This window comes from Columba livia, chromosome 2 (assembly GCF_036013475.1).
Source record: "Columba livia isolate bColLiv1 breed racing homer chromosome 2, bColLiv1.pat.W.v2, whole genome shotgun sequence".
Lineage (NCBI taxonomy): Eukaryota > Metazoa > Chordata > Aves > Columbiformes > Columbidae > Columba > Columba livia.
The window spans coordinates 124,205,306-125,164,950 of record NC_088603.1 but is presented as its reverse complement, the minus strand read 5'-3'; the positions used below and the strand labels follow the sequence as shown (position 1 = coordinate 125,164,950).

At 38.6% G+C, this 959,645-nt stretch overlaps 6 protein-coding genes and 2 long non-coding RNA genes across 35 annotated transcripts; 4 read left to right on the top strand and 4 right to left on the bottom strand.

The window, feature by feature from the left end:
• Positions 1–224,911: 224,911 nt before the first annotated feature.
• On the bottom strand, positions 224,912–247,250 carry YTHDF3 (YTH N6-methyladenosine RNA binding protein F3). Its single transcript, XM_065053645.1, has 5 exons — positions 246,872–247,250; positions 244,816–244,840; positions 239,396–239,481; positions 236,431–238,023; positions 224,912–225,884 (listed from the first exon to the last, which is right to left on the bottom strand). Exons 1-5 carry the CDS (start codon positions 246,893–246,895, stop codon positions 225,861–225,863), a joined length of 1,752 nt encoding a protein of 583 aa, XP_064909717.1. The 5' UTR covers positions 246,896–247,250; the 3' UTR covers positions 224,912–225,860.
• Positions 247,251–273,123: 25,873 nt separating this feature from the next.
• On the top strand, positions 273,124–291,999 carry TTPA (alpha tocopherol transfer protein). 2 transcript variants are annotated; one of them, XM_065053651.1, is made up of 5 exons: positions 273,136–273,427; positions 282,640–282,793; positions 284,118–284,311; positions 287,021–287,131; positions 289,127–291,999. In XM_065053651.1, exons 1-5 carry the CDS (start codon positions 273,233–273,235, stop codon positions 289,304–289,306), a joined length of 834 nt encoding a protein of 277 aa, XP_064909723.1. In that variant the 5' UTR covers positions 273,136–273,232; the 3' UTR covers positions 289,307–291,999. The 2 variants fall into 2 exon arrangements, with proteins under 2 accessions (XP_064909724.1, XP_064909723.1); XM_065053652.1 differs by lacking the exon at positions 287,021–287,131 and having other exon boundaries at positions 273,124–273,427.
• Positions 292,000–292,135: 136 nt separating this feature from the next.
• Positions 292,136–307,095, top strand: GGH (gamma-glutamyl hydrolase). 2 transcript variants are annotated; one of them, XM_065053650.1, is made up of 9 exons: positions 292,136–292,458; positions 293,036–293,087; positions 294,305–294,355; positions 297,505–297,589; positions 300,409–300,547; positions 301,416–301,522; positions 301,628–301,718; positions 302,993–303,130; positions 305,156–307,095. In XM_065053650.1, the coding sequence occupies exons 1-9, from the start codon at positions 292,326–292,328 to the stop codon at positions 305,275–305,277; spliced, it is 918 nt and encodes a 305-aa protein (XP_064909722.1). In that variant the 5' UTR covers positions 292,136–292,325; the 3' UTR covers positions 305,278–307,095. The 2 variants fall into 2 exon arrangements, with proteins under 2 accessions (XP_064909722.1, XP_064909721.1); XM_065053649.1 differs by having other exon boundaries at positions 292,973–293,087.
• Positions 307,096–326,617: 19,522 nt separating this feature from the next.
• On the bottom strand, positions 326,618–677,998 carry NKAIN3 (sodium/potassium transporting ATPase interacting 3). 5 transcript variants are annotated; one of them, XM_065053656.1, is made up of 10 exons: positions 677,792–677,927; positions 676,331–676,743; positions 675,817–675,875; positions 675,201–675,294; positions 508,918–509,055; positions 499,143–499,223; positions 412,876–413,073; positions 351,660–351,720; positions 331,461–331,544; positions 326,618–327,632 (listed from the first exon to the last, which is right to left on the bottom strand). In XM_065053656.1, the coding sequence occupies exons 4-10, from the start codon at positions 675,201–675,203 to the stop codon at positions 327,619–327,621; spliced, it is 579 nt and encodes a 192-aa protein (XP_064909728.1). In that variant the 5' UTR covers positions 675,204–675,294; positions 675,817–675,875; positions 676,331–676,743; positions 677,792–677,927; the 3' UTR covers positions 326,618–327,618. The 5 variants fall into 5 exon arrangements, with proteins under 5 accessions (XP_064909728.1, XP_064909727.1, XP_064909729.1 ...); XM_065053655.1 differs by having other exon boundaries at positions 676,622–676,743; XM_065053657.1 differs by lacking the exon at positions 676,331–676,743 and having other exon boundaries at positions 677,792–677,932.
• Positions 677,926–690,852, top strand: LOC110361686 (uncharacterized). 2 transcript variants are annotated; one of them, XR_010470580.1, is made up of 5 exons: positions 677,926–678,087; positions 679,260–679,409; positions 680,141–680,274; positions 682,437–682,478; positions 683,114–690,852. It is a non-coding gene; the product is annotated as an uncharacterized LOC110361686 (long non-coding RNA). The 2 variants fall into 2 exon arrangements; XR_010470581.1 differs by lacking the exon at positions 677,926–678,087 and adding an exon at positions 678,590–678,969.
• Positions 679,145–737,485, bottom strand: LOC110361685 (uncharacterized). 9 transcript variants are annotated; one of them, XR_010470584.1, is made up of 9 exons: positions 729,912–737,485; positions 729,744–729,825; positions 726,207–726,337; positions 724,919–725,093; positions 721,061–723,563; positions 719,562–719,652; positions 709,576–709,818; positions 680,072–680,405; positions 679,145–679,370 (listed from the first exon to the last, which is right to left on the bottom strand). It is a non-coding gene; the product is annotated as an uncharacterized LOC110361685 (long non-coding RNA). The 9 variants fall into 9 exon arrangements; XR_010470589.1 differs by lacking the exon at positions 729,744–729,825 and having other exon boundaries at positions 722,644–722,773; positions 723,385–723,563; positions 737,307–737,481; XR_010470590.1 differs by lacking the exon at positions 729,744–729,825 and having other exon boundaries at positions 736,506–737,485.
• Positions 737,486–737,656: 171 nt separating this feature from the next.
• On the top strand, positions 737,657–849,400 carry ASPH (aspartate beta-hydroxylase). Of its 11 annotated transcripts, XM_065053640.1 has the most exons (29): positions 737,847–737,918; positions 743,600–743,662; positions 754,134–754,283; positions 755,024–755,068; positions 756,346–756,414; positions 771,168–771,212; positions 778,123–778,209; positions 779,768–779,842; positions 780,431–780,592; positions 781,623–781,682; positions 783,186–783,242; positions 783,756–783,800; positions 784,508–784,543; positions 786,142–786,180; positions 786,939–786,983; positions 788,392–788,442; positions 789,419–789,463; positions 799,181–799,222; positions 812,087–812,175; positions 814,249–814,335; positions 817,474–817,624; positions 818,652–818,788; positions 823,857–823,955; positions 824,634–824,723; positions 828,856–828,993; positions 833,826–833,961; positions 834,792–834,883; positions 839,597–839,730; positions 845,195–849,400. In XM_065053640.1, exons 3-29 carry the CDS (start codon positions 754,205–754,207, stop codon positions 845,343–845,345), a joined length of 2,286 nt encoding a protein of 761 aa, XP_064909712.1. In that variant the 5' UTR covers positions 737,847–737,918; positions 743,600–743,662; positions 754,134–754,204; the 3' UTR covers positions 845,346–849,400. The 11 variants fall into 11 exon arrangements, with proteins under 11 accessions (XP_064909715.1, XP_064909706.1, XP_064909713.1 ...); XM_065053634.1 differs by lacking the exon at positions 743,600–743,662 and having other exon boundaries at positions 737,669–737,918; XM_065053637.1 differs by lacking the exons at positions 737,847–737,918; positions 743,600–743,662 and adding an exon at positions 750,217–751,105.
• CLVS1 (clavesin 1) lies at positions 849,390–954,629 on the bottom strand. 3 transcript variants are annotated; one of them, XM_065053647.1, is made up of 7 exons: positions 954,191–954,601; positions 950,025–950,084; positions 943,080–943,704; positions 916,841–917,015; positions 868,691–868,801; positions 867,329–867,564; positions 849,390–850,622 (listed from the first exon to the last, which is right to left on the bottom strand). In XM_065053647.1, the coding sequence occupies exons 3-7, from the start codon at positions 943,466–943,468 to the stop codon at positions 850,535–850,537; spliced, it is 999 nt and encodes a 332-aa protein (XP_064909719.1). In that variant the 5' UTR covers positions 943,469–943,704; positions 950,025–950,084; positions 954,191–954,601; the 3' UTR covers positions 849,390–850,534. The 3 variants fall into 3 exon arrangements, with proteins under 3 accessions (XP_064909719.1, XP_064909718.1, XP_064909720.1); XM_065053646.1 differs by lacking the exon at positions 950,025–950,084; XM_065053648.1 differs by lacking the exons at positions 867,329–867,564; positions 868,691–868,801; positions 950,025–950,084 and having other exon boundaries at positions 954,191–954,629.
• Between the last annotated feature and the right edge of the window lie 5,016 nt (positions 954,630–959,645).

Here is a 959,645-nt window from a genome sequence, read left to right as displayed (position 1 = left end):
TATTTTTTTTTTGCATTATTTGGCATTCCTGCGTGACTATATCTCATAACATTATTCTTTTAATTTTAAAATACTTTTTAAATAGTGAATTATTTTCTATTAGTGCATATGTATGTCTGTCTTGGGAGATCAGCTACCTCAGGATAACAAACATGTTCGTTGAGAGTTTCGCCTTTGAGGTACTCCAAGTACCAAGAAGCAGATGCATATTATGTGAGTAAAATTGTCCAAGTGTATTGAATGCATAGATGTACTTTAATATTTGATTAATTACAAAACAATCAAGGAAAATCCAAGACCTTTAAACTTCTTGAAGACTTTACATTTTAACCACTATGATTTTGAGCTAAATAGGAAATGTTTCTAGCCATTTGCAGATTGCAATTACCATATGGACATAATATGTATTTCCATGATACTGCCACTGACCTCTATAGAAAAAGCACTCACGTTATATTAAAAACTTTGTGTTTTCAACAAAGCGATGCTTTTGTAGAACAACCACTACATTTCCTTTTTCCAAAAGTAACTTCATTTAAAACTTAAATTCCTTAACTTATTCATGTACAGAATGTCACACATTAAGTTTTATAAACTCTGAAGCAATGGGAAATATTTTCATATGTTCTTTGTCAAAGCTATCTCAGGTCTTTGTAGACTAACCAACACACCCAGTGAGACAAGAATTATCCTCTCACATACGTTCTTCTTATTAATTTCTCATTTCTCACTGAAGATCTGAAACTTATCATCCAAACATACACACAAAAAGTAATTTTTAGGCTCCTCTGAACCCTTTTGAATAACAAAAATTGTTAATGGTACACAGAAGACAATCCACAATTCAAACAATGCCTCAAATTACACCTCTTCTGGTATATACTGTGGAATTTAGGTGCACAACGTGCTTCTAATTTTCACTGAGATTACTATTCAAAGACCTTGGTTCTTCTTTCGAAGAACATGATTTTTAAACTATTATAACTCCTTAATCACTGTTTAGAGAAGTTACCTGTGACCACCATAAATTTGTGCCCAAAGAGGCAGAGTTCAGCCTGAAGCTTTGAACTACCGATATTAATGGCAACTCTGAGAAGATACTCAATAATAACAGGATGTCTATCTTTTTAATACACGAAATAGTGTCTGGATATTTGGTTGAAACACCAGAACAGAATGGGACTGATCAGAAATATTGCATACTGTTTTGAATCCACTTTCCCCAATGATTTACCTTTTCTTCTGCTCAGCTTTTGAAAGAGTTTATATGAACTCAAATTCTTAGGCTGAAATTTCTAAGAAAAACACCTAATAATTTTTTAAATTTATAAAACCCCCAATTGTTTGTTTGTTTGTTGGTTTGTTTCCTCTTAGGTAATCAGGACCAACATCTTAAACCATTTGTAATTCCAAAGCATTTCATCACATGACAAATGGGTCAGAATTATTGAAGCTTTCTTTTTTGGCAATGTAATTATTAGCACAGGTTCAAGAAAGTGCTCTAAGCTCCTTGCCACCTGCTTCTTCTTCTCTTATGTCTTTGCCACCACCTCAGACCTCTGGGAAAAAAGAAATCACTGGAGATAAAGCTACCAGCAATTATCATATTTCCATTAAGAACTGCCTGAAACTATGAAGAATAATATTCACAGTAGGTATCTTATTTCATTAGTTTTTTAAGAAGATGCTCAGAAAGAATGTCAAAGTTTAAAAACAAAGAAAAAAAATATTTTTTTTTTCTTAAGAAAGTTTGGTTTCGAGTCACGGTGAGCTATGGTTTAAGGATCGGGAGATCTCAAGTGGTATTACCACTGATTTGCTCCGACATTCAGGAATAACCTTTTTGTCAAAAGCAAAACTTGTCTCACAACAAAACTGTGAGAAAGAGAAACCTAATATATATTAACCTGAAAAATAGGGAGTTGTGAAAACTGCACACTGATTTGGCCATAAGTACTTTACTACTTGAGGTACTCTGGTCACAAATTTTATATATAAGATTATCTTTTTCCTTTTTTTAATTACTGTTAAGGAATAGTATTTACTTCATTTTTACTAATAAATGAATTTTCTAAAGCACAAGCAAAACATTTACAGAAGTTGCCTTTAAATTGTGTACAGAGGTGCACATGAAATTATAAATAATTAACCTTTGTTAAAAAAATCCCTATTTTATTAAAAACAACGAACTTGCATTTTCCTTAAAAGAAGCAATTATAAATATGTATAATTATGCAAAGAAAGATATTCTGCTATGTAGAAAAATAACAAGGAATTTCTGGATGTATCAACAAAACTGATCTTTATTTTAAGAGCAAGAACCTTGGTCATAGGGAATTTTTTAAGTCTCACATGAAAATTTAAGTCCTTCATCAGGAGTTATGAAGCAAGATTGCTTACGTATTTTTTAAGGTACTACTGTTACCAGTATGTGTTATTGTATGTTCCCAACACAACTTTGTAATAAAAATTTTACAACGATTAGTCTGCTTTTTTTTTTTCAATATCTGAATTAGCCCATGGCATCATTTTCATCAAGATATTATCATGATGTGACAGTTTTTCAAGAAATAAAAGAGAAAAGACATTCATATTACAAAGGAAATATCAAGAATTAAAAAAAAACAACAAAAAAACAAGAGGCCAAAAAGTTCTAAGGATGACATCAAAGACATAAATGCTAAAACTGAATTGCCTCAGCCAATATATGACTGATGCCTATGATTTTCTGTAGCATCTGCAGGAGCCACATGAGTGGGCAGATTTAATACAGAATGAAAATACCTATGGTAAACAATCAGATTAATAAAGCGTGTCAGGTCTATTGTGGCAGTAAATATTTCAAGGGTTTGAAATTCTTTCTATTCCTTTCTACACATTTATTCTCATCCCCCTATCACCCCTAGTCGAATGGGGCTACTCGTATTCCTGAAAAGAACCATGTATCCGAGCACTTCTATGAAAAGCCAGAGTTTCTTTTCCTAGAGAAAGTAATCGAGTTGACGTGTCATGTGTCACACTCTCTTTGAACATGGTGATGGTGATGGGTGGAGGTATCTTGTGTTCTACTTGTGGGAGAGGAATAAGAGTAGGAAACAGGAAAAAGAATAGGAAACAGCACTAGATATCTGTAAAATCAGTTCAGTAATTATGGGTTTAACTTGTCAAACACAGTTCATTTGGTGAATTCAGAAGGGTCTGTATTTACAAGCATCATCTTTGAACAGATATAGATAATGAAAATTTCAAGGCCAAGTCTCTCACTGTGGTGCACAGGAGGTGCAAAAAAAATCCCATTAGCTACTAACAGGATTTGAACCCCTGTGTCTCAAGCACCACTTTGAAAATTCACTCTCAGTCGTTTGGAAGCAAGGTAATATGCCAGGCATTCAATATTAGAGCATTAGAATACAGACAAGAATCTTAATCTGCTATTGTATACAAAGTATTAGAAGCATAAAAAATAGTTTATGGCTAAATATTTCATTTCAAGCTTGGATTTTTCCACTGGACCTACCAAAATGTGAGTGTTTCATGCAATAAATTACTGGATCTTTACTAATTTGTACTCACCTCTTACAGCTAGTTGGAAATTGTTTCCAATCTCAAACCCACAAAGTTATCTAAAGATCAAGGAATTCCAAGAAATTTTAGTCATAAAATGTGAACAGTTCTGTTATATAAAAAAACTAACAAGAAATCCCAAAACGGAACACACATCTGCACATAGAAACTATGCAATTACACGTTTTATTCCAGGAGTATGCTGTGTTAATAGTAGTTCAGATAGGTCTCCATGTTTTTAAATCTGTATGATTTCAGTCACATCGTCAGATTTTTGTTGCCATGGAAATTTTTTTAGTTTCTCTGAGAGGGTTTTGGTTAAACAATTCAGCAAAGTACACAATTTGCACAACATTTTTTTCCCAAATCTGAGTGTGCTGCTCACTGTAGCAGTAGTTATTATTTTCTAACAATCATCAGGAAATTATATTGGAACATGCCAAGCAGGTCCAGAGGGTATTGATGAGCAGACACCATTATACTAAATTCAATCCATGAATTCATACCAATGACTGACTCAAGTCAAAACAATTCATGCCAAGTCTTCTACTTATATTAACTTCTACCAGATCTTTTAGTCTTTAAAAATGTAAGTGGATGGCCAGGAGTACTAGCTTAATTAAATGTATCAAAGACACTAAATAATTTTACTATAAAACTGTGAAAAAAAAAAAAAAAGACATCTAGAAGATTCCTTAGAGCGCTTTTCTGTTTTTCAGTGGCAAGCTATTTTCCCCAGTTTTATAAAAAAATGTCACAGAGCTGGTGAGCCACTCAAGAGATAAGTAGCTTCTAATCATGAAAATATGTGTTTGAATTTATAATCATAATCCTTCATATGGTTGAGTATGAAGAGTTTATCAACATATCTTTTCATTAGATGAAATAATGTTATAGTAAATGTTATCATTTCAAATAAGATCACTACATACATTAAATAGTGATGAGTAATACTTGAGGAAACCAAACATTTAAATGAAAAAGATACTGTTTTTGTATCAGGATGTTTGGTGAGGCTGTCCTTGGTGTCATTGTATACACTGACAAAATCTGCTTGTTCGTCACACTAGAAGTCCTTCTGATAGCATTGCTCTGCCTTTCCTCCAAAACAGCACTTGATTCTGTGCTTATCCTTTGGAAGATAAGCTGAAACCATCATGAAAACCTCTAAGGAACCCAGAAAAATTTTATCTGGTGAAATAGTTAAGTCCTGATATATTTGTATTAATGTGTGGTCCCTTCTTACATAAATTTGTGCTCTCAAAAGTCTAGCTCTTAAAACTAATTGCCACCTCTACAGGCCCAATCTAGCCATTCCAGGGTGTTTGGCTAGCCAAGGAATCCTCTTATTTCATGTGGAAGCCAGTAAAAGAAAAAAAAAAAAAAAATCTAATAGCCTTCCAATGGTTTATGTAAGAAAAAGCCAGTTTTCCTGGAGTTAGCCTTTTTAGATGGTAGGCAGATGTTTTTCAGTTTTAAGTAAATCCTCAATATTATGCCCAAATTCTCAGTTTTTCTTAAAGTACCAACTGTGTCATCTTAGTCAAACAGTTTGGGTGTGTAGGACATCACCATGTCTGATGCTTGAAGTTGGTCCTAGTGAATTTAGAGGGTTTGGGATATTGCTCTGTCTTGGGTACATGACATAAAAATGGCTCCATCCAGCTGCTAACTAGGATGGTGTAGTATCTATCTTTCAGATATCTAGCTTTTTATGAGGTAGGCAGAACTCAACGGTTAGGCATTCAAGGTCTCTAGACAATGCATTGGAGGACATAGATTATTAGGACAGAACACAAACAATCTCAGGAAGGTAGGCAAAAAATTCAGAGTAACAGATACATGTGAAGATGATGTAATATGTGATGCTTGAAGTCTGACAGTTCAAAATTCTGAGCAAAAGTTTATGTCTTCAAATTTTGCAGTTATTTGGGTCTGTGGAGAGGTGCCTCTGTCTACCTTCTTGAAGGTAGGGATATATACCTGTTTTCATCCAAAAACTGACTTTTGCAATTGCAGTGCAATATCAGAAGGAGGTAGGGTTGTTTTTAAGTATGCTTTCACAGTCCAGCCTTGTGGTTCATGCCCAAGTGAATGGAAGGACATCAGGCTTGATTCCCTTCTTTGCCTGAAGAAGGGTCAGCCAACAGTGCTTCTCTGTTACCAGGCTAAATAGAGCTACTGCTGGGGTAATGGTGAAGGGAGAAGAGATACTGGAGGGGAATGCACTCTTTACTTTCTATTCAACCTAACCTGCTCCATAGAAAATAAGAGTCATAGGGCCAGAAAGCACAAGGCCTGGGAACAGGAGTCTAGCCCATGCTTCAAAGACAGTTCCTATATATTATGTGCAACAGATGGCAAAATGCATTAGTAATCCTGAAAGCAGTTGTCACACTCAAGTTTTGACCTACTGAGTGCTCTTGCAACTATGATACAGAGTCATGTCCCATCTTTGCAGTACATTTGAATGTTTTTATCATAAGACTAAATGTCGTTATTCTTTCACATAGCAAGGCCTCTTTGCAGACCTCTGGGCAGTGCAGCCTTAGTTAAATGAAAACTGCCCTCAGCTGTTACCCTTTCCAAAAAGTTTTGTAGACCACCTGAGGTGTTTTAAGTGGGAATTATGTAGTGTGGATGTTTCATATTACTAATTATCTCCAACAAATCCTTACCATGTCCTCAGATACCTAGGTCTGCTGTAATTGCTCCACAGCAATTTACAGAAGGTGAGAGAGTGGGTTCACCTTGTTTCAAAATCCTTTTCCATCACATATTACTCTTTCATTATCATAGCAATTTAGGCTATTGATGGATAAGTTTTCTTCCTTAACAGTTTGAAATAACCCAGTCATTACAGGTCAGGAGCTTATGCTGAATATAACTGTGCATATATAATGATACAACTGGTGGACTCAAAAACTAAGAAATAAATGCACTTCATATAGAGTACAATAGTTCCTTACTTCTCAGTTGTGGCACAAAATTTGTTTTCCTTATATGTACTCAATTGTAGATGTTAATGGCAGAGACTCATCCAATTTAAATCCATTTTTCCCTCTGCTCAGAATTCAGAACACAGAATTCACAGTAAATAACCACGTTGCTACTGTGTTGTCAGTGGCTTTAATAATATTGTTTCCTGCTGCTTCTAAGGAGTATGCAGAAGACATGGCACTTGTATTTGCCTTCTAATTTGTGGACTGCTTGACAGTCTCCTTTACCCATGATATATTCATTGCAAGATATATTGGTTATGCAATAACCACTACTTTTTAATTGCTAGCTTTAGAAATATTTAAGTACCCAATTATTTTTATCTAAAAGACTATTACAGAAAATAAGGAAAAGTTAAAAATGGATAGGACCATGGCTAGACAAGGATTATGAGTTGCACAGCAAGAGCACTGAGCCTTTGATGAAGAGTATAAATAATTAGTAACACACTTTAAAACATCTTTCTCTTGGTTCATAGTACCTATGCTCATTTAATTCCAGCTGAAAATATGCCCATTCATTCACAGTGAAGGACAGATAAATTGGTGACCAAGTCAATGAGAAAAGTGATTCATGTTGAAGCACCAAAGGCCAAATATTTTCTGCACATACACAGATCAGACACTCATTTAGAGATTAGGCACCAATATAAATTTATCATGCCCTCCCAAAAGATCACAGAGGACATGAGATAAACTTGGATGTGGCAGTCTAGTGCCCATAAATGTAGGTGTGTAGGTACCTGTTGTAGTTTTCAACATCTAGTTCTGAAAATCTGAATGATGTTTAGCAAAATGGACAGATTAATTTTTAAAAAATCCATAAATAGGCTGTCCTATTTTTGTTTTTTTCTTCTTTAAGAGGAAGCAGGACTCTAAATCATACGTAGAGAGTGGTGGTTTTTTTCTCAGCATGAAGATTCAAAAGGAACTTCTGGCTGTGCAATAGTAGATTAAAGTAGGACCGGCTTGGGGCTCCTCCAGATTGTCACTCTGAGAAACATACACCAAATGCCAACATCTAATTTAAAATCCTATTCCTATTCCTTCTTGACCCAAGAAAATTTTCTGCTCTGAATTGTTCATTTAGGGCTGCTTTTTAACAGTGAGCTTTGAGAGGTACTTTCACTGAACAATAGATTTTGTACTTAACTACAATAAGGATGTATTTTTACACATTCATCTAAAGATAACCCTCAATGTATTCTAGTGCCCTGAACAGATTGTTAAGTTGAACTCATAGCAGATTTGAATTTTAAAAGGGAAAAATGCTATATATCTGATTATTCATGAACCAACAAGGTCAGACACAGCTTTACCATTTGTAGAGTTTAGAAAACCTCAAGTATATAAGGCCATTGGGATTTGATAGATCCCAAGGGTACCAAATAAGAGCACAGCTGCTAAACAAGTATAGCACCTCTTTATTTTTTTTTTTTTCTGAATTATTATTTTTAGGAATTTAGTACTGTATGACAAGCAATGTGAAATTTCCTTGCTGTTATCAACAAGCCATTTATTGATTGTATAACCCCAGAAATAACGAAAGGTTTTGGAAGCTTACTACAGAAGTTTACAGAAGTTTAGATACTTTACATTGTATAATAAATGTTTGAGGGTGGAAAAAAAAGAAAAACTAGCCAGGTAAAAATCATCAAGATGTGTTTTACCACACACACACTAAATCTGTTTTCTACCCCTGGCAAATTTAAGAATACAACTCCTGAAAGGCAAGCTGTGGAAAAATTCCTGTTAAAACTTAGCCTTAAACAATGGTAATTGCATGGATCATACAGAACAAAGGAAGACTTTTTATTTAGTTTAATTTGTTGCATTTTACCTTTATAATAAATAGTCTGCTTGTTTATGTTTCAAGTGAGAACTGCATTAACCTAGCGTAAGAAAAGAGTATATTTTAACTTGGAATTTAATTTTACCTCAGAATTTAATTTTACCTCTTTTAGCTGATTTTTTTTCTTTGGAAACAAAATTTTATTACATGAGACAATATATAAGTTGCATAAAATTTCCCTTTGGTTTATATTTAAAATATTTACAATACTCCATAAATATGTTAACTACTTCATAAGTGTTTAGTGTTGAATGAATTGATTAGCTAGCAAGCTAGCTAGATATATAATTAACATCTCAAGGTCTCTTTTTAAGCTTGAATGTAACAGCCCATGAGAAATGATGAGGCTACTTTGGGATGAGCAAAGCTTTTAAACACTACCCTTCAACCCACACAGCAGTCTCCCTTTCTTCACAAAACTATGTTCTTGTCCATAATTTTAAGGGCCTTTGTAAATGGTGTAAGCAGCAGGACCTTTGGTTCAGCAGCAGTGATTTTTCCAGTTAAATGTGTAATTCACCAAACGGAAGGACAGACACCTTGGAGACATCATTATTCTTCACCTATCGGTCAGAAACTACAGAGGATCTAGCTGGTTCAGTTACAGTCCTTTTATCATCAGTCTGATTTCTACAATTTTTTCAAATAGATCCACAATGCATCCATCACACCATGAGCAAGAATTTCAGCCATAGCATCACCAGTTGCATAAGCTCTGAGTTGAGTAAACTAATTTCTCCTGATTTCAGCCTGGTGAAGTGGTGGGTGGAAAGGTCACTCTCATTAGTGGGGAGATTTGCTACTGCCCTGGCGGTCATCTGGCTTTGCACTCTTTTAGTTATCGATCTGGAAATGAACAGAAGTAGGCAATGGCTGCAGGGCAAAGCTCAGCTCTCTCTTCTTGAGGCTCTCCTAGGAATGTTACCAAAGGTTTCATTCTATGGTCTGGATGTCTGCTATGAGTAATGAAGGTTAGGCAGGTGAAAAAACTAAAAGCAAAATATTTGGATTACTAATTCCTCCTGGAAAATAAGCTTTCAGGAGAACAAATTCGGAGAAAGTTTTCTTGGCGTAGCAGAATCCCATCAGGTCAAAGTGACTCAATATTTAGTTTTCAGAACACAAAATCTTTCTGAAACCAAAGCCAATGAAAATTTATTATATCCATAATTTTATTGTGTACTCCCTGTTCCTGACCTTCGGTGATTGATTCAGAGCTGATGTGGGATTGGGACAGTAATCCCAATGAAACTTTAGAGGCAATCACCACTATTTCTTCTAGAGAGGTCATCCTAGTCCCTGGGATCTTGCCAGTGAAAAAGATAGTGGTAAATTAAAAAATTAAATTGAGGAACATCTTCAGTATCCCAAGAAAAATAAGTTCATTACAAAAGCAAGCTGTAAAACATAATTGATTGTGAAAACAGAGGTGCACACCATTCGTGTAGGGTTTTTTTTGTTAAAGCAACATAAATATCCATTTCAGAAATGGGTCTGGGCTGTTAGGTTCTCTAAAACTTTAATGTCATGGATAATGAGAGAAAGGGAGAAAGGAGGAGGGAAATCAGGTGATATTGCTATTTCAGGGAATATTTAGTTAATTTTTGAGTTGCTTTTTACAGATCACCTGATCAGGTAGCCTGAATACTGTATCCTAGTATGGACACTCAGACTTAACTACTTTCTCTTATTTGGTTGAAGGAAGATGAGTGATGCTCCTCCAAGGAAAGAAAGGGAAAAAAGATGGTTGAGAAACTCTGCCCTTCCTGTATAAGACTGCTCACGGCCTGTGTATTCCTTACTCCTGTTGACTGTCAGAGCTCACAATACAATGCAGAAAGGAGACCCTGGCAGGACAACTAGTGAAGTTTCCCTCCCAGGAAGCGTGTGTGTCCATGTGCAACAAGCAACCACAGGCAGTCACTCTCCTGCCTCAGAGATTTCCATGGCCAGTCTGAGGCAGGCACTCTTGTTTTAAGACAGTCTTGGAAATAAACGTGCTGCTCTCAATCCAGTCTTTCAGGTTAGGCTATGGCATGACAAAACACAGTGTCAAAAGATCTGTGCCCATTATACACTCTGATGGCAAGAGTCATTCAAAATTAAAATAATATGGCAAGTGTCCCAACCTTCAAAATATTCTGTTGGATTCAATTCCACTCTAATTTGGGTAAAAGCACCATCAGCAGGAAACCAAGTACACATACAAGAAGTAGAAGCAACAGCAGTGTGGATATTAACCTATGCCAGGACATACCATGTTATCAGGTCAGATCACTTTATTCCTCTTCCTTTGCAGATGGAGGAATAAGTGCTTGCCGGTTATCTTGGAACACATACAGGACCAAACTGAAGGCCAAACAGAAATAAATCATTGAAAGCAAAGTGTTGAAAACAATTACTTGCAGCTTTTCTTCTATGAATACTTTTACTGCTATTTTTTCAATAACGGTTTATTATTTCTTTATCCTTTTTTTAATGATACTTACTCCTTCCTTTTCTAATATTTTATTTTATATATGTCTTATAATTGTGATAGGCCAGCTTGTGGTGGTATAGTTCAAAATGATTAAGCTATTTGTTTTCTTAAAGTTTTGCTTTTGTTTATTAATGAGTCAGACAGTGACTTGCACAGGAGCATACCAAAATAGGTGGCTTGAGCTGATTAACATCTTATTCTGCTGTCATACAGTGTCAAGGTTGCACGTTGTAAAGCAGAATTTCCACTCATTTATTTCTGGTCTGTATTTGACAAAAAAAAAAGTAATTTTTGCTACAGAGAAAATTTAAGATATATACAAGTTTGTTCCACTGAGAAATGACAATTGCTTTTTAAAGTATTTCTTAAAGGGCCTATTCTTTTTAAAGAGAAACATATGTCAGAGTTCTGTGAATGAAAGAGTGAGCTCTCCAAAATGACTGATGGTGCTGTCTTACTTCTCTTGATTGATTAGTGCTTTGGTTCTGAAACTTTGGCCCACAGCCCATCTGTGTCCTGCAGAGGGTTTGCCACTAGAGTCTTTCAGGAGGAGACATATACCATGATGATGGCTTCTCTGCTTGATTCCTACTGTTAAATCATCTTAAAAGCAGTTAAAAATTAATGAAACATTTTACTAATCAGACTTCTTCTAGGAAAGCAATTCTAAGTGGGAAGATATTTTTTGTTTCTGAAGTTGTTCTCCTTTTTAATGCACGTAAATAATAATTAATAACTTATTTATAAAGCCCCATTGGCATGACTGAGGTGCTTGGGGTACTATACAATATCATCAAAGCAAAATGAACAAAAGTTCACCCTCATTAGAGTTGAGCCAAACACAAGAAAAATTGCAGACAAGATAACAAGATCTGCTTCTCTAATCATGCAGTCTTGACGTGTATATTTTTAAAATGATACTGGGGGTTGAAATACATCAGCATAAGCCTCAAATCATGTACAAATAAGGGTGAAGTCACTTTGTTCTTTCCTAAACTTATTTTAATTTCTTATTTCCTCATATGTTTTTCTAGCTCACCTGTTAAAGATATTGAGCATAAACCACCAAACCTGTAAGGTATTCTGCCCTGCTAAGGCTCTGCACAGTGCCCCATACAGCCTTCCCCAAATACATAGGCATAAACTCAGATGTTTTAGGAGCTGTGCAGTAAATGTTTCAACTGTGACTCACTATGTACTGGGAGAAGTTACAAAGCAAGGAACTGTGCCTTTTCCACCCTTGCAAATGAGGGCTGTGGGGTAAAGTTCCCTACTCGCCAGGTCTTTGGGCAGTGGCAAATCATATTGGTATAAAGCTCACTCTTACAGATAGCTGCAACCATATGAATTTCAATACTACCTGTCCGAAACCTAGATAAAAAGACTTACAAATTAACTGCATAGCCATTTAATCACTGGAATGCACTTAAAGGAGCAAATTTTAAAGTCTCATCTCATTCATACTGCAGGTAAATATCTTTTTTTTTCTTTTCTGCAGTATCACCAGGTACCAGTTCCACAATATAGATATTTAAATATGTAAGATGGCTGTACAAAACAAGTGAATTTGCACTTCCTCCCCATCAGACATCAGTCAAACTGTCACTCTTTACAAGTAGGTTAAATAGGTTATTGGAGATAAATACAGGAGAAAAAAATAATGGAAAATATATAGTGAATGTTAGGCTGTCATTAGCAGCAGCTGTTTCTGATAAGGCTCAGCTCTTAAACTATTGAAACAGGGAAAACAGATTAAAGCTGCTGCTTTGATGCCTTAATACAGTATCTATTTAATTTGAGATTATATAGTTCATGAGGCATAAATCCCCAAATATTTTTGTAAAATCCTTTAGCAGCCTTCAAAAATATCACAGTGTTATTTGTAGAATTCACTCTCATGAGTCTAGTTTTAGAAATATACCAATGCATAGATGATTTGAGAGAGCAAAGAGCTGATCCTGATTTTGGATTTTTATCTCCAGGTGCAACATTTACTCTAAGCAATAGGTTTCAAGGAAGCTCAGCTGGAACTGAGGACAAGTATTAATGGTGGAAGTTCAAAGGCAGGGGTGGGAGCAGAAAGGATGGACAGGCACATGCTCCACTAATGTGGAGAGAGACTGATGAGGGGATGAGTGCTTCTGTCCCTCTTTACATTGAAAACATCTATTGCAATATATCATCTGACTAATTAAACAGTGCTTCACTCAGAGGAGTCCACATCAGATTGGGCTTGAATGTAGAGGCCAGACCCAGTGTCCACTAAAATCCCATGAGAAGGAACTGCAGAAGAATCTTGGCTTTTACACTCTAGCCGTCATTGTTATAATGCAGATATCACATTCTCCCCCAGCTAATAGATGCCACAATACACAGATCCAAGGGAGGAGAGCACCATTCTGATACACCTTCCTGAATTTCATTTTTATTTCAAAGAAAAGTGATGTTGGGCATTTCATAGTGTTTGTCGTTTTTTTTAAAAAAAAAAAAAAAGAAAAAGAAAAAAGAAAAAAGAAAGCCTTGTAAAAACACCTCTTGCACTCTATGGTTGGCATTGCTGAGGTATAGTGTGACTTCTGATGCCTGGGGATGCTGCAGTTCTGGCCTATATCTGAGAACATTCAGGTTTATGGGAGCAAAATAAGAAGAATTATCTTAAATTGCTTATTAGTTTGTATAACTGCTTCCCACAAGCAGTATTAGAAAATGTAATATCAGTAGAATTCAGATGTAAGTAAGTATTATAAAAAAGCACCAGGTAGGAAAAGTTAGTCAACAACAGCCTAAAACTTATAGTCAAATACTTCTTTCTCCTAAAAACTCTTTTTGCCACCCTTTATAACATATAATTTTGTCCAGAAATTAAAAAAAAAAAACAAACAACTGTTTACTTTGTTGGAATTTATTACAATACCAACATGACATGAAACATTACAAGCTCAATTACTAATCACCCTTTCCTAATTTAGAAAATCAAAGTCTATAGTTTACATAGAGTATATTTAAACAAAGATCTAGGATATCTACATACTGTACTGTACAGTCTTCAAGTCTTTCCTGTATGAAATGAGTTTATGCAAGTCTGGCTCATTGCACAAAGCTATTAAGTTTTGTTAGTCCCTTGAATGATTTTCTAAGTCAGCAAAGCAATAAGAACATTTAAAAAACAAACAGACAGAAAGACAACACCAGATCTTAAAAAAACTACATCCTTGTTGTGCAAGTGTTCCTGTTCACACCCTTCTAGTTAAACACCTCCTTTGAAGAACAGAAATGGGATTGCTGAAAGTACACGAAAAAGAGGAAACAAGACTAATGATTGTTTTGCCCAGTGGAAAAATTTCCAAGTTTTTTTATTTCAGCTCCTATAAATATCCAAATAGGATTTTCATGCTGCATTGGAAAATTCCACAGCAGCAATTCATAGTCTATTTTATACGTAATTAGTTCCCCCCTCCCCCTTTCTTTTATGCCTGGTCATTTCCTGTGTATGAACATGATACACAGTTTACCAAAACATTTGGTAATTGTCTAGGAGAATTGAATAGTTGTAAAACCCGCATCATAACAAAGCTCAGGGCAATACTGAATTTTGCCCTGCTCATGCTCATTTTTGATGCTGCCTATATATGCATAAATCACAGACAACCAACAGGAAGTACCAGACAAATGTAAAGCCAATTTTCTTTCCACTGTATTACTGAAATCAGTGAAGCATATGGACAAGAGAAAACAGAGAAAAAGTATAAGTCCTTTCCATTTCCATAACAGCATCAGGCTACAGTTGTATGTTTTTTTTTAAAGCATGCAATAAGTCTGGCTGCCTAGTTTGTTTATAAGTGCATTTGCGTGCTTTTCTATGTTTAATACAATTTAGGAAAACCCAGAGAGATTACTCAGATGCCTTCCACATGAAACGCTCAAAGAATAAACTCCTGGCCCCAACAAGGAATTCCAAAAAAGACAAAACTTGGGAGATGGTCTCCCTGTGGGCTGTGGCACAGTCAGATGCATCTTCACCTTCATTCACAACCCTCCACCACATTCCACCAGGCAGACACCTATTCACCAGTGAATAGACAACAGCAGACATGGGGGTACATCTGAAACTCCTGCCTACTACTCAAAGTTAAACCGCTTCCATCCAGTTGGGACACAGACTTTTCGCTTGTCTTCTGATGCCAGACATCAAACTAGGGAGAACAGATCTTTTTAAAACACAAGTTTTTTGGGGCATCATGATGCCTGTCTTTTGGTGTGTAGGCCAGGGCTAGGACATTTTTTAAGGAAGACGTGATTCAAAGTCTGCAGCTCCCACTGTAGGATGAATCCATCCTATTCAATACCAAGGTATTCAATATCTCAATTACTTTGCTGTTAAAAGTTTGCAAGTTGTTTCTAGCTGACACAGGACAGAAAGCTATTGCTGCTTGTAAAAAGGTGCTAGTCACCAGCCTGGATTCATTTGGCTTCAGATAAAATGCCTTTGTCTCCTAGGGTGGAATCCTACACAAAGGATTTATGAGATGCTGAGGATTAAAACTATTGAGGATTCAAACAGACCAGTGCTAAAATTGAACCCATTTTAAAATGAGTCCTTGCCTGTCCTACTTTCAGCATGCAGCAAATAATAAAATCAAGGTGTGTCATTCAGCATTTCTGCGCCTCTGTTTTCCCACAGAGCATGGCAGCCAAAATCTTCAGCCGCTGTGGTACAGCACAGATTGTGCAGCCTCTCCTTGCCAGACTTCAGGGGAACTTCTCAAGGTGACTGCCCTCAGACGTACAGCCAGGGTTTTCACAATCAGGGTCCTGGAATGAAAGCCAAAATATTACTGTCAGTGCAATATATTAAAATGCTGATGCTGCAGAAAGAAATAAGGGTAGAAGGTTCTGGATTCATGGACTCATTCAAAAGCAATATAAAATAAATAGGGAAAATAACTATGTGGTACCAAAGCACAGTGGTGTTCATACTGAGAAAAGAGAGAGACTGTTTCTTTGTGCTGATTTAGAGGGAGGCAGCCAAGGCTCATTCAGTAAATTACTATTGTTCAGAGTCATCTAACCAGGATCTCTAAAAACTGAGTTTGATATACAGAAGAAACACTCGACCGATTGTTATATAATAATAATTGACTGCAGAGGAAAGAACTTTCTATAGAAGCTGAAACTGTATTTTGAGTTGGGTAAAGCTTTTTATACTGTGCAGCAAAGCCTCAGGCTTTACTCTATTGGAATTTACTTTTCCAGATGGCTTGAAATGTTGCCTGTCCTCACAGCCTCTTCTGGGGGCAGGCAAAGGGCTGTGGTGCTGCAAAGACACAGAACAACTCCAGAGTTTCATAAGAAACACAACTGGGAGGAGGAGAAGCAGAGTCTACTCTAGAGCAGAGTCTGCAGGTAACTAAAAAGGAGTATGAAGAGCAATTTTGTGCCAGTGAAAGGAAGGAGGGAACATGTGCGAAGGAGCTGAAACTTCATGTTAAATTCAAATACACAGTATTACTTTTAGCACTTAGAAAACACAAGAAAAATGCTCCAGGCAGCTGATCTCTCTTCTGTCTTGAGCAAATATTTGGTTTTGTCAGTTCGATGTTGAATTCTCAAATTGTAGAACTTTTTCCTCATTTCCTCTTCCTGTTCCCTGTCCTTGTCCTTTCTCAGCTTCTTGGAGCCTAAAGTTGCCCATGAACCGTTTCCCAATTCAAAGGTTCCTCTTTGAGATGGCCCAAAGTTTGATGCAACTGATTCTCTGAAAGCTGAGTTGGATTTGCCTGCTGGATCCAAGTATTCCTCACAAGAGGAAAAAAGACAGGGAGAGAAGACAGTAGATCATGCATTGAGTTTTTATTTTGTTTGCATTCTTCCTACCACACTGACACCTGCTCAGTGCTAACAGCTATAGCCTTTTGAGGATTCAGTAGTTTATATGCCCCTTAATGTAACAGTGAAAGAAGAGGAAACATGACTGATTTGTATGTTCACATTCATTCTCTGCTCCTTTCGCCTATTCTAAATAATATAAAATGAGTCAGCTGATTTTGGAGCAGGCCATAGATGACAATGGCTGTTGAGGATGGTGTCACATACACAGCTGTCTGGGACACAGTGTAATCCGAGGTACATTCTGGTTTCTTACCACAATCAAACACTGCCATGAGTTGATGCTGAGGAAAACAAAGGAAGCATATTCTTCATTGTAACAGAGGCGAACTTCTTAGAAAAAACCTGCAAGGAATAGAGAGGAGAATGTAGGTGATAAATTCTATGTCCCCCTGGATGTCAGATATGTGGACTGTGTAACCTGATAAACTTTAGAACAGATGACAGTCTAGCATCATGTCCCTAGCTAGATAAGTCATGTACAGTTAGCTTTTTCACCCATTTATTTGCATGATGTGGTGAACTTAAGGACATAGGGTATTTCTGATGTTTCTCACACTAGTGAGTTAGAAGCCTTGTTGCATCTTGGGGTGGCATATCCTGAGGGCATCTAGCACGTGGCTCCAAATAAAGGGGTAAAATTTACAATGTGTCCTCCATTTTTCTGTCTACTGAAGCCAGCCAGCACTATGTTGCTGGAATGACACATTCACAAACAACCACTGACCACAGCGGTAAGTAGCAAATTCATTAAGGTGCACATGCCTTCCTCTTCCGGGATGGTACAATGTGCCAGTAACTCCTATGGGCTGCATCCTTGTGGCACAGTATAATCCTAAATTACTATGATCCAGATTCTGCCGTCCTTGCTTCTTCTGATTAACATCTTACTCTGCAAGCAGGTTTTGTTTTGTTTTGTTTTGTTTTGTTTTGTTTTTTGATTTTAGTGTGGCTGCATCTGCAAACTTCTTTTTAGTATAAGGATGAAGATGAGAGTAACCATTCCTAACTCTAACCATGCTTCAGATAGATCCAGATAAGAATTATAACAAACAGCAGAAGAATGAAAATAAACTCGATCTGGGTTCATACTGGGCTGGCAAAAAAATGAAAAAAAGAGAGAATGAAATCACAGTTCTTGCTTATATAAATAGCACCTGTTTTGACAAATTTTGTATGCCTATATTTTCTGAATTAGCATGCTTCCAAAGTACCACTTTTCTCAGAACATAAATGACAGCATTGACAAAAAAATAATACAGGCTGTTACTATATATGTTTATAATCTTTAAGCTTTGCAAGCACAGAATGGTCGAATTCATCCAGTAATTGTTAAACTAAGCAAACTTGCTTGGTCTTAGCTCCAATAATTAACTCCTTCAGCAGTAGTACAAGACAGAAATATCTGCTTATTGAGGCTCAAATGGACAGTAATGTATTCCAGAGGTTGATACTGAGTCCAGTACTGTAAGATCCTAATTCATGACCTGGTCATCAGCACAGAGTGCACCTTCAGCAAGTTTGTAGACAATACAAAACAGAGAGGAGTGGCTGGTATGCCAGAGAGTCATGCTGTCATCCAGAGGGACCTCGACAATCCAGAGAACTGCGCTGATAGCAACTTCATGAAGTTCAACAAGGGGAAGTGCAAAGTCCTGCCCCTGGGGAGGAACAACCCCAGGTACCAGTACAGGCTGGGTGCCACCCAACTGGAAAGCAGATTGACAGACAAGGCCCTGGAGGTCCTGGTGAACATGATGTTGAACATGAGTCATCAGTATGCCGTTGCTGCAAAGAAGGTGAGTTGTATCCTGGGACACACGGACATACTGGAAAGACTCCAGTAAAGGACCTAAAAATGATTAAAGGGCCTGCAGTATCTGTCATGCAGGGACAGGCTGAAAGAGTTGGGACTGTTTAGCCTGAAGAAGAGAAGGCTCAGGGGGGTCTTATCAACATGCATAAATACCCAGTGGGAGGGAATGAATAACAGTGAGAAAGACTCTTCTCATGAGTGCTCAGTTACAGAACAAGAAGCAATGAACACAAACTGAAATACAGGAAATTTTATGTAAACCTATGAAAAAACCACTTTTTTTTTACTGCGGGGATGGTTGAACACTGGCACAGGTTCCACAGAGAGGCTGTGGAGTCTTCATCCTTGGAGCTATCCAAAACCTAACTGGACACGGTCCTGAGCAACCTGCTATAGCTGACCCTGCTTGTAAAGAGAAGTTGCACTAGACAGTTTCCAGAGGTCCCTCTCAACCTCAGCTCTTCTGTGATGTGTGATATTTTTACACTACCTCAGCAATATTGCATCAGTATTCTTCTATCTGATTTCTATTTGCATTTCTGACACCTGCAAATAGCAGGCACATTTATTGCTTGTAGTATTCAAGTTCATAATTAGCTAGCACTCTCTAGGACATGGGTAACTTTAACCACATTTAGACATTAAAACTCTTTGGTTTTAATGACCCAGAATCAAGATGTCACCTTTTGCGCAGGACAGCACTGAAAGACTCACATTTGGAAATGCCTCTGCAGGGTGGGTTTAAACAAGATCTTTACTCAGTAAGATCATCCCAACAACTCACAAACTAAAGTGATTTGGCTGATGAGTGTCTGTCCAGGATTTTCAAAGGTGTTCACAAGACAGACATTAGCCTTAGTCTGCAATTTTTTTACAAGACCCTAAGTAAACAAGGTTATAAAGCCCAAAGCAAATATCACAGTTGTCTTGATCACACACTCTTGAAAACAAGCAGGGCTGAGAACCCTATCTGGCTAACACTGAAGCATGAGACAAGGGAGTTGGGGAATACAAGCCCATTTCTGGCACCTAGCTAATTTGCTGAACATCTGAAAACATATGAAAATGTGGTGATGACCTATTAAGAAAAGCGAACAAACCGAGAAGAACAAATATAAGGAAAATATTTATAAAATTAGGACATGTATTAGCAAAATTTGCAAAAAATCTTTGTAAATCTCCTGAAAACACATTCAAAGATTTGCTCATCCGTTCAAGTCAAGGCAAGAACATTACAGTTTGCGATCCTATTGAATCAAACCAGATGGGATTCACCCATTACTACAGTTTCAACTACTGAAACAACATTTGGCTCTTCACTCTAATCCCTCTTTCTCTGACATTAATGCAAGAATCATTGTAATAGGTAGGTTTGTTATGGAGAATTCAATAGTAATAATAATAATTAAAAAAGTTGCTGTTCTTGTATTCCTCTTGTTGTTGAAGAAGAAAATTATACTGTAAATTAAATCTGATTTTATGACATTTTGTATGCATATAGAACTTCATATGAACTCAGGGGAACATACTTTATTTGAGCTCTGTAGTCCTTATACTTTTTAATTAATTTTTCTTTGTAATTCAGAATAAGTTTCTAATGGATTCATGGAACAATATGGGGTCACTTGGGGGTGATTTTAATACCTGCAATTCCCATGGTTATTAATCAAAGACTTTTTAGCCTTTTAGATAAATTATCTGCCTTCTGTTTAGAAGACGGAGATTAAGCATGTGAGAGAAATTGTCCCTACTGACACAAGGAAAAAAAGTCAAGGAAAAACAAAATATAGCATTTTGGATATCTCACAAAACTTCAGAATATGCTGTAGATTTTCATTTTTCTTTCATCTAGCTTAATGAAAACAATTTGTTATAAACATAGCAATGATTCTCAAATGGAGTGTTCTTCACTTACTGGCTATAAATCTCAGAAGCTGTCAAAACCAGTATAACTTTTTCTAATTTGTGATTTACAGTTTACCAGTGACAGGATTTTTTTTCCAAAAAAAAAAAAAAAAAAAATCATCAGACTTTTTAAACACCTAAGAAAAAAAAAAAAAAGTGTTTATTTAATGAGTTAGTTGGCAATGTAAATTTGCACACTATCCCCTTAGACTAGAGTGGTTACACTTTCTTCCACTGAATCCTGAATTGTATAAACAGAACCAGTTTCTATGCAATTGATTTAATTCCTCTTGGCTTCATTATGTTCAATAATTCAAAAAAAAAAAAAAAGTAGATTCTCTGTTCAATAAAGAAACAAAAATGTTTGTTTCTCATACATTTTCACTTGTTGTAGAACTGCATAACTGCAAGGTAAGGTGCTCAAGATACACCAAAGACAAAAGAACAGGAAGCTGAAGTGGGAAATTTACTGGATTTCTATGTCTGTAAAAACAGATCAGAATATAAAATCTCGAAATTTTGTTCATCCTTCAACAATGGTTAATCCTATATCTAGAAGTCTCAACAAGACAAAGCATTTATGGTAGCTGTAGATTTGACCCCAACTTTTCAAATGCAACCGGCCTCGACGTGTGTGGAAATTCAATGCTTATCTGTAGCTCACTTCTAGCTCACAGTCAAAGAGAAATTAATCAAATTTTATGAAAGTATTGTAAGAATTTACAACAGCTCTATCATTATAATGTCTAAGTATGTAATAATTTTCCTTCTCCTGAAGAAGGGCTCAATTTAGTAGTCTGCTAGCCCAAGGCACAGCTGCCTGTAGAGGACAGTGTTGTGAACTATTTAGGTTACTCAACGTGTCTGAAGCAGTTTACCTGCATTCATGCATTGGTTTAACAGGGTGGATTAACCTGGTTCTATAACACATCCAGGTGGCCCACCGGGCTTAATCACCTCCTTCTAATACTCCAAATGGCCCCTTCAGACAATGTTGTGCAGTATGGTATTATACTCCATTAACTGAACGCAAAAGGTTCAGCTGGTTGTTTGAAGACATGCGGAAGTCTGCCATGGGACCTGGACGTTGCTTTCCTAAATCCAAGGCTGTTACCCATTCTACATCCTCTCTTTTTAATTAGACACCAACCACATATAAGTTCACAAGTAGCAAGGAGAGGGTAAAACAAAGCCTCAAGTCAGCAAAAATTACCACCAAAAACTATTCCTTTAAAGAAAAAAAAACCCAAGTGTGTAAACTAACCACATGTCCTCCTAATATGGTGCCAAAAGAGACCTCAGAAACATTTTTTCTTTTCATTCCTCAGGACCTCTTTTCTGGAAAGGTAATTAAAAAGACAATACCTTGTTGAAAGGAGCAGAAACAGTCAGGGAATAAAGGCATGAGATGAATGAAACAATCAGTCCTTGAAGACAGCCCTACACAGTGACATACAATGTTGTCCATACAAAATGCGCATTTCCCATGGAGTGCATTGCACACCACTTTGTAAGGCTGCATTTAATAAATTGCAAAACATCTTCAGAAAAATACATTGATAAGCATTGTAGAGTGTACAGTAGGGTATGCATGTTCAGCTTCATCATTGTGCTATCATGAATGCCTCATCACCTTTTATTTTCCTCGAAGATGTCTTCAGAGGTCTCAATATTTGTTCTGCCAACAGAATAAAAAGATTAATTTAAATACAGCTTTGGTCCATCTAATGTAGAATATGTAGCACGCATGCTTTGTGTCTTCATGAAAGGAAACAGTGTCAAAACATATTATATATATACATATATATATATATATATGTATTTATTTATGCTGTAAAAAGAAAGAAGACACGACACATGGACCTCAAGAATGTGCATCTATCAGTAGGTTTTGTTAAGGTGTGACAGCATTACTTGTATTCAATATTCAGGCTTGGCATTTTGCAGAGCTGTCTCATTCTTTAAGTGGAGTTGGTGCGATTCATATTCCTTCCTTTATTTGTCATGATCCTTTTGTGAACCTGTGGGCAACTTTAAACATGACATTAAACATGGCAGGAGCATGTTTGTCTAATAACTGGAATACTAAAAGTGCTATGGGAAACATCATCCAAATCTTTCGCAATTCAGCTGACGGCTTTGTTTGGGAGCACAACTGGCCAAGTGGCTCACTCTCAAATGAGAAAGAACAAGAGGCAGTGTGAGTCAGACCAGATGGCTGTTGACCTTAAGGCAAGATAGAAACGGATGGGGAAAGCTATTCTCAGCTGTGTTTCTTCCAGAGACTGCCCCAGAAACTCACTTAGTCCTGGTAATGGAAGAAATTTTAATATCAGATACTTTGTTTCTGATAACACACATAGTTTTTTATTTGGTTGGTTTTGTTTGTTGTGTGGGTTTTGTTTTGTTTTTGTGGGGTTTTTTTGTTCTTTTGTGGTTTTTTTTGTTTTGATTTTTTTGTGGTTTTGTTTGTTTGTTTGTTTTGTTTGTTTTGTTTTGTTTTGTTTTGTTTTTAAGATACATAAGCAAGATGACAATAAGAAAAGCAATGGAATTTACTTGCTTGGATCACAGTACTGCACAGTCTGAGTGAGGTTTCTATACATTACTCTATAAATTATTCACTTCTGTGAAAATACCACCTTTTCTAAAATCATGCACTGCCAATACTTACTATTGCCCTTCAGAGCTGGTCATTGGAACAATACTCTGAAAAAAAGGACTTATGTTTAAGTGGAAATGTATGCTTTCATTTTGAAATAGTGTTACGTTTTGAAGGTTTTCATTCTGCACTATATGAAATGTGTTACAATATGAAATTTTCAAAAGCTGAAACCGAACTGTGAGACAACCTGGAATTATCATTATTCTTTTCAATTTTCTTTCAGAGAATTAGATATCTACTGAATTCATTCTAGTCAAGGAAATCAGATTTCTACATTCCAAAATTCTGTATAAAATGGACCTGTCACTCTCTGTCAGTACAAATTTGGTGTCTGTTTTGAGATTTAGGTCAAAGACTCTTGAAAACAGTGGAAACTGTTTAACTTGGCATACTCTGGATTCAATCAAAGGCTAAATTTGTGGACTGTGAGATAAATTTACATGAAGGACACACATCTCTGTAGCTGTATATCCTGACCAGCTCTAATGTTTTGCTCTTATAATGGTCTGTCCATGACCTAACAGATAAATCTGAATGAAAGATAACCGGTAAATCACAGCTGAATCATGAAAATAAAAAAGTAACCACTTTCTCAGTTATTTTCACAAAAAGATGGAAAATTAAATTGTTTCTATTTTCTTCCTATGAATCCACTGGAAGAGTTAACTAAATATGTTAGCTCTGTATGTGGTAAGAATGTCTGCAAAGTCATCTTTACAATACTGTAGTTTTCTGTGTTCTACCTTACTATTCAGCAGTACCTCTAGTATTACCAAGATATATTATTATTCCTGAGAGAGCGTATCGTTATGTCATGTTGTGTCCTTTTGAGTGGGTCAAATATCCTTTATATTACATTTTTAAAGTGTCAATGATGCCTAAGCATCCTACAATATATGCTGCTGACTGGGAAATTAAATTTGTATTTAATTATGCAATGCTTTGTGGAATTGGGAAAATATTGCTCAAAGTCACTTTGACTGACTGTTACATACTTTCTGCTGGCATTACTGTATACCATGCTAACATAGTTATCTTTGTTTTATATGGAAATGAAGGAGTCCAACACTAGGGGCATCATGTATTTAGAGGTCCACAACTACATAGTTTTCTTTCCGGGTTATGCAATACATCTCATTCAGACAGACTACGACAGCTTGCAAAAAAGAAAAAATACAGCCTGCAGAATTTCTTAATGAAAGCCAAGTCCATCACCAGAGCTGAAAATGCTGGTATTTTGTATTCCCCAAAATGTGTTCACTTGACTTTGTGGGAGCCACTGCTAAGTGGTGTGAGATGAGAATCTGGCTTTGTATGCCTTGTCGCCTAGAAATGTCATGTGTTTGTTACATGAAACTCATAAATCTCTTTGATGTTATCTGGACCTGTATTATCATAGGAACTCTATAGATGGTAAAAATCTGCTTCTAAATTGTGTAGTATACACTTATTGCTTCTGAGCACTGAGTCTGATATTAAGACTGCACCCCATTCTGGTCTGAAACACACATTATGTACAGCATGAAGTAGGCCATTATCTGTATTTTGATTACTCTTTCATTATATCTTTACACAGCTATACTGACAACTCATCATGTTTCTGTTTAAAACCATAAACAAACCTAGATAGCACTTACCATGTTTTCACCTTTCAATATTTGTAGATTATACTGAATTTAGAAGATGAGTAAATAAAGATAAATACTGCAGTCCAGTATAGGAGAACTGAGAACATTTAAGTACTTGGACTAATAAATGACAAATATGGTTCATTGATGATAAAAGCAAAATGACAAGTTTTACACAAACAATAAAAGAGAGGAAATATCTTCAAAATGCTAAGAAACTGAGTCATCTTGAACACAGAAAAGATTTGGAAATTATTGAAAAATATTATCTTTGTAGCCCTGAGCACAATGTTCAGGCACAATGATGAGTTCAACCAAGATGTGGAGATGTATTCCCAGATAAATGCGTTACAAATCAAAGCTGGAATCATGACAGTGTAAGGCATTGATCCAGATGCTGTAGGTATGGAATTATACTGGCCACAGTCTTTCAGGAAAGAGGGCAAAGAATATGAAGTGTGGGCATTCTGTAATATGCACACTCACTGGAGTGCAAAATTGGGCTACAATAAGATGGAAAATAAATTATCAGAGAGCAGAGAATAAACTAATTGCTCTGAGAAGGAGCAAAAATAAGAATTCTTAATTACACCAATTGGTACCAAGAAGGCTGAAAACAAAAGCCTTGGTAAGAAAATGCACTTCAGAAATTGTTTTTCTTTTAAAAACTCACTGAAGCATGAAGTGTTGCTGAACTTAAGTGGCTATACCATTTTCTAAACAAAAGAGACATAGGAAGCTACATGGTAAGAGAAAATGTCAGAAGCAGGAACAAAAGGGTGGAAAGAAAGGAATAACAGTAACAATATTTGAACACTTAAAGGCAACAGTAGAAACCGGTCAGAGGTTAACCAGACAGTGGGCGTATGCAGAGCAAGTGACAGACTTTTCAGTCAAAGGGTACAATTTAAATCCTGCTGCATATTTCTAAACAGGTGACTTTGTATACAAAGTGCATTGTGATCTTTGCAGACTCAGAAGGTTCTGCTGGATGCTCACTGCTTTGGAAATTTAACTACAAGACCAGATTTAAACACTGCACAGAGGCCGAGATCTGCAGACATATCTGTGTGCCTGACTTTGAGCATCTGGGTAGGAACACCTCATTGATATCTGGGGGTCTGCCTGCATACTGAAAACATAATTTGCAGTGCTGGTGCCTTACAGTGAATTTCAGATCTCAAATTCTGATTACTGGTTTTGAAAATTTTCATTCCTTGCCTTGTTTACAAGAAGGCAGCACAGAGATCCGTCCCATTCTATATACTTGCTAAGAACCGCTGCTGTAAAAATCCTGTCTGACCTATCAAAAGGGACTAATATTGTGTTTAAATCCAGTTTCAGTTTACAGGAAAAGGAACTTAAATTTCAGGAAAGTCCAGATGAGAACCTTTTGCTTAACTTTTTTTGCTCAGTAAGGAAGAAACCAGACCTTGATGTAATTGCGAAAGCCAGATTCTTCTAGTTCTCAAGTTTAGTTCAAAAACACGGTAGCCTAGAACACGTCTTGACTCAGGTCTCATCCAAAACCCATGAAAGACAACAGAAGACCTTCAAAGTACTTTGCAAGCAGGGATGTTACCCTTTGGGTCCAGCAGTCAAGCTTTTTTGAATAATTATTAGTTCTCTGGCCAATACGCAATTGTGCTGAAACATAGTTAATCATCTTACTTATTTCAGATATTTTCTTTTCAAGCTCTGTGTTTTTCAACACAGTCTGAATTAACAAATAAGAGTGCAAATCTATTTATTGTTGTCATACAGAATCTGTTTCTCAATCCTTTAAAATATTTCTCCCATTTTGGTTACACCTTTTTGCTATTAAAAAAAAAAAATGTTCTTAATGGGATTGGGTTTTCGTGTAATCACAGAAGCTATCAGTCAGATAACAGAACTGGTTTACAACTCATGCTGCAAACCATTTTTAACTCTGATCTACAATAATGACAATTATCCTTGTGCTTTGCTTTTGTTGCACTCATTAGCATGTATCTTCTCCTCCACTCAAGCATCTTTTGCTCTCTTAGAATTTCTTCCTTTAGCAAAATCTTCATATATTAAAACTTGGTAAGACTTCACAGTGCTACACAGGTAATGTAACCTAATGTAACATAGGTGGGGGAATAAGATTGATTTCCTTACTTGCACACACGTGTATGCATGTGTATGTGTGTGTATTTTTAACACAGGAAAAACGACCCTGCAATGACACATCTTATGATGTGTATCCCAAAATGTTAATTCAAATACTGCTAAGAGAACTCAAACATGTTTATTTAGTAGGATTTGCTATAGTTATTCCACATTTTCTACTGCGGATTTCATCACTCTTTGTTCAGTTTCATTAAGAAAAACAATAGTGTTTCAGTTTTCACAGAACACAGAGATTTAAATTAGAGGTGAGTTCCTGAAAATATTTCATTTACAGTAACTCTTCATTATTACTACTAAAATAACAATGGTCAAAAATGTTATTTTCTTACACTATTCCACTGTCTTTTCATTATAGTCTCCTTTTATTTTTATTCTATATTAATTTTCTTTACATGAAATCTACATTTACACTTACCTTTAAATTTATACAGTACCTGGTCATGGTTAACTTGCAGTTAGAAATGTTCATTCAATTGCATATGGTGAAGAGACCAGCACACTGGGCACTACATCACTGATCTCTTGACTGTTTTCAGTAAGAGTCTATTGATGCTAAACCAGATGTTAGGCATTGGAGATGACAGGACAGTAACTCTGCTTTTACTCTCATTCAGGCTTGACTCCCTCTTCCGGGACCATTAGCATGTGTCCTCACTGGTGTCAGTTTTAAAGAGCAAAAATTTGTATAATGAAAACATCAGTGTACCATACGTGAGTTACTAAATAGCCATTGCTGGTGGGAAATTTCAGTTATTCCTTATCTGAGTCAAACGAACATAGACTAACATTCAATATTTCCTTCGTAAGTTCTTGAAGCATACAGAATGCCTCCTCCCCCTAAAAATCATGCTTTCTAGAACACTTTTTAGATTGTTTAATAGTGGTCTGAAATGAGGATATATTTAGGAAAAAATATCTCTATTTCTCTGGGAAAAAAAAAAGAAGTCAAAAAGGAAGAGGATATGCACAGCATCTGCAATTGATTTTTGTCATCTGCCTGGTTTATCCTTATCTTCTTATGAAAAGAATTCATGAGCAAAAGCAGCTTCTATTGGATTGTCAGCACCAATGTCAGTTTGTGGGATCTGACTTCAGCAAAATTTCCTTGTGGCATTGCTGTAAATAGTTTGTGTTGATTGGGCTTGTTGTATTTTGAATTTTCTATTGTCTGGGCTAATTATAGGTTGGAAGCATAGGACAATGTAGTGCATGTGAACTACTGATTTTATTGGAGTTTTATTCTTCTTGAGCCATAAAGCTGGAATCTGGTTTTCTTTTCAAATTGAGACATCCTGCTAGGAATACTTACCTCATGGTAAGCTGTAGCTTCAGCTCTGGTGGTGAAGGAGGAGGCATGTCTTGACACTTTTGACACAAAGCTCACCTGGGATCACAAACACTGTGTTGGATTGTGGCCAGAAGGTTTAAGCTGCAGGTTTAAGCTGCTGTGTGAAAAGTGAGCCAGGAAATTGCAGAACATAAAACTTCACAACTGAGAGATTAAATACATCCTAAAAGATAACTATATTTTTAAAATTCATGTTATATTCCAGATTTCCAGTATGAGGTATCGACAATTTGTTAAACACTGATTTGTTGAGATACGAAAGCAAGCTGAGGGATACTTTCATACCATGTAAGCACACAGAAATTTGATGGGTGCAGGTTGAAGATGTGAAAGAATTACTTTAGCTTAGAGAGAAAACTTTTGGCAATTTTGAGAATAAATTTATGATCTCATATCCATGTTTAAAAACTGATCCTAATAATAGTTTATAAAAAGAACCCAAAACCCTTTATGGTATAAACCATAAAACCAAGACTCATAATTAGTGTGAAAAGTTGCTTTAATATTCTTCTTTAAGTAAAAAATAATTTTAAGTATTGTTTTTACTACACAAGATGATGATACATCAGTTTGGAATATGAAACACCTCTATATCAACACATGCAAAGCTTTAGAATTTTTTGGTCTAAGAGAACAGTTGTTTCTTCCAGGAGGGAGGAAGAGGCATTTTTTTGAAGCTGTAGTGAGCTCCATGTTGCTGTACATCGAAAGAACACTGACACAATGTTTTCCACAATGTGGGCAGTTCTAAAGAAAATGTCAGCTCTTGGGACAAGGTTAAGTATTTCAGTAAAGTTCATCCCTTTTATTACATGTTCATTTTCCTTTAGCAGTTAAAGTTTCATTATCCTCTACAAGGTTTCTTGTAGCATGATCTTAACTCCCACCAAAGCTCTACCCATGGAGGAAATCCAAAATGCTGCTGCCAGTTAAGACCCACCATAAACAGAAGGAAAAGAAAAAGAGCTACATACGAGGTATGCTTACCTTTTACTGTCAGACATGCTTTCATCGATAAATGAAGTTACGTTTTTTCTTATCTTACTCTCTCTGTATATTCATTCTTGCCCTTTTTATTTCTGTTGCTTCAGCTACTCAGAAAAAGCTTATTCCAATGTGCCTTTGAGAAAAGTTCTTTGTTTCTGTAAATTCTGCTGATAACACCTACTCCTCTCTTCTGATTGATAGAGAATTCAACTTTGTAGCAGCTCTCTTATCCTCATGCTCCGCGATTGTCATCCCACAGCTTCTGAGAGACAGCTTTCCTAAAACCATGTCTCTGTGTTGCCTCTTCATCTGCTGCCTATAAATTGGGTCTTGGGTCTCAGCTGTCTCCTATGCATCACTCTATTTACTCAAGACAGCATGGTATGCAATTCCACTATTCATGGGTCTTACCATCTCCCTTTCTGTGTTCGTGTTACCATTTAACATAAAACATTCTAAACTCCATGTGTGATATACTTCCCTTCTTTACAAATTACAGAAGCTATCAAGACCTCTTTTTTTACAAGCTTTCTCTTATAATTTTTCTCTACCTCTAACTATTTGAGACAAAGTTATTTTACAAAGCTCAGAATTTTAGGTTCCACCTTCCGCATTATTTACTGCCTTTTTTTTTTTTTTTTTTAGTATGATAAGTAAGAATTACTTGAATTTGGTGGAAATTGACGTTTTTCCCTCATGTAGATCTCAAGCAAACCTTAATGGTCATCTCCAAAAAGTATAGCAAGGATTTATATCAGCTCTGGATTCACTTCCTTTTCTCCGAGTTCTGCTTTAGATCCTGCGTTAATTTCTTCTGACTATTTTTATTCCTAAGGGTGCTCTAATTCTTGACAGAGTTATCATCTCACACCTTGCATCCTTGGTTTTAATCTCTCTGATATAAACTGTTAATGCACATTCAGGATCTTGCAACTTTTTCACAGTCAAAGAGTAAACTACTTATGAAGGTAGATATTTCCTTTTTTAAATCCTTTTTTTGGAGATGGAATATGCACGAAGTCGTGTTTCCCTGGACACAGGAGAATCAGTAAAGAAGATGCCAAATCTTTCCAAATTATTTTCCAGACACTCCTTCTGTCTTTAGTTTATGCAGTTCTGTCTTCCTCTTTGTCGTATACCACCTTTGTGATCTTAATGTTGAAATACTAGCACAAACTCAACATGAACATTCAGTTAGCAGGAGGTGTATTAAAAATTATGCAGCTGTAAAGAAAAAAATTCTCATGTTGGATTTCATCATTTAAGGTACAACCCTAAAAAATATGTTTAAAATTTTATATTACATACCGTATCAAAATCTGATATATGCAGGATATATATAAGCTGAAAGCATTTTGTCGGTATTACAAATTCTTCATGAACCACATGGTGGGGTTTTTGTTTTTTTTCTTTCCCACATGTGGTCATGAATAAAAATGAACATACAAGCCAAACTCCATAGACTTCATAATTGCATTATCTTTATGTAGACTGGTCACATTTTAACTAACTTAATAATTTTCAGTAAATGTGCTTGTGGGTAGAATTTCAGCTTGATCACAGACTTGTATTGTTGCAGAAATAGCTACTCAAAATAAAATCCAACTCACACATTCCAAAATATGTTGTCTCTTCAGAAAAAAAAAAAAAAAAGCAAGCCTATTTGTGCTACTGGAAAAGGTAAAGAATAATTTCAATGATCTTTGCTTTCCTTTTAGCAATAACACAATATTTTCAAAAAGTTAGTGTGAAAAAAAAAGACCTCTGCATTAAATCCAGAGTAAATAAACTACAAAATCAAGAGTAAATAAACTAGATTAATTAAGAATGTTCTGCAGTAAGAGTTATTTCAAGATAATAGTTTTATATGAGCCTCTCAATATTCAGGGATTTAGTCTTTTCTAACAGAATTGGCATAAAAATAAAAATTGCCCATTTCCCAAAAGGGCAATTCAGGTTCTCCTTTCCCAAATAGATATTTTAGGCACCAACTTCATTCTTTGTTAAGCAGAAATATGTAAACTTCAATAAGAGATTAATTCCAAACTTTCGAATAGAGTTAATACTTGAATTTCATAAATCTAGGGTTAAATCTTCTCTGTCAGTTTGGTATGGTTGAGCAGAGAAAGTACAAAGGACAATTAAAAAACTAAAAAAGTATTACCTACTCCTTCATTGTGCTTTGGCTTTTTTTCAGTTCTTCCTCTTCCCTTTCATTTCAATTCCTCTTCTTTCCATTTATGTTTGTTCTGGTTTTCAGACAGATTCCTGGACCTTCCAGCTGTTATTTAGTTGAAGTGGTATGGGAAGGTAGCTTTGAAGAATTTTGTTGTTAAATGTAATGATTTTATCCCTATCTGAATCTATATTCACATGGTTGGCAAAGATGAGTTTTAAGCTATTAACACTAGTTGATGACTCACCCTGGTTGAGGTCTAAGAACGGAGAAATTAATTCAGATAATTCAGATTGTGTTGTCCTGTATGTTGAATGAAATATTAAATGTGAAAGTATATGGTATCTGTGGCCAGATTAGAAAGTCAAAGAAGTATTTCAATATTTTATTTCTCTTTTGAAGGGTGTTAGTACACTCCAGACGAGACCTATGGATGGGTGATAGGTTTCACAGTATCTTTGTATGATCCGTAGTCACAGATGCAAAACCTGTGGTGAAAAAAGCTGAACAATTTAAAAGCTTCATTTTTACCATAGTATTTGTAATTGGTTTAATTTCATCAATTTCTCTGGCACTAATTTCATTTGCTTTAGCTTATCTTCCTTGGCCTGGATCAATTGCTCTTAACATTAATCTTTGCATCCTAAGATATGCTTCCAAGAGCAGTAAGATGAATCATCCTTTGGAGGTAACTGCTTTTTCTCATTTAACTATTGATATAGCCAAGACAACTCACTTAAAACAGTTGAAACTCCATTTGTTGCATTAAAGAACCATTTCCCGCTTTGTAATGTATTCACCTGCTGCTCAGGAAAACAAAAATGGTATGCCGAGATCAGGTCTGTTCCCAAGATGAACATTTGTTTCCAGGAAACTTCTTTCTTTGGTGAATACATGAATCCATGAAAATATCTGTATGCCATGTCCCCTGGATGAAGGGTAATCACTACAGAGGCACACGTTCCCTGCCAATAAAGCAAAGCCTTTTTTTAAGTCTGGTGAGTTCCTCAAAAGGATCAAAGCCCTAGCATTTTTCTGTCTTTTACTTTGAACTTGAAGAAACCACACTGAGCAGGGCTAACACAGATACACACTTGGCCATACCTGTAGTCACATGGAAGGAGTATCAGTTTTGGGTATCACAGAATCACAGAATGGTTGAGGTTAGAAGGAACTTCTGGAGACCTCCTAGTCCAACCCACCTGCTGAAGCAGGTTACACAGGATTGTGTCCAGGCAGGTTTTTAATATCTCCAGAGAAGAAGACTCCACAACTCCTCTGGGTAGCCTGTTCCAGTGCCCTGTCACCCTCAAAGTAAAGAAGTTTTTCCTCATATTCGGATGGAACTTCCTGTGTTTCAGTTTGTGCCAATTGGCGCTTAACCTGTTGTTGGGCACCACTGAAAAGAGTCTGGTCCCATCCTCTTGACAACCACCCTTGAGACATTTACAAGCGTTGATAAGATCCTCTCAGCCTTCTCCAGGCTAAACAGACCCAGGTCTGTCAGCCTTTCCTTGTAAGAATGATGCTCCAGTCCTCTAATCATCTTTTTAGCCATCTGCTGGACTCTCTCCAGTGGTTCCTTGTCTTTCTTGTACCGCAAAGCCCAGAACTGGACACAGAACTCCAGATACAGCTTTACCAGGGCAGACTAGAGGGGGAGGATAACCTTCCTTGACCTGCTGTCCACACTCTTCCTAACACACCCTAGGATTCCATTTGCCTTCTTGGCCACAAGGGCACGTCGCTGACTCATGGTGAACCTCTTGTCCACCAGACTTCCAGCTCCTTCTCCACAGAGCTGCTGCTTTCCAGCAGGTCAACCCCTAACCTGTACTGGTGTATGACATTATTACTCCCCAGGTGCAGGACCCTACACTTGCCCTTGTTGAACTTCGTTATATTCCTCTCCTCTCAATTGTCCAGCCTGTCCTGCCTGAATGGCAGCACAGCCTTCTGGTATATCAACCACCTCTCCCAGTTTCATATCATCTGGAAACTTGCTGAGAGTGCACTCATTCTCTTCATCCAGGTCATTGATGAACAGGTTGAAGAAGACTGGACTTAGTACTAACCCCCAGGGAACACCACTAGCTACAGGCCTCCAGCTAGACTCTGCAGCACTGATCACAACCCCCTGAGCTCTGCCATCCATCCAGCTCTCAATCAATCTCACTGTTCACTCATTTTACCCACATTTCCTGAGATTATCTATGAGAATGTTATGAGAGATGGCCTCAAAAGCCTTACTGAAGTCAAGGTAGGCAATATCCTCTTCTTTCTCCTCATCTACTCAACCAGTTATGCCACCACAGAAGGCTATCAGATTGGTAAAGCATGATTTACCCCTGGTGAATAAATGCTGACTACTTCTGGTAACCTTCCTTTCCTCCACATGATTTGAGATGACATACAGAATGAGTTGTTCCACCACCTTTCAGGGACGGAATTGAGGCCAACTGGCCTGTAGTTTCCTGGGTCCTTCTTCTTGCCCTTTTTGAAGACTGGAGTGGCATTGACTTTCTTCCAGTTCTCAGGCACCTCTCGTGTTCTCCAGTATGTTCACACTGAATGTACAGTTTGGGAACCACTACACTGAACAGAATGTTTTGCAGCTGAAATTTTTTTGGTAGTTGGATTTATGTGCATTCAAATACAGAAATACAAGCATATGGCCATTATTGATGCTGGTAATTATTATCAAGTGCTTGGCAACACTTCATGGTTATAAACCAACCAGAGGTTGCAGGCCTTCAGTCTTTGTCCAATTGCTAATTGTCATGTTAATTAATTGTTGACTGTAAAGAAAGCATCAATGATTACATACCAAAAGGTGGAAATTGCAACAGTGGGCATGATGAGTGATGGAAAGCAGGAGGTGGATATCTTGGTAGCCTTTTGTAACACTGATTTAGATTTCAATTGCCTTTTATTAATGCATAGCTAGGATTGGCATATTCAGTGCATATAAACTCTTAATAGAAAATTCTGGGTTTTACCATGAAATTATTTATTTTAGTACCTGAGTCTTTCTTTAATAATTTATCAAATGACAAATAGCTAATTGTGAGATTGAGAGCTAGGTTTTACCTAGAGGTAAAGATGGTAAAGTAGAGAAAATTCAGAGGAATAATGCCATGCAACAATTTAGAGTAAGAGCAGAGTAACGGTCAACTAACCCATGTTAATTATATATGGAGCTTAGTGTAAAATCCTTAACCCGATTGCTGATCCCCAGGCAGCAACAGATTTTCACACAGAATCACAGAATCGACTGGGTTGGAAAAGACCTCAGAGATCATCGAGTCCAACCCTTGGTCCAACTCTAGTCCGTTTACTAGATCATGGCACTAAGTGCCATGTCCAATCTCAGTTTAAAAACCTCTAGGGACGGCGAGTCCACTACCTCCCTGGGCAGGCCATTCCAATGCCTGACCACTCTCTCTGTAAAGAATTTCTTTCTAATATCCAGCCTAAATTTCCCCTGGTAGAGTTTAAGCCCATGCCCCCTTGTCCTATTGCTAATTGCCTGGGAGAAGAGACCAATCCCCACCTGGCTATAACTTCCCTTCAGGTAGTTATAGAGAGTGATGAGGTCACCTCTAAGCCTCCTCTTCTCTAGACTAAACAACCCCAGCTCCCTCAGCCTCTCCTCATAGGTCTTACGTTCAAGTCCCTTCACCAGTCGTGTTGCTCTTCTCTGGACCCGCTCAAATACAGGACTAGAAACAGGGACCCACACGTGGGATTTCAACAGTGTACGTCCAAGCTGCAGAAGGTTTCCTCCCCTAGATCTGATCCCCTATAAACTCTAATCTGAGCATAAGTATCAAAGACATGATAACCCCTTCTCAGTGTAACTGGGAAAATTCCTGACTGTAGTACCTGGTTAATGGTGGGGCAATATGAGAACAAAGGACCGAACTAGATAAGAATATCAGTGTTATCCATTTGTATCACCATGTTTATGGAACAATGATGTGTGGAAGAAAACATATGGGCTCCTTTTAGTACTACCCTTGGAAGGAGATTATAAGCCAATGGCCCAAGAGGAGGTTGAAGATATCTTGCCTTTGGTCATTAAGTTATTTAGCGAGAGCTACAAATACGTGCAGCATTTTGCAGACATGTTGGAAAATAAATTACCATCCCAAGAAGCTTCTATTTGAACTAAGTGATGTACTGCTTGTGTTTTTAATAACATTTTGAGAATTTAGTATATGTAAGAGAATGGTAAAGTTAACGTAAGTAGCTTTTAAACAAGGAATCACAGAATCACAGATTGTTAAGGATTGGAAGGGACCTCAAAAGATCATCTAGTCCAATCCCCCTGCCAGAGCAGGAACACTTAGATGAGGCTACACAGGAATGTGTCCAGGAGGGTTTTGAATGTCTCCAGAGTAGGAGACTCCACAACCTCCCTGGGCAGCATGTTCCAGTGTTCTGTCACCCTCACTGAGAAGAAGTTTCTTCTCAAATTTAAGTGGAACTTCTTGTGTTCCAATTTGAACCCATTACACCTTGTCCCACCATTGGTTGTCACCGAGAAGAGCCTGGCTCCATCCTTGTGACACTCACCCTTTATATATCTGTAAACATTAATGAGGTCACCCCTCTTCTCCAAACTAAAGAGCCCCATCTCCCTCAGCCTTTCCTCATAAGGGAGATGTTCCACTCCCTTAATAGTCTTTGTTGCCCTGTGCTAGACACTTTCCAGCAGTTCCTTGTCCTTCTTGAGCTGAGGGGCACAGAACTGGACACAATATTCCAAGTGTGGTCTCACCAGGGCAGAGTAGAGGGGAAGGAGAACCTCTCTCGACCTACTAACCAACTCCCTTCTAATACAACCCGGGATGCCCTTGGCCTTCTTGGCTACAAGGACACAGTGCTGGCTCATGGTCATCCTGCTGTCCACCAGGACCCTCAGGTCCCTTTCCCCTACGCTGCTCTCTAATAGCTCATTCCCCAACTTATACTGGAACCTGGGGTTGTTCCTACACAGATGCAAGACTCTACACTTTCCCCTGTTATATTTCATTATTTTTTAACCCCACCCAGCTCTCCAACCTGTCCAGGTCTCGATGGATGGCAGCACAGCCTTCTGGTGTGTCAGACACTCCTCCCAGCTTCGTGTCATCAGCAAACTTGCTGATAGTACTCTCTGTTACCTCATCCAAATAACTGATTAACATACTGAATAATACTGGCTCCAGTACTGACCCCTGAGGCACTCCACTAGATACAGGCCTCCAAATAGACTCTGCTCCGTTGACCACGACTCTCTGGCTTCTTCCCTTCAGCCAGTTCGCAGTCCACCTCGCTACCTGATCGTCCACACCTCACTCCATCAGTTTAGCTGTAAGGATGTTGTGGGAGACTGTGTCAAATGATTTACTGAAGTCAAGGTAGATCACATCCACTGCTCTGCCATCATCTATCCACCTCACTATGTCCTCATAAAAATCTACGAGGTAGGTCAAGCACAACTTCCCCTTGGTGAAGCCATGTTGACTGCCCCTAATGACCCTCTTATCCTTTATATGCCTTGAGATGGCACCAAAGATAAGTTGTTCCATCACTTTCCCAGGGGTGGAGGTGGGGCTGACTGGTCTATAGTCACCCGTGTCCTCCTTCTTGCCCTTTTTGAAGACTGGAGTGACATTTGCTTTCCTCCCCTCCTCAGGCACCTCTCCCATTTCCCAAGACTTGGCAAAGATGATGGAGAGTGGTCTAGCAATGACCTCAGCCAGCTTCCTCAGCACCCATGGTGCATCCCATCCAGACCCATGGATTTATGGATGTCCAGATTGCCTAACTGCTCCCTAACCCAGTCCTCATCAACTGAGGCAAACTCCTCCATTGTCCTGACTTCCTCTGGGGCCTCAGCGATATGGGGCTTCTCAGGACAGCCTCCAGCAGAGTAGACAGGGACAAAGAAAGCATTCAGTAACTCTGCCTTCTCTGTATCTTCTGTCACCAGGGCACCCACCTCATTCATCAGTGGCCCTACATTGTGTCCGGTGTTAGTTTTATCTGCCATGTATTTGAAAAAGCTCTTTCTGTTGTCCTTGACCGCTCTCACCAGGTTTAATTCTAAGAAGTCCTTAGCTTTCTTAGTTGCCTCCCTACCCCCTCTGACAACAGCCTTATATTCTTCCCAGGTGGCCAGCCCCTCCTTCCATGATCTATAAACTCTCCTCTTCCACTTGAGCTTACCCACCGGCTCCCTGTTTAACCACAAGTCTCCTGGCTCCCTTCCTTGACTTCCTACGTGTCGGGATGCTCTGATCTTGAGCCTGGTGGAAGCAGTCCCTGAACACTAACCAACTATCTTGGGCCCCTTTACCTTCAAGGAAAAAAGATTTTTGTTCCTGTATTTGTAGTCAGTTTCAAAAGAAAGTACATCAACAGATCTATTTCTTTTTTATTGGGAATATGATTCATTTTTATTATTTATTCTTGCTTTATATAGCTATACAACACAATAAATGATAAAAACTTATTTTAAATCACACTTTAAGTTTTATTTTTAATGGTTGCTCTCTTTATATTTTCCTCTCAAGAAAGATTACTGTACAATAAAGCTCCAGACCTCAGCATAAAATTTCAACTGAACTATAGTTATTATGTTGAAACCACTGTAATTATTCTATACTTTATTTAAAACTATAGCAAATCAGTCCTGGTAATAGTAAGACTACAGTAATCATACTGAATAATAGCTGCAAGTTATTATCTGTATATTTACTATACTATTATAATAATTAGAGTTCAACTATAGGGTTTTTTTAATACAAATTTGAAATTTACTATGGTAATTTTATTCTAGTCTCTTCCTTTGCATAATTCCTAGAATACAATAAATATAACTTCAGGTTTGAAGTGTAAAAGTTTCATATATTTTTTAAAAAAACTGTCATCAAAAGGATTAATAGTTAGACAAAATATTTTTAAACAAATAAATTTGAGACCTTTTTGAATGAAAAAAAAATTCTTTTTTGCTGTGGTACGTGAAATTTTTGCAACATGGCGAAACTAATTTGTGAGCCTGAAAGGGAAAGTAAATGATATGTTTATAAACATTTGACAGATTCATTTTCCTAAAAATTATCCAAATGTTTATTAAGTGGCAGGCAAGCAAAACAGTACTCTTTTAATATACTCTCTCATGATAGTAATATAGAAGTTGCAATCAGTGAAATTATGCTGCTTTGGTATAATCTTGAAGAAAGAAGACTGGATAGGTTCTGCATGTGTCCTTGTGCCAGTATACATGAGGTTGTACAATAGTACAAGAAAATTGCAGTTCCAGTGCTTTAATGGGGATGTAATGGGGATTTATCTTGAGAGCTGGATGTGTCTCTGTGTTGGCCATTCCATTTTCACACATTCAGATTCTCATGTCTCTCTGTAAGGCCATTCACTGTTCTCATATTTAGTGTACATATTCTTACAGTTTTGCCAAAAGCCCACTGCCACTATTTTTGTATAGCCCACTTCTTCCTACAGTATTTCCTGCAGGTCACCCATTACAGGTACAGAATATGCCGAAGTCATCCATAATGACCTGCTCTCTCATCAGACAAAAATGAGCTCTCAGTCTTTGAATAGCTCTTGAGACTTTCTGGAACAGCTATTCCAACTGGCGATTTGGAAATTAGTTAGTTCTTTGCCATCTCACTAAATATGATTCATGAGAGTGCCCACCCACGACCTATCTCTCCCAGGCCCAGTGGTTAAGCTAGCAGACCTATCTAGGTATTTCCCCATCTGAGTTTTAAAGTTTAAAGTTAACGTGATATAAGCAAGAAAGCATTTAAAATTCCTGGGCTAGTATCACACTACCCATGAGCTCTTTCTTCTGAAGATGGATGAGGAAAACAAGCAAATAAAGAAAGCAGAAGTGGAGTTTCTATATCACACAATTGCCTGAGCATGGACCATTTCATATCCTATGGGTTAAAAGCAAGGCCCTTTTTTGACGTGGGACACAAGTCAGACAGAAACCTATTTTACTTGAATGTTGCAGTTAAATCAGGAAGAATCGGGTATTTGTTAAAGTTTTCTGTCTCTTCCGCATACATAAATTACTATGTCACTCTACATAGGCAGTCTGATAGCCTTTCTTAGTGTAAAGCGGGAAAACAGTTTAAGCTTAGCCACCACAGGAAAACAAGAATTTTAAGATTAACCGATCACCATATTCATTCAGGATTTAGATTTTAAGCTAGACTAGCAATGAGTTTGTGTGCTTGGTCACATGCAATTGTAATCATTTCCAGAGAGCCTAAATCTGATTGAAACTAAAGTACCTGAATTAATCTCATGCAGTTAGGAAGATGATATCTGCGGTTTAGAAAAATGTAGTAAAAATAAGTTTCAGAACATCTTCCACAAGCCTCAAATGTACTTATCTGTGTGAGGATGACTTACCCATGAAAGAGAAAAGTATTTTTCTGTATTTTAATGAGAAAGAAAATGCATAATTTGCTAAACAGGAAACATTTTTACAGCTCTGGATTTTGTGGGTGTCTGAAATTATTTGTAAACATGGGAAAATAATGAATAAAATAATCTGAACTGATAAATACATTTAACAAAAAATTGAAATCTGATGTGTTCATACCCTGATTTATCTGTCACACAAGTTCTCTTAGCTTAAATATTGACTTGGATTTTTTTACTTAGCACAGAAAAAGCACTTTACAGGGGATATTTTGAAGTTTGTATTTATCAAATTATGGGAATTTTACCCAGTATTTATACATCAGTGATAAACAGCTCATATAATACAAAGGTAATCAATTTCAGCATCATGGGAAAGAAGAACAAGAAGTTGAGCTGTAGAGAGTTCTGACTCACAAAGAAGATGAAAATACGGCTACGAACAGTCTGAGTGAGCCTACGAGAAAGAGTTCACTCTGCCATGACAAAAGAAATCAGAGGGGAACATGATGCTTGCCAGCACAAAGAAATCCAGCAACAGGCAGGAGGTGAAAGTCAAGAACTGTTGTGTACAGGGGCTCTAAAACAAATTTAATTCAGAAAGCGACGGGAAACTTCCCCCAGGAGGAGACCCTTGTTTTACGTTATCACAGAACAAGCAGAAACACAACCAAAGGGGATTATTGTTGTGTCTGCCAACTGGAGGCCAGTTGCTGGAGCAGACTGATTCATTAAGCAAGATCCTCCACCCATTGGCAGGCTCTGATGGACCAAATTCTCAAAAACCACTTCTGATTTTGTGTGTTCAACCAACGGTGCAGCTCTGGAGGATCAGCCAGCTGCATGGGATAGTATTAGGATGAAGATGACTTACTTTTAAAGTAGATAGCAGTAACGGCTGTAAACCTCCATGTAGACAAAAGCTCCTTTCTGCACAAGCCTCTAGAAGCACACAAGGACTCAGGGTTGGCCCTGAGGACCACACATCCAAAAAGAGAAAATCCTCTGACCAGGTCACTAATCATCAGGGTTCACTAGTTCACAGCGCAGATACAAAAGTGCAGGCAGAAAACCAGAGATCAGATGCAGCTTTGTAAAACTAGATCTGTTAAAAGATGGCAGAATGAGCAGCTGCCCTCCACTGTGCTAAACAAGCAGGAGTTTGTTGCCTTCTGTGTGTTTTATTTCCCTTCCACACCTGCAGCTGCATGTGGGATCGGAGTTTGACACCTGGTACTCTTGGAGCACAGGAACAGCCTATTATTCCCCTAGGTGAGTCAAAAATACACAGCCTCTGCCCATGCCAGCAGTGTTAACTAGTCTGAGCTGGAAGTTGTTCCATGCTAAAATGGCAATGCATGAGGAAACCCTGAGGGCTGCAATGTATATCCTTGCACACCCAAAAAGCAGGTGGTGGAATGGCTGTACCATGGCACTGGCCTTCCAGCAGAGTAAAAAACACTGTTTATGGTGTTAATACCTACCTGTGCTGTTGTGCAAAGACACTCATTCTGTATACTTCAGTCCTCCTTTCTGAATTTGGGGAAGGTCTTATACACAGGTAGGTTAATGTGCAGTAAGGCAGTGTCTAGTTTATAAAATAGTAGCCACTCTGCACTAGCTCTCTGAAAAGCGTGTTGAACTAAATATGAAGGGCCTTCATTTACCTGTTAGTTTACTGTACATATTAAGAAGAGAACACTCAGTTTTGCATGAAGAATGTCAAGGAAAAAAAGGAAAAATAAAAACCTGGGATAACTGGAAATTCCTCTTGAGTATTTCTGTTAGTGCTACTCCAGCCCCGGGCTCATGTTCCCATTCCTGGGGAGCCTTGAGAGACAGAGGAGAGCCAGTGACCCTCTGCACAGGCAGCAGGACGAAGGAAGAAACCAATTTTCCAGCTTCAGAATGACAGAATATCAGCAATAAATCACATTTCTCTTTCCTAAAAAACGGAAAAAAGAAAAGTTTTACAGTGCAGACTGAGTATCATATTTTCTAGAAAGCTTTTGAAAATGTTTTATCACATCAGTGTTAGCAGCCAAGTCTTTTTACATGAGAATGTAACAACGGCTGTTCTGGGTTAGATGAAGGCTTTATCTGACTCGAGTATCTTGTCTTTAACAGTGGCCAATAGCAAATGCCTAGGGAAGAATATAAGAGCAAGACACATGGTGATGCTCCCTGGGTATATGCTTTCAGTGACCAGAAATCCACAGCTCAGGGACATCCTGACCCAGAGGTGTTATCTCTATGTTTAGTAGCCTTTGATAGATTTTCTTCCATGAATTTGTCTAATAGCTTTCTGAACCCCTGTCAGCTTCTGGCATTTTAGTACCAGCACAGCAGTAAGACTGAAGGGGAAACCAGATGGAAAAAAACATTTTGATAAAAGGCATCTCTTTTTAGCAGAGACAAGAACCTGAAGACTGAGTAACAAAGACAGACAGCAGCATGTACAGAACAAGAGTTTTGAACTTAACACTTTTTGAGCTGCCCATGAATCCCAAGCCACTGCACTGGATCCCTGAGAAGCCAAGATTTCGACTGAATCAACCAACAACACACAACCATTATTGTAACTGAGTTGCAAGTAAGCGCAACAATGGAAAAAACACAAATACACCAGGCTAACCTGATTCATTTTGAAAGCAGAGAGATTTATTAGGAAAATAACTTACATAGGGAATGGAGTGCATTTAAGGTAAATGCACTTTTAAGTGGATACCAAGTTAAATTCTAATGTCTAGCAATCGTATGTCTGGGGTCTTAATATTCAACAACTGTATCACAACCCATTTTTTCCCCTTTGGAAATGAATGTTTTTAAACAAAGCACTCATGGCAAAACTTGACTTCTACAAAGAGACTGCATGGAGCCAAATTCACCCTTCTAGTAAAACTTGGGCTTTCAAAGAAGAGTATTAGGAAACATTTAAACATAGTTAAATGCTTCTGCACAGCTTTTCTGGCATGCACGAGAACAATCAGATGAGTCCCCTGATCCACAATGCATGTTCTAACATCAACCTCAATGCTTTGTCTCAAATATACCTGTAGGTCTCTTTCATCTATAAATGGCTTATTCTTAAAAGTAAAGCTGGGCATCTGATTTTTTCTTAACCATTGCACGGCTACACACAGTTCTAAATGCCCCTGAAATGACTACCACAAATAGTAATTCCCTTTTTACCCATAAATCAAATAACCAACAAAACAACAGCAAAATTCCACATGACACTAAGAATACAAATCCTGTAATACTGAGCAGCTGCACATGAAGTGACCAGAAAATTTGCTTTGCTTTGGAAAAACTGGAGTTAGGATCAGACCAGGAGCACTCATGAGCATATTTCCAAAATGTGAGTCAAGCAAAGAGAGAAATAAGCCTCATGGCAAGCAAAACACAGGAAAACCAAATTTCCCTATATTATATTCAAAAAATAAATAATTCAGCTGAGCCCCACTATGGCATTTTCTCAGTGGATTTTGTGATCTCCCATGCAATAACATGCCACAGTACATTCTGATCCACCTCAAAATTAACAGTCAGCCACTTCATGAAATATTATCTTTGTTAGATTTACCACTAACAAAAATACACTTTCAATTCTTCACATCCACATAGCATGTCTATTAAAGCAATCTGGGAAATTAGTTTGAGATAAACTGTACAGCAATTTTATTCATAGCCTCCCTGTATCTCACACTGTTAATCTGCATCACAGCTCACTAAATAGTGCCTAATGTTTATTGCATTTAACTGAATGTATACGATTCTGAGGGTACGCCAGGGACCGATTATCATAATTATACATGTTTCTATGGAAACCCACAAGTCTATCAGTTTTGATTCATTATATTGTTATACCTTCTAGCACTTTCTAATTATTAGGTGCCCATAAAAAAGTCTCAGTCTTGCTGTTACTATAGAAATGAGCTATAGACAGGCCTCAATTGTTAACCCTTACAGGACAGGAATGAAAAAAAGAAGACACACAGCCCTGGCTAGAGGGTAGCTGTTCAGACACGATAAATCATAAACTATTTTAACCTACGGTCTTAACTTTCTGTAATTGCTTCACTGAACTTACTCATTTGTTTGAAAGAAAAAAAAAAAATCCAGGCAGGAAAACAGAGAAAAAAGCCCAGCTGCTTGACACAGTGTCTTGGACATGGTATGTTCTATTAGAGCCCTGCAAATGCCCTTCAGCAAGATTACATGATTTCCTTGAAAAACACGAGTGTCATTAGCAGACTATGCAAAGCACCATAATGTTAGGTTATTAGAAATCAATACAAAGCCTGTTAAACTCAACAGGAATATTTACACTCTTCTCACTGGCCTTCAGCCCAAACCTGGACTGAAGCACAACTGGGTGATTGAGCGGAGGCTTGTTTTAGGTGCTGGAATTACAACTGAGTTCAATGGGAATTCGCAGAAACTCAACATTTCCTCGGGTCACTTCCATAAAGTAGGAATAAGCCAGGAAAAAATGAGTTACAGTGAAAGTAATGACAACACTTTCTTGTGATATGGTTATTTTAGTATAAGTTAATGCTATTACTTACTTTGTCATATAATATACCCATTTTCCTCCTCTTCCTGTATCTCCTATCAGCTCGGTGAAACCTGATAGGGACTGAGTGGTTTCACTGTTTCCCTAACCCTCCTTCTATTACAGTTTTCAATTAGAAGTGCTTTTTAATTTAGATCAGCAAAGCTCTCCCAAAGTGACAGCTCGTCCTTCACACTGCATATCTATTTATTTTGGAAGTCAACACACCATTCAATAACCCGAGAACAGGCCTGATTGCTATGCTAATAGTATTCAAAAATATGTCGACACCAATTGAAACAAGTAAACTAGGACTAATTCATAAAGTGAATAAGAAAAGAGAGGGCGGACATTCATACTTTTGCTTCTCTAGCTGAAATTCTACCTTGCAAGTTTTTGCCTTCTCGGAGAAACTGCCATTGCAGAGAGACAATAACCCTGCATGTTCATGTCTTTGTGCAACAGCCATGGTATAGCAGTCTTCAGATCAAAGTTACATACCTTTTTTTCTGAGTGAGAGGACAAAGCTGGGAATTTAAAATATATATTTCCTTATTTTAAAACTGCTGCATCATGTATTTAGCTATAATCTATGTAGTCAGTTCTAAATCAGACTTTCACAACTTACAGTCATTTAGAGCTAAATTTTATTGCATACAACAATGAAAGAGAAGTACATTTGCGTTTATATGTAAGAACTATTATCAAAGAAAGTGAACAGAGTGTCATTCTATATAAAGTTCTCAGATTTACACTATATGTTCAAGGACTATTCCGTTCAGTTGTTATTTTATTATTGCAATGGAGAAACCAGATTTGCTGCTGAACAAGATCTTAAGCAGCTAAAGACAAAATTTAATCAGATAATTAAAAAAAACACTAATTCATATATTAATATGTAATTTATAATACAGAATATGCACAGCTTGATTAAAATAAAAATCACGCAGTAGAGAATATGAATATTTACACAAGTTAGCATTTCCAAACAATATGACAATGTACAGAGCCAGATTCTCAGCTAAGTTAAATGGAGCTGTGCCAATTTACACAAGCTGAACGTCTTGCATAGTATCTACCTTTCCAATTCAGTTGCTAATGGTTATGTTGTATAATTTTCATGTACTACAGGTAGCATGACAGCATATCCAACAGTGTGCTGATATGGGGAATTAACGTGGCTGGCAATTTGGGCCAGTCACACACCCCCTAACAGTCCAGTATTTGTTATCGGACTTTAGCATTCCTTTCCCCATTGCTTTAGGTGAATAACAGTCCTTCAAAGGAATGTACAGAAGAATCAGGTTCCACCTTGCAGGTGAAATTGGACCTTCTGTGGTGTTCCCAGTGACATTTACTTTGTGCCACAATATTGCTCTGGACACTGAGTGAATTCTTACCTGTCTTTATTTTCAGAGCATTAACATTCTGTAAATGAATCCTTCAAAATTAATATAAATTAATGAATTAATCAATTAATTAATTATTTAATTAATGATTAGGTATAAGGTAATTCAAGAAAATTTCATTCAGCATTTGTCAAACACAGTGGCCTGTGCTACAGGATTATATTAATAAATTTTCTAGCTGATGTATAACTTTTTAACACAAAGCTAGATTTTATTTCATAACTTGATAAAACGCCTTACCTAGTTATTCCTGTTCCATCTAAATACCAGATTCTTCTTAGAAACATGAAAGCTTTCCTCACCTTTACATGAATGAAGAATACTTAATAACCAATGTATCTGTGGCACCAAAGAGACTGTTGATGTCATTGCTGCTTAAAGTGGTATTTTTGTGCTGTCCTAAATGAAAAGAAAATGCCTAGAATCTACATAAGAACTTCTGTTTTATGAGACTTTCTTAACTGCAAAATATTTCCTACATACTTAATTAAAAAATAAAACCAACATAAAGTCAGGTGTATACACCTACAACAAGTAGGTAAGGGAAAAATTCAAGGGTAGAAAAAAATTAGACAGGTAGGTCATAAATGTTAGATTATCACAGCCACTGAGAATTACACAGAACCACTCAAGAGAATACTTAATTCAAAGGTGTTGAGTTTACAGACACAAAGTTTGAAGTTGTTTATAGAAGTTAGCTGATGCTGCCTAGATGTACTCATCTGAAATTGCTTTAGCAAAGATTTTTTGCTTATGAATATGTATATTGTTTTTTACAAAGTACTTTACCAGCTGCAGGAATATTAGTATGAGCATACTGCCATCAATTCAAGTTCTTAGCTTCAATTGCTGGTTGAATTGGATTTGTACTGTAAACTCCTCAGGGCAGGAGCCTTGTCTGCTGGGATGCCAATAAAGACCATGACATGACTTTCCCTCTCCTCCCTCACCAGTTGCATTGAATAGAGCTCTAAAGATGATACAGTCCTAGGGTTTTTGTCTGGGGTGTTATTCAAAAAATTGATTTAGAGAAGCTAGACTTCAAAGAATGATTTTTTTTTTTTCTGTAGTTCTATAGATTTAGTTCAGCTGTCATTTTACAGTATTCATTATTTGAAAGTATTTCATAATCAAAGGAGGAAAAAGTCCAGTTAAACAGTGAAGTCCTCTCCCACAAAAAGACGTTTGGATTTGAAATTAAAGTTCAAAATTTCACCTTCTCTAAACCTTCTGATATGTCATTGATTAAGGTATTATTTATTTCTGTTTTCTCTGGGCAGCTGTTGTCTTGACCCGAAGTCTGAGAATACAAAAGTTTTCATACTGTTGATCTCTTAGAGTTTGGTTGAACAGCTAACTGCAGCCTCAGTGTCTTTGTCAACAAATTCACGAGTTCTTCCAGTTTTTTGATATCTCTGAGCTCCTCTTCAGATTTATATTATTGCAATACAAAGCAAAAGAAATTAATCCATGAGCTATGTAGACTGTAAACAGGATAAACCCTTAAACACTGAGAATATTCTCAACACATCAATTGTAGAAACATCAGTATTTATATAAGTTTATGTTAACAATTTTCCTGAAATATGTGTAGTTATTTATGTGGAATTTCCCAATGCTTTTTTGCTGATGAAGTGTACGGCACTTGGACCAAAATTGATGGTTGGATAAAAGTGTGAAAATTCATCAGTTGCTGCAGTTTTATAATGAGATTCAAGGAAAAGGGAACAAAATTGAATTCCAAGATTTAATTGTTATTATAGTAACTAAATAAAGACGGATGATTTACGCATGAGTTTTACATCCCACTATAATTGGCAATTAACTCAAGTTGTAATGGCAAGGGTCATAGTTCGTTTTATGGCAGATTTGTTTGTGCATGTGAAGACCTCTGTGCATGGAGATGTTTGCATGAGGCTAATATCATCCTCTCCTTTTGTGCAACATGTTAAAAACAGATGTGCAACTCTGAACCATGTCTCCTGTTGCTGGTACAAGCAAAGAGTAACTGTGTGAGGGAAGCAAAGGGGACATGAGGGTTCGGGATGCTCAAATGTCTCACCTGTCTGTATGTGTATAGGAGGGTGAAGGAGTGTGTGCAAGTGTACATGAGCTCATGTGATGAGTGCAATTTTCAGTTTTAGAGCTGTTGGATAACATTCACCCACTGACAACCACCATGAATCAAAAGAGCAAGACATGTATGTCATATGGCCTTTGCGCTCCAGATTGGATGTCACCTCTGAGCCTGAAAAACTAAAAATGTATTAAAACTGCAAGAGAGTGTGAACAAGAGTTTGTACAGCATTTACTAATGGTGATAAGAGTTATGATCATTCTCATCCTAACTTCATGTCAAACATCCAAATAAGATCCAAATCCAAAACTCCTGTTGTGAATCTAAGGCTAAGGGACAGGTACCTGAGAGGAAGAAAAATGTTGCTCACAAAAAACACTGGCTATTTTCTTAAGGACGAGATAGAAACTCTTATAGAAACTCTTGCCGTTTGTTTGTTTGTTTTTTGTTTTTGTTTTCGTTTTGGTTTGGATTTTTTGTTGTTGTTTTTTTTTCTTCTTTTTTTTCTTTTTAGGCATACCAAAGATGAGGACTGCACCTCACTGGCAGAAGCCTTTGGCAGCTCTAAACTGTGCACATAGATTCATGATTCAATACGCATTGCCCTCTTTTACAGGGGTCACCTGCAGCTGCCCCATTGCCCCTCATCTCTCTCTTGCATGGGTCTTTACCAAATGCACATTTCCCTGTTTAAGTCTCTTTTTCTCTGAGCTCTTGGCACTCTTTGAGGGCCCAAGGCTAACTGCTCCTTTCTAAGCCCTACAGATCTCTTTCTGCCTTTGTTTCTAGCTGTAAGTCTACTTATCTCATTCCTCCAAGTCTCTCTCTCCCTCTCTCTCATGGCTTTCTTTCAGGCTGTTCTTTGCTTTAGGTCTCATTCTTGCACAGTGTGGTCTCTCTGCCTAATCAACTGTGCTGCTCATTACATTCAGGAGCCCTTTGCTCTCTGTTTGGGTTTTTATAAGGTCTCCTGTCACCATGGTGTCTTAGTGTATTCTCACAACTGTGTCCACCTGGTATTTTTTGTATATTCATGCATACGAGCTTACTATAATATTTAGTACAAACAAGCAAGATGGTTTTTCTTGGAATATTTGCTCTTCTAGACCCTCCTCAGTTTTTTGTGGTTGTAGAGATAAACCTCTACCATTTTGCATTAATTGCATTCTGCATTTTGCATCTTCATTAATGTCATTTCTTCTATTTCTGTTCTTCTTGTCATCAACATTCATCTGTCCTCAGCCAGGAGTTAAGAGAGAGAGTGCATTATAAAATGAAGGAATTGTAAAACTGTTAATTATATCAGCAGGCATAATGGCAGCATAATTAATAAAGGGGTTCAAGCAAAATATTTAAAATATTTTTTGTTGAAAAATTTGGTCTTTGTTGTTTTGATAAAACACTACAGGAGTGCCACTTTTCCTCAGGTTATTATTATTGCTTCTCACATGGATTTACTTCTTCTGTACCCATACACTTGCCCTCCCTCCCTTGATTCTTTCTTTTTTCTCTGCAACCATGGCAACTCTTTGCCCCTACTGAAGGCTGGACATTTGACCACTCTGGAGATATCATTAGGGCTGATCCATTGAATCAGCAGCTAAAGTCGAGGAGAGGGGGAAGCTGACATCTGCACATCCTTCCCTTCTATGTACAAGTACCAAATTCTGCTGTCCCAGGAAGAATGAAAGGGAAAAGATCTCTCCCTCTTTCCCTCACTTTCCTTCTTTTCCTCTGTCCCCAGGATCCAGAGTATTTGGATTGTAAAAATTCTTTAGGCTGTTTAAAAATGTAGTTATGCAATGAGCTCTATTCAAAAGAGAATTACTTCTTTGGCTCATGTCATTTCTAAGGCAAGATAAAAGACAATCATTAGCTTAAAAAGGGTTGTGTTTCTGAAAGCATCAATACAACTTTTCACAGAAAGATCTTTAAATAATTTCTATGCAATTAACTAAATCTCACAACACTGCCCCAGAGGTGATGTTATTGTACAGATGGAGAAACTAAAGGAGATTAAGTGACTTATACATTGTTGTGTAAATCTGTGCCAGAGCCAGTCACAGAACCCAACAATTTTCTTTAAAGTCACATGACATTGTATTTACACTGGTAAATTTAGCATTCTTCTACAGGACTTCCATTCATGAAGTTCAATTTAAGATTTTACTGCTCTTCTTTCAGCAATTGTCTTCCTATTCAGTGTAGCACTTGAGCACATACTTGTCTTCAAGCATGAGAGCTGGCCTGGTTAGGAGATTTTTGTTCAGGTTATTCCAGTAAAACATTTTGTTTAGAGAAAATTCTCTATTTTTCAAAAAAAAAGTTTTGTTAAAATTTTCCCATGAAACATTGATGTTTAATATTTAATAAATTAATGTTGTCAAAGGAAAAAGCAAACAAATCTTTCAGAACATATAAACATATATATTGTTCTTTTTCTCAGAACATGATGGTCTACCTAGTTAACTTTATTTTTCTTAATTTGGCCTTTTGAACCAACAAAGAGTGAAGAACTCCATTCTGTGCTAGTAGCCAAGGCACTGAACAAAAGACAGCATTGTATACCCTTACTGCGTATGAGGTAAAAACCAATCCATTTCAATATGCTAAATGCTAAGTCAGTAAGAACTGAGGGAATCAAACATTTTTCAGAAGCATTCAGCACCAAGCAGAATTAGAAATAAACCAGCATACGATGCTGTACTTGTTTGACACATTGTATTATTTGAAGTTATCACTTAAGGTGCTTTGAATTTCATATTTAGCAAATTCTTGGATCTACAGTAATGCAGCATGATACTCCATAAATCTTTCTAAATATTTATTAAAAATGAATGCTCTTATTCAGCTGATTAATTATTGAGTATGTTTTCCACTTAACCATCTTTGTTTTGCCCCTGATATTCCTATGTTGTTCAACTGACTAAAAGAAATTGTTTGAGGTGCTAGGGCAATTCCAACCAGGGCAATGAGTTTCAGATATTTATATCAGAATAGATATATACATATATATATGTGTGTGTGTGTGTGCATATGCATCTCTATATGCATACGTCTGAACATGGCAATGAGAGAAAAGTTAAACAAAAAATTGTTTCCTTTTCTTCTCACTGAATCACAAAAGTCATCAGTGGGAGGAGCAAAGGTAGAGGGGTCAGTATATGACTGAATCACCAACCCGCTGATGACTAAGGGACATGTGTTGCTGTTTGTGTAACTTGCAGCTTCAGGGAGAAGAGTTTACTGCAGATTACTTTGATAATATATTGAAACGCACCTTAAAATCCAGCTGAACCCATTCAATTTGGATATTTTATTTGGGATGTATTTTGACTTCTTTTTTTTTTCTTTTCCTAAACTGCATTAAACACCTTTTCTTAAGATAAATTAACAGAAATTCCCATGTCTATGGTGTTTGAAAATCCTTGTTTGTCATCTGGAAGAAAACAATTATTTTTTCTTTCCTTCAGAGGAACCTCAAAAACTTCTATTTTTTTTTTTTAAATGGCCCAACAGGTGTCCTTTTTGTTAAAGATCTCAGATGATTACAGGTCTATTGCTTCTGTATGACTTATGGGTCATTTTTCATGGGACTGAAAGTAAAAGATAAAGGTAAGGTGTGAGCCTCTCTCAAACAGCTAATGCTGATCTGCAGTTTGACACTGTATCTGGAGTGCTGATCTTCTCAGTACAAGAGAGAGATGGGCATATTGGAGGGATCCCAGCAGAGGGCCACAAAGATGGTGAAGGCCCTGGAACACCTCTTGTACGAGGAGAAGCTGCGGGAGCTGAGACTGTTCAGCTTGGAGAAGAAAAGGCTCATGGGGAACTTTGTCAGTGTGTTTGAATACCTGATGGGAGGCAGCAAAGAATGCAAAGTCAGACAATTCTCAGTGGTTCCCCATGTACAGACAAGAGGCAATAGGCATAAACTGAAATATAAAAGTTCAATTTGAACATAACAAAAAACCTTTTTACAGTGAGGGTGACTGAATACTGGAACAGATTGTCTGTGAAGCTGTGGAATCTCTATCCCCGGAGGCATTCAAAACCTGATTGGACAGAGTCCTGGTTAACCTTGCTATGCTAGTTGACCTTGCATTGAGCAGGAGGCTGGAGTGGTTGATGTCCTGAGGTCACTCCCAGCCTCAAGGATTGTGTGATTCCATCAATTTCCTCTCTGGTCAGCTGTTACAGTTGAAGGTGAGGATATACATCACTTCCCAGAAAGAATTGTGGTGCACTGACAGAGACAGATGCTCTAAGAGTAAACTGCAGGTAGTAGCTGTAAGATGTACACATCTAAGCTCCATTTTTGAATGACAGTTAAGAGCAAGGATGGCCAGAGAACTCAACATAGGCAAGTTCTCAGACATTTTTCATAAGCAGCACAACATAAAAATACCTATAGGCAGTCTATCTTGCTGTTGTGAATGCACATCTACAATCCTGAATGGCTGTCATCTTCATCTACTCCACTCCAGTGCCTACAGAATAGCAGTGCCACCTACTGCTGGAGCAGACTCATTCAACACCTGGTCATTCCTGCCTGTCATAACCTGCTGAGTCCAGGACAGGCTACTTCTGTCTAAAGAGACCTACATCTTGAAATGGCTATTTTAAGCTTTTTATGAATCCTACCTGATTTGCTGCAATAACCTAATTCACAGCAAAGCCCTCTAGCAAACACTGTACATCTCTGTCTTCAGAAAATCAAATGTCTAGAAGTTGATAATGCCCACTTGAAAGACCAAGAGGCAACAGTGAGGCTGGTCTACCACATTTGCATCTCATTGCCTTCTAGTTTGCAAGTTTGAAAATATTAGATCCTTCTTAAAGAGGTTCTACCAAAGACAAAACAATAGCACACTCCATGAATCAGCAAAAGGCTATCTTTTATCAATCTTAATTCACTGCTCAGTGAGAACAGCTTAGATTTTTTTCTCACGCAGATACAAGAAATTTCAGTGGAATCTTGAAAAAGCTTAGTGTCCTTGTCAAAAATTAAATTTCGTCCTATACTCAACAGAAGATTCGTATAAAAGAGTTGGAAGGAATCATAAGAGGTCATCCACTTCACCTGCCCACCACAAAGCAGTATCAACTAGAATTATATGATTTCTTAGTGAAGTTCATCTAACATATCTGTAAAAATTTTGAGCGGTGGAATTACTACAGCAAACCTCTCAAATTGTTTTTATTTTCTATGCCTCTTCCTCCTTCTCCTCTTCTATGTATTAAATAAGTTATTTCAATATTTTTAGTAGGTTTTGTTTTCTAAATTTTTGTTTACTCTCCTGGAAGCATAATAACTCAGGTAAGTTTTAGTAACACTGAATAGATTAGAGGGATATATTATACACATATTCTCTTGCAGTGTTTGCTTTTTGTCACTGTATCATGCCACTGGTGACTCATAATCAGTTTGTGATCCATTTTGTGTCCCGGCCTTTTTCTACGCATTTGAAACCTAGCCCATTTTTTTCTATCTCATATTCATATGGTTCATCATGTCTGAGAACAGACTTCTGTGTTTCTGCTTGTTGAATTGTGTTCAATTTTTTTCCAGATGATTTCTCCAGATAATTTTAAGTTCTAATCCCATCCTCTGGTATGCTTGTAGTCCCTCCCACAGCAGTATTTCCCACAAATTTAATAAGGAAAATGCTGTCTAATACATCTTCCAGATTAATAATGAAAATATAGAGTAGTACCAAACTGGTAAGTACTCAATATACTTTTTTGATCGGTTTTGCACATGCCTGGATTCAAAGAGTTTCATCTTGGTTCTCCATGAGATGGTCATATGAGACTGCAGCTTACCATTTATTTAAGTCAAAGACAGTAACATCTACTGTTTCTCTTTTTATCCAGTACACCGTCTGGTACACTGTCTCACAAGTGAATGGATGCGCCATGATTTGTCTTTGAACCATGCTGGCTCAGTACCTTCTTGTGTTATCTGAGGTGCCTATAAATAATCTCTTTCATTCTCTGAGACCATCACTCACAGAGAAGTGAGGTAAAGCTGGATGGGGTACAGCTTCTTGGCTCTCTTTTGTGCTTCTTTTCATTGTCTTTGCATTTGCCTTTCTCTAGTTTTCTGAAATCTCAACTATGAAGTTACTGAGTCAAGACCAGACAGAATTTCTACACAATTTCAGTAAAATAATATAACCAAATGGTGCTCCAGAGGCTAGCAATTGTTGTGGTATATTTGGCATTATCTTTTACTCAGTGGCTAACATTTTCAGGTGTATAGGTAGAGAACAAAGCAAGGCTTGGATGACTAAAAAGTAATTAATAGTAACAAGCTAACAAAGACCTGTGCCCCAGCCTCCTGAGCACACAGTTTGACACCAGCTGAGATACCCTCAAAGTCATCTCCCTCAAGACATTGAGTGAAGCTGATAATTTCGTGCTCCCACTTTTGTACATTTTTCTTAGGACCTTTTCTTGAGGACTGTGCATAACAACTTCATTTCCCCTCAATGACGGCATCTGCACAGTAACATTCACACTACTTTTTCCTTCACCATTAAAGACCCAAAGTACCACTTACTGAGTGAAACACCATGCTCCTCTGTTGTCTGTGACATACTGAATATAGAATATTTTATTTGCACCTGATATTGGATTCTCAGAGACTTTAACTATATATCTCTTTTAGAAAGAGAAGTTGGAATAACTGAACATTGCAGTCATTCTCAACCTTTTGTACTGGTGCAGTACCATGAACAGTCAGACTTCCCTGCATGTCACCATAGGTTCTAGTGGATACCAATACATTATTAGCATAACTTTTTAAAATTGAAAATACTATTAAGATGTCATGGTCCTGTAAGCCATTCTCTTAGTCTTCACAGCCTCACTAGTAGCCTGCTAGGACCTCAGTTTTGGAACCACAGCTTAGATGGAAAGGAGAGATTTCATGGTAAAAAAGCCATCCAGCTCCTGACTTGAGTTCAGTAATGTCAGATATCCTGGAAAATCTCTTTTGAAACTAGCAAATTTCATAGCTGATTTTCAGTAGTGGGAAGGATTTGCCCTGGGAAGAAGGTCTTGCTGTACCACTATGAACAGTAATAGTACAGAAAGAATGTGGTGTCAGTGTAGGAAAAATTTTAAAAATACTGATTCTTCACTTTGTGGAGAGGCTGGCTACTATTCTCAGTAAAAACAGAATTCATATTCCTCTCCAGAACACTCAGCTCTTTTCCAGGGTCTGATTTCTGCTTTCTGTTAATTCTTCATAATTTCATACCTCCTTGACAAGAAGTAGAATAGATATCAAACTCCTATGTATTATGCATCTCAACATTTTTATATTCAAATCCAGATACTGCGTTCTGATTTTCCACTTTTGCTGTATAATTGGGTCATCAGGTTTTCCACTAAAAATGCTTAACAGAACATTGTAATTAAACTCTAAATCTATTACCTTTTGCTTAAGCATGATTGTAGTGTTCTCCCTTAGTATCTTGGGTGAAAATATTTATTCAAATACAAGATTAATTAAAAGAATAAGATGTGCTTTCTATATTAATTCACTAAAATAATTTTAAATGGCATGAACACCACAAAATGAATTAGATTCATCCTGCTACATCTTGAGAAATATACATTAATCCAAAATGACTATACTTGTACTCTCCTTTGACATTAGTACCCATCTATTATTCTCAGTGTATTTAAGTTTCTTTATCTAGTTTGAATATGGCCAACCATTACAATTAATCAGCAGTTTGTTGTTTTAAATTTAAAAACTGGTTAGAATGTCCTTGTAGGCTTTGCATTATGATGAACAGATACTTTTCTTACATTACAGGGATGATATGTTTGCTGTTGTTGCAAATTTAGGCTATTAAATGCTATTATTCTTATAAAGGGGAAGCGCTTTGTTAAACAGTTTTGAACACTGACACGAGTCTGTCCTTTCCCACAAGATAAATGCATGGACATCTCAGTAGGAGTCTGCTCCAGCCCTGATTGAGTGCCCTGGAGCTGACCACGGGAAGGTGCTGGAAAAGACAGAAGCAGATGGTCCAGGTACACAATTACTTCACCCTGGAATATACTACAACCATCAGCCGGTGTAAGGACATAGTTAAAGTAGATCTGATTTAGAAACCGTGACACTGAGGATGCAAAACATCTTTCCACCAGTGAAGGTTCCCATCTAAAAAGAGAGAGGCTTTACTAGATGACAAAAATTAAACAACAAATAATCTTGGGTTCCACACATATCACCAAAAAAACCCAAAACCCAAAGCAAGATTAGAAAAATCAGAGAAGAAATGGATGAATGTTAGAAAGAAATGTATTGACTTTGGAAAAAAGGGTAAATTTCATTTATGTTATCTTTTATACAACTTAGAACTGTTGTATTCTCACCTATGTAAGTATTGCATAATAATTATACATGTATATACATGTGTGAGTTTACATGCTTATAGTGTGTGTCTGTGTCCAGACATGCTTAGGCACGCATGAGAGAGAAAGACTTTTCACTTTGGGTTTATTCTCAGTAGCATAACCATAGAAATAAATGAGAGGTGCATAGTTGTAGCAAGATATAAAAATTGATTTTCAAATTTGTGGTAAAGAGCTGAGGCAATATCTTACAATCAAATTAAAAGACAGACATTCCATTGGCCCCAGAAGATTCCAAAGGAAGATGGGCACTCATAGACATTGCCTTAAAGCGTGAATACTGTGACAGCCAAATGAAACCAGAAGCACCAGGCAGGATCCTCTTTGTCTGTAGGCTTTTCACATTATATATGCAGCTATTGTTTTGTATTACTTGCTATCTGAAAAGATACAAAAACGTTTTGCTGAAAAATGAACCAGTGGTTTTATGCATAACACCATGATTACAAAACATGATGACATGAATTATCCATTTTATTTGACTTAATGTAATAATTTTTCTCCACATGTTAAGCCCTTGTGAATAGTGTCCTATACAGCTACAGTTTTGAAGAACTTAATACTGGGGGGAAAAACACCTGGTACTAACTGACAGTGAATTAGGCTCATTGTCACTTAGAAAAAAAATACTTCGACAATTTAATCCTTGATGTTTTGTATATCCCACTTTCAAAGAGCATCTATGAAGCACACAAAAAGGATTGACCTTGAAACAGGAAATAAAGATAGGTAAACTTTAGGCTGTGGTATTGAATCCATCTCACTGTTGCAAGCCCAGCTGTAATTGGAAAGCAGTTCTGGCTCTTATAAATGTTGGGTTGGAGAATTCTTATAAGCTTTCATAATTTACTCAGATCAAACCTTTTTGAAAACTGCAAAACACAAGACAATGGTCCTGTGAAAAAGCATGTTACTCAGTGCACTGTTCTTGCCAATTTGCACACTAATTTACTTTCTTGTTAACATGTGAATAGAGGAGATAAAATAAAAATATTTACAAACAACAAAGCTTACTGAAGGAGGCTGAATTCTGATAACTTTATCTCAAAGTTATCAGAACCGGTGTCAGAACTATAGAGAGCAGTTCTATTCAGAATGAGAGCAGTAGTCATCAAGAGTTTTACTGGACCTCACAAAGGAGCTTAGGCTATGCAGTAAAAATAATGCTCATCATATTTAAAATTTGACCCTTTGGCTGTATTTACTACCTGACACCAAATCAGAACATCGGCTTAATTTATGCGGTTAATGGATAGCTTCATTTTCCAGCAGTATAATGACATCAAGTAAACAAATGAACTAGCTTATTTTTAAAAACATCATTAAAGAGGCTGTAGTATAAATAAATGGAATAAAATCTTGAGTCTTTTCAATGCCTAATTGCCATTAACTGATGACATGTCCAAGCACAAACATCAAAATAGCAGCAATAGAAAGCAGAGGTGTGAGGGGGAAGAACAGTGTTTTTGTGAAGCTCTTATGTTATTAATGACAAAATAATATCTTAACTTTGTGGTACTACCCTCCACAATTTGTTACATTATTGTAACTCTCAAAAGAAGAAGGTTAACAACCCATTCCTGCATTCATTGCTTGCAACGGTGCACTGTAGTGTCCACTTCACAAAACTACAATAGTATTTTCAAATCAAACTCTTCCTCAGGCGGTAGCATTAACTGCATATTTTGTTTGTTGCCTTTTATCTGAGATTCCACTTCTGCTTTGCAGCAGTCTGGGGAAGTACCAGTTCAGACATCATCATTATTACTTACTCTTATTTATTAATCACATTCACGATGCATTTGAGCTACATTCCAATCAAAATTGTGAACTGGCCCAGAAGATGCAGCAGCCATGTCATTTTGTATCAGCAGCTTCTCTTTTATTCCAATTCCACTCTGACCTTCAGCAATAGTGTCATGTGTTTCTATAATGGCTCTCATTGCCTCCTTTTGCAAGCACCGCAGCTCCCTAGAGACTATCTGCATGGGAAGATAACTTCAGGAGCCTCTAGGGGTCTGCTTTCTGTTTGCTCCCATACTGGCTAAAAAACAGTAAAAATCTCATTTGTTCAAAACCGGATTTTTTTTTTTTTTTTTTTTTGCATTTTGTTTATTTGTTTGTTTGTTTGTTGTTTGGTTTCTTATTTTTCTTTTAATTCAAGAGCACGAAGCAACACAGCCCCTGCTTTTTAAGTTTTTCAGCAAAGCTACCGCCTAATTACTGCCTGCTGAGTACAGCAGTTAAACACCATCAGTCAGAAAGCCTTAAAGATACAATATCCTTTTTCATGAACTGTCCGCTTGTCAATTCTAAGTCGCCCTCCTGCTTTAAATCAACCAACCACAGAGCTGTTATGAACAGCAACTGATTTTCCATGCAGTGCTGCAAAACAAAATCACACCGTATCCTATTTTTAATGGCCACAGTTTTTCAACTACATAAGGAGAGGTAGCTGGCACTGCTGAGCTGAACCATATCAAAAATGGGTTCAAGTAGAAATAGCACAGAATCCTTGAAGAATACAAGTACAGACCCTATTACACGTCGCATTGTGATGCTCAAAGCCAATTACAGGCAAATAACAGCGAAATTTTTTTCCCCCTTCATAGCTGCATTGTAGACATTGGCTGCTTTTAAGTTTTGTTTCTACAGAATACAATGTGATAACTTTTAAGGCTCAAATCCTAAATATTTTTTTGTTAACCCAGTGTGTATTTAAGCACAAAGGTTTTAAACGGAATTAGCACAGGAACACCCGTCTTTGTCAAGCTTACATCCATGTCAGAAAGGTGCAAGAATTTTATACTTCTGTAGGTACTTTTCAACTTGATTTTCATTCGCAGACGTATTAGGAACAGCATGGACACAGCACCTAGAAGCACCACATAAACAAGTACAAGACTATAAGCCTTTAAAGATGGGACAGAGTGGGCATTTTCTAGCAGGTTTGGGATGTTGGATGCTTTCTGATGGTTGCCAATTCTGATCTGTTTTCATCCACGCAGTTAAGCTATAAAGCTCCAGGTAATTTTCTATTAACTTGGTAAAAATTTCAGATACAGCGAGTGGATAAATTTAAAAGTATATTTAAATTGCCAAACCAAATGCAAAAGGACCATTACATTTTCCACACTTACATCAACACCCTCACTACTGTTATGATTTTCAAGTGTACTGCGTCAGAATTGTTTTTTCTCCATTCTAGTAAATTTGTGAACTAATAACAAACCACAAGCATAAAAATGTGTTTAAAGGCTTCAGTATTTGTCATCTTAATTTAAATGATCTGACTTACAAAGAAGCTTCTTTGTCTATGTGAAACAATGTTTATGTTGCCTTTAACACAGAACTACCACAGGGCAAAGGCATTTTGTACACATAGAATGGACACTGTTTAGAGTATTATTTCCACGTTTGTAGTAGTGACTGGGGCGGACATAGGAGCAAATGAAATGGGGAAATGTGGAACAGACACTCCACCATCAGAGTGAATGGAATAAACCCTGCACCAGAGGCTCCACTAGGAGCTAGTGCAAGTCTTTTCTACTTCCTTACCTTAATTGTTTACTACCTAATTAAATTTGCGGTTTTATTTAAGTATAATCACAAAATGGTTGGTGTTGAAAGGGACCTCCGGAGATCATACCATGGAATGTCAGGAAGATGAGCTTAAGCTGGACGTTAGGAAAAGGTTCTTCACCCAGAGGGTGGTGGAGCACTGGAACAGGCTCCCCAGGGAGGTGTCACGGCCCCAGGCCTGACAGTGTTCAAGAGACTGAACAACACCCTCAGACATATGGTGTGAACTATGGGGTTGTCCTATGCAGGGACAGGAGTTGGGCTCAATGGCTCCTTGCAGGCCATTTCCAACTCAGTATATTCTATAATTCCATGATGTAATCCAACCCATCTACTAAAGCAGGTTCACCTACAACAGATCACACACGAATGCATCCAAGTGAGCTTTGAATATCTCCAGGGAAGGAGACTCCACAGTCTCTCTGGGCAGCCTGTTCCAGTGCTCTGTCAACCTCAAAGTAAAGAAGTTTTTCCTCATATTCAGATGGAACCTCCTGTGCTTCAGTCTGTGCCCATTGCTCCTCATCCTATCATTGGGCACCACTGAAAAGATTCTGATCCCATTCTCTGGACACTCACCCTTGAGATATTTATAAGCAATGATGAGATCCCCTCTCAGCCTTCTCTTCTCCAGGATGAACAGACCCAGCTCTCTCAGTCTTTCCTCAGAAAGATGTTCCAGACCCCTAATCATCTCCATAGCCCACTGCTGGACTCCCTCCAGTAATTTCTTGTCCTTCTTAAACTGCGGAACCCCAGAACCAGATGCAGTTCTCCAGATGTGTCCTCACCAGGGCAGAGTAGATGGGGAGTATAACCTACTTCAACCTGCTGGTCACACTTTTCCTTGTGTACCTCAGGATATTGTTGGCCTTCTTGGCCACAAGTACACATTGTTGACTTATGGTCAACCTATTGTTGACCAGAACTTCCAGGTCCTTCTCCGCAATGCTACTTTCCAGCAGGTCAACCCCCAACCTGTACTGGTGCCTGGGGTTATTCCTCACGAGGTGCAAGACCCTGCACTTGCTTTTGTTGAATTTCCTCAGGTTGTCCTCTGTTCACCCTGTCCAGGTCTCGCTGAATGGCGGCTTCTGGTGTGTCAGCCCTTCCACTCACTTTTGTATCATCAGCAAACTTGCTGAGGGTGCACTCAGTCTCTTCATCCAGGTCACTGACGAACAGATTGAACAGATCGAATCCCCTGACCTCTGGGGAACACCACTAACTACAGGCCTCCAACAGACTCTACATCATTGACCACAAACCTCTGAGTTCTGCTACCCATCCAGTTCTCGATTTGTCTCACCATCTCATCTTGGTCTTGAATTTCTTAAATATGTAATGCCAGATCTAAACATAAACACAGTATATTTATTTCTCTTTAAATTACATATAAATATACTCAGTCTTGCCTCCATGGTGGTATGATCTTTCTACTGGGAACTCCATTTGTTCAAAACTTACTACATTTTTAATATAACTACTGAAAAAACTCATTTGAAAATGTAAAAATATCATATTTCTAGTGATTTGTACTACCAGTAATACAATGATTACAGTTTAACTAACATTGGCAGCAGATCCACTGTTATGAGATGTAAAATTCTGAGAAATCTTGTACTTGAGAAGGGAAGAGTTTCACAAAAAAATCCCCACAATTTTGCAGTTAATGATAATATATACAGTAATTGTTTATTAAAATTCAACTTAAGATTGGAAAATATGTAAGGTATCACTTAGTTACCAGGCAAGTTATTGACTAAAATATTTATGATCTACTACTAAAATTAGAGAAAAAATAAAAATGATAAATATTATTGCCATATAGTCAGTCAGAAGGGCTAGTAACAATGCACAAACACAGAACTAATATTAAAATGTAGATACAGAAGGAAGTCTTGTTTTAGAGGAAAAGGCTTGGAAAACTAATGGGGTTCCTTACATATTCAGTAAAATGCACTTGCTACAGTACGCTACTAAAAACTAACAGTAAAGAAGATTGTGTAAAGGACTTGTAATCATCTCATTTTGTGGTTCTGAAACAAAACAACTTTGACTGAAATTTTCCATAGTTTTAGAAAACATTTCAAAGGACTGAAGAGCAATATCATTATCACTAATTCAATCATTGCCTTAAAAGCACACATCCCTCCAAGGCAGAATAACTTCCATATTTTTTTTAATTTTCCTCCCCAGATTTCTAATTTTACTTTACTAATAGGTTACAAAGGATGAGAGGAAAGAACAGCAAGCAACCACTACAAATATTTTTCCTGAATTTTTTCTAAGGATGGTTTTGGGCCTTCACAGACCTACTGTAAAGCATGCAGGCCAGCCAGAATGCATTTCCCATCTGCCAAGGTATCAGGCAGAATAAAGAAGACAAATTAATTGACTAATCTGGTCCTCAGTATGGAACCAGTCTACATGATTTTAAATGTTGTGTTTCAGAGACCATGACATTTATATGGAAGAAGAGAGGGAGCTTAGTTCCATAGCTTAGACCACCAGCTGTTTTCTGCATAGGACATCATCTTGGAGATCCTCTGCTCCTTTGAATATTTTGGGTACCCATGGGGCTCACACCACCAGCCTGGTAACAGTGCTCTAGTTCCATGTCTCAAGCGCCAGTTTACCTACCAGAGAGAATTAATAGCAGATTTTGTTCTGATTTTAACAGATTTTGTTCTGATATTAACAGATATTCTTCTGATATATTCTGATATTCTTTCAGACTCTTTCAAACCACAGTTGTAGCAACTAATAAAGTCGCTATACTCGGATTCTGAAGAAAAGCTGTCCTGAATTACCCTTCCCCATTTACAGGTTACCTAAGGTTGCTAGTAGGCTATATGAGCATGACAGCTTGATAGAACAATCATTAATTATCTTAATTGCAACCTCTGTTCCTAAATCAGGCCCATGGGAAGAAAAATAAAATAAAATAAAATAAAAGCTATTTTGATTTATACAGAAACTCTGAAGATTTTATTGTCACATGGGACAAAAACAGTGAAAAGCCGACACAAATGACAAATCTGGCAGAATATCCAGCTTTTAATTTTAACTTATAAAATAATTATCAGATTTATTTGTGAAGTTACACTATTCTTTATCTTATCAAGGATGAGGGGTGTAATTCAGGACTATGAAACTGTCATTTTAATTCTTAGTTAAAGCAAAAAATACAAGCATCTGCTTGAACCGTAGAGGCATGGAGAGGGACCATGCAACTGAGAAAGGTTTCGGCAGCACACAACATCAATTATAATATAATATTAGTGAAAGAATATGATAAAAAAATAGGGCCATAACATTTAACAAAGAAACAGGAAATAAAACTGCATTCTTTGAAATGTATGAGAAACCACAATTGTTCCTTAAAAAGCCGCATTTTGCAGAATAGAGAGAAAAAAAAAATATTATCAGGCTATTTTCTTGCCTAAAATTTATTGTTCAGTCATGCAAGACACTGAGCAAATTTTTTCTTATCTGTAAAAGTACTTAAGCTGGAGCTTAACCTGAAGCATGTGAGAAATACTACTGAAATCAATATGAACCCAGTGTTTAAGTGCTTAAAGGTAAGCAACTATTAATGTGAATTGCTGGGTAGAACCAAGGTGCTCAGATCTATGAAGAATAAAGCCTTTATATTACAACCGGAAGAGTATTTCTAAAGCACCATCCTGCAGTTATAAAAATAATGGATTTGGAGATCAAAACCAATGTTTGCAAATCAGTTACCAGAGGTTTCTGCTCTCCCTTGTTTTGTCTGGTGGGCCCATGGACAGAAATTTTGAATCCTGCCATTAGCAAGACCTTGGATGAGTCCTGAGTCCCTGAAATATACTTGTGAAGTCATTAACCTTCAATCTTGCAATTATACGTCTGTAATAAGAACCATGAGTCAGGTTTAGTTTTGAAATTAGTAAGGACAATAAATGTCTAATAGCTGAGTTCAAAGATTCAGAAGCATTATGTCTCCTGATCTTAATTTACAGCAGCTCCTGGAAATGAGATTTGAAAGGTAGCTGCCCATTTCCTCATTCATACTATCATCATCCTGGAGCTTGATGGTTGTTTACAACACTTCTGCTCATCTACATATCATATAGCAAAAATTATATAACGCGGCAGTAATAGTTAGCTTTGACTGCAGGCAAACTCCTGAATTAAGGGCTGTTTTCATAGCATTAAATAAATGAGGGCATCTGTGACCTTTTTTTGTAATTTACTGGGGTCATTTTAGGCTTCAGAAACAGTCACAGCTATTAAGGAAATATTTCTCATCCACTCACTTTTTTCTTCTTACTGTGGGTGTCGGTGTTACTATTTAATTTCATACGGACCAACATATTACTAGGCACATCAAGAAGGACAACCCATATTCATACGAGTACTATTACTGCCATTAGCTTAATGACCTACATAAAAGATACATAGAGTTAAAATCAAAGGAATAATAAGAAAATCAGCAATTACATGTTTGGGCTTTCTTTAATTTTATTTTCATGAATAAATGGGAGTTCTGTTTGGACCCACTTAGAAATTTCTGAACATATCTGCAGATATATACTTATTTTTCTTTAAGCTGATAAAACTGGAACTTCATAAAAAACAGATTGTTCTATTTTCTACAATGGGGCCATTCTTCAGAATTATTCATTAATTGCATTTAGACTTAAAGGCCAAATGTAGTAATATTGTGGACAATTTCTTTAATCGAAAACATTTATTTAGGTAGATAGAAACATGTGAATTACCATCCTGGGTCAGAATAATGTCCACTTGTTATCATATACTATTTGGAAACAGTGCTCCAGAGAGAGATTTTAAAATCCTGCAGCAGGCTAATAAAAGTTGTCTGCCTCTCATCCTAAGTCCCTTCCTAATTAATAACAGAATCAAGACTGCTTTTATCCCAAAGCAAAAAGTTTAACACTCATTACATCACATGCTTATGGCTAATTAGGCTGACACTGAATTGGACTGCTCTACTTATGAAGTCTAATTCCTTTCTTAATGTTGTTGAATTCTTATCTTTGCAACATCTTGTGGCAATGGGTTTCACAGTATAATTCAGACTGTGAAAAACTGTTGTAACTTTCTTCAATTTTAACCTTATTGAATGTTCTTTCATGTATTAGAAGTAATGAAATTGCATAGTACCTCCTGTAACTGATATTTTACACACTTTTCTTGTGTCTTGCAGGTTTACAAACCCACCTATCAAAGTCTCTGGGTGATCGATGCCATGGGAAACTTCAGGTCTGAAATTGCAATATCTTTTCCCATGGCATTAATTTCCATGAACCGAAATGAGAGCATGTATGTCGAGCAGTATAGTCTGTGAACGTATGTACATATGTCTCCTCATTTTGTCTTTAAGAACCCTTTGTAATCCATTTCCATAGAAAAAGTCAAGTTTCTGACCACAGGGAAGCCTCAAACTGCTGCTGTTTTCAGTTCTAGAAACTAGAATATAGAAAAGCTACACAACATGAGCAGGAACAAAAATAAAACTACTGGAGCATTTAACTGTGGACTGAATTTATGCAGATAATCGAAACTGATGTTGAAGTTCCGAGGTTGAAGATAACTCATACCCTGTTTCAGCCACTACTTTGTGGTTCATATAAACAGGCCACTTCCCTGCAGTAACACTGTCAGGTCAGAAACAATTAATAACATTGGCATCCTTTTTCTTGGTCACAGCCTGAAAGATTAGCGTGGATATAAACCACAAATGCTCACAATGTGGCTAAAGGATGTTCACAACCATAATGAATCCTCGGTCCACCATTACTAACTCAAGGCTTGTTTTCAATCTAGTGGACATCAGTTTCCAGGACAATAAACCCAGGCTTTCATGTGTTCGATATTCATTAATGATTTTTTTTTTTTTAATAATGATTTGAAATTGAAAATAAAAATGGAATGTATTGAATTAATACCGTAGTTACAATACACTTTTTTTGAAGGGGAAGAGTATTAGAAAAATATGAAAGATTAATCCTTTGGATCCCTTTAGATAAGAATATATATAATTGAATAAATGCAGTATTTTACATGTGATCTCATGTGAAGAGAATATTGAAAAAATCAAATAATTTCCACTGTAGAAAAATGTGAAAATTTCTCTAAACATTTAAACTCAGAGAATGTAATACAGTTTTTACATATGAGCCAAAAGTGGAAAACTCTTGCCAAATACTTTCTGGTCTCTTTACTGGCACTGCAATTGCAGCTCCAAGACTAGAATTTGCAGTGGCTACATGGCACTGAATTTTTGATGTGCTGATTTCATACTGGCCCTATTTTGAGAAGGATGTCTTTTGTGCAACTTTTGATATGAAACATGTGCAGATAAGCTCTTTTGGAAGATGTATTTGTGGTGGATTGATCAGTGAACATTCATTTTGTGGCTGGTGACAGTGCTAATTTCTGCATTAAACCAAATTTTTGTTTAAATACGGTGTGCCAGGCAACATTCATACACTGACTCACTGAGTGTTAAATGAAAGAGTCATCTGAAAGAAAATGAAAAGTCTTCATAAGTTTATTCTGATTCTTATTCTATATTCACATCCTGCATTTCCTATCAAATTCTTCCCGGGGTTTTATGGCTGTTTGTTTTAAAACATTTCTGTACAGAATTTTGCAATTTTCTGTTCGATGGAAAAGGCCCTTAGGTCTTCATTCTTGGTGATACTGGAAGCTACCGATCTTTCCTTGTATATGAGAATATGAGTTTTCTTTGTAAATGTCAGGGAAAAAGAAAATAATGGAATTTAGGTCTATAGCCCAGAATATTCCCCTGTTTTATAATTCCAGATGCTCAGGTGAAGTAAAATCATCCTTCTTTTACTTCCTGAGGCCAAATATCCCTAAAACAACTGCTTAGACATCTCTCTGAAGGATGATGTGCATGGCTTCATTAATGAATCATCTTTATTATCTCTACTAATGGGGTCGAGGGTGCCTTGGTTTCTTGCATTTTGTTTCAAATCCCTTCTATTCTCTGTTTAGACTCATCAGTGATAAACAGCCAGAGGCAATAATTGGATATTCAGTCCTTTCACATGCCCTTGCTAACCCACACATGCACGCATTGCAAATTGCAGCCCACTGGATGCAGCCAAACCAACAGGCAGGAGAGGTGCGACTTCCCTGGTACCTCCCTAACGAACAGGGACTGTTCCTCCTTTTAACAGAGAGAAGTCTCAAGTAGTGTCTTCTATTTACTGCTCTTTGTTCCATTAAAGGTCATTTCTTTTTACACATGATTTGTTATTGCCATCTGCATCTAGTATATTTCCTTTAGAAATTACCTATTTATAATCATAATGAAGCATTTCACTTACCTGGTATTGTCCAATAATGGTACGCTTTGCAGTTTAACAGCACTGTTTCTTTCAATTCCTATCCAGCTATTGAGGTGTGTCATTATACTAAAGTATAGCATACACTCCTCTTTAATACCACGTTGTTTGACCAGCTTTAGATAAACTGTATACATCACCTGATCGCCTATATGTTTAAGGGTAATGTCTTGAAGCTTATGCTGTCTCAGGGTGGAGTGTAGACCTTATCAGCAATTGTGACTCATGGAAAATTATTGACGTGACTCATGGAAAATTATTGACTTGACTCTTTCCTTATTTCAAGATGTTATGATTTTAAATGTTTAGATTTTCTTCTAAAAAAGAACAATGGAACTTGAAAAGAATTCTTGGAACTTCAGTGTCTGAAAAGATGTCAAGGAAATTGGTCTTCACATTTTTTTCTGAAGAGGTGGGAAGGTGCCATGAATCTAAAAATGGCTCTATATATCTAAAATACAGATTGCTGTATGAGGTATTTGGCTAAAATAATAAATTGTGGTGCTTCCTCCTTTTTCTTTCATAAACCACTTTTTAAGTTCTAACATTTCCAGAAAGGAAGCCGTTGTTCTTGGCAGGGAAAAGAGATAGAAAGAAGCTGTTTAAAGGACACTGAAAGTTGCTATGACTTACATTTTCAGAGCATATAATTTAAACAAAAGAGAGTACAGAAACTGGTCACTTGGAATGAGCTGTCACTCAAATATTCTTAAAAACAAACAAACAAAAACAAACAAAAACTCCAAAACAACAACAACAACAACAACAACAACAACAACAACAAGTAAATAATTTCCTTTTTTCATTCACTTTTGAACAGGTATCAACACATTTCACAATTTTTTTTTGTGTATTATTTAGCTAATTGTATTAAAATTTCCTAATGAAACAGTATGCAAATTAAAAAGATATGCCTTTTTTAATCATCTCATAGGCATATTTTATCACTAGATTTCTTTCCATAATGAAAAAGTTTTACCTACTGCAGACTTTTTTGATGTCTACATGTTTATATACATGCAGAAAAAAAAAGGGGGGGATGACTTTTTTGATAAAAAGGTTTCAGGGATAGCCCACAGGAAGAAAAGACTAATTAAGAGATATTTTACAATATACCATTGGGAACCTAACCAGGATACAGGAGAAAAAATTGATGCAAAATGTATTTAAACAATGAAGAAAGTAGGCTTTACAGACTCATATGCAAGAGACACTTAAATGTTTTCTGTCCATGGTTCACATAATTCAGCGAACGGATGCTGTACAACTCATTGCAGTATCCTCTTATTCTTCTATCCTGTAAGGGTGAAGAGGTTACTAAAGCAAAAAGGAATTTGGTTCATAAAGTGTCAAGTCTTTCCTCTCCTTGCAAGCACAAAATCCATTTGTGAAATCCCATGTTCCTTTTAAATGGGAACTTGTTTTGGGGTTTATTTTATGCTAGGAATACAGCTATCCTGTAAGCATAATTACCCATTAAGACTTATGAATTCAGCTCTGGAGACTGTTCAGTCATCACAAGAAAAAATAAGGCTCCTGTTTCTCCTCCTTTACCACCATTCGGCTCTCTCTCTTGGCTATGAGTACAGCCAAGAAAAAACCCAAGGTGAAAATCTCCTCTGAAACTGCCATTTCCAGAGGCCATTTTTGTGCGTGAAAATCACATTCTGAAGGGGATCCAAAACCAGTTCTTCCAAAGACACCGTCTGAAGCCATCTGAACCATCTGTTCCCATAACCAAATTGAACCTAAGACTGACTAACCTATCAGTGTTGCATGTGTCTTACTCATTTCACCCTCATGAATACAAGCATGACAAAGATGCACGACAGTAGAGCATGTCTTGGGTGACTCTCTGATGAGGCACTTGAAAGGATTAAGTAAACTGAGACACAGTTGCTGCTGCTTTTACCACTCTGGAAGATTGATTGCCTAATGAAGGGGAGGGAGAGGAATGGTATTAAGAGATACTAGACTACTGACACAAAATTTCTCATTATCCCTCTGACGAGTTTTTTTTACTCAACATCTTCGAGGCAAAATTATGAGGTTCTATGATTCTTACATCTTTTAAAGTTTGTTGGCTCATGAGAAAACATTTTTTGCAAATTTCCCAGTTTTAAATATGCTTATAAGCACTGTTCACACTATGATGTTTTTCTTTAGATTAGTGATATCCTCTGCATTTCTAAATACATCATTATGGGGGTTAGTCTTGCTACCTCCTCAATTCCCAACATCTAAACCCCTCACAGTCTCAACCGTGACATTCCTACCTTTCATAAGAAATAAAACAATCAACTCCATTCCCAAGTGTTATGCATGTTACACTTCTGCACATCTCAAAAGTTGGTCTCTTTCAGTAAGATACAGGACCAACATTTTGCAAATTCTGCTTCCTATTTTATTTCCTTTTCAGACTTAGACAAAAATAACCTATGTGGTCTTTTATTTCTCTCACATGGCCCAAAAGAATGAGAACCATCTATATTCTTGCTTCTTGATCTCCTGACAGTGATGTTGGAGAATGACTTGGATCTAGAGACACAGTCCTTCTCTGCTTCCTAGAAAGTTTCTTTACACATTCAGGAATGAAGAAGAAGCTCAGATCTGTCATCTTTATACCCAGTCTATTTTCTTATCTCTGCTTCCTCTGGGGTATGTTGTCAAATCATATGCTTCCCTTTAGGGACTTGGAAAAAGACTTTTCTAGTTTGAGCTGCAGTCACAACTTGCAGCTTTCCAGATTTCCGAGGAACACGTTGCCTTGGCACTTGCCTTTCTCCAAATTGCCTCCTGGCTCTTATTTGGACTACTCAGCATCCTCCTCTCCTTTACGTATATCTGCTGGGAGGTGCAAAATTTGTAGTCATAATTCTTCATTTGCAATGTCTTTGAATTTCTCTCTCTACTCTTACCTACCTTATTCAGAGAATGCCAGCTTTTTACAATCTTAAAATGTATTCACGGGGCCTAATTTGAAGATAAAAGTAAAGTTTAAAAATACTTCTCTCTCTTCAGAATGAGCTAACAAGGTGTCAGAGAGAAGCAGCAGTGGAATACCTGCTGCTTTTCAGAGTGGCACCTTTGGAGTGACAGGATCATCTCTCACTTCTCCAAAAGATGAAGGTGGTAAATTCATTCCCAAAGGGAGTTGCAGGTGGTACTGGGAAGAAAATAAAGTGTTTGAAAACATTTGTTTCATTAGTAGCATGATGTTTGTGAATACAGGTATCTGAACACTAATGATTTCTTAACATAGTTGTGTCCCTGACCCTTACAGTGGGTTAAAAGTAAACCTCTGCAAGCATCTCACTAGAAGTCAGAAGAAGTCCTCTAGTGCATGTTCCAGAGGTAATTACAGTGCATGATAGATTTATAGATCCTTATAGGACATTGTGTTTAAAAGTGCTGAGTAAAAAGTAGATGAAGGAAGAAAGATACATTTTGCCGTCATTGAAACATGATGGTCAGGTATGAGGAAGCAAGACACATTATCTCCCACACATCTCCTAAATACCAAGGATGCCACAGAAACAGTCTGCTTCCCTGCACCGTCGGGATAAATTGTTTTACAGGTTCAAAGTCAATAAACAAAGAAGAAAACTCTTTATAAAATTACTGAATCGCCCCAAGTAAAATTCATTTGTTGTCCATAATTCTCGAGTGACACCAAAAGAAATCAATGAAAAGTACATAGAATGCAAAACAAAACTACAAATGCTACTTCTTCCTACAAATCTTGCTACAATTATTATTCTGCTTTGGCTTAGGAGATATGCACATAGGTTATCTGATTTTCCTTCTGAACACATTGATTCCACTTAAAGTTGTGCTCTAAAAGATGCAAAAACTTTCCAGCCAGCCACTCAAAGGCATTTGCTTCATTGATATTCTCTTCAAAAACTATTATTAAAGACTATTATTTTAATTATTCTATTATTCAATTTTGTCTTGCAGAAAAATAACAAATCCCAAACAAGCTAAATTGCTTACATACTTGAAGAGGAAGAGGGGCTAAAAAGAAGCAAAAATATGCACAAAAGTTAATTGGTCACAAGTCACTGGATGCATTTATGTGCCTAATAAGGATTTTTCCTCCGTAATCTGCCACCACTCCAGAATGAAGGGCATTAAAAAAACAAGAAAATAAAATTTTCCTTGTGACAAAAAAAATTAGAACTTCTTATACTTACTCCCCTTATTTCATTGATCTTCAACTTGTTTCTATTGTGTTCATTCTCTGTTTTTACCTTGTCTGACAAAAATCAGCAACTTCAAAAAATTAATTAATGACAGCTGCACTTCCCAAGAAACTGATATACTAAGACATGCATCCTTTACCTTGTGCTTCTTAGCTGTCAGGAATCATGATAAGCTAATTTGATTCTTTTTTCCTCACTACCTTCAAGTTGTATTGATATTTCCAGCTCATAAAAATAGAAGCAACATTCTATTTGTTACTCTACCTAATAGCTTAATAAAGTTCCCATACTTCCAGTCAGTCCAGAAGGCATTTCTGTTGCTCTCTGAGGCAAGGAGCCCCTAATGATGCCACTGACAGTGTAGGAAGGAATTTCTTATAGAATAATTTGAAAGACCCATTTGTTTTACAAGGAAAACCTTGATATTTCTATCCCTCTTCAAAGGTCTTACACACACTACGCGTAGAATGATACAGTTATTATTGCAGTGTGGCAGATACAGCTCTACAACATAAGTAAGATTTGACAAACAATGATGACTTCATAATCATCACGGGTCTCAGTTCAATTACTTTCAGCTTTAGTGGACTTGAAGTATGCTCAAAGTTGATATGAATACTTCTAAAAGCTCAAGAAAGTGAGGAGGGGTCCAGGAGCATGCTCGTGCTGCCAAAAAAATTGTAAGACTCCACAGGCAAAGTGGAACTCTAAACCTAGTTCTTCTGTGTAGCTTTCAGCACATTCATTATGTAACAGGGCTTTGAAACAAATGTTTATTTCGCAATCTAAACAATTATATAGCTTTGAAATCTTTTCAGCTTCCTTACACAGTCTAGTTCCCTATCCTAGGCCTATTATCTATTTTAAGAACGTAATTCGTTTAGCATACTCCATGTATTAGCAGAATGATGTATATTACATTTGTAATTAATTCTGAGCTGGCATAATAATAAGTCTCTCATAGGAAAGATAATAATTACAAGATCTTAAAGGAGGACATAAAGATTCTTTGCAACTTTTTTTAACTTCTGAACTAAAAATGCAGATACGCTTTTGTCCTATTATTACACTCAAATGACACTGAATGATTTGTATTAATAAAAAGAGATTACACAGACAGACATAATATCCCACAGCTGTAATTTAAGAATTAACCATTTATTAAACAATACATTCCCATTCAGCTCTACATATGTACATAATTAATTTATACCAAGATTTACCTGAATAGTCTATTTTTTAAAAAAGATAAACATTTTTTATTTATGGTACTTTTAAAGGGATACAAGGTTTTAAATTAAATTACCTTAAATATTTTTGTATTTACTCTGCATTAAGCCCTATTTTATTTATCGTCATCTTCCCAGCATGGTCTCACCATGGTTGAAGAGGGCTGCTAATGCTATTTATATTATGCTGCACTGTCCTCTAATTGACCTTGTTTGTGCAATGGAATGGCTGCTTTTCTCAAGCTGCCAGCCCTTTATTGCTGCATTTTGACCATGCACTAGTGGCTCTTTGTGCTGCTGTTGAGTTCAAGAATCAATACTGCATTCCCCACAGCCAATAAAGGAAGCTGACAGCATGAATTAACCGAGTGTAGCCAGTTGCATGGAGGGCCATTGTCTTTAAGGAAAATCCAGACGATTACAAGCCTCCATTGCTTAGTGGAGATTTTAATGCAAAGCACTGTAATTTAATTTTGGCCTGCTGCTCTGACACGCTCCCCTTTGCTACTGCTTCATGGAGTCCAAGCTATTAATGGCTGCAGACCAAAACACATGGGGAGACAAAGGTAAATAGTCACAGTCACACAGCAGCAGCAGTTACTTCTGATTTAGCAGTAATACTTCTTTTGCATTTACTGGAATTCACAGGATTTTTTTTCATTCCCAGACTCTTCCCTCTTGAATTCATACATACAAAATAAGCTAAATGAAAGAAAAATATCCCAACAAGAAAAAAAACAAGATGTCATATCTGAACCGACCTGCACATCGGGCAAATCTGGAAATGTATGCAATAACCAGGGCTGTCTCTCCTCTAGTCATACTGAATCGTCAAATAAGTGATGCTGCTCAGCCACAGCTACTGATAGCAGTGTTGCAAAGAAGTATCCACAGAAAAGGCACATTAAGTAAAGGTAAAGTTAACAGTAGGACTTCTGCTGCTAAGAGCACAAACGAAATAACTTTTTACTTAAAAAAGAGTAATGGCTTTTATTCAAGATTGTTTGATATTGAAAACTGTAGTTCCTTATGACAGGTAATATTGTTGATTCAAATGGATTCAAACTCAGTTATTCAAAAGGACAATGTATTATATACAAACCATTTAACTCAAGCTTTTAACTTGTTTTCTCTGTTGACAGTGGTAGGAGAGATTGTCTGGGGGTAATCTTTTTGAAGTAATGCCTATAAAGTTTTATCCACTTACAACTTCCATAAAAAATCCAGAGTTCTCAATTCCTACTGCCTGCTTACCTGCCTCATAACTGCCTCAAGTATTTACCTGAGATAAAGGGCTAAAAGTAAGCTTGATTTAAAGGATTTGTCTTCTAGATTGGGGTGTCAAACTTATTTTCAGCAGGGGCCACATCTCAGCTCCTATGTTTATACAGTCCTAAAATTAACTTCAGCCTTTTGAAGGCAACTGCAAGGCTGATGTGGCCCCCAGTGAAAATGAGTTTGACACCCCCGTTCTAAACCATAGGTCGTGTAAAATAACATAAGGGATACATGGATCCCTTAAACTGTTTTAACTACGATGAAACAACATTCTACATGTACACTGCTGTTCACAGAAGAGACCTTCCCATCACAGCCATTAAATACTGTATGTTCCCTTTACATACATCCATTGTTTTAGGACTGTCTAAGCCCTTTAACAATTTTAACTTAGCCTTCTAAGACCTTGAAGATAAGTCTTCATGCATTTCTCAGAAAAGAAAAATGAAGTCCAGAGCAAATAAGGCACATGGCCAAGTGATGGGGTCATTCAGATAAGAGCAAAAGTCCTTTTTCTTGAATCGCTAGCTGACCTGGAAGTTGGTAGCTGTACACCAGACTCTTGACCACATGCCTTCTTTGCATAAGACAAGTATAAAATACTTCACGAGAGTGTCATTTATCTCTTCTGTCATTAGTCATCTCAGCCATCTAAGAGTTAGACACCTAGTCTTCTTCTACGGTCAATGAAAGAGGATGAATCACCCTGTCCCAAAATAGCAGTTAGAGACAGCTGATGAACTGTGCTCAGGAGATACCTACTTTTTTCTTCACTGACAATAGATGGAGCCTGGGCAATTAGCTAACTTCTATAGTGGTAAAATGAGGTGAAATAAATCCCAGACTAGCTTTATACAATGTGTTAAAGGGAAGGAGTAAATAATACTCAGCAGCTTGACTAGATATTTCTTTATAGTCACTGTCATTCTGTCTGCTGCAAAGGTGTATGGACAGCACTACACACAAATAGTGTACAGGTACACGTGAAGAGATGCTGAGGGTTACACACAGCATATCCCCTGGGAAAATGCAAGTGCATGCAAACACTCAGTGGACATATTTGATCAGTAAAGCCAGGAGAAGGGAACTTATGACTACCCTGAAAAGAAAGGAGTAATTCTTTTCTTCCTGGAGATGGAAGCCAAGAGCTGGCCTCATGATGTAGTAGATACACATGAATGCTCAGAGTAATTTCCTCTGAATCCTCATATTTAAGGGTCTTTTACTAACTACTAGTCAATTCTTCCATTGGCTTCATATCTTGCACTGACAGAAAAGATGTGCCATAGCTCTTCCTCTCTGAAACCATGCATAAATTTACCTTTCAAGAGCTCTTCTTTCATGGACCGCATTTTGCACAAGTTCACAGAGCAGAGGCACAAGTAATTCTAAATTTTTCCTAGTGTGAAAAGTTGAAAAATTACCAACTTTGAACACGATTTTTCTACAGTAAAAACATCTTATACAACCGTCAGAAAATAGAATAGCAAACTAACAACATCAACAAAAAAGGCAAAAATAACTTGGAGTGACCCACAAGTAATCATATCCATCATAGTGCAAAATCATGAAACTGAAAATCAAAGGATCTATGGATTGAAGGATCAATAGATATAAGGAGTAGTTAAGTACCTCTAAGGGGAAGTACCAAGGTGACAATAAATATAACCTAGGCAGACAAGCTTTCTCCTGGGGAGGAACATGATTCCATAGGTAACAAGGGCTTGACCCTGCTACAGACGACAATAATTAAAATGATCTTACTGACATCAAAAGGAGCAGATCTGGATGAGTTTCTAAATACTGCTGTCACCATGGCATCAGAATATTGCTTAAGTTGCACACTGTGAACATTTAAACAATTTGAACTCTTAGCCAAGTTCAGTACTAAGGTACCCAAATGCATCTCCCCTGACTACAAGGAGAACTACTTGTATATATTATCATAGGGCAGAACGTGGCACCAGCTGTTGAAAAATATCATCAGTCGCAAATGTTCAAAAGTTTACCTTATTCACAGAAGATTGTTTTCCAGCCTAACTCATTAATAAACTTGAAAATGCTTTCCAGACCTTGTAAAAATGTTGACAGGTAGGAAGTTTGGAGTCATTAGCAAGACCCAGTTTTCAGGTAGAAAACAAGGGCAGACTATATCTAGCTTTTCTTCAAAAATAATATATTATTAGGATTAAAACCTGCAAATGATATGGAAGTAAGGTAAACCTTATTTGCATTCTCCAGTTCAAAAGAAATGTTGCTTTGATAACACTGTGGTATATTTACAGTATACCCATGTCCTCCTGGGAATACATGTTTATTAAAATTCTTTTTGTTTTACTGTGTGCTTTTTCCCCCATTCAGGTTTTCAGTAGTGAAGCTATTCCAAGTGCACTTTATATATAAAAGCATTTATTACCGAGTTACTTGCTGTGATCGAAAAGAAAGAGTGAACACAGTATTAGGCAAAAAAAGCAGTTTTATAAATGCCAGTAGTCACCACTAAATTCTGTACATTTGTAACACTATATAAGCACCTCGTTCTCTGCCACTAGTGAGGACTGTATCAATGATTATGTTTGCATGCATAACAGAATATACAGTAATTCAAACTATGTTCATTTGTAAATCACAAGAAAATGAAAACCTATGTTGTGAAGATGTGTTAATTATCTGTTACTTCTTGAACTCCTTGAAGATAATATTAGCTAACGAGGCTAAAAAGATATTGTTCCTGTTATTATATTAACCTCTTTACCTATCTTACAAATATAGACTTTACTTGGATATGCCAGACACAGTATAAACATGCAAAACCAGGTCCCATCTCAGCTGCCATGCAGTTTCAAAGAATACAAATAATACTTAATTGAAAGCTTGAGAAGATTACTGGTACATGATTACTACACACTCACAAAGTTTTTAAATTGCCAAGAGTTCCAAGAGTCCTTATCTACCCCTCAAGACTACAGCATTTATCTTATTTCTCAGACTCAATGCAGCTGAGTTTTGTGAGACCTGAAGAGAGTGTGGTGGGCTTTTGGTGCACTTGATGGAAACCCTTCCCTCAATAAGAGGTTGTCTGGATAAAATATTTTTAAAAATTTTGATGACTCTATTAGATGTTCAGAGCCAACTGAACTTTTATATTTGAGCAGGTTATGATAACTGTAATAATAATAATAAAAATCATAATCATAATCATAATGTTATTATTAGCATCATTATTATTTATTGTTATTATTTGAAATGCTGAGATACTCTCCCAGTCAGAAGTTAGAGCTTTGTGACTATCGGTATACAGATAAAAGGTTTCTTGTTTAATTACTTCTCTTTCTAGGTAGATGGGAAGAACATGTTATGTGTATCAAATGTTCAGGGTTTTTTTAAAATAATTCATAGGCTGTATAAAAAGGTTACTCACTTCATTCACTACTCAAATGGATATGCAATGTACCCATATGGTATGAGTAATACTTTTAGAACAGTTTTTAGGAATGGAAGAGAAGAATATCACTTAAAAGCCATGGAGAGCTTAGGAATGAAGAATATGATGAACTGATTTAGAATTTGGAGAGCACATTAGGGTTAAAACCTTTAATGAAAACTGCCACTTGAGCTTTAATAATCAAATGCTTCAATTTTAGGTCTCATCTGAAAGGCAGATTACACAGAGAATAGTCTGAAGCTCTTTAATTGCCTTGTATAACAATACACATTTTTAAGTAAGTGAATGCATTACAGCTTTGACTTTTGTTCTGATCATTTTGCGTTACAAATAGTAGCACACCCATCGTTCTTCTTATCAGTTAGCAATTTTAATGTTGGTGCATAGGACATTCAGTCTGCATAATTCCTTTTACTCTTAATAGGAAATGTCTGGTTATGCCTTTATACACTGAGAAGAGAACAGAGGCAGTTGTCTTTGAAAAGACTGCCTTTTCTTTTGGTATAAGACTATATCAGTGTGAATTGGCATGTGTGTCCTTAGCAAACCATGAAGCAGAAGGGATTTGAAAGAAATGTAACCCATTGATCAGTGTCTACTTTTAACTTGTTTTATGTTAATAAACTGGCCTGCACACAGCTCTTATTTATACCATGGTGAGTTGTTGCAGTTATATTCATAGCAGGAAAGTTACTCCAGACTTGCATCTGCAAAAGTGAATCTGGCTCCATGTGGTGACATACAGTTGGTACTGTGTAGCCTTTTATCAGATGTTTTGGAGTCTGTTCAGGAAAAAAAAAAAAAAAAAAGAGGTAAGCAAGCAGAGGTCATCCTTTAAGAAAGCAGCAAGTCTACCGACTTTGCACTCACAGAAAAGCTCAAATGCCAGTGCTGTTTGTTGACTCATGCAGTGGAGAGCCATTGACCTTCTGCTGGCTCTTTACCATGTACTAAATGAAGATACTGCCATCTACGTCCCTGAGATGCTGTGAGGTTTAATTAATGGTGTCCTAAAGAATCACATGAATCTTATAGCTAGCTGGAATTTGTCTGTTGTATACATTTGGTATTTTGAACCAACCACAAGTCCCTGGTATCTGTATTACCAATATTCAAGGAAACAAATTATTACAGAGAAGGTACCAAAAAGTAAGTTTTTGGGAGTCTGCCACAGACTCTCATTGATTTGTAGAGGTATCATGTGTCTTTCCATAGATTTGCAATCTCTTCTTCCTTACACTGCATGCATCCATCTAAATAATGGTGAGGAGCATATAGCTTTATTTTTAAACACTGGCACAAATTTCAATCAAGCACCTCTTAGGTTGTAAATCATAGGCTTTAGCCAGTTCTAAAAGACTGATGGCATCAGCAAGCCAAGGACTTCTTTTGGAGGGGTGGAAGGGGACATGGCAACCATGGCACTAGCTGGATCCTACTAGGAGGTGATTTTCCATAAGACAGTGCACAAGAACGTGCCTTAGTGAGAAAGTAATATTCAAAGTACCAGGAAATTTCAAGGGTATTTTGGGGCCCAGAAATTATGTAACACCTTTTTGTCTTGTAAGCCAGAAATGTAAAGGCTGTTGTGACTTCTACCCCAAATACCTCTATTCAGATCAGACTATACCTTTGCAGAGATGAAAAGACAGAGAGAAATTTGGGTCAAAGTTTGGTCTGCCAGACAGAAGAGAGAGACCCACACTGCAAGGCTATAAAGCTTTACTTATGCTAATCAAAGTACATAAACAATAATGAAACAATATATCAGAAAGAATGTTATAAACCTTTCAAACTCATAAAATATAATACAACCTTCACTTCTAAATGCTAATAAAACCTTAATTTGTTTAATAAGTTTCCATTGTAAAAGTGAAACCAAAGTTTCCATTAAAGGATTAGCTTTCCAGGCAACAGACAAAATCTGTAAACCAAAAAGTTGATATTCACAATACATAGTGGCTTTTTACCTCATCCAATCTTTCAGAAACTATTTTTACTTTTCAAAGGAGGCTATTTCCCTTAATGACAGAGACTCTGGTTTGCATTACATCATGCAGTATTGATTTTATTTTTTTTCTTGTGACTGTAAGCTGAATTCAGTAATCTTCCTTTTTTGTTAAACACTTGTGGTCATCCCTCTTGAACTAAAACATCCTGCCGTCATTCAGTTTCAGGAGTTTTGAATAATGCATTTTAAGCACAGAATATGTTGGCTGGGGAATTCTTTTGTGCCACCATTTTGTTCCTGCCTTGTGAAAACAGCAAAAATGCTATCAATATTTTATTGAATACAAGGACCCGTGCATTTTTTTTTTCCAGTGAATATGCAAGGCAGTGAACCAGAGTCTTGTCTCAGACAGACTGGTGTGAATGCTGTTAAAACCAATGCAGCACCTCCAGATACAGGTAGTGAAATAGAGAGCAGAAAGCTAGCTGAGACACTGTTCTTTTCTTGAAAAGTGTGCATTTTTCAGGCTTGCCTTAACCCCATGCTATCTGTCATGAGCACCTGGGAGAAAGATGAAAGGCAATTTCAGAATCAAAGCAGGCCTTTCTAAGACCATTGTGAACTGAGTTACCACTATCTGCCAAAGTTGCAGAGCAACAGTAAAGTCACAATAGTAAAAGCTATTGGATGGAAACAGCCCTAGTGAAAGACATTGACTAAATGTTTTCTGTGCTGCTGCTTAAAGAAAAAAAAGTCAAACTTCTAGTTTGTTTAAGGTAAACATAAATATAATCAGGTGAGGTTAAATATTGAATTAGAAGCTTCACACTGTCATTCAGATCTGAAAATGTGAACCTTCCTTTTTTAACAAGAGTTTAAGTTAGTAAATCAGGCTGTAATTCGGATTCCATGTGTTCAGATTATTGCATTATATTCAACAACAAAGAAGAGATAGGCTGTTTACTGTGCAAATACAATGCATAAAAATTCTGTGCCTTGAAAAGCTGATGATTTACAGCTTCAATCCTTATTCACATGCTTTTTTATGGACTTGAATAGTCCCATTGGAAAGAAAGACATACCTGCCTCCGTCTTTGACAGATAAGGGCCCACTTTTATGGACAATAAAAAGGTGAGTGCTTCAGTGATAAGGGTAAGAGTTAAGAACAGACCAGATCTCTAACAGGAAGATGTTGCAGCCACAGTAGGTGCATATTAAGTGTTTTATAAAATTCTAAAGCCATCAGACACATGGGACCAAGAGTCTTAAAAAATCAACACATGCTTATTGCTGCACAGTCTGTGATTTGACATGTTATACCTGAATACCTGGTTGTGCATCTGGATCAGAAAGAAGCAAGTGCAGCTTACACAGGAAATCATATACCAGGCAGGATTCAAATTATCTTTGACAGAAGAAAAATATGTAACAACAATGCAGAACTGTAATTCATGCAACACGACCTAATTATTTTAAAGGAAATGCTAGGAGCATTTTAAAAGCCTGTGGATACACAATTGTTAAAATTTAATGCTGGTGTTTGTAAGTATTGGAATTTATGGAAATTTTCACTCCGCTTCCATCCAGGTCTCCTCAGAAGCAAGACTGTGACCTCAGTAGGGTTATCAAACTTAATAAAAATTTTAAATAAAATAAATAAGTAATGCCCAGTCGTAGCTCATTTGCAGGACATCAATCACACGTTTGTATCTTGTGGAATAAGATTAGAGAAACACAAGAAAGAGAAAAACAGTTCAAGGCCCAGCAGAATTCAACATTTTATTTAAGTTTGTTCTATTTATTTCTTATATGAACACAATACATTTCCTGTCTGTAACTGAGGAATGACCCTGCACCTATCCACAGCTACAACACAATTCAATAAGATAAACTTTTTAATGTCCTTTTTAATCTAACAATAATAAAGTATAAAATGTCCCGCACATCACTTTTACTCAAGTTGTCCCTCTGAGATGCATTGCTTCCTCAGGAATCTCTCTGCAGAGATGTGCTTGATAGTTTGGCAGGATTCAACTCATCTGGCACCAACAAGAAACTTGTGCAAAGAGCCAGCTCACTGGGCACCTCTGACTTGTCTCTGCATGCTCCACACACACTGGCTGGCCCTTCCTACTCTCTGCAGGGGGAAAATTTCACTGGCTGTGGTGAAAGAGGCAGCACGTTGAGGGCGTCACCAGTGTGCCTTTACCTCTATGCTTCTCTTTGTGACCATAGTCAGAAGGACACTCTTGTCTGCTAAAGTTTTCACTACTCTATGGACAATGGCTGATGAACCAAATCTTGCTCTCATGTAAAAGACCTTTACAGCCACCTTGATAATTCAGAAGCTGCTCAAGCTGGCATAGCAGTGGGATTTGACACTGCCTTTCCCCTTGAGCTTTAATAGCTTTTACAACAGCAAACAGAGCCAAGTAAAGAGGCTTCCAGGAAGGGAAGGAGAGGTCCAGGTCACCACATTATGCAGTGCTCCTATTGCAGGAATGGTGGGATGGGATGAGGGTTGGAGGGGAACTCTTTCTAATGTCAACCATTTCTGTCACACATTATGAGAAGTCTGTGTGGAACTGGTGACTGGATTTTATGCTTTTAGGTAATTTCTTCTGTTACCTTGCAACTATTTGAAAAGACCATATCTAGCACTCCACGGTGTCAAGAACACTGTGTTGTCCATTGCTTCCACTGGTGGCACCTGAACTGTCATGTCCCCCTCTCAGCCTGAGGACAGAATGCCCCAGCAGGATGGAAATCAATGTGACTCTTTGTGCCATGGCACCATCAAAGTCAGTGAGGTACCTTTGGTCTGCAAAAAGATCAGATAATTATATGGCAAACAATATTGTAATTTCCATCTAACCCAAATTAATCCAAACTCTTCAGCTAGAGCAGGTATCTTGCCAGCATTGCAACGTCAATGGCATGAGCTGAATATTGAAACACATACATACCACTTGGCACTGTGCATATCCAATTCTCCTTTGGTGAAGGAAGCAGTGAATACTGTCTAAACAGCAATGTCATGACAGCCAATGCCACAAGGTTGTACCTCCTCAGAGATGGGCAAACACTCTCAGAGTTTTGTAGATGAGATTTGTCCCCTCTCTTTACTGGAAGACCTGAATTTGGCCAATTAATGGTAAACAAAATGGAAGGAACAAAAGGAACACAAGGACCCTTCAGCTTAGACCTTACAATGACATTCTTTGCTGAGCTCACCTCATAGCTGACGTTATTTCTGAAGTGTACTGACCCATCTACTTCCACTCACTATCTATGACAATACCTTTTCTATTATTCACCCTTAGGGCTGTATTTAACTAATGGGAGAGAGTTTTAGTGCTCCTGACAATGAGAGACAGATACCCTTAGCTGTAGTCGGTCTCGACATAGGGATTGTCCATGAATTCTGGCTCCAGCACACAGGACAATTAGCATCAACTTACAGATTTCTGAGCTTTGTTTATGAGGCCAAAAGACTTCAGTGGGAGCTGCAGCTATTCAACAACTCTCAAACTGGGCAATTTTATTTGGAAGGCTAGAAAACAGGAGTCAGTACCTGGGCTTTAGGCATTGGACTTTCTACACGTTGAGAGTCAAACTGGTGACAGTAATTTAGGCAGGCATTTTGCCCCTGGCTCCACAGGCTTCTGATAATTATGGTCAGGTCTGTCCTGTAGCACTCCACAGTTGTCTTAGTCTTTGGACTTACTTAACACAGCCAGATCCAAGCTAATTTCCAGTGTCTCTGTGATGAACGTGTTTTTCAAAGAGAACCAGATTCAATCCATGGTGCACTGAGGCAGTGCCTGCCATTTGCTGAATGTGATGTGCCGTGCTGATGGCAATTAGGGCAAGGAGAGTAATAAGGGTCTGGCACCAGCATGGTGTTGAATCAGTGTCAGTATTGCTTTGCCAGTGAATCAACTAACGTGAGGAAAGATGGTGGCCCACATTTCCCAATGCGTAGCCTGCCTTTGGTGTTTGCAGCTCTGGAAGAATTGCTGAATTTAACACTTGACTGCAAGCTCAGATTGGTCTTTTCATACCTTTGGTTCTCAGGCTCGCCCTCATGATTAATCCTGCAGGCAAATACGTGCAATTTGCTGAGCTTCACTCTGAAAATCCATGGGAGGGGGATGCAGAATACGAACCACAAGCTCTGAACTGTTGCCCATCTTCCTGGCTTAACTCATAATGTTTTCCTGATCTTTATTTTTGTGGTAAAACTGTATTTCAGGTGAGGTTCTGCCTTTTTTATTGTTTCTGTTGCTATGTGAAAACAGCATAGATAAATTATTTTGTAGGTTTTAACTGACCTTAAGATTCATCCATCCTTTTGAAAATGATTATACACACTCATGCACACACACACACACATGCCAACTAGTTTAAAATATTTCTAAATATAATCTGGAGAGAAGGTACTTTCCTCTTTAAATGTTTAGCGATGGGCTTATTTTTCTTCTCAATTATAGCAACTACACAAAGGAGCAATAAGTCTCAGAAGATTTGTCACAAATCCTCCAAGTCCGTGACACCAGTTTCAAAGAAAACCACTGGTTCCCTTCAAAGCAGTAGTCTGCAGCTGCCTGATAAAAGGCCACAACCCAGTACAAGGCAATCATTAGGCAGACATTATTATTATTTTGCTAATTAGTAAAAAAATCATTGGATTTCCTGTGGCTTCTTCCTGCTGAGCAATCATTTGATCTTGCTTATGTTGACAAACATGCAAGTCACCAATTGTGCCTCATTTATCATTTGACAAAGACAATGTTTGCTTCTTCTTGTGTTAAGAAGACCAACAACAAGAAAACAGGCAAGAAGATTCAGAATATAACTGTCTTTCCTTTTCATTTCAACTGATACAGTGACAAGTCCCACCAAAAGAACAGGATCTGCAATGAGCTATAAAGCTGCTGTTAGTTCCTGGGGGCAGTGTGAGTGCAGAATTCCTACAATGAGCCTCACATAACATGGACTGGAAATATTCCTGTTTCAACTGAAACGCAGAGAACTACATGTTCCCAAAAAGGACCCGACAGCATTATCCCTGAGATGCTGTCAAGCTGTCAAAATGTTGCTAAATTTAACTGGGAGTGCTCAGGGGAAAAAAAAAAAATAAAATATTTTGTAAAATGTAAAGAGCAAGAAGAATTTGAACAATTCAAATCCCCAAATTTAGTTTGAAAGGCGTTTCAAAACTCAGGTGCTTACACAAGGAGCATTCTTTCAAAGCAGAGCGTGTATGTATGTGTTTATTTACAATTATTGCTAGTGATGGGTATGAAATTAGTTTGGTCAAGATATTTTTCTTTATGGTCTTTATGCTGCTCAGACATTGTTAAGAAAACCCACTATGTACTCTGTAAAGTAAATGGTTATACCAGTTCCTTAGTATATAACATCAATACTGTATTGTTTCTAAGGAAGTTGCAGTATATTTTTCAAATTCCTTCTTGATTGTTGCATACTGTGGCTCTTTCACTTGGCAGTTTAGCATTATCACAGCATTATTTTTCTTAATTCATTTTATGAATTAGTGTTACCATCCCTCCCCTCCCCCAGGACAGAGATAAATAATGGAATGCTGATACAGAAAAAAAAAAAAAAAAACAGGAAACACGTAGGAATAAGTATTTTAAAATATATTAAATAATTAGTTTTCTGTATTGATCATTTGGAGGAAGACAGACAGACTTACCTCCATATATGACTTCAAGTAGGTGAGACAATTCTGAATTTGTATGACATTGACATTTGTGTCATCAAGAAAGCCTGGATGTCAATCTTTAATATCTTTATATTGAAGGGGATTTTCTTAGCTAAGAAAAATAAGTGAAAAAATGAGCAGGCAGGGGTGTGTGAGGAAAAATGCATTCTACCATTTCTATAGAAAAGCACAAGTCTCTGATAATTAAGGCTTGTACAAAAAAAATGGATTTAAGTACACATTCACTATTTGCTCAAACACATATTTTTCTAGGGAGATAATGGTGATTTCTTCACTCTTTTATTTACATGCAGTTTAAACTGGCTTTCAAAAATACAGTTTATACACTGAATGATCTCAGCTACTTTGTGAAATTACTTGGTGTGTACTTTTTATTGATGCTTAAAAATTCTACAGTAACAATCCTACCATCTCTTGCAGCTTGCTGTACTGCTGCTAAGAATTTAGGAAAAGTCCTATCAGTTTTAGTTTTAAAGAGACTATATTTTTTACTCTGTTTTAATAAATCAATCTTGTATGACAATGTTGCCACTGCTTTAAATGGGTCAGGCCAGAACGTGTCCTTAGTTCACCTCATGCAACCTGATTGCTGATCACCAATAATTTGATTAGCTGTGCCACAAGAAATGATTTGGTTCAATAGATGACCAGCCGCATCCAAAACACAACAAAGTCAAAAGGACTCTGCCTGTCTTCCCACTTCCCCTGGAGCCAGCACAGCGTCTCGGGGACTGTGCCCCCAGCTCAGGACACCCTGTCCCTGCTGCCTTCAGCAAATGATTTATGTCAGATGAAAGCAAGCTGGGGCTGAAATTTTAAAAGAGCTGTGACTACTCTCTGATTTTAAGCACAAATACACAAGTCACTACCAAACCAAATATTTAGGGCTCCAGCTAGACAAACTGGAGTGAAATTACAGCCCACTGAGCTCTTGTCCACCGACCAGCCCACACTGCCAGGATTTCCTTTTTGACTGTTTGAGGTGATAAGTGCTCATTGATTTTGAGGAAACTGGGATTTGCACAGGCATTTCTAACTGTGCTCAGCTGTTCACTTCGGGGATATAAGGACTCTTTTTCCTTCAAATTGCGTTTCATTAAAGAATGCTTTAAAATAAATAAATAAATAAATAGTGAGGAAGGCTTGCTAAGCAGCTCTGGTGTTCTCCCTTCTCAGGCAAGGCCTGGCTTGCAGAAAGGATGACAGTCAATTTCCCAGCTTCTCCTTTGGGCATGCGTGAGAAAGCAAAGCTGAATTAAACATGTAGACATTATACAGGTTATTTATTGGCAGGCTGGCTTGGTTTATTCTGCTCATCCTTCACATCTTCTGCACATTTACTCCTTGTATGGTGGGCTTTATCGGCACTGCTTGATAAAGCACTTAAGGTCTTTGCTGGTACAGCTGCTCACAGAAACTTAATTTCAGCACTGCAGGGGCAAATATATATTTTATGTTCTCTTAATCTTTAAATTTGCTCAGGCAAGTATTTGGGTAGGAATCATTTCCTACTTTCAGCCAGGGCAAAGAAAGAGTATTGTGAGATGGAGCTGAACACCAACAGTTAAGCAATGCACAGCAGGCATCAAGTGTCCACCATGACATCAGAGACCAAAAAGTTCAGTATTACTTCAGTGTAATAAATTTATGCAAAAGATTAGTTTAAGGAAATAGCAGTTTGCTTGTAAAGACTCTGCTAATTCTTGGAATAAATTATTCATTTCTAATTATTAGCTTAGATAAAAGCAGAGATAGAGATTGTTTGTTTGTTTCAAGAAATAAAAAGAAAAAATAAAAAGAAAAGCAAGGAAAAAAGTGTTAAAGAAAAAAGCACATAAAAAAGAAAAAATATAAATAGCTTTTCTGACCCTAAGCAAATGAAAAGCTTATGGGCTGTGCCTTACCATGAGGGTATACTTTTTTTTTTGCCTCCTGGTAATGTCACAATTTCATTGTTACAAAGACACATAAACTAAAGTTATGACAAAATGCTTCCATGTAATGACTCACGTTTGTCTCCCTGTTCTTCTTGGATTTTTCTGTATTTTTGCTTTGCTGTGAAAATTCACATTTCTCACTTCTGTTTGTTTTCTGGAACTTCAGCAACTTCTTAAAGATGTCTATATTTTCATACGCTGAGACTTTGGCAGTGGTAGAGCTCATAATGTGGAGAACCGTGGAACACGAAGTTCCTAAAACAACATAATTATGCATCTTAAATATGACTGAGTCTAAGAACACCAGAAGGCTATGAAAACTCTGTTTCTATCTTGCCTGACAAAGAATAAAATTAATAGCTTGGATTAATGCAGTATAGCCACAAAGGACAATCAGAGTAAATCTATAAAGGGTTAAATTTCAGTGAGAGCAATAAAGGGGTCACAGTGGTTTGAAGGAAGTGAGAAATAAGTTGATTTTTTTTTCTTGGAAAAAAAATCTGTACTGACCTTTTTTCTTAAAAGATATATGTTTACTCTTGTATTACTCTATTTGTTATTCCCGTAACTGTTACACTGTCCTTTCTTACATTACAATGACATACATGTCATTGCAAACAAAAGGAAAATATTTTATCTATTTCTCCTCATCTGCAAAAACAATTTAAATAGAAACACAGGAATTCAGGTACTGGCAGGTGGGAGTACAGAAGAAAATGTTTTTTACAGTAGGTGTATCTTTATTCTCCACATATCATTTATATCACACCCAGTATCAAGGCAGAAGATATTTGGGAGGTCTGAGAGCTTCGAGTATCACATATGATTCCTGAAGCAGGACACAGATGCTGCTGGAGCTCTTGACAGCCAGTCAACCCTCTGCAACAGAGTTCAGCGTCAAAACTTCACCTTTCAACACCCTTTGAGAAATCCCAGCCCCGCACCCTTCAAGGCAGTTTTGTGAAGAGCTTTGCTGAGCCTGATTTCTCACGACTATCCCTGACCAGTATGGCAGGGGTGCAGCCATGGGGACCACCACAGCTTGTGTGTACCTTCCTCATTCCCATGGCCCTGCCCGCACATCCTGGGCACGTCTGATCCCGACTACCCTCAGCGGGCCTGACCCTGACCACCACTCACAGGCCAATATCCCGTCCCCTCCTCAGCCCATCTCCGGGGAGGTGCCCAATGTCCAGGGATCGGGCTGGCCCAGTGCCCCCGGCTGCCCTCCTTCTGGCTGGGGTGAGATGGGACTGGCTACTCCACCACTCCGCAGGGAGTCCACAGTGTCCATAACTGAGGCTGTTACCTCTCATCTTATCACTAGCTACTTGGGAAAAGGAACCGAGACCTTCCATGCTACAACTTCCTTTCAGGTAGTTGTAGAGAGAAATAGGGTCTCCTCTGAGCCTCCTTTTTTCCAGGCTAAACAGCCCCAGTTCCCTCAGCTGCTCCTCATCAGACTTGTGCTCCAGGCCCCTCACCAGCTTTGTTGCCCTTCTCTGAACTCTCTCCAGCACCTCAATGTCTTTCTTGTAATGAGGGGCCCAAAACTGAACACAGTATTTGAGGTGTGGCCTCATGAGTGTTCAGAGTTGGATACAGGACTGCCCCTCTGATCAGACTGAGGTTAACTGTCCTCCCTCTCTGCCTTGGAGGCAGCCAGTGGAGAAGAGCCCTATTGATGGGCTGCCTCCATTTCTCAGGCTCCCACATTGCTGCACCCTGCCTGCCCTCCTCTGCCATCAAACATGTAGGAGAGTCAGGACAGGCCCCAACCAAATGCAGACAGCGAGAGCAGGGGCCACCTCCTTCCTCTCTCCAGCAGGACTTCAGCAGCTCAAGCTGGGACCGAGCCTGCACTGCTGATATGTGATTTAGGCAGCAGATGATCCCGACGTGTTGTGCTTGTGCAGTCATGCATCAGAAGAACACCTGCAGCAAGACAGCGTAGCAAAATCCCAGTGCTCACTGTTAGTTTTTGTCTCTATTTAAGTGAGACACTGTGCTCATACGATGAAATGTATTTATACAGGAAAAAAATGTTGGTCAGACACAAGAATTTACTACCTTGTAGAAGTCCATGAGCTGAATGAAATACAACCTATGTCCATTTCTCTAGTGCTTTCTTATTTGATTTTCAACCAGAAACCCAAGACTAGAGAGCTTAACAGAAACGTGAGACATTACACACCAGTCAAAAAGGACTGAAGGGTCTGGTAATTGGCACGCAAATGTATTCAAGCACAATGTACACAAATGTACATTTATGTATGTCTTGCATAGGAGACAGGTATTGTTAATTAAACAGCAGATAGGTCACTGAAGATTTTATTCATAGCTTGTTTGTTTTTAATGTCTCAAAGGGGAACCTGTCGTACATATGCACTTTTAACTGTGCAGCTGAACTTTATATTGTTCTTAAGACAGTCGTGCTGCAGTGAAACAGTAGTGCCTAAAACCTCCCCAGAGCAAGTGAGCTGCCGTCACTGGTCCAACTGGTCACCAGTCTCTTCATGTTAGATAAAGGATTGGTGCTGAGGCATATAAATGAGATTATTATCATTGATGTGTTGCGTAGTTTTTTTGTTTGTTTGTTTTATTTTGTTTTGCTCTCTGCATATCCTCTTTAATAATTCAAAAACAAAAGTTTGAAAATTATCCTGTGTCTGTGTTAACACTCTCATTCAGCTAGTCAATAGTCTGCATTTATCAAATAACTTCCTAGATTTCAGAAGTAACTGTAGCTGCCTTAATTTGGATATGACGTGTCTGCACCAAAATCTGGATCAGTTATAAACAGCAAGAACATCCCTTACCAGTGTGAAGAGCACAGTGGTTTCCCCATAAACTTTTTTCTGTTTTCTGAGTTTGCATTTGAATTTCTGTTCTTACAAACAAAAGAGTGGTAATGTCTGTGGAAGGAGATCCTATAGGAACAAAGAACAGGAAATGACCTCATGGGTCCTAAGTCCCATTTGCCTTATTAGCACATCAACTATCATGCAAGAGATTTGAAAGGAGTCACAAAGTGTCTGGTGAGAATTCTCACCACAGAACAGCTCCAAGCTGTACAATTAGACAAGAACTATAATATTCTATAGGAAGACAGTAAAAGACACTGAGAATTTTGCCAGTGTCTCAAATCTCTACAACAGTAAAGGATGTTGTTGGATAAAGTTCTCAGATTCTAGGGGTTGAATCTTCACTTTATAGTGTAAAAAATCATGCCACAGTGGTCTCTATAAATGTAACTAAGGAGAAAATTATCCTTCTTAAATCAGTCACCAGATTTGGCTCAACAATTATCAAGATATACCAGTAAGCCTCCTGACAGAATTCAGCATCAATAAAAGCACCACTTCAACCTGTTTTATCCTGAATCCAACTCTGGACAACATCTAATATATCAGAAAAAATGGAGAAATGCTTAATTATGCATTTGCATATAACACTCCCTTCCTGGGTTCCACACAAATCCAACAGAAGTTGGGAACACTACAATTCAGATATGGTGAAAGTGAGCCTGTCACCTTTGATAGTCCAAAGTATTGGAAAGTCAGTGATTCATGCCATAAAAAGTATTTGCTGTTGTCAAGAATTATCCTGCATGGTTATATAATTTCTTTCACAAACTTCCCAAAATATATTAAAACAATTTCCATTTCTTGCTTGGGGTATGCTATTTGGAAGACCACTAGAATCCTTTTTTCACTCCTAATCTAAATTTATTAATGATAAATGAGCGTTCAGTCAGGCTTTTGAATCATGCTTTTCAGCCAGAAATTGCAGAGGTGTTGTTTTTTGGTTTGTTTTTTTTTTTTTTTGAAACACTGAGATAAGACTATAAATTAGACTTCTTAAAAAGCAAATTTACACTGGAAAGCTAGGAGTCTATTGTTAAAAGCAGACAGGTTTTCCAAATCTACCAAGAGAATTACACAACTGTATTCTACCAATAAGCTGTGGGATTTTAGTACTTTCTTTATGCTCTGAAAACTCTGAAAATTTTCTTCATCCCTCTAAGGATGTACCTTCTCTTCACTATCTCTCTGAGGAATCTCATATACATAGAGAAGGGGAGGGGTAAGGAAAAATCCACAGAAGTTTCCACAAGGGGAAATGCTTTGGGAAAGAGGCGAAACTACCTGTCACCATCTTCTGGTCCTGTTTTTGAATTCTGAAAGAACTTGCTACACTCTTAATTCTCTCTGTGTCATGTAAATAGGTCACGAGCCCCTTGTGCCTGACTTTGACATAAGCTGTAGAGGGAGGTCAAGTAGCCTCAGCTTTGAGATTTGGCCCTGACTTATTAACTTGAAGGAGGCCATCTGCATGTTTGTTGGACTACCTCTGTGCTTAAAACTGGTCCAGAGCTCAATTCCTAATGGACCAAGATGTCTCATCCTGATGATTCTGGATGTCTCCAGTTTCTCACTGGATTTATCTTATGTGATCACAAGACTGCACACTAACAGAGCTTCTAAGGACATGCCAGAAGCATAGAAGGAGACAGGTGTACCTGTACAAGGGGATTCACATGGAGGTCATGACCAAACCAGGGCAATTAGAAAGCAGTAGCCACTTACATGATCTCTTACTTCAAGCTGCTTTGAGAGCTGTTGGTGCCATCTTACCTGGTTGTCCTGCTGGAAGTTTCCCATAAGCTGATTCACAAAATGGCTCTTTCTACAGGGTATTCACCTACACCACATGTCAGCTCAGAGGCAGACCCAGCTGAAAGGACCTTTAGTGTGACACAAACCCAAATGTCCTATGACAATTGTTTTAAAATAAGAAACTGGGTCATTCCTGCAGTCATATTCATGTGAGCAATCATTATGCACTGAGGTAGTGTCGTTACAGGAATGGACTATATTCACAAGTAAGTGCTTGAAGCTCTCTCCCCAGGACAGTATGTGCATCACTTCAGCTTCTCTCTTCTTCTCCCAGGGCTTCTGTTTGGAGTAACACACATATATACTGAACTGTAAAGCCCATCTTTCATGTGGTCTATTCAGTTTTCCAATTGACTTTAAAAGAAAGGTCTTATTAAAGACACTGTAAGAGGTTTGAACTCTGTCAGGAATGCCCCCTGTGAGTTCAATTCATATTACTTTGCCTGCTAGGCTCATTACAAAAAGTAAGTTGAAACCTACAGCTTTCTGAATTCACCTGAGAAGCTAAGACTAGAACATAATAAAGAAGGGCAGTGCAGTTCTCTCGATAGGCCCAGGTACAGCTCTGATAATGTCCTCAGGAGCTATTGTATCTATAGATAGAAGGAAGAATTTCCAGACGCAGTGCCTAAAATTCAGGTGTCTGTATGTCTGCGAACTTTAAATACTACATTAAACATAGTTTTATGTGTCATGTGTCTAAATTTAGCCACCCTAGTTTTAAAGATGTACTTATAAAGATGACAATACATATCTAAGAGAAGACAAAAATGCTCACTTAGAGGACTTCTGACTTCTTAAAAATATTTTTCAAAGCATGGAAGTATTCTTCCTACCTGCCTATGAATGGGTATATGATGAGAATAAAATAAGCAGAATTTACGGGGGTGAACTTATTTTCTTCTTAGGCCAATTTAGCAAAAGTAGCTTCTTGATTTATATAATATCACAAACAGCACTTCCTGGGCTGTTCATGTTAGAGAACAGGATAACCACCAAATGGCTTCAATTACAGTCATCAGAAAATAAACAGTGTGCAGGCAGTAGTTTAAGATTCATCACAGCTTTGCATGTTTTGTGTTCACTCTCACCTGTGCAAAGAAGATGGAAACTGCTACCAAATCAGAAAATGGTAATTTACACTTTTTTTTTTTTTTTGTATGGTCAAAAAGATCTCATAAATACTCAGTTAAACAGTGGATAATTAGGCTCTGTTGTTTTAATTCAGCATAACAAGTGTTGCTATAACACCTCAGCATAACTGGTCAACTGATTTTGAATCAATGCAGAGTCACTGCTTAAAAAATGCAAATAAAAAAGCAGTCCCATCATGTGGAGCCAATTCAGATTATTTTGATTATTATAAGCAGAGTAGATAGAAATGTTAAGAAGTGTGAGATTTATCAGGGAACAAAATAAAATCAAACAAATCAAATACAGGTCCATCCCTCCATCTGTGGGTGTGTGTCTGGAGAGGAGGGTTGAAAACTCTATTTTTGATATTTCTGTCTTGTAAAAGGAAAGCATGAGCCAAGTACTGATCTCATCCATATTCTCACATCTTCACTGACTTGATCAAACTCTTCTGCAAAGTTTGCCAACAAAAAGCTGACATGCAAGACAAAACTTTAAGAAAATCAATGCCAAATAATTGCCCAAGCCATAAGAAAGAATAAGCTTTCCCCGTTCATTATGTTCCACCAACATTGTGGAGAGTTGTAAACCTAAAAGCCAGGGGAACTAAACAGTTCTTATTGTGCATAATATACTTCATATACCAGCAGGCAGCACAAATAATTTCTTCACTGCAGTTCAATAGCTAGTAATTCCTTCTATTCTATATTCAATTCTGAGCCAGAAACAGGACTTAAATGCTATGCTGCTGTCAGTTAGTTGGCTATCTTTTCCTGGCCTGCCAAAGGGGATGCTTACAAATGAAGCTATTGTCCCAGTAAGCAAGCATCTCCTGGTGGGACTGTATATTACAAATTTTTAAGGATGTGGCTGCAGTATAAAGCATGCTGTAGTTTACACCAGAGATTGTCACACATGGGCATGTTTCTTTTTCATCGCTTTTAAGATGACAGTACTGTTGGAAGAATAAAAAGTGGACACTACGTCAGAATGATAGGATCCAAGATATGCCTTGCAACGTAACACTGTAGGCTTACGGATAATATCAACCATAAATTGCAAAAGATACAGATAGCCTAATTTCAGTAAAGCAAGTCTAAAGGTATCCTGAATATTGCTGGAGTTTATTTACTTCAGTGTACTCGCCCTAAAAAACTGGATTTCTGTTAATTCTGTTTCAGGGAAGTTTTAAAAATTCCTCATCCACAGCTGAAAGTCTTCCTATAGTTGAGGACAAGCAAAAAGCTATGGTTTGACATGTGTGCAGGGTTTAACTGGTATTTCAAGTATAAAATACCAGTTACATATGAAATATGAAGTACAGTCTTAACAGACATGTTAACTTATTCTCAAAACAAAATGTTGAAATCTCCACAAAAGAGAAAGACTCATTTGGATGTCTGTGTGTCTTTCAAAGAATGTTGGTTCTGAACACGAAAGCAAGACCCACGCACCCTGTCCCCATCTTGTTGGGATCCACAAAATCAGCAAGAGTGGTCTGGGTCTCAAAGTAATAACCCTTACTCATACTCCTAGAAAAAATTTTACTGAAAGGCATTTTGGCAAAGAATGCCTGCCAATAAAAACCTTTATTGTCAAGGTCTTTTTAAACTGAGAAATAAGGGTTGATCACAGAATCACAGAATCACAGAATGTTAGGGATTGGAAGGGACCTCGAAACATCACCTAGTCAAATCCCCCCACTGGAGCAGGACCAATCTATTCACGTAAAACAGATCATTATACACAAACATGAAGGACAATCTACTCCTTATACTCAGCCAATGCTGAAAGAAGTATGTCATATCATAGACTGTGTTGCAATAGTTCCAGAAATAATACAGCTCCTATAAGTCAGTAGATATGTTTTTTCCCACTTTGACTTAGACATAAGCAGTCCCTTACACTGACACTATAAGAATATTCACTACATTTCATTTTATTGTAGAATGTTTTTCTGAATCATGAGGCTCATCTACTGCAACTTTCAAACCACTCCTTTAAGCCCACTGCATTTTCTTCTTAAGCCAGCTATTACTGCAAACATATAGTAGTGATGTTTTGATCCTTGTCTTATTGCTTTACAAAACTAGATTAAAATATTTTTACTAGTAAAATGCTCCCTTTTTTACTTCAGAATCTAACCCAGACCCTGGCAGATACATTGCTCACTTCAGACAGTCTGATGTTTATTTTCTCATCTAGAACAATGACATGATGTGGAGGTTTCACCTTCTAGAAGTGATTAATAACCATTAGTGGGTTATGTTACATAGCAGATAATGCTTACTGGGAAGAGGCTGATGCCTAAAATCGAATACTAGTGGACCAAACTGCTGCTGAAAGACATAGAGGGAGAGGGGGAAACTCTGTTGTGTTGGAAGAGTCATCAGTACTCAACAGATGCCGGGTGAAGCCTCTAGGAGACTTATACCAAACTACAGTCATGGAACAACCTAAAATATACACACATTAATTTCCTGAAGTTCCCCAGGGCTTATATGTAAGAATAGTGCTATATGGAGGAACCAAAAACTTAGAGCTTACAATTTGTTACTAGAAACAGAAGCAGCTTAGGAATACCACCATGTGCAGTGACTCTAACCATAACATCTACAAACTTCTATAGGTACTTCTTCTGGTCCAGTTTGTATTCAACTTTCAGGTTGACTTTGTGGCTCAGTCTTTTCTGACTAATGACTTGTTGTGGTCCTCTCTGCCAACTATATGGAAAGGCTACCTGGGATCTGTTAAGGTACTGATTTATTTCTTGACTATTTTCCTTGTGTTTTGTGGTGCTGAAGGCTATACTGACAAAAATCACTGTCTTCTCTATTTTCACACTGTCTGCCTAGCAAAAATTTTGTGACAATATGTTCAGTTAAGATCATGGAAGCAAATATTTTCTCTGCATCAATAAGTGCAGAAGTTATTTTGCAATTATCTTCTACATATTTGCTACCTTTTGATTAAGTCAGGAGATTTATCTCTGAATTCTTATGAGAATATAAAAAAATTAATAATGCAGCTACATGTGGGTTATACAAGGCAAACTATTATTTCAATAGGTGTTAAAATAAGTTTCATTGTGTCTTCCAGTTACTTCCCAAACTTCTGATCCATGTTCCCCACAAATAATATTCAGCAAGTATCCACAGACACACCACAAGTTTATGGAGACCTGGTTTTATTCATGCTAATGGTCCAGGACAATTGTGATAGAGACATATGCCCATTTGGTTAAGCATGAAATAAGACAAGAAAGGAAGAAATTTTTTCATAGACAACCTGTCTCTAATAATGACTTTTCAGCATCAAATAGCAGCATATAAACACTCCTACTGACATTTTAGTTCAACATCTCAAATATGACAGACCAAAGACATAATTTATTAACAGTTGGCAGTCTGGCACTGACTGGGGTCCAACTTTTACTGCAGTGTGCTCTGATTTTTTTATTTATTCTTTCAGCTTATTTTGACTTCTTAGAAGAGTTTTGTCATTTGCTAGTACACTACTCCAATTCCAGATTTTCTCCTTATTGCATGTTAAATAAACTACATACATAATTTTAAAATATTTTTAAATTATTGCCATAATAAGAAAAATGTAAGTAGAAATAAGTAATCTTAGGCAAAGCTTAACTCTTGTCCTTAGCTTCCTTTGTCTTACAAGGATTAGAGTTTTTGTCAGACTTCTCACTCTGTCCAGTTTTGTATTTGCATCTGAATTTTTTGTGGGTAATGTTTCTCCCCAAATGTTTATAGATGTTTCACCTTGATTTTGTAGCAACGTATAGGTCTTTCAAAAATAACTGATATTGGGATATTACTATTCTTTTTTTTTTTTCCTACTGAAATTAAAGTCTAAACAATATCTCAAACAGAATAGTGGGATTATAAAGTTAAATGAGAATAGAGATTACAATCCTGAATTAGATAAGGATTGAGACTTTTTATTAACTCACTGTCCTAGGCAAGAACAGATCAGACAAACAATCTTTCATGGGAGTTCAGAGCCTGGACAGGCTTCATCTTGCTATCTCAATATGTCTCCATAGGTGTGGAAGACCTAAGTGACTTCAGAGTTTCTAAAGATTCTCCTTCAGACTGAAAAACACATTTTTTCTCCATTTTCATTGGGAATTAATGGTGAAGGAGTAAAGATAAAGCTCAAAACCAAGCAGCAAAAGGAAATACAGTATACAAAAGGGTAATATTGCTTTCTTTCAGATGCCACATTTTTTGAACATTAGAGGCTGTTGGGAGTCAGGTTCCTATATCCTGAATTTGCCTTGTCACAAGTTTACTGGCCAAGGAGTTATCATCACAGATTCTAGCAGTGTCACGAGCTTTTATACTTAAGTAGTAAAGAATAATAAAACCAAGTGAAGATGAGATGAACATGAGCCATAAATTCTGGTCTTGCTACTGTGGCAGCATATTGTTTTTATGACTGAGATCCAGGTTACTTTAGGTGAGGTTACTTCAATTCAGTTTGCAGAAGAAAGACTGTGAAAAAGATTCTTAACCTATTTTTCTATACTGATAGAGAAAATGACTTTGAATCAACAAATTCAGGATGTTTTGATTTTATTTCTTTTCATTTTACAGGGAGGAGGGAGTAAATAACATCACCATTGATACAAAGTGAGGTGAACCAATACAAAAGAGTAGGCCAGGTCCATTAAATGCTTGAGGTTCAAATATTGATGCTCAAAATATCAAGGAGCTCCACAGAAGCTAATGATATAGTGAATGTATCAATTAAAATGCTTTGATTTTATTAAGTAGTGGCAAGACATCAGTAGTCTTTCTATTCTTTCACTATACATGCTTGATTTGTGTTATATTTTTTACTGGATGTACCCTGTATTTGTTTTCTAATGAGAGATCTTAAGAAACACTCTTGAAAACCAAGTAGCATTAAAACATCTTTCCATATTCCAGAGAATGCAGAATCAGTACACTATGAAAGCCTCCTCACAAGTCACAAGTGAACCAAGAAATACTTGTCTGGGGGGAGTAAAATGCTTCACTAAAACTCCCCGACTTTTGTATAATGGCCCAAATTGTGCACACTAGGGCTATGTTATCTGTTGATGTACAGAGAAACTAGGGGACACCTGAACCACTCAGTCTTGCTGAAGCCCATTGGTCTTGGTCATCAACCCTTTCTTTCAATCAAAAGCTCCAGGCAACCAAAAAACTTCTTTAGTGATGTACTACGTAGTGTAGTGTATTTTTCCCTCTGAAGGAATTATTGGTCTCTTTCTGCAGTTCATTTCTCATCTTGGGAAGCTTCAACAGTTACTTGCTTTAATGTGAAAAAGGGCAATGAAGCTGGTGAAGGGCCTGAGCACAAGTCTTACGAGTAGCAGCTGGGACAACTGGGTTTGTTTAGCCTGGAGAAAAGGAGGCAGAGGGGGAGACCTTATAAGGGAGACCTTATAAGGGAGACCTTATAAGGAAGACTTTATAAGGAAGACCTTATGCTACAACTACCTGAAAGGAGGTTGTAGCAAGGTGGGTGTCAGTCTCTTCTCCCAAGTAACAAGTAACAGGATGAGAGGAAATGTCCTCAAGTTGCGCCACGGGAGGTTCAGATTGGATATTAGGAAGAACTTCTTCATGGAAAGGGTTGACAGGCACTGGAACAGGCTGCCCAGGGAAGAGGTTGAGTCTAAACATCCCTGGAGATGTTTAAAAGACACATAAATGAGGTTCCTAGGGACATGGTTTAGAGGAAGACTTGACAGTGCTAGTTTAACAGTTAGACTCCATGATCTTAAAGGTCTTTTCCAACCAATACAGTTCTATGATTCAATGATATTTTCCCCATCCTCCATAAAAAATACGAAGTTCACAAATATGCTTGAATAGTAATTCATTTAATCTTACATCACTATGAATATACCAGATTTAGAAAGTCATTATAGATGGAGTTCCCAGTGTGGTGATACTGTATGGTGTGAGTGACACAAATAAAAAAAGTTTCTGGTTTAGTACTCAACAAAAATCAGACATCAGCTTAATGAACTCACGCTCTGCCTAACTCAGGAAATACCATGGATGTGCATATTGTCCAAGTGTCTGTGCTCAGCTGACCATTCATTTTTCTGTATGTATGCACCTAAAGTTTGAACAAAACGTGAAACTGTGGTTGAAATTTCTTTTTATGCACTAAAAAGCAGATCTCTGTTGCTAGTGGAACAAGCACAGGCTATGCATTAGAAACCTGCACTGCAGACAAAGGATCTGCAGTACAGATGGAAGGAGAAAAGCTGTCCTTGTTAGTTCTATATATACTTTATTTAAAAACATAAACATACTAAATGCTTTCACCTGATATAGGCTTTGGAACTGAGATTTCAGTCTGATGAGTACACAGCTGTGAAGATACATGCTAGTAAATGTGGTTTTCAGGTGAGATTTTTACCATCATTGCCTTTTAATGACTCACTACGTTTAAAAAAATAGATTTATCTAAAGTTTTACATGATTATTGCAAATGAAGCCTTGTTTGAATACAATGGAAACATTTACTCCTAAGACTACAGAGGGATTCAATTATATGCATATGTGTGTATACACAAACATTTTGGAAATTCTCCTCATATGCAAAGATTTTTAAAGTGTTCCTCCCTGACACACTGTCATCTGACAAGCCAGTGTGCACTTCCATATTTTCACAGTACAATTGCACTCCCATAAAGTACAGAGATTGTACACCTATCAGAGATTTTAATAGGTAGAAAAGATCTCAGCCATCCAGTCCATCTGCCAGATGATACAAGATTATTGCCTGTATCACATTTTCTCGTTTCTCTAAGTCTAGCTAAATATCCTTCCACCACATGCTACAAGTTATTACACTCCCTAATGTCTGTCACTCAAGTTTTTCCATTATAGCCAGACATTTTCCTTTCTTTAAGTCATCCTCATCTCTCACTTTATTCCTTTGTGCCACTCAGTCTCCTCCTGTCTTAACTGAGAGAGAGGCTGTGTCCATTTTTTCCTTTTTTTTCCTCATCCCTGAAGTAGGTCCCCTTTCGCTACTTTCTCTGCCACGTGATTGATTACTTTCTTGGATTCACTTTCAAGTCTTTCATACCCTGCCCCCTGGCCACCCTGACATTTCTCATCCAATAAAAATGGATACACCACCTCTTCTAATCAACACATGGTGATGGTCTTCTTCACCAAATTACTAAATTTTTCAAAGGTTTTACTGCTTTCTCTCTTCCCTCTTTTTGACTCATTTGGAAAGTGTTTCCCACAAATACCAGAAAATCCTCATAATTTCTCTCCTTTAAGCATTCTTTTACTACCAGACTGAAAAAAAATGGTACCTGGGAGGTGGGCTATGGGTGACTGATGTCATTGCCTAGTGTGCTATTACTGTCTTTATCATCTTCTGTTCCCATGTCTCTCTTTCCACCTCTGCCTTTTTGGTAACCTGTGGCCCTGTTACCTTTTAGGTAACTAAAGGCCACTAAGCCTTTTGGGGCAAGGTCAAGGTTTTTGTTGTTCCCTTCATTGGTTTCCTTGTCTGAAACCACGACTCTTAGGCACTATGTCAATACAAAAATAGAAATACTAATTATTAATATTCATTGCCCTCATATAAATAGGTACTTATTCATGAGTTCAAGTCACACTTACCATGCACTATATACAAGACAAAACATTTCACCCCATTGATACCACTGGGATAATTCTAATCATCCTAGCTTGTAGCTTCCATACCTATTCTAATGAGGTAAACCCTCATTAGTCAGCTTCTTTTACTTTTGTTACCCCTCTGTCTATTCCTCTAGACAGTTTGAGGCAATTTCCAATCACTTGTGATCCTGTATTAACACAGTCTTCTAACCTGAGTATCCCTTTGCTTAGCTAGAGAAAACCCCAGAGATTAAATATTATAAAGAAATTATCAGCAGTTTGTTGCAGCAGGAAATCTCTCTTCCCAGCCTGAAAGGAAATGTAATGAGAGGCATTAATAGCAGCACCACTGCTTCTCTCAGAGGTGCTGGAAATGACCAGTGTAGTGACAGATGTAAGAGGACATTTTTTATTAGGCCAGGGAAAATTTCATGATAGAAACACTAACTGTCTTAACAGTGTAAGTAGTGCTTGGACTTCCCACAAATGCTACAATTTAGGTCCCATCATATCAGTTTACACCATTCAGCTTTGAAGCTGATGGATCAAATAACCATCTTTCGTACAGGTTAAACGTAATTTAAATTATTCCATGAACTTAGATATCCAAACCAGACCAAGTCACTTCCCAAGCTCACTACATACACAGGGAGTTGCAGTCAAGAAGTACAACGTAACATGGGAGTCAGATTTGAGTAAGAATATATAGGTATGTGAAACAAAGGGAATTCTGGAGAGATGTACAACCATTAAGAAATCTTCCGTAAAACCAGCAAGGCATGTTACCCACAGCACAGCCTTGATTAGAAATGCTTGAAAAAAGCCCTGAGAGAATCACAGAATCAGTGCTTTTGAGCAAAGTACTGGCAAGAGAAAGTCTTGAAACATAGGGAAATTATCTACAATTGTTATTTCTCCCATACTCAAAAAAGCAAAGCTTCATACACAGTACCATGTGGCATAGAGATAACATAAGTAGAATAGCTAAGTTGGCATGAAGCTCTGTCTGGGCAATGTAACTCTCCTGAGATTAGCAGGATAACATTAGAAAAAACAAACCTATTTTCTGGTTTTTTTGTGTTTTTTTTTTTTATTTTTTTATCCTTCCCCCCCCCCTTTTTTTTTTTCTTTTTGCTTTGTTATTTTTATCTGCTTGTTTTTGGTTTTGTTTTAAATTAAAGATCCAGTGCACATCACTCACAGCATTGGCCAACCCCTGAGGATGTTGTGAGTGACAATACTGTGTCGTATTACATGCTTTTACAGTGCCTAGCACAATGTGGCCCTCAACCCTGAAGGAGGCTTCTACCTACTACCTAAGGACAAATAAATTGTAATAAATACATGTGAATAAACAGTCATTTAACGGTAGTTGAAACACATTGTTCTGCTTTCTCCATCTTAAAAACATTTACTAAAAAGTATTTTGAACCATTTTCAGGTTTTTATTTCTTACTTTCTTAATAAACAATATCAAAGGGACATGCCAGGAAATGCTGCATAGGTTATCGTGTCGCATTTCTGTAATAGCAAGAGAATGCCTTCTTTTCCTGCCATTCTGTGGCAAGGTGGCTTGTAGGACTTAGCAGGAAGGGCAAAAAGCTCTTTGGATATTATTTTCCTTTTTTTGTTTACACTGCATATTGCTTCATGCTCACTTGTCTAAGGATGCAATATGCAGAGCCACTATATCATAGTTTCAATATGACGCGTTGCAAACCTTCTGGCTTCTAGTCCAGGAGCCAAATGGCATTGTGTATTCCCTCCACTTGGCTTCATTTTCATGTTCGCCCTTTGCACTCAGGCTGACAAGAGGAGCTTATGAAGCTTTTTCTCACTGTTGCGTCTTGACTTTGACCTTACTGCTTTAGAAAAGGCTACTTGGCTGCACAGGGCAGCTATTGACCACAACCACGTCCTCCTTTCTTTTGACATTAAGAGAGTAAAAGGTCACAAGATAAGGTCCCTTCCCAGCCCCAACATTTCTGTCCTGCTTTCTCCTTTGCAAATATTCTTGTACTGACCTTTTTTCCTTGGGTCAGGCTTACAGCATCTTTTTTTTGTTTGTTTTTTTCTGTCTGTTGTTCCTATCCCGCTTTTTTTCTCCCTACACACACGCACGCGCACACATGCAGACACACACGCGCACTCATGCACACACACAGAGGAAAATCTATATGTGTCAGACATTCAGCAAGGGAAAGACAAAGGCACTGAGTTAATTACCCATCATTTACTGCTGCTGAGAAGAACAGATGGTAGCAGGCGATATGTAAATGGCAAGGGGCAGTGAATTATTCGATTTTTTTAGATTAATCGTCGATGACAAAGGAAGTGATTACAAGCTGTGACATTTATACAAATGTATAAAGTACATAATGCTAGAAAAAAAGAGCTTAATATTATTATGAGGATGTCAGGCATGTGAACACCATTGTCATAATATAAAGCAACACATTTTGTGGGATCCAAGGATCTGCTCTTCTTTCATTTGCAAACTTTAGTAAGTCCTAGCCTCTGGAAATATATACTTCCCAAAATGAATCTATGCCTGACAATAGACTGACTGGAAAAAAAAGAAAAAAAAAAAAGTTTGGGTGCTTTTGCATATTTCCAATGTTGAATAAAACAGTGCCTAGTCTGAACAGCAGAGCTTGCAAGGGATGAAGCTGAAGTTGAATCAGTGTGTAGGACTGTAAAACTGAAAAGGTGCTAATAAAATACATGGACAGGAAATGTTAAAATAAAAGGAAAGATGATGTTTAAGCTGACAGGGTCTCTGTGAGGACAGGAGGGCCAAAAATGAGGTGGAAGTGAAGACAGAGGAGAGTACTGTTTGTTTACTGCTTGTCTGAAAAATAATTGTTTTAGGGACTTTGAAGGTCAGAATGACATAATGTACGGGTCAAGCCTTGCTGTTGTTATACAAACACCCAACCTGCTCATCCTCAAGGTAGTATACTGTATTTTCTGCTGCATAAATAATTAATTGGTACATGAGGAAAACAGATGCTTTCTTCTGCAGATCATAGAAACTGCTCCATCATCAAAATGTCTACAATCACCTAATTATTAAATCTATACAGTGCTAATAATACAGATGGGAGAAGAAGCCAGTGAGCCACAGATTTTGTTCCCTTTGAAGCATTCCAGACTACTCTATTTCTTGTTTCACATCTTGCAGTGAACTAGTCTCTGCAGTATCAGCAATGGAAATAAAGGGGAGAGTTTGGGGGAGAGAATATTTATCCTCCTCAGAAATACTTTCCAATCAAGCAAGGCAAAACATCACCAAAATTACTGCAAAACACTCCACTGTTATGCATGCTTTGTTGATTACAGAGGGGTGAGGGAGGGACAGAATAACATTATATTAGTCAGCAACACTGGGTAGTACATTTGAATCTAGCACTCCATTTTGTATGAACATTGTTTCAGAAATAAAGTGATGGCTGAACCAATCTTCCCTGAAGAAAAAGAAGGATAAAATGCTATAGCACACTAGTATTTCCAGTGTGGTGTTATTAGAAGCCAGACACTTAAGATAAGCACCATCAGCTAAGCTATTGTTTTCTAGGTTGTTTTTCTTTTGTTTTTCTTCTTGATAATGTTAACTACATGAGATGTAATTAATACAATAATATAATTCCCAGTCTGTTCAGAGGTGCGCATGCAAGGTTGCTTAGTATATTTGTCTTTCTCTAGACAAACATAGCATGGGCCCCAGAATAAAAATGCATGTATAGTTATTGAAAGAAACGAGCTGCATCCACTTCTTCTGACTGTGAAGACTAAACTAGAAAGTCTCCCAAATCAATTCACATTGTACATAGCATCATGTTATCTATTTATTTCCCTGGGAGGAGGGAATTATGAGTTAAATTTGTAACCTGGGGGTGGGGAAAGGCAGTTCTTTCTCACATGGCTAGAAACCAAAACAAAATTCGCCCTTCCTGAAAATTAAATAGAAGGAAAACATCCTTCCTACAGGGGAACAATGAATGGAACATGACTTTGTAAAAATATCTAAGTAAGTGTCAATGGCTGTATTTCTTGGTCTTCTCTAGACAAGAAGAAAAGGTTCCAGTGAGAAAACCCTCACTCCCTCCTCCTCCAGCCTTTTTTTTTTTTTAAACAAAGGATGGATGATTTACAACATGGGCATGAGCATATACAGCTTTCTTGTACCTATAGATTCATATATATGAGATTTTTTTAAACGTCATAGGTAGGCCATACATTACTGCAGTCTTTCCATTATTAATGTGTTAATGCATTCCAGAGGACAAAAAGTGACATCAACAGGGAAACATATGTTTATATTTGGAGAAAATGGCTGAATCTGAATCCACACCATATCTAGCCATCTATTCATATACATTCCTGCAACACAGTAAATTCATGAGGGAAGAAAAAACAAAATAACCATGTGTTTCTACAGCTTTCCGCTGCTTTGGAGGTATTTATTTATGAAAATCACAGGTAGCCATTATTTATAGTCCTGATCTTTCTTTATTTTTTTACTAAAACAATGATGAAATTGGAATTGATTTTTGGAGGGACATTTATACTGAAAGCACGATCATTTTATATTTTCCCCAGTTGAAGTCTGAATTCATTACTAGGAAAAAATGTAAGAACAGCAAGCTAAAGTATTTTCATTTGTGGTCCATATTTATTTTATAGGAAGCTTGTCACTGCACCATTGCATAAAAATGGGTGCACAATAAAATCAATTTCCATGCACTGCATTCATGCATGCTGAAATTATACACTGGATATATATTCTTCTTATATATGTATCAATGTAAACACACATTTATGTATGGAAGGTTTTTGCTTGGTTAGCTATAGAGTTTTTGTCTTAAGAAGGCGAGCACATCTAAAAATCACAGTCTTCCATTAAGAAGACATACATATTATATTTATATGCAAATGTGTATGTTAGCCATTATGCATGTACAAGCACGTTTGTTAATACTGTTTTAATTTTTTTCATTTCAGTGCTGTCCACGTTAAAATAACTGAATTTCATTTGCTGTGCATTATAGAACATATACACTGCAGTCTAACCAACCTGTGAAAGCATGAATACGCTATGAGACTCGCATCTTTCCAGTCATTGAGAAAGGCATAAAAAGAATTATAAAGTAGAATAGGAAGGCCTGTTGTAGCAGTGAAGAGCAGAGTTAGGGCATCAAGACAGTGTTTAGTGAGAGAGGTCAGGCGCTGTGTAGCAGTCAAACACCTTAGAAAGGCTCTAGGTTATTTTTCAGTTTATACTATGTACTCCTACAGCTGAACCAATAATATTTTCCATCAGAAGTGGGATATAATAAAAACCCTAACTAGCTAGGAAAGCAAATATTTTCCTTAAGTCATTTTCATGTTTATTAACATGAATTTTCTTTTTCTTTTTCATTAATATGTATATCTATCTTTGTGTGCTATGCTTAACAACATACATCATAAGAGCAAACATGACTGAAAAAAAATTTAGTAAAGCATATATAGACATGTCAATTTATTTTCGGTAGGCTTTAAACATTGCAGTTCATTTAAAATTATCATACTGCTAATATCATCCTATTTCTAAAATATAACATTCTGGGCTGCGCCTTTCCAGAAGCAGATAAGCAAGTCAGCACGCATCAGTATTCCAAAATACCAAGACAAAGCAACAACAAAACAGATAGAGTAACACTTAAATGATGTCCCTTTAAGTATTTCTTTCAACTCACTTCGGCTGACTCCGCTTTTATATAGGTTATAGGATTTACTATAGCAACCTAATCCCCCCCCTCAAAGCCTAGTTCCCCCTTCTCTGGGACTTAACTCAAACCAATAGAGCCCTCTATTGGTAAAGCTTCAGACAGCTACAGATGTTTCTCCTGTGGAATAGGGAGGCAACGCTTGTCGTAGCCTGTGCCTTCCTGCTCCAGCTGAGGTCAATGACAGATATTTTTGAACTTAGACATAATTAGCAAAGGGCTCTGAGAGATATGGTCTGCCTTATTTCCCAGCCATGAAATTTTATTATTATTTTTTTTTCTTAATGCAACAGCCCTGCAAAAGTGGTTATTGTGAAACTTGAGCACATCACCACATAAACCTGTGATACATCTAAAAGCAATTTTTTCCCTTCAGAAGCATTTCAATTTCTGGAAAGAATGCAAAAATATTACACCTGGCCCTGATTCAGTATTTTTGCTTTGATAAGTACACTATTTTTGACTGGACTCAGACAGCCAGCTGTATCCTGCTCTGCATCAGAAGTAGCATGGCCAGCAGGTGGAAGGAGGTGACTCTGCCCCCCTGCTCTGGTGAGATCTCACCTGGACTCCTGTGTCCAGCTCTGAAACCCTCAGTGCAGGAAAGACATGGACCTGTTGGAGAGGGTTCAGAGGAGGCCACAAAAATGATCAGAGGGCTGGAACATCTTTCCTATAAAGACAGGCTGAGAGATTTGGGGTTGTTCAGCCTGGAGAAGAGAAGGCTCCGGGGAGACCTTATTGCAGCTTTTCAATACTTATAGGGGGCTTATAAGAAATATGGGGAAAGACTTTTTAGTAGAGCTTGTTGTGATAGGACAAGCGGTAATGGTTTTAGACAAAAAGAGGCTAGATTTAAACTAGACATAAGGAGGACTTTTTTTACAATGAGGTTGGTGAAACACTGGCACAGGTTACCTAGAGAGGTGGTTGATGCCCCATCCCTGGAAACATTCAAGACCAGGATGGATGGGGCTCTGAGCAACCTGATCTAGTTGAAGATGTCCCTGGTCCTTGCAGGGAGGTTGGGCTAGATGACCTTCGAAGATCTCTTCCAAACCAAACTATTCTATGATTTTATGACTCCATGATTCTCTGACTCTCAGATGCTATTTTGGACATCATCTCCTATTCAGTCCTACAAATTAATTAAGGTCTTGAGTACATTATAATTAAGGGGCCTAAGGCATTACATAATTCATTACTATTTTTCTCTTTTCAGACAACCAAAGCTAAAACCCACATTGATTAGTTCTTATGATTTGGCCCAGAATTTACCTCTCACAACTTGATTCCTGACTAAACAGCTGCTTGTAGCCACCTGGCTCCAGTTACCTAGGGCTCTGTTGACTTCATGGAGCCCTTCGTATAAATTGGGGAATAACCTATTAGAGAGCAGCGTAGAGGAAAGGGACCTGGCGGTCCGGGTGGACAGCAGGATGACCATGAGCCAGCACTGTGCCCTTGTGGCCAGGAAGGCAAATGGCATCCTGGGGTGTATTAGAAGGGGGTGGTTAGTAGGTCGAGAGAGGTTCTCCTGCCCCTCTACTCTGCCCTGGTGAGACCACACATGGAATATTGTGTCTAGTTCTGGGCCCCTCAGTTCCAGAAGGACAGGAAACTGCTGGAGAGAGTCCAGCACAGGACCACAAAGATGATTAAGGGAGTGGAGCATCTCCCTTATGAAGAAAGTCTGAGGGAGCTGGGGCTCTTTAGTTTGGAGAAGAGACTGAGGGGTGACTTTATTAATGTTTACAAATATATAAAGGGTGAGTGTCATGAGGATGGAGCCAGGCTCTTCTCGGTGAAAACCAATGATAGGACAAGGGGTAATGGTTACAAACTGGAACACAAGAGGTTCCACTTAAATTTAAGAAGAAACTTCTTCACAGTGAGGGTGACAGAATACTGGAACAGGCTGCCCAGGGAGGTTGTGGAGTCTCCTTCTCTGGAAACATTCAAAACCCGCCTGGACACATTCCTGTGTAACCTCATCTAAGTGTTCCTGTTCTCGCAGGGGGATTGGACTAGATGATCTTTTGAAATCCCTTCCAATCCCTAACATTCTGTGACTCTGTGATTCTGTGATTCGTGGAGCAGGCAGGTGGCAGGAAGTGACTTCACAGGAAGACTGTAATAAATGTCTTTTTTTTTTGAATGAAGTAACTGCTCATTTTTTGACTTCAACTCTTAATTATTTATGTATTCACATAGATTCATTAAGATTAGCCCTTTGCGATTATTAAGTGGATGTATTTATTGTTTTATTATTACGGAAAGGCATTGGCCTATCTAAGGTAGAAAATTATAATTTCTGTTTCGTATATGAGGAACCAGATTTAGGCTGCCACCAAGGCAATCTGTGAGTCTACAGCATGGCAAGACCTGTCCCCTGGTAATTGCAAATGGGACCTAGTAGGAGGGCATGTTCTTCCCTAGAGCATCTAGTGGAAGGAGGCTGGTGCACATCGGAAACTAACCTAGACCTGGAGATGGGGCATGACCAGATCCAGCAACGAAGCTGAAAAACTCAGAGCCCTCCTGCTTTCCAGAGGTGAGATGTAGCCTAAGGTCAAGGTCACAAGGGAAGTCTGTAGTTAATGCAGTTCCTGAAAACAGACAACGAAACCTGGCGCATCCAACTGTTTGGCTGCCCACATGGCCTCTGTCTCCTTCTGCCAGTCCGACATGCTCTAGTCTTGCTCTCACTGACTTCAGGACCCTTCTAAAAGTCACCGTCAGTTTTTCCAGCTATTCTAGAAGTTGATATGATTCATGGAGATAGATTCTGGCCTGAGCTGGGGATGCATAGGAATTTTTAAACCAGCAGAAAACTCATCCATCTTCATGTCTGCATGGGTCATTCCTTCCTCCTTTCATATCACTCATACATCTGTGAAGAGATTTGGTGTACCTTAAAGGCTAAACCATGGTCTCTCACTTGTTTTCTCCATGCCTCTTGTTTTTACTTTGCTTTCTGTGGGCAATATGGAAAAAAGATAAAAACATTGTATGCTTCTAAATGTAATTATGTACATCCATTTAATAGTTCAAAGGGTGCAGAAACTTCTTTTACTTGTTTGTTTTCATTTGGTTTTTGTTTGTTTTTTATTTAATTTAGGAATTCTATTGAACTGCAAAAATTAAAATAGTAGTGGGTGTTCATTATAATAAAACATGGACAAATAGTGCCTCCATTCAAGTTAAATTAGGGTTGTTGCATTTCCGATTACTTCCCACTACCTTTTTGTGTGACACAAAGATGAAGAAGTTTTGGAAGGTCTGTGAGAGTCCCTGGGGTCTATCAGAAAAGGTGCCACTGTCAAAACGCAAAAAGACCTTCACTGGAGATTTTCTTCCCTTGTTCCCTAACAATTTATGAACATTCTGGTATGTTATGCATACCAGGCATCTCTGTAAAATTGTTTAACTTATTGGGAATAGTATAAATTCTATTGCAGAAAGACATGGCTTTGGCATACTTCTGTCTGAGTACTTGGATATCTCTGTAGGCATTACATGAGAAAGTGCTGAGGGGAAAAGTAGAGAAGGAATAGGTCCTTGTGAACTGTAATTGAACCTGCTACAACAAATCAGTCTACTCATTTGCTTATCGGGTCTTGCAAGCATTGTTACAGTCTAAGCAGGTTTCTGTATGTTTCCTTGGGCATGGGATCTCCACACGCTACTTGGCAGCACAATGGATGGGATGAAAACAGGAAAGAGTGAACAGGAGCCTGACTGATGTGTCTCATTGCATTTTTCCTCTTTCTTTTACATGCTGTTTATTGATTTTCCTTTCCACATTTGCCAGACAATGTAATGGCCCTCAAACCATCTGAAGTCTTAGAAAAGTGAGGCTTTTTATTTCACAAACACCTCTTATTTAACTAGGTAAAGAAGCATCATTTTTTAACTCTCTTGAGCAGAAGTAATGGCTTATTAAAAATGATGTTACTCCATGATTAAACAAAAGAAATTGCCACTGTGTTAAAAACAGCTTGCCTCACACCCTGAAGCTCTTGATGCTATAAATAGTGGAGGCTGGCAGCCTACAGCTCATCTTCTTCCACCGTGCTGGAGTGCCGTAGTGCTAGCGAGGGGTGGGATTGCCACGTTCACCTGAGAAGTGAGTATTCTGACCTCTTGTCAGTGTCTCCTGAGAAAGGGCTTCCCATTGGCTGATTTCTTTCTTAGAAAAATTACAGCTGCCCTTGTTAAATCTCTTCCTTTCTTTTTTGCCCAGAGTGGCACAAGTAACAAATTTGGATGGATGCAGTGTGGGTGTGACTGCTAAAGAAATGCAATAACAATTACATTAGGGGGAATACAGCTTCATATCTCCAGTCTTACAGGTTTTAATAATAATAATAATAATAATAATAATAATAATAATAATAATAATAATAATAATAATAATACAAACACTGCCTATAATCTGAAATTTGTCATGCACAAGAAAAATAATATTTAAAAGTGCTTGTGGGACACAAGTAGGATGAGGAAGATGCTAAAATTGTTCTGAAATGGTTAGACTGTGAATGTAATCGATAAATTTATTTTATCCCGTGGAAAAGAAAGGCAACACACATATTGCAAGATCTTCTCAGCCAGGGATAAAGTGAAAAAAAAAAAAAAAATGTTACCAGGTCCTCCAAAAACTAATGTGTAACAAAGAAAGATTAAATCAAGTCACCTGGATGAGCTGTATGGTTAAATCTCACCTCTTGCTGAGTGAAGGAAGGCTCACGCGCTTCAGCAACCATGACCCTTTTGCTCAGACATTACCAGCAACGTGCCAAGAACTGGGATAGGGACAAGTACTGGCTGGGAAGATGCATCACTAACCCCCATGAGATATGGGCACAAAGGTCCTCAAAGCTGAGCCTGCCCACATCTCCTTCGAAGGAAACCCTGACCTCTGCCATCACTCCACTTGTTCTTAAGGTGTTACAGTGCTGCTCTGGTGCCTTCCTCTTCCATACAGAACCTGGTGGCGTGGGCATGCTGAGACCTTTTCTTCTCCCAGACCAGGAGTATAACCAACCTCAGAAGGATTAGTCATGTCAGTGTCAACAAAATCCAGCAAGTTCAAAGCTTAAGTGAAAGCAGTTTGCTGGGGAGTAAAAGAAAATTCTCTTTACAAAGCACAGTGAGCAAGCACCAGGCAGAGGCAGCGGCTGAGCTGCAGATTTCTTCTTTGTGACACCACAGCAGCAGCAATTCGGCTCAGCCCCTCTGCACCTCCCTACAGCGTTCCCTGTCAGGGTCATGCTGCAAAATATGGCTGCATCCAGGAGAGGAGCAGGGCAGGCAGGAAACCACAGCTGGATTCCCCACGGACCGCAGGCGGTTTATAATTGTCTGTTGGTAGGTAGGTTCTTCAACAGTGTGCATGATGCTTAAAGGTCAATGCACATTCTCCTTAAAATTTCAGGGCACATTTGTGCTCGACTGCATGCTTTTTATTTTCCTCAGAAACTGGCACACAGGAAGCAGAGCTGATTTTAGGCACTAGGAGCAAAGTCTGCCCTGGGAATGGTTTGTTTTGTTTTGTTTTTTTCCTCAGACTGGATAATTTTCTTTTCAAATTTTAGGGAACCTTCCTGTCAGCTAAGGTGAAAAGATACCAAGCTGGCAATTTTTCCCTGCTGCTTTTACTGGTTTAGATTGAAATCAACATTTGCTTTAACATGCTCATGCAGTTAATATACTGCCCTAAGGAGCTGAGGAGGAAAGAGAAGGGCAACAACCAATTCACCTGCCAGCTTAATAGCCTATTTGGATAAGGCTAAAAGCAAACTGTGGTTTTGACTGTAAGCAGTGATGTCCTCAGAGCCAGGGATGTTATTACATACTTGTGATCAACATACGCTACAAAACAATGTCATTGTTTTTTCTACTTTAACCTCTGGAAGGTGTATGTCTCTAAAACACTAAAATAAGTCACAGTATTGATAATTACAGATTACAATTTCTTTACCTGACATGGTTACAATATGAATGTCATGAAGCCTAAAATTCAAATTATCAACAAGCCAAAATATTCAGTAAAAAGGACAAATGAAAGACAATCACAAAGGATAGTCCTGAATTGGAGATGACAACAAATACAAACTGAAGTTACCTTGAAGCCTGGAAAGTATAGTAGCCTGTATTCCCTGTTTAAACAAGACTATTGAACAGGACTTCATTGCTCACAAAGCATTTTGGACTAATTACTCTGGATTCTCTCATCTTCTAATTATCCATAGAAATTGTTTGTGTTTAACCATTAACACACCCAGAGCTGAGAATAAGTGTACTGATCCTGAGAAAATGGACATTTATAGCGGCATTTTTATCTTAAATAATCTTTTGTTCACTGAAGGTGAGACAAAGACAACCTAGCAAAGACACAAATGTTTTCTTTGTAGTATTTTTGATTATTTTATTCTAAGCTACCTTTTTCCTTTTTTTATTTCTATAAACCTGTCCTTTCTTCTTGCTCACAGCTCTCCCTCAGAAGGCACCAAATATTCCAGCATTTTGCAGTTTTCCTGCTTCTTCATGAGGAGCTTACACTATTTATCCCCATTAGTTGTTTGTGCAGTTCTCATCAGCAGGGTTTGGACAGACCGAAAGGCTCCAAATTCCATTGCCAATTCCCTAAATTGTTCAGTGTCAACTTCTTGCTGTCTCTAACTTTGCTTCTCTCTTTGGTGCTAGTTGGTAATTTTATGGACACAGACAGGACCAGACCTGAAAGAAGTAAGAAACAATGTAAAGGTAAATCCAAAGAATACAGAGGATATTTCTAAAGGTATAATGTTTCAATAATTTAGACTAGTTTACAGTAAATAAATTGCATTCTTAAGACAGTGTTGTGATAAATTAAAGCTATTAATATGCCACTACTTACATCACATTCTTACAACATTCAGCTTAGTTGCAAAGTGATATTTATCTTTTCTTGTTATATGCTTTCAAGGGGACTTAAGTAAAGCACTGCTCTAAATTCCAGTTTTTAGTTTGGGAAAATACCAGCAAAAAGACAAATAGAGTTCAGTAAGACTGCAGATAAAGGTGCCTCAAGTGCCCAGGTGAGCTGTGCTGTTCCATCTGCACTCCGGTCACTGTGCCAAGCTGCTTGGCAGGCGAAAGGAACGGGCAGGACCCTGCTGTCCAGGCCTTGCAGAAGACATGAATCTTGTCAGTTTTGGATTGGATTCCCTGCCAGTTATCAAGCAAGCAGCCAGTAAACTGCAGCACACCACACAGCGATGTGCACACCAGCATTTCTCTGCCCCACTGCCCTGTCCTGGATGGATCTTGTTAAGGAATTTTTGGTGGGCTCCCTGTCTCCAGGTACTGCAGAGACCATCCCCAATTAACGAGGTTGATTGTATTTACACCAAATGAAACACAAACCTATGTTTATATACAGCATAGCTTAAAGCAGCTTTAATATATCACTCAAAATGAAATCTCTCTCTGCACAAGCTTACAGGAACTATAAACTGGTTTCACAAGGGTTCAGGTTCTTTGTATAATATTTCTGTTACTTTAGGACGCCAAACTCTAGCATTGTCAGTTGTATTCTCAAGGTTTTTAATCCAAGAGATTTCATCACTGTGTACTTCATATTAGCCAGGACTGCAGTCATATTCAAAGCATACTCAGGTGGTCAACAGGAAAAAATCTTCGAGTAAAGACTTCTCTGTTACTAACTCAATGGGAAAAAAAAAAAAAAAAAAAGGATACTTTTTTCAAGGATTAAATTCATATTCTGCAGTCAGTAAAGGCATGTCATTTGCTTTTATCTTAAAATTCTTCCTTTAAGCATCCAGATTCTCTAAAATGCCTACCTCTCATTTGTCCCCTGATTTTCTTATATTCCTTTTGCTCTATTACCAGTTTTGTTCTATTCTTCATGCTATCCAAAGCAATTTCTTCCAGTCAAGATATGAATCAATAAGTAGAGCCTTTCGAAATTATAGGAAAACGTGTTTAAAGGGAAAAAAAAGAAAGATAAAATATCTTTCAGATGTCATTTATAGATTATATTCAGCCAGTTTCATCAACTTGCAATCAATGATTCACAAGCATGAGACTTTTCATGTAAATTTATCTTAAGGTAGAGAAAACCAGAAGGCCTGAACTGTAACATTTCTACAGCCTCTAGATAAGCCTGATTAGAGCAGGCACAAACAAGCGTGGATTCTCTGGGGGTTTCCATAAGGGGTCATGAAAATCTTCAGTCTGCTCATGGAGCTGACCAGAGAGTTTTGCCTCTTCCCTTGGATTAATTTAGCCAGGCCCTGGTGATCATCAGAGCTGCCATCAAGACGGTCAGGGATTAGGTAATTCAGGTTTAAGGGACCCTGCAGACAGTTCAGAAAGCTGCTCCCTGGGAGCTCAGCAGCAGTGACTGCTAATGGCACTTCAACCTCAAGCCTTGTCCTCATCCCTGGTTCCAAATAAGGTGCTGTGTCTACTTCATACAAGAAACTCCGTCTTAGGTCATTTACAAGAGTGACCTGGGGTACCTGAAGACTCTGATGCATGGCCACGTTAGAAGAGTTTACCAACCTATTGTTTGTTCACTGAGTTACTGTAATCACTGGTAGATGACTGTGGGCATGACTCAACTTGAGTGTAAAGTAATGCAACTTAATGTAAGCCTTTTGATTTAAAGTTAATTGAAAGAGGTTAATGCTAAACCATATTATCTCGCAACTGGAACAGGCCAGGAATGGAAAATTACTATTAATATAGCTCAGCAGATGGGCAACAACTTAGTAAATGCTGGTAATTTCATTTTGTTCTCAACTCTGTTTGGCCCAATGAATATCATAACTTCACACAGCAGCTACCTTCCACTAGTCCAAGGAAACATCTGCAATGGCAAAAAGTATAATGAGAAAAGCTGGACCACTAATGGTTTACACACCTGTAGTTTGCTCCTACAGGACTCCTTACAAAAACAAGGTAAAATTCCAGCTTCTGAAACCAAAGCCTTTCCATATATCTCAAAGCAGACAGCTAAAATGGTGCCAGAAACTCTTAAGAAAAGCAGAGCCCAGATAGTACTCCTGGTTCTGAAAAACAACAAAAGCAAAACAAAACAAACCAACCAACCAAACAAAAAAATCTAGCTTGAGGCTTTGAGCAATTTTACTATCTTTCTGGTAGAACTAGTGACATGATTCAATATAGAAACATGAACATTTCAGGGACAGATTCATTTTCTGCCTTTTTGTTGGAGACTGAGTCTGTATTATTATGATGCTGCAATGTGAGCAATGATTTAATTCCTGCGCTTTTGTCCTGTACTCACACGGAACATCAAAGCAAGCTTAATGTCATTTTAAAGATCATAATCTAAACTAGAAGATTTAAAATGATGCCCAAGTCAACCTCATATGCCAAGAAGATAGGGAGAAAGTGTGATTTAATCTGCTGGCAGATTTTTAAAATATTTGTTCAGCACTTTTCTTTTCTCCTAATCAAATTTACCAGTAGCAAGGGAATTAAAGTAAAAACTGTCTGCACAGATATATATCTTGCTTATCCATATTTTCATGAAAAAGGACACTGATAGCAGACTTCAGATTTTGTGAAAACTCAAAAGAATATTAAAGACATCAAAATAAAAAAGACCCTGCTATCATTACCCTGGTACTGAGATTCCAAAATTACTGTGTGAGCCAAATGGGTTTGCTGGCATGTAGCCACGTCTGAGCTCCTCCCAGAGGAGGGGGCATCCTGGCTCAGGAAGCAGTTCAGAGAAGTCAGGCTTGTTTACGTTTCTCCTGTTTTTCTCTGAGACAAACTGTGGTGCACCATTGAGACCATCAGCAGGGGATGGGCTGCATGCCTTCTTCATACCAACAGTAGGCAGATGTGGCTCTTTTGTTCAGTCACTTTCCTCAGGCTGTATTTTTCCTGGGGACCATGTCCACGTGCAGTAGCCTGACACAAAGGTCACACAAGGAAACAGAACTGTGCATTCAAATGTTGTGTTTAATTGTGTCTCATTAGGAACTGTAGAGGACTTTATTGTCTTTTAAATTCTGGCCAGTGAAATCATCCCAATTGAAGTTATATATAAAAATATTGAGTTTGATGCTCAAGAAGAGGCACTGGGGAAGCTTCCAGCTCTTCTGTACTGTTAGAATAGACATGTGCAAGCTGGGTGACACTACTGCTTCTCAAGACCTGGCTGCCCTTTCAATCCTGGGATAAACATGAGAGGAAAGAAACACATACACTTCTCACTGCATCCTTAAAATCCGTACACTTGTTATATGATAATGCATCAGGGGGGCAAGACTGACAAGCATGTTTTTAGACAGGAAGCAAATGCCTGCTTCAAAGAGCCTACAATATTTTTTAATTAATAAGGGATCAGAAGGAGCCAATTAAATCATGAACATTCCTAACAGCAAAGATTGCTTTGCTCTTTTTCCTGTGCCGCTGCACAGTAGAGTCTTAAATTTGCCAGTTTCCCAAAAAAAAAGTGCTCTGTGTCATTTCAAATTGCTTTCCTTTTCACAGTCATAATTAAGTGACAGTTAAGGAGCAAAGAAAACTTTTATTTTTTTAAAAGGTCAAGTTTTTTGTTATCCAGGAAAAAGTTTTCATCATTGCTTTGAAAAAAGGTAAAAGGCCATATCAAAATAACTAGGCACTCACAAATGAGAAGTTAAATATATTCAGAACCAGTTCCTTCTGTTATTCAGCATTTTCACATGGAGGGAAATCATTAGGAGAGAAAACTTCAAACTTTGTAACTTTGTAAGAGATAAACATTTTCAATTAAGAAAATCAAATCTCTGGCTCATGGCTGCTCAGTGAATGGAGGAAGCTGACATTTAAAGCAATGACCCATCTACTCTACTGAATCCAAAAAACTTACAGCAAATCTATGTTTATTGGAGTCTATGATACTCAAATGAAAACACTAGCCAAAAGGAACCAAGAGATTAAAAATTGTCTATAAATTAATGCTTTTTTGTGAAAATTTATACTCATTACAATAATATTTCCCCAAGGTGGCTTGTATCTAAAGCACGGCCCTACAAGGGACCATTTTCAGACCAATGTCCAAGATAAATTTGTTTACCTGCTATGACATCTAAATCCACCTATTCAGACTGCCCGATATCCAGAGCTACTGAACTGTCTCTATACGCTGTGAATGCAGAGAGGAAGTTGTTACACCTTATTTAAATATATATAGTAAGTGTCATAGCTATCTCTCTCTTTGATGACATAGAAATCCAGGGATGGGCAGCCCTGTGGAACAGGTAGTCCAAGATGACAACAACTCAGTTTGGGAGAAGTCCCTTTTGCATCTCTCTATGGACCTGTGCCTTTATTACCAGTGTTCAAGAATTCAAGCTTATTAAGGAACTAGGCTCCAAATTGTAATTACCTTTATTTTTAAAGGAAAGTTCTATGGTTTTGACTCATGTCTGGATTTATTGCTTTTTGATTTTTATCTGTTGTCCTCCTTTGTTTCCAGAAGTGTGTAACCATAACAGTGTTGTCCAGCTTCTGACATCTATAAAATCCCACCACTGGATCTCTCTTGAGAAAACCCAAGGATCCTTATGTCAAATGTTGCCAAATAATGTGTCCTGCCCCAAGCATAACAATTAAGCAGTTGACCCAAATATCATTGTTCACATCCTATTTTCAACTTCAGTTACCCAGTCACATTGGTCTTCCCTACAGCTGCAAGTCTTTAAACCCTTTCTGTGACATTGTTATTTTGTATTTATATCACAATCTACAATAGGAGAATTGTTAAATACAGAAAATACCAAAAGAATCGTGCTTTGTAAGGGTTCAGGGAGCTAACGCTTCAAAACATATTTTACTCTCTACCCATAAATATGTAGTCTAGCTTATTGACACTCAAATAACTTGATACCTTCCTCACATCATGTTCAGAAGACAGGCAGCTTAAAAACAAACAAACAAACAAAAGTAACAAAAAAACCCACAACTCTATGTAGCTCCAGGTTATGTACTCTACTCCCAGCATATCAATACTCTTGAAACAGTAAGCTATAATATATGCTATCAGTCAAATCAATGCCCACACCTTCCCCAGGCAGAGAAAAGCCTTACCTGAATTCCTAAACAGGAGAGCTTTCACTCATACAACCTTCAAATAAACAAATACAGCCAATTCATTTTAATTGCCTTGGAGTGATCAGCTGTGCATCTCAATACTGAAGTTAGTTTTTTCTTAATCTGTGGAGTTACATTTTGGACTCACTCTCATTCTGAAGGGAATGATCATAACAGACATTGCCTCCAACCCTGTCCTTCAACCTCTGAGATTAGGAGGTACCTTTCATTCCTCTACACTTTCTTTTTACCACTTCTGCATCACTTTTGCCTTCTTACCATATTCTTCCATACTCTGTGGAAAGTAACGTTTCTCACTAATTATTCTCACTAGCATTTAATGGCAGGAAAATCATGTTACTTTCTCAGGTTTTTGTTAACATACTTCTGGATTCACCACTCTTGGTCAGCCAAAAATCTGCGTGTTGCCAGGCTTGTGCTGTTCACTGTAAGTCAGGAGGTCTTTGTTTTAAAATATGGGTCACATGGGAGTGCTGTCTATCAGTATTTTGTGAAGTCATGAGCTGCAATGCATTAGCAAAATGACTGTAGAGACAAAAAAATTACAAGTTTAATCTGCAGTGTGCATTAGAAAGGGGTTTATAAAAAAGGGAGAGTTTTAGATTCCACACCCATATTGTTTTGCATTGCCTCAGAAAGCGCTATCTGAGAAAACCAGCAAAGATGGCTGTTGACTTTATTATGTCTGCTAATTTCAGAGATACTTGCTGAGAATGTCCCTGGTTTTAATTGCCATCTTAATTTACATAATTTTGTTCTTTTGCCACTTTACATATACTAATTAGCAGCCTTAGCCTACACCTTTTTATTTCACTAGTCTTCTTAAGAAAGTAGACATACTACATGGTAACCATTACTTTTCCTGGTGCCCCATTCCTGTAGGACACAGCACATGATCACGTGTATGAGCACCGTAGAAAGCTGACTCAAATCATAGAAACACAAAATCATAGAAGGGTTGGAAAGGACCTTAAAGATCATCTAGTTCTAACCCCCCTGCCATGGGCAGGTACGCCTTCCACTATGCCAGGTTGCTCAAAGCCTCATCCAACCTGGCCGTGGATACTTCCAGGAATGGGGCATCCACAGCTTCTCTGGGCAGCCTATTCCAGTGCCTCACCACTCTCATGGTAAAGAATTTCTTCTTTATATCTAATCTAAATCTACTGTCTTTCAGTTTGAAGCCATTGCCCCTGTCCTGTCACTACATGCCTTTGTAAAAAGCTTCTCTCCAGCTTTCTTGTAGGTGCCATTTAGGTACTGGAAAGGTGCCCTAAGCTGTCCCTGGAGCCTTCTCTACTCGAGGCCAAACAACCCCAGCTCTGTCAGCCTGTCTTTGTAGGTGTTTCATCTCTTTGATCATCTTCGTGGCTTTCCTTTGGACTCACTCCAACAAGTCCATGTCCTTCTTAGGTTTGAGGCCCCACAGCTGGATGCAGTACTCCAGGTGGGGTCTCACCAGAGAAGAGCAGAGGGGGAGAATCACCTCCTCTGACTTACTGGTCACACTTCTTTTGCCACAGCTCAGGTTATGTTTGGCTTTCTGGGCTGCAAGTGCACATTGCCAGGCCATGTCGAGCTGTTAATCAACCAAAATCCCCAGTGCTGCACGCTTTCTATTTCTCATTTGTTTTCCCTTGGAAAGCCCTAGTAACTTCCTGAGATTTCTTTTTTTCTATTCTTAGATCCTTTCAGTGAGGAAAAACACCAGTATCAAGGTGCATGTATCTCCTGAACTAGCTGTTTAACACAAATGTCCCATTTCTTGCTGTTTCAGTGAGACAGAAGTGGCAGAGAAAAAAAAGGAAACTATGCCAACTTGAGTAATATTCACAGTAAATGTCTTTAAAAAAAATCACCAAAGTCTGCTGACTGCAGAATTTTTTTTAAAAGCCTGCTGCCAGGCTGGCAGTGAGATAAGTCCCTCTTGCTCTCTCAGATGCACACCAACAGCCCCAAAAGATGAAAAAGATGAGGTGAATAAGCCGTATTTGCTTCTGCACTTTAAGCCTCCGCTTTTGGATCTGACCTTTATCAGAATTATTTACAGATGGAAAATTAGTCTTATTACTGCCAAAAAAAAAAAAAAAAAAATCAATGAGGTTTGAAAGAGATGAGATAGTGATGAGACAGGGGCATTCTTAGGGGTAGCTTTTTGTAAATTGTAAATTGTTTTCCCTGCACTCCTGGAGCGATTAGGATTTTCCACGTGAGTTTTTCATGTCTTTCCACTGGGAAAGATTATACAAAATATTTTTTCCTAACTCTCATTTTTATTTCTTGACCCAGAACAGACTGGGGTGTATGAATCCTACAACAAGCTGACCTGCTGCTGCAACGTGTACCACTTTGATGGTGGTAACAGGAACTCCAGGGCAGCTTCATTAGAGTCAACAATGTTCTAATAATTGTAACACAAAATGGAATAAAGCAACCAGTGCCCTTTCCCACTGTTATTTTTGTACTACATTATTTGAATCTACTTCTTAGAGTAAGAAAAAAGCACTTTGTGATAGGGATTATCTCCATTATGAGGCTTAGTAGTGAAGTAGTTAACCATGTTGATTTCTACACCGCTATATTTAAGTTTCAGAGTTAACATCCCTCTGAAACAAATAGGTCTGATTATTCTTTTTAGAACAAATTTTTCTTCTTCTGCAGACCGAGGCATTGTCTACATTAGGAACATTTGCACCATTATAACTAGCCTAATTTTAGTCACATCAATCCCACTCCTTGATGTAGACGAATTGTACCTAACCACATGAGATAAAGCATTATTTTATGGCTGTGCAGGCTGCTCATATTAGGCATTTTCAACAAAAAACAATGGAGTTCCATTAGTGCAAAGTTTCCCAAGCAGAGAAATATGATAGTGCATCATTTTGCACTAGCTTTGCATTTTAAAGATTGTATTTTGAACAATAAAGAGTTAAAATGGTTTTTAAAGAAAGGGACATAATAGTTTTAAAACCCCATAAATCTCCATACCTGATTGGGGCAGCCCCAGCCCAAGCCTCTGAGGAGCATAAGTTCCTGCTGCAAAGGGCTCTCTGTTTATTAGATGTGGGTGCATGGTCAAAGGCTGAGTAAACTAACTTTTAGAGCAGACTACCGATAGGTCTGACAATACAAACTACTGCCTTCCACATTGCCAACCTAATGCTAAAGGGGCTTATGTTTCCTTTAGAAGGAACAGATATTTTCTGTTTGTATACTACCTAACACAGGAGGGTCAGCTACCACAGCATAAATATGTAATCCTAATAACTAGGGAGGTAATATCAAGGGGATATGTTAACATGATGCACTCAAAAGCTCCTAGTGAATAAGCAACAACTTTGTTTTCTTTTTAAAAGGTGGGAGAATAGAAGTCAGACTTTCAAAATAGTAGACTAAATCCTGAATTTCCATGCCCATTGATACTGTAGCTGAAGAGCCCAGATTTTCAGCATAAGGCATATCACACAGAGATTTTACCAGTATAAGGAGCCAGACAATAAAAAAGGAGCTGGTAATGGCAGAAATGGGATTTTGCCTCTCCCTTCTTCCCCCTCCCCTCCCTGGAACACAACGTATTTCTACCAGGAACAAAAATAAATAAGTCCTCAGTTGTCTTGCTGTGCCCAATTAGTATTCCATCCATGAACTGTCCCATCAGGGAAAAATGCCTCCCTCACACACGTGTTCAGGATAGCACTGATGGATCTGAGGGCCTCTCCAAACACAGTGACCATCTGCTAGGCAAAACATAGGGGTCTGACAAGCAGGAGCCATTCAGCCCTGTTGTTGGGCCACATTATTACATATTTGACAAGGGTAATGAGAGGCTGTCATTAACCTTACATGACAGTCTCCACAATGACACACACTAAAGCAAGAACAAAGAGCAGAACTCAGTAAAAAGGCACCTACTTCTCATTTAACCCCGGAATTGTCAGACACCATTATTGCTAATGGAGGCTGGCGGTCCTGGGGTTAATTTCCATCTCTGTGCTCTGCTTGTTCTCTTTTTGAAATGTACTCCTCATATGGTTAAGGAAGCAGTTTTATCAAGGCTATTGGGAAGGCAATGCATTATTTATCATAACACACTGAGATGTAAGAACAGAGAGGGTCTCCTGGAGGAATGAACAAACAGACATATTTCATGAACCCTTCTGATGGTCTGAAAAAAAAAAAAAAACAAACATTTCTGAGCTCAGTCTCTGATATTTAAGGTTATCATTACCTAAAGTGTGACATTTCTCTCATCTGCATTTCCTGTCAGATTTCTGTCAAGCATAAAATCACAAGACTGTTTTTCCTGGTGACCTTGTGACAGTCACCTGGCTTTATAATCACAGGGAAATCCCATTGAGAAAGTTAATCGGTCGCCTGACTTTTAGTTGAACAGCAGATGGAGGGTGAGACGGTACTTACAAAACCAGGAAATAAAAGGTCATCTGAATATAAAATCTCTGTCTCAGATGTGATGATATGGGTTACAGTCCTCCTGCAAGTAACAGAGTTCTCGTAACAGAGCCAAGGAACAGATCTATTTCCATGGTGACCTCTGGGCTGAACCTAGGACGGGGGCTCTGGGAATGAATGCAAGCCCTTGTTTGAATGCTTTGGCATATTAGGGACAAACGATAGAAGTGAAAGTGAAGATTATGTCTCACTGCAGGAGATTCCAAGCCGGTACAGCTGGGCGTGAGCTCACAGGAGTCACAAGGTTTGGGAACGGCCAGAGCCAATGAGAAAATAGGACATCAGGTGGTGGGTAGCTGCAGTACGAGGATGCTCAGAGCTGTCGGGGGGAGGGGACACCATCTCTGTGGAAAAGCTCTCTATAAATAGCACAAAAAAGCAAATCACTTTCTTTCCACACAAAGAAGCACATGCAGAGGCACAAAGCTAGCCTTCCAGAGACACTGGCTAGGATGTTGGAAAAGAAGCTGGTTGAAAGATTAATACTTCTGTGGAAAAAGTGGAAGGTAAAAACTGCAGTTAGGAGACAGACTATCTAAAAAGTGAGTCCAAGCAAGATTATATTTTTTCTTCTGACAGTGAATTAACAATCATCAAATGTTTACAAGCTTGTTCACTGCTAGAAAAGGTAGAATATGTTGTACAAGCACATTTCAGAGTATGAATTGCTTTTCTGAATGTGTTGAGATGGTCATTTGCAGAGCTGGATGCCAGTGTCACATGCTAACTTTTTTGTTATCTCACTGGAGAATGTCTTCTTCCCAAGCCACACACAGAGGAGTCTGGTTTACAATTAAATAAGTCTTGTTGCCATTGAATCAAGCACCTTTTGTTATTTAGCCATCCAGAATTCATTTTCCATTGACAGCTGCATGATCAAACCGTTGTTTTACAGCTGTTCTCAACGAGCTACTGAAAGGGAGGAAAAAAACATGTGAAACTGAGTTCTGCTTTGAAATGACAAAAATGCCTGTGAAGCATTTTCCTCCTTTACCCAGTCTGGTGTACAGCTACAGCTACTGGTATTCAGTGACTAATGGGAATGCATGGACCACTTGCCCCATCTCTTTATCATGGGATAAGGCTAACCCACTACTGCTCCTCCCAAAGAGAGCTTTCTTCTCAGCATGGGACTCTCTTTATTAATTTCCCCAGTAAATGTGCATGTCAAACTGCTAAGGATGACTGAAGCATTTGTGCTGCAGTATCATCAATATATGGATTGTACACAGTTCTCTGTCTTTCCATCTCTCCCCTTCCCTGTCCCCAGCCCCATCTACTCCCTCTTGTTTTTTCAGTTCTTAGTCTCAAAAATTCTTGGCTTTAGCTCAAGACAGAGTAATAGGGAAGTATACCTTCATCATCTGAATCTTAATAGACTGGTATGGTCTCTAATAATGATTATAAAATGATGTGGTTTAGGACCCACTGATGGCAGCCTTAACAAGCATGACTGCTTTTCCCTAGCACGTACAATGAGAAAGAAGCCAAATTACCCCTGGTTAGGATTTGTTAGTCTCTCTAAGACTGGTGGAGATGCTCACATCTGCTTAGTTCAGACTCCAGCCATATGCCTGTGAACAATGGGAAAAAGCAGTGGCTGGAAAGACAGTAATTTCTTGCTAGTTTTTCTGAATATTTTATGTGTTAACCTTACAGTAGGAGAAAATGATTTATGAATATAGAAAGATCATTACTCCTAAGGAAATCTTCAAATATACCATATGCATAATATTCCAGTGACTTTTAATTCTGTGGAGAATTTGAAGAGTCTGTGTTATCATGATCCCTCAGGACAACAGAAAAGATTTGATATGTCTTTCCTTAAAGGGAATTTTAAAAGGGTTCTTTAACTCTAATTAATGAATGTGCTCAGGAATTCTCAGAAATAGTGCTCTGTACTAAGAAAGGAAGAATACCTAATAATTTTTAAACAAAACAAGTTTATTTCCTGTTTTAAGTGCAAAATTCAGACTTTACTAAAGGACCTGATCTGATCTCTCCGTGTTACCATACAATGAGTTCCCTCAACGTGTCCAATCTTTAAGCTTCTATGAACAGGATATCATGTTTACCTATAAGATGTATTTCCTTACAAATGCATGTTTTCACCTATATATGGTTCCATTGTCTGTGTAAGGTTATATAAATCTGTTACATTTTCATTTAATATTATACTTAGCAATTAAATGTTCACAACATTAATTGCCAGAATTGTTCTCGATTTTCTTTTTCTGAAGCTGAGATTATTTGCTGTTTTGCTCCAATATTTTTTCAGTGACTCTATTTTGTATGACTTTTCAAGATACATGTATAATGGGTAAGATTCTTTCTGTGTTGTAGTATTAAATAAAATCATCATTATATAAATGGTAACACTGTGCTGTACTGACATTTTCTGAAAGCTACAATCAACTTGATGAAGAGTCAGGGAAATAATATCTAATACTGAACTCTAACTGGCAAACAAACAAGGAGTAGAAGAATGTAGTTCTGTTCTATTTTTCATATGCTCAAGAACAGAGAATTTTTTTATCACCTGCTCAAGTCACTTTTACATGCCCAGCCTTGAACCCATGCACCTATGGCATGGATCACTGCATATGAAATAGATATGAAGGAAAGATTCACAGTATAGCCTCGTCTTGCTGTTTTCAATGAAGAAAAAAGGTCAAAAGAAGTTAAAAGAAGCAATTATCAATGTAAACAGAAATTTCTGCTATCCCAGAAAAAATAATCTGTATTCTTTGGAATACGGAACCATATAAAATGGCTCATATATTTTAATCAGAAGGAGAGAGTTCATTCTACATGTTTAGCATATATTGGCAAGTTGTGAAAGTGTAATGTTCTGCCTTTAAATTAGCCTCAAACACTATCATGAGTCAGACTAAACTACATTTAATCAGATGCCTGATGAATTATGACTGGGTCTACCAAGCGACTGGGCCATTAAGCATTAGATGAGACATAACTGCCCCAGATGCTTCATATAGGGTGAACTCAAGTATTTGTATTCCCACTTTCTAGGAGTCAGAAGTCTTAAAAACATAAATTTGTCGATAGCTCAAGAGACTCCAGAACTGGAAATTAGCTTGCATGAAGTTAAGACAGGAATGGCAGGCTTGTAACATGTGGAAATGTCATGTATGAAAAAATATACCTCTTTAATCATCTTCAACAGAAATAAACATAATCTGACCAATTGAGTTCCGATGGAATCATGGGAGCGGGTAGCCACCTGAGCTAGAAAGAGCATCTCCGAGGAAATGGTGGACAGCTTCAACTTAGACCTTATTTCTGTATAAAATCATGAAAAATGGCATCCATTCTGAACCAGGGATCCTAAGACAGTAAAGCAGCACAGAGACCCTGCCAGGCACTATTGAAAGATTAGTAAAATAACTCTGTCATTAAAATCATACAATTTTCACTATCAAAAGAGTTGGAAGCATTGTGGATTTTCAAAGTCAGGGGTAAGATGACTGACTGACATGGAAAACTCTGACCTGCCACTGCTGTGAACAATGAGTGCAATGTGGAGAAACTGATCTCACTGTCCCAGTGTCAGGGCACCATTTCATCAAAGGGTAGAGTAAACAGTCCAGAATTTAAGCTGTATTTCTGTCATTCCTCTCATGGCCCACAAAGGACTATTAGCTTTTTATAGCAAGTAACTGCTGGCAGCATTTGCACTGCACCCAGTTTCTCAGTCTATGCTGCTGGAGGGAAGACATCCCTGCACATGACCTAATTACACAAAGTAAGGTAAGTCAGTATGGCAGAATTGCTTGCTCATCATGGTCCTTTATATAAGATTCAGGGATGTAAATAACAAATATCCAGATGCTGCTGAGGTGCCTAAATTTAAGGCTATGAAGATGGAAAAGCAAGCAGGAGATCCCGTAGTTAACTGGAGAGGAGCTGTGACTTACACTTCATTAATTCTTTATGCTAGTGATGGACATTTGCCCTGGAGGAGGCACTTCCTGGAGGCTTCTTTTATATTTTGTGTCACTGCAACTGTCCTGGTTCCCACAAGCTATGCTGAAAGCCCTAGTGGAAAGCATCACATGCCCTGCTTGTGTCTCATCATGTGTCCACTTGTTATCCTGCAGTGACTTGTTTCCTTTCCCACACAGAGATGTACAACTGTGTGCTTCCTTTCCAAACACCTGAAGGTGAGGTGTTTGTAGCAGCTCTTCACAGTTTCTCTCAGAATGGTCATGTCTGCTCTGACCCTTCTCATTCTCAGGACAGATCCATCCTTCTCACTGTGCATCAGCTGGAGGAAACTTTTCATGCCACTGATGTCTCAGTCAGCAGAGGCTGCTGACAATTATTGTCTTATTGCTATGCTGAAGTCAAGAGTAATAAATTACTTCTCTTGAGGAGCTATACCTCTGGCTAGGTAGCAGCCACCAAGGACACTGATGCTCTCTGCTCTTTGTTTTGGGAGCTCTGTGTACTGCAAGAACACCTGCAACCGCACAAACCTACATGAAATTCTCCTGCTCTAGGAAAAGAATCAATAACTTGATCTACTGAACTCTGAGGACATTTCATAGGAAGCATGCTATCTGGTAGTGTCTACTGAAGTCAAAGGTTTAAAGCATCGTGTTCTTAGAGTTATCAAAGCCAGAGGTCTCTACTTTAACTGAAGTATTCAGCTGGAAACTGTATCACAAAAAGAAAAACACTCAAGGATCGGATAAAGGTTCAACAAAGTGTTCTGTGGATTTCTACATCATGCATTCAGGAAACAAATGTGTTTGAATCATCAGGGCTCAGAACAGGGTCCTGCTCCAGGGTACCACTCAACTAGATAGCTTATTTGCGCTCTGAGTTTTTGTCTTTTCTAAGAGTAACAAAGTGATATAGGAAGTCATTCAGCTGCCAATAAATGCTGACACTTCCAAAGGCAGGCAAGCATAATTTTCTGCTCATGCTTACATTTCTGAAGCAAGTTGTTGTCCTCTGCACATGGAGGACTCTGCAGACCTTTGTAGAGTGCCAGGCTGCTCTGGTATGGGTGTCCTTCATCATGAAATGAGAAATACGAAACACATCCTGCCCTTTCTAGGAATCAAGATGAAATTATTGCAGTGGTCAAAGGGGAGGACACCTCTCTCCCACTTCTTTCCTTTAATCTTGTTCAGTTGCTAACATTTCCTTTCACTGTCATGCAGAGATCTCTTTTCTGGCCTGACACCCACCATACTGCACTTTCATAAGTAGAGTACTGGGGCTTTATTGATGGTATTTACATATCTTCCCACTCTGGACCATCTCCTAAGGGATTTCTAAGGCCCACCTAAGTAGTAACACATCCTGCTAGCTGAGCAAATTTGTGGCTTTGCTGGTGAAGTACTGTCCAAAATTATTTACATCCTGAGGAAGGAGTCAATGTCTCTATTTGTTTCCTGTCCAGTCATAAACAGCAAACTAATCCTGTAGATCTTGGATCATAGGTGTGAGCTGCAAAATCTATTCTCCTAAACCTAATGCCTACTCACACTTTGAAATAATGAATTATCAGCAGTTCTGTTGCTTTGAACAGGAGAGCCAGTGTGCTACCACTGCTCTGTCACCGTTTCTTAAAAGGCTGTCACAGTCAGGCAAATGGAGCCTGATGTCTTCCCCAAGAGCCGTCTAATACTACAAAATAAATGCTGGGACCACAAAGGACCATCGGAGTTTTGGGGAATTTCTTTTGCCTCAGGCTTCTTATAGCAATCTTCTCAATTCAGTGCCCTTTTTTGCTTCCTCACTTTGCCAGAGAAGTCATTTGGAGGATAAATGTTAAAGATATTATAAGAACATAGGCATCAAAAACAGAATTTGGGTGAAACTGAGTGCTGACACTGAATAATTGCTCTCCAGGAAGGCTCTGCTTGGTTTCACCTTCCCTCATGGGAGGCCTGTACATTTGAATTTGACAATGACTTCTTCAGGTCTGCCTCCGTGTATCCTCCACAGCCTCCACAGACCACAGATCTGGAAGAATAGTAAAGTCAACACACTGCTGCCCAGACTATCCTTCCCTAGGGCTCAATCTGGCACCTGCTTTCCAAGTTCACCTAATTTGCACGCAATTGGGCTCAGTATGGTGAAGAGTTACTTTTGGGCTATTTTAAGAAGAAGTGGTAGAGGAAGGTAACACCTGCCTTTGTGAAAAGCCCAGGGGTTAGAATGCTGACTCAGCAAAGGCAAAAGCATAGTTCAACCACTTTGCCAGTCCAAGGGGACAGGAGCTGGCACTCTCACTTCTCAGAATGTTTCCTAAACTTCACAGCAATGAAAAGGGGGAAAGCATTTCCCAAACTCATCTTGTTTGCTAACATTCAGCAAAGAATGTGAAATGCAATGTGCCATGCTCTGGGAAGACAAACTCCCTGACCTTCACTGTTACATTTCCTTTTGCTCCAAACTGGCTTTTTAGATTTCAGGTAGAAACTTCTAGTCATGGAAAAAGACAGCAGAAGTCTTTCATTTTAGCAACTAAACAAATTCATAGTACATGCAGTAAGGTCTGGAGTACCTTCGTTTTGCACTTTTTATTGCATGTTTGTATGTTCATTTCTGCCAGTAAAGCACTGGAAAGAGAAGACAGTTGTAATCAGATCATTGGCTAAAACAAGTGATCAATAGCAACTGCATATGCTGCAAAGAGCTTTTAATGGCTCTTAATCCCCATTAGGCTGAGCTGGAGGAAGTTGGAGGGGAAACTGCATCACATTTCAACCATTTATAGCAGCATCCTGGTACTTGAGCAGCTTTCAGGGAATGGGAGCATTTGTTTTGAGGTGCTCTGGGACAACCATCAATAGGATAGGAAACTATTACATCATTATTATCCAGGAAATGCTTTGGGGACCCTCCAGGGAATTGACTCCAAGGTTTATAATTTTTTAACAAGAGTCTGTGTTGGGTCAGCCAGAAAAACAGAATCATGTGAAGTTTTTCTGCCACTCATAGTTAAACATGTTTTGGGATATATTTGATAAGATTTACAAAATCAAAAAGGCCAGATTTAATAATGTGTGCCACCACACTGTCTTTAGGAACATCTCCTTTGAAACAAATATTATTCATTTTCCTGACACACTTCAGTGCAGTAAACATAATGATAAAAGTTTCAACATACTATTGGCTTGTTTCTTCACTAAACCAAATAAAAAAATCCAGATCAAGCATTACAATACACCTATTGATGGCCTGAGAACATGTACTCATGTTTCACTCATCACTCCTCCGGGATGAAACCACTCTACATGCATATCTTTTCAGCCTATGCATTTTCTTTTGCAAAGAGAAAAGACAAAAATTAATAATAATTATCTAAAAACTGTACCACCCAGTCAGTAGATACTAGATATTATAACAGGATTGAACACAAAGTCTTAATGAATGCAGTATTAAGTACACACAGGTTCCAGTATAGGTTGGGAAATTACATATTAGAGAGCAGTGTAGGACAGAAATGGATCTGGGTGTCCTGGTGGACAACAGGATGACCATGAGCCAGCACTGTGCCCTTGTGGCCAGGAAGGCCAATGGCATCCTGGGGTGTATTAGAAGGAGGGTGGTTAGTAGATCGAGGGAGGTCCTCCTTCCCCTCTACTCCGCCCTGGTGAGACCACATCTGAAATATTGTGCCCAGTTCTGGGCCCCTCAGTTCAAGAAGGACAGGGAACTGCTGGAGAGGGTCCAGCGTAGGGCAATGAAGATGATTAAGGGAGTGGAGCACCTCCCTTATGAAGAAAGGCTGAGGGAGCTGGGTCTCTTTAGTTTGGAGAAGAGGAGACTAAGGGGTGACCTTATTAATGTTTATAAATATATAAAGGGTGAGTGCCATGAGGATGGAGTCAGGCTCTTCTCGGTGGCAAACAATGATAGGACAAGGGGTAATGGGATCAAGCTGGAACACAAGAGGTTCCACTTAAATTTGAGAAAAAACTTCTTCTCAGTAAGGGTGACAGAGCACTGGAACAGGCTGCCCAGGGAGGTTGTGGAGTCTCCTTCTCTGGAGACATTCAAAACCCGCCTGGACATGTTCCTGTGTGACCTCACCTAGGCATTCCTGCTCCAGCAGGGGGATTGGACTAGATGATCTTTTGAGGTCCCTTCCAATCCCAAACATACTGTGACACTGTGATACTGTGATGTATCTCACTCTTGCACAGTGCTGAGAAACATAAAGCCTTCAAAAACCGAATTAAGATGAGAGCTGTTTCACCTTAAGTGTACTGTGGGCAACAGCCCCTGGGAATGATCGGTTTTTATTCCAGTTGCATGCAGTATGACAAGTGGGGGGAGCTAGACAAGATTGGCAGGGCTGTGATTGAGATATAAGGTTAAAGAAAATCTGCTCCACCAGAGGTCTGCACATCTCTTCCCTGTGTGCATACTTGGTATGTATTGAAAGAAATTCAGCAAAACCTGTTTCACTGATGAGATCTAGAGCTGTAATAATTGCTGTTTCTCCTTACCAAGAGAATTTTTAGTAGCAATTGAACTCTCAGAATGTCTGTGGGTTTTTGATGGATGGAGGGAAGTCTAGTGCTAAATGGCATCTTCTGTAAAATGACGCCTGTAATGCAGGTACATTGGGTATTGCTTAAAAATGGCAGTATTGAAATAGCAGCCAACTTCCCAGTCCTCAGAGGTCTGAGTTTTGCTCACCTTCATTGTCTAGAGGAGTGCAGGAAACAAAGAAGCAGCTCTGCAACACAAATCAGCTGGCACTATAGGCAGGAAAACACAGCTCCTCGAGCTCACCTTAGCTATCATCCAGCCTCAAGAGGTCACACCACTTTCTGATGAATTGATTTTGCAGCTGGAAGGATATATATCACCTTTGTGATTCCAACCAACACAGAGATATAATCAGGGAAGTATCAACTTTGAGAGGAACATACCCAGGATTTTTAAAGAATCTATGCTTCTTGTTTATTCAACAGTTTACAGAAAATAGCCTAAAACTGGAAAGTATAGTCAATTCTTTGCTTACTTGTAGGCACAGATGTTAATTCAGTCTTTACTATCAAAGAATTAGTATGGTCTCTTGGTGAAATTTGGCCACCATGTCGCTTTTTTCAGAGCAATTACACAAAGCCATTGTTTTTAAAAGAAAGGACGCCAGAGCACCATCATTCTAGGGCAACTTGTGGGAAGCCATCCAGTTGTTCTCCTGCACTTTCCAGTGAAGGCTCCTATCAGAGCTTTATGAAGTCAAGGAAAATACTTTTCAGTGGACACGGGCCAAAACCCTGATGAGAGGCATCTTCTTTAACAAGTAGACTGGATTTTTTTGCCTTCATCCTGCAAAATCAGAGATTCAGAAACTGAGGATCTCAGTGCTCCTAATGCCTGTACTGGTAGTTTTACCAGTAAGACTAAATATATAATTTTGTTGAATTGAGCCTTATTCTTAGGGTTTTCCTGTGTCGTTTGAGCTTCTGAGGGTTAAATAACAGTTGCAGTAATATGAAGAGATCACAGGAAAGCACCAGCCACTGGAACCGATGAGGTTATCCCATGGTGCTGTTCGGGAGTTTGCTTCATAGCTGCCTTGTTAAGTCTTCTGCCTTCCTAAAATAATACGTAATTAGTAGTCCAGGCACATGATTTCTACTGGCAAGTGGCAATAAAGCATAGCAGTATTCCTGAAGAACGTTAATTTTTAGTGTTTTTCTATTTTGGATCTTCAAAATGACATCTGCTTTGTGAGAGACTTAGAAATCTGGAAGAAGGCTTGCAGAGGAGGGTCAAATCCCATATCTGATCCTGCTGTATTTTGTCCCCTTCAAAACAAATACTTGTACTTACCTTTCTGCAAAATCAGTAAAATACCAACCCATTTTCTGACAGTTTTATATAACAGCCTGCTTTGTGGAAATATTTTGAAAAGTTTCTTTCCATGTTGTTTTTCTATTAGGCTAATAAGAACAGTTAAGCATTTCAATAAACAGAACTGAATAAAAACACACATCTGTGAGAAAACACCAGTGATCCGCAGTATTATCTGCAGTTTTGCATACCAGGAGTTGAAGCTAGCTGATAGTGTAATTCTCTAATGATAAAACAAATTTGCCTTTTTAGATAAATTACGTATTCCAAATTGTTTGAGCTCCTCTGGTACTTACAAATAAGGAACAAAAAACCATGCATGTTTCCTCCTTATCTGTCTGTAGAAGAAAGGGCTTTATGGCTTTAAATGACATCCTCCAGGGTGTGTGTGTATCAATGAGACGACTGGGGTCTGTAGCAGTGTAAAAATGTGTGAAAACATGAACTCCATACTTCTGGGCTCAGTTGTTGCTCCTGAGGGTAAGACACAGCTCTCCAAGCTGGGCTGCCGGGATGCCTGGGTCTCTTGCAGAGGCTGAGACCAGGGAGATAGGTTACCTGCCCACAGCTGGTGGGCACCGGTGAGGGTTTATGTGGCATCAGAAATTGGGAAAGAGGTCTCCTGGATCTTACCTGAGTCCCCATGGAGACAAAGCCCCAACCCTACCTCCATGTTATGGCCAGAGCTGGTGGTGCACAGAGCCACATGGCAGAACTGGGGGAAGTGCCAGGAGCAGCAGTGGGGCACAGAGGCCCCTTTGCTGGCCTGATCTGCTGCCCAGGGAGTTTTGCTGCTTATTGGAGGCTTGGTTCTGGGATACTGTGGAGGCTCTACTGAGGCTCATCTGTCCTTCTTGCTAGAAGCCCCATTACTTTTCTACATGGGTACCTATGTCACAGCCAAGGAAGGTCTGGATCATGTCAGGAGTGATTATGTGCCACTGAGGCAAGGGCCAAGGATATGGAGGTCCATTGCTGTCTCCTTCATCCCACTGGTGAAGAGCTCAGGGAAAACTGGACAGATTCATCAGTGTTGCATATCAACAAATGTTTGCACAGCTGGTGTTGAAATATAGGGATTTGTCTTTTAGGACCTTGGGATCTTCTTTGAAGATGTAGAACTGCCAGGAAAAGGTAGGATCCATCTGACCAGGTATGGCCTCTTTGCCAACAGGCTGGCCAACCTGAAGAGGAGAGCTTTAAACTGGGAGTCATGGGTGCTGTGATGACGACCTCCCCTGGAAGAGGTGGACTGGTTTGGTAATCAAAGTATACCGAGAGACGTGGAAAAGAGAGGCTTCTAATCATCAAAACAGGGCAGAAACAGGTCCTCCCCAAATATGTGCACACAGATAAGGAAGTATCTACAAGAGACCAATATGGAGGAAGCTTTCGTACCTTTTAGGAAATCGGCATGACTGAGTGCCTCTCTGAAATGCCTATACATTAACACGTGCAGCATAGGGAGCAAACAGAAAGAATTGCAGGTGTGGGACCATACATGGTTGTATAAATCTCATTGGGATCATGGAGATGTGGTGCGACAGATCAAATGACTGAAACAATGCAGTGATTGGATGCAGGCTCTTTGGGAAGGACAGAAGTGGTGAGGTGAGGGGTGGAGTTTCCTGCACATGACAGAGGAACGAGGATGCACAAAACTCTGCCTTGGGATGGGTGAGGAGCCACATGAGAGCTTATGGATCTGGATTAGTGAGTAAAACAACATGGGCAACGTTCTTGTGGCTGTTTGCTACAGAACGATGAAGACGTACTACACAGGGCTTTCTTCAGAAAAGTGGAAGAAGCTTCACATTTGCAGGCGTTGGTCCTCATGGGAGACTAACCAACTCAGTAACTGCTAGAGGGACAACACAGCAGGGCATAAGCAACCCAGGAGGTTTCTGGAGTACATTGATGATAACTTCTTGTCACAGGTGATCAGGAAGCCAGTGATGGGGTGTGCTTTGCTGAACCTCATACTTATGAACTGGGAATAACTGGTTTGGGATGTAAAGGTCAGGGACAGCCCTAGTTGCAGTAAGCATGGAATGGTGGAGTTCAGGATACTGCAAGAACAACCCCAGGTATCAGGACACATTGAGAACAAGACAGTCTGCAAAGTAGGTGTCCAAAGGAAGGCCTCAGGATCCTGATGGTGAACAAGCTGACCATGAGCCTGCAAGGCACCCACAAGCAAAGGCAGTCAACAATGTCCTTGCTTGCAATAGACAGAGGGTTGCCAGCAGGTTGAAGGAAGTGATGCTTCCCTTCTGCTCAGCACTGACACAACACATCTGGTGTACTGGGTCCAGCTCTGGGCTACCCAGTACGAAAGAGACATGGACATACTAATAGACTCTAAAGAAAGGCCAAAAAGTGAATAAAGGACTGCAGCATCTGACATACAAGAAGAACCTGAAGAAGGGAAGACTCAGCAGGGAAATCCTAGCAATGTGTAAATGTGTGGTGGGAGGAGAAAAGAAGATGAAGCCAGGCTCCTCTCGGTGGTATGCAGTGGAAAAAATAAGAGGCAACAAGCACAGATTTAAAAGGAAAAAAACCAAAACCCCTCTTTTTTTTTAGGACTGGTAAAACCATAACACAGATTGCCCAGACACATTGTAGAGTCTTCATCCCTGGAGATATTCAAACCCAACTCAGTGATGTCCTAAACAACCTGGTCTAGCAGACCTTGCTTTGAGTAGGGGGGATGAACTAGAAAGTCTCCAGAGGTACCTTCTAGCTTCACTGATAGTGTGATTCTGTGATTCATTAGTGAGAAGTAATCACTTTTTGTCTTCTGAGAGGAACTGTCAATGGAGCCGGAGCAGTACTGTAGTCACACCTAGACTGACAGACCTAGGAGCTATCCCAAGATCCCAGTTCTGGGTACGCACAATGTCAATTGTGTGGGTCAGGGAATGGTCCTGCACCCTCTGCTTTATTTCTGTTGGAAAGGAGCCACACTGCAGCACAGCCAGGGGTCTGTGAAAAAAATTTTGCCTTGTGCACTGGTGATCTCATTCTCCTTCTAAATCAAGAAGCTTTTTTGGAGGACCTTGGTTTTCTTCTCCAGTCCAATATAATTTCCTCAGAAGTCCCAGCTGGAGGGGCAGAGAGAGAAAATTCCCATGCAGCTCTGGTTTGTCCTGCAGTGGAATTGACAAGGCTGAGTGTCTGAGTCCAGCACAAAGAGAAAAGCACCAGACTGATGTACGTACAGCAATCAGAAAGCTGACAAGCTGTTGCATTTTGTAGCAGATGCAGCTCTAACAGGGTATGTGGCTTCATTCCTAGAAATAATGAGCTACAAACACACACTGGGAATGATGTTTTTGTTCAAAAAGTATCTCCTCAGTTAATATACAATATGCACATGGAATAAATGTGTGGTTCTATTCCCATAATGCAGTGAGAGATCACAGAGAGGAGCTGTCACACATTACTGGACTGATACTGATTATTTTGGCTGTTCGTACTGTTGCTGTCTCTTCCTCTTCTGAACAATATAGTTAAAAAGCTAATGCTCAGAGATCAGATTAAAGGATGGCTCTTCTACCTCAAAAAGTACAGTTCCAGGCTGTATTTAAACATAAAAATATGTTCTGCCTGAACTTTGAGTTAGTGGGATGTACTCACAGTCTGTGCAGAAGTTTGGAGATGGAGTCATATATGCACCAAAATGCAGACAAGCTGTTGAACAGATCAGATACATCTCCTCTGCATACTTGAACAAGGAAACAGAAAGCAGAGGCGACAGGGACCATGAGTGTTGGAAGCTCCAGAACAGATTATATGTCATCGAGAGGGTTTATAGGCAGAAAGATTCTTCCTTCAAGACAACTCAGAGGCAAGAATTGAAGAACAGGTACCAGACAGCTAACTGATAAGGCAAATCCACTAACTGAACAAGAACATGCAATCAGGGCAAGTAAACAGCACACTCATGTGCGTAATTCTTCTGTCAACTTCATTTTACAGCGTTAATATATGAAGGACAAGTCCCACAAGCATCAAAGACTATATGTTCAAAGCAAATTAAGTTTCTAATATGGAATACAATGAAATAGGAAGGAAGAATTGCTATCAGAAACAATGTTGATGAGAAGATTAGCTGACACATGATGTATGTACACACTGGAATCTATATCAAAGAGGTACAAAAATATCAGAATATCAAATTAAAAACAGTTACTTCTGTTTTTTTCTTCAGTTTTGGGGTCCAAGAAGCTCACATGCTGAGTGGCAATTCCCAGCACATTACAAGCATGTCCTCGGCTGTGGACTCCATCTTAACGAATAGGAAAATTATTTGAGGCACTGACAGTAAAGGGAGACAAGAGTGTGATCATAAACTTGTTTTCAGTGTTGCCATTAGTGTTCAGAAATTGAATTTTTCATTAGCTTTTGTAAACTAATAATGACAGAACTAGGCTTGCAGTCTTTGACATAAGCTGCCATACTTCTGCTGCCACAACAAATTGCAGAATCATGTGTCTGTTCAAGGTGATGAAAGGATCAAAGTGGGTGCAACTTTCTTGTCAGAAGCAACTTTTAAAATCAGTTCCTTAAGGATGTTCCACCTACTGTCGCCTTTATTTCAACTACATTTTGCATCTAATTCTGCCAGCTGGCACATTTTGGAGCTTGCAAATGGGCACTGAGTCAGACTAAGAGGTCTACCCCATACAGGTGAGAAGAGGGGAAGAGGAAGAAACATTTAAATTCATGGTCTAGGGCTATTTAATGACACTCATAGGTCAATGTGTTTTGCTATCTAAAGCTCCTGCTGATTCTAAGAGAGAAAAAGGAATAATAGGCTTGATGTTATTGCAGAAGAGGATTTTTTTTTTTTAACCTGGAAAGGTGTCATTTTAAAAAAAAATATCCACCCCACTATTCCGATGCTAAGTTTACAAGGTGAAGAACTCAAAAATATTAAATGCCTCAAAACATGTCTATAGGTAGCCTACAACCTACACAGACACATATACATTATCAGAGTACATTTATTTGTACAACTTTATGTGATAAATGTGGTATATCATGCCCACCTGCAGTGCTCCTACCCCATGCAATTTACTGGATAGACCATGTCGTAAGGATGAATCAAAATGAAGCGGACAGTTATGTGAAGGACTCCCATGTCCATCTCGTTGCTGAGAAAGGGACAGAAGAGGTGAAACAGGTTGAAAATTTCCAGAAGAGAATCTGTCTTCCTGGTTAAGCCCCTTAACTATTGTCTTGATCTCTGAATTTTTTCTCTGTCTAGATCATAGAGATTCTGTGTGATACTGATCATAGCATTTGTGCAAACCCGTTCCCTGTGATCGCTCCTGTTTCATTTTCTGAGTGCTGAATCTGAAACAACGGGAGTACTGAACTCTCATAGTTGCAAAAGTTTGATATGCACTGTTCTCTGAACATATAAAAAGCATCAGAAAGCCCAGAAAAGCTAGACTCTAGTCTTGAAAATTAGCCTCCAAAAATGAGTTGATATAGGGAAATTTTGGCTTTCATCTCAGTGCCAGTGCCTCTGTTCCTAATTTGTAAAACTGAGAAACCATCCTGTTACATTGCTAGTGTGTTGGATAAATAAATTCATTAATATCTACAAAGAAGACACAAATATCAGAATCAGAGAAAAAAAAAAACATGAAAAATGAATACATTTGTGGTTTGTATAGCTTTTGGATGTTAAGTGTTAAATGACATACGGGATCACTTGCCAGAGGAGGATGAAGAAAAACTGTTGTGAATCATGTGGATTAAAGCCTTTATCATAATGCATGTAGACAGTTTGCAGATAAGAGATTGTAAGGTATTTTAACTCTGGTAGTTCCTGGCTGTTGAGCTTCACTGGCCTTTTCACGTAAAGTTTTCTGGTTTGTTTAGATGTATGTATGTATGTGAAAATTTCTGAAGTTTCTACATGGACAGCTAGGAGCCAGCTATATCAATTGTCATTGGGCGAATAAGGAATTCATTCTAAGCCATATGAATCTAGATAGAGAAAAAGTTCTAAAGAGTTAAGAAATAGTTCTAAAGAATTTTAAAAATTCTAAAATTCTTTTGCAGTAAGTCAGTTTTCCAGATTGTCCAGGTTAAGGGGGCATTCAGAGGAGAAATTCTTTTAGATTCTCGAACGTCAGCTACAGAAGAAGTACTCTGGGCACCCACAGTTTTCCAGGAAATTATAATCTTCTTTCTTCATGGTACCCTTATCTGGTCTTCCATATCCTATAGGCTCAATAAATGCTGGTCATGACACAAGAGCTTGAAGGTCTAAGTACAACCATTCTATAGTTTAGAACAACATGCTCCCAAGAAGACAAGATGTCCAGGTACTATAACATACGTTTGTTCTGCTTTACTTGCTCCTCCCTGAGGTCAGGTCAAGTCTCAGTTTTTATTTGCAAGGTCTTCAACAGAGTGCACCAAAATGTATTCTTAAAAAGAAGTCTTCATTGTTGAGATCCCTTGGCCACTTTTGAATTTTTTTGCAAGGAACGACATGTTCATAAGCATAGAAATGGAGATTCAGCAGATGCCTCAGCAGACACAGATCTGCAGTACAGGCCTTCAGAAGGGATGTAAACTTCTGCTTTTTTATGCAACTACCTGGACTTGGTGTGTCTGCAAAACTGCTACATCATTACCATTTTTTGTTAAAAGCAAGTATATTTGAGAGTATGTAGCTGAACTGCACTATGAGAAAAATTGTGGATTTTGGAAATGGCGTGATAATTACACAGCAACAAGCTGAATACCAGAGTGATGGGCACTATCTCGATAGACCAGGACTGAAGAGATCAGACAAGAATGAGAAGTGCTACCACATCCCACCTGAGACCACTCAGAATGGATCTCCTCATGCTTGGTCCTCAGATGACTTAGAGTACTTATGGAAAGGTTTCAGAGCTGTGATGTGAATAAATAAACTGTGAATAAGATCAGTTTTTCCCCAGCTGAAGTATAACTCACCTCAAAACAACAACATTCTTGGTTTGGTAGTTATTTTTCTCTTTTATGGGCGCACATATATGTTTACATTTGACTATTCACTCCACAGACATTTTTACTTGATATTCTGTTTCCTCTTCTGAAGTTCAGGCATATACAGTACCTGTTTCATTAGTGTCACTTGGCTTTTCATTAGACAAGGAAAATGAGCCTCTACAGCATTCAAGGAATAGACCAATAAAGATACATTACTGTAACTTTACTCAATAAGAGCAGATGGGTCATAATAGTATGGCTGATACCAGTACATTTGTAGAGTCATTTTTTCTTATCAGGCAGTTAATGAAATGAATTTCTATCACAGCATCTTTAAAACATAATACTCTCACAACTGTCTTTAAAGACCTATTTTGAAGCAAATACGTTATCCATCAAAATATTCATTAAAATTAGGTGCAGGCCTACAGGAAGAGACAGATTAAATCATTGAGGCATCTGGGCCTCTTGTTCCTCTAATGTGACCTCATTATATCGTAATTTGTTATCGCAGAAATTTAATTTTCTGATGCCATGAAATTATTGAGGGTCTTCCCATTTCCAGCATTTTCACTCTTCCTAATTGTAAACTTCAAGATCATTTGGTATTTTATACTGGTTGGCTCCAAGATTTGATAGGAAACCAATACATTGTAAATGAGGAAACACTTAATGAGGAAAACGTGATCATGTCATATTGACTACATTCTGAGATAAGAGATAAATAAATAACAGTTTCACTTGAGATGTCTTCAGCTTCTCACTGACGCACTTATTAACTCTATTCAGAGGTAGATGCTTCATTGCCTCAATATCAAGTAAAGAGGGAGATTCAAGAGACTTACCATGGACACCAGCCTGCCTGCACCACCACCACCAAGCAGTCACTGAGCCCAGGGTTATGGGAATAGAATGAGAAACTGCCTTACCTGTAAGCCTGATAGCTGGACTTTAAATGTCACAGGCCTAAATGGGAGAGAGACGGAGAGATAAGCACTACCGTTAAGAGGTGTTTCCACAAAACTTCATGCACTTCCAGTGTTCTGCACTGGGACACTTTTCCCTCCCATTGAAATATACAAGAAAAACAAATTGTTTCCATGGCACTCTACTAATCCTCTCCAATTGAGGTATGCCATTGAAGGACTCCAAATTTTCAAGGAACACATAGCAAATTTTTATCACCAGATTTTTATGGTGGAAAATCTCATCTAAACAATGTGATTGAATTGCCCTATAGCGAAGGTTCTGTAAGTTTTGGATATTGTACAGCTGATACGTGTGAGACACAAAACCAAAACACCTCTTAATTCACACAGCTCTGGACTCACACCTATCATGAAATGGGGTAGAGTAATAAGTGACACATACCCTAAATGAATAATATTCCAATGCTCCTGTCTTTTCCCACATTAGTCACAAAATGCGCTTTGAGGGCTTAATGGTCAAAAGCAGTGCTTGATGACTCTAGGACAGCTTCTCCTGCTGTTCTGAAGTTTGAAAAATCTTGTACGAGATGGAGTCTTAGAGAAGAATTTCCACTTCAGATTTAGGACTAGAATATCTTTAATTATGCAATTAAAAAAAAAAAAAAAAAGATCAGGTATGAGCAACTGAATTGAGTACTCTACAAATACAGCAATATGAAGAATGAATCCAAATTATATGCAGCTTTGCCATGTAGCCATTTACATATACACTTGTGAAGGCTAAAATTAAAAATTTTAGACAGTTCTAAGTTAACACAGAGTGGATTAGCATCAATATTCATATGCAAAATTTGGCCAAGAAATTTATCCTCATTTTCTATAGATACATCAACTTCTAATTCTTTACTCAGTGAATGAAAATACTTTTGCAATGCTGTTCCAGATTACAAAAGAATTTACAATACAAAGGTATCCACTTCATGACTTGAACACACAGAATAATCATCTGGAATGTTCAAGTTTTTTTTAATTGAAATAAAAACATTTTCATTTGCCAGTTTGCAAGTGGATACAGGATTTCTAGAAGGTATTAAAAAAATTCAAAGGACATTGCATGCATCTAAATTCCCTAATGTAGATTCTGATGTGTGTGTTTAAGTAAAAACACTTTTCTTAATTATCTTGTAGCTCAATAAGCTAATAATTATTCATTTCAGCAAACCCATAAATAACACTTAAAACACAAACTCCATTTTTAATCAGTGAAAACTGCCATTTGTTGAAAAGGTTTTTTGAGTAATTACTTCGCATTCTTATTAGTAATGTGGATTTATAGGAAAATCAAAACTATATTAATTATACCATATCCTCATTATATATTAATAGACTTAGAAACCAAACATTTTGTGCCTTACAGAGTGAGGTGTAATATTTATACGAGGCTTTGCAGCAGCAGCCAACATGGCACTTAGCTCTAATGTGCCTACTTTAGAGTATTGGCTTGGTTCTCCTGGGACCCATGAGTTCAAATCCCATCTGGGAATACAGATACACTGCACTGAGTCTCCAGAACAGTGTCTTGGGGTTTTTCTCATCTCATAAGGGGCTGATTTTTGTCAGTGGGTACAGTTTGTGTTTTAAGACATCAGTTTCCAGATGCAACAGTTGTGCCTTATGCCTACTCCAGGCAAGGCTGTAGAATTCTCTTGCTTGGGTGTGAGGGGGACCTGAGAAGATACAGCATCTCAAGGTCAGCAATACGCAGCTCTGTAAGCACAGGCATACATAATGCTCTCACAAAGCTATGAGCTTGAGTAATACCTCATCCTCAGAAGCACAGTAACAGCATTGTCGCTGCCTGTGCTGCACACAAGGCATCTGCCTGGCTGGAAAGCCTGGTTGCTTTGGTAGCTGGTGGGATGCAGCATTTGAGTTATGGTTTCTGGGTATAAGCTGGGAGTACAGTGATAGATGGATTGCATCTCCATGACAGCAGCTCTCATAGAGCACATGCTTAAGTCAGATGTCAGACTTGCAACATTACTTGACCACTGACGGCTTCTGTAACTTAACTGAGTTTACTGCTTTTTGATCTAGTTGTTGTGTGGTCCAAATTATTTATTTTGAAGACTGCTAAAGATGACTGAAGCTGACAGCCAGATGTTGATGTCCATTAATGTCAATATGAATCTTAACCATGCTCATTCACCCTGCCAAGGATTGCTATACTCACCCCAGCCACAGGACACTCCTTTGTGAGAAATGTTCCTCAAAAAGGCCTCTGAGGGAAAGCACTTTCCTTTGAGCACTCCTGCTGACTGATGAGGAAGAACCTAGAGAACCCATAATGGCACCATTCACATATGGTTTGCCACATCATTACCCTGTCATACAGGAGGATGGGCACTCATTGTATCACTGGTTCTCCTTATCATATACCTTCCACAGCTGTTGGTGCTGTCACATGCCTGGGCCAGAGCACCCTGGTGAGATCCCAAAGGAAAGAGAGTTCAGGGATAAGAACTCCTCAAAGAACAGACCCAGTCCCTCTCTTGAGCCCAGGGGGACCTTAAGGAAAGGCAACGACAATTCTGGAGTCACTGTGAATTTCTCTGGTGGGTCTTAGACCACTGAAAACTTCCACAGTGACCCTGAGTGGCCCATTAGCTTCATTTACAGGTGATGACTAACAGTCCATGCTCAGGTGGAGACTTCAGCCCTCTCTGTGACAAAGTCCCAACCCAACAGCAGAGCAGGGAGTGCAGTTCCTGTAAAGAGAGTTAATTTCTCCCTCCCATAAGGAAATGACAGATCCTCATGCCTGGTGACTGCTCTCAGTCTGTTTTTAGTTTCTCTAAGTCCTTTTCTTGACTTCACCACCCTCATAAGTGTTTGCAGCTCAAGCTGTGTCATCTGAATATATCATTAGTCACTGAATAGCCGAGAGAGGAACAGTCAGCTGGGGAGGATTCAGGACTATATAATACTGATCTCTGCCCTCTGTAGATTATAAGCATTTTTCTAAGTGCCTCTAATTTTAATCTCCCAAGCTGTGGCTTGTACAAAAATATATTCAATGGCCTCCTCTCTAGTGTAATATCTTTATATTAAGGATTTTCTCTTTCACCACAGGAAGTCAGCTTTGTGGCAGACTATGTCATTTAAAATCTAGTATAACAACAGTGGCATTTTTCTGCAGAAAATTGGAAGTACCACAGGTGATAGATTCAGCTTTTGCCTCTGTCTGGTTACAAGTGTTGGAGATGGAAAAAATAGTTTTGAAACACATCATTGTTAAAAGTTCTGATCTTTTCAGTTAGTGAAAGTAAGTCATTTACTTCTGCCTGTAAGTAACAATTATTAGTACAGAAACCATAGTGATGGAGAAAGACAGCCCAGCAGGGTAAAAGGAGAATGAGAAATCCTGGGATTTTCTGAAAGCATTCAAAAGGATCAGTAAGCAATCTGTCTGGATCTCATTCCTGCCACTGTGCATACAGGATGGGAACACAGACAGAAAATGAACAAAAAATTCAGTAAAACAAGGCAAGCAACTAACAAGCAGTGCTTTTGTCGTCCAGCTAAGGCCAGAGGTTAGAGACAGGGTCCAGCTGCAAGGCACAAGAGATGGGTAAGGAAGCAGAGCCAATGTGAACCTAATTCTGATCTCAGAAGAACTGGACTGTTTCAGGGCTTCTCTGGGGTTATGCAGGGATCAGACTTTGTGCCCACATGAAAACACAAGAGTGGATATGAATGAGTCAGATCGAAGGTTCACAGATATGAATCAGGTGCTTCTGCCTAGGTCCTGACTGGACTTCTGCCCTTGTCTGTTTGTTTATATGTTTCCCACCCAGTGCCCCACAAAAGAAGAGGATCCTTCTCATTGGCTTCCCTGTGGATGCTGACCTACAGCTCTAGCCTGTGGAAGCCAAATGGCTCCGGGTGACCATGGGGGCTGTTTTCTGCTCCCTATTTTGTTGCGCAGTAGGACAAATCACCACTGCACAATTTCAACCAGCTCTATGACTGGCTTTCACAGAGCTTATTTTCAGTATACGGGTGTCACATCCTTGTCTTTATTTCCTTTATTCATTCTCTTCAGCAGTTTGGTTATTCAGCAACATATCCCTCTCAAACTGGGCACAAACTTCAGTTTCAGGAGGCTGGGAAGCCATTAGAGACAGCAGCCATTAGCAGATGCTTATGGAAAGACTTTTAGAAACAGAGCAAGTGTAACAGCACTTAACTATATACTGACTATCTGTTATGCCTCCCACTGCTTCCTCCCAAGTGTATTTTTTTCCTTATTGTGTTGTAAGCAATTTTTCTTCAGTAGACACTCCTTTTTTTAATGAATCATTAAACTCGTCTGCATTTACCCATCCTTAGACTTAGCACTTTCTGCTTAGTGCACTAAACAACTTTCATGCCGCCAGGCCTTCCTCCTAGATTTTTTCTGATCGACAGTACAGCTTCATCCGCAATCGGTGCCCTGAGCACTATACCTCCCCTATCAGCCATTTCAGACGGGAGTGAAAACACACCCTATCCGCCTATGATATCCTATTTATTTCCTTGTTGCAGCCCTTTTCATTTCTCCCTGGCTGTTCTCTGACAGCTGCAGCCCAGGCTCCAATCTGCTGCAGGTGGCTCTTTTTGCCCTTCAGGCTTTCTTCACCATTGTGATGCATTAATGAAGTAGAGCTCCCTGTCAGACTTCATCAGCAGTCTTGTGAAGGCAGAATGAAATCACTTCTATTGACCCACTGGCATATTTATAGGCTCCTTCTTTTTTTGCTGAGTATGGCAGTTATCACCTTTCCATCCCCACGTTGTGTTTATTCAGCAGAAAGCTAAATCACATCTGTGCACAAGTGGAACATTAATCAGTAAGCGTAAGCCAATCATAAAGACTGCCGAACCTATCTAATTACCAGAGCTGGGACAGCTCACAACACCTACCCCTCAGAGGGGTTCACAACCCCATCAATCCACAGCCCTCTAAATAGACCCCAGTAAGCTCGGAGACTTTTTCAGCTCTCCTCTTGCTAAACTGTCCCCAGAAATCAGCATTTTAAAGTTTTCCTGGAGTTGTTCCTGGTACCCCTTTTCTTCCACAGCAATAACAACAAACCCACTCAGGAGTGATTTTCTTTTTCTTTATTTTTTAACTCCAGCTCTGTGGTCCCCTTTCTTATTCTATTTATCGGACAGAATTATTTCCAACATAATCTGTTCCCATGCATATCTGCATCTGCCCGCCCACCTTAACAATTTTTCCCTCTACTTTGCACTAATTACCAAAATCAATCACCCTTCATGTTATTGGGGTTTGAGTCTATCACACTTGCAATTGTGTAAGTTTGTATTATAATACTAGAAAGAACATAATTCTACATCAGGATGGTAATATTTTCAGTAATGATGCATAAGCAGCAAAAGCATTTGATCGATAAATTTTGTGTGAAAATTAGTTAGTTGATATATGCATATCTACAGTGGAAAAAGGTGCTGTCAGACAAATTCGGTATCTTTTCTTGATGATATTACAAATTTGTCTGCGCAAGATGATAGCTCTATGGATAGATATACTTCAGCTTCTAAAAAGCTTCTGATTCAGTCTTGCTGTATTCTGATGAAATTATTAATGGTAGTTCTCCTTCTGAGTCTCAGTTAAATACTTTATTTTCTGAAATTTTTATCAGCTCCGTCTAGAAGACATTAAATTAATTAAAAAGTGGTAAATCTACAAATCCTAAATGAATAAGCGTAATCTTCTAGGGATATTTCCAGGCAGTAATATTTTCTTCATCCAGTGCTATATTCAATAGTCAAGAGGAAAATCTTGGAGGTAGATTTTGCCAGTGATATAAAAATCTACAGAGTAGTTAAAAGGAACAGATCAGTTCCAAAGAGAAAACTGGTTCATTTTAGTAATATGCGTTTTAATAAAACTGAATCTAAGAACCAGGTTTGTAGATTATATTTATGAGAGACAAAAGCAGCTAAGAAAAGGACTTTGGGGCCAGGACAATCAACACAGTGCCCCATCACAGCAAATGAAGTAAATATGATTCTTGATTAAGTGATCAAGGGAACACCAGATAGAAAGTGAGAGCTGTTTACACCACTGTGAGATAACTAGCAAAATCTTCTAACCAGTAATGGCCTCGAAATTTATCAAATGTGAGAATGTAAAAAGGGAAAGCTCCAAGAATTATTTCAGTAATCTGATTACTGTGAGAAGATACAGATACTCAGTTTAGTGTAACATTCAGGAGGAAATATCATCAAGTAGTTACTCAAAGGGGGTGTAAATTTCACATGTTAGTAAACTTACTTAGCCAAGGAGATGAAAATACAGCAAGAGCTTGAGTCTGGTCGCTTATGCTGAATGAATGTAGTGTTGGAATAAGATCCAATATAATTTTTAAAGTAAATGAGAAAAAACACTGAGACAAGTCACCTAGGTTTGCATTGGTTTCTCTGGCACTTTTTTAAACCAAGACAGCAAATCCTCCAAAAATAGATGCCATATTTCAGCCAAAAGTTATTGTATTTGGTAGAGAAACAGTTTGGTACAATTTTAGATTAGATGATTTTATATCAAAGTAGGTAAAAACTTAGGTCCTTTGGGGTTAGTCCTTTCATGCTGAACAGTGATCTATCTTCATATCATCTAATGGGCCTCACTTGAACTCTGAAAATTTTACTGATGGCAAAATGGATAACTAAAATTTTAGGGTCTTGCCTAAGGTATTAAAGGAAATTATTAGGCCTAGGAGGAGATGGCTTAGAAATTCATATTCACATCATGAGAATACAGGTCAATAGGTATTGTTTATAAGGATCATGTTGTAAACCATACACAGTCAGGAATTCAAGAAACCCAAATGTAAATTATTGAAATAATTGTTCACTAGCTATGCAGTGTCTTTTAACTTATCTGATAGCAGTTTTAAGAAAACCTATAGTTCTAATTACAGAGCTATAAATAGAGAAATTATGTTATTTTATTATCTATGTATCGAGATGAACTTTTGGTTCTTTTCATCTGAAGGAAGGCATGAGCACTAGTCTTCATGAAGTCTTTCTGATTGCGTTAATTCAGTTGCACAGCCATGGTTTATTGCATTCTCTAGGAGATATCATTGAAATATATTTGGAAAATAGCAGATGGCCAAGCTCCATCTAAACCTCAAATAATCATTGTTGGTAATTTAACATTGATAGATCATAAGGCTTTCTCACCATTAATGTTTATTTAACAGGTCTTTTTTGTTTATCCACAGGACAAAAGAGTGGTCTTGCCCTTGAATTGCAGTATTCCAAGTGTTTCTTCAAGCTTTGGCTTTGTTTGTAAAAAGCTTTAGGTATTTCCTTATAAAGGTAAGTTAGAAATCCAAGGTAAGCCTTTATTTATGACATGTGAAATCCTTCAAATACAATAGCCTGGTAAGTATGAATTAACAAGACTTTATTATCTTATTGTGAAGATGAAGATTATTCCAAGAAAAGCCAAATGAAACTAGGGAATCTTCCTCTGGGATCTGAGTATTTAAAAGAATCTCATCATGTATGTAGAATTGATTATACTATGTTGAAACAAAATGAAAGAATCAAACAATGCATATTTTTTCTGTTGGGAGAAAGAGCAGCAGTTTGCAAGTCGCCTGTGATCTCAGCATCCATGTCCTGTATGCATAAGATACTTTGACTGCCTGCTCCCACTGGAGAGGGTCTATTGAGCAGTGCAGCTGATACAACCCAAGATTACTTATGTTCCATCTCCTACCAGATAAGAAGAGACTGTATCCACAGGAATTTGTGTGAGTATAACTAAAGTCTGAATCATGGGCATCTCTTTGCCATCATGTTATTACACAGCACAGTTACCACAAAACCATCAAAGACCTCTGTTTCATGGTAACATTTCCCAAAGGTGACGTCAATTAATTCAGCCTTCAAACAATGAGGATGCCAGGGAGGCAGAGAAGTCTTCAAGTGAAGACCATCTCTAGGATTCATTAGTTCTCAATGCATCCAGCTATACTGGAGTTTTGATATTTGAAGTAATACTTCTACTGCATGCTTTCATAAGAAGACAGCTGAGGAGCTGCTGAGACCAGGCACTATTTCCTGGTCTCACAGTTCCCAGCTACCAAGGCAAGGGTGAGTGTATGCATGTGTAGCTTCATGTGGATCAAATATTGGCTGTTATTTAGCTTAAAAGTGATCTCAAATTTGTAATACTCTAGACATAGATGATTTATATTTGGTTGCACATGCTCAGTCCAATTTCCTTGCATCATCATGTCTACTGCCTGTGTTGTTCTAAGGAGTTATTTCTACCACTTGGAGTTGTTCCCACCATGTGCAGAGACAGTATTGGGCAGTCTTTACAGATTACACGAATAATGACTGTTAGTGTGAGTTTCATCACAGCAGGAACTGAGGAATTTCATCCAAGAAAGCAAATTAGTAGGGTTACTTTGAACCCTGTTATAGTCAAAAATTACTCCAGGAGTAGTCTGGGGAGTAGATAGACATGGTTTAATCCCTGCATACCACTTCCAAATTAATTCTGAGGCAAGAAACTCAAAAAAGACAATCTTTGACTACTGCAGAGCACAGGAGGTTGTTAGGGTATATGATTACCACCTATGTCTCAGCTGAAGGCAGCAAAATCTTCTGCCCATACCATGAAATGACCCAGGGTAAAATAATTAAGGTTGTATTTCAAAAGGAGGCTCTTGAAGATGACTTTTCTCTATGTGAGATGCTGACCTGTTATAAAAAGGACCTTATACACATAGAAATGTTTCTTCTACGACATGCTAATTTTGAATTATCTAAAAAATAAGACATTGCTGAGCATTCAAAATTACATGCCATCAAGATGGGAAGAGAAGGAGAAGGAAAGAACAGAAAATGAGACACAATGGCACAACTGCCCAAATGGGATGTAGGAATCTTCTTCTATTTCTAAAAACATAAAGTCAGTAATTGGATTAAGAAAATGTCATACATCAGAAGATGCTCCTGTTTACCATGTAGTATCATCTTCTGCTATTGCTGACTTCAATGGAAGCTGATAGAATAGAAACAAAGACTTTCCATTTACATGATCTCTCTCACCCTTGTGGCTTTTACTCAGCATGCACTTAGCTCAGAATTTGTACTCCTGTTGCCACAGTGACCGTTCTGCCCAATACATCCCGGTTGCTCTTATAAGATACACCACCTTATTATAGCTCAGCACCTCACACAGAATTTTCCAAAGCCCTCAGACCTGAACATTTCTATTATCAACATAGGTACTTCTCATAACAGAGGCTGTTCAAGGGGCAGCTTTTTCTTGATGTCTTGTTGGCCATTACACATCTGTCATATGAACTCAGAGTGCTGCTGAGGCAATGAGAGTTAATGCTATACCATGTATTTTGACTAAATGGGAGAAAGGACGGGTAGAAGGAATGAGAAAAAGTAAGAAGTAAAGAGAATAGCAAAATTGGACAAATGCTTTTCTCAACATTCTGTCAAACATGTTTACAGAACTGCACAATTAATAAAAAAGCCCTGCAGTAGAGTCCCTAATTACTATTCTACACAGGGTGGAACACTTCTTCATTATCCCTTTTTGAATTGATTGTGTACATCAAACAGTCAAGATATAAATAAAATATGCCTGCATGCATAATACCCTCACATTAAAGCAGAAGGCAATTAACCTATGATTTTTCATTAATTAAATTAAAATAGCCCTCCGAAAATGTCTCAAATCAAAACAAGTTCCTTACTGATTTTTTTTTTTCTTTTTGTGATGCACAGAGCCTGCTTGAAAAATCATTGGTCAATTTTATCAAAAGCTAAGAATTCTCTTCTGTGACTCAACCGTTCAAAGAATTAATCCCAATTACAATATTGGTTTTATTTTTACTTCTTTAAAATAATATTTACAGATGTTTGTCCACTATTTAGCACATTGTTTATATTTTATTTTTACTAATTGTGGTGATGCAAAATCACAGTAGGTATTGATCTGATCAGATATCAGGCAAACAAGATCTGCCTACAAGAATGGGTCACACTTCACTTATAATTAAATACACAATAACAAACTCAGTTAGCATAAGGTTTTATTAGCACTTTATGGTCATCTCCAGTTAGCTGAGTTAGGTTATCTTGCCAAAGAGAGGTAAGATTAAGTCTGCTTGCTGCTGCATACACAAGCATATTTCTTGTCGAACATTCTATTCAGACAAATTGAGTTGTTCTAAAGACACCTTCGAATGTTTACTTGCTTTGTGGATTGCAAGTACACATGATCGTAAAACAAAGGGGAGACGTACTAGAGCCAAGAATACTCACTGGATGTTAACAAAATGTCTAATGTAAAGTTGCAGCTTCTAAGATATAACCATTTCCCTTCCTCAGGTTTAAGGGACAGCCACTCATACAGGCTATCAAGGTCACAGATCTGGACAGAAAACATGATGGAGTTTGGTTTTGTTGGGGTTTTTTTCTGAAACCTGAGGATACAGAATTTTAGGTTATCTCCAGTTATTTATAAGCCTTTGATAACAAGAAACTACAAAATAAACTACCTGCTTGTTGTCTCCTAAAATTAAATCTTAACACTGCAGAAGTGTTGAATTAAGTGTCTGTCTTAAAAGATGGAAAAGAGATTTTCAGGTACAGAATACGTGAACAGTGGTGCTAAAGCAACAGGGTCTTTCCTTCACTTCAGAAGTCACTTACCTTCTTAAGAAATCTGTAAATTTTGAATTTACAAGATTTTGCCTATTTAGTGACCATAATAATGACTTATGTTAGCTACATTAAAAATAAGCCATTGGAATACTAGCATAATTTCTTCAGTACGGATCACACATACTGAGGTAGCAGAAGGAGAAGGCAGCCATATTCCCTTTCCTAAGTGATACTGAGATTCCGGAGGCTGTGGGCAAAAAATAGCAGAGAGCACTTACTGCAGGGCGGGAACATGCATTAGCATCCCTGAAAAATCCAGCACTGATTTCAGAAGGCACAGCAAAGCTGTTGCCTCCTCAGAGCTGCAGGAAGTCTCCCAGGAGCAGTAATGGTGGAAAGAGAAGCACAGCATTTACTCGCAATGTGTGTAGGAAGTTGTATATTGAGACATGAAAGGATACGGACAGGTATTTTACTATTTCTGCATTTTTAGACATCACAAAATGGAATGTTTTGCCTCAGAGGAGAATCATCTTGGTCCTTATTTCTTTGTCCGTAAACTGGGGACAAAACTGACCTCACACAACTGATGTGAGAAAACATACCTTACATATTACGTTAAATTCAGTTCATAAAACAATGACTTAATGAAGACCAGCCTCTCTTCAGTCTTTCACAAACCTTGCAACCCTCAAGACTGACACTTTCTGCTATTAAGAATGCCGAATTTCTGATAGCCTCAGAGCCTTCACCACTATTTTATCTTCTTCTTCCTCTTAGCTGTTAGAAGGTAACTCCCAACCATTGCTTTTCTTGGTGTCACTGATGTAATTCTATTCATACATTGATAGCTCAATATCTCATTTACACTAACATATGTTTTTGTGTTCAATATTTGTGGTTTGTTTGCTTGGCCTCCAGAAGGAATTCAATTAGATGGCCAAGGTCCCCTAATCTTGATCAAAGTAGAGAAACAAACAGGTGAGATAAGTCAGGCATATTTTTCCTAACAACAATACTGAAATTCATCACACTTTTTGCTATTTTAGATTTCATAATCTAATGAGAAATGTTGGTCAGAAATTTCACATTAAGAACTGCAGTTCCAGCTACTCATTCATCTAAGATGGCCCAACTGATTAACAATCTAATTAAACTCAGAATAACTGTTCTTCACCTGTGTTTATCTTTGAAGATAATTACTTCTATTTCAGACCTGAAAAAAGGCTTATAGACCTGAAAGCTTGCCTGTTATTTCCAACTGTATGACTTGCTCTAGTAAAAGTTCTTACTTCTCCCACAAATATTGCCTTGCATTTATTATTGCATACGAGCACAATTGACGTATGGTTATACACTCAAACCCATTTCCTTCCCAGAGCAAAAAATAAATACAAACTCTCAGCCAGGTCACAGCAGAGGCCCAGTCAGAAAATTAATTTTACTACCCACATGTCTAAAAAAGGTATCCTATCCTTGAGTTCTTGCACCATTGTTTTTGTGGACAAAAATCAATGTTTTAGGAAGCATAAGGCATTAGAATTTGGACAGAAAACTCTGTCAAGTACTGCCTTCCCAGTCTAGTTATCAGATATTTTGTCTAATTAATTTAACTGATTCTCCTCCTACAAAAGTACTACAAGATATTAATTCATCTTCCTCATAGAAGACAGCTTTCAGCTCCTGAACTGTCATCCTAATTTCATTCCTTACAAGTAAATTGAGTTATTTTCTTTATCCAAGGGTAGATAACTCCTAATGTTGCCCGTTTCTGCTCTTCAGCATTAGAGCCCACAATGCCAGAGAAGAGCTATATACCTGTTTCAGGTATTTAGCTGATGCTCTCATGCATGGTAACTGGCTGAGGCCCCTATTTCCTATAGAATATTTCAAATGGCTGCATATCTTCATTCCTCAGTCAAAATGCATGTATGGGTAAGAGTAGATTACACTGGAAGTACTACCCTTTGTAAAGTAATAATAATAGTAATAATAATAATAATGATGATTAAGACTACAGACTACTTTTTTTTTTTTTTTTCAGCCAGCTAGAATCATTATACAGGCTCTATACCTCTCTATACCTGTGCTACAAAAATAGTTATGTCCAGAAAATAGCCACTGTGAACTGAGAGGCTGTGCTTATTGCACTTCTGAGGGATTTGGGAGGAAAAGGCATTTTGTGATTCTAAGCTCTAGGAATTATTTTTTAACCTAAACAGAAAAGATTCCAAACCAACCAAACAAACAAACAACAAACAAACAAAAAACACAAAAACACAACAGCAAAATGAAACAAACTCAGACTCAGAAACGGATAGACTAGACTAGACTAGACTAGACTAGACTAGACTAGAACAGAACCAAATCACAGGAGCAGTTTATATCCAGAACATGGACTGGGTCAGCATTTCTCTTCCAAAGTTACCCAGAATTTACACTTTGCTTCTTGTAACACTTTCTCCCTCATATTAATTGTTTTTCTTCTCTTCAAGTAATCTTTTCCTAGAAGAAACCAATCTGAGAAATTAAATTTGATTCAAGTTTGTGATATGTAAATGTCTTTTAGCAGTGAGGTAAAGCAGCTGAAGACCAGCGCGTTAGATGCCATAGGTGCTAATAAGAGACCATGTCACTTATGTTCAAACAGAAATTAAGACTTTTGGCTTTACTCCAAGCATGTGAAGACTTCTGTGTTTTTCATGGAACATTAGTAAAAAATAATAATATATTACTCCCCAAAATGTAATTTTCTAACACTTGTCCCCACCTCTCCAAGACTAAAGAGTTTCTGAAAAAGACACACAAAACTAAAAAATGGTTTGCAAAACAAGTGCACACAGGGGAATTCTTGGCTGCAAAATACTCCCTCACCAGAGTCCCAGGGGACTTGCATAAATAGGAAAAGTGGAATTGCAAACAGCTGTGGTGTCATAGGCTATCACATGGTTTCCTATGATTATCACCTAAGCAGACAAACAAAAGAGGAAAAAAAGAAACTGTTATCAAATTCAGGAGGGAGGAGGGTGGGGGCACTCTGCCTGACATTTTGCCTCAAAGGATAACTGCCACAGCCAACTTCATCCAGAAAAGCTCCAGCATAAGAACAGGCGAAATAAGCAGATCGCACGCCAGGGCACTAGCCTGAGATTTTCTTTTTTGTGGCATGATTTAGGATACTTCAAGATGAACTAAATATTTTAACAAGTTTATTGAATCACAGATAGCTGCACTAGCTTTCAAATGTTATTTTTTCATAGACTGTAAAGAAACAAGGAATATAGACAGAGGATGACTCCAGTTACACAGAGTTTCCTCAGGCAGGAGTCTGAAGATTTGCCATAAGAGTCTTGCTGGTTTTTGCAAGGCCAACAGGAGCCAGGAGAATACACCTTAAATATTACCACCATAAATCATTTCTATAAACATGGTAGTAGGGGAAAGCAAGGACGTTAATGCTACTGTCAAAATAATTTTTAGAATTGTAAATGTATGCAAAGATTACATGAAACAATGTGCTGGATCATCATGAATGTGTGCCTGAGAGCTCCCCATGTCAAAAACTGACCACAGCATCCAACACAGTTCTGCATCATTTTGGCTCCATGACAAAATACCGCTTGACTGGACAGTTATTCATGTAAAATCTCCATCTACAAGCACTGGACTGGATTTGCTATTAAAAAACAAATAATGGATCACTAGCATTTTTTCGTGTTACCTGTTTTGCCAGGAGAGAGAGAGAAGAAAAACATGACAGATACAAAAGCGTTCCAGTATGAATAGCCTGAACACAAGGTTTTGTCATCCTCCTGCCTGTCAACAGAGGAGAAAAGAAGTAAACACTAATTTAAGTTAGTCTAAACTGCCTAAATAAAGAAATAAATAGATATGATTCCAACAAACTGTACACTTATTAGATCTATCATTTGAAATCACTGCATTATATGCCTCTACAATTCAAGAAAAGCAGAAGAAAGTGTAGGATCACAAATTAAAAATTCAGCTCATATAATGAAACAGATACATTGTGTCTTTTTCACAAAGAAGGGATGTGATGAAATTCAAAACAGTTAAGTGAGCTTAATTCTTGTCTCGTGCTCTAAGGATGCACCCACAGTCTGAGCTTAGAGCAGGTCTATCAGAGGATTTATGAGTGCTGACTTTCATAATCTGTGTAGTTTCCAGTCTATTCCAGCACACGTTTGGGTGCAGTAAGGCCATGCTCAAGGTATTTAAACTGAAGTGGAAGAGGTCTAGCCACTGGATGTATATCAATTGGTGTTTTATGCAGTAGTGTACCTGGTGTTATCACTCCAGATTGGATACATGAGAATTAAGATGCACAGTGAGGTGCTGACAGTGCTGGAGCATCCCACTGTGGAGAGTTCTGCATCTTATCCTAAACGCACAACTTGCATGAAAATAATATGGGAGTAAAACTAGTCTGGTCTCAAGAAGTCAGGCTGCACCTAGTTGGCTTAGGGCTATATATACATGCTAAAAGGCACAGAGCTGAATGCGTACTCCAAGGAGAAAAGCAATTATTCGTCTCTCAAACTGCTGCTATGGCTTTAAAACCCAGAACCACACTGGCATCTCTAAAACAATTTAGATTACTCTGAGGCTGTAATGTAATTTATAGCAAGTAGATTCTCAGGAGGCAAATAATTTTGCACAGAGCTTCTGCAGGAGGGAACTGCCACCAGAGTTCAAAGTGAGCAGGCAGCTGACGGCGCACAGTCCTCTCAGCACCCAACAAGGGATCGAGGGGGAGGAACAAACAGCTGAGGGGGAAGAGACTGTGAATCTGGAAACCAGACAGTCTAGAAACTTTCTCTGTTGTGACAGATCTGCTGTAAGACATTTCTAATTTCTCTCTCCAGCTAGTCACTGCTGTCCCCACTACTGCGAAAGGTTTCCAGTCCTTTGCTGTACTGGTACAGGTCTTTGTATAGCTGTAGCCTAAACTAGCACCATGGTGGGTTTGGGGGTGGGAGGGAAGGCGAAGAAGAGGATTTTTCTTAACAATCATGCTTGTTTAAATATTAGCTGTACCTATGGGGCAAGATTATGAACCTTGGTACTGAGGACTACACAGGCAGAATCAGGCTCCAGGGTTTTATGCATGCTCTATGTCCTGAGCCTAAAACTATCCATAACACTAAGGCTATGAGGATTATTTCAGTCTATAAGCAAAAACGGGTGTAGTTTTTATGAAAACACTCTTAGCAGACAACAGCCTTCCCCAGCTTTTTAGCTTTTCTATGTTTTTCTTTACTCTGCCTTGCGTGTAAATGCAATAAATAATAATCCAAGGCCCTGAAAATGTAAATGCCTGAAAGGCATTTAAAATGCACAGTCATTGATTGTACCATGGAGGCAGCATAAAAGGGCTGTGCTCCACGTGGAGCCCTCCAGCACCTACATGTTCCTTCCTACAGGACATACAGAGGAGTTTCAGGGCTTCATTCCCTCAGTCCAGACAAGCACAATCAATAACCTCGTATTCACATATCCGCTCCACTTTACTCTCTGATAGAAAAGCACAAAATCTCCCAAGAAAGTTAACTAAAGTCTTCCCTTTGAAACTGTAGGGTCCTTGGACAGGCAGACTGCCCCAGGCGTTTTTTTTGTAACACATTTGAAGCTCAGAGTTGTTCTTAGGTGAGAATGAATATCTCATGTGCTATCTCCATATGCCCCATAGAAACCAGCTTACCATCTGACTACTTGACATGTTTAACCATGGTAAAGCACTATGTTCCAGAGACAGTGTGGTCTCCATTTTGATCCAGGGATGCCTTTTTTATTTATTAGCTGAATTTTCGGAAAACATGGCTTATCTGCAAAGGTATGTGTGTGGGTTCCTACTATTGAAAAGGGCCTTGAGGTATTCTTCTTCTGTCTCCTTTGGAGTCTGCACAAGTTACCCACGGTTTGTGCTACCTTCCTGTGTGAATAAATAAAATTAATAATCTTCAACGGAGGAACTCCAGACACAGAGGCACTACTGGCCAAGCAGAGCCAGGCAAGCAGAAATTAATATAGTTTGCCCTTTGTCAAGGGTGACAATCCGTCCTTAACATGCCACCAGAGTGGAGGCAGCTCTTTGGTGCTCAGCACGGCTTGTTTTGCAGCACCATCTAGGACTCCAAACCACAGAAAAGATCTCCATGGGGGTTGGGGAACATAAGACAAAATGTGTCTCTTTGAAGGCCTCCCAGCTTAACAGCAACAACAGAGACTGTAGGCAGGCTGCTGACAAGGCAGGTGAGTGGAGGCAGCATAGTGTGGTAGGGGATGGTCTCGGTGGCACCACTCATGGTGGGAAGTAGTTGAGTGCTATTCCTCGTAGCTCAGAGTGGGCTAAGTGGAAGAGGAAGGTTTCCAGATGTCAGAGTAAGTGACAACACAGCAAAAAACAAAATGGTATACGAACATGAACTGTATGGGTGACGGATGCATGATAGAGAGGATGGTGGTGGATTTTACATATCAATATCAGGAAATCATACAAAAAGTTTTAAAATAATCTAAAGATCAAAAGCATAGGTGCTTCCCAGACATGCCTTCACTGATGTTTTAGGCCTCACCCTTCCTAAATCATACTGGCAGTGCATAAGTGTGAAAGTGAAAGAAAAAGCTAATACATAACGTGAAAAACAGACCATTCAAGGAGGGTAGAGAGAGAGGGGTGGGAAGGGCAAAGTGGTGTGACAAGAAAACCACCTTTGCAGCAGGACTCTGAAAGGACATGGAAGGACCAAGCTGACAGCTGCCAGTACTGAAACAAAAGATTTTGCAGTAGTTACTACACAAGGGTATGGACAAAAGTACCATCTGTGTCCATTTGTGATGGACAAGAAAGGTTGCAGGTTGAAGACATTCTGCAGAAGAGACCTTTACCATGCTGTTATAAGGTTGGACTAGATGGATCTGTAGACAGACACAGATCAAAACCAGGCCTATGAAACAAGAAGGACTTCAGTATTTTCCACAGTGACAAGAGTAGGAAGGAAGGTACCTGTGTAAGGGTAAGCAGGAGCAATAACTTTGGGAAGACACTAGCAAGACAGGGATAACTGAGGTGTGGAGAACAGACATAAATCTGTGAGTCACTGATATGGAGCCAGTTGCTGTAATAATGCTTGTAGGAGGTGGATTCAGAGTGAAAGAAAAGCAATAAGAAACAGAAAATCAATGAATACCTGAAAAAAAAAAAAAAAAAAAGAGAGAAAGAGAGCAAAAATACATGAAATGACATGCATATTATTTTATAGGGACATCACAGTTTATAAAGAATTCACACAAAGCTGAGAACCACTGAATAAAAATTGTATTAGAACAGTCAAATTGTGAAGTTCTGACTATTTTTGTGTGTGAAAAAATCCTATTTTCTCCATAAGATGTTAGCTCTTACTACACAAGTGAAAACCTGCTGACCAAACTCTTTTTTCACCCTGATGGAACAGAATTTTCCAGAGAACAAAACACTCTTTTCTGACTGGATCTAGTAATAATGTCTTCAGAGTATTTCCCATGCTTATGTAGAGGTTTCTACAGCACAACAACAAAATGCAACATATGACTTCTTGTCATTCCTGTGTTATAAGTAATAAGTGCAAGTATTATACATTTAATTCCACACTATTTCAAATGTTTAAGGCTTTAGGGGGGACACACACACACAAAGAAAAAAGTGACAGATGACATCAACTGAAGGCCCTATTCCTTCAGATACAAACAGCCTTAGTTTTCGAGACAGTGTATGGGCTGTACATGTAAACTGCACTGCAGCCTAATCTTAGGCAGAGCAGTAATGAGCAGCATGAAATAGCAAGTCCTAATGAAAAATGCATTGCTATTGGAAGGGAAAATATCCAGGTATCTGAAGATAAAAATGTTTTAGATGTAAGCAGTAAATAAACTGGGTTTATTCAGTGTTCAAAGGGCCTGGCTAATGAAATTAACGGAGTGCTCACTAACCTCTCGGTCTCCATTCAAAAATTAAGAGTTTAGCAGGATTAAATCAATCAATCACACACACACACACTTCCTTAGCCCTGTTCCATTTAGTTCCTTACGACAAGGTCATACGTAAAAAGTCTAGATTGCTTGGACTCCGTCAACAATAATTACTTTACTGTTGGCTACCATCTTTTCAAATTTATCTGTAATCTGGCATGTTCTCTTCATCATGTCCTTTATGGCCGTCTGTTGAAATGAATCATAGTATTTTCCAAGGATGGACCTACTGCAGAAGCAAGAGTTAGGGTGCTAATGTGCTGAATATCTGCAAAGAAGAGAAAGGACCAGGAATATGTGCAATAGCTGGTGTGACATCAGGTCCAATTCAGCCTGGAAAAGAAGATTTACAGGTGACAGAGGAGTGTTGTGACAGGAAATCAGTAAGGTACATAGCCAGGGCTACAGCTCCTTCATGGCAGAGTTTATGTACTGCAAGGAGTGGGGAATAAAGTGTTGCTGCTTTTGTCTTTCAGTGCCCACTTTAAAACATGGATAAGTCTCAGTCAAAACAATCTGTCAATTATTCTTTACCTTTTTTATCTCTTCTTGCTCAGTCTTCTGGCTGGAAAAGGAAACAATTCTGGGTTCACATGCTATATGTTTTTTTAAAAAATATTTTGTATTTTATGACATTTAAAGATATTTTATGAGTTATCATGTTGAATACACAAACTAATTTTTTCAGCTACAATTCTCCTTCCCACAATTCTGTGGGTAAGTTGACTTACCTATCTTTCAGATGCACTTCGCAAAAGACATACTTTCCTGACAGATCTTCAGCAAGACAGGGAATTCAGAACGAAACCATTGCAAGCCAGTCATACATTCTCACACTTGAAATTTATGCTCAACTAAGCAACTAACAGTGTTAAATTTCTTCCAAATAGTTGGACATATTTAGCTGCTTCTTTTGTTTGAAAATAATTCGCTGAAAGACTCAAAGCTTTGCAGATTTACTTGTCAATAAACATTAATCTGCAAATTGTTCATGGAAGCATCCTGCAGCCAATGGGCGGCTCACAATCTGTTTACTGCTCCTATTGCCTGGTAGCTGTTACCACTATAACTGTTTTCTCCTAGAATGACTCCTAAAGAGCATTAAAAGGCCACCAAACATTTTAATACAAATACACACGCAAAGTCATATACTATGTTCACTTCCCACTAGCACCCTTCTGAACACAGATCTGCTCAGCAAATACTGATGGAGACAGGCGAGTTGTTTTTGAACTGTTTTCCTAAAGCCAAAAATTTCAGAAGGGTCTAACTATTTGGGGTACGAAAACTTCAGTGCTTTGCAAACAGACACCTGCAAGGGATCTGTGTACAGACTGAAGGGAATCTGCAATAACTCTGGATGAGGCCCTTTGAGAAGGTCTCGAGGTGGACAGCCAAGAATTAAGGTGTTCAACATCCTTATTTTTGAAAATTCTAGTTCACTGTGGTGTTGTTTTCTGGGTTTTGTTTGGGGTTTTTTTCCCTAACAGAACTTGAATGCTTTTCCCTCAGACTTGTTCTCTTGGATTATAGGATTTTTATAATGTAAGATTTTAGGGTATCATATTTCAGTTGTAATTAAATTCAGATAACTTGTGTCTGTTTCTTTTTTTCCTTGGGGATAGAAAATTTACAGTAAAAAGAAAAAGAGGAGGAGAAAGGGGGCTGTGCATATAAAACGACAGGGCGAACTCTCAAATTGCTGTAGATATAACATTTACATTTTTCAAGGTCATGTGTCAAATACAAATGAAATAATGAACCTTTGTTACTCTGTGGTATCCCATGCCAGGCAACTTATGCATCAGCATCAATACAATGGCTTTGATGAACTGCACTCCTGTGCCCTGCTGCTCTAACCTGGAAGTTAAAAGGGCAGCAATTAAGTTTTCTAAAAAGAAGCAAGAAAACCAGAAAAAAGGGGGCTGTGAGCTGCCAGTATTCTTAATTACAGAATTGTCATTTAATACAAAAGCAAAGGAACTAAACAAAATGTGCAGAAGGGAGGTAAATGACACAGAATGGGGATGTTTAATGAAAAGGTTGAACAGGCTGCAGCTATGAGATTCACATCTGACCCATAAGATGCTTCAAGAAAACAACAAGGTGGGAGTCTGGGGGGAAAAGACAGAGTTGAAAGAACTGTTATTTACACTCCTATGATGGAGTACACAGCAAAAATATGCACCAAAGCTATTATTTCAGAAGACACAGGATTGCACGAAAAAACTCTCTCCAACTTGGATTATTTATTTTATTCTAAACTATATCACTGCAGTGAAATCATGCAGTGCCTTCCAGAAAGGTAACTTATAGTTAACTATACACTGCAAAGGAGGCTGTATATTATAATCCAATTTAGGATATGTTGTATTGTATCATTAGAGAACAATTTTTGCTTGGTACAGCACAAAATGTCTTAATGGGTTTAAAACACATGCCTCTTTTCCTTTTTTCTTCTCTCTCAGCATGGCATGAAATGAAGCTATCGATAATATTTCCATTCCATGTACCTTCCTGGGAACTGTATCTTACTGAAAATGTAATGGATAACTCCAGAGTTGTATATGTTACAGTCGTATTTTGAAACCAGTCATTTCAGGAACTGATTAACATTTTCAGCCATTTCACAAAATGGTTGTTTCATTCAGTCATTCTGTGCAACAAGAGAAATTTTCACACCTTTAAAGAAGTTTGTGAAACTAGTAGGAAGCCAAATGCCTGATACCTTGTTACTTGAATTCACTTTAAAAGACAACACATGAGATTATTTTCATAATTTATTAATCTCTAAAGCCATACGGACTTCTACATGTATTTCTGAAATCATCCAGGTATATATACCACCTGCCATAACTGAATTGTGACATCAGTATTATATCTGTTTTGCTTTTCAGTGTTTTCTTCCATCCGAAGACTGTGCTCTACCTGGAGCTCTGGCTGCAAAGCCCGCGCTGCCCAGAGAGGCTGTGCCAATGGGGGCAGAGGGCAGCACATGGGGCAGGATTTGGCAAGGGGTGGTTGGGATGGTGCCCTAAAAGCGAAGGGCCAGTCAGCTCAAGGATATGGGTGGGTGAAGAATTTAATGGGTCTGGATGAGTCCTTTCTGACAGAGCTTGAGATATAGGAACAGGTCTAACCTTGGGTTTAGCATAGTTCCAGTTTGGAACAGCCTGCCGCTGTGCCAGCTGTGGGGGCAGTGTGTCTTCTGGATGTGTTGATGCAGCAGAGTCATTAGAAGGAGCACCGAACACCGAAAGCAGATTGTGTCGACTGCAAAGTTGGCTGATGATCCCTGATGCTAGAAAGCTTTAGCTAACCCCACATTTGGGATTGGTAGTGAACCGAGCTGCATATGCTGTGCAGTTCATTCCAGATTGATGGGTGGTGCTTTTAAGAACTGGACAAAAGGAATTCCCACAGTCCAGTCTCAGGAATTATTGTCTGCCATCCACGCTAAGAGCATTTGTTTAATATCCCCTTTGGGAGACCCATGGCTTTGTGGATATCTTGCTTTTCATGCACCAAGCTATGTGGAGACCACAGGAGCTTCAGTTCTTGGATGACTTCAGCAAATTCAGTTCTTTTGTACTCTGCAACACAACACAGGTACTAAGTAGGAGAAAAATATTGAAAAGCTGAAAAGCTTTTTCTGATGCCCCCTCTGAGGTAAAGGCTCAGAGAACAAAAAATTTGGTGGTCTTGGTACATCATTATCCCCTTGAAATTGCCTTGAGACCAAGTTTGTATGCCAATACGGTCAGCTTGTCCTCTTGATGAGTATGAATTTCTTATATTCAGTTTTACACCAACATCATTAGTCAAGGACCTCTTTCTCTTCTTCTGGCACCCAAAACAGAAGGATTTGAAGAGCTCAGCAGCCTATATTGTGATGGTTACAAATTTAGATGATAAAAGTTTTTTTACATGAACGTGTAGCAACATGTGTTTTTCTGATAATATCATACCTGTTTTCAATGCTCACATAATATATGGGAGATGCCTCTTAAGTCCAATGTTTCTTGATTAGTTTCTCATTGTCACCACACCATAGAATTTCACACCTATGAGCTGTGAAGGAAATATAAAAGAACTAACTGGCAATTCCCCAAGCAAATAAGAGACAAATGATGATGAGAGCAGAAAGGAGAAAAACTTTTAAAACTAATTCTGCAAGCAGGTAGTATTCAAGTTGTGACTTTGATTTAGTATCTTGACTTGCCTTTTTGATCTCAACAATAGTTTCACAACAGTGTTTCCCAGGTATCATGCACTTTGGGCACTTCATATACCTTTGTAAAGTTCTTTTTGAAGATACTTTTAAAACCCAGAGCCATCTTCAGCAGTCAGTGCAGAACAAGCAAAGGATCCTTATCCAATAACCTCCCTTTTCACAATATGCCTGTTACTGGGTGAAACAAACAGTCAAATAGTCTAGCAGAATACCCAGCACGTCAGTCATTTCGTAGAAAGCGTGAAACTTTTAGTCATTTTACCAAATGAGTGAGTGAGGGAGTCATTTTGCAAAATGACTGAAAATTTCAGTCATTTCAGGAAATGACTGGTTTCACGATACAACTAACGTATCATGAGCTGAAGGAAAGGCTTAGGCTGAAAGAGCAAAGCAGATCATGTTCTTCAAACCCCCTCTTGTGGCTGTGGGGAATAACGCCATAAAATACCGCATTTTACTGTAATCTTTTGTTTAAAGACTGCAGTGATTGTTCAGAAAGGAAGGAGATGTGCGAGCCCTTGTTTTGCAGTGCAGTAAATCCTGATGCTTCATGCTCTTCCTTGGAAATCTCTGCTAAAAGCATTAATCTTTTTCTAAAGTTCCTAAGAAACAATAAATGGGGTTTGAGCTGGACACCTCTGCAGAGATCCAGAACAAAGCAGTTGCCAAAAAGGCTCTGCAGAGACGAATCCACTGGCTATTTTCTGTCAGCTCTGACTATTTACTATAACTGTATATGTCATATCTAAGTACAACCTTCACGTTGTTTTCTGAAAACCATTTTAAAGTTTTATAGCCTTCAGGCAGAGCTGAAACAAAATTAATGTGTCCAGAGAATACTTTCTTAGCAGACAGTTAGCAATGAAGAAGCTTTCACAAATGCTGATGAGCAGCTATTCAAATCTGAGCAGCTTTGGACAAAAGCTGCCTATAAGGCAAATCTCCTTGTTTTCCTGAGTAGAAACCATATATTAATAATTGATCTTCTGGTAAAGTTTGAATGTGACTGAAACAATGAGCTGACATTGTAACAGATGTCCCTTTGTAAGGGGAGACGAGGATAAGGAGAGTGGTGATTTTGGTTTACTGTGAAAATCATTGCTTAATTCCAAAGTGCTTTAAAAATAGTGATGCAAATTATGGGAGAAATTTTTAGTCAATACAGTAGATCTCTAGTACTGTCTTCCCGTGGAAGAAAATCAGCAGCTTGGCTTTGGGAAATTGGATGTTGAGGACCCATTTGCAGAAATGGTACCACACCTCGAGTCCCTGTCAAAAGGCTAATGCCAGAAGGAGCGTTAAATCTGTCAGACTGGATCATTACTTGGTTTGGAGTCTACTACTCAGAGCACAGGCATCCACTGTAGGACTTCAGTACAAAAGCCTTTGGACACCATCCAGGTCTGTGATACCTCATTTTGCCAGCATTCCCCTGTTCCTCAATCCCACATACTTCTTCTTTCTTCCACTGTCATGGGAATTCCTTTAAATATTTTTTTAAGCTAATGTAAGTGAACAATTTTCCTTCAGCATAACTACAGCTACTACTTTCTCATCCTTTATTTTTTTATTTTTATTTTTATTTTTTAATTTACATTGATATTGAGAGCTAGTTGGCATGAAGATTCTAAAACAGTACCCTGAGGGAACCTGGTAGAAGTCCATTTTATTGTACGTTACATTCTGGCACAATGAAAGACTACACAGATCAGCTACAAAAATACATCATACCAAAATTTACAGTAACTGTGTCTCATCTAATACCAAAGTAAATGACTGAGCTGCAAAATTTAATATGGGTTTATGTTAGTCTGAAACACTCTAAGTAAGGAATAATTTAAAAATATAATCTGGAAAACACTACTGCATCAACAGAAAAGAAAAACGATTGGTTGAGCTTCCCTTGATTTTTCTTGACTTTTTTCCCCTGTATAAGGTGTCCAAAATGCTGTCCATTATTAAGTTCAATATATTTCATTTAATGCATAAGGAAAATAGCTCACTGACTTTGTGCTACATAGGTTTGTAAAAACTAACCTGAAATATATTTCCACATGAAAAACTGGAAAGGCTTTTCAAGAAAACATTGAAACACTTAATTTTGAAAATGTAATACTAAAATCAGCTAGATAACATGATTTTTCCCCAACCAAAACTGTTATACTCAAAAAAAACACAGAATGAATATTGGCCGTACATCTGTTGACAATGGATACTTCAGCAGTGTGGTTTTGCCCATATGTCTGTATTTAGGGAGCTCAAGGTTTGGTTCCTGGCTCTGTCACCAGTTTTGTGAGTGCTTTAGGTCAAGGCGATGACTTCTAACAGTGACTCTGAATCTGCCTGAGTGTGTATAACTTTGAAATCAGTGACATTCCACTGTGCTCCATTTCAGTACATCCTGATGTGCCTCAGCTCCCTAAAAATATCTTCCTGAAAGGGAAAATGTATTAGTTCTTGTGAAGCACCTTCATGCTGTGACAACAGGGAACAGACACAAGAACAAGGGCAAATCAGGACTGGCCCAAAGCTCTTCAGCAGAGCAGGACAAGTCGAATTTTTCATTCTTCAACTTACATCATGCTTGGGGGCGGCAACAACACAACTCCTCCACGTAGCATCCTTCCTGAATGACCTAGAGCACATGTTGGCCCAGGGAAGGACTGAGCAGGTGGAGGGGTCGCCTGCCACCTCCCCAGATATCTGGGGACAGGAGCCCCCACCCTGGCCTGATCCCCACAGCTCCCTGCAGTCTCTGCTTTCCTCTATGGCTGTGGGATGTTTTGGTCTCAAGGTGGGTTGTGTGGGTCCTTGAAATGCTGACGTATCCCTTGCCTTGCCTCGAGGGGTGGCATGTGTTTCAGGGCTTTACAATGACCAGGCAAAAACTTTCATGAAACCTGCCATAAGGCTGAATAATACATCACACGGCATTAAGGTTTTCCATCCCAATAGTTTTAATTGAGCCAGCTGGTTCATACTACACATTTATCAACATTAAAACCAGCATTATTTGCTGAAGTGAATGTAGACATGCAGAGCAGTTAGGTATTAGTAATTACTCTTAAAGCGTATTATTCATATACAGCTACTCTATTGATTTCCAATATTTAATATTCCACAGTGACCAGAAGAGAGCTAGCTACACTAATAAAAATACAAGTATATTATTCTCAGTCCCTTAGTCAATGTTTCAGACACTTATTTTTATTTACTTAGTACTGAAGCAAAGCTCTATCCCTAATAAATTTATCTGAGATGTTACTTTCAAAAAACACAGCACACTACCACTTTATTCAGGTGATAATTTTTATTCAAGTTGTTACTTTTAAAGTATGTTTTCAGTATTTTGCAACTGTGTTGTGTATTTTGGGGGTTTGCACTGTCAGCTTGCAGACTGGTCAGTCTCACCACTGTTAATGCCTTTCTACTACACAAGTGTGATAAGCTGGCATTTCTTTCCTTTTGCTCACTCCATGAATATGTTTCTACTAAGTCAAATTCATTTTCTTTCTTGAAGGTCTATAATGGACTTCCAAAGCACTTGATCTTTCAGTTTTGAGTGTTTCTGGACATAGTTTGCCAGAGAAGGGAGTGTTGTATACTGGTTCTAGCTATGTATACCTCAGACCTCCCCTGTTCTCCTCCTTTCAAGGTTTATTATTATGGGGTCGGTCTTCAGGAAGGCAGATTTTTAAAGAGCACTTATTTTGGGTTGGTCTCATGGACTCTGACTTTTCCTGGGAATTTCACTGTCGACTTCCACATGAGCAGCTTTTGGTGAAGGTTGAGTACACTTGAAACTCTTCTTTCAACTCAGATGGCTTTCAAGTGGGTTCAAGACCTGTAACAACTGTTCACTTGATCAAAGACTCCAGCACTGGCAGTAATTAGAGAACTGAAGACAAATACTGCAATATGGAATAGACTGTATGAAGTAGCAAAATGCAGTTTTGATATATTTAAATACAAATATGAACATGAAAAACCATTCTAAGGTGAATTGTTGATTCACTGGAAGATACAGTACCTTGTTTTCTTAACCTTTCCTTAGCAACTGAGAACAGCCAGCTGAGAGTGTTTTCACCAGAGCAGATTTAGAGTTAAGATTTCCCAAATCTAGATCTTCTAAAAAATGTATCCAACTGGCATTATTTGCCCATCACGTCCACTTACCAGGCAAGAAGATCTTGGTAATTTTTCTATAGCAGCTTACAGAAGCATTCAGTCTATTCATCATATCTATTTCTTCTCTTCTAAGTTTTGCTCCTGTCATTTCCACACCTTTAAGTTGTGGCACTATGAGACCCACATTTCCTCAGAAAATAATGCTTCAAGGTGTCAAGCACATCTTGAAGATCAGTTCTGTTCCAAGCTCTGATGTTATTCCCAGTTGTTCCTCCCTTCTGTCCTGCCTGTTGCACTTTCAGTAGCAGACAATACAGAGAGTCTTTGCAAAACATTCGGAAACTAATCATCATGAACTGGATTTATCTGTCTATCTGAAAAATACTGAAGAGATATTTGCTTGGCAAGATGTAGCTACTCTCAACAGAGAAGAGTTAAAAGTGTCTTAAAAGGATCCCTTTTAAAACCTTAGTATGCCTAAAATTCCCGTGAAAATTAAAGATAATTACTTTGTTCTTACCTTTGACAATTCAGGAATCCAATGTTTTTGACTGTGAAAACAACCAAGTCTGAAGTAACAATGTCTTCTGCTGTAAAATGAAGACTGCAGAATTTACAGTCTTCTCAGTCTTCTCTCCTGGCAAAGATCAGGTGCTACTAGATGGGCATCGGTTAAAGCAATGTGAAAAAGCTGATTATTTGTCTTCTTAGCTAAATCTCAAATAGAAAAATTAGTTGTTTTGGGTAATGCCACGCTTCTTGGGAAATGGAATATTATTGAAACAGGTGAAAATTTTTTCCGAATTTATTTATTTGTTGTCTTTTTTTTTTTTTTTTTTGGTCAAACAAATTCAACAAGCTTATCACAAACTTAAGAATAGTTTCAGCTGACCTGCACTTACATTTGCAGTGAACAAATCACTCAAGAAAAAGCCGTTCATCACCTCTGGGAACAATGCACATCTTTTTTTCCACGCAGCTTCCCTGAACACTAGTAAGCCATTAGCCATATTTGCTGCTTCCTGCATTCAATTACCAAACACAGTGTGCTTGCCAGACTAGATTTTCCGCATGAAAGTATTCAACAGACAAATATTTTTTGCAATTCTTATCCAGTTCCACCAAGTGCCTAAAGGGGGCCTGCAAGAAAGCTGGAGAGGGACCTGTTACAAGGGCATGTAGTGACAGGACAATGGGTATTGTCTTTAAACTGAAAGGGGGTAGATTTAGATTAGATATAAGGAAGAAATTCTTTGCCATGAGGGTGGTGAGGCACTGGAACAGGTTGCCCAGAGAATCGGTGGGTGCCCCATCTTTGGAAGTATTCAAGACCAGGTTGGATGTGGCTTTGAGCAACCTCGTCTAGTGGAAGGTGTCCCTGCCCATGGCAAGGGAGTGGAACTAGATGATCTCTAATGTCCCTTCCAACCTAAATCATACTATGATTCTATGAATTGGCTTTGTTTTTATCTAAACAAGGACTGGTGTTCATGATCAAGCATGAGAAACACTGTTTCTATACTGTAAATGCAAAAAGCTAGAAGAATCTGAGATCTTAATTTATCTTAGATGGGAAGTGGCAATGTCTAGTCTGGATATCCAAATTATAGCACTCAGACTGATCCTCAAGAGTGCTGAAGTGCAGCTTCTTTCTCTATTTTTAATTTTAAAACAATACTCATATTGTATAATTGTACTCTTTTTTTTTTCAGAGCTACCGTTTCAACAGCAGATGCACTCCAGCAATGACAGATACTTTAAAAAACAATAGGAAAGGTACTTTAATTAATTAATGCACTGTTAGAAACTGTTTGGATGCAGAATCTATGGGGGAAGATTATGAATATTTTGTCTGAATGGTTCTTCTGTTTCCCAACAATTCTGTAAATATTTTAATAGTGTAGCAAAAATGATGTATCCCCGATGAAAAGTTAAGAGACAGGCAAAGGAAAAAAAAGTGTTTTCAACCTTTGTACTATTCTGCCCCCCCAAAATAGGAGACGTAGCCTGGGGCCAGGCAACTTCAACCTTGTTAACTGAGCCGTGAGCATCCTCCTAGGAATGACTAGAATTCATTGCAGGCTCACCAGAGCCCTGTAATGGATTCAGCATTAGGCTTCAAATGCAAGAGTTGAACTCACATGGACCCGCAAAAGGCCTGGTTTGTAGAACAGACAAGAACAAAAGCTCTGCATGCAAACTCCTTCCCCTACCTTTAGAAACCATTTTCTGATATTTTTTTTTTTCCTTTTTGCAAGAAAACCAACTTTTCCAGGATATGTTGGCTTACTAATTCTATTTAAAAGTGAGAAGTGTTTTTGGGAGAAGGAAAGACATTTGACAAGGTTGAAAATTTACCTGGGGAACAGTGATAACACATTACTACCTTTGTATTTTGTTATGGGTTGTTGTTTGGTTTGTGGATTTGTTGTGTTGGGTCTTTTTTTAAGAAGCTTTCCATTCCCAATTCCCTTTTTCTAAAAAAATTTCCATCTAGCACTCCCTGCTTTGCTGAAATCCAGGGAGGAGGGCTGCCATGTATCCAAGCTTTCTGGACAGCAACAGAATATTCCCTACTAACCTACAGTGTGTCAGTGGCAAAAAGCCTTATTGTAGTGTTCCTGTTTTCATTTTCAATCTGCTCCTGCTGGAATGGATAATCTGCTTAGTCTCTGTTGGGTAGGACGTTCCCACATTACTTCTAGTCCTGCAGGTTCCTGATGTTGTCCTCCCCGACATTTTGCCTAGTCCCACTGAGAGAGTCACAGAATTCTCCTCTAAATCCCGTTGTTCACTTGCTATGACACAGCACTAAATCATCTCATTTACACAAATCTGTTCTCCAGGACCATTCAAGGATTGCCCTCCTCTCAGTCTGGTGTTATCTGCAGCATTTGCTTTTCCTTCCTTTCTTAAAGAATTGTAAGAAACTACAGACAACCAGGGAGTTTTCTTTGGAAAGCAAACTACAGAACTTGAATGCTGTAAATATGGGACTCCTAAATCCCTCCTCCTTTCCTACCACCATTCCTTCCCCCATACTTAAAAGCTTGTAAGAGGCTGCTGCTCAGCTTTGTTTCAAGGTTATTTGGAAGGTCTTCACTTTCCCTAGTGTCAGCAACCGGCCATGCATGCTGGTTAAGTAATGTAAGGGCTGCTTGTTGGCTAAAACATTACAGAATGCTCCTTTCAGACTCACCCAAAACACCATCACAAAGTCTAATACTAAATCCCAGTGATAAGAGATAGTTGAAACTAAACAACGTGGATGTCAAAATCTGTTAGATCTGTACAAAGGCAAAAACGCTGCACTTTGAGAGACACTGGAACAGTAATATCAGGGGAAATCAGTGTGTAAGCTGTCTGACCTCTTTTTTTCTTTTCTTTTTTTTTTTTTTTTTTTCCCTTTTTCCCCCACTCTTCCCTTTCTCTCTCTCCTCCATCCCCAAGGAAGTTAAAGATGTTTTTATAATGTGGATGATAGAGACAGCTGATCTGCATAATGAAGCTGAAAACAGCCTGCTTGTGCTGAAGCTCCTCCTCTGCATGTTACATGCCAGCAGAGATTTGCTGTGAACCAGAAGGAGAGCTGCAATGCAGCATTTTCCTCTGGAACTTTGCAGCTGTATTACTGTTCCAAGCACATCACGAAAAGACTTTTGTTTACAGTATTTAAATTCAATTTGAATGGTAGCTGTTAAAAGTAGGCAGATGAATCACTGCATGTCCACTAACACTTAAGTGCTCACCCACCCTAAGGCTATTATGGTTAACTGAATTACTTCATGTGCTCTTACAATTAATTTTCCCATTGTTTTATGGTACTGCCTGCCTCTAATAATTAGTGGTCCTTAATACTCGGTTATTTAGAAATAAGATGCCTGGGTGAAAAAACCAGAGTCATAAAGGAGCTCAAAATATTGAAAAACAAAATCACTAAGTAGGGATAAAGGCAGTAAGCTCAGAAGGGGGAGAAACTTCACAGAACCTTCATATTGAAATAATCTCTTATTTTGTTTGAGCACAGCAGTGCTATTTCTTAGTAACATTCACTATTCTTCTCCTTTCCAAACTGCACAATGTCATTAGAAGATCAGTTGGGATGACAGTATCTTTCCTCCAGAAGTCAAAGCTGGCAAACATTTGCTAAGTAGCAGAGAAGTAACTCTCTTTTCCCTTTCAAGTCCATTTTGCTTTAACATAATCCAAGCTCAGCAAGGCAGGATGTTACGAGGTCCTTTCCAATATGCTATCATGCATCGCAACCCCCAAAGCACTGCTCCAATTTTCTTATGAATCTGAACCCCAAATAACCTGGAAAAAAGTTAATGTCTTGGTCTATTTTCCCCCTCCTAGCCCTCTGCAGAGGTATTAGTTCAATGCACCAGCATTTCCATTACAAGTTCAAAACATACTGCAGTTGCAAATGAGAAGAATAGCAGTTCTCTTAGATTAGTTCCCCATGGAAATAGTCACCAAAACAGTCAGTTTAATTATCAGACTCCAGTGCAGAAAAATCCTGGATGAAAAATATATCAGTGACAATGATAAAATTCATCTGATGAAAACCTCTGACAGAGCTCTGGGGGAAAACTATCCCAATATTCTCTCACTTTTGACATGATATAAAGATAATTCTTATAGAAGAATTACATTTGCACAAGGTTAGTAATAAGAAATCTCAAATCGGATTTCTGTTCTGTTTTTAAAAAACAACCTCCTACAGGCTGGATTTAACCACTGACTTCAATAAAGCCAGGATTTAACTCTCATTTGACTGCAATACAACCATTTCTCCCTAAGCCTGAAAAATACTTAACTTTCCACACTTGTGCAGGCAAACAGAACAAAAGAGCAGAAACTACATATCCACGGGGCTTCTGTAACATCCTATATAAATTGCACCTTACAGAACAAGGGCTGCAAGCGTGCTTTGCACCAAGCTTTCTCTGTACTTTTGAAGCTATAGCGCACAGCATTAAAGCAATCGCAAATGGCTATGACTATCACAAATGATAGAAGCATCTCTCCCCTTCATCTTTCTCCTGCCATTTCACTAGAGAAGGCAGTTTTATGATGGGTACTTATTTGAATGATCATCCTCTGATTTTCTGCATCTTTTGTTGCGACTGACTGAAGACTGATCAGTTGCTGATACGTACGCACTGTGAATGTTAAACTACGTCACACCAGAAATGGGAATAGATTTCTCTATTAGCTGTGTACATACAGCCCAAAATAGCAGCCCCCTTTCCCTTGAAGTACCTATACATTGCTGTATTGCAAATATTAGACAGCAGTGAGTTGTTTATTACCCGGTCAAGTCCTCTCACTCCTGAAAATTACAAACTCTTATTGCTTTGCCTAAACTGACACCTGATTCAACAAAATTAATCACTCCATTTCCACAAAGACTATATAGAAGTCCAGAACACAGGATCTTCCTAGATATTTATTCTTTTGCTGAGTAGAGTGCCAAACTGCCTAATCTCTAAATTGCTGACCGCTGAGAAAGTTTAGCAGGGGAAAGATTACTCTTTGTGTTCCCCAAGCATCTGCTCTCACCCACTGATAGAGACAGAATACTATGCTAGGAAGACCTTGGTCTTGTGATTGTAATACCAGTTTAAATGCACAATACAGTTTCCATTCCAGAGTTCACAGCTAATTTTTGCTAGTCCATGCTGGGAAGAGGGGGTATGGCAAGTCCCCCTCTCCCCGACAGACCCTTCCACCCTCTGGGCCTGCACTCATACCACCAGCATCAGGGCTGGGCCTGATGCTGGGGACACATGTGAACCCTGCTCCTGGCAGCAGTCTTGCCCTGGTAAGCACAGGTCAGGCCTTTGCAAAGAACAACCCCCTGTGTTCTTCAGCAGCAGCACAGACCCTAGAGCTCCTGACTGTGCCATGGAGTTGATGTTCTTCTTTCCCTTAAGTAGCAAAGCACACGTGATCCTTCCAACCTTCCTTCAGCCCCACAAACCACATCGCAGTTAGAGACGGGGAGACATCTAGTTTCATACCAATGAAAAAATACTCTGGGGGTAGCCACTTGGACCAGGCTGAATTAATATAGCCACTGCTCAAATGCTGAGCAACTTTGATTCTCACAAGACTGCTCACTAATTTAAACTATTCAACAAATGTTTTTTGCAACAGCAATTCAGTCAATTGATTGTTTATAGTCTTTGCCTGTGACTGCTTCTTCTAGTACACAGAGAATTCTCTTTTCCTGTACTCACTTGCACCTGAGTGTCAGCCTTGCAAGCAAGGGTGTATTGGTTGTCAGAACATTCGCGGGAAAACACTAGAGGGACAAACACATACTTCTCAATTACCTAAAAAACATATCCTTGAAATCACCTGTGACTACTAATTTTATCCAAATAGCTATTTAAACCCAGCCCTGAACCGCGGCAACTACAGAGATGTGCAGAGTGTAGTAGCTGGGAAACATTACCACCTAGAGAGATAGTCATAATGCCAGTGATGCACCATCACTAGTGGAAAATGAAAATTCATGTACAAAAAAATCCTTATGCTTCCCTGCTTTGGAACCATTTAATATGCTCTGCTGTGCAGCAGCATAGCTGTCTGGATATGACTCAACACATGCATTAGCTGGATATCTGGTCACAAGCTGCAGCATTGGACTTCTGTTACAGAGGTCATCCATAGTCAGCTCTACTGACAGAGAAGGACCCCAGTGGTAATAAACTCTCAGAGAAACTTTCTCCACCTGTCTCACCAACTTGGAACCCCCAAAGTATATGGGCTAGTGAAGAATGCCAGAAAAGCAAAGAGATGTGAAAACTAAGTGCTGCACAGCTTAATTAGCATGGCCACAAGACCAAAAAACCCCACAAACCTGATAATTATTCCCTGCTCAAATGCTGGTCCATCTTTATTCTTTTATGTTGTTTCAATTACACTGCAGATTACTATTTAATTTTCTTAAACAGGACAGTATTTCACAGAAAATGGATGTCCTTCTGGATCCCCAAACTCCTATCTGAGATATAACCCAGTGTTAATAAAACAGTATAAAATTACCTTGCAGTAGTAATTATTCAGCCTGACCTAAGCTGTAAATGGCAATAAGAGAAGATTTCGCACACACAAGATGTGTTAGTCCCTACTTTTAATATCTGCACTGCTGATTGGATCTAAATTTTGGATAGCTGGTTACTACTCCTAATTTGATCCACTAAAGTTTGATCAAGAATAGGAAAGAAGGGGAATGCAAAGGGAGAACAGCAAGTCCTGATCAAGCAAGAGGCATATTCAAAAGGTCTTTTCTGTTCACAGAAAGTTCTGCCAATGAAAATGCCCAAAAGCAAAATTTAATCAAGTTGATATAACCTAATATGCAGGTACCAAGTCCAGCTATACAATTTAAGGAAGTGGCTTTCTCTGATTAAGTGGTCAACTACCTGGAAAAGGACTGACATCACCAGTAAAACTCTTTCATACCAGATAAGAGAAAGATGCCCATGTTCCTGAAATGTAAATAAATAACAATAACTAAACACAGGTAAATATTGCATAATGGAAAGGCAACTTCAATGGAAACAGATACTTTGACTAGACAGCAATCATCTGCTGACAACCTGAGTCTCTTTGTTTCCCTGTGAATTTCTAATGTTCAGTTAAACCAAAGAAGACACTGCTGTAAAAGCCTTGTGACTGCCTTAAAATTCTATGTTCCACGAATCTGTGTTAGGGCACAGATGTGCCAGACCTTTAATTCTTCACTCAGAAGGAATAAAGATATACCTTATGCAGTGCTTCTCCAGCACTTAGTTGAGAACAGCCAGTTCTACAGTGCAAAGCAGGCCAAATAATAGTAATAAAAATTCACTCTTCTAATCCTTCAACAGTTACAAATTTCAGGATGTAAAAATAACACACTTGAGATGCATTAAATGCTCATTAAAATTAATGAGAAAGATGTGATTCTTGCAAAAAGTACAGCATTGTCTAGTGAAGGAACTGTTTAGTCTCACAAGTGAACTGAGAGTGTTAAGAAGTCTGGTGGTACCAGATAAAATACATGACAAAGCTGTACAAAGAAAATCACATGGCCACCTGGAAAAAGAAAATCACATTACTGCCAGCTTTATTTTATTACAGATTTTGTTACTTTTGCCACATATATTGAGAGCCGTTTTCACAGACCTTGGGGTCTGTGATTTTTTTTTCTCCTTTTGTCTTTCACACAGCACAATCTCTCCTCTGTGTCCCATGGCCTAATTTTACCCTTTTGCCCTTGAATATCTGTATTCATTACCAGGCAAAATAATGACAAAGAATAACGAAAGTAGCACACTACATTTCTTATGTAGATATTGATAACTTTCACTCTGCTCCAATTCTGAATAGTGGTTGAAGCCCCCAGATCTAAGACCCAGTAAACAATAGCACCAGGAAGTTAATTTTTCCAGGGAAAAATATAAGGTAAAATATGGAAGTTCCAGGACTGTGGGCAGCATCTAACAGTTGTAAAGGAGATTTGACAATATTTAAAATGTTGACTATAACCAGAGGCCTTTAGAAATCCTCTGCAGAAGTAATGTTAACACATGGTTTTGGCAAATGTGAACGTGTAGGCACACTGGAGATCTCCAGAATTGTTTGGACACCTGGTGCCTTACTCACAGCCCTCCTGCAGTTTGGAAAACTGCACTGGAACTGCAGGGAAGACAGTGGAGTTTGGGGTCAAGAGGAGGAGATAGAGTCTGCCCCTGTTGGCAGCAGGGATCTGCTGTGGGTACATCAGGTCATCCCATTGCTGCGTCTCCCACCAGAGGTCTGGTCTCTCCAGCCTGTGCGTTCTTAGGGGCAAAGACCCTCTTTTGCAGTCCCTTTATAAATTGATTTGTTCAAATGGTGCCATCTCAGACAAGGCCTCAAGGTACTAATTAATATAAAAACTGATAAATATACAAAGACTTACTCCATTCAAGTTAATCAGTACTTAACAGGATGAGAATTTGCCCCAAAGAGTTGTCTTCTAATAAATATAAAGCATGCCAGTATAAAAGAGAGTCTGTCTGTTTATAGTAGTTCCTTAATGGCAATAAAGCAATATTAAAACAGAGTCAAGTCCTGTTATTTTATGATGCAGTCAGAAGATTAACAATGTTTATAAGAGATTGAAAAGAACAATAGTTAATGGGGGGAGGGGGGAGGGGCAAGTTAAAAACAACTAGAAATATAAAAGCAATACATTTTCTGTAGAAAGGATTGAAATGTTATCAGCACTGCAGCGACATAGCCTGTATGTTTTACCTAAGGCAGGTCTGCAGTAATTGCAGAACCTCAGGCTGGACTGCAGCCAGATTAATCCTCTCTCTCCTTTGAGACACCAAAGCGTCACATCCCACGGTGACACCTTGGGACAATCCCAATCTACCTGGTGTCAAGTCACCTGAAAGTCCAGCAAGAAACGACCATCAATAATCAGATCCCCAAAAGAGAGGCACAACAGTGAACTGATCAAGCATGGGAGACCTTCAGTAATAACCATTAAAATCATCAAGAAGTCTGAGGAAAATTAAAAGAAAAAGAAAAAAGAACAACAGCAGCAAGTAAGGTTTGTTTAAAGGCAAATGGAAAATTACTAGATTCAGCAGTTGTCTTACTAGGATGTTCGATTTAATATTTCAAAAGGTGTACTGTCATTCATGTCCTGGTAACAGTGTAATGAAAAAAATTAGGAAAAAATCCAACCGTAAATAAAGTTATACTTTATTATTAAATTCTATATGGGAAGAAAGAATGATATATCATGCTTATTTTCAGCCTTCCTGACATTTCAGTTCCCAGTCTCTAGTATTCAGTTACCTTAACCAAAGGCAAAAAAGTTAGCTCCTTCAAAATGCTAAAGTAAAATATACTAGCCAACTTCTGTGCAGGAAAATGGTCACAGAATGCAAAGCCAGCCCACTAAAACTGCTTAATGCAGATAAATTCTTTTTCCACTTTGAATTAATACCAAGATTTTCAGGAGATATGCAATGTTCTGCTCCTAAATAAATGTCCTTGTGTCAGTAATGCTGAGTGCCTATTGTTTCAAGAAAGGCATAAAAGATATGACTTTGTAGGACCAGGGCCAGACTCCTACGTGGATATAAAACATAAAATCACATTATATACATAATGAAGACAGATGCACACAACTAAAAACCCTTAAAGAAAAGAAGTCAATTATTTTCTTTGATCCCTGCAATTTTAGTATAGAAAGTCCTATCTTCCCAGAAGAATGCAAATGACAGTGCTTTTCTACCTAGACAGCTTTCCTTAAAATATCTTTTTTCTTTCAGATTCTAAGGATGGAGGAGAGAAAGGATTGTGTTACACTTCATTTTGATTTTTTAAAAAATATTTTTTACCTGAAAACTGTTTTTTAAATAAGGAGTTTGTGACAACAGGAGTAAAATCTGAAACATCATGGGGACATTATTTTTCCTTTTTCAGAACTACATAGGGGTTTAAAACTAATGCTCTAGAACAGATGTTATTACCACACAGTAGCAAAAAATGATCATGTTTTTCAAGGAAGCTGTATACCCCTGTGTACAACATTTATAGTCACACATGGATATAGCAATCAGCATGGTTAACAATTACATCACCTGGAAACTACAGCCACAGCTTTAGGACTGGGATTGACCAAAGTCAGCACATAGAGCAGAGGAACCTCTGAACAGGCAATAGAAAATGCTGTTGGGCAAGAAAGGAGTGAATCCTACCTCACAGAATCACAGAATGTTAGGGATTGGAACAGACCTCGAAAGATCACTTAGTCCAATCCCCCTGCCGGAGCAGGAACACCCAGATGAGGTTACACAGGAAGGCGTCCAGGTAGGTCTCAAATGCCTCCAGAGTAGGAGACTCCACAGCCACCCTGGGCAGCCTGTTCCAGTGTTCTGTCACTCTCACCAAGAAGTTTCTTCTCAAATCTAAGTGGAACCTTTTGTGTTCCAGTTTGTACCCATTGCCCCTTGTCCTATCATTGGTTGTCACCAAGAAGAGCCTGGCTCCATCCTCATGACACTCACCCTTTGTATATCTGTAAACATCAATGAGGTCACCCCTCAGTCTTCTCCAAGCTAAAGAGACACAGCTCCCTCAGCCTTTCCTCATAAGGGAGGTGCTCCACTCCCTTAATCATCTTTGTTGCCCTACGCTGGACCCTCTCCAGCAGTTCCCTGTCCTTCTGGAACTGAGGGGCCCAGAACTGGACACAATATTCCAGGTGTGGTCTCACCAGGGCAGAGTAGAGGGGAAGGAGAACCTCTCTCGACCTACTAACCACCCCCCTTCTAATACACCCCAGGATGCCATTGGCCTTCCTGGCCACAGGGGCACAGTGCTGGCTCGTGGTCACCCTGCTTTCCACCAGGACCCCTAGGTCCCTTTCCCCTACACTCCTTCCCACCTGGGACCTCTCCCTTAAGCCATGGAGAAAATTGGTACATGTGACTGGTACTTTAGCCAGGAGGCTACTGTGTATGCTTTATCACCATCTTCACATGCAGCTAAGGCAATTGTGATTTTAGGAAAGCAAACTTTGTGTATGCTTTTCCTTGAGTTGTCTGAATTACTGACTTAAGTATATGGCAACAAAGATGCTCTTGAAGAAGTAGGTTCTGATACTTCAGCTTTATTAACACAGCACATGCAGTGGGTGACATGAAGGATCCAACCACTTAGAGAAATTAAGTGACATAGCCTGGCTCTTGTTCAAGCACTAAATATGAGGAGCATAATAGCCTTGCATTTTGTATCTGTCCTGCTTAAATAGTGGAGAAGGTCAGAAATGTTGGACTAGGTTCAGTAAAGAAATTAATGTTTGCCTTTTTGGTGCCAACAGAAAGAGAAATACAGCAAAACCACCTCCGGTTCTGACACCTTATTAGGACTGCAAATAAAATGAAAGACAATGAACATAGCCTAAGTGTTTCTATGGCCTGCAGACTTTATTTTCTATTTCAGCTGGCCTTTAAAATGCAGTGGTTGCTCTGTTGATAAAAAAATGTCTACCTTGTAAGTATCGCTACACTATGAACAAGTTAGTAGTACTATGTAAATCCACTCCAACGATTATTTCTCAGTCACTGACTGAGAATGTGCATCTTTTACCATATGGACCATGTGAGGTAACTTACCCTCAGGGAAAGAGGCACTAACAGCTCATAGACGGGTATTAGCCACACAGGAGTTGACCTACAGGGAAGCCATGGGAGATATGGTCTATCTGGACTTCAGCAAAGCCTTTGACACGGTCTCCCATAATATACTCCTGCAAAAGCTGGTAGCCCATGGCTTGGACAAGTGTACTCTACGCTGGGTTAAGAACCGGCTGGAGGGCCGGGCCCAGAGAGTGCTGGTGAATGGGGCTGCATCCAGCTGGCGGCCAGTCACTAGTGGTGTTCCCCAGGGGTCAGTGTTGGGTCCAGTCCTGTTTAACATCTTTATTGACAATTTAGATGAGGGGATTGAGACCATCATCAGCAAATTTGCTGATGACACCAAGTTGGGAGGGAGTGTCGACCTGCTGGAAGGCAGGAGGGCTCTGCAGAGGGATCTGGGTAGACTGGAAAAATGGTCTGATTCCAATGGGATGAAGTTCAATAAGGCCAAGTGCCGGGTGCTGCACTTTGGTCACAACAACCCCCTGCAGCGCTACAGGCTGGGCACAGAGTGGCTGAAGAGCAGTCAGACAGAAAGGGACCTGGGGGTACTAATTGACAGGAAGCTCAACATGAGCCAACAGTGTGCCCAGGTGGCCAAGAAGGCCAACAGTATCCTGTCCTGTATCAAAATTAGGATGGTCAGCAGGACAAGGGAGGTGATCCTTCCCCTGTACTCTGCATTCGTGAGGCTACACCTGGAGTATTGTGTTCAGTTCTGGGCCCCTCAGTTCAGGAAAGACATTGAAGTGCTGGAGAGGGTCCAGAGAAGAGCAACACGGCTGGTGAAGGGACTTGAACATAAGACCTATGGGGAGAGGCTGAGGGAGCTGGGGTTGTTTAGTCTAGAGAAGAGGAGGCTTAGAGGTGACCTCATCACTCTCTATAACTACCTGAAGGGAAGCTATAGCCAGGTGGGGATTGGTCACTTCTCCCAGGCAGTTAGCAATAGGACAAGGGGGCATGGGCTTAAACTCTGCCAGGGGAAATTTAGGCTGGATATTAGAAAGAAATTCTTTACAGAGAGAGTGGTCAGGCATTGGAATGGCTGCCCAGGGAGGTGGTGGACTCGCTGTCCCTGGAGGTTTTTAAACTGAGATTGGACATGGCACTTAGTGCTATGATCTAGTAAACGGACTAGAGTTGGACCAAGGGTTGGACTTGATGATCTCTGAGGTATTTTCCAACCCAGTCGATTCTGTGATTCTGTGATTCTGTGATTCTGTGATTCTGTGATTCTGTGATATCTGACCTCTCAGTAACTTGCTTTCTGACCATGATTTAAAAACTGAGTATCAAAGTATCTCTCTGCAGTGTTTCCTGGCCTTACTATTAAATAGAGGAAAGAAAATAACCATTCAGGATGTATATGCCTCTTCCTATTTTCTCTAAATTGCTTACCATAAAAGTTAAGTGCAAGACCTGTGTCACAGCAGCAGATGAATGTGAAGGCAAGAAACGCACAATTTAAATATGTATTAATACTTCCTACTGGTACTGAGAAACAAATGATAATTTGATTTTCTGAACACTGTCTATGGCAGACATTTCTGGTGACCATCTCAGTACTGCTGCAGCGAGCTTGGCATTTTGTGAAATCGGAAACAAGAAATCACTCTGATCTCACCTTCCCTCCAGAGTCTCTGAGGGAATCAAATGCAGATTAGGACAGGAGAGAGCAAAGGTGCAAGCCAAATGCTTGCTAAATATTTACAAAAGTGAAAGCAGGGTCCATTTAAGATCAACAGCACAAACTTTTTTGTCTGCTGGAAAAAGCCTATTTACATTGGAATGAATCAAAGGGAGGATACTGACTTTTAGCGTGATCATCCCTAAAAATAACAATTGACACTACCCTTCCCCCTGAAGAAAGATATCTATATCTTACCTAGGGGAGATACCTATTCTTACAGGTATCTAAAACCCCAAATTAGGAGCCCTCTATCACAAAAGCAGCAACATGGAAGAGAAGGAAGAGCCTGGGCTCTGATATCCAGCCACATGCCCTACCACAAAAGCCAAACATGTGAGATGACATTCAGTATGCAGATTCTCTTTAATTACCTTTCTACAAATTAGTACCTCTGTCTCTCTGAACTCCTCCACATAACCACTGGACTCTAATTTAAGGTGTGTGGCTGCTGTTCTGTATGAAATTTCTTCCAGACATGAAAAACGCTGTAGAAAGTAGTCATATCAGACTGTGGCAAAAAAATGTCTTTCTTGTACTATTTCATGAGGGTAGTGGTATTATTAATAAGAATAAAAATTATAATCATACAGGATATTTGTACCTTTAGTTATTTAATCTGAACAGTCTACTATGGCTTTCTCAAGCCTATCAATATAACATTGAAAGAGTCAGTTCAATTACCAAAGTATTTTCTATTAAATTAGAACCAATGCACTTCTCACAGAAATCATGTATTATTTATAACTAAAAGGCAAAGAAACATCTAACTCACAACGTCTTTACAAAATCTTACAGCTGAACTGCTAGGCTGTAAGCAGAGTCATGTTAATGGGCTCATTCTATAACAAATTACTTAAAGATAGCACAGCAACAACAGTGAAAAATGCTTAACTGTTTTAATAAAATCACAAATCTAAACGGTTCATGAGAAAATGTTAGACATGTGAGTAAAAATTTCCCTCCTCGTAAGCATCACCAAAATGTCTGGTGTTGGATTAAAGTGTAGTTCATTGCCTCCCTCTCCCAAATTCTTACTGTAGCATGATAGAGGAGAAGGTCTGGTATTTATTTACTCCTGCTATAATATATTGTACCATATATATATAATAGGCAACAATCAATACCTGCCTCACAGAGAGGAACTTCAGTCCTGTTTTATAGGAAGAAAAAAAGTAGAAATCTATTAATCTTATCAGCACCGAAGACTCAATGCTGAAGGTTTTTGTCTCTGATATTAGCCTAAGTTTAGGCCCATTCTAACACACACTGCTGAATAAAAACTCAAGGTTAAGGGGGTTTATTGAAACTGTTAATTTTCATTAACAGAAAAAAACTGAGCCAATTCCTTGGAGTCTGACCAAATGAGGTGACTATAAGGACAGTTCCTGGAAAAGGCCTGGGTGTAGCATTCATTGTGGTAAGGAAGATCTGACCCTAAGATTCTCGTTTGTCTCTAAACACTTCATCCTTCAAATAGCAAGTGAGAAAACTTAGAAAGGAAAGCCTGGAAGAGGCCTCTAGGCTTCAATCTGGTTCATCCCTTAGCCTACTGCTCCTGCACTGCTTCTGACAGATGGCTTCCCAATCTCTCACAGACTTCTCACGACAAGTTCTTATGGGCTTTCAAAAAAGCTGCTTCCCAGGCTGGGCTATACTTATCTTTTGCCCTTGAGTCCTAACTGAAGTCTCCCTTGCAGTAATTTAAGATCATTACTTCTTGCTTTACCCATACAGAAAAAGCCAATTTGAACCCTTACCCCTCTCAAGAACCATGTTTTTTTTTTTTTTTTTTTTTTATTTATTTTTTTAAGACACAAATGAAACTCAAATTGTTCTGTGGAGGGCATATTTTCTTGACATCAGCATAGACATTTTCTGGAGAACATCCTCCCCACTCTCCTTTGAACTCTACCTCAGGTGTGTCAAACTCATTTTCACCTGGGGCCACATCAGCCTCACAGTTGCCTTCAAAGGGATGAGTGTATTTCAGGACTGTATAAATGTAACTACTCCTACATTTATACAGTCCTAAAATTACATTTGTCCCTTTGAAGGCAATCGCGACGCTGATGTAGCCCCCGGTGAAAATGAGTTTGATGCCCATTCTCTACCTTATCAGTGAACACCTTTTTGAAACACGGTGACCCAAACTAACACCACACTCTTCATCTTGCAAGACCACATCTAGCAGGTAAGATTTATACATTCTAGCACATTTACATTTTTTGGCAACACCAGGTAGCTTGGTGACTCATGCAATTTGCATCCACTGTATCCCGTGGATCCTTTTCTATAGATGAGTTTGTTCTTCTCCTTGTATTTATGCAGCTGATTATACATGCCTGAAAGTAGAATTTTCAGAATTGGATTGTATCTTACATTCCCCCAGCTCATTTCAAATTCTAATTCTGTCCTCCAGGACATTTCCAGGTCTTCCCACCTCTATGTCATCCATAGATTTAATAAACATACTTTTCATTCTATTAGCCACACAACAAATCAAAACATTCAGCAAGTTGAAAGTGAGGACAGGAACAAAACAACCTCCCAAACCAATGCAAAACACAGTGTTCTAACTTGAAAACAATCTGCTCTCAGCACAACTTTTCAGTGTTTACACCTGCATTATAGTGGTTTTGTCCAGAATGTGAATCTTTACCTTACTTCTAAATATCATGCAAGTCAACATCAGAAGCCGGAGTTCTGAATGTTAACACTTGGAATATCTATTGTTTTCTTTCTCCCCAGAATGTTTGTCACTTTAATAGAAAGATATTAGACTGATTTGATGCACTTTATTCCCAACAACCCTCCATGATAACTACATTGCATCTCATTATTTTCTAGGTACTTTCAAATAAATATTATAATAATTTTCTGTTTGTTTGCTTCTTTTAACAGGAATTGAAATTACATTTGTTTTTAATTCACAAGCTCCTTCTTTCCCCCTTTTATAAACAGAAATCTTATTTGTCTTTTCTAAAACATCAACTACTATTTATGAGATTTTAAAGGTAACCTTTCACATTTTGCAAATTGTATCATCTTGCTTTTTAGGGAGCTTTGGATAGATGTTAGATGTGTTCAAATCAGATGGATCTAAGCCTTCTGAATACTCTCTAACCTGTACTTTCTTTGTGTTTGCAAAGTGCTTCTGATTTATCATCCTTTTTTGTTAATTTTATTAATAACCTGAGCATAGTCTTTTTTTTGTGAGAACTAAAACAAGGAACTCCAGAACTGAAGAATCCATCACACTTGAGACTTTCTCTCTATATTGAGCAGCGGACAATTTTTTTCTTGCTTGTCTTCTTCTTACTAGCAACATAAGACAATTCCCTGTTATCCTTTACACCCTGTGTAATACGCATTTTTATTTATTGATCTTGCCCTTTCGACTTTGTCCTTACAGGCAAATCTTATATTTTTATACTTAACGTTTAGCAAGTTGATCTGTATTCCATTTCTGCACAGGTCCTTCTTTTGCTCAAAGCCATATAAGTACTCATGAGTTGGCCACACTTGCTTTTGTACTCTACTTCTGGCCTTCACCTACACTGGGCAGCTTTCACTTGCAGACTCGAGAGTAACTTATTTAAAGGTATGCTGCCTCTCCTGAGCAACATATTCCTGAAACTTATTTTCTATGAAATCTTATCAGTTAGTTTTTCTGAGCTGACAGTGTTCTCCTTGCCTTACCTCTGTAGTTGCTTCAGGTTGTTTGTACAGGAGCACATCATAAATCACCAAAAAATAGTAATTTTTTTTTAAGACTTTGTTATAATGTTTTGCCAGTGATAAATGTAGGGCTTTTTTGTTGTTGTTTGGAATGCTATCAACTGACAAAAAATAAGTGTTTCGTAGTTTTATTTTTTGGGGGGGGTTCTGGTGGGTTTTTTGTTTGGTTGGTTGTTTGGGTGATTTTGGTTTTGTTTGGTTTTTTGGGGCTTGGGGATTTGTTTTGATTTTAAGTCTTTCTGATGATATATAAAACCTAAATTTAATGCTTTCAACAGAAATGGTTACGAGCAGGGAAACAGTGGAATGAGGGATCATTTTGGTGGGCAGGAACAAGTACCCTCACTTGCTCTCTCTTTTCGCCCACCGTGGCAGATATCCTGCATTCTCAGATGGTTAAGGAACAGAAACCAAGAGGCATAAAAGCAGCTTTAACCACAGCAATGAAAAGATATCATATGAACAGCCACAGCTAAAAATGGACTAATGCGATCAAATACGTTCCCTTAGACAACTCAGGAACAGAGGGAGTGCTCACGTAGTCTGCAATAGAACCTTTCACAGTATCATCTCCACAGCTACTGGGCAGAGCAAGCAAACACCTCCAGCCAGCTCAGGCTTTTGCTACAAGCACACAGAAATCCACCCCAGGAATTCTGCAGCATTTCAAGGTCAGTCTCTGTGGCAAGGGCAAGAGATTTCCGCAGCAAACATTCGTCAATCCTGCGGCTGTAATAACACGCTGCCATCTGCAGCCCCACACCCCCTGAATCCCTTGTTGGCTGCCGAGCTGGAGGAGCCAGGGCTTCTCGTAATTCCATGGTCACACACCACACATGCACTGCCCAATTTATTTAACTCTTTCTCAGCACTTTGCCAATGAAACAGGGACACACAAAAAAAAAAAAGAAGGGAAAAAAAAAAAACAACACAGCATTCAAAAAGAAACATAAAGAGAGCCAGGCAGTAGAGATGAGGTCTCACATGTCCAGACATTGCCGAGTGCTGGCAGGCTGGAGAGGGGAGCCCGGAGGACAGCAGGAGGGTAGCGCTGCCATGTTCCCACCACAGAGGGCAAGCAGCTATAGATGTGGGGGAGGCTGCTGGGTCCCAGGGCCTGTTGAAGCTGATACCAGTTTGTGAGTTGCTACCCAGACAATCCAACGTTCAGGCTCCAGTGGTGTATCACATCTGAAAGAGAAAGAAGAAAGCCAGCATTACAACAACATTTGTTGACTCTCTCCCAAAATTCTGGCATTTCTCTTAACAAAAAGTGAAGGGATTTAGTTCTGATCAAATCTCTTCTTTTGCATTTTTAAGCCCTTGAGCACACACAGGCTACCTTAGGGTTATTTCTAGTGTGGTGTGCCAGCCTGAAGACTGGGGCTGGAAAGTTTGCCCACCTCTCTGCAGACCCTGCAGAGCTTGAGCAGCAGCACAAAGGTTTTGCATAACCTCAACCCAGAGCACTTGCACTCCAGGCTCACAAAGGTGATACCTACCACACAGCCAGCTACAAGCTGGTGGTGCTAGGATTGGATAGGAGAGTGGAGGTACAAGACCAGAATGCAAACTCACAGTCAAGCTCAGCTTTCCTTAAAACTTGGGTGGGTGCAGAGAGGGATGCTGAGGTGAGGTGGGAAGTTTGTCACGTGGACATTCATGAGAGACAAAGAAATAGTTCACATCTGGCTTGAGTCAGCAGAGGGACCAAGATCTGCTTGTTCTCAGGACATCATCCAAAGGCAGCTAGTCTGTACAGGTGGCTGAGAGCAATTCACAGCATCATTCACTGTCCACTGCAATTTCCAGTGCTTCCATACTTGCATCAGTCTGGCAACATTCAAAACAAAACCTTCTGCAGGGCGGGTGAAACCTCCTAGCTGACATTACCAACTCAAGCCCTGAAGTGCAGAAGAATAAGAGAGGGGGAGTAGGAAGCCTTGCAGCTTCACAGTATCCACTTCTGTCTTCAAAGCATTGCTTTAGGCTTGGCTGGGGTTTTAAATATGGGTAGGTATTTCAAGTTTCACTGCATAGCCAGCTTATTTCAGTTTGGCCACTCCATACACGAAGTTTAACAGCATTATTCCACTCCCCAGCCCAAGCAGTTTTGCTTTACTAACCACTTGGTTTGTCACTGCTACTGAGAAAAAAAAAAACACAGAAAAGTTTATTCTAATAACAGGTGTTAAATATCACAAGTGAAATGCTATTCAGGACAAAGCGTTCATCAAATTCAGCTCTGATCTGCAACGGAACAAGATCTGGGTTAAATGGAAGCATTTTCACATACCTCTAGATTTTCTTCATTTACTGAATATTCTTTTCAACTTGATGACAGTTCCTGAAATAGCATATACTGGTAGTAAATTCTCCTGAATTACCATACCAGCTAACGCAATTGATCAATTTAATTTTGACTGATAAGTTTAAGTGATTATAGAGTGACTAGGCTCCTGAATGTAATTGAATTTCAATAGAACTGTGGCACTTATCTCCTTTCAATATGTAGAAGATTCCAGACTTTAAGACTAAATATTAAAACTGCTAAAAAAAAACTAAAAAATAAATAAAAAACTGCTCAAAAAATTGCCAAACTACCCTAATTTCACTTCAGAAAGTTCTCTCAAATTTACATCATTTTTCATCATATAAAAAAAGGATTACATTCAAAAAAGTAAATATTATGCACCTAGGAAAAGTTTTTATTGAATATGATTCATGAAACATTTGTTTAGCAGAATATATATAGGCTATCAATTTTCACATTTTTGATTAAAAATTCTGACCCGCTAATGAAAAATTAACAGATACTTGATCTTAAATTAATTTAAAGGTAAGATTAAATATTTAATGATTATTATAATATACCTTTCTAGGTTTGTACGTTTCAGAGCTTTCCTTTTCTACTATGTGAGCTGATGCAGATTAACGCATTTTTTTGGCACTTAAGAAAATTGAAAATAATTAATCTGTAATGGCATTGATGGAAAAAGTGTTCAAAATGTCAATAAAAGTGCTCCTTTAACATTACTTCAAATACTCTACTTATGCAACTTAAAAGACACATTATCTGCCAGACTACACACTTTTCCATTAAGATCTATGAAAATCTGCAGGTGTTTAATTACCTGCTCTCCCATTGTTCCCTCGCTGCAGCAGGAGTAGTTTGAACACTACCATGTAAAAATTAATGTGCAATTTATCATAATGGTTATGCAGATGAAATGAAAACTTTCCCTAGTTTCTATTTTGTATTAAAAGTCTCACACAAATAAACCATAAGTTGCTTTTTGTCAGAAGTAGCTGTTTAAATATTTTCATTCATTTCAAAACATTTCTGACTTATAAAAAGAGTTAAGTATCAGTATTGCAATAATAAACATCAGACCATAAAATATCTGGAAAAAATACTATGTGGAAAATTACCTCTCATGAGAACAGTTTAAATACATGCTCTTTTTCCCAAAACAGAGGAGACTGTTTTTTTAATAAAGTTTTATTTCAGGAGATCATTCAAGTTTTCACAGAATCAAAGCATAGTTGAAATCGGAAGAGACGTCTGGAGGGCACCTGGTCCAGCCCCCTACTCAAGCAGGGCCACCATGAGCCAGTTGTCCAGGACTGTGTCTAGATGGCTTTTGAATATCTCCAGGGAAGACTCCACAACGTCCCTGTGCAACCTGTGCCAGTGCTCAGTCACTCTCACAATGAAAAAGTGTTTCCTGATGTTCAGAGGGAACCTCCTCACTTCTGGTCCTGTCACTGGGCATCACTGAAAAGAACCTGCCTCTGTCCTCTTTGCACCTTCCTTTCAGGAGAGAACCCTCTCAGCCAAGCTGCTTTCGAGGTGGGTGGCCCCAGCAGTAGTGTTGCCTGGGATTGTTCTTCCACATGTGCAGGACTTTGTACTTCCCCTTGCTGAACTCCACAAGGCTCCTGTCAGCCCATTTTTCCATCTGAATGGCAGCAGGACCCTCTGGCATATCAGCCAGTTTGGTATCATCAGCAAACATGCTGAGGGTACACTCTGCCTCATCATCCAAATTGTTAATGAACAGGACTGGACACAGTGCTGATTTCTGGGACACACCACTAGTCACTGGCATCCGGCTAGACTTTGCACTGCTGATCACCACTCTCTAAGTGCAGCTATTCAATGACTTCTCAATCCACCTCACTGTCTGCTCACCAAGTTGATACATCAACAGCTTCTCTATGAGGATCTTACAGGAGACAGTGTCAAAGACTTTAGTGAAATCCAGGTAGACCATAACAACTGCCCTCCCTTCGTCTACCAGGCTGGTCACTTCATCATGGAAGTCAACCATGCTGACTACTGATGATTTTCTCATCTGTAATGTGCCTGGAAATGGTTTCTAGGATTAGCTGTTCCATCACCTTCCCAGGGATCAAGATGAGGCTGTATGGCCTGTAGCTTCTTGGATCTTCTTTCTTGCCCATCTTGAAGTGTTTCTAACTCTTTTCTGTTAGAGTTTCATCAGTATCAGAAGGACTCAAACAACACACTTGGGTGTTTTTGGCCAAGGACATTTAGTATCTTGGCTCTGAACAAAATGCAAAGAAAGTCAAGAACTCTGGGATTTCTTCTGGCATTGATTGAAGATTCAAGCAGCTTTTTTGGCAGGTTTCTCATTTTTCTGTTTCATCCCTCATCCTTTCAAGTCAAACACACAAAAGGCAAGCAGGATTTAGCTGACTTATTCTTGAACCCTGAATTGAATAACTTTACATGCATACACAAGGACCCAGAAGGACATCCTGATAAGTCTTAATTAGCTCCACCCATTGCTTGGTCTTTGATACCATGCTTCACCCAAGACCAACAGCCTAGGATACACTTCTGAGACCAGACATCTGCCTTCTTTCCTTACAGAGGAGACCTCTATTTCTAAAGCACTATAGTATGAAAAAACAGAAAAGAAGACATCCCATCTTTTGTGGAACAGCTCAGTCGTTAAATATCCTGTTCATAGCTCAATGATGATTAGTTGTACTAATTTCTCAGGTTTGGGTGTTAAATACAGAGTGCCACCCTCCCTGTCAACAGGTGCAGAGGCACCCTTCACCCTTGCTATAGAAGCTATCCTACACTACAAAAGAAGAATTAATTAACAACGGGACTAGGGAAAGAGGGAGTGGGAATAACAACATGGAATAGTCCATAAGACACGCCTGGACTTCTCCAAGGGGCACAGTGTGAAATTTCACTCAGTGGTCCTTTTTAAACATTTTATTCAGTTTTCTGAAAGAAAATCTTATTTAATCAAAGCACCCTGGGGTTTTTCAGTCTCTCTTCTGAGATCAGCACAAACTATCTGCTTGCATCTCAAGGGAACTGGATCTGATCCCTGTCTAAAGCGACACAAATAATTTCTGTCAGGCCCAGACCCTTGATGCAATGCTGAAGGACCGTGTTAAGTTGCACTTGCCATGATGCAAAACACTGGTCCCATAGCATCTTGCAGCCACAATCCCAAAGCTCATACTCTTCCTGAACCCTTCAAGACAGAGATTGTCACACTACTGCATTAGCATTACAGACAGACAGATGAGTCCCTGGGCAATCTGTATCATTTACAACCCTTTGGGAAAAGAGCTTGTTGCTCTCAAAGATATTCTGGAATACATTTTACATTATTGTTGCCTCCTTAGATAAAAGGGCACAATTAGACCTTTCATTCTGCAGATGTCCCTCATGTGGAAACTACCTCCCAGTTCTCAAGATAGCTATGGCTGTCAGAAGCAGATTGTTCCCAAACCTGCTACGAGGATGAGGAGATCAACTGCTTTGTGAGCCTTATAGGCTTTCTGATTAAGGCACTTCTTTCTCAGAGCACAGTATGTCACTGTCACAGAGGCACCACAAAATGACTCTAAGCAAATAGTAAGTTTAAATGAACTTTCATTTGTAACCAAAACCAAATCGACAGACCAAAACCAAAAGACAGAAACCAACACGAAGTGTGGGGAGCAGGATGGAGATGCATAATCCAAAATCAGACAGCACTCTGGCAACAATTAAACTGCAGGTTCAATATACCAGTCAGGGATAATATTACTCAAGGAGGTCTTCAGTGGGGGCCCCATTTTATAGCCTGGTCAGATTTGAGCTGTGGTCATTACAAGCATGGTCCAGAAGCTTCTTGAGGCCTGGGGTGTCTTGTTGGCTGAGGACTCTGCCTATTGACTAAGGGTTTCACCCCTCTTGCTACCCCAACCATGAGGGTGTACATGACTGGAATCACCATGCCCTGGGGTGGGGCACAAAAGGTGTGAAAAAGCCAGCAATACCTGTATTGCAAGCTCTGGAACTTATCCGGGTGTCTGCAGCTGCCACACAGTCCCATCAACAGTTTTACAGTTAGTCTTGTTGACTTAAGCTTATGGAAATGTTTTTATAGCTTTCCAGATTACCACTTAAGAGCTGTGGAAGCCCGACTTGTCTTGTTTCAAGGCAAATTTAGGTTTGTTCTGCCTATGCTCCAGACTACCCGAATAAAAAATATGGAAGATGTATAGTCCTGTTAGCAGGGGATTGCACTGTAACAAACTCCAAAAGACAACCCAGATATTCCACAATTTAAGTTACAACCAGATTGTTATTAAGCTCCTTGACCTGGTGTAGAACAATCTTAGCTGCTCAGGGCTGAACATCATTCTCAGTCCTGAAGGGTACAAGTCCTATGTTTCCCCACAATATAGATGACAACATGTGGATGCTTCACAAGGCAGCAGTAAAAACCTCACAGAGGGAATTTCCTCCCTTCTTATACCTGCTGCTGTTCACCACCAACCCCGACCAGCTGAAAAGACATCATTTCATAGGAGGTTGCCAAATTTTGCTGATTTTGCTGAAGAAAATTGGCTTATGCAATTTTGATCTTTTCACAAAGCTAAAAATATAAAAATGAGAGTGGAAGCAAGGTGATGAGGGAATCATGTTGAGAGATTTAAATATATAGAATAGAACTAAGAGAGCAATACTTGTATTTAGTAGATGGAAAAACCTTTCGGAGCATGGGAGACAAAGAGGGAGACAAAGATTTAAATTCAATTCTTTTATTTTTCTATTATGCAGGACTGCAGCATCAACATCCAGCAACTGAGAGGAGATACATCATTAAACTTATTTATAGCACTAAGTACTTTGTCTTCATCCACATAAGCGAAACTGTAAAAATAAGAAAAAATTATAAAGGGAGTGTGTGGTTCTTTCATTAGCTTGTCTGTAATGTTGGATTGGTCCATAAATTAATGTGTAAAAGAGGACAGGAAAAAAAAAAAAAAGGAATTCAAAGCTTTGCCATTGTAATTACAGCTCTTTAAATATCAAAAGACACAAAGAAAGATTCCTTTTGAAAAGAGCACAGCTTCTTTTGGCAAGCCACTATTAAACACTTGCATAAATCTACAGTCTGTATCCTGCAAGTTGAGGTGACATTGCTTTCGTGGCTTACAGGTCTTCTCACGTGACTATTGGTGCACTTCAGTATTATTTATACATTTTACCAGGACACCTTTATGAGATAAGACACCTTCCTTCTGTCAAGGGTGAAGGGCTAGGAAGTAGAGGCTGTGAAAGCTAGTGAGAAAAATGGCCTCAATCAAAGGTCAGCTAGTCGACTTGGGCTATTCCAGACACAGTCCCTGAAGGTCTCTCTGGTATAACTCAGACATTCAGGTGCAGCTTCATCATGGATTTACCAGTAGCTTCTTCATAGCAGAGTCCATGTGCAAGTACTGTGTCACAGCAGCAGACACACGGTTACATCTCTCTATCTTGCAGTTCACACAGTATTTAGCCCCAGAAAGCCATCAAAACAACCAGACAAAAGATGCTAGCAAAGTACCCTCTAATATGCAGAGCAGAGTGTATTACTAGGCACTGCGTTTTCTAGATGAAATGCCAGAGAGCTCAGCTCTCACCCCAGTTTGCTTCCTCCAAGGCAACCTTTCCCCACAGTCTCCCAGAACATCTCTGCCTTTCAAAGGGCACCACAGATAACAGATCTCATACTTGACACCTGTCAGGATAAACCAATGTCCTTTGGTCCTATACATTTCACAGGTTGCAAACTTACTCAAGTTCAACCCTGTATGAGAGCAAACAGCTCAAGATATTTTCTGAAAAGGCCAAATCCCACACTGAACAGGGTTTCATAGGCAAAAATAATCATGCACTGCACCTGAAATAGTTCGGGAGCAGGCTTATTTTTGAAGCTGAACAACTGATTCCATAAGGTTGAGGTCAATATATGTGTGAGCAGCTGCAGCTTTTCAGGGTTTTTCAAGGTACTGGCTGTTTCCTCATGCTGCGGCCTCACAGATCTCAGGCTGTCCAGCAGAAGTTGCCCTGTTGATACTCAATAGCCACAGATAGTTCCTGTGTGGGGCACCACAGCCTGTCTTCTGATTTGATGCTTTCAAACAAAATCCAGGGCACAGCTCATCAAATACACAATGGAAGTAGAGAGTGCTTTGGTGAAACACAGAACTTTTCCCTGGTTTCTAGAAACATAAGCCAATGCACAGAAATGGACACTTGCAGGACAATTTTTATGAGGTTGGACAACTTGGGTGCCTGGGTGCTCTTCTAATTTTGGTCCTCAAACACGCAGTCAGAGTAGATCAAGTGAGGAACAATCCCTTTTCACTTGCAGGTATAACTTTTCCTTTTTCTAAAGGTAACCTAGCTTGCAGGGAGGGAAGTACAATGTGACACAGGTGGTCCATCAGTGGGAATTACCTGGACTAGAGGAAGGAAACAGGAAAATACCACCTCAGCTTAATTTCTGAGACGTGGAAGAAAGGTATACCCCAGAAACAGTGTGGGGCACACCACAGAGCTTCTTCTAATAGTTCATGCTCAGGCTTTGTGGGTGAAACCGCTAATTACCAAATATAATAAATTTACAAAGCCAGCTACACAGTTTGGGTAGTATCTCTGTCAGTGGTTCATATTGGAAGCAAACTGAATTTAAGAATCAGTGGGAAGAAAAGCAGCTGCCTATCAAAGGTGCTCTAAAAATCAAAAATATGCAGTGCTTTTTCCACTAACTTGCCTGCTAGCAATGAAGAAAAAGTTCAAGAGCAGACCCTTGAGGTACACTGTTGCCTGCTTCTAAGATTAACTTGACACCATTTACAACAACCTATGCCCATTCTTTTTCACAAGCTAACAAGCCAATTAATTATGAAGGCAACAGGTTTTGGCCTAAAGCCAAATTACAGTGGTGTCATTAGTCTCTGCTTTGTAACTAAATTAAGCGTCCTGCCTGCATTATACTCTCTGAACTCTTCAGCTCAATGATACTGTGCTGTAGGATTCCAAACAGGTGCTGATACTTACACATGCATCATAATAGTAGGCACAATGACAGCAATAATCACCCCATACTTGTAAATGATGTTTCATCTTTAAACAATCAGAATCCCTTCATAAAATCGTGATTGTAAATCAATAAGCCTCTCCTGGGCATCTACACACCTGAAGGCAAAGGGACCTCACCTAGGCTAATATGTAAAGTTTAGGCTGGAGGCTGCCTATCTACCAGCAGCGCTCCTACTCCAACCCCCCACAGCCTATTCCTGCTCTCAGAATTGCCTGCAACTCTAAACGTCCTTACCTCCAACTTCTGTCCCTAAAGGCCAATTGCTCACAAATTTTATTTCAAGGAACAGTATTTTTAGAAAACAGGTGAAGGCTGTATACATGTCATATTTTGTTTGAATATTTCATGTTTAAATTAGAATGTTATTGACACTAAAAAGCAGATCTGTTAGGTGTAAAATGTACATTTTAAAACTACACGCACATGCACAAGAAAAGAAAAAAAAAATCAATAAACTCTGAAGCAGACACACAATTTCAAGCAAGATGGTGATCCCCTAAAGATTTTGCCCAATTAGGCTGAACCTCTACCACAATACTTTTAGGTCTCCCTCTTGAGATATCTTCACTTTCCACCCCATTTCACCACCCAGTACTGCTGTGCTACCCCCTGGAGTCACTCACTGAATTGCTGAGCAGTCTGGAGAAGCTGCCATGAGCCTTCCAACCCATTGATGTACCATGCAACCATGCACAGCCCAGTGATATGAGTGAGCTGGCTGTATCAATCCAAGCAAATTGCTTTATTCATAAATTGTAAAGGTTCAGTCTGAATTTAATTCAGTATTATTATAAAGCATCATAGTTTGAGCTAGCAGGGTCAGTGGCTCATTTCATCTGACTTCTGTATAATGTGAAACAACGGGAATTCACCCTCTGGCTTCTGTGTTGCTATTGCTGCTTCTGATAAAATATTATACAAACATATCAAGGAAAACAGTAGAAAACACCCAAGATGCCTGTCTATGTTAAAGTTTTATTACTTCTGAGATCTCAAAAGGCTTAGGAAACATCACTGAACATTGTTTCATACATACTTGTGAAAGAGTAACATAATAAAACCAGGTCAAACACCACTGAATATTAAATTTAATGTAAAGTATGTAAAAGAAAGAAATACAGGAGATGTTGGAAGAAACATTAAAAGAGAATGAAGAAATAACTGTACCTGTGATTATGAGTTTTTTTAGTGAGGTTTTTTGGGGCTAGTTATTTTATTTTTAAAATGGCACAAAAATTCATTTTACATTGAAGGAAAGACGTAATTAATTTTCCTCATTTTTTTCTGACTAAATTTGGAGCAGCTGAGAGGTCGGTTATTTCTAACCATCTTTAAAAATGGACTTATAATGTTGCCATCTGTTGGCATATGACAGATATAGCATCCCACAATTCCAGACAGAGTCACAAAGATGCAGAAAATTAAAGGGACAGATGTGAGAAATACAAGCTCTCAATTGGTTCCACTGTTCACATCTGTTCTCCTCAAAGATTTTTCAATTATATAAATCTGTCCTCAGAAGCTAGTACCTTGAAATGTTATGGCATTTCTGGTAATCATAAAAAGCATATTATAGTAGAGTTTACTGCATCACTGGATTCATAAAAATCTGGTTTCCATCAACAGGACACAAAGTACACAGCAACATTACTTGTCTGCTTAACTTCCTTCTCCTTAACAAATCACGAGCAAAAGGGTAGGTGACTGATGCAGCTGTAAAAATTGCAAGCACACAATTCCAACAGGTATCTTTTTACTCAACACTTTGAAAGGAAATTAGCATCTCTTTCTAATGGTCACTGTATGCTGCCCTGTCCCTGCATGGTTTGCATAGCATTTCTCCCATCCTGTTGACGCAAGGGCATTTCTTTTTGCTGAAACATTTGCCTATCATTGCAAGCATACCTGTCATCATTTGCAATATCACTCATTTCTTTTTACAATCCTTTTGGCAGGCTGTCTGCTAATGCTTCCACCAGCTGTAAAGATTTTTGCCCTTCCCTACTTCCTTGTCTTCCCCATGAGTCCATTCACCATGTGAGACCTCAGTGCTCCTCACAGGCAGGAGATGAAATAACTGCCTGTCATCCCTCTCCTTTGGATTTGAAACTTGCATATAATTTTCATCCAACAAGGATTAGAAAGCACATTTTTTCCCCATTATCCTGTTAATTGAAGGTGATGGTACCTAATATTTGTGAGATGCACACGTATGCTTCTGTGGGCAAACTTATACCTCCTTTTTTATTCACAGATAGGTTTTAATGGCAAATAGAGAAATGTTCAAATTCTTATTTTTCCTTGGATGCAGCAAACCCATTTTCACCTTAAGTACAACATACCTCCTTCTCTGTAATAAGTTACTTAAATTCTCTCTCAAAATGACAGTGCCATCAAAAATTAAAAGGCATAGTATAAGGTAAACAACATTGAAGCTACATAAGCATGCTGATAACACACGTGAACAATTTTCAGTATTTACAGAAAGCGTTGACTGATACAGTTCGCTGGCCCCGTGAGCACTATGTTAAATCATTAAAGTGTGAGCAGTCTTTATTTGTATTGCAATAATATTCTGTATCCCAAGCCCAGAACCCTAGTTTGCTCAGTGCTGTACAAACAACTATCAAATCATGATCTGCATTTGAGTATGGTGGGTTTTTTTTTTTTTTTTACTGTAAGAACTGACTTCATCTCTGACAACTCATTTTTCTACATATTTTCAGTTATTTTGAAGAAGAAAATGACCTGGAGGCTACCAAGTGGAAGTCAGAATTCCTCTACACAGCTCCAGTGTGAACATTAAAATAAGTTGAGGTGCCTAACTATTGCATATTTCAGAAAGGCCAGCAGCCTACATTAATTTTACAATACATGAACAATTATATGCTTGGCTTTAGCTGATAAGAGATACTTGCCAACAGGGTTGTTTGGTGCCTTTCACTCCCCAGGAAAATGAGTGTGAAAATGTAATGGAAAAATCTTTCCCCCCAGAAAGATTCTTAATTTAAGACCAAAGCATTTTTTTTGGTAGCAGCTGGTACTTATCACTGCCTCTCTAAACAGGCTAGAACCTCAAAAACAACAGTATAAGTAACCACAGCTTCTTAAGTTTCAGAGGCCAGCAAGCAGTAAGTGATTCAATATATTCCTTCTGTGGGTTGCCCTCAGTTTACATCTTTTGGCCACACAGCAAGGCTATAATTTGTATTGGCATGAGATGCAGACCCAAAGGATAAAGAAAAGACAGTAAAATTAGGCCTGTCACATCTAATGTGGACTCTCTTAAAAGTATTTTGTCTCATATTTAATTACACTTAAAAGTATATGATATTTGCATACTTAACTACAATTCAGTCAGACAATAGGGGTAGGGTGGGATTTATTATGGAGAAATGTGCACTTGCAATATGGGGCATGAAATTTCCAAGCAACTTTTCCTTGTAGATAGAGTCTAGGTGCCTTTTTGACATGTGAAGGAGGGAGATATCACCTATGTCATCTTTTACAGAAGGGAAAAAGAACACTAGTCATCTCAGCTACATCCTACTAGACTTCCTTGATAACATCACTCACTGCTTCCCTCCCTATATAGCAAATCATTTTTCCAATTCCTAAGCTATTCTTGCAAAAAAGATGATACTAATTAAGGCCTTACCTCACTGACCCTCTGCTGATCTTCTTGTTCCCTTATTTAAATGTGTTCCATACTTTCTCCTCTCACGTAGATTGTCTCGTCTTTTCTTGTGCCTCCTCCTACACTCCCAGTGCTAAATTCAACAGCTGATCTACATTTAGCCATTTCTCAGATATTTTCATGTTTTCATCAATCCAGATAATTCTGTGCAAGACCTCCCACCTGACCCAATTACTTTTACAACTGCCTGTCTCTTAAATTCCTTCTCAAATGAGGGTTTTGTTTTTGTTTTGTTTTTTTGTTTTTTTTTTTTCCAAATTATCTCTAGGGCTACGAAGAACAACAGGTTTGTTTTCTTCGCTCAGACTCCTAGCTGTGGTAGACTGATGTCACCAAAGTTGAAGCAAGTGACCAAAAAGCCTACATTGAAAGTCTAGAGGCAGTAGGCCAGAGCCTAGGAGTTTAAAATTTCTTTACATCACAAAAATGAAAGAGCCCCTGGGAGCTGTTCCTATATTCATAAGACCTGAGTCATGACAGGAGACAACCTGCTTCTTTGCCTTCATTGACTAGGAAGCAAGTTTCTGACACAGGTGTGGTGAAGCTGAGTTGGTGACTTCAAGAGCTTTTGAGAAATGCCTGGTGCACTTAAGAAATAACCTGTTATATAAAAGAGAGTCATCACAACATCAGACTTCAGCTGCACTAAAGAAAGAGCAGAAGTAACAACAGAATTTTTGAGGCACCGTATTCTGTCAGTCTATGTTAGTCAGTCTTGCATCTCGCCTACTGTGTCAGGGACATAAGCAGAGAAACACTCAATTTTCTGAAGTCTGAAAAGGTTCAAGCACAAATAAGGCACTTGAATGTTCGTCACTTCCAAAATTAAAACAATTCTAGTCTTGCATTGAATGTAATTTTATAATTTTTAATTAATATTTTAAAAAATCAGTTAACTTTTAGACCATAGTTATATTCAGGTTTAAAGAGCAGTTGAGTAGGGTGTTTCAGCGTGAGGCTGAAATACTTTCTGGCATCTATATGTTGACAGGCATGATGCATCAGGAGAGCGTGTTGTGGCAACAGGCATCCCCCTCCAGACCTGACCTGAGTGGTAGGAGGCTGTGAAGTCAGGACCACAACCCAGGAGATGGAAGCAAGATCCATATCCACTCATGCAAACAAAGGGTTAAGAGCTCATTATATCCCCCCTCCAATAAAGCCACTCCTGATAAATGCAGAGTGATGCATCCGTAGAAATTTTAAGTTACCAACACAAGTCGATTTGAAATTCTGCATCATGATACAAACAGACATTTTAAAAGACCAAGTTACAAATCAGAAAATGTTCACCTTGCCATTTCTAAAAGTAAAAAGACCTGAAAACGCTCAGAGATCCTAAGTCACTAGGGAAAGGCTGTGTAAAAAGTACTTCTGATTGTTAAATTAGCATCCATTTTCATTAGTACTCAAGATGGTATCATTATCACTACAAAACGTGACTGCTAAAAACACGCTTTCAAAAATGTATCAATTGATCAGAAAGTGCTGATGAGATGATCCAATTTATGCAGAGCAAGGAGAAATATGTTCATATTCCCCTCACAGCTGGAAGAGACTGAGTACACAGGAGCCTGCAAACCCTTATAGCAAAACCCGTATTTTTGAGGGTTGTTCAACACTCCTACACTACTGCCATCTGCTGGCAAACAGAAAATACAAGTTTCATTTTTTAAAAAAAAAATTAGTAGTGTTTAACCGTGAAGTTATAAGGTTGGAAAAAGGAGCATGACTGGAAATAAGGCATTTGCAAGGTCCAGGACTGCAGAAAAGCAACTGCCTTCATAGAATCATAGAATTATTTAGGTTGGAAGAGACCCTCAAGATTATCAAGTCCAACCATAATCTAACCTCACCACACCACTGGAGACACCCCAAGCTTGGAAATGATATCGCCTTCCACCAGCAGCATCAGCAGCACTGAGAAATATTGCTGTTCCCTCTTTAAAAGTATTCTCCTTCCCACAAGAAAAATCAAGTCTTAAATGTTCCTTCATCAAAGACAATGACAGAACTTCTATTGACTATTACAGAAGCTACAGGTGACATTTAAAAAGCACTGACCTGTTGGTTAATACTTTTAAAACTGTTAAGATAAGAGATCAAAAATAGGAACAAAAAGACAAAGTATAATCCAAAGTCAATACACGACAACATTTTCTTCCTCTTACTAGTCACTTTAGGTTTTCCATGAAATGCAGAGAAGTCTCTTGTGACAGGCACGGCAACACCTGACTGAGACCTCAACAGACTTTTCTGGTAGCTTGTTGAGTGTCAAAGCACTAATAATTTACAGCAAACACTTACAGTGTGAGTTCTTTATTTGCCCTGGCCAAAGGTTGGGTCAGCTGATCAATACAGACTGGAACACCAGCAGTAAGCTTTTCTATGCATTTCTTTGGGATTAACTGACAAGAAGGAAAAGCATTCTGTTCTGAAAAAAAGCCCAGTTGTCATCAGCAAAAACAGAGCATCCTTCACAGCTCTAGAACTGGTTAAAACTTCTAAATTAAAAAACCCCAAACTTCTAGACAGGATAGAAAAATAATAACTCTTATTATATAGTTAAATTTTATCATTGAATAATTATAAATACCTAATAGCTTTATTATCAAACAATTTAAGGCCAACCCTGGGACTCTTTTTTGGGAAAAAGTAGATTTTGTGATTTAATAAGCTTTCAGGACTTTTCAATAGAACAAGATTGTGCCGTAGAAAAAAAAAAAAAAATCACACTGAAACTTTAATTTATAAATTGACAAACCTACACTATTCATATACTGACAAGATCTAGGAGTCTTGGTCATGAACCACGAACTCCTTCTAGCAGTAGGACAATACATAAACCCACAAGAGAGGTGGGGGAGAGGGAGAGTGGGAAGGCATCCTTGTCTCACCGTGCAGAGTTTTCTAGGTAACAAAAGAAGAAATACAGTGAAGTGACAAAAGGTGGAATGTATCCATCAGCAGGCCAGGGAATTGTCCTGGTAGCGATGGCTGAAAGTTTCTCTGAGGTGCCTTGGGCCCACATCACAGTATTCAGCAAGCCATCCAGATGTCTTTGCATGGACAGTAGACTTCATAGAATCTTAGAATGTCTTGAGTTGGAAGGGACGCACAAGGATCATTGAGTCCAACTCCTGTCCCTGCACAGGACAACCCCACAATTCACACCATGTGTCTGAGGGCGTTGTTCAGTCCCTTCTTGAACGGTGACAGGCTTGGGGCCAATGACACCTCCCTGGCTTGTTCCAGCCAGCTGAACCTCAGGTCATCACAGGAGAAGTACAAGGAAGTGAGCTTCTGCTGGTCAGCATCAGCCTTCTTGGTCACATCACTTAATACTTTAGAAAGGCACAGAGAAGATGATTTTGAAGGAAGGTACACAGACAAGTCAGTGGCATGAAAAAGAATGAAAGTATTTATATGAGAAATTAAAAGCTATAAAGAAATTGGCAACTTAGGCTACTTCAGATAAAAATTTGGCATATCCATGGTGAAAGAAAGAAGGTGGGTAGGCTGGGAAGGAACTGCAAAATGAAGCTTGTGTGTGGTGTGCTAAAGGAGTGATAAAGTCTAAGAAATGGCTGGGGAGGTGGGGAGAAGGTTGCGAAACACCACATCTTTTCAGCTATGTCTTGCAAATTTGACTAAAGGATACAATTCCCATGCCCAGATGGATGTTATTATAACTGACATAGAAAATTAGAAAAATTTTACCTGTGTAATTTGATTGAAAAGGCCATCTCTCTTGGAAATAGCAGGAAAATTCTGCAACAATGGTTGTAGCATATAAGAAAGACAAAGATGATACCCAAAAATATACCTTCCTTTATAGTTCTGAATTAAGTAAGAAGGCAACGTTCTATCAGAGATAAAAATGGGATGTGGATGTTTGCATATACAACAGAGTTTGTCTTCTTTTTATATATCTATATATATATCACTTTCTATATATGTGTATGTATAAAATAGAACAAGTTTGCATTTATACAAACATAAAGGCTATAATATAGACCCTTTGGGGATTTGAATTAATGGTTGGAAATTCATGATTCTATATCACAAAGACAGAACAAAGGTTTTTTCCAGGTGATGAGATGGTAGCTTGCTATTTTTTCTGCACTTGCAAAATTACTCTCTCTTGTCAATCTCTGACAAATACAATTTAACTAGGACAGCATTCATCAAAAAAAGAAAAACAACAAAAAATAAAAGAGAAGAAACAGAGGAATAAAACCCAAAACCAGACTGGATGTCTTAGTACTGCTAAGAAATAGAAAGACATTATCTTGGTGAGATGTGTGAGGGTTGCTTATGGATAGTACAAGGGAAAGAAGCAGAATGGGTAACGGCCTAGCATAGAATTGGAAAAGAAAGGGAAAAAGAATAGTAGGCAGGACTTCCGGTGAGACACCAAAGTGAGGATAGGAGGGAAAAACCCAAGAGCTGAAATCAACACTGACAGATCAACAGTCAGAGAGAGACCAAGGGAGACAGACCCAACGAGCAGCGCTGGAGAAGACACTGTGATGGCTGGAAATAAGGAAGGAAGCTGTGGAGACAGAGGGCACAGTTTGCTAAAGAACAAGTTCAGTGAATGATCTCTTGAGAGAAGTCTGAAACAAGATTTGAGATCAAACTAAAACGTAAGAGAAAGAAAGCATGAAGCTAATATAGAGTGGGTATTTGATACTGAAATTTAGTCTGAAGTATTAATTCCCATTCAAGTCAGAGGAAAACATATCTAGGGCTTAGATTTTGGGCCTATGATCTAGGCAGCCTCAAGAGATCAAGCCTTCTCTTTGCCCAGGAGCCCAGCCTTCATGATCAAATATTAAAGCATGTGTGTTATGGAACATAACTAGATAAATGGAGCATCATAGAGAAGTAAACAAGCAATCTGGCATTGCACAGAGATCTTGCAAATGAGGGAGAAAAAAAAATACCAGCATTTCCTTTCAGTTTGGGTCTGGAGTCTATCCTGAATTTGAATTAAGTGTCAAGATCAAACATGAGTACCGTTAATTATTTAAAGATATGGTGCTTTGGGGAAAGTCTTGGTTTTTTGATAATTTGTGACTAAGTTTTAATCTTTAATTTTTTTTTTATTATGCTTTCTTTTGAACAATATTTTAAGTGGTGCATCCCCTGAAGTTCTCATAAGCCCCAGTTTGAGTGTAGTAAATAACATGCTTTGGAACTCGGAAATAATCTCCCATATTCCAAGTATTGTAAACTTGAAAGTGTTAGAACACTTTTTTCACCTCCTTCATGCAGTTGTTTTTTTTTTGTCTTTTTTTTTTCTTCTTGTAAGCTTGGGGGACTGTTTTGGACCTAGTGGAAAGTATGCCATTTGTCATCCACTCATGCCCCTAAGTTTTAGGCCCAATAGTAAAACAAGTACAAAACTACATCTGTACTTTGAAAGTACAGTAAATGTTACAAATGTTTATTTATACTAAGTATATTTTTTTCCTAATTCCCTTATCAGTGTCAGAGCAAGTATGGATTTTTGTTTGATTATTTATTTCTAACACGTTCATTCAGAGGGATTAGCTCATTCCCCACCTGTGAAGCATTGTCATTCTTATTCAGAAAGTGGCTAATCCAAGGCCTAAAACGGTTAAGTAATGATGTGACAGCAAATCTAATATAGAAACTGCATCTCATGATGCTTCATCTTCTACCCTGACACCCAATGCAGTGCAACTGACTGCAGCTCTTCCATCCCACTTTTCGAAAAGTAGTGCTTTACTATTCTAGTAAAAGGTCCCTGGATCAAGTATTTAGAAAGCAACTATCCTGACTGCATATCATTAGTACCCTTTTTTAAGTAACATGAGACGTCTATCCAACAAGTATGATAGAGATGAGTAATATCAGATGCATGTTAAACTCTTCAATGATAACTGCTTTAAGACCTATTATCTGTATTTAATCAGAGAAAGAAAACAAATTTCTGAAATCAATAATTCTCATACTGTGCTTGGTCAGTGGATAATATACTAACTTATATGAGAACTTAATTTTTTACAAGAGAAAAACGTTGGGTTTTTTGTGTACAAATGATCATAAAATGATCCAGTTTCAAAAAACTCAGAATTCTTTGAAGACAGAACAAATCAAATTAAATAAAGCTTGACAAAAACCAAATATTTCAATACTGAAACTAGTAGTAGCCTGTGGGAGAGGTAAACAGACCCAAACTTCACACAACTGCATGTGGAATTGAGATAGCATGCAGCCTTCTTTAACGTTATTAAAGTTGAAGGATATTAAAGATCACATGTCCAAAGCCTCTGAGAAATCTAATGGTAGGCATCAGCAACCTTGATGCCAGTGGCACAGGTGAGATCTCTGTCTTTCTGAAGGAGCAACACAGGTCTCCAGGCATCAGAGCAACATTCTATTTTGGACATGAAGATCTAGCTCAGAGAGCTAAGAGTACACCCCAGCCTAATATCTGCAATGGGGAACCATGTAGTTTCACGAGGGACCAGATCCCAGAGTTGACTGACACTTTCAGTGCTTAAGACCAATATTACTCTGAATATAAGCTGCAAGTTGGTTTGTTCAGTTCTTTAATTGGTTTCACCTTTCTTTTTTTTGTGCTTTGCTAATAAACAACTAACTTGTCAAAGTTTGTAGAGTGACTTCCAACCTGATGATCTCACGAGCGTGCATCTGCCCACACAAATAAAAATGCCAACAAGATAAGTTGTTTATCTCTGGGCCCCAATGGCAGAATACAGCTATGAAGGTCACACATTACATTTGCAAGAAGTGACAGAGTTTCAGCATCAACTTCATAATTTTAGCAGCCATAACTGAAAACTAGCTAGACATGTGAAAGGCAATAGTGAAGAACAATTACATACGGAAAGATGAACATCCTTGTAGTGTATAATACTATATTGTCATGTATATTACTACATGACAGCTGGAACCTAACAAGGTCAACCTGACACAAAAAAAAGTCTTAAGAAAGTAATTACAATGGACAGACATGCCAGAGTTTCCCAGCTTTCATTTGATGCTCTGCATAGGAATTAAAAATGACATGATTAGTTTGCAGGGGATAAAATATATATATATATATATATATATAAAATATATATATATAAAATATATTATATATATATATAATATATATTATATATATTATATAAATATATATTATATATATATATATATAATTATATCAACAAAACTAACACTGTAAAAAGAAAGGTTAATTCTACGGTTGTATACCAGAAATCTGTGTATTAACCCAAATATTGTTTAAATTAGCCATCATAATTCCTCAGCCTTCTTTTGTCCTCATTTATAATTACTTCTAATTTTTTTTTTTTTTTTTTTAACTTACATGTTTTAAATCAATTGCAAGCTCTTAGAACTTCAAGTTATTAGATTTTTGCATTTTCAAGAAAGGAGCTGTTTCATATCAACTGCAACAAGCCATAGCCAACAAATGATTGGCATAATTCTTCTAAGAGGAAGATGATAACACAGCCAGCCAGACATCAGCAAATGGGTTACTCGAATGAATGAGTTGGACCAAGAGTGGAAACAAACCTTAAAAATGTATGAAGGTTGCCTTAGTTTAAAGCACCCTCTCATGCTGTAAACATACATCAAAATAAGAAGAGTAAAGAAAATAAAAATATTTTTCTCTTTTTGGAAACCTCATTTTATTAGCACTAGAAAATTTTCAAAATAAAAACATTAAGGAGATCAGGAATATCTGCAACTCGACTTGTAAAAAGTCTTTGCGACCTTCTGAAGAATAAAATACACTTCTTAAATGATACTCTAAGTTCAGGCATTATACATCAGTAAAACATCAATAATCTCAATTAACGTATTAGCTGGTTTAACAGGATTTTAAATATAATTACTATACAGAATGTAAATTTTAATTTTGCTTTAAACAGGATCTTAAACCACGGTTTAAAAATTATTTCTTTAACCTAAAAAATTAACTTCCCAAGACCTCTGCACACCCCTTTGAATGAACAGCAGTAGAAAATCTGTTAAGGCAGATAAACTACTGCTATTAGATTTCAGAAGCGGTAGTCTTTAAAAGGACAGAAGCCTATTGCCCCTTCCTTGCTGCCCAATGCAAAATTCCAATTTTCAGCTGTAGCAGTTACTGAATTAATTTTTTAAGAGAATGTTCATTCTGCTCAGCTCTAGATTTTGATAAGTCTAATTCTTAGGAGTTTAGAGGTTAATTCAATCTTTCAAAAAATTAAAAAGCAAGAACAAGTCCATGTTTTGATGCTTCAATTTCAAAGCAAATATCCAAATCCAGGCAAATCATAAGATTTTGTTTTATTTTGAAGTTAATGCAAGTACTTATAGTAACCTAGAAATCTCTGAATGCCAAAAGCTTTATTTCAGTTGATTGTGTTTTCTTTACAGAGCTCTGCATATACAGATTTCTTCCTGGAAATGTCATTTTTTTGTTTAGAACAAAGACTAATAGATTCATCAAAACTAGAAGAATTGTTTATCATTTCCGTTTCAAGAAAGCAATCACCATTTGTGGGTACAGAAGTATTGCAGGATCATACCTAACACACACATCTCACTAACTGTATTGGAATCTAGTCAGGATGTACGAATTTCTCCCTCTCCCCAGTGATTTGTTAGCATAGACATCAGAGCTGGACTTCTGGATTATCTACTATCTGCATATCTACTTTAGGATCTCTCTACTTGAGAGTCTGCAAAGTTAGTGTAGGTAGACTCAATACGACAGATACTACAACGTGCAATATCACATTTGGGCTTCTCAGCTGAGACATTTCAAACATTACCTCTTCACCCACTTTTCTTGGGCCTGGGTGGCCACCAGCCCTACCAGATGCAGGTGCTGTGTGGTTATATTGCTTATAATTTACAACTGGAAACCATTTTGGTCTCTTCCTCCATCACCTTCTGTTAATGTTTACTTTAGCCCCTTAGTTCACACTATGTCCAGAAATTCCTTCCTCTGCTACTTCCAATTATGGTACTACACAGCTGAACCCAGACAACCCCACGATCTCTTGACTACCCATTTAACACTTGGTAAAGATCACTCTAGGGTGATCCAGAAAAGACTTAGCTCTTCAGTATAAGAAGACCTGAAGTTTGTCTTCATCCCTCTTGATATTTTCCTATTCCTGAAAAACCTCCTAAAGGAAATTTTGAACTAAATCTATCCTCAAGGACATGCTCTTTGAGCAGCAGTTTGCTCCACAGTTAATGACATCCAAAGCTTACAGAGGATGCAGACCTCTTTAAAAATAAGTCTGATTACCATCACCTTCCAGACCTTTTACCTCAATTAGCAGCAGCCAGACAAGTCAATCTTATCCCCGCTAGCGAGGAGGTTTGCTGCGGTTCAGGAGCTGGCATAACCAGCACCCTGACTGCCAACACGGGCTCTGCCACAGACGCAAATGCAAAACATCACAACCCCATAGAGATGCAGGTTACTATAAGAGCAATCCAGGTGCAGGGGTAGTCTAAGGAAGCTCAGACACCAGAAAGCAGAAGAGGATCAGGACAACACAAATGCTATTTAAAAATTCTTCCCTTTTCACATTGCCTCTGTGCTGCAGCCCTTGAAAAACAGTACATACCATGTCTCATCTACTGCACACGAGCTTTCCATGGATCTGGAAGTTGCAGACACCAGATTTGGTTATACAACGCACTTCAAGGAGCTCATATTATGCATAAGACATTTGGCAGATTAGTTTCCCGTCTAACTTTCTATGTTTTAAAAATACTGCCAGAGCTGACTTACAGGGGTTGGCTGCTGCACAGAAGTGATAGGGTCAGCAAATCTGTCTCTCTTTACGATATATGTAGCTCTATAGGTGGTATAGAAGCAGAAATGCTAGCTGTCTGGCTGCAGGTAGGGCTTCTATCATGTAAATGAAGTGTCATTTACATATGTGTTTAAATGCTGGACTCTCAATTTTGTGTGTATATGAGTGTAGGTTTTCTAAATTCAGAACATAGGCCTTGGTCCTAAGTGCGTTTTTATCTTCAGTTCAATATTTTTCTACTGATGTCTAAGAATCTTCAGTTAAATCTTTTTTTCTTTTATTATCAAAGAAATACTTAATAATCAGCACTGAACTCTGCACTGATTTCAAAGATCTGACAGATCCATACAGATTTATGCATACCACAACAATGACTGGGAACCATCACTTAAGGGACCCTGAAGTTTCCACTCTTTATAGCTAAACACTGAAAACCTTCAGTGACCTTTGATAACAAGACAGGTCTGCACGCTGTCTGCCCAAATGTTGAAAATGCAAATGTTAAAATGTTAAAGGAAAAAAAAAAAGGTGTCAAGGCCCATTTGAACATCAACATTTGTTGACAAACATTCTCTAGTTCTAGAAAGTACATCAGAACAATTGTGAAGATGGGATCGCAAGAAAAGCATGAAACAGAAGTCTCCCCCTACAAAGACTTGAGTAGTGTTCAAACATCAAATCAGCATTGTATCTTAGATGTTTACAGAAAAACAAACAAACACCCTGTGAACTGAAGAAGAAAGGCTGCTTTTTGAGAATGATGTGCTTCAGGATGTAACTAAACAGGAATCAGGATGAAGAGTATACATAATACTCACTGCTACTATTCAAAACTGGGGAACAGGCACTGCATGAGAGCAGGGTATTGACGCAAACAATATGCAGTAAGCATGCTAAACCCTGCTTCTTGGGCAAACTATCATCTAGCTCTAGTTTACAGGAACCAAGATGCCTGGAGTAAAATCTCTACTGGCATCGATCTGCTCGAGGCAGCTGACTGCATTGTCCCACCTCCGCTTTCTCCTCCCACGCCACAGTTTATGCCGCACCGCTTGATTCAGGGAGCACATGCCTCAATATGTTTGCAGAGACAGCATGTAGCACTCTGAGCTGGCATTTCTTGTTGTGGTTACTAGCAGGTAATAAGGAGAGTCAATAATAAGAATTTAAATGCCTTTTTCTTCTCACCCATTTGCCATAGTCTGTTAATATGTTTTTTGAAAACATGGAAACACATTTTGTGCACGTACAGCTTGCTTTTGGAAACTGTTAACACTCTTGCAAAGCCCACACAGCTCCAGGCACTGTGCAAACATATGGGAATATATAGACTGAAGTAAATACAAAACGGTAGAAAGAAATATTGGTAGATACAAAAATGGGGCCAGCAGTAAATACAGGTTAAAAATAACACAGGTTTATAGCACAGATTTTAAGAACCAACATTGCCCACTCTAGTAGAGAGTGTGCACACATCACAAAGTAATGTCATTGATTGCTCCACAGTTATGTCCTCAGAATTTATTTAGAAAGCTCTTCAGAATACTAATATAATCAAAATATGGCACATCTCAATACAACAAGTGACATTAGTGTAAAAGGTATCAAACCAACGTGAATTATTTAATTTCCCAAAAATTCTCATCTGTCTATTCCGTTACATGTGAAGGGGGAAAGTGTGAAGGGGAAAAGTGCTGTACAGTATAAAGTCTGGTGGGTTAGGTTTTTTTCCTTTAAAGAGAAGCAAAGAAACCAAATCTCAATGGCTCCCTCTGCTGTCATGTCTTCGAAGTTTCACTGTATTTGTAAAGTTTTGTGGTTTTTTATTGTTTGTTTTTTTTTTTTTCCCCAGCCGCAGTCAGTGAATATCTAGTATTTTCACACATCATACAGTGTTCCAGCTCTGAAGAGTCAAAGACACCTTTGTCCAAAAGTAGCTTCCTCAAAGTGCAGTTCAATACCTGCTTAGAATGGCTGGAACAGTACCATCCCTTCACATTTGCACAGCAGTTATGGATAGTATCAGGAAAAAATGTTTATGAATAGTTAATCATCTTTGTCATCAGCTTTGGATTTAACTGCAGACAGAGATATATAATTTGCCTCTCATGAAGCCAAATCACTTTGCATGAACCAACTGTATCAAAGGGAAATGAAAATTTCAAAGCTACAGGAACTGTCCTACAGACAGAAAATGTTTCTCCTAAACCAAAAAATATTCCACAACCAATGAAACAAGCTGGAGAGCTGTATTACCTCTGGCAAGCACTTTGCCTCACCCTTTGCCAGCCCCAGGAGACAGGTGATGGAACAGACTGAAGTTACCTCACACAGGTGAGTAGCAAAGCAGCAATACCAAGACGTCATGCCACACAGCTGACAAGGATTTGTCTGCCTCTCAGCATAATGGTAGGAAGCTTAGTGATGAACACACCTTCAGCAACCTAACTCCAAGCCATAGAAGTCAACAGGTCACTCAAAAGACCCAGAATCAGACCCAAAAATCTGCCCTCCCACACTTAAAGAATAAGGAAGCCTGGAGAATGTAACTTGTTCCCAGCAACATACAAAAAGATACAGTCATAAAACAACACTTGGGCAAAACACAGAAGTGCAAATTTAAGAGGAAAGCAAATACTTGAGTACTTCCAGTCTGTGGGAACCACCTCCCCAGGCAGAGGAGGTGGGAGGGCGGCAGTCGAGTGGGGACTTGATGAAATTTTAAATTTCCTGATGAAATTTAATAAGGGAAAGTGTAGAGTCCTGCATCTGAGCAGGAACAACCCCAGGTTCCAGTATAGGTTGGGAAATTACATATTAGAGAGCAGTGTAGGGGAAAGGGACCTGGGGGTCCTGGTGGACAACAGGATGACCATGAGCCAGCACTGTGCTCTTGTGGCCAGAAAGGCCAATGGCATCCTGGGGTGTATTACAAGGGGGATGGTTAGTAGATCGAGAAAGGTCCTCCTTCCCCTCTACTCCACCCTAGTGAGACCACATCTGGAATATTGTGTCCAGTTCTGGGCCCCCCAGTTCCAGAAGGACAGGGAACTGCTGGAGAGGGTCCAGCGTAGGGCAACAAAGATGATTAAGGGAGTGGAGCACCTCCCTTATGAAGAAAGGCTGAGGGAGCTGGGGCTCTTTAGTTTGGAGAAGAGGAGACTGAGGGGTGACCTTATTAATGTTTATAAATATATAAAGGGAGAGTGCCACGAGGATGGAGCCAGGCTCTTCTCAGTGGCAAACAATGATAGGACAAGGGGTAATGGGATCAAGCTGGAACACAAGAGGTTCCACTTAAATTTGAGAAAAAACTTCTTAGTGAGGGTGACGAGCACTGGAACAGGCTGCCCAGGGAGGTTGTGAAGTCTCCTTCTCTGGAGACATTCAAAACCCGCGTGGACATGTTCCTGCGTGACCTCACCTAGGCGTTCTTGCTCCAGCAGGGGGATTGGACTAGATGATCTTTTGAGATCCCTTCCAATCCCAAACATACTGTGATACTGTGACTCGCTGAGCAAGGGCTCCTGCCACCTTGGCCGCCTGGCTGAGGCACACACTGCCAAGAGACACATTCCCCTCGTACATCCCTGAAGTATATTTGGTGCCTGAGGCTAACAAAACGGCTGCAGTGAGTATTTCCATACTAGTCACAGAATTTGCCCCAGCCACTTCCGCCTTCTGTGCACTCCGAACCCGATACCTCCCAAACCGGGAGCTATATTTACCGCTCACACACTGCAACGTTCTAAATTAAGCAGCTTTTGTCATGCCCAGGACCGGCCGTAACTCTTCTTGGTCGGGTTTCTACATCAGACTTCTCGGTGCATTTGTGGCATCCCGCCTAAAGCACACTTAGAAGCATACACTGAAATAGTCAGTGGTCATCTCGCTTATCTGATGGTGAAACTGAGATTACTGGATGTTCCATACTGTACTTACCCTACTTTTCATTAGGTATGTATTTAAACGGGTGGAAGAGTGTTTCTTTCTCTCCCCAAACTGCTCAGGTAGCACTAACAGCTAAAGTCTAATTTTGCCTAAAGTTTATACCCAGCTGTATTTCTCTCAGTCACCTTTCTCCAGGAAACACACTAAAATCAGTCATATTTCCACTCTCCCCATACCCTTGGCAGAGCAAAATTTCAACTTTTGTTTTCTTTTTACTTTTTTCCCAGTACATTTTTACCATTATGGTAGGCTAATAAACCTACAGGAAGCAAATCTAGTTTATTCTTTGTAAACCTATACAAACACCATAATTTATTACTCTTTCAAAGCTATACAAGCACTCAAATTTATTACTAACAACTTCTTAGCATAAAATGGTTTTGTTCTGTAGTTTTACAGGGCTAGGCTCACGCATTAAATTCTACCCATCTGAATTTAGATAATACTTCTAATATCCCAGATTTAGAGTGTGGTGGACTATCCTAATCTACCAAGAAAAATCTGAAAGAATTTTTGAAATATTTCACATGAAAGATACCCAAATAATATTAAGATAGTTTCATATTTAATATCTCCTAAATGCCTTAATTTCTTTGCTATTATATTAAAGCTTATACCCAGTGAATTTAAGTTAGATCTTCTTTACCTAGATTGCAAGTACAAATGACTTCATCAGTTTATTACAGATGTAGGTACTATCTACAGGCATCAGCAGCAAAAGATAAATTAGAATGTTTCAAAAAGTTAACTCGTAGTGCTACCAAATATGTGGGTATAATAGAGTGGTCTACACACATACTTCCCCCTCAGATTAAATCTTTTGACACTCTCATTTTTAAGAAGTTACACCTTTATTCACTCCAGCTTAGTCTATCTGCTGCACACTTTCTGGTTTACTGGCATTACTTTCCTGAGTGGCAGTGCTGGAATAAGCATTCATATAAGAATTGCTGATATTACAAATTCAAAAAACAACAAACCAAACCACCTACACTTAGATCCATCCCTTCAACATATGTGATGCTGGAAAGCAAAGGGGTAGAAGAGGAATAGAATTAGTTAATACAAGCAGTTAGCAAGCCCATCCTTTGTGCTTTTTTAGACAGAAAAGAGAACACAGCCTCCCAGAGCTCCTCTTGTACCTATTCCAAACTCTGCCTACAGAGCTAGAATAATTATCCTGAATCGGGATCAAACCAAGTGTCAGAAAGTCTGAGACAAAAGAAGTTCATGAAACTTATCTTTGCAGTATTTTCATGCTCATTTAATTCGTTCCCCAACCTCTGCTAGGTCAAGAAGTGCCTGCATGACTGACATGAAACCAAGGCATAAAGATTAAAGGATGTTTGGTGTTCAACAGGAAGTCTGAGGTATAAAAACCAGAAAGCATCAAAAGAAGGACAACCAGCAGGTCAGGGGAGGTGATTTTCCTTCTCTAACATGCTCTCATGAGACCCCACCTGCAGTACTGTGTCCACTTCTGGGGTCCTCAGCACAAGGAAAGACACTGACCTGTCGGAGAGGGTCCAGAGGAGGCCACAAAGATGGTCAGAGGGCTAGAACACCTCTCCTATGAGGACAGACTGAGAGAGTTGGGGTTGTTCAGCCTGAAGAAGGCCCCAGGGAGACATTATTGCAGCCTTTCAGTACTTAAAAGGGATCTATAAGAAAGATGGGGCAGACATTTAGCAGGGCCTGTTGCAATAGGACAGAGGGTAATGGTTTTAAATCAAAAGAGAGGAAATTCAGGGTGGACATGACAAAGAATTTTTTTTACAATGAGGGTGGTAAAACTGGCACAGGTTGCCCAGAGAGGTGGTAGATGCCCCATCCCTGGAGACATTCAAGGCCAGGCTGGACAGGGCTCTGAGCAACCTGATCTAGTTGAAGATGCCCCTGCTTATTGCAGAGAGGTTGGACTATGAGGGAGACTCCTGCACATTTGAATTGATACTGCCCCAAGCTCACCAGACACAAGCCAGTTTTAAGTCAGAAGCCTGCAGCAGGCCATGTAGAAGTGGGCACACAGGCAGCAAAGACACATAACAAAGTTGACAACTAGATGAACACTTGCAGAGATAACAACCTACAACTACAATGTATAAAAATGACTTTTTCCACCCTAGCTCTCACTCTCTCGTAAGTATTAAAGTAACTTGGGTAAAGACATCTTTATATTAGCATTAGAACAATATGAGCTCTCTGTAAATTATGGTACACTTGAAATATGTAATCTGTTACAAAAGGGCTCTACCTCTATAAAAAGGGCTCAATACCCAGGTTAAAAGCTGTAGAATATAAGAGGTAATATCCAACAGCATCTCACCCCTATTCTCGAACCAGAAGCTCCCGGAAGGAAAACCTGGATTCCTAAGCACCGCTTCTTTATATCAGAAAGTAGTTCCTCCAGCAATTACATTTCCATAAAACCAAAAGGTGCAACTTTCACCTGGGAACAGGTTTTTCTTTGTTAATTCCTGCAGGTTCTGACATGAGCACAAGGGAAGAAATCAATAGGAAAGAACAAAGTCCAGCCAGTAACTCACCCCACGCCAAGCACATTTTGTCTTAATACAGGGATAGCAGCACTTGATTCAGTGGGAGTGCAGCACCTGCCCCCATCTAGCTCCTATGTTTAGTTCTCCTGTAGGTTGCTTTAGCATGCTTCCTCTGGAATACCAAGCACTTTTAAAGATGGAAACTCTGACCAAATACTCCCCAAAGGTAACTAATTGCTGGAGCTCTGAGGTGTTTTTCTTGGGGGGGAAGAAGTATGGAAAGTCTGTGGGTAGTCCTTCTTGACACACCTATGAACTGAAGCTTTCCAACCACATGTCTGTCATGTATAGACTTAATTTTGCAAAGTCAATGCAATTTTGCATGTAGAAGAGTATTCCATTTATCATCTTTATATTTTTTCATATTTTTAATGGAGAAACTCCATGCTTAACTTAGTCCTTTTAAGAAAGGTCTCAACGGACTCTTTTCTTAGCTGTCAAATGAGTCTTATTTCTACTGCAGATACATTATTTAAAAAAAAAAAAAGTTTTGCTATAGAATTTTCCTCCTTTTAAAGGTTTTCCAAATCTGTTCAAGTTGCATTGAGCTATTTCTATAACTCATAAATCATAAAGCAACCGAACTAATTTATTTAAGTAAAGATGCAGAAAGACCCCAGCTAGCTGGAGGCTAGGGCAGCATGCCAGGGGCAGTTTATGCTTTCCTTGCTCTTACACCATTCTTGAAATGTTCGCAACTGGTTGTGGGCAGAGGCAGGATGTCAGATTAGCCACATCTTTGTTCGGGCATATTCCTTCTTAGATTACAATTTGTGGGAAGCTTTTGATTGTAAAATACCTGCAAAAATGACTGGGTCAAAATTTCAAAGTATTTTTGTAACAAGCTTCTGCAACTTGTTGAAACTTAGGACAGAACTACCTCCATACTCTCTGGATCTCAGTTCAGGCAAAAAAAAAAAAAATACAGTTTTACTTATATATTTCATGTATTCATTTCTAGAATCTTTTTTGAGCACTACGTTATGAATACTAAGACACATGAAAGTGTTTCAATTACTTTGATTTAGAAAAGATCAGGAAAAAATTCAGTGCAATTTAATACAACTTTTTTACATCCCACATTTTGGTTCACTTCTTCAGTTAGTGGAGTAGAAGACTCCTACACGTGGTTTTTTGGGGGGGTTTACATTACAGCAAGACTTTAACCATATCTGTATTGGGTATTAGTCTTGGTGACATAACTGGCCAAAGACTTTGGGCTAGACTTTAGTCTGTGAAGCTTTGTGCTTAAAAAGAACACGGCTCCAGAACTTTCTGCTATATCAGTGTCCCACACAGACTGCAAGAACTACAAAACTGGATCCAAGTCAGCCAACAGTGAGCATTTCATTATATAGTGATGTGAGCTAGATGACAGGGGAAAGCTAAAACTCTTCAAACTCACTTGCAAAATTTCATTTTCAGAGGTATAATCTTTCTTAAGACTCAGCACCTCTGTTCTTGTATTTGAAAAGCTGCAGAACTCATTTGTTTTCACATTTTGCTGGCAGATTACTGCATAAATTACTTACCAACTGGGATGTTTCCATCTCAACTTCCATCCTTTGGCAGAAGTGATTCAAGGTCAAGCTCTTACCTTTGTGCAGAAAGTTGCAGCCACCAGAGAACCGCAGCCATCCTGGGAGCAGCACCCACACTTCCAACCTTTTCCTCCTCCCTGTGTGATGAAACACCTGTGCTACAGCTCTTTTCTCCCAGTTCAATCAAAGACTGAAAATTTCCCAGTTACTATCAACAGATTTATTTCAAGATCCCTTTGCATCAATTTCTACACCCCCTCTATCTGCAGTTTGTCCTGTACCTTTCCCAATAAACTCTTCTCAGTCCCTAATGCTCCTGCACCTTCAGTTCCTCTCCTTACAGCTTTCACGTATCACATCACTGCCAGTTTTTACTTAACCCTTTCTCACTCTCCTAAAAATAATTTACATATATATTTGCTGCCAGAACATGCTTCCTTTAACTATCCCCATTTCCTCAGTCTGCCTTAATTACAAGCTTTCAAGTCCAGGGACATCCATTTGTGAAGATTCTAATGCAAGTCTGTCACCTTTTTCATGTCCTTCAACTCTCCTCTAGAAAAATAGGACTTATTACAATAGCGTTATGACATTATCAATTAAATATAGATGAGTTGATGCTTGCTGGTGGTTGACTAGGTATAAATGTAAGTATTACTGAATCCCATTTGTACAGTCTAGTTGAAAATCTGTTTCTCTAAAAATATGAACAGGAGAAACTTGCAGGCACTGATGTTCACAGAAATAAACATTTGAAGTATCACATTCAAGATTACCTTTTTGCTGCCAAACAAAAAACAATTTCTCTTTCTCCAGCAGTATTTTGATACCAGCATTTTAGAAAAATTAGCTAGCTTATTTAAATAAATCTTACCACACTGAACAACTTAGAAGCACAGCACAGTAAGTAGCTATTCTGTTCTGTACAGCTCATCACACTGTTATCCCAGTGCTTCATTAAATCATTAACTCTAATCCATACCCACCAGGTCATTTCCTTCCCTGTTGCTCATGCATCATTTGAAAGACAAATACTATGCAGCAGGGATGGACTCATTTGAGGTCTCTAGTCTAAAGTCTCTGCCTCAGGGGTACCTTCTGAGGAGCATAATTATAAAAAAGAGCAACTCCTTTGATCAGAGATCTGATGCAGGTGTGAGCTCTGTCTCAAGTCTCTGCATCATCAGCTGCATTATTTTCCAGGGTCACCCAAGCAGCAGCACCTCAGACGGATGTTTCTCTTTGTACACTCCTTGTGGGCTCTCAATTGCCTCTAAGCTCCCAAACTTCAATTTGTTCAAATATCTGCATTACACAAACTTTTTCCTGCACTACTTGTAGAACTTCCTGTAGCTTAAAAAAAATAAAATCGAAACTCTGAATTTCTCACAACTGGAGGTGGCGGGGAGGAGGAAACCCCACACAAAACCACATCACAACCTCACCACCCTATCTCCATACTTAACCAACATACAAACCCATAGTGAAACAGTACATCTGGACAGCATTTCTTCCATTTCCTTTACCTTAGGGTTTGTTGGTGTATTTGCTCCCTGCAGGTGAAAACATCACACAATTCCACCCATTTGTCATTTTCTTTAAAGATTTCCCATCACCCCTCCCACTTGCTCCAACCAAATAAACCAACAGCTCATTGTTCTTTTACGTGCCATAGGTGTGATTAATTGAATTGTATGGAATGGGAGGAAAACATCAACAGAAAAAGAAGGTAGAAAGTCAAAGTGTCCTTTCAAGTGACTCTTCTGCTGCAAAGAAAGCAGGTAGGCTCACTGAATGAGATTCAAGATCTAAAGAAAGACACCAAGTGAGAAACTATGATGGTGTAATGCTGCAGAAAAGCTGTGTTTAAACAGAGACTCTTTCAGTCTACCTAAAAATGTCTCAAACACTGTTAAGACAGATTCAGCATAGAGAAAGCTAACTAGAACTTGCAAGAGAGTTAAACAGTGAAAGTGTTCACAACACAGCTTGTGTGGGAAACAGTATTTTTTTTTAATCTAATGTGGAACTTCATTGTATTTTATTATCATGTCATTTGATCAGTATAATAAAAAACACAAATTATAACTATAGCCTGCTCCAAAGACTGACAATTATTCACAGAAATAAACTAGTAACTGAATAACTTCTTCAGATAAAGCAATTTAAAATAAGCAGGATCAGAAAAATCCCTGACTATGAAATCAGCTGGGAAAGTCTAATAAACAGCAACAATGAATTAGGGGCAGAGGAATGGCCTATGCACTGAACACAACCAACCTTCAAAGCCTTGGGAAATATATGACTGACTTACAGAAAATGTGAAATAGGGAACCTTGTACTGAAGAAGCACAAGTTATAACAACTCCAACACTGTAAACTGATGTAAGGTCAAGAGCAAAATCATAGTGTTAAGAGAGAAGTGGAAGAGATACATATGACACAAATTTAAAGAGTCTTTGTCTTGTCCCCCACCCCCCAAACAGCAACCAAGCAGACAAAATTAGAGACCAAATTAGAAGTTCAACTGGACTACGTGAACATACTTGATTTTAATTCTTTGCTCAAAATATTCTTCAGCACCTGAAAAGCTGCACTGAAGTGTGAATGAAGAATCAACCCCACAACACTCTCTTGGGTGTCCAACATCCTTTGTCTCATACAGCTGTAAGTTCTCTCGGCGTTCCAGCATTTCATCTTCTGCTTCCCAGAACAAGTATTCCTGTCTCCACCTTTGACTTTCAGTTTTCCAAAAAAATCATCAATACTCACTAGCAACCCAAAGAGCAGATACAATAGTTATTTATTAACATTTAAAATAAGCATAAATTTCAGGAACTAAAAACTTCTCTGAATTGTTCTGCATGTGGTATTCTTGAAATTAAAGAAGATAAATACAACTGAAAGACCAAGCATTATCATAAAATATGAAGTTGAATGGAATACAGATCAAGTTAATAGCAATTAAGTTACATTAACTTGAAGAAATTAAAGAGTTCTACACATTTTCTGATGAAGCACCACACTCACAAGACCCAGTGAAGCATCTCATGAGAACTAAGCTGCAAACCAGTTAAGCAGCTGAAAACAATTTGTCAGCCAATTTAAATTAAAAAAAAAAAGGAAGAAAAAATATAGTAGCAATGTTTTCCAGAGAACTAGCAGAAGAGGGATAGATTTAACATCCAATGTATTCCAATCACACAGCACAAACATCTGAATTTTAACCAATTTAACAATTCTGTATTCCTGGAGAGAAGAGATCTCAGTCATTTCGTCCTCTATTTTACATGGCTGCTAATCTGAACTGATGCAAGTACTTTTAAGATTCTTGGGTAATGTTGAACAGCAGCTGCACATATTGATGCTTGCAAAATAAAATTTCAGCTTTTTTTTTTTTTAAATAGTAGATATACAACTTCAGTAGATAATGAAAGATCTGCAACCTTTTATTTTACCATTTTGATGAAATGCAATAAGCTTAGCTCAAACTAAAGCTAAACCTCCACGTAGCTTGCTCAAATGCTTAGTTTGGAAATTTTCATTCCTGGACTAAGCATAAAAGGATTTATTATTATTTTTTTTTTAACATCTGAGGTTCTTTCAGATGTTTGCAGAACAGGAAAGAAAGGATGCATAAATTCAGAGTTCAATATTGAAGTGTAATGCTTCACATATGAGGGCACAAATCAAGACAGCTTGTTCATCTGAAAGCCCACAAGCTCAACTTAAAACACAGTCATCATTCTAGAGTACCTTGTTTAATTTTACATGAACATCCACTTCATTCTCAAGATGCATGTAAACTTGTGCAGGCAGATTAAATGTAATAGTACCTCTGAGTAGATGAAATTCAAAATAACAAAGTAAAATTTCTCAAGCGTTACAAACTAATTTTACAGGCAAAGGAAGTTAATTCAGTATTAAGATGACAAGTGCAAATGCACACAGGATGTGCAAACACCTTATAAACTCTCACTTAACACATCAGTTACCACCACCACTAAAATTCAGAAGAACACTTAGAGTGGACCCTTGTATTTAAAAAAACTCTGTATGCCCTTTAAAATTCTAACGAAATAATGTCCCTTTCCATCTTCTGAACAAAAATGCTGCAGAATTAACTTTAAAAAAATGGCATACACCACATGGGAGACTGAATTCATCTGGTTATTAAAGCAATTATTTCTCTATTTACATTGTGGCAAACAGGCTGAGACAAACTGAGACAAGCTAAACTCAGCCAGAAGTTTTCCTCTGTTCAGAGGAGAAAATAAAGTCAGAAAACTTTCTTGCAGACAGTGAAAACAGGATCCAACACCAGGCTTCCCCCATGAGCATCCAAACGGAGCAGCAGACAAAAGACAGGACAGTGGAGTCTTCCTAGAAAAGGCAGGGAAGCGGGAAGGAATGGTACATAGGCAGGAGTAACAAATTCATCGGCTCTTGAACATCTGACCAAACACAGACTTCTGGAGGAAAATGCTTGAAGATCCACTAAGCATTCGCACTCTGCTTCCAAAGTGGCAAAACTGCTTCTCGTGAAATACGTAGGGAAATTGTTTGGAGGAATCAATTTACTGGTGTTTGACTTCTGTTTGTTGGATTTCCGCTTGTGAAGGAGGACAAGGTCAGAAAGGAACAGGTAACAAACAAACATTATACATACATCCCCTTATATTAATAAACAGCAAGTTTTATTAATAATATTTGGTTTAGATATCCCTGGACACCGAAAGTATTAATAAGACTGTTTCAGGATTATTATGGGAAGAGAAATACTGTCAAAAGCCTAAAGAGGATACAAATTTAACTTTTTGAACTGAAAGGTCCATATTCATCATATTAAAATGCACTTTATTAAAATATATAAAGTAGAACAGACAGTATAGGACAGATGCTTTGAGGACAACATGCCAACTGTACACTAATATTCTAATTTTATATGAAGCCAAACTCATTTGCTTAAAATTCCTTTGATCCATAGAGAAAGTCTTTCCTCTCCCTTCCCATGCTAAACTATGGTGGATATATCAGGCTGAGAATAAAATAAATAAAGAATAAAAATGCAAACAGGTTACTTTCAGAGAAACTTTCAAGCAGATTAAATAAAATCAAACGGTCAATTCTCATGCCAAAGAATTCTCATCTGAGTTATCATACTTTAATGTACACAAAAAACCTACAAAATTTAAAAAAAGGTTTTGCTTCAATTGAAAAGAGCTGGTTGCTTAATCTCTCAATTTATCAGTATATTATATGGCTCTTCACCTGGCAAAAGAATAAACAAGACACCAAAAAAATCTGTATGTATTTCCTTAGCAAAATGGTAGGAAAAATTAGTTCAAATGGCTTCAAAAATAATATAAAATCCTAAAGGGTGATTTGTGTTTGAATGCCTAGAATTATTGATTTAAAAATGAGTGCTGCAGAAAACTCGAAGACTTTCCACGCTGGATTTTTGCTGCACTAGAATCAGCTGAAGTATATAAATACCTTTCTGGTGAAAGAGCCACCAATAACTTCAAAAAACACAGTTCAAAACACTGTTACTTCAACTCAGTTTCAGCTAGAAAAGATGCACATCAAAATAGTTTATTTAAAACTTCTTTCTTAAGGAACATATTTCAAGTGTGTAAGATCTTCCTATGAAACAGAAAGCAACTTCAAAATAGAACTTTGACTAAACTGTGAAAAATATTTGAAATGCTTCCTCCTAAATATTATGTTATTAGCACCTGACCAAGAGCTTAACATTATCTTTTTTTTTGGTGCCACAGATTTGTCTGGGATGAGAATCATTTTGGCAAGGAGCTTTTGTATCTGAGTTTTGCAGACAGTACATTATGAGACTGCCAGAGTATCCAAAAAGATGAACAGAGCAAGAGGATGTATAGAAGCATTTGATAAATTAAGCCTGGAACAGAAAGAGACATGAAGTAATGAAATTTGTCTAGTTGTGGATAAGGAGTTTTTCCCCAATCCAAGTCCCTCAAAATAAAGTAGTGCCCATGGTTTCCTTAAGCCAGCAACTTGAACATTCAACTGACACAAATTATTTCTTGTCAAAGTCAAATACTAAAAAAACCTATGCTAATGATGCTGATGTTACAAAGTCAAGAGACACTCAAAGGTTAGCAAAGCTCCTACAACTTCAGTTTGTCCCACTTGTGTTGGTTGGACAAGCCTTTCCAGCAATAACTTTTCTATATGAATTCTCAGGTCTCTTCGAAGTGGAAAAAGTAGTATATATACTCAGTATTTTTTCCCCCTCTTCCTGCTATCGCTAAACATATGCGATAACATCATATCTTACTGTACACCACCACAATCTTACACTGAAAATGGAATTGATTTTTTTTCTTGGAGAGCCTTTCCCAGTTTTAACCATTTTGCTGCATCTCTGGTTCACCAACCCATTAAGTGTGCAGTGCACCTAAGCCTATTCTACAGTGGATACCTGCTTCTAAAAGGCCAAGTCTCCTTTCTTCACCTCCCACCACCTCCCTTCTAAACATCTGACCTCACAGAGAACTACCCAGACCATTAAATCTGCAGAAAACATCGAACTGGCTCAGTGTGGATCACAGGAAAACAAATGCTGACACAAAGGAGGAGGCATCAGGAACAGAACTCCTCCATTAGCAAGCAGTCATTACACCACCTTCACTGTATGGAAAAATCAGACCAAAAAATGTATTTCTACATTTATTGGAGATATTAAGCACCATTCCTTTTCTTTCTGGAGGAAAAGAACTCGTGCATAAGGAAGCTGAAGGCTAAAAGTTTCACATGTCCATTAACTAGTACAGCACTCCATAGCTGATTTTACAACATTATATACTATTTTTACAGCACTTTAGATGCACATGAAATTCCTTTTAATTTCAGCCTCACAAAGTAGACTCTCAGCAGTCAGCAAATCGGTCACAACATGACTAACACCATCAGGAATGAAACTCTTCTATTTGTAGGTTTGCTAAAAATCCTGGAACAGTATAAGAACTGTCACAGCTCTGTAAATGTGATCATCTCCTTTTCTCACAATCCTGTCTCATTTTCCAAGCTCTCAAAGTCTGCAGAGTGATGATCCCATTTTATACTAAGCTTGATTCAATCCAAGAGTAATGCTCATGCTATTAGAATGAAAAAGGCAAGGGGTAAAGCAGGAAATACTAACAAATCCTGCAAAAATATGAATACTGCAGAGGAAGCAAACTATGGTTGCACATGCAAATCAATTCCTGAATTCCTGACTCTACCAGTAGTTTTCTTTTAACTGGAAACTTCTGTGCATTTTCATAAGATATTTTTGTAACGGAGCAGAAGCATGCTGATCCATTCCATGAAGGATCATCGGAAGGACTACATTCTTTAGACTCACAACACTGACCTTTGCCACTTAAACTAACAACTGGAAAAATGGGCAGTAATCCATAAATCAGCCAACAGAGGGAAACAAATAGCTATAAAACCTGTTAGCCAGAAACAGAAATGCATGAAGCAGCAATTTTTGGGCTCAAGCCAAATTTCATAGAGTTTGGGCTTGAAGCTTTCACGTAAGTCTCCTCTTACAATACGCACTTCACTTGTCCTTCCCTCATCCCCCTTGCTACTTGTTACACAATCACATTTAAGTGAGATTGCTTCTTTCATTCAAAATACAGGAGTGGCTTCCCTTTGGAGTTTCCCAAAAACTGGCAGTAAAAATTAAGATTCCTATCTGCTACCCTGCAGTCTCAAACAACATTTTAAATAATAAGCATGTACTGAACTTCTTGTGTTTGCAAGGTTAGAAGAGTGCAAGGGGCTTAGGAAGAAAGAAAAGTAAAATATAGCAAGATAGTCTGTATTCAAAACAAACCTTTGCCACTCAAGCTCCAGAACTCTGACTGCCAGAATCTGTAAATGAAGGACTCAAAACACAATATAAACATCTGTGTCGGACCATAAGACATGAAACATGTTCAAATAAAATGTGGTATTGCTATTTTAAGGTATAACACATCTGACTTCTACACTGCTGTTCTAAAAAGAGAAAGCTATCCCCGGAGTTTGGTACAGGCTGTTCAGTATTTTTTTTACAGTCAATATACCCGCTTAACTTTTTTTTTTAATATTCTCTTCCAGCAGATAGAATGTGTTGCTATATAAACTGAAAACAAAGATATAATTTTTAGAAGTTAAAAACTAATATAGAATTACACATTTTAATATATATTCTGAAATTCTTGCTCCGTTGTTTTAACAAAAATCGTGTTAACTTGACCATGAATACGTCATCTGCACAGGTCAAAGTATTTTTCTCAAAATATTTTCAAACAGGGGAAAGGACACCTGGATATTGGGAAAATAAAACAAAAAAATTTGAGAAACAAAGTATGTGCTTGCTAAACAAGAATTATGTTTATTTAGCTAGTGATTCACCTAGAGGAGTAAATTTTCACTTTCATGATAGCAATCTGTCAGGCTTGCAAACACCCAGAAATAGGAATTAAAGATTATTTTAAATGTAGTTATAAAGGTCATAAAAAGTCTGATTTAGACTGAGGTACATTTACTCAAAACTGAGATTCATTGAGTGGTAGCAAACAAACAGTTCCTCAGACAAATGCACTTTTTCAGTATACATGTTACAGAAAAAAAATAAAGAAATGTGCATTAACTGGTGGTGCCCACCAAGCTGCATATTAATATTCTCTTACACCAAACAGTTTGAAACAAGGGAAATGTCATTCTAATATAATTTTATGTTATGTTTCATTTGGCTAAACTGCAGCTTAAAGTTGCTTTGCCATATTAAAAGATTACTACAATAATTTTCACATGAACATTTAGACTTGAGTTTTACTCCAGGACTAAATATGGCATGATTTGCTTTTAATCTGTTGAATAGCTAAAAACTGACAATTAAAAAAACTACAACAAAGAAAAAATTAAGTTGAAGCAATGTGAATCTCACATCATTGAACCACTTCTAATGGTTAAATGTTAGTATTTAACAAATTCAAAGAGTTAATGAATCCTTGCATTCGTTCAGTCTCCTGTGCCTTATAGCTAGGATGCATAAATACAAAAGACAGCAGATACTGGTAAAAGCTTCAGGACAGAAAGTGCTTGACGAAGGTACAGTTCTCAAGTGTGTTTGGTGAGAGAGTATAAGGGCAGATGCACTGATGAGAACCATTACAAGAAGAGTCAATTTTGTGTTAAAGTGTTCAAAGATGTCACCTTAAGCAGAAAAAAGCTTTAATAACGTCTTCTTAGACATATTAGGCATTTCCAGAGTCTACATCATTAGTGTTGTAATTCTAGCTGGACATCTCCGTATAGTTATTGTTTGTTTCTATTTCTCTCCTGAAAAAAAAAGAAAAAAAAAGGAAAATAATATATTAACACAGTTCAACATTATCTGCTTTCCTATGATCAGAGCGGTTGTATTGCTTGGATTTTCTCTAAATCAGGCGACAAGTTTTCAAGGAAAATATTTCACTTTTTTCAGGAATATGAAATACCTAACTCGAGTCAACTTCTTTAAAAGAAACACAGAAGTATACATAGAACTTAAAGGCAAACATGTTCCAAAAACAGCTATCAAAAATAAAAGGTTTTACAATGTTGCTTTTCAATCACTTCCAAAAAAATGTATTGTAAAAAGTGAGCTGAAAAAGGAGACCAAGTGACCTACAAACAAGGCAAAAGAGAGGCACCCTAAATCTTTTGCTTAATTTGTCAAAAATGTCCCACATTAATATTTAAATAATCTACTCTCCACCTATTATATCCCCAAAAAAGTGAAGACCATATTCCCAGGTATATCATTCAAAGCCTACTATAATAAAATGTTTCAATGTGCTTAAGATCAAAAGGTAAAGGAACAAGCTAGCCCAGTACCACCTCTTCCATACATACAAACACATGGCTCAAATGGCAAGAAAAATAATTAAAAAAAACACGACATGTTGCATTTGGTGTAAAGGTACAAAGTGTGTGATGTCATCTGTGTAATACAAACACTGATGAACAACTTGGCATGGTTAAGGGCTAAAATACTAACTGCACTGTCTCTCTATCAGCAACTAACAAATCCTTCTTCTGTATTACAAGTCTAACAGAGTAAATAACATTTTCAGTGCTTTAACATCCTGCATTTTCTCTAATTTGTCAAAGATAAACATACACTTAGGCATTATGACTACCTCTAGGAAAAAAATGAAAACAGATAATGAGCTCTATCTCATTACCTTCATTATATACCTTCTAGACTGTGAAAAGACACTGTAGTTTGACTCTAAGGAACTAAGAATTTATCTTCCAATAGCATTCCATTTTTGAATATGTACAACTGAGCACATTATATAAATGTTTTAAAATACCTTCACAGAAGATGGGTAGGTTCATTTCCAGTATGTTATAAGTGGAACATAAACATAATAGGGAAAACCAAAATAAACCAGGAGTCATTTAAACCATTATTTCAACACCACTCTGATATAGCTCTGAAACTTTATTATGCTAGAAACTATTTAGGAAAAGTCCTAATTGGCATATGGACCCAAATAAATTCTGCCAAAAAGACACTATAATGAAAGAAGAGGTTACATAAAATTTATATTAGAGTACAGCTGCTGGTGTAATCCTCTCCAAAGCAGCTGAGTTGCTATAAGACAAACACTAAAGTAAATCTCACACAGAATTCTTGCTCACAGTCCCAGCAGCTCTTTACCTAAGACTGGTCATTCTCTATGACAGAACTTCAGTCTATTTAACACAAGAGTGATAATTGCAATATTCTGCTAGAAATCTTTTTTTCCTAATTCAAAGAAACATAACTAATATTTGCATAGTAAGATACTGGGTTTAAAATTTGAGATTGATAGTAACAGTCATTAATTCAAACTGATATGTTAACAGAGCACACCCAGGCTGCCAAGAGATGATCCCTGGCCTCATGCCTCACTATGCATGTAAGGCATTCAAAAATAGCCTGCTTGTGCGCATCTCAGATTATTCCTTTACTATTAGCAGAACTCAACTGAAAGAACTGCACAAAGTGATGTTAAATAACGAAATATCAATATGTTCACAATTTTAAATACCACCTACATACAAATAAAATCATCAGTTCCTTCCCATTAGCAGGTATTCCATCTGTAACCACTGAGCCAAGCTGTCCAGACAGCCTCTCTCTGCATTGCAAACTGCTGCACAGCAATCAACCTTGTGCTTTGTGTAGTTCCTGAACTCAAAATGCATTTAAGTTCATGAAAACTCAAAGTAGAAAGGTAATGATATCCTGACCACCTTCTTCCAGCGGATTGAACAATGAAAGTGTTACAAATTTCATGTGCATTTTGAATTCTACAGAGAAAAAGGCTTTAAAACTACACCAGTGCACCTTTCCTATAGTCTCAAAGTTACATATCACTACACCTATATTCAAATACTTAAAGCAGACATACAAACTTGAAATTTTGCAAGTGCACAGTATTTTCTTTAGATATTGATATCAGTGACATCTGATACCCTATAAAGCAAAAGGGACAAAGAAAAATCCCGATTTATTCAAAACACAGGTAGTGCTATTACACTCAAAAGTAAATTAAACCCTTCCTTTTAAGTCAGATCACACTCACTACCACTGCCTTTACCCATCTCAAAAAGCTTTCCTCCTCTGTTTTGCAGTTGCCTTTTTTTTTATTTCCTAGTTTTACATTGGACAGCTTTTGTTTGATTGGTTTTGTATTAAAAAGTTATTACAGACAAAGTAGCAGAAGATTTTACCCCCAGCAGGTTTCCTGCACCAGAGCAGAGGAAGTTTACAGTGTAACTGACTGGATTCCACTACATTTCCCTTTCATTAAAAAAAAAAATCTCTTATTTCTTATATTCAGATGAGCAAAGCCTTTTCCACAGCTCTTGCAATGCTCTCAGATAAACAGCTTCTACAGTCAAGTTCCCTGCCAGAGGTGAGCTTCACTTCAGAACTTGCTGAGGTGACATCCCCCAGCTCTAGGGGGAGCTTAAGAGCAGGTCGTGGAAATTAGGTACCATTTGAATTAGGACTACGTGGGAATGCATCAGCTGGTTAAAAGTACCTGCCAGACCATGCAGGTAACATTTTATACAAACTGACAAAAACCGAGTGAAGGTGAACCTAAAAACACTGGGGCCTCCAAAACATGCAAAGTTACGGAATTAACAGTACAACTTGTTCTGAACGGTGAGGCTGACTGATTTCCAAACTTCAGTTCTCTGAATTCAGCACATTAACCGAATGATCCTGTGCTGAAAAGTAGCTGCAATGTAATTTATCCTCAGATTTAACAAAATCTCTATGCTAATCAGATTTCAAAATTCAACGCAACAAAAACATTTCCTGATCCAATTTGAAAGAAACTACTGAGATGCACACAACATTGACTTCTGGAATCTTTTCTCTAAAACAAGGGAAATGAAAAAACCTCATTTCAAGCAGCAAAAATGTAAATGATAGCCTAACAACAAGAAGCTACTGCAGACCTCAGCTCTATTTTCTTCTCAGATCCCACAAAATGAAGCTCAAGGTGAAGGAAGGTAGACATGAAAGGGCTTTTTTTTTTTTTTTTGGGTGGGGGGTTGTGGGTTTTTTTGTTTGTTTTTTGTTTTGATTTGTTTGTTTTGTTTTAATAGCAGTTGCAAGTGCAAGCATTTCAAGGTGTCAGTTTTGAAAGCTACCCAGGATTGTAAAGTTGCACAGGCAAATTGCAGATAGTTCCCACACACACTCGCCTCCAGCACAATCAGCTCTACTTGCAAAAAAAAACCCCTAGAATTTTGCCAAACTCTTGCATTTTAATGCAGTAGTTGAAATGTTTATGCCTGAAGCTGTCTGCTTTGCCCCTCTCCCAAGAGGTAGTATCCTCACCCCAGCTTCAGAAGGCAACGTGTAGCACATCACAGTTGCTTCACTGCAAACTGCAGTTTAATCTTCAGTTTAAAAACTCTGCTCATCTGCAAAGTAAGCTAACATGTCAGACTGCATTCTGCAAAGCAAGGCACAGGCACACATCTCTGCTGCCAACTCCGCTGTGTGGGCAGAAACACCTGGCAGGGGCAGAACAGACAGCTGGAGAGCTGCTGAGAAGGAGCCACAGCAAAGTTCACGAAATCTCATTTACTAATAGCATCAGCCATACTCTGCAGTTTATTGCACCCCGGTGTACCATTACAGCTATGACAGCACAAACACTGACCTCAGTGCTTGAGAACCACAATGAAAAACAGATTACTGAGAAAACTGAAATATGCTAGAAATAGTTTACTCCATTTATGACAAGGAGTTCATTGGCTGTTACTATCAACTACACTACTGAAACTCTAAGATTATGTAAAATAAAAACTTCTCACTCTTGAATTCGAAACTAGAGAAGGTAAACCTACTGAAAACAGAGAGCACCTCAAAACCAGATAAAAATATTTAAATACATTTTTCTGAGAAGCACTTCTGGAAACACTGGGAAGGTGGGAAGGAAGGATCTCTAGAAGCCTTACGTGGACATAGAAATTTTTCCTGTAGAGATGCCACCCCCCCCAACCACCATTTTCTTCTATTCCCTATCCCAATACGAACTCTACAAGGCACAAATTAAAAAAGTAAACACAGGAAGTCAAATGAGGTTTTAGAACTCAAGAACAGTTCCATCTTCCGGTAAGCCTTATGAATTTATACTCAAAGACCCTGCTGCTGCAGATCATTTCAACTCCAGACAGGAAATGAAGCTTTCAAGCATATGAATATTAAGAAATTCTGAAAAGCTACAAAACCCAGACTCCTAATTTATTTATTCTTCCTATTAGTTTTGAGGGTATTTCAATTATTTCAGCCTCTTAAACATACTTAGCAATAGTAGAAATGTGAACAAATTACTGTAAACTGGTAATTAAATTTAAATTAGAGCAGACAGATGCATCGTTAGTGGAACATGGACAGACCATATTATTTTATTGTGGTAATGATAACGGCAATAAGAACTTAATCCACATCTGAAATTCCACAGCACACTAAATAATAGGGTACAAACATTCAGAGGACAGAGGAAGGGAAAGAAACCTAACTACTTTAAAAATAGCAGATGATAACAAACAACAAGGAAAGGCTCTGCAAAAACCAAGCTTGAGTTTCATGAGCCAGAAAAGCCCCTCCAGTCTTGTTTTCCCAGGTGGATACTTTCAGTGATGGATTACTCAATTCTAACTACAGGTAGCAAGTGCTTCCTTTCAGTCCTGTACATTGTTAAACACTGAAATATCCGTTTTCAATTAGGTACAAGGCAGACATTTCAGCAAGTTTAAAAAAAAAAAAAAAAAAAAAAAATCAAGCATCTAAGTCCTTGTTACTATTTGTTAACAATGCTCACAGTATAAGGTTGGGTTTTGAAGACTGACAGATAGCTTCTAGGTGCACCTATGGAAACCACATTGAGTGATGATCACTGTCCCAGCAAAAGGAGCAGAAAGATGACTGACACTGTTTTTAATCTTTCTCAAATGCCCATGAACAACAACAGCAAGACAATATTTAATTGCCCTACTAAGGAATCCATAGTAACCTTGGAAGGGAAATGACATCCACTGTACAGCCTACAAAATATACTAGAGAAGAATCTTTCAGACAATGTTGTAGCAGATGTAGCAGGAATTTTAATACCTATACCTGTATACTCAAGGTTCTGCTTTTGCTCTATAAGATTTAAAATTGTGTTTTTTAAAGTCAAGAAGTAATTCTAAGACATAACATTTAGAAAAGCTGGAGCTGTCACAGATCCAGCTCAATTCAAGATTGAAGTCTTCTCTTAGACAGCTACCTTCATATCTCCTTCATATCTAAGTGCACTGAAGAATCAGAGTCCAAAAATGCCTGATCTCTTGAGCATTAAGGTAAACCCTATGGTTGATATTCCTAGCCTTTTCCAATAGGGGTCTCTATTTTACAGGAGAAACTGGTCTTTCAAGTCCCAGAGTCAGAGAATTTAACCCATGCTGTAAATAGGACTCTGTAGGCTTTGTTTTTCAGGTAGGAATTTCAAATCAAAAAGAAAAAACCTTACAAGATCCATGCAAGTGTCACTATAAACTAAGATCACCTGCAAGTTTAATTACATCCCATTTCTTACATTATGCAGTCCAATTTTGCACTTTCCCTGTTGCACCACCTTTTCCCTTCACAGGAGAAAGGCACCACTTCTCACCGCTTGCATAGCCACTCTATACAATACCATATTTTAACAGCCAGACCTCTCCATGCTGTCCTCATCCCATAATAAATTCTAACCACTACTTGTGAACAGAAACAATTAACTCTACCAACAACACAGAAAATAGGCACATTTGAAATCCATGTGTCAATAAGAAGAGAACTTGCACGTCGTTTAAGTGTTTCCAAAAGGCTAGAGATGCAAAAGCAAATGAAGACATGATAAATAACACAGCATCATGGGCTGAAAATTCTGAATCAGTATATTTAAAATTATTCCAGCTCCAAATAATCATCTTCTCCCAAGACCAGGGGTACATATTCATCTCACGATTACCAAGGGAGCAAAAACTCTACCTGCTGTTTCTACTTTCTGACCATATTGGGTTTATTTTCTTAAAGCAGACATGAGACCTGGAATATCATTTACATTTATGAAAAGGAAACTGTGGATAAACACATCAAGTTCAAGGAAACTGCAAAATCATGGCCCTTGAAACAACACCAAAAGCATACAGGAAATGCTCAAGTTCCTCAAAAAATAAAACATAACCTGTTTCATTTACTGTTTTGAACCTCTTTTAGATGTGAATAGGCAAACTTTAAGAAGCTGTCTGGTACAACTATCATTTCACTGCATTAAAAATGTTGGTCAACCACGTGTTTTTCTTGACTTGTACCAGGACTCTGGATGTATCTTTGTCTGATTTTGACATTATAACCTAATAGCTGATGGTTGGCAGGTAAGGGGAGGAGGAAGTGTCTTCGGTTTTCTCTTAGTGGATGTTTTCTCACTTCCCTACTTCCTTTCAGATATTTTCAAGAAATATCAAATCAGGCATAAAGTCAGTAATGTCCTGGAGTGGAAAGCAGTCACACTGCTTAACACTGAAGTCTGATTGTAACCCAATTATCAGAGAAACAGAAATTACAGTAGTACCAGAAAAAGGGAAAAATTATTCTTTTTGAGTCAGAAAGTTTTAGCTATAGCAGCACTCCTATTACAAGATCTGTAGTACAACAGGAGAAAGCCAACATTTTAAATTCTTATTTACCTGCCATTTAAAGGCTTCCTGAACAGTAAAAATTCCAAATGCAAACTAGAAGAATTCAGTATATATTTGTGTTGATCTATCTTCTCCCATGGATAAAATTTAATTATTCTTCTGAACTATCTCACTAAGAAAACCACCTAGAGCATTCTACCATTATGTGGAACATTTTTTTTTTCCATTCTGTGCCACAAAAGTAGAATTCTGCACTAAAAAGCATCAAAAGAAGTCCTAGGACAACAAGTAATTGCAGGTTAACAAGCCATGGCCTGAGGGTGAGGAAGTTGTAATCTACCAATAACTGCATATTTAATCAAAACAACATCTCGTTTTGATCCTTGTATGTAAATGGTTCTCAGTAAATATCTACTAATACAGATTTTTTCCTTTCAATAGCCTTTATTTTCCTAATGTAATTACATGCTCTTAAACGGCATATTTTAAGATTTTCATTCCATTTTTTTAGATACTTGTGCTACTGCTTTCTGTTGAAAGGCAAACACAATTTTAAATAATCTGCAAACAAATATGCACATTTACACCACAAAGTAGTAGCTCATACTAAGGACTAATGCAATTTCAGATTATTTCAATCTACTAGTGACAGAACTCATGAAAGCATTGTTGATTTTTTTGCTCCTTTGGTGAAAGATCACAGCACTTGTACACTTAGAATAGAACACTGGAACCTGCACTGTAAAAGTGCAATTACTGCACAAATTTGTTTCCAACCCCAACTGTAGCTACCTTACCCAAAATGGGGTCATATCAAACAGTGGTAGACACTAGTGTTATAATATCTACGCTTAAAGAGTATTCGTAATCATTTGCAAGTAACCTTTACCAAATGGTAAAACGACTGAAGTTTCATGTTAATCACAGACCATTCATTCCGCTTTTATTAAGTGTACTGACATATTTTAATAAAATATACTGCTAGGTCATATTGGAAGTTAATTATTAGTCCCCCTGAGTTGTTAAGATTAAACTCTTACAACCAATTACTTTAAAATAAGTTAGCTGGAATGATGAACAGTTACAAAGTAAATTAAATCTGTAAATCATATGCTGTTTACTATGTTTAGATCACTGGCTGTTTGAAAGTTTGTTACCACCTATGCAACAACAAAACATTTATTGAACTTTAAGGAACATGTACATGACTACTACTGCTTGATGCATTTAATATTTTATTAACAGCAATGAACACATTTTTCATGACAGAAACACTGGAAACAATGTGATTGCCACAGCAAACAGGCATGAACTGAATTTACACAGTGCTACGGGTAGCAGAACATGCACTAATTTAAAGACAGTTCCATAAAAGCCTACTTAGCACTAGGAAATAAAGGATTACTCAATTAACCAGAAACCGGAGTTTATAATACTAATTGTTGCATTCCCAAACTGTTATTTAATCATAAAAGTGTTGTATGTTTACAATTCATAAACAGCTTATTTGTATACTGTGGGATAAAAGATGAAACCTAGAGGCTTAAAATCAACACTCGATAAAAGAATAGTAAAGATGATCTCTCAGGAGCTGTCATTAGTTTAATTTGGACTTCCTACATTTTAAGTAGGTATTTGTTTGCTTAAGGCATATCTCAGATCCATTTACAAAGAGAAAACCTCACAACTAGATATGCAGCTCTCTAGTCATTTTTTGTATGATGCAGAGGAATCAATGCCTAATATGTAAGTATGTTTTCTCCTAATAGCATTGGGAAAGGTAACCATTAACAGAGAAAGGTAGAGTTTAGTACTTGAGTCATACGGATACTGTGCTTCCCTGAAGACATTAAAGGAAACAGTAACGTGACTTTATTACACAAATATACATAATCATGGTCATCTAGTTTGAGACCTACTAAATGCTGAATTTAGCACTTTGAATTTTAAGTTTAGCATACATAGAACAACCACCAAAAATCTGTGTTCCCCATCTCCATTTCATGGCTTTCATCTATTATAGTGGGAACAAAACCACAATTAAAACACACTATCTTCCTGAGTTGCTAGGGCATGTCTGAATTAAACTCCTTTGATAATTTTTTCACAAAACTAGATATTTTTTAAGCAAACAATTTATTTGTGAAGTGTCTTATAACATGAAAAACTAAGAAAATAATTAAACATTAGGGCTGCAGAAAAACAGGACAATCATAGTCCTTCTGAAATACTACCAAAATCACAGTGAAGTTGTACTAAAGCCTGAAAAGGGCGGTTTTCCTCTTACACTGAATATTAGTTAAGAATGTGGTCTGTCCTCCCATCATCTAGATGTCACAGAAGTAACAGTACTGATTTAGGGCACATTCAGTATTCTCTTTAAAAAAAAATAAATTCAAAAGGCACTACACGCCCAACTGAGATATGCATCTTGCCTCCAAACAATGCAAACACTTCCAACATGTCAATTCATTGCAGAACTGTGCTATAAAACTACAAAACTGATTTTGGGTATGCACGACACTGGTCTATAGGAGATGTAATATGTGTAGAAGGATTAGGAATGTACAAAAGGGGTGGAACCATCGCAGTACTAGAAACCTAGGAGAAGGAGGCCATGAAGCAGTGAAATTCTTATGCAGCCAGAATTGTGGCACCTTCAAAAAGTGAACAAATTCAGGACTTCACATCCCACAGGCCCCTAATTAGCATAAACTCTAGACTTTTGTGGGTTTTTTTTATGCAGTAGGTGATGCGACAGGATGAATGGGGAGCACTACCACCAAACTGCACTGATGCAAACTCCTATTTCTGAATCAGTACATCATCTAACTGGCACAATAGTTGCCGAAACGTGTCTAACCATGAGACAAATCATGTATTTACAGTTACTAGCAAGCCTGGAAGGAAAAATATACTGGAAGTAAATATTGTGGTAAATAGCAAACACAAGTGTTTTAGTAGGGAGAATACACACGAAATAAAAGCAAACAAGTACTCTAAAAGAATTTAAATTAAATGTCTTTTTCTTTTGTCTGGTTTTCTGAAACACCTCCAAAACTAAAGGTTTCTCTCCAGATTTATCATAGCTAAACTTTTCAGAAATTAACTACACATTACTTGGTTTTTTTTTTAGGAATTGCACTATGAGAAATGTCTAAAAAAATGATTCTGACACTGTACAAGTCATCACTGTATCACTTCTGTGTTTCACAACTGTACAAAAAACAAATTGAATCGTGCTGTTAACATGTTAAAGCAGATTTTGAACTGAAATGTTATGGTAAATAAAGCAAGCTTCTCCTGTAATTTCGAGTCCTTTTTGTGACATCCAGAACCATAAAAGTCTAAACCAGAACACTTCAGTTACAGGTAATACACTCAATTCAGTTTTTGTTTACTCCAAAGGGTAAAACATGTCAGAACTCTGCTTAAGCAGGCCTGTGTTAGTACTGTGGTTAAACACATGCCTGTGTTAACAAAACAATTTACAAGAACTTAAACCTTTTCATCCAGAGCCAGTTACATCAAGTACAGACACCTTAGGTAAAAAGCACCACTTTCTGACTCACTCGCACACAGAAATCTCAGTCGTATGAAAAACAAATATTCCAAAACCAGAAAAAACAGGAGAGCTACTTCAATGACATCGATTTCTTACCCTACGCATGGCTTCCTCCTCCTCTTGACGCTTCTCATAATGTGCAAAGTCATCAAAGATTGAGGTGGTATGCTTGAAAGTAGCAATTATTTTAAGCACTTGCTTGGCTTTTTCTAGGGGTACCTCTTGAGTGTCCCTCGAATTGGTAACCGGTTTGTTGTCATTGTTTTCCAAGCGAATATGCCGCAGTTGGTTATTGGGAACGTCTTTGACAAAGATCCATTTGACATCAAACTTCCCCTTCCACTTATCCTGAGACCAGACACCAGCATAAGCATTGTAGTCCACAACAGACTTCATCTCGGCCACTCCACAAAAGTGTCCACTGCCATTCACACTGAAGAGTAAATAGAGTGGGCCTTTTCCATTCAGGGAACGGTACGCAGCATCCAAGCGCTTATTACCATGTTCAGTACTACACCAGATAGAGTACTTAATGGAGCGATGAATATCGTCCTCTGAATAACTTTTGATTATAAACACACGTCCGTTCTTCAGATTCCAATCGAAGTCTTTGGGATTGTAGTTGTTTATGGCCTTTAGTTTCTCCAGCACTGGGTGCACTTCCACACCAGAAGGTGAGGAGCTGACAGATACAACACCTAAACCAAAGTTCTCACTAGCAGCTCCATTGTTCTGGCTGAAGCCCACACCCCGATTGCGAGGAGCTACCCAGCGGTTTTGCAGCTGCTGCTGCTGTAACTGGTGAGGCTGGGCCTGCTGCTGAGGTCCTTGTTGCTGTTGTGGTTGCTGTGGCTGAGGCTGCTGTTGAGGCAGTTGGCTTTGCACCAGTGGTGGTGGTTGAATTAATGGCTGAGGCTGCTGGATTATAGTCTGAGGAGGCAGTACTGTTTGGGCCGGGGGTGCTTTTACCACTGACCCTTTGTCATCCCAAGTTCCAATATTCATGTTGTGTTTTATAGGTGGTGGTGGTACAGCGGGACCCCCAATGCCCACATTACCTTTAGGCTTGAGTTTCGGCTGAGGTTTAGCAGGCTTCCTTGCAATGGCAGCCCAGGAGGTTGGTTTAGGTGCTGAACTGCTAACTGGGGGCACGCTGTTTGCTGCAATGCTTGTCATACCTGTACTGCTCAGAGCTGAACCTACGGTTTTTGTCACAGCAGCCGTCATATCTCCACCAATTTTCAGTCCAGTCATGCCTTGCTCAATGCTGCTAATCCCAGGCACCTTGCTCAGAGTATCACTGCCAAATCCAGCCTGTCCATCTGCTATGGCCCTCCCAAGAGAACTAGGTGGATAACCATAGCTGCTGCTGTAAGCAGAGCTTTGCGTTGATTGTCCCTGAGATCCACTTGTCCCCCATGTAGAGAAGTCTGCATTCCCAGGAAAAAAATTAAATCCATGCTGCCCAAGAAATGGAGGGGTATTTCCTAATGCCCCAGGTTGACTAAATACACCATCAGGTATGTAATGGTGTTCACCATTACTCATCTGTCCATAAGTTGTCAAGTATGGCATTGGAGGGTCGCCTGCAGTTGACCACGCTGCTTCACCTAAAGAGTATGGAAATCCAATGGATGGAGCATAATAACTAGGCATATATGGGTCTGACATTGGTGGATAGCTGTTACTCTGCAAGAAAATAAAACAAATCAGCAATGCAGGCAATTATGCTCAGGAAGAAAAAAAAAAAAAACAAACAAGCAAAACCCCACATTATACAGTCTAAAACATTAAGTATTATATGAATGCATTTGTAACTTCCACCACTCCTTTCAACATAAAAGGTAAACAAGGTATCTGCTAGATATGGGCATTTTTTCTCAATAGACCTTTTCAAAACACTGAAGAGCTCATTTTTTTTGTAATATATTATCTTTCTTTTCAGTTACTGAGCTAGGCTTAAAATACCTCCATGTCAACAGTATCAAGAAAATAACAAGCTATTTAAAAAAAAAATATAAGTCATAACAACTAACTTCATAAATACAGAAAAATAGCTGCCACTATGATTTAAAGTTTTGGTATTCTTACTTTTTTTGTCAAGTTTCTCACTTCTAACTGGAGACACCTGCCAGAATACTATAGTGAAAAGGATGCCTGTTTGTTTCAGGTGGAACACAAATCAAACTAACATTTCCACAGTACTGGGAACAGGCATTAAGTACAATGTGTGGTCCAGTAAAACAAAGTTTGCTAGCTAAATTCAAATTCCACTCCCAAGAGTCCTGGGTAATCACAGAATTTACTACTACTTAAGATAAAGCTCCAAGGCATTTGAAAGACTACCCCCACATGATTTCTAATAATGTTTTGATGAAAAACCACACATTATCATCCTCTAGCTGATGGCTCCTTACTGTACTATTTGAAAAAAGATGAGAAGGTAAGCAAAACTCCCTAAGCCTTTCAATAATTTGTACTTTCTCCCTCTCTCAAGACCACTACAACTTACAAACTTAACTAAATTAATACTAGCATTTGATTACAGAGACAATTCACAGCTCTGAAAGTCATTAGCTTCCTTCCATAAGTTATATCAAGTCGTAGTAATATTAAGCTTCAATCTATCATGCCATCAACTGAGAGCTCCTTCTACCAACTTCAAAGGAAACTATGTCCAAGCAGTTAATATTTTCTCAGAGCCAAATAAACTGTTGTTTTGAACTGCATCCAATAGATACTGTAAATTTAAGGTGTGGTGTTTTGTTTGGGGGTTTTTGTTTTGGTCCTCAAGCTTCTTGTAACTGCATCTTTCTGAAGTCAGAGCAGAAGCACAAGAGCAGGAGGTATGAGAACATGCTTTTTAACTGAGTCTTTTCCAGAATTAAGACTTTACCTGTTTAAAATATTGTATAAGACATGATAAGATATAAAATCATATTTCAGCAGATATTCAGGCAAATAAGTAATGCTAAAAAAAAAATCATCCAAAAATTAATTAAGTCTGGAAGTCAGTTGAACTCCAAAATTAACTTCAAGATAGTAAACAGTGTGCACTTACCTGATTTGTCTGACTACTTAGATATGGCTCAAAATCATCATCATTTACTGCATCCTTTTGATGAATCGAACCGTTTTGTACTGAAACTAAAAGTAAATCTGTATTAGGTATACTCTCTAAAGGATATATGTTGCATTTTTAATTTAGGTAACATTTCTTAATCATCTGCACATTGAAATACTTCTACCTGTACTTTGTTGAGACTGAACACATTATTGTTAAACACCACTTCGTTAAATTTAAAGAAAATAGCTCATCCTATTGATGATCCCGATCAGATCTCAGGAGATTTCTGGAAAGATGGCAACCAGAGCAGACTACTCCTGACTATTCTTTCCTCAGCTCCACAGACAGAGGAAAGCACATCTTATTTGCACAGGCAGTAAATCGAGCGTTTCCAGAAATACCAGACCAAGTGCAAATGTGCAGACCAACCGGATGAGAGATATTCAAAAGGTTGAGGGAAAGCTGCAACATACAGCTTTATCCTGCGAGGAGGAAAGCCAGTTACCCCCCAAGACAACCATGAAGAGCACCACTATTCGCCTATTTAATTCCGTATTTCCTACATAAATATTATACTGTACTGCACTAGCAGCATCTCTGAACATTAGAGCATACAAAGCAAGACAGAAACAAGAGCTAAAGTCCCCAAGGGTAACTACAATCCTTTCCCAACAAATATGCCACTATATTCTGGAATCTCTTCCTACCTGCTCTTCTTGGCCTCCTATTACCTTTCATTTCATCTAAGGTATTACACCTACCTGGGATTTTCCAGCTGCCCAAATTACTTGAAATGTCTCTCTACTCTCCCCCAGGCTACTATTTAAACAAAGTCAAATTGCACAAACTTCTACCAAGTTCCATTGTTTCCCACAGTAGTACAAAGCAGAACAGGAACTTAAACCAACAATTTGCAACTACACAACTTGAAGGTGAAGACTTCTTCACAAAAATGTATTACTGCTTTTCCAAACACACTTTTGTTATTTATCAAATGCGTTCAATGAAGAAAACAAAAAAAATACAAACCACACAGCAAACACAACCACATAGTTTTACAGTGATTAGCAGTAAGGTGCACTGAGAAACCATGACTGCAGAAGTTACAACAAAACATCATATTTTCTGACAGCTGGAGACACTGAGTTAAGAACTGACTCCATGGTTTCCCTCTTTTAGCAAAAGCTTCGGAAAAGTATATACAACCATGTAACTAAACCTTTAGCTTTGTTGGAGGTAGTGTTTAAGAGTGGGATTTTGACTGTTTCATTCCAGGGTTTTTTTGCCACCCAAAATTCACATTGCAAACCAAGTAGCGCCTGGACCAAGTCATTTCAATTTTTTTTCACATTTGACTTTAACACCTCTAAAACAAACTGTCTTCAGTTTCAGCTGAAAAGAATGACGAAGTAATAGATATAATCACAAAGCACAACCAAAATTCTGGGAAAAAAAAAGATTCATTTCAGAGAGCAATAAAAGGAGATGAAAGTTCATAACATAAAACAACAGTTTTTTCAAAGCAAATACCTTGGAAGGAAGAAACTAACTCATGTTTTGATTATCTTCCTGGAGACTTAAAAGTCAGAACACTTGACATTTCACTTATTACAAATTGGCACAGTGCATTTGTATACTAGCTACAGCCAAATATGACCAGCCTAGGTGAGCACAATGGGTTTTAGAACTTGACAGAATAGTATTTCCAAATTAAATACCAAATTAAAATTAACATTAGGTGTTGCGATTTTTTTTGCCCCATATAGAGTTTCAGTTAAGGTCATTAATCATCCTGAATTTACACACAATGGTAACACATTAATGAGCTGGAACACTATATTCCTCTTTATATCTGGCCCAGTCACACATGGGATGAGCTTCAAAATCTTTTGTCAATGTCATGTCCATTGCTTAGACTCAACCAAATACTGTGGAGAGCACAATTCTCAAATACAATTCTGTTATAATTAAAAACATAGATGGAGGCATAGAAGTTTCTTAAAAGCATGCAACCACAAATAAAGGAATAAACAGCATTCTAGTCTTGACATGCGGCTATCAAAATTCAGCTTTTCATACTGACAGCTAATTTCTAACATGCATCTGCTGTGTTTATTGTTTCAGAGGTATCTAAAGGTCACTTAAGACAGAATTATTTTTGGTCTGCCATTACAACGAACACAGAATAATCTTGTAAATGTATTTTCTTATTTATTCTGTACTGAGCTCTTAAGTCAGCAACACAGAATAGTTCTACACCAACAACTTTCCTAGTAAATATAAACATTCCCCTTGAAAGAGAATCAGTAGAAGTGTGTTTCTTTGGTTTTTCATTCTAACTTTACATAATGTGTTAATAATGGAGAACCTAGCCCACACACATTTAATGAGCAAACAGATTAAGATGCATGCCTCATTCCCAAAAAATCTCACATTAAGTGTTCCAACTGAACATGGCAGTGATGAAGAATACTAATTGAAACTAATCTACAGTTACTAAAAATATCTGTATCAATCCAATCCTGAAAATACTGCATACTTCCGCAAACACTGTGAAAACTTAAAATGTAATTAGACACTGGCAAGAAACAACTCATCAAATTAAGGAATTTAAAGCTTACGTTGTTTTAACTGCTCCTATCCTCTGAATAACCACTTGCAAAATGCACAAATTGTGGCTAAAGACACAAGAATAAAATTTTCATTACAAGAAGCTGTTGCACCTTAATTAACATGAATAAATACTACAAGAAACACAAATGTTTCATTCTTGTTTTAAACCTAATGCTTACATTTACGCCTACTACAAATTCCAAAATTTCATATTTATATATATATGTGTGTGTGTGTAAACACAAGTCAGCACTTTTCTATCACAGGTGTGATACATTGGCACAACAAACAAAAGAACAGGGTGGAAAAAAAAAAAGAGGGAGTTTTGGGAATGACAGTTTTTCCACACCACTGTAAGACATAGTTTGATTTATATCAGTTCCTATGTTTTGTGCCAACTGTATAGTAGTTGACAATTAGGATAAGAAAACTTTAAAGACAGGACAATTTAGTCATTCAAATCTCCAAAATACCAACACAAATATGCAACACAACAGATCAATAGTACTGTTCTACACACTAGAACTTCAATCCCACAAATTCTGGTCAAGGGAAACAGCACAGTGCACCAATTTATAATCAAATAGAATAAAGCCTCAAAAACATTTTACTAGACAATACAAATCTGCTACATCCCAATATAATTTACAGTTCTAATATATTTTGTTTCAATATGGAAAAATACTCTATTTTAATGCATTCACCCCTTATACTGCTCATTCACATTCTCTCATTTGCTCTACAAGACATGTAGACAGTAATCTTTTTGCCATCCTCTTTAACATTATGATTCTTATGCACAGAACCAACTTCAGGTTAGTCTGTGAACTCAGTATCATATCTTCCCTTCAAGGTCCTTTAAGCTAGGACCCACCATGACACCTGAAAAGAATTACAGTCTGCTAACAGATGGTCAAGTAAGGATTGCTGATACTGACTTAATTTATCCTCCTGAAAAAGTCTCTAACCCAAAGCCAACTACTGTGCCACAATCTTCAATCTCCCAGCCCCTTAATCTAATGCTAAATCATCATTTAGTTCCCTTAAATAGACGTTATACCAAATGATTTAACAGAATGCAGGAGATTATTGCTTTGTTTCACTATAGTTTTCATTTTGGTTATATTCTCAGTAAGAGAACAAATTGTAAGTATCCATCATTTAAAAGGATGGACTCCATAAAAATCCAAGATCAGAAATGCAAAAAATCTCTTCCTTACACAGCAAACTTAGACATGTGTTTTGATTCAAACATTCTGCAGCATTTACAAATTATTTATGTTAGCATATTTTTGAGTGCTATAAGTTAAAGCTGACTCCTGCATTTTCACTATTAAACATGCTGCAATATAATACCCAAATAGAAATACTTAGTACTTCCACTCCAATTCATATATATGGAGTATACTTTAGAAACTACTTGTATGCTTCTCTAATAGATGCATCTGAATAACCTCACTAAAATTGAGATATGGTAATTCATAGAATGTGAAGCCACAAACTACTTGCTAAAATCGATCAAACTTCTAATTTAAGGGCAACATGGAAAGTATAAACACAAACTACTTCAAAGACAAAGAAACAGAAGTTCCATTTTGTTGGGGGCGGGGTGGGGGGGAAGGTGGAACAGTTAGAATGTGAGAGAAGAGTATTAGAGAACGACCAAACTGAGAAGGTCTAGGAAGGTAAACACAAGTTCACTTTTCTCTGAATGCAGAGAAATTAATAGGCCAAATTCAGCAAGATTCAGGAATTATGTGCTACCTTGTAAGTGATATACGTAATAGGAAGCAGATAATCTGCCCATTGACAGAATAATAGAATAAGTACGCTGCAGATAACATTAAATGACAGTTCAAAGAAAACAATTAGATTAGTTCACATAATGAACAGTGGGGAGCAAAGAGTACATGAGCTCAAAAAAAAAGTTTCTTATCTGCATAAAGAAATAATAAGCATATTAACACAAGAAGGTAGCAGCTGTGTACATGCTATTCTATAGCTTAGCTTGCCGTACATCTAAGAATTAAGTGGGCATGAATTATTAGACAAAAAGAACTCCCAAATAGAATATTAGCTTTTATAGCAAAGATAACAAATTCCAGACCAGAACTAAATTGCAAGATATAATCTGAGATATTGTTTACGGCAGACTTGCCAAGAATTTTAGAGAGAATATTAGGTAGGTAGTTCCTTGTTTCTGTGGGAGAGAAGAAACCCCACTGAGTATGGTATTTAAAAACTAAGATGCTGACAGAAATATGAAAAAAAAAATAGAAAAGCAGAAGGCCTACAAGCATTAAGAAAATACTCTATGCTGACATAAAAATGAAAAAAAGCCCACAAAATTTCTGAGAATAAGGAAGGTGATACATTCTGTTCACAGATATGAGTAACTAGTCACATGGTGGTTGTCTTGCAAGCAAAGGAAGCTGTTCAAAAGATTCTTCCTGATGATTCTAGCACACTGATTCTATGCACTGCACAGAAAGGCCCAAGGTGTACTGTTAAAGATATTAAACGAGCGTATTACAAAGTCAGCTAAAAAGAAATAGCTATGTTATTGTCCAACTTCTGATATTAATTTTCATTTGCGAAATAAAACATTTTAAACCCATATACCACTGTGCCACAGTAAAAATCCTGGGAAGTAACATTTTGGCACACAATTTCCTGTTGTCTTGCTCTAAAATAAAAGACATCCTATGACTACATTCTCTTCCCACATTTGTCTGAAGATATATTAACCTCAATAAACAGCAATATTAGAGATTTATACAGAAATTCAAGAATCAACTTACCTTTGTTTCCCTGTCCTTTAGGTCTCTGTATATAGGAAAGTGGAAAAAAAGCAAAACAAGTTCAGTTAGAATCCTCTAATGTTTACTTCAGGATAATTCAATTTCTATGCCAATTCTGCTCTTTTCAACTTAAAAATCAGTTTCAAATACTATAAAAATATGTTATTATAAAATATTATGATACTATATAGAATACTATCATATAAAATATTATAAAACCTTGATCAAAATAATTTAAAAATTGAAAAATTTCACAAAAAAGCATTGAAATAGTCTAGTCTTTTACAGCATATGAAGCTTAAATGGTGTTGTAAACCTGAACAACAAATTAACTTCAATTGCCCTTTCCCTCCCTACCCCCCCCAAAATACAAGCAATAAACAAAGCAAAGAGTAAAAGAACAAAGACAGTTAGTAGCCTAAGAATACTGCCACTACTAGAACTTCATTATCATCTGTCATCTTTTAGGTACTTATCAGAGAATAACATACAATGCCTTGCTTTTTAGATATACAAAGGAATATACAGTGATGTTGTAAGCTCAACTAGTAGTTGTGGATTCCTTTCCTAGGCAATTAACAGTGAGAAAATGATACAGTCTGTATGAAGCTTTCACACAAGGAAATAATACCTTAAGGAGGATTTTTTTTTTTTTTTTAGGATTAGTCATTACAAAACACCGTTAATCTGTCATGCACTAAGAATCACTGCTACAGTACAAGTTACAGTATCCTTAATTCCTCTACAGCAAAATAAAATAGGTTAGAAAAACAAATGCTAGTCCATGAAAATCTAATTCATCTTCTCACATATGTACAACTAATCATGAGTGGGTCTCCAGGATCCATCACTCTAACAACTTTTAGTCCTGAAAAACTCAGTATTCAGAGGTTTGAGAGTTCATGGAGCAACCACCTCCATCTTTTATGTGCATCTGCATCTGAGTTATCATAAGACTGTTTAACACTGCTTAATCTAAAGCTGCACTGGTTGGTCACCTCCCTCTCCCAAAACCAAAGAAAAATCTCTGTAACCTTAAAAATCCCAACTCCTCTTCTGGGATGGATCTAGTCCAGACACAATGGCATGCAAAGACCAACAACAGACACAGAACTTAAAAAGTTGGAAGAAGCAGTCTTCGTGGAAAACAGAGCAATGCAAAGTTAAGAGATCACCAAGCTAGAAATAATTGCATAAAAAGGAGAGACAGAAAAAAACAAATAATTAAAGACACTGAGAGAAAATACAAGTGGGCAGAAGACCGCAGGGCCAAAACTTTTGGGGAGTGACAGAGGCCCACAGAGGAAGCAGAGATCAAGACAGAATAGCTTCCAACCAGAGTGAAAAGGCAGCAGGGGCCTAACAAAGATAAAAAAATAACGACCCTAAGCTCTGTGAAGAGCCAACTAAAAAAGTGAAGAACAGCACTTAGGACAGACGAGAACAGCCAGGAGAAGGAGCGGCTGTGGAGGAAGAGCAAAAACCAGAGGCCCGAAGGGAGAGTAAGTGGGTGAGTAGACAGAAGGGCACGAAGAGAAAGGATGCGGTTACGAGAAGCCAGGGGAGCGCCAGGGAGAAGAGCCAGAGATGGGCGCCGCGGGGAGCCGGGCCCCAAGGCGCTCCGGGAGCGGAGAAAGGGAGCGGCAGGCCGGAGTGGGTCGGCCGGGGAGGGAACACACAAAGGAGCCGGGCCGGGCGGCGGGGCCCAGGCGGCAGGGCGGCGGGCCGGGAGGCGCGGGGCTGAGCGCCGGCGGGCCCTGCGGGCGGGGAGGCGGAGCGGCTCTGGCGCGGATCAGCGGTTATAAATAGGGGCTGCCGGGGCCGGGAAAGGGGCCCGCCATCCCAGGCGCCGCCGGCTCCGATTGATCGCCGCTCCCCATGGCGGCGGGGACGGAAGGCGGGAGAGAGGGAGGGAAGGAGGAGGCCGCGAACCGCGCCGCCCCGGCGGCGAGGGAAGGTGCAGGTGGCCGCCGCCCCCCCGCCGGGGCTAGTGACGGGCCGGGGAAAAGGAAAGGGCAGGGACCGGACGGCCGCTTCCCCGCTCCGCAGCTGGTACCTGGTCGACGCTGGTGGCTGACATTCTTCACGGGGAGCCGCGATCCCCTCGCTCCGCTCCGCCTGGGCCTCGAGTGAATCCGCACGCCGGGGCCGCTCGCCCGCCCGCCGCGCCGTTCGCCGCCTCCTCCCCGCCGCCTGATTGTCGTCGCCGCCGCCGCCGCCGCCTGGGCTCGCTGCCGCCGCCGATCGGGTTCCCGCTGGAAGGAGCCGGCCGGCCGGACGCAGCGCCACTTCCCCCCCTGCTCTGGGCTCCGCTTCCCCACAATGGCGGACGGGCTCCGGCTCCCACTTCCGCTCCGCGGCGCCCTGACCTTCCGCTCCCCCTCCGCCGGCGTCGCCACTGACCTTTCCCTTCCCGTCCCCGCCTCCATGTCACGTGGGGAGGAAAACCGCCCGCGCGCGCCCGCCGCCAGCGACTCCGATGGCGCGGGGGTGGGGCCTGCTGCGCCCGGCGGGAGCGCGCATGCGCGCAGCGGGGCGCGGGCGGAAGGAGTCGGTTTCTCTCTCCTTCTCCGTCAGGCATGGAGTGCGCATGCTCCTGGGGAGGGCTAAGGAATGCGCGAGGGGGGCGAGCAGTAACCCTGATTGCCTGAGCTCTGCTGCGCCTGTGCTGGGGAGCTGGGGTGCGGTGTGCATGCGCGAGGGGCAGCTGGCGGCAGCTACGTGAGCGGTAACGGCGGGAGCGGCTTTTCGCCTGGCTGCCGTTACCGCCTGTGGTGCGTGTGGGCCTGGCCCGGGTAGGCCTCCCGCCGCCTCCTCGCTGGGTGTTGCCACGGGCGAATGTGGCCCTGCTGCTTTCTCCGCGTCGTTCCCGCTCGGGGCGGTCCGTGGCGGCTTCGGGGGAGCCAGCGTTGCCGCACGGCGCTGCCCGGGGCGGGAGCCGGGATAGCGGCGTTACCTGCTGGTAACGTTTATCGTGTAGCCCGCGTCCGCTTCGCTCTGGCGCCAGCCTGCAGTTGGGAATCTGTGCTTTGATACAGGTTTGGTGGAAGAAGGATTAACGGTTTGCCAAATGCATTTTTGTGTATGTAGCTGCTTTCAGCTCCATCGTTAATTAGGTGTTCAAGCCTGAAATCGGTGTGAACACAAGTTCAGCAACTGCGTAGAGGCTTCCTGTAGCAGCCGTCAATAAAAGCAAAGACCACTCCATCAGTGCCTCGGAGGAGAACTAAGCATTTGTAAACTTGAATCCAGAGTCAGTGTGTTAGTTAATATGCTATGTAGAGTTTTGAGAATGTCTTAGATTCAATGCCATCTGTCGTTTAAACATGCCTGTCAGGGCAATGGGAAGGCGCACACCTCAAAGAGTTTCAGTCTGCATTCCATCATTCCATGTGCAAGTGTTTTTCTTCACAAAGAGTGTCTAGTGTCTTTTTTTTTTTTTTTTTTTTTTTTCCTAGCAATTGCACCAAGTGATCCTGAGAAATAATTGGTTAAGTAGCAGTTCTGGCTGAAAGAGTCAGGCTACAGTGGATAATAATTTCTCATTGTTACCAAGAAGTGACCGTTATACTGGAAGTTACCCAAAATTGGTGTAAGAAAGACTTGCAGGGTGCTCATTTGTTCTGTTGTAGTGCTGTCTGTAATTTTAACAATAACCTATCAAGAAATGTGTGCTAGAGCCCAGAGGGAGCATCAAGGATGATGAAGGGTCTGGAAAACAGGCTCTAAAAGAAAAGATTTAAAGAAATGGCTTTAGATAGACTAAAAGAAGAATGAGGGCTGATATGAAAAAAGCCATCAAATATTTTTATGCACGAAAGAAAGTGATCGCTTCTGTCTGCACTCTTTCAAACAGGACAAAATATCATGGATTTAAACTGCAGCTGGCAAAGATAAAGTTCATCTTATGACATCTGGATGAACTAATTTACTATTACATCTGCAGACTTAACTTTGGATGGGACTCCTTTAAAACACCATCAAAGCAAAACTGTTCCCAGCTTCTGTAACAGCCCACTTACAAGGCAGATGGGACTCTTAGGTTCGGTCTTTCAGATCATACTTCTTTCATTTTTTTTCCCTGTAGGCAGCTATGACATGAGGGGATTCTCACTTCTTGGTGAAGTTGTTTCAAGTTTACATACAAAAAATGAAGACTGATTACACAGAGGAAAAGTAAGAGTCAGGGCCCAGGCAACTTGGGTGGAAAGAATGTCCATGTTAGATAATCTCCTTACCAAAAAGCTAAAGTTCGATTCTACCTTTGGGTTGTTGAGGGGTGGGTTGGTTGGTTGGTTGGTTTGTTTTCCTGGCATCTTCTATCCTTACTTAACCATAGTGAAATAGCTTCAACTCCAGAATACTTTGTGGTGTAGTGAGGAGGATACTGCCATGAGAAATCTCTCCTCTTCCCACTGAGGAGAGAATTCAAATCTCAGCATTTCTTAGATCACAGGGACTACTAGCCATGGGTAAGTGCCACAAAGTTATATGTTGAATATGCCATTGAAAATTCCAGTTTTGATCTTGGAGACCTAAATTTGACATGAGGAACACTCAATAAGAATCTATCACACAAGTCTAGGGAATCTAGGCAAATGAAATAACAGGCTTTAAACCACCTGGTTCATAGCATCTTGCCTGTTTTCAGGTTTTTGTCCTGAGACCTAGGAACTGTATTTTTTAACCCCCTATCTTTGGAAGCATAAAATGACATTAAAGTGCTAGGTTTTAAAATTTTTTGCCCCTCCTGATTAGACAAAGAAGTCTTGAAAGTAAGCGGCCAAGAACTTTGGAAATGGTCATCAGGAAAGGAGAACTCAAATTTACTATTTGTTTAGGATCTCATTGGTCTTGACCCAGTGCTATTAATTTTGTGAGGCTAACGGTTTTGAACATTTGGAATTTAAAACATTGCTCCTTTTAAAGAAGTACTGTATTGCCTTTGAGAAAGTGCTGGCCCCTAGTGACTTAATAGTATCTATTCAGTTGAATATGCAATGTAATAGTGGAATAAATAAAAGCAGTAAGAATTTTTAACTGAGTTTGTAATGCTTGCTGTGATTTGTGTGACAATAATCCAGTGTGCTGCAAATATTTTTAGTTTTTGATAATGTTGGTGTCTGTGCTAGGAAGTGATTGTGTTATTCCTCCTTATCTATACCATTAGGAATGTGGGAGAGTGAAAATTATCCTTACAGAGAGTGCAAGTTCAGCAGTATTCCAGTCTGCATTGCAAGCTCTACAAAGTCTGTGGCTCAAATGAACCTTTTTGATGGAGAATAATGCAAGCCCCTGAGGACTAGGTGGAATGCTCTGTGGCAATTAGGTCTGTAATATTATAGTTCAAGTTACCGCCTGATGTGTCTCTAGAGACTTTGGAAAAATATACAGTTGATTTTTCAAAATGCTGTTAGGCCTCTTTTTTTTCCCTTCTGATTTTCCATCATCTAACAATTACGTTCAGGAAAGTTGTTTGTGATATGAACTAAGATAGTTTGATTCCACCACCCTTTGCCATCAGATTATCATATTGAAGATTTGCCTCATCCGTGTGCATGACTTGCAGAGTTGGTGCAGACAGAGCTGCGTCTAAGCCACTATGCCAGCAGTTCTTCAACTGAACTTGATTGGCAGGGAGTGCCAACCAACAGTAACACTCTCTTCAGCACTCCAGTTCCTCGTGGGACAGGCCACACCGGACAGATGTGTGCTCATGACCCTGAAAACATCTTGGGGCCCTTCTAGAAATGTAGCTCTAGATTACAACAGAGCTCAGGAGGAGGACAATTCCCTTTGTTTAACTATGAAATCAGCAGGTCCTTATCAAAGTCTTCCCTGTTCCATTCAACAAAACCTTTTGGATTTTTCCATTACTGCTTTCAGCATAGTGGTTTTGTCAACTTAATGGCAAACTTAGAGGGCAGAAGGATGACTGTGTTTATCCTTCTGAGATACGTTTTTCCCCCTCAGCTTCACTGGACAAAACCAGAAGAATAGATGTATTTTTAAAATTAGGAAAACTTTAGAGTAATTTATTTGAAAATTGTTGAGATTTAAGACTCAAGTTCTTAAGTGCTCAGAAAATGTAGTGAGGATTCTTTTCTTAGCCAGCATAATGTAAAAAAGACCAAGTTCAAATAACCATTATTTTCTCATACGTCTCAGAGGCTGTCACTGGACTGTAAAACAGGTGCTTGGCCAGTTCTTGGCTACAGATCGAAAGTGGCCCCGAGACTTATGCAAACTAATACCAGACAACAGACAAACTGTAAATAGCATGGTGCTTGTGCTTGTCAGTGTAGCCCAACTACTCAAAAAGATTATGAAAATACTTGTTAAATAAATGGAAAATATGTTATACTATTGTTCTTATGTTTCTACTGTCTCAAAAGAAAAGAAATCAGTGGATTATGATCTAATGTTGGTGGCCTCCACATATCCTCACCAACTGACATTGATATGATTATCTGGGATTGAGAGAGTCTGGATGGTTCATGAGACAAAGGCAAAGCTCAGATATAGGTCACTGCTGAGGGACTTGCCTTCCAGATTGTCCCAGTTATTAGCACACCTCCACCTGCACCTTGGCGCTGCACCTTAGGTCCTTGGCTCCAAAGTCAAGAGACAGGGCTGCGCAACTCCATCTAGCATGAAGGATCACAGCGTTGGTGAAAGTCCTCGTGACACAGCAAATGAGTGAAAAACAGAGTTCAACTATTTAATAGTTCTGAGCTATTAAAAATAGGTGTATATGAAGACTTTATCATATCTAATTTAGTCAGTGGTAATTAAATAACTACATTCTCTGCACTCTGTGTGAAATTCAATCCTATGCTGAAGGCCAGGGCACGATGCAGATTCCAGCAAGCATTATTTCCCAAGGTTTGAATAGTTCTGAATAGTACTTTAACATCTATGGTGCAGAGAGTTTCAAAATATGCAACAGACATTGTGGAAAATACACTGACCATAAAAGAGTGATAAAGTTCTACAGTATGTTAATGTTGTTGCTACACTTCTTGGGAATGAGGAAATAAAGGCTTGCACTTACGAAAGAGTTTGAAAAGGACTGTCAATAATCTTAGAACAAAATTATAACTGATGGAAAATTAAATAGAATGTAACGGCTAATAGCTAACATAATGACAGAATTAAGCAGCTAAGTTAGTGTATGATGTCTTAAAAAAAGAGATTCGGGTATTTGAACAATGATGATTTCACTTCCTAGATACTTTGATTTTAATTTCCTTGTCATCCAGTGTGGTGTTTTTGGTGGGCTCCACTATCTGGTAGCATGAGGTAAGACAGGAGCTTTCCACAATGGCAAGCTCTTTTCCAGATATTTATTAACATACAGTATTAATGTGTTTGATAACAGTTTGTGCTAACTATTTGACTTAAGGGAGCATATAGTCACGTATAGGCTGGGTCCACAACAATGATTAGTTGCTTGCGGATCTTCTTTCATGAGTCGTTCTTATGAAAGACAGTCTTAAAAAAAATTCCCTTTATTTCTTACATTCCCTCCCTGAAACCCTCTCTAACCATTGGTCTGTCTTTTAAATCTAAATTTCACTCATATTTTGTATAAAATGAGCGTCTCTTGGTGCCTTTGCTCCTAATCACACAGAGCAATCTCCCTTTTGGTGTACAATACTAATTGTAACTGCACCTTTGACGATCAGCAATGCCATCATCCTGACTACAGCTTGGGGTCAGGGTGACAACCAAACACTGCCAGAGGAGGCTACCAGTGGCCATTGTTCATATAGCTAGGGTACTTCTTCCCACATCATAGTGCTTTTAAGACCATACTTTTCCCCGTTCATTAGCAAACTATATAACAGCTAGGAAAAACAGTAATTTTGTATTTTTTAAAAAAGCAGAAATTCTGGCGTGTGGCTTTAAAACACACAAATTCTTGCAAGTAGCAACCCTCTTCTCGAAGTGCACTGTAGATGGCAGCCCATGGCCTGTTTCCATGCTGTTTCAGGTTATTTCATTTGCTAGACCAGGAAGAGCATGGAACTGTTGTACAGACTGTGCTCCTACACTGCACTGTTTGTCCAGATATTTTTAAATGACCTGTAGAAAGAAAATGTTCTCTAGTTCCATTTAGCCAGGGACATTTGTACTCCAGCAGGACTGCTTACAAGGTTTGGCTTTGATGAGCTGTAAGTAAATATGCACAATGGTAGCATTTTAGATGCTAAGCCTTACAGGGTAACCTGCTTGCCTGAGAATATGCACTGAATGCTGCTGTTTAATTTTAAATTAAGTTTATAATTTTCCTGATTTTTAAGAAAAAATGTCATGAACTCTGTTCCATAAATATTTCAAATCCAAATTATGTGATTCCCACCTGTGACAGCTTCAGGAATATCATTGTAGTTAAAGTTCACTGTATTAAAGAGATGTGATGTGCATTTGCTGAGATAGTCACCCATTCCATAAATTTACTTTGGCACTCATTTGGAAAAATAGGTTAAATAGATTATTGAAAGGATACATGATTCTACCACCTTATTAATATTTTTCTGTTCAGCCTGGTAAAAAATACCTGTAAACATTTCTGAAGTCATATTCTGCATGTGACAGCAGCATTTTGACTCCTGCACTCTGACTCTTACATGGTGTTAATTATATTTACTGCCTGGCTCCTGTCATGTCACAGGAGTGTCCTATCTTTCTTTTTCCCCCTAAAATTTTTACTAATTATTTTCAGAAATGGGAGAAGTTAATATACTTTTTATAGGATTCTGTGTTTTCCATTCTTGCTCAAGAAGCCATGCAAGTTTGCTCTTTGATAGAATGAGGGACTTGGCTCTGTTCCCAGCATCCATTCCACATCCCAGTCCATTAATCCGATTTGTAAACTCGGAACATTTTAAATCGATTTTATAACCTTACAATACTTTCTAAAATCCTACTATTAGTATTACTTTTTGCTCTGCAGATTGTTAGTGGTTAGATTCAAAAGTCATATAGCATAATGTTGTAGGAGATGTTATCTGCTAGCAAGAAGAAGAGTACCTGGAAGGCCATCTCCAGTGCTAGCTCCAAGCTACCTTGCTCTGACAGATCCTGGGAAACTTAGAGTAATCCCACTCCCCAAACCCTGTACTTATGTCTAGACCTTGCTATGTATAGGTTTGTGTCTATGCAAGGTGAATCCTCTGTTAATGTTCTTAAACCATTTATACAATCATAGGATGTTGTCAAAAGTCATTATTTGCGAGAGTGTTTAATATCTACAACAGCTACCTAAATCTCTATTGTGCTCCATAAAATTGCTGAAATTTAAAATGATATGGAATGCTTCCTATCAGAAGCAGTATTTTTCATGCCATACTTTTATATTTTGGGTTATTTCTCCACACTTCTTTTTATCCCAAGAAAGTCGAATCAACCCTCACCAAGTGAGGGTGCAATAAGACAGTAAGTGAAGAATTGTGTTCTTGAAAGATACTTGTCTTAAAAATATCTACAATAATTATATTTTTGCATCTCTGTCATCTAAGGGTATACACTAATTTTATAAATATCACTTTATATCATCACATTATTAGTGATTATGCAGTTATGTTGTCATCTTTGTTTATTTAAGAATATTCAGAAGATTCAGAATCACCTTTTTAGAATAAAACTTTTTTTACAATGAACTATGGTAACTTTCTTTGTCCTCGGATAACATATTGCACATATCTTCTTATATGAGGTTCAACAAGGCCAAGTGCCATGTCCTGCACTTGGGTCATAACAACCCCAGGCAGCTCTACAGGCTCAGGCAAGAGTGGCTGGAAATCTGCCTGGGGGTGTTGATTGACAACCAGCTGAACATGAGCCAGCAGTGTGCCCAGGTGGCCAAAAAGGCCAACAGCATCCCGGCTTGTATCAAGAATGGTGTGGCCAGCAGGACTAGACAAGTGATCATCTCCTTGTACTCAGCACTGGTGAGCCCCCACCTCGAATCCTCTGTTCAGTTTTGGGCCCCTCACTACAGGAAAGACTTTGAGGTGCTGGAGAGAGTTCAGAGAAGGGCAACGAAGCTGGTGAGGGGTCTGGAGCACAAGTCTGGTGAGGAGCAGCTGAGGGAACTGGGGCTGTTTAGCCTGGAGAAAAGGAGGCTGAGGGGAGACCTTATCGCTGTCTACAGCTACATGAAAGCAGGCTGTAGCATGGAGGGTGTTGGTCTCTTCTCCTGAGTAACAAGTGACAGGACAAGGGGAAATAGCCTCAAGCTGTGTCAGGGGAGGTTTAGATTGGATATTAGGAAAAAATTCTTCATGGAAAGGGTTGTCAGGCACTGGAACAGGCTGCCCAGGGAAGTGATGGAGTCACCATCCCTGGAGATGTTTAAAAGGCATTTAGATGAGGCTCTTAGGGACATGGTTTAGTGCTAGAGTTTAGGTTATGGTTGGAGTCGATGATCCTGAGGGTCTCTTCCAACTGAAATGATCCTATGAAAAGCATCTAACTTGTGGGATGTTGCAATCTTGTTAATAAATCCTGATCGGCATACAAGCAAGAGTGAAGCATGGTTCTGACTGACCAGACAGGCTGCTGTTTTCCTCTGTGTACTTTGAGTGTCAGGGTCTCTTACTGAACAACCACCACCACCACATCACCACCACAAATATGTACATCCATTCTCCCTGAGTATTGCAAGAGGTTAGATTCAACCCTGACATCAGTGTATGGTGACAGTGGAATTGTGCCCATTGACACCAGGCTGATTTCAACCCTCAAAAATAAAGAAGCTGCAGAAGGCACTTTGTGATTTATATTATGTATTAGTTCTGCATTGCTAAACCATCATTATAATTTACCTTTGCAGGCACAAAATCTGGCCACCCACCCTTTTATCAGTATGATAATAAAAAGAATTAATCACCAAGGGCTGAGAGAATTTAGTTAATTTCACTGTTTCACTATTTCCTTGACCACAGTATGTGGGAGAAGGGACCTATGAATAAGAACACTTGATATTTTGTATTTTCATCACTTTAAAATATTTAATACAAATCTGGAGAAGGAGAAAGTTTTGTTTTCTTTGAAATAAATAAGCCTCACACCTACTTTGTCAGCATGGCCACTCAGCGTCCCCAGTATAAAGGTATTATTTCTATAATTAGGCACAAAATAAAAGTTATTTATATTTTTTAAGATTCAAATATTTACAAGGGAATATCATGAACAGGCACCAAAGTATGATTCCCCCATTGTTATTTGTAGGAAGAGTGCAACTTAATTTCCGTTTTTAAAGCAGAGACATCTTGTCATGTACTACATACAGACTAAAATAACTTAGGTAATTTCAAAACAGATATAAAATTGTGTTGATTAGTACACAGTATGTTGGTCATTTCCATTCAGTCAACTAAAAGTAACTACATTTCCTCATAAATGACAAATGTCTGTTCTTTATTACTACTTGTAGGTCTCTATTCTTTATATTCTTTATATTCTTTATATATTTTATTGTATTGTTTCATGTTACATTATTTTTATTTTAGGAAATTGCTCAGATAGTAAGCCTATCAAGCATCTCTTGGTATAATATACTACTTACTGAATTATATAGCCACATTTTACTGACCAGTGAATAAGATTAGAAGTACCTTCTTTCTTTGGTTAGGTATTTGCCATTATTAAAATAATGACATCTCAGTCTTTCTCACTTCTTTGCATTTAAAAGCAGAAGTTAATTTCTCTTTTACTCTGGGAATTCTGATCATCAAAGGACATATCTCAATGTTTTGGGCCTAATTAATTGGGAAGAGAATGTCCTATACTGAGACTCAGTAAGAGCCAGATTTTGTACATGGATCAGCCCAACAGACTCGTATTTTTTCATTTTTCTTAATTTAGTGTTTTTCAGAGTTGTTGTGACTTGCTGTTAACGAGCAATCAAATAGCAACATTTAAAGAGGGGATACTGACACCTGCCATTCCTACCTTCAAAAGCTAAAATATTTTGCTAATTGATGCTTTTTTTTTCTTTTTTTTTTTTTTTTTTTTTTTTTTGTCTTTTAAAGAGATCCACTAGGTGGTGCTTGAAATAAGCTACCTACTGTGACTCTCAGAAACCTATGGGCAACTGGAAATTATTGTGGCTGTGAAGTATTAAACTGTAATTCAGTAGTCAAAACTCAAATAGGAATATTCTTGGCAACAGGAATAATTTTGCTATCTAAGTGGTTGGTTTTCTCCTTTTTCAAAATTGAGTTTTCTGTTTCAGGACTAAAACTAGGTGTTCACCATTATGGAGATGAACTGCTCTCCATTACAAATTTCAGTGTTTCTTCACTTCTGGTACTCTCAGAATAGATAATTTTCCATTAGTATTTTTGACTTTTGAAGAACAAGTTTATCTCCAGACTCAAAGTGATTTGGATAAGTAGTTATTTAAATATATGAAATAATGACGAACCTTGGCATTACTGCTTCATCCGTCCTAAAAGAAGTTTAACTTCCAATAAGAAATGAAGGAAGACTGTTGCGATGTTGATGCCTGTGGCTGGGGAAAGGGGCAGGAAAGCAGTATGGCCAGTTATGCGGGTATGAATTAAAGACACTGTGCCAAATTCCTCATGGAGACCAAGGCTTGTTTTCTCAGGTTATTCTTTAGCCATTTGCTGTGCAGTCACTCTTCCTAATGTAAACTGGCTTCTTCAGAGATTTAAAAAAAGCAGGGTCGCTGCTCTGTGGTCAGCGCACCAATGCACTATGCACCAATTTGTTGCCTGATAATTCCCCTGCCTTTCAATCTGACAGTAAATGCTTCTGGCATAATTATTTGTTCATGGCATTGCTTCTCTGTCAAAGATGGTGTTTGTTCTGTCAAACACCTACCCAGTGCTCTGGTGGGAGCTTCAGAGCCCCTCCAGCTGCCAGGAGAAGCTGTGACACGTTCAGCCCTCAGGCCACTCTGATTTCCTCTCCCTCTGCCTTGATGGTGAAATTCTGGTGATCCGGGCTTCACTTGGCATGTGGTTTTGAGGAAAGTGTCCCTCAAAAGGCATTTCTCTGTTCGTTGCAGACCCCAGGAGAACAAGCTCCTCTAACCCACATGGTTAGTGGGGAATAGATGGAGAAGGAGATGGAGGAAACACAATGAGCGTGTTTCCGTCCTTTCTGCCTACCCATGCTGGTGGGCAGGTGGCTGAAGGCAGCTGCCTGGGCCACATCCATTGAGTGCTGACACGCAGCCCATGTAAGTCTTACCCAAGAAGCTGGCCAGTGAAGGTGAGACCCATGAGAGCGAGGGCTTTGATTGCCAAGGCAGGTCTAGGAGGGCTTCAGCTTTGGGGTGAAGGAGCTGGAGAGCTGAAGTAGTGGAGCCCAGTGGGAAAGTGAAGGTCATACTGAGGACTGAGGAGGAGTCAGAGGTGCTGCACTAGTGCCTGTTGAGGGTTGGCATGAAGGAAATTGGAAGTAAGCACAGTGGAATAGTTTAAGAGACAGTACAAATTTAGGGTAAGCCAGGCTTCTGTTATTCATAGAAAAAATGTTCAAAATTGATGTTGAGACAGCATATGAAGGAAAAGCGTGTGTGAATTGCCAGGGGAAGAGACTCTAGGTAGTCTATTATAAAAGTCTTTGAAGTATGCACATTTAAACCAGAGAATTCAGACCTAGTTATTGATAAATGCACTGCAGTCAAATGTGTTGTGTCATTTAGGTGTAACAAAAATTCTGGTTTGCTTTTGGCCAAAGCACAAAGGGTGGGAAGCAGAGTAAGGTATATAAACTAGAGCGATGTACAGGAGAAGCTAATATTTCACTCTTAGTGTGCCTACATCATGTCAGATATTTTTCATATTTAAAACATAGTCTATGAAGAATCAGCCTAAGGATATTGATCTCACAGAAAAAAAAAAGTAGGATTTGGTTCACTGGAAAGATATAGAGAAGAAATTAATCATAAACTCAGCATTTTGTGCAAAGATGATTTATAGGACATGAAAAAATATGCTTAATTATCTACAGTGCATCATGGAATAATGCTGATGTCAGTAATCTGAAATATGCAGATTAGAAAATGTTAGTGCAACTCTCAATTAATATGAAGTTGATAGGTAAATGACTTCCTCTTTTTCTTTGTTATTGTAGTCCGAAATGGACACACAAGTTTTATATATGTACTGTTTTCTTCCTTCAGTTTGTTGTTGCTGCTAAAGCATAACACCAGTTTTAGTTTTGTATCTGGGTATCTTCATATTGTGGTATGTATACTGTCAAAAATTGAAGTATTTTTTTAAAGCCAGAAGTCACATTTGGGTTGACCAGGTTAGTTGATTTTATTCTTTGTCTACATATTTATTAAATACGGCAGGGGGCTACCAGCCTAATTTGTATTTTACCACTTCTGTTTCATTTTCATGGCTAAAGAGGAGACTGATAATTTGCTCAGATGATGTCAGTGGCAGAATTACCAGAAGAACCACTGGTCAGCAACATGAGTCTGCTGCAGAGGCAGGGCCAGAGCTGCAGGTGGGCATCTCAGCAGAGCGCCGAGAAAGAGGGAGGGAGCTGCTCCCTGTGCCAGGCTCAGGATAGAGTGTTTCCCTCTCCAGGTGCAGAAGGAACATACTCTGATCTCTGAGCTTTAACATCGCGCTTATTGTTATCACCTATAACGTGATCCGAAGAGGAAGAATTCAGGTTCAAGAACTGAAAAAGCACGGAACAGATTGTATTTGCCTTGGCAGCACCTCAGCTAGGAACAGGAAGGAATTAATTTCTATTTCAGTGGCATAAGATTTGTAAATTTTCACTTGATTAAACAAGTGGTTTAGCTAGTTTGCCATAGTTTATTGTAAAAACAGCTAAAAGCAACAACTAAACTCCAGGACAAAAACAAGAAAATATGGCTTTTTTGGTGTTTAATGATAAAGTAAGACAGGTGGTATTTTCTTCAGTGAATTTGTAAATTTTCCAGTGCAAGCTCACTTAAAAAACATTTAGGTTAAATAAGGAAGTTTTTTCCCCTGTCATGTTCTGAAACTACTATTAGTTTTAAAATAGGCCAAAATAATTCTTGTTGTAACTCCACACAACTAACCCATGTCAGTGTTTCAGAAACATCTTCTAGGATGATCTGTGAGACAGAAATATAAAGTTTAGATAGAAGTCAGTCTGAGGAGACAACTGCAGAAGTATACCTTGACAGAAAGCCAAACCAACACATCCAGTGTCAAGGGGAAGAAACTTCTTTTGCTTTGCTAGCTTTTTAAAAGCTACTGAAATAGCAGGTAAAGATGTCCTAAAAGCATAGTTTCTGTAGTTTTTCAACAGACTGTCTCTCAGAATGAAGATTATTAAAGATGAATAATCATGGATTTTGCTATGAATTAAACATTGAATGTATAAGGAAAACAAGCAAATAAAAAGCTAGAGAGAATGGCTGTTTCTCCTGACAGAAGGAGATTAGTAACCAGCCATCCCAGGGATCTGCACTAAGACCATATTATTTTTGTTTGGAAGCAAAATCTTTTACCCACTTAGTCTAAAAATAAGCTAATATGAGATGGAAATAACTCTGTTAGAAATCAAAGATGAGATACCTTACCCGTTTGCAACAAGATAGAGTTGACCAATAACTATTCTGAGATAGAATACAGTATGTGCTCTGCCTTCTCAGATAAATATCAAATACCATTTATTACTATGCAATTGGCCATACCCTTTTCGGATTGTCACATCCACTTCTCACCTCCAAAACATTTATCAATGGCAACTAAAATATTAGTATGTCTGCCTGGCTTCCTCTCATGGATGATCAGCCAACAATCCCCTCAGATCAACCCTTCTCTGCCTCTTCTTTGATATCATGGCAGATGTCATCTCTCTGCCTGTCATTTCGGCTATACGTGAACATCTATCAGGCTCCTCTTCATCCCTAATTCATACCTCTTTTTTTTTTTTTTAGTAATTCCCTCTGCATAATGTGTCCAGGGTAGAATTTTCTTTGTCTAATCAGAAAGGCCTGAAGTTCTCATTCATGTTATGGTTGTCTCCTTTATTGAGACCTTTTTCTGGTCTTCTCCTGCTCACACATACTCATGAGGCTGCACATGAGTGTGTGTGCATCCTTATACTCTAATTTCCCTGTCATGTCAAACCGGAAATGCTTATCCTCAAATCAAAGCACTTTTTACTATTGCCATCTAATCTATGGCACTAGCTTTTCTTTAGCAGTGAGCTAGAATTAGGTGCAGGCCCTCTTTTGCCCTCACTGTTGGGAAAAGCTCCACCAGAGGAGGGTTTTTTCTTGCAAACCCTACTTGAAGCTCTTGTTTGGAACATTTCCACATTTCTCAAGGCCTAGGTTGCAGACATGCAATAATTGAGGTTTGTTGTTATGACTAACCGTATGGTTTCGCTGTTCTCTTAACCTCTGTCTAGTTCTGTCTTTTTGTTTCATTTTTATATGTAGATGAAGGCTGCCTGAGGCCAGGGACCAACTTGTTCTATGTCTGCACAGAACCTCAGAGAACAAGGTAATACAGTAACATCAGCCATAGCAGTAATACCATCAATGCATAAGTAATATTATTCATCTTACATGTCTTTTAGGAATCACAGACACCTTTTTGGGTTAACCACATAATGAAACTGCCTTCTCAGTCCTTCTATGCTCATGCCTTTCATTTAGTTTCACTGATACAATACCAAGTTCCCCTGCCTGGACAGCTGAAAGGGCATCACGGGGAAGGACTATTTCAGTCTAAGGATAGTTCTGTCCTCTGGCTACCTTCATGCACTAAAAGAAAGGAAAATGTTGGCAGAAGATAGAAATGGCTGTAGTATATTTCCTGTAATGGTTTCGCTATAGAGACTCTGAATGTGATTAATATAGGCAATATAGACAGCATCATCATTCTTTTTAGTTGAAATCACTGAAGAAACAGTAAAAAACAATCAAGAATAAAAATACCTAATTCATTTATTAACTCAGCTGAGTCACTGAATACCCAGTGATTGCCCACCTGGATTAAAGTTTATATGTAATTCAAGAACTCAAATATTGTTTCATTTGGCAGGCAAGGGTGTAAGTAAACAGGATTTCCCTGAAGGTAACAAGGAAAGATGATGCAATGTGGTTATTTATTAGCTTTGGTGTTACTGCCAGGGAGATGGGTAAATACTGCTCTAATGCTTAGAATTTAAATAGGTCAAAATATTTTCACTGCTTAGTCTCTGCCCAACTCCTTTAGAAGTTCCTAAAGATAAGCATCTCAATAAATATAATAATTTTTGGAAGCCCTTTACTCTCTTTTGGTACTTTGTGCCCATTTATCCACTTTTGAAAATCAAGCCATTCATTTAGGTTTTGCAGTAAAACTACTGAGAAACGTTTATTTGCAGGAGATATTCCTCATTTAAGCTCAAAGCTTTCACAGAGATCTACCAATTTGGATTGCATTTTTTCCTGAAATGTCCCATGTTGACTGTCTAGTCACTGGAAGTGCAATATCTAACTATACGTCTGACATTTTAAATCCAAACTCAAATATTTTTACAGAGTATGATCTCATCGGCTTTGGTTTTTACAGTATGCAATGAAAGCAAATTTCATGATCTTGGAATACAGTAAATGGATGGTTGTCCTCTAAACAGGTTTATTTACATCCCTAGCTTAAATTGGTTATTTGAAAAAAAAAACTATTAAAAAGCCCTCGTTCTTAGTTTTAAAAATTAACAATTTAAAAGTAATTAGTCATCTTCTTAAAAAAAAAAACAAAAACCAAACACCTGAGTGTGAGATGTTGGATGCACTGATAGAATCTGCTTTTCTTTTGACTAGGATAAGTTAATTCTGATAGTGGTGCATACCAGTCTTAGTTTCACAATGTCCAGCAGACCTTGGTATCACATCTATACTTGTAGTCACTCTGCCCGCTGTCCTCTGCAATCCTTATTGCAAAGTTCTCAGCCTGAATTTGCTCACAGGTCTTGAGAGTGTCTCTACGTCTTGTCTATCATGACATATGGCTCCACCATACACCTCACATGTAGAAGTAATGCAAACCAAGCTAAGACTTGCCTTGACTGTGCCTTTGAAACATTTAACTGGTCTTTCTCTCTGATATACCATGTGTTTTAACTAGCTATAGGAAAAGTGAGATCTATTATCTGTATATTTTTTATTTGTCTGGACCAATGTAAAAACTTGTGGGAACATTCCTTCAATATTGGTTGTTTGGCACCAATCTAAGGCTTTGTTAGATTTTTACCATTAAGACAGTGCATGTGAATAAAGGCATCTGATATTGTAACTTTAACTTTTTGAAGGTTTTTCAGGCATTATCATTGCTTTTACATAAGCTTTATGAAATGATATACTCTTTTAAATCAGTGCCAAATCTCCTATCATCTACCATTTAAAATACAGCAAGTGGGATTAAGGCTACTCAAGTAATACAGCAAACCCCATTAAAGTCATTTCGGTTAGACTTTTAATGTTACTTAGGTACCCAATTCTCCTTTTATCTGAGTTAATATGAGGTGCATAAATAAATTTTTCGCTCTGGATCTTAGGAGCTTCTGAAGACCCCACCTACCAACATACTATCCACAGTTTTGCATATGACTTACAGATCTGATTTCCTGAGGAAATAAATGTGATCACATTGCCTGCCCGTCAGTGAGTATCTGATCTGTCTCTCCCCCTCTGAATTTTTGAACCTGTCATATACTGTTGACTACGTTTGACAGAAAGGCAAGTGCCCAAAGGTGTTAAGTCCTTACAAAGTAAAAGGATTTGATAAAGGGGAGAGGCAAACTTCTCTCTCCCCTTGGGAGCTGCAGCTTGAGCTCAGCTGTCCTCACTTCTCTCTTGTCTGCCCAGGTTCACCAGTCCACATGTGTGTGGGTCACAACCAGCACAGCACCATTGTCTCTGCCAGATGAAGGGTCTCACCTCAGCTCCAGGAGCAAACTGCACAATGAATGCAGCTGACACTACTCGGCTGAAGATGGCGGAGGAACTTGAAATACAGGTCCACTGGAAACTAGAATGCATTAGTTTCATAGTGTAAAAGGAATCACTTAGTAAATTCCAATAGCCAACAGTGAACCGTAGCTTCTCAACGCAGCTTCTGAAAAATCGCTCTTGAAAACCACACATTTCCTCTCAAATTACATCAACAGAATTTCTTTAAAACGAGTTGTTCTCTGGACCTTCACAATTTTGCTGTCTCTCAAAGGGCAGAAATAATTTGACATGTCTCTGAGGCAGCAGCTGTACCGAAGAGGTGACATCAGTGCCTACCCTGTAGAAGGTCCTCCAATCTACATTGGTCCTGTGACGTGACACCAGCAGGAGATGCACTGTTGACTAGTCTTGGTTCACACTGGATTGTATTTCTCATTGTCCAGGTTTACCTCATCTTGGTCCCAGGTGATGAGCCAGCAGGATGAGTACCATGTCAGGAGGAACAGAATTCTGTCCACAGGCTCACAGGCTATGGCTCTAGTTTGACTTCTCATGCTTGGGCTTTTTTGTAAATAAAATATTAATGTCCAGGCCCATGAAGCTTTATGTCATCAAGGCAGTGGACAATGATATTACATGCTAAGTAAAAGTACATTATGAAAGTCAGTAGAGACAATTGACCTTCAGCTGGAAAGAGATGGTTACACATCCTGGCATCCTGATGTTAAACGAATTCAGGTTGTCAATGGCTCATCTTAAAGAATTCTGTGTTGAGACAGTACCAACTGGAGGCAGCATAGACCAGTTTTTAATCCAGTACATGGAAGGAAAATGAGGATAGAGGTGTAGCTATTTTTCTCACCTACTCAATATTTGAAAAGAGTATTTACAGAGAGTTGAAACCAGTGCTGTACCTGTCTGGAATCAACCAGTTTCTTTTCCAGTAAAGACACAGCATTTATTGATGCATGATTTTTGTCTAAGTATCTAAATAATGTAAAGGTAAATTATTTTTATTCACCTGGCGTAAAATGCAATAATGCAATATATTTCTCTCTACCTCACAAAGGTTTAGTCCAAGCATAATATAAACAGTGCAAAGATTCTACACAGCAGTTTGTTATAGTGACCCAATTCTGGTCATAGCACTTATGTTTTGGCAGTCCAAAGCTTGTGTAGGTGACAAGATGCCCATTGTTTCAAACAGGATGGCAGTTTTGCTATATCTAATTGACTTGATGTATCCTAGAACTGCTTGTTAAAATATCTACTAACCAAATTGATTAGCAGCATGATTCAAAAAAATAAATAAATTTTTCACAAGAAAAAATATTTATAAACATATCTTTCAAGAAAGAAAATGAAAAAAGAAATTGCATTTTCTGTGCTGTAAAATGAATCATTATAATTTTAGATACAGTGTAATGTCTGTTTATTGTAAGAATTTATCTGTACAGGGATATTATTTCATAAAACTCCAACAATATTAGTAGTAGCAGTCCAGACTTTAACACATATCTCAGTGTTCTCCAGAAAAAAAAAAAAAACCCTTTTCATATAGTTTAGAAAGAAGGATTGTGTTGAGCGTCTCATTCTTATACAGTATGGTATACCGGATTCTCTCCTATTTGGAATCAGAATGACAGCTGCATAAATTCATCAGGAGAGGTGATTTATTTGAAACATAGGCAAAATAAAAACCTAAACCCTTGTAAAATGCCATACCCAAAGAAAAGTTTGCATTTAGTTTTTCTGAGTTATATAGTATTATAATAGATATAAAACTAGAAGAACAGGAATATGTCTCAGATTAGCTGTTATGGAAGTGAAAGGTAACCATGCATAGTTACCTTTTCTATTTCTGCATGCACAAATGTGTTCATGGATACATTTTTGCAGTATTTGCAGGCGCCCTTTTCAATGTTCAGTTTCTATTTACAGGCTTCAACTTGCAAATAGTTTTCCGAATGTCTCAGAGAACCAATGCTATATGTTCTCGTGTCAAAAGCAGGCAGTAGGTCTGACACTGCTTTGCTCAAAATTTTTAGACTTCACAGATTTCCAAGGCAGATGAATGTCTTCAGAGCTTCACAATCTCTGTTCAACAAAGTTTGCCATGTACTTATTAATTCTCTGGAAATCGCTTTTAGTAGTCTTTGCTGTGCCATCTTATTTGACAAAACCATCTATTTTTCTGTGACTGTGCTTACAAATAGGTCATAGAAATGAAAATCACATCAATGAAAATCTCATTAGTGTCATCCTTATCTCCATAGCATGGTAATCAACATTATTCATTGATCACCAGAAAAAAATGCATGCCTGTTGAGGATATAAAATTAACCATTAATTTTGCTGGGTTTATAGAGCTGATTTCATTTCTAAGGTTTAAATTTCTACAGCAGTGATTCTTAAGCTTTTCCACTCCTGAAGCCCCTTCATTTCTTTGTATTCTGGTCCCCTTCTCATTTACCTGGAATCTAACACAGGCCCTTAGCCCATTTAGCAATGTGTCTGACACAGGGTGGTTTTTGTTGGACAAGCTGATGATTATGAGTTTCTGATTATGGAGATTTCAAATCTGTTGAACAATACAGAGGCACTGTTTTTCTAACAGCTGACTGGGTCTCTGTTCTGGTTTATTACAATGTGAGCAGAATTGCACCCTCCTGTTTGAGAATTATGAAGTGCAGTATTTCACAACCAAATCAGTGAAGGACACTGGGTGGCTTAGATAAGAATTATGTTTCCATTAGGTATTTAAATCCCAATAGCTAGGTCTGGTAGCTGGCTTGTGTGAGATGCCTAACCCAACTGCAGGGATTGTGTTTAATGGATGCCCAGGATTAATCAGTCCTTATGGCGCTAAGTAAATCAGTACATACCTCATGTATAAACCCCTGTTGGGTCCACAAACTGGTCCAGAACCAGGCTTTTTGTTGAGAGGCTGATCTGGAAAAGGGGTGTGTGGGGAGGAACAAACAAACAAAACTACAACAAAGTAGAAAACAAACATATGAACAAACAAATGCAAACAGAGAAAACCCCAAGAGGAAACCCCAGAAACTTTTGAGGCAAACCTTTTGTATTGTTTTCTCCTGCTTTATAAGATCAGGCTTAGAAATGGCAAAATTTCAGAAGTTTCTACATTAAATATTTTTGCTCACTGTAAAAACATGAATATTAACTTCAATATACTGGTTTGTCTTTGCACTTCAAATCTAAAAATGCTTTTTACCCATATTTTGTTTACAATATGTAAAATCTTGTGGGTTTCAAGCAATTTGAATTTGTGCATATTATAGGCTGATATAGTCTCTATGTTTATATAGCTTCTTGAGGCTGCTTCTAATATGTAGAGATCGTGCTCATTTTTCAAACTTTTCCTTTAGAAATAAATGGAACTAGAATAACTTGTTTGTTCAGAATCTGTATTATGACATTGGATCTCTCGTTATGAATCACTGTTGAACTTCTTAGGGACATGCTTTAGTGCTAGAGTTAAGTTATGGTTGGACTTGATGATCTTAAGGGTTTCTTCCAACCAAAATGATTCTATGATTCTGTGATTCACTGGTTATAATCTCCATCTGTGTTTACTGTCAACAGTAGTGATATTCTCGTATTGTTATTTTCTTCCTAATGTCTTCAGAGGCAAAAGCCTTTTTGAGAGGTAAATTTCTGTCTTGAGATAGAACACAATGTTTTAATTCAAAAGTAAACTCATTTAATTCATATATCTCAATAGTTTCTATGTATTAAATTATATTTAATACGTTCCATATTTCCAAAGTAATAGTTTGCCAACAATTGCTGTGAATAACTACTATAGATATTTTATTTCTCCCCAAATGTCTTCTTTTTGAAAGACAAAAATAACATTTTTCTGTGCCTTTGAGATTTCCATGCTGCCTGAAGGCTTCCAACACAACAGCAACGTTTATTCAATGACAGGAGTACTGTTTGGCCATCTCTCCTTCTGGATATCTTTGTGTATTATTTGTAAAATACATAAACAGTTTTTGGAGCACAATCCAGAACCAAATTTCCTACTCCTATATGCCACTTGTTACTCTGATTGCTGTGTTGGCTCATCAGGCTCATCTTATTATGCCCTAAAATGCATATAATCCTAATGAACGATATGTACTATAGCTAAGGGACAGAGTGTTCTCGTAGTAGAGTGTTTAAGGCGTGTTGTTTGAAGGCAGAGGGAGGAATCAAACCTGGAACTTTTGCAGTACTGGCAAATGTTGTGACCATCAAGTTAGCATTAATATGAAACAACCTGTCCCTTTCTCCAGTGACTATGTTTTAATAACAGAAATTGGTTTCCTTGTTTTGGTTTGTTTTGGTTTGTTTTTGTTTGCTTGTTTGTTTTGTTTGTTTTTTTCTCTTTCTTTTTGACATGTTTTAGTGCAGATTTCCAGCACAGGACTCTGAGATGAGCACATCTTGAGAGTGCAGAGTCAGCATCTAACTCCCTGGCTAGTCAAACTCCATTTAGAGTCATCTTCACAGGCAAATATTTCTTAAGTCGGGGCACTGAATACAGCTTCTATGCCAGGGCTTGTATTTATTCCCCCCTGTATCCTGCTGTATACCGTAAACAGGACTAAAAGGTCAACACAATCAAGTAGTTGCAGAGAGCAATCAAGTTCAGTACAAGGTAGCAAAGAACCACACTTGAAACAACACACTCTGAGTTCTTGGCATTAAAGGAAAGGGCAACTTGTTACAGCAAATCATAACCCACAGACGGCTGCTGCTGCTGCTATATGGTACAGAGTAACCTTATGCTGGAATACACACGGGCAGAAAGAGGAGGCGTGTAGATGCGCAAATATTCACTCTATCAATCCTGCTTGTTGATTCTGCTCGCAGCTTTTCAGCGACTGCCAGCTGCAGCGACCTGAGTTAGCATCCTTTATCACCTGTATGCTTATCCAGTGGAAATATTGACAAGCTGCAAAAGCAACTGAAAATTGTGAGCAGAGGTCCCAGGGAAGGACACTACAGCCAGCCAGACCAAGCGCACGGTCACAGACAGAAATTGTGAAACACGCAGATGCAGGGAATAACAAGAATTTTGCTGAAAAGCAGTTGCTTGATGTATTTTCTTTTCTTTTTTTTTTTTTTTTTTGGCTCCTTCTCACCACCAGTTTACAGAAGCTCTTCAGTGAAAACTCGGTGAAATTAGTTAGATAAACTTAAACTAAAAATGAGTGATAGATGGAAAACTGTGAAAGGTGAAATTGTAGCCTGAAATATTTAATCAAATACACAGCCAATGGGTAAATCCTTTCCATATGCATGGGTACAGATTTATTTAAAAGGAAGAAGAGATGAGGGTTAAGGAGTGTACACAAGTCTTTCCTCTCTTTAAACACAAACAGTGTGATGCGTATTCTCCCAGCCACGTGACAGGGCTGGGTCTAGGTGGCCCTTATTGCTTCTATAATATGTCCAGACTTCAAAGTGATGCCTGTAAATCTGACAGTTAATAAACCATCACTTTTGCAACTGGTTTGGTGCAGATGATTCATACTCTTGCTACAGCAAGACAGCAGGATCAAAGTCTTTCCCTCCCATCACTCACTCAGTCCTTGAGTTACCCTGCCAGTTCCTGATTGTGAATGTTTTTCATCAGCTCTTCACACACCAAGAATTGCAGGGTCTTACAGAGCAGAATAAACTACATATAATTTAACCAGAAACTTGGGCTGTGCTTATACAACACTTTCCTCCAGTTATTTTTACACCAAGATGGTTTTGCAAATAATCTATTGTGCTGTAAAAGGCAAGACAAGTTCTCTGCTAGTATACGTACATCAGCTATCTACTAAGATTGCTAAATTATATTTTATTATAGAGCGAGACTTTTAAAGGCTATTGCTAAGTTGCTGAGTCACCAACCAGCCCTGCTAGACAGTATATTATATACTTGAAGGTCTAGTACAATAGGGGAAGGTTTGACAAAGTTTTGAGCAATGGTATCAGCACTGGTGAGCAGACAGACAACAAGAAGGTTGGATCATGGAAAAATCCAAAAATCAGAACGCGTTTACTGACACAACTGGACCTCTTACACATTGGTGTTTAACTTTCACTGACCGACTGACATCTTCAGCACTACTATGTCACTTGCTGAGGCATTCCTACAGTACTGATTCAGAGAAGGATGACATGTATTATACTTTTTTTTTCTTTTTGATGTACAAAATGATCAGCTTTCACTACTGAAGTGGGTTCTCCATTCAATTTTGCTTAGCTTGAAATATTTTTTTCCTCCCCCACTGGTATTCCAAAGTCCTTTACATGAACAGACTCGCATGACAAACTGGGGGCCCCACTGATTTGACTCTCTGTTCTGGATTTCACTGGAAGATTGCATTTGTGTAGGAGTTTGCTTGTACAGGACTGGGTTTTTTCACCTGTACATAATAAATATCAGAGTGATAAATAATTTTTTTTTCCATGTGACATGCATTTTCTTGTCTCTCTAGTTAAGAAATGGTAATGTAATTCTTCCCAAATTAGTTTCTGCCCTGGATTATGTGATACACTTGAGGAAGAAATACACAAACATTTTCTTTTTTGGAGAGAAGGATTATTTTGTTCTAGCTGTGGATGCTTCTTCGAGGAGAAAAGCAAGAGGAGAGGGCAAGCCATTTGGCACTTTGTAAAACAGCTCACCTAATTATTGTCTTGATTTCCTTACTCACACCTCTGCACTCACACTTTTTATATATGTGATTTCTTAGTAAAAAATCAAAGATCTGAAAATTAAACATTGCATAATGGCTTTCTCTGCACAAGTTTAAGCAAATTAACTAGAACTTAATTTATAGGGGTGCTGACTATCTGCTGTCCTTACTGATTGAAATAAAGTATTCAGCATCTATGAAAGTTAAACACTTAATCCTGATCTTATTGAATTTTTTGTGCTAATGCTAGCCTAAATGTGTGTGGATGAAAGACAAGCTTCTATTTATCCATATCATTCACAGAAAGAACATAAAACTACAACTATAGGGTTGGAACTCAAAAACCTTTTATCATTTTTTATAGTGTCCTGTAAAAAAAACAAATAAATAAATAAAAGGAGAATGGACTCATGCTTCTTAAGGAAAAATCTTCAGTGTTGAGGTTTGTTTTCCCATTTGCTTCAGAAGCTTTCTACGGATGTACTACTAACTTTAACAGCTCCTACTGCCTGACCTTTCTGAACTTAGAATCATAGAATCATTTAGCTTGGAAAAGACCTTTAAGATCATGAAGTCCAACCGTAAACCTTAACATTGCCAAGACCACCACTAAACCATGTCCATACATATACATATACATATACATATACATATACATATACATATACATATACATATACATATACATATACATATACATATACATATACATATACATATACATATACATATACATATACATATACATATATAAAATGTACATGTATGTGATTTTACAGTCAAAGATAGTTGCCCACATAACTCTTGAACACTTGCCACAGAAGACCTGTTAAAGTTATGATATTGCTTTCACACAGATGTAAAGTTTCTGCTGAAGAAGGGAAAATTTTGGCTGTTTGGGAAGTCCGTTTGTCACAGGAACATACCAAAATGGAACATCTATGAGATATTGCCACAATTTCAGGTCTTTGTTGCAGTAATCATCATAGTCCAAGGACACAAGCAAGGCAAAGTTTACAAACAGGCATATTTTATTTAGACAGAGCTTTCAGGCACTTGAGCACTTTTCCACATGTAATTAAACAAAACAAAAGCTTTACCTACAAGTCTCATCTTGCAACAGGTCTTAATTGCTGTGGTGAAGAATCAAGTATTCAATATGTTGGCTCCTCTGTGTGAAGCCCTGATGATATCACATCTTCACTGTCAGAGACAGGAGCTCTCATTACTGTAACTAATTCAGGGTGACTCATGGAATTTTTGATACAAACTTTAAATTTACAGATATTTTTGTAACTCAGTCCTGAGGGAAATCTCTGAAACCATTAGTAAACTAACTTGGGTCAAATATGCAGCCAAATCGTAATCTCAGTTTTGTAGATGAACTAGTTAAAAACTATGAGTGCTCAGCTGAAGAGTGTAATAAAAAGTATCTGTATTTTTCCCACCCTTTTTGTTTTTACATACAATCCCCTAAGTTGTAAGAATACTGAGATGGCAAAACTAAGTGCTCAAAAATTAGGAAGGGGTGTTTGAAAGCAATGTATGACCCTGCTGTGATACCCCTTTGTCCTGCCACCTGTGGTTGGGTTTCGCGTTTGAGTGCCATTTTTCCCATAGAGGCTCTGTCCAGGAACAAAAAGTTTAGCACAACCTGCTGTTACTGCCCTCTCCACATTCTGTTTTGTTTCTTCTTTTATTTCCAGCTTGCTTTTTCTTCTCATTCTAGGGCAGGTCCATACTTCGTCACACCTTCCTCCTGCCCACTGTTCTACATGTCCACCTCTTGACTGCTCCACCTTTTTCCCAATTTTTATCCTTTGCTGCAACACTTTGCTTCTGCAGACTTGTCTTTCCTGTTCAGTTCTTTGAGTCCCTGCTTTCAATCATTTTTTTTGGGGGGGCATGATTATTCGCAATCCTCCCACTCTTTACCTGCATGCTTTTAGTTGGGCAGATTTTTTCACATTTGTAAAATGAAGGAGGATACCTGTACACATTTCAGCAGTATCTAACAGTCCAAGACATGGCTAGATATGACCAAAATGCCTATCAAAACATAAGGAAGTATTAAATGTACATGTAGAAAGCCAGAGGAGAAGATTATCTAGAACAGAGTTTTGTAAACCTTTTAATCAGCCTAAGTGTGCCTCATAAATTGCATGTTAAATGAAGCAGGACTTTTAGCATATGTAGGCCAGACATCTCAAAAGAAACCAAATCAAATGAAATGGTTACAATAAAAATACTAATAGAGCAATTAACCCTTCACCTTCAATAACTGAACTCATTGCTGCGCAGCAAAGCTGGACTAAAGTTGAATTCATTGTCATCATCTTTTCTCCAGGCAGAGTGGATATATTTCTACTACTGCACACTGATGATGGGGATTCGGTGCTCCAAGGCGGTTTTCCGCCAAGTCCGACCTCCCCTCTGCACGGCAGTTTCCAGCTGCAATGGAGTTGCAGCTTTCTGGCTATTTAGTATCTGAAGATGGCTTATTTTCCCCTAAGGGGAAGGCCACCATCCGTAGCGCTTTCCAGCAGCCGGGGACGACCCGCCTGCGGCGGGCGGTGCGGGCAGCCGCGGACCCCGTCCGGGCACCAGCGCGGCGGGGCCGGGCCCTGGGGTGCCCCCGCGGTGCGGCCGCCCCACGCCGGGGCCGGCCCACGCCGCTCCTGTCCCTCCGGGGCGGAGCAGGGACAGGGAGGCAGCGGGGCCGAGCGGGGCCGTCGCCTCAGAGCCGTCCGGCGACGGCAGCGGGATGTCGCGGGGGCCGCCGGTCGCGGGGCACCCCAACGACCTGCCCGACCACGCTCCGCGGGTGCGCAGCGCCATCGCCGAGCTGCGGCAGCGGGCGGAGGCAGAGCCCGGGCAGCGCTGGCCGCAGCCCCTCTCCGACTCCTTCCTGGTGAGGTTCCTGCGCGCCCGAGACTTCCACCTGGACCTGGCTTGGAGGGTAAGGAGGGCCGGGGGAGCGGGGCTGGGGAGCTGCCAACCTCCGCTGCGGAGGAGGCGGCGGTGACCCCTGTGGCCCGGCCCGGGGCCGTTCCAGCCGCCTGCTCGCACCTGGCCCCACACCCCTTGGCCTGCGGGGGTCTCGCCTCGGGCCTCGGGGATGCCGCGGCACTAGGGCGGCGGGCAGGCCGGGCGAGGCGCCGGGGGGTTATTGCTGGGGGCGGACGGAGACGGGCGCGGGTCGGATAGGGCCAAGCAGGGAGTTTCAGGGTGTAACTAATCGCTGGTCACGCAGCGCGGTGCCGTAGAATAGTGCGGTATCGTGGCTGGCATTGCAGCCTTGATGAGGTAATGTAAAGGTTATGTGTGGTAAGTGTGGTACGGTCATGTAACTTAGAGGTTGCAGTAAGTGTGGCACGGTCACAACTCTGATCAGGAAACGTTATCATTTAAAGGACATCCTCTTCAGGCTCAGGTTACTTGTTACTGATACTAGTAATGATACTAGTTTCACTTCAGATTTATAATTACTCTAACATAAAGCTGTGAGTAAAAATTTATTTTCTCTTGGAGTACGGTCATTTACAACACTCCTTTCAGTAAGTTTTGGTACTCTTCTGGCTGTTTGTATGGTGATTATCTTTGCTGTACAGTGTGTACATATTTTTAATATCCAAAGGTACAAAGTGTTATTAGTTGTTTCTTTTTTTGCAGAAAGATTGACAAGTACTAACCATTCTGAACAGAAAGTACTTCCAAATCTCCCCAGGGCAAAAGCATTTCTTAACTTGTGCCAGCTGGAAGCTGTATTTCAGTGGCATTCGGTGTTGATGACATAGCATTGCCCAATAGATCTCACATTTTAGTTTTTGAATTCTCTGTACTGTAGATTTTCCAAGTTTAGTCACCATAAGAGAAGATTGTTTGCATATGGATATATTGCAGGATCAGGGTAGCTAAACAAGAACATGAGAAATTGAATTAAGCCCATAATAATAATTAGCTTTTAAAATACATTTTGTGTTCTTTTCATTTGGTTTGTGAGATTTATGTCACAGCTTTAAACCTGTCCTCCTCAGCAGAAAAACTAGTAAATCAAGTCAGACTCCTTTGAGATATGGACCTTATTTTTGCTTGATGTTTATGACGTTGTTTATATCAGATGTGCATTAACAATTGTAGGACTGTGCCTGTTTTTCTTTCCTAACAAAAGCCATTTTGTTTTCTTGTATTCCCTGCTTCCAAAAAGTAGGGCTTAATGAAGATAATATGCACTCTGAATATTCACTCCTAATTACATTACAATTGGTTGTTATTGATAATTCTGTAGACAGGACAGTGGCACTTCAGAACTTGGCCCATACGTTTTTCCACTTTCTTGTGATTAATTGTGAGTTATGTTGTAGGTAAGAATTATCTCTAATAATATCTCTAATAATATCTCTAGATCAGCTTCCCTTGTCCCCGACATCAACTAGGAATATTATACAGTGGACACAAACAGGTCCAGGAAATTTCTGAAGCATGTTGAAGACAACTTCTTGGTGCAAGTACTAAGGGAGACAACTGGCAAAGGTGCCCTCCTAGATTTGTTTTTTGTAAATAGAGGGAGACTCATGGGTGAAGTGGTGGTTGATGGCTGTCTTAGACACAGTGACCACAAAGTAGTTGAGTTTCAAATAGTTGGCAATAGGAGAAAAACCCCCAGCAAAACTTCAACCCTGGATCTGGGGAAAGCAGACACAGCTGCTGAAGGAGCTCGTCAGTAAGGTCCCCTGGGAATCTGCTTTTGAAGGTACTGGGGTCCATGAATGCTGGCCTCTTTTCAAGAGCCATCTCTTTAAAAGTGCAGGAGCAGGCAATTCCGAAGTGTCACAAGTCAAGCAAGTGGAGAAGGCTAGCTTGGCTGAGCAGGGAACTTTTTCTAGAACTTTGTTGGAAAAGGAAAGTGTACGGACATTGGAAGCAAGGACAGGAGACACAGGAGGACTGTGAAGATGCTGTTCCCCACTGCAGGGAGAAAATTAGTGCAGCCAAATCTCGATGAGAGTTCAAGCTGGCCAGTATTGTGAAGGGCAACAAAAAGAGTTTTTTAAAATATGTTAATAGCAAAGGGAGAATCAGAGATAACATTGATCCATTGCTTGACGAGGTCGGTCACCTCACAAATAGGGATACAGACAAAGCGAAAATGATACCTTCTTCGCCTCTGTCTTCAACACTGATGATGCGGCCTGGGACCCCCAGAACCCTGTGGTGGAAGACTGACTGGGGGGATGACAAACTCCCAGATGACCCTGAACTTGTTTGAGACTTGCTGCTCAAGCTGGATGCACATAAATCTATGGGGCCTGATGGGGTTCATGACAGGGTACTGCAAGAGCTGGCTGATGTTATTGGGGGACCTTTCTCCATTGATTTTCAATGGTCTTGGGCCTCTGGAGTGGTCCCAGTTGACTGGAAGCTGGCAAATGTCCAATTTTCAAGAAGGGTAAGAAGGAAGATTCTGTTAATTACAGGTCTGTCAGTCTCACTTCAGTGCCTTGTAAAGTTATGGAGAAGGTTATTCTGGGAGTTACTGAAAAACACTTGAGAGACAATGCAGTCCTTGGTCATAGCCGGCATGGGTTCACGAGGGGAAAGTCCTGCTTAACCAACTTAATTTCCTTTTATGACAAAGTCACCCATCTAGTTGACCAAGGGAAGCCAGTGGGTGTGGTAGTTATGGATTTTACCAAAGCTTTTGATACTGTCTCTAACAGTATCCTTCTGGATAAATTGTCCAGCACCCCGCTAGTCCATAATATGTTGGGTGAGCAATTGGCTGACTAATTTGGCTCAAAGAGTAAATGAGGTTACATCAGGCTGGTGGCCAGTCACCAATGGTGTTCCCCAGGGCTTGATTTCAGGGCTGGTGCTCTTTAGTGTTGTTATAAATGATCTGGATGCAGGAATCAAATGTACATTAGCTAAGTTTTCTGATGCTACTAAACTAGGAGGAGCTGTGGTCTTCCTTGAGGGCAGAGAGGCCTTACAGAGAGATCTGGATAGACAGAGAGTTGGAAACTCACCAACTGTATGAAAGTTAGCAAGAGCAAGTGCAGAATTCTCCACCCGGGATGGGATAATCTTTGTCATATGTACAACATAGGGGATGAGAGGCTGGAGAGCAGCCTTGTGGAAAGAGATCTGGGGGTTTGGGTTGATGGCAAGTTGGTTATGAGTCAACAGTGTGCCCTTGCAGCCAAAAGGGCCAGCTGTGTCCTGGGGTGCATCAAGCACATCACAGCTAACCAGTCAGGGTTTGTCCCACTCTATGCTGCACTGGTGCAGCCCCACCTCAAGTACTGTGTGCAGTTTTGGGTGCCTCAAAACAAGAAGGACATCAGACTATTACAGTGTAACCAGAGGAGGGTGACCAAGATGGTGGCAGGTCTTGAGGGCAAGATTTATGAGGAACAGCTGAGGTCACTTGGTCTGTTCAGCTTGGAGAAGAGGAGGCTGAGGGGTGACCTCATTGCAGTCTACAGCTTCCTCAAAGGGTGCAGTGGAAGAGGAGGTGCTGGTCTCTCTCTGGTGACCAGCTATAGGACATGAGGAATTGGGATGAAGCTGTATCAGAGGAAATTCAGATTGGGCATTAGGAAAAGTTTCTTCACTGAGAGGGTGGTCAGTCACTGGAACAGGCTCCCCAGGGAAGTGGTCATGGCACCAAGCCTATCAGAGTTCAAGGAGCATCTGGATGATGCTCTTAGTTGTATGGTGTAGTTTTAGGTTAGATCCTTCTGGGTCCCTCGCAGCTTTCAGATATTCTATGATTCTATGACTAATCTTCAGGAGTGTGTAATCTAAGCTAGGTTAAGAGATGGAGTCTACAAAGTAACACATATCCTATACCCTGCTTGAGAATCATTCCTCTGGGTCTGGGGACCTGCTTTAGAAAAATTAAGTCTTTTTAGAATCTCTTTAGAATTTCTGGATCTCCACAGGCTGCTAAGTTTCTAAATTTCTTGTCTGGAACCTTCTTTGAACTAAGAGATTCTGCTGTTCAAAATCCACCTGTGTTTAATCTTTCCATCTAGAATTTCAGCTTTCCAAATGCTGTAGTTACTTTTACTTAATCTTCCATATACCACTTTACACTGATTTCTAGGTTATTTCTCTTACAGCATGGGAAGAAGACAAGAAACATTAAAAAAAGGAAAAAGGAATGTGTTTATCTGAAATCAGTATATTAAGGCTCAAGAGACTTATTGTGCAAAAATCTGTGGTGGTCATAAGATGAATTTTCATCTAACCCAAGTCTGACCTCATGCAGAGGTTATGTTAGTACTTCGTCCTAGACAGAGCCCTCCTGTCATCAGTCTAAACAATGTCTGCTCCCTCCTGTGCTGGTTAAATGTTGCATCTCAGTTTGGAGTCCAGATTGATACAGTTCTCTTTTTGCCAACTGGGCTTCTGTGCCCTACTGCATAGTACTTGTAGAGCAGCTAAGGGATAATTGAAGTTTTGTGGCTCTGACAATGTTTATAACCAAAGGTCTTTAAGCTCTTGTCAAGCATCTTTCTTGGTATGGGCTTATACTTAGACTTAAATATGAATTAAGTGGCAACTGAGCAAACTGTTTCTTGATGCATCTCTGGTTATTACTTGACACAGATTTATCTGAATGTTGACATCTCAGAAATTTTAGCTTATCCACATTTGGAAATGATTTAGAAACTAAGAATCAGGTAGATCCATTTCTGAATCTTCTATGATAACTCATTCCAACATTCTTTACATTTTGCACTGGCAATTCCAGACTTGCTTTCAAGTACTGATCTATTGATGTGTCAGACCTGAAAAAAATCCACCACTGAAACAGGTAGCTGGAATTGAAGAACTCAAAGAAGAACTGTCTGTATTTTTTAAAACAAATGATTATTCAATAAAGCTCAGTAACAGCCTATTCTTGAGTTAGAAGAGAATTCTTTTTCTTCATTTTGAATCACAAGAAAGATTAAACTTGGCCTAATATCTTATCTTAGAAAGTGACTGGAGATGTATACATGAACCTGAAGCACTTAAATACAGGCTCCAGAAGAAGAGGTGACGTTAAGCAGATAGCTTCCATGAAATTATTTCAAAAGCATTTATTTTATTGGTAAGAAAGTGTTAAGTCAGTCTACATCAAATACTGGCAGCTTTATCTTTAGGAATGAACAGAAAGTCCTTTGACACAGAATAACAATAACAGTCAAATGACACAACAAACCTTCAATAGATAAATGAGGAATTTTCTTGCCCTGTGAGACTTCTGGACAATACTTACCTACCAAAAATTAATACTCAGAAAGAATGGTGTTACGTCATTACAACATCTTCTATGCCTTTGTAATCCCTGTGGGAGATACAGGTAGGGATCGGGTGTTAATGATGCAAAATATTTCAGTCTGGCTATATGTTTGTTTCAGAGCTGAGCATGTTTTTTGCTCATTGATTTGTACAGATAAACCTACCTACTATATATGTTGTAAACAGAAAAACAGGTCCACGGGTCTCCATTAAATGTGCTAAAGCTATGGGTTTATATACCCCTTTTTAATGTATCAGCTATGTATATATGTTTGACTTTACTATTGTGATCAAAAACACTGTCACTTGGATTCAGTAGTGATATGTGAAATCTGGAGAACTAGCATCTCCTTTCCTCCCTAAATCTTTTTGCCTAGTGCATTTTACTATGTCCTCGTGTTACATCCCACAACTCTTGTATAAGGCTAATTCTCAGTGACTTGGGGATACTGTCTTTTTGTACTTGAAATAGATTATACCCTGGGAAAAAGAATGAAAATCTTTAAATTCAATAAAAATGCAACATCGAAACTCTATGCCAAGAGATGTTTTCATAACATACCACTTAGACTTTTGTAAACATCGGTTTTATGGCACTCAAAACTGACTAAATAACTTAGATCCTTTTAGGAGTTCTGATAAATACAAAGGTATATCACCAGACTTTGTCTTTGCTCCGCATTGACTTATGAAGGAATCAAGCCTTCCTAGTGTGTTGCACTGCTTAGAGTAACTGATGTACAAGAAGGATTGTTTTCCATAAGTCAAACATACTGCCAAGTCGCAGGCATTATTTCTGAGGATCTTCACATTTTTCAAACATAAATAGCAAGTTTAAGTCAATTACTTGGCTGCTTTTCTTCCATTAATACAGAGGGGTTTCACAGAAAGGATGGAAAAGCCCCTATTAGGCTCCCTGGCTGACTGTTGAGAAAACACAAATCAGTCAGCCAGTCTTCCCTTTGTGCTAAGCCCAGTCTCTAAACTGACATGAGCCAGTCTTCTTCCAACTGTCAAAGAGATATTGCATGTGGAACTGGGAAAGTTCTACGTCTCTATAATAATATTTTAAGTTTTGTGTCTGTATATACCATATGTTTAAATTCTGTGTAGCTATATACACATAATTAAAAGAAAAAAAAAAAGAAAAAAATACCCAAAGGTGTGTGATTATGTACATATATATACATATATATATTTATCTTTATATTCTAAAGACTGAGCTGTTGGTTTCTTCTTCAGAGATTGCCAAAACATTTTTTTTCCTAAACATCATGTGCATTGGTACAACTGCTGACACAGAGGCCTAATTCTGTCTAGCATCCTTGTTAATATGAAAAAATAGTTAACAACAATGAAAAAATGTACATATACAACTACGTTGGTTTCTGTAACAAGCATGTTGTTTTCTAGTTCTTTTAATTCTAAGTAAAGTACTAGGTTCACTTTGTTTTGTAGCACATTAATTTTGGATTAATCAGTAACTTTATCATCTCTGATGTTCAGAAATCTGGAACTATCCCCAAAAGACCTCAGGAAAAAAACCTCTTAATTAATGTTTAACTCCAGACACTGGAGTTTTTCATCCAGCTTTCTCCATTTATAGAGTTATCTTGCATCTATTTTCAGGTGCTGATCAAATGCTAGGTAGGTTATTCAGTTTGTAAACACAGATAATTATATATTGAGATGTTTTCCCTGTGTTAAAAGTATGAGACATATTTTATACTAGGTAATGAGTGTTCCTGTTTATCCTGATATTAGGTTGATTCATCTTCTATATCCAGACTGGTTGTTATGTATAATATTTCTGTTTGTGTCTGTGTGTGACCTGAGTATGTCCAGCTGCTAAGAAAGGGATTGTTTACATAAATGAAAATTTACAGAATATGTCCCAAAACTAGTTGTAGATGCTGTGGAAGATTATCTGATGCTAACCTTTACTTCAGCGCTAAATCAGTTCAGGTAATTAGATTAGGTTTTCAAAATCTGAGTCCTCTTTAGCACTTCCTGGCTTTCTGGCCAAGGGAAATATGTTTGGAGCTTAGCCATGTCACTTGTCTATGTCAAAAGATGCACCACTTGCCCACGTCACAGAAGGTGTCAGAAGTATTCCAACCACATACTTCTTCCTTAATGGACTCACCAGTAGGTAAATTATGTCTTCTGTAAGGATCTTGTGTGTGTCACAACCTGTGGACATCATTCCCTTTCTCCTGAGGTCCAGATTTTAAACATTTGCCTTTTCCAACTTGGAAAATGTAAATATTCACTAAAATGAGAAACTAACTATACTGACAAGACACAATTATTTAGAGGATTGAATTAACTTATCATTTTTATTCTCATCTTGTTTTGGCAGGTAGTTCTTGAAAGAGTTGTTTAAAATATTTATGTAATTGTTAACCAGGTTCATTAAGTTGTGGTATAACTGATTTTACAAGAAAAGTGGGAAAGAGTGAAGATATTTGCATAGTTGTTTTGAGCATGATTTTATGTTTTGCTGCTGTTTAACAGTCTGTATTTGAAAGACCAAGGAAAAGAACATAATATGTTGACAGTGCAGCCTGGTTGGTACACAGTGGTTGGGATTGCTCAAACAGTGCCCTTTACAGAGAGTGACATACTAACAGAGTGAGATAATCAGAGTACCTAATCAGGCCTGTGTTTGAAATCATAGTGAATTTCTATTCTACAAATTAACTTTTTTTTCCTACTATGCCCTCTCCCCACCCCCTACCTGCCCTTTTTTATCTGTTTGGTTTTAAGTTGGCCTAGACAAACTGATTTAACGCAGTCAAAAGCCTTCTAGTAAAATTCTCCTAATGGCTAAATGTTTCTTTCTATGGTGTATGGTTTAGGATGAGGCTTTTATCAACTTTCTGATTGCCAAATCAAATGGGATTCTAGTGTGACAGATTAACTTTTTTGGTTTTGTACCTATAAATACATATTTATAGGTGCTATTTCCATGAGAGATATAGATAATTTCTGAGCAGTATATCTTCTATTTGTAGTAAATTCTGCTGACAAACAGTAGTGCCTTATAAATAATTTCCTCATCACAATTTATTTGAGAGACCTTCAAAATATTTCAAGACTTTCATCTGAGCAGACAAGCCTTAAGCTGAAGAAAAAGTGCATGTTCTATGTGAAACAGTACAAGAAACTTGAAAGCAGAGAGAAGGGTAAGAAATAAGACTAATTATCTAACATAAGCGTGCTATGAGGTACAGGGTGGTGAGTCTCAGTCTCCCTCTAAGAGTCTATAGGTATCAGCATAACAGATGCTGTGACGTTCCAAGGGATTAATTCAGTATCCACTGAGGTTCCTTCTGACCACTCTTTCTATGAAAATGATGAAGAAAATGGTACTTGCATAGAAAAAAGAAATTTCTAATTTATATAAGTTTATGTTTTATTAGTTGGAGCTGACAGTTCTTTTAACTCAAATGCCTCTGTTGTGAATTACGGAGTAATTGAGAAATGAATAAAAATTAATTTCTGTTAATACAAATTAACAGAAATAGAAGACTGTTGGCTGATGCTTTCATTGTGGTGAACCCATTTAATTTGTAAAACGGTGCTGAGGATCTGGTGGGGTTTTGCCATTTGATGAAACACAGTAACAATTTGAAAGGCTAGCTTGTGCATGCTACCTTTGAGATTTAAACCTACATTTCAGTTTGTTGAAACGAGTCACTTAAAAAGTTCTGATTCTCATAGCTCCGTTGAAGGTCTCGGATTAGAAGTCTAAACTGTAGCTACTTAGGAAATTTTAATCCAAAATCTGTATTACTTGCTGTAGCTATTTTTTAACTGCGCTTTTCATGTAATGCCTGATGGCTACCTGCCATCTACATTTATTTTTTCCAGTTATTGAAGAATTACCAGAAGTGGAGAATTGAATGCCCAGAAATAAGTGGAGATTTAAACCCGTCTTCTGTTCTTGGTCTTCTGCAAGCTGGTTATCACGGACTCCTGAGATCAAGGGACCCACATGGAAGCAGAGTTCTAATATACAGAATTGGTGAGTGACAAAATTGCTTGGACCCATTTCACACCTGCCTCTGGAAGTGATGGTTTTGTTTTTTTTTGTCATTTTTTGTTTGTTTGTTTGTTTGTGGGGTTTTATCTCTTTCATTTGTTTGTTTGTGGTTTTGTTTTTAATTATCACAATTTGAGCAGCAAATAAACGTATTTTATGGGTAATATCAGAACATCTTAACTAGTATGGTAACATATTTATGTTTCCTGTTAGAAATACCTTTACATTAATATGAAGCTGAGTTTATTGAGCTGTAACAGCTATATCATTTGACATAAATGCTGTTTTGGCTAAACCTGTACAATCCTTTATGAATAATGTATTTTCTTTTCAGTGGAGTTCTTGTCTGCATAAAATCAAACAAACAAACAAACAAACCAACCAACCTCTTGAGGTTAAACCCCTAAAACTTGCAAGAAGTGTGGTTATTTGGGTCTGAGTGTCCCCATAATTATTTGTTTCTCTGCAAGTTTTCAAAGCCGTGCGCTAAGACTCTGGTACTGGTGCACACACAGCACAGAAGGGAGACAACAGAAAAGAAGGTGTACACCTAGTCACATACCAATGTCCAGTTTAGATGTAGATTAAAAGTTCACTGGGTTTTCACTGCTTAGATGTAGCCAAAGAGCCCTGTCTAACGACACTATGAAGATCCTTTGTTTCACACACTCCCAAAAGTCTTTTAAAAAAGATGTAGTTGAATGGTCATCTGTTACCGTATTTCTTTGTGCTTGTTTTGGACAGAGAAATTATTTTTTGCCAGCTTTTAAAGAATTGCTTTAATATCAGCTTGTCTAGCAGAAAATAATGTGTCTTTTTGCAAAGCTGTGTTCTCTGAAGATTTCATCTAGGGTTAAACTCATCCCATGTGATTCTTTGCTCAGGCCTCAGAAAAACACATGAAATTCACTGAATCTTGACAGAATTGCTGCACTGGACAAAAAATATATTCATTGATTGGATTGATGATCTGCAGTTTCTGCTAGCATGATTGTTTGAATTAAGCTGTCGTGTCAAAACCTGATACTGGAAGCTATGGCCATAGGTGGAACATACTACATTAGGTGGCATCTATTAATACAACTGTCTAGCATTAGGTGGTACTGTCTATAAAATAGTTCAAAAGTTGAGTGGCAGAGCAGGCACACAAAATAACTTCTGTACTGGCAAATCTGTTTATTTCAGGACCTTTGATATTGCTGGTTACTTGTTGTTCCTGAGCAGCACATTAGAAGCAGTAACAAGGGAAAGTACAGGTGTATGTGCTATCTTCATGGTAATGCAGTGCAGTCTATTTACTCCTCAGGACAATGGGATCCCAGTTTATTTACGGCATACGATGTGTTTCGTGTAAGTCTTATCACATCTGAACTCATTGTAAAGGAGATTGAGACTCAGCGGAATGGAGTCAAGGCAATCTTCGATCTGCAAGGGTGGCGATTTGCTCATGCATTTCAAATCAGCCCAGCAGTGGCCAAGAAAATTGCTGCTGTGCTCACAGTAAGTATGACATGCTGCTTTATGCTTCTTCATTGCTATAACTCCCAATTTTTCATCTGTTTTAAGCTATGGTAGATTTTCCTTCTCTAGACCTTCTTAAAGTCCGTGCAGCTTGAAAGAACAAAATCTTAAATCCTCTAGAAGTCAGACAGCTCAGGTACAAGTTGTGCTTTATTTGACTTAAAGCATATTCTTGTGTAGCAGTAAATGTCCTTTAACCTCTGATGTTTTGTAATAACTCCACTGATCTGTTACGACACAAGAATTTCATGAGTGTAAGATCAGATGAAGCCAATTTTGTAAGGATCTGTGTTTGTTATCTCGTTTCGTCTCCTCTCTTCCATTCTTTTGTATATTAACTAAACATTTAAAAGCTTTTTTTTTTTTTTTTTTTTTTTTTTTATTTCCTGAGACTCAGAGAAGGTGAGAAACAGCATGTGCTAAGAGTAGTTAAGAGTAAGACGGTACTGGCTTGTTATCAATATGGATGATGCTACTTAACCATCCAGCTGCTACCAACAGAATGAATAATGTTTATGTTCTGCTTGGTTTTACCCCCCAATTTGAGCATTATTTTGTGCAATTTGCTGCTACTTCACCTCCTATTTTTCACAAAGCTTCTAGGGACTTTACTGTCTTTAAGACTTGTTCCTTTCTGTCAAATTCAGTTGAACTTTACCAAGGGATTTGAGAGAAAGAAAAAATAAAACAAACAAAATTTTAAAAGGGGACAGAGAATTGTCAGGAAGGCTACAATGTAGTCCTATAATCCCATTTTCCTTCAGAAGTTATGTTGAAAATCAGTAATAATAAAACTTTTAGCCTATGATGTGGAAATTAGTCAGGGAGATAATCTCTTGCTCTGGTTTAGTAAGGTTTATATCTGAGGTTCAGTTGAAGCTTAGTCATTGAAAGAATATCATCAGAACTTCAGCTGTTCTTCCTTTTTGGTATCTGCTATAAAACTTCAGTGAAACCAGCAGGTATTCCCAACTTTTCACATCTAGAATAATAACTCTTGATGTTTGTATGATTCTGGGCCATATCTCATGAGAACAGGATGTGTGAGAGTGTTTCAGTTGACCTCTGAGCTAGTAAACAAGTTGCTAGTAATTTTTTAACCTTGAAATAGAGCAGAAAGGAAGAAGAACAGGATTTGAAATTACATCTAATGGTTTCAACCCATTATCTCAAACCAGGAAATTATTTGAATGTGATGTTTCCATCTTGATCTATTTCAAATTTGCTGCATGTTTTTCAAGCTTCTAATTTTTTATTATATAGCTATTGAAAAAAAAGCACAGAAATGCAGTGTTCTTTTCTAAGATGAGAAATAAGTGTAACTAATTTTTGTTTCAGATTCCTTTCATCATTTTAGCTGAGTTCATATATTTCACCTAGAGATTGTCTTAGTATTGTTCAATATGCTCAGAAGTAAAAATTAAGGAAGCATAGTTTCAACCTTGAGTTTTCTTGAGAAATGTGTGTTGCAAATTACAATCCGGTATGAAGAAACATAAATTAATAGAAAGAAAATATGGACTAAGGAATGGAAACCATAGTAACATTATTAATTGATATCACCTTGAAAAATCTGTTACCCCATGAAAAAAACAAATTGTTTTGTGAAAAACATGATAGCAGACTTCAAATATACGATAACATATAATAACATGCTGTAAACCTATAATCTGATAGTTTTAAGGTCTTTATCCTACATTAAAATCTAAAAGGAATTGCACTTAAGAAATGTGTAGGGTTTGTGGGTATTTTGTTTATTTGGGGTTTTCGTTTGTTTTTGTTTTTTTAATAAAATGATGCATGAAATAATGTGAGAAGAGCTACTGTACTAGTTGGGAAAACTGTGAGAAGTACCATTTTTATAGGCAGAAAACTAGTTGCAGAGGTGGTATTAGCTGCGATGTGAATGTAAGCTATACTTTCCTCATGGCATAATGCTGTCTTTGAGCACTGCCATATTTTCTTTAAACTTGAAAAGGTCTGGGACTTCTAAATGAATCTTGAATGCAAGTAGAAGTATTTCATATTATAAAGACTGTATAGCACATATAATTTTTATTTTCATTATGACAGTAATCTTGGTGTAAATCTGAACTTCTGGCTTGGGCAAATTCCCAGTAATTTCAAGGCTCTAAACTATATTTATAAGGTCTCTAAATTATATTTATAATTTATTTAACTTAAACTTAGTAGCCTCAGTGGTTTATATATATTTACGTATTATCGTTCAGGTTGTGAATTACCAGTCAGACCACATGGCTGGATAGCTTTTTGGGTAAATCAGCAGCAGAATCTCTTCTGTGAAAAACTGTACTTCTGAGGAAAGGCTGAGCACAAGCTTTGTGTACATTATTTATATGTAACTTGGTGAAGGTTTTCTTGTTTGTTTTTTGTTGGTTTGGGTTTGTGTTGTTTTTGCATTTTTTTTTAGTAGCCTCTTTTCATACTGTTGTGGGGTTTTGTTTGTTTGTTTTGTTGGTAGTTTTTTTCCTTCTAATGGGAGGAACAATATGTGATTTTCTACGCATTTTTAGGACAGTGTAAACTAAGAGCACTCTGAAGTGAAGCAAGATCAGAAAGAATGCTCCAACCTATGGACTAGATAGTTTTCACATATTTGACCTTAATAATAGAATATTTTTAATAATACATTCCTTTTCTTTTGCTGTTTTTCATGTATGTTGACAGGATTCCTTTCCTCTAAAAGTTCGAGGTATCCACTTCATTAATGAGCCTTTATTCTTCCACCCGGTCTACGCTCTAATTAAGCCTTTTCTCACTGAAAAAATAAAACAACGGGTGAGTGCACACAAGTATTTCTTTCTGCCATAAAATTCCCACGTGACAATCTGCAGCACTTCCATTAGACTCCGGTGCTTCTGAGCACTGAAGAGTATAAATCATTTCTGAGTGTTAGTGCCATTTGGGCCTCCAGAAACTAATTGTAAAGCATTCTCACTTACCAATAATGCCAGAGTTGTAAGTGGTAGCTGTTATCACCACCCTAAAGATAAAAACTGTGGTGACATAGAGAGGTTAAATGATTTGCTTGAGGTCACATAGCAATTCATCTGCAGGACTAGGAAGAAACAGATCCTGGATCTCCCAACACTCTGCCTATAAATGACAGTCAGATATTGTCACTGAACAGTGATGTTACGCTTCAAATTGTGCAGAATTAGTAGAAGACAACTTTTTCTTTCTGAAAGATCTGCAAAGGCATTTACGCACCAAAAATAGGTCAAGCTTAAGTTCAAAATTTCTTTACAAATAGCTTCTTAGTTGTTTTAGATTGTTTTGGATTTTTAAATCTTAAAACCCTGTTTGTGTTTGGATGCAAAAGCATGCCAAAATTCTAGAAGAATCCTGGGTTTTGTAGCAGAGGAAGGATATTGGTGGTTTCAGCTGGCAGAAGAGGAAATACTGTGAAGTGTTAACAGCAGGAATAAGGTAAAAAATAAGCAACACTGCCTGTTGTTATTCCCACTCTGAAGCCTCCTCTTTTCAGCACATGGATCTTGTGCATTCGCATTATCTACTGCTCACCAGGACAGTAAATCCAGACTTTTTTGGTCACTGTTATCTGTTATTTGCCAATCCCCTTTTCCTAGCGTGTGTGTTTTGTTAGGGGAGAGAGGCAGGATTGTTTCTGCCAGCCTTGCACAGTCAGTCCCTCACTCTGGAAAGATGAAGAAACTGAGTGTGTTCCAGCAGCCTGATGCTATGGCCCTTCTTCTCGCACATTAATAGGTGTCAAATAAGCCCCTGTCACCTGTTCAGTTCAGAATATCTCAGACTGGAACTCAAAAAGCAGAAAAGAGGGCAGATGGACAGTAAAGGCCCGAAAGAAAACAAATGAGATATCCCACTTCATGGAAAGGAGATTGGCTTGTCTCTGGCTTAGGGTTTCAGGTATGATCTGAAAAAAAGCTCTAAGGGTCACTTCCACATACTTTAATAGGAATAATTATTCTTTGCTTGTTATCTTACTACCTGAGGAGGAAGTGTTAGATAAAGGCAGCCAACTACTTTTTGAGTGCATATTCTTGTAATCTATGTGTAATAATAATTACAGAAAAATAAGAGCCCTATACAAGTTTCTGACTGAAAGTCGTGAACAAGTGTTCAAAATAGCTACAGTAAAGCAAGACAAGAAGAACCAAAATGACAGTATTACAAGGGTTAAAGTGGAGGAGAAGTCCTGGATCTAATTTCAGCTGGAACTGAAACATAAGGACTGAGATCCAGATTCTTCTGAATATCCTTCTTGGCACATATCTGAACCTACATACATACTATGTAATGTTGTTTTTAAATACGTGTGGCAGGACCAGATAGTAATGGCCAGGAGCCAAACACTGTTATTTTCTTGGAAATGACTGAAAAAGAAGTACAAGAGAACTATTATGACAGGACCAAACCCCATGGTTTAGCTCACCTCAGCTGTACGGATGTAGCCTGTTCCCTCACCCATGTCACTAAACCGGTCTGGAACAAGTGTGTGGCTGGTTTCAGCTCCTGTGCTTGCAGCTGTATAAAATGCAGTTCTCTGTTTGCAGTCCATGCTTCATCAAGCTGCAGATACTGAGCGGGTCAGAGTTTGAGCACCCGTGGGAAACACACTCACATGGTGGTACTTTCTTCTTCATTTAAGGAGCTCATTATGAACAAGAACACTTGTTTAGTCCAACCAAACTAGTGGCTTCGGCTCTTGCACTAAGTTTCTTTGCTGCCTGTTTTCACTCGGTAGTCTAGCATTCATACCCAAGTAACGCTTTTTATCTCTTGTTTTAGGTGTATATGCATGGAAGTAACTACATGCAGAGTCTGACCGAACATTTCCCAGTCAGCATTCTCCCACAGGAATATGGGGGGGAAGAAGTCTCCATTGAAGAGCTCGCCAAGGAATGGACTGATTTCATAATGGCATCTGCAGATTATCTTCATAGCATTTCTTTGGTTGCACAGGAATAACCTTACTACAATATTATATCAATTCTTGAACACTGGAAGTGGGATTAAGTGTAATATGAAATCTTTCATGTAAACTTGAAATCACTGTAAATGAAACCAGTATATCTTTGCAGGGTGCTGAGTATTAATTGACTGCACTTTTGTACTGACTGGAGTCTATCAGTATGTACGTCTAAAGAGATTTATGGATTCTGTATGTTTCCAATACTGTTTGTAATTGATTAACTGCTAAAAGCTGACTAGTGTGTTGGATATCAAAGACTGGTACTGCTTCTGTTAAGTCTTTGGAGACAACTCATCTGTAATAACGCAGTCCAGAACCTTATGCTTAGCTCTTGTATCTTGGTTTGTCATGATGATAGGATACAAAAAAGAACCAAATGTGAACCAGGCAGACTAGTTAGCTGTGGAAATAAGACTACAGGTCTCATTTACAAAGAGTGAAAAGAGGCTGCTTCTTGGACTGATTCTCAGGGAAAATGGCTGCTTTGTTAGTTTGTGTCAAATTGAAAATTAGTCAGCAACAGTGAAACATTTGTGCTAATCTTGGTGCTGCTTGTGCAATTCCCTTTTTGTGTTAACACAGTAATTACCCAATTTTATAGAGAAAGATAGGGAAAACACACCCCCATGTAGCTATTCTTCCAAGGACAGTATGGATCAAGAGAAGGAACTGGTGAGAGAGTCAACAACCTTGAAAACTCTGGTATATTTCTTCCCAGAACTACTGTCTATAGACAAGCTATATGCAGCTCAGATTATGATCACCTTTAATTCCTACTGTGGACCACTGCAGAGGTCAAGAGCAATTAGATGTTTGCAGTATCTATTTGTTTTAGAGGGTGAAGTAGATTATCTTTTGTAGGTCTGAACTTTAGAAGTATTTCTTCTGTGGGTTAAGGGCGCTTGCAGGTCACTTTGGACCTCAGTGTATGAGATGCTGGATATCTTCGCTTTATTTTCAGAAAAGTAATTGGCAGCTCACCAGTCTATATCTTCTGTTGGGCACTGGAAGAAACTATTTTTAATTTCTGTTGAGCCCTCTTCTGTAGGGGTAATGAAAAAAAAATCTGTCTTTACTTACTGAAAACGGATTTTTTTTTAAGGGACATGATTCAAATGTGAACATTGTATGCGTAGAAGCTATCATGTTACGTAGAAGCATCATGCTGCAATCCCCAGTATTCAATAACATAAAACATTGTTTTACTTTTAGTTCAGGTTTTTGTTAAAAACTCTGTAATGCACCAACTGCTAGAGTTTGTTTACCCAATTTTTAGCTCTCCTGTAATAACCCAAGGGGTCTTTGCATTAGTATTATACATTTAAACATTCCATATGAATTTTCATATAAATGAATCCATAACAATTACCTTGTTTCTCAGGTAGCTAGAAATGCTAACTTTAGTTATTGTGGAATCTTTAGGACATTGGGATGTTATAATAATATATGCTTCGGGGAGAGAAATGAGATTATCCTATTAAGTCAGAGATGTCTTATTTTAGATTATGATTAATACTGCATTATTGCAGAAGCCATTGCAGGCTAACAAAGAATAGCAAGAGGAACAACTTTGAAAGGCTGATAGATTACTTGCTGGTTGTAGTTTCTTCTGTTGTGTTAAGGCCAATGCCAGATAAAAAGTCCTTTCCAGACTCACAAGGACTTCTTAAAGTTGTTGTGGTGGGGGTTTGTTTGTTTGTTTGTTTTCTTTTGTTTTTCTTCCAGCTCCCTCATTTTCTCAAGTGCATTTTTTATTCTTTCAGAACATCTTTGATACAGAGCTTAAATTTGAAGAAACATTTTTCAGATAGATTTTCATACATTCATATCTTTCTTATAGCTTTCTTTTTCTCAGATTGAACTATTTTGTGATATAAAAGCTCCTTAAATAGAGGAGTTCAGTGAAGTGCTAATTCTTCTTTATAAGAAAATAAACTAAGTAGTCAGGCATCTGGCAGTTCCTCAAGTGTGTAAATCAGGTTCTAAATCATTTACGAACTGAAGAACTGAAAAGCTATTGTCTTAATTTTATGCTCCTTTGATTTTAATCCTGGAATGTAAACTACATAAAAGAATGAACTGTGTTTCAGTGAAAGGGAGAACTCAAACTCTTCCTATGAACCCAATCTCTAATCATTGCTGGTTTATGTAGCAGACTTAATTTGATTGTATATGCATATTCACACAGGCTAAATTTACTTGTTTTTTTAATCTTCATTTGGACTACACCAACTCTATAAATATAATGTCCTAAATGTCTTCAAAAAGATTCTGAATCTATTATTAAATGGTAACCTGTTGGCATAAGACAGCAGGTAGAGCAGGAGTGCAGTTATTTTGTCATAGACTATTAATTATTTTTTAATCTTTACGTGTTATAAAGAAGGTAGGGACTTTATCTAAGGGACAATTGCAGTTGCTGCTGATAATGAGAGAAAATAATTAGGACATTTGCATAATGAATGGAAGAGGTATGGGCCTTGAGCTGCAGAGTCAGCAAAGTACAACAGTAAAAATCTCCAAGTGCATTATTCATCTCTAAGAAAAACAGGAGTGCCTCTAAAAAAAGCAAGCTGCTGTTAAATGATGCAAATATAATTTACTACTGACTATGCACAGTGCAATGCAGAACGTTTTTCATTTTTTTACGTATTAATATCATTATATTAATAAACCTTTTCTAGTCGAACCAGTCTCGTCTGTCACTTTCTAGTGATCCAAGCATTACCTCTCCCGAGCAGTGAGACGGGGCCTCAGCAGGGCCGAGACCACCTCCTCCCCGCGGGCACAGGCCGCCGGCGGGGAACCCCGACCGCGGGTACACCGATCCGGGGAACCCCGACCCGGGATCTGCCGGGAACCCTGACCCGGGATCCGCGACAAGGCGACAGCCCCGAGCGCGGCCCACCGCCCGCCGCCGGAACTACACTTCCCAGCGTGCCCCGCGGCGCGGCGGCGGGTGGGCCAGTGGCTGCGCGGAGCCGTTGTTCCTGACAGGCGGCGAGCGACGTGGCCATGGGGAGCCTGGGGGGGCTTCTTGCCCTCCGGGACGCCACCTTCCTCCTCCTCCTGCTGCTTCTCGGCCCCGCTGCAGCCTCCCCTGTGCTGCGCGGCCACCTGGCGAAGGGCAACGAGAGACCCATCATTGGTAGGGGGCGGTGGCGGGGGAGAGCGGCGGCGGCAGCCGCGGGGAGGGGGTGACGGCCCCTCAGCCCCCGGCGGCCGTTCCACGGGGGTTACTGGCGGGTAACACGGCGGCCCTCACTGTCCTGGGAGAGGGAACGGCGCCTACAGCCGGCGTGAAACCCGGTGTGTGTGTGGAGTGAAAGGTTTCCTAAAGCGTGGGTTTGGTTAAAGCTTTTATAGATAGTGTTATGGCGTACATCGTTCAAAAATCTTAAAATAACACTAACTTATTTAAGAGGAGTTGTAGTACTAAATAGTTAAAGCAGGGACGCTGACTGTTAGTCAGATAATGTGTGTTTATTTGGTACCTTGTCACTGGGCAAAGTAATTGATGCACCATTGTGTCAGTGTTTGTAGTTCTTTCAGGTAGTAAATGTAACACTAACGTGGCGTATAGGAAATGGGAGTTCATTCTTCCTTTCTGTGCATGGCATTTGCTACTTGTATAGTGTAATTTTTTTTCTTGGACCCCTCAGGGATATTGTCACAGGAATGCCACTTTGACAAGTTCCACAGATTTGGAAATTCTTATATTGCAGCTTCGTATGTGAAGTTTTTGGAATCTGCTGGTGCCCGAGTTGTGCCAATAAGGTAGAATTTTATATCCTTAGAAGGGGGTAATAGTTGATTAACACAAGCACAGAAAGCAGTTATGCAGCTTTTCTGAGTGTTTAGAGCTCTTCCATGACTATTTGAAGATGCCACGATTTGCAGGGTGGTTTAGAAATCAGAATAAAAGCAGACTGGAACATGTAATTTTTTATAGTTCCGTTTATGATAATAACCTTTCTTTGAAAAATTTTATTTTCTTTATCATGCGTAATTTGCATCCGTGGCTTTTGAAGTTACCTATATTCAGTCTTAATGTATAGTGCCCCATAAATACACATAGATATCTAGATATATATTCATACTATCATTTGTCACGTTCTGTAGCCCTAGAATTCAAGTAGTGGAGGAAGGCTGTCAGTAGTTCTTGAAGAAACCAAAGTCCAGTTCTGCTCAAACTATGCATCACCATCTCCATGTGTTGTTGTGTTTTCCTTGTTGGGTAAAAAGGAGCAGAGTAAGTAACAACTGACAATACTTCATAACAGCTATAAAATAGTAAATGCACTGAAGTCAGGTGCTAAAATGATAATTGTCAAAACTTAGAAGCTATACTAATGCCACTGCAGAAAATTACAATAGGATTTATCTGCGCAATCCAATAAGAGCACCAGGTAAGTGCCTGAATAAGTAGCCAGTGTTCCTCTCATAGCTGGTGGAGCTTTCAGAATGTTTGCTGTCTAGAAGCTTCATCAATGAATAGAAGCTTCTAATTCTGGCAACTATGTTAGATGCAGCAAAGCTGGACACTTAGAATATACTCAGTGTATCAATTCTGTTGGAGTGTAGTCATCATACTGGTTTGCTGGTGTTTTGCGGATGCTGAGGTCTTGCTCATCTTCCCACCTCGCAACTCTGTCTTTGCTGAAGATTGGGTGTGACCCACTGTTTGCAGCTCGGCCCATCATGCAGTCAATTGGAAACCGGAGTTGCCAGTCTGCAGGAAATAACCACCATGCAACTCATGTAAATGTTAAATTCAACAAGTGTCTGCAAAGGGGTCCCCTGAGTTGTACATGTCACAGTCCTATTTTCAGCCTTGTGGACTGAGCTGTTCCAATTGAAATGTTTCACTTTATACTATTGAAAGCATGCTTTCTACATATTTTCTGTATCATGTTTCTGTTCAATAGTGTTGATATTTTGTGATTAAATATGAATATTTCATATATTATGTAACTGTTTTCTTGGTATTTCAGATTAAATCGTTCAGATGAAGAATATGATAAACTATTCCACTCCATTAATGGGTAAGTTTTGAGCACTGATTTTCTGTTAAAAGATGTGATAGTTTTGGTTTTGAGCTCTACTGTGCTCACAAGAATACTATCTTTCTATTCTCTTGAGAGGTCATGCTGAGTGTTGCAGACATATAAATATGTTCTAAAGACAAAGAGAGCACCATTTCATCTAAAGTCAGTCTGCTGCCTTTCCTTCCTTGAGGAGCACGTCAGATAATCTGCAACAGTGCCATCTTGGCATTGTCCTGTGTTTGTCTGCAGACAGACCGAAGTGGCATTGTAGTGGTTAACAATTGTACAAGTGAAATAGCTCACTTCTTCTTTGTTAATGCTTCCTTCTTCCTCATTTGAGTCCATCACTTTAGTTTTGATATTTGATAGAACTTGCTGGGTGTTTCACCCCTGTTCCTACCCTTCTTCACTTTTGCAGTACTCGTCACATTTCATCTATCATAAAAGTTTCCGATTTCCAGTCTCTTCTACCCATTTTTTTGTGGGTGCTTTCTTTCTTGCTACTTGAATGGCCCGTCTTGCCTGTTGTGATTCTACGGCTTAGGTCTTTGCTTGACAAACATTCTAATTTTTCAGCTGACCTGTGGCAATTGTCCACCCATGTGCTTTTCCTACATTTTAAATGTGGGCTACCTAATTTAACACATTTAATTGTGGACTAAGCGCAGGCATAACCCTTTACAGTTGCTGTCTGCTAAAAGTGCACTTCAGAAGAGTCAAGTCAGCTGATGCTACACTTCACAGGCTTGATTTTATGTGAGCCCACGGCGTGTGATTAGGTTACTTGCAGTCATGAGATGAGGATCTTAAATCATGAATATTTTTGTTAGGCTTATGCATATACTAGGATGTTAATCAACATACGTAGAATTCGCAGATTTAGACCTGTGGCTGTCTGGGGAGAGCATTGTCCTCTGCTCCACAGAATGCCCTGTACACCAACATGTGGGTCTTCACAGTCTTCTGGTATGAGCAAGTATAAGACAGTGACACTTCTTCCCTTGTGGCTTCTCGTGTTGTAGGCAAAATGAGTAATTTCATCCCTTTCTCGTGGCTGCCAGCCTCTCTTTCATTGCCAGAAGGATTTTCACCAATGGGCTCTTCAGTTATTTCTACCTCATCACCTTCCTTGATGTAGAAGAAGGTGTTAGGCAGGTAGATCCAGTTCTCTTATCCTTCTGTCATTGCAGGGACTGGCAGTGGGTTTGTGCTCTGTAGGTGGGTAAGGGTGGTCTCTATTTCCTCTTATTGCTCTCCGCTGTTAGTTAATGGCTTCCACACTATAACTGTGTGTAAATAACAAATAAGATCTCTGGAGGGAAGGACTTTCCATTATGTGGAAACTTAGAATAAGAAAGAGATACATTGATCTTTCATGTAAGAGGTTAACTCCAGATTCTTTGCAGTTGGAAATTATTTATTATTAAACACCACCTTCTTAAAATTGTGAAATTTACTATAGTAGAGATGGAATTTTATGAATACAGCAATGTACTCCTGAAATAGCCTTTGAAATTCAATCAACTAACCAGTTAGAGATACTGGAATAGAAGTAGTTACATTTCAATGTGTATATGACAATGTCAAGCCATTATCATTGCTACTTAATTGGTTACTTCCTTTTTGCATTAGCAGAAATGACAATTGTTTTTCCTAATTAGTATTGGCCATTTTTTTTTATTTGAACAACAGGAACAGGTGAAGTGATTTTTCCAGCACTTCCATGTAAGCCTTATTTGTCTAACTAGATATTTGTAGAAATCTATTATCTGGCCTGTTTTGAAAATACCTTCACCTGTGTTCTTTTTCTATATTGGCACTGGAGAGTAATGTGATTTATATTTTTGTGAATACTGCTCTACTTTTCCACTAAATACTTGGTGGCTTTTGCATGGTCCTCTGCCTCATTAACCTTAAAATTAACCTGGTCACAAGGATTTAAATGCACATTCACTCTGCAAATGCTTGGGATCATTTGAGATGTTAGTTGGTTTTGGCTGCTTGTTAGTATCTCACTGATACAGGTTGCCATTTCCAGAGCACAGAAAGGTAGAGGAAAACCTTCAGCCATTTTGGTAAAAAATCAGCAACTGATATAGGTGGCTTGAGTAAATTTAATTGAGGTTCTGCTGCAGTGGGTTTAGGGAACACTCACACATTCAGTTCTGTCAGTTTTGCCAGTACTGTCCCAGTTACAGCTAGGAGAGACTTCCTTTATGTCATGTTACTGTCTCTGATAGTACTTGATTACGTTCTCTATCATTACATGCACATGTGAAATCTCTGCTAGACTGTATTTAGTCTTTAATGGTGTTTGGGTCTGGGGACCCACACAGAGAATTTCCATTGCTGATTATTTTTTTGTGGTAGAAAAAGATTGTGCACTGTTAATTTGAAATTGTCTCTGAGTATTCTTCGGCTGTATTGGATCCCGTGTGACGAAAGGCTATGGCCCAATGTACATTTTTCCTTTTTTAATAGAAACTTTTTGGTCTGTGTTGTCTGCCATAAGAAGGTCACTCTGCCAGGGCTACAGTTCTTTATTGAAACAGAACACGATGAACTGAGATTGAGGGCAGGATTTTAAAGTGCTAGGGAGAACCGGCTAAGAGTCAGGACAGGTTTTGATGGAGTCATGGCATATAACCCTTTTGTATACTAGCTGAAATCTGTATGTTTTGTGTATTTTCTCTTTGCTCTCTTCTTACATTGCACTAGACTCAGTCACTGCTTTGTAATAATAACCATTCTTCAGTATAAGAACACTGAGATTTAGGATAAGATTCAGTTAAAAACTAGAAGACCTAAACTTAGCTGTCTGCATGTGCACTAGCTGTTTAAGGTCATGTAATTTATGGGATGCTAGTCAGTACAGCCAGTGGAGCCTACAGGGCTGTTCAACCTACTGACCACTTAGGTGTCTGCTCTAGAAAACCTGTTCAAGTCTCTGTTGACTTTTTTGACTAGATCCCTGCTGTCCATAATAGAAGCTTAGATGCGTGTCTATAGATTTTTTGAAATGTAGGTGTCTTAATGTAGACTCAAATCCTACTCTTAAAACTACTATCAGACCTTTCTCTGTGTACATTGTCCAAGTTTTAGTTTGGTCACTGTTGCTAATCAGATTCTTGGATGTTGCCTTTCAGGGTACTTTTTCCAGGAGGTGGTGTGGATCTTAAGACTTCAGAATATTCCAGGGTTGCTAAGATATTTTACCACAAGGCATTAGAGGTAATTACTAAGGAACAGTCTGTTCTTGTTATCGTCACTTTTCAGAGATCAAAATGACAGGGAGGATTATATTTTTCATAGTTTTGCATTGGAATCCAGTGTGTTAACTGTAAGCCTGACAATAAGTAGCTCATTGCTGGCTTCTGCATAAAAAAATCGTTTAATAGCTTACTATTCAGACTTCTGACACCCTCTCCTGTTACATGTTGTGTCATGGTCTTCAACTCCCAAGTTCTTCAGATGAGAACAGCATCTTTTATTTATTGTACCTCCGGCTTTATGGCTGTGTGGAGCTTCCAATAAAGTAACCATAATGCCTTCCAAAAGCAGAGAATATCCATTGACGTTGAACGCTGAACAAAGTTATACATAAAAGTAATCATTTGTTGAAGTCTTATGATTAAAGATTAGACTTGGAAAGAATTCTAGAGAAACTCTCAAATAAACCAGTTTACAATAACATAACATTAAAGCCTCCCTTTGCATATATGTTACAGCTAGTGAAACATGTTTATTCTCACTTATCTATAGGCAGATTTAAAAATATTTCTGGAGGTGCAGATGAGGGGCCTGCATTAGCATGTTATATCGTTTTACCCATTTCTTTGCATTGGTAACTGTAAATGTAGCAGATTTCTTAAGAAACACTAGCTTAATATATAACATGAAAAAAGGTGGAAAGAACACTTGAAAGTTTATATTCATTATTTTTTAATATGTGTATGATCATTAGCTTTACTAAGAGAATACTGAATTTCTGGGAAAGCTCATTCTATCAAAGAACATCAGGAAGGATCTGAATCCTTACTGAAGATTTAATTCTCTTAGAGTATAAGAGTTGTTTTTTTTTTCAGATAGTAGTCAACACATTTTGAAGTCAAATTTGCATTGTGGAAAAGTGTGGAGATTCACAGAGCTTTATATACAATCCCTACGATATGTTAAGCATCCTCTGTGTTCAAATTGAATAAAAATTTTCTTCCTTTTTTCCTCTTTACTGACTTTATTTTTGGCTAGCACTGATTGAAATTATTACAGAATTCATACTTCAGAAATTTTGCCCAATTCTAGAGGTTGTTCTGAGTAGTGCTTAAACTCATGCCATGGTAGGAGCATTCATTGGCAGTGAGGGATTCCTCATCTACCCTTGCTGCTGACTTCTCAACAGCCGGCAAGGAAAGCACAGGTAGTGCCTTCGTGGGACCAGTGAGCTGCTGCAATTCAGTAGTTTAAGCTTCCTACTCTTCAGTCCCCATGGCACCATTGTTGTTATTCTTTTGTGTGTCTTTCTTCATGGTGATTGTTAGTCTGTTGCCTTAAACCTAAATCTTGCAAAAGCTGTCTTGCTTTTCTGTAAGAATCTCATTTGTCTCTTTGAAACTGCTCACTGTGTGAAGTGCAGCCTCTGTCTTCGTATTCAGTACTGAGGCATGGTTTCTTGTGGTTGGCAGTACTATTATGAAATTCTATTAACATTTCATAATGATTAACGGTATTGTATATGTCATAATTTTACACTCAGAGAGGCAGGTTTGTTAGGTGGTATGTATACTTCAGGTGAGTTAAAAGCAGAATATTTTCAGTTCATCATAGGTAACCCTTAGTAATAAGTCATTTTTTTCTGTGCTATTTGTGATGTTTGTTTTGATTTTCATCTTTTGAGACTTAATTATCACTATAAAATACCGACAGTTTTACTAATGTAAGCTACAATAGTCAAGAGTGTATTAGCAGGTACAGAATTGAGTTAATTTTATGGGTTTTTTTTTAAACATATGAGGGCTCTTTTTCTCTTCATTTTCAAATGTTCATAATGAGAAATTACTTGGTTTGGCTTTGCTTTAATATGAATAGAGGATGCGAAATGCTAATCCTCATTAAAGTCAATAGAGTTTTACTAGCCAGGCAAAAACCTAAATGAAATACTGTTTTCCAGCTTTTAAATTAGGTTTTAAAGTGTGATGTCTTGGGTGTTGTTTAGTACATGCTTAGCCTTCAGGCTAATGTTTATTAAAAAAAAGCAGGGAGAGGGCACAAAATGTTTATGGTTCAGTTGTAACTTTTCTTCAGCCATAGTCTATTTTTTGCCATTAGTGGTTTTATTCCTCGCTTACATGAAAGATAGACAGTGAAGTTTCAAGTCCTTTGTGTAGCCATGCATGATGGGTGGTCCTGAAGATGCTGCATTATTATTAGACTTCTTTCTGTAAATCTTCAGTGTTTTGCTCTGAGAAGCACTTATATGGGCTTTCATTACCATACTGTCAGTAATGCGGTAGGGTGACATTTTTATTCTAAGCCTATAATTTCAGCTTTCTCAAAAATGGTGATAGGGCGGGTTATGGGTAACTTAAAAATGTTTAGAAATAAGGTAAGAAAGACTACTCAGATTTCACAAAAATGGGAGTTCTGAAACATCCCAGTCTATAAGATGTGCTTACTATCAGAAATAAACCATACAAAAATGCAAATTTCCACTGTACTTATTTAAGTGATAGTAAGCTAGTTGTGTTCTCTTTTTGCTTTCCTTTTCTCCTTATTACTTTCTTCTCTTGCTTTTCCACTTGCCTGTCGATTTTCATTCTTTTGAAAAGTGATTGTCACTTTTTATGTTGCTGAAACTCCCAATTTATCTTTCTGGAACACAGATCCAAAGCTGCTAGTTAAATAAGCATATAAGAATGTAACTTAAGACCGTAGCAATGCTAGCAATAGGATTTATGTTTTGTTAATATAGATGTGTGGCCACAGGCATATGGACATTGCAAAGGGCCCTTGCTATGTGTTCATAACATGCTTTGTTGCTTTTTATTTTGAAGGCTAATGATAAAGGAGATTATTTTCCGGTATGGGGAACATGTCTCGGACACGAAGAGCTTACATATCTCACAAGTGGCGAAGTTTTACTTGTTAATACCAAGACAAATGGTTTTGCACTCCCTCTGAACTTTACCTCAGGTGAAAAATTCCATTGTATCGGATGTCTGAGTTTTTCTGAGAGCTGCTGTGGTTTGTTTGTGATAAATATGCAGGAGTGAATGTTTGGGAGGTTCCTGATGATTAGCTTGTTAAATTTTTTCTTATTAAGTTGCCATGACTGTTTTTAGAAAGTCAGTGCCAACTTTATCACTTCTAAACCAGAGATATGAGCAACAGCCATTTGAAAACAACAGTAGTCAGCAAAAAGACACAGTGACTCTTTGAGTCATTTGATAATTTGGACCTACAAAAATAATGTGGGTTTAGGTCCCTTTTTGTTACCGAGTTGAACAAAATTCACAGGTCCGAAACCTATCAAACTCAGGGAGCAGGTCATTTTAAAGTTTACAAATTGCATCTTTCCTAATGATGAGTATTAGCATTGCTGTCCCATTTGTACAGTATTGAAATCAGAAGATATCCCTTAAGATAGAGCTGTGCCACTCAGCAACACTGGTGAGACGTGGCCTCTGTTGATACTTTATCCTTTAATTTGCGAGTAAGCCATCTGTGAACCATGTAGCATTCAAAAGTTCGATCATTTATGCTCATTGTGAATGGAAAGATCACTGAAATGAATGGTAAAGAACGATGCTTATTGAGAACTTAGGCAGCAAAGTTGGGTCCTCTGTATGTCAAGACTGGAGGACAGTGGTAACAGCGTATTGGAAACCTGTAGTAGTTATTTCACTGATTTTCCTTGCATGTATTCTAAAATCATATGGTTATACTATAGAAAAAAGTTTACTTTAGTGCAGTATTTTATTAAATTTGTCTCCAGTATTAGTCCATCTGTTAGCAGCTTGGGTAATGGACAACATCCTTTTTTCATTTTTCTTTGTAATAGCTGCAAAAAACAGTAGATTATTCAAGAATTTCCCTGATGATGTATTACATGCATTTGCTACTAAGCCATTGTCATCAAACTTCCATATGTGGAGCCTCTCCATGAAGGTATTTGATTATTTTTTTTTCCTGAACACAAATGCAATGCTCTGTTAAAACTAGATATAAATGAGCAAATAACATATTTTTTTTCTTTTCCCCTCCTTATCACAGAATTTCACAAAGAATGAAAAGCTTCGTAATTTCTATAATGTTCTGACCACTAACACCAATGATGAAGTGGAGTTTATATCTACCATGGAAGGTAGGGAAAGGAATTTCCTTTGTGAACAGTGACCATAACAAACTAATTCTTTAGGGGTGTAGTGGCACTGATGTTAATTTGTACTGCAGGCTTGCTGTTAGAATAGCAGAGTGAGCATCAGCCCTGTTGGTGCTCTGGCTGTGAGGAACATGCCCTCTTTGCAGAGATATTTTATCTTATGAGTACGTATTTGTGAGCCTAATTACTGACTTGTCTCACATGCTGTTCCCCTTCCAGATATGCTGTTACACTTTAGCACTGGAGCATTTCAGTGCTGTGGTGTGAAGTGTACAGCACTTGTCCTGCAGTAATTTAATCCCTGCACAATGCAATGTGCCACTGTTGCACCTCGTTTTCTGTCTGTCTGCTTATGCTTGTGTTCCTGTGATGCTCTGTATCTGTTTGCTCTAAGAAAGAACAATTCAGAGTTCTGAGGTAACGGCAACATCCCTCGTTACTTTAGGAGCAATGCTAGTAACCAGCCTCCTCCAAAAGCCTTCTGCATTATTTGTCTTGTGTATGTTTTGGACCAGGCTTGCTCAGCTCAAGAAACAATTTAGCTCTTTAGGGAGTGTTTTATCTTGATCAGTACACTATTAGCAGCTCTACAGTGAGGCCCAGCTGCTGGCCCATGGGATTCCTCTGGCCATCCTCCAGAAGAGGAGAAGAGCAGTTTGATCAGAAAAACTGATGAGGCTAATGACAGACATCTCCTGTGCCTGCAAGCGGTTAATCACGAAGCAGTCATCAACTGCTGTGCTGCTATTCTCTGTTAATCGAGTTAAGGACTGGTTTCTCCCTATGGGTATCAGGTCTGGCACAGAGCAGATGGCAGCTACCCGTGGACTGATTGGGCCTTGCAGGAGAACCTAAGACTTGGATCTGTCCCATGGAACTGCCAGGGGTTTCCTTTGTGCCTTTGAATATTGCATGTTGAGTGTTGCTGGCAGTAGATAGGACGTTTTGAGACTGATACACTTGTAACACTACTTTTTAGTTTATACCTATATACATAAGCATTCTGAAATGAATAATAAAAAAAGTGATGTACAAAAATCTTCTTGCATGGATTGAGACCCTTCTTTTACAATATCCGTTTTGTTTCCTTTCAGTTCTACTGGGAGTAACAGTTTCAACTTGCTGTTTAAACTTTTGTGAAACTGTTGATAAGTGAAGTGTTTTTATAGCTTATCCTTTGAGTTTCTTTTGCAGTAAGGCTAAGCACGTAATTCTTAAGGCACAGACTTTTCTTATGTGCTTTGTGTTTGTTGCAGCATACAAATATCCAATTTATGGTGTTCAGTGGCATCCAGAGAAAAATGCTTTTGAGTGGAAGGATTCACCAGGCATTCCACATTCCCCATCAGCTATAAGAGCAGCGTATTATATAGCTGACTTCTTTGTTAACGAAGGTAAGACATTTATTATCTATAAATGTTGTTTTTTTGGAGTGAAAATCTTTGAAGATGACAGACCTCCTTTTTGGCTGTCAAAGTTCAGTACCTCTTACTGCTTTCCGAGAAGATTATTCTGCAAACTTTATAGCCTTATAAAAACCAAGGGATACTAGAAATAGAATGGCTTGGTAAAAGTGACATCAAAAGGCCAGACATTCCACTAATTCTTTTCAGTAGACTGACTCAAAAGCATTGTTTGTGCTATGCCTATCTGCCATTTTGAATCGTCACTGTAACATTTTAGCCTCCCTTGCACAAAGACAGTGAAACAAAAAAAATACTCCATTCATAATTTCAGAGGTTTCTTTAGTTCCAAACTGAGTTAGTCATTCAATGTATTCTCAGTTTTGCTTGCAAAGTACATGTGCCAAGATTATAAATACTGCTTGGGCAGTATATGGATGTATCAAAAGGATGAAATACAGTGCCCAACATTTATATACTATAGAGAGCATAACAAGTTTTTAAATTTTACAGAGCTTCTGTAAAAGCTGGAAATAACTGATGTGTAAAATTTTTAAAATTTATTACACTTTTGGTCTATTCATTATAAATAAGCAAGATATAAATACTGGAGTATTTGAAGGGATCCAACTTATTTTATTCCTTTCTTTATACTTACTAAACCATTCTGCTGAGACATCATTTTCATATTTTAAAGTGACTGTTTATGAAATTGTCTTACTTGATTGAGACTGTGAAGAAACGTAATCAATAACCTAATAGAGTTTGGTATCTAGAATTGATCCTTAATAAAGAGAGTCACCTAACTGGAGAAAGCACGTCATGATTCTGTGATTTAAAGAAATGCAACTTCTGCTGACTTGGTCAGTGAGAGTATAGAAATAAAAGTTGTGCTTTGTACAAGTTCAAGACTCTTTTTTGCAATATTTAGTCCTACTCTCATTCACTAAAAGGTAGCAAAATCATGTAAAATTCCTTGTCAGTATCCATAAGCTTCATGTATCTTAAGAATTTTGATAAGGTTCTTATGGAAGACTAAGACAAAATTAAAGGGGAATATAGAAGAAAGTATAGTATGCGTCTGTTTTCTTTTGTAGTCTTAATTCTAGAATGCAGTATGTTTTCTAGTTTTTGCTACATTCCCTACTATCTGTCTGCACGCTGTAGTAGAGGCAGAAGTAAGCTTGCTTAGGCCATTATCCACGTAAATGTAGCAAAAGAAGTGCCATCTCTGTAAGTCCTGTTGAGACACAGTACATGAAATTTCTTTCATATATGTATACACATATAATGAGCTTGTGTGTAGTACCACACAGATGCATCACTAGCTTTTGGATTTGTTGACCTTCAATTCTAGTAGAGCAAACTTCTGTCAGCCAGCTGCATGTGTCTGCCCCTCATCTCTTATACCAAATCACAAGTTACTTTTCATTACCACCTGATCTGTGTACAGCTGCTCTTAATGAGTACTTCGTATTGTAATGTTGCAATGAGTAGTTGATAGTTTTAGAAAATAAACCACAGAGTGAAAACCAAACTGTTTTCAGCTGCAATATATACTCACCTGTGATCACTTGATAACTAAACCATTCTACTGAAATATCATTTTCATATCTAAAAATCTTAATTTGAACTTGTGTAGAGTTACCAACATGATAAACCAGACAAGGATTCAGTTTGTACTGTAGTCACCAGCACAGTCTGTGCTAACAATGCAGCTTCCGGTAGGCTGATACTCTTTCAGTGTTACAGGTATTGGTATCTCTGGTAGATACTGCCAGTATCTCATGGATAAATATTTTTGTACAGTCTTGGCTTTAAATTAATTATTAAATTTCTCCCTCTCTGGTAGTAAAATATGCTGTGACCAGCTTCCTGAAGATGGATCTTCACAGTTCTTCACATATAAGTTACTGTAATTCCATTTGCTGTTATGGTACACAGAATAACTGCCTAGAAAGGTGATTTCAGGGAGGATAACAGTAAAGTGATCTGTACTTTTACGATGTTTTACAGCCCGGAAGAGCCTGCACCATTTCCCCAGTGAAGATGAGGAAACAAAAGAATTGATTTATAATTATACTCCAGTTTATACAGGAACATTTTCTTCATTTCAGCAAATCTATTTTTTTGATTGAATGTCATGTCAAAGGTGCAGTGTTGCTATTTATAAATGTAGTTATTTGTCAGCATTGTGTAATTAAGCTGACATAGAGCACTGCACGTGACAGAAGGCCAGAAGAGTTCTCTTCCTTTACAATGATTTATCCTGTGTTTCTTTTGCACTGTTGGACCATTAATATAAAAATTTACATTCAATAACATGGTAATTGTCTTGGATCACACTTTAAGGTAAGCTACAGAAAAATGCATTTTTCTTCCAGGGAAGAGGTCTTGATTTTGCTTATAAACTTGGAAGTAATAATGTTTAGTACAAGGAAAAAACACTGTATTCGTATATTTTAAAAGATGAGAGTTATCTTTGTAAAATGTTGTGCACTATGATAGCACTAGAGGCTTAGGTATGTTGCTTGGTAAAATCCTATCCTTTTCAAATTATTTAACACGTGAGACTCTTGGGTTTGTTGTAAATATGTGTATGTAACCAAGTTCTTGACAGGGACTATTTTGTCTTTTGAAAAATTGACCAAAATAGTAAGGAGGCGTGATAGCAAAGAGACATTTTAGACTAAAAAGCACATTATATCTCATTTGTGAAACTGTTTCTCTTGTACATTCAGCATTGTTTGGAGTGTTTATACCTTGTGATATCTACAGAAATATGAGGATGCACTGAAACTGAAGTCAGCAGACAGATATTATTATGAGATGCAGATGTCTGGGTTTTTTTATTTAAAATAATGTAAACCTAATTTTTTTATTACATAGTCTGATTTTTCCTGTAGCTACTGGATAGAACTCTCACTTTGAGTCTGGAGATAGTTTACTACTAACTTAGTAAAGGCAGTAGTTTCTGTCTTGTTGGATAGTTTAATGCAGCTGGAATTCAAACAGCAGTTCAGTGTATACGAGAAAACTATTAACATTGACATAATGTGATAATAGCAGTTGCATTCAATACACTGTGATACCTTTATTCTTTTTGTTTGCTTTGTTTTGCTGCACACTTAGTAAAAATTTTGTTCAGTGGTTTTATGTGGTGTCCAAAAAGGGACTAAGATGAAACTCTCCTCTATTGCACAGCTCCCAAACTCTGTTAACATCAATAGGGTTTTGGAGTTTATGAAGAATTCAGGTTTGTATCTCAGCTGTGTTTTGTAGTGCTTTATACTCTGAAGTACCACATCTGAATAAAGCTGATATGTTTCTCAGGTTTTTCAAGTAAAAGACGCTCTACTTGTTGTTCATTGTGAAACAACTGTGTAAGAGAATGTGAAATGCATTAGTTAAAAAATTATAACATCAACTGTGACTAACAGAAAGGCACTACCAGTTAATTACAAGCTTAAACGTGATATTGCAGACTACTTCTACATTTGTCAGACCAGCCAAATTTAGTAAATGGAACTAGTTTTTAATATAAGTGACTTTATTAACTATATTAGCTGACTCCTGAGTAGAACCAAGTGTAATAAGAGGATTATGTTCTACAGTTGCATATGAATGGTGCACCGAAGAAACCAAGTCCAGTCTTCTATTTTTTGTTCAGGCTGAGTTCTTTGCAATAGCTGTAAGAATTTGCTGAACTAAAGAGGGCAGGATTTAGCCTTAAAAACAGGGATCAATCTTGCAAGTGAAATGTCTGCTAACTGCAATGGTAGCAACTAGTCTTTAAGTGTGTAACTATAAGGAGTCCTGTGTGTAATACAATGAGAAAACAGTGTGTTTATCATGAATTTGTATGTTTCTTTCCTTTATATCCTTTGTCTTGAAAGCCTTAGTTGATAGAATCCATGATTTTTCTATGATGCACAAAATAAACTTTTATTCAAGCAGATAGGTATTTTTATTCTCTTTTAGATACCATGAATAAAGCACTAACAGTCATTGCCTTTGTATTTCTGTCTGTGACAGTCACAAATCACGAGGCTACTGTTCACTTGGTATGGTCATGTCAGCAAGTCAGGGTGAGGATAAATGAGATCCTTGGCCCAGCACAGGCATACTTACAGCACAGCTCAGGCAGGGACCCATGCCCAGGGCCTGAGCTTAAATGCACTTGAACGTGGCTGTTGAGTCAAGGGGAAGAAGCTTTCAACAAGGCTGCCCCCAGCTCTTGCTCATGCAGCCCTGTCTTAGCAGGCTCATCCCAGGTGCAGTGCCAGAGCTCGCTTGTGTGTGGGCAGCCTGTCGTGGTCTAACCTGAGCTAGCAAAATAACTGCGACAGCTGCTCGCTCGCTCTCCCCTACACCGTGCCCCAAATAGGGGAGAGAATTGAAAGGGAATGGAGAAACTTATGGATTGAGATAAACACAGTTTAATAAAATAACACTAATATACTACTACTGCTAATAGTATATATAAAATGTAAAATAGAATATAAAATATACTCAATGCAATTACTCACTAATTCTGTATGCACTTAGCAGCCAGTCCCAGGAAGTAGAACCCTGGTCACAGAATCACAGAATGGTTGGGGTTGGAAGGGACCTCTGGACATCATCTAGTCCAACCTACCTGCTAAAGCAGGTACACCTAGAGCAGATCGCACAGGAATGTGTCCAGGAGAGTTTTGAATGTCTCCAGAGAAGAAGACTTCACAGCCTCTCTGGGCAGCCTGTTCCAGTGCTCTGGCATCCTCAAAGCAAAGCAGTTTTCATATTCAGATGGAACCTCCTGTGCTTCAGGCTGTGCCCATTGCCCCTCATCCTATCTTTGGGCACCACTGAAAGGAGTCTGGTCCCATCCTCTTGACACTCGCCCTTGAGATATTTATAAACATTGATGAGATCCTCTCAGCCTTCTCTTTTCCAGGCTGAACAGCCAATCCCAGAGAGAGAAGAGAGAAAAAGGCAGAAAAACCCAGAGGCCTCTGCAAAATGGCAGGATGGCAAAATGCTGAACTAAAGAAAGTCTCAAACAGGACTCCCTCAAGCAGGTCTCTATCCTGGCTCTGAGAAAAACCTAACTGGAAGATCCTGACTCTCCTTAAATATGAAGCATGACACTAATGGGGTGGAATATTCTTATTGATCAGTTTGGATGTTAGTCAAGCTCTGCCCCATCTATGCCCCCTTCCTACCTGCCTCACACCTGTGGACAGTGAGCTCAGAGGCCTTTGACTCAGACCAGAGCAGTTAAAAACATTAAGTCTCTCCCAGGGTGTTATCTTCTTGATCTTAAACTAAATCTAACCAATGACCATGCGAGCTATGGAAAATAAAGGTTTCTAACTGCATGAAGAAAATTAACTTGCTTTCAGTCAAACCAGCACACAGCCAAACCCATGCGAAGGTGGGAAGGGGTTGCAGAACCGGTGTGTGCTCTCAGGACGCTGAGAGCTGTAAGCAAAGCAACTGCTGTCTGCAGTGTCTAGCGAAACAGGAACTTCTGTCTGTTGCTTGTAATACCTGATACTGTCCATCAAATTCTCAGAAGCAAAACAGAGGAACCCAGAATTGGCTAGCACTCATCCAATATAGGGTTTAAAAATTTGGTTTTTAGAAGTTTCAGTAGATCTTCTCTCTGCTCTAGGTGATGTACAGTATGTTTTTTCATTGCTTAGACAGAACTTCTAACAGATTTTGGGATTAATGCTGGAGAGATAAGGAGCCTGTGGCCACACACTCAGCTTATTCAGACTATGGCTTGTGAGCCTAATCGTCTTGCTTGCTTGTGTGTGGGGAAAACATCCACTGATCAGCAAGATAGCCCTGTGTGTCTTGCAGATTGTATTTAATCATCTTCCAGAAGGAAAAGTCTGAAATGGCTTTCTCTTTGTACTATTCTGTTTTTACCACTAGATGGCCTACAAGAACCAGCATTTTGCAGTTTTGCTCTCGGGTGTGGTGATGCCTCAAAAGTTTAAAGTGACATGTTGAATAGGATATTTGCTGTACTGTGGCATTTGCTTATGGTCCAGCATATTTGGGATGTGGGAGAAGAATGGAGGAGACAGAATAAAACTGGAATATCATTTGCATAACTGGCCAGACTGGCAGTATTGCAGGAGGGAAACAGTACATGAGCATAGAATCAATTCAGCTGGGATTAAATCTTGCTTCCAGTGAATATTTTAAAACATTTGAGCATTAGCTGGAGGTCTCTGGAACGACATCCCCATTTTCAGGTGGTTGTTTCTTCCCTATAGCTACAGAATCCGTCTAGGTTCCATTTTCTATAAATACGAAGCTAGCTCATGCAGAACAGAACACCTTAGATGGGAAGAACTGAGAACCTGAGTTTAGAAAACCTTTGCCTGGGAGTTAGGAAAGACCAGTTTGAATTCCTCCAGGTAAGTTACAAGGAAGAAAAATCCTGAGTAAGTGCTCTAAGAACTGAATTAAAGAGTAAGAGGAATAGCTTAACCCACAAGCTCCTTTGTGGTGGGTGATAACCCAAAACAACCCACCCCAAATCCCACCGCTTCGGGCCTGACCAGCTATGCAAAATTCCCTCGCAAGGTTGTGAATCCAAAGCAGAGATTCATGTCAGAGCAGATCATGATCCTACTCCCACTTTAATGCTGGCTAACTTATTTTTAGGCTAGTTTTCAAGCTTTTTCACTTCATCATCAGTGTCACCTTATTCGTTGCTGTGGATGCCACTCATCAAAAAGATATTGAAAGCCAGACTGTGCTGTGTCTCTGGGCAGATTTCCATAGAAATTAGTGGCCTGTTAGGGACGTGGTGGTTCTTTTATTGGAACAGTGAGGTAAACACGGGGACAGTTTGCACAACCAAGAAGAAAGATAATTGATGTTGCATTGCCCTTATGAGGCAGGAGTCCTGAGGGCAGAGAAATAGCTGTGTATGTGATCAGGCAGCTGAAGACTGCATGCCAATGCATGCTCAGATATGTTTGGGTTTGAGGCGGGAGGGTATACACAAGAAGACTTAATGATCACAGTAATTAAATTATTTTAAAATTTTATTTGATCTGATTTTTCTTTTCTTCTCTGCAGTTCACTTCTATCTATCTGGTGGTGGTATCAGAAAAGCTTTGGGAGTTGGCTGGCATCCAAGTCCCATTAAGGTTTCTAAATGTCTATTCAAATTATTTTGGTTTGAGTACTTACATGGAAGACAGGTTGACAGATACTGTGAGATGATGGATTACTTTCCCTTGTGAGCCTTGTGTCTTTCCCCAGGCCAGGCCTTTTTCCTAATCTAGTACTTATTTATAGGGCAAATAGTGAGGGATATCCTGCCCAGGGCCACCTGTTGATCAGGATACTCTTCAATCTTTTATGACTTCCTCATAGTGTTTATGTCTGTTTCATCATGTAAACAGCATGTTTTAAGAACAAACTTTCTTTGTGAGGTCTTATATAATCAAAAATTCACAAGACCATTTCAACCAAAGTGTCCAGACCATCTAAAAATAGCCGTCACTATTTGAAAGAACTCTCAAACAAGGCAATTGTTCCTAACTTAAGCAAAAAACCTCAAGTTCTCTTCTTTGTGATTCTCAGAAATGTAGTGACATTTCTCACAATCAAGCTTCCTGTAAATGGAAAGAAAAACCAAAACCACAACCAAAACCAAAACCAAAACCAAAACCAAAACCAAAACCAAACAACCAACAACAACAACAACAACAACAACAATGAACCAAAACAAACCAAACCACCAAAGGCTGAAAGGGGTAAATTCTAGCAATTGCTGCTTCTGATCATCAAAGCAGTGGGGCTGAGTACTGTTAGCCTGGCACTATGTACCTCCTGAGCTTCCTTTGATGGTCTAGACTGGAAGGTATTTCACTGTGGTTTTGCAGTTATAAATGTCCAAGAGCTGATTTTATATGTGTGTATTTTCTTACCGTTTTCCTGAAGAGTAAATCAGCAAAACCAGAAAGCCTGAAAGAGCAATTTTCTAGCTAGGAACACATTAGAAAATTAGTTTCTCCCTGAGACCTCCTTGAGATGCCAATATTAACAGGCTGGGATCACCTTCTGATTGAACTTCAGGATCACAGAATCACACAGAATCACAGAATCGACTGGGTTGGAAGAGACCTCAGAGATCATCGAGTCCAACCCTTGGTCCAACTCTAGTCCGTTTACTAGATCATGGCACTAAGTGCCATGTCCAATCTCAGTTTAAAAACCTCCAGGGACGGCGAGTCCACTACCTCCCTGGGCAGGCCATTCCAATGCCTGATCACTCTCTCTGTAAAGAATTTCTTTCTAATATCCAGCCTAAATTTCCCCTGGTAGAGTTTAAGGATGGAACACTACATACCTGTACTTCACTGGGGTTTGCTCAGCAGCTCTCATACTAGGCTAATTTCTAAGGGCCTGCTTTTTCAAAAGACAGTGAGACATATTATTGTGACTAATTACTCTATTAATATTATATTATTTACTAGTTATTAATACTACTAATACATTTTATTAATAATAATGTTAATGTTAGTGTTACAGAGCAGTGTCATAGATGAGTACAATGAATAGCTTACAGACAATTTTTGAGATTTTCCCAAAGACTCCCTGGCAGAATTAAAGTATGACAAAGATTTTGGCCAGGCCCGTTCTCATCCTGAATGGAGTTAGTCCTTGCAATCCTTCTAGGCTTCCAAATTAACCGTTAGCATTTATACCACTGTAACACTGATGGAGTTTCATGGAGGTCACTTGCACCCTCTCAAAGCAGATCTGTGTCTTGTAGTTCCTGAGAAAAAGAGAGAAACCCGAAGAATCTTATTACTTGCTTTGACTTAATTTGAGGAATTTGTACTGATTAATTTTCATTGATATTTGTAAGAAGCATCTCAGTCCATCGTTTCAATCAAGAGTACCAGTAAACCTTTGCCTCTGGATTTATACCCACAACAGTTCTGTTTATTCTTTATGCTACTAAACTGAAAAAAAGCATTTTCCTCTTACTAGAAACAGAAGCTGATTCACCCGTCATCCCTATGATCTTAAGCTTTACTTGTACTTTTATTGCCCTCTGAAGCTGCAGAGCTATGGTTAGGTAGCCACTACTTTAACATAAATGTCTTTCATGTCCTTTTATTCTTAACTATCAACACTCTTGCTCTCCCTTAGTTTCATTTACAAGGCTTCCTTAAGAAAGCTGTTCAAAATGAGCCAGAGGTTTCCTCTTTATTTCCCACAACCAGGGGGGCTGCTACACATGAAATGAATTAATCTTGACTAATTTCCAACTGTTTTGAACAAAAGAGAAGTGAAACTTGCAGTGTGGATATACTGTGGCTTTTAGCTGCACCTTAGTGCAGTGAGTAGGGAAATGTTATGGTATAGATGAAAATGTATCTTTATACATAAATTGTATTTTAAGAGAAGCTGAATCACATCACATCAGTGTGGGGAATACTAATCCAGTCAATAACATCTGTTTGAACTGCAGGGCTTGCCGGGCATCTTTTGTTTCTCCAGATTCCTCATTGGAGTATTTCGATAATGGAGCCCAGGTTATTTTACAGTATGCTACCCTTTTGGCAACTGTTCCTGTGAAGGCTCAACATAGATGGTGACAGTCACACCAGCACTTTGGTGCTAAATCCAGCGATACTTTCTGTGGCTTGGCTGTCTGTGGCTGTCAGGCCACAGAACTGCATGGCGGGGAAATGCAAGTCACATGGCAGATACGGTTTGAGGGTTTCACAAACCACACCCAATCTGTTGTGTCTCATTCACACTTAAATGGTTCAGGAGAGTTTCATTTTCCTAAAAGCAGAGAAAACCTGAGGCTTGTATTCAGCCCTGCCACACTGGTTAACACAGATGTGTGCACAAACCTTGCCATGTATTTGTGCTGTTCACAAAGGACTAGAAGTGATATTCATAAAGGCCATAAGGTGCCAAATAATGTTCTATCTTCCTTCGTGCTTTATAAGGGATAAAATGAATACCTATGTAGCATGATGAAATTTATTTTATTTAGAAATTATATCTTGTTGTCCAAAAAACTGGGGTTTGTTTTCTCTTCTGCTGCTGTCTCCCAGACATTAGCCTGTTTGGTGTGGTGGGTGACACGAAGCAGATCTCTCCTGGGATCAAGTTTTCTCCAGAGCGAGGAGTGGGAACATGTTTATACAGTATCATTAGGGATAGGGTTTTGTGTGGGAAGAAAAAGAATCTTGTGGAAAAAAAAAAAAAAGCTGTATTTAGAACAGAGCTTGATTGTCCTCAGTGCTTAGTTACAGGACAGATGACCTCATATCATAAATGAAGGGGTAAACTGACATTTTCTTATGGACTTTGCTGCAGCCTCTAAATCACAACCACACATCATTTTTATTCCTTTAGCACAGCTTATCTTCTGCTAAGCTTACAATGAATTCATTGCATGTTTTTAACTCATTACTATAATACAGAAGAATATAATTCAGACAGACGGATGATTAATTATATGAGAAGTAATTAAAAAGAAACATGATCTCATACTTTCATGAGTAGCAGGATTTTGGTAGTTGTCTTGTTCTCTGTGTCCTGTGGAACTTATTGATAGATTATAATCTAGATAACAAGGCTTCAAACCAGAAAAGAAAAATTAAAGAGCTTCATTTATGCAATTTGAAATTAGACTAGAGCATTAAAAAATAGAGGCAATTAAAATTTGGAATGTCTCATCTGCCTGATTAAGCATCCAACAAGATGCATGGCTGACACTCCTCTCCAATCTTCATTTATTTGTTTAATATTAAAAAAACTCCTCAGATGTATATAAGCCATCTGCTGTTCTCAGATTCAGTGAGCCTTGGTATATTATACATCTGCAAAGCATTTTCATTTTATACTATTAACTATGGAAATTTGCTCATGAAATTTTCCAGTAAAAACAGCTGATGCTTTCTAAACATTCCTGATTATGGCCCAGTCTTCTTGCCTCTTTAGTCTGCAATCACTCTATTTTGATCATCACACCTAAGCTGCAGACTGCTTTGGTGTGGTAAATAACACCAGCCAAATTACAGCAGCCAGGCTAGGTCCTTATCAACACATTCGGGCCGCTTAACCTCATTATTTCCTCAGTGCACTGCAGAAATCTCCACATGGAGAGGCACCCATTCTCAGCTCGTGGACCACAGAGCAGCCTGGAGCCTGGATCGTGGTGTGGTGAATGTCACCGTCTATGGTGCCAGGGTGAACAGGAGTGCCTGACAGAGTGAGTATGAGGGCTTTCAGATGAAGGATGAAGCTGTGACTCCTGACATGGATGTCAGGCAAACTACGTAACGACCTGCCTGAGCATGCAAATCATCTGGACACCTCGGCTCCCTGCTTTATGCCCTCTGTCACCCCAAAGTCATCTGAACCATCCCTTGGTGCTGCCCCTTCCCCTCTTGCAAGGACAAGTTGAGTCTGCAGCTCTTCCTGGGCAGAAGCGGGGTTGCAAGGAGATGTGGGAGGAAGCCCAGACATGGCAGTTGCAGTAGGTTAACACTGTGAGTTACTTCAGGCATTGGACTTCCTGTTTGGCTCTTGTTTTTTCTTAATTTGAACAACACCTGTGGCATTCTGTCCTCTACCTGCCTGCCAACTGCAGAGACTGAAAGATGTAAATCTTCAGAGGTGATCTCAATGTTACAGATCAGGACAGGGATGAAATAGCAGTGTAGACAGCTACCATTTGTGAGTAGCTACCAGTGTGGGTAGCTACCATTGACCTTCAGTGCTGATAAGCTGCTTCCATCAGCAAAATGCCAGAAGGCCATGCATGAGGGGAATAGTCCCAAACTCTCTGCTGCAGAGAGCCTGTTATGTAGCACCAATTCTGTGGGCCCCTTCAAGTCCCTTCAAGTTGAGGGAAAAAGTGGTGGTGGGGATGTACCACTCTGATGAGTGAGACATGATTTCACTATACTAGGCCCCATCACATCGTAGAAAAGTCTTTCTCTGAGGAAAGGTGGTAGCTGACCCTCTACCCATGCATGAGGCACTGCTCAGCTTCTCTCCTCCATCAGTCAGCCCACTGAGGTGCATGGAGGGGAAGTTGTTGGTGCCACACAGTGAAGATTTCATCTCTCTCAGGAAAAAGGTGAGATCAGAGAATGCAACTTCTCATTTGTGAAGCATGTAAACAATATTCAGGTCAATCCCTATGTGACATGGGCTTCTCTTTACCTACAGCTGCACCAGCGCTTCCCATTCACGTTGCAGGAGCAGCCAGGACTCGATGATGATATGTAGAGCAGAGTGAGCCAGACACAGCTGAGGAGGTGAATTAGCAGCTACAGAAGCCGATGGATGGGGTGCATATCATAGAATCACAGAATCACGGAATCACAGAATCACAGTATGTTTGGGATTGGAAGGGACCTCAAAAGATCATCTAGTCCAATCCCCCTGCTGGAGCAGGAACACTTAGATGAGGCTACACAGGAATGTGTCCAGGTGGGTTTTGAATGTGTCCAGAGAAAGAGACTCCACAACTCCCCTGGGCGGCTTGTTTCAGTGTTCTGTTACCCTCACTGAGAAGAAGTTTCTTCTCAAATTTAAGTGGAACCTCTTGTGTTCCAGTCTGAACCCATTACCCCTTGTCTTACCATTGGTTGTCACCGAGAAGAGCCTGGCTTCATCCTCGTGACACTCACCCTTTGTATATTTGTAAACATTAATAAGGTCACCCTTCAGTTTCCTCTTCTCCAAGCTAAAGAGACCCAGCTCCCTCAGCCTTTCCTCATAAGGGAGGTGCTCCACTCCCTTAATCATCTTTGTTGCCCTACGCTGGACCCTCTCCAGCAGTTCCCTGTCCTTCTTGAACTGAGGGGCCCAGAACTCGATGCAATATTCCAGGTGTGGTCTCACCAGGGCAGAGCAGAGGGGAAGGAGAACCTCTCTTGACTTACTAACCACCCCCCTTCTAATACACCCCAGGATGCCATTGGCCTTCCTGGCCACAAGGGCACAGTGCTGGCTCATGGTCATCCTGTTGTCCACCAGGACCCTCAGGTCCTTTCCCCTATGCTGCTTTCTAATAGGTCATTCCTCAAACTATATTGGAACCTGGGGTTGTTCCTACACAGATGCAAGACTCTACACTTTCTGTTGTTATATTTCATCAATTTTTTCCTTGCCCAACTCTCCAGCCTGTCCAGGTCTCGCTGGATGGCAGCACAGCCTTCTGGCGTGTCAGCCACTCCTCCCAGCTTGATGTCATCAGCAAACTTGCTGACAGTGCATTCTATTCCCTTGTCCAAATAATTGATGAATATATTGAACAATACTGGCCCCAGTACTGACCCTTGAGGCACTCCGCTAGATACAGGCCTCCAACTAGACTCTGCCTCATTGACCACAACTCTCTGGCTTCTTTCCTTCAGCCAGTTCACAGTCCACCTCACTACCTGATCGTCCAGACCACACTCCCTCAGTTTAGCTGTGAGGATGCTGTGGGAGACTGTGTCAAATGCTTTGCTGAAGTCAAGGTAGACCACATCCACCACTCTGCCATCGTCTATCCACTATCTAAGTGTCTTGCTGGGTCCAGGTATATTTAATGCACTCCTATTTTCCCTTTTGCCATTTGTGTTTGTACCACCCTCACTCCTCCTCATTCCTTGCAGAGGTGCAGCAGAAGAGCAGAGAGAAGTCAGAAAGCTGTGTATGTTACAGGTTGCACAGTAGCCTCTCCACTTCGAATTCCAGTGTCTGGCTGCACAGCACAGTATATGCACTGCACACAGTCCACAGCCCCTTTGCAAACTAAGAGAAGTCAGCACAGGAAAGCAAGCTCAGTGTATTTTATTTTATTTTATTTTATTTTATTTTATTTTATTTTATTTTATTTTATTTTGTTTTATTTTATTTTATATTTGATTTTGTGTTTATTTTATATTTTATTTTATTTTATTTTATTTTATTTTATTTTATTTTATTTTATTTTATTTTATTTGTTTCTAATGTCCTTTTCATCTCCTATGTAGCAGAGCATGAAAGAAAGAAGTGGATAAAATGACAAATCATTATGGTCACACCTTATCCATTTACTATAGAGGATGCAGTTACTAAACTGAGAGGATTGCAAATGCAGACCACCTGGCACAAGCACAAAGAAGTACTCCAGTTTATGATGGTCTCTTCCCAGACTGGACAGAAGCTTAATCCAATGCAAGCAGTGTCTGGAGCTCTCCAAGTGTGCGAAAGGAATAGGCCACCTGCCACTCCAGCGGGCACTAATTCAGCTCTTGCTGGGTCTATGATCACTGGTAATAATCTTTATTGCTGTCACTGGGGCCAGTTTCAAAGATGGAGACCTTCCTATAGCTGTCTGCAGGGTTGCCCGAATAGGCACTTGCTATATGGCATTAAACTTGCTGTATCCTAGGTGCATGTGCCCTAGGGGTGCTGGATTTAAGATTTACAGTACTAACCATCTGTATATTCATAGTGAACAGAACAAGAGTTGTTTGTTTACAGCCAGATCAAAGCTAATACTCACTACAAGCCAAAGCTCCCAAAAGATTATGAGATTACTAGAAATCTGGGAAATATCCCAAGACCTCAGATGATGATCCCAAATGATGCCAAGCAGGTGTAATTTCTGGATGGGAAGAAAGAACACATCAAGGAGCAATGGCTTTGCACTAGCCCTACACAAAGGATCCCCATAATTTAAATTCTGTTGGGCCCTATCAGGCTTTGCACTGTATTTTTATAGTACAACTCTTCATTACAGTATGGTTTTCAGCAAAGTCTTTTTGTCTGCTTTGGAAAACTATTTAACAAACTCTTCTGGGTTTTGTTTGATTTTGCAAAAATAACAACAGGAAACCAACATAGCACTGAGTTTTGGTGATAGCAATAGGACCTCATGTGGTGTTAACAGCAGCAGGTACAGGAAATGCTATTGCTTAGTTACTTTTTCACTGAGAACTGAAGTGGAAGCAAAGTCTGGGGACTTTGTCAGATTTCCTGACTGTGTTTTTAAACTACTCTAAGTGTTCAGTAGCACATTTGACTATAATGAAGAACAGTACATTTCTAACTCAGTCTCTTAACCTATTCCATGGAGATTTGTGTTTTGTTTTGTTTTGTTTTGTTTTTTTCCTGTGTCTCACTTTTCTACTGAGGGAAAAAGAGACATAGATAAAACCCAGTTCTGTAAATGGCAACATGTTATTTTTAGTTCCTGAATACAGACACGCCTAATTATTTTATCCAGCTGAAAACAAAAAAGAAACCCTCATGCCTTACAGCAATATGCATTCATATATAGCTCCTAATAACTTAAATCCTTCAATTTGTCTGTAAAGAACACCCATTGAAGTTCTGCCTTAAGAAGGTGGCACAATGCTTTGTATATAATCCTCATACTTAAAAAAATAACTTTCTCTTTTTTAAAAAAGAAGGCAACTTCACCATCAACCTGCACACACACATAGCATGCCTTGAAAAGAAGCCATCAGAAACCTACATGTAATGGAAGAGTCTCACTGTCTCTTGGTTTCCTGCATAAATCGTTCTGTTTTCTTTTGTTCGCTCCTCACACGGCCCATGGAGTTAGTCTCTTCAAGACATGCATATTTTTCTATATTACCTCTTATCTCCAAATACGGAATATTCCCTTTCTTATGTTTTCTTCTTTGATGCACCTTTCAAAATTCTTATCTTTTGCACTGTTTTCCATTATTTGTGTCGTCTTATCATTCCCTCCTTTTAGGCTTTACCTTGGTTTTGCCTTAAAAGAGGTAGAGCTTTTATAGCTCTGAAGTTAAATCTCATGATTCATGGGATGGTTTTGCTGCTACTTTCTCTATTCCTTTTCTTTGCAAATGTACCCATGCTCAGAGCACTTTTTAGAAGAGGAGTTTTAAACTATGTGTGGTCATTTCTCATGTGTTCTGGATGGGTTATCTGGTTTGTGAGTTAACCAGGTCATAGAAAAAAACCCCAAAGACCTTATTTTTTGATACCTCATTCCCACTTCTCAAAACGGCATGTGTGTGCCTAATTAATAAATGTCCTGCTTTAAATGTGTTTTTGCTTTATCTAGGTTTCCTCAGATACTCAGGAGCTGACCATATGCTGAACTGTCTGAAGCTGAGTGTGCTTCATTGGAAGATAAGGAAAGTAAAAACACAGGATGTGAAAGTGCATTCCTCCAGTTTAACTCTGGCTAGGACTGAGATTCCCAGATTAAGAGCATGATTACCAAAAACCCCATCTTGGAGCAAGAGTTCCTTCTGTCCCCCTCCTTTGATAACGTCAGGTGGCTGGACTCCTAAATGTAGATATTTCATATTAAAATGCCTAAACTTAAGTGAGATTTATCTATTTCTACTCATACACTGGCCATCTTAGTCCAACCCTTTTGTTTTAACAAACACTTTCTGCAAAGTGGCTTTAGCGTAGCTGAAACTCAAGACATCACCTAACTGGCTGCACACTCCAGGTCTCATCTGTTCACCCATTTTCCATTTCTATTTCATTGTATAATTTGTTCTAATGTAACAATGTAAACCAGTCTTTGCTAGTGTATCTTATGGACTCTTGACTCAAGTGAAAATCTTATTCTCCTAAGGTTTTGGAATTTTTTTATCTTAAGACTTTTAAGTCACAGTAAAATCCAACTCTGATAATTAGGTGTATATTATACATATCTGGCACTGAAATTCCATGTTAGTTATCCACTGTAAAATATATTTATTGTTACTCAAGTGAGAGAAGCAAAGAGATGATACTTCCCAGAGCAGGTAACACCATGAGCTTCCAGTTGTGTTGGCAATCTGTTTGCAGGAAAACAGCAAGGTCAACTGTTAAAAGTAGGTCTGTTTTGCAGTGCTTTGTCCTTATATATTATATATAATTCACAAATCTGATCTTAGCACTCTGCAATGACTGATCCCAGTGGGACTTGTGATACTTCATCAATAAGTACTAATAAATGCTATATTATTGAAACAGCATTCTTAAGAGTGCTACTTCTACAACTAACCATGAGGTGGCACCACGTGCACAACAGAACAGCAATCAACCCTTTCTTTTAATATTCTGTTGTACATCATATTCTTTGGCACATTACATTTCAATGATGGAAGAGAGGTTGTAAAACTAGTGGAGCTTTTAGAAACCCTACACTATTACAAAAGCAATGACAAAGATACATATTTATTTGTGTGTGTGTGTATGTTGTGGTGTTTTTCACTCTAGCAAATAATAATTTCGAGCATACTACTAAATGATATTGTTAAAAATTAAATCACTTTTCTTTTTTTTTTTTTTTAGTTTTTTTTTCCACTGTTTATCCAGCTTTGCTTTACTATTCTGCCTTTTTTAAGTCTGATTAATCCTTTATCCCAAATCTATCCCAAGTCTTTCTTCCTTCATAGGGCTAGCCTCTCCGGGCTTGATTTTCCTTTCAGATTATTAGATTAATAGGAGTGGGCAGATTAATTAATCAGTGGGCAGATTAATAGGAGTGGCTTTCAAATCAAATAAATATTACACACTCATTAACTCCATATTTGAGTTTAATACTTCCAAAAACACACAGTTTACCTTAACGAGGTGGAGTCTTATTTTGGATAAAAATATCTCTCAGAGTGCATGAATTTAATATCTCATTATCAAAAGCACATCAGAAATGCGTTTGTTGAGCAAAGCTTTTTGTATTTACTTGCTTGAGGAAAAAAGGCCAAAGACCCTGTAATTCTAAAAAAAATCTATCATGAAAAGACTTCTGGCAGATTTGGAAAACTCCCTGGGAAGCCATAAATCAGCAACTGGATGAATGCCATGGGTCTTGCTTCCCTAGTAAATGCAGTTTCTATTACAGCGGTCTAATTTTGATCATTGGAGCACCTTACAGTAAAGGGATGCAAAACAGAGTTTATTTTAAGCTCTCAGTGGCGGATACTTTATATAGGAAAAATCCTGATGCTTCCCTTCCCAGCCCACAGAGACAAGTGGAAGGGTGAAAGAGATGGGGCCAGGATGAAGGTGTCATGCGAACCTTTACTGAGGGCAACAGAAGGGGGATGCTCATCCAGGGAAGGCGAGCTGAGAGCCACAGGTGATGGCCAGACCAGCAGGACCCTGCCTGTACTGATGGGGCCCTGTCACCCTGTGCCCAATGAGAAGAGATCACCAGCAAAGGTGGCGGCGGTGACAACGCAGGTCCAAGGTGGAGCTGAGAATGGGCCAGCTGGGGTCAGGGCGGTCCCTGTCCAGGCACAGGCAGGGCCACAGCACAGCTCAGGTGAGCACCAAGGCCCAGGGCCTGGCTTTAAATGCATTTGAATGCAGCTCCTGAGCAAAGCAGGGGAGGTCCCTGATGGGGTCTCCTAGGGCTGTTTCTCAGCTGCAGGTGGCAGAGCCAAGGGATGAGGCAGCTAGACTGTCATGTTCCTTTTGGAATTCTGGGCTCCCCTGGGTTTCCTCCAGGGCTGCAAACCAGTGCTGGCACCAGGACAGGTCCTGGGGGTGCTCCCATGGTCAAGCAATGGTCTCCATAGGCATTATCTTGGTCCCCAAACACTCCAAGGGACACTCCCTACTGCAGTGTAGATACAGCCCCTCAACTAACTTCTGGGCAAACAGATTTACTTGAATTATAGGGCCTTTAGAAACCAAAACATGACTGTGAATACATATCTGTAAGAGTGGCATAGGAGGTTACTGTTTATTACTGCCTGCAACCTATAAGCCAAGCAGCTTTATTTGCTAAGAAAAACATACTGCGGTGTGGATTATTAATATCAGAACAAGGCTGTTTAAACAAGTTTTTGGCTTGCATTTGCCCCAACGCTTGGGACTCTCTACCTGCTTGCCAGTCTGGTTCTGCGTACAAAAATGAAGCAGGATAAATAAGTTCACACTAGTGACGTTTTATTGAATAGCATGGACCAATGTGGAGAGTCAACTTGTTTGCTTATGTGTAGCACAGTTCTCATTCCAAATGTCATGCGCTAGAAAATGCTGTAAGCCTTCCTTGTATATGATGCTCTGTTAATTTGGCAGGTACGCAATGTTGTGGAAAAAAAAGAGAAATTAAATTACTCTTGGAGTTGCATTCAGCCAATTTATAATTCAGTTTCAGTGAGTCTGCTTGGCACTGTTTTGAGAGCATGGTTGTGTATGGCTAGTGTGAAATAAGTAGGAAACTGGGACAGAAAAATTAAAGAAGTGATTTGGGGTTCTAGTGGAATAAGCAAAACCTGAACATTTTTTGCCTTACTAGTGGTATTTATACATGGTTGCTCTTTAGTGAGACTACTTTCAATGTCTGTTGCTGGTTTTGAAGGGCAATAGACCATGCAAAAGCAGCTATTCCACAAAGCTCTCATGTCCAGGATTGTGCTGTGTGACTGACCAGCAGGTCTACATGTGGAGGAAGGAATTAAATCCACAGGTTTAATTTGTTTAAAATCAAAGAGAAACATTCAAACTATGAAGGAAGTAAAAATTATGGCAAGAAACCATCTTTTATCAACAGGTGCCTATCAACCTGGGGAAAATGGAACATCTTATATGCAAGTATTACATATGGATACCAGCAAGCTGTACAGGCTACATCTGTGTCCTTAGCTGCTAAGTAATTGTTTAGGGTCCCAAACAGCCTAGTCCCCTTACAGTAAAGTACTACTGGTACGCCAGGGTGATCAGGACTGCTTGGCCATGCTGCAAGCACACCACCAGCAGACAATGCAGACATAGGTCTAAGGGGCAAACTCTGCAGCAGTAATCTTGATAGGAAATATCTTCTTTATGTGCCTGTTTTCACAGATCTGGATTCCCTGATCGTCCATAGAGCATATATTAGTTTGCCTGTGAACCCTCTGCAAAGTAATGAATCTTTTAGGCTGATCCCCAGTTATGGTTGAAGGGATAGTCAGCTCCCTGGACAGAGAGGAGAGTGAGACCACTTTAAGGCTGCGCTGATGAGGGCACCCTCCACCTTATTCAGCCCTAACCCATCAAACCTCTGCCATGACCTCAGGGTCCAACCCACCCACCCTGCTCTAAAAGCGCTATTATGGCAGGCAATTATATGGTCCCATCACTATGTCAGGCATTAAAGAACAGATTTCTGTCAAAATGCTCAGCATAGTGGGTACGAGCTAAATTAATTTGAAAAAAACCCATCCTGCTGACGTTGGACCTTTATACGGAAGGAACATTTTCCCAACTTGAAGAGAAACTTCTTCAGTATATAAAAGAGCTCCCAAGTTGTAATTTGTTGTAATTAAACTAGATGAGGCTGATACTGGAAGGAGGCAGGCCAATTAGTTTGGGATGTCAGTTTTTGTTTGCCACTGTCAAAGTCTGTTAAAAGAACTTGATAGATTGCTGGGTTGGCTTTTTCAACCAGATAATCCCCACGTGAAACACAGGCAGCTGAGAAGAACATTGTAGTTGGTGTTGAAAAAAAGCAGCACTTGATACTGTGGCACTTGGATGTGACAGAAGTGTTGCAGATCCTGAGTTTGAAAGAAACAAGCCACCAGTTGTTTGGGCAAAAATCTGCCATTTTAGGGCGAGGACTACAGCTTTTGAGTGGTCCAGTTATGTGTTCTCAGGTTTTAAAAACGAAAACTTAGTCTTGTCACATGTTAACCAGTTCCCATACCCTTAGCTTCAAACTCCAATATCCTTATTAGTATACAGTAAACAATATTTTCTTAATACCATCTTCTGCACTACCAAAAGAAAGAAGGTGTTACATAAAACCAGGCATATTTCTCATGATTTTAACTAGTAGAGCTCCTCTAAAAATTAGTCATAGTAATTAATGTCATATCCTAGAACAAAAAAAAAAAACCCTTCAGCAAATCCAGGGTATGAACTCTTTCATTTTACAGAGTTCTTTCAGATTATAACTGAACTTCAAAAAAATTAATTTATTTCAATTTTTTGTGTCAAAAATCTCTATGGATAGGAAAGAGCTAGAGACATCAGCCCAACAAATAATGCCTCCAGCAACACCAGAATTTGTAATATATAATCACTCTATGCCTCTGTATCAGGCAAAAATCTGTTCATACATCTTTCTCAACACAGTTCCTGTTTTCAGGATGTCCTGGAGACATCAGCTGCTCTTTTAGAAAACTGGTGGTACGTGGCTCAGTTCTTAGTGAGTGTGTGGTCCCATATTTCTGCATTAACATCTCCAGTTTGCTGTCAAAGTACTATTGCAAATCTGATTCTCTGTAAAACTTAAATTAAGCAGAAACTTGGGGAAAGGAAAAAAGTCTAAAAGTTTGAAGGACAGACCTTCAGCTATTCTAAGTTGTTACAGTAAGACTTAATGCCAGCAGAACATTTTATACCATCTGATAATCTACTCTGAGGTTTTAGGATTGTCAGCAAATTCTGTTTTGCAGTACAAACCTAGTCATTTCCTGAAATTGCATGTTACAGTTAAGTGTAAGAAAACTATCCAAGTTTATTTACAAAGCCAAAAATTATTTCCTATGTAGCTGGCTGATCTGAGACTCATCTAACACCTTACTGAAAGTATGTGTTGCAAAAATAAAGAAATTATTGCTCAAGGCTTCCTACAAAAATGCTAGCCAATATCTTCCACTATATTGGAGGACACGGCAATTAACATTCAAATCCATTTAGTATTCTCAAGACTTTTTCCCCCAACATGTACAGATTGATTGGTAGTATTTTTTGTGTCTCAATTTAGAAAAGAACGACAGTTTCCCTCAGCGTTGTAGCATACATTTTGGCTTGTTCTAATGAAGACAAATTCCTCTCAATCAAGATCGTTCTGTTCATTAAGTGAGACTGATGGCAGACTCACTGTATTGGTAACGATTCTGAGATTTTAAGTGTATTTGGGATACACTGGTTTGTGTTCCCCAGCTAAAAAGCAGTCAGTATTTCAGATGGAAGAAAAGTCAGGCTCTGCCTTTGCAGAATTTTTGTGGCATTTATACAGCTCTCCATTAGCAAGCTGAAAGCTGAAGGACCCGCAGAAAGAAAGGGCTTAGGTATATTCAGAAAAATTTGTAAAACATGGTCCAGCAGACGTGTCTGGCTTGGTAGAAAATTAAACAAATTCCAAAGCTCTGCCAAACTAGACCGTGAATCTGTGCAACTGGCAGGGATGTAGCACTGCTTCCCTTTCCTAGTCCTCAGCACTGGGTTCAGCTGGAGGCCTTTAATCTGCCAGCCCATAATAATTAATGCCAGGAAATGATGTTGAAATGTAAAGTCAAAATGGGAATCATGTTGATTACAGGAATGATTGAGCTAGATGCCCATGTCCTGGGTTCTCTCTGTACTGGACAAAGTTGAACCTGGAAACTGTTGGATGCAGAACAGTGCTCAGACAACCCCAACTCCCAAATTCTGGAGCCATCACAAACAGAAGGCTGCAGGCAGTAGCTAGGTAGACATCAACACTGTTTAAGCCATCTGTTGTGCTAAGCAGAAGTAAAATATTAAAGAATTACACTAAAATGTTTTGACCTTATTAAAACATTACAGCTATACAGCAATTCATGTTGTATCTTCTTTGTGATGCCTCAAAAATGATATTATTCATATTAGTTTTGTAACAAAATACCTGTTTTTCAGTGTTAAGCTGATGTCTTCAAGATGTGAGAAACCTGGTAATTTGCAGTATTTTAGAATATAGGGGAAAAGAGTATAGGAAGGAATACACAAATACACAAGGACAATACATGTATCTTCATACAAAGCATCTCTCTTTTTGGCACAGTCTGACTTCACACACAAAGACATACCATTTGAGGTATATCTAGCCCCAGGAGTGCTAAGAAAGGGTTTTATTCAGTTGTAATTTCTATTGACTTTGTCTTAAAATTTACTTCATACTCAGTTTCAGGGAAGGTTAACCTATGTTCAGGTTTTGTTTTCTCCAAAGACAGTGACGACTTTGATTGAACTATCTGGAAACAGGTGGATGCACCATAAGAACCGTATCACCTAAAAATGATAAACTCTACCTCCATTGTATTTTTACATGTTATTAGCAACTCCATTAGGTTTGTATCAATAAATAATGCAAATAGACTTTAGAAGGAAAAGAATCAAGACAAGTCTTCTTTTGGCTCTCATCTGCTTAGACTTGAAAATACATGATTCAAGAAAAAAATGCCAGAAATTAATTACCAGCTGAAGACTGTTGTGGGCCACTGTTCAGCTTATGGTGGAGAGGTAGAGATACACATGGCAGACAGAACATCCTTCCTGACAGGCCCACCAAAGAAACCATAAAATGAGAAAGCACAAGACTAGAAACAGCCCCAAAACCCTGATGAGGTTTCTGTTGAATGCTCAGGCACACACAGGCTCTGTGGATAGACGTAACTCTCTGGGCAATAGAGCTGTGCACAGAACTTTACATAGTAATTAAAAAGAAAGAAACAAAGTGTTCTGTTAAAAAAATTGCCAGTTCCCCAGAGAAAATAGCTTTGTGTATCACTTTATGCTAGTGGAGACAGAATAGAAAACAAAATACCACAGAGTTGCATACATGTTCTTTGTCTAGAAGTATATACAAATATACAAATACAAATTTTTACACACATTTTCAGGTTTGTTTGTTTACTTCAAAATTAAGAGCAAAATTAGTCCCCAGAGGCTTCTAAGGCTTCAGTTGGTGCCTCATACTGTACATTCATGCTTGGCTTCTTCCTGGGAGAAGGGAGGAAAAGAGTTTAAAAATGTGCAAATTACAGATACATAGAGAGCCCTGGATGTCAGGGTTCCTAGAGATGGACAATCATAGAGTAGTTATCCTACTTCTCTTCAAATCAGAGATAGCTACTGGTGGTGGGGTCAGGGCAAAAGAAATTAGGAAGGGAGAAGGAGCCATATATGAATTGTAATAATTACATGAGTACATTAGTGCTGGAACATCTGGGTAAGCAGAGTCATAGATCAATTCCTACTGCATACAGCAGTTCAACCAATGCAAGGAATGGACATAATGAATTCTAAACACAGCATTAAAATGATCTCATGTACACTGCTAGGGTTTGACTCCTGCTGCATATTACGGAGTCAGAATTACTGTTTACTGACACAATCTTGACCAGGGACAGCATGATTCTATCAGTCAAAAATACTGACTTTTTTGAGAAAGACACAGCTTTCTCCTAGTTTTCACAGGTTGTTTTGTTTTCATGCCTTAACACCAAATGTTGTAAAAATATTGAAATAAAAACAGAAAAAATTTACAATTTACAAGTGTCCATATAAGTAAATTATTCAAAAATTCAAGATCATCTACCAGGATCTACGAAATAACAATGCTGATAATGACACTGAGCCTGTGGGAAGAACAATCCACATGCCATCAGAAACGGATGGTGGGTTTCTTCCAGAATGATAAGTCACAAGGTTGGTGTTTTCTTCTAAAATCTGGTTCTTCAGCTACAGCAGCAGAAGTCTTGAGTCCATGTTCATTACTTACTTCGACCTAAAAAGCAGAATATATGAATTACTTACTAATTAAAACTTACTGTGTTTATCTTCTAATTCATGAGATGTGAATTCACACCAGTTGACAGATTGGATAAAACACCTCTGGTCACTAACTTCCTCACCTGTAAGACCCGCACATATGGTCAATAATGAACGAATGGGTACACAGTGGTGGCTTTGTATCATGCACACCACAAAGGCAAAAAACTTTTGGGGAAATATACCACATGTAGTGAAACATGTCTGAAGCTCACATAATAATAGATTCTTTTTAGCATGATATGTTTTAACAGTGTAAGATATATATTCACCAGGTTATAAAATTCTGATATGATGTGAGTACAAACACATGCAGTTGAGCTGGACTCACACTACTGATAGTCCTCACCACAATCACACATCTGCTGAATTTATGCATTCTGACATGAATTCCTGTAAACCATGTTCACTTGTGTCACCTTGGAAAATCTATGTCCGTCTTACATAGAGGTGGCTAGAGTCTCAGGAGAAGATGCAAACAGGGTGGGATCACACAGACCCATCACAGAGCAGTGCCCTCTCCACTGGGAGAGTTTTTCAGACACTGCATCAGTCCCACAAATAGACCTTGCAATGTCTCTAGAAATGCTGGGAACACTACTAGCACAAGATCAGACTTACTCGTCCAAGCCGGAATGGGGCACATGTAAACTTTTACTTCTGCCAACCATTAATAATATTAATGATAACGATAATGATAAAAACTTCTAATGTAAGCCAAAATGCAACTTTTTTTTTTTTTTTTTTTTCTTATACTATCATAGAATCATAGAATAATTTAGGTTGGAAAAGACCCGTAAGATCGAGTCCAACCATAAACCTAACACTGCCAATGCCACCACTAAACCATGTCCCTAGTTGCCACAACTACACATCTTTTAAATACATCCAGGGATGATGACTCAACCACTTCCCTGGGCAGCCTCTTCCGATGCTTGATAACCCTTTTGGTGAAGAAATATTTCCTAATATCCAATTCAAAACTTCCCTGGTGCAACTTGAGACTGTTTCCTCTTATCCTAATTTCTCCTAATCCCCATGCTTCTCCCTTTTCCATGCAGCAGTGCATGAAGTAATTTTAATCACTGCTGAGTGACCTGGATGTTGATATTGTGCTTGACACACATGAAAACACAACAATCTTCTTTATAGTCCATGTGCTTTAGTCCCAAAAAGAGCAGGGCAATTTTTTTTCCACTCCCTTTGTTGTCTCTTGCCTTACACACATCGTAAATTAAACTGCATGTTTCAGGGTAAAGATCCTGTTTCTCCTTGTCCAGTAGCCTAATTGGGTTATAGGCAGAATCAAGAGCAAACAGACAAGCTATGATCATTCATATATGCATTAAAAATGTTCCCCAAGGGAATAAGTTCAAATTTAACCTCTTCTCAGGGGTAAAAAGGAAAACTAATCTTAGACTTGCTAATCGTTAATAATTATGGCAGCACATCCTGAATGTGAGTACTTGGCAAAACCAGACTATCTTCTACATAGTTTGGATGACCACAAAACCTTGTATTTTCAATGGGCTATGTTTAGTTAATTTATGAATGAAATAAGGGAAATAAAAAGAGTGAGAAAAAGGGAAATAAAGCCAAGGTTTCTTCTATAAAAAGCATTACACTAATTTTTCCCATGGATAAAGTGGTAAGGATGGCAAACTATCTGTAACCTTTATTAAGGCTTTGAATGTATTTGATAAACATTATTAATGTACAATTCTAAGAGAACAGAAATGGAGTTTTTCACAGTCTGGATACCAGAAGTCACATTTCTTAGGGATACTATGAGTTCTCAGACTACATATAAATGATGCAGATAGCAATTAACTTTTCAAAGGAAGTCAAGGCTGATGTGCTGCAGAAAGATAAGTGTCTCCAAATTTCTGGCACAATCCACTGACTATTCAAATTGTTTCCAGCAATTTGGCTTTTAATTTAGTCTTTGATCACTGACAGTATTTTTCCTCCCTGCTTAGGTAAAGATCCTCTCCGCATCTTTCAGTACGTAAAACCAAAATATCAGTAAAGAAGGAAAAACAACAGTCTTCCAGTTTCATACTTCTAGTAGCTATAAAGAGCCCAGAGAAGGTCCTTCCAGCTGTACAATACCTATACAAGGAAACGGGAAGATGCCATCTATTTTCCAGTTTTACAAGCTCACTAACAACCCCAAAAACCTTTCAGCTACTTCATTAAAATATTCTATCAAAGAACAAATTCTCAGATTCTGTGACTTTTCTACTTTAAAACAAATTTACAGATTATGTAAGAACGCATTTGTAAGTCTTGTGAAAATGTCTTTTTCCCCTCTCTTTTAGTTATAGTAAGTTTATTGAGAAAGTACTAAACATTTGTTCACCTAATACTACCCTCAATGCAGGTTTAGAGATTAAAATCTTTTATGGAGAGATGTAAATATTGTAGCTGTGGCTTTCTTCCTCCTGAATACCAATTTCACTTTTTCAGCCTCCTGCAGCTTATTCAGAATGGTCAAAACCCCATTTTGCTGTCATCTTTTGACAGAAAATACAGCAAAATTGGTATTTGATGAAATATTACTGAAAACGCAGATTCCAATATAAAGAATCTACTTATTGCCATGTCAGACTGTTCACTGTTTCATTTTGTTGTCTTAATGTGGTATTTCTTCCTGTTCTAACATACACCATTATACTGAATTAGGGGTTTTCTTTTCACAGGCATTCATAATCCTTCAATATTTGCTCACTAAATTTGACTGAAAATCTGTCTGCATTTATTTCTACAAACTGAAAGCTGCAGCATGAATAAAAATAAATTTAAAAAACATGCAAAAATTAATAAAGCCACAAGCAAAGCTGGGGTGTCAAGTGGCCACTCAAAACATTTGGTTAGCAATTGCCCCCTTTAAATTAAAACTCCCAGCACAAGAACACATGTATACACAAGGCAAAACCTTCAAACCCGTTTTAATTCTGTTAACTGGTAAGTAAAATACAGTGAGTCATTAAATCAGTTTCAGCCAGTTAGCTGCACAAAGGTTTCATGTCACATTGAAGATGCATGGAAGGCCTGAAGGTAACTTTAAAGACTGAAAGCATCAGGGCAACAACTTATAAGTGTCTAAGAAGAATTTCCAAACAAACACCTTCTGGTTTACCGCTAATACTTTGAAATATCATCTGCTTGAAGTAATTTGAGCTTCTGCCAAAAATATGTACTAGTATTGTCTCCCCATATCTTATTTTATTTTGAATAAAATGAGTAGATATGTATCCAAATTTATTTGTAGGGTAGCAGAGTAGGAAGAGTCCATAAAAACGTAATTTTCAGGGTGGAAGCAAATAAGTGATGACAGAGATAATGAACTTCCAGTGAAACTCGACAGAAAGATAGATTTTAAGCTGACTAGCAGATTTTCCGCAAACATTTTTCTTTCAGTAGCTAGAGAAATGTCAAAGCTGCTGTTCCATAAATGGGTTAATCTCATTAAGGTTTATGAAGCAGCAGCAGCCATAAACCAGTCAGCAGGGAAGCAGTTCCATGCTTCACCGCGAGCCTCTCCTTATGTTAAGCCAAGGCATGACATGGCAGACATGGTGATATCTACTAACCCTTGCTTTACTGGATATGTCATCAATGACAAAGTGGCCTCACTCACGTTTCATGTGAATTAATTTTTAGTTACGTTCTAATTAAAATATAATGAAATTATTAGCAATCTGATGCCAGAATTATATCAGGAGGTTAGCTTTGAGTCCAGTTAGAAGGATTAATGTGGTCCATAGGACCAGAACCTTACCTACAGGCTTTACAGGCTTTAACTCAACATGTTCCTTGGGGGGTTGTCGGTAGGAGTATGTGTCAATTCCGCCTATGAAATCAACTGAAAATACAACAGTTCCAGAAATGAACAAATGGAAATGAAAATATGTCAACTGAAAAAGAAATATGGACAAATTATGTTAAAAAAAATAGTAAGTGCATGCACAAGTTTGCATACTAGAAATAAACAAGTAGGTAAAAGTGCTGTGGCAGCTGCTCACAGAAGTCTCTTCCTTGGGTTCCATTGAGCCCTGTGTGTGCAAAAGGAGCATTCAGAGTACACGAACAGAAACTACCATGGGGTGATGCAGCTGCTTCTCTTTAGGGCAATCTCAGCATACATTTCATCATTCAATTTCACTCCTTTTGAAGTCTTTAGAAATTTAGGCAGTTGAAACAGTTTAGCTTGTGAACCTGATTTTACCTAAACTTGTACAAATCAATGGATTTGCAGGAATGTAACACAACAACAAGGAAAACTAAAGGTGCGCCCACTGAGTTGAAAATAAGGAGGTGAAAACTGAATGTGAAAAGCAACAGCATCTTCTCCAGATGAACTTGTGGGGACAGGAAGCCTTTCAGAATTCTTTCACTATCTCTCAAGATTTCTACATCAGAAATAATATGGGGATGTCTGTTCTTTAGAAGTTTTTAGTTTCTTCTATGGTCATAATAATTTTAAAATAAGATACTTTAGTCTGAGTCTTGTATCTTGTTATTTTCAGTAAGGTTTTCAGCAGCTTCGAGCAGATATACGTCCAAGCTATCCTAGAAATCTAAAAGCAAGCTCATGGAAAAAGTTATTTTTCTGTTGATTTAGATGGGTTTTTTGCAGACCTGTGCAAAAAGAGCTGACAGATTCACAGCACATTAGAATTCTTTGGTCACATGGAAAGCAACTGCCTTTATTTCTTTATATATAGACATATATTAAAAATCATAAACAGAATTTAGATCCTCATTGTATTAACCACTGTGTGAGCACCTAATAAGAAACAGCCTCTTCATAAGCAACACATGCCCTAAATAAACGAAGAAAGAAGATTGCTCATCCAGGATGAGGTGATGGGGAAATGAGACTTAGAGGTTGAAGGACTGATGAACTACCTGCTGAAATCTATGGAAATGCTCCTGTTGATTTTAGTTGCATCTCCTTTTGAGTTCAGGAAAGGAGTAGCTTGGCTGAAAACTGAACATGATGTACCTCAATCACACAGCATCACCTTAGCCGCAACACTTTTTTCTTAAAACTGCCAGAGCAGGACATAATGCTGAAGAGCTGGTCCGGCCCAACTGCCAGCCCTGGCCTATCTGCACCTCCTCTTCATACTGTATTTCTTTCATGTTGCAGCTCTCCTTCAGATTGCAGCCACTAAATAACATACATCAAAACTGTCTTAAGCACTAGTGGGACTGAACCCTTACAAAGAGGCGTATTTGCAGATATATTTTTGTAAAAGCTGATTCTTCAAATATCTAGACATCTAATGTAAAACACAGTCACTGTTTGTTTTTTTTTTTAATTTTTTTTTGAATAAATTGTGTCCATAGTGATATGATTCTGTTTTGTGGTTATATACTTTAGTTTTCCCTGCTCTCTGAAGGACTTTTTTTTTTTTTTTAAACTGTGGACCTGTGATAGTAGGAGTTAGAAAATATGTTTTTGAGATAATTCACCACTTCGGAACTGCACATCATTCCTCTCAGAGATCACAAGCATCATCTGGAACTGTGAGCAGGGAGAGAATTTAAAGTAACTACTCCCTGTCCTTCTACCAACAAATCTTTTGGAGAAAGAAATGAAATCAATATGTGTTAACAGTTGACAAGAAAGACATGCTTTTGTCTGACAAAGCAAACATATTTAATAGCACCATCCAACAAGTTTTGAGATGAGCTGCTCAAACCTCTTTAGCTGAGGCTTTCTCTTTTGCAATCCTAGATGTGTTATATCTTATTAAAGTTGAAGTCTGACTTAAAATTCATGCGAAGTTAATTCTTACGGCAAGAAGCTGCTCTATCACACAAGGCAATGGAATGTGCCATTTTTCATTAGGCACTCTATTTTATGGCTGATAGCTCTTTAATATGAAGATTCATCTTCAGTTATTTGAATTATAAGGTACTTTAAGTTTTAAAAATTCAGTCTCATTTTACATGATATTTTCACCACTTGTACCGAGTAGACTTTCAGGACTAAGATCACAAATGGCCATTAAATACAGGAATTTGAATTTTTATTTCCATTTGATACACATACATTACTATGCACATCTCAGTTCAAACAGACATATAAGATATCTGACTTTGATCAAATACTTTAAAACTTTACATTGACTGAACTTTTCAGATGCATACATCCCTCTGTTTAATTGGCCAAAAGTAAACAGCAGCAACATTTGTACAGGTTTCCCCGGGGGAAAACATTAGTTTAAGATGATACCAAATAACGGATTTTGTTTATTTCTGGCCTGGTTAATGGGTTATGGATAATTTCTACCATAGATTCATAGGACTACAATAATTAACTTCAGAAAGTTGCATATGCCTAGAAGAAAGTTCAGCAAAAAATATAATTTTCTATACTGTTCTATAATTCTATGCATTAAATGATAATAATAAAAATAATAAAAAAACCCCAAACAAAACTCACAACTTGTTAGCGGGAGGGATATTCAGTCACTAAACAAGGAACACCCCACGGAGTCTAGTCATTAACTATAGTCACGCAGAGAGAAACTTAAAATCCTGGGGAGAGGATTTTTTAGCACCCCACAGATAATAGCAGGTTACAGCAGAAGCTAGTTATTTTATCTGCAGCTGGCTGCAAAACATGATCCATATTCCCAGGGAATTGCTCTCTCCTTGTGTCACCTCCGTTTTATGGTCATGCTGGATGCTTAATGGCCAGTGTGAAATGTTCCTTTAGAGTTCACTACCTGCTGGGCTTGGAAGTGCAAATCTATGCTGGCTGTCCACCACGGGTAGTCCATTAAAATGATGTTCATTCACTCACCAGCCATATCAGAGGAGCAGTTGTCATAAACTGCCTGAGTGAGAAAAGTGCAATCCGCTGCTGGCTGCAAAAAGTATATCCACTGTCAACAGTAATTTTGAGGGTAATTCTTTTCTAGACAGATGAGAGTTAGGTTAGCCTCACTATTATTAATCCAGCACATCCGCCCATATGCCAGTTAAAATTTGTTTTCCTTTGAAGTGAGAGCAGAAGAATCAGAGCTCTGAAAAAAAATCCTTTCTCGTTTCCCACCCTCTCATCTGGAATTCAGCTTTGCTGGCAATATCCCACTGACCTGCTGGCAGGCCCTGTGCAAACAGCTGCCAGAGCTTGTCAGCCCATTGGTATATTACTAATTTCTCCTTTCAAAGTTGGCAAATTCAAAGCATGTCTGGAAGTGCAGGGTGTGAGCAGAGGAGCAATATGCAGAGAGTACAATTCTTAATAAATCCTGCAGCCTTTTGGCCTGTAATACCTTAGATCCTATTGATGCTTGCCTCCCTTTTTTATAAATGACAGTAAGCCCCAAAACTGACGGCTTGAATGGCTGGCCCTTCCAGCTCTCCCCTTTCCAAGAAAGGGGCAGGCTAGCAGCTGCTTGAGCATGTGTTTTTTATGTACAGAAGATTTTCTTAACCTATGGAGTTCCAAATGCTATTTTGCATTTATTATTTTCCTTGTGCTGAGATTTCTTTTTGAACGGCAATATATTAATGCAATTACATTCATTAAGAAAAGGTATGTAATCGGGGAGGGTGTAACCAGGTCATGCAAGCAACAAGTAGGAAGAAAAGGAGCCAAAGTCAACAAGCAAGAGGAAGCAAAAATTGGGGACTGATGATTAGTCAGTGCCAGATGCATGAAGTCCAAACTGGGGACTTTCCAACGTTTGCACTTGTAGCTTAGATAAACTTTCCAAATAAGCACGGTGGTGTGAGGGTTTTTGGTGTGTGGTTTTGTCGTTGTTGGTTTTTTGTTTGTTTGTTTTTCTTTCCCTGGGGTCTCTATTTTTTCAGTTGCTTTCCATTCTCAAGAAACACACTGTCCTTCAGCCAGATTGACCCAGCTATCTGTCTGGAGCCAGTACGAGCCATTTTCCCCTCTTCACACTAAGCTTGAGCACTGGAGCCTCAAGTCAGAAGAATCATACATTCCTTTGCAGGAATAGCTTTTCATTTATGTAGAGGCCTAAAGGAAGGAAAATGTCTGCAAGACTATTAAGAAAGTGAGAAGAAGAGACATCAGTAATCCTGTGGCACTGTGATTACTGCTGTGTCTCTATAAAGTACTAGGAGATGGCAGTGAAGATATAAGCGGGATGAAGTGATAGAAAATTACTAGGGGACAATCTTTTACATAAATTTTATTACTGGAAGCTAGAAGGGGAATACTTCAGGGCTCCACAGTAATTATTAAAATTTTGCACCAGATTTTCTCCTTAATCTTCACCTATTGAGATTGTCATTTTAAAACACATGCGTACCACACTTCTTTGCAGGACTGTGCTGAAAGAAGTTTCCTCATACAGGTTGCCTTAAAAAGGGCACTGGTACAGAAATTTTACCTGGATCTTTGTTTTTGAACTCTCTCCTTATTTTACGAGTTTTGCGACATCCAAGATTTTAATATTGGATTTACAAAGATTTTTTATTTGCCAAGGATATGACTGCTCAGTAAAATGAAAAACTATGAGGAAGATCAAAGTTGTTAAATGTGAATGTGGCCCAAACCCTCTTATCCCAGATCCCCAAGTCATTCCAAATATGAAAATATCTTTCCAAAATATTCTCTGTGCCATGCCTTTGAAAGCTATTTACAGCCATACCATCCCATTACTGAAGTTAAATGACAGGCTGCTCGATTATATTTTTTTTCTTAAAGTAAGTATTATATTTCTCAATCACTTTCAGGTCATTAAGGACTCTTGGCTACTACATAGTAAAAGTCTCTAGAAAAGTACAGTCATCACACATAAGGTGCTATTGGGAAAATACTTTATTATTACTAATTTAGTCTCAGAAAAGAATATACTTTAACCTGCAAATTGTAGGATTTCTTTCCTTTAGGTTCCAGCAAACATTGATTTTTCATAACAATGTGCTATCTGCAAACTCACATGCAAAATTTGAGTTGATGAGGAATAGTTTTCCAATTTGCTTTAAAATGTTTTCTTTTACTCTCTCTAAATACTTATTTGAGCCTAATGTTTTTGGCAAAACAAATCAGCCTGGACATCAAACATACCATACATATCAGCATAGTTGGCTATGACTTAATGTTACTCATCGCAATACTGTTCAAACAAAATATTTCTGATGATGCATTTTCTTCCTATATAGGTCACTGTCTTTCTGTTCCTCATTTTAATGAACATACTAACATTTTAATGACAATACTAACAGTCTTTATGACTAAAATACTGTCTAATGACTAATAATTGACTTGTTATTTATGTATGGAAAAAAAAAGAAACATCTGGAAGTTGTATTTAAAAACACTTAAAATAAAGACTTTTTTTTTTTTTCCTGATGTTTATATTGAAAGGTGCTGTTGCTAGTTCTAGAATAAGATTTCAAGTACAATGTCTGCACATGACTGAAGTAAATTCCAATTACAACTTCCTACATGTTGTTTATACAATAAGAAAAATAGAAATATAAAAAAACTTATCTCATTTGTGTTCACTATTTACTGATTTCCCCCTCTCTGGCTACCTTTCTGATCTAATGCCCTTGGGTACAGAATGCTCTGGGATTCCCTCTTTTTCTTACCATTAAAGTTACTACACTGCCTATGCACAAATAAAGCTGGCAAAGGAAAAATAATCCATGCATAAAAGGTATTAAATGCCCAGAAACTACATCTATCAATTATATTCACAAAATACCAAGAGTGAAACAATGCCACTGAGTTTTCACAACACATACCCAGTCAATCCACTAAAATGTCTGCTCAAGTAGTCAAGAATAATGACTGTTGTACAGAAGGCTGTTACAGCATCCATCCCACCTCTAAACACATGATATTCATGATAAATATTTCCAAGATGGACAGAACTCTGAATCTGCTTTTTGAAGTTATGCTTTGATCTTTTTTGGTATTCTGATTTAGGGATATACGTTATGTACTAATGGGCCTTTATATTTCTGCTGAGTTTGATGCCATAAACTGCAGAATCCTTTAAAAAATGTTTAGTGCAGATGTTAGGAACTATTGTAATTGATCTATTCCAATTATAGTTCATTGCCAAGTCAGAAGTTAGGTGTCTTGTTCCTTCAAGGTTTTTGTTTTGGTTTCATTTGGTTGCTTTGTTTTTTTAATCAGTTGAGTCCCACAGGGCTCTATTTCTGACCTGTTGTTCTTTGTATATACAACAATTTCTTTTTGCTTCAGTTATTTGTCAGTATGATCCAATTATTTATTTTTGATACAACACTTCAGTATTTATATCTGCCTGGTTATTATATATCTAAGAATATCACAACTGCTGTTTCTAACCTTAACTACAAATCACAGATGCTTTCATATTTGAAATTCATGCTCTAATGCAGACCCTGTTAAATTCTATTGAATAATTTAAGATTAACTTCCTAGAGAAAAGTGTTTACAAGACCAACTATGTAACATTGGAGGAAAGGATTTCTATGAATAGAAGAAAGTTCATATCATCCATTCACAAAAAAATATTAATTCTATTTTTAAAAGCAGGTTACAGGACTGGAGGCATTCTTTTTATCGTTGAGAGACGCTGGATTTTTGTTCCTACTTTCCTAGGGATGGAAGACTGTTCCTGAACATTGCTGCTGTCATCCTCTGTGATATATTTGCTTGTTTGCATCTTTACTTGCCTCATGAAGTGTAAACAGGAGTGAGGCAAGGATGTTCAGGAGAGCATGTCTGTGTTCATGGCACAGCACAGGACCCAAGCCAGAGAGAAAGGAGTTGCCAACCTGCTCCTCAAGCAGAGGCTGCAGTGGGGAGCAGCAAACCAGGTCATCTTAGAGATGATGGATGGAGAGAAAGTCCTGCTAAGGACTTGTGAGGCCAAGCAGAGTCTGGTGCAATTCAGGAAGTCAGAGACTTGGCTGAGACTCAAATGAGAAGACGGTTTTCCAGCCACATGGACACAGACAATGAGGAAATGTTATAAATCTCTCATTTGTATTCTGCATGATTCTGTAACTTTTGAGTTTTCCATTTAAGAAGTGTGCTAGTTTATAATCCAATTCATTCTACCTTTTTTTGAGTTTCATGTTGCGGTTTTATTTGGGAGTTTCTATAAAGGTAAATGTGCGCATCCACTTCAAAGATCTGGCTGACTAAAGCTCTGTCACATTCAGTCCATGTTTCCTTTGTAGCCCTCTTATCAAACCTTTCCTTTAAAATCTGCTTAACATCTCTGCCTGTGAACATCTTTTGCTGTCAATCAGGAGAGTTTCCTTCTTCCCTGACCCTTCCTTCCTCTGTGAGCAGTTGACTTTCCTAGGATGCAAACACAGAACCACCATCTTTACCTTGACATCCTGAACTTGATACACATGCTAAAATATGTACTAAATAGCCCGAGAGGTCATGTATCAGCTTTTCCAGAATACTGACCTGGTGATATTTTCTACTTTATTGTCTCAAACACAGTAACACTGTGTAATATTGTTTTCTATTTCAGATGAGGCAATTTCCATTTCCTTATGCTCCTTCTCATTTATCATCCTGACTTTGCCTCCATGACCATCAGTGACATTCTATGTAAAAATCCTGCTTCGCCACATGACATCTGCTCCTCAGTGTGGGGCATTGTGTGTGCTCCCTCCTCCGCAGCTCCTGCTCACAGCTGCACCTCACCTAGTGGTAGTCTGCCTCACATCTTCCAGGGTTTTAGCCTCTTTAAACTACAAGCTACCTTTTTTTTTTCTCTTCTAAGCAGATAATGATGCCTCCAGTGCTGCTGGAGCCTTCCTCTCCTCATGCCAGCAGAAAATCCCACCTTCTCCCTCCCAGCAGGTAAGCCTGTGGTCCTCCTGTGCCTTCTCTGAATTCAAGTCTGCAGATCAGAAACAGAAGTGAATAAACTCCTTCTGTGATCTCCAGATTCTCAAGCTTCTCTTTTCAATCTTTCGTCTCTGTGGATGAGCACAAACCAGAGAGCTCTAATCTTCTGTTGGTTCTTGCTTTTAGTTTTTCAAGACGGGGAAGACAGCAAAATAACCCTTCTGCTGATCAGTGTCATGCCAACCTCTCTAGCTCCAGTAAATGCACTGTCAAGTCCTTCTATGGTACCCTCAGCCTGCCCCAGAATATCTGATCATCCACTGTTTCAGAGCCATTGTATATATGTCTACTATATCTACTACTTAATCACATCACAAGTACTCATTTGACTCTGTGTTTCTCTGCAAATGGGGAAGCCTATTGCACCTCATATTGTTACTGCATTTCTCTTGCTCTGCCTTCTCCTTCAAGTCATCTTGCTCATCTCTTAGTATCTCTTTTGACATTACCATCTCTGTCACCAACTCAAATTAGCTCCTCAAAACCCCAAACTATAATATGACTACATTCTCGGCTTTGAAAAAAAAGCTAAGAATATAGAGCATTATAAAATTGGAACTTAAAATGGCCAGTGGTCTTCTCACATATGACAGAGTGAAAAAAGAAATATCACGCCTGTCAGCAAACGTGATGGCTATGAAAATGGTTTTCTCATTGTTAGAGAGTGGGTATCATTTCATATCGGGAGAAAGACGAATGTGCAAAAGAGTAAGAGAGTCTGTAACAGGATTAATACTCACTTTGAAGCCACCAGTGAATCAATCTGCTAATGATAAAGAACGATAATGCAATACTGACCTCATCCATAAAAAATCCTCTCCCTGAAGAAAGATGAAGTAAAAAATACCCTTTCAAGAAAACCTTGTAACTCTTGAATTTCAGTCCTCAGAAATAACATATTCTCATGATTAAGGAGGAAAAGAAAATCAGTAGAAATCAATGCCAAGGAAAAAGAGTCATCATTAAATGGTGAAAGTCACATAGCATTACTCGGGTTTGCTGCATCTAACCTATAATATTGAGAAAAACACAGATGTACTGAGATTAAATATCTGCTAACAAAACCAACCACAGATTACTGATTCAAGACAAAAGAACATCAAATGAAGTTTAAAGTAGGTCCAGATATGACCCAGCTCACAGAGTGCTAGTAAAAGAAAGACTTGTTATGACATAGAGCTAACAAAATACATCAACAGCACAGAACAAATACAATAAATATAATGTAGCCTTTTTGAAAAATAGACTTTCTAGGAACAGGCAATATATTCTATTTGAACAACTGGCCCAGCTGGAAAACTGTGTCAGCTATATCACCTGACTTAATAAGATAATACCTCTTGCTATAATTCTTGCTTCTCTAATATCCTGAAATCATTACGGCTATTGAAATAGTACATCTACAAAATCTGAAAAGTACAACATATAGACAAGTCCAGGTTTACATTTGGAGGAATTTAGAAAGGTAACATGAAGGGTGAAAGTGTGATGACATTAGAGATACAGTAAAGAGAATTGAAGAATAGGTAGAAGATCAACAGGTTAAAGAAAAGGGTTTATAAAAAAAAACCCCTTAAATCAGTTTTAATATTATAATATATTTTCTCTTATTCTTTGACTGTGATTCTCCCAAAAAAATCCTGTGATGCTTTATTTGCAAGGGTCTTCCTCTTGATTTGATTTTATAAATAATCAACATTGTTATCCCTTCCGTTTTCCAAACAAAATTGGTAACTTTTCTTGGTGGAACATGCTGGTTGTGTTTAGATTTTTGATATTTAGAGTTTAGATTTTCAAAAACGGGTAAAACTGTGGGTAGTTGCAGATGACACCAAGTTGGGTGGGAGTATTGATCTGCTGGAGGGTAGGAAGGTCATACAGTGGGATCTGGACCAGCTGGATCATTGGGCTGAGGCCAGTTTTATGAGGTTCAACAAGGCCAAGTGCTGGGCGCTGCTCTTGAGTCACAACAATCCCAGGCAGCGCTACAGGCTGGGGAAAGAGAGGCTGGAAAGCTGCCTGGTAGAGAGGGATCTGGGGGTGTTGATTGACAACCAGCTGAATATGAGCCAGCAGTGTGCCCAGGTGGCCAAAAAGGCCAACAGCATCATGGCTTGTATCAGGAATAGTGATTGTGTCACTGTACTCAGCGCTGCTCAGTTTTGGGCCCCCCATCATAAGAAGGACATTGAAATACTACAGAGAGTTCAGAGAAGGGCAATGGAGCTGGTGAGGGGTCTGGAGCACAAGTCTGATGAGGAGCAGCTGAGGGAATTGGGGATGTTCAGCCTGGAGAAAAGAAGGCTGAGGGGAGAACTTATCACTGTCTACAACTATCTAAAAGGAGGTTGTAGTATGGAGGGTGTTGGTCTCTTCTCCCAAGTAGCAAGTGATAGGACAAGAGGAAATGGCCTCAAGTTGCACCAGGAGAGGTTTAGATTGAATATTAGGAAAAGTTCTTCATGGAAATGGTTGTCAGGCATTGGAACAGGCTGTCCAGGAAAGTGTTGGAGTCACCATCCCTGGAGATGTTTAAAAGGCGTTTAGACAAGGTTCTTAGACACATGGTTTAGTGTTAGAGTTAGGTTAGATTATGGTTGGACTTGATGATCCTGAGGGTTTCTTCCAACCAAAATGATTCTATGATTCTTTTAAGCTGTTTGATTTTGCCATATTTTGATAAAATATGTATTACCAAATAAAATGATCTTCCAAAATTACCTGACTATGACCTGAAATGTATGGTTTGGTTTGATGTGTGTCACTGACTTGTCCTGGTTAGTCATCTCTTTTTGAATTTATACAGTAACTGCTTTGCAAAGTAGTTGTTTGAATAGCCTCTAAGGATATTACATACACTGAGATCCATTACATATGATGGGACCCATATTGTATGTTTTTTGTCGTGGATACTCTCTTAAACAAGAAATGAGCAGTTTTGGTGTTGTTTGTTTGTTTGTTTGTTTGTTTTTTTAGTGCCGTATTGCAAAGCTTAGTATTGTTAGAAGGGAATTGTGAATAAACTTCATCTTCAGGAAATTTCAGTGGCAGACTTGCAGCTCAGCTGGTCTGCATGGATCTGTGCTCATTTTTGAGGCTTTCGTCTGTAAGGAAAAAGGGAGGACATTTCTTTCTTCTAAAATGAAACTGCACCATCACTTTCTCAGGCCAGACATCGGCATAAAGGAAAAGGCATTGAGAACTCTGGCCACCTCAACAAGTCCATTAAGTGTGTCAAACACATTGAGATATGTATAATGGGAAACTATGGGAATACTAGTCTCAGTTGTAACTGTTCAGTTTACTGAATCCCCAGATTCTTTACCAGCATATAACCACAATAATTTATGGTCCAGTGTGGACCCTGATTGATCCAGTACCCTCCTTGGCTCAGTACATCTCATCTTCACACAGGAGCACCACTCGATCTAGGCTTATCCTTCCCATGCCAAAAGCAGCGTTTATTACCAGACAGAGCTCTTAGGCTTGATGTGCTAACTGGGAAATTATCACTCAAGCAACAATAACAATGAAATGGATATTTCTTAAGCTGAGGACCAGAAAATAGTATAACCCACTTGCATGAAAGTTAAGACTCAGGGGAGATGGCATTTTTACACAGAAGAGTGTGAGTCTGAAAAGTTTCTTTTCCAGCCCCGCAAATTAAAACAGACACAAACTTGTTGCCATCTAGTAATGAAGAAGTTATAAGTACTGGAAGTGGAAAATGGATTTGTAAAGAGTGTTCATTTTAATGGAGAAGCTGGGTGAAATGTAGGGACAGGAATGGGCACCACTTAGGCCTGTATGTGTTGTCAAGTGGAAAGCTCAGGAGAGGGATGCTGGATGCTGCAGTAAGATTGATGTAACAATAGATGCAATTTAAGTGAAAAGGTGAAGGTGCTGGCAACTGTGGGTTGGGATACCATCCATTTAAAAGAAGATTTAATTTAAACAAAAAGGCCAAAGAGGTGGAAGGTGGAGACTAGAACAAAATCAATATTAAATTAGGTGAGTAGATGCTTGAATCAAATCAGCTAGTTAAAAAAAAGGCATACTGAGTATTTGGGAATAGGAAAGCAATGCATGGACCTAAGAAATGTCAAGAAACTCTCAACAAACAATATGTCCCCTCTAATCAGAATAATGTTTCCATTTTAATAAGAATATTATAAATTACAGTAGTCTTAAAGGAAGGTATGATCCCTAGTTTAAGGAAAATTATATAATAATTATAATTCTACTTGATGTTAATTGCCTTGTATGTATATATATTTGTGTATATATATGTAGGATACAGGATATAGAACATTCAGAATAAATGGCAGAAATGTTTAACATGAATGATATTGCAAAACAGAAATTTATGAGGTAATGGTGACCTAGCCTTTAAAAACTCTCCTTTCTAGTTATTAGTCTGGAAATCAAATAAAAGCTAAGGGTGGTCTGTATATACCTGTGCTTGAAATGAAATATGGGTATATACAAATAAATATCCATCCATATGAATATCCATATCCATATCAATCTACACACATATCTACATATGTATGCACATATTTATCAAAACGGGTAAAAAGTGGCCAATATATGACATAATACTGCCTGACACATTTCTCCATTCAGAGAATGGAGTGATTTCTGCAAATAATACATAAAGAATTATTTGCTTTCTATAGAAATATTTCTAAATGCTTCACCTGTATTCTTGAAGTACCATTTAAACCACTATATGGATGTGCATATTTCTACAGTCAGAATCCAAAATCGTGGATGGAAGCTAGTGATTGCAGCTCTGTACCTTCTGGTATCTGAAAGCTCACACAATCCATTGACATAAAAGAGATCTTAAAAAAATATTAAATTTTACACTTCTAAACTCTCCTTCAAGTTTGTACAAAAGAGAATGAGTGGATAACTTCATCTTGATTGAAATCATCAAGTATCTCTTTCATGTATGAAACAGAGGGGACTATGTATCATCTCCTCATCTCTCAGTAGCACCAGGTAGCTGGCTCTGAGTACTTGGGTTTTTTTCACCCACCATGGAACATTTCAAAGCTGTATCATGTGTTCACCACTACTACTCTCACCCAATAATTTTCTGGGGAATACCCAACAGTCATTCTTTACACTAAGGTGATTAATGTGGTTCTTTCCTACTGAACTTCAGGAAAAAAATTCTGTCTTGTGCTTATGGGAAGAACTGTGGGAAGGCACTGGAGGACTCTTACAATTCAAGTGATTTACCCTTTTCCTTAATGAAAAATAAATGAGCTGCTGTCTTGCATGGAAATGTCATCTTGACTATTATCTTTATACCTATTACCAGGCAAGTTAGTCTGAGTTTAAAGTCTGAATCAAACTCAGTGCAGAAAGAGAAACTTAGAGGCAACCCTACAATAAGAAATTAATTCTTTACTGAAGATAGACTAAAAGTGGTGTATTCACACCTGGTGAATATATATGCTCTATTAATGGAAACTGGAATTAGTTTACACATGTTATTTAGATGATGCCATTCTGTTTTCTCACAGTTTGCATCCTATCTGGAAAAACCTGACACATTGCATTCCCCATTAAATGTATGGTACTTTCAGGCAGATAATTTCTGCTGCTGGAAATATTCCACAGCCAAGACTTCCCTTTTCAAATGCTGTGCACTATCTATTATTTAAAGACAATCTCTCAGCTAGAACAAGGTGTTCTGCAACACTCCATGGAGATTACAACTGGAAATGAAGACTATTTTGTACATTTTGCTAGGGGAATGTAAAAGCAGAGGGTGGCATGGGTGTATTTTTTTGAGTTGTTTTTGTGTGACTTTATTATAGTTTCTAAGCATAAAAAAAAAAAGAAGGTAGAGTCAAGCCTCCACTGCATTTTTTTTTGCCATTGACTTAACTGGGATCAAGATTTCTTCTAGTATTTAGCATTTATACTGTTTGACTGCTTTTATTTTATACCACTTTAGAGGTTTTACCCCAGGTTGTGTGCATTATATCTATGCACACATTTCTATAGGAATGAGAACAAGTAGGCAGTCTACAACTTAATGTAAAAAAGAAAAAAAAAAAAAGAAAAAAAATAAAATATAATAGTATGTAGAGGTAGTTTTAATCATCTAATGTTCCTGATGTGTTTCTTCCTTCATTATATACTTCAGAATTCATTGTGTTAGTTTAGTGTCGAAGTGAGTATGCATTTTCAGTTAATTCACACATTAAGGTTAAGAATAAATAGGAGGACACCAATGGAACTGTAAGACTGTACAATGTTAGAATAACAGCTTTATCCTTTATATCAGTATGGGAGAAAGTGGAGTCAGGTATAAGTAGGTCAGTAAACAGTTGAGTCTGCATCTCATTAACAAACTCCGTCTGGACAGACCTCTAAAGTCTACAGAAATAGGATCTTGACATTTTTCTCCATTAAACATCTGGTGGGATTTGGCTGGGCCACAGTTGAACTTGGGGAGCCTCCTGGATACTCCTGGTGCTATTTCTGGACACACTTCAACCTCTTCTTTGGGTCATGGTGGGCATCAGTAAGGCAATGAGAACTGCTGCTAGCAGGGACCAAGTCACCCCTGGCACTAGCCACCTGAAACATGGCCAGCAACTCAGTGCAAGGAGCAGTAGGAAACACCTATCACTAGCCAGACATTTTATGGTGTTATCTGGGCTCCCTGGCTTTCCAGATGTCACAGATCACATTTGAGGACAATTATGTTAGACTCTTCATCCCTGCAGGAGTCTACATTCATATATTTTTAGAAAACTGTTCAGTTGAATGAACACTTACAGAATACATTTTGGTTATGGATCCACTACAGTTCTGTGCTTGGAAATACATATAGTCTATGTCTGCCAAAAATATTCTGTTGTTTTACCATATATATAAAAATTCTGGGGTTTGGGGTTGCTTGTCCAGATGAACAAAAATATGCAAATTGCTTTTCAAGCCTTCCAAAAATAATGATAGTCACTGCCATTTTACAAAATGTCAAAGCCAGGAGAATGTTGTCCACCTGGCAGCTATAGTGTTGTTCCAGTGTCAGGCAGTAAAACTTATTATAATTTTAAAAGTCTGTGTAAAGCACATTCATCGATCGGTCAGTAACTACACATTTTGTTTCAATATCTCATGTCATTATGGTATAAAGGTAAAAGCAGCGAGCACTAAAGCCCAGTGATGATCTGTGCTGCTGGCCACTATTTGAAAAGTTTCCTAAATCCCCATTTTCAGTGAGGTAATACGGGATAGTGATGGTCTGGATATCTTTGGTTCTTGTAATGCCCAACAGAATTGTAGTGCAGGATCCTCCTTCTTGGTTGTCTTTTATACTAACCATTTTACGATAAAAATTCTGTTTTATAGAAGGTAAATGGACTCAACCACATGGGAAATCGCAGCTGATGATATTAGTATTAGATATTAGATATTAGATACTAGATATTAGATATTAGATATTAGATATTAGATATTAGATATTAGATATATTAGATATTAGATATTAGTAGTGGGTTCCCCAAAACTGCTTAGTTAAGGAAACCTGTATATGTATATATAAATGTAACCACACATACATACATGGGTATGTTGCTAATAATACCTATTACTAGTTCTTAATTCATATTGCAAAAAATAGCATATTAATAAGAAATTTATCACTGCTGGATTTACCGTGTAACTACAAATATCAAATTAAATGTGAAGAAAGAATTTTTTCTCTCTCATTTGATTGCTGCCAACAGATGCTCAATGGTGTGTATAAATACAATGCCATATGTCAGGTAAGGCAATGCAGTAGTTTTCCAATGGTGATAATAATGTATCTTGCTCTACTTAATATCTGTCTAATGATGGCATATGGAGGTTCCTATTGATACCACAATATGGAGAAATTCTTCCTTTTTAAAAATAGATCCATCTTCCTCTCAGTTCTGAAAGTACAGCTGAGCTCTGAATAAAACTGGCGTATGGAAGCGACCAAAAAAATAACATTTGTTTATTAATTTTGTTCTTGTGTTTTAATTTAAGAGATGAAGCTTTTCTTCATGGTAAACAGAAGCCCTTTATTTTTGCTCATGTACAAAAGAGCTTCCTTTGACTGACCTTTTGGTGTTTCAGTCTTGTTGTTATAATAAATACTGAAATCACAACTGTAGGTTTGTGGCAAATCTTCCCCTCTGATTTCACTTTTTTTCCTTATGCAATTCATACGCAACTTAACTACCACTCCACAAATTCACATTCAGTACAGCATTATCACGTCTGACATGTGTCAATGTCATATTTACAAACTAGTATGTAGCAGCAATGCTGCTATCAACTGTTTCTCAAAGTCCAGAAACTATTTAGAAACTCAATAATGATTTTAACAATGCATTTTGCCTAGTATCTAGACTCCGCTTTATTAAAACCATTCACTACCTCTGACAAGGTAGCAACAAGCTTCTCAGTTCATTTTTAGGAGAAAATGATTCACAAACAGGATAGTGACAGGCTTTTATGATTACAGATTTCACATATTCTGTTCCTTCAAAAGGGCTTATACAGATTGATAGATCTGCAAAGAAAGAAATGAAAAAATGAAAGGAAGAGATATAAATAGACTTTTTCATTAGGATGAATGATGGAAGGTATTAACCCCACTACAGCAGTGTGCCTTTTACATGTCTTCTTCTTCATTCCTTTTGACCTGCTATCATCTTCCTTCTAAGTAAAAGTTAACTACAGTCTGAAATGTAGGTAAGGGGAGCAATAGCTGGAAATAAATGTTTCCTCAAGCATTATTACTGTTCATAACGGTGTCCATCAGCCAAAATGTCAGGCTCAAAATCCATTTAAGCACCGCACAGAGGCTAAACAGGCAGATATTATTAATTTTTAAGTCTGCCTGACGGGTTACAGATCAAGAACTGAGGTTAACTTGATGCACTGAACATTGCAGAGTGTATTTAATTAGAGAGGCTTTGACCCTCAGATGGCCAAGGTTTTGTTCTGTGCAAAGTACTGCAAAAATATGATAGAATAGTTGCATCTATGTAATAAAATAATCTGCTGCAACATGTTAAAAAGTATAAAATTGCTCTGTTGTTGCAGTTTCTTGGACTTTTATTTTAATGTAATCACTGTCTACTTTTAATCTGTTTTGAAGCACCACTGTACTTCTTTCTTAAATAATTTTTTGTTCATTATGTTGCAAATTAACAATGTGATTTTTTCCAGAGTAAGTCCTGTTCTTCTCAGACAGTTACTTTACCATTTTCCCACTGTGCCTTACACAGACATTTTCTCATTTGAAACATAACTGTGGGATTGCTATAAATGAGTTAACACTTGTCTTCATTGTATTTATCTATAGGCATAGAGGATGCTAAAACACAAATGGGCATTAAGACACAAATTAGCACAAAGAGAGATATTAAAGCACTATTTAGTTGCTTTTGATTTGATTCAGTATCTTAAAATAAAAATAAAAAAGAACTGATAAAGCAGAAATCACTTCCCTTCACTGGTGGTGAAATCTAGCTGAATCTATACTGCTTCTTCACTCCACTTGCAACACTCCTCTCTTGCCCTCTGCCTGAGGCCATCCTCTGCTGACTAAAAAGACCTATTCACACCAGAATCAAGAAGATTATAAGTAAAGGTACAACCAAAGATGGGAAACTTGCCCATTCCAAATGTAAGACATAAATCCCAACTACACCATACTTTCCAAGACAACTAAGATGATTTTGACTTGTACGTAACAAAACACCAAATTGCCATCAGTAGTTCTGGAAGACAAACAGAAGTTGGATGCAGATACCCCATTCACTTGTGGAGAATGGGTACTGGGTTGCTTTTACATACTGGATCACCTTAGCACTTGATGTGTTTTGCTGTTCTCCATTCTCAGTGATTTAAATTTTCACTCATAGCATACATTGCAAAACTCTCAAAAGACTGATGTCAAAGACAGACCCTGCCCTGACTCTTCTGAAGTAGACACATTTTCTGAATGAACAAGGCCATTAACTTGGAAACAATCCGCTCATGAGGCTCTGAATATAATCCACATACACGCTTCAGCAAGTGACTGCATTTTCCAAGAACATGTTGTATTCTTTGGTGGGAGTTTTGTCTTTCTTTCACACATGCATAAAACATGGATGTGTGAAGCACATTATAGAGGACTAAAAAAAAACAATAATAATAGAGCCTATTTACGTAAAAAGTGAATATCCTGCTTACCCAGGTACAGATTCATCTGTGTTTGCATGTGGGTGTGCATATACACAACTATTACTCTTTTACAGGCACTGTAGATCGTGTCTTCCTTATCAGTCTGCCCTCCTTCTCAGTCATTTAATGGTTCTTGTTCCAGGAATTTTGTTAGTAATTGTCTTAAATGAAGCTTCCAGCTATCCATATGAAGCCCTATCTACCATCATGGTGTACCACAGACATAGGGAAAGGACAGTTGTCTCTGGATTTCACTGACCAAAAACTCTGTTCATACACCCCAAATTATATGTCTATCTTCTGCTGTACTAACCTCTGCTGTCACCCTGTGTTACCAGTTCCTGACTAACTGGCAGTCCCCAGCTTTCCAAGGGAGTGCAGTCTGGGCTTTTCTTCCTCCTCATGACCTACATTTCTGGTTGCTTCGCCAAGTGCTCATATTTCTCCTCTACAGCACCAGTCTTTAGCCAGGTGCCTTGTGCCTTTTCACAGGACACTATGTGCACAACATGTTTATGACTCAGTTTTATCCAACAATCACTTTGATAAATTTTCTTCCTATTAGAAACCTAAATGAAAGTGTTAAAATAGATTTGAAATTAATGTCTGTTGCATTATGATGGAGAACTGAATGTTTTACAGTTTGTAGAAATGGAAAAGTATTTTGTTTATGGTCCCTTACAATGTTTTCAATCAAAAAGTCTGTTTTTCTATCACAGCCATGAATTACTTGAATTATGTTTTCAATAAGATTTTCCACATATTATCAAATGATTTCTTATAAACTGAATTATTTTTTTTCTACTATATTAATTTCATCCATTAGTGCTATTCTGTGAAGAAGCAAAACAACTATGTTAAGATTTATGAATAAAAGTTTATGAATAAATATTTGGTTGTGTATTATTTATCCTGTAGCTATAAAATGCATTTGTTCCTTTTTTTTTTTTTTGTTTTCCTAGAGGCAGACATTTTACTACTTCATTACTCATATACGAGAGGAAGTAACTGACATGATCACGCATTCTCCCCTTTTTTAAATAGACTTGGTTTTATGTTTGCTTCTCTTTGCTCATCCATTATCATTCCAGTCTTACTACTGCTTTTACCAATCCCTTTGCTAGTCATGTGGGTGTGGTGAGCTTGTTAGGCAATTCTCATAGTCTCTTTTCACACAGCATTCTACCAAAACGTTCAACATATTCATTCATTCATTAATTTTTCTAGTGCCCATTTAATGACTTTTGATAAATATTTTTGGAAGGTGAAATTTGAAAAAAAGTTTGAAATTTTCAAACTTTTTCAACAATATGGGTATGTATATAAAAGTTTTCTTGATAAAGGAAAGCTAGGAACATAGGGTCAGCATTTCAGATATATGACCTAGTTACTCATAACTGTTGAACAGGTTTATCTAATTACTGATCAGAGTGATACTGTACACTGTAAATGGCTTGAACTGTCATCTGCATTAACTTTACTGCTCATAAAACTGTCATTTTTAAAGAAAAGATTAAATATTTTCAGGAGCTTTAATAGAAATTCAAATGTATGTACATAAACATTTTATATATTATATATATATATATATATATATATATATTTATGCAACACAGATCAAAGGCTTTTCAACAGTACAACCTACTTATGCAAGTAGTTCACAGATCCCTATGAAGAAGTGTAGTAAGTACAATTCTGATACCTCATAAGGTTGTGGTACCTAAATAAGTATGTGTCTGAGCAAAACCGGTGTGCATGAATGCCAGATTCTGCTATTTTTCAAACATTGTTCTTCACCTTGGTAGCTAATGCAAGACTAAGTGTCACCCCAGGTACTACGGCTCCAGAGATGGAGAGGTGTCTATCAGTACTTACAGCTGTCTTCTTCCTCCATGAAAATACTGATCACGTAGCAGGCATACACAAATCCAATCAGCTGCATGAAAGAGGAGGAAAAGCAATCATTAGATTAGACTGAACACTCATTAAGCTTTTAGTACAATGCTATTATGTATAAACACAGGTATCACATTTGTATTTAGAAAAGATTTGCTTTCATTTCCTGAATTCATATGTAAATTTCAGTGCAAGTGGTCACAAACAGCCCAGTTAAAGAGACTTTCTCTCTTTTGTTCATGTTTTATTATATTTTAAAATATTTTGCTAGCATCACTGAGGTCAGTATTGATGAAGACTACTATTGAGTAATACTGATGGAAAACTCTTGGACCTTGATGGTCAGCTGTTACTTACATTCCTGTTTCTTGAGTACATCTGCTATCATATGACTTTGTCCACATGAATGTGGGCCTCCTAAGCACCTAATTATGTATTAAAAAGACAAAATATTTGTTGACTACTACAGAATTCAGTTGTAGTAAAGTTCATACCCACAAGAATCCACAAGAGATATCTTTTTGTGTTGCTTAAAGTGTCCCAGTGAAGAAATGTTTGGCAAAAGTTTAATTTGATATGTGAAATGTCATGATGTAGCTAAACAGTAAAGCTGGGGTATGATTCACCAGCATTAGGAAGCATCTTATCAGAAAGGCCTATCAGTAAAACACATTAACTATGCAAGAAATGAGCAGAGTCATTTCCTCAAAGGACAACATCAGCAAAATCATGCCATTATTTTAACAGCAGCTTCCACAGAAACATCCTTCTCAACCCAGATCTGTGTCACTTGTGCCACTCAGATTAAGTGACTAAGATCTTTAGGATCAGGGAATGGAAATTCCTCTCATTTGCTACCTATTTAGACAAAATGTTTTCTTATGAACACCAGAAAAAAGAAGAAAATCCGACTGGGCAAGAAAACTTCACTGCCTAGACATGTCCACGCTTGAGAAAATATTGTTTGTGTAGCTGTACACAACTTGTACTATCTGAAAGCCTTGAAAAGGCTCTTCATGGGAGATTTCTAAAATAAACCAGAGATTAGTTTTAAGAAAACTCCTTTTTCTCTGGTGTATTCAAAAAAATCTAATTAAAATTGTTCTTCTAAGTGTGTCATGGATCAACTATCTGAGAAAGAGGTAATTTAATAGTATCTAGACAGGTATAAGCTCCTTCAGAAGCACAGAAATGATTCCAACCTGCTTTCTGGCTGGGCTGCATGATGAGCTTTACAAGCAGCTCCAAGAGCTTCTCTGCAGACAAAAAGCTTGTCCACACAAGGGAATTCAGGGAAGTTAAGATGAATTAACTAAAGCTGTGAAATCAATGCACGTAAGATAAAGTACATTAAATCCCTGTGTGGCCTTTCCCATTCAGAAATAAAGTGGCCTTAGTTCACTGTAGCTTAATCCTCCTCCAAGGGATTAATCTTCCCCATGGAGAATTAAGCTACGGTGCACTAAAGCGGAGTTATTGTGAATGAGAGCAGTCTCAGCGCTGCAGCACTGTCCTGCTGGAGCTTCCTCTCCAGGGTATTCACCTCGCTGGTGTTTCGGGAAAGTGAATTTAATTCAACTTTCCTCTCACCCTGAGCAGACTGCAGCATTGGCAGCTTCCTTGGCTTTTTTGGGGTCCAATTTACTGGGGTGGTATTGCCTCAGCTTCTATCAGGCAGACACCAATTCATTGTATGGGTGCTCTGAGCCAGAAAAATGCAAACCAGCTCTGGCAGAGGTGCTAGTGGGAGACAGTTCAGACCAAGCTGTGGCTGAGCTACCAAGGCCCACTATGCTTGGTATCATGGGGCCTCACTTAGATGGGACCCAGAGCCACTGTGGGCTGGCTGGTTCTGTATGAGCCCACATGTACCTGCTGAACACTGTGTGGGCAGATAAGAGGGGTCCAGCCTCCTGATACTTAGGGAAAATGAGATCTTGTGGTTCTGCTGCCCTGCACCTCCAGGATGAGGGCTGGCTTACAGGCTCCTTGACAGATTAACCACATTTTTTCCCTAAACTTCCGTTTAGTACATCTTTCAGCCATGACTACTGAAACAATATGATATAAAGGCTTCCAAGGAATCAAAACACCCAGTCTTACTTGAGGTATATTGCTTGTGCCACCTGAACATTACGATTAAAAAAATACTGCATTAGTATCACACAAATACCAGAATCATAGAATTATTTCAGTTGGAGGAGACCCTCATGATCATAGAGTCCAACCATAATCTAACCTAACTCTAGCACTAAACCATGTCCCTAAGAGCCTTGTCTAAATGCCTTTTAAACACCTCCAGGGATGGTGACTCCAACACTTCCCTGGGCAGCCTGTTCCAATGCCCAACAACCCTTTCCATGAAGAATTTTTCCTAATATTCAATCTAAACCTCTCCTGGTGCAACTTGAGGCTATTTCCTCTTGTCCTAACACTTGCCACTTGAGAGAAAAGACCAACACCCTCCATGCTACAACCTTCTTTTAGATAGTTGTAGACAGCGATAAGGTCTCCCCTCAGCCTTCTTTTCTCCAGGTTGAACAGCCCCAGTTCCCTCAGCTGCTCCTCATCAGACTTGTGTTACAAAACCAGGTGATTTTTCATAAGGGAATGTCACCTGTTTATCTACCGCATTTCCTGTTCACCATTTGTGTTGTGCAATTTGTCTGTGTAAGTCACTTGGGTTTATTTCTTTTCCCTAAACATGACTGAAATATTTTGAAGAGTAAAACTGCTGATTGAATAATGAACTTGATAAAAATTAACTGTAGAACAGCTTTTGGGTGAAATGTTTGTAAAGGAAGAACAAATAATCAGAATTATTTACCATTTTCCAATCATGTATGTCTTTCCTTTTTGTCCCTAATTATTGGTATTCTGTATTAAATTAAATTCACTTTTACGAATGTGATTCCTTCTTGATATATACACGTGTACTCCATATCGATGCATATTATGTAAAACATCTACCTTTAAGGGCTTCCAGCAAATTTCTTACATGTCTAAGCTATCGGACAGGTGGATAAAGCACACAGAGACTTGAACTCTAATATGTAATCAACCACCCAACATAAAGGAAAAAGTAACAAGAAAAAATGCTCGAAGAGGTCTTCCCTCCAAGAAAGTTTGGGGCATGGCAAACCTGATTGTTTCAACAGTCCAAGCAGCTACACCTTGCTCTCTCAGTAGATATTCTCCTCAAAGTAAATATTTTCCCACTCTCTTCAGTGTTTGAAACACACATTGTCTGATCTATGACTTTATTGCAAAATCAGCAGCGTCTCCCTGCTTCTTAATATTTCTTTATATTTCTCGTCATTAGTAGATAAATATTCCCCAGTCAGAAATCACTGTCACCTGTTGTGTTTATGGCATATACTTGTTTAAAATATACCATTTCCCTCCACCTGTCTAGTGATTAATACCAGGAAAAATAATAATAAAACACACATTAAACCTCTCTCAATTTCATGGTCTAGAATATCTTTCTGTAATTAAGAGTCAGAATGCACATTTCCGAAAGAATTAAGCAACAAAGAGGAAAAAGAGCCCTTTAGCATCAATTGTCAGGTGGTGCTGTTCAGAGTGGGACAGCAATGTTTGGCTTGTAACTAACACACTATTAATTACGGTTGGGTAATTGATATCTACAGTACAATTAACATGAAGTGATAAAGTGGGAATATACCCTTCTACAGATGAGACCTCTTTCCGGATCCTTAAACAGAGTTACAGCCATCACAGTGTGAATATTTTTATAAATTAATTAATTAAAACCTCTTCTTTTGCTTTATTGATGAACACACTAATAAAATATTTATTCCAACAAATTACTTTTACTATCTTGATTAACCCAGCTGCTGTTTAATTAATAATGTTATGCTCATGTGAACCCATCTAGCCATCATATTAATTGCCAATTTGCAGTGAGCTGACTGATGTGTATGTACTGCCCGGTTTCTGGATAGTGGAAGCATTGGCTATTGCTCTGGCACCAAGTGACAGATTTAAATGTGTGTTCCCTGATAACTAAAGAAAATGTGATGCAAATGAGAAGGAAGATACTTAACTTGCTCATCCTGGGTTTCAGTAATCATTCAAAGAGACCAATGAAGTGGTTGGAACAGGATATCTAAAGCATCAAAGGTCACTAACACATGTAAGTAGGAACCTCTGTCTTGATCCAGAGAGCAATTTAGATACCAAGGCAGGCTTGTCTTGACAATGTTGAGTTTCAAGGCATGGAAAACCTCTGGGATCTCTGCACTGTACAGGGGGCTGCCTGTCTTGCCTGTCTCATAAGCTATCTCAGTAACTCTCTAGTAAACTGTCTCAGAAAACACTTGCCAGTGCTATTCTGCAGAAAATCAAGTGGGAAACTGTGGAAACAGGCTGTTGTCCCTTGCTTTCATACAGCTACACAGTTGTTAGGGTACACATCTTGCGCTAGAGACAATAAGCAATAGATCAAATACTCAGATATTTCGTGGAATCACAGAATGGTTCTGATGGAAGGGACCTGTACAGACAATCTGGTAAAACCCCTCTGTTGTGGGCAGGAACGTCTACATCAGGTTGCTCAAAGCCCCCACCAACCTAACTTTTAACACTTCCAGGGATGAGGCATCCACAACTGCTCTGGACAACCCGTTTCAGTATCTCATGAGTCTCATAGTAAAATATTTCTTACTCAGGTCCAGTCTAAATCTACCCTCTTTCATTTTAAAACCAGTGCCCCTTGTCCTCTCACTTCAGACCATGGTAAAAAGCCTCTCTCCATCTTTCTTATAAGCCCCCTTTGTTTATTGAAAGGCGACAACAATGTCTCCCTGGCACTAAATAACCCAAATTATTTTAGCCCTCTAATTCTCATGGCCCTCCCCTGGACCTGCTCAGACAGATACATATTTTTGTTGTTCTGGGAACCTCAGAGCTGGACACAGTACTGCAGGTGGGGATCTCATGACAGAGGAGTAAAGGGCCAGAATCACTTCCCTCAACCTGTTGGCCACACATCTTGTGATGCAGTCCAGGGTATGGTTGGCTTTTTGGGCTGCAGGTGCATGTCATGTTTAGTTTTTCATACATCAGGATTCCCAAGTCCTTCTCAGCAGTGTTGCTCTGATATCCCAGAGCCTGTGATTACACTGGGGGTTGGCCAAAGCCAGGTGCAGGACGTTGCACTTGGCCTTGTTGAACTCCATGAGGCTTGCACAGGCCTATTCCTTGATCCTGCCAAGGTCCCTCTGGGTGGCATCTCTTCCCTCCAGTGTATCAACTGGCCCACTCAGCTTGGTGTCATCAGCAAACTTGCTGAGGGTGCATGAGATCCTGCTGTGTCACTAATGAAGACATTAAACAGTACTGGTCCCAGTATGGACCTCTGAGGGACATCACTTGTTACTGGTTTCCATTTGGAGCCATAACTCTTTGGATACAGCCATCTAGTATTTTCAGAAACATCAGTATTTTCATACCAAAAACCTTATTTCTTCAATGACTAGCTGGTAAATGTTGCTCACATTCTACAAATTATAGTGATGAGCAGGTTCAGGGTGTGGGAAACAATTGTCACCTGGGCTAAGCTGGCAGAGACTTCAGTGCGGAGTGCACAAAGGGATTTCTTATTAGTGGAACATGGGTACATTTATATGATGCTATTATCAATGCTTTTGGATAATTAATTTTTTGCTAATAGTCTTAGGTAGAAATGAAGTAGTAGTCTCTATCTGACTCCTGGGCAGTATAGTCTCCAGAGGACCTATATGCTTTAGGCTAGCTAAAATCTCTAGGCTTAAGCTATGGACATCTGCATGAAATATAAATGTCTAGTTTAATAGAAGTGAAATTAGATTATATAATTGTCCATCATTAAACTGTAAGAAACTATGAAAACATGCAAGAAATTAAAAACCTAATCATCTGAGCAAATATATGCTGTGCCATATAATTGCTTTAATAAATGAGTATGCCTATAATACACTCTATTAAAAAGAATCAAACTGAGTGTAAAATGTATATTTACTTGCAAATTAATGTATTTTAATAGTTACCAGTTAATGTGGATTAACCTTTCCTTAGGAAAACTAGGACAAATGCAAAATAAACTTAGAAGTGATTATTTAAATCAAGGCTATTGTCTGTAGACTGAAATACTTTTTATTAAAATTGATGATTTAGCTAATTTTGATTGGAAGCTTTCTACTTGGCTTTGTCGTCATCAGCTGTGGCCGTTAAATCCACTCTCACAGTATGTGATTACTTTCCTATCTGTCTGCTTCACATACAGCAGTCCCTCTGGTTCAAGGGGATATGTGAGTGTATACCACGTATTTAAGATTAAATGAAGCAGTGCATTAGGCTATCAGGTTAATCTTCAAGATCAGGTGTACGATATGACACCTATCACTGTTAAGCTGCCACACAGAGTTTTGTAGAGATCGCATTACAACAACATAGGACCATCTAAATAAGCTAATAAATGTTCAGTAGTCCTAGCTCCCAGAGGATGTATGTGACATTAGAGGTAAACTAGATTTGGAAGATTCCTCCAATCAAAAAGATAAGAGAACTGTGCTTCACATCTTTCCTTGTACACACCCAATCCACACAGATTGTCATCTCGCTGAATATAATTTTTTCTTGGCTTTTTTTTTGCTGATGGCAGTTGAAACACAATATTTCCCATCTATTTCTGTGTTACTTGACAAACACAATTCCTGTTTTCTAGAAGATATTTCACTATTGCTAAATTTCCCACCATAATTTCAGCAGTACAAAAGAAGAAGACACTTGTAAAACCAAATGTTTATGTATAAAATGGTGCAGGATACAAACCTTGACAAAGCATCTTTATATTTAACTTATAAATGGAAACTGCATTGCAAGAGTGAATTTACTGCAGTAAGAAGGTAAAAAAAGCATTTGATTACCAAACATACTGACTATTGCTATCTCTTGACTAGTATTTCAAAGAGAGCCAACAAATTCTGAGGAAAGAGCAGAAAATGAGTAGTTTATCTTCTTAGCAACCTACTTGCCACTACAATTTTTAGCACTCTGAAAAATGGACTGTAAAGCCCTTTTATTCCTGTAAAGACTGGTAAAGCACTGAAGTAAATCAGAATGGGAGATACATAAAAGATATAGGATACTATCCAGGAACTGTGTGTATACGTGAGTCAGCAAAACAGAAATACGACTACGATTATAATGCACAATAAAATTATAACTCCATGTATTTCAAGAAAGTGACAACAGATAGCCAAAAATGCAATCTGGAGAAAGGGAAACAGGATCAAGAGTAACAGCAGTATATAGTTGCAGTATAACAATAACCAATCACTATGACTGCACGATTATATACTATATACTATTGTATATAGTTATCCAATTATATTACTGTATATAATTATGCACTATAACTGCTTGATTATATACATTATTGTATATATGTATACATACATTCTATATCTATATAATTATACACCATTTCAAAACTGAATGAAATGTTTGAATTATAGGAAAGACTTTCTCAAAGGTATGTTCTCATTTTCTAGAACTAAATGATGAAATGCACAATATTTTATGGTGGTAGCAGTAGTAGTCCCAACCTTAGAGTACTTAGAAATCTAAAAACATAAAAGAAGACAAACAACTGAAGAAATGCAGAAAACATAGCAGGATACGGTAGCAGCGACTTCTAAGTACATTATGTTTTCTACCTTTTTTTTTTCCCTCACATCTTCCTAAAATCTACTGGATTTCACTTAAATAAAATTCAGGCTTTAGGGACATTGTCTACCAATTTCAGCAGCACACCTAGAGCCAGTCTGGTTGTGCTTTACCATTTCCAGCTGCAGTGAAGAGGTCCCAGAGGCCACAACTCTGATAGGCCTTAAAATGTGTTAAGGACTCTAAAAATGGGTGAGAGGAGCTTACGGGTACTTTTGTGTTATATCGATCAGGGAGAAACAAGTGAGCAGAGATAATAAAATAAATGTCTACTCTTAAAATATTAATACATAGAGGTTGCTGTTGGCTAATACTGCAGGAGATAATTCCTCTTGAATACCACCTACCTAGCACTGAGAGAGAAGAGTGGCGTGCTGGAAAAGACTATACCTGTTAGCTACTGTGCTTTTTGAAGTTGTGCCTTGTATCTGCTCTTCTCAAATCCTCCACAGTGTCCCTTTGTCTTCAAATTAAAAACTGTATTTGACAATCTAATTTTCCCAGGCCAAGATGAGAACCATTCCAACCTGCACTTGGTCTGGGAATGTATTTCTCCAACAGCATAAACATATAACCATCCCTATTGCCCTCATGCCCAAAAGGATTTTACCAGTTAAGGGAGAGAAATGGCACATTATACAGCCAAGGTTTTGCCAGCTTGGTTAGGGTTGAGGAAAAAAATGACAACATTGTGTGTTTTCTTTCCTTCTCTTCATCTTACAAGTCTTTAGCTTAGTTATGGCTTATTCTCTCTGCTATGGTTTTGTTGCAGGAACTTTAGAAATACACCATATGTTCTGAGAAGAGAACGTTGGAGGATTTGGAACAAACTGTTTAATCCAGACTCCTGTATAATTCTGTAGGTCACAGAATTCCATCTAGATACTCTGGTATCCCAATGATAAGGATGTCAGAGCATCCGTCACAGACTAGGTACTCATGCTCCAGATCAGTTATGTCCACAGAAGGGATTTGGGAACCTTTGTCCTTCACCCACATAAGAGAAAGAAACGAGCACCAAGCATTAATCCTATTTATTTTGCTGTATATAATGTGATAGACATCTAAGCTTTATATTTTGAATAAAATAAAATTCTCAATATGTAAACCCACTGAACACAGTGTTTAAACATGACTGGCTAGTAAATTGCTTGTAAATTATTTAAATGAATGCAGTGAAAATCATTAGTGTAAAACAGAGCCAACCTCAAACCTTGAAAGTTAAAGAATAAAAGAATGGAAAGGGAAGGGGATGAGGTGGTAAGATGGGAGAAGGGAGATCCACATCTGAAGAGATTCTAACAAAATCACCAGAAAAGGGCTGGATAAATACACAAGACTTTCTCTAAATCCAGTTTTCCTCTGGTGTGCAAAGAAAATAAAAGTTCTCCTAAGAACAGGGTTAAAGCTCTCATATTTAGGTTACTGAGTAATTAGCTTGTCTGTTGAACAGAAAGACAGCCTTCTCTCATTTCTGTAAACCTGACTTTGTGTTATTTATTTCTATATTTTCTAAATAACTATTTTAATTTGCTTGTAGCTTGTTACTGTAATGTGTTAAGACTAATTTCAGAATTACCTGCAGGTGACACAACATTTCACATCTTTTGATAAGGCAGATAAACTGAGGTTTGATTGTGTTTTGTAACCTGAAGTGTTTATTCAAAGTATCCTTCAGGTAATGACTTCACTTCCACTAAGTTGCACGTATCATTTTGGAAGCTGGTAATGAAGAGAGGAGAGGGGAGGGGAGGGGAGGGGAGGGGAGGGGAGGAGAGGGGAGGGGAGGGGAGGGGAGGGGAGGGGAGGGGAGGGGAGGGGAGGGGAGGGGAGGGGAGGGGAGGGGAGGGGAGGGGAGGGGAGGGAGAGGAGAGGAGAGGAGAGGAGAGGAGAGGAGAGGAGAGGAGAGGAGAGGAGAGGAGAGGAGAGGAGAGGAGAGGAGAGGAGAGGAGAGGAGAGGAGAGGAGAGGAGAGGAGAGGAGAGGAGAGGAGAGGAGAGGAGAGGAGAGGAGAGGAGAGGAGAGGAGAGGAGAGGAGAGGAGAGGAGAGGAGAGGAGAGGAGAGGAGAGGAGAGGAGAGGAGAGGAGAGGAGAGGAGAGGAGAGGAGAGGAGAGGAGAGGAGAGGAGAGGAGAGGAGAGGAGAGGAGAGGAGAGGAGAGGAGAGGAGAGGAGAGGAGAGGAGAGGAGAGGAGAGGAGAGGAGAGGAGAGGAGAGGAGGAGGAGAGGAGAGGAGAGGAGAGGAGAGGAGAGGAGAGGAGAGGAGAGGAGAGGAGAGGAGAGGAAAAGAAAAGAGAAAGAGAAAGAAAAGAGAAAGAAAAGAGAAAAAGAGAAAAAGAGAAAAAGAGAAAGAAAAAGGGAGAAAGAGAAAGAAAAAGGGAGAAAGAGGAAGAAGGAGAGGAAGGAAGGAAGGAAGGAAGGAAGGGAAAGGAAGAAAGAAAGAAAGGAAGGAAGAAAGAAAGAAAGAAAGAGAAAGAAAGAAAGAAAGAAAGAAAGAAAGAAAGAAAGAAAGAAAGAAATGTCTGCTGGTGACTAGAGCCATTGTAAATCATTGGCATTTGACAAATTACTTGGGAAGGTTTCTGAATTCCAGGGAAAACAATTATGCCCATAGGACGTACCAAAATAAACTCCTTTCAGAATAGCAGCATATTGCAAATCTTGGCCATTTCTTATGCTAATATTGCTTTTAAAATTCTTCCACTGCTAATAGTGCAATTATGAAAGATGTCCTTTGTTTATAGAATGCCAAAAGATGTTTTTTCCATTCATATTAGATCAGAAGGCACATAGTGAGAGTATTATTTCCACTTATTTGTGGCAATAGACACAGAGAATACATTTTAATTCCAACAATGCATTACACTCTGTAAGAATTACTTATTTTCTATTGAATCATTTATTTTTCTTCATGCACCATGTAAATAACACATCCATGAAACTATTACATCACCATGATGCAGTACCCATTTAAACACAGACACACTGTGGCACAGAAATAAAAACTGGTTCAAGATTTCAGTGGGGTGACAGTGAGTGTAAGAATGGAATTACTACAGTCTAATCCTCACTATTGTCTAGCATCCTTTTTAGACACTTCTTAACTACCTAGGTAATAATAGCTAAGACTGGACATATTATTATTCTAGCTCCTGTTAATCCATAAACATGCCTTGAAAATAGTGTGGGGGAAAAAGAAAAAGCTTTCACTAACAGCAATTATTTCAGAGCATACCTTGGGGAAAAATAGAACAACAAAAAGCAATTCACAGATAAAACCTAAAGCTGTTACATTAACTCATGATAGGAAATGTTATATGATCTAATGAACTGCAAAGTAAGATTTAATCTCTACCCACACCAAGCTGCTCATATTAGCTCCCCTAGTAGAACCACCAGAGAGGATTTTCAGAATGAGGTGCAGAAATGCACCTCAGAAGTAAGCTGCAAAGCCTGAAAGACATGCATCAGCTTAGACCCAGCACTGATTAAATCACAGGGAAAAAAAGGTTTGAATAATAACCAAGAGCTGGTTAAAATTCACAAGAGTGTAGAAATTCTTATAAGGCAGCATGGATGAGCAGAGATTGAAAGCTTTTCTTACAAGCTAGTCTGCAGGAGGAGCTGAAAAAGCAGCACACAGTATTTCTCTCTGTGGATCTCAATTCCAAATTATTTTTTGGACAATGAACAGTTCAGTTTTCCTTTTCTATTAATACTTTTTTGAATACAGATGAGGAAAATCACAAATAATAATTTTGATTTTTTGGGGGATGTATAAATATATACTGGAAATTCTTAAAATCTTTTCTTCCTTAGAGGCCAAGAAAGTTTACCTCCATCTTTAAGAAGGTAAGAAAAGAGAGAACAGGCAAACAAATGATGGCTTTTCATTCTGAAAAAGAAAAACAAAGCAAATCACTTCTATGTCCCCCACACTGATATTGTTTTGCCTTTTTTTTTGCATGTGTATTCATTGAAATGCTACAGCAACAAAAGAATATATCAGAAATAGAAGACGTGAAGATAAGAAACTCCTTCTTGAGCATCACTTTGTTTTTGCTAATCACTTTTAATCTAACAGGATATTTAGCATTTTACATGTGTGCTTTCACTTGTGTGTGAATCCACCATATTTAAAGCACAGAACAAATGACTCAATTTTGAGCCACAGTTAAGCTGTTTTTTTTTTCTTTGGGAGAAACAATACTATAATCAGAAACATGGCTGGATTTATGTGTTTGGCAGGTAACATAGCAGCCTCTTCACTCAGCTGTGATGTCTAAAACTGTGCAACACAAAGAACTCCACAATAACTCTTGTTTGATAGTTGGTTTTCTTTTATGGATATCCTTCCTACTGAAGTTCTTCTTACTATGGATAATATTGTTTAATTCCTTCAAGCTGCTACCTGAATGTGCAGATGGAGCTACATACACACACAAACACACAGAGATGCACACATCCCCCCACTTACAATGCTTTGTGGAGTGGCCTGCTGTGATATGTGAGAAACAAGACTATCATAAAAGCAGCAATGTTATCAGTTTGCTCAGGTATTTCCAGTTAAACTGTGTGCTAAAAGGCTTTTGTGTTGGATTCCCACTGGGCAGGAAAGCTATGAAGCATTGCAACGAAGCTTTACTTTCTATCAGTGCCTAATGAATTTCAGAAGCTGCTTCTCCAGTCATATCTGAGTAGTGTGATCTCTTATACCACCTGTCCCAGGCACAGTTTATTTGCTTGTGTTATATAGTCCCCGTATGCTGTGGCTTTGTATCCTATTTACTCCTGTTTCTTACTAAGAGCTTACACTTGCCACTGTATTGCACTGTTCCATTTACCTTCACATGGGTCTGATTCTGCAGCTGGAAGTCAAGGGTTCATCCAAAATCAATATTTCTTTCCAAGGAGGCTAAGCTCAGTCTGTTATCAGGCAGTGTGCAAATACACAAGCAACACTGAAGCCATTCTAGGAAGCCGCCATCAGCACAAAAACAGCATAAACCATCCCTACATGGCTGGTGAGCGTGCCTCCATATGCTGGGTTGCATAAGTGGCAGCAAATGTATTGTCCCAGAGCCAACTATCAGGATGTTTTAGCAAACAGGAGGCAGATTTGGCCCTAACTCCTACTTTGAGGCTACCACTACAAAGAAATGCAAATGCAGCAAGAGAGTCTGCACCTGGTAAAAGCAATTGCAAAAGAAACCAAAGCAGAATTTGCTGCACTGAGAATATGTCTTCACCAGAGACAGATATTAACTGGAATTGTGTCTTTGGAGTCCTTGACTCCAGCTCACCTAGACTGAGCTTTTGGCTACAGCACATAACATTTCTTTCCAGAAAACAAGCTCAGATTTAAAGAAATCTAGGAAATACATGAGGGTGCTTATTTGCGTCTTGTTCTGACATAAATGCACACTCCAAATTACACAGCCAGAACGAGGGGAAGTCACACAGAGGAAACGCTAGCCTACTTCTCTTCCTTCTCCTTCTATCCAGAGCTTGGACAGATCTTTGTCAAGAAATCTCCCCCTTGTACATGGAGGACACCAGGTCCTCAGGAGTACATCCTTAGTCCTTGGAAGAAAACTTAATATCCACGAGGGAGGCTGAAGGCATCACCAAAACAGGCAGCTTTGGACATCTGGAGTATGTTTCTAGGGTTCCACTGCTTCCATTGGACTGGTTGTTTGCTCAAACCCTCTTCCTTTGCTTCCTTGCAGGTACGAATAAATTCAAGCCTACTAAACCATGCAGTGCTGCCCAGACTAGCTGAATAAATACCTGGCAGATTAAACTTCATGGCACCCTTTCCCCTGCTGTTACAATTCTCTTATATTGTGAGCAGTTGAGCTAGCTCATTTAAAGGAAACTTGGGTAGGTCTATTTTATTGATGACTCCCACAGTTCTTTGAAATGTTAACTTTTACAAAAGCCAATTTCCATCTGGAAGAAAATAAAGGGGAAGCAGTCTGGCTCCTGTAATAAGCACGTTGACACAAAGTGTTCTTATTCAATACGAGGGCACAGTGACAAACATGACAAAATGGAGAAGAATGAAAGAAGATAGAAAGGGAAAGCCTTGTCCCATCTTAAAGCCCTTCGGGGGCAAGGGGTTCAATTCCTACAGGGCAGTTGAACCTCCAAATATTTGTTGATTGGATCCCTAATGACAGCTTCTCAAAAATTACATGCTCTCATGGAATAAAAAAGATTAATCTCTCAATCTTACAGAATAGAATAGAATAGAATAGAATAGAATAGAATAGAATAGAATAGAATAGAATAGAATAGAATAGAATAGAATAGAATAGGAGTAGACTATTTCAGTTGGAAGTGACCTACAATGATCATCTAGTCCAACTGCCTGTGCAAAGGGCTGACCAAAAGTTACAGAATTTTGTTATGGGCACTGTCCAAATACCTCTTAAACACCGACAGGCTTGGGGCATCGACCACCTCTCTAGCAAGCCTGTGCCAGTGTTTGACCACCCTCTCGGTAAAGAAATGCTTTTTAATGTCTAGTCTAAACCTCCCCAGGGCAGCTTTGAACCATTCCCATCCGTCCTATCATGGGATACCAGGGAGAAGGGCTCAGCACCTCCTTCTCCACATCCCCTCCTCAGGAAGCTGTAGAGAGTCATGAGGTCACCCCTCAGCCTCCTTTTCTCCAAAAAAGACAAGCCCAAAGTCCTCAGCTGCTCCTTATAGGACAGTCCTTCCAGCCCTTTCACCATCTTTGTTACCCTCCTCTGGATGCATTCAAGGACTTTCACACCCTTCTTAAATTGTGGGGCCAAGGACTGGACACAGTACTTGAGGCAAGGCCACACCAATGCTGAACACAGTGGCATAATCACCTCTTTTGACCAGCTGGTTCTGCTGTGTTTGATGCTCCCCCAGATGTGGTTTGCCATCTTGGCTACCAGGGCACACAGTGCTGACTGCAGTAGCTGACTGCTACCAACCAGCACCCCCAAAGTATGAGGATATAGAAATGGCGTAGGAGTAGATCAGTGTTCACAGTGGGGAAAGTTAACTGTAGTGCCCTATAAAGAATCATGCTTAGACCTATGCAGTTCAAGTATTCATGAACGGCTGGGAAATAGGACTCAATCAAGAACTCAATCAAGGTTGGTGACAATGCAAAATGAAAGTCCACTGTGAAATATTGTACATGGATCTCACGACATTGCGTGACTGGGTGATAAAATTAGAGCTGAAATTCAGTGTCAATAAATGCAAAGTAATGTACATAAGGAAAACCAACCGTAAATACATACATACAGTAATAGGCTCTAAAATTGTCACTACCTCTTGGAAAACTTGTGAATAGTTCATCACAAACATTAGCTCAGTGCTCAGTGGCAGTCAGAAAGGACAATCAGACAGTAGAAGGGCAATAGAAAGTAGAATACATCATTATGCCACTGAACAAACCCCTTGTGTCCTGCATCCTCAGTGCTACGCACAATTCTTTCTCCTCATCTCAGGAGGGAAGTAGTTGAATCAGAACAAATACAGATAAAGGTGTCAAAGATAGTAAAAAGAGGTGGCTTTAGAATAAGGAGAGATTAATCAAATCTTGGAAAGGAGACAATTGATGACAGAATTATAGAAAAAAACGAAATAATGAATGACTTTGAAAAGATGAACACAAAATAATTAATCCCAGTTTTCATTATATAAGAACAATGGAAAATCAAACCAATTTCTCAGATCACAGACTAAGGCATTACCTTTCATCACAAACTGAAGGAAGGCCATTTTCACACAAACCAGAATGAAACCATGGAAATAAATGCCCAGGACATGCTGGAGTGGTGGAACAAATACATGGGTCAAAAGCTGATTAGGCACATTCAAGGAAATAATGTTCATAGAAGGCTATGAAAAGGAAGATTTCAGCTACAACAGATTTGCCCCAGGAAGTCCTAGGCAATTTTGCCAGGAGATGTTAAGAACTCATGTTTGCTTCATTAAACATGTCAATTTCTTACTATTTACGTTTGCTAAATTCAGCTGTAAATCACATAGCTGGAAAATTAGAAGTATGTAAGTTTAACTTTCACAATGGGAAAGATATTAAAATGTTAGCTCAAGGCTTAATGTGTATATTATCATTCTAAGCCATTATTTGTTGAATTGAAATGCATTAATTAAAGTTTGATTGCATTCAGGTTTTGGAATTCATAGAAAATTATTCAGTTTGGTATGCTATCTATTCCGGACGAGAGGGAAGATATAATGTTAGATACTTCCACGTAAAATATTAAGATAGATGTGAATGATGCTCAGCAAACATGCTAGATTTCCAGGATTACTCAGCAGTTCATGTTTCAAGATTTCCTTGCAACTTTATTCATTGTGAGAAATATGGCCTATGACTGGAATTGGGTCATGAAAGCTTTTATGGTTTAATTATGAGTAAATTTGCTATAAAAAAATCAAAATACTTTACGGATTTGGTTCTGAACTCTTTAAAAAATAAAAAAGCCATACTACCCAGCCAATCTTTGCTGGAAAAAAGTCATTAATAGTTAAGAACTGAAACAACTGCAGAGAAAAGAAAGCCCTCTTAAATGAAAGGAAGGATGTGTTACATTAATTGTTACGTTTCTAAAATACTGTTTAGCTGACTCATATGGGACTCATATTCGTGACCTTATCTCACAAACTTACATCAGTCTTCCAAGTACCAACGATATCTATGAGGTCATTGCATTTTTCAGATTTTAGGAGAATGGGTTCATCCATGGTCAGTTTAGCAGATATATTGAAATTAAAAGCTGTGCACAGAAGCAAATTTCCTCTGTGACTAAAGGCCTAAAAGTCTGTCCAGTGGGAGAGGACTGAACTGTATTCATAATGCAGAATACCAACCAGTTGGTCTTGAAAAATGGCCTGAGAAAACTGTTTCCCAGTGAAGAGTACTTAGAAGAAAATTGTTCTTTTGTTATACATCTTCTTTTCTGACCTGACCTACAAAATTCAATGCTCCTCTTTCTTCATTTAGGCTTTCCAGAAAAAAAACATGACCTGGGAATTTAGTTAAAGGAGTTTGGTAAGTTTCCTAAAACCTAAAGATCTCATATTCATCAGGTAAACCCCTATCGCCTGTTTAGAGACATTCACAACTGTGTGACTCAAGCTTCACTAGAACTAATTCTTCCTTAATTTTCCCCTGTATTTTCTTAGGGATATGGTTCATTCTTTACCTGTGTACATGGGAAAATGTGTGTGCTTACAAAATGACACTTCCAAATATTCTCAGCATTAAACAACAAAGACTTATAATCTCTAAATTATATGTACATTAAATACTGTAAAATAATTATCAACAAAAATCTGTGTTATGCTGAACCTGACCTTTATTTATTTTAAGTTGGGGAAAGATTCTATGTCACTACATGAAAAAACAAACACAGCAATAAACCAATAATATTTGGCAAGAATGACTTTGAAGAGAGAAATGGTAAACTATCCTCACTGTGATAGAGCCAAGGAACATTTGTGTTTGTTCTGAGAAATACCCAGTATCCAAAGTGCAATAGTCAATGCACCAATACATAAATTGTATCTAAACCTTTGTATCTAAATTGTGACCTGTGACTCCTTACATTTTTTGCATGCTTAATGCTAAATTCTATTGAACACTGATAAGGTCTCAAGTAGGAAGGAAAATGGACACAAAATAAGAAAAATAATTATTTTCAGTGCATTCAATCTGATTATCTGGTAGCATATTAGCTGGATTACGTGAGAAACTGAACTCACTGGTTCGTTGACTCAATCTTAATTGTAGTTTTGTTTTGATCATATATTCCATCCTTTCCATTAGCTGAATTGAAATACATTATCATAATCATGTGCTTGCTTAGTCCCTGATTTGCTTGCTAAATGTTTTAACAAAATCCATAAGAAGTTTATAGAATAAGTTGTCTTCTCAGATTGCAACATGGATCATGAACACAAGCACAGTTAAAAAAGATATTTACAAGGCACCTGACTCTGTGTCCAGAGGTACAAGGATATTTCAGAACTAACAAACTGTGAATTAAAGAGTATAATACAATTCCCCAAACTCATCTAAACATAGAAATAATTTTCATATAGTTCCTTTAAGACAGAAAAAATAGCTTGTGCATCTTTACTGGTGAAAAAATTAAAACACACATGTCCGACGACTTTTTAAAAAAACTTTAATGTAAACCTAATAACTGTTATTATTTTTTGTAAACTTATAATATTCTTAGATAAATATTTTTACTTGTTTTAAGAACAGTCATTTTGTCTTCTATACGGTTTCTCTAAAAATTTGCATCACTGTAAAGAAAAAAATTAAGCATTCCCCATATTCCTTTAGAGGTAAGAACTGATACTAAGAAAACTTTAAAATCTATATGATTTTATTCACTTTCATGCAGAAAGTCCTGCAAAAGGGATTAAATTTCCTTTTTATGTTATAATGAATAAAACTGATAACATTTATAAGAGACAACATTGAATGGGAAGACAGCTTGTACTACAGAAACCCCGAGCCACTAGAGATAACTAATATAGGAGGAGAACAGTGGACTGAGGAGAGTGAACACTCAGGAACCAGATTGCAGTGACCCAAGATGGAATGTGGCTTCTAGGGGCAAACATGTCAATCAGAAATAGAAGTTAAAGGAAGCAGTTGGACTGACTGGAAGAACACCCACTGAACACTTACAAAGTTTTCCAAGCAAAAGCATAGAAAGTGATGGATTTGGCTCAATAATAATCTCTCGGATGACCTGCATACAGATTATTAGAGACAAATATAAAATAGAAACAGAAGTGTATACAGAGGAACTCAGGTCAGGACACATGATAAAACTAAAAAGATAAAAAAAGCATAATAAGAAGTATTCAGTGGCACATTACTAATAAAGAGCAAACTCAAACAACAAGCTGTCACAGTCCTTGGTGATGTGACCCTGAGGCTACAGGTGCATGTGGCAGCAGTAATTATTTTCCAGCATGGGCAGGTTACCCTTCAGCTGGGGAGCCCACTGCAGCCGAGCAAACATCTCCTTCAGCCAACTGGTGGCAGGGGTTTGAGCAGCTGGGGGAAAAGTCTGGTTATGTTAAATGGTATTGCCTTCAAGGGAAGGAATACAGAACCATGGCCTTGAGATAGCTGAAAAATGCAATGTCTTTGCTCTTTATTTCCTTCTTCAGTAGAAAGATTAACTGTGGTCAGTGAAATAATGCCACTGACACTAATGAAGGACTCAAGTGAGAATAAGGAAGGATATGTTGGTTGCATAAATTAGGAATCTGAAGAAATTCAGATGAACTAGCCCTGGCAATTTCACCTCAAAACATGCAGGAGTCTGGCTAAAGCAATCTCAAGCATGTTAGAACACACTTGTGAGAATTTGATTAAAACAGGAGAGCCTAAAGAACAGAAACTGAAAGACTGTCCCTTTCTCTTTACACAAAGACAGGAAATGAGAAGGTAAAGAGGATCCACAGAATTATATCTCTAATTTCATTTACTATAAACTTATTGAAACAAGGAATCAAATTATTAGTGGGTAAGTAAACATACCAGTAAAAAGACAAGGTGACAGCATACTGAGATGTAAAACCGAATTTCCAGGTGAATCAGGAGTGCCTTAGCATGCAGCACCAATAAGGCATCAGTTGCACATACTGTGTATATCTTGGAGATTTCCCTTCAGCAAAGATGAGAATCAATTAGAAGAAGTCCAGATGAGAATTGCAAGGGTGATCATACCTCTAGAAAACATGACTTCTGTGGAAATCTTATGATTACTTGCTCCCTTAAAACTTCAGGATCTGGGAGACTGCATTTACAGTGCCTTGTTAGCTCACATTGTTCACAGAAAGATTATGTGCAAAGAGCTTCTTCAGACTGCTGCCAGCTAGACCACTTATCAAACTATTCTATTAGAAATAATAAGTTACTGTCAGAGGATAAAAATCTTAACAGATCTTTTCAAATTCAATTACAACATGAAACAACTACTAATATCAAAAGACTCAAGGGTTTTCTCATTAGTATTTTAAAGCAGCATGACAGATTATTTTGAGTGCGTCAATAATGATTCATACTTCTTGTTGAGTCCCCATTGTAAGGGAAAATCTTAAGACAGTTGAACTGTCTTTTTTCAGGCCAATATATGAAAAACATAATTAAAGTTGTTATGAATCTAGATGAGGCATAACTTTGTCTGACAGCTATAACAAGAGCAGATGAGATGCAAAGCAGTCTGATCACTTCAGGATTTGTACTGGCTACTATGTGGGCAAGATTCAATTACTGTGAAAGAAACATGACACACAGAAAATCTATCCAAAGCTGAAAAGAGAAACAAGGTGTGTGTGGGGTATTATTCTCTGATGGTGAAGAGATACCAGTCAATATGGGATGTTACCTTCCCAATAGGTTAAACTAATCATCACCATGAGATAGTAAACATCTTCAACATTAAACAAAATGTAAGTTACTGCTGGACCCCGGGCTGTACATGAGAATAACTCTGTAATTCTTTCTAGGAAGCACTTTTGAGATATTGCCAGACAGATGTCCAGATGCCCACACCTATCCAGAATGTGGATAGATGCCTACACATACACATCTAATATAATTTTAGGAATCAGAGAGCACTCTGCCAGCCTTCCAGCTGCCGCTCCTTAGACTATGTCAAGATACAGCCCACCTGCCTTTTAGAGAGCAGAGAAGTTGCTGAATAACAGCAACCAGAGCTGCAGCAAGTGGGGAAGTGACAATTAAAATGTAGGTTGGACAGTTTCTTGCTAATATGTCTCTTTCTCAGCTGCACAATTCTGCCAAATGCTACAGAATGGTAGTTCTTACTGTGAAAACTTTTATCAATAGGGTTTGCACAGCTTTATTAAGATTTAGTTGACTAAAATGTAGTATATAAACATGAGTGATTATTATACTGAAAATGAAGTAGTATTATACAGAATGAAAATATTATATGATTGCAACATTTCAACACAACGGTTCCTGAAAGCTGTATCCATCTCAGGTTTCTAAGACAGATCAAGAGGCTATACTGGCAAAATAACTATCATTATATCTTTTTGTCAGAAAAGGAAGCTGTAATTTTTGCAGTAAACAGTAGTAAATGTTATTTCCTTACTGCATTTTGTTCATTTATTTATTTTATATTTTCAATATATGTCTATCCTATCTGTTTTGTACCTATGCTGTGTTCTGTCTGCATTACAGAAGCTGAATAATACAGGTTGGAACAATCTCATAATTTGTCTGTACAGAACCCTGGGAAATGAGGCATTTTGACTGGCATTTCTAGTTTCTTTTACTGTTAATTGTAGCATTATATATCTCCCAAATACTTTCTAAAAATGTTTGCTTCATCTGAAACTTTCTTAGATGAGTTGTTCAGAAAAGCAATTGTTAAATAATGGTATATAAAAACTAATCCCCAGTATAGCAGAATTCCTACTTTTGGAAGACAATTACTTCACAGAAAGAGTTAATGTATGTGAACATCATTTAAGGTACCAAGTTACTGTCAGAAAATTTTACCACTCATTTCCATATTTTCAAGATAATCTTATCAGTACAATGTATCCTTTGTCCAGATAAAGTGCTTTACAGAGTCAGATTCATCAATAAAGAATTCTGGTTGGTGCAGTGCATGATGCAAATTGACAGAGAGGAGAGTTAAGGGGAAAGAAGAAGAGATATTAAAAGTGAACTAGGGGCTGTGTGGGAAAAAGGGCTGGCTAAACCAGAGAAAAATCCTTCCTTATCTTTTCCCGTTGCTTGCTTGCAGGAGGCCAGCTGATTCCACAAAGGGCTATGGAAATAGCTCTGTATAATCTGCAGCTTAGCAAGGATTTCAGACTAACTGTGCTTTCTAATGCCAGTGCAGCTCTTCAAAGGAGGATGTACTGGAAAGTTATTTATTCGTATTGCGTATAGATTGCACACTTCGGATGTCACGGTTAGTGTCTCCAGCTGCAGAGCTCAAGAACACCCTCTGCAACAGTGCTTTGCTGTTTTCTGTTCTCAGCTCCCACGAAGGTAACTTGTAGTCAGAGCAAGAGGGAACTTGGGTATTAGGATTTATATACCTAAAGCAGGGGTGTCCAACTCGTTTTCACTGGGGGCCACATCAGCCTCGTGGTTGCCTTCAAAGGGCTGAATGTATTTACTGTATACAGTATTCATCCAGTCCTAAAATTACAATCAGCCCTTTGAAGGCAACCATGAGGCTGATGGAACCCCTGATGAAAATGAGTTTGACACTCCTGACCTAAAGCATCCTGAAGTCAAAGCTCAGCTAAATTCAAAGAAAAGCCCTTACAAAAGTCAATTTCTCTACTTTAAAAAGACATCTTGCTCTAGCAGTAGATCAGGTCAACAGCCCTTAGGAAAGGCACATCCGAGACTGCTGGGTTCCTTAGGGGAGGACAGCTGATTTCAGCCCAACTCAACTGGGCTGCCCTAGGGACTGATTTGTTAACAGAAGAGCAGGTGATCGTAGAAATTTTTTTTTATATGGTACAGAAAATCTTTTCTATTCCTACGAGAACTCCGTAGAGTGTTTACAAGGCCCTATAATAATTGTTTGAACTGTTACTTTTATAGTGTATTTTAAGCAAGTGCTCAATAAAAATATGGCACGTTATTGTATAGAGTGAATAACTAAGCCTGATAAGACAAATTTGCAAAAACTCTAAAAAAACTGAGTAGGTATTGCAGCTGAAGCAGCTGAGAGAGAAGTCATTTCCTCAGTGAGTAAAAGCTGATACTGAGATAGCGTTTATTGGATTATAAACATGGTAGCATTCAAACATGGGTCTATTAAAACATTATTTTAATACTGTTTAAGATCAAATGATTCCAGATGGTTAATCTGGAATCCCCACAGCTAGACCTGTCAGCTATACTGAAAGTTTAATCAGACTTTTAACACACGGATGGGCTTTGAACAGCCTGGATCTTCTGAAAAAAATAAAACCTTAGGATTAATCATGAAGAGATTGATGAAGATATCTGAATAGGAGGCAGTAGCAGATTTGAACATCAAGAGGATGCTTGAGTGCACTGAATTCAGACAGAAGGTAACAGGATGTTAAAACACTGAAACTGTAGCCAGGAATAATGCACTTCTAACATGGGAAGCTGTGCTTTTGATTTTCCCTGCCTTGCTGAAGAAATCTGGCTGAGACTTCAAATCTTGAAAAGAAAGGCACATGTATAAAGGAGTAGCAAATATTTATTTTGACATCCTGTTGAAGACTTACCTGTAGAAAAAGGTCCCACTAATGATTATCTCTAACGTTTCGCTACTGACAGACTATGACAAATGACTCTATGTGTTTTGCTATGGACAGAAGCTATTCAACCTAGAATAAGTTCAGAGTAGATGTTTTCTACTCTCTTCCTTTCACAGAACCGCAAAAATGGTGCTTTCTTCTATAAGTACAAACGTCAAGGCACGTAGCTACATACAAATTATTCCATTTAATATTTACAGAAGCATGACTATTAAACTATTTTTTCAACCAGTGTCACACAGAACAAGGATCAAGACCTTACCAGGTTTCCATCAATTAACCACTGTTTTTAAAGGTACACAATTTGTTGAAAGATACCAAGTTGAATAATGATAATTCACAGACATATTTTGTGGTTGAGGTCCAAAGAGATATGAGACCTTAAATTATACAAAATAAAGGTAAACCCCGGAGTTTAACTACAGCGTGGCAGAATAAAAGAAGCCTAAATCCTGATCCCATGTCACATGATAGTCAGCAGCCAAAATCCCGTGTTAACATAGGCAGCACAGGCAAAACTTCCAGGTGTAAACTCAGCCTTGAACCTATTCTTATCTCTGTTTCTTGCCTACAAAATACTTCCAATAGTACTTCACACTGATTTTTTTTCCAAGGTGAAGCAAAAACCAGTCTAATATCTTGACCAATAAACATACTTCAAGTGGTGTTCCTGAGAGATATTGTGATATAGTGAATGAGAAGCTGATCTGACATGAAAGAAATGTGGCTTACTCTTCAGATCTGCTAAATCATCCCACTGAGCCTACTGTGCCCTCTATGTTTCACCTATTGCATCAGTAAAACTAAGTGAAAGGGCGCACCTCTTTCTTAGGGATGTGGCATCCCATCACTCAAGGCTTTGAAAACATCTCTCTCTCTCAGCTGCTCCCTAGAAGTGCAACTCTGCTGAGGCTCGTGCTGTCCTGAAAAGCAAGTCTAAAAGCCAGTCTGAAACCCGTCCTTACAGGGTGATTGACAACATGTTCTCTCGTTACCAGAGTTTACATCTCCCATGTCAGCTCATAGGCTATTTCTCCCGTTGTTAAAACTCATTCAGAGCAAAATGAGGGATCCCATGTCATGACAATTATTGTCTCGATTAGTGACAGTATTAATATGCTCTAGCAAAAGAACAACCACACTTTACTGCATTAACAGGTGGAAGTGTTCAATTCTTAATTAACTTTTTAGGACAGAAACTTATTAGACTACCTCTACAAAGGTCAAATTAAAGGTTAAGAGAACAACAGAACTACACTGTAATATATTTTGTAGCCAGGGAGCTCATTTAGAATTGTGAAACCCTTTACAAGGGATTGAAAAGTAAAAAAACCAAAAATCCCTTCACTTAGGGACAATTCCTGAAGGTGTACACTATGTTCTAAGAAATCAATACTGCATTTGTAGAGCAAATTACTACACAAATGCTAATGTGCAGATGCACTGTTGACTGCCTCTGCATTTAGAAACTCCTGTTCATAATTCAAAGTAACAGAAAAAGCTCCCCCCCCCCCCCAAGCTGCTTTTTCATTAAGTAGTTAGCCAGCCATGCAGCAGGAATTGTTCTGCCTTTCATGCCGTGTCCTTCTATTATTTTCCTGATTTCCACCCTCCTTACTCAATGAAAGATGATCTGAGGATGATTCACAATATAGTAGAGAAGGGTGTAAAAATAACAGGTTTTGCACAGCACTTGCAAATGGCTGAATATTGCTGAAGGTGCAAAACTCAATGCTAGGCAGGTCTATCCTCTCCTTCAAAATTCCCAGGCTTCCAATGAACCTAGTCACTTTGTTTTTTAACACTCTCTTCCTGTTAATTATGCTGTTGTTTTTTTCCCAAGGATTATCTCATATGGTGTTTACAGAATTAGCAATTGGGTTTTCAGAATACCATTAAATAATGTGTTTGTGTGAGAAATTAGTCTCAGTCTTTAAAGACAGGAGCTATTTTCCCTTAATAAAGCCTGTTTTCATATTTTCAGTCCTCAAGCTTCACCTCAATAGAACTAAACGACATGGTATTTCACATGCAAACTTAGCCATGGAAATCCAGAACAAAGTCTTCAAGCTTCATGTTTGGGTATACAGCAGGTCAAACAGCCTGAGGGGTCCTAGGAAACTTTCCCAAATTATTTTACATTGTTGTATTTCAAAATCAATTTAGACTGGAAACTCACCTTTGTCCAGAGCTTTTGTCAGATGCATTCAAATACTTAGACACAGAAGGCAAATTGAGTAAATAATTATTTACACATTTAAGAGGATTTATGTGTATTTTGTAGAGTCCAAAGTCCTTGTTATAGATACTGCCTGTTCTGCTGAAAAGCTTTTACAGTTGGTGTCAGAGCTCGCTTTCAGGCTTTGTGTGGCCTCAGTGAAGTTGGCCATGACAGGAGCACTGACAGCCAAGGAACACACACAAAAGGGAAAGAGAGCATTTTGAGGCATGGGAATAACGTATCAAACTCTGTAAGATGGTCACAACAGCTTGAAAATGAGAAGAATATGGTGGTGATTGCTACACTCCTGGCAGCAGACAGATGTACTGAGTGAGGAGCTTCACTCCCTTTCATTATTATTATGCTTATTATTGCTGTCTTAAGGAAATGGTACCTGGAAATTTATCAGAGACTGATGTGCTACTTCCTTTTCATTAGTTCCTGTTATAACTTAATCTAGACTACAGTTATCATTTAAACTCTCAGCATTTTTGATTTTTAAATGGCATTGGAGACTGTATTTTCTATATGTGGTAAAATCTGTATACAGGAAAAAAAGTCTATTCCTATTTAAACCAGTGGGAATTTCGTGATCCAGTGCACCAGGGCCAGGATTTCGTCTACTCTCTTAACTTCTCTCAGATTCCTGCTTCTCACTTCGCTAACAACAGTGATGCCCAAAAATAATTTCCCATCTTAGTAACCGGCTTCCTCCCCCTTTCTTGTTAACTGCTTCTGTATGTCTTTAGCTGACAAGGGAGCAAGTGAAGTGATTTAAAGACTTTGGTTGTTTTCATTTATCTGGAAAAAAAGTAAAATATTTTACTTTTCAGTATCCAGAGTCTTTGGCAAGAGAGGCTGAAGTTACTCAGCCACTTCCATCACCAGAGAGGTGGATTCCCCACCCTCAGCCCCGCTTGGTGTCTCCCGTTTGCCTGTGGCATGATCTGCTCTTCTCTCAGCTATCCTGTTGGCACTGTTTCTGCATGCAGAATGTAAGACTGGTGGAAGAAACATCCAAGCTTTCAAAAAACGTAAAGAATAAAATGCTTTAAAATAATAAACAGTGAAGCAAAACTTTAAAGCATGCCAGAACAAGTATTTCCACCTGTAAAGAGGCAGGGAGCTGCTGCATATGTGTATGTTTTTGTTATTCATGACCCTATCATGCTGTTTCTGCAAGGGAAACATTTACTGAATTGAAGTAATTGAAGTTTTGGACAGGTTTTGATGCTTGGCTCTTTTTTTTTTTGTTTTTTTTTTTTTTTTTTGTCAAATCCATGACATATTTACTGATGGAATAGAACCATTTTCTCTCACACTTCTTTTCATATTTATTATTACTCTATTGACAAGTTAGCCTATGAGACATAGAAAACTAAGTAGCTCTACTTGAAATTGATAACTTGGAAAAGGGACACAGAACCTCCGGAAGTCCTGTAAAGGCTACATGATCTCTAACTCTCTTTAATTCAACAGAGCTTTCCTTTCAAACAAATGACCTACCATCTCAAGCCTTCAGGTTCCCTCCCCCCCGCAACCCTCTTTCTCTCTCTCTTTTTATTTATTAAAATATGGATAAAAATCACATTTTCCTCTGATGTTCTTTCATCATGACTTAGAATGAATGTAAAATTTTTCCTGGAAATAAATGACTGCGTTCAGTTTCCAACTCATATTCAGATAATGAAAATGCTTTCATAAGTCATGTCTTTATAGATTTGATTGAAAAATTATTTTCAAGTAGAAAGAAACAGCCACATTTATTTCAGAGTTCCCCAGATCAGGCATTATTTGTCCTCCAGCTTCTTCAACTCTCCAACTATACTTTTTATAATGTACTTATATCATGATACCTATTGTGACTACTTTTAATACAGTAGATTTGTGTTTAGACCTATACTTTATTATTTCAGGTGGTATATGCTTAGAATGTATACTGTACCTCTCTGCAAGACAGAAGACTTTGCTTCTAGTTTTATCTAGTGGATAAAAGGAGTTCGGATTTTTTTTTGTCAATAATAATAATAAAAAAGTAGGAGACACTGCATAGTTCTACTGCTCTTGTCTCTGCTAACATCCTCATTTGTTCTTATGAGATGAATAATTTTCTTCCTTCCAATCAGAATCAGTGGTCAAATGGAAAATGTGAATGGCACATAATGAAGTAAATAAGGCACAATGTGAGGAGAAATTTGGTTGGTTAGAGCAGAGGTCTAGGATATAGGGACAATAATGGAGCTCTAAAAGTGCCATATGGTGACTAAAAGGCTCAATTTGTTTCACAAGCGCTGCATTACACTAGATAAAAGACCTTTTATATCAGCTTCTTTATATCTCGTCTTTGTAAATCGACTCTACTTTATTCCTTCACTCATTTACGTATTTTTCTGTTGTTAATAGCAAATGTAAGAAAGCTCAAAATTGCCCAAGTTCCATAAAAAAATCAGATTTATCCTTCACAAGGTTGCAAATGTATGAATAGTCTTAGAGCTAGAAAATATATCTATTAAACTTTTGCTCAAGATAAATATAATAAAATACACTGTATGGATGGAGACAGGAGTTATCCATAAAATCAGAATTCACTAACATATACCAGATGACAGTGTTAATCAGCTAGACCACAAAATAAGTCATCTTTATGTTTTATTTTTTGATTGACATAATATCAATTTAATGTATACATAACAAAATATATGCTATCTATATTTCATTTTTAGAGAAAATAAGGCAGACATGGTTTTAAAAAAGGAAACTAATATCTGCCTACAAAGAAAATAAATTACATTGGGGTGCTAATTCCATACACCTCTAATTTGGCCAAAACAACAAACTTTATATCTAAGCAATTTAATTGTATGGGTTTTCATTTCTGTACAAATAATAAAAAAGATACATAAAGCCAACGTTTGATATTGAGGACTTGACTTTAATCTTGCCTATACTAGCATAAATCAAAGGCTGCTCAGCTAACAGCAGTAGAAATACAGCAACATAAAGTAAGTGTGAAATGAGAATTAAGCCCATACTCTCCTTTTGGCATAGCTTTTTTCTTCCAAGATGCAGTACTATGTGCTGTTCTCTCAGCACCAAAGACACTATCTTTGCTAAGGGCATAAAATCTATTGCCTGGCACACAATAAAATAACTCATATTAATGCAGAGTGACACTTTAGAGTAGGGATTGGTTTCCCATATAGTCCTGTAAGACATAGTAAAGGATAACTGTTACTTTCATTAACTGTCTCACAGAGTTGCTTGCAGTGGTTTAGAAAGCCAGGAACCTGGATCAGTCCCAAAAAAACCCAGAGATAGCTGTCTCTTTGATACCCTGACAGCCAGAGGCAATACCCAGTCACTTCTGATAGACATGCAATATCTTTTAATTGAATGCTAGCACTTTTTCATACAGCAAAGCAAAAATCTTGGAAGTATACAGAATAGAAATGAAAACTGACCAGGAAAATGTTTTGAGATTGAAATACTCCACTGCACTCAGTGGGACGAGATATTCATGGCTGTGAAAATGCCACATGAATCTGCACTTCTCACTTCAAATTCTTTATTGAAAAAGAAAAAAAAAAGCCCACATAATAGACTATTATAGTTCACATTCCACTAAGGCTTCATTCAGTTTTATTTTCCATAATCCGTATGAGAAATGCAGGTCAGTGACCATTAGCAGCAATATATTTTACAAACATTTAGAAATATATGTTAGAAGCCCAAGTGTAATAAAAGACAGAGTTGAGAGTAAGAACACAGCATGCTCTATTTTTGAGTATCCGATGGTGGTGAAGAAAATATGAGGAGTCACTGGATGGACATTTAGTGCTGAAAGCTGGCCAAAGAAAAATGGAAAGAGGAATTGAAAGAGAAGGCAGGTGGACGGTCTCTTTGCTTCTATTTAACTTCTCTCCTTGAGGTTCATTGCTTAAAAAACAAAACAAAACAACAAAAAAAAACCCGACCCAAACCAAAACAATGACATCAGAAAAATTTGAATCTGGTGCTCCAGAAATATGCCCATTGGAGAATCAAAGAGTGAGCTGTTATAGCCTGGGGACTACGAGCCTCCTTACACCATAAATAAATGAGTGAATAAAGAGTCATAGAGCTATGTATTTTTCATGAGAGAAGAGATGGACATGAGAATTTAACAAAAGGCTGACATTTGCATAACAAGGAAATCATATTCTCCTCATAGTTACCTAAAAAAGGAGATAGTGAGAACAGTATATGAGAAAAATAGGACAAAGAACATATATAAGGATTTTGTTGTAAAAATAAAATACCATTCTTAATACTTAAATTGATTTGAACTGTTCTGTATCCTCACATGCATCTGTTTTCTGGAAAGACAAAAATTTGGCCACTATCCATTGTGCCTGAATATCATATAAAAAGATTCATTTCTGCCATATAGTTTAAAAAAAAAAAAAGGAAAATCTTGCACAATACCCATTCCCCTTTTGATAAATCCAGCCCAGTATTTTTAATCATTGATTTACAAGAAAAACATCTGCCTAGGATTTTGTTAAGTCTTGCTGCTTGTATTCGTATGTAGTCGCTGCCAGTGAGCACTCAGTTTGTATGAGTGAACTATGGCACACAAAATTGGCATTCCGGACTTGTAATTCTTATTAATAATTAAATTATAGCTTACTTGGAAATTAAAGCCTTAACAATAGTGCAAGTAGGAACATACTACACTTAATCCTTTTAGTTCTGGGGGAGCTCTGGACAGCCCTGGCCGGACTGAGAGTACAGGAGCACTGACAGAACTATTGTCAGTGAGCACTACTCAAGTGTTACGAGTCATCACCACCTCACCCTGTAATTTCCCGTGATTACTTTGCAGATGTCTAACACATCTAACAGTGAGGCTGTAGTGCCCTCTTACACTGGAAAGCTGATACAAAGTTCCCTGATATCAATAAGAGGCCTAGCATGGTACATTCATTATTATGGTAAGCACAAAGCATGGGCTGCTAGACAGCCCATTGAGTATTTTCAAGTGTTCGTTCAAACTCTGAACTCTAACCATTCTCTCATTTTTCTAATCAGACAACTTAGAGTGTAATTATCTTGATATATGAAAGGAGGAGGGCCGAGCAGAAACAATTAATACTTGCAACGCTTGTTTCGTCTGCCAGCCGTGGACTTCACCATCCTTCATTCCCTCATGGTGTCATTTAATTCTTGTTTAAACAGCTCCTGTCTCCTTATTTCTTCAGCTGTGACTGTTGGACCATTTTTCATAGTCATGTCTCTCAATAGGAAAATGGCTTTGCAATTTTCAGGCACGCGTTCCAGATTTGTTTTTCTTCAAGTTTCATTTACAAATGGATTTCTTTCAGAGTTACTACCTAGCATGAACAGAATAATTTACCTAGAGTGGACTAAAAATAACACCCATACATGACAAAGTTTAGAGGATTTTGCTGTCAGCTCCTAACCCTCTTAATGTGCGCACTTACGTGCTTCTCCATGTCTCTGCTTTTTGCTTTTGTTGTGCTAAAATGCATTTATATTGATTGACCACATTTGAGCTAAACAAACAAAACCCATGGTGAAAAGAAAATCAATCCACTTTTAATTCTGAACATACCACTTTTTATGTAGGAGAAAAATATATCCCCAATTAAGCATCTGCATAATGCCACATAGACAGAAATACAGACCGATTTTTCAAAATCGTGTCCTTTAAATATGCATGTAATAAAAATGGACCAGATTTTTCACAGCCACTATCAAATAACAGGAAAAAGGAAAGGGATTCAAAAATACTTAATGAAAAACACAAAATTATTTCCATTCTTCTGAACCCTCATTCCATATTTATGATGTTTTAACTCATTTTGCAGCTGTCCTGTGCCCACATCTGGAATCCATATCTTATGCTTTTAGCAAGAGTCTAGCTTGTCAATTTTTATCAGGAGCTTTTAGAAGATGCTAATAATTTACATCAGTGGATATAGATTGCCATTACCATTGAGCCTGGTAAACAAAATATTGCTGAAGTCTAATTGACCATTTCTAATTAGAATATTATAATTCTGAATTCAGTAGTTTTGCATTCGGTATGTCTTTTGATAATCCTAAGGAACTCATTCATTGTGGGCTTTCCATTTTAAAATCCAGAAGAAAAATGCAAGCATTTTAAAAAGGATCAAAATAACAGCACCCATCATGAATCAGCTTCAGGACTACAGGCTGGTCTAATATCCCTGTATATACCAGTAAATTTAGTTGCCCAGATACAATTTTAAGCTTTGTTTTGCTAACCCTCATTTTGGTTTTTCCTCCCATGAGCATTTCACTGATAACTAGAGCCACATAATTCAAGCTGATAAGTCTATGAACATATTTTAAGATAATTTACATAAGCCAAGATTACTAGGACTGAGTCTCCAGCTCTTCAGTCTCATCTCACACCTTCCATTGTTTTCAGAGTCATCAGACTTACTTCAATAAAGCCTGAGTTTGCACATGCCTAACATGTATTCCAACTGATACCAAAATGCATCTTTGTTTCTTTCTCTGCAGACCTGAACTACCTACCTCTTGAAGGAGCTCTGGCTTAAACTTTCTGTCTAAATGTCTGAAAGGCAGTTGCAAGAGTGCTATTACTAAAGCAAGAGAAGATAAACCATTATTCTTCAGAGCCAAGAAACCTCCTTTCTCTGAAAATAGCCCTTAAATCCAAAAGCATCCCTGAACTCAGATTTCTCAGGGCAGAGAAGGTAAAAGTAGTGGCGACTCTTCCCACATACATCGTGGGGAACCAGGAAGCATCTGACTTGTTACTCGACTAAAATTCAAGACAAAGAGAAGCTGTCAAGAGAAACAGCATAGGCACTGCTAGCTACAATAAAATGAATATTGCATTTCCCCATCATTAGTGGGAGCTCAACATCACAGGCTACTGCTTCACACCACTTTTTGGGCCCATCCTTGTCAAACAGACCTTGCATATCCTGCTGCTGCAATCCTACTACTTTTCTCTATAGTTGAGTGATACGATGAATCCTACTGGTGAGGTTCGAAGACAGAGATAGGATGCATGTTCTTTTGTCCCACATTAGTCCCTTGACTTCTCATAAAGCCATCTATTTTATTTCCTCTAGAAAACAAAAGTGGTTTTGCCATGTTTTCTGTTCCAGTCTCCGTCATTCCTTGTGTCTCAGACCCTGCGAATGTGACATCGGCTGCTTCTTTGTGCCAGCTTCAGCATCTCACTGTTACCCATTCTGCTACCTCCTTGCTCCTTCTCCTCATGTTCTCATGGTCTCCCCTTGTCCCTAGACCTCTTAATTTCATTATTCATCCTTAGAAGCTCCTACAGTCTCATGTATACTGTCCACAGTCACAACTCTCAAACACTTCTCTGCATGTATGGTGTGACTCCCTGCACTGGTGATTTTATGTCTCTTTCTCTCTGTTTTCAGGAATGTTGATCCTTCCAAAAGTAAAATCACGGAGCCTTTTCTGCAGAAGCTTCTTTCATATTCCTTTTTTTTTTTTTTTCAACTATCATATTATTTCAGTTACTTTGATATAAAATATTAAAGTTGGTTTTGATTAGTTTCCCTTTCTTTCCTTTTAAGTTCCTATCAGCATTCTTGCACACAAACTAATCTTCTTACTTTTCCCCTTATAACTGTTCTAAATTCTTCTGTTTTCGTCCACTGCTATCTAAAACTACGATAAGGTGATGGTTTTATTTTTTCTTTGTGCTTTATCAGAACAAAAAATCATCCTCTTTTTTAGCCTTCTTGGACTTCTTTGCTTTCAAAAAGGAACTTACAACTATAATATTTATGGCAAACAAACCGGAAGGGGTGTATCTGGAAGGGCAAAGCATGCTCTGATAAGACTGAAATGAGTTACCTTTCATCGGATGGACAAGAGAGTGAAGCAAGGCCATGCTCATTACAAATGCATGTTAATTCCTTAAGCAATGTTTCTGGTAGCCTTTCTAACATGGTCTAAGCCTTTTACTGTTAGCTAGGACTTCTCAGAAAACAGATATTAACAAAGTCTTGCAGCAGTGATGAATAGACACTAGTAGGCTCTTCAGCTCTCTGAAGAGAAAATGACTATTAGTGGCAGAAAATTAGACCTTTATTCTCTCTGGTCTAGAGGGAGCCTTCAGTTATGCAGTTAAACAAATGGAATGTGCTCTTTTTCATTTATTCTGTTGGCAGTAGCTGTGCAGGCTTTATCCTTGTGAGACTGTTAGCATTATGCCATTTAAGATTGAGTAAGGTTAGGAATTAAATTAATATGATTTTATTAATATTTGAACAGCATGTTACAAATGCCCATAAGATTATTTATAGCTTTTCATGCATCACAATATAATTAATATATATTGTCTAAACTAAAAACTTCTATTCAAAATATGTCTGATACTGTGAATTAAAATACATACTCCAAGGTGAATGCATGTAATAAACATACTAATTATCAAAATAAATGTATATGTGCATTAGCTAATTATTTTATTTGCATTTCCCAGCTAGCAGCAGAATGAATCCATGTGTGACACAATTCCATAAATTAGTTTCACCGTAAGTAAATTACCTTGCTTCACCCTTCTAAACAACCTTAGAAGGTTAAAGAAAAAAAGTATTTTTACATGCTCAGAAATTCAATTACTCAAGCACAAAACTCTAGACTTATTTGTTAAAAAACAAACAAACAAAACATAACACCACCAACAAAAAAAGTATTGATCTGAAGTGCAGTCATAATTTTAGTTTTACTATGTTGGTCCAAATACAGGCAGTAAGTTGGAGTAAGGCTCAGAGAACTCCCCCGATTCGCAACCACCCAGTCCAGTCAGTGCAGTGGTTTAAGTTTTATTCAGAAGAAAGATCAGGTTAATTCACATGGTAAGTGGCTGGTGGTGTAGAAAACCAGATACAGAGTCTCCCAAATATGCACATGATGTTAAACTAAGAAAGGTTACAAACAGAGGACACAGGATAGTGAGGAAGAAGGTGGCAACATGGACAGGAAGAGGAGCTTGAGATTCAAGTGGTAAAAAACCATGTCAGCACATTCTGAAAATAATAATCTAAACCATAACTTTTCTAATGGAAATACTTGAAAAGCAATAATGCTGTGAGAAACCAAAGGGAGATACCAGCTAGTAAAGTGGATGTGTGCTCGGAAATGAAGGAAGACAGTATGATTTTGAACCAGATATGCCAAAAGAGTGCATGCTAGGACACAGATGGCCCCTATCTGCACAGTACCGATAAATCAACATCTGGAACTTTCCATCTCTGTATGAGAAGAGGCCAGAAAACAGACAGAAATTTTGAGAAAAATAAATAAATGTATGCATGTGAGAAATGGAGTTCTCACATGCAGAAAGACAAAAAGAATGAAAGAAACCCTCCAAGACTCTAGAAATGGGAACCTGAATTTACAGTTCTGTATTTTTATGTATGACTTACTTCAAATGTACTTGTTTTTCATAACACCAAGAATTTCTGCTTGAGACCTTTAAAGTAAAGCTACTTGATATGGAAAACCAAACATATTAACACGTTTTAATTTGACAGATTAACCCACTTTATGGTCCTTTTATTGAATTTTCATTTTCAGTTGTTGGCCATTATGCTTTGTTTAGGTGAAGTGCTGAAACAAAAGAAAATGTATTTAAGGAGAAACAAAACTGAAGAGGAAAAATGAGATTTTGCTTCAAAGATATAACAATAGTGAGTAAAGAGTACTTCTTTAGGCTTTCTGCACTTCAGCATCCTCTGGGCAAACAGTCATGCTTTGCTCTTCTTACAGATTTAGCAATATTCCCTGGCTCTGGAGTGTTAATTTGGAGAGGTATAGCAGAATATTTTATATATGCATATATTATATACTTAAGTAAATAAACTTTAAAGATTAGAAAGATGAAAGATCAGAAAATATTTGTGATACTGAGACAGAATGAGAATCAGAATTTTCCCCATATGTCAAACAGTGGGAAATACTATAACCACTATTTAGAACTAGATTATATGTTTTGAAGCAGACTTCTTTGAACCTGTATGGATGTTGAGCAGAGGAACTGTTATTTTTGCATCTGTGATTTGAATAGATTGTTAATTTTTACCTTTGTAAGAAAACAGAGCAGTGACAGAAACAGGGCAGGAGGGCAGAGCCAACCCAGGCTCTACCTCACCACTCACGGCAAGACACAGGGCAACAAATTGCTCAGATTCACTGTTTTCCATCCAAAAATCAGTGAGGTCAGGCAGAGAAATGAGGGTTGCCTAGCAATTCCTGATAGTTCCAATTTCTTCTAATCACTCCTTCTCAAGAACAGTGAGCCAGTGAGTTCTCTGGTTTCCCCAAACATCTTTCTTTGCTAAAGCTGAGAGCTTTGCTATGACTTATAGCCACGTCCAGAACAAAATGTTAGACAGTTTTAGCCAGCTGTTTGACTGAAGAACAGTGCCTTGGCTTCATCAAGGTAATGCAGGAGGTATTTGCAGACAGTGCGCTAGTTCTTGTTATTTCTTTTTCATATTAAAGAAAATGTCAACTAGGCAAAGTTGGCCAGTTAGAAATGCTGGCAAAAAAAATGCCTGATAAAGATCTGTCATATACAGAATTTAATTTTAATGGCGAAAAATTGTGTGTGCTCTGAAATGCAGGTATCACATAAATATCTCTGTCTTGGATAAATATAAGAAAACATACTGATCAATATCCTGAAGAAATACAGAGTGGATTAGTCATGAAAAAGCAGAGATTTCATTTCATTCTAGACCACTTCTTGAGCTTTTGTTAGTGGTAATGACTTTTTAGGCAAACTAATTAGTTGATCAGAGACCTACCCCTAAAAAAGCCTGAAGCAAGGGTCACTTCAAAGGTTTTGCTAAATCACATTCTGGTAGATTTTCGAGGCCATCACATTTTGAATTTGATACTTTTGATTGCTCTGATTCCAACAAAAATGTTCAACTGGGAAAAAGAACTCTTGTGGGACATACATGAACGATCTCACAGAAAAAGATGTTTTATGGAATTGTGGGCAGTGCTTTTGAGAATGCAGAGGTGCTCAACACTTAGGGGTATCTTTCTCCCTGTGTTTCAGTGGCGTTTTAGTGCATCTCTTCCCAAAAAGTTCCCGCAGATAATTCCTTTGGTAGTGCCTTTTAGACAGCAGCTTCAAATTTCTCCAGAAGGCATTTCCAGGACTCATCTGTGCAGCCACCAAGTTGCTCTTGGGAGATTTTTGTAATGAAAAACCTTTAGTGCTTGCCTGTTTTCTCCCTTTACAACCTTGTGCTAACAGTTCTTTAACTTCTGAAGGGAGCTGAATCGAGCAGGGAATGGTGGCCGCCCTTTGGAAAAGATGGCTAGAATGGAAAGTGAGCGTAGTAATAAATGTGACAGCGGTCAAAGGATGGGGAAGACTGGTGGGAGCAGATGCCAAGCAGGCAGGAGAAGCCTTGTGTGAGCAGTGGGATAAGAGGGAGGGTGCACAGCTGAACTGGGATGCTGTTCAAACTTGTTCTGAATGTACTGTCAAGCATCTCTTGAGATTTAGGTCAGAGTCTGAGCCTCAGGATTTCCTTTGCTTTTTTATTTTTTTTTTTTTTTGTTAGGTGAAATTAATGGGTCTTTTTATCAAACTGACAAAAAAAAGAGAACTATTTTACTTTTTAAGCATGTGCATCACAAGTTTTGAGGATTTGCAAATCTAACAGCAGATGCTGCTTTCTGCTGCTGCTACACAGTGTCCCTTGTTTTAAACTGAAGAAAATAAATATTTTCAAATACATCTTGTGATTATTCAAACAGAATTATGCACACTAAAAATTTCCGCTAATTTATTTTAAATAGGGAAATGTGTTTTCAGCATATATCATTTTTTACCCTGAAAACAATTCTACAAACTGATCTGTGGAAAAGATATCACTCAAAATTAAGCTAACAAAACCATTCAGGTTAATATGAATTTTTTCTTTGAGTATTTTGGGAGCAGACCACAGTTGGTCCATGAAACCAGCTGGATTAAGCAGTGAAACAAAGCCTGACAAACGGTGCAAAAAAATTCCTGCAGGAGTCCGCTTTTCCAAGGAGGACAATATGTATGAATGCAAAGGTGCAATGCAATTAGTGTATTATGAAAAACTTATTTATTTACATTGCTCCTTCCTTCCTGAAGATATATACGAACTTGTAATCCATGTGCAGACTGTATAGTCCGATAAGTATTTTGAACACAGCAAAGCTAAGATACATGTCAGCAAGGTGCAATAATCCTCCCATTTTTTTCTGCTTGTAAAAACATTTTACGATGCAGTAATGAGGCAGAAAAAATCACAAATGTAAGAAAAGTGCCGACATGCATGTGAATCCCACTATTGGATAGCACCAATGTAATGAGATTAGTTCAAACTGGGATAATTTCCCAGCCCCATTTTAACTTGCAGATCTTTCTCAGACACTGGTCCCACAGGTTTATTTGAAGCATGTGGATGCTCAATTAGACTTTTTTATGATGCCTATTAAATTATACAAGGTGGTCTATGCTCAAACCTGTGAAGCACTCATTAGCGCAGTGTTATAATGGTGAGCAAGCTTGATTGCAAAAGCAGAGGCTGAGTAGCTCATTCGTGTTTTCTGAATGAAACTGATTTTAATTGCCTACTACCTTACACTCTGTGTGGTTGCAAAGCCTCATCCTAACAAACAGTATTAAAGGCTCTACGCTTTCATCTTCCTTTCATTAATAGCTTCGTCAAGAGGACTTAGGACATAGGACTGTGGTTAACCGAGGAAAGGTGAGTGCTCCTTGGCTCAGAGCCCCTCTAGGAAGACAACTGGTCATCCAGACAATAAGATCAGCACAGCTTTGAACTCCACTGATCAATGGTGCTGCAGCCCTGACAGTATGTTTGACTCTCATATCAGAAATAGCCAGCTTGACTTTATTTCCTTACCTTGCTCACAACTCTCTGTTGCTGCTTTTTGAGGCTGTTGCAAGTTTCCAGGCAGCCTGGGAGCTGCTCTGAGCCTTTTATTTCATTTGATGTTTCCCTCAAGCACTTGTGATCAAAGGGAACATCAATTACTCCAAATCAGACTGATAGCTTCCAAGAAACACATCTGTGAGTCTGATGCCTCTGACTCACATCCCATCTTTGTTCGCTATTAACCCTGCTATTACTCGGCTTTTCTTTTAATTTCTACCTCTCTTGCAACTACCTGTAACTTAGCAGTGAGCCAGAGAAGAGACTAACCTGCGACTAAAAGTGAGCACAGTGACATACTGTTGACAAGCGTATGTCAACATTGAACAGAAAGAGGTTGTAGGACTAAACCAGTTAATAACACAGTAGTCGCTGCACATCCCAGTGATGGGGAAGTGACAACACTGGCAGTGCCTTGACAGGGAAGAAAATCCCCCAAGAGACACCCCCAGGTGAGGTCGCATCACCTCTCTGCATCCGGGGTGATATGTTTGTTTTGTGGTTTTGTTGTGTGGTTACTTCACTGATTTTGATGAGCTCCCTCCAAAGTCAGGCAGTGCTCCGCCAGCAAAACGCGGCTGCACAGGGCAATCACAGCGGGTAGCAAGTAAACCACAGCCAGCATGCAGGAGGAATACGCTTGCTTCTCATCCACCATCTAATTTCAGGCTACATTAGACTGGTGCATAACACATTTCATACAAATATTTACTGAGGGATGACTAACGTAGCAGTACTGATACATCTCTTACTGGCTTGCAACTGTTCCTATTCCCATGCTGACCTCCTTAAGAGAGAATCTATACCTTCTGCATATTTCATTTACAGCAAAAGTAATTGAAAAATTATTTTGCCTCTGGCTGCTGTGTAGAATATGACAAAATGGCATTTTCTAAGATTGTGACAGAGTGCTTCCTTCATATTAAGGAGTCTCTGAATGGAGAAAGTGAGTTTTAGTGATTCCCTCAGTAGCAAAACAATATACATGAGGCAAGATAATATTTGTTATCAGGTCAGTGTTCAGACACAAAGAAGGAGTCATGTACCTGGAACCTTGTTTGTTCTTAACAGCTGCAACTGTTGGTCTGATTTCTGTTGCCCAAGTTTTGTACAACCTTTGTAGGTGCCTGGGGAAGGGCCTCAGACGCCAGCACAGACACAGTTTAGACTGGCAAGACAGAAGAGGGTCAGACTCGGAAGCTCTGTGGTCATGCCATGACAGCAGAAGCAACCCATGAAGAAAGAAGGTCATCTTATCTAAGATACAAATGAGGCTCAACTCCCCATATAGTGGGTGAAATTTTTAAATGATGCACTTTGAGAATTTAGTGCAAGTATGAGGTAGGATGACATCAGCAGTTAAAGTCCACCTTAGCTACCGTGTTCTCTGTTGGGCACCACACTTGAGGAAATATTGGAGATAATCCAGAACACAGTGACAATGATAACAGGCTTGGCAAAAGTGACAAAAAGTCACAACTGGAAGAATTAGTACAGCTAAGTGGGAGAAGAAAAGACTATGGTAATCAGCAGGAAGTATGATAATAGTTTTCAAATATGTGAAAAAAAATCTACAGAGAAATGTCATCAGTTTTTTTTCCTTGTTCACTGAGTGAAAAATGGGAGCAGGAGGTGGGAAATGCTCTTCATTTTTAGCGAAGAAAATTTAGGTTGGAAAACCTTCTAGTTATGAGAATTGTTAACTAGGAAGACTGGAAATAGTGGCATGGTCAGACTCTGCAGAACAGGTTGTATGAACATCTATAAAAAATGGTAAAGATTACTTGATCTTGTCTTTGTGCAGAAAGTGAGACCTGATGATCTCTTGAAACACCATGGAACTATTTTCAGATATTCAGTGATGTCTTAATAAACAAATATTACATGCACTAAAGTAAACATTGCAAGCACTATTTTTTTTTAACAAACACACATAATGCTGAGCCATATTAATAAGTTTTGCAGACTAGAAAAAGGATAAACAGGGCAGCATTTTGTTTCCATGGCCACATGTCCAGGTCAGTTGTTTGCTTACCTGTTATCCCCAGCAGCTATGTCTGCAGTAAATTTACCATGTAGACTACTTTCTCATAGGAAAAATAGAGATAATAAGTCAATGTCCAGTAATTGCTTTTTCTTAGATATTGCATAAATATATATTCCTGAGGCTTTCCTGAGACGTGGGAGCTTGAGCAACCGTTTCACACATATGTCTTTCTGTGAAGTACATAATGTGTGTTAGCAAGCTAAAAGCCAATGCGTGTGTGTGGTGTATGATAACAGGAGGAAAGAACTGAGGAGTTCCTTATGGGTTGTAGGTTAAATAAGGCAGATGGTAGTAGCTGCCTGTGTGTCTCCATGAACTACTGATAGGGGGGTTGATATCGGCTGTGGAAAGGTTCAAAGCAGAGTAAATAATTCCTTGTGTAAAGTTGTTTCTTTGGAGGTGTCTTTCAAAAAAGGCACTGAAGAGCTCTTTGCAGAAAGGCAATAAGAAAACTAGGCAGTGGTGGTTACCACTATTAACTCCAGAGCTAATGCAGAAGAGGAAGGTAGAAAGAAAAGTTGGCAGCAGGATGAGGAGAGTTGTTCGGCAGTGCCTGGCAGTGTGGGCTCTGTGCTGGATGCAGAGACAATACAGGGCACTGGCAATTTTCATCTTCATACCCAAGAACTAACACAAAGTGGATGACTTGTCTTTTAATACTTCAAATCAGCTCAGAGTCCTTAAATACAACCACAAGACAACCCCCTCATTTGCTGCTTCTTTTCTGTCTGCTGCCATAAATGCTCTTTTTTACGCTTGAGTATTACTCTTGTCACTCCATGAATTGTCCTCACCCTACGCACAGAGAAAAGGAAGGATCTAAACAATAAATCCTACGTTGGGGTTGAGAAGAAAAGCACCTAAGCACTGGCAGTGACACATGCTTAGGGAGGGGGGACATCTAGATATCTGTATATTTTTTAATACCTACCCATTTTGAGCAGTAGGTAGTGGGAGGGTGAGAGAAAAGAGATTGCTTGCTCAGGAGGACAGAAAGACAATTAGAATCATGGTAATGCCATTCTGCTAACAAATTAACACTTTAAGCCTTTCTTACAATCATATAAATATCATACTGTGCTGAATGAATATAGTCTTGTCTCATCTTTGGGCCTCCAACAGATGTGTGGTAGCTCCTTACAAAAGTTTCAGACAGTAGGAAGTCTCCCAGAGGCCCTATAATTTTGCTAACACTCCTCTAACCTGCCACATGATCTTCTGCTTTACTATGTTGCTGCTTTCCATCCCAGCTTCTTTATTCTGCTTGCAGACCTGCTAGTCCACCGTGCTAAGTGACTGTTAATCACGCAGAGCGACCTGCACTTATCCTCGCTTCAGAGAGGACTGGTACCAGCAGTCATACTGTGAGACTACCCAGAAACATCTGTACACCCCACAAGCTAGAGCAGCAAGGGGCGACATCCAGCTGGACACCTACATTTCATCAAGGAGGTGACACTGGGCTGGGATGGTCTCAGAGCACTAGTGGCCGACATGGGCAGGTTGGCAAGCCAGGTACTGTGAGACATCCATGAGAAGTCATGGTCACTGCATGTCATGTCTTCTGGGGGAAGAAGCATTTTTTTTTAATAAGAAAGGTAAACCAGCAGTTTACAAAGGAAGTGTGATGATGCTCATGAAGATGACATGCTGTAACCAGTCACAGAAATGACTTTTGAAAGAAAAAAGACGCCAATGACAATCAATCCTACTTTACCCACAAGAAATCAGAAATTCAGACACATCCCCATCCCTACAAGAAATATTGCTTTTTACTCCCTGAGACAATCAAGGGTTCTAGAACTTGATCTCAGGAGTCCTCTTCTCTATTACAGTCATATTCGTATAACTAGAGAACAGGGCTTAAAACACACAGCTAAATGACCCATTTCCAGCTGATAGTTATTTATAATTAGTAAAATAAAAAAATTGTGCAGGCAACTGACTGCCTATAAATTTGTGTGGAAGATTTCCTGAATAATTTGCTGCAACGACATCACAAAAATCACAGGCTATTAATGTAAGATTCATGAATGAATGTGGGAAAAAATTGTTTGTAATTATCTGCTGGTAGTAGTTGGCCCCACTATATATTATCTCCAATTTAACAGACCCAGGCCACGATTGCACAATCACAGATCCTAATGGTGGGAAAGAACCAGATAATTTTCTTCTCTAGCTGAGTACTGTTGTCGTCTTTCTTTGTGATGTACTTCTTAAGGAAAAGCTGAGAGGAATTTCTACAGTGTTTATGCATTCCTTTGATGCTTTGTACTTGTCCAGTCTCAAAATCTTCAGCATTGCTTCGAGCATGTCTGTTCAGTTGAAACTGTGTTAACGAAAGTAGTTTTTTTACTGCTTACTGAGATTGATGCTTTCTTTGAAGGCCCCTTGCTCATTTAAATCTTTGCCTGGTACTTAAAAAGCAGTAGTACATGCCTGTGTGACAGGCATCGGTGTTCTGTCTGCTTTGTCTCATGTGTCTCACATTGGCTTATTGTAAATCATAATTCACAGACAAGACACTACTAAAACTTGAATGAACACAGGTTCTGAGGAACTCAAAATGCCAATTAGTAAATGACAGTTGGATGCAATGTGCCCCTGCTTATTCAGGATTGTAACTTCTAAAAGAAATTGGTCATAGTGTCTAAACCAGCTTTTTTGCCACTCAGTTATCCTGAAGGAGTGCTAGAAAATCTCTGAATAGTACTGACCATGTCTTGTGCCTGTATGACAGCAGCCCAATGTCAGGCAAATAAACTGGTGGAAGTGGTGATCCACTCTCTCTTAAACAGATTACTTATTTTCAGATACATATCACTGCATAAAGACTAAGCACAGCATTCAAGCAATTGCTCATCACAGAAAAGGAAAGAGGAAAGAGTGGGGAAAGAAAACCAAGGTATCGTGTGCTGTGGTGTATACAAGGAGTCTGGCCACTGCTGTACAGAGCTCTCTTCTTCCAGGGCTGCCTTATTTTATTCATTGGCAGACAATGGTGTTTCTGCTTGCTGAGCACCAGCATTGTGCTTACTTGTGTGGACAAGGACAAACAGAATCACTCAGCCAACACATTTGTGTCAAAGAACTTGATCTGGGAGGTCCTTAACACCTTCTAAAGGTCTTCAGCATTTTTCTCAGAATCAGACAAATGCAAGAAAAGTTACCAAAGACACGACAAAGGAAAAAAAGAGTGATAAATATAGTGTAATTTGTCCTAGATTTTAAAGTACATGTCACCCGAGAAGCAACTAGCAATTCTTCTGAGCCTTTGCATCCTTTTTTTGAGAGAAAGTAAACAGCAATTAGTCCTAATATGAGCAGGTATGAAATAGCCCAGTGTCAATTACTGTCTACATAAGTGCATAGAGGAATAAAGTTAAGAGAACTGGGGTATTTCAAAAGTGGTACTTAATTAGTAATGCTCTTTTACTTGAGTTCAGACACACTAACTGTAGCTAACACTTAACCCAGAACTGTCAGGCTGGATTAGGTATGCACGATAGTTCAGGTACTGATACGGAAAGGTGCTTAACGTTAACTGTGAAGGATGGATCAAAATGTGTACAAGAAATAGAGCATCTGTGCTTTCCTACAGCATGTGAATGTCAGCTTATGTGTCTTCTCTGAAGAGCACACAACATTAGAAGCAGAGAATTCCCCCTCTCCTTTTATCACTCAGCCTCTTCATACGTTTTTCACTTTTTTGTGTTCTCTATCGGTCCTTGCTTACCTTGCCTCCTCCCATGTCATCAGCAATAGCATGAGATCAAGAGGCAATGCCTTTTGGTCACTCCTGGAGGAGCTGCTCTAAGTGAAAGGTTTGCTGGGCCTCTGCAGCTCACCTGTGGGGACAGTGCAAGGCAGCTCTGAGGGCTGGAGCCTGCCCTGCATTAACAGAATCATCAGAGAAGGAATATGACATGTTTAAGAGAAGTTACTGAAACAGAACTCCACCAGATTTCTTTGTAGTCAGAGAGCAAAAATATTGAATGTTAGAGGACTCCCCCTCATCTTTTCCTCCCTGCAGACTTCAAACTCCTGTTCTACAACAAGGACCTCCTCGTTTTTTTCTAATTGGCAGGGTGGAACGTTTTATCTCAGTCTCATTCTCAGGAACGTTTGGATAGTTGAGCTAGGCCAGCTTCAGGCATTATCACTCTAGGGAAAGTTTCAGGCAGAATGTTTCAAATTTGGTAGAATTACATGTTAGTGGAAAATATTTTATAAGGCTAGGCAACCTTAATGACAAAGATGACCAGGGCTATGCTAGCAAGTAATGCAGACCAACAGGCACAGAACTGTATAGTCAAACAGCCGGATCTGAGATCCTCATACCCACACTACACACATATCACGTTCTTCTGCTTTAGCTAGGCTTCAACTTTTGGTCTGTCTCTGGTCTGATCCCATTAGCTGAATGCCCATTTGGGGCTCTCATGCCTGATGTGTCCTCCAGGAGCTCATCTTCCAGTTCAGTTACATGCAGAGGGAATCCAGCTCATGTACTTGGAGACCGCTCCCTGACATGAACAACAGCAAAGCAAGCCGGCATGGCTGAGAGATGTGCTGTAAAAGCCAACTCTTGTCAGAAAATGAAATGCTAATATAATGTAAATGCACACTATCAGCACTAAGGACAATATTGCAAGAACTGTGACAAGGTTATTGACTAAATGCTATCCTGTTCCCACAGGTTCTGGAAACCTTCATCTTCCATTTGCTTGCACAAGTCCATTTCTGGCATCTCCTGTGCTCAGAATTACAGATTCTGATTTCAACAGAACCAGATTTGGGGTTCAAGGGAAACCTGAAGTCAAAGACATTTGCCTATGTCCACTCTTCAGAATGGAACATATATGACATGACTGATCATCAGCAGAGAGAAATGTCAAAAGAGGAACATAAGTGGATTAGCCCTCAGTTCAGAACAATTGAGAGATGAAAAAAAAAAAAAGGTCCTGAAGTTGACAGGTAAGAGAAAAGTGGTAAGGGAGCAAATTATTTGCTGTCTATTTTATGACTAATAGAAAATCACAGAAGAGGCACATGAGGGAAGAATGGAAATCACTCTCAGGTGAACGATTTTAATATTAAATTTGAACTGAGCTTAGACTTGTTTCTGTGTTCCAAATTAATTACCTATTTCAGGAACAGGGCAGCTCTGCAGACCGTAAGGCTCACGGAGCTGGCAGTTGGCATTCTTAAAGCCATTGTACCTATAAAAATCCAACCAATAAGGTCTAATTTGATTCTCCTGGGTTTTTTTCATTTGTCTCCATTCCTTTCCACTAGGATTATTGCTTCCTCTGAACTACTCATTTAAAAACTACTAGTTCACAGAGCCCTTACATCTTCTTCAGCCCCAACATATGCTGCACGTATTGGCTTTGAGAATGAGGTGGTCATAGACCAGCTCCTCCTGAATTATGCTCCAAAATATTGTCTGTGAGCAACTGTCTAGAGAGTATGCATATGTGATGCAGAGCCACGCTGTTAGATGTATTAAGTAGTAACCAAAACATTAGGTTTTACTTTGAACTAACATGGTGCACATTATAAAATCTCCACATGCTGGAAGAAAGAGTAAATCCCTCTGTGGTTTACTCATAAATATTTATAGGATTATGCAGTCCATTGTGCAGTGAATAACCAAATGCATTCTGATGTGAACCAGCCCAGCTCCTGTATTTATGTAGTCTATCTGACAGAACACAATTACAAAACATGTTTTTCTTTAAATTTCTACTTGAGCTCCTTGAAGGACCTAGAATTTGAACTTGGCAATGTAGAACTGTACTTGCCCAGTGACTTGGCATCTCACAGATTAGAAGTGCATGTATTCTTCAAGGACAAAACAATATACTGTAGAGTTTATATTCACATAAATATATTCTGTAAAACAAATCAATATATCGTACATGTACATCCTATATTTTTGCTCCTGATAGGGAATTCTACCACCAAGTAGAGCAAACACACAAAAACAACTTAACTCTACAGACTCAAGAAAGGAATACTGCATTGGCTTTTTATTATTCTATTTTATGTTCAAAATGAACATGGCTCAGGTGTAGGATGTGAATTTCTATTTAACATATTCATGACTGGGACAATTGGCAATTTCTGCGATTTCTGACAGGTGTAAACAGTCAGACTCAGCCCTAAATGTGTCTTGTCTTTTTGTATTTATTCTGGTTGTTCCACACTATTCAGTTTATTTGCTGTTGAAAGTTCTTTTATCAGAAAATCATAATCTGGGCCAGAGACTGAAATGCTGATTTCAGCGACAAATTAGAAACTGAAAAATAAGAGATGAAAGGAGTGGGAAAGTGATCCTGTATTGTGCAGATGCACTTATAGTCTCAAGAGCCTCTGTTTCCTCAAATGAAAGGAATTCCGACAAAAAAAAAAAAAGGATTTAATTCACCAAGGAAATGTGCAAAACTTTTCAAGGCAAAGTCTTTGCATATGCTAAAGGCACAGATGATGTTCCATGTAAAGCATTACTTTTATCTTTATTGTTTTGAACACGTTGGATCGTATGAATGGATGCAGTCCAACTGCCACTTCAAAGCTGTACAGATAATCCCACATCCCACTTGCTGTGTTTGCATTTTTAATTTTGCTCAAGTAAAAGCAGAATGAAAGCTCATGCTTAATTCTCTGAAAAACTTCCGTACAACCTTTGTCAAAAGTCCAGCTCGTCTGCAGCAGGGTAAGTTACAAAGTTCCTAACTCATTTGAGGATATTTCTGTTTACTGTGTGTGTTTGCCTTATTTTACATGATAAAGTGCTTCAATTTCTCACTGGATGGAAGTAATCAATCTCCACCATGCTCAAAAACTCTTCCTCTGCAGATCAGGGGGGCCTTAATCTGTGGAGCAGGTGTTGGTGTTGAAGCAGGGGCAGCAAGAGGAATGTAATCGTTTCTGATGCACAAGACAGTCCTTGTCACTCAGCCTGCAATGCAGATGTTGACAAAAGCAAGGTCAGACCCCTAGTCATAGGACATTTGACCCTGTTCTGGTCCCTGGGCCTGAAATATGGGGCTGAGAGCAGGGACTCAGTTTCCTTATCACCCGGCTGCAGGCTCCATGGGACAGTGTGGTGCCTGGGGTGGCTGGCTCAAAGGAGAGAAAAGGCTGCAACTGTGAAAGTCCTTCATTCACTGGTAAAACTTTCCTAGGTGACAGGCAGCAGACAAGTCTGGTGTCTCTTCATCTGCCAGCTCTCTCCATTCCCTCTTTGAAGTCTTTGAATCTCTGTTCAGGCTCTAAAGGAGACCCCAGAAGACACAGTCCCCATGTTGACATCTACTGCTGAAAGACTTCTCTCCCCCGCCCTTCCCTGAAAGAGGTCGAGAATATTAATATGAAAGTAAAGCAGTTGGTTTGGAAGAGTTTATAGATCAAGTGCTTTTCAATGTCATCTCTGTTCAAAGCATTTCAAACACAAAAATAAATGCAAGTTAAGAGAGCTTTAAGTGAATAAAGCCTTTTTCTAGATGACATTATTCCCTCAGACGACTTGATATGCCAATAGTTAGAAATAAATATATCATCGGGATATTTCTTTGGTCTTTCATAAAATCAGGCACCCTACATAGCAAATACATGGATTCATTCCTTCTCACCAGAGGGAATACAACTTCCACCTCATCTGTAAAACCTTACAAACAAATGAGTGTCTAGAAACACGCTATTTATTGTAATGAGTGCCCTAGGTTCAATAATGCTGCTAGGAAATTTGTGAAAGTCCTGGAAACTGCAAGGTCTAGGCAATCTTCTCCTTATTCATTGTTTCCTATATAAATTCTTTATCAATGAGCACCCAGGGGCTTATTTTTCACTTGAGTCAGCTTTACAACTGTATATTTACATTTATTTTACCAGAATTATTTCTGCTGAAAATGGTGGTGTGTTTTAGTAGTGTTAGTTTACAATATTTTAATAAAAATGAATGACTCCCCTATGAAAAAGAAAAATCCTTATTCAGCTGTTTTCAAGCAGCACCTCTAGACTGAAACTAATAGACCAAAGGAGAAAACACCAGTGGCTATAAAATATTCCTAGCCTGGGGGTATGACAATCTGCCAATATAACTCCATGAAAAAACAAGTGCCTGGGAAATTTCAACATTATTTACGCTTTTTGTCTGCAGACCTCCCATGGTGTCCCATCTCCATTGTCTGGGGAAAAAATCCACAGATCAGTAAAGTAAGCTGAATTTCTGAAAAGCTTCAAACTGAACGTAAACACCTGACTCTTTCAGCCACTTCATTACAAAATAAATTGGACATCACACCATGTTTGGTGTAGCACCTGAAAAGTATTTGTATGAAATAATAAACTGACATGGTACCAAGCAGTCATATTCTGGTAAAATTGAGTATACTGCCTCAGGAATTCCTGGAGGTGAAGTATGACTTCTCATTAATGTGGGGCTGTGTGTAATCTCATAATTGGCCAACAGCCTCTCTCTACACATAAAAACTGGACAGGCAGTGTGGAAAAACAGGAGAACAGGAAACAAACACACAAACAAACAAAAAGACCAAAATAGTCCCAAACCCTTAACAATTTTTGTAACTGCACCTGGAACAAACACCATGGAAATGTCTCACTTGTGACAGTATACTGGAAAACCCAAGCAAAGAAACTCCACAGCACTCTTGCTTCCATGGACTACATGGCAGGAGTAAATAAATCAGGCCAAGGCACAATCCATGGTGTGGCTGGCATGGCTCACACCTTGACACCTATGTCCTCCTCACCTGTCCTCCTGCACAGCTCAAACAGGCTGGGTTTATCTGCCCATTGGTGGCCACATGGCCAACAAAAGCGTGATGCTAACATTCACATATGATGGGTAATAGAGGATGATACTCAAACTCAGTTTGTGGCCCTGTTGGGTTCATTGGTTTAGACAGGACTATTGAAATTGTGCCATGCATGAGTGTGTAGGAAACATGAGGACATGCCACTAATAAGCAAAACTAATAGAGAAAGAAGAGCATTCCAGAGGAATGGTGAACTGCTCTTTTTATTTCCTGCTCTATTTCAGATGACTGCGGAAAAGTAAGCAGATTAAAAATATCCTGAAGACTTTTGTATTTTTTCCTTGGAGTCTAATTACTTGAATCCTATTGTAGTCAGGTAAGATTGCTAGGGAGAGTTATATTATTACTATTATTAATGAATACCATATGATAAGATAATGACACATTATACTTTACCAGTAGAATTTTATATTCGTATTCTAGCTCACATTAGAAAAATTTTTATGGTTTGAAAAACCAGACAAACTGTCTGGTACAACAAGCCCAATTAAGGTCCCATCTTTACATCATTTATGTAGGATCAAGAAAATAAAAAAGTTAAGGCCAGAGCAAACCTTGTAATAGGAAAATTTCTCAAGACAGTTACTAAATTGGTAATTATATATATTCAGCTTTCCAGTCGGAAGGCCCTGTCCCAGGTTGGATAATGATAAATTAATATATTGTATCAATTGTTAAAGCTTGGTAGCATGAGGCAGATATGGCCCACATTACCAGTGAGCAACATGGTGGCACAGATATGGAGATTCTCGTTACTGAAGACTGAAATGGGTTTAAATAAGGCTAGAGTGTGTGTCTGCAAATGAATTAAACTTTGGCTTCCAGCACTCTCCAAAAATAACAAATCAACCACAGAGATTTTTATTTTTCTTTTATATTTTGGTTTTGGTCAAGAATCACTTTGATGGTTTGTTTTCTGCTCACATGGACACTAAACTCACGGCCTTCTAAAATACAGATGAAATTTCAAATGTCTGGTGAATTTGGCTGATACCCAGGTAAGAAAAGCCTACAGGTGATGGGAAGGGTATTTCAAATATCCACCATGCAGGATTTCACTCTTGAAAACTCTTTCTGGAAACTGATGTATCACTTGAACAAACAATCAAGCTACCTGGTATAAGGGACCAGAATGAAGGTTTGGTTTTCTGTGTTGAGTTTTCAATTTTAGCTAGTTATTTGAATTTATACAGATGCATGTCTGCAAATATATCAGGTGCATTATCAGTTATTAAACAAGATAAAAATAAATTAATCACAAAAATAGAAATGATCATGTTATTTTCAGAGGCTGTTTAATTATCTACCACTTTTAACTGTCATTCACAATGATTATCAATTAATCTACATAGGAGGAATTTACTTAGAAGGTAATGGGAAGTTAAGCTAGAAAAGTTCCACATCACTAGGAATGATTTCTTGAAAATTCTCTACCTATATTAAAGATACAGAGAGAGATCTAGCAGATGGCTTTCACAATACCTGGTTTATTCAATTATCATTTTGATTCAGATGAACATCAGAATCATGGAGTAACAGCTTTATTCATAATTTTTATCATTCCATGTAAGCAATTTTTTCAACTGAAGTATTCTACATATTATACAAGGGTGAGAAGAAATTAAATTTGCTTTTCAGGCTTCTACTTTAAGAAGACCTTGTTCTCTCTGAATAGTTACTGAGATCAGACAAAAACTTACAAGCCCAAAAGTAATTCACATCAGTCTCCCTTTCAAGACCACTAGCAATCTTACCTGTTCAAATTGTAATCGAACTACAGCAAAGAAATGCCTCAAGCATCCGTTTCACTCAATCTCTCTCTATTCTGAACCTTTGGAGAACACAAAAATCCTTATACATACTTATTCCTAGCCACAGCCACAACCACCATCCTTCTCACTTGTGGTTGTTGGTTTTCTTTCCATGATATGAGACTCATTTCTTTCATTCTATAAAAGTGTACTAAAAGTGCTTACTCCCTCAGGCAAGACTAACAACTACTGAAGAAACAAATTCAAACTGAAAAAAAGGCAAATTCATCATGCAACTCTACATAAATTACTACTCTGATATTGTAAAACATCACTTCTTAGGTACTGATCAACATGCATCTTTCTTGACTGTACTCATGTATAAACTTTTAATTGGTCTCTTCTGTTATATCGCAGTGTCACCTGAACTCTGCTCTCTGCTAACTGTGTGAATGGGCTATAGCTGCCCCTTTCCTTCTCCCCCACACAGCTACACACACCCTTGATCTGTGAATGAAGAATTTCGTGGCAGTCGCCTCCTCTGTTTCCATGTCCAGCACCTTCTACAACAGAGCTGATAGGAACTAAGAGGGTATTTGTAGCCAAGGTTGGAACAGCCCTGTAACAAGTCCACCGTGCCCCATTTCCAAATGTGCCACCTCTGTGGGTGCTGGGAAGTACACCCTGTGCTGGAACTTGCATCTGCTCATGGGAGTCCCTGCTTGGCTTTGCAGAAATATAAAGGAAATACATAAAATAAGCTTTTCAGCAACTTCCACAGTAGTAGATGGTGAACAAAGAATAGTCAAAAGATACGCAAATGTACTACAGAATTTGGGCCAGAAACATTAGCTATAAGAGCTGTGAAGGCATTATTTACAGACCACACACCTTTCAAAACTTACTCTGGATTGCAATTTTCCTAAATCAAAAAATATTTTGCCAGAAAACCTTGTCTCTCTTTCTGTGAATTGTTCTGAGAGGAGCATATGTACTCATGGGCTTTGTCCCTTGCTGAAAACCAAATAATTCCCTCAAAGCTTGAGGAGTATGAGCTGTTTCATTGCTTGTTTAGTGAAATCCCTGCTCTGGCTTCTCCAGTTTCCCTAGGACAAAACAGAGAGCATTGCAAATCATTGGGGACTGCAGTTGAGAGAAAGAAGAATTCTTTCTGCAGTCAGGTCACATTCAGGCAAGAAATTTTAATGGAAGAGCTAGGCTGTGAATTCAGTACATGATTAAAAGAAAAACGTCCTGTCAGTAGAAGCTCACACAGAGATGGGGTTTAATCACTGGATATTTTTCCCACATATAAGAAAGCCTCATCACATAGATATATACTATGAAATGCAGAAGGAATCAGCCTGATGAGCATAAGTGAGCACAGATCTATTGACTTTAGGATCAGTGAGACTGTAGCGTGAGGCTTGCCTCTGTTTTGCCAGCATCCTTTACGCTAAACGTGCAGATGCAGGCTAAGGAATCAGACCCACTTAGTAAAATACATTTTCATTATTTAAAAGCATGTCTTAATGTAAAAAATCAATTAGAATTGCATTTTCTGGAAATAAAAACAAAACAAAACAAAACAAAGGCCCATTCAGGCAGAGCTGTCAATCACCATGTGAACACTTAGCCTAGAGAAGTTCATTTCCTTGACGGATTTATCAAGTTTGCAACCAGAGCAAACCTGAAACAGCACACTGCTGGAGACAGAGAAGTGCTTTTTGCACTGAGTTGCAGCATGGTAGAAAGGCATGAATTTGATTCCACCTTCTAAGGAAACTATGATGTGCTGATTGACACAGAGGTTGCTGAAAGCTCAGGAGTGTCCCAAGAGGGATGAAGACAAATATCCTTGGGACCATCGTGGTCTTGCTTAAACAGGAATTTCCAGGATCTTTGGTGTCCCAGCGGCCCATCAAACAGTTAACAGATTCAGACAATACAGTCAATAAAATATCCCTAATGTACAAAGGAAATATTGCTTCAGTTTTTCTAAATGAAAAAAAAGTTGGATTTCCTTGCCCTCTAAAAAAATTTTAAATTGCTAATCTTTGCTCCACTTCCCACTTTCTCTCATAATTTCCAGTTTCCCAGTGTAACATAAATTCAGAATTCTGCTCAGTTCTCAAGATAGCATGTAGGCATACAAGTTTGCAGAGGCATTTTAACATGTTTTTACTTTTTCCATCATCTCTCCTGCTTATTTGCAGAGGTGCTGCCTAGTATTTGAATCAGTGACCACTAAGTACCATGTACTGGGCTGTTGCAGTTCCCTGTTTAGTGTCAGTTCAGGTTAACTTGAAAATACTGGAAATGGATCTGAATGAAAGTATCTGAGAATTACAGCAACTAAGTTGCAAAATTTGAAGGGGAAAAACATGATGTTTTCTAAATCTTCCATTTATCTCCAGTGCTTCTGCATCATTTTTACTGAAATACTAATGAACTCCAGAAAAATTAAAATAAGCAATCAACTTTTATTTTTACTCTAGATATTCTTCATGTAAATATTTCATACCTGCACACAATTTCATTGAAATGTTTGTACAATATTGAAAAAATGCCATAGTACTTTTCATGTAAAATGGGAAACAAATCTATATCAAGTGCTGCAAAATGTCTAGAACAATTTAGTTGTTATATTGACTAGTTGACAAGGTGAAGGCACTACTATATAGTGAGTGCTTAAATTCCTGTTCCCTATCCCCTCACCTTTAGCCAGCTCCGCTGCAGAAGTTGTCTCTTTTTCACAAATCCATATCATAGCAGTTAGTGAATAAATGAGCATGCAAATAACTATAATATCAGTGGTTTCAGTTACTTTTAAATGAGCTGCTAGAAAAAGCAGATGCCCCTGTAAAGGACAACTGAGATGTAAAAACCACAGATTTTTCTTGATTCTGTCTCATGTAGTGGCTTTATTGACCCAGACTAGTAATTAGAGAAATACACTTGCGTATTTTACTACCTATGCACTACCATTCATAATGTGGTCTAACTAAACCTAATGAGAAAGGACAAGGTCATCTCTAGAACATAGGCACAGACACAATCTCTCACTAATTTTGTTTCTCTTGGTTATGTTTTTTTAACACTGCAGGCTTGATATTGGAAAAGGGCTGTATGAATCCCTGATCTAATATTATAAACATTGTTGGAACTACCCAAAGAATAGATTGCTGTAAAAACACAATAAAGCAACTACTACAAAGGACTGGGGGTAACTTCAAAAGCCATTTGCACAAGCTGCCTTCTCTGCAGTCTGTTCCAGGGACTGGCAGCTCCTCTGCAACACTGCTCAGGCTTAAAATGTTCTTCCGAACTTTCATGATCTGGTGATCATTCTAAACTTACTCATGCATCTTTGAGAAGGCAACAGCCCACCTTAAATCACTATTCACTTAGCTAAGAGATAAGAGTTCCTGGCTATGAGGATGATGATGAACGGGTGTATCTTGTATACTCTCTTTGGAATAATGTTGATCTTCAGCTCTGCAGACAATGTAAAGTTAATCTTCCATGCCAATTATTTATTATGGAAACAAACATGTTAACTGTTTCCTAAACAAAAAAGGTGGAAAAGTTGGAAGCAAAATTCAAGAAAATATGTAATACCTCCAGGACAACTAAATTTTGCTCATGTACCATTCCTGTAGCCCTTAACACTAAATTACCTCATGTTTTTCTGTCACATGCTGATGTTGACCGGCTTTCTTCATCAATCACACGTCATTCAAGGAAATGGAAAGAGAGTAAGGAACCTGGCTGAGCACTGGTGTCAGCCCCTGCAGCAATTTTCTTCAGAGAACAACATTTGTGATGTGCCTCCTAGTATCCTTTTCTGCCCAATTATGAAAACAACAGGGCCATAACTAATGGGAAAAAAGGGCTGCTGCAGTCCCTCAAAGGAACCACATTATATATTGATATCATTAGCCCTTTTGTTACATTTAAATGAATACGAAGAAAACTGCAGCTCTGGCTGCCCAAAGGGAGGGACAAAAGCAGCTCTGCAACCTCTTTTGGAGAAACTCCTGGAGCTTTTCAAAAGGCAGAGAGAAGGCAAACTTAACATTAGGGATAGAGGAAGAACCACCCAAATTAACCCCAAAAGAATTCAAACTTACGGCTCAGAAGTAAAAGCTTGGTCAATGATCTGAACTTCATTAAGTCATGCTGGCACTGCCCCCAATCTAAGTCTCTTTATAGCTTGATAGCCACAATGTTTCCCCTCATTAATTATTTACACAGGATTCATAATCTCCATTTTAATGTCTGTTGTGCTAAATATGGTTGTTAATTAAATTCTACTTTTCTCTGATGTAAGAAAAGCATTTAAGTCTACTAAATGTCACAATTCATTTTTATATTAAATAATCAACATTTAGTAGATTCTTTGAGGACAACAGGGCAGAAATAATTCACAAAGTGAGACAACTGCATGGGGTCAGTATGTGGTGCTGACCAGTGACAGAGATCCAGAAATAATGTAATCAGATCGCATTGTTTATAATTTCCTTATGGAAGAGATGCTGTATGTTCCACGGAGAGAATATACATTTAAGACATCAGAGAACTGGGAGGAAAATGCAAGGGGAATTAATTCCTCAAAAATAAGAGGAACTAATGATCTGTATGACAGGCATGATTGCATTATTATGAATTTTCATAATAGTAGTGAAAATTCAAAATATTTGAAATCATCCTACCTGGTTAATTACAACAGGAGAACCTGCAAATATAAGGATGACAGCTCTAAGAACTTTATGATCAAATTTTTAGAAGTGTTCAGCATTAATCAGCATTAATAGATATCAATCAATAATTATGAATCTTTTGGACAGGCAAGTACTATTTTTACAGAAAACGAGGTAAGTGCTAGAAATATCCTTTTTTTTTTTTTTTTTTTTTAGTGTAACATACCTCATGAAGTGCAAACAAGAGGAAAAGCAAAGTCTTGCACAACCCCAGGCACCAGTACTGGCTGGGGCCACCCAGCTGGAATGCTGCAGAGCACAATTTGAGTGTCCTGGTGGACATCAAGTTGAACAAACATCAGCAATGTGCCCTTGTTGCAAAGAAGGTGAATGGTCCTGGGCTGCATTAGACGAAGTACTGCCACCATGTCAAGGGAGAGAATCCTTACCCTCTACTGAGCACTGATGAGCCCATGCCTAGTAAGCTGTGTCCAGTTCTAGGCTCCCCAGTACAAGAAAGACATGGGAATACTGGAGGCACTCCAGAGAAGGGCCACAAGGATGACGGAGGGACTGGAGCATCTCTCACATGGGGAAAGGCTGAGAGCTGGGACCATTCAGCCTGGAGAACAGCAGCTCAGGGGGATTTTACTGATAACTGAAGGAAAAGTGCAAGGAGAATGGAGCCAGGCTCTTTCCTGTTGGTGCCCAGTGCCAGGACCAGAGGAAATGGGCACAAATTAAAACATAGGATGTTCCCTCTGAACTTCAGGAAACACTTTTCTACTGTGAGGGTGACTGAGCCCTCATGTAAGTTGCCCAGAGAGGTTGTGGAGTCTCCTTGGAGATATTCAAAAGCCATCTGCACACGGCATACATGGAAAGTATACAGTACTTATAGATTCAGGAATTGAGAGGTGCACTGGGAAGACATCTTATTGGGATGTGTACTTTAGTGGTTGTGTTTTATATGCTCTTGTTTTCCAACTCAAATCCTGGAAGACAGTGACCATTTATATGTGGTTTTGTCATTTCTTGAATGAAGACCCATAGTTAGATATACCCATGTATGAGGTTGTCCACCTTTAACTACTACAACGATGAAAGGTGCCTCCATAATGTCACACTGCTATACCCATACCAGATGTGTTCCTCTACCAGAGTGAATGCATGCTACAGACCAAGGCAACTAATACTGAAGGAAGAAAAACTTTGTCTTCAAACTCTTCTAATGGTTCTGGCCCCATTGGTCTCTAGAAAACCAGAGAAAGATTTTCAGATCAAAACTATGGTCAGCAGCCCCACTACTTCTGTAGTATCTTCACTCCGCCATTTACACAAAAGACGGATCTTTCTCGGGGGCCAGAATGAGGCCAACTATAAATGAAATAAATTGCCACAATAAAGAACATCTCAAGCCTTGCAGTTCAAGGTGTTTTCAGCTTTCTTTTCTGTCTGCACATCAAGAAGGCACATGTCCAAGAGTGAAAAAACATTCAAAAATGATGCAGAAACTCAATGCTTATCCAGACAAAGCCTCAGTTTCACACCCTGTTCTCCATCTGGGGAGAAAGTGGCAGAACGATAGATACAAGACAGTTGTATGTTGCTTAATACAGGGCTGGAGGTTCTGACACATTCCTGCATTAGGATGGTAGAAGAGATTAACAGGACAGAATGACCACAAATGGAAAACCACCACCATCCCCAGTTCAATCATTGGTGGAATTAGCTAACCTCAAAGGGGGATATTAATAACAACTCATGAAATTAATCCATATTGCTTTCCTGACATTGTATACTGTTATAAATGTCACTGTATGCATGAAATGTCATGTGAAAACATACATTTCTCTACCATGTCAAAAAGGTAGGGGATAATTTTCTCTGGCAAAGATTTAAAAAATAAAATGTTGACATAAACCACTGACTTCTACACCCCTCCAGATATATAGGCCATTCCTGCCATCTCCTGCCTTGTCCCACTTGCAGTAACAAATTGTCGCTGGATGTTTTCCTGCTAAGACTGCATCAATAGGAGGGAACTCCCGCATGCCTGCGAGCATCCCTGGAACGGCACGCCATCACCTATGCTGCTGCATGCGTGTCAGTTTGGCCTGCTCCAGCCAGCACTCTTCCCACACAGTTCCCAGGCACAGTTTTGGCCAGGAGAACAATCCCAGGGATTATTCCCAGTGGGTGGCTTGAAAGCACCAGTCTGTTTCAGAGGCTGAGACCATTAGCAGAGATGTGAGCTGTTCTGAGCCAGCTGGCCTCAGTACCTAGTTCCCTTGGCACACTTAATTTATGTGTATAGATGTAGTCTGTCCATCTTGCAGGAGAATCTTTCAGACTCACAGTGACCACGGTGTCCAACTGCCAATTTGACTGCCAGGAGTGCTTTTTCTTGTACTTCTGATATTACAACTTCATTTTATACAATATTGTGTAGAAAGTAATATATTTTTCTGGCTATGTTTCTTTGCTTGGTAATGTTACTGACAAGCTGCTCTCCATGGATTAGTGCCTAACTTTACCTTAGGCAGACACGTTCACTGCTTTTCACTCCACTATGAAAAAGATTCAGTACTCTTAGTCTCCCTATATTACAATTTTGCCTGGCATTGTAGCGTAGTGAAAATGAGGTAACTCTTCAGGAGTGGTTTTCTTGTGTGTTCCTCATCTATAGGTCCAGCAGTCACCTAGGGGTTACAATAATTGACACTTATGCGAGGCAATAGATGGACCTCTGCTAAGTAAACCACTGCTTTTCTCCAAAATATCCTGCATTTGGTCAGCATCAATATGCCGAACAGCTTAAATGTTTTGTGGTTTGGGTTTTTTTTTTTTCTTTCTTTTCATCCCCATTCCTTCAGAGGTCTAGGTTTTAGGTACAGGTCTTCCATACAGTGATAAGACCAGGTGGAAAGTTAACCTTACCTTGTGCAACGCAGTGTTGTGAGAAGGTAATTGCTCCCATCCCCAGAAGCAGTCTCGTTGTGTCAGACTATTGCTCTGCCAAAATGAATTAGTTTTGCTTTTTTCTGGCACTGATGAAGTTACCTGACTGCTAACTCCAGAGCTACCTCAGTGAACCCTCGCTTGGAAGCCTTTGCTTCACAATGTAGCTGTGGACTTACTGTGAAATTAGTCTCAGACTCTAATACAAAACTCTTCACAATCGCTTCAAGAACTTTTTAAGGCTCAGGCTATTGAAGAGAGTGTCTGCCTAGCATTTAACATTCTCAGTGTGCATTACTATTTTCAAATAACAACAAAGACTGTACGAAGGGTCCTTCTCAAAGTTGCTAAGCTGTCACCATTTTGACTGTAATATTAATTTGTTCTCTGAAAATTCAGGTTTCCGTAAAGATGATCTGCCTAGAATTTTAAAATTAAAGGTGTTGTGCGGAAGGATTTAGTCATCAAAATAATATGTACTGTGCCCCTACATCAAATAAATGCAGATTTTAAACACACAAATTAAATATATTTTTTCTTTATTATCAATTGCATCCCATTCTCTAATATTTCTCTTAATTTTCCCCCCAATTTGAAAAAGCGTTTAACCCCTTCAACTCCAAATCATTTCAATAGCCACCCAGAATCAGGATGAGATGCAAAGCTACTCTTTAAGAAATAACTATAAAGCAAATGCAAAAAGAGCCTTACTGTGTTAGAATTAAGTAAATGACTGTCAAGCCTATACCCTGAAGTAGGGCCTAAGGTAGTCACAGCTGCAGCATTCTGTGCATATAAAAATTTTTATATGAGTTAAAAAAAATTCAATAAAAAGCCACCTTTCAAAAATGTAGAACTGCTGCTAATGAGTTATATTTCTCAACAGGTATCCAATATTTAGCCCTGGAGGGATTTCTTCTTACAGAGGCTCTAACTCCCTACTAAATGGAAGTGCTCACCTTCCCAGTCATTTGGACAAGGGTTAGCAGTATAAAATGATTTGTTATGCCAATAAAGTTTTTGTTACACTGTAAAATAGTTTGTTACGCTACTACTGATACATAAAAATGTTATGAAAATTAAGTATGTTGTAAGGTCTAAAAAGAAATTTTTAGACCTTTTCCTAGCTACTAGGAAAAGAAAAAAAGAAGGACCTTCTAGTCTACAGTTCCTCAGTACTGTAAAAAGACAACCTAAATGACCTTTTAACCAACAATTGAAACTGGTACCCCAATTAGGAACGCAGTTCTGTATCCAAACTGAATGGGAAGTTCCTTAGGGCACCAGTACCCAGAAAATGGAAGGAAACTGCAACAAGTCTGATAATCCAGGTGGTGACTTCTGTCCTGTATGTCAGTAAATTAAACAAGCCTAAATTAGAATTCAGAATGGAAACTGAACTGTACAGTAAGTACAGACTCATAGTATGCTAACCACAACATGTCACAGATGGGATAGCAAGAAGATACTGGAGGAAAACCTTACTTCACATATGAGATTTCAATTTTAATATTGTGTATACCAATCAAAAGCAGCATCTGAAACTGGCAACTATTTAATTCACAATCAAGCCATCTATGTTCCTGGAACATTTTGAAGTTGCAATGAATTGTATCCAGAATTTATTTATGATTGTTCCAGACAATCAGTCACTCCACAAGAAACGGAAAGCCTGTGACATCTAATGCTTTATAATTATTACATCATTTTTATACTTTTACATTCCAATATTTCTTTAAGTTTGTACACATTAAATTTTTATGTTCTCAGTATAGCTCCAGACATTAGACCTATGTGCACCCCCTTGGGGTAGGCAGGCTGCTACATATGATACACAGCTATACAGGGAAAGAGCTACTACTTCTAGGAGATCACATTGTGCTCATGCCAACCAACCATTTAATCACATGCAGAAGCAGCCATCAGATTGAGGAAAGACTGTGGCCAAGACTCATCCAGCCCCAGCGCTTCCTGCACTGCACTTTTTATAAAGACTTCTTGTACTTGCAGCTTTTGAATGGTGTGGCAACTACAAAATGTAGATCACAGAAGCAAAGTATTCTGATAATGCAGAGTCCCAGGAAAGAACAAATACCATGGTTAAATATAAACTAGTACTTTAATTCCTAATACTTCTCTAACCTTTTTTCAAGTGCTATATCCATATCTCAATTTAGGAAGAAACTTCGCCAGGTATCACATAAAACATATTTACCTTTGAGTCTGAATAAATGCTGTCATTGATTGTGAACTTCAGAAAGGTTTAGGCAAATTAATTTTGGACAAGTCAGCTTTCCTTTGCTGTACATCTCTCAGTGAATGAGAGCTGAGAACTCAAGTTGATTTTCAGCTGTTCCAGGAAAGGCCAGAATGGGGACTATTGTACGGAGCTTTATAGGATATAAGCAGAGAGAAAAGCAGTCCACATTTTAATGGTGCAAATACAATTCTCTAATTCAAAATACAATTAAAAACCTCTGCTGCTACTCATCAACTATTATACCCCTCTTTGAGGACAGAGATACCCAACAGCAGCAGGCTGCGTGCAAAAGGACTGTCAGGATCCCAGTACAAGAGGAAACGGGAACTTACGGAGAGAAGTATCTGGATAGCGCTGTGAATGACCTCTAGGTACTGGAAATCAATTATGCAGCCCGTCACGGAGACATAGGAGTAATCGTCTAGGATGCCAGGAGCAGAAGGACGCACCACCCTTCGTATGCAGCCGGGACCATGTTCCCGCCACCAAGAACGGTGCATTGAGATGTTAAAGGTCATGAGATCAGTTTCCTAGGAGAGAAGGAGCGAAAAAGTGTGAAAACCTCTAGCTTTGTGTTATTTACGGTAAAGTAAGGGAGAGAAAAGATGTTTTCAATTATTATAAGGAAAACAAAATAAATAACTTGCCTTCCCCATCATCCTAGTAATTTGTAAGACGAAAGCAGGCTGTTAAAGGGGAGAGAGGAAATTGCAAACATTTATTGCTTATTCTGTAATTGTGCATAGGATCTGTCTGGCAGAAGAACCATTGTACCAGGTACTGTAGAAAACACACTGCATTCCTATGTCTCCATGGATTTACAGCCAGAAAAGCAATTTTGTTGTTACTTGATTAGAATGTTTTGTTTTTTGTTTTTTTGTTTTTTTTTTTTTTTTAACAGGTAACAGAGATAGTTTTACCCCATGGTACTGGGGACAATCTAAAACAAACTTGTACCATATTTATTTAAAATATTGACTATAAATTATAGCTATTATTTTAAGTAGGACCACAGCGGGGCAGACTGTTCCAGCTGTACAGGATTCAAATGAAAAGTTATCTCCAGCACCCTGATCTCTTTTCTCCCCTCTGCACCCCATCCAGATTACCACCTTCTCAGTTCAGTGAAGAAACCCGGTTCCGTAAACTGATCTGGGTCTAAAATACAAGCAATAACTTCACTCACGTCATCTTCAGCCACAACCACAGCTTATCTGATCAGGCCTTAAATCAACCCCAATGAGTACTGGCTGCATTGTAACCCACACAGTTGGTATAAACTCTGTGCATTGTAGTAAACATCATCCCCCTTCCACTTGGAGCAGTAGAAGTGGCGAACATACTAATGCACCATAGATTTTCTAACAGCTTATCTATGAAGTACAAACAGGAAAATTCATCAGAATTAACCAAAGATTAAGGTCTTTAGGTCATGCTCAAGTAAAATACACTGAAGCAGAATGGATGCCACTTAAATGCAAAAAAAACCCCTCCCTCATTGGAGATAAATGAGACTTGAGTTATACTGATACTTTAAATAATTAATTCAGATTTACGTTTCCACATTTCCCATTCCTAACTCGAAGGTAGTTGTAAAAAATGTGTGCAAAATTGCCAGCCATGTGCCCACAAAATATCCCAGTTTCCATATGTGCCAGTATGTGAGCACTGCCATGACGCTGATTTGCCCTTTGTGTCCCACTCTGAAAATCCGTCCTGTCAGTCTGTGGCTGATTACTTTCACCTTGACCACAGAATCACAGAATGTTAGGGATTGGAAGGGACCTCAAAAGATCATCTAGTCAGGGGGACATTAGGTGCAGACTCCAGTTGTGGAAGTCCTCTTGTTGTTTTCGTCTGTTAAATGTCTTTATTCTAGCCACACATGAAAATTAATGGGTGAACTAAATCCTGTCAATGTGTGTTACTGCTAGTTAGCAATCAGAAATCTGCCATTGTGATCTGCTGTTTTGCTCTCCATAGCTTCTTTACCATTAAAATGCAGACTTGTTGGAGCATTATTGACAGTTAATGAGGCATTTGTCTTTTGACATTGCATGTCATTCCTTGATACCAGTTTAGAATTTTTTCAGCTGCAATATTAAAATGACTGGTGAAAGCAGAAGCTGACAGACAATTCAGTTTGATGAAAATGTAACTATAAATATATAGGTATAGGAAACAGCCGAGGCTTTCTCCGTACAACAATGCCAGAGATTGCACAGTGTTACCAAGTGCTTTTAACAAACACCAACTGTAAGAAGTGCCATTTGTCAAGCAGCACACAGATATTCACTCTCATCTATTTCTGTAACTCTTTGTTGAGTAGGAATATGGATTTGCCCTGTGGGTTAGTGTGTATGGTGAAGTAAAGCTTTGTTATCACAAATGTGGGAATAAATCGTGATGTGTGACATTGGTGTCACAACTGTCTTCACTCTTGAGGTTTTTTTCTCCCCCCTCCCTTTTTTATTTGTCTTTTAAATTTTGATTATTATGTTCTGCTTCAGTATTTGTGCTTGGTGAATTAAGAGCCAATTGAACAAAAAAATGGTAAATTTGCATAGAGAAACAGCTTGATAAATGTTGCCAACACATTTAAAATGTAAGAATTTGGCATATGGTCAGTACAAACTCCTCTTCTATATAAAATCTTTCATTCCTGGAATACTGTTATGTTTGGTTCTTGGGGTGATTAAAAACATCACTTGCCTTGATGGCTTGTTTAAAGATGCTTAACTAGATGGTCACATTCATATTTCAATGCTGCTGGTGAGGGAGTGAGAAAATGAAACAGAAACGTTATCGTTATAATTCTTTGATTAATAACAAAAGAGATGTCATCACAACTAATATAAATTATTTTTCAGAAGTTATGGACAAAGTCTGGGAGAAGAGCTTTTCAGAATTACTTTTGACTGTGTGTAGTACATCCTGAGTCCTCAAAGCAGGTAAAAGTGGATAATGATGGTCCAGCAAAGATCAGCTTTAGAAATGCAACCAAAACCAGCTGGTGCATTAGCTTGACCTCTAAAATACCACTTCACAAAATGGCAGCCATAAGCTGCTTGAGCTGATAAATGTTAAGCTGCCAATCAATAAAAGAAAGCCTGACAAAAATCAATTCCTCCTTTTTTTTTGCTAATGCACAATCCTCTGTAACTTCTTGGGGATTCTTAATCCATAAAGTGAGTCAAATATGACAGGCATTAAAAAATTAACCTGAATCTTTATCGTCATTTACAGAAATATAGAAAAGCAAAAGACTCTTGGTCTGGTGTGTAGGTTTTAAATATCAGTTAACTTCTGAGAGTATTTGTTTAATTCAGAATGTGCAAATCCTGTACATGGATGAAAAGCTGTTACCCAAGCAGCTTATTCTCAGTTGTACATTTAATGAAAGTTAAGAATTCTTTCAGAGAGTACAAGCAGACGCTTGAAGCTTTTGATAGGTTTTGTACTGTCTTCCAATGTCACAAGCAATCATTAAGCAAATGGGTATAAAATGTTTAATCTTCAGCAGGTGATGTAAAGTAAACTCATTTCTTATAGAAAAATGCTGCTGCATCATAGCAAAATACTCAATTTCAAGCTCTGTAGAAGAAACATCAAGTAGTCTGACGAGTCCAGTTGGGATTCATTTAACAATTGAAATTTCAATCATGGATGGAAAATTGCTGTCTTCTGAGCTTCAGACTCATGACATACATCTTGACTTCAATTCCACACATTATTGGGCGAACTGTACTTCCTCAGCTGGTAACCTCTCAGACAGATGCCATAAATGAAAAGTGGGCAGAACACAGATAACAGGACTTCCAGGAAAATTATGTGGGTCTTAGGGAAGTGACAGAGGGAAGGGAAATCCTACATCCTGCTCCTCCCTTTTTCAGTCAGCACTAAAGCAATACTCTAGTCCGTGGTAAGAAGTTTACTTCTGAGTGTAGGATCAGACCAATAATCACCCTTGTACTGATGAAGGGTCCCACTTAACTGCCTACGGCTTTTTAAGCTTTTAAACTATGTACAGGATTTGTGTTGGCTGTCAGCCCAAGGATTAATTTTGATTATTATTGGAAATCATTGCAATGGCAGATACTTTCTTTTAGGTGAGATGTAATCCCTTTAAGTCTCAGTAATACTGTTTCTAAGTGCTTGGAGATAATGCTTAATTTCATTATATCTGCTTAAATTGTGCATTTGGTTTCAAGTGGACATTTTCTATTGGGCGGGGCTTTGAGCAACCTGATCTGGTGAAAGATGTTCCTGCCCATGGCAGGGAGGTTGATCTAGATGATCTTCGAAGGTCTCTTCTGACTCAAACCATTCTATGATTTTATGATTCTATTTTTAGGTGGTGAATCTAGATAAATTTTAACAGAAAATATCTTAACGTGGTTTATTTTAAAACTAAAGAGTAATCACAGAATCACAGAATGTTAGGGATTGGAAGGGACCTTAAAAGATAGTCCAATCCCCCTGCTGGAGCAGGAACACTTAGATGAGGCTACACAGGAATGTGTCCAGGTGGGTTTTGAATGTCTCCAGAGAAGGAGACTCCACAGCCTTGCTGGGCAGCCTGTTCCAGTGTTCTGTTACCCTCAATAATAATAAGGATGATGTTCCTTTCATTTATTTGTGTGTACTTCATGTACAGTGCCTATAACAACAGCACAAGAAATTAATGAGAAAATAAGACTAACTAAAATCACAGAATCACAGAATGTTAGGGATTGGAAATGACCTCAAAAGATCATCTAGTCCAATCCCCCTGCCGGAGCAGGAACACCTAGACGAAGTTACACAGGAAGGCATCCAGGCAGGTCTTGAATGCCTCCAGAGTAGGGCTGCCTGTTCCAGTGTTCTGTCACCCTCACTGAGAAGAAGTTTCTTCTCAAATTTAAGTGGAACCTTTTGTGTTCCAGTTTGTACCCATTACACTTTGTCCTTTCACAAGAGGTAAAGAAAAAATACATTAAAACTCCAGAGAAAAAACAAACAAACAAACAACAACAACAAACAAAAACAAACAAACGAAACCCCAACAAACCATAACACACTCCAAGATTGCCTTGTATAACAAACAAATTTGCTGTGACACAATGATTATGCACCAGATAAATATACTTTTTAAAATTGTATGTTTCTGCTATATGACATGTTATTTTATATTTCTTTCATTCCTTGTTAGTATCTGAAAAATACACTCTGAGGAAAACTGTAAAAAAAAACATTAGTTTGTTGAGTGGGATGGAGCACTTTTTCCTCCACAAGACAGTGGTCAACACTTGAAATTTCACAGAAAGGTGCAAGAGCACAAAGGCCTAGCAAAACATAATGTTGGAGATCTTGACTTTATTGCTGCTTGTGTGGTACCTCGCCCTTCCTAACACTTTTTATTTTATTGATACTATAATGCTTATTATAAATGAACATGAATTAGGCCAAGGCAAGAAATAGTTCAATCCCATTTCCTAAGAGTAGGAAGAATGCTCTAGTTTTGATTTGCTACCCAGTTTCTGTTTTTACCAGTGAGGATAACAGATTTTATCAAACACCTGGTCACCAGGTAATAAAAGATAATACACATGATGCTAGGAAAAAAACAGTACATTTTCTTGTAATTCTCTACACCCAATTAAGCTTGTAGTTAAGATGCAGTAATCTTGGCATGGAGAAGGGACATGCACACTCCTTGGTATCTAATTTCAAGGAGACATTAATCCTCATTAGACACAAATGATGTGTTCCAGTGTTAATGAAACCTGTAATTGTAGAAGTCTTTTGAAGCACGAGTATTGGCTATTAGCCAAAGACCTCCATTGGCAGCATAAACTTAGTTTTCCACCCAGTTATTTCCTGAAACCACAGGTTCTGATCCTGGCTTGCTCTGTGTGTAACCAGTTATGCTCCATCTTCTCTCACTATCACTGAACAAATTGGTTTTGCAGGCCTGGGAAGATAATACTGAAGAAGTCCATTGGCAAAAAGGAAACTTTTATCACTTGCTCCCATACTGTCTTAATTGGGGTTATAATTTTTGAATACTGACTATCGACTCTTTTTTTTTTTTTCTGTTTGTTTTTAATTTAAACTCTTGGTTCAGTGTTACACAGGTGGCTTTTACCTGCCCCATGAGCTAGAGATTGAAGGTAGCCCACTCAATAATTCTGACATTCCTGCTAATAGGATGGAACAATGAAGCATGCTGCTTCCAGGCAAGCTCTCTAGGTTGAGATGGCTGCTGAAAATATAGTACAGTCAATATCTCATCCTCATCCTGAGCACTCTGGTGAAGAGATTACATGAAGATCATGCTTAAATTGAAGCTTATGGTTTGACTTATTTGGACTATTCAGTTGTCTGAACTGGCTGATAGACTACACCTAGCAAATTCATCTGTTTGTGGTGGCAAACCCAATGCACACTAAACCAGGCTAACCATGTGATACACCTAAATTAATTACCCTTAAAAGAGAAAATTCACAGTATCAATCTATTCAGATATAGACTATAAGCTAACCCAAGCATCATAGGCTGGGAGTGGTTAAAAAAGTTAAAGTCACTTCTGGGTGATGTGGTTAGAGGTTCGTGGCTCCCTCTCAATGTGACTGGAGATTCACAGGTTAAACAAATCCTGCAACTATGATATTTGACCATGACTACAGGAAAGAATTTCCAAATCAAACATAACTACTGTTAGAAGTTACACTGATTTAATCTGTTTTTTTCCTCAGTCAATCCACAGTACAACACTTGTTAACCATTTGGCTACCCCCCGATCTGTACATATCTCCCCCAAACATGAATGAGATAGGCAGTACTGTCTTATTTTACTACTTCTATTCCTTGGGCTATAGAGAGTGTTGTCAGATTTTATTTTTTTAAAGTTTACAAAAGAAGTTTTTGAAATTTATTTTAAAAACAGGCAGATGATCTACCTAAATGATAAAAATAGTTCTTCTGTGTTGCTTTATTTGCCATATCCTCAGGGATCTATTTCCTGCATTGTGAAACAGGCAATTTTAAAATTAGATTTAATGAACTTACTAGCAAAGTGGAATCTCTTTAGAAAGCCAGAAGGCAAGAAGTCAACAAGAGAAGCATACTGCTGTCTTCTTCATGCACTGTTAGTATTAGTCAGAAGAACAAGTCATAAGAACCAGCAAGGAACTGTTTTCTGAACCTTGTTGTCCCTAAGGATGAAGATTCAATATTCAGATCCATGACCAAATCCTAGTTCCATGGCTTATGAATTTTCTGTGCTATACCTCCCTTTTGTGGCAGTCTTTCTGTCTCAGAAACAGTACAGAGAGATAACACAGTATGGCAGAAATAAGCTCCAAGCCCAAAGGAAAAACTGGCATGAAACAGGATGATTGGATCAATATGAACATGTCATAGGAAGTTCAACATGAGCATGGAAGTTCAACATGAACACAAAGAAGTAATGACTGCCCACAAAAGCTGTTGTGCTCTGATGGTGTCCTTGGCATGTGGTTAAGCCAAGCACTTAGTTTTGGAATTGTTCTCATCTACTCTCCCTGATGATCCAGAGGTATGAGACAACACAGGTTTGGAGTGGTGGCAAATTGTGAGCACTGCTTCAAGTTTTGAAGACTGGGAATATTAATAAGATAGGGGTTTGTGTGAAGTCAAGACTTTGTGCAGATTGGTGAGTCTCTCACTGGAGCCATATCTGATTTTGACTGAAATGAAGAATCAAGACAAGACTGAAACATAACTGTAATAGTGAAGAACTAGAAACATCATTGACAGGCCATATTTAGCTACTAGCACAAATGTTGTAGGAAAACTTCTCAGGGCAGAGAGCCAAGAAAGATTAAAGAAGGCTTGAAAAAGTTTTGGTATAGAAAAAACCCCAAAAAACAACAACAAAAAAAACAAACAATGAAGAAGTTACAGTTGTGGGCCATAAAAAAAAAAATCTGTCCAAAAGGTTCATAAAACTATGAACATTTGAAAAATGAGTTTATAATGTAAAGCAATTTTGAGTCTCAGCAAGAACATTTTAACCTTCTTTTTTTTTCTCATTGTTTTTAAGTGGGATTGCTGAGATCCCTATGGAGTTACACATACACTTGAAGTATCACAAAATTAAAATTTGACACAAGCATACCTTCTGTCAGAGATAAACTGCCTCAAACAGCTATAGAAAGCTCTTGCCACACTATTTTGTGACGTTATATTTATTGATATGAAAAGCAGAAAGAACCAGACTCGTGGGCCTGAGTACCTCACCACTGTATAAAGCCTCCTAGCATTGGACAAAAACACTAGTTAAGGAAGCACATACCTATCGAGAATACTCCTGCAGTGTTGATGGGGACTGTATTTTTCCAGGTCTGGACTGGCTTGATCATGCAAAACTCTTTGTTCTTCTGTAGTTCCCCATCTTTTGTACCTTGGACACCCTAATGTGACAAACCCTGCAAAACGAACCCTTTCTTGGGCTTTTATTATAGTTCTAACATTACTAGGAAACATATGCAAATAGGAGACACAGTTTGTGCCAGAAGCCCACATAATCCGGTATGAGGAACAGATGCAATGTAGCCTCTAGCCAAAACAAGATTCAACTTCCTTATTATCCAAATAACTGTATTTTGTACACAGTGGTTGTGAACAAAGACAAAGCATGGGGATGTAGACATGATTAAGAATACAATGTTGCAATAATAGTACAGTTAATTTTAACAATTTCCTTAATTTCTGGTGGGTTCTGTGATCTGTGTCTCTGTCCCATCTATAAGATACCATAACAGCTCTTGCTATATAAGGAGATAAATGTTACACTGGAGATAAACGCATGAGAAAGCATGTCCTAAATTTAAGAGCCTGTACCAGATTCCAATTACATTTAAAAGCACTATAAGAAGGCTTTTGAAAACTCTCTTGAATGTTAAAATTTCTGAGAAGAAAAATAACTCCCTCTTCTGAGACTAACCAGAATGTTCCTACCTGCATCTAGGAACACTTTTAAAGATTAATAGGCCCGTTTAAGTGACTGCTATTGTGTTCTCTGTTTTGCTTGCTTGAAGCAACGCAATTGTTCACGATATTGCCAACTCTTCTTGTTTTATGGCAAGTCTGGTTATGTTCAGCACTTTTGTTAAAGCCTCCATTCCCAGGGACATGAGATTACAATAAGAAGTTTGGCTTGTTACAAGAAAGCTGAAGAGAAAAAGCTTCAAAAATCATTAGCACTACTGCTAGGCACTTCCAGCCTGTGCTGTAACTTGCATTATTTGCTGCTTTTCTTAAAGCTGAGCTCCTGGAATCTAGAGGAGAAGCGTCTGCATCACTAGTTTGGATCACGGCTATCTAGGGCACTGTGCGCCACAGTCCCCCATCTCAGATGATAACGGGTCCTTCAGGGTATAGGAAAGGATCAACTGTTATTTAACTGTGATCAAAGAGAATGACTTCAGTGCACTCTAAAAGCTTAAAACTCAAAGGTCATAAAAAGTACTAAATTTTATTGATATCTAAATCAAACTGCATGATTTCTTGGAACTTCTGTCAGGAGATTCTGGGGGTTTTTTTAGTTTTTTTTTGTTTTGTTTGTTTGTTTTTGTTGTTGTTTTGTTTTCTACTTTTTAATTTTAATCTTAATGTGTGCAAAAGGCAACCAGAAAGCTGTGCTAATTCACTGCATCTTTTGAGTGAACTCCTATACAGCTCATTGAATAAACCTGTCTGTCACAGTGTTGGGTTGGCTCTGGCTGGACACCAGGTGCCCATCAAAGCCACTCTATCACTCCCTTCCTCAGCTGGACAAGGGAAAGAAAATATAACTAAAGGCTCGTGGATCCAGACAAGGACCAAGAGATCACTTAGCAGTTACTGTAATGGGCAAAACAGATTCAACTTGGGGAAAATTAAAGAAAAACTAAATCTTAAAACATCTTCCCCTCACCCCTCCCTTCTTCCGGGGCTTAACTTTACTCCTAATTTCTCTACCTCCTCCTCTCAAGTGGTGCAAAGGGACCAGGAATGGTGGTTGTGGTCAGTTCATCACCTATTTTCTCTGCTGCCCCTTCCTCCTCAGTGGGACAGGACTCCTCACACTCTTCTCCTGCTCCAGTATGGATCCCTCCCACAGGAGAAAGTCCTCCATGAACTTCTCCAATGTGTGTCCTTTCCATGGGCTGCAGTTTTTTATGAACTGCTTCAGTATGGGTCCCTTCTATGGAGTGCAGTCCTTCAGGAACAGACTGCTCCAGCCTGGATCCCCATGGGGTCACAAATCCTGCCAGCAAACCTGCTCCAGCCTGGGCTCCTCTCTCCATGGTCCACAGGTCCTGCCAGGATCCTGCTCCAGTGCAAGCTGTCCGTTGGGTCACAACCTCCTTCAGACATCCACCTGCTCTGGCATAGGGTCCTCCATGGGCTGCAGGTGGATATCTACTCCACCATGGACGTCCATGGGCTGCATGGCCACAGCCGGCCTCACCATCATCTGCACCACAGACTGCAAGGGAATCTCTGCTCCAGTGCCTGGAGCAGTTCCTCACCCTCCTTCTTCACCCACCTTAGTGTCTGCAGAGTAGTTGCTCTCACATATTATCACTTCTCCCTCTGGCTGCAATTGTTGTTTCACAGCAACTTTTCCGCCTACTTAAATATGTGATACCAGAGGCACTACCACGGTCGCTGATGGGCTCAGCCTTGGCCAGCGACAGGCTCATATTGGAACCAGCTGACATTGGCTCTATCGGACATGGAGGAAGCTTCTAGCAGCTTTTCACGGACGCCACCCCTCTAACCTTCCCACTACCAAAACTTTGTCATGCAAACCCAGTACAGCCACTAAGAGACTGTTAAGAATTGAGTATCTGCACTGCTGAAGCCCTCCTGAAAACTCAGAAAACAAAATAACACATGACACAACAAGTAGCAGAAGTGCATTGAACTGTTAGGAATCTGTTTTCTTATTATTTTAATTCTAGTGAAGCACAAGATGCTCCTAGAAACATGTACTTCCTCATGACACTCTTGTTTCTATATTTTTTGCCTATTATATCAGGTCCTCTAATTTTCGCCAGTCTCTCAAGTTTCCTGGTACTGTTTGCCAATGACCTTGGCTTTAGCAGAGCAATCCTTTAATCACAGGCCATGCTTGCATTCTGCTGGAGCAATGAAAGTCTCCAAAATGAATTTGATATGCTTTTTAAAAAAAACAAAGACAGTCCCTATAGAAACTTTAAGGTCAGATGGTGAAAACTGAAATCCTCTTTTCCTAGCAGCAGAAACCAAGCACCAATGACTATGAAAAAGAGAATCTGCTGTATTCATTAGTCCACATCTTAGGTTCCTTAAAACATTTTATGAATTTATGTAAATACATAAATATATGCATGTTATGTATTTTATTTACATATACACAGTATGTATATATTTTTATATTTACATAAATATATAAAACAAGTATATGTATATTTATATTTACCTGTGCAAATTAATGACTCAACAGTGGTTTCCTGAGAACAACTGACAACCTTGGTCAAAGAAGGCAGCATTAACAATCTCCTTCAGCAATGCCTTGTACCCTGGCCTTAATCAGATTAAATTAATTTGCAGCTTAATCCACCTCCAAGCCTCAATAACTCTAAAAGAGTTTTATTTGTCCTCTTGAGCAGTTTTCAGAAGAATATTTCAGAAACAAGGACCCCTTTTTCTCTGACATTCTAAATCTATAAGAGGTCTAAACTTTTGAAGTTCTTTTGATGAGATTAATCAGAAAGATCTAATGGTGTCCAGTAACTTTTTGTGTAATTTCATATTTGTCATGCCAAAGGAAATCAGTGAGGTCTTAAGCGTACTTACATTTTTTTCATTCTGAAGACATTTCTCATGAAAGTTCCCTTAATCAACATGGTTGAGTATGTTCCCCAGAAATGTACATTTAATTCAAGAAGGAACTATATAAAAGGCTCTGTTAAGAACTTCAAGTGTAGGTGGAATATGTAATGGTCCTGTTAAAAGATGTTATATAAAACTGGTCACTTTAAGACATGAATAAAGCCACTGAGAAGCCTAATGGTCCATTCACTCTTTAACACCACAGACTTGTCTGTGATCCTTCATCACACAATTTTTAATATATCCTGCTCTAATAAATAAGAACAAAATGAGACCACTGCAAAGATATAAGAGTATATTGATTTTTGAAATTATAGTTTAATTTCACTGTCAAATTTGAAATGATATTAACAGACAAAGGGAGGAACAATAATCAGTTTTTAGGTAGGCTGATAGAGTTGTGAATGACAGCAAGACACAACTGTAGCAGGATGAGTAATATTAACATCAGTTTACACACTTACTGAATGTACAGAATCAAGATTACTAAGTGAAGAGTTTCCCTCAAATAGAAAAATAATTTTCAGTTTGCCTGAGGGAAAAAAAAAAAAATATTGCCAATATAAGGGTTTTTTTCTGCAAGCTGCTATCTACAAAATCCAATACACTTTGGAAATCATTATTCTTTACAATAAATAATAGTTATCACTACTACAACTGGCATTCTTACTTTGTAAGTGCTTCTATTTTTAAAACTGGTTTTAAGAGCAGTGATATGAGGATGACAGTGTGACTAGAAGGTAGCTGAAACTCTGAGAAGTCTATAAAGCTACAAAGTTCATTTGACAAGCACACATGTACATTATTTAATTTCAACAAGCATACCGTTGACATTAGGGATCTACATATATTTACTGGATTAAGGCCAACAAGAAAAGCAATGAGAAAGACATGAGAGGAACAGGATGACAAAGATAAGAACATATGAGTAAATTCTTACTAGCACAATTATATACACCTTGGCAATTATATAGAATTTGTTTTCAGTGTAGTATGTCCTATACAGAGTGTAGTGCACTGATGCATAGAGGAATCATGGAATAGAATCGTTTCAGTTGGAATTGACCCTTAGGATCATCAAGTCCAACCACAACCTCACCTACCTCTAGCACTAAACCATGCCCCTAAGAACCTCCTCTAAATGTCCTTTAAACACCTCCAGGGATGGTGACTCCACCACTACCCTGGGCAGCCTGTTCCAATGCCTGACAACCCTCTCCATGAAGAATTTTTTTCCTAATATCCAATCTAAACCTCCCCTGGCGCAAGTTGAGGCCATTTCCTCTCATCCTATCACTTGCTACTCAGGAGAAGAGACCAACATCCTCCATGCTACAACCTCCTTTCAGGTAGCTGTAGACAGAAACAAGGTGTAATCCGAATGTAATCTTCAAACTTCCTAAGGGTGCACGCAATCCCTTCATCCAGATAATTGATAAAGAGATTAAACAGAACTGGCCTCAATACTGAGCCCTGGGGAACATCACTTGTGACTGGCTGCACACTGGATTTGGTTCTGTTCACCACAAGTCTTTGGGCCTGGCCATCCAGCCAGGTATATTTTGCTGTAAAACTCTAGTTATGTCTGAAAACAGTCCACAGGTGACTGTAGTGGATGTTAATGTTACTTTCAGGTGAAACTGCTGCTCTTTTTTTAAGGCAAATTTCTCTTTCAGCACCTGGGAGAGGAAGAGGAGCCTGAAGAAATGAGATGTTGTTTACAATTGGCTTATTCCTTGCTGATAGCCAGCTAACGTCTATGTGCCAAATAGCAAAGATATAGACAAATTCATCAGTAAGAATGTTTTGGGAGAGACAGGAGACTGGATAAAGCAAGGAAATTTTGAGTTGTGGAGATATTAAGTAGGATGGGATAGAGTTTCCTGCCTCTTATTGCTACCTGACCCTCACAGACTCCTCCACTACTGCTGTCTCAATAATTGCCTCTTCTCAGAGTCAGAGGCTGAACAACAGTTTAGATTTATAAAGCACTGCTGAAGGCTGGCTGGATGAGAGGGGACAGGTCAGCTTTAATTGCTGCATGGCTGTGGGCATCAAAGCAGCTCCAGCTCAGGTGGCAGCAGCTGTGGGGAAGAACAAGGTATCTGGATGTTGTCTAGCAAGGCTAGGGATCAGGAAACATAATGGTAAAAGTCTCACCAAACGCTACCCCCTCTCAGTACGTCTAGATAACTCTCATATCTTCGCATCTATAGTGTTGCAAGTCTTCACATCTAAACGTTTTTTCCTTTTAAATCTAAGTTCCACAGTAGTGATAAGGCCAAGTGGCCATTGGTAGGACAGACCCCCAGGAACCTCAAACAGCTTCGAATTGGATCTGCTTCAGCCACTGCAGTCTAAAGAGAAGGATCTGAGGTGACAGGATAGCTACAGGTACATAGCTATAAAGGCACACTGACACGCACACCTAGAATACAGAGACGCCTTCACTGCACCACACTGAACTTTGCTTTCCTGTTTGGCATTAAAATAGATTTTGCCAAGTTGATATTTTCCTTTTCTTTTAAAAAATACAATAGCTTATGCAAACACAAGGAAGACATTAAGTCATATACTGTAATCAGGTATGTGTTCACATAGCATGCAGAACATAGTGGGAACAGAGCCCTTAGTTTTGCAAGTTAGAAAACAAGGAAACATCTGCAGACTTCTGAACTTGACAGTCATTTAAAAAATAAAGTTGTTATTTCTGAAATCTTCTCTTGCCAACAGGAAAAACAAATATTACAGAGTAAAGACTTATGACCTGAACAGGGAAAACTTATATATCCTAATGGAAACAAAACCAAACAAAACCCCCTCAATGTTCTTATTTGGTTTCACATTAAATGCATTGGGAAGGAGTAATTTTTCAGCTGAAAATGCACTTCCAAATAAGAGTAGTAAAAAGCAGTAGTAAAAATACCATGTGTCTCAAGGTTTATCTCTGAACAAAGAATATGGCCTAGTTAGAAACTAATGAAAAGGAAGATTTCTGGGGGGAGATCTGATCTAATTTCACAGCTTTAAATATCATCTAGAATATGTTACCATATCACTCTGCTACTGGGCTTTTATTTTTATGGAAATACAGAAATATTACAATTATTTAATATGATTTTATAAGGTCATTATCTCAAATGAGTCCAAAATTTGAAACAAACAAAAAATATAAATGCCTGCGATGTCACCTTTAAAATGTCCCATCACATGATTTTACTGAACTCTCTAACCTGAAGATAGTGGTCTAGTTATAGTTTCTTTAAAAAAAAAGTATTGATAAAAGCTTCTGGGTTTTCAAAAGATTCCTAAAACTTTACAATTAACTTGTTATACTTTATTAAATTCAGCTTCTACTTCAGAGAAAATAAATAGAAGTTTTAATTCTTTTTAGTGGTATAGTTGAGAAAGCACGAGTCTTCTAAAACACTGTAGTTTAGAGAGGTAAAATCTATGGGCTGCAGTTCAGATCTGTAAAGTCCACAGTTACCATTCACTTTGCAGCAAATTCTCTGGCAGAAATGAAACAACTGAGCTGCAAGGTTCTGTCACGAAATGATACCCCCTTACATCCCAAAAAGAGCTTTCTTGGAACGTACTTCTAGAATTGAGCATGTGCTGGTGATACTATATAATGAGAGGAATTAAATATTGGTACAAATAAAGGCAACTCCTAATGCTAGCATTAGGATTTGTGGATGTATAACTCTCTTTTTCTTCCTGCGTGAGTATATTGCTGCTTTAAAACTTTGCTATGATTTGAGGAAAATATCTTTGTTCTCCAAAAATTGCATTTGGCCTTATTTGTTTAGGCAAAGTCAATGATGCTGTGATAGAATAAAAAAGTTATTGTGATTACTGTAACAAGGTTACACAAATGGACTTGTCAGCAAAAGCATGTTTCAATAACTATGATTAGCTTAGCTGATCACTTCACTTGAAGGTGCACTTTCTTAGAAGTGAGGAGACCACCTCCACCATATGATTTAGACTCAATTCAAGTACAATCCCTCCCACAACTTTTGGAATTACAAGGTATACATCTCAGAAAGGCCAAGAAAAAGCAAGAAAAAAACAAAAAAGACAGTCTTTTACAAAACACCAAATTTCTAAGAATGTAAACAATTTGTCTTACCTGAAATAAAAATCATAAAAACCTGACAAACTTTATACATAGATCATGTCTGTAGAATAAATTCTTTGGAGTCCACTCACTAAAGCAAAAAAGAGAAAACTTCTCTAAATAAAGAAGGTTTGCTCCTGCTCACGTTAAATGCTGGCACAGACAATTTTTTGGACAGCCTTTAATCTCCAAGATATTTAATCATGTAGATTGTGCTACCTCATGAATGAAAAGCAAAAAAATAACCCAAAACAAAAAAATCCCTATTAACACAAAATGACTATATCATACAGATTTAAAATCACACAGATTGCCGCAGCCAAAGCCTGGTCACAGAGTGGTACTATTTCAGCTAAATTGATATAATTAAATTGGCATGATTTCCACTGCCATAGAAACAATTACAATGTTTTAAAGGCATCTTAACAGTCTTTCTACAGTACTACAGTATGGAGAATAAACCATAATGGTACAAGGAAGCTTTGTAATATAGAGCATAATAATGACCATGGTTGTGACTATACCATTTCAATAATTTAATTAAAACTGAAATTTCACCCCTAACTCATGTAGTAGCACTGCTGTTTAGTCCAAGCCTTTGCTTCCTGTAAAGTGTAAAATGCCCTATCAAGGAGTAAATTACCCTGCAAATATCATATAAAGGGCCCTAACAAAATTACAACTGGCCCACACTGCTGGTGTGACTCAAAGTCCACTAAAATTTTTTTCTGCTTATGATCCTTCCAGAGACTTTTAAGGAAATGAGAAAGCCTATTTGATCTGTAACTAACAGCTTCATCAATCTGCATGGATGAAGCACTGTTTTGGGTGGTAATCTACTAAATTCTGATAGTGATGTATCAAGTTTCTGGAAATCCTAAACAACTGACTGCAGTTCATGTGCAGAGCAACTGGACATCAAATATATATTGTGCAGACAGTCCGAATCGCTGCGTGTTTCAGGTCAACTGAGCATCTGCAGTACATTCCTAGTGAGAAATGTTGGACCTATTGGTCTTGAATGGACAGTACTCACAGGTGTATAACAAATCAGGTATGCCTTTTAGTCTTATCCTATCAGGCTTTAGTCTGGTTTCCTAAACAACAACAAAAAAAAGCACAACAAAACAAAAACAATTCATAGCACTTCAGTATGTACATGTATCTCTAAATCCCTTTGGAGCATTTTAATGCATTTGCAAATGAGGAAAGGTCTCATGTATATTAGATTTCCTAAATATTTCATTAAAATAAGAAACCAGGAAGAGGAGAAGAACCCTAGGGAACGTCTGCCTTTTTCTGATGTCAGAGAAACCATAAGGGAAATCGATGTCAAAGCACAAATATAAAATAAGGCATCATTAGTTCTGTTGTTCATATAGCTACTTATATTGCATATTTACAAGGAGTTCAACAATACTATGATAGCACATTGTTGAGCAATGACATTAATACATTTTGGGGAGAATGGCCATCACAAATTGTGAACTGTTTTCAAAGTATCAAAATACATTATGTACCTGTTAAGAGGAAAAAGAAATTAAGAAAAGAAAAAAAGCCCCACTGGAACTGAAAGGCACAGATTGATCTTTTCCTGCCTGCTGCATTGAGGCAGGACACCCAGGGGTGCTGGACTTAACGGAAGATTCTGTAAGAGGAAGCTAAGTTGAAACAAAACAGATAGTTTGAATAAGGCAAGAGGTTTAAAATCCTAGAAAGTGCTATTGGTTGATCAAAGACCATGAGAGGAAGTCTGCACTGACAGCCAAACTTGGTTGTTGCAATAAGAACAAGAAGCAAAAGCGCCTGTTGTCGTTAAGTTTTACGGGCAGAGAAGGATGTTTGGAGACTGGTCTGAGGAAGACTCCCCAGAAAAGTGAGAGAAGGTATCCTGAAAAGAGACAAGGAAGCTTCTCAAGAAAATGGACCTCAGCTCTTTTGTACATATTCCCAAGCAAGGGGAATTGGTAGTTTCTTTTTCCCCTTTTTGATACCTAAAGATACGTGGGAAAAGCAAAAAAAAAGTCCAATGTAGAGTCTGGGTGGAAACACGGTTAAAAAAAGGAAAGGCTATATATAAACAACCAAATACAAACTGGTGATCTAAGGAAGAGAGAATGGGAAACTAAGAAACTCATTCCAAAACTCATAAATAATGGTTGTTACCCTAAAGAGTACGTGTCTTAGATTTAAGATAAGAAATTAAAAAATATTCATAGTAGGAGACAAAAAAGAAGTTGTGGGCTGGGGAGGTATATGACAAAATCTTAAAAAAATGTATGAAAAACACTCCAAAAGATTCCTACTCTGTCATGACCAGGAGGAATCGATGAGTGAGAAAAGAGAGAAAGCATACAAGAAAATGAAAGTTCTTAGGACTGACCTTGTTGAGCTCTACTTACCAGCCATTAACCTCCCCCTCAGTATTACCAGGGAAGACATCAGAAGACAGTTCCTGGTTTAACTCTTAGAAGTAGTTAGTGATATTCACTTTCAGAGTCATTTCTCTCAATTCCTCACCATTACTTCTACTTAATGCCACAAGCATCATCCTTAAGAAACCATCTGGGTCTTGCATGATTATATTTTTTTAGTTTCATGTCTTGTTCTAGGTGTTACTTCAGCAGATATGAATAATTTATTCTTTACTGCTCTATTTTCAAAACATAGTCCATTTTGCATATTTTGATCTGTACAGAAAACAGTTTCAAAAGTTACATGAACCATATCTGGTGAAATGTTGGTCTACTGAAACCAACATATATTTCTCTGTTGATTTCACTGGAGCTTAAGTTGATTCAGTCCAGCTGCATTACTTTTGCTTCTTTCTCTACTTAAATTTCCAAATCCTATGTTTAAACTTGTCCTTGTCTTCCAGACCCTACTCATTACTGACTCAACCATCATGCTAGATTGCTATTCCCATCACAGTTATCTTTGGTCCTTTAAATTCTGCGAGAGACTAGGTGCTTTTTCTGTGCCTTTTAAGAAGTAGACAAGAGTAAATAAACAGATTATCTATTATCTCACAGTATTTTAAGAATGTTTTCCTGTAAATAAATCAGAGAATTTATTTTCTACCATGGTACAATACTCAAATAAAATATAAAGTCAAGGGAATTACTGCTCCAGAAAATGACATAAGGCTGTGGCAGTATGGAGCAGTATCTCCCTTCATAACATATGCATACTCCCCTGCAACACTTGTCTCTTTTAAAAAGTGATTAATAGCTATGAGCCTTTCCATGTTACGTAAACAATGAAAGAAAACATAAATCAAAACTAATACTGTGCTACAGTGGGGGAAAAAAGAATTGTCTTTCTAGAATATTTCCCTTCCTTCCAACTTAGAGAAAATGGGCAATGAAATGCATTGATGCACCTGCACTGAAATGGATGCAGATAAGAACATTCAGCTTGGTGAAGAGTTTGGCCTTGGGAATGTGATGGTCAGGGAAGAACAGAAACTAGGCATTGGATTTTAGCTCAGAAAAGCCAATCCAATAATAAGAGAATAAGAAACATCAACAGTAATGAATACTGGCAGCATCATATGGGTAGAGTTTCTACAACAGCAACATTCTAGGCATTAATGTCATTGTCATTTAGGGCCATAGAGTAACAATAAAAATTTTAAAAATCTCCTGTGACTGAGGTTTACTGTTGCACATTAGACTTACAGCCAAGTAAGTACCGCCATCATATTTTACAACATTGTCTATTGCCATGAATAATTCCAGGTGTTTGACTAGAAAGATACAGAGTTATACTAGAATTATTTTACTAATCTTTAATCCCTGTCATGTTCAGAGAAGTCTCTTTTCATATTTTTTTGCCTTCAGGATATTACGGTGGATTTAGAGAAGTATTTTCACCAATTTTTATGGTTTCAACTAATTGAAATTATAAAATTGCAAATATCACAAATATTTTTCTATTTCAGTATTTGATTTTGTAAACTGCATAAAATATCAAAGGTGCAATCATGCTTCGTTCAGAATGTGGATTACTTAGTCCAAGGTCTGTACAGCCCTGCTTATTATGAACTGCTTAGGTTAAGTTTTTACCTGCATGCTAGCTGTCAAAACAGGGGAAAATAGCTCCAAAACAACCTTATGCTTCTGCTGAATCTTGGTGTCAGGCTAATTCAGAGTAGTGTTTTTGTAACTCCCTATTCCACCAGCTAAAATATTCCCTCTTAATGGAATCTCCTGTACATAACACACTTCTCAAGTATTTTTTAAAAACTCTTAGCATTGCAAACAGATGAGGTAGGTTTACAATACAAGGGTCTCTAACCTTGAAGGAAATTCTCAACCACCTACTTAGAGCAGGATTATTTGGACTTTCTGTAAAGATCTTTCCAAAGAAGTAAAATGAAGAGTGGCATCTGTCCCACCCCCTGTCTGTTCATCCCTCCAGTACTTCAGAAATATCTGAAAGTAGCACCCGAGAGATGCCATCTGTATCAACAAGGATTATCAGTAGGATGTTGTCACAAACAAAATGCTGGAGGCAATGTCAATATTATCATCATTAACATCTTCCTCCTCAGTTTAGGCGTGTTTGTTTGTTTTACTGAAGCAGAAGATAATGTAAAACAGATTAGCAGTACCAGCCAGGCAGAGAGATATCGTCAGTACCAGCACCAATCACATAATTACTCCCACTGCATCATTTTGAACATAAGACCTACGGGGAGAGGCTGAGGGAGCTGGGGTTGTTTAGTCTAGAGAAGAGGAGGCTTAGAGGTGACCTCATCACTCTCTATAACTACCTAAAGGGAAGTTATAGCCAGGTGGGGATTGGTCTCTTCTCCCAGGCAGTTAGCAATAGGACAAGGGGGCATGGGCTTAAACTATGCCAGGGGAAATTTAGGCTGGATATTAGAAAGAAATTCTTTACAGAGAGAGTGGTCAGGCATTGAAATGGCCTGCCTGGGAAGGTAGTGGACTCGCCATCCCTGGAGGTTTTTAAACTGAGATTGGACATGGCACTTAGTGCCATGATCTGGTAAACGGACTAGAGTTGGACCAAGGGTTGAACTCAATGATCTCTGAGGTCTTTTCCAACCCAGTTCATTCTGTGATTCTGTGATTTCTCAGATGTTACAGGAAAAGCTTCAACTTTCAGTTTTCCAGAATGTAGCTAGCTTGCACATAGTCGGTGCAATAGCAGTGAAGCATCTCTTTTATTCTCTGAAAATGGCTACAGATTGCTAAGAAAGGGCTTAAGTGTGCTAGAAAACATGATGTTTGCCTCAGTGTTGCTGAGAGTGGTTTATGCTCTCATCCATCATCCAGGGTAGTCTTCGGTGTTGCTAGTGACAGTCTGAGAAACAAAAATAGGTAAACACGGCAACTAATGTTGAAAACCTAATTTTTTAATGATTTCTCTGGAAAATGTCCCAGATTCCACATCTGCCCTGGCACAATAGCCTGCAGTTCAGAAAGCAAGTCTCACTGGAGGTGCAGTGAGAACAGCTACATTTACTCACAGTGTGCAGGCTGCTTTCCTTCTCTTATTTGAAATACTTTGCCTGCTACTTATCCTTAAAAAAAAATGCAGCTAGTTTTTATGAACAAGAACAATATACTTTATAAAAGCCACAGGTAGGTCACCTTCTAGTTCCCAATATGCCAGTTGTGACACTGAGCAGAAAAGGTGGAGAAACAAATCTGTATGACAGACAGATCTTCAGTACAGTTAAGATGCTTTCTTTTGTTTTCTCATTGTGATATTTTTAGCTTGCTTCCTGTGTTTCTGTCCTTGTAGTATAGAAGTAGTTGTAGTATAGAAGTGCTTGCTATGGTCCAGACACAAAAAGTACAGTCCCAGGCATTAACGCTTTGGACACTTTTTCTATAGTACAAATATCAGATTAAATTTCCCATTTGTAATTTTTTACCTCCCATAGAATTTAATTTTTATAATATTTCAATTCCTATTGCTCAGGATTTATAGCCACATAATGTTAAAAAAAAAATGTTGAAATAAACCATCCCATGATTTCATGAAAGTAATTGTGTTTATTCACAGCATTGCCAGTCAGTAAAGAGGACATCACAGCATATATGAAGGATTACCTTCATTTCTGAGAAAACAAAGAGAGAGCAAATATTCTAGTGGCTTTTTTCCAAGATGTCCGACAGTAAAATGCAACATGCTATACAGACTGACTGGCTAATATTTCTCCATATTCTTAAAATATATGTTTGAAACAAGTGCAAAACTCAGCCGGGGCTTCCATCACTCTCCCAGTCTTCCCTCTAAAAACAAATTTGTTTTCCCCTTTTGTGGAGAGGGACATGAAGAAAGCCCTAGTAAGAAAGAAAAAAATTACAAAATGGTTTGAGAAACTTGCATTTTCTTTTACAACCCACAGAAGATATAAGAAGGTGCTTGTTTATTTCATAAGGAAAGGAGTATTTATTTTTGTGTAACACTTAATGTGGGAGTGTCCTCTGTTTTCTTTGTTTGGTTAGAGTGGGGCTAATGCCACAAGACAGCCTTTCCAGTCCTTTCTCTTCACTTGACTCTCTCCAAAATAATCTCTCTTAAAAGAGTTTCTAAAAAATACCCCTGTAATGGGCCCCGTAAGGCCTCATTTTTGTTTCATGGCTACTCATCCTATGAAGAAAATAAGTTCTGTATCGGCAATGAAATTTCATTTATTCTGAGTCCCATTAAGGCACCTGTGTGCGTGTTCCCCAAGGATCAGGGGACTTCTGGAGACAATCATGGGCTCAGGTGTGCTGAAAAGGTTATTCAAGTGAGCCTAAGGGCAATCAGTCTCTTCATTCATGTACTTTTTGTCCCTGGTAAGGCTCCAGCATGCACATAACCTATTAGACATATTTTTTTTTTACAACTTTGAGATCTTTCTCATGTGCTGGTTCTGTGCTCTGCCTGGCCCATAAGTCAGCTGTTACATCATATTTTTCATAGGTTTCACTATAATTTCCTTAAAATCTTATAGACGATGCCTGAATATCTATGTGTCCATAAATGCACATAAACCCTATTCTCTTAATGAGCAAAAACAAAGACAAAAAAACAAGGAAAAGAGAAGCCACCATTAGTTCAAAGGCTAAGAAAGGAAAAAAAATCAATATCCTTTAACTCAGTTGAAGGAGAACTAGCTGCTGATTATATAGACAGGGGGACTAAAAGATTATTTGTTAAATGCTGAAGATTGGATTATTATAGTCAACCCAAGAAAAAGAGTAACAGTTTGTTAAAGCTGTTTCACTTAGTTCAGCAGACTGTATAGAAAATGAAACAGAGTAGAACAGAAAGAGCTACTCAAATCAGTGACCTGGGAGTCAGGTGTGCACTGTTTCTAATGTGACTTGTCACAAAAGTGATCAGCTAGTATAACAACTTAGCCTACTCCAATTAGAGGGTCTCCCCAGGGTACCAAATTTAGTGACAACAGGCAAGCAGTGTCTTGTGTTACTCTTTAACAGGCCCACTCTGATTGAAACTTTGACTTTTCAATTACTATATATCAAATGCATTGCCATTTTAAAAGATCCAAATTACTATTTAAATGGAAGGAAGAACTGATGCAGGCTTCCATTATTTTCCCTTGATAATAATCTTTTTCTTTACATAAAGAAAATAGAGGAAGATTTTTATGGAGGATAACAATTTCTGAGTCAATTAACAGCAAGGAGAGTGACAAAGAAATAATCTTAGGCATCTTAGAGGCAAGAGAGATAAAAAGAGAAATTTGTCTCTCTTTATCAGTTAATTAGTTAAAGCTTATGTTTAATTTTACCAATTCTTTCCACTCATTAGATGGATCTAATTCATAAAGCCCTGCAGTTCATTCACCATTTATCTAAAGTATTTCAATGGCACACGCTGTTCTTTCACAGAGTATCAAAAGGAAACTAATGATCAGACTCTCAGGAGAAGAGATCAATCTCACCAGTCTTCAGTAGGTCTGAAGTGTCTAAAAGTCAAGTACCTCATTTAAGCCAATTGTCTGTCCCTCACGGAAGGAGAGATGCACCTCTAAAGGGAGGTTGCTCCTACAAATGGCTATTTAAAAGTAGCGTGAGAGACCTCTGGAGGATGCCTCTCCCTCTTTCTGCTGAGAATGGACAGAGCCTGTGTAATCAACCTAGACTAGTTAGAGATTATTAACCCTCCAAAGTGTTTTGAAATATAAATCAAGACTTCACATCCAGCAGACAGGATCTGCACAACATGCATTTACTTAATAAATGGCTTTTTTTTTTTTTTTTTTTCCCACATCATTTAGAAGTACTGATGAGGCTATATCCATTTATATATATATAAGTTGCTTTCAGGTTCTGGAAGATGGTGTATAATAAGGTGAGTACCTCATATTTCTAAATAGCACACTGAAAATATAGTAATTTAAGAGGTCGGCGACAGCTTGATTTTCTTTAAATGTAGCAATCATACTAATAAATTTTATTAACAATTACGAATAATAAGATTTTCCTTTAATAAAAGTTTGTTCCAGATTGCCATGTCTATCTTTTGATTTTAGTAGTGAAACACTAATCCAATTTCCAGCTATAAATAACACTGTTCTGAGCTCTTTGGATTTTGAAAGATGTCGACAAATAGAGGATAAAGTAGAAATGATATAAAACTATTAAGGAACTGAAAGACTGATAGATAAGGAAAGTTTAACAGGATTAATTATCTGTAATTTTGCCAGACGACCAGTACAGGGAAGATATCAACCATCTACAAGTATGCTCAGAGGTGTAAACACCAACAAGGTCTTGAAAAACAAGGCCTCCCCCAGGCCACAGATCTCCCCAAAGGCTGCACCAGTGACAAGCTTAAGTGCTTTGGGTACCAGGCATTCCAGAGCAGGGCAATACGTTCAAGTGCATAAACTGGATTTGGACACTTTTACAAGAGTGAAATGAGGTCTTAAGAAGAAAGCCAAAGGATGTTTGGGAGCATGGTGAAGGGCAGCCCAAAAAGGCTGCAAGCCCTCCAGTCACATTGCTCTGAACAGTGATCACTGAAGATGGGGGCAATTCATTCCCAGGAGAGTAAAATGCTGAAAAAAAACGTGGAAATGTCATGTTCTTCAAGCCTTCTCTATAAGAGGTCTTTATAACCCCCCTTTTCACTAGAAATGGCAAATAAGGTTTGTAGGCCCTAAAATACATGGAATTGAGGCATTATTGTCCTTCTGCGTGGATAGTCTGAAGTCTCTGGTTTGCTGTTTAAAGCTGGTCCAACGCTAAAACTCCTGTTGCTGTCACACTGCTCCATCAGACTGCCATTCTTCTTTTGCTTAACCTGATCTCTGTTGCCTTACCTATGTGCTTTACTACTTCTGGTGTATCAGACTTTCTGGAAGGGCTGAATACTTGCTTCATAACTTATTAACATTTATATTTGTAATGCATTTAGGGGAAAAAAAAGTCATTTTTTGTGTACTCACAATTTATCAGTATTTTTGAAATAACCATTACATAATTATTTGATTCCTTCCAAACTACAAAATGTGAAAGTAATCTGTGCTCTTAAAGTACACAGGAGCACAAAAATCAGTGTACTACTAGAATGACTTAGAATTTCGTAACAAATAACTTACACTGCATTTATCAAAATGAAAATATCCTTTCCTCAGGGGTGCATAATCCTTTCTGCTCCTTGCATTATAATGAACTAGATTTATCCCCAACCTTCCCTTCTGTATAAAACTTTGCAGATGTAATGAATGAAGGCTTTAAACCAAATCTGCAAAGATATTGCATTCCAATTTTCTCCAGAAAAGCAGTTTTAATGCTTGAAGGAAGTCACTTCCTAAATTTCCTTTGTGTTCTGCTTCCAGGCACAGAAATCACACCATCTCCATAAGAGCGAAAAAAGGTGAAATCTCCACCAGTCAATATTTTGTGTGTTTATTTTAATAGCTGCAGTTAGTCTTGCAAGTAGAGTGGCTAAATTCAGGACTTAATGTCTATTACAGAATTGTGTTAAATATGGAAGTCCAAAACCCAAACAATGCACTATGTCTAGGAATCAGCAATTCTCTCAGTGAACAGAGGGCAGTGGTTAATGTTAAGGAATATCAATGACAGTTGACTTCAAGTCCAAAGGGAAATTTCCCTTCAAAGTATTTGCCACAGAAGACAAATACATGATAGAAAAAAAATCTCAAACATGCCTTTAAAAATAGCATGAAAACTAATTATTCAATAATTCACTACATTTCTTCACTAACTTTTCATCACTTATAGCTCAACATTTCTGAAGTTGAATTTGCACAATGAGTAAGGAATGTAATTTTCATTTTTCTAATGAGATCTAATTCTTTTCACCCAATGTAGCTTGAAAGCAAAGTGGGTTAGCAAAGTTAAATTGTCCAATAGTCAAACATCAGCTCTAGTGTATTTAGAAATAGTCAGCGATATCAGCGAAACCAAATAAAATGAAGTTCACTGTTTCTCTGAAGAGCATCCAGCCTCATCTGCATAGGGAAAGATATACACATGAATGTGGTAGAATGGTTGCTCTCTTGTGGTGTGAAGTCACGTTTACCTAAGATAAAAAAGCTACCACCAGTATCTATCCTCATGGAAATGGTCGCCAAGGGAGAGTAAATCTTAAGAGGAATTAATTACAATACGATAATTGAATTATTATTTCAAAAGTTTCAAAAACATTTTAGCAAAAAAAGTTCTCATGCGTACCTGAAGAGAAAGATATGATGTAGGGTTATGTTTAGTCTGTTGAATCCAACTCATAGGTATGAAATTGAAATGCAATAGCTATGAAATTGCTGAGATTAAGTGACATATGGACAGAGCAATAGCATATTTGATTATTCTACCACAGCCAAATACAGCGGCTACTTCTGAGGATTTATTTTAAAAGATCAAAATCCTAACAATTTTACCAATTAATTTTTCAAATAAAACAAAAAACCAAAAGAATTCCCGGTTCATATTAACAGATCTATCATACACTCCAGTCTGTTGTACCACACTCTTTAATTCACTGGCTTTTCCTGGCAGCAGTGTCCGAGTTCACCATGTTGTGCTTGACAAAGAGGCAAGAATCAATGTAGCACCCCTGTGAAAACTAAATCCTTCAATAAGTTCACAGGCAAAACAGGAAAATAATACATTGTACTCTAATATGTTACCTCTTTCTTGTCTGACTGTATTGAAGCAAAAACACACCAGGAATTTCTACCTGGTGCAGATGAACTGGAGCTTTTCTGTGATTATATTAAGGGTAATAATTTGACCTTCTAGCTACATTTTTAAAAAACTCTGGAAAACTTGCTCTCTGGTGCCTGGCATCACACTTAATTTTGTTCAAAATCCAGAAACCACAGTGTCTCTTGCCTTGTGGATGCAAACAGAAGGATGATTTTTAGCTAACTGAAAAGTAAAATAACTGTTTTAAACAAAAACTTTAGTTCTACCAGTAGGAACTTTCAAATAAAGGAAAAGCAACTCTGACATCAAAGAACAGCTGATATGTCTTTTATCTCCATACAAATAATTGTGTGTCATCTCCAGTTGGATGACAAAGGACTGCATGTGTACACTACAGTAAAGCTCTGCCAGCAGATTTATGTTCTTAAATCCACAAATACAAAATGATGGAGAATGTCGCCTTCAAATAAGCAGGTATATTTTGAAGCTACCAGAAGCATCTTTATATAATGAACACTGGCAAAGATGACATTTATGTAAATTAACTTTCTAAATGGCTATTGCAATAAGTAACTGCTGAACTAAATTTCAGAGAAATTATGGTTTTAATTTAGAGCACTTGGAAGAAGTTTTCTCATCATTTTTTTTCAATGCATGCATAAACATGAAAATAGCTTTAATATTTTTATTATATATGCTTTATATATCCTAAGCAATTAACTATTTCTGCAGAACATTTGTCAACCACATTTTAAATAATCCAGTTATTTAGTGACTAATTATCATGCAACCTGCAGTTTTTAGTTCTCATGAAAATGGTGACTATTAGAATACAGGGGGGAAAAAAAGGATAATTACGTACTATTAAGGATACTGTGTCATCAGTATTTACAGTATAATTAGGAAGATGTTACATTATCATATAGAAAAATAGAAGTTGACAGGTAGTGAGGCTGCATAATTAGGACCCCACCTCAGTGGTGATGTCAGATGTAAGGCCAAAGAGCTCATCATTTCCTCTTCCAGAAAAAGCAAGTGGGAAGCACATTCTCACAGCACTTTTGCCGACGTAAAATAGGATTTATGTGCAAGGACGGACACTACAGTCAGGTGTTATTGCCAGGGCTATGACTTTTAATACCATTGTGAGCACCTAAGAACATTGTCAGGGGAAATATGTTAAGTGTTTCACAGATAGAACCACACATGGGAACAGAATACAAAGTTCTTCTTGAGCATCTCAAGCTAGCTTTTAGTTTCTAGCAATCCAAATCCTAATAATTATTATTTTAATGGATAAATAACACTTTGTTGTTAGGAGCTGTTCTGAAACACTGAGAAGCCTGGCTGACAGCTGAAGAAGGCATGGTTTTAAGTCATTCAAATCCCCTCTGTGTCTCTGATGTCTCTAAATTAAAAAAGACTACATAATCAATGCACTACGAAAAAAAAAAACAAATCCAAACTAACTTTCTGAATGGTGAAGAGATTCTACAAGTTCCCCACAAAAAACATGCAGTAAAAATCCCTCTTAGTGAGTGAACTTACTTTAGCAATTTTAGTTACAGGAACTCATACCACAGCCATGATAATAATGTGTAGCTTCCAGATGAGAAAGATCAGAAAGGAGAGCTTCCTGAGCTGTTTTGTCCTGCACCCCACTTTCAGCAGAACCTAGAAAGGGCTTCCGAAGGCATCACAATAGCCACCAGTGCTGGCTTTCTATAATCATAGGCAACTGTGCAACAGATTTTGAGTTTATAAAGCTCCACAGTACTATCTTTCCACCTACTCCCATATCTATCCATAAAACCTTTCACAGAACTTCATAGAAAATATAAGACCTGCAGTACAAAAGACCAAAAACTGCAAAAATATAACTTAGTTATTTTGAGTTTATCCAGATCCCTTTATCTTGTACACTACTGAAGGATTTATGAAATCAAAATTAGGGGAACTACAATGCCATGTAGTGCTCTGTTCTTGGGGGAAAACTGGGGTTTGTACCAGCAAAGGAAGGACCAAAGCTGCTCCATTGTCATGTGTCCCAACTCTGAAACAGAGCTGAGGTCCCTGTCCCAGTGTGTAGGACTCCATTTGGGGGGCAAGAATTATAAAGCCAAGAGCAATCTATTTTACTTTATTGTATATGGTATCATCTTCCAGCTGGGGTCCTGGCAGGCTGACAGAGTAAACCTCAGCTGGGAAAGATTTGGGGCATCTGAGCCTTATATCATTTATGTACATTTATATCTGCCAAATGTCATGGTTACATACTCATCCCAATGGCTCTGTCCCCTCCTGAAATACCACCCTTTGCTTGCAGCAAGAGGAGGAGATTATTTTCACTTCCCCCTTGTAGTCACTCAGGTTTGCTGATGGAGTAACCCAGATCTGAAATTGTTTCTCTGCCTCATTCAGACAGCTGTGTATCTCGGCACTGTTTTCCTTTGGGAACAGCACAAAGCCATTCTAGTTCCCTTTCACAGGAACCAGATCAACTAGTTTGGCAGTATTACAAAGGTTTATCGCCCTGGCCTTCCTACAAATCCTAGGGTCTTCTCTGTGGGCACCATAAAAGATGTAATAACAGACAGACATCACTAACATTTAATGCTGGGTACGCAAGTCACATTTTTAGTAGCTCATATTGAGAAAGCTAAAGCTGTTTTAAAAGTACAGCTAGGGAGCAAAGTGAGGAGTAAGGGGAAAAGTTAATGGTGAAGGGGAAGAACAGTAATCGCTACCTCCGTTCTCCTTACTTTTGTTCTGACTTTGTATACTAGAAGAATCACATTAGAACTGGAGATAAATAAATGAGGAATAATACTGGGGCCTAGGAAGATGGAGCTAGTGGAAGGCTATGGGACAGGACAGAAAGAGGGATGGAGCTGAAAGAAAGGGTACTAGCAAACATAAGATAGCAGTACTAAAGAAGAACGGAAAAAAGTAGAAGAGTAAAAAAAGATAAAAGGGATACAGAGACAGAGAGAGGTGAGCAAGGAAGAGAGAACACTATAGATAAAATTAGACCTAGGAAAGCAGGCCTAATTGTAAAAATACCTCCTTTTCTCCCCATGCTCACACTGATGAAAAACACTCTCCTTGAAGCTACACTGACCTTCACAACCATGTGTCCTGCCAAACACAGAATCACTTTTCTGTGTCCTTTGATGCATGCTTACCTCTTTGCAAAATTACATTACTGCAATGATCCATTAGCAAAATGGTACTTCAAATTAATTTGTGAATGCATTAATTTCTTATTCCTTTGTTCTGTCTCCTCATTAGCTCACTGTGCTGCAGAATCTTCTCTGGTCTTTTGTGCAAACCTCTATTTGCCCATGCTCCAAAAATGTTTAAATAATAGGCACTTCTTACTAGTTTTCAAAACAAGATGGAAGTGAAATTGTTAGTCAGATTGATCCAAATTTAAGATTTAGTGCTGCCTTCTTTGACTTACTGCTGTGACATTGTAAAATTGTATTTAATTTTATTTTTTCCAGATCTTCAAAAGCTGAGAAGCATGTAACAAAATGTAAAACCGTCAGAAAGTACTTTCCTTGCCAAATCTATGTAATGTAATGTGTCTCTATAATACTTCACATGTTCACTGATGATCTGGAAGAGTGAGTTTGTTATCAGCAATAAAGTTCAGGTAAGATGCCAAACTAGATGTTTCAAATAGCAGTACAGGATATGGATTTATGTGCAGCTGGACAGCTGGGAGTAGCCGAGAAGGATACCATATAAGGGACAGAGTCTTGATGCTGTGGCAGTGAAATGACCACTCAGCTCCTCCAGTCTCTCTTGTAGCTGCAGGTGGTTCTCACTGAAGACCTCTCACAGTACAACCCACCACATAATAAAATAAACCTAAATACATTCGGTATTGAATCATTATTCTGCATTCCACTCCACACTATCCACAGTTGTGAAAAAAAAAAAAAAAACAGAATTCAAACTAATTTGTTTTCCTTCCCTACTCTCCTTCCCTACCGCTAGTTTTGTGCCTGAGAGCTGCTCTCCAGTGAGTGACACCCCTGGTTCAGACTGACAGAGCACATCTCTAACTTGCCAGAGGTGGAGGGCAACCCTTATCCCTCATCTCCCCACCTACACCCAGGGCAGAGCCTCTCCAAAACATGAGGAGCCACATTGAAACCAAGGAAAGACATTGTTCTGCTGTCACCTTCTGGAGCTTGGTGACAATTTCCAACAGTTTCCTTTATGTCCTCTGTCTGCCAGAGCAGTAGTAAAAAGACAGATAGAAGGAAAAAAGTATAAAGACTTAACGGGAGAGGGATAAGTATCTCAGCCAAGAAGAAATGGAAAATTTCCTAGGGGAGGATCAAAAGCAAGGGGAGGAAAAGGATGCTGAGTAAAAAAAACATGAGAAACAAATTCCTCCTTGAAGAGGAAGGAGACTAGAGTAAAATATCAGTTTGTTCTTTAAAAAAAATAGAGAATAATATACTGTAGACAGAAAAATGTGGAAAATAATTATTTAAAAGAACCTATGATATGAGGAATAGAAAACAAGGGGGTGATAGAAAAGAGCAGAAAACTCATGCTAGAAATATATAATAAAATTTGTTGTAATGTAAATTCTAAGTAGAATTTCAGCTCTAGAAAAAGTGTGTTTCCCTGCCTCCATGTACTTACCCAGGTGGGGAGACTTTAGTCGTCTACAAACCTTCTAAGAGTTTACATGCTAATTGGGCAAGAAAGAGGAGTGAAATAGAAGTAAAGCAATTAATACTTTCTGTAGAAAGTCTTGCAGATCCTTAAGAAAAACTGAGAAACCTCTGATTCTTAAGATAATTAAAAAAAAAAAAAAAAAAGAGAGAGAACAAAGCACTGTGTAGAGAACACATTGTCAAAGACTAAGATGGACTGAAGATATAACCAGCTTCTGGTAATGGCTTTCTTTATTTGCTGTTCGATTTTCATGCTTCCAATACTCTTGCAATTTGAGGTTAAGTCTACGTTAAGAAAAAATAAAATAATGTGCCTGTGGAAATACCATTTGCATGTTAAAATTGGGTAGGAAGGAACCTATTTTATCTGCATGTGCTTCTCAACATCTGCATGGGGGCCTTTAGTAGTGTAAATAGTAGTTCATGAAGACCTGAAGGTTTAAATGTGGAGGCCAAGTTGACGATAATTTACAAATTAAATGACTTGGACTTTTTCATTGTAATACTTGATTTCTTTTTTTTTCAAAAACTCTGTAGCAAAGAACCACATTGCTTCTAGAGAACCAAAGATGGCAGAAGGGAATATCAGAGAACAGTTTGAAGCATATGGAAACCAAAGGCACTCAGAATACAGGCACAGAAAACAGTGGGACTTGTTTGGCCTCAGATTGCTGCTTTAAACCTCACAGAAAAATAATCAAAGAAAACAGATCATTACCGGTTGTTGAAACCCACAATTATTTCAGTTTCTTGTGACAACATTGAATTTTCAGAAGTCACAGGCGAAAAGACCAACTATAATAATAATAGTAGTAATAGTAATAATCGTAATAATTATAACAATAATAATATAGTTCTGCTAGAAATTATATTGGAAATTCTGTAGCTCTATTGTAGACATCAGTGCAGACCTATATAAAGAATCAATAACAAAAATGAAGCCTGCAACTGCATTTTGCTCCACAAGGAATTAGCAGCACCACAGCATAATTTGTGGGTGCCACAGAGCAATTGTTTCAGAAACTCAATTCTTGTCCCTTATTCAGAGAACAGAGATGAATTTGATCTAAGGGAAATACAAGTATATCTTAAACTAAGAGCTTCAAAAGTAATAAAATGCAATTTCAGACAAAATAATATCTTTATCATGTGTTTTGAGGATTAGCACTCATACTGTTTCTTCTAGTCTTGGCTGTGTTGGCTGCATGTTACTTAATGCCAAAGTGGTTTAAAGCTCTGCTTTTAGTCTGCCATCAACTACAGAAGCACATGCATTTACCTCTAGGCAATCTTACACACAAAGAACACATTTGTATGATCATATGGATCTCTCAGAAAATGGCAGATTTTTATGTAGGTTCTGGCAAAAAAAGTGTGTATGGCCTAGTAAAAATTCATTCTCTGTGACACACTAGAAGATATAAGAATAAAAAGAGAATCACAATGGTAAAAATACAGTTGTTTCATGCCATTTATTAACAGATGAAATTCAGTAGTCTAAAAGTCTTTCACCTAGGAAATGACAAAATACACATTATAAAATGATCATTTGGAAACAACAAGAGTTTAAGAAGGAATTAAACCACTAGTATACTTTGTAACAACTCAGAAAGGCCAGTGCAAAAAGGAAAAGGCAGCTGTCATCCCCGAGAAGTAATTCCCAAAGAAACAGGGAGGCTATGACACAAAGCACTGGTGTGATACTCGTCAGGTCAGGTTACCTCTGTTCAGTTCAGACCGTTCCTGCTCAGAAGCTGGAGCAGATGCAGAGGAGACTTACAGGGCTGCCCAGGGGGCCCTGGAAGTACGGAGGGAAAGGGGACCAGAGGACTGGTATCTTTAGGCCGAGCAAAATGAAGATGGAAAGGTTTATGCACTGGTCAGGGGAAAAGGAGTAGGGAGGAGAGGAAAATGCTGGAATCAGGGGCAGCGGGAGGAAAGGCCCCAGCAGGAACCCACCCCCATCACTGCCACCGACCAGTTTTGTGTCACCCTTTTATTAACATTAGTTAGGATCAGAAATAAAATCAGAAGCCAAAATCTAGGATCTAGAGGAGACTAGAAGCTCCCTGGAATACATTCAAGCTGCGGGTGCTCAGTGCCTCTGAAAATCAGATCACTCCCTTGGTGCCTTATTCAAAAAGCCCAATTATACAAAATCAGCCTTAACTCTCACCATGATTAAAATGAGGCTATTGCTACCTAACACAGCTTTGAAGATCTGTAAATTATACACATCCCAGGTTGCAAATATTAGCAAATCAGTGAAAGGAAGCAGATTATTATTTTTTTATTTCTAATTATTTAATTATATGTAAAACATAATTTTAATAATTTATGTATTTTAATACAAAAATTTTAAAGTCATTCTGGATATATGAATCCACTGAAAGCAATGGGGTTCAGAAGCAAATATACAAAAATCTCCATGTTCTTCATTACAGAAGAAAGGCTCATGACATTTCAAATAAAGTTAAAAGAAGACTTATGGAATATGCAACTACAGCTTCCCCTGAACACAGAGACAAGGAGAGACCAAGACAAGTTATCTAATGGTAAAGCACCTAGTAGTTTAATTTGAAATGTCAGTGTGATATGATTTAGAAGGAAGAACTAGGAGAGGATCCATAAACCAGGAAATATTACATTATTGTTTTGTCCTTTCATGACACTACTTTTCTCATTCCATTAAAGTATTCAGAATCTTAAGACTGGGTCCCTAAGTTCCATCCAATAAATATGCGATACTGTCATGGATTTATCTTCGATTTGTGTTTAGGTTAGAAGGGCACTATACACTTCTGAATGAAAATCTCTGAGGACAGAACCTTTGTGGAATCATCTGTCTGACATGCTTAGCCTCTACAGGAATGAAAAGTACCTCTTATATTATTTCTAAATCTGTATAGGTTTTTCTCCTATACTCAGCTTTATTAGCTCAAAAAGGGGAGGGGAAGGCAGTTCTGACTTCTCACAGCTGTTAGTAAATATAATGCACTGGCCCAATAGTAAAACACTCAGCTCAGCAGGATTGAAGACAGATCCATCCATCATAGCACAGCTCATTCTACACAACTGTACCAACCAAATGGATGCAAAATAATGGTGCCTCGAAGCAGCTAAGTGAAAGAAGGCAGGGAAAGCAAAATAGAAAATTCTTTGGACACTCTAGTGCTTCTTGCAAACCTTTTCCACTCTGCTTCAAATTAGTTTATTTGCTATGCTTGCAATATTTACTTCTATAGTAGAGATATTAGGGTGAACATTGCAGAGCATACTAAGACTTTCTCATCTGAACTGAGATTACAATGAAGAAAAGGGGTTAAGCAGGACTGACAGCAAACTAAATGAATACAAGCAGGCAGATCTTGGTCTCTGGTCCAATAGCTGGATGCAGAATGTTGCATGCATGATATTTTTTGTTGTTCAGAAAATAAAAAAAGAAAAAAGTACCTGCAAACAAGTCAAGCCAACCCCAGATAATTTTTTCTACAGTTTCCTCACTTAAAGGAAAGTTTAAAATGTTACTTAAATTAATACCAAAGACAACTAGAGAACATACTCCTTTATTAAGTCTATTAATAATAGACTCCTCAGAAATAGCAGGGTGGAACATACTTACTTTGCCCTGTTAAAGATCCATTCTACAGAAAACATTTACAAGTTTTATACAAACAGGTTACACAGCCCCTGTGAAGGACCTGGAGATTTATTTAGAAGCATAGGAAAGCAACTTGCAAAGTTACAATCTGAGGTCATCTATGGCCTCTGAGTTCATATACTATACTAACAGTCAACTGAAATAAACTAGCTCTGCATGCTTTTAAGTGATTTTATTTAAAGCCTAAGCAAGCAAACGTACATGTCAACACATACTGTAATATAGCTGTTCATGAAAATGAAGCATCATGATCAACATGGGGCTCAAACTATGTCAGCGTATCAGCCGGTTTCATTAGCAGATTAACACAGCTCACAAATGAGCAAAACAAGCGAACAAATTGGAAAACTAACATCTGCAGGATATATCTTGTGCTAAGATTAAAGGTAGCAGCCGCAGCACTTTGACCCATGGTGGATGGTACTTGGGGAAAGATAACTGCAGCAGGATTCACTCAGTTTCTGCATTATGCTGCTATTATAGCAATATTTTCTGGTTTTGAGTTTGCTCATTTAAAACTGACTAGCTAACCACTGCTGGGAACAGAGAGTTCAAGATCTATGAAAATGCTCAGAGAGTCAACATCGTATCTTTGTTCAGCTTAAGTATAGAAAGCTACCCAGCACAATTTCCCTGTATTTCACTGCTATCAGAAATTACTGGCTGTTTTTGAACAAAAGATTCTACTGATTAATTCAATGATGGATGGATTTGGTGCACAAACATATATATATACACAAACAAATAATAAATGACATTAAAGTATCCACCTGGAACATTGCATTCAGCTCTGGGTCTCCAAACATAAGAGGGACACAGACCTGTTGAAGCAAGTCCAGACAAGGGCCACAAAAATGATCAGAAGGCTGGAGAACCTCTCTCATGAAGACAGGTTGAGAAAGTTGGGATTGTTCAGCCTGCAGAAGATAAGGTTCCGGGGAGACCTTATAGCAGCCTTCCAGTACCTAAAGGTGGCCTACATGAATATTAGAGAGAGACTTTTTACAAGGGCATGTAGTGATAAGACAAGGGGCAAAGGTTTTAAACTGAAAGAGGGTAGATTTATATTAGATAGAAGGAATTCTTGACCATGAGGGTGGCGAGGCACTGAAACAGGCTGCTCAGAGAAGCTGTGGATGCCTCATCCCTGGAAACATTCAAGGTCAGGTTGGATGGGGCTTTGAGCATCCTGGTCTAGTGGAAGGTGTCCCTGCCCATGGCAAGGGGGTTGGAACTAGAAGATCTTTAAAGTCCCTTCCAACCCAAACCATTCTATGAGTCTATGATTTCACTAACTATAGGTAAAAATCAATAGTTTGCACATTTTTTTTTCTTTTGTTTATTCAATAACCTGATTCATGCGTACTATTTTCCCCAAACAGGTGGAACAGGCTTGAAGCCTTTAAGCATGCAGATTGCTCAGCTTAATCCCATCAATTATTCAGTTTTCACCTCTTTTTCTTCCAGGCAGCCTCTTCAGAAGGCTTATAACTGGATCTTGACACAGACAAATGCAAAACTGAGAACTACCTCCATAGCTATTTGCTCTGCTTAGTGAATATTTTTTACAGTTTAAAGTTCAGTTAGATCCACTTGAGAGTTTTGGAAAAGCAATGTTGAATTTTTCCTTTTATAATGGACAATCCTTAGGCTTGTTCATGTACAATACCTAAAGACCATGAGTCCATTTCCAGGACTATTTACTCTCAAAAATAAGCATATGCAGAAACACTTTGCCACAGTGGTCTGGAAAAAACGTGGAGAGAAGTAACATGACAAAATGATCTTGTTTTCACAAAATAAGCTCAGATACTCTTGCAGAGATATGCAAAGCAGGCTTTACGAGGAAAGTTTTGCTTTCAAAGCTGAGAAGCAGTAGTCATAGCAAAGACAGAACTGATGGAATGATGAGAAGGACTAGAGAGATTTAGAGGTCCATTGGGTGCACCTTGTGCAGGACAGATCATGCAGTTGTGTCTTCTCCTCCCTCTTCTCCCTCTCATTCCCCAGCTCGTGTTCCAACATCACCAGTATGATTCAGTCATCCCTTGATATTAGAAATGCACTTGAGAAAAATAATTTCTTTATGAAATGATTAACATTTCCTGAACACAGTTCTCTTGGTGGCAAGTACCTGAGCATTCTCCGTAGTGATTAAAATTTCATGATCTTTTTGCCAAAAGAGCCTCCTGGAAGATTAGCAAAACAGCCATGATTTTCCCTAAGGGCTTTTTACCTAAGAGAACATATGATTGGAATAAATTATTTTACAACTTATTTATTTATCTCTATTTGTGTCTGAACCATTTAACTGGAACTTTCCAGAAATAATTCAAATTAAGTAATTAAAAAATCAGGTCTGGAAATGATCATCATAAATAGCTTTAAAAAAATACTATTTTTCTTTACAGTAACTGTGAACAGCAGACAAAAGGCTCAAATGTAATAAATTCCGTTTTTGTGGGACTAATCAGTTGCTTTCCCAGGTAAGATGAGAATGACCAACACCTTGGAACCAATAATCATTAACACACTTCCACATTGTCACATAACTGGTATTTTCAGTCATTTAAAAAGCCTTAGCCAAATGTTAACTTATGCATTAGGCCCTTGCTGCCTTGAACTGACATTTCCCAATCACACCCTATGGACAGATGATGAGTTTTTGCACACAGTGTAATGACTCAGTAAAAGCACGTAGGCTTTTGCTGAAATGCATCTAACCATAAAAAAAAAAAAAAAAAAAAATCATCTATTCAGCCAGAAAGATTCTGCCTCCACGTGATCAAACATACTGTTAAATCTTGATCAGAAAGCACTAAGCATTGAGTCAGTTGCATGTGATGGCGTTGGGAGGGCACTGTCCTCATTTTGTCCAGCAGATCATCCCACAACATTCCCGTCATATAGGGAAGCTGTTAGTGACTGCAAAGGAAAGAAAATCTGTGCTGTAATGCATCATTAAGTCAAATTAACACAATCATCCACCTGTTAAGTGAACAAAATGAAGGAAAACCTCATTCTCAAGCAAGTTCCTGTGCACACAGTTGGCAGGGAATGGCTTCATCATGCCAACAGTTCCTTCATCTCATTAGTTAACTTTCAGTTCTTTCATAGTCAAGTAATGTAATTTGCTTCTAATGTTTTAGCACATTTATTACAGCCAAACAGAAGTTCTTTCTCAAAATTAGCTGTAACAGAAAAATTGTACTTAGTTTGAATGTTTTCATGGGAAGTGGGATGTGTTTCTTTGTTAAATAAATACATAAATATCCCAAGCAAAAATATTTATTATTGAAGATGTTACTACAGTACTTGCTACTTTTAGATTGTATGTGTTATGCTCCCATCCCATATCTGTGCTTGGACTTCTACCAAAAACTACATTTTTCTTAATTTACCGTGTTTTCACAACCAAAGACATAATGCACTGGGAACTGCCAATTTTGCTGGTTCAGAGTGGGGACTACTTTGCTTTTCTTTCTTACCAACACAGCATCATGGAAACAAAAAACTGTCCTAGAGCATTTTTTCTCTGTATGACTGGTTAGCAACTGAACCCCAAAGGAAGGTGTGTGAAATTGCAACAGTCCCCTTATTAGAAAATAAACTACTTCAGTTTTACAAATTGAAGCATCACACCCTTAAGGCCTGCAACAGCGTTTTTGTTAATGTGCTGTGACACTGGATAGTTTTATTATTCATATAAACATGGTACCTTTCTTGCTTTGGTAATTTAGTTTATCAATAGTACACAGTTTTCCTATATGATGGAAAAGTATTTTATTTTTTAAAAATTGAGATCTTGCTTAAGAAGGGTGTAGGTTGTCAAAAAATCATGACATATTGGGTGATACAGGAAAAATTACAAGCCATTTTCCTATTATTAGTTATACTAAATGAAATTAAATTATATTTGAATTTACAAAAATAAATGAACCTTCACGTCTATTAAGGTAGACAATCCTTTCAAAATACGAAGTGGAAAAGTAAAAAAAATAAAATCAAGCATGACTGCAGCTGCTCTGATTTCCATTGCATTTGGCAGGTAAAGAATTGTGGAGAAAAAAATTTGAAAAGCTGTGGAAGATATATCCATATTGTGTTTATTACAGTAAAGAATAAAGAGAAAACCTTTAGGTTAGACAATAATTTAGAAGCACTGAAGACCACATCATAATATTAAATTGTTTCTTAGAAGATGAAATGTTTCTTGTGATCCTGTTTTTAAGCCTTGGTTTTGGTTCTGTGGGCATACGTACATATATCAATGAGACTAAAAAAAAACAGCAAGAAAAATGATAATTTAAAATTATGTGCTAAGTTCGCTATTTAGGATTACCTTTTCCCACACGCTGGTCAATCTACTTTGTAGCTGTTATTTACACAGTAAATTCTAAATTTAAATGTTGGATAACACAACTATACAGAAAATCCTGACATTCTACCATTTGTAACTAGTAAGTATATAATGGAAAAACTATCCAGCAAACAGAAAGCAAAGAAATGTGTGAGCAATAAACATTTTATGGTTCAATTTTCTGAACAAACAAGAAACATTCAGTCTAGCTTTCAGATAGGATAAAACCATTAATAAAATAAGAAAAGAGCTTTAAGTGTGAAAAATATTGCAAGAACCCATTTCTTTCAGGGATACACTAGGCTCTTCAAAAATTTCATACATTTTCAACATTTAAATTTTTTGCACATGCCTTGTGTATCCATAGGATTTGTGTGAAGTTTATAGTGGAAAAGGCTTTTGTGATCAACTCTGTAGAAGTACAAACCATTAACAAAGAAGCAAGGTTCTTCACCCAAGGTGAACTGCTGTTGCTCTGCACAGTAGCACAAAAGCAGGGACTGGAAAATAACACTAAATCATCATCCTTAATGGCCTGACAGGCATCAGGAGAAAAAAAATCCACCTGAGCAACACCATCACCTCCCTAATAAAAAGAGCTAGAGAATAAAATGCATCTGCTTTCAAAGTAGCACAACAGTAGCATTTGATGCAATTAGGGTCATCACCTGTAGCTCTGACCTTCTTGAGAAGAAAGAACATGTGGGGCCAGCATTACCAGGGGCCACGAAAAACCCTTTCTTTGAGCAATGTTGTAATTCTTGTATGATATGAATTCTCTCTTTCACCCTCAAGCCAACCTTGGAACCAGGAGTGTAATTTAGCCTTTCAGTCTCTGAGTCACGTTTAAGACCTGATCCACAGGCATGACCTGATGTCACAGACCAGTAAGGTGTATATTCATGCTAAGCTCCAAGAGCTTGCTTTGATGTTAGCTACTGACAAACACAAAGTATATTTGTCCTCTTTTGAAGAGGCTGTAAGGGTGTTTGGGAACAACCTTTAATTGCCTTATATCACTCAGGCTGAATCCCTACAAGGAGTATTTTGTCTGCATCAAACCTTTTTCTGAAAGAGCCAAAAGGCTAATCTGCTACACTGTTTCCCCAAAAACAAGACCTACCCCCAAAATAAACCCTAACATGATTTTTCAGGATTTTTGAGGATGCTCAAAATATAAGCCCTACTCCAAAAATAAGCCCTAGTTACAGTTCATTTAAGAAAGTGTATTTAAAGGCAGCTATACATGCAAAAAAAAAAAAAGACTTTGTCTTATTTTTGGGGAAACAGGGTATTACACAGTTATCTAAGATAACACAGGTTGATTTCTAAAATCAAAAACACTTAAGACTTCCTCTATATAAAAACAAACTACTTTTCTCTTAGCTTTCCTAATAAGCAGAGAAAGCTCCTAAAGTGCTACTTCTTTTTAGCAAAACACTGAAGCAAGAGATTTCCTGAGACAAAAACGTTCTTTGAAGAACATGATTCCTTTATAGCAACCCCCACTAGGGCTGGGATCCCCACCTATGTGGTTGCTTTGGAATTTCAAGCAGACAGTACTCCTGAATGTTCAAAACCAGAACTTGTGGAGATTTCATGCAACACAATTAAATGGAGAACAGAAACAAAAATCCTTGCACATGTGATAGTTGGGCTTGATTGGAAAAAAAGAAAAACATTACAGAAGTACCATCAGATAGTAAACCTATAAGTTTCTTTGCTGGATATTTCAGGTTACTTTGAACCTACCTTCTATTCATTCTTTGGTCCTTTTTGCTCCTGCTTGCTCAGGTATAATATAAACTGGGTTTTTGCTCTGCAGCTTGCTATTTTGCCTGACAATCCACTTGCTGCACTTGATGGGGCTGAGAAACCCAGCATGAGGGGCAGCCATCACATGAGAAGACAACACATTAACACTGAGGTCCTCAGAAAAAGCTCCTCATATGGCTGCATGGCTGCATGGCAGGTATACCACAAACATTTCATCTCATATATGTATTCATGTATTGCTCCTTCTTCTTTGTCAGTGGCCAAGAGCAAATCAGAAAATCCTTTCATAAAACATGCCTGAGCAGGAAATAAACCATAGGCCTCCAGCTCTAACAAATAAGAGATCAGAGAAATGTTCTGCTCTTCTCCAAAGATTTTTCTATGTCCTTTCACTCACAGCTTCACAAGCACATCAGCTGCAGGACGAGTGGCATGAAAGCAGCTTTTAGAAGGGATGCTGAGCAGCCCAACCATCTGCTTGTGCTGGAGAAAATTTGTTGCAAATATCTTCAGTATTGAAGATCAAAATCTCCTTCTCTGAGATAATTCACTTCATTTAAATTGCACACTCAATTTACAGAATCACCATGAAAGCAGCAATGCAACAACATTTCTTGCAACATTCTGAAAAACACAGCTGTCTGCTCATATCAGCAAAAGCACTGGAAATCAGAGTGGATTGTATATATCAATTACTCTAAAGGGAGTCAATTTTTAAATTTTCATTTTATTACTGGTTTTCTTCTATGAATAATTTTGGTGTTCTGGAACAATCTCTAAAAGAAAAGTGGAACCTCTTTTATCATGAAAATGTGAATGCAAAAATGTGAACAAAACTTAAACTACAGGTTACACAAAGGAGAAAAAACATATCAAAGTTGCTCTGAAAAGCCTGCTTCTCCCCAGGGAAATTAAACTTGCAAATGTATTCCCTTTCTTTGCAAACACTTTTCTGTTCTGTTCTGTTTTGTTTTGTTTCTTTTGCAGGTGCTGGTGGGAAATCAGGGAAGGTATTAAAATGTAGATTAATTTTAAAATATACATCTCATTGGATACTCTATTTGCTGTGAGCCTTTTCTGACTTCAGTTCAAAGGCTCAATTAAGACAATGAGAAGAGACTAAGATGAGGCTCTTCTAATGGAGGCCTCTTCTTTCCATGGAGAGAAAGGTCTTGTACATCTAATTCTATCTGTGTAGCCAAGCTGCAGAAATCTTTATTTTCAAACACTCTTTCATAAGTGATTAATAAACAAACACACAGAGAAATAATTGCCAACATGCTGTGGACACACATTCATCATCCAATATTTAAATCTATATATATTGCAAACCTGCCAGTCATTAAAATTCTAGCACCAAGTGATTACAAACATTGGTGACTATCCAAATGGATTGCTTGCTTTCTTCACTGAGAATATCTGGTACTCAGAGAGTGGGAGAGACGAGGTGGCAGGATGTGGATCCCTCCATTTAAAAAAATTAAAACAACAACAAAAAAACCTGAAGCAAGTGAGAACACATAAAACAATACAGAAAAGGCATACCTTTCTTTTTCATACACTTTTGCTGTGGTCACTGCCTACATCTTGCTGAAGTAAATGCTGGGACTCTCATGTCTGTGTGCAAGTTCTTTAGGTTTTCCACGGCACCCAAATGCAGCAGTGCTTTGCTGGAGCACTGGCAGAGCCTCAGATGGAAGAGTAACCCTCAGACAAACGTGGTGCACCTGGCTGATGTGGTGCCCACATCTGGAAGTCCTCTCTCCCAAAGCATCCCGAGACTTCCAATATCTATTCTGTCAAGTCAATGAGTACAGCACCTACACTGGTGCCCTCAGCACCCTAGCAGCATTGGAGCTACTGCATTGGAATTGCAGCGGAATTGCTAACCATAAGCCAACAGAGGATGGCAGGGACCAGCCGCAGCACTTCCAATGTAAAAATCCCCAAAGATAAAGACATTTTCTGTTAAAACAAGCAATGAGAACAACTCTGCCTGTTCAACAGCATCTGCACATCCTTTCTCTGATGCCTTTCAGCAACCATCTCCACCTAAGAAATCCACCTGAACCAGAAGACTCTGGAACCTACTGCACCAGCTGGTAATCAGGCCCCTGACTTTCCAGAAGTCGCAACTTGAAGCACCAAGAAAAACCCCGTGGGAGCAGACATTTGAACTCCCTCCATTTGCTGAGGCACTGAACTGTTCTCTTTAGTGACCAATGACAGAACCCAAGGGAATGGCAGGAAGATGTGCCAGAGGAGGTTTAGGTTGGACATTAGGAAAAGGTTCTTCACCCAGAGGGTGGTGGAGCACTGGAACAGGTTCCCCAGGGAGGTGTCACAGCCCCAAGGCTGAAAGTGTTCACTGGACAACACCTTCAGACACATGATGTGAACTGTGGGGTTGTCATATGCAGGGACAGGAGCTGGGCTCGATGATCCTCATGGATGCCTTCTAACTCAGGACATTCTACGATTCTATGCTGTAGTGAAGCAGAGCTGGGTGGTGCAAGAACCCTATGGGGTTGTGATCACCAGCATACTGCCTTGCACTCATAGCAGAGGGTATTCTGCCTTCTCAGCAAAGCTCCTCCAGCTGGAGCCACCGCTCAGTGACCTCCAGCTCTGTGCTGGAGCTGACACAGCCCTGAGTGCCCTTTCACTGCCTTACTACAGCAACACAACTTTATTAAAATATCTATTCACTTTCCAAGTCTCTCCTGTGCTAATGAAAAATATAAGACAACCTAATGTTATTGAAAGTCAGGTCTTCAGAGACTGTCTGTTTATTTCCAGTAGTAAATATATTGAATTTATGTATTCTAATTATATTTATATTATTAGCTCTTACATTAGAAGCTGCTTAAATTGATTTACTCTGAGAAAGGAATTATAAGAATGATGTATTTTAAATTTTTCGTCAACATTTATTATGTTGATGTATTTTGTTTGTTATTGTTCTTAAAACATTTGCTTTGATGATGTTTTTCCTGGAGCAAGTTGTTTTTTTTATTAGTGTCACTGTTTGTTTATGCAGTTTCGAGATTTGCTCACTGTGCTATTTGCCTGGGCACTAGGATAGATTAATTAAGGAGAAATGTCATTCCTTTCCATTCAGGCACACTTGTTACACTGCAGTTTTATTGTCTACTGCATAATATCTGACTACAATATTTTTCAACTGATTTAGATTATTTGATCCTCAGTTCTGCAGCACATTAAAATTAAGAATAAATAGAGGAACACTGAAAAAAAAATATTACGTGGAGAAACAATCTTAAACATTTGTTCCTATCATTGCTGTTACCACTAGCAAGACTGAGACTCTTTCTTCCACAAAGTGTTGCAAAAAAATTTATTATATGTATAAAGCCATGCTTTATGCAGCGTAGAAAAACATGAACAGAAATGTCTTAAATGCTTTGCATGGCCATCTGTAGCTCCTGCCTGATCTGTTCTTCTGTAGCTGTCATCACTGCAGCTTCCATATCTGAGCTTCTGTCAACAGGACCTGCAAAACAGCTTCTCTGTAAAATGTGAGGTATATGAGTAAGGGTAGATAAGTGCCTTTTTTTCTTCTTCTTCTGTTCACAGAAATTACGATGTATTCTTGTACACCTCTATACAGGTAAATGTACATATGTTTTTATATAGAGATATATATGGATATCTATCAATATACACCTACATACACATATGTACACAGGAACCAAAATACAGTGCTATTACGTGTATAACCCAGATGCTGTGGTAATGATGTAAAAAAAATGTTGGAGCATTGCAGGAAACAGGAGTATTTGCTGAAAACGTAAATACTGTACTGATTGTTACATGCCAAACATTTTGCACAGAGGTCTATAGTGTATCTCTGAAAGATGAAGCCAGGTTTGAGAATGCAAATACAAGTTAAACTCACTGTCTCCTTTCTGTCTTTAAAGGTTTTATCAGTTACCATTGTTTTCTTGTTTGTTACGTCATTTATGGACTTCTGGCTTTCTTGTAGAATACTCTAATTTATACCTCAGTTCCTATCACTTACCACTACTTTTACTTTAATCATTACATTTTGATACTACAATTACTTATTACAGAAAAGATTTCTAGAAACCTAGATGCTTCTTAGACAACACCAACAATTGGCAACAAACAAATAAGTTTTATACCCTGCTTTTGACCTTTAAAATAACTTCAAAATTATTACTGATGTTGTTAGGGAATGTAGCTAGTGCACCTATCTCTGTGGTGCTGAATAGCTTGTGTTTTAATAGGTAGTTTACATAAAAATTACTTGGTGTCTGCAAACAGTAAAATTATTCTAGAATTGCGATACTTAGAGTTACTTTAATACATTGGTTTAATACACTTCAGCAACACTCCTACAGCATGTTTCAACTAGGGAGGAAAGATTGGGTAATTTTTAGTTGCTCAAACCTAGTTTTAATGTAAACTGGCTGTGCTCAGCCATATTTCATGACTCTGAGGCCTCTTACTGTGGTGGAACAACATCATGTGATAATTGCCACTTCTGCCAGAGCAGAAGCAATGAAACACTATACCTGATAAAATTCAATGACCTCGAGGCTACACTGGTTGTGCTCTCACATATAAAACTCTAAATGCCAGGAGGAATAAGAGTTGATCTTGGAAAAGAAAATGATTGCTGCCAACAACATGTCTCAGCAATAGGTATGGCTCAACCAACAAAGCTCAGAAAACACTTGCAAAGATAGACAGGGACAAGCATGTTACAATCATTTCTTTGAGGATGCCTTAGTGAATGACATCTGGCCTGATCTACAGTGGAAGTATTTACCCACGGCATCAGTGGCAAGTATAATCTTCATAGTACCTATACACCTTTCAGCAGTAGGTCCTCAGCTTGAGGACCACACAAGCATGTTGCCCAGGGAACCCTTTGATGTCCTTCATGAGCAAAGAGGTTAAACCAAAGAAAACTCAATAGCACAGGGAGAACAACAGATGATGCTTGCTGCAGTACATTCCTAGTGTTACTCGTTACTGGCCAGCAAATTTAGTGACCACTACTTTAGCGCATATGCTTCTCAGGCCAAATACTTTGTAATATTATTTGCTTGCCGTGTATTCAGCACATTTCATTGCTGAGGTCATCATTCATCAAGGCATTCTAGAATATGCTGGATTTAACATTGAGCAACTCAGAAGTCAGGAATGCATCTAAGTGTTTGGTTGAAATGTGGTCTATATTGTGAGAAATAATAAAATGTGTGCTCTTATGATCTAGCCTACAGCATATCAAACTTGATGTTGATATTAACACAGCAGTCAGAGTCAACCAGGTATTAGGCAATGAGTTTTGGCTGCGAAGACTCAAAACCTTAAATATCTGGATTTTTTTTTCCTCTCTTCTTAATTTCTCATCAGAATCTCAAAATGGATGCATATGGTAAAAATTTACACAGATATGCCAGAAATCCATATAAAACACATTATAAGACTATATAATGGGGGGATGAAAACAGCATAGGAATTTATGCTTTCTGTTGAATCTGGATTTTTTTTGTTGTTGTTTGTTTGTTTTTTAAATGGACACTAATGTTCATTGAATTAACTCCTTACGAAACAGAAGAATTAAAAGTAGATTTTCTTGAAGAAATTCACATTAATGTATAAAAATGTAATAATGGACATGATACTTCATTTCAGCTAGAAAGAACAAATTACAGTACAAGTGTTCTCCAGCTCTGAGAATCTGCTGAAGGTGTGTGGTACACTCTTTAGTAACATTCACCAATGCAGAAATCAAAACCAATGACAACCAAAAGAAAGTCTGGCAACTTCCCATACAAGGATTTTGATTCTTGTTATTACAAGCAGACCAGCTGCTTTTCCTTTTTAGTTTCACACTGAAACTAGGGATGAAGTTGATTAAACTGATACAACTTACCTAACCTGTGAGATAAAAGCTACTCTGTCCGTTACTGAAGTTTAGAAGATGTAGAGTAATTTATTAAACTCTGGCAGATGGATCACTTGTCTGAGCCACTGTGATTGTCAACACTGTTAGGTACAAAAGATCTGATTTACTAGGTCTGGTTTTTTACTGGCAAGTCCCAGTATGCTGTCTCCAAAAGTGGAGATATTGTATTTGATATTTTGGAAAAGAGACACAAATACACTTGCCTCATTGTTTGGCAGGGCCAAAGGAATGAAATTCCCTCTTAGTCCTGGAGCTTAAATATAGATGCTTGTGCACTATTAGTTCACAAAGACTGCTGTTTGTCCATAGCAAATTTACAGATAGATAATCTTCAAGTCATTTTACAAAAAGCCTTTCCCGCTTGATTTTCAACTAGTGTTAAACAAACAAAAAACCAAACAAAACGAAAACCAAACAAGACCCACAAAAAACTAAAAGATAAATCTTTCCTGAAACAAGAGATCCCCAAAGCAGTAGCAATGTCTCATTTCAGAGGCCCCTTATTTGGTTCCAGAGAATGAAGGTGCAAATACCATAACAAATTGAGAAAAGAAAAGCATAATAGTGGAATCCAAATCCCCAAGTGAATTATGAGGGAAGGGGTGACTGAACACAGCCACAAAGATATGCACAAGCTGCAGCTTTCATTTATGCAACCAGCTGCCTCACTGAGAGAGCACCCAGCCTACATCAGATGAATTGATGCATTTTATAGTCACCAGTACCACTAAAAGACAAAGTGGTCAAACAACATGTACAGAATAAGGTGGTATAAATATAAGCACAAGACCTACAGGTGATGTTAAATCTGTTTTAGAAGCATATAAAGGCAGAATTGCTGCCATGTTACCTATTTTATTTCAAATGTTGGAAGAGGCAAAGCAGACAATGAGCCCTTTCTTGGATAATTGCTTTAAGAAGCAAATGTCATTTGGGCATTCTTGCCATGTTTCTTTTTTTCTAGTTTTAAGTCAAAATCCAGCAAGAAGAATCCTCTTCATTTCCATTCCAGATGTTCGAACAGCAATAGAGCATCCCTTTCTTGCACTAAAAAGTGTTCACATTATCAAGGTATCCAATGTTTCTCATAAGTGCCACTCAGTAGTGAGCAGCTATGGTATCTGCTGTTCTGTGTTGGTCAAAAAGAGATACAGTTATACTGGAGTATCTACTTACAGCAGATAACCATTTATTCACATCCTTTTTGGATTTATCAGAGAATACTTCTGCAAGGCTAAAGATATGTAAAGTAGCAGAAAGAATATAAGCATCTGAACAACTACATATTACTACAAAGTAATACATATTAAACAAACCTTGCTTTATCTACATTTATGGACTATAAAAACAGTAATTTTTTTTCCATTAAGATCATAACAGTAATGAACACATCTTTCACTCACTTTCTCATTTTTAAGAAGTTTTCAAAAGGAATGCTCAAAAGAGTGACATTATTTTCTAATGCTTTCAGCTACCAAGCTCCACATGGTTCGAATTATCTTCTATACACTGGGAAACTCCAAGGAGGCAACAACAGATGAGACATCACCATTTCACATAAAATGCTCAAATCCGCCTCTTCTTTAAATAACAGTTTTTTGGGCTTTAAAAATCACCATGCATAAAAAGAGGTGTTAATTGTAGGAAAGACTAATAAAACTGGGAAAAAAAATAAGTACTTCAGAAAAATAAACAACCAATCTCTTTCTTTTGGAGTGACCTGGCTCAGATTGATTTATTTGGATGACAGTTACTAATGAAGCTGTCAACCTACAGAAGGAAAGTTTTCAGGTGAAAATTCTTAAAGAAGCTAATGAGAGATTAAGATCATGTTCATTCAAGAGTCTAAACCAGTCATAGGTTTCTCCGCTTTGCAAAATTAACTCAAAAACTCAATTCTTTGATAATTTGAATGCACAAAACCACAATGTACCAGTTCACCTACAAATAAAGAAGTAGAAAAAATTATAATCAAGAGATTGGAGACTGGGAAGAAGCAATTAGAATTAATGATTAATAAAACATGAATCATTGACACAGTTTTGGACCTGAAAAATAGACATTTCAAGTGTAAAAAAGCACATTTGTTTCAAATCCTACTACTACTAGGAAGTCACTAGAAGGTAATTTTTATACATCTTAGAGGTTGAAGGACAAAAGGTGTGCCACATTATTAGATCCCATTAGAGATTTTTCTTCTTTTGGTTTGATTGTCATCTGAGTTAAAAAAACAGCCATTTCTTTGAGGTAATACACAAACCAAGACCTTTCCAAGAAATTCTAAAATCTAAGGATTAAGGAGTGCAACTTGCCAAAGGCCTCCTAATGCCTGTCACTCGAAGCATGCACACCTACATTAATGATATTTTTATTTCATTACTACAAACCTGAAATTTCCCTTATTGCAACTTCAACAGACCTGTTGGCATTGCTCATCTGGAAACAGCTTCTGAACTGGAACAGCTTGGCAGGCAGCTCTCCTAATAGACTCTGGCATTTACAGTGAAGGCTTCTGGACCAGAATGGCTTCATTCAGACACCAAGGACCACTGGAGTGTTTGCATACCTTGAATTTCAGTGCTGCATTACAGATCATATGAGCCTTTGAGCTATCTGTGGGGTATAAGTGCATGATGGCCAATCTCTGTCATTATTTTCCTGATATATCTGTCAATGCTTCAAGCTGACAGAACTCTACCGCCAAGGAAAAAGTGAGACATTGCCTGACTTGCTTACCACCCACTTGGTGATACAGCAGTCATAACGTATGCTCTTCTCGAATCTCCTCTCTATTTTCTCTTCAATAGATCTGCTTGTTTTAATTCCCTCTGTAACTATTGACCACAACTTCACTAGAAGTTACAACATTTATGTTATTATGTACATATATATGATGTATATATTAATATATTTATTATATTAATAAGCTAGGTTACTTTTGCAACATAAGAACGTGTAAGACCATTCTACCTTGTTCAGAATGCAAGAGCTTAGCCTTTTTTATTACAGAGGACATTATGAGAATACCCTAGAGAGATGGGACATCTGAAAGCAAATTAATAATAGTCACTTTTTATTTTGAAATCTCATTATTTTTCTGGCCTTGATTGGTTACTTTTGATTGTCTGTGTTAATAGTCCTCAACCTTACCAATAATTGTGAGATAGTGCTGGACTCATCGCTTTTGAAAGATAAGCAAAAAAAAAAACCCAAAACAACTAAATACATATTTGGTCTTTAAAAAGGACAGCATCATTGCCAGACTCCACTGTGGAGTTCCAATAGCCACAAAGTCTACAGCTCCAGGGACACTGGGGATGCAAAAGGCATGCCAAGGGGAGCACAGATCTGCACCTACATTGCTCCCTCTACACCATTCTCATCACAGTCATCCATGGTATTGAGGACCTTAGTCCAAGGACCAAGCTGCAATAAGGATTCTGGTTAAGGATTTGCCTGAATAATTTTGTTAGATAATTACAGAGTAGTTTCACTGTGTGGCCGTGCTATGTGAAACCACTGGACATGCATATTTTTGGCAAGAAGTTTTGGAGTTTCTCATTTCTGTTCTGATGTCTGAATTTTAATAGCTCATTTTCAACAACACTTGTCAGGTTTTTGCACCAACTCTGAGAAGCATTCAACAGCCATCACAAAAACGTGCAAGAAACATAAGGTAGGATGTGGTGCCAGCTTTGGACTTAGTTAATTAATTAAAATGCAAAGGATTGTAGCATTTTCATCCAGCTATTGTCTCTATTTGTGACACTGTAATTTTAAAAATGGCTTTAAAAACCTAGATAATCCCTAACATTCTGCGATTCTGTGAGATGCAAGATTGAAGCATGGATGTAGATAGGTCCTGATCTTCTACCACTCTGGTGGCTGCATCCAGCCCTCAAGATTACACAATGACAAAAAGGGTGAGAAGACTGTCCTAGTTGGACACCATCTCTCTCCTTGGTTTCTCAGGCTGCCTTATATGGGAGCTGTCAGCAAGTAAAAGCACCCGCCCATGCTTTGCCACTGTGCACAAAATCACACAGCCCCTCATTTTTCACTCTTTCCAAGCCACTCTAACATGGTCAGAGTGCTGCTACCAAGGAGAAAATAAACATTTGGCATATCATAGATAGCACTGTTAATCAAGAGAGAGACTTTCCCTGGCCCTTGCCCAGATATGCAAGGTTATGAACACACATATGAAGAGTTTTGCTCTTTTTGCCCCCTCTGGGGTGAGCAATGACTGCTTCTTCTATCAACAGCTGAAGTGCAAATTATCCCATAGGTGCCCCAGAAATAAGAACCACAATTTCAGCCACAGTCGAGACTCACGCTGCGGTGTTCACCAGCTGAAAACCAGCATGCATACTGTTATCTCCTTTGGGCAGAACCACTCAGAATTAATGCATACCAACACACATTGCCTTTTGTATGGTTTAGTTTTGAAATGCTATGAAGATGTTTAACTAATCACCAGAACAGACAGAACCTGTTATCTTACCCATTCCCTTTAAAAAAAAAAAAAAAAAAAGAAAAAAAAGAATAGAATTGTGCTTAGAGACTAAACCAGTCTCATTAGACATCAGTGTAAATATCCATGCTTTTCCCATTTAAAATGCAATTACAAATTAATTCAAGCATCAACAATAACACCCAGATACACCAGGCTCCAAGCAAGTACAACTCATAGTATGCCTGCTAATTTTGCTGTAACTTCCACAATAACAGTTTGTCCATTCACCAGCTGAGCAGAGGTGAGCCTGTGAGAAACTGTAAGATCAAGACTGAAAAACTGAAAAGATGCAAATGACAAATTACTTTATCAGTTGGTCATGAATGTTACAACTTTGTTGTTTTTCTTCAAGGGCTTGTCTAAGAAATGCTCAAGACAATTCTGACCGACTGGAGCACACTAACTGAAATTTTACTCACTGATTGTCTACCTACCTGAAAATTTGCACCCTATAGCTTCTGCAAAAAGACTCCCTTGCTACCTGAGGAATCCTATAAGAAGACAGGTAACTTACAGAAAACAATTATTCTTTTGATAGGGATACTAAGTGTGGCTTCAACTTTGTGATGCAAGAGTGACCATGGTCATGGGATTTGGGTGGTTACTTTTGGGAGTGGTTGTTTTGTGTGTGTGTATGTTTTGTTGTGTGGTTTTTTGTTTGTTTTTGTTTTGGTGTTTTGTTTTGGTTTGTCTCCAGCACCAGAAATGTGCCTGTGGCTGGGAAAACCATGTCTCCTGTTGAAATAACAATGATTTCTATCACCAGCAGTCATTTCCTACTCTTTGACAAATATGTCTGTAATACGTGATTCTTTATCAGCCCCACCTGATCAATGCATCTAAGAAAGAATGACACAAAGTTCCCATTTTTAAGGGAACTACAGAAATAGGCCAGCTGCTAAAGAAATATTTAAATGCACATACACGTATACACAAACAAAGCATTTCGGAAAAATTCACACTAATGTAATCCTCTGTCATCAACACCTACTACTATTTATTCACAGCTTTTCAAGATCGAGATGAAAGGATTGCTCTTCCAGCATCCATCCTCAGGTGACTAAATTTACAGTAGCAAAATAGTGATAAAAATAAATCTCCGAGAAATGCTGTAGTTTTAATTCATGATGTTGTATCATACTGAGAAATCAGGTCTCTGTCTGAATGCAAAGTCTGACTATGTAGGAGTCAAACATCCATTTCTGGGTGTGTAAGTTACACCTTCATGACAGAATTCCTGTGGATTTTTTAATTGTCATTATTAAACGCTGGAACTGTTTCATCTTTTTATCGTAACTTGGTAGCTACTGTATGAAGTAAAACTTTCAAAATTGGATTGCCAAGAGCGACTGCCCTGTTTACAAATTTTCCAGCATGGTAATTTTCCAGATAAAGGAACATGTTGTCAGTTGGTGTAAACTACATGGGACCTCATTACTGAATACAGACATTCCAATTAATCTTAAACACATGCAGTGCCAAGCGAGTTATTAGCAACAATAGATTGCTGTAATTTTTTTTTAAATAACAGTCACTCCTACAAATCTCATTAATGCTTCATAAGCCCCAAAATTTCAAAGTGTATTATTTAGTAGTGCTATTTTTAAAGACATAAGATCTTTCTGATTTTCACCAATGAGCAACCTAATTTACAAAGTTAGTCATTTTAGCGTACTCCCCCATAGAAGTCCAAAGAAAGCATGTGAATTTTGCAAAATCAAGCAACAAAGGTATTAAGTTCAAGAATTAGAATGGCTTCTGCAGTCTTTACTTGGCCCCTTTGTGCATTTGCAGTGCATTGCAGTCTTTAGTTCTGTGAACATGTGCTTCTCTTCCCCTTTTGAATTTATGTTCTTTATAATAAATATTTGCTTAATTATTCACTCATTCCTACCTGTTATTTAGTGCATATTCCTAAATCTTTACTGCAAACAATCTGCTTACTTGTGCTGGATGTTGTGTGGAGTGGGATACTTTACATTTGCCTCCACAATTTCCTTGAAAGATAAAGAGTTATTAGCATCCCCATTTTACAGAAGCAAAAGCAGGTCTGAAAGATTAAGACTAATGCTGTTTGCGGTATCTGGCATATATCCTGCTTTTGAAAATATCAGCAAAAATACACACTTCATGTGTGCAGAACATAACATGACCAAACCTCATCTGTGAGCACTCCAAATTTCTGCCACTCTGCTTCCAATCAGTAAACCAGAAAATGAGGAACATGTGACTAATGACTACTACAATGTTTGTATTAGAAACTGCCCTGTGCTGTGCCAGCAACTAAATGGTTAAGATAGACTGTTAATCTACCTGGATGTAACTAATGGATTATCCATCAACAGCAAAGAGGTTGCAGGTGAGTTGGGAGGATGGGGTTGCCACAGAGACAGATGTTTCCTAGCAGTAGCCTGTCCGTTAGGGACTGGCTGAGGTGTGAAAGAGCAGTCACAGCTCCTGCAAGGGGTAAAACAAAGAGTAGGTACAGCCCTGTCATCTCCCACACCCAGAACCATCCCCAGAGCTGCAGTGTGGACCACAAAGCTCATACAGCCAAGTGAAAAACACTGCAAAGCAGTAGTTCTTTGACTGATAGTACAAGCACAGGCTTGCAAACTTTTCTGGTGCTGGCCAGTGGCAAAGGAGATACACGCAGGTCACTGTGTGGTGATAGCAGAAGGAAGCAGAAGAGCAGTACCAGTGGGTCAGAGGAGCTCAGTCACTACTGGGTCCCCTGATGGCCACAGACAAAGCCAATAACATTATATGGTTGAGGGGTGAATGTCTTTACTGAGGCTTTTTTTTTTTTTTTTTAAATAACAAACTGTAGTTGTTAGGATCGATAGTTATGACCAATTGCTTCATGCTGTTTCGAGGGGAAGACACAAGGAGCCTGCCATGGTCTGACTTACAAGCATTTCTTGCCAGCCAGCTGTGAAGTGGGCTTTACTAAATTGGCATGCTGGGTTGTGAGAAGCAAGAAGGTCTGATATCACACATATATCTTTTTTTTCTTAGTACAAACACTGCAGTAGTTGGGCCCAAGAAGAGCTTTTGATAATAGCTGGTGGCTTCAGGCAGTAGACACTACTGCTCATCATCCTGTATCATTTCTGCCTGCTCAGCCACAGCTGATAGTGTAGCAGCTGGGCTCTTACAATTTTGTGAGCACTGGCCTAATGAGAGACTGAAGAACACATTTCACTCAATTGCTGAGAGACAAAACAACCCACAAACCAAGAAACTGATCTGAAGCTTTAATCAAAAGAAATGAGAAAAGGCTTCACATTGATGTTCCTATACCACTGGGAGATGATTCTCCTATAATTTCAGATCATTGTTAAGAGAAAACTTGCAGGCCTCAGCTAGCTTTTTTTCTTTTTCTGTCTCCTGTGAGCATTTTGAGCCTAGCAAGAGAAAGCTGAAAATCACAGATGGACCCGTTCCTCCATGATAAAGAAAAATCTGCACAACAGAGGCACTAGGAAGTCCAGCTGGTACCAAATGCATTTACAGAAGGCATCCTCCTAAATGTGGTAATTCATACTGTTCTTTTATTCCAAATTATTGAAGAGGCAATGACAACATGAATACCCACAGAAGTACGACTTACAAAGTTTATTAACCAGACTTCAAGAAACTATGACATCAGATTGGTTACAGGATCATAGGATACTTCAGGTCAGAAGGAACCTTAGGGGGTCTCTATTCCAACCTCCTGCTCCTAGCAGGGTCAGCAATGAGATCAGATCAGGTTGCTCAGGGCTTTATACTGTTTGGTCTTTAAAAAGTCTGTCAAAACTTTAAAAGATTCTCATGGTCTTCTACCTCAACAAGTTAAAACTAGGACTCACTATAGACCATCTGACAGGAAATCTTAACCTCCAATGTAGAGTGCATATTATGTTTGACAGATGCCTTCCATGTCTAAGATTAAAAAAGAAATGGTTAGATAGGAGGGAGAATAGGAAGAACAACTTTCAGAGCACTTTCAACTATGCCAGTTCCTCTTCTTCAACCCCCAGTTCCCCAGAATAAAGTTAAAAATTCTCTGCACAGACTTAGGTGGCCACAGTGTTTGATTTTTGACTTGCAGTAGCAAAGGTTCCAGAAAGCAAGAAGACATTGACAGAAATTCTGCAGGAACTACAATTTTAATGCTCATAATGGGTCCAATTTCTATAACATAAAGCTAAATTCCATCCCCAGGAAGTAAGATTTCTTTAGCAAGAGCTGCTGAATAAGCTCAGTGTTGTAGAATACAGGCTGTGCTCATCGCCATTAATACATCTTTGCAGCTATGAGATTAAGTAGAAAATGCCTAATCACAGTAACAATAATTCATCAGTAATCCACTAATGCCTAATAGCACATTTACTTCTATGTTGATTTGCACTAAGCAGCTCAATGAGAAACTGATGTTCAGGAAAACTGAGCTGAGATTTTGTGCTACTTAACTCAATTGCAAGACAAAATTGTTAAACACAAATGTTTCCTGAGCAAGATAATGCACCCATTAAGCAGAAGCTGAAGGACTTCTTGGAAGACATGCCTTTTCCAGGAAGTTGCTCCAAACCCAACTAGACTATTGAACAATATCTAGTTCTGTTAAACTCCTGGTGTGGATATCAGCATGTATTAAGTGAACTGAACTCATTCATACATTTTATGTGCCCAAGATTTCCACAATGGGTACTAAGAAACAGTAGTCAGTATAAATCAAAATCTTAGTGTCCTTCACAGATTTTCCAGGGTAAGCTCATAAGACAAACCTGGATTTAAAACTTGTATTAGTGTAGTAACACCTAATGATGCAACTTTCTAACATTGTTCTTAATACTATTGAAAATCCTCAGATACTCAGCCAGAAAGAAAAGGTTCCTTTGACAAAATACCTTCCTTCTTTTGTTCTGGAAGCTGATACAAAATACTAGCTACTGGCCCTAAAATGTGAATCCTATGCCACTATAAAGTCTTTTCCATTATGGACTCAGGCTTGTAGATAATTTCCCAGATAATTTCCCTTTGCTTGTAGCAAAGTTAAAAAAACCTCACATATGTGTTGGAAAAAACGTCTTATTGTGAAATTAAGAGGTTTTCTAGACTAAGTTGGAATTTCATCTGTTCTCCCTTAATTCCCTCTTAATCTGATAGCATTTATTATTAATTTTGACCCTTTTACAGCACAGGTATTATTCCCCAGTTTGAAGGTTGTTTGAAATACACCAGAGGAAAGAAAACAGCCATGTAGTATATCTGTTTCAACATCAAGTGTGGCAGGACACCTGGATATCTGACCCTTCCATTCATTTCCGTAACCAGGTTTTGTGCTCCAAGCACAAAAGAGTCCATTAAATGAGACCAATAGTGACCATAAGAACTACATCTGCTGCTATCCCTCTGAACTGTCTGTTGTCCCCATCCATCCCTTCCCTACACCCCAGCCATCCTTCTTTGTCATTCATCCTGTGAATGTTCTTCAGACTTGGTACTGCATTATCAAAATCATGGCTGCTATTCAAGAAGGTGGACAGCATGCTATGCTATTAAAGATGCTTTGGCATCTCAGCTTTGAGGCAGAAAACATGATATAGCCCTCATGAGGAAAGAGGGCAGGCCTTAGCAAGTGTGAATGGCCAGTGTTCAGTCTGAGGGAGCAGCACCACGGGAGGTGGGAAAGGCCAAGGTGTCCTCAGCTGCACTGCTATGGGAGCCACTTCCAGGGTGAGGGCAGGAAGACTGTGCATGCACTCACTTGTGTACATATAGTATACATATATTGTATAACGGCCATACTCACTGCCCTGAGCTCGACCACAGAGCAAAGGGAGCTTGAGGGAGTGACCTCTGGGACTGCAGAGTTATTAGTTCACAACGCATCAGGAGATGCTGACTGGCTTCTCTACGCCCATATTTCTGCTAGACACACCTGACATTAGCTTCCCCTTGCCAATGGGCTTGTTTAGTAGTGGTGAGCACCTTACCATTAATACTCCTTACTATTCTTTTAAATTGAGGTAGAATAAACTTTACCTCCAAGCTGGTTAGATTTCTAATTAAATACTATTGACATTTCTGTCCTGCACTAGGTTTGCTACAGATTTCACCCTACGAGTATAGGCATTTCTGAGTTCTTCCTACCTAGAGCTTAAGGAAAAATATAGCTTCGGACTCCTAGCTCCTCAAGACAAATGACCCACATAGGATAGCATTATTGCTGCCTCCCTCTTTTAAAAACATAATAACATAACAATTTCAATATTTGATGTAACTAATATTAAATGGAAGGGAAAGAGACTTTTCCCAGGAGCTGTATGAAGGTTTATTTTGTCTTCATAAGGATCCAGGAGAGGTCTAGTCACATCTGTTCATTCTAAAGGCAAAACTATGTTTCACCAGCTTAAAGAGTTTTCTGTCTTCTCTTACAGTGTCTGCTTTCTGTGGTTTTAATTTGTTACTCACAATATCCATCCAGGAATGATGCAGAAAATCTTTCCACCTTACTTTTTGGCTTGCTCTCCTCTTACAAATGAGGCACTAAATGCAAGTGGAATCCTTATCTATTTATTTAGTGCTGTAACAACATAAAAGAGCCAGCAAAGAAGGAAGCAGTTGTTGAACCAAGCTTGAGAAAGCATCCTGCAAGGCCTTTGGTGGCACTTAATCTATAACACGAATGAGAGATGGGATCTCCTACAATCTTCTCCTCTCTCCCATTCATGAGAGGTAAAAGATAGTTCCCTCATCCTCAGCTCCATTGGAGACAGATCTTACTGACTGAGTAATACATAACAGCGTCTTCCTCTGACAGATAGTGCAGGTATGCCACAGCATAATCTGCTGTTGGCAGCCCACTGTCTCAATGTCTAGGGTGCTTGACATCCAATATATCTTTTTCAAAGCACACTAAAGCAAGCAGACCACTGCAGCAGTAACACTTTTTTTTTTTTTTTCAGAAATCTGGGTAGGTATCTGCTCCTAGGAGGAGGCCAGCTCCCTTTGAATGTTTACCTATAGCATTTGCGTGGTGTAAAAGCATGGACTATTTTGTATGAGTGGAGGAAACTTTGGGGGTGTTGGGGTCACTCTTGCTGCTTGACGCTTTTCAGCAGATGAATCCTTTGTTGGAAAAAAGCTATGAAGACTCAGAATTCTCTACAAGTACCTGATCTGTGTCTATCCAGACAACAAAATATTCTCTTCTTACTGCTAAATCAAGCTTATCCAGCTGACATAATGCACACCTCACACCTACTTGGTGCACCTCAGACCTCATCTGATGGGAGCAGTGCACAAGAACTGCTCTGCTCCATGTAAAGCAGTGCTACACAGAAAATGCTCCTACAGCCTTTACCACATTTTATTCTTGCATCAAACCCCTGATCCCACTTAACAAAGAGGTTTAACTCATCAATGCTATGTTATTATAGTGAAAGTACATGCATCTATACGGATGACATGTTATGCATACAATTTAAACACTTTTATTTTCCAATGTCAGCATTGGGAATGGTGCCAGTTACTGCATTTGAAAAAAGGACGTTTTTAAAATGCAGTTCATGAGTTCTCAGCCAGTGTTAAAAATTACTTCCTAATGGCTGGGCTCTGTTCCAGCAAATAATGATTCTCTGTACCCAGTCCTACCTGTATAAGCTGTCCCATATGGATAGGGATGCTGTCAGCAGAACTGAAATAAATAGATTGTTTACTACTTCAACTTTATCTAGCAGTTTGGATTTAAAAAAAGGTTGAAAGTGAGAAACCTTAAAACTGGGATCAAACTATAGAATTGTTCAAAAATATTGTTCAAACTGCTCTGCAAAAATTATTTTTCTAGGGATGCTCTGTTCACTCTTGGAGAGTGAAAAATATCTGTTATTTAGTGACAGGTTCAATATGCAGAGATAAAATGACACCCCTCTCCTCCCTCAACCATCAGCTTTGTGCTAATAATTCGGAGTGGAAAAAAAAAAAGAATTCTGAAAAATCATCTCAATGTTAACAGCAACTGTAATTTGTCTCTTCCTCCTATTCCCTTCAGCTGAGTACAGATCATAGCATCACAGTGGTTCAGCAAGAATGGAGAACATGGTTCAACATGAGAAATGGTGGTCAGCTCAGATCTCTAGATAAGAAAAGAAAATTAGAGACACAGAGCTGGACTGTAACTCCCATGAGATGCTGCAGCAGCACTTCTGGGTCAAAACTGTCAGATTTCAAGTAAAGGTCTTTTTTCATTGGTAAATTTATTTTTCCATTTAATTGTCTTGAAAATTTTAAAGGATATTTGAAAGTATTCTTACTGTCTGCATAGTTTCTTTTCATGAGTCTACAAAGCTGCACCCATCATAACAAATACTGGATTTTTTATAATATTACATATTACCCATACTGAAGCACTGAACTGCTATAAATATTATCTTGATTCAATGTGAAACAGGCATTTTGTAGCATAAGTGCTAAAAAAAATTATGATAAAGTAGGAAAAACTATTCTGATACTCCAAACTGAACCTTCTCTCAAAGAGGTCAGAGATAGAGCTGTAACCTAGAATGTACTAGATGAAACAATATCACTTTGAGCCATATCTCAAAACAGTTGTCCCAGTCATACCTGACATAGAATGAGCAACAGGCACCATCATTCTTTGCTTCCTCTGAAAGTCTAAGTTTTATTTTTATGTTTTTAATTTCCTATGCCCACAAGCAAAGCTGGGAAGTCTTGTAGGCAGCACATTGTCAGTGACCCTAGGAGAGAGAACAGCATTTTTAATATTTCCTCAACACACATCAAAAGATCACTTATGCCACGTCTTAACTTACAAATTCCTCTTGTTTTTCATTTCTCATCTCAAAAATGATGAGCTATAAGTTTCCATATTTCTATTGTGAGAGAAGGCTAAGAATGAGGGGAAAGCAGAAAAGTTATGTATTTGGTGCATTTCATGCAAAGCTTGTAATTAACAGTTCTAACTCAACAGTGAAAGTAGTGAAGAAAACCCATTTTTCTTGTATTTTTTACAGTTATCTCTGAATACAGTAAAGCGTGTTTTCCTTTACAACAATGTAACAGTTGTATAAAACAATACAATCACTCTGGCTCAGCTATAACCTTATCAGATCTATCCACAGACCCTCAGTGCAGTTAAATTTAAGAACAAAAAGGCCCACAGCTACTGCAGGCACTTTTCAGATGGTTGTGACCAATTGCTTGTCTGAAAAAGGATCCAGATGCACTGTTCTGTCAGTTTGTCACTGGAAATAGAAATTCTCTGAGAGACATACTTCAAAACCACCTCTTCTCCTGTGCTAGGTGGGATGGTATCCCGAATTTATAAAGCAGAGATCTTGGGTAAGCATCTTCTCATAAGAAAGGCAGTTACAATGCTGAAGTGAAGGGAAAAGAAAAAAAGAAACAAGATACGTAAGAGGTTTTCTTAAGATCACAGAAAATACTTAGTGTCAAGAGAAGTCTATCATGTTGTCCAACAAATCAAGAATATGCAACTGCAAATTATTATGTTGTACACTGATCATAAATTTGATGTATTTTGTGACACAGCAAAATAAAACAACACTGGATCATATAATCACAGGATATGTTATAAATAGATGCGTTTATGGAAGAAATTATATGACAGGACTGTTGGTTGTTCAAAAGATTGCATATGGTGAATAAGGAAGTGTCTTTCATGTAGACTGTTCTTAATCCAGTCCTCTTTTACCTGTTAGCTCAGAAAATGGAGCCATCTTTAACAGGATGCACTATTGGACACTATTGGTTCCTGGATGTGTGGCACTGGGATTTTTGTTTGCTTGTTTGGTTATGGTTTTCCCCCCCTCCCTGCTTTGAGATATTTGCTTCACTTGGCTGGCCTGGGAAATGCCAACTGGATGTGTTTCTCATCATGTGGGACATGACTAATTGATTCACCGGATTTATCCAATAGACTTGTTATATTAGTGTGTTTGAAAAGGGGAAAAAAAAAATCAGAAAACCCTGAGGAAAAAATAGGGAGGCAGAGACAGAAACTGTGAAATCTGTCAAGATGTATTAAAAATGGCAATAGCAATGTCACTGAAACGAAATTTTCAATTAACAAAGTTACTTCAGCAGCCAAGTAGGAGATGTTAAAGTTTTCTGACTTCTACTGTTTGGTTTAAATGTACAGAAAAATTAATGTAAAATGTACAACAGGGAGGTAGAAAGCATAGTTAAAGCTGGTGTGCAATTTCTGCTATAGCAGTTTTAAACCAATTTAAATCTCAAGTTTGAGGTAGCTATTACATTCAATCTTTCTTCCTAATTACAATGTTTTACAAAATATGTGAGCAAAGTACAGCAACCTATTCTTTAGCTGTTCAAGGAAAGAATCAGAAGCTTATTTTATTGCTTGAGTTGACACATGTAATATTTATCTTTGAGTATAGACTGTGAAAGATTATTCATAGATTTCACAAAAGCATTTTCTAATAGATTCCTTTATTCTGACTAGTTTATTTAGAAGATGTTCAGGTTTCAACAATATTTTCTACCTCTTCCAGTTACCTTAAAATAACATAGTATCTTAGGCATTTCCTAAAGCAAGATCACAACAGCACATAAAGGAAAAAAACTGGGACAGCATAAGTGTTCATTATAAAGATGCTTTTTTGTGTGTGCATGTGAACAATTATGCCTTCTGCACCTGCCTACATCCATGTCCTAGCAGAGATCCAGAATGTGCAATATTTCATGATGTGAAATAATTTTTTGACATGAACACTGTAGAAGAATCACCCTTCTAATAAATCCACTCCTGCTTTCTGACTTACACTTCTTTATCATCTGTTTGATGTAAATACAATTCGCTCCGATAAAGATGTGCTAAAATAAAGCAATACTCATTTGAGTGACCTAAATGATGCAAATATATGGAGGTAATGAAGGGTTATGTGACTGCATCTGTGAACCACTGCATACAGGATATAGAATAAGATGTAAACACAGATGGGATTTCATCACTGATTTCTAATGATAAGGTCTTCACAATTCAACCCAGAACAACACCAAGCAAAGAAATATATTAACCTTAACACCAAGTTGCAACCTATTAGAAACTCAAAAAAAAGTGTTGTCTTCTATTGAAGATGAACATCAAACCAGAAATTAATTTACACCAAACAGAACACCTTTCTCATAAAACACTCACTAAGACATCTAAGTGTATATTTCATTGGGGTTCTTTTCCCTCTTCTCGTTTCTTCTCATTTTTCAGCACTATAAATATATATATATAATTATTATTATTTTATTTTTTTTTACTCTTAAAAAGAAATAAAACATCTGTTGTTCTGGAAAAAGTCTGCAGAGTCATCAGATAAAACTGTACCAAGGAAAGTTGCATCAAAATATCATGATACAATATTTTACATCATGCAAAATACTGCCAGATATTGTACGTAAAGGAAATAAAAATCACCCTTTTTTTTTTTCTATTTAAGATATTAATTGTAAAAAGCAGCAGTTTAAAGAAAACCAGAGGGGAAAAAAAATCGATATTTTAAAATCACTATTTTTCTCTAATTAAGATGGTTACTCAGCAGAAAATGTGTTTATTTCCCCCATCAATATAACTATTTCAATTATAGACAACTTGGTAAAAGAAAAACAAGCATAAGTTTTAACAGGAGTGCCGTTTACTGTGCAAGAAAAAAATGAAGATATCAAAACCTTACTGCTAAAGACTAGCCTAATTAACAGGCCAATTTCATTAGCACAGGTTTTCAAATCTGTGATATTAATTAAGAAACAAAGGGAGACAAATGGCCTGGAAAGAAACCTATCTGCCTTCTGGCCTACAAATGAGCACTCAATATCTGTGTAATCGATACCAAGAAACCAGCTGGAATTAATGCCCATCCTCACAGCTTTCTGCGCCAGCTCCCGCATTTACCTGACCTTTCAGGTAGAAGTATCTTGTGGTTTTCAAATGACTAACTGGCAATTTTCATTACTTTAATCATTGAACTAAAAAAAGTATATAAATGTCAGCCTTTCTAGGACCAGTGCTTGATATACCCATACTTTCTGTATGAATGGGTGTGTCAGTAGCTCGATGGCTGGGAAATGGCCAAGCTTTATGAGTTCTGAGAGGAATGGGGAAAATTAAAATTATATTTTTCACCCTTTTCCAGCTGCAGCAGTGGTAGGGCTGCTGCTCAGTACAACCCAGAAAAGCCTTTACATGTTATATTTACACTGCTTCCTGTAATAAAAGATGTGCAGCTGGCTTGAGTGGCAATTAACGTAAAAGTCATAATTCAAATGGAGATGGGTGTATCAGGAAAGTAAAGATTCCTTAAGCTTTTATTAAAGCATATTACATACCAGGATCTGGAACACTGAAACTGCAGATATTTCCCACCATCAAAATGAGGGTGTTTGAGTACTTTCAGACAATTGCTAATGAAGAGACAAGATGCAGCCATTTTCTTTATCTGTCTTTCAACAGTATGAAAGGAACGACTCTCCAAACCAGGGATCTCTAAGGCCTGCTTGTACGCACAACCACCCATGCAGATGGAGATCTGTCACATGGCGCTTATTGTAAGAAGCCTAAAACAGGAAGATAATGCACAGATTCTTCCAATAACGTCAACCTAAAAGGTAGCCTGGATGAGTAAACTGGTTTGAACAAAATAAGAAAATCTCAAACCTTCTTTTAACACTAAATTAACTGTCTTGAACTTTGAATCAACAGAAATGAGAATTAAAATTTCCACAACAGCAACAGAAACAACTGCTTTAATAAGACTTACAAAACCATTTATAGAACCAATATACTTTTGTGAACAAAGATTATGAGTAAACTAGCAGCTTCTTACTCTCTCTTAGTCATATTCACAAAGGCTTGTTTTGATACAATAATGTAAGAAAGTTCAAATTTCAAAGAAACTTTCCCTCTATGTTTCATACATGCAGAAGTTTTTGTGAAGTGAGGGCACATCTTGATACAAGAAAATTTGATTATGGAACAAACTATCAGGGCTCTTTTCTTTGGTTGGTTGGTTCTTGTTTGGTTGGGTTTGTTTTGTTTCTTTACATTTTGTTTTGTTTGCTTTTTACTAATGGGAAAGATTCAAAGCTGTGTCAGGGGATGTTCAGACTTGACATTAGGAAGCATTTCTTTACCGAGAGGGTGGTCAGACACTGGAACAGGCTTCCTAGAGATCGATGCCCCAATCCTGTCAGTGTTTGAGGGGCATTTGGACAACATCCATAATTACATGCTTTAACTTCTGGCTAGCCCTGAAATGGTCAGGAAGTTGGAATAGATGATCATGGTAGGTAGATGATCATGATCCTTTCCAACTTAAATATTCCATTTCATTCTAAAAGTAAGCATTACAAGTTTTTTATATAAACATAAACACTAATCCCTCAAAACACCAATTTATCATTACTGTACAAAACACAATTAATGAATTACATGCCCACAAACCACTGGCTCTGGAGAAAAAACACCAAGACATGATTTGGGATAGTTAATGGTTAGGAATGACATTATGTCTTAGGATGGTCTCTGGAGAACAGCATCTTGCAAGCTTGAGGTCATGGTCACTCAACCCTTCACAAACCTGTCCCAGCTGAAACATAGTTTAATCAGGAATTCTGCTTATGCATCTCATACATTTTCTTCATCTTTCTCTCCTCTCCAGAATGTAATATGAGGCTTGATATTTATGTAGAAAATACCAATATTATTTGTTTAAATTTGCTATTGAATCAGATTCACATAGAAGTATTATGAGACACTTGCAAAAAAAAAATCTAGTGAAGTTATAGTGTCCTCCCTCTCTGTGGAAACATGCTTCTATATTGCATACAAAGACTGCTGATGGGATAGAAAGAGGAATAGAACTTTTAATCAAGAGAATAACACCCTAACTTCAAACGACAACATCCTTTGTCCACGTTCATGTGGAGTCTACAAGACTACCACATCCTGCTTTTCACTCACAATTTTCTCTCCCATTTTTGTAGCAGAACCCATGAGTGCACACAATATGTTCAAAGGCAACACATGACAAAATTACTTAACTAGTTCATTACAACATTTTCCGTACATCTATTGCACACTGACTTTGTTATTTTCTTAAAGATCTTCTAATCACAAACTACTGAGTTTACGAATATGCTTTTTCATCTTTTCAGCAATTTTTTACCTTCTTTGTTCATCAAAAAGTATTTTTTTCTAGTGAATTGACCCTAGACAACTCAGGCCTCTCAAAAATTTTTGATAGGTAGATGTCAAAGCAGCTTAAGTTTTCCAATACAAAAATTGGTGATAAAATGACAGGGTTGAGAGCACTGAGATTTTAGGGGAAGATGTTGCCTGACAAACAGAAATCCAGAGATAGCGGAAAGTGGTTTTTACAAAGCTATTTTCCATAAAGTCACTTGTTCTATTACTGCTCTTTTTGTGGAAGCAGATAAAATAAGATCCTCCTTGCATTTACTGAAAACCGAAGATAAAACAAACCAAAGAGCCAGAAACTTGCATTAACAACAAGTTATAAATTATGTGTCCCTGAACATTTTAAACTGTGGCTTAGATATTCCATTGATAGAAAATACCATGAGATGTTACTTGGTTTCTTAACTGCATTCAATAATCCAGGGATATTCAAACAAGTCACTAATCATGAAACATTCACTATCATGATTTATTATTGTTTTCATTACACTATTTTGACACGTTTTCATTGAAAATGATAGTGAAACTAAGAGAAACAAGGTTTCTTTGCAGGATTAAAGAGCATTTTGGAGCTGGGAGTTCCAAGTACTTTTAAAAACATGATAAATACAGTCTAAATTTGACTGCACTTTCCTCAGATCAAAACCAGATGCAGTGCATGTAAAAACTGAGAACCATAAAACAATCATCCGTATTGTTAGGATATGTTTAGCTACAATACTACAATCAACTTTTTTAAACTAAGTTGTCTAAATAAACAGTTTTTAATCAGCCTGATTTTTAAATAAAGTGTTTATACTTGAGGCAATTAAGTATTTATACTTGAGACAATATGTATGGCAGCAATGTAAGACTGTTTCTTGCTTATTGTTCTTTTGTAGGGTTATTTGGTACTTACAAGTATCTATTTAAAGACCTTTTCTTTCTTAGATGACAGGTGGCCAAGAACAACATAAATCATAGCAGAAGATCAGAGGGAGACCAACAGCAAACAGCCCAGGGATGATTATTTGGAGTTACTGGTATTTGTAGAATATCAGAGAGAGACGAAGTAAATGAGTTCACACATTAGAACAAAATATATAATAGTATTTCTAAAATGTGTTTACAAAAACTACTTTGGCAGCCTACTTTGTTCAGATTAATCACTGGAAATAACAGTTCAAAAGAGCTACAAATTTGCTTTCAATCACTTCTCATACATGAAGATTGCTGTTTGTTTCTTTTAAAGAATATAATATAAGCGAAGGAATTGTGTTTCTTCCACATAATTCAAAGTAATGCTTCTGTTATCAGGTCAGATCTTATGACCTTGTGAATAACACGCAGCACATATCTTCCACGCTTGAGATCTGGCTTAAAGCCACCTTTCACACTTCTGAAAAATCAAAAGAGGAAGACAGATTCCACAGGCCACTTAGAACTAGCTTGTGCAATATTGATATGACTTATGAAATAACTCAGGTAATACCAAACTAATGGACTAATACTAATCTGTATTCCCTGACTGCTTTTCTTTTTAATTCCTGCAATGAAGTTCTAGCACTTTCTGTTCTTGTCCATGTCCATGGAAGTTGAAAGGGGAAAGAAAACCAGTAATTTACTAAAGAACCATCATAGCTTCCATTTTTTGAGAAAAACTGGGTGAGGGTTGGCATTCAGATAAACCAAAGATGAAAGCAGATACTAATTTGGGGCAGGCTGATTCGAAACGAAAAAAAATATTCTAAGACATCTTTAGGCAGAGTTTATTCTTGCCTTGCTTAACTACAAAGCAGCATTGCTGAATTCCCTGGGGGTCTGCATAACTTGTATTAGCACCCAGAAAAGTGAATTCATATATTTCTGTGTGAGGCAGGAGTTCTCACAGCACCAGTACCGCTTGTTACCACTAGTGTCATGGCCTCTACCACTTCACACTGCCACAAGGTCCCATGCACACAGGCTTGAATAATGTTCCACCAAAGGAAAGAGAACTACATGGACAGTACACCCACCTCACAGAGACTAAAAAAGGAGCTTTTAATAAAGCAAGTTGGAAAAGGAGCCTTTCTGTGCATATGCATGTATACATTTTGGGCACAGGGACTGAATTATAAATCAAAGATGCATAAGTAAAATGTCACAGCAAAACATTTTGCTGTAAGGTTTTGTCTTTTCAATAAATCAGAGATTAGGGACTTTTTGCTAGTGGGAAAGTGACTAAAATATCATCTGGGGATAATTAGATCCCCCCAATGCTGACATTTCTTCCAATGCCCTTTCTAGTCCAGTATGATGAATAATCCAGGTCCCCTCTGCAGCCAGATATTTATTTACTAAAGGATAATTCACTTAATTCTATTTTTCCCTCTCTATTTTTTAATGAATATTCTGAAGGACCTATTTGTAACAAATTATCACATCGACTAGTGTCTCTGTTACAGACTTTTTGGTTTAGTGTGTTCTTTCTGGGAAACTGTTCAAGACTAAGAGGAAAGATAACTGATTTCTTCCTCAATGCTTACTGCTTTTGCCTGCCCATCCCCCCCCCCCCCCAGCCTTACCAAATGATTCCTGAAAGCAGAATTTTGCAAAGGCAACTCCACCAGTCATGACTGAAGAAGAGACAACAATCTCAGGCTAGCACCTAACCCATCTGTGACTACTAATAGCAACAGGCTGCATACAAAACACTGAATTAATTGTTATAATACAGCAACAATATCCACTCATTCCATATAAATAAACTGAACTCCAGTGTCAGCAGCTTAAGATGTGTTACCTGAGATGCATACTGGCTGAAGCCTAGCCTTTCACCAGTTTGGATGCAGTAACAGGAGTGGCAATGCCTGATGGGTGACCTGGCTCCCTGAAGACAAAACTGTCACCTGCCCACGACAACTGTAGCTTGTCTGGTTTACGAACAGGTCCATTCTTTTCTTACTCTAATTTCTGTAATGTTTGCCACACATTTCCATCACCTCTTGTTACCACCTGCCTGTATCACAAGTACTCACCAGGTATCCCTGGCTTGTAGAGCTGAACTGGGTTGTCTCTGCATATTCTCTTCCAATGCATTATTACACATAATTCAGATGCCACTGGTCTCCACCTTTTCCTTTGTCTTTTTTTTTCATATATGATACCATCTCAGCCTCTTCCCAAGAGATTCTTCTGAAAATATTGAACTTTCAAGTGCACCTCCTCACAGTTGTCTTTTCAAATGTTCTCCAGTGTTTATGATCACTTTCTAATGTAATGGTTTGCTGCCTTTGAATCATAGTGCTCAAGCAGTTTTCCCAGCGAGCAGCATTATGAGACATTCCTTCTCAAGCCCACCATCTAGGGGAGAAGTGTCCAGTGTATCAACAGGGTAATGGCGAAGGAAAGAGTTTCCTGTCGACAGTGTTAACTTCTGGTCTTACTCTCTTGGACACCATGTCCACAATATTCCAGGTCAATGTAATTTTAGGCTGTCTGGCTTTCTCCCACCTCAGAAAGTTATTGAAAGCAGAGTATTTTTAAGTTTTTATTAAAAAAAAGGTTTTAATGAAAAATCTGGGGATGTTATATCCCTGATAAGAAACATTGGATTTCCTTGTAACAAATAAGGAATTTATAGCTTGAAAAATTCAGTGAAATATTTTGGAAATATTTATCTTACCTGTAGAGCATACTTTACAAGAGGGGCTTTTAGTGAAAGAATTTAAAGTTCCCTTTTACTACTTTGGCAGTTCTTGGGTAAATTATAGCAATGACTTCTATATGCCTGTGATCTACGCAGACCAATAGTCTCCAATACTGGACAGGTTTTGAATGAGTGACTAACAGAAAGTACTTTCCAACTATTCAAAAGACAGAGAACTTGAGCAGGAGTCATTTCATGTAAAATAAGTTCTGGAGAACACCAGGGTATCTAAGTTAGTGCATGTCTGAGTGCATGCTCATTTCTGAAGGTCACTAGAGAGAGACAAAGAAGTTGTAACTTATATTGAAACTGCTCCCACGATGTCAAAGAGAAGGTAGATAAGACAGTGATTAAATACATTCCTTAAGTCAAGTATTGTATGTCTACTTGCCAAATATAAGGAAAACTGAGTTGGTAGGAAGACTTCCAGTTTAGCTGATAATTAAAAGAAAAATGGAAAAAAAGAAAAAATCAGGATGACTATTTCCCCCCCTGGCTCAACGTGATATTCTGGAAACCAACAGATCATCTTCAGAAACTACTTTGATAAACATCAGTTACAGAGAGCAGGCAAAATGATGAAGCTGATGTCTATTGCTATACCGCCAGCCATCTGTAGCGCTTACAGTCAGAATTTCTGACACACCAAGAAGAAAGAAGATATTTCGGAAATATATTACTGTGTTTATGAGATGTAAAATGTCAGCACAGCACCATACACCACTACAGTACATGAATGTCTAAAAAGATCATGTATAATTTCCCTTGAAAGCACTAATTTGCATGCATACATACTTCAGTTGCAGTAGGAGGTCTACATGCTCTTCTCTACCCAAGCAGAAATATAGCTCCAGCTCAGTGGTAAGGAGTCCTTCAGTAAACTTTATAACCTCATTCCAGACTCCAGCTGTCAGTTAACAGCTTTTCAGAATGACAGTTTAAATCAAGAAAATGTCACATGTGTATAGTAACGGGTCTAATCTTGTCTGTAAATTGCTGCCTGTGGTTTTCAGAAACAGTAAATCGCTGGCGATTTGCAATGAGCGTCACTGCAAGGATAACTTGAGTTTTGCACATTTAACAAAACAGTCTTAAATTATTCATGCATATCATTCAGTGTTTGGGCAATTTTGAGAGTCATTGATTTCAGGAACCTGTAGTCTGTCTTTTGACTAGATAAATATAAGTCTTATACTTGACATTTTACTTCTCAAATATAAGACTGAAAGTCCATCCCAATACCAAAGATCTAAACATATTTTAGGACTCACTCATTAAGCGTAAGTGGCCAATTTTTTCAAACACAACAAAAATATAAACAATGTTTTAGGCTGTCTTTGTACAGTACTTCAGCTATCTCAGGGCTACTGGTATCTGCAACAGAAGACATATCATTCTGGTGATCCAATACACAACAGCACCCATGTCCTTTTTAAAAGCACAGTGAAGTCAGGGTTGCCTTTCATGTCTCAAATATTTATGTGATGGCTGTCCGGAAAGTAAGCGACAAAAGAAATCCATAGAGGAAGGCTACACAGCTCAGGGTGAGAAGCAACAGCATGAGTTGGTGAACAGTGCTTTACGGAAAGGACATTTTGTCTACCCTGTTAGATGAATGAGGTGAGATTGTAGCATCCTTCCTCCACAAATGGGAAGAGTTATGGTGTATTTACGGAAAGGCAGCGTAGGGGAAGTTGTGAGTACAGAGATGACGGCCTGCCCTCCCTCTGGAGAATCAGCAAGACTCAGAGAGACAGTTTCCTTCCCAGCATTGCCACCAAGGCAGAGCCTTCAAAGGAGAAGCTCCAGCCCAGCCTACGAGAGACCTATAGGAAACCAATGGCTGCATCCCTAAAAATGCATTGTCAGTGTCCAGTTAGCTTTACATCCCTGCCCTCCAGGGTTTCTTCCTCCTCAGAAAAGGAAGCAAACCCCTATTTCTCCTTTAACGTGATTTTGCACACGTGTCTTTTTTGTTTTTTTAAAGAAATATCTGAGTCAACAAGGTCAAACTTTCATGTAAACTGTAGGATCAGGGTTTCAATGCTTTTTCCTGTAGCTATGTCAATTTATATTCTCTCAGCAGAAAGCCAAGAACTTTAAAATATTAACATCTCACAAAATCAAATCCTTTTTTTTTCCTCCTAGAAATGGTATTTATGATCAGCCTATATGTGAGCAGCAGAAAAATCTGCAGGCATTGAAATGTTATATTTTATTTTCAGTACAATGTGTAGTAATATAATACCTTCTGTTTATTTTAGTGTAGTTCATAAGCTCATTTACAGTACCACATGAATTAAACAGCCACTCAGTGGACTGGCAAAGTAATCTACTACAGCAAGTGGAATTACAAGTAAAAGGGAGTGATAATTCTGTTAGAAAGACAAAACACAATGCCATGAATTATTTAATCATACTTATTTGACGTACTAACTTCTTTTACTATTGGCAAAACACTAAAATACAGGAACACATTTAGATTCCCATGCTAATAAAGGGACTCAAAATCAAAGTACTAAATTAAAAGACAAACTATGTCAGAAAGATCATTTATTACACTCTTCACAGTCGTGGTGATGTGATGTAGCAGGACAGGTTGTAATTAATTATTCTTTGCTGGGTGAGTCGCAGATCACAAAAAGCGACATATAGTGTAGTTTTTTCCACACAACCCCAAAGCTTTCTTTGGCTGGGAATTATTTTGCATTCTAAGAATGGCTTCAATTCTCAGCATTTTTTGAATTCTTCTTAATAAGGATTATATCCTTAAATTTTTAAAAACACTGAATATTTCAGAGATGCACTGGAATAGTAAGCGAAAGCAGATGATTGCTTAAAAAAAAAAAAAAAAAGCAAGAATTACATACATCTACATATCCTTTCCTGACTTTTTCTGACTCTGATTCTTTTAATTTCTTGCAGCTCATGTATTGAAAGAATTTACAAAGTACAAGCACAACAAAAGAGGTGACACAGTAATATATACAAGATCAATACAAGTAAATGCAACCTAGATGACTTGAAAATGCTGTTAAGAGATACTATTAGAAAATATTGTAATGTGCATAACATTAAAACATAGAATAATACAGATAGACCCATACAACAACATTTGTTTAATAAATTAAATTTATCAACCTTGGCATTTCAACTTTATCACAAAAGACAAGTTTTTTGTACCTGATGAATACTTACAGGTTTTTTTAGCTCTTTTAATATCAGAACCTTCTCCCTTTCCCCAGCTATAATATATGAGAAGTGGAGAGGTCTATGGATTGCTGCTTATTTTAATGCTGATTCTGCAAACTACTTAGATGCATAGTAAGCATGTGAGTAATTTCATTGAGTTTAATGAGACTACTCATGCATTTTAAGGTCTTTAATGTGTCTTGCTGAACTGAAGCTTCAGAAGAGAACCATTCAGAAATCTAAGTAGTGTGAACACACAACGTTATAGGACAATAATCACTGTAACTGGCACACACTACCCCTGTGCTTTAGGTTATAGCAGCCCTTTGGGTGCATGCTGTTCTCATCACCTTTCTGAAGCAGATGTAGAGGTTGTGCTTACTAAGAACAGAGGGAAGACTTCTCAGCAAGGGAAAATACATTTTTACCATACTGCCCTGAGGGAATCAGAGAAGTTCAAGTCCACACTACTGAGCAAGTTGTGGAGAAGGGCTGCAGAGGCTTTAGGTGACTGGCACATGGAGTTTCAGGCATTAATTAGTTAAGGAGTACTCTCCAGGTCCAGAGCTAGAGTGCTTTGGGTGAAATAGAGAAACTGGGAAGGAATACAAAAGGGTATCTTTCCCTTCTCCATCTTTCTTCTGATTTACTGTAAACTGAGGAGAGCAATTAAAAAGTTTCTAATGAGCAGTTGCAGCAACTTTTCTCTCTGTGGAGGCACCAGACAGCATCTTCTGTCCCCTCTTCCAGCCTCCTATTTTTCCTCATTTGTAATGGCACACATACACAAGAATTCAATAATGAAAGACTTGTCTTTTGTGAAAATTTCTGTAGTCAACGAGTACAAAAGTTTTCAGTGCCAGGCAAACAAACACACATGTACACTGATTGTGTCCGCCCGTTCCTCAAGAAACCAGTATAAAAATGGAGAAGAAATTTCAGTCAATATAAATTAGAGGATAAATAGTGGAGAAGATGAAACGAGGAAGAAAAATATGTCAGGTAGAATCCACATTAGCAAGGTTAAAGGCAGTAAGAAAGTGTTCATCAAGCTTATTAGGAACAAAAGAAATTATAGAGATGATCTAGACCTACTAATAAATGAAGACTGTTAACTTGCTAAAGAGGCTGAAAAGGCAGACATCTTTAATAAATGTTTCTGTTTTCTATTTAGTAGAGCAGAATGAGAGAGGAAGAAGCACTTTTTAAACTGTCAGTAAATTATCTATCAATTAATAAATTATATTCAGTCTTTAGGCCTGGATAATGTGCAACTGCTAAAAAGCATTGAGATCCATGGATACAAAGAAGTTATTTTTCAATAATTCTTGTAAACTGGAGAATTTTAATGCTTATATAAGGTTGAAAATAGGTGCACGCAATCATTCAAGGACAGTTAGTCCAGCATCAGTCCCAAAGAAGCTGAGGGAAAGATGACTAAAAACCAGATGCTTGAGAACCAGCAGAAGCACTATAATTGATACCATGGGTAAGATTTCATAAGACGTTAGGACCTGTTAACAAATTTGTTTTCATTATTTCAAGACATTAAAAGTCGAGTTGATAGAAGCAGCTGCAAGAAAACAATAGACTTCTATAAGGCATTCACGAAATATTCTTATTGAAAAAATTAGAATGACAGTGCATTGTTAATGGACTGAAAATTAAACAGATTGAAAACTGGCTAATTAGCATAGTTATCAATGGAAAATAATTGCTGAATAAGAATGTTCCTAGCAGGACTCCTTGGGGATTGATGTAAGGTCTGGTGTTATTCAACGTTTTCATCAGTGATCTAGAAGTAAATATAAAATCACTGCTTGTAGTGGATGTATTTGCAGATGACACAAAGAAAGGGAGGAGAGTAAATAATGAAAAGGCAGGCAGCTGTTCAGGGCCATCTGGACTCCTTGGTAAGCTGGGATCAGTGAAACGAAATCCGTTAAATTATAGGCACAAGCACAGTAATATAGCCTGGAAGCAGGAAATACAAGTCATGTAACAGAACTGGAAACTGTATCCTAGAGAATAAATTGTTTGGATAAAAGTTAATATGATCCTGGAATGTTTACGCAAGCTTTCTTGTTACAGATGTAAAAAGTGATCTTTCTTAGACATTTAGGAATGAAGAAATCCTAGGACACTGATGGCATTGCTAACATATAGGAACGTTTCAAAACTCTCTAACAACCTGCTTAAACCGTTTGGCTATTTTATGTATTAAAACTAGAGAAATTTGTGTTCCAAGCACATTTTAAGATGTAGATATTTTCACAAATATTAGCATATTGTATCAGAATGAAGTGAGAAGTTTTTAAGGAAAATGATACCAAAAGATGATTTAAGTTTTTAATAGGAAATTACATTTTTAAAACCTGAATATAAACTATGTTTTTAACTATTCATCAGGTAGTCAGTTAATTCATAATAGTGAAATATATATAAAGGAAACCTAAAATAGATAAAAATATCAAAAATACAAACTAAAAAGTGATTATTAAGAAATTTATATCACTGGCTTTCCCAAAATATTTTCGCTGCCTGTGCTAATGTTTGATAGGTACACACAATGTCTACATGCCTACAACATTTAATACTAAAAATAGCTAGTTCATGTGAAAAATAACACATAAGGGCAGAAGATACCTTGAAGAAAACCATAGTTGCAACTCAGGGTAGAAACATATGAAGGATATCAGAATAGTCTCAAACCAGCATGAACAACTCTGAAGTTAAACCATGTACAAGTATATTTGAGATAAAGATCTAACAGAAGTCACATTTTCTTCACAGCTGGTCATGTATGTTGTTTTTCCACCTCACTGAATGTGGTCTTTTATCCAGTAACCCACATTTGAAGCAGAAAAATAAGAAACACTTGTGAATGCCTCAGTTACAGGTAAATAGACAGAAACATTGATTTAGTCAAGGTGAGATGGCTTACAAGGAAAATTGTCTGCCCTGGCAACACTGGCCATGACAAAGTTGGTCAGTACTTTTGTTGCTTCTGATCAAACCAAGGAAAACTATTGAACTGAGTGAAAACAAATCTGAAACATAAAAATATCATTCATAATTCACAGAAAATAAACATAATCAACTGTGTTATATTTGCTGCAAAGAAGTAAACTGGGTTTTAGGAATAACACCTATTCCCCTTGCAGAAAAACAAGAGAGTGGCTTCAGCAGGCAGCTGAGAGAGTTGAAACTCTCTTTTTACGCTTCAGCGTAAAAAGTATCTAAACCTTCAAACAACTTTGAGATACACAAAGAAAATCTTCAGCCAAAACTCCCAGATCAAACCAGAGAAGAAAAAAAGTGCAGCTTCTAGGCACACAGAAGTAAGATCCATAACAGTAACACAGAGCAGCAGTTCTAAACAGATATATATTCTCCCTCTGCACTGGAAAAGGTCCTCCAAGACAACATCTAAAGATATAAGCGGAAAGAGAATCTAAGCATACAGAATGCAATGCTGCTATAACACAGCGAAATGATTCATAAACAGCATTTGCCCTTGGAAGACAGTCTTGGGCAGGCACTGTTGCCATTGCTCTTCCAACATTTCTGCCTTCCCCATTTGACTGACGAGGTCAATAAGACCCTGCATTATTCCTGGTATAGTAAAGCCATTCTGACAATAAACCTCCCAGCAAAGCAAAGGGCAGGAGGGCAGCCAAATCCCCAACAGGATTCTCTCACTCTTTCCCTATTAATCCAAACTGAAGAAGTCTGCTTAAAAGAGTGCTGATACTCATGAATAATAAACTCAGTCACATCATCAATATGAGCAAAGAATTTCCCTGAAGGACAGCTGAAAAAGGAAAAGAAACACCAGGAAAGTGATTCTAAAACAGAGAGTATAATAATCTAGATAAGGAACAATCCCTCCTATTCCCTTGTGCATTGAATAGGAGTTCTCAAAACCCATTCACCTTACAAAGGTTAAACAATTACACAGAAACCAAACTTGCTCCATGATTCAAACCACAACTATTAGGAGACCACTTCCTATGACCTAAAGGATCCAAAGCTGCCTTCTAATTAAGACAGATTAACCCAACATAAACCTTAAGCATTCTACAGAAGAAAAGATGGGCAAACCGGACACGTTAGGAATACATTTGAGACTTATCCAAGGTATGCTATTGAACCAACTAGATTTTTTGTTTGCTTGTTTTCTGAAGAAATGAATAGCAGGAGTAAGGCAGGGATACTACCTCATAGCCCCCTTCTTGTGCACCAAGAAAGAACTATTTAATAGGAGCTGAATGCCACATTTTTCTTCTAGATGCTCTTTTGAAAAATCTGATGAAAGTTAGGTTCTGGTAGGACCACCAGACTTAAAAGGGCAAAAATGCCTGCACCACACTCCTGGAGAAAAATCATTTAAGGCAGATGATAATTCAGAAATTTTAAGGCCATGCACATTGAATGCTGAGATACTAGAAAATCCTGAAGAACCAGGAAATCTCTGACTGGATACACAGGCTCTATGTAGACTTTAATAGTAAAATTACCTTGGCTGTCAAATACAGATCTATGAAAAGTAAAACAAACTGGAATCCTCCTTTGCCTTTCCCCGACATTAAGCAGGGATCATAAGTCCCAAAGGATGCAAGTGCAGTCACCTGGATGACATCTAGAGATGATGAGCAGTCTCTTCCTTGTATTTCTTCTCCAGGTCAAAGATAGGCTCATGTTAACAAGTCTATCTACATAATAGCCTGAAGTCGCACTATTATCAAATCCCACAAGAAGCATTTGGCATAACTCTGATGCAATTCAGTATCATAATTTCCAGGAAGAACTTTTTCAGATTTTGCTGTCAATAACAATTAATCCTCTTTAGTTTCATCAAGGTCTAGTACTGTCTTGCATGTAAAATATTACAAAAAATGTATATAAAATTGCATTATTCTTCCAAGCAAGCATTTTCTTAACATGGCAGGGGAGGGGGGACAACAGGGAGAAAACAAAAGCACACCACTACCACCACTACAAAAACTTAGGTCAGTGCAAAAATCCATTCAAAACAGTTAAACTCTTTTAAAACTGGACATCAATTGAATGTAAATATTTACTAGAAGACAGGTGAAATGACAAGCTTTCCCTTAAATAGGAAGAATTCTTTCCTTGTCTAGTGTAGGAACCAAAATTCCAAAGGATACATAGCAACAGAAAGAGGGCACATGGAAATTTTTAGCAAAAAAAAAAAACAAACCAAAAACATATATATATATATATATTTGACCTTAGCAGGCAATAAATAAAGCCTGCACTAGCACTGATTCATATAAAGATCCAAATCTGTGCACAGCAGTCAGCCATGTCAGCAGGTAGAAGTTGCTGGACAGGCAGCATATATGGTTGATCCAATGTACAAACAAGAATACGATTCAAGAAATAATCAAAATATCTTCCATTGTGCTTTTGCCAGATGGACATCACATTGAGAAAGAAAAAAAAAAATAATAAAAATCTCATCAACACTCCTCCCTTTTTCTAAAATAAAAGCACAACAATCAATACAAAATAGATCAAATTGTCAATAAATAGATAAAATAATACCCTGAGCAACTGAAGCTAGGTTTACCCTTATCTGCAGATGGATTTGCCATACTTGCTTACAACAAGACCGTGACTTGGAGAAGTTTCCCTTCCTCATTCCACAAACAAGCTAATCAATTCAGTTTCTCCACCCTTGTGCCCTGATCCTTTTCTGTGGCAGCTACACAGCAACACCCATTCACCAGCCTCCCATGGGTGAAATGTGGGGGGGAAGAACAGTGAAAAACTAAGTGGCAAAAAGACTCCTAGTAGTACAAAAGTCACAGCATGTACTGGAGAGTTGGGATACCAAAATCCAAACTCTTGATCTAATGAGTAATTGTAGACTAAAACATGATTTTCAGTGTTTAAATCCTTTCACGAGAAGTAAGCATTGGATATATCTGACCAGGAAAAAACATATACAAATACTAAATAAATGTATTTAAGAAGCTGATTAATCACAACTGAACTACCATATCATGTGAGAGGTTCTTTGTGATTCTAAAACATACTTTTCAGAATCACAAAGAATTTATTTAATATTTGTCTTATTATTCAATGGTTTATTAAGAAAAAAAAAAGCCACAGACATACCATCTCATTTTTTAAACCAACGAAAATGATTGTGGCCTACACTCCAAATGTCAACCTTAGAATTTGGCTAAGAGTTATAAAAGGACATCAAATCTGTTTGAAAGACTGATTTTAATGGTGACAATTGCATATAATATTATGAACCACTGTAAATATCACCTGAAAGGATATGAAAGTCAGTTTTTGCACCATCTGGAATGTACTCCTGATTAAGTTGTTCAGCAATGTGATCGTATCACCTAAACAAACTAATTAACATCAGAATGACACATTCTGTAGTTTCAGTGGCATTTATTTGTGTCCCATTTGTTCCACATAATTTTTTTTCCAGAATGACCTTATGCTCAAATTGTGCCACCAAGCTAGCTGCATGTTAATTCTCCTTCCAAGAGTTAGTATATATTTCATTAAAACTTACATGATGCTACAGCTTTACACAGTAGAGTGAACAGATTGAACTAAAAAATTACTTTGGTTACATGAAATCGGGAACATCAAAAAACAACCACCAAGTCTCTTCAGCTAAAACAGAAGCTTTTGAGGCTCGTTCATTGTTGAACATTTTGGAGGAATGTATACAGATTTGTCTATTAGAATACTAACAGATTAATACTGTTAATAACAGTTAATACTGTTAATTCCTGCTCTCCAATTTGCCATTTTTCCTTAGTTTTTATAAGAGAGTATGTATCACAGCATCTTCTTAAGCACTCTGCAGGTAGCATTACTTTAGTTTTATTTTCTAATTACAAGCACAAATGTGTAGTTATTCCCTTTTTTGGCTAAGAAATGTAAATTGCAAATAAAAAGATAATGCATTTTTCCACAGCTTCACCATTATGAATTCACAGTTCACGGCTAATTGTTTTCTAACTTTTCATGGAAACAATACTTGAATTCTAAACAGAAACTACCACATGCAGTTTCTGCTCCTGCAAATACTGATGTAAACCTAACAGAACGTTAAAAAACGCTGTTTGCAAGTACCACGGAAAGGCACACCACCAACACACTGAATATACAATTAACGGTACCTCACACCAGCAAAGGCCATAACTATTATTTTGAAGCACTGAAACGTTGTTTCTCTTCAATATTACACTGCATAACTTCACAGTAAATTGGATTCCAGGTTTATTGCCAAAGTAATTAAAAATTCAAAAGGTTGCTGTTTAACAGAATATTATGGAAAAGTATTAAATACAATTGAAGCTGGAGATTATTTCTCTTTATAGTGAGAGAGCAGCAGGATGGGAGGAGCAACTTGCATAAGTAAGGTCATATGAGAAGGTCATATTTTAGCAAACACATTTCAGTGGAACCTCTACTCTACGAAAGGCCACAAGAATAACAAAAATGAGGCAACTTGAGGTGTTTTTTTCTTTGTTTGTTTGAAAAAAAAAAAAAACAAACCTATTACTTCTGAGAGCTGGTTCAAAGAAAAAATGAAGGCCAATGGAAAAAAAATTTATATAACACAAGCATTAAAACTTATACCGGCTTCATTTCTCTTTGCCTTTATATTAGTTTAATTTTATTATTTTTTTTACTTAAATAGCATTAAATTAGCTTTCCTCCATTTTTCATGTCAGAGAAGATTCTAGAGCATTAGTTTTAAAACAACAATTCTTTAAACCCTTTTGGAATAATAAAGTTGAGGAAGTAGGAGGTGAGAGGGTCCAAACCTCGAAAAAAAACGAAACCAACAAACTATATTTTCATCAGGTTTACTTTCTGTAAGTTGAATTTTATCAGCACACACAAAGAGGTTATATTTAACTACTGCTATAAAACCAGTCATCTGTAATGTCTAGAAATTGCAGAATGCCTATAGCTCCATCCACTGCTTTAGCATGATCTGTTAGTGTGCATATCACAGCTAGCTGCAGTGATGGCATCAGCTGAAGCAAATGGACATATAATAGTGGGGAGAATAAAGAGGCCATGGGTATGTAGTCTCTCAAGGCCCAAGAGAGATGCTGACCAAAAGGAACTGATATGAACTGATATGAATCAGAGGTGTGTGAGAAAAAATTCTCAGCTGAGTCAGATATGAATGTATGCAGTGGGCCCAGCAGCAAAGAAATCTCTTATTACCGCTCTCACATTGTCCTCAGTGAAGGATGCGTTGCTGTGAAAGGCAATTATTTGTGTTCAATTAAAAATGCATCAACAGAACAGAAAGTACATGAGTCTTATCTGTAACAGATGCCTAACCTGTAACAGGAGTGAACGGCAACGACAGTGTCGTCTTCCACTTGGTGTCACACAGCTGAACACCAAAACCCCACCTGCACCCACTCAGGAGCTTCCATCAGCCACCTCCAAGCCTCCACTGGAGTCCCCCAGTTTCTGTGTCCCTACACACCCCATGGGGAAAAAAGCCAGAGATACCCCAAGCTCTGGAGCTGGAATGCCACTCCTGCCAAAGTTAATAAGACTCTGACTTGATTAAAGATGCGGTTTTGAGCCTTCAACTTTTACTCACTTTTTCATTTTTAACACTCCTACCCTAAGCCACCTAAGGACATTAACTGGGATTGACAGACCCTTATTTCTACAGAGTAAAATAGCAGGGCAGAAGAGTTACCTAGATCACCCCATATTCATATTCCCTTACTTCATTTTTCAAAATTTTCAGTGTCGTGGCTTCGTAACAGCTTTAGATCCTCTTCAATGCCCTTATTATTAAAAAGCTTCTCCTGACTGCCAACCAAATCTTCTTTGCCACATATTCAGCAAATTGTTAATAAAACTAAGGACCAGATAATAAACACAATCCACTGTAGAAGTAGTTTCCTATTGAATATATGAGTGTCTGTCATGCAAATCCTTGACCAAAAGCAATAAAAGAATCGGTCAAGTAACACAGAAGGAGGCAAAGTTCATGCTCAAGAAGCATGCCACAGAAAAACTGTGCTTAATAAGCAGAAACATCATAGCAAAGAGCTCATCAATGATGCCCAGATACATAGGTAAGATGTATCAAACAACAGGAAAGGTATATGCAGTACTGGAATGCTGCTGTACATTTACTGAATAAAGACATTAATACATGCAAACAAACGCCACTAACTCACAATAAACTAAAAAGCAGAAAAATGGTTTATCAAGAGTGTCAGTAGGAATAGCGAATGACAAATACAAATAAATACAGCTATTTTAATACTGGATCTGAAATACTGGAGGGATACAAATGACAGTAATACTAACATGGCACACTAAATAAATATGGTCTCCTTTGTGAAATAAAAAGTACATTAAAGAATGTATTGCTGGTGTTGGAGGTCTGGCTTATGCAAGTTAGAAGTTCTTTTGTCCACTCTTAGGAACACCACATAAAACTCTATAGTAACAGTTTCTGGTATTCTATTAGATAAGAGACAAACATAATTTTGAAATGTGCTTTAGAGAATTTTTTTTACCCTTATTGCCTTGAGATTTGTGTTTGTGTTTATATGTATAAATCGTCTATACTCTCAAATGCGGCAATTTGAACACATTTTCATTTCCAGACATAGAATGAGATCCAAACAACTAATGAGCTCATCTATGGATGTAGCAATCTGTCATCTGCAATGGAGGATTAAAAGGTCATGTTATATTATATATGGGCAGTTTTTGCAGTGCTAAAATCAGAAATGAAAAGATTTTAAAAAAACCTAAGTTAACACAAAGAAAAAGAAGATTGTTATGGTTATATTTATTTTATTTCTGATCAAATACATTTTTTTTAGCCCTGAAAAGCCTTCAAATCTTATTTGTTCACCTGTAACATAAGCGAGAAAGGAGCTTGACTTATCTGGTTTTTATAAGGTAGTTAAAGAGGAAACCTTTGCTCATTAGCTTTCTACTTGCAACACACAGCTGTGGGAGTGCCAGGTTCATTTCCCTTTCACATCCAGAAAGACTTGAGTCCATATCATCCGTTTCCCAGGAGATTGCCCTTATTACCATACTGTAGTTATTGGGGGATGTTTCACAGGAAGCTCTTCTGTGAAGCTTTCCCTCTTTATATAACATAACATTATAGTAATTGGAATAGGGATCAAGACCAAAGTGAATTCCTTGACAACAAGCCTACAGCTTTATACACAGTCCTTCTGGTCCAAGCTTCCCCTTCCCCACCAGCTTCTTCCTCTCAGGTTTACCCGACTGTTACAAAACAAACTTTGGTAGACATTTGGGTATGACAAATTATTTTGAAACATGAAATATATTTTCAGCTAAAACAATACAGGCTTTCCATGTCACTCTTGTGAAGAAACATCATACTTTTCTGAAAGAATGGAAAGGATCAACTCACATACATTTTATTTGACATCGGGAGGGTATGTGGCAGAAGTTTTCATACAGAAAAGTTTTGAGATCTTTTTGTACTAGATCCATAAGCTTTAAACTTCTTCTCAAACTGTTCTTCTTTTCTTTTCTTTTTTCTTTTTTTTTTTTTTAAAAAAAAAAAGTAATAAACAGTTTACCAGGAAAGTCGCACATTATGTATTATCACTGAAGGAGGAATGTTTCAAACTTTCACAGCAAAAACAGGCCAAAATTACCCACATGCTTATTATTCTCATTCTTATTTTTCATTAACTGCAGTGGAACTTCTTGGCAGAATTCAAACAGTCAATATTCAAAGGAGATCTTCCTTTCTGCTGCAGAACAAGATCTGAGCAAAATTTCAGCTGTGGGCAGCTTCTGGTAGCACATTTGGAAAGTGTATCCGCATTGTATGCATACTCCATGTGAAGATATTGAATTAAAATTACCATATATTATTGCACCAAGTTATATTTTCTGATAGTATTCATGATTGAAGACCTAATAAATTCACAGGACTCCAAGCAACACTTAACTAATTCTGGTCAGAATAAATATAAACATGATAGAGCTTAAAATCAAACAACAGAAATCAGTCAGCTGCCAAACAGCACCATAATTTTCCCTGATAGGATGTCAACAGAAGTTAAAAATCATAATCAAGCTGCATTCATTTCAGAAACAAAACCCATTTTTAGGGACAAAATAGAACAATAGCAAGAAAAAAAGTGAATATTCCATGCCAATATTTCAATGCTGAGAAAATAGGCATCCTTGAAAAGCCTTTGATGGCATTTCATTTGCCAACCACACTAATGTACCTTGCAAACAGCACATTTCTAACACACCTGACAACACAGGAACATTTTCATGGGACACAGTGATGAAATTTTTAAGCTAGCATGTTGATAAAATGTAGGTCCCAATTACAACAGCTCAAATACCCATCAATTTGTAAATACCCATGATTTTATGTAAATGGTGAAAAAAGATCTCAGTTTCTTGAAGACCACACCGTCTCTAGCATAATTTTCAGAAGTACCATTAGATAGACCCCAAATTCCATGATTTACTGAACAAATTCTTGATTCTGTCATTACTAGCTCAGTCCTGATACTGGTGCCTTTGATGTAATCTGTGCAAGAGCAGTTAGCTTCAATGGAGATAAATTTGTGTCTGTCACCTTGTTGAGGAACTACTTTTCAAATACAATTACAAACCAAAAGATAAAAATTTCATCAAAATTCTGAAATCAGGTGAAGCACATAACAATAAAAAGGATTTTTTTTGACTCTTGAGTAGTATTTGTGTTATTATTTCTCTGTTTTGTGTTTTTTTTTTTAGATTTGTTAAGTGAAACATGCTAGTGAAACTGGAAGATACTTGATTTAAATTCATAGTTGCTAGTTTATAATCACCTGACACAATGCTATTCCCTTACACAATGCAACCAAAGGAAAGGCAACTCAAATTTTCACAAGCTCAGGGATTGGACTAAAAATTTCACTTCATTTCCTACACACTTAGATGAAAACACTAGTTATCTATAAAAATATAATAGTCACTATAAAACCAGTTATCACCCAACTGATTGAAAAAATACAAACTCTATGTATAATGAAAATGAACAATTACTTTGGGCATTCATCACTTCCATGTGTTGGTCTTTTATTCATCTAATAGAGTTTTAAGTCAGAACATAGCAATACAATGATTTATTTTGATTGTCTATGAAGTGTACTCACTTCCTCATCAAGCCTATGACTTCTGATGAACTACATTGTATTTGGAGAAAAACTAAACTGTTGTAGCTTTTCAGTGTGAAATTTTGTCACCAAAGGAATCTATCACTGAAAGCTTTAATGGAATTTTTACTGAGTAAATTAAACTTTATTTCTTATTAAATTGGTTCCACCAGTTTTCTGGTTTTTTTTCAGCCAAAGGCTAGGAGATTTAATGCTGAAACCAAAAAGCCATGTACCTCACAAATGTTCCCATCTGAACTGGGTGGAGTTCAAAATTCTCTAAAAGCATTACACGAATTAACAGTGATGCAGTTCATATCACTAAGCCTACAAGAAATAATGAGAATATTTATTCTATTAATAATACTGGGATCTGCTTGAGCTATGGGCATACTGTGCCTGGAATCATTTAAGTATGAATGTCGTAAACAAAGATCAATATCATCTATGTCCAGTAGATGATGTTGTATGGAACTCACTGTAGATACAAAGCTAAATATAACCTATGCTAATGAAAGTGCTACCTTGTATGAACGCAATTCAATACTTCCAGCAAACATTTCTGCTTTAATCAGAGGAGTGAATAAAGAACGAAGTGGCCTAGAGCACTATGCATCATGTAAAGTTTTATTCAGATGTGAAAAAAGTCATCCTTTCCCATTTATTCATTTTTATAAGAATTAACATCCTCACTGTGAGACCAATCTGCTCAACAAGTTATTACATTAACCTTCTCAGTAGTTTTCTTTAGCTGCTTTCAAAGTATTCTCGGAAATTCAGATACGTGTTTCATCCATACTTGAAAATTCAAACAAAATGACATTGTCTGATTTTCAACAATCAAAAATGGACCTCAAACTTTCTACTGAATAACATTTTTATTTTTTCCCCAAGATGGTACTTCAGAAGTCAACTGTAATTCAAATTCATTGCATTTATGTACTTCAAACTGATGGCTATTTACTCTCAGAGACAATCTCACACACTGGCATTCTCATTGGGAGGGAACCCCCAAGATCAAATTTTATGTTCAACCACGCTCTTCCTCTATGATTCCAGCCTGCTAAAATCTGAGAATCCTGCTGTTGAAACACCCTCCCAAAAACCTGAAAAGGATAAGTGACCTACCTTAGAAAGTCCGCCTACTTCCAAATAGAAGCAGATAATGAAAACATTCCAGGTGACCCACAGGGCAGTCCACACCGTGTACTAAACACAAAGCCGGATGAAAGCAAAAAAGACAGAAAAATAAAATGTGAAGATGAAAGGACTTTATACTGAGCAAATCAATAATAAAAAAAACTGATATCAATAAGCATTGTTCTTCTGGGATCAGCCAAGTGCAGAGTTCAGAAAAGGAGTTCTCCCTGCAGAAGTCCCATAAGAACCATAGGAAATTACAAATCCAATATCTGTTGCTGCTCTAAATACATGCTAATAAAACAGATTTATTTTTACAGTTTTACACATCTTACTGATACCAACTAAGCCCAAAATGCTGACTTAAGCACTGGTTTTGAGGCAATCACGATTTAGCTCTGTTAACAGAGATTCCAGAATAGCACAATAATTAAAATTAGCAAGTATTATTAAAATAATACTTAAATGTTATGAAGAAATACACAAAACACCACCAAATAAAATAGAAGATCTACTATAGAATCACAGAATGGCTGGGGTTGGAAGCAACCTCTGGAGATCATCTAGTCCATCCCACCTGCTAAAGCAGGTTCACCTAGAGTAGATTGCACAGGAATGTGTCCAGGTGGGTTTGAATGTCTTCAGAGAAGGAGACTCCACAACCTCTCTGGGCAGCCTGTTCCAGTGCTCTGGCACCCTCAAAGTAAAGAAGTTTCTCCTCAGACTGAACCTCCTATGTTTCACTCTGTGTCCATTGCCCCTCATCCTATCATTGGGCAACACTGAAAAGAGTCTGGTCCCATTCTCCTGACACCCACCCTCAAGATATTTAGAAGCATTGTTAAGATCACCTCTCAGCCTTCTCCTTTCCAGGCTGAAATTATTGATCTGATAATTCAGGGGTTTTTAAAGAAACAAACAGGTAAAGGGTAAATCTGATCTCTGAAGAGTCTTTTAGTAAAGGTCTTTTAATTGAATTAAAAATAGCTCACTATTTCTCCAGCCCCTGTGGCTATGAACCTGACCCTACAGTGCACCCTTAATAGGTGAATGCATCCATCTCTCTTCTGGGTTCTCCAGCATCCTACCCCAGAGCAAGTCTGAACTCATACTCCACCCACAACATGAATGGGAGACTAATTTGTCTCCCTTAAACCATCTTTTGCATTTTAATTGTCAGCAAAATTGCCTGGTACAACTTCCTTATGTCTGCACTGTTTACCTATATATGGCTGTAAACTACACCCAGTAACTCAGCAGCATTTCTGTAAGACAGGCTGAGCGCACACTCAGCCACACTGGACCTGCACCCTCCTGAAAAACACATTTCTGCACTTACAACCTTTACAGTGGAGATCTGCTGCTAAGTGCCTCTGCAAGTCTATTTAACTGGGACCAGGTGAGGTTAATACGCTTTTGTTTTGCTTCAATATACTGAAGTAAAGCTCAGCACACTGAATCCCATTTCCATCACAGAGGAGATGTCAGCTTGCCTTTCTTGGGCAGTTTCGGGTTATGTTCCCTTCTTCCTTCCCCTCCCTGTGATGTATAATGGAAGGTTCAGGTGAAGAGGATTAAATTTTTCCCTCTTGAATTATCTCCACATGCATATAGTAATTTCTGTATAATTTAATTTCTTATGAGGTACTTGGGCTGTTCAGAGATCACTATGGCTTAAGGAAGCAGATCATTAATAAACAAACTGAGAGTAATGCTTCTGGGTTGTTTCCTCTGGTTTGTAGAGAAGGGCAACTGAAAACAGGTTTATTATAAAATAGACAAAGCTGCCATGGTCTATGAACAGCATAAGGTCTGTGCTATTAATAAGACTAACTTAAAAGAGGATATCCCACTTTACCACATTTGCCGACTTTGTAGTAACTCATCATAAGCTCCTGATTTTCCACTATTTGTCCTCAGAACATCAGGTGCAGAGTGTTCAAAATTAATGAACACTTAATACAAGCCCAGCTGCTCATATAAAGCAGATTTCAGAATATTCAGATTTCCCCTTTTCTATAAAGGTTTTTTTTATCTGTTCATGAATGAAATCTCTCATCACAACAGGAAACCTACTTGATCTGCGAGGCCAAGATAAATCTGTTAATGGCCTCATTCTGCCCCATGCGGACCAATGACAATTCTGAACCAGTCAGGCAAAAACTCTCTGAACATCCTTTCCCAGGCCAAGCTATGCTGTTTTACACAGTCAGAACCTGTTCAGATCCATATATACCATGAGGATTAGGGAAAGGGAAGCAGAGATGAAAAGTCTGGTGGACTTGGCAGTGTTAAGTTTACAGTTGGACTCAATGACCTTAAAGGTCTTTTCCAACCTGAATGATTCTCTGAAAGCAGGTGTACACCTTGAAACCCAGCTCCTGTGTATGGAGATGTTCTTCCTACATTCTCACTGAACTGCAGGAACAGAAATGTAAGCTCCATTTGCTTTATGAATAATAATAAATTGCTAATATATTTATATTCAGTAATTAGTGCTACATAATTTTTAAAAGTGACAAAGTTCTTCCCCACATTTGAAAATACATATTTTTGGTTATGCAAGTAGTAGACTTGTTCCTTGTATAGCATCATAGCCACTTATGGAAGGCTACAATAAAAGAAAAGTTTTAAAAGACAAAAGTAAGTAAGCAAAATTAGGAAATGTCAGGATTCTGGTTACATATGTCATCTTAATATTTCTCTTTTGGATGTGCAATACAATGCAAACATTAATTAAATCATCATAGGTATATTTTTATTTTCAAAGACCCTGCTTTCCTTAATACATTCTATGAACAGCTAGCTCAATATTTTATTTCTTTTTGTCACTCAGACCCTGTTCAGAGGACAGAATATTAATTTCCTCATGAGATTTTCTAAGATGCTCATCACTGTACTGTCTGAGAGCTGCACAAACATTAACTAATTTATTTTATGTTATAAGGGAATGATACAGCGCTCAGAATGCAAATGATGTTCTGATACATGCAGAGATTACATTCACAAGTATTCATACATCATAGGCATCCAACTTGAGATGCTTAGGACTTCATTTTTCAGAACATATGGGTTATTCAGTGCTTTATAAGCTCAGTGTTCAGCTCCCTAGGGATGAGCATTCAGCACTTACCCAAATAAGACCACAGAGTCTCAAGACAAGAATGCAGAATGCAAGGGGAAAACAAAGCATGTGAGAAGCTTGCTTTATGTGACTCGCTTTGTGTCAAAAAAAGGTTTGGGTTGTTGAGAGTAGAGATAAAACTCAGCTACCCAGTGCAGCCTTCACAACAAAAGCAATAATTTTGTTCTTGCTATCACATGCCCCATTCTTCCCATGTCTTCTATTTTCTGCATATCAAGTTCCTATTCTGTATCTACTACCACTATCACCAGAAAAACCCCAAAAGTCTGTCTTTTCTATTGCAACTGAAGTGCCCCTAGAAAAAAAAAAAACAATATGCATCCTTGTGGCTCAAAGCTGCAAATATATAAAAGGATCACATTAAGATAGCACAGGATCTGTTTAATATCACAGGAACTGTTTAATAACAGTTCTTCTTAATAGTTGAGTGCTTCTTCCTGAAAAATTTGTGTTACTTTCTGAACATTATTTGTGTAAATTTATATATATATATATATATATATATATATATATATATATGCCTTCATTGTTGTTTTGTTTTGTTTTGTTTTGTTTTAAAAAAAGAACAATATTCCATTATGTGGTATCACATTAATAACTGCTTAGGTTGCCACTTGAGGTTTAAATTTCAGATCCATTAGGAAGACCTCTCCTTTCAGCTAGCAGAGAAATTGCCTGTAGTCCCCAGTCGTTGTCCTTTGTGTGAAGGCACAACAGGCAGGGGAAGGTGTCATACACATTGGCAGACAATTGCTGTCAAGGGAGGAGTGGTTAGAGTTCGAAGCTTCAGGTTCACAGTGAACCTCAGGGCTCATTTCACTCCCAAGGCACCTCACCTGACCTGCCACTCAACTTCTCTTGCCCTGTGTCCCAAACACTACCCTGACAGTCCTGCTGTGTCTGCTCACTTTCAACCCCCCTCCAAGCCTCCTGCCTGGTTCTTTCGCCAGCCACATTCAGTGCTCTCCAGCTCAGCTGGTCTCATGCTCAGCATCACAACCCTTACCATATCTGGCCTGAAGAAGCAATTTTCCACACAGGCTAAATCAATAAGAAGAGGTGTGGTTGTTTTTGTTTGTTTTGTTGTTGTTGCTTGTTTGTTTGGGGTTTTTTTGTTAGTTTTGTTTTATATTATTTTATAGCCCATATGATGCACTACTTAAAAACCATCTGGACATTTTTGCCTAAACAAATTCTTTCTACTGGAAGAACCCAGGACACTGGTGATAATATTTGCTGATTTCTCCCCATGTATTCTTTCTTGCTTTTGGTCTTTTGCACTAAGGATTGTACACTATGCCATGTGAGAAAGCATTTTGCATCTTTTAAGTTACGTGAAGAGAGTACTCCCTAAACCTTACAGGTTAAATGTCTATTAAATTATTGTCCAACCCAGTTGGTTCCTTGCAGATCTCCTTTCTCAATACCAGCCTCTCTATAATAGTGATATTTCTATACTTCTTCTGACTCTACAGGTCATATTGAAACTGATGCAGAGATACCTTTCATATACTAGTGAAATACAACCACTTCTAGAGTTAAATCACGGATACAATGTCACAAAAAAGAAAGTCTTAAGGAAAAATGCAAAGGATGGCTTCTGAAACTTAAAGGTAAGAGAGAAAATGGAAATTTCCGAGTCAGATTATTACAAAGATTGTGGGATAATTTTAGCTTTAATGAATAAACTATCTCAAGTGTATATTTAATTCAAAGTGCAGCACCTCCTCTGACAGTGTCTTGGCATTAGGGCAAACAAATGTTGGCTCAGGGATACTTCAAAGGAAAGGCAGCAACTACTGAGCTGTCAGTTTGTCGTCCTGTAATACCTGGCTGTGCCTCAGAGGCACCAATACCTACAGAGCCCTACTTAGGCATGTTGGTGAAAGATGACAAGGAAAGTGGCATAAATCAACAATATGGAACAGTAACAACTCAGAACCAAGCAGGAAGGATATTAAAGGAGTAATTTTAGATGCCTAAATATTTCACATGGGTCTGAAATTGGAAGCATGTTTGTATAGCTTTTGGTTGAATAGTGTGTGAAGTATCTTGTGTAGCCTTTCTTCTCTTTTGTTTTGGTTTGTTTTTTCTTTTGTTTTTTCTTTTTTTTTTTTTTTTTTTAAGAAGTTGCCTCCTGGCTTTTCAGGTGTACACATTGCCTATATTATTTAATGGAATAAGTTAAGCAAGCAAAACAGAGATTTCCACTTTATATTCCCCCTATTTAAGAATATTATTTTCATCTCTCACTCTTCATGAATACATTTATGTTCAAGTTTGTGCAATCGTAGCTATATGACTCATCGTTCAGAAGTCTTTTGAAGTCCCATATCGGAAGTAGAAGAGGGGAAAAAAACACCAACCAGCTTTAACAAGTATCCTGTCATCATCTTTAATCAATTTTAACAGCCAGAAAATCTTGCTGGTAATAGCAAATTCTATTAAGAAATGAAAAGCATGCACAGGAAAATGGATCACAGCAGAACTCTGGACCTGTGCGACAGATCTGTTACAACGTAGTTAGAACTGAAATTTAGCTTTTTTTCTTCTTTGCAAATGTTTGGATAAGTTTCAAATGAGCCAATATGGGAAAATTAGTAATCATTTCTACACTTTTATATCTCCCGGGAATTTCGAACTGATTTAATTCAGCCACAAAATGTTCAAGTACTGAAAATAGCACATCCGCTTAGTTACAGGACAAATTGTTTGCAGAAGCAGATCTAAATCACTAATTAATACAAAACTATTAGAAATAATTATTGGATTTAAAATAATTTGGACACTTGGAGTTAGTGCTGTTGCTCCCTCTTCTCTCTCTCTGTGTTTCCTAAGCTCTGAGGACTCAGAATTTTATCTATGAACAAGTGAAATTCCAGATTTATTTCAGAATCACCATCCTTATACTCCTGTATCTGAAGGACCATTTTTTTATAGAAAGTTCTCAGACTAAATTTTGTATCACTCAAACTATGATGCAAAACTCATTTCTTTATTCAGACTTCTAATTTACAATGGCCATGCTCATACTGCTGTCAAAGAAACTGCAGTTATGTAGTCATTAAATGCTAGTGATAAACTAGCTTGCCTGGGTTCAATTACAGTGGAAAAGTTAGAAGCATCCAACTGCTTTTGTGTTTATCCAGCTTCCAGCACAGTACTCTCTGAGCTCTTTAGTTCTAGGTATCTGCAAGAAAAACCTGCTCACTTGTGCCTGCAGATCAAGTCTCATATTTGACTGCACTATAGATGGCCTTCAAGTTATGGCCCTACATGTAACACGTTTATTCACTTACTTTCTCATTCCTGACATATGTTAAATTTTGAGAGAACATGACACGTGCAGCATAGGATGGCAAAGTGAAAGCTTTTGTGTAAATTCTCTTGTCAGGGAAACCTTCAGGCACAGCCTTCATCACATAGAAGACAGATTAAAGACATTCTTTTCAGGTCAAACCAAGGACCCTAGAGCTGGTCGGCTTAAGTCAAGATCCCTACCAGAGTATGAAGGAATATTATGGGGACAATTTGCACCCACATGTGCCAAATCAATTTTGTGTAGACAGTTTACAGAAGTAAACTTTTGTATCTGACATGGTTCTCTCTCTCTTTTTATATTCTGATGGGACCACCTGCACTAATGAAGCTGATTTCCAGGGAAGTCTTAAGGAAATGACAATGGATACTACACATACTTTTCTTGAAGTATTTGTTTACTTCTCCTGTTAAAGTGGATTTAGCTTAAGCTAAACCAGAAGCAATCACAGTCCATAAAAGCATGACTCAACATATTTATTTTGCCAAAGCCACAGTACCAAATTCTCACTCTAATGTGGGACACCAACCACTAACACATCCAGGGGCTTAGATATGGTTGAAGGTGCAGCTATGGACTCAGAAGCCCATGAAGCTTCTCAATTAATTTGGAGCCCAATTCACTTCTCAAAGCCCGGGAAGAAATCTCTCTGCATTTTCTTTAAGCAATACTGAAATTCAGGACCTTGCTGAAGATTTGCATTAAGCAGAGTTTATATTTGAAGCCAGCAGTAAAAGTTTCCTGCTTTAACAGGTGGACTGTTTCTAAAGGGTTTCAGAAACAGGGTGGCAGTCTATGTCCTTCCTCAGGAGAGATGCCTTTGGATTCCCTTTTGCCTTAGTGAAGATGGCCTGGAGCTGGGGTCTTTGCTCTCTGTACAGCAGATTGCCCTGGGGCTTCTGAGGACAGTTGGCAAAGCCCAGCTGTGGTTTGGATAGCCTTAAAGTACAGCTTCTAGTAAGCATGTGTTAGGTAGAGCCTGGAAGATCCTCAGGCTACAGCACAATGAGCATGTTAAGCTGGTATAACCCTGCACTGCTACAGAAAGGCTCCAAGCACTTTTCCCTGTCCTCTGGCTACTTGTTCCTGTTTCCCCTCTCACACTTTCTCTCTTTTTCTGGAACAAGAAAAACAGGTCAGAGAGCAGACCTACACTTAAATTAACACTGGAAAAAGAAAATGCTTGCTTTTCAGCTGTATCTGTTTAAATTTTATAGTTTATCAAGTGGCTGAACTGATGCTTGTGCTGGTGCAAATGAAGGAACAGAACAGGGACTGAAGGTAGCAGCTGAGCAAAAGGAGGATTATTGCTTATGCTGGCTTGAGGTATTCACTGAATTCAGCCTGAGGGTGAAGCTAGACAAGAGGCTGAACTGACAAGCTTGCAGATAGCAATAAGGAAGGACTTGCATCTCCTCCTCTCCCCTCCGCACTGCTGCTTTCGACTGCACAGTCCCAATCACTGCCTTATGCTGGTCCTGGTACTCACTGGGAACCTCACAGATTGGATTCAGCTCACCAATCTAGCAAAAAACTCTCCAGTTTTCACTAGGTTGGTTTTCTGACAGCTTCAGACTGAACCAGCTCACTGAAGGGTCCAGTTAGCTGCTGCCAGAATTGGTGGAGAGGGTTTGGGTTCAGCCAGAGAGAACAGTGGGAATAAGGAGGCATGCACGCCACCCCCTTCTACTGATGTTGAGCCGTGAGGCTGGTTCCAGACAAGTGGTGTACTTTCACTCTTCAGACTTCAGGATTTGGCTCAAGCTATTCCTACTTCATTGGGAACCTCACATTACTAAGGATAGAAGCTGCTGTAAAGTCTTGATCTTCCCAAGTAGTGAGTATTTGCTCCTACTACAGCTTGAGCTCTTAAAGATGTGTTTAAACTTAAATCAGAATGTGAGTTCAGATAAATCTGAGGATAAAGTGTCTTGTTGAGGTGGTTTTTTCTGTAATTATGAGTTTTCTAACTCTACCTTAAACCAACTTTAATATAGTCTAAAATGTTCATTTACATTGGAAAAAATACAGAAACAGTCAACATCTGTTGTGTTCTATTTGAAAACTAAAGCAGAGTTTCCACCACTGAACAGCAGTACTGAACCTGAAGGGCAAGAGATTTTGTGGTGGTGTACTTCAGACATGAATTTCCTGTGTCATTTTACAGATGCTTACCCTCACTTGCTTCGGATGTCTTATATATAAAATGGAGAACGCGAAGCAGAAAGGTGAGTCATCAAGATGTGGATGTTTACCCACTGCTGCCCAGTTCTTCAACCACAGTTAACAGATAAAAGTGCTACTACTTACATCAATCCATTTTCAATTACTTATAGTCTGCTTGTGAAGCTTAGCTAATGTGAGTATAAAGAACCGTGGGTGTGCTTTTTGTTCACTTTTTTTTTTTCTTTTAAGATATCACAAAGAATTACATGATTCCAGGCTTGACTATAAAATATGAAGTTTTTTAAGTATTTATTTAATGAGTTTTCCCCAGCAGACATTTATTTCACTCTTTTATGAGGAAAAAAAAATAGCCTCTTAAAATCTATTACTGATAACACAACTCAAATGTTCCAGATACAGACATTGCCAGGTAAAGACATAACATTCATCCATTCAGGAGAGGCTGTGTGGGAGGAAAAAGGATATGTTTTGTTGGCAGTTTCCTTTACAGTTTTTTCATTCCTGATTATGTTGAGAACAGGTGAAAAAAATCTGCAAGGCTTCAAGTTACAAGCATCAGAGACAATTTACAACCATTTAGAGTCAAGGCCATAAATAAAGATTTGGCAAAGTTATATGTGAGGAGGAGATTTATTTGGAACCCATGGGTCATAGGACCAAAGGAATTTCTAGAATCCTTGCTTCTCCCTGTTTAAGAGGAAGATATAGATAAGTATAACTTCACCATTACAATTTCTTAAAAGGACCATTGATTCTGCTTGTCTATTGCAAAGAGAACAACAATTTGTATTTCTTTCCTTCATTTATGCATAGTGTCATTGTAGATGTTCCCATGACCCATCTAGGTATTTCATTCTTTAAAGAATCTTACTAAGAACTTGTATCACAGTCATAATTTTGGCAGCACTGTCTCTAGGTTACCCATCCATTATAGCTTCCAAAATCTATGAAATGCCACTCAGTAGTCCTAAATTTGCAAAAAGACATGGAGACCTCTAAAGTTCCTACAAAAATACCATCTGCTGTTTTGAAACCAAGAAAATTCTGCTATGTAATTTGACAGGTTTTAAAACCAAATGCAAAAAAAATCATAGATAATAAATGGAACTTACCACGACTATATATCGAGGCCTAAACTGGATGGTTCCAAACAAACCCAAAATGACAACTATTATTTGTAGGAAATTGCCAAGGATAGGAGCCCATTGGAAACCAAGGAAGTCAAAGATCTGTCTCTCTAATGCTGCCAGCTGTAAAAAAACACATAAACAGAACATCCACTTTTTAATTATGAGTGAGACAGAGCACTTGACATAGTTTTTTACTTGCATCAGGCTTCACCAGAGAAAAGTATGGCAAAATTCTGAGGCTATGGTTCCTGTGTGTAACCCTTGTCAGCATTGTTAGTACACTGGTGTCTGAAGATAGCTACTAGTCAATATATGGATTTTCTATAACGAAAAAGCACTTGGAAAAAACTTCAATTTAAGAAAATATTTGTAAAGCCCTCACAAAATACAAAAATACCACCACAAACCAAATGGAGACAAGTTTTATTTTATTATTGCATGATGGAAACTCTAAGGCTTGACAATATTTATTTAAATACAAAATTTTTCTTCAACAGAAGTTCATCTAGACTGGGCAAAGCCATGAGAACCTTGCTATTGTTACCGAAGTATCATCATGCTCTCTCCCTTGCCCATGTCTTAGTTCTCTTAGATTTAGTCTCAACTAGACTTGTCTGCAAGTTCCTTAATCTATTCCTAAAGCAGAGAGATTTGGGCAAAAAGGGGTAGATAAGGTTCAGAGGAGACCTAGATGTGGCTATTGGCTACATTCCCAAGAGTCCTCTAATGTGGGAATAAAGGAAGACTGCTGGGACCTCCTTGCTACCTGAGGCACAGAGGTAGGCTCAGGGAGTGAAAGGCTGTAGAACACCTTGGAGTAAGTTGATTCAAAACCAACAGCCAAATGAGTTATCTGTACTCTGCCAAAAGCTGGTAGTTACTTTGGGCAAGTGCAAATCAGAAAGACATGGTGGCAGCCTAATGGCCTCCTTCCACACTGTTGGAGGTGGATTTAGTCGGGTGTGGAAATGAAGGAAGCTAAGAGACATCAACCTTCATCTTTGCAGCAGCATGTGGTTCTTAGGTTATTCTGCGTTTCTGAATGTTAGGCAAAAATTTTTTTAAAAATCCAAATTAAAATTCTTCTGCAAACCCATTCGCTACTACTTTTGACAATCCAGTCTACTTTTCTAAAGATACTAAAATCAACTTTCCCAGCAGCACATTTGTTGAAGTTTAAACTTAGTTCAATATTTCTCCAACTGTAGCAAGAGATTTTTGAGCAGCTAAACAGAACCCTACTGAGAAACAACTGAGTTTCTGTGCTTGCCAGAATTTATTACACATCTACTTGATTTTACTACACTGTTAAAAACCCTAAAATTTACTGAAATAAGCATGTAAAATATTTATAACTGAGACAGATGGAGTAAGCATGGCCCTATGAATACCAACCAAAGTATTATCATATGTTGTATTTCACATAAAATATTTCATTTTACACACAATGGCCAGGTTCAACCCTCACCTAAAAGACAGGGCTAGGTGTCACTGAGAGCAGAATCCTTATTTTCTGGACAAAAATAATCCCTTATACCAGTCATGAAAACCACATTATCTATGCTGAGGTTACTAAATATGATAAATCAACAAAGGTTGAATCATCAACTTGGTGCAGCTCCCCTACAATCAGTGAAGTTGCATGGACTTTTATTACCTAGACATCTGGCCCAGTACATATGATTGAAAAATTATCACACACCTGACAATGTTAAAATGATATTATTCTCTTGGACATGTAAAATGTTGCTATCTTAACAGAAACTATATTCTTTCATGCTGTAGGTAAGAGAGAATTTCAGAGGGAACACTAGTCCCATTAAGTGAAGCTGTTGGCTCAGGTAGCATTAGCTATCTACCTTGCTTTCTTCACACTGCACTCCCTTCTTTCAGCTCATTGTCCTACAATGTCTGGACCAATAATTAGTTTTCTTCCCTCAACATGGAAAAGAACTACAGAAGTTAATGACCAAATAAAAAAAATTATATATTTACATGGACCTCAGATGGAATTTCAATGCCCAGTGGCATCACCCTCCTGAAAGTATGTGGGTGTCCTAACTCGTACATGACAACAGTGACCCTGATGCCATTCTTGTAACGCCTTCAACTTGTGGGAGACTCATGAGCATCACAATAATGGCTTAGTTGAGACTTCACTAGGGACACCTCAGAATCACTTCCTTTTTCAGCCACTCTCTAATGTGCAATTCAAGTGATCTCAGATTTGGGAATACCCCTGCCTGTAGCTTCTCTAAAACACAGAACACATCACACAGAACAGTACAAGGGTGCCCCAAATCCCATGTGTGAGAAGGTAGACAGTTTCAAAAACTCTTTGGCACAGGCAGAACTCACAGTTTATGGTATTAGCAACAACATACCAAGACTTCTGTCCTGCATCACATAGAAATACATTTATGACATCCATGACCAGAGCCAGAGCCCGTTTCATTCCCATCACTATGAGTGGAGATCTTGCAGGACCAGCAAGGCACCTAAATAACCTACAGATCACCATTTTTCAGAGACGACGTGCCTTCTGCTGGGAGCCCAAATGTTACCAAGTGAGCAGATGATGGAGATGCCAAATCAGACTAGAATCTCCTCATGAGCCACCTCTGCCTCAACGTTCGTTGAAACTCTCACATAGCCTATGTGTTCACCTGCATCAATAAATTGAGTGTGTCCTATAACACTCCCAGCACTGAAGGCAACTGGCTTAGAATTTCCTCCAGTAAAATGTCCTTGGCTCTGAAACAGGGCAGCTGTGCACAAATTACATACCTACCTACTCAAAATGGTCCCTGGGCGGGGATGAACTGTCTGGGAAGACCACTGGTCACAGTGAGCCCAGTGGAGGACTCTAACAGCTCGCTATCACCCACAATGACATGCTATTGCCTGGCTTCTTCCCCAGGCACATGTGAATTTGCTGTTATAAAGAGCATAGGGCTTGGTCAGAGTATTGAAGAAATTCATTCACACAGATGGTTTGCTGTAAGAGACAGCTGCCCTACTCTCGCAGACATTTTATGTAGTCTTGAAAGACAAAAGCCTGCAGCATAGATATGAATGAAGCTCTTTAGTATGTGTCCCTTCTTAAACTGGTCCTTAGGAGCAGCCTTTCAGAGTCATGTATATCAGCACCTTAAACGCCCAAAAGACAGGACTGAGATGCCAATAAACAGAGCCACTGTACTTTGCCAGCAGAACCATGCCAACGGCCTGGGACTCCGGTTATGCCTAAACTGGATCAAATACAAATTCTACCTTCATTGCACCTCATCGCTATCTGCCAAACAAGCTAAGAGAACATCTGGCAGGACTGGTATCCCACAGAATTCCAAAGCAGCCACAAGCATCTTCCCAAAGATGGTTGTACAAATGTGTGTAGATGTAGGTAGATGTATGTAGATGTATAGATGTATGTAGATGTAGGTAGATGTATAAAAATTATTAGTCTTTTTATCAGCTATGATGGTAAAGGCACCCACCACAGAGAAATAAGGTTCAATTTCCTCTCCTGGTGCCTATTCCTCTTCTCCCACCTCCTATCCATTAGGATACCAAAGAGGAGAGCTTATCCTTGCAGCTGTGTCACTGGCCAAAAATTAAAAATTTGTACTCGCTGAGTCAAAAAGAGAGCACAAGGAGAAACATGAGTCTACAGCCTACTGCTTGTGGCATTTATCCACAATTGGGAGAGTTGCTTGCATTCTTTGCTTGCAGGGCTCGCTCTTTATTTTTATATACAGTGACAGAAAGTAAAATGCCAAAGGAGTCCTGAGAGCAGGATGCCAAACATACAGCACCATTCCTTCCCCCGTAACAAGTGCTTTCACCATCAGGCTCTGCAGTGAGACTTTTCTGTGCAGCTGGGTCTCATTAATTTTGCTCTTGTCGCCAACACAGAGTAATTTGTCTCATCCCTAAAGCCCACAGAATACATTAGTTCAGGAAAAAAATCTAAAGAAAAGAAAGAGGTAGGAGGCATGTCTATCATACTGAAATGGCTATTTTCTTTACATTATGAAACCTGCTTGTAGACAGCACAGATAGAAGTTAAAAAACTAATAATTCATGATAATGGCAGAGGAAACATATTAAGTTCTATTTTCTTTATGCACTAAATAAAGAAAGCATGCAAATGCTGCTGTTCCTATGTCTAGTATTTCACCCAAGAGTCCCCAGGCAGAGGTCAAGATGACAGACTTTTTAGCTCTGTACAAATGAATAAAACCAGTCCCTAACCCAGTCTGTGATTCAGGTAATTCACTGCACAGAAATCATCAGAATAAAGGGAGGGAAAGAGATAGCTGTACACAATTACAGGCTGTTTTTACACAGACATGCAGAACCAGTACTATCTTTTTTTGCACAGATCCAAAATCTCAGTGGCCACAAGTGGCCACCAAACTAAGCTGTGCCATGTGATGCAGTCAGAAAGGAGCAGAGACTATGACAAAGACAGTTTCATTTGGAGTTACATGTATGTGAGTGCTTTGAAATCTTTCACCAAAAACATAAAGATGCCATTTTCCTCAGCCAAAAAATTTCCCAAGAGAATTTCAGGTTCTTCAGAAAGCAGCCAAAAAACCTGAACCCTGAAGGCAAGACAAATGTTGCCAAAATTACCTGCCTCAACTTCTCCCACTGCTAGAAGGCAGATGTCAACTTAGTAGGGCAGAGGATCTCAAGGCTGGAGAAATGGGGTATGCTCAATGGGACTGAGGTCCTTTGGGGATTTACTGTCATATCACTTTCCTAACAAGCATATTTTGGGAGAGCCTGGCACCTCCACTACTCGTGATAACTAAGACAACAAAGTCTGGGAGTGTCCATCACAAACTGCTGTTCGATACTGTTATTTAACAATTAGCATAAAAATGGAAAGAAAACCTAAAGCTTCCTTGTAATAAAACAGGAAAGTTTCTGTTTTGGGAAATTATTAAAAATTGGGGATTGGACACAGATTTTTAGCGAAATCTGTGTCCAGTTGTGTGCAAAAAAAAATCCCAAGAACTTATGAAAATTTATCAAATTTTATAGGAAACAACATTTTCTTATCATAACAGCACTTGGAAAAGGAGGCATAATATTTCTTATTACTGCTGCCAAGGGAGTACTTTGTTATTTAGTCATCATCAGCACTGACAAGCTTGTAATGTAAAGTGCACAACTTGGGAGACTAGCACAAGCAGTAAAATGCTCCAATGGGATTGTATCACATCACTTAATGAAGATGTACCACATTTATCTCGTTCTTAACTGCAAGACTGTGCTGCATTAGTCACACAGGCTGAACTTTCTCTTCTGGCCATGCCCAAGCCTTTTTGTGTTAAGAGCAGTAAAAAGTCTAGCTGAGCTCATCTGTTTGAATTTCTAGCTTCTCCACCTAGATGTATCAACCAGATGTGCAGCACATTTGGAACATCCTGAAAAATTAGGGCAGCTGTAGCCTCAATGCCCCATAACTGGTTATGGTGAAGGCATAACAAAATAAAGGGTGAGGCAGCAATAGGATGCGTAGGATCTACAGAAAAAGATTACTGAGACGTCCTTAGTCAATGGAGAAATCAAAAAAACATTTTTGAGAGCAGACTTCAACAAATGCCCCCTATGGACTAAACCCCTCCTCTAAATGCTCGTGTCCTATTATACTTCAAAAGACGTATCAGAAGCTGTCTGAGTGATGAGACACCACAGCAGACTTACAAAGTCAACTTTTCAAAATGAGTGTAAAAACTCAATTTTCTCTTCTGTCAGAAACCTCTTGGATAACAGTCAGTTTTATATTTTAATGGAAAAGCTTTTATAAATGACATGTTAGTTTGAGATGAATAAATAGATCTACAGCCACAACAGAAAGAGTCACTTGATCAAGAAAAAGAGGTTTAATATATAACGGATCATTTTAGACAAGAAAAGACGTAAAAGTGACTTGATATAAACATAAGAATATAAACTTGTTTGATAAAAAAAATACAAGGTTAATGATATGTAGAAATATATGCAAATTTGATACCCTATGAATTACTGAGTTTACAAAATCGGGAAAGTATAATCTAACTCTGCATTTGATATTAAAAAGCTGCTTCAATTTGTCACGTAAGACAATCTCTAGAAATTACAATAACAAGAAAGCATCCATTCTATATCTAACCAACTTGTATTCAGGAAATCTGACAGCAGTCAGAAAATTAAATACCCAGTAACTGCATAACTATATAGTTTTGAAACCTTTTTTGGAATAAAAATTATTTTAAAACTAGGAAAAAGAAGATACAAATTATTAAGTCTTCCCAAATGGACACTGTTTACCCAGCTTTCAAAAATGTAAATAATATACAAAAAATCGTGAATCCAGAAATTACAGTGCAGAGCATTCACATTCTAAGTTCAAGTTGGGAATTATCTGATATATTTGAATTATGTATGGAAGACTCAGAGTTGGCTGATGCTGCTAATAATTATCATAGGAGAACTGCCAGGCTACAGCTTATCATCTATACTAACTACTGTTCCTAAGGATAAAGATGTCTTCTCCAAGACTCTCTGCTTCATCATATTGCCATAATTTTTACCTGCAGCTTCAGAAAGAGAAAGTTTCCTGGACATGAGAAATCTCTGAGGACTGTTGTTCCTTCTACCATTACCAATAGTTTCCACATTCAACATGCCACACACAGTTTGTTCCAGATTGATGGATGCATCTGTTAAAAACTGAACTGGTTCCCAAGCCTCCTCCAGGGAACTCCACCTGAAGCTATAAGTACCCTCTCTTTTGAAGCCCCAGGACACCTTTGTTGAGCCCAACAGTGCCCTCACCTTTCTCATCCCATCCCATCCCATCCCATCCCATCCCATCCCATCCCATCCCATCCCATCCCATCCCTTCTCCCTTCTTCCCTCTTTCCTTCCCTTTTTCTTTTTTGCCCAGACCACTATGCACCCCCAAAAAGCTGTACACCAGCACAGAGAAGAGGGCAATGCCAAGGCAGGAATGGAGAGGAGCAGTGGGAGCCACTCGCACCACCTTGTAGCCTGGTACTCAGCTGGAATACAGAAGACCTTGGATCAAGATCATATTTAGAACTAGACACATTTGACTTAAAACTTGTGCTCACATTCCAGCACTCTTAGGAGTGTATTTTCTTTCTCTTGACAGATGTTCCACTGAGAAAACATTTTTGCACAACCTTGGGGCAAACGCACCATGTTCATATTGTTCTTCTACTTTTTTTTTTTTTTTTTGGAGAACAGGTACTTTCTAATTTAAGGGGAAAAAATACATCAAATAGCTACTGAAATTATCTTGACAAAACCCCAGAATTTGAGATAAAAATATTGATCTACCAAATGCTAAAATCTAACAGCTGAAGCAAGAAGGTCATTAACAATAATAATTAAAAAAAAAGCATCAAAGACTGATTGGTAAAGCAAAAAACACTTTTATACACATTTTATACTCTTATTGTAACTTCAGAATTTTACTGACAGGCTTGACTTCAGTAAGAAGGAACATCAGATTTAACATGAGAGAAATGCCTGGTTTGTAACAGAGGGGAGAACATTTAAATTTGAAGTGGAAAGGTGGTGTCAGATGATCACTCTTGATCGAAGAAGATGATTTAGGAAGTTTCTGTCCCTCAGCTAAAGGTTACAGCCTCCTTACCTGTGACTTACTACCTTTCAATAGAGGCTTCATAATCAAAGCTGAGGGTAGTCTGTGCCACGATGAATGTTACAATTTGACTTGAATCACTTCTTTATACCCTCAGTGGCAGTTAAAGCAATCTGAACACAAAGGAGATTCCTGTTAGATTTTTAATTATCTGAATTCACTTCTCTAGGTGAAATACTAGCTTTTGGGTGATTTTAAGAGAGTAATTCCTTATAATTGCTCACTAAACACATTTATAAGATTATGTGGCATAAAGGTCATTAAATTTCAAGGAAGGCTTTGAGTATATCACTAATGTTTAAAGTAATTTCAGTTTCATGGAGCAAAAGAGAAACCACTAGCTTTCTGACAAGTAATTGTCAAAGAAGCAAAAAAACTCCACTTATCTAATATCAAAAGTGCTTTTGCAGTGTTAGTCAGACAGATGGGTAATTGGCTGTCACTTGAGTAGCTGTAACACTGGATAAAATATAATGCAAAAGAAATATATATGCTGAAAGAGCTCAATAAAAGAGCAGAAGACAAGGTTAGTGAAAGCCAAGGCATAGAAACAAGGAAAAGAAAGGCGGGTAAAAAATACCCAAACTAAACACCAATAAAAACCCAAAACCAAACCCAAAGTCCTTCTTTATAAGAGTCTATGTTGCCTTTCACCAGTTATTGTTATTCTTACTCACTAGTCAAATCACATGGAAAATATTTAGAGCTAGAAATGTGTCACTCCTCAATACTTTACGAGCAGTTATTTGATAATTGCTGAAGGAAAAAGACAGGTAAGTAGTGAGCAGCGTATGTTCAATTACTTTTGAAAGTCTCAGAGCCAGCCACCGCTAAATGACTGGCAAATCAGTTGATGTCATCTGAGAATTTGGTCCATAGCATAAGAAGGAGAGCTACTATATGCCATATCTTAGAAATCTATAGATGTAATCATAAGATGCTGAAAGGGTTCTCTTCCTTAGCTCATTTTCTTCACATCTTAACAAATATATATATTTTTAATATCACTATTTAAACTATCAGACAGGCACAAAACAAAGGTAACTTTTAAAGGAAAAATGTTTTTGTATACTGGAAAAGGCTTGCAGCTACACCCCTGATGTGCAAGAAGCTTATGACTGATGGGTTTGATATGAGGATGTTGTGCACTTTCACCAAACTGAGCATGAGCCTCTAGTTTTGACTCAGACAAAACTCCTGCAGAAATCAAAACACACTGTGACTGCAGCAAGGCTGCAGGACCTGGCTCAAGAAAGGCAACAGTAAATTATTTAGGAATCTCATCAGCATGGAATGGTCTGTTCATATTTATTCTGCAGGGTCACCTGACTGCACTGATATAATAGGTGACATCAAATTGTCTCGCTTCTCAGAATGCCATGAGTGCCAGCATGATATACCTGAGGCTGACTGCTACATCTGTACTGAACAGGGCAGGGGAGAAGCCAACTATTGTAATAAAACTCCATAGTGCCAAATCGTTACAGTACAGTGATTTAAGATTGAATTTCAACCCTCCACTGAAGCTGTAACCGTTCCCGAAACACTGAATTCAAGTGCCTTGACTGGTTGACCTATAGAATCCCGCAAACAGCTGGAATGTATGTGCTTATAATGGCATTTAAAACTCCCTTAGTTTTTTCATTTAAATGTCAGCACACATCCAGCAAAAGACAATGTAAGAGATGGTTACAGGTTAAAGATCTTTAAAGACTTCTACCTTATATGAATGATAAAGCCCTTGTCAAAAGATACTAGAGAAATTGTAAAATCAAATTAAATTGTCTTCTTTATAATTATATCAAGTTACATATGAGGTGGCTTTAATCCAAAATAAAACTTTTATTTGCCACGCCATTATATCCTTTCACATCTTCAAATCCTAACTTCTGATAACTGTAAGGTGGTTTTTTTTTTCATTTACTTTCACATTTCAAAACATTCAGTAAATCTGTGTACCTTTGCAGGCTTCTTCCTGCTGGCATCCTGGGGTGTATTAGAAGGGGGGTGGTTAGTAGGTCGAGAGAGGTTCTCCTTCACCTCTACTCTGCCCACAACTGGAATACTGTGTCCAGTTCTGGGCCCCTCAGTTCCAGAAGGACAGGGATTGGACTAGATGATCTTTTGAGGTCCCTTCCAATCCATAACATTCTGTGATTTTGTGATTCTTCAATCACTGCATAAAAATGGTAAAGTAAAGCACTTACTGAGTAACTAACAATAGTGAGAAATGAAAATGTTTACCACTACTTTGAATTCCCAAGGCATAGTAGGTAAGGCAAGGAGATAACTGGTGATGATGGCACTTGATAACAGTCCTAGATCCCTCCTAGATTCTGATGTTTAGGGCATCCAGCCAAAAAAATAGATAAAAAAGAGAGAAAAAGAAAAAGCTGGGAACACTTGCTGCAGGAGCTGTGCCCAGTCCATCCCCAGCACAAACAGCCAGACTGTGGGCATATAAAGGGAGAAGGGCTGAGATGGGCACCCAAACTGCGAGGCATGAGATGAATTGAAATCCCTGTAAGGTAAAAAGGCAAAACAGCATTTAGAGACTCTAGTAGATGAATGGCATGTTACTTCTGACCAAAGAACAACCCCCTACTCTTATGAAATACATCCAGGACTCTTTATTGCCCTATGAACCCCAGGCTTTTAATGTAGGCTCCAAAGAAGACAGAGATTGAAGATGGAGCTCTCCTTTCAAGACTAAGGAAAACACATGTTCAGAGCTCAGAAGGAGCTGGGCAAGATGGACAGTTTGTTCAAGGTCCAAGTTTAACTGAGTCAAATTGTTTGATATGAGCTTTGGCATAAAACACTGAATGGCACAAATTGACTCATGCCAGATCTTGTGAAGCATAAGGTTTCCCACAGGATGGTGCATCTTCTGTTAGGGTTTAGTTAGTGGTTCCAAAGAGGCAGCATATCCTAAATCACCAGGCAAAACAAAGCATTAAGCCAAGGCAGTAAAGTAATAAAAATTATGTGCTGCCTGTTACCCCTAATTTGAGCCACAGCATAGAGCTTCTTTTCACAACAGGGAGGGATGCAGATGTCTGCCTGAATAACTTTTCCTTTCTTTCCCTAGAAAACTTCTCTCTAGTGCCTCACTTGAGTCCCAGTTATGCAAAAACAGACGCGAGAGAGACTGCATCTGCTTAGATTCGCCAGATGCGCAAGAGCACAGTTTCAGAAGTCTAGCAATGTGTTTAAATCAACCCCCGCATTGCAGTTCATTCATTTGCTATCAAATGCCAGGTTCAAGCGTACTAGCAACAATCATGGACTCTTTGACTTCTTCAGTGTGTATGGGTTTGACAAGAAAACTCTCTGATACTGGAACATTTAATGTTGCCACACAAACCAGATAGAAGCCCTTCCCTGTTTACAGCATGGCAACATTCTCCTTCCACCTCATGAGTTTTTTGGCCAAGAAGCAGGGTTTTGATGAGGACAGAAGACGCCCTTGTCACTTCCATGTGCTGAAAAGGCTGTTGTTTTTTTTTTCTTCTATGAGAAGAATATATATTTAGTGAGTATCAAATTGACCTGAGTCTCTTAAATAGTCTTATTTATTTTTGTCGTTTTTGTCTCCCTTCAGAGTTCTGTCTCAACCCCACAAACAGCCCACCCCATCCTTTTCAGGCAAGTCAAGCAAGACTGTTCATGACACTATAATTGAGCAAGTCAATTTACACTGTCGTTGGGAAGGTAAACCAAAGTAACTGAACAAACTGAACCAAAGGCAGTAACATTCAGAGCAGATGTCCAAAACCATTGTTGAAAAAATAATAAATACAAAGCTGCTCTTTGTTCATTCTTCTGCATAATCATGAATATCTAATGCTTCCAGCAGTTTTGCCTGTTGTATCCTGAAATCCTGCAAACTTCCAAAACATCATGCAGGATGTGGACTGGCATATACCAGCCTGCATCTCCTAGTTCCTACAGATCCAGGTAACTGTCTGGATGTGAGCCACCAATAGTTCTGTGTGGAATGATCTTTGCACTAAATCTTTTTCTTTTCTCTTTCAAGTACCACACTTTAATATCAAATGTCTTATTCTGCAGCCTGGATACACATGCAGCATCCCATGAGCATCCTCTTGCCAGCTGCTATCAACAAAAAGTAGGATAGCTATTTTCTTTTCTTTTTCTAACCTCTCCCACTAAGGGGAAGAAAAGGACAGGACTGAATAGCAGCATGACAATTATTTTGACCTCATATTATCTAAAGTAATTCATCAACAAAGTTGACTGTATGAATAACTTCCAATAGGGGACTATAGGTTACAAAGCTTTCTGCGTTGTCTCTTAAAGCTTTTGCTGCTTCTGTGAAGAGAAAAGAGAAAGAGACAGAGGAAAGTGAGTACTAAATTCATTGAAAAATGAATTATAGGTTTATTGGAGAACTGGGAAGAAAAAGGTACTGTGTTAATGCCCAAATTAGTGTGAGTGGCTGACATGTTAATCCTATTACTTTGCTACTTTAGAAATAAGAATGGTACAGAGCACTTAAAGTGAATGTAAAAAGCAGGGTTCAAGGCAATCTGTCTGCAAATGTGTACTCGGTGTGCCATTTCAACACGTTCAGAGGGCAGGGAAGAACTCTTAGTCATCTATGAACAGACCTTGATTCCCCAAAATAAGGAGTGACATGTACATGGCATACAGATAGGCAGGCTAAAAGGGCATTTATGGCTCATTTAGACATATAAGAACTTTCTGATTAAAAATAATGGGAGATCTGAGGTTATTCTCAAACATGGAAGAACATAACTATAAGTAGAGGTGGGTCACAAAATAGCAATATTCTTCTTTAAATCCTCTTCTTGTACATGTATTGTAAGATCTGGACATGCTTTTGTAGAAATAAACCTCCAAAATCTCATTTATTTATGTGATTTTGTAGCAGAATCACATTGAATGGAGAATGAAATTCTCAAAGCACTCATGCGCAGTTTACTAAAGAGTTGTCAAAAGAAGCAGGGAACACTGTGCAGACCGAGGTCCTAAACATTAAAGTGCTCTCCCATGAGGATGGTATTTTGTGCTGAGTGCAGGACTTTTTGCAAGGCCACTGATGGGTGACTCTGGAAAAGGCTGCAAGGTTCATTATGATAGAGCTACAGGCACTAAAAGATGCCTTTTGGGTCATTTAAGCCAATTCTTTGATACCAAAAGCAACTCCACTCTATTACTACTTGTAAGAATTGTTTCGGTTGCATATAAACTGGCTTGATCCTGCTGCCCTTTTTGTAATGCCACTCTAAAACATCTTTTGAACAACAATACAGTGCACCTGCTTCACCTTAAATTAATCTTTCCTGAACATGCTTGGCCAGAATTCTCCTAGCTGTGCAGATGAACACTCATTTATGCCTTTTCCTTTGGAAACACCTATTTTCATGTGGTATCAAATAAAAATATCTCAACTTTTGCTTGGCACTAACTGGTAATCTATAGTTCATAAGAGAGAGGGATGAATTATTATCTGAATCAAAAGTAAGCATTTAGAAGTAGGGGTGATGCCTTTCTGAGCTATTCTGAAATACAGAGGCCTACATAAAAAAGTGCAATGATTCTTCATATGTTATATATTTGGAACTCTTTCATAAAGTGAGTGTTCAAATTATTTAATCTCAATATTTCTAGTCTGATTTTAACAGATCTTAATTCATTTCTCGGTGACTTACTTCCATTTGTTTTGTTATTTCCATTTAATCTTCCAGCTCTTGCTTTTTCTCCTTGAATGACCTCACATTGACAAACAACACTGATTTAGTAGTTGGTCTGTGCTGTTTCTAAAAAGTTCACCTAGCTTTGTCACTGCAAACAACAGATGCAGCAATTATCTCCCTTTACCTCCACAACTCCTGCTGCTCTCCACTAGTTCCACTGCTGATATTTTCATATACATCATAAAAAGAAGATAGCTAGTGGCATTCAGTGGAGCTCTTCATTTATCTCAGCAGTGTTCTCTCTATTTATCCTGTCAGTCAAACCTTCTCCAGCATCTCTTGTCCACTCCTAAGCTCAACCAGCAAACAGACATACCCAAACTTGTCATTGTCTCTCACAAGTCTTGGAACAGAACAAAAAAGTTGAGGAAAGCATGGAGGTCTATCAGAATGTCATGAAATATACCAGTGCTATTCAAAGGCTAAAGGTAATTATCCCTAATCATCTAGCGATACTCAGCAAGACTACACAGGCAAATGGGAAGAGAGAGATGTCTGAAGTCATGCAATAAAATAGATTCTCATGGTACAAGATTTCTCCTTTGAATTTCATGGTACTGATCCCAAAGTTTTGCAAAATTCCCCAAACATTTGTCAGTGCAATCCCAGGAGGAGGTGATTGTGTTAATGTTATATATGCAATGTTCCTACACTACAAAAGGAAGAATGAAACAGCCTTAATTACACTTAAAATATAACACTTTTGTGTTACTCTTTTCTGAGCAGGAGCACAATACTGTATCTTCTAGATCACTTGCATTGCATAGGCTGTTTATAAATAACAAAAATATGAGAGCTAGTGTGTTGTGTAAAAGAGACCTCACAATCTGATGTGATCCTTAGCGTAACAAATGCTGTGCAAATACCTCCCGGTTATCATCTGAAACTGTACAAACTGCCCCACAGAAAACACAAAGAGATTGGATGGTTTCACTGAAGACCAATGTTAAAGTTAATGCACAGATCCCACCTGAGTGCCAGTAGGGTAAAAACTTTTCACAGAATGGTTGAGGTGGGAAAGCACCTTTGAAGAGCACCTGTTCCAACCCCCTGGCTCAAGCAGGGTTACCCAGAGCTGGTTGCCCAGGCCAGTGTCCAGACAGATTTTGAATATCTCCAAGGACAGAGACTCCACAACCTCTCTGGGCAACCTGTGCCAGTGCTCGGTCACCTTCACAGTAAAAGTGTCTCCTCCATCAGTGCCTTGCAGTATATGATTTCTGGTGAATTCAGCAGACATGCTATGACAGGATCTGCGGAAAAGGGGCAACTTTGTGCAAATAAAAAGCATGTTCCCTTCTTCCAAACATTCTATTCTTATTGCTGTGGCAGACCTGATAGGACTAAATCAGGATCAAATTTATAAACTTGAGCACTTTATTTTTTCATAAGGGGGACGAAAGAGACTGTAACAAACAAGAAGCTAAGACAAATTTAGAGCAAAGACCCTGGAAAAACTAAGGGCAGTCATACTAGCATCAGAACATGAAGCCTGCACTTTCAGCAATAATCCCAATAAAGTTAATGGGGTTGTTCAGGAATGTACGAGCTACAGTACCACGTAAATGAAGTGTGCCAAAGGGCAGAATTTCCAAAACTCACACTTGGCTCTACGAGATAAAGGAAGATCTTTATAACATGACTGAAGCATCACAGAGCTATGCTATTTCCCCTGTAAAAATCATGATGTTAACTTAAGCAGAATGAATGCTGGATTAATCAGAATCTGATTAGAGATATTTGCAGTGAAGAAAAGTGGAAGATCAACCAATCAATTGATCAATGAATTAAGCATAAGGATTGAGAAGCAAATATATCTCAAGCAGGAACAGGAAGACAGTATTCTTGGGTTCATAGTTGAAAAGAATTACACTTGTGAAAAACAGTTGCAGCCAGAAATTTCTAGCATTCACTATACCAGAACTATTTGGGCTAAAGGCCGCAGTGCAACTTTTTCATGATATAATCTAGAGATATTTATTATGCAACTGTCCAAGTTCTTACTAATGACATTACATGCAGTTGAAACACTGTGAAGCCTTTTGTCTCCTCTATCACCAGGGAGTTAAGCAAGCCTTAGAACATTTACTTTGCCTAGTTTTCTGCAAAAGACACAAATTATATGTAGTTTACAATGCCAGAAAAGAAAATATCCTCAACTGCCCAATGAGTGTACACTGAAGAGTAGATCTCTGCCAAACTGGACTAACAAATTCTATGTACTTCAAGAGTTTCAAGAAGTTATACCTCTTATATAATGGCAGATTTTTGCCACTGTGGCACAATAAACTATTTCCTAGTAGAAGAAGGGTTGTGGTCTTCAGTATTATGACTTGATTTCATGATTCAGGAGAAAAAAAAAATAAAGTAAATTAAAGAGAAAATGCCAAACTCTTATTTGAGCACAAATATTACCAACAATAAGAAAATATGATGAGTTATGACTATCAAGTAAGTATGTTTCACCTTTAGTATACTGTTTATCTGAAGGTCTTACTGCTGTGAAAGTTATTCTTGAAAGTTAGTGAAAAGAATCTTTCAAAGGACTGAAAGGATGTTACCTGCCTTCCTTTCTTACCTTTTATCTACCAAAAATAGCTGGATTAGTACAAAATTTGAAGGGAAGCCTTTAAACCCAGGAAAAAAAAATGCTGCAGACCTTCTGCCTCATTTAAATTTACTGTGCAAGTTCAGAAAGAGAGGGCTGTGGAGAGAAAACATAATGCTGGGTATCGTAGTGAATACCAGGAGACACACTAGGTAGTCACATTTATATATCCCATAGGTTTCAGTCACTGTAGGCTTATTTATTCCAGCTTCATCTCCCTGGCGAGAGACACCTGTTTTCAGCAGGGCTAAGCAATCAGTCAGTGACAGGGAGTTTTCAGACCCTAGGGAAGGTGTGCTGTAATCTCTGTTCTTATCATCACTGGAAAAGGCATAAAGACAAGGCGAGACTGCCTCATCTGATGCTGTGGCAGGAAATGATAAACATTCATTATCCTGCAGGAGCTCCGGAAAATCCACTGTCAGAAGAGAAGCCTCCTTAATCCAGTGATGCAGCAGATGGGAGTAATATGGAGGAAGCTGACACAATGAAATACTACTGTATTTCTCCATGTGAGGCATGTCCCCCAATATCACAGAATCATGGAATGTTAGGGATTGGAAGGGACCTCAAAAGATCATCTAGTCCAATCCCCCTACCAGAGCAGGAACACCTAGATGAGGTTACACAGGAAGGCGTCCAGGCGGGTTTTGAATGTCTCCAGAGAAGGAGACTCCACAGCCTCCCTGGGCAGCCTGTTCCAGTGCTCCGTCACGCTCACCATCAAGAAGTTTCTTCTCATACTTAAGTGGAACCTCCTGTGTCCCAGTTTATACCCATTGCCTCTTGTCCTGTCATTGGTTGTCACTGAGAAGATCCTGGGCTTCATCCTCGTGACACTCGCCCTTTATATATTTGTATATATTTGTAATAAGGGCACCCCTCAGTCTCCTCTTCTCCAAATTAAAGAGACCCAGCTCCCTCAGCCTTTCCTCACAAGGGAGATGCTCCACTCCCTTAATCATCTTTGCAGCTCTGTGCTGGATTCTCTCAAGCAGTTTCCTGTCCTTCTTGAACTGAGGAACCCAGAACTGGACACAATATTCCAGATGTGGTCTCACCAGGGCAGAGTAAAGGTGGAGGAGAACCTCTCTCGACCTACTAACCACCCCCCTTCTAATACACCCCAGGATGCCATTGGCCTTCCTGGCCACAAGGGCACAGTGCTGGCTCATGGTCATCCTGCTGTCCACCAGGACCCACAGATCCCCTTCCCCTACACTGCTCTCTAATAGGTCATTCCCCAGCTTATATCTCTGTTGTCTCATTTCCTTTGTAACTTCAGAGTTGAAGAGGCTGCAAACACCTTTATTCCTACTTCTACCTGAACTGTCATGTCTCTTACACTGCCTCCTTTGCACACTCACATGTCTCTGGGACACACTGCTCACTAAATCCACAGCTCTTCCTTTAACTTCTTTAGGACCACTGTATCTCCTGTATGGCTTCAACACACTCTTCTGTAACCCCTTAATAACAATTATTTTTGCATTTCTGTGTCACCTGGGATATATCCCACCATCTGGTGTAGTAGGTATTTCTAATGGATTCCCAGAGTCTGAGGTGAACTATGTAGACTTTGAGCTGTAGATGGCTTTATGTTTGCTGACATGTTTGGATTCCAAAAATGAATGGCAAATAAATCATATAAGTTTAGGTTTTGCTATTGAAAGCTCAAAAAGTTGCCAAACAGACTATTAAGAAATATGCTGCAACATGGACACTTTCAGCATTAAATTTATACCTTACAGACCTTTTATTCCTGCCTTTAATTATGGGTTGGTGTCTCTCTGTTCTGCTCTAGGGCTGCTTTGGAGACAAACAGCAATGATGAATTTTAATGACTTGCCTCTACTTTCACTGAAGAACCAAAGTAAACCACAGGACCCAGGAAAGATTAAGTTTATATTTGTTTTGGGGCCTTTTGCACTCTGCCACCCCTCTGTCACTTACTTTCTACAAGAGGAACGAGGGGAACATGAAGCAGTGTGCTAGGAAGGGATAAAATATTTCTTACTGTAATTCTTTGGTAAAATTAGTTAAACAATAATCCTTTTTTAATGTAAATGGTCAATGTATTAACAATGCCTTTTCATAAAGTCTCTGTCAAAATGCCCTTAAAGTCTCACACTCTTTCCTTATGTTATAAGGAAAGACACACACTCCCCTTATGTTTCTCACACTCTTTCCCTAATAATCTGAGCGCTCTTACAGACAAGAAAGTGGATTACCTAAGCAGTTGCACTAATCCAGTATGTCCATTCTTATGTTCTTGAATGTTCTTGAATTCCTGGGAGTAATTTATTGCAATCTATTACTACTGTCAAGGCCATCCCAACTCAGTGAGATGAATAAAATACCAACCTTTATCTCTGTCTTATTACTATTTACAAAACATAGTAAGAGGTTGTCATCACTACTTCATTCTCTACCGTAAACTCCTCATATTTCTGTTATTGTAATGTATTCTTTTACAAAAATCTGAAAACTGTTGCTCCAATTGAAAAACCTTTTGTATTCAGATGAAGACCTGGAAGCATGCAAACTATTTATCCATAAAATAGGTAACTTTCCCTACACTAATAGATTAAGGACAAAATCCAGATTCACTTTCTCAAATGTAACTCAACTTCCTCATGGATTACTTGCTCATGGTGTTTGACTTCCAGACCCTCTCTTAAAGATACCATACCCAAGAGTGTCCTCAGGAGACTTTCCACTTTCACGCACTTCCACATACTCTCGTACCCTACGTACCCCACCTCCATCTTTCCCCTACCACTGCGAGACAGCAAATATATGTATATAACCTCTTTTTCATGTTGCAAAAACACAGCTCTGAGGAGCTGCAAGACTGATTTCAGCTTTTATTTCACACTTACCTCAGACTCTTGGAAGAGAAGAAAACCTCACACAAGGACAGTTCTGCCTCTGCACCACAGAGAGCCCAGAGGAACCTGCAGGGCTTCTTTCCCATTTGCTTGTAAGGATGCATCCTGTATTTTATTTCCATTGGCACTTGTAGGGCCTTTTACTAGGCTTCCTGGGTTTTAATTCTAACTTAATATACATAATATAGATTAAGATGTCTATTTGCTATATTGCCTATTCTGCAATGAACACCTGTTTAACCAGGTAAGAAACACGTCTTCTTTCTGTTTTTCTTCACAGCCAAGGCAAATTCATTTCTTAAAGGGAAGAACAGGTAGGAATAATAGGACAGGAATAATATAGAAGATATGTATGTCCTCAGGTATAACTTTAATCTTATCTCAGTTTTGATTCTCTAATGATCCAACTTATTCTATATTTTCTCTAAACGTAAATTCAAGATCCTACTTCTGAATTCAAAGTATATACCCTAAAGTGCCTTGTGGTTTAAAAAATGTGCTTGTTCTGATAAGCTCTTTGTATTACCCACATAAAAGAATTCAATTCAGAGCTATAAAAATTTCTCCAAGCTCAACTGTAAATTAAAGCTGCCACTTTGTATTGGAAGCCTGGAGATGCTAGATGGCTTCAGGAACACACAAGGAACCATCACCTCTCTATCTTCTTTTCATATACCATGTTCCTGTCTTATTTTAAACATCTGTCTAGAAATAAAGCTCTTCCAGTTTGCTTTTACCGAAGACTTATTCTCATTACAAAAACACAGGCTTACACCACAAGGCAAATATTTCAATCAAAAGCCAATGAAAAATGCTGAGTATATCTGCTGGGAACAACAAATGATGAGCATGATTTTTTTACTGTTTGCAGATTTTATGTAACTAGATTATGTTGTTGTATTACACTTTTGGCCACCTTCAGTATTCATTTCCATCTTCCCTTGGTATCAGAACTTAGCATTTTCAGTTTCCCATTCAAAATTTGTAAGAGGTGTTACAGAGAGTAGAAGCCAGTGAAATAGGAATATATTATTTGTCAGAAAATGTTTCACTGAATTCATTCAATCAGGTCTTTGGCAGAGCTGAAAGCGGGATACAGTTCTTTGACTTCTATTTCTAATGGCTCCCCTATGATAGATCCGAAAGCATCCAAACCTCTTTCGGATTAAGGAATAGTTTTGTGGTTAAAACAAAGAAGACACTTACAACAGGCTCCTGCACTTCACCCCATAAATCTGTGCACGGTCTGTTTGAGAAGGCCGGACATCAGACACAAAGGGAAGTCATGTATGTCCATGTAAATATCCGAACATGCAGGGAACTATTTCATAACATATATCTACAAAAAATGCATATAAACACATATGTAATTAATTCAGTGTCTCTAACTCTTCAGATACATAAGCAATTGTACAGAAATCATTCTGAAAGTCTGGCCCAATCACACATACAGTCCATCTAGATTCAAAATAGTTCCCTTTTCTGAGCAATGGAAACCTTGCAAATTGTGTGAATAAGAAAATCGTAATACTGTAATAATAGGAAGTTAATTTAACCGAAAAGCTCTTCCCCCAGGAAAACTACTAGGTTCAGCAGAGCATGTGCATGTGCATGTGTGAGGAGGGTAGGGTTATGTCTGATGTCCTCCCAGAAGCACCAGTGTCTGCAGGATCACCCAGACTAATCCACACTGTCCCCACACCTGCACCAAATCAAGTCATCGGTTGTGAGGTCCTTATTCCTGAGGGAGAACTGGCTGGTGGCTTCTTGTCTCCAAACCAAGCAGTGGGATGAACTAACCTAGTGCAGCTGGTGTCTCAAAGACTCCAAATCCATAGAGCAGGTCTGGGCAGAGGGTGGGGACCAGCTGTTTGGCAGCCCTTTCTGTTCAAAGCTATGTGCAACTACATGCAATTTCCTACCACTGAAGACAGCTCCGTCAGGATGGGGTTTGGCCCTGTACGACATGGTTATTGCAAAGACTGAATTATTACATCAAATACAACTCTCTAAATATCTGATAATTTTATTTCTTCAGTGTATTTTCTTCTTGTGCATTTGGTTCCATTTCATGTCTGCCTGCTTTCAGAAACATTTTAATATTGGTTATTGTCTCATATTTGGTAAAGTCCAATTTCATCTGACTAAGAATTAAACTCTTTTTTTTTAAATAAATAATATTTTGAAAACAACAAGGTTTATATACTTTCTTCTAAAGGAAACTATTATTTTTCAGTGATTAAACTAGAGTGCAATGTTGACTACTTGGGAAACAAAAATAATTTTTAACAGAGTATTTTTTAAGACCTTAACTATCTATTTGAATGTGGGGAAATATTTACTTAAATGGGAAGGTCTGCCTCTTCAGACACAATGACACATGGCAATTACTCAAAAGGACCACATAAACTTTTCCCCAAAGGTGTTTTCTTTGACCGACCAAAAGCGCTGCAATTAGCCTCATATTACAAGATGAAGTCCATCTTGGACAAAAGCATTCCAGACATAATAGCTTAGAGTTCTTTTCCCAGGATACATGATAACCCATTTTAAAAGCTACTGCAACAAAGGTTTTGTTTTCTAAGTAGACGTGAAAAAGTGTCAGCTCAGATTCAGGCTGTTTTTAAAAAAACACTCCAAAATAACAGAACAATCCTGATAGTTTATAGGATTCTAAATAATTTTAGGGGTTTTTGGAGACAAGAACACTAGAATGGCAATATTTTTCTTCATTGTTTACCATTTTGCTACTTCTGCATCCCTGCAAATCCTAGAAATTATGATTTTGTGTTTTCTGTTGGTCATTATTGAAATGTTTGGCAGCATAGGACCCAAAGCACCTATACAATCACTGGGAGTATAGCCTTTAAACATAATATTTTGGGGCAGAAATCCCTGAGGAAATGGTTATGTTTTGAGAACCAGTGTATTTTTAGTTCTAGTATGAGGTATGCTGTATAGTTTTCATAACATTTTAATTTCTTGATAGACATTTCATGAAGTGTCCAACTAAGCACATTATTAAGCACTGATTATAGCAGTAAATCATTTACTTATGACCCCTTCTAAATTATTACATAACATTAACTCTTTTCTGGAACGTCTTTAGTGTTCCAAAATATGGCAAAAACCAAGAGTAAATCCTCAGAGAACTCCTTGCTTAATTCTTTCAAAACCTCTAAATGCAAAATAGAGGAACATGCTCTTTTCAAAATGTGTATCATTTTAATATTTACTGCTAGACATCCTCTCAAATTACCACAGGATCGAACACCTTTATCATTTACTTATTTGGATTTTTTTCCCGAAGATGGAGAAGAAATACAGAGTCAGAAGAAATTTTGTCACTGCTCAAGAGACCCATATCATTGTTAACATCCTTTGTTCTCCAAACACATTAATACTTATTTCCATGCCCTATTTCCATTTCCACAGTTTTCTCTTTTGTGGTCTTTTGATGATTTTAACAACTTTCTGACAACTCTACCTTCAAACATATACCACTACATCCTGGAAAATATATCAATCTTGTCCTCATGTACTTTCATTTTCCTTTCTAGTATGTACATTTAAATGTTAACATTGGCTACATGAGATTTAATATTTTCCGTGTTAACCTAAAGCTAAGTGAAGTGAGTTGTTTCTTGCAACTAATATTAGTTTCTTAAGTTTTAAGGGAAATGAAAGGGAAGACAAATTCTTTCCCAAGGCCCAAGATGTACATTTTGTGGTTTAGCCAAATCCCAGTATAATGTGACCACTATATAGCTACACTTCTTTTATATATTGTACACTTATTAAAAAAAAGTGAAATTGAAATTTTTTTGTCATTTTTAGGTACAGGGTCTTGTTCTTGTAGCATATAACAAATCTAGTTCTCTAGACCTTTTAAAAGAAATGACAGACTCGCAGAATTCTTTAAAACTATTTTGCTCTATGATTTTACAAAATAGCCCCATGAGCAATCTAGTAGAACATTACCAAGCTACTGTGCTTTGATCTTTCCTCATTATCATCCTGCTTCATCGCTTGAACTAAGCAAAATGTAGAGAAGATGTATTGGGGAAATAGCTTCCCTTACATATATAATAGCTATTGCTTCCTCTTTCCTTTTCAGGCATTTTATTTTATTTCCTTATTAATGGAACGGCTACATCAGGATACCAATCAATAATCAGTTGTGAACCAGCCTTTCAGTTGATACGAACTGCTTTATGCTACCAATAATTCTTGTTCTATATTTTACTGTGACCCTCATGATACAGCTCTAGGGGAACTACAACTACTACAAAATCTCTACTGAGTATGAGTACGTGTATGTAGAAAAGGGCAAACAGGGTGAGTAATAAATAGCTGCTGTTAAAAAATCATATTTAACATTATGAGATGTACACCTATAGGTTTCAGAGCCATATTTTTAAATTTCACTACTCCACTTATTTGCTGCTATTTCCATGGAAATGTAGGAAGATGCCAGACAAAATTTACTAAGCAAGTATCTGAATCCAGATGCTCACAGTTTAGCAACAGGACAACAGATTAATTGAAAGAAACACAATACAATGAAAGACATGCATTTCAGAGGTATTATTCTTCACCTGAAATGAATTACCAAAAATTAGGGGACCATGCATTTGGTCTAGTACCTGTAAAAATACCGTTGTAAATAAGTTGGTCCTGTCAGTATCAGAGAAATCAGAGCTAGTGATGAAATCAAAGTAAAACACCTAATCCAGAGACAAAGCCTATTGAAAGATGATCTGCATTGGATCCCAGCTAATTTTCCATCAGGAGACAGCAAAACTCAGTTTATACGAAGGTTAAGACAGAATGTATTTAAGGTAGTGGAATACTTGCTTTTGTTGAAAAGCTCAAAGTCCATCAGCAATAAGGAACTATATTACTCTTTCAGCCACTAACTTCAGATCTGAGTCCACGGGATTTCAAACTGGGTAATTATGGTTTAAGATAAACAGACGAAACCTCTCTTTCACAATGTCCTATGAAGCAAATAAGAAAGTTTTGTCAGAAAAATTTGGACGAAGTGTGCAGACACGATCAGACCTCAGAACAAACCCATGGTGAGATGGCAATATCAAGCAAAATTAGTTAAGTCCACTCCCCACCTCACAAGAGTAAGCCAAAATTATTCTTGGCAGTATTTCTCATGTGTTCTTATAAGTATATGGAGCGATGATGAGATGATGAAGATGACAAAGAAAAGGGAAATCAGTCACTGCCCAGGATCCATTTGGAGAGTGAGATACATGTTTTGTAGCAGTTGCCACTACCAAGGTGTTGTGGCTTGTTGAAAACCCTTTTGTGCCCTCCATAGTTGCTCATGCTAACTTGGGCATGTCCATAATTCCCACAATAGAACAGTCTGATCAATAATTTTTACATTGTTAACTTTCTATATTGGTGGCATAGTGCTCAGTACACCACTCTCAATTACAGCTAACCCTGGTTTTAAACTTGTAGAATAACAAAGCTGCTGGTTGAAGAAATGAGTTTGGGGTTCTTCCTCTGTTTCCTATGATGGCACCAGCGATGGTGGAGGCGACAGGGTAAAGGGTTGGTATTTTGTGGGGTCTGATTTCAGAGAACTTTAGGTCTGCGTTAATCCTGATGTGCAATCAATACGTTTTAATTTGACTGTATATATGTTGCTAAATAGAACAGTTGTTCCATCAAGCACATGGTGTGTTCTCTGGGGACCTGTGTTCATTTTCAAAATGTCAAGATGTATTGGGAGCAAGCGTGGGGCAGTCTCAGCTTCCTCCAGAATGGAGAAAATGCTCTTTAGAATAAAAGAGTATAAATATCACAGCTGTTATGTTGAAAGCCTGTAAAAGGAAAGCAAAACAACTTGAAAATCCTCAAGGCCTATTTTGGCAAGCCATGGAAATACCATGTGTTACAAGGGGATTTTACACTGGTGCAATTACCTTGGGTTGCAGGGATTAACCAGAACTTTGGAAGGTAAATCCAAAAGAACCCCTAAAGTTGAAAGCTGATTGTGTTTTATCTTCTGACCTTGCTCTCAAATGACTCCTATTGAGTAATGTACTTTCAAGAAATTATAGTAATCCCTATTTTGCCAGTATTGTCACCGAATTACCCTTTCCGTCAAGCAATAAATCAAAATTGGGGCAAATGGGGATATACATCTCCAAAAAGGAAATGCCTCTTTACTGGCACTGGAAATTTCAAAACAAGTTACTAATCCAGTAAGTATGTTTCTGTGTGAAATTACAATGGGGTTTAGATCTTCCTGTAATGATTCAGGGTTAATATATCCAATTTTGTGGTACAGAGTGACATGAACTATTAACTACATCAAGTTCTTAGCATTTTATCTTCCCATAGCCCACTGTGGGGTTCTATCCCTTTCACATGGAAAAATCACTGAGTGTTATTCATATAGAGAATGATTCTCATATATGGGAGTGCGCGTTTGACACTATTACGGCATGATAACATAAACACCATGTAAATGCATTCTATGTATGATCTATAATTTAGAATTGGTGCTTCTTAAGTGTTTTAGAAGTGTGAATAAGCTTTACTATCTCCATTCCACAAATGGGGGGTAAAAAAAAAAAAAAAAACACAGACAATTATTGGCTGTAGTTTTGCTTAAACATCATATGCGTGGAAGGAGATAAAAAGTAAATCTTTGTATGGCTATGGGAGATAAAGAGTCCAAATACATAGAAAGCAAGTGAGGACTTGCATGCCGTGCATCAAATAAGGAGTGAGTGATATGAAAGCTTTAACTGCTAAACAAAGCAAATGAGCAAGTGCACATTTATGTTAGGTTTTCTGTGCTGGTGTTTAGTAGCTTTACTGCAGACAGAGGTAAGCAGCTGATTATTATCCTCCAAGAGCAAGAGGAACCCAGTAAGCAATTATTCTGAATTGTGGTAGGAGTCACAATGCCTCCCAGAGCTATTTGTAGGTTGATGCAATTTACATACTATTGTTTGCTCAAGCTTGTGCTTAAAAATACAATTTATCCAAGGTAATACTGACGTGCATGAGCGGTCAGGGCTGAAACCAAATGAGCTTTCCTGTGTCATTGTCTCCTTAGGTGCTTTCAGAGACATTCTGTGGCTTTGTTGGTGAAAACAGAGGGCCCTCTCCTTTAAACTAAAACATCAGCTGAAGAAGCAGTGCTGTTTCTGGAGTGTCCGTCGGAGACAAAAGGAGATGTGCACATCTGACTGTTCTGGGAAATCAGGAAGGGAAGGAATGGACAAAGTTTTCATTTTCCAGACATGGGGATGGATGTGGACCAAACAGAAAGTCAAATTGAATTTCTGAAGAACAACTTCCAGTTGTTTTTTGTTTTTTTTTTTCATTTTGGAACACCAAAATATTCCCGTTCTTTCCAGGATGGGAGCTTTTCTGGATCCCAGATTCCTCCCCAACTAACACACTGAAACACCAGAAAAGAATCTGGGTGAGCAGGTAGGCACAGGTGTAAGTGGGCAGCAGCTATTTCATGTTGTTAAGGGAAATCACCTGGAGTTCAGTGAGGATCTCTCCACAATGACGCACGCTCTATGATTCTTTTTTGGTTTTGTTTTCACAACATCAGAAAATTTCCAATCAGCCTTTGAAAACCTAAACTTTAATGACACCTGCTTTAGAATAGGTGGCTCAACCAAAATCTGTAGTTGGAATGTATTAATATTGCTCTTTAAAATGTGTGTGAGATGTGAAAAACTGAAGGTAGGACGGTGTGTATGCACAGAGATAATAGATCAATAGCTGAAGATTTTGGCAAAGAGGGGCCATGAAGTTCATATGAAGACTTTTTTTATATAGTTAATGTACCTTTTTCTTTGGAAACTATTTAGATGAGACTTTTTATTTTTTTAATCTGTCCTGTGGTATTGTCCTTTAAATTCTCACTTTCTTATTTTCAAATGTTCATAAAAGAGCAGCAAAATATAAGCATAACCAGACTACTTTCTCTGATTAAAACGCAGGCCTGTTTCTGTAGCCCAATGATATGAAAAGTGAAACGTCCAGACTTTGCACAAACATAATGGCATGTAAATTAACCTAGACCTAGAAAAGACAAGAATGTACTTCATATAAATTACTGAAGAATATATACTGTGAGGTAAGTGAACAGTTTAGCAAACCACATGATTTTAGACAGAAAGGGTTGTAAGCAAAATTGGAATCAAGGTAAAATAAATGAGAACAGGTAGACTGGGATGCATGTAGGGCCAGCCTTACAAGGTGTTCAAAGTGAACACAGAGGTATCAAGCAAGCTCATTTGTCTCCCACCAAAATGTCACATACTGCTCATGTCTTACTCTAAAGACAGCCCGTACTTCTAATCTTAGAGAAGCTGAAGAGTCTTCCCCATCCTATGGTTATTCAGAAGCGGTATTAGGAAACAAATACCCTTCTACTGTAGCAAGGAAAAGGTCACTCTGATTTTAGTCTAGCGCTGTGGCCAATCAGCAGTAAGCCCTTGAAATGCTAAGTAGTTAGGCATGCTTAAAACAATGTACATGAGAGAAGAATAAAATCCCAAGAGACACATCCTTGCCTGGTATAAATATCACAGCTCTGTTAAATCAATTGTATTATAATAACACACTATGACTGAGGATTTGCTCATATGTTTCTATTTTTCCACAAAAAATATAAATAAATAGGATCTTATGTATTTTGTGCTTTGAGAGCAATCACCACTAAAAACACTTCTATACTAATCTGCTCTTTTAATTAAGTTTAATTTAGGACATTAGAAGCTCTAAAGGAAAGCATGTGGAAGGCAAAAGGGTTAGAGGGGGAAGGAAGACTCAGAAATCATCTTTCTTCAGAATTCTTTCTCCTGTTCCTCATACCTCAAACTATATTCCTCATTTGTTTCGAGATCAAGTGTATTTTTGTAATTATTTCCTCCTGTCAGAAGACCATCTGAGAAATTACCTCAGTATCATTCTTTGAAACATACAAAACTTCATTACTAAGGCTGCTTCCTTAAGTTTAACCTATTGAGTGAAATTAGACTGCCTACACAGGTTCCTAGTCTGTCAGAAAATTGTCCTTTCCCTCTTCTGACGCTCACAATGAATCTTGCATGAACCACGCCTAAGCTAAAACCACCTATTTTTGTTCATTCTGCATTTGTTTTAATATCAGCATGTCTGATTTCCTTATACTCTATGGGCATTAGTTGAAAATTGTTTTGACAGTGGAAACTCCTCAGCACAGGCTCTGCTGAGAGACTTACCATTGCAGCTCATTAGGATTCAAACCAAATTCGCTCTCCCTCCAGTTTCTGAGGGTTGTTATCTTGTAGGCTGTCTTGAACGCTAAGCCCCGCGTCAAGGAAATTCTAACTGAATAATGTCGTAAACATCTACATTGTAAAGAATAAATAACTGTTTCAAGCCAGGGGGATGTTCAAAATGTTTGTTTCAATCTAAGACCAACAAAACCCCTGCAAAGCAAATAATTCATGTGAGAGCACTGTCTGTTATACAAGTAAATGATTGATTGGGTTGTTTCCCATGAAAGCCATTGGGCAATAGTTATATACTGAAGGAATCTGAAGAGCAGGAGTACTCTATGATCTCAAAAAAAAATCACATTTACTGTGTGCTAGATCATGAACCTTGGCTAGACAGCAAAGTCAAATTTTTCTTTTAAACTCTGAGAAGTGAGGTATGACCACAGACACACCTATATGAAAATTCTGAACACTTGTCATGACACTGCTCCCTCGAGCAGGATAGCTGAAGCCTGATGATGATCATAAAAATAAATAATTGCTGTTTCAGAGGTGGTCCATAATGATTTAATGCCTGGGGATGCATTCAAGCATCCCTCAAGTACCTTAGCACACTAACTATCAATTTCTACAGGCAATTCTGAAACTTGAGTTCTTGCTCACCAGACAACAGACTAGAAAAGCCTTGTTTTAGATGAGATTCCATGTTTTAGATGAGATTTCTCATTTACAATAATAAGATTAGGACCGAGGACACCTCTCTCACCAATGACATTGTGAAGGCTCAATGATGTCAATGAGTGAAGCCAAGGAACTAGTCCCAAATTTAACAACTTAAATCATTTATTCTGCCTGGGACTAGATTTTAGAATGTAATCAGAAGGTTTTGCCTTTGTGTTCTAAATCGTGCTTTAACAATACATAATGTTTGGTTTCAGCTATTTTCAATTCGTACAGTTTTTGTGGATTCACTTGTTGGAGTCTCATTCAATATATCACTTACTTATCATATTTAGAGACTATTTCATCATCCTTCATTTGTGGTCTGTGCCCTTCCCCAGATGAAATAATCAGCTATGGTGGTTCTAAGATATTCTTGAGGGAGTTGAAATCCATTCCTCTGAAAAGAGCCAGAGGGAGCAGTTTCTTCATCATTAAATTCCAATTTAACCCTTCAAAATAAGGCTTGAGTAAGTCCTGAAGAGACATTTAAGCGTTGTGTTAACCTTCTTCAGATGAGTGAATTTAATTCTGCTATGATTATCTTCTGCTGTGTATCTGTATAACTATAACTCATTGATCAATGGAAATATTATTCTTAGCAAAGGTTTCTAGACAGTGCTGTCTAACAGATTTTTCCTCTTTTTAATAATTTTATACAAGAAATCTCTGCCTTTATGCTGTGTGTTTTTTAAAGACTTTTGCAACTGTAATGAACTATCTTTTCCTGCAACATTTGCAGTTTAAAGTTTAATATAAAATGCATCTTCCATGTATATGCAACAAATAATTAGTATAAATGCTACTAACTAACATTTTAGCTAAAATCTGCTGCAAAACTGTACTTTGACTAATTCTACTGATGAGCTACAAGAAAATGTGTTAAATCATTCCATTCAAAATACAAAACTAATGGACTGGGTTTTTTTCAGGCTGAAGGAGACAGATACTCTATCTAAATCAATTTCTACTTATATTCAACTTTTTAATAGCAATTGAAAAATAGAGAATGAATCCTTAACATCACAAGAAAAAATATCAAAGAATATTGTAAAATCCATAATTCTGACTGACTAAAAAAGTGTGCTTGCTTTTTCTTCCTCTGCTCCTTTCATTTTTAGGGCATTGACACATTTTCTTTTTCTTTTATAGCATGATTAGAAAGAAATGCTAACCTGATGAAAGTCATCACCATATATTGTATGTGTCCTGTGAAACAAGCACTTTTCACAGTCATGATAGAACAGTCTTTAAAAAATGGTTTTGCTTTTCAAAGATACATGCTGAAAAATTGCAGATGTCAAAATGTCAGTGTAATCAGATGGGACCAGGTACAGAGTAGGCATATATCCCAGGTATTTGCCTAAGAATCTGCAGCAGAGAGAGATCCTTATTACTATTTCAATTGTAGCTGAAATGCATTTCCATGCAGACAAATTGTAGGAGCACCCTCATGGCACTTAAGCTCTGCTTTAGCATTCTAAGTGAGGCTTATTGCTAAGGCCTCTCCATTTGGGTTATTTTCAACATCAATGGGACATGCTTTATATAAATCAACATATGGCAGTACAGACATATCAGAGAGGTTTACAGTGATGAGTCTGACAAGAAAATTATTTCTGAAACTAGCTTAAACACTTGAATAAGGTACTCTGTGTTAAGAATTACTATTACTATTCTACTGGCATAAACATTGTGCACACACACAGGCAGAAAATGATTAGAAATCATTCTGATGGAGCAGACCAGCAGCCATTCCTGCTATTCACATGACCTCTTTTGTCTTGCCAAGAATGTCTCCCTTGCATGCAAACAAAGGTATATGTCACATTCAAGTCTACTTCAAGAACACAGGTAAAACCAATGTATACAAATGCACATTGGTCAACCAGTGCACAATCCCTTCCTAAACAAAAGCTATTCCAAATAAAACTGAAAGTATTTTAAAATCTTAAAAAATGAACTCTGCATCTAGACCAGAAGATACCATGGACAAACACTGTTGTAAGAATAAATAAATCCTACACTTTATACTTCAGTATCTAATTTTTAGCATGATTTACTAAGGAAATGAGGATTGTGTAACTGCCCTACGCATGAGCAAGTTTCTGTGTCTGTCCCCTGTTCCTTCTCCCCCTTTTCTTACGTGGCCTATTTAAACTGAATGTTGAAACACAAATCACGACACAGCAGCAGAGTTCTCAAAGACAGTACTACTTATTTCAAGAAAACAGCAAGGTGAAAGAGACATCTTAGGCAGAAAAAGGCTGAAACAAAGAGTCCAGTTTGGTAAAACACCAGGAAGAGATTACATCAAAGCCTACACCAAAGTCAACTAACTGGAGAGTCAAACCTGCAGACCCAGCTCCTCCTTCCAGAGACCATAAAACCACTTGCAATGCCTGAAGAAAAGAGAAAACTCCCCAATTTGTGTCTCAGCATCTGTGTGGAGAAAGGCCAGGCGGCTCAGCTGGCTGACCTTGCAGGAGGCTGTGGTTACAAAGTTCAGTTTGTTTCTTGATCATACACAAAATATGTCTGTCCCTGAACTGAGACACCCAGCACCGAACACAGGGACAGAGGGAAGGATGCCCGGAACAAGATCACTGCTGGGTTTGTGAGCTAAAGCGCTGACAGCCTCAGGCCCTTTGAGAGATGGGTTCCACTCTCTGGACCTCTTTGAATTGAGATGAATGTATTTCAGGTTTTACATATTAGTAAATGCCTCAGTTATCTAATGTATAGACAATATTATGGTATCCCTGTGGAAGTAAAACCTTTCTCCCTCCCATAGGCTAAAAGATGTTGAGGGAAAAAAAAAAACAAAACAGTTAAACTTTTAAATTAGTATCAATTAAGCAGCAATTGGATATAAAATAGTGAAAGTTCAAGACAATGCACTAATAAGGGGATTTCAAGATCTGCATTTAACTTTGGTAATAGGGAAAAGTGACTCATCATGTGCAAAGCATTGGGAGGATACATATATTTTATTAGCTGGCTTTGATAACTCTATTGGCTTCTACTTCACTAGAAGGCAGTCAACAGCACAGGTCAATGAGAGGACTAAAACTCCACTTTCAACACGCTCAGACTTCTACTGAAAGGAAGTTGGAGAATTTGAAAAGATACTAAGATACCTGTATTATATTCAGCTGTAAACCCTCTAAGTGATGCATACTGTATATTATAATCCAAATAGGTACTGAATAATTATTTCTGAAAGACAATTAGAGGATAATGTGTTGATGTGAATAGTAGCATACTGAAATATGCATATTAAAATAAAGGAGAATGTGGCAACAGCAACATATTGGAATAGAAGGCACAACATTTGACTTACTAATAGCTTTGCTTAGAGTCATTTAGCATATTCTAAACACCATTTGCAATTTTTTTTTGTTTATTAAATGCATATTTACTAGTAAATGGAAGGCCCTTTATTTACAGCTGACAGAGCAGTTATTAACAGCCACATTCAGGACTTCACCATAAAATTGTACTCTTTAGTCTGTTTGATGTTTCCTATAAAATCCTCAAAAGACAAAATTCTATCATATGCTTATTCCACAAAGTGTTACACAACAGCACAGAATAGTCAATTCAATACAAAGGCAATTCAATATAAATCACCAAATTACATTACAGACACATATAGACTTGCTGATAAATGTAAGTTTTCTTATATCAGACAGTATCCTTGTATTACAGGTCTTTAGTATTTAAAATATGGTAAAATTCCACGAACATGCCAAGAGCTTTTAAAATGGTAAAAGGGGAACAATCACAAAATATGTGAGCTGCCGCCTTGCAGAAAAGAGATCAAGAGGATGGGAAATTTTCATCAGCTTGTGCCAGTTATGTCTAAACCAATTATGTCTAAACACAGGAGCCTTTCTGAGCTCCCAGGCCCAGTCCCTGCCCTGTCTGACATCTGACCGTGCTGGACGGAAAGCCAGGCGTGGGTCAGCATACACTGCTTTCCCCCTTCTTCCTCCCCTCCCTGCCCCCTCCGAGCATGCCCATTCTCCTGGGGACAGGTGATACTCAGAGCACAGGGCCACCAAAAGCCCCAGTCAGGTCAACGGTGATCTGGGACCTCAGCAGAGCAGCCAATATTGGATGAGATGAACTGGAACTACATTTGAGGCTTTTTACCCTGAAATGGTATTTCTGGGGTGGTTTAAAACATTCTATCTGAAAACCAACTGAAAATGCTCAATGTAAAGGTGCTAACTCCATAACCAGGTCAGCCTACAGAAAGTGGGTTAGGAACACTGCCAGTGGAAATTGTGGTAACCTACACAGGCACTGCAGCACAAAGGCTCTTGGTGACTGGAATACCTATGGAGTCAATAAAGCAAAATGCTATAGACAGTTCTCTGAGCAAAGGGGTGAAAGGGATATGGATGCAGCTTGTGTCAGGACTAGTGAAGTAACCGGTCTGATAGGGAGCTCCCTGCCCAACAGCCTTGGCTGGATCTGTCTCCCCTTTCTCTTAAACAGGGCCAGCAGATCCAAAAGACACCAACAGACATAAAAACAAATAAAGTACTGAGTGTGGGTTTTAAAAACCTAGGCTAGGATGAAGTTCTATTACACAGCTTAGATAAACTCTGGCTCATTTCTAGATTTGTCACATACTTGCTATATGGCGTTATTAAGGGCCTCAACTACTTCTAAACACCTGGCCACCAACTTCCCTGTCTCCCAGTTGCCTATAGGTAAAATATAGGTAGTATAATTTCTTTTGCTCATATCTTTGTCCATCCATTTAGGATACTAAACTGTATCCAGGCAGCACCCAGAACAAGTAACATCTGAGGAGCTCTGCTGTTGGTGGAATAGAAATACTGAGTTAGGCAGTTCAAGAAACAGCTGTAATATATATTGCATATATATGCTATTCAAACAATCTATTCTGGGGTAAAAATGCAATAGCAATTCATCTGCCCCGGGTTGTATGATTCCAAAGTTGGAATGAAAGGTGAAAATATGCCTTTGTTAAGGACATACAGCTTCTGAAGAACGATGTATGTCCTTGATATATTGGAGTGTACATATCAACTCAGTAAAGCACCAGCTTCATGATGTGGTGGTATAGGACAGAGATATGTTTGGAGGAAGAAGTAGCCTAATAGTACTGCCACAACAGTCCCTGAATAACTGCTAAGTTTACCAGCAGGGAGAAAGCTAACGATTGTGAATACTGGACTAATTTTTTTAAGAGTACAACTTCTGTGGTGAAAGTGTCATTGGGTGCCATAGCAGTATATGGTGTAGGAAAAGTGCAATTGCAAACACAACCAGCCACTGAGGTATTAGCTGATCAAAAGACATACACATACAAATTATTTTAGGGGTTGCCTAATCCAAGGTGTTGTGACTACCTCCCTCCATTGGCCACAACAGGAAGCCAAGGTCTGACACCTTTAAACAATAGTTTAAAATGTCAAAGCCTCATGAGGATAATGTAATAGTAGAATGAAACCAGTGTGAGGATGGCCCTAAGTGTGTGGTCACCAAATGTGTCTGACCTGAAGTATACATTTTTGCTCAGAAATCACTGTCCTCCCTTCTGAAAATGTGACTCTTAAAATGTCTCTCTTTCCTTGAATATATTTTCCTGTGTCTTCCCCTTCCTGTCTTCCTCTTATTACTCCCCTCTCCTCTTCAGCCCTTTGCCCTTACCTTTCTCACATGCTGTTGAGCCTAATTTTTAAAGAAAAAGTCAGGTGGGAGTGGCCCTGTGCAGCCTTTCTTCCACACTTTCTCTGCTATTTAGACAGCTAGTGCCAGAAAAGGTGGTTTGGGAAAAGCTGACTGAGTCCTACCTAAGAGATTCATAAGTGTGGAGTCAAAATGTTGTGTGGAAGTCAATATTACCTATACTCTCAGTAAATCCGGCAAAGGAGCAGGTTCATTCTTACTGGTAAGAACAGAGATGTGTAAGGGCAGGTTTAAAGGACAACAGATTTAAAGGAGGACAGGTCTTTATTTCAAGACCAATGGAAGACACCAAACAAAGTTTGTTTTCAGAATGAGCAGTACCACTTGGAGAAAGAAGGAAAAATCACTGTGCATCATGGGAGCACCCTATGAGAAGTTCCTAATGATGGCAAGGGCAGGAAGGTGAGAACAGAGCAGGCTCTTTGAAAGGAACTGAATGAAAAAAGTAAAGTTGTTTTATAGAGAGAATAGGGGTCAAAGCATCCCTGATCCTGCTGTGACTTTTCTAAAATTTTAATACAACCAGTCCAACTTTGTTCATAATCTGTATCTACAAAAAAATCACCCACAGAAGACAAAAAAGCAGCTACTTCTCTGCATTGTCAATTAATATTCATACTATTAACACGACCAGTCCCCCAAAATTATGAAAAAAATTGCTTTAAATATTAAAAGAATCTTTCTTGCAACATTTGCACATCTCCAAATGTCACTTAATGCACTTTCTTCCACCTTTTCCTTTTTGTGCGTGTGGCTTTTCTACTGGCTTGTTGCTCCCTTGCTGGCACTTGCAATGGGCTGCCTCAAGTCAGATGCCTACTGTCTCACAGATCTCACCAAGAAAAGGCTTTTTATCTGCTGACGTACTTGGACCATCTGTGGGAAAAGCAGCAGCACTTTAGCACCAGGAAGGACAAAGAAGTCACAGTCCTGTCCCTGAGATGTCTTCCAGAAGTCCTCACTCATAGAAATCAGAATAAAGGCAACTTCAGCTTTGTTGTTTCCCGTTGAGGGAGAATGTAACTTCAGTGGAACAAGTGACTTCATGTAACCTCATGGAATTGGTAGGAAATAGAAAACTCAGCTGAAGGTGATTATATTAATATACATAAAAAGAGGAACAGGATTCAGTACATCCCCCCCCCCCAAACAAACAAACAAACAAACAACTGTATCAGCATAAGGAAAGAGGAAAAGGAAATGGAGTGCTACATACCTGTGTAGTAGAAAGGAAAGCACTTTGACTAACTCTACCAGAGACCAATTATGCCTAGTGAGACCAAATACTTATCAGCATAGACAAAGGTCATGTCCTTGTCCACAGCTTAGCTGTGTAAGTTTGCATACTGTGAACATAAAGCTTGGAAAACAGGGAGCTCCAACTGATTCAGGTTGGTCCAGTGTAGCAATGTGATGAGTCATCTTTGCATAAGTGAGTGCAAACTCGTCACTGAAACTTTGATCTACACTCTTAAGATACATTTGGGACTTGAGATCTCATGCGTACTTCTCTAAATTAGGGATAGGCATTGACCAGTCATCTCACACCACCTGGCTCTTTTACCCCAGGAATTTCAGGGACATTTCATGGAAGGCAATAAAGCGCAATGCATTTCTTTTGTTCATTTTCTTTGAGCAACATAGTGAGGTCACCTACAATTTTGGAATGGACTGGAGATGAAGCTTTCACCTCCCTGTGTACATCTCCTTGCAAAAAGTTAATATCAAATGCTAGCAGAGCTCACTGGGTTTTTTAGTGCTGAACATTCCTTGGTATGCCTGAGTTAAATTACACAGGCTCAGCCTACGAGTCTTAACACATTCAGAGTTGCCCAAGAGTTCAGAAGCACAAGCAAAATAAACAATAGTTCAAGTTAAGCAGGAGGCAGAATGGCTACTACACACATCTTTTTGTGAGCAGCCTGCCTTTGTGTTTGTTTCTAGTTAAGCAAATACAGAAAGATAAAAAAGCACTTTAAAGGACAATAGGAAAAAGTAGTAACACAATCTGGGTGGCTCCCCCAGGAAAGCCTACAGGAACCCAAGAAAGGAGTGAACAAAAGAAGCAAAGTATGGTAATAGTAAAGCACTAGAAGGGCAGACACAATATTTCCCATTGCCCACCAAATCCATGTACTGAGAGGTAAAGTGGCATTAGACTCACTCAATGGGAGAATAAGCAGTGAAGGAACTATTTGCTTTCGTAGCACATTCCTCATGTATGGGGATTCAACAAACACTGATCCCAAAGTGAAGGTTTCATGGTGATTTATCCCAGTGTTCTTCACTACATTACAGAAAATGGTGAACTTCACTAATAATAAGAATAAAAAAGTTACCATATAAAAGAGCTCCTCACACACATAAGGGGCAAATGAACCACATTCACACCACATATTATCAGTTGAAAGACACACGAACAGCTTTTCAAGACTACATCTCTGACATTATCACTTACTGTAAAAACCAAGACACTCCAATCAAAGGCCCTTGCCTTGCAGGAGGCACTTACAAACACATCACAAAACAATGACTCCTGACACAGGAAACTTTTCCTTCTTCAGTCCTAGAACAGGACAATGGGATTTGCTGTATTAACCTTCAAAGCAGAGGCTGGATTCACTCAAAAAGACTGAACTCAAGAATAACACTGCAAAACTGCTACTTTGCTGTGACAGCCAGGAAGGACAGACTCAAAGAAATCAAAATGTTCCTTTTCTCTTGTATGGTCAGCAGGTAACTGGATCACAAAAGTACCAGCATACTGCACTATAAGAACAAAAGCCTAGCCAGGTAAAGAGAGGGAAATACATTAATGTCAAAGTTTATGGAACAGAATGTTTATTTACAGCATCCAGAGAATCAACATCTTTTCATATGCAGGCAGAGGAAGGTTTGAATATGAGGTGTAAAGGGGACAAAACCACTTAGCCAGAAGGTCTGAGCTATTTTACAGGACCCTTGAATAACCTAAGTGGCAAATTTATTCAACTTACATTTTAGTGGGACATAAGAGAACTCGCTGTCACACAACAAGTGCTCAAATCATAAAAACACTGTGCTCTAGCAGCTCTCTAACAGGGGTTGAGCTTTTCTCAGAACTTCATGGGAGTCTACTCATTTAGATACATACAAGCCATAACAATTAAGCTTATCAATGATATCTTGACAAGGTATCTGCTTCCTCATTTAAGCAGTTTTATCACTGAACGCAACAGGCATTTAGGAGGAGGATTTTGAACACTTCTGGTCTAATATAACATTTTGATAGAAAGTGAGTTTCTGTCGGAGAGCCCCAGATAATAAATCACTGGAGCATGAAACTATGCTGATAGCACATATGTTTGAACATCAAGCAGTGCCACATGATATACTGCAGAATAAACCATGCAGCTAAAAGAAGTTTTCACATCTGTTAAAGGACCTTTGTGTACATGAATTCAGATTTCATATGTCTTTTTTTTTTTCCTGAAATTATACCTGTGTAAAAAGATCCAAAATCTTAGAGACAAGCATGGCTGGGATAGGGTATAGCAAGTTGAAAGAGTGAAGATACACCTTTCTTTTTTTCTCACTCTCTCCATAGATGAAATCAGTAGGAAATCAAAGGAAAAAAAAATGATGGGATTTTAAAAGGAGAGCATTATAGACAGAAATGACATAACACGAAATAGAAAGGGAAGCAGAACGAATCCAAAAACCAGAGCTATCGGCCAAGAGGAAAAAAGTATTCATCCTATTGATGACATGTTAAACCTGAACTCAAAAAACTTTCCTTTTTTTTTCTGAGCTCTTGAGACTATGTCCTTCCATAACCTTCTGTGTATAATTTTACCACAATGTATCTCAACTCTAGACACATTACATGGTGACCACAACAATTTTCTAACCATCCAACAGTAATACTGCCAGGTTAATAGCAGGAATGTCTAGATGTGTCTTAGGCACTCAGAAAGACCCTACTCCCAAAGACACAGCCTTGGGCAGATCACTAAAACCTGGGAGCAGCACTAACAAAAAAGAGATAGTAATACGGTACACATATAAGCAGAAGCCACAACAACTTCTGATGTGTGAAAATAAAACTTGCTTTATTTAATCAACCAGTTTCTTTGCAAACATATTCAAGAACTGACATTCTTTTCTCAAAACTATACTGATTTGCCACCTAAAATAATGCTTCCCTATTTAGAGAATGTATTTTTTACTTCTTTTATAAGACCATTCTTCAGGACTTAAAAATCTTCTGAGACTCACTCACATTCAGATCAAGCAGTTATTCTTGTTAGCTTTTGGCAAGAAAGCTCCAGTTTTTCATCTGTAATGAGTCATGAATTTAAATCTCTAGAAGTCTTAAATAACAAATTTAATCCCTACTAACCATTGCAGAATAACATCTTGTTACCTACTTATTTTACACAATCACAAAACAAGTGCAGATGTATACAATGTATTCTAACCCACTGAATATCAGCAACCTAAAACATACAGAAAGGGAGGGAGCAAAACCACCAGCACTGCCCTTGTCTTGCTAATGGGTTTAAAGGAGATTGGCCAAGAGTATTCCAGATGGCTGGGTTTTATCTTAACTGTTAACAGAGTGAAATAGTCTATTGCTGTGACTGATGCCCCACATTAGTAAATGTTGGTCTTTCTCATCACATAAATCATCAGTTATCTATCTTCCTGATGCTATCTGTCCTCTCAAGATGCCTCAACCGTGACAAGAAATAATGAGAGATTAATTAAACTGTTAACCTCTTCTGTAGTACTAGCTGTAGCAAGTGAGAGGGAAACATAGTCCTTCATGGAGAATGCTGTCAGCACACCACACCTCGGAGAACAAGTGCTCTGAATTAGCCCATGACTCTACAAAGGTATAGAATTTGAAGGAATTATGTTTTATATAATTTTACAAAAGAGGATTTAGCCTGTTGTGATTATAGCTCCTGAATACAATGAACCACCATATTAAAGGGTACAAATGATGACATTTTTAGATAAGGTAAAGGCAGCCCTGTAAGTTTCCACCCCATGCAATATTTCCAAGAACAAACAAAAGCTGCAGTTGTCAAGGACACAAGCAAAACAACAAGCAAAGCTACTTGAATAAATTAAATGGTTTAATAATCACATGTAGCAACAGTGGCTGAGATTGGAAATAAATTATTTCTTAAGGAATACTTAAAAAAAAATAAATTATCACCTCCGTTCAAACTCATTACTAGCACAGATAAGCTTGCTTGTGATAGAAGCAATATAGCAAAAATGTGTAGTAGAAGCAGGTCTACTGAGAAAACAGCCGGTGTATAGCATATGGCAGGGCTCACTTTGAACTTCTCTTGGAATGAATGTTCCTGATGTATTTTCATTTGAAGGAAACCTAGTTCATGCACTGAGAGAGTGCTCCATGACAAAAAGCAAATGTGCAGTCAGGAGGAGACAATCAGGATATTCCCTCCAGAAGCACTAATGTTAATCCTAATGTAGATGTACCCACAAAATTTGTTTTCAATGAGAAAGAAAAAAGTCTAATACATACTTAATCAGAGGTTCTGCATTCCAGAAAGAATGAATTAGATTCTAAAAAAGGAATCTGAAACTTTAGGCTCAAATACCACACATATGAAAATATTTATCTTCATGCAAAACAAGTTAATGCTGATTGGTTTCCATGGAACTATCACTTGTTGCAATTTCAGCAAAGCAATTTGAACGTGTGTTCACAGTGACATGCAGACACCTCCGTTCATGCTTTGATTTGAGTTACCCGAGCACCAAGTCCTGAAAGACCTGAAAGGTGGGTCTTACAGAGCAATACAAAATCACATGCTGGTGTGTCTACATGAATTTAACAGTACCTATAGTTGATGTTTCACTGGTTGACCATGCCCTGACTGTCTGCACTTGATTGGATAAACATGCCCTTTTTTGTCAAAAGAGAAATGCTTGGTTGAATGGATGTTCTTAGATTATAATGAAATAGAGGAGGAGATAGGGAACAAAGAGTACACTGCAAATTTTTGACCCAATAGTTACTGCTTCAAAAATGTGATAGTACTAGATTTAAATTTCACTTATGTAAAACCACAATCACTTGCATTACATTTTTTCTCTTGGGTTGGAATTCAAAAGTTGGAATAAAACCCTGATACAAACAGCCCTTCACTATTTGCCAAGGAATATTTCAGCCAGGTTCTGGTATCAGGCGAATGAAGCACCATGTGAAAAAATCAAAGAAACTTTCTTACTAGAATATCCACTTCTCATAGGGCAGTAAATGTGCCTAGGGAAATGACTGGGGTGTTTTTCTATTTGAAAAAGACCTTGAATCAATACCTTCTTAATTGTGAAATATATTAAGAATTTTCAGAAATGACGTTATTCTCTGCACATTCATTGTATCTATTAAGATGGTAAAGAATCATTAGCCTGGCGGGAATGAGTGAAAGAAAATTGAAACATTCCCTGCTAAGAAACTAATTTCACAAAAATGACGAGAAGTCAGTGGAACTGAAAAGCAGGAGATGTTAGAATTAGGTCTGCTCATTTGAGTTACGTTTGATAGCATCAACAAAGGCTGCCTTGAAGAAAATAATCCTGGTCCTCCTGCTCTCTGTATTTTTCCACAGAGTACTCCCTGTTCTTTCTATTTAGTCAGAATGCCCATGCCCGTACTGTATCCTCTGTAACAGCTTCTAAACCAGGGACTAACCCTGGCAGCAGTGCTGGAGTTCTTGCTGCACTGCCCCAGGAGGCTTTAAAAGGCTTTGAAGTTACAGTATGTTATAATCTGAATATAGAAATTATTTGCAATAATTTCAGTCCACCAATGCATAAGAAAAGTTATTGATTATCCAAGGCTTTGAATACATATTCAAAAAGCACAAGCAGAAGGAACATATGCAGTAGTGTTAGGAGGGAAATACTTTTCCAAATTTTTTTCTTTAGAGATTTCAAAAAAGTTCCTTAGATCTACTTCTGCACATCCTTCCGGACCTGTGTTTATCCCAGCATTTTGGAAAAAAAGAGGGGTGGCAAATGCTGGGCTAGTGGTCATCTAGCAACCAGGAAGTTAGATTGGCATATGGGAGCTGATGACCTATTTTGATTTGACTGGATTAATATTCAAGAATTAGATCTTGCTGTCCTGCATGAGATGGAATTATCCTAACAAGGATGAAATCGATCACGTTATTGATCTGACACTATAATTATTTTCTTTAACAATTTGAAGTGAACAAAAAGATTAAAAGGGAGGCCTAAATTTTTAGTCTGGAGTGATGGACTTCTTACAGAATATGAGATACAGATGTTCACTTCCCCAGTCTGACTCAGAATTTATCATTGAACATGGGCATCCCCATATCCTGGTTGAATTTTCCAAGCCTCAGATATTTCTGGGGTCTTAGGTTTCTCTGGTTTCGAGAAAAAGAACTTAACTCTGGAATACAACATGCTTCCTCTCAAAATGGAAAATGGAAGGGAACACAGTTCCTACCAAAAAGGGAAGCAATTATCATAAAATTCCTGAATAGCCATGCTCTGTGGTAAGACAGTAAATAAAGATTAATTTCCAAAACAAAGTCTGAATCAGAATTAAGTCTGAGCAAGTGGCGAGGTGGTTGATTCTGTGTTTCACAGTTTTGCTGCCCAACGTCATTACTACACAAGTGAACGATAAGAAAATTGACTGTAAGTACAGGACAAACCCCACCACAACACCTGGGCACAACTACTAGAATGATCTTCTTTTTCATAGGATAAGACATAGCGGCTGACAAACAGTTGGCTGAAGACCCTGATTTCCAAAGATTTATTTTGTAACTCAGAACCTTAGTGTTGCTTTGTCCTATTTCTTGTATTAACCTGCAGACATATAATCTGAATCCAAACACAGCAAAACAGGGAGCAAGAGAACTAATCTTCCAGTCATTGGTTTGCTATTTTAAATTCAAGGATGATCATAGCAGCACCTGTTGAGCTGGGTGTGTAGGAAACCAGCATTAGCACAGCTTTAGAGTGCAGGCTGCTGGGAGTAGCAGATGCAGAGTGTAGGACTGAGATAGGGTGTCTGGGGAAGGGAAATCAAGCTGGTGGTGAACAGGAAAGCTGGAGCAGTAAGTGGAAAAGAGCTGTCAGGGGAATCATTAGGAGCAGTTGCCTGGCCAGCTCCCATTTAGGAGCAGCAGCTGTGCCAGCCCGCTAAGGGGAAGGGATGATGCTCCACGCCAGATGTGCACAGCGTGAGCAGCTGTGTTGGCTGCCAGAGATGAGGAGGAATAAAGAGGGAAGCCAGGGGGAGGGTGGTTTGGAGAACTAGGGGAGCAGCTGCCAGGTTACTACAGGATACAGACATTGTGAATGGAATAGCTCGTACTGCTGCTGCAGGCCTGTGATCTCTAAGTCTTTTTTGCCTAGGGGTAAGGGTTAAATAAATGTCCAAGGAAAAAGCATATATTTCAGGGGCTGTAGGTACTGATTAGGCTGATCCATCACTCTGTGACTGCTTCTTGCAATCAAGATGAGCTGGTATTTTCTGCTTGAACTACTGCTTAATTTTATCACTGTACGGTAGTTAAGAATTATTTCTTGGACTACACACTGGTTTAAAACTGCAACGAAGGATATTACATTTTGTTCTGCCGACTGCCCTATTAAGTCTTCTGTTTCTCTCTTTTTCAGCTGTAATTCACGAAGTCACTCAGAACAGACACGTTTGTCTGGCTGCTTCTGAGGCCAAGCTGTGATGAACACCACAGAATGCAATCAATCAAAAGTTTCAAGACAGTGTTCATGCCTTGAGACCAGGAACATCTATTTCGATTTCCTCTCTTGGTGCTATGTGATGCCTCTGCTTTGCATTCACACTTCTTTGACCACCTTTTGCTGAATCTCTTCTGACACACAATAGCGATTATATTTCTGACCATATGAGAAGGTCTGAGCTTTAGCAAGAATATTATTAAGCAGTATGTAGGTTTTGCCTCACCTCTTTTAGAGCAAAATTTCACTATTTCATCCTTCATTTTCTGCATTTTTTTAATAAACTTCTTCTCTTGCCTGACATTCAATTGTACCTGTAGGATACTCTTTGTCTCTTTGGGGACGTCCCAAGTTTTTTAAATCATTTTTTATGCATAAACCTTTCAAGTAGGATTCTGACACCTCATTTCCCTGTTGTTGCTGCTGAAGTACAACAGTACAAGCCACCCAACTGAGCTAAGATAAAGTAGCATTTTCTGTACTTCTACTTACATTTCAATCCATCAAAGAAAGCATATCTGGTTTAGGCAGCTTCTTTCTGCCTGTTTAGAAGTCAGAATATAAATAAGTATCAATTTTTATTTCTCCCAAGAGATCTAAGCTAACTGCCATAAAACATAAAGAAAGAAGGGGCATATTTTATGCAACAGAAGATTCTATCAGAAACTTTGTGTCATGAGCAGGATGGAGCAAATAATTTAGTGATTACATTATTAGAGAAGCTTAACCTGTCTTGTCTAAGGCACATATGCCAGGAGATTTCCATTGTTTTAAATGTGTAACATAACTAGTGTTTATGCCATTTTTTATGATCTAAATAGATCAAAACAGATATGTGCTAATACTTCCCAGTTATTATGCACTGAGTTATTTTGTAATTGATCAGAGAGGTCACATAGCACACCTTTTGAAGTCTGTATAGAAGTTGTATAGCAAAAAGATGCATGTGCAAATGCAAAGTATGCTGCTCTGTTAAACTGGGTACTTTGATAGATTTTCTTTTTAGTATCGTAAAAAATCTGAAAAATAAAACATGTTATAAAAAGTATAAACTGTTATATGAAATGTTATAGAAATCTATGCAGAAAAAAATCAAGTATTGAGAAAAAAAAAAAAGTTAGGTTATATTTTCCCAGCTTTAAAGAAATGTTATATTTAATGTTATATATAATTGTTAAAATAGTAGGGACTATTAGTGTTTAGGCAGTTTTTGATACTCTAATGATGCATACGTTCAGATAAATCAAATAATAGATATGATTCCTTGCTTTGTTGTTGCTATTATTATTATTATTATTACTATTATTATTGTTATTATTTTAAAAGTAAGCACCTCAGTAAAGTTTTGCAATCATCTTCTGCTCCAAACTCAGGTCTTTAATGCACTTTCAATTTCATTTTGAATTTAGTTCTTGAGCTTGTAACCCGGATTACTAACAAGAAATAGAAAAGACCAAACTGATCCCAGCTCATGACACCAAAGTAAATGGTTCTTTGTGAGTTTGCAGTCTGTATCAACACCACCATTCACATATTTCTCAATTACACATGACTGTGACCAAGCTGGTAAGAAATTATGAAGGCAGATTATGGGACATCAGTCAAAAAAACCCACAGAGTCTGCTTTTCTAGACAGTAAGTCATTCTTTAACTACTCACTCCGCCCTGTTAAAGCCCCCACAGTAAAGTTCTCTTCTGTAGGACACAAATAACCTCTGACTGATTTATTGTCTTCATTCCTCCCTCCTATTGCATACATAATTTGAAGTACATAAATTTGAAGTACATAAATTTGAAGTACAAAAAGCTTAGTTGAAGCTGCTGGGTGTAATACAGAGGCTGGCAGCAAAACCAGAGGACAGGTTTGCAAGGTGCAACATTAAGACAGCTCAACAGCAGCATATATTTGTGATAACGGTTATCATATGCTTTTACAGAACTTAGCCTCTACTTAAAAAAATAATTGTATCTAGTAATAATATCTATTTAAGCTATAAACATGTATTACATACAAGAATATCCAACATACATGGATGCTCTAGCCCTGATTCAGGCAAGCATTTAATCAGGTGCCTAATAGAAAGCATGTAAAGAGTACAAATGTACTGAAATCTTCTTCTTTGCCTTTATGTATAGATCACACTTAATCACACAGGCTGCATTTCACAAAGAACACTGTTCACTAAGATACACACTTAAATCAGTGCAATGCACTTACAAGAGTTTTTATTCTAAAACATTGCTTTCACCTCTCACATGCATCACAGAAAGGGAAAGTACTGCTTGAAATGGGGGCATAAGAGAAGACACTGGATCAGAAACTGTAAAAAGAAATAAGTTGGAATAGTGTAAACGTCTTTTTCTCATACACACCAAAAAAAAAAAACAAACCTGACTTGAGGCTTAATATAAAAGCTAACACCCTTTCAAAGAATCCCTCCCACTAGAAAGAGATAAAGACAATCACAATATTGTAATTGTCTTAGGTCATTCTGCCAATTTTCATTCTAAATTAATGTTCTGGGTTTTTTTCAAGAATTTCACAATGCCTTAGTCAAATTATTCTGATGGGGTCCTCCTAAAAAAATGGCCGACTTTTATCTGTTTGACCTCTGTCACACAGATAGAAACAGCTAACTGAAGAGTCTGGGGAAAAGATGGAAGGCAGACACATAAAGCCTGTACTCCAGCCTACTTCATCCAGGGCTTGCATTAACAGACATCTTCAGAATATGTGTTTCCCATTTTATAAACTACTTTTATTTTGCCCTCTACAAATAACTGGAGATTTCCGTGGAATTAACCCCATGACACATGTGAATTTGCTACAGCATCCTCTGCCATAAAAGATAACCAACACTGAAGTTAACTCAGTTAAATACGGTGAGATGATAAATATACACTGTATCTATGTGTCTCTGTAAACTCTTAAAATCCTTTGCATTGGCCCAATAGGGACTACAGTGCAAGAGATCATGTAAGTAGGTTAGAAATTATTCAAATGGAGGTATTTTTAAAGCTATCCAAGCCATTGACAGATGTTTTCATGCTTTCAAAAGCTTTCTAAATACCCAAGAGAGTGTGGTTCAGAAAATTCTCCAGGATATACAAAAATTCAGTTAGTTTCCATTTTCCTCCTTGTTCTCACCCTTTGCCTAGGAGCTGTCTTTCTAGTTTTCCTTGTTTGAACAGTAATTTATTACATATGTTTATTCCCTCTTGTGTACTTAAAACATTTTATGGTTCCTAATTTCCTAGTTATAAGATTATACCCTCTGATTTCCATGGCTTTCTGCCAAATATAACAGTTCATTCTGGATTATTGAAACCATATGCAGAAGATTCAGCAAGCCTGATTTCCCATCCATCTTTATTTCTTCCACAAACGTTCTTTCTGAACACACTGGTGCCTCAGACCTTTTAACATTTATTTCTTTCTTTTTTTCATGGACTTGCTGCAGTCACTAACTACTGTCCCTTGCAATATTAACCACTTCAGAAATTGCTCACCAGATATATTGTAGTAAATGGAGCAGACTCTGAACAGAAGTAAATTGTATAGATGGAGTTACGTGAGCGTTCAGAAGAGCTGTGGGCTCACCTAAAGGAGTAAACTTTGGATTTCATGTTCCCCCAGCCTGCCAAAGGCACTGAAATATCTAAGGATTGCATAAGAGGCAAACTAATGAAGCAGCCGTATTTAGTAAAAGCAGCTGCCATGGTTATACCATGGTACTTCTCCACTGGTACCCAGCAGAAAAGCTGTTTATGTCGGTTTTTGCCTTGCTTATTACCCTTGCTAACAAACTTCTACGTCTACTACAGAATAATAGAATAGTCTGGGTTGGAACAGACCTTAAAAGATCCTACTTCTTCATCTTCAGCTAGATCAGTTTGCTCAAAGCCCTGTCCAACCTGACCTTGAATGGTCTCAGGGATGCACATCTACCACCTCTCTGGGCAACCTGTGCCAGTGTTTCACCACCCTCATCACAAAAAAGTCTTCCTTGTATCTAGCATAAATCTCCCCTCTTTCTGTTTTAAACCACTATGCCTTGTGCTATTGCAACAGAGCCTGCTAAAAAGTCCGTCCCCATCTTTCTTATAGGCTCCTTTTAAGCACTGAAAGGCTGCAATAAGGTCTCCCCGGAGTCTTCTCTTCTTCAGGCTGAACAAACCCAACTCTCTCAGCCTCTCCTCCCAGGAGAGATGTTCCGGCCCTCTGATAATTTTTGTGGCATCCTCTGGATTCTCTCCAACAGGTCCATGTTTTTCCTGTACTGAGGGCTCCAGAGCTGGACACAGGACTCCAGGTGGGGGCAGAATCACCTCCCTTGACCTACTGGTCATGCTTGATGCAGTCCAAGGTACGATTGGCTTTCTGGACTGCAAGGGCACATTGCCAGCTCATGTTCACCAGTACCCCCAAGTCCTTCTCCGCAGGGCTGCTCTCAATCCCTTAATCTTCCACCCTGTATTGATACTGGGGGTTGCTCTGACCCAGGTGCAGGACCTTGCACTTGGCCTTGTTGAACCTTAATTAATTAATTAATTAATGTAGCAATAACATTACCATGTAACTTATTCACATCAGAAACATCTTAAAGCTTTCATGCAGTCCACGAAAATTCTTTCTGGAATTGTTCCCACTGAAGTTCTCCAGGGAACACCAGAATTTTGACTCACAGGAGTGCTGAACATAATCCCTCGTGCTCAGTGTCCTAGCTGCTACCGCCATATGCATAAGCATTTTTTAGTCTGCCTTTTCCTTCTGCCCTTGGAGATCTGTAATCGTTCCCTGTGACTGCTCTTATATGTTGCCTGTGCTTCGCTTCAATCAAAGCTGTCTCTGCACTGGTAGCAGAACTACATGCCATTTCATTCTTCTGTCAGAGTGTTCTCCTTTGTCTCTCATATTGCTCTGTATCGGTGCAGCAATCCATTTTTAACTGTCTGTGACACTGTTAGACTGCAACAGGGAAAGAATGTACATAACAAGCAATCTTGAAGAAAGATAGGGAAAAGAAAGATGAGGACAAAAAGCAAGGAGAGGACTAATTTTGAGAGAGACTTTCTGCTGTATCCAGCAAGGCAAGGTCTCCATCGCCTGCAGAGAAATCCTGGCCATGGAAGAAAGCACCTGATCTCCGCAGGGCAGCTGCCCACCTTCCCACACCACTCTGCAGCTCACCATGAAGGTGCTTTCAAAACCTCCTTCACACCAGAGGTAATACTGGGAAGAAAAACAGAGGTTAAGCTGTCTTGGGAGAAATAATTTGAATAAAAGCATCTACTGTTTATTTTTATTTTAGCCAGATCTATGAAGGGGACATTTTACCACACTGCCCTCACTCCTCCCAGCAGCTCCAAGAGAGGCTCTGAAGAAACCTCTCTGTTTTCACTGGGCACACGGTAATTTGCCCACATTTATTTCCACAGTACCTTGCCACACTCCATTTCTATCTTAAATCTACCTGGCTGAAAAGCTGGAAAATATTTTGTTTCTCTAAATACCAAGTTAAATCTAGTAAATCAACAGTTATTTTATGCGGAAGTAACAACACTAACTGGTTGGAGCTCCCCAGCTCACTGTCACACAAGTACTTGCTAAGGCACGGTAGCTACAGCTGACCTGCACTCACACCCACACTTTGCATCACCTACCTTGCAACTATAGCTGAGCAGCCTTGTCCCCACACAGGCAGTACAAATGTGCTTCTAGGAGAGCAACTCACTCTTCTATTGAATAGCTTTCTTCCTATGCCATGTTGATGAAGTCAAACTGCTAATGAGATAACAGGCAATAAACATCACTTATGGTTGTTTATTGTATCTCTACTCAATTACAGGATGAATAATCAGTTTATGTTATTTTTTTTAGGAAAAAATCTTCACTGAGAAGGTTATCAAACATTGGAACATGCTGCCTGGGGAAGTGGTTGAGTCACCATCCCTGGAGATATTTAAAAGACATGTAGATGTGGTGCTTAGGGATATGGTTTAGTGGTGGACGTGGCAGTGTTAGGTTAATGGTTGGACTCCATGATCTTAAGGGTCTTTTCCAACCTAAATGATTCTGTGGTGGTTGTTTGTTTGCGGGGTGGTGGTGGGTTGGTTTGTTTGTTGTTTTAATTATTTTAGCTGGCCTCTGTGATGTGACCAAGAAGAGCTTGGTCCTCAGATGTACCCCAGAAGAACAGGCAGCAGACACCAGTCCGGCACAAGTTCCCTCTCCAGAGGCCACAGCTTCCCAGCTATCATCTTAACTAGCACTTGAGTCTAGCTATAGCACCATGCATCCTCAACAACTACAATAAACATTTTAATTAGACTGCTTTATGCTTTGAAGCATAGACAAAGAGTGAATAAAAAATATGCTTGCTCTATATTAGACAGTAATTTTGTTCAGAAAAGAGTCATAAATTGAGTAGGAGTGACAGACATTAGAGTGTCAGGAAAGACAACAATCTGTTACCCGAAAAATTTTAACTGTAAATACTGCTAAGTTATTTGAAATGACTACTGTTTGTGAAAATACATTTTCCACACTACATTGTCTTTCTTGATCAAATTACGAGTGTTAATGTACCACTTGCAGCTTATTTTTCTCAGAGAAGTCTGAATTACATTGAGCAGGGAAGCAGTGAGGTGAAGTGAACCAGCAATAATTCTTAGACAAGGTAACCAAAATTGCAAGCATGCCTACAGACTCTTGAGTCTTTAATTCTGGATTTATTTCAATTTCATCAAAAGGCTACAATACCTGGTCTAAATAATAATAATAATAATTTTTTAAAAGGTTTATAAGACCAGTTTTATTGGAAAATCTATGAGTCTGTCAAGCTAATTATCTGACACCACTGTTGCAGTACATTAAATTCTGCATTAACAAGGCACTTGGCATCCTCATTTGTAGATATGTGACTCCTTGGGAGACTGAACATTTGCTAAACAAGCTACCAGGCAACAAGAATTCTGAAGCTCCTCCTTCCCAGGCTCTGTCTCTCAGTGTATACCCACCACGCTTTCCCCCATGCACGTTGTGCATCCTGTAGAGGAAGACAAAACGAGCTGTCTCACAAGCAGCTGGAGTAAACCACCTTTCCAAACTGAGGTGCTTTGGGTTTTCCTGTAAAGTAAAATTATCTTGCTGAACTGACCCATGTCTGTATCAATGTACAAAGCAATGCCTAAATTAACTTTGGATGCATGTTGGACATTGCAAACACAACACTGTTTAGTAGTAATGAAAGCCTTGCCATCCTGTGTGCAAGAGCTATGACAACATCACTCAGGGGGATTCACTGAAGTTTGTTGATTCTTCGCTTCACACTCATAACTATGGGGAACAAGACTGAGGAAAGAAAAAGTGCTGTCTGCTGCCTTTGTGTTTTGCCAGTCCCATGGCTACCAGAAGGAAGGCTACAGGGAAATTATCTTCTGGTTACTTGTGTTGGCTTTAATGGTGCTACCTAAACAGGTATGGTGCTGTTTAATGGTGCTACCCAAAGCTACCTTAACAGGTTCTATGAGCCAGAATTGGGAGCTTAGGGTTTCACCAGTCTCAAGGTACCAGCTCTTATAATACTCAAATAATTTCAGTTTATCAAATTACAAGGTAAACTAGCAATAAGAATCAATTTAATGTCCGAGGTTGGACAGGAGAAACTCTTAAAATTTTATTTGGCAGTTTGCTTCTATAAAATACCTTTTTTTTTTCCTTTTTTACCATGTTTTTTATGTTTTATAATCTTGCTAAACTCAGGTACAGGCAGAGGTGGTAAACACTTAGCTTGCATATAAAATGAATGAGTTTTTCTAATTTCTACTGATAAAATAAAAACTTGCACTTAAATTAGGTTGAAATACTCATCTATTCTCTGCATTTATGTGGTTTTATTTATCTTAAGTGCCTCTTTGTACTTCAGTGAACAATTACAAATCATTTTCCCAATTTCTTCAGACACTCAGGCATGCCAAGAGCTAATTAACTAGTATGACAATTGCAAGAAGCAGCAACATAATTCAGTTTTTGAATGACTGGAAGGTATTTAATTTGAATAAAAGAGAGATTAAATAGCAGTAGCAATAAAGGGTACTGACAGGTAGGGTACACATATCAGAAAGGTCACTACCAAAGTATTTGCAGGTACTTTCACAACTCTGCTTTGAAGTTGTGAAATTAGGATTAATTGGCTGGAGCTGTTTTATAGACTCTTTCACACATTTAATACCTTACAATCTATTGAGGTAATCAGCTATGTGTAAAGAAGAAGTTTTGAATCGATTCCCTGATTAAGTAAAATATAAAGGTCTTTGTATCCAAAATGTGGAATACTTAATGCAAGATTCATCTAGCACAGTGGAATACAAGTAGGAAAGACCTTTACAGTGTTGTGAATCCTGTGATACAATGCTCATGGCAACGAGCTGCTCAGAATTTCAGGCCCTGTTAGCACAGCTCAGAAGTGAATCCTGCTCTTGCTTTTGGAAGTAAATTTTATTAAAAGTAATAACTATATTATCTAGACTTCTATTCGGTATTCAACAATGTTATTCTACATCCACGTTTTTTCTTGTTTAGTTTAAGTAGGCTTTCACTGTGTCTTTTAAAATACAAAAAAGAAGAGATACACTTGGCTAATGGAAAAGTATTCTCCCTTTCTCTTCTTAGAACAATAAAATATCTAAGAATGATTAAGTTTCCCAATAAATTTGCAAAGCGGAATACAGTTATTAGCTAAAAACCACACTGCCCAGAAATACTGGCTCTATGGGAATTGGATTTTGCTTGACATTCTACCCCTTCTGCCATTCTCAGGTTATGAACTCAAATTATTCCTTATCCAGGGCAGTCCACCATTCTTGCCCCTAGCTTTTGTGCTCCCAGTATTGCCCTTCCTTTGAGTTAAATATCTTGTAGCAGCAAAAGAAGTTGGATCAAATACCTGATGGACTCAAAAAAAAATAATAGTTCTCCACCACTGATCCAGAGAAGAGACATATAAGCATAGCTAGACTTGATTAAAGAAGACTTACATGATTAAGTCTTAACAAAAACCTTAAGTACAATCACATTCCCATGGAAAAAAGTTGCATCATCTACAGGTACACCTATATTAATGTTCTTTATTTCAGAGCAGCAGTGAAATTATTTGAACCTTCCCACTTATTTGATCATTTCCACTTATTATGTATTCTGTCTTAGAAGGGTTCTGATGCGTGTGGACTGGATTCTTTTAGGATGAATGCGACTGGCAGATGCAATGTAGAGAATCACAAGAATCATAAGTGGGTTCCACTGTGACAAGGTCTTCCAGTGAATAGTGACGCCAATGGACTGGTAAAAGGCTCTGAAACTGTCAATCTGCAACTCCATGATGCACTTCTTGTGCTTTCCCCTGTATGTGGCATGTGCAAAGAGGCCCACAAAGACCAAAAGACCTGCAGTTTCCCCAGGAGTGCAGGCTGCAGAACACATCTAGCAATTCCCCCAACTGAAATTATACAAACTGGGAGGCAGATCCGTCTGTTTGGCATGGAAGGCATTTGGCAGCTGAGGTAGAGCTTGGGATCAGTAACACTTTTCTCATACTGCTACTTTATATTTTGGCAAACATGAAAGCCACCTGGCCTCAGTCTGGTGTGCAGAAGAGATGTACTTGTACTCTAGAAACCTTCAGGCCCCCAGAAAGGGAGAGAAACAGAAAAGGAAGCTCTGTCCTGTTTGCTAATGTGTCACTGTGAAGTCCCTGTCACCATAAGCCAAGACAAGATGAAGAGATAGGTAAGACTGCAAATCAGGCAGAATTTCAAGTAGCTGACTACAGAAGCCACAGTGTTTTTTACAGTCTTGGCAACACATCAGCTCATTCTCCAAGCTGTATGGAAAGTGTCTTAGTGTGGAAAAAGTTCATATTAAACACTGGTAGAATGCCATAAGGGAGCTTAAAAGCATCAATCACCATCTTTTGGGACATTTGAAGCAGTACCACATTCTCATACAACAAAGCATGACATAATCATGGAAACTGTTCCCTATTTTTCTTCACTGTCTTAGACCTTCCTCCCATTTGAGCACCTGAGAGCACCTCTAGCTGTCCCGTCTTTTTGAGCTGCCAAGGCTGGCAGATAACAGAAGACAGACTCTCAGGGCACATTGCTGGCCACGACATAAAGGTAAACATCAATTTTAAGGTAGAGTATCCTGCTCAGAGATCACCTTCACCAGTCCTTCTCAAAAATTAGAGAAGGAATGGGCAAATCTCAGTACTACACAGAAAATTGTGCCTTAGAGAATCAGGGAGGGCTGCAGGGTGGATGGCTGCATGCAGTAGACTTGTATTGTAACCTTGCAGACAGTCCTGGACTCATAGACTTGCTTTTCTTTCCTCCACGGAGGTGAGCCATAAAAGCCGTGCTTCCAATTTCTACCACCAGCCTCTGGTACCTCAGCCCTACACTGCCCCAGACAGGAGGCACTGTATGTCTAGGATGCCATCCTAGAAAACATGCTGCAGTATCAGTCTGAGGCAGTGTCAAGAAAGGAGGGAGCAGTTGATTAAGGAGATGTTCATGGGCAGGATCATCCACAGTCCTTAACAGGCCTGACAATAGTTCTTGATGAAGTGGCTTCAGATTGCAGAGCAAGAGAGCAGGAGGCTCTGGAGACATGGCAGGAGCACCTCATGTTCTTGAGTGGAAGCTAGTAGCCAGGCAGATGTAGGAGGAACCAATGGAAGAAGGGAGGGAGGACCAGCCAGATCTAGGGACTTCCATAAACGCTTGCTGTGCAACCCCAAACCCTCTCCAGATGTCAAGGACTCTTGGGAAGACAGTAGTAGTAGGCTCTGCATAACCTGGTGACTGTTGGGCCTCTCCTCTCCACCTCACATCTGTGGTCAAAACAGCACAAGTGGCAAATGCAAACAGTTACAGAGCAATAAGTCCTAAGAAAATCTTTGTCCATGTTACTTGTTCACTCAATATTTGGTAGAGTGGCCCACTGAGGAGCTCACAAAGCAGAAAACAATGATCAGTTTTCATACCAAGAATCTCAGGCAACAGGTATTGGGGATGTTAAATCTAGGGGTTCAACCTAACTCCAGTAAAAACTGATGCTTTCTGTGATTGCGAGAAACAGAACTTACATATTTTTATGCATGTAAAAATTTTCGTCACACAAGTATCTGGGACCATTCCAATTTCTTCTAAATGAAAGAGTTTAACCATTTTTTTTGACTAGCTGCTCACTTAAAAATGGTTACAGGTTATGAAAGGCAAGTGTAAATTCATCTGTATATTAAATTGTTGGAGGATTCTTATCTACCAGCTCTTGCCAGGAACAGATGGGCTTGATAACAGCATGCTCTAGTTGGGCAAATACTTTACACTCTAGTTCCTATGTAATGTATCAAATATTATTTAAATTCTATGTTGAGTGTTTAAACACAACATGTTTTAGCAGTGCAAAACCAATCATCTTTACTTTTCATTGTGATACAAAATCCATATAAATTATTAGAGTCAGATGAATTTTAGCTCAATTGTCCTTGATCACAAGTCCTTGCAACACGATCGATATACAAAGTAGTTTCTTATCTTTCTGGGAAATACTCATTTACCATAAATCTCCTGTTCACCAGTTTCTTTGGTATGTGTCTCTAGGAAATAAGACCATCAGCTTTCTATCAGTGTAATCTAGTTTCTCAAGCAAATAAGTGATTTGGCAAGAATAAACTTGGAAATATTCTGTAGGTTGCACTAGGAATCATGTGACAGGAATATATTTATGTATCTATTGGGGGGGCTGAAAAATACTTCTCTGGTTTGTTTGGACTATCACAAAACAGTACATGCAACTTATTAATAAAATCATCACATGCTGTTACAAAGTAACTGGTTTTGTTACTAAACACTTTTTCTTTCACACTGATAGCATTTTTCTTATTTACTTATTAGCCATCCTTTGATCTCTAGGCTACAGCTTTTTACGTTCAAAGCAAAAAAAAAAAAAGTGCTGTTTACTTCCTGCACGACCAAAATACACAATTTGAGATCTTTGTGCATCACAGTTAGCTCCATTTCAACTTAAGACCTTCCCAAGTACAGTTCATCTTGCTCACTGAAAATCATGTTATGCTTTTTTCTTCAGCACAAAATTCAGACTTTGCTGGGACAAGAAGACATTAAAAGTAAAGGAGATTTTTTATATTTTTTAAATGAAAGTAAGAGCTGATGTTTCTTGGACTGCTGCATTTCTTATAATCTGGACTGCACTCTAGACAGATCTTTTTTCTTTAGTTTCAAACCTCGAGTTCAATTTGTTGCTTTATATTCCCTTGTCAGAAACAAGTGGCCAGAAATTACAATTGAATAATGACACATAGAAGTCAGTTAAGTCATTATCCTTTCTTTTGTATCTTACATGCCTGTTCTTTTTTTTTTGTGTGTGTAAAAATATGATAAATAGTATGAGCCACTCCAACACACCTCTTTTTCCTTGCCATTTATGTCCTGGTTCTTTCAATTTGAGTGTATCATTATTCCTTCCTGATTTTTCAAGAATATGTGTCCAAAAGGGTAAAGGAAAGACTTCTGAATCCTGAGGAAATGCCCTCAGAATGAAAATATATGGATATATTCATCCCTGGTTGCAGTCTGCTTATACATACTGAGTTTCACCATGAGTGAACTTGCCCAATTCTTGAAGGTACAGATTGAAAGAAGAAGAATAAAGAAGCTGAGGAGAAGTCTCTCATATTTACTCTTTTCATACAGTCTGGAGTAGGATAAGATTACTAATCTATGATGGACTGAAAATGTACAGTTAGAAGATGGAAAAGCATTATCTTGTAAAATTCTTTCACTAAGACAGCCATACATTTTTCTTCAGTAGCAACCAACCTTGCAAGAAGAGATTCTCTCCAACGCTTTGAAAATAGAGCCAGCATGAAAAAAGCCCAAAATTTAAATTCACAGTGCTAAAATTCATGATGAAAATAAATCTGTAGAGATAATGAAGGCATCACAAGCTTTTCCAGATTATCATATTCCATAACCTTGCTTAACCTCACAAAGCACTGTGCAGTGGCATGGAAAACCACCTATAATTTCTCTAACAATAGGATGTGCACTTCATGGAATAGGCAGTTGTTGACCTATTGTAGTAATTGTTTGGTTTCCAATTACACAGCTTGAAAAACACCAGGTCCTTGTGAGAGTATGTAAATTTTATCAGCCAAATGCACCTCTTATATTATTTCACTATAGTCAAGCTATTCAAATGGAATTACATCAGAGATTAATTTTGTCCAGTGTATTATTTACAGTGCATTGTTTAGCAAAAGAAAATCAAAATATCAATTAGCTGTTTTGAAGAGAAACAACAAAGAATATAGCAAAGGGTATTCATAGCTTTTTATTTTTACCTTTGGATGCTAGCCAAACCCCAGAGCTCTGTAAAATTATTGAATTTTGAAGAGACATTAATGGGGGTCTGGTGTGTTTAACATGATCCTGCTTGCCCACAAAGACTATACAAAGACCTGTTTCTCTGAATTCAGTAGGCAACAACATGATTGCGCTAACAGACTTGGTGAGCATTTGATGAAATAAAATAATAAAAAATAAAATTAAAAAAAAAAAACAACAAAAAACACAACAAAACCTGAAAATAAGGTATTTAGAGGACCTCATATTTTGCAATTCAGTAATGTGAAGAAGGGAAGTTTTGATTTGTTGTATCAGAGCATTCCTTTTCAGCAGGCAATTATGAAAAAGGGAAATTGCAAAGATACTTTTCACACGTGCACACAAAGATATTCCCTAATATACATTTTTGGAGCTCTTTTCAAGAAACTTTTTTAGGTACTAAAAATGTAACATCACTATTAATACATTCAGATTCCCTTTTAAAAGGTTGAAATTAGTCATAATATCAAGATATAAAATGTGATAAAGCTCTTGCATCAAGACTTGCCTTCCTTCTAATCAATAGAGATGCTGACCCTCATGTTGTCAACCTAATATTGATGACTGAAGCAATTTTCCAAGAAACCCATGGTTCACTAAGGAATGGACAGAGGAAAAGCGATTCACAGAGTAAGTGTGAATCTGCATCAGACTCTTAAAGAACATTTAGACAAGACAAAAATACAGAAAAGATAAACCAAATCAATAAGATATCTATGTAAGCAGTTTTCTCAGATCAAGGTGCTGTGTGAAATGTGCTGTTGTCCACTTCTACGAGGTGATCATGGCTGATGAAAAATCATATGAGGAGACACTATCAGAAACAAGGACAGAAACATCCATGTGTATAGCAGGACATCCACATCTCTGCACTCTGGCACACCGTTCAGACACTATATCCAGCAAATCCTTGACATTAGTACTCTTATTTTTCTGTTTATCCTTTTTTCTGTCTGAAAACTAAATTCAGTGAATAACATCTAAAAATGGCACCAATGAACTGAAAAGATGAAAATGTGAATTTATACTGGCAACATTTAATGGACAGAAAAGTAAAGATTAATTGTAACAGACAAATTAAAGTGCACAGACACATATACTATTATCTAAACCTTGTTAGAACTGCACTTGCCATAAATGGATTTAAATAGATGCTGTTTATTTCTGCAGCTTTCCTAGAGATATAACCCAAACAAAGGGGACAGAAAATCACTATATGATCAATAGTGAAAATACTGCAGTTGCTTGGGTGTTATCTGGACATCTCTCTAAGGTACAGAAATAACAAGATACTAGTACATGGTATGTAGTAAAGAGCGAATTTTGATGCTAATACTGAGACAAAGCAATTTGAAATGTAAGGTAATCCATTAGGTTTTAAATATTTCTTTGCCTTAAGTAAATAAACTATGATTTCTTGGTTAAAAGCAGAATTGGTGATAAATTCTTCCTGCAACTATTGTATTAATTACAGCTAGAATGAGGAGCAAAGACTTGTTAGTGAGAAAGAGAATGTGACTTCTATGAAAAAGAATACACCTACGTAAGTACTTCACTCAGCCAAATGAGAGTCTTGCACTTCGCCTTTGGATATATATAGGTTTCATCTTTAGCCAAAAATGGATCTATGAAGTATGAATCTGAATAAGATTATTCAATAAATGTTTTAAGGTTAGTGACATAACCAGATTGTCCTGAGTGTTGCAGGATCCAGACTATTTCAATGAATAGAATCATAGAATGGTTTGGGGTGGAAGAGACTGTAAAGGATCTCCAGTTCCAACCCCCTTGCCATGGTCAGGGACACCTTCCACTAGACCAGGTTGTTCTAAGCCCCATCCAGCCTGGCCTTGAACACTTGCAGGGACGGGCCATCCACAGCTTCTCTGAGCAACCTGTTCCAGTGCCTCACCATCCTCTTGGTGAAGAATTTCTTCCTTATATCTAATCTAGATCAACCCTCTTTCAGTTTAAAATCATTGCCCCTTGTCACTACATGCCCTTGTACAAAATCTCTCTCCAGCTTTCTTGTAAGTCCCCTTTAGGTACTGAAAGGCCATAATAATGTCTCCCCAGAGCCTTCTCTTCTCCAGGCTGAACAACCCCAACTCTCTGACTGTCCTCACAGGAGAGGTGTTCCAGCCCTGTGATCATTTTCGTGGCCATCCTCTGGACCTGCTCCAACAGGTCCTTCTTATGTTAGGGGCCTCAGAGCTAAATACAGTAATAGTAAATATTCTTATTTTTTTCAGGAGGAATAACTATAAGTCATGATGTGCTGGCAAATAAATCTTCCTTGAAAACCAGGCCAAGTAATATTGTAACGTTAATAAACTGTCATGCTCATTCTTCTTCTACACCATATGAAAGAATCTCAAAGGAAAATTTCCTTGCACGAAAAAAATGTAATTAAACAGGACAGAAGAATAAAAGCAAATATGCTTCACCTGAAAAGTGTCTAAGCGTCCTTTTCTTCTCTTTAAATATTCAGATGTTCCTGTGCCAGAAATTAACATCCAGTTCATACTCTCAATAAAAAGAATGCAGAAGAAAAAAGCTGTTTTCTCCTCCTTTTCTGCTTAAACTGCAGTATTCAGTAGAGTGAATGAATGACACATTATGCTTTGATTTGTACCTTCTGGAATATCACTGGAGTCAATTAACTCAACTGAGAGTTTGGCTTTTACCGGCAACGTATAAAAAATATGAGATTCAAGTGATTTTATCATGAAAGAGAGGTCTCTACTCAGAACAAAGCTGGCTAAAACATGAGATTGCTTTTTTCACAAAACATTTATGTTTGTTCAGAATTTATTTTCAATCCAAATTGAACCTTTTTCCAAAAAAATAATCCAGTTAACTAGAAATTCTGAGAATAGGCTTCTTAAGAAACAAAAGGAGCGACTGTGGTCGCTTTCAGTTCTCTTGTTTGATGAGTCAGTATCTCCTCAGGTAGCGACAAAAACAGAGGACAGAGTGCTCTTTAACAGTAGAAAGGGTCAAGATGCTAGGAACAGCCATCCCTGTCCACCACCATATAGGACTAAATAATAATTTTAACAAGAAATGAAAGACTTTCTATCTTAATTTAATTTCACATTAAATTCTACTACTGTTGGTAGGAAAGTCTGCTGAGAGAGATATCACTCAGTGTAGCCAGAACATGCAGTCCATCCTCAATTCTGGCAGGTCAGAAACCTACTATTACACCAAAGCTTCTGTGAAGTTTCTGATAGCCCTAGTTAGGACCCGTGCTAAAGGAACATGAGGACATATCAGGTTGCACCTATAACAACGACAGAGGAAGTTTCTTTATGGGATTGAAAGGAAGCAAAATACTTTGCAGTACAGTGGAGAAATGCTGAGGCTGAAGCTCTGAGACATCTATGAGAACCCCTATAGTATCATCAGGCTCTCGAAAATAACAAACCAGTCATGCCAGCTGGAGCCTGTAGGTCTGTCAGCGCTCTGCTGACATTCGTGTGGATATTAAGGATGTAAACACCCCAGCTGGCACCTGTCATTCTACCTCCACAGTATGACTGGAGCAATATGGATTTACACCAGCTGGGAGCCTGACCTAGTAGTCGAACCCTCTGCGAAACGGGTAGAAGAAGCCTTAACCATGCAACATCCCATGTGAGACAGTCACAACATCCTCTTTGTGTGCTGCACCTCCAGATGGATGATCTACCAGCTACAGCTGTGCTAGGAACTGCCCTGGGCCCATTTCTGGTAAGAAACAAGCTGGAACTTCCACTGTGGGCCCACAGGAGATCCTGCCAATTCAAATACTTATCCTTTGACTTTTTGCATCAAAGAGGGTAATTGAAAAAAAAAACAAAAAAACAAAAAAACCCACAGTAACAAAAACATGAGTGCACACGTCCCTACAGTAGCTTCAATATATTACTTCATTAGAAATGTAGAAAATTACCTAGGAAATCCAGTGCCAACTGGCACCACCGTTAATAAGAAAAAAATCCCAATGGTCGCAAAAAGCCTTCTTTATTAACAATACTTTCTCTTACAAAGAGCCTCCCTTCAAGCAGAGTGTTATTAGTAATGACACAGGACACATATTTTGATTCATTTACTGAATCCCTTGCTCTTCTGATTTATTAATAGGGGACTTCCCTGGGTTGGTGGGGCTTATTACAGTCCTGTTTGAATCTTTTTCGTTTTTCATTATTAGGTTCTCATACACTTTCAGCTACTACTTTTTTCCGCTTTCTGAACTCCAGGCAACTTAGCCCATAGATATAGCACAGGAAGAGACCACAGAAAAGGAAAATAAAAAGCTACAAAATTCTAAATATGTTTTAACTGGACAGTGGGTGGGGGAAGCTTAAAAGACATTTTGATTCAAATATTCTCCACTCCTTCCCTAGGGACAGCAATACTCTTTTTATGTGGCAATTTATATACGTACCCTCCCACATGTTTCTTTAAGTCAAAGGTTTCAGGCTAAGCCAATGACAGGTGGCAGTCCTAGCACAAGAGGACCACATGCTGTGGACATTAATGAGTTTCCTTCAGGCCCAAATGGAAGTTTTATAACCTTAGGTTGACTTACTCTCCTCTTCAGTTAAATAAGAATATTTCAGCTGATGCAAATGGCTCAGCAAGATACAGAAACAGCAAGAGTCAAATGAGTGGAGGGATTTAGAGCTTTTCCAAGGTTTACTTCCAGTTCAATCATTTTCAGTCACTCATTAGGCAATTCAGCGAATCTCTTATTCTCTCTTCTGGAACCCAACATGCATGACCCAAAAGCAAGTAAGAAAGAAAGACTGGGATTATAAAGTATATTCCAAAGTTTATTTGTACTTCCGTGATGGACTTCAGTGAAATATAACAAAACTGCATCCTGGCTACAGCTAACAAGCTGCAAATGCTGCCCTAAAGTGCTCAGCATAATGCCACGTGTGTGGAATAGATCATTTTGATGTTTGTAGTGCCTTATAGGCTGTAAATATTTCATGCTTTCACCATTTGTTAGTGTTTCCAGTCTACCATGGCAAGAAATCAGAATACAGCAAGTTCACTAAAACAGCAGTTCATAAGGACAGAAACATTCTTTGCACAGTTTTAGTTGCGGATTAAATGAAGAGAGCTTTGGTTTGCCTACATTCAGCTGAAGTTTTTGGGAAGCTTCAAGCCCATGAATTCAAACCGTAGATGGCAGAAAAGAAACATGATTCTTACTCATGACAATCTTCTTTAAACGTGGCTCAGTAAGAAAAAGGAGCAAGTCTGCATAAGAAAGTGTTTGGCTCTAAATGACCTGCAGTAAGTATTGGATATATACTTTCCCTCATGGCAGTAACAGTTCACATTTATGCATTGCCTCTGGTCTCACAGAGACTATGATAAAGATTATGATCTAGAAATCCAGACATAAAGAAGTCTGGACAAACAGAATATGTATGAGAGGTAGCACTGTGGTACTCAAAGAATTTTCACTTACTGCAGGACATCAAAAAGCAACCAAGTCTCTACATCTACCCACTTGCTTATCTTCCTCTTTAAAGTAACTCATGCTGGTTTTTATCATCAAGATTAAAAAGTGTCCAGCCCTCTTCAGGTGACAGCAACTACAACAAGCTGGACTGGGACTTAAATGAAGCACTTTGAGTTGAAAGATTTGCTTGTGCATTACCAACCATGTGAGTCATAAGTCATTTGTCTCGCCCTTAACATAAAGCATATTTCCAAATGTTTGCCTTGACGTCTCTTCTCTTTTCCTTCAGTTATGACAAATGGAAAAAACAGTAGAACATGTATTTCTACTCTGACTGACAGCTTATACAAATTATTCCTTTATGTCTTTGTAGTTTTACATTCAATATTTTAAATTCCTTAAATTGCACACAGTTGTATTGAATTCCATTAGAATTCCTGAGTCTGTCAGAGTAATGATATATTTGAGTTTTTGAACTTCATACATACATCATTTAATTTACAATGGTTATGTTAAAAAGCCTCTTTTCTTATCCTTTTAAACCAACTACAGAACAAATTCTAATCATTATCCCATGAGATCAAGAAGAAATTTATTTTTCTATTAATATTTGAAGGTAATCTTTCAGAGAGGGCTGCAATGCACGTACTTAAAAAATTGTCCACCCATCCGAAGGTCTTCCATTAACCTCCCTAGTTCCCACTGCATTCCCAGGATTCCCTGTTAAGTTTATGGACATTCTGCCATTTAGAAGTTGCTTTCAATAAAGCCATAGGAGAGACTCCCTACTGCCCAAATAAACAAGAACAATGGGACCCTATGGCTCCAAAGATTAGGACTACAGAGAGAAGAGGAATCAAAATTGTACAGTAATGTTTGATGATCTGAATATCAGTAGTAGAATATTGTTTTACTCTTGCTCCCAGTGTTAAATAGAGCTAGTTATACTAGCAAATGCTGAAACGGGCCATTCAGCCAATTTCCACCCATTACCTGATGGTGTTGCAGTAAACACTTACCAAGCCATTTAAAGGTTTCAAGGTCATTTGCTGCAATCAGTCTGAGTGCTGATCTTTAAAGCATTAAGTGTGAGAATGTTCCAGATGTTTTTAGTCAGGAGCTGGAAACTTGATTTCCTAATCATATCAACAGATTTTCTGCATACACACCATGAACAGCATATATGCAGGCTTCAAGAGAACGGGCTTTTCATAATAGGCATAATATATGGATATAATATATAGACATAGTAGGCACCAGAAGTAGATAAGAAATTAAAACTGTTTTAAATCTGAAGCCTTACCAGCATGAAATGGAATATCTGAATTATGTGTAATGTAGGGAAGAAGAAAACACAGTAGTGCACATACACTAAATTACAGGATAAATATCAGAGCCCATCATATTTCATCCTCTAGCTCCCTTCACTAATAAACCCTGCCATTGAAATAAGTCTGAACAAGTTTTTCTCCTTCTTTGTCAGTTCCTCTTGTTCATTCTATCTTACATGTCATCCTGATTTACTGGTCTCTTTATATCCCAGTCTTTCCTGAAGACCATTTTTTCTATAGTGCCCCAAAGAAGCAAGCGGACAGCATATATTAAACTCTGAGACAAACACTTCCTCAATCTTTGCAGTATTTGCTGCCTCTCTACGTCTTCATTTAGAGTTTGATAGCTCAGGTTAAGGATTTCATTTGTCTGCTTGTACAGAGCAAACACATGCAGTGACATTTAAGAAAGAGTCAGTCATCACAATAATGAGCTCCTTGAGTCAGCATCCAGAGGCTATTGCTGCGGTCACAGTGTACTGTACAATACCCATAAGCTCATACAGAGAATTCACATATAGACTTATCAGAAGACAAGGCCAAAGACTTTACACAGTGAAAAGCCAAGGTGCAGAGCTTGGCTGCTACAGAGCAGATACCAAGTCTCCACTGTAGCCAAGCAGGCGCTGTGGCACAGCCGGGGCAGCAGGAAGCTGGTCCTGTGCCTGGACACAGTCCAGGTTACCACACACGTCACCTTCCTCTCCTCTGCTCTTGGCCAGACACTTGTCAACATCATTCTCATTACAATGAAGGGAAAAAGGCAGAAGAGAGCAGGGCCAGAGAGAGAGAGAGCACCACTTGCTACAGGAGGCTCGGATGGCCAAAGGGACAGAGACACGGAATTAATAATTTTCCCCGCTACCTTCCCTACTCACTTGACACACTGAATGGATCATGAAGCCAAAAAACTATCTGGTATGCTCTACCTGTGCATCTCCTCATCACACCTATAGATACCCATTCTGTGACATGTCATCACAGGCAGAATGCACCCATGACCTCCAGCTGCTCCCAGTGTGGCACAGTCTGTAGCACCAACAGCCTTGTTCATGTTTACCCATTTATGCCAAAATCCTTACAGAGTTAAAGCAGATCTGTTTTGATTTTGAACACATACATTGTACCTTGAACAAATGCAAAACATGCATTTTGATCGTATGAATACATGATTTGGCATTATTCTAGCTGCCTCCTGGTTAAAAGAGATTATTGTGTACAAGAAATCTCTTTTTTACTCTAACTTTTGGCCTGTCCTCAAGGATTTTGTCATTATTGACTAGATGCAAAACTAGATCTTAACCTGACTAAATAAAATTTTCTTTTGTATGGCAGTTCTTTAGTCTCTGCTTCAATTGTCACTTTATTACTCATGGTGCAAATTATATTAAAAAATTAATTTTCCTTTTCATGTAAAAAGAAGAATCAAAACATCGGACTGCATCCAATTTACATCTGTCATTCATAATGATAGAACAAAAATAAACCTGTAATAAAATCATAGAATCATTTAGGTTGGAAGAAACCCTCAAGATCATCAAGTCCTACAATTAACCTAACACTGGCACTAAACGATATGCCTAAGAACTTCCCTGGTCAGCCTGTTCCAATGCCTGACAATCGCTTCTGTAAAGAAATTTTTCCTATCACCTGCTACTTGGGAGAAAAGACAACACCCTCCATGCCACAACCTCCTTTCAAGTAGTTGTAGACAGGGATAAGGTCTCCCCTTTTCTCCAGGCTAAACAGCCCCAGTTCCCTTGGCTGTTCCTCATCAGACTTGGGCTCCAGACCCCTCACCAGCTTTGCTGCCCTTCTCTGAACTCTGTACAGCACCTCAGTGTCTCTCCTGTAGTGAAGGGCCCAAAACTGAACACAGTATTTCTGGTGCAGCCTCTCCAGCACTGAGTACAGGCGGACTAGTTCTGCTGGCCATACTATTCTTGATGGATGCCAGGATGCTGTTGGCCTTCTTGGCCACCTGGACAACACTGCTGGCTCATGTTCAGCTAGCTGTCAATCAACATCCCCAGGTCCTTTTCTACCACGCAGCTTTCCAGCCTCTCTTCCCGGAGCCTGTAGAGCTGCCTGGGGTTGCTGTCACCCAAGTGCAGGACCTGGCATTTGGCCTTGTTGAACCTCATACATTTGGCCTCAGCCCATTGATCCAGCCAGTCCAGATTCCTCTGTAGAGACTTCCTACTCTCGAGCAGATCAACACTCCCACCCAATTTGGTGTCATCTGCAAACTTACTGACAGTGCACTTGAACCCCTCATCCATATAACTGAGAAAGAGATTAAACAGAACTGGCCCCAATACTGAGCCCTGGGGAACACCACTCACAACCGGTCACCAACCGGATTTGAATCCATTCACCACAACTCTTTGGGCCCGGCCATCCATATAGTTTTTCACCCAGTGAAGAGTACACCTGTCTAAGCCATTAGCAGCCAGTTTCTCCAGGAGAATGCTGTGGGAAAGTGACAAAAGCTTTACTAAAGTCTAAGTACACAACATCCACAGCCTTTCCCTCATCCACTAAGCAGGTCACCTTGCCATGGAGGGAGAACAGGCTGGTCAAGCAGGACCTGCCTTTCATGAACCCATGTTGACTGGGCCTGATGACATGGTTGTCTTGTATGTACCACGTGATGTCGCTCAGGATGCACTGTTCCATGGCCTTCCCTGGCACTGAGGTCAGACTGACAGGCCTGTAATTCCCTGGATCCTCCTTCTGGCCCTTCTTGTAGATGGGTTTCCCAGAATAGTACAGGGTTAGATATCTTGACTGTACTGTCACCACAGTATCTGACTTTGAACATGTCTCGTAAAATAAAATACCAAATCATTGCAGAAATAGATTATCATTTGATACAGGTCTGTACTACATCACTTTTTATCCTTGTCTTTTGTGCTGACTGAATACTGAAAAACGCTTCTGTGATACAAACACTGCGAGTAGCGCATGGCAAAGACTGACAACATGGAAAATTTGAGGTCAAATATTGAATAATGTATTTGACTTATCATAACAATTTGCTATGAACAAAGCATCTTGAAGCCAGCTGTTAGGAGGACAGCAGTCACATTTAGCTAGTCTGGAAAAGAAGGAGCAAACATAGAGAACTTAAAAACGTTTTTAATTAAAATTCTGAAGTTAACATTTTGGTGAAAATTTGCACAATACAGTTGCATGCAGCCTTACAAGCGGTCCCTCCCAGCATCAGAGAGTGTGAAATCCTGTGCGTTTTGAGATGCAGTTTTGAGGGAAGGAGGACATAACAAATCAGTAGAGAATTTGGTCACTGCCTTGATCGAAGTCAATTTTAGAGCAGAGCTGGATTTTAGTCATGAGCATGTTTACTGAAGACAATATCTGTAAAGTGTAGGCTTGTCTTTTTTTGATAATTTTGCTCAGTTACAGATATGTTAAACAAACACAGAATGTGTTGACTTCTTCACCAAACCCACCTGAAAGCCTCAACAGCAACTAAGGTACAGAGGGATTAATATTCTTATTATTTTTGTGTGACACTGGAACCTGAAGAAAAAACAAAATAAAGTTAGGGTTTGAAGAAAAACCTAAAGCAAAACATAAAGAAGGAAGCAGGGAAAGAAAATTGCAAAGAGTAAATCAGATACCACTCCAAATAGTAATCTATCCTGAATCTACAATTGGAGTCACACTTGAAAGTAGGAAATTGCTGTACCTTTTGTACGGAAAAAGAAGAGTCTATTCACTTCTAAAAATCCCATGACCAGAAACATGATGTCAAAACAGAAGGAGTTCAGATATTTCTGTGCCTCCTTTTTCAGCTTTAATAGATGCCATATCTCCATGAAACAGGAGAGAAAAAAGGTCAGCTAAGCTAAGCCACACAAGGGAAAGAGTATCTAATGGAAGAAAAAGGAGAAAAGTGATGAGGAGAGATATGCATTGTAAAGGCAATGTCTCGGGAACAGAGAAACCCACTTTTTATTTCTCATATTTTCTCCCTAGCCCATTGTACTAATATCAGCAAGTCACTGAGTCACTCTGCACATCTGAGATGAGAGCTGTGCTCCTAACACCCTGGAGAGAGGAAACATGCACGGGCAGCAGCACAACAGAACAGCTGCCACGGCATTTCTGTAACCAGGTTTCTTGTATCACCAGCTAAAAATCCCAGCAGAAAATACTTCTTAGTGATGGGGATAAATTATTTATTTTGCAGATGCATGTAAATGCCACTATTGGGGCTTGCTTAGCCCTTTGGTATAAAATACTCTGTAAGTATTGTGAAAAGGTAATCACTGCTCCAAGGAGATGACAATGCACCTGCAATGTGGTGAGCACAGCTGGAGGTCTCCAAACACCTGCAGGGCAGTGCAAGGTGAACATGAAGCAATTATAGTTTGTGTCACTGGCTGGGGTTTGTCTCACTGCCTGCTAAACCTATGCAGAGTGCTCCTCAGTCAAAAATCTATCTATTATTATTAAGTTATCCACAAACTCCACTGGAGAGATAACTCTCCTTTGCCTGGGGAGACTAGTATAAGACTCAGCTTACTTCACAGGTCCATTTCATTTCCTACAGGCTTCACATCCATAAATATCCAGTGCTTGCTTTCTAAAATACTTTCAGGAAGACATTTTTCCAGAAAGAATCAATCTGATGAAAATTAAAGTCTCTAGAAAAACACGAATTCAGTTTTCTTAAGAGTTTTTTTCCAGCCTTGTCCACAGTAGTACTTTAAGTCAGAGACAAATTACCCCATGGAGCCATTATGATCAACACTAAAATTACTTCCTCTGAACATGAAAATTTGCTTAACACAGGCTACAAACTGTTCAACCAGTTTTGAAGGCCCAAGGTCATGTGTTTACCATCAAGTTATTGGCCATTGTGGGTGGGATGACCTGTTTCACCTTGTATAACTAATGAACTATTCACTGGGGTGGGAATGTGAGCCTGATGTCCCCACATGCCTGTTATGTGTGGTGGCCACTAGACCATGTTGCCTGTCTCACCTGCTTTAAGGGTAAAATGAAAATGTACCAGCTAAAGACAGTGAGAAAGAGAGGTCCTACTGTCTATGGGATGCTGGAGATCCCTGCCTTGTTTTCTTGCTTTAGTCAGTCTTTAATTATTGATACAAAAATAGAGAACTCTGTGTGACAGAAACTGAAAGACATACTTCAAACTTGTTCCTGAACAGGATTTGAGTCCCGTATCTCCAGTAAATGCTTTTGCAGCTACACTGCTTGTTTCTTTGAGAGCTGTGATGACACATGCAAGGTAGAAGAAACACTAAAACAAAACAAACAAACAAACAAAAAAGGAAGCAAAAAAGCAGCTTGATTTCTTAGAGAATAGTTAACATACTAAAGGTGTCTCTTCATTCAACTCCAATGTTGGTACTAACAACGTTGGTCTAATTGTCAGAAGTATTCAGCAGTGTCATCTCCCACCCATATCAGTACAAAGTGAAATAAAGATGAGGTCACTACACTTTAGGTTTTTAGATTTTCTTCCATGTGCAGAAAAGTATAAAGCTCAGCTTTGCTCTACCTGGCTGCTTGGTTTGGGAGGCAGGTAGGATGCTGGTTGCTTTTGTTAGTTTGTTCATAGTTACTTGAAGAATATTAAGTACTTTTAATCAGCTAAAAAAAGTCATGAAATGTATAATTTTAATTTATTAATCTTCTTAGTCTTGTTGGTGACCAGTAAAGGAGGTACACAAAAATGCTCTAATGAACCAATAAAAGGATAAATAAGTCTTCCCAAAAGAAGAAAAACTCGGTCTTGCAAATGCTTAAGATCTTACACATCTTTCAGAAAAGGAGTTTCCCAGCCTGCTTGCTGTTTTTCTACAGCCTAGAAATCTAACAAAGCATTCAATCAAGAAGATACAACAGGCACAAGGCAGAAAAAATAACAACAACAAAACAAAACAAAACAACAAAAAAACAAAAACAAAACCAAAAACTTCTACTAAAGAACATATGAAGTTGGCAAAAGGTCTTTGCATTTATATGAACAGAGGAACATAAAGGTCAGTGAAAAGTGAAAATTAATTTTTTTTGTTTACAGTATTCACTGCAACAGGAGAATAACAAGTGGAGAACCAGGACTACCGTAAACATGTCAGATGGTATTGAGCAACATTCTGTGCAGCCGTTTGTCACTAGTTCTAATTTTTAGTATGAAGATAATAACTTCTAAAAGTGTGAGGGTTTTTAACAATAATATCTCACTAAACTTTTTCCATATTGGATCCACTTAACCCCATAATCCTGATAATGCTCCATTACTTTTTTTTTCTTCAATATTTTTCAAATTTTTGAAGAGTAAAGAGGTTTAGTAAAAGATAAAATTCATTCGCTAAATTCAGCTGTTTGTTTTTTTCCTGTTTCTAAAGGATATATATGTTTACAAATTCTTTCCTAAATAGTAAATAGTTCAGTAACCCTTTTATGTGAAAATATTACAGATGCTTATATCATACTATTACATTTACATCTTACTCCTCACTCAGTTCTTCATGTTTGCTATTTGTGCTTTTGTATTACTCGTTAAAGCATTGTGTCTCCTGACATGATGAGTAATTGTACTTACATGTTCCAGCAGACACACATTACTGGACATGCAAATTACAATTCATATATAAATGAGTGCCTCTTCATTTATGAAAGGTTCCCCATACTTTCATGTTAATTTAGCCAATGTTCATTAATATTTTAATAAATTCAAATTACTCTCATCCATTCAAAAATTTATGAACATTGACTGAGTGTGAGATTTGGAAACTCATCAAATGGATTTCTCAGTTTCTATTTTTAAAAATATTAATGGATAATGTGCTGGATACACTTACCATCTGCAGCTCTTGCTGGATAAAGGTAGGATTTGAGAAAGCATGCTCTTATTGCAACACCCGCAGGTGCAAATGAAAGTCAGGCTTCATTTCGGTCTACAGGAATGGTAGCACTTACATGCATAAAGCAAAAGAGGATCTCAGCACCAAAGAGTTTACAGCCCCAGGTAATAACTACAGAAAAAAAGGAATGGAAAACTTGAAAAACAGGAGAATCACGAGAACTATTCTAGTGAATTTAATGTGCTTTTCTTGCAACTAATTATGTGCAGGCATAGAATGAATATTGTTGTTATCTTGCACTAAGACAGAAGATGAAGTTCTCTAATATCAGTCTGGGCACGTTTCAGAATTCAAGGGGGAAAACAATATTAGCTCTGTGATCAGTGTCAGGAAACTTACTGCTAAAAATGACAGGCCTCACCCAACTTGGCACTGAAGAACTGTCTCACCCACACCATTTGTTTGCTCTTGGCACTCCCATCCTCTCACCTCTTAAGAAACCTGAGAAGCCTGCCAGCTCTCCATTTTACCATCTCCTCATTCCAATAATCCCAGAAAAAGTGTCTTGAAATTTAACCAAAACCAGTGGTAGCCTTTCCATTAATTTGAATAAGAACAGAACAGGCCTTGAGGCAAGAATTCGGCATTTCTTCATGTACTACTTGTATAATAATTAATAAAAATAAATTAGATCAAATACAACCACTCTCCTGAATTATGATTGCTGAAACATAGCCAGAGGAGCACTTTCAGGAGCCTGCTTTGTTGTTTAATACTGATTTAATTATGATGTTTAGACATGGTCTACTACTGAAATACTTGTTGTAGCTTGCTAGACCTCAGGTAAATCAGCTTAGCTGTTAATAATGAGGAAGACAAAAGTGCAAGGTACCAATATGTGAATGAATACATCTTATTTTGCAGAGGTTTGCATAAACTGTTCCCTTAGTTTGGATGCAAGAAAATGTGATTTAAGTCTGAGATCTGGGTGCTAGTGAAATTTTGTAAGATCTCATCTTTATACATTTTTTTTACATTAAATCACAACTGTACATGATTCTGAAGAGTCTCAGCAATTTCAACATAAAATCCATCAATCCATCTAACTGATTTACCCAGTACTAGAGCCTTTCATGCCCAAAGTTTCTTCTGATGTACAACTGTGGAGATATAGCAAACAGAAGTAGAATCTACTGATCAAAGTTCAGTGTTACAATGTCACTATTTTAACAAAAGTAAATGAAGACTGTGCACAAAAAATCCACTGAGTACTAACTTTAATATACATTATATATTTTTCCGGTCTCAGGAAATTTAATGAAAAAAGCAAAACAAATTTTCTTTCCCGTAACTGGTAAGGTGTTTTCTTTTTTTGACTCACTAATGAAAACAGGCAATCCTGTATTTTGTTTCATAGCGCTTCCCTAAGGGCAAAGAAAAACTTCACTCTTATCTGCTTTTCTGTTGTTCCTAGAATGATTGCTCTGTTCATTAAATTGTTTGATGTTGCCATCTCAGCTTTCCAGTGCCTGATTTGTTCACTTAATTCTCTAAGTTATTAGCTTCTCCATTCCAAAAATAAGCTGTTTTTCTCATTTAAAAACCAATGTCATCTTTATGTATTACGGATTTACAGTTCACAATGTTAATGGATCATGGAAACAATGACATGAAAGGTTAAATTATGAAAATATATTTCACTTGCATAAAAAGGAAACAAGTGATAGTGCCATATAAGAGAATATGAATCATTACTGCACAAAGATAATAATCAAAAGGTACCTATAAGGCACCTGAGCCACTTCTCTCACAAGTTCACAGAACACTAAAAAACAAAATCTGAAATTGCAGATGATGAGATGGTGACATATGTGCATCCATCCAGCTGCACACCAAATTTACATCCAAGGTGGGTGTGATGAAGATTTTACTTCACCCACCTCAGCTGTGCATATGGATCCTGGGTTATGGGCACAAGAGGAGTTGCAACCACTCCATGCTTCACCCCCGTGCCCAGCCTGGAACTCCCCTTGTGTCCAGCTGACACCACAGGTCCATGTAAAACCAACATGTCTACTGAAATGCCTTATCTTCTTCTACAGAACACTCTGGGATGGAGGAAAGCAGCTCAAATCCTTCTCTTTTAACAAGCACTTGGCTCCTGACCATCCCTCTACCCTTATCAAGGACACACGAGTGGGTAAAGCTTCCAGGGCATTACGTACTTTGGACACCTTCTTAGACATCAGGTCTACCAGCTCTCCATAAAATGCACACCAAGTGCTTTTCTTGTGTACAAGCGGTTGCTGGTCTGAAATATTGTGAGTTCATTCAGTCCAGTAAGATGACACTGAACTAAGGGTTTTTTCACTACATGGTGTTAATTTTACACCTTATCTGTGAGCTAAACTGGTTAACTACTGGATGAGAGAACTTCTAGCATAAGGAAAAAAAAAAAGGGACTGGCTCATGCACAGGCTGTCAGATAAGAAGTAAAATTCTGTGTTGCTCCTACTAGGAATGTGTAGATTCTGTTCACCTTTGTTTACCTCATCTATCTTGTAAATCTACAGTACATAAGTGGAAAGGCACCTATTCCTAAATGCAGATGTTGAGGCGGGCAGAGGCTGGAAACTAAAACCAGCAATTGTCAGTCAAGTTGAAGGACAGTTTAAGTGGATGATACTTGAAAGTCTCATTTTGGAACAATGCAATAAATGTTTTTAAAAGGATAACTTGCAAGCAACCAGAATCCTGGTTATCTGTGTCTCATTAAACACTTTAAACTTTGGGAACAGCTCAGTCAATCTGGAGCTGACACTCATCCAAGTTTACATTTAGCCATTCTGTAATTCCAGCAACAGTAAGTATATGCTTTTACAGAAATAAAAGCAATTTTGTGTAGGTTTGTAACACACCTGCTGCAGACCTGCATCTCCTTTAAGGGTGCTGTTCCCAGCCACGAACTCTGCCCTCCAGAAAGGATCAGAGACAGCATGAAAAATATAAAGTCTAAAGCTAGTATGACAAGGCATCACGTATCATGTTAATATGCAGTGTCTGTCATAGATTAATTTTAATGCACAAGCCCTTGGGTCACGTCAACATCACAGAGTTTTCTGGGTCACCATATTAAAAGGCATAGCATCATCCTCTTTTGACAGTTCATTAAAAATATTTGTAGAGATATAGGAAAGTAATCTTGGTCAGACATATGCTTTGAAAATTCTTCTTCAAGTCCTGCCGGCTTGAGTAGAGACTCGCAGAGAGACGTCTTCTGGGAAGAAAAGCCAAAGTAGATGAAAGTTCTCAGCTGGACTTTGTTCTCAGAGAGGCGAAGTATACTCTTTGTGAATGCATAAGTTCCTGATACATCATGTATAGACAATAAATGCTCACTTTTCAATGGGCTTCTGAACTTACTGTACCTCTGATTTATTGTGAGAACAACGTCTACGGTCTTTCAAGAATGAATACATTTTCCCTCCCAACAGCATTATATTGCAAGTGCCAATTTTGATGAATTGCCTGTCAAGCCAAGATACAGTCAAAGAGTTGAATTAAATCTATCATCACATGGTGTTTGTCATTAAGAAAGCTATTTGTACTTTATTGAGTATTTAATTTATCTGCTTCTATTTGTTACTACAGCTACACAACATATTGCAGTTTCTTGTATTATCTAAGCAAATTACTTGTCAAGTGTAAACGGAAAGGTTATATTTTGCAGAAAAAGTTAATTCTTTTTTTATTAAAGTTGTTTCAAATATATTTTAAAATCTCTAAACACGAGATAAATAGTGCTCTAAGCCACTGTCACTGTCAATCTTCACAGTAATCACCAAGGACAGTTAGCAGAAAACGAGATTCTAGTGTCAAGTTACTTGACAACTTAAAACAATATGGCTGATAAAAAAACAGAGAAAAATGAATCAATATAACACACACAATGTTTTCAAATACAAGACTACGGAGAGGATGAACACAGACAGACATCAGATACCTTCCAAAATCTTCAATGTACCTGAAAGAAGAATGTGTACTTGCACAGTCAGCTATTGGATTCTTGTCACTTGCATGGTAGCAAATGCAAAATCAGACTGCACTACAGCGTGTGCATCATGGTGAGAACTCTTGTGTTAACCAGATTTTGTACAGACATTTGCTCTTAATATGCCTGGTACATCAAAAAGAATAAAGCGATGACAGAAAAAAAGCAATGTTATTAAAATGTTTATTTAACTATAATACTGCTCCAAGAAAATTAGTCATTTTGTACAAAGTCATGGTGGTTTTGCCATTCTGTTTTATTTCTCTAAATTGTTTGTCCTTAAAGTGGAAAACTGACCAAATAAATATATAAACCTATAGACGCATCCATGGAATTTTAACTTTGGATATCTTTAAAATGTGAAACAGACTGTAGACACATCAGAAACTAGCACTGTTTACTCAAAATAGGGAAATTAAATTGCTTTTATTATCCGTTCTTTGACAGGTTGACACTGTATCTGAAGGACACAGCTATTCCACAAAAAGGAATTAAGTTGGTTCAAGCTGTGTTGCCAATACTTTCAAACTCAGAGACGTGGCAAAAGAGACGGTGGCCATTCTTGCACTTGTTTCTGTTGCTGCTCTCTTTGACAACTCTGTTCCTAAGAAGAATCCTGATACTACGAATGTTTGCATATGCACTTCATTTTATGCAAGCACTCCAGCTAAGTACTTCTGCACATCCTTTTTTGTCCTTTGACAAATATTACTCACATTATTCTTATGATTAAGCTGCAGGCACTTGCAGTGCTTTTGTTTGACCAGTTTCCTTGATCTCCCCATAGCTGATGCTGGTGCAGCTAAGTTAATAGGATAGTCTAGCATTCACCTAGATAGGACTTGCGAATTTTGCTGATGATAAACTGGAGGATATCCACAGCATATTAGTAACACATCACCTTAACAGTGATATGCAGGAGATCCCAAGGGCTGAGGCATTTTCCTACATTCTTCACAGCTCTTCTCTAGCTAATGTTGTCCTTCTGTCTCCTAAGAAAGAAATCTGTTTTACCAGATGTTGGAACAGACCACACAACTTCAGAGAGAACATTACTACTTCTCAGTATTTCTGAGCTTGTACGACACAAGTTACTAGAGAGTAGAATAGTCTCCTGCTTATTGTAGGATACTATTGCAGGATTTTGCAGTCTTCATGCAATACTAATGAATAACCTGCCACCTTAAATCACCTTTTTAAAATGAGAAAAAATAAAAATAAATAATAAAATTATCTTATAAAGGGTTTATTAACAAATTTAACTAGAGTCAGATTTGAAACAGAAATATACGGATATTTTCTGTTTTATAGAGATGCAAAGACGTACTTTTGAAAGCCATTTATTTTTTCAGTTTACTTCCCTCCTTTCTGTTCCATCCAGTTAAAAAGTTGCTGGGATGCTTGTGCAGCTGGATCCAATTCTCAGCCATGATCTTGATCCCATCAATCACTTTCAGTGCGTGAGGACTACTTCCAAATGGATTTATAAGCATATATCCATTTTCTCCTAGGAATTTCTTTTTGTATTCACACTTTGCTGAAGACTACCCATGATTCATGAATGTGATAATTAATTGCAATATCAAGTTTTCATATTCTTCTCTTCGGTTGACCCCCACCTCAATCTAGAAACAAAAATATCTCTTGGGCGTGGCTGGGTAGAGCCATCTCCTGGGTAGACCATCGACAGAACATGCTAATGATTTCACCAGTGCTTAACTCAAGTAATAAACAATGCATTTACCTGACAAACTAGAATGATTTGTCCTTGCTTTTAATATGACAAATAGTGACACTGTCACAGACAGTAAGATTGGGATACAAAAGAGTGCTACATTCTTTTTACCAAGAGCAAACACAAGGCTTCTAAGATACAAAGCATGAGCTTTGCCATGAAAGAAGATCCTTCACGACCTGGGCAAGGACAGGGCTGCTCCTTTCAGGTAAACGATTGTAGGGAAAAGAGAAGAGGTAATTAGGTAAAACCCTTGGCATTTACCTTGGGCTGTGGCATCACCTGGAGGACACTTGGCGTGAATTAGCGCTGGATTATCATAGGAGCTTGAGCTGCGGAATGATCTGTCTAGCGAGAGTCCACCAAGTGATTCACAGGAGGCAGCAAACAAAGTGGCATTTTTGTAATTTTAAATTTTAATTAGGTTTGGGGCGGGGGAGAGGTTAGCTTGAATAGAGTAAGGAATATAAATGGAGGCAGGAATATAAATGATAACTGAAGCAACCTCTGTGAGGATGTCTCTCCCTACTTTAGCAGAACTTCTCATTCATCCATCACTTGAAAGCAATGGTAGCACTAGCTGACAATCTGACTTTTCAGGGATCTTGATTAGATAAAGTGGTCTATCAGGTTTTTTTTTACACCATAAGCACTGTGCCTAATTTGCCTCTATTTAGAGCCAGGCCTATGCTGTATCATCTGATTTCCAGGACTGCACTGCTGTCATATGGCAGAGGCTATGAATGCGCCAACCGGAAGTGATGCTCTACTCAAATGCTATTTGTGCAAATATGTGGGAACAGGATGAAGCTGTGTCATTAAGCAGTCCTGTTAGCACCACAAGGTCCAGTCATGCACTTTGCAATGAAATAATAACCCCAGTACACTGGAATAATAATCCCTTGTACACTGGAAATGCTATCAGATAAGTCAGGGGCAGTTCACTACTGACAAGTGTTGAAAGTACTTCACACAGACTTAAATGCTCCATCAAAATGCATTTTATGTGTGCAGAGTAAAGGAAGGTTGATAGAAAAGCAACAGAAAACTCCTGTCTGCATAGATGGGGACTCCACAACTTCTCTGTACAATCTGTGCTAGAATTCGACCACCTTCACAATTAAAAAAAAAAAAAAGTTTTTTGGTTGAGTTCAAATGGAATTTCCTGCTTTTTAAATTTGTTTCCATTACATATTGTCCTGTCATGCGATCGAATGAGAAAGGGTTTGCTCCCTCATCTTCATTCCTTCACGTTGATGAGATCCCTCCTAACCCTTTTCTTCTCCAGGTCCCAGGTCTGTCAGCCTTTCCTCTCAGAGCAGAAGCTCCAATCCCTTCATCATCCTAGTAAAGCCAGTAAAGCCATGCTCCAGTAAATCCACATCTCTTTTTTACTGAGGAGCCCAGAGCTGGACTCAGCAGTTGAGATGTGGACTCATCAGTTCTGTATAGAGGAGAAGGATCATCTCTCTCAGCCTTCTGGCAACTATCTTCCTCATGCAGCCCAGAAAGTTGTCAGTCTTTTTTTGCTGCAAGGGTGCATTGCAGGCTCCCGGTCCACTTGTTGTCCACCAGGACCTTCTTTGCAAAGCTGCTTTCCAGACAGCCCCCAGCATATACTAGTGCCAAGGGTTACTCCTCCCCAGATGCAGGAGTTGGCATTTCTCCTTGTTGAACTTCATCAGATTCTTCTCTGCCCATCTCTCCAGCCTGTCTGGGTCCCTCTGAACAGCAGGACATTCCTTGTCCTGCATCAGCGACTCTTCCCAGTTTTGCATCATCTGCAAACTTCCTGAGGGTACATGATGTCCCAGCATCCAGGTCATTATTGAAGACTGTAAAGAGCATTGGCCCCAGTATTGACCACGGTCAATAGTCTAGTCACCACTAGTGACTTGTCTCCAAATGGAATTTGTGGCACAAATCACAACTCTCTGGGCCCAGACATTTAACCAGTTTTCAGTGTAGATCACTGTTTTTCCAAACTGTATTTCATCAGATTGTCTATGAGAATAAGGGGGTGGTTAGTAGATTGAGAGAGGTCCTCCTTCCCCTCTACTCCGCCCTGGTGAGACCCCATCTAGAATATTGTGTCCAGTTCTGGGCCCCTCAGTTCAAGAAGGACAGGGAATTGCTGGAGAGGGTCCAGAGTAGGGCAACAAAGATGATTAAGGGAGTGGAGCATCTCCCTTATGAAGAAAGGCTGAGGGAGCTGGGTCTCTTTAGTTTGGAGAAGAGGAGACTGAGGGGTGACCTTGTTAATGTTTATAAATATATAAAGGGTGAGTGCCATGAGGATGGAGCCTGGCTCTTCTCGGTAGCAAACAATGATAGGACAAGGGGTAACGGGATCAAGCTGGAACACAAGAGGTTCCACTTAAATTTGAGAAAAAACTTCTTCTCAGTGAGGGTGACAGAGCCCTGGAACAGGCTGCCCAGGGGGGTTGTGGAGTCTCCTTCTCTGGAGACATTCAAGACCCTCCTGGACGTGTTCCTGTGCGACCTCACCTAGGCGTTCCTGCTCCAGCAGGGGGATTGGACTGGATGATCTTTTGAGTTCCCTTCCAATCCCAAACATACTGTGATACTGTGATACTGTGATATTACAGGAGAAAGTGTCAGAACCCTTTCTCAAGTCAAGGTGAACAACATCAACTGCTCTCTGCTGGTCCACCCAGCCAGTCACCCAATTGTAGAAGGATAATATGTTGGCTAACCATGCTGACTACTCCCAATCATCTTCTTGTCCTTGAGGTGTTTGCAAATGGTTTCCAAGAGGTTTTTCTAAGTAAGGCTAAGGAACATTGACTAAAAACATCTCTAATCCTCTCCAGAACTGAAATGAGAAGAGCGAGTGGGACAAATACCAGTAGGTGAAACTACTGGTGTCATGATAAATAGCTGTGCACACAGGTTTTTCACTTCCTTGCTTCTAGCAAAACACCTTTGGAAAGACAGACAGTCTGCTGTATTAGGTCACAACCTAAATACTTTCAAATATTTAACATGCTTAGGGATGGATTTAAGTAGGATTTTCCTAGGTTCCCAAATTTGACAGCTCTGGCTAAGTTCTCTCATTTTTTCCACAAACGTATGATTACAGCTAAAATATTTTTTTCTAGAGAAATTCCTCCCCCAATTAGAAACCATCGCAAGTCTTTTAACTGATGATCTGAAACTTAACAGTGAATTGTGCTACAAGTGCACCAAGCAGGCTGCCATACAGGGTCTTGAGATAAAATGTGGAGGAGGAGGGATGTAGGAAAGAAGAGAAAAGAAAGAAGAATACTGTTGTGCCACATGCTTAGTTGTCCATAGGTGGATAATAAGGGATTCAAAACTGTTCAAACTGCCATAGAGACATACCTTATTTTTAAAAGCAACAAAAAGCACTATTCTCCCTTTTAAACAGCTGGTTTGTTGTTGTCTTTTCTGTCACCATGGAGACCACTGCTGATGGTGCTGCTGCTGCTGATTTTCTCAGACTGGTCAGCACATGTTTGTACCATCACCTAATATCAACCTTAGTCACCATCAGAGAAGGTTATATTTATCCTGAATTAATGTCAGTCTAGTAAAAGAAATTAATTTCATTTTGTTGATTTTTATATTGCTTATTTTGTATCATATACAAATTCCTAAGAATTTACTTTCCTTACTATCACTCCAACACAAATTCCGGGGCTGATACAAGTATAATTAAGGGACTGCTGCTCTCACTGTAGGTGGTACCACCTGGTTTTATTCTTATCTTCCATTTATTAAATACGATAGAAAAAAAATATAGTGACTTAGTGCAGTCAGCTCAGAACATGATGTCTGAATCCCTTTCCCAAAGTAATGCTCGCCAGACACTAAATCTCATGGAACCTGCATACAGTTTCTTCCTGATAAGAGTGGAGAATGATATTAAGTATAATATATAATATTCTCCAACAAACACTGTCCAATGTATTTACAGATACATATAAAAATCAGAAATATCTATTTATTTTCAGGTATTCAATCTTATATAAAATAAGCATTATTTACATAGTCATTTAAAAATTACTAACATAATTTCAGAAGTAGGCTTCCAATACCAGTACCATGAGTTTCTACTTTTCTTTTGTAACAACCTTAACACAGACAATAGTGGCTTTATTCAAATTCTGTGGAGTATTTTCGATACTGCTTTCAGAATCATAAAATAACTTGAAGAGTACTGCTCTTCATTTTAGTACCAGTTTCTCCACAAGAGGAATAAAAGTACAGAACATCTCTGAAGTGATAATGAGAGAGTAAAGAATCTGAAAGCAGAGAAAGAAAAGTTCTAAAATTTCCTTGCTCAGACTGCTCCAAATCAGACTGCTGTGATCATGAGAAAGAGGAGACACAATAACGTCTCTTTTGGTCACCCTTTCGGATACCTAGCCCTTCATTTAGTCGCTCCTGGTTTCTTGCCTGAAACTAACTTCCCCTATAGCAGCAAACAATGTTTTTCATCTTCCCTAGAAATGCGGGATATGCCACTGTAACACAGATGACTCTTGGCATGACTCCTGTTGCTCACCCTTTCATTGCATCTTGGCTGGGCCATGGGACACAGATGGACATGCAGCACTCAGTGCTTAGGAATTGCCAACTAGTAAAGATCACAACAACACATCTCCTCTGCAGAATGTGTTACTATGAGCTAATCAAGCCCTTTTCTTGTTGACTGTTACTGATTTCCATGAAATTTCAAATCAGGTACAAGACCTTGTCCCTTCAAGTTTCAGAACTTGTAACACTGCAAGATGTCAACTGTGTTTGATAACAGTCTCTGCTGTGGCACAAAAGAAGGTTGAAGAGACAAAACTCATCTAGAGTGGGAATGTGACTGGGAATTCAGGCATTAACTTTCCAAATAGTTATGAAAAGTCACAGGTGTTAATACTTTCTTTTCCTAGAGCAGAGGATACTGCTTTGACATCACCTTGTCTGGCACATATACAATGTGAACCTTTTAAGGAACCTAATAAAAACTAAAAGCTTTAGCAAGTTTCAATCACCACAGACAGTAAAATGACTGAAAGATAATGCTGAACCCTTGCTTCATGAGGTGAACATAAAGAGAACACTGAGAAAATATATGACAAACATTAGCCATGTTGGCTACTGAAGAGAGCTCTGGTGTTGGTGATGAGCAAAAGTTACACAGAGTGCTGACCACTCAGGTGAACTCACAGGAAAATGCTTAGTTTCCCCATTGAGAAAGTACAGAACAAAACATTTTAACTAACAGTGGAACAGTAGAAATGAAGTATATTCTTGCTTAACCACGACTTTGAATAAGGAACTGCCTTTTACTGCCTCTAGAATGTAAATGCTTTTTTGTGAACAGCAGCCTGGAATATCAACCATGAGACTCTACAAACAATGATCTAACCTTGCAGCTCCTTAGGCCAGCAATATTCTGTAGTGCAGACCAAACTGCTGACTAAGGCTATAAAAACATCATTCCGCTTTCCAGGCTATTCCTGCTTTCAGCCTCAGTACACACATACTCTGGATCTACAACTCCCAACTTCCCTCCCCCCATGCACGTGTCACAGATTCAATTCAGATCCCACGGCACATTACTTGCTGCACAGCTATGCAGCTTAAACAGAAGAAGGGTATTTCTCAGTCTGCCTCCTGTACCTCTTCAAAAGACCATGACCAGAAGGGCTCTCATCTGTTTAAACAACACCAGAGGACCAGTACTGCTTACTCATCTGAAATGTGATTGAAACCTTCTCAGCCTGCTAGGATCTGTATCTCACACATATTTCTATTTTGGACACCACCCAACACCGCTTGATCAAAACCAAGAACAGAAATCTGATGAATATAACATGAAGATAACTTTTCTGTTCTTTTACAAAACTCAGGTGTTGAAATCCAGGTGTAAGACACCCTGAACACCCACTTATCTTAGTTTTTGCCAGTAAAATTCCTCAGGTGGCTAAAGGTCTGCTCTGGGATAAATGCGCCGCAGTATTTTGTCAGGGTTGAACAGCCTGGAGTGACCTGCGCATAAAGGTTCTTCCTTACAGACAAACCCACCACGGTCCTGCTGAAAACAATATGGCTCCTTAATAGACATAGTGCTTTACCACACCCTTCACTGGGTCCTGCTCTCAGAAATATACTGGTGGACATGCTCTGACACAAAATCCAGAAGAAGAGAAGCTGTTTAATTTATAAGCAGCACATTCAACTCCCCCTTCTGCCCACAGGGCTTTAAACAGACTGCTTCCCCAAGAGTACTCTAATCAGCAGGCTGGAGACTGTGCCACAGTGAAAAAAGAAGAGCCCCTTACATGTAAAAGTGATATTCAGTATTGAGAACAAGCTGAACATCCCATCCCAAGTCAATACATAATTAAACGAGCAGCCCTGACTAGATAAATTTGTTGGTTTTGCACTCTCTTATACATTGATCTGGCAACTGTAGTTTGGAAATCACTAACTTACTCTGTTAACCAGTATTTCTATTGCATAAGCTTAAGCACTCTACAACAAAGACTAACACCTTAAAAGGCATGAATCTCCCAGACAGTGTCAGCAACTTCTCACAGTCAGTGTTTATTCTTGGATTCACTGTTCTCACCTTGACACTCTTCATCAGACCCTTTAGCTGGGGAAGAAGGAGGCAGATCTATTTATTACGCTGATATTTTAGCAAAGGATCATTAAGCTACTTAGAACTTCCTATGTTCACTTGAAGATGTAGCCTAGATTAAAAACTAAATTTATTAGATTTTGATAATTACTTAGATTCAGAAATCTGCTGATCTGGATGTGGCATCTCAGCCTATAGGTACAACTGCAGATGAACCATATAGATCTTAGTTCTGTAATCTGAGACAGCCCAGGTCTGATCCAGGACTTTGAAGTAAGATTCAATCAGTTCATGAATGATAGTCAGGTTATCAATAAATAGTCACCTGTGTTTTGGTAGGGCTGAGTTTTTCTTTTCCGGAGCTGGAGTCTTCAACTCCACAAGAAACACAATCAGCAACACAGTGAAGGAAATCAAATTTTCTTATCATGGTCATCAATGGAATAATCTTTCAGCTTTGAGTAATTAGTCGTAAATTTATGCTTCTGATTGAAACAGTTAACAGTTCTAGTTATCTCAAGTGTTGACGTCTCTAGGCTAAAGGCAAACATTATGTTGGTTTATGTTTGTAGACAAACACACTGCGTAGATATCAGTCTTCTAGATATAAGACATGTAATCAAGACCTTATAATACTTTTCACTATATCAGTAAGCATTTAAATGAAAGAGATTTTTATAAACTGATGAGAATACACACTCAAAACCTTTAGGCATGGTAAAATAACTGTTATGAGCATATCAGCTACTACAGCATTAGGCTAATGACAGTGTCTTTCAACTCAGCTTCCTTTTATGTAAGTATTTAATACAAATAATTGCAGAGGTTGTAACCTATGCCAAGCATGGTTTTTGACTTACATATTGGATATAGCCCTATTTTTTATACTCTTCAGCACAATCAGTAGTGCCATAACTATTTGAACCCCCTCCCAACATACGAGTTATATTAAAGATTAATATCACATTCTCCTCTTCTTAACATCCCAAATCAAGTAAACAATGCATAGCAGCTAGTTTATAATCATATTTAAAACTCTTCTTCCTGTGCTAATCTCATTCTGAAATATTAAACCTGATTTTATTTAATCTAATTTACTTTTTGTAGCATACTACCTGTTTACTTTTTACACTCTGCTGGCTGAATCAAGATTTGTGGAATGCTAGTACAGAGTTGTTAAGGTATTAATGTGTCTGAACTGACTGTTATGATTTTTTTTTCTTCTTTGCATCACCCTTGGCCCTTTTTCTAATTCGGAAAGACTAAAAAATCAACATTCTAATGAGAAATTATTGTCACAATCAACATGCACATTTGCAACTATCTTGCTACAGTTACGTCTGCATAACTAATGAACACATTAAGCTAGAAGAGACCCCTGGAACTGGTTTCGCTCTCATCAGACATTTCTGAATGCAGCAAGATGAGTCCTTGCGTACAGGAAGACATTTACAACTCAGACCTCAGGACTAAAAGAAGTCCTACCCAAAAGGTCTTTACAAACCACGTTGCTGGCAAACTTCAACACTTCTATCAAAGCTGATTGCTGAAAAGACAACGAAAGCTTCTTTATTTAAAAAAAAACAAAACAAAACAAAACAGAGAAATGTCAGAATAAAAGTGGGAATAAGAGTAACAGAAGATCTCCCTAACAACTCTATGAGAAGTCTAAATTCCAGATGGTTCCTGTCCAACTGGCTGAGTGCAGAGCCCATTGCGACCCCCTCTCACCCACTTCATTTCCAGTCCCCATTAGTGCTGTCTGGAGTATCGTGATGATTCCCAGAGAGACCAGAAGCCCTTTACCCCACTACTGGTGCTCACGTCATCAGATCCGGTGTTGGCACAAAAAACTGAGGTGCATCTTCTCTCAACAGTACATCTGCACGTTAAGCAGAATTCAGCACTAATGTCACCTTGGAAGGGGAAGCCTGATGCTGTTCACACACAGGGCATAAGTAATTATTTATGTCTTATTCCTCTCAGGAATCAGTGCCACGACATACTCATGGAGCAAATTGATTCTGCGTTTGTGACACAGCAGCACATCAGCTCCATTCACTTGAGGACTGGATCACAGAGCAACAGTCTCACCATAACTGGCATTTCAGAGACTGAGGCCAAAGTTTCCTCCATGACAGAACAGTGTTCTTATTAAAGATCTGATCTTAAAACAACAGAGAGACTCCCATCAACTTCAGTGCACTTTCCATCACGCTTTTCATAATCCCACCTACTGTACGCTACGGTTTTGAGCAATACATGAAGAAAATATGTATTACATTTAATATCCTTGAAAATTAATAAGCTCTTTGGTTTTTAAAATAGTTCAGATGACTTCTAGCACAGTCTCCACCTTTAGTCCAGAGCTGGCCCTCTCAAAACTGTAATATATGAAATTTCCACGTTCTTGAGCACAGAGAGTTAATTAAAACACTTATCCAGGCATTGGTACATGACAGTTCAGTGACAGTTACACGTGACAGTCAGGCTGAGAAAACCTAAACATGAAATCTGAACATGGGGAAAAAACCTGAACACAGATGCATAATTTCAAGAGGCTAATTCCACCTTTTGCATAACATTCCTGATATCTTACACATGCAGTGTGTCACTCAGATGAAGGGAACTCAGGCAGAAACTAGTAATCCATTCAAACAAAAAACACCGTTAGAGGAGGGTGGGAGGAGAACAAGAAAGAAGCCTGTCATGTCTTTCATTCACAGGTCTTCAGTATTTCATCTTCTCTGGTAGATTTTGTAGCACAGAAAAATCTTTGTATTGCTCTTTTGCTTTTCTCTTTGCATACTGTGTACCATTACATCAAAGGGACCCGGGAAAAAAAAATGGGCCAAATTTCATATTCAGGCCAAACATATCTTCACAAGACTAGTAAGGTTGAATAAGAATCAAACTGACCTGTCCTTATTAATTTCAATGTATTTCATATAAGCAGCACAGTAAAATTCATTTGAAATAACACTTTATTAAGGGTTGTTTTCAACTATCCCAGAGTGCATTCAGCCCATTTTATATTTTAATTGTAGCTGAGATGAAGAGTGATTGGATCAGATTCAATTTATGTGTAATGGAAATTAATGAATTTGGCTAATGAAATATTTATAGGTGACCTTTCCTTGAATTGACAAAAAAAGCCTGTTTTGTTTAAAATATCTCTGATATTTACAGTCTGGGCTTATATTTAAACTATTCCTTTACATAAGAAAGCTAAATAGACATCTGTTACTCCTGCAGATTGGCAATAAACTCAGCCATATTGCAGTTTTCTCCTGCTAGGCATATTTAGTGCTTCTTGTCAGGTATACAAGTGCCATTCCCAAAAGTTAAAAGTCTTACAGAAAATCATTAATGCACTTGTTTGTATGTGAATAATTTATTCTCATCTTGGTCCACCCACCAATTCTACTGACATTTAAATGTGATCTAGTCCCAGGCATGTTGTCATTAATATTAAAGCAATGTGAAACTAGGACACAGGCCCATGCTGCATTAATGAAATTCTTATCAAATTGAAGTATGTTACCATTGTCAGAATTAGCAATACAGAAATGCTAATACGATTCTCCATGGATTACAGTTGCATATTCCACTTTGTTAGAGCTCTGGTGTTATGATGACTATTATGAAACCCTGGCTGCAAAATACTGACCTAGCAACTTTGTAAACTTTGAAATAACCAGCATACTTATCTCTACTTAGCCAGATGTGAAACTATATTAAATTAAAATCAGATAGAAAAATGCATTAAAACTCCCTCGATGTATTTTAAAATGTTGAGATGACACAAAGTGATAGCATTTCTTTAAGTCAGAATCCTCCATGTCTTACTCATGCGATTAGCCCAATGCTGTCTGATGGACCATTCATTTAAGAAGGGTGAAAGACATTTGGCCTTTAAGAACTCCTCTTTCCCTTCTCCTGCTCCCAACAGTTTCACACCACCTGAAATGTATAAACAAGGAATAGCATTTGTGACATACACAAAGTTAACCATATCCTGCTCACCTGTGCATGGGTAAAATCCACTCTACAGTATTGCAGAGCGTTCCTGGTAATTCAGGAGAGATGTGGACCTACCAAAAGGTATTAATAAGCAAACAGCATGAATGATCGGATCTAGAAAACTTGATCAAAAGACGGAGAAAAATCAGGACTCAGTTTGGACTGAGGGCAGGCAGGATAACAGTCTTCCAATATATAAAGGGCAGTTGTAAAAAGAAATGCAAGGTTTCAATCTCCCTAAGTAGTCTGAAAATGGAAAGAGAAGTAACGGCTTAAAAAGCAGCAGGGGACAAGCCGAAAAGACTTGAGGGGAAAATACAACTTTCCAGTGGCAAGTTCAGCCAGGCAACAAGGCAGACTGTATGAAAGCATTGTAGAATTACCACCCTTGGATGTTTCCAGAGCACACTAGGCAAGTATCTATCAAGAACACAGGGAGCCTATTTGGTCCTGTACCATACTCAAGAGACACAGTGGATGAGCCCTTGCAATCCCTTCTTGTCCTATTTATGATTACACAAACTCATGTGGGGTTCTTTTCAGAACACAAGTATCTGTATCAGCCATTTCAAAGACTGACAGTTTGCTTTCCCACAAAGTAGATGACAGTAACGGTGACATTATCTCCAAAACACACACACCCCAGTTCACAGGAGGACACACATTACATCCAGGATTAAAGTATTTGATTATATTGATACTCCAAGGATTTACTGATCAAAAAATCCTGTACCATTAGCTTTACACCAGTTAAATTTCATAGAACGTACAACAGATAGAAAGGCAAATAGAGAAGTGACAGCTTCGTGCACAGAAGTAAAAAGAAACAATAAAGTCTTTGCCCTGCTAAATACGCTTACTAAGGACTTAATGTTTACTGTTTTGGGAGGCTTGGTCAGAAGGTTAGGTGGATTTAACTCTTGGCAAAACATTCTGTCACGACCATTTTGCCAGCTGTAAGTTATAAAGTGCTAAGAAATATGAATACAAAAGCAAGAAGGGGCATTTTAAAGCCTTTAAGTATCCATTTATATACCTCCTGCAGTGTTTATCTCTTAATTTTCTTCTTTTATGACTTTAATGTGTAGATAATCACTGGTCCAAGTATCTGTAAATACAGTGCACTTTAAAACAGCACATTATCTTTATAATAGTGGATCTCAGATAAACAGTTCTTGGCTGGGCTCTGGAGACATAAAGAGAGCTCACTACAAAAGAGTGAAATCTAAAGCAACAGAAGCAGAACAACAAAGAAAATATTATGGTCACCATTTAGATTTACAGTAACAAAAGTTACACATTGCAGATTGACAAGTGTAGCCTTGAAGAATAAATAAATTACAGAAAGGGAAAGGTCAGCACATGTTCTGCAGTGACAGTTCTTCCTTACACTTTATGGGGGGGCTTGAACTTGTTCTTAAGTGCCGGGAAACTTCAAATCTGAAGCAAGCAGATGGGAACGTCTACCCTACTTGCCCATTTCCTTGTTTTATTTCTTTTTAGAGCTGCATTTCACTGTGATATGGGAGTTTCCCACTTACAAAGATGAAACTATTGTTCTCCTCGCTTTCTTCCCCCTCTCCCTTTCTACCCAGTCAGATAGTGCGGAAGGCAGAACAAAGAAACCTTGCTTAGAGGAAAATGGGACATCTGCATGCAGAACTGTGACACAATTTATTCTGACACAAAACAGAAACTAGACTTTCTGAAACTCCTCAGGGGAGGAGAAAAAATACCATCTATTCTAATCAAACTACAGTATCGAAATAACAAGGAAGACTGCCAGATTTTGCAGCACCTTGGACCAATGAGCATGGCCCCAGCAGGTCTGGGAACTGTGACCACAGGCAGGATTCCTGATGCTTCTCAAGTCCTCCAGCTCCAGAGTTGCATCATCAGTAACCTGGGAGCCCTGAGACCCCTGTGAGGGGGGAAATTTGAAGCTTTCTGCTCCAAAACCAAATCTGGATCTACAAGAGCATTCCCTGGAGCTCAGGCTCTACCAGATCTCCATCTCCCAGCTCATGGGAAGCAGGCTGGAAGTCTTGAAATCACTGAGTCAGAGGCAATGCATCTAGTACAGCACATCTTCACGGAAAGTTAGAAAACTCAGAAGGCTCTTAGGCTTGATTTTTGCTGAAAGTTTATAAAAGCATGTAAATATTTAGGCTTCAATAAACAATGCCTTCGAAGACCAAGACTTTGTCAAAAAGTTTCTGCCCATCTCTAAATGTGGTTGACCTTCACAGTGGGAAGTAAGTGGTCACTTCAATACTTGGACACTTGCTCAGTATCCAAATACAAATGAAACCACAAACATAACACTTTTCCAATATGAGTTTCTTTAGCTGCACAGCCACACTGCAGCAGCCACAGGACAGACAGAATAGCAAATACAAAGAAAGTCAAGATATGGCAGAGTTACATACCCACTTCTTTGACTTTAATTCTAGCTTTCAGCTGCTAATCAATAGTTGTTAGTTCATCATTATTATGCTGAGACAATACAAAAATAACAAAAAGAAGCATTCCATCTGTATTGCCTGTGTTTGAACAGATATTGACAGCTGGCATAATGCATAAGAGTCCTCTTTTTCCCTTTCCTTTGTAAACCCATGGTTTGGAAATTCTCTACCCATCAGTGTTGCCATGGTGACACACCCATTAGACAGTCCATGATCTCCCAAGACACATAGCACCTACCCATAATTCTGCTCAATCCACATAAAAGAAAACTAAAACAAATCACCATAAGGATTTGTAATTATTATTTTAGTAATTAAATATATATTGGAACACACACACTGTCTAAGGGTGAAGAGGGTGAAGAGATCTCACTTCTGCTCTGAGTTGGCCGACTACTTAGACAAGTTTGAGTTTCAGAGGTGCTGAGCGGTTACAACTCACCATGACTTCAAGTCGAACTCTAAATGTTCCACACCTCTGAAATTCAGGTCCTTAACCTCTCTGTCCTTAATTTTCCATTTTGCAAAACACAGTCACTTTTACAAATAATTTTATGGTTTCTATTCAAAATGAACTACACAATTACACAGTATTATTTTTACACTTAATAAAGCACAGATTGTATAGCAATATAATCCACATGTTTATTATTTTTCAGATAAGTATAATGTTCCCAATCAGAAAATTGTTTTACTTCTTTAGCAATTTTGAATCTGTAAAAAGAAAATGAGGAAGCTCGGAAATTTCCTTTGCATGTCACAGATAATTCTCTTCCTAATTACCTTACCTCTTCCTAATGAACCCTTACTTCATTAAGTCTGTTCAGGGGGTAACACATACCTGAAACGACCAGCTCTAATAGTTTTTTGTCCCTATGTATAGTATGTTGGATTTCAGCTGAGCTAGATGGATAAAGTGATAGTATTGCACCTTCCTAGATGATTTATAAAGACAGGATTTACAAAGGTGGGGAAGAAAGCAGAAATTAGAGATAAGTGAAAACATATCCAAAAATAAGCAGCAGAACCATTGGGACAGGTTGCAGTTAGGCTGTGGGTAAGCCTTTTCTGAGCTCCTTAACATTTGTTAAGGAACATTAACATAAGCATCTTTAACAAAAGGACTGTATGTACATAAACATATATACACATATATATGCACACATGAAGCAGCTGAATAGTGAAGATTAAATATTGATAAAGGGCTACATTCTTCATTACTAATGTCAATGTCGAGTGCTTTAACAAAACCAGGTTTATTGTTTTGACTACAAAATCATCCCATCAAGATTACCTGAGCTAAGGCAGCTCCACAGCCACATTGAGACCTTTTTGTTTCCTCAGAAGTTAAATACTCCAATTAACGAAAGGGGTGAATTTCCTGAAAGAAACTCGGTCTTTTTTCTCCTGCACGGCTGCAGGGTTTTGCAATGGGCCCCCATGAAGATGCACATCATGCCATCCAAAAGGCAAGGCCAGGTACAGCTCTGCACCCCAAAGCATCACACAGTCTTTCCTCTTGCATGCTAGGAGACCATTTCTGCAGTTACAAAATCCCCCTAGGGCAAAGGGAAGACTTTAGGACTTGTGCCTCAAGAGATGCCTCTCAACCTCCTACCAGCACTGCAAGGTGGCATCTCACATCCAAAGATGAATTTGAAAGAATTCCTAAGAATTATCGTGGAAAATGCACAGCAGCAGCAAAATACCGTTTTACACAATCTGAATCCAATTACTTTCTTTAATAAAGACAGACTTGTGAACTATATCTACCACTGACTGTTGTTTAACATCATGGGGTTAATTAGGTCAAACCAATAATCAATGCATCACCATCTACACTGTTAACACCAATAGTCTGTGGTTAGTTATTTTAGGCAATACACATGATTTAAAACGAAGGCAGCTCACTGCACTAGGAAGGAATATTGTGGTGACTCAAAAGGAGTCAAGGTGTACTGCAGGTATGCTCAGAGAAGGCTTCACCAAGAGTGAAATTAGCACTACCCACATCTGTAAACTTGCCTGACATCCTCACTTAGTTTCCAGATAGTATTTCTCATGTCACTCAATGGATCATGCACTTAGCGTGAGCTGTCCAGACTTAAGAATTGGTATAGCAAAAGGCTCAGGTAAATTACTTTTAAATTTAAGCGAGAAGTGAAAAGATTTAAGTTCAAAATCCATATTCAGTTCTCCATTATACGAGTGTAAATCCACAATAGCATTGTCAGAAATGTTATTTCAGACTCATACTTGCTTAACCATGATGAGAATCCAGCCTTGTCATTTTAATTCAGTTAAAGTCAGACATGGAGCTGTGCACCTTTTTTTGTTACTGAAGGATTAAACTATGTCAGGCTTTTTACAATTCAGTGCCACTTTCAGATTGCCAACTTGGAACATGATGTAAAAATATTCAGTGTCTACACAATGCTCTTTCATTTTAATTCAAAATATATGTATTCTTCACACCAAAAGTTTAATTGAAGTCCCTGGAATGCAGAAGAGATACAGAGAATTACTGACATCACGTATGTAAAGCTTAGCCACAACAAGGTATAACAGAAATAGAAAAGCTGCCTACTGTCATAAATGAGAAAGGTATAATAAATGAGCTACAACTCCAAAATACTTACTAATAAGGATTAGAACCTGCAGCAAAGTATAATTGTTTCAGTGTGGGCCCAGCCTGCTCCCTGCTGTGCTGCAGATGTTCCATTAGTGTTTCACTGAAAATGGTGACCACTAGGATTCAGTAGCGCAATGTGGTGCAATCTAATAGATCTACCTGTCATTTATTCAGCAGCAAATGGGTTAAAAACCCTTCATACCCAGGAGCTCCACCATTCTTAGAAAAAAATATATAAATGAAGCAAGCAGCAACTCACCGCATCTTCCTGCCTGACGTTACATATTTCTCACGTGTCAACGCATCAGCCTATTCAGATAGTGTTGGGAACTGCGATCACACTATTTCATTTTCATTTCAACTGAGTGCAGCCCACATCCAGCTGCTTCCTTGGCTTCTTCTGTATGTTTCCTTTGGCTCTGCAATCTCTGCTACAGCTTTCAAGACAGCAAACCTACAACAAACATCTGTGCAGGTTTTTAATGCAAACATAACTTACCTATTACACCTTACCTTTTAGTTCAAGAAACTACCACCAGTGAATAGGAGATCAGGTTTTTTTTGGAAGTTAACTAACAATATATTCCACAGTATATTGTTACAAAGAATAGTTATACATCTCCCATCTAATTCTAAACCAACACACCTTTAAAGACGACAAGTGCACATGATTCTAATAAAGCCCAAAGCCCAAATAGGAAGACTATTATAAAAAAACATTGGGCCACACCATTCACTTTGACAAAGAGATGCAACATTTTGACAGCTGGTCACCCTGGGCTTTTTCCTCTGCATCCACCCAAGTTTCATGCTGACCTATTAATTTTAATCACTTGCTGGACTCCTATTTAATGGTTCAATAAATACAATACACTGGTGCTTTTCTTTGCATAATCAAGAGGTTCAGTAAGCAAAATAACTTATTGAACTTAATATAGCAAAGGGTTTCTGTAAATGTTATAAAAATTGTGCACTTTTTCTTTATTAATAACATTTTATCTAAATTATTTTTAAACTAAGCTTTATGACTTTCAACAGAACTATGAATATATTACGTGCCTTAGACCACATCATATCTCAATTCACATTCATTCTTCAAGATGCATATCCTTTATAAGAATAGGGAGCCTAATCCTGTGAGACAGTCTTTTTTTAAGAGAAGATGAAGCCACCCTTTTTCAGGCTCCTACCAGCACATTCAAATCACACTCTCGCTTTTCAGGAGCCATTCATTCCATTCAAGGATCAGGCTCCATTTCCTGAAACTCTAATGGTTTTAAGACTATAATTAATCCTGCAGTACTATGAGTGCTAAAATCTACACTGCTTCATAACTTCCATTGCAAAGAAAAAAAAAACATTTGTTTCAGCCGACCAATTTTGTGTGCTTCAAGGAAAAACTGTATTTATAATGCACATTCTTAACTAATGCTTTCTGTATTCAGACAGCTCATACACATTTATCTTCTACCTGAACTACTATGATTCCTCTGCACATCCTCTCTTAGCTGAAAGTTAGAGAAAAATTTAAAAACTCAAAGGAGAAACTAAACTATTACTGCACTTATAAGAGCCAAGGTAGAGTAAAATGAAGCAAACTGGATTTTAACATCAAAACTGTGACAAAAAAGACCATTCCTTGGCCATTTTACAACTAGTTCAGAAGCTGATGAATAGGAAATTACAGTAAAGCTGCTCAAAAGTTAAAATTCTCTTCTCACAGGAAATTCTGACATTTCAAAGAATATTTCATTCTTGTTAAGCTTAAAGAGGAAATTTCAATTTTTCCTCTACCAGAAAAAAGATCCAGATCCTCATTTCTCATCATGAAAACTGCAAATCAGAAATTTTAACTCATCTAGATCATCAAGCCCTTCTTCTTTGGTAAGGTGACCAAGCCTCTTTGAAAGCTCTCTAGGTTTCCATGCTCTTGAATTCATGGTAGGCAATCTGGAAATGCTAAAAATGTCAATTTAGGTTGAGCTTCTATGTGCCTCTAGCCTCCCTGTTGTGAAGCTTTGATTCAATCAGAACTTTGCTAAAAGCCAGGAGCCAAGATCCATCTGATGCATGAATACCCAGCCTTCCCTCAGAAGCTTTAAATCTCTGATCTCACAGCAGCACACTGAACACATGCTGGTGGCAGCTCCAGGAGGCAGCTCTTGGGATCCTGGACAGTGAACAAAACCTCCAGACCTGCAGGACCAAAGTGAAATTTAACATTCTGAGATATAGTCATAATTATTAAAAGATAATAAACTTCTAATTTGAAAAAAAATTATTACTAGGCATCCTTCTGTCCACAGAAGCTCCTTGACTGGTTGCCTTGAAGACCCAAGAGCTCCTCTCAACCACAGAATGGATACAGGACAGAAATGGGGGTGGGAGTTGATGCAGCATTACTAACTTATTAGCACATATGTCAGAGCCAGACTCTAAATTCAGTAGGAACTGGATGAAGACTCTTTTGAGCCCTGCTGATGATGAAGACTCCTTTGAGCTCAGCTGATGAAGGCATTCATACACCAGGAGAGTACTTGGACTGTCTCAGCTACTGATCAGCCATGAGATGATAATGTTTTAATCACTGTTACAGCAGCTGGAAAGGAGCCAGCAATCTACAGATAAAGGGCTACAAGTGACTTAAGGTATCCATTAAATATGTCTGATTGTTAGCAGCACCGAAGATTAACGAGCAAAATGAAAGTGAAAAGATAACACTGGTAGGTGACAGTTTTACTTAATCAAAGAGCCTCTGGGGCCTGTAGAAGTACGTCAGGGTCGCAGGGATTTATTTTCTTCCTCGTTTATTTAGACAGATCTGCTTTGCAAAGCCAGTATACAGACTCCTTATATTTACACCATACAAAAGCTGTATTAGGAGACAAGGGCAAAGGTCTCACACTAATAGCTCAAGCCCATGACTGGCTGTCAATCTGTGCTCCACACACTCTTCCTTGCTGGTTTTGGATTATTTGCTGAGGCAATCCAGGTACTAAGCTTACCTAAAACTAAGGGAAGACTATAGTCTCCCTCCTTCATCAATGGCAATAAGTACATTATATCATATTTAATTTGCATTTAGGCACCTCACACCTTAAATGTAATATATTGTACTATCTAGAGGTCTCTAATTAACCAGTAACTGAAGGGTAGGATTAGGCTTTTTTTGCTGAAGCACTTCAGCTAGGATGAAATTTAGGATGTGGCTCAGCAGAGCACCAAGCAGAGCTGGGAGCTCAGATCCCAGAGCAATAGAAATCCATTAGCTGAGAGTCAGATACTTTGCAGTCTGTGAAATGGGAGCAACTGTACTTCTTGATTTCACAATGATATTAAACTATATATATTCAAAATTATTCAAATATTCAGTCCATGAACATAAGGAATCTCTAATCACTATGTGTTATAAAATAATGTTGCAGCAAATATTAATATTCAAAAGTTTAAAAGTATCTGAATTAAAGGATATTCTTAGAAGCAACTTCATCTAAAGTTTTCAAGGTCATCATTTATTCTTATATATATTCTTTCCACATTTGGTACTCAGGTGAGAGACTCCCAGGAACCATTTTTTTAAAACAATAAGAAATTTTCAGTGGAAGGAAATATCTACCAGGGAGAAAAAAAAAATAAATAGAAAAAGGAGTTACTTGAGGGATAACTCCTACTAAAGTTTTGTGAGAATAAACTAGTCAATATTTGTGAGGCACTGATTATGTAGATAAGTGCTCTTGAGTATTTCGATGAGGAAAATTAATAACCACGTATTCAAAAGAACTGAGTAAGACTTGCGTAAGGGCTTTATTAGCATGCTGCCCTCCATTACCGAGTTGTTGACTATCTGCTGGATCCTTTGTCTCTTGGCTAAATTTAATCAGACATGAAGGACATGAGCCCATCCTACGGGTCACTGCCTGAAATTCCCTGAGCAACAAAGTGAAGAAAGCTATTGAAAGTCGGTGGCAGGCAATGTGACTTCCTGCTATAGGGACAACAAGACACTGCAGAAATGGGCATCAGGTTCTCAGTTTTAGCAAAAACATTCACGGGAACACAAAAATCCATTACAAGGTAAACATTTTTCCCCAGTATTCAGGCATACAGAATTTGGTTTAACTAACAATCCAGAATAGTTCCTCTGGCAGGATTATTGTATATACTGTGGTAGATTAAAAGTACTTACTTCGATTCCAGAAACAGTAAGCAGATTGCTCAAATTGCTGTGACAAAAATTGCAACGATTATTCAAATTCACAAGCAAGAGATTAGCAAGTGCCCCTTTTCCCTTCCTTTTAATAAGATGGCATACAAAAAAAAAAATATATATATATATATATATTTTCAGGTGTTTTCCATTGGGCATGTAATATTCAAAGTATCTATTTTTTTGTGGAATGATAAAGCATTCACAGTGAATTGAGAATATGCACTAATTTAGGAAAATTATACTTATGTTTGCTCTAGCTCTACATTCTGAAGGCATTTTTAAGTCATTCTAGAAACTAGTAGTTGAACAGCACAGAATGAAGCTTCATAACTAGAGCATGTTACACCTGGGAAAAGTTCCTTGATGAGCAACGTTAGCTGTTAAATGAGGAAAAAAATCCCATTGATTATGGTCATGAGTCCAAGACAAGCTTAATTAAAATCAGTGGAGAATTTTCAAGAGAAAGAAAAAAAATGAGCGCAGCAAAGTGTTATCTCTTAATTATATTGTGGGAATTTTCTCTAACTGATACCTGCCTAATGTCATCATAACTAAAACAACCTACAGATCTCAGCCTTTAAATATTATTTTACACTATCAACCCCAGGGCTTAAGTAAGGGATTGTCCTTTCTCCTTTCCCTGCTCCCCTCACAGACTTCTACCAGGACTGACAGCCATGTTCAACTTTTCTTTGGTGGCTTTTCTTTTTTTTTCCTGAAAACTATGGGCAGTGTTCTAAGACAGGATGGAAAACAAGGACAGCAATTCTATCTGTGGCTCTTCCACTGACTGACATGATCCGCCTGGGCATGTCACTTCTACGCTTATTCCCCAGTATCTAAGTGTGTATTCTTTAACTGTTCAAAACATTGCTCAGAGAGTGCCAAACACTAAATATAAAATCTAAATATAAATATGGTCTAAATACAGACATTTTTACTTATACAGTATAGAATGCTTGGGCTTGGAAGAGACCTTTAAAGGTCCAACTGAGAGTTATGCAAAAAGTACAGTGTTACACTCTTAGTATTTAATCTCTGTATTTTCCCAACAAGCTGGAAGGGGTCTCAAATGTTGAGCAAGCCAGTGTGACTAGAAAGCAACTCAGCAGTTCCAAACGCCAAAGCCATAAAAAAGAACGTGACTACTGCACAGATACTAATTACTGCCTAGTGCTCGTGTATTATTGGTGACTTGGTTAATCTCATGACTTATTCTTCCACTACAAGAGATCTTTGGCATCATATCTACATAGAGCTACCATCTTCCTTGAAGAGGTCCAACAGTCACAACTGCTGCTACTGAAATCCATCTACCACCCATTTTTTCAGACATTTCTGCTCAATTTTTTCTGCTGTGTACCCTCTTTGCTCTTTCTGCCTTTTTTCTCTCCACCCCCCCGCCCCCGCCCCATGTTTTTACCTTAATTCTGTTCAAAACACAGAGGTAGAAACTAAGTCTGATGTCTCCGGTCAGATGTAAAAATGTACCTGCATAAAGTTCACTAGAAATTAGTGACTAAGATTTTAAGCCTGTTGGCATACTTTATCCAGGGTCTAGCACAATTCGGATGCTTAAGAAGAACATATTCTAAATTTTTACTGGGACTTTTAGTAAAGTAGCACAGCTAAAATCAATTTTAAAATTATAAATACCCTTCTCTTGGTCACCCTGTTCTTAAAGGAAGAACTGGACATTAGGAATCAACAAAATAACCCCCGTGATTCTATTGAACCACAAAATGAAACCCCACTGTTCTCATGACAGCTTCCCTGGTTTTACTTTCTGAACACAAGTGACTACTCACACGTGTTAGCAGTGAAGACGTGGTCAGGCTGGTGCTAATAAGTTGGCAATCATCCTTGATACAGCACTGCTTATCAGACACTGCTCTTTCACACATTCCCACTGGTGTCAGAAAAAGCTCTAAATGGCAATAAAGATGGTGTTTCATCCTGTTAAAGAGAGTTGGCTTGAAGCTTCAGACACCTCTGAGTCTGTGGTACCTACAACTGTGGAAAGGAACAGAGGCATTTTGCATCTGCTAACATCTTTTCCTGGTTTGTTTTCTGGTAGAAAACTACAAATAATAAAAACAACAGTTAATGAAGAAAGTTTGGAAGTTCTCTTCTAAATACCAGGGAATGTAACCAAAGCATAGGTCTCTTGTTAGACTGTTAGAAAAACTACTACTAACACCACCATTCCACTTTAATTAATCACTCTTCCAATTCATTATTAATTTTTTAAAATTAAAAAGGCCAAAATCTTAAGCTGATTTCAGATAAATGTTTAGCCCACTGTACAGGGTAATAGCTAAGTTAGGACTCTTTCCATCTAGGCTAATCACATGTATTGTAACAGGCCACTAATTAAAACAGCAAGTCATGCATAGCTACATTTATTACACTGTTATATTCACATAGCCTCCTCTTCTTTTCCCCTGTCAGACTCTCTAAACTCAAATACCCCAAGAATTGAATGGAATAAAGGTCAGATAAGTGCCAGGCATTTTGATAACCTTATTGGAAATAGCAACAATAGCAACAATTTTAACTGGCAGAGCGACCTGAAGGCTTGTAGTACCTTTTCACACCAAAAGTGCTCTGGCTGAACCTCATGAAGGGCTGGGGATGTGCAGGTGATTGACAGTTCAGAAGAAGGTACAGGAAGGTCTTGTGCTGATTCCTCTGAATAAACCCTCTCTGGCCCATTCCTGAGCTAAAGCAACAAGGTGGGGAGCAGAGCATCTCCAAACCCCCCAGGAAGGGTCCCTGGTGGGACAAGAGAGGCCAGACAGAAGAGAAGGGCACATCAGCAATGTTACCTGAATATTTCAGCAACTTCCAATCCATATTGCAAATACCTACAGCAGCCGACATTAGAAAAGCAAGCAGAGAAACATTGCAGAAATTATCTGTAGGGGCTGAAAGTTCTGGAAGAATTCAGTCACTGATGTTTTGTAGAGCACAACGTTTCATTTGAGTCGAAACCCCTCAAAACATCATGGCAAGTAAACTCCAAAAAAGCTACATTTCCAGGAAACACTCATAAATTTGTGCTACTCAAAGGCAAAGCCAGAACAAGTCTGTCCTGGTTTTGTTCAAAACAAGACTAGTTCTTTTTTAGTGATTTTTCTTTCATCTAAGTTCTTCTAGGTGGCTGTACTTTTCTGAGTTTTAGCCTGCATATTTTTCCTAGGATGCTGTACTCGGTACTGATAAGAGACCAACAGAATGCTGAAGAAGCTCATGTTTAGATTTATTACTATGGCAGCCAAGAAAGACTGATAAGTTTTCCCACGTTCCATTGTGAGAGGGGTGTGTTTGAGGAGAGGTGGATGGAACAGGTGACTAAAACTGACCAACTGAAGTATTCCATCCCATAATCTTTATACCCCCTATACAACAGGGTGATCACAAGGGTCACTCTCTCTTCAACCATGGCCGGCATCTGGAGAGGACCCTGCCTGTCTGCCTGTGATCTACAGGCCTCAGGTCCTGCATCCCTGTAACCAGGTTCTGGTTTGCTGTGAAGTCGCGCCCATGACTTCCAGGGGCCTGAGCTGCACCTGCTGGAGCCGCCAGCTCCACACACCCAGCTCTGCTGCTGGAGTGATGCCAGCTCCACATTGAACACTCGAGATTGGTTTTGTATATATTGTATATATTCTCTATTTATTAGTAGCATTAGTAAAAGCCTTTAGAACCTTCCAACTTGAAGTCTAAGTCTCTCTTCCTTTTCTCCTTATCTTTCCTATCATCTTTCCGATCTAAAGGAAAGGGGTGGCGGGAGGTAAAGGGGGTAACAGGGAGCACCTTCCACGGTTTATTGCCGCTTTGCCTTAAACCTTGACAAAGTCTCAATGGGTTTTTTACAAAGTCAGTTATAAAACCTCATTTAGGATGAATACCTCTTAATACAAAAGTCAGTTCTCAGCACTTTGTAGATGCTGTGTTGTTTTAATATATAATACAATAGAGTTTCTACTTTACATGGTGAATTATGTCTGAATATACTCATGGTGATTTCTTTTGTATCATTAGTTTTTCTCAAAAACAGTTGAGTCAAGTGAATAGAGTCAAAGATACTACACATCTCTTTTCATTCTCCTTATTCTTTTGGAATAATCTAAATTTTGGATACCCCTGAATGGAGCTGAGATTACCAAATATATCCTCAAGGAACAGCATTCTCAATCTTTCAATGCCAGTGTACACAAATGATAGAAGAGGAAAATGCCAGGGTTTTGTAGTACATCCAAATCCAATAATATTTTCATTTAAACCTTCTGTAGTATACTATTTACTCTGAAAAGTACACTAAAGCCTTGGACTTGTTCCATGTTTGCTAAATTGAAAACTAAAATTGCACCTATCTAACACAAGAGTCAGTTGGAAATATCCTTATAAAAATGTGTTTTATTGAAAATTATCTTTAACCAAAATCTAAGTGCTTTATGGAATTTCCATATCAATAAGCTTTCACTGGTAACCCTGTTTATCCTGGAGGTTCTCATGACTTCTGGGTCTTCCTGCATGGAGCCGAGAGGTTGAAGCCCAACAGCTGAGCAGTGGTTTCTCAGAGGTCCCCTTGACACAAGTCTGTGCAAGGACAGACCGTCCTGAGGTCTTGGAACTGCAGCTGGAGCCAAGTCCTTCTGTAGTTTTTCATAATGGGAACTGAAAGCCATCCGCTCAGCCAGGTCCTAAACTTTGGGAACCCATCTCCTCTTACATGTCCCATGAAATCAGTGGGACCAGCCTGGAAGCCCAGAACTGCTATCGCGTGTGACTCACAGTAGTTTGCACTCTCTAACTTCACAAGGCCAGAACACGAAAGGGGAAAAAGCAAGACTGGAGGACTGAAAGACTGGGTAAAAGATTCAAAGATCTCTTCAACTCAGACATCTCTGTAACATCAGTCACCAGCATTCAACAACAGATGAGGTCATGAACCCAGACAGCAGCTTGTGTTTAAAACACCACTGAACTATGTCTCTTTTTTTTTTTCCCTTATTAAAATTGCTTACTATTTAAAAAACCACCACCTGTCAATGATCTTCAAACTTCTGAATACATTTGAAAGCTACCGGAAAATGAAGTATAATGAAAGGTATTGTTTATCGTGATATGAATAAGAAAGTTGGGGCAAGGAACATTGTATAGAAAGCCTGTGTTTACAGGACTCCTAGATAAGTTTTCAGGCCAATAATGAAAGAGACATTCAAATTTCAGCATGTTAAGCTGATGAAAGCATTGCAGTCTTTTCAGGCCCTTTCTCGTTACTGCTCTGCAATGTAAGAAGGAAAAGTCAGGTACATTCCTGAGTTCTATCGGCTTTCTGGTCCAGCAATAACATTGCCAAAAGTCACTCATTCATAGATGAGAAGGTGACATAGAACCACATCTTAAAGACTATTCTGACTCTCTCGCTCATCTAGTGTTCTCACTACCCCAAGTAAATAGCTGCAAGATGAAAGCAAAAGTAATGATAAGCTGTAATAAATGCAACAAATATGTTGAACTCTTCAGGATTCCCACCAACATAAGAACTTAAAATCAGAGAAAACTCAAACAAAATGTGCAACAGCTGACTCATTTAACTTAGTTTACATGTTCTAATGGTGTAATGAAAAAATATTTACATCATAAAAGCACTACAGATTGCAAAGGAAAGCAAGAATTCTTAACACAAAGAAACCAGGCAATAGAAAGAGAACTATAGAAATTTTTGAAACAGAGAAAATGGGTCTGCATTTGAAACAATCTTTTGAATGGAGAGCAAGTAAAATAGTGAGTGCCAATACAACCCCCAAAGGCCTTGAAAGCAAAGATATACCAGGTTCTGGAAATGATTATATTTTTATGTTAAAGGATGAAAAATAAATTTAATTAGTTAGCAAAATGCGATTTTATTCCATTTGGAGTCATTTTCCAATACATTAACTTTCTCATTAGAATTCAGTTTTGTTTTGCTAAACCACTACAAACCCTGTGGCATAAAGAATTCTCTAGAAGATGAGTTGTGCCCCAAATTACTGCAAATAATTGAATGCAAATTCTACACAGTAACACCAAATAAACAGAAGCACTTGGGGAGACAAGCCCAGCCTGACTGAGCATGCAGCCAGCATAATTAGCAGCATCATTCATATGTCAAAAAAACCAACAGATTTGGAAGTAGTGACTAACCAGTAGAAAGCAAGTTCAAATAGCCACTACTTTTCTCTCCAAGTGCCGCTTTTTCCCTTTTCATCCATATTGTCCTTTTAGGTCGCTCATTCTCAGCAGTGTTATAGGATGAGATTAAATGTAACACTGTGTTCTTCCAATTAATTTTGCAATTTAAGATACTTTGCTCCACCGGTGCAAAGAGTCATCTACCTACACAGTTTAAGCATATATAAATGAAGCCATTTCAGTTCTTTCTACCGGCCTCTAACTGAAATGGCTACACTAACAAAAATAATGTTCCACATAGGGTTTCGCACAAATTGCTTACACGTCAGTTTATGTTACACTAGTACAACCACCAGAGTTTGATGCAATTTCCACTTAAATCAGCAGAACGTCAGGTTGGGGACTGTCTCAGTACAGCTCTGCTCAGCTTTTGAAACAACAGGACGATGTGGTACTACTGGAACAGAAACATATTTGAAGAACAACTATGAAAAATAGGGACAACTAGACCATTGTTAATCTCTGTCAATAGGAGAGACAAAAAAGGGAGTTAATTACTGATGAGACTGTTCTAAAACTCATGTTGTTTACTGTTCTTGATCTAAGCAACTGGTTTAACCTGGAGAAGCCATAATGTTATTCAATCACAGACATTTTAAAAACTGTTCTCTGTCCATAAAGAAATACAAAACCTCACCCACAAAACATGCTTGCTAGCTCTAAAGACCACAGCAGCAATTGTTTGCATTGGCTGAGTGGCTACACTGCTGATCAGTTATTATAAACTCCTAACAATCTTATCCATGACTCCATGCACTGCTCAGAGGAAAAGGACTTTGCCCTTTTAAGTGAGTCACTACCTCTGATCTTGAATTTTACAGGTCCATGAAATGAGTCATAGTGAGCTAGAGTTCTCATCTATTAAAAATGAGGGTTGAAAATACCAGCTCCACTTCCAAGCCAAAAAGCCAAAACAACCCCCAAGCTAAATACAATTTGGGAACAACTGCACAGAGTTCAACTTAATTATGTTAATCATTTAGATAACTGATTGCAAGAAGAGTATGGCTGACATCTGTGAAGCAGAGCAAACCTAGCAAGGAGACAGATGAAAAGCTTGTTTGTCCCTGTGGGACAGGGAGAAAGGACAGAGGTAATTACTGACTGCAACACGCGAACACTTCAGCTGGGAGAAGGACATGGGGAAAATCGTATGTGCCAAAACCAACGTTTACACTAAGTCTATGAATTTTAGGCTTGTTTTTTGATGGTATTCTACAGGTTTCCTGGCAATTAGGGCTCAAGGTTTTGCCAGTAAGGTACCTATGTATTATTTAACTGACTCCAAAAGCAATGTAGCAATTATCTCTCTATTGAGAGGGCTGCTACTCCCTGTTCCAGAACAACTTCTGAGGGCCAAATGAATGTGCACAGAGCATAATCTCTTTTGTTTTTTCAGCCTAGTCTTTATTATGACAAGATGCTTGAGCAAAAGAGAAAAAAAAAATCATAACTGTTTGCTTGCTAAGTTCTATTCAAAACCAAGTCCATCTGGAATAAATTTTGAGAAGTACTATTAATTTTAGTCTTCTATTTAACACTCTCATCCTTTTGACTTAAAAAAAACCCAGTCAAGTCCTCAGTTCATATCAAGTGGTCCAATAATTCCACGGTTTTGTTCAGGTAAAGGGGGAGGAAAATCTTGTTAAGATCTTCTGCTATATGGCTATGATTCATACCATAATATTTTTATTATTATTAACATTCAGTGTTGAGGTGCTGTGGATAATATTTTCAATATATTGCACTAGCATCATGTCCTTTCCTCTAGCTAGGTCTCCCTCTCTGTTCCTTCAGTGCTCCTGACTGAAACCAAGGACTGGTATTCACAGAATCACAGAATGGTTTGGGGTGGAAGGGACCTTTGAAGGTCATCTAGCCCAACCCCCCTGCCACAGACTAGGACATCTTTCACTAGACCATGTTGCTCAAAGCCCCATCCAGCCTGGCCTTGAACACTGCCAGGGATGGGGCATCCACAACTTCTCTGGGCAGCCTGTTCCAGTGTTGCACCACCCTCATCATAAAAAATTTCTTCCCTATGTCCAGTATAAATCTACCCTCTTTCAGTTTAAAATCATTGCACTTTCTCCTGTCGCTATGGGCCTTGGTAAAAAAGCCTCTCTCCACCTGCTCCACAGAAACTGTGCTGGACAAAGGAAAAGGCCCTGTGCCATCTCTGTGTTTTGATTCCTCTGTTCACGATCCATACTCTGCTGTACTTTACAGTGCACATCTCTATTGCTTGGCTTTTGTACTTTATGAAGCAATTTTAAATATTTAGGGTATTAGATTCTTCTAGAGCTATTCTGTTCTTGTTTAGTAAAAAAAAATAAAAGGTGACAAAAATCTCATGTATTTTTTTCACCATTGAAAAGCTTCAAACACATCATCACCTTCAAAATGGTTTCCCTCAGAACTACATAGTGCCTTCCCAAATGAGTCTGTTACATGACTCTGGAATTACTCTAGTTCATTTTTTTATGGAAGTGTAGAAAATGAAAAATGCCTATAAAAATGAATTCTCTGCCGGATCTGAGAACAGTAGCGAATGTCAGAGAAAAACTTTATTTATCCTTAAGGACTTGGTGATAGCCAAGATCAGTCATATCACACGAATTCTGAATACATTAGTACTCAGGTATTTGCACAACACAGTGGAGAATGTGTGCGTATCTTTCAAAAGTTCATTCTAAGCAATTCTTTAAGTTGTAATTTTGCATCAGTATCTCATTCCTTCTTGCTGGCGCTGCAGGGCTGTTTGCACCTTAAGTGACTTACACCTCACAACTTTTTCTTTTCAGAGTTCTTTTCAGAGGTCACTAATCTTTGTGTTAAGAATCAAGAGCCTCTGAGAAAGACACAATTCTATTACCTGGACTATAACCACAATCTGTGACAGCGAATATTGTTGTGTGGCGCTCAGGTATTTCCAGGGGTTAACATGTGCGACCATCATCAAGAGGAACACAATGCAGGATCCTGAAAAGGCTTTTTTAGTCTAGGTTGGGCTTAGGGTGCCTGAAATGAAGCAATTCTGAAATTAGAACTTTTATGATCTCTATATATATATCCATGCAGAGTGATACACCTCTAATATCTCTATGTATCTAAATATATTTATTTAGAGCCTTAAATAGGCAAATTAATTTGCAATTGATGCCCTTTTTCTACAAAACATTAACTATTGAAGTTCTGAATCCTTCACTCTTAACTATTTCCTTTCAATCTCAAAGGAATTTTTTTCCCATACAGTTTACGAAGTTTAAAGATCTTCCCATCACTGTAATGACATCTTCTCCTAAAACCCACACGACCACAACTTCACACTCATTCTTCTAGGAACTTCTGGTACCTTCTGCTTCAGTCCTTGCCAGTTCCAAACCACATTCAGAGCTGTGACTGAGAAAGCATTTCAACTTCCAACTTGGTATCAGCAGGGGCACCAACTGCGTAGTATTTGCAGGTGGAATTTCTTCCCATGTAGTCAGCGCTAGGCCAGCTCTGAAGGCAGCCTGCACCAATTAAACTGCCATGGGTAGGCAGCAGCAATTCATTTAAGCTGATAGAAGCATCTTTTAGAAGTCACTTAGCAAGATTCTGGCTGCAACAGTGTCCTAATTCCCACAATGTTGCTTATTAGCTCCATCAGGGCAGCAATAATGTTATTATAATAAACAATAAATCTGCAGCAGAATATAGCTAAGCCTGTATGCCTTTAAAACTTGCCAATAACCCTCATTTTGTGGGTCAAAGTGCAAAATTACATTAGGAACTTTCAGAAAGCAGCAAGTTCTGCCCATTTTTTCCTTTGACAGCAGAGATATTATTTGTTTTTGACTCTTAAGTCTCCTCCAGAAGTGCAGAATAATGTAACAGTGCTATGGGGTCTGAGTGTGTCTTTCACTTCAGCTGTCAGTTCAGTGAATGAGAGCAGTGCTACACAGCTCGACTTAATTAATTTGACTGAGTTTTTTGGAAGGCTCTCACCTGGTACATAAAACTATGAGAGGTGATTTTTGGGGATGATATTTGCCTTAAAAGGGATCGTCTTACCGCATCATTTTTTCAAAAGCTGATAATAAATACACTGTTAAATGAAAGCTGTATTTTCAAAATTTAAAGAAGGGATTCAGCCTACAGGGCTATATTGACAATGTGTACCTTAGCATTGCACTGAAAATATACTTTGAAAGCAAATCCTTCATGATACTGAGGATAAGAGCACGGTGACTTATTTGAATTCCACCTTGCATACCATGGGGGGAATCTATAAGTTGTGCAGCACTGTTGTCATTGCTATTTAGAGGACATCACTGCTTTGCTTTCTTACAAAACCTGCTGTGTGATCTCAATAAATAGCTGTGCATGCTTAGTCTGTTAATGATGCAGAAGAAATGGAGTCAATTGGATTTTCTCCCATTAATACTATGTTGGTGTTTTGTGGATTACTTGAGAAGAGGTTATACATAACAGTCTGGCAAGTAGGCTAGACAAACCATTTCTAGCATGTGGTTTTCTGACAAACTCACATTTTATAGCTGTTGTGCCACACCATTGATCAGCTAAACTGCACGGATTGGAAAGTGTTATTTAAGAGATCAACAAAAAAATCTCTTCTCAATGTCTTCTAGGTGTAGAGAGGACAAACTCAACACCTTTCTAGTATTTCAGAACAGAGATGAACAAGACATAAAATAAGAGGATACCTATGAAGCAAACAAAATTTCAAAGGCAGTGTCAAGAACAAAGGAAACAATCTTCAATATGTAAATAGCTTAAAGGTCTCTCTAAAACTAGCAAAGTGGCTGGGCAGACTAAGGAAAAAAGAGGATGCTCCAGTTCAAAAAGGCTAAAAGAAAGTGGAATATATTCATTTTTGAAACCATAACAGCCAGAAGTAAACAAATGTTTCTTCTATAAAGGTTTCTCTTTGACCCCTATTTCTGTAGCATTGTAAACAACTTCTAGAGGAGATGCAGGAACAGAAGCATCCAATCCTGCTATCACCTGCTCGTAATGACAGGATATCTCCAGCCTCAAGTCAGGATTTCCCAAGCCAAACCTATCATGTGACTAAGTACAACACAGCCAACTGACTCTTGCAAAAATTGCAACATCTGCTTTTCTAAATTCTGTTTTCAAATTAATAAGTTCAGGGAATAAAGTAAAATGACAGTGAAAAACAATTCATTCTAATCCCACAAATGAGGAAATAAGTTAAAAAGGAGAAAACTAAATGTAAAAAGGGCAAATAACTTCCTTTACTCTTTCTAAAACTCTTTCGTGATCACAGGGCTCCATTAGAGGAGCCTGTGGATAAAGACAGGGAGGAGAAGGAGGAACAAATTCTGCAAAGTACTAAAGAAACCAGGAAGAGTGAAGGGTAGATAAGTCAAGCCATAAGAAGGCACATATAAAGCAGTGAAGAAAGGACAAATCAGTATAAGAGAAATAGTATGCATCTTTTCAAAGCCCACTGTAAGTAAAGGAATTATCACCAACAAAGCCTCTTCATTCATGGTATTTCAGTGGGTACCTGATAGTCCTTAGAAGCAGCATCTATTTAGTCCCAGCAGAAATCATAGAGATACAGCAGAAAAGAGAAGGGAAACAGTAAAGGTTTACGCTAGGGTCAGAGGCTAGAGGAGGGCAATATATCGTGTCTCTGTAGGTCAGGGATGTCAATGAAAACCAATGGGGCAAGAAGCTACATTTTTCTCTGTTCTCCTTCAGGTGCTAAGCTACCTGAAGAAATTGAAAAAGGTATTAGCTGTGCTCAGGCACATGCCTTCAACTTAACTCGAAAGCAATTCCACAGGGATGACTTAATCAAAAGCTCCACTGCTCCCATGACTTGGACATGATTCAAGTGATCCAGTGGAGAGACATCCCTGACTTCGCAGCTCTGGGCCCACTCCCATGCCTCGCTGCTTTCCTGCCTCTCCAACAACCATTCTGCCACACAAACATTTTTTGAAGCCCTTCCTTTCTCAGGGAGAATCATTAAGGAAGCCTCCTTCCTCATTTGAGGCACCTTGGTAGCCAGGCCAAGGGACCAGGGCAATTCCCCCCACAAAACACGCTCCCACCAGCCTCCTCGCCCAAGCAGCAGCACAGGCCACGAGGAGACCTCTCCCTCACACAGCACCCCCAGGCTGCAGCTTCAACGCTGAGGTCCCATTTATCGCACTGCAGTTGTACAAATAACAGCTGCCTGGAGACAATGATCTGGTCAGTAGGGATGAGCTTTAAATGTGGTCCATGATTTCATTCACCGGAGCTGAAAAGCAAAGAGGAGACGCTGAGCGGCTATATAGCACAACAAACCATTTTGCTTTTGGGTCACCAGAGTGCAGTGACAGAAGATAATAAAAACCCAACGTATCTTCTACCTGGTAGATGTTTGAAGATCTAAAACTGATGTAATGATGTTTGCTGTATTCTTGATAATGAAAGAAAATCTAACTCATACCTGGCAGCCCTGCTGGAAATCCCATTGCAGAGGGAAGAAATTAAATGGATGCAGAAGGTCAAAACTGTATTTTCCATTGTAAAGATGGTATTTCTGCAATCAGCACTGGGAAGTAAGGAGCACAGGGAAAGCATATATCCGCTGACAAAAACTGTGCAGGTCCTCTTATGTAGCATCAAAAATTCATGCTTCATTATTCCAATTCCTTTTATGATCAGGAGAACTGCATAAACAGAAAAAAATATGTTTACACCAGAAGTTCAGCTGGCATAAACTGACTGAGCTCCATTTAAAGGAAAAGGATTTTGCCAGCTTACATTAGCTAGCTGTCTACATTTTATCAACACCCTCTGAGAGCATCTTTGTTTTTGTCTCACTCTGATAAGATACTTTCAACACAGTTAAGACACATTCAACTCTGTCTTTCTTACTTAAGAAAACAGTGTTCTTCTGTTTCATTCAAAAGCCATTCAAAAATCAGAACAAATGAAGATCTGTCTGATGGGCTAAAATTTGCCCACATAATTGTGACTAATAACATATACAGCTTCTTCATTGGCATACAGTTATAAGCAGGATTTAGACCACAACAGGAGGAAACTGCAAGAACATAAATACTAGTTCTAGAGAGCAGTAGGGCATGATACGTATGTGTGGGAAACTGGTGAAAAGATGGAGTTAAATGCAAAGTCTTACCCCGTTAAAATCCAACCAAAGATTGCATCTATTTAAGGTGAGGAAAAAGACTTTTCAAAAATATCCATTAAATTAGGGGGGAAGGGGTGGGAAGAAAGGAAAGATTTATTCCGCATACCCCTTCTTCATCTTCCTGTAAGAACAATAAATAGTTCTCTGTTCACGTGCCCAACAGAAGACCAATGTACAATGTTCTGTTCTAATTAATTCAAATTAGGGCTCTGACAGGATCTTCCGCATCCAAAGTGAGCACCTGAGCACCTGATTAATTCTGCGTGTACAGTCAAATCTGTCTGTCACTTGCAAGAGGAACTGCAGTTTGTGGTTGCTGAAAAAGCATAGTTTCAGCAATGCAATCTTCTAATTCCAAAAGATCCATATTGTGAAATTCCTAACCAGCTTTAAATATTACCCAAAGTAACAAAAAAATAAATAAAAGCTGCATATAAACTGTATTAAGGCCTTTTGGATTAGTCCCAAGTAGGAGTGGATTCTTCCAGGCAGAGAGTGACCCTGACCTAAACAATGACTAAGGCAGCAAAGTCTTCATTCATCATGAGCAGAATTCCTCCTAATGATAAATAGCAATTTTAGATCTAAGGTTGTAAAGTGATTAATAATAGAAGCCAGTAATATGTTCTTTTATTAAAGTATTTTTTGATCTTAAAAAACCCAGCATCAAAATTACTTATAATATATAAACGACAGAATAAGCTGAAGCACTTCTGTGCTGTACTGCAGTCCATGCACTGTGGAATGCAAAAAGTCAATTCTGGGATACTCAGGCCTAGATCCTGTTTCAGACAACAATGTCAAAGAGCAAGTAAGGATCAGAAGGCTCAACCGTAGACACAGAAAACGGTTTCAGACTCCTCAGATGGTTTGTAAATTATTTCTCTTTGCACTTCTGGGCCAAAACTCACAGGCTTCCTCTTGGGTCGGTGAGCCTTAAAATGACCCATTGCTCAGGATTTTATCCATCAGAGTCTGAGTCAGACACAATAAAGGAATTCCACAACTTTTGGTACTGTTCGGTACTCCAGTCTCTCACAGTACATACTGAACATGCAATAGCATATTAAGTCCATACTCATAGTCAGTTCAGATATTGCAGTTTTTACAGACAAAAAGAAAGAAACTGCCAAGTGTCTGGCAATAATTCAGTATATTTCAATAGGCACTGCTGTCTCCATTGGTAAATTTGTACAGGGGACATTTTAATTATTCCTTCTGTTCACAGAGCAGTTTTCTTAAGACTTCAGCCATATACACTCCACACAGATATACAGGACTAAAGGCTGCACAGCTGAAAAGCATCAAACAAATCCTTCTCTTCCCCTGTCTTTTTCCTTTCCTCTTTCTCATACTGCAAGCCATATGGTTTGTGATGGGATTTTGTATAACCCTGCCTTCATACTTTAGCTAAAGTCAGAGTGGAAGGAAATTCAAGTTACAGCACTTACTGAATGCAATTCAATCTGATTTATCAGACAGGACTGTTGAAAAACCTCTTGGAAGACAGCAGCTCTTGGCTCAGTCCTCACATATTTTACAGGAATATCAGTATAACAAATTGACTTACTGAGTTTCCTGATATGACAACTCATTCAATCAAATCCTTCAGACAAACACATCTGTGAAGACAAGCAGACTGTATCAAACAGTGCATTCCACAAACCACATAATGTCTGCAAATAGGTTTACAAGGACGCATGTCTACACACTGATGCTATACCAGACATTAAAAAATAAAAGATATTAAACAGATACATATGCACAGCTGGTCCCCTGTGGTCCAAACCTTTCTCCTAGTCAGGTAGCTTGTGTTGATTTCCTGTACAGGTCGAAGTGGTATCGCAACCATGCATTATTGGCTGCAAGTCTTATGATCAGGAAGCACTTTGCTTGTCAATCTTGCTAATACATTTTTAATTTGCAACCTCACTTGCAAAGCAAAGGTAACCTGCCAGATATTATAGAAATTAGTAGTGTTATAAGAAATCTATCAGTTTTGTAACAGACTCTTTACACAGTTATTCCTTTGAACACACACACATGCACACACACACATGCATGTACACACGCATTTGTTATCACTATACCTTACCTTCCTTCCTTCACTGAAGCTTGGACAGAAGCAGTGTCAGTAAGCATCTCTGATTTTTAAGTCAAATAAGACACAAAGTTTACTGTTGATTTGCTTTCAATTTGTTGGGCTCTATGTCGCAACACTTGTACATGATCTGTTTAAATTTTAAGCTTCTTCAAGCAGAGACTGTTTCTTTATCTTTCTGTACAACTTCCAGCGTATTTTGGAGTTGCATTTGCAGTAAACAGTAATGCTGAATGGTAAAGGTTTTGGCTGATCCACTTCTCTGTGCATTCATTACACAGTAAATATTTGCTAAAATTATCCTGTACAAGGGAAAGAAGTTACTGTTTTCAAGTTAAATGCACTCTTAACCAGGCAGGCTGTCTTTAGGACTTGAATTTATCAGTAAAGAACAAAATCTTCACTGAACACCAGAAGCCTGCATTAGAATAGCAACAACACAGAAGTTTGAATAAAAACTTTTGTACACGCTAGTATAAAAACCAAATATTTGAACAAAGGACTTTCCATATATACAAGAACAAAGCACCACAAAACAAAGCTCTTTTCTTTACAGACCCTCAAACGCATTTTAAGAAACACACTGTGATTTAGAAAAGCCTACTGGATTTAAAAACAGGAATTGAATCATGGAGATCGCTCGGCTTCTGTATGCAGGACATTTTATGGTTAGCACTAAAAATTCTGAGTCTCTGGGAAAACAAAGAGTCAAGTCTATTGAAAAGAAAAAAAACAACACTGCTGGCTCGGGAGCAGTTTCTACTGAGATCATGTTAAATACTACAGGGGTCAAGATAAAATGAAAATAATGAATTCCCTTCCTAGTCTTTTCCCTAAGTGGAATGCTGGTGAATGCTCTCCTAGGTCAGGCAGAGTCACAGCCGCCAGCTGCGGCCAGGGATGACCAGGATGACAGGACATCACGCACAGGGCCTGAGCCTGCACCTTGGACCATCTTTGTAAATGCACCCAAGAAACCTGCCACCTCCCTCCGTCAAAGGCAACAGTGCCCACATACAGAAATAAGAATATAAGATGGGAAATTTTAAGTTCATATTTTAGAAGATACTAAACTGCATTGATATGTAAGAAAACAGATTTTATACCCATCCAAAAGAGAGTTAAAATTATGTCAGCATATTCCATGCTTGGTATTTTGTATACGTTGTTTACATACAAACTGCCAGGTTGTTCAGATTAGATTTAATCCAAGCATCCAGGCAGCATTTTTCTTTGAAACTTTGGTATAAGTTGTATTTAAAATGAAACCACAAATGCATAAACAAGGAAGGCAACTCTGGTGGCATGACTTCAGGCTTGCTGGCTGGATTGCCAGACCTTTGGCACCTCACAGACACCCCGTAGCGAGCAATGGCGAGTGCCTGCATGTCCCTCCCCATCACAGTCATGGTTTCTGTGAGAACTGGCACCTTATCCCCTGCACTGCCTCCATCTCCAGATTCGGAACCCTCAGTCTCATTCTGGAGTCAGAAATGCCTTTGTCTTTAGCATAAGATAAGGAAAAGGATGTCATGTCTAGTGCCCAAAGATGAGAGGTAAGTTTTGCACCCAGTGACAGTGCACTCCTTTGAGTCTCCCATCCTGAAGCCACCTTCCCTAAATAAGCTTTATCAGCCCTAGTGCAGATGGGCACCCAGTTAGCCCTTGAGAAAGCAGTAATGAAGGAAGAGATCTTTAAGGAGTCTGTAATAAAATGCACTTGTCATGATTTTTTATCTATATACACTGATAATGATTTGAGGACGAAGAAGGACTATTTTTTTTCTTTTTTGTTTTTTTGTTTCTTTTTTGCTCTCACATTTTACCTTTAAGGCATTATTGCAAATTTTATCTTGTTAACTGACTGCTCATATGGTAATCATTTTACACCACATTAAGTAGTGTTCTAATTTGTTTTAATGCCCTCACTAATGGGAACAAAATGCAGCATATATAGAAAGCATTAACTCATTTACCTATTCAGTATACATGCTTGTCACCTGATTTTAGGTAAGAAGTATGTGTATAGTTGAGGGAGAAATATAGAAGGAATATATGTGCAGGAGAGAATGAGAAAAGCAACATAATAAACTGTCAAACTGAGAAGAATGAAGGCGAGACACCAATCCAGCAGGCATCAATTCCACATTGTTATGTACATCACTGAATGCTTTCTGCTGCTTCAGTCGGGCTGAAAAACAGCAAGATACAAGTAAGAACCTGATTAAACACATGACTGAATACACCAGGGATGACAGATTCAATGAACGTGTTTCTTTCTATTTAGACAAGGGAATCATCTTTAGTTTTGTCTGCGTGAGTAGTAAAGAATCAGGAGAGGTGGCAAAGCACCCGTCAGTCAGAGCTGCATCCCTACGCTGTGCAGCGGCTCCCGCCATGGCCCCAAGTCATCTGCAAAACCCAGACAGCACTGAAGCAGGGGGTATTCTGTCCCCGACACATTTCTTCTGCTCTTGTAGGGAACTGACTCCATGCTTGACTCAATCATACTTCATTAAACCATAAGTTAAGAATAAGAATAAAAAAACAGTAAAAAAGCCATGTCATGAATATTCAAAGTACCCTGCAAAAACTCAGAGACTTGGAACTTTTTTGTATGCATTTTCAAAAAAACATTAGCTCAGACCTTTATATGTAATATTGCCCTATAAACACCATAATAACAAGAATATTTGTCCTTGTATGTCCTACTCATATACACTAAAGCATATTAATGGCTCGAAACTGAATGGCATAAATTGAACTCACAGCTGTTTGCATTCTTGTTGGTTGCTCTCATATTCCCAAAGCTACCATTTGGAAACTATTACTTTCTGTCACTTGCTACTCTCCTGCAGAACGTCTGATGAAGTACGTAGGTCAACTTTCTGTCTTTGTCTTAGAAAGAAGTGCTAACATCTTTTCATGACCTAATCTGACTTTTATTGCTGTACCAACATAGTTACACACTTCCTGATATTAGACTTTAGAGAATTCTTTACATCACTGAGGACACAAAAATATTGTGGAAGGACTGAGATAAGCTACAGAGATAAAAAAACTGAACGAGATTTATTTTTTTTTCTAAATCTGCAGATTTAAATGTGTATATATCTCATTTGCTCTATGCAGAGAAAGAGGGGAATGACTTGTTTCTTGCACAAAACTCTCAGTGATACAAGTGAGGATTTTTTTACTGCACTTGCATTTAAAAAAACCTGGTTAGGGAAGTTAACTATTAAGCTTCTCAGCATCCTTAAAGCATGACACCAACCAATACATACCTGTAGGAAGATAAAAGCACAGTCTAGAAACTTGATACTGAATACAGGAATCACCCAAGTTTTATACTATAGGTCCAAATAACACCTAAGTTCTATCTTCAGTACCCTCTACAAATGTAAAAGGTACTCAAACCAGGACCTGAATTTTTTCATTGCCTTTGTCTCATACTTGCCACTTGCCTGCAAGAACTTCTCCTCATTACATGGACCAAAATCGCCCTTGGAGGAATGTGTTCTGCTCAAAGACTGTCTATGCATGACCTATTTCCCTAGTGAGTGGAGGTTCCTGGGCAGCAACTTAAATTAAAAAGCTACCCTAAGGTGACCTGCTTCTAAACACTGTAGAATGTGACAAGAGAAACAATTCTTCTTTCCTTCTGTATCATGAGATCCCTAAGGCGGAGGTCTCCCTCTCCTCAGCGGCTGTTTTCAGAACAGGTCATCATCAGTTTTCATTCCTCCTCAAAAATGGCAAAAACACCACTACAACAAATGAGAATTTGTCATCCTTTCCCCCTTCCCATAGACTTGCAATACAGCCCTTCAGAAAAATATGCAAGTTTTAAGCACTGGAGAAATGCTAATACAAAGGAAAATTTACTAGAAAGAGTTGGCAGGTGGAGTAGTTGGAGGTGTTGGCAGAAAAATCTTTTCTCAACATTTTCCAAAATTCGAAGTTATTCTTACCACTTTCACTTCTAAGGTTTTTCCTTACTTGAGGTACTGAAAAGGTTTGATATGCAGGGGATGAGTGTCCAAAACTTCAAACACTCAAGCCCAGGACTGGCAACACACAAATTGTTCTGAAATTTTTGTTGCTATATTTTGAAATTTCTGTAACTTTGTTGCCATTGTTACTGCACAGCATGCCCATCCTGTAGCTCATATTTGTCAGGAGATTGTAACAAAGCTCTTCTTGACACACACCTCAGGCAGAGCTGAATACCTTTTGGCAGCAGATGAAGATGGAACAGAAAGCAGGCAGCAGAAGATAAAGGCAGCTCAACTTAAGCCCATGAAAATTAAGAAACTGGGCTTTCTGCAAAGCTATTCGACATGGTATAACATCAAAAATCACCTCTTTTTCACCCTAGCACAAAGTACAGAATGACAATTCATTCCTGAAAAGCCTAACAGACCTAGTCATGAGGAGATGCGACTGTCAGCAATAGTCAGTTACATACTGTAACATCATATGAAAGGTTTCCATTTCTTTTAACCTAAGTAGAAAAATGTAAATCTATTTACACCCACAGATTTAATGTATAATGGAAAAAAAAAAAAACAAAAAACACAAAACCAGAGCATTTTGCACCTTATCAGCTACCATTAAAATGCATTAAATAGCTCAAATAATGATGCACACTTGAACTGCATGGTGCCTCAGCGCTTCTAATCACCTCCAATTTTTGTCTAAATATGAAACAGTCTACTTATCAAACTACTAACTTCAGGTCTTTGGAGTATTAAAAAAGCAGCATATTAATTAGTTCCAACAATACGCTTTATGAACTTCAGAAAGTTCAGAGTGATATTAGCATCAGAGTATGTGGTATGGTTTGCCTAAGCTTGCAGATTACTTGAAAGCACTACAATCTTCCATTTAGACTAATAGGGAACAGCCATTCTAGAAATCATGAGTTCTCACAGTTTTGCTATAGCCACTTCATGCATTTATCTTTTGTTTCACCCACACAAATCTCTAGTTTTTCAAAATAAATATCTGTTTTGTCAGCAAACCTCAGCACAACTGCATATTATGGAGCTTCTACGATTATTGTGATAGTTTTTGGTGTATCTTCCCTCAACCTTTAGAACTTGGATCAGATTGCCATAACCCTTCTCCTGTTATGCCTTTACATATAAGAAGGCAGCATCACAATCATTTTTAAACTGCTGTTGAGCAGTATGGCCTAAGCATAGAATGCCCTACTCCTGATGGACTTGTAATACAAGTGCCGCAACTCAGTAGTGACAGAGCCTGGTGGCTTTCAGTGTGTGGCAGGGCAGCACTGGTTGTGCTGTGCAGGGACTGCAGCAGGAGGGCAGTTCCACTACTGTCCCCAGTGTTTTCACAACTCTCATCAAATTCCTTCCCTTTCTTGTAGACTAGGGCCATGCCAAAAGTATGAAAAGGTAACCTCCACCTCTGGAGCCCTCAGTACAGGAAAGGCATGGGCCTGTTGGAGAGGGTCCAGAGGAGGTCACCAAGATAATCAGAGGGCTGGAACACCTCTGCTATGAGGACAGGCTGAGAGAGTTGGGGATGTTTGGCCTGGAGAAGAGAAGGCTCTGGGGAGACCTTATCAGTACTTAAAGGGGGCCTATAAGAAAGATGGGAACAGACTTTTTAGAAGGGGCTGTTACGACAGGACAAAGGGTAATGGTTTTAAACTAAAGGAAAGAAGATTCAGCCTGGAAGAGGAATAAATTTTTCACAGTGAAGGTGGTAAAACACCGGCCCAGGCTGCCCAGAGAGGTGGTAGATGCCCCATCCCTGGAGACATTCAAGGCCAGGCTGGACAGGGCTCTGAGCAACCTGATCTAGTTGAAGATGCTCATTGCAAGGGGGTTGGACTAGATGACCTTTGAAGGTCCCTTCTAATCCAAACTGTTCTGTAATGCTATTGTTATAGCTGTTTACCTGTTCTGGCATTCCATTAACTCTCTCCAGCTGGAACAAAAGATAGGAAGAAAGTCCTAGACTTCAGCATAAGACAAACTAAAACAATGGCTATTTTGCAACTGGTATGTGAAGATGGCATGCACATAGATTCTGCACAAGTTAGAACCGCAAAAAAGGTACCATACAGAAGATGTGAAACCAGATGAGTAAGCCCAGAGCTGAAGAACAGCAGTTAATAAAAAAAATGCTAGTATTGCCAAAAGCAAGACAGCAGTTTTGAAATAGCGATGTATCTACATCAACCTCACAGACATTTTTTTCCAAATTCAAGCATTTTTTTCAATAAATGTAAAGTAAAAATGTAAATTAAAAAAGAAAATATAAATAAGACATTCATGTTCAACTGCCCTGCACCTTCAGGTTATTTTCCCTAATTATTTACCCTGCCTTGCTCTTAAGTAGTTATTCCTCAGGCAAGTCATTATAAAAAATATTCCTATGACCACCTCCAGATGTGAATGAGTGACAAAAGATAGAACAGTTCCTTTCTTTGACAAATTAGGTGAATTTTCATCTGGCCATAAGGCTGGAACAGAAGATGCTTCTCTAATAAATCAACTAATGAAGTTTGCATGAAGACATCTTCTATTATTTTAGAACATCCTCTAGGCTGCCCTTGGCTTTGTGAGGGTAACACTGCAGAATAAAGATGAAAAATTAGTCACACGACTTTTCTTAGATTTGTAATTCAAGTAAACCCTGTCTAGTCTAAACTGACTAGCCCATCAATGTTTGGAAGTGATGGTGATAAAAAGCTTGAAAAGGTTGACAAAATCACTAGCTTTCTCAAATAAAACATCTAAATGCCACTTCAGCATGAGGGCAGAAAGGAAAACAAGGTAAGCCGCAGAAGGAGATACATTTATACTAGAAAGAGTCTCATTTGGGAGTGTGAATTACATTTGCTGCTTCTTGAACGAGATGGACTGGTTCGTGATTGGGGTGAGTAAGGGTGGCAGCGAAAGGATGGAAATGTAGTGAACTTCATAGGTAGAGACACAGCACCTTATTGAACACTCAGCAGTTCTCTCATCCACACTCAGAGCTTTGGGGGAGACACAGATAAGCAAATGGGACAGATAAAATGAAGTGATTGCACAGACAGCGCCATACAGTTTAATTAATGAATTTATCAGATGTGCCAATCAGGGAATTCACAAGAGTTACCTGAAAAGTCCCAGGAAAAGCCCTGGTGCTCAGGCAATTAATCAAAAAACAAAAAGAAATGACCATACTCACTATTCACAAATGGCACTATATATGCAAATACAAACATAAATACTTTGTGCTCATGTGAGAGAGGAATTCTGACTATAGCACCTACCCAACAGCCATTAAGTGCCGTATACCTCATTCTTCCCAATGGCCAAGGACTCATTTTAAATCTAGGCTTACGGGAATAGCTCAGTCCTTAAGGGTATCAAGCATCTTCTCGTGCTGAGCATCTTAAACATGAGCAGATTTCGCCAAAAATCAATGACTGTTGATAATGAAGTCAGTAAAAAATTAGTCTCCTCAGCACAGCTGAGGTGACATCCACAAACTGTAGGATCAGTACTATCTTCTGCAAGGAAAGATCATCAACACCCCAGGTCTGCTCTTCAGTTATTGCTCCAAGGAAATGGAGGACTGACGATTTCTTCTGATTTTACTTAATAACTGTGAAGGGAAACCACCCCAGGTACCCCACAGCAAATGAAAGAAATGTATTGTCATCCAGGGCAGTAGTCTATACATTTATATTTATATAAGAAGTCTATACTTTTATATTTCTATTATATTTACTTTTATGGAAAGTAAACAGAATAGATAAACTGTTTTTGATCTGCTGTGAACTGTTCATTAAAAAGAAAAACTCTACATAAAACTGCTCATAACAAATAATTCATATGTTTCCTGGATTATTACATTTTTGATTCTTAATCACCAAAAGTGCATTAAAATAATTCGGGTCAAACTCCTGCCAAGTTCCTCATATTGAAAACTATTTTCTAATTCAGCTAACATAGATTTACAGTGACTGCTAGACAGTTTGTCACCCTTTTTTTAAAAAGTCACCTTGAATGTCAACTATAAGCTATTCTGAATTTCTTGACTCACCAATAGTTCCCGGTGGCATTAACAGTATAAAAATTAAAGTTGGAAAAAATATCAGAGACCAACCATTGCAACAATTCGAAGTGGAAAACAAAAAGCCACTGGAAAGATCCTCATCCTTTTAAAATCTGTTGTGCCATTTTACTAGGTTGAGATAGCTATTTAATCTCTTCACTAGATATATCTTCTGATCTTAGATAACCTCCAGTACCAGACTTCATTGAAATTCTGTATAAATTCCAGAGAGATTTTCTTACATAAAACTCAGAATGATGCAGAGAGAACCACATTTAAATACTTCTAACATTAAGCAACATTGCTCTTGACAGACCACAAAAAAGGTATGTGCTCTTAAAACCTCATTTGTTGATATTTCAACTAAAAGTAAGAGTAAATAAATCTCGATTGAAAACACAAAACATATCCACATAGTTGATCTTTAGGTGTTCTCTAGCAGAAAAAAGTAGCTTCATACATTCCAGTTAGCATAGATGATTGTAATAAAGGCAATTACAACATTAATGACTGCCAAGCTGACAATAATGCTAATTTGAGATAAGTTACTAGAAGACTGACTTTCTCTATACTTACAAAGAATGATTGTAAATCTCCTTTGATCATTTCTACCTCTCATAGGGGTAAATTCCTTAGAGGCCCAGGATAGTTCCTGCTAAGACTTCTGATATTAAAGGGCATGTCAAATGCCTTCATGGGAATTATTAGTGGGAGAGTAGGTGTGATATTTCAGTAAAAAGTACACAACAAGAAATGAAACAATTGCAGAAGTAAAAATAAAATATACTTTTTTTTGGAAAGACAGAATACTCTTGGACATGTGTATCTTATTTCACAATGACATATGATCCATGGGGTACGTTTATTTGATTATCTGAAAGGCACTGATCAAGCTCTGTCATCTCATTCAGCTCACTGCTGAATCCTAAGTGAGCTCTCCCATCTGTTTTCTAACACAGCTTATGGCTTCACCTGACACTTCTGAAAACAAAACAAAACAGAACAAAACAGAACAAAACAAAACAAACTCCTCATGAACAAAGCTGGAGGGATGTGGGGAAGGTGACTCTCCAGCGTCAATTCTCTCTCCACACAGGTTGCTGTAGGACTGACTGACAACCCAAGGCAACTGTTGACTCTGGTAACATATTCTTTTCAGGCTCTGTGACAAAGGATGGAAGCAGGCAGTACCATGCAGGCTGTGGCTGTTGTGATAACCCCTCTTTCATCCAGCTCATCAACAGGAAATGAGTAACTCTGTACAACCAGATCATGAAAATGTAAAGTTCTGGGAGTTCCTTTGCCCAGCAGCAGTGAGGAGCCACAGGTCTGTCCCTGTGCAAGAGAGGGGGATTCAAACACTGTCCACGAATGCAGAGGGCAGAGAATGAGAAGCTCTGGTCCAAAGGATGGGGGTCAGGATTATGTGGATAGCTCACACTCAAGAGGGGTTTTGTCACTTCTGCAATGGATTTTATGAACTGCAGAGTATGCCAGGCCTCAGCAGCAGAACCGGATTGTGCGGCTGCTTCAGTCAGACCAGCAAGAACTAAACTAATAATGTGTTCACTATATTTGCAAGGAAAATTCCTAATATTCCCAAAAAGATTTGGTTTCTTGTTGATGGTATCAAGAATAAGGTGGGCCATGATCTCATCCTGTAGCTAAAAACCCAAACATAACTTCCATTGCTCACAAGCCCACAGAACATGAAAGGAGTTACCCAAACTGCAGAGGAACCAGCTTTCCTCATTTTCTACCAACTGGCAGCTTTTTCTTGCTTACTCACTGGACCAAAAGAGGTGGGTCATACTGCATTTGTTTATCTACAGGAGAATGGGTGCCAGGGCATGAATATTGCCTTGCACCCACCAGGAGGCAGAGTTCTCAAATGTGAAATGTCTGCCAGCAGAATTTCGTAAGAAGAGGAATGATCTGAATTGGAAAAATTTGGTGCACCGGGGTTTGTTTGACCTTCTTCAGACTTACACAAAGCCCTAGCCAAATGTAATCATTGGCAGTTTAAGTCAGGAATATCTGAGATAAAATATTTCTGTTTACTCTGCTTACACATTAAAGGACTTGTTCTTGCTTCAAAGCAAAGACATGAGAAGATCCCTCCATGGGGGTTTTTCCTGCCTCTCCAAAATGACGTAACTTTCAATCCACAGACAGAATTCAATTTTTTAACTGCATACTTCCACAGAAATTTAGTTGCTCTCATTTATACAGGTATTGGCTTATGTTTCTAGAGGGATTTTTCCAACTAATTTTACACTGATTGACAAATAGAAACTATCCACTGCTACTTCCTCAGATTTCTGAAAGGAAAACTACCTCGACTCCAGAAAAGTTTTGCTGCTTGCTTGTTATGTTTATGACTGTTTTAAACATCCAAGCTTCTTTAGAAATAAAGAAAAGCATTGTCTGAAACTGTAGGTTCACTAAGGAAACAGACCAGAAGTGTACACAGCTCAGAAGATATTAAACTATCCCACGTGTCACCGAGTTTGAGAACATTGTGGAAGATAATCTTGAGCTTATTGAGATGTAATCCAAAAAACTCCATTAGTATAATGATAGGTTTGTCTACTGGCTCTGTTTCCCAGCTACGGTGCATTAAATGTCATTTAATTGTTCCAATAAATTCAGGCTCATGGGTGCAATTGGTAAGCAGGAGAATGGAATAAACTGGTATAATAGATTGATCAATAGACAATCCAAAGATGTAACAAGCAGTTAATGTGTTGAGGATGGAAACAATATGAAAAATCATTATTAAGTTACTTGTTTTGAAATGCAAACATTCAAAAAATGATCCTCTGAATTAATAGTTGATTTACTGTATGCTGCTACAAGTCTCCTGTTAAATTTCAAATGAGTTACTGCTAGAACTTACTTAGTAAGAGGAAGAAAACATTTGCAAACACAGCCGAAGTAGCTCCTGTGTCAGATGTAAACTTGTAACAAGATCATTAGTTCTGTGCTTTAAACACAAGCTGAATGTTTCCTGGGATTTTCTAGTTCCCATGAAAGAACACAGCACAGCCAGAAACTGCCTCATGTACCATCGATGTTGATACAGCAGGGAGAGTTTATCAAGAGATTTATATTTTCACAGCTCGCTTGCCTACAAATAAATATTTCCAAATGAAGTGTTTTCCGTGATGTAGACCAATTTGCTTTCCGAATAGCTAAGCCTGTCAAAACAAGAATTACCTTCTGTCATGGTGCCTGTTTGCAAACTCAGCACAGGAACACTGGCCAACACACCCACAGCCACTGGAACTCCTTTGCCCGTCGGTACAGGCAGAAACACTGGGTGAACAGGCACTGCACGATGGTTTTAAACCTGCTCTGCTACACTGCCAGCTAGTCTGGGATTTTAAGCCTCCTTACAGACTTGCCTGGCATGGTAAGAATTACCTGCCATTCTTTACACAAGGGCAGACTCAAACCTTTGAGAAATTTAATGGAAGTCAAATAAAACATCCAGCTGGCTCCAACAGAACAGGGCACCGAGCTCTTGACTGCAGAGACACAGCAGTTGAGAAAGATGCTCTTACTCAAAAAGCAAACCACATACCCCACTAAAGGTAGATATCAAACAGGCACACAGACATGCTGAGAACCAGTCCATTTATTTCTACTTTATTTCTGCAAGACAAAACAGCAACAAGAGAGATGAGAATGATAAGAAACTGGAAGTGAACAAGAGTAACCAAGAACCAAGTCCATAGGCACAGATTGGTGAGGAATGTCTGAGCGGGCAGGAATGCCTTCTTTGTACAGATGATGCAAAAGTGTTGATGTTACATCTCCCACAAGGGGTGACTCTGCTCTTCTGAGACCCCACCTGAAGTTCTATGTCCAGCTCTGGAGCCATCAGTACAGGAAAGACATGGACCTGTTGGAGAGGATCCAGAGAAGGCCACCAAGATGTTCAGAGGGCTGGAACATCTCTCCTATGAAGACAGGCTGAGACACTTGGGGTTGTTCAGCCTGAAGAAGAGAAGGCTCCGGGGAGACCTTCTTGTAGCCTGTCAGTACTTAAAAGGGGCCTATAAGATGGGGACAGACATTTTAGCAGGGCCTGTTACAATATTAGAAGAGGTAATGGTTTTAAACTAAAGGAGGAGAGATTCAGCCTGGACATGAGGAAGAATTTTTTTACAATGAGGGTGGTGAAACACTGGCCCAGGTTGCCCAGAGAGGTGGTAGATGCCCCATCCCTGAAGACATTCAAGGCCAGACTGGACAGGGGTCTGAGCAACCTGATTTGGCTGAAGATGTCCCTGCTCATTGCAGGGGGGTTGGACTGAAAGACCTTTGAAGGTCCCTTCCAACCCAAACTATTCTATGATTCTCTAAGTTATCTGTTCTGAAAATCATTGTGCAAGGGGTTTCTTATGCACTACAGTGACAGCCATAAAGCCAAGGCTCTGCCCGTCTCCCACCATTTCTGCAGCTCATGCTCACCTATGCAGACTGAGAACACAACCACATGGCAGAGGCCACTCTGCTTCCTTCCCTGGGGAGGGACAAGCCTGGCCGTGAACTGGCCCACAACTTGCCCAGCTACAGGCTGGTGTTTACATTCCTTTTTCCAATCATGCTGCCTTCATTTTCAGTGAAGGTATGATCAAGGCCGTGAAAAATCCTTTCCACATATCTTCAGCTCCTCACAAGCCATGCTTTTTATATTCCGCTGTAAATTTGGAAGAGGCAACTGAACTTTGCCACCCAAAAAATTTGAAAAAGCAACTAAAAATTTGCAGATTTCAAAATTAAGGAAAACGGTCTAGACAAAGCACCACAACAATTTTAATCCCTTTTCTTTCTTTTTTTTTCCTCTTTCAAAGAGAACTCAGATGCTCATTAATTTGCTGGACTCCTCATCCTACTATTTATGATGTAAACCCTGTAAAGAAAGAGCCAGTCTCTTCACTATTTGCATACAAAATGCTTAGCAAAGTGAGAACTTGATTTATACAAGCTCCTAAATATCACTACAAAAATAAAACTAATACTAACAATACATCTTCTCAGTGACATCAGCTTTTGTGCTTAACTCTTCCCTTTGGGGAATCTACGCTAAGAAAACGATAAGAAAAGTGGCCTGGTGTCTCCATTCTGGCTAAGTACTTTTCTCAGTCAGAACCATAATCTGCGAGCTAGGTAATTATTTCAGGAAAGTCTTTTTTTCCACACATTTGTTCAGTGAGTGAACAATGTTGAAATAAGTAGGTTTGAGATTAATTATTTTTCTCAGGAGCCCCGGCAGGATTCAGTGGGAGGTCTGTTGCAGTGATTTTATTAACTGCTTTGATGATTTGTGATCTGAATTTACTATTCAGGGTCACAAAAATTGTGCAATACAGATGACCTTCCACAGCTTTTTAAACAAAAGAAATGGACCACGTGCAAATTTGGCACAAAAGAACGGAATGACAGGCAACAGAGGAAATGTGCTTCCCTGGATTTTTCTTTTGTTGAGGCAGGGGGAAATGAAGTGCCCCCTCTCTCACATCCACACAGTCACTGTGGCTTTTTTCTGGGTGTTTCACTTCATGCTTTGCAACACAGGAAGAGAAAGTTGAATGTGGCTGTAGATGGAAATGGCAAGCACACATGGATGGCTTCACTCCTGTTATCCAATGTAAGCACATCAGCAGGTTCAGCTTCTCATTTATACTGGTGGGCACATACACTGTCTGTGTGGCCCCTTCCATAAAAGCTGGCATATGAAACATGTAATTATTTTGAAAATGTAACCAGATTCACTGAGTGGCCTCGTCCAAGAGCCTAACTTGATTTCCAGTTCTTCCAGGTATAGGATGGCTACTGCTGTGACACCAGGTTTCAATCCTGCTTCCCCTCTTCTTCTTGCATGAGCTTTTCTGAAGAGAAATTACTGAAAGCAGCAAAGCAGCAGCCACCAGTAGTCACGGAAAATAATTCAGCATTGTGACTGCAATTTCCACAACATCTTCTGTCTGACTGGAATATACTCTCCATTTAATGATCTGCAGTGATCCGTGACCCCTCTCTTGAAGCATTATCCCTGCACTTTAACATGTTGCTCCACCTGGCCATTCTTCTAACAGAAGGATGAAAATGAACAATGGAAAAATCAATCAACAACTGATAAAGCAAGTCTCCTGCTTGTAAATACCAGCTAAGGCACAGGATGCCACTCCACCCATGTGACAGTCACATCAGAAATGCAGCTGAGAAAATGCGCGAAGAGACGATGACTGACAATAAAGGTAGAATTACAGAAGACAGAACCTAATTTAGCATAAAGGGAACGTTTACAAAGTTTCACAGTCTAACACTAGATATCAGGAGTTCTCTGTAAAACAAAGGTTCATCTTTGTTGTTGAATTCTGACAGGCATTTACATTTATCTTCAGATATGCACACAGAATCATTTCAGTCCAACTGTTAACCTAGTTCTGCCAAGTCCACTACTAAACCATATCCCTAAGAACCTCATCTATGCATCTTTTAAACACGTCCAGGGATGGTGACTCAACCACTTCCCTGGGCAGCCTGTTCCAGTGCTTCACAACCCCTTCCATGAAAAAAAATTTCCTAATATCCAACCTGAACTTCCCCTGGCGCAACTTGAAGCCATTTCCTCTCATCCTATCACATGTTACTTCATAGAAGAGACCAACACCCTCCATGATACAACCTCCTTTCAGGTAGCTGTAGACACTGATAAAGTCTCCCCTTAGCCTCCATTTCTCCAGGATAAGTGACGCCATATCCCTGAGCTGGTCCTCATCAGACTTGTGCTACAGAACCTTCACCACCCCAAGATCCTTTTCCATTCGTCAGCCTTCCAGCCACTTTTCCCAGAGCCTGTAGAGCTGCCTGGGGTTGTTGTGACCCAAGTGCAGGACCCGGCACTTGGCCTTGTTGAACCTCATACAATTGGCCTCAGCCCAATGATCCAGTCTGCCCAGATCCCGCTGTAGAGCCTTCCTACCCTTCAGCAGATGAACACTTCCACCCAACTTTGTGTCATCTGCAAACTTACTGAGGGTGCCCTCAATCCCTTCATCCAGATCATTGATAAAGAGATTAAATAGAAATGGCCCCAATACTGAGCTGTGGGGAACACCACTTGTGACCAGCCTCCAACTGTATTTAACTTCATTGTGCATTACTGAGGACCAGAAATGTATCAGAAGCCTTTTTACATAAATCATATGAAGCAAGCAGACTTGTCTTAATGTCTTAATTTTTCATTCAGAAACAGCATATAAAAGTCAGGTTCCATAATGGTGCACTTTTTACACTGTCTTAAACAACTGAGAAAGCAGTAGAATGGAAATCTATGTTTTTAAAAAGGTCTGAAACTACCTAATGATTTGGTACTTTCTCATAACATAGTCAAATACATTAACAATGGCAAAAGCTTTTGCCAAAGATAACAAAAAGCTGTATTTCACATACCACTGTAGAAAGTCTGTCAGCAGCTGTTGGGTTTTTTTTATTATTTTTATTATTTATTATTTATTATAATATATGTAGAAAGCATCTCCTTTTCTAGTGGATATAGCTTTTAATATCTATGATATTCCCACTGGTGAGGTCTAATTTTTTACCCTTGAGCTGTTAATAATTAATAAGAAGTCTCATGAAATTTCTTATACATACATCCTTAGGCATTTATTTTCCTAAGTAGAAACCCTTGTCTTACAACACAATTATGAATAAACTCACCACAATACTATTGAAGTGTCTTTTGTGTTTCAACAGCAATATACCTGAACAACAAATCTTCGTTCTGAACATCCCAAAAGGCATGTAAAGCTCAGTATCAAATAAAAACTATTCTGTATTTATAAATCTCTAATTTGATTTCAATAAAGTGACTTATACGGTGTGATTTATTTATCACTCACACAACCTAAAACTTTGTGTTCAGAAAGCAAAAGTTGACTGATGACCTATTTTACAAAGAAAATTTCTCACCAACATCCAATACAGACATTGGTAGATCTTAGTAGACTTGCTTATATTTCTACTGAAGGGTTGAGGTACTCTAGATTTCAAAATGAATACATGCATTAGATATTTTTGCCACTAGTTGTAGCACTTGGTCATGCAAAAGGATACTCAATATTTTCTGATTAATAGCCCACATGCCCAAAGAACGTACTGAACATAATTCAAGGGATTTTCTTAGAAAACTCAAGTTGTGTTAGTTTCTCTGAGTAATGAAATACAACTTGAATTGCCATTCAGCGGGCTGGACCAAGGGCAGAATTTACTGATGTACAATTTATCTTCTACATATGCTTGATTGCTATTTAAAGTATATCAAAAGCAAAACAGTGTATGTTTCCTAGGCAAATTACAAATTCCATTACATGATGGCAGAAAGGATATGCTTGTGTGTTGTTTTTTTCATTACAAAAATGTGTGAAGAAAAACTGTGATAAAGTAAGATAGAAGTAGAGGATCCTACTTTATTAAATACCAACAGTTTCAAGAGAGCTGCAAATTGCTTAAAGCTGACAACACAAAGATGACCATTGCGTAGATAATTTCACAGATACTGCAGAATGTGCTGTTCACTATGTAAAGTGAACAGATGTACAACTGCATCCTTTAAAACGTATAATGCCAAAATAACATTTTGATAATGATAAAGATACTTCATTTCCAAAGCATATTGCAACACACTGAACAATAGACTTGTCTCCCTAAATGGCTTGGTTTGTCTCTGTTTAGAAGTCACTTCCTTCTAAATTATTTTGTGACACTCTGTATGAACACCACTATATTGTATAAATTATCTTATGTTTCATTTGCTGAAGCTCCAAAATAAGTTAAGAGCTCCAAGTAATCACACAAACATGTGTATCACTAAACATTGCCCTCAAAAAAAAATCATTTAATTAGAATATTCTCTTTCTCAGAATTGCAGTAGTGGATGCACAATCATAACTGAGATAGAATGCAGAATTAAAGTATTTCAATCAATATAGAAACATAGACAAGCTTCAGGCAATAGGGTAGCCTACCACATTCCATCTATTATTCCAAAGTTGGATGCTTTTATTCTTTTTTGTGTAACTTTCACTGAAGCTTGATGTCTCTCAATTACAAGCTGCAGAGTCTTCTCCAAAGCAGCCATAAAGTTGTTAGGTACATTTTCTAGCATACAAGCATAGGAACGGAAAAAAAAACCTGAATATTATCACGTGATAATCCTCTATTTCAAAACACTGAATTAAGCAAGAAGAAATAAAAAATGAATTATAAGTGCTAATATCCCATCATGCACTACATGCTGGTTTATTCAAAATACTGCTTGTAAAAGTATATACATGAATAAATGAAAGACATCAGGTATTCAACAACTGTTTCTGTATGGACTTTTGTTTTCAAACAGTATATGCATTTATTACATCAGCAATTGATACAGGAACATTAAAAGAGACTTTATGGGTCATCCTATCCAACATCTTCTAGTGCACATTTTTCCTAACAGCTTTTGTCACTTTTTTAGGAAATGGTAAAATAATGTCTTTCTCTTCTACAGTTATTTGCAATAAAGTAGCTCTATGTTACGAGCAGTGAATCCTAATACCAGTCCCTAAATACAGAGTCTTGCATTTTGCACTTTTCAACCCATTTCTCTCCATTCAGTCACTCTACCTTCGATTTGGCAATGCCTTGTGGCTTCATCCAACACCAAATTTCACAAGCACTACTTCTTGTGCAAGGTCATCACTGCAAATGCCAAAACTGGCTCCAAAACCACTCCCCAAGGCATCAGACTGGTAACCTCACTCTCAATCAACAATTCCACATGCAAAGAAATCTGCCACCCTTTCTTTCATTAGCTCCTACTAAACTCCCAGTACTTAGGCTAATTGTCATGGTCTAGGTGAAAAAAAAAATCCTTTGCAGAATCTTTGGGTTTTTTAAATGGTAGGATGATTTCCTTATTCTTTAAAAGAGTAGCCCTCTGGTAACACCAAAAAAAACCCCAAAACAAAACAAAACGCACTCCAACCCACAGCCTATATTGTATGTTTTGCATTTTTTTTTGTCTATTCAACCTTGTGAATATCCAAGTCTGAAGCAGCATAATGTACATATACAGATTATATCCACACAATCCAAAGTAGAATTCAGGTTTGAATACAGGACAGAAAGTTTATAATTTTTTTCAAACAGACAAATATTCCAATCAGAATACAATTAAAATTACAGTTAATATTATTTTCACACACTGCTTTTCATCTTTCTTGTCGGAAGAGGTTATTATCATTCTAAGGCATAAGGTTATTTATTTTAAAGAAGAAGCACCTAAAAAACAGGGGTTCCCTCATTGAAGGCATTGCTGAAGCAACCAGCAATGACATATTAATGGTATCTGCTCCAAGAAGTTTAGTAAGACAATGTACATGTACATATGTAAGTAACAGGTGGGAAAGGGAAGATGTGAAAGGAAATAATGAAGTGTTCAGCACAGCCACAAGTCAGTGAAAATACTGTAGATTTTAAATGACCTGCCTTTACCATGTATATGGAATATGCGGAACAGCAATACTGGACTGCATTTGTTTAGTTCCCATCCCAAGCAGAGAGAATTAGTAACGCATGAAAAGGAAAGGTCAGTCACCTGCAGCCATCCATTTGGTTTTACTCACTTAGGGACCTGTCCCTGTTGCACAAACGCTGAAAAAGAGCCACAGTTTTGCAGCAATTTTATCTGCAATTAAGCTGCATGAAAAAGGACTCACTTGGGTATATTGAAATACAGTGAGTTGCTTCCAAATACCTAACTTATTTTTTGTATAAAACATATTAAAAAAACATGAAGCAGAGGTTGAGTTGGCGGAAATTAGACCTGCGCAAATAGGCCATATTTCAGGACGCTTGTGATAACCTTAGCAAATTAGAAGGAAAAAGATCTACTCACGCTAGCAAGTATGTCCAGTTTTATTGTGCTGAGAGAGAGATAATTCAGCACTTTTACACATTTCATTTTAATTGTCATAGAATTAGTCATCAAAGACTACAGCTGCTTTCAAAGGAAATGTTAAATCAACAACTGGAAAAAATGTATTTGAATACATTTTCCCAACAAATATTAATTCATTTTTATGATGAAGCTTTAGCCTGTGGCATCCTCAAAATGCATCAAAACTACGACTATGTAGAAATTAATCTACTTGAAGTCTTGATTTCCAGTTTACAACCTTGCTGAATGAGTTTCCTGGATGTTACTTGTGTCTTTCCCTTCATCTGTCCCTGGAAGAGCCATCAGCAATTGATTCATCCTGCCCTCGTAGGACGATGTTTTCTGAGTAGCACAACCAAGACAACCAGCCCAGGGCTACTGGTTTTCTAGTGACTCTAACTCAATGAAGACTGAAGGAGGGAAAGGTTCAAAAAGAAATTGTGAGACTGCTGCAGAAAGGCTCTTACTGCAACCCAGAGCTGGGGATGGGAGCACCGTTTGTGGAAGAGACTGAGCAGCCCCAGACAGGCTGTCAGGAAGCCAAATCATAGAATCATAGAATCATTTTGGTTGGAAGAGACCCTTAAGATCATTGAGTCCAACCATAACCTAAATCTAGCAATAAAGCATGTCCTTAAGAGCCTCATCTACATGCCTTTTAAACAACTCCAGGGATGGTGACTCCACCACTTCCCTGGGCAGCCTGTTTCAATGCCTGACAACCGTTTCCAGGAAGAAACATTTCCTAATGTCCAATCTGAACCTCCCTTGGCGCAACTTGAGGCCATTTCCTCTCGTCCTATCACTTGTTACTTGGGAGAAGAGACCAAGACACTCCATGCTACAACCTCCAAAGATTTTGTGAGTAGGCACCTATCAGTTTTCAGTGTCTCTTGTGCTGTGTGCATGATAGAGTGTGTATAGTATACACTGTCCTAAGATGCTTCCAAAGTGAAACAGTAATGCAGCATGTCCATGAACAGAGAGCTTGGGGGGTGGGTATTTGCATCCTCTGTAAAAAGGAACTGACTTCTCACCATCCATCTTTGGTCACAGGGCAGCCAGTCTCAGAGCTTCACACCACAGGGGAGTGCAGTATCCCACAGTCCAGACATAAGGACAGCTGCTGAATAGTCCTCAGATTCAGTCATCTCAAAAGTCATAGGCCAAATACTACAGCCTGGTGAGCACCCACAAGCAGAGACGTGACAGTAACTAGGATTTTATAATGGTCTTCTGTAAATAATCTGATTCTGATGCTTTTGATATTCTCACAGTTCTCAGAGAAAGTAAAGTGCAGTGTAAGATTGACCGATGGCAACGGACTCTCAAAGAGTGAAGCATTACACAGCACCAGAATCGAATCTACCACGACAAGTTAGGCTACAACACAGAACACACAGGAAGAACAAAAGCAGCTTGCCATATCCATCACCCTTTTATTTTATAGGTTCCTGTCCTGAGAGACGATGAGTATGCTGTTTCTCTGAATCGAGTCCATAAATGCTGCCATAATCTCTGACCCTGTTCTCGTACACATGAAAAGCTCCATTAACTTGAAAAAACCCCAAAGAGTCAACTCATCTCTGCTTCCTTGTTGAATGGCACCACCCCAGGACCAGCAAATCACAGGGAACTCCTATCAAGGAGCAAATTGCTACATCTGTTTCCTCAATTTGTGCTTGCACACATAGGTAAATATTGGAAGCTTTCAAACCCCTGCAGGCAGCTGTCTACCATGCAAGTGGACAGGCACAGGAGGTGGCAGTGAAACGCTGTGGTCGTGCCACGCGTGCTCTTGTGTTATTCCACTGGCACACGCCGTGGGACACATGGCTGGATCTGAAACTGTGGCACAGAAATCAGCTGCACAATCAAAGCCTCTTCAATAACATGGGCATCCACACAGACAGTGCTGAGTTCCAAAATATTAGACTTAGGCAAAGGGAATAAATACATAACGAGGTGAGCAGAAACTGTAAATGGATGCTGGTCCAGTTCAAGTTTGTCAATTGACCCTTGTGACCTCATTAAAATGAAATCTTATCATTTTTGCTAGTTTCTAAAAGCTCCTAGTCCTTGTGAGAAGAATGCAAGTGAAAACTGGAAATAAAATTATTTTTAAAAGAGTGTCTCAGTTACTCCACAGTATTTTTCTTCACTTTGAGAAACAGACAGTGTCTATCAGAAAATGTGTCTTTTTTTCTTAATTATTGCATTTGGTAATAGGGAAATTTGTAGGGGCATAAAAACTTGAAGCAACAGTGAAGCAATTACAGCAGATTTGACATAATAATGAAGGAAAAGAATTTACTTTCTTATTTAAGCCACAATGGCACGTACATTAGAGGGAAATACCAGTGCTGGTGTACAAAATTGTTATTGCTGCTGATTTTGAAAAAAATATGCCACAGTGGTAGTGTAACCAGTAAACACAGTCACAGAAAGAGCCACATCTCTGTACAACCTGTGTACTTGATAAACTTCTCCTTAACATGTTTCCTCTGAGCCTCCAACCTCGCAAAAACATACATCTTTCCTGCCCTCACAGACTCTGCCACACCTTCTTATGCAGACTTCATATGATAGGAATATAAAGGTAAATCAGCAATACCCTAATTGTGGAGGCATTGCAAAATCATGCAAATTATTTTTCTGCTTTTTAGAATTACTGGTTATAGTTCAGAAACTACTGTCTCCCTCTGTTTTTCCACACAGTCTTTGGCAATATTGTAATCAAGAGCACATCTGCAGTAGTTATTCCTGCTGTGAGCAACTTGGGAGCCTTCTGGGCATGCAAGAGAGACAAAACTGTGTATAATGTTCTTCAGCGCTTGGGAGGTGGAGAAGAGCAAGAGCGGGTGACTACAAGGCTGACAGGCTGATAAAAGCAACACTTCTCAGTGGAGAGTGAAGCTCGAATGGGCCGGATCAATGGAAGGGAACCATTTAGGACTTTCTCCCAAGGAAAAAATGGAAACAAAGGTTTTAAGACACCATTGTCAGACTAAGCCCTTAAGAAAAAGCCTTAAGTTGGAGACCTTGAGCAAGAAAGTGTAAAAGTTACGTGGAATTACTACATATACCTTTATTGTATACTCTCACTACTAAATAAAAGCCCAGGAGGGATATTTTATGCGATGCTGTACATATGATCTGTGTGCTTGTGTTCATTCAAGACTACACAGCAGAGAGAAACTACGGCTTATCTGCAGCAGACAGCACAAGATGAGCTCACTTCTCAGCCTGAGGCTCACAAACACTGTTCTGCTACATGTTCATTCGAATTTTTTTTTTTTTAAGTATTAAAAGAGGACATTTTCACAACTCCTTTTTTTTTTATTCTCCAGTAAAGGAACTTTGTCTAAAACAGACTCTTTCTGTGAACAGGTGTGCTGTGGAGGGTGGGACTGGCAAACCTATTTTTCACCAGAAATATTTTCCTAGAAAATGCCTCATCATCCCTAAGTTTACTACCACACTAAATTTAGTACAGCGTCACAAGGAAACAGCAAACAGGGAGAGTGCCTTACTAGGAACTGTGCCTCAGAGGGCTGCCATCCCTCCTTGGTTTACCTGTTCCATGTGTAGGATGGGAAAACCGACCCGCATCAGCTTTGGCAGAGGACACATTGTGCTTCCTTCCTTTCTGTACCCACAGGGTACCCATTCCCTGACAATATGCTAAAGAGTCACATCCCTCCTTTTTTTGTAATGTACAAATAAGAGATGTCTGGATTTCTTTGCACCCAGTGGACATGCCTAAAGATCAGCTGCAATCAAAAGAGAGGACACTGTATCTCATGTTGCACAGATCACAGTGGGTTTCTGCTTCCTTGATTTCAGACAGTGTACTCGAGCACACTGGTGGTTTGTCTAACTGTGCTTCTGTTAACTTTAATATCATGTAGCCCACACAAGCCCATGCTCTAGTTATTACATACATTATAATGATACAGTATTAGAGACACAATAGTTACACTGAAGTTTAAATATTGCCTCATGCAGAAGGAATACAGAGATTTCTAAAATTAAATCTATAGTAAATCTGTAGTAGACTATTCCCCTTTTTACCAATTATCATTTTTCCAAGAATAAACTCAGGAATGATGAGCTTTCCCCTTCCAAGAGCATGCTGAGGTAACAAGAGGCAACCTACAGTGAGAAAAACTACTTTTAGCTGGCATGATACTGAATTGGTGGTTATGTCAAATAGTATATGAGATTTCAGTTCCAAGATTTCAGTTCCAAGATTTCAGTTCCAGTCTCTGGGTCTTTCAGAAAAACAAACAAACAAACAAACCCCACCACACACACACCTACATAGGAAAACTTTATTTTGGATAGGACCTGGTTATGAAGTTAAAAGCAATCTCATTTGTTCTGGACAGACATATCAAACAGAAAGTCATTAGTATAATCTTAGCTTTTTTCTTTTAAGTAATTCTTGGGATTCCCCTAATGAGAAGAGAGTGAAGAAGAAGAAAAAAGCAACTCAACGTGGAGCTGTAAAACTCCATTCCGTACACAGAATTTTAATTAATCCTAATGTAGTGTAACTAATCCTAATGTAGTGCTTCAGGTCATCAGCCCTGAACTACCTTCCAGTAGTACAAAACTGACTGATGAAGGTAAACCGACTGGTTTTTTTCCACGCTTTTGATTTATTGTTGTCTAAACTGAAAGCCAGAAACTTCAATAACAGCTAGGTAAATGATCAAAACACATGGCTGTGCCAATTAGTGACTAAGTAAACAGCAGCATGAAAAATGGTAACCCTTAATTACAGCCTCAAGTATAGTACTGGGCATTTCCTATTGTCTATTTATCCAAAAGGAACAGTAAGCAGCTTGCCACATGTTTCTCATGTCTCCAAGGACTAATTAAAACTCGCCATCCCTGTTACTGACCACCTGAGTACTGATTAAATGTCCCAGGGTAAACACCACTTCCAGCCTTTGTCCACTGGTGCTTTCCCTGTGACACTCTGCTTCTTTTGTGCAGCGGCTCACTATTAATTCAGCTGAACGGTGCTGAACTGCAGCCATCCTGTCTGTTTTAATAAAGCAGTAACTTACCCATATAACTGAGCTCCTACTGTTAAGATAATGAGTCTTGTTGACGATAGCTCCTAGGTTTCTGGTAGCTGGCTCAGTGTGCCTTTGCCTCTGGCCGCTGCTGCCAGCTGCACACTTGGAGTACTCTGCAAGAACCCCAGGCTCCAAAATGCTTCCTGAAGAGCCGTGCCTCCAATGTGACCTACCAAACAATCCTACCAATGAAGTGTCTCCCGTAAGAAGGCGTTAAGCCAGCTCAGCAAGAAACTGCAAGGGTCCTAGTACCCTTAGTAAGTATTACTAAGCACTGTGGAAGTACTAGTTCTAGAAAGTAACTACGTGATTGTGCAGATGCAAAGAACTTGGACCCAAAGCATCTCAAATTATTCCCTCCAGTCCAGTACATATTGTTTTGTATGTATAATATTTATAATTAATCTCTCAGGCTTTCACAATACTGAGTTCCATTCATTCTTCCCTAACCCTGAATTAAGATGCCTAAATGACTTGCAGTCTACAAATGTGCCAGGAACTCTTAGTTTCTCCCTCCTACTGGCAGAAGTTTCAGCAGCTCCTCATCCAAAGAAGGAATCCTTGTTACCATTTGGCTCTATCAAATGTCTTTCGGATGCCATATACCAATTTTTTACATCCTGAATCTTGTAGATTAGACAAACAGTAACTATTTCCTCCTAAATGCTTATAATGCTATCACATAAGAAGGGCACCTAAAGCATATCATATTTTAGTAATCCTAGAGAAGGGAAAATACAAACAAACAAACAAACCCTATCAATTTAAATATTGTGTAGAAATGTATGAATATAACACGTGATAAAGGAAAAAATGTCCATGATAAAGACTCAGTCAGAATTTTAGCATCCTGCAAAGAAGTGGTTTTCTTTGAGGGACACAAAATCTGGACCATGCCATAAATCTAACTTATCCCTTTGTACCATCAGAAGATAAGGTCTCACAGGTAGCATCAAAAAACTTTTCTTTCCGCTGAGCTAGAACACAAGATTTTACACAGAGGATGTGAGTTTCTCCTCCCAAGAAAGTAAAGAGTTCACTTAGATCCCTTCACAGGGTGGTCAGCTCTGGAATGCAAGTGTTCATGGATGTTCTTCCTTTGGACATTGGTTAGATAAGTTTAGCTGACACATTTCAAAACCCATGGAGACATTTTTCTATGTATAACTTGTGGGGGGAAAAAAAAAGTTTGACCATTGTGGCTTCACATAAAGGTAGAACTTCACATCATACCCAGGTACCTCGCAACCAGGAACAGGATCTCCTTGGAAGGGGCCAGCATAGAGCCATGAATAATAAAATAATTGCTGCTCTGAAGGGAAACTCCCCTCTATTTCAACAGCAGAAATCTATACAGAATTGTACCTGGAGACTCTAACTTTGAAAGCAATACCAATACTTTTTTTCTGAGAATAAAAAGGTTGATGAAGGGTCTGCTTAGAAATTAAGCTGCTTCCCTTTCCATGCAGAAAGGAGACAGGTGATAGGAGAAGATTAAACCGATTGAGGAGACAGAAAGTCTTCACTGTGAGACACTTTACTGAGGATGCCATACAGAAAATAACAACAAAAAAACACAATGGAAAACAAGATTTTCTAGGTCTATGACACACTAACATCTAGCCCAGAGTAGTCATAATGCATTCATCTTCACAGAACAGCATCTCATACATAAGATGATGTGGTTTTGTTATTTGATTTGAAACATACATCACTTATAAACCACTGTACCATTTATACTATTTAAATGCAAACAAAGACAAACTCATATGAAAAAACATGAGCTTTGCAATTATTAAGCACATGATATTGGGTTCCTGTAAAATGCTGCAAGGTTATTGTTCTTCTGAGTAATATTACAATAAAAGAAGCCACAGTTGATGTACCACAAATTAGCTGCATCAAGCAGCTCTTCTGAATAAAAGATGCAGGCATATCAGAAGAAAGACAGCAATTTGACCGGGATATTAAGATTTGACAGCAGTAACCAAGTTCAGAGAAATACAGATATCTGTCTAGAGACGAAACAAAGTTCTGAGGTTAAGGCAACTTTATCTGTGAGAACTAATTATAAAATAAAGTTCATTTGTATTGAAGTATATTGGAAAGTACAATTATGTGAGAAATTAGGTTTCCAGATCTGAATTAATGCCTTGAAGAGCACCGTATGCCGACAGCGTCCCAGTCACACTCCCCAGGACACCGACCTGTTTGATGGTGGCAAAGGACCCCAGTTGGGGCCGTCTGGGTCTGTCGTGCAGCGGTACAAGGCACACGGCTCATCCATCACGAGCCCATTCGCTGTCAGAGCGTTTGACAGCTCCTCAGCCACGTCACCCCATTGCACTAAAAACCTCAGCTTGACAGAAATACCCCGTCAGTTAAGAGAGGGGGCGGCTAAGAATGGAAATGTGTGGGGTTTTTTCATCAAACGGTTCTTTACTAGATCTAAATAAAGGAATGTAAAATGTCCCAAAGAAGGTGACAGTGCTACTACAGGGTTTCCCAACAGCCACTTACTGCAGGGATTGCCAATATTTTTGCTTGTTTAAGATAATTGCCTTTCTAGATCACTTAGGAAACAAGCCAGGTTCTCAGCTTCAAAGCTCCATAGAGTTTGTGCTTAATTATATTTAGACATTAAATGCCTTTTCTTGTAAACTGCAAAAAGCCCCAACCTTAGGTTACATTAAGATTCATATACAAGAGTATTTTATAAAATATTAAGTACTAAATATACTTTGAACATATTTTGAAAATATAATGTATGTAAATGTTAAAGATTAATTATTTATTATTTATTGCTCAACCCACTGAAATTCAATAATATATTTTGAAATATTAACCAGGGCTATACTTAATTTGGTTTCATGTAAGTTAAGGGAGGGTAACTTTGAATTTAGGGGAATTCACAGCAAGGGAAGTAATAAGAATAAGAAATATCCTGAAAATATTTTCTCAGTTTTATACATCAATTCTTTACATGATGCTCCAACCTTCTTGTGCACATTTTCTACAAATACTTGTGAGATCAGGTTTTATCTGAAATGAGAATTTCCACTGTATCTGTAGAACTAATATTTTAAATCAATGTGACCACATATTATCAGTACCAATGTGTAGTTTCCCCATTTAGTTACATATTAAGCAGATTATTCTCCAACTTACTTGTTGAATTAAATATTTACAATAATTAAAATACAGATAATATTAAACTTGCTTTTATATTTTTTCTTAAAAGCCAAATGGAAATAAATTTAATCCTCTTAAAAGAGTTTAAAATGTAATGTAATGCTCAAATACATTCAATTTTAGCTGCTGAATACTGCCCTGAAACATTAGGAAATGTGAGTTTTGTGGTCACCTAAGCAATCTTCATTTGATCCAATTGCATGTAGGCATTATGCTTCAGCTTCCTTGACTTTTTGTGGCTGACTCCTAGTTTCATTATTTAGATGCTGTATTGCAGTGACAGTCTTCAGGATCACGTGGCTGGATGTAGGTTTGCAGATCCTCAGCTACCTGTAAACTGTCTGTTTTTTCAGAAGAGCTGAGCACCCAACAGGTGACTCAAACTTAGATCAGATCTTGCTCATGCTTATACAACCTTCCCCTGTAAGGATCCTCCAAAGTGAGATGCTTTTGGTCATAACGCTGTGTTATTTGGACACTCCAAAAATAGGACCAAGATCAGAAACTTTCTTGATTATTGAGAGATTTGGTAAGAGAACAAAACAGTGAGTTTTCTTTTGGGCTACAGTCCAACCCAGACTTCTCCATGAGCATCTTTTCAGAAGATAATTGTCCGTATTATGTTTTAACGTCAGAAAATGGCAGCTGAATCAAAGCGAACCCCAAAGACATTATATTGTTCCTGGATTAAATGTTTGTTTTTAAAGTACTGCAAAAACACAAACAGCCTGCTTATAACCCTGAAAAATATCTTCCATGTAATACAAATCCTGTGCATTCAGTAACATCAGTTTTGCCTCTGTCCCAGCTTAACTGAATTTATTTAAATTATTTGGAGTGCTTATATATAAATACATATTCCATATACTTAAAACAACATATAATTGCTCTGTATATCTTTTATGTCCAAATTCTGATTTATTTCAACTAGGGTTTGCAAGATGGAAAACTCAAGTACTGTCTTTTCTAAAGGTTAAATGGACATCCTATGTATAGAACACATTCTTCCAACAAAAAACATTAATTTTCTTAATGTATTTTAAAACTTGCCATATGTTATTTACTGTAAATTTAAGATGTAATTCCTATTTATAGATAATGTTCAGGACATTGAATGCCTATTAGCTTTCTACAAAGCTAGAAAAAAATGCAAGGAACTTATTTAATAGTTTCAAAACTGCAAAAATGAAAATGGGAAAAGTGAAACTCTTTTATTTACAGGCTTCTTACATATTCCAAACAGTGTATGCTTGTAATAGGACGAAGTAAACTTTTGGGAAGGTAAGAAAATCAATTTGGCTCATACTAACCTCATGGTTGTATGCAAAGGAGATAAACAGATTTTGTGACAGGGTTTATTCTTAAAATATTATTTAGATTTACTCTCTGTGCATTTTGAATCTGGAGATCAAAAGACAGAGATAGAAAACAAAGCTCTTACTCTGTTACCCACAGCTGCAAATGTGTTAATATTCTTATCTTTCATGTTTTAAGGTAATTACAGTAAAGAGCTCTTTACTATAGACTTCAAGAAGGAACTTAACCTGTGATAGTGGTGGACTTTAAAACAAGAGACAGTATTGTCTTTATTGCAGAAGAACTTGTTATATATTTCCTGGGTTTAATATCCAGATATATATATAGAGATAGATAGATAGATAGATAGATAGATAGATAGATAGATAGATAGATATGCTTACAAATAATTCTAAAGTGTTTTATCCTCAGAAAACCAAAAAGCACTTGCTATTATTTGACTTTGTTACTTTTCTATAATGTAGAGATAAATAATACTAAAGCTTCGAGTAATATATGATCTCATTGAAATTAACAAGAAATTGGTCTTAATCACACTTTTATAAATGCAAATTTATAATACAAACTTCATCTTTAATAAATGTTCTTCTCCTTTCACCCCTTTCTCTATTTCTAAAGCAGAAATTATTCCATTTATACCTCAGAAAGGAGATGTGATGACAAATGGGTAAAAATCTTTCTTTGCCTTGCTGACAGTTCCAATACATACATACATGCATGCATTATTATTGCAGATCAATACAAAAACAAATTTTCCCCAGTTTTTTAGTAAATGAAAACAAAACAAAACACAACACCAGTTTCCTCTTTGGTCATTTTTAACTTTGTTACTAAAGCAAAGACAATTTGGAAACATGGGGCTGGATTAAGTGGCTTTAGACACCATTCACGGAGGACATCAATTAATAACGTCTCATGTACTGCAGCTTAATAAATAGGATTCTAAATGTGCCTGCAGAAACTGGCCTAGAGAAGTTCACTTGGCCAGAGATGGAGCTTTCATACACAGTCTTTTCAAAATGATCCTTCTGTATCATTCATCATTATGTTGAAGTCTTCATGGGCCACCAACAGTGATGTACAGTCTTTAATAAATAAAAAATGTTCCATTTTCAGTGACTTAAGTGCTACATGCCCTGTTTCAATTTTTGAATTTTGAATTTTTTTTTATTTTGGATTAAACTACCCCGTGAATGTGACCAAACGTGTGCATAGCCTGTCTATGCTTAGAAATACATATACCTGACTCAGGCTGCAATAATTAATTTATTAATCTTTATAAACTGCTGCAAAGATTTAAAATGCATTCTAAAATCTAAATAGTATCACTTCTGTAATCTATGTCTTTGGGCAAATAAATTGTTTGAGCATACTCTGTTAGACCAGGTTTCCGCAGCCAATATCAAGTTTTTAGATTCTTGTCTTGCTGACTTCCTACATCTCTCTGACGAAAAAACAACAACAACAAAAGTTAAAATTTACAGGGCTTGTTTAACTGTGATGACTTTGTTAGAACTATTAAACAGGAGATAGTTTCTACTTCTTCATGTGCTCTGGTTTTGTTTTTGCTTTGGGGTCATTAATAGCTTCTTCAAATTTCCTTATTCTCTTTTTGCTTTTGCATTTTTAAGTGTATCTTGAATAATTAAAAGCACAGCAACATGCAGTTCAGCTCAATGAAAAGCTATTTATCAAAAAAGTGCCACATTCATGTTACCTCTAATCCTCTCAAGGCCCTTCAGAGATCAAGCAGATGACAATTCATCTAAATAGAAGCCAGTTCTCAAAAGGTTACAGGCACCTGTGCTAGAAAGACAGTAATGATTCCCTGAGAGCACCATAATAATCAATAAACCTTTGTCTTGAAAAACATCAGTAATATACTTCAGATAAACCACAGGAATTAAGCAGACAATAATACACACTGGGATAGCTCAAGTCCACGCACTAGTTATTTAAAAAGCACGAAAAAATACTTCTTAAAGTCTTTTAGTCTTTCTTATATTATCTAAAATATACAGATATCCACATGTAAACATGCTAAACCATGTAGCAAAGAAGAAAATTTCTTACACCTAACCTAATGGTATTTTAAAGATGAAGAACTAAGCAGCGGGTGCATTGTACAAGTACGGCTAAGAAAAGAAGGGAAAGAGAATTCCTCAGCTTCTCACACCAGGCATATGCATGTCCTGGTGGGTAGGAAGTAAGTCATGGCTTATATTGGCTTTTCTTAAGCCAAGGTGAGTTTCTGATGGCACAATGCAAGGATGTTAAGAAGGATGCTCCAGAACTGACAAGAGAAGCATGGGAGAAAAAGCAAAAAAGGTATCAGAGGCAGAAGTTCAAAATACTGGAGAGCATCCACAATCAGTTTGGACAGACAGAAAAGCAAAACCACCACAGTTCTTCCCCCAGATTCTGAACTACATTTCCTTTCACCCAGGTTTGCACAACTTTTTCATTGCCTCTCCAACATTTCTGTTGACAAAAGCTTTTTCTCCATGAGCACTGTGGAAATATTTAATGTCAAAACTGATTTCAATAAACTGTTTTCACAAACTAAGTGTTAATCCTGATAAAGGACCTGTGATCCTATGATGTCCTAAAGATCCACTCCCTTCAAAGGAGACATCTTGAGAATATGAAACCAGCTGGATCAGCAATTTGAAGATCACAGACTTAAAGTGCTGTGGGGATTTTGGTGCCTAACTCTGAACCTGATAAACTCTGCATGGCCATTAGCTATTCCCAACCTCAGTGCCAGCCACAGCTTCTTTCTTAGATCTCCCTCAGCACTTTAAAATACAGTCTTCTGCTTTACGCCAGATTTTCTTAAAGAAGGAGGAAGTGTTTGACATCTACTTCATGCCTAAATCAATTTGAACCCAGAAACTAAATATCCTGATCTGGATACTGCAGTGTTGGGAGTTCCCTGCTTCCCCTACAGAGCAGTGAATGCCCTTGCCCGGGTTATGGGAGACAAGCTCAATTCCTTCTTCTTCAGCATGGAAAAACTCAAAAGTCATGACTCTAAATGTTAGGTTGTCATCTAGTCTGCCTCTGACAGTGACTGTTTGTATGAATGGAGAAGAAAAGAAGGATTAGAAGAGGACAGGGATGCAGGGGTATCTGTTTCATTCAGTTTGCTGGTGACAAAGAATATAAATCCATATTTCAGAACTTATCAGATTATTTGCAGTTCAGGCTCTTCCCCATGTTGATTGCTATATTTTGGGCAATTACTGAAACGTATAAACAGCCTGAAAACACATCCAGAACTCTTTACAGTATTAACAGCCTCATTCACTAGTGACCGAATAATGCGCTCTCATACAATTCTTCGTATCTCTCCAGCACAGTGAATGTCTCGGTGCAAAGCAACCACTTCAGCAGGTGCAAGAAGAACCTTCCAAAGAGCTTCTGTCGATGCTGCCCCAGCTATGGTGCGTATCTCAGGATATTGGAAAGATCAAACAGTGGTTGACAGGAACAGGAAAGGACAATGTCCTTACCACGTTGCTTTGTCACTGATGCATGCCCAGTAAGGTTTGATCATCCAGCTGGGAAACAGAGATAATCCTGTGTGATTTAGGCAACTGATCATGTAGCTCTGATACCTTGAACAACCACAGTGAATGGTTTCCAAACAGCTAAAAGACTGAAATACATCCACATAAATTGCTTAATCACTTATCTGGAATACCGCATAGATATGTAGAACCTGAGATCTCTACATGCAGAATTTCCCTCCAACCACTGGAAGAAAATACGTATAATGAGTAATGTCATCAGCTCTACTGCAAACAGGAGGCATCTTCCATGCTGCTTACATTAAACTCCCAGTGAGGTAAATGACATAACTTTTGCTTTAAGTTAGCATCTTCCTATTACAACAGCAAAAAAGATCACAACCTTGCCATTAATCACAACTTTGCTCTTAAGCAGTACCATGCCATTACTTCAAGATAGGCTTTCAGTAAGTAATAAAGTACTAACAGGATAATGGCAGTGGAATAGCAGATGAAATCGGTTCTTGCTCACATTTGTTCCACTTCTCTGCACTGATAGTAAAAATACATAAAATGGGACACTGAAGATATCCATATGCAATGTGTTAAAATGAAGAGGAAGAAAAAAAACCCTAGTGCATACAATTTTCTCTCACGCATCATCAGCTACTTTCTGTTTAAGCAACACTAAGCTGCTAAGAGCAATAAAAAAGCTGTAATTGGAGAACTACAGAAGATGCAGGGCATGGAAACAAAGACTAGCCTAAAAATAACAGTTCTCATCCATGGAGACATTCCTCTTACCCATCTTCTTTTCCACATTTTGGACACCCTCTTGACCAAGAATCTGTATTTCTGTGGTTTTAGTCACTGATTGGATGTTCACCCCAAAACATTTCTAACTTCAGCAACCTGTGAGTCCAGCAATACTCATACCTGTTACAGAGCCTCAAGCCTAGCCTACTAGTCTACAATCCATTAATATATTGAATTTCCAAAACTTTTCCCGTAGACCAATGTGAAGGATATATTTGTCCTATCTTCACCTTGCATCCCCATATCCAAATCTGTCTGTCTTACTAGGTTTTAGGGAAGAGACCAGCCCCGGAGAAGTGCCCAGTTTTCCATGAGTACAACAGGATAAGATCACAGAATCACAGAATGTTTGGGATTGGAAGGGACCTAGAAAGATCATCTAGTCCAGTCCCCCTGCTGGAGCAGGAACACCTAGATGAGGTTACACAACTGTGAAGAGACTCTTCCATGCAGGAATCTGTGCAGAAATACAAGGGGTCATATTCATCGCGGTTTAATGAATATCCAGCACACTCAAATCTTCAAATACCTCTTCATGGTAAGGAGGTTAAAATTTAACCCCCTTAATGAAGTATATCTCACCAATACTTGGCATGTAAAAACTACAGTGAGTCAGTAAAGCATGTCATTGAGTAACAGTGTTGCGATTTTTACTTGTTCAGAGCATTTGTCTTACTTTCCAAAGATTTTAAATCTTGCAGATCCATCACCACAGAAAAATGTAGTTATGTCTCAGGACAGAAAGAAAGGGAATGTGGCAGTTATCATAATAAAATAAAATGAAATAAAAATAATAATTGAAAAACAACAACAAACAAATAAAAAAACTATTGTGGGGTTTTTTTTTGTGGTGTTTTGGGGGTTTTTTTCTGTCTGTTGTTTTTGTCTGTTTGTTTTACAAAAGGAGTTGCCACTCTGAGCTTGATAGTCATTGCACAGAATCTCAGTGCCTGAGTTTCATAGGACACATACAGTACCAAAAACAAACCAAAACCCCCAAAATATCAAAACCCAAACCCAAGCAAAAGCTCCAGAATTCTGTTAATTGAAACATTCACTGTTAAGTGTGACCCAATTAGCATTATTAATGTTCTTGAAGAGAATAAGCATTACTGTAAACTCGTTTTGGATCTGAGCCTATGAGCTTGATCCAGACACAAATATTAATAAATTCCCAAAATATACCTGTCAAAAACTGACATTTTCAGGGGATACATTAACTTTCTATATTGCCCACACCTTCCCAAACAGTTCAGCAGTACTACTAACCAACAAGAACAAATGAAGAGGAAATTCTGAACATACCAGCTAATACCTACATGACAGCAAGTAATGGCATGAGCCAGAAAAGTAAATAAGTTCATACACATATATGCTTATGTGTATTTTTAAGTGTATATTTGCAGAAAAGAGTAAGAGGATTTTAAGGGGAGAGAAGAAGGAAGTCACTGTCATCACGTATCTCAAACCAGCACCTTACTAGTAAGTACAGACATTTCACCTGTGCTGAAATAACTACAGTCCTGCCCCTAGGAGGAACAAAACTTCAGATAAATCATCTTCGTCTTTGTCAGCATGAACACCACCTGAAGTCCACTGATCTCTGAAAATATTTTCACAGGTTTCTGCCACATTTAAAGTATATTTTCTGAACATCTATTGGGGAAGAATTAGCACAAATTTTGTATTTAGTGAAACACAGTGGAGAGAACTGCCAAGTCAGAGGTTTATGGAAGGAAGAAAAGCTATCTGTTTTAGTATGTAGCTGTCATGAGCTATTTTATGGGATATATGAAACCTACTAAATCACATTCACATCAAAAAGAAACTACATCCAACACTGACTGAAACACATCCCCTTGCTATTGCTGCAGCCTGAGAGTTTGACCTTCCACGCTACATTTAATAGCAGACAGAACGAATGAGCCAAGTATAGTAGAGAATAATCTATGAAACCTCTGAAAAACAAATATTTGCATGTCCTAAACAAAACATTAAGAAATAAGAGGTGTATGAAAAATTGTTTATGAGCTCAAATGCACAAAAACTGTCTTTTTCCATACACTTATAAATTAATCCCTTTGCAGAAAGAAAAGGAAGACTAGGCAAGTATATATCACACAATATAAAATTCCAACAATTACTTATTTTTTATTTCCATCTATAAATTTGAAAGTGCAGTTGCCAGCTTTTTTGGTGCCTACTGTAATTTTCCTGCAGACGCTAGAGCCTCCAGACAATTTATGATAAGACTGATACATTGAGTATGAAGTGGTTTCACTATTTAGCCTTTATGTCACATCCACAATTTGCTTATCAATCTCTTTCAGGGAAAATACAGTTTTATACACAAAAAAATAAGCCCCGATAAAATTGGGAAGGCACAACTATTAATAGTTTAAAGCCCAATCTTAGATACACTCATGCATCCATTTAACTTCAGCTATGTGAATCTATTGAATTTTGTGCTTGTCAATCTACAGGAAATAACAAATATTGTTTGTTTTTCAGTATGAGAAAATTTTCCCTACACATTTATTTGAAATGCTGAATCTATCCAGAATAAATAGCAACCTGGCCAGTGACAGCTGAAATTCACCTTTGAACTTTGCATTCATTATTATCAGAGATGCTGCTCACAGCCTTGTGCTTAAGTCTGTGCTGATTGTTAAGGAATTATTGGAGAAAGTTGCAGTAACGCAGTCAAAATGTTGCACATGAACTGACCAAAACAAGTCTTACAGTGGAAGACTTTTTATCCAAAAATATTGATTCAACAGTAATGAAACTATTCCGTGAAAATCCATTAACTGTTAAAATCCTATCAGAAACAAAACAGGTGGGCTTTCCACATGCCCAGACTCCCCAGTTCTGCACGTCGTTGCATTTCCAGGTTGACTGAACAATTCCTCAAGGAGCAATTCCTTCCCAAGAGTCAGGCGCATGGAGAGGAAGGCCAACAGGAAGCAACCAAAAACTGTGCTTATATGCAAACACACACACGGAGTAACTTACTTACCTTTAATGACATTCTTCTAAAATACTTGGTTTTTCCTGTTCCATATATGTATGTGCTCATATTTTTTACAGGGAGGGCTGAGGTTTATCTGTAATAACTCTTAAGACTACAGATGCACTTTTGAATAAATTGCAATTTTCACATTAGGTGAAAATTTGACTTTTGAGTTTAAAATATTCTGTGTAAAATTCAAACAAACTGAATTTGACAGTGCTTTTTAATGCTTCTTGGTAATTTTTCTGCAGCTTCGTCTTCTAGGTGCTCTTCACTTGTACTGTATCTCTTGTGATGCATTTAGACTAGAGGTTCATATCATATGACAACAGAGGAAAGTACATCAATTTACACAAAGCAGAAGTCATCCAGACATCCACAGAGAAGACTGAAGATATATCAAGAGGTGTCAACTCTTAAACAGGCACCACAATAAAACTTCTGAATAAAGGGAATGTTCTCTGCCAAAAATTTCATACTGGAGGTATTTCTGCCCACTAAATAAAATGCTTTTATTTTCTTTACTAGTTCTAATTTTTTTAAGTAAAACAATACTATCATAGAGGAATCCATAATTTTTCACTCTGTGTGGCAATAGCATCAGGACATTTAAAGATTTAAAAGAAAAACATGGACAGATCTGTTATCAGAAGCTTCCAAAAATCTTGCTGCTCTTCTAGCTGTTAAAACATCTGCCTAAACAACAAGTTGTCATTAACCTGGAAGCTCTCCCACAGGGAACACATTTTACTGACTGTCAGAAACAGGTGACCATTAGTGTAGTTTCTTCTTACACCAATGTATTGATGGACACATTCCACAAGTTAATGTATAAAGTTCGATCTTTGCACCTTACCTTTGCTGATACAGAACATAACCTTATATTGCATACCTCATCCATTTATATAGTTCATAGACTCTAATTTACATAAGGTAGAAAATATTATTAATTTTATTATGGATGTACCTCAGTGTTCCAGCCCCAGAGAACCAGATGTTGTACAAACTAAAAGATTAAGATTTAAGTAGTAAATTGTCAGTTATCTGAAATCAGGCTTTTTGAACTCCACCGACTGAACAGAACAATCTAAATTACTGTGATGATGAAAAAGAGCACATGTACTCATTTATTCCTTTGGCCACTTCTCTTTATGGTTGTTTTTCCACCAGCCAGTAAAGCAACAGGATCATGTATGAACCTTTGATCTCAAAGAACCTGTAGTTCCAAGTATGTTTAACCCGGTGCTTGTAATGGTCCTTGAAAGGGCATCACCATTTGTTTCGCAGGTCCCCAGGGAGTGAATGCTGGGTGACGTGCTGACCTTAAAATCATTAACAAGATGCTGGTCTTTCTTATTTGTAGAGAACAGATTACATCCTGAAAATGAAGATGTAATTTTTTTTTTCTCCAAATATGTGGGCTTTTCCACTAGCAATATTCATATTAATCACTTCATTGCTCTTCTAAAATCTCTTCCAACTTTCTTATGTATCAAATTAGCAGTGGACTGCTGAGGCAGAGCTGCTAAAGGACTTCTTTCCTTTAAAACCTCTTTGTAATATTCAGTTCCAAATATCTGCAAGGATGGAGATACTGCTGTGCCTCCAAACAGCCTGTTCCCCCCACCTCATTGTGTTTGATTATAAATCAACTCTCATGGCTTTCATTTGGTCCTCAGTACATCTCCACGTGATCCTCCCATGCATGAGCAAGTCAAAACGTGCTGTACTAATGTCTAGGATTATAATTCTTCAAGTCTTGTTCACTTCTTGTGGTATTTTAAACTCTACAATCTCATGGTCACTGTTTCAATGCTTGACAACCATTTCTGTGAAGAAGTTTTTCCTAATATCCAGTCCAAACCTCCCCTGGTGCAACTTGAGGCCATTTCCTCTTGTCCTATCACTTGGACTTAGGAGAAAAGACCAACACCCTCCATGCTGCAACCTCCTTTCAGGTAGCTGTAGACAGCTGCAGACAGTCTCCCCTCAGCCTCCTTTTCTCCAGGCTAAACAGCCCCAGTTCCCTCAGCTGCTCCTCATCAGACTTGTGTTCCAGGCCCCATATCAGCTTCACTGCCCTTCTCTGAACTCTCTGCAGCACCTCAATGTCTTTCCTGTAGTGAGGGGCCAAAACTGAACACAGGATTCAAGGTGGGGCCTCACCAGTGCTGAGTACAGGGAGAAAATCACTGCCCTAATCCTGCTGGCCACACTACTTCTGATACAAGCCAGGATGCTGTTATCCTTCTTGGCCACCTGGGCACACTGCTGGCTCATGTTCAGCTGGCTGTCAATCAACACACCCAGGTCCTTTTCCACTGGGCAGCTTTCCAGCCACTCCTCCCCGAGCCTGTAGTGTTGCATGGGGTTGTTATTACCCAAGTCCAGGACCCGGCACTTGGCCTTGTTGAGCCTCATGCAATTGTCCTCAGCCCAACAATCCGGCCTGTCCAGATCCCTCTGTATGGCCTTCCTACCCTCCAGCAGATCAACACTCCCACCCAACTTGGTGTCATCTGCAAACTTATTAAGGGTGTACTCCATCCCCTCATGCAGATCATTGATAAAGAGATTAAACAGAACTGGCCCAAATACAGAGCCCTAGGGAACACCACTTGTTACCGGCCATCAACTGGAGTTAAATCCATTCACCACAACTCTTTGGGCCTGGCCATCCAGCCAGTTCTTTACCCAGTGAAATGTACACACATTCAAGCCATGAACTGCCAGCTTCTCCAGAAGAACACTGTGGGAAATGGTGTTGCAGGCTTTACTGAAGTCTAGGCATACGAAATCCACAGCCTTTCCCTCATCCACTAATCAGGTCACTTTGTCATAGAACATCAGGTTAGTCAAGCAGGAACTGCCTTTCCTGAACTTATGTTGACCAGAATGATTCAATAAGAAATATGATTCGATATGAAAAATATCCACTTAGTAAATGGCTTTGGCAGTCTAAGTCATGGTCATCCTTCTACATTCAGTAAATAGCAACAGAACAACTTGTATTTGGAAGAAAACTACCATAAAATCCAAGACTGAGAAAAGAGGTTTCTGAGTCACCACCAGACATTCAGCAGAAATGGGCCTTTCATCAAGTTTGTGAGAAACTGTGAGCCCTCAGGACTAAAGACACAGAAGCAAAGAAGTTGACCCCAGCTGACTCACTTATTTAGAATCTGAGCAACAAGGAGAGCACCTGGAATGAATGTGTGTCAGAGATCAGATGATACAACAGAAACAAGACACTCACATCCAAAAACAGACCCATATTCTTTACTCATCCCTTTTCCCTCCCATCCTTTTGGCTGTTTATTTTCTGTCACAATTAGAATCCTTGATAATTACTTTTACAAGCAACATAATACATATGTAAAGCAAACATATTTGACCTAATTATTAATTAACAAAAGGCCTTTCTGATTATCAGTGTTCAAATGGTATGCACAATTTTCTGCTTGCCATTGGTGAGATTCTCACTCTTCAAAACACCATTTAATGCTCTGTTTCAAAAGGAAAAAGTGTTGCCTCATAAATTTGCATGGAATAGGAGTGGCACAGACAGCTTTCATGTTAACGTTAGAGCTGATGGCAGCTGAATGCATTGCTCACTTTTGCATAGGCAGGTAGTATCCAGTTTACATCACAAAGTTGTGCCACAACAGGTCTGTATTTCTATCAGCTCACATGAAAACCTGAACACAACAATTAACTGCTCTAGGATGGCAAAGCCCTTGATGCAGACATGATTGCTTCAGTAGATAAGAGGTGTCTTACCTAAGCTTATATGTTTAAAGAGGTGGTGTAACAGAAAAACAAACAAACAAACAAAATCCTGTTGGCATATGTCACATCTATGCCAAAAGGCCCTTATAATGAAGCTGTGCTAGTACGGCTAAGACTGCAGCCTGTAATTCAGACAAAACCTCAGCAATGTATACCACAACAATATCTGCATGTTCCAGGGTCTTTATTACATTATATTTACATCCAACATGATGTAACATAATGTTGCAAGTCCTTATGAGTTTTTCTTCAGCTTGTGCACATTTGCTTTCCGCCACTTCTGAAATCAGGGTCAGAAGTGGCCACAAGGGATCATCTGCCTCAAGACAGAATTAACTGTACAAACAATATATTATTGATCAAACATTCCTGTAACAGAATCCCTAATCCCCAATAAACGTATCATTTGTAAAGATGGAACAGTGTTTAACCACAAACTATCTATAGTTTGCAAGCAAAAATAATTCCTGAATGAGGCAGGAGAGGGGGAAATGTGCACCGTCCAAATCAGAATCATAATCCTTTTTCCAGGAAATTCAGTGAGAAAAAGCAGGATAATCAAGCCAAAGCTTTCTTCACCTGCTTAAGTGGAGAAGTGTACCTGTATTTGAAAACACCATTAAAGATGCTCAGGTTTTGCCTTTGTTCTTGACATTCCCATTGCCGCAGTTCTTACCAATCCTTGAGATAAGAGCTGAAATTATGTGTATTTCAAAAATCTTGTCTTATATTTTTAGAAAATTATCCATTTATTATGGTTTCTCACTTTCTACCAATACTTTAGCATGATACTGTGGGATGCATTGGTTCCAGCCCTGAGTTGCAGATTTGGTTCACAGCTCTTCCCTTCTGCTGAATGGCGAAGAATACACAAATAATGTGACTCTCCTGACACAAGTAAGTTTCTACCTTGTCAAGTAAGAGTGCTAAATGCAAAGATTTCTGTTAATGCAATGTTATGGTTAAGATTTTCAATAAACCACAGTTAGAGCAGCCTAAATTTTGCTTCTCACAACATTTCTGATTAAGTGGCCTTAAGTGTCTGAAAAAAAAACAAAAAAAAAAGCATTACAGAAAACTATGTGCAGAGCTGACACCAAAACCTGAAATGAGTGAGATTCGTTCCACTGATTTCCAATATGTTTTAGGTCACACCTTTAGTTGTTTTGTTTTTTCTTTCAATACTAATATTCAAAGCAAAACACTGAAACATGAGGAAATGGCAGTTTCTCCCTCCCACCCCTCATAGGTTCCCATTATGAATTCATGGGTTTGCCACAGAATCTGGACTCACAGAGTACAAATTCTGGAAATGAATCAAGGGAGAATGCTACAAACTCCAAGGTCTCTGACAACTCTTTGACATGTCCTGAAAGGACTGTGGGGTATTTTCACTGAATAGGTACAAGAGAAATAGAAATTAATAGAAATGACAGAAAGAACTGATAAACAGCTAAATCATGTCTCCATGGATGCCAGCAATAGGTTATATTTATAAAGTTGAAACTGTCACGAATTGCATAGTTTCTTCTTTTCTCCCATCCTAAAAAACTTGTAATAGAGACAAAAATTACAACAGAAAAGCCAAAGCAGGGACATCCACAATTACAGACTTGTACTCTTGACAAAACCAGTGTTGCAGCTTGTCTTGAATCTTTCTTAAACATATTCAAACACAACTCAGTCCAAACAGTACATAAATCCTAAATGCTATATACAGACAAATCTATTAAAAAATACTGAGTGACTGACTTACTCTGGTCTCAAGTCCATCCCATGCTTCTTGATCTTATGTATAATAAAAGCAAAGTACCATAGGCAGGTCTTGCCTTGAAAAGTGTGCGATGGCCATCTGAACAAGCAGAATCATTAACCATGGTGGCTTCTCACACACGCACAAAGGAAAGTGATGGTGAATGTATTTGTTTCTGCTGGTCACACCTTCAGCTCCCTTACCATTATCTCTCTGTGCTTCTCCAGAGACATAAAAACACTTTCTGGAAAGGTCAGAAGTTACAGCACTATTCTGACTCCTCCCTGTAACAACAACCTTCTGCTAAAAACTATGAAGGTCCTGCTGCATTTAGGATATTTACACTCTCCAAAATAGGGCAAGAATGAAGGAGGCAGAGTGGGTACAGAGACAAACCCCCTAACGGAGATTGTGATACGAGAAACTACTGAAACATACATATTTCAAACCAGTGACACCATTATAATCTCAAACCCTATTAAAGAATTTATTAAAATCCGGAGGGAAAAAATATTTTTAAATATACATTAATTGTCAGAGCAATTATTTTAAATACTTTTATGACACTTACCATCAAGTATTCAGCAGTCATCTCTTAAAACTGATACTCAGCCAGTATAAATTACCATAACTCCATTGATGTTAATGGATCTAGAGGCTAGAGAGTCATAGAAAGTGAGTTTTGAATTATCTAATAATAGAAAAGGCAAGCAAAAATGAACTCAGTTGTATCACTACACACCTTGCTGCTCATCAACAGACAAGTGTGATGTGACCAAACTTTCCCAAGGAAATATCTATCATTGTGCTATTAAAAAGGATGAATGGTTTGATCTCAGGGCCAACTTTTCTGAGAATTTGAAACCACAAACAAGAAAGGCTTATACAAGACGAATGGTCATCTTGTGCTTAAGGCATGAGGCTGGGAATCATGAGCCTGGCTTTTTCCTTGGCTTTGTCCCAATTTCCCTATGGCCTCAAGCAAGGTCTACTAGCAACGATGGCAGTAAGAGGCTACAAATTCACTCTGTGGGAAACAGTTCAGAGTTCCCAAAAGATTAAAAATAACCTGCAAAGAGGACAGAAAAAATAGATCAGCTAAGCAGGAAGTGTAATTGCTAAAATTCAATGTCTGTGTTAGGCTTATGAACAGTAAGCTAAGAATGAAACTAAAAATTAAGAGAGCAAAAGTGGTACCCTTAAAATTAGGCCCACATCAGCTAAATAATAAGGGGAAAGTTTATTCCACCAATAACTCCTGTGTAGAGTTTTAGAGTTCAAAGAAACATACCTGGTAAAACTTTTCAGTTCCACTATACTTAGAACTTCTTTCCCACTCTTTTATTTTTCCTTCCCTGTTCTGTATGACAATCAATAACTTTCCAGTCTCTGATTTGGTTCATTTAATCATCCTCATGGGATGCAGACAGAAATCACTGAAGTCCAAACTTTTTTTAAGATTGTTCAGTGACAACATCAACACCTTTGGCTCTTGCTAGTGATTCCTCAATCACAATTAACATGAAATACCTCAGTGTCAGGAGCTGAGAAACTCAGATAACATCTGTTTAGAGAATAAGTATCTATTGAACAACATTAACCTGAGATTTGTATCTTTTCCAGAGCGGGTTTGACTGCTTTGCCTACACTCCAGCCCATCCAGACACAGGCCAGCTTCTGTCTAGAAGCCCTGTGGATTCCTGCTCTGCTCTGCACTGGTGCGGCCTCACCTGGAGCACTGGGTGCAGTTCTGGGCGCCACAGGATAAAAAGGATATTAAGCTACTGGAGAATGTTCGGAAGTGTACAAAACTGGTGAAGGGTTTGGAGAGGAAGCCATATGAGGAGTGGCTAAAGTCACTTAGTTTGTTCAGCCTGGAGAAGAGGAGACTGAGGGGAGACCTCATCGCGGTCTACAGCTTCCTCACAAGGGGAGGAGGAGGGGCAGGTGCTGATCTCTTTGGTGACCAATGACAGAATCCAAGGGAATGGCAGGAAGATGTGCCAGGGGAGGTTTAGTTTGCACATTAGGAAAAGGTTCTTCACCCAGAGGGTGGTGGAGCACTGGAACAGGCTCCCCAGGGAGGTGTCACAGCCCCAAGCCCAACAGTGTTCGAGACTGGACAACACCTCATACACATGGTGTGATGGTGTGAACTGTGGGCTTGACATACGCAGGGACAGGAGTTAGACTCCATGATCCTTGTGCGTCCCTTCCAACTCAGGACATTCTATGATCCTAAAGGATGCACAAGCACTGAACTGCCTGAGCTACAATATTCTCCACAGGCTCATTAACCAAGGCACAGCACCACATGAACTTTACAGTTCCCAGATGCAAACTGGCTTGCCTCTGGCCATCTCAAAGCAACATGAACATGCTACTGTCTCCATCGACCTCTGTAAGCAAACACTATGTTACTTTTCTAACTTAAGAGTTCTTTGAATTCTGTACACGTACCAAAGAGTAACTGGTTATGATAACAGGACAAAGTCTCACCTTGCCAAACAGCCAGTATTTCCAATGCAAAACTGTAATTATGTATAGATATGCAGTGAAATAGCACAAATGAAATATTTTATAAAAACTGCATATGAGGCTCACATATCATTATATAATAAAATGGCCTCAAAATCTGAGGTATTTTCTTGCTTATCCACAAATCAGCATATATTAACTTATGACATTTGAAAAGCCTTTGTTCCCAACTACTAAAATGAGAGCAGAACAAACCTTGAAAGCATCTTGAAGAAATGGAAGATTCAATAAGAAAATGGATAATAAGATACTTTTAGCCTAGCAAAAAGATGTGAGAATATTAATAATAGATGACCCCACTACTCAGCATGGATGTAGAGATCCGTGAAATGTTACAAAGACAAGTCTTGTGCCAGTGAAATGTTGGCTGGTAACGCTGACCGAGTCAGTATGTGTGAAAGAAATCTTCCCTTGAGGATGTCCGATGAGTATATTCTTAACCACAACACTTTTCAGATTAGGAGAGGGTACTCATTTTTTGCAGGCTTCCTAATGGTTCAATGACTTCATCTAATGGCAGCCTCTAATAGTGCCGGCACTTACCAGTCAGTGGCACAGCTGCCTCGGTTCCAGCTCCATCCCTCTGGGTGGTGGTGCCTGAAAGGAAGGACATGAGTGTCCCTAACTCCTGCTGCTCTCAGTGGGAGATGAGGTTACTCACTCCAGTAGATGAGGTGCTCAACACTTAGCACAATCAGACTAGTGTGCTTCTGATAGCTTATGTTCTTTAAAGCCACAGGGATTACACCTTAAACACCAGCATAATTTACTGCATTGTTTTTAGAGAAAAATAATTGAGTGTGAATGGACTGCCTTGGAAATTACTCTTCTGCCTTGATAGTTGGGATTCACTGTCAGATATGCTTTTGTCATTCAGACAAAAAGGTACATGTAACAAGGAAAGTTTGATTCCCAAGAGATTAGGATTCTTCCTCCTATTTCAATTAATATGCTGTAATTTCTTAGCCAATTCCATTTACCAAAAATTGAACAACTGGGTTAACAAATGTAACATACCATGAACTCACAGCTCTTTTAGTGCAAATTAAGCAGTGCTTACATCTATCAGCAGAAAGAAAACAAAGCTTTCCTGACTCAAAATTGTCCATTTCCTGTACATAGTTGGCCAGTTGCAGCATTTTGAATACACTTATTTTTATAATACCCTTAAGACACTGACTTCTGTCTTCTCCAAGAGCCTGTGTCCAGAGGTGACAACACAAGGGGGAATCCCCAACTGAGCATAGTCAGTGCAGGTGTAGATATTTGCAAGTCTCATTCTGTAGGAGAGCTAATCCTGTCAGGATCAACTCCAATCTGTCAACACCTGAAAATAATCTTTCCAGAAAAGAATTCATCGTTACTAAAATCCTCCTAAAACAGAAAGAGATTTTGTTTTTTGCAATGAATTTTAGCATGTCTAAACCACTCTGCAAACAGTACACAATTAAGAAGAAACGTCTTCTCCAGATTATGAGCCCACCCAGATACAGAGATCTTGCCTATCACAATGTTAATATGCTCACAGTCACTTGTGGCCAATATAAAACAGGAATTATGTCAACTGTATGCAGAAATATGAAGAAGCACAAAGGAGAAAAACAGGCTGAACTGGGACTCCAGAGACTTTCTGTAGGGCCTAAATCAAAACATTTGCCTGATTCCTTTTCTGACTCCATTACCTGTTTTGGCTTGTAAGGGCTTGTGGCAAGGTGCATCTCAGATACACACCCTAGTCCAGAGCCAACCTTAGCTGCAATGTGCTTCAAATGATCCTTAAAAGTGCAAACCAGATTTGGGGCATTAGTTACTTCAACTTCTCAAGAGAGGAATGAGGAGAGTGAAAGCCCAGCACTATTGGAGCACTCCAGCAAGTCTGGCATGTGCACTAACTACAGTCCAGCCTAGAAATCTAAGTACAGCCTAGAATCTCACAGAAAACTAAGAGATTCACATGGACAAGAATTTCACAGGCCAGACAGGCCAAGGGATCCAAATACATAACAAAACTAAAAGCCAAATCATTATATTACTACTTGTACAAGGAAAAAGCCCGAATCTCTGTTGCTCAGCGAGATCTCAGATAAACCCTGACGCTCTTCTGGCCACAAGGCCCTGCAGAAACAGTTCTTCAGCTTTCTGTGCAAACAAGTTACCGCATAGTGGTTGAACGCTGAAACCTGGAACTTTCCATGGATACAAAACCACAACGAAACTATTTGACATCAGTTTCTCCCACACTCTTCTGAGATGACCCAGGCCTGTTAAATGTGACCAAAAGAGGTGACAGATAGTATTGTTCTCCAGGAATCATGCAATACACTTCTTTTAAAAGTGCAGGGTGTGCAAGGCAGCACACTGCATTTCACGTGCAAGGGCTACATTTTGAGTCACCAATACATTCAACTGATTACATTTGTACAGATTAACAGATGTAACCGGCTACAATTAAAATCTAAACACACTTATCTTCGTGATGTCTACTTAACTCATGAAAAAATATATATTAGAGAAATGAAGGGTTTTGTTACTTAATCCAAATCAAATACATTTTGGCACTTTGTGGTTACTTCTGGCACAATTCAGCTTTGGCTTTTATCAAACCACTACAACTAAATTATACATTAGTAATACAACTTAAAGCCATTCATGGCATCTAATATACTTCAATATACTTAAACTCATTTGTGACATTTGAATGAAGCTTGGATTTAGGCTACTGTCACTCATATGTCTAATTTGTCATTGAAAATTCAGAGTTGGAAGCACTTTTTCCATTTCTTTCCAATACTCCTGTGGCAAGTCCTCTGACAGGAAAGCACACTACTCATTCATTTTTCAGGTATCACTCCTTCACATTGCCTTTTCTGAACTAAACAAACATTTTTATAATGCTGTACAACCAACATGATGTGAAGAACCACAAGTAACTGTGCCTCAGACTAAAATAAATCTTACATTGTATAGATGAAAACCAATCAGATAACAACCATGTACTTGATTATCCTACAAGGGAAGGGACCGCAATACCATACATGCACTTCTGCATGCCTTTGCTTTTTCTTCATAATCCTGTAAGGTAGAGAAATACACATGCAGATCCTTCAGACTGCAGATTCATCCTTGTTTTTGAAAGTGTTTTGCTTAACAGCATTAATTATTCTGTCTGTTTTAACCAAGGAATTCCATCTGTCATTTGTAACTACAAACACATTTGCCATTTCTTCCAGTTCTCTAGCATGATGCAGTACTTTTAGCCACAGGATACGGGAGAACTCAACCACAGATGTGGAGGATATTTCCAGGATGGGGAGAATCTTAAACCTGATGTTCACTGAGCCCATTTACAGCCACAAGCAAATTTTAACAGTCTTGACTGGTTTGGGGTTGGAGGGAACAGGGTCTGAATCCTACTTTGATAAAACAGATGAAGATCAGAACTTGGAACTTCTTCTGAAATAGCTGGGAGAAGAGTTAGCAAAAAATCATCTGGCTCAAGAAAAAAAGAAGAATGGGAAAATGAAAGTAGTATCTAATTTCACAGATAGGCATTGGAGCCAAGAGGTTCCTGGTCAGAACAGAAACAGTTTATCAGAAGAAGGATGAGGCTGAGCGTCCATCTGCAACTTTCATCAACATAAGAATTAACTGGAAACAGCGGGAATTGGAAAAAGTATTTTCCAAATTGGGGCATTTTTAAGGCTTCCTGAATGCACATGCTAGGGGGTAAAACAGGCCTCTCACAAATGTACAGCTGGCTACAGACTGATGAAAGAATCTTCAATAGCACAAGTAATCTCCATGAGGAGACCATCTCTCTTCAGCTTTCTGAGTGGCTCCATCTGCATTTGAGGGCAGAAAGGTTTTTGAGGTTTCTATGATGTAAATTATTCAATCTGTAGAAGCAGCAAGGTTTCTATTCCAGTTAAAATCTAAACACACTTACCTTGATGATGTCTACTTAATTCACGAAAAAAATACGTATTAGAGAAAAGAAACATTCTGCTCACTCTGCAGTAGAAAGACACAGCAAGCTTTTAGCAGGAAAAAATAAATAGCTCACAAGCAGAGGTAGAACTATATATATTTTGTGATGTTATTCCTGTATTATAATGCACTACAGTTTCCAGCTTTAGAATCCTGCAGCTTTTTATCCTTTGATTGTGGAAACTAAGCTTCCAAAAGGATTTTTCTCTATGCACTCCACTTTAACAGAATCCCTTTTCCAAAATGCATTTAGATATATTACAAGTTTTTTCAATCTATCTAAAAATCTGCCTTTTATTTTTTTTCTCCTGTAGGGAAGCACAAGGATTCACACGTCTACTCATTTCCACTGTGGCTCATGCTGAGCTTCAGCTGCATGCTCAGAAGCTCCAGGAGCACTTTGCTCACGTGAGGTTCCGGAACAGCCGACAGGACAGCAAAGCTGCAGCAGTCCCAGAACAGCACAGCATGTTCAAGACTCCACCAAAGACAAAAGCTAACGTTGGATGAGAAAGACTGCCATTCATTCCAGTCTTCCCAGAAAATATCATCATACTACCTTTTTGCTTCCTTGGCTCTTTTTATTCAAAATATTTGACACTAACACAGTAACTTTACAATAGAATAGTGAGAAACCAGCTTATTAGCAGCAGCATGTTAGAAAAGATAGTTTTGATTGTTTTTGTTTTGTGTTTTTTTTTCCTTAAGGTCTTGTTTTCAGTGAAACCTTGGACAGGAATTCCTCCCACACACAGAGCTAACTCTCATCTGTCTGCCAAAGAGGGCTTCCATGTCCCATTTTCCTTATGCTCGTCTAAAAGCACCTTTCTACACATCTCATCCATGCTCCCACATAATCTCCCTCACTATAAAAGCATTTCAGGATCTTTCTGCTCATGGTTCATCTCCTAATTATTCTTCTTGCTTTGCTTTATCTGTAGCTTCTTTGGTATGTGTCAAAACCCTCCTTAGGGGAATTCCATTTGGCTCATTGTCAAGCATATGCTCTTTATATATATTTATATGTACTCTCAGCCAAAACTTCTGTACTGATGAAATAACAAAACTTTTTCTCTCAACTTTCTTTGGAGAGATCTGTGAAAGAACCAACTGTGATTACTCAAGAGAGTCACTCTTAACATAAATAATTGTCTTACAATTATCTTACTTTTCCATTTCATAAAACTTTCAATGTTACTACCTCATGATGTTAATTTCTGTAAGGGAAGAAACTGGTTGTTGAATTAGGTGGAAAACTTTTCTTTTTCCTTTTATTGTAATGCTGCATGCATTAGGTAGAAGGGGTTCACTGCTTCTTTTGCTTGAACTTGTCATTATGAAGTGCCTATATGTAAAAGAATGCCTTTCAGCAATTTTAATGAGAGCTAGAGGGCATTCAGCAACTCGTAAGAACAAGTCCCAAATCACCACAGCATTAAAAAATCCATCTGAGTTGAGATTACATGCAAGGTATGGCTGTGTTTGAAGAAAGACAGGATGATAAGGAAGTATAGTAAAAAGTGAAAAGACTAAAATAAAATCTTCTACTATCTTTTTATTACCAGGGCCTTAAGTACTCTGTATGTTCCGGTGCTCAGAGAACAGTGATCAAATCCATCTTACCACTGTCTTTGACAGACCTACCAAAGGCAGAGATCCGTGGCGAGATTACAAAGTTTTCACTGGCCACACATGGGAAAAAAAAACACAAACGTGACATACTAAAACCTCTTATGTGCTGCTGGCATGGCTCTGTCAAGGAATCATGGGTCTTGTCAAGTGTAGCAGCATATGATCCGAAACCTGCTGGCCTCCCCTTCAGGAAGGTACACATCAACTGCTCAGGAGAGATGAGGAGAAGAAAACTGTTTCAACTTAGACAAATCTGAGCTGCTTCAAGATTCAAAGTGAGACGTTTTCCATTTGTTATTGCCCGCATTCTGTTTTCAAGGCAAAAAGTACTAGATAAAAAGAAGTGAGAAATTTTCTTCTTTCCGAGCAATGAAAAATATGAAATTTACACAAAATCAACTCAATTAGCGTTATTTTTCATTGTGATTTAATGTGACTCATAAAGCTTACAAATGCCTCCCTACACGGATATCCCCAGTAAATATACCTCATCCAGCATGAGCAATGGCAGCACAAACTTTATTACGCTGTCCTGGTCACACCACTGAAAAGATGACCTGAAGAAAGCATGGGCAAAAAGATTGCTTTGGTCTTCACAACAGCAGGGCCACCAACCTTGACCCTCCTAGTACAACATAAAAGGTGGAAATTAGGACTAATATGGAGATTACATTTTTATATTGATGCTATATCAAGACCGCTAATTTTCATATAAACCATAATGACATTTGCCCTTATCTAATTTGCAGTACATTTCAAAATATGACCTTGAGGTGAAAAAATCTGTGTCATCCTACCAGTCTCTTGAATCACACAGTCACTTATTTCTGCTCCCTTATGTTACTCATCTAGAACCAAAAATGTGCAGTTAATTTTCCTGTACAGATAGAAGTAACAGGCTCTTTGATCCAAAATGACTGCTGTCTTGCTTAGCAATTAATTACAGGACTCAATGAATAAAATATATTTTGCTTCAATACTAATTAGTCCAAAAGATCTGACATACTATATTGTATCACAGAATTATTATTTGTGAAATAATAAATGACAAGGCCATCACAGGTACTTCTCCTTTAATTTAACACTGAAGTTTGATACCAAGTGATACAACTGAATACTAGGATTGGTTTTGCCATTTCAAGCCTACTTCCACAGTATTATGCCCACAACAAATTAAGAAATAATTAATTTCAAAACAACCCAAATTACCTTGACTTGGTATAAACATTGCTTGGCAACAACCAAAACATGAGTGTTTTATCAACATTCTTCTGCCAAATCCAAAACACTGCAATCTACCAGCTACCGGGAAGAAAATTAACTCTATCCCATCTGAAACCAGGACATCCTTTAATAAATAACTAGGCTCTTCTTATTCCTTATGCTCTAGTAAGATCACTTAATCGTGGGATAAACTAAGTTGAACGGAATCTCTGGAGCTCATCTGGTGAAACCTTTACTCATAGCAGGGCCAAATTCAACATCAGATGCACTTCAGTCAGATCAGGTTTTTCAGAGCTGTGTTGAGCTGGCTTTTGAATTTAATCAAAGACGAAGTTTCCACAGCTTCTCCAGAAAACATGATCCAATGTATGACTGCTCTCACTTTGAACTTTTTTTTTTCCCAATATTTAATCAGAATTTCCCCGTTGTTGCATCCAGGGCCCATTGCCTCTCCTCTTTTCACTGTGCACAGTCCAAAAGAGACCGTCTTACCAATATCTGTACTGAATGCACAAATTGATTCCAGTCCTATTTAAGTGAAGTACAAAACATTCACTCACTTTCCCTGTGCAATACCAGGGCAAATGATTCTGTCTTTGTTCATCTAATCAGTTAAATTCATTTATTTATGTGCAAAGTAATTTGGACATGTGCAGTTGATCTCACTTCATCTCTAAGCATAAACCCGTTCCACGTTCAAGGTGCAAGTCCAACCCAAATCCCATTTGGATCCAACAATGCTATCCGTCTGAATTTCAATGATTTCCAAAAACACAGGCTTTGTTTCCCAGTTCCAAGAATTGTGTCCTGGCAGAATGTAGTGGATCCTGAAACAGAAGTAGACCAGCAGCATATTCCAATATCCTTAAAATAATTATTTGCAAAATTCCTGATCTTATGAACAGAAGGACAGCTATATAATTCCCAATTTTCAGTAACTTAATTGCCATTAATATGGTTGAACTCTTAATTCTTTTGCTTCATCACTGTAAATATTCTAATTATAGTTCCAGATGACAACTGACTGTCAGTCATGGGGCAGCAAGGAATTGTAGAAAAACAGGTGTCTGTGGTGAACAGAACCCAGAACCAAGCATGAGCTGCACAGCTTCTTGAAGAAATTCACCCAGTTCCGAAATTTCAGAGAGCTCTGCAAGTTCGGGGGTTCCTCAAGTTCTGAATTCCCAACTTCAATCGCTGAACTGAAGTATTATGTGCAGCTTTGCTGGGAGGTAATTTCACTCCTGAGGCTGAATTTCTGGTGCACGGAATGGTGAAATACTGTGGTGCTGATGCACTGGGAATGTGTGTTTTACTAACAGGTTCCACTCAACAATTTTGTAAAATAAACCAAAAGCACAAAGTGAAAACCACTTATTGCTATTAATAGTTGTTACTCTTTTATCCCTGATGATAGAGATCCTAAAAATTATATAGTCTCACATATTTTTTGGATTGCAAATATTTAACTCAAGTAGATCTATCTGATACAGTGTACTACTTCCAATCTTAATCTTAAATGCAATTATACACCTGTACAACAAGTATATCAGATTCTTAGGGACAGCCACCAGCAACAGTTACATGTCTTGGGGAGTGTTATTTGAGTTTTTGGAGAAAAACACTGTTCTCACATCAGCAGAGGGGGAAACATCCTGCAACCAGCACTCATTTGGACCTAAAATCCCAAACATCCTCCATCCTGTTAGTACAGTAGGCAGCCCCTCAAACTTCCTCCTCTTTCATCAGTGGACAGATGTTTCATCTCCAGATCAATGGGCCAGTGATTATTTTACCAACATAAAAAGATGCAGCAATTTAGCAGTTCAAGGATTTTACTTTCTCAAATGTATCAAATCCCTTGAAACCCTGAGCTGTTAACTGAATGACTGCTGTCTGTCAGTTCTAACATAAAAGCACAGAGCGCCAAAATACTAAATTAGAGTTTCCAACTTTATAAAGCATTTTAAAATGCGATGAAAATCTATGCACAGCATATATCACCTCCCCACATAACTGCTGAAACTCCAGTATGTACAGTAATAAAGGGTGAAATGCCATCATTCAGCATAATGGCTATAGTCTCATCTCCAAGTGTAAGGATTTACATACATCAGTATAATTAATGTCAATGGCAATCACAAGCAGAAATCTGCTAAATATTAAGAGAAGAATAAGTTTTTTTAAAATGACCAACTATACTCCTCAGAGCATTAAAACACAGAGGCTGTGCTCCACTAAAACCATTTCCCAGTGTGGTCTGCTGATACTTAAATTATTTGGAAAGTAACAGGTTAAATAGAGAACAGCCTATATTACACTAGCTATACATTTCTAAATCATACTTATACAATGAACACAGTGCAGGGAAGTCAGAGGATAAACACATGAAATGAGATTGTCAAAGCAACGAAGAGGACTTAGCCATGTGCTTTCCATTAATCTTCCCTTCTCCGCTTTGAAAATCTCATTTAAAATCTCTGTTATTTAGAGTTCTATATGTGTGTATACCTGTATACTTCTAGGTACCAAAAACTTCCACTTACTGTAAATGTTGAAACAAAATTATCCTGCAATGGTAGTTTCTCAGAAACACATTTTCAAAGCAGCGTGAAGATTTTCACTGTGTGACACATATTAACATCAATTGGATTCACACAGCTAAATCTCTCTGCAATTTGATGTCAATTTACCCCTTCCAGAATTTAATTTTTTTTTGAATTTGTTTTATTTTCCAAACATTTTCATGTTGCAGTACATTATGGCATGGTGGCTGCACTAGCACAGATACCATCTCTGGCAGCTGCTTTAATTTTCTAGTACAAGACAAGGCCAACATCCGAGAATTTTAGTGGCACCAGTAAGACTTATGGCTATAATCCAAAGGATTCATATATCTTTGTGAGACACTTTCCTCAGGTATACATAGTTCCTAATAGTCTTAATGACAGATTTATGCAGAAAGAGATCCGCATATACTTCTGAGTTCTTAGCTTGACAGCTTCGGAAACGGCGTATGACAATACTTCACTCAGGAAGAGTAAAACAGTGAGAGATCACAGGGGGTTTTGGTGGGGCAGGGCGGGGGGGTGGGGAGACAAGATAGTTCTCCTCATGCAAAATTCCCTTGGCTTTCAGAAGCAGAATCCACCTGTAGAGGTGCAAGGAAACCACGCTGCTAACAGCTTTTCCTGAAATGGTGCCACCTAGCCTCCCGCCTCAGGGATTTTTTTCAGGGTTCTGTATTACACATCATGATACGGATTCACGTTAAAGAATGAGGTTTTCACTAAATGATAGAAGACTAACTACAGACTGTCCTTGGCACTACTGAATCTAACATTAAACTGTGTTTATTATAAAATGTAAAAGCTGTCAGAAACAAACACTTTCATCGATCAAAACATAATGGAAAACTGGTATTATCATTTTTATGTCAAAATCCTCCAACTGTCAAACAGTATCGAAAATTACAAACAAATCTTCTTGAATTTAACACACTTAATGTATTACCATTAGAGAAAGGGTATTTTATGAACTGTCACGTAATAACTGTTGTTTTCTTCACCCTGTAATTCTTCATCCCAGAAACACATAAACATGCAGCCTAGGAAGAAGTTAGAGAAGACAACAGTTTTAAGGAATCAATAAATGGTGCTTTGAGGCCACTAAACACTGCATCTTTCTTTAGAACAAGAACCAAATCTTTGGTATGAACCTGTTTCCAGAAATGCTGCTTTTTTACTTCACATCATTTTATATCAAAGAGAATCTATACAGTATATGTATGCTATAAAAGGTGTTGCCAACTGTTTTATAAGGTATCTCTTTCTCAGGTGATATCTAAAGGTTAATCTTAAGGTTAAGCCTGAACTGTTCCCAGACCCTTTTCTGACATGACCAGAATATGACCAAGGTGAACACCTTCCTTTTATAAAATACACACCCATTTGCCTCCATTTCTAAAGTTTTTTCCTCATGTCTCATAAATCATCTGTACTTCTGAAATGCTACAAAGTTGCACTACAAGTGCTTTGCGTTTTGTAACTTTTAATCTAAATCTTGTCCACAGTCACTACTACCTCTTTCACCCCTCCATAAATAGGATGCGAGGTAAAATAAATCTTACTTGATGACAGTAATGTCCAGGGATGCAGTTTTGCTGTGTAGACCTTATAGTCGTGCTCTCTGAAATGTTAGAAAAAGATATAAAAACACCTGTGGCGACAACTTCTCCAGACATAAACTGAACACAACTACCACTGACATCACAGAAAGTACCTCAGCTTTAAGTTCATGTCTACTAGATCACTTCTCAGATCTAAAACATGACTTTTATTTTTAAATGAAATTAAATTAAAATGAAAGCTTTTTTCCCATACAGACATTTATCAGTGTCCAAAAGACATGGATATGACTGTGAAACATTATCACAAAACAGGTAGGTCCAGTAAAAATACCACACATTAAAGTCATTTTTTGAAAGTTGTTATATCGTTTGATAGGTCTTTTATAAAACACGAATCTTTTTCTGAAAGACTTTATATGCATTTCTCTGTAGATTACGGTGGCTATTCACACTTTACTTCAATTTTTATAGCCTCCAAGTAATTCTATAGAATAGTAAATAGAGTTATTATAACCTTCATAACTGGCAGAGAGATATATTTGAAGAAAAACGGTTTGTTTTCACTCTCACATGCACTGAAGTAAATCAGGAGCAATTCTGCTGCAGTCAATAGGACAGTATCTGCAAAACTGATGCAAAACAAGGCAAAAAATAAAGGCCAGAAATGTCTAAACAAAGCCTTCCTTGCACTAAAAGTACCAATCCCACGTCTTCTCTGCTTTTTGGCAAGCTTGTGTCACTGAAGTACTTATACCACACTTAGCTCCATCACTGTAAAGCACATCTGAATAAAGTCCAGACTCACCCAGTGAACAATGGAGATGATACACCAGTTTACACAGGCTGCGAATCTGGCATAAAGCCTTGAAAATGAATGAGGCTCTTCAAATGAAGTAATTGTACGTATTGCATTTAAGTGTATTACCCCTGAAACAGAAGCTATTTCAAAGTGCTGTAACAGAAAACTAGAAAGATTAGCAAAGGATCAGGAAAAAAAAAAACAAACACAACAGTGAATGCATCCGACTTTGCTTCTTTACAGACACACACAGAAGGAACAGCACTCATCTTAAGAAAGATCATGTGGCAAAATGATGACTCTGAGTCATTAGAAAAGAGAAAAATCTTTTAAAATACTCTTGGGACTCCTGGTACTACTGTTAAAGGAAGAGCACTATTTTATCATCCAGCTAATGAGCCAGAGAGGAAGGATTATTATTGTTTGGCAGTGTTTTGTCTCGACAACTCTTTTCTCCGAAACAAATACGCCAACTTCAGCAAACAAAGAGAAGATGATGCACCGTTCTGTGGGTACAATTGCACGCTGACGAATATTTAATCGGAGGAAAGGAACCTCAGGAAAAGTCACAGCAGAGGGACGGCAGGTGCCGCTTTTACAAAGGTTAAGAAGAACAGAAAAAGGCGAGAGGCGGCGACGACGTTTCCCTTCCCGCACCCTTCCCCACCGCGCTGACACGGGCGGCCCGCGGCGGCAGCGCCCAGCAGCGCCCGGCCCCGAACCGCCCCAGGGCAGAGGCTGCCGGCCGGGCGGGGGCGGCGTCCTCCCCTTTCTTCTCATCGTCCGCTTGCAGCAGCCGGGGGAAGCCTCTGCCCGGCACCAGCGGGGAGCAAGGACGCCTCCGAGCGACGCCGAGGCGGGGGAGTGTCTCTCCCTCAGGCCGGGAGCGCTGACAGCCGCCCGGGTTGAGGCGCCGCGGCCCCCGCCCCGATCCGCCGCTTTCCCCCTCCCCGGCCACGGGGCCGCTCTCGCCCACGCCGCGTCCTCCTCGCCTCCCACTGCAAAACTTATGGGTCGGGGGCGAGGAGGGGACGGGCCGTCGGGAGCGGGGCTGGCCGCCTGCACTCGCACACGGCGGGGACAGCTCCGTGCCCGGGGCGCGGGGGGAGAGCGCCCGTCCCTTCCCACCCCCCGCGAAGCCGAAGCGTGCCCCGGGGCGCTCGGACGGGCACTCACCAGCTGCAGCGAGCAGAGGAAGATCAGCGTGCAGCGCCCCGTGCAGCAGCCCATGGTGGCGGCTGCCCGCGCAGAGAGCCGCCGCTTCTCCGCTGCTTCCCTCCCGCGCTGACGCGGCCCCGGAGGCGAAGCGGGGGTCTCACCGCATGCGGACGGAGCGGCCGTGCGTGTGTGTGTGTCCCGCCTTCTGCTGCTCCCCCTCCTTTGTTGAGGGGGCTTCTACTCGGCGGCGGGAAGGAGCGCGGCCCCGGGGAGAGGAGCCGGCGGCAGCGGGGGCTCTGCCCGGCACAGCGCGGGTCTGGCTCTGGGGAAGGGGCAGGGGACGCGGGTGGGCGTGTGCGGGGCGGGGGTGGGCAGAGGCAACGCGTGCGGGAGGCGGGGGGCTGGCGGGTGGAGTGGGGGGTGCCGCGGGTGGGCGTACTGGTGAGGGCGGGCGAGCGGTGGGCTGTGGTAGGTGTGAGGGGGAGAGGAGAGGGGGCGGCGGCGGGGTCTCCTCAGGGCGCCGTGCCGGGGAAGGGGCATGGAGGGGTGCGTTTGCGGAGATTTTGGAGGCTCCGAGGGCAGCGGTGCTTGACCGGTACTATCCGGCAGGGGCGGGTGGCCCTGCGAGCAGCGGCGGCAGAGGCAGCCGAGCACGGACAGCTTGTTGCGAACGACCGGGGAAAGTTCAAGTGACTTGGGCGGCGTAGGCGGGGAGGGGCGGGGGAGCGACGGCCGCCGAGCGGCGGGGCGGGGCGGGACCGGTCCCGGAGCAGCGCTGGTCGCGGAGCAGCTCGCCCGTGCGGCGGCCGGTGGGCCATTGTTCGAGGCCAGCGCTGTGCCTGGGGCGCAGGGTGGGCGGGAGGCGGCGAGGGAGGCCAGAGTCCCGCAGGCAGAGGTTGGGTGGCCACTGCCGGGGAGGGCGGCAGGGGGAGCTGCCTTGGGGAGCCCGCGTCCCTCCCGCTCCCCCCGCGCTGCGCCTTCGCGGGCAGTGCGAGCGGGCTTCACCGGGCGCGGAGAGTGGCCGGGGGGTCCGAGGCTGGCGCTCGGGTTGTTTAATCCCTTCCTGGGCCGCGGATGGGCGGTGCTCGGGGAAAGGGTTCCCCTCCCGCTGGATCCCGCCGTCCCTCGCCGGTGTGAACTGGGAAGGGCCTCCGGGGAGAGGTGCTGGGCCCCGGCAAGAATCCCTCTTGGCAAAGGTAAATGGACTCCAAGAGTTGCAAAGAAGAACTCCTGCGTGCAAGGGGCAGATGAATAACCACTGCTCTGCTTGAGCCTCTCCATGGGCAGCTCAGAGAAACGGGGTCCGTTCGGCCCCTACATCCATACATTCACTTTGTCGTAGAAAGTAATGTTTTAGGAAGGAAGAACAGATACAAGTGTGCACATTGTTTCTTAAAAATGGTTTTACACATGGATGAAGTATCAACTACCTTTTTTTTTTTTTCCTCTCCAACAAAGTATGGATAAATCACATTATTTTTTACAGGCATCAAGGCAGAAGTGCCATGTTCCGCTCACCAGCCAGCTTTCCTGCCGCCTGCTACCAGCTGCTGTTCCATGATACACAGATTTCTGCCAAAGAACACTGAAGCCTGCCCTGAGGAAAAATCATGTGTGAGGCATTCATTTTAGCAAGGTATCTGATCAATGTTTCTATGAAATACACTGTATTGTATCCCCAAACAACATACAGCTTTTATGTATTAAATAGTAGTGACAACAGTCAAATAATTACAAAACTACTGCAAAACAGTATTATGGCACTTTTCTGCCACTTCCTTTGAAGTAGAAAAGCATTAAGATAGTTTTGTATACCAAACCGAAGGAACAAAAGAAAGACAAGTAAGAACCCAGTTCTACTCAGCCAGGATATGTATTTGGCTAGGTATGCAAAATATAATCCATGTTGCACAATATACAAAACCCTAATTAAACAGCCTGAGATTTATATTTCTGTGTATGGCTTTGAAGATAAAATTCTACCTGGCGCTAAACTTTACTAAAGTTACATGTTCTGAGAACATATTTATTTTGAAGGATGAATACTTGAAGATACAAAGTAAACTGAAAAGGTGATAGCCTGAACTGGTAAATTTTATGGATAATTGGTTTTCTATATGGAAGGCTTAGAGCAGGCATCATCTCTCTGGACTTCACTGAACTACAATAATAAACTACAAGATCTTTTTAGTTAAACTCAATACTACAGAGTTTAATAATAAGAATTGCAGGGTAGGTAAGAGACTAGATAAACAAAATGACAAGAGCTAGTGCTGAAGAGGTTTTACTGGTACTCACCGTATTCAGCCGCTGCTTTTACATCAGTGGGATGAGGTCCATAACTATTCTCCCTCTATTTCTCCCCAGGGGTAGTGCTCTTCTGAGAAGCAGCTAAATCCTTACCTTTCGCCCTCGCAAGAAAGTAGATACCTTCCAGTACTGGAATAGGAGCCGGCATTAACCCAAGTTCTTTCTTAATTCCGAACTGTCTGAAGACGTGGGTAAGCTACACAAGGCACTTTTCACCTGTCCAAGCTATTGTTTTAACAGCCTGCAGGGCCAAGCAGGTATTGTTGTTTCAGAGACAAGCAGTGTTCAAGCTGTCTTCCAGACTATAAGAGGCAGAAAATTCCTCGAAAGAAAACATAACAAACAAAACAAAAAAAAGAGAGAAAGCCAATATTCATTTCTGTATAGACAATTTAACTCACCCATCTTCACAATTTCTAACCTGTGTGTTACTGAACTTAAATTCCAGAGCTGATAACTTTCAGAGCATATAAAAGTCTCAGAAGTGACTTCTAAAAAGAAAAAAAAAAAAATTCCGAACCACTTGCATCCTTGTCTATCCTTATAAATGATGGAAATTCCCATCTTCACTGGGAGAAGTTTTCTAGAGCTCTATGAATCTCTAACATTTTGATTTTTGCTTTCTCATGTTCCTGAAGTATTTTGCAATTATTTCTGCCCTCTAGCTAGCTAAAACTGATCCCATAATGAAAAGGACAGTGGTCTAAAGCAGATTTATTCCTGAGTATAAGGTTCCACAAACAAAAAAACCTGTTACCTGGTCAGAGAAGCTGGAAATAATGTTAATTAACAAGAGAATGCTGTAGAACATGACTTCCACTGGAACACAAGGAACTCTAAGCTATTAGAGTGCAATTGCCCTACAGCTGAAAGCGCTGGGTATAGGAGAGAGAACCTGGGTCAGGAGGAGGTTAAAAATTAAGTACGATTATGAGAAGGCATGAGATTTCTAGAACATATCAGAGAATACAATATAAGAATAATTTAATGTCCAAAGTAAAAAGGACAGACTGTATTGTATAAGATTTCTCTACTCATGAATTGGGTAGAGAAGCTGACAGTCAAATAACCATAGAAACTTATTTCCAGCTTCATCATGAAGACAGCCCTAATATAGATAGCTCTGTGAATGCCAAGCAGGTAAAAAATGGTATAAGCACTAAAAAGCCCTGTGGACAAGCTTAATGCCTAACAAAACGTGCCATATGGATGAAATTTAGTGCACTTGAAAAGAAAGCATGTACTCAAAAGCTTTATGATATGTTCATGTAGATGTGGCCATACCCTGACATGATTCTTTATACTAAAGCCATAACTGTAGGCCATCAAAGCTTGTGCTTTTAATCTCACTGTATTCAAAGGAGGAAACTGAGGGTGTTCACATTTATAGAAAAACAGCATCACAAGTATCTATAAGAGATATTACAACTACGTAGTGTTGTGGAGATTTCAGTTTCCTATAGGCTTTTTCCTTGGTAGGTTATATTCTTCAGAATCAAAGACATGAAAATTTTAGTTTTTAAGAACTAAAACCATCAGTAAAAGATCTCGTATCAAAAGGACAAAATGAAATTCATAATATTTGTCTGTTCTTGTAGTTCTTTTAATGGTATATACCATTCATCTAATAAGCCATTTACTTGTCTGCCTGTGCTGGAGTTTTCTTCAACCTGCATTGAACTTGTCTGGTCACTGACCTGGGCTTAAGGTGGTGCGCTTTGTTATCTGTGCCCATTGAACTACAGTAATAATCACAAATGACAGCAGAAACACTCCCTTCATAGTCTGATTTTGCCATCTTTGATCACGGATATTATTCAGAGGAAATTACTGGTAAAAATGAAAAAGTGTGTCAGAGGATAACCCTAATTCTGGAAACATTTGTGTATTTACTTAATTTAAACACAGAGAGTAGCCCTAGATAGCGTACAGAGATTAGGCCAGTACATCCAGGGTCTGCAGAATCGGAAGAACAGATTTCCACATCCTCAGCTTTCACCTTTAATTTTGGCATTTAATGCAGAAAGGCTGGGAATCAGAAGCTGTGTAATTATTTTCTGAGCTTTCCCAGAATGAGAGAGGATACAGGGATCAAAATACACCTCTATATAGCTATCAACAGGTCGCACTTTAGGCAGACATACAGTTGTAATAGCTTAGAAAAACATTCCACCGTGTATTCCCCAAGCAGTCTTGAAATACCTCAAGCAAACTAGAAACCCCATGAAATTTAATATGCCTTTAAAGACAAATGAGGGTTTCAAGATATTATCAATGCTTTTAGTAAATCTTATTTTCAGTTTATCCTTCTGAAGGCAGATACACAATATAATGATCTAATTTTTCATTTCAGTGTTAACACCTGCTGCTAGGAAACTGTATTCTTCATTAAAATGCAAGTACTTTATGGAATGGAAATATATGTTCATTGTGAATTATGTTTTTTATTTTTAAAATAGTGTTTGAAATCAATAGGCCCAATGTGGGGAACTAGGGTCAGGCACAGCCCCGTGATGGCCGGGCAGGTCCGTGGGGATGGGGATGGGTCAATGCTAGGACAAGACATGAGTCCATGGGTCAGGCTCATGGCTGGGCAGGGCTGTGGGGAGCTGGGACTAGTCCTGCCCCTTGGGGCACTGAACTGGGGTCCTGAGCCATGGCAGGGTGAGGAGACCCCGGGGGAGGTGGGCAGGGACAGGCAGGGCTGGTGGTGCCCTCATGGCCCTGATGATATTAAAACAACCTTGAAAGCATGAGTGCTTGAAGTATACAGACTGATTTCCTATAAATCATTCTGGTTTGTGAGCAGTAGACTCCAGCGCAGCTTTGGGTTTGTTTTTTCTGTCTTTACCTCTTTTTTGTTTGGTTTTTTTTTTTTGTGTGTGTGTGTGTGTTATAATGCATGCTATCGTGTCCCTATAGCCAGGAACAGCCAGACTAGAATAAAGCACAAGATCTTTACAAATGACTCTCATACTAACCACAGGAACAAAAAAATGACATATAATAAGGCTTTCTTCTTGTTTGCAGGTCAGTAAGTGGTTTGTTTTGAACCGTTCAGTGTAAATAAACTTTGCTACAATCCTCAATTTTGATATGGAAAACCTTGAGTGGAGGTACAGTGGAGTCTACAAGAATGGAGTTTACAACAAAGCTTGGTGTAAACATCCATTGAAAGATAGATAAAGGGTGTTTAAACAATAAACCAAGCTTTTTCTGTCCTCAGAGTGTTTCTTGGAAATAAAAGATACTTTTTGGTAAAGCATTTCTTTAGGTGGATTCAGATACGCTGAGAATATTTTTGCTGACGTTTCCCTGATGAGAATAAAGGCAAAGGAGAATATGCATTTTCTTCCCACTGAAACCATGAACAGTTTATCAGGTGTCCAGCTGCAGATGCATGATGACAAACATTTTCAAAGATCCATTCATAATTGTTTAAAGAAGTTTCAGCTCTCTCACCATGTACATGTTTAGATAGAAAAGTCCTTCAAAAGGCAAAGCCAAACTTGTATAATCTGAAGTGGAATATAAAATGGATTGTTTTCCTTTGCTTGCAGAGGCTCTTGTGTTAGGTTTTTAAAACATGGCACAGGTACTAGCTGTGTTATTCATAACTAAAGGGGTTTAGATGCCAGGGTGGTCTGAAATATTCTCGTAACTTGTTACACTCATGCTCTGCTCAGCTTCTGTGGCCTAGTGAATGAGATTTTTGGATCTGGGGATTGGTGATAAACCATCGCACGTCACAGCACAGGCTTTGGCACAGTAGGAAGTGTAGGCAGCACCTCCTGTTCTGGATATGTTCAGAACTCTCACTGAAATCAACGGGAGTCTGGGAAGCAATGAACACATTGCTAAGGCCTGAATAGGGCTTGTAGGGAGAGATGACAGGTTGCTCCACACAATTGTTTTAAAGTTTCTGTTGTTGGTTTTAGTAGAGGCAATATTTTTCTCTGAGTAATTCACACTCATTTTCCAGCTATTTTCAGGCATTAAATGTCAGCTTTTCATAAGAATGACAAAACTGACTTGGCCACTTGATGCCAAATAACAAAATTTACTTAAATTACAGTTATTATATTTGCAGTTTAAAAAACCTTCTTTTGTTACGTCTACAAAGCTGAAATATTTGAAGTCGAGTTTTCTTTTTCTGGAGAGTGCAAAGCTGTCGTTTGGATAAAGCCTGTGAACAGCATCCAGCCAAAGAGATGCACTGGGGGAATTTTGGTTCAGGGAAACCATACACTGTCTGACTGCATTTTTAACCCTCTGGAGCCAGCTGCATCCTTCAAAGGAAGGCTTAGGGAATGAGATCTGCATCTGATGCAAACTGCCCTAACTCCCTCACTGTCAGGTGAAATGCAGTGTATGCAAGTGGAAGATTTGACTACATGAAGCTGCCTTACCATTACACAGCCCATACACACGGTAAACATCTCGTATCTTTTCATGCAAAGCCATCAGACTAGATTCTGGGAGCAACGAATTCCTACTTACATAACTTAGTTGGTGATTTTTTATAGAAGTATTTTTCACCATGTTATTTTTTTCCTTTCAGTGAGCTCATAGTACAAACAATAACTTTCTAGGAAGTAATTGTCTCTCAGTTTTTCATCAGAACAAATTTCTGCTTGCTAAATCAACCTGATTTACTAATTAACATCTGGATCTTATGTGCACACTATGCACACACACAATAATTCCACAATTATATTATATTAGCTATTTGAGGGCTCATCTAATTTTACTCTATACATAATCCTTGAAAATGAGATTTGCATAAAATAATTTAAAATAGACAGGGCAAACTAGAAGTATATAATTATGTGTCAATCTGAAACAAATACATTTTCAGTTTTCAATTTCCATAGCTGAGTTCACCGGAACATAATTTAGCCTCTGAATATCTGAATTAATAATAAAATGACAGTATTTCACTGTCATATATGTACTTACATGGAATTTACAGGCAGGGTCTCCTTTGTTTTACTTACTGGATTACCTATGGGGCAAGTAAACCTTGGTAACACTGGAAAGATCCTTCTACAGAAGCTGGGGGAAAGGAGGGAGGTGGAAAGCCCTCTCTACCCTAGTATATTAAACAACTAAAGAGACCTTTTCTCATCAAGATTTCTACCACTTCCAGTGTGGGAAACTTAGGCTTCTAACCTTGGTTCTCTAAATTGTGCTGAAATATGATGCTTGTAATAACCTAAAGTCTACAACATAAGTAGCTTTCTAACCTTCAAAGCAAACCTCTTCTTCAGACTCACTGTTTGTCTGACACCAGCCTATGTTATTATTTTTAGAGATTTTAACAATTCTTTACAGGCAGTTCAGAGTTTCTGAGTTTGCATGATAGCGATGCACGCATAGTGAGGTAAATACACTCCTTTGTTTTCTCTATCAATTTCCTACACATGGCAGATATTCTGTAACCTACTAATTCCTTTGTAGACTTTGAATTGCCAGTAGGTAAGCACACCATTCAGTGTCCATACATACTGGCAAAGCATGTTGCCAAGTAAGATGGTTTTATCATGTTTGCCAGTATTGTTAGTTGTATAAGGCCAACTCCAGGAGCCAAGTGATTACACAGGTAACTTAGTTTGCATAAAGAACAATAAATCGAGTCTTCTCCATAACAAAGTAGAGCTGTTAATCATGTAAGGATAACAGTAATACATCAGTTGAAGGAAAGCTCAATCAGTTCCAGAATCTGATAGCACACACTCTGTCTGTTAAACATAATCATGTCTGCTATGTACTGATCAAGAAGGTAGTGCTGAGGAATTTTCTGATTGGATGACCAACAGTATCTGAGAGGTTTGGTACTAGTTACTTATTTTAATACAGATAATGTTGCCATATAGTTTTGCATTCATTTGACATTCCTGAAAGTTACAGTGCTATGTTAAAGTTAAATATGTTGTTGGCAATTTTCACTACTGCATCAAGCTCTGTACTTGCTTTAAAAGGGATCTTAAAGCAAAAAAAAAAAAGCCACCAAACCCTCAGTTTCATGATTCAAAGATGAATATAACAGGCAGTATTATGATGATGACTTTATGCTGGGAATTAGAAGGACTCCAGCCAACAAAGGAATGAGATTCTAGAAGAGCTTTCCCAAGGTTACTAGGAGAAACAAATTAAGCCAATTAATTTTGATATGGAGTTGACAAATTAATGAAGGGAAGTGGATGACACGTAGACACTTGCAATACCAGGAACCTATAGGATACCAGGAAGACCCTTTGAATTATAGAAAGCCATCAAAAATTCTAACACAAAGACGTTATGAGGAGTGAAGGGAAGGAGCTGTGTCAGAGAAAGAAAGCCATTGTGTCACCAGTTACAAAGACTCTGGACAGCACAGATGCCTCTAAGCAACAGATCCTGCCCCAAGTTAGGCAGCCCTCCAGGATGCTCGGCAGAAAATTAAAGCAACATTAGGAAACTTATTTCAATGTTCCCCCTGAACAAACAGTGAATTATGATGGGCTCATACTTGAGAAAAATGGCCAGAGTGAGTAATTGAGGAGCAGTGCATAAACTCTCATACAGCTGCATAAAGAATTCACTGAATAACTCTGAATAATAGGCCAGCACATAAAAATCAGACTGTTTCCAGATAAATTTCAATAGGAAAAAAGCGGAAAATAAAAGGCTAAATTCTCCGAATAAATGCTTTACTGCAAATACTTTTCCCAGCTCTAATGAAGGGAGTTTGCTCTAGCAGCAGACAGAATAGGGTTGTGATGATAGATGATATCTTGGTCATTTAAAGCTGCAAGGATATTCTCTTCAATACCTGATTTTTACCCACTGCTAAATGAAAACTGTACCCTTAAGTCATTTATGATTCTATGAAATGTGAAGTCTGGACAAAAGCTGGGTCAAGCAGACCTTCAGTCAGCACTCAGGGAGGAGAGGACCAGGCCAACAACTAAGGGGGGCAGCAGCACAGGGATGGTGCAACCCCAACCTCCCTGCCCCCATTGCTGCTGCAGCTGCAGCTCGGCCTAAGCTCTTAAGTGTAATTCCAATTTGACAGCTTGCATGGGTGTGAATACATTTAAGTGAAAAAGAAACCCTGCCAGCCTTAGATGAATTAAACAACTGTGACACACATTGGGCCAGATTCTCTAATGCACCACAACAAATTTACAGTGCTGTGACTGTTAACTGGCGTCCCAGTTCATTTTTATTACCATAGTTAACAAAGCTGTATACAGATGCAGTGATTGCTGTAGATGCTAAAATGTTTAAGTACTTTTGTCCGAGATTGCCTTTTGTGGTGGATTTTCATTTAACATTTTAAAATGGATAATCTGAAATGAGGGCCATGTGTGCATTTGCATGTCTAGCATCAGTCTGCTCTTTATCCTTAAGCAACTTTTCTGATATGTCTTGATACAGTCATATAAAATTTCAAGGCAGAGACTGTGTTCCGCTAACTAATACCTGTTTGACTCTTAATTAATCTCTCAAAGAATGCATTAATGGTAAACATAAAAAACTGAAAACTAAAACCAGCGCATACTTTTGCCTTTTCATCCACTTGCCTATATAAAGGAAAAAAGGGGTTAAACCTTGAAAGCAAATAACAATTTGTATAACGTTTCTGCAAAAGCAAATGAAACAAGAAATATATGTTTGTCACTTGCTTGCTGAATCAAATATTTCAGAAGAAAGGTAATATGTTAGCTTTATATTTTGAAATGTCACTATTCAACAGGAAATGTCATCTTTTCAGCAGGAACATGAAACTTAACAATATCATAATGAAGCTGCAGTGAACCTCTGGATATGAATTTGACCTACCTGTGGTTCATTTTTCCCTGCCTGCGAGGAGTTTTTTTAGCTTCAAGGAACAGAAAGCTAATATGAGCCAGGCTGGGAATACATAGGGACTCAGCACACGCAGCTCCACTGTTTCTTTGGCTGTGAGGGAACACTTGTGGTTCAAATGTTACAGTAAATATCGAGATCTGAAATAAATCTATAATTTAAGATGAAATGTTTGCTGTTATGTAAGCTTCCTACCAGCGTTGATCAGCTCTTTTCTGGCAGAAATAAGAAGCATTAAGAAAGTGGTAAGAGAGCAGCAGCTGTGTAAAAGATGCCATCTTTTCATTCAGCAAGTTCTCATCCTCTCGGTGAGCGACGATGCTTATTAAGTCTTTCTTTTGGAATAGGATTACCTAAAATCTGGGTGGTAGAATTATGCAGCTTTTTTTCCATGTCTGCACATCCACATTCTTCTTGGTTCCAGCAATAGCATGCTCTTTTTGACTAAGTGTATCTCTGGGAGCCCAAAAAAGGAGTGGTCCTTGCTTTTTGGTTAAGTAGGCACTTACCAGTATCATTGCACATGCAACACATGTTCTGTCCGTGCATAAAAGGAGCTTACACTATGTTTATTCCTCTGAAAAGACAGTCCCATGCAAAGTATGTTTTCTGTGTTACGTTTTGTCAGTAAACATGTTTCGGCTGTTAAACATCAATATGATCAAACCAGGAGGAATAGAGCTTTGTACTCCAGGTCAAAATTTAGATTACAAGGGCGAAGAAAAACACTTTAATGAATGCTTTTAAAAAGACCTCAAGTGAGGGTTGAGAGATGAGGAGTAATCAGAACAGAAGTGTCATTTTAAGGGCATTTGAGAACAGGATCACTTTTATACCACATTTGTGTGAAAAGTGTAAGCCAAGAATAGCAGCTTTGCCCTTCATCTGCCTCTAAATACAAACCGCTGCCCTTCCAGTTGCCCCTTTCTTTAGGCTGACAAAGGCATTCTCATTGCTGAACAGCAAAACAGTTTGAAATAATCTGGATTAAAATTAAACATTAATACTTTTTCTTTAACTTTGAAGTGGACACATTCTTCTATTTAGTTCATTGCTTGGCGACACAGATACTTATACTGGCAGCAGGCAGGGAGCAACACAGGGACAAGAACAAGCACTTGGGAACAGGGCAAGGGCAGGGCTGCTGCTTTTGGCAGCAGCGCTGTACTGCTTGCAGAACTGCAATGTTAAAGCATCCCACCCCGGCTGTGTTAGGTTGTTTCTGCTCATGCCAACAGAACCAAAGCAGACCAAGGTACACCGAGTGGCAGGCTTGGACAAGGCAATCAAAAAATGCACTGTTATAGTAGCTGGAGCGTTCACTGGTAATGAGGTCTTGAGTAGTAAACAGACAGTTTAAAAGCCAATAGTGGTGCAATCAGTAGCACAGCTTTTGTGAGGAGATATGGAGACCCAATCCAGATTTGTGCTGCAGCTGGTTTGCTGTCACAAAGCGGCTCTAAAGCTGGGGTAGCCAATTAATGCAGAGAACCAGCATAGCATGTCTCGTGCCAGTGCTCTCCCGGCAGCTGGTATTTCTTTGCCAGGAAAGAGAATGTAGTCACATCATCCGCGCTCTATGACTCTCTTGACCATCCCAGGGGCCCTTATTTGTTGGTGCAATCCTGAGTCTGTGTATCTCATTTAAAATTGCCCTAAGAACAAAATGGGAACGTATGCATACAGCTCCAGGCTGCTTCTGTTCAGAGCGAGCTGTACGCTGTTTGGCTGCACAACTGCTCTTGTCTCACAAGTAGGCTCACTAACAAAGAAACTAAGAAAAGTAAATACTTTTCAGTAAAAGAAAATTATTCTCTTTGTTGTTTATGGATACAGGAATGCTTGCTAAATGATAGGTTAAAACATTCATTGGATGGAAATGAGAAATCTTTTGTGACTTGGAATGTGCAAAGCACTTGATAGCTATCTGATAAAGTTACAGTGCATAGGAAGTTCACTTCCTAGGGCTCTCTGGGCAGGACAAGCCACATAGGTTGTTAGGGAGACAGCACATAATTACCCATATTTTTCAGGAAGATAAAGCATCTTTCACATGATCAAAAAGTCACCCCTATTATGTGACAGTTGCCTTTTTGGCCAGGAGCACGGGAATTGCACAACTGATGGTTCCTTGTGCAGTCAGTGATGGGATGAGAACCAGTTCAGCTGAGCCAGTGCCCTGGCAGAAAGGCATTGATGAGAGGAACGCTGCTGGGGTGACACGAGGGGACGGTCACAGGACTGCAAGAGGGCTTGCCAAGGGACTCCCTGGACAGTGCAGTGGCCCACAGCCTGCTCGCACCACTACAGCTTCAGAAAAGGGGAGAATGGGGAGAAGGCCTGAGGCTGGTGAACTCTTCCCAGTGCTTCTGCGGGTGACCAGCACGAGGGAGAAGTGGGATTTCATAACGGAAGATGACCCGGCTGTCTTGATTACCATTGCGTGATATTAAGAGGATATTTCTTGGAGGCAGCTAAACACTGTGGCCTGTAATCATAAGGATGCAGCATGTGACCGATTCCTAGAGTTGAGCCTCATTCTTTACACTTGTACAATCACATTATTGAACTGCCACATTTGGCCAAAAGAATTTACTGACAAGAACTGGTGAAGAGATGTGTTCTGTATGAGTTTACTCATACTGATGGTGATTCTGGGTTCATGAAATACACAGAAAGTGCTCTTGCTGTAATCAACATGCTGCAGGGAACAATGAAATGAAAAAGTTCTGCTCATCCTCTGTTCCAGCCTTAGAACAAAATTCTGCACTCAGGAAGAAAAATGTGCAGTTTCCTTTGTTTGTACAACTTTTAATCATATCTGTGTACATGATAAGTGTTTGAACTTATTCCAAACTTCTACCTCTTGATTTCCTCAAATCTTTATTTGCAATAAAGGCTATTTTAAGTCTATAGACCCACACTTCTACCAAAATTCTTTATATTTAAAATTTATAAATGGCTTTATATAGCATTCTTTTTACATGTTTCTAGTCCTTCAGCTTTCCTACTCATCTGTCACAAACAATTAAATCACTGTTTTTTTCATTGTTTGAAATAAATGGTTGCATTACCATCTGGAAACAATACATTTTAAGTGCATAATTATGGATGTTTGAAATCACAGGAACCCAACTTTATATGTGCAGGACCAGGAGGCAGCATGCTCAGAAATGTATTGTCAGCTGTGTGATGAACAGCTAAGAGGAAAGGAGGAGCAATTCTCAGCCGCTTCTCTGCTGCCTTCCCACCACTTGCCTGGGAAAGCTGAAGTCAGATTTGACTGCAGAGCACAGGAGAACATTTTGGGCTGCTCACACTTGCATTGAATTTTAACAGTTGCAGTGGCACAAGAGGACCCTTACTTGAGCTGTGGCCTCTAAGGCCTCACCCTTCTCAGACCTCACTTCTTGTATGAGGCTGAAAAATCAACTTTGCATTAGTTTCCAGGAAGTGCCAAAAAATGAAGTACACTACACAACAGGACTATTGAGGATAAGAGTGATCTGCTGGTTTAGCTAAAACAGAGTTCATTTTCTTCTTTTCTTTTGTTTTGGATTTAGTGTGAGAATAATGTGATAACATGCTTTTTCTCTGGGATAGAGTTAATGTTTTTGGTAGCTAGTGTTTTGGAGTTAGTATGAAAAGAATATGAGAACTCACTGATATTTTAGTGTTGCCAAGAAGACCAAGGACTTTTTCAACTCTCTAGCTGCACATAGCAGGTGGGAGGGAGAATAGCAGGAGAGCACCTAGACTGACATCCAGGCTGGTCAATGAAATATTCCCTACCATTAGTATCATGCTCCACATATAGCTGGAGCTGGCTTTTCCAGCTCCAGAGTTTTGTTTGGCTTTTCCAGCTCATCAGTTTGGCCTTTTGCTATTCTGCTGGTTTGCAGTTGGCCTTTGGCTTTTTTTGCCTTTTTGGTCTCCTGCTGGGATCAGCTGTGCAGGACCAGTGTGCTCTCTTTACTGGAACTGGCCATTCAGCATGAAATGGGCTGGTCACCAGTTTGTGAGAGCAATTGCATTCAGTACCGCTTATTATATATCTTTTGTTAGTAGTAGTAGAATTATATTATTAGTAGTAATATTTTTGTTGTCTTATTAAAATGTTCTTATCTCAACCCACAAGTTTCTCCCTTCCCTTTCAATTCTTTCCCCATTCCTCTTGGGGAGAGGGGAAGGTGAGTGAGCAACTACTGTGGTCCTAGTTGCTGGCTGGGGATAAAACCATGACAAGTGTGCATGTAACTTCACAGTGGAAAATGTTTTGAGATTCTGCAACAAAAGCTGCAATATAGGATATTGAATTTCTACAAAACCAGCACATCTCAAAGATTTGACAGTCAAAACCTAGCTGAAACACTAGCTATTAGCTAAACTTTGACTAGCCCAAATGGCTGACTCCATCCCCTTTTCTACCCTTTCTTCCTTACACATGACCTATTTCACAGTATATTCATTTGCCACTATATATTCCAACTGAAAAGAATCAGACAGGCCCTCCGGTTTCACTAAAGACAGCTGCAGGTCCAGATCAGCCTCAGAAATCATATCAGAGCATGTCCTTTATACTGCCAAAAAAGGTGTAAGCAAGTAAAAAAGGCAGAAACAGTTCACTGCATAGAGGCCCAGACACCTCATAGAAGGTAAATTCTATTTAGCTTTGATTTCATAGTGTCCGTATTCCCTCTTCCCCATTATCTTTCTGAATATTTTTCCTAGGATCACTTGGTACTGAAAGACATTTCGTTTCTTGTCCTTTCAAGTCACTCTGTGCCAGGGCACCCACCAATCAGATCCCCTTCTTCTGACATGGTCCATATTTATGCAAGGTGGGAGGGGGGACGTTCTCAACCATACACACTTCAGGAATTTGGTCTCCACATCTTCTAACTGTCAAAGTTTCTCACCTGACTGACCTTATGGCACAACAGACTACTATTCAAACTAATAACAAATTCTTAGAGAACTCTTTGGTAACAGACAGTACACTGGATTTGTGGTCTCTGTAGGGGACTATAGTCAGCTAAGAAGCATGGGGAGAAAAGAACGATCAGAAGTAAATTGGATACTACATAAAGTGATTGATATTAAAATCTGGGGGGAGAAAAAAAACACCTACAAAAAAACCTCAGTTGTTTCTGGAAACCAAACTGCAGCTGCAGTCACAGCGGAGCAAACCCTCTGCTGGACCTGACTATGCGGTCGGTGTCCCACTTAAGAGATGTCAGGGAAAAAAAGTTGTTATTTTTTATTTGCATCACACTTGTGTATTACAAAGCTCCCACTTTGAAGACCCAGTGTGCTAAGTAGTGACGACACATGCCTAAAAAAGTTTCTTGCCTAAAAAGTTTCTTGCCTCAAAACTTTTTCTATTTTACACACCAATATCTGTAAACTTAGCTAGCTTACCTGTTTTCTGGAGGGCATCATAAAAAACAAAAACAAAGAAAAAACCCAAACAAACAAAAACAAACAAACAAACAAATGTCTCTAATGGAGACTAACAAAATGGCCTAATGAGTTCTAACCAGAGAAGACTCCTGTCACGTCCTCACCCAGACAAGAGACAACGGGATTAAAGGGGGAAAGAGGCATTTGGTTCAGTTAATAGCCACTGAAATTCCAAATGCACAAAAAAAATCTAAATTTCAGAGATTCCATATCCTCTTTGTCTTGGGAGGGACAATAAAGATGAATGATCAGATGTTACCAGCTTTGCAAACCCCATTTAAGCTCTTTCCCATACTATTCTGGGTTGACATACGATTACCTTTCTGTTCCCAGATATGAAAGAAATAAATCGAACCTTGATGGCTGCATCCTGCTATCAAAATCTGTTGCAGATTTAGTACTAGTTGGCTGAGAAGAAAAGCCTGAACCTCTGACCTGCACACCAGTCAATGCCTGCTTAATTAAAAGTGCTTTTCCTAAAGCAACAAGTTAAAATCCACACAATCATGTTTACCTCTGTGAAATTTATCTCTCCATTTTCAAATCAGTTTATTCCAGGACAATAAATCACGTTTCTTCTGTGCATTTTTGTAATGCAGAAGTAATTTTTATTTGAATTACTGTATGAAATGCACATGCAAAAATCAATATATCAAATTTCCTAAAAATCACCCACGGAATAGCATTTCACTTCAGTAATTCCCCCTCACACCTCTGTTCTGCATCACCAGCAGCCTTGCACACAAATGGAAAACTATGCAAGCTGAGGACAGTTTATTGACGAACAGCATAAGACATGTTACCAGAGGGCCTTGACATAACTAATGTAAAGGCACTAATGTATAGCATTAAAAAACTACAAATACCATTTTAAAATAGCAGTCAAAAGAAATTCCTGTTGCAACCAAAAAGAACAAGTAACAGGCCCAAGCACCCACGAGAAGGACTAACCAGTTGCAGCTCCTGGTCACTGAGGAAGAGCATTTCAAACTCCCTGGGACTCTCTCTGTGTCATTGTATGAAGACAGATGCCCTACATGGCACTAAGCTTAGTTAAGATACTGCTAAAACTCATACACAGTCCCAAACATTTTTAAACATTTTAAAATATTTTAATACATTTTCTTAAATAGAGAAACACCAAAGAAAATCAAGTGCCTCTGAAGTGGGAGAGACGGTCAAACTGAATGAATACATTTTGTTTCCTTTTTTGAATAAATGGCATTTATTGGCTCATGATATACTGACTGAGACACACATAGGAATGTGTGATGAAATAGCTTTTCATTTGATGCATTGTTTATGTATTCAGCCTGATGATAATGTTCCCAAAGACAATCAATCATTGATTTTTAATTTACTTTATTGTGCTAAAGAAAAGAGTGAATTAAATGTAGAAATTGTTTAGCCTTTCTCTTGCATTCTGTAATAATCCAAATGGAACATATACATTTTCTATTTAGTGACATTAGCGTGATTAAGCATTAAGACTTAACGAGCAGTGTATTTTTTAGGCCTCATTAATAAAAGAGATAGAAAAGATCTATTGGTCATCAAGTTTACCTTTGTGCTGCACTTGTGGGTTTACTAGATAGTCAATAATGAAGCATTATTACTAATTTATATAGAATTGCTTTTGTGAGAGGGACCTTAACTGTGGAAGCTTAACTAACTTTACACTGAGATCTTTCTATCCCTAAATGGCTCAAAATCTAAGATGCAAACATCCCTGCAGAAGATCCAGACTGGATCTGATGTAGATGGATGAAGAAAGATGACAGTCGAGAAGAGCAAGGCAGGAATAATTCATAGAAGAAATAGGTTTGACAAAAGAAAGAGGTATATGTAAAAGAGGCAAAAGATGATGCTGCAACAAGAAAGAGGAGATTGACTTTAAACCAAAGCAATATATAACAGAAGGCACACAGGGAAGAGTGAAGGGTGTGGGGAAGGAATTGTAATGACTCAACTGGATTATTAATGTCTTTTGATGTGAGGATGACAAATTACAGCAAGCTTTAGGCCTGAACACTGTCTAGCAAAAAACAGACAATGGCTAAATTACAGTTGTAACACAGTTACAAGTGTTTTCTGGGAGTGTGTTTTGAAATGAAAAAAGTCCAAACCTAATAGGTGATATATGTCTCTTAAAACTACATCTCAATACAGCAGAGTGTCTTATAAGAAGGGAGGATATTCCAGAAAACGCCGTGTAGATAATCTGATTTCAAAGGGAAATACATGAGGTCTATAGCTACTCCATCTCTCTGCTTATTTTCTGAAGACCAAAAAAAACAAGTCATCACCAGAAACATTATGTAGTAGCACAATAATATACTGAACGGTAACACAAAACAGACAAGCAGCAGCAAGGAAGAGCTGTAAATTGCACCTACCCTATAATTTCTAATAATATGTTTCTCGTTTTAATGATTAAATGAATTCACATTACCTGTTTTTGCATATCTCCATCTTTACCTCCTAACATACATATTCCGAAGCCTGAGTATGCTGAGCATGGGCAGGGCAGGGAACAGGCCATGGTGTGCTCTAGCGATTGTTATTGTATCTCCTGAAAACTAAACACTCTCAAATATTCCGGAGTTTATTATGGTAGTACCAAGGGGCCCCAATCATGTATCAGAGCTCCATTATGAGAGCTGATACACAAACACATTTAATTAAAAGTTGTCAAGACCTGTATGGCTAAACAAGGGGGAATTCTTACACTCACAGCTGTTCAAATTTGCCAAGCCACATTCTGACAGGAACTCAGTCAGTATGAGGGAGCAACTGAGAATTAAAAAATATTTCCTGATAAAAATAAGCAGTTCCTCAACATGAAATAGGAAAACAAGCCTATATTTAAGTTAATGCAGTGATCTAAGTCACAGGAGTTAAAAATACAGAAAAGCTTTTGTATGTTCCCTGAAGAATCATGTTTATGTAGTCTATTAGCAGATTAACAAATTTAATCTCTGTATAGTTAGTTTCTTATCTTCTCCCCATGCAAACCATTTTTAGTTTCAGGAAACGATTTTCTGTGCAACATTCTCAATTCTTTATTTTCCTGTTTTCAACAGCTTCCTTAAAAGCCAGTTATTTACTTATTCAATTTCCTTTCCCTTTTGCACATGCAGCATCTTGAGTAATGACTCACCATTTTCTCTTGGGCAGGTAACAAAATCCTTCTGTAGATTATGGGAGCAATGAAAATCATGACAAGCTGCAGTTACTGCATGATAGTTATTGTTCCATGTTTGATGGTAGAATTTCAGTACATATTGGCTCTGAAACTGGCAACTGACGGGAAAATTCTTCCCATTTAGGTAAATGTACTAGTATTTCACTAGCAAAAAATTCTGTTGATGTGGGACTCTGTTCTCAAATAGTAAGGAAGATCATTTCTCACTCCTGTCCCCTGCCACCTATCAGGAAAATAAGCAGGTGCAGAGAAGAAAAATCAAATTAGGTTATACTTAGGTGTGCAGTAGTGTTGTGGGAACATAGAAGACTTCAGGAGACCAGAATGTGGATTTCTGTTGCTGGCAGCAGCAGTGAGGTGTACCGGTGCTAGTTTATTTGTATCACCACTGCCAATTTAGAGAGCTAGTAGAATTTGCCTTTCAAGGTGAATTGAAAGATGAGTGAAGAGAAATGGGAGAGAGGGAATGTGACAGCCAGTGGCAAAACAGCTGTGATGAGAGGGTACGGAGTACTCACACTTACTATCCTTAACCCGTAAGCAAGCTTGCAAACTTACTATTCTTTGTAGTCATCACAAGAGGGAGAAATTATACAAGCCGTTGTGAATGTCCCCTGCCATAGTTCCTGCTACAATAAATTGTTCATATTATTATTTAACTTACAACAGTACCTAACAATGTCAGCCACAAATCAGGACACTACTATGCCAAATGCTGTACACGCACAGAGTACAAGTAAATCCCTCTCCCAGTGTGTTTGCACCTGAGGTAAAATATAAGAACACCAGAGTATTGTCTCAAGTGGAAGCGTGAGTAGACAAAGTTTTGGGTCAGAGTGACATAATGGACAGCAACAAAACTCTGGGACTGGTGCTAAAGGAACTTACTTATAAAACAACTGAAATAAACATTGCAGGGTGTAACCTCTCACTTAAAATTGCCTCCGTGTCAGCAAATGTGATACACTTCCACGAGGTATCCAGGGAACATCAGAGGAATAAAACACTGTACTATGCAAAATGCTGTAATGGTGAATAGAATTAGTGAGTATCTGGATAAACCCCAAAAAACTTTCAGTAGTACCTGGGAATTCTGCTCAAAGACCACGACCCTATTATGCCAAGTAGCGCAGAAGCACAGAGCAGATTGTTCCTAGCCCAAACAACAAGTAGGAAAAGTCCACAAAGGCTGCTCAAGGAGATGCAGTAGCACAGAAAGACTTTGTAGACCTTTCAGTTGGATTTCTGAATGCTGGTATTACAGCTTATAAGTTAAGTGTTTAACATCCACAGGCAACAATAGAAATGCCAGGGGAAGAAGTATCAACGGAGACAGGCACTTGCAAGAAATGGAGCTAACTACAGGACATTGCATCTTTTTGCCTTATTTGTATTACACTAGTCTTACACTGGTGATTAGATGCCCCAGGCAGCATTCCTCTGGCCCCAATCTATAGTGAAGGTTCCTGTCTGTAGATGTGACAGCCTCGTTTCTTTGCAACTTACATCTGACTCATGAATAATATTTAGTAATCGCCACGTGTTAGGGCTTCTAAAAATTTTAAAACATGTTAAAAATTAATTTTAAGATTTCTTTCCTTCTGTTAAGTTTTAAAACATTACATTTGCTATGTAGTATCATGATATTATCATTACACTATTTTCAGCGCATTGTCTTTGGAGTCCTTTGGTACTCAGGACCTGGTTCACTGCACATCGTTGGGAGTCAAATCTATGACAGATTTGGGAAGAGCTGATATGACTTTCATGAAAGGAAATAATGTTTCACATATCCCTGCTACTTCTGTGAAGGAGTCAAGGACATTGTTAAGCAGAGGTATGTGAATCTTGTGGATATAACTACTTAGATCTCCAGAAGCCATTCATAAATATCCCCTTGAAGAGCTGCCTTGGGTTAAGAGGAAAAGTCTTCATATAGCTAACTGACTGACTAAAGGGAACAGCAAATGGTTAATTTTCACAAAAGAGGAGTTACCATGCAGTCCCCATAGAAGATGTATCCTCAAGCTTTATATGATTTGGCATATTCATAAATGATCATGAATATCAAAGTGACAAAGTTTAAATCATTCACAGAAGTGACAATGAAGGTTAAGAGGAGTTGCAGAAGGACTTCACAATACTGTGCAATAAAATGCAAAATGAAATTCAATAAAGAGAAATATGAAGTAATGCCAGGGAAAAAATGAACAATTCTGACTTTATAAAGTGAATGAGAAGCTCTCACCTAGCTATAACCACTCAGGAACAGAATCTCAGAGATACAGTAAATAGTTCTATAAAAATGTCAGCTCAGTGCCTCACCGTGCTAAAAACAAAAACAAGGAAAAATGACCAGTGGTTTGGAAAGAAATAGGAAAGAAAACAAAAAGATGTAATGACACACTAATATAGTAGGCAGTAATCCCAAACCCAAAGAAAACATAATGGAACTGGAAAAGTGGCATCATTGGCAACAGTGATGATGAAAAGTAGGCAATGACTGTCAGGCAAAGACAATTAAGTCAACCTGGATTCCTCAAACTGGAAAGAAGATAACTGAGGGGACTATGACAGGGTTCTATAAAATCGTTAGAGGTATAGAGAAGGTTCAAACACCCCAATCCAACCCCAGGGAAGAGACTTTTGGACGTTACGTGTAGTTGAAATTCTTGTTGTAGGACATCAAGGATACCAAAAGTTTCCATGGTCTCAAAAAGTTTTGAGTAGTTTGAGGAAAACAAATACATGAAACACAAAGATACTTCTGAGTGTAAAAATCCTCGTGATCCATTTTGGAGGCTGAGAGATCACATCCGCAACAAATACATTATCAGTTATTAATGTAAAACCAATGAATGTAATGTTCATCAGATTCATAAGCTGGAAGATGCAAAAGCAAATACAAACTTAATTTACCTTTAGCTTGAGCCATATACAAAATTATTGTATTTACCCATGCATATGAACTGATAGCACAGGAATCTAATTGTTGATATGCAAATTGAAACTAATGTAATTTCAATAAGCCAATTTTAGTGTTGAAGTTGCTTTTAACACACTTCTGTGTTAGCGCAAAATTATATGCAAGTGGGAAGAGCTACTTTTATTGGAAACTTAAGCATCTGGAATCATTCAAAGTAAAAACAAGTCAGGCTGACACTTGCGTGTAACACATGTACTCAGACAATTGCTGAAGAGCTGGATGTGCATTCAGTTTTGCTTCACCTGTGACAACAGCCGTTGCTCCTGTACTAGACACAGAACTATACCTAATTAAGCAGCTGAATAAAAGAAAACTGCAGTCTGCCAATCCGTTAGCAGGCAATTGCAAAGACACTGTGAGGAAACCACCCTACTGAGTCTAGAGATGGTCCCTCCAGCTGCAGAACATTTCAACAACTATAACAATTTGTGTTTATGTTCTACCCATTAGCCAAATAAACAGCATTTCAATCTTCATGTCTGCCAGTAATTAAACTCATACATGTGAGCTCCAGCTCAGGTGTGGAGTATCTCTGAATGACTTTTAAAGCGTAGATGAGAACAAAGACATAGATACAGGATCAGGTAGAGAAAGGTGCTTGTATTGCTTTAGAAAGCCAAGGGTCTGGAGAACTGTTGGTTCAGTGCTGGCCTATGAAAGAGATTAAACCGACTCTTCAGCAAGAGTTGCAGGTAGAATTCTTCTATGGGACAGAGAAAAATTCTCCTGCCTGGCACACAGTTTCTGTGTGGCTGTTCAGGCAACCCAAAACTGAGGGAAGTTATGTGCTCCAACTCGTATTGTGGAAGAAGAGATGCGCTGGTGCTGGCTTTGCCATGCTCCATTCCAGGAAGGTTCTGGGTACTCCCAAAGGAGGGTCATCCAGAGGGCCTGACAGGGCAGAGCAGAGGGTTCTGTGTAGATCAGGTTGTCCTCTGTTTTTCTTCTGGCATTCCAGATACATCAGTGTGTAGAAAGGTCAGAAAAGGGGGCCTCAAGACAGCCAAGTAGGTGTGCTTACAGGGCAGAGCAGGTGCAGCTATTCATGGTCTTGTGTTCGAAAGAAATATTCCAGAGTGGTGCCGCCTTCAAAACTTTTCTCCTCTTTTCCTTCAGAAATATCAATACTATAAGATTACAACAACATATAATAGCAAGTTGTGTCTTTCTTTGAAATGTCTGTGTTCCTGTTAACTGTGTGATAGGATTGGTGTGCAGAAGCCTTGTCACAGCAGAACTGGACACGAAAATGTAGTGAGGCATCCACATATTCCTACTGAGTATGTGTAGAAGTGGCATCTGGAAGCCTCTGAAATGCCAGATTTCAAGGTCAAAGCAACAGAATAGCTACACACAACACACAGTGCCACCAAAGAAACAACATTATGCCAACCAGTAAGTAACAGGTAGAGAGACATGATCAGCATTCATCCTAAGCATCCTAAGCTAAGTTAATGGTAGCATCTGTGGGAAAATAATAATCAGAGAAAATTTCACTCCAAAGAGCAAAATGTTATCTTTTAAGTAAATAAGTCTCATGTCCAAGTGCCAAAATGATCAGTCAGAGGCGATGAGTGGGGGCAGGAGGTGGCAGCTTGCCATCCAGCAGTGGGGTTACATGAAAGTGCTGCTCTGTGCTTTGGGTTTTCTACGAGGTTTTTATGGGCACTTACGTATCTAATTAAAAAAGATTGTGAAAGACACCAAAATGGGAACAGTCTTCCAGGCATACTCAAGTAGGGGAGGAGAAATAGTAAAAAAATAAATGGAGATTACAGTTGATGTCTTCTTAAGCCACAATCCTGAGACTCTAAAATGGATGCAATCTGTTCCCCTGTTTCTACACTTCCTTTTCATTGATGGCAACTCTGTCAAATCACAGGAGAAAGGTAATGGCAAAAAACATCATCTGTTTCTTCCAACTGGTTTGTAGAGCACTTTAAAAATTGGCAGCCTGGAAATGTTTCAAGCCAGAAGGGAAAATATTCATGTACCCACAAATCAAAGTGTTTCTAAAGACCGAGCATACGTAGTTCTGAACATTTCTCAGGTGATGAAAACAGAAATGCATTTCTAAGATGCTCCTTGCAGTATTACAGGCAGTAGGTCAGGGACCACAAAACTGGCTGATCAAACTGAAGCATTAACTTTACAGCTAAATGAGAAGCAAAAATGGTTCTCTGGGGGGCAGAGAACAGAAGGAAATATTAGGTGGGGAAATTACTGATACATAAGCAGCAGAAAGAGAATTCTGCTAAAAGAGAATAATTACAGTAAGAAACAGAGCTACATAGGAAAAGCAAACAAGCAAACAAAAAAAACAACAAAGCAACAACAGCCAACCAACCAACCAACAACCAGTTAGGGAGGATTAAATAGCAACCTGCAAGATATAATTTTTGCTGTTCTTTTAAGCTCAAGGCATTGTAAGGTATCTGCAGATGGAATGAAGCAATATTTGGGAAAGGATGTTCACATATGGATAATTTGCCCTGCTTTTTGCCCTTGTGTTCTAATTAGAAAATTGAGCCCCAGATTAATTTGGATGTTTAATTTTAATCCAGGGTTGCAAACTTGCTAACTATCAAATTTTCATGCATCTGGAATTCTGTGCCTGGTCTGTCTTTCACGTACTGCTTGCTGTGCTCTGCACCGAGGGGAATCTCACAGGCATGTTTTCTTAGGGAGACAATAGCTGGTTTCATAGTTAGTGGTGAATTAAAATTTAATATGTTCTGAGAAGGTTCTTTTGCCTCTCCTTTCTCTAGCTTTCATTTTCATTATAAAGCTGTAAGTTATGGTGCCACAACAGTATCCAGCCTCCTGTACATACAGATGCCCATTTGGAGTCCTCCCCTTCCTGGAATCTGGGTGCAGATCAGCCTGTAGTGAAATAATACAGTATTATGTGAGGTCTGTCCCGTGCAGCCACTCAGGGAAACAGACATGATAGGATTCTATTTATTATCAGATTATTCTATTTTCTTCATATAATAGAAATAGTCTGGAAGTGTGATAAAAGACAGAAGCCTGATTGACTCAATCTCCTATATAAGAGCCATGGAACACATTTGCATTGCTCCTGAACGTTCTGCAGAGACACTTTAATTCATGAGTTTGAATGGTTTCACAATGCGAATGTTGAGTTCCAAAATGAGCAAAGCAATACCTGCAGCGTCAGCTACCAAAAACATAACTGACACTGGAACAACTGTGCCAATAGATGAAGAAACACACAGAGAAAACAAGTTGAGAGTCAGCTCTGCTGAAAACCACAGGAGAGCAGACCATGTTTAGCCTTCATTGCCTGCTGCACCGCTGATTTAAATTGTTGGTAAACATGGTTTTCAGAACTCAGAGCTGCTCCCAGGCACTACTCCTTACATAACGTCTAATTTTGCTGCCTTTCTAACATAAGGAGAATTTAACACCTCGGAACACAGTCTAAAAGCTGTCAGAATGGATCAGCAGAAAGAAGCTGACCAGCTTAGCTTAGGTTTCCATTCTACACTGGTAATGATGCAACCAGTACCAAACAATTTCTTAGAGCTTGTGTCCAGGGGAGAGCAGGTACCACAAGTGGCACAAGGAAAATATTACAGCTAATGCACTACTAATGAAGAAGGGCTCTAGAGTGAAATACAGAAATGGATCCAAGCCAAACATTTTGAATCCAAATTACTCCAAATGTTGCAGAGTTTTTGTTCAGACTCAGTGGTTTGAGAAGCATTTGCCCCTAGATGGCTACTAGAAGGAAACAAAATCATCAAGAAACTGGTCTGTGATGAATCTGGTGCAGCTGCCCAGGGGTAGACAGTGCTCACACATATGAAAGGAACAGACTGAATCAGGAAACAAGATCTTGGACATACACAAAACATTGTTTCCTTTGATGAGGCTCTTCTTTTTCCAAAGGTGTGTAATAATGATCCTCCACTCCATCACAACAGGGCTGGAGTGGATTTCAGACAATTTGAAATTTGGTATGAATAACTGTGAAGGTCAGCAAAGTCCCGGTAGTGCACAACAGGTGTAGGAGAGATGCGAACACATCTGACATATCCTAAAGCACATTATGGTCTGTACAGTTATTGAAACTGCAGAGCTGAAACAGAAACAGTCTTAGATGCACAATACTATTGTGTATATTTTTATTTTCAGTTCTTCATTCAGACTAGAAATAGCATAAGGCAGGAGAAGAAGCAGGCATCAGATATCCCACCTCATATCCTGCCCTGGCAACTCCATCACAATTTCCCCCAGCTGAACTGTGGTCTCAAACACACAGATGGCCTGCGGAATTGCTGTCCGCACCTAACAAGGGTGGTGTGATCTGCTGAGTAGAAAAAAACAGATGATCTTTCCTGTTTCCCATCTCATGCCTGATGGATCTGCACTGGGGAGGGAAAAAAACCAACCTCCATCCCCAACCCAAAGGCACCAAGCAGCCTGTGTGGTGACACCAACAGCCAGTAACAGCAGCACTATCAGTTCTAAGGCTGCCCTCTGGCTCTCCTCGGACCATCCTCTCCCTCACTTCAGGCTCCAGTTACGTTTTATGCAGATTCCTGAATTTCTCCTACATAATCTGAAGCAGAATGTTGAACATGCAACAATTTATGATATCCACATTAACCGCAAGCATGCAAAGAAGCTTGTTGTATAGATTCATTATATGTCTTGCATGGAGAAGGACAAAACTGGACAGTGAAAGTTTTCTTTTTGCTTTAATATTTGTGAGACTCTCACTCTTAAGCATTATATTTCAATGTTTAGGATGCAGAGCACTGCAAACCATTCTTCTATCCAAGACTAATTCAGTGTCAGCAAGTGGCAGAATAACTAATACATGCAGGCAAAGCCAGGGTCCAGAACACTAGCCTGACCCTTTCTCCACAACTTTATCTTTTTATTATAAATACAACCAAAGTTTGGCCCAATGAGCATAATAGTTTGTTCTACAAACAGAATTCACAGACCAAATTCACGCCAACTGACAGGCGAGCAAGACAAGCATCAGGAATTTCAGATGTCTTTAACCTGACTTTGAGCATTTTTTACCATCAACAGCTTTTTCAGGTTTTCCGTGTATCAGAGTGGTACAAGATAGAACAAATAGGCATCAGGGCCCCACAATATTAATAGAGCTATGAGATCCATCTCCCTGTCTTTGCTACCTGTCTTACGTCACGAGGAAAAACACAGGATATATCTCTGTCTGTCTCACCACTGTTCTTACCATTGAGACAGACAGTGATGGGACAAAAACAAGAGCAGACCTTCCTTTGTGACGTTTAAGCCACAAAGCTCAGGAAGAAGCAGTTGAATGGAACGGACAGAGTATTGCCCATTGCCTTGTATCCCTCTTGTGCTACCTGGCCCACATGTGCACAGCTGGTGTAAGGGCTTTCTGAGGTGACAGGAATATCGACACTGGTCCATTATCCTTGCTGTGAGACAGGAAAAAAATCAGGCTCTAGAGCTGTCAGATCCTACTTCCTCTGCAGAATTTTAAATGAAACAATTTTTCACTCTGTAAGTCCTTGTAAACAAGTTTTATAGTGCTTTCAACTTGAGTCTATCGCATGTTGCTGGAGAATTGCAAGTGTTTAGGATTTAAACCCTTTTCTTGAACATCAGGCTGGAAGAACAAATAAAGGCTTTATCTCTAAAAGCTTTCAGAACCTTCTAAAACAAAGTTCTTGCATTTATCAGTACAAGCTGGCACAAGACACTTGGTGAACAAATTGCTCACTCGAATGAGAAAAACTCAAATGAAAAATAAATACAGAATTTTAAAGCTCTCTGTTGCATCCATCTTTCCATCTACATCCTCTGTTCATAATTGCAAACACTTCAGGCACAGACCCATCTCTTCACATCTGTGCTAAGTGCCTACTCCAAAGTACGCCGCCATCAATGCACAGGCTTCTGTACTTTAACAAGCTTTAGATTAGACCTTATATGAATAGCTACATACAGAAAAACTCCTGGCAAAATGGTTGGAACTTTGATTCTCTGAAATTTGTACAATTGTTGTACAATAATCCTTTCTGCTACCACTGGGCTAGTTCTTCCACCTCGCACTGCCCTCTTATGCACGTATGTGCCGAAAGAGTGACCCCATGGAAAACATTGCAAAGGAAAGAGACAGCGACTGTAGGTTCACAGGCGGGTTAAGGGCTCAGCATGAAGTATGTAATACTGTGTATTCTTCAGCCAAAGTCCAGGAACCAGTTCACAGAATCATAGAATAGTTTGGGCTGGAAGGGACCTTCAGAGGTCATCTAGACCACCCCACCTGCAATGAGCAGGGACATCTTCAACTAGATCAGGTTGCTCAGACCCCTGTCCAGTCTTGCCTGAAATATCTCCAGGGATGGGGCATCTACCACCCCTCTGGGCAACCTGTGCCAGTGTTTCACCACCTTCATTGTGGAAAATTTCTTCGTCATGTCTGGCCTGAATCTCCCCTCTCATTTTAAAACCATTACCCCTTGTCCTGTAATAACAGGCCCTGCTAAAAAGTCTGTCCCCACCTTTCCTATAGGCCCCTTTCAAGTACAAAAAGGCCACAATAAGGTCTCCCCGGAGCCTTCGCTTCTTCAGGCTGAACAACCCCAACTCTCTCAGCCTGTCCTCACAGGAGAGGTGTTTCAGCCCTCTGACCCCTTCTGTGGCCTCCTCTGGACGTTCTCCAACAGGTCTGAATTCAACTGGCAGTTTGTGTCCATATCTTGCAGTTCTCCAAGGAGTGAATCAAGGTAAGCATCAAGAGCACAAACTCAACTGCACAAAAATCAATGCAAAAACTCCTACTGACTTCGAGCATTCGGAGTGAGAGAAGGAAAGCCTGGGAAGAGCATACTCTCCTTTACTGGCGAAAGTTTTTGTTTCTTTCCAGAAACAGAAACATTCTTAGTGTGACACCTAGTGTCAGCAACAAATGTTACAGACTCATCAAATGCAACAGATCAAGGAAACAACTAAGCCCACCATACTGAAAACTCAACAAAATTTACAACAAAATATTTTAAATATGAGCTAACATCTAAATGCATAAAATTCGGGGGAAGATGGGGGGGGGGGCAGGGATTTTTTTTTCTATAAATAAATCAATTAAAATACATACTGGCCAACCTCTCAACTCAAACCCAACTGTGACCTTATTATTTCTCTGGTCACCTCAGTGTATCTAGTTCTCAGGACTCTGCTTATACAGCACATACCATGAGACAGTCCAGTTTTATGGAGCATTTCAGGTGTCATTGTGGGGTGCAAACCCATTCCTGCTGGCTTGAAAGGGCACAAAAGAAACTACTACTACTATTACTTATCCTTGGTGCCATCTCAAGGCATATAAAGGGTAAGAGGGTCATTAGGGGCAGTCAACATGGCTTCACCAAGGGGACGTTATGCTTGACCAACCTCATTGACTTTCACAAGGTCATAACAAGGTGGATGGATGATGGCAGAGTGGTGGATGTGGTCTATCTTGACTTCAGTAAGGCATTTGACACAGTCTCCCACAGCATCCTTACAGCTAAACTGAGGGAGTGCGGTCTGTATGACTGGGTAGTGAGGTGGACTGTGAACTGGCTGAAGGAAAGAAGCCAGAGAGTCGTGGTCAATGGGGCAGAGTCTAGCTGGAGGCCAGTATCTAGTGGAGTTGCCTCAAGTGTCAGTACTGGGGCCGGTATTATTCATCAATATATTCATCAATGATTTGGATGAGGGAATACAGTGCACTGTCAGCAAGTTTGCTGATGACACTAAGCTGGGAGGAGTGGCTGACAGGCCAGAAGGCTGTGCTGCCATCCAGCGAGACCTGGACAGGCTGGAGAGTTGGGCGGGGAATAACCTAATGAAATTTAACAAGGGAAAGTGTAGAGTCTTGCATCTGGGTGGGAACAACCCCAGATTCCAGTATAAATTGGGGAATGACCTATTAGAGAGCAGCATAGGGGAAAGGGACCTGGGGGTCCTGGTGAACAACAGGATGACCATGAGCCAGCACTGTGCCCTTGTGGCCAGGAAGGCCAATGGCATCCTGGGGTGTATTACAAGGGGGGTGGTTAGTAGGTCGAGAGAGGTCCTCCTTCCCCTCTACTCCGTCCTGGTGAGACCCCATCTAGAACATTGTCTCCAGTTCTGGGCCCCTCAGTTCAAGAAGGACAACGAACTGCTGGAGAGAGTCCAGTGTAGGGCAACAAAGATGATTAAGGGAGTGGAGCATCTCCCTTATGAGGAAAGGCTGAGGGAGCTGGGGCTCTTTAGCTTGCAGAAGAGGAGACTGAGGGGTGACCTCATTAATGTTTGCAGATATATAAAGGGTGAGTGTCACGAGGACGGAGCCAGGCTCTTCTCGGTGACAACCAATGACAGGACAAGGAGTAATGGGTTCAGACTGGAACACAGAAGGTTCCGCTTAAATTTGAGAAGAAACTTCTTCTCAGTGAGGGTGACAGAGCACTGGAACAGGCTGCCCAGGGAGGTTGTGGAGTCTCCTTCTCTGGAGGCATTCAAAACCCACCTGGACGCCTTCCTGTGTAACCTCATCTGGGTGTTCCTGCTCCAGTGGGGGGATTGGACTAGATGATCTTTTGAGGTCCCATCCAATCCCTAACATTCTGTGATTCTGTGAATTTGTTTTGGATTGGAAACTCTCTGCTTTAGGTTCCACATCTTTACTGATGTTAAAACTGAGAATATAACACTGTCTGAAAGTGGACTTCATCACTGCTGGTGTCTTATGACCAAGTTTTGGTAAAAGCTGAACAAATACAAAGGGCAGTGTAAGTTGTGTGCCAAGTTTTCAAAAACAGAAGGCTAATCTGGAAGTCAGGCTTCTGGAAGCTGTCTTACAGCTGGATTTCTTGACTTAGCAAACTGCAAACATTTATTCTAAGGAGCAAACTTCTACCATTTTCCACAGAGAGGATTTATGTTTTGAGCAGGCCCAGTGACGTCGACTGTTATCTCCTGGAAATGCCTCTGAGTACCCATGCTGGAGGTATTCAGAGCTCTGTCAATGAGTTAGTAAAGTGTTAAAACCACAGGGGAATCACTGATGTGATGTCAGTTCTCTTACAGAACCAAAACTTCCTTCCAAAGTAAGAAATTACCCAAAGTTTTCACTTTTATAGAATAAACTTTCCCACAAAAGATGACTGCAATGACAAGTTCCCATGTACTTACAACGTAGCAGCTCAATTGCTGAGCAACTGTGTAGAAAGCTCTCGCAGCAGCAAACTTAATCCCATTAATAAAAGCTCTATTGATAAAGGTACATGTACACAAGCTCATTGTTGTGGTTGTATTGATCTAAACATTTCATTTCATGAACAAATGTAGTTAGAATGCAGCAAAAGCAGCAATCCCCTACAACAGTGCTACAAGGATTATATATAGGGAAAGATGCAAAATATACTGTCAAATTTAGAGGTTACATATATTAAATACATATATACATATATATATATATAGATATATATGTATGAAAGTGGATACTTTGCTTTTAGCTGCCTCTTTGTTGGGTCATTATTTCCTGACAGCTAGCTATGTTCTTGTAGCCATCATGATGCAGAAAAGCCTGGAGGAATAAGTTCAAGGAAACTGTTCTAGACACAGAATTTAAGGCTGTTATTAAAATGTCCCAGTGCAAAGGAGCCTGTGGAGATAAAATCTATCTGCCTAATATTTCATGGTGACAATATTAAATATGGTGAGAGCAAAAGAAAATCTCATGTCCTAGAATTGCATGGAGCTCATCACTTTTGCACTAAGATAAACAGATACCACATGTGGTCATGGTGCCCTCCTTGCCAGGATCCCTCCTTTGCCACACAACACACAGATCCTCCTCGTGGATCTGGTTTCCTACAGCTAAGAAAAACAAACCAAAACCAGGATGAAAAATGTCCACAGCATCTACTGCTCTCAGCCTGTGAGAAGTCCACCAGAATCTATGGCTTTTCAGCATACCTTGGCATGAAATTGTGCTTTCCTGCTGCAGAAACTGTATGGGTCAGGCAAACCACGCTGGTAGCATGTCCCAGCAGTCTTATTATCCAAGGGCTGGAGAGAACATCAAGTGCTGAGAGGGATGCTGGGTATCCTCACAAATAATGTTGATCCCTCAATACTGACAGAGCTTTCCATTGCTATGTCAAGGTGTGGGAATGAGAACTTTTGCCTCCTTCATTGTCCTCAAACAGGTCAGGAAACCTGTAAAGCAGGGACATAAAGAGATTTTTTTTTTTACTGGTTGTTCCCAATGGGTCTCACTTCAGAAGGATGTGATTCCAGCCAAAACCTTTCATTTAGCTGTAAGAGAGATACACATATTCAGTTGTGGAAATTGATTTTTTTCAAGGCTATTTTAATTAGAAGACCATAGCCAAAAAGTACTTTGAAAATGTTAAAAACAGAAGCTAGCAATTTATTATGAACTCTAAAAATATTTTTACCAGGTTTAAAGTTACATCTGTATGCAAGATGCTCAGGAGAAATTAATTATCTCAATTTATTAGGGAACTGCTGGTAATCAATAAGGTGTCTGCTTCCTCTGTGTAACATATTTAATGCCTACTGCATGGGCAGTGTGGAACACATTTTCTCTTTAATTGTGGTTACAACAGATTTATTCTGCTGCATCACTGAGGAATCAGTCATCTGTTACCCTCGTGAATTTGAAAGACTCCTATGGCTACTAATGAAAACACAGTGAAGAAAAATAAGATCATAAAAGGGTCCGTATTTTCTCTATAGGTTTGTTATGAAAATTGTGAAAGCTAAATGAATGCTAACTTGACACTTTTCTCTCTCTTAGCTATTTTTGTAGGTGTCTTTTAACAGAAAGCACAGCTGATGCAGTTTTTGAATGCTTGGACACAAAACTGCAGCCCAAACAAAGAAAAAGCTCAAATTTCACTTCAAAGTCTATTTTGCAATAGATAGAATAGTATTTTAGCACAGAATATTTCTTTTAAGAGTGCTTCTTCTTGGTAAAATAAGGAGATTCCCAAAGGGAAGGTTCAGTCAAAGAAATACCACATCAGTGACATGAGGGAAGAAGTTACTTAGAAAGCGTATATACACTGGTAGTACCCATTTACACTGCTTAGTATACACAGTGATACACATTGAAACCTTTATTCGTGAACTCAGTCTAACACAGGCTGAAATATTTTCTTCATGTGTTTCTCAATAAAAAGATCTCATCAATCTCATAGTTTTAAGTTACTTTAGCACTGCTACGATGTGTTCTAACCTCTTACTTATGATCCTGGGACACTGTCATAATCCACAATCCAACGTATTTTCCCCTCAAAGGGTGGAATTTTGCATTTGTGAAATATTCCTCTGTTAGCACCACTTCCTTCTTCCTCAATCTCAGAAAAATCCTTCTCTAGCAACTCTGTGAAGCCCCAAGACTAGAAGGATCAGCTTAAATGGAAATGGGCAAGAATATTAGCATTCTTTAATTTCTGGGTTTCTCAAACACATGGAGTTACACTGCCTGTCACTATCCCACAGATAATTGAGCAACACTTCAAGAGGAAAACCTCAAAGGACTTCCAACTGTTGCATTTCATATATGGGTCCTTGTTGCTGGATGTTCCAGTACATCTGGGTTATCATCACAATTCATTAGTAAAATGATTTTAGTCTATCCCTGCTTGATGAGCCCAATGCTGTTTCTTTTAGCATGGTTGAACCAATGATATCACCCAACAATTACATTCCCCCAGGACAGATCAGAAACTGCCCATCTGGCTTGCTGGTTAACACTTGGGTTGTGCAGCCTGGAACAAGCTACATTAAAATAATCAACTTAGATGTAGATGCCAATTCTTGATCTGAACAAAGATTTGGTCAGAGCTGTCCTGCTCCAGAATTAGTTGCGGGACAGTGTACCTGATGCATCTGCACTACTCCATAGGAAGCAGTCTTTGCTTTGCTCACCAAAATGCCATCCAACCTTTGCTGCATGGACTGTTAATCAGTGCTTTGCAGCACTTCGTCCTTTGCATTCTTCTACAGATTCTTTGTTTGAGGCAAGAATGAATAAGTAATTTTTGAGCTTTCAGAGGTCATGCAACAACCACAGAAGAGAGAACCTCTACATATTATGGACCTGTGAAAGGACTGTCCACAGTTTAGCCCACCATAACTTAATATAGATTACTTGGGATTTTCAAGCTCTTATTTAATATACTAATTTTGCCCCACTTTTGTACAACCTGTCCCTACCACAGACGAGAATATGCAAAACATCTTTAATTCTTTTACCAGAAGCTTACATGGAGATGGAGCATCCCCCTCAGACTTGTGCCAAGGAGAGCCAGCCACCTGTCCTTCACAGAAACAATTATTCATGACAGAAAAATTAAATTGATGTTGATCAAGAGTTTGCTTAAGCTAATGGTGCAATCGGACATTAGTGTGACTAATGGTAATGGGCCCTGTGAATGAGTTATGTAGCAATAGCACTCCAGCTGCTTGGGCTTTGCAGAAACCAATCAGATGCCTAAGAATCACGTTTCTGGTCCTTCTACAGTTTATCTCTGTTGAATGAAATAACAATTGAAATTAAGAGCAGTTTTGAAACTATAGGGGTGGTTGTTACTATATCTGTGTTACGCATTAAAGTGCATTTGCAATCACCTCGGTGTTAAGAATTCAAATAAGCACTTGGCAGCTTCTCAAGACTTCAGGTTGCATTCACCTGAAACAAAGGCCTGATCTGGCAACCTTCATACAGCAAAAGGCCACTGTAACAAAGAAGTTGTATCATGAACATGTCAACAAAAAATAACTATGCCCCTTTGCAGTTATTAGCAATATAAATGTTACAAATATAACCTGCAGGGCTATTCAATTACAATGCCATTATATTATACTTTTGGCATGCTCTAAATCATTTTCTAATGAAGAATTTTGAACCAAAACTGCCTATTACTTTTCACTGCCCCATATTTCTGACCAGTGTGTAGGTTCTCAACACCCCACAGTTTTAATTTTCAAAAAGTTGTTGTCCCCAAATCCCCGAGTAAAGATTCCAGGAGTAGAACTTCTTTTCAGAGATGTATGGAACAATGGCATTTGGTGTAAATCCAAGGTATGATCATTAAGTAATACTATGCTGCAAGATACTGATGGTACAGGTGAACAAGATCAACACTCTGCTTCACAGGTAACATATGTCCAGACAAAACTTTTCAGGGCTAAAGTAGATGACTGACAAGTGTGAAGTCAGTATCTTTTGAAATAAAAACACTAAATTTTTAAAGAATTACTGAAGTAATTAGAAGAACAAATTCCACTGTAGTATGAAAAAAGTATCTTATTCCTCAATGTGCTCTTACTGAGCATAAGCCTGAGCATAGTCTGATTATATGTACAAAGGAAATGCTACCTGCATGTTCAGTAGAGCAGTTTTGAAAGGAAAGAGCTCGTGTAATGGCCATTTTATCACCTACCCAGAACTATTCATTTGTATTACATTCTGACTTTTTCTTCCTGAAAACAGATGAAAAAGTAGCAATGGAACTGGGACAGATCTGGGCGTTTTTTTAGAAATATAACTGGAGACAGAAACAACATTTGACAAACCTATAGTGTCATACAACACTTGAAGTGTTGAGGTTTCCAGTTTTCACATAAGTGCTAAAAAGATAAAAAATACTCATTCAAGAATGTAGAATGGAAAAAAAATGTTGAATGGTCTTTTATTCAGACATCTCATCTGACCATAGACAGTTACGTGATAATGCAAATAGGAACATACTTAAATAGACTTTCTGGTTTCTTTCCGTTCCTGTTTTGCATGAGGTTTGTTTTGCCTCTGGGTTGGGTCTTACATTGTCAAATCAGTTGGGAAAAATTGACCTTTCATTGGTGCAGAGGGTTTTCAGATCAGGATTTTCAACACATGGCACGTTTTACATCATTTTACATAGATGAAAGTGCCAGCAAAATACAAGGCAAGGATGAATAAGGTCTGCAACACACTTACTATGTTAGACCATTGTTCTGGAATATTTCCTGCAGAGAACAACAGCACAACTGCCCTGAGCCAAACACAGACTCCCTGGGAAGCCAGAATGGTTTTTTAGTGTGGCCTGCAGCAGTACCTCAGAGTTAAAATTCTCTGGCAGACAAGCATGTTTTCTTTGCTGCTTCACTAAAAAAGAAATAAGGATAAAAGATCAAATTATATTGTAATGTGCTGAAAGTTGAAATCCAGCATGGAAAAAATTTTTCCTCATGCTTCAAACTAGGAAATAAGGGTAAATACAGAATATATGTCCTCCACAATTTAAATGAATGAAGCTCCATGCTGCCACAGTCAAATGCTAGGACTGCCCTTGTTAACTAGATTAAAGCAAATTGGAAATCAATACACTACACTGCAGTCATTTCTTTTGCATGTGCAACAGAAGTATAGCATGATAAATACTGGAGAATGATATTAAACTATCTTTGTGCCTTTCTGCTCCTTTTTCTAAGTACTAAGGAAAAGAAAAAAAAAACACAAAAGAAAGAAAAAGACTAATTCAAAGAGACTGATGAGCAGAATTAAACACCTCCCCTGCTATACGTGCTGTTCTTTCTTTTCCTCACAGCAGCACTGGACAAGGGCAACACAAATGCCAATTCAAACCAATTTAACTCTAGCTGGCTATGCAGGTCAGTCACATCTAGTGGAGCAGAAAATGTGGCCTTGTATTTGCTGAGTTATCACAGAATGGTTTGGGTTGGAAGGTACCTTAAAGATCCTCTAGTTCCAGCCCCTTGCCATGGGCAGCGACACCTTCCACTAGACCAGGTTGCTCAAAGCCCTGTCCAGCCTGACCTTGAACAGTTCTGGGGATGAGGCATCCACAACTTCCTTGGGCAGCCTGTTCCAGCGCCTCGCCACCTTCATAATGAAGAATTTCTTCCTTACATCCAATCTAAATCTACCCTCTTTCAGATTAAAGCCATTACCCCTTGTCCAATCACTACGTGCCCTTATAACTTAAAAACAGTTAAGACTGCACAGCCAAAGCAGCCTTGAAGCAGAACATGATTCTCCATCATTCCTCCCCATGTGCTGCATAGAGGTTCTGCCCACAAAACTGGAAACATGCTGGGGACAATCAGGACCTGTACAACATTGTGCCCAAATGTACTGAGAGGCTGATTAGAAGAGCAGAGATTAAGCCCTTTCATTATCTAAGTGAATTTCATGTATGTCATGTAGTTCAGGAATGACCAGCTAGGCCAAGTCTATAAAGTCTCACAACTATGCCATTACTCACCTGAAAGGAAGAGAGGACAGGAGGAAAGACAGAATCACATGAAAATTAAACAATTTTATTCTAGCTATTTTTCATGGGGATGGGGAGTCTCTACTTCACTAGAAACATATACACTTATTTTCCACCGTTGAGGCCCATCTATTGGGTCAAATCCCAAACAATTTTCTCTGTTCTCTCTTCCCTGCTAGGATGCTTCCACAATTAAAACTTCATTTGTTTCCACAACTAAACCTTCATATTGAGCTGTCTTCCACTGAACAGGACCAACTCCAGCATCCAAATAGACATAGACAGTCCCTGAGATTCTTTTGAAAAAGCAGTTGATTTTGACTTACTTCATTGGCATTTATCACTTCACTGTAAAAATGCTGCTATCTGTTAAACAAAACCATCTCTTATGAAAACAGTACACAGAATACGCTGATGGATTTTTTGATACTTTAATATAAAGTTAACTCTGTCCTGACCGTCACAGCAAGATTCAGTTTTGAATGCCTGATTTCTTTAGGTATTTTATGTACCATGTTTAACACAAGCTATATTTTTCTCAAAAACAAAAATTACAATAAGGTATTCCATTCACTTTACTTTGAGATTAATGTGACACAGCCAGATAGCTTGGAAAGGACAGTGGACGGAGATGAGTATATATCCCTGATACTGACTGAAGGAATATTCCCATTTTAGAGGTGATTCTAACTTTCAGAAAAAGCCATCAAGAAGGCTTAGATTTCAATAGGAAAGAGCCCAGCTCATTAGACGGATTTTTGGATTCTTAAGGGCACCCTTTCTGTCTTCACCTCAAAGCTCATAGAAACTTTTCAAAAAGTAAAATAAGTCCCTGAACTTTCATAAGAGAGAGGTGTATGTTTGTGCTCACTGACTGTGATTTTTCTTCTTATATGTAAAGGCAGAAATGTTCAGTTGAAGCTTTGGGCAAAACCTAAAGGAGCCAGGGGGGAAGGAGGATGTTCAACATGAGAGGCCTCTGGGAGCAGTTTATGAGGAACTGCCTTGGCAGCCGTTCACAGTATCCCGAGTACTGAAAAACTGGTTTATGAAAAACTGTCTCACACCGTGTTCAGAAAGCACCAGAATGTAGTAAATGCTTCTATTGATTTTGCATTATTAAATCCTGAAAAATAACTCAGCTTTGCATGATATCTAATTTACTTGATTAAGTACGTTAATAATTCTGTCCTTGAGACCGAAATGAAAACCACAGTGATTCTTCACTCTGGAATTAGATGTCTGCAAAGAAACTAATTATTTTTTTTTTCATATTTTATAAATTATTTGAGAATGTTAAAAAGCGCTGTTTTTAAACTGTTAAACTACTTCACCATTTCCACTGTTACGAACTACAAGTCTCTTGGGGACTACTATTTCAGGGTCCTGAGAAAAAGTCAGTAGGAGGCAGTGAAGTCTTAATGATGGTGAGGTTTGGACTGGGGCCATAATGGGCTTTGGAGGAAAAAGGTCTTAATGATGCATATTGAAATCGGAAAATCAGATGTGCATTTGGGACACTGATGAACTAGTGAGTGTCATATTGCATGCATTTACACATTTGGCATCCACATTAAAACAGAACCGAGGTCATAAAATCTAAAACATTTAGATTGTACTCACCATATCTCTGTAGTGGTGAGTTGTCAGAACTGAAGATGACAGTCACATACTCTGTCCTTAAGGCAGTAATGTGACTTTCTCTCATGTAGTGTATCACTGTTTGGAGGCATGCTGAGATAATTTTTACACCTTTAATGTGTAATATAAATCTGCTGGTTTTGCTGGCAAAACCATCTGGCTTGCATTCAAGTGATGGATACTCTACTATAATGTAAGATAAATATTACCAAGGAATTAACGACTTTTATGTTGAATCCAGTGTACATAAACTATATCCTCATGCATTTTAACCTGAAATCTCTTTTAAGAGTATATATTTAAATTTCACATCTGGAAACCAGATTTTTTTTTCCCTGTCCCAAAAACTGTAAAATAACGTTTGAACAGAAGAGAACTGAGTTCTTTAAATAACTGCTGAGCTCTTCCTTTCTGTTGTGCTTCACTGCTGACCTCTAATGAGCAATAAGCATATTGCCTGACTTTGTTACCCCTTTACAGAGAAGAAATGTGACATTAACACAAGTTCTTCCTCATATGGGCTTATTCTTTCAGAGTAAGTAGGAACGCTTGCTAGAGTTGCTGGATTAGATTCATGTTTTATTCTTATTAAGAGGCTGCTTTCCAGAGGAACATATAATACAACTAGGAGATGGTATTTTTTAACCACCATGAACTAGTACAATTTCAAAGATAACTTGCAGATTAAAACCAAATGTGCAAACATAGGACATGACACTCAAAAGTCCAGAGTGCTCCTAGAAGAAGGTTTGCAAAACTCATGGGAATACAGTGAAACCTAGGTGTCTGTGAGAAGCAGCTTTGTAGTATATTGCAAAAATAGCACACCATCGAAATAGTCTCACACATCTTTCCCTTGGTATGTACGTGACTGGTCAGGAATTTTGCTCCTGAAGAATACTGTATACTGTGTCAAGCACATGACATTGAAAGCCATATTACATTTTCAAAGTATTACACAGACTTCAGATGGTTAACATATTTTCAGTTTTACTATTTATTTTAAATGCATGTCAAGTGCCTTAATGTTTTAGCTGTTTACTTATCCTAGTTCATAAAATACTTGTTATTGTATAATTTGGCAGTCTTATAAAAATGTCAAGGGTAACAGTCCTTACAATTACAGTCCTTCCATCTTCAAACAGTCTATTAAGATTATCATATTTTTGCACTGTGCAACTATCTTTACATGATATTGAAAGAACATCCATTCAAGGGTAAGAATAAAGCAGAAATGTTTCCATGCCCCAAACAACTTCAAATATCCAATGACCAACAAAGTTGTCTAATTGTGGGCATTTCTCCAGGACTCTCAAATGCTTTTCACCTAGGGTGCCAAGAGCCAGGAGAATTTCACTACCTCTAGTCCTTTGTCAGTCTAATACCAAATTTCTATTGCTAGTGACTGAATGATTCAATCTCCAGGAAGAATACTGTATACCCGAAAAACACTACAACGTATTTTCTAGATTGCTGTCTTCATCTTTGACAATAATGACATTTACAAGATAAAAAAAGAAAAAAAAAAAAAAAAAAAGAACATTTTAACAGTTTCAGCCGCCATCAAAAAATCAAAGGAGGACATAATATTTCCCAAAACAGACCAGTAATAATTAGGAGAACAAGAAGCTCTTTTTCAGAAGGGGTAGGGGAATACCAGCACAAGTGGATGACAGAGTCAGTTGGGTGCTACGAATTTCCAAGGAAAATATTGTGAAACAAGGGTAAAGCTGCACTCCCTCCCAGAGCGCTGCGGCCACAGTCCCTTTGGACCAGCAACACACAGCAAGTTTGACCAAAACCAGATGCTGCATTCAAAGCCCTTTCGCAAAAGCTTGCATGGAACAGCTCTATGTGCCCTTTTCTGAAGTAACCAAACACTGAACTGGAGAATGTATTTGTATTCTGGAGTAAGCAGTCCTAACAGGGTATTATTCCAGAAGTGCCGCTGAGTTTTAATTTCACTGTGTCACTGCATAATAATTTCCCCCTATTGAGAAGGCTGTAGGTAGTTTTAGACTTAGGCACAGATTGAGGATTGGTAAAAGTCATGGAAGCAACAGCACACTACTTACACCACTGGGAAAAGGACAAACAACACTACAAAAATGAGGTCTCTGTCTACACAGCACTGAAGACAGACACTGAAAAAAGCAGGGGCTGGGAACACTCTTTTCCCTTAGCACTGCCTGTTTAGGAGAGGCAGAAAGACATGGACAGAGATTTTTGACAGAATTATCACTGAAATTACTGCTTTCCAATTTATGCTGCAGTGTTGTACTACACGACTGCGGCAGTACAGTGCTGTTATGGTCACGGTGCTACAGTCTTTGGGCTTCACCAGCACGTCACTTGGTGTTTGCTTCAGAGAAACTTCAGGAAGTTTTCTAACCTCTACTCTGGAATAGTTTGGATAGAAAACAAATGAGTGGGTTTATGGAATTATAATTGCAAATGTACAACTTCTAAAATTTGAATTAATTTCTCTTCCTTGAAAACCAGCATGGTTATAATTACCTTCGAAAACTTCAAAATCAAGGAACTAGTATAAACTGAAAAAATAACACCAAAAAAAGTGTTGGATATATGCAACATATTTTTGAAAATAACAACAAATAATTCTACCCTTGCTACAAATAACAACTCTGTATGGAGAGAAGATATGATGTGCATTACAGTGTTCCCACATTTTTCTAAACAGACTGTGAAAAACAAAACAGTTAATTCCCATTTTGTTTTCAGAGACTGTTTGATAGCAATATAATGTTTTTATGTATTTCTCTAAAGCTCCACATTTTGTCAGCAGTAAAGGTGAATATTTTATGTTAACCAATCCTAAAGACATTCATATTAATATATAAAAAAAAGTTCATGGTCAACAGTCTTCAGCAAGATGCTTTTTTTTTGCCAAAATAAATAACATTTCAACCCTACACTTATTAAAAATGTAAGCAGTGCTATGTAGGTGTCCTAAATATAAACACATGCTCAACTAGAATAAACAGGACTTACTTGTTGCCAAATAGTCAAAAGACAGAGTAATTCACTGGGTACTGTCTCAGGTCTCAGTGTGATGCTTCAGAGTAGATAAGATGTTAAATTCCTTGGAGGGAAAAAGAAACAGGTGATAGATTAACACTGTTTTATATCACATATAGATTTTTATTGCAGAATGACAGAGAATGTAACTGTGAATGCAAACACAATTTATGGATTTCAGTGCCTGGCCCATGAAGAATACAGGCGGTCTGTTAAAGCTCTTAGTTAAATACATCAGATCTAAGCTCAAACTTACACGTCATTAGTTTTGGGAACTGCAACCAGTAATCATGTAAAGGAGAGTTTCACCCCATGACAGAGGTAGGGGGTGCAACCCAGCACTGTCAACAGTCTCCTCTACAGTGGGGTAGTCTGTCAGTCCCTAAAGAGGCTGTTGCAAAACCCACTCTGCTCTCAGCCTGCCATAGATACAAGTTTGTTTCCATTTCTAAGGTAGGAAAGCTGGGTTTTTGGTTCACGCTTTTCCATTTAGTAGTCCCTAGTACAAATCTCAAAACACTGCCCAAAAGCATTGCCATTATAGAAAACAGAAATAAACCTAGAAACATTACTTCAGGAAAAGAGGTGAGTTAATGTTTAATTAACAGCAGTGACAGAACATTCTTAGGATCAAAAAGAAATGTAAGACATCCTCTAACTTTGAGAGCCAAAAGCGGTCACACAGACTGGCAAATACCTCAAGCAGAAACCTGAAGCTATGAGCATAACAAGTCCTCAGGACTCTCTGCTGTGGGTCAAGTTGTGCACACCAGCATTTGGGCATCTGAACATTGGGGTTCTGAGTCCCAGAGGGGAGACAACGTGGCCACTCCTAGCAAAGAAGCCATTGTCCAAATCTGGACTGAAGCAAAACAGAAGTCTCTATTAAATCTTCATTTACCCCATCACAATTTTCTTCTCTTGCAAAAGCGTCACTAACAGACACAACTGGAAAGAAGAAACAACATATCTAACACAAACATTCAGTACATGATAATTTATTCATCTCAGTATTTTATTTTGTCTCACTTAACATTATGTTATAGTATAAGGGTAATTTCTTGACAGATGAATTACATAAACATTGATCTTAAAAATTTTGTTTGTCTCATTAAATTGCACTTATCCAATTACCCCACTAAAGCCGCTTGTAATGCGAATGCACATTTCTCACATGGCATTCCAAAGCAATGAACTGGAAAATGACACCTTGCCAAAATGGCACATTCACACATTTGACAATAGAGTTGAAAGACCGGAAAAAAAACCCAAAACCAACCCACAGCAAACCAACCACACCCCAAACCAACCCCCAAATTAACCCTAGTAGTTTAAAACAGTTTTTTTCACTGTTTCAGAACCCAGTAAGGTGTCTTCAACTCAGCTTTAGAACAAAACAATTTCATTCTTTACCAAAAACACTGGTATATCACAAGCCTGGAGAACAGCCCACTTATTGTACAAAAAGTTACCAGAGGAGCTCTGAAGAGCAGAACGAGACACATCTGGGACTCTTTCAAAGGACACTGAAAACAGCCTCCCAAGTCACTGTGCCCTGATGGGTGCAGAGAGGCCTCCATGGGCTCTGGCTGTGCTGACCACGGCCTGGGGCCAGCCCACTGCCCAGAAATCCAAGAGCGATGAGGCAGCTCCAGGCCACGGAGCAACAAAGCCGCATTAGCGCAGCCCTGTGCCCCGGTTATTGTGCAGTAGCAAGGGTCAGAGCTCATTAGCTCAGGAACTGTGCTAAGCTCGTTTATACACCCACTGTCTTCAAAACTGAGCTGCTAAGTCTGTGAAATGCTGAACTGTATTTGCGAATGTAGTAGGTCAGACTGCATCTCTGCACTTTATGCTGCTTCTCAGTAAGTAGATGCCCCCCCGCCCCGATCTCAGGCAAGGTCTGAGGAAGCACAAAATGACTCTCCAATCCAAGCATCACATAGTTATACCTCAGAAAAGAACCTGACCTTTTATCCCCATGCCTGCAACAGCCCCATTTAAAACTTTTCTACTAATACAAAGCATGTGACCACAACAGTAGTCTTTTTGGGGGGGTAGTATAGGTACTCAAAATAGTCTCTCAAAAAAGACTGCCAGACTGAAGCATAGTCTCTCAAAAAAGACAGGACATTCTAAATTTAATGGCTGTGTGCAGGGGTATGTGCAGGTATTACTGTACAGATCTTCTGTGATGGGTGTCTTATAGATTTTTCTAATTCCCCTGTGTGATCTGAATCCGTACCTGCTTTATTCTGGCACAAAGAGAGAGATCACTCTTTGGCGCTTAGTTACACAGTCAGCTAGGAACTGTTCTCATGTATACAGCCTTCTGAGTATATTGCCTACAGGCTGCTTTTACAAGTCTGAGCAGCCCCAAATCTCCATGTTGCTGCAATAGCTGTCTCCCTGGAACTACTCTTTGTTTACACAAGTGCTACGGTCACACGAGACTTAAGAAAGTCTCTCCTATCCCAATCCTGTCGAGATTGCATCTTCTCTATTACAATACCGTGGCAGATCTTACACAATGATCTGCCTTGTACCTTCAAGGGGAAGAAACACAAGACATACCAGAAGTTCAGTGAAAGTCTGTGCCCATCATTATTAGGACAGATTATAGAACTTTTTCCCAGAAATTCCTTCATCCCAGTCACACAACACTAATTAAAAATACAAACAAGATACTTGGCTGAACAAAAGATACAGCACATAAATAATGCTCATGTAAGTGCTAGAACAATAAAGATGAGGTGCAATCTGCTAGAGGTTCTCTTCTGAAAGAAAAAAGTCTGGAGTCCCTGCTCAGAATTGTGCTTCTGGATTTGAGAAGCTAAACCATCTCCCTGTTCACCTTTTCTTTACTCACATACCCTGAGAATCTTTGTGAGCATGGACCCACACATTTGCTGGACAGTCAGCTGTTCAGAATCTCTCTGGTGACTTTAGGTTGTGGGTCAATCACATTGTTGGAGGCACAGTCATCTGAAGTGTCTTGAGCAGGCCAGCTTTGGTGTAAAAGCAGCACAGCCACACCTTCGCTATCCACACCTACCTGTTTGGGTCAGCTAGAGGATCTCTGTATTCTAGAGCCAATGAGGTTTCTCCTTTTCCCAATCGTATTTTTCATGACAGTTTGTTATGTTAGCTTAAACACATTTATCACGTGTCTGCCTTACCCAGCCCTGGAAAATGGAGAGCTGGTAGTAGTTAAGGAAAAAAGGAGTGAGGAAAGAAGGCACACAATAATATTACTTTTAAATGTGCACATTTATGAGGCATACACTCAATAAAAGGAGCAAAATATACTATGTAACGGAAGTATGGTCATAACACCATTCTTAATGCTATCTGGTTCACTGAGGCACAATTTAGCCACAAAAGAATTGCACCCACAGGTCTACTGAGCCATTATCTCAAGTTGGCTTTCTTTCCACATCTGTTTCAGCCCAGCAACACGTGTATGACATAGTTCTGCTCCAGTGTGCTCTGACATGATTAATTTCTGTGACATTAACTCTGCCTTTGCTGCCTCATCTGTGGTGTTCAGGTTTGTACAGCCTCTTTGGGTAAGAGGAAGCACTAACTCTCCGCACTGCAGGACAATGAATCTTCTTGACCCTGACAGTAAAAGTCCCTTTTGTGCTGCCATAACCACCACTAGTTCACCCTGCCCCCATGCCTGTCCAAGCCCATAGGATCCCACTGAGCAAAATAGATCCTCCAGACACACAGAACACAACTTCTCACCCCCAGATGAAGGATTCAGAACAAGAATGATAGACTAGACTCCTACCATTGGGTTATTCTTGTTTATTCAGAGAGATTTTCATGGTTTCTTGAACAAAAATCTGTATCCTTCCCTCAAAAATTACAGAAAAATTTTGGCTAGAAGGGAACTTTGGAGGTCGCACTGTCAAATACCAATCTCAGTTCACTGCTCACGGCCTGTTAAGTCAGGATGACACTCTAACCCTGAAACAAAGCACAAAATTTATATTTTTCAGGTCATTAGTACAAAATATTAACCTGGCCAGAACATCTAAAGCAGCAAGAAAAGAGTACTGTGTGGAACTAGGAATAAATAACAATGATTTATGTAAATTATGTTGTTCCCCTTTGCCTTTGGTGCCAAACAGCTAATCTTCTCTCCCAGCTCTGATGTTTCTGTCCAGAAGGATTAAACATATTAATATACAAGCCTATTGAAAACAAACATTTAGAGTTCTCTCCATTATTTCAGTTTAAAATAAGTAAATGCTTGACAGGAACAAAGACCAAAAATAAAGTCAGTGGAATACCAAGATTTTCCTACAGTAAAAAATAATGAACAGTACAACCTCTCGGTCTGGGGAAAATAAAAAAGATACATTTCCTGAAAATTATTAAGTTCCTAATGAAAACAGACTGCTGTTTTGTGGAATTAGAAGCAATGAATCATCTTTCAAACTAAAGGACACCCAATCTAACATAAGAGGGATTTATATGAGTAACATTACATTTCCTACAACATGAATTTTCCACATACGGATTCCAAGAATTTTTTAAGGGGCTGGATCATTAGTTGGCAACTCAAGGCCAGTCACTTGCTGAGCCAGCTTAAGGTAATATGAGCACTCCAGGGTCCCACGTCACGGCATAACCTGATCACCTACAAAGACTGGAAAGGAATGTTCCTCACTCACAGTCCTGAGCAGCTGGCTCCATGTATCACAGATCTTGAGGCTTGTTTTTTAACCTTTTCCTTGAGTAGAAGTTTATCAGCATTTCTAGATTAGCTACACAACAGAACTGACCCTGTATAGCAAATCCTATTCTCTTACCTTTTTGCTATTATATGCTTCTTTGGTGTAAAAGAAAATAGTCCTGTTATACACTTCAATATGCAGATGCCTTCCAAGTTAATTTCATTTACATTAAATGTTTGCTTCCAATTTATTTTCATGGTCCAGACACTCTAAATGAGTACGTTACACATAATAAAAATGCATAGCTTTACACTCAAGCAATTAATCTCAGCATCATAAACTTATTCAAATATATTAATATTAAAAAGATGAAAGACTTTCTTGATTATAACTTCTGTGTATATATATTTCTTACATAACTTAATTGGATTTTGCTTAATAGATAACATGATTTAAAAGCCACCCTTCAAAGCTGTAGGTATCATTTATAATCTTTTAAAAGCTACCCATAATACATAAACAAGATAATAAATACTCCTCAGACCAAATCAGATAATTCAGTAACAACATAAACAAACGCTCCTACTCCCTGTAAATTCCCTATTGCCACTGACAACTCCCACTAAAAATCCAGCTACTCACAGTCATGAGGCTGAGCAGCAACCCAGCTTTGCAATCAGTCCAGGATGCTCAGATATTTTACAGATCCACTTTCTCTTCTTACCCCATGATGCCTTAAGTCAAGTTCCTCCTTTGGCAGTATGTGCCAGCATGGGATGAGAAACATTCCCAGGCACACCTTGGGATATGTGTTTATCTGTAGGTCAAAATGAATACTTTCCCATCAGTTTAAAAACTTGTGAAGATGTATAAGAATATCTTTATCCATAGTCTGTTTATAGAAAGACTTTAATACAGAAATATATATATATGTAGCCTTTTGAATTATGTGAACAAAATAGCTGTGGACAGCCAGAGAAAGAAAGGACAATAATTTTTTAAGACTATACTCTGAACAATGTTGTGCTCTACTGACAACAAACAGACGTATCAGTGACAAGTTTTCCCTCCTTTTCCTTTTTCTTCAATAGGGTATTTAAATCATGTTACAAAGAGAACCTGAATTAAACACACGCCCTGTTTTGGAAAGAGAAAGTGACCACAACTAACAGGCAAATCAATTTTGGTAGTGAAAGAAGATGATTCCTACAGCCAAGGAAACATTAAAATAGGAAGGAGCAGAACTGAAGAGGCACACTCCCAGATTCCTTCCAACAGGTACAGTGCTACTCATATAACAGGACTAAAACCCACTGGAAATTATTCCTTATCAGTAACAATAGTTCTACACAGAAAAGCTTGCTTCTGCTGAACAGGCAAATAAAAGGTGGTTGATACAGTTTAAATGTACCAGCTTTTTTGACAATTAACCTGTGCTAGCTCAGTGTCAGCTAGGCAGGTTAAGTGTCAAACAGGCTGATTCACTTAAACTGTACCAGCCAGCTTTTGTCTGCATATTTAGCAGAAGAGTAACTGCATTCTCTAATAATAGAAAAAAATTATAAAACTCAGGCAAGAAAGCAGGGGAGGACTAAAGTGAGAGTCTGGAGTGGGCTGCACTGAAAGATGTGAAGGTGGCAGCAGAGATACTCACTTTCAAACTACTGGGAATCATAAAGCATTTGATCACTGAAGGCTAAGTTTGCTATGTATTAAGATACCCCTCCTTCACCACAGCACCCTGGGATGAAACAAAGCTAAAAATGGGCAGACCTATCTCAAGAAAGACACTCGGAGCATGCAAAGGAGTTTTTTGGTTTGACTTGACCTCTGTGCAGTCTTTCCCTATGAGGCAAGAATGGAATGTCCTTCCAGGTAGAGATGCAAACATCATCTCCCCTCTCACAGAAATAAAACTTCAGAGCCTTACCTGCTTTCAGAGAGACTGAGACCCTACACCTTCCCAGATGGGATGGTTCAGCCTACTTCTGTCACTGCGTTACAGTCATGCTGCTCTATCCTCTTCTGTTCTTCAGTAATCCAAGTGGGAATAGCAGCCTACTGTGGAGAAGAGAAACAGCCTTAGCTGGTCTATATTTGGATACTACAAGTGAAGGACCTGCATCAATAGGGATGCAAAACACGGACTCAGCTCTGCTTGTAGTGCTGTCCCACCACCTCTAGGCTGCTCTAATTTGTAATATGCAGTTACGATGAGAAACACCACGGACTTCTGGAGCAGGCAGACAAATACCTATTTTACCTTTCTGTCATGGCAACATCCTCCAGCCAGGTCACTGATAGGCCTGATGGGACTATTTGTCTAGTGGAATATTAAATGCTCATTAGTACCTTTGTTTGGATTAACTAAGCACAGTGTCATCAGTCTAAGTTTCTCCTCAGCTTCACTGCATGTGAACTCATCAAATGCCATATCTTTGGCTTCCAAACTCCCTTTAACATCTCAGTATTTTCTTCTTACAAATAACAGCCAACTCTCTCCTGAGATCCTGTTGGGCACACTGTGTTTGCCAGCATCACATTAATCCCAGGTGGGAGTACGGTCTGCTTCTTTTCTTAATTCTTACTACCCGCCCTCCCCACTCAGAGCAAGTTCTTGGAGTCAGGAACTTTCTGCTACCTTGTATTCTTCTGGTAACTTCCACAGGATGCCCACATTGCAACTTAGCCTTAGATTTTGTAAAAATGTAATAAAAAACAATTAAATCCATTTAGTAATGTATATTTGGGCTTGATATGGGTTTGAGCACATGAAACTTTGTTTGGATCACGTTCACCCTTGTAAGCACATAAATTTCCCCAACTCTATTCTTACCACCTTTCCTTGCTTATTCATTCCCTGCATCCCCATCCTTCTCAACCCCATCCCAAAGTCCAAGTACCTTTCCTTTAATAACATATTTTGTTTCAAATGTACCAACATGAAAAAGGTTCACAGGCTGTTTTTCTAAATTAAGATTCATGTCATTTTAGTACCCAGTCATGAGTAAAGCAAACAGGTTCTTGAAATAAGATACCTTCTTTTCAACATTGGGCTTAGCACTTGACTAGTTCAGTTAATGTGTTGTGATAGGTGTTGTAGGTTCATATTACCATCTTCCTGTACATCTGCATTTAAGTCTCACAGCACAGTGTAATTGGCCCTTCACAACATCACCTTCCACCTATTGGCAACACATAATGGCACCATTTGTAAAACAGCTTGTTTTCAAAGAAAGTAATGACCTGATAACATCAGAAATATAAAGAACAACTTTGCAAATGGAAGTCAGTAGAAATTTTACCACTAACAAATGAGTTCGAGTTTGCATTAGAGAAACTCATGGTAAGAAATTTGAGGAAAAAAGCATCAGAATTGTAATTCTTTACCATAAAGGAAGATTTAATGGTAGTTTTCTCTTAGACTCCACAGGAGAGTACATTGCAAAACAGCTAATGTAATTGAAGGCTAAAACCCTATGGCCCGAAACTTTACAGAAGTCAATTAGTAAGGTTTTACTGAAACCAAGAAAGTTACGGCTGGTATGATTCAGCGATATGTGCCACTCGCTACTATCTTGGAATCATTACAGAAACTATGCTTACAAATTTCATGTAGGAAACAGAGAGGCAACAACACAGACCAGATTCTGTTGCAGATGCTGCTCCACTCAAATTTCTCACTCATATTTCTATAGCACCCAAGAACAACAGGAACTAAACAATCACAATAAGAGATGGGCTCCCTCCCACAAAGGAACTCATACTGTAAGGTGGCATAAGGGACCACATATAGATGGTCAATGACTACCAGAAAACAGAATCATCCTGTTAACTACAGCACACCAGTCCTCACCGTGGGCTGATTTTTATTTTTTTTTTTTTGTGGGTGAGAGAGTTTTAAGATGGATTGTGAAAAAGAAAAGGAAGCATGGAAGAATTACGCCAGTGCTTATTATAAAATTTAGCATATGGACTAATGAAGGCAGCATCTTAATTGATGAGGAACAATAACGTTAATCCTGATCTGGAAAGCCAGATATCAGACAAATGACAGGCACTTGTCAACCCGTGGAGCTGGGACTGGCTCACACTCTGAATGCCAGTTTTCTATTCTCGACTGTCTAATGAACAGCACGTGGCACCCTGCCTCCATTCCACAAAAAATGAGGGAAGGGAAGCTGAAGGCCCTCAAAAATGCAGTCAGTAACTTTAGCATGTGTAATGTCGGTAGCTTTTATTTGAAGTCCTTCTCATTTGTCTTTTAACTTGCTATTTTAAGCATCGGTCTTCCTGGATTTAGTCTTAAACTGGATCAGCTTGACTAACTGGATGAAAAAAAGAGCAAACTTAAAGTTCACAGTCATATGAATTATTAAGAGTGAATGACAACCTTTCAATTCAACTGATTTTCTATATCCACATAACAGAAAATTTTCATCAGGATGATGGCACGCTTCCACTGCAAAGAAAGTCTCTCCTCACAATCTACAGGACACATTACCACCACTCTTACAGGATACTCAAATTATAAGGTGAATTACTATTACCTGCTCCCCAGAGGAAGGCACTTGCTTATACCTGCCAGATGGAACTGGCATCTGGCAACTCAACACCCCACAAAGACCTTCTGCAAACACCCTCTTAACAAACACATGTACTCTGCCTTCCTGTTCCCATTCCATTCCAAACAAATACCTCTTGCTCACACACCCTGCCTCAGTCAGCTTTTGGATGTAGCCTTTATTTCTGCCCAGTTCAGACTCCTTAATACACACACCCTTAATATTTAATATTTACATATTTCATCATAACAAACATTAATTACATATATTTAGTCAAAGGCATTCCTTCCAATTTGTTTGCACCCTTCAACAGGAGCAATAAAAACACTATTAGAGAATAATAGATACATAAAAGTCTTCTTTTTTTTTCTGGAAATGAAGACGCCTGCTCCACTTACTTTTGCTGTGTCACATCAAGCAAAAGAAGTCATACATTTCTATGTCACAGACTTTATTCTTTTGACTACCAAATATGTACCCCCATCCCCTCACTGAGGGAGGGCAAGATTAATAATATAGTAAGTGTATATATTGCTGCACTGAATGTTCAGTACAGCCAAGTGTTTTCTTAAGTTAGGCTGCACCTAAAGAAGTGTTAGCATGCCAAGCTGCTTCAAATAAATGAAGCAATTGCTCTTTCAATTCGAAGCATTTGGCAAGAAATTGTGTTTTACTTGTAAGTGCAACCAGGTATAAATCTTATCAGTCCAGTACAATTTTTGAAATAGAAATTTCTGAAACTATTACAGGGAAACACACAGAATAATTAAAACAAACAAACAAAGCCACAAAAAAAAATCAAAACACAAACAAAAAAACCAAAAACCTACAGTTTATTTAAACAAATGGTAAAATGAATCACTCTTGAAAGCGTTCTGCTCCAGTAGGAGGGAAAGACTTACCTGTGGGAAATCTGAGCAGAGGTAATGGAAGCACACAGCTGTCAGAAAGTGCTTATTGCAGAACACTTTAAAAAATCCACAACTGAAAAAAAAGAAGTATTCAAATACACTATTTACAGCCATGCACTAAGAGCTAACCAGATGGAAAACATGCAGTTCATTATCTACCTCAAAGGAGTCATGAAATACAGTGAGTTTTAGGCTGATTTTTAAAAGCGGAAAAGGGAAGACTTGGAGAACTACAAGCCAGTCAGTCTCATCTCTGTGCCCAGCAAGACCACGGAGCAGATCCTCCTGGAAACTATGCTAGGGCATACAGAAAATAAGGAAGTGAATGGTGACAGCCAACCTTGCTTTGCCAAAGGCAAATCATACTTGAAAAACTTGGTTGCCTTCTATGATGACATCACAGCATGGGTGGATAGGGGAAGAGCAACTGATGTCATCTACCTGGACTTGTGCAAAGCATTTGATACTGCCCCACATGACATCCTTGTCCTAAATTGGAGAGACATTGATTTGACAGATGGACCAGTCATTGGATAAGGAACTCACTGGACAATCACACTCAGAGTTGTGGTCAACAGCTCCATGTCCAAGTGGAGACCAGCGACAAGAGGCATTCCTCAGGGATCAGTATTGAGACCCGTGCTGTTTAACATCTTTGCCGACAACATGGACAATGGGATTGATTACACAAGCCCTCAGCAAATTTGCTGATGACACCAAGCTGTGCGGTGCAGTCGACAAGCTGAAGGGAAGGGATGCCATGCAAAGGGACCTTGACAGGCTTGAGAGGTGGCCCCATATGAAACTCATGGAGTTCAGCAAGGCCAAGTGCAAGGTCCTGCACGTGGGTTGGAGCACTCCTAAGCATGGCAGGGGGAGCTGGAACTAGATGATCAATAATGTCCTTTCCGATCTAACCCATTCTATGATTCTAGGAACTCCACTCAGGCCTGTCCATGTCCTACTCACATCATCAGGCTCCAAGGATCAATGAAAAAAACACAGCACATTTCAACTCTGAAATTCACTTGCAAATGAATAAAGGGTAGTGAACATGCCAAGATCCTATGATTAAGTTACATTTCTCCAACTGCTAAATGTATCACAGAAAGTGAAATAGACTTAGAGAGAAATGGAACTAAAGTTTGCTTCATGAAAACAGCAACCTTAAGTTATACTATTTCACCTTGTAAAATGAAGGGGCTGGTGAGGGTCCTGGAAATGCTAGCACTGGCTGATACACGCAAAAATTGGTCTCTATAGTAAGAAGTCACATCTCTCTTTGTGTGTGTGTCTGTGTGTTCATCCTTGGCAGAAGTGGCCTCCAGAAAAAGTTGGGGAAAAAGTCTCAGGAGGTGTGCAAGCTCATGTTGCAGGATATGCCCCCAGAACAACTTGCAAACTCACGGGTATAAGTAAGTTCTGGCTATCTGATCAGTTCTGATTTACCAAAATTTCTAATTTTGAAGAGAATACTACTCATCTTATTTGCTGCCTTGCCCCTATACTACAGTCGAACTGAAACTGGCTGCAAGGGATCCCTGAGCAAGTGCTCTGTACTGCAAACACCATGTACAAGGAAAGCTCTAGCAATTACAGTTGCTGGGGTGTTGATGTTCTTTTTTTTTTTTTAACAATACAAGCTATTGTTTACCAGTTTCCTGCAGGTGCTTTCAGTTTTTCAATTATTTTGCATACAGCTAGATGAAGCTTCTCTATTTTATTTCTAGAATGACTGAATATGTAAAAGCCTCTGAAGGCTGCAGTACATTTCATATGTTAAACAAACGTGAGAGGTATTTATTTATAACTGAAGATACAAAGTTCATTAGAGAGGACTTAGTCTAATTTGCCAACAGGATGACTAATCAGCAAGCATGTGCTGGCCAGCCATGCCAGAACACACCAGCCTCACCACTCTGCATTAACCAGACAGTACACGTGATCTGAACATCCCATGGGGTTGATCACAATACTCAGTGGAAAATGGGAGAGTGTTGAAGCAGACGTGAGAGAGACTTTTGGGAGACAAAGGAAATAAATCTCCAGGAATTCAGGCATCATGTATTCTGCTACTCCTTGGACAACTTTTCTAATGTGGAAAATTCACAAAAATATTATATTAGAAAGCGTGAAGGTTAAATAAGGCTTGCTTACATATGGCATTCACAGTAAGCAGCTACGAGTGGTGGCTGAATTGATAAGAATATTCCAGGCTGATTCTGGAAAGCTGCTAAGTCACTCACAGTAAAGGACAACCTATTAAGTAAATTGCTATTTCTGTACATATCTGCAAAGTTAAGAATATCCCAATTCATGATCAACACAGGTTTTTCTTTTTCAAACAAACAAAACTCTAGAACTTCTGATCAACATTTTTTGCAATTCAGATAGCTCATTTAATATCACTACTTTTTCTGCAGCCTGTACATCAGCTTTACCAAATACAATTGTAGGCTAGAGACCATTTTGATGCTTTTCCTCCTTTTGCTAAAAAATTTTAATCTTTGGAAAAGAGCACGCAGCACAATGGCAGAAAAGTACTTTCTCCTTCTTATTTTTCTTACTAACTTCAGGAGCAGGTATGATGGCACATGCTGGGTATGGCTAAGCCTTATGCTCTTGCTGCCACTCTAATGAAGATTTTATTTTTATCCAAGAAAACTGAAATAATACTGACCTTGGTTTGTTTTAGTCTTTATCTGTAGCCCACTTGTGTTTTGCACTATTTGAGCTTCATCAGTTGCTCTCAATACATCTGGAGAGTATGACTTCCAGTTTTAAGATCTTTCAAGGCTAGTTTCTCATTGTTCTTCCAAGAATGCACATTACAAGTAACTGTTACAGGTGCACAGAGAAATGTTTGCTTTTTACTTCTGTGCCTCTCTTGCTGCAGGAGACTAATCTACATATTCCTGTGCTGGTGCATAGTGACATGACGAAAGGCCTCACTTAAATTCCAGATAATCTTCACAGTTTATGCAAAATCTAATCACCAGATGCAAAATCTTGCTCTGAAACGTTTGCTACATTCTCAGCTGTAATTACACTCATAGGGATCAATTTAGCCAAATCAGACCTGGCAAAATCTGCAGTAAGACCTGCAGCATCCAAGCAATGCTGTAACAAATTCCAGACTACTGGGCCATACTACAGATCCAAAGGCCAAATGCTATTTGAGTTACTCATTGGGGAGGTCGATACAAATCAACTGAGAGCAAGAACAAGCTTCTGACCTGGACTTTATAACAGATAGCCTACATTTTACCTCTGCAATTCTAAACCAAACTTCAATGTTAGCTTTACCTGAACTAGACATGAGTCACCTGGCTCAAGTTCTTTTTGTCCCTTATATTCCAGATAATCACATCCTTCTGAATGCCTCTCCAACAAACAGCTGCTTTCCATTTGTCACTATCACCTAGTGTTTAGAAAATGTTCTAAGTTCACACAAGAATGCACAAATCTAGCAACAGGTGTCTACTGCCATAAAAGTATTGTTAAAATAAATAAATAGAGAGAAAGAATTCCTCTTTAAGAGTAACCAACTCAAATATACTTTGCTGCAGATTCAACTAGCTGTAAGTGGAACACCACCACAGTCGATGTGGTTGTTTAGGTTTGGATAACTGAGACACTCTTTACCTTCTCTTTTCTCCCTCTTTCCCCAAAACATCCAATTTGTTTTTCCTTAAGTGGTTAGTGAATTTTGTGTGACAAAAGCAAATAGCTGGATGTTGATTCTCTGTGCTGCCCGTAACCCCCTTAGAAAGCAGAAAGCTGATCAGCAGTTCAAGTGTCAACTTGACAATCCAGAAAACAAACAGCAAAACCTTCTCATCACCCTCTTTGCCCTAAATTCACCCCGGCACATTTTTGAACACAAAGTCTGCTGGTGGAAACATCTTTTCCGACTGGCTAGCAAGGTGCTTAATTCACTCACCATGCCTGAAATATAATCTGGACAATCAAAAACCTTAAAATTCCTAATGCAAATGTTTTCTATTGAAAATCTTCAGATTATCTCAGAGAGATTTTAAGATATTATTTTCTAACATATCCTGATAATTCCCTACCTCTTCTCATTGCAATATATTAAGTAACAAAAATACATTCTCCAACTGGAGGAGAAAAGAACTTTCCCTTAATAATGAACTAAAACTCACTTATTTATGAGAAATGTACATAATCTAATGGACAGCTGTAATTCAGTTAGAACAATGAACATATGAATAACAAAGCTCAGAAACACCAACAGAATAAAGTTGAGCCCATTAAGCCTTCAGTTATTCTTCATACTTTTTTCATACGAGCAATATCAGGGCCTATTAGCAGCAGGGAAGACGACTTTATGACAAATTCAGATTAAAAAAACTGTGCATGGAAATAAATTTGTCAATAGAACACACAGCTTAAACTCAGAAAACTATAGCACTGAATTTGGCACAGGTGAGAGGGGATTTAAAATGGTTTATTCAGCTATGATATAGGAAGTGAAAAATATAGGTCTATATTAATGGTTGCTTTAAGTAGGTGTCACTCATTCTTTCATATTAATAATGCCTCTTTTACTCAGCATCTCTTCTCCCTGCTACAGATAGGTCATACGTTTACAGTTATTTTAGAAATTAGGAGTCTAGAGACTGTATCCTCTTCTTCTGTAATTGTTTCACTGCTGGTTTTGCTTATCACCTTGGACGTGTTTCTTGCTGTCAAATGAGTCACTGTGCTACTGAATGAATCAGGCCAGCGCAATAGCTGTGACTGCATTAAAGCAAAGGTATTTATGGAAACAAAATGCACAGTAAAAACATGCATTTATTTTCCAAGCAGGGCTCATTAATCGGTGGCATTCTTTTAATACAATGATTTATGATATGCAGCATAATTTACATTTCGTTTAGCTATAGTCTAAACAAGCAGACAGAATAGTTTGGAGTGGGGGCAAACGTGACTCTTGCCAAGAAGGAGGATTTTTATTTTCTGTTTTAAATAAGCCTGATCCAAGTGGAAAGACTCTGACTGACTGCTGTGGGCTCTGTCTCATACCTCTTGCTTCTATTGTGCAATTTCTGGTTATTATTCCCTTTGTTTTTTTCTGGATTTACTTCTTTTCCTTGGCCTTACAAACTTGCTCCTTTCTCATTGTTGGATTTTTTCTGCCCTGTTTCTTTCCCTCCTATAAACAAAAAATATTATATTTATCTTCTTGTGGATTACTGTATATCCTTGCAATGTACCAAACATTTAGCTCTAAAACAACTGAGTAGATTAAAAAATGGTAAGCCATTCCCATGTACATTCACCTACCCACATTGTTTGCATTTCTGTCCGTTATTTTTGCCCAAATGACATTTTAAAAATTTCCTTCAATTTTCATCACATTTCAGATCAGAAGGGATCGTCATATCACTTGCTGCAACAGTCGCCCTGACAAACTTAAATCAAATTAAGATTCACTGTCACTAGAGTAAGTCATACCAAGCTGACCCAAGCTTCTATGGCACAACATGGATCACACAGCATGTACCTGAATTGTCTTTAGGTGATCTCAGTAGGAAAACCAGGCCTATTGCTTTATGCTAAGTTTATCTGAAAAGCTGCTTAGTCCAAAATAACATATGATGATCAGATTGTAAGTACATGATCAGAGATATCAGGCAGGAACATAAGAAAAAGATTAATCACTAGAAGACAATGGCCCCTCTTATCTAATATTCTTCAGTTTGGATTTATCTGTGGACTGGGAGGAAATGGTGTCTCTGATGCTACAGGAGATCAACAGAAACCTCTGAATAACAAGATCATGCAGAAGGCTAGTGATCAGTGCAAAGATACAACACTGCTGTGAGCATTTGTACCTCTGTGTGTATATTTTAATCTTGCAAGAGAGCCTTCTTGGATGGAAGAGCATACAAGCAGGTACTACATATACCAAACATGAAATGCTGGCATCTGTGTGCCAATGCAAATAGAAGGAATTTTACAGTACATTTACAGTAAAAAATCTTGTTCACAGTAAATAATTATCAATATCCTTCTAAGTATCACTGCTCACCCAGTTCCTTCAATTTTACTACCTCTTTTCTTAAGCAAACTGCCACTTCCCATAGTATAGCTTCAGGAAACTGTATCACACATTATCCACAAAACGCTGTTGTCTTACCTGATAGTAATTATTACTTGCAAGAATATAGTCACGCAGGCAGTTATTTTCTTCTAATTATTATATTTGCAGTAATGCTCATTACAGATTATACTCTTTTTCTTGCTTTCTTTAGGGCAATTTGTTCCTTACATGGTACATTCAAATTTGCTGAAATGTTAATAATTCACCCAGTAAGCTTTTCTGTGATAAATTGCATGTGGTCTTGAGCGTGTCTGCACATCCCTAGCAGCTTTTGAACTTGTTTGGCAGTTTCAACCTCACTAGAAAAAGGGAGAACATCTCAAAAATATTAAGTACTTATACATTGTGTGAAAATAATACTTTGGTAGAGTGGCATAACCAAGTGAAAAGTTCAGATACTCAGCTGTATCAGATACCAATTACTTAACATGAGAGACACCAAGAAATAGGCTTCATTAGTTTTGATGTTCACAAAACTGGTTGCTTTTATTGCTACTAGTTCAAGTACCCACACTGCCATCCTATTACTTGACTAAGCACTTAATCAGTAATTAATGCTCTTCAGTAAATTATTATTTCCAGCTAGCTTCATTGTATTACTTGGTTGAAAACACAGTGCCAACCTTTGTTGGGTGAAAAGCCTTCTCTCTCCATACATCCATTTGTAAAGGCTCTAATTTCCAAAATCGTTCATTTTGACCTGAAACATCGTATTTATAGTCAGAACTCAAAGCTGGGTTTTGCTTTTTCGTTTCAGAGGTTTACCGTTATGCCAAAAAGCTACTTAAGTCTCAATCCACATCATTGAGCAACAAGAACCATCCTGAATTCCTGTGAAAAAGAGGCTTATTTCATCACAAGCTATTTTAAGTATCCTTAAGGCCTCAAAACTTGAGAATTCATCTGTCCATGTAATCTACTTCAAACTCTTTCACCGTGTTGCTTGAGAAGGCGTTCTCTGAAAGGCAAAATGAGCTATTTCTGATAATTTGTGCATTTAATTGGATGAGTCCAAAATAACATATGATGATCAGATTTTTAAGCACATGATCACGTTTCGACACTGTGGAGGAAGGCCTGAGCGACAGGACAGGATGCTTTAGGCAGAGTCTCCGTGGAAATAACCAAGCCCGGCTCAGGCAGCGTTCCTTTCCCGAGCTTTCCGCCCCAGCACGGTGAGGGCGGCAGGGAGACCCCTGACCCGCGGGGCGCCCCGGCCTCGCCCACCAGATCACCGGCAGCTCCTCCGCGGCTGCCGAGTCGGACGTTGCCAGGTCACGGGGTGCGGACGGGACGGTGGCCCAGCCGGCCTGGGCACACGGACACCCCAGCACCTGCCCCGCTTCCCGCTCTCCTCTTCCTCACCGAGCTGGAAGAACCCCGGAGCCACACAACCCCCCGCGGGCAGCCGCCGCCTTGCCCACCTCCGTTCCCCTTTCTCCCGCTCAGGGCCCGCGCCCGTTCCCCTGTGGACAGGGGAAGAAAGGGGGCGGGTCTCTCGGCCGCCGCGGAGGGGCCGCCGAGGCCCGCTACGACACGTCCCCTCAGCGCCGCTGTCACCGCCCCCTCCCGGCGCGCGCGCCCGCCCTGCCCGTCCGCGCGGCCAAACCCTCGCGAGAAGCCGCCGCTCGCTCCCGCGTTGCCACGTTCAAAGGCGCCGGCGGCGGGGAGCGCCTCGGACACGCGCGCCCGGCCAGCCGCCGCCCCGCCCTCCTCGCCCCGCCGCCAATCGGAGCCGAGAAGCGCCCCGCCTCGTTCCCGCGAGCGCTCCGCGATTGGCTGGCCAGCGGGCAGGCGGGACGGGCCGTGGTGCGCTCGGTGCTGCGCTGCCGTGGCCGCAGGGCGCTCCCGCACGCGGGGCTCAGGTGGTGGTGACTGACTCGCCGCTGCAGCCCCGCCGGCCCGGCCCGCCCCGCCCCCCCACCCCGTCGCGCGCAGCCGCCGCCCCTGCCCCTCGCTGCTGACAGGACGTGCCATGGCCTCACGCAAGAGCTCCAGAGGCGCCGGCAGCAGCCCCAGCCCTGGCTCCAAGAGAGGTGAGTGGCGCCGCTGCGGGAGCGGGAATGAGGCCGCATCTCTGAGGGGAAGGGGCGGGGGTTCCCGCGGCCCCGTGAGGGGCAGCCCGGCGGGACGGAGCGGGGCGTTCGCCGGGCCCCCGGAGTTGGGAGAGTGGCGGGGGCTGATGCCGCCCTGCACCGCGGCGGGGGAGTCCCCGGGCGAGGCGAGCGGGTGCTGCGCCTTCCCCTCCGCCCGCGCCTCCCGGCGGGCTGAGGTGCCGCCTCCCCCGCCCGCCCCCTCCCCTGCTGCTGGCCCTCGGCGCCGCGGGAGCTGGGGGGACAGGGGGAGGTGGCCGAGGTCTGCCCCTCGCATTTCCGTCGCTCTCCGCCCTTCTCGGGAGTTAACGTGGAGGAGAAACTTGAGTGACCAGGCCTGGGCGGTGGGGACGCCCCTCGAAAGCTCCCCAAAAAGGTTGGGGTGAGCGGTCATCTGCCCTGGGTGGGTTTCGACATCTGCGGTTGTCCGGGAAAGTGCGCTCGGAACTTTTGCTCCAGAAGCCGAGGGTAGAATCGGGATGCCCGATATCTGATGCGAGCAGAGTCATTGTTATTCTTGTGTTTGAACTTGGGTGTTGGAATATCTCCTTAGGCTGACCCGTTTAATAACACTGGTCTAAAGTTTTAAATTTGCAGTAGATATAGCATCTAATCTGATGGTTTCTCTAAGTATAGAAGCAAGGAGGAATAACATTTGAAAAATGCAAGCAGAAGGTTTTTTGAGATGGCTATCCCTACACCTCTCCCCTGCAATAAAGAACACCTTACCAAATGTAACTCATCATAAGCTACTATCTGCAGACAGTTTAGGTAGGGAAGCTTTATGTGCAGTAGCATTTTTCAGCATAGCAGAGCATGCTTGAAAGAGGAAAAGAAGTATACTTCTGGAGTCACTATGCACACTGCATTAAAGAAAGGAAGTACTTTTATCAGAGCTTGAACGTTTCCTTGTGGTAAAATATTTGGTTTTGAGCTTGACATGCAGTGAGCTCCAGTGATGACATGTGGTAACGACACTGAAAAAATATCTGTTTTTTCTCTTTGAGTATAGCAATAATATAGAGAATAGTGTTAAAGGATCAACCGTGTAGGATTAATTTGCCTATCACATGATGAATTAAGAGAAAAAGATTTCAAGTATTCTAAGGCATAAAAGAATTTAGAGGTGATATCACAGTGTTAATAGAAGTAGGCGTTTTTGTTTGTTTGGTTGGTTGGTTGGTTTAGAATCAGAGAATGGTTTGGGTTAGAAGGTATCTTAAAGATAACCTAGTTCCAATGTCCCTGCCATTGGCAGAGACACTTGCTACTGGACCAGGTTGCTCAAAGTTGCATCGAACCTGGCCTTAAACACTTCCAAGGATGGGGCATCCACAACTTCCCTGGGCAGTATTTTCCAGTGCCTCACCACTCTCCTAGTGAAGAATTTATTCCTTATACCTAATCTAAATCTACCCTATTTCATTTTAAAGTCCTTATCCCTTGTCCTGTTGCTACATGCCCTTCTAAAAAGTCCCTCACCAGCTTTCTTGTAGGCCACTTCAGCTACTGGAAAGCTGCTATAAAGTCTCTTCAGAGCCTTCTCTTCTCCAGGATGAATAACCCCAACTCTCTCATCCTGTCCTCGTAGGAGAGGTGTTCCAGCCCTCTGATCATTTTTGTGGCCTCCTCTGGACCTGCTCTAGCAGGTCCGTGTCCTTCTTATGTTGGAAGCCCTGGAGCTGAATGAAGTGGGGTCTCACAAGAGCAGAGAAGAGGGGCAGAGTCACATCCCTTGACCTGCTGGTCAAGCTTCTTTTGATGCAGCCCAAGATACGCTTGGCTTTCTGGGTTGTGGGCACACAGTGCTGGGTTGTGTTTAACTTCTTATCAATGCCCCTGAGTCCTCCTAGGGCTGCTCTCAGTTCATTCTCTGGCCAGCCTGTATTTGTGCTTGGGATTGCCCTGACCTACATGCAAGACCTTGCACTTGGCCTTGTTTAACTCCATGAGGTTCACATGGGGCCACCTTTAAAGCCTGTCAAGCTCTCTGTGGATGGCATCACTTCCCTCCAGCTTGTTGACCACACCACACAGCTTGGTGTCATTGGCAAACTTGCTGAGGGTGCACTCCATCCCACTGTCCATGTTGCCAATGAAGATGTTAAAAGAGCACAGGTCCCAATGCTGACCCCTGATTGATGCCACTCATCACTGGTCTCCACTTGGACATTAAGCCATTGACTGCAACTCTCGAGTGTGACTGTCCAGCCGATTCCATACCAACAGAGTGGTCTGTCCATCAAACTACCTTTTTTTTTTTTTCAAATCTTTGTTTTTCAATTGTCGGCCCATGCTGTATAGCAAGGGTGTCAAACTCAGTTTCAGTGGGGGCCACATCAGCCTCGCGGTTGCCTTACATTTGGCCCTTTGAAGGCAACTGTGAGGCTGATGTGGCCCCCAGTGAAACTGAGTTTGACACCCCTGCTGTAGAGTCTGTTGTACTCCCTTTGCTTGGACTGGAGGTGCTCTGGCCATCATGCAGTATTAAGCATGATGAATAAAGATTTTTAATGATAAAGCATTAAGAACACGACTCTTTGGTATAATTTCAAAACTGAGCATGGTTCTGTTAATATTTTAAATATGACTTAAAAGGTTCGTCACCATTTGAAAAGTAAATTTATCAGGAAACGAAATCTCCAAGTAAAATAATATTCCACACGTTTTTATTTTCAGTCTAAGTAAAATTTTATCTCTTTGTATTAAAAGATACCTGGTTTGTGTAATTGCACTGGGGACTCTTTATTTACTGTTATCTATTATGGGATGATGCAGTATGAGTAATGTGTTAGGAACTCCCCTAAGATGTCACCTCTTAAACTTAGGCCAATGTTTTGTTAGTTTTGACAACTCCTAGTTAGAATCCCTTGGACAACCATAGAAACTACAGCATGCAGCTGATGCTGTTTTCATAGTTGCAGCTGTAGAAAGAGGTTATTACTCCTGTGCAAATGAAGGAACAGCTAGAGGAGCAGAGTCCTCACAGCAGCCAGTAAGCCTTCCACGGTTGAGAGAAGAGAAAATGAGATCGGGAGATAATTTTGAAATGGCTAGTAATTGAGACTGTGAAGTATGGAAACCTCAAGTCTGAGGCAGTTCTCAGTAATATTGTAGTAGTCACTTTCACAGTGGTTCGTGGGAGAGGATGTGGCTTCTTGCCAAGGCATTGCTCATAGCTCTGAAACCACTGAAGTTGACAGTACATCTAAAATCTGTGTACTGAAAGACAGTGCCTGCATCTCAATGTAGTAATTTGCTTTTAGGTTTCCCCATCAGAAAATATTGACAGTAATCTTACAAATAAATCAAGTCTGAAATAGTTCTTAATGTAGTGGGTGTTTTCAGATTCATTGGAATGTCAGAGGTGGAACTAAATATTTTTTAGAAATAGATCTCTCCCTTTTACTTTCAAAAGTCATACTAGAAGCTTTCAAATCAGTGCTAATGAAAAAAAAAAATGTATTTAAGCTTTGTACTGCTACTGATGGATACTTCTTTGAAAGTGCTATTTACAGAATTGTATGAATATGGCAGTGATTTTATTTGGAGAACAGAAGTGAAAAACGGGTCAAAATTTGACAGTTTGGGGATACTTAGTAAAATGTGTTTGTTGTTATCTTACTGGAAAGTTTGGCTTCTTGTCTCTGGCCTACAGAATCCATTGTAAAATCTGTGACCTCTCAAATGGAAGAAAATTAATTTTAAACAGCTAGATGAAGTAATACATACTTGCTGGAATATTACTGAAAGCTTCATTAGATGAGGGACTGTTTTGGTGCAGGAACAAATGTGTGTCACCTGGTCATGAATTAACTCCCTCAAATTCCATGAGATGGGAAATTTGCAAATGTCTTGGGCATTAGCAGGAGCAGGTGTTTGTAGATAAGCCTTCCAGTGAGAGTGAGGATCAGCAGCCCAGCTACTTATGAAATACAGATGGCTGAAAAGATATGAATTACTTTGTAAGATATGTTTACGTGTAGAAGTAAGGGTACTGATGGTAAGGTATCTATCATTACGTTGCTGTGTGGATGTCTTTTGTCTTATAGTATGTAAGCAAGTACTTAAACATAATTCTCACTGATCATATAGTTGTGCAATAATTGCTTCTGTTTTCTTTGTATTTCTGTCTTCAAGTGGGAAAGTAGTTCTCCAGTAAAGATAGGCAGTAAACAAAAAACACATTTCCAACACAAGGCATTGTCTGTATTTACAGAGAACTGTATTTTATATATACAGTGTGTATATATATATATATATATATATATATATATAAATCCTAACTCTGCTAGTTCTGAGGCTGAATTTTTGTTGCACAGATTGAAGTCAAAGAACTCCACTGTTGCTTTGATAAGTTTTCTTTAATCTCTATTTTAATGTTTGAGATTATTTTCTGACTACCCTTACTTTTCTCTGAAAGATCCCACAAACTGTTTCATTTAACTTTTTCCTGTTTTAATTGTGTAGTTCCCTTGTATATCCTAATGCAAATGTATTGCCAAGCTCTCAACTCTTTTTACTCATCTTTTGGACCTTCTAAGCTCCTCTGTTATAATCCTTTAATTTCTGTTTTTTCATCGGTACATTTTCTCCTTAAGAATTGTGTAGCACTGGGAGATTCTGCTCCCCACTTCTGGAGGTGCCGCTACTTGATAAAGACATGAAAGAAAGTTCTCCTGCCCCTTTTGACCCAGTGTGGGCTGAAGTCTTGGGCCTGCTCTGTGTTGCATAATGTATCTTACCTGCACACAGAAGTCATTGTGGGCTAAAAGATGGAATTCACAGTGCTTCAAATATGGAGGAGCTTTGCACTTGACATCTGCAAGATGTCAGCATTCATACACTTCCTCAGCATTTTGTTAAGTGTTTAAATGGTATGTAAGAGAGGTAATCTTTTCAAAAGCCTTTTCAGGTAGAGCTTATTTAAAAGGTTAGGTGGTAAACGTGAAGTATCACTAATAATCTCAGGGAGACAGAAAGTTGGAGTATATTTTCTCAGATTTTGGCAGTTACTCTGAGAATGCACATGAAAATTCCCCATCAGAGGTGGTGGCAAGTCTAGGTTCAGACTCCAGGGCTGTGTACTGTATTGGGGGATTAAGGAGTTAAATCGTTCTACAGTACAATGCTGTAGGTTTGCAGTCAGCTTAGTCCAGTCTGAGGTTGCTCCAGAGTCTTCCTCTTTTCAATGCCCCTTCCTTGCACCTGAATCAGTAGCTGTGCAGGTGCTGGGTGAACCATGCCAGGGAACTGATAAGCCAAAAGCTGATCCATTTTTCCCCAGACCGGCTCAGTGCACAGTTTTATGGAAAGTCATCTGGGTAAAAGGGAGGAGAAAGTGAATGGTTTGGTTGGGTATGCTAAGGTAATGGCAGGATATTTAAGGGCTTCAGTAGAGACAACAACATTCACTAGTGGTAAAAGGCATCTGTGTTAAGATTATTTCTAGTTACAGAATGCATAAAGAAGTGAGATTGCTGTTTCTTCAAACAGAAAACCCCTTTACTGATCACCTGTACGAAAAGAAAAAATGTTCATTTTCAGCTGGACCTTTCTGAATCACTTTGAAACATGTAAAAGGTCTTCCCGTCCTAACTCTTACATTGAATTCTTCGTTGTAGAGAACTTGAGCGGTGAAGTTGATTTACCCCAAGTGGTTCTTTCCTGATGAAGATCGCAAACTGGTAATCTATGTGTTAGCCTGCAGCAAGGTTTTCCTAACTGCATCCTACGGGCTAGCTCTTTGCATGGAAGTGTTTTGAGCTATGCTTTGAAGTGGAAATCGTAACTCTGTGTCTTTAAACACACTGTAAATTAAGTATGCAGATAAGCATATACTGACTTGAACAGGCTGTAATATGTGTGGTTTAGCTTTGTTGGAACTTTTAAAATTAAACAAATGTTAGTCTCCTTAATATGGAGTTGTATTATTACTATGCATGTACTTAGCCAATGTAACAAATGCTAACAAGTTATTTGTCTGAAGACTTTCTTTATACAATATTTAATAGCTAGGGCTTCTATAACTCTCAAGTAGTTATTTTTTTGTTCTACAATTTTATTTCCTGAGGTAATGTTTGAATGATAATTGACAATTAATGACTAATGTAACATATCTCACTTTCTTTTTACACGAGCGTGTTTTAAGTTTGGGTTTTTTTTAGTATTAAAGAAAGTGCAACTATTTCTTGCTGTAGTAACTGGAAGACACGGCTATATCTTCTGTAGCAAAAAAGTTGTGAAACGAGCAATACTTTCTTAACTGAGTTCTCCTGACAACATATTTTTAAACCTTTTTATAGGACTGTAGGTATAAGACAACTAAAATATCTTTTGAACTCTGTAGAAGTTACAGATGAAGAGCACTTCTATGAACTAACACCTAATTAAATTGGCTTAGTATCAGGCTTGAAACTTTGATAAGTTTTAGGCATTAAATAAAGGATTTTTAAAAGTTCTTTTTTCCATGAGTAGAAATTCTTGTATAGCAAAGTTGTAGGTACTTGCCTGGCAACTGGCAACTTCTATTTGAAACTCCTTCAAACCATAAGAAAAAATGAAAAAACTGAAACTGCATAATCAGTTTTCTTTCTTTTGTGGCTTAATTAGGACTTGTTGCTGAAACAAATTGATGTGACCCACATTACAGGATAGGAAAATGGAACAAGGAAAAAATACCCTAAAATTAATGCCAGCATGCTATACACAGAGTTGAAGATTTCAGCCTTATGTAACAGAAACTTTTTTTAAAGGTCACCAGCAGAATTTGCATGTTCTGGGCCTAAGTATTTCTTGTATTTCCTTTGCACATTTACCTTTCCTGAACTCTGCTCTGACCTAAATACAACCAAATATTTAATTAACCTAGTAATTATGTAGGACTACTGGCTGCATAAAATCAAATACAAGATAGGTAGATTGTATAATTTTAAATCTTCTTATTTCCAAGTGTTCTGTGGGAGAGAGCTGGTTAACCAAAACAGCAGCTATTAAAAATCTAAGTCATCTGCACAGATAAAATAGAAATTGATTTTTCTCTCCTCATCAGTTGTATAACTGATACATAAATGTTGATCCTGGAGCAGGAGACAAACTAAAATTTCTTTACAAGCTTGTAGTCTTAACCTTGAATTTCTTGGCTTGATGTTTATGTCAAGTAAGTTTACAAGTGGCAAGTTTTACATTCAGTTTTGGACATTATTCTAGTTTGTGTTACACATAAAACCAAAACTTGACAAAATTGACTGAAGTGTTTGGGAAAAGAAGCAGGTGCAGATTCAGGATGTTCTCGTACTAACATATATCCCTCTATTCATTTTTACCTCTTCTGACTTCAGCAGTTGTGCTTAGATTAACAATTTTCCTCTGGAGTTCTGTTGACAGCAGCAGCTCTTAGGATGGCAAACATCTGGTCTCTCCAAACCTCACTGAAAAGTGCGGAGTGAGCACTGCAAGTTAAATTCACTGCTGTGCTGGATAAAGTGCCTTTGACAAGTCTTAGAAAACTGTGCAACCTGCTAGGACAGAATTTCTTATTATGTTTATTTTTGTCTTTAATTTGTGACTGCTTTTCTCTTAGAGATAAAAACTTCTGTTTCTTAAAAAAAAAAAAGCCAAACGCTGTTATGATGTTTCTTTTGTAAGTAGATTTCTTCTGAATTAATTTTCTCATTTCTGTTGTGCTGGTATGTCTTACAAAAATCATTTAAATGGAAGGCAATCAGGATTTGTTCACTATTCATAAATGTAGTCAGAATAAATGTAACTACATAAGAATAAAAACTTAAAAAAACCGTTGGGAGTGAGGCTTGACATCAGCCAAATGATAGTCTTGTTTTGTGTTGGAATTTTTTCTGAAGAATAATTAATTCTCACTTCTTAGCAACAAATCACCTTAGCTTGCAACTAAAAAAAATCTTCTAAATATTGTGTTGCTTCCTTGTGAACCAGAATGTTTCTTTGTCTTCAGAGTATTTTGAACTGTAACAGCTTATGTTCAGAAATATGCTGACTTCTTAAAAGTATTGACCATCTCTCTTTATAAACTGAATATGAAAAAGGAAAAAACCTGGATCTCTTTTACTTGAAGCATATTTTCAGACAATATGATTGCGGACCTGCTCTTGTGTGGAACAGGACTGGAAAGAGTGGTTTCTTACTTCTGTACAATACTTTGGTAATTGGAACTGTCACTCAGGATAGGGGAGAAAAAATTAATTTCATTTTCTTGAAAAAGTTTGGTAAACTTCGAGTATTGCAGCTGCTCTTTACGGAGTATACTTGAATGGGAGTGAGAGTGTATATTTTACATTCTTGTTGAAACTGTTCCAATGCAATGTGAAACAGAGATTCAGCCTGCTGAGAAAGAGTGTGACGAAAGGCCAGTTATGTCCAGTGTCCCCTTTCCTACATAGAAAAGGGGAAAAACTGGGTTTTAGTCTCTGTTCTGCAGAGCTCCACTTTTACAAGTTTCTGCTCTGATTAGTTAAGATTTGATTGTGCACAAATGAACAGCTTCATCTTGAAGGACTTAAATACTTTGTTCTTACACCCTTGGGTATCCTTAAAAATGTGTTTTAGACCTCTGAAGAAACTCAGTGTCCCCGCTGCAGAGAGAACTGAATTTCTGATCTTTCACATCCTGAGTAAGTGTTGAGTTCCAGGAGATGGTTCAATGAAACTCTTCATCCAGTGAAGGGAGGAGCTTCCATTCACTTGGGAAGTTACAGTGTGCTTGTGAGCCTATAGTTTTGGGTTTTTTTTAAAATAGTTCACTATGCATATATTTTTTAATTATTATATTTTTCTCCAGTTGGCCATCCTCAGCATATTTGTGATCAGCCTGCTTAGTTGTTGAATTCTGAATTTGACTTTGCTCTTGTTTTCAATATTTATGTTGTGCTTTGATTGTTTGTATAGTAGGATGCTTTACTATGAGAACTCTTGTAGGGATTGAAAATTAAGGACCTTAAAAGTTTATACGAGCTTTGATTTTATACGGAATATGGAAAAATTCCTCAAACACTAGAGTAAAAAAATGGGAAGTGGCAGCAGGAGACTGAAAATTGCCTTCCATTTGGCTAATTTATTGTTTCAACTTTAGGGTCTATTCTTGGTGTTTTCTTTGAATTTATAGCTCTTTCTTTTCCATCCATTCCTCTGTTCATAACCAGTAAGTTTCTGATTTTGTTTATTAAAGTCCTTTCCTAATACGTACAGCTATCTTGTAACCATGTAGACTAAATTATATGAGGTGCAGAGCAGGAATCTAGCTTTTAGTAAGAACAATAATAGAAAAGACACTTTTTTTTTCTATTTTTGCTGAAGATAATGAAAGGAAGAATCAATTTAGCATTACAAAGAATTTATATTGAATTTATTAAAAGAAACCTCTAACATTTAGATCTTATTTCTGAAGACCCTGCTGCCGTGACTGTAAAACAAACAAATTTCTGGGTAGGGATATTTTTGAAAATTTAACATTGGAATATTTTACATGTGATAAGTATTTTAGTAAAAATCTCCCATCTGTAAAGGAAGCAGAGAGAAAATAGTGACCCTTTCTCCCTTACAAAATGAAGTACAGTTTATGAAAGGACATCAGAAGCTTAAGTGTATTATTTCACCTTTGGTACACTGAGTGAAAATTAAAGATGAAAATCGATTTTACTTCAGGATAGCACTTGCAATCGTTGTGGTGTGTGGTCTTCTTAGAAGGGAACAGTTCAACACACATGCTTATTGAGTCTAGATTTAAAAAATACAGATAATACAAGTATATGTGTATGCATGTATATATATACACCCAGATGTGACCTCTCCCACTGTAGTGAGTGGAAAAAAACTGGCTCATATTTATTAATAGGGTGGGGGAAAATAGTGTCAACAGAGAATGCTGTAAACTTCCTTTGATATGTATTTTATCCAAAAAACCTGTTACTGACCACCCCGCAAAAAACCTTTCTGTCAAAACTGTTTAAAAAAAATAACTGCAGTTTTATTACTGAGAATGTCCTGCCACACTTGTTTTATCATTAATCATACTGGAAAAGATCGTTCAGCAAAAATGTCAAGCAGTAACAGACCATGTTCATACAAGAGAGGTTGTTTTCTGTCTTTGCACAGCTACTAGTTCAGCTTTATTCATGGCAGGATGGTTCTATTGTAACTTATTTTTTTTTCTCACATATCTGTTTTATATCACTCTACATTTTGCTTTTAAAACAAGCTTGTTCTGAAGTCTCCCTATGATCTAGCTGATCGGTAACTTTTATTTCTGAAATCCTATTTTTAGATATTTCTCTGATCAGTGCTTTGTTGTTTTTTCTTTTACTATGTTTTTCTAATTTCTGGTAACTGTTAACTTGTGTGCACCCTTCTTTTCATGTGATAATCCGTAATTGCTTCCATATTACTTCATAATGTACCTTTGAGAGAAATAATTGTATGCATTATAGCAGCTTAGCTTGATGCTTTGAAACCTACTTTTATTTTTGTGTTCGGAATTGATTTTTTTTTTTTTTCCTCTAATCTTCTTTGCTTGCACTTCTGTAGTGATATACAGGTGGAATTCTTACTGCTAGTCTGGATCTGCTTTTCCAAAATTAACTAAAATAGCATGGAGCGCATAGTTGTAGCAAAACTAACTTTAAGATGATTTTCAAATTTGAAACAGTTATACAACTCAGTTGAATAATCCTAATTTTGAACATTAGTGAAGCAATTTGAGTTTCTTCAAATAAGAACCATCAGAGAAGCCAGTAATCACAGCATTTGAATGTGATAGAATGAGACCTCATGAGAAATCTGTGCTTGTTGACTTAGCTATCTTGAATTGTATTTTAAATATCTATCTATTCAATTTAACCTTTATCTTGCACAAAACTAATAAAAAATTATGTTGTTTGGTATTTTGAACTATAGCATCCAGAGACACATTTGTAAGCTATATTTTTCAAGGCATGTGTTAATGTATCTTGTTCATGGGATACATGTATATGATTGTTTCAGTTTTGTGGGCTTTTGATTTGATTTCCTTTTGATGAGTCTGAGGTTTCCCCATTTTAACTGTAGTTTTCTTCTTCAGAAAGGAAGATGTCTATCATTTATTGGAAATAACATGTTTTTGTAATCAACTGCTTTTTAAAGGGCACAAGTTAAGACAGTGGGTACCTGGTTAAAGGTCAACATATGTGTGTTAGTTCAAACTAGGAGTGTGCATTTTAAGTTAATTTCTTGACTAGCTCCATTCACTTTGCTTTTATTCTTTATGCTGTTGTCCCTGAATATCCTTACTTAGATTTGAGTAAGATGAAACAGAAAGGTATGCTGCAACTACTTATGGGCATTCAACCATTCATCCAGTTTAGAGCAATCCCCCCAAAATACTCATAATATGGACTTCAGGTTCTGAGTATCGTTTGTATACTCCATTAATTCACTTGTAATAAGATCTGTTATCTGTAGACTCAGGTGCAGTGCGAGTGAAGTTGCACCAAATTGCCTAATCTAATGCCTGTCGAAACAACATAGGTTTTATATGCAATGGGCTACATATAATTGCATGTAGAATTATTTCCCTTAATAAGCTGTTGATTGCTGTGCATATTTGATGACTTTTACCCTTTGTTTAAATTTTCATCATATCTTGCTCCAAACCCCTTGTGTATCACACATGTTGCTAAGTGTAGTAGTCAGGAGGTCTTTCTTAAAGCATCTGTTCTTTTTGATGTATTCAGGTGGCTTTAAAAATAGTTAAAAGAGACACTAATTGCAGCATCCATTTGAAAAGTCTTAAACTCAGTTGGGTGTTGTTTCTCACTTTTTTTCTCCCTTGAGCTATTGGGAATTACATTTGGGAATTAGTTGCTGAATGTTAAAACCACAGGAGGTGTATGTTGTTTTTCAAAGGAGCTGCAATATTCCGCTGTTCTCTCCTTTTACCTGGTGGCAATGTTATTTAAAGAAGCTTGGGGGAAGAATGGCAAAGTGCTACATCCTGAAATTTTTATTTAGGGTTGCTGCTAATGAGACATGAGTTTGTCTCTGTCGTCCTCCCACACAAAAATAACTGGCTTTTGCTTGAAATGCAGTGGGGAAAATAATAGTTTGCTGAAATTGAAGATGTGAATAAGTTGAATAGTGTATTAATGGTTTGTGGTGTTTGTTGTTTTTTTTTTTTTTTTTTTTTTTTTTCCCCCCCCTCCTTTCCTGGTCCTTAAGAAGAGAGTATGTTGATCATTAATCACTTGTGTCAGCTTTAAGCTGTACAGGTAGTGTGCATATTGTCAGAATTTAAAAGAAGGGTGAATGAGATCAGTTAGTGTTAGTCCTTTCTGGAAAGGGAGGGCAACAAAGCAAAATCAACATCTCTGCTACTTTTAACAAATATGCAATAGAAAACTTGCCTCCAGGGAAACAGATTTGCTTTGGCAAAACAATCTGCTAGAAGCAAATATGAGGTGTACCAGGGCAACAGCCCTGATCTGAAAATTCTACATTTTAGAAATTAACTGTCTTTTATTCTTAAAGTAGTCAGCAAGTTTCGAATGAGCATTCTCTACAGGATACTGGGGATGCCTGGCAGAAAAGTTGCCCACATGGAGAAAGTTTCTTGGGCAAGGGCCAACTTAACAAATGCAAGCAGGCAAGCTTTGTGTCCAGACTTGTGTTTCGGTTTATGCTGGTGGATTTAATGTCCTGAGAGCTCAGGCACCGAGGCATACATTGCAGCAAAAATACCACAGTACAGTGTTCTTGGTTTCATTCGCTGCCGTGTTTGATGTTGGAGGATTAAGGGGAGGGGAAAGGATCAGCTACCCAGGATGCTCTGTTAGGAGGAGTAAGTGAATTTGATTGTCGTCAGAACTAGATTGCCATATGAGTTCTGAAAAGCGTTTGGCTCCTGAGGATAACAGCTCTAAAAATAGACTTGGAGGAGAGGTTTCTCTTGGGTCCAGTTTCGGGCTACAGCTGAGCTGGCTTTAGGAAACTTGTTTGCTCCTGTTGCAAGACTACAGTGAGGATAAATCGTTTCTTATTCTGCTCCCAACATTAATTTTTGGAAATATCGACGCATTCGCTCTGTCTTTGGAGATCGAGCACTAATGTAATGGCTGACGACACAGGTATAATCCTAACCTTTTTGTGAACAAATGGAAAACGTGTAATTGCAAATACTGGCCATGCCTGATTTTGTAATCAGCAAAATAACTGGCTTACTGTAGTATGTTGGTATTTTCTGGCCAGTTTGCTGTTCTAGTCTGGTTACAGATTGCCTCTGTTCTCTTTGATTAAGTGTTCTCTGGAGTAGCGGTATTGTGTGAGTTTATGGCAGGTGGCTTATTTTAACTTAAGTTTTGCTTGAGTAAAGTACACGTTAATGTAAGAGACATTGTTTTAACTTTAAAGTCAGATATTTGAAGACATTTTTGGAGTATGTGAAATTGCTACATGTCTTTAACATAAGCTAAAGTAAAAGGAACAACTTTTTCATACTTCTTAATCTAGGCATGACTCTTAATGTGGGGTGGGTGAGGTACAGAACTTTTACAGATTTGCCGTGAAGGAACAGAGCATGCTTTAAGACTTTCTGATGTCTGCACAAAGACATCTGGTGGTGTAAGCACAGGCTTACCAGATATGGCAAGTGACCTACTTCTGACATGGCTGGCAGCATGTGCAGGGAAAGGGCTTGAATTGGGAATTAACTGTCTGGAATGAGCCCTGAGCCAGCGTCAGTCCTTGCAATTGTTTTGTTCTGACCCTCTGTGTAGGGTTAGCTGAGCAGATCATAGGTAAATTTTATGTTATATAACTTGTACTGCTATGAAAGTATTGCCTGATCAAGCTGCCATATGGTTGAATTCTTAATAGAATTTTTCAAGAGTTTTGAAAATAATTTTCCTATAAGATAGGAAACCACAGCATAAAAATGTGTCTCTGTGAATGATATTTTAAAAGGAGAATTGTTTTTTGAGGTATTTGCATGAAGTGATCTCTTAGACAGGAAAAAATATGAACAGCTGTGCATGATTACTTAAATAAGCCATCTTTTCTTTTTCATTTTCCTGTTCTTCTAATAAGTAAAGCCCTTTCTTCAGAAGCAATTAGCAGTAAACAGTAGAAAACAGTAAGGTAAATAAGTGTGAAATAATACAGTAAGATTTTCTTTCCTGTTTGTTTCTTCTAATAACTAGTTTGCTCTGTAACAAAGTTGCAACCTGGAATAATTTAATTTTTTTTTTTTGGCCTGAGGGTTTAGTTTTAAATAAATACAAAGCTTCAATTGACTACATTGGAACACAAGACTAATGAAGTTCTGCTATTGCATAGTATAATTGAGTATTTCTGAATACTAAAATTTCCGGCTCAAGTGTACATTCAATAATTTTCCTATACAGTTGGTCATATTTCTGAATGTGCTGGCACACGCAGCTTGTCTTTGCCTCTGTTTTTTGGGCTACCTGTACATCTGTCCCAACAGAGAAATGTTGTGATGTTATGTATATGGACCTTGCACATATATAATTAGGGTACTGTGCAATAGCAAGCGATACATGCCTGGTGTGAAGCCAGGTTGTCCTGGTTTCTCTCTGGATATTATTGGACAGCCTATATCAAGGCAAATTTGTGTTTTAATGTAGAAGAGAAATTGTTGGTATTTGATCTTTGTACAGAGTAGTCTTAATAAAAGATTTTTGTTTCAATAGAATGCTGACCTGAGTAAGAACTGACAAGTTGGCTATTTTTTATTGGTCTGAACTCGGTATATAGCACAAGCAATGTAATAAAAGTTGATTTTATTACAGCTGTGAACCTGATGGCAAGCAGGATATGAAAGTACTATATAATATCTATTACAGAGATGAGTCAGTCACCAGTCTCTCATTATTAATCTTTCAGAGCTACTCCACTCTATTCTAAAACCCAGTTATGTTGATAATTAGATAGTTCAGAGTATTTTTTTTTGTCTTTTTCTGTCATCCGTGTTGATGAATACATCAAACGTTACTGCAGCTAGTGTGGTAAAGTTAACTCCCCACCTTATTGTGTTATAATATTCCTGACAAAGTTCCTAGAGTGTTTCAAAATATGTGAGAAAATAGTTTTACTTCAAGACCTAGGACTGACTGGAGCTGAATGGGCAAAGGCTGGTGCTTAGAAGGAAGTGAAGTGGAATAGGCTGGTAGACATGGAACTGCAGCCAGTTGCCAGCCTGTCAGCGGTATTATCAGGAGGCAGAAGAGCAGAACTTTAACTTTTGAGACGTGCCACAGGCATCTTTTTGGGTGCACATGGATTTACTACATGTATCCATCTTTCTCTAAAATGATCCTAAAGCAACAGACCAAGCAATTTATTTCTTCTCTAGTAGTGACGACCATTTGAACCCCCCTACCCATATGCTAGGTTGAGGCCTTTCTTTTCCCAGTGGTTTGTTTGTAACTACTGTATTTTTTTTTTATACACTTTCCCTGTGTGTGGTTATAAATGAAGCTGTGGTTTGCATTAAGTCTCTTTGTCATCCTTCTACTTTTATGTTTCATGGGATTGGAAGTCTAAAAGTATTCAGCATGTAGTGAATCTCTGCCTGACTCTAAGCAACAGCGAAGATATTTTTAGTTGGTAGAGTGTCTGAACTTGGAGTCTGACCCTTAATATGATTTAGATTTTAGAGCCTTCTTAGGCTTTTTGAATTTTCATGTTTATTCTGTGAACTAGTTTAGCTAGCCTTGAAATTTGTTTCAGAAGGACCGCTTTTCTTCCAAACTATTTCTGCTGATTGTATTGCCCTCTGGTGGCGGTTTGAGAACTGTTGGCACAAATGCAAAGCATCTGAAAAATGTTAAGCTCTGTATAAATACACACTAAAGGGGAGGAAGGGGGGATTTCCAACGAAGTTTTTAAGACAAGTTACATGTGGATATTTGGTGTTTGGTCTATTATAGAGCTTTACTTAATCATTGAGCTTCCCAGCACTTCACAGTGATATGAAAAGCAAATAACAGTAGTGAGGTTAAAAAAAAAGTGTTCCTCAAATGTCTTATATTCTGTGCAGTCACAAGAAACAAGATTTATAATTATGTCCTCAATCATCATTTTCTAACTTGTATACAAATCCATTTTTCTTACTTGTTTGCCTTATTTTAACAGAGACTAAACATGGAGGAAGCAAGAATGGAAAGAAAGATGGCCTCTCTGGAAGCTCATTTTTCACCTGGTTTATGGTAATTGCTTTGCTGGGAGTTTGGACATCAGTAGCAGTTGTCTGGTTTGAACTTGTAGATTATGAAGAAGTTCTAGGTAAGAATTTTAAATTTTAAGACACTTCTAATAATAATAATATACACTAAATGCAGGCCATTTTAAATTTTTAGGTAGCTGAATTTACTACTTTGCTGTTTGCAAATGACCTTCATGATAAGAGTAGGCAATGTAGTTCAAAAAGTACATTTTAGTGCTGAACTCTGTTATGGCGTTAAAATGAGATTCTGAGAAGACTGGAAAAGGTTATTAACATGCTGCATTTCTTAAATAATTGAAGAAATCTCCAAGGATAGATATGGATGTCTTTGTAACGTGTACTGTAGTTCCTTTGAAAGGTCAGCTGAATATGCATTGTTTCAGTTTAAGCTCTCAGAAACTTGCAGCAGTATTTGAAAGTGGGCAGCTAATGTTACTGCTTCTGTGATAGACTATGTTGCCTATAGAGTCAGGACAACTCATGAGTCATTATCTCATGAATGAACTTCAGTTTTAAGCTTACAGCGGTGATAATTGTATCTCAGTATAGTTATGTTAAGATAGTATTGCTAATATAACATTTAAGGGAGAAAATTCATATCTTAAATTTCAAGATGTATGCCCATGGGTAGAGTATATCCTTGATCATGTAGACTTCAACATGCACTTTTGAAAGCTTTGCAAGTCTGTTGGTACATGTGTTTTTGATTGTGACTGATTTTAAGAGAAGCTTCTGCTTTGAAACTCAGTTGGGTCTAGTCATGCAAATAATGGTTTCTATATTTTTACCATGCATGCAGCCAAAGCAAAGGATTTCCGTTATAACTTGTCAGAGGTCTTACAAGGTAGGATATTAGAGAAATAAGATTGCTTTACAGTCCCCTGGCTCAAAATTTGTGTTTACTTTTTCATGCTTTTAATTTTTTAGAGAATTTTTATTCTTTTAAAGTGACGTGAAACTGTCGTTTCTCATCTGTCTCATTCTTTATGGTTTTGAAGATGATCCAATTCTTCTTATTTCTAGAGAATTACATTTATTCTACCAGTCTGTTGTGTTTAACCATAAACTGATAAAGATCTTTTATAACTGATTTCTTCCATACAGCAGTGATGGCCTTATTTTTGGCTGTTTTAGAACCAAGTCTGAACTTTTTCTTCCACAAAATTGTTTTATAATTTTCTAAGTACTATATTAAGAACAATATTTCATTTATTTTAGTGGCAATCAAGTTGTGCCTCCATTTAGAGAATGTGAAATGTAATATTAAACTGGCAAACTATAAGGACTTAGAGTTCTTCTGCAAATAGTGTGCAGAATTTCAATCTATTAAAAGTTATGTCTGAATTTTACCAAAACTAGTTAGATAGCTCTCTATTCACTTGGTGATCCCAGGACACTTTCAATCCTGGATATCATGATTCTATGCTAAAAATTCTTTTTGAACAGAAACTAGGTTCTCCTTTTGCTTATATTAGGGATGGTAGTGCTGCAGTTTCAAAAATAGAAGTAAGAAGTCCGATGTATTCACCTATAGTCACTAGTAAAAGGATGGGCAACTTGTGGCTGTTATGCAGTTGTTGATAAAATTATGAATGTTTTTGTTTTGTCCAGAAACTAGGTTACTTACTTTCTATTAACTTGGCACTAAAAATAATATACCTGTCTTTTTTTTTTTTCTGAGAATCTAGAATAGCAAGAAGCATATAATAAGGAAACAAATGGTGATTATTTGATTAATTCCTATTTTATTATTTCTTTTCCCTCAAACATGTTGAGTGTTCCTTGTGAACTTAAATTTCTTTCTGAGCAAAGCATGTTCACATAAAATGCATCACTTAATTGCAGATTGTTTTCAAAACTTTTAGCACCAAAATAAATACGTGTAAAAAAAACCTAACCTGTGTTCAGTCTGAAGTCTAGTAAGTGCAGAAAGGAACTTAAAATATTTGTCATATTTTCCAGGAAAATTAAAATATGGTTAAGAAGAGTATGGCTAAATCATTTAAAAAAATGTGATAACAACCTAGCATTGACAGTCAGCCATCGCACATTGAAAGCACTGTGCTAGAAATGAACTGCTGAATCTCTAATTCTTTCTTCTTCCTCTGTTTGCATTTCTAGGCAAGCTTGGGATATATGATGCTGATGGAGATGGAGATTTTGATGTGGAAGATGCTAAAGTGTTGCTAGGCAAGTACAAATGCAGGTGGAATGATTATGTAATTCAATTGTCATATTCATGTTTTGTTTTGATTTAATGTCAAAACAATAATTCTGTTTTTTCCTAATTGAAGAACTTAAACTGATTTAATAGTTTCAGATTTTTTTTCTTAATGCAAGTGGTAGGGTTGCATGTCAAACTTTTTGTAGGAAGCTGTATTCTTTTTCTTCTGATACAGCAATGTGAGTGGAAAGCATTTAGTTACTCATAGTATGGTTGTGAAGTTAGGTGGTTGATGCTGCTGTATCAGCTGTTGAAAATATGGTTGTGATGATTAATAGCTTTACCAGATGCAGGGCTTAAGATGCTTCAAGAGTTAAAACACTGTTTATGTTAACATGTTAAGCCAGGTCCAGTTTCAAATTTCTTCCAACAGGCCTTTGTACTTCTTAAATGACTTTTTGTCTAGCATAGATTTGTACTGTCTTTCCTCTATTCTGACTTCTCCACAAGTCTGTTAGTTTTCTTTGCCCTTGAGAAATCAAATCCTACATGACATGAATTTTACTTCTTTGATTTTGAAACACTGGGTTTAGGGAGAGTATCTTTCTGCTCACTATATACCTTCAAAAAGAAATTTCCATCACTAGATATGTTTTGTGGTATTGCCCTGCTACCTACATTGTCGGCAGTTAAAGCACTGTCATGAACAATTGGATGGACACTTTTTGCGTACCTGATGTTAGAAAGTTTACTTTTCTTTAATTGATTTGTTCAAATGTAAAACTTTTCTGAGAAAAGAAACCTAGCAAGTTAAACAAATAAAACAAAAAAACCCAACATTCTAAATAATAGCTTGAGCTGATGGCAAAGTAGAATTGTCAAATTCAATTAGTCAAAGTTATCAAAAGTATATCTATAGTGTATTAAGATGTTATGGTTTGCTATTTGAAACTTGTACTCCCTAAAAATCAGTTTATCATCAGTTTATTTTTCCCCACTTATGTTTGCAGAAATAAGCAGGTATTTTTAGGGGGTTCATTTGTTTAATCCCTTTATGAGTAAAGAAAACCCACACAATCAAAATTACTGAACCGGTTTGCCGTGGTGTGAATGTGAGAGGCGCTCCGAAGAATCTCCAGTGCTCTGAATGTCTTCAGAGCTACAGATTGTGTGTTAATTATAAATGGTGTATAAGGTAACACTTTGTATAGTTATAATCCCAATCCTTCTCTGTCTGTTGTGTATAGAAAGTGAATCATCTGTCTCTTGTGGGTCGTGTTAGCTGGATTCAGTTTGCCAAGGTGGTAGCCAGATATATGCTGCTGCTTTGTTACATCTCTGTTTAATGCAACTTGATGTAGCTGGGAATTCTGCCAGTACACGACAGTGTTTCTATTATAAGTTTGTCTCATCATGCATTTAAACCGTGTACTTCAAGTGTGACATTAAAAGGTCACGAATCAGAAGTTATTTTTATTGTTTTTGAATACTTTATTAGAAATATGATTTATTCTCGTTGAAGTTTTAAGAATATTTTGTGTAGTACAAAGGAAATGGTAAATTTTGGAAAGTTACATGATAAAACTTCTGAATATAAAAATATATTTTTTTCTAATACCTAGCATATAATATTAGTAACTAAAGTTCCCAGTAAATTCCACGCTTCTTCCACGCTCAGGATCAGAGCATCCCCACACGTAGGAAGTCAAGGAAGGGAGCCAGGAGGCCTGCGTGGTTGAATAGGAATCTGTTGGGTATGCTCAAGCAGAAGAGGAGAGTTTACAGGTCATGGAAGCAGGGGCTGGCCACTTGGGAAGAATATAAGGCTGCTGTTAGAGGATGTAGGAAGGCAGCTAGGATAGCCAAGGCCTCCTTAGAATTACAGCTGGCGAGAGGGGTCAAGGACAGCAAAAAGAACTTTTTCAAATACGTAGCAGATAAAACTAATACCAGAGGCAGTGTAGGCCCACTGATGAACGGGGTGGGTGCCCTGGTGGCAGAAGATACAGAGGAGGCAGAATTACTGAATGCCTTCTTTGTCTCTGTCTACTCTGCCAGAGGCTGTCCTGGGGAGCCCTGTACCCCTGGAGGAAAGCAAATGTCACTCCAGTCTTCAAAAAGGGCAAGAAGGAGGACCTGGGTAATTATAGACCGGTCAGCCTCACCTCTGTCCCTGGGAAAGTAACGGAACAGCTTATCCTTGGTGCCATCTCAAGGCATAACAAGGATAAGAGGGTTATTAGGGGCAGTCAGCATGGCTTTACCAAGGGTAAAGGAGCTGGGTCTCTTTAGTTTGGAGAAGAGGAGACTGAGGGGTGACCTTATTAATGTTTATAAATATATAAAGGGTGAGTGCCATGAGGATGGAGCCAGGCTCTTCTTGGTGGCAAACAATGATAGGACAAGGGGTAATGGGATCAAGCTGGAACACAAGAGGTTCCACTTAAATTTGAGAAAAAACTTCTTCTCAGTAAGGGTGACAGAGCACTGGAACAGGCTGCCCAGGGAGGTTGTGGAGTCTATTTCTCTGGAGACATTCAAAACCCACCTGGACATGTTCCTGTGTGACCTCACCTAGGCGTTCCTGCTCCAGCAGGGGGATTGGACTAGATGATCTTTTGAGGTCCCTTCCAATCCCAAACATACTGTGATACTGTAAATTATTGTTCTTGCTTGCATTTAACATATAATATGACCTAAAAAAATGAATACCACTACACAGACTGTGTATTTCTTTGATGCAGAAAGTGGAAGACTAGATTCCCTCTTGAGCAATTTGTCTTCCGGAATTAAATCTTTGTAGTAAAGACAACCAGATAGTAAGCCTGTGTTCAGCTGGTTTAGGGTAACTTTCTAAATACTGAATACATAGCTGCCTTTATATTTTTTTTGTGAGGATTTTGTTAGTATATATGCTGTGTTTGAAGATTTGTTACTTTCTGGGATTTTTCTCTGGGTCAGACTACCATAAAAGCAAGTGGTTTCTCTGCTAATGTGATATTGACTTTAAAAGGAGATACTGCTGTTTGATGTTTAATGCTATGAAGTCATATACTTTTATCTTTTCCCCTATTGAGCTATTACTCAACTACTGCATATTGAAATTGTGGTGTGTACAGTGTTTTAATGTTCCCCACTTCCATAGTCTTTAGTTTTCACTACAAATTTAAAGATTTAATTTGCATATTGATGCTAAGTATATTTTAAAGTTAGTTTATTTTTGAGAAATGCTCCTACCAGCATGAGTTTATTTTATATTTCAAAGAATGGTTTAGTAGCTGTAACTTAGTTTTCTGTACTGCTTGGGCACACCTAAATAGAATATTTTTATTTTTTTTTGTACGTGTAAGGTATGGTAGGTTCTGTTCTTTTTATCTGTTGCAAGCGAAGGAGGTTTGGTTAAGTAATCGTAAAAGCGGTGTGTAAGAAGTGTGTTCATTCCTTCTGCCCCAAGTAAAAGACTGGAAGCAGGGTGGAGGGTTGTGACGGGACACATAAAACAAAACAAAAAAAGCACAGCCAACCAACCCTAAATATTTGATGTGTTAGTTTCGTATTAATTTATGAAAAAATATCCAGTGTGGAAATGCAAACTTGTTGAACCTAGTCTGCAGTCCTCTTGCAGATTCTTTCTTTTTCATAGCTATTTGTGGGGTTCTGTTTACTGAATTCATTTTGGTGGGAAGATGGGAAGAGAGGCCTCTTAATCTGGTCCTTTGAGGGCTGTTGTTATCAGTAATTCTCTTCCCACTTTTTGTCCACAAGACTCTGGTTGTTCTTTGAAGGAAGTTGTTTTTCTCAGGAAGAGTTTTGAACCTCTGTACTTGAGAACTGAGTATAGAGAAACAGTGGCTTTAGTAGTATTACCAAAAAATGCATGTATAGGGAGTACCAATGTCTGTTGTAATAGAATCTTTGGAGCTGAACTTTTTTTTGTTTTTAGTCCTTTGTAACAAGCATCAGTATCCTGAGAAGTTCTGCATAAATGGCTGCAGTAGTTACTACAATTGTGGAACTGCAGCTACAGAAAGTCATCCATATATTGTTCTTGTGCATTTAGTTCAGGGTAGTCTGTCTATGCAGAAAATGGAAAGAAAACCCAAACCTTAGTGTACAGCAATCAAAGGGTAGTAAACAGTAGAACCCAAGCCTCTGTAAACGAACTTTTTTTTTTTATTCTCCCCACCACTGGTTCGCCTGTAATAGAAAAAGCTGTTTGCAAGCAGTTGAGCAAAGATCACACATTCAGTAAAGAATGCTTTTGGACAGTTCAGCTGTTTAGGAGTTTTATTCTCTATTTTTCTCACGTTCTGTTGTGACACCTTCAAATATTAAAAGCTTGCATATGCTCCTTGTCATAAAAGAGATGTTTGCAGGATCAGAAGGGCTTTATCATGTCAAATGAATGTAGGCAAGCCCTCTGCCCCGCTGATTGTGGTAACGCTGCTGAATAGATAAAGATTTTTACTCCCTCATCACTGTTTGGTTTAAATTGCAATATTTAGACTTCTTTTGAAATACAGTAACAATTTCCTGTGGGTCACTGATTTACCCCAGTGTGGCTGCCTCATTGGGCAGTTCCTGTTTTGTCACCGTTTTGGACACTTCTTACCATGCTTATGTGTGCTTATCAGTACCTGAGTTTTACTTTGAGAAGCAGTTCTCAATGATGGGAATGAATGAAGACCAAAAATAGTTTCAGTATTAATGACTTATTTTTTTTCCCCTTGGATTCAAAGGCCATTATATTCATCTTGGATCATTTTTGTAGAGAATTGTAAAGAAAGGGTTTGGCATTTTCTAGTTCAGTGGTTTTTATGTTAAAGACTATCAGGTATATTCTTCCAGTTTCTATGGTTCCCTTTGTTGTCCTGATATTTTCAAAGAAAACATGCTGCTGTATTCCATGTTATTGTTTATAAAGATAGTTGCCCAAAAGTCTTATTCTTGACTTAGTGCAAGAACAGGGACGTCTATATGGTTCTTCACGTGCTTACAGAAATGCTGTTTAAAGCCTGGGATATTTTGTGAGTGTTATTATTATTATTATTTTTTTTTTAATTCTAATAGAATAGAATGATATAAATATTTATAATTCTGGGTTCCTATTTTATTTCCTTATTTATTTATTTTAGATTCAGGTTTCCAAGCTTAAGATTTCATTCAGTAAATATGCTTACTTTGGTTTATGTCTTTACATCTTGCTTCGTTCCAAACTTTGAAAACAAATTAGAATGATGACTGACTACCATGCATAAATTTAAGTGTATAAAATTTAATTTTTATAGAACTAAGCCATGGAAGAAGTTGGAGAGGGATATTTATAATACCTTGATTGCCTCCTGGATTCAGTCTGTCATTTTAAAACCTTTGGGCTATCCAGTGAAAAATTAAAGAGAATGGCTGGTCACTCAAGTAGAGGTTCTGGACATCCAGGTACAAGGATGTGGAACATCATGGACTTGGAAGTTTCCTCAGAATTATCATTGATACTTTCACTATGTGCTGTAAGATAAACAAATTGAAATCTGTTAAATGTCTCTGCCATTAACTTCTTTATCTTGAATGTTTCATTAACCTGCACCTAATATTGCTTTCTAGTCTGCATGTGCAATGTGTTCACTTAATTTTATGTCTCAACAATCTGTCTTCATCCTTAGCCCACTTTTCTGCTTCTCCTTCCAACACAACTGAAAGTTTGTTCTGGTTAGAAGTGGGGGAAATTCCTCTTCTCCCACATTAAAGCTTACCAATAATTTACATTTGTCACTGCTTGGTCATTCTGTTGTACTTTTCCCAGGATGGAAAAGTTGAAATGTTATTTAGTAATAACTGTAAACCTGTGAATTTTAATACACACCAAAAAAACACATTAGTCATGGCTGATTTGTATTTTACAAACAACAGTCAGATAATTAGGTCTCGTAACCCAAGATTGTAACTGATATAAAAGAGTTTAGAAGTGACGAGCTTTTTCTTGACTGCTCTGGCATTTCTACTTTAGCTGTCTTTAGCCTGCTTTAGGTTTTCTGTGTAATGATACGTACACCCTTTGTATTGGCTATCTATTCATTTTTACATTGTGTTCCATGTATCCTCAGGTTTGGAATTAATTCCTGATGATCAAGTATATCATGTAGAATATATAGCATACAAAAAAAATACTGAGAAGCATGTTAAAAAAAACCACAAACAAAACAAAAAACAACAAGCAAACAAACTGCAAAGCAACCCCCTCAGCAATTAGAGTCCTCACTTCTAAGCAAAATCAAAATTCTGCATGGTAAAATAGATGTTATCCTTAACAGTACATGAGAAGTTTAAGTAGTGGTTGCTTTTAAGTGTTATTCTCAGCTATTAATCGCAAACTCTCAAATTTGAACGTGATTTTTTTTAAAAAAAAAAAAAAAAAAAAAAGGCGAATCACATTATTTTAAGTAGTGGAGGATTGTTGTTAAAAAACTGTCTAAAGGTAAATGATGCAGCAAGAAAACTGTAGCACTAGGAAGAAGAGACAGCAAAGATGCCGCCTTTTTTAAGATATTGACATAATATTGTGCATGTTTATCATCCAAATTGCAGTCTATACTTTGAAAGATTCAATTTTCTTAACATCTTTCTATTTCCTGATTAGCATTCCTGTAAAGACTGCTATCTGTGACATGAGATGTCTTTCACAGATCCGCCTCTTACAGTTTCCTTTTTCCACCTAACTGCTGTCTCTGTTTTTTCTCTTCCCTCTCTCTCTCTTTCCTCTATTCTTGTATAGGCTTGACCAAAGATGGCAGTAATGAAAATATTGATTCCCTTGAGGAAGTCCTTAATATTTTAGCAGAGGAAAGCTCTGATTGGTTTTATGGCTTTCTCTCATTTCTCTATGATGTATTGACTCCTTTTGAAATACTAGAAGAAGAAGAGAGCGAAGCTGCAGATGATGTTGATGGTACGTCACAGAATGAAGGGGTTCAGGGAAAAAAGACTTGTGTTATTTTGGATTTACAGAACCAGTGACTGAGAGACTAATTTGATTTGCTCTCGAAAATATCCATGAAATCATCAGTCTTAATATAACAGGAATTTATGGCATTGAAGTGAAACTCCCAAATGGACACTATAAAGATTGAGCTAAAGTCAGCCATGCAAAGTAGTTTTGGTAGTTCAAAACCTTTCAATGTCCATTTTTGTGAGAGGACAAAAATACTACACAGCTGTGTAAATATGTAGAATAAAGTGTGTATCTGCAGTTCTGTAGTTGGTTTCTGTGCGTGCTTCAATTTGTGCATTTTGTGCACAAAGCTTACAAAGCTGAGTGTAATAACCTCTACTGTTAACACTGTAACATTTGTCTTTCTAGCAAACATTAACTAAGGCATTTTGTAACAGCTTTGACTGTAAAGTATTCTGGCATGACTGCATTATGTAAATACATATTTATATGTTAATCCTTAATATAGACGTGACAATGATAATTCTTTTGTGAAATATAATTTTAATAAATAGTTTTTGTGATTCACTGATTTCTCAGATTATTTTTACCTATTAAAATACAAGCACTTTATTTAAAAATGCTTGAAAATTTAACAGAAACATTTATTTATAAGTTAGCTAACATCTGTTTTATTCAGAAGATATGATGTCACTGTGTAGTTTATTCTCAGTGATTTGTTTGTTTTCAAACTAAGTTTCCAGTCATTTTTATTTAATATAACAACCACACCACAAGGGCTGTTCTAAATTTGTTTGGGTATTTTTAAGGTGGGCCTTTTACGGAAGTGGGAAGCTGTGATTATGTATTTCTAATGTAATACTGAATATATTAAAGACTAATTGGAAATTAGAATTTAATGTCTTTTATTCCTTGATAAAAATCAAGAACTGAATACAATTTTGCAAATTTTAATCCTTTTGCTGTAAAATTGTTTTCTGACAGTTGTTAAAAATATGTTTCATATACATGCATTCTGTCTGCTATCATAAAGCTTTTGGTATGGAAAGGGGAGTTTATAATTGTATTCTACAGTTTGTATCAGGTACTAAAAGCTGAAACTGAGCTGTCTATGAGTACACTATCCATGTATTAAAAAAGTTTATTCTTGAAATTATATCAATTTGTTTATTGTGATGCCTGCTTAAGTTTGTATCTGTTTCCCTTATAAAGTTTATATTCACGCTTTAACACTAGTGGCTGCAGGCTGTGCAATTTCAACCTGTTTTTAAATTAAATGAATTTTCACTTGCTTTGGCATGGCCATTTTAAAGCAATTCAACGTGCCTGTTTCAGAAAAACTTTACGTCATCCAGCTCAGGGTTCTACTCAATCTTTGAAAAGCAATGAAAAAGTGTTAGTGTTAAGCAAGTAGAGTGTTTAAAAAAAAAAGTTGTGAAGTGCTCATACTGCTGCTTAAGGTTTACAAAATAAATAGATCTACATAAATACTAGTCACATTTTTCTTCCAAATATATGAGGATTGTGATATAAGTTAATAACGTGTAAATTTGATGTTTTTCAGTTTGAGATACCTGAAGTATAAGGCAAAGAAAATAAAACCCCCCATGTATAATGAAAATAAGTGCTGGTAGATCTGTGGGATATTACTGAGAACTTTCTCAGCAAGCAGAAGAAATTTGCAAAGTGCTTGGGAGACAGGAAATAAGCAAGCATGGTTTTATTTTGTTTCCTTTTTTTTCATATTTTAATTTTAGAAGCAGATTTGAATTAGAAATAAGAGTTCCATCACTATTGTGGGATAATATCATCTCCCGGTATAAGTTAGAAGAATTGTCATGGAACATTGAAGTTTGTTGTAGATGCTTTAGTAATGGAATTAGGTAGGCAAAAAGAGGAGGAAAACATCTACTATGAGAATCCTCCATTGTGAAATCTATACCACATAGTTAAAATACACACTGTTAATCTGATGAAGTGTCAAGTGAAATAGAGATAGATTGCTTCAACCATGAGAAATCTGCGGGCATCGAGACAGGTGATGATGACGTCAGTGAACAGTAAATTAGTCTAACTTGGTATGAGGAGAGGAAATGCAGGCCAAGAAAGGTCTGATTTGGCATAATGGAATTTCCTCATTGATTTTTATGAAGTGTGTGTAAATCTGCTTAAAAACAATTATAGTGGGAAGAAAGAATTGTAGGAGGAGAAAAAGGGGCGGCGGGGGGGGAAGACTTAAGGGAAATATTAGCAGTAAATGACTTTCTAGAGTGTTTAGTTTCTAGAATGTAGCTTTTTTTCAGAAGTGTTCACTCTCGCCTGGTGTTATGCATGTTAACAATTAAACCCTCACCAGTGGTGAGCAGAGCTGCCAAAGCTCTCCTAAAGTTTGAAATAGAAGTGTTTGGTTTTAATGAATTACATCAGTTGTTGTGATTGCAAGCAGGGCTTGGCTAATAAGTGATGTAATAGGAGTTAGAAGAGTCTTGAGTTATACAGCATGGCAGCTTTCAAAAAGAAACAAAATCTGCAAATAAGCAAAGGAAGTTGAACTGTCTCAACTCCTGCTTCTGATTCCACACAAAGCATTTGAAATTAGTTGAGGAAATTGAAACTTAAATTTTTAGTTTGATTTGTGGCGATTATCAGTTGTATAAAAATACAGTCAGCATATTGATGTTCTAAAAGAAGACCAGAAAACTTTCAAAGTGGTTTTAAAGTGTAGGTGTAAAGCTGTAGCAGCTTTGCCTTTTGATATTATTTTAGAATAATTATTTTAGAAGGCAAAGCTGCTGCTTTCTAGCTACAGTTTTTGGTTTGAGAATTTTAGATAACACATTAGTAGCAAACAATGTTTTTAATGAGGAAAATATATTGTTTAAGTGATAGGACTGTGCTATCTTTTGTAGTTAGTAAAGAATGAAAACTTAGTGATTTTAATGTTAAATTGGACGCAGAGCTCTCATTAGCTACCTTCGTATTCCTTACAAGTCATTTATATTAGACTTTACAGAGCTCTAGAACTAAATGTCTAAAGTTGTAATCTTACAGTTTGCCAGCATTTGTAGAAATGTGTGGGATGTTTTGCCTTGCTGTTTTTTCATGTTGGTAAATGTTTGATATTTTCGCTATCAGTCTTCAGCAGAAGTTTACAACCGCATTAACCTTTGTAGCATAACTTCTTGCTTGCTTTGTTGTCATACTAATTTAAAGAAATTATGGCAGATGGGGAATCTTAGTACCGATATGTCTGAAATGGCTGAGAACTTGTGGAAGGTTTGAACCCCAGATTTCTGTGACCACCTTCAACTTCAACAATATTTATTTTGAAACCAAAACTGTTTGGAGGGGGCGGGAATCACAATGCTCATAGTCTATAGTATAAATAAAATTGAATAGAATAAACAGAAGATTGTTTACTTATCTATTGAAATTCTTATTGTAACAACATTTTGCCAGTACTTTTTTTTTTTTCTCAAAAATGAGCTTTTTTTGGAGAATATTCAGTCTTTCACTCCTGAAATTTATTTCAAGGTCAGCGAATAAGACTTACCACCTGTAAGTTTCATTTCATAATAGTTTTGCATTATTGTTTAGTCTGCATTGACTGACCTTAGAAGAAACTGATTTTTTATGACAGTTATTCATATAGGTTACAGTTGGATGGAGGGGTGGAAGAAGAATGCATTGAAGCATTAGAAGGCTTTTAATTTAATTTCATGGTCAGATGTGGGGGAAAAAATCTGCCTATACTGTAAATATGATTTGATTAGTCTTTGAGAGCTGGGGAAAGCTGTTGCATCCCGTCCAGTCATTTTGGACAGGTGCATCCTATTTTTCCTATGCAGTTGTCATCAGTTAAGCAACTATCATAATGACAGCATGAAATAGATTAAATACTGTCTTTCTTGTGGTCAGTTAGGATGAATTTTTCAAGATGAGACTAATACAGGCAAGACTTGCTTGTTGGTTTCTTATATATTCTCGGGCACGATGCAACGTACGCATCTGTGACTTCAAAAAAGAAAATGCTTTTTGCCCAGTGTCTCAGATTTGAAGTTTTCTTCTAAAATTATGCAGTTAAATAAGCAAGAGATATTACAGCAACTTACTGAGAAAGTATTGAAAGCATGTTTTTAATGCTAGTTATATGAATTTAAAAAGCGCTTTTGCCTGTGGGAGGGTTACAGGCTTCGCTATGCCCAGCAATTTGCACACAGGTAATGAGTTCATTTTAAGGTAAGTGGATACTAGCCATATGTCAGTAAGCTGTTCTGTTTAGCAGAAGGCCTTGTATATCCAATGTCGAGTATTGTAAGTGTAAAATAATAGTAATAATTATGTGCAGGTGCATATGCAAACAATCATAGCTTTTTCTGACTTGCAGTTCTTGTAAGAAGGGTAATAAAAGAGAGAGAAAAAAGGTTGATACCTGTTTGCTTAAAAATTTGTATTTCATTTTTTGGTTCTGCCATTTGAACATCTTTTGCCAATTTTCTGTGTGGCGAAAGAGTTTCTTGATGAGACCTTATGAATTAAGGCAAGAGTCTGAACACAAGCCCCAATGTTTAAAGCTTGACGCTTTCTGTTCTGTTCTATCCAGGCTTTGCACAAATTGCAGGTGGTTTAGCAAGTTCTGTCTGTCAGCTGCTTCCTGCTAACCATGGCCGTATGCTTTTTATGGTGAATGTGAAGTAGCCTCTTCCTTTTTCACATGTCAGTGGATAAGCCACCTTAATTAGCTTACATTTGGTGTGTGATCCTGCAGGTTAAAAGAGTTTGTGCGAGTAGATGTTGTGATGAAATTGATTTAAAGGAATATTTTCACGTGGCAAAGACTTTTGTATAGCGAGGATGTTGAAGTTTTCAGTATTATTAAATAAATAATAAAAAAAATGCATATGCAAGAATAAGCATCAGGTTTCTCAATGTATTGTTAAATATGAGTATGTTATCTGTCAAGATCTATGAAACTTCTCAAAAAGAATGAGTTCTTAGTGTTATCTATTATTACTGTTTTGCAATGCTTATCTTTCTGAATAAAAATAATATTAGTATATTTTGATGCTGAAATTCTAAAGCTGTGCTCTCATTTGGGTGTTCCTTTTGTGGAGGTTGTTCTTGAAGATGTTTATGAGGAAAAATAGAGGAATCAACTGGATTTTGTTGCAGAATTGATATAGTGTGTAATATTCTAAGTTTCAAAGAATCAGTTCAGATATTAAGTTATCTACCATTAAGCATTATGTAAAAATAACCACTATGACATGAATAATTTTTAGTATGACTGTTTAAAGCAATTCTTTAGAAAATATTGGAAACCTTTCCAGCGATGTTAAGTCTACTTTTTAATCCACTGACTGCAATAGTAGCCATTTCTGACATTCCATTATAACTACACATGTGGTTATAAATTCTGCATTTCTTTTTGTATTGCCAGCACTGGACATTCATAATGTAGGACTGAGTGGAAAAAAGAAAAGAAAAAAAAAAAAAAAAGAAAAGAAAATCTAGTTCTAAAAAAGTCTGAAGATACTTGAACTGGAACTTAGAGTGAAGGTCCACGAGTTCAGTTACTTGATTCGTAAAACTCTGGACATTGGTTTCTCTGCCCCAAGGCTGTAAGACCCAAAGTCTTTGTCAATGGGTTTACTTAGATGCCAGATTTTATCACATGCCCTAGGGCATTGCTGTCTTGGAAAAGCGAAGTATTTTGCACCCATGTCTTGCTTTAGCCTGTTGGGGGTTCACAACTGAGACTTCTCTGTCCTGTAGCCATTGTAGGGACCCAGTCCCTACAGCAGCAGGATTTTTGTCTTGTGATTATGACATAATATTAAGATTTTGAAATATATTATTCTGCATAGTTTTCATTTAAATGGGTCTATTCGTAATATGTTAAACTATACACAATTTATGTAATCATGTCATACAGTGATAATTTGCTGAGAATCTTAAAACTATTCATTGTATAGAAGGAAACTGAAACAAATTACTGCTTGCCTGAAAATTTTACAAATGAAACATCAATAATCAGTGGACAAAGTACTTTGTAATCTTTCAATGTAGTGCAGGTATTTTTATTTAAAAATAATTTTGAACATCTGTCAGATATTTTTTGTGTATACAAGTCTTTGTAAAATTTTCTGTTTTCACTGTTAAGACATGATTTTAAGAGTGTATCTTAAAATATCCAGTAAGACTCAATTTTACGATGAAAAGAGGGGAGGAGCCAGAAATTCATACATGGCTTTGTGCATTTTATTATTTTTATTTTCATTGATGCTATAGTATAAAAAATTTGGAGTCTATTCTTCATTTTATTTTAGAAAATTGTTTGCTTGTTGTTCCACACACTGCTTAGAAGTTTTAAGATTGAATAATGACTTTAGTGAAATTAGAACTTTGGACTTCAGCAATGATGGCAATCTGTGAAGGCAAAACTTAAAAAGGCTTTCATATCTTAATTATGAGTTTGTAGGAAAATTGATCTAAAAATTGTATTTTTACCTGGCTAACCCATTTTCAAGAAATTTTGGCCGTATTGTCACTACTTGATCCTTTGAAAACATTTAAGAGAGGAATCAGATACAAGTTGATTAAAATTACTTTAATGGCTACTTTGTTTAAATTTATGGTGTGTTTGGTTTTGTAATTTTTTTTTTTTTCGTGTAGAATATGAGATATTTGCTTGTTTTGTTTTTTAAGAATAATTGTTGAGGATTATTGACTCAAATTGAGTGGTTATTAATTGTTCTCTGGAAGCCTAAGCTTAGGGTTCAGGTATCCAACATAGGTTCTTTATGTCTGAATGAAAAGTGTAATGTTGAGAAATGGGAATATCTCTTTTGGTTTAACAAGGTTATGTATTGATTTAAAAGTATACTTAGCATAACTTTTCTTAATTTTATAGTTGGTTTTGGGGTAGTAATGCATATGTTTGTTGTGGTTAAGGTAGTTATGTTTATGGTATTTAGATCTTAATCCACAGCAGCATGATGGTGATAATCCAATCTCTTTTTATGGTATTAGAAAGATGAGGCTGATTACTATTGTTATTTTGGGGAAGGCTTTTGCCTTCATGCCTGTTGTGGAACTGGGTATAAAGCACAATCAAGGTATTGAATGACCTCGGTTTCTTTGGCTACAATGGGCACAGAGGGCAGCACCTGACTTTGGACAGGAACGTTTCTTTTTTTAATGAAAGTCTTAACAGTCTTAAATAGTCTTAAGCAGAGCAGTAAGTGTTTAAACTGAAATGAAATGGCAACTGCTTTTTGGAATAGGAGCAATACCTTTGCCAAAACACGTGTTTTCCATTGGCTAAAGAAACATAGGTTGTAATTCATTGTAAAAAAAATACTGAATTTATATAATCTACACAACATAGGTGCTTGCAGATCTTTTGGGTTAATATGTTTATTAAATAGCTATGAAATTGTATAGAAATATTCGTTAGTGTATTTGAGAGAGAACTTGTACGGTATGTAGCAGAGAAACCAGCTGGACTATTGGTCATAATTACATGGTGTCATGCTGGCAGCAGATACCTGAGCCAGCTCTGAGAGGTTCAGAAGCATCTCCAGTAGCGTGCATCTGGTAATGTGATACTTCACTTGGGTTAATTAGTCTTCCACTTCAGTACTCATGGTGGTCTCGCTACTGAAGATGCTTTATTCCTAATGAGTTAACGTTTTATATCTCTCCATAGTGTTGCAGCATGCTATGTAAAGATAACTTTTTACATTATATGGCAGATTGGAAAATTTTATATCATATTTATTGAACATCACAGATATGTTCATAACCTATTTCCATTTTGCAATGAATCAGGTGAGGAGCCAGGAGGGGTAGCCAAGAAAAAAACTAAAGTCAAAGGTATTTTTAATGTTCTTTTTCTTATGGAACTTTATGCAGATGATGATGTCTGAAATGCATGTGCATTGCAAATACAGATTGCAGGTTATAATAATGTTTACTAATACTGGATATGATGGCAAAGTGTTGTCTAATGGTGCAGCAAACGATTATTCTCTCCGTTTTTCAGTAAGGTTTTCTTTTACTAGTGATTGTAATTTAATGGCAATGTGAGTGCTTTCCTAACTAGAGATTATATTTTGTTTGTGCATATTTTTTTACAACAGCTGTCTTGTTTGGATTGTAAGTAATTTATGTTAACTTCATATTTTGCATGTTTAAAATACAAGTTCTGATGTATATGCAGACTTCGTTCTGTGTTAAATCCTCCTTTAGTTATATGAATTAATTATACTATTACAATATCGTAATTGCCATTGAGCACCTTAATTTCTGCGTAAGCCTCTGCTTCAATAGTGCTGCTTCTTTCTTGTGGGACAAAAAGTTTAGGTAAAGTTCAATAAATTACCCTTTAATATTATTTTTGAGATTGATGGCAGTGCTTATGCTTATAAATTTTCCCAAAGCTTAAAGTAGCATAGCTTGCAACTGATTTATGCCATGTATTTATTTATCATTACATTGCTGTATGAACAAGACATAATGGTCTAACGGTGTTTGGTGCAACAGAGAGACTAAAGAAGCTGGTTAGCTTCAACAAAACACCAAACTACCAGATGTACTTTAGGTGCATAACTCTTTAGATGTGCTCAGGTATTTCCACACAGCATGGTGCTATGTAAAGAACACAGTCTCTTTGTTGCATTGAAGACACTTAAACTTTATTGTGTTTTTTCTAGCAGTATGTGAAAAGTGCACGTTGTTTGTAATAGAAAGGTCTAATCAGGATAAAAGTGGGTTTGCTGAGGGAAGCTCTCATGCTCAGATGGATGTGACTCTTCTTAGCATCTTGCATGCAAGTGGAAATTTTTAGCGTTTGTTCCACATTGTGCTTGGTATGACTTGGTTGCAAATTGTGTGTTTTCAATAAAGTAATAAACATAATTTAACAATTCATTCCCAAATTTTGGATTATTTTTCAATGTTTGATATGAGAATGAAGAAATGGTATGATATATTTCAAATGTTCTATACCAGAAAACAATTGGAAGGAACTGTGATGTTACTCCTTTTAGACTGAGCTGTGTGATTGGCTTGTTCACTCCACAGAAATGTTATACAGAATTAGAGAAGTATGTTACAGGAGAAATGTCACTTGCTTGCTTTTTACCTTAGGAGATTGCAGTTTCTCTTAAAAGACTGAGTAAGAATAGCACTGTTGTATTTTTTTTCAAGGATTCTATTATATCAGAAGAACAGTCAGATTATCTAGATATGGTGTCACAGCCAAATGTGGATTGAAATGGAGAAAATAAGCACAAGAGCACAGCTCCAAAATAAGCACAATAAGCACAGCTCCAAAAGTAAAACAGGCAAAAGGGTATTACTAACAAAACAAAATGTTGTTAGTAATGCTATGTGGAAACACAAAGATTTAACAATTAATTTACAATTGTTACTTTGATTTCACTGAATATGGTCAAACCCAGTTAGTTTTTTTGGAGTTCACCAGGGCCTTGCTGTTTCTTTTTAATTGTTGTATACTTACTACTTATTTTTGTTAAATCTATACTTAAGATGCATTTTTAAGGCTCGGCCTAATCTGAGGTAAAAATGTCAGTAACTTGTTGTAGTATACATTAGTGTTGTTATAACACTTTCCTTGGTAGTTTTAGCAAGTTGAGAAAGTTGTAGAAAAAAACTTGATATTCTTGACATTTGTAGTTCCTACAATGGTCATTCTGTTGTCGAAGATTCAAAATTTATTGTGATTTTTCATATTTACAGACAGAACTGTGTTTAGCATTCTGCAGAAGTTAGCTAACAGCAAGATCATAGAGGCATGGTTTTCACTAGATTAATGCTTTATATGGATGCAGTAGCAGTAAGCTAAGATTACTGGCAGAACTAATTTGTTTGAATGGCTTAAAGCTTAAATAGTTAATCATATGAGTTTAAATTGGCATCTAACAAATATTAAGCAAGAATTTGATGAAAGCTCTTAGATAGTTGCTCTTGTCTTCTGATCTAAGAATGGTTCTCTTATTGAACATTTCCTCTTTTTTAAATGAAAAACTAAAAAGTAAAAGAAGCAATTAAAGAACCGCTCAAGAAATTAAAGGAGAAGCAGGAATCCAAGAAGGACGAAATCAAAGATGAGGAAGAAAAAAAGAAAGCCAGGAAAGGAAAAGATGCTACTGATCGAAAGGACAAGAAAGCTGTTGATACGAATAAATTAAAGAAAGATTCTGACAAAGCTAAAAGAGACAGAGGGAAGGAAAAGGAAAAAGGCCTAGACAAAAATGTGAAATCCAAGGAGACTACAAAAAAATCAGCCAGTGAAAAGGAAGGTAATATTCAGGTAGGAAAAGACAAAGAAACAAAAAAGGTAGTTAAAAACCCATCCAAGGAAGACAAGAAAGAAAAGAAATAAACTACCTTCTGGATGTGCTAATGAGGAACAGATCTCCAGAGTGAGAAGTTCAGCATACTTATATGAATGTGATAAAAATGGCAATAAGAAGATAAAGTTTTCTGGAAATATGTGTGAACAAAGGCTATATATGATCCTTATTTGCAAACTGTTAAGTGTGTACTGGCATTGTAAACACAAAGCAAAAACGTCTGCTGTGAAACTCAAATATGTACATATGTTAATATGCTTGGCTAACAATGTGTATTGAAAACAAAAATATCAAATTAGTGCCAATTACTGAAACCATCCTATAAATCTTGTGGATTGGTTTTGGGGGTTGTTTTTTGTTTTTGTTTTCCTTTGTTCCCTTGTATTAAAAGGATATTTTTTGGTGTGGGGATGGAAGCTTAATATTGTATGTCAAATGCAGGTTTAAAAACATTATTAAGAAGTTTGTCTGGACATATATAATAGAAACTCACAAAAAATTATTTCTGTTTCACAAAAATATCCAAGAGGAGCATTAATGGAATGTGCTGTCATAGGAGCTTAACAAATAAATGAAAGTTATTCCCTGCTAAACTACTTTTTCAGTAGGCTGAGAAAACTATTTAATACACAAACACTCACAGCAACTTTAGTGTTGCGCTTACTTATGAGACTTAAGTGTATACTCAGCCAGTGTTGCAACACTTTTTTTATTGATCCTGTGACAAAATGTTCTCCCCTTCCTCTCTCTTGTTAGGTCTGAAAATTTGATTCACTGTCACCTTTCAGTTTAATGTGTCCTAATTTTTTTTCTGAGTTTTCAAAGCTTTTGGTAAAATAGACTTCTGAAAATTAGGCCACCTATTTCACCATTGATGAGTATTGTTGGACTCCAATCACATTTTAAGAAGAGATACGCTACTGAGTGAACTTGATTAGAGAACAGCTTATGTATTTTTGCAGCTCTTGTTTTCTTCAAACAGCACTTTTCAAGTATATGGTACTTTGGTAAGCAAACTCCTGTGTCAGTTTGCTCTTATAGCTTCTATATTTTTAGCACCGAGGAATGGTTTATTCAGCAGTCTTATTAGAATAAACAAAGTTACAAAACATTTCTTTGAAGATATTTCAGTATGTTGTTAAATCTATACTTGCTTTCAAGTTTATATGGGAAAGGAATATTTTCTAATTTTACTGGACAATATTTCTTAATATGTTGAAATACCAGTTGCACAATAAAATTGCACAAGATTCAGAATGAAATTTGTAATGAAAGCTGAAGATTTATTGTTGTAATACTATCATTTTAAAGAAAAAAAGCCTAATGAGTGAAATTGCGCATGAGTATATGCATGTGGCTGGTGGTGTAAGACTGAAGTCCTGAAGGTTCTTTCTGTTTGTGATTTTGCTTAAATTTTTTGTACAACCGTTGGCAATACAATTATCTCAGAGTTTTGATACATTACATACATGTCTCTGTAAAATGCATTGATCCCTACAGATATGAGATGTGATAATAGGGTAAGGTATAGTCTGATTTGGGTTTTTTTAGAGGAAAATTAGAAAAAATAGTTCAAAGGAAACCTGTACAAAATAGTACAGTAGCTTAAGATTCTAGCTGTGATGATTAACAGAGATTATATACTTAGCTATTTTCTAAGAACTTACATGTGTGAAGAAGGAGGGAAAAGATGTGTCTTATTAACATTACAGTGCTTAGTAAAACACTGGACAGAATTAAGATCTAATAAATGCTATTTCATAATTGATGTTATCTTTTAGGTTTCAGTGATGATAGATGTGTTTATTCATCTTTGTTCTGACAGGTATTAAGATACATATTTGGTAGAGGGGCACTCAAATTGCCTTTCTCGAGAATGGTGGCAGAGGGGTATAGGGTACATGAATTTTATTTCCTACTCTAATGTGACAGAAGTTGTAACTGTCCGGGAGTGAAATTTGGAATGAGTTGCATTTCTGATTCACATGCTATTTTATCTAATACCCCAAAGCTTATCTGGTTCTAAAGGAGTTCTTTTATTTTCCAAATAACATTTTGTTTGAGCACACTCCCAGCTATATACAGGTAGCCACACAATAAAATGAGATTTTTGCCCCAGAGATCTGTTGTGCTGTTGTATATCTCTATGAAATATTATTGTCATTCACCTTAACATGGCAAGTTACCACATGGGCTCAAAAAATGGACCACACAAGTAAAAACTGAGTGCAATTTATTTTGATAAGAAGATGAGAGTAAATAGTATGTCACAAAAAGTAAGTGACAACACATTACATACTCAAGAGGGTTGAATATGAATCAGTGATAAATATGATAGATGTTTATAAAAAGCTTGAAAGTAAAGTTGATAAATGTGCAAGCAAAATGAAGAAATACTCTTGCTAGTCCCTTCTTTCCTTTTACATGCTTGAGGTGCTTGTTGGCCACAAAATATTGAGTATCTTTTGAAATACTTCAAATCCATGTATTGGTCGTGAAGCAGAGCAAGTGGTTGCCTGGAACTGGAGACATGGGTTATCAAAGCATATGAGGTCTTATTGAGAGAGGTGTGTATGTAAGGGCAGTGAACTGTGTTTGTGGAAGCAGGCTGGCTGTTTTGACGCTTCCAGCTTCTGAAGTGCGAGACAGTGGCAAACAGAAGTAACTGGGTTTGTCTCCATATGTAGTTCAAGATGATTGTAGTAGGAAGTAACTTCTTACTCTTGTTGTGATTCATATTACTGCAGCAAAAGATGAGTGTAAGTCTTAATAATAATTTTGAATATTTCAGGGTTTTTCTATGACACAGAAGAAAATTGGCAAAAAATGAAGTGTAAATGTGGCCTTTTTCTTCTAGCTTATGATTTTTGACTCCATAGTAGTAGACTCCCAGTTGTAAGACTTAAAGATATAGCCTAACTACCAATCTACATGTAATTTAAATAATATAAAAAGGTATAAAATATGATTAATTGTGGTTTTCCTGTTCCCATTCCTGTTTCATATAGGGTAATGGAATGAGTATGTTTTTCTCACAATGCATAAAATAAAATCTGTTGTTTTGAGGCATACTAGTCCTATTTGTATTGAGATATGTTTGACTCCAGTAGAAACCTGGTAATTTTTTTTTCTTAACTTTACTGACTTGAAATCTAATACTTAGATTGTTCCACATGAAGTTACTTTTACAGGGTACAGGAGTGTTCATTCTAGTGTAGCTTCTGCTTTCCTAAATATTATTTTTCTTTTGATTTCTGTGCATACAGTTCTTGAGAAAATAGTTTGTTTTGGGCAGTGTGTGTGTTTATTTAAGATGGTAGCTTCATCTTAATTGACCCTGGAACTCAAATATGAACCTAGGAAAAAATAACATATGATTACAGAGGAATTCTGTTTGGAAGGAACTTAGGAGATCCTTATTCCAACATGCCACTCAAAACAGGGTCATCTCAGAATTGTGACCTGGTGTTGCTGCCATTGTCCAGTGTGATCTTTAAAAGTTCCATGGGTGGGAAGGCACAACCCCTCTGGGCAGCCTTTCCCACCGATTTGACCATCCTCATGGCTGTGGGGTGTGCGGGTGCGTGTGGGTGTGTGGAACTTTTGTCCTGTAGTCTGAACCTCTCTTGTTTAAGTCTTGCTTGGATCCTTCTTGAAGTACAGTTGAGAGGAGGATTAGGCTAATCCCAATGTATTCTTTCTTATGGACGTGGTGTATTAAGATGTGGCATATTTTTTCAAGGCTGTGAATTATCTTAATCCTTTACCGTGGTGTTGATCTTTGCTGTTATTTGTTGCTTTCACTTCATTGTGTTTTGATCTAGAAGGATTCTGTGATATAGATACGTAGATTCCATCAGTCATACTTTATTAGGAGTAAACTAGTTGTCTAAAGAAACTGAAGATTAAGACTACCTTATTTTGAATAAACTACAGTACTCTTCATCAGATTTAACATGTGAATTTAAAATACCTCTTCTCATTCTCAGCAACCTATTATAAAGTTCAAATTAGTTCTTAGTAAAACCTGTAAAACTGATAAAATGAAGCACTCTTTGCCCAAAGAGAAAATCCTGCTGCCTGTTTTCTTCTGGATACTAACTAGATATTGAGAATAGTGTAGTGATTTGTTCATTTACTTTGAAGAAAAGGCAAGTGCTTAAATTTCTGTCCCTTTTTTCCCCCCTCATCTGTTTGTCTTCAAAACATATTTGTTTACTATCTGAATACACTTTAGTCTTTGTATATATCACTGTATATCAGGACAGCCCTGTAATTGTGATTAATTGTTTGAATGCATTTTGGAGAGATTAATGTCCGTTAATTTAATTGAAACAACTTTCTTAGTTGATAATTGAATCACATCAAAAAGAGCATTAAGTTAACTTTATAACTAAAAAATGCAGGCCTTAAAGAAAGATCTGTCCCAGCACAGCCACCATCACCAGAATCTGAGACCACCCCAGCTGCTGAGAAGTCGAATGTTGAATCAGGTAAGGCCACTCATATACTAGACATGAAATAAAAGACATGATGCTTCATTTCAATTATAGTTCTGTTTCCTTAGCATATAAACTTACTGTGTCATTTCTTCAGGTAGAAAACTAAATCTTTCATTGCTTTTATGTGTTGCTTATCCACTACAGTTTATTTAATGGGAATTACTGTTCATAACTTTGTATAAATGACTGACTATGAAACGTTTGAATTTAAATGTACAGAAGAAACTCTTGTCAGCTCTCATGGTTACCATTGGAACCATATCACATCAGAATAGCTTTCTGCTGATGTACAGTTATAGTTTTGATATATATGCAACAGTATAACCAGACAGAATAACAGCAGATTCTCCACGTTAAAAAAACAAACAAACAAACAAACCTGCAAAAAAACCCCACCACAAACAAAAACCCCCACCCAAACCAAACCAACAACCACCAACTTTATAAGATTAATCTAATATCCACTTTTCTAGTAAAACCAATAATATATCATAAATACAATACAGCTTTTTGTGTTTAAAAAATAATTTAAATATTTTAAAAGCCCCATAAATATTAGTGAAATGTATTAAGTTCAAGAGGAATTCAAGAAAAAATAGTTTACACACCATATTTCAGATCTGTGATTTGCATTTTGGTGTTATTCGGGGAGTACATATATTTTCCGGTTCCATTGCGAGGTTTATTTTACTTGGTGTTTATGTGAACCTAACACGATTACCCACAAAAGTGAAGCATATGGTCAATAAAATGGAATACAGAATTTGTTTTAAGACTTGCATAACTTTTCTTAAGTTATTATTTAAAAAATATATCAAGTTAAGGTGTCATTTACTTTTTTTTTTTCCCCCATAACTGGTACCATTTTGGATCTTTATTTAGAAAATGCAACTGTGATTTGGTTTCATGCTGTTGAATTTTTCAATGTTACTTGCAGGACATTTATATGAAGTCAACACTTCGTACAAATTCCTGTTATGTCCTGGGCTTGTGTGTTAGATGACAATTAGTTATTCCTGAAATCAGTTTGTGATTTATTCTGCTATGAATTTCCAGGAGAAGACCTTGATATTGTAATGTTACTGTCGGTTTTCCCTGTTTATAAATCCAACAAAACACTACTTGTGCAAGTGGCATTTTGTTGTCAAATATGACATGCTAGCACTGCTGCCCTAATTGTAGGAAAATAATGGGTGAAAGTGTTATAAAAGTAATTACTTAGAAGGTGATTCTTGGTTTGAATAGATGCCTGAAGTTATTAATGCTACTGGTGCTGAGAAAAAGATACACGCTGAAATCCAGTGTAGATAAATTCTTCCAATTACTCTTCAGAATGAATCTGATGTGATTGATGCAATACTGGAGAGTAAGCAAAACAAGATTGTTTTTGTGATTGTGTGAGTTGCAGATGTTCGCTAAGTCAATCTCTATGGAACTTTATGGAATGGAATGAGAACTTTGTGGATGCTACTAAAAGCTGCAAGCCTTGAGCTAGTATTTCGGCTTTGCCTTTTGCACTTACTTTCACTGCTATTTATAATCCTTTTAGAGCACAAGAATGCTGACGTAGAATTGGAAGAGGAAATCCAGTCTGTTCTTCGTGAAGGTCTCCATTCCCAGCCTGGTAATGCATTAACACTTAAAAATCACTGAAGAACTTATAAATACTGCCGTGGGCTAGATGAATCTCAGAGTCTGGTTCTGGTATGCAAAATGTCCCTGCTCATTGCAGGGGGTTGATCTAGATGACCTTTGAAAGTCTCTTTCAAATCAAACTGTTCTATGATCCTATGATTCTTCTTTTGCCTACATAAAACATTTTAATCAGCTAATTTGTTATTTTCAAGAAAATTCAAAAGGTTCATTTACCAAATCCTGAAACTGTGGCCTCTTACCCAGATGTGTTTTGCAGCAATAGCCCAGATCAGTCAGTTGAGGAGAAACTTGTTCAAAATACTTCATAGAGAACAAAAATGGATAATCAGAGATGGTTTTATTGTGGTTTTCTCCGTGATCAAAGGTGGCATTGGCAAGTCAGTGCAGATACCTTGAGGTTATACTTCTAGAAGGTGCGGACAAGTGGTCTGTGTCCTTCCCCATCTCCTTTGGGGACTAGTTGAAAAACACGAAGACTGTACTGAAGACTGAATATTTGCTGGTAATAGAATTTACCAAAGAGTATGTGTTCTCTAACAATCTGTGTGATTTTTAGGAGAGAGACATGAAGATGTAGATGAAAGTATACATGACCAGTGGCAAGTGAAAGAAGAAAAACATGGAGAAACTTTTGAAGCTCCTACAACAGATGACTTGCTCAGAGAATTAGAGAATGAAATTCCAGAAGCGTATGAGACACCAGACTCAGTTCCGAAAGGTATCTGAATGACTAAATATATGGAAAATTAAATTTTGTCAAAAATAAGAACAGACAAATAGAGATATGCTGCATTAAAAACTTGACTCTTAATTTCTGCTTACAATAGAGACCTAGCTAATGTCAACAACAAAAAACAGTATTTAGCAAATAAATATTTTTAAAACTAAAATGGAATATTTTAATGCCATGTATTTTGGAATGTAGGTAACTATATATTATTCTTTAGAACGAAACAAATTAATCTGTGCTTCAGCTGTGTATATCTCCCCCAATATTTGTATGGAGTTTGATTCTGGGCTTTATAGTTTATTAAACTAAATTTTAAGAGTTTATTAGCACAGCCTTTTGTAGTCAGACTTATTCTCCCTCTACTTTCCTTCTAATGTGGCTCTTGAAGAGCATGTTACACATGTGACTATATTGCAAATCCCGCTCAAAACATAACATCTTATAAAGAAGTTGCTCATATCCTGTTTCCTTGAGCCATTGACAAGATGATAAGAATTGTTTATAATCAAACAACTTAGGGGAAAATATTTCTCTAAAGAGACCTTGTATCTTTTGTATTCATCCACAGGGCAAGTTAAAGTAGGGGAATAGATAAGATATTCAAATTCAAGATACTTTAAATCTTTAAAGTTACTTTTAGGAAGGCAATGTGAATATTTTCTGCTTTTTTACATTTACACAGAAATATCTTTGGAGAAGGAATTATTTTATTTTTTAGCAAATGTGTAGAGAGTTTGTGTGTATACACATTCTCAGTACTATATTCCAGAATAAAATCTTAAATTTTATTCTTTCAATCTATATACATATTTTGCTGGGATTAGAATCACAAGATGTTAGGGATTGGAAGGAACCTCAAAAGATCAGCTAGTTCAATCCCCCTGCTAGAGGAAATTTGCTTAGAATTTCTGCTTATAAATTTGACTCTATTCTTACATAATATTCTGTTATAGGGTTTGCTTTATCATGTATTGATTTTAAAAAATTAAAAATTTGTAAATACATTTTTGTTTCTCAGATGCTGATGTTTTGGCAGATGATTTTGTAGCAGTGGAGAGTGAACCATATGAAGCTCCAGGTATAATTTTGTTTTTCAAACTGGGTAATATTGGTTTTCTGCCTAAATGTAGCAAATTATATGAGAAAGCAAAATAGAAGATGTTAGACTAGTTTAGTAATACATAATTTTGAAAATGTTTTTTACTCCAAATAACTGTTCTTGATTGTTTTGGGTATTTTTACTCTGAGATTACTGCATCATACTTACTATTGAAAAAGGTTGTTAAAAAAGAGAGGATGATAGGTATGAAAACTTCACTTGGGTTTGTGCAAAAACTTCATTTTTACTTTTTTATGCGCTTCTGGCTATTGTGTATGATTGGAATCTGGATAGGAAAGAGACCTGTGGTTGTACAGTCTAGGAAAGTGAGAATGAGATTTATTGGTTATATTACTGTGTTCTTAGAGTCTACAAAGCTGCATTTCTGCTTTCTTGTTATCCTTGCCATTAGTCAGAAGGTTGTGTTCTCACATGGAACCCGTCACCTTTCAGAAGCACCCAGTTTCTTTTCCTTCAGGACTATTTCGTTTTTTGAGACCCATTATACTGTCAGAGAGTGAATCGGCACCAAAGATTGAATTCTGAACTATCTTTGCACGGTCTTTCTGCACACCCTAATTCATCTTCAAAGCATTTGTGCAATTTTGCCTGGACTAAACCAGTTAGCTTATAGTCGTCTTCATGTTGGGCATCAAGCCCATCTTTCCCATTTTGAAGAAACAATACGTGGATATTACAGTTGCCCTCCTATCTGATAAGAATTTTCTTGTGGACGCTAATAATGCTTCTTTATAGTATGGGCAGCCTCTTCAGTTTGCTGATTTCTGTTTGGACTAGGCTTCTAATCTTTGGTTCAGTGTTAGTTCTGGACTTACCAATCTTCCTTGGTGTCAAATAAGACAGAAGAATAATTTTATTTGCTTGATAAAGCTAAAACTGCTTATTCCTATCATTGTGAGAGATTTGTCAGATGTATCATACCGAGTATATTAATAACATTGTAAGGAATTGTAGTCACAGAGGAAAATAATCCATATATTTAGCTTTGCAATGAAAAAAAAGTAAATTGCTCTAAATCTGTGATTCCAGAAGCAAATGTACAGTTTTCTCCAGGTCTGATTTCTGGCTCTTGTCTTCTCTAGATCATCACCAGTGATCCTCATGCAAATCAGTAAAGAACCTACTTCAGAACTTTGAGGATAGGGGAAGATTGCATTATTTTTATTATTCATATTAGAAGAGCCATTGAAATATTCATGGAGACTCATGGCTCCTCTGGGTCTAGTTTTCATACTGAGGGTATAACAGAAGACTAGAAGAGAGGGTGGCCCAACACCTTCCATTAGAATCCCATGTGTCAAGTTGAAAGTGGCTGCCTGTAAGATTTGAATTTCAGTTTTCAACTAGGGAGCTACACTTCGCTATTGATAGACATATTGTGGATGTAAGTAAAAATAATGGAGCATTAAAAATATTTCATATTTTTAATTTTAAAATATTTTTTTCATACTTAATTTACAGTTTCATATGAATATGATATGGATGTGGAAAAGATAGTAAGTGAACCAGAAGCTCCAGGTTTGTAAATTTTCAGATGATAATATAAACACTTACACTTTTTTAAACATGCTTCAAAGTAATGTGTCATGTTGAATGTGTAGTCACAGTTTTATTTTCAAAGAGTTTTTCATGTAGTCTCAAATAAACCTAGTATTTGCAGCTGTGTTGCTGTTACAGTTGTGAACACAATGCTCCACAAATCCAATTCAAAAATACTTGCATAAATATCTTTTTCTGTCAGGAGTCTTGCAATGTAATCAGTAGATTGTCAAAGAGCTAGTTGTATTCTGATTTTTAGCCTAAATACAAATATGCATGAACATATTGTATTGTATGACTTATAGTGTAGCTCCTGGATGTGTTTTACAATCTACCTGTCACTTTCAAATAAAACAATGTAGTATTAACTCAGTATGTTTAATTCTCTTATTCTTGAGCTAAATATGTGACCTTTTTGACTTCTCTGGTGCTATTTAGCTGTTGTATGAAAATTTGATTAGAATATAAAATATTAAATATTTGTATTTTAAGGTGACTCCGAGTTAATGCCAGAAGATGCTGTTGAACATTACACAGGTACAGTCCAAAATCATCTGTCTTTTTATTGAGTTCTGTTGAATTTTGGCTGCAAACCAAGACAAAAAAAAACCCTCAAAACATTGGAGCTTACAGATAGCATCAGTTCCTTACTAAGTTATTAAATCTGTATTTTTATTAACATTCTGAAAAAATGCAAAGACTTACATGAAAACTACTTTTCTGTAATATCATTGAAATGGGCAGAATAATATTTTGAGGGTTAAATTTCCAGGATGCATTTTAAATTGCATAGAAATGTTTCTGTGGATAAAAATAATGTGAATTTGCCAAAGATGTTGAAGTTAGTGGTGTCAGGAAAAAAGGTAATTTTTTTTTAATGGAATCAAGCAATAACAAGCTGATTCCAAAATTCCTCTGTAGATGTTTGCTGTATATAGAAACAATTTACAAGTATTTCCATGCTGAATTTTAGGTGATTTGTAGATGAGTTCATGAACTGTGTAAGAAAAGCCAACTGATAGTGCTTTGTCTTTTTGAAGTCTGTCTTGTGATACCAGAAAATGATTCAGTTCTTTTCACGAGATCTTTTGGAAACCTTCACCTTTGAACTCATATTAACTTTAATACAGTATAAAATAGTGTCGTTTTCAATATCTTTTTTGTTCTGAATAAACTTAACACTGTATTGTGTAGATTTCTTGTCTTAAAATTCCATGAATAATTTTTTCTTTTTCTTTAAACAGAAGATAAGGTGCATGGCGATTATAACGAAGACCATGGTATGACAACTATTATATTTAGTGAAATGACTGTGTTGGTGACTTTCATTAATATGAAAATGCAATTACTTTGTCTTAAAATTTTCCATGCTCTCTCATTACTTTGCAAGTTCTCAGTTAAGGGTGTTGTTGTTTTTTTGTTGGTTTCATGTTCAAACCCCTTTGTATATAAGCAATCAATCAGTCTTTAACAGTGCAACAAGTGTAGACTGTGTGTATAGATTGTATTCCCATACTGATCGTCTTTGTCATACTTGGTGCTTATGTGGCACAAGAATGTCAAAGACTTTGTACACCCTTTTTTTAGGGCACCCTGGCCAAGTCAGCTGGGGTTCATTGCATCTGTATAGCTCAGTGTTAACTTGTCAGCTGGTCCGTTACTACCACTTGTTTTAGTTTAATTTGATTGAGTTTAATTGAATTCACTAATGATTGCTGAGACCAAATCGAAGAGTAGACAAGAAGACTAGTGGTCACAGGCTTGAAACTAAGGTTTGTGGTTGTGATTCCTTCAGTGATATTCCTCTGAGGATTACCATTCTTCAGAAAAGCTAAGCACATCTTTGAAGCACTCTTGTTTCTTGGCCGTGTTTAAGTAACCTGAGCAAAGGACAGAAGTTCTTCCAAATATTTGAGATGGAAAACCTTGAGGTTCGTTCTTTATCACCAAGAAGGAAATTCTGACATCTGCTTTGGGACAGAAGTCAAAATCCCATTGAAGGACTTTCAGTGGCCCAAAGATGTATGCAGCCCTTAGTCCATGTCTTTCTCAGCCTGCAGAAATTATTTGCCTCAGCTCTGATGCCCTTGACAAAATGTAACTTGGAATACAGGAGCTTGGTTATTGTACACAACTTTCAGTAGTCCTATGAAGAGTTTTGTACAGTTTGTACTAGTGCAACTACAGAAACAAGGCAAGTTTGAGATTTCGGTTACAAATTTAGAGTTCTGAATATTTTTTTAAAAGAATATACTGTACAAACTTTTTTTTGGAGCCAAGTGACTATTAGTGCGTTTTAAGATAAAACACTTAAAAGCAGAAAGATTTTATTTTTTTTAAAATCTTACGGAAATAACCTTTTTTGGATGAGGGTTAGTACTTGTTAAGGTAATGAAATTATCCAAAACACTGGATAAAAACTGAACTACTTTAGTTCTAAAATTCACAATAAATGGATATTGAAAATTCAGACAATTAATTAATGGGTAGCATTTTGTCTGTTTTCAGATGTTACCTAAAGTAAAATGATGAATATTCTTAATTTCCTTCTTCTGCAGAGTTACAAACATTAGAATGGCTCTTTACTCAAAGATCAGGAGTGTAGCTGAATTGTACAGAATGATAGCTTTATTGTCATTGTTTTTGTTATTTCATCTATGTAGACAGAAATGGTATTTGTTGGTATGTTTTATGCGTAGAATTTCTACTGCAAGCTCCAGTAAGGGTTCATATGTCTATTCAGGCCTCAAACTAGAGAAAGTCTTCGAGAGCTTTGTATTTATCAGTAAATAAATTATCTGGATGCTTAACAAACAAATTTTTAGGATACTGCATGCGTATCAACTACCCGTGAACTTTATTCTTTTCTTCTTTGCAGAACCAAAGTATGAAGAACTGACTGAGACTCACGATGCAGGTATATACACACATATGTGTGTAGATGGGGTGTGTGTACACTCCCTTACACATCCCCCCATGTGTGTGTATATATATATATATTTTTATATATGAAACATATTAGAGAATCTTTGTTTCAAATGTAATTGAAGTAAAAATACCTCTAACGTAAATGTTATTGGAATATAAACAATATTCAAAATCAGAGAAATAGCTTAGTAAAGTTAAACCTTGCATTTTATATCTTTAAATATGTAATTTTTGTGCTCTTCAGTCACAAAATATTGGCAATTATGGAAAACGTACATTGCCGTCTGTGTAGTTATAAATTTAGGTTTTCGACCTATCTTTGCCATATTCAAAGAAAAAAAAGAATTCTGTGGAATCCATAATTTAAGTTGAAATTAGTTGTTGTCCTTCAGGAAGGAAAGTAGGACCCACTGGGGAATTGCATGTTTATTCAAATAAGAAGGCTTTTAAAGTGGACGTGTATAGGCTCTTTTAGTTTGATTTTTAATTTGTCTAGCAGATGTTAATGTAGTTGATGCTGCAAAAGATGAAAGTGGGTTACTGGTTATGCTTAGACAGAAACAGGGAAGAAAATTCAAGAAGGAATTTATTTTTTTCCCCTCAAATTCCTTAAAGTTCCTGTTTGTTTATAGCAATATAGTGTTCCCAGGGAAACATGTCTGCATGCTATCTTCTTTTGTGTTGTATCTAAGTTTCATCAGTTGAGGGCTTGACTTTATTATTGTTCTGTATTAAATATTTTTGTAGCTGTTGAGTACCTCCTGGAGGAGATGAATGAAGCCACAGAACCAGGTATTTATGTTGTAATTGTGATCTTAAAGTGTTTTGATGAAATAAATGCATTTTGAAATCCAATGGAAAAAAAATAAACAAAAAAACCCCAAAAAACTCAGCACCTAAAAAACCCAAAACAAAACAGCAACAACAAACAATAACCACCAAACAAACAAAACCCAAAACCTGACTATGCACTTATTTCTTTTTGTATTTTGTCTTATAGATTATATTATTGAAGATTTTGATAATGAAAAAGCATGAGTTTTTATAGTTTGTGAAAGAAAAAGTTTTGTTTTTTTTTTTCTTCCATTTATATTTGTTGATATAAATAAACAAAAAATGAAGCAGAGAAATAGGCTATATAGAATCATCTAGTGCCATAGGCAGGGACACCTTCTACTAGACCAGCATTTGCAAAGCCTCATCTACCCTGGCCTTGAACACTTCCAGGGATGCGGCATCCACAACTTCTCTGGGCAATCTGTTCCAGTGTCTCACCACCCCCACTGTAAAAGAATTTCTTCCTTATGTCCAATCTAAATCTACCTTCTTTAAAACCATTGTCCATTGTCCTGTCACTATAGGCCTTGGTAAAATGTCTCTCTTCATCTTTCTTATAAGCCATTTTCATATACCTGAAGGCTTGTCTAAGGTCTCCCTGGAGCCTTCTCTTCTCCAAGCTGAACAACCCCAGCTGTCTCAGCCCTTCTTCACAGGAGAGGTGTTCCAGCCCCATGGTCACTTTTGTTGCCTTCTTCTGGTCCTGCTCTAACAGGAGCCAAGGACACAGGGCTCCAGGTGGGGTCTCACCAGAGTGGAGAACTTCATGATGTTCTTACAAAATGCTTAGAGTTTCAATTTGAAGAAAGCTGCATGTTAATTCTCACATGACTATTCAAGAAGATTAAGCTGTACATTTTTGTTTGTTGTGCTGGTGTCAGGGAATTTTAAATGAGTCAAATGTAATGTGAAGATTTGCTCTGAGAAGCTGAAAATATCAGAAATGGTTTTTTTCAACTGTTAATTCAGTTGGCTAGAGAAAAATGACTGAAGCAGTCTAGTCTGAGCACAGTGTGTAGGATTTGATCCTGTATTTATTTAGGTTTTCCATTTTAAAAAGTATTTCTAATATAATTGAATGGGGAAACAAACATTAGTTCACACAAATAACAATTGTAACCAAAATCACTTTGGGTGGGGACATAATAGCAATGCAAGTCAATAATGAAGAGGAGCTCAACTTTTGGACATAAAATACATGCAATACCTTTTTTCTCCTCTTAAGAGCAGAAACCTAGTTGATTGTTTTATAGTTCAAGTCTTCCTTTTTCTTTAATACTAGTTCAATTCATTTGCTGGTGAGGAATAAAAGCAAACTTATTAACATTCTGTGTGTAACTTTCAACATTTATTTTCTTTGTAGCAGTAGAAAGTAAGCATGCAGAAGATGTGGCCACTGAACCAGAGGAATCAGGTTTGTATGTTATCTTTTGCATGAGTTTGCTATTTAAGAAAAATTTAAAAAAAAGAGATAATAGAATTCTGTGCTGCAGTAAAAATACATTTGTAACTTTTTCTGCAGCTTTCTTCTTTTAAAGACAAACATTAATTGTGCTGTTGGAATATAACATCTCGGCTTTTTTAATTATAATGTTTTAATGACCTAAAGAGCACTCTTCCATTTTAGAAGCTGAGTGTTCTCCCAGTTCCGAAAATCTTACAGCAATAAAAATGGCCATATTAGGTCATGTGAAGCTCGAGATTTCTTTGCTATACTCAGGTTCCCACCAGCCAGTCACTAGTGTGTACTCAGGAGAGAGGATTATATGTAAGAAATGAAGTGAAATGTCTCCCCAGCATTGAGCACTTCATTTATGGACTTCCCAAGTCAGAAAATACATTTCCCTCTCCTTGATTTTTCTTATTGTCCACATGGTTATTATGAATTCTTTTTTGGTGAGCCTGACTCCTTCCACGCATGAGTAGGGAGCCATGTGCAACCTTCAGTCTGTTAGCAGTAACAGCACTTGATGACATGTGGCATGTCTAATTTGAACATATAGATGGAATTAAAAAGAACTGAATTTTGAAGTTAAATATTTCATGGTTACAGCTGAGAACATAATAAATATTTGGATGTTTTCTAAGCTCATACTATAGTAGCATGTGAAACTGTGGGAGATTGATCATTCAGACAGTATAGTTTCAGAATTTTGAAATATAACTTTGAAACTATGCAATCCTGCAATTTACTCATTGGCCTGCTTAAGTATCAATCTCTCCCCTGGAAAAATTCAGCTGAGGAAAATTTGCATCCCACTTCTGCAAAAGCAGTATTACAGAGTAGCCTTGGCAGGTTACTCTCTTGAGCATAAGGGGAAAAATGCAGCTTTTTATAAATATTTAGAGAACAGTCCAGTTTCAATTGTTTGTACACTTCTGACTTACAGAAATGCCTGTTCAAGCTGAGGATTATTCAAATGATGATCTAGTGGGTAAGTTAATCTTAAGTGTTTGTTTGTTTCCCCCCTCAAATGAAGCTATAGCTACATGGAAGTTTGCGAAGAAATTACTTTGTGGAGAGGAGTGAAGGGATATAATTATTGTTATTTAAAGTTGCTGCCTTGTTTTGAATCGATATTTTTTATCTTGTAGTGGATAAATGCTAGTAATAGTTACTGGGTTATACAGAAGTGTTCCAAATAAAATTGAGCAGTTTTAATTTACAATTTCATTTTTAATTATTTTAGACAGAGCTGAATACTTTTGCTGCAAAGGGAAATAAAAAATTTCAGGTCTCGAAATATGTGTGTACTTCCTTTCTAGAGTATCTGGTGATGGGTGGTGATGCTGTCAGTTCTGTGTGCGTCAGTCAGATCTGTTGGAGTTGGACTGTGACATGCTCTTTGGCCACCGATCTGGAAATAGGACTGTTTGTCATGCCAACTCATTTTTATTGACATAGTTGATTTTAAGAACATGAGTGCTTCCAGCTCTTCCATTTGTTGCCTGGCAGAAGTAACATGGAGTTTAGCCAAACTATATTTAGAGTAGCTACATGGGTTCTGAAGACGGCATATTGTTACATTTCATCTGCTTTTGGTGTTAATTGTTACAAGTTGCTAGTTTGTTCTTGTAACAAAGTAGTTGTGTTGAGTGAGTCACTGAGCTGTATCTCTGGGCAGTAAATCCCAGAAGCTGCAATCCAGGAGATGTGTTTTGGTCTGAGCAGCCTGATCACCTTTCTGGGTTAGTTGATCTTTGTGATATGTGGAAGTTCTTAAGTGGTGTGTTGCCCAGGTAGTTCTGCGGAGTTTTGCTTTTCCTTGTGGGAAATGAAAACTTGGATTTAACTCTTGGGCATGCCAGAAGTAGCCAGAGAAGTGGAAAAAAAATGCAGGAGGCCTTTGTAGCTGCCAGGTACAGATTGGAAGCGTGGTTTAGTTTGTGTTTTACATGCTGAATCTTAACTGAGGTGATTTGAAATGCTCATACCAACATGTAACTTGTGCCCTCTGTGAGGTCTTTCTAAACTGTTTATCTTAACAGCCGCATAGTATATTGAAATGTTTGAAGCCATACATGTTCATTAATAGATGCTGTATCTAAGAAGGTTTTGTTTCATAATGAATATGAAATATTTTCAACCAAAGCTTATAATCAGTGTAGGGACAAGCAGTGGTTACTTTTGATAGCACAGGCAAGTAGTTCAGCAAAGGTCATGTTCAGTTGGTTTGTTGTTCTTTAAGTTGGAACTGTAGAGCAAGAAAAGATGTTTTCTCTCAGAAAAATGTTGCTGCTTAAAGTTAAAATAACAAAAGGTCTTTACAGGACTACTGCAAAATTTCAACAGTAGATAATTCGACAGCATAGTGTCAGTTGTATTGATACGAGGATATTGAGGCAATCTCTTCATGTAAATATATTATTTTAAAACTAAATTCAGAATCCAAGTACTAACTTGAAATACTGAATTTTTGTTTTCATGGACCATATTTCTTTTGCTTTTTGTGCTGTAATTTATGGCTCAGTCCTGCAGCAGTAAATAAATTTTCTACCTTCTCCAAAATAAAAATATAGTCTTTGTATTGTACAGATGGTTTTCCTAATATTTCATTTAGAATCATAGAATCATTTGAGTTGGAAAAAAATCTTTGAGATCATCAAGTCCAGCTGCAAACCTAGCACTGCCAAGTCCACCACTAAACTATGGCCTTAAGTGCCACATCTACATGGTTTAAATACCTCAAGGAATGGTGACTCAACCACTTCCCTGGGCAGTCTGTTCCAATGCCTGACAATCCATTCCATGAATAAGCTTTTCCTCATATCCAATCTAAACCTCCCCTGGTGTAACTTGAGGCTGTTTCCTCTCGTCCTATCACTTGGGCTTGGCAGAAGAGGCCAACACCCTCCATGCTACAACCTCCTCTCAGGTAGTTGCAGACAGTGATAAGGTCTCCCCTCAGCCTCCTTTTCTCCAGGCTAAACAGCCCCAGTTCCCTCAGCTGCTCCTCATCAGACTTGTGCTCCAGGCCCCTCACCAGCTTCGTTGCCCTTCTCTGAACTCTCTGCAGCACCTCAATGTCTTTCCTGTAGTGAGGGGCCCAAAACTGAACACAGGATTCGAGGTGCGGCCTCACCAGCGCTGTTTGCTCCTTTGATTGCAGGTGGACTTTCAAATAAGGTGGCAGAATTGAACCCAGTTGTTCACTCTCCTTTTATTGTATTGTGCTTCCTGTTTTCAAACATTGTTAGCCTAAAAAATAACTTGTTTTACCATGAAATAATATGTAATAGGTTTTTTTAGATTTTAACTTCTAACGGGTTTTTTTAGATTTTTTTTTTTTTTTTTTTTTTTTTTTTTTACCTTCAGTTGTTTTTGAAACTAGCACAACACGCTTTTTAAACCACAAGATTAGACTTTTAGGGTATGTTAGCTCTGTCCTGATATGTCTTGTGGCAATAAACAATGATAAAGCACTGGAAAGAGTGAGTATTTTGTTTTTCCCCCCTCACAGGAAAAAGTGAGAGAATCAATCAAAATCTAGTCAGTTATTAAACACACAAATAACTTTTAGAAGTAGTTCCATGTCTGTGCTTCTTCCTTTAGGAGATAGAAAATTAAAAGAATTTGATCAGCACAAAACCTGCAACAATATACCAAGATACTTAAGAATCTTCAGTAATTTATGTGGTTGTGCAGGAACCACTTTGAAGGCAGACGAATCATTGTTTATCACTTTTTTTAAGAAGCTTATTGTGTCAGCACATAAAGTAGAATTCAAATAGTTTCTCTGAAAATTGAGAACGGAAACAGGACAGAAGTAAATTACTGACCAGGAATAAAAATGTTATTGCTATTAAGTTACTGGGTTTTTAGGTGTTTTTACCTGCTTATTTTGGATGTGAAAATTTCAGTTTGAAGGCAACATTATTCTCACATTTTCCTCTTGAAATGTGATTTTAACATTTACCAGGAATATCTTTTAATTCATGATGGAGGATTCAGTATGTTTGTTGTTGTTGTTGTCAGAGGTCTTTTCTCCTTTGCTCATATGATTTCATTTCAACAGGTATACTAAACTGGTGTTTTCTGTTATTTCAGCAATAATAATATTGAAGTTCATTGTACTAGAGACAGTCAAGAGCTCTGTTTTGAATGGAGAACATCTATATACAGATATGCACTTTTAACATGTATTAAAGGTGTATGTATGTTGTAAACATGACTCCAAGTAGTGTACAAGATATTCAGAAATATCACTAGTGAGTCCTTATTCTCAGGTAGTATAAATTCATGCAACTTCATTTGAAGTATGGTGACACCAGCTTGTATCAGGTTAGGAGCAGCTGTTTGATTTGAAACACAGGAACTTATTTGTTTTGGAAAGAAAACAGGAGATAGTTGAGAGGATGAATTTAACTGTGTGGAACATTCTGATGTTGCCAGCAAAGAGTTCAGGTGTGGGATCTGAATGTGTTGGAGTGCAAGTCAAGAGTTTTTTTTCTGACTTCAGGACGTATCACACACAAAATAATTACTAGACCACTGCATCTTTAGGTATCTGTATGTAATGTTTTCCAGTTTAAGTTTACATGTAAAATTATATCAATATTGCTTTCCAGCAGTAAGCTATTTTCATTAGTTATAGTCTCTGTTTTTTAAACTAGTGCACTTGAGTGGTATGGTAGGCCACCTTGAAATATTAATAGTTTAGGGTTTTTGGCTAATCCCGTTTTACAGTGGCACGTAAATTGCAGCGGTTGTGATTGAGTAGTACTTGTTGGAGACCTATTTTAAGGGAGACATTATTAAAGTTTTTTTGGGATGCCTTTGCTCTCTGTATTTGAATTTTGATCCCTCTTGTGATGGTCAGATTTAAAATACTTAAGGGTTGTTGCCCCCACCTCCCCTTTTAATCTTGTGTCCTTGACATTTTTATAACCCTGCGTTTATTTTACCAACTGCTGAAATCCCTTGTGTGTAGAGAAGTTTCCACTCTACAACTTAGACCCTTCCTCATTCCCTGACTCCCATTTTCCAATTGTATGTGCCCTTGACTTTAAAAAAAAATAAAATTAATGTATTTGTGCCATGGCCTAGATTTCCTTTACAAAGAAAATGAAGTGCCATATGCTGAGTAAAAAACTTATTGCTTAGATAAATATTTAAAAGTTGACATTTCCCACCTTATACAGCAACTTTGTGTATATTCGTTATGATAGCTCCTAGAAGTGCTAGCTTTGCAAAGTCAACTAGTCTGAAACAAAGTTGCGTTTTTTTAGCATTTAAGATTTTTTGTTTTGTTTTAGAGTAAGTTGTGTTTTGGTTGGTCCTTTAATATAGATTTCCCCTTATTTTTTCAGATACTTAAAGCTTCAAAAGAAAAGTCCCTACATCAGGAGGACCAGCCCTAACCATACGCTACAAAAGGGGAGCAGATGGTTGTAATAAATCTTATGATGTAATTACCAAGCAGTTCAGGGTTTGGGGAGCGAACACTAAGATATTGTAACTGGGTTGTAGCCAACTGTCATTTTAGTAAGCTTTTTTAACACTTGGATGTTTAATTTACATTCCTGTCTGATTTTTCTTTTTTTTTGGTCAAGTTTAGTGAATTCATTATTCTTCTTCTGTGTTTGTGGCAGAGTTGCAACTTTGAGCTGCGTTTCCTATGTGCTGTTCAAGCAATTGTTAATATTCTATTTATAATGTAGCAGCAAGTACATTTTTTCAGATTTTAATATATATCTTCTGTTGTGGATTCATACAGTATGTACAGAGCAGTTTGGTCAAACAAGACATATAATATTATGGATTTCTAAATGTTTTATAACTGCGGATATAGCATACAGCCTAACTGCGTTTTATTGAAAACACTAATCAGGCGCACACTCTGCTGTGAAGTTTGACTTATATGTTTTTGCACTGATGTTATGTCAACAGTTACACTACATGAATTTCAGGTGATTTTTAAAATAGTCTAACAAAGCTACAAAATGGATACGTTTAATTCATACTAGTAAAAGGGCAGATTACTAAATCACTTTTTTTCAGAAACCCTTTATGTGTGAATTAGAACTTTTTATTTATGTGCTTTTGGTTTTTAAAGCAAGAAAGTCTAGAAAGTACATAATAGCCTGGCAGGCAGTTAGTATAGATTGTAACAAAACTGAGTTGCTGGAATTGAGTTGAGTAAAATTCTTCTAGTTTACCTACCATTGTAATAATCTCAAAGCTGGATTTAGGAAGTTTTATATTCAGTGAATGATTTTAAAAGTCAAATTTGCATAAATACGTGACTTGCAAATTTTTTTTAAACACTTTGGAAATTCAACCTTAGGAAAAATACGGTGTCAAAATGTAAGACCTACAATCATAAATGCTCTTGTAAATGGTACGTCTGAGTTTAGACTTTGAATGATTTAGAATTTTAATATAACAGGTGTACTTTTTACCTGTTCTGTGCTGCTGTTCCACAATTAAGAATACGGAATTTATTCTTCGCTGTTTTGCATGTGTTCCTTCTTGGCTCAGGAATAATTGCTGTAATTTTAGGAAATTGCCAAGCCTGGTATGGGAGCTTAGAAGAAATAAAATAAGATACATTTTTAAGAAAAAAAATCAGTTTGGTAACCCTAACAGTGGTTGCCTTTTGATTGACAGGGAGATTTAAAATGTCTGTAACACTCTTTTGAAGTCAGGTTTTTAGTTGTTCATGTTTATAGTGAAAGGGGCATCAGAAGTGCTTGCATTTTTTTGTTTGTGTTGTCAGTAAGGCTTTACATCAGTGAGTGTTACATCTGATCAACAAAATAGATGTCCCAAAGTGATTTCTTTAGCCTTTTCAGGAAAGCAATAATTCTCTTAGACTGTGATGTGCTTTGGGATGGGGTATTCTAGTAAAATTACCTGTGATTGTGAATTCCAGAGCAATAATTTTTAAAAAGCCATATTTTGTGAGGAGGCTTAGGAATAACTTTAGAATGGTGAATGGAGGAGTTTTTATATAACAGTGGCAGCCTATTTGTAGAATTATGGGACTGTGAGAGTATATTATGCTGTGATCAAATTTTAAGTGTTTTGTAACTGGTTATGTGATTTGACGTGCTTCATGTTTACAAAAATATGCCAAGCTGAGCAAGGTCAAGAGGACTATTAAAAAAAATGTATATTTAATCTGTTTTAATGTTTGACTGCAATAAAACACAGAAGAATAACTTTGTCTTTCTAGTGTCATTATTTTTTCCAAAATGTGGTATATATTAAATATGAGAATAACTATTTGCCTCAGCCACTAATTAATATTGTTATTTTTCAAAGTAATAATTTTGAATGTCTAAAATATATTTGAAAGTATTATTTACAAAGAGCTAGAAATATAGCAAATTGAAGTAATTTTTAGTTCTGGGTGGCATTATGTGAAGGAAATGGGCATTACTCTACTATCTGTGTCTTCCATAACTATATTATGCTGCTTCTTTTGGAGTATTTGCTATCCTGCAACCAATTTGGCCTGAATTTTGCCCATGGTACGTAATTTTGATTTGTAATTTAAAATGGATGAGATATCACTTTTGACAAAGGTGAATTTGTGAAGAAAGTACAATATCTACCTTTTGTAGAGAAATATTCTAGGTTATGGTCCATAGTTTAAATAAGAAGTTTAGTAAGGGGATTTTGTCTCTGTTTGAAAAAAAATCTTCTTTGACCTTTTCAGTTTTCAAACACCTCCATATTTTTATGATGAAATACCGATGAATAAATAAACAGTTTTAAAAAAATTCAAAAGATTACGTATTTCTTTCTGGTTTTACATTGCTACATTGTTTTCTGCTATATCTTAGTGAATCTGTGTAATCTTGTATTCAGTTGCAATTCTGGAAGTCACAGGAAGAAATACCAATAAAGCAAAAAGAGTAGAATACTAAAGGTTTATTTCAGTATTGAAAATTTAGTACCATTTTAAGTTACTTTTTCACGTGCTCAGTAATGGAAAAGATATCATAATCATGAACTGTTCTTTCTAAGAAGTAAAGAAAATGGATAAGATTGGGTATTGGAAAGACACTGGAAATCGTCATGTTTTTACTGAACATCATTTTGTAATTTTACATGTTCCAAAAATTACATAAATAACAAATTGTATTGTAAATTTATATTATTGATTGGGACTGATGTAAAATCTACAAGGTATGAATGACATTTTAGTCGTGGCTCGGGTCATTGTCACAAGAACTCACAAATATATTTCGTATTACAATCTGTCTAAATAAGTATTATTTCTAGTAGAAACCTTCTTGAGAATACCTGGTGCGTGTTATGCAGCGATATCAGTCCTAGCCTGTAGAGACTGGTTAAAACAGTTTTGTCTGTGATTTTGATCTAGATTTGTTTTGCTGGAAACAGAGAAATTGAGTAAAGGAGGCGAGTAATTTGAAGAGCTAAGAAAATGTTTTTGTTTGAGCTATGATTGGTGTAAGGTGATGATAAAATAGTCTCAAGATTTACTATCATATCCCTGTCTTTGAGACAGCATGCTTTTAAATCTTTTTACAAATAGCATAATTACAACTATTTGCACCAAAAAAAGGTGGGGGATCAGTATGGAGGGAATGAAGTGATATGTGCTGAATATGATGCTGAAGCGAATTCTGAGTTTATTATGGTGAGAGCTGAGAGGAACAAGGTCTTTGGAGCTACCAAGCTCAAGTTGTGATGAATTTCAGAAGTGGCAGGCTAGAAGGAGAAGCTGGAGTATCTAAAGATCATTATAGGGGCTTTGGTGAAATCACTGGCAGCTAATTTAGCAGAATACAGGTTGAAAAATGCCTGAGAGAGAACTTGGAGAGTTGATCCTAGTACACAAACAGCTATAGGGAACTGTAGGTTGTATGTTGCATGAGCCATAAAGGACTGTGAAGCCTGGACAAGAAGAGGGAGACAGGAGCAAGCTTTGGAATCATGAACTTGTACCTTGTTCTTCCTGCGATGGAAAAGAAGCTGTGGAAATAACATGAGTGTCCAAGATGGGTGGAATAGGGTCGCTGAGTGACCTGAGGGGATTAGAGAGAAGAGGTCAGGTATATCAGTGTTGCTGAAAAAGGAAAGATACAGGGAAAATGAGTGGCTTGGTAGCGTGCTGTACCATGGTTTACTATTCTGTAATGAACTCTTCATGTGCTTTGAGCTGGTAAAAATAAAAGTAATATGAGTATATAACTGTTCTGTCTCTCATCTGGAGCTGCATTGTTGCTTTTTTTAAAAATACAGTATTTCTGGTGACATACAGATGGACGTAACCGTTTTGTTTGTTGTGCGGTAGGCGCAAAAAAATTAAAAGGCCAGTATTTTAGCACATACTGAACAATGCTTTCATTAATATACTGTTTTGGTAATAATACTCCTTCTCCAAGTTATGCAGTAGTACATAACTGATTCTCTATAGACCTTTTTTGTAATTTATTTCAGTTTAATTGACAGTCTGGATTTTATGAAGAGGTGAAGTACTTTAAATGTGACCATATTTCTTTAATTTACCATATCAGTAATCGAGTTAACACTCATTCTGTCTTGTGTTGAATAGAAAAAATTGAGTTGTACTGCCTGCACTTTCTGTAGAATAATAGCAGTAGTCAGCTTGTAGTAAAGGGTGAAATTAGAATGTGAAATAGTTTGACTTCATGTGTGTGCATAACCCAGTTTCTCCATGAAAAAAATAAATGTTTTTCAGTATTGTTGCATGGTTTATTTTATTGACAATATAATGCTTCTGAGCAGTCAGTTTAGAAAATGGTGAACACTGAGTATTCTGACAAGATGTCTCTGACTTAGAAATTAAATAAAATCTTTTATATATATATATATATATATGTATAAAAGAATACATCAAAGTTAAAGAGCTTATGTTAGAGAGGAAAATAACTGTAACTAAAAAGCCAACTGACCTCTTTTAAGTATTATCTATTAAATATTAATTTCACTGGGAGGAAATATTGGAAGTTTATTGGGATGAAATTGGAAACAGAGAGATGATTAAGAATTGGGAGGCAAGATGCTTTAAATATTATAGAGTAGGGCAGGATCAAAAAGTGTTTAGGGGGAAAAAAAGGGGAGAAGACGAGCCTGTTTCTTTATTTACCACCTTCATGATATACATTATTTTGGTACAGTGTGTCATTTGATTTTTGCTACAGGCTCTTGTGTGCTCTTATAAAATTTATCTGTACATTTTAGATGTTTACAAAACAGCTGGGTTAAATTATTTAAAAAGTTGAAGTAAGACAGAAGCTTCCAAGTGCTCAAGTCACTTCTGAAAATGAGACAAATCCCAACTGATTTTCATTTTTTTTTACACTTTAATCAACTATATATGTTAAGCTAAGTGTTAAATTAGTGAACATTGTTTTTCTTGAAAAATAGCTTGCATCATAGGTAGATCACTAAAACCTACCAAATATCTAAAGGGGAAAGCTTATTAAATGTTTTGTGGCAGAACCAATTATGTAATATTAGAAGCAACCGCAGAGAGAGCCTTTTATGTAACTACAGTTCAGACAGCAATCTATAGTTCCTTTAAAAAGTGAAACAAAAAAGTCCTGTTGGCCCAATTATGTTTTGAGTATAAGCTCTAATTTTATTGTATCTCTTTCTAATCCTATATTTTTAACAAGTTTCTTTCATTGAAATTGTATTTTTAATATTCTAGGGAAAAGTGAAAAAGAAATTGAAGAAGACAAAGCAGAAAAAGGTAAGTCTGAAAGTAACATTCTGTTCTTCTGAAATTCAAAAGTCTGCTTTCTGGGAGGACTGATTTAAATTGGATTAAATAGTATTGAATTTTAGCTCCTGCACATCCTATATAGATAAACCACAATTGAATAAGCATCTAGAGTGCATCTGCTTTTGTAAGTAAACACACAGGCGTTCCCAAAGTTGATAACTATATTCCCCTCTTTTGTGGTCACAGATTGCTGTGAAAAACTTCTGCTGTCTCAGGAGCAGAATGCTCAGTGTTGTACTCTGAGTGCAGGACTCTGGAGGTCACGGCTTCACCCAACTCCCGCAGTGTCTGTGGTCAAGAAGCACCCTGGCCTGCCCAGCCCCAAAAGCTGGGTTCAGTACTGCCCCAACAGGGGGGCTGGGCATGGCCTGCTGCGGTGAGCTTGGGGAGAAGGTGTTACTAAAATCAGTCTTGGTCAGCTACAGTGTTTACCCAGTAAGGATTTCTGTCTGGCTTAGTTTGGGTAGAGTCATAGTGTAGTTTGGGTCAAAAGGGGCCTTCAAAGGTCATCTAGACCAACCCCTCTGCAATGAGCAGGGACATCTTCAACTAGATCAGGTTGCTCAGAGACCCATCCAGTCTGGCCTTGAATGTCTCCAGGGATGGGGCATCTACCACCTCTCTGGGCAACCTGGGCCAGTGTTTTGCCACCCTCATTGTAAAAAATTTCTTCCTCATTTGTAGCCTGGATCTCCCCTATTTTAGTTTACAACCATTAACCTTTGTCCTGTCACAAAAGGCCCTGCTAAAAAGTCTGTCCCCATCTTTCTCATAGGCTCCTTTTAAGTACAAAAAGGCCACAATAAGGTCTCCACAGAGCCTTCTCCAGGCTGAACAAACCCAACTCTCTCAGCCTGTCCTCACAGGAGAGGTGTTCCAGCCCTCTGATCATTTTTATGGCCTCCTCTGGACCCTCTCCAACAGGAACACAGAGAGGCAAGTTTGGTGGAGAAGAAGGAAGGTTTTGTGAAGAGCACAGTGAGTCTCTCCTCCCTGGGCTGACACTGGTGCTGGTCCCATGCATTCCCTGTCACTGGATCAAGGTTGCCCAGCCTCCTTCACTGGGATCCCAGTTTGTACCTGGCCCAGACACATCATTCTAGTGGTCAGTACACAAAACCCTCCATACCTGGGCCTGCATCGTTCTCACTTGGGTATGACCTACAGAATAGTGCCTGCCCGAGGTAGCTCCATCACAACTTCCAGATGGAGGAAAAGGGTTTCAGTGACTCTGCTGGCGACTTCTGCTCCTTTTTCATTCTTTGTTCCCATTTGTCTATGTGGCTATTATTTTCTATTGGAGTACTTAGCAATGCTAATTTAATGATCTTTTGATAAGGTTTATTTTTTCTTATATTTGTATTTTAACTATAAGTTTCTATGACTGGCAAACTTTAAAAATATTTTATTTGAATATTCAATATATCAAATGTAAGCATTACATTTTAAAAAGTAAATATATCGTTGGCCAGTTTCCTTGGAAAGCAAGGCAATTATATCCATATTGCTATTTATAAAAAGGATAGATTTGGCAGGAAATACCTTACTGTACTGGGCTTACATACTTAATAGAAAAAATCTACCATTGAGTGACCTGTTTGAACATCCAGTATGGATAAAAAGCATTCATAGGTAAAAATACTAGCTTCTTTAAGAAAACAAAAATGTACAGGTTTACTGTTGTGCAACTTTATTTACCAGAACTGTTAAGACAAGCTTAGGACTTGAAAGTGGTGGAGCCAATTTCCTTTTGCACCCAAAGTGCTGTGTGTTTTTTATTCCTTTTTAGTCACTGAGCAGTTAAACAAATGCTTCTGCTGCGTCCTGCTATTGCAGATTACAGGACTTCTATAAATTGGAAAAAGGGTGAGATTTGTCTTTCAGGTTAAATTGATAAAATGTTACATCCTATATGGAAAAAAAACCCTGCATTTTTTATGAAACTTGTCTATAGCTAAACTGCTTGTGTGGTTTTCATACAAGTTGCATTTTGTTGAACTGTTTGTTTTCATCATTGGAACTGTTCAAATTTTCTCTTTCAATAAAAGTGTCCAGCAATAGATATTGAAGGCATAGAAAGTGACTTATAGTACTATTGAATTGGTTTATTTTAAATTACCCTTATCAGATGCAGCAATAAATTGATGCGCTATGTATTTTTAAAAATACTGTACTAGGACTGTCTGGTATATGTAGAAAGCTCAGAAATCTAAGGAGCTGGGAGTTTGAAAAGCCATGTTTGCCTTGGATTTAGGGATTGCTTATGATTCTGACAGTGCACAGAGATGTATGTGCAAGTCTCTGTTTTTCAGACATTCGGACCTAAAAGCTCCAAAAAGCCTCTGTGCGGAAACTGTTTACAGTTTTGAGTGGATCTTACAACATTAACATTTTTCACTGCCGCAGTCTTCATAGTACTTTGTTAGCAAAATGTCTCAAATTCTGTAGATTTCAGTTTTTAGTAATATTTAGTTGAGTTTATTAAAAGTTTCACCAAAACCTCTTCTGTATTAACAGAAACTCCTCAGGAAACTCTCTAAAGAAACAAAAACTAAATCAATCTAGTTTGGAATGTATTGTTACTTCAGGTTTTCTTTCTTATATTTAATTGAGAAGGATTTTTTTGTCTTCTGTGTAAGAATGTGATCAGACTTTATACTTAAGTAATTTAAATAGGATGGATGTTTCAGGTAACATCTGAGAAATAATTCTTCAAAATTTTTCACAATTAGTGCAATCCAGGTCATACACACCACATCCATAGGATGTCTTTCTGTATGAGGTGGTTTTACTTGATTTTGATCACATAGGCTAACAGAATTTAAATTTAAGTAAGGAGCTTCATTTTTCTACTTTGGCTTATATTAGCACATGTTGAATATTCATTTATATTGGTGAAGAATGGATATAAAAACAACAATTAATTTGCTGTAATGAACATTTTGCTTACACACAGTGAACATCAGCATAGGTAATTACGATAATATTTTTTACTTTTCAAAACTGGTAAAACATGAAAGTGAAAATGAGTACCATTTGGTTGGAGCACTCAGTTCTGTTGCATCAGGGACAGAGGTAGTTGTAAGCCAGGTTTAGGATAATGTCATTCCACTAGTGGCCCTGCAAGTGTCACTCTGATACCAGGGTCAACATTTGCCTCAGTTTACTCTTGGTATTTATTGTTGAGCAAGATATGTAGGATTCCACTGTGGTACTAGTAGAGATCTAACCTGTATAAGCTATGGAAGCTAAATGTAGTTTTTTGCTGTATATGAGGTGTCACCTAAATTCCATTGAGAACCTTGACCAGAGCTCCACTGGCTGTAGAAAGAGCTTCCATGCTTAGCTCACCTCAAGTTGGGTGGCCTGAGTTCCACCCTTACAAGCTCAATTTTTAATGATATAAATAGTACTTATTGATTTACTTCTATATTTAATTGTAGCCTGCATCAAATATGAGCTGTGGGCAGAATGACGAATGTCGTACTTCATAGAAGTGTAGTTTTCAAAGTCTAAAACTGCTGCATAACACCATGCAGAGTGAAATGTGTCGGGCGTTAGAAGATCAGTGTGTATTTTTGTACAGAAAGTCAATGAAGACGTTTATTTTTGGTCTCGTCAAAGGGTTGCTTGGTTCTAGCCTTTGAATGAAGCCAAAAGTGTTCATGATGAGAGGAAGAGGTGAATGATGGAAATAACATGACAAAAATAAAATTATCATTCTGCAGTTGTTTCTTATGATCAGGATCTAACCAGCCAATAGTAATTTCAGACAGAAAACCCTGTAGAATACTTTTTTACTGCAAGGGAAATTGTTCAGGAATTACTGCAGCTAAAGATTTGTTACAGTCATTAGATTCCACAGCTTTATTAGTCCCTAAAATGCCTCAGTTTTTTATTATCTGATTGCTTCCTCAGATAAGTTGATTATAGAGGTTTTGTCAGTTCTACCAGTACAGTTTGGAAAGATCTTTTAATTATTGTAGTGCTACTGGCTTTAAATTGTCTAGATGCAGGTAGTTGTTTTTAAACCTTCCAAGTTATCATTTATAGAAGCCCATAAAACAAGTGGATCACTTACTCTATCTGTATCTCACCTAATGAGCTTCCCAAGCAACAGGATGATGACAGGAGGTTTTAATCATCATCAAATTCCCATTGAGGTGCCCACTGAGAGGCAGCACAATTTCAAAAACTAATTTGGGTAATGATATGGGGCTAGTATGAAGAGGAAGGAGAATTATTTGAGCAAATTTTGAATTCTGGGTAAAAGCAGTTGGTCTGCTAATGTGTAGGGATGTTTTTCAGACCATAACTGGAACTTGAGAAATGGAGCTGGGAAGGCTGCAGTGAGGGGAGGGGGCAGGGGGAATTAGTAAAACAGAAGGTCACAAAATTCATTGGAAAACTTCTACAGACCTTGATCATTGGTATCTACTTATTACTGTCTTTCAAGGCGCCCATCCACAAGTTGCCAAAGACATTTTTACTGAATTTGTATCACAGCAGGGCTTAGAAGGGTGTTTAGAAGACAAAGCCTATGGCTCCCTGGAAATTGCTTCCTTAGATCCTGACAGTTTAAGATGGAGAAGTGGGAGGAGGAGTAACTGTGAGACTGCATCACATGAGGAGGTTTTTATTTTCTATTAGATTTAGAGGTGGCACCACCCACTTGTCTATTTCTGTCAACAAGGGAGACAAATAAGGAGACGTCATTATACAGTTATAAGCTCTACAGTCATATAGTTATAGCTTTTATTTAAAACTTAAATAAAGTTTCTCTGCTAACAGAAAGCACAACATACAGTCAGTGCAGCTGGATTGTTCCAGTGTAGTTTTCTGTTCAAAAACACAGGACCATGTGTTCTCAAGGCAGCTGTGAAGACCATCATTTGTCTTGTATCCTTATGCCTTAGAAAGCAATTAACTAAAAGGCAGAGTCCTCACTGCTTTCTGTTTTGCGTGCCAGTGGCAGTAGATGCAAGATAGAGAATCATAGAATGATAGAATGTCCCGAGTTAGAAGGGACCCACAAGGATCATCGAGTCCAACTCCTGTCCCTGAATATGACAACCCCACAGTTCACACCATGTGTCTGAGGGTGTCGTCCAATCTCTTCTTGAACACTGTCAGGCTTGGGGCCGTGACACCTCCCTGGGGAGCCTGTTCCAGTGTCCACCACCCTCTGAGTGAAGAACCTTTTCCTGGTGTCTGTGACTCTCATAGTCACAGAGGAGGCTACTGCTCCTCTCCATTGACTATGAATCCTACAGCATTAGTTTCCAAACATTAAAGCAAGACAGTTTAGCCTATGCGGAAGGCACCCTTCCTCCCAGGCCTCCCAGTCAGACCAAGCAGGAGGTTAGTCATCACTATCGGTGCACAGGAGAGGTCCGAGGTGCCAGCTCCAGTGCCATGGGTAGGCCTGCCCTCCCGCTCCAACACTGCTCCCAGGCTCTGGATGTAAGAGAGGGAGCAGAGGGCCTAGGAAAGGAAATAGTTAATACTGAGAGCAAAAGATGGGGGAAGAGGAGAAAAGAGTGGTGAAAAACTTCCTGAGCCAGTCCCAGCTGAGGTTTCTTCATGGCCACAGTTGCACATAAGCTGACAAGCTCACTGTTTGTGGTGTCCTTCTTCCTCACATCTATCATGTCAGAATGAAATCACAGAATTGTAGAATGGTCTATTCCCAACTTTTTACAGGGCACAGGATTGGGACACAATTTGTGTTATGTGTATGAAAGTGCCTCCTGTTTTTTGGAGACTAACACTAATTGTTCTGGGATTTTTAATAAGCATGGTATTATCTGCTACTTCCTTTGCTCAAGAACAAAACTACATGTGTCCTCTGATCAGAGATCAGAGTATGTTAGCAAGGACAGAACAATTAATGCCGTGTGTTGTGCTGAAGGTACCTCATACTTTAAATGATCTTTTGAGAACACAACTGATAGAAACCTTTACAGTGTAGACCGGGGTGTCAAACTCATTTTCACCGGGGGCCACATCAGCCTCCCAGTTGCCTTCAAAAGAGCCCAATGTAATTTTACGACTGGATAAATGAAGGAGTAGTTACATTTATCCAGTCCCAAAATTACATCTGGCCCTTTGAAGGCAACTGGGAGGCTGATGTGGCCCCCGGTGAAAATGAGTTTGACATACCTACTGTAGACAATATCACAGAACCACTTAAAAGTAATTTGCTATCTGTTAAAATGCCAAGTGCATGATGTATCTTCAGGATTAAAAAAACCCCGTATTAATCATGAAAGATTATGATAGTATTCAATATTTTTGTACACTTCTGGCTAAGGAAGTAGTAAGTGTTTTGAGGTATCAGGCTGATGTCTAATCAGTCAGGTCAGCAGTGTTCACTCTTGTGGGAGAATGAGGTTTTCCTTAGCATGGCTGATTGTTTTGTATTGCAGATTAAAATGTAAAATGGAGAGCTGACTTTTTTGTTCGTATTTCTTCTTCTGTGGAGGCTAGAGAAGATTCATTTACTTCATTACAGAAGTATTATTACCAATAATTTCTGAGATATTTCCACCAATTTGTTCTCTGTTGCTTTGGACTTATGGTCAGATGTAATGGGGTTTTTTTGCCATACATTGGTCAGAACTTTTTTTTAATATGTTTTTTTCGTTGTTATTTCATGAAGTATTATTACCAATAATTTCTGAGATATTTCCACCAATTTGTTCTCTGTTGCTTTGGACTTATGGTCAGATGTAATGGGGTTTTTTTGCCATACATTGGTCAGAACTTTTTTTTAATATGTTTTTTTCGTTGTTATTTCATGTAATCGGTTTGGATGCACTTACCACATTAACATAATTGGCTTACTTGGCCTTTTACACCAATTTCATGCCTCGTGTTCTGCCCAGTTACAGAGGACCATACAGACATTTCATCATTTGAGGACATTACTCTAGAAATTCTAGAAAAGTTTAATTCCTTGATTATTATTTCTTTAGGTAGCTTTTTGCCTTAGAAGTGGTAAAGTATCAAGAAATTATACTTGTATTATAATTCTGTGAATAAAATCAACACAGAAGTTGCAAAATTATTTGTATGATGCTGTTTGTCTGGACAGTTACTTAGAAAAAGATAGATCTGCTTCAGATGAAGATTTTCAGAAGTAATTTTTATTAGTTTTATCAGCCTTTTTTTTTTTTTTTTTTTACAGAAAAAGCTAAAAATAGTACCAGTAATTGAGATTACTTTTTAACACAAGGCACTGTTTTCTCACTTACAGCTTTTCTAAAGTTGTACCGAGATCAAATTTTGCATTGGGAAAACTCATTTTATAAATGCCTTTCTGTAAACCGACTTTGGAAGGCTTCAAGGAAGAGATTCAGTAGCCTCGCAAGATGTACTTTGCACTGATTTCTTCAATTTTTCCCAGTGTTTAAACAAAACAAAAAGAAAAAGCTTTTTTTGCAAACTTAGTTTGTCTTTTTGTTTGCAAGAGCATGTAGTATTAATGGCTACAAAACATTGGTTCACCCACTAGTTCACCATGATGCACATGGTGGCTAATAATCAGTGAAGAAACATTTGGCCACTAAATTTCAGTATCCATTCCCTGCCGAGTCCCTTTTTGCTGCTGTTATCTCCACTTGTCTCAAATCAGGTGGCATATTCTGCAGGTTTAGACCTGAGCAGGATTTCCTCTGATGCTGTTCCTTCACAGCTCTGAAACTTTCTGTGAGATCAGGTCCTGAAAGGAAGGAATGGACTGTTCTGATGGTTCAAACGGCCTGCAGGAGTAAGAGTTAAACATCTAAGAGTAAAGTAAACAAGTGAGGAGAACAGCCTGGATGGGACTCGGTTCCAGATAGGACATGTGTATGTGGCTGCATGTGCTGGTGTGGTGTCCAAACTGCATTGTATACAGTGGTCACGTATGCAGTCAGTGAAGCCTTCAGCTGGCCACCTAGGAGGCGTTAACTTCATGCTGAACTCGCTTTTTGACTGTAGGCTTCATTGACTGTAGTGATTAGATTTCTAAGAGTTACAGCAGGGTTTAAGTGTCTGCATAGAAAAACCTAAATTTAGTTGCCTTAATTTTAAGTTGTCACTGCATAGGTGACATTCTCAATTGATGACTAAATTAATGGACTTTTAGCTACAGAGCAAAAAGCTGTGCTGTCAGATATTGCTGCTGAGCGAGGCAGTTATATTGCCTTTTGTTCAGGCTGTAATAGTTTGCAGGTAATTAGCACAGCACTGCATCATGTGTAGAAAGAGGTGAGGTGTTTCACAGAAAGTGATACTTAATGCTCCGTTAGCACCATTTGGTATGGGGCACACGTAATTCTGTGACAGCAGAGGGGGTTTGTTGCTTGCTGTCATCTTTCCTTGAGTCACTCGCCTGACTCCTTACAGCCCTAAATAATTTTCTGAAATAAGCAGCTGAGATGGAGAGTAGCAGTAGATGGTCAGTAACAGGGATTTGGGGCAAGGGAGTTTAGGGGAAAACATTCTTGAAGAAGGGCATGAGCACAAGTGTGTGGTAGAAGATGGATGCCTAAGAACCCAACAAAAAGAAGTAGTATGGAGTTTCTTGTAAGACTTCTTCCTAGCTTGCTGCTTTGACAGTGTAAACTTTTCTTTGGGGGAGTCCTCAGAAATCCTGTGGCAGCAATTCTAGATAGAAATCCTATCCTTATATCCAATGCCATTACTGCAAATCTTCAGTATTATTCCTACAAGACCATAGTATGATATAGAAAAGAATTATTACCATTTTAAACAGATTTGGACTACAAATCAGCCTAGCAGTTGTGTGATCAGGTATTACTTCAGCTATGTGGTGAAGTCTGTAAGTCATTGACAAAAAATTACATGTTTTTTTCCTGTGAAAACAGAAAAATTAACTTCTTTGTAACATTGAATTTAATATATTGGGTCACATCTGCTAAAAGATTATTACACTAGAAAGATGCAATGGATGATTTATTAAAATACCCCTGCAGGGATATAGCAGGCTACCTGGTTAATACAGAGGAATGCTCGATGGTTACACTGAAAGCTCCCTGGTGAATCCTTTAACATAGGAGTAGAATGGGAGCTGAAAATGATTGCTTATTATGTAATGTTTGCTGCATTATATTGGTGCCTAGCAGCTGAATAATATTTATGTTAACAGCTCCTTTCCAGCTTTCCTTATTGATCTCCTGCTGGTCTAAGAGCTGATATATAATTGTACTGAAAATGAGAAGATAATACTTGTAATTTTGTAATGGAGGGTGCCAGAAAGGTTCTTCCAACACATCACTGGAGTCAGATATGAAGGGAAAGGTGTCACCTCTTTGTGCCATAGACTTGTAAGATTTTCATTCAGTTTTTGTTCTGAACTGTTTCTGTCTCATCTCCTCGTAATGTCAAAGGAATTAGGGAAACAGTGTCCCACAGGCAGTAAGAGTTCCCTGATGGGTGGGAAAGCTGCTTTCCTTTGCCTTACTGAGTCTGAGAAGAACAAACAACTGTCTGTCTTTCCATGAACACTGAAAGTTAGAAAGCTGACAAATACCTGTCCTCTCTTACTGAATGCACAGTTTCTTCGTAACTGGCCAGACTTAAATAAATATTTTCATTCATGCTGCAAGAACTGAGAATTGACATTTCAGTCGTGATTTACATAGTTTCTTTTATGTACAGCCTTCTACTTAGAGAAAAGGAAGAAACCAAGTGTGTGGTGGTGATGTCCACCTGGAAGGTCCCCAGATCATGTTCGCAGCACAACTGATATGCCTCAGTTTTCCTGTTAACAACAAATGACAGTTTCAAGTAGCAGCTGTGAGCTCAACCAACCTAAAAAGTCCTCAGGGACACTTGATTTTATTGGTTCCTTGGGCTAATTAACTTCTGGGTTCATCCATACCTAATGCGGAGCAAGCCAAGCCGTAGAAATAGCAATGGTTTCTTGAAAAACTGAGCTGGTGTATTTTTAGAAAAGGAAAAAAAAATAACCCACAAAACCCACCAAACCTTTTGCATGTTATGGATTGTTCTTTTCAGGCCCAGTGATGCTATGTCAGAAACTTCTGACCATACTGGTCAGTCCCTGCGGACTTACGGTCTGGGGTGGAGGAACTGTTGCTCTCATGATGAGAGCTGGTTCTGTGAGTTTTGCTGGATTCAAGGGGTATGAACACTTGGAACAGAGGCAGTGCTGTACCCCTTAATCATTATCATCATTAACTACATGAAAATGCCATAAATATATCGGTTTCCTATGAAATGGATAATATTAAAGTGAGAAATAGCAAGACTGGAATTGCCTACATATTGAAATGCATTTCTACTACATTAGCTATGGGGAATGAAGAAAAGACATGAAAACCATCTATATTATTACATTAAAAAAATAAATAAATCGATTCCGTTCCATGATAACTACATTCCTTAAGTGCATTGTTATGTGCTTGAGTATAAATGCTTGGTTTCTAGTCATAGGGTACAATGAAAACCTGAAGTGTTTAGAGAAACAAAACCAATATTTTAAAGAGTGTTATTTAGAATCATAGAATCATTTTGCTTGGAAGAGACCTTTAAGATCAAGTGCAACCATAGCCTTAATCGAGCGCTAAACCATGTCCCTAAGAGCCTCATCTACGTGTCTTTTAAACATCCCAGGGACAGTGACGCCACCACTTCCCTGGGCAGCCTGTTCCAGTGCCTGACAACCCTTTCCATGAAGAATTTTTTCCTAATATCCAGTCTAAACCTCTTCTGGCACAACTTGAGGCCATTTCCCCTCGTCCTATCACTTGTTACTTGGGAGAAGAGACCAACACCCTCCATGCTACAACCTCCTTTCATGTAGCTGTAGACAGCAATAAGGTTTCCCCTCAGCCTCCTTTTCTCAAGGCTAAACAGCCCCAGTTCCCTCAGCTGCTCCTCATCAGACTTGTGCTCCAGACCCCTCACCAGCCTCATTGCCCTTCTCTGAACTCTCTCCAGTGCCTCGAAGTCTTTCCTGTAGTGAGCAGTGGTATATCCTGAAAAAGGAGTAAGCTCCTGTATGTCAGACAGTTTTTTTCCTTGTTAACTTCTTGGTAGCTAATGCCTTAGAAAATCACAGTCACTTCTATGAAGGATCAACAGAGATATATAATAATCCTAATACATTGCTTCTTTAGCACCTTTCCTTTATAGATCTTAATACATTTGTATATTTAAAGATTCATATGGCATTTGTGAATAAGTAAATGGAATTTAGTAGGATAGCTTCAGTCCTCCTTAAATTCTATTTTCCCTCTGCCCCTGAAAAGCAATAGCATCTTTTTAACTGTTCATGCCAATCCTGCAGGATAGTTTATAAAGGTAATGTAAGAAAAACGGTCTTCATGCAGAGCTGTCTGAGTCTAGTGTTGAACATGACAGTAAGTCTTATATAGGAAGAAGCAACGTTAGTCAAGGGGTTTTTAAATCTCATGCAGCAGCGATTCAGACTTATAAGATCCTCTAATGCTTGGATGTGGTTGGTATTGGGTTAGCATTAACCCAGTCATTGGTCTTTCTCTGAGGTTTAACGTAGACAAGGTGATTTGTCTGCTTAAAGCTCTGTGTGGGATCAGAGTCTTGGAGAGAAAGTGTCATTTAATGAGTCGTGAGCTCAGCTTCCAGCAGCATGTGGTGGCTCTTGTCATTCCTGAACAGGGCACCCGGGAACTTGAGAGCAGAATAAAGCATGGCTGGTTACAATACCTTGTGATCCAAAATGCTTGATACAGCATTGCAGCAGTCTTGTGATGTGAAGCTGTATGGTGTTTAGATTCAGCTATACAAGTAGCAGTTACAGTATTCCCTGTTTAAACTTCCATAAAGATAAAAATAATTTTACTTCTTTTCGTACTATTAATGACTTATTGTCCACAGGGGAGAAAAAATGGTAATGCATAATTTAAGCAAAAATATGTGCTACTAATTACAGAGATACATAGCTAGTAGTTACTTGTGTAAGCCAATATATATCTCCCTTACTTGTGTCAGAAAAAGTGGGGTTTTTTTTCCTCATGAAATATAAAAGCAAAGTTTAACTACAGCAAATGTGGAGAAAAGCAGTTAGGTGCTGTCATATTCTTCAGTAGTACATTTGCATTTTTTTAACATCTAGTATACTTAATGCGACCAAATAGATGTTGAACTGCTATGAAGTAAATAGCTGTTTAAATTGACACAATTTACTTCAATTTGCTTCACATGCAATTTACTTTACACAATTTACTTCAAGACTGGTTTGCTACGTACTGCTGCGGCTCTGCTACATGTGGTAGCTTGTGAAGCTGTGGAAACTTGATCACCTAAAGAAGGTCTTGATCAGACATCTCCATGTCTGCAGGAAGCTGGACTACAAGGCTTTTTGAGTCCCTCTTACCCTGAGTAACTGATTTTTATCAAGTCTTTTAATTGCTTTTGACAAAGAATTAGACATATATAGGCACAACTGAAGAAGTTACTAACATGTCCTGGTAATTATATTTTTTGTAGTACCATGTAAATGTGGAAAAATAACAGTTCCCTTTGTTCCGCCTTGGCAGTTGAACCATTTGGAAAAAATTCTTTGACTATACGAGATGAAAAATGCTTTATCAAAAAACTGGTTGCAAAGTTTGAATGACTGAAGATTGCTTTTTCATACAGGAGCTTGTGATTGCAATAAGTTAGAAATTGATTTCTTTTCAGAATATTTTGAAACTACCTTATTTGAAAATCATTCACTTTACCAGCACAGCACCAGTCACTAGTTAAAGGTTAGTCCAAACAATTGCTGTGAGATATTAAAGAAGTAATGAACTGTGTGTTTTTTATATCTTCTAGCTAAAAAGAAGAAGAAGCCAAAGCTCTTAAACAAGTTTGATAAGACCATTAAAGCTGAACTAGATGCTGCAGAAAAGCTACGTAAAAAAGTATGTTTCGCATGTTTCACTCAGGACTGTAGGCAGTGGATAAAAATGAATTAAGAAAAAATAATTTAGAAAAAGGGAGAATTACTTGTAGATTACTTCCTGTGAAATTAGCTTTTTTAAATTATGTATTCAGTGCGTGTTTGCCCTTCAATTTCATTTCTGCTGGATAGTTTATCTTAAATTTTTTGAAGTCATAAGTGTAAGTCTGTTCCTTTGTGTTTTCTCACCTTTAACCTTGAAAAGATTTAGCCTGACTGTTGAATTCCTATCATCAAAACACTGCTTAAATTAATCATGTGGAACAGGGTTAGTTCTGTCCTATCACTGTTGTCCATTTGAGTACTGAAGTCAACTGTTATCAGAGAACTTTAATAATATAAGCATGTTAATACGGATCTCTCAGTAAGTGTTGACGTGCTTTGTGAACATTAGGTGCAAATCTTTGCAGCAGGCGTTGTTTCTGTTGGGATTCTACATGTGTCCCATGAGTGTCTGTGCTCTTCTTCAGCTGCTTAGAGCATCAAACAGATGTTCCTGCTTCTCACCAATGGCAGCAAGACCTTAACATCAATCTTCGTAGTTCTGAATTTTAAAACTTGACTGTAAAAAACAACCACCCCAGCAATAAACAAATCCTCTTCTGATGACTTCCAATTTTATTCTTTTATTAGAGTGTTTCAGAAAACAAGACCTCTGCAGAGATGTCCCTTTTCCAGATGTGAGATTAAATAGTGAAGCAAGACTATGTGACAGTTAGACATGAGAGACCTTAAGTCTTTTGGGTGTAAATCTTGTAAAAACTTGGCTATGCCTCACAGGCAGTCATAGTATATGGAGAACAGCTGCAGGTCTTCGTTTTACCCTGGATTTGGGATGACCAAGTAATGAGATATACTATTTTCAGTACAGTAAAATAAAGGCCATTTTAGTCATTGCATCTGTAGGATTATTCTTGATTTTCAGAAGATTGACTGTGCAGATTTAGCTTTACATAGCCATCCATACAGCCCTGGGGTTCCTGTAGGTCCATGACAGGGCTGAAGGGCTACTACAAAGAGAGCACTAACTTCAGGCTGCCTCTGCTGCTGATCTTCACCAGAGCCTTGTTTACATGCTAGAATACAAAAATAAAAAGCATTTTCATGCTTTGGGTTATTTAACCTATTGGTTGATCAGAGAAAGGTGTGACAGAAGCTTCTGATGAGCCCACAGGGTCAGCTGGCTGACTCTTTTTTCCTGCCTGTGTCTCTTAGTGAGTTGCAGACAATCATGTTTGTCTTGTAGGAAGCAGGATAAGTTCACTAACAACTCAGGCAGATGTAATATTTGAAGACAGCAAGACAACTGTATGTAGTAGACCACTTGTATTTATAAATCTGTAAGAGATGGAAGTGGCAGCAAGATCTGATGCCAGATTTTGCCAAGCAGTGCTTACCTCCTAACTAATGATGCAGCTGGTTCTTCTCAACCTCTGTCCTTATTGCTAATAAGCATCAGTCATGAAAATACCATAGTTACATTTGGGGTTTGTATGCATCAGAAAAGAGACACAGAGCACATGTGAGGTGTCCTGAGGGACACGGTTTCACAAAACATTAGAAGAAACAGCCATGTGCTATGGATGAGTCTACAGTATTTCCCCTAGAAGAACTGTAGTTAAGATACTGTTTGTCATGTGAAGTACACAGAAAGGAAATTTCCACATAAGTCTAGAGCTTCCTTTCTGTTCTCTGTTATATTTGGTTTGGATTTTGCTATTAGAAATAAAATCTTTACATTTCTATGTAGACAGGTTATTGCTATTCCAGCATTTTTGCCAGTCCACAAGGAGAAAGTGAGTAAAATAAAAGCAAAGCTCTTAATTTTAACCAAGGAAGATAGATAATATTGTTTCATAAAAATGACAGCTAGTTTTTCTTACACAGGCATGCAATCCTAACAAAAATATTGTGAAAACTTTTAATTCAGTCTGTGTTTTGTTTTGGTTTGTTTTTTTTCATTGGGGAACCTAATGTGTTATTAGGTCAGCATTTTTATTAAATAGAATTGCTGATAAATGTCTCTGCTTTCCAGGGAAAAGTTGAAGAAGCTCTAAGCGCCTTTGAAGCATTAGTGAATCAATATCCACAGAGTCCTCGAGCAAGATATGGGAAAGCACAGGTACTTAAAAAAGCCATAAATGTTAAAAAAGATAAAATAAACCTTTTTTTAACAAAACAGTTCTAAACCCCAGTCGGGCTTCATTTGTAATTTTATGGATGTTTCCTAAGGAAAAAAAGAATTATGTGATCTGTCATATTGTATCTGTTTTAGTCCTCTATCCTTCTTCAGTTACTTGGGGAGCTTTTGTCTAACTTTAGTCTACGGGGAAGTATTGTAAATAACACAAAAATAAGATACATCCTGTGGTTCTTGTGAAAACTGTCTGATGAACGGTAAGAGATAAATCCCAACTAATGTCTCAGTGCAGGAGCAATGGGCAGAACTTAGCTGTTAAATTCTACTTGCTGCAGCTGGCAAATCAACACGTCAGTCAGCTCTGGGCTAAATGCTGCTTTTTGCTTAGTGGGAATAGGGAAGAGGATTTGGATTTTTTATAGAGAGAGTGTTAAAGGATAAAGAACACATTCTTAGGCAAGGAGGCTTAATTAGCTTTTTCTTGTGGAGTGAGTTCTGTTTCAGATGTTTCCCTCACAAAAAAAAAAAAAAGGGGGGGGGGGCATCAGAGCATCAGAAAATAAGCTCTGCATTCCTGATACTTTTGAGCCGTGTTGGGAGAAGAGAATAATCCTTGTATTTTCATAAATAGTAAAATAATCCTACTGCACTAGGTTTAATAAAAGTCTGCTTGAACTCATGTTAATCAAGATGAGCAAAATGAAGTGCTCACCGTAGAAGGGAATTGTGCTGTTATACAATTAATGAGGCACTTGAATTGGAATCACAACCAGTTTTCACTTGGTTATTAGGAGTCATGCTAAAACCAAAGCCATGATGATCCGAACAACTATCACACAAACAATTGATACACAGCAGACTGAGTACTTCCGTGCTCTATGTGAGGAGATAGTCTGCTGAACCATTTATCTTCTTACAGTAGGAGACCACCTTGGTTCATATAGATGGTGGACTTAACTCTGTTAAATTACACTTTTAATATTTACCTTTTTTAAAATGATTCTACTATCTAAGAAAATGTGCTTTCTGCCTCCTCATTAGCTCACTGCTTTTAGGGAGGAGGACAGATGATGAGGCCCAGCTGTGAAGCTTGTTATCATTCAGAATTCCCCCCTCAGTGATACAACTTAATTTGTCCCTTTACAACAATTTGTAGTCACCACCTACTACTTCAGTAGTGCTTAAAAGGTCATATAGACCAAGATCTGAAGTCATAATTAGCATATACTTTCTGGGAATGTATAAAAAGAACTACAAATTCATTTCCATTTTCAGTAGCCTTTGTAAGCTAATACTAGTCTTTACTGAACACTCATTAGTGTGACTGATGACAACTTTATTGAATCCAGTATGTGTAAATGGAAGGCTCTTGGAGGTATGTGAAAGTCATAGCCTTCACTGAGAGATGAATTCTTAGGATTTACATTGTAACACAGTGTTACTTTTAAATGGGTATTTATACCAACACAGTGCATTCAAATTTGTTCTTTCATCACTAACTGAAGGTAAAACTGCAGAGAAGGGTAAAGGCCAGGAATTCACCAGAAGAGTGTGCTGCTCTATTTCTGTGAACCGTGAGCCAACACTACATGCTAATTTTGTAGATTTGGTTTCTAATAAGACATGAGGATTAATTTCTCTGGATCTTTTAATAGCCTTAAAAGGCAACTGTTTTCCCCAAAGTTCTGCAAAAGATTTCGTAGTTAAAGTGTTTTTCAGAAATGTGAGCAATTCTTGGTTTGATTTCTGGAGCTACGCTTAGGCCAGATTAAAAATATTCTACAGAAGTCATTAACTCTTTAAGGGTGAAAAGAACAGTGTATTGGTCTTAAACCTCCTGTTATGATTTACAGCATCTATACTGGTGAATTTATGCACATTTTATACTGACTATTTTTGCTTCTTCCTTATGTATCTTTTACTATTCTTTGCCCTGCAATTCCCTCAAAAAAAGAAAAAAAAAAAGGAAAAGCAAATTTTGTAGTGAAAGTACATCAGAAAAATAAATTATTGCTTAAAACTGATTTCTGAAGTTAACTCTGAAAACCGTCTGATCAGCTGTTTGCATGAGTAACACTATTGTTATTTCTTGTACTCAATTCCCAAGTAGCTCAAGGAAAGAAAAGACAGAAGTACTAAAAGATTCCAGATACTTCCTACAGCATGTACAGCTAACACAGTTGAAGCTGTTTCATTAATGTGTATGACTGATACAACAGTGAATTTAGATAGACCAATAAGAGCTTCTGCACCTGTGGTGCTTGTGATTCATCTACACCTTTCTCTGCTAATTGACTAAAGAAAGAACATAAGCCAATACAAATAAAAGTATATGGAAAGAATGCATTAAACACATGAAAATGCATGTATTTCTAGAAACAATTCAGAGTAACTCTTTAAAAATTCAGCATTTGAGATATAGTCTTATTTTTTTCAGCTGTGGAAACAGATTATGAAAATTCCATACCAGAGAGCTTCCATGAGCTTCACTGAAGCTGTAATTTCACAGTAGAGATCTCACATATCCTCTGCTCTGCTCCTGAATTTGTTGAACAAATTTAAGTTCTGAAAGAGTTGTAGGGTAGATACTCTATCAACATATGCAGGAATAAAGCCAATTCCTAATTTGTTTTCTAAGAAAGAATGTAAATAAAATTATGTCAGAATCAATGAACAAAATATTTGTTGATGTGTTTTGATCTGCCTATTACTGGCAGTGTGAGACTTAGCATACAAATAATCCATAGGCAACAATTTACATTTCTTCTTTATTATTAAAACTGATTGCTTCATTTAGTTTTGAAAGCAGAAATTAATGATTTATACAAATATTAACCAAAAATTTGTGTTAGTGCATGTTTTAGCTGAAAATTTTCTGGTACTTACACTTTCAAACAGTTTGCAGAAACAAGAATTAGCAGTCGTTCTAATCTGCCTTACCAAAAAGTACAACCAAAACAGTTTTCCATTGTTCTGCCAAAATTTGTATATTTTAAATTTAATTCTAAAATTATTCCTATAGTCTAACATTTGCATACTTTGCCTTTTAAGAAAACAAAGTTATACTTAAGACTAATGGATTATCATGTGCTCTAATAATGAGTTTGTGATTCTTTCTAGTCAGAAGATGACTTAGCTGAGAAAATGAGAAGTAATGAGATGCTGCAAAAAGCTATCAACACCTATGATGAGGTGGTCAGTCTGCCTAATGTCCCTTCAGATCTGATAAAACTGAGCTTGAAACGAGAAGCAGACAGGCAGCAGTTTCTTGGTAAGATGTGAAGGGTGGCATAAGAATTATGGAAGTGTAAGCGAGACTTTCAAAAGATCACTAAGGACTTAAAAGTGCCAATTCCATTGAATTTTCAGTAGGATTTGTGTTCCTAATCTCTTAAAACATTTTAAATATTTTTCATAAGCATTTAAAATTTTTCTGGGGAAGTAATATATATAATTGCTTGTATGATAATAGTGCCTGTAGACAACAGTGCACTAGATGCTACGGCAAGCTTTGGGAGGTGGTGAAAAATTTTTATTGGCACAGAAAGAAGAAAATGTTTGTCTTTTTCTACTGAAGATAAGGGAAATAGTGAGGAAACTAATGGCATATGCAGAATAAACATTCCTAGAATAAACCTTCACTAAGCACAGAGAAGAACAGAACTGAATTCAGGCATAACACCTGAAAGTTTAGATCTCTATTCTGTGATGTACGAGGCACAGACAACTTCAGTGGCGAAAAGAGTTCTGTTCTCATGGGTTGGATTATAATATCAACTTGTTTTGATCTTGCTGTTCCTCAGCTAGACCCCACCTAAGAAATCAAGGAACATATTTCATTTTAAGCATGTAAAGCATGATTAATTTCATAGTAGGACTATAATAGAACTGTTGCTCGTAGTGAATTTAATTACTTAATCAGTTAAGACTAAGTTTATTTTGATATCTACCTAGTTTTGTTGAGCTCTTGGACATCTGTGTATGAAAGAGCAACTAAAGCTTAAATACTGTTGTTACTGCTACACTACGAATGATTCTCCACTAGAGGCTACCATAACACTGCATGATGGGCATCCACAGTGATTTCCTGAAATAGTCCTTCTATGGCCACACCCCCAGTAACAATCAAGCAGCTGAACACACTCCTGACTGCACAACTGTTTTCCAAGTTCTGCTTCTTGGTTGTTAGTGAAGGTGGGACACCTGGCTCTGATTTGTATTTTCTCAGGTGTTGTGTAAGCATCTTACTGCTGTTACTCATACCTGTGTTGTAATCAAGTCTTGTTCAACTGAATTAGGTCGTATGAGGGGTTCCCTGGTTACTCTACAGAAATTAGTTCAGCTGTTTCCCAGTGATACTTCAATCAAGAATGACCTTGGTGTTGGCTACCTCTTGATAGGAGATAACAGCAATGCCAAGAAAGTGTATGAAGAGGTGAGTTTTCATCCAAGGAAAAGTATTATTTGCATTCACTTGTTCATTCTAAAGATTGCTTGCTTTTTACTTTTTTAGTTGTTAAACAGTTCGCATGTCAGGTTTTGAAGGGTTAATATATGTATGATTATTTTCTAGTGCAGTTCTTAATTGTTTTCTAATTTCAATTCAGATTTCCTGATAGTGTCATGCTAAATGTTTTTGCTCATAGAGAAATGCAGATGCTTTTCATATGCTTAATAGTATTTGATTTCCTATACCTTCTGCTAGCCAGATTTGGAATATACTTGAAAACACATGTAGATGTAATCCATAGTATATAAAAGACATCTGCAGGACATGGAAAGCAAAAGTAAGCTTGTTTCTTTACAGGAACACTGTCTCTAACCATGTGATGAAGCAATTAAGTACTCACACAGCTATTTAGCCTTTGTTTTCATCATTATTTTTGTAGGCAACCTAAATTCTGTTTTTCTTTCATGGGGCTTGTGATGTGGACAGTTCATTGGATTCATATTCCTGTCTTATACTACAGTTATTAGGCTGGGGAAACTTCAGTGCCAGGAAAGGCCACTCTGCTCCTGTGATCTAGAAAACCTGTTAACATCTGGAAACTGTCTGACAAATGTGGAGCTTGATGTCACGGGCAGAGCACAAGCTGTCAGAACCTGATCTAGTCCAGCCCACCTGCTAAAGCAGGTACACCTGAAGTAAATTGCACAGGAATGTGTCCAGGTGGGTCTTGAATGTCTCCAGAGAAGGAGACTCCACAACCTTTCTGGGCAGTCTGTTCCCCTCAAAGCAAAGCAGTTTCTCCTCATATTCAGATGGAACCTCCTGTGCTTCAGTCTGTGCCTGTTGCCCCTCATCCTATCATTGGGCACCACAGAAAGGAGCCTGGTCCCATCCTCTTGACAGCCACCCTGGAGATATTTGCAAACATTGATGAGATCCCCTCTCAGCCTTCTCTTCTCCAGGCTGAACAGACCCGGCTCTCTGTCTGTCTTCTGACAGTGAGGCTGACTGGCCTGTAGTTTTCTGGATCGTCATTCTTGCCTTTTTTGAAGAATAGAGTGACACTGGCTTTCCTCCAGTCCTCAGGCACCTCTCCTGTTCTCCAAGACCTTTCAAAGATGATGGAGAGTGGCTTTGCAATAACATCTGCTAACTCTCTCAGCACTCATGGGTGCATCCCCCTCAGGGCCCATGGATTTCACAGAATCACAGAATGTTTGGGATTGGAAAGGACCTCAAAAGATCATCTAGTCCAATCCCCCTGCCAGAGCAGGAACTCTTAGATGATGTTGCGCAGGAAGGCGTCCGGGTGGGTTTTGAATGTCTCCAGAGAAGGAGACTCCACAACCTCCTGGGCAGCCTGTTCCAGTGCTCTGGCACCCTCACTGAGAAGAAACTTCTTCTCATATTTAAGTGGAACCTCCTGTGTTCCAGTTTGTACCCATTGCCCCTTGTCTTATCATTGGTTGTCACCAAGAAGAGCCTGGCTCCATTCTCATGACACTCATCCTTCACATATTTATAAGCATTAATGAGGTCACCCCTCAGTCTCAGCCCCAGCTTCCTGAGCCTTTCCTCGTAAGGGAGATGCTCCACTCCCTTAATCATCTTTGTTGCTCTACACTGGACTCTCTCCAGCAGTTCCCTGTCCTTCTTGAACTGAGGGTCCCAGAACTGGACACAGTATTCTAGATTCAGTCTTACCAGGGCAGAGTAGAGCAGGAGGAGAACCTCTCTTGACCAACTAACCACATCCCTTCTAATACACACCAGGATGCCATTGGCCTTCTTGACCACAAGGGCACAGTGCTGGCTCATGGTGCATGTCCAGTTTGTGTAGATGATCGCTAACCTGTTCTTCCTTAACCAAGGGAAAGTCTTCCTTTTGCAAGACTTTCTCTTCTATCTCTAGGGTCTGGGATACCTGAGGGCCTGTCTTAGCAGTAAAGAAGCAAAGAAGGTATTCAGTAACTCTGCCTTCTCTGTATCATCTGTCATGAGGGCACCCTCCTCATTCAGCTGTGGACCTGATGATCTTGTTGGTGTTGGCACACTTGTTGCAATGCTTGTTTAGTACAGATGTGGTACAGTATTCAGCTGGTTATTTAGGCTGGAGAACAGTCAGCATGATTAGTGCCATCTCCTGAGAACAAAAGTCCAGTTTTCCATTTCCCATATCTGGAAGTCTGAGTGGATTCTCATCCTTGTCGTAAAGACAAGGAGGATGTTCATCTGCATGGTTGGAAGCAGGAGCCAAACCCTGATAATACCTTTTTTTTTTTCTCTCAGGCTTTTCTGGTATTCTCAGATGTTGCTTTGCTACTCTGGCTACTTTGTAGGTCCCTTCATAAAACGTTTAGGTTAAATAATTTTGACTTTCTGCAAAAATTTCTCAGAAGATTGGAAACATCAGCATTTAAATATAGAATACATTAACCAAACCTGCTTTTGAAGCTGCAAGGAACTTGAAGAGAACCAAAAACATAGTCCTTTTGGGCAGGTTTTCCTTTGCAATTTTTCAGTTTTTTGCTGCTAAGAATGCAGCTGTAAGAATTTCTCAGTGTTGTAATTGCGGGACTTTGTATAAATATAAGAGGGTAATGAGTTTGCTATGTAATTACTTTGGTATTTAGTTTTATATACTTCAGATTTCAAATATCTGTGGATTATGATAAAATATAGTAGAAGAGAACTTTATAAGACCAGTTGCTGTGCCAGTAGCAGCATTTCTGCCTGCCATGCTGAGGCATGTCTGCATGGCTCTGTGCACCATCATACAGATGTGCATAAGCCAGCTCTGATTGAGCTATTTCAGGTACCAAAAGCAGAATATCCACATTAACACAGTACTCTACCCTGGCTAATTAACCACTGATAGCCCCAGAGGTTAATTTCTATGTTCGTGATTAATATTTAATGGGCTATGAGCAGTTTAGTAAAACTTATTTCTAAACATAATTAATATTGCATGCAGCAACAGCAACAGAGTAATACAATTTACATTAAATACTTCCAGTGTAATTTCTGCTGATTGTATCTCTTCACTTCTCTTTAGGGGCTCTGAATGTAGATCATTCCTTAATGCAACTCGGCATGGTTTAAATGAACCGTAATACAGAAAATTCTATCCTGTCTTAATTAATCAGATAGCTTTATCCTATAGTTAAAGGAACTGTAAAGAAATTATAAGGCTAATATATATTTCTGTCAGTCATTTCAGTCCACCCTGCAGGTACAGATTCTTGGATCAAAATTATACACAGAATGCTGTAGTCAAAAGGTATAAGATGCATAAGGTGGTAGTGTATTCTTATACTAGGAATCAAGCTCATCCTTGCTATGACTTGCTGAGTTCACCTTTTGCTAATAATGTATCTTATTATGCACTTCAGATAGATTCTCAAATTGATTATTCCTTCATAGTAGCTCTTTTCTGCAAAAATAAGTGAAATGCTGCTATTTTTAACTCATAACACTTTATACCCACATTGTGCTGATTTTGGTTTTGTTTGGATGTAGTTTGTATGTAATAAGTTTTGAGAAAGCAGAGAAATTGGCCCCGAGAACGTACGGTTTTGCTTGTAATTATTTTCATTGAAAAATTAGTTTAGACAGTGATTGGAAAAGGCAGAGGGAAATGACTATAATGTATGCAGACATTTTATCCTTGGCATAAGTTTAGTAGCTTCAAAAATGGATTTAGGCAAAATAAATTGCTCATCTGTCCATTGTTTTGTAGACACTCAGCAGGTATCAGCCTCGGTAATTCCACTGACTGACAGGCTCTTGTGATGATCCTCAGAGACTGAGGGTCTGTCCTCATAAGACCATCCACCTTTATTTTAAGGAGAGAAGGAAGTGTAACAACAGATTAACTTGACCATGTAATTGATATTGCATAGAGGTATGAATGATATTGAATATATATATCACAGAAATGTGGAACTGGGAAGTAAATCAAGATATTTTTTAATTTTCCTCTTGGCTGAGACAGACTAAACACACTTAAGCTATCTCAGTGATGTTGGAGGTACACATTTCAGAACTCAGACCAGCCAGCTTCACATCTCCTTTCCCTGAAACACTCTCCCATACACTGATCCTTGCCTACAACTGTCCCCTTACTCACATATCTTTGTCTTGCACAGTCCTCATGAAGTATCCGTCTCTGAATATTCACTTATGAGTTTTCCTTTCCTGCAAAATTAAGCCAGGTTGTAACTCAGATGTTACATGAATGTTGTTCAGGGTACAAAATCTTTTAGCTTAATTTAGCATGCTAGGTCTTGGTCTCGGTCAAAGGGTGTAGCACACAACTATGCAAGAATAATTTATCTATCACCTTCTAGTGTGAAAGTACATTGAATCACTGATGCACTAGACCTTGCATTACCTTCTTTCTCTTGGCCAGGAAAGTGTAAGACCTTCCAAAGAGTGCTCAAGTTGACCTTTGTGCTGAGAATGCCCTTTGTGTTCCAGGGTTTGCACAGTCCCATCACGTGATGCAGGCGTTATTTTACAGCATCTTTCCAAATTGTAGTCACTATGCTTCAAAGCATAGTATATTTTCTCTTGCCAAGACTAGTTTGACACCGGTAGAAACCTATCTGATTTTAAACTGTTTGGAGTATATTTCTGTGCTACACTTCCCATGACTGTGCTGTAGACTTTTTCAAGAGCAGATGCTTTTGTTCAGATTAGTCAAACCTGGGACAGGTAACTTAAGTGTTAATGAAGAGTATTACTTCTGTAATGTAGCATGCTGTGCTTCAAGAGAGGGTGGAGAAGGACAGACAAATAAAAAATAAAGTAATTCAGAGATTCCAGCTGGAATAATTTTACTTCTGAGATTTTAAAGTTTGGCTTGTAATAGATTTTTCTGAAGAAGTACAAAAGTGAATCAGGAAAAGAAAGTATGGCCAGGCCAAGAATTTAACTGTGAGTCAGCAATGGAAGAAAATGACACTGTATCACGAAATAGTAATAATGTACACAAGTTTGTTAATTTGCATAGATCCATACAAGAGTATTTAATTCGTTTGCTCTCAAACAGGTTCTAAGTCTGGCTCCAGATGATGGCTTTGCCAAAGTACATTATGGCTTCATCCTGAAGGCAGAAAACAAGATAGCAGAGAGCATACCCTACCTAATGGTAATTTTCTTTTATCACCCCCAGTAAATGTTTTACCAGTAAAAAATACATTGGAATGTATAAATCATGTCAGGCTAGAGGCATACTAATTACAAATCTACAAAGCTACTTGTTGGAGTTATAGTGCTGTATCACTGCCTATGAACTGAAACAAGCCAGTACATTGAGACTCATCAATTCTTAAACAGCAAGTATTTGTTTTATTAGTGGTTATCTAACAGCTGTGAGCCTCAAATTGTTTTGAGGTTGGCAGTATGCTGCAAACTTAAGGTTCCTGAAAGATCCAGAGGAGGCTTTTGTGTACCTCTGAGTGTTTGAAAAGGAATACTACAAAATAATCCAGCTTAATCCAGCTTTCTGAAATGCTTGTGTATATGTTTATAGGGTCAGGGGCAAATGTCCATCTCTGAATACACCTTTGTCTTGGAGGGACTGAGGGGAGAGACCATGAGATTTGGAAAACCTGATAACATTTCACAATGGCTTTTTACCGAAGTGTTGTATTCATTCAGCCTAAGTTCAAGGTTACCACGGTGGTTATATTCTGTAGCCAATTTCATAACCTGTCTCTTGCGTAATATTGACAGCCTATGTACAGCAATCAAGTGAACTCTTATAGAAGTCCTATTGAAGTTTCTCTTATACTTTTCTTTTTTTTTTTTTTTTTTTTTTTGTAAGGAAGGACTGGAGTCTGGTGACCCTGGCACAGATGATGGACGCTTTTATTTTCATCTGGGTGATGCCTTGCAGAGAATGGGAGACAAAGATGTACGTGTTTAACATATTCTTGCTTTAAAGTCTAAACCAATGAGGGATGGCAGAATCCCAGAAAACACTGTAACGATGGGCTTAATATTGAAAACATGAGTAGTCCCATTGCAGCAACAATCCAGCATGTGTGTGTAGAGGTCAAGACAAGCAAGAGAAAAATCTGCCATTGGCATTACAATACGGTCTCTTATCATCCCTTACTTTAGAACTAATGTAAGCTTGCATGGGGCAGTTTGAACCAAAGGACCAAAATTTTTTTAAAAAAATAATGAAGGTGGTTTTTTAGAGTTAGGGTGTTTGCTCAGTAAATAAATTAGCAAACAGATCAGAAAAGCAGAAATTTGTGCAAGAAATCTGTTGCATGCCAAAGAAAGACAAACTGGAAGTCATAAGAGTTTCTAGTCTGTTAATTTAAAAGCAAATTTAATTTAAACCGCAAATTTAAATGTGTAAATTAGCACTACTGTCACGGTAGCGGGGAGCAAACGGCCTTTATTGAAGACTGTTATTAGTAATGAACTTTACTATGTGCATGAATTTATAAACAACCAACCAAAAAAACCCCACTTGGGTTACTAGGTAGGAAAGGTGAAAAGAGTAAGCATAAAAAAGCATCGTGGAAAGAGCCATGAAAATCTTTGTAATTAGTTATCTAGTAATATGTATGAAATATAGATACATAAAATTCTGTAAAGAATGCTTACCTCTTGAATATCTTCATGCAGTCAGCAGGCAGTTCTCCAATATGAGCTATAGACAGGTGAACTGTAACGGAGCCTCTGTATGGGATCTCACTCCAGCCTAGTTCCTCACATTAACTTGCCTTTTTTTAATAAATCATGGAACTTTTATTACCTTATACATACAGCAGATCTAGAACACTGAAATGTAATAATATTTGATTTTTTTAAGTAAGGTTGCCTTCTCTGAAAATACAGTAAAATATGCTTCCAGTTAAGTTTTTTTTTTTAATTTAAAAGTTCATTTACAAGTGAGAATTAGTTGGCCTCATTTTGCCATTAAACACCTGTATGCTTGCATACACACACACACAGGCTGCTTGCATGCTCACTCTGTCTGTCTGTCCTTCTCTCAACAGAAAACCAAAAAGGAAAGGCCTGTATGCTTTCATGGGGTATTCTGGGTTGAATAGTTGAGCCTAGAGAGCATCCCATTGCAACATTTGACTTAAGATACCACACAGATGTACTTAACATATGTCATCCGAATAGCCAGGGTAATTATGTGTTGATGTCAAACCTGCTGCAGAAAAAGTTTTAATCAATGACAAATTAACTTCTTGAGACAGAGGAGACTTTTAAATTTATCACTTGGAAGTCCACTGTTAATCTAAATTTTTCCTACTGACCTTGCTAGATTTGCTGAACTTTAAGATTTAATCAAGGAAACAGATCAATATTTAAGGAACATGTGAAATTGCTATCACTGAAGGTTTGTGGAAGGTAGATATTAATCTATTAGAGTTAAATTAGGAATTATGAATGTAGTCTCAGTAAGTGTTAGGGGAACAGCATTTGAGTATGCTCTTTCCAACTATAATTTGATAAAATGCCAAATTGACTGCTAAAGATAAATTAAAACTGTGGAAGGTATTATAGAGCAAAATACTGTTCACACAGAATATATAAACTGAGTACATCTCAAACAATTTCATTTCTGGAAAAGAAGATACACTATTGTAACTCTCTTGAATGGTACAGCGATCATTATTTCCTCTTTCCACTACCAAGATCTGCATGTGAAAAGAAAGGTTTCTCATGGAAACTGGGGACGGAAAGGATGCGTTAGGCAACCTAAACCTCCTCCATTCTGTCAAAGGCAGCGTCATAGCACAGTTCTTCCAATAGATAAGGATTAACAGTGTTATACATCGTCATTATAGCTGATGTATCTTAAAGAACAGCAACATTCATACTCATCAGTCAGTGGCTGGAACAAGTAATTCATCCACCTTATCATTTGGGCCAACTCCAGACGTTGCAAATGAACGCAGGCAGTCAGCAGGAGCGATCTATTGATATCCCACTGCTAATACAACTTACATCTCAGGAAACAGACGTTATAAATCATAATGCTTCCATTTCAGAGACAACCAAGATGACATCAAAATTTAAAGATACACTGTGTATTACCCCAAGATAATATTTTTTTGTTTTGTGTTTGTTTGTTTGTTTTGTTTTTGACCCATGTACAATTTTACAGAGCTTCTTTATGGAAAGAAAAGGATGAAAGCTTATATGTGGTCTGCTGTTATTCTGTTCATTCACGCTGCGTTTCCTCCGTACTTCAAGAGGGTTATAAAAATCAGAGTACCACATTTGTTTAAAAGCTTAAAGAAAATTTCAAAATATAATCTGTGGTTACAATATAGAGACTTAGGTAAAAATTTGAAAACAAACCCACCCAAAGTAATTTCTTACCTTATATCTGAAGTAAAAGATCTCTGAGATGACACCTGGAAATTTTTAGAAATAATCCATGAAGAATTTCCCATAGCTTTTTGTAAGTCTTAGTAAGTCACACACTGTTCTCATGGCTGATTTGTGTCTAAAATATTTTGGTTTTCCTTCTAGTTTACTGGTTTCAAGGTAAATGAAGCTGACATGAATTGTTCTCCTAGAGATGTGTTTATCTGATGTACATTTTGCTTTTCCATTAGACCCTCTCCGTAAAATGATTCCTCTTTACCTTAAGAGTTAGTACTGTGGGTTTTGTCTCAATAAGTCTTTTGGTTTAGCCTTCATGTCAAATGTGTGGCAGAATTATGGACAACTGTCATAGGCACCTGAGTTAAAGTAGGAGAAATGTCACTCTTTGAAAAACAAATAACAAGTTAAATAGTTAGTCATGCAGGGAAACTACCATGCCAGAATGCTGCTGGGGACAGCGTTCATCTTACCCAGGTTTTCCATACTCCTGATGGAAAGAAAAGTGCAGGTTTTGGTGTTTTTGAGGAGAACTTGGCAAGGAGGTGGGTACAGCCAGGGAAGGCGGCCAGTGCTAAGGTGTGGGGGGAGTATTGTTACCTGAAAGCACAAACGTGAAATTATAGGCTGGTTTTTGTAGAGTGAGATATGAATAAATTTCAGGTTGGGTGAAGGGGTGTGAGAACGTGTTCCTAGTTTGGATGAGTGATGCTTAGGTGGAGGTGAATTAGATAGGTTGCAGACTTGGGAGGGAGCGAATTTCAAGCATTGTATCTGGAGAGAGACTCTGTGCATGACTCCAAGTAAAAAGGATTTTGAATGGTTTCTGTTCCAGGCAGGGATTGCTGCCTGCTTCAGTCCCTCTGCTCAGGACTTCTTATCCTCATATTTCCCTGCTTAGTTGTCCTGTCATATCTTGTTGTTGTCTAAAATATTGCATCTGTAGCAGCAATGCTTGACAGGAAGGAGGCAACTACATCTAACCTTCTCTGTACACAGTTCATCGCCGTGCTACTCATGCTGGATCTTTTCTTTCCAAGCATCCCATTTTCTTTCTTTGCAGGACCTTGTTTTGCTGCTATACCAGAGTAAAGCAAGTTGTGGAAAAGGATAATAAGACAAGCAAAGATCTAGTATTAGCCTCAGTAGGTTTCTACCACGTGGTCAGTTCCAGTGTGGCAACAAGTATTTGAAGAAACTTAAGTACATATAAACATTACATAATTAAGTAACAATTTAGATCCACAAAGTCAGCAGTGTTTTCATCATGACGGCATCTCCACTGGCAGCAGAAGGCAGTCATCTTTAATTCATAGGTAGAGAATCAAAACAGAGAAAACAAGGATGACCAAGATGGGAAGCAGCTGGATGTCCCAAAGACAGCGTGTAGGTTACTGACCCATATTTGGTGTGAATAGTTGTGAGAAGATTATCTTATTTTGCTAATGTTGGATTGGACAGCCTTGGCCGACTGATGCATTTTGGGATTGTTGGTTGGGGGTTGGTTTGTTTGTGTTTTTAGTTTGTTTGTTTCCTTGGAGTTTTTTTTACTACATTACATTAAAAGAATAACCCCAGCATCCAAAGAGACAGACTGTTACCTTACCAAAAAAGTGTGTTACTTCTTTTCTGTGGGAGCTTGACTGATATGAATTTGGTTGTTAACAACTGCAATCTTTTAGGCATACAAGTGGTATGAGCTTGGATACCAAAGAGGTCACTTTGCATCAGTTTGGCAGCGCTCCCTCTACAATGTCAAGGGACTGAAAGCTCAGCCTTGGTGGACAGCAAAGGAAACTGGTTATACAGAACTGGTGAAGGTAAGGCAGTTTGTTTCTGTACACTTTGATTTTTTTCTTTTTTTTTCTTTTAATATCAATTACAAGGTATTAAGCCAAGAAAATGATAATTTGTAGGGACTCAATCACAGCCTGTAAGTACCAGACACCAATACTGGACTGAGCATAAGATTTAGCTAAGATGCTGTAAAATGGGCTCAGGCATTTTCAAAATTGAGAATGGGGACAGGATGGCTGAAATGATTAAAAAATATAAAGTTATTATAGTAGATAACGGTAATGTCTCAAGTGCAAAACAACAGCAAACTGGGTAATGTCTGGGACACCCATTGTGAATTTTTAACCAGTCAGGAAAGCCTGTGTCTTTCATCCCATGTATAATATTTGGTGACTTCCTTAGAAGCTTTTAATTGTGGAAGAGAAACATCTGCAGATTCCCAGCAATGGATTTAACAAAAGACAACAACGTAGAATTTAAGTTCTCTAATTTTATTTTCTCTATTTAATGCAAGACAAGTAGTCTGATGACTATTCATAATAATTTAATAGTTTGTGTTTCCAGATTCGCATAATTGTATTATTTTATTTTAATTTTAACAATTTTAATAATAGTAAAAACTAAAAATAAAAAAAGCGGGAAAGAACCCTTTTTTCCCTGTATGGTTAAATTATTGGTATGTGGTTTAGCAAGATTATTCTGCACAAATAATTAAAAAACATAAATGTTAATTCGCAAGAGACAAGTTCCTTCAGAGTAGTCGTTTCTTTATACTTAGTTAAATAACATGTTAAAACTACTATGAAAACATGAGGGTTTTTTTTAAAAAAAAAAAAAAAAAAAAGAAGGAAATGTTAAAAGGAAGATGGCCATTTGCTTTGGTTTTGATAGAAGCATAAAGAATGCTAAGAAAAAAAAGAAGTATGATTCTCCAGTGTAATCTTAGTCACACAAAAACGCAATTGACTTTATGAACTAGCATTTGGGAAGATCTGAAATGTTCACGTATTAAACTCATTCGTGAGGTATGTGTGGAAATAGATACTTCCTGCCATAAAAGAGATAGAGAAATGGGGAACTTCTTATCATACTTTTGCCAAACAAAAAGGAAATAATATATATTATTTTATTGATGTTTTAGAGCTATCTGCAGTGATGTTTTACAGTGTGAATTCTCAGGGAGTAGAAAATATAAACCTTTAGATCAGGAGAGGTGTGTCAAGTGATTTATATAGAAATGGTCTACTAATCTTTCTAATGAACAGTACTTCAGGCCTTTGGATCTGGAGATTCAAGAAACTGGCTTTCTTGTTTGAGCTCGGCTAAAAGGAAAGCTTACTCTCATGTTTGAAACCCTTGGGACAGTTAGCTTTCCTAGGCCACTCTTACTGAGTCATTGCATCATTGTCTGGTACCTTTTGCAGAACCTCAGTGTAGCATTATTCTTCTATTCTGGTACTCATTTCAAAACAATGGAAGAGGTGCAATGCGATTGGATCTTAGGGACTTTTCATCCTTCTGAAATGAATACATAGGTAATGACCAAGGGAACTTTGTCCTTTCCTCATGTTGTGTCCTTCGACTTTTCGATAGCACCCAGAGGATGCTCTGCCAATAATGTTGCACATCGAATAGCTGATTGATTAAAGTAGATCTTGTATTGTCAGTTTTCTCTGATGGCTTAGATTTTATTAATTAAAAGCTTGAAGTGCAGAAAAAAAAAAAAAAAAACACAGAAAAAGAATGAAAGTACTGGCCACAGCACATATCCATAACGTTTTCTGTAAAGTGACAGCTAGGGCATAATGGCTTATCTGATTATAGGTCAGCATTCATATTTAATGGAGGAATTAAATTGAAATGTGCATCTAAAGTGTAGCTGGATGCTTTAAGGGGAGCCTTGTGTTGGAAAGAGCAGAGGTGGTGTATACAAGTGCTAATGTTTAAGCACTGTGAGTGACCACATGGGTGCCAGGAATCTATCATCTCAAAAGGTTTAAAATCCGGCCTTGTACCTGGAGGTTGTCAGCATTTCCCTGGTGGAGAACCAGTAACTGATTGTGAATACTCTTCTACTCTGTTTCAGTAATAAAGTGAAATAGATTTAAGTCTTCACCATGATTTTATTTTATAGTCCAGTGGTTAAAATGGATGTGTGGTCAGTCGTTATGCCTCACATGAGGAGTAGTAACCTCCTGATCTCTGCCTGTTTCATTTATGACCATGCATTCAAAGGGTTTAACAGTACAGAGTATGGATTCTTTTAGTGTAATAGTCACACATAAACTGATATTAAGAAATCCCTACTTAAATATAGCAATGTTTTGCCAATAAAATCTACACTATTGCCAGATGTAAGGCAACTCTAAACTTCCACTGCTGTTAGGAACTGTATTTAAAAAGCCATATGGAGGTTTATGGGAACTGGCTGCTGGGAAACAAGCACATATGCTGTTAATGCTGATCGCCACCTGATTCTTCACTTGGAATTCAGGATATTGCACCAAATACAATACAAATTTGTTGCTTTAGCCTGAGGCTTGAATCTCCACATATCATGGAGCAGAAGTGTATTTAACTCTTTTCTTTAGATACCAGCTCTTGAATCAAGAACTGTGGGTCCAAATCCTGGACTTAGTCATTATGTTTTAATGGTGGTTTGCATTCTTACCATTCAAGGTGTGCCTAAGAGTCTGTAAAATCAGGGAGATCAAGCCTGAGCTGTGTTTGAATTCCCCACTTCATTTCTACCTAGGAGTTACCTGTTATTCATAGCTAAGCACTATCAGTGTGTTTTATAGATGGGGTCCAGGTTTTCAGGAGTACAAAGACGCTATTGATTTCAGGGCAAATTATATCTAGACCCATTGATGAGTTAGTTCAAAATCAGTGATTTGTATTCAAACCACTTTTGTATCCAGCATGTTGGGGAAGGAGCCTTAAAAGGCAAGGACAAACACTCACCTTTGCAGGACAACTTTCAGCCTGTGGCACTTATGAGGGATTAGAAGTGATAAAGCAGCTATTGCCTGCAACTCCTTGGACCACCAAGAGCTCTTCATGCATCGTCTTGTCTGTGTGGGTGAATGCTCCCCTTACATTTTTCCAGGCAAGGGAGTAGGAGGTGTTTGAGGAAACAGAGAAGCACTTGTAATATCTTATAAAGTGTCCCCATTTTGTTGATCTGTATCACTTTAAACTGAGGCCGGTGGAAATGTGATTCTTTTCTTTCTCTTCTCCAGACAGTGCAAAATCAGGTACTAGGGGTGGTGTTTCCTTTTGTAGGTAAGGTAGCACTGAATCAGTACCAGCACTGTGCCCATATTTGTCTCCGATTAGGTGGAAATTTTCAGTCTGTTTTGTACCCTGTGTTTTGGAAAAGTCAGTTTTCCAAAGATATTCTAGAAACAAACAAACAATTTTCTACGTAACATTAACAATTAAATAAATATTATGGAAACCCATCAGTGGGAGGGAATAAGGTGAATGCACCAAGAAAAATAAGTGCTCTTCCCCTTTACTGATGGATGAGAGAGAAAACAATTTGCTAAGAAGAGATTACTGTAATAACAGAAGTGCAATTCTAATTTTCATAGGTCTTAGCCTAACACAAAATGTTTTAGTGGGAGGAAGTCGCTGTAGCATAGACAGCATGTTCTAGCCATGCCTTGCTCTGCTGAGCCTTTTGTGATATATCAATGTGCAACCTATTCTGTGGGATCAGTTTGTGTTTGAACTGAAAAAAGCTCAAGTGGAAAATGCAACTGTTTAATTTAAATGAGGATGGCTAACAACCATTGGGAGTTTTAAGGCTAAAAATGGGCAATTATATCACCTAGTCTGATCCGTGTTATACAGAATTTTGAGTTTTACACAGCTTTACACATCATGTAAAAAGGTAGTGTGGGAACACACCTTAGCCTATTTTCAGTGTGAAATTGACTGAAAATGCCTTACAGAAACACTTTGTTCAAGAGCACAAAGGAAAAATGAAAACTATTCATCCAAAATAAGGTTTAGTGAGCAAAGTAAGCGGCTGGGAAATGAAAGTTACTTTTATCCAGGTCCATTGTTACACTATGGGTTTTTCATTTATATTGATATAGCATTAAAATGAATTACTATTCGTCGAATAAAAGGTTTTCTAATCTATCTGATTTTTGCAAATAGAATGTCCTAAGGCAGCAGAGAACAGAAATTTTTATTCTACTATTTTGTAGTTTTGGTTTGTATGAAGTACAAGGCAGGTTACACATTTTTAATGGTTACGTCCATAAAGCATCACCCAGCATTTGGAGTCGTATTTGAACTTCTTCGATAGCATCAGCATGTGCAAGTGAATCTCTGCAAACCTTTTTGTAGTTATAACTTTCAACTTCAGTGGTGTGTTTACCTTTGTCCTCTTTGAACCATCATGTTCTGTCAGCGCTTGGATTGCCAGGTAATGCAAGTGGTTTTCTAGCTGCAGGAGTGCTTCCAGGTAACATGTGCAGTGTTTAAGAAGATCAATACACTTCTTAGCTTGCAATACAAAATGATCTGTTAAAGAGCCCTTAGGCTAATCAAAAAGCAAGTCAAAGTGAGACCTAGTCTGCAAAGAGGCTGGGGATTATTGAAATTTTACAATCCCAGTGTAATTGTAGCTGAGGAATGCTATGAAAGTTGTTTTTTCTCCCTTAATGTGTCAGAAGGGAATTGAATATAAGAAAACCTTGATAATGATGACGAACACTTTTAAAATGCTTTTAAATTACAAAAAAAAAAAAAAAAAGTTAATAATAGAAGAGAAAAATAAAATTGTTACTAAAACCAAATGCAGTAAGTTCTCAGTGCAGTAACACAGCTCTCCCAACAGTCCTTAGAAAAGAACTGGAAGCTCATTCGGGATGAGGGGCTTGCTGTGATGGACAAAAAAAGAAACCTCTTCCTGCCTGAAGATGAGAATCTAAGAGAAAAAGGAGACTGGAGCCAGTTTACCTTATGGCAACAAGGTAAAACATTTTGTATTCCTTCTCTTTCCCAATTTCAACTTCTCAGATTAATATAGCGTAATAAAGAGTAGCAACACATTTTTTTCCAGAACTCTTTTGTAATCCCTGAATCTGCAGAAGAAGGGGACAAATAAAATAGTGTCTGGCACCCCTGTGACAGTGAACAAGAGTTCTTCATTCTAAACCATGTTGTCCCCTAGCACTTTTAACAATCCCTTGAGGACAACACTGCTCTTCTGGCATGGCTGCTAACATTTTGCATGGTAATGCATAGTACAGATCAACCTAAGGGAAGACATTCTCAATATTGTGTTGTCAGCTGGGTGAGATCTGTCATTCAGAAATGGTATGAGCAGAAGAATATGAGTTTAATAAGCCTGCTGCCCTGTCCCTGAGCTGTGCAGTGGGAGGCCCAGCTATTGGAATGGCCTTAAATTCTTACAAGACTTCGTATATGAGAAAGCACTGAAAAATAAAATATTAAAAGCAATTTATATCAAAATGTAATATGGTGTTGAAATGGTATGATGCTGGTGGCATTTCAATCTCTTTTTTCTATGCAGCTTCATTAATTATTATACTTTTAGAATCACATTTTAAAAATGGTAGGAAGACTTGGCTTCACATATAATTTAAAAGCAAAGTTGTGCAGGCTGCTCTGATGTTACAGTGTGTAAGTACTTCTGTTTTGCAACCTTTAAAATGGGAATAATAATATTTACTTGTCCTTCAGTGTCCGCTCTTTGACAGATTTGTTGTTCTTCTGCAATGCAGAAAACAAGGAAATGTTTGTTCATTGCTCTTACCAGTGCTCTATGCATTTTCACCAGGAAGAAAAAATGAGAATGCTTGTAAAAGTGTTCCGAAAACATGCGCTTTATTGGAAAGATTCCCAGAAGCTACGGGCTGCAGAAGAGGGCAGGTACTTGTCAAACTACTTTTTTGCAAAGTCCCAATAGTGGCAGCATGTGATTTTGGGGAATGTGTATAGAGGGATGCATGATCTTGGTGTATTTGATGATACCTCAAGCACACAATGAATTTAACACTGAAAATATTCCCAATTTTAGCCCTCAGCAAACATTAGGTAAAATACATTAGCTGAAGCCTTTCTGTAGTTTAAGCTATTTTACCCTGTGTTCACTGAGAGCTCGTAGTAGGTGATGAATTACTTGCCATGGGTCAACCAATAAGTAATAATTTACTAAAACTCAACCCTAGGTGACCTGGTCTGAGTCACAGCTAACCCTGAGTTTATCAGGAGGATGGATTAGGTCCTTTCTAACCTGACTTTTCCTGTAATTGCTCTTATCTGAAGTTAGCTTTACAAGACTGCTTCAGTGAGCTCACTGTGATAAACTTCACCCATCTACCCCAGCCTGACTGCATTAGACAGGAGGCGAATCACCTCATGGAAGCCAAACAACAGTGTTGCTGTCACATGCTTCATTCCTACACGTTAAGGAAAGAAATTTTGCATCCATCAGCTGTTGCCTTGAGTGCCAACAAAGTTTGTTTCAAGTGTCTGGTCTATACTGACTACTCGGCTACAAATTAGGCTCATTAAATCAGGCAGTAGACTTATATGGTATGGATCAATACATACACAGCTGAATGAATGGCCCAACACAGAAATTATGTCATTCTGTAGGACAGAATTTTTCATTTTTTTAAATTTAAATTTATTATATTTTATCTTTAATGACTACATGAGAATAACCTTCATGTTACAAAATTCAGGATGCAAAAGTTGGAAAACACAGTGCTAGCATAATCCTAAATCAGAGCCTTGAGCATAGGTGCTCAGCTTTTTCACCAGACTCTCGCTTTGGAAGTGCAGAAGCACTCTAGATGGCTACTGTTATGGGAATGAACAAGGCTATTGCTTCATTGATTTGTTGCAAAAGCTGGTGGTAGTGAGTATAACTGATGAGAAAGGTCAAGAAAACCACTTTCTGTGGCGTCCACAGTCAAAATAGATCTATCCTAGAGAGCAAATTTTCTTCGAGAGCTACAGTTTTGTTTGTCATTCTTTGGCATCCCACATGTTATCACCAGCACGTTGTATGCAGAAGCATTTCTTATTCTTAGCTATAGCTGTAGTCATGTGTTCTGAACTTGTAAAATAGTGTGACAAATGGTGCTATAGAGACTTAAGTTTTAGGTCTGGTATTAGGGGATGCCTAGGACAATTTTGGTTTTATGCTAGTCATGCCTCAGATTTTCACTGGTAAATTAAATTAAAAATGTCACATAATCTCTATTCATATATTGAAGCACTTGGAAGCAATGGGAACAAACATAATCAGAAAATTTGGAGTTCTGTGATAGATAGACACTTTAGATGCTCTGGGCATCTTGTGTATTGACAAAGATAAAAAGAAATGTCAAGTAATTCACAACATTCTCAGTGTGGCTGAGAGACTGTATAGAACAATAGCAATTGATTGTATTGCTAAAAATCTTATCTTTCTTCTTAAAAGTAACAGTAAACTAAAAGCAGTGCAGCAGGTTTAATTCTGGCCATTTCCCAACTCTTTGGCATTTGACTTTACAACCCTAGTTCAACTCATTGGTAGTTCATGAATCTTTATATATAGTACTTGAGTACAGCACATACATATTATTCACAGACACATTTAGACTGATCTGTGTGGGCAGATAAAATACATTACAGTAATCATTCTGCAGTGCTGGTATATTAGCATTAAAGAAGTTGTTTCTCTGGGGTATTAGTAACTATTCTGCACAGCCAGTTACTTTCATTGCATTAGAGTCTGACAGAGCAATCAAGTTAACACATCTCAGTGTCTCAGAGGTCGTGGGCTGGAGCATCTATGCTCACCACGGCCACTGGAATTTTTCACTTGCTGTCTTAAGAAATTGCTGATAAGCTGGCATCTCAGATGGTGGGAACGGCTAAGGCATTAGGCACAGACTGTCTTCTGCTGATTTTGTTACAGCTGGAGAGCAAGCAAAACCTTAAACCCTAAGATTTATCAAAGTTACCCTATCCTAGACAGATGTGCATATTCTCAGTTGTAAAGATGCTTCTCACCACTGTCATGCGTTATTCACAGTTTCTGTTCATTGAGCTGGTGTAGAATCACAGATAGGTTGAGCTGGGAAGGGATGTCTGGACATGACCTAGTCTGACCAATTGCTCAAAGCACAATGAGCTACAGCAGGTTGCTCAGGACTGTGTCCAGGCAAGTTTTGAATGCCTCTAAGGACCGAGACTCTACAGCCTCTTTGGGCAACCTGTTCCAGTGTACAGTAAAAAAGTGTTTTGTGTTTAAATAGAGTTTTCTATATTTCAATCTGTGTCTATTGCCTCTTTGCCTTTCACTGGATACCACTGGGAAGAGCCCGCCTCTGTCTTCTTCACTCCTCCCATCAGGTATTTATATATATTGATAAGATCCCCTCTTGAGCCTTCTGTTCCCCAGGCAGAGGAGTCCCAGCTCTCTCAGCTTCCCCTTCTATGTCAGATGCTCCAAGCCCTTAATCACCTTTATAGCCCTTCACTAGACATTCTCCACTATGTCCATGTCTTTCTCATAGTAGGTAGCACAGAACTGGACCCAGCACTTGAAATGTCTCACCAGCTCGGAGTAGAGGGGAAGGATAACCTCCTTCAACCTGCTGCCAAAGCTCTCCCTAATGCAGCCCTGGAGGCTGTTGGTCTTCTTTGCTCCAGGGGCACATTGCTGGCTCACGTTCAAATTGTTGTCTATGAGGACCCTACAGTCTTTTTCTGGGAAGTTGCTTTCCAGGCAATTGTCCACCAGCTTGTATTGGTACATGAGTTTACTCCTTCCCAGAGCAGCATTTTACATTTATCTTTGTTGAACATCATAAGATTCCTGTTTGCTCCTCTCTCCAGCCTGCCAAGGTCACTATGAATGGCAAAAAAAAAAATGGCAAACTTGCTGAGGGAGAGGCACTCTGTCCTATCATCTGAGTCATTTGTGAAGCAATTAAACAGTGTTGGACCCAGTACTGAGCCCTGGGGTACACCTCTGATGAGCCTGGCTGAACTGCCAAGTTTTCAATCCACCTCACTGTCAACCTACCTGATTTCCATTTCATCCGTTTGTCAATGGGGATGTTTATGGCAGACAGTGTTGAAAGTCTTACTGAAGTTGAGGTAAACAATATCCACTAATCTCCTCTCATCCACCGAGCTAAACGTCTCACCATAGAAAGCTGATAAAGTACAATTTTCCCTTCATAAATCCATGCTGACTGCTCCCAGTCACCTTCTTTTCCTTCCTGTGTTTGGAAATGGTTTCTAGGATTACTTGTTCCATCACCTTCCAGGGATCAAGGTGAGGCTAACTAGCCTGTAGTCCCTCAGATCCTCCCCTTTCCCCTTCTTGAAGATAAGAACAACACTTGCTTTCCACCAGTCCTCAGTGGCTTCTGCTGCTTGCCATGACCTTTCAAAGATTATTGAGTGTGGATTCACAAGACCGTCCATCTTCCTTAGCACTCATGTGTGGATCCCATCAGGACCCATAGACCGGTTTGTTGAGTTTTTTTTAAATGTTCCATAACCTGATCCTTCTCCACTGAAAGTAAGTTTTCTTTGCTCCAGTGTTTTTCCACTGGTCTCAGATGCCTGGAATTCCTGAAGGTCAGTCATACCAATAAAGATTGCGGCAAAGAAAGCCTGTAGTGTTTCAGCCTTTTCCATGTCCTTTGTCATCAGATCTCCTGCGGTGTTTAGCAGCAGGCCCATGTTTTCCCTTGCCTTCCTTTTACTGCTATTCTATTCGTATAAACCTTTCTTGTTGCCCTTCAGTTCCATCTCCAGATTCTACACCAGGAGTGCTTTGACTTTCCTAACTTCATTCCTGCATGCTCAGAGACTCCCTCTGGAGTCTTCGTGGGTGACCTGATGCTGCTTCCACCTCTTGTATGCTTCCTTTTTGTGTTTCAACTTTGTCCGGGTCGCCATGCTTCCTGCACATGGGGTTGAACCATTCTTGAGCTTGGACAAGCTCATACTTAAAAATCAGCTGGCTGTCCTAGACCCCTCTTGTCACCAGCAGTGTATCTCATGGGATTTTTCCCAACAGATCCCTGAATAAACCCAAGTGTGCTCACCTAAAGCTGTGGGTAGTAATCCTGCTTTTTACCTTTCTCCTTTCTCCCATGATCCTGAACTCCACCATCTCATGGTTGCTCCAGCCAAGGCTGACAGTGACCTTCACAGCCATGTTGTCATCTGAGAGGGACTAATCAGTCCGGCTAACACACGCCTTGTGTCTCCTGTGGTCCGTCCTTTTAAACGATGAGTGTCTTTCCATAAGAAAGAAGGTATTTTTCTAGTTGTAGATAGGAGATAAGAATGTTCAAGTTGAAATATGAATACTGGTTATTTTAAGCAAAATGAAAAATATGCACTTCTACACACACACATAACACACCTCCCCACACAACTTCTTTTTTTTGTAGTATTGAACGGATTTAGGATGCGAGAATGCACAAATGTTACTGAAATTCTAACAAAAGGTGCCATTGCATTTTTGGCCCACCATCAAGGGTGAGACGTAATGAAGCCCCGAACTCCCAGCAGTGTGGTTGTGAAGCTGAACATGTTGAAGGCCCTGCCTTTCCCTTCTTGCAGATCAAATACTCTATCATGCACCCGGGGACTCATGTCTGGCCCCACACAGGGCCCACCAATTGTCGGCTAAGGATGCATTTGGGCTTGGTGATACCTAAGGAAGGCTGCAGAATTCGGTGTGCACAGGAAAACAGGTACAATTGGGGTTTGTTGTTGTTTGTTTGTTTTTTCCCACCTTCCTCAAGGCTGAAAAAGAGGTGAAACTGCATGTAACTAAAAAAAAGATGGGGCATTTTACTGATCAGGAGGTGTAATCTATTTTGTTAAACAGGCGATTTGCACCCTAACTCTTGGTACAAGTGTATAAATATCAGTTTGTAAACAATGCCAGAAGAATCTTTGGCGACAAAGCTGCTCTTCTTGTTATGGTATGGGAATAACAGTAGGTTTAGTCCACAGAGTCTCTGTGTTTACTTCTACAATGCCATTCTAATACAGTTGACAGCAGAGTTCCTCTATTTGCTTTGTTTGTGAAAGGACTTAGAATTCATTGCTTATTCAGCAAAAGCTGCGACTAAGCTGTACCTCTGTTTTCACCACTGTGATGCCTCCTTCCTAGCTGGTAGTATTTGTTATAATTCGATTAAAAATATTCCAGTTGAAGTTGATTTCAAGATGAAGACATGTATGAAGTGTTTGACCCAATGAATCACACAGGTAGCAAATTTCTTTAGAGTGTACTCTAAGTAAGAATTCTTATCCTGTAGGGAAAAATTATGATAAAGACCAGTTTTGTCTCTGCTCAGTGCAAAAAACAAAATAAAATGCAATAGCTTATGTATTTACGGTCAGGGCACATACACCTTTGGGAAATATGAGAAAATGTGATAAGTTTTTGCATTCTATAATTAAACACAACAGAAAATGTAGTATTAACTATATTGCTTTTTGCTTACAGATAATTTTCTGAGATTTATGTGAAATCTTAATGATACATAATGTCTATATGTATATTTTGGGAAGATTCTGTGTCTTGTCGGCAGCATCTGAGTGCAAACAGTGTTAATTTTTAATTCATCTCATGGTAGTAATGTACAGATCTTTTTGATGTTGAGAAATGAAATGCCACTCCTGTCTGTATGACTACAATATATATGAAAGATTTTTTTCATGACATTTGAAAACAACTACAACAACAGCAGTTGTGAGGACAAAAGTATCCAACTGTTAATAACCAAAAACGTTGTCACTATAGACTCCTGCCAAAATATATCTTATTTAATAATCTGTCACAGTTATTACTGCAATCTACACTACCTACATCTAGGTAGTGATAGACATTTGCTTCCAGCATTCAATCTAATATCCAAAATAAGTTGGATGGAGGGAGAGGTAGAGGGCTAACACAGAGACATGGAGTCTTTTCACTTTAGGACATTATTGTGAATTCAGATTGGTGGTGGCATAATAGCATTACCATTAGGTGGCTGTTTAGTAGCTTGCATGACCTGAGTGGTGGTTTTGTTCTGCTGCCAAGAGAGCAGGTGTCCACAGCTCACCACCCATCATTATGGCTGGCACCCTTCTTTGTCTTCACCCAGCAAAAAGGGTTAGTCCTGTGGAAAATGAACTTAAATACCACCTTGGTAGCAACACTCCCTCAAGGTCAAGAGTGGAGACAGAGCACTAGAGTGTCAAGGCTTCAGAACCTGGCTCGGTGTTACACACCAGACTCTTATTTGAAATGTAAAACATTCAAGAGCTGACTGCAGCCTGTGCTGGTGTGTTAACTTTAGCTGCTTTTGACAAGAGATATGCATTCAGGATCAGAGACAGGGTTTTTTTTTTTTACATCTGTTCTCCCATGAAAGAGGTGGTGGATGAACTAATATGGAAGGGAATGGTGCCAGGAGGAAATGCTACCTTGGGCACTTTCTGTTCCTCCCCTCCTGGTGGTCCAGAGCAGTGATAAACTGGTAGTTTCAAACAGGAGAGCTGGCTCAAACATGAAGGTTAGCGTAGGTCAGGCCTCTTCTGACCTCCTGAACCACTGCTGAGTCTATGAGATAGAGAACAGAAACAATGAGAATTTTGTGCTTGGTTACCTCTGTGCCACCCAGTGTGGGTGTTTAGAGGGGCAATGTTACAACGCAACTCATCCTTTGATAGGCAACTCAATTCTGTCTAGCGCTGTATTTTACTCCTTCACCTGCAGCTGCTAGGAGCTGATACTCCTCATTGTTATTCTGTATAGCTCTGGTAATTTTAGGTTGTTGGGTTATTTTGAAGTACCAGCTCTGTAAAGTGTAGAGTACAATGCACAAAAATGGTAGGTAAATAATACCTAGTTATCAAAATCTAAAATCTCTGTCAGACAAGGTAACCAGGTTTTGAAATGAAGGCGCAGAATTATGCAGAAGCCAGTCCCAGATCTCACCTGTAACAGGTGGCTCTAAAGTCAGGCAGGTGATACAGAAATTACCCCAAAGTGGCTCAGCCCCAGAGCAGAAAAGTATCATCCCTGTGGTCCCACTGTGAAGTGTTTCTCACACCGTGAAGCCTCCTAGAAAATACTTATTTGCATGCCAATGTCGGGGTCTGTAATTTGTTCAAAAGGGGCTAATAGTTCTGTCAACTTTATGGCTTTTTCTTTGTTGTGCAAAACAGCCCAACCCATTATGATGCAAATGATAGACCCTGGGTTTTAACCTCTGAAGCTACTTCATCTGGATGTTCGGAGTTTTTATTGTCCTCAACTGAGCTGCACTTTCAGGCTATTTAGGGCAGGACTTTTCAGGCTTGGTGTAATTAAAAAAAAAAGCCAACTGTCCAAACAACAGAAAAAACATCAAACCAAAATATCCTAAACAAACAAAAACAAATCCTCCAAATACCCTCAAAACAACAAAGAAAACACACCCCCCAAAAAACCCTCAAAGTCGGCTTTATTTTTTTACCACGTCATAACATCGCAAGTGATTGACTCGAATAATATCAATGTAACTTAAGTAACTTAAATAACTGATGTGGTAGCAGGAAAAACACATGAGCAGAGCTGTAACCTGCAAAAGGTTCATTATCTGGGCCTTCAAGGCTGATGTCTTTGTGCAAGCCAGTGTGCATTTTTTACTATGTTATGCTTTCTGGTTTATCTACTCTTGCTTAAAATAGGTTTAGATTATCATTTCAGTTAAAATGATCCAATTTCCATTTCCATTTCTCTTCAGAACACTGCAACACAACCCCATAAATGTTGATGGTTAATTTTTGCTTTTGTTGAATTAAAAATTAAAATACCAAGATGACTTGGAATTCTAAATCTCATTCTCACCCTGCTTTTGAAAAAAAAATAAAATTTTCTCTGTGAATGACGCAGTTGAATGAGCTAAGCAGTGTGTTGCCGTCTTTGATGGCAAGAGCTTTGTTTCTTTATCATCACTACTATCCACAGTTCCTTATTCCCTTTAAGGGCATCCATACTCATGGACTGCCTCAGTTCCTAAGGGATCCTGTTAAAAAACTTGATTATGTGGTCATTGTAGAGGGGCTTTAGGAGGTAATACTTTGACAAATACTGCCTTGACTGGATTCATCCAGTCTCACCTGAAGGGTTATAATCAGGCCCATGCTTTTGTCCTGCTGTAATGCAAAATGACTTTGCTTTGCTCATGCCATTGCCTGACTTTACAACAGACAAACCATGTAACACATTATCAGCTGCTTTGGCTAAATGTGGTAGGTGAGACTGAGATCTGAAGCGCAGTGAAAAATGACTGGCACAGTTACTTTTTGACAAGTAGTGACATTATCACTAATGGTCACCGATCAGTAGCTGACTTTTTGCAGTATCAGAACTACATTTAACTAGGCATTAAACCTCAGTTTGAAATTATGAACCCAGATCTCAGCAGGCTGGAGAAGTGTGCCTGCTGAAACTTCAAGAAGTTCCACAAAGCACATGCAAAACCCTTGCAGCTGATGACAGATTAACACCTTGCAACTGTACAGACTGGGAGATGAAAGCAGCTTTGATGAAAAGGACTTACAGGGTCCTTGGGAACAAGCTGAACGTGAGTCATCATGTGCTCTTGTCTTGAAGAAGGCTGAGTGCCTGCTGGACTGTGTTAGTGCGTAAGAAACAGTTTGCGGAGAGCAATTTTTTCCCTCTCTTCTGCACTCAAGACACTGCCTCTGGAGTTCTGTGTCTAGTTTGGGGCTCTTTAGTATATATTTAAAAAAAGGTAATTGATAAACTAGAGGAACTTCAGTGGAGGATAAAAAAGATCATTAGGAGACTGGAGCCTGTGACACACAAGGAGACGCTCAGAGAGTTGGTCTGGAGTCTGAAAAAGAGATGGCTAAAGGGGAGCCCAGTTACTGTTTTCACCTACTAATGGGTGACTGCATGGCAGACAGAGCCAGACTCTTTTCAAAGGTGTGCAAGTATGGAATGAGAGGTAATGGACACAAGTGTCAATGAAAGAGATTCCCTCTAGATAGAAGGAAATTTTCACGATGAAGTTGGTGAAACACATGAAGAAATGGTGGAATGTCTGTGGTTGCAGATACTAAAAAATTTGCTGGTTGAGAACCTGAGATATCTCATCTAACCTCAAAGCTGGATCTAACTTTGCAGTAAGTCCTGCTCTCACCAGAGGCTTGGAGCAGAGACCATTCCAAAGTTTCTTCTGATCTAAATTATCCTGTGATTTTATACTTAATAAAATTGACAGGAACACTGATTCTTCCAGCAACTAGTATGTCCCTTCTACATTGCCTCTTGCCATGGCTTTTAAATATGCTAATTTTATTAATTTTTCAAATTATGCTCATGCGCAAAGCCAAACCACTTTGAATAAATTGTGAGCATCCCTTTTTGTGCCTAACGAAGGTACAAATCTTGGAAAAGTACAACTGTTAAAATTTGACTCTTCCATGCCATAATGAACACTCAGGGTACTTATGTCTGTTCAGTGATCTTCTCTGCCTAAGAAGTGCTTGACAAGCAGAGGGGCTTTAAGTTATGTGGTCTCATCCTTTTAGTTCAGCTTTAACAGTATAGTTAACCCAGTGTACCCTATGGCATTGTAGCCTCCCTGTGAAGAAAAATCTTTAGACTCTGCTTTACATGGATTTATGGACAAGACTGTTAACAGCCCTGAAATTTTGGGCATGATCAGGGCCTAATTCTGTTGTTCTGATCTTTAGAAAAAGCAGATTGATTTAATGTAATTTGTTTTCAAACCATATTACCATATTACTGGTCATTCCCTCAGTGTCCATCACTCATTATATATGTACCTGATTAGAAAAAGAGAAAAGCTGATTACTGCATTAGTATTATACCTATTCCCTGCTTACTGGGAATAACGAATTATGAATGTCTGAATGTGTATGTGGGCATAACCGTGTAGAGTGAGGGGAAACAATCCCTTTGTAATATGAAGGTCCATTAGACTCATCTTTCTGTAGTTTATTTCACTTAAAACTCTGCTACTGCAATCTCTTTATATTAGGTAGTAAAATCCTGACTATGAAATATATACTGTTTAAATCATTCTTGCATGTCAAAGATCATCTTCAGAAATGATATATAGCTTGCCTTCTCCACAGCTCTTCAAGTACTACACTAAAACGTGTTCTTTTTTTGTGTTGCAGAACCTGGGAGGAAGGGAAAGTTCTTATTTTTGATGACTCCTTTGAACATGAGGTATGGCAGGATGCTGAAAATTATCGCCTGATATTCATTGTGGATGTGTGGCACCCTGAGTTAACAGCACAACAGAGGCGCACCCTTCCTGCTATTTAAGGGGTTCCTTCTGATGTGTGGAGCAGAGGAGCTTAAACTCCTTTGGAGTACGCCAATAGGATTAATTTATCCAGCATACAAAGAATACTATTATTTTAAAGGTTAGAAAAGATAAAGATGACACTCTACAATCACAGAGGACTTGATTTAAAAAAGGAAAATAAGAAGGAAAAGAAAAAAGCCGTGTTTTGTTTCATACTGATACAGCACTGATATGTATTGTTTTTACGGCTGCAAGTTTGAAAATACAAATTTTGTCAGCCAAAGAGCAATACGTGTGGATTTTCAAACTGAGGAATGTGCAGATGTTTTTCCTATGCCTGTATTATGTGTACAAAAAGCAGTCACCTGCCTGGCCTTCTTCAGGTGCAAGATTTGCATTTCTACATCCTGGAAATGTTTGCTAGGATTTTATCTGGGAAGCAACATGTCAGATATTTATAAACACCTGCACACAACCAACTTTGAAAATCAGTATGCAGCTGTAACGTTAGCTGCTTTAAGGCATTGAACGTGTCCCTATGTTATCACCTGTAGATAATGTGAATGGGTTATGTGTGTTTTGTACTTTTTCTACCTGAGTAACTGTATTTTTCTATCATAATTATGAACAAGCCTTCTTCAATCAACCACTATTTTTTAAGAACCAATATATGTGTAACTGCATGTCTAACTATCAGCAGAAGGAAAACACTATGTATGAGCAAATTTCATTTTTGCCAAGTGTGGCCTTCTCTTGCCTTCCTGGAAATGCAAACAGAAACTTGTGTAATCAGCTGCTTAGAGAAGCTTTATTCTTCTAAACCAAAATAGTTCTCTTAGTTAGCAGGCAACCTTCAGTTTGGTAATGTGATTTTGGAACATGTTGAGCAAATGTGACATCTCTAGGCTCAGATCTTAAAGTGCTTGACAGTTCTTAGGATTATGTGGTGAACTGCTGCTTTTCCTATCATTACAAAAGCTTATGTTGTGATATCCATTTTCTACTCAGCAAGAGTCTGGGGCACCTTCTTCCAGGGGCTTCTTCTAGGCTGCCCCTGGTTGGTCATTCAGCAGAAAAAAATATATGAAGTATTTCTTGTCCTTCGGGCAGAAGGACAAGTTCTAACTTCGTTTTCTGCCAGAATGCAGAGCTTCAGGTTATTAACTTGTATTGACTTCTGCTGCAAGCATCCTACAGAGTGCTAGAATGATCCCTTAATTGTCCTAATGGTGTTTTCCTTGTCTTGAAGTATATGACAGAATGCTGAAGTGGTCTTTTCCCAGTACTGTTTACAGTATGCTCTGCATTTGCCATATTGCATTTACATATGTGGTAAAAAGGCCTATTTTCAAGAAAGCAAGCTGGTTGGATATTTAAGCAGTCGGCAAGTCTTTTGGCTCTGTACTGTTTAACAGGAAATGAAGGGTGCAGGACCCTTCACCCTCAACTTGTAGGAACACTAACAGGAAAGACAGACTGGAGGTTGTGCTGATGGTGATGGGTGTCATAGGATGCTCAGGGCTTGTCAAGAGCTGTGGCATCATCACTGAAGGTTGTGAGAGACAAACACTAAGCAGGGAGACATGGAGGTTCCTTCGTCTCCACAGCTTTGGCTGTTCCACACTGGACAGTCATTTGTTTAAAGCTCAGTCATTTTGTACTGCAGAGACCACATCACGGTACCCAAGTGTCATGACCAGAATGCCACGTTTGCTGAAGTAAAATATAGATAGGAGTTTTCATTCCCATACACTGAATGCTTTTCAGATCTTGTATTTTACTAGATAATTGAATCTTGTAATGCCATGTAACACATGGGGATTGCACCATACTTTAGTGTAACCAGTTTCTGGAGCTGTGCACTTTAATTTCCTTTATGACTATTAAACTGCTAAGCCCTCTCTGATCAGGAGTTTTAGACAGCTATGATAATCGGGCTTTAATATGTTGTCCATATGAAAAACAACACTGGGACTATACACAATATACAAGAAAGTAACGGTTCTCAGTTAATCATCATGACAACAGAGAAGATTTATAAGATTCACACTTAAGAAAATATAAAAGTACTTTTGGAGATCTTTAGGAGAATTATGTGCAAAACTGGAAATAAGGTACTTGTTATTGTGGGGACTCATAGTAAAATAGTTGTTTAGTCAGAAGCTGTATTTTGTATCTCTGGAAAGTGATCAAGCAGTACAAATTATAAGCTATTTTGTAATTATCTAAAATAAAGACATAGTTTGTAAAGAAGGAATCAAAAATTATTTGAACAAAAATTTGTGGTTTAGGAATATTTTTATTAATGTTGCATTTTAGTTTCTATACCTCAGAGTAAATACTAAAGGAGTTATAAAAGCTTTGGAGCTTTATTTATAAAAATCTATGCCGTCCTTCAGATTTTTTTCATTTTTCCTTTGAAGTCTCATACTTTATCTTTTCTGATTGCAATTGGCAAACAGATAAAAGTAATCTACCCAAGATGTGTGTATGCCAGAGTAGCGCTGTTTATTAAATTTTGTAGTGACATATTGCCCATTTAAAGTCTTAAGTGCCTTGACTATGACAAGGTGTGTTATAAACAGCTACTGCAACACTGAAGTGAATCTACTCTGTGCCTCCCTCTCAAGGAGCTGAGTGCATGTATTTTTGTTAGGTACAGTTATTGGATTAGCTATATACATGGGGAGGATATATATAACAATCTACTGAAACTATGCAGTGAATAAGTAATATACTATTTTAGGCATTCCCATTTGCCAACCGGTACTTCATCTTGAAAAAGCTTTTCAACATTGAAAATGCTAATGGAAGAAGTGAATGGAAATGTTTTTAAATGAAGAACCATTGCAATTTAAGTATTTTTGTCTTTAGATTTATTTACAGAGGGAAATGAGAGAGGAGAGCAATATCCCAAGGAGAGCAAACTCCTGTTTGTAAGGGAGTACATACTCATCATGATGTTGGAGGTGGATTCCTCCTGGCCTGTAGTTACCTTGCTTGTCTGTATAAATATTCTACACTTAAATACTGGCATCATGCAGTTAAATACAAGACATCGTATGTATTTATTCATGCCACAGCTAAAGAAAATAAATAATTCTAATCCTCTGTGAGATTTAATCCTCAAGGGCTGTATTTGCACTTCTTGGGCAGAACGAGTCCCACTTGAATGAACAGTGATTGTAACAGGTCATCACAAAGATGCAGTGGAGTGAAGTGTATTAACAGAGAAAAATCATAAACCAAAGTATTTCTTCATTAATGCTGCAGTATAATAGCCAGTGTCTGCCTCTTTTTGGTTTTGTTTTGTTTTTGCTTTCTGCTTTAAGCAAGTTCTCTGTGACAAATCCAAATGTCTGTGAGTCATCATGAGTGCAAGGAAGGGAAGGGAGCTGTGTCCCGTTACCAGGAGTTGACATCCTGTTTTTCTGTAATAGGTGGTAATGCCAGGGAAGGGGCAATGCGAGAAATCCCAAAGACAAACAGCCTTAGTTGTCTTAATTGTTTAATGTTCCTGTAAGCTTTTGCTTCTTTTTCTGACTCCTTTGTTGCCTTCCTGGGATCATCCACTGCCTTAAAGACTTGTTCTCTATCATGGAGACCAGGCTTTGTATCAATGAGATGCTGCTGCAGGAGAAGGTTAGCATGAGTGAGGCTATTCTGTACAAAGACCAGTGGTAAGTCCCCAGTGTGTTGATATGATCTGGATAGGATCTGTCAGAATGTCCTTTCTTTTTACCCTGTGTGGCCATGAAATATTGTTGTAGAGAAAGGCAGTATTTTGTTACTCCGTCTGTTAGGGCTGACCGTGTCCAGTTGAACTATATCATCACTTCAGTGTATCGCTTCCAAATTCAGCGGATGTTCCAGAGGCATGTTAAAAGCTCTTGTGCCCATCATCATCTCATTTTATATATATGGTTTACACTGCTACCTTTGATATGTTGTTGCCAACTGTTTCTTCTAGTAAATTGTCAACATATGGCAGTTTAACTGAAGACTAAAAGTGTGTACAGTGGTTGTAACAGTTTTAGGAAATAAAGTCACTGCACATGCAATTTGATAATGATTTTTGTTTTATTTCTTTAATTCATTTTCCATTTCAATGAAGGGATGGGACTCTTTGCAGCTAGAGCAAATAGAGAAATAACAAACTGATCTTTGGCATTTCAGTTCTTCTATTCTTCCACATTTCCTTCTAACAGAAGCTTGTACTGAATAATTCTAAGTTTTCCTTTTTCATGTTAAACATGGCACGCATCTGCAATCGGCATACGCTTCTGGCTACACCTTTCACTGACTGCAGGAGGGAAGGGGATAAATGGCTCTGCGGAGCTTTAATTTGCTGTTATGACCTAAATGAAACAATCTGGATTGAACCATTAATCACTAGTGAATGTGTCCAGTGGGTCTCCCTACCACCCCTTTGTCACATGCGCGCGCGCACACATACAGACACACATACACACACACATACCTAACAGGCTCCAGAGATGTCTGTGGAAAAAAATACAGCATTAAAATTGGGTGCATCTGCTGCCCACACAGCTCATTCCACTTAGCTGACAGTTTTATAAGGGCTTCAAAAGTTAAGAATAATTTTTGCTAGATACTGAAACAAGTGACCCCCTATAAGCAGCATGGATGAGGCAGTCACTGTCATGTTGAATGGCATTATGCTGGCACTGATTTTTTTTTTTTCTTTTCCTCTTATTTTAATGCAAATTCCTTCTGTAAAACTTGAGCACTGGATGCTGCTATTTCTGCCCTCTGAGCCACATTAAACTACTAATTACAGTGCAAAGTTTAAATTTGAGATGCATTTCTTTAAAACACATTTATCCTTCACTACTATAAAATCAAGTATCCTTACTTGAGGAGGCTTCAGGAAAACTTGTACTGACACACCCCGGTTTCTTTAAACAGAGAATGCAGTCCCATCACTTCCAATATTTTAATGTCATAAGTCAAAAAAAAATTAGGAAAGAAATTCTTCATATATGGACAGACTCCTGTGTCAATAGAAGTCTCTCAGTTTTTGTTCAGAGTTGGCCACACGGACAGATGGCTGGTGACAGTTGTGACTTGGTCAAGAGACATGAAGGACTTGTTCTCAAGCAAAACGCGCGTGTGTGTGTGTGGTGTGCTCTGTAGGTTTCTGGTATGGTGGAAGTCTGTTTATGAGTGTGGAGTGTGTGGGAGCTCAGTCCAGAGCCAGCAGTGGTTGGGTGTTCTCGCTTTCCCCGTGGTCTTCGTGTTTCAGTGTGCCGGGCTCCACCACGGACTGGGACCTGAAAGCAAGAACACGCACATGCTAACGGAGGCTGCTGCAGAGGCGCTCACCTTCCTGGAGGCTTTTTGCCTCATTTCATGATCTTTGCTTTTGTCCGTTTTCACCTTTATGGTTTTTTATTTCTTTTCTGTGGAACACGTAAGGAATTTGAGAAGCATTCCTTTGAATACAAACACGGATGTGACTCATTGCAGATCTCAAATGCTTTCAAAATATTTAGTACTTAGCTACTACCCATAATACTGATCGACCTCAGCAACTTAAAGGCCCGATCCTGAAATACCATGAAATCTATTGGTGCTTAATGTTTTCCTAGGCAAAGCTGCTTGTGCAACTGCTTCCTGGAAAGCAAAGTCATGTGTACATCTGCTTCCAGGAATGAGTCTCAGCTCATACTTGTTGCAAATGTCAGAAAGATAAGCAGATAAATCACATTTTACTAATGTAGGAGTTTAAGGGGCAGAAGTTCCAAGAGCTACCCAAGATCAATGAAGAAGCCAGAATTAATATGACGATGAGGCACCTTCTTTCTGGTTTGCCCAGTCTTGCAATTTATTTCCTTGTCTACATCCTTGAAGGAGAACTTTATACAGGGCTAGTCCATTTTAAATTCATTTCAGTCTTCAAGGTGGGAAGCCTAGTTTATCCTTTGCTGCTAATGGACCAAAAAACTACAACATGTAAAAAGTGAGTAAACACTAGAGAAAGTGGACCATCATGATTTCTTGCAGTGATGAAAGCTAAATGGGCTTAAACTAGTTGGAAAATTCAAGACTATTTCATTTTCTGAGGTCTGTATGCTCCAGTGTTTGATCACTGAGCTGTGGAATGAGGAACTGATGAATTCATTGTTACAGAGACTTGTTATCCTCCATTTTCCCTGTTTTGAGACAGGAGATTTTTTAGAGCGACATCACTTTGTGAACTGGAAACATTTAAAATGGGAACTTTTTCAAAGTTAACGGTAGAACCAGCCAGCCTGGGCATTTGCATAGTGCATGGCATCATTTTAAAGAGCCAGTTTCCTCATGGGCAGCTTTTAGAATGAGGGGTCACTCTCATTCCTTACAGGATGTGTTTGTAATTCCCAGTTGCTCATTATGGCAACCTCAGTTTAAGCCTTAGCTGCTTTGTGAGATTACATATCGCTTCTCTTTCGATAAGAATCATCAATAAATTGCATCCTTTGGAACTGCAGCACTTGGTCAGGACAGAATACCATGACTGTGAATAACTTGTATGATTATTTTTGTATTCTTGTGCCTGGAGCTTTCATTAAAGCATTTTTTTTTTCATTAAAAAAAAATCTCCAAAGAGGTATAACAAAACCTGGATGCTCAATGGGAAGATTTTTGTGCCAAAATTTTCAAATAAAATATGTTTGCCCAAATATTTTCACTGTGTGTTTTTTACAGTAATGTGACACATGTAATGTTTATGACTGCAGTTTAATATAGAAAAGCAGCTGATTCAGGAGATTATGCAAAATGGCAATTTACATAATTCCAGTATATGGCAGCAAAAGCTAATCATGTGGCTTTGAAACTGGTCTGAAATGGATTCAAATCATAACAGCAAGAGTTTTTATTTTATTTTCTTGACTACCAGATTAAATTATTATTAGATAATATCTAACTAATACTTGTCACCAATGTTTTGTTTTCTGTCTGACCCACTGGCCTAAAATGAATATAAAAAGTTAAAAATCCACTGCAGCATTTAGCAGCATAAAGCTGAAAGTTTCTGCTCTAAGTCAAATGTGGAAAATGCCACAATTTTGCCTTTTGTCTCTTTTGTGATCACTGCTGATTATCTCTGCCCTCATCTCACTGCAGAAAAAAAATATCTTGCAAGATACCAGTTCCTCTCCCATACTGGTACTCAGATGCACATCAGCTTGGGAGCAACTTAATCCCAGCCTGTGTATGCAGGTCCCACACTGGTCCTCTTCACGCAGAGCCAGAATAGCTGGAGCATCGAGTAAATGCATTGCAGCCCACCCCCACCACTGAATTCAAGATGCCAAATGATTCAAATGCTTTTCCCAGCCCTTCTGAATAGCATGAAGTGGGATCCAATGGAGATTTTAGTATTTGCCAAGCTCTACAGCAACAGTAATCTCTCTTCTCCTTTTCGTCTAGAAGCTGCTGAGCCCCTATTGTAAAATAAGCAGTTCAGACATCTATCTGAAAGGCACAGTAATGATTTGAATGATCATCATCACCATTTTCTAAGACACCACATTAAAGAACTTGCTGTCGTGTTTGGATTTCTGTTTTCCCAAGGCATCAGCTTTTCATTTGCTGAAAAATGTTTCCAGTTTTGTTTTTAACCTAAATTTTATGTAGAATAAAAGAAAATTACTCAGTATCTCAACAGGATTTTAAAGTACTTTTTTCATATTCTTCATTTATGGTATATATTAAGAATGTAAATGCTTAGAAAAGCATTTTGGTGAAATATATAAATGCAGCTCACAAACTAATGTAATAACTCAGCATAAGAGGTATGTTTTGCTGGTCTAGAAAATCCTAGAATATGTATTCTATAACTATATTTTACTTAGTGATAGAGAAAAGATTATTTGCAGTAGACAGCCATTGCAGAAAGCATTTTCGGCTGACCACTAACTATATTTTGTGGCTGTAGCAATTAATATGAGACAAATTCTATTTGCACCCTATATGCTGGTTTCATCTTGATTTTGTGTATCTAACACAACATGTTCAGGAAAGCAGTTGTATTCTAGGTATGTGCAAGTTTGCACAATAATTAGGGGGTTTTGTCTGCCGACTCTGGAGTTGAACCTAGGACTAAGACTAAGTTCTGTTTTAAAAGTACTGATACCTGTTTTAACTGCATTAACATTTTCTTCAGAGGACTTTAAAATCACGTTTCAAAATCTTAAGTAGAATCTGATCATGGTTCTTGAAAGAAGTTTGGGTATCTAACTTCACCTCAGTCTCTTGTTTAAAAATAAGTTATAGTCAGGCACAAAAATACCTTTGCCCTGACCAGTCCTTGTCATCTGAAACCATCTTTGCTTTTAAAACAGTAACACACCCTCTTGCACAATGGTTTAAGCCATTTTGATATAAAATGGTAAATGAACAGTACAGAACTATCCTTGTTTGGTAAGCTTGGTTTAAGCTTGGGTCCTAAGAATGTGGTGGCTGCTGTTCTGTCAGTACCCAATGGCAAGCAGAACTTCATTCCACCAGACAAAAGCCTTTTTATGTTCCTGCCTTTCCATACCAATGTGTACAAATACCTGATGAGATGGAATAGAGAACATGAAGCCACTCATTGCAGTGATACCCAGCGACAGGAGGAGAGGCAACGGGCACAAATTGAAATACAGGAACTTCCATTTTTTTTACTATGGGAGTGTACAAACACTGGAACAAGTTGCCCAGAGAGGTTGTAGAGTCTTCATCCTTAGAGATACTCAAAATCCAGCTGGACACAGTCCTGAGCAACCTGCTCTGGCTGACGCTACTCTGAGCAGGAGGTTGGGTAGATCTCCCAAGGTCCCTTCCTCAGCCTTCTTGTGATTCTGTGCTCACAGAAATAACAGCTTCTCTGAAACATCCCAATTCATGTTTATCTATCCTGACAGGGCAATGATTTTCTTTCCCAGCTCATTATGCCTTCGGGATGTCAACTTTGACAGTACGGATGACGTTCAGCTGCTAAACATAGATACCTACTGCCATTTATGGTACCTTAAGGTACCCAAGACAACCTTCCATGGCTGACTGTTATGACCCAGTATTTAGAGAAGATATAGAGGACTCATGTCCTTCTGAAGTAACACATGAAGGCCAAGAGGACACCACAGAACCTGAAATCATACAAGATGCCCAGACTTAAGCAGCAGAACATCATCTGTTGTTTCTGCAGGATGAATGCAACTACTTTTTAATGTCCAAGACATGTCCAAGTTGTTTTGACCTGAGCCAGGTATGAACTAATCATCTAAGCAGGAAATAGTAATTGCATTGGCCTTCTCCTCATATCACTACATTTTAGTCACTTGTGTTGTGTTTTGTGTCACCAGCAGACATGTATGATCACTCTGTGCTATAAATGGTGTTCTCAGGGTGCAATTCATGTGACCTGTTCTAAACATTTGGTCATATAATATGATTCATAGGTTACCTGCATTTGGGTCCCTGTTCTGAAGAGTTCTTACATATTCACACCAGAGGCAACAGGTTCCATGATTTCTGTATCACAGCCACAACTGCCTCACACTATGTTACTTTCAATACTCACCTGAAATATGGCACGTGTCCTCTGTGTGCTGAAACTCTGGAATTATATATTAGTATATTTGAATTGAAAACCTTCTGACTTTTCTCTGTTCTCAGCTAACAATTCTTGATGACCTATTTGGAAGATTCTTGGGTATGGGGGGTCTGCTTAAATTAAATTTTAACACAAGTAACCATGTGTTTGTATCTCACAGGTAAGGTCACTGTGTAAGGCCCTGAGCTGGCAGACCCTATGCATGTCTCTCTTTAAAATGATACATACATGCAGGAGACTTACCTCCTGTAAAAGTGCAACATGATCGTCATGGGCTCTGAGCTACATCTCAAGTAATTAACAGACAAAGTCAATGCCCATAGACTTTCCTAGACTAGTTTCCCAGGCTAGGTAGCCTTGCTTAGAAGAGCAAAATGAAAATGGAAAGAGAAATTAATTCTCAGTCTCGCTTCTGAAGTCAAGGTACTATTTGAGTGTGCTCCATTTAAAGCGTCAATCAAACCCCCCATAATTGTTTTACTGTTCAGCAGGAATATTTGGAAGTCTGGAAAATCAACATTATCCAGCTGTTTCTCCAGCAGGTCAGCCATATATTTCAAGTGACAGCACTGCATAGGTATGTAGACCAATAAGAGAGCATATGGCTTTATGTGTGTGTGGTCATTTTAATGTAACTATCTCAAATTCAGCCAGATCATGTAAGAAGACTGGATGCAGGCCTTCCTAGCTACAGTGATTTCAGAAGGCCCTTGTCAAAGCACAGCTGGAGTGAATCAGCGCACAGGAATCAATGACTGTTTGGAATCAGTTTTGTTTCCCATAAAATATAAAATACCAAAAATACCAAAATATAAAATACCGAAATCCTGCACGGTAACTGCCAGTGTATCATGGCATGCTTACCTTAAAAGACATCTTCCAGTTCTCTGATCCCTCATTTTATGCTTTTCATCACAGCAATGCTGATGAGTTGCAGCTCACAGCAGCACATTACGTTTGTGCTGGGCTTCATTTGCAGGTTTTTGTGGAGGAAGGAGGAGGGTGGCATGTTTTTTTCCCCAAGTGCAGGAGGCTTCAGGCTCTCAGTGTGACATACTATAGCCGATCAATCAGATTGCATCGTGTGACTCTATTCATCTACCTCTCACCTCCCATCTGCTAATTTCCCTCTAATTCCTTTCCTGTTTCACCAGCGCTTCAGGGCTGTTCATCTTGCAATTATCCACTCCCTTTACAGAACATAATAAGCAGAGAAAACTTTTTTTTTTTAATCACATCTGTGACTTTTCATATCGACAAGGTCTGAGGGGCAATTTGTCTCTCCACCTTGCTTTCTCCCAGTCAGACTGCAGAGGAGGGTGCAGCACCCCGGAGCATGCTCTGCAACACACCTCAAGAGTAGGTCTTCATCAGCTGGGAAAACGAAGGATTTTTTCCTCAGTATTACAGAAAAAAATGCAGATGTGCAGGTATGAAGTAATTGTGGTAAAAGGTACTCTTTTAGTATTTAAAGCACTTGAAAATGAAACGCGTGGGCAAGCCACCTGGAGAGAATGTGTGCTCCTGCTGGTGATGCAGGCAGGTGCAGGCAAGCTCTGCACAGGCAGCAGGACACAACTCCAGCGCAGAAGCCATGAAGGGCTCTGCCCAGTCTCACAGCCCTGCTGAAATCTCTTGTTTGTGCAGCTCTGCAGCTCCTACACTTGCACTGGCTTGCTGCCCTGTGTTAATACAGCGCAGCATTGTGCTGCAGAGACCTGCCCAGAGGGGCAGCTTTGATACACAAACTGTGCTTTTCCAAGAGGTGAAGCAGCATCTGTGTCTAGGGAAACAGCTGAGCCGGTTGAGTGACCCACCAACACAGTGAGACAAGGCAAAGCACTATGAAAATTCTGGCTGAAGTTTACTGCCAGCCCAGTGCTTAGCCCACAGAACACTAGTGACAAGCTGCTGTGCTTCCTAAAAGGGAGCTGGCCTTGTGGCCACCATGGCAGCAGTGACCATCTTTCTCCTTGATGGTTGGCCCATCCTAGGGAGAGGCCTCTTAGTAGTGCCTTGGCACATCAAAGCCAAGGACAATCATGGCCTGGATCTGCGCTTAACCACACGAGTGAAGAAGTCTCTGTGAGTGAATCTACACTGCTGAAGAGGCGACTGCTGCAGAATGAAACCCAGCACACAGCCCCTCATCCTCCCTGTACCTGCCAGCTCTCTCCAGACCCCTCGCTCCCCAGCAGATGCTTCTCCTCACTGCAAATCCGGGGCACAGCTCACTACAGGGTCTGCCCCAAAAAGCGGCAAAGATGACACTGTGCCACATTCAGACATAACTGTGGCCTGGCCAGCTGTGTACCCTGTCCCATCGCATCCTTTAGCCTGTGCCACACCCAGGGGCTACAGCACATACTCTTTGGCACTTACTGTAAAAATAGTTCTCTGGTGGGCTATGACACAGCTCTCAGCTTACTGCAGACACTCTGAACTGTGAAAATGTACAGAAATCCTTAAGTATTTGGCATAGCACATACAGTCATCTTCTGCCTTAAAGCCACTGAGACCCAGAGGAGAGTGAAAGCCAGGCACTATGCAGGGCAGATGCGGCCAGACTCCTCTGGCAGAGGCTGTCCCTGAGCAATACAGACAGGAGTCAGTCTGTGCCACCAAACTTAGAATTAAGGTGCACACCCTGGTCTTTTTTGACCAGTTTGGATGTCCCTGATATCTGCCGCTCCTAAGTGCTCAGAGCTTCTATGTCAAGATCTTGCCTTGGTCATATCCCAAATCCAGGGTAGAGGAAAGGCATGGGTGGGAGCTTGTCCTCTCTATTTTCTTTCGCTGCTATAGACTGACTCCTCCACATTTTTTTTTCTTGTTTCTTTTTTTTTTTTTTTTCCACATGTAAGTTACAGAAGTATCAGCTTCAGACAAGAATTTCTGAAAGACCTTTACTCCCCTGAGTGCAATATATCACCTATGAAAAGGTAAAGCCTAGTCATGGAGTCAAATAAAAACAACACTGCAGCTGCAGTCAACACCAGTTTACAGGAGATTCGGCAAAAGATGCTAAAAATTGTGCAGAATATGATATCCAAACAAAAGACATTCAGGCCAAGTAATGAAGAAAGTTTTCTTCCCTCACTTTATCAATATTACACACACACACATGCATTTCTCATTACCATTCGTGTTTTTCCTGCTCATCCCCATTTCCTTGCCCACTAAGTGTTCTTTCTAGTCCAACATCTTCCAGTCCCTTTGCTCAGACACTCCAGTCCTTTACACCTGCCCCATCTTTCAGTCTGCCTTTTTTGCTTCCATTCCAGTGACTCCAGTTCCCAACATCTCAAACAGATTTTCTACTGAATCACAGTCTCTTCTATATGGCAATAACAGGGAAGATGGAGGCCCAAAAGCAAAGGGTAACAGTCTTCTTACTCCCCCGTCCTACATCAGAAGTTTCCTGTCCTTAACAAGAACAGCACTGCAGCATGAAAGTGCCCCTGCAGACATACTATTTAGGATGGAAAGTCAAGCACCGGCTCAGCAGGAAAAGCCAAAATGTAGGTTGTGGGAGCAGCAGTCACTCGGTGGGGTGCATGGGGGCATTGCAACCCAGCATTGCACCAGAGGCACGCACTGTTCTTTCTTAGAGGGCTCTTTCTTCCCTCAGTGCTCAGGGTAGACTGTGCTGAGCTACTAAGTGGCTATTTATTTTGCTTTCTTCTAGCGGTTCAGTGTGTGGCTCTGTGACACATTTGCTGTATATTATTCCAAGCCTGCTCTGAAGATAGCCTTTGTTAATTCCCTCCTGAGATTTCCTGTGGAGTTCATCAACGCAGTACTTGTGTGCCTCCTAAATGCTAATTCATTTACTGCTGTATTACAACTGTCAGGATTTTTTCAAATTTCCATTTTGCATGTGGAGAGATGAAGTGCAGTGATATTAGGGTCCAAGTGTTCCTCTAATATGGGGATGCCCATTTTCCAGCACTGAGGGTCCGATTTGGCAGAGGTCTCAGCATTACAAGGCAGCTTGTGTGTTCAAAACACATGTCCCCTTGATTTCTGTTGCAGGTGACCGCTGTGTGTTTCTGGAAATCAGACCCCCAGAGTCTACAGCTTGGCAGGCTGAAAATAAACAATGTGCAATCCCACCATCTGTGTGAAGTTTGGTTTAACCCAAAGCATGAGCTCCAGGAGAGAGAAAGGGATTCACTTCTCCAGGACTGCACCCAACAGGCTTAACCAAAGGATCATTGCTGATCTCCATCAGTCCTCCCCCGACGATTCGCATTTGTTTGCCCACACAGTGTGCTTCCTAGCACAGCTGCTTCCAGTCCTGTATGCCTGCCACATCTTTCAACCCGCCCTGGGGCTCCCATCCCAGTGACCCCAGTTCCCAGTATCCCATCTGGGTTCACTGCTGGATATTCATTTCTCCAACTCTCCTGCCAAGAGCAGGGAGCAGGCAGCCCTGAGAGCATGGGGTGTCAGTCTGACAAATCGCAGCTTCGTGTCTTGCCGCAGCCTGGCCTAGCACAGCAAAAGTTGTTGTGATCACAAGTAAAAGCTGTAATTACAAAAAGCTCTCTTGCACCCCGTGGCCTAGACAGGAGATGCACATTGTGGGCGCTGAACCATCAACCCAAGCTGAGCAAGTTTATTTATTCTGGAAGGTCAAGCTAAAGCATGAGGCAAACCCTGGGGTCATTAAATGCTAAAATCAAATACGTTTCTTCAGAGCATGTGTGAATTGCCTTTTCAAAGGCTTGTAACTCAGCCAGATGTAGGTGGATTTTTCACAGGGCAGCAAAAAAACATAAGCAGTATAAAACCATTTGTTTTATAAAGTGTCATGTCTCTAATCTAAACTACTAAACTTTGGGCAAATTTATAGCCAGCTGAAGACATAATTTACAGTGCAATATTTCAGGCAGCCTGAACAGCACGGGTTCTGCTATTCCCACTGACAGCCTGTGTTTTCATATCCGTGCACTGGTGAGTGCTGTAGACAGATGAAAACCTCACTGTTGATGCCCTCAGGGAACAAATGATTTCCTGTCCTGCCCCGGGGGACCCCCAGCACCAAGCTACTGTCCCTCCTGTACTTGGTCAACTGTGGCTTTGCAACTCTTATCTCCTCCTCAGCTTCTCTCACTCCCAGCCCAGAGGATATTCTGCACCATCTCCCCTGCAGCCTCCCTGGGACCTGCTGACATGCTGGATCCACCGGCTCCTTTCCATTTATCTCTGATGTATTAGCAGAATTACGGTCAAAAACTATAAAGCTGTTCAACAGCTAATAATCTATGTTACAAGATACTTCATACAATACATGATATGCATGTCCCTAGGACATGTGCTTGGCTATCAAGACGTATCTCATTCATAATTTTCATATGGAGGAAGCATTTCCACGGGAATATTCAGAAATTCTCCATTGTTTGAAATAATTCATGATAAAATAGTGAATATAAGCCTTGCACCAAGATCTCACATAATATAGAGCTATTTTAACTGAAAGCTCATTAGTGTCTCCCTTCTGCCACAGCCCATGTGGAAATGCACCCCGGCTACAAGCAGAGCAACCCAGGTGCCATCCATGGGCAGTGAGAAGTTTTCACACATTTTCCTACTGATTTTTATTTGCTGGTATTTTACTACTTCTGCAGTAAATTGGTGCTGACTGTGGGCAGGCATAAAACATGACCCGTAAAAGCAGAAACATATGGTGAAGGAACACTAAGGTCACACCAAGGATAACAACTAGAAAGGTCTGCCTTGCACAGCCCAGCTGGGCACCTGGAGGAACCAGTCCGAATAAATAAAAACCTTACACAAGTCACACCCATGAATGGTCCCTTTTGGATCTAAAACTATTCCAGTCAGCATTTTTGTGATACCCTTCCTTCTGGGATCCTGTTTCTAAGAACAAACAGTTACCTTCAGCAACAAGCTCATTTGAAGATCAGTCCTTTTGAAAGCATACACATCAGGATGCAATAATGGCAAACCCTTGTCTGTACTTTAAAATCCTTTCACTCTAATCTAGGACATAAAAATCCACATGCTCTGACTCAACAACATGGGGCAACACATTCCAACAGGTTTTTAAGCTGCGTTTTCAAATTGCCTGATATGGGAGCTTTTGATGAATCACTAGGCAGGTCTTTCCATCTTTTGGTGCTCAAGGCCTTTAGGATGAGAGAAAACAGCTCCAAGTTGCACCAGGGGAGGTTCAGATTGGATATTAGGAAAAAATCCTTCACAGAAAGGGTTGTCAGGCACTGGAACAGGCTGCCCAGGGAAGTGGTGGAGTCATCATCCCTGGAGGTATTTAAAAGATGTGTAAATGTGGCACTCTGGGCTATGGTTTAGAAGTGGACTTGGCAGTCTTAGGTTAGCATTTGGACTTGATCATCTTAAAGGTCTTTTCCAACCTAAATGATTCTATGATTCTGTGAGTTTCGACTCCACAGCAGGAAAATGTAATATTCCCTTGATGCATAAATCGTACATTTTCACAATTAGCATGCTTGGCTCTTCTTTAAAAGTTTTACCCTAACTCTGAATTTCCTGAGTCTCTAATGAGCTTGAGTTGGTGATAGTAATGCTCTTGCAGTTCGCGTTATCCTAAGAAGAATTTGTAACCCCAAATTTTATTAAAGTTATCCTTAAATAAACTTTAATTAAATGAATTTGATTAAACATCACAGGTTGTTTGGCTAGATTATAAACGTAGCTATTAGGTAAAATCTTCTTTCTCTGTGGGGCAATTTTAAATTACACTAAGTTTTCAGATCTGTTTGCACTGGCAGCAGGTTAAAAGCGAGGGCTCTTTTGATGCCTGGGAGGGCAGAGGAGGAACATCCAGCTCCCGGGCTGTGCTTGGTGACTGCACATGGAACAAGTGAGGGCAGAAAACAGTCTCTGTCACTTGGACTGAAGATCAAGTTCAAACATCAAGAAGTGACCCAGATGCACCTGCAGAAGGGCAGATCTTGTAAAAGAAAAGCAAGTCTCAGGGAGGCAATGTGCTACTGCAGGTTACTTGCTGTTGCTGGACCTGAGCATAAAAGCAGCATGACACCATGGAAAGAGGAAACTCTTCAAAGAACTGAGCTCTTTCACATCTTCCCCAGTCACTGAATTTGTCTCTCCAGCTGGCGATGCTCACTCACTGCAGTTAGGTACCCAGATAGATACAGGTATGCTTCTCCCACTGTGGCTGGCCAGAAGGCTATGGGCTATTGGCACAGTGATATGTCGAGAATAGTCTCTGGCTCTTTAACTGCTCGGCTTAACCATCCACTGAAACTATTCATTACACTGCACACCCAGATAAAACTGCCAGCTGTTCCCAGAAACAACAGCTCACCAACCAAAGCTAGCATGACTGCCTCAGGCAAATATTTTGCTTTTGTGCTGGCTCCCTGTTGACTACAGCAACCCAAGGCCTCTTTCTGACCATCAGGGCTCATAGAAGGTTTGGCCACAACGGAAAGGGAGGTGATATTCTTCCCTGTGCTCCAAATTTTCACACCATTTACATTATTCTCAAATCCCACAACTTGTAAGTGACAGGCTCCCTGTGTGGATGTAGAGGGTTCGGAAGAGATGCCCCAAGACAGGGGAAGAGTCTGTTGCCATTGCTGCTCCCGTGATTATCAGTTGCAGCCAAGCTATCATATTTAACTGACTTTGCCATTACTATATTCATGCTGGTTTGCATGTTTATTACCTTACCCATTTCAAACATCACTGAGCTGAATCTTAATAAATAGATATATTCTGAATGGATTTTTGTTATTGTTGCCTTCCCCTCACCCCTCCCCCGGCCATTAAGACTCATTATGTGGAGTCATCAGCTGTTTTGCTGTGTTTCCCATCTGTTCATACAGCACTTGAGTTCTGGGATTTTTCCCAGGGTGTGAGATAATACCGCAGATGGGAATGCAATTTCCACTGTTTTGATTTTGACCCAGTGGGGCTTCATGTGGCCTCTGGTAGAAAAAAGACAATTGCAATGGTTTTGATTAAAGATTCTTCATATTATAGAAACTCATAAAATCTCAAGATTTTCAAGATCCTGTTGCTAACTAGAGTCAGTGGCAGTTTTTTTTCTAAGAGGATTTTCAGTTCTTTCCCTGTCTACAATGCCTCCATTCTCTTAAGTAAACAAGGACTCTTTCTTGAGAACAAATCTTGTGCGATTTCGAGCCACAGGGAAAAACTACCCTGCTTGTGGCTGGGAAGAAGATGAAGTTCTGGTTCCATTGCTGTTAAGGCGAGCAGAAACTGGAACCTAATTAGACTTCGATGAGCAAGTCTAGTCTCCTGTGACCACTGGTAGCCACCTCATTTCAGACCTTTCACTTATGTATCAGTTCGGTTGTCATATTGACAAGAGTTTTCAGTAACTCACTTCTCTGATGGCTTGCCAATCTCTAATTTGTAGCCATGGTACACTTTGGTCAGCTTATACCCATTTGATCTGTGTTGTCCTTTTTCTCAAATACTTACTCTCTCTCCACAGTGTTTATTCCTCCTGCATTTGTAGACAACGATCACATCCATTTCAACCTTTGCTCTGCAAGACTGAACAAACCACTCTCTTCTATAGCTTCTTCCTGGAAAAATACACTCTCTGCTCTCCTCACCTTCCTCACAACTCTCAGGTGAACTTGTTTCAATTCATATTCATCTGTCCTGGTGACAGGAGCCAAAGCACTGCTGTCAGTCCTCAAGCCAACATATGGGCACGTACCTGCTCTAGTTTTGCTTCCTTGCACTGCTGCTTTGTGCTGCTTTTCCTCTCGGTCTGCATTTTGAGACTTATTTTAATTTTCAGGTGTCAACTTCAGTTAGGTTTCAGTCTCATCATGAAAATTCCCTTCTTCTCCTGCTCTGCATTCATTTTCTGACATAGATTAAGTGCCTACAAAAGTGTTTTGGTCCATTATTCTCTAATTCAATCTCCTAGTGTTTTTCTTTCATATCTGTAATTCCTATCTCGATTTCTCAGCATCTCTGCTACTAAAATTGCTATTTGGAGTAGGTTATGGCCAGGGTGAGCTTCTCTCTAGGTGCAGGACGGCAGCCTCTGAGACAGACCTCTCTTCCCAGCTTTGCCAGATCAGCAATTTTCTGACTCAGAATTACCATTATTTGAACTACATTTCCCAGTTTTTGACTCTTTACTGTGCTCACAGTGCAAGACTCCAGGCTATTCTAGCAGCACTGAGCTCCCAGATTAAGAAAGCTTTAACACAGCACTGGCCCAGTGGCAGCTGTAACGAGGACTTGCTTGTGCAGCTTTACAAGTGGTCACAGAGCCAGGAGGGTCAACCTGCAACCTTACACCTTGTCATGAAGCAGAACAGTGCTCTGGGGGCAAACAGGCTTGGGATAAATCCACCTCTCATAAACATTCCCCTCCCCTGAAGCTAATTACTGAGCAGGTATATCTGCAGCAATATCTGGGAAGTCAGACAGGATAAGACCCATAATTGCTCAGCAAGGCTTTTCATCCTGAAATTACAGAAACCCAAGAATGTTCAGTCTTCATATAGAATTGTAGAATCACAGGATATCTCAAGGTGGAAGTGATCCATAAGGATAACTGAGTTCAACACGTGACTCCTAAACAACACTGCTCCTCACATGACTCCCTAAAACTAAACCATATGACTAACAGCATTGTCCAGATGCTCCTTGAACTCTGATAGACTTGGTACCATGACCACTTCCCTGGGGAGCCTGTTCCAGTGATCAGCCACCTTTTCCTAATGTCCAACCTGAACTTCCCCTGAAGCAGTTTCATTCCAGTTCCTCATGTCCTATCACTGGTCACCAGAGAGAGGACATCAGCAAACCCCCCTCCACTGTCCCCCTTGAAGAAGTTGTAAACTGTGATGAGATAACCCCTCATCCTTCTCTTCTCCAAGCTGAACAGACCAAGTGACCTTAGCTGCTCTTTGGAAGTCTTACCATGGAGACCCTTCACTATCTTGTTCACTCTCAAATAGTCTGCTGTCTTTCTTGTATTGAGGCACCCAAAACTGCACACAGTACTTAAGGCAGGGCCACACGAGTGCAGTATATACTTACTCCTCGCGGAGGAACATATGTGCTAAAGAAAGGGTCAGCAACATTTTTATTAAACTCAACATTTGCAAGCATGGAAATGCTTACAAAATTACCATGTCTACTCAAGAATTTAAAGATATTTGTGCTACAAGTGGAGGAGGGGAGGAGACATTTTTAATGAAACTGCAAAATTGCTTAATGAGGGAAAAAGGGAAAAGGAAGTTGTGAGGGAATCGTATTTGCGATGATGACTAATGTTAGGAGGTCACCTATGCCTAGTGTAAACCTCCCTGGAGCATCCAGAAGTCTCAGCCATGGCCTGAGACTTTTGTTATGTTGGAGATGTATGAACCTAAAGAGGGGACGAGGAGGGATATATGAAGACAGGTAATGCTGGTAGAAATCTGTAGGCTTTTTAATAGGCCTTAGATAGAAATCTGGTCTAATAAATCTAATAAAACACAAAATTATGCTTCCTAAGCATAGGATTTTACCTCAAGTTAGGCCAAAAGTCAATTTCAGGGAAAAAAAGAATAAAAAAAAATACTCATTGGAGAAAATCTGTCGAAGCAGTGAACTTTTCACCTCTAAAAGCTTGTAATGACCACAGGGTACAAGTTCAGATGGTTCACTTAACCACCAAGTAACGAAATTAGGCTAAAAGTTAGATCTAGTCTGCCCTGAGGCAACATGACAAATTAGATTCATCCACTCACCATATTTGTATTAATGCACTTTTGTATTAGTGAACAGATTATAAAAGAAGCCTTTGCCTCGAGGCAGGGTTTTCTGGCACTGAACTCATTTACAAGCTGAGGTTCTCCCTTGAGGACACAGACCCTCCCTTCTTTGCAGCTGAGAATCTGATCCTCAGCAAAGATTTACCTGTAAGCAGGTCTTAACACTTCAGAGCTTTAAAAACTAGATTTCTTTCTATAAAGCTACATAAATTGTACACACTTAATATAGAAATTTTAATAATTATGGAATATTTACTTAACATCTTTCTGAAACACTCAGTGTGTTTCACTGTTAATATTAAAAATAAAAGAAAAAAGAAAAAAGAAAAAAAGAAAAAAAGTTATTTTAAAGCCAGCTCTCTGGGACAGGATCTATAAACTCATCCTAAGTCTCAGCCTTGGCTGGCAGTCAGTAGTGAGAAATGCTGACTATGCAGATGGCCACCTCTTTTCATGCCATGGCTGCATACCTGCAAAGGGTTGTAGCCTTGGAGTCCTGTGGCCGTGTAAGTCATGGCACTCATAGAACTTAACAGCATCTGTATGTGTTTCCAGCACAAGGCTTGGCTTTGCAGCTGCAGAAGCGCGTCATCCCTCTGACCTGAGAGGGAGCCATGAATCAAGAATGCATTTCTTTTTCTTCTGAAGATGAAAGACTTTTAAAATTAATTGCATGACATTATGGCTTGTCTGTATTGTCAGCTTTGATTTTGCTGTGACAAAATGATGGCCGCTCCCTGTCACACAGAGTGATGCCGTGTCTGTGAGCACCGCACTCGTCAAGTGGCATCAGCGAGTTAAAGCATCGCTGCAATCTGCATGGAAGGCCGTTTTGAGGAGTGCGGCATGGAGGGTAAGGCAAGCGCAGATGTTACACTCTTGCAGGGGATCCAACTCGGACATCGCTCACTGCAGCTGGTGTTGGCTCTGCCGTACCACCTACAAACCCGTGCCAGGTGTCTGACCCTCCTCACCACATCCCCGCAACCAGTGCAAATTACTGAGGGTGATACCCTTGAGAAGTGTAATTTGAAGCATTCAGAGCTGAACGCACAACCACTACATCTAAAATCAAAGGTGTTAAAGGAGCAGCTCTGCTGCCTAAGCAGGGCTGGATGGAGAAAGCAGGAGCAATAGCAGCCTGAGTAGACTAGCCCATTTTCCCTTTAGAGGGCAGTGGTGTTCATCGTACAGAAGCTGCATTTCCGAGGAGGTAAAAGCCTTCTCGTTAACAGCTGGGGTCAGCAGCAGTGAAGCAGCAGCAAGTAGCAGGGACTCGCACTGAAGTGGTGCTGCTGGCTGCAGTGCGCTGTACAGAACAGCGTCTCACTCTGATATACTTTCTGTAATGCTCTGTGCAGGGGCTCATTAATTTCCCCTTGTTTTCTTTCACAGTAATCAGAGGAGTAATTATGGTTCCACAGAGAGTTTTCCTTTCTGCCGCTATACCAAGAGCACAGTCCAGGATGAAGCACTTCTCACTATCAATGTTTGCCAAATTACAGCCTCTCTCTGAAGCCAGATGAGCCAGCCCTTCTTGCTAGTTTTATGCCAAACCAGTTTGAAAAGCCAAACAAGACATGATTTCAAAGGCAGCACTAACCTTTTCATGGGTTTGGGTGAAGCCTCCCGCTCCAGGTTGGAGGATGCGTGCTTTACATGCATGGCATTGTAGGAGGTGTGGGTGTACTCGTTTTCATCACTGTAGTCGGGACCGAGTAACGTTCGAGCCCACGTCCCCATGTCATATGGAGGAAGAGTCCCCCCAAATTCAGAGGGTAGGCATTCAGGGTGTATTAGCTGGTGAAGGCTGTTCAGGTTGTTACCATGAAGAAAGATCTTTAACAGATTAAAAAGAAAGTTCAAAGTCATCATCGATTCCTTACTTCATTAAGTACAATAATAACAACACTAATGAGGTGTGGACTGTCATTAGTTGACACTGCAGTTTCAGGTGGGAATTTCTGAAGTGCTCAGGGCTGGAGCAGGTGGGCAGGAGGGGGATTAGCTTTGGGATGTGCAGCTGAAGAGTTAGGCTGGCACCATAAACACTTCTGAAAATCCTGATTTACTTAGCTTTGGCACATGACACTTTCACTTTCTTAAATATTAAATCATGGAAAGTGCAACTCAGGAATAATGACTGATTATTACTACTGTAAGAGGATAAAGAGTTGTATAAAGAACAGTGAGAAGAAAAGGGAGATTGTGGAGCTTACTGAAACATGTGAAGAGTGGGTCCTCAGTGTCTGAGAGGGCAACCCAGCCCTGCACCTCGGGACTGACGTTTCCCAGGGGTGCAGGTCTGTGTTCCCACTTTGCACTGCTTCAGTGACATTTGTCTCTCAAATCCCTCTTTGCTTTCAGGCTGGTACTACCCTTGTCCTGCCTGCTCAGACACACCCCAGGGTGGGCTCTACGGCCTTCTGAGGGATGATCCCATGGCTGATAGACTGCAGAGGACAAATGGCCAAGATGGCTGCAGGACCTCAGTTCACATGGCTTCCAGTGAGGAAGACTTGCCTCTTCTGCACTGTGAGCAAATAGCCCTCAGACGTGGGTATTTTTTTTGTGGAAACAAGTGAGTTACCACCCTGTGAAAACAGCCTACTTGCTGAAGGAATGAAATACAAAATTTTACTCCCACAAAAAGAGTTGAGCTGAAGTTCCCCTCACTGCAGGTGACTTCAGCGAGGCCTGATAATCCCTTCACATTGACAATTCTCTGTATCCCTGAGCACATCCCGTTAAAATGTATTTACACTTTATTAGTGATAACAACTTTCACGTCCCTGGCTGAGTTATTGATTCAATTCTGACCATTGCAAACTCTAAATTTTAACAACAGCAGCAATTCTCTGAGGCCATATGAAAAATGCAGAAAGAAAAAGAAGGAAGAAAGCAGTCAGCTACCCAGTTACTCCAGCTTTGGAGCTTCCTACCCTCCCCAGCCCCGCCTAATTACCCTTTTCCTTGTCTTGTCTTTGAGGAACGGTTTGATTAGTGTGTACAGGGCATGGATGTACCAAGGCTGGTTGACAAAATGGACTCCTCCAAAACGGGCAGGAAAGCTGTCCTACAGAAAGAAAGAAAAGGAAAGGAGTTAATAGATGCAGTGCTTTAGCCCAGCAGACAATAGGATGAAAGTCAGAGGAAGAAGTCTGCCTCTTTCTATCTGCAAACGAGCACTGGGAGCAGGGGCAAGAGGAAGATGGAAAAAGAAAGATGCCTGGAAATGTTTGCATTGGTTTCTTCTGTTAGCAGGAACAGTCCCCTCTCCCCTCTGCACACTAACGCATCACTTGCTGATGATTTAAAGTAGGGTCTCCAGATGCTTCTCTAGAACATTTTTTAACTCCATCAGGGCATCTGACTCAGCTGGGGTGGGAAGAGAGAGGGGGATGATGAGCACTGCTCCCTCGAGGGGAAGCTTTCTAATTTCTCATTGTGCCGCATAAGGCAAACTCTCCGGTTCCCACGCACATGGCTGCACACATCTCACCTTTTCACCCTTCGGCCTCCCTGCCTCCCCCTTGCTAAAATCATCATTACAATGGCTGACCTTTCAGGGTGAGTGAGCAGCATATTACGGCGAGGAGGATGGGTGGGAAATGCTGATAAGTGAAGGTGTAGGGCGAGCGCACCATGACGGCACCATGGAAACTGCCGGAGCCCAGTGCTGGCTGCCAGGCTGTGCACAAACACCCTCAGCATTAGCATGCAGGTAGCGTCCCGACGGGGAGGTGTTTGCAATGGTGTCCTGCTCCGCTCAGCCAGTGCCGCACGTTTCATGAAAGAGGAGGTTGCTGGCACGTCTTTAAAGGTTGTTGTATATTGTGATGGACATTTTGTACCTACACCCTCAACTAACAAATGTCAATCAGGGAAGAGACTAGGATTTTTTTGTGTTGTATAAATAGTGGGACGACAGGTGCTCCTGTGTGCAAATACTCTTCCAGAGGAGGAGAGGTTCCTGTCTCTCCCCTGTGAAGGGAAATCCTGATGAAGCTGTCCTCATCCTGCCTGTGCTCCTAACCCCTGCGGCTCAGCATGCAAAGACAGAGCATAATCAGGTCTCTTCCTTCAGGGCTTTGGCTTCCAGACTCAGGCAGGTTCATTCCTCCCACAATTAGCACGGGGTATCCTGGGGCTTTTCTCTCATCTTCCTCCAGAGTATCAGAGATTGAGCACAGCTGGTGAGGATATGTGGTGGATTTGTGAGATGATATGGAAAATCCCTTTATACACCTGCTTGGTATAGCTTCTGTGCCATGTCAAGGTCTAATTGTTTCCCAGATTTAGCACTATGTAGGTGTCCCACCACCTCTTACCACTCAGGACAAACTGGCAGAATCCTCTATGTTCTTCAGCACTGGCTGTGGATTGCCATGGCAGTCATCTTAAACCATACTTGAATAACGTTTGTGAGCCGCCACAAGCATTAAGTTATACATTTTTCTTTTGCTTTATAGTGTTCTGAGATGCTTAAACCTCGGACATATCAGTTTACGCAAAATCATTACAAATCTCAGTACTTGATACTATATGCGAGAGCAGTGGGTAGTCAGACCAGCATGCAGAAGGCCAAACAGTGTAACATAACAGGTGATCCAATTTTAAACTCCAGAAAACTATGAACTGAGCTTTTTAAGGATAGCACACGCTCTGTTGAGGTGTTCATTCACTGTAAAGGAGACTGTATTTCCATTTCTGCTGGAATAATCATTAGAGTTTAGGGACACAGCTCTGACTGATATAAACTACTGCAGTGCTGCAGGTTGCAGTGACTTAACTGGGCTGTGCTGAGAAACAGCTGCAGAGAATCTGAGCCCACCTAGAAAAAGCATTGATGAACAGAAGTGTGAAATGAAGGACAAAGTGATTTTCTACCTTACCTAAAATTAGGGTTTAGAGCAGACCAAAGCCAAAAATGCCCATCTCATCCAAAATTCATATATTCAGTTGCTTTCCTCCCACATGGGAATGAAAATACGAAACTTTTCACACAACATTCTAAAAAAATAATATTAAGAAATATTGAAAAGTTTCGTATTTGCCTTTTTTTTTTTTAAAAAATCTGTATTTGTCAGGGTGGCTGCCATCCCACAAGCTGTATCTCTAAGGCAGAAGTTCTGGATTCCTTTGCTTTTTAGGGCTAAGCTGTCACAGCAGTCCCAGGTTGTACCATATCAGCATAGGTCAGTGTAGAAGATACAGTCTGAGTTTTAAGTAAAGGACAGTAAAGAAATGAGAGATGAGAGGCAGGGAAATAACTTTAAGAAACGAAGATTTATACAGATCCAAAAAAGAAAAATTGTTCTGCCTTCTCACTAGAACAAACAGATTATGTTAATCACAATCTTCGTTGAGAAATATCAGTCAGATTTCATTTCCAAAGGGGAACATGGATTTTTTTAGAACATGTCGATCAACCTTAATCATACCACATTACTCAGAAAGGTCTGAATGCTAGGAATTATAGGAACCAGCCGGAGGTTTAAACAGGCAGACTGTCCCCGGAAAAGGTTGACTAACAAGAAGTATGTACTTTCCTATAGAGAAAATGAGTTTTATGTTCACCCAACATAGATTGTTGAGTCCATAAACTAGATTCTGTCTGGTACATCAGTAGCTTAAGCGTTACAGGAAAGCCCCTCATGTAACAGGTTTATTTAAAGGCAATTGCTTTCTTTTAATTCTGAAGGTATACTCAAAAATGCACAAAGACCCTTGAAAAGGCAGCATGATGGCCAGGAGAAAAACAACAACCAAAGAACATTTTTTTTGTGTGTAACTTTTTGCTAATTTATGTTCCTTACCCTATTAAGCACAATAAGCTCAAATTGACCTTCATCCCTCAGTCCACCTGCATTTGTAATGCTGTCAATTAGAATAAGGACAAAGACATAATTTTTTTTAAAACCAAAGAAATTTGATATGGGAATCATCCAGACACTGTTTGGAACCGCAACACACCAATTTTGCAGAAGTCCCTAATTAGAGCAGAGCTGTCTTGGAAAGAAAAGCTCCTGTCTGGAGGTCTGCCTGCACAGTTCCAGGAAGATGTGTGAGACCTTTCCCACACCCCACTTTGTGTCTCTGCTGCTTTCCCTGGGGCAAGGTGAAAGTAGCTGAAATTGATTTTCTGCTAGAGAGCTTTTGCTTTTAGGAATTCTCTTTTAATTTCTCATGTCTTGTGATTCCTTGGGAAGGTGTATTTTATAATGAGGTACATTTTTTGGAGCCTACTGTGAAAAGGACCCTGGCATCATGGAGCTTTTCTTAACCTGATGATGAAAAAAAAAAAAAAGGAACAAAACATACCAACAAAAACAATCCTGAGGATATATTTACATTTTATTCTAATGGCATAAATAAAATATAACACACAGGAATTAGTCTACTTATTTGTGGGCTCTACTGTCATTTTACCTGGAAACCAGGCTGAACATATTAGCATGATGCTCAGAGATGAAATTGCAGAGTGAATAAATACATCCAAGCTGGTGCTGATCTAGTTAACTTGCAACTCAGCAATAGCCAGGAAGAAACAGTGTAAGGGCTCCAGATACCTGCTTGGGCAGCTTGCTCACTCACCAGTTCAGACCAGGTCCTCTTCATTGGGACCTGAAGTGAACTAAAATAAGGGATACATTTAACTATGCTGCAGTAGCATCTTTCTCAAACTGTAAAGGTAAACCTAGAGACAGAACAGGATTTTAATTGTCCTTGTTGACAGAACAAAACTGATGCCATAGATGGGACTTTTCTTTTGCCTGATTTGTCTTTTTTAAACTGGATGTATATTTTTCTTTACTGTTTTCAGTTATTCCCATCCATGTCATGACCAAAGAAGAGAAAGAAATGAACACTTGAGTGCAAGAGTGGAGCTGCCACAGATACCCCAAAATTCATACAGGCCTCAATACATCTTTCATTTCAGATTGGAGAAGTGTCTCCAAGACTGCAGATCAGAAGAAAACATTACAGACATCATTGTTTCCCTTCTCAGACCTCCTATGCAGGGAAATCTCTGAGCTGAAATAAGCCTGGGACTGAAAACCCTCGGTACATAATGTTCCACTAAATAGCTTGGGAGCAATAGCTACGAGGTGAATGAGAGACAATTTTTCACTATTTCTGCCTGTTCCTGCCTTCACAACATCTATTACTTTTGGCATGAGTATGCATCAAAAAGCTTTTACTGTGTTGTTGTTCTGAAATGCCTGAAAGCTAAAAATCAAGCTGATCTTCCAGCATCTCCTCACACCAAAGTGTGGCAGAAAAGCAAAACAATCTTTGGAATACCAAGACTGGGAATGAATCCAACCTGATGCTCAGGGCCAGTCTTTCTGAACTGTGTGAACTGGCTTCATAGACCAATGACCTGAGCTCAAAATATGAATTCGAGCGTATTTCTAGGTTACAGGAATCTGAATTTTGAACATTTTTAAAATGGGTTCGTAAGTTCTACCCTTTGCAATCAGAAAAGCAAATACACATCTGGCAATCCAAATGCACTTTAATCTAGATCATACTTGTCAGTTTATGGTAAATCAAAATATAATCTCCTTTGAAAGAAAATAATTTCCCATAGATTCAGGAAGATGTCAGTCATAAACAAAACTGTTTAAACCAAAAGGTCATTTAAACTGAGGATAAAAACAGAGTCTTCATGCCTGTGCACTTATGTAATCAGTCCCCGTGGTGGATTAGAGCTCCCACAGACCATATTAATAGTTCAGGGATATTTTATTAATAGTTCTGTGATAGCTCCTCCACGAAGAGTTTCTGTGAGTGTGTAATTTTAATGGACTGGCACGATAAGGGAAGGAGGCTTTCCGCTCTTCAGCCTCAGATCCAAATTTAGCCTCTGAAAGAGTGACAGTGGTTGAAAGTTGCTATCCTCTGATTTTATGACTTTTTCAGATATTGGATAGGTTGTGCCTATAGAAAGCACCTTCCTGAGTGAGTTGGAATGGATGCCACGTAACGCCCTTGGTGCGGACAGAGCAGGCTGCCCTACAGCACGTGCCAGGGGAGAAGGCGAAGTGTTACCCCCATCACTGCAGCTTCAGCTTCTAATTTTAACGCAGCTCCTGAGAGATCAATGCTTAGTTCCAGGAAACCCCGCAGGCAGGAGGTGGTGGGAGGTAGTGGCAGTGCTGGGGGACTGTGGGGACCCCAAATTCGGGCTGCTCCCACACCTCTCCGAGTGGTCCCTGAGGCTGCAGGAGCCCGGGATGCTCCACTCGCTTGCCGTAGTGCCTGTTCTGAGCCTGGGCACGTTTCAAACCTCCGTCTGGACAAGTTGCTCATCTTTCTGTTATCTCTTTTCCTCCCCTGTGTTTTTGAAGAGACAGGAATGCAAAATTAATGTTGCTGGTGGCAATAATTGCAAACTCGTTTGCTCCTACCTTGGCATGCCCTCAGAGTACACAGGGCTTGGAAATAGCTGCAAAGTAGGGGAAAACCATTTTAAAAAATACAGTAATGCTAGCAGTATGTCAGTCTGGACCTGCTCAATTGAGACTGTAAAAGGAATTTTAGCAGTCAGGAAAGAAACATTGATTTGGGGTAAGCTGTGACTGCAACTGCTCACACCAAAACACTCTCATTTCTTTGAAGGATACAATAGCAAAGAACTGGAGAAAAATCACAGGAAAATATGAGTGCTTGGTTTATTTTTATACTACATACCCACATATGTAGATGAGTACAGTCTGAAGTACTGCTGTCAGGGAAATGGAAACGAAAAATGAACATTGGGATGCATTCTTCTAGACATTTTTTGTTATGTTTGTTATCTCTACTGCTACACTTGATAACTTTTAAAATTCAGTTATTTGCAGTGGATTTCTCCCAGTCATTTTAGCACATTAGTGAGGTCCTACAGAGCATCTGTTCATGGGTGTTGGCAGATGGCACCAGTAAATCAGGTTATAGAACATGGATTTGCTCAGTAAACTTTGATTTGTCATGATAGAATCATGTTGTCGTATCATCTGGTCTAACAAAATAACTTATAATATTGGGGTAAAAGGGGGATTTCTTCACTAGCTTTTTAGAAGGAACCCTTTGATGAACCAGCTCAGAATAATTTAGGAACATAAAATTTCTCAGAAGTGGTGGCTCTGCTGGACTGACACCACAGTCTGGTGCTGCCATTTTGCTTAGCATGTACTCGTGTTGATTGCAATGTGTCTCACACACTTAAGGTTAAGACTGAAGCTCCCACCAGGATAAAAAGAAAAAGATGAATAAATGATATCAGAAGAGAAACAGCAGGTTCATTCAGAGGCTCAGTTGAGGAGGTACACAGAGAAGAATTCAAAAGGTCATTAAAAAATAATAACACAAAGAACACTGACACAATTATTTGGAAGCAGCCCACGCTGGTGTGCGACTGGAGTACCACAGTTTGCTCTAGATTAGGTCAGATTAGGCAATGCCAGACCAGGAAGCTTCTGGCGGAGCAGGAAGAGTGACAGGCACACGCTAAGCTAAGGAGGGGTAGATTGGGTCACAGGAGCGGGTGGCACATGAGAAGGGATGTGAATTTGCCAGAGGCTTTTTTTAGAATAAGTTTAGGAACTTGCTATGATCTTTGCAGCCATTTCTAGCAAACCAGGCTAAATTGTCTCCAATGTCCTGGTTTTTGGTGTAAACTGTAGCTCAGAAACACTTTCATACCCAGCTCTCTATAAGTGAGGGCGACTGCAAGCTGAGTCGCTTCTATTCCTGTATCTCGCTGCACATGAACGTCTGAAATTTGCTGTGGGGGAAGGAAAAAACAGCAGGAAGATCATCAAAGCTGAAAATCATTTAGCGCTTAATTAGAAGCTGCACAAATGTGCTGGGCACACTGCAAGCCTGGCCTGGAGGCTTGCTGGACGAAGGTGGTGCTGGCTGGAGTGTGTGACCACAAGTCAGCTGTGATGCTTTGCTATGCATGGGCTACCAAGCCCTTGACTGGCTGTGACCTATGAGCTTTGGTTGCTCACTCAAAATCATCAGGACTTTCTCAGTTGGACTAGATGATCTCCAGAGGTCCCTTCCAACCCTAAGCATTCTGTGATTCTGTGTGAAGCAAAATGGCCACCAGCAGAATAAGCACATCCAACAAAGAAAGAAAAAGTCAGCATTAAGACATCTTTAAGGAAAGACAACCCTAATTTCCTTCCATCCAGAAGAGAATCCACCCAGGAGCACTGGAGTTAAAAAGTTTGGCATGGAAAACTTGACCCCCAAAATGTTCTATTTTTAATATACACTTTTTTTGAAAAAGAATATTTATTTTTTTTTTTAAGTAATTTTCAAAAGTTAAGCTCTCAACAAAATTAATTAGTGCTATTAACCACTGTAGCCAAAAATCTGCAATTTTCCTTGGCTGACCTGATTTAAACCTTTCTCCCTGGCTATTTGTATTTCCACAAACAGGCCTTGCACCCATCCTGAAAGGAAAACACAAGGAGTGAAGGAATTACGACAGACAAGAAGATGATACCAAGGCAAGTCCACTAGTATTTAAAAAGCTGTTGAAAGGAGACAGTCTAGTGCATGCCAGTCCTGAAAAGGACGAAGTACAGCACCTTAATTCTCTTCCAACACTGGGATTTTAAACAAAAAACTCTGTACAAAGACTGCCTCTTCAGATAAACATTGTTATGCTGAGAATTTACATCATATATGTAAAACACTTATTTTATATTTTCTTCACGTCACCATTTGCTCTATCTATGCATCTGTGCCCTGCCAAAATAGCCCTGTGTCTGAGTGAAGGGGCAATGAAGGCCAAACTGTCAGGGTGAGGACAAATGCCCACAGCATTAGTTAAAGTCAGTCAAAGGAAAGCAATTAAAAAAGGTCTTGTGGCACTTTCCTTTCTTCTCCTGAGACCTATTGACTTTGCAGAAAAGCTTTCCATCTTGCCTACGAAAGTGCCGAGGTGTTACACAGGAATCATACAGTCCTATTACACTTGGGTTGTGATTGAAAGCTGATGATGGAGAAAAGGGGATTTTGTTATTTATAGTGCTAGGCAACGTATGTGGCGCTGAACAGAAAACTGCTGTAGCTTGACTTGAACAAAGCCTAGAATCATCTTAAAGCTTTTGCATGTGCATTCACATATAGAGCGGCATGTAAAGGAGATTATAAACTATCATTGTGATGAGATTATAACCTAGCACAGGTCAGAAAAAAATGATGAAGCAGGTTTTTTATTGGTGTTTGTTGACTGACTGAAATGAAACATTTAATGGATATAATTCCTTTTCCAGTAAATTTCTCTGCATCTTGCAAGAAGTTAGGAAAATTCTCCACGTTGACTTCTTCATAGAGCTCCTTGAAAGTACCATAGGCTTCTAGCACCCATTTTCTTAAGGCTATATGCTAAGCACAAGCTAGATTCCAATCTTATTTCACTAAGAATCTTGGGTTTTGGGGCCTATATTATTCAATATATTCATCAATTATTTGGATGAAGGAACAGAGTGTACTATCAGCAAGTTTGCTGATGACATCAAGCTGGGAGGAGTGGCTGACACTCCAGAAGGCTGTGCTGCCATCCAGCGAGACCTGGACAGGCTGGAGAGTTGAGCAGGGAAAAATTTAATGAAATATAACAAGGAAAAGCATAGAGTCTTGCATCTGGGTAGGAACAACCCCAGGTTCCAGTATAAGATGGGGAATGACCTATTAGAGAGCAGTGTAGGGGAAAGGGACCTGGGCGTCCTGGTGGACAACAGGATGACCATGAGCCAGCACTGTGCCCTTGTGGCCAGGAAGGCCAATGGCACCCTGGGGTGTATTAGAAGGGGGGTGGTTAGTAGGTCGAGAGAGGTTCTCCTTCCCCTCTACTCTGCCCTGGTGAGACCACATCTGGAATATTGCATCGAGTTCTGGGCCCCTCAGTTCCAGAAGGACAGGGAACTGCTGGAGAGGGTCCAGCGTAGGGCAACGAAGATGATTAAGGGAGTGGAGCATCTCCCTTATGAGGAAAGGCTGAGGGAGCTCGGGCTCTTTAGCTTGCAGAAGAGGAGACTGAGGGGTGACCTCATTAATGTTTACAGATATATAAAGGGTGAGTGTCACAAGGATGGAGCCAGGCTCTTCTCGGTGACAACCAATGATAGGACAAGGAGTAATGGGTACAAACTGGAACACAAAAGGTTCCGCTTATATTTGAGAAGAAACTTCTTCTCAGTGAGGGTGACAGAACACTGGAACAGGCTGCCCATGGAGGTTGTGGAGTCTCCTACTCTGGAAACATTCAAGACCTGCCTGGACACCTTCCTGTGTAACCTCATCTAGGTGTTCCTGCTCCAGTGGGGGGATTGGACTAGTTGATGTTTCGAGGTCCCTTCCAATCCCTAACATTCTGTGACTCTGTGATTCTGTGAATTTGTTTTGGATTGGAACCTCATTTTAAAATGGAAGGTTTCCCTTCACCTAGCCCTTGCACAAACCCTTTTTAAAACAATTTTTGTGGCCTCTGTCATCCTCAACAAATGTCCCCTGATGAGTGGTCTTGTGTTAAAGATACTTTTTCCATTTTTTTTCTCTTTCACAGAGGGGAGGGAGAGAAAGAGAGAGAGGGTGGATGGGTGAGAAAACCCTGTGACATGCTAATATTTTGTTTTTAAAGGCAGTCAAAATGCTAAATGTCTGTGCAATGGTGGAAACCCAGCTCCAGGGGGATTCAATAAGAGACAACTGATGCTACACTGAATAAACACCAGACAGCTGTAACACCTTTGCTTCATATACAAGCTCTTGTTCTTCAAAACAGTAGAAGCCTGGGGAAAAAAATCATGTGTGATTTGCATGATTCAATCTCTGTCCTTGTTCTAATATCTCAGTGAGATTGCTTAGCTTTCTTAGCCTTCCATGCTGAAGTGAAACTTGTTTCATGTGTCTGTTTTTCACAAAGTCCCACACAGTCACAGCATTGATTTGACAGGAGCAGACAAACGTGTCAAGTCTGAAATAAAATATCATCTCTTTGTGTCTGCCCTTTTATGATCTCTTTCTCTCTTTTTTTTTTTAATAATGGATCAGTGTCTTGGTAATGAGAAACCTGACCATAATTGAAAGTCCTTGAAATAAGTTTGGAGAACAAAAAAAATACAAGTAATACTAAAAATACATGTGGAAAGATGTAAAGATATATTGTGGAAAACATATTTTTCAGAAAGTTGTTTCTACAGTGACAGACAGCGATTTAAGTTTCATGACATTTTCTACACCTCGCATTTAAGAAACAAGTTACAAAGACCATTTTGCAGTGAAGAGCCTTGTGCTATGCACTCCAGAGAACACACTGATGTTTTTCCCGTGATTGTAAAAACAGGCATTGCTCATGGCACCACCAGTAACTAAGATTGTGATGCTCCATTTGCTATTTGTTATAACTTTGCCAGAGTTCTACATCTTGGGCCTGAAAGTTTCAACAAGGAGACACATATTTTTATGGGGACAGTTTTGGAGGTTGAAGGGTGGGAGTGAGGAAGTGATTTGACTGTTTCTCAGTGGGCTTAGGGGGAAAAAAATATTGTATTCTGCATTTCAAAAATATTCCTATAACTACTGGAGGGTGGAGATTTCAAGCTCAAAGCCTTTGGGGCATAGACCCAACCTTTCACATAAGGTTTTCCAAGAGCACCTGGTTTCACTGGCACAACAAGAATTACAGGTCCCTGTGTGCTTATGCCAGAACTCATACAGGGCAGTCTGGAGGTTGAGATGTTTTGTAACCTGGACTAGTCATCGTGATACCCTCTTGCCTTAAAAGCTATGATCAGTCAAAATCGTTAGCCTTCATTAGCTGTGTTCTCTCAACAGAGCAGCTGCAGCCCCGGCCCGTGGGTGGGAGGCAGAGCTCTCCCTGCAGTGGTTGCTCCTGGAGGTGTCGTGAAACACAGGTGGAGTGAGGGCCCCCTGAAGCTGTACTTTGATACTGGGATTTTGCCTTTTTTAAGTACATGACTTTGCCATTTTAATGTTCTTTTTGTGCTGTGTTCACCACCTAAAGCAATGCTAGGCAACAGCCAGTGCTGCTCATCACGTAATCACTCAGAAACAGGGCTTTTATCACTCTGGCAGCATTAAATGCTGCATAAACTTTGTACTGTTTTCTTACACAAAATACACACTTATACTCTCTGCAATGGCTCTCTCGTTTCCACAACACAGCTTCCCTTCAGTTCACACTTCTTATTCACTACCTTGCTTTACTGTAGTCTTAACTCTAACTTCAAAACAACTTTAGAAGATAGCGGCAGGAAAATTATTTCTGCTCTCTGTGTAGGTGCAAGGAAAGCAGGGCCCTAATCAGTGCAGCTTCCCAGCCTTTTCATTATCATCAGCCAAGAACAGATATTAGACTGCAGGGATAATCCCAGGACACATTTTCAGTCCTTTGACCTCTTCTGTATTATCAGCTGCTCCCACTACAGTCTCTGAACAAGAGGAGTCTGAGGGTCACCAGTTAAGGTTACTGCCCATGTAGCACTTGCACTTCCTACCCCAAAAGGTTATTCTTAATTGTGTTTTCAGGCAGCACACTCAGTCTGCAAGCTAATGACTCCTCCATTCTCCTGTTCTACTGCTAAAAATTTGTTCTGATTATTTTTTTAATGCCAAGAGCAGAAAAAGAAAAGACTTTTCTGAATTTGCTAAAACTACAGCTAGCAGGAAGGTGTGACCCTATTTCTCACCCACCTCAGATTAAAAAGCCATACAAAATTTCCTCCTCCCCTCTCTTCTCATATTGGATTAAAGTCACACATTAAGTACTGCTACCCGAAGCCTTAAGTGAATTAGACTTTTTCCACCCAGAGGCTTGGACTATGCTGTGTCATATCCCTGGAGGTCATTAAATTTGCTAGGTAGATACAGGGCAGTCAGTCCGTACCTTCTCCTTTGAAGACTTCCCATCAAGAACTCTTTCCACCTGAAGGCATTCAGCAGCATATCCTCCTTGTTAACTCCAAGCATTTTATTACTGCTCCCTGCCTGAATATCAGCATTTGCAAATTAGTGGGTGTCATTTACCTTGAGTTTAGCAGCTGTTAGGCACAGTGGCTCATGCTATCCCTCTAGCAAATTGGAGAAATTTTCTTTGAAAAGGTGGAATAGAATGTGACTGAAAAATTGATCATATTGCTGAGATTCAAGTGTTGAGATCAGAGGTACAAAGTCTGCCTCATAGTCATTTACTAATGCTTTTTATGGCACTGAATGACTAGAAAGTAGCTTTGCAGAAAGGGACATGGGCATCCTGGTGAGCAAACTGACCATGAATGAGCAGTGTATTTGTATGGCAAAGGTGGCTAAACTAGGCTGCACTAACACGTGCATAACCAGTGGGTGAGGGAGGTGATCTTCCCCCTCAGCACCTGTGAGGCAACATCTGGAGTGCTGTGTCCATTTCTGGGCTCCCTACTGCAGGAGAGGCTGATGTACTAGAGTGAGCCCATCAGGAGCTGCTGAAATGGTCGGAGACTGGAACATGTGGCAAAAAAGGAGATGCTCAGATAAAAGGGTCTGTTCAGCTCACAGAGGAGGAGGCTATGGGAGAATCTTGCTGCTCCCTGCAACTAATTGATGGGCACCTACAGAGGCAGCCAGACTTTCTTCAGGGAGAAAAGACAAGGTAATTGACATGAGTTGCAGTTGCGGTGGAAAGTCAAACCACATATTAGGAAAAGGTTTCATCACGGGTAGTCAAACACAGGAACACATTTCCTGAAGAGTCTGTGAAAACCCCATCTTAAGAAATGTTCATATCTCAGCTGGAAAAGACCTTGAGCGACCTTATCAAAACTCAAAGCTGCATCTCGCTTCAGAATTTTCCCTACTTTAAGCCATGAATGGGATCAGATGACTTTTGGAGATACCTTCCAACCTTAACTATCCCATGATTCTGTGGTATTTTACATGTGTGGGTATATGTGCATCCAAAACTGTCAGACCATTTCTGCTCTGTAATTTACTTCGTCATGTTCTACACTTATTGCTGACTTATCTCTGGTTACTCAGGGCTTTTGTTTGCAGTTTCCATTGAAAGCTGAAGCTTTTATCATCTTTAAAATATGCCACAGAATTTATTATGGACTAATGGATAGGAAGGTAAGGCTTATTTATGATATGCTTTGCCACAAAACCTATATTATGGGCATAAATGACAGCAATAAACAAAATAAAATGATCTCTTCAGACCAGAGGAAAATCTATATCACTAACTCCCTGCATTGAACGGTTGTTCCAAGAATGAAGGATTTACCTGTTGTCAGGAATGTGCTAGGTGAACAGAAGTCATCAGAAACGCTGCATTCCCTATTAACTGGTACAGTATTTCATGCATGCCGCAATGCATTTTAATCCCACTTACGTCCATCAACTTAATTAGAACCCCAGCTATTATTGAAATCTATAACTGACACAGAAAGGTATCAGAGCTTAGAAAAGAGTGTTCATTTATGTTCACTGGACAGCTTTCCGGTAGTGATAGGCTTTTTCTGGTAGGAAATAAACAATTTTTGCTGGAAATCCAGTGATGTAGAGAACACTTGGAGATTGCAACCAGTTACAACATAGTCTTCATGCATTAGTGAGAAGTTAATAGTACTGCTGTGAATGTATTGCAGATGCTTGACCTAGGGTTCTTGGTTTTTGTTTTTCTTTTGACAATGACACAGCTTTATAATATATACACAGTAGTGTGCATGTACAGTACATCTTTGCACAAAAATTCAAGATAAGGTCCACTGACATCACTCTTATAATGCTGAGGTTACATTACTATCTTGCTTCCCCACTTCTATTAGGGGACAGTCTGGCTGGGGAAGCCAATTGTATCATCCCCTCAAAAATCTAAAGACCAAACCGTTAGCAAGCTTCCTTCATTTTTCCCCTCCAATTCTCTGCTCCAGGCACTATATGATTTCAATTTGGATTATGAAACAAACCTTAGGCACCCTACTGGTTGATTTGTGAAGGGGTTCAGGTTGTGAAAGCCTGCTCAGTGTGAAATCTGTCACTGAACACAGCAAATTCTTCACTCAAGGTGATTATTGAACAACAAATTTTCCCAAGAATAAGCAGCAATGAAATATCCTAAACAGAAAAATAGAGAAGTTAAATGCCTTGCGAATACCAAAATGCTTTCAGACTACGGAAGATAACTGGAATTGCTTGCTAGTACTTCAGTCTGTATTCATAAGACACAAGTGCCACTGGAAAGATAGCTTGATTTCTGACAGAGTAGGTCTGAAGCACCTTGATTGTTAAAAATATTTCCCCATTAAGTCAGGCAAAGGAGGCTAATTATGAAAAATTATTACAGCAATCCGAGGACTACTCTCCATGTAAAGAGAAACCTATCAGAGGTATGTTTTTAAACAGACGTTACAAAGAAGGTGGTAAAAATAAAATTATGTTTGTGATTGATAGAAAGATAAAGAAAAGTTATTCAATTTCTGAAATCAAATTCAGTTTGTGATAAGATCACAGTTAGATCCTGAGAAAAATAATTCAAGGAGTGTCTACTAAATACACAGAATCAGCTTATGCCAAAGCAATGAGACATTTCTAAAGCAAGAACGTGCCTGGAGTTTGAGGAGGTTAGATGTTGCTTTGATGCTGTGGATGTGAAAAGAAACCCACAATGTGTCTGTAAATGAGATTGAAGCAGGAAAGTATAATGCGTCAGTGTGGGAGTCCAAATAATCCAAGCCTCTGAGAAACTCAGAGCGGACAAACAACTCATGCAAGAAAATACCTGCCATTTGTAAAAGGATCACAACACTACACAGGTATTTGCAAGCATCAGCAGAGATCTGTAGAGGAAGGAAACAGACTTCTTCATGGTAGTGATGGAAAACAGCATGGTAGAAAGTAAATAGACTGTCCACCTGGAGGCCCATGGGACATGAAGTGATTTTCTGTCATGTTAGGTACACCAAAGACAGCAATATCAACAAAGACAAGTCACTGATGGTAGGAGTCAATGAAACTCTGGTCTTATAGAGGTAAACTTTATTCCATTAAAGAATTAAGTCAGTGTTTGGATAAAGAAAAATATTGAATAATATGGCAAAGTTAAAATTTGTAATAATTTCAGAAAAAAAAGGTATGCTTATTACTGAGATAAAAATATGCCAACTTCTGGATTTCAGAGAGTGAATTCATTCAATGGATGGAGAATCACTGAGAGCAACTGAAGAGGAAACTAAGGATGCCTTCAGGAAACACAGGAACTCTCAACAGAGTATGGAATAGAGGTGAAAGGCTCAAGATAGACCATGGCTCATCCACTCCGGAAAGATTCTCTTGCCATAATTCAGGCTACAATAAGAGAAGCTTATTGGTCTAGGGAGAAAAATATAACTAAGAAGAACAAGTAAAGATAGTGCTCTTACAGGTCATGTAAAAAAGCAAGGAAACACATTAAAATATTTCATTTGCATACAAATGACCTAAAAATGGCATCTATTGCAATGTCTCTAATGAGAAACTGAAAGGGCAGTAACACTCTGGGAGGCGACCTTATGAAACTGGGACATCCATTTGTGCAAGATCATTATCTCTTTAGGAAACCATTTTCTCAGAATGCCATTGAGTTGCCCTCACAGCCAGAAATTTCTGCTTGGAAATATAACAATTTCACAGTGTAAACAGTACTAAGTTACGCATAAATTTTGTTGGATATAGAGGAAAGTGTAGAAAATCCTGCCTGGCGGCTTCAGGCAACTCAGAAAGCACAACAAATTCTGACAAACTAAGCAAATAAAGATGTAAAGTGTACAGATATATTGCAGAGAACCCCATGGAAGTGCCTCCTCCAGCAGACCTTTCAGATGTGGGAGGCGTAAGGACATTTGCACCTAATCAAGTTGCCTGTGTGAGAGGGCTACTGAGAAGATATATTGCAGGAGAGTTAGGTCACAAACAGGTCTGTAGTTAACATTGCGAGATTCCAGTGGCACCAGTGATGCATGGGAGGTCACATGAACTCTGCAAACAAGATGCCTGTGCTTGTCAGCCAGCTGTCAGAGTCACTTTGGTCTCAGAGGTGTCTTGTGACAGATAGAGCAAAGCAGCAAGTCCAATATGTTTTGTGAAATTATCTTAGCAGCAATAAAGGTGGGAGGCAGTCACGTCAATGTGCAGTGGACTCATCCCAGATGCAATTGACACTGCTGCACCAGGTGGACACAGGCAGAGGAGAAGTAGGTGGAGTAGATTTTCTCAGCTGAGGCAGCTGAGCCGCAGCACATGTGACAGCAGGAACTGAAGGACCCAGCCATGGCAGAGATGGTGGCATGGATATTAGAGATCCAAGGTCCGTGTGACAGAACAGGACACCTCAGGATTTAACAGAACATTGGTAACTGATGGTCTTTGAGATTCCTAAGTGCATAAAATATCAGTGACGATGTGCCTGGGAAGGGAAGTTGTGGGAAAATATAGAACTTGTAGGAGGACCTTAAAATAGTTGCTTGGTAATAAATGATTACTGATCCCTTCCTCTCCACCATCAGTCTAACCATGGTCACACTGCTGCTGTGCTCATAACTTGGGTTGGAAATGTGAAATAGCACTTTCTTTGTACCTCCTTTAAAAGTGGCAGGAACAACCTCTTCTCCCTCACAGGGTATAGGATAAGGCGTCCCATACTGCTTTCAGAGAGCAGATTGGTGCGAAACAGCAGTATGGAAGAGAAGGCAAGAATGAGGAAGAAGAAGGTAGGAAATGTGTTGTCCCCAATGGCATTCTCACAAGTGGATAATTTCTCTGGCTTCAAATCCCCTGATCGTAATAGCAAATCATCTACTCATGGAAAGAGAGCACTTCAAGAAAGGATAGCTGGCTTAGTCATCCAGTCATATCACAACTCTGCAGGGTTTCTCTTATTTTAATAAACAGGGTTTCATTTTTAATCCTGTTTCTCCATTCTTTAAAAAACATTTTTATGTCATTTTTATACTTTATCCTGTCCATTCTTCTGGGAAAAAAAAAAAATACATTCAAGACAAATAATCAAGCATCCTACAAAAGCACAAAGTTAGTAGTACCAGCAATTAATGTAGCAATAAAACACAGCTGCAGTAAAAATATTCTGGAATCAGAAACTCTACGAGAGACTTCAAAGAACTCATAGAGTCTTTACTATATGAGTATCATCTGTGTTTGATACCAGTGACAGCCAGGGATATACACAACCCCGATGTTTACAGCAGGGATGCAGGACTCAGCTCCCAGTGGCAGGTCTGACCCCTCCCCAGGACACATCCCAACTTATGGACCTGAGTGGGCTGAGTAACTTAGGCCACCTCCACCCCATGTGGCTGGACCTGTCCTGTGCTCACAGATGTGTAAACGTGCACATCACACAGTCCTACAGTTTCCCTCTGACCTTCCCTCTGGCCTCTTCTGGCCTCTTCTCTCTCAGCTGCCAGAGTGATGTGGATGAGCTGCAGGCAGAGGTGCAGGTTAGTGGGACACTAATGTTTCATTGCTCTGCCTGCTGCTGCCTTTTCCTGCTACTCCAAGAAAACCCCCGTCTAACAGAGAAGGAATATTTATTTCTGTTATGCTGCAAGGCTTGTTGCAAGTTTCAGATTCAGACTGCAAATGGTGACCTGATGCTAATGGTCTTGAAGTGCCTTTTTTGTGCCTTTTTCCCCTTCATTGTTGTAATTCCTTCACCCTTCCTATCATCCATAATCCTCTCCCGGCTCAGCTAATTTTGTCGAAGCAAAATCCTAGACAATGTATTTCAGTGTGTGTTTTGTTGTTCATTTTGATTGACTTCCCATGTATTTTTAAAGCCACATGTCAAAAGCTTCATTGCTCCCAGCTGCTTTATAAAGTATTCTTCTAGATAAATAGTACATACCACAGAAATAGCTGATTGTCCTAGCAAAACATGAAGCTAGCAGTGGCAGCTGTCAGCTGAAGAAAACAATACCTGCCTTTGCACGACAATTCTATGTGATTCTAAAGACACAGAGACAAAATGAAAAGCCTTACCTCTGTTGAGACACAGGAAAATTTACTATGAACTCAAACTCAATACCTGAAAATAGGAGTGAGATTCTGAAGAAGTGAGAGAGGTTATTGTCTCATCGCTGCTAATAACCTCCTTGAAGCTGCTGGTTACCACTCCTCATGGTACCTGGCGTTGTGAGGGTCCCCGTAGCATTACAAATAAAACCTTCCAGCATGGCTTAGGTGAAACTGACATAATTGCCCTGAGACATCAAAGAATATTTCTGGTCCAGAGCTATGGGAAACTACAAGATGAAGGGTGGATACTACTATGTGCCCATCTCTGGTACTCCTCCAAGTGTATACATGTCATGTGTGAGTTTCCTAAACTGATCACTGCAGAACTGCGGCAAATTAACAGCAGGTACACTCATTTTTCAATTCCACCAAATAAAATATAGTAACATGCAAAGTCTTATTAATTTATATCCATTCAATCATATGCTTATCCTCTAAATTGTCTAGAATGTATCTTTTCATGGGTTTAAGACTTTTAAAAGCCAGATAATTGAAAAAAAAAAAAGGTTAAAATCTAGCACTTGTGCAGTTTGCATACAGAACGTATGGACAAAGCTTTTTCTATTTAGGAGTTGAATATGACACTTGTCAGTGCCTGAAGGGGTGAAATTTGCTGTGTATTGTTTTTTTCTGCCTGATGAGTATCTTAGTTTTGTGGCAGATTTTAATGTCAGTGGAAACTGTAGCTCCAAGGTACAGTTCCAGCTCCAATGGCTTCAGGCTACAGAATTGTTTGTCAAAATGACAAACTTCTGAATGACTTTGGCCTCAAGGCTCTGACTCCACTGAGGAGAATTAGGAACTTCTGAATCTAATTCTAATTTCCGTCCGATTTTCCACACTAAGTGTGGATCAGCCTTGTATCACATACACTTATTTTGCAATACTTAATACAACCCAGGTATGTTTTTGTTGGAACTGGCAGCATATCGAGAGGGGAGATTTCAGCCAAGCATTTTTGGTGTGCTATCCAGCATCATGTGCCTTGACTCCAGACCTGCTGACATATGCAGCAAGCAAGCAGATGGAGTTGCAATGGTGACCCAGGGTGGTGGAGGGATGGCAGATATTTGTCTTCTAAACGTATTTCAGTGGCTGCGTCTGTAAAAGCTTCGCACAAACCCCTAAAGAATGTGACGTTTCTTTTCGTACTTTGTGGTATCTGACTGAGGAGACAATTGCAATGTCTTGTAAGTGTATTTTGAAAGCTGCCTTCGCTGTCATGGGTTTGGAATGATGAAATAATCTAACATTTAAATAGAAATGATACTGAATGTTGATTGTGTGTTATCTTGAAGAACTGAGTTTATTGGTAGAAGCCCACAAAGGAAAGCTGGCAGTTCACCTTAATGTGAGACCACCAGGGGGAATATTCATCAGACACGGTGAAAGGGCATTAAATGTGCCTGACAGAAGAATTTCATTGTGGCTTGACAGCTTAGACATTTACATGAGATTTTGCTCACCCTTTGCTTTACTTTTCATTAAATAACACTGTACATTGAAAACTCTGCCTTGCCATCTTTGCAATCTCAACTCCTCTCCATTGCATTCAGTGGTCTCATGTGAGACCAGGTTTTGGAAGTTGTCTCTCTAACGTTACCTACCAACCTCTCCTCACCTCATACTCCCTTCTTTGTTCTTCAAAGAAACAAGACATTCTTCAAAGGGCATACTGCTCTGTCAACACTTCAAGGTGGGCCTGCACATCTGATCAATGACCCAGGTGTCCTCATGTTTGGTTCATGAATCTTACCTGGTAAAATTAATGTTACCTGGTAAACCTCAGGGAAAGCAGGAAATGCAAGAGCAGGAAATACTCCAAGTCCTATGGCTCGATCTGAACATTGCTTCCTTCTGTTCCATCCTTTGACCTTACTTGCTTGTGTTAATGGCTGGCTGCTGACACCAGTGGGATCTCTGACTGCCTTTTCTTTGCCTCTGGGTTATTAACAACAGGACAAATATTCAGGGACTCAACACTTCCTTGCTCAAATTCCATTTTTGAAAACTCCTTTCATAAAATCATAGGAAGGTCCTTCCTGAGCCAGCTCCAGCATGGACAATGCTCTGTGTCTGGCAGTGGTCAAAGATAGACAGCCAGAAGGTGTACAAATACAGGATAAAATTTGATATGTTCCCAGAGTACTCTCCGTCTCCAGTTTACACCTTCCTGTATTTGCTCTTTCCCTGAAAGACTTTTCTGTCTTCAAAGACATCCCTTCTCTAATGACGATTCAGTCATGATTCTCCATCCTAGCAATCTATAAATGAAAAAAAGAATGAACTAAAGTGATGGGAATTTTGAAGAGTATTGATATCTTATGAGTCCAGCTTGCCTGCCTGGGAATAGATTACAAGATTTAGCATTCTCCTATTAAAACATTCCTTACTAAAGCAGGAGGGAGCCTACTAGCTGCAATGCTGTTCCTGGAAGTTAGGAGTTGTTATGAGAAGTGGATACCATCATGATTCCTCTTCATCTGGTTTTGCCTTTTCAGCATATTTTAGTATTGCCACAGTCAACAACTTATAACTTGCTTCGCTGAAAGACTTTTTGGGGCTTTCTGGGTCTTGTAGAAGAATTTTCCCCTGGAAAAAATAGCAGAAGGCATTTCTGTTGGAGGGGTCAAGCCTATTATTATCCTTAAAGCGCGAACCAGGATCTCACATGTTTGCAGTACAGTGTCCTTCCAGCTGTTGCCCCTTCATGTCTCATATCAGGTGCTGTCCTGTGTGCTCCAGGAACATTTCAGTGCTAGCCAGGAAAGGCTTACATGCACTCCTCAGATATCAGTGAATCCTGTGAGAGCTCTGCTCTCGCATGCAGTGCTTAAGCAGCAAGGCTTAGAAACTTATTTTTAAAAAAGCAGAATCTTTACAATCATGCTGGTTACCTTACTTTATATCATAGATAACTTTGCAAGTCATACCTGGAACTGAGAGCAACTGAGCATATTTTGAAGCGTATTGATGACCTCAGGACCCATACAGTACCAGATCTCCATGGTCTACCTGGGAACCTGACCTCACTCAGCACTCTGGTATTGACCACTTACAAGTACAAACTTGGGACTTTCCAAAACACTTGCTTATTTTTCATTAAGTTGACATTTACTTTTTAGCTTCACCTCCAAGCCTGAAACATGTGGGCTTTCTGAGGTGAAAAAGGGTTGAATAAAAGGTGATGACTGATTTTTAGAAAACAATTTGCAAAGAAGGCAGAAACAAGAAACAATGCCAGAAGCACATTTGAGAGCTCAGCACTTGCCATTCTGTGACATTCTGCCATAGTGCTTCTGGTTCTCCTGATATTGCCAAGGGTTTAGTTGGACTCAGTGTAGAGTAAAAGGGATTCAAAGGGTGTTAAAACTCAGCTCACCAAAATATGATCTATTTAAGAATCCCTTAAAATTTGTTACACCTAACCGTCTAGTTGCTAGGAGTGAAATGCTGACTCTGAAGAGGTCACGAGGACTACAGTATTCTAGAAGATATAATACAACCCTTATTCTGGTGCTCTTTGTTTTTTTAACTGTTTTTACAGCTCCTCAAAATATCTTCTGTCCAGTACCAAAGCAGGTAAAGATAGAAACAAATGGTCATTAAAAAAAAAAACTGTTCTTGTAAAACAGAATGGCTCATCCATAAGGCCCTTTTGTTTTAGGAAATAAACCAGCAACCCACAAAATCCATAAAGTCTAATGCAGCCTCTAAGCAGAAGAAATTCACTGCAGCTATCCAGAATGCTGGAGGGTTGCAGTGTTTGTAAAAGTCCCTTGTGAAAAAAAAAAAACGGTTAAAAGCAGCAAAGAGATATAGTCTCCTCCTGCCCTGGGATTTCTCGCTGTTGCGGGGCCTGCAGGGAGCACTGAAATACTCCTCTCCCCTGCCCCTGGGACCACCATCTGTTCTGTGAAGTAAGCAAGCTCCAGACAGGGAAACCACAGGAAGCCTTTTATAAAAACTTAAGCATTCTTACGAGATCATTTAATTTTTTAGATAGGTAAATAAAAAATGATCTTGCTGACAACATGACCAAATTGAGACCTTACATCCTTCAGCAAAGGACATCTGCTCTTCTATACAGTACTATCTAGTTCTTAACACGGTGAGGTGACAGATTTTGATATCAATTTATTTCAGGTAGTAACAGTTGAATCACAATGGAAAAGTTGTTTCTGTTGGAGAACAATTTCTGGTAACATCAAGCATTTACTGTCTGAGTCAGAAGTTGTTCAGGAAAGCTGCACAGCTACAGTAACATGGTGACATGCCTGAAGTAATGTATATACTCACATCTATTAGCTCAGGTGTTTGTCACCAGAGTAGCCACCAAATTTTCAGGCTAACACTAGCAAATCTGAGTGGCACAACATGTGTCTGCCTCAGCTGTAGAGACAAGGCCCAGATGTCCAAAATTTGTTAAGAAAGCAATTTATTCACCGAAGAAATGAAAGATTGACTGAAATTCCTTGTATTTATCTGATTAGGTGTCCTGCCAAAAAGAATGAGGAAAAAAAATCAAGGAAGTTCACAAACCGAAATATTTTCAACATTTATTTTGATCTCTGATTTCTTTTCAATGTGTAGCTTCAATGTGATGTGAAAAGAGAGAAAGAAACAAACCAAAATTACACAAAGCCTCTTTGTAAATCAAAGAATAAACCGTATGTTTTCTGTTTTGATTTGACCCACAACAATTACTTTTCCAACTTTAATACTGGGACAATGAATCAGAAAATCAATTTGTCTCTTGTCATTAATTGGGTAATGAGGCATTCAGTACGGTTCATGGCCACATTGAATAAACAACTTATTCAATGTCATTAAGATTTTCAGCCTATGCACTCATGAACATCCAATAACGTTCCTCATTGTGCAGTGCAAGTAAGACATCTTCAGTGTTTCACAAATAATTTTCACAATTCAAGATCATGTTCTACTTTTATCAAGTATTTTTAACATTTCTTTATGGTAAAATCTTATCAAAACAGTTTGGAAAAAGTTGTCTGATTATTTACATGTCTTTTTGACCAGTGGAGCATTTGCTGGATTGTGTTGAATTGGCCATTAAAGTAATAAGGAAAAATCAGATATACCAGGAGAGGGTGTGTGCATCATCCTGTCAGTTGTGTGATTTTGCTGCATTATGTAGATATCTCCCATACTAAAATGTTGCAGGCATCTTATTGTCACCTTGAGTATGAATTTTAATTAAACACAGTATAGAATAATATGTCTATAATTAAACTCATGAGCATATATTTTACATGAAAAAGGTGCTATGTACTGCATAAAATTATCATTTGATTTCCAGATCACCTTCTCCACAATAGCACAGATTGGACCCATGATCTATCTAGTCTGGTATTCTGTGATAAGCTCTCTCAATTACTGATTTGAGTAATGATACAGAAAATATGGTTATTATTCACACCTGCATAGCTGATATATATTCACAGGCTGGCCAGAAACCAGAAACCCTCAGCATGGTTCAGGAATATGACTTGAACACACGACAAAGAATTTGTGCTGCTCTGTTGTTTAATGTAGAGGAGCTGGGTGCTGTGAGTGCCTGGTGCTAAGCAGACATGCCCAACCAAACACATCAGAAAACGGACAGCAATCCTACTCCTCCCTTTGTTTTCAGAGTTGTAAAAGAAAGTATTAAACAAGAGCTGGCCCATATGAAGTAAGTGTGAATAGAAATTGAAAGAAAACACTTTGCTGGTCCAAAAAACAATCTGGAAACAGGTGAAACACCAGCCTTGGTGTGTCTGACAGGGCAGAGCCAGGGTCAGGTGTCCGTCACTGACCCAAATCTTTTGGCTGAGGTTGAAATAAATAATATTTCCAAATTATTTGCCATCCCCTCACATGACAAGGCTAAAGTCCTTCAAGCCTATTTGTAGAACACTACTGGGAACTACTGGTATTTTCTTGTCCAAGAAGTGGAATCACATCTTCCTACCTAAATAAAAACTATAAAATTTTCTTTATGCTGTGCATCCAGGCAGAGAGAGGCCGTGAGGATATCTGGGAAGACTGAAAGGCTGGCGAAGACTCAACAGTCAAATGATGTATTTATCTTAAGATAACAGTTCCTAACCATAAGACCTACTGGAGAATCCACTATCATGTGGGTTCCAAATTACTGGAAGAAAAACATACATTTTACTTCTTTCCAAAAGTGGCAAGCTAAATAATTTTCAAAATTATGTACACCTGAAGGACAGACAGATATAATTATTATCTGTATCTGATTGCCTTTTCTCTTAAACAAGAGTCAACCATGTTTTCTCATCACAAACAAATTTTGCAAGAGACATGAGTACTTGAAAAAATGTAGTCTAATATTAAACAAATTTTGAATCAGGAGAATTTACACATTTTTAGATAGAGAGATGCTGAAGCTTCTAATTAGTTTCTAAGGCAAAGGTTCTACTGTCACACATACCTTCCCAGGAAGTTTGCAAAGAGTTTGTAAAACAGCTGGAATTCCACAGAAATTAGGACAGCTTCAAAACTGCCACCTGTATGGTTCCTTTTGGCAACTATTTGATCAAGATGTGTCAGGTAACTTCCATAGAGATCCCAGAAGACAATAGAACTCATCCTTGTATTTGTTCTACAGCTGGAAGCACAGACTTTATATGACCAAACATCACATTCTCTTCTCATTCAGAAATGTAACGAAGGTAGCTTCATTTTGGGACATACTGAGTTACACAAGGGGAGAAGGAGACATCAGGACCCAGGCAATTGGGACATCAGAGAAGAAATCGTCGGAAGATTTTTATCACAGTTTCCCTCATTTCCCTGAGGGAGCTACAGCATGTTTTGGTCTGAAGCTGGAGCTGTTCCTGGTTGGACTGTCCCACTTTTGTTTTAATATACAGTAGTCCTGTGTATAGAAGCAGCAAGGCTTTCTTGTGTTACCTGGACAAATTAACTTTGAAATGAACTGAGATTCTTAAATTCATCTAAATTTCTAAACAGTTATTTTAGAGTTGCTTCATTGCACTGAGTTGGGCAATCTCATAATCCTATTGACAAATAATCTTGACAGGAAATAAATGCAAACCTATGCTTAAAAATCCATCATTCTCTGTTAATAACAGAAACACCTACCCAGACATTTGCAGACATGGGATAAAATTTTGCTTTTGCTAACACTGTTGTCATAAGACCTTGAATTAATTGAGCTGGTTGTTATCACTTGAAAATTGCACCATCCCCTGTTGAGTTCGATTTCTTGTAAAATGCACATATATCTAAACATCTTTGTTTTCCTTCTTGTCATAGCTGCTTTGCTTTAGAAACCATTTTGCCTGGGAGACTTAATACATTCACAATAATTTTCCAGTCTGTATTTTACTTAAGACACAAAGATCTAAAAACCCTGAGAAAAATCTAACAGAGTTACTGGTTAAACAAATTATTTGAGTATGGGCATATTATAACTCATCATTCTCAAAGACAGCTCAAGAAGGAAGTTTTTCCTCGAGCCTCGTTAGGAAATGGATGATACACGCCCAAGTACTTGATATTTACAGAAAAATTTTGGCTTATAAAAGGAAAGCACATGAGTCAATGAGACAAATCTAAGGGTGCAAAAGCCATGCCTACACCTCACCACAGAGCGCAGCCCTTAACTATGGACTACCTGAATTAATAAGTCCACTTCATGCAGTGTGGATGTGCCACATCACACCCGAAGCAGTATTACTGCCTTCACATCTCCCTCATTTAGCTATATACTAGTTCTTAATTTGATTATCTCAGACACCTTCTGCCCCTTCTCTTGCAGTATAGATAAGCTATACTGTGCACATCCTCTGACTCAGTCTTCAATTTTAAATGACTTTTTTGTCCCTCACAGCATCTGAGGTTCCTTTAGCTGTGTCCTGTGCAGGCATGGGAAGACCTCTGGATGAAAGAAGTGTTGAGCGCTTTCAGTCTGCATCATTATTTTCTGAATTAGTAGGCATAGTTTGCTCTGTGTCAGTTCAGTCACCTTCATGCTAGAATAATGGGGATTTTAATTACATGATGTTAAATCTCTCACTCTGGTGTAGCCATGTATTGGAAGGCTCATCATCAATTCAGCAGTCGATTGAGGAAACCTTGGATAATGAGAGTTTATTAACCCAGGTTAATGAGCCTCAGGCAAAAATGAGGGATTTTGTCCAACTGATGAGGAGAACTGAAAACAAATGTGGCTACATGAGCAGAACTTAGCCCTCATGAGATCTGCCCAGGAAATGACAGAGCATTTGGTAGAAATACCAGCAACTGGATGCTGAAAGTGGAACATCTGTGTTCTCAGGAGTTACATTTTTTAATCATGTCCTCCAGATCTCCAAGGAGAGGTAGATATACCAGCAAGTGCACTGGAAAATGGAGAAAATGGCTCAGAGAGGCAGTGATCATGATGGGTGTCTCTCAAGAAGTCCCCTAAACTCTTCCTTCAGGGTGTCCCCAAGAGGGGTCCTTCTGTTGCCCATGCTGGAACTCACAACACCTCTGCTCCCAGCAGCACACTCCCAGTCCTCCTTGGACCTCACACCCTGTCTTAGGTGCAGAGAGCTGCCAAATTTCTGTGATGCTGAACATAAGAAAAAGCTGTCTATCTTCCTCTCCTAGAAGACAGTCCTCCAATAAAACACTGGTCTGGTCACATAATTCACACACATACATGTTCCCATAGGATGACTCAACAGGGATAGGCAAAAATCCCATGACATCTGAAATACCTATTTACAGCTGTACAGCTCTCCCTTCACTGTGGTCTCTCAAGCACATCTCCACCCTTGCTGTTCTACACTGCCCAGGCAAGACATCAGTAGATAAGGAGATGAGAAGCAAAACATCATTGCAGAAGAAAGGGCATTTATTTAATTAGAACTTCTTATTCTTAATGCATAAAAAAGTTTGGCTGTGGAATTGCTTGAGTTTGGTTTTGGTTTGTTTATTTATTTGTTTCTGCACCTTTTTGAATAGCTGCAAATGCATCTAAAATAGCAATAATATTGTTTCAGAAGTATTTGCTTATTTGCAACTTTCAAGTAACTGTCATTCACAGCTAGAAAGAAAGATGGGTATTAGCCCATAGAGGAGAAACGCATGAAGTTTATGAACTTCAGTGATGCAAAATACTCCTATTTCCTGTAATAAATACATTATCATTGAAATTATAAATTAGTATATGCAGTTCAAAACCAAGGTAGCAGTAGTTTTGTGGATTTTCACTTTTGTGTCCAATCCTGTATGATTATGAACTCTGAGAAGAGCAAATAGTTCAAAATGACTCACTAGGCTGAAATTCTTGGTTCTGAAGTCAGCAAAAGATTTGCCCTTGTTGTCAGTTCCGGGAATTCATTTAAGTGGTACATTTGCTTGTCAGATCTTGCTGTTGGCAAAATTCAAATAGATACAGAATCTTTAAACCAGTGGATGGAAGAGAAAATGGCCCAAGAGAAAATTACCCTTGATTTTCTGAACTAAAAAATCAGAAGTTTCTATTTAATATTCCTGCATCTATTGCAAAATGTACCTTGTTAATTAAAGTATCTTACCTCCTTCCTTATAGGGTATCTTACTAACATTTAAAGAAGGAAAAAAGGACCACCTAAAATATCAAGTGCTATGAAGAACCTGTAACTTTTGAAATGAAAACAGCTGAGAAATGACAGAGTAAATTGTATAAGGCCTGAAGAAAGTTGGGTGCATATTATTCTTAGTATCAATATGTGTAAAATTGTAAAACTGTGATTCAATGAAAGTAATGGGAACCATCCCAAAAATGTAGCTGAGAGAGATTTGGGTAAGTTTATTGCAAAGTCTGTTCTAAAATTTCAACTGTGCTGCTTCTTCAGAAGGCAAAATCTTGCAGTTCTTATTGAAGTAAGACTTCTACTAAGCAAAGCGTACATACATTCAGAGAAATGGTCTGCAGTTTGTACCCAAATCAGAACCTTATTCAGCTGGGAAAAGAAACCGTTTATAGTTGATGACAAGCAGAAACTTCACAGAGCAATGGGTAAAACCTTGCCTGCACAGCAAAGTCCTCCTTGTGTAATTTTCCCCATCACATCTATGTAAATATTGCTCTGACAAAAATGTGTTGATGTGTTTGTGAGGATGTGCCACTTTCAAATGACAGCAGACCCACAGGGCCTTGAGCTCCTGGTGAGCATGAACTGAGGGGCTGATCCACAGCTCCTGCCAGTCAAGCAGCAATCCCAGTAACACTGGGATCTGTGAAGAGCATTCTGGAGGTGCAGCAAGACATTGGTGCTGGAAGAGACCTCCATCAAGCCACCATCACTTTACCGTCTGCATATACATGTATAGAAGCCTATATTCATAAAAATTTCTAAAGACACTGGTATTTGTAGCTCCACTACTACTGTCAGGAAGGTGGCTAGTGCCATAGTGTCATTTCATCAGTCAAGTGGGAAGGTGTAGAAATGCTTGGGAAATCAATATTAGATTTACAGTTTAGGACTCCTGCAGTAGGACTTCACAGAATAGTTGAGGTTGGAAGGGATCTCTGGAGAGACTGCAAGAGTCTTGCCTCTTACCCCTCACACTACAAATCTACAGGTGGAAAATAAGATTGCTCCCCTGTGTTGCAAAGCATCTCAAAAGCTTCATAAGCCTATGTGGTGACCATCTTTTCAGCAGTTTGGGGTATGTGTGCAGGTTATATAGTAATTTCCCAGTTCCCTGTGAAGAACTCTGTATTAAGGAGGGAAGGAGGAAGAGAGAGGGACTTGAGAGGTTTGAGCTGGAGGATATGAGGAGCAAAATAAATACAGTACTTGTTTGTAACACAAGGAGTATTACCTATGTCTAGACTAAAATAGCCACTCATGGCTTCAAATCTTCTCATGAACTTTAAGAAATGCATGTACCTGCACCAGAGTACTGACCACTCAATTTATAAAATCTGAAGGTAGATAAAGAATTAAAGGTGTTTATTAAAGTATACCATTTCTTTTTTTTTTGGTTGCAGCTACAAGAAGTGTATGCCAGATTAAAGTTTTAACCTGTTTGTTACCACCAGCTAGAGAAGGCTCCAGAGGAGGAAGTGAGAAAAACTAACAATTTAGGAATACATAATTTATTGTGGCCAATATTGTGGAGTTCAAGATTTCGACAAGGGAATATTTTCAATCTCAGTAAGTAAAAGGGAAAATATAAAGAAGTACCAGTTCTTCACTATCTACATTATGTTAAGTGGCTTATGAAGTTGTGGGCTTTTTATCTGTATGAGACTGACTGGCAGACAGCAGTGGAGAGGCAAGCACAGAGTTATCCTTGGAACTTGCTCTGGAGCTGGCACTGCTTTCAACTCCAATTAGCTAACTCAAAAGCATAGCCCTGACATTTTTCTTAAAAAAAGAACTGTCATGCATGAACACACACAAACAGTACAAAAAAAAAAAAAAAAAAAAAAAAGATGATTCAGTAAAATAAAGCCCTGTGAGCTTTTGGTACTAGAAAGACACTCCCAGGAGTGACCAAGGCCAGCCTGTGCTAAGCCCTTTTGCCAGAACAAGTTCGAAGGAGTGAGAAGAAAATACCTGTCTTTTCATATGGATGCTGCCTACTTAAAATATGTACTGTTGGTGTTCTCCTATGGATGTAGTGATAAGATACTTTTGGCTTTGCATGATAATTGAGAGAGTGAAAAAGAGATGCTACACCCCCAGTCTACCCCCACCCCCCTTTAAAAAACTCTGTTTTCCATATTTAGGCCTATTAACAAAGCATAGATATAGGCCTTGTGTAGTATTATGAATTATTAAAGCTGACCAAATGCTAATTGCTCTTGCAGGCTACTTGACAGGCCTTGGTGGGCATGGTGATATGGAAAATATCAAGTTTCTTTGCTGAAGGGTGCAGGTTGTTATAGTAGACCTGTGTGTGGGCTCTCGGTTCCAAACCAGGATCACCACAAGAATGCCTGAGTGATGCCCCAAGGTTATCATCACAAAACGTCTTAAGCTTTCTCCACCCTTTTTGGTATAACAATCTTGGAGACTCCTTGTTCCTTCTCCATTCACACCACAGCCTGTAGCTCTTATTACTCCAAAAATCCCATTCATGGTTATTTCTAATTCCACATATCCATCCCAGATCAGAACTTCCCAAAAATTCATAGTGCATACCAGACCACCTGCCACTTTTGCCTCAAGAAGCCGTCCAGAGCATCAACCAACTCCACATCTCCTCAGTTCTTCCAACCTCCTGCCCCAAACCTCCTTCTGTGCAAACCCTCCAACTTGCCTGTTTTTCCATTTCAGGTTCTCCGCTGCCACCCCTCACTGCTCTGTGGTCAGAACCCCAAAACTTTAATTTGCCAGCAGTGGCATCTGCTCAGCTCTTCATCTCTGGACCTATTACCTTTGCTTGAACCAGCTGACAACACCCACCGCAATGACCTGCCAGGGTTGTCTGAGCTCAACTTCCTTCATCACAGCACCTCTGCCTTCACTGTCACACCCCCCAGGGGGAAAGACCCAGCTCCTGCCTCTTATGGGGATTTCTAAAACACGAATACAGGCTGCAGTTCACAGAAATGTTCTTTAAAAGGATGCAAATAATTAAAAAACAAACAAAGAAACAAAAACAAACAAACAAACAAACAAACAAAACAAAGAAAAAAACAAATAAAAAACCAAAGAAAACCCCAAAACCCTATTTCAGGAAAAAAAAGGTATTTAGACCCTTTATTTCCTTACCTTTACTCTGCAATTAGATCTGCAACTTCCCTTTTTATGAGATTCGGAAAACCAGAGAAAATGAACACATAATTTTTTTCCTCCTTTTTTTTAACCTATGTTTGACAAAGAGATTAACCTCAAAGACAGCATTTTTAGCTTTATCTCCCTCTGTTTAGCCCTGTATTTGAAAGGAACATGGGGGAGGTGAAAGGAGACTAAGATCCAAAGTGTTAGAGGTTACTTGATCTTCTTTGTAAATAATTGCAGCACCATTGACTGAGTGCTCTGAAGCCCAGCTGCCTGCTGACAGATTGCTAGGTCAGCAAAAATGTCTCTGCTTTTGCAGGAGTCTTTAAAATCATCATGGGTTGAATACAAGGCAAAGTAGAAAACAAACTCACTACCAATCCTTGATGACACACAGTCACTTTCCACCAAATTCGAACATATCCTTTTTCTTTTCCATTCATATCAGGGGTGCTACCTCTGTGGTGCTCATCAGCTCTTCCTTTCTCAGGGAAAGTGGAGTGTTGTTTGCTTCATTCTCATTGAACCATTTTTCCCCCCTGAGATTTCTCATTGTAATCAAAATGCAGGAGGTTATTTCATTAATCACTTTATTAGACCTGTTTTTGCCTTTGAAAACACACTTCATTCTCCTCCATTTATACTGCACTAATTCCTACAAGGCACTGTGAAGACACAGCTATGGGTCAATACTCTTTATTAATCCATTTTTTATGATAAAATAGCTGAGTGAGGAAGCACAAGGGCAACCTGGATAACAAAACCCTATTAGGTGCCTCATTTAGACCTTTTCCTGTTCAAAACCTCCTTGGTTCTAGTACACAGACACATGTATTTCTTTGTGAGTTGAGCATCTTAATTTGCCTCCCAGTCTTAAAACATCTTAAAACATCTTAATTTGCCTCCCAGTGTTAAAAAGTTGGACAAAGAACATGGTACAAAGGAACTAACAGCATTTAAAGTAAGTTGTGAGTTTGAAAAATTACTGAGTGGAATTGGACAAGTAGGAGACCTTCTTTTTCAGGCATGCAGAGCTTTAAAGGGCAGAATGAAGCAAGGTTGAAATCTGATCTAGACTATTGCCTAGCAAAACCCACTAAATTTTCCCTGAGTGATTGCTGCAAACTACCCAGTAAATGCAGCTAGGCACAGCACACATCTTCAAGAAAGCCTTCAAGCATTTGCTAGCATAGCTCAGGTGGTGAAGGATCTACTGCACTTCTAGATAAGATGCTGTAGCAGTTGAGAGCACACATCACGAAATAGAGACCTGTTTTGTGATCTGAACTCGTCTTTCAACAGCTTGATTAAGGGCTCTCTAATATCACTGGAACAGCGAATTTATGGTCTTCAAATCAAACTGTGTTTATTTTGCAAATGACAACATGAGGATTTCTTTTCCAGGTAAAGCCTGGAATCAGCCATCATGTCAGGGTCTTCCCTTCTCACTCATTCCCTTTTCATGGGAGTTCAGTGGGTGTGCAACTAGCAGTAAAATCAGGCTTTCTATCTCCTTTCTGGCTCAATTCTTCAGTGCTAGTAAGAGCAAAGGGCAACACAGCACTTCCTTCTCAAGGTAAGCCTTGTTACTCTGGTTTCAAGAGGAAGAATATGATTTCTTGAATATTAACTCTTCACTCTGAGCAAAAAAAACACCCCACATTGTCACTGTGCAGAAGTACACAATCAGGATCTCTGTACATCTTATGCAACACAAGGAATTATTTTGACTGTATCCAAAGGAGGAGAGTGATGGTCTTCAGTAATTAAGAGTTTTAGCTGCAAATAAACAACATTTCCACAGAAAAAACTTAGATGTGGACTTGCTGAGAAGTGCTAGAGCTTCTCACAAAACCTTGCTTAGTGCAACAGATGCTATGTCTTGTTTGGATGAGAGACACTGTACTTCTCCATCCATTGCCATCACTACCATATCCAACACAGCTGCCTCTTCTGTAAAGCCAGCAGCATCAGCCAGGTCACAAGTAAGCCTTGCAAGGGAGTGAAAGCATATGTAAGCCTCCTATTCTGTGGAGATACAGAAGCAACACTAATAATCAGTCTTGTGATTTTCAAAGATTCCCTTAAAGCCTGAGCTGCTATTCCTGTGATATTGCATTAAATCTTGACTTTCCTTAAAATGGGAAGAAAATGGTTCCAGCCTTCATGGCAGCAGGCAAGATCTTGAAGATATTAACTGAATGCACCTCAGGGACCCAAGACTGCAAATGTAAAGCAAATGTCTTAAATTTTCTGTTTGTACTTCCATCTCTATTTAAAAAAAAAAAAAAAAAAAAAAGTCTCCAAGGGTAAAAGAGAGGAGGACTGTAGGTTTTTTGGATGTTTTCAGAGCGAGGCTGTAACAACACTATGGAGCAGCTGCCCTGACTGATGGTCTCTTGCCCACCCAGAGAGGACTTGCTGTGGGGTTTCCATGAGCTCCTCAAAGAGAGCCAGATGGAGAGCAGTGGCAGCAGCAGGGTTTTGGATGAAACCCTCTGCCTTTTGAGTCCTGTGGTTTGTGCAGAACTCCTGCAAAGAAGCTGAAAAGCATTGGGAAAGACCATGTGGTTTTCTACCAGAGCACAGCTAGGGAATTCAGGGGTCTTTTGCTCTTCCAGTCCTTTGGGCACTCTGTGGGACACTGGAGTTATAGTGATAAAATCCAGCTTTCACCTCGTGATCATGGTCATTGCTTCATCTGGCCCCAGGACAGGGGGTGTGTGTGTGCGTTTGCTCAAAAGGGTGGAGGAAAAGGCTCTGCAGTTCCTTCTTCTTTGATCTTCCCATCAGCAGTATTCACTCTAGCATTACAAGTGTTAGACTGTCAGCTCAGCAGCTCCTGTCCCAATCCACCTTGGTTGGACCACCCACCCACCAGACCTTCGTGTTGTCCTCTGCAAAAAAGGCCATCAGGATGACAACAGCACCATTTAGGAGCAGGTGATGAATCAGTGGGAATGACTGAATGCTCTGTGCTTTTGATCCACCAAGCTCTGCTGTGCTCATGCTTAGATAAGCACAGGGAAAAATACAATTAGCTCTCCACTAGATTTCAGAATTTACTACATTTTTACTAGCATCTTGTTTGTTTGAATATGTTTATTTTTATCCTTCAGGCAAATATTTCTGCCTCCTGTGAACATTTTATGTAAATCAACTGAGGCATTTGGCAAGCCATAACAAAACTGCAGCTTTACATATCACTGAAGCGGAAAATAAATGGAAATAATTACTGATGCCTCCAAGTACAGATTTGTTTCAAAACATGTAGCTCAGAGGGGGTGGGCAGTATCTATCTAATGATTTCCTTTTAGCTTACAGAGCATTGGCTCAGATATTTTTCATTCTGGGATGGTTTTTTTCCCCTCTTTTAGGGGAGATCAGAGAGAGATTGTGCTTGGTTATTTGCTCATTGTAAGCATATTGAACAGAATCAGGTCCTTAGGAAACCCAGAAACTGATATTTTTAAACACCTCCCTCATGCTAGAAACTGGAAACAAACTGATGTTGAAAGGGAAAAGGTATACACTGCCACACCAGTAACATCATTAACATAGTGACTAAGCAAACTATAGTTTCTATGTGATGGGTTTCATCAATATTCGTAAGGGTCAATACCAATCTGTTTTTATGTATTTCAGTATAAACCAGACGCCACTGAGTTGCAGTGACAAGAGGAGAGCCAAGTCCCGCAGTGCCAGAGGCTGCCCCAGAGCCACCTCTGCAGTCCACCGTCCTGACATTGGTTGCATCCCGGGGGAAAATTTAGGAGCACTTCTGCTTACTGTCTTTGGACTCTTGGAAACAAATATTTTATAACTGTTACCATGACTAGGCAGCACTTGAAGGAATTGCCAAGGACAGATGAAAATTTTGCTCCTTCTGGAGCAGTAGGAGGCCATGAAAGCCAGACCAAAGTCTCATCTGGCCCTGTATTCTCCCTCTAGACCAGCTGCCCTACGTAGCTGTCAAGGGAATAGGAGGAACAGGTGAGCATGTCTTCACCCAGCATGGTCTCAGGTTTCAGTTATTCTCAGCTTTTAGAGTCAGGCATGATTCCTGTCTCCTTAGGCACCCTCACTAGATTTCCCTTGTATTAACCTGTCCAGTGTCTCTTGACGTTGTGTGGAATCCACATATCCTTCTAGACAAGGACTTTCAGGTCTACAGCACACTGCAGGAAGAGCTGCCTCCTTTCATTTGTTCCAAACCTGGTTCCTAGTAGCTTCATTTGTTACCTCCTCATCCTTGTACTAGTGACTAGTAACAGGTGCTACTAGTGACAGTGGCAAAGTATCAGCCCTGTGCTCCTTTCGTCTTTCAGAGCAATAGTTCCCAGCCCTCGGTTATTACAGCCCCACTGTCATAATCAAGCCCACAGAGAAGGGGCTTGTCCTGATTAGTCTTTCAAAGCTTTACTTCTGCTAGATCTAGATTTTAAACACACCATCAACAACTGGACTTCTGTGGGAGTCACATCCCACTTCAAATTGCTACGGTTTCACAAGCCCAAATTTGTTTATTGCTCCCCTGCCTGCAATGCCAGGATATAAAAATATACAGACAGTTGTATTTTAAAGGCTGAGTACAGTTTTACTTAATTTGTTCCCATTTTTATTTTATCTTTTGCTGCAGGGTGAAAATGACTGTTTGTTTGCAACACCACTTCTATTGCATTCCTATAGCATCTCATATATACTATCATGTGTTGATAGTATATAAGTTCTGGAAAAGTGTGTAGCATGAAAAAATGACCGTCCCTTCTACCACTCCACGTGTTACAATTCTTTTAAAGCTTTTAAAGATATTAAAAGCATTAAAAACCATCCGAGCTTTGCTTACTTTAGATAGAAAATCTCCAAAGAGACGTTACCTTGAAGTTCAGGCAGAAATTATCTGAGAAAGGGCAGAACACCACGAAAGTGGGAGATGCAGCAACAAAAGAAAAAGTGAAACAGCATGTTTTCTGGTGTATTTAGCAAAGCAAACTACTGTAAATATTTTTCCAGTACTACCTCCTGACAGGAAATTTACCAATGTTTGATGTGTTGCTGCTGAGCTCATTTACATAATGCTAACACAGAACAAAAAAGAAAAACCAAAAAAGATACGGCATTAGCTGTTCTGCTTCATAAAAACTCCCATCATGGCAGTGTAACAATACTTTAGCTTGTAAAGCTCTGCTGTGCATTAGCAATTGGAGAAATGTAGGGGGAAAACTGAGCTCATGACTCAGGGAAGAAAGGTAGACAAAAATAAAAAATCATTTTACAATTGGTGGTTTGCTGCATTTAGCATGTACAAACAGTATTTTCAAATGTTTAAAGCATGCAAGATCTACAGGGGTATTGGACTAGATGATCTTTTGAGGTCCCTTCCAATCCCTAACATTCTGTGATTCTGTGAATGGCAAAGAAATCAGAAGGGTTCAAAGTCTTCACCTTTGTCACATCTTCCAAGGTTGTCACTACCGAGGTGACGGGTTTTTCAAAAGGATGCAATATGAACAAAAAACAGCAGATGTTCCTGCCAAGAGTTATTCCCTGTCTTCTTTTAGTGTGTTAACCAGCCCAGATTCAAAGACATCCACCTTAAAAACACAGCCTCCAGGTTCTGGGGAGAGGTGGCATGAAGTGCCTCCTGAATACAAAAAATAGGGACATGTTGATTTTTGGCCACAGTCATGTTGGTAATGCTGGTGGCACGTTTGGGGATTCACTGTGCTGAAATTCCTGATCACTTACCCCTGTTCATGCTGGTGGCCTGGATACTTACTGACTGGTCAGGACAAGTTGTGCAGAGCCAGTATCTGAGATACTGCTGCTGAGGGAAAGCTGCAGCCTGACAGCTCACTGTGTGGAAGTACCTTTAAGTCAATAATTTATTTCCAACACTGTGCATGCCCAGCAAAGCACTCTGTTGTTAAAAGCAAATTTCTGAAAATCATGTTCTGATGCCATTACAGAATTTGTACTATGCAACATTTCCAATTAAAAAAATCAAAGAAGACTAATTTGCAAAACCTCCTATAAGCATGCAAGATTATTTCCTGTTTGTTTTTTTTTTTTTTTTCTTCTGCTCTAAACTTGTAATCCTACAGATGTACTTTCTGCATTAACTTCAAAGAGAAGGAATGCACTACTACAAAAGGTCGTGTTTTTTTTCCTATTTTTTTTTTCTCCCATATACACACAAATCTGGGCATTCCTTAGAGTTAGGTCCAAATAAATTTACTCAAGCTAATAGCAATATTCACTTACTTTGTTAGTTTAACAAGCATTCCTGAGCTAATTTGCCTATAATGTCTTTGTGAAACAACCTCAAAATGGTGTCAGCAGTTAAAGTAAAATGCTTCAAATACGGAGTGCATTTTATCACAGATGGCAAGAATTTTCTAGTAAGGTTATTTATTCAATCTCAGGCATAAGTTACCTCTGGAACAGAGACAAATCTAAATTATTTTTCATCATCTTTTAAAGACAGTTGAAATGGGGGTTTTTTGCCTTCTTTACTCAGCAAACTGGATAAGAGGTCTAGCCCTTTAAATGCTGTTGTTCCAGTTTTAGAAGAGAGAGGCTATAAAACATGGGTGCTTCATTAAAATACCATAGCTGACACCTTTCAGAGGCACAGGAAAAGAATATTCACTGAGTAAGTAACACATTATAAATTATAATTGAGATTCAATTCTCCCAGGGAGAAGAGAAGGCAACTTGTCATTTGAAATGTTGTGAGTTTCTGAGAGTGGACTAGGAGTTTAAAGGGTATAATGATATCATTAAGAAATGCCCTTGCAAAGCAAGCAAAATTGTACTGTGGTGTTTCTTGAAAACCACAGGAACTCTTTATTGTTCTGTCAGCAGCAGTTCAAAGAACTATGTGACCCCATTAGCATTCATTCAGGCATGTATAACAAATTGGAAGGGGGAAATTTCTTGAATAGTTAATTATATTTGGTGTGTTTGAATACCTGATGCTGTTAACCATGTGGGCTCAGCCCCACAAAATACACACCTTGACACCTGCTTTACCTAACAACTTTATTTATCTTATAATATTTAGAGGAGAAAGCACTATCAAAGGTAGAGAAAGAGCAGGGAGGAAGGGAAGAGGGAAAAAGCTAGATAATGTTCACCTGATTTGTTTGCCATGGCTTAATTGATCTAGTTCTCACAGTAGTTCTGCTATGAGAAGAAATTGTTATTGGATGACCAGAAGTCCCTTTGAATTAACATATCAATGGCAAGGTCCGGGTAGGAATATGTATGGTGATACATTGTAAGTTTAAACTAGAATCTTGCAGAGAAACAGAGTTTCAGTTTCAAAAAGACACAGCTCTTCCTGCCTAATTATGTATTTATTTCTGTGCGAAAAGATGTGGCCTTCTTCCTGAAAATGTTGACTTTTCATAGAAAAGCTTAATTGCAGAGATTCTCCCACAGTATCTGTCCAGGACTACAGCTCAACTGTTTTCTGCTTCTTTAGTCCTTTGTGAGTCCCATTGTCCAACTGGATCTTCTACACACGATGCCAAATGACTACAGACAGTCTCTATGCTGCAGTGATCATGAACTCAGCTTCTGCAAAGACAGTGGCCAGCAAGAGAACCTGAAGTTTGCCTTGTTAATTTTAAGTGCAAATATTTTCCTTTTGATAAAAAATGCTTGGAAATTGTCTGAAAATATGGAGGATTGTGGGGTTTTTTGCATAGTAAATGATTAACTTTTTCTTTTTTTAATTTTGGAGAGTCTGAGTAGTAAATATTGTCTCCAATGTCAGCAGAAAACCCACTCATAGATTAATTAAGTCCAAAGCTTTATCTGTACGAATTAATTAATTTCAGTTACAGTACAGATTCAGGAATTCTTATCTCTTTAGGACTGTCCTCTTGCAGTTTTATTCACACTTAGCAATAAGTTTGATAAATTATTTCAAATGATACGATAAAGGAAAACACCATGACCAGGAGGTTAATGCTGTCTGTGCTATACTGAGGAGATACTATTTTCCGACAAACTTTTAAATTCAGGTTCTCCGTACTTGTTAAAGGAGGCAAACAAAGTTAGGATTGCCAGTGGGACTCTTTGTGAAACATCACACAGAAATAGAGTAGGATGCTTTGTAACTACTGCAGATGTCCATTCATATGAGGCTTCTCAGCAACCCACCAGAAACCATCTCTTTCAGACATTGAGCGCATGTGCTACTGAGCACACTTCTACTAATTCAAAGCTGCTTTTAAATTCTCTTGGAAAATATAAGAATAAGATTTATATAACCCTATAAGCCTAGGCAAGCTTTAATTCTATTTTCCGTTTATTAAAAGTTCTGCTGTTATCCTCTGTAATTCTTAACCAGTAATAAGTATTTTGTTCCACACACATAAATAAATGTTTCTACCTTTTTTTTGGAAAAATGTCAATTTGATTACATTCTAAATCTATCTACTATTTGAAGAATATTTGCATTGTAATTGTATTTGTGTTAGCTGTGCTTTTTCTTAGCTGCATTTTCATTTCATATAAATTGGAGTTGATCAGAAAGCCGCCTCTGAAATGGAAATTATTTTTAATTACACTTTGGCCATGCTTTGAACTGGTTCTACAGTACCCAGTTCGAAACAGTGGGAGCATGCTCAGAGTGAAAAGCAGAATGCACATGCAAAATGGTCTAATATATGTCTAGCAGAGAGGGATGCAAAACACATCCTGAAAGAATTGTAGGAAGGTTTGAATTACAGGGCAGTACAGCTACTGAAGGAATTTCTACTGAAATCCTTTTTTCCTCAGAAAATTCCCATTTGTCAAAATCAAAGCTTAGCTGGGGGGCAAGGGGTAGAGAAGAAGGGAAATTTTCTCTTGAAGTTTTCACCTTTCCTCAGAAAACTGTGAAGTTTGAAATGTTTCAGGTTGACATTTTTGCATCAAGGAACTCCTGCTATTCAGGAATGTGTGTTTCAAGTGTTAAACTCTACATAGTTAAGAAGAGACATAAAAATGTTCGATAACAAAACTGAGTGTTTCAAGATCACTAGACAAAAGTTCTAATTGATGTGCAAGATTTAAGAAGTGCTCTGCTCTTGAGGGATGTTTTCTGCAAGTAGCGAAAACTCCTATGAACTGGAAAATCACTTCCTGCGAAGGTGTGACAGGGGGGTAATGGCAGCCTCCATCAAAGCAATGGCAAAAGTCCCATTCACATCAGTTAGGACTTCACCTCAAACTTACTGAACTCATTGTAGTATCTTTCGACCATATTGATCCCCACCTTGTGAGGAAACTGTAGGCTGCGATGAGGTGTCCCTTCATGTCACTACTCCTATGTCTTTCTGGTCTAGTCTTGAATGTGCAATCCCTTTGATATTTTTGCATAATTGCTTTATATATTTCTCATAGCAAGAAGGTTTCTGTAGTAAATACTCTCTTCAGGAAGCTTTCACTCAATTTGCATGCTAAAAAGGAAAAGGCTTTTGGTGTTGTAAAAGAAGTTAAATGGTTATCACAGATGCATCACTCCTGAAGTTCTATAAAATTAATGAGGACAGGGATAACGTAAATTAATGCAAGTACATTTGGCCACATTCACATTTTATAAGAGAAAGAAATGTTCATGGTACAACGTGAGCTACTTATGCATATGTTGGTGGGAAGGTTCAAGCATGATTGGTGTCAGCTCTAGCTGCTACTTTACTGGCTACCGGTAAGAAACAGCTACTTTCTGCTGCTGTAGCCAGAGTTATTGCAATAAACTTTTCTGTTTTCTTGGCAGGGCTGAAAGAGTAATTGCTTTCCATCTGACTCTTACTGGCAACTTGATATGACCTTTACCAAAATGTAATAACTGGCATTAGAAAAAGACTTGCCACTTGGGCTCCAGCCTCTTGGGCTGTCCACATTGCAACTTATCCTTTACTCACAGCCAAAAGCAACAACAAACATGGCTGGGCTAATCAATTCTGCTAAGAAGTTAATTAAAATTTTCAAGTGACAAATCTGAGTCTACAGACCACTATGCTATTCTTTTCCCTTGTTCCAGTTAAATCCCTAGAGATGATAGGCACACAATGAACACAGACCTCCTCTTGAAGAGAGCAAAGTCTGTTTATCTACCTTTATTTTACATATAATAAGTCAATTACTTTTCTCATTTCCTAAAATTTCAAAGACACTTTCACTGACATCTCAGGGAGTACTCACTCTCTATATCACAACAGCTGCTGGAGACAGATAGCATGAGTGCTTCTGAAATGATTCAAACTGACCTTCTTTCAATGGATACTAAGTGCTCAGCATTAGCTGTGACTTCATATTCAGCAGTTCAACACAGGTATCTGACATGGAGCACATTCTAATATTGAAGAAAAGTAGCTAGATAAGAGATCTGGGAACTTTTGAGGCACCATGTAATGGAAAACTTGGTATGCTTTCTATGTGACTATATTGGAAATGGTTTCATCTAAATATCTGTAATTACACAAACATTTCATACAAATAGTGGATTTGAAATCAACTAAGTTTTTTTTGCTACAGATGTTTGAGAAAGCCCATTGTATTTTATAGCATCTGCTAAATTGTGATCTGCAGCCATTTTCCAGATGCTGAAAGTCATTAAATCTTGAAGTTGTCACTTTTCAGAAACAGTTAAGTAATTCTTACTGAAGGACTTGTCTGCTGTCTTCACAGACCAGATTTGTCCCCCTCTGTGGGTAAACCATGTTTAGCTTGTTCAATCTTGTCTCTGTGAACATAAGCTTGAGTTATTAGTGGGTTTTCTGGAGTAATTTGCAGGGGCTCTAGTTTGGGAAGCTACAACATGCCTTTTGGACATATCAACAAGCTATGATTATGACACAAGATCATCCTGGTTTTACACTCTGAGGAAATTGTCTGCTTCCTGGTAGGCCACTACTAAAGAAGCTGTTGTCCATCCTCAAGAACACAGCCTAAAATATCCACTTCTGTTCAATTTCTCTCTCCTAAGAAAGGTAATGAGAAGGCTTTTGCACAAAATGAAAAATCTAAAGATGTCTTTAATTTTTTACAAGACTTTAAATCCTGGACATAAACCAAAACAAAGCACCAACAATCTGTCTTGAAGTAGATTTCTTTCTAACAGCAGAAAAGCAAGAGGACTGATTGATTCCGCCCTGCCATAAATCAGCATTACCCTGCAGATGTGCACAGAGCCCCACCCAGTTATACTATCCCAGCTACTGGCCTCAGCTGTCTGCTGATTTTGGCTCTCAGATTTTGAACCTGAAAGAGTAGGGAATAACAGAGCAGGTGAATGAGTTTTGAGTCTGCGTTTAGTCTCCTAGAAATAAATACTATGTGCTAAGGGTTTTTTATTTATCCGCGTCCAAGACAATATATACATGTGTCTATTTATGGTTTTACTTGCCTAATTTCTATTACTGAGGATTTAATCTGTCCTGTCTTCAGTAGGCAATGACAGAGAGCTCTCTGTCTTTCTGTTATATGATCTGTTATAAATACCTGATGAGACGTAAAAGCATCATAGGATATTTATAGCATAGATAGACTTCTCCCTCCACTACAGATTTCTACAGAAACGCTGAGTTAGATCAAGTCTCTTCAGAATTCTCTGCATGTGTTATGTACTGGATTGTCACTCACTTGAAACTTTCAAGTAACAGCAGCATTGTGTTCAGAAACCCCATAGAAAGACTAGCAGTATCTTATACTCACTGTTTTAGGTATCTCATAGCCTGCATCCTTTGTGTGACTCATAAAGAGTTCAACTGGAAGCACTAAGTCAAAGAGATCACACCTGCCATGGGTTGCAGAGTACAGATGTGTTTAAACCAGGAGAGAAGAGTCAGTTCCTTGCTCCAGGATCTGAGCTGGTGAAGGAAAACCCGAGCTTGCACAAGGATTGCTCAGGCTCTGTTTAGATCCCCAGTTTGACCATAACAAAGATTCAGTCATACTCATTGACCTAGGTCATGCTGATCTGAAATGTTGTTCTATTATCTCAGCTTGATTTCAACTCGGAAAAAGCAAGAACTGATAACAATTAAGAAAGAAATCAAGTGCTTTTTACCGCTCATAATGAAATGGAATGTTAAGTATTTTGATTTTCCAGATGAAAAATTTTGAAACAAACGTATTTCCAGAGTTTTCCAGAGAATTTTGGAAACATATATCACTGTAATACTTCTATTCTGAAAAAAACTACACTGTTCCAGAAAAACTGTTTTTCACTGGAAAACTCTCATCAGCTCTAAAAGCTCATATTTCTTGCTAAGACTTTTGAAAACAAATGCACAATCAAATCACACTTTTGCCATAATATTGGACTACACTTTTTTTCCTACAAGCTCTAAATTCTAGATTCTTTGAGTGTATTTTATGTTTTAGCTCTTCCTACTGAAGCACAACAGGAAATACATTTGATTGTATGAGCTAGTGTCAAGAGACAAGTAATCTGCTATAATTTAGCTGACATTAAGTTTCTCAATCCCACATAATTACAGTAGAAGGGAATTTAAAAAATAATTTAAAAATCTATTTTAAGTTATTTAAATGTATTGTCCACATTAAAGATAAAACACTTTACGTAATTCTAAGCAGGCTGAGTTTTCCCTAATGTGGTATTTCATTCTAGATTTCAAAGTGGGATAACCTCCAATAGTGTCCAAACCAATCTTATAGCTTGATTACCTGACCTGATCTCAGCATTGATGCTATTCTGGACAAACGTACCTTAAATACTTTTCTAATAGAAGCTTATACAAGTTTCCCATATTTGAATAATTTTTTCAGAATAATTTTACCAGTACTGGTATCTGATTAAGATGTTCTTAAGTCAAACATCATTGATTTCTTTTCATTGCCCTCTCCTTCCAGGAATACCAGTTTCCAAATTCACTGGGTGATGATAAACTGAAGATAATTTTTAGAAATAAAACAGCTTTAATGGATATCCTAATGGACATTATTGGTCATAACTTCTGCCAGGCTACTACCAATGAAAATCTGGGGACAAATCCCTGTTTGTTGATCTTGGTTGTTCCCTGTTGTTACTGCTGTTTGCTGCAGGGATTGTGAAATTTGAATCAAAGCCCACTTGAACTTTAAAGATCATCCCTGAAGTGATTCATCATTGCCATGAAGTAGCCATAGCGATTTTTTAAATAGTCACTGTCATCACAAATATGAGTAGAATTGCACGTTACAGAATTATTAAAGAAAAAAAAAAAAAAAAGCATGTGGCCAGGATATGACCAGGCACGACCAGACCAGACCTTGTGCTGTTTTGAAAGTTTTGGAAGATTGCTGGATGCTGTTGGAGAAGCTGCTGTATTTCAACTCAGAGTACTTGCTGGGAGAATTTCTGAACCGACATGTGCATGCATATGCACAAACTGCAGTATGTAGCTCTGGTGTTGCATAAGGTTGAAGCAAATAGTGGTTCTCTGTATTCATTCGTAGGACCACCCTGAAATCAAAAGTCATGTCTGGAGGCAAAGCAACTACCTCCTCTGAGCAAAAAACACCCAGGCTATCTTCACTGTAACACACTTCAGCCCTGATTCCCATGTTTATTAGAGGTCAGTAGCAAACATCTCACATACTAAGAAGCTACTATTTTTCACATGTTTTACCTGCTTCACAATTGCAACATGGGTTTCTTACCTTTGCCATTAAACTCTGATGTTTCTAAGCTGTTATGCAAAATGCCAAAAGATCAGTCTCTGGTTAACTCAAACTGCAATTAAGTTTTGTCTACCATTATAGGATAAGATCAGCATGACACACAGCTTCACAGAAGAAGAGAACAGGGGGGAGAAATATGCTGTGAAGGGGAAAAGCTGTGCTCATTAAAAGAATAAGGATCAGAAGTCAAAACTCATCAAGTTATTGGCAAAACAGATTGGTGTTATATACGTCTCTTTCCCCACCTTTCCATCCACATGACCATCTTCTCTTTAATGTGTTAAAACCCAAAAGATCAGTGAAGTCTAGGAAGGAGTATGGTTCAAGCTCAAAGCATACAGTAGCAATTGCCTTGTGATAAAAGAGCAGAGCTCCTTAAACAGAGAAGGTTTAGGCACTAAAACCATACTTGTCCTGGTGCTGCTATGACAAGATGAGAGTCACCCTACTGTACAAATATCTGCTTAGTATACGAACAACTGTTATTTAAAGTGGAGTCATAAGGCTCCTTTTAGGTCATTAACTAACTGAGAAACAGAGTAGGCGCTCTGTTGAATTATAATGAACTGTCTTGTGTGATGCAGTATATACAGAAATCCAAACAGAAAGAAAAGTAGTATTGAGCAAAATGTGCTTTCATCCATGTGGTGTTATAACTCATACTTAATCTCTCTGAGTGTTTACAGACTTTACAGTATGTGGAACTGAGCAACCTATGTAATAGCAGCATACTAATCTCTGCAGTTAAGTCTATTAGATTTGACTAGTGTAGGCCTTTCAACACAGGATAAACTAACATATGCACCCGTGTAATGTTTGTTCTATGAACTTAGTTACAATGCACTGCAGCAGCAATTTGAGGAAAAAAAAATGAACACAATTGCAAAAAAAAAAAATTAAAAAAAAAAAATCATCTGCCAATATGTTTATTGGCTTAAAGCAATTCGAAAGTAAGAAAAAAATTACCCAATGCAGAAATTTAGATTATTAAGTACACTACTGCTTATTTTTTATTTCAGAATGTATTTCAGAAAGTGATGGTCTGAGATACTAAATCAGACAAGAGTCTAACAAAGCTATTGGCAAATGGTTCAGGTATGGCATTAGAATTGCTGTTACACAGAGGCTAGAAGTTCTTGGCTCAGACACCAACATGTGAACATACGAGTTCAACACCACTTGAAATTGTAAGAGGCAATTATTTTCCTTCCATCCACTTCACTATACTTACACAGGGCTTAAAATGACCCAAAATCTCTTATTAGAAAGGAGGACTGGAATATCTATGTAATCTTCCTGCCTGACCATCTGCACATGCATAATGCCTTGGCTGTGAGAAATAACAAGGAACTAAAACAATCTTGTTTTTTTTCAGACATCATTGTCTCCGAAGAGTAGAACCTGACTTTTTGCTTTCAGTGAGCTCTAATGCAACTCGTATTGTGACTTCTCTTTTTCTGTACGTAGGTCTTGCCTTCATTTCCATCACTTTTTACATAAATTTTACATTAGGATAACGGTAGTTGTTTTAAAATAATAATAGAAAAAGTCTTAATGAAGGTACTTCAACAGTAATGGTGAGAGCCAAAAAAAAAAAAACAACCTCTAAAAACACCCTACCAGCATTGCTTGCTAAATATGTGCTTTGTAAGCATGAATGACTTGCTTCTATCCCTAGTATATCAGAGTGCAGCATTCACAACTCTTACAACTCATCAAGCCTGCCAGTGGTTAGAAAAGTCTGGGACACATTATCCCAATTTGTACTTTTTAGAGAAACAGTTATATTTCTGCTTATCATGAATAAGATGACAGTAATGTGACTTTCAACAGGAAATTAAATGCCTACCCACCAACAAGAGAGGCAACCTCCTTAAATTGTCCAGCACAGGATATAAGGCTAATGACACCATCATAAGAACAGCTTGGGTACTTCCATGTTTTTGTACTTCCAGAAATATACTGTTGCCAACAACTGCAAATAAACGGGGGGCTCCCTCCAGGTAATGCGGATGTTGAAGAAGAGCCTGTGAACAGGCACAGTAAGGGAAAATGTCTTTGAAAGGAATAACTTGCTTTTCCACCACTCAAAGCTGGACCTGCAGTAAGGTGGACGTGTACCCTCATTCTCATGCAGTACTGTGGCCAGATACCAGATGGGATGAAGGCTGGATTGGCCTTTTACTGGAGAGGTGGAAGAGCAAAGTTTAGACAGGCACAAGGACACCTTGCTGGAGTTTGATTTCCTTACAAATGTCACTTGGTTTTCTCTTCCTTCTGACTGTAGGGTGTTTTTGAACCACAGAATGTTATTCTGTGAAGGAAGGCAGACAAAATGATAGTAGCAGCAGGAGAAGATAAAGTATAGACCTAAGAACTAATTGCACAGCTTGACTTTCTAATTTGTTAGATTATATGAAAAACCTCCACAAATGGAACTACTGGCAGATTTTTCTCCCTCGTTTTTGAATAACATAAAATAGAGATGATCATGATCTAATTGTAGACAATTTGTTAGTCAAAAATTAGTTGAACAAATTGTTCTTTCTAGTATAGGAGATAAAGTTAAGACACACCCGCCCCAGGGAAGGTTATTCCTGAGATATTTATGACTGCAGGATACCTGAAAAGTACTAAAAATAAAATGGAAAAACAAGAACTTATAAAATCTCTCCTATGGAGTTAGATGAAACATGGTGCTTGAGCAATCTGGTCCAAGATTAAGTCAGTTTTGCTTTGAGTAGGAGTTTAGACAAGATGATCTCCAGAGGTCCTTCCAACCTAAATAGTCCCTGGGTTCTGTCAAATGCCCACATTAATAAGGTTGTGTCAGACTACTTCAAACCTAAAAATCTGTCTCAGGTCTAGCAGGAGAGATGGGCTCAGACTCTAGTGGAAGGAGCTGAAGTTCTCTTTGAGCACAACAGCCTACCTTCATCCTTAGGTGGCTTCATCAGGCCCAAGCCACCTTGGCCTCACTTTCCACCTAACCCCCTAACAGCCTGCAGTTTTATCTTGCTCCTATTTATTTGCAAGCACCAACGGGATGTGCAGCCCCTGAACAACCTGAACCATAATGTAACAGGATCCTGTGTGACAAATTAAGGCAGTCAGAATGAGGGCACAACTGGGAGCCCATCCTGCTTCTTCCTCATTTCCTTCTGACTCAAATGCATCCGCCTGAACACAACAGCACGTTTCCATCTGCTGAGGGAACCAGTCTCTTCTCCTGCCACCTTCCCTCTGCATACAGATGTGCTTGCATGTGGACTGCACACTCCAGAAGGCAGACACCGCTGGATCTTAATCTCTCTGAATTCCCTGATGGATTAATCCTCAAATCTCTAACTGTCCTTCTTAATGCTGCAGTAAGTAACACACATACTGGTTGCGCTGATTTACAGCTGAAATAAAAGTGAAAGACTTTCAAAATGAAACATATGAAAATCAATCTATGCTGCAGGAAAATGGGACACTAAAGCATTCTGGATTATTTTCTCTTACCACCTTTCACCCTGCTCAGTGCCTGATGAGGCAAAAATCACTGTCTGCAACAATAAAAATTGCAGGTACATGCATTACCCTCCACCTACCTGTAACCCTTCAATGGCCAGTTTGAGGATAGATGGTGTAAGCTTGGAGGCTTGCTTGAAGGAGAAGTTGCTCCAGTCTATAATTAGAATGAAGCCGTTTATCTGAAGCTCTTGATCTTCGATGAGCACTTCCAAGGACAGTAGGATAGCCCGAAGGATATCTATGAAGGAGTTCCTAATGCCAAAGCAGAAAAAAAAATTAAAAATCAGTGGTTGCAGTTATCTTCAAACCTCAAGATACTCAGTTTTGCTGTGGATGGAACATGAACAAGGGGCAGGGATTTATTCTGGTAGAATTCTTTTAAAAAGAAAGTTGCTTCAGAGGTGTCACTAAAGTGCTCCTGCTCCAAAACTCACATTACTCTGTTTGAGGTGTTAAGTCCTGCTCACTGGTGGATAGAATAAACCCTGAATTTTGATTCTTCTGGCATTGCTTACAATAGACTTTAGTTAAGCTACTTTGGGAAAATGTTACTCTGTGGTGAAGTGAAACACATTTAGCCTGTCACTTTAAATCCCTGCTCCTTTGGATATACGTTGCCATTTTTCTCCCTTCTTTTCTGCTTATTATAAAGAGGAAAATCACAAAATGAAATAAATGTGTACGATATTAATACAAACGGTATGGTTACAACTAGGCCCCCTGGCTTCCTGATTGAGTGGAGGGAATTATCCAAGGCTTTGCACAATGAAGTCTGACTGTTGCCTTACTTCAGTGAACCAAATGCAACATGGAAAATAGCTGCATCCACTCAAAATAGGAACTCTTTATTAATTAGCAACTACCAATAGGCTAGCTGCAAGGCTTCCCTCAGCTCTGGCAAAATAATTAGAAACCTTGGGGGCCCTGGAGGAGATAGCAAGTAACAGAGAAGAAAATGTAGAAATGTTTTCTTTAATGTGAAAGTCTGTACTGAGAAGTCTGGGCCTCTATCTAATTCTGTCTCATGCATTTTACAAAAGTGGGACTTAGATGCTTTAATAACTTATTCCATATTTGCCACCTTAGTAAGGTGAATCAGGCCATCTCATCAGCTGTCTTTCCCATTAAGTTGATCTACCAATAACAGATTATTTTAGAGAGCAACAAACAAGGAAAGATTCTGAAAGTACAGCTTCAACTTTTGTAAAATGAAGTTGTATTGTATTGTTGTTGCAGTCTGTTTTGCCTCTGCATAATCCTGAAATTTTTATGAGGCCTGAAGTCTATTACACCATGTTCTGCTTCAGAGATTTTAATTTAATCCTTTTCTGCCATTTTCTTTAATTTAAAACAAGTCGTCTAAGCCTAGAAGAGCGTTGTTTCAAATTCTGCCTGAGAGAAAAAACCTATGTGCAGTCAAAACAAACTGTTCTACAATCAAGACCTCTGCCCCTGAAAGGCCACAACACATGATAAATTTCTCTTAGAACTAAATGCTGAAATGTTTTCTTATTCTTTCTCTTTTCTCTCAGCAGGTTTTGAGTGGAAATGCACTTTCCTTCTCTAAAGACACAGTCCCTTGAAAAAGCCGTTTCTGCACTGTGCCTCTCTGCCTACATTAGAAGCTTCCCTGAAGTATAATTGCTGAGGCAACTTGCAAGACATAGGGCTTAATGATGTTTAACTTTGTTGCTGGTGGGTAACAAACTAACCCTCCCTCATTTGCAGTAACAGGGCAACCTTGACCTTTCCAAATCGTATGGGGAAGCTGTACTAAACAGACAAACAGAAGAAATACTTTCCTTAGCAATGTAAGGTGAAGGCACACCGATTGGATCAGCAACTGGCATTTATTTTCAGTCTAAATTTATTTCAAAAAAACTGTGATATGAATATACTGCCCACTGCCCAGGTGAAACGGGTCACTACTTTCAAGCAGCGACATGAAATTACTACATTTTCAGTGATGAAAAAAGCTATTGCACCCCTAGACCAGATCTACTTAATATATCCTACATTGATTTAACCCAGCATCCCTATTCAAGGGGATCAGCCTTCCACAAGAACTGTGCCATGGAAGGTCTGAGATGTGCAGTGTCTCCAAAAGTGTCCTCAGACACATGCCAGCCTTCTCTGCTCTCTGGTCAGTGTCAATACAGAATGGCGTCATCATTCATAGATGGGCTTTCTGGCTAGATTGAGAAAGACGGATTTAACCCCACATTTGCAAATCATAAAATTAACTGAAAACTTGTTATTACTGAAGGTGTGAAAATAAGGTTACATTATGATCAGAAAAGGTTTCATCCTTTATTTTTGGGAATAAGTTTTCTTAATAGAAGATGCAAACTCATATTATTGATCTTGCTACCTCCGGTGCTTTTAAAGGCTGTGTAATGATTCAGTAGGGCTGTATGGAAATGGTGTATATAAGGCATCTCCTATAATCACTGAAACTCTAAATTACAATTAAATATTACATTTCACTGAGCAAACCCTTCCTCTCAGACTCTGTCCTTAGGAATTCCAATCTTTGTTTAGGTGTCTATATAAACTACCAGGTTATCAAGCAATTTCTCACCTGTGCTTCCCATAGAAATTGTCTTGGAGATAAGGCACCCAGATTTTCTAGTGTGTAACTAATCTGTTTGTCCCCTGTCCAGATCCCTCCCCCCCTCTATGTATTTGCAGTTTTGAGACATGGTGTAGGAAATAACTCCAAGTGAACACAAAGACGTTTTTCAGACAAGTGCAAGGAGACATGTAAGCAGTGCACAAGTCCTCCAGGTGGGCTGTTTGCAGGCATGTTGTTTGTGAATGCAGGGTGTGGAGAGAAATCAGAGAGAGTGCCACTTGAGGCTGAAGCGCTCTGCTCCCTAATCTTGAGGCTTTGAGACAAATCATTCAGCTGTGTGACTGATTTGCATCCAAATAATTTTCTATGCATGAACACAGAACCACTTTCTATTAGGCCATCTCTTTTGTTCCTTTGCTTAATGTTCCCTGCCCTCCTCCAACTCCCGTCCACACCAGTTTAAACCCCTCACAAAGAAAAATGTGAAATAAATTACTATTATACAAAGGGAAATGTGTAAGATGCTGTAAGGATTCAGCATGGAGCCTACTGAAGTGAGCCACTAATGAGTTACAAAAGATTTGCACAAGGCCCAGAAACACAAAAAGGAGGAGGCAGAGTGCCTATCATCTGCCTTGGCTGAATGGAAAGGTACCACAAAAAACACTCTCCAAATATCCTTTGGAAAATGGAAAGTTAGCCTAACAGAAGCTAGTGCTAAGGAACAATAAGGTAAAACAAAAATGAAGACCGTTTAGCTGAGGGATTTGATGAGGAGATTAGCCAAAGGCATAACATGAAAATAAATAAGAAGAAATTACTTAATTATAAGAGGCGTAAGCAGGATGTGGGAGAATCAAAAGGCTCGGTGGAGTACCAGGGTGCAATGGGAACAATTTAAGGGGATAGAGACATTGCAGGGAAATTAAATTATCTATTTGCATGTCTCTGCCACCAGTCACTTTGAAGAGACACAAGGATAATAAAGGTGAGGGACTGTTGGAAAACAAGGGGTCAAATAAGATATGCTGCAAGAAAGTGATACATTTTGGAGAAGATTGCATCAGTAAAGGCTTTTGACACTGCTGTCTCTGAACAGTTAAGCACAGGCTCTGGTTTAGGCATGTTAGTGAATTGAATTATTCAGACAGTTCAAAGTGTGAATGTGCAGAAGTACTGGCAGCTGAAGCCATTAAGATTGTCTGGTAGTATCAAAAACAAGCTGTCACCAAAAATCCTAACTGTCCTGCAAGGCAGCAGGCTAACAAAGTTTGGACCAGTGTCATTATCTTGGCAGTTGCAGACCACTCAGTTTAACATCCCTGAGTTAGTATGTGGTAAGAGCCTCTCTTCTGTAATACTTAAAAGGTGGCTTAGTTAAATGCAAATGCAGATTAGAGGGATTTCTCTACTTGTTAAAAGACAGCTCAGGATACAAAATCAATTATTTTATCACCTTTTAAATGTAACAAAGAAGTGAACTTTAAATACCATCATATTTAACATAAGCTAACAAAAGACTGAGAAATATAAATATAGTTTCACTGAGTCTGTTTGAACACCTTAGACGGGAAGAGAGTACAGTACATCTCACTAAAAAGCTATGGCCAAGGCTGAATAACATTTAGCAAGCTGTAAACATGACATAGATACAAATCAGGTAGGAGACCACATCTTGCTTTTTCCCTCCTCACACAGTAAATCACCAACGGAGAGCAGAAACCCATGCTTAGCTTCTAGCAGGGGGAGAGCTGGCACTGCCTTATGAGGATTCCCACTGGGAGTAACGTGCAGAAGAAGCAGAAAGAAGAAGGATCAGAAAAACATGTTTAGGTTGCCCCAAATTATTTGAGCTATTCAAAGCTGAAGAAGCTGTAAGAAAAGGCTTAGAAAGGGAGATGTTAACAACAAGCAGATCGACACTGTTGAAGGAGCAAGAACCCAGGAAGGAACATTTTTAATTGCTCTCACACGCAGCCAAGGAACAGTGTTAATGGAAAAGCCCCTGGAATCCAGTCAGCATTGGGTTTTGAACACGTATTCATAAATAATTTATTTCAGCAGATTAAACTGTCTTTCCTACTCATGAAGTATTGATAAGAAAGCCCCAACTTCCAATAATGTGTTCTTAGAAAACATCTGGGGTTTTTTTAATGCATGTATTTATTTTAGAGATTCAAACCTCACCTCTGCTGAAAAAAGTATAGGAAATTACTAACTTACAGTCCTTGGGGATTCATGTCTTGATTCAAACTCAGGGTCATGAGTAGCCACTCTGCCTCTTGAGCATCACATCGTAATGGGAGTCAGTCCAACCACTGCAAGATCTGATCTCCACATTCTATGGTGAGGAAAGCCCCTCATATGAATGCCAAGCAATGCCAGGCACCCTTTGGCTGAAGAATAACCAGGAAGAATAACAGGAAAACAAAGAATTGTGAAAAAAAACATGGTGACTCACTTGATTCATCCTGCATCAGAGAAGATGAGCAGTCAAACAGGGGAGCTCACAGCTGACTCACACACTGAAAAGAGGTTGTTTGTCTCATCTGTCTGAGGTCTGAATAGTGCATATGTGCTCAGAAATTAGCAAGGCTTGTCTACGATTCACAGAGAAAATGGGTTGCATTCACAGCAAATGTTCACAACAAATATTTTGACCAGCCGTGGGTAACTTTCTTTGTAGAACAATTCAAAGCCATTTAAACTTGTTAGCTGCAAAAATATGAATAATTCACTAGCACGCAAACTGGATAAAGTCTTATACAACAACCTGAGTTTTCTTTCCTATTTTATAGGGTACCAACTCTTTCCTTGTCATGCTTAAGTTACAGATTTATTTTTTTTTTAAATTCCCTGTAGAAACAATATATGCAGATAAAACTCCTACTGAGTAAAACATAGGCTGCATTAAATCAATATCATAGCTCCAAATTATTCTTCTGTCACATCCAGTGTAGCTACATTTGGCTGTTCCAGTATGTCAGGTTCAGACAGGCATCACTCCTGTTTTGTAATGAAAAAACAGCAAGATTTTCTCTGCAGCATCTGTGCAAGTCTATAAATAGATTTCCAAAGTAACTTTACATCCAGGATAACAGAATGGTAGATAAGTGTACTGATTTTTTTTTATTTGGAAATAGTCCAACAGAGCACTGGATACAAATAATAAAACAGACTAAGCTGAGACCTGACTGTATTCAACAAGATCAGAAATCCACTGCTTAGCTTATAACTGAATGGAGTTCAGTCACCCACAGGTATCTGGCTGGCTTTGTATTCCTGCTTGGAGTGAGATGGAAGCCTCTGTCACTGCCAGTCGGGGAGAGATGTACCAGCCTGCAGAAAGAAACTACATTGGTTTATTCTTTTAACATGCAAAAATTGCCTCTCAGTGGCTTTCTTAAAGATACAAAAATATTCCTCATGTTATGTTTTTGCTTGAGGTTCTTCTATATATAAGTATTATGAGGTTTTTTGCTGTTACTTTCCACTTCAATTGAACTCCATAGCAACCAATAGTCCCTGAATTACACGCTTCGCATTCAAGTCTCTGTTAGGAATCTCCTCCTACATACACTCATTCATATTGTGGGCACCCTTATCAAATGAATACTTTGTCCCTGATATTAAATGTGCAAGAAGACTTTCTTATATGTAATTTAGCTGAAAAACAGGGACCTTCACAGCCCCTGTGCTTGGAGAGGGCAAGTGCAGGTGGAGGGTGATCTTTGGATCCCTGGTGGGACCAGCTTCCACCTGAGACCTACACAGGGGAGTGGGAAGATGACATCTGATCTTCCCTTTGCCTCAGCTCAGGGACACGTTACACCATCTAGCAGGGAATCAGTCCAAGATAAAGCTCCTGAGAGCTCAAATAATCCCTCCCTGAACTCTCCAGAAACTTGATCTCAAACGGAGCTGGCAATCAATTGCAACCTGGCCCAGCACAAGCCCATGAGACACATGAGGAGTCCCCTTGGGTGCAGCAGGGTGGCTAGCGTTGGGCTGAAGGTTCAGCTGGGCTCCATGCAGAGCCCTCAGCATCACACAAGGTGAAGCCTCCCAGGAACAGCATGCAGCTCTGCTTTGCAGCCTACTGCTGAAAGAAAAGGCCAGAACCAAATCTCAGGTGCAACATGACTGTTCCTCTAGCTGTGGATTTGTTTTATTCCTTCAGGAGGCAGTATTTCTGAGCTACACACTGATGGTTTTCTTCCCTTTTTAGTACCCAGAGAAATGTCATGCTTGCACACTGTGCAAATTTCTCTGTTGAGAAGGAATAAGTGACAATCACAAGCAGTGTGTTATGATAGTGCAGAAATTACTACAAGTCCTACAGTACAACCCCTAAATGCAATCAATAAATCAATATTACACAGCCACTGCAGTAATTTGCCCGGATAGTCTCAAATAAAATGTCCCATGAGAGGAGCATGGGGAAGATGGGCAAAGAGCACATTCCAGTATGAATATGGTCATGGAGTCTGTGGTGGTTTCAGGTTAGTGGTCTCCACTGTTAGTAATTTAGGACATGACATGTGGGAACAGACTGATGGTCACAGCTCAGGATACTGTTTAAGAGGTAGTTTTTAATCTATCATGATCTCACTGATACTGTTCCATCAAAGCACAGCTGTACTAATAATGAACAAAATGAATGCTGGTACATGAATGGCTTATGGTTAGCAGCATTAGGATTGATGACCTCTGTTGTTTTATTCTATTCTGTGTGATTGTATAGTCTTTTCTCATTCCCTCTTGGCAATGCAATCCATCCTTACATCACACTAAGCTATTTGCTCAATTTCTTGCATCATTGCATTCCATAAGTAAGTTTTTCATTACAGAAAGGGAAAGGATTTTCTTATGAACGTTACAAAGCTACTGTTTAATCACAGAAAGCAATTATACAGGTCCTTTGTTCTGTTATTAGAAGAAGGTACAAACGACATCACCAGTTCAGTCTCCCTGCTACCATGTTTTCTCTATATGATTCCACTATATCTCCTCTAGCTATAACTCTGCTGCATTTTCACCATCTTTCCATTTGAAACAACCCTGGACTTTTTGCTCCCTTCTGATGCAATTACCTCACTTGTTCAGAATGTTGATGAATTCCCTTTATTGCTCTTTTTCTTTTGGACAGTTTTATTTTTTTTACATCCCCTTCTCTTTCAAAGAATACAATGTAAAATTAATTCAGTATTCAAGGTGAATTTGGAATATTAGCATACATGAAAGAATATGTTATCTTTTCCTATTTATTCTCCATCTCACTTTTAATGCAGCCTAACATCTAATTAACTTTTCTGACCAACATTGCACAATAAGTACACTTCTTAATTGTGCTGTCCATAATGACCTGATGTTTTTCTTAAAAGGTTAAAAGTAATTGAAAATCCAGAAGAAACTGAATAGAGTTAAGAGAGGATAAAGGATCTGCATACAAGATGTGGCCACATATTAAAATCCAGCATGTTCTGGCAGTGCACTTCGACTTCTTTGCATAATAAATGCTGCTTTTCTAGGTCATTCTAGAGTTTTCCACAATTTTTGCTAATCTTCACTAACTTACACAACTTTCCATTTACTTTTTGTCACATCACTACTTATCTCACCTACTCTGCCAAAAGAATATTACTGCTGGGGATTGTGATAACATGGAAGGTACATTTGATTCTACAGGCTGAAAAAAAAATCACAACAAATCATAGGAAAACTGGAAAATCAGGTGAGGCCAGATGGTCAGGAGCAGATTGCATCAGGCTCAAGAAATCATGATCTATACAGCAGGAAGATCAGAACTAAGGCACTTATGGTGAAAAGCCGCAGTAAACTGAGACCATGAAGGTGACAGCTGTGCAGTATTATGTCCCTGACAAAAGTGTAACATGAAGAAGAAAATGAAAAATACAATATCCTAGTGGACTTTATTAAGTCAGTGTGACATCCTCCTTGGCTTGTGTGAAATGAATTTACACACAGAGGCAGACTGCTGCAGACCCTGCAGCAGTGGCATGACTGGAAATGGTTCCCATGAAGATGGTGGAAAATGGCCTGTGTATCTTCATTGGTAAGATCATCCTGTGGTAGTAATGTATATCTCCACATACAGACTTACAAAGTGGGTTTGGTATCACCAGATGGTATAATGGAGAACTAGAAAGACCATGTTTTACTTCTTTCAGGAGGAATGAAAGACAAAAGCAGAGAAGGTATGGGCAGTGAGCAGCAATGCCACCAAAGAAAGCAAAGAAACAATTTGCAAAGAAAGCAATCAGAAATATCACAGTCTCTAGACTCACAACTTCTCTCCAGCAAAAGTGGCATTTTAACTGCCAGAATATAGATAAAGATATAAAAATGATGATGCTTTTGAAAAGCTTGAAGAAGCTCATTGGTCCCTATGCTTGTCTGTTGGAGACCATATTAGGGTTTTGTTAGAACAACAAGAAGAGTCTGATGAAGACATGTGGGATGTCACTACCAGTTTTGCGTCTGGCTGAGATGGAGTTAATCTTCGCCACAGCAGTCCTCACAGTGCTGTGTTTTGTATCGGTAGCTAGAAAGGTGCTGGTAAAACAGCAGTGTTTTGGCTGCTGCTCAGCAGTGCTTGCACAGCATCAAGGCTGCCTCTCCAACGTTCCCCCTCTCCAACAGGCTGGGAGCGAGCAAGATCTTGGGAGGGGATGCAGTTGGGATAGCTCACCCAAAGTGACCAAAGGGATATCCCAAGCCACATGATGCCTGCTCAGCAATAAAAGCTAAAAAAAAGGAGGGGTGGGTGGACATTTGTCATTACGACATTTGTCTTCTGGAGCAACCATAATGCATATTGAAGCCCTACTTCCCAGAAAGTGGCTGGACGTTGCCTGCTGATGGGAAGCAGAAACAAAAATCTTTTGTTTTATTTTGCTTCCACATGTGACCTTTGCTTTCGCTTTATTAAACTGCCCTTATCTGTATTCACAAGTCTTTTCCATCTTATTTCCTTCCTCTCCCATCCTGCAGAGGAGGGGAGTAATAGGGTGGCTTTTGTGGGCACCTGGTATCCAGCCACGGTCAACCCACCATATCACCAAAGGCAAGTAGTCAAAGCTGAATCTCTCAGGGGTATTGGAAAAGAGGTTATCAAGATATGAGAAAAAGAAGTGGCAAAAAATAGAAATGCAAGTATATCTTAGTAAATACCTAAAATGGCTATTAAATTAGTCAAATAAGCATATGCCTGTGCTTCTGCTTGTACTTGAGTCTGGACAGTGAAAGTGATAGACGATAAAAAGACGTACAAAAGTGATGTCAATCATAAAAAAGGTTATGAATTATTTTAGTTGGAAACCTTCAGGGCCAATAAAAGACAAACATGAAAATATTCTAACCCTTTCTTACAAGCAAATGAAAAGATGTGTCAAGCATTATATATCAAAGAGGTTTCACACTGAAAAAATATGCAACTTTGATATAGCTGACAAGATGGAGGAACTTGACATTATTGATGTAGAAATGATCACTGGAGAACTCAAAACAGATGCTATTAAGATTCATAATATAAGATATGAAAATCAACTGCAGATCTCTTCAGCAACAATGATGAAGAAAATTTGCTGTAATGATTCAAATGAGCAGGGGAAAAGGACCAGGAAAAAAAAATGAACCTGTGTACGTTTATGAAATAGAGAAGACGGTTAAAAGCATATGTGATCATGATGCTGCCGGCCACAAAGAAACTGCTTTGCCCCGTTATGCTGAAAAGGATATGCCGTGCTCAAGAATGCTCAAGAAAAATAAGCATTTTTCACCCTATCCACTTCTGAGTGGATCATATTTCATGCAACATTGCTGAAGGAAGTGAAGAAATGAATAGCAACACCCATTCTCCCAAAGATAGCAGATTTTTTTCCCCAGAAATCCATTAGAAGTATATATGAGAGATATCTGTAGACTTTACGGAATCCTTAATGAGGAAAAAAAAAAAAATATATATATATATATATATAATCCAACCAACAATGAGGAGTCTGGTAAAATGTTACCAGTGGAATTAGATAAAGGTATGTCTTTGTACTCACATTTTCCAGGTTTGTCTCAGACTTCATTAGGTGTCAGACCTGTGTGGAAAACCACTGACAGAAGTTGCTTTGGGAGAGCCAGATTCCACTGACACATGACTCCTCAATATGTCAATCAACCAAAGACTGATAACCAATTTAATTTTATAAGTAGCTAGTAGTAAACAAAGGTATGGAAGGCACCATCAGTCAGAATCATACCACACTGTAAGAGAAACCTTGGGAATCAGGGTTGAATTTTCTTCTATAGGCAGTATGAATGACAACTACTTCTTTTATCACTTCAGAGAGTGAGGTGGTTGCTCCTCTCGAAGGGGAATTATTGAATACAGAAATTGAGTATCATCAGCTCTATACTATGAGTCATTGCTAGCCTTTTACTACGTGTATTTTTGTATGGATGACAGAAATGATCTGCCTAAAGGAAGACAAAAATATTTTTCTGTGGATTTTACTACTCCTTATGCAGAACAAGTTGGGTAAGAGGAGCCAAAACTGTTTGGATCCAGAGACAGCTACAACCACCTGATGCTTTTCAAGTGAGGAAGTGAGCTTTCCTCAGATAAACTGATTTGTTGTTGTTTGGTTTCTTCTTGTTGTCGTTATTTTTTTCCCCTGTGAAATAGTTTTCTGAGAGAACTGCAAGACAAAGGGAAAGGAGGTGAGGCCCAAAGGATTCTTTGTGACACAATAACTCAAGAGGAAATTCTTCCAAAGCAGCAACCCAAACAAATTAACGGGACCAGTCCATCCTATTTAGAAATACGATAGTGTTTCAACTGGCTTTCTCAAAACGGATGAAGTAATTATGGAACAAAAATACTAAAATGTAGGTTGCAAATTGAAAATTAGAAAAAGTCAGCGTTACAGTTGTTCTCAAAATGTCCCCTGTGCAGTATCAGTGGACAAAATAGGCTATAATAAACGTTTAAGTATGATTTCTTATGCAATAATCACCAAAGGAAAAATTAAACATATTTTTAATTGCAAGGCCAGTACTTCATAATTTTTGTGTACTTCATTTTCTGTGAATGCAGTGGCTCAGTACATCATTTTCCTATTTAAAAAACAAAACCAAAACAACAACAACCAAACCAAACCAAACCAAACAAAAAAAACCCAGGCAATCTACCTGAAGCATTTAATCAATGCTTTATTTATATTTCATTGACAGGATTTGAAACCCTAAATTTCTGTAATAAACTTTGCCTTTTAACTAAGATTAGTAATTTCATGATCTAGCAGCACTAAGGCTTTTTCCTGGATGGGATATATCTTCATTGTCATATTGACAGCAATGGTGTGTAACAACTGCTTAAGTTGAGATCCCAAAGAAGGCAGAAATAGGATTCTTGAGCCTTGTATTGAATACATAGTAATGGTGAAAGGAAGCCAGACTGCTTTCCTCCATTCCTCTGAAGCCAATACATTTTTTTACTACATGCCAGTTACCAATAGGGTACAGATTAGTGTTGCATGTGCAGTGTGGTCCTTGCCTTGGAATATTAATGTTATGTTATTATTTTGGCAGATCATCAGATTTTCTCAGGAACTGCCAGTTAAAAAACAATTGAAGTGGTTTATAAATTATTACAATTCAGTAGAGTTGAAAACTCTATTTCATGTGAATTGTGATGTTAGGAATTCTGAAAGAAAAGTTTCATGAATTTATTATCACACAAGTTATCAGCAACTTCCTAAATTACTCTAACCTCTCTACAGTAGAGTATGTGTGGATATTTAATCTCTGCCTTCTGGCAACCACTGTTTCAGGGTTTGTTGTTTCTGGGGGAAAGGGCTGCGTTTTTAGGTTTCCTAAAGAACTGAAAACTGTATATTGATGATATGATGATTTATATTCCTTTATTTCTGTTTGTATTGCTTTTTATTGTGTAGCTTATATAATTAATTAATTTATTTTCACACTAATAGTAATTCTCACATAGTCAATACAGAGAATTACTGAAGAAATTTGGTTAATTGAAGTTGCTACTCATTCAATTATAAATTATTGCTAATGGAGAAACATATGTAACAAGTAAGTACGGAAAATAACAGTCAAAATTTTTGTGCTTTTGAAATCAATGCGCAGTGACATCCTGCCAGACCCCACATTGTTATCTGAAGGAGGCAGGTCTGGAACCATTTAGCTGGAACAACCAGGATCTTTACTCCAAACACGAGCAGTACTGATCACTTCAATGAAGATAGAGGCAGCAGGGAAGCCCTGTCTGTCAAAAGTCAGCAAAAAAAGAGGCAGAAAAAGGATCAGCAGACATCACCACAGTAAGTGTAGTTACAAGGTCTTGAGAAAAATGCCAGAAGGAAAACTTCAGTATGTGAAGGTCTTGAACAAATAAATCATGCCTTGTTTTTTACTTCCTCATGTTGTTGCATGCAGTCATTAATAGAAGCTTGTTCACAACGAAACACCTGATGTTTTCATCTATTCCCTAGCATAAAAAAAAAAACCACAAAACTTTATAAAAGCAGAAAGTCATAGTTAATTTTCCTTGAGATCTAATTGGTTTGATGTTAAGAAAGTAAGGGGTTGGGTGTTTTAATTAACATATTATACTTTACTGGAATAACTGCACCTTGAAGTATTTTTTTAAATTAGCAAAGATTATTTTTCAGGACATGGCACTGAAGATGTTTGCACTATAACAGGGAAGATACGGCCTTTGAAAGATTTAATACATAAAAGCTGTAGTTTGGTATACTGGGATGGCTTGTTAAAGTTGCAGTTTGTTAATACTACATTGGGTATCCTTGTTTTTCCTCTGTTTTTTTCCTCACAGTTCAGAGTGTATTAAAAGCAGATAATTAGGTAGTGAGAGTCCATTCCTATAGATCTAAGCACAGTCTTACAACATTTTTTGCTACAGTAGAATTCATTTGCTTAAAAGCAAATACTTCTCTTTATTCCAGCCAATGCTTTGACTTCACAAAACTGTTACTAAGAAGGCCTTCTGGCAATACCAGAAAAAAACTAGAAGTGATAAAGTCTTTGCAAAACAAATCCCAATACTTTGTATTTAGTTTCACTCCACAAAACCACACGAAAAGCAGAGTTCTTCCAGTCTCTCGGTGTTGCTTTTTTTCTGTGATCTGCCAGAACTCTTCATGTTTCCATTCCTTTGCATTCAGTTGACTTAACTTTGTTAATATTTTGCAATGTTAGTATTAATCAACAGTGCTTCACAGTCAAGTAAATGCACAGGTTTCATTTCTGCATGAGAAGTATATTAAGCCATAAGGTACTTAAGCAAATATTTAAAGTGTATCGATAGTCTTATTACTGGATTTTGTATCCATAGTTGAATCTGTTGGGGTTGCTTATGTGCAGGTGAGTATATGTGTTACTGAATCAGAGGTTGTCTAAAAAATTTTGTCTTCTTGCTCTTTGGAAACGTGTGAACCCTTTAATATGTCAGCTTTGGAAAGAATTAGATAAGGAAGTGCCCTGACTTCAGCCATGTGATCTTCTAACTCATAGTTTCATGAAAGTTGGAAAACAGACTTTTAGTTCACCTATTCTGACCTGGTCATGTGCAGTAGTTCTATCAAGGGTCCCACAACATGACCGAAGGCAGGAATTAGCCCATTTTTCACTCCAGAAATAAGAAACTACATGATATAGTGCAGCACTGGAAGACCAAGGCACAGTGGGGTCATGTGTGAGCAGGACACTGATTAATACCTTCCTCCCCTCTGCCTGGCCAGGGTACTTCACCTCTACTCTGCCACTTCCCTAATCCCAACCACAGCCTCTCCTGAGAGGATACAGCTGCTTGAGGTCCTGAGCTACAAGTCACACCTGTTCTTGACGCTGGGGACTTCTTCCAGCATAACTATTTCCACTTTTTTCTTTTGCTTTGCTTCCTATTACACTGTCATGTTCACACTGGAGCAATTCACCACATGCAGAAATTAATCTTATCCATGTCTTGCATGCGCTCCTTATTTGCTTGGCACCACCAGCCTGGCAAGTGGTTCTTTTCTTGATACACCCTTAGCATAGTAACAATTCTTATTTCTCTGCGTACTTCAGGTTAACAAAATAACCATTGTTTTATTGAAGATGCATTTGTAGACACATTTATAGTGAGTCATAAACTTGGCCAGGTTTAGATGGCAGCCAAGTGATTTATTTTCCACCACACCTTCAGGAGATGTAGACATTCTTCAGGGCACAAAAAAGTAGACAAATGGATTTGCCCAGTCCCTCATAGTGGAAGAGCTGGACCAGGACTGAAGTCTGTCTGTGCGTCAGGGGGGGATCCGCTTCAGGTTTTCCTTTGTATTTTTTCAGGAAGCAAGATTAACGAAGACTTTGTCTTCAAGGCACTGGTGTGACAAGTAGGAAACACTGATTTATTTCTTCCCTCTGCCACTGATTTACTATCTGACCATGTTCAATCCCTGTGAAACTCTCCATCAGGCCTGGGATGCACTCCTGCCCTGGGATGCAAACAGCTGCAAGCTGTCCCACCGGTCCAGGGAGCCACAGCACTCCCAGCTCCCAGGGAACCCCCTACCCCTGACACACTCTTCTTCATTTAGGGCAGGTACTCAATACTTCTTTTGTCATTTAGATTGCAATTTCTCTGGGGTAGGGATTAAGCCTTGCTTTATTATTTTCATCCTGGTGTCCTAGGACCTGGGTTAGGGCTGATGCAAAAAATGGACAAATTCACATGAAAAATTGATTTAGTTGTTGGTGAGTACAAACTAACCAGTATTGGTGCAATGTCCTTTTAAATACATCATGCGATAAGCAACCACCCAACTCAACAACTGTGGTCTGGATTGACTGGGCAGGAGTTTGGTGCAGCTACATTTAAAGGCTGTGAATGTAACTGCTTGCATTTTATTACATTTGACAATTGCCTGTAGGTTACCTCTCTGCATTATATGATAAGATAACCTTTGCTATCCACTGTCTTTCTCTGGCTCTAGTGTAGTTGAATGAGACAGCACATCAAACTCCTTAAACTTGCTCTTGTTCAGTTTCATATGACTGGTGATTGTTCAGCTCCCTAATTTTTTTCAGATCTCTCTGTAAGGCCTCTCTGCCCTCAAAGGAGTCCACATCTCCTCCTAGTTTAGTATCATTGACAAACTTAATTAATGTACATTCAATTCCTTCATCCAGATAATTTATAAAAACACTAAAGAGCACTGGCCCTGAAATTGAGCCCTGGGGAACCCTCCTGGTAGTTGATCATCAGCCTGAGGTAACGTCATTTACTATAACTCCTTGAGCCCAATCCATCAGCCAGTTGTTCACCCAACATATTATGGACTTGTCTATCTGCATGCTGGACACTTTATCCAGAAGGATACTGAGAGAGGCAGTATCAAAAGTTTTGCTGAAGTCCCAAACCAACACACCTACTGGCTTCACTTGGTCAACCAGATGGATGACTTTTTCATAAAAGGAAATTAAGTTGGTTAAGCAGGAGTTTATATTTATGTTCTTAATTGCAAGATAGCTCAAAGCAGCTTCTGAGTTTATCCTCTTCAAAGGCTTTTGACAAAGCTAAATTAATCCTATAAACAGAGGGTAGGAAGTGACTGGACAGTATCTCATACATCTCCTGCAATGCATCATCATAAGTACTCCTACTTTGACTTCTTCAGTGAACAGTCCAAAGATGAGGAGACCACAGAGTGCCTCCATTACCTGTTTAGGCCCTAAACAAGCATAATCATTGCAAAATTATTTCTAATTTTCATCAATCTAATACTACTTAATATTACTTAATTTACTTTTATACTCTATTTCCAACCCCAGAGAAACTGGAAACTTTTCACTATCACCTTTCATTAAGGTAAATTTTTATATATAGGAAGATTCCTATCTCATCTCCTGTTGTCCTAAACTTTTATTACATTGTTATATTTTCCAGACTTCATGTTTTACTGTTCTTTTCCAGACTTATCTCAGGTTTGCCTCTCATGCTAGTACTTTGGTTACAGGTCAGCTGAGGTGAGTAAAGGTAAATAACTACTGGTGTCCTGTAGAAAGCACTCTGATAATACAGCTCACAGACACTGCTTCCTCAATGCTCTCACCTTACTGTATCATTCCATTTGTAGTCCATCACTGACTCTCAAACCCTTTTGTGCCCAATCAGTATTTTCTCTGTTAACTAACCATGAATATTTAACAAAACAAGGGGTGAGAAAATCCCAGTAGAGCCAAACGTGTCAGCCATGACCGAACCAGTAATGGCAGGTGTGCCTGGTGCCTCTAAGGGCTCTTTGGCTTCTAACATGGAATCTACACTTGATATGCCTCTTTTTTGAAGTAAACACCCAAATGATCATGAATTACTTTTAAATGAATCATATAAAATGTTCTGTGAAAGCAGGTGAATGTACAGGTACCTGTGCATACATTTCAGCAGAGAATAATAACAAGATGTTGTAAAAAGGAAAGGCATTCATTGGCAGCTATGACATACACAAATTGTCATTTTCCCCAGACTTGCAAAGCTCTTTTATTCAACAGAACTGAAGGCTTTATCAGAGTGAAAATGAATTTATATTGCAATAGCTAGCTAAAGTGGCTTACATGTAAATAAGAACCTGAGAAATTGAAAGATTTCCTACTGTTTCTCCCTAGGTCAGAGCTTATTCCTCCTCCTTTTTTAATCTCAGTTTTCAAATGAATATTGCCGTGCATTTGGAAGCAGGAGTTCAGCCCTGGCAAGAAAATCACATGTCTGTGGTCACACCATGGCAGTGACCTTGTGCTTGTTCACTCTTTTTTTCATCTTGATTTATTTGTTCCTATCTGAATGTATGGAATTCAGTTCCTCTGTTGACATGATATAAAACCAGAAGAGCTGAAATTACGGCTTTGTGGAAGGGAGCACAGGACTACCTGTGGGAAAGAACAAGGAAGGTGTAGGGATGGCTTGTAGCTGGAACTTAATGAAGAAAACCATATTAATCTAAAAAGGTAAAAAAAAAGTCTTGAGCTCCTTCTTTGCCCATTTGGATCATCAGCTGCATGTCTTGTGAAATATGTGAGAGTATACATCTTTTAAAGTACACATGAGAGTGGTTCTACTGGGCCACACCAAAGGTTCCTCTGGTCCCAAATCCTTCTTGTGACAGTGAACAGCAGCAGGTCCCTAACAAGGTGTTTGATACGCAGCAGGTTGGTAAGGTTAAAATAGAAAACATATTAATTTGCCTCAGAAAAGCAAGTATTTCTTCTTATGTATATTGATATCTTAACTTCAAAAACATGGTAGTCATTTCACTTGTCACCACTGATAGACATCAAGGAGTTATTTTTCACCACCTCTTGTATTTCTATTTTATAAAATCTAATTCATGTTAAATTCAAAGAAGAATATCTAAAATAAATAGAATGTTTTCGGATTATTTTTTTCTATCTAAAGCAATAACTTGGAATCTTATGGTTTCAATCAAATCCTGAATTTCAATCCTCTAAAGGTTTATTATGGAATATTATATAAATAATCCATGTGCATTTTTGAAATAAATTGTACTGATCATACAGCATCATAATGTTACTTGGTGCTGTGATTTATACTGCCTATATGAAACATAACTGGCACCACATGTGTTAATGCATGCACAGACATGCACCATCCACTGTGTCTGCAATGTAAAAGTGATACCATGTTTCTGTAACAAAAAAAGCACCAGAGAAGATATTTGCATATTACCTTTCCCTTTACCTTTCCCTTAAAAATTAATCTTTACTGATGCAAGTTTGCTCAGCGTGAGCAGAAAATAGGCATTTACATAGGAAATAGTCCCAGCAGGAGGCTAACTGGCTGGCTTTGCCCTCTGTCCCCTGCTACAAATGGACCCTCCAGGAAGTTTCCAGGGCTGAGATTATCACGGGCTGGGAGCAAGGGATAGTTGTTTTTTATTGCTCCTTTGGTTGCTGTGCTTATTAAAATTAAAAACTGTGAGAGTACAATCAGAATTTAAGACAAAAATTTCTTCTTCCTCAAGGAGTGATTCCTTCTTCTTTTCAGAAATCAGTTCTCCAGTCATGGCACATTAATTATGATGCTCCACCTGTTTTATTGGCTAACCCATGACAAAAGAGGCAAAACGTCTTGTATGAGAAAGCTTTAACAACTCAATTTTTAGGCTTGTTTATTGAAATGTCTCTACTCCTCCATCATTACTCTTGTCCTCCACCACTGCCTGGTCTGTTAAGTTTTTAGGCGCATGTGACAGACGGGTGCTTCTGCTGTTTCCTTCCTTGTATTATCAAGACTATCCCAGAGATACACGGTTGAGGCACTTTCATCAGTGCAAACATGAAAGCTGATGTCTCCCTCATCCTTCAACCTCACTAGGGTAGACAAGCACCCTGAAGCAGGATGACCATGGTGGCAGGGCAGTATTTACTCCAAGATGCTGTTCAGCTGTTTCAATGGAGCTCAGCACCTCCCACACTATGCACATCTTGACCAAATTCATGCTATCTGCTGCAACACCTCTGGGATCACTCAGCCTGTTAATGGCAGCTGTTCCCAAGCATCCATCATGCTGCTCAGAGTGTGCTTGTAGTGAAAGATGCTCATCAGCTATCAGGGTGTGGTGAAAAAGCAATTATTTTTATGTAAAATGCAGTTGATACAGAGGCTCGGAGTCCATAGGAAAGAGTCTAAAATAGATCATGGCCTGGAGAAATAATATATCAAGAAATTGTTAAAATTAAAAAATTTCAAATGTATTTAAGAATTCCAGCTCAGAAACTCCACTCTTTTCTGGCGCTTCTACTGCATGTAGCCTATTAAATAACTAGTCAGAGAATTATGGGATTTTCCTCTCCTGACTCTTTGTAGTGTGTTCCTGCTGCAATGCATGAATTTGCCTTAGCTCCTTTTAATTACATTGGCAAGTTAGAAACTGACCAAAATATCAGATATTTAGAAAACCTGATTTAGGAAAAGCTCTGACAAAAAACAAAACAAAACAAAACAAAAAGCATTCTGATGTCCTCCTGCTGAGTCTCTCATTAAAAACCTCCTGTTCCTAAGAGCATGCATTCATGGTTACCAGCTGTTCCCAAGGGTCAAAGGAACAAAGAACCAAGTGGGATGGTTCGTACTATTCTGCTGCTATAGCTCTGTCATATTGTTCTTTAGCAAAACCCAGCTGAGAGAATGACATGCACAGCCCACCTAGGAGTATGGGTCACTTTCTGGGGACAAGTGCTATCGCAGCTATATGCAGTTTCTCTTTTCTGATACTCAGACATAAACCCTCACACAAAATTAGGGTCTTTTGAGACAGTCTGGGAAGAAAACAGACGCGCATACGTGTGTGCTTGTTGTGTGTGTGTGATTGTGTGTATTTTTCTTAATCAACTGTCCTTCTCTCCAGTTTATAAAGCTTGGGGGTTGGATTTGGTTTCTTGTCTCCATAGGAGGGAGGTGGCACGGAGCCAGTTTCCCATCTGCCCTTCATTTTCCTTTGTTATCCCACAGTCCAGCTCCAGCAATCGCCTGTCTAACCCACAGGCACTGTCCTTCACAGCTCTTCAGTCAGCCCTCAGCCCCACACCATCCATTTACTTTCTCTTCCCTCTCACTATGTGTTTGATTGCCCTCCTCCCTCCCCCTCCTTGATGGTTTTTTTTTCCTTTCAGTCAGGCTTGTCTTGCTCTTCAACATATGCTTCATAACTTGCCCAGCTGTTGTTTTTCTTTCTCTTTTTCAGATTTTTTCTCTCTCTTCTTTGATTTCCTTCTCATCCCTATCCAGGAATGTCATTTGTGTATGTCATCCTTCTGTCATTCACATGGACTACAACAGCCTTTCCAAACTCAGCTTCCATTCTAAATGGTACTAACTAAATTAAGTTGCCTCCTCCAAGCAAATGAAAACGTTTCAAGACAGACCTCCTTTTCATCTTCTTTGTCCAACATTTAATTTGCACATCTGTTACTCCCCAAAATGAGTATTCTGCTTTCTTCTTTTGCTACCTGAATTAAGCTACCATTTCAGACTACCTCAACAATATAACAATGTAATATGAATTATTTTTAATAAAATATTATTCTAGGCTATTTAGTGGTCAATGCAATGCTTGAACCACAACCTCAATCCGCATTACTATAAGCATCCCCCAACACAGATGCACTATTTTTTAACCAAACCCAAAGCCTTGCTATGTAAAAATCATTCTGGTATTCGGGCTGGCCATGTTTCAGATGCAGTCTCTCATAATAAATAGCTATAAGGCTGAGTTATTGCCACAGTTTGCCTGTGACTATAAATTAGTCTCAACAGATGTTTATTTCTTCATATTCTATTAAGCATCTGACATCATCCTTGAAATATATTGGAATAATCAGCATTTGGGACATATTAATTTATACCAACAGGATCTGCTGATGATAATATCCTTGTAATTACACCACTACGAGCATTCCCAGCAAGGACATCATTTTTTTTGTCGTGATCCTTTAAAATATTTATAGCTGTCAATTCGACATTATGTCAGAGCATTTCCTTGTCCTTTAGTCTATCTCAATAGGCTTTCCTACCGAATGGTAAGTATCTGACATTTGAGGCTCCTGGGTTAATAAAAGAGAATTTATGGCTAGCAGTTGACTTGGGAACATATGTTGTAAACAAAGTTGTAGTTTTTTCCTTCTGATTTACTTACAGAACTTTTGAAGCTATATGACAGTTTCTAAGACACAATAGTCCAGACATGAAGACAGAAATTAATTATTATACTGCTGCAAGAAACAACCTTCTGCCCCCCTACCCTAAGACACTGTTTGCAGAGGATCATGATTAGAAATAGCCCTTGTGCTGACTGTCTACACAGAAATAAATTTTACTCTGTCTGAACAACCTTGAAGGAAATATCTTTACTTGGGAGATTAATGAACACCTTCTGCTGAATTACTTGTTCACCCAAACCCCATCTCCCAGGTGTACAAGCAGGATATATTAGAAGGCAGTAGCAGACCTAGGAACAGCTGTTGGTAGCTAGTGAAGGCTTTCCTCAATCCAACAACTGAAATGGCACTATTATCTGACTTCTTTAAAAGCTTCACATTCACTAGAGGTACATCAGAGGACTGAGGACTTAGGTTTGGTGAGAATTATGAAATAACAAAGTGTGTGAAGGAGTATTCATAACCCAGCACATGGCACATACGTTTTTATGTGAAATCCTGATTCAAGTCTCATCAAAACTGTACATTTGTGTGTATGCGTGTATTTGTTTTACAAATTGGGATTTTTTATGATGCAAAGATCAGTTTGACATCCTTCTGACACTCCACAATTTCAATTTAAAATAAGTTGCTCTGTAAGCAGTGGTATATGAGAGGCCTTTGTAGGTTTTGGTGTTAACACCTTGTGGCTGGATTATTCTGCACCTCTGAGGACTGAGTTCTGATCAGAGTGAACGATGGCCCTTCCACTGCATGGACTCTCTAGTATATGGTAATATAGCTCAACATTTTTCCTCTCCCTCAGCATGGAACTAACCTGGTCTCTTACTTTTCTATCTGTCTGTTCAATTTCCCATATTCAATACCTCTGAAGTTTTCTGTCCTATATAATATGTGATTAGTACTAACTAACAGATCCAAAATATACTACGCAGGACCTAGAGAAAAAGTGGTGACATTATCGCTAAGAAACCTGCCTAAAAAATGAATATAAACTGGGCATTATGATCCATCTTAGCCAGTGACTTGGAGATAAGAGATATGATTCCTTGTGTTTTTTCCCTAGTCATCAAGGAGGTTTTGGTCAAAACAATAATTACCGTCTTTTTCAGTGATGTGGGAGCAAAAATAAAATTGTTTCCAGTGAACTTTTCAGATGTCACAAAACCCATGCAATGATAATTGATGAGGAGGACAGGTTTAGCTCTGCAGAAGAGCATGAATCACATGCTAGACTTTGACTACATTATGGATGAGAATGTATGACGCATCTACCAGTGGTGTTTGTATTTTAGGAAACAGTGATTAGAAAGTAGATTTGAGCTGAACATGAGCTCAAAATGTGACTGAGTAGCTAAGAAAACAGTGATAATCTTACATCTAAAAGAAGGGAACTATTGAGCAGAAGATATGGTGTTATCACGTGATGGTTTATAACTGAAAGTTTGTGTTCAGTTCATCCATCTGCACATTAGCAAGAATGTTAAAATGATAGGAATGGTCCAGAAAAGAATGGTGAAGAGTATTAGCAACTGGGAAAACCTCCTTAATTCTGAGAGAAAAGTTCAATCTATTTAAACTTTGGCAGCATAAATATATTGCAAGACATAAAGCTAGTGCAATACTTTGCATAACATTATGTTTGCTGTGCTGGTTGCCCACAAGTATGTTCTTCCTTGTGGACAACACAAGGTTGTTTTGCCCTAAGAATTAGAGGGCTAGCTGTTTTACACTCACTGTGGTTAAAAGTGAACACAAGAAGCTCTGCTGTAGATTAGCTAATGTACTGTCTTCTTGTTGCCTGACAGTGACTTACCCTAGAGTGCCATATCCTCAGTGAATTCAAAAGTACATGAAAAGATGACAAGGTCAGGACACGAAAGTACAAACATGGGAAGCTGTCATGTTTTGTTGTCCCTTTAAACTAACACAACCCAGTAGCTGAAGCTAGAAACTTTGAGACTGGAAATAGAAACCTAGCGTTTTAGAGATGTTAGACCTACCAATTGCATTCCTGAAGCCAAAATTGCAAATATTTCTAAAAGATCACATTGAAGTTTTATCTTTGATACAAGGAATCCCTTAGATTGGATCTGATTTGTCCAAACAGTCACATTACACAAATAATGAAATTTCCTTTTAAAAATCAATATCTTTGTAAGATTGTAAAGCTATGAAGATGCTTGTCCCTCCTTGACATGTAAGCCATAGACTCACCATACTGCCAGGAGTGTAAATGGTAAGAATGTCTGGACTGAAAATCAGTTTATGGATTATAGCCATCCTGACTTTAAATAACCCATTATAAATTATGACTTCTTTATAAATAACCCCTTATCATTCTACTTTAATGATAAAGAAAGAGAAGACACAGCCAGCTGCCAATGAGATTAAAGTTAGGAAAGGCATGCTAAAGGCTGAGCTCTTGCATATCAGTGTCACAGTGTCATATGAATAGATTGCACTAACATTCAGCTAAAATGTAAGCTTGTAAAAATCTTGCCATCACTGAAGACATGTCTATAGAAAGGTTGCCCGAGGTATATGTTTGTAAGATATACACAATGCTTGTTTGTTTGGAGGTTTTTTGTGAAATATATATTTCTTCTCATCAATAGGCTGCTTCCACTCTGCTTAAAAGGACATTGCACTCTTTGTTTCCTGTTCCTTAACAACTTTTGATTTTGTCGATACCTTTAGACAGTAAAAAATGAGATTATTCCTCTATTTACTTACAGCACAAATCCTGATCCAAATCCTTGAAGCACTTGCCATGCTACAAAACTTCACAGAAATGACACATCTTGTCATTTGCATCCACAGAAGAGCTGAGCTTCAGTGGCTGAAGAGAGGCAGAATTTCTGTGTGATTTTTAATTTCACTAAAGAGCCTTAAGAAAGTATATTCTATCCTATTTGCCTCAGCCTTTCTTCTTTGAAGGTTAAAATTACACTTTCAGAAACAAGGTTTCTTGCATCCAGGATCATTTCAGGTTTTGCACATGCACATATACACATATGTGGATGCATATTAAAACACTTGTAAAAAAAAGAGTGAAAATCTAACAAGAATCAATGATCTGTCAAAGTCTCGGTGCAAGAGCCTTAGACAACAGCACTCTCAGCTTTCCCAGAGCAGGACCTGATCTATGAGGTTAAGCACAAGGATTCATTTTGTTGAGGGATCACAAAGCCAAAGCTGGCTCTATGTAATACCTAAATCCTTTAATGCAACCAACGAGCCACAGTCCTTCTGCCCTCTAAAGCTCATACTTTTTATTAATTCAACGTACCTGTTCATTCGTCTTTCTTTCAAGGCCAATTGCTAAAGGAAGAGTTTTGTGTTTGGAGGAAAGGCAAGCTCACAGTTCAGAAAGAGGGAGAAAAGCTGCTGACTCCTTTGCAGTCAATAGGAGTTTTATCGCTGGATTCAGTTCTGGTTTTCACCAAATACTTTTGTATGTAGAATCATAGAATCACAGAATAGTTTGGGTCAGAAGGAACCTTCCAAGGTCATCTAGTCCAACCCCCCACAATGAGCAGGGACATCTTCAACTAGATCAGGTTGCTCAGAGCCCCGTCCAACCTGAACTTGAAGGTCTCCAGGGATGGGGTATCTACCACCTCTCTGGGCAACCTGGGCCGGTGTTTCACCACCCTCATTTTGAAAAATTTCTTCCTCATGTGTAGCCTGAATCTTCCCTCTTCTAGTTTAAAACCATTACCCCTTGTCCTGTTGCAACAGGCCCTGCTAAAAAGTTTGTCCCCACCTTTCTTATTAGGCCCTTTTAATTACTGAAAGGCCACAATAAGGTCTCCCCAGAGCCCTCTCTTCTCCAGGCTGAACAAACCCAACTCTCTCAGCCCGTCTTCACAGCAGAGGTGTTCCAGCCCTCTCATCATCTTGGTGGCCTCCTCTGGACCCTCTCAAACAGGTCTATGTCTTTCCTATACTGAGGGCTCCAGAGCTAGATGCAACTATGTTTCTATAACACATATTCAAAGTTCCAAACTATTGACTCCTAAGGATGAGACATTTTCATTGACAACTTTACACCACTCCAAGACAAAATCCTACCTGGAACTCATCAGAATTTATCATACTCAAAACCTGAATCTGAATTTTGTTCTTTGGTCTGATTTTTATCAAAAATCAGCAGAACACACAGCAATCCTACAGCTGATTACATTTCTCCATCTCACTGTGAAGGCAGGGAAAATGAAATGGAAGGACTTCTGACGAACAGGACAATGTGAACACGATATTCCTGGACTAGCCCCTTTTCTCTGTATCACTTCAAATAGGTAGTGAAAGCTGACTAATCACATTAACATTTAAGGACATCACTTTATAATGATGGCTGGGAGATAACTTTGTTCATACCATCCCATAAAAAAATGACCTGAACAGAAAATACGGTTTGGTTGAATCTCCTGTCTATCAGACTAACAAGCATACAGTAACCAGGGAGTGTAGAAATTGCAATGTAGTTTGTAGAACTCCCATAACACAGGCTGTAATTCCCCAAACGGTTAAAAAATAAATCTGTTAAGAAGTCTGGAGACAGAATGAGTATGGTCAGTTCCTTCTGCACTAGAAGAGCTATGAGAACTCCCTTATGTTTTGAGACATTTGCTTTCTGTCAACCTGTTTGGCTAGTCTTTGATACTACTGAAGCAATTGTGTAATAGTTGTTAACATATTTATAGCAAACAGACACTATCTGGCTGAAAACTGGAAATATTTATGGAGAAAAGCATGAGCTACTTATTTGACACACTGATATAGCTTTATCTTGTAATGGTGTTATGTCTGAAGAATGAGAGGTGACCAGGTCAGATGAAAGTTTTAGTGAACTCCTAGTTACAAAATATACCAAAAATGGCTTTGCTGCTTCAAGTATGGTCACAAACATTCTATTGCAAGTTGAGTGTATATAAAAAGATAAGGACACTATCTACATTTACCTACTCTGATCCCAGTTGGCTGCAAAAAGCAGAAGAATCTTCCTGCCACAGTGGTCGCGATTTTCCAGTACTCCCGGGAATCCATCTGTGAGAGCCCGTTTGATTCCTGGATCATCAGCCTTGAAGTTTTTGAACATATCCAGGTTTAGCTGGCGGTACTGGAAGTACTGAGCCAGCAGTCTGAAGGCCTCAGTTTGGTGAAACTTTCTGGCTCGGAGAAACCTCAAGATGAAGGCATCATCTGTACGTAAAAACCCAATGTCAGGCCTCGTGATGATCATGTCCCTGACTTGCTGGATATCCTGGTGCAAAATGTCTGGGTTTTCATTCAGTTCCAGGCGGGCTTTCTCTATAGTCTCTGGACTAAGTCCAGCTTGTAAATGGGTCATCTCTGCAAAAACTTCTTTTCCAAATCCTTAACTTCAAATATTTTAGTAGGAGAAGTGCTAATCCCATTCAACTGATGGTCTGCTGTGAGCATGAGCCATTCAGAAGCTTTTTGCTATCAAGCTGATATTGAACAAATGAAAGCAAACAGCTTTTCTTATTCTCGCAGAAGGAGTAGCAGGCAGTTCACATGTGGTATAATCCATCCAAAGGAAAGCGTTGTTTATTCCATTATGTACTAAAGAAAAAGCAAATATAAAAGAAAGATTAAATACCTATATAAATCTTACAGGAATGCATTTCTGAACTTCATATAGCAATAAAATTGCTTTGTGTGCTTCATACTTAAGAGGATACTGGTCATATAATTTCAAAATTATAATTTCACCCATTTTCAGAATGTGTGCATATAAGATAAAGCAGCCATTGGCATCTGAATGTATGTGTTCAAGCTTTCAGAAAGGCAATGTGATTGACGATTAATACTAAACTGTATCAATTTACTATTGAAATACACTTGGCAAAGTTGTCTTACAGAAATGTGGGAGTTCCAGCATTCCATAACCTCAAGCTCAGGACAACAAAAGCAAAAACAATTGTCATTTTTCCCACCCATAAGAGGAGCTACATTTCAGCTTCCTAATTATGAAGATTTACACTTATCAGATTAAGTAAAACAACTGTTTGATTTTGTTTTATCACCTGTAATATCAGCTTGTCACTTTCCTTGGATTAGCCCCCGAGCTGGTTGTAAAATTGATTTAAAAAAACCCCAAACCCCACCGACATCAGGGGTATTTTCTACTTGATAAAACCTCACTGAAAATATTTTCCATTGAGACTTAATACATCTTCATGGGAAACTTCCCATGAATAAATTGTTTGATTAATCTAATCTGACAAAGTTAGTGTTTTAGTTGGAGAGATGCATTTTATTTCAAAATATTTTTTTCAGTATCTTGTAGCTTTCCTGACTACCCAGTTCTGAATTTCGTTTTCATTCCTGTACTTTACCTAAAATTTATTTTTACAAGTGTTAGAAGAAAAGCTGCTTAAGCTGTTATGTATGAACAAAATGGTAGAGTGAATCTCTTACATCTCAGTGACATAATTAGCAAAAGACTGTCATTGAAGCCTGTGTAGCTACACTTGTGTGAAATAAGATCAAGGCCTGTTCCAATGTGAAATGTGTGTGAAGAAAGATCAAGATCCATCCAATTTTTCAGCCATCACAAAAACAGACAAGCAAACAAAAATCTCCACCGCTTAACTGATCTCTTTCTCTCTCTAATTTCTGAAAAAAAAAAAAAAAAAGAAAACGTTTTAAAAATTAAAAGGGAATCCCTCAGTGCAAGACATACTTTATTGTATTTGAAGAAAGCTGTTTGGAAAGTTATGAATTATTCATAGCAAAACAACCATTTCACTCAGCTACTCCCCTGCATTCAGCATTCTCATATCAAACAAAGGGGATAGCAGCAGCCAGAGCACTTCTTCATTCAGGAGACTGCTCAAAGTAACGTTGCAGGACCTGGAAGTCAGTCAGTACAAGGGGTGCCCAAGTTCCCTGTTCTGTCAGTTTGCATGTCACTGATAAAAACTACATTTTAGATGCCATGGCTGTAGCCCCGGGATGAGATCCCAAAACTTGAATACAGAGAGTTTCTGCATATTTGCTTAGAGGACAATTGTGGTGGGAGATAAGCTTTTCATTCACCAGCAATGTGCATCAGACTTCTCTGGGGGTGTTACAAAGGAGAGTTTTTTAAGTAGCCTCTCTCTGTATTCAGTGTGGAGCTGGAGTTAAGGAGAGATACCTGCAGGGCAGTGTATCCTGTGATTCATCAGCCTGGGAAAACGGAGGAAAGAAGGCTGGTTGCCTTTGTCAAGTCACTATGGAGTGCAAATGATTCCAGAAAAGCAGGCTCTGAAGTTTAAGGGGTTAATCTATGGTCGTAGGTTATTAAATTCTTAAAGAAATATAAGTTGTATTAAAGGCGGATAGCACACATTAAGATAAAGTAACAGTTATTTGCTTTCCTCTTTCCTTTATTAGTCCAAATTAGGATAACCCTGATGGTATCAACTGAATTCCATTGATGTAAAGCTGATGTAGGCTGTGGGAAAATCAGGCCACTATTTTGTGTTTAAGATTTCAAATTAGTGGTGGCATTAGCATTTTCTTGCATAAATCATGCTTTTAGATACAAATGCCTTCATGAGCTAGTTAGGGGATCTCAGTGTGTTTAAGCATGACACAGTCACTGGAGGAATGTGGAGTAAGGATCCGTTTTCCCTAGTTTAAACAGCAAGTCATACCCTAAGGAGGCTGCTTGTGCTCGCAGATGCTCAGTGCTGGGGTGGAAGCAAGGAGCTTAGCTGGGGTATGTGCCAGCTTTGGCTCAGGGCTCAACATAAATTAGAACACCTTTGGAGTCCTTGTGACTCAGAATTACAGAATCATAGAGTGACAGAATGGCTTGGGTTGGAGGAGGCTTTTAAAGATCATGTAGTCCAACCCCTTGGCTGTGGGCAGGAACATCTTCCACTAGACCAGGTTGCTCAAAGCCCCATACAGCCTGGCCTTGAACATTGCGAGGGATGGGGTATCTACTACTTCTCTGGGCAACTTATTCCAGTGTCTCATGACCATCATAATAAAGAATTTCTTCTCTATATCCAAACTAAACCTACCCTCTTTCACTTTAAAATGGTTAGCCACTGACCTCTTACTTCAGGCCCTAGTAAAAGTCTCTCCCCATCTTTCTTATAAACCTCTTTTGAGTACTGAAAGGTGTTATAAAGTCTCCCTGGAGCCTTCTCCAGGCTGAACAACCCCAGCTCGCTCAGTCTTTCTTCATAAGAGAGGTATTCTAGCCCTCTGATCATTTTTGTGGCCTCATCTGGACCTGTTCTAACAAGTCCAAGGACTCGTGGAAGTTAAGTGTGACTCCAGTTTTCTGATAGTTTATGGGAGTAGAACTGGCCTGTCCTCTGCTCCTTTTCTGACTCCCATCTCCCCCAAGATGCATTTTTGGAAATAAGGCAAATTCTTTAAAGGTCAACTATAGTCTCCTCCAGGAGAATATGGGGTTAGACCAAGCAGAGAAAGTCTGACTCTTCAGATTTCCTTGTAGAATTCACAAATATTTAGTGTTGAAAATTAATGTTTCCTATTGCTTTTACTCCATTTAAATGGATTAGCACTGTTGATGCCCTGGGTGATCCCAAGGTGAGGGAACACTGTCCTCCACTGTCAGACATTGTTGTCAAAAAGCAGCTTACAAGTACCCAGTCTAACAAAAGATATATTTTTTGATGTATTTCATAGTTTTCTCATAGTGAGCAGTGCTATAGCCATGGGTTACAGCTTACAGGAGAGCCACTATAGATTATCCTGATTATCAGCCAGAACAGACTTTGCACTGAGATACTTTATTGATATGATATTATGTATTGCAAAATAATCCAAAATATGTATGAACTATGCTGTCACTATCATCTGAATCATAACACAAATCTTGGGGTTAGTAATCCACTCTAGAACCGTTGACTGCAAGGAGTCTGATTTATATGAGTGGATGATTTGGTTCTCCCACTGCTCACCTTGATAATAAATTTGATGTTCCATAGCTACCCAGTTTGTCATTGCACTTTCTCAAATGGTACTGATTTATTCTGATTCCCAAAGGTATAACAGAAGCACCTTCTCCATTTTCTCCCCCTCCGACACATGGCAACTTCTCCTTCTCTTCTGGTGTTATGAACAGTTCTGATCCATTTGCCAGTTTCTTCAGATGTTTACATCTTTGTTCTGCCTTTTTTCTTTTTCTTTTCTTTTTTCTATTTTTGTCCAAAATTAAGATGCTGGGCTTTTTTTCCCTATCTTGAATATTGATGCTGCAAGTTGGCACGCTAGACTCTTTGTTAAAGTCTCAACAGCTGTTTTTCTGAGTTGTGACCTTTTGTTCCCAGAGGACTATTTGCTCTCCTAATGTCTTTTCACAGCCACTTACAATAAATCATTCTTCCAAAGGAACAAAAACCAGCTTTAAACAAGGAAAAATAATTAAAAGAGGTTTGAAACACATCATATTAATACAGAAAAAATAAAGGGAAATTTCCACCAAAATTGTGGTGTCCCATACCATTTTGGTTTATTAATTTTCCTTCCAAAGAAGAGAATTACAGGGGAAAGAGAGTAGCTTTAGGATGGGTAAAATACTGAAAGTGGGTACAGTCTTCAGACAAAGAGCTTATGTTTTTGCCTGATTCTCAAAAATAAAATTTAATTAATAATGAAATCTATAGTAATAATTAATAATGAACTAAAATGAAAATAATATCTTAATGAAGTAAATATAGCACTTTCCATACAAAGATCTTAATATGCTTTACTGCTCTCTATTCAGTCACAGATTCTGGATCAACACTCAACCCCTATTTTCTCTACATCCCCTGGAAAACAGGCCAAAACCTGCTCTCAGTGATGCTGATGCTCATCTGGATCATTTTGTTCCTTCTTACTAAGCTGTCCTTGCAACATCATTTCCCTCTTGAAACGTTGTCCTCATGTCCATTTGACCACTTCCTATCCACTTCAGATACAGAAAGATTTTAGTTGCCTCTGTCTACTGAGTGATAGTCCAAAGCTATATGTCACATGAAATTTTATTACCACAGCCTTCAAATAGGAAGGCACTAGGGTTTTATCCTCACTTGGTGTTAATAACATCACTGTTACAATTTGTCTCATTATAACATTCCTAATTCTGAGCATTCATACAGATATTAGCTGCTAAATATCATGCCAGAAAATAAGGCAGTGGGCAGGAAGGGAGGAAAAATGGTAATCTAGAATGATTTAATCTCGAAGTGTGGGTGTCATCTCATTAAATTGCTTTTTAAAAAATATTTTGATTTTAACTGTGGAAAACATCTTGGGCCTGTGTTCTGCTTAAAAGGGATTGCTCCATAAAGGCAGGGGAAGATGAACCCATAGCTGTACTTATAGCAATGGCTGCTATGGCACTTTGAGACCTTGTGGTGCCTTAGTAGCAACCTCCACTGAAAGTGGAGCACTCAGACATAGGAAGGGATGTACTCTGGCTCCGTGAGCTAATTTCAAAAGAGTGATGAGAGAAACTGACTCTCTCTTGTCCTTGACTGCTGGATCCTGGCATCCTCCACAGACAGTGGGGAGAAGTACTGCCCTGGGGGGTTTGCCTGAGGTCACAGAGGACACATTTCACAGAGCAGAGAACAGACCATATGTCTCCTGAGCCGCAAGTTTGCACATTAACATCTGGGCAATCTTTCCCCTCTATACATAATCCTCTGCATCACAAGAAAAATATAAAGCCATGTTGCACACAAGGAAATGGAGAGGTAGACTACAATGCTCCCAATGTCCTAAATGTAATCCCTCTAGGCTTCAATGACACGACAGGATTTCAAAAATGTACCATTTCTTTACATTTTTGCCAAGAGCAAACCCAGCCACGGGAGATCCCAACTGGTCTATCTCACATCCCAAGCCCATACCCTGGCTGCTGCTCAGAATATCACAGAACCACAGAATGGCTGAGATTAGAGGGCATCTGGTCCAACCCCCTTGCTCAAACAGGGCCACTCAGAGCAGGTTGCTCAAGACTGTGTTCAGATGGCTTTTGGACATCCTCAAGAAAGGAGACTCCACCCCCTCTCTGGGCAACCTGTGCCAGTGCTTGGTCACTCTTAGAGTAAAAAAGTATTTCCTGATATTCAGAGGGAACCTCCTATGTTCCATTTTGTGCCCACTGCCTCTGGTCCTGTCACTGCGCACCACCAAAAGGAGCCTGGCTCCATCCTCTTTGCACCCTTACTTCAGGTATTTGTATCCATTGATGAGATCCCCCTGAGCCTTCTTTTCTCCAGGCTGAACAGTGCCAGCTCTCTCACCTTTTCCTCATGTGAAAGGTGCTCCAGTCCCTTCATCATTCTTGTGGCCCTTCACTGGACTTTCTCCAGTGTGTCCATATCTTTCTCGTACTGGGGAGCCCAGAACTAGACTCAGTACTCCAGGTGTGGCCTCACCAGTGCCGACTATTATGAACATGTCCTGCTTCCCTGTAGCTCTTCCCTAAGGGAAAAGATTCTCCTAGTCAACATGAGCAAGTTAAATATTGCAGGTCTTTCTCCTGCAGGTCGTGGTGGTCCTGTAAACCTTCACTAGGGAATTGTTTTTCTTCAATATGAAAATAGGGAATGGTTGTGACTGTAACAGCTGCATGGGTAATTTGATAGTTTCTCACACTTTCCTGGGATGCAATCTCCTGGCTCAGGTACAAAACCTAACATTTCTTCCAGTTCAGTAAAAAAAATGCATCACAGATTCCTATTTCCCTCATATTACAGCTTCCTAGTCAGTTTAAGCCAGTTACAGGTTACCCTCAGGCCACAACTAGCTGTCCTGCAGTGGTAATTTAGCCATGGCAAAGCACAAAACACAGCAGCATCTCGACTGATCTTTGTAGCTTTCTGCACAGTATGTAGGGCAGGCACACCTGCAACACTGACCTGCAGTTGTCCTGCTGTTGCTACAAGCTGATGGGTGTGAGGAGAGGTTGACAAGGTTGCCTAAGAGACAAGAAATGAAAGAATTGCCTCATTATCTTCTAACCTGAAATGTGTAAAACTTATTGCCCATCTCAATATTAAGGAACATGACCCCATGGCAAGGAGGGGAACTCAAACATCTTGTAAATAAAAACAAAACATCTGTGAACTTAATGAAAATGCCTCAATATTTCTCCAAATCATAGTTTTAAAGTTTTAAGCCTTCACCAACCACAGATAAACTGCAAATCCCTATGGGAACATGAGCTTTGACCTGTAGCACGTCAACGGAGCAGCAGGCTATGAGGGACTTCCATGTCAGTCATTAACTACTCCAGGTGTCACCATGTAAAAAGCATCCTGGCCACTATTGATCAAAGAGGTCACTTTCTCCAACAACAAGCTCCTTGCAGCAGAAATTTTTAGTGGTATGCAAAACATGAATTCTGACCCCCAAGCCTGATAATTAAGCTATATGTAGAATTCTGATAGCATAATGTTGGTGCCTAAAAATCCCTAAATGCACTGTAGAAGTTGTGTTACAACATCTGCATGAAGATATACAGAAGAAGGAACAAAACAAATTATTGAGATCTTTAGTTCCACGTCCTTATTAATATGAAGTTTATCTAATTTTACAGTTCTTTTGCTCCACATTTTAAAAATTAAGTTTCTTAAAAAAAATGAAATGTATGGTGATGTATTAGTGCCCTATTAGTGGCTGACTTAGTTCTGCTTTATACATTGTGCCACAGAAAGGCATCCATCACCCTGTGGAGTGGCAGTGGGGGCAGGAAGGGAAGGAGGGAAAGGCAAGGGCAGAGAGGAAGGAATGAGAGAAGGAAGGCAGGAAGGCAGGAGGGTGGCAAGCAGGGAAGAAAGGAAAGGAGAGAAGAAAGAAGGAAGAAAATAAAGGAAAGAGAGAGGGATTTCTGCACTCAGGAATTCATACAATTCTCCTAGTTTGTTTGTTTGGTTGTTGTTTTGTTTTTTTCTCTCGCTCCTGTTGAAGTCTGAGCATAAAGATCTGCACACAAATACTTCTCCCAAAATTGTAGAAATAAAGTTTAATATAATTTGATAATACCTTGTAGGTTTGTTTTCTCAGTGAAGGAACACAGCAGATGTAATGAATTTGTTTCTACAAATTCCAAGAAAGGAAAAAACAAAACAAAGCAACACCAAGAAACCCAACACCAACAACAAAAACACAAACACACACACAAAACAATGTTTTGGTAATTCTCAAACTAAATCCTAAGAGCAGTGACAGTATCAAGATGGAAAGCACCTATAACTCATCTGCTGAAAACTATGTGAACTTCTTCTTACTGAACTTCCCACCCCATAAAAGATTGATGTTGCTTCTTTTTTTTTTTTTTTTTTTTTTTTTTTTTACTAGTAGAACAGACTGTCACATCTTGTTTGTGTATGTGCCAGACACCAAAGCAAAGGGCTGTGAGAGGAAATAATACTCACTTACCAAACAATAGCACAACTGCTTCAGTAACTGAACACTTAAATTAACACTTGCATTAGTTTCAACACTTAGTTTGAAGAAAATATTCTCCATCCTTTTATGAGGGTGACTATTTGTATTTTAACTGACATGGTCATCATGAGGAGGCTGCAGTTACATGTTTCAAAAAAAATTTCTCTGTCTTCAAAGCACATAGAATTTAAGGAATTATGACTCAGTGCTGTGGGCTGGATGCTGCAGTTCCTCCGTTGCCAAACTCAATTACATTGCTTGCACTACTACTCAGCAGCACTCAGTGCTACTCATTGTAAGAGTGTCTGGTCTCTGCACCAGATTTTAAGTTATAAATGATGAAATGATAAGCAAAATGTTGGAAAAGGATATACCTTACCTGGTTTTGCATATGACATACAAGAGTCTAATTTTCAGAAAATATTCAATAGTTTTGAAAGCTGGATGAGTCAACAGAATTCTTAAGATTGGTAACAGACACATATCAGACCTGACTATGCTGACAACACAAGCTGCCTCTGTAAAACTTCAAGCCTGGATACAGATCACAAAGCAGGGAAAGCTCTGTAAGGTTATCTGACTTATCATTGTATGGAAAAGAACACCCTTACCTTTGCTATGCAGTGTATGGCATAATACTGTTACATAATATGTCATTTAGATGTTGGCATTGCATTAACTTTTAGTACTGGAGAAAATCCGTGTTATCATCTGATTACTCAGAAAGCACATAAAAGCAGCCTTCCTGTAATGTAATTTTTCCTTCCAAATATGATCCAGTCACCATTTAGTGATGGACAACAAGTAGCCATCTGCTCCTTAACTTCATTATTTCTGGAGCTTGTTTAGACTGAGGAATCAGCATTTTGAAAAGGGAAAGCCCCCTTTCTTCTGTGACCTTCCTCACCCTCCCAGGATTAAACCATTGCAAATAGAATTAAAGCCAGGCCAGTAGCGCACATGGGGTTTCTCCAGCTGTTCTTTGCTTTGTGCTTATTTTCTGTATGAAGCCCTCTCTGAATACCCCCACTGCTTGCAGAGACCACAACTTAATTCTTGACTTCCTGCAGCAATGGATCCGCAGGGTAGGAGTGAATCACCCCACTTCTTCCCTGCACTCATTATTCATCACTGTTTGCCACTGGGAAAGCAGAACCTTTGATGGGCCAAATAGACTCCCTTCTCCCTTTAATCCCTCAGCCCACTTAGAGTTGAAATATACCTGGTCAAAACAGACATTAATTTGCTGAGGAGCAAGCAGGTATCTGCTGCTGTTTGGCAAGCTCATATCTGTTGCTAGAGTTCTTACTTGGTCCTTTAACTCACAGTTTTAATCCTTGCCCCCCCCCCCTTCTCTCTCATCTCTTCCCTGCTTTCAAACTGGATCTGGACTTTCCCTTCCAACTTGTGCTCTTTCCCCAATTGCCCAGCTCCTGGGCTGCTGAGCTGATTTTTCCAGTCCCCATGCCCTCTTCAGGAAGGACTGAGTCTGGTGATGGACAAAGGAAAATAGGAGGGCAACAAGGGGCAGGGAAGTGAGGAACGGGGGGAAGCAGGGGCAGGAAGGAAGGAGGCAAGGGAGCAGGGCAGGGAGAAGAGTAGACAAAGAAAGAAGAAAACAGGAAGGCAGGAGGTAGAGAAACAGGGTGAGGACAACTGGAGACAGAAGAAGTAGGGTAGACAGGAGGTAGAGAAGCAGCAAGGTGTGTGGGAAGGAGAGGCAGGGGAAGCAGAGGAGGAAGGAGAGGTAAGGAAAGTAGGGCAGGCAGGGGAAGTAGGACAAACAGGGAAGGCAGGGATCAGGGCATGGAAGCGAGGAAGGGTAGACAGGGAGCAGGGGAAGGAGGCAGGGAAGCAGAGAGCAATGAGGCAGGACAGGTGAGAGTCAGCCAGGGGAGGCAGGGAGCAGGATAAGAAGGCAGGAAGGGAACAGGCCAGCTGAGAAGCAGAGGAGGCAGAGAACAGAGCAGGCAGGGGAGTCAAGCAGTAGAGGCAGAGGGCATGGAGACAGGGGAGGCAGCGAGAGGGGAAGGAGGCAGGCAGGGCAAACTGTAGACAGAGAAACAGATGCAGGGAGCAGGAGGCAGGGCTGGCAGGAGGCAGGGCAGGCAGCAGGTAGGGAGCAGGGCAGGCAGGAGTCAGGGCAGGCAGCATGCAGAAGGAAGGCAGCAGGGCAGGAAGCAGGCAACAGGAGGCAGGGCAGGCAGCAGGCAGGGAGCAGGGCAGGCAGGAGGCAGACAGGAGGGCAGACAGGAGGGCAGGCAGGACGCAGGAGGAAGGCAGCAGGGCAGGCAGCAGGCAGGGCAGGCAGGAGGCAGCAGGCAGGGAGTAGGCAGGGAGCAGGCAGCAGGGCAGGCAGGAGGCAGGCAGCAGGGCAGGCAGGGCAGGCAGGGCAGGCAGGGCAGGCAGCAGGTAGGGCAGGCGGGAGGCATCAGGCAGCAGGCAGGACAGACAGGGCAGGCAGCAAGCAGCGGGCGGGCACGGAGCGGTCCCCGTCCGCAGCGCGGCGGGGCAGCGGCCGGAGCTGTCCGCCCGGCGGTGCTGAAACGCCGCAGCCTGGGCCCGGCGGCGCGGAGGGGTGGGGGAGCGCGGAGAGCCGCCCTGCTGCAAACCGAGAAAAGACAAATCCAAATACCTGCACAGCGCCAAGCAGCCTGCCGTGGGGCGGCGGGGGGCTGCGTGGGATGATATTTTTTTTCCCCCCCCTGTAGGTGTCCTTGCTGTTCAGCTGGGTGGGCGAGAAAGATCTCCCGGCTCCCGGGTTCAGTCTCGGATCTCTCTAGAAAACTGTGAATGAGCGAGCGCCAGCTCCACGGGGCTAGGATTTTTTTTCCTTTTTTTTTTCTTTTTTTTTTTTTTTTTTTTGGGTAGGAGGCGTGTGCACCGACGCCTGGGTCCTTCCACTCGGCGGCTGCCGTCCCCCTGGGTCCTAAGCCCTCCTGTCCGGCTGCCTCCCGGCGATGCCGGCGCTCCCCGGCTGTGGGCTCGGCGCACGCCAGCGCCGGGGGAGTGGTGACAAAGGAGCTGCGGGCGGCTGACAGCCGGGAAAGCAGCATCACAGCCGGTCACTGCGAGCTTTGCGGCGCAGGCTTTCACCTGATGACACGGTCTTCACCACCTTTTTTCTCGCATAACCCCTCTCCCAGCAAAACTCGGGGGGAGCACAACCTCCTGTGGCATTTACAGCAGCCACAGAAAGGGTGATCTTCACGGGCCATGTATTATACATGGGCTGCCTAAATGAACACGGCAGCCTGGGCTTATAAGAGAAGTTCGTCTGGATTGGACTACAGGTACAGCTAGCTCAGGGTGCTGTCACCAGCAGCAGCCACAGCAGATGTCTAGTGAAGAGCACAAAACCAGGACAAACTTCACCCCTGCACTCTCCCAACCCCTTTCTCAAGCATTTTAAGTTCAGGGATTTCCCCTGAAATGTGGTGCCTGTGTTTTTAGGATGAATTGGTCCTCCATGAACTTTCACGTTATCTCCTAGAACACCTATACATTTCTGAAACATCCTTCTATAATGTCCTTTGACAAGGAGCTCCACAGGCCATCTGCGTACTTCACAAACTATCACCTCTTTTTCATTACAGGGATCTGTAAGCTTTAGTTGGCATCATAGAAAGGACAGGAAATTCTCTCATTAAATTAGGTCACAAAAACCATTTTCCATATGAGCCTCATAAGACTTGTGTGAAGTTGTAGGTGAAAGGCATTGGGTGACCTAGTGTCTTTGGCAACTAAATTCATACTCAGCTGCTCTTATTGATACGGTAAGCCTGATTAAATGTATCAGCAAAGTTCATTTCTTCTGCTACCCCTGTACATTGTGGAGTATAATCTCTGCGAAGTGGTGGATTAAAGTCTTGGTCCCTTTGGTTTGGACATTTCTTTTGTACCAGTTACTGAATGATCTTGTATAGCAAAAAACTGGATGATAAATGAAAAAGATACGGAACAAATTCTGAATAAAGAATAGCTAAACAGAGTAGGATTCTTCAGCATGAAAAAGACATGAATTAGTGTAGATAAAATAGTGGTGTGTTTTTTTCATCATTTGTAATATTTAATGATAATGAGCAGTATGAGGAAGATAAATTGGAACAATATCTCAACATCATTTCCAGTTCAAGGAATAGAAGAAATGAAATCCACTAGGGGCTAGCTTTGAATCAAACTAAAGGACATACTTCCTCACGAAATATTTAGTGAAGCTGTAGAACCCATTTCCACAGGAATTCAGGCTTCAGAAAATTGTTGGACATATCCATGGAAGAAAAATCCATTAAGGGCTTCTAAACATGAAATCATGACCTCTGGCTGACAAAGTCTATATTTCACAAATTAATATTTGGGAAAGAATGATGATATCCTTGACTATTCTTACTCTTTGCCTTAGCTATTCACTGAAGATCACTGCTAGAGATAGGCACTGGGCTAGATGAACCTGTATTCTGACCCAGTACTGACTGCTCTTATATTCCTATATGCAAAGCAGACTTTCAGAACATGAACACAACAGGAGCACTTCCAGCTTTGTTTTCCCTTGAACATGGAAGAGCCAGTAGTTTTGTTCTGTTTGAAAGAGTGCACATCCAGACAGTTGCCTACTTTTTAGAGGAAACTCCACAATATTCATGAACAAAGGCAAAAGGAATCTGTGGGGAAGACACCTTCTACTTTGAGAATTATTTCCATGCACAACCATTAATTTAATCCACAGCATGTTTAAAAGGAATATGAGGCATTTACACCCTGTGACCCAATCACATTGACTGGAAAAGATGAAGCAATAGCTCAAAAGCAGAGAGCTCAAAACTCTCACACAAATGTTTGCCCCAGCACTTGACAGGAGATCATTTCTAGCTCTGGGGAAGTTATTAATCAGTACATAGTCTTATTACATCATTATTTTCTACATAGAGATCAGTTTGGAAATAAAACAATAAGCACTCTATTTTCATAATCCTGTTGCAAGCTTCCACTCTTGCACATATGATAAAGATTAATGTACTAGCTACTGTAACTATGCAGTACTTCCCTGGGAATTGTTAATAACATTAAGTGAAATGAACATGACTGTATGAGTTAAATGCCTTAGGCAGTCAAATGATATGCTGAATTTGACATATGTTTAATATTTGGAGATTTAATATTTTTATTTGGTTTGTTAATTGAGGTTGTTTAGTGTTGCTGTTATGTGACCAGTGCCTGCTGATCCACTGAATGATTGACATGAAGCAAGTCTTCACAGCAGGGCCTTATATTGATCCCACTGCAAATATTCTCAGGTTCCTTTCTCATCACCACTTCATCACTTCCTCATCACTTTCTTTCTGCAAAGTCTACTCTGTACTCTGACAGCATGTTGCACGTCTTCTAATTCTTTGAATTGTCCTAGTCTGCGAGTACGCGGCTGAAGAAAACATGCAGGCTGACTCAATGTGAGTGATAAAGCATGATTCAACTTTATTGCCCGAAATAGCGTGCATTTATACCAAATACCATAATTATGCATACTTGTCTCTATCTAATAGGCTAAGCACTAAAAGGTTGCATTTACTTACTCCACCTACTTGGGTTTAGCTAGCTATGCGCATCCCGCATTCTTCTGACTCTTATCTCTTCAAGGATATCCTGACCCTGCCTTAGTTAGTACTTTTCCATTCCCCCCTTTCCCATGGCCTAATAGACAAGCTAACTAAGGCCTACTTATGTCAACTAAAATGGGCTCTGCTCGTACAGTTGCTTGGTGGACTCATGCTCATGCTCCTTGAGCCAATCCCTGACATTAGTCATTATCCTTCACCTGAAGGTATGGCCTCAGAAACAGCAGCACTGAAGGTATAAAGCCATCAGTCTCCTAAAGGTGTGTCTGGGACATAAGGAACTACCTTGCTGATGAGCACAGGCTGGAGTTGCATCCTTTTCTCATTTGCAGTATTGAAGATGCAGAGCTAAGGGGAGAAAAATGTGCCATTAATCACAGTTTGTCACTGAAGGCATGAGAACTGACTGAACTTGTGGAGGAAACAGATCAGTTTGGAAGGGGATGGATATTTTATGAAGCCTCTTCTGAGAGTAAACCAGAATTTGATGTTAATTTTGATAGTAAATTTATTCTAACTTGGCCTTCCCTATCATCACACATATTGATTTTCTTTTTTAATGAAGAGCAGTGAAATCAACTTGGAAAGAGAATTTAGATTTTCATGACCAGTGGAAAGAGTCTCTGTACATGAACTAAAAAGGAAGCCATGGAGGGACAGAGTGGCTGGTTGCTCTGTGGTCTTGGTATGATAAATAGTTTCTACTGAATCTACTCTCTTTGCAGCAAAACATTTTCTCTTCACTCAGTGACATTAAACACATGGCCTCTTGCTGTATCTTTGAGCCTCAAGAAGTGCCATGAAACAAGGAGCTGGTTTGCACGTTTATGCAGCTCTGACATTGCATTCTCATTCATACAAAGCTCAAAACCATTGAAATATTTTAATTTATCACAGTAAGAAATTTATTTTTTTCAATCCTAAAAAAAAAATACAAATCCAAATAACTGGAAAACTGCTTTCACATTTAAACACAGATATATATATATATATATATATATATATATATATATACACATATATGTTACACAAAAACATATTGATATTCAGCATTTTATAGGGTTAGTATTCGTGAATGGTGTACATATATAAGGAGGGGAATGGATCTTTGATGCAATTCAGTATACATCTAGTGTCATTTATTTTTTCAGTATGATTTTTAAATGTTCTTTACACTTTGTGAATAGGGAATTGGAGAAAAAATAATAGAGGATGCCCTTGTATCTCTAAATTTTCTTTCATGAACAATTTGCTGCAAGTTTCCAAAATTAACAGTTAATTTTAATGATTAGTTGGGAGCTCAATCTTTTTTCCCTGATCTACAGTTACCATCTGGTTGTATTTCCTTTGAAAGTAACCACATCGAAAGTCCCAGTAGATTAAAAAATAATAATGGTAAAACTGCTTAGATCAAATAAATCATTATTCTTAAGGAAGAAGTAACTCTTAGATCATAATTCAGTGGGATCCATGTTATAAAACCTCCCAGGTTTCCTGAACTTTTAAAATATTTAAAAATGTATACCTAAGAACGCTGAACATATGCAAATGGATTGTTCATATGATTTATTTAATGAGAAGGGTCCAGTTTTTGCCATTTATATTCTTACTGGAGAAAATTCACTCCTTTGCTGAGTTCACATGCAATTGCTGCTTTTGCCACTCTCAAAACAAAGTGTAACTGAGACACCAGCAAAGTTTTGGCCTCGAGCACATGAAGGGGGCAGCTGGAATGTCCCTCAGTTCATGGAAAGTTTGGGAGCTGGCAAGGAGATCCTGCACAGAGCTGAATGGCAGCAGCAGAAGTCAGGTAAAGTCAAGGTCTCACAGCTGCCATCCAGAATTTCCCCTCTTAGGTTTTACCTAACTCTGAACCTGTCTAAATCCCATAACTGGCTTATTTTGGGATTTTAGAGATCCATGCTGAGTAGCTTGATACCGAAGATCAATCAGCACTCAAAAAACTACAAGTATCTTTCTGATGGCCCAATCATGTGAGTGTTGGAAATGTTGACTTTAGGTCCAGATGTCCTGTCCAGTCAGGTGTGGACTTGACCTCATGTCTTTAGCCCAGGGATGTCAAACTCATGGTTGCCTTCAAAGGGTCAAATGTAATTTTAGGACTGTATAAATGTAGGAATAGTTAAATTAACTATATAGCCTCCACTGAAAATGAGTTTGACACCCCTGCTTTAGTTGGTTTAATGTGGCAGCACTGACTTAGTGAGGTGCCTGTGACTTAAATCACCTGGGGACCTGCTCCTAATTGAGTTCAATTACTCACAAAGTCAGTGCTACTCTGTCTAAACAATAATGACACCGTCTTGCTAAAGCATTGTGTCCTTTTTCAGAGGGAAATAAATTATGAGATGTCATGTTTTGTACAGCTAGTACCTAAATGATGTAAATATAGCATGGTAAAACTTAGTCTTACTGCCTAAGAAAGTGAAAATTGGAGCTAATGATGTTCTTCCTGAT

Coding starts and splice junctions, on each gene's coding strand:
- YTHDF3 (XM_065053645.1), bottom strand. CDS start 246,895: ATGTCAGCCACCAGCGTCGACCAG. Junction 244,841..246,871: donor CAGCCACCAGCGTCGACCAG/GTACCAGCTGCG, acceptor TCCTATATACAG/AGACCTAAAGGACAGGGAAA. Junction 225,885..236,430: donor AGGAGGAAGCCATGCGTAGG/GTAAGAAATCGA, acceptor TTTTTTTTTCAG/GAGAGAAATAGAAACAAACA.
- TTPA (XM_065053651.1), top strand. CDS start 273,233: ATGTCGCGGGGGCCGCCGGTCGCGGGGCACCCCAACGACCTGCCCGAC. Junction 282,794..284,117: donor AGTTCTAATATACAGAATTG/GTGAGTGACAAA, acceptor TTTACTCCTCAG/GACAATGGGATCCCAGTTTA. Junction 284,312..287,020: donor AAATTGCTGCTGTGCTCACA/GTAAGTATGACA, acceptor GTATGTTGACAG/GATTCCTTTCCTCTAAAAGT.
- GGH (XM_065053649.1), top strand. CDS start 292,326: ATGGGGAGCCTGGGGGGGCTTCTTGCCCTCCGGGACGCCACCTTCCTC. Junction 292,459..292,972: donor CAACGAGAGACCCATCATTG/GTAGGGGGCGGT, acceptor TGGACCCCTCAG/GGATATTGTCACAGGAATGC. Junction 297,590..300,408: donor TTTACCACAAGGCATTAGAG/GTAATTACTAAG, acceptor TTTATTTTGAAG/GCTAATGATAAAGGAGATTA.
- NKAIN3 (XM_065053654.1), bottom strand. CDS start 677,845: ATGGGCTGCTGCACGGGGCGCTGCACGCTGATCTTCCTCTGCTCGCTG. Junction 499,224..508,917: donor GGCCTCGATATATAGTCGTG/GTAAGTTCCATT, acceptor CTTTGTGTTTAG/TACACGGTGTGGACTGCCCT. Junction 331,545..351,659: donor CATGGAGGAAGAAGACAGCT/GTAAGTACTGAT, acceptor TTGTATTTTCAG/TTGATTTCATAGGCGGAATT.
- ASPH (XM_065053634.1), top strand. CDS start 737,858: ATGGCCTCACGCAAGAGCTCCAGAGGCGCCGGCAGCAGCCCCAGCCCT. Junction 779,843..780,430: donor AGGTCTCCATTCCCAGCCTG/GTAATGCATTAA, acceptor TGTGATTTTTAG/GAGAGAGACATGAAGATGTA. Junction 833,962..834,791: donor GTTTACCTTATGGCAACAAG/GTAAAACATTTT, acceptor CATTTTCACCAG/GAAGAAAAAATGAGAATGCT.
- CLVS1 (XM_065053647.1), bottom strand. CDS start 943,468: ATGACCCATTTACAAGCTGGACTTAGTCCAGAGACTATAGAGAAAGCC. Junction 867,565..868,690: donor AAGACAAGACAAGGAAAAGG/GTAATTAGGCGG, acceptor AATCTGTTAAAG/ATCTTTCTTCATGGTAACAA. Junction 850,623..867,328: donor TCACCCAAACCCATGAAAAG/GTTAGTGCTGCC, acceptor TCTTGCTTTCAG/GTCCCAGTCCGTGGTGGAGC.